This window comes from Phacochoerus africanus, chromosome 5, assembly GCF_016906955.1.
Source record: "Phacochoerus africanus isolate WHEZ1 chromosome 5, ROS_Pafr_v1, whole genome shotgun sequence".
Classification (NCBI taxonomy): domain Eukaryota; kingdom Metazoa; phylum Chordata; class Mammalia; order Artiodactyla; family Suidae; genus Phacochoerus; species Phacochoerus africanus.
The window spans coordinates 14,261,045-15,414,477 of NC_062548.1; the positions used below are offsets into that span (position 1 = coordinate 14,261,045).

General features: G+C 42.1%; 1 protein-coding gene, 3 non-coding genes and 1 pseudogene across 4 annotated transcripts; 2 read left to right on the plus strand and 3 right to left on the minus strand.

Moving 5' to 3' along the window:
* Window positions 1-210,892: 210,892 nt before the first annotated feature.
* LOC125128579 (U6 spliceosomal RNA) lies at window positions 210,893-210,999 on the minus strand. The gene has a single exon (XR_007135278.1). It is a non-coding gene; the product is annotated as a U6 spliceosomal RNA (small nuclear RNA).
* A 29,017-nt stretch (window positions 211,000-240,016) lies between these two features.
* On the minus strand, window positions 240,017-240,123 carry LOC125128518 (U6 spliceosomal RNA). The gene has a single exon (XR_007135229.1). It is a non-coding gene; the product is annotated as a U6 spliceosomal RNA (small nuclear RNA).
* Window positions 240,124-241,916: 1,793 nt separating this feature from the next.
* Window positions 241,917-245,134, minus strand: LOC125126725 (40S ribosomal protein S16-like; annotated as a pseudogene).
* A 34,805-nt stretch (window positions 245,135-279,939) lies between these two features.
* Window positions 279,940-280,088, plus strand: LOC125128557 (small nucleolar RNA SNORA79). Its single transcript, XR_007135264.1, has one exon. It is a non-coding gene; the product is annotated as a small nucleolar RNA SNORA79 (small nucleolar RNA).
* A 110,782-nt stretch (window positions 280,089-390,870) lies between these two features.
* Window positions 390,871-932,413, plus strand: LOC125127215 (autism susceptibility gene 2 protein-like). The gene is made up of 4 exons (XM_047779918.1): window positions 390,871-392,369; window positions 683,503-683,715; window positions 912,285-912,386; window positions 931,475-932,413. The coding sequence occupies exons 1-4, from the start codon at window positions 392,061-392,063 to the stop codon at window positions 931,655-931,657; spliced, it is 807 nt and encodes a 268-aa protein (XP_047635874.1). The 5' UTR covers window positions 390,871-392,060; the 3' UTR covers window positions 931,658-932,413.
* The last annotated feature ends 221,020 nt before the right edge of the window (window positions 932,414-1,153,433 follow it).

Consider the following 1,153,433-nt stretch of genomic DNA (forward strand, 5'->3'; position numbering starts at 1 on the left):
CTACACCACAACCACAGCGATGCGGGATCCGAGCCGCATCTGCTACCTATACCACAGCTCACGGCAACGCTAGATCCTTAACCCACAGAGCGAGGCCAGGGATCAAACCTGCAACCTCACGATTCCTAGTTGGATTGGTTTCCGCTGCGCCACAACAGAAACTCTTCATTGTTGCCAGTTTCTTAACAAGGAGACAAAAAGGGCGTCTCACAGCAAGCCTTGTCTTCAGCCTCTGCTCAGACACGTGTGAAGGTGTCAACCTGGCATCAGGTCAACGGATGGTGTCTGAGATACAGGCAGATCCCCTTGCTGTCCCGTCAGGGTTAATTACCACTTCACACTCCAAGCTCTTTTCTAAACTAGAGAGACTCTTCATTTCAGTTCCTTTTAACTTCGCTGCTCCCATTCTCTCTTTTCACCAAAGTAAGAGATTAAGTCCCAACAACATTTTAGTGCCTCGAAGAATGAGAAAAATTGTTTGATTAATTTTATCTAAAAATAAGAATGCAACATTCTTCTCAAATAAGGGAACAGAAATGCTGTCCAGAGGGAACAGCTGGAAAGGTGATAACTCAAGGAGAAAAGAGTGTCACAACAGGACCGGCCCTTCAGCCTGCAACTTCCTGCCAGGGGCCCTCTGAAGCAGACTCTCCTGAAAGCATTTGTTTCTTTACAAGAACAGAATGTTTGAAAAACAAAATGAAACAAGGCTTTGGACCGTATGGTTAAACAAAGTTTGTGATGATGGAGTACAGAGCTGGGTTCAAAATAAAGGAGAGAGGGGAGTTCCCGTCATGGCGCAGTGGAAACAAATCCAACTAGGAACCGTGAGGTTGGGGGTTTGATCCCCGGCCTCCATCAGTGGGTTAAGGATCCGGCGTTGCCGTGAGCTGTGGTGTAGGTCGCAGGCGCGGCTCGATCTGGCGCTGCTGTGGCTCTGGTGTAGGCTGGGCAGCTACAGCTCCTATTAGACCCCTAGCCTTAGACTCTTCATATGCCTCAGGTGCGGCCCTAAAAAAAAGAGAGAGAGGACAAAAGAAATAAGTAAATAAAGGAGAGAGGAGTGTGGCTGGGGAACTAGAAATGGCTGTTTACGGAACAGCTTTGGTTTGCAAGTATGGACATGTGCAAAAAGCATTGATGATCAATGTTCGAATAATTTGCCCCTTTTAAAAATGCCCTTATCATGCAAACCCTACTTCGCCCCCTTCCATCATGTGTTGGTGTCTCAAAAGGCACTTCAGAATCTAGTGAGCTCAAGGTTTGAGTTAGATGCAAATTCCACCACAGACTCAGCCTCTGCCTCTGGCCTTACCTTCCTGGAGTCTTGCTTCAAAGCCAGGGTGAGGCTTTTAAAATGCAACAGCTCAGGTCTTAAAATCTTCCAAGACTTAAGCTCTGGACTTTAAATCTTCCAACGAGATCCCTTTACCAAATCAAAATCCAGGGAGTCCCCATTGTGGCTCAGCCGTAACCAACCCACCTGTCTAGTATTCTTGAGGATGTGGGTTTGATCCCTGGCCTCACTCAGTGGGTTAAGGATCCTGCATTGCCCTGAGCTGTGGCATAGGTCAGCAAATGCAGCTCTGATTAGGCCCCTAGCTCTGGAACTTCTAGAGTTTTATGGTCACAAAAAGAAAAAGAAAGAAAAGAAAAGAAAAAAAAAAAAGCAAAATCCGAAGTCCGAAGACACCTAAAGCCACTGGTCTTAACCTGACTTCCTCTTCTTCTCTCTCCCTCCTTCCCTCCTTTTCTCTCTCTCTCTCCCCCACTCTCTCCTCCCCCTCCCCACTCTCTCCCTTTCCCCCGTGATTCCTACAAGGACCTCGCAGCCCACTCCGTTGACCCTCTGCAGGGAATGTTTGGCCCCAGGTTTCCACTTGATTTATTCTTTCACCTCTTTTAAGTCTGCACCCAAATCCCCTTAGTCCTGAGGCCTTTTCTATCTTCTCTGACCACCCAACTTAAAAAAGCACCCGCCTCCCAGCAATACACACTCCTTCTTTCCTTTATCCTGCCTTTCTTCCTAACATCGCATTTTTCTATTTCTTATTCATTCCCTGAGTCCTTACCCTCCACCTCGAGAGGGCAGGGCTTTGTTGTTGTTTTTTTTTGTTTGGTTTTTTGTTCATTGATGAATCCCCAGCATTTGGGACAGTGTCTGGAACATGGTTGGTGCTGCTGAGTATTTGTTGAATCATTTATGCATCTGCCTGGCACATAAAAGTTGTTGGAAAAATTCAAGTTCTGGCTTACTTGTCCAAACTGATTGATCCAAGGGCTGGGAATTGTCTGCCTGGCTCAGGAGACAAAATAGAGAATTCTAGTTACCCATCAGCCACTAGCTAACTCCATAAACTTGCTCTGCTATAAGCACTGGCCACTTTCTATTTTAATTGTGTATTTACCCATCAACCCTCCTTAGACAGTGAGTTCCCTGGAGGCAGGAATTATATATATATATTTTTCATTTTCAATATATTTTGGGTAAATGGTTACCATATGTCAAGCACTGGCCAGACATTCAGGGTATAGAAATAAGATGTAGTGTTGATCTAAGACTCCTACATATCTTTGGGCAGGCTGGGCCACTGACATAAAGTTGTGCAGTGTGCAACCTGCACAGTGGTATATAACAGCCCTGAGATAATGATCAATCAACAACCAATTCCATTTGATCAGACCTTCCAATGTCTCTCATAGCCTTTTGCTCCACTGCTGGTAACCCAGTTTATGCCTAATTAGTCTAATTAAATAGCCTTCCTGGATTATTGTCCTTCTGTAACAGCCATGAGAATGTGCTGTGCAGAGACTATAACTGACCCAGGGCCTCCACTGCTTGAATGCTCTGACATCCACTGCCTGAGCTGGGATCTGGGGCTCCTGGCCAAGGACTGAGCATGACAATCCCAGCAGGAAGCTCATAGTCTGGGGAGGGGTGACGGGTAAATACCCAGGCCTGTTCCTGGGAGACACATACTCCTCTGATGGTAGACTGTGGCTCAGGGACTCTCCCACGGCAATTCCAAACCTTCCTAAGACCCTGCAGTCACCTAGGATGCTGTCACCCCACCTACCTTTCCTCTCACCTTTGCTCCTGGCCGGGCTTGCCTCCCAGTCTGATGGCTCTCCCAGCCTCCCTCAGCTCCCTCTGCAGAAATTCACAGGTGTTTTCCCAAATAAAATTGTTGTACATTTAATCCTGACTCTGCTTTGGCTTCTCGGGGGGACCTGGACCAACATCCCTTCTTGCTCAGCTCCCCAACACTGCTTTCAATTCCTAACAAAACACCCCCACACACACACAAAAGAGTGAGTGCCCCAGCAAGAAAACGAGACCATGTTTCTCCCCGACTGAATTCTTCGCTGGCTCTCCACCATTCACAGGATACCATCCAACTGGCTGCATAAGACACAGGAAGATATGAGGCTCTTCATACACGAGGCTTCCCCGACGTCTCCAGCCCCTCCCAGCCCTTGCTGTCTCATATTTTATGCTGCCGCAGCTCCAAAATGCTGTGGTTCTCCAAAGGGCCATGCATCCCTAGGCTGCTTTATTTTATATACAAGTTTTCCCTTCTGCCTGGAAAACCAGCCAATCCCAGTCTTCCACAGCCCCTACACACACACACACACACACACACACACACACACACACACACACACACACCCCTCTTTTTGTGTTCAAAATTCAGTTGTTTCAGTTGTGTGTGCTCCATGGAGCCCTTTGCACTCTGGTCAAACTGACTCGGATCTGGAGCTCTAAAATCTAGAAAAGCCTCCTTTCCAGAGCTCTTCCAGCTCGACATTTAGAGAGGCTTCCTCCTCCTTTTCTCTACTTTTAGATAAGCTCTTCAAAGGCAGAAACTATGAAAGGGACCCCAATGGGCCATCTGCTCAGCCTCCCCTCCCACAGGCTGCTCCATCATCTCGGGGTCCCGGACAGCCACTCTATTCAGTAGCACCAGAGAAACCAGATGCGGGTATGGAGCCCTTGAGCCGGTTAGCTTCCTCCTCTCCCGGAATTTGGATTTTGAACCAAGAGCAAGCCAGGCTACATTTGGGCACCTGGATTTGCAAAAGCATCTCCCACTGTTTTGTGAGTAGGAGGAGAACAAAGCCAGTGCACAGGAAGGAGCAGAGATGAGAGGTGGTACTAAGGCCGGCTGCTCCCATTGCTGGCTGGCTAGGCTATGCTAAGACGCCCCAATTTCCTTATAAGAAACTTCTCTTTTCTGTTATGTTTATTCGAAAAAGGCCATCTTTTCATCTCTGCATCTCAAGTGCCTGGCATGTAGTAGATACTCAATATATGTTTGGAACAGAAGAAACAAATGAATGCGGAGGCGAGGGAGGGAGGGAGTAGAAAGTTCATGGTGGACGGCAATGATGCCAGTCACTGATAAGCTAGGACACTTTGAGAGACACTGGAAGTCAGCTCTTTGTGACAAGGCAGTGACACTGGTCTTGAGAGACTCGCAGTGAATGTCATAATGAGGGTATTCCATGCACGTGAAGAAGGACCTGATTAGGAAGCAACTTCCAAGCCCGCCTGGATTTCTTGAAGTCAGTCATGCTGCTGCCTGGTAGTGCTCCCACTGCTGCCCTAAGTCAGCAAACTGGGCTGGCCGACAGCCCTACAAAGAAGTCTGTCTTGCGTTTCTTTTTAAGTGATGTGTCAATGCCTTCCAATTCAGGGACATGGTTTTTTGGTGACAGGTGTCTTAGGTAGCAGAGAGTGGACTCTGCCTAAAGTTGGAGGTCTCCTTCCAGCCCCTGGGGGTGCCTGGTGTGGGAGCATCCTTCCCAGGGTGTGTGGTACCCAGTACACAGATACTCCCTGCAAAGCGCTTTGCAGAGCCCGGCTCCTAGTAAGTGCTCGATAAAGATGGCTTACTCTATCTCAGCCTTGGCTTCCTGTCAGTTAGATAGAATTAAATTGGACCAGATGCTTTCCAAGGTGTTTCCAATTCTAAATGTCTGTGACTTTTATCATGTGGAGCACAGTTTGGGGGCATAGCTTTGGGGCATTCTCAGTGTCACCCAATCAAGCCTCTGCCCAAATCAAAACCTACCAAGGCAACAAGCCTCCCCTGAGGACTAAAGGAGCAACATCGGGGATGGTGACAGTGACGACAACGTTCTTTTACCGAGTTAATGGTCGTCAGCTGATCTCCGAGGGTCCCCCGAGGACCTCTGCTGCTAATTAGGAAAGATGCAGCAAGAGGCGTCCTGGTCCCCAGGGTCCCCTTCCATAATTTCTCATGACTCCTACTTCTTTGTGGTTGATGCTCCAGCCCATTAGTGCAGGCTGCTCTCCTTACCTCTGATTGATAGAATAAAGTAGGACAAAGGCAGCGAGAGGAGCCAGCAAGCCTGGGTCCCCAGGCAATGCCTCAAGAACCATCCCCCAAATGGGAGCCCTGATCACTGGAAATCTCCCAGCAGAACCTAGATGCTCACTGGGGGCCCTGAACTTGGCCTGTCTTCATTCCTTCAGTATTTGTTTAGGGCCCCTTTCTGTGCCTGGCACGTGTAACTAGGCACAAACTTATCAACAAGCAATTAGCACAGCATTACACGTGCTTTCATAAATATACCAAAGTGTGCTGAAAGCAGACTCAACACTGCTAGAGAAGGTCATGGAGGCGGAAATTTCTGATCAGGGGTGAAGAGGCCATCTGAGGACTTGATGAAAGCCAGCCTGTGTCTCACGCTGTTGCCTCAGCCCCCGTTCCAGCTTCGTCCTTTCTCCCTGCAGCCCTCGGCAACTGAGGACCTGAGCCCAAGCGGCTAGTGACAGTGCCCTGGTCATTCTCTACTCCTTACCTAAATCTCCTCTCCACCGTTCTCCCCACCCCCACCCCCATTCCCAGGAGACTGACTACTGTGGATGCCATCAATGTGGCTCTCTGGCTCCCTTGCTGGACCAATAGGAAACATCAGGAGATGGCAGGGCAGGAGACAGAAGGGTCGGAGTGTGTAACTCGCTCCCCAGCTCCCACCAGGCTGGGCGGTGGTTGGGGAGAGCTGGTTCCTCCAGCCAGGGCCAGACTCTGGAAGACTTCCAGGACCACTCCGGTCCCTGGAACCCCCTCCCCTCAGTCCCCTTTGCCCCGCCCACATCTGTGTCAATGGCCCTGTCACTCCGGTCTTCCCAGCCTCTCCTTTGGCGTGTGCCATCTGTTTCCTGCCGGGACCTTGCCTAAGACAGATGTTGACATAAATACTTTGAGACTAAAGGATTTAGATCAATCCCGGCGTTATTTCCCTGGTGGATGCAATATTTTATAGGGGGTCTCATTGGTAAACGTAAGAAAGCATTTTACAAATGAATATCTAAGAAACCTTCTTTTCAGATCGTTTTTCCCCTAGAAGGCTTTCAGAAAGCTTAAAATCCCCTGGAATTTGATCCTTCTGGATTTCTGCTATGGAATCATGGCTCAAAATTATTAAGTAAGTGTAAAAACCATCTCCCTGCCCCTCGACACCCCCCAGAGTGCTAGGTAGGAATGTCTCACTCAGATAGAACCCACTATAATGAGGCACTAACTGACCTGCTTCATTGGCTTAATTCTCTCCCGTCCTCTACAATCACAGCCCTCGACGCCTCGCCCCTTGGTTCATTCTGGTTCCTTTGACTGGCATATTCTGATGGCTCCAAACACCACTGACCTTCCATTTTTTCAGGGATTGCAGTCTTAACCATTCTTAAAAAACCCAGTTCAAACCCTTCTTCGTCTTGCCTGATAGTCTATTCTTTCTGGCCTACTATGGGTTCATTCCCAGAGCATATGTTATTATTATTGTTGTTATTGTCTTACAGCTGCTACACCTGCGGCACATGGAAGTTCCCAGGTCAGGGGTCAATTAGGAGTTGCAGCTGCTAGCCATAGGCCGTGGCAACCCTGGAACCAAGCCACATCTGCAAACTATGCTGCAGCTTGCAGAAATGCTGGGTCTTTAACCTACTGAGCAAGGCTAGGGATTGAACCCGCATCCTCAGAGACAATGTCAGGTCCTTAACCCACTAAGCTACCATGGGAACTCCAGCAGCATCTTTATTTTTTAAAGTAACATCCAATAAAACTGGCTTCCTGGGGGGCACACAGTTCTCTGAATTTTAACCACCAGATGCATGTGACCACTACCAAAAACAGCATACAGACAGTTCCATTACCCATAAAACCCCTCACGCTATTCCTTGGAGCCACGTCGACATGTGTACGTGTTTGTATATATATTTAGGTATGTATGTAGAAAAAGAGGGTTATTATAAGGAACTGGCTCGTGTGATGATGAAGGCCAGCAAGTCCCCAGATCTAGAGGGAGTGTCAGCCAGCCAGAGTCTGAGGAGAGCTGGTGGTGTCAATCCCTCCCATAAACCAGCGAGCTTGAGACTCAGTAAGAGCTGATATTCCGCTCAAGTTGAAAAGCAAGAAAGGCCTAGCTCCAAGTGTGAAAGCAGTCAGACAGGAGGACTCCTTCACTGCCCAGAGGAGGATCAGCCCTTTTTTTTCTATTCAAGCCTTTAACTGATTGGACGAGGCCCACCCTCAATAGGGAGCACAATCTGCTTTACTCAGTCTACAAACTTAAATGTTAATCTGATTCAAAAATTCCGTCACAGAAACACCCAGAATAATGTTGGACCAAGTATCTGGATACCTGGTAACCCAGTCAAGTTGACCCAAAAAATTAACCCTCATGATCTCACAAAGTATGTAAACTTTTGAGACTGACTTCTTTCACTCAGCGTAATGCACTTGCGATTCATTCAAGCTGCCGTATCAATAGTTCATTTCTTTTCACTGCATAATGGTGTTTATTGTATAGACATACCAGTTTGTCTATTCATCTATTCATGGAAGAATATTTGTTTTTTTTCCAGTTTGAAACAATGATGAATAGAGCTGCTTTAAACATGCATGTTACATAGGTTTTTGTAGGAATGTAAGTTTTAATTTCTCTAGGATAAACCTGGGGGGGGATTGTTGAGTCACAGAATGAGTATATGTAACTTTATAAAAACTGCCAAAATGTTTTCCAGAATGCCTGTGCCATTTTTGCATTCCTATCAGCAATACAATGAGTTCCAATTATTTCCCATCTAAGACACAGGTATTATCAATAATTTCCTGCTTTTTTTTCTTAGCCATTCTAATACATATATAGTAATATCTCCTCTTGGTTTTAAGTTGCATCTCCTTAATGGCTAATCATCTTGGACATCTTTTCCTATGCTTATTTGACTTCCATGTATCTTCTTTAGTAAAGTTATCTGTTGAAGTCTCTTATCCATTTTGTAACTGGGTCTTTTTTTTTAACCCTTGTGTTTTGAGCGTTCTTTATATATCCTAGATACAAACCATTTGTCAGATATGTGATTTGCAGTATCTTTTGCCAGTCTGTATCTTGTCTTTTCCCATTGTATTTTTCACGGAGTAAAAGTTTTCACTTAAATGAAACCACATTTGCCATTTTTTTCTCTTAGGAATCATGTTTTGGTTTCAGGACTAAGACCTCTTGTGCAACCCGCATAACGAAGATATTGTCCTATGTTTTCCTCTAAATGTTTTAGAGTTTTAATTTTAAATTGATGATCTCTCCTCTCTAAGTTAACTTCTGTGTAAGGTGTAACACAAATTTAGGCCAAGGTTCATTTATTTGCAGAGAGATGTCCATTTGTGCCAAATTCATTTACTGAGAAAACTATCTTTACTCACTGAATTCCTTTGAACAGTTATCACCAATTAATTGGCCAAATTTCTGTAGGTTTGTTTCTGGACTATATACTCTTCCATTGATGTATATATCTAGCCCTTCCCCAATACCACAGTTTTGATTCCTGCATCTTCATGGCAAGTCTTTAATTGGGTAATGTGATTCCACTTTTTTCTTCTTTTTCAAAATTTCCTGTTATTCTGAATCCTTTGCCTTTTTGTATAGTTAAAAACAAGACTCATTTATATTGACATGTAGATATTTCTTGAATTTTTGTTGGAAACATTAAACTGATAGATCAGACTGCGCATCCTATGACTGTGGTAAATTCATTTATTCATTCCAGGAGGTTTTCATAGGTGCTTTGGGCTTTCCTGTGTAGAAAATCATGCCATTCGTGAATGGAGACAGTTTTATTCATGTATTTCTAATCCGCATGCCTTTAATTTCTTTTCCTTGCCCACTGTACTGGCTGGAAGTTTCAGGGTGATGATGACAAGATTGATGAACGTGGACATAATTGCCTTGTTCTCAGTCTTGCGTGGAAAGCATTTAGTCTTTCACCATTAAGTATGATGCCAGCTATAGTTTTTTATAGATGTCCTTTATCAGACTGAAGATATTCTCTTCTATTATTAGTTGGCTGAGAATTTTTATTATGAAGTGATGTTTTATTTTGTCAAGTGCTTTTTATGCATTAATTGATATGATCATAAGATTTTTCTTCTCTAGACTATTAACATGGTAGATTACATTGATGGATTTGAATATTGAACCAGCTTTGCATTCCTAAGGGAAACCCCACTTAGTTATGGCATTCTTTTCTTCTTACATATTGCTGAAATTGATTTCCTGATATTTTAAGAGAATTTTTACATCTAGATTCATGAAGGATATCAGTTTGCAGATTTTTTTTTTTTTTTTGTACCTACTTGGTCTGGTTTTGTATCCAGGTAATCCTGGCCTCATAAAATGAGTTGGCAACTGTTTTTTTTTTTTTTTTTTTTGTACCTACTTGGTCTGGTTTTGTATCCAGGTAATCCTGGCCTCATAAAATGAGTTGGCAACTGTTGCTTCCTCTTTATTTTCTAGAAGATGTTGTATAGAACAAATTCTATTTCCTTACATTTTTGGTAGTATTATCCAATGAAACCATCTGGCCCTAGGGATTGCTTTTACAGGATATTTTTAACTGTGAATTTAATTTCTTGAACTCACCTTGGGTGAGTTTTGGTAGTTTTTGAGGAACTGGTCTGTTTCATCTAAGTTATAGTATTTAAGATGTAGAGTTGGTCATAGTATGACTTCACCATCCTTTTCACCGTGATGCCCCCTCTTTCATTCCTGATTTTGGTCATTTGTGTCTTCTCTATTTTCTTATTTGTCAGTCTTGCTAGGCCCATAGTGTTTGATATTTCCTTTCACTTTTTGCTTTTTCTTTCTCACTTTTTTGCACTACAGCAGTGATGTCCCCAAGCATATTTTATGCACTTCCCGTGTCCCAAGATTCTTCCCGGGGTCTAGAATAGAGCCCCACACATTTGTGAATGAATGATAACGTCTGCTTTTGAATATGAGAAACACTCCCAGGTCTGGGGATAGGTCCTTTGAGAATGCAGTTCTGACTCCCTGAGCCAGATTTGATTGGCACCTTTTTCTGATGCTGCCACATGTAGCTCGTTAGGAGCAGCAGTGCCTGCTCTGGCTCCTGTGGTTGCAGGGGCTCGGGGGGGGGGGGGGGTCATCATTTCTCTCTCTTCTAAGCACCAGAAGTTCAGTGCACTGGTCAAGTAGAGGCATAGTCACTGGCTGATCAGGCTAAGGGTAGAGATTTTCCTTCTCTTTTCCTCCTGGTTCATTTTTTTCTCCCTTACTTCTGTAAGTCTGCAGAGGAAATAGTAGGGGGTGATAGTCTGCTAGATCTTTAGGAATCACCCAATGCGGAGAAGATTCCTGGGTTTCTAGGTCTTCTGAGCTTATGATGAGGGGTTGAACATAGCAGAAGAGGAGGGAGATGAGGAGGAGTCAGAGAAGAAGAAGAAGAATCCAAGGTGTTTCACTCCAGGAAGGATAAGTGGTCTTCTCTGCTTTCAGCATGAGGACAAACACTTCATTCTTTATTCCAATGGTTTTCTAGTATTTCCTTCAACTGGCCTATCTTCAACTATTAGAGAGATAGAATACAGAGGGCCAAATATGAGCGGTATGGGCTTAGAAGAAAAGAAATGGGAGAGTCTGTCCAGCTCACCTTTGCTCTATGTCTGGAGTCTGCCCCTAGGTCAGAAAGAAAGGCTCTGTGAAACCAGCACAGTTCACCAGGAGAATTTACCGTGGAATAGAGCAAAAGCTTGTTGGTATCAAAGAGTGTGTTTTGCCTGGCCCTGCACTCTAGATATATAGCATTCAGGCATCTCAGAGAGTGGGGTTGGGAGAGGCTACGGCAGGAAAAAGTTTTGAGGATTCAGCCGTCATTCTAGACTTACATGGGGCTGTGATGCAGCTGATGATCAAGAGGTCCTCACGGAGATACCATGCCTCCCAAGAGGTGCCATCTGGGTCACTCTGCACATCAAAGCATCCAGGTAACAGGCAACTTGGCTTAATTGGAAACCAAGCCTGCGCAGCTAGAGAACAATTCGGCTGAAAACGTTTTAGGAGCTCCTAGCAGTTCACTCCATCCATGAAGCAGGCTTTCTGGTCACTGAGCCTATAGCTATTGATTTCAATGACAACACCAGTCTTCTAAAAGCACTAGCACAGCCTGGATCAAGGCCCTGGGTCTCTGCTCTGCCTCTGTCCTCCTCCTCCTCACCAGCTTGGGCCAAACCCTCAAATGAACCATACAAGCAACCACAAATAGCTCCATGAACCCCAAATCATTTTTACCTTGAGAGCTGCCATAAAATTATCAACAAAATTCTAAAGCATAATTTTAAATGAATGACCTTAAATTCCATTCAGCTTTTCTGAAGTACAGGAAGAAATTAAGTTAAAAAGCGAAGAAGCACTCTTAGAAAGCATCCCTACAGTGTCCTTTTCAGAGACTTGATCAAGATTTATTAAGTTATAATTACATGTGAAGCACATAACTGGTTACACTGATGAATACAAAACAAGCAGCAAGCATGGTCAACCTCGAGAGACTCACTCTGGTTTGAAGACAATTAGATTTGGGACCAGCACATAAAATCTAGATCTTCTGCTTGCGTGCCATGTGTTCAAGCTCTAGATTTGTCGACACATTATTAATAAATCTAAAGCTCAAAGGAAAATCTGTTAAGACTGGGGCAAAAACACTCCCTCAGGGTGTCTTTGTGAAGAACGCAATAACCTGTGTGAATGCGGTTGAGCACGGTGTTGGCACATAGAGTGTCCTTTGTCATATCAGCTGGTCAGATGGATACAGGGATGAAGGCTTGCATCCATCAGCTTACTTATCCAGTTGGAAAACCAAGAAAAACATACATTAAACAATGAGGAAATAACCTTAAATTATGCACTGGCTGTGAGATTAACTTCATCCTTACGTTATGAATGGGATAAAGTAAAAAAAAGCAGCGCTTGTGGAGCAACTCTGACTGAGAAACACCGGGAAGGGAGGACGACATCAGTTGGGTCTAAAAAATGGGCACAGTTTGGATCTGCGGAGATAGAGCAGCCAGTGGTGGAACAACCAAGAATAAAGACAGAGACAAAACAAGAAGGGGACATGCAGCAGCCCACATCCATATGCAAGCCCTCAGATGCCGCACGTGGAACCAAACGAAACTAAAACAGTGTGTGAAACTCAAGTACAACTTGGCCTCTGGCTATCCCCTCAACTAAGCTCCCTGCCTCATCACACCAGTAACGACACATCCTCATGACTCCCGGCTTCAGCCTCTCTGCCAGAACCTCTCCAGGATTTCTGGCAGAAGAATGAGCCTCAAGACGCAGTCAGCAGGCATCATCCAGAGGCAAAGCATCTTCCTTGACTGGGAGCCCTCTCCCACTGGAATCTCTTGTATTCTCCAAAGGAAAGATTGTTTTCTCCTCCTTGAAGGGGGTAAGATCAATACAGACCACTCCCCCCAGTAGGCACTGGGGGTGTGCAGGAAACCCCTCCATTAGCACATTGAGTGTAATCGTTTGTTTACTCCCCCAAGCACCCCAGCAAGCTCCTTGCAGTGGGGCAGGGGGAGGCATCAACCAAATTCATGATAACTTCTAGTCATTAAGCTAGAGCATCTATTTCCTGTGGAAGAGAAAAATGACCTGTGTTAGAAAATGAAGAGGCGGAAAAGATTTCGCATTTTTATAAACAGAGCCTCGGCTTTCTGTTCCAGACAGCATGCAGGTGCTCTGTGCATGTTACCTCCCTTGGTTATTACAACGGCTTTAGGAGGTTGGTAAATGTTTCCATAATTTACAGGTAGTGAAACAGATGCCGCTTGGAGAGATGACATCACAAAGCTGGAAAAACAGGAAAATTGGAATGTGAGTGGGCTTGTCTGACTTAAAAGTCTGTTCTGGGATTTCCCTGGTGGTGCAGTGAGTCAAGCATCCAGCACTGCCACTGCAGTGGCTCAGGTCACTGCTTTGACCTGGTTCGATCCCTGGCCCAGGAACTTCCATATGCTACAGGCACAGCAGAAACAACAACAACAAAAGCCTGCTCTGAAGATACTAAAGGCTGAGGCAGATTATAAGACCTGAGAAGGAGTAAGTTACATTGTAGAGTCCCTCATTCATCCGCATCCATGCAACTCGGGGCAGTGATCTGTGAGATAGGAAGGGCAGATCAATAAATGAAAATGATGTGCAAATGTAAGCACAGAGAGGTGTGGAAGACGAGTATTTGATACACACAAGAGGTTTGGGGACCGGGTTGTGAGATAACATTCCTTAACATCATTACACTTCATTACGGATGCTTCACACTCCTAAATTTTGTATTTATTTGTGGCTTTTTTTAAACACAGTCCCGTTTTGATATGAAAGTCATGCTGACAAAACAAGATTGATTAAAGTTTCTAATTATCTGTCATCACAGCATGACCAGTGGCAAATGGAATGCATTTTCTCATTTCTTCCAGAAAAAAAAAAAAAAAAAAAAGGAGAGAGAGAGAGCTCCCTAATGCAAGACACAAAGCTCTTCTGGTTCACTCAAGTGCGCAGTAAAAACTTGCACGGTAGGACAATAAAATGGGTAGGTGACACCCCACAGCCTCCCAGCAAAGCTAAAAGCAATCAGCCGGAGCCAAAAGTAAGGACTCCATAATGCCTGTTCAAGGCAGACACCTTAAAGAATACTTATTCTCTTCCTGTCTTTAATTTTGGTACCAGATATAACTGGATTATATCTGTCCTTCCTATGATAGCCATGAAATTACCCTATTGAAATTCTATGTAAGTGTCCTACTTACAGCAACACTAGGGGCTACAACAAATAACTCTTAAATTATCAGTGGCTTAACACAGAAGAAATGTATTATTATCTAGGCAACAGCCCAATGCAGATGTTCCTGGCTCATCGGCAGCCTTCCAGAAGGTGATTCAGGGATCCAGGCTTCTAGTACCTGTGGCTGTCCCAACCTCTCCAGCCTCCCTCAGAGTCCTCTGAATCCAACCAGTGGATGGGGGAAAGGCCTAACCACTTTTTAACCTCTTTAGCCTGGAAATGGTACCTTTGACACAGTTTATGGCAAGAACCAGTCACAATGCCTCGGGAGGCTGGGCAGACACTTCCCAGGAAAACTCTCCTCCCTGGAACAGCAGACTTTGGTGGGCAGTAAGTCATCTTCCCACTGCCATTTCTTTTGCCCATCAGTATTCATGGCCCCCTTTTTCTCTAGACATGCATAAACTTAAGCCCTCTTTGGGACTCATACAGTATTACATCCAGTGCAAAGCACAGGAACTCTGGAATGAAAAACAGTCATTTCCATCCAGTTTTTACAAAGTTTCTGAGGGTATAGTAAATCATGCCCCCCAACCAAAAAAAAAAAAAAAAAGTTGTCTACCCTCCATATGCTCAACATACACAGTGGTAATAAAGCAGGGACCAGAGAACCAATGCAAAGGGGAGAACCTCCCACCCAGGCTCTACTGAGGGGAAATCCAGCACTGGCCAGGACCAGTCTGTTTTCTAGCTTTTGTTCACCAAAGTTGTAGCCTTGGAGGCACTCAGTTTGCCTTCTGAGTTGTTACAGACAACTCTTTAGTTTGTCCGTTGCCCAATGTACATCTGTACTTGTTCAGCCTCTGATATCAGGGTCCTCACCTCCCCACCCCCACACCAAGCCCAAGTATGTATTTTAGACTTTTTCTAATATCAGGATCCCTCATCAGGGAGAGCCTGAAAGTGGGGACACATCCTTTTACTCTCAGCAGAATTCTGAAAATGGTCCGAGTTGGTTTTAGTAGGAAGTCATTCTAGAAATGTTATGTGTATTTGGCAGACTGAATTTAGAGTTTTATAGAGTGGTTTTTATTAACTTCTTAGAGGAATTCCCGCCGTGGCTCAGTGGTTAGCCAATCCGACGAGGAACCATGAGGTTGTGGGTTCGATGCCAGGGTTTGCTCAGTGGGTTAAAGATCCGGCATTGCCACGAGCTTTGGTGTAGGTTGCAGACGCGGCTCGGATCCTGCGTTGCTGTGGCTCTGGCATAGCCCGGCAGCTACAGCTCCAATTAGACCCCTAGCCTGGGAACCTCCATATGTCGCAGGAGTGGCCCTAGAAATGGCAAAAAGCCAGAAAAAAAAACCCAACAAACAAACAAACAAAAGTCTTAGAAACAAAGAAGCTATGAAATTGCATTCTTTCTTTCAATCTATGGTTTGACCATTTCACATGCATTCAAGGACTGATTAAAATCAAATGCAATGAGTTTGGTAAAGCCTATATTGCCCCTTTAGAGTGGTCTTATTAAGAGTCAGTGTTTGCGTCTCAACTTTCTTCCTCTTTATAGACTATGGCACCATCTTTTGACTTTCTTCATTGTGTCAAGCTTTGGTTTTAGGCCATTTCCAAAAATCAAATCTACTTTCAAATGTATCCAGTCCCAAGTCTGTTGAGTCAAGTGGATGATCAGAGTGCTACTGCATTGGGTCAAAATGGCGGGTGTACTTCAGGAGAGGCACGCAAATAACCTGTGTGTGAAGATCACGGGTGGAGCTTTGTAAAAATAAGCACCCCAGGTGGGAATGTGGGTATATGTACACTTAGCATCTTTCATGTGGTGCAACAGGTTTGAAGAATGCTGTCACCTATACCTGCAAACGCACCACTCAGTTTAAGAAACAAAGCCACACACGCATACTGGAAGCCCCCCAGAACCGCTCCACAGTGGCAGGGTCACCCTACCCTTCTCCCCTTGCCCAGAGTCACCCAGGGTCATCACCTGGGGTCTGTATCTTTAGATGTCTTTGTACATCTTTATACTTTTACTAGACCTGTATTAAAATGACACATAGTGTTGTTTTCATGAGCCTTAAACAAACAAATATACTATGCTCATCCCTGGGCAACTTCCTGTTTTCCTCTAATCTTATATTTGCAACATGTATCTTTGTTTATAGATACAATGCCAATTCATTCATTTTTCACTTTTCTTTGGTGATCTGCTATATGAATATAACACATTTTATTTCATCTCTTCTCCTGCTGTTGGACATCTAGTTTGTTTCTAATGGGTCACAATTACACAGATATCTGCTATGACATATTTTTGTATGTGTTTCCTTGTCCCATCTATATGTTTGAAGAGTTTTGCAGGTATTCTGCTTGTCCACCCAGATCAAGAACAGATTCTGCAGGTCTTGGAATTCTCAAGATGTGGTTCCTGGACTATCAGCATTCACATATCCTGGGAACTTGTCAGAAATGCAGATTACCAGGTCTTAGCCCAGACTTACCGAATCAGGAAAAGGAGGGGCAGAGGGCGGTGAGCTTTGTATTTTAACAAACTTTCCAATTTGTCACAAGATTCTGATGCTTGCTAACATATAAGCACTACTGTTCTAAGCTGGTGTAATGATGCTCCCGGTTTGCATGTCTTAGAACCCAAATTAAAATTTCCAAAATGTTTGTGCAATAGCTGAACACTGAAAGAAATTCGGAAACTCCCACTGACAGCTTCAAAGCACTAGAGTCATTTTAATGCAGCGTGCTAAGGTCTAAGGAAAAGCTTTGAAAATCATAAAGCATAATACAAATTAGTAATAGACAATGTGGGAAATTTGTTTTAAGACACTGTTGTGTTACTTTATAAGTCATGACTCATGTATCTATAGATAACAGCCAGAGAACACAGAAATACAAGGGCATAAAGTCATTTCAGTCAAGTATAAGTGTTTAAAAAACACTCAAGAGTATCTGAGGCATTAAATATATTTCTGAATGAGTTTCAGCATCATCATCCATATGGCATAGAATTGTTTTCCTCTGTATTTTAATGTGTGCTCTTGCTCATGTTTGGGCTGTCTGGTTAAAATTCTATGCTCTTGAAACAAACAAACAAACAAAAAGCCCTATCTCTGGATTTGTTGGTAAAGCATGGCAGCTTTCTAGAATAAGATGGAGCAGTAAGGAGGATGGGGTGGGAATTATCTCTCCACCGGGCATGGGTGGGGGGTATTATTCAGGTCCATAGTGAAAGGTTAGTAAGCCAGGCACGGCCCAACGCCCAAAGGGCTTGGCATTTTCTCATCACATGGGTCTTTGGTGTAATAGAGGTCACTGCTAGATGAATAAATATGGCTTTGGGCCATAAAAAAGAACATGAATACAGAAATTCAAGACTCCATCAGCAGTTTTCATCTAGGGTAGGGTCTGGTCCAGAGTAAGACATGTCCCCTTTCTTTCTAAGAGGCTGCGGTGACTTAAAGGATTTAGGATGAGGAGCCAGTGGAAGGTCAAGTTATAAATGACTTAAAGGACTTAGGATGAGAAGCCAGCAGAAGGTCAAGTTCTAGAAAAGGGCGTACAGGAAATGAAGCACAGGGACAATGGGGGCAAATGGGAAATGGTGTGGCTCTGGGTTCAGGTGGGAACTGGAGGAGGTTGGAGTCCCAGCACATCTGTCTAAGGATCAGAGCTGCCCAAAGAATAAGTCAAAGGATTTATCTTGGATAGAGAGATGGAGCATCGAGGTGGATCTGGTCTCAATTAGGTTAAGCTCAAGAATACAGATTGGTAAAGGGTGGGCTAGGTCTGTGTGGGAGCATTATTGGGCCCAGACATGAGCAGCTGGGGAAGGCAGATCATGGGGAAATGAGGAGGGGGTCAACAGAAAGGAGAAGGAAAAATAAGTCAATGTTTAATCTACTGGTCTATGCCTCTCTTTCCCCAAGGGACTTCTGAAATGGGCATCTAACCCCCTCCCTTGAGGGAACAAGGTGAGCAGAAGGGAAACCTCCTAAACTCAGGTGAGCACTATGGGGAACTGACCAGAGACAGAGAACAGGAGCGACAAATCCCGCCTTGCTAGAGATGTCAAGATCAGAGCCAGGAGCATATCTTACTCCATACTGAACCATCAGAGAAGGCAGCTTGCGGTGGGGTGGGGTGGGGGGGGGGAGGTGGAACCAAAATAAGAAGGGAGAAGGAGTAAGGTTAAGAATCCAGGAGAGCCAAGAATGGGGAAAAGTCAAAAAGATAAACTGGAGATATTCTGGATAAACTCTGGCAACCAAAGCCAGAGTCTACAATGCCACTTAATGGAGCCAGACAGGATGGATGGTATTCTGAGTCACACTGGGAAGAAAGGGGCTTGGCGACAAAAATCCTGGGCTCAGAGAAATGAAGAGAATAGGTCTTTATAAAAAGCATTCTGCCCTCCACCTCCCACAGCTCCCTGTCTCTAGACTGGCTTCAGCTCTCAGGTAATCCAGACAGATACTGGACCCTGAAAATCAGATGCTGCTGAGAAGTTTGGCAAGACTGGAAAGTCCAGGGTTTCTTTTACAGAGTCCTAAATAAACAGTGATCTAACACACAAAGCCGACTCTCGCTCATTTGCAAATCTAATTGATGCAAAACCACCAGTGAACAAGGTAGACTGGATCACTCACCCCTAAACCACTTTCTACTATGACGACACCAGAACCACTGGTCTGCTCTGTGTTTATGGAACTGAAATGAACCCACATTTGGAGCCAAGTGTTTGTCAAGAACTTTCTGAGTGCCAGGCCACGTGCCCCCCAAAAAAGAAACGGTGAAATAGACTCAGCTTCCTGGTCTAGACAAGGCAAGCATTGAATCGGAGAGACAACATGTCAGCACATCATTCCAAACTCATGGGATTAACTGGGGCAACGTTTATGTCAAGTTTGAGGTCTTCTTCCTGCCCTAAAAGGAGTTTCTGACTCTGTAGTGATTTCACCAAAGTGTAAGAGAGACATTTAAAAAACAAGGCCATCGCAAAAGGAATATTTATTACTACATCGGAGCCTTAATATAACACTTTGCTTAGGAACAAAACTGATGGTTAAGTTGGGGACAGTGTGGACCGGATTTAGTTAATGCACTACCAAGTGGATGCTTCCAACTGCATTTTAGCCCGAGGCCTGAGCTAAGTACTTTGCATTATTTTTCTCTAATCTCTCCTATCTCTCACACACAAGGATTTTCAGCATATACCCCCAAATGGGAACACTTTCTTCCTTAGTTTAAAAAAAAAAAAAAAAAAAGATTGAGTTCTGTTGATTCACAACATTCTCTCCAGTGTAATTCTCTAAAAGCTCACTTGAACAACAGCTTTGCTTTTTCTTAAGCCTAATGGATGTCCACTAGCTGGCATCATGTATTCCCCACTCATACTGCCTGACTCGCCTCTCAATAAGACATGACATTGTATCAAGAACCAGACCCACTATGGGCCTCAGGACATTGGATGGGAAGTAATCTCATAACTTCTGCTATCATTTTACTTGTTAGTAAATAAGCACATTTACAACCAGAAAGAAGTTTCTGCAGAAAGGACACACACCCTCAGATCACGCTTCCAATTTGGCTTCTTCTCTGCCTCAGAAGAGTAATGGGTCAGATACACACAGCCCCTGCCTCAGGCAAAGGAATCAGAACCAAGGACAAATACTGGGTCCACTTTCTAAGGCTGCCTTACAAATGATCACAAACAAACTGGGGGACTCAAAATAACAGAAATTGATTCTCTCAGTTCTGGAGGCTGGAAGTCTAGAATCCGTACCACTGAGTCAAAATCAAGGTGACCGGCTGCCTATGGATGCTCTAGAGGAGAATCTGTTCTCTGCCTCTTCCCGCTTCCCGTGGCTGCCAGCTTTCCGTGGCTTGTAGTCCCATCACTCCAACCTCTGCCCCCATCTTTTCCTCTATGTTTGCTGAATCTCCCTCTGCCTCTCCCTTAAGGACAACTGTGATGGCATTTAGGATCCACCCAAATAATCTCAGACCCCCTTCATTTAATCACAGCTGCAAAGACCCTTTTACCAAATAAGGTGACATTTTTCAGGCTCCAAGGATACCTGATACTTATGGGAGCCACTATTCTGCCTCACTAGGCTCCCCTTGAGGGGTTAGGCTGATGTTGGATATGAATGTCATGCTTGGCTTCTTCCTCACCAGAAATTAACCCATGCTTGGCTTCTTCCCCACCCCTACCTGCTTCTACAGCTCCCTGCTCCCTTTCCCCTGAGAGAACAGCCTCCATCAATCACTTGCGTGTCTCTGAGTCTCTTCTCAGGCACCCTGACATGAGTTAGTAACATAGCAGAGGGAGAGGAGGATAATATATTAAGTTGTATTGTTTGAAGCCACCAAATTCATGGGCATTCATTACAGCAGCCAGAGGGAACTAAGACACCCGGAGTATAATTTACTCCACAGAGATTGTTCCTGCTGGAGGCCCTGACGAGGGACAGACACTTTCTGGTCTGGTCCACCTGGGGAAAGCTCCAGCAGCCCGAAAATAATCAGCTAACAAAGGTTGCAGGTGTGAACAATCAGAAGGAAAGCATACAAAACCTAGACAAAGCCACTCAGAGCAAGAAAGGGGAACCCGGGCAGAGCACCGACCCCGCTCCCCTAGAATCAGCATGCATGTTCCTTAGCATCAGAACCATCATCTCCGAGTCTGGGTTCCTTGGGGCACAGTACTCATCTTTCTGGAGCCAACCTCTTACCATCTCTCCAAACTGCCCTGCTTCAGGGGCAGAAACTGGTGGGGCCGGTGTGTGTATTGGTTCACTAGTGTTACCATAACAAAGTCCCATAAACTCAGTGACTGGAACAACAGAAATGTATTGACTCACAGTTCTGGAGACCAGAAGTCCCATGATAAAGGTGTCAGCAGGGTCGGTTCCTTCCAAGGTCTCTGAGAAAGAATCTGCTCCACGTGTCCACCTGAGCTTCTGAGGGTTTGCTGGCAATCTCTGGGCATCCCTCGTCAGGGCGATCGCTGCCTTCATCTTCACATGGTGTGGTCCCTGTGCGTGGCCAAAATTTCCCTTTGTTGTAAGGACACCAGTTATACTGGATTGGGGGCTCACCCTACTGTAGTATGACCTTGCCTTAACCGTATCTGCAACAAACCTGTTCCTAAAGAAGTACTGAGGTGCCGGGGTTCAGGACTTCAACATACGAATTTGAGGGGGACACAAAGGACGGTCACCTTACCCTTACCTTGGTTCTGCCTGTTGACCTGGAATTCTTCCCAGATCTTGAAGCTACCACGCTGGTACAGTGTAGGCATTCGATCACCATTGGATTAGTTAATTGATGGGTTCCCATCCAACAGCTGATGATGTACCTCCAGATTCTGACCTTCCCAGGCTGCTACATGTATTCGGCAAGCCCCCCTCAGCCATGTCTTAACCAGCAGTGAGAAATTGGAGAAATGACTGGGAATCCATAATTCCATAACTCCTGCATGGCAAGCCCAGGTTACGCATGTCAGCGAAGGAAGAGAAGCACACAGCTTTCCTGATAAGTCAATAAAGGAGATAAGATCCCTTGCAGTCCTGGACTGCCATCCAAAACTCCTGTTAAGAAAACAGACCCTGTCTCTTTGTGGCTTCAAAGTCTTAGAAAGTCAACGCGATAGAACGTGAGCCAGGAAGGCTAACAAGTGATCATGTTAGATAGTTTCCTAAGGCATTCGGGTCAAGGTCAGCTCCATAACTGCTTCCGGATACCTGTCCATCTGCGTCCCTCCCCACTCTATCCTTGCCTCCTTTCTCCTTAGGTGTCCGTTTTCCTCACCTGCCTTCTCCATCTTTATCTCAACACCATCACAAGTATTCCAGAAATCCTGACCTCAATACAGATAAATGCTGGGGTGAAGACACAAGATCATCATCCATTTTGGAGGTGTCAATACACAAAAAGCCAGAAGCCAAAGATAAGACAGTGGGAAGCCATATAATTTCCTGCTCCTCTCAAAGATCATCAATTTTTTTTACCCTGTTTTTATTAAATATTGAGTACCTAGATAAGAATGTTTCTAATTTGTGTCAAGTTTATAAAGAAAGTCTCTAACAAATGAGAATCCCCAAATGCCAGATCAAAACAATCTTAGTGAGTTAAAACTAGTATTGCATTCAATTCCAGGAATGGTTTGTTGTTGTTTTGTTTGTTTTTTGGGGTTTTTTTTTTTTTTTGGTCTTTTTTGGGCCACACCCATGACACATGGAACTTCCCAGTCCAGAGGTCAAATCGCTGCAGCTGCCACGTACACCACCACTCAGGGCAACACCAGATTCTCAACCCCACTGAGCGAGGCCAGGGATCAAACCTGCATTTTCATGGATACTAGTCATGTTCTTAACCTCCTGAGCCATGACGGGAACGCCCCTGAATGACTTTTTTTCCCCCATGAATCACTTAACTCAGGAGGGACTAAAAGAGAAAAATATCCCACACTGCACATTGATCTGGTAGCATTACGTCAGCCCAAGTGTATAGTCCATGAGTTATGGCACGATAAACTCTTTGTTCCCACCATCTTGTTTTGTTTGTGTTTTATACCCATTTCTTTCTTTTTTTTTTTGGTCTTTTTGTTGTTGTTGTTGTTGTTGTTGTTGCTATTTCTTGGGCCGCTCCCGCAGCATATGGAGGTTCCCAGGCTAGGGGTCGAATCGGACCTGTAGCCACCGGCCTACGCCAGAGCCACAGCAACGCGGGATCCGAGCCGTGTCTGCAACCTACACCACAGCTCACGGCAACGCCGGATCGTTAACCCACTGAGCAAGGGCAGGGACCGAACCCTCAACCTCATGGTTCCTAGTCGGATTCGTTAACCACTGCGCCACGACGGGAACTCCTATACCCATTTCTACTCAGGCCCTACCTCTTAAATCCTATATGCTCTATTCAGCTTCAGGTCCATCCTTTATGTGTACTGACAGTTCACGAGAGTTTTAAGCACAGCAAGATTTTGACTTGAACCCACTTATCTAGAATTTTCCTGAAATTCTATCTTTTTTTTTTTTTATATTATTAGTTTCAAATATCTGAAGCCTTTGCAGTTTCAAATTGTGTCTGTAGAATCTGAGCCTCCAGCCTGGCTGGCTTAGCTCACAGAACAACCAAGCCCAGGCTCACCGGAGGGGAGGATTTAGGAAATTCCCACTATTTTCTAAAGTTGCCCTATTCGGTTCACCCATGATTGGTTATTTCTAAAAATGGTTAAATAGCAAAACCCATTTGAGGGACAGTTTAACTTCATCAGCCACAGGACTGGGGCAGTGGGGAAAAGGGCTTAACACAAGTAAGAGGAAATATTGTATATGTCCTTTCTGAGTGCTGAGGAAGGATTATATGCTCAACATGGAACCAGTTCTTTTTCTTCAGAACTCTTAAGAAACCTGCATGCTTAGTAGGGGGCTAGATACACAAATGGGATACAGACATGTCTTTCTAGAGGAAGTGACATCAAATCAGAGTCATAATGTTTTCACCCAATATAGCCCTTCCCTTTCATCCAGTTAATTTTATGTGTCAGATTGGTTAGGCTTCTGGTGACCAATTGCTTGGTCAAACAACAGTCTAGATGTTGCTCTGGAGGCATTTTTAGATGTTATTAACATTTAAGTTAGTAGAGTAAGTTATAAATAGATGATAGGTAGGTAGATAATCCTCTTGGTTCTGGTTTTCTGAAGAACCCTAATATACCTTCTAAATCACAGAGCTAATGCAAGACCAGCAGCAAACACATGCTGTGAAGCAGGGTCGGGGGCAGGTGAAGAACCCACAACGTCAGGCTTTCTGTAGGGTGCTGTGCAACCACCAATGGAGTTACTTCTGGGGCAACTTGAATAGGCCTCCCCTGGAAGGGCAAGAAACCCCCCGAGGCAGGTCTCTAGGGGACCAAGGGATGGGTTGCTAAGCGCCATCATCCCTGGGAAGGTAGTGAGAAGCAGATCCCCAGAGATCTTCCCTTGTTCAAAGGACTGGCTGAGCCCTAGAGACTTGGAACTCCACTGAGAGATGCACTCAGGAGCCAGAGAAAGGGAGGCAGGGAGAGGAAGGAGGACCCCAGAGTCTGCACACAGAGCAAGAACAAATGCCACTGTGGGGAGGTAGTGTCTCTGACGTTTCATGCATCACCTCTGCTACCCTCCACCCCAAGATGGAATCTGAAACACATAGTTCTGCAAGCCTCTGGGTCGGGCCCCCAGGATCCTTTTGCCACACCCTCATCGTCCCCCCACCCCAAACTGGATGCTCCTTTGATTAGGGCCTGCCTGTGCCCTTGGATGGTCCTGATTTCAGGAACTTAATCCTCAAAAAGAGGCTCAAGTAGTTCCCAAACCTCGAAAGGGTCTTCTAAGACACTTGGGAGTTGATTCAACGTCTAAGAAATGCTGTATGAAATCAAGAGCTATTCATGAGAAGAAATCACAAGACAGGCAAATGGGAGTCCGCGGAGAGGTAAATAGTCTTCCTAAGTCACACTTTGAAGAAAGGCTTCAATTCGAGTTTCAAGTTAAAGAAGGGGATCAAGGATGCATCTTAAGGAAACTAACGGCAACATGTGGAGAAAGACAAGGCAGCGAGGAAACGCACCTGCTTGATGACAGACTACAAGTCAGGAAGTTGTCAGAAAAAATAAGGAAGCAAAAAAAGTCCCGGAGTTCCCATTGTGGCTCAGTGGAAACGAATCTGATTAGTATCCATGACAGCGCAGGTTCAATCCCTGGCCTTGCTCAGTGGCTTAAGGATCCAGCGTTGCCCTGAGCTGTGGTGTAGGTTGCAGACATGGCTCAGATTCTGCATTGCTATGGATGTGGCGTAGGCCAGTGGCTACAGCTCCCACTAGACCCCTAGCGTGGGAACCTCCATATGCCACAGGTGCAGCCCTAAAAACAAAACAAAACAAAAGTCCCCTAGCTCTGCTTTTTACTTACTCAAGAGCCCCACCTTCATTCTGAACCTCGATTCCTGACCGTCGTTTATACCTAATTCTGGTCACTCTCAAAGTGACCTTGCTGACCGTGCAGAGGCTGCAGCCATCCTTGTGATGCTCGGTAATGTTGGCCCTGTGCCACCCTCGGCTACTCTTCATAAAAATCCTGGTTCTTAATACTGATAGTTGGCCCCAATCTGCCTTCAAAATGCCCCTCCAGGTTTGACTTGACCCTCTGACCAGAACCCCTCAGTCCACTCCCGATGGAGGAGCAGACCTCCTAGACATGTTTCCAGACCTCTCCACTGATGGTTTTACCCTGAGCCTCCACCATCAGCAGTGGATTATTTGCAGTGTTAATAGAGATGCAAATCCAGATTATAAAAAGCACTTTTAAAAATAGAATGTCTTTGCCCATAGAATAAAGCAACACACACACTCGCACACAGAGTTTCTTAAATGCCTGTTGGTAAAAAAAAAAAAAAAAAAAAAAAAAGAAGAAGAAGAAGAAGCAGCAGCAGCCTCATCCTCTAAACTGCGAATCACGCTGTCCCCAGAAAGCGGTGCCACTTTTCTGTGATGGCGTGACAGGGTCATTGAATCAGGCTGCTACGAGCCTGTTGAGAGAGTGCAGCCTTGCGGGATGAATTAAATGGTCATTTCCACCTGTCACTAATTTCCCTTGCTGGGTGAGCAACAGCTCTATTAATCGGGAGAGACCTTGATTGGTGCACCTTCTTCAGATTCAGGTGTGGCTGTGGGGCTTGTGGAGTGAGACGGGGGCTCTGAGCTGGTCAGCCTGCAGGTGGCTACCGGAGTAGGTCAGTGACTCTGATTACACTGTAGCTTGGTCCAGAGTGTCTAGCTCTATTTTTTTTTCCCTCTCCCTAAAGAGTGGTGTGATTACTTTATGCCAAACCACTCAAGGATAATTCATACTGTCAGGCAACCCTTGTGTTTGCCCATTATCCGACAGTTTGGGGCTCACTTCATATTCCAGAGTGGCGTGATATAATGTAACGCGATTTGAAGTACTGTAAAGCAATAACCAGAGTAACACAGTTTGACATCTTGCATCTCAGAGGAGGCAGGCACACACTGGCTACGCTGTATTTCTACTGCTCTGCTACCTGCTACTTGATATTACTTGACTTTTTAAAAAGCATTATCTGTTTTTAAATGCAATTAGAAGGTTGAGGTATTGGCGAAGGAAATTTCTCAGGCTTGAAAAGAACAGTCGGTGACGTGTCAGTCCTAGACAGAGTCTCTCCTTGGGGACCCCAGGCACCCGTAAGTATGACGTGAGGGGTTAGTGCACACCCCGTATCACGTGATGAGACCGTGCTTGCTCCTTGATGGGCACCGCAAAGTTCTTTGTACATCATACCTCTCCAACCAAACTACAACTATTTATCATGTACCCACTGTGCGTAAGGCTGTAAGATGAAAGGAGCTGGCATGAGAACTGGAAATCAGATGGGGCATGGTGGAAACTACCAGCCAGCTTAGAGCAAATGTGGTTTAAAGCTTGGAGAATATACTGGGTCAACGCTCCAGGCTGGCGTGCCCAGTTGATTTGTTTGTTCTTCGTGTGAGCCAAAAGCACGCGTTTGCGGCCAGATGGGGAGTGGCCGCCTCAGCCTCAGCAGCCTGAAGTTCTGAAAAGTCAAGAAAACTTGCTGCCTCAGCAATGGACGCCCAGCTTTGGCCCTGAACCCATCCTAAGGAAAGAAACAGAACCTTTAAGCAAAGAAACTCTTCCTACTCCTTTCTTCTTCTCAAACAATTCCCCAGGCCGCCTTTTCTTTCTCTGTGGACATTTTAAAACAAGTCCCTGCCTGCAGAATCCATCTCTTTACCTCCTGTGCATATGACAGCCCCCTGCGATCTCACTTTCGTCAAGACACTCCAGCATGATTCTGACTATTGCTTCATCTGCCTTGTTCCCTCCCACTTGACCTCTGAGCTGCTCCTGAGATAGGGACCACCCTGTCCTTCATAAATGGTCCCTTCCTACAACCTGCCCCGCTTCCTCCTTCTCACCTCTCAGGCTGTTTATTCCAGGTCCCCTTGGGGGCTTGTTCATCCTCTCCCAAAGTTCTGTGCTTGGTTCTCTTCTCTTCTGCTCCATGCTCTCTACCAGCACCACATTTGCATTTATAACTCCCAAATCCTTACCTCTGGCACAAACCTGAATCCTGGATTCCAGGCTTGGACTTCCAGATGCCTGCTGGGCATCAGCTAGCTATCTGGGCAACCTCTCCTTCTAACTGGCATAAATAACAGAGGCAGCCAGTGTTCACCTTGGGGCTGTTCACTCTCTTTCACCTCTCCCGATCCAGCAGCAAGGACCTCCTGGGGTTCCTTGAGCATGCCAAGCCCTTCCTTAGCTCCAGGCTTTGCAACTTTGAGTTCCCTCCTCCTGAAATTCTGTCCTCAAAAATCACCTCCCAGGAAAGGCTTTCCTTGCATAAAGGGGCTACACAGCTTCCCATGTTTATTCTCTTTCATCACGTACCAAATTCAGCAATTAGTTTATGTATATACATATTTGTTTGTCTCTCTCCCTTGCTCCATCGCGAGAATGTAAGCTACATGAGGATTTGCTGCCTTATGTCCTATAATCTGATTCATTCCCAGCACATATTAGAGGATCGTAAGTGCTCCATAAATATTGTTAAAGGAGTGATTGCCGATGACTCCAAAAAGTTTACATTCAGCACAGACCTCTTCTCTGAGCTCCAAATGATAGGCCCAATGGCCTCCTTGGCATCTCCTCTTGATGTCTCATAGATCATGTCCAAACCTATATTCTTGATCTTCTCCCGTTCCTTCTCTGCCTTCAGCACAGTAAATGAATGGGCCCAGTTACAAGTTGTCCAGGCAGAAATCCCGGACCTCCCTCTTCCTCATTCCCACCCACGTGCACTTCACAATGAGGTTCTGAAAGTACTACCTCCAAAACAGACCTCAACCCTCCTCTAGAGTTCCACTCTATGCCATCTCCCTCACTAGCCACGGTTCTCTCTAGAAAGGAACAGCCTTCTAGCCAGTATCCCTGATTGCACATTTCCTCTACATAGCACACGAAATTTCTGTTGGAATTTAAATCAGGTAACGTCATATCCACTTAAAGGCGTCTCTTTGCATCCCACTCCCATGCCATCCTACAAATTCTGTCCCTAGTCTTCTTTCCGAGCCCCACCCCAAACTATTCGCCTGCCACACTGGTCTCCTTTCCATCCTCACTGCTCAGAGCCTTTGCATGTGCTAGTCCCTCTACCAGGAAGGCTCTGCTTCCTCCTCTCCAAGAGGTGGCTTAAAGACCACCTTCTCATTCACTAAGTCGGTTCTTCCCCCACCACCATTCTGTTATCCTGTGCCCTGTGTCTTCATGGTACCACAAAGCTTTCTCCTCCACTAAATAATAACCTCCTCAGAGTTCCCATAGTGGCTCAGTGGCTAACAAACCTGACTAGTATCCATGAGGACATGAGTTTGTCCTCGCTCAATGGGTTAAGGATCGGTGTTGCCATGAGCTGTGGTGTAGGTTGAAGATGCAGCTCAGATCCTGCATGGCTATGGCTATGGCATAGGCTGGAAGCTACCATTCTGATTTGACCCCTGGCCTGGAAACTTCCATATGCCATGGGTGCAGCCCTAAAAAAGACAAAAGACAAAATAATAATAATAATAATAATAATAATAATAATAATAATAAACTCCTCAACCACAAGTTTTATTCTACTATGTGTACCAAACTCCTGGCATCACTTATAGGATGTGTAAAGATGATTTTTGAACTACATGAAAGAAGAAAGAAAGTCTGGCAGGAAGCATGGAAGAAAGGGAGTGAATGAGTTTCACAAGTGCTTTTAGATCAAGTTAAAAAAAGTCTCTCCTCATCATAGTAGAACCCACCAGAGACCCCAAATTCTCAATTGATACCATCGCCAATCACCATGCTGCTCAGGTCAAACATCTCTGAATCCCTTCACTTATTCTTTCATCTCCTCCATCTAATAGACCACCCAAAGTCACCATCTCTACCTCTAAAACATATCTCAAATCCTCCCCCATCATTCTCCAACCCTACTTATTAGCAGCCCGGTTACAACTTTCATGATGTCTCATCTGTAATGACAACAGGAGCTTCCTGGCTGGTCCCTGCTTCAGACTAGCTCTCCTACCAACCTCTAAACTCCAAAACAGACGTGTGGTGTCATTTCTCTTAAAAACCTTCAATGGCTCCCCTGCTGACTGAAAAATTCTTTGCCATGGCATTCAGAGCTCTGGAGATTCTGGCTATATCCTATATTTCCTGCCCTATCTTCAAGGGTTTCTAGAGATTCTCTCCCTGCATTCTCATAGGCATTTCATTGTCCCCCAATCTTACACATGCTGCCGACCTTTATCTTACCATGTCGTCAGTCTAGAACCCAACTTCAACCCCTTTCCTCTCTACAGGACCCCAACTCATATCCAAGCCTGGTCATCTTCCCATAAATCAAGTAAATGCCATCTTCCCATAAATTAAGTAAAAACTAAGCATTTTTTCTATAAACTTTAAATCAGTGATTGGACTGCTTATGTGTATTCTATCACATGAGCGACTAAACTCCCTCCACTTTGAGCATCTACTGTGTATCAGCCTTTATACATTAAGTTTTTACACGCATCCTCTAAAACAGATGCTACTGCCTTCCCTACTTTTACAGAGTAAGAAAGCCAGCTTAAATAAATACTTTACCCAGGCCACCCAGTTAGCAAATAGGAGAGGCAGGAGTCTAACCCGGGTAAGTCTGTTTTATTTAAAGCACTATTTGGTACACCCTCAAAAGATGGAGGCCCCATTTGATTAATCTCTAGTGCTCAAAATCTAGGCTACAGTAGACAATCAATAAACATTTGTTGATTGAAGGAGAGAGAGTGGAAAATCATCAGACTTCCCGGGGTTCACAAGGGAAACCAGGAGACTCCTTTGTAATTTGGCTGAAGTAACTATTCAGTCAACATTGAATCAAATGCGAATTGAATTGAGTTACCCCAAGTAATAGAGCTAGATATGTCTCCCGACTTGAAGACAGAAAACTCCCTTCGATATGACTTTGCAACTTATCACTGTCAGAAAGGCTGAGCAGGAGAGCTGAGGTTGAGCCAGCATACACCAACGAGTCTGGAAAATAATCAATTGAATTCAAACCACCATACATCATGGATGTTTAAAGCCAGAAAGGACCTGAGAGATCATCGGCTTCTCTTCCTTCATTTTACAAAAGAAGAAAATAAAGCCTAGCAGGGGACAAAGCATCCCCTAAGCCACCCAGGCTAGGGGAGCATCAGGGAACTAGTCTCTCTCTCTTCCACAGACTAGCCCTCTGCTTGCCAGGAGGAAGCCCTCTGTTGACAAAATGCCTGGGTACCTTATTCTCTCTCTCTTTCTAAATAATTTTTAGATAAATATCCAAACTTTTCTATTGCTCTACTTGCTGATTCAGACCTTTTACGTATTCCTTAATTAATGGTCATAGTGTTTTCCTCTAAAGGATCATGTGCTTACATGTTTTGCTTTGCTAAATTTGGGATTGGGTGAGGAGGAGGGAATAAGGTAATTTATAGCATTAGCCAGCAAACAAAAGCCATATGTTTAGACAACTTCCACTTTCACAAACAGAATGTGACCTTTCCAGCCATCAGCCCAGCAGACTATAATGACCCTGTAATAACCCTAGACCTGGGGCAGCCCTCCCTGTGGGGATTTTCCCCATCCATTCATGCCCATCTCTGACACCGGCTTGGTGTCTTATGGTTTAACTCAATTCAACACTATCTACAGAGAGAGATCAGATTCCAAAGGTTAAAGGCTCAGTCCCATAAGGCTGTTCCCCAACCCCTCACACTTCAGATGACAGTCGAAAGATCAGTGCATCATCTGTGCTTCTGATCAGCCAGCTATAGATGGAAGGTCCCGCAACCTCCTCCTTAAAGTTTGATTAATTTGCTAGAGCAGCTCATGGAACTCAGAGAAACATTTTATTTAGTAGATTATCTCTTTGTTATGAGAGGATATAATTTAGGAAGAGCCAGATGGAAGAGATGCCCAGGGCAAAGTTTGTGGGAAGGGAGGCAGGGTTTCCATGCTCTTTGAGTGCAACACTCTCCTTGAAACTCCACATGCTCACCAACCAGAAAGCTCTCTGAATCCCAACTTTTTGGGCTTTATAGAGGCTTCATTACATAGGCACCATGGATTAAATCATTGGCCATTGGTGATCAGTTCAGCCTCCAGCCCTTCCCTTCTTCCCAGAGGTCAGAGGGGTGGGACTGAAAGTTCCAACCTTCCAAACACCTGGTTGGTTTCCCTAGCAACCAGCTCCCATCCTTAGATGTGGTCCAAAGCTCACCTCTTTAAACTCAATGGAAGATACCTTTATCTCTCTCATCACAGGAAGTTCGAAGAATTTTAGGAATTCTTTGCCAGAAACTATGGATGATGACCAAGTATGTATTTCTTAGTATAAATCACGATATCACAGAGAGACACCAAGGAGAAAAGGGCCCCCATTTAAGGGTTTAAAACAAGTGTAGACTGGGCATTTTCAGAATGTAGGACCTGAGAGTGAAGGGGGTCACACAGATAGTTTACAGAATGAGAAAAGACGGGAGTTCCCGTCGTGGCGCAGTGGTTAAAGAATCCGACTAGGAACCATGAGGTTGCGGGTTCGGTCCTTGGCCTTGCTCAGTGGGTTAAAGGATCTGGCGTTGCCATGAGCTGTAGTGTAGGTTGCAGACGCGGCTCGGATCCCGCGTTGCTGTGGCTCTGGTGTAGGCCGGTGGCTACAGCTCCGATTCGACCCCTAGCCTGGGAACCTCCATATGCCGAGGGAGCGGCCCTAGAAATGGCAAAAAGACAAAAAAAAAAGAATGAGAAAATATGGAAATGGTCTGATCCCTAAAAAAAAAGTCACAAGAGTGTAGGTTTCTGGGTCCAGCATTAGGTGGAAAGAACTCCATCGACACATTCATCAACATCGTCTTCATTCTCTGTTTAAAAGAGGACATAGGATTCCCCGGTAGCTCAGTGAGTTAAGGATCTGGCATGGTTCCTGCTGAGGCTCTGGATTCTGGATACTGCTGTGAAACGGATTTGATCACTGGCCCAGGAACTTCTTCATGCCATAGCCATGGCCAAAAAAAAAAAAAAAAGAGAGAGAGAGAAAGAGAGGGGACCACGGAGCAATCTTTCCACAAATTAGCTTTTTTCCTTTGCCCCCCCCCAAATCTCTTGCTATGTAAAAGCACACCTGAGAAGGCTTTTTGCAATTCCCTGACATGCCCTCTTCTCTTATACCAAAGAAACATGTTACAGAAGGACAAAGATACAGCATTGTGTGGTGACCATGAGAAAGGCATGTTTTCTTTGTCTTTATGGTATGTGGACATAATGTCAGTCTACATTGACAAATCCAAGATTTCTCTCTCTCTTTTTCTTTTTCTTTTTTTTTTTTTTCTTTTTCTTTTTTGTCTTCTCAGGGCCACACCCGCTAAGGACCAAACACAAAGTCAGGCTAGGGGTCAAACGGGAGCTGTAGCTGCCACCTACACCAGAGCCACAGCAACTCAGGATGCAAGCTATGTCTGCGACCTCCACCACAGTTCACAGCAATGTCAGATCCTTCACCCGTTGAGTGAGGCCAGGGATTGAACTTGTATCTGCATGGGTACTAGTCGGGTTCGTTACTGCTGAGCCACAATAGGAACTGCCAAGATTTTTCTTCTTGATACCTCAAAATAAAGCATTTGGCAGACACCAAATGTGGTACCATGTTCGTATTGCTACAAAAACACTGCATAACAAGCCACCCCCAAAGTCGGTACCTTAACAACAATAAGCATTTATTCTCACACTGAGGGTTCTGTGGGTTGACTATGAATTTGCTGACTTAAGTTGGGCTAAACCATATGACTCTGACCCAAGCTACAGATTGGGCTGACATCTACTCAATGCGTGCTCTTTCTGGGCTCCAAGCTGAAGGAGCAACAGCTACCTATGGAAAACGCTTCTGCTGCATGTCACCAGAGCACAGGGAATGAATAGAAACTTACAAGGCTCTTAAGGCCTGGAACTGGTCCAAGTGTCCATTCTATTAGCCAAGGCAAGTCACATGGCCAAACTCAACATGAATAGCTCTGGGAAAGACAGTCTACCCTCTTTCCAGTAGAGCTGCTGCAAAGGCAAATGGCAAAGATCATGAATACATAATTTTAATACAAGGAGAGGTGAATAATTATAAACAATGATTCACCCTATAGGGCAAACCAGGATTGGGGAGGAAAGAATAGTCAGGATCACGTGCATATGAAACATTACCTTTTTGCTTTTTTTACATTCAGCATGCAGTGAACTCCACCACCATGACTGCACAGTCATAGATGTACACACAGACACACAGACACACACACACAGCCTGTCCACCATCCTACTTCCTGGAATGAATGTGTCATCCTGGAAGCATCTTTCTGAGAGGTGGTATGGTATAGTGGAAAGAACCCTGCATGGAAATCACAACAGCTGGGTTCTAGCCCTGGTTCTGCCACCAACTGATGTACCTGGGCTTAAAATAGAAAAGCTTTAATGAGCCAAGAGACTGAGCTTGCCACGGCCAGGTCGAAGATGGATGGAATAAGAAACACTTCCCCGCAGCAGTTAGACTGACAGTCAAGAGTCTATCATACCAAGCACTTGAGGATTCCATACCTTGGGTTTAATAACATGCCGACCCCCTCAAAGAGTAGGGGAAACACTTGGATCTATGTCAATGCCCCTGATGCATGTGTGCAGAGAAATTAATGGCTGTGGATTTTGCACCCAGGGCCACGCTCTCTGGGGAAAGCAGCACTAATCCTGTGAGGCTCCAAGGAGCAGACATGTCTTCTAACCCATCCTATTGGATGGAGCAGAACCTGGCCTAAGGAGACGATATTCACCTGGGTCTTTGAGGGACATTTTAACTACAAGTAGGAGCACATCACAGCACCCCAAAGCAGAGCCCTTGTAAAGAGATTGCTGCATATCCACGGCTCGAGGGAAACATTCCTGACCATTCCATCCGTATTTTCCAGGAAAATCTAGACTTTCTCCCTTGCTGGGTGCTGCACCCACTTTCAGCCTAGAACAGAGCTTCCTAGCCTATATGCTTGAGCACCTGGCATCCTGCAGAAGGGCTGTGGATGCACCAAGATACTGATCCCTTACATCCCCTGGGCTGCCAGGCACAGCCTGGGGTTCATATTGCTCATCGACCCACAGCCTCTGGCCACAGGCAAAGTACTGTTTCCCACAGTGTGTCATGCAAAATCATCCTTTTCTATGTGTGCCCCAACTATATATTTAAAAAAAAGTCAAGAAGCCCTGGTCTATACTGGTCTATACACTCAAAAAAAGGTTAGAAACTTCAAAAGTGTATTCTAACATTTGCTCAAGAACTAGTAGAATTCTCACCTGGTGCTCCCAGAGAAAAGTAATTCCTAAATACCCTAAACCATCTGCTGCATGCAACAAATTAAACACTCTCTGGTCATCTAGAAATACTGTGCTCTTGGAAAAATTTCAGTCTAAGGGTTCTGTGGTTCCAGTGAGGAGCCCAGTTGAAATAACTACCTGACTGCCTGCTGTTTACTTCAGAGGATCCTAACATTTTTTTGGCAGGGGGGAACCCAGCTCTTTGTCACCTAGGTACCACTTAGTTCAAATACCTAATTGAAGAAGATAAACATTGCCCTGATACAGATGTATGGTGGACCACATGAATGCTGTCACTCTCCTCCACGGTTTGACGTTTCTTGCAGATGTTTTCCTTTATCTGAAATAGGCAAATGGGACGCTTTCATTTCTACAGAAAAAAAAAAAAAGAAATGGGGAGGGAGAGAGTTCCAGAAGGGACAGTGGTTCTCACCCCATCATACTGGTTACTCGCTGAGTTGGGACGAGAACCATGGTCTCTCGACCCCTTCCTTTCTTCTCTCCTTTCCTTGGCTCTTTTTCTGCTTAAAGCACGTTTTCTGATTATTTTCCACTAAATGCATCATTCACATTCACTCTTCGGAGAGCACTTTTGAAGCATCCTTATTCTTTTACCCAATCACTTAGCATGGTTGCTCTGTGAAATCTGTGGTTTGGAAACCTTCTTGTTGCTCCTAATTATTCCACTTCTTGGATTCCTAGGATGTGTGCACCTGATAATCAAGAGTTATTCACTGGAAGTCTTCATTACATTTGATAAGGATAATACAAATTTTCCTCGTGAAATGCTACTCAGGGTCTCATTTTTGAATGAAGACATTGATTTACTTACATTTTCAGAACACACACAATAGGCGGAGAATTAAAATAATGGACAACAACTAATAGAAAACAGGTGTGACTCTGAAACTTAAATGGTGCATTCTCCAGGCTTGGAGCAAGGGCTGGGAGAAGAATGTTTACCATACAATAATGGAGACAGCCAAAAAAATAAAATGAAATAAACAATAAATTCTCATTGAATGAGTGCGGCTTCCCAGCTGGAGCCCATTTCAGCATCGAGCAGTGCAACCAAAAATGAACACACAAAGACTGCTAAACTAGGTTGGTTTTATTTCCCCTAGAGACTGGGAGGAAGACGGCAAGAGTGTAATTTAATTTCTGTAAAATGTTTTCTAAACAAGTTCAGGGGCTCTATCATTTGGGTTGACAAATTGAATACCAGGTCTGCAGTCCTTGTAATAAGGTATATGCCCTGACTTCATAAGAGAAACTCATCAGTCAAATCCACAGCTGAGAAGGTAACAAAATTTAAGGGAGAGCCACAAAGCCGCTAAAGGCCAAGCCTGCAGCTGCAGGCAACTGCTGATGCCTGACAGGCGAAGGGCAAAGAATTCAATCTGCTGACCCTCAGCATCCAGGAGAAGCTGGAAGCGGTCAGAACTAACAGAAGTGGTTGCTTTTGTCGTCCTGTGCCCATGCTGTAACACAGCATTAATTCCACCAGCCAGTTTGGGTGGAGTGGCCCTCGTGTTTGAAGAACCTCTTTTCCTCCTACTCTGAGCTCTGAATCACACTCTGCCAAGTGAGACTAATTCCATTCTTGGTTGCATTACTGTAGAGCTCATTGCACAGATGGACTGAAAGAGTGTAGGGGAACTGAGATGAGACCAAAAAATCAGTCTTTTTATTTATTTTTCTTTTCTCTCTCTCTCTCTCTCTTTTTTTTTAAGGGCCAAACCTGAGACATATGGAAGTTCCCAGGCTTATGGTCGAATCAGAGCTGCAGCTACCAGGCTCTGCCACGGCCACAGCCACACCAGATCCGAGCTGCGTCTGCAACCTATAGCACAGCTCACGGCAATGCCGGATCCTTAACCCACTGAACGACACCAGGGATGGAACCAGTATCCTCATGGATAATAGTCCAGCTCCTTACCTCTGAGCCACAATGGGAACTCCCTTTTTTTTTTTTTTTCTCTTTTTAAAGATCGGCCACCTAGATAATGCAGGCCTGATTAAGGAGGTGCTGTAGACTGAATGTTTGTGCACCCCCTCCCATCCACATGCTGAAATTGAATCCTAAATGGTGTGACGGTATTGAGATGTGATGAGACCATGAGGGCAACGCCTTGGTAACTGGGATTAGCACCCTTATAAAAGAGGCTCCCTTGCTCTTCCCACCATGGGAGGGTGAAGCGAAAACGACAGCTGTCCATGAACCTGGGTGTGGTTCATAGACCAGGTGTCCTCACCAGACGCCAAATCCCTCACTTGACCCCGCTGGAACCCTGAACTCAGACCTCTCAGCCTCCAGAACGGTGAGACATTTATTTCTGTCATTTAGAAGCCACCCGGTCCAGGGCATGCTGTTACGGCAGCCCAAATGGACAAAGGCAGGGAAAGAAAGAGTGAACACCTTGTGCTGAGGGAGAGGGAGCTGAGGAACAGATGCGATTAAGAAGGGCGGCCGCAGACCCACCCGCGTCTCCTCTTCATTCTGGCTTTCTCCTTCCTCGAGGGCATCCAGCAACAGCTACTCCACTACTCCGAAGTCCGAAGTTCGGGAGGAATCTTCCAACTCATCTAGTCCCCCTCTCTATTCGAAGTGGTACTTACTACAGCTGTGGTTGGCAAAAGCCAGGAGGGACTTGTTTAAAAGGTGGGTCCCTGAGCCTTGTCCTCCGATATTCAGATATTCAGATTCAAGAGGTCTAAGGATGGTCCCAAGAATCTTTCTTTCTTTCTTTTTTTTTTTTTTGTTGTTGTTGTTGCTTTTTAGGGCCGCACTTGTGGCATATGGGAATTCTCAGTCTAGGGGTCGAATCAGAGCTGCAGCTGCTGGCCTACACCACAGCCACAGCCACACGGGATCCGAGCCACATCTGTAACCTACAATGAAGCTCACAGCAACGCTAGATCCTTAACCCACTGAGCAAGGCCAGGGATCGAACCTACACCCTCACAGACACTAGAACAGGTTCTTAACTTGCTGAGCCACAATGGAAACTTCTGAATCTTTCTTATTAACAAGGGTCCCAATGCTGGTGATCTGCTGAATGCACTTAGGGAAATGCTAACCAGAGCTTCCATGCCACGCCAGTGCTTCAGGCAGCCAGCCAAACCTCAGACAGCTCTGATCCTTAAAAGGGCCCTGCTTGCTCTGCAGCCTGTTGGTGCCAGCTCTGCCCTCTGGGACCAGATGCAGCCATGCCCCTCCTGTGATGATCCTCCAGAGATTAGAAGACAGTTCTCTGGTCCATCAACCTGAGACTTTCCTCTTCCCTTCAGTCTTTTCCAATGACTCCCTCAACCAGACTAAAGCTCCCCCATGACCAGGCTGCCAACCCGCCTCTCAGCCCCATCTCTCTTCAGTCCTTGCTGCACAGGCTACTTTTCTACAAAACCCAGAGCAGTTGCTCACAGCCACTATTATTCGTGTTTCCACGTCTCTCTTCATGGTTCTCCCTCATGTGTGACGTGTGGCTCTGCCCTTCTCCTTCCTTCCCTACCTTCTGCTTAACGTGGGAGGACTTCTAGACCCATTCAGGCCTTGTGGCTGCTAAGAATCCTTCATCAATATCTCAGACTGGGTGGGGTTCTTTTGCAGTGCAGCAGGTTAAGGATCTGGCGTTGTCACTGCAATGGCTTGGGTCACTGCTGTGGGACAGGTTCAATCCCTGGCCCAGGAACTTCCACTTGCCACAATAAAATAAAAATAAAAAATTAGAGAACATGTTAAGTGTGCCTTTTATGCGATTCGTACCTTCCCAACCAACCTCAAGGATTATCCATTTTCTCTGTTTCTTTTGGTCCACTCAAGGCCAGAAATTTTGTCCTAATCGTTTTCATATCTCTGGCCAGCCTCTGAGCCACAGCATTTGCTCAGGGGATGTTTGTCCAGTTGAATCGTATTCTCCAGGACATGAACAGAAGAGACAGACCTTTAGCCAAGCATCCTCCAACTTGAGCACATCTTTTTCAACAGATCAGTTATGTCTGGCCCCTCCCCTGGGTGCCAGCCACTGTGCGATGCTGGAGGACATGAATGGGACCAATATCCACCCTGCCGTTAAGGAGAGGCACACAGCTCCTAACAGGAACACACGTCTGTATGATTCGATTGATCTGATGGAAAAATACACACGTTCGACTAGATGGTCTAGAAACACTGAGGAGGGGGAAATACCCCTGCCTCGGAGGGTCTGGAAGGAGGGAAGAGAGTAACATTTTTCATTTGCTCAAATATGTGTTGAAACTGACTACGGGCCAGTGAAAATTCTAGGTATTGGGTAATAGAGCCATAAACAAAGCAGATAAAAATTTCTTCCTCCGTGGAGTTTACAGCCTAATGGGCGACAGATGCAATGAGATAAGGAAGCAAAACAGATAATAGTTTACATAGTGATGGAGCCGTCAGGGAAAAAAAAAAAAATTAGGGACAAGAAAGGCTAGAAAGTAGGGGACATAATTTTAATGGGGTGGGCAGAGAACACCTCACTGGAAAAGTAACATTGGAGGTAAGGCGTGAAGAGGGCACAGGACCAAGCTCTGCAGACGCAGGAAAAAGCCTTTCAGACTGGTGGGCTCGATGCAAGAGCCCCTTGGCGGAGGCACTCGGGGTGTGGTCCAGGGAGAGCAAGACATTCGTTCCAATTATGAGCCTCTGGTATTTCGGACCAGTTTGCTTAAACATCTGTGGTTCCCATGAGCCCTTTCTCTGGTCCAATAATTTGCTTCAGTGGTTCACAGAACTCAGGGAAACCCAATTACTGCTTTTTTATAGGAGGATACGAATGAAGAGCCAGATGAAGAGGTACATAGCGTGGTGTCTGGAAGGGTCCCAGGCACAGGAGCTCTGTCTCCATGGATTTTGGGATGCAGCACTTTCCCAGCACGGGGAGCGTTCTTGTTCACCAACCCAGAAGCTCTCTGGAACCCCATGATTTAGGGATTTTTATGGAGGTTCCATCATAGAGGCAGGATTGATTAAATCAATGGCCATCAGTGATTAATTCAGGTACAGTTGAAAGGGGCTTTTTAATGACTAACAAAAGACACTCTTCTCACATCCACCACTCAGGAAATTCCAAGGGTTTTAGGAGCTCGGTGCCAGGAAGGGGGGGGGGGTGAAAATCAAATATTATAACAAAATATTAGGTTATATGTCCCTATCACCTTTATGATCTGGAAAGTCTGATGGTTCATTTTATATGCGAACTCCACGGGGCTAAGGAATGCCCAGACAGAGAGCCAATAAAACATTATTTCTGGGTGTGTCTGTGAAAGTATTTCTGGAAGAGATTAACACATGAGTCTGTGAACTGAGAAAAGCAGGTGGCCCTCTACAACACGGGCAGGTGGGCATCAGTCAACCCATAAGGCTGGCATAGAACAAAAAGGTGGAGAAAGGGCATATTCTCTCCCTTCTCCCTGTGTGTGTGTGTGTGTGTGTGTGTGTGTGTGTGTGTGTGTGTGCGTGTGTGCGCACGCGTACACCTGAGCAGACATGTCCATCTCCTCCTGACCTCCAGATATCAACACGCCTGGATCTCAGGCTTTCAGACAGAGATGCGGATTTATACTATCACCCCACCAATTCTAAGGCCTTCAAGCTTGGACTAATTATACCACTGGCTTTTCTGAGTCTCCATCTTCTAGATGGCAGATCATGGGACTTCTCAGCCTCCATAACCACGTGAGCCAATTCCTAAATTAATCTCCATCTATTTCTCTCTATATGTATATGCATACACACACACACACACGCACACACATCTCCTATTGGTTTTTTTTCTCTAGAGAACCCTGACTGATATAGGAAGTTATAAGAGTTTCCGAATGAGGACAGAGATCAAAAGATCAAATATACATTTCTTACACAGACATCCTCCAGCCCAATTCCATTCTTTGAAAGAAAAAGCAAAGTGAGACCCTAACCGCTATCTCGCTCATGTTCATATAGTAGCTGGTCCAAAAATCATAGCATCTGAACCCCTGTACTGGACACTGATGTGTCCTGCCTGCATCAGCGCCAGCTGAGAATGGTCAGCACCCACGGCCAGTGCTTCAGGTCAGCTACAGACAGCCCTCGGCTCCTGGTCCCACCACAGAACTAGCCTGTCTCCCGATCCTGAATGCAGTGAGCGTAGACAGGTTTGAACCTTTCCATCTCACGTGGGATGCTGGCAGGTAGCGGATTCCAGAGCTGCTGCCTCGGTGGCCAAAGATTGGTGGGGGCTGCTCCACAGTTCCATTTCCTCCCCACCCCCTTCCTTCAGGAGATCTATGAGGGATCTCTAATAAGTGTCTTACACCCCAAACTCTGTCCCAGCATCTCCACCTAGAGCACTCAACCTAGGACACCCAACTCTCTTGACTACAAATCCGCTATTTACTTCCCTAAGAATCACAGATATGCTTCTTTAAAGCCTGAAGAACAGCGCCTCAGCACATCAATGCCTGAGGCAAACAGGGCAGCAGATCACAAGGTTTCTGTTAAGCCAAAATCTCTCCAAGGTGAGCTCTGCGTGCAGACATCTAAGCCCCTGGAGTTCCTGCGATTTATATTTAATGTGCAAATGCTTCAAGGAGGGCAGCGCTTGGAAGTAGATCAAAACACTTATCCTCCCTGTGTCTTAGAAAAACGTATAAGCTGGCTGCACACCATAGTCAGGAGGAGCAGAAAAAAAGGCGGGAAAGACAAAGAACAAAAAAAATCTATAGCTACCAGATAAATGGAGAGAGCGCCTCGGAGCGCGGGGCAGCAGTGGCGATGGGAATATATTGTTATGCGTGGCCACCCGAGCGCTTGCAGAGCAGCCACAGACCATGTCCGACACCGCCGCCGCTGACCTTTTCAATATCGCCCAAGCGCTGCGGAGCCCATGTTTCTAGAGGAATTCAAATCGAATGTACTCAGGCAGAAAGGATTTGGCTGTGGGCAAACCCTATCAGTCTCTTCACGTTTCGCCTTGTCATTCTCATGTAAATTGTAATTCTTTATTAGCATGGCCCGCCTTCCGCCCAGGTGCAGGAGGCACAGGCTAAAAGGCAGTGAGGCCACCTCTGTCTTCACAGAGAGCCACCCCACGAGCCAGGACACCAGCGCGGACCACTCCCCAGGACGGGGCAAGGAGCCGAGCCCACTGGGGCCCCTGAGAAAGCACAAAAGGGAGACTGTGAAATTCAAAGAGAAAAAAGCATCTACCCTCTTCAATTGTTAAGGGTACAATATGGTAGGGTTGGCATATTGTTACCAGGGACAGGAGGTCTCTAGAACACACGCATCTCACACAACTAAAACTCGAGACCCATCAAACAGCAACTCCCCATCACCGCCACTCCTGGTCCGTTTTCTGTACGTTTAACTTTGTGTTCTTACAACACACACAAACACACACACACAGACACACACACAGGCACGAGGAAGTTCTTGGAGGAGCTGGGTGAGGGATTTGTTTCTTACCTTGATTGTGGTGAAGGTTTCATGATTGTATGTATGTGTCCTAACTTAGCAAACTGCATACAGCTTTTTAGACGTCAATTATGTCTCCACAATGCCGTTAAGAAAAACAGACACATGCATAACAGATAATTCTATACAAGGGAATAAGAACGATGTTGTTTAAGTGAAAGAAGGGGCTCATCGCACTGGAGTCAACAGAATACACTGTACATTTGGGTGAAAAATACAACAAACTAGAATGCTACTAAAAAGAAGGGAAGGAAGGAGGGAGGAAAGAAGGAAGGAAGGAGGGAAGGAACTCAACCTTATCATTAGGTCAGCTCTTGTTTTTCTCTTTATAAATCCCCCCCGGGTGGACCATCACCCCGACCTCTCGGCTCTGTGCATTCCCCGGCTGCCTTAGGAGGCAGGGGAGCCCCAGAGAAGGACAAAGGATGGGAGGGATACTGGAGGGAGGAGAGAGCCCCACTGTGGGCTACTTAACCTTTCTCTGCCTTCACTTCAGTGAAGAGGAAGGTCTGGGGGAGGGCGAGGGAAGCTGGCTTGATAGGCTCCTTTGAGGTGCTTTAGCTGCCCACGGAAGTGCTCCAGGCACCCCTAAGTGCAGCCTCGGCAGTCATGGCCTCAGTCCTTCCAAAGCCTCTCCCTTACTCCTGCTCACCACTTACCTTCTTAAATATATACAGTGGTTTGCGAAGTGCAGTCCCCAAGCCAGAAGCATCAGCATCACCCAGGAACTTGCTAGAAATACGAATTCCCAGGCCTCATCCCAGACCTGCTAAATCAGATGCTCTGGGATGGGACCCAGCAATGTGAGTTTTGACAGGTTTTCCAGAGGATTCTGGTACAAAGTGTGAGGACCGTTTCTCTAGTAGAAGCTTTGCCTCTCTCTCTAGCCTTGTCTTCATCCACCCCAGAAACATTTAACCAGTGTAGGGAAGGAGAAGAGTCATCTCACCACTGACACCCCCTGAGGGGCACATCTAGTGGGAGGAGCTTGGGGGGGGCGGGGAGTCAACAATTGAATGTTCCAGAAATGTGGAACAGAAGAATCAGAAGAGAAAGATTTAATGGACCAACTCCTTACCAGCGTAAGAGCTTCCAAAAGAATTATAGCTGGACGTCACGATACGGAGGAAACTAGAATTGCTGCTTATCCCTGGACACAGGTGAGCCTCCTAGGGACGCAGCCATGACAGGGAAGCTAAGAACCACGCAGCTGAGAGCCCAGGCCTGATTCTGCATGGAATATTCTTAGCCAGGCCATCAGGAACCTGGCTATCCACTGGAGACGCTTACAGGAGATCGGGCAGCACGCCTGCCAGGTGGCAGGGGCAGGACTCCAAGCGTCAGAAATGCCAGGCAGGGTAACAGAGGCAGCATCCAAGCCCCAGGACAGGACATGGAGGAAGATGAAACTTGCCTACCCAGATCGTAGCTCTGCGGCAGCTTGGCTGGTGCACTTCGCCCTCCCTTTGATAGAAAAAGCAACAGATGCTCCTGTGAGGAAACACTAGGAAGATGAGAGCTGATGGATCCAATCCAACTTGCAGGTTTGGGTGTTTAAATGTATGCAAGGACCTTTTCCCCAGTGCGAGATCTCAGGAGTTCACCGGGGCAAATAAAACTGTGTGCTGAGAAAGAAAGAGCTTACGAGGAAGGCAGAAGAGTTGATAAGATGTCAGAAAGCTCTGAGAAAAACAATATTTTGTCAAGTTAAGGGCAAATTAATCACAGACACATGGACTGCATTTCTCTAAAACTATACACAGCTCTGACAATCAAGGCAGGGAAGGAAGCTGGTAAAATCTGTTTGGGGTTCGTCAGAACAGATTCCAGCATATTTGGGAGTGAGATGCAGAGGGCAGAATGGGGCTTTATGCCCCGCTACTGCAGCAAGACCTTCCTGCGTATTCCACCCTACGTCCTGTGAATCAGAACATGTTCCAGTCCGGCTGGTGGAAACAGGAATTATTTCCGACCTCGGGTGAGCTCTGGGCGCTGTTTTCTAATCCTCTCCATATTCTCTCACCCATAGGTTCATCAGCATTCTGCTAACACATGAGGGGGATCCCTGCAAATCTCCAAGTTTCTCTCTTCCTGCAGCTCTCTTTCTTTTGTTACTCTGCCCTGTGAACTCTAGTCACCTAGACTGCCTGGACTCCCAGCCCCATCTTCGCAACTCAGGGGGCTGGCTGGGCTCTTCTTGGGGGTCTCACTCCCAGTATCACAGCCTGGAAACTCAGCAAAGTGAAGCGGTAGTTGGGCTAACCTCAATTGTTTCTTGTCTCTCAGGAATCACTATTGTTTCTTTGGCGGGGGGGGGGGGGGGGGGGGGCGCATTCCCGAGTCATACATAAGTTCCCAGACTAGGGGGTGAATCAGAGCTGTAGCTGCCAGCCTACCCACAGCCACAGCAACGTGGAATCTGAGCCACATCTGCGATCTACACCACGGCCCACCGGATATCTAACTCATTGAGGGAGGCCAGGGATCGAACCCGAGTCCTCATGGATACTAGTCGGGTTCATCACTGCTCAGCCATGACAGGAACTCCGAGAATCACTATTCTTAAAAAACAAAAACAAAAACAAAACAAAACAAGCAAAACACCATTGTTTTATAAGTTTTGCCTGCTTTTTTGTTGTTTGTTCCAGCAGGATGGTAAATTCCATGCCTGTCCCTCCACCTTGGGAGAAAGCAAAAGTCCTACAGGAGTTTAATCTGGGCCTGAGCCCAGCCACGGGGATCTTGGCAAAGAGGCCAGAGCTGAGAATCTACCACACAGCATCCAGCAGGAATGTTGTCTCTGGAAGGCTCTCTGGGAACCCATGGTCAGCAATCTTATCAGTTATTTTTAACCCCAGCAGTAGTATGAAAATCATCTCAATATCTTCTCTTTGTGCTCATAATGGCTAACTAAAATAGAAGAGTTCAAAGTCAGTTTTACTGAATATAGAGTTTGTTCATTTTCAAAAAATTGAAGACAGCTCGTTGACTCAACTTTTCAATTATAAACCCAATTTATTATAACCATCATGTAATAGAATGATAATATTAAAGCTTTCAAAATAACTTTTAAATAATGGTATTAAAAATAACTGAGATTATATAGCCCCTATAATTTCATATGCACTCTCTTTTTTAAGCTTTTCTAATTTCTTTAACACAGATATATACCTTTAATGGTTATTTGACCTCACATTTGATCAGCTAAAGCTAGGACTCTAATTTAGGTAATTATTTAACTGTAATTTACAATATATAAATAATTGTAGACTCTAACTTTTGGCAAAAAAATGATGGTCACGGGGGTAGAAGTTAGGGGTCTGTTTAAATTTGGAGACCAAAGAGACAAAATAGCAAAATGCAAATCATAATTCTTGATGGAACTCAGTTCAAAAAACAAACAACTGTAAAATATACGTGGGGGGGGAAGTGGGGAAATTTGAATGTGGATTGACTATTAGATCATAAGAGAGAAATATTATAAAACTCACAGATTGGCTCATGATATTATCATTTGTAGGGGAATATTCTTATTCCTAAAACATGAAATGACGAAATAATTTGGGATAAGACATCATTATCTCTACAACTTAGAAATGATTCAGGAAGAATTACATGTATAGGAGTTCCCGTTGTAGCTCAGTGGTTAACGAATCCGACTAGGAATCATGAGGTTGTGGGTTCGGTCCCTGCCCTTGCTCAGTGGGTCAAGGATCTGGCACTGCCATGAGCTGTGGTGTAGGTCACAGATGTGGCTCAGATCCCATGTTGCTGTGGCTCTGGCGTGGGCTGGCAGCTACAGCTCCGATTCGACCCCTAGCCTGGGAACCTCCATATGGCACGGGAGCGGCTCAAGAAAAGGCAGAAAGACAAAAAAAAAAAAAAGAATTACATGTATATATTCACACATACATAAATAAGCAAATATGACAAAATGCTAACAATCATTGAATCTAAGTGGTGGGTGTACAGGTATTCATCATATGATTCATTCAATGTTTCCATGTGTTTGAAAGTTTTAAAGAAGATGGGAAGTGGAGTTCCAGTTGTGGCTCAGGGGAGACAAATCTGACTAGGATCCATGAGGATGCAGGTTCGATCCCTGGCCTCGCTCAGTGGGTTAAGGATCTGGCTTTGCCATGAACAGTGGTATAGGTCACAGATGCCGCTCGGATCCTGTGGCTGTGGCTCAGGCCAGCAGCTGTAGCTCCAATTCAACCCCTAGCCTGAGAATTTCCATATGCCGAGGGTGCAGCCCTTAAAAAAAAAATGAATTTCCTTCCTTATAACAACCATGCATACAATTTTAGATTTGTGTAAATGAAATCTGAAATGTATTTAAACTAGAAATCTATTTAAATATTATTAAAGTGAGTAAACTAGTATTTATGCAAATATATTTGAATGTTTTAAGCCTTCCTTTTTATAATAATAGAAATTCAGATACTTTTTATTGTAGGAACCCATTTCCCAATCGCCTGACAAAAGCAGAGTGAGAAAAAGCCTGCAAAGTTAATGACAATCTTAACATGCAATTTACATGTTAAGATGTACAGTCAGTTCTCATTTTTCCTGGTAGGAATATTCTATAACGTTGCCAAGAACATTAAATTGGCAAGTGCTGAATCATTCCTCTTAGACAAAATATGTACATATATAGATAGATATCTCGCATGGATTGTATTCTTAAACCCTCTCAACAACACATTATGGTAGATTCTACTGTCCAATTTCCCTGATGAGAAAATGAGGTTCAGAATATTAAAGGATTTATGAGTCCACTCCACATACAGGTGCCAGAGTTGGTATTCAAACCTCCATCCAACTGGCCCCAGAGCTGGAGCTTCTTACAACACCCTGTTCTGCCCCTACTGTCTCCATCCTCTGCTCCTCTCGCTATGAAGCTGAAGCAAGATGGCACAGCGCGGACTTGTTTGACTTCAGCTGGGGAGGTGCCCATTGGGCGATATGAATTTCTCGCTGTTCTATGCATGTCTGCAAAGGACCAGAAAGTACAGCAAGTATCGATTTGGGAGTTACAAATAAATCTTAGCAAATTGGTGAATTCACGAATGTAGCCTCTGCAAGCAATGCAGATCGATGACAACTTACAATTGTGAAACTCTCTACCAAATTGTAATGGGCAGTACCCATGTTAAATTCGTCTGTGTGTGTTCAATAGTGCTTTCCCCAGAGAAGGTGCCTGATATATCTTTTATAAACAACTGAATGAATGAATGTAAAGCTAATATCCTAAACCCAATTGGTGGTGCTTTATAGATAAGATAATTCAAGACAAAGACAAACAAGACCAGACAAAGGTTACTTCTAATTCTTTCTAGCCTTCAAAGAAATCAAAAATGAGTAAGCACTTTGGGGAAAAAAAAAAATTAAAGCTCAGGGCATGGCCTCCAGACCATTGGGGGAGGATGGGCAAGAATGCACACTGAGCAGTTGCCAGGCAGTTCCTAACTACAAAATAGGTTGTATGCCTACTGAAATAGGGACTTGCTCTTTCAAAATCAGTACAGATTCTCTCCAGTTCTGAACGGTGCTTAGTTCCCAATCAAAAAAAAAAAAAAAAGCAAATATTATAGAGAATGTGGGTCATTACTGCATGTTACTTACATTAATTGTGAATAAATGCATAAAGTACAAACTTTAGTGCTGGCTCTTTACTCCCCAAAACTTATGATCAGTGCACAATCCACCCCTTCTTTCAAAGCCTGTTGGGTATGGATCACAATACAATCTGAGTAAGACTGGATGACAAGGGAGTTACTCAGGGGTCTAGTGGATAGGATTCAGCACTTTCACTCCTGTGGCCCTGGGTTCAATCTGTGGTCTGGAATCTGAGATCCCACATCAAGCAGCTGAACACTGAGGCCAAAAATAAATAGATAGATAGATAGACAGACAGACAGTCAGTCAGTCAGACAGTCATAGACAGACAGATAGACAGATACTGGATAGGCATTTAACAATAGATAGATAGATAGATAGACAGACAGACAGACAGTCAGTCAGACAGACAGACAGATACTGGATAGGCATTTAACAACCACAACAAAACCATTGGATAACAATCTGTTATTCAGTTCACACACAGACAGCAAAGTGTGTAGCTGTGTTGCTTCTGAATCTCCCAGTGATAAACCTGTGTGGCATATAAAGATGGAGAAGTGGAAGAGGGAACGAAGACCAGAGGGCAGCAAAGAAACAAGAAGAGAGAGTGCTAGAGTTGAAATTTGGTTCTAGTGTCAGTGGGGTTATAGAAGACCCTGAGAATGTCGACACTGCCACAGACACCCTGGATCTGCAGCCAGAAAAAGGTAGTGAAGGCAAATGCACCAACATAAATGAAATTGGGTTTTCTCAAAGGAGATCATGCCCCAGACGAAGTGATGCTGGCAAGAGACTTCACATGAAAGGAACGCTCGGAGATGTTCGATGACTTTGAAAGCACATAGACTGAAATGTTGAAAAGCTGGTTCAAACCTGGAAAGGAGTACGGGCAGTTCACAGAAATGCTCACTCAGTGTCATAAATTAAACAAGGAGAAGCCAAGCACAAAGAAATAAGATGTCATTCTCAATGTTTCAAATGTCTTCAATTATTTTACTAAAGAAATATAGTTTTTTCCTATACATGTGTAACTGACAGCAAGTTTTCATTTTGGTTTTTGTTTTTGCTTTTGAGGGCTGCACCCCCGTGGCATATGGAAGTTCCCAGATTAGTTATCAAATCAGAGCTACAGCTGCTGGCCTACACCACAGAAACTGGGGAATCCAAGCCACATCTGCAACTTAGACCATGGCTCACAGCAACCCTGGATCCCTGACACACTGAGCAAGGCCAGGGATCGAACCTGCATCCTCATGGTTACTAGTCGGATTTGTTTCTGCTGTGCCCCAATGGGAACTCCAGCAAGAACTCCAATACGTTCTGACAAAAAAAAAAAATGTAGGAGTTCCTGTCATGGCTCAGTGGTTAACAAATCTGAGTAGGAATCATGAGGTTGCAGGTTCGATCCCTGGCCTTGCTCAGTGAGTTAAGGATCCGGCGTTGCCCTGAGCTGTGGTGTAGGTCGCAGATGCAGTTCAGATCCTGCATTGCTATGGCTGTGGCATAGGCTGGTGGCTACAGATCTGATTAGACCCCTAGCATGGGAACCTCCATATGCCTCAGGAGCGGCCCTAGAAAAGGCAAAAAGACAAAAAAAAAAAAAGTAAAGGCCATCGAACAATTGTAATTTTCCCTTGAATATTAAGGATGACTGTGTAGGGTTTAAGCTTGTAGGATTATTTAATATTTCCTACCATCATGTGAAGTGGCTAGGATTGACTGTATTGGCAATGATAAAACAATATGCTATTTATCATTAAACAAGGCTAGTAATTAAATACAACAAAATAAAATGGTAATGAAGTTAAAAAATTCCATCTATTGTATTTTTCCATGAAAAAAAAAATCTGTGCATTCCTATAAAACAAGGAACATACTGATAAAGTTCCAGAATTAAACTTTGTGTGAGAGTTGGACGTTTCTTAAACAAAAATTTATAGCTCTGACATTTTCGGTAAGAAAAAAAAAAAAAAACTTTTAAATGTTTACATTTAGAAAAGAGAAACTCCTGCAAAATCTGTCAGGGCTGTGAACAGAAACAGGGAGGGGCTCAGCACGGCCTCTACTGGTTAAAGCCCTTGACTTTCCTTATGACTCCCTAGGGTGTCCCCATACCTAAGATGTCAAGGCCTCGGCCTCCCAGCCAGGCCATCCCCCTTGGAGGCCAGACTACATTTCTTTTTTTCTTTCTTTCTTCCTATTTTTTTTTTAGGGCCATACATGTAGCATACGGAGGTTCCCAGGCTAGGGGTCAAATTAGAGCTGCAGCTGCCGGCCTACACCACAGCCACAGCAACACAGGATCCAAGCTATGTCTGCGACCTACACCACAGCTCATGGCAATGCCAGATCCCCGACCCACTGAGCGAGGCCAGGGATCAAACCCGAAACCTCATGGATACTAGTCAGGTTCACTACCACGGAGCCACAATGGGAACTCTGAGACTACATTTCAATAGCCTTTTTGTGGAACCTACATGGCACTTAGCCATCCTAGACAAGAAATAATTCAATCAATACTTGTGGATTTATTACGATTTTCTAAAATATACACACAATTACTTGAGATAAAGCTACCACCATATCCAGGCCCAACCTCCTCACTGCCACTAAGTTGCAGATCAGATCAAGATGCTCACTTTAAAATTCCTGATACCCCATATTTTACAGGGGACAGAGCAATAAATAAGACCAGCTTTTGGCAGAGGGCCAGATAGAGTCTATCTCACTTGACAACACAAAGACCGAGCATTAAAAGCCCAGTTTGGTTCCCAATTGTTTGTGGAGCACCCACTGTGCCAGGTATAATGCGACGAGCAGGCACCACAGAGATGCAAGAAGCTCTACCTGCCAGGGAGCTCACCACGGCCAGATGGACATGTGTGCGAATGACAGTCTACACGGCTTTGCAAAAGCATGATGGGGAAGTGGTCCTTCTTCCAAGGGATGTTAGGGAAAGTTACAGGGAAGGGGAGGGGACTCCAGGCCAACTACAGGGACAGAGGTGTCCATCAGCCAGAGCGGCAGAAGCGAGGCAGAGAGAGTATGGGAAAATGAGGGCCGTTCCGGGCAGCCTGCTCCGTGTACAGGTGGGAGTGCAGGTGGCCTGGTGGGAATGGCTGGAAATGGTCACTCCAAGGCCGGGAGCCACCGTGATGCCAAAAACTCTACTTTCTTCTCAGTCAGGGGAGACGTGTTCACTCCTTCAAGCAGAGGCAAATGTCGGCCTTGGCTAGTATCACCTCGCCCATCAGTAAGCTCTCAGCCCCACCTAAAGCCCTGCCTGTGCTCACAGCGAGAAAACGACAGGAGGGAGAAGAGGCTTAGAAGGCATGAGCCTACGGAGAATAAGGACCGTGAGTGTTTTTCCACAGCTGTGCCCCCAGCAGGCAACACAGTGCCTAATAGATGGTTGGCAGCCCATCAAGGAGCCCATCTTTAAAGGAGACTTGGGTTGTGCAAAGGAAAATATAAATGGAAGGGGCAGAAACACGAGTTGAAACCTCTCTTCCTAAGCGAGGGGCGTCCTCTTTGACGAAGGCATTTTGGCATAAGATTTTTTAAATTATGTATTTTTACTGTTGAGAGCCTTGACGTTTTCACTTGGCAGGCGCCAAGGGTTTTATTGGGCGCTGAAGCAGCTGCAAAAAGTATTACTGGGCCTTTGCTCTAAGGAGGATCTGGGCCTCCACAAAATAATATTCAGCTGAAACCAAGGGAAAATATAGCTTTTAAGGGACTTCCTGTGGCGAGGGCTGGCCAATAAATTTTAGGAACAGCAATATCTGATACCCATGTTTAAGTTGTTTCCTGCCCCAGGCTGTCGTTTTCTGCCATTTCCCAGCCCCAGTTCTCTAGGGAAGTCCGTGTGGGTGGGTGGACAGGTGAAGGCTGGGCGCCTTTATTCACACTGGGTGTTAAACAGTGGAGAAGGCACAGAGTTACAGACTAGCAGCAACTGGGAGGAGCTGTGGCTGTCAGAAGAACCCCACTCTAGAAGAGGGTGGGGGAAACGCCAAACTTAGCTTAATGAAGCAGAAGAGAGGCTCCAGTTAAATCATTGTGTTAATAAAGAAAGGCTGGTGAAACTGGACACAGGTTATCAACCTGCTGTGCTCCCGCCATAAGGCTTCCTAGCTTTTAGATGGTAGCTGGTGGCCGCAGCCACTTTTCCAGTATTGGAGCCTCTGTGCACATGCTGTGAATTGATGTGCAGGTGGTACCAGAGGCACACCAGCTTTGCTGCTTAAATATGCCACCTGCCACCTGCTAAAACCACCTCCCTCTTTCCCGCCTACTCAGCACACTCAGGCCGTTCCCTGCTGCCGGCACCAAAGGGGATGATAGCTCCCAGTTCTTGGTTCAGGCAAGAACTCACTAAGTGGTCTCTCCGCCAAAATCCATGTCATCATTATGGAGTCAAATCCACCCCACCCACCCCATATGTCCTAGTAAAAAGGCACCATCTCTGAAAACCCTACCGGGTTGCTCTCTTTTCTCATCCCCCTACAAAACTCTTGAGCCTCTGTGTTCAACCAATTGTCTTCTTCATCAGAAAATTTGTTCCCAATAGGCTAAGTAAACGATCTTGAAAGAGAAGCTTCCAAAACAGAGCACGGCAGCCCAAAAGGTTCATTCACTCATTTAACAAGGATTTCTGAGTTACGTGCTATGTGGAAAGAACACAATACGGGTTTTTTGAAGACATACACATTATGGTCACTGTTCTCTTGAGCTCAGTCTTACGGGGGAGACATCCATTCAGCAGGGTAGCCGATGTGAGTCCAAACCGCAGGTGGTGCAGTGAAAGGAAGGAACTCACCTCTCTGAGAGTTTTTAGGAGAAGAGTTGGCTGAGCATGGGCAGCCAAGAACTGCTTCCCTGAAGAAGTGGTGTGTGTGTGTAAGAGGTGGGAATAAGCGACAGTTAACTGGGCCAAGGGGCAGGGATGGGTGAGCCATGTGGCTAGGGGAGGCAGGCAGGTGCCTGTGGATCAAGGGACGGTGCAAATGGGAGGTGCTGAAAGGACTCTAGAGTGGGGAAGGCATAGAGCATGTGAGGCTAGATGGTGCACAGCCTCCACAGCGGCAGAGCACCTGGGGAAAGGCCCGTCCTAGCCGGGCTCCAACGAGGGCTCCAAAAGGACACAAACCTCCCTGAACTGGCCACCTTATGGAATCCCAGCCCCTTGCATCTCAGTGGACACTGCAACTTAACTTGGACCAACAGAAGGTGGTAAAAGTGACTTTGTATGACTTCTGAGGCAGAGACATCGGAGTCTTCCATCTGGAGATGTTGGAAAACTTGCACTACCTTAAAACAGCCATGCCATGAGGAAGCTCAAGCTAACCACACAGAGAGGCCATGTGAAGAGAGATGCCCAGCCAGCACTTTGCCCTTTTAACCCAATGGAGGCGCCAAACACACAAGTGAAGAAATCATCTCAGACACCATCCCAGCTGAAACTTCAGAAGAGTCCAGCCCCGTCCAATACCTAACTTGAGAGACCCCAAGTGGGAAACACGCAGCTACCCCAGGCCACCTACAGAACCGTAAGAGTGAAATAATTTGTGGTTTTAGGCCACTAGGTTTGGGGCTGGTTTGTTCTGCAGAAATAGTAGAAAACAGAAAGTGATGCCTGGAAGTTAGGTGCACACACACACACACACACACACACACACACACTCCTAAAATATGGCACAAGACATTGATGCCTGGAAATCAGGTGCGCGCACACACACACACACACACACACAATCCTAAAATAAGGCACAAGACATGAAAATGTTCCAGTGATTCCATAGAACTGTCCATGTCATGTCCTGAAGAGCAAATGCTGCCCAGACAGGCTTAAGGGCACAGTGCCTGATGGACAGAAGTCAGCTGCTGTCTATCTGCTGAATTTCTAGTCTTTAATTTGAGTCTGAGCTAGCCTGATGGACACTGATAGTTCTGTGCATCCTTCTGGGCATATGGTGCTCTAAAATTGTAACAGAGTTGATTAATAAGGTGTCTCTATTTCCCCTCTTCCGTTCATTGCCACTTTCAAGAAAACAGCAAAAGTGGGTGGCAAAATATAGCCCTGTCAGGATCCTGCCTTAACAGAAATAAAGAAAAATGTGAAACTGTCAAATCTCAAGTGTTCTATATCCAGAGGTACATTATCACGTCCTCTCTGACATCCCTCAACATCCCATAATGTTCCCATCAGTGAAAAAAACAACGGCGATGTGCAGATGCTTCTTCTGGGTTTATTTCGTCTGATGTGGTGATGACCAGGGTGATTTTTGAATCCCAACAAGACAGGCACATGCAACATCCTGCCCTCCCAGTTGGACAGAAATATACTGTATTTATTAGATTGGCCAGGTTAAAATGCCCAGTAAGATTCACCTTGGTCTGGGGACGAATTCTAGTTTTATTGGTAGAGACTGTGGGTGTCACTTAATGTAGCTAACAATGGCATTTGTTTATTTCTTCATTCAAAAATATCTCCTTCAATGCCTCCTATGAGCCAGGTACTGTGCTTTCCTAATCCACCACTGTCAGCGATTGCGGTCTCAACTTGCGGAGCTGCATTTATTTAGGACCTCTGGTAGAGCGGCCTCTGAGTCCAGGTTTGCCGTGATGGTCTGTGTTTTTCTATCACTCAGATTTCCAGAGTGGCACTGGCATCATTTCCTTCAGGATGCCTGGTTATCCCATTCTGTCCTCAATTCCAAGAACCATTGCCCGTCCTCCTTTTGCTTTGTTTACGTTAGCTGCGGTCCATTTTTATTGCTGACAACTTAGGAACGCCAGCTGATACATTCCTACACAGAGATCAGCGGGCAAGGAGTTATATTTGCTTCAGAACTTCTCTCCAGCTTCAAATAAAACAGAGAGCCCTGCTTTGTGTCAGTCTTAAACCTTTCCAGCTTCAGTGTCACTTATATGCAATGGAAGCAGTCACTTTGGGTCATATTACCTTGTGTGCCAGACCTAGTGGGGGAATCCAAACTGAAAAGGCACAGCTCTAGAAGCTGAGAGTACACATCTCATCCACCTTACTAGGTCATAAGCTCTTGGCTATGAGGGACTTGGACGTGTTCATTTTGTATCCTAAAATATTCTTAGGCATATGTGCCTCAAGGGCTAGAGAGATTTTTGTTTACTTGTTTTGGGTCTTTTTAGGATTGCACCCACGGCATATGGAAGTTCCTGGACAAGGGGTAAAATCAGAGCTGGAGCTGCCAGCCTACACCACAGCCACAGCCACACCAGATCCGAACCACATCTGCAACCTACACCATAGTTCATGGCAATGTCGGGTTGGATCCTTGATCTTTAACCCACTGAGCGAGGCCAGGGATCAAACCCGAGTCCTCATGGATACGTGTCGGGTTCATTACTGCTGAGCCACCACGGGAATTCCAAGAGATGGTTTCTGAGACTCATTAGAATGTAGACTCATTGGAAGGATGGGAGTCTTGGAAATAGATGAGTGTCTCTGGAGACTGGAGAGGATCAACCATCGACATGTAAGAAAAGAGAGGTGGAAAGAAAAGCCAGTAACAGAGGCAGAGGAAGCAGAAATGTAAGAACCAAGCCTGTTAACACAGAAGGTGGAGGAGACCCACGTTTCAAAAACTGGATAACTGTCAACAGTACCAAAAGCTACAGAGAGTTTAGGTAAAGTGAATGCTAAGAGGAGTTCAAAAAATTTGGCAATGACAACAAAAAGATCACTGTTGGGAGTTTTCTTGTGGTGCAGCAGGTTAAGGATCCAGTGTTGTCACTGCAGTGGCTTGGGTCACTGCTGTGGCACGGGTTCAATCCTGGGCCTGGGAACTTTCACATGCCGCAGGCACAATCAAAAAAAAAAAATCATTGATGACTGAAAAGCTTATTCCCAGCAGAACGATGGCAACCAAACCCAGGTTGTACTGGCTGGGGAACCAAATCCAGGCATGACTCTTTACTGTGGTGATAAAAGAGAAGAAGAAAGAAAGGGCCATGCTCTATGGCTAAAATAAGATGGAGAGGAGCTGTGGCTGTTCTTTGTAAAGCAAGAAATTATTAAATGAATAATTATTTTTAAAATGAAATGTCCTGGTTAGTGCTTCATTCTCTGACTCCTGCTAAATGGCAAATTCAAAAAATATACCCCAAATTCAAATACAAAAGTAACTGGTATTTGTGAGGAACTTCGTGGTCTTCAAGGCATGGGTTCATGCCCTCTTTCTCCGGTATTTAAGGAAAACTGATTTACTCAAAAGCCCAAAGGAACAATGGTCTTGTATTGAATCTAAGACAAACTAAGACTCTAAAACCCTCCCTTTGATCAGGGACTGAGAGCTCTTGATAAGAATACTGTAGTAATCCTCCCACTCTCCACCCCCTAAAAAAAAAAAAAAAAAATGTAGCAAACGCTGATGCAAATAGCAAGTGCTTCTTTGTGCTTTGAACTAAAAATCATCCAATGCCAGCAGAGCAAGAAAAATGTCCCCATGAAGATTTTTCTCTCATAAACACAAAGACAAAAACCCACTTCCTTAACATGGTCCATGGGGCTTAGAAAGAAAAGCCAAGGTCACTTTCATGCTATCTGGATGCCAAAACTTGTATCCCTGTAAGAATGCATTTTTCTCATTTTAGGAATGTCCTCTTCAGGTTGGATTTTTGTTTGTTTGTTTGTTTTTGGGGTTTTGGTGTTTTTTTTTTTTTCTTGTCTTTTTGCCATTTCTTGAGCCGCTCCCGTGGCATATGGAGGTTCCCAGGCTAGGGGTTGAATCGGAGCTGTAGCCGCTGGTCTACACCAGAGCCACAGCAACACGGGATCCGAGCCGCGTCTGCAACCTACACCACAGCTCGTGGCAACGCCAGATCCTTAACCCACTGGGCAAGGCCAGGGATCGAACCCGCAACCTCATGGTTCCTAGTCGGATTCATTAACCACTGCGCCACGACGGGAACTCCCCAGGTTGGATGTTTTATAGCCACATAGCCACAGGTAAATATGATAAAACAGCTCAGCGGAGCCTTTCTACCCTGCATCCTCCCCGCCCACTCACCAGCCAACTTCGTGAGGGAAGGGGCCTTGTCCATCCAGGTCATGGTATATTCTCAGGACAGAGCCCAGTGGCTGGCATGTCGTAATTTTCTATTGAATTAACTAGTGCTTTGGCTAAGGCCTTTATCATCTCCAGCCTGAAAAATGATGTTCGCTAACAGTTGCCTTTGCCTTTATTCTCTTTTCCTTGTATCAGTTATCTCTTGCCATGTAGCAAACCATCACAAAATGCAGTGTCTTAAGTGTCTTAAAACAATGGCAACCAATTATTTTGCCCTTGAATGTGAAATTTTGTCAAGGCTCAGCAGGGTCAGCCCAGCTCTGTAGCACGGGGCATTCGATGGGATGGCTCTGCTTGGGGCTGAAGTCTACCTCTCAGGTAATGCACTCCATGGCAGGCAAACTGGTGCAGATTGTCAGCTGGGAGCTCAGCTGTGTCCGCGGGGGTCTTGAATTCCTCTCTCTGTGGACTTCTCTGTAAATGCTCAGGCATCCTCTTGGCATGGTGGCTGAGTTCCCAGGCAAGCATACCAAGAGAGCTGAGCGGAAGCTCTATTTCCTCTTTGGATCTGGTTTGGAAGTCAGGTAGCACTGTAAGTCAGCCTGGGGAGTTCCCACTGTGGCTCAGTGGGTTAGGAGCCGGACTAGTATCCTTGAGGATGTGAGTTTGATCCCCGGCCTCACTCAGTGGGTTAAGGATCTGGTGCAGCTGTGCGTTCTGATGTAGTTCACAGATGTGGCTCACATTCCACCTTGCTGTGGCTGTGGCTATGGTGTAGGCCAGCAGCTGCAGCTCTGATTTGGCCCCTGGCCCAGGAACCTCCATATGCCACAGGTACAGTCCTAAATTTAAAAAAGAAAAGTCAGCCCAGATACTCCTCCACCATGAAAGTATCACCCTCATGCTGCACGAAGAGCATGTGGCATGTCTGATACTGTTGCTGCCGCTTATACAATTGGCTACATCCTCTCTAACCATCTTTCTCAAGGCTTCTGTTTTTCTGAAACATGAATCTGACTGAGGTAACTCCCAGCTTAAAATGTTCCCTTTTACTAAAAGGATAAATCCCATACGCCTAGTGGAGGCCCAGAGAGCCTGGAGGGCATAAAAGCCTCCCATGGCCTGGTGCCGAATCCTTCCGAGGTTCACGGTCCACCTGGCCCCCAAGTTCATGCCAGGAATACCTTTGTGCTTCCTGCTATCTCCAGCAGGTCAGTTCACGTCTCTGATCAGGTGCACCCTCACCTGGAAAGGATGAATGATGCTCCTCACCACTGATCCTCTCCCACCAGGAGGATGAGGATCCTCTCCGTGCATCATCCAGAGCAGACGTCCATTGGACTTTGCACCCTCTATTTTAAGGGACCATTCACTTTTCAGTTTGTCCTTGAAAATGACCTCCTGGAGAGTATAAAGGTTATTTTATTCATATATATACACATATATCCATAGATATAGTATATATCCCAGAACCTCACAACAAGAAAAGTTATCACTAGATCAAAGGACAAAACTGTGACACACCCACCGAGAATAAGTAATTGAATATCACCATAAATGGCATGGCTAGAATTTTAATCTGCATCTTCCTGGTTCTAAAGTCCTCACTCCCCATCGAAAGTGATCTACATGGTGCTTGAATGTACCACTAGCACAAGTAAATATGAAGAGAGAGATAAATAGTTTCTCCAGCTCTCAAGAAGAACAAAATAAATTTAACAGATAAATTTAAAGACAGCATAAAAACAGACAATAATCATAAAACAAAGGGCCATAAGCTTAGGGCATCATCCTTTTGAAAGTCTAGGAAAAAAGAACTAAGACTTAGTGCTTCTTATACCCATGCCCTGCCAAAAAGCAGAAAAGAATAAAGACGGTCAATGGCCACAATCCTAAAATAACTCATAAATACCTCGTAATGTCTAGAGAAGCAGCCAAGGGAAAAGATGAAGGAACACTTCAAAAACTAAAACCCTCCCCCACAATCTCAGTGTCTCACCTTTGCTTTTCCCTGACTGGGAGGAAAGCTAGAGAGGGAATAGAGAATGATTATAATTGCTCAAAGCTAATTACCTCCAGCAATAACAGGGATTTAGCAACACAGTAAAGAAAATAAATAAGACAAGATATCCTGCGGGAGGGAGGGACTTGCAAGGAAAGGAAACACAAAAGAGCTGGTTTTGCCTCCCTCTTCCCACAGAGCAAAACATGGGGACCAAAATCCCTGGGTTTCACTTTGTGTATCTTCTGTGGGCTGGGAGCAGAGTAAGCAGAGCAACTGGGGGGGGGGGGGGGGAGGTGAAATCAGGGAAGAGAAACACTGGGACTAAAAGTCTGTTTGAAGTTAAATTTTAGGACTCTGCCTGGAATTAGAAAAATGACCCGAAGCCCAAGAGTAACCTTAGTGATAACCCTAGGATGACTTTTTTTTTTTTTTTAACTTATTTGCAGAAGGAAAAGCAGAAATTGGTCCACTAACCATAATGGCTACATTCTAGCTTGTTCCCTCCTCGCTCTCTTTCACACACACACACACACACACACACACACACACACACACATTCTTCTCCCAAACTAACACTCTGCAAGAAGAAGATTAAAGAAATACCAGAGTCAAGGAAACTTGACTCCAACTCTATTGGAACAAATAGCACTGACTATGCTAAATAGGAATAAACAGGCAGAGGGAGGGAATAAGTCTTAGCACTCATGTTACATAACTCATGCAAAATATAGAAAAGGAATCACACCACCATAAATCAACTATACTTCAATAGAACTTTAAAAATGCAAATAAATAAATAAAATGAAAGAGTATTGTGCAAAACACAGTTATTGGATACATATTACAAAAAACTGCATTTAAGATATTTAAAGAAATAAAAGGTGTAACTTTTTTTTTTTTTTGCATTTTAGGCCCGCACCTGCGGCACATGGAAGTTCCCAGGCTAGGGGTCGAATTGGAACTACAGTTGCTGGCCGAAGCCACAGCCATAGCAACACCAGATCCAAGCTGCGTCTGCAACCTACATCACAGCTCATGGCAACACCAGATCCTTAACCCACTGAGAGAGCCCAGGGATGGAACCTGAGTCCTCATGGCTATTAGTCAGGTTCATTACCACTGAGCCACAACAGGAACTCCCAGGTATAACTTTTAAATGATCAAAAATTAAGAAACTTCCAAAACAACCACACAGATCTGAAAAAGAACTATGTAGAACCTCTAAATATAAGGGAACATTTGATTATTAAAATTTAGAACTCAGCATGGTTGAAAGAGCTGAGAAACTCAACTAAAAAGAGAATTAATGAGCTGGAAGTAGACAGGAAAAGCTGATCTAGAATGGAGCACAAAGAGACAAGGAGGTGGAAAATTTGAAACAGTAGGAAGGGAAAAATGATACAGTCTTAACACCCACTCAAACCAAAATTCCAAATGAAGAAAAATGTACAGAATAGAGAATAGGAAATGATAAAAGAGCTAAAGGCTAAGAGGTTTCCAAAAATATTAAAAGACATGCACCTCTACATTTAGGAAACAACAAATCTAAAACAGGATACTTAAAGAGGATAGCAGGTGTATCCACTGTACATCATAGTAGAACCACAGAATACCAAAGGCAAAGAAAAAGAAAGAAAATCTTAACAGTAGCCAGGGAGAGGAGTTTCCCTTGTGGCTCAGCAGGTTAGGGACCCAACATTGTCTCTGTGAGGATGCAGGTTTGATCCCTGGCCTTGCTCAGTGGGTTAAGGAACGAGCAGTGCCACAAGCTACAGCTTCCATTCGACCCCTGGGCCCAGGAATTCCATATGTCTCAAGTGCGGCCATAAAAATAAAAAAATAAAAAAGAGTAGCCAGGGAGAGATATTGGATCACCCACCAAACGATGCCAATTATACTGCCTCCAGATTTTTTTTAACAGAAACTACTAAATCCAGAAAAGCATAGAATAATAACCTGAACTGTCTGAGAGGCTGTCATTTTTATTAATGCTTCACCGTTAAGTGAATCTAAGAACTCACAGAGAGGGAAAAATGGCCCAACAGTAATAACTATGTTGGAAATTTTTACTAAGATAGAGACTTAGATTAGAAAAGAAATACTAAAATAACAGGATATGCTATTTCATACACACACAAAAAAAAAGGTGTTGAAAATACATCCAGATACTCCATGGTCCCATCCAAGAAAGAGTAATAAACCCAGTAGAAAGTCACAGAACCACTGAGTCTATGACCCAAAGACCTCGCTAAAGGAACATCCAAAGGACACACGTCGGGGAAAAGGAGATGTTCTACAGGGGACCGTCTCCGAGTCAAGAAATAATGTTCACGAAATAAAGCAAGAGTCATTGCAGAAGATCTAAAGCAGATGTTGGCAAACTTAGGAAACATGGGTCAAATTCAGCCCACCACCTATTTTTGAAAATAAAACTTTATTGAAACACAGCTTTTTCATACTGTCTATAGCAGTTTCTACAGCACAGAAGCAGAACCGACTGACTGTAACAAAGACCCTACAGGTGGCAAATCTGGCCCTGTACAGAAAATGGTTGCCAAGCCCTGATGTAAAGCATTTGCAAAATAAAACAACAAAAATAATAGTTTATGGGTTAAAAAAATCAGCCAAAAATAGTGATCTACAATAATACGTAAAATAGGATAGGTGAATTTACACTGTTTTTTGTTTTGTTTTGTTTTGTTTTTTGTCTTTTTTGGGGCCGCACCCAGGGCATATGGAGGTTCCCAGGCTAGGAGTCTAATCAGAGTTGCAGCTGCCGGCCTGCGCCACAGCCACCGCAACGCCAGCTTCGAGCTGCGTCTGCGACCTACACCACAGCTCATGGCAATGCCAGATCCTTAACCCACTGAGCAAGGCCAGGGATCAAACCCGCAACCTCATGGTTCCTAGTTGGATTCGTTTCCACTGCGCCATGACAGGAACTCCAAGATAAGTGAATTTAAAGTGTTCTAAGGTCAGGAGTTCCCACGCAGCTCAGAGAGTTAAGGATCCAGCATTGTCACTGCAGTGGCTCGGTGGTTGCTGCACACGGGTTCAATCTCTAGCCTGGGAACTTCTGCATGTCACAGGGGCAGCCATAAAAATAAATAAATAAAATGTTCTAAGGTCTATTATTACTTGGAGAGAAAAGATATTGGTTAACTTTGCATTTTAAGCTCTTTACGTATATTAAAATTTTAACAATGGTGACTAAAAAAAATATATATATATATAGTGAAAACTTTCAAAACAGTAGAGGGGAAACATGAAATTTAAAAATACCATAAATCCAGGGAGTTGTCAATGAGGCTCAGTGGTTAAGGAACCCAACTAGTATCCATGAGGACTCGGGTTTGATCCCTGGCCTCACTCGGGGGTTAAGGATGCGGTGTTGCCCTAGACTGAGCTGTGGTGTGGGTTGCAGATGCGGCTCGGATCCCATATTGCTATGGCTGTGGTGTAGGCCAGCAGCTACAGCTCCAATTCACCCCCTGGCCCGGGAAACTCTCTATGCCTCAGGTGCAGCCCTAAAAACACAATAAATAAATAAATAAATAAAAAAGAAAGAAATAAAACCATCAATTCAAAACAAGACAGAAGAAGAAAATGACCAAGCAGAAAAAAGACAAATTGAATAAAAAGAATTATAATGCTAGAAAGAAGTTTAATGTCTCTACAGTCATAAATGTAGAGCCTGACTAATATTCACCACTAAATAGAGAATTGGTGATGCTTACTGATTCTATATATAATAGACTTAAATGCAAAAAAAAACCCACCTTTATCAATAAAGAAGGTTATATCATGATCAAAGATTTGCTTTACCAGGAATATTAGCAATTCTATATTTGTCCATGATTAATAGCAGTCTCATTTATAAGATAAAATTACAAAACTATAAGAGACATTGTCTAATCCATCAACAGAATGAGAGAGTAAAATGCCTATTTCCTAGGAATATATAAAGCAGACAATCAGCAAGCTATCAAAGGTTTGAACTACACAATTAACAAGCTTGACCTAATGAATGTGTGTGTGTGTGTTCATGCATCAAACAATTACAGGAATCATATTCTTACCAACCACTCAGAGCATTTATAAAAATTGACATCACTGCAGCTCAGAGAGGTCTTAAAGATTTTGTAGAACCAACACCTAGTAGACCACCTTGAACCACATTGTTAACTTAGAAATCAGCAATAACGTTAAATCCAATGCATTCGGGCATTTCAGAAGAACGCTTTAAAAACAAATCTTTTTATTGTGGATATTTCCAAGCATATATATAATCAATCTTATGTTTTCATCAACATTCAAACACACACAAAAACACACATTTAAAATAACTCTTGGGGGCAAACTATTGCATTTGGAGTGAATAAGCAATGAGATCCTGCTGTACAGCACAGGGAACTATATCTAGTCACTTGTGATGGAACATGATGGAGGATAATGTGAGAAAAAGAATATATATATATATATATATATATGACTGGGTCACTTTGCTGTACAGTAGAAAATTGACAGAACGCTGTAAACCAACTATAATGGAGAAAATAAAAAGCATTATTAAAAAATAAAAAATAACTCACGGGTCAAAGAATAAATCATCATGGGAATATTTAAATACTTGAGACTGAACCATAATAAAATCTTCTACATTAAAACTGTTGGCATCTACTAAAGCAACACTCAACTGCTTACATTAGAAAAGATAAAGACTAAACATTAATGATCAAAGCATCTAATTTAAGAAGTTAGTAACAAAATGCAGAATAAACACAAAGAAAGTAGGAAGAAAATAATAAAGCTAAAATTAATAAAGCCTAAAATAATACTAAGGACCATCAAAGATGAAAGTGCGTTCTGTGAAAAGATTTAAAAAGTAAACAGTCTTTTACTGAAGGTACTTAAAGAGAAAGAAGGTACAATATTGTGACTGAAAAGGCATAACTCAGAACAGATTAAAATAAAGACAGTGGAGTTCCCGTCGTGGCGCAGTGGTTAACGAATCCGACTAGGAACCATGAGGTTGCGGGTTCGGTCCCTGCCCTTGCTCAGGGGGTTAACGATCCGGTGTTGCCGTGAGCTGTGGTGTAGGTTGCACACGCGGCTCGGATCCCGCGTTGCTGTGGCTCTGGCGTAGGCCGGAGGCTACAGCTCCGATTGGACCCCTAGCCTGGGAACCTCCATATGCCGAGGGAGCGGCCCAAGAAATAGCAAAAAGACTAAATAAATAAATAAATAAATAAATAAATAAAGACAGTAAGAGACATGATATACACAATAAGAGAATATTATTAACACCCTAATACTGAAAAATTTGAAAACTGATAATAAATGGACATTGTCATGAGGGGAAAAGTATATCAAAGTTACTCAAGAAGAAACAGAAAATCTGAGGCTCCTAAAACAACTAAATAGATTAAATCAGTATCTTACCCAATAGTAAAGAACAGATTCATAGAATGCCCCCGTAATAAGCAGGCTTTCTGTTTTAGGGGATTGTTTTCTTCTTTTGTGTTACTCACACAAAATAAGGTTATTTACATCATAGTAAGCCACGGTCTTCAGCTACCAAATATACTGTTTGGACACTTAGGGAAAACTATACAAATACCAAATACTTCAAGCGCCCAGAAAATAGGTCACAGAACTAAACTTAACGGGTAAGTTCTCCAAAACCAAAGAGCAAGGCATTGATATTTAAGGCGCTTCAAATAAAGTCTTTACGAAAGTTGAGTTTCACAATAAAGAATGTGAAGGGGATTAAAAGGGACAAACGTTCAGCTATAAAATAAATAAGTCACAGGGATGCAATGTACCTACAGGGAATATAGTCAATAATATTGCAACAACTTCGTATAGTGATAGATGGTAACTGGTCATTTCATAACGTATAAAAAGAGAGCATCACTGTTGTACACCTGAAACTAATATAATACTGTATGTTAATGATAACTCATATTTTAACGGTATCCAGAGGGAAAGGAGATGATTTGTCAAGTCACCCAGATGGGGAAGGAAGACATTCCACCCCCTGAATTTTCCCTTGAAATCCTGAAGCGGATCAAAAAAAGTGCCTCGGAAAGTTTTCCTGAGCAGATGTGCAACAATATGTCCCAGGCTGCTGTGTTTATAGTTCTCTGAGCTGTAGGTTTCCACCTTCCCTGGGTTAAATTTCCACTCGACGGTTTCCCAGGGCTCTCATGGCGAACGGCAATTCCTGCCTCGCTGTCCCTCCCCTCAGCTGTTCGCTTTTTGTTTAGGAAACCTGGACGCATCAAGAACAGGTGGCTTTAGATTGTCAGAACGGAAACTCACTTGTGGCCTTGCAGTGGAGAGGGAGAGGGGAGCACACACGTTCTCCTGCTATACAGAGCAGGAAAGAACACTCCCCCAGTTATCCAAAGGCACTTCTGGAAACTGCTTCATCCTGTTACATCCGACAGTCAAGGCGGGTGGACATGGAACGAAAGAAGGGAAGCAATACAGCCATGGACTTTTCCTTCCTGCCTCTGCCCCGTCCACATTTAGCATGAGCTCATGACCATGCATCCAGTGGATGCGATTAAAGGCACCTTCATGCCCAGTCCACTGGGAACCGGAAATGTTGCTTACAATTACCTGCCACCCTCAGCCATTTCCATGCCTGTTTAAGCCAGCATTGCACTAACAACCAGAGGGGAACTGCGGAAAAAGCATGGTTTGGAAGGGAGATGAACCTGAGTTTATATCCTGCGTCGTGGTGGTCTCACGCCTCACAGTTTGGGATGTGCTTCAGCAACACTTAATTTTAACATACCGTTACCAAAGCTTTAATTAAAAACCCCCAATCCCCCTGGACTTGCTATTTGTACTGGATTCGGTTACGCCCTGTCCCAGACCCACATAATTGCCCTGCTTTCTGGCTGACACAGCCCCAGAGCAAGATCTCTGCTGCCGATGTCACTGCCGTTACAGACCGAGTGCCCGCAGCAACAGCTCCTACTGGTCCCTGATGTCACCTCACACCTGTGCCATGCACCTCTGCATCACAGCCACCACTTGGGGGCTTTCATAGCTCCTAAGGTGCAGAGTGCCCCAGGACCCACCAAGCATCCACACTTCACCTGGAAATGCAGGGCCAACCTTGGACAATGGGAGATGGATTGTCCCTCCCCAGGCAATAGGGCCTCTCTGAAGGCTCCTTGGGTGATGGAGATGTTGCCTTCCAGAGAACCCATCATCAGCTGGAAACACACACCCTATATTTGCTCCCCTGCTTTCAGCCTCACTCCTGCCACTCTGGGATTGCCGCCCCCACCCCCCCCAATAAAGTGGTAAGTCTTATGCTCTTAAGCCTTAGGCTTTATTTTTCAGGGAAACTGGAACGAGATACCCTTCTTTTAAAAATGGGTTTCATCCTTTCTCTCTGTGCTGCCACTTTCAGGAACTTGATTCCTATGTATAAGCCAGGGGCTCAAGCCAAAACTGACCACTCACACACACTCACCAGCCTGCCCCTTGCCTGATTCCCACCCTCACACTAAATCCATCACAGAACTAGCACTAGATCAGGTATAAAGCAAAGGCTCAGCTTCACTTTCTAAAAGAAACTTTCTGCTTAAGCATTTCACAGCTACATTTTTTTAAGTAGCCAGAAAGTGAACCCTGAAGAATCCTTTTCTCAAGCAACTGTTAGCAGTAAAATACAAGACAAAAAAAAAAAAAAAAAAAAGAAGAAGAGCATCATTCTTCAAGGCTGATTGTCATCACAAATTAAAGCGTTTTAACATTCAAGTGTGATAGCTTATTTTTAGGCAGTTGGATGGCTTCTTTAAATTTTACTGACAAGAAAAAAATAATTTTAAAAATAAGAATGTTTAAAAGGAATTACTCTAATCACGCTGAGTGATGTAGAAAGGAGACATAAAAGAAAATTTTCATTTTGCTTGTCTATTAGGTATTATGTTGCGTTTCATGTTTCTGAATCACTAGATTTAAAAAAAAAAAAGCAAATGACTTCACTGTTATGATTTGTTTTTGCACAATGAGGTCCTACTGCAGAGCACAGGAAACTATATCCTATACCTGGTCTCTTGGGATAGACCATATGATGGAAGACAATATAAGAAAGGCAGTGTGTGTGTATATACATGTATTTAAAAAACTGGGTCATTTTGCTGTACGGCAGAAATTGTCACAATATTGTAAATCAACTATAATAAAAAATTAATTAAAAAAGAATAATAGTGATTTATTTCTCCTATTGTTATGGCAAAATAAAATATTTTACATGAAATATTCATTTCTGTTTTTTAAATGCTTAGGATTTTAATTAGTGGAGGGAATGACAGGAGGATCCCATGTTGCCCAGTGGCTACACTCTGTTTTATCAAATTTTACCCCTTCATGATTAGGACCCAGAAAATCTTGAACTGCCTGGTGGTTCTTTGATAAACCACACATCTTGAGATATGAGTTTTTCTATCAGAGCACTCCAGCCTTTTTATAAACCCCTATCTTCTTTCAGTGATGCTACATATACAGCACAAATATCGATACTAAAGTGAAATCTGAAAAGAACCACATGCTTTATGTAAGCAAATCTATTCACTCATTGGCTCTTTACCCCACAAAAGCAGCTGTCTCAGCCACAATTCAAGACTTCAGACAGATCTCATTCGGCCTATCGGGACTCACACACACACAGATAACCTGAAAGACTGCAACTCAACGAATGTGCTGCCTCCTATTCGATTCTGAATAACCAGGTAGATAGAGATCGTTCGTTCAAACAGACAAACTAAAACGTGTACTGAGCCCTGCCATCAGGCACTGGGCTCACCATTTTGCAGATGTTATCTCCTTTGATAATGTGTTAGTTAGGGTAACATTAGCTGCTGTAACAAGTGAGACCCCCAATCTCAGTGGATCATCACACTCTCTGGAATGTCATCCAACTGGCAGACAGGGATAGAAGAGGTGAGAAAAGTACACCCTTTTCCTAATCACTTCTGGCCACACCCAGCAGAAAGCAGCTGGGGGCGGGGGGCAGGGGGGCAGTCAGCAAACATAGTCACTGGCTAGACAGTCCATTCTCAGAGACTGTCTACACTCCCCACGTTCTCAGAGACAGTCTATCCTCCACAAAAGGGAGCAAGCTTTTAGGGGCTAACTAACCATCTCGCTTGCTCCCTCTCTCTCTCCCTCCTCACCTCCCTCTTTCTCTCCTCCTTCTCCCCACCATACACACACACACACACACACACACACATACACACCCTATGAAGTAAGCATAATTTTCCCATATTACTAATAATGAAGTGGGCTAAGAGAGGTTTTGAAAATTTTCTAAGGTTTAATAACTCCAAGTCTATAAGATTCCAAAACTCTGGATCTTTCCCATACATCGTTTAACATGTAACCAGCATTCGTTGGTACAGCTCTGTCAATAGACAGAGCACTTGGGGCTTATTGGGAACTGATGTGTGAACCAGCATGGCCCTCCCCTGTCCATATCAATAATGTATGTCTCATAATTTTATTCAATCCATTTTAAATAAAGTAGGGTGTACCCCAGAGGACTTTAAACGATATATTTATTTATTTACGAAGGATTTTCTTCTTCCAGATTCCTTTTAGAGACTAGCATAACGTTTTCACAGAATAATAATTTTTAACATGGCAAGAATTGTTTTATAAAATATATAGGTTTGGTTGCAATGTGAATGGAAAGCTTATGTTCATAACTTTTTAAAACAGCTTCGAGTTGGTTTGTGGTTCACTAAAAATAAAAGTGATGCCTGGAACTAGTTCTTCCTGGGTTCAGTAAACTAATGTGATTAAGTTCTGGTTTAGAGTTAAGTCAAAGTCGGCTTCCTTGTAAAACAAGGGTCTTATTTCAAACAAGATAGCTTGCGTGTATGTGTGTGTGTGGGGGGGTGTTTAAGGCTTTCTGTATACAGTTGTTTAATCCTTCTTTGAAGCAATAAATCTTGGATATGATGAATAGCCCTTCTACTTTCCTGTCATGTGCTCCCCTCTAACTCTGTCCCCACCAATTCATTTCATTTCTATTTCTATTTTGCTTTCTATGGTTTATTCTATTGGCTGTCGAGGTAATTAATGTCATGTTTCTGAGTTCAAGTTTCCAGGGACCCTCAACTGGAAAATAAGCATGACGGGTGTCCCAGTGATCTATCTCTGTATAACAAACCAATCTAAAATGTAGTGACCCAAAACAGCTACCTTGTTAGGCTCATGGCTTCTGTAATCCTGAAATTTGAGAAGGACACTGCAGGGGAGGGACTTGAGAGCTCCTGGAACCACCTAAAGGGTACCTTCCACTCACATGTCTGGTGGCTGATGCTGACCAGGACCTCAGATGGATCTGTTGGCTGAGACATCTATAGCTACATCTACCTGTGGCCTCCCCATGGGGCCCTGGCTTCCTCAATGATGGTGGCTGGGTTGCAACAGCAAGCATCCCAAGAGAGCAAGACAGAAGCACATAACATTGTCACGACCTACCTGACAAATCACATGGTAGCATTTCTACTATGCTCCATCATTGAGGCAATCATCAAGGTCTGGCCAAGTTCAAGGGCTAGGGGACATGGAGCCCGTCACTCCACAAGAGGGTTGTTAAAGTCACATGGCAAGAAGATGTGGGATGAAAGATATTACTTTGACCATATTTGGAAAATAGCGTCAGCCACAGGGGGTTCGGGAGGCATACCCAATAAGGAGGGAGATACCTGTCTAGTCTTTCTCTCAGGCTGCTGCTCATGGCATCACTGTACTTGTGGCCAGAGAAAACTAGTGGAGGCCAGACCAGACCATAATGCTTACTGGACTTTCTGAAAGGCTTGGAATTAACCAAGGAGAATGACAATAGACATAACTTAATTCTCTAGACTAGAGGTAGCAGTTATCCTCAGACAACAGACCTGGCCCCTACAGAGCAGACCCACTGGCCCAAGCTCCTGAAATGCTGCCAGGTTATAAGAGTCAGCTTCCCTCCCTATAGCACCAATTCCCAGGCTTGCAACTCCTCCAGCCAAGGTCCAGAACACAGTTCTCCAAAACTCAGATAGAGTCTCTGTCATCCCCTAACCACCCCCCCCCAATACTGATTGACAATGGAAACATACATCCCTTCAAATATATCACCTTGCCCTTTGGTTCAATATTAGTTCATTCCCCAGAGCCCTGTGCAGTTAACACTGAATTCACTGGGTATGTAGCCTCCAGTGACGAGCCCAGGCTGGGTTCCAGCCATTCTATTCAGGCCCCTGTGTGTTATCCTCCAGCAGAAACGGTGCGATTATGCCTTCCTGTGACTCCCGGACTTAGTTCTCAATCTGTGAGAAAATGCATGAAAATACATGCGCACACAGCTTCCAAATACATCATCACATCTGATAACCAAAATTACCTATTGGAGTAGATATGAATGTCCCCATTTTGCATTTAAGGAAACTAAGGCAGACGTTCAAGGGCATGCTCAAGTGCCTGAAAGGAGGATTAATAAGTCAGCCTCTAACTCCCAGTTGTCCTTTAGACCACACTGGTTGTACAGATTCAGAAACTTGAGTTTTGAGTCTCGTGCACATGAGTCAGTATTTCCCACCTGATATTAACTCATTCATCATTTCCCTTACAGAAGCCTTTGCCACAGGTGGCAGGTAGCTCCCCATCGCTGTTCTCCTTCCTCCTTCCCCACCTCTCCCTTAGAGGCTGTCCATTTATTTTCCATCATTACCGTTTTGGCTTGGATCTGGACCAGTTTTCTCAAAGTGATAGAACACCTGTATCCCAAAGAGAAATGCCACTGCTCTGCAAAGCAAGCCTTTGAGTCTCTTTTTAAAGAGAGTTCCTACCGTGTGGCAGATTTTAATGACCTCCATCTCTCATGCCTGCATTGGGTCACCTGAGCCGCACTGCTCAAAACGATCTAACCACCTCATAATGCCGGCCGAGGCCGACTCAGTCTCACCACAGGGCGCCCGGCCTAATTCATTACACCACTCAAAGCCATAAATCACAGGATTCTCCTCCTTTCCTCCCTTCCCTCCCACCAAAAGGAGAGCGCTCACATGAAATCTATTTACATGGGATGATTATTCAATTAATTTTTTCATTACACTTGCCAGAAAGCATTGCCAGCATTTCTAAAACTGCCCTGTGTGTTTGCATTAATGATGATGGTGGTTTGTGCTACTTAATTTAGCAATCATGGCCCATTTGGAGGTCATGACCAGCCATATGCAGACTGGAGACGGTGGAGGGGCTGCCTGGTCAGGAACACGTGAGTGCCTGACACGTGTTCAGGATAAGCACAGAGATATGAAATGCTCTATGTGCTGTCTCCACAGCCATCCCCACTGTGGTGGCCTTAGCACAGGCTTGGGGCCCTCACCCTCAACAGCCCAGGTGAACCAAGGCCCCTCGGTTGTTCTCCCTGTCTCTCCGAGCCCCTCCAAACCACCCCCATGTAGGCTGCCAGAGTGATCTTCTTACAGTGTAAATCTGAGCCTGTCGCCCCTGCACATCAGTTGTGCCTGATGGCTGGTGGGAGAAGCTACAGGCTCTCATCTTGCTTTGCAGGCAACATCCTTTGTGACCTGGCCTGTCCCACCTGGCTGGCCTCAGTGCTTGCTACTTACTCCCCACCCCCCGCAAGAGGAGACCCATGCTCCAGCCATATAAATATCCCCAAACTACTCACAGTTCCTCAGCCAAACAAGCTCTCCCTGGCACCCAGGATATTTCTTCTGCCTAAAGTGTTTTTTACTCCCCCATCCACCTGGCAAACTTGCACCCACTGTTCAATACCCAGCTCAAATGTCCCCTCTCTTGGGAACTTTTTTACAGCTCTCACACGGCACTAGAGATCTTTTTCTGGGGTCTCCATTGCACAGTGTACATGCTTTAATCACAGCCATTGCCTTGTACCTTAATTCTCTGCTTTCCTATGCATTAGGTCAGTGTCCTGGTCATCCTTTCTTGTATCCCTAATACAAAGATACTTTAGTGAGAACTTTTTAAAAATACAGACCACTTAGAATTTACCTGGACCTAATGAGAAGCCCTAGAACTGACACTGTTAACAGTTTCCAAAGTTTGGTGGTGTTTTTTTTTTTTTTTTTTTTCTGTCAACTGACCAAATCCATAGACCTTGAGTTAGGGACCTACCACCCAGCACAAAACCTGCCTCAGCAGGAAATTAATGATTATATTGTAACAAGTGGAGGAATGTGTGCCTACTGAGTCGACAGAATCACAGAGTACGGTAGTGTTGATAAAGGCAATGAGGCAGCAGCTGCTCTTTCCTGCCCATTTTAGGCCCACACTCATCTAAAAGGGATCCTGCCCTGCAAGCCTGTTAGAAAAGAAATGGATGGGGAAGTTCCAGTCGTGGCTCAGCGGAAACGAATCTGACTAGCATTCATGAGGACACAGGTTCCATCCCTGGCTTCACTCAGTGGGTTAAGGACCTGGCATTGCCATGAGCTGTGGTGTAGGTCACAGACACAGCTCGGATTTGGAGTTGCTGTGGCTGTGGTGCAGGCCAGCAGCTACAGCTCTGATTCAACCCCTAGCCTGGGAAATTTCATTTGCCATGGGTGTGGCCCTAAAAAAAAAAAGAAAGAAAAGAAATGGATGAAACATCAATTTGGGTCTCACATAAGTGCACCAACTTCTAGGCTCCAATAATGATGTACATGGACTGCCTGACATCTGCCCTTTCTGGTTCACTCTGGGTGCAGAAGGGAAGAAAGCTGGGCAGCTCATGCCTGTGCAGACCTGGTCCTCAGCTGACACTGTGGTTGGAGTTGCTACAGTTCATCCAAGGAAGCCTCTGGAAATTCAGCTCTCTCCTCCTTTGACCCTTCAGCACCCACTGGCCCCCAGACTATGAACCAGAGTGGTAAATGTCCCCTACTGTCCTACTGTTGCTGAAGTCAAGCCCCATGTATTGCTTCAGCCTCCTTTTCAGAGGGCCAGCATCTCAGGGGGGATTGTCTGTGGCTCCCAAATTGATATCTCCTCTTGGTGTTACTTAGAGAACACAGGCTCATTCTCAAGAATTGGCATACAATATAGATCATATTGGGAATGATCAGGCCTTCATCATCAGTCCATCGAAATCCTCCCTGGCTGGAATTCCCATCATGGCTCAGCGGTAATAAACCTGACTAGCATCCATGAGGACGTGGGTTTGATCCCTGGCCTCGCTCAGTGGGTTAAGGATCCAGTGTTGCCATGAGCTGTGGTGGAGGTCACAGATGCTGTGGCTCTGTGTAAGTCACACAGCTGGCGTAGGCCAGCAGCTATAGCTCCAATTCGACCCCTAGTCTGGGAACCTTCACATGCCGAGGCAGCGACCCTGAAAAACAAAAGGAAAGGTGGGAGAAAGGGTGGAAGGGCAGAAGGGCCAGCATTTGGGGAAAACATTAGCAATGCTTGGGCAGCATGAGACACCCCCCCCCCCCGCCAGGGTTTCTAGAAAAGTGGGCAACAGAGGGGGCCCAAGAGCCAACGACCCCTACTGAGCTACTGAGCCCACCCTCCCCGGCCCTCTATGGTGTAGGGAGGCAATCAGCCAACCCATATTACGCTGGTTGAGAGCATGAGGTGAAAAAAGCCAGCTATGAAAATTCAAAATCAGACCCACACATTTATTAAGAAGACAGGAGCAGGGGAAAGAGAGAGAAAACGCTAAAGAATAGTAACACACTTTGTCCTCAAGGAAACAGGGAGAGTACACCGTCACAAACATGCCATTACAGTAAGCCTGAGTCTTGCTGTATTCTCCTAACTAGAAATGTGCTTAAACTCTGGGGTGGGTTCATAAGGGGCAATTAGCTCTAGTAGACAAAAGAGGTGCCAGGGAAGCTGATGTCCGAAGGGTGAGGACAGCATGCCATCCCTGTGGCCTCAGCCTGTGTGAGAGCACATGGGCCCCCAGAGCCCGAAATTCCCTCCCGACCATATAAAGGTGGCAAGTGATTATTTTGTGTCCCCAGGCAGGAAATTTATTTAACCTCCTTCTGGTGGAGACCCATAAATGCTATCATCATCACTGCTGTCAAGTTTTGCTGTCCCTTTAAAAAACAGCTCTTAATTCACGCCTGGCCTACCAGGAAGCAGGGAAGTTCTCCAGGGGCCGTGCAGGATGAGGAAGGAGGCGGCACTTTCAGCCACGTTTACCAAGGGGCTTCCTTCCTGGCTCCCTTCCCTCTCTTCCCCTCTCCCCTCACGGTGAAGCCTGCTGTAGAAGACACAGGAGACCTTAGAATTGCCCAGGAAGGTTCAGTGGAAGGCTTCTGATTTGCGCCCGATGGACTCGCCAGTGACTGTATCACCAGCCTCCCCTCAACCCCCCTGGAAACACTGCCACTGTCAGCTGCCGTCTTAGCACCTCTCTTGAGACTGGCAGTAAATCCTATCATTGGACCTTTTGACCAGACTTTTCATGGCCTTTGGGTCTTTTTATTGGACACTGAGTCAAGAATTTAAAGGCTCACAAGTTCCCACCATGGCTCAGTGGTAGTGTATCTGACAATTAACCACGAGGACACGGGCTTGATCCCTGGCCTCAGTCAGTGGGTTAAGGACCCCGGGTTGCTGTGATCAGTGGTGCAGGTCGCAGGTGTGGCTCAGATCCCAACTACTGTGGCTGTGGTGTAGGCCGGCAGCTACAGCTCCGATTCGACCCCCTAGCCTGGGAATTTCCATATGCCGCGGGTGCAGCCCTAAAACAACAACAACAAAAATATATATATATATTTTTAATACTTTCTGGGATATTTCAAGTTTTCCAAAAAAATTCACATATTAATTTTAATAATAATGCAAAGGAAACAAAACCCTCTAGGCTTTTCTTCTTCTTCAGTAGCACAGGCAGAAGGCCATATGGCCTTTCTCACATCAACAAATGTTCCACACAGACTCCCTTGACACCATTTCAGATTAAAACCAGTAAGATCAAGCAGCAGGTTAACTTTGTGTTTAGTTAGAGAACTGGAAAGAAACTATAGTAATTGAGCAGCTTAAAGATGAGCATTTAAATTCTCTCTTTTTTTTTCCATCTTTTTAGGGCCACACCTGTGGCATAACCTACTAAGTGCGAGGCAAAGGATCAAACCCATGTCCTCATGGATACTGGTCAGGTTTGTTACCATTGAGCCATTTTGGAAATTATGAAAATAAAATTTTATTTTATTTTTATTTTTTGTATATTCTAGGGCTGCACCCGCGGCATATGGAGGTTCCCAGGCTAGGGGTCTAATCAGAGCTGTAGCTGCCGGCCTTCACCAGAGCCACAGCAACTCGGGATCCGAGCCGCGTCTGTGACCTATACCACAGCTCACGGCAACGCCAGATCCTTAACCCACTGAGTGAGGCCAGGGATCGAACCCGAAACCTCATGGTTCCTAGTTGGATTTGTTAACCACTGAGCCACAACGGAACTCCTGAAAATAAAATTTTAAAAAGAAACATCCTTATGATGCCACAATTCAGAGATATTCATGGTTGACCCGAAGTAATTAGTAGTCTTTTGGTTGTGACAGAAAATATAACCTAAATTATCTGAAGCAGAAAAGGGGATGTGGGGGCTCATATAGACGACAGTTCAGGGACAAGCACCTATCAGACATGGTAGAACGTGGAATTTCAAGCCCTGTCCCTAAGGCCAACCTCTGGCTACCTCTGCTCTGCTGGGTTTCCTCCTCATGCTGGCAAAACGGCAGCTCTCAGTGCTGACATTCTCCTCTCAGCTTCCTAGCACATTCTAGGACTAGTTCGGATTTGGTCACCTGCTCATCTCTGAACCAATCCCTGTATCCAGGATGATACTGCTCTCTGATTGGTCAGGACTGTGTCCCAAGCCCCCTCTTGGAGCCAATAAGAAGAGTCTCTGCCTCCCGACTTAATGGGCTGAGAAGGCAGAGATGGTTTCCTGCAAGGAATCTGGGCATTATCCCAATGTTACAATGTTTTGATGGAATCAGTGTCAATGACACTGTCCAGGGCTGTTGTTGCTGCCACTGTGTATTTTAAGGATTCTGGCCCCTCCATTGGTACCTACGCTGAGTCAGAGAAAAGAAACACATCATGTGAAGTTCCATCTTTAGGTAAACCTGATGTTTTATTTTTTCATAGCTTCACTGGTTATTTGAAGACTCAGAGTGGTAACTGACCGTCCTACTCCTAGCCCCAAATTTCAAAAGACAAGCTAAATATTCTGCCTCATTCAACCTGCTTTGTGATAATGTATGAGGTCCACCCCCCACCCACCCCTCACTCCCATTCCTACCTTCTGACACAGCTGCAGGCTCCTAGAAGGAGGGAGTCTTGGTCCAGGATAGTACCCAGTTTCTCATTGTGTAATTCTTTTCTTTTTTTTTTTAATGGCCACACCTAAGGCATATGGAAGCTCCCAGGCTAGGGGTCAAATCGGAGCTGCAGCTTCCAGCCTACACCACAGCCACAGAAACATCAGATCTGAGCCATATCTGCGACCTACACCAGTGCTCACAGCAACGACAGATCCTTAACCCACGGAGCGAGGCCAGGGATTGAACACACATCCTCATGGATATTAGTCGGGTTCATAACCCCTGAGCCACAATGGGAACTCCCTGTGTAATTCTATCTTTATTGTTTTCCTTCATGTATCCTTGTAGTGGGAGCATGGAGAATGAGGTAGAGTAAGATGCTTGGTCTTCAGGGTTTGGGAGACTGAAAACATTAGATTTTCAAATTTATAGGTTCTAGGTATGTGAGTGCTAGTGCCATAGAGAACTTGAGATGGATCCTATCATAACAATCAGAGGAAGAGGAAATGATTTTAAGGAATGAAAATAAACATGCACAGCAAGCACCTTCCCATGTCCATAAACATCCTTGGCAAACAGGATTCGGATGTACTCTAGTAACTAACCCATGTTGGATGTTTCCTAGATTTGTGTCTGTTTCGCCCTGTTCTAATATAATGCTATAAGGAATATTCCTGCATATAAATCTTTAACTGCTTCTTAATTATTTCTGCAGGATAAATTTCTAGAAGTGGAATTATTGGATCACAGGCTCTTTTTTTACACTGGATTTCCAGAAAAGCATTCAGTTATAGGACCACCTGCTGGGTGTGATCTGGGTCTCTCCTGACCCTGATCATGCTGTTAACGTGAGAAAAAGAACATTGGGATTGAGGACAAATCGTAAAGCAGATGGCAGACTGAAAGTGATTTCTTAGGAGAGCCTTAGGAGAGGTAAAGTTGAATCAAAATTGAAAAGTGGAGCAAAAAGTTATCTTCTATGGAGTACATATGTGGAACAGAGCCATGCAAATGACCCTCAGGACTCCATTCTGACATGAAGTCACCCTGAACAGTACAACATTGATAAGACTCCTGGGTCTTGGGAGGTAGGCTAGAAAAACTAATTTTTTTTGGGGGGGGGGAACATTTCATTTTTGGTAAAGTCAATGAAATATATTAAATAAAATCTACTTGTCTTATTTAACCATTCAAGCTACATACAGACAAGAGTGAATCTAGTCACTCATTCAGTCATTCAGCAAACAGATGTTTACTTGCAAAACATTATTCTAGGAATTTGAGGCTACAGAATTTGAAATGAAGAAAAATCTAATAGCTAAGCCAAACCTGCCACACATAAAGAAATAAATCCAAAATATGTGCATGACACTTACTGAGAGAGAATGGTTCCTAGGTGAGAAGAAGACCTGGTGGTGAGTTAAATGATTTTATTAACTTATCAAGAGAAAGAATATATCAGACAGAAAAGAGATGTGATCACAGAACATACAAGAGGGAAAATGAGAGAGATTTATTTTGGCAGAGCTCATCAAAACTCTTTTGGTATCCTAGGAAGTCCATAGGAATATATAACTTGTTTGATTTCTCTGTGGACATAGATGCATCAGACCATCAGAGCCTGATGATATTAAACATTCAAATCCGCCACCAAGGCCCCATGCTCTGATCTCTTATAATCCATGCAACCTTCTGACAATCTGACTTTATCTGTAGTTTTCCTAGATGGAGAAAATGTGCAAATCTGGCTAATGTGAATGTCTCTTCCTCCTGTAAGTTGCATTTCCCATTGTAAATTGCAGAATTGACGTTTTGATTTATATACATGAGCTGGATTAATTTGCACCCTGAGAAACTGGCACACTTAATATGCTGAGAAAAATCAACCTTCTAAGCCCTCAAGGCTTGGGGTTAGATTCACCAAAGTAATACTACCATCCTGTACAGCCGCCCGATGACCAACCAGCCTGCCCATAGCACAGCGTGTGGTGTACAGAAGGTGTCCACAAATACTTCTTGACTTAAATGGATTTGAATGGAATGGGTTTGATTTAATTGAGGCTGGAAGACAGAGAGATAAGAACAGGCTCACAGACTTGGGAAGTTACCAATAGAGTCAGCTGAAGCTTTGAGAATGAATGAGGTCACCCAGGAACAATGCAACTTATAGAGAGAGACAGGGGAGCTGATGGCGGTAACTGAGAAAATTCCCAAAAGAAGGAGCTAAAAGAGGGAGACCGTTACTGGGGTATCTAAAGGTCAGTCAGAGAGGAAGGCCGAGTGGGGTGGAGGAAGTTCTAGTTTATCCTTCTTTATCTCTTTCTCCATAAATTACCTAATTTATACATATTTGCAAGTAATCTTTAATAATAATTCAACTTCCTACATCCAAGTAACAGTGAGCCATCTGTAATGAGATGTCTATTGGGTCCCCTAATACAACCTATGAAACAGAACTCTTGATGTGTCCCCTCAAAACCTCTTCCTCCATCTCCCCAGCTCAGTAAATAGTTCTCCAGTTGTTCAAGCCAAAAACTAAGGCATCACCCTGAATTTTTTCACTTTCTTCACTCACCTCTCCTCTCACCCCCACATCAAATCCATCACTGCTTTGTGGCTCCATCTCAAAAACATGTCTCAAATTCATAAACTTCCTTCATCTTCACTGCTTTTCATCAAGCCACCAATACTTCTTGCATTCTGATTTTGTCATTGGCACACCTAGTCTCTTAAAACTACCCAGGGGTTCATGCCGCTCTTCTGCCTAGAAACATTTCATGATTTTCCACTGCAGCTAGGATAAAACACGAAATCGTCACCATGTGGTCTAAAAGTCCTGAATGATCCTCCAATTCCATCTCCTACCACCAACTCACTGTTGACCACAGCCCAGCCACACGGCTTTCCTTTCTCTCCACGAATGTACCAAGCTCATTCCTTCCTCTGGGACTTGATCCTTCCTGCTTCATCTGCTCCTAGGCTCTATCGCAATCTTTGGAGGGCTACCAGGTATTATTCAAATTTCTCCTCCTAACCATCTCTAAGAACCCTATCAAATTACACAGCCCCGGAGTTCCCACCGTGGCTCAGCAGGTTACAAACCCGACTAGTATTCATGAGGACTCAGGTTCAATTCCTGGCCTTGCTCAGTGGCTTAAGGATCCAGTGTTGCCATGTGCTGTAGTGTAGGCTGGCAGCTGCAGCTGCAATTAGACCCCAAGCTTGGGAACTTCCATGTGCTGTAGTTATGGCCCTAAAAAGCAAAAAACAAAAACAAAAAATAAATTATCCAGTCCCAAATGTAGCCACACTGAAACACATTACCTGCTTCTGTTTTTTCCATGGCACTTCCTTATTTGCTAACCTGTTAATTTTCCTCTTGATTTCACCCCTCTACCACACGCATTCCATGAAAGCAGGGACATTTTTTCCCCACCACTGTGTTCTCCAGAATCTAAAAGACTGCCTGGCACATATTAGGTGCTCAGTAAATAGTCATTCAATAAAATATGAATCGACAGAATGTAAGAAGCTAAAGGAAACTCTATGTGAGAAGGACTCCATAAGCCTGCTCACTCTTTACTAGAATATATTTTTCTAGCCACATCAAGAATCCCCATTAGGAGTTCCTGCTGTGGCACAGTGGATTAAGAATCTGACTACAGGGGCTCGGGTCACCGCTGAGGCATGCATTCAATCCCTAGCCCTAGGCAGTGGGTTAAGGATCCGGCATTGCTGCAGGTTCCTGTGGCCCAGGAACTTTCATATGCCACAGGCGCAGCCAAAAATAAAAAAAATTTAAAAAATTTTTTTAAAAAAGGAATCCCCATTAAAAAATCTGGTTCCATTTGTAATATTTTATTTTTGCTTTCAAAGACCCAAATACTTGATCTTTGGCTCCTCTTAATGGCCCCAGGAGGCATGCCAAAATGAAAGAAAAAAAATAAATCCACCCATGCTATTGAAATACCAGAAAGATGATTTTCATGTATTCGAACCTAATATTTATACTGGAACACAGAAACATGACTCTAAGGGGGAAAAAAGTCACAAGAAAACACAATTTATTGCAGTCTAGTGCTACTTCCATTTTTTCACCTTGAACAAAGGACTTAAACTCTCCAAGCCTTAATATCCCCAGGTTCACCAGTAGGTTCACCAGTCCCTGCCTCTTTTTTTCTAACTCTCGGGTCTATTTTAACTCATAAAATGTGAAAAATACCTAACAATGGCTTAAGGTTAGAGATTTTATAGGTTATAGAGCTTGTGAATTTTTGATAGCTTTAGAAAAAAGAGTGAATTATTATTTTTATGGTCATAATTCAGAGACAGTTTATCACATTATATAACCTTGAAAAGAATTGTTTTTTAACCAAAGCGACAATATGTTTACATCATGGACTGTTACAGTAGTAATAGGAGACACTACTGCATTAGTGAAAAGGAAGATGCTAGAATGAGAGGAATGGAAAATCAATTTATCCACTTTTCCAACCTAACATTTATATGCTGACACCAAGTGCTGATAGTTATTGAGTAAAATATCAGATGTTTATCTAACGTTTCAAACACTACAGGCTGCCAAAATTTCCTTCTGCAAATTCCAACTGCCCGACTTAAGTTCCAAGCAGGATTTCTTTCTTCTGCGGCACAACTGTGGTACATGACATTGAATACTTTCCACCTGTGATTGGTAGAGTGCGATAAACTATTTAATAGTTATAGAAGTTAAAAAAAAATTACTGCAAATACCAAAAAACTTGACTAATTTTGCCTTAAAAACATTGAGGTTTTGGAGTTCCTCTTGCAGCTCAGCAGGTTAAAGACCCAATGTTGTCTCTACAAGGATGCAAGTTCAAAACCTAACCTCGCTCCATGGGTGAAGGACCCAGCACTGCTGCAACCTGCAGTGTAGGTCACAGATGCAGGTCCAATTCAACCCCTAGCCTGGGAACTTCCATATGCCACAGGGGTAGACATTAAAAAAAATGAGGTTCCTTTATCTCATCCAGAAAGAATTCTAGGAGACAAGTCTAAAACTGACAGGATAACTCAATGATGCCATCAGAGACCCAGCAAGGATGCGCTGGGAAGTGTTTAACAATCATCCTGAAGGGGAAAGTCCTGATTTGTCATATTAGCCAATTTCCATGGTGTACAGACTTCCACCATGGTTTTATTTTAAGCTACCAACATGCTATAACTGAATTCGGAGTTGGAAAGAAATATTCAGCAGCACACCATTACAGAAGATTTCTACCACATATATAATAGATGTAACTACTCTCAAGAGCATTAGATAGTAGTAAAATGTAATAGAAGAGTGAGGAAAGCATGAGCTTAGGGCATTATCTTTGTTTTAATAGAATTTATTTAATTGTAAGTTTCTATAAGGTAATTTTTAATCATGGTGGTGCTGAACAACATGCTTGCAAAATTCCTAAAAATTTAACAGTCAGATCTCACAAGCTGGTACAGCCATGTCCAACACACCACTGAATGCAGGTTCTTTTTATCATTTTGCTCTACCGTCTTCAAAGTGTATACTTTCACCTGCATGCTTACTGCCTCATGGTCACAAGATGGCTGCTGCCCTTCCAACCCTCACAACATGCATACTCAGGCAAGGAGAAGAAAAAGGCGTACAACAGCTAAATGCCAATTTTTAAAAGATACTTGCCCGAAGCACCACTCAGAGCCTTCTGTTTACAACTTGCTGACTGGAATTGGGCCACGTGTGCCTAGACCAAAGATGGTCAGGCAGGAAGGAATGACAGCGGATGACTGGGCTGGACAACCCAATGGGCCTGCCATAACCATACAAATATACCTATGGAACTCCAACATTTAAGACACCATACCATACGCAGCACAATGACACAAAGATGAAAAGTTCAAGATTCAGTACTTGCCCCCTCAAAGATTCTTAGAAGATAAGACATGCACATGTGGAGATACAGCCAACAATTCTCCTTTCACTGCACACTGAGAGCCAAGTATTGGTTCAGAAGCTAAGTACCTATGGATCTGGCGGAGGCAGGCAGCACTCTGGACTAGGTGGTCCATTTCAACAGAAGGGCTCATCATCACGGAAAGAGAAGTCAGGCCAAACAAGCAATTGCCAACAGATTTATAAATTCTGCTTAATTTGAATCATTAATTAGTGTACATGGGCATGGCCTTTAGTACACTCCCAATTTCAGTTATTTCAGCTAATTGCATGGGAGGCTTAAATTTGTGTGGAAATATGTGGACTAAAATTAAATTGCTCTCTCTGAAATGACCTACCTGCTTTTTCTAGGTAACAGATAATTATCATTTTTCTAAGCTTAGTCCAATACTCTTCAAAGCCCTCTGGAATCACACTACTGATATCAAGCGGCTTTTCAAGTGTTCCATTTTTTAAAAAGTCTATCTTTCTGTCCAAGAAAGAATACCACAACAGTGGCTTAAAGCATCATGAGAATATTTCCAAATGATGATCGTAATTCTGATTTGAGTATTCTTGCCATTCTGCCAGAAACTTCTATCTTCATCAAGGTTGAATTATATTACTCCTGTATTTCTTTCTATGTTCACAGCTCTCTCCTGCTCCTGTGCAGAGGACAGGACCCTCGCTCTTAGCACAAACAGACATCACCTAAATGAACACGAGTGAAGGTTGCTCCAAGTTGCTGAACTATAGAAGCCTTCGGGGCTGTGGGATCAGGCCATCAATTCTGCCTGATGTAAAAGGTTATTCTCTTACTGCCTTTCAGTTTTGCCCTTTTAGCTCCGTATGGGTCACCACTGAATTCCTGCCTTAAAAAAAAATTTAGCATAATGGCCTGTCTGGCACAATGATAGGTCTGGAAAGTTCAGAGAAATTCTTGCTACAAGGTCCTTCAGGGCCTGTGATAGACAAATAATAGCATCTTCCCTTCCCTAGGTGGCCTAGAAACTTTTCCTCCACCACCCTGCCTCTCTCCCCATATAACTCGCTATACCCGGTGTAAAAAAAAAATAATATATTAACCAGCTATTGTTGCAATAATGTTGTACACATGACTTTCCAAAAACACACTGCCTTACAGCAGCAAGCATGTCTTTTCCTGGCTCCTAAGTGTGCAGGTTTCTAGGACAGCCCAGGATGTGGGTCAGCCTAGCCTGGCTGCAGACTTCCGGTGGGGCTCAAGTCCACTCCATATGTCCCTACCTCTCTTTGGACTAGCAGCTACCTGGGGCACAGTCTTTGTCCATAAGTAGACACTGAATGCCAGTGAATATCGCCTGAGTCACCTAGGAGCTAAAATAAGGGTACAGCTCTAGAGAAAAATTTAGTAATGGAATCAGTTTTTACAAACATACTCACTATAGCTGGGTTGATAATGCAAAGCAACATATGATTAAAAGCAAGACTGGGAACGGGTAGGTAGGAAATTTTGATAGATCTAAGCAAGGGCATTTTCAAAAGAAGAAACATGTCTGAGGGAGGCAAAGTTTCTATATGGGGATGAGCATCATATCAAACATATACCATCCTAACTTTTATAAGGTTATAACTTTTATAAGGTGATCATGTTTAACCAGTCAGTAGGTGGGTTATATGCCAGCCCTGTTTCTCTATCCCTAATTTTTAACTATCTTTCCAGTACTTGATTTGTTAATAATAATAATTGTAGGCACAAAAGGAGAAATTCTTCAGAGTGCTTTCATAATGCAAATATTTGCAGTATCTAAACAAGTGATTTGTTTTAGAGATTCAGGTTTCTTGAAAACCAGGACTACTTCCTACAGAGACTTTTATTCACATGCAAAGAAATCACAGCCAAGGAAAAAAGGTGACTGAAAGATTTCACTGCAGGTGGCAGGAGACCTCAGTCACTCAGTGAGACTGTGGACTCCCAGCAGTGGTGATGCAAGAAAAGATTACTTGCCTGTCTTTTATTCATTTCAATGGGAAGTCCGGAAGAACAGACATTGAACTTGGCACTGGTTTGAATCCAGTTCCTCAGTTTTGTCTCCAGGTTTCAGCACTCTGGCCACTGGGCTGAATTGGATTCTGAGAGCTGGAAGGTCACTGAACCTTCCTTCATGTCATAGAGGCTGAAAAAGAAGCCCAGAGTTTATTCAAATAAATGTAAAGACGATTGGGACTAAAATCCACGTCTCCTGATTTCCCACCTTCTGGGTCCCTCTTGTGCTCCCAGAGCATCTCCCATAAGCCATCTCCTCCCACCAGCTTCTGCAAAATCACCTCTTCAAAACAAGTGTGGAGCCTTGCCTGCAAAGACTTCAAAACAAGTGTGGAGTCATCCCCCCGCCCCTCCTCATTTGCTGAATGTCCTCAGCTAAATGGCGTGATAGCTCTCTGCTTCCACGTCCTCCTCTGGAAAATGGGACTAATGATATATAACAGGGTTACTGGAGGAGCTTGTAGGCTAGCACAGTGCACAGGGCCTGACGTAGAAGCAGAGCCACAAGTAGCGGTTACAATGGTGACAATTAAGTGATACAGAGGCCCATCCGGGGAGGATACAGGCACAGAGCACTTGGTGGGGGCTTTTGGCATGATCTGGCCTGCGACCCGGGTGAATTTCTGTCGTGTTTCTGCTACGGGATAGCAGAATTCAGTCTTCTGAGAGACAGAGAAGATACAGAGGTCTCCCAGCTCTGCCAAGCACCTGTTTAGGGATTTGGGAAAAGCGATCATTTCCCTACTGCGCACACTCACCCGCCCCGCTCCGCCCGCCTGGGGTGTCACCTTTCATTTAATGACTCCAACCCGGATAAATGTACTGGGGGAGTGAGATGGGGAGAGCAGCAGTGGTCCTCGGGATTCAGAGATGTGGCTCATGACAGGGAGCTAGGTTTCCCGGCAGGTAAATGGAGATGTGCCCCATGGAGATGGGAGGAAGGAGAGGCTTGATAAAAGAGGGGCCCAAAGGTGGGGGCCGGCAAGGAGGAAGGACCCCAGGAGAGAGTCTGCTGGGATAGAAGGAAATTATACTGGACAGTTTTAAGTTTCCTCCCCCCTGTGTTATAAATCCCCTGACTTACCCCCGCATGCATGAGGACCATTTAATTCAAGCTTGAGAGAGAATACAATGGGGAATAAAGTATCAGGAGAATCATGAAAGGAGGGGCCTGCCTGAAGCTGTCCTGGAGGTAAACGCTGCCCTCCACAGGTGCGCATCCCTCCCAAGGTGGACATGAATGGTCAGAGCTAGCACTGCTGAAATCCTGAAGGAAAACAAATATATTCTCCCATCTCATCCCGTCTCGTAATTTGAGAGGTTCTGTTCCACGGTGGAGACCATCTTCTATGTTACTGTTCAGAAACCTATTAGTTCCCATCCTTTGCCCCCTCTTTTTAAATGGGACAGTGTGGGGAAGATGACAAAAAGAAGCAGACTCACAGATGTGGAGCACAAACGAGAGGTCACCAGTGGGGAGAGGGAAGGGGGAGGGGCAAGCCAGGGGCAGAGGATTCAAACATACAAACTACTAGGTATAAAATAAGCCACAAGGATGGAGCTCCCTTGCGGTGCAAAGGGTTAAGGATCAGGCATTGTCACTGCAACAGCCCAGGTTGTCACTGTGGTGGTATATAACTTGTAGGGTTATCGGAGGAACAAGTAGAATCGTACAATGCACAGGGCCTGCTGTGGGAGCAGAGCCACAAACAGTGGTTACAATGGGGACAATTAAGTGACGCAGGAGCCCATCCAGGGAGGATACAGGCACAGAGCACTTGGTGGGGGCTTTTGGCATGACCTGGCCCACGCCCTGGGTGAATTTCTGTCGTTTTTCTGCTCTGCAACAGCATCAATCAGTCTTCTGAGAGACAGAGAAGATAGGGAGGTCTCCCAGCCCTGTGGTGTGGGTTTGATCCCTGGCCTGGAAACTTCCACATGTCACCAAAATAAAAGCTACAAGGATATATGTAGAACATGAGGAATACAGCCAACACTTTATAATAACTATAAATGGAGCATAACCTTTAAAACTTGTGAATCACAATATCATACAGCTGTAACATATAATATTGTACATCGACTCTACTCCAATTTTTAAAAACGGCATCCATGGCCATTGGAAAAAAGAAAGTGCCCCTTGCCCAGCCATATCATTCTTAATGACCACACGAAAGCCAGAGGGAAGCTGGGAATCACCACCTGTCAGGATACCACAACCCCCTCTTAACGGCAAAATTCTACAACATTGTTAAGCCTGAATTTTTCCATCTGTAAAATGGAAATAAAATCTCCCACCTCATATGGGTAGCACAGGGCTTAAATAAGCAGCCCCAGTTTTATGAAGGCACTTGTGCAGCACCTGGCATGTGGCAGGGTTCATGTCAGTTTCCTTCCTCCATAGCTTCGTAACTCACCAAGGTCAACCTTCAAGTTCATGTGTGAAAACAAAAATGAGTGCTTCCAACAGCACTGTGACAGAATCCTAAAGTTGGGACCCTCAGGGGAAGCTTTCTTAAAAAGCACCTAATGCAGCCTCTTCCAAAAGAACACTCTGCCAGGAAATTACTTCTAGGAATAGGGAATAGTGTTATTCCCAGGCAGAAAAACCACTAGTTCGAAAACCAAGGCAACTGGACATTGTTCAAAGGTCCCCCAAACTGCCCATCAAGGTGTGGGCGCCTAGGCAAATATCAGTTGTGATAATTGGGTTAAAATAGACAAAAAGAGACTTTAAGGGAAAAGAAGCCCCAAAGTGGCAGTCTGAGGGGTGTCAGCAGACAGAGAAAATACAGTGTACCATGGGGACTTGGTGACGAGGAGGCGGGGGAGGACCTGGGGTCAGGGGCTCATGAGAGGTCTGGTCATGGAGTGCCTTGACCACTGGAGCTCTTAAGAAAAAGTTGGCAGAATGACCTTGGTCTCTTCCACGTTAATGGGCCCTGACCAGATCCCAGCAGGGTAGGAACCCGGGACTATGACCACACTCCAGGCCAGCCCGTGTTGCCAAAGTAGGCAGGAGGCACCAAACGCTAGGGATTCAGCCTCTAGGGATCTCCTTTCTGGAATCACTGCTGATGGGTTCTGCTGTGGATCTCGGCATGCTGTCCTCTCCCTGTCTCCCTGTGGGACTCTGGAGATTATCAAAATGCAAGCTGGGCCCCCCAGCCACTGAGTCTAGGAGAGGAAAAAGCCCAGGAGTTATGGACATGGCTCTGAGGGTTTTTTCATCATCTGAGGGCTCAATATTTAGAGCAATATTGATTCGATTTATCTAGTGTTGTAATGTTCCATTGGTTGCTAGGCAACAGAGTTCTTGCTTCCCTGTTTTCTGGGTGGCTCATGGGAGTTTGACTACCAAAGAGATTACTTTGTGTATATGAAACTAAATGGACCATAGGTGCCCTACCTAAGTGGAGGAAGACTGTTTCACTGGGCAGCATTAAGACCACGTTTCCCATCACAGCGCGGTAATTGCAACTCAACCTCCAGGACAACAGGGCCATTCATATTCACATTCCCCTACAAGATACCCACCGAGAACAATTTAATAACAGAAAGTTGTGCTGATGCAGAACACCCTAGGTTGTGTGCTTTACTGTTCCATCCTCATCAAGCTCACACTGGCACGGGGGCAAGAAGAGGTTCAGTCCTCCCCATTCTGGTCCCCTCCAAACCCCACATTCATAACCCCAAGCAGCAACCTGGCTGGGTTAGAAAGGGCAAATTCTGGTTTGCACTTCAATCCTGGGATGGCAAGGTCTTTCCTCCTTTCTCGTATCCCCTCTTCTCCCAAACTGCCCCCCAACCTGCCTTCCCGTTTTTGGAGGCTCTCTCCCAAGTCCTTCACACTGACGACGATGTTCGCTGTTTCTTTAAACTCCCAAGTCGGAAGCAGCAGGCAAACCAGGCACTGGCAGCTTGGGCTGCATGGTTCAGTGACTTGGCGTTAATGACGTTTATTTGGGAACCTGCGGGACAGCCTGACCTATTTTAGGCTCTCTGCTTTAACCGTATTTCCCTCCCCCATTTGTCCAGTTAGAAATGAAGGCAAATGGGATGGTGGGGAGGTTGGGGGATGGGGGAGGGAAAAACTTGGAGCTCAGGGCTCTAAGAGTTACATCGGAAGCTGCCCGAGTTGACCATAACACTACCCACTGTCACAGAGGCCATGTGAAGCCCTTCTGGAGAGGCTGGGATTCAGGGCTGTGTCCCCAAAGTGGCCACAGCTTCCCGAGGCCCTCCTCTGCTCAGTTTCCCAGGTGGGGGGAGCCATAGGAAACACACACCGCAAAGGCCACATTTTGTCTTGGTTCTGTGTTTTCCTCCACGGAAAGACCTATTCTGTTCCGGAGAGAAATGATCTCTTTCTTCCAAAGAGCAAAGCTCTCTGGAGGAGGGGAGGAAGGGGGGGAGGAGGCGGGGAGAGAAGCAAGTGCAGGCAAATAGCCAACGACACACATTTAGGGAGACTAGGAATGTAAAGCAGATGTTGTGCAGGAAAATAAACCACTGCCCTGGGAGCTTCATCGCCAGCCCCTGGAGAATAGGGTTTCTCAGATCCAGGCAAATAACACAGTAAGTCACTGAAAGCTGCATACACATCATAACTCGCTCTAAGGAATGGCCCTTCTGGGTTGCTCGGTCCCCGGGCTCCGCATCTTTCTCGTGGCTGAGTGGCAGCGGCATTCCTCTGAATCGATGTTACTCTGGCTCTTTAACCAGGAATCAGGTGCCATCACTCACACCAGAGCTTCTTCCCCACAATGGCGAGCAGGAGCGGCAAGCCCTGGAGCTCCAGAGGGGCAGGCGATGGCCCTATAAGCCTGCGTTATGGCACAGTGGAATTTATTCCATGAGGGTAGAGGCTCTAAGGCAACAAGAGGACCCAGACCACCACGTGAAGACCCTAACAGAACGGTCGCAGCCCTTGTGGAGCAAATGGTGATACTGAGGTGGAATTGCCGCAGCTGCTGCTGCAGGCAACTCAGGAAATGTTAACGGCTATCAAGAAGATGCTGTGCTTTGCGAGTTCCCTTGTGGCACACTGGGTTAAGGATCTGGCATTGTCACTGCAGCGGCTCAGATTGCGACTGTGGCATGGGTTGAATCCCTGCCCCTGGAAATTCCACATGCTGCAGGCATGTCCAAAAAAAAAAGAGAGAAGATGCTATGTTTGAACCACCTGGAAGGTGCCAAGGGGCAAAAAGGAATATAGAAGGTGAGGGGGGTCCCAGCACTGGGTGACACAGGGGTCAGAGGTGTGATGTCTCTTCCCACAGGGTTGCAGTCTAGGAAGCAAGTCCAAAGGAGTTAACACGGCTCAATTCAATCCAAAGGCCTCAAGGACATAAAGCACCAGGTGAGTCTTAAGAGAAATAAAATCAAGGAGCAAGTATCCCCTGTGGTACGTCACTAAAGTTAAAAACGGTGACATGTCTGGCCAGCAAATTGCTCCCTGAGAACTGAGTCCACAGAGCAAGTCTTATCACAGATTCTTTAAATTGACAACTTCTACAACCTCTAAAGTGCGTTGACAAAGTCAGAAAGAGTCCTTTTCCTAAGCACGCCTCTTTGCTTTTTTGGATTTCCTTGTAGAATTTCACACGTCAGGTAGGCACTGCAATATTTTGAGTCCCAAAATATTTTTCAGGAATGCCATCTGGAAATATCAACCTGTCAGACATTGTGTTAAATTATGAGCCTGTCTGGTGGATGTCTTTGGAGGCTGCCTGGACATTTGGCCAGGCATTTTTTCCCTCCTTCCCTCTCATATTTCTTTTCTTTCCTCAGTGTGTTTTCCTAGGACTGTGATTCACATATTTATAATTAGAGCAGAAAAAGGGGGAAGAATGTTCTCATCCCATTCCAGGCAAGGCTTTCACCTCTGGAATCTAGATTAACAGTGTGACATCTTGAAGGCCAGAGGGAACAGGAGGGAGGAAGGAGGAGGAGGAGAAGAGAAGGAAGAAGAGGGAGAGAAGGAATTCACTGCAAAGGATCTTTCCAGACCCGGAAGGTCACTGAAACTGGAATCACTTGCACCTCGATGATACTACCATACTGAAAGAACATATCTTTTTCTAAGTGGAATCTGGTTTAACAGAGGGCTATCAGGCCTTAAAATTAATTAGAGGAGTTCCTGCTGTGGCACAGTGGGTTAAGAATCCAACTGCAGTGGCTCGAGTCTCTATGGAGTTTGAGCCCCAGCCTGGGGCAGTGGGTTAAAGGATCCATGGATTCCATCCCTTGCCCTACAACTTCCATATGCCGTAGGTGTGGCCATAAAAAAAAGTGAATTAGAAAAATTAATTCCTTAAGGAAACATAACATCGAAAAATAAGAAACCTAGGTGGACCCACTATTGCTGTGCTGATTAAGGGGCGTGATCACAGGGATGTCAGCTGATAAAAGCTCCTGCTGTGTCTACACACCCAGATGGCTGTGAAAGACACCAACCTGCTGAGGGCTGGATCACAACCCATCGGTTAGGAACTGCCTGGCTGCTTGACTGAATTCAGCTGGTCTGTTTTGAAAATAACCCACACTTCACCTAACAGCATTACTTTTTCTGAAATCTTTTTTTTTTTTTTCGTCTTTTTGCCATTTCTAGGGCCACTCCCGCGGCATATGAAGGTTCCCAGGCTAGGGGTTGAATCGGAGCTGTAGCCACCAGCCTACACCAGAGCCACAGCAACACGGGATCCGAGCCATGTCTGCAACCTACACCACAGCTCACAGCAACGCCGGATCCTTAACCCACTGAGCAAGGCCAGGGATCGAACCCGCAACTTCATGGTTCCTAGTCGGATTCGTTAAATAATAATATTTTAAATAATTATTTTAAAATTTTTATAATAATTATTTTATAATAATTATTTTTTATAATAATTATTTTAAAATTTACAATATTCTTTAAAATTGGGGTGTAGTTGATTTACAATGCTGTATTATTAGCTTTAGATTTACAGCAAAGTGAATTATATATATATATATATACCCATTCTTTTTTCTCATACCAATTATTACAAAACATTGAACAGTCCTCCCTGCGTATACAGCAGGTCCCTGTTAGATAGTAGTGTGCATGTGCCAACCCCATCCCCCCAGTGTATCCCCCGCCCCTCCCCTGCTCAATTAACATCATTACATTTGAACCAGTTTGCTGGGTGCTATGTTCACTTCTCTGGCCAAACTCAAATGGTGGCGTGGCTGACAACTCCATGTTTAAACTGAGCTAAAGAAAAAGTCTGAAGAAGAGAGTTAACAGAACATCCATCAATGAGGAGGGGCTCAACCTAGGGCCACTGGTCCACAGCTAACTCCACTTTAAGAGAGAGAGTAAACTGAGACAGTGGAACTGCCAGAGAGAAAACCAGGTGATTCTAGAAAATTCCCTCCTAACACATCACAGGCGCATTGCTTTTCCCCAGCACCAAACCTCAGGAAGCAAGCCTAGAAATCGCGAATCAGCGAGGCGGTCGGAGGGCTCCGCGTGGGGATCTGGCGAGGTGGGGCTGTCGCTCAGGGACGTGCCTGTCACGACTCTCCTCCACACCGAGCGTCTTTTCTAGTTTCCTCATCCAGAAGTTTTCAGATAGCGCGCGCCTGCTGTACTGCCCGACTGACCTTTTGTTCCTTCCGGGACAAGGGCGGAGGGGTCTGCCCAGAGCTGGCTGCTTATTCTGAACAGCTGCGCGGGAACTGGAGCGACCCACATAAAGGGAGACATCCGCTTCTAGCGCCTCGCGAGAGGAACGCAGCTCCCGGGAAAGGCAGAGGACTGACTCCTTTCTAATTAGTCCGAGAAGCTTTTGATAAGAACCCCAGGAGGTCCTTATCCCCAAATACCACCTGTCACCTGAGCACAGGGGATCTCAAATGCACCCTGGATGAGATGGATGAGTGGTGCCAAGTTCTAAATCTCCTCTGGGGGTTCCCTTTGACAGGCTGCCCTTATGATTTAGGGCCCTATCAGTGGCCCCGATTTGATTCATCACTTGGTGATTCATCTTCCCCAACAAGCTATGGTTGCTGTTTTATAACGCCCTTTCCATTTCTCCCCGTTGAAGAGAGAGAGAACTAAGTGATGAAAGCCAGGGTTTGGAACAGAATTCTGGCTTTTTCCTGCCAGAATTAGCCGTCAGTAAGAAGGAGAAGCAAGCGGATGATCAGATCAGTTTCAGGGAAGACTGCAAACAATGCCCATTCACATCAAATACAATTTTATGATTTCACATATTAGTCTAATAAGTACTATGAATAGCCATAGCAACTTATGAACAAAGGAGTGGAAGTTGCTACCTGAATATTATGATTATTTAAAAATAAACACATAGGGTACCTAAAAGGGATTTCTTGAGATTAAACTGTAACGATATCTGTAGTTTTGCAGGAGAAACGTACCCAGCTAGGTTAAAAAAAAAAATCAAGTTCATTACTTTCTTTTTCAATTGCTGTACTTGCATGAATATTTTAATACATCTTTTTCAATTAAAAAAAATAAGCACATTCAATTTTTAAAGGAAAATTATACTTTTGACCTTTAAGTATTGTACAGACTTATTACTGTATTGAAACTTACATTTCTGTCCTAAAGTTTATTATCACCATTTTGAATTTTGTCACATACTGTCTGTTTTGGCTATGATAAGTCCCTGCTCTTTTCACCTTTACAATATTTTTAAGCAACAGTTATTGTGTTTTTATGACAAAAGCAATACATGAGCATTATAGTGAGTTTGGAAAAAATAAATTTTCAGGCTAATATAAGGGGAAAAAACTAGCTATTAGACTCCTACTCGGAAATAATCATGGTTCACAACTTGTTGAACTCTATATATTTACACATGATATACATATAATACAAAATATATAAATTTGGATCATCTGATATGAAGGTAACTTGATAACATGCTGCCTTTTTCTGTGAATTGCCTTCAACCTAGTCAGTCCTAATCAGCCTCTAATGCCCCATCTCTCTGGAGGGGTTTATTAGAGAAAGAAAGCATAGAAGGAAACCAAAGTCAAATTCAGCCTCTAGAATTCAAAACTAGGATTCCGCTGCAGATGACACCTTGAAATCCCAAGCATGATCTAAAGAAAGCTTGGTCTACCTTTCTTAATCCCCCTCATACACCAACACATCCTGAACCAACTGTTTTTATGATCTAGATTAAAGATATGTATTTAAAGAGGTCCAGCTAGAGAGAGGAAAGGGGAAACTCTACCCGCCCAGTAGGTGGCCCATTTCCCCCTCTTCCGCCTGGGAGGGGCAGGTATTTAGCTGAATGAAGGTACCAGGGAGACTGTCTTAGTCCATTCAGGCTGCTGTAACAAAAATTCCATAGACTGGGTGGCTTAGAAAAACCAGACAGGTATTTCTCGCAGTTCTGAAGGGCTGAGATATCCAAGATCAAGGCTCTGTCAGTTTTGGTGTCTGGGGAGAACCTGCCTCCTGGTTCACAAATGGTCACCTCCTCCCTGGTTCCTCACATGGTGGAAGGGATGAGGCAGAGAGAGAGAGAGAGAGAGAGAGAGAGAGAGAGAGAGAGAGAGTGTGTGTGTGTGTGTGTGTGTGTGTTGCCTGTAATGTAGAAAGCCATTTCAATCTTGAAATTCAGATGCCTTTTGCAAATTCACACAGATTCCTTCAACATACTTCCAGTTTTTACATTTTGTTCCATTCATTTTTCCTCAGTAATCGCCATAGCTCTTAAATTTTATCTGGGTTTCCTGTCCTCCAAATCTCTCCAATTCTTCCTGCTTTTATCTATTAGTTCTTTCCCCCTGAGCTCTGAAAGAGCTTTTCAAGTTCGCCTTGGGATTTTCATGTTGGCACTGAATATCAGTTCTTTTGATTTCTTCCTTTAATTCTTCTTTCCCCTTTTTCACCTCAGTTTGTTGAATCTGAATCTCATCCCATTAGATCCTTTACCTCTTCCATTTCCTTAGGATTGTGCTCCTTCTTTAGTCAAGGCCAGGCCTTCTTGCAACTATCAAATCATTTCTGAAAAGCTCTTATTCTCGCAGTAACCACTACCAGAACTGTTTTTCTCCACCAAGTACCCTGAGAAGTGCTCCCCTTTCCTTATTCTGTGGCATATTTTCCAATTAAGCATATGTCAGTTTTTCTAATATGCTCATCTTGAAAATAGAAGAGTATAATTAGGATTTCTGAATAGATTTAGTGTAAACTTCTTTGGATTCTACTCACAAGCCCCCTAAGTGCCAGGAGATCCCTTTCTTTGGTCCAGTTCTAAAGGGAACATTCATTAGTATACTGTTAAGCTCATATTTAGGGCCTGATATGTATTTATCTGGTCCTAACTTTTGTTTTCTCTCATCCCCACAGTTTCGTCCTCTAATATTGAGAAATAATGGAATATATGTTTATTGCTTAGGATGTGGATGAAGTAAAAATTAAACCCAAATGTTTATAATGGCTCAAATACAGCAGATATGATTTTTAACTCATTAAGAATTCAAGAGTTCCTGAACATCAGGTAGCTCTCCTCCATGTGGTGACTCAAGGATCCAGTCTCCTTGAATTTCCATCCAGAAGATGGAGGAAGAAAAAGAGAACAAGAAGGAGGCGTAGTCTCTTCTAAAAAGCTCCAGAGTACTTTCTGGAGTTAGAACAAATCACAACTGCTCACATTTCATTGAACATAGCTAACCCATGACCATATCTAGCTACCAAGAAAGAGAGAAAGGCAGTCTAGCTACATGTCTAAGAAAAAGAGGAGGACACTCATTTCAGTGAAGAAATTTGCCATATTGTTCAAAACAGAATCAGTAGTACATACCATTACACAGATTTTCCCTACTTGTCAGCATTGCTTTTCTTGGTTTTAGAAGATACACGTCTCGATTATTCAACAACTGTGACTTCTCTGTCTCCTTACTTCCTGGCTATTTTGAGTAAGAGAGTACTCTCATCCCAGTCTCAGCCTCCACAATGCACACTCTATACCCAGGCCAGGCAGACTTAGATCACGCTAGAAATTAATCAGAGACTATGAAAAGGAGAAGAGGAAGCATTCAACACAAACTAATCCCTTTTCTTTAAATACTTGAGAACACTCTGAGCTTTTCTCCAACAACAGAGGCAAAACAAAGCAGTCTCACTGAGGTAACATCCCTCTAGCTCAGCAGTTTCCAAAGTGTGGTCCTTGGGCCAGCAGCATCAGCTAAGAGTGACAACCATTGCTCTGACTTAACCTTGGCTATGACCTGGGCCCTAGAAAACATCCAATGTCAACCAGTAGCACTACATTTTTGTTGTACACAAAAATCTGAGAGGAATATTTGGAATTCTAATCTTGAAAAGCTAAACATATAAAGCAATGATAATAAAAACTTTGACACTATTCTCTAATTCTCTGTGCTAGATCAAAAAGGCCATCAGTGACAGACACAGAGTCACAGAATATCTGATAGAGAAGAGATCTCAGAGACCATCGAGTCCACTCACCCATTTCTTAAACTGGAAAACTGAGGTCCAAGAAGAGTAAATGTGTCTCCCAAGTTGCCAGCTCTGGCTGGAGGGAGAGCCAGAACCAGAACCCAAGACTCCTGATTCCAAGTCCAGCTGTCTTTCTCATGAGACCGTGTTTATGAAGCCCTCTGAAAAATACAAAGTATAAAGTGGTTGCATATGAATATTGAATTGAGTTCAGATCATTTGAATTCCAAATCTTAAAGAGCCAAAGTTAAATGCATGTGTAAATTTGTTCTCTAAGCCCTGTCCAAATGCAAATAAAAAATGAATGAACAGCATTGCCTTAGAATTACAGAACACTGATATTAAGTAACGTAATGAAAGAGCATCAGGCAGCAGCCTCTGATATCTCCTTTTCATGTTTTCTTCCAAAATGCATGTGATGTCAAAAAATATGAGAGAAATTTCCACTAACTGTAAAACCAACACACCTACAAAGAGAAGAGTAATCTGTGGGTTCCATATACCCTATTTCACAAAGAGAGAAACTCAAGCATCATTACCGAAGGCAGGAAGCCAATATATCTTTCCGTCACTGTCTGTCCCAAGGAACTGTCACAGAAGCAACAGTGAGAAAAGGAGACAGCACAAGTACTATTGGAGATGACAGTAGATGGGACACTGCCTTCCACTTGTCCCAGCCTCAGACCCACCCCCAACCCAATATTCAACATCCTTTTAGAGACTGCAGCTCCCAGGAATGCATAAAGTTGACTGAGTCTGAGAATTTCAGTTTCTGACTACAATAAGAGCCATGCACTATCAGACCTGGAACACCTATGCCAGACCTAGAACATTCCAAAGATGGAAAGCAAGTGAGAAAGCAATGGGACTGTGTCCCAGGTCACTGATAAATGGACTTAGGTGTCCGTGGCTTGGTTGTATTGGTGGTCAGCTGCCTAGTGTCCAGCTGGTTGAGAACCCCAAACACCATGGGGGTCGCCTCTTTCCAGGAGGAGTTTTCCTTCCAGTTTATTTTTTAGGCTGTGAGCTGAAATAGACTTCTCTCTACCTTAACTTTATAACTGGTATGGCTGCATCTTTGAATTAAGCATCTTTTTTGACAACTTTTTACCTATGTTTCATTCATATACCACACAGTCCACCCAGGTAAAGCATACACGTCAGTGGTTTTTAGCGTGCTCCTGGATAGGTACAACCATCGCCACCTAGAACATTCCACCAGCTTGAAAAGAAACCCTGTGCCTTTTAGCTCCCACACCCTAAGCAACCACTAAACTACTTTCTGTCTCTACAGGTTTCCCTGTTCTGGACATTTCATCGGAATGGAATCATGTAGCTTAGGATCTTTTCTGATTGAACTCTTTCACTTAGCACAAGGTTTTTCAGGGTCTTCATGGTGTAGCGTGGTCACTGGTGAGGTCGCTCATTCCTCTGAGCACTTGACTAGTGCTAGTACATGCAAGACGGTCTATTCCCATGTTTGGGGCCTTAGTCCTGTTAGCTGGAGCATCTTGATTCTCTTCCATGCAGCCTCTTTCTCTCTCTCTCTAGCCTCTCATCATTCATTAGTCTACTCCCAAGTTTCTTGATTGAAACTTCCAAGAGAGAGAGCAAAAGCAGAACTACCAAACCTCTTAAGATCAAGGCCAAGAACCTACACAGCATCATTTCCATTGCCTTCTTTTGATCAGAGCAATTTACAAGCCAATCAAGATGAAAGGAGAGAAGGTTCTGGGTTAGAAGGAGCAACATGGAGGTACAGAGAGGGCGGAACCTGTTGGTGGCTGTCTTGGGAGGCTATCCACCACATAAAGCATACAGTAAATATTTGCTGACAGAGAGCTTACAAAGGCATACATGCAGAAAGAAAAAGGAGTGAGTAACAGGTAAGATGTTGAAGGCTACGTCTTTGGTTATCTATATGAGGAGACAAGGTCTTCACAAGCTGCAAGGACTAGGAGAGGGCCAATGGAGCTGAAGAAAGGTTCCAGGTGAGTACAGAAAGAAAGGGAGAATAACCAGGAACATAGTCAATGAAGCCATTTGGAGATGGGAGGCTGCAGGGGCGGGATTAGATACCGGGTCTACAGAGCAAGAAACATCAGTCTTCCCAAAGAAAATCCAAGAGCCAGACTTTATCAGTCAATGTTAGACAAGAAATAACAGTGACTGATGAGGAGGCAAAGCAATGAACTTTTGTGAGTATCTGCAACATCTGGATAATGTATTTGGCCTCCTTCTTTTGTTCTGGTTATGGCTGATCTCAGTGAATATGACTCCTCAGGCTCAGTGGATGTGTCATGACAGGATTGGACAAAACAGTGATCTAAACTACTTAGTCAATAGCCTTGTAAGAACTTGCTACAGCCCAAGAAAGGAACATGGCAGCTTCAACAACAAATAAAGCATCACCTAATCAAGGAAATTAAAGAGGATCCAAAGAAACGGAAAGATATTCCATGCTCCTGGGTTGGAAAAATTATTATTGTAAAAATGGCCACACTACCCAAAGTAACCTACAGATTCAATGCAATCCCTATCAAATTACCCATGACATTTTTCACAGAACTAGAACAAACCATCCAAAAATTTATATGGAACCACAAAAGACCCAGAATTGCCAAAACAATCCTGAGGAACAAAAACCAAGCAGGAGGCATAACTCCCAGACTTCAGGCAATATTACAAAGCCACAGTAATCAGGACTGTGTGACACTGATACCAAAACAGACACACAGACAGGTGGAAAATAACAGAGAACACAGAAATAAACCCAGACACCTAATTAATTAATCTTTGACAAAGGAGACAAGAGTATAAAATGGGAAAAAAGACAGTCTTTTCAGCAAGTGGTGCTGGGAAAACTGGACTGCCTCATGTAAATCAATGAAACTAGAACACACCCTCACACCATGCACAAAAATAAACTCAAAATGGCTTAAAGACTTAAACGTAAGACAAGACACCATCGAACTCCTAGAAGAGAACATAGGCAAAACATTCTCTGACATCGGCCTTGCAAATGTTTTCTCAGGTCAGTCTCCCAAGGCAACAGAAATAAAAGCAAAAATAAACCAATGGGACCTAATGAAACTGACAAGCTTCTGCACAGCAAAGGAAACCATAAAAAAAAAAAAGACAACTTACAGAATGGGAGAAAATAGTTTCAAACGATGCAACGGACAAGGGCTTAATCTCTAAAATATGCAAACAACTTATACAACTCAACACCAAAAAAGCCACCAGCTCAATTGAAAAATGGGCAAAAGGCCTGAATAGACATTTCTCCAAGAAGATATACAGGTGGCCAACAAGCACATGAAAAAATGCTTAACATCCCTGATTATTAGAGAAATGCAAATCAAAACTACGATGAGGTACCACCTCACACCACTCAGAATGGCCATCATTAAAAAGTCCACAAATAACAAATGCTAGAAAGGGTGTGGAGAAAAGGGAACCCTCCTGTACTGTTGGTGGGAATGTAAATTGGTACAACTACTTCAGAGAACAGTATGGAGGTACCTTAGAAAACTATACATAGAACTACCATATGACCCAGCAATCCCACTCTTGGGCATATATCCGGACAAAATTTCCTTGAAAAAGACACACGCACCATATATTCATCGCAGCACTATTCGCAATAGCCAAGACATGGAAACAACCCAAATGTCCATCGACAGGAAGATGTGGTATATATACACAATGGAATGCTACTCGGCCATAAAAAAGAATGAAATAATGCCATTTTCAGCAACATGATGGAACTAGAGACTTTCATACTGAGTGAGGTAAGTCAGAAAGAGAAAGACAAATACCATATGTTATCACTTATATCTGGAATCTAATATACAACACAAATGAGCCTTTCCACAGAAAAAAAAAATCATGGACTTGGAGAAGAGACTTGTGGTTGCCAAGGGGGAGGGAGAGAGAGCGGGAGAGACTGGGAATTTGGGATTAAGAGATGCAAACTATTGCCTTTGAAATGGATTAGCAATGAGATCCTGCTGTATAGCACTGGGAACTATATCTAATCACTTATGATGGAGCATGATAATGTGAGCAAAAGGAATGTATATGTATGTATGACTAGGTCACTTTGCTGTACAGGAGAAAATTGACAGAACACTGTAAACCAGCTATAATGGAAAAAAATAAAAATCATTTTAAGAAAAAAAGCATTATCTTCCAATAGTATATACATATATATACACATATACATACATACATATAAACATACATATATATATATATATATATATAGGTTGCAACTAGCAGAGCCAGCAACTCAGCAGGTAAAATGACTGAAAGAAGATGAACTGTGTTCATTATTTCACTCAGTCCCATGAAGATGTTAAAATTTCCCCCATTCCGTAAGAGAGGACACTGAAGCCTGAAGAAATTAAAGAACTCCCCCACAGTCACATGGTTAACATGTAGAAGAGGCAGGATTTGGATGCAATTCTGCCTGAATCTAAAAGAGTCATTTTGCTTCTCTGTAGAATACAGACATTGCTATAGATGGGAAAAGTAAAAAAATATGAAGCTTCATCTGCCTAGAAAAGTGGGTCTCAAAATATGTCCCAGGTGATACTAGCATCTTGAAATGGGCCTCCAAAAAATGATCCCAAAGGAAGTCAGCATGTGAGCCTGGGCATGATAGAGACCCCGGTGGAAGTCACATGAGCATTTGTATATTTAAATAGAAAATTTATCTGAAATCCACATCCTTCTTTTCATGTATTGTCCACCAATATCCTGAAGAACTAGTGTTCTAAGGACCATATTTTGGGAACAATCTATGTAGAAAGATGAAGCAGTGAGAAAACACTATTTTAAGAAACTCATTAAATATGTGACTACTGTGGACACATTTTTGGCAACAACTAGAATTTGGAGTACCCAAGGAAGGTTGAAGCAGGTTTCACACACACAAAAAGAGGTCTTGGAGTTCCCTTCGTGGCTCAGCAATTAATGGACCTGACTAGGATCCATGAGAATGCAGGTTCCATCCCTGGCCTCTCTCAGTGGGTTAAGGATCTGGCATTGCTGTGAGCTGTGGTGTAGGTCGCAGATGTGGCTCAGATCCTGTGTTGCTGTGGCTGTGGTGTAGGCCAACAGCTGTAGCTCCAATCCGACCCCGAGCTGGGAAGCTTCCTTATGCTGCAGGTATGGCCCCAAAAAGCAAAAAAAAAAAAGAGAGAGAGAGAGAGAGAGGTTTTCTCTTCACTGTCTAAAGTAAGCTTCAAAACCTTGCTGCCATGCTAAATTAAAATATTAGAAAACCGTAATCATGTTATTAAAGAACAGACCCCTTGGGTCTCCCCAAAGTGGCTGCGGGTGTCAGAACTAGAGGCATAATATTGTGTTGGATGTGCCATGGCTCCAGCATTTTGTAAAGACTCAGAGCAAATTTGACCCAGCTGACCTGGCTGTCACAGCTGGCACCAGGTTCATTTCTCCTGTCTTTAATTTGCCAAGGGTACCTTGAAAAGTTAGCATCCTTCTATCCTGCCGTGTTTACATAACCCCAGTAGCTCAGCCTTGAGGTGGCAGTTAATTTTGCATTGCTGGTGGAAATGTAGAATGGTGCAGCTGCCATGGAAAACAGTACATGAGTTCATCCAAATGTAAAAACAGCACTACCGTGTGATCCAGCAATTCCACTGCTGGGTATACACTCAAGAGGATTAGAAGACTCAGAGCAGGAGTTCCCGTCCTGGCGCAGTGGTTAACGAATCCAACTAGGAACCATGAGGTTGTGGGTTCGATCCCTGGCCTTGCTCAGTGGGTTAAGGATCCGGCGTTGCTGTGAGCTGTGGTGTAGTTTGCAGACATGGCTCGGATCCGGCATTGCTGTGGCTCTGGCGTAGGTGGTGGCTACAGTTCCAATTAGACCCCTAGCCTGGGAACCTCCGTATGCTGCAGGAGCGGCACTAGAAAAGACAAAAAGACAAAATAATAATAATAAATAAAAGACTCAAAGTAATATTTGTACATCCATTTTGCACAGTAGTGTTAATAGCCAAAAATGTAGAAGTCTCTTGTGTGTCCTTTGGCAGCTGAATGGATGAAAAGAATGTGATATGTACATATAATGGAATATTATTCAGCCTTAAAAAGGAAGGAAATTCTGACACATGCAACATGGATGAACCCTAAAGATATGCTCAGTGAAATAAGCCAGTAACAAAAAGACAACTACTGTATGATTCCTTTTGTAACACATTCTGAGAGCAGTCAAATTCATGGAGACAGAAGAGAGTGGTGATTGCTAGGGGCTGAAGGAAGAGGGGGGAAGGAGTTATTGTTTAATGCCAGCTGAGTTTTGGTTTGGGAAAATGACAAGAGTTCTGGAGATGGCTGGTGGTGACAGTTACACAGCAATGTGAATGTACTTAATACTATGGAAGCATTTTCACAAGGTTAAGATGAGGTGTGGCTCCAGCGTGGAAATGAGTTAAGACATGATACTTCTAAAAATGGTTAAGGCGGTAAATTTTGTTCTGTACATTTCACAAAGGAAGGAAGGGAGGAAAGAAGGAAGGGGGGGAGGAGGGAGGAAAGAAGGAAGGACCAAGGTGGTGGTTAGATGTCTTATTTTTGCATCTAACAGGAGCGAGGGAATCTTCCCAACAGCAGGACTGAGCTTAGAGCTCTGTGCCCACCTGCCCCCTCCCCTGCACCCTCCTGGGTAGATCCTCAGGGGCAGAGCACGGCCCTCCCCAGGCCTCCCAGGGGGAGGAAGCCCAGGCATCCTTGGGCAATGGCAGCTGCAGCTGGTTAATCACCTGTCATCCAATCCTCCAGTCACACCAGCCCCAGAGCAAGGATCCCACACGTCTAACTTACTTCCAGCCATGTGACCCCTCTCATCCTGCACAGTGGTGAACAAGGCAGGTTTCAGACTGAACAAAAGAACCAGTTTAAACTACAACAAAGAATTGCTTCAGACCTAATGAAGATCCGGTATGGAAAGAAAGAAGCAGCCCTGTCTCTTCTTTCTATTTCCATTGCTTGCAGGGAGGGTGAGGAGTGGCTCAGGAGACCTGGCTCTGGAAGGGAATCCAGGATTGGTCAGCATCCAACAGGGGTCCCTACTCGCTAGTTTCTGGGATGATAACTGGTCCTCAAAGCCTCTGGGGCCCCAGGAAGTTTGTATTAACTCTGCTAATCTTTCCAACTGCCTTATTTGTTATTTTCTGATAATTTCCCTCTCTTCAGGCTAGACTGAAAGTCAAGAACATGGTGAGATATGGGACATGGTCATCAAAGCACCAATGAAGCATTGTTTTACCCCTACGGAGTTGGAAGGAAGGAAGGGAGTTGGGGTGGGGCTGGAGGAGAGGAAAGAAGAAAATTGGGAAAGGAAGGAAGACAGGAAGGGAGGGAGGGAGGAAGGAAGGGGGGGACAAAGGTACGAAGGTAGGAAGGAGGAGCTGATGGAATTTTGCATTGACAATTACTCTGGAAAACATTTTGAGCATAATACAAATAAATATACCTTTTAACCCAGTAATTCCCCTCAAAGGATTTGTTATAATAAATAATTTAAGAGAAACAAAAGGCTACCTGTATTAGAATAAAGAGCTCAGAATTATGTCCAATCCTGGGAAATTGCAAATCATCTAAATATACAGTAATACAGGAGAGCTGCATAAGGTAGGAGAAATTAGCTTGATGCTATATCATTGTGAAATAAAAGTCATACTTTACGGCAAGACAAGAAAACACTTACACATGAAAATTTGTCTTCATTGCTATGGCTGTGGTGTAGGCTGGTAGCTGCAGCTCCAACTGACCCCTAGCCTGGGAACTTCCATATGTCACAGACACAGCCCTAAGAAAAAAATTCTCTGCCCTTTGGCCTCCCCCCTCCCCTCTGCTTCCACTGTGTGTCTCATTATGCATCAAGCAAACCTCCCCATCAGCAGAAACACCTGCTCGGCCGTAAAGAGCAGCATCCTCTCAGCATCAACAAGACAACTCCTTAAACATTCCTCTTGCTCCTGTAAGGGGTCATGATGGTCTACCCACTTTGTACGTCATTTAATGCACAGCCTCTGTTTCAAAAAACTTATATATAACTGTGTTTTGACTTCTAATAGGCAGAATTGTTCATGGAGCTGACTGAGACGCTGTTCCCAGGTTATGACACTCAATTTACCTCAAATAAAATTTTCCATTTCTTTCTTGGATCAACTGAATACTTTTTCATTGACATGGCATAGCCACGACGATAATTATAAAGAACGTGTCACATTATAGAAAATTTCTAGGAAACCATTAATCAAGAAGTGCAAGATTTGCATTTATGTATATAATCCAATTGGAAGTATATAAACTCTATGTATTAAGAGTAACTGGAACAGAAATTAAAACTAAAAATTATTGCTATAGAAAGGGTGGTGGAATTGTCAGTGACTTTTTTTTTCCTTTTTAAGGTATTTTTGTTTAGACTGGCCAAGATGGAAGAGTAGAATGATCCTGAGCTCACCTTCTCTCCCAAGCGCACCAAAATCACAACCATCTGCAGAACGACCATTGATGACAAAGAGCAAAAGTTGCCACAAAAGATATTCTGCAACTAAAGACATAAGGAAGAATCCACAATGAGATGGGAGGAGGCATAGATTTGCGATATAATCAAGTTCCATACCTCCTGGTGGGTGAACCACAAGCAAGAGAAAACTTACATTCCAGAGGTTCTTCCACAGCAGCCCCAGTTCTTCCAATGCGGGGCTCATAACCAAGCAACCAATAGGGCAAGAACACAGTCCCACCCATCAGCAGGCTGGCTGCCTAAAAACTTTCCTGAGCCCGCAGCTGCCTCTAGACACACGCTTTGACGCAGCCCTGCCCACTAGAGGGTCAAGAACCAGCTCAACCCACCAGTGGGCAGGTACCAGCCCCTCCCATCAGGAAGCGTGCGCACACCTCTGGACCAGCCTCACCCACCATGGGGCAGAAGCCAGAAGCAAGAAAACTACAGTCCCACAACCTGCATAAATGAGTCCACAAACATAGGGTAGACACTACCCTGGGACCAGCTGGTCCCTGGCCCTTGGGTTACAAGAGGAGTGTGTGGTGCTGGGACACTGAAGTGGCCCTTTGTAGGGGATGTCCTATATGTTGACAAAGGTTGAGAAACATAAATAACCTTCCACATATATAAAAAATACCAATAGAAATTTAGACAAAATGAGACAGCAGAGGAACATATTTCAGACAATGGAACAAGATAAAACCCCAGAAGAACAGCTAAATAAAGTGGAGATAGGCAAACTATTCAAGAAAGAGTTCTGGATAACAAAGATGCAAATATGATCAAAGAACTCAGGAGAAGAATGGATGCACAGAATAAAAGGTCAGAAGTTATTTACAAAGAGTTAGAAAATACAAAGAATAACCAATCAAAGGTGAAGAATGCAATAACTGAAATGAAAAATACACGAGAAGGAATCAAAAGTAGACTAAACAGTACAGAAAGTAGCTCACTGAGCTAGAAAGACAAAGTAGAGGAAATCACTGCCTCGGAACAGAATAAGGAAAAAAGAATGAAAAGAAACAAGGACAGTTTAAGAGACCTCTGGGACAAGATTACATGCACTAATATTCACATTATAGGAGATTCAGAAAGAGAAGAGAGAAAGGGGCTGAGAACATATTTGAAGACATAATAACTGAAAACTTCTTTAACCTGGGAAAGGAAATAGTCACTCATGTCCACAAAGCCCAAAGAGTCCTATACAGGATTAACCCAAAGAGGAACACACCAAGACATAATGTAAGTAAAATGACAACATTTAAAGATAAAATTAGAAGCAGCAAGAGAAAGGCAACAAACAAAACACACAAGGGAACTTTGTCTGCATTATTGACTTCCATATCCCCAATACCTAGGACTATACCTGACATAGACTAAATATAACAGTTATCTATTGCTGTGTAACAAACTACCCCAAGGCTAAGTGGCATAAAGTGATAACATGAGTCATCTCACACAGTTTCTTCTGTGCAGCAAGAATTTGGCAGCAGCTCAGCTGGGTGGTTCTGGTTTATGGTCCCTTCATGAGATTGCAGTCAAGATGTGAGCCTACAATTATCTGAAGGTTGGACTGCAGGCTTCCAAAGTGGCTCATTTTCATGGCTGATACAAGAGAGAGTAAGGCAGAAGCCACAATGTGTTTTATGATGGAGATTTGGAAGTCACACATGTTACTTCTACAATATCCTCTTGATTACACAGGCCCATCATATTCACTGTGGGGAAAGACCACCTGCTGGTGAATACTAGGAGGCAGGAGTCACCAGGGGACTGACTGTCTTAGAAACTGGCTACCACACAAAGTGTGCAATTAATATACATTTATGAATAAATTCATGATTAAATAGTAAAAAGAAGTCTGAATACCTGGATTTACATTCTGGCTCTGCTGCTTGCTAACTATGTGTTTTTGGCAAGTTATTTAACTTCTCTAAGCCTCAGTTTCCACATCTATAAAATAGAATTACTCTAAGTATTCAATTACATAGTCAGTGTAAAGGTACCTGATAGGATGTGGTGGATATATGTGCTCAAAAAATGTCTATTTTTTATTGCAGTTACTATTAACTCTTGGTCATAGTTTCCTCATTAATACTCCTTGTAAGGCTCATTCTTCAAGAAGAAAGAAACTCACCTGTCTAGAAAAAATGTTCAAATCATTTTCCTTGTGCAAAAAAACCATCCAAAGCATTCTCAAGTTTGCCTGGGAAGCAAGATAATTGACAATAGACTATTTTAAGATTTATTGAAAGAAGAATATCAAGGCCACTAGAAAAAACTGGTATTTGAGAAAATTGGATCAAGATGGCAGCTGAGCACATGCTTTGGTCACTCCTACCCAAGAAGCAACAGAAAATCAATACTATCCCCGGAATATAAAAAAGAGTATGCCATCAGCAGGCCAGAAACTTTTAGGAATTCATACAAGAGAGAAAGCAGATGGGCACTGGGAGATAACAGAAAATATAGACAGTGGTCTCTGCCCTCAGTTCCTGGCACAGACCCCTAAAACCCTCATAAATTCCTAAGAAGAGTACCAGGAGCATATTTTGTTCTTATGAGGTGATTCAGGGTGGGCTCCTGGATGGCTCCCACCCTGGAGGGGGGCTGGTCATCAGAAAGACCTAGCCATGATTAGAAGCTGGGAATTTTCAGTAGCAACCCCCACTCTGCAGGGGAGAAGGGCTAGAATGGAGTTAATAATTCATCATGTCCATATGATGAAGCCTCCATAAAACCCCAATAGCAAGGGGTTCAGAGACCCCCAAGGTCGGCAAGCATCCACGTGGAGAAGGTGACATACCCCAAGTTCACAGAACAGAAGCTCCTGTGCTCAGGACCCTCCTAGACTTCACCCTATGTATCTCTTCATCTGGCTGTTCATCTGTTCCTTTATCACATCCTTTAATAAAATGATAAATGTGTTTTCCTGAGTTCTGTGAGCTGCTCTAGCAAATTAATTGAGCCCAAGGAGGGAGTTGTTGGCACCTCTAATCTATAGCAGTTCTGCCCAAAGTTTAGGGGATAATCTGGTCTTGCAGCTGGTGTCTGGAGGAGCAGGGGGCAGTTCTTATGGAACTGAGCCCTTAACCACTGAGGTCTGATGCTGTCTCCAAGTAGGCAGTGTCAGAATTGAATTAAACTGTAGGACACCCAGCTGGTGTCACACAGAACTGTTTGGTGTGGGGGGAAACTTCCACACATTTGATGACCAGAACTGTCAGGAGTGAAGTATTTTGTGTGAGTCATAAAAGAAACACACAGGAGCAGTTCCCGTCATGGCTCAGTGGTAATGAAGGATAACTAGTGTCCATGAGGATGTGGGTTTCATCCCTGGCCTCGCTCAGTGGGGTAAGGATCCGGCATTGCCGCAAGCTGTGGTGGAGGTCACAGACACCGCTCAGGTCCTGCATTGCTGTGGCCGTGGCATAGGGCAGCAGCTGCAGCTCCGATTGCCCCTAGCCTGGGAACCTTCATATGCCACAGGGGTGATCCTAAAAAATCAAAAAAATTTTAAAATTAAAGAAACAAACCAGGAGACAGACTGAAAGAGGGTTCTTCCCGACAGCATAGGGAAAGACTGGGTTTTTCCTTTTAGACACAATCACCTATTGCTGGCGGTAATACCAGATGATAAAGTTTATTTTGAGGGCACCGGATGCATGTATCTAGAAAAAAAAAGTTAGTGGGAATGTTATTTAAACTATTCAATACTAGGAATCTGTCTTAAAGATCTATACTAAAACGTGCACCTCAAGAATTGCCTGTGTGCGAAAAAAAAAAGAATTGCCTTGTGTGTGTATGTATATTCACAAAAATTTCTCTATAATTGCAAAAAAATTAGAAACAACCAAAAGTTCTATGAATGGTCATCATCGAATAGATTATGAAACACTGTGGAGACCAGAAAAATTATAAAGAAACCTCATACGTACTGACATGGAAAGTTCCTCAGAATATATTTTTTATTTCTTATTTCATCATGTTTAAAATTAACTGGAACGTGCAGGGTGCCAAAGAGTAGGCAAAGAATATAATGGCATTTTTATAAAAATAAAGTCATGTACTTATGATTAAACATAATACATGTGTGCATGCACATGTGTGCATAAACTCATAGAACAAGGAGTTCCTGCTATGGCACAATGGGAGGAATGGTGTCTCTGCAGCATCAGGGTTTGAATTCCATCCCCAGCCCAGAGCAGTGGGTTAAAGATCCAGCGTTGTCGCAGCTGTGGCCCAGGTCACAACCCTGACTCGGATTCTCTCCGTGGCCTGCGAACTCCATATGCCACAGGGCAGCCGAAAAAGAAAATCATAAAATAATTAATTCATGGAAAAAAATCAGAAACTTAAAAATTAATCCGCTAATAGTGGTGTTATCCATCAGAGTCCAGACAGGTATCAGAAATCACGAAAGTTGTTTCAACACAGAGACTTTCATAACAGGAAATTGTCAACGAGGTATATAGAGTTGTTAACTAGGAAACTGGGAGGTATCACAGAGGTAGCACCTATAGGAAGCAGCTACCACCTCTAGAACAGAAGGAACAAGAGGAAAAGGCTGGGATTATTTATTTATTTATTTATTTATTTATTTTTTGTCTTTTGTCTTTGTTGTTGTTGTTGTTGCTATTTCTTGGGCCGCTCCCACGGCATATGGAGGTTCCCAGGAGAGGGGTCGAATCGGACCTGTAGCCACCGGCCTACGCCAGAGCCACAGCAACTCGGGATCTGAGCCGCGTCTGCAACCTATACCACAGCTCACGGCAACGCCGGATCGTTAACCCACTGAGCAAGGGCAGGGACCGAACCCGCAACCTCATGGTTCCTAGTCGGATTCGTTAACCACTGCGCCACGACGGGAACTCCAGGCTGGGATTATTTAAATGTAGAAAACTAAGAGGAGAGGCTATGGGGACCGGAACCTCTGAGGAGGGGAGAATAGCCTTCGGATGCTGATGGCTCTGAGGGGACGTGATGAAGCTTTTCTGAGAGAGCTGGAGAAACTGCAGTGTGGACTCAGCTACTCAGAAAGAAACCACCACTGCTGGGGTGGTGCTACCAAGAACAGGAAACCCATTAGAAACAGACAGGACGTCCACAGGCAGAGGACAAGAAATTCACAGGCAGCAGATAGCAGGGAGCGATTCCGGACTTCCTCCGCCCTTTTGCAGCTTCCCTCTAGCCCCCCTTTGGCAGAGCCTAACGAAGCCAAATGTGATTTTCCCAGCTGCTGCTCTAGGATCACAATGAGGTGCTGAAGCCAATGCCGCCAGGCAAAGAGTCAGGATTCCAGGGGTGAAGGGTCTTCCTGAAGTCATGTTGACAAGGCTTCGAGACTCCAGGCAGAAAGTTTTGCAAACTCTCTCTGCGATGTAATGAGCAATGACTTTCAATGATGAGCAAGTGCCTCTCAATCCATGGACCATTACTCAGAAGCAAGGTGGGGCTGGGAGCTAGTGATTCATGTACGAGAGGCAGCACGTCTCATCACAAAGCAGCCTATATTTCCATTGTGGAGCAGGAAGAGACTTTTATGTTTAATTTTTATCAAGGTGTGAAATGAGGTTTCAGCTGTGGGTATCTCACTGATACCAGCCCAGCCATGCTCAGGAGGCTCTCCTGCTCCAGTGTCTAAGACCCTTGCCCTGCAGAGTCCCCGCCCCGGGCAGGAGTGCACAGCCCAAATATGATGGCAGCTTTCTCCTTAAAAGTTTCCTGAGAAGTTTTTCTTCCCTCACAGTTTTTTTTCAATTTTATCCATTCTATTATCTCAGGAAGCCCCATTCAGTATCAGTATCAGTCACTTACCAAAGGCATCTCTTAATCAAAAAAAGCTTCAAGGCAGCCACTCTGTCTTGTTGATACTAAGGGCTGATGGGTGGGTGGTATGTGTGTGAGAGAGAGAGAAAGAGATGGAGAGAGAGAGAGAGAGAAAATAAAGACAAGATTTATAGTTTTACTTTTCCAAGACACCAAAAAAGCTACCTGGGACTTAAATAAAACAGCTCTTACAGATTTCCTTTGCAGCAACGAAGTTGGTGTACATCAAAATAATATCATTCTCTGAATCGGCAGCTTGCGTTTCAGTCCACTTATTTCCATTTGCCTTTTTGGAAAGCAGGATGATAGAAAATCCAGTATCATCCACACCACCAATCATAGCATCAGTGAAGAATTAGAATGGTAGGAATGGAAACAGGTCTGTTGTTTCTTCTAGAGACACCCTCTTGGTCTAAGTTTTGTAAACCAACATTCAGAGAAGTGAAATAATCTACCCAGGATCATACAGCTGCTAGGAGGCTAAGCTAGGGCTAAAACTCAGCTCTCCTCATTCCCTGGTCAGTGCTGTGCCCATCACCCCACAGTGCATATATAAAACACGGAGAACATAAAATGTCCATCAGGAATCCCCTTGGGATCAGCAGACCACGTGTTAGGAAGAAATCGTTGATGACCCAGTTTAAAACCCAAAAGACAAGTTCAAGGACTTAGAGTTTCTCAACTATCTTTGCGGAATGGGTCCTGTTAAATGGAGATTTTCCGACTTCCGTCTTGAGGATGGGAATGCAGTTCAGGGTCAGGAACTGTGATAGAATAGCTTTGCTTAGAAGAGTGATTGGAAAACTACAATGCAGATTAGAATGTCATAATCCTGAGCAAAGGGGGAGAAACTAGTAAAACTATGCATTATTTGGAAAAGAATGGAGGTAGGAGAAATTAGCCGTTTTCCCAGAGATGGGCTGTGGGGAAGAAAAATACCTAAGACAAATTCTTTTTTTTTTTTTTTTTTCTTTTTAGGGCCACACCTGTGGCATAGGGAAGTTCCTAAGCTAGAAGGGGAATCAGAGCTTCATCTGACAGCCTCCACCACAGCCACAGCGACATCAGTTCTGAGTCACATCTGCAACCTACCCCACAGCTTGCAGCAATGCCAGATCCTTAACCCACTGAGCAAGGCCCGGGATTCAACCCACATTCTCACAGAGACTATGTGAGGTTTCATAACACACTGAGCCACAATGGGAACTCCAGAAGAGGAATTTTTAGATTATTGGCTGAGTTGCATGTGATATAAACTCCTCTTAATTTGGGCAATGTTAGCTGGTCAAACAAATAAGTCTCTTGGATGGTTGCTTTTCCTGTTTCTTGACCCCCAAGCGTGTGGTTTTCTTTCCATTCTCCTAGGCACAGGGGACCCTGTCACTGTTTTTCCGCTGTTGCAGAGTTGTGGCTGTGGTCGTATGTGAAGATGAGAGAATGGTCATTCGTCTTCTCGGTGTTATACTCGTTCTCCTTCTGTGAAAACAGCCTACTTTTATCCTACAGTCTCACAAGGACTTTTGCATCAGTCAGGTTAGGTTAGTTTATGCTGCAATAACAAACCACCCCCAAATCCCAGAGGCCCACACCACAAAGCTTATTTGCTCCCTCACTACGCATCCATTGCAGATCAGTAGCGATGCTCTGTTCATTACAATCAGGTAAGAGTTCAGACAGATGGACGATCCGCTGTCTGTATGCACAGGTTACTATGGCAGAAGGAAAGAGGGCCTGGGTGAGACATCACCAGGCCTGAAGTGCTCAGCCTGAAATTGTCACACATCACTTCTACTGCTAGTTCATTGGCCAAAACTCATCATGTGGCTCCACTCGAATAACTCACATTCAGGAAGTGCAGTCCTATCACATATTTGTGAAACGCAACTTTTATGGGAACCACGTCTTCAACGTCTAGTCCCATGTTCTCTCTTTCTAAGGGTTACAAACTTGTCCATATAGCCTGGTAGGGCCAGCTCCCATATTATCTTCATTATTCGTCTCTTTGCACCTGTTTCTCCACAGGAGAAATGTACTGTCTCCCTCCTTCTTTTATCAAAATTGGAACCCAAATGATCTCCACAACCACACAGCAACTCACATATATGGAAACCTGGAGGAGTGATCCAGTGAACCACTTTCAGAGATCGCCAGACTCTCAGGTCCAGTTTGGGCTCATTTGGGAAGAGCTGCTGTAAAGACATACACGAAAATGTGCCTAAGGGGTGTGCTCTGCACATACGCGTTAAGCCGGATGTCAGCTATCACCTTGTTCTTTGGCCTGTTGGAGAGTCTGGTTTTCCCGCCCCACTCTGGTCACAGAATTTCAAGTTCTCTCCAAAGAATCCAAACCTCTCAGAAGTTCAAGAAGCAGTATAGACTTCAATGAAGGTGTGTTCAGGAGGAATAGAGGAGCAGATGTTATAGAGATATCTAGCTATCCACCAAAATTTGGTCTCTTTTTCATAGCCGGCAGGTCCTACATCAGGATCCGATCTTTACAAACTCTCTTGCATGCAGGGTAGCCCGTGTGGCTTATTTTTGGCCAATGAAGTGTGCATGGAAGTGATGTGTATCATTTCTGAGCATGAGTTTTTGAGAAGCGGGTGTGTCAACTAGCTGACCTGAGTTGGTGTCTGGCTTGGTCACTTTGCGGCCATGCGGCTTACTCATTTCACCATGGCAACCCGGCCAGCTTACTCCATCTCATTATTTACTTCATCTATGACATAAGGTAGTTATATCTGCTTCCTTCACTCGTTATGGGGGTTGAGTGAGATAACCTATACTGATAGTTTTTAAACATGTTCAGGGGCTGCCATAAGGAGCTCAGAGAGAGAGGTTTCCCGTGCCCCAGCTCTCACACCCTTCCATTCAATCAAGTCACTCCAATTACATCAGTTTTTCTTTTAATCTTCTCTGCAAGACTTTGTTTGTGGAGAATATTCTATAGCAGAAAAACCGTTTGAAGTTACTAACCAGAGCAACGATAGTTGATGAAAGGGAAGATGCAAACCTAATGAATTAGGATCCATCCTTTTACACATTTATCAAACCTAGATTGAACCTGGATCTGTTCTAAGCACTAAAGCTAAAGCAGTGAACAAAATAATGGGGAGGACAGAGAGTCAACACAGAAACTAATACACACAAAATGCATCAAGGGCTCCAAAGAAACACCAAGTAAGGTCAAAGGATTGGGTGAGTGAGGGTGTTACTTTAACAGGGCGGCTAGGAAAGATTTTGCTGATGGTGATGTGTGAACAGAACATCACTAAAAAAGGAGGGACTACACCATGCAGGTGTCTGGTGGCAGAACCTTAAGAGATACGAGAGATAAAGAGGTGGAGCCATGGTCAAGTTCACACAGAGCCCTGCCCTCCAAGAAGAGCCCTGTGCATGCCATTCTGAGTGAGCTGGGAAGCTATTAGGGGAGTCAGAGCAGAGGAGGGATATGATCTGATTTGCATTTAGATGGATCATTTGGGCTGTTCAGAGGGGAACAGGCTGCCAGGAGTCAGAGCAGAAATAAGAAAACCGGTTAGGAAGAGATGGTAGAGACAGAAGTAGAGGTGAGCCGTGTTCAGATGAAAGATAGATTTTTACATGAGAGCTGGCAAGATTTGTTGATGGGCTGACTCCGATGTGAGAAAGAAAAGTCTAGGGTGGCTCTAAAGATTTTAGCCAGATGACGGGTAGAAGGGTGTTGCTGAGATGACAACAGGGGAGAGGTAACACGGGGGTGGGGAAGGAGAAGAAGCAAGAGTTCCACTTGCTGCATTGGCCGTGAGATGTGCCTTTGCCTCAGAAGAGGTGTCAGCCAGGCAACTAGACATGCAAGCCTGGGAGAGGCTGGGTTACAGCTCACCATGCATGGGTGCTACTGAATACCAGAAACTGGAGAAATCTCTAGGGATGAAGGACAAATGGAGCAGAGGGCCAGGGCCAGTTAACGTCACTGACCAAAGACTATTTTATGTATTTATTTATTTTTGTCTTTTTGCCTTTTCTAGGGCTACTCCCGAGGCCTATGGAGATTCCCAGGCTAGGGGTCTAATCAGAGCTGTAGCCGCCGGCCTACACCACAGCCACAGCAATGCAGGATCCAAGCCGCATCTGTGACCTACACCACAGCTCACGGCAACGCCAGATCCTTAACCCACTGAGCAAGGTCAGGGGTCGAACCTGCAACCTCATGGTTCCTAGTCAAATTCATTAACCACTGAGCCACGACAGAACTCCAACTAAAGACTATTTTAGAAGTAAAACCTTTAACTTACCATTCCCGATCACACACTGAAAGAATGAAAGTCACTAAAATACATAATTTAAATATTGTACTGTCGTTTTACCATGAGACCTGAAGAGGTAAGAAGGATGAAGAAAAGAAAATTAAGAGGCAGTCTCCAAAACAAAAATATAACAAAATATAGGGATTAAGAAGATAGGATTGACTCCAGGGGTATATTGCTCATCTACTCTAAAACCACAGTTCAAAACAGAGTTGTAGGTTCTAATATATCAAGAATAGAAAGAAAAAAAAACCACACAATTTGATTTAGCTAAATAGGTATAATAGGGAAACAAGATTAGGCCGGTAGAAAAAGTTTCCTTCTGATTATATTTAAATGGAAATAGAAAAGCTCCGCGTATTTAACAGAAATAATATTTGTGATGAGCGGAAACAAAGAACTTCATTAAGTAGAAAAGATGACAGGTTGAGGGAGAAAAGGATAAATGTGATTATGACATTAGGCAGCAGTTGGTTGTATTCAGCTTCCAGTTTTAAATATCATCTACCCAGCAGCCCTGAAACAGCCTTTCCCAACTTTATTTTTTTTAAGCTTTTTATTAATTTATTTTTTTTCCCACTGTGCAGCAAGGGGATCAAGTTATCCTTACATGTATACATTTTGTCCCCACCCTTTGTTCTGTTGCAATATGAGTATCTAGACATAGTTCTCAATGCTACTCAGTAGGATCTCCTTGTAAATCTATTCTAAGTTGTGTCTGATAAGCCCAAGCTCCCGATCCCTCCCACTCCCTCCCTCTCCCATCGGGCAGCCACAAGTCTATTTTCCAAGTGCATGATTTTCTTTTCTGTGGAGATGTTCATTTGTGCTGGATATTAGATTCCAGTTATAAGTGATATCACATGGTATTTGTCTTTGTCTTTCTGACTCATTTCACTCAGTATGAGATTCTATGGTTCCATCCATGCTGCTGCAAATGGCATTATGTCATTTTTTTATGGCTGAGTAGTATTCCATTGTGTATATACACCACATCTTCCGAATCCAATCCTCTGTCGATGGACATTTGGGTTGTTTCCATGTCTTGGCTATTGTGAATAGAGCTGCAATGAACATGCGGGTGCATGTGTCTCTTTTAAGTAGAGTTTTGTCCGGATAGATGCCCAAGAGTGGGATTGCGGGGTCAAATGGAAGTTCTATGTATAGATTTCTAAGGTATCTCCAAACTGTTCTCCATAGTGGCTGTACCAGTTTCCATTCCCACCAACAGTGCAGGAGGGTTCCCTTTTCTCCACACCCCCTCCAGCACTTGTTATTTGTGGACTTATTAATGATGGCCATTCTGACTGGTGTGAGGTGGTATCTCAAGGTAGTTTTGATTTGCATTTCTCTTATAATCAGCGATGTTTAAATTAAAACGCTTTTAAAAACACAGGGGACTTCCCGTCGTGGCACAGCGGTTAATGAATCCAACTAGGAACCATGAGGTTGCGGGTTCAGTCCCTGCCCTTGCTCAGTGGGTTCAGGATCCCACATTGCTGTGGCTGTGGTGTAGGCTGGTGGCTACAGTTCCAATTAGACTCCTAGCCTGGGAACCTCCATATGCCGCGAGAGCTGCCCAAGAAATGGCAAAAAGACAAAAAAGAAATAAATAAAAACTCAGGGGAAAAAAAAACCAGGACCATAGTCAACCTACTTCTGGAGGGAATTGGAGAGATTTTTCTTTATGAAGCAATGGAACGGGAAGGAAAAATGCCATTGATGGCCCACTGGGGCTGAAAGCAGACATACGGCAGGCATTCCTCTCTTCTGCTTCCGCTGCAAGGAGTGTATCATCAGAAACCTGACCAGTATCCCCTCTCCTCGTTTTTGAAACCATGTGCATTTAATTCTTCTTCCTCTGAGCTCTACCTCTCCTCGCCCAAATCAGGGGCTCTTTACCACATTCAGTCTGAACCTGTTACTCCCAGAAAACAACTGGTCCCAGGAGATGGGCTGGGCTGGTGGGAGAACAGGTGCCTGATGCTCTCAGGAAGGGAAATTCCCGGGGGGCGGGACACAGGAAGCAGGGTAAACTGGGAGCTGTAGGTAGGCTTCCGCTCCCCACATAGAACCTTAGGCTGTGGGAGTGAGAAGTCCCCACATGACTAGCCGAACTTCCTTAGAGTAAGCATGCTCCACACTGAGGATGGGTCTTTGGGGCTTCGTTCCCTGAATCCCTGAGAAGCGTGTCTGGCCCAGGGCACAGCGGACCCTAGTCAGCAACGAACATCCCCAGCCCTTCGTGGGAACCGTGACTCATCTTATCTTCCTCTGTCAAGATTAAGTAAAGAGACATTACCACCTCCGTCACTAACACACTCTAAATACATACATTGCAAATAAAATACGCTCAGAAGACCTGAGGAAACAAAAACACAAAGCAGGTAGGAAAGACTTCCACTACCTAGTCTAAAAGGGGAAGCAAATCAAGGAGGAAATTTTGGGAGTTCCCGAGGTGGCGCAGCGGAAACGAATCCGACTAGGAACCATGAGGTTGTGGGTTCGATCCCTGGCCTCGTTCAGAGGGTGAAAGATCCGGTGTTGCCATGAGCTGTGGCGTAGGTCGAAGACATGGCTAGGATCTAGTGTTGCTGTGGCCGTGGCACAGGCCAGCGGCTGTAGCTCCGATTAGACCCCTAGCCTGGGAACCTCCATATGCTGCTAGTGCAGCCCTAAAAAGACAAAAAAAAAAAAAAAAAGAAGGAAATTTTGGAAAACTTATTTCAGGTAGACCACTTCTGACCTCTGTGAGCCAGGAATGGAAATCAGGAGAACAAACTGAAAGGAAAACACAATAAAAAAAAAAAGAAGAAGAATGGAACTAAGTGAGATAAGAAAAGAGAAAGTTGAAATGTCACTGGGCAAAGAACATCACTGCTTTGTTCATCATTTCATCACCAAGGGCTAACACAGTGCCTATATGCTTCCTATCTTCCTTCTAAAAATCACCAGAAGCCTAACCAAAGCACCAGAGGGCCATTATTTCACACTGTAGATATTAGAATAGGCTGTACTTTCATGCTACAGCTTCGATTGGACCCCTGGCCGGGGAACCTCCATATGCTGCAGGAACGGCCCAAGAAATGGCAAAAAGACCAAAAAAAAAAAAAATAGTCATTAGTAAATCAATGGTTCACATTTCTGATAAACTGAATGAATGCAGTTGGGGAAATAGGATCATATACGCAATAGACTAAAGTCAATTCAATCAAGACAGGATTTTTTTAGAATAACAAAAATAAGGTCAATTAGGAGATCCCAGTTGTGGCTCAGCAGGACCCGACATTTTCTCTGTGAGGATGCCGGTTCAGGGGGGTTAAGGATCCAGTGTTACCATAAGTCGGGGCAAAGATCACAGATGGGGCTTGGATCCGGTGTTGCTGTGGCTGTGGCATCGGCTTCAGCCGCAGCTCCGACTGGACTCCAAAAAAATGTCAATTAGATCATGTGGTGTTATAGACTATGTCCCCCCAAATTCATGCTAAAACCTAGTCCCTAATGTGATGGTACTTGGAGGTGAGGCCTTGGGGCGGGGGTGGGGGGGGGGGCGGGTATGATTAGATCATGAGGGCACAGCCACTGTGACTGAGATTAATGCCTTTATGAAAGAGACCCCAGAGAGACTGTTGGAAGAAGACGACCAAGAACCAGGATGCAGGCTTTCATCAGACACAAAATCTGCCAGTGCCTTGATCTTGGCCTTCCCAGTCTGTGGAACTACAGGAAATAAATACCTGCTGTTTATAAGCCACCAAGCTTATGGTCATTTTTGTTACAGCAGCCAGAACGTTCTAAGTCATGGAGGTTACCACATGCTTCTGTCCTTACTGGGGTTATGTCCTACGGAGTTAAGTTAATGGCACTTCTCCAAATTCAGGGAAATATTTGGGGCCATTTAAAACCACTAGAACCAGTACCTTCTTTTGCTGTTGTTCAGATACATGTGCCCTCGTCTTCCTCTCGTTCACAATAATTCCCTCCGCTATGAGTGTCTCTCCATCACATTGGTTAAGGGATGCAGTGACTGTACAGTACTCTGGCTCGCTCAACGTGTTTTCATATCCATTAGGTCGTTAGAGCTCCGCAGCAGCCCAGAGGAAGTAGAGCAGGCATTCTGCCTGTGTCTACACCGGCGAAGAGGTAAGTAGCAGGAGAGAGAACACTGCAGCTGCCCTGGACATGGAGGGGAAAGGATGGTTGCTTTGTGTCTCCCATCACAACCCTTTGCTCCCCTACCAGCCTCCACATCTGCTCTCCTACCAGCCATGCACATCTAGCACCTGCTTCATCAAAACCTTAGTCAACAAGCATAGCAAGGACTTCCTCCAAAGAGCCTGGCTAAGGAAATGCTAGAACGACAGGGACCAAGATCCTTAAACACAAAGACAAATATAAGAGATATTGGTTCCTCTGGGGGAGGAAGGCGTGCCAAGGCTGTGGGCGTGGGATTTGGGGTTGCTGCATGTTCTCGTTCTTGGCCTGGATTTGTTCCAATTGTGATCGTTCATTGCACTGTATGTACCCTTATGATGTGCGCGCTTTTCTATTTCAAGGTTCAATGAAAGTGGGAATTTTTTAAAAGCACAGATACCTTTCTAATTCCATGCTTGCTTTTTCCTCCCTTTTGTCTCAGTGTTTTATATTCTTTTGCTCTCCTCTCCCAGGGTGAATCACCCTACTTGTTAAAACTGTACTACAGCAAATGTCGGTAAATGATGTGCCTTGTGGTGGTGATTAAGTCAAATCAAACACATTTGTCACCGAAGAGATGGCCTCCAGCTGTTTATCTGGGAAATATAATTGAATACTAATGGGATAAACACTATAAGTTGCCAGTTTTCTTTTCACTAAGGTGTGGGCTAACATAATGAAAGGGTGAATTTTGCTAAGTTTAAAACACACACAGAATTTTTTAAATACAACCTATGTTTTCCAAAGAATTTCATCCAAATTTCACCTCACTCCCCCCAAAGAGGAGCAAACACAGATATTCTTATTTACATGATACAATTGGTACTTTATTTTAACTTCAAACTTACTATGCCTGCTCTAGCTCGAGAACTTATCAGGGCATTTCACAATGAATTTGGCTCAATTTTCACTTCCCAGGAACACTTGTCTTTTCCCTGCCCTCCAGCCACACTCACTAGCAAACAGCAGTTATCAAGATTTGGGCAGAAGTGATAAGGGGCTCTGAAAATTTTGTTAAATGACTCAGTATTTTTTAATGTACGTACATCAAAAAAAGTATTTACTTTTATGATGTAAAAGACTGTGATATTACAAATGAAAGTGAAGAGTTTGAATAAAATTGTTTCAGTAGAAAAAAAAAATGCTTGATGACTTTCTATCATACTTCTGAAACCTTCTAAGCGCTCTCTGAACGGAACCACAAACTCCAGCCCTATGTGCATACTCAGATGCACATCTCAGAGAGATGAAATAAACTCTGAAAAAAACATCAAACACAGACCCAATAAAGACACCAGGGAGTTCCTACTCTGGCCAATGGGATCAGCAATGTCCCTGCAGCACTGGGAGGCAGGTTCAATCCCCAGCCCGTGCTGTGAGTTAAGGATCTGGTGTGGCCACAGCTGTGGCGTGGGTTGCAACTGTGGCTCAGACCTGATCCCTGCCCTGGGAACTCCATATGCTGCAGGTCGGCCAAAAAGAAAAAAGAAAAAAAGAAAAGACACCAGGGTATCAGTGCAGCTCATTCTTGTTTTTACCAAGCACCTTTTGACCATGCGGTCTACCAAGGTGCAAAGGTTTAAGGTTCTGCTTCCGCCATCCCTTTCGGGGGGAAGAAATCACATGCAGAGAGAGCAGTTAAGCAATATACTCAAGGTTCCAAAACTGGAACCCAGGTTCCCAGGACTGTTGTGTGACTGTCCATGAAGACAGCTAGAAATGATAGAGGTCAAGCCTTAATAAATTACACAGAAGGTGTGACAGCAAATAAAAGAAGTTTGCGCTTGGGATGATGACATAGCCTTGGACGGTCTGTTGGGAATGGACCTGACCAAGACTCGGGGCCAAAGAGACCAACAAAGGCAGGGTAGTTGGGAAGGACGGCAATGGGCAGCCCATGCAGGTGGCAACCAGTCTTGGGTGTCTGACAATGACTCTTGTGGGAGGTCTTGTGGAAAGGCAGAGCCCAGGATGAGGGAAGTCCATCAGGCAATGGGGACCAACTTCCAGAAGGGCACAAAAGACCTTGCAGTATCCCATGGTTAGAGATCAGATAAATTCTATTACACAGATGCCTTTAGATGCTCACCCTTCTGCTCTTTCCCATATGTCTTTGCCTGTACCCCATTGCCTCCCTCTGTTGAGAAAAGTTCCCCCAAAATACCAGGAAGGAAGAGAGAGAAGACAATGGATCACTGAGTTCCTTTCCCGATCACCACTCCTGAATAAGGCCCACTGTTATCTCTCTGGTCAACATGATTCTATTCGCTGATCAATAATTTTCAGAAAATCTCCTTGACTTAGAATCAGGGAAAGCCACCATTAACAGATGCTGTTCAGTCCGTCACATCACTTCTCCACTGTCCCCTTAACTATCTTTCCACTTGAAGTTCTTTAGAAATGTACACAAAGGGAAAAAAAAGGAGGTCGGCATGCATGCAGATGCCACCGTGTTTGTTTTTCCTCGAGCACAGCGTGCCAGCACAGAACCGTGTCGCACTTTTGTCTCACTCTCCGTCCTGTGCTGTAGCACACAGCTGTTACACTCTCGCTTGGCAGGTACAGCAGAACCAAAGGGATTATACACTTAGCATCTGGAAATACTCCACTATCATCATAGACCATAATCTGTGCCCTGCCTCTTCCCTCCCGTGCCAAGTAGGTAAAATGAGAAAAAGAGAAGGCTAGGTTTGCACACTCAGAGCAGCCCTGTTAGAGGAAGCCAGCAGGATGCTGCAAATCCCATGTTCCAAGAGCCAGTGACTTGTTCTGGAAGTGAAACCCACGTTGGGCTTGTAAGCAAGGAGAGGACTCAGAAGGAGTTCAACGATAGGCTTTGATCATTGCCACGGATGACATCTGAAGGTTCAAATTCATGAGCAGTATGCTCTCATATAGTTTCTCCAGAAAATGAAGCCTAACTCAAGACTTTCCATAAAGGAGGTGCACGGAGACTAACGGAGCAGCTTTCAGACTCTGGGAAGTTGTGTAGACTCACTCACACATCTGCTCCCACTGTAGGTCTACGCTGCCGATTCTCGGACAGATCTGGGGGGCCAGGGAACATGGGAACACTTGAGGATAATCAAAACCCCCAAAGTGAAATTGTCATAGGCAAGACATAACTTCCACGGTTCTCCATCTTTGATAGGCATCAGAACCACTGTGGACACCTGGACTCCACTGCTAACACAACCCAATTAAAACCTTCGAGGATGGGACCCAGGCCTGCCTAATTGTTCACAGTACAGCATTGTCAATAGCACATACATGTGTGGGCTCTGTCCCATTCCCCTTCCCCACCTACCCCAGTTCAGAGCGAGAGCTCCTCAGCAAATACTGTTTTGCAGATTCATTTGTTTTTGCATCTCATTCTGCCATCTGTCATAATGAGTGTTTTCGTCTTTGGAGGGGTTTTCCTCACAGAACTAGTCCACGGGAGGGCAGCTAATTGTAAAGTAAAAGGGAGAGAAAATACAAAGGTCCCGTCTCCACACAGAACCCATTAGCTCTCTTTTTGGTCCCTTCTCACCTCCTCCCCCACGCCAATTGACTCATCACCTCCACGGAAAAGGCAGTAACTTTACCAAACCTTGCGCCCAAGCCTTAGGTATTCATGTAAATAAAAATTTCCCTACCAAAGGGGAGCCGGGATTGAAGGATCCTTGTAAAATATGCACATGTGGGTCCAGACCAAACGCAAATCAGGCCCAGGCTCCGTGTGGAGAGACAACTGTGCAGGGCAAAGAACCCAACACAATCGTGACTGAGGTCACACACGGATGCATTCCTAAATAGAGTCTCCAGCCCAGTCCTGCCTCCTGAGGTTCAGACCTGTACACCCAGCTGTCAGACTCTGATGCCCTGCCTGCATACATGGCAAGACCGGTATTCCCAACAAGCAGGGGACCCCAGAACAAAGTCAAGAAGTAGGTGGCTGTATTGTCCTCTTTGGTGCAATGATTGAAGGGACAAGCTTATTCTTACAGAAGAAATAAACATGGGCAAGCAGAAGAACACATACACCTTCAAATTATTCCTCTTTCTTTCTTTCTTTCTTTTTTTTTTCCTGCTTTTTAGGGCTGCACCTGCGGTACATGGAAGTTCCCAGGCTAGGGATCGAATTGGAGCTACAGCTGCCAGCCTACATACACCACAGCCACAGCAATGCGGGACCCAAGCTGCATCTGCAATCTACACCACACCTCACAGAAAAGCTGGATCTTTAACCCACTGAGTGAGGCCAGGGATCAATCCCGCATCCTCATGGATACCAGTCGGGCTGGGCTCATTTACGCTGAGTCCCAACAGGAATTCCCTTCGTCTTAACTTTCTTAATGTGTAAAAAATCCCACTGTCCCCATCTTGCATTCCTAGAAACTCGTAACGTAAAAAAATAAAAATAATACGGGGATGAAAGTTACACATGGTAACAATGTAAATGACTCATTTATTGAGAACTTATCAATAATTGTATTAAGCACAGTACATGAAATATTTCCTCTCCTTTAATCCCCACAACAAGCCACTGAGGAATTTTCAACATCAAATGAAGAACGTGTGTCTTGGGAGGTTAAGTAATTCGCCAAGTCCACAGTCAACAGACACAGACCTTGGACGTGAACCAAGGTGTACCTGCCACCGGTGTCCAGGCTATCAACACTTGGTGTTGACGTAAGAAAGAGGGCAGATGCCCTCGACCATGGGATAAAAAGAGCACATGAAAGCCAAGAGGAACTGGCTCCTCTTCCACGGTAGGTCATACCCGTACATTCCAGCGATTCTTCCTCCCATGGTCACTCCAGAATTCTGCAGGCCTGGAGGGCCAATGTCCGTCTTTCTGCTAACCAGCACACATGCTACCATTTCCCAGGCTCTGGGGTCAGATTATCCAGCCCTACCCACCCAACCAAGAGGGCTGAAGTAACAAATGTGCATTAGGGACACATGGCCTGGGAACTGCCTGCCCCATCACCACAGGCCCCCTTCACACCTGAGTATAATTTACACGAATCAGAGGAAACCACCGCTGGCTACCGATTCTGAGAAAGCCAAGGCAATGGGAACAAATACAGCCCAGGAAGAATGCAGTGAGGAGGGGGAGCCGAGAGTAGAGACTGCGGGTTCACCTAGCTCCTCGGGGGTCAATAGGCTATTTGTTGAGGCCCATTCCTCTTCTGGTCCTGGATCCCAAGAGCCTGAGCATCACCTGGGAGCCCATGGCTCTCCAAGCCCCACCCCCCACCATGACGGCACGTATCCTAATGGATACAGACTGAGTTTCGAAGCGCAGTGGGTCATGGAGCCCCGAAAAGCACAGTGAAATGAAGTGGTTCTGTCCTGTGATCCTCCCACGGGAGCAGATGTGTGCTTGCGAACCTCCTTTCCTAGCCAACTCCCTCCTCCTCCTCTCCACACCCCCTTTCCTGTTTATGACTTTCTTTGCACAAGTGTTAAGTTAAATGATTCATTCTGCCACAAAAATGTTGAGAATGATAGAGACAGACATTGAGAGGGAGGAAAAGAGGAAGAGAGGAAGGAAGGGAGGAGAAGGGAGGAGAAGAGAAAGAATGTCCCTTTTCTCCTGTGTGGGATACCATTTATTATCCCATCACCGACAGAGGTCTCTGAGTACCTTGTTACTTGCAATGGATAACCAGAAGGAAGGACAAGAAATAGAAAACTGCAGAAATCGAAGCTATGTCTGCCACTCGTGGAGAAGTGCTGGTTGCAAAGAAAATGAAGATTAAGGTACGAGTGTCGTTGTGAACTCAAGAAGTGCTTCTGTCTGAAAAAGAAAACTGTGGAGATGAAGAGGGTCAGTGGGTATCAACAAGAAGAGGCTCAGACAGGCCAATGGTCAGCTGCCAAAGTGCCATGCAAATTTGACTTCATCCTTTGTAAGCGTTGAATAAACGAGTGGTTACCATTGGGACGAGGGAAGGGAGGAGCGGCAAGATAAGAGTATGGGATTCAAAGACTAAAACTCCTCTGTGTAAAATAAACGCGCAAAACCCATGTACTGTGTAGCACAGAGAAATACAGCCATGATCTTGTAATAACTTTAAACGGAGTACCATCTATAAAAACACTGAACCACCATGTGGTACACCCGAAACTAACCATAACATCGTAAATCAACCACAATTCAACCACTTAAAAAAGAAAGAAAAAAGAAGTTGGGAACTTTTGCAGCTGGGTGATGAGTACCTGGGAGGACATCCTACTATTCTCTGTGTTTTTGGGGTGCATCTGAAAATTTTCTGTCCTCTAAAAGAGTTGGTCTTGCTGACGATGAAGGAAACGCGTGTGGCCCCTTTAGGGAATGCCCCTTAAACTGCTTAGCACTTCTGAAACCAATGTGGTCACAATCAACCCTCATAGGAGTGATGTCAGGAGAAGCAACAACTCCCCCCGTAACGAAGGAGGAAAAGACTGGACTCATAGAAGCTCAGAGATGGAAGAGACCCAGGAATTCGATTCGCCATCCTAAGGTTTGTCATGACCTCTATGACCCATCCACCCCAACACATTAAGACAGATTGGAACCCAATACGAACAAGAACTTCAAAAATTTTAACGTGGTATAGGCATCCTTGCAAAGTAGTGCATCTCTGGCCCTGGAAATATCAAGCGGAAGGTGGAAGCTTCTTTCACTAGACATGTCTTGGAGAGATTTCTGCTATATGTGGGATCATGGATTGAACAGCCTCAAGGGACTCCTCCAACTATGATTTTGCCACTGTGCTGAGGATTTCAGAAGGCTTCTTTGTATATCCTTGCTGGTTCCATCCTGGGAAAAGAGGGGAGGACAGTCGTGCAGCTAGGACTTTGGTTCCCACGTGTACACAGGGAGGAAGGAACACAAAAATAAAAAAAACTCCAATTTAATGCACAGGAACACTTCACCACACACTTGCTAGGTTTCCATGCATGCCATCACCTACATGCATTATTTCACCTAAACGCCACAGAAACCCAGGGGGCAAATACAGTAATTCTACAAAAACAGAGACATAGAGAATTAAAGTAACATCCAGCTGACCAAAGATTCTTGGTAACAATCTCATTACTAAGCTTCAGCTGATGGAGAGAGACCGTACCACTCCTGGCACAGTTTTGTGCTTCTTTCTTTCCTGGTTTAGAACTCTCCAGCACTTGGACTTCTCCCATCATGGCACAGTGGAAACCAAGCCAACTAGCATCCATGAGGATGCAGGTTTGATCCCTGGCCTCGCTCAGCGGGTTAAGGATCCAGTGTTACCACATGGTTCAGATCTGGTGTGGCTGTGGCATAGGCCGTCAGCTGTAGCTCTGATGTGACCCCTAGCCTGGGAACTTCCATATGCCTCGGGTGCGGCCCTAAAAAGCACCCCCCCCCAAAAAAAAAAAATAGAATTCTCCAGCATCCAGGGAGTCCAAGGCAGACCCTGGCACTCAGGGAGTGGAAAGGAAAAATAATGGCACCTGCAGAGCCAATTAGTGAGTTGAAATCCAACTCCAAAACCCAACTGTGGGTTCCCTGAGCTCAAGTCGTGAGCTTTGATCCCAGTTACAACTCCGGAGCCAGCGCTGACGGGCCTCAGTTCCCCGCAGAGAAAGGTAAACAAACATTCTTGTGGAAATGCAAACATATCACTTAGGATCTAAAATGGCCTGTGATGGAAGCATAATTTCTTTTGGAAACAAGCCTCCTCTCAAGGTAAAGGTTGTTGTTTTTACCGCCTGAAAGAGTGATCTTTCCAACTGCAGCCAGAACACTTCCCCCTGGTACTGACAGCACCCGCAGGGCAGAGGAAGAATGAAAAGCCGAGTTTGCCTCCCAAGCTCCTGCAGGTTGCGCTTAAGGAGCCAGCCCCTCGCCGGCTGGGGAGGTGCGTGTCACCCACTACAGTTTTCCTCTGAAAGGGAGGTGGCTCGGTGAGGTTGAGAAGGTATAATTACAGGTGGAGCCTGGAACGCCTTGGATTGTGATAGCAGGCACCTCCGAGACAACCTTCCCGCCACCTTTATAGCACGGCTGTCAGGGGAGCGCCCCTGTTATTAAATACCGCTTGGCACGTCTGCCTCCGAGGCATAATCACAGGTGGTGGACTAGGAGGGGAAGCTGTTCAGGGGAGAACAGAGAGAAAACAAAAGGAGGGCTGACTAAAAACATACAAATGAGGTGTGAAAATCCGATTAGAGACCTAGAAAGGGGAGAGGAAATGAAACTGAAGGGGCTTGGGGGCGGGCACGGAGACGGGACTCTGATCCTCTCTTTAGGTCTTGTGACGCTGGGTCAGGGTCCTTTTGTGTTTCAATCCTTGGTGGGGCAGGATAGAAGATAACATAAGAAAGACTATGTACGGAGTTCCTGTCCAGGCTAAGCAGTAACAAACCCGACTAGTATCCATGAGGATATGAGTTCGAACCCTGGCCTCGCTCAGTCGTTTAAGGCTCCAGCATTGCCATGAGCTATGATGTAGGCGGGAGATGCCGCTGGGATCCCTCATTGCTGTGGCTGTGGTGTAGGCCAGCAGCCACAGCTCCGATGAGTCGACCCCTAGCCTGGGAACTTCCATGTGCTGTGGGTGCGGCCCTAAAAAGACAAAAATGAAAAAAGAGAGGGAGAGTGAATGTATGTGTATGTATGTATATATATATACATACATACACATATATGACTGGGTAACTGTGCTGTCCAGCAGAGATTAGCACAACTTTGTAAATCAACTATACTTTAACAATAATGATAATAAATCCTTGGTGGGGGAGAGCAGAAGATTCTAGAAAGGTAAGAAACATGGCAGCATGTATAGTCCTGGCATGACCACATTGCCCTCACCCACCTACTACCATGTCTGTGAAGTCATGTATTGAAAGGAAAAAAAAAAAAAAACTAGTTTCTAGTTAAAACTAGAAAGCTATTGGCAACATACCTGACCTGGCCTTCAGCAGGTGCATCAAAAACACAAATGACCTGAAAAGATCCAGGCACCTGGACATTAAGTAGGGTTTGCAACCCCAGAGTCATCCTCTTGATGAACCAGGGAACTAAAGGCATTTCTCAGCCACCAAATAATAAGATTATCTTAGAGTGATGGCTGGCAAAGCCTACTTCCCATCAGAATCACCTGCAGGGCTTTAAATATAATTCAACTCCCAGGCCTCACTCCAGGCCAATTAAAACAGAACTTCTGGGGATGTGACTCAGGCATCCCCATTTCTTTTTTTCCTTTTTTTTTTTGCCCATGCCCACGGCATGTGGAAGTTCCTGGGCCAGGGATCCAACCTGTGTCTCAGCAGTGACCTGAACTACTGCAGTGACAATGCCAGATCCTTAACCCGCTGAGCCACAGAGGAACTACCCCCACTTCTTTTAAAGGCTTCCCCAAATGATTCTAACGTCTAGCCTGGGAGGAGCCACTGCCTTCGAGGAAACAGGGCTCCCGCTCTCTGCCAAGGGACTGTCCATCCGCACCTGATGTGCATCCTCCCCAACCTTCAAGGCACATCTCAAATGTCACTCCAGGAAAACAGCCATTCCCGAGCCTTCATTGAGGGCAAGGTCATGAGGTGAGCGCTGAAGGCCACACAAATCAGAAGAAGATGGCCTTTGCCCAGGTTAAACATGCACTGAGGGGGAAAGCAGGGGAGTGGCACAGAGGGGGGAGCTCAGTAAATATTTATACAATAAACGAATGAATGAATAAATAAAGTGAACGGTTTAACATGAGTAAGACAGCGCGTGGTAAACAGGAAAAACAGACGTATGCACGGGGTGAGGCCTGATCAGTGGGGTGGGGTGGGGGAGGCTTTATAAAGGTGGCATTTGAATATAAAGGTAGAATTTGAATTGGGCTTTGAAGGATGGGGAGTAATCACCTTTAACAAGGACTCGGCTTTGAAGTTGATCCATGTTTTACATACATTATCTCCTTTAGCGACTTTCAATAGCCCTTGCCGCAAGCATTTTTACCCCTGCTGGAGAGGTGAGGAAAGGTTAAACGAGCTAACCAAGGTCAGGTAGCTGGCGGGGGAGGGAGCCCAGGACACCCGCCTGCAAGTCACTGATCCTTTATGACACTGCTGACGACTCAGTGGAGAAGTCACTTAGGGGGAAGACAACAGTATAAGAGAGACCCAGATGCTCCAGTTCTGAGTATGTGGCTTGTGTTGGGAAGGTTGGGTTTTTGTTTTTTGGTTTTTTTTAAATAAAAGGAATCTTCCTTTTAGGACGAGAAAGGTGGATGCAAGGAGAAGGGCAGAGGGAGCTGAGAGGTTGCGGAAGGTTCCCCAGAGACCCAGAACTCTCAAAGCAATAGGTGAACATTTCTCTTAAGGCCCCCGTCATGTTCCCTGGGGCATTGTTCTCAGATGCCCTTGACCTGGCTCCCCGCCTATAGGACAAGCTCTTTGGCCAGACACTGGCCCCATTAATGTTTGAATTTTTCTGAAATTCAGTCAGGATGGGTGTAGGTTTTCTGAATCCTACAGTTCATACAATTCAGGGGGACTTCTTGAAAAATAATAACGTTATAAACACCAGATTAGGTAGAAAGTGAGTATTTAGAATGAAGAAACTCACAGCAAAATCAAAATTTTAAAAACTAACAAATATCTACATTTTAAAAACTGACAAATAAAATAAAACCCCCCAAAGAGCATATACTTTTATTCCTCAACTGCCTGATGCCCCTTGATAATGTGTTTTTAATCTCCAACCTTTTAACTGCATAATCTTTGATTGCCTTGTCATAGGATAAAAATTTTGCAATACCTTTTTCGGCAGCAAGCCTAGGTGACCAAAACTTGTTTTGTATTATTAAGAGTTTTGAGGGGTGAGACAGACGGGGCGTTTGGGGTTAAGAGAGGGAGAAGATGACATTTGGAATGGACAAGCAATGAGGTCCTACTGCGCAGCACAGGGAACTATATTCAGTCTCCTGGGATAGACCGCGATGGAAGATAATAGAAGAAAGGGAATGTGCGTGTATTTGTCGCTGGCTCACCGTGCTGTACAGCAGAAATGGGCACAACACTGTGAATCAACTGTAATTCTAAAAAAGCATCTTGGTTTTTTTTGTCTTTTCTAGGGCTGCAGCCACGGCATGTGGAGGTTCCCAGGCTAAGGGTCGAATTGGAGCTGTAGCCACTGGCCTATACCACAGCCACAGCAACGCCAGGATCCGAGCCTACACCATAGCTCACACCACAGCTCACGGCAACGCCAGATCCCCAAGCCGCTGGGCGAGGCCAAGGATCAAACCCTCAACCTCGTGGTTCCTAGTCGGATTCGTTAACCACTGAGCCACGAAGGGAGCTCCCTAAAAAAAGCCTCTTTAAAACAGAGTTGTGAAATGATGGTGTGAGCCTCACAACTTGTCAGTGGTAATGTTATGTTTATCAAGTGATTTCCCATAATAGTTGTAAGATTTGGGGACATTACGGGTGTTCTCATTCAGAGTCGAACCTTAAATACCCTTGATTAGATGATCCTCATTTACCAATATGTCATCAACGTCCTCCCTGGAGGGCTTCTGCTAAGTTTTATGTCATCTTACAGGAAGGAAACTCCATTTTTCTACGCACAGATAGAACTCAATCTGTACTAACAATTGTACTTGTCTGGTACTTGGGAGAATTTTCCTCAGACAGGGTTAGGACTCTGTACAGTTCTGATCTTCGTTCTCCTCCATTTCTTTTCTTTCTTTTTTTTTTTTTTTTTTTTTTGTTGTTGTTGTTGTTATTTCTTGGGCCGCTCCCGCGGCATATGGAGGTTCCCAGGCTAGGGGTCCCATCGGAGCTGTAGCCACCGGCCTACACCAGAGCCACAGCAACGCGGGATCCGAGCCGCGTCTGCAACCTACACTACAGCTCACGGCAACGCCGGATCGTTAACCCACTGAGCAAGGGCAGGGACCGAACCCGCAACCTCATGGTTCCTAGTCGGATTCGTTAACCACTGTGCCACGACGGGAACTCGTCCTCCATTTCTTATTGTGTCTGGGTCTGGGTTCTGTAGGGTCCCGTTATAGTATTACATGACATCTAGCTTTGCACTGCTGTGTCGGGATACAAAGTTAAGTCAGTATCATGGAGGTTAGGAATAGTCTTGGAAGCCATCCCTAAACCAGGAAGGCTGGGAGGAACCCGACTGCCCTTGAAAATGAGCAAAGGACATCCAGCCACGCCTCTGAACCCACGGCATGCCGCCTCAACTTTCCCTTTCTGAAGGTGGAAAAATAAAAAAAAATAACCACCCTCCAGCAACAACTAACACAAAAGGAAGGAAGTGTAAGGTCAAGAAAGGGAGGGTTTTTGATGCACAAAAATGACAGTCTCGTATGATCAAGCATATACGTGCTTTAGGAAGAAAAGAAGTGAAGCCATGATGAGCAGCTATTATTCATAAATCTAAATAAAGGTTGACTAATAAATAAGAATATTATTATAAGAATAATAAAATTGCTAGTGGAATCTGGGATGGGAGAAGGCTAATATGTACTGAGGGTGTGGGCATAGAGCTGCTAATTAATATTAAATTCTATCAAGTCATTTGTTGATGTTAAAGTTTTTAAGACTGGCTATTAAAAATCCAGAAATAAAATAGTTAAAAAAAAAAAGAAAGAGAGGTTAGAGCAAAACAAGATAGCATGCTTCATCAATTACAGTTATGACAGCTTAGGTTTATAAATTTAGCGAAAACATACAACCATGGGGAGGTATGGCCAGGGCTCATCAAAGCCTTAGAAGGGACCCAGGCAAGAGAAGAGCCTGAAGCTTTGGCTTCATCCGCTTCCAAGTAGATCGACCTCTGGACCCATTTCCTGTGCTTTGCAGAGAGTAAGTGCTGAAATGAGTGAATGAATGATCTTTTTCTCTCAACGTGGAAGCCTAGGCTGGGAGCTGGGATTACAGAAAGCTCCAAGCCAGTGGGGGGGACCTGTGGGGGCCCCCTCCTGCATCCATGCCCCAGAGGGGCAGGGCTGGCTCAGAGCCAAGCCCAGAACTGAGTGCAGTGTTTTAGGAGTGATCTGATTGGTGCAGGGCAAGCAGAGGAGACCCCTCACCTTGCTCAGTCCAGCCAGTTTCTCTCTATTAATCCTAACTAAAGTTGCTTTAGTGCATTTTTTTTTCCTTCCCTTCTCTTTTTGGCAACCTTCTCACGACCCTGATGCACACTGACCTTGTTGTCAGCTAACACCTTTCAATGTTTCCCACTTGCTAAACCAGTTCTCCTCCAGGCTGTACCTGAGCCGTCTAGGGTTCCTGTGATGGTTTAATTTTACGTGTCAACTGGACTGAGCTAAGGGATGCTCAGAGAACTAGTAAACCATTATTTCTGGGAGTGTCGGTGGGGATGTTTCTGGAAGAGGTTGGCCTTTGAGCCGGCTGACTGAGAAAAGGAGATCACCCTTCCAGTGCAGGTCAGCATTGTCCAAAAGTGTTGAGGGACTGAAGAGAACGAAAGGCCAAGAAAGGATGGATCTGCTCTCTTTGCTTGTACAAGGACATCCGTCTTCCCCTGCCCTTGGGTCTCAGTGCTTCTGGTTCTCGGGCCTTTGGACTTGGAATGAATCATACCACTGAGTAATCCAGTTGGTAGACAGTAGGCTGCAGGACTTTTAAGCCTCCAGAATTGCATGAGCCAATTTCTACAATCAATCCATCCATCCGTTCGACTGATTCTGTTCCTCGAGAGAGCCCTAGTGCAGACCAAATGCACAATTCCACGATGATTCCAATTAAATTCCATTCTCCTATGTTCATCCCACATTCTGGCCTCATGAGATGGCTCTGACTCTCCTGTGGGTCATCGAGCACAGTGGCTATTGCTCCCCTTCCTATAATGTCCAAGGCACTGATTCAAAAACACAGCCTGGGATGTGACCCTGAGGGGAGCTCTGCAGCATATCCTCTTGAACCCCCTCTCTGTCCTGACATTAACTTATTAATCAACATCTTTGGGGTCCAGATGTTCAACCTATGTCGAATCCATCTGACGGTAATGACACACAACCCAAATTTCAAGCTCATCAAATGATTTCAAGGTCATCAAATGCCTTGGCTGAATCCATGTATCTTCTGTATTTCCAAATCCCTGGTCCAGGGACCTCATCAAAATAATTAAATAAAGTCGAGGACTTCCCATCGTGGCTCAGTGGAAACAAATCTGACTAGCATCCATGAGGAGGACGCAGGTTCAATCTCTGGCCTTGCTCAGTGCGTTAAGGATCCAGCATTGCCATGAGCTGTGGTGCAGGTCGCAGACATGGCTCAGATCCCTTGTTGCTGTGCCTGTGGCGTAGGCCAGCAGCTACAGCTCCGATTTGACCCCTAGCCCAGGAACCTCCGTATGCCATGGGTGTGGCCCGAAAAAAAGATGAAAAAAAAAATATATATATATATAATTAAATGAAGTCTGTATATGAAGTCTTTTTTCTTAGTGCATCTCTCTTTTTTTTTTTCCCTATGGACCATCACTTCTTTTTCTACACGCTCAAGGCCCTGGCTTACGATCATGTGCTGACACAGCCCTTGCTAGCTCATCCAACCAACAGCTCTCTCCTGAGAGCAGGACTCTCTGCAGTAGGTAAGAATACAGCTTTCAGTGTATCAGGGATTCCAGAATGTGTTTGAATGCGATGTGGTATAGGGCTGTGCAGTTTATAGGGCTCTTTCCTGTGCCATCCTACTTAACTAAAACTATCTAGGAGCAAGGCAAGAATTCTGCTTTATGAAAAAGAATAATGAACCCTAATCATCCAGGCCCCACCCAGCCCTAGGACATGACGCTGAAAAGCCAATGAAATTGTTCTTTTCAGGTGAGCATTATGAAACCCAGGTAACATTACACTAGAATGCCAAATGCTGATGTTTCCACGTTACAATAATCATTAGAACAAGGAGAGACTTCTACAAGGTACTAAGGCCTAACAGCTTGGGAAGCTTCTGTGATGACTTAGCATGTGTCTAAAGAGTCCCTTCCCAGTGCTCTACATTTTGGCTGCTTCCAAACAACCATAATAAACTGGAGGAGCTCCCATTGTGGTGCAGGGTGTTAAGAACCCAACTAGTATCCTTGAAGATGTGGGTTCCATCCCTGGCCCCACTCAGTGGGCTAAGGATCTGGCATTGCCACAGCTGCAGTGTAGGTCACAGATATGGCTCAGATCCAGTGTTGCTGTGGCTGTGGTGTAGGCTGGCAGCTGCAGCTCTGATGCAACCCCTAGCCTGGGAACGTCCATATGTCGCAGGTGCGGCCGTAAAGTAAAAAGAAAAGAAAAAAAAGAGCACTCTGGGGCACTCACATTTTTGAGTTCATCAGCCATCCTACATTTCTAAGCATCCTCAACCTATAAAGAGACTTTCACAGACATTTTTCCCAGTAGGAGCTCAGAATGACTCTGAAACAAACTCTATGAGAAAGAAAGATGCCACTGTCATTTTTCTGGCGGACCAGCTGAAGCACAGAACCAACAAGAGACTTATTCCCCCGACACCTAAAGACAACCATGTACGTTGCCCACAACTTTGTGGGTCAGGACATCTTGGCTGAATAGAATGCCTCTGCTCTCTGTGACACGGAGGAGGCAGGGGCTGGAACCTTCCTTCTAAGATGGGTCATTCACACGGGTGCTTCTTGGCCTCTCACTCCATGAGATGTCACATCCGCCAGGGCTTCACCACGTGGCTTGGATGGTTCCCAGCCTGCTGGCCTCCTGCAAGACGCACTTCTGTGGCAGCTGGCTCCCAAGGGGAGAAAGGGGAAGCTGATAGCCCAGCCAAGAGCTCTGCCTAGCATGGGCATGGTGTCACTCCCGCTGCATTCCACTGGTCACCGCTGTCACAGAGCCTACTCCAAATCAAAGGGGTGGATGCTCTCCATTTCTTGATGGAGAGAACAGTCATACTGCCGAAGAGGATGTGGATGAGAGATTATTCTAGCTACCTTTGCCTTCCCGAAACCCTACTGTGTTTCCCAGCAGACAACACTTCTTGATATGTACCATATAGGAATAATGCCATAACTACACCATGAGAGCTTTATGCACAGCTACATGCATCCCCTGCATAATCGTCTCCCCCAAGAAAACAAGGAAAATTGAGGGTCATTTTTAGCAATTATAAATTCACAAGTTGGTAGTAATTAAAAAAAAAAAAAAGAACCAGTAAAACCTACATTCAGAATCAGCTCCTTTGGGATGTGCACTGACTTTAGAAATATGTTTGCAAATCAACTTACCCATTCTAACAAAATGGAAGGGGGATGTTTAATCTACTTAAGAAAATTAACTCTGGATATTTGACAATCACTTTATCAGCATCGTTTTCCTGTAAACATTGTGCTTATCAATGATTCTTATCTAGTCATTAAAGCAGGCCTTGTATTTGGCTAAGCTCTTGTCATAATTTCACAATTTTCACTCACTAGGGCTGGCCACCCTCCAAGATATTCCAATTAAGAGTTTATTACTCTGTCACACTTTCAGGGGCCTGTGTCGACATATAGTTAAATTCTATCTAGAGGACATATCCCAGGCTACAGCTGTTCTGCTTCTGTGGGATTTTTTTTTTTTTTTGGTCTTGTTTTTCTAATGAAAATAATCTATTGATCCTGCTCATAAGAAGAGCACATAGCTCCAAATCATTACCTCCTGGCAGTAACTAATTTTTGAGTCCTCTCTGCTTCACCACACTCCTTAATGGCAGTTGAATAAATATCTAAGCTGTAGACTTCTCGGTCCTTTCTGAAGGAGGGTATCTTCCAACAAGGGGGGTGAGGAGAATATTTACAGAGCATCAAACTATGTGTTGAACGCCTAGCCCCCTGCCCTCAGGTCTCTCCCCTTAACAAGCCCACAGCACAGCAGCAGAGACAGTATGAAGCCCCACAAGGTGTACTTCTGCACAGCCTGGAAAGGAAGAGCCAGGCCTCCCACCCTTCCAAGCAACAGCTTACAGGACCAGGGATAAACAGGGGACCCAGACAGAACTGTGCGACCTACAGCTGTGCTCAGGCAGGTAAAAGAGCTCCAACATAATGCTCACCAGAATTTTCAATCAAAAGCATAGAAGCTTTTACAAATAGGGGTGGTAAGTACTGGATATGATGGTTCACGTAGATGCTGGGGCTGGGGCAGCCTTTCCCCGCAACCCGACCCTCCAGAAAAAGCCATTCTGCAGAAGGAGTAGGAGTGGGCAAACCAGCAACACATGGCCCCAGAAAGAAACAAAGATCAAAAGGAAACAGGAGTTCCCGTCATGGCTCAGTGATTAACCATCCCGACTAGTATCCATGAGGACAAAGGTTCCATCCCTGGCCTTGCTCAGTGGGTTAAGGATCTGGCGTTGCCGTGAGCTGTCAGGTAGACTCGGCTCAGATCTGGTGTTGCTGTGCCTGTGGTGTAGGCTGGCAGCTACAGCTCCAATTGGACCCCTAGCCTGGGAACCTCCATATGTGGCCCTAAAAAAAAAGAAAAAGAAAACAAAACCTCTGTTATCATTCTGGTTCCCAGGCAGAGCTACTAAGAGGCTGGTTCTAGTTGGATTTTTTTTTCTTGGACTCTGTGCACTCTCTTTACTCTAATCACCATTTGCCTTTGAGCTGGTTTGACAAGGTTCTGTACCTTGACACTCAAAGGCCCCCAAAAATCTCATGGTTTTGTTTTGTTTTGTTTTTAGATCCCACATATAAGTGAGAACCTATGGTATTTCTCTCTCTCTGTCTGATGTATTTCCCCTAGCATAATGCTCTCAAGATCCATCCATGTTGTCACAAATGGAAAGATTCAATTCTTTTTTATGGCTAACTAATAAATTAGAATTAAATAATAAATAATATTCATATATACATATGTTTCTATACCTGCTTCTTCATGTAACTTTATTTTCAAAATAATAATAGTAGTGTTTCACAGATATATCCTTATAATAAATCAATGCCGGGGTCAAGAAATTAAAAAAAATAAGCTAAAAAACCCCAAATCAAACACAAAAGCAAAAAAAAAAAGTAGTCTCCCACCCCTCCCTCTGCCCCTGTGCCAAGGTGATGCCTTGCTGTTCTACCTGCCTCTTCACGCCCCCTTCCCACCCGTTCCCTCCCCACCCCCTGCACTGCCCACCTGCTCTTCAGTCCCAGAGCAAGTGTCTGCACGCTCTCCAAAGCTCTCCAAGGTTAATCCAGCCCGCCTTCCCCACCGCAGCTGCAGTACGTCCAGACCATTTGTCAGGTTTGCCCCAGCCCCAGCCCGACCCAGGGAAGCCCCAGCCTGTAGCACCTCTTCCTCCCTGTGCTGTGTGAGCTCAGGATGCCTCTGACCCGAGCCTTCCCATCTACCGTGGCAATGAAGTGAAGCTAAAAAGCAGTAGCACAGCTGTGAAAGCACCTCGTGCTCAAAAAGTGTGGATGGAATCTGAAGATTCACAGACAACAAATAAGACAGCTGGGGTACAAGTGAAAAGGTACCGACACTGAATCCTGGTTCCACTGACTGAGGGATCATGGCCAAGTCACTTAAGCTCCTGAGTCTCCGTATCTGCATCGACGCCATAGAGGTACTAGCCCCTATCACACAAGGCTGGTGAGAAGAGTAAAGGAGGCAACGTCCATGAAAGAATCAGGCACTGTGTGATCTGTCCGCCTGAAATCAACAGCAATTCATTCTTGGCTTCAACCATTGCATTGAGTGGCCACTGACTGGCTCATTGTAATGCTGTGTAATGTTCATGGGTGGATCCTGTTTCCGGAGGTCAGAGACCATGACCTGCTTCTTCAAATTCCTAAACTTAACGTTGTTACGTCGAAGGACCTGCAAATATGAACTGACCCATTGAAAGCTATATACGGAAGACTTTTGTTAGCACACACATACCAGAAGACCCACGATCCTCTTCTTCCAGCTGCATAAATCATTCACTGTGTTTCTGTAATCTTTTCAAAGGGCTGGTATAGTCAATTTCCAATTATCTATGTCAGTGGGGAACAGGAATACTCTGAATAATGAAACCCACAAATAATCCATATATTTAATTTTAGGAGCTGCTTCCAGCCAGTATGAAAATTTCCCACTGTGAATGTCACTGTTCCTCCTGCCCCTCCTTTCTCTCTGGTGGGGGCAGATATTGCCAAAAGGCATCCTCGGCGCAGGGAGAAGGGAAACCCAGAGTCTAGCCAAGCTGAGGGCTGGCTCATCAGCCTTCGAATAATGAAGCTTGGCTCTGCTTCTTAGGAGGCATAGCCTGGTGTGGTGGCAGTGGACAAAGAGGAATTACAGGCATAGACACTAAATTCCAATCCTGACAACACCCTGACCCCCTGTGGTCACCAGCCATGCATGTCCCTTGGCTAAATCAGCCAACATGGGGCTGACTCCTCATTCTGAGACCCTGGAACAGAGACTCCCAGGACAAACGAGAGATGGCTCACACCACATAGGGCATCTACTTTATGCAGTTAACAAATATTATTGAAAACCTACAATCACGTGTGCCAATTACACGTGTGTGTGTGTGTGTGAGATGCACATATACAAAACAATCTCTGTGCCTTCAGAATACTTGGCAGACTCAAGATACAAGCCACGGGAGTTCCCGTCGTGGCGCAGTGGTTAACGAATCCGACTAGGAACCATGAGGTTGCGGGTTCGGTCCCTGGCCTTGCTCAGTGGGTTGACGATCCGGCGTTGCCGTGAGCTGTGGTGTAGGTTGCAGACGCGGCTCGGATCCCGCGTTGCTGTGGCTCTGGCGTAGGCCGGTGGCTACAGCTCCGATTGGACCCCTAGCCTGGGAACCTCCATATGCCGCAGGAGCGGCCCAAGAAATAGCAACAACAACAACAAAAAAGATACAAGCCTGATTTCAGATCCATTTCATAGGGCCCCTGCTTACCAGAATCTTGAATGCAAAATCACTTGGGTCTTCTAATTTCAGGTGATTCTAATGATATCCAAAAGGAGGTTTGCTATTTTTGTAACCAAGGCTTAAAAGTTAATATGCTTAATAAAAATAATTTATTTCACCTAGTCTCTCCCAAGTTGGAAACTGTTGGACCTACGTTTGCCAATAAGGGGCCTGAGGGCCAATCTTGCCTCCAGATTGTGTGTGCACCCATTGTGGGTGCTCTCCAGGGCCCCCATCCCTGTTTTTCCCTGATACAGAGGGCATGTGATCATTGTTCTTGTCACCCGACACCTACAACTTACATCATCCACCTGGCTTCTCTGGGCATTTGCATCTATAGTCTGGTCTTTTGTACTTTTAAAATTGGAACAAAAATAATCCCATCTCATAAGCTCTTCTTACAATGTGACTTCAGCATCCTTCCCGTGAAGAGATGGGGTCTAAGTTCCTTCCTCTTGAATGTGGGCCTGTCTGTGGACTCCTGCAGAAGTGACCCTAAGTGACCTTCAAGGCCAAGTTCATTTCTACCTGTGGGTGCCAGAGCTGGCTCAGGCTAACTGTGCACCCCTCTTCCAAACTTTGTGTTTACTGGCTTGAAATGGGCCACAATGGAAGTATTTACATGACAGAAATCAGAAAAAAAAAAAAAAAAAAAGGTAAATCCAGGTTTCCCACACAGGAAGCCAGGTGCGAAACATCTCCCAGCACACTGCTTCCCCTGGTTCTCTTGTGATGCTCCCTCCTGGAATCCAGCCGCCATGCAACGCCCGATCCTTAACCCACCAAGCGAGTCAGGATCAAATCCACCTCTTCATGGATACTAGTTGGGTTCGTTACCACTGAGCCATGATGGGAACTCCCAAAGTAGGATCATATTATAGTGAATCCAAGCCTCCCAAGTTGCTCAAGAAGAAAACTAGCCCTTGTCAAAGTGTCCTCCTGTTATTTCTGGCAGCCCCCCACGCAGGGTACCTCGTGATGCTGTTCAGGGACTGTAATGCCAACAGTCCCTGTGTAGCAAACTAGATGCAAGTCCCAAAGGATGTCCCCGAAGCTGCCATTCCTCAGCCTGGCCAGGAGTGTCCGGTGCCGGGCAGAATCCACCCCCCGTTACTCACGGCCCCCACCTGTCTCAGAGCCCAGTGCCATCTCTCGAATCTCACTACTGAAGGTGTGGCTCATGGAGCTGGAGCATCGGCATTAGCTGGGAACTTGTGAAAAACGCCCGAGTCCCCCTCAGAGGGTTTCTTATCTAATGAGCGTGGGGTGCATCTAGCCTGCTTCTCAAACGTCAATGGCTGAGGATTCACATGAGGACCCAGTTAACATACAGATTTTGATTCTCTGGGGCTATGGTGGGGCCTGAGAGTCTGCATTTCTACAAGTTCCGGGGCAGCACTGATGCGCCTGGTCCCTAGACTGTGCTTAATGTGGTAAGAATGTGAAGACTGTCAGCCTCCAGTTTGAGCCCCTCCACCTCGTTCCTGGTTTTGAAAGCTCCTCACCCCCACCCCTAGAACTGAGAATGTGTCTTGCTTCTGCCAATTTTCTGAGATGGGATAAAAGATTGGAATCCTGCCTCTAACCTCAAGCGGAATCCAAGCAAATGTGTTTTATGTTGGTCCAGGATTCTAGACGGCTTCTGAGCACCTGAGAGAGGAAGGAGGAAGGATCGTTCAAGAGCTCGCCAGGCCAGGGTAGACGCGCAGGTGGTTTCCCCATTGGGTACCAGACTCCTTGATGGCACACCCACGTGGTCTTTGACGCTGCAGCCGTCCTCCCCCACATATTTGAGTCCCCCCGACCCCTGCCGCCACCATCCACCCACACCCAGGGCCAATGCTGCCCAGCCTCACCTCCTGGGGCTCAGCACTGGGACACTGTTACTAATCTTCTGTCCCCGACCTCATGTCCAGGTTGAGCTGGTTGTCCTCACTACCTGTATGGCAGGTCAGGGAGAGGAGCCTCAGTCCTTGATCTGAAGCGCTCTTCTGGCAAGCTGCCTGGTACCGTGGCTCCCTTTGCCTCAGGTCTTGCTTTGTGTTGACCACACTCTTCCCTAAAGGGAGAAGCCCTGACTGTCAACCCTAAATCAACGACTGTCTTCATCGTTTCCTATGGTTTTGCTTCTCAGGAGTACCCCCACCACCTGCCAAACTCTGCTGAGGAAAGAAACACACGCTTGCAGGACCCACCACCCCTTGTAAGAGTCCTTCTCTCTTACACTACAGACCCTTCCTGCGCTCCCTACCTGCCACCTTCCCCTTTCCTTTTAAGAGAGGGCACTGCTTCCTAGTCCTGGGGAAAAAGAGAATCCGGCAGGTGAAACTGATCCACATCTTTACCTACCCTTTGCCCTCCTCTGCCTCTCAGAGGATGAGCTCCCCCTCCCTCATATGAGGCTAATCCTACCATGTATACCTGAACCTCCTTTTCTCCCGCCTCCCCAGAGTCTTCACTTCCTCAATTATCTTCTCAATCTCCCCACATTCGTGGTCCTCCCTCCCCACTCTCCATTGCACTGCCCTTAAATAAGTTCAAGTCTCTCCCATCTTTAAAAAAAAATAATGAGTATTTTTGGCCACACCCATGGCATATAGATATAAGTTCCTGGACCAGAAATGGAACCTGAGCCACAGCCGTGACAATGCCCCATCCTTAAGCACTAGGCCACCAGGGAACGCCAAAAAAATATCAGCGTTATTTTTAAAGCTCTCTCTCTCACACTGTTGCTACTAGCCCATCTCTGTGGTTCTTTTAGAGTAAACGTTATGGAAAAACACGTGCTGGCGTTCCCTTGGTGGCTCAGTGGTTAATGAACCTGACTATGATCCATGAGGACACAGCTTCGATCCCTGGCCTCGCTCGTGGGTTAAGGATCCGGCGTTGCTGTGAGCTGTGGTGTAGGCCGGCAGCTGTAGCTCCCATTCGACTCCTGGCCTGGGAACCTCTATATGCCATGCGTATGGCCCTAAAAAGCAAAAAAAAAAAAGAAAAAATTTTTAAAGAAAAATATGTGCAGTAACTTCTCCATATCCTTACTGCTCACTCACTCTTCAACTCACAATTGCTCTGAAATGTTCTGGCAAACATCACCACTGTCCTGCCTTTTGCTAAAGACAATGAATGTTCTGCAGTCCTTGTTTCAACGGACCTCTCTTCTTAGAACCTCACTCCCCTTCCGGGCTTCCTGAGGGAACTCTTCTCCTGCTGGTCCCCGTCTCCTCTCACACTCTGCATGTGTGCATCCACGCCCACAGCTTTGAATTCTGCCTAGGTGTGATCACCACATTTAAATTTGTCTCTGCCGCCCAACCTTTCCCTCAGCTCCAGATTCCTGTCTCCAATGGCCTGCCCAGCATCTCCATTAGAATGACAGAGAGAAAGCTCAAACCTTGCCTGGCAGAAAGCAAACCATTTACTCCCACCTCCCACAAAAAGAAAACACTGTGCCATCCTCAAGCAGTGCCTACCTGAGCAAACAGCATCACCAGCATCCAAAAGTGCAGGCACAGAACCTAGACGTACCCTTGATTACTGCAGGGTCTCTCAGCTAAAGCCCCAAAATTCCTATCAGATGTGACCCTTTGTTGCACCTCCCCTGCTAGTTCCATAGCCAAACTACTGTTACCTCTTGCCTGGACCACAAAGTGCTCTCATTTGTCTCCTGCCTTCCCTTTGCCTGCCTAGAATACAGTCTCCACATGGCAGCAATGATGATCTTTCCAAATCGTAAATCAGTTCATATTATATCACCAAGGAAAATTCCCCCCAAATCCTCCCATCACAGCCAGAATGAAGTCGGAACTGTTTCACAAGGTCTGAAAGAGCCTCCATGACCCACAGCATCCCTCCCCACCTTCCTGCTTCCTGTTCAGGGCACTCCAGCTGTTCTAGCCTCTCTGGCTCACAGAGGTCAAGCAAATCCTCTCTGGAGCTTTATACCCAAAGCTGTTCCTTAGTCGTTTTGTGATCTTCCTCCAGACTGTCACATGGCCGCTTCCTTCTCATTCAGGTCTCAACCAAAATGCCCCTCCTCTTTCCCTTAGCGTCCTAGCTAAAGCAGCCTCACCCGATCATTTTCTCTTCCACATTACCCTGTTTCATCTTCTTTGTGCCATCTGTCGATGACCATTTTGGTATCTCATTTTCTTACTTGTAGCATGTGTATTATCTCTCCCCATCACCACCAGGACATAAGGTCCTTGAGGACACCTTACTGTCCTTGGCCCATCAGAGGTACTCAGTTTGCTGGACGGGTGGATGAATGGACGGCGGATGGGTGAATAGATGGATGGATGCTAACTTCATAAGGCTCCATCTCCCCCTCTCTTTATTCCACACACTCTACCTTAACATTTTCATCTACTCCATCTTCAACTATCATCCTCTGGGCGGGGGATCCCCAAATCTGTATCTCCAGCCCAGCTCTCTCCATGTCACATGGATGGACTATTCAGCTACCTTTGGGACATCTCTAACCAGACATCTCACAGAGTCAACCTCAAAGGCCCACAAGGAAACCTATTCCTCTTCTGAATTTCTTATCCAGATGAAGACTGCCATTATGCACCCAGGTGCCAAGGCTGGGATTCTGGGCTTCAACCTTCACTCCCTTCTTCCAAATGTTACCAAGACCTGCTGGTCCAATTCCAGATCGATGTACTTTTCTCATATCACCCCTATCAGCCCTCATCAGGAGCACTCCCCACCTTTAGATGTGCCCAATCCCCTCCCCTCAACGCCTAAGTGGTGTTTCATCAACTCAAATCTTCTGTTCCCCGTTGCCATGAGAATGAAGTCCAAAGCCCTCCATCTCTCATGACCTGGGCTCACTCTTCCACACCATGCATTATTTTCCTGCTATTGGAAAGGCTTGCACATTCCTCAATATACCATGCCTGCTTTCTCTTGCCTCTGAGCCTGTGCCTCCTGCTTGAAATATCATGTATCCTACATATTCTGATCTCCTACTTTTTAGGCAGGATTTATTGAGGGTACCACCCCTGCAAGGGAGCCTTTCCTTATGCTGCAGGCCATCATCTGGGTCTAGACTAGGGACTACTTCTGCCTGTTGTCATAAACCCCAGGGCCTCTTTTATTACGTGCAATGCACTGCACTGTATTTGCCTTTTTACATATCGATGAGTTCTCTGAAGGCAGTGACAGAGCCTTAAACACCTCTAAATCCTCAATACCAAGAACAGAGCTGACACAGAAAAGGCATTCAAATATGTGTAGATTGATGGGTGGAAACTTGTGGGAGTAGAGCATATATTTTGGAAAACCTAATAAGGGCTCCAGGCATTTTTGACAGGATAGAGTGATGAACTGGGTTTAACAAGATAAAATTTAATTGGAACAAATGTAAGGTTCTGCCCTTGGGTCCAAAAGGCACATGTGCGGGAAGAGGGAACGGTGTGCAGCTGCAGTTTATATGAAAAGCCTGGGGAGTTAGAGTTGTGAGGAAGCTCAGCGCGGGTCAATAGTGTGATCTGACTGCCAAAAAAATTAACACAACCTTAGCTTGCACTAAAAGGGTAGCCTCTAGATGAGAGAGGAGACAGGCACACACCAGCCCGACTGTCCTGTGGTTCTGGGCTCGTTCTGAGCATCACACTTCAGGCGCCAGACTCTATCAGGCTCCAAGGAAAAGGACCAGGAGGGTGAGGGGACTCCAGGTAAAGTCAGATGAGAAACAGATGGAGGATCAGTGTCTTCACCTTCAGGGAGTTCCTGCCGTGGCGCAGCAGAAACGAAACAAAACGAATCCGACCAGGAACCATGAGGTTGCAAGTTCGATCCCTGGCATTGCTCAGTGGGTTTAGGACCCAGTGTTGCCGTGAGCTGTGGTGTCGGTTGCAGACATGGCTCGGATCTGGTGTTGTTGTGGCTGTGGTGTGGGCCAGCAGCAGCAGCTCCAATTCGACCCCTAGCCTGGGAACCTCCATGTGCCACAGGTGCAGCCCTAAAAAGACCAAAAAAAAAAAAAAAAGAAAGAAAAGAAAAAGAAAAAAGTGTCTTCACCTTCAGAATGTGTGTTGGTACCTGCTCATTATCTTCAAACATCCAAAGATGTGTGACCTATTATAAAGCCCTCCTTTTGTAATAATCGGGCTGCCCACAAATGGACAGGTAAGGGGTCTCCTGTCAATGGATGCATTTCAAAATGCAAAGAAACACCTTTTCAAAACACAGATCTGATTCTCTCTCTCTCTCTCTCTCTCTCTCTCTCTCTCTCTCTCTCTCTCTCTCTCACACACACACCACACACCACACACACACACACACACACACTCCCTGCATCCCACACACATCTCCTGTGCTGTTTTACCCCTACCCAAACGTCTGCTGGAAACCCTTCTAAGACATCCCAGCGCTCTTAGGATTCAAAAGCACGGCTCTGTATGCAGCCTGTACGGCTGTGCTCTTAGCAGCCTTGCCCTCTTTTCTCTCCTCCTCTCAGCCTCTGCAGTTAGGAACCTCTCACCAGAATCTCCTGCCTCCTTCTCCTCAGGCAGCTCCATTTGCCTGGAAAGCTCTTCTCTCCCTTCTCATACCGGTTCAGGCTTCACACCCCTAGATCTTGACAGGCTCCGGTTCCCCGCCCACAGCCTTCAGAAAGTAGATCCCTGCGCTGTTCCAGACTCTCCGAGCCCCAGGTGACTCCTTGGTTCATTGTGTGCTCTCCCCCGTACTAGACCTGAAGCACCAGGTGGGCAGGGACTAAACCTGGGATTTGCCCCCTATCTCAAAGCCTCATCAACACACACGTGAGCTTCATCAGATATGCACTGAACAAGCCACGAATTTGAGTAGATGAGATGCTTAGAGACAAGGGAGCTCTGGACATGCCCTGGGAGGGAATTACAAAGCCTAGGGTGAGGCCGTGGTCAGACTAAAACGTGCCTTCCGATCTCTTTTTCACGTCAAAAGGTCTGCCCTTCACAATCAAAAACCCCACTCATAATTCAAGGGAACCTCAAGCATTAGCCTTTCTAATTGACCAAGAGGCCTCTCCTGAGTCCCCCATCCCTTTTTAAATAACTTTTAGTGCACTCGCCATAGCCCACCTAATCCTAAAGACATTTGTAACTTGTCTTAATCCCTCCACTCCAGGAACTTAGCACCCATTTGGGGAGATGTCACATTCACCTGCGTACCCCTCCCAGCACCTCCCAACCTACGACAGGTGCTTGGCACATACCTATGTTGTACGGGAAAAGGGGTAACATTTACTTGACATTTCATTATGCTGTGTTTCACTCAGTCTTGTTTTTCAATTATGCAAGTGTGTTTGCACACATTAAGTAGCCTAGAATATAGGTCAAATCCCACCGTAAGAAGATGCACAAACACTTTTGACTACACCAGCCTCCTGTTGTAGCAAATAGTTTGAAAGAGGGAGACAGGGAGGCATGAGGTGTTGAGATTCTAGTGATGAAGGGATGCTTTTGCAACCCTTTTCTTGAATGTGACCTATGTGGGCTTTAATGAATTTTTAAACTATCTTCCTTCAGGCTGCCAATTACAGTCAATTTTCACTCATCTAAAAATCATAAACAGTAAATTAAATTGAACATTACTCATTTAAGAGTTCCCTGTGGGCTTTCTATTTTTCCCTCCCCAAATTTAAGGAGACCCAATTATTAAAGACGTAAGTATGAATTCACAAGCCCTTTACTCAGAAGAGGGCAAGAAAATGGAACTTTGTTTTTCTGAATGGAATTTCTATCCCACACCTCCAGCTGAGAACTTAGTGTTGCTGATGATACACGGTGAATGCAGTTAAATTCGGGGGTTTTCTTCTTTTCTGCCTTTTCAGCCTGGTTCCTGGTCCTGGCGTGTAAGTTCTGGTCCTGAACGCGGTCCCCTTCCGGGAGGCTGCATTCTGTCAAGTTCTCAGGGGTTGTCACCCCTTTGTGCTGACATCTGTCGAGGTGACCCTGTTGTTGCTGGTCTCAGACACGGGCTGCTACTGTTAGGACCGTGGTCCGTGCAAATACGGGTTGTCAATCCCTGTTACAGTGAATTAAGTCAGCGCTACTCAAAGTCTGGCCCCCAGTCTGTCCCCATCGGCCTCACCTGGATCCTTGTTAGAACCACACATTGTCAAGCCCCACTCCAGGCTACCGCATCAGAACCAGAACCCGCGCTCTAAGAGGCTTTCCAGGTGATTCCAAATGCATGCTGAAGCTTGTGAACCAAGTGTTTGTTTTCTTCGCCAAACAAGAAGTCTGGAAGTTGGTGGCTGTCACTTGGTGACCCTAAGGCCACTCGCAGCTGCAGTGAAATCTGAGGAAACACCATGAACCCTTTGGGCACCTTTAGAGGAAGGCTGCAGGGGAAATGGAGACGGAAACTGCTGCTGAGTCAGCCGACCATCAGTTTCCGCCCCAGTGCTGTTATCCGCTGCTTGGCAGTGCCCCCTTTGTGTAATGATGAGCCTTCAGGTGTCCCTTGGTTACCTACCACCCTGCCATCGGGGCCCTCAAGTTTCTTCTGCCCTCACCTTGCTGGTTCAGGGCCATCAGAATCTTGCTCATCCCCCAGCCCAGAAATCTTCCAGCAGTGACTCCCAGACCACGCCGTGCCCAGCTCCTGCAAAGCAGCCACGCCCCCTAGGGCAGGTGCCCACACTCGCCAGCAAGTTCTGTCACCCACTGCCGTAGGCCATGAGGCATGAGGGCTGTGATGGAGAGGCAGGGTACAGCACTAGCAAGTCCTGTGCCACCTTACAAACCATCCCAACCCCACCTCAGTGAGAGTCCCCTCTCTCCAAATCTCATCTTACACAGAAAAAAAAAAAAAAAAAATCCTGATACAGTGTGTATGCTCCACAATCTCTCTGACTGACTCATACCAGCATCACATCTCAAACGCCACACACGTGAAGCCTTCGTTCTCTGACTTCGTTCTTGAGGGAAAGGAAATCTCAAATACGGTGGTCCCTTGGAGGTAAGGACAGAGAAGAGAGAATGAAGGTGGGAGGCACTGAATACTCGATGGCATCCTGTCAAATCCAGAGTGACTGCACAAACACTGGCTGCTCTTTACAAAAAAAAAAAAAAAATCTTTGGAAGAGTATATGGTACAGAGGTTGGAGTGTGTTGGTGGGGGGCATCTCCCCTAAGGCTGTCTACAAAGTATACAGCATACAACAAAATCTCTCTCAAGCCCAGTTATCTTCAGAGGAAACCTAGTGGGGTGAAAGGAAAAGTGGGGTAAGAATGGAAAGAACCAGGTTTTCTGCCCAGATCTGTCACTTCCTAGCTGGGTGATCACCACCACGTGACCTCACCTCTTTGAATCTGGGTTCGATAATCTCTGAAATGGAAGTGAAAACAACTTCCCAGTGCATATTTTCACACCCATTTTACAGATTTGGGTTGTGAAAGTCAAATGAACCCAGGCACATAAAAGTACTTTTTTACTGACATATAATCAACATATCACGAGGACTTCCCATCATGGTGCAGCAGAAATGAATGCGACTGGTATCCATGAGGACGCAGGTTCGATCCCTGGCCTCACTCAGTAGGTTAAAGATCTGGTGTTGCCATGAGCTGTGGTGCAGGTCCAGACGCGGCTCAGATTTGGTGTTGCTGTGGCTGTGGTGAAGGCTGGTGGCTACAGCTCTGATTGGACCCCTGGCCTGGAAACTTCCATATGCCGCGGATGCAGCCCTAAAAAGACAAAATGGTGTATTAGTTTCAGGTATACAACATAACAATTCAATATTTGTATATATTGTGACAAGATCACTGCAAGTCAACATCCATCACCACACATAATTTCAAAAAAATATTTTTCTTGTGATTTCTTTTCCCCCTGTATTTTAAGATCTACTCTCTTGGAAACTTTCAAATGTGCCATACAATATTTTTAACTGTAGTTGCCATGCTGTACATTAAATCCCCGTGACTTACATATTTTAGCACTGGAAGTTTGTACCTTTTGATTCCCTCACTCATTTCACCCTTCCCTCATCTCCAACATAAAAGTACGCTGAAATAAAGCCGGGATTATGGATATAAAAGGTCATTTAAGTACCACTAATTTCTGCCTTTATGAACAAAAGTAGGAGGATAATTATTTGCTTTCATAGCACCAGAGGGTTTTTTAGCCAAATTAAATTCCAATAGTGTTTCTAGGTATACCCCAAAACCCTCTATATACTCTCTTCAGACCTTTCGAAGAGGTTAGGGAAAGAAAGACAACAAAAAAGTATGTTTCTCCTGTAACACAGCAGGTTGTTTTAGGCCATGTATAACTTCGCTGACTTTCCTGCCTGATCAACCAATGACTATTCAAGCATCCAGCTGAAGTAGCAGATTTTCCTTGTGGTTCTCCTTGTTTCCCCCTCTCATGTCTTAACAGTTTATCAGCTACACACGCATTTAGGAATACTATATCTTCTTGGAGAATCAACCTCTTTAACACTATAATTGTATCCCTTCATTATCCCTGATAATTCTCCTTGTTCAGAAGTCCACTTCTGTCTGAAATTAAGTTTTTTTCTTTTCTTTTTTTCTTTCTTCCTTTTTTTTTTTTTTTTTAAGGCCACACCTACGGCATATGGAAGTTCCCAGGCTAGGGGTTGAATCAGAGCTATAGCTGCCAGCCTGCACCACAGCCACAGTCACCCTGGATCCTTAACCCACTGAGTGAGACCAGGGATCGAACCGGAATCCCCAGGGACACTATGTCGGGGTCTTAACATGCTAAGCCACAACAAGAGCTCCTTATTTGAAATTAACATAGCTACTTTAGCTTTCTTCCAACTATTGTTAATTAGCAAGGTCTATCTTTCTCCGTGCTCTTCCTTTTCATCTGAGTATTTATATTTCAAGTGGGTTTCTTGTAAACAAGTTATCACTGGGTCTCATTTTATATTTCAATATGTTCTGACAAACCATCTTGTAATTGGTGTACTTAGACCATTCACATTTTTTTTCCAGCCAACAGACACTTTGACTTTCTAAGTTCTTGGAATATGTCACTACTTTTTCCCCTAAAGAGTTTTGACAATTAACACATCCACCAGCAATTCAGTACAGTAAGTGCCTCCTGTGAGCCAGTCTCTGGGAATAAATAGTTGGCTCCACGTGTAAGCCTCAGCTTCATCCCATCCTTGCCAGCCCTGGGTTTTAGTCTCAGTGCGCATTTCTCTCACATTAGGAAAGCAGAACTCCCATGCATGTCTGCTTACTTCCTGGAGCAACCTCCTATTTTATATAAGGATTGTCCATTTACTTCTTGGGGTATTGATGTTTTTCTTACCTACTTGGACTCACTCCTTATACAGTACAGAGAGTTGCTCTTTGACATTTTTGTGTCAGAGATTTTAAGAGCTAAGTGGAGTTTATTTGACCTAAATCCCTTGTGGTGGGTTGAATGGTGACCCACCCACCCCACAAAAAAAAGATATGTCCATAACCTAACCCCTAACCCCAGAACGTGTGAATGAGATTTTATTTGGAAAAAGAGTCTTGTAGATACAATTAAGTTAGAGCAGATCATTCACTTTTTTTTTTTTTTTTTTGCTTTTTAGGGCCACGCCCGCATATAGAAATTCCCAGGCTCAGGGTCTAATCCGAGCTGTAGCCACCTGCCACAGCCACAGCCACAGCCACATCAGATCCAAGCTGCATCTGCAACCTATGCCACAGCTCACAGTAACGCCAGATCCTTAATCCACTAAGCAAAGCCAGGTGTCAAACCCACAACCTCGTGATTCCTAGTCGGATTCATTTCCACTGTGCCACAACGGGAACTCCTGCCTAGTGTTACTTGAACAAGGCAAGAACAGTTACATTCCTGTCATGTGCTACCTTACAACCTTATAGACACTGTTGTAATTGTTCTAGGATGTGACAGCTGTTTTTTCAGTTTAGAAACCTCAACTTCAAGAACTGGACCAGGAGTTCCCATCATGGCTCTGTGGTTAATGAACCCAACTAGTATCCATGAGGATGTGGGTTTGATCCCTGCCTTGCTCAGTGGGTTAAGGATCTGGTGTTGCCAGGAGCTGTGACGTAGATCACAGATATGGCTCAGATCCTGCATTGTCGTGCCTGTGGTGTAGGCCAGCAGCGACATCTCTGATTCCACACCTAGCCTGGGAACCTCCATATGCCATGGGTACAGCCTTAAAAAGCGCCCCCCCCACACACAAAAAGGACCGTATTGAGCTCATCTCCCAGATAATTGCTATTAATTATACTCATCTACCCAACAGCTCCTCAGAATTAACCTGCTCTGTCCAAAAAAAAAAAAAAAGTTTCTTTAAAATCAAGGATTTAATTATAATATGTACTTTTAAAACACTTAAGCAAATTGTTGGTTTTAAAAAAGAAGAATTATTATTTCTCCAGAACTCTATCAATCTGAACTCCCTGACTGGCAGCACCGCACAATGAGATCGGATGCTTGCACTGATGATTCTGCAGCACTACAAGATTCTGGAAAGCTTTTGAATCATCCAAGAAAGATTCAATTATGTTCAGTAGCACTTCGTGTTAAGTGCACTTTATACTGTATTCCACCTCTATGGAATCTGATCATTCATATAAGGCACAAGGTGACTCTCGTCTTGCCCAGAAGCCAATTCGTTTTAGTTCGATTTGAATTACAAAGGCTTGATAAACACCTACACACTTGGAAGACATATTCCATTTATTTGTGGGGCTCGCAATTCCATGGTTAAGGAAAATTATAAACAAGCAAGCAAACAAACAAATAGGCAAACCAGAAAATACACAGCTTATAACCCCAGCGCCCAACACATGCATAAGTTAATTGAATGAGTGTTTGCTCAATGACCTGTAGACAAAGCACCACACAGACGGAGAGATGCAGGCAATCAGAGGATGTAATGCAGAGAGAGGTATCTGAGCTCAGCCTTGAAGGATGCACAGGCCTCTGGCCGTCTATAATAGAGGGAGGGATGCTAGCCAAAGGGAAAGTGATGAGGGCTTGCAGGGAATGGGGAAAAGTCTGATATTTCTAGAGTCTGTGGGTAGAAAACGCCAGGAAATGAGGCTGGCAAATCAAGGGAAGCACATAAACCAGCTATAAGGGCAAAAATAAAAATCATTAAGAAAAAGGAAATCAGAGAAGGCCTTGAATATCATGCTGAGAAATCTGAATGTTTTCCTGCAATCGGGAGGACACTGTCAAGTGTTCTGACAATACTTGTACATGTGTTCTAGTCAGATGTACTTTTTTAGCAAGAGCACTTCAGAAGCACCCAGAAAGGTGGACTAGGGTGAGAGGGGAAGATGGGAGACACAGAGGCCAGTTGGAAAGCTGCCGCCTAAGTTGTAGCAAGAGATAAGGGATTGCAGTCCTGGAAAATGGAAATAGGTACGTGGCTTAAGAGCTACTGCAGAGGTAGATTCAAGAGCACTGGGCAACCAATCAGATGTGAGAGGAAGGAGTTGAAGATAGTTCCAGAGTCATCTGCAGAAAGAGCTGCATTCTCCACCCCACAGAGGCACACCCCTTTGCAATGTAACAGCTCCTACCATCATCAAAAGGTGGAATCTATTTCTTTACCCCTTGGGTCCTGTGCCAGCATTGATGAGTGAGGCTGACGTAGAGAGAGGGATGCTACTGTAATAGAATAACATGGACCAGGTGGCTTCGACAACAGATAGATATTTCTCACAGTTCTGGAGGCTGGAAAGTCTAGGAAGAAGGTGCCAGTAGATCCAATGTCTGGTGAAGGCACTCTATTATTTGCAAACGGCTCTTTCCTTGTATACTCACATGGCACAGAACCAGATCTTTTGTCTCTTTCTGTTCTTAAAAGGCATTATTCCCACCCTGGGGACCCAGCCCTCATGACCTCATCTAATCCAAATCTCACCTCCCAAAGGTCTCACCACCAAATGCCATCACACTGGGGAAGAGGGTTTCAGCGTATGAACTGGGGGAGAACACACAGATTCAGTCCATAATGAGACGTCTCCTTGAACGCCGACCACCGGGGCTAGGGTCTGCCCTCCTTGCCTGACCCTTGTCAGAGACACATTTCTGAGGTCAGGACCCTGCCCGCAAAGCCCTGCTGCCTCAACTCCTGCAGGGTGGGATAAGTCATCTATAACCCAAGCCCTGCCCCTCACCCGACATTAAGAAATGTCACTCTCCCAAGATGCCTCCTGCAGCCCCACAGCCCCTCCACTGGGGGATTTTTTTGGAAACAAAAGGCAGCCTGCTGGAGCCAGAGTTCACCCCCATCCCTTGGGCTCTGTCGTTTGAACAGCAGGCTCCCTTTCCCCCGTGTCCCCATCCCCTTACAGGGCCAGTCCTCCAGCTGGATGCACACATTCCGCTTCCTGCCCTCCCGTGGTCTCCACCACTTCCCTCTTCGGTTAGGTCTATTTTGCAGGGGAGCCAGACTTTATCTGCTCCATGTATCCACTTAGCCAACGGTCATACGCACCTATCATGTGCCAGGCATGGCTTGGGATTCAGGAGTGAGTAAGAGAGCACACTTTGTAGGTGCCCCCAACTCAGACACCCCTGTTGTGCCTGAAAAAGGCAGGAGAATGCACACACAACAGAGCTTTCTTAACGGGAGAGCACTTGCCTGCTGGCTCCACCGCTGACTATTTAGCTGGCGCCGGGCAACTGAGCCAGTATCCTTATCCAGCATAAAAATAAAAAGTAAAAGCCTTTCTACAGCCAGGATTGCATGAGATGAAATGAGGGAAAAGATCAGACCTTAATAATGTTTCCCAGCTTAATGGTTCCAGATCCAGGGGGGCAGCTTCCCAGCGCCGGGATCTGAGGAGAGTTACACCCTCAGGAGACAGCTTCCCCATGGGAAGCCTTGTTTGCAGCATCAGAAAGCTCCATTTGAGGTGCTGCCAGGTCTTATCTAAAGAGCCATCTGCTGGGCACTAGGTCTGGTGGGGCCCGATTCAGAAGGAACCCCTGAGAGCCATGGACAAGGGCACTTATAGATCTAGAAAACCATACATGCTCTTTTCATTTTTTTCCTTCTCCCCTGAGAAAAGTAGGAGTTAAGAGATGTATGGGGGCCTCAGCCAGGCCTCCTCCCACAGGGCCACTTCCCAGGCATTCCCACTGCTTCTGATGCAGCCCTGATGCCCGGCCAGAGCCAAGCAGCGCAAGCACAAGGCTCACAAGGGAGAAGCCAGCCGGGTACCAGGCTCCCTTGCCTAGAGAGAGAGCGGGCATTTCCCCTGAACACAGGGGCAGGCATTGGCCAAAAAACATACAGCAGTTTCTAAAGCCACAAGCAATAACTATAGTGCCACGCATGCCTCAGATAAGCACTCCGACACGATTCTGTTCCCATGAAACCAGCATAGCCCAGCCCCTGGCTCTGGGGCTTAGGTGGGTTTAGCATGTTCCTGAAGCTACTAGATTTCCCTCCTTCCCACCCCAGTAAAGAACAGTATCATGCTGCTTTTGCTTACTCCCAAGAAAAAACCCAATAGCCAAAGCAATATTGGTCTGCAAGTCCTACCTCGCCTTAAAGATGCTTCCTGCGGCCCAATCAAGGATGCAGAGAAGGCCCTTCTGCCACAAAACCAAATGGCCCTTCCCTAACTGTGACAACAAGTGGGCTTATGATGTCCAGGGCTGTTCCAAGCACTTGAATATTGTAACTCGCTTAATCCTTGCAATCACCCTGCAAGGGATGTATAATTACTCTGCTCCTTTTCCTGTCAAAGGAAATTGTTACACAGAGTGGTTCTGGTCTTGCCCCATGTCGCGGCAATGGGAAAGGTTGAGGCTGGATTCAAACCCCAACCCACATCCCAGGAGGCACCCCTCTGCTCCTCCTCCATTCCCAGCACAGCTCTTTGTGTCCTGAGCAAGGGGGGGCAGTTCCCAGGGCCCTCACCTTGGATCCCAGCTGGTATGGGTTGCAGGTCTTCGGAGGGCTTTACCAGGTCCCCTCACTGAGGCCTCAGGGGCCCCGGGATGAAAGGAATTAGGCTGAGCACGAACATTTTTTCCTTGTTAGATTGTCCATTTTTTCCTTTCAGCACGTTCCTCATTTCAGTCATTCCTTTTTCCTTTCCAGACCCCAGGAGCCAGAAATAAACACACACAGTCTTTGCATTGATGTAAATAACCATTGGCTTTATTGAACCCATCTGCTTGGGCGATTGGTTGAAATCACAGCTCTGGAGTATTTTCCAAGCACCCCCTAAGGCATCAGGAAGTTAGGCTGCTGCCTGGCGCCAAGGCAGGTTTGTTCTCCTCCCTTCAAGAAGGACGCTCACTGTGGAAGCCGTGTGTTCATTTTCTCTGTACCCTTAGAGTTCGAAGTCTAGCCGTTTCTCGCTCTCTCTTCCTCTCCCTCCCAGCACCCCATGAAGCTGCCTCCTGCCTCCCAGCCCCACAGACAGACTGGCTCCATCATCAAGCCCCATTTATCTGGAAACTCTGGGAATCAGAGCCCAGGTCTTCTGCCGTGCATGACTGATTGTTTTGTTTGGGCTACATTCTCGTCGTGTGGAAGTTCCCAGGCCAGGTATCCAACATGAGCCACAGCAGGGACATGAGCCACTGCAACGCTGACACTGGATCCTTAACTCACAGCACAACAGAACTTCGGTGCGTGGTTGATTTGGGGTCTTCTGGTTGAGTCGCTCTTTCTCTTCTGATTTTTGGGTATGTTGTGTTGTGTTTGCTTTCCCTTGTTTCCTGTTTCCCCTGTTTCCTGTTTCCCCTGAGTACCCCTCCTGACTTGAGCCTTTATTGTACTCAGTGGGCTCATCCTTCTCTCTTCTCTCTCTCTTGCTACCCACACTCAAGCAGTAGCCAAGTCCTCTGGATCCTTTCATTTCAGAAGGCTTTATTGAGCACCTCCTACATGCCAAGCATACAGTAGGTGACAAGATGGGTGGAGTCCCTGTGCACGCGGCATTCTCAGTCTATTTCATCTGCCTCTCATCTCTCAAACCTCCCCTCCCCTGCCCTGGTCCCACCCAGTTCAGGCCCATTCTCACATGCACCTGTTCAATTGTGCACCCTCCCCACTGGGCATCTGCCTCACTCTCCACGTGGCTGATGAATAAATCTGACATAAACCCGCCTCAGCTCAGGCCTTTGCTGGAGGCCTTGGCATGGAGCTCAGACTTGGAGCTCCAAGCCATCCACCAGTCCCTACGAGATAACATGCCGGATCCTCGGTCTGGAACTCTAGACTCACTTACGCTGTTAGTTCCTACTTGACCAAATATGCTTCCCACTGCATTGCCTTGTTTAGCCCAAGACAGCTTTTCTCGGAGGCCAACTCCACACCTGCCTCGGAATCACTCATGTGCCCATTAAAATGCACCCTCCCCCCAACCTTCCAAATCAGAATCTCCAAAGGGGGGATCCAGGAATCTGCCTTTGAACAGCTCCTTGGTGACTGGCATGCACTCCACAGGCTGATACCCATCTGCCTAAGCGATAGCCTCTGAATTACTGGATTCACTCTGTGCCACACAACAGGACCCATGCTGCCACCCCACCACCAGATCTCCAGGTTCAGTCCTACCCATTCTTTCTGGCCATCTCAGTAGGCCTACCTCTGTAATACCCACTAAGCGTCCACCTCCTGTTACCCCAGCTGACACCAATCTCTCTTTCGGTATTAGAGCCCTCATAGGATCTGAGTGTCTTTCATTGCATTTACTATTTTTTAGCTTGTTATGTATGTGTCAGTCTTATCACCATTATTAGGCTGTAACCATTTCAGAAACAAGAGCTATCTCTTAATTAAGTGACCAGGATGTTGTGAGTATAACAGACAAAGCAATCCTTTAAAAAGTCTCAGCATGTCGCTCTTCTACCTAAAACCCTCCAGTGGCTCCTTGTGGCACTGAAAGAAAAAAGCCAACATTCTTGTGATGCCCAACAAGGGCCCCTGTGGTTTGGACCCCTTTACCTTCATATAGTACTAGGTACTGGTTTAATGTGGCCGCATCGGCTGCATGTGGAAGTTCCTGGGCCAGAGATGACACCCACACACTGCAGTGACAACACCGTGTCCTTAACCTGCTGAGCCACCAGGGAACTCCTTTATTTACATCAGTTTAATTCTCAAAAGTTTGCACGAGCAAATACTATTATCCCCATTTAATAGCTGAGGAAACTGAGGCACAGAAAGCTTAAGTAACTTGCTAAGCCCACATAGCCAGCAGGTGGTAGAAGCCAGAATTCAAACCTAGGTAATCTGGTTCCTCAGTCCATGTTTTTTGTTTTGTATTTTTGTCTTTTGTCTTTTGAGGGCCGCACCTGCGGCATATGGAGGTTCCCAGGTTAGGGGTCAAATTGGAGCTGTAGCCGCCGGCCTACACCAGAGCCACAGCAACGTGGGATCCGAGCCGCGTCTGCGACCTACACCACAGCTCACAGCAACACCAGATCCTTAACCCACCGAGCAAGGCCAGGGATCGAACCCACAACCTCATGGTCCCTAGTTGGATTCGTTTCAGCTGCGCCACCACAGGAACTCCCTCGGTCCATGTTTTAAGCACAGAGCTGTGCTGCCTTTCCTGCTGAGGACTTTGCATGAGAAGATCATTTTGTGGTAGGAAGGGACGGGGATGAAAAAGACAACAGAGGATTTTTAGAGCCGTGAAAATACTCTGCAGATACTGTACGATGGATACGTGTCATTATACAGCTGACCCTTGAACAACAGGCAGGTTAACTGGTATATAAAGTACAAATGGCCCTCCCTGTCTGCTGTTTCTCTGCATCCATGGATTCGCCAACCATGGACTGGGGAGCACTGCAGCATTTCTACTGAAAAAGATTCATGTCTAAGTGGACCCACGCAGCTCAAGCCTGTGCTGTACAGGGTCAAGGGCACATTTGTCCAAACCCATAAAATGTGCCACACCAAGAGGGACCCCATGGGCGATAATTACGTGTCAACACAGGTTCATCAACAGTAACAAACGCACCCCCCTGGTGGAAGATGTTGATAATAGGAGAGGCTGTGCATGTGTGAGGGCAGGGGGTATAATGGAAACATGTGTACCTTCCTCTTAATTGTGCTATGAACTTAAAATTGCCTTGACACAATTGTCTTTTTTTTTTTTTTTGTCTTTTGTCTTTTTGTTGTTGTTGTTGTTGCTATTTCTTGGGCCGCTCTGGCTGCATATGGAGGTTCCCAGGCTAGGGGTTGAATCGGAGCTGTAGCCACCGGCCTACGCCAGAGCCACAGCAAGGCGGGATCCGAGCCGCGTCTGCAACCTACACCACAGCTCACGGCAACGCCGGATCGTTAACCCAATGAGCAAGGGCAGGGACCGAACCCTCAACCTCATGGTTCCTAGTCGGATTTGTTAACCACTGCGCACGACGGGAACTCCACAATTGTCTTTTAAAAGTTAGGTATACACAGATCAAGTGATAGAGCCCTTTGACTCTGAGGTATTTACTCTAAAGAAATTCGGAGTTCCCGTTGTCGCACAGGGGTAACCTGACGAGTATCCGTGAGGATGTGCGTTCGACCCCTGGCCTAGCTCAGTGGATTAAGGATCCGATATTGCCATGAGCTGTGATGCAGGTCACAGACATGGCTCGGATCCTACATTGCTGTGGCTGTGACGTAGGCCCGCAGCTCCGATTCGACCCCAGCCTGGGAACGTCCATATGTCACACAATGCAGCCCTAAAAAAAAAAATAGTAATAAATTAATATACAAGTCTACAGAAATACTTGCACATGAATGTTCTTAGCAACTTGTTCATGAATGTCCTTATTTATTCGCAGTAAGCAAAAACTGGGAACATTCCAAACGTTCATCTTGTGGCAAAAGATCAACAAATTGTGGTATATTCATACACTAGAATAACAGTGAATAATAAAAAGAAATGAATGGATGACATAGCAAAAAAAAATGTATGAACAATCTCAAAAAAAATTATTCTGACTTTAGCAGGAGAGTGGATTGTAGAGGATGATCTGGGGAACTGACAGACTCATTAAGAAGGTCTTGTAGCATCTAGGTCAGAGATGTTGGTGGCAGGCCTGGGGGTGGAAACAGTGAAAATAGAGAAAAATAAATAAACTTAAGAGAGAGTTGAGATCTGGGAGGAATCAAGGCTGATTCCTAGGTTTTCATCTTGCACAACTGAGTAGAAACCTTTCCTGAGAGAGGAAGAGGCTTGACGGGAAGGGTCCCCAAGCCCAGAATCCTCGCCCTTGGGTAACCTCTGAGCCCTCGTCAACTCTCAGCCCCATTCTAGAGAAAGCTCAGCACACAGATGCCAAGGTTAGCCTGCACTGGTGGGTTCATGCCAAGAACCACAAAAGCCTCCTTTTATTTAAAGCACAGGGCTTGGCAGAATTCCCTACCTAGACAGAGACAAGCCCATTACTTCATCTTGTGAGCTGCATTACAGCCTCTGTTTTCGTGTATCTATTAGCAAGGCCTCTCAGCCGAAAATCTGGCCAGCCCATCCATCATTCCTCCTGGCGGCCCACAGACCAGGCAGCAGAGGCTGGGAGCCCAGCAGACATCCATAGACGTTTGCACAGGGGACTAAGCCCCGAAGACTTTCCTGTTTGTGTAGAGGGGGCCTCATCGCTTTATATTTTTAATTAAAAGCAGATTTTTATCAATCCCCCCAAAAAATCTATTGGGGGAACTGTAACTTTGCTTTCAGTCTATTTAATACTCCCCTAATGCCCATAAAAAGCTTTGGCGTTTGAGTTCATGATTTGAATCTTTACAGATAATTAGCTGGTAGTACGACCTAAAGAGAGAAGCAGGCACCTATTTTCACGGCTGGGTCGGGAAGGGTGGGTGAGCTGTGGGAGAAGCCTCCCCAGGCAGTCCTGGCAAGTCTCCATTCCAGAAACGTAAACACACAATTCATTGAAAGGCACATTCATTTAGGGTCTTTAATAGCGGCCATAAAAACTGCTTTTCCCTCTTACTTCTGAGGCGCCCTATTTTAATGCCACTTGGCTCTCCCACCTTTAACCTCTCTCCTCTGGATCCTGAGTTCCTCCATCATTGCACTTAACCTGCTCCCTGCCACCTCAGCCCCACTCTCCACCCCTTATTCCAAGGCAGTCCCCTTAGAGAGGCCTTTCTTTGTGTGTGTGTGACTGTAAGATAGAATGCTTATTTAGACCTATTAATCACCACAAGTTACACATTTTTCTTTCTTTTATTTTATTTTTTTCCTTTTTTTTAGGGCCACACCCGAAGCATGTGGAAGTTCCCAGGCTAGGGGTCCAATCAGAGCTACAGCTGCCGGCCTACACCACAGCCACAGCCACAGCAACGTGGGATCCAAGCCATGTGTGCAAACTATCCCACAGCTCACACAACCCCGGATCCTTAATCCACTGAGCAAGGCCAGGGATTGAACGTGCATCCTTATGGATACTAATCAGATTCATTGCTGATGAGAACTCCCCCAAGTTACACATTTTAAAGGGCTAAAAAATACCACAAAAATTAAAAATACAGGAAAAAAAATCTCAGTAATAACTCACCAACGTACCCTAAAATCCTTTTTTTCTTGCATACTCTTTGATTACCTCTTGATATGACAAAGATTTTATAATAATTTTTTTGCTTTTAGGGCCACACCCATGGCATATGGAGGGTTCCCACGCTCGGGGTCAAATCGGAGCTACAGCTGCCAGCCTTCACCACAGCCACAGCAATGCCGGATCCAAGCCGCATCTGCAACCTACACCACAGCTCACAGCAACACTGGATCCTTAACCCACTGAGAGAGGCCAGGGATCAAACCCACATCCTCATAGATCCTAGTCAGATTCGTTAACCGCTAAGCCACAAAGGGAACTCCCTAATTTTTTTTTAATTATAGTTGATTTATAATGTTCTGTCAATTTCTGGCATACAGCAAAGTGACCTTGTCATACATATGTACACATTCTTTTTCTCACATTATCTTCCACCATGTTCCATCACAAGTAATTGGATATAGTTCCCTGTGCTATACAGCAGGCTGTACCTACAGCGTGTGGAAGCTCCCCAGCCAGGGATTGAACCTGCACCACAGCAGCCACCAATGCTGGATCCTTAACGTATTGCACCACAAAGGAACTCCTGGACAGGGGTTTCTTGCCATCTCTCCTCCCTCCAGCTCAGCCCATTCCTCACACATCCTTCCTCCCCTCCTTTCCATCTCGTCTTTCAGACGCAGCTTCTATGGCCATCAACTGATCACCTTCTGCACGAGTCTGAGAGTATTTAGACAGTAGGAGAAAGGCAGGTTGGTGGGTAGCCAGACACATAAACAGACAGATAGATACGGAGATGATAGATAGATGGCAGAGGAGGGGGGCTGCAGCAGCTGGTCCAAATCAATCAAATACCTCATTCCACCTGTCTGCCCCTTTTCTCAAGAAGCGCTCCCAGTTCTTCTGCTGCGCGGCATCCTAACTCAATGAAAACTCCATGAGGTAGATTTCAAAGGCTGGGAGTAAGGAGGTAATGAAGCAGTGGTGTGGCTCCCCAGGGGTGAGCCAGGACACACGACATGGTGGGTGTGAAGGCTCTTTCTTGGTCAATGGTAACATTCCCAAAGGTGAGAGGGTATCGGAATCATCCCTAAGTGAGGAGGGTTCGAGGTCCAAGGGGAGGTGGCCTAGGACGCCGGTTCTCCACCTCACAAGACGTTTCAATCACCCAGGGGGCTTCTTCAAAACACAGAGTTTCTGATTCACTAAGACGGGGTGAGGCCTAAGAATCTACATTCCCAACAAGTTGCCAGGAGATGCTGGCGTGCTGGTCCAGAGATCTCACTTGGAGGACCACTGCTAGAAAGTCGTGTTCAGAGCTTACTTTGGCTATTAAGATGGCATGTCTCTTTTAATCAAATCCTCTTATCTAGCCTATGTGGAAATGAAAGAAACCACAGTGGTTTGATCATGTTCAAGGTCAAGTCAAGACTTCAGAGGATGACTGAGCACTGATCCACTCAACACCTGGCCCCATGTTTCCTGACATTATCTGGAACTTGCACCTTTGCCGACCGTATTCCAACCCATCTGCCTCCTCGTCCTGCATGATGACAACAAGGGATCATGTCTGTCCTGTTTGTCATTAGGACTCCAAAGCCTAAAACTATATCTGGGAGTTCACACTGTAGCACAACAGGATCAGGGGCATCTCTGCAGCAGCAGGAACAGAGGCTTGATCCCCAGCCTGGCATAGGGGGTTAAAGGATGCAGTGTTGCCACAGCCACGGCATAGGTCCCAACTGTGGCTAGAACCTGATCCCTTGCCTGGGAACTCCATATGCCACAGGGTGACCAAAAAACAAACAAACAAAAAAACCCACAAACCTATATCTGGAATTGTGGATGCGTGTGTGTGTGTTTGTGTACCTGTATGTGTGTCTACACCTGTGTACACATACACACATATGCCTGTGCGTGTTTGTGTCTGGTGAATGAGCCAGTGAATGGATTGGTTGCCTATATAAACAGGACTCCCTAAAATGGGCAGGAGAGTGGGCTCAGTGCAGGCCCACCTGCGTTTAAGACCCAGCTCCATTGTGTAACCCAGGGCTCAGAGCCCAGAGCAGAAAATCTCTCAAATATCGGCTCCTTCCCTAACAAGTCCCCTCCCCCAGGAAGTCCTGGGTGGCTGGCTCAGCTTCTCTAAGTATACTTATCTCCTGAACTGAAGATATCTGATCTCCCCAGCCCTGTTCTCGTTACTGACATCAGCTCAAAAGAGACCCAGTGGAGGGGAAAAGTCCTTCCACCTGTACTAAAAATACTCATATTGATCTCTCGCTCACTGTGGCATCCTTCTCTCTCCCTTTCTGATTTTTCTTGCTATTTTCGTTTTACACAGCCTCCAAATCAGGCACAAGACCATTTGGGCTTGGATCAAGAAATGGTTTGATCCCCTTCTCATCATGTCACATTCCAAACGCACTCCTCTCAACCACCAACCAGTGCGTCATTTGCAGGTTCCAGTGCAAAATGAAAACAAGGAACCTCTGATTCAAAAATTATTAAGAATTTCAAAGACAGGGACAGAGAGCATTAAACCACGAGTGGACAGACTGCACAGGGTGGACTCAACCCATGCTTCTAGACCCAGAGGGTAGACTCAATATTCCCCCTACTCTCAGGGGAAGTTCTGTCCTCATCTGACACTTTGTGGGATTAAGCAGTGGTCTTTGAGTTCACACTCCTGCTGGAAGTTCATCAGCTCCAGTGCAAGGTGTCTTTGTCCTCCAGCCCCATGGGGTCCTTTGAAGTAGCATCCCAAATGCCACCCCCCCCCATGCCCTGACAGTATTTAAACACATGGGAAGAAGCCCCTTTAGGGACCTGCTCACACCCTCCTCCTCTTCCCGGTTGATCACTAACTCCTTGCAGAGACAGAGCATTATCCCAAGCACTTCAAAACCGACATGAACTGAGTTGCACCTGACGCCCACGAAGACAGGCATTTCCTCTTGCAGCAAAGGAGACACTGATGTCTTAGGAACCACACCCTGTTTCTAAAAATGGGTCAGCTCATTATTGGCAGGCATTCTCAGAGGCCTCAAGGGCAAAATAAGTCAAATACAAAATGCCTATTAACTTCCTGAAGTTCCAAACCAGCTGGGGAAATTAGAAAAACTAATAGAAAAACAGATCTTACCACCCCGCAATTGAGGTAGCTGGAAAAGAAACGATGCAAAGATGAGGTCAGTCACTTGGGGAAGGGGGTGTTTCCTGGGTACAGCATCTTTCTGGGGGGGGTGAATTCCAAACTCTGCTGGGGAGAGGTTAAGAAAATTAAAGGAGGTTCTGGAATTTGGGCTGCACATTACAATTGGGTAGGGAGCTTTCAAACAGAAACAAAAGCAAAACTGAACTCAGGCACTACCGCAGGCAATTCAATAAGAATCCTTTCTCTATAAATCGTGTAACTTGTTATATAGACAGTTTTACGAATAAGCAATATAAATGGACATTATGCTGACCTCCCATGTACCCCCTCCAGTTTCAGTAATTAACAGTTCACGATCCATCTTGTTTATTAGCCTCTGCCCCAAGCCACTTCCCACACCCCAAAATACAATTATTTTGAAGCAAACCCCAGATGTCAAACTTCAGAATGAATCTCTGAGAGATAAGGGTTTTTTTGTTTTGTTTTGTTTTGTTTTTGTCTTTTTGCCTTTTTCTAGGGCCGCTCCCGCGGCAGCATATGGAGGTTCCCAGGCTAGGGGTCTAATCGGAGCTGTAGCCCCAGCCTACGCCAGAGCCACAGCAACGCGGGATCCGAGCCGCGTCTGCAACCTACACCACAGCTCACGGCAACGCCGGATCCTTAACCCACTGAGCAAGGGCAGGGACCGAACCCGCAACCTCATGGTTCCTAGTCAGATTCACTACCACTGAGCCACGACAGGAACTCCAAGGACTTTTTTTTTTTTTTTATAAAAAATAACAATACTATACCACAGCAAATAATAATAAGGTTTCTTATATAATAATTCCTCAAATCTATCAAAATCTAATGTCTTCTGTTGTTTGATATGTTTTTAGGTATTTGTTTCTGGTGGAATGCAGATAAAGTCTGGGTGTTATAATTTGTTGATAAAGCTCCTAAAATTCTTTTAATCTATAGATTCTTGCTCGATCTCGTTCTTTTCTGTTATGAAATTTCTTTTTAATGAAGAAATGAGGACAATTGTCCCGAATAGTTTATCACTGTCTGGATTTGGCTATTGAACCATGGGATGGCTTCACATACATGCTCCTCTGTCCTTGTGTTTCCTATAAATTAGTCATTAGATATGGAGGCCGAATAAAATTCAGATTTTAATTACTTGATAGACTACTTCATAGGTGGTATTGCATCTTCCAAAGGTATTTCCTGTCTAGTTGCCTCTTTTTTGTGATGTTAGTCATTAATAATCACTGCCTAAATTCATTAAATTATTGGGGTTTTCTTTTTTTTTAATGGCTGCACCTGGGGCATATGGAAGTTCTTGGGCTAGGGGTCAAATCGAAGCTTCAGCTGCAGGCCTATGACACATCCACGGCAACACCGGTTTCTTAACCCACTGAGTAAGGCCTAGGATTGAATCCGCATCCTCATGGACACTATGTTGGGTTCTTAACCCACTGAGCCACAATGGTAACTCCAATTTATTAGAGTTTTCAAAACCTAGGGTTTCCAACTCTATGATTCCTTCTTTTGGTAGCTAGAATGTTTCTATAAAGAGAAATGTCGTTTTATCAACTATGTTACCTGAAATACAGTTCCAAAGGGAAAGGCAGGAGAAATACTTGATAATTTCTCTTCATTTACCAGTTTTTAAAATAAGGAACTGGGAGTTCCCATCATAGCTCAGTAGTTAAAGAATCTGACTAGGAACCATGAGGTTGCAGGTTCGATCCCTGGTCTTGTTCAGTGGGTTAAGGATCCAGCATTTCCGTGAGCTGTGGTGTAGGTCGCAGACGCGGCTCAGATCTGGAATTGCTGTGGGTGTGGCATAGGCTGGTGGCTACAGCTCCAATTAGACCCCTAGCCTGGGAACTTCCATATACCACAGGTGCAGCCCTAGAAAAGGCAAAAAGACAAAATAATAATAATAATAATAATAATAAGTAAAAATAAAATAAGGAACTGGATCCTTCACATCCTCCAAATGTGGCCAAAGGTTTATAGTTGTTAGTTTTAGGGTATCATTGGGAAATTATTAATACAGACATATTCAATGTGTTTTAATTTGTTATTCTAATTCTGTTTAAATTATACTACCTTTGGTTAGTGGAAGTCTAATTTCTCTCCTGAGTCTTCCTGAGATGATCCTAGTCATCAACAGCCTCCTTGCACACCTGTGACAAGATGCTTCTGGCTTATATGTGCATTCTTGTCCCCAGCTAGAATCATCCGTTTTTCTAAGAGGCTCTGGTTTGGTTTTATGCAAAATAGTATTTAGAGGCCATAATCCAGGTGTTAAGGGTGCTTATTGCTGCTGAATTGGCGATCATTTCTGGGCCTCTGCAGTGGAAAAAGCTGGAAAATATTTTATGTTTTAAGGGGGAAAATGAGATTATATCACGCTTTAAGGAGGAGGAGATATTGAATAACATCTTCCAAACTGAGAAAGACTTTGAGACCAAAAAAGGAAGACCGTAAAGTGCCATTATAAAGTTCATTGTGAGTAACTTACGTACAGGCACGATTGGGCAAAGCAGAGGCATTCTCACATACTCCATGCCAGTGAAAGGGGTACAGGGGAGCTTAAAGGGGCCAAAACTAAAAACAGGTATGACTACAAAGTGAGAAGCATATATGTACCAATGGGAACCAGAGGACCCCTACTCCACCCCCTGAGGTGGTGGTGGGAGGGGAATCACGTCTATTAACCCCCAGCATTAGCAAAGTCATTTTTCCAGTTTTCTTACCAGAGGGAGGCAAGGGTAAAAATTGATGGGGCCCTCACCTGGCTTGGTTGCATTCCTTGTAAGTAAGCTAAATCTCAGTCATGCAGAAAGGGGAAGGGGGAGGACTGGGGGCCTAAGACATAGCTGCCAAAAAGGAGTTGTGTAGCTCAGCCACACATATTCCAACTCAAATTCTGCATTACAGGGTTGTAATGGACTTCAGTGATTTTACATCTGTAATCTCTTCCACCCACCAAAAAAAAAAAAAAAAAAAAATCCCAGGAGTTCTCATCGTGGTGCAGTGGTTAATGAATCTGACTAGGAACCATGAGGTTGCGGGTTCGATCCCTGGCCTTGCTCAGTGGGTTAAGGATCCAGGGTTGCCGTGAGCTGTGGTGTAGGTTGCAGACACGGATTGGATCCCGTGTTGCTGTGGCTCTGGCGTAAGCCGGTGGCTACACTCCAATTAGACCCCTAGTCTGGGAATCTCCATATGCCGCTCAAGAGCAGCCCTAGAAAAGGCAAAAAGCCAAAAAAAAAAAAAAAATCCCAGTATCCCAGCTCATAATTATTAGTTTTAGCCCTTACCTTACAAAAGTCTCCAAATGACAGTATCAATTACTATCAACAATACGATTGCTTAAAGCTTAAATTTTTCCCAGTCTTTGCTCTGTTACAAGTCCTTTCTAAACTCCTAAACTTCTTTTAATCTATCTCTGTGTCACTGTGGGAAAAAAAATTATTAATCAAGAAATGAGGACAAGTGTCCTGCAGTGTTTCGCACCAGAAAACACACAGCCCCTTCTTTTCTTCAATGCATGTAGCATACCACACACTTAGCTTTCTCCACTCCTGGACTCCTGGACTCCTGGACTCCTGGACTCCTGGAGGCTGCTCGCTGGTGCTTTGCAGAGATCTTCCTCACCCCTTTTCAGAGACAGAGCACTCTAGCATCCATGTGACCTAGCCCTTTCTAGATCACTCTCAGGTTTTTTGCTATTACAAAGAGAGCTGCAGTATGGAACCCTGTGTGTATGACTTCTCATATTTCTGGCTCTCTTGTGAGTTTAATGTATATCCAAGGTGAAGCAGGTTTTTAAAAGACTTAAGTTCAAATCCCAGCTCTTTCACTTACTCTTTATAAAATCTGGATAATAATACCTGGTTAATATTAAGAGACTCAAGTTCAAATCCCAGCTCTTTCACTTACGCTTTATAAAACCTGGATAATAATACCTGGTTAATAATCTACCTCATAGGATTACATAATATATGGAAGGTGCTTAAATCAGTTCTCAGCATTTTTTTTTCTTTTCTTTTTTGGCCACCCCGCAGCATATGGAGTTCCTGGACCAGGGATCAGATGCACAATCTATGCTGCAGCTGTAGCAACACAGGATCCTCTAACCCACTGTGCTGGATCAGGGATTGAACCTGCGTCCTAGTGCTATAGAGATACCGCTGAACCTGTTGCACCATAGCAGGAACTCCTCTGTGTTAGAGGTTATTTTAAGAGTTATAGGTTGTTACTGTTATTTTGCTGTGAGTCCTTACATTTCTTAATTGAAGTATAGTTGATTTTCAATATCGTGTTTGTTTTAGATGTAGAACCAAGTGATGCAGTTACACATTTGTTTCCAGATTCCTCTCCACTGTAAGTTATTACACAACATTGAATACACTTGTAGGACCTTGTTGTTTCACTATTTTATATACAGTAGTGTGTATCTGTTAATCCCATACTCCTAATTTATTCTTCCTCCCCTCTTTCGAAACCCTTTGGCAACCGTTCATTTTCTATGTCTATGAGTCTGCTTTCGTTTTGTAAAATAAACTCATTTGCATTTTTTTTAGATTCCACCTATAAGTGATATCACTTAATATCTGTCTTTTTCTTTAAGTTTCTTATTTAGCCTTCCTGCCTAAGTTTCCTCAGCCATCCTGATGATCTCAGGATGTTGGCGCAACAAAATTAGATCACCACCGTGAGCTTTCTCGAAATAGCTATCATCTCTGAAAATGTGGAGAAAGGGTATTATTTTCATCACCATAATTACAGAACGTCCCGTTAGGAGAATTAGCAGTATGCGTCCGGTGGGACTCTCCTCTCTGGAGCTGTCTATACAGGGTTTCCTGACTCCACTGAGTCAATGAGACAACCTGTCAATTCACTCAAACCACTAATTTAATTGATTTTTTATTTCCTACTAAATTGACAGACTGAGTAAATTGACTAAATTGACTGGCTGTTTTGATATCATTTAGACTCAGCTTGAGTGGAGCTAATCACGAAGGGGGAAATAATTGTTATTGACATTGCCGTGGTGATCAAAGACACCCCTGGCAAGGCTGACAGAGGAGCACGAGACCCTTACCAGGGCCTCTGGCCTCACGCTCCACCCATCTGAGGCTCCGAGAACAAACCCCACCCACTGCACGGCTTTAGAGGGGAGGCCAACATAGAAGGCAGATGGGGAAGCTCTGAGAAGGATCATCAGTACATAGGTGAACATTACTGGAGTGATTCCATGTGCCCAATTCTGTGTGAATGGAGACCTTACAGAGTGGAGGAGACTTAGATCACCCCTGGGGCAGAGTGACACAGTCCCCCAAAGAGATCCCAATCTTTTCTTTTTTCCTTTTAGGGCTGTACCTGCAGCATATGGACGTTCCCGGGCCCGAATGGGAGCTGCAGCTGCAGGCCTGGGAATGTCCATATGCTGCAGGTGCAGCAGCATCATATCTGAGCTGCATCTGTGACCTACACCACAACTTGCAGCAATGCCAGTTTCTTAATCCACTGAGCAAGACCAGGGATTGAACCCGCATCCTTACAGACACTATGTCGGGTCTGTAACCTGTGAGCTATAATGGGAACTCCTTTTAAAAAAAAAAAAATCCCCATCCCTGGAACCTGTGAACGTTACTTTACAAGGCACAATGGACTTTGGAGATATGATTAAATAAATGAAGAATCCTACAGTAGGGAGATGATACTGGTTTTTGCACGTGGGTCTGATGTGGTCGCCATTCCTCTCATGAGGCAGAGACCAGAAGATACTGGATGAGAGAAGAGGGATGAGGCATGTGAGGATGCAGTGGTGTGAGGAAGGGCCACGAGCCAAGCAATGCAGGCAGACTCGAGAAGCTAGAAAAGTCAAAGAAATGGATTCTCCCCTAGAGCCTCTGGAAGGAACCTGTCCTGCCAACACCTCACTTTAGCCAAAGGAAATGGACTGGACGTTTGGACTCCAGATGGCAAGAGCATAAATGTTGTTTCAAGCCACCACTTTTTTTTTTTTTTTTGTCTTTTGTCTTTATTGGGCCACACCCACGGCATATGGAGGTTCCCAGGCTAGGGGTCGAATCAGAGCTGTAGCTGCCAGCCTACGCCAGAACCGCTGCAATGGGGAATCCGAGCCACATCTGTGACCTACACCACAGCTCACGGCAATGCCGGATCCTTAACCCACTGAGCGAGGCCAGGGATCGAACCCGCAACCTCCTGGTTCCTAGTCGGATTTGTTTCCACTGTGCCAGGATGGGAACTTCAAGCCACCACTTTTTGACAGCAGCCACAGGAAGCTAACACATACCCACCAGCCATCTTTTAGCCATCATCTCGAGTAGAGACACTTCTGAGCAGGAGGGGACATTAAATCACTCTAAAGAGTGGATGTCCTGTCCCGTATCTGCTTCAAACAACGCCATTCCTTTTTAAATGTGGGTTCCACATATGATTTCATGGGGGAAAGAAAAGATTCTTCCGAAAGCGGGGGAGGGAGGAGACTGAAATAGAGGTGGTTGGTATTTGTGGCTCATACGCGGAGAACAGTTGGATCTGTGCCTGGTACATAGTGAACATAATAAAATGCAGTCAGGGCGGTGGTGGTGGTAGTTATTATCTGCTCTGATTCCTTCCTTTTACCAATGGCAAACTGCAGCTCAGTGCCATGCAGAGGCTTGGCCCATGGCATCCAGCTCTTAGTAGCAGAACAAATATTAGAACCCAGGTCTTTATAATCCTAGTGTTGACAGCAACCTGGATTGTCCCCAAATAGGAAATGCCACCAGCTGACCATGCCTTGAAATGAAACTTGCTGCATAAGGGCTGTTTTGATTTTCTGTATTGTGTCTGCAGTGCCAAGGAGAACTGACCACTCTAGGCGCTCCCTGTGCTGCCCATTACTTTGACGGACCTCAGTGCCAGCAGGTGATCTGCTGTCAGAAGGGGACAGCTGCTTTTGCTTCTCCCCCGAAAGCCACCCAACAGCTGGAGAGAAGAACATTGCTCTGCCTGCAGAACAGATTGTTGTGGAGACAGCGGGGCGGGCCAGAGCGATGGGGCAGGGACAGTGAGGCGGTGGCAGAAGCAGCTGCCTCCTTAAGGGCACTCGGGTGAAATCTGGGCCACACCAGGCCCAGCCCTATGCTCGAATGCAAACCACAGCTGCCTGCTGGTGAATCTCTCCTCTAAATGGCAGCAGCAGAGGCAATATGTTCTCCCAGCTCGGGGGCAACTTCTCTTGCTGCACCACCTCTTGCTTTGATGTCACACCGAGGAGGGGTCCTGATGGCCAAGCATCAAGTAAAAAGGGTAGCAAGATTAGGTTAGCCAGTGCTTTCTTCTAATTGCCCTGTAGGAAAATGGGGATGGGGGAAGAAATAGCAGAGGAGCCGGGAACAGAGAGCCCTTTGTCCTATCAGAACTCTCCTTGTCTTTACCTGAGTAGCAGCATTGCCTGCTATCTGAATAAAGTTCCTCACCTGGGCTCGCAAGGTTCTCACTGATCTTAGTGCCTCCTCACCACCCCCGGGCCTCTTTCTATTCCTTTCGCTCACACCAAAGTGACTACCCAGCGTGTCATTCCACTAGAACACAAGCTTCGTGAGGGAAGCAGCTTTGACTATGATTTCAATGCTGTGTCTCCAGTATGTCCATATGCTTGGCACACAGTGGGCTGCAGAAATATCTGTGAAGGAATGAATACCACCATTCACTCCCTGCTAGATACTAAATACAGTATGAGGCACTTAGTGGCGTGAGCTCTCGGCTGAGTTTCTAAGCCTCATTTATAGGATGTCCGTACCTATGGAAACCAAGACCAATATACAAAATGTCATCGAGGACACACTCGACCTGTGGAAAGAGAAATATTATCAATATTTCCAGACTGGATGACCTCCCCCCCCATATAAAATCAGGTAAATAATGTATTTGTAGAGTTGGCATGAGAATCAAAGGAGATAATACATAGGAAGGGCACTCCACCCCTGACACAGAGTAGAGCTCAATAGATGCCAGCTAGGATGACCATGCCACTATCACAAAGATTAGTAGCATAGCTGGAGTTCCCGTTGTGGCGCAGTGGTTAACGAATCTGACTAGGAACCATGAGGTTGCGGGTTCGGTCCCTGCCCTTGCTCAGTGGGTTAAGGATCTGGCGTTGCCGTGAGCTGTGGTGTAGGTTGCAGATGCGGCTCGGATCCCGAGTTGCTGTGGCTCTGGCGTAGGCCGGTGGCTACAGCTCCGATTCGACCCCTAGCCTGGGAACCTCCATATGCCGCGGGTGCGGCCCAAGAAATAACAACAATAAAAAAAGACAAAAAAAAAAACAAAGATTAGTAGCATAGCAATCCACACAGGAGACAAATAAGTAAAAAATTATAGTCAGAAATGAGAGGTGCTGCTGCCACAAGAAGATAAAGTCCTGTGTGTCCCCAGAAGCTCTTTTTTTAAAAAGTATCTGGAAACAGAACATTTTCACACCATTTCCACCAATACCACTGTAGTCTAAGCACCCTCATTTCTCGACTAGACTATTTCAGTGGCCTCCTAACGCCTCTGTCTGTGCTCGCTTTGGTCCTCCCCCTCTCCCTCCCCCAGCCTATTCTCAACACAGCAGCCAGGGATTCCCGTGAGAACTTAGTTCATGTCACTCCCCTGCTCAAAACTCTCCAATGGTTTCCCCATCCCTCTCAAGCAAAAGTCAGAACTTTTCTTTTTTCTTTTTTTTTTTTTTTGCTTTTGTTTTAGGGTTGCACTGTGGCATATGGAAGTTCCCAGACTAGGGGGCCAAATTGGAGCTACAGCTGCCAGCCTACACCACAGCCATAGCAACGCAGGATCCAAGCTGCATCTGCGACCTACACCACAGCTCATGGCAACGCTGGATCCCCAACCCACTGAGCAAGGACAGGAATCGAACCCTCATCCTCATGGATACTAGTCAGATTCGTTTCCACTGTGCCACAATAGGAACCCCCAAAAGTCAGAATTATTGTTACCTACCATGACAGTCAACTTAACTGGCCCACAGGGTACCCAGACATTTGGTCCAACATTATTCTGGATGTGTCTGTGATGTGTCAGATTAACCCTGAAATCTGTAGTTTGAGTAAAGCAGATTGCCCTCCTTAATGGGGGTGGGCCCCTCGTCCAATCTAGTCGAAGACCTGAATAGAATTACAAGGCTGAGTAAGAGGGAACTCCTCCTGTTGGACTGCTGTCAAGCGGGCCATTGCTCTTCTTTAAGACTCAAACGGAAACATCAGCCCTTCCTGGGTCTCAAGGCTACCGGCTTCCAGATTAGAACTGCACCACAGGCTTTCATGGGTCTCCCGCTTGCAGAGGGCAGACTGTGGGACTGCCCAGCCTAAGCCGATTCCTCAAAATTATCTTATTTACATATTTTAAATAGTTTTACTTGTTTAGACACATATAGATGTGTGTGTATGTGTGTGTGTGTATACACACACAAATATATATAATCAGAGAGAGAGAGAGATCTTTTCCTAGAGAATCCTGCCTAATCCATCTATAGGCCGTGGGTGATCTGCTACATGCCCAACCTCTGGCACCCTCCCCTGCAGCACCATAATTTCTTGGATATCAACTCTTTCCACTTTCCCCTTCTCTCTTTTTTTTCCAGCCATGTTGGTGTCCATGTTGTTCCCCAAACATGAAAAACCCAGTGAAGCTTAAAGACTTCAGTGCCCCCCACGCCCTCCGCCTAGAATGCTCTTCCCTCCAGGATCTAAGAGCCTCACACCTTCACTTCTTCCAGGTCTGTATCCAAATGGTATAGGACTCTGAAGCTTTCCCAAACCTACTTATATGAAACTATGTATACATACACACACACATACACACACACGCACACACACACACCTTTTCACTTTATTCCTTTTAAATTGCTTTTTCTCTATAGTACTTATCATTATCTGATATACCATATCTTTATTTGTTCCAGGTCCAACTCTCTCTTCATATAGAAGATAAATCCCTTGAGCGTAGGAGCTTTGTCTTGTTCACTGCTCTATCCCAAGCCCTGGACTGGTGGTACCTAGGACTAGCACCTGGTAGGGCTCTATGTCTGTAATTGAGTTAATGAATCTATTAAAATTTTGAGTTTGATTTTAGAAGGAGAGAAAGGTATTATAGAAAGGTGACAATAAAAGATATGCAGGTAATTGGCATGGAAGACTAGGGTTTTGCTGAGTGTTGCTTAAGCATTAGGTAGCAAAGAATTCAGGGTTTTGCCCTCCAACAAGGACCTGGAGGACAGACACCCCAAACTGCTGATTAAGGGCTGATCTTTATGCTCCAACAGCCAGCAGAGCAAAAAGCATGCTTGACATCCTTGCCTATAAATTAAGGAGCCCAACCAGGATATAAGCTTGAGGTGAGTTGAGCCAATAGCCCCATGCAGAGCCAAGATTCCCAGAAAACAGCTCTGGGTGTGCTCCAACACTGAGATAAATTGGAGACAGAGACCCTAAAGTTCAATGCCAGTGAGAATAGCTGCAATATTTTTAGTTGGAAATAGCCCACCAGAGCCATAAAACCTCAATGAAGAAATCAAACATAGAAGGTCTAGTTTTAAGCAATGTGACATCCTGGTAAAAATCTCCAAGGGAAGCAGGTGGTGAACTATTGCCCCTGGGAAGTGAGTGAGTTGTCTTACACTCAATGGTTGTTGGAAGAAAGAAGCTGAGAAGGCTAAGGTTATAATGTACATCATGGTCAGGAAGAAGAGACCAGGGGCTGGAACTAGACGAGAGAGCTGGCTCTGGTCTACACCAGAGTAGCAACCAAACGGGGAGGGGGCGGGCAGTGCTTGCCCGAACACACAAGACGGGGTATCAACTGCTATACCCTACCCCATAGGGTCACCACTAGAGTAAAAAGAGGTAAAGTTTGCGGGGGTGACTTAAAAGAGTGATAAGCCTTGGATTCTCCTGTGGGTCAGTGAGTTAAGGATCCAGGTCACTGCGGCTCAGGTCACTGCTATGGCACAGGTTTGATCTCTGACCCAAGAACAGCCACATGCCACGGGTGTCGCCAAAAGAGAAGGAAAAAAAAAAACGAATTGTAAGCCTCATATAAGTGTGAGATAAGAGGAGTTCCCATCGTGACTCAGTGGAAACAAATCCAACTAGGAACCATGAGGTTGTGGGTTCGATCCCTGACCTCGCTCAGTGGGTTGAGGATCCAGCATTGCTGTGGCTGTGGCGTGGGCCAGCAGTTGTAGCTCCGATTAGACCCCTAGCCTGGGAAGCTCCATGTGCCATGGGTTTATCCCTAAAAAGCAAAAAAAAAAAAAAAAAAAGTGTGAGATAATAACAGTAACTCCTCTGAACAAGGAGTTTTAAATGAAATGTTTCATAGGTGTAAGTTAGGGGGTCCAAGGTTTCTTTAATGGATTAACTGCTACGTGGGAAAGAGGCCTAACGATGCTAAACCCAAGACGCAGCTTGCACCCCACAGCCATGAATGAGCTCCCTTCCTTTCTGTCTCTTATGCCCATCTCAGTCTTGTTCCAATCAACATGGACAAGAACTTGTCTCTCTGACAAGCCACCTCTTAGAGCCATATTGTGGACAGTTGTAATCAGCTGATTACACAGTAACTGTCAATGATTATAAAAGTCATATACATTTGAAATGACACCTTCCAAGATTCTTCATAACAGTATTGTTTACTGGATTGATAACAGTTTGTGTTGATTTTTTCTTTTTCTTTTTGTCTTTTTGCCACTTCTTGGGCCGCTCCTGCGGCATATGGAGGTTCCCAGGCTAGGGGTCTAATCGGAGCTGTAGCTGCCGACCTACACTACAGCCACAGCAATGCCAGATCCAAGCCACATCTGCAACCTACACCACAGCTCATGGCAACCCTGGATCCTTAACCCACTGAGCAAGGCCAGGGATTGAACCCACAGCCTCATGATTCCTAGTCAGATTCGTTAACCACTGCACCATGACGGGAACTCCTGTGTTGATTTTTTTTAAATAACTGAGATATAGTGGGAGTTCCTGCTGTGACACAGTGGATTAAGATCCTGACTGCAGCAGCTCAAGTCGCTGTAGAGATGCTGGTTCGATCCTAGGCCCATCATAGTGGGTTAAAGATCTGCCATTGCTGGAGTTCCCGTCGTGACACAGTGGTTAACGAATCCGACTAGGAACCATGAGGTTGCGGGTTCGGTCCCTGCCCTTGCTCAGTGGGTTAACGATCCGGTGTTGCCGTGAGCTGTGGAGTAGGTTGCAGACGCGGCTTGGACCCCGAGTTGCTGTGGCTCTGGTGTAGGCCGGTGGCTACAGCTCCGTTTTGACCCCTAGCCTGGGAACCTCCATATGCCGCGGGAGCGGCCCAAGAAATGGCAAAAAGACAAAAAAAAAAAAAGATCTGGCATTGCTCCAGCTGTGGCATTGGTCACAACTCTGGCTCAGATTCAACCCCTGGCCTGGGAATTTCCATAGGCCATAGAGGATGGATCCCAAGTCCTCATGGATACTAGTCGGGTTTGTTACCACTGAGCCACAACAGGAACTCCAGATATGTGAAACTTGAATAAAAGGATGCAAAATGAAACGAGGAGCTACAGAACACGAAAGATAAAATCACAGATGTGAAAGACAGGCACATTTTTTAAAATGTTTAGCAAATGTTTACCAATCCCATTCCACAAGCCTGAAATGCAAGGCTTGATTCTATGGATTGAAAAGGCCCACCGTGGTCAGGAAAACATGACCCAGAAAAGTCAACACTGAGTCATCTGCTGGCAAAGTTGCTAGACTTTAAAGATCACGACTCTTTTGATCCGGCATTTGTAAGTTCAATCACAAGAGAGAAAGATCAAGCTGTCTTTAGACTTTTCCACATTCAACACTTCAAGACACTGGAGAGATGCCTGAAAATCTCCAAGGATGCAACATGTGAGCCAAGAATTTTATATTTATCCAAATTATCCTCCAAGAATAAGGACTGTGAACTAACAGATCTGATCCTGCAAAAATTCAAGGAACGCTGTCCTGCACCCCTTCCTGAGGAAACCTCCAGAGGATAAACTACACCCATGTGGGAGGTACCTGGGGTTCTAGAGCAAAGGAACTGGCCGTGAGTCTTAAACACAGGTACCTTCGAGCAAAAAGGGAAACAAATTCTTTTGTTGGATGATTCAACAAAAGAATTTGAGCATTACATACCCTGACAATCTAGAAATGAACTTCTCCAAAAAGGAACCAGAGAATGGACAAGGGAAGACAAAGAGGGGAGGAGAAGAGTAATTCTGCTCTTTATCGCATCTCTAACAGTGAAGAGTCAGAGCATTTTGTTGTTGTTGTTGTCTTGTCCTTTTAGGGCCACGGCCGTGGCATATGGAGGTTCCAGGCTAGGGGTCCAATCAGAGCTGCAGCTGCAGCTGCTGGCCTACTCCACAGCCACAGCAACACCAGATCCAAGCCGAGTCTGTGACCCATAGTACAGCTCACGGCAACACCAGATCCTTAACCCACCAAGCAAGGTCAGGGATCGAACCCAAAACCTCATGGTTCCTAGTCAGATTCGTTTTCACTGAGCCACGACAGGAACTTCAAGAGTCAGAGAGTATTATTTAAAGCTGACAAATCAAATAATAAAAGCCCACTGACAGTTCAAATGTAAATTCAGGCAAGATAATGTTATTGCCTAAATATGGGAAACTAATGAGAAAGAAGGACAAAAGAACAGGAAACACATTAAATTTATAATGGTTCATATTAAGAAACCATTAGATTCTGCATAAAGAAATTGGGACTATGAGAATTACATAAAGCTATAATTAATTTTATGAAGGTGACAACTAGAACAAAAATTCCAGCTTCCTAAATATCAGAAGAAATACACAGGCACAGACACATGCACACACACACAGCAAAGATCACAGAGTAAATGTACAGGAGCAATTATAAAAAGCGTACAAATAAAATAACATGAAAACCTATACTCAAGCATACATATCAGTATGTAAATGAACCTCAATCATTATTAAAGGAAGAAATTTTTCAGATCATGGCACAAAGAAAATCCAAACTCTATGTCGTAAAGAGACAGAGTAAAACAAAGCAATTAAAAAAAAAAATGGAAGTTCCCACTGTGGCTCAGCAGAAACGAACCAGACTAGTATCCATGAGGATGTAGTTTCAATCCCCGGACTCACTCAGTGTGGTTAAGGATCCAGCATTGCTGCAAGCTGCAGTGTAGATTGTAGATGCTGCTCAGATCTGGTGTTGCTGTGGCTGTGGTGCAGGCTGGCAGCTACTGCTCTGATTCAACCCCTAGCCTGAGAACTTCCATATGCAACCCTCTGTGGCCCTAAAAAAAACAAAAATAAAAGACTAGATGAAAGCATACCAAGGAAAAACAAACAAAAGTAGACTTTATGATATTAATACTAGACAAAATGGAATTGAGGACAAAAAAGCATTAAATGATACAAAGGACACTTTATAATGTTAAAGGGTATAATTCATAACTAAGATATAACAGTTATGAATATTTATATACACAATCACCTAGCAGCAATATTCTTAAAGCAGACATTACCTAAACATGTAGCAAAATAAACAAAAACAGGCCAGCTGAGAAAGACTTAAATTTCCGCAGTCCATGACAGAGCAAGTTGACAAACCATAATATAAATCTTTGGTTCTTCACGCCCAGCAATGCCGCATGCAAAATGATATGGGCATAGGTTATTTATTTCAGCATTGTCTAAAAAAGCGTGACTTTCCTGTTCATCAATAGAGGACTGGTTAAATAAATTATGTAAGAACAATTCAAGGAGTTGTGTCATAATGAGAGGGAAAAAAAGGATGAGTGTCTCTATGTACTCATGAAAATACTTCCAAGTATTCCTCATGAAATGGTACCATATCCCCTTCCTCCCCTGGCTCTTGTAGTAGACAGCTACATGTTTACACTTACATACTAGCCCCTTCCTAGAAAGGAAGCTGTGCATTCAAGTCCAGGGCCATGTGACTTGTCCAGGCTTGACCATGTCACATCCCAACAGAAGGTTTCAGTGTAATTGCAGAGCTCTGCTCAGACTACTTGATATTTCCTTCTGCCAAAAGTCTGGGCACATTCCACATCAGAACCACCCTTCCAGCCTGGGCCCCAGAGAGGTGAAATGCATGGAGAAGAGACCCACAGACCCACAACAGTCCACCTAAAACGTGAGCAAGAAATTACCATTTGTCTTCGTAAGCCACTGAGGTGAGAGGTTGTTTGGTGCATGGGCAAAAGCTGGTCAATAGAGAAAACATCCAAAACTGGCAATTTTCGGAAAGGTTGGATTTTGCTGTTTGCTCAGGAGATTTTTCTCTGTATGATAACTTGCAGTACAATTCCTAAGTTCATGTACTTCTCACAAACACTTAGATAGCAGTTACCACACAACAAGAACTACTCAAAGCGCTTTACAAAAATTAGTTTATTCAACGGTCATAAAATCCCAGAGGGTGGGTTCTCTGATTGTCTCCATCTCACAGATGAGGAAACTGAGAAAGAGAGGTCAGGATGTAAGTAGCATGTAAGTAGCAGAGTCAGAGTTCAAACCCAGGCAGTCTGGCCCCAGAGTCCCTGTCCTAAACCACTGTGTTATGCAATTATCCTTACCATTGACATTTATTGAGTTAATTTATACCAAGCACATTCGATCTTATTTGATCCTTATGATAATCCTAGGAAGTGGGGGGGGGGACTGAGACTTTCAAGATGCAAAGTTACTGACCCTAGGTTACACACTGGCCTTGATGCCCTATAAAGAAAAAACCTCTAGGCCATCATTAATAAGTCCACAAATAACAAATGCTGGAGGGGTTGTGGAGAAAAGGGAACCCTCCTACACTGTTGGTAAATTGGTACAACCACTATGGAAAACAGTATGGAGCTACTTCAGAAAACTAAATATAGAAGTATCATATGACCCAGCAATCGCACTCCTGGGCATATATCCAGACAAAACTTTCCTTGAAAAAACACATGCACCTGTATGTTCACAGCAGCACTATTCACAATAGCCAAGACATGGAAACAACCTAAATCTCCATCGACAGAGAATGGATTAAGAAGATGTGGTATATATACGCAATGGAATACTACTCAGCCATGAAAAAGAACAAAATAATGCCATTTTCGGCAACATGATGGAACTAGAGATTCTCATACTGAGTGAAGTAAGTCAGAAAGAGAAAGACAAATACCATATGATATCACTTACACCTGGAATCTAATATACAACACAAATGAACCTTTCCATAGAAAAGAAACTCATGGACTTGGAGAAGAGACTTGTGGTTGCCAAAGAGGAGGGGGAGGGAGTGGGATGGACTGGGAATCTGGGGTTAATGGATGCAAACTATTGCCTTTGGAATGGATAAGCCTTGAGATCCCACTGTATAGTACAGGGAACTATATCTAGTCACTTATGATGGAACATGATGGAGGATAGTGTGAGAAAAAAAATGTGCATATGTATGTGTGACTGGGTCACCTTGCTGTGCAGTAGAAAACTGACAAAACACTGTAAACCACCTATAATGGAAAAAGTAAAAATCGTTTACAAGAAAAAAAAAAAAAAACCTCCAAATACTAATAAAACTAACTGTTCTTGTTCAAATCTGGCTGGGAAGGGGAGATACCACCACATCTTACCACCACTATATTTCCAGTTCTCTTTATGCTTATCAACATCACGATCGCTCATAAATGTTTGCTGGATGTTTTCCTCACCAAAGGCATTGTGCGAGGCTCCCTGGCCCCAATTAAGACTAGAGACAGAAGCTTACTCTTAATTAGGGCCTGATATGGTGAAAGATGAAATAAACAAACACCCCTGCGGACCAGAAAGCATCCAGCACCCTGGTCAGATGGCTCTCACTTGGTGACTACAGTTTTCATAAAATTGCATAGCAGCCAGCTGCCCCAGAACGTAGCAGGAACAGAAAACACAATATTCCTGTCCTCCTCCTGTTTCATTATCACCAGGGCAGGCGTCGGCATTACAGGAGCAGTGTGAAATGGACAATTCACACATCTGAATTTCTCAACGATGTCAGTCCCTGCTGTTGCCACAGCCTCTGTGGCTGCTGCTGCCTCAAAGTCTTCTCACAACAAGAAGAGTATTAGATGGACCAGCAGGGAAGTATGTGCAAACAGGTGCATGCAAGTAAGCACACACACACATATGCACGCACGCGCGCGCACACACACACACACACACACACACACACACTCCCTACACCCTATTCTCCACTCCAAGAAATGGCAGGGAATATGGAAAAAAGAAAACAAGGCAGCAAGCATTCAAGAAAGGGCCCCTCTTTCATTGGCGGAAGCCTCAGAAGAGCAGTGGAGGCTTCCTGCAGTTCAAGATAACAGCCCAACAGCCCCAGTGGAATCTCTACTTTCAGTGCCAGGCAGACCACCTCTGGAAAGGGGTGGTACGGGGGCTTTTGAAGTCCTGTCTGGTACACCTACCACTTGCAAACAAGTGCAGCCAAGGAGAGTAAGGGTCTACCTTGATCCCTGCCCAACTAGCCCTCCTGCAGCCTCCTGGACCCAGGTGAAGGCTCAGCCCCTCCCAAATCTTGCTTTTAATTACGGAGAATAGGGAGCTTGGTTTTCATTCACTGAGCATTCAGACTTTAAGCAGCGCAGCTCTGATTAGGTAGCCTGATTCTTAACACTGAGCTTCTTTTCTATTGGCACCTGTATTAGGATTCTCCAGAGAGTCAGAACCAATAGGAGATATTTATGGAAAGGGATTTATTATAAGGAACCAGCTCCCGTGACTATGGTGGTGAAGTCCCATGACCTGTCATCTACGAGCTGTAGAACCAGGAAAGCCAGTGGTGTGGCTCTAGTCTGAGTCCAAAGGCCTGAGAACCAGGAACACTGACAGTTGTAAGTCCCAGTCCAAGGGCAGAAGACCAAGATCTCAGCTTGGCAGGCAGGCAGTTAAGAAGTAAAAGGGGCAAACTCTTCCTCCTTCCTCCACCTTTTTCTTCTATTCAGGCCCTCACAGCATCAGAGGATGCTCACCTACATTAGGGAGGGCAGTTTATTTTACTGTTCCGCCAATTCAAATCCTAATCTCATCCAGAAACACCTTCACAGACACACCCATCTGGGCTTGGCCCCATCCAGCTGACATGGAAAATTAACCAGGACAGCACCTGTACCCTGGCCTCTGGCCACCAGTCCCTATTCTGATAAACTGCCTACAACAATGGTTCCTCCGGGACAGAGACCTGCCAGGCTTTTGCTTGTCTCTCCTTTCAAAGCCAAGTTCCCATCATAACTTCTTGATTGAATCACTGGCTCCTTCCCTGTCATTTCTCATCTGATTTGGTCCTGTTATAACACATGCCATAGCGCAAAAGGATTTTGAAATTAAACATGCCCCCACTAGATCCTACAATCATTTGGAGCAAAAGTCATGTAGGTTCTGTGTCTTACTGGTCTGTGTGTCCCTAACAACCTGCCCCCTGAAGGGGCTGTCAGCCAGTAGTTGCAAAATGAACCCCCCTCACCAGCCAGAGTGGCCTGTCATTCCACACCCCTATGCCTTGAGTGGCTGACATGCAAAGGGCTAGAAGGCTCAGGTCAACCCAGGAGAGTTACTGACAAGAAGCCAAGACACACACTTGCCTCACAAAGCCCAGTAGAAAGAGACTAAGTTTTGCCTGTTTCTGTCACTGTTGCTATGGGAATAAAATGCTTCCTGTGTGGCAGGTTCATATAAGCGGAGTGTTTCGTCCCAGTAGCATCTCTGAGTGGAGTTCCCACTGAAAGCGTCAGGCCTTCCTCTCCTGGGCAGCATTAGATACCATCATAGGGGCCCAAGAGTCTACAAAAAGGGGGAAGACCACCTCCCTCCCCACTCACTCCTCAGGCCTTCTCTTTGCCTCTCTCCATCCCTTCCTCTCCAGCCCAAACGCTCAGAGAGCATGCTGGCCTCTCTTGGTCTTTTCATAAAGATGGGCCTCTGATATGTGTGAGGAGGAGATAAACAAAATCACCTCCAAGTCAAGTGGACAGTTCAGTCAATTCTATCTGCTCAATAACAATAACGGACTAAATCTTAGCACAGCTACTCTTGCATGAAGAAAAAAAGCCGGTCTGGATGATGGTGGGAAAGAAAGGAAGCCAGCATTTACTGAGCAACTATTTTGTGCCTTTTCTCACTTAATTTGCGGAGCAGTTTCAGACAAGGAGTGTCACCACCTCCATTTTATAGAAGAAGCAGTTGAGGCTTGTTCTCAAGGAACAGTTAGGTTACATCAAGACCCGACCTTCACTAAGATTTTCTGAATCCCACCTCTGTGCTCTTTCCACTGTGCCCACGTATCTCCCACAGACGAGGAGAAAATATCGTCCTAACCAATAGCTTTTCCTCCCATTCCATCTTCAGGGCTTCAAATAGGTTACCTTTTGTCTGACGTTTGGCCCCGCTCCTTCCTTCCTTCTGAATTGCCAAAATAGCCAAAGGGTTAGGAAGGTAACAGGTGAGGCAGAAATTTGCCACCCACACTGTCGCACCCTTGGTCCCTTGGTCCACCAGTATTGGCTGGTTTGGGGTCATACTTCTGACCTACCTGCCATATCTGAAAGTGTGGGGGTTTTTTCCTTTTCTTTTTAAGGCCACACCTACAGTATATGGAAGTTCCCAGGCTAGAGGTTGAATCAGAGTGCAGATGCCAGCCTAAGCCACAGCCACAGGAATGCAGGATCCAAGCCACATCTGAAACCTGCACCACAACTTGCAACAACCCGGATCCTTAACCCACTGAGTGAGGCCAGGGATAAAACCCTTATTCTCATCAGGTCCTTAACCGGCTAAGCCACAATGTGAACTCCCATATCTGGCTTTCTATCCTGTTGGAGGTCAATGTCCCCCCAGCACCATTCTCTTGTTTCATAGTACATATTTCCAGCTTGCTCTGGCTGAAGGCTATATTGCTTTTGAAGCAGTGATTCGCAAAGTGTGGTCCAGAGCCAGCAATATCAGCATCACCAAAGAATCTGTTAAAATTACAAACACTCGGGCCCCACCTCAGACCTGCTGAATCAGAAACTCTAGGAGTTGTACCCACTAGTCATACGTATTTCACAAGCCTTCCAGGTGACTCCGAGCTCCTTGAATCTGAGAACCCCCTGTTTTAAAGGCTAGTTCTCTTGCCCTCTGAAGACAGCACCCCTTTCCATCTCTGTACTTCCCAGGACCCAGTTTTTTAAAAGTCGACATTTCAGTGGCAGGTGAGATTTAAACACTGCTACAGCTGGTATTCTTTCCTCATTTCCAGGTCTGTCAGCTACCTGATTGCAATAATACTCCAGAGGCCCCACCCTCAGAAAAATACCAATTCAAAATCAGAACAGATTATTTTAAAATGCTTGTTGGCACACTGATGCCACTGACTGGTTCCTCCTGACTAATTAATCCTTATTTGACCTGAATTAATGCCTACTCTGTGTAAAATGATGGAGGTTTGCTGGAATGCAGCAAATTTGAGACTCTAAAAACCAAAGGCCTGTGGGAGCAGATTCAGCATCGGGTTGATTGATATGAGGATTAAAGGACGTCTTTGGTTGGTACATTATGTGAAGTTCGATTTCTCTTCCTTTCTCCTCTTCACCCCTACCTCCTTCCAGGGGGGAAAAAAAAAAAAAAAACCAGAAGACACGAGCATATTGTCTCCCCTTCTCCCCAGTAAAGGTAAACTGACAGCGCTTTCAATGAAAGACTCTGCATGATTGGAATTAAATGTCAAATACGATTTTCTGTTGGCAATTCAAAGCGCTGGTGTCAAAACCATAACTGACAGTACGGCTGGAGATTAGTATCTGTCTGGATCTCAGCGTCACACTGTGGGGAAGGTTTATGATTTCGTAGAGCTCTCTTCAGGCCACCACTTAAGAGATCATTTGTTGAAGCAGCAGCCGATTAGACTGTGGCTGTCCGTGAGCAGGCGGCCCCCACCCCTCACGTCTGTCAGGCGTTGGATGGCCCAGCCCGCCCCCCGTGGGGGTTGGCCGGCACGACCGGGATGGGCAGGCGAGGTGAGCGGCCGCCGCTGCAGGCAAGGCCGGCTGTCCGTCGCCACCAGTCATGTTTGCTGGCAAGGTCTCAGGGAAAATGGAGTTCCTGTGGATCCAACCCATATGCGGGGCCTTGCAGGCTGGAGACTTGATGTATGCAGTTTCTGCGTCTCACATGGGGAGGAAGCGGGCAAGGACTTCCGGGCAAGTCACTGACTCATGCACTCTCCCACTCGATGGCTTCTCACTCTGGGAACACAGATGACCCTCAGGGCTCAGAGAGGTGAGGGGACTGGCCAAGATCACAGAGCTTGGGAGGAAGGGGGACGTGGGGGCTGGGGAGACTCACAACGGGATAGACATGGACTCTGGCACTTTGATCTCCAACATCTCGGGCTAAGATGCACCAAGTCTTTGATGTTGTTCTGGGGGCAGAGGAGGTGAAGGGGGACAGTAACCTGCCCGGGCCATGGCAAGCCCACTGCAGAGAGGGGGTGCCTCTAGGTCTCCTCCTTCTCAACTCAGCGTTCTCTGCAACATCTTGCGGAGGGTAACCCTGGAAGAAACATTCCAACCCGGGAAGGGGAGAAAAGGGCTTTGAAAACTGTGCTTCTATCTTACGCACCTGACATTTCTGCCAAGTGACAGCCCATAGAACCCAGATAATAAAATAAATAAAGTGGATGTTCTGTGTCTTGACAAGCCATAAATTGCCATTGGTCCTCAGCAAGCCTGATTTAAGAGTTTCATCTTGCAGAGAATACGTTTGTTCTTTCTGTTTGGTTTTGGTTTGGGTTTTTGTTTTTTTTTTTTTCCCCCTTTCTTGTCCCCACTTCTGGGGAAGAAGGTGAAATAGTGAAAGCAGTCAGTTCCATGCAGCATTTCTATTATCCAGCAATGCCAGGAATGTGACAGCGTAGGAGACGCGCGAGATACTGTTCAGGCTCTGGTTTTAGAATGTTTACTCTCTTCTGGTGAACTCTGACATCCAAATGCATTAATGCAGTGCCATTTTCAACCCTCATGCCAATCTCCATCCTTGTACGTATCAGAATTTTAATGCCTGCGTCCCTGTTTGAGTTATGGTAATTTATTGTAATAGTGCATTTTGACCTTTTCAGTATTTTGTATTTTTATTGGATAGCTGTTTCACCTCCTCCCTGGAGGGTTAGCCAGGCTGAACATGAGAGAGTATGGTAAGACCAACCAATCAAAATACAGAATATTAAAAAGGTCAACACACAAGAGCAAACTACTAATTTGGAAAACACACAAACGCAAGAAGAATGAAAGCTCCAAACAGCATGGTGGCCAGAGCAAGAATAAGTGGACAGGAGAAGGCCAAGGGCTTCCTCTGAACCCACAGCCCAGCGGTTAGCACAGCCACTGCAGGGAAACTAGCCCATGATCAGAAACCAAAGGAAAGGAGAATCTACGCAAACTCCAAAGGGCGTAAACAGTAAGTACCACTTCTGTTTCTACCTGGCTAGTGCAAACGGCAAAGAGAGATAGTGGGTTGAAGAGCCCCAGCCCGGAGGTGCTAGGGCACCTTTGAATATGCAAGAACCAGAGGATGCATCAAAGAGGTCATGTTCAACCTTCCATCTACAAGGAGGTGAAAGTCTCAGGAATCTAGAATTGATGCCCATCTACTTCTTTGTCAAAGTTCTCCAGGAAGGGACATCCCCAAACCTCCCCCACTGACCCTTCCTAGTTGAACAATATGAATTAAACTATAATAATAAGCATAGCTGGACAATCAAGATGAACAGAATCATAAAAGTTCAACGTATATTAATTCAAGTGGACATTCATGTCTAGTCTACTGAAGGTTCTGGTCACCAAGTCACTAGGAAACATAGCGAACACGTTACCTGGGTGTAGCCCCCTCACGCACTGAAACTATGTTGCACTGGTTGTCAGCAATGCAGAAAAATGCACACAGAAGGTTCTGGACTGGCCCCAGAAAACAGAAAAGAGCTACTTTAAAAGAATCCGTGCAAGACAAGGACCAAAATCCCAGTGCAAAGAGTGAAAAGGTATTGACTGCATCTTCATCTTAAAAAATAAAATGGGAGTTCCCATTGCGGCCCAGTGGTTTAGGAACGTGACCTAGTGTCTACAAGGATGTGGGTTTGATCCCTGGCCTCACTCAGTGGTTTAAGAATTGCAGATGCAGCTCAGATCCGATGTTGCTGTGGCATATGCCGACAACTGCAGCTCCCCCAGCCCAGGAACTTTTATATGCCAAAGGCGCAGCCCTAAAAAGCAAAAAAAAAGGAAGGAAGGAAGGAAAAGAAAATATATGAAGAGATGATTTTGTTTTCTATTTAATGAAATGTAGGTTAAAATTCTAATCACATTCTCAAAAGCAAAAAGGAATTCAGCGTGGACGGACAGTGGGAGATTTGGGCACAATTTCCCCAACAATGTTTGATGTGGATATAGACGCATCACCCTTCACGACACCTTTGACACAATCACAAAAAGCATAACTTACCAGATAACCAGAGCATCCAAGACAGATGCCCTCTAAGTCCTCTGATATTCCATTTTTTTCCCATTTCATATCTTGATCTTCATTTTCTATTATTTGGTTAGTTGGTTTCCTTTTATTCACTTGCCTGTGAGATCCTTATTTGCCAACAGACTTGAGAAAAATATGAGCCATCCTACTCCAGCACGTTCATCCTCTCCATGAGATCCTGTGTTGTTTACAAACTGTGCAATTTCAACTTGTTTTTTATTTAGCACTGCCAAGACATCTGAAAATCGTCTACAAACTGACCAAATACTGATGCCATACAGGTTTGTGTTAAACAGAGCCATGATTGGGTTAGGTCTAATTTTTAAAGTCTGCTAGTAAGTATTTGGTAAATCTTAATTCCCTGTATAAACTTTAATTCCCTGTATAAACTTTAGTTACAGGTACTCTGATAATAAAAACTCAAGCCAGACTTATCTAAGTGCAAAGCAGAATATCTTCAGGATAAAACATACCATAATAGACATGTAAGTGATTGCTGAAATATAATCTGACTATTAACACTTTTTCATCTGGCTCTGAATAGCAGTCCAAGCAAATTGCATCATAGGATAAGAATTTAGGGTTAAGAAGTTCCCCTTCAGGCTCAGCAGTTAATGAACCCGACTAGGATCCATGAGGATGCAGGTTCGATCCTTGGTCTTGCTCAGTGGGTTAAAGATCCGGGGTTGCCATGAGCTGTGGTGGAGGTCACAGATCCAGTGTGGCTGTGGCTGTGGTGTAGGCTGCCAGCTGCAGCTCCAATTTGACCCCTAGCCTGGGAACTTCCATATGCCGCAATTGCGGCCCTAAAAAGCAAAAAAAAAAAAAAAAAAGAAGAAGAATTTAGGGTTAGAAACACTATGCAGATTGGTAATGACTATTCTTGAAGAATATTTCAGGTGTCATATACTCAGATTACTTTGTTAAAATAAAAAATATTTTTTAAAAAACCATGCGGCATGTGATCCCTGTTCCTAAAAACCCATTCTTTATTAAAGATTTACTGTGTACTGTGAACTGTAGTTTGCCCTTTGCATGCGCTATTTCATTTAATTCTTATGACAGAGCAAGAGAAGGGCATCAATCGCTACAAGTTATAGGCAACAAAATGAGACAGAGAATTGAAGTCATGAAGCATCTAATTAGTGGCAGAGACAGGGCTCAAATCCAGATCTTTCTGACCCCAGGTCCATTTTCTAACCACTCCATTAAAATATATAGAAAAGGCACCTGGAAGAATTAAGATACTGCAGTAAGAGTGAGAATGTTTTCATTCACTTCTTTGCATTTTTCTACATTTTCCACATTTTCTAAATCAAAGATGATGGTTTTTCTAACCAGAGAAAAGAGAGCTCATTTTTGTAGGAAGTGAAGGTTAGAGATGGGAGATCACCGTGTTGCTTGGGGCGAATGGAAAGCTTGGTGGAGAAGAGGGAGGAGAGACTGGCTGAGTGACAGTGTGAGCGATGGCTCCCAGCTGGCAGGGAGCCTCCAGATGGAAGGTCTGGCATATCCGGTAGGTGCTGCTGACATGGACACTGCCCGCTTGACCTACCGAGGAGCTGAAAAAAAATCACTGCGTGTGTTGAAGGAAACAACACCCACCAGAGTCAGAGGCAAGGATACCCGCCGCGTCCTACGAAGTGGTCTGACGGCCCGTTCCACGGGCCCCGCCTGCAGCTCAGTCCTCCCCCAGTTGAAGGCCGACCCTACTCCAAGTCAGGGCACTGAGCACCTCAGAACTGCTAACATCGCCAAGACCTCAAGTCCCCAAGCAAGGGGCCGGACCTTCCCGCGGGCCTTCTCCAGGCTGTCCTACCTGTGCTCAGGCCTGGCCCAGCTCTGCTCTGGCTGCCTGTGCCTTCCTGGGCCTCCCTGGCTCTGACATCCTGAATGACAGAGCCTTCCTTGTCACCAGTCGCCACAGCCTTTCAGCCCAACTTTCCGTTCATTGTCTATAAAGGTCTCAACTTTGTTCCCAAAAGCTCATCCTGGGCTTTGCAGAGGGTGGGGGTTAGGGTTAGGGAACTGAGTGCTGATCGCCCAGCTGCCAGAGTAGCCGCTGGGCCCTGGACACATCCTCTCTGGCCCCAAGCAAGCCAAGTATGCCCAGTAGGTGTTACTGTTCTGTGAAAGCTGGGGCCTGTAAAACTTTGGGAGCACTGACTTTGAACCACCCCGTTGGGTTTTGTTTCTTTGTTTTTTTTTTTGGACCCCATATACCATCCCCTTATAACCTGGTCCATCTTATTTAGACTGACTGAGCTCCTGCTTTGTTACTTGGTAGTAACAATAACAATAGATAATTGTGTCACTGGTTTTGTGTGTCAGGTCCTCCTCAAATTGCTTGACTTTAATGTGGCTAGGACATGATGCGCAGGTTCCCTGGGCCTCTTTTGCATCACTTGTCAATGGGGACCTTGACTCTATCTGAGATCCCTTCCAGACATCCTTGAGACCTCCAGAAATGAGCACCAGCATTCACATAGCCTCCTCTCAGTACATGGCTTAAGGACGTGGCACTTTGCAAGAAAAGGAGAGATCAATTTAGACACAGAAAGGAACACTTCTCTGAGATGATGTTTTCAAACCCTTAACCTAAAAAAAGGAAAAAAAAAAAGAAGAGGTTGGAATGTCCAATAGAAAGGGAATAATAGGAGAAAAATTGGCGTTTGGCTGGAGGAAGCAGCTTTGCGGTGAAACGGAACCCGAGAGTGATGGGTGGAATTGAAGGAGACGCGCCAGTTAGAAAATGAAGCCCGACAGTAAGAAATCAGCTTCCAGAGAATTGCAGTCTCAGGCTCTGGCCCAGAAACATGACTGGGCCTTTCCACAGGGCTCTAACCAAAAGCTAATATATAGTATTTACTCAAGGAAGATGGTTCCAGAGTGAGGAATGAGATTTAGTTAGTTACTGTAACAACCATTATTTCTTGGAGCTCCCAGTTGCCCTATGAGAAAAGCTATTCTTCATTTTCAATATATGCCTGATTTTTGCAATCTCTCAGGCTATCATCAAATGGTTTCCATTTATTTCAAAAGACATTTTCTCTGCCTTGAGGTTTTACCTACTGGAACTTGGTGTTAGTATCCAGCTCTACAGTATCACAGTACTCACCCAATTATGCACAGGGATGACAGGCACAGCCTGTTATCCTCACAAAAAAAGTGTCTTAAAATGCCATATTCCCCTTTGCAGATATTGCTAAAGCTATCACCAAAAATTAGATGAAAATCAAGAGTCTGCTGTGGCTCAGCAGTAACAAATCTAACTAGTATCCGTGAGGATGCAGGTTTGATCCCTGGTCTCGCCCAGTGGGTTAAGGATCTGGCATTGCCATGAGCTGTCATGTAGGTTTCAGAGGTGGCTCAGATCCTGTGTTGCTGTGGCTGTGGCAGAGGCCGGCAGCTGTAGCCCTAATTTGACCCCTAGCCTGGGAATTTCCATGTGCCACAGGTGTAGCCCTTAAAATAAAAAAATAAAAAAAATAAAAAAATAAAAACTTTAAATAAATCAAGAGTCCTGTCTCTAGTGGTTCATGGAGGCTTCCCTTTTTTCTAGGCTCAATCATTTGTGATTATTGTTTCCTGGCCCCAACTCCCCTGCATAACAGATCATCAAATCCACTTTTGTTCTAGGAATTTTTTTTCAGCTAATTGATACTTCCAGGCTCCAGAGTACTGAGGCTGACACCAAAGGGCCTTTTTCTTTATATTAACGCTGCACCTTTCTCAAGAGAGTAAAAGCATTTGCAAATACCAACTAATTGTTTGTTATAGGCATTTCAATTAATTAGAAAGTTCTAAATTAGATAAAAATTAAAATCAACAAATGTTTCTGGTATAACTACTGTCCATGCCAAGCTTATGCTGTCCATGCATTAGTCATACCACAGTTATGGTTGGAAGTAACTCCTGACCAACCAAGAACTAGGAGAATAATTATAGGGGATTTTCATCACAGTATGTAGAGGAAGACTAATAGACCCAAGTGTCCAAAGACCCCTGAATCTGTTTCCTCACTTGTAAATAGAAAGTTGTTCATTCCAGCCTAAGTCAGCAACATTAGGATTCTATACCAAGTCATGGTGAGAGCCTGCCCCAAAGCAGGCAACCTTCCCCACATCAGAGTGGGGAAGAGAGACAGACATGTCCTCTATGTAGAGAATTGGTCCCTCTCTCTCTCGCCCCTCAAAAACAGAATACATCCTTCAAGGTCAATTCTTCTCTTTCTTTCTCTAAAGACTCATTTGACCCCCTTGGTCTGCAGTGAACGTGCCTAAAATGACCCCAGATATCACTTTAATATTCTACCTTGGCAGGGATCATACACTGCCATGTAGTGTTCCTACGGCTGTTTATACCTTGTGCAACAAACTAAATGGTAAACACTTAATGGAAGGGATGTTTCTTACGGTTTTAAACCCTGATCCCCCAAATCATAGCATAAACACAGCAGGAAAGCAATCTTTTGTGACTTTCATCAGTTTATGTAACTAGTATTAAATTACAGAAAGGACCCTTTCCGAAAATCTAGGAGCCCAGAACATTTATCTATGCCAAAAGCATACACCATGCACCTTACATCTAAACCAAGACCTGTTTTGTAACTCGTTTTTCCCATTCCTGTTGTCTCCTTCCTGCTCTCTCTTCTGCTTCACTCTAAGTCTACTTCATTAATACCATGATATTCTACTTGTCTTTGGAATTCCTCTTAAAACATATCTACGTAGGAGTTCCCGTCGTGGTGCAGTGGTTAACGAATCCGACCAGGAACCATGAGGTTTCGGGTTAGGTCCCTGCCCTTGCTCAGTGGGTTAAGGATCCGGCGTTGCCGTGAGCTGTGGTGTAGGTTGCAGATTCGGCTCGGATCCCGCGTTGTTGTGGCTCTGGCGTAGGCCAGTGGCTACAGCTCCGATTAGACCCCTAGCCTGGGAACCTCCATATGCCGCGGGAGCGGCCCAAGAAATAGCAAAAAGACAAAAAAGAAAAAAAGAAAACAGAAAGCGACTCAGAGACTTAGAAAACAAACTTATGGTTACCAAAAGGGAAAGGTGGGGTGGGGGATGAACTAGGAGTTTGGGACGAAGATATATACACTGCTATACATAAGATAAATAATCACCAAGGACCTATTGTATAGCACGAGGAACTCTACTCCGTATTCTGTAATCAACTGCCTGGGAAAAGAATCTGTAAAAGAATGGATATATGTACATGTATAACTGAATCACTTTGCTGAACATCTGAAACTAATATCATAAATCAAATACGTTCCAATATAAAATAAAATAAAGTAAAAAATAAGGATTAGAGAGAAAAAAAAATGGTTTTGAAATTGCTTCTCTTCTAGGAGAAATCTGTCTCCTCGCTCTATCTCCTTCTCCCCAAGAAGATGACCGATTACTGAGCATTCCTCAGAACTATGTGTTACTCCAGACCTCTTCAAAAGGTGAGAAGGGAACATAGGGGATGAGTTCAACCTGCTATTTACTCAGGCAAGAATATCTAGAGAATTCTGCCTCTGCCAATACAACGCTTAGATATTTTGGAACAGATGATGGCAGAATTATAATAAATGCAAGTGCATTGCTGAACTCACAAGAAAATAAAGAAAATCCCCAAAGACAAAAAAAAAAAGTTTTATAACATTAGACTTGTAAGTAAACACCAAAGTTGGGTTGCCTTGGGAAATAAGCTGATCCTAAGACTCTGGAATTTTGGAGATTAATGGCCACACCTAAGGGGACTAGGAGACCAGGCCCAGTGTTCATGAAAAGCAGGGGAGAGGAACCTAAAAACCCTGCATTAAACCATATCCTAAGGACCACACTCTAAGTGAAAGGGAGGGCCAAGAAGTAAAGAAAGATATGGAGATGTCAACCATACATTTCTTTTCTCTCTCTCTCTCTCTCTTTTTTTTTTTTTTTTTGTCTTTTGCCATGTCTTGGGCAGCTCCCGCAGCCTATGGAGGTTCCCAGGCTAGGCATATAATAGGAGCTGTAGCTGCCAGCCTATGCCAGAGCCACAGCAACGCGGGATCCGAGCCGAATCTGCAACCTACACCACAGCTCACGGCAACGCCGGATCCTTAACCCAATGAGCAAGGGCAGGGACCAAACCCGCAACCTCATGGTTCCTACTGCGCCACGACAGGAACTCCAACCATACATTTCTTAAGTTAGGTTTAATGTATAAAACTGTCCTCTAGAACACATGGAATATTTACAAAAAAATAAGTATGTAGTATTCCACAAACAATTCCCTAAATATTTCCAAGAATTTGGTATCATGAACATCATGCACTCTTACCACAGTGTAACTGAGACAGAAATCAATTTTAAAATTAACTTTTAAAAAATCAATCCCTTCGGCAATTTAAAAACATACTTCTCTATAATTCATGAAGCAGCATAGAAATAACAGAAATACACATTTAAACAATGTTTATAATTAAATATAATGAAAATACTATATATCAAAACTTGTGGCAAACAGATAGAGAATGGGTAAAAAGAAATTTATACTCCCAAATTCTGACATTAAAAAGGAAAAGCAAAAATTTAATGAGTTGAATATCCAACTTAAGAATTTGGGTAGAATGGGGGATAAGCATATGAGAATAATCTCACAAAATCTAAACAGAGTAGAATAAAGGAGATGATAAAGGTAGGAACAGAAATCAGTGCAATAGAAAACAAAGATACAGTGGAAGGATGAAACAAATCCAAGAGTCATTTTTTTTAAATATAAATAAAATATACAAACTTCTAATAATATTTGATGAATCAGAAAAAGAGAAATCACAAATAAATAGAACATTTTAAATGAAACATAACTAAAGATAGAAGAGAAGTTAAAAAGATATAAAATAATATTATGGAACAGTATATGTTAATAAATTAAAAAACTTAAGTGAAATGAAAAAAATCTAGAATAATATAAATTATCAAAATTGACTCAAGAAGAAATAGAAATTCTGAATGGTCTTATAATCATTAAAGAAATTGACTCTGTAATTAAAATTATTTTCCACAAAGGTTAACGCCAGGGCCAGATGGATTTGCAATAGAGTTCACTAAATTATTCAAGGAAAATACAATTCCAATCTTATCTAAACTCTTTCAGAGAATAAGCAATTTATTAGCCTACTGTAACTTGACACCAATACCAGTTAGATGATATGGAAAATTAAAATTACAGGTCAATTTCTCTCATGAATGTAGGTGCAAAAATTTTATACAACATATTAGTAAAACGCATCTGGCAGTGTCAGCAAATAATAAGTTATAAGACTAGATTGGAGATATGCCAGAAAGGCAAAACTGATTCAACATTTAAAATTCCATGGAGTTCCCTGGTGGTTCAGTAGGTTAAGGACCCTGTGTTGTCACTGCTGTGCCTCTGATTACAGCTGTGACCCAGGTTCAACCCCTGGCAAGGGACCATTCACATGCTTCTGGGCTCAGCCAAAAAAAAAAAAAAAAACTGTGCGTGTTCCTCTTCTATCCTCATTCATTCCAATTAATTCAGAGCAATTAAAGTCTCGATATCACGTCACAGAGTTGCCTCACTTCTCTCCTTTCTTCTGGTTCCACTCAATCCTGGCCAAAGGCAGTGCATTTGGGGCCTGGGTTTCTTTTTCAGCATTCTTACAGACTGGGGTATTTCCCACAGGAACCTTAACACCTTCCAAATGTGATTATCCTAATCTCTTACATGTCTGATCTTTGTGGGATTTCAGGGAATTATAAGGAAACACGATACAATAGCAGGAGGCCTGTTTCCACAATACTGAGAAAAAGCACTTAACCCCCAACCAAATATGACCATTAGAGAAGTTTACCATCTTACCATCAATTCCCAAGTGGATATAATGTTTCTTAAATCCAACATCTCATGTAATCTAGATCCATGTTGTTATCACCAATCACTGATAAGGAGTTCATATTAGTGTAGTGGAGGGATTAGCAAAAACAAAACAAAACAAAAAAAAAAACTAAAGTTGGAACCAAAAGGTCCATGTGACTTCAGCTTTTCCAGCATGTCAGCCAGCCCTGCTGGGTGTCCAAAGTCCACTACCTATAAAGTTAATAGTTAGTTGATGGAAGAATCTTATTTGCTGAATCCTAAGAAAACATCTCTTGGAAAGGGCATAAAGGACCAGCCACCCCATCCTTCCTCATGACCTTTCTTTTAAGGTCCAGCCAGTAAAGCTGTATTTCCCTCAATAGTATATGCATGATTCCTTTCCCTCTCCAACCCTGGCAATCTAAATATCCTTGAATAGAGTTCTGCCCAGTAACACAGCAGCTAATCTCCACCAGAAATTTACAGCCTGGTACCCTCCCCTAACCCTAAGACCATACCCTTGCCTGTATTTCTCCAAAGTGGAAGGTTCTCAAGGCTTACTTCTCTCTGCAACATTTCTGTTTCTGTAGCTACATCTTCCTTCCATTCAGAAGTGCCTTCACTCTGTCCTATAAGGTCCATCTTCAAGGAGAGCATCGCCTTCAGTTTGCATATTTCCCTAGCTGAAGAAACCCACTTGAAAGATGTCAGAATTGTAGCTGCCTCTAGGGAATTACCCAAACCTGCTCTCAGTGATAGCGTAAGGTCCCAAATCCCCTCACTCTTGTCTTCTTTCACCATTTGAATTCCCCAAGCCTTGACAGCTCCAAAACTGCTTTCCCAGAGCACAGGTTCAGATGCATTTTTAAACCTTCAAGCTCCCCTTACATGAGGGAACCTGTTCCTCCTGCCTCCCTCTGAGCAAAGATATTTTTGACCCCTCAACATCTTTCTCACTACCTGGTCCTCTTCTGAAAAATCTCTCCAAGCCTAAAATGTGAAGAACTATTTTTAAGCTGAATTCATTTCTCCCTGAGTTACCTCCTAAAACCGGAGCATTTTCAGCTCACAGATCAATTCCTAAATAATCTCACTTAGTATACAGTTACCCCTCCGTGTCTACAGAGGATCACTTCCAGGACGCCACATGCACATCCCTGCAGATACCAAAATCCACAGATGCTCAAGCCCTTACAGTAGGTCTTCCTTACCCTCGGATGCAGAAGTATTTTTCCACCTCTCATGGAGCAACTTCATTCCTTGCAACAGGAAATGGTTTTGTTGTCGCCGTTTGCTTCCTTCTTAACAACTCACTTTTGGAGAATTCCATGAAGTTGTTCCCTTGACTCAACCTAACATCACATACCACCTGATAGAGAGAGCCCTCGTTCCCATTCTGCTTAATCTGTTCTGAGATAAACACGACCAATGATTGAAGCCAACATCTATGTATTTCTAAAGAACATCCCTTCTGAATGGGAGGAAAACAAAGCTGTATTAAACAAAAACAAGCGAACACAATGGAGTTTGAGTCCATCAGTACTAAGTCACTCCAACCGTCCAGAGACTGAAGACATTCTGCACCAGAAGTCTACTTATTTCAAAGTAAGCTTTTTCAAGAACTTAGAAGTTCGTGCCCCAGCCAAAGCCCAGATTCCTGCTAATCAGAATCGAGGCACAAACTCTCTCTGAGTTTTGCTAATGAAAACCAGAGCGTCTCTTAACAATGAAAGTTTCTTCAGGAGGCTGAATCAAAATCTCCAACTTATGTGCATAACCCCCGCTCCCAGTCTGCTGGAGGACAACTGGTGTTCATTATTATAAAGGGTAAATGGACCAGACCCCAAATGCTTGGCTAGCATCGGCCATGGCTGCCATCATTCCATCCCTGCTCCATTCTTAAGGGAGTCCAGGGCTTCAAATCCCTCTCGAATCAAAAGCCTGGCCATCTAGGCTGAGCCCCACTTGGGATCCAAATGTCCTCCCATCCCTTTACCTTAAGATCTTCTTTAAACCCCTGAGCAGCCTGTTCCATGTCCTCTTCCCAGGATCCCCTCCCTGGACCCTCTTGGCATTTTTAAGGGCAGAGCTGCTCCCCAGCCTGACACTCCCAGGGCCTGTAATCACCTCCACTTGGCAGCGAAGGGAGATATACCAAGATAAACCCCAGGAGAAGGAGGACTTGAATGTTTCTCCCTTTTCCCCAGTGTCCTTGACCTCCCACTGTGCCTTGGACCCACAGTAGACCGTCTCCTCCCTGAAGTCCCAAATCAACACCGAAATGAGACTACGCAGCCAATTTAATGCAGTTCTCGCTTTAAGCATCAGACAACAAAAAATAATGGAATAAAATCTCTGACAGTCTTCTCCCCTCTCAGGACTTCAGAGGAAATAAGAGATGAGATTACAGCCACTAGAATCTGTCTAACTGATTATTGGTGCTGGTGGTGACATGCTGCTGTTTACTGATTCATGGAGTGATAAGTAGCAAAGGCAGAGAGTCTGAGGATAAAGCACTATATATATATTCCTGGAGCTGTGTTCTCTCTACATAGCCACTTGAATCAAGCCATATGCACTGTGGGCTGACTTTGATTCTCAGTAACAACTGTTTAAAAAAGGACAGAGGCAAGGATTCCAGATTTGTTGACTTGTGTTGTTCTTGGGGAAGCAAGGGGAGTGAGGATTCTGTTTCCAGCACTTCCCATGGGAAACTGTTTCCAAAGGAACACAAATCATTTGCTGGAGGCAGGATATGTTAGTAGTAGTTTGGGGCTAGCGGCAACATATGCCAAGCCCTTCAAAGAGGTGTGGGCTTAAACAGAAGGAATTTCTTTTTTCTTTTACTCTTATTTGCCAAAAACAAATTCCTTCTCCTGGCTTATTATGAGAACTAACAGGAGTTCTTGCTGTGGCACCATGAGTTAAGAATCTGACTGCAGCAGCTCAGGTGGCTGCAGAGCCACAGGTTCAATCCCTGGCCCAGCACAGTGGGTTAAGGATGCTGCTTTGCCCCAACAGCAGCATAAGTCTCAGCTGCCACTCGGACTCAATCCCTGGCCCAGGAACATCCATAGGCCACAGGTGCAGCCATTAAAAGAAAAAAAAAAAGAACTAGCAGTACTCAGATGTGATTATAACATAGTCTGAAAGATATATGAGAGGTCCCGTGAGCACAAGGAGAATTTTCAGCCAAGAAATTTCAGACTAGAATCCTGAGGTTGACCAGGTAAGCAACGCTAGAAGGTTAGGTTCTGATGATGGTTTTTTACTTCACTGAATCATACAGTCAAACATTGATTCAATAGGTTTCACATGCCAGGGCTGAACTAGGTTCTAAGGATGGGATGAGAGTAATCGGCTGTGGCAAGGTCCTTCTTCAAAGCACAGGGGTGCCTCTGCTGATACGACTGTCTGTCTGAAGTCTCCAGGGGTGTGCACCCTCCCTGTAACTGCCACTCAAAGGAAGTCCATTCTTGCTTTGGCCCAGAGACCATCAAGAAAGTTCTTTTAGAGGGCACAAGAGTTGATTCACTCCTATTCTAGAACCCCAGCCAAAGTCACAGGTCCAGCACATTGCAAAGTTAGAGGACCTCTGGTTCCACTATCCACCTGATGCTTGAGGTCCCTCTGTAGCATTCCCAGCAAGGCAGCAGCAACCCGTGCTTAAGTGCCTCCCATGCCAGGAAACTTCCTACCTTCTCAGAAGTGCCTCTCAAGTTACCTGGGACTCAGGACTCGGATTGAGCTGACTTCTGCCTCCGTGAAGCTTTCATCCATTGGGTTCTACCACTTAGAGCCAGGCAGACCAAACCCAACCCTTCTTCCCCAAGATGCTAAACACATGCCCTGAGTCCTCCCTCCTCCAAGCTGAGAACTTGTAGTCCTTTGATCCCTTCATCACTGAACGAGCACCAGCTACTGAGGTTACCACTGCACCATCGCAGTTGCTAGAAGCACTACCTCCATCATTTCATGTTATTCTCAGAGCCACTATGAGGATTTTATGCCCATGTTACAGATGGGAAAACTGAGACTCAGAGCTGTAAACTGCTCGAAATGTGCTTGCAATAAGGCCAGCCAAGGTCACATTTACTTTTTTTCCAGCCATATTGCATAGTTTACACTCAACTAGCATGCCTCTTCACACGTGGTGCTCTGAAGCCATATTTTTCCAGTGGGAGCTGTTGGACCTGTATGTGGGAACTGACATTTTTCCCCATGCATTGATCTGGTTAAATCTGGCTCCCTCATCCCCTAGTTTACACCCTTTGGGATAACGATTTTTTTTGTTTGTTTTGCTTTTTCGGGCCACACCTGTGGCATATGGAGGTTCCCAGGCTGGGGATCGAATTGGAGTTACAGCTGCCAGACCAAGCCACAGCCACAGCCACAGCAAGGCAGGATCCGAGCCGTGTCTGCGACCTACAGCACAGCTCACGGCAACGCCACTTCCCTAACCCACTGAGCGAGGCCAGAGATTGAACCCTCATGGTTCCTAGTCGGATTCGTTTCTGCTGCGCCACGATGGGAATTCCGGAATATTGTTTTTTATCTCCAACATGCTTACTGGGTTTCCAGCTTCGTGCTGTACATTAATTTAATAAACCTCTCTCTAAATATTCATGCAACTCACAGGTTAAAAGGGAAAAAAAATCGGAATGCAAGAGCAAAACTCCAAAGTATGTCACCAGACACTTCCCACTGGATTAACATTTACTTTTAAATCAGCCCCTTTAAAAATAGAACTCTTTCATCAGTAACTATTCCACTCACTCATCCTTTCTCCTGCCAAATACCATGCTGACTTTCAGCATTCTGGATGAACTTAATCACACAAAGTTTGCTCATGGTGAGCCCGCACTGGGCACAAGCATCTATGGCTTCCTCTTCTAGGTGCTCATGTGCCAGCCCTTTAACCTTCTATTAGGCATTCTTGAAATCTATTTAGTTGCAGATTCCATCTTCTTCCTTGGTTGGAAATCCAAAATCCTTGTGGTTGCCTCCAATTTTCCAAACCACTTACATTCCCCGTGTTCACAAAGACCACCCAGAGCGGTTTGGGTGATCGAGTTTGACAGATTTCTTCCAATAACATGGGGTATACTTTTCCAGCCTAGAAGACCACAATGTCTGTTTCAGCATCTATGAAACAGAGGCTATACTGCCAGTAACCCCACAGGGTGGTTTGATAATCAAATGGCATAATGTACCCAGAGCACCAGTAACACGTAGAAAAAATCCCCCCCCAAGAATGGAGATAACAAGTCACAACACTTCACGTCTTCTTGAATGTCATGTCAGCACCTCCATCTCAACTGGCCTTAAACCCCAACTTTTCTAAAAGCTGCATTGTTGCCTAAGTTTCTTGATTCTATACATGATGCTACTTTCTGGCAGTCACTGGGGCTTGACACGCAAAGACATCTGTGATGCCTCACGTGTCTTTACCTCCACATCAATCCGTGTTAAGTCGGACAGACTCCAGCCCTGCAGTTCCTCAGACACCATCGCTTTATTCCATCCTGTGGTCAACGTGATGGACTGGATGTTCATGTCCCCACAAAGCACAGATGTTGAAACCCTCACCCTCAAACGTGATTGTGTTTGTTGACAGGGCCTGTGAGAAGATGACAAAGGAGGGATGAGGTCCTACGGGTGGTGGGACCCTAGTGCAATAGGGCTGCTGCCCTTAAAAGAGGGGCAAGAAACCTAACTTTCTCTCTCCACTGTGAGGACACAGAAGACAGCTATCTACAAGCCAGGAGGAGAGCGTCCCCCAGGAACAAACTGGCGAGCACCTTGATCCTGGACTTCCCAGCCTCCTGAACTGTGAGAAACACATTTCTAGTGTTTAAACTGTCCTGGTGAGGGTATTTTGCTGTAGCAGCCCGAGTAGACTACGAAAGCCACCACCTTACTCGGGGCTGTGGCACCTGGTTTGCAGCCAGAGTCTCTTGACCCACCCCATCTCCCGCCCCTCTCCCCTCCAATCCACCTCTCTCACTACTGCCTACGTCAGCTTCCTAAACTCTGCCCCCAAAGCATCAGTCGCTTCCTACTGTTTACCAAATTGAGCATAAACATACCTACTTCAAAGATATTCCAGAGAAGCTTCACAAAAAAACCCTCTTTATGATCTCAATCTATCCCTGAAAACTCATACCCCCAATTCCCTTTACTTTTTTTTAATTTTTTTTTTTTTGGCCTCACCCACATCATGTGGAAGTTCCCGGGCCAAAGACTGAACCAGCACTACTGGCAGCACCCTGAGCCACTGCAGTGACAATGCCAGATCCTTAACCGGCTGCACCACCAGGTAACTACCCACCTCATTCTTTTTTTTTTTTTTTTTGTCCTTTATCTTTTTAGGGCCGCACCCACGGCATATGGAGGTTCCCAGGCTAGGGGCTGAATCGGAGCTGTTGCTGCCAGCCTACGCCAGAGCCACAGCAACACCAGATCGGAGCTGTGGCTATGACCTACACTACAGTCCATGGCAACGCCAGATCCTTAAGCTGCGCCATGACGGGAACTCCCCACCTCATTCTTGATATACCCTCCACTCCAGTCAAATGAAACTTTGCCCACTTCCTACAAAACACCATTGATCATTTGCATTTTTAATTGATCTCTCTTTTTCAGGAACGTATTCAGCTACAAGAAAGAGTAACTGACAAATAATGATGGAAACAGTTGGGAGTTTATTATTGTCCTACAACAAGTTCAGAGGTGAGAAGTTGCTGCATTAGTTTAGTTGCTCAATAATGCCACCAGAGATCAGGAATTCTTTTTCTTTTCCCTACTTCAAGATTAAAATATAGGAATTCGAGTTCTCGTCGTGGCGCAGTGGTTAACGAATCCGACTAGGAACCATGAGGTTGCGAGTTCCATCAGTGGGTTAAGAATCTGGCGTTGCTGTAAGCTGTGGTGTAGGTCACAGATGTGGCTATAGCTGTGGTATAGGCTTCAGCTCCGATTCGACCCCTAGCCTGGGAACCTCCATATGCCATGTGCGCAGCCCTAAAAAAGACAAAAACCAAACCAACAAAAAGATTAAAATGTGGCTGCCACACCTCCAGACACCAAATCTATGTTCAATGCATGAAAAATAGAAGAGAAGAGAAGGAGCATGGCAGCCAAGTCAGCCTCTCTTGCTAGAAAAAGTCAAAACATTCCCAGAGCCCCCATCCCCTTGCCTCCTGCCCTACCGCTAACTCTCACGTAGGACTCTTTGGCCAGGATTCTATCACGTGGCCACCCTTACCTGCAAGGCAGGCAGGAAAAGTGAATGTTGCATCTGCAGGAGGCACACGCCAACAGTGCCCACCACAAAATTGGGACAGTTAGCAAAAAATAAGAAGGTTGTGGATATTGAGTAGGCAGCGAGCACAGTCACAATTTCACTACTCATTTCTGGTGGGAGGATTTTATATTCTCTTCAATATCCACCAAAATTTCTTGCACATACTTTATGTTCCATATCATATACATATAGACTGGTGGTAGCACCAGTTTATGATTGCCTCTGAAGAGTTCCACACTCTATAAGTCTTGGCTGGCCTCCGTCAAGTTTATTGTAAGAAAACAAAGAGTAAAGGAAATTATCTTTGTCCTCAAGTCAGGGAGGCGAAGTGACTGTTGCTAAATTACTTCTCCCAAAACACGATTGTTTTTGGATCGGTTTCACATCCCTGGCACCAACGCTCAACGTTTGCTCAGCAAAAGCTTTCTTCACGGGATAGTAAACATAATAACCCTGGCCTTGGTCAAATTACTCTGACATCTATATTTCTCTGGCTTGATTGGACAAGGTTTTACTATACTGCTGATGGGTTAGAAGCAATATAATTAAACACCATTGCATGAAGAACTGTGAAAAGGCAGGAGGTAGCCATTGGAAATGATGCTACAGAATAGCTACTGCATGTAAGGAAATATTTAAGTAAATCCAGACTATAAAGCAGAGTGCAGAGTGTACCAATCCATAATCACAGGCAGGGGTGTTTCTATGTAGATGGGGCCGGGATTTAAGTCAGTATACAAATAAAAACAGAGAGGTTTAAAAAAATATTTACTAAAATGTTGACAGTGGTCATCACGGGGCCCTGCATTAGAGGTGGCTTTTATTCATTGTTTTGGCTTGTCGGTATTCTCCAGATTTTCCAAAATGAATCTGCGTCGTTTTTATAATGAAAAGCAAAAGGGGATGTTTTTCTTTTTCCTAACTTTCAGGATTTTTAGGAGAAAAGCCAGGCTTCTGATGCTTTAAGTGACGATCCAAATTAGATTAGATGAGACAAGGGCTGATGAACTTAAGTGGCCACAAATTTAAAAGCGCCTCTATTTATGACACCGAAACCACTCGAAGAGCAAGCATGAGTCACCGACTCTTATTTGCAGTTTTAGAAGTACAAGAAGTGAAATACAAAGACAGCTTGAACCTGAATGTAGGAGGGCACAACGGAAAATCACTTTCTGTGGAGGTTTACTTACGTGTCTCATATCTTCAGAGGTTCCCATTCACTGTGAAGTGTGACCCCAAAACAATGGAATCATTCTGGCAGATAGGAAGGATCTTCAGTGCCATGAATGCTGCCACCTGTACTTCAAGCCTCCTTGAATAAACAAATGCTGGCAAGCTCCCTGCTCTTCTTCTTTTGTTTTAGTAATGGAAAGGCTTTACACAGGATGGACTCACATCGATTTGACGACAGTGACCATGACATTCAAGTGATTCCTATTTTACATGCAGTGCTGAGCTGAGTGTCTGCTTTATCTTCCTATTCACATGACAAAGCAGCTGCTTATCAGTTACAACTGGAGCAGAAAAGGCTGGAAAGGCCTAGAGAGCCTGGGATAATGGCTGTGGATTGCTCTTGGATCTGGTGTTCTGAAATTAACCCCTGGAAATCTCAGCAAAATCATGATCTGCCTTCTAGAAGACTCAGGTTTCAACAAGTTATTCTTTCCACTATGAGGTGCTGTGATTAAGACTTACATGATATTTTGCTATAAAATAATGACTTGAGTTTAAAGGTATACTGTTGTTTTTTATATTAAGAAAAGAAATGAACGAGGGTTAGAAATGATATTGGGTCTAAGAAAATACACTGATAAAACCCAAGTGGTAAGAAAAAGACCTTGAAGATATAAAATACAAGTGACAGCCATCATTGAGATTTGATCCCAGTTTCTGACTGGCATTAAGACTTGTTCTAAGCTCAAGGCGGGGAAGAACACAGGTGTCTTTGGATTTTCTTCCGGGTCGTCCTGCCCGGATCCCAAGACAGAGAAAGAGGCAGGAATTCCAGATAGATGCTCAGTCCAGAAATAAATTCAGTGCACCAGGCTGTGCCTCTGAAATTTCCAGGAGGACAATGGTCTAATCCCATAGAAAAGTTAACTTTCTACAAAACGGTCAAAGATGAAAGGACTGTTGTCAATTCAGCACTACTCGTCCCTTTGAAGGGCTCCTCATTTAAGCATCACGTTAAAAAAGATGCAAACTATGGTGTTGGGAGTGGGTAAGCAATGAGATCCTGCTGAACAGCATAAGGAGTGATGTCTGATCACTGGCGATGGAACGTGATGGAGGATAATGCGAGAAGCGCAATGTGTATATGCGCGTGACTGGGTCACTTTGCGCTGTAGCAGACACTGACGGAACACTGTACATCAACTATAATTTAAAAAAAAAAATTTTCTTAAGCCAAGAACCGCATTTCCCAGGATCCCCTTCCCCATCTGTGCTGCGTTAGTTTCCCAATGAGAGGCAACCACTGGAGATCTGCAGGAAGGACAAAAAGCACCTCATTCTCTGAAGGCAGATGAAACAAGACACAGGGTCGGGTAAGAGACTTATTACGGCTTCCCAGTGAACTCCTTTGAAGCCTCATTTTGGTGGATCCGGCTCAAGCCAATGACGGGGGATTGTCACGCTCTTCACTCCAATTCCCCGCGTCTTCCAATGGCTGGATAAACCACTCCATCCAACATGAAAACCCTTCGCACCCCGGGCACAGAGGATTTTTAGGGCAGCGGAACTCTTCCGCATGATACTAGAATGGTAGATACACGCCATCGTACATTCGTCAAAACCTACAGGCTGTGCAACACCAAGAGTGAACCCTAATGTGAACTGTGGACTTTGGGAGATGAGGTGTCCATGTGGGCTCTTCGACTGTAACAAAGGTTCCACTCTGGGGTGGGATATGGATAGTGGGGATGAGGCAGGCGATAGATGCGCTCCGGGACAGACAACTACAACTAGCCTTGTCTTTACATTTCCTGAGGCAGGAGAGAGGTGGACTTTTGGGTAACCTTTACAACCAGCCACCTAGCTATACTACAAGATAGAAATAACAACAGGCACAAGGCAAATAACTGGTACTTGTCCTCTGTGAACTTGTTAAACAACAGTGATGATAGGATCACAAGAGGGGCTGAACCCTGCTTGGGTAGAACAAGAAGTGACGTACCCCCCATCCTCAGGATCAGGGAGACCCCAACTATACATGCACAGAGAGACCCCTCTGGGTCAAAAAGGAAGGGGGTGCCAGACCATAGTAAGTCCGGATAACTTTCCCGCCATGCTCTGCTTGGGAATCCATCTTGGCCAAAAGATGCACACACAGATCAGGGGAGGGCCCTAGATCGGGTCAGGTGTGAAAGATAAAGCAAGTTAACTGGCCAAAGGAACAACGACCATGAAGAACGGCCCTACGTAAGCAATTTAAATCACCTCTCTGGTGCCTCCTCATTCCAAGGGACCCCCGCACCCCCTCTTCTTCTTTGGGTGTGTATTACTGCTTTACTTCTGCAGTAAGTAAACTTCAGTTTAGTCTAACAGTCTAGTCTATTAGATAAATAGACTAATACTCTGTATTCCTGTGCTCGCCCACATGTTGTACTGTGTTTCTAACAATAAACTGTTTTTACAGTCTTTGCCTCCTTGAAATATTCTTGCTTTCAACGGGCAAGAATCAAGGCAATTCTGCTTTCAGCCTCTAGCTGGTCGAGAGGCTAGGATGCCTGGTTTTCATCCAGGCTGCCCAGGTTCAATTCCTGAGCAGAGAATTAGGATCTCACTTGAAGCCATCACCCACTGCTGCCTCTCTGAAATCAGGAACATGTGGAGATGGGGGACTCAGGTGTATGGAAATTCACTGTGCTTTCCGCTCAGTTTTGCTATGAACTTAAAACTACTCTTTAAAAAAAAGTTTTTTTAGTTGGTTTTTTTTTTTTTTTTTTTTTTTTTTTTTGTCTTTTGAGGGCCGCACCTGCGGCATATGGAGGTTCCCAGGCTAGGGGCTGAATCGGAGCTGTAGCCACCAGCCTACACCAGAGCCACAGCAACGCGGGATCCGAGCCGCGTCTGCAACCTACACCACAGCTCACGGCAACACCGGATCCCCAACCCACTGAGCAAGGCCATGGATCGAACCTGCAACCCCATGGTTCCCAGTCAGATTCATTAACCACTGCGCCACGAAGGGAACTCCAAAAAAAAGGTATTTTTAAAAAGACTTCTTTGTACCTGGAATATAGAGAATAGCTTCTGGTTTTCTCATTAAACCTGAGGAACCCATGGCCTTGCTAATAGAATTGTACTGGAAACCTAAGAAAGAGCCATATGAATACCACGGTAAAGGTGAAAACTTTGGGAATATAAGTATTCAGACTGTTGTGAGTGCAAATACAAAGCTTCAATCTCTTGTAAAGAGGATTTCGTTCGAATTATTACTATTCTCTCCAAATTTATAAAACGACATTTTTACTGTTTTGCAGTTTTGATATTTTTCCTTAACTACGTTATATTATGAGGTTATGCTATGTTTTATGTCATTTTTGGAATTCAGATAAATCTCCATCTCCATTTGCAAATCTTGCCAAAAGTATATGAAGGCTCCAAGCACAGGTCCTGGGTTACGGTAGGAGCTCAATCCATTTTCATGTCAATTCTCATTTTGTCCTGTTTTATTAAGCACCTTTCTTGTATGTAAGCTAAGGGATAATCCCTGCCTTCAAGGAGTTTGTAATCTTTTTAAGAAGACAATGTACAGATAACAAATGAATAATAGAAACTGTGAAAATTTCACAGAGCAATTCAAGAAAACATCCTAAGGTCATGTTAACTGCCATAGAGAGGATGCCGGCAGAAAAATAAACAGTTAAGAGGTGGTACCAACACTCCTTGAATATTCATCATCTTGGAAAACCGCAGGCACTTTTGGAAAACCAGACAGTAAGCATGAGCCAAGGCAATGGAAAAATCCTTTTCCTCCTCAACATTCTCCTCCATAATCTTTTATATCCAGTATGATTCTTCAGGTTGAATGGAGCCAGATATTTAAGTGGATTAATTGTTATTTATAACAACATTCTGAACCATGAAGCACGGGTGACTTCCCATCGCCGCTCTCCACTAAATTGTGCAACTGTAATAAACAAATAAATGGAATTTGCCTCCCTGCCAAGGATGCGCTGCTGTCATCTTTCCACGACGGTCATCAATTAAAGGATTAAATAATGAATGAACTGGCAGAGTTCAACTATCATCTTCAGACTCAAACTCCAAAGACGCTCCATGAACAGCAGTGTTCAGGGATTTATGGGTTTCATCTTCCTTCACCTCACTCCATAAGGTGCACAAGGCCGTGAACACACTCAGGCACAGGCACACATGTATTTGCACACGACTCTCTCCCATGGCATCTTTTGCCATTTGCATGGTTTTTTTAACTAGGTAATGAACTTAGTAAAATCATGGAGGGAAACATATTCACGTTGGAGGAAAGTTGCTTTGATCCTTTCACTTAGAACAGAGCTCTGGTAACTTGGCTGGCAGTCTCTACACCTGGAGGGAGGCCAAGAGAAGACACGCACTCAAAATGCCTAACCAGCAGACGCTCAACTTGACACGAGGGACACGGACTTGGAAGAGGGCTGTTTCTCACAGGGGCTTCCAGCTGCCCAGAAACACCCACCTGGAGTGCATTTTCTCCAGAGTCTAGTGAAGCTACAAGAATGCATGAGATCAGCAAAGATTTAGATAAAGACAGGATGCCCATCCATAATGCAACACTGAGAGGTTGTTAGAGATATTGATTAATCATAGCGGTAACTTACATTTACAAATCCTTTACAATGGGACAGGCACAATGCCAAATACTTTCCATGGATTATCTCATTTAAGCCTCCCAATAATCCTATAATGTAAATACAGTGATTAACCTGGTCTTTGAAATGAGAAACCTGGTGCTCAAGGAAGTTAAATAACAACAACAACAAAAAATCACACAGCTGGTATGTGGAGCAGAATTGAGACTGAAACCAGTCAGATGGATTCCAGAGCCTCCTCAAATCACAGCCACATGTCTAACTTCTTTTACATTTTCAAGCTCTCCTGAACTTTTGAGATTCCTTGTAGAGAAGGAAAATACCCATCATATTCTCCACAGACTCTCCCTTAATACCATAATGAGACACAGACTAATCGATAGAGGCACAAATACACATCCACACCTGTGAGTGTGTGCACATGCACGTCTACAAACACACACACACGTGCACCAAGCAGGATGACTGAGGGCCATAGGGAGAACACCCTTCATTCTCTCTGACAGCCAGGCAGGATATGCAGATTGAATCCAGCTCTCAGGTACTAGCAACCCTGCTATCCCTCGAACCATCAGAGGAGTATCACAGGCTGGCTACTGCCCCAACACTAGACAGGTAACATCCCCTGGGAGTCCTCAGTACCTTAGGAACCTGCAAGTCCATAGCACAACATGGGGAGACCACACAGAGCCCGAATGCGGGCCGAGTCCACAGGGAGGTAGCAATCAGCAGCAGCCTCTCCCAGAGCTAGCCCAAGGGAATGATGATCAGGTCTGGTGCTATGCAAACACACAGGTTGAAGGTGACCCACTCAGCCCCCAGCCTCGTGCCCTTCCACCCTGACACCAGGACAAGGGGGATCATTGGTCTGATCTACTTCTGACACCAAGCAGGGCCCTGGGCGGTTCTTAGGAACAAAAGCCTTTGTGTCCCCCAATTCTTGTTTTGGGGGAATAAGCTTCAGCCTCCATGATCTTCCCTAGTTCCAAAGGGCCGGTTCAAAGAGTTGCTAATCAGGGAAGGGAGGGAATGCAGAGACGAGGGTGGGGGGGGTGGTCAAGAAACAATAGTGCAGCCTTGGCGCAGGGTCCTGGTTCTCCCTCAAGGGATACACACAATAACATCTTTGAGTGCTTCCGCAGAACTAAAACCCCCAGCAAATGAAAGATGTTAACTATTTGATGAAGCTTTCTTCATTCCAAAAAGGAGGACCACCAGAACCAGCCCCCGGTCCACGCAACACCAGCTTTGAAGAATGCAAGCTTGCACCTACCCCGATCCTAATCTGTGGTCCTATTTTTCACCCCCAAACTATAAAACCATCACTTATTCTCTCCCAAGGGAGGGTACAGTCTTGAGGACATTAGCCTGCAGTGGCCTCCTTTGCCTGGCAAAGCAATAAAGCTATTTTTTTCCTCCTTCACCCAAAACTCTATCTGGCACCGGTGGACAGAGGCCGAGCTTCACCAACACCTCCTTCCCTATCCTCCCTGCCAGCTGTCCTCCTGAGACATCATTCCTGCCTGATTTGCTCATATTGGCAGTGTTGGCTGAGGGTGGTCCTGGGCAGGGGGCACGGAGGGGAACTTTATGACTTCCTAGGAATGATCATGGCTCCCAAGGTCCAGGGGCAACTGTGTTCCCTTCAGAACTTGGCCTTTGCCTTCCAAAGGCACATGTGGTGTCTGGAAACATTCCTGTGTCTTGAAAGCCCCATCTGCTCCCTGATGGAAGCTGCCCACGCGAAAGCTAAACTTCCCTCTGTTGTTTTATAAAGAGCAGAGCCTCTTTCTCAAGGCTCCAAATAAAGTCCTTCCTTCCCAAACATAAACACTGACACCCAAATGTCTGGTTCTATCGGCTCTCTTCTCAGTTCACTTGCTAGGGGAGCTGCATCCAGCAAAGTGTTTTACCAAAGTCCTTCCTACCTCCCAGAGGCATGGCTGAAAAGGAGCACAGCCGCAGCCCCCTCACCCTCTGCGGCCTGGCCTAGGTCAAGAGAACCAAGGAGAACAGAAACCCCTGGCAGAAGTCACACAGCCTGAAGGGGAGGGCATCACAGAACAACTTGGCATTCATGCAGATGCTAATGCATTCATGCAACTGGGCTACTGGGCAGTGAGGAGCCTGGCCTTGAGGTCATAAAGGCAGGAATAAATCTTCTTTCCAATGTTGTTGTGATTTCCACCTCAACATTGAAAACAACACTGTGTATTTTTTTTTAGGGCCACACCCATGCACGTGTAAGTTCCCAGCTATGGTCAAATCAGAGCTGCAGCTGTCAGCCTACACCACAGCCACAGCAATGCTGGATCCTTAACCCACTGAGAGAGGCGGGGAATTGAACCTGCATCCTCAAGGATACTAGTCGGAGTCATTACAAATGAGCCATGATGGGAACTCCATCATTGCATTTTTCTGAATCATAGGTCTCTGATGAAGTTTGGGCACCTTAGATAAGAGAGGATGGGACACTCTACCTGGAAAATGCAGAAGGCTGACTAGGAGCAGACTCGACTGGAGAGAGGGGGGCGAAGTCCTTGGCAGGTCAGACTGGGCTCCTCTGCCAGGGAAGCTGTGTGCCAGCACCAGCTCTGGCTAGAGGTTATTACCTGGGCAAGAGGAGTCACAGGGACAGTTCTACCCTGTGCTCAGACCCCTCCTCCATCGCTGGCTTACTAAAAATGCCCAGTGTTTCCTCTACACACCTGGAGGAACATCCCTCAGCCCTGCTCCAACCCAGAGCTTATGAGAGTTTTATATATCACAACGCCAGCTGGATGTCTGACTCCAAACCACGTTCTGGGCCAGGGCTAGTGAAATTCTCCTCTTCTAGAGTACTTGTCTTAAAGATCCAGGTCTGTGGATAGGTACCTGATACAGGCACGAAGACGGCAGACATAGATTCGAGTTCCAATTTGGCTACACATCACTTTAAACACTCAATGCTTCAGTTTCCTCACCTATGACGTGAAGACCTTGAGAGAAACTGCCTCTTAGGGTTCTTGTGAGAATTACTTCAGGGCAAGCGCGTGGAAGAGGACTGGGCAGTGGCAAGTTCTCTATGATGTTAGCCGTTACTCTCGTTTCTACTCCCATGGGGACATCAAGCCACAGGCCACCAGAAGTCACACCAGAGTGAAAATTAAGACCCTGAAGATGAAATTGGTCTGCCAAGAGAAGCCAAGAAACCAGGTGGCCCCAGAAGAAGGGAGGCAAGAAGAGAGGTAGAAAGAATATCACTCTGCTGCCTTTTCAGTACCTCGATTCCCAGGCTGAATCCATAATTAGATACCTTGAGATTTCCCCCATATTATGAATATAAAGATGATCTTTTGTTCATTTTTTTATTTTTTTATTTTTTTTTAAATATGGAACACTTCACGAATTTGCGTGTCATCCTTGCGCAGGGGCCATGCTAATCTTCTCTGTATCATTCCAATTTTGGTATGTGTGCTGCCGAAGCGAGCACCATTTTTTTATTTTTTAATTGAAGTACAATTAATTTATAGTATTATGTTAGTCTCTGGTGTGCAACAGTGATTCAGTTATGTGTACATATACTTTTTCATATTCTTTTCCATTATAACTACAAGACATTGAATATCATTCTCTTGCTACCCATTAGGACATTGTTGTTTCCCTTGTTTATATATAGTAGTTTGTATCTGCTAATCCCAAACTCCCAATGCATCCCTCCCTACCCACTTTCCCTTCAGTTTCCCTTGGGTAACCCTTCAGTAAGTTTGTTTTCTATGTCTGTGAGTCTGTTTCTGTTTTATAAATATGTTCTTTTGTATCACATTTTAGATTCCACATATAAATGATATCATATTTGTCTTTCTCTGACTTACTTTACTCAGTTCGCTAATGTCTAGGTCCATCCATGTTGCTGCAAATGGCATTATTCATTATTTTTTATGGCTGAGTAGTATTCCACTGTGTATATGTATCACACCTTCTTTATCCGTTCATCTGTTGATGGACATTGAGGTTGTTTCCATGTCTTGACTATTGTAAATAATGCTACTGTGAATACTGGGGTGCATGTATCTTTTCGAATTAGAGTTTTCTCCCAATGTATGCCCAGGAGTGAGAATGCTAGATCATTCAGTAACTCAATTTTCAGTTTTTTAAGGAACCGCCATCCTGTTTTCCACAGTGGCTGCACCAATATACATTCTCACCAACAGTATAGAAAGGTTTCCCTTTCTCCACAACCTCTCCAGCATTTATTATTTGTAGACTTTCAATAATGGCCACTGTGGCCAGTATGAGGTGATACCTCATAGCTTTGATTTGTATTTCTCTCATAATCAGCAATGTTGAGCATCTTTTCATGGGCCCTTGGCCATCTGCATAAGACCCTCTTTCTTAAATTGGCATGTGTGAGGGTTTCTGTTCCTGGCAAGTAAATGATCCCCAGCTAAGTCGCAGAACCTCCTCTACCATCCTTGCCAGACAGAATTAGCTCTATCACAGACTCCTTCTGTTAACTAGGGCAAAACCCACCTCTGGCTCCAGGGTACATGTAGCACTGGCTGCCCAGAAAGACTGAGGTCCTCTGACTTCTTTCCGAAGCACCTGCCCTCACTACTCCACCCACAGCTCTATCCCCTCTATCAGTACTTCCGTTTCCCTGTCTCCCTGGCAGATCAGGGCAATGTGAACACAGTAAGGGAAGAGAAAAAGAAAAGCAGTCAGCTAGAAGTCAGCAGGTGATCTGAATCATTTCTGTGGGAATTTCCCACAGCGAGGGCAATAAGAAAAGCCCCTTGAGGAGTTCCCATTGTGGTGCAGCGGAAACGACTCCAGCTAGTATCCACGAGGATGCTGGTTCGATCTCTGGCCTCACTCAGTGGGTCAGAGATTCGAGCATGGCCAGGAGCTGTGGTATAAGTCACAGGGATGACTTAGAGCCCTCACTGCTGTGGCGATGAGCTCTAAGAGCAGCAGTAAGTTTTCAATGACAGAATCCATCTTTCTAGGTGTTACCCCAGTTTGCAAGACTACCTATCTGAACTCCATTGTACACAAGTGGTCCCAAGGCCATGACTTGGGCTCAAGACACACAACCACAAGAGATGGTGTCACTCAGGAGATGACCTCATTTTATGCTTTCAGTCTCTTTTAAAAACAAAAAACAAAAAACAAAAAAACCCCACATTATCCGGGACACTAGATCATCCTGGGGATTGAAGACAACCCTAGATGGGAAGAGGACCGGTGTGGAAGAAATAGCTGTTCATTAGTTATTAAGCACGAAGGATTTTCAGATATTTTCTCTCATTCAGTCCTTGCAGTAACCCTTCAATATTGGTATGTGCTCAGGTTAATGATGCTGTATGACAAATCACCCAAAACCTTGGTGGTGTAAAACAATTTGATTTTGCTCATGCTTTTGTGAATCAGGAATCTGCAGAGGGTCTGGCTGGGTAACTCTCAATTGAGGCTTTTCACACAGTTGTGGTCAGATATTAGCTGTGCTGAGGTCATCCAGATGGACATCCTAGCTGGCTCCCACAGATGGCTGCCCCTTGATGCTACTGTCAGTTCATTGCTCAACAGGATCTATAGACGTGGCCCTTCCAGGGTAGCTGGACCTTTTAGAGTTGTCTCCCTGCCAGAATAAGTATCCCAAGACACCAGGCAGAGACTGGGTGGGAAGAGCCTCAGAAGCCCACTCGGCATCACTTCTGTCATATTCTATTGACTGGAACTGGCACAAGATCCACCCAGATGCGAAGAAAGGAGATACAGACAACCACCTTTCAGTGGGAGGAGTATTGAAGAATTGGGGGTCAATTCTTATTTATTTGCTTTTTTTTTTTTAGGGCCACACCTGTAGCACATGGAAGTTCCCAGGCTAGCGTTTGAATCAGAGCTACAGCTGCTGGCCTGCGCCACTGCCACAGCCACACCAGATCCAAGCCGCATCTGCAACCTGTGCCACAGCTTACAGCAAGGCCAGATCCTCAACTCACTGAGTGGGGCCAGGAATCGAACCTGCATCCTCAAGGAACCACTGAGCCACAACAGGAACTTCTAGTGGGGGAGCAGTTTTTAATTTCCACTATGTCATTTTCCCGAACCAATAACTCAAAGAGTTGGGGGAACACAAAGAGGATCACTAAATTGTCAAAAATCACAATAGTGTGAAAAAAAAGAATGTATATAAATGTATAACTGGGTAACTTTGCTGTAGAGTAGATATTGACAGAACATTGTAAGTCAATTACATTTTTTTTTAATTTTTTAAAGAAAAAAGAAAGCTCTCTCAATGTGGAGCTGAGAACCTAGGGACAAGGGTTGTACCCTTATCTTTTCTGAATTAAATGGGTGACACTGGGCAAATTTTTTTTTTTTCTCTTTCCCAGCTTTGGTTTGTTCACTTGTGAGATAAAGAAAAGATTATTACCATTGGGGGAAAAAAAAGATCACATCTGTAAAAATTAACAGAATGGAAATTCAAAACTAGCCTTGTCTGATTCCAAATGAAGCACCTCTTTGGCTAGGTCACAACTGCTCAGTAAAATGGAACAGTCCTGCTTTCTTTGCCATGGTAATCAAAATGGGAGAGGGAACTATCCATGCTCTCTATCCGTAGAAACTTTAGAAAATACAGAAACTGCTTTCTTTCTTTCTTCTTTTAAGCATCTACTGATCACTTGGCTGTCTTGCCTTCCTATTTCTAAACTAGCAGTCAAAATCCACCACCCCCACTTCCTTATTGCACCCCTTCTCCCAGGAGTATGAGGAGGTGATGTCACCATGCTGAGGGCCAGACTGGGAGTGCTCCAACATATCACCACTCTGCCAGTCAATAGCATCTTCCCAAAGGCTGAAGCCATATTGCTCCCTTGCCCAGAAGGAGAAGAGAGGCAGCTCTACTGAATTAAGAGCTCCAGTGTGTGCCAGAATCACAGTATGAGAGGCTGAATGGTCATCACTCAGACTCCTCCAATTGTTCACTCGGAAGGCACTCAAATATGTCCTGCTTGTCCATCTGGAATGACAAGCACAGACATGAATGGGTATCAAACAGGGACACCTACATCATCTGAACTGCTCACTGGGAAGCGTTCTCATTTCCAAATGATTCTTTAGGTGATCATCACAGACTATGGGCTTAATTGCAACCTGTTCATAGCCACGGAATGTTTCAGCTGAGGGACTTCTGTTGTCAGTCTTTTCCCCTGGAAGATGAAGAGTTCACACCCTCTAGTTCTGTACCAACTGTACCCGGCAAGCCCAGTGGCCAGGTGGTACTAAAAAAAAAAAAAAGCTCTTCAGCACAGCAGCTTAGGGCTGGTTTTGAAGTCTCACAGTCCTGGATTCAAATCCTAGTTCTGCCATTTATTCAGCCCATCTCTCAACCTCCTCAAGCCTCAGGTATCTGACTATCAAAGGTAGGTAATAGAAGTTCCTTCTTCATCTGGGTTGTTCTGAGATTATATTACGTGAGACTAAGTGACATCATGCACTTAGCTCAATGCCTCACACCTGGTAAGCACCAATCATTAGCTGTTATTATGATGCCAGAAATAATGAAGAGTTTGGGGATAATACTGAAATTCAGGCTGGAAGGGAAGAAGACTAGTCAGGCTTCAGAGAGGGCCTATAGGTTTTAAGACAGGCAAGGAGACATATCCCAGGAGATCAACTCAGGAAGAGAAAATGCAGAAAATCATGCAGGATCTGATATTTGGAAGATTAAAGAGTTCACATGTCATAAGCATAAGCCCTCTTATGCCAGAGGCCCTTGCCTCTCTTTAAACAATGCTCTCAAACACTGGTCAGCCCAACATCCATACACAGAAAGGAAGATGTGTAAGGTCAAACAATGTCTCATGTGTTTAATAAAGGCAGATACAGAAATTAAGGAAAAGTAACTTTTTCTTTTTTTTTTGTCTTTTGTCTTTTTTGTTGTTGTTGTTGTTGCTATTTCTTGGGCCGCTCCCGCGGCATATGGAGGTTCCCAGGCTAGGGGTCGAATCGGAGCTGTAGCCGCCAGCCTATGCCAGAGCCACAGCAACGCGGGATCCAAGCCGCGTCTGCAACCTACACCACAGCTCACGGCAACGCCAGATCCTTAACCCACTGAGCAAGGGCAGGGACCGAACCCGCAACCTCATGGTTCCTAGTCGGATTCGTTAACCACTGTGCCACGACGGGAACTCCAAAAGTAACATTTTAAAAAAATTTTTATAGTTGATTTATAATGTTCTGCCAATTTCTGCAGTACAGCAAAGTGACACAGCTATATATACATACACACACGCACACACACACACACACATTCTTCCTCTCATATCATCTTCTATCATGTTCTATCAATCACAAGTAATTGGACAGAGTTCCCTGGGCTATACACCAGGAACAGAGACGTAACCTTTACTGAGCATCTACTATGTGTCGAGTATAGCACAGTCACTTCCACATACATCAAAGCATTAATTCCTCACATTATGCTGAATTGGAATCCTTGCCCCTATATTTTGAAAGGTATAGCAACCGAGGCTCAAAGAGAAGAACATACTCGAGGTCCTAGAGTTAGGACGTGGATGAGCTAGAAGTCGAAGCCCACCTGACTCTGAAAGTTGCCTTCTTTCCATTCTATCTTCTGAAGGAGTTTCAGAGAAGACCACAGTATTGAAGGGCTCTGAGAAACGGCGGACACCTCTCCAGCAAGCAAGCAGAAGAGAGCTGTCCTCAGGTCTTCTGCCACCACTGAAATATCATCTTATGCTTATTTGTTCCTTAAAAATTCCATTGTCGAATACTACTCAGCCATAAAAAATAACAAAATAATGCTATCTGCAGCAACATGGATAGAATTAGAGACTCTCATATTAAGCGAAGTAAGTCAGAAAGAGAAAGACAAATACCATATGATATCACTTATATCTGGAATCTAATATATGGCACAAGTGAACCTTTCCATGGAAAAGAAATGCATAGACTTGGAGAACAGACTCGTGGTTGCCAAGTGGGAGGAAGAGGAATGGATTGGGAGTCTGGGATTAATAGACGCAAACTATTGCATTTGGAGTGGATAAGCAATGAGATCCTGTTGTATAGCACAGGGAACTCTATCTAGTCACTTGTGATGGAACATGATGGAGGATAATGTGAGAAAAAGAATGTGTGTGTGCGTGTGTGTGTGTGTGTATGTGTGAGACTGGGTCAGTTTGCTGTAGAAAATTGACAGAACACTGTAAGCCCACTATAATGGAAAAAATAAAAATCATTAAAAAAAAAAATTCCATTGTCTGATTCCAAGTGTCATTTCTCACCAGAAAAGCAGAAACACTAGGACTTGACTTTGAATCTGTACTCTCCTGACCTTCAGCATTTACTCCCCCTGTAAACCTAATGTTCAACTTCCATCCAAGCGCATTAAGGAACTGACCTTAGTTTAAGCAGTTTGTTCTCATAGCAATGCTTTGTATTGGCAGCACCCAAAACTGAGGCCCTGTTCAATTAAGAAAGAAGGTTGACAACTGTGGAAGAGATTTTGACAAATGGAAACACAACCACAAATTGCTCTTCCAGATCTTAACTTGCACACAATAAAATATACGCTAATGTAACCACTGAATAATGAAAACTAGGTCAGAGGAATGACGTAAAGTGACCTAAAAACACGATGCCTTTACCTCTACGCTGAGAAGCCAGCGGCGATTTTCTGTTTCAAGAAAGAGGCATTGGGAGTTCATGCTGTGGAGCAGTGGGTTAAGGATCTGACTGCAGTGGCTCAGGTCGATGAGGAAGTGCAGGTTTGATATGCGGCCGAGAGCAGTGGGTGAAGGATCCAGCATTGCCCCAGCTGGGCACAGGTTGCAGTTGCAGCATGGGTTCTATCCCTGGCCCAGGAACTTCCATATGCCACACAGGGGAAGCCAAAAAAAAAAAAAAAGAAAAAAGAAAGAAGGTGGCACATTGTTCTGTATTATGCTCAGAACTGTGGTCTGCCTGATGGAATACAGCTGAACATCTTGTCTGTCCCTTGTACCTAAGACACGTGATGAAAATGTTTATGCGCACTCCTCATCCGGCCCCGTATGTGGAATCAATCTGGAATTACTCTTTAAGGAGGATTTGAGTTCAGCAATGCACGGGAAATGCCTGTGTCAAGAATCCGATAACATGTTCGTACACTATGTCAAAACAGCCGTGCCAATAAGACATTTCACATGGATAGCCCTGCCAGAGAACAAAGTATGGTACGAGTATCAGCAGTGGCACCTGATAAAGTTTTCAGAAAATGTTGTGATTAGTTTACCTGTAGTCATTGTTTTTCTGCTCCTAGGTGAAAGACTGGAGTCACAAGTATGCTGGATTAGCTGCTAAAACTTTTTATGTCTTCAAGTATTTTTCCCAAAGAAACTGAATAAAACACCTGCTTCAAGTATGATCATCTAAGGAGAAAGAGACTTGCCTGTCTAACCCAAGTCTGTAGTCCTTGGATGATGACATGGATCCCAGGGATGGTAAACCATGTGTACAAATCCACCTCGATAGGGAGGCGGGGAGCCAAGTTGAGAACCGGCTGACTTATTACAGATACTGTTTTCGTGACCCAAGTACTTAGATAAGGAAAGGAGTAATTCCAAAAGGAAAAAGTGGAAGCTACGATTTCCTCTGGTTTACATCTGGTTTAACTTGGGTGGGGGGGAAAAGGGTTTCCCTTCTTTAAAAATAAACTCTTTGAAGTAGAAAAGAAAAGAAGTATGCTCTTGGGGATAGCAGAGGAATCCCTGATTTTATGCCAGCTCAACCTACAAAATTTCAGCTTGAAATATTATGAAGCAATATCTAGTGGTACATAATTACCTCAATAGTCACATTTGTAAGATTATGAGTGTCTAAATAACAAATTACAAAGAGTATTAATATGGTAAGATCTTGAGCATCTTATGTATTTTCCAAGGACAAATGATAATCTGACACTTGCTGTAATGGAAAAGGCTGTGCAAAAGAAGTCAACAGACTTTAGTTTGAGTTCTAGATTAGCCACCAAACACCTTGGGGACCAGAGGAGAGTTACTTCATAATTCTGGGCCCCAGTTTCTTCAACTGTTAAGTGAAAATGTTCGATTATATGATCGCCATGGTCCTTTGGGGTTTTTTTATTTGTTTATTTAAATTATAGTTGATTTACAATGTTGTGCCAATTTCTGCTGTACAGCAAAGTGACCCAGTCTCTCTCTCTCTCACTCACACACACACACACACTCCCTTTCTTATATTATCTTCCATCATGGTCCATGCCAAGAGACTGGATATTGTTCCTGTGCTATACAGTAGGACCTCACTGCTTATCCATTCTAAAGGAAATCGTTTGCATCTACTAACCCCAAACTCCCAGTACCATGGCCCTTTGTTGATCCAAGGTACAAGATTTTGATTTTTTTTTTCCTTGGAAGACTGAGAACAGAGACAATGATGAATAAGTCCATAGCCCTAAGGCTCCCAGAAGCCTTTGCTCACAGGCAGAAGCCAACAACAAAGAGTCACAGTGAGAAGAAAAACATCCTAGGGGTTAGTTTCTTTGTCATGCTCATCTTTCCCAACATCTCCAACCCTTTGGAGAACTTCATGCACTGTGGAAGTTCAAAGACAGTGCCTGATTGGACACCTAAGGTTCTCTTTTAAAAGTGTGCTCTTTCCCAAGACTTTTTATTTTCCCTCTAGTATCACAGGGTATCTCTACTTTCACTAGTTGTAATTTCTGGAACATCTCAGCACAAAACACCATTTAGTAAAAATACACAAGCTATGACGAAGAAGGAAGAAAACAGGAGTTCCCGTCGTGGCACAGAGGAAACGAATTCCAACTAGGAACCATGAGGTTTGCAAGTTCGATCTCTGGCCTCTCTCAGTAGGTTAAGGATCCAGTGTTGCCCTGAGCTGTGGTTCAGATCTGGCATTGCTGTGACTGTGGTGTAGGCTGGCAGCTGTAGCTCCAATTTGACCCCTAGCCTGGGAACCTCCACATGCCGAGAGTACGGCCCTAAAAAAAAAAGAAAGAAAGAAAGAAAGAAAACAGAAAATCAGATTCCAAAATCAAAACTTTACCTTATGAAAATGTTATAAAATTTAATGGGAAAAACTGAAAATTCAGCTGAAAGTTGCCACAGGTGTATGGAAACAAGATGTGATAACCACAGCCCTGCTTGGGTGTGGAGAGGGGCGGAAAGGATTCTGCTCTTCTTTTGTAGGGGGTTCTAGCTCTTCACACCAGCACTGGACTTCCATCCAATCTCTAGGTTAGGAATTTAGATGACTATAAAAACAGAGTTTTTGCATCTTAAACTGGTGTGTGTTTGGGGTGAGTTGGCTCTAATTTGCTTTCCCTATTTCTTAAGTAGATGGTCCCTATTCCTCCCTTAACATATTCTTTCTCCCACCCCTTCAACTCTCCCAACCACTACTCAGTGCTTTGACATTTATTGCTAATAAAAATATTAAGACTTATCATCTGAAAGTTAGTAGTATCATTTGAAAGTTTTATGTACATTTATTTTTCTTTGGATTTATGTCACTCTCTCCTCCAAGCAAAGAATAAATAAATAAAAGCACTTTGTCAAATTTATAACCTACTCAAATTCAGAGATTTCTGAATAGGAAACAGACCAGGGACACTTTGCCAAGATTAACTTGACTAGAAAACCAAAACCTCGCATACGGTGCTTTGAAGAAAGTTGTCAGTCTTTAAAGATTGCGTCCACACACGAAATGTGAAGTGGATAACTAGGGCAATTACCCCCACAGCAGAGGCCTTCTAGCTTTACCTTTTCCCAGAAATGTTCAGGTAACAAAGGCAAAAGGGGGTTTTCTGGTCTCAATTATATCCTAATAATTGTTTCAATTCTCTGCTTCCTCTTGAGTGTGAAGATCCAGGCTAAAAGGCTTTAGAAAACAGGCTGAAAAGGTTTCCCAGACGTGAAATAGATTTTACAAAAGAAACTTCTGGCAAGTTTAATGTAAGTAAATCAGAAGCATATGGACTATGTTTCCCTCAAAATACCCATGGGCTTGAAAGCCCAGAAAACACATAAAAAGTAAAGAGAAACTGTTTTCCAACGCTGAGCTTATTTGAGAAAATGCATGCTGCAACAGAAAGCCTGGCTCAGCTCCCCCAAAGCAGGGGATGGAGCCAGTGGTCAGGCAGCCCACCAGCTCCTCCCCTCGTGCTTATGTGGACAATCCTCGTTTCTGAGGATGATGTGATCGGTGCCTTGACCTGGGTCGATGGGTGTGACTGAGAAAACCATTGCTCAGTGCTTCCCATACTGAAGCCATGACTTCATTGCTCCTTTGCAACCATCTGTACTGAATGTTTACACAGCCTGTTTCTGTTCGTAGAGCCTCTCATGCTAAACATCAGGCTGGTGGTAAGCATACATGGACCGAACACTTAGCATGTGCCCCGTGGGGATGGATAGTAAAGAAATAGACAATCATATGCAAGCCTAGCATAGGAATTATAGACTCAGACTGGAAAGGCCTTGAAAAGTCCTAAATTCCTCCTTTCACTCTTTGTGGAAATACTGGCTATGGCTTGCAGTCCAGATAAAGGAAGGAAAACTCAAAAAAAAAAAAAAAATTGCTCGAAGGGAAAGAGAATTGTTTGGAGAGACAGTGGACCTGAGACCAGGTCCCCACAACGCCATAACTGTAAACCTGTCCTTTGTACTCCTCAGCGTCTCAGTTTCCTCATCAATTCAATGGGAATAAGTCAAATCATTTAGTGGGGTTTCCAAGGGCACTTCAACAAATATATGTCTCTTTGCCACACAAGCCCTAAATAAATGGGAAAAAAAAGACAAAAAAGAAGACAGATGGTTGCCAAGGGGGAGCCGGGGGGTAGTGGGATGGACTGGGAGTTTGGGGTTAGTTGATGCAAACTATTATATTTAAAATGGATAGGCTATGAGGCCCTACTGTGCAGCACAGGGAACTATGTCCAGTCTCTTGGGATAGACCATGATGGAATATAAGAAAGGGAGTGTGTGTGTGTGTGTGTATTACTGGGTCACTTTGCTGTATAGCAAAAATTGGCACATTGTAAATCAACTATACTTTAATAAAAAAAATTTGTAAGACAGAGGCTAGAATTTTTCCCTTTATTCCTGAGAGAAGGAAAGTTAGAAGACACAGTAAAAGGAGAAATAAATGGTCCTGCCACCTGAACCTCATCCAGTCCCAAACCATGCTGGGTCGAGACAGGCTGCCAAGCACCAGGGGGTGATGCCAATAGAAACCTTAGGGCTTGAGGCGTTCAGGAGACCTCAGACTCTGGATAGATCATCCACTCCCAAAAGGAAAAAGGGGGCTACGTTGGGCTAAGCATGTCCAAATTATTCTTCTCATGGTTCCTAGTCAGATTTGTTAACCACCGAGCCATGACGGGAACGTCCCAAATTATTCTTCTCAAACTACCAACCCTGCTCCCATGAGCAGGAGTGATGAAAAGGAAAAGAACAGCCAAAAGTGGCTCATAAGATGGGCTCTTTCCACCTAAAAGGAAATGCCAAGAGACTCCAGCTGAGCAAGAGAAAGCGTATGAAAGCCCTCAAGTACACTGTGAAGCACTGTGTGCATTTAATGCTTTAGCTCCATTCATCTACATTTGTTGAACATCTAGTGTTTGCTGAGTGCTGTCACTCGCTTCCAGGGAATTCAAGTTGAATAAGACATTATTCTCTTGCTTAAGATTACAGTCGAGAAGGAGAAACCGACAAGGAAACCAAAAATTATAGATACTGAGTCTGCACAAGGTGTGACAAAAATGCAAAGAAGGGACACCTAATTGAATGGATGTCTATGCAGGTCTTCCTTTTGGAAATAACATTTGAGAGCTGAAGTATGAAGAGCACAAAAGAACTAAGCGGTATGAAAAAAATCAGGGTTTGGGGTGAAGCTCAAGGCAGAGAGAAGTCCAGAATAAGGCACAAAGGAAAAGGAGGGGACATTTCAGAAAACTGAAAGTCATTCTGCATGACTGTAGAAGAAATCATCTTAGTGTTATAGAGAATAATCAGAAAAGAGCATTACAGTCTAAAACAATATGGTAGAGTGTAAGAATAAGACCCAGAGTGTGGAAATAACCCAGATAAAGTGAATGATAAATCACTGTTTACATGTGGCAAAGGACAAAGGTAGAAATAAGACCAAATGAGGACAGAAATTGTTTAACTGACATGAATAATTCTTTTTTTTTTTGTCTTTTTTGTTGTTGTTGTTGTTGTTGTTGTTGTTGCTATTTCTTGGGCTGCTCCCGCAGCATATGGAGGTTCCCAGGCTAGGGGTCCAATTGGAGCTGCAGTCACGGGCCTACGCCAGAGCCACAGCAACGCGGGATCCGAGCCACGTCTGCAACCTACACCACAGCTCACGGCAACGCCGGATCGTTAACCCACTGAGCAAGGCCAGGGACCGAACCCGCAACCTCATGGTTCCTAGTCGGATTCGTTAACCACTGCGCCACGACGGGAACTCCTAATTCTTAATGTCTATTTTATGGAAAACACAAAGGGGATTATTTTTAAAAGGAATGGGTGGGTGGGTGGGTGTGTGTGGGGGTGTGTGTCTGTGTGTGTAAGACTGGAAGGATATATCCCCAAATGTTGACCAAGGCTATTTCTGGCTAGTGGGATTACTAATTATTATTGTTTGCATATTTTTATTTTCTATCTTAAGCATAAATTTTTTTATCCTATGTAAATTCCCCTTTCAAGTGGTGCCAAGAATTAGGTTCTCTTGTATAACACTGCTGGCTTTTTCCAACAATCAATAATCAGGTCACATGGCCCCAGGTTATATGAGCCCTAGTTCTGCTTCTCCTCCACTGGTAACTGTGATCTTCTACAATATTGGCAGTGAACATTACGTGAGTCCAGTGATACAGTAACTCCTTGGTTCCCACTGGCAGGATTCATTCAGTGGCAAGCTCGGGAGAAAGGCCAACTTTCCTCATTCATTCATTCCTTCATTTATTCATTCAACAGCATTTCCTAGGACAGGCCCTGTCCTAGGTGCTGAGAGTGGAAGAGCACAGCAGACTCAATTTGACCTACTATAACTTACTGGAGAAGAGAGCTATGGAAGGCCCACGTTTCATACCTACGTGAAGACCACACAGTATTACACATTCCTGCCAACACTCTGGTCGCATGTTGCTCCCCGCCTTTTTTTGGTCTTTTTAGGACTGCACCTGCAGCATACAGATGGTAGGGGTCCAATGAGAGCCGTATCCGCCAGCCTACGCCCCAGCCACAGCAACACAGGATCCGAGCCATGTCTGCAACCTACACCACAGGTCACGGCAACACCAGATCCTTAACCCACTGAGCGAGGCCAGGGACTGAACCTGCATTCTCATGGATGCTAGTTGGGTTTGTTAACTGCTGAGCCACAACGGCAACTCCTGTCCCCTTTCTGATTCCAAAGTTAAATATGCCTGGGTCAGCCCAAAATATTCTTTTTTAGATATGTGAATGAATGTTTCCTTTTTATTTAACATAACTACTATATATAATGTAAACTACATATATTCCTCTCCACTTGTACCTCTCACTTAAACATATATCTTGAATCTAATCTCTTGGGAACATGAGGGAAGAGAACATGAGAAAAAAGAATGTATGTATATATATATGTGTATGCATATATATATATACATATATATATATATATGACTGGGTCACGTTGCTGTACAGCAGAAATTGGCACAACATTCTAAACCAACTATACTTTAAAAAATTGAAAAATATCTTGAAATTGACATTATATCAGCAAATACTTTATTTTGCATATGAACAAGCATAAATACATTTCTAAAAGTAAAATATGCATTTGGGATTTTGACAGACATTACAAATTTACTCTCCATAAACACTTCCAATTTATTCTCCCACCACCACTTCCAGTGCCTGTCCAGTATCCTCCTGAACCCACCATGGTATCAAACTCTTGATCTTTGTCCAACCAGTAGGTAAAAAGTCATATCTCACTTTAGTTCTCATCTACCTTTCTAGTGTGAGTACAGAATATGCTTGAACAGGATTAAAGAGCCATTTTGCTAAAAGCCTGTTTATTGCTACCAAATACAATCTAAGAGACAAGGACTACAAACTCTCCAGGAAAAAAAAAAAAAACATGTAATAGCAGGCAGTATAAATCTGTTCTCAACCACTACTGTGAAGCAATTGACTGTGCTTTCCACCTATAACCCGAGCATTCAAAAGCTGCTTTCTCGACCACAGCAGAGAAATCACAGAGGAGACAGAAACCAACATGAGTGCTTGCTCTATGCCAGGTACCGAGCTCCAGATACACTCTCATTTAATCCTCCTAGCATTTTTAATCCACGAGGCTCTGAGAGGTTAAGTACCTGCTCAAATTCACCTAGATTATAAATAGCAGAGGAGAAACCGAACCCAGGTCTAAACTCCAACATTCATAATTTATACACTACACCACACAGCCTCATGCTTTGTTGAGGTACCTGAAGCCCACTGGCCAGCATGCTGAGATTCATATGTTCACAGGCTGCCTTCTGATTTTAATCGTGACCCTGTAAGCAGACATATACTACAGTATTGCCTATCTATGGAGCCCAAATATAGGCCTTGATAAGATTTCTCCTAATCTCAGCTTCCATTAAGCTTACCTGCCACTTAGGACTTAACAACGAATTAACTTTGAAGATATTGAAGCCATCCAACCATCAGGAACTGTGCAGAGATTTAAATATTACCAACGAGATTTTTAAAAGCAGTCTGGAGACTGGTAGAGATAATACAGAGTTGCACCATTTAGCTCAGCAAGGGGGCCCAGAAGATTTTTTTTAGGTAGCATGTTGATGGCCCATCTTGGGAATGGATATAACAAAACCCCACAACAGTATATTGAGAGAACCCGCTTTCTCAACTGCAAAGCTCCAAATGAGGGTTCTAGCCCATGAGATTTCATTACATCCCATCAGAGGTCTTCACGCAAATATGATGCGGAACAATAGGAAGAGGTCCTCTTCCCCAAAAGCTGGGTAACAGAAGGAGATTAGTTCAGGCAATCCCATCTCACCGCCTACCTCTGCTCTGCCACAGTATGAGGAGTCAGGAGTCACCAAGAAGAAAAGTTTTCTTGAGAGAATCTAGTAAAGTGTGTTTCCAAGCAATCTGACCCACATCCACGTGTGATGCTTTCTACGGGGTGCTGCTTGGGGTGTGGTTTGTGGACCATGTACTCCTGGACCACAACAAGATAACTACAGAAATTGGGAATAAGCATTTAGCAACTTTTGGTGGCAGTTTGGCAGAGTAATTTTATGTCTGTTGAATCTAATAATTTAAAAATGGGGGCTTGTGAATCTGGGGTTAACAGATGCAAACGATTGCCTTTGGAATGCATAAGCAATGAGATCCTGCTGTAGAGCACAGGGAACTATATCTAGTTGCTTGTGATGGAGCATGATGGAGGATAATGTGAGAAAAAGAATGTGTGTGTGTGTGTGTGTGTGTGTGTGTGTGAGACTGGGTCACTTTGCTGTATAGTCGAATTTGACAGAACACTGTAAACCAGCTATAATAGAAAAAATAAAAATTATTTTAAAATAATTTTTAAAAATAAATAAAAATTAAAATTGGGGCTTGTTAAAAAATGATTAAAGCCATTATAGTGAAGAAGTGTTTTGACATGTGACAAGTGCTCAAAGAACAGGATTACAAGTCACTCAGGATAAGGAAGCCCAGGTGTTCTAGCACGTCATGAAGGATTTCCAGGGGCCCCTACGTGGCCAGGAGTGCATGATCCAGGGTGCCTTCGTGGTGGCTCAGTCCCACCATGTACCACAGTTCAAAAGTTAAAACCACCACCAGGATTATCATCACAAAACTGTTGCAGTTGGAAGTTGTATTAAAAATGTGCAAAGGGGCTTCTCTGGAGAGAAACTTCTACTCACCATTTTAAGAGGGGGCAGAGCAAAAGCCTCTGAGAAAATACTTGAAGAGTTATGTCCCATCCTGCAGAAATCTGTAGCCAAGACCTGGGGATAGCCAAATTCCAGTGAGCTGTCAAGAATCTTCAAGGACATACTAATTAAAACAAACCAGACACAAAAGGATAAATACGTAGGATTCCACTTCTAGAAGGTACCCAAACTAGGTAAAATTCACAGAGACAGAAAGTCGAATGGTGGCTGCCAGGGCCTATAAAGGAAGTTAATGTTTAATGGGTACAAAGTGTCTGTTTGGGAAGATGAAAGAGTTCTGGAAATGGATAGCGGTGATAACGGCACAACATTACGAATATACTTAATACCACTGGACTGTCTGCTTTAAAATGGTTAAAATTATGATACATTTCTATATATTTTACCAGTATAAATAAATATGAAGTCCTGACGTACTGAGTACTAATTGCATATTTTTTAAAAACAACAGAATAGCTGCCAATAAAGCATCCTCTTTCTGAGGCTGGATGAACACCAAAAATAAATTAGTTAATTAAAGCATAAGGGTTGTCCCACCTGGATCCAGTTATTTCTTAAAGACCAGAAACATACCTTTGGCTCAGAGGGAGAAAGTAGGGAGTAAAAAAAAAATGCTATTTTTAAACAGCACTCAGGAATTCTACTGGAATTAAATCCTGAGTGGATTCTTGGTGTCCTTTCACATTCCTGATCAACCTACCTTATTGAAATTTCCCCCAGACCCATGTAAACTCTATCTGCTTGCCTAGTGTCCAAATCTGACTCAGCTGACCAGGTTGTCTGGATGAAACCACTAGCCTTCAAACACAAACCTGCAAACACCCTGCACATAATTGATGAGGGTATCATTACAGAAAGGTGAATTCTGTTTTTCATTTAGGATATACATGTAAGAGTTCCCTTTAAGAGTCTCCAAACAGTCTCTCAACAAACCCTTCTCCATAAATTTCAGTGGTTTTGTATTCTTCTGGGGCCCTGACATCTTTCTCCATCTCTCTGGCCCATTGTTAGAATGGATGTTCTTCAAGTATCCATTCGCCAGCCTCTCCTTGTCTCCACATATCCTCTCTTGGCATCTTCCCGCTCAACTTTAGCAAGCCGAGTCTTTCTCACTGTGATTCTGAAATCTCCCCAACCTCAAGTCTTCATTTTGACCACCTACTGAACAATGCCACAGTGACGTCCCACCAACTACTCAAGCTCAGCATGATCAAACATGTGCCATCTTATCTCCTAAACCCGATCCTCTTCCCATCTTAGACATGTCTACAAACACACTGCCACATCCTCCCAGTAACCCAAGCACAGAATCTCTCTTGACTTCAGTGATTCCCTCTGGGTTTCCCCAGTGCCTTCTGGTTTTCCTTCCCTCAATCCATCTGGCACATTCCCTGACCAGATTATTCCTGGATCCACCTGAAGACTCAGAAGCCAGAGCAAGAGTTGATTATTCTTTGTCACCAGTGGAGAGTTTCAAACACCCCGGATCTCCACAAACCAGAGGTTACTAAAAGCACAGATAGAGGAAGCTGGAAATTGCCTAGAAGTCAATAATGGGTACCCAGAAGCTGAAGACACCCCCACTTTTCTGTCAAACCTAAAAGCATTACCCCTATTACTGGGGGAGGGGGGGCAATTACGACACACCCTCCCAGCATTATGAGATGGAAGTCCACACTAGCATCAGAAAAAGCTGGAGGATTTGTGAGCTTCTCAGGATAGGATGGAGGCAGCTATTCAACTTCTCATCACATATGGCATCATCTATGTGCCATTTATGTGCCAAGCACAGTACTGCGGAGCTAGAGACACAGAGGCTCTAAAAAGTCAAGAAATTAAAAAATTTAAAAAAATTAAAAGAATGAAAGAGTGCCCTAAAGAAGGGACCTTCCAGGAAGAGGAACCACATGGACAGAGTTGGGAGGGCAGGAGGGAATAGGAGTTTTTAGGAATATAGCTAATGTTACAGCATGGCCATGAAGAGCAGTGGCAGGAAATGATGCTAGAGAGGCACCTGGGTCCAAGATCATGCTGAACTCTGTCCAGGAAGCTAATCTATGCTCTTAACCTTCTCTGGTGACAAGAGCAGCAAGGACCGCAAATCACAAACAATTAGCTATTAGAGTGGGTGTGAACTTATACACCATCTAGTCCGGTCCTCTCATTGCATAAGCCAGGAAGCAAGTTATAGAGAGAGGATGCAACTTGCCCAGGGCCTTCGGACTTCTTGCAAATTACAGTTTCTCATGCAGTAACACACACACCCCCGCCCCCGCCACACACACACACAGTCTCTGCTAAGAACTAACCAGGTAAAATAGACTCAGTAACATGGGAGGAAGAGTAAGCATGCAGCAAGGCACCTGCTCCAGGACACTCCTCTTGAAAGCAAACCTGCAGGAAGAAATCATCATGTGCAGAAAGAAGAGACTGCACACAGGCTTAATGAGGAAAAATAAACACCTTTGAAAACCAGGCTGAATATTCCCCATGAGTCATCCCAAGCCAGATGTGCCAAACCCCAGAAATGTGCTAGCAGCACTTAAGGTCCTAATAGCCTTAACCAGCCATAAGATAAACAATTAGCCTTAGTCATGATCAAGAACAAATGGTCAAGTACAAGCACATAACCTCTAATCTCAAAAGTCGAAAGGGTCACTGTTTGTTTGTTGCAGCAGCAGCAAAAGGGCTTCTCAGCGCTTTGTGAAGGTCTGTGGATGCAAGGAACTTACACTAATTAGATAGAGACAGTGTGGATACAGTCAAGCACAAACTTTGGACCTACATAGAGCAAGATGTGAAGGACAGCTCATTTACTTTTTTCTCTTTCTTTTCTTTTTAGGGCCACACCTGCAGCATATGCAAGTTCCCAGACTAGGGGTCAAATCAGAGCTGCAGGGGCCAGCCTACACTGCAGCCGCAGCAACTCAGGATCTGAGCACGTCTGCGACCTACACCACAGCTCATGGCAATGCCAGAGCGTGGCCAGGGATCAAATCCACGTCCTCATGGATACCAGTTGGGTTCATTACTGCTGAGCCACAATGGGAACTCCAGCTCATTCACTTCTGAGTATGACTTGGAGCTGATTTCTTACCTCTCGAAGTCTCTCTAAATTGCCTGGCACACTGTCAGGCACAAAGTAAGTACATGCTCAGATATTCATGGGCTCCCTTTCTCCCTGTCACGCCCCTGTAGGAGAATGTTTACAAAAATAGCCATAGTAATTCCCCTTTCTGTATCTGTGTCCCTACCCACGTGGATTCAGGGCTTGCCAGGTGACCTGCCTTGACAAATGACACATAGCAAACGTGACACAAGCAGAATCCTGAAAAGACTTTGCACACTGGAGTTTCCCCCCCTCCCTTTTTTTTTGGTCATTCATAGGCTCTTTTAAACACCACATGAACAAGCCTGGGCTGGCCTCCTGGAGGAGGAGAGAGACATGCGGCCAAATCATCTTCTTATCCCAGCTGACAACAAGCCAATCACCAGGCATGTGAGAAAGGCCATCACAGACCATCGGGCCTCAGCCAGGCCAGCCCACTATAGAGGACCCACCCAGCCAAGCGACAAATCACAAGAAATAATACATTGTTTGTGGGTTTAAGTCTCTACATTTGGAGTGATCTGTTACACAACAAAAGTTGACAAACACACTCCTTAAATGTTAGGAGCTCCTGGTTTATGGCTACAGGTGTCTCCTTACTCAACACGGATGATGGATATATTAACATCGAACCGATGAATCTCAAAGCTATAGGCCCAGAAATATCTCTCTTGCCTATGCCAATTTCATCATCTATCTTTTGGGTACTTCAAGTCAAAGATCAACCCTAGATTCATTACATTCCCCACAAAACAAAATAAAAATTAAAAAGTTCCTCTTCTGGAATTCCCATTGCGGCTCAGCAGGTTAAGAACTCGACTAATATCCTTGAGGATGTGAGTTCGATCCCTGGCCTCAGTCAGTGGGTTAAAGATCCATCATTGCGGCAAGCTGCAGCGGAGGTTGCAGACGCGGCTCAGATCTGGTGCTGCTGTTGGCTATGGCGCAGGCCGCCAGCCGCATCTCCTATTTGACCGCTAGCCTGGGAACTTGCATATGCTGTAGGTGCAGCCCTAAAAAGAAAAAAGTGTCCTTCTTCTTGCTCTGTTCCTAATACATGAAATATGAAGACTGTTCTCAACTCCTTCCTGTTCCTCATCTTCTATATCTAATCAGCCACCAAGACCAGTCACTCCAACACTTAAACCCCTATTGGGTCCTTCTCCTCCCCTTTACCCCCATTATCTCCACCCCCTATACATTTCTTACCTTGTTTTGCCAAACTATTGCAATATTCCCCACCCCCCAAATTTCCTGCCTTCAGAATATTCCCTTTCCAGTGCAGCCTCCACCTGAGCCTGAGCCAGCTACTCCCCTGCAGAAAGTTCTTCAGCCTGTGACTGTTGTTTAAGAGACAATGCCTTAACCTGGCGCAAAAGTCCTTTCCCAAATTGGCCTCTCCCATTGCCATTTCCATCTTCTCTCAGTTCCCCCAGCCAACCAAGCTGCTTCACTCCCTCGGGGCCTTTGCACATGGATGGTCTGTGCTCTTTGGTCTCTTTTCAAATTTCTAGTCACCATAAGATTCAACTCAGAAGTCACATCTCACATATAAAGCACCCTCCCAGCCCCTGCCCCGGAAGAAGTTCATGTCTCCCCCCATGTCATCACTGCGCTCTGTACGCTCCTTGCATGCTGCAGTTATCACACTCTGTATATATATGATAGTGGTCTGTGGATAGTTCTCTCCCCCACCATCCCAAACCCTTTCTACAACCTTCCTACTGCAGCATCTGCAACAGTACTGAGTCTGTAATAAGCATTCCCAAAAAGTCTGTCTAATGAATGAAACCTTAGCACCTCCCCTTTTCCCTTGAGAAGCTAGCTTCCTGGGTCTGTCCTTAATAACATCCTAATGCAAATGTGCTCATATTACAGACTCTGCGAAAAAATTCTGACACAGAAAAGTGACATAACATCTTCAGATTAAAGATGTCTGTTTGAGGTGTATCCTGATGAATTATAATTATGCAATCTGGTTCTGTAAAGCAATGAACCTCCTTTGGCCCAAATGAAAATGTTCTAAGAATAAGGAGTTTGATGACTTCTACAGAAAATCTTACATTCTGAGGAAAGTTCTGATCAAAAGGAGGAGCAAGGGATGTGACGGTAAGCAGTGGATTCCTGCTTAAAGAAAAGCAGAATCAAATTCTGGAAGGCCTCTCATGTCTATGGAAATTTCATCATATATTGAACATCCTAAATTTCTTCCCCAATAGGGTGATGTCCTGGCAAGGGCATGAGCATTAAAGTCAAGAGGTTTGAATTCAGGTCCCTGAGGCTCTAGATCTCTAAGTCCACTAGCACAGCTCATAACTTCTCTTTCTTCATCTGTAAAAGGAGGGGGTGGGACCAAATTATTCCAAAATCCTATTCAGTTCCATAACTCCATGTCTATGTTATATGATTCCTACACCTGCCTGTATATCAACATCACTTGGGAAACTTTATAAATCCACAGCTCTGCAGGCCTCTTTCCTTTGATTTGAAGAGAAGTCTGGGAAGTTCATAGTTTTAGAAAACCCCAATGGGTGATTCTAATGCAAAGCCCCATTTGGGAGCTGAGCCACCATATGGAAACATTATTTTCTATCTAGCTACATCTATTGCCTACAGAGTAATATTTTCCAGTGGGAATATATCTCCCATTTCACAATCACAGTTAAAGGGAACTTAGGATTTATTTTAAATAAAGCCACCTTAGGGGCACTTTGCTGGTACACATCTATTGCTCGAATATGGAAATCACCTATAGAGTTTTATATCTGAATATCTATTATCACCATGTTGAACATGTGATTTGGTATAATCTTGGGCAAAATACTTTCCATATAAATTTATTTTTTTCTAATGACAATCAGTGAAAAATAATTGTTGCATATATAAATATCTACACCCACTACCTAGGGACACACCTATACGGCAGAGTGAGATATACATTTGTGGCACAAAATAATAGCAGGATTAAAATGTACCATCTACACATAGATAAACACTGTACTGCCTACCAACCCTCAATGCTTTTTTCACTGGCAGGACCTATCCATTTCCAGGCAATGAATCATGATGCATCTAAGTTAACTGTGGATAATCCTATCTGCCTTGGCAAGATACTGATTTTCAGTCCCTCTTGCAGCTAGGGAGCCCCATGTGATCTAGCACTGGACAATGAGATTTGAGAGCCAGTGATTTGGTGGACTTTATGGAAATATTTTTCCCTCCTTGATAAAGGGAGGATCATTTTTGTCACTCAGATCTCTGCTTCCTTCCTTGAAGGGCCACAGCAGCCATATGGTGACCATGAAGCATTAAGCGTGAGGCCCACCCACACCCAGAGATGACAGAGTGGAAAATGTGAAAGAGCTTTGATGGCTTTTGGGAGTCACTGCTCCAACCAGAGAACTCCCAACAGCACAATTCTTGTCAGGTAAGACAATCATCTTTGTGGCTCAAGCCTCTGTGAGCCTTGTTTTTGATTACTTGCAGCCAAAAATGCATCCTAACTCAACTTCCAGGCAGGGTTAAGTATAATCTACAGGAAACAACTAGGCAAATTTGGGGTTGGAATTCCACACCATTACAGGGCAGGGAAATAGCTGTCACCAAGGAAGAGGCATTTTAATAACTGCCTGAAGGTTGGGCAAAAGATAAGAAGGAGAGATAAAGGCAATAATAGCTTTTGTGGAGAAAGCTTGAAAATGAGAGAAAAGAATAAGAAGGCTTCGTGTCTGTCATCTGACACTCTAGTAGGGGAGTCTTTACCATGAAAATGTATGAGGATTTTTTTTTTTTTTCCAAAAAACTCTAAGTCAAAAAATTGCAGGAGTCCCCAAAAGCTGCTTCACACATTTGACTTTCATTGTCCCTACTCACTCTTCACCCTGAAGGCTCTGTCTGTGGTCCTGTGTCCTGTGCAATGACTTCACCCCCAAAAGATGCTTCATCTCAGGTCGTATGAACTCATTCTGGCACCAGGGTTGGCTGTTGGTCCCTGGAGCCTGGGTCTATTTGACTGCACTGGTGCTCACTACAAGTCAGCCTATCCAGTCCCCTGGAATTCTGAAAGCTGCATTAGCGTAAGATTCTTACATCTGGAACTGGTTTCTGGGAAACATCAAGAAATGTAACAGACATTCCATGTCCTCTATTTTTCTGTCTCTCGCTCTCATTCTCTCTCTGACACTTGAGGAACTTAAAAAAAGAACCTATTGGTGTAGAGCACATTGGCACATCAAAGTCCCCAAAGGAAAATATTTGAATTTCTTCCATCTATTTTCCTCTCCTGTTCTTTATGCTTCTCAATGAGAAGAAAGGTAGAGCTTACATTTTATGTCAACACAAAAGGCCTCCGTTTGTGTGCATTACTTATTAAAGTATTCAGCGATTCAATGTCAAGGTATGTATTATACATACTTTTTTTTTTCCTAGGCCATTATCAGCTTTCTTACAACACTATTATTCTTCAGACCAGCTAATGCTTCTGTCAAAGATTTAGCAACAAGCATGGAAAATGTCAAACAGTGGGGAAGAAACCTAGCTGTTTCCACAACTGCACAAAAAGCACGAGTTGTCTTTTATGGAAAAGCAGCCTAATTCTGCTACAAACGCCAACGGATGTTTTATCAGAGGACAGAGTGGGGGGATGCTTTATTTGTTTTTCTCTGCACACCTGAGTCCATCTCCTCTGAATAGGTTTCCTTTCTTCTTCTGCCAATGTTCTTAATAAAATAGGGCCTGCGTTGTTATCATTGCACCCTCTCCCCAGGTGGTATCTGGCTTGGAACATGACAAAAATCAGCCGAGCCTCTGTCCTGTTCTGTCTGCAGAGCAGTGTGTTAAGATTTAAGGAGCACTAAAAGGCTCCTCTGGAGAAAAATATTTTCCCAACCTGCTTACCAGGGTGCCTGAAATTACAACCCTTCTGCTTTAAGGCACTGAGAGCCTCCATTAAAATGCAAATATGTTAGGTGAGTTATTTTATCAAACTATCACATCGTAGCTGGAATTAGTTTATGGCTTCATTCAAAATCCTGAAGTGATGGGACATAGTTTGGATGAGAGCAAAGATGATATGGAGGTTTAGGGTTTGAAATGTGTTGCCTAGGCAGCAGGCCCAGGTAGCAGGACAAAGTAGGGAGGCAGAATATAGTCGAAGGGCATCAAAAATGAGGCCCAGAGTGAACGCATGCGGGCTGATGCTCACCACAATCCTAGATGAGCAATAGGCTGGCCCATGGGATCAGGAAGTTGCCACCCTCACATTTTAAACTCAAGAAAGCTTCAGGGTGCACATGGCTCTCCTCCTCCCCACTTGGATTGGCATCCGCCATTGGAATTACTTAGCACTTCTTCCCTGTGGGAGTGTACTCAGGGCTCTGGCCCACTGCCTCCCCAGCCGTCTCGGAGGCTGCCTAGAGCCTATGGCAGACACGCTCCGTCCTCTCCGATGTTTTCATTTCCCCTCCCCTCCTGCCCCCTTGAAGGTCATCATGGCCACGTGACCAACTCTGGTCAGGAAATGTAAGCAAAAATGGTAGGTGTCACTTCCAGGCAGAAGCACTTCAGAACCGGATCATGGTTCTTCTCCATGCTCCCTTCTTCCGCCAGGATGAACTCGGAAGCATGGTCAAGTTGAGAAAAGATGCTACAAGGTCAAAGCAACCAAGAATGGTGGACACAGAGAACAACTACCTGGAAACCTGCTGAGACCTGCAGATGACCATAATTGAGTAGGCATAAATTTCCATTATGTTAAACCACTGATATTTTGGTGTTATTACTTAACCATAACCTAGCTCTATCCTGGCTGATCCATACCCTACATGTAGCACCTCAGGAAATCTCATCTGGCCCTCTCCATTACCATATATCCATCATTCAATAACTATTTATTGAGCATCTACTAAGTACAGATAATATTATGAGTACCAGGGATTTAGTAGTAGTAACAGTAAGGTTACCAACAGGAAAGGATCAAGTAATGTCTTTGGACTCATGAAGATTATATTCTAGTCAAGGAAGGCAGGCCGTGGGTTCAAATCCAAGCTTCTCCACCATCCAGCCGAGTCTCTGTAAACTATTACTCAATTTTTTGTGCCTTAACTTCCTCTGTAAAATGAGGCTGGTGACCTCAGGAGGCTATTGTGAAAAATCAAGTGAATTAATGAACAACACTGAGATGAGTACCCAGCACACCTTACATCTCCCACTGACGTGTTAGTATTGGTCATCGTCCTGCATTACTCAGATCGAGTCTCACTCCCCTACCCGCCCCCGCCTTCATTTCTCTGCTTTTTCTAACTCATTTTATACCCACTATTCATTACATATGGTCTGCATCCTAGAACCTGCCATTCCGTTTTCTTACTGTGGATATCACTGTTTGGCACTTGAATCCACACTAATTACTGTATGCTAATATATGAAATCACGCCTTGTCCTAATTCTTCATGCATGTGCCCTAGCACTTCTCTCCAACTACATATATATATGTATATGAGACCCCAAAAGACAATCGTATACTTCTCTCCCACCTTCACGGTAGAGAGCACAGGGCTAGAGGTGCAATACGGGTGCCCTAAGTACTAGGCTCCTTTCATCCACAGAAATCCAGAAATCCTGTGCCTTAGGGACTCAAAAAGAAGAAGGAACATGCTTCAGCATTTGAACTTACTTATATAACTCTCTAGTTAAGCCAACTGTTCTCTGGGCAGGGCCTATGCTATCCTGGGAAGAAGAGCGTCATACATTATCTTCTAAAAGGTCTCCAAAAGACTTGAGGAAACATTCTGACTTATTCAAGATTTAAAAACTACAACTGTAGCCTGATCCTCAGGCCTTCTGGGCCAAGAGGGGTAGATGGCGCTTAAAACAAATAAGCTTTGCCAGGCCATTAGCCCAGGGACTCTCCAGCTAGAAAGAAAAACTCCAAGCAGAACTGTGAGCATATTGAGAAGCTCCCCTGCCCTGGAGCCACTCTCTGCGGCTTTGGGGAGCTGCCTAAGGTAAAGAAATAGCCACATGCAGCACACTATGTGAGAACTTGTGCAAGGCAGAGCAGACTGATTTGCCCATCACACAGCCTCTTGGCACATCCTATCATCAGCAACATGGCTAATACTGCTGAGGAACAGTGGGGCCAGGAATAAGGAGCCAGAATCTGCAGGCAGACCACCAGAATTCACACCACAGCTCTGCCACTCACTGGCGACATGGTTTTGAGGCACTTTAACCAATCTTGCCTTGATTTCTTCATCTGGGAAGTGGTAGCCAGAACAGCCCCTGATGTTTCCAACTGTTATGAGGATTAAAAGGTTTTAAACTGTTATAGTTCTCAGGACCATACCGGGTCATAAGTATTGTGCAAGTCTTTGTTAAATAATTTTTAATCATATTTATTTGTGTGTGTGTGTGCGCACGCGCATGTGTGTTGAGCACTTCTAGGAAATTTCTAGGAACTGGGGAGATAAAGATGAACAGAATTCAGTCCTGCCTTTTGAGAAACTCACGGTTTAACAGATAGGCTGGATTAACTGCTCTAGCAGAGATATGGGCAAAAGTGCTTGGGGTAGAGGAGTGATTATTTCTGCTCGGGAGTAACAGGAAAGGCTGCCCAAAGCTGGCATCTGTAACGGAGTAGGATTCAAGGTGCAAGGGGTGGTCCTTTACCATAGAGGTTCTTAACTTGCCTTGCATTGAAATCACCTGGAACGTTAAAAACCCAGACTCCCAGGCCTCACCTCTAGATTTTTCTGATTCCATAGGTCTAGGTAGGATCTCTGAGCATCAGCATTTCCAGTTAAGTTCCCAGGTGATGCTGAGGCTGGTCTAGAAACCCACTTTGGGAACCACTGCCTTGCAGAATCAGAGAGAAGCAGGTGCAGAGATGCAGGAATATGAAATAACCTGGGGAGAAAATTACCTGACGCAATTGGATCAGAGAACAGTGATGGAAAATGACAAAAAGTGGGGCAGGACAAGGATGCAGGAGCTGACCCCAGAGCCAAGACACTTGGGGCAAATCCTATACATTGGAGGTCCTTTGGAGTTTCGAGCTTGAATGATGTGACCAATTTGTATTTCCAAAACCATCACTATGGCATCAATGTGGAGAATGGACGGGGAACAGAGGGAGACTAGAGAAATAAAGAACAATTAGAAGAAACCAGAGGAGAAATAATGAGGCCAGAGCTGGTTCCAGTGCCTTGAGATAAGAAGAAAGAAACAGAAAGCTTAGGGCCCAGAATTGAGCGGATGTTGCGGAGGCCCGTATGGGATGGGATAAGAGGGAAAAGGAAGAGTTGGGGGTTACTCCAAGCTCTGATGCCAGGATAGGGGAGATTCCTTCAACTGAGAAAAAAAATGCAGGGGGGAGAAAATATTATAAATCCAATTTACGAGGATTCTGAGACATCCATGGTGCCTATTAGGCAGTTAGGAAATTCAGGTCTGAAGTTGAGCAAAGAAACCACAAGCAGAGAGGAAGTGCTGGATACACCTGTATGCAGATCCAGATTAGAATCGAGGCTGTGGGTAAGATGGCCAAAGGAGAGGACTGACGGGGGAAAGAGCCAGGACAGAAACCTGACACACATTTTTCAAGTGGGGTCAGCAATCAAAAGCAAGCAAAGAGACAGGGAGAAAGAGAAAGGGGTCTAGAAGCTGAGACTCACAGGACCTAGCAAAGATTTTCGAACATCTTGGTGCTGGCGCTGTCATCTTTGGAGCTTCACAAACCCTTCTGACCTCACCTGCACAGAAGGGAAAGTGTCTGTGCTGGTCATAGTCTGTTTTCAGGCCATCGGCTGCCCTTCCCTGTTCAGTGAGACTTCTGCAAAGTACATTTCTCAGGCTCCTTTGCCAAAGGGCTTCTGGTTAGTTTCTGCCAAACAGAGGCATGGGGAGACGAGGGGGGAGAAAAGGGTAGTAAAATCCAGGGTAACCCTCTCCCCTGTATTTCTTTGGCCCCAGCCCCAGTTCTGCCTTCTATGGCTTCTCAGCAGACCTGTGGTTCTCGTTCCCTGGGGTCTGGAAATCTTTCCTCCCAGTTCTTCAGCCCCCTCAGCTTGTGTGGGTGGGAAGGAGCCACGTGCTGCTGCTGCTCCTCTCTACGTCAACTGACCAGCCCGCTTGGCTTTTCAGCGCTTCCAGCACCTCCCAACTAGGTCCCCTGTGAATTGCTTCTATTGAAATGGCTGGTGCAGGCTCTCTGATCCTTGCTAGTGCCTGACTGAGAAACACATAATGATAATACATCAATTTCTCTCCCCACAACTTCTTTCAGCCTTCGGAATCCTATTCAGGCTGGGATTATCCACACCGATATTAACAAAGCCTTCTATTTAAAAATTATGGGGAGAAGTAATTTTAAAAGAGGCAGTACATGAAGATAAGAGCTGAAATAAATACATTATAAAACACAAAGTTGTAGAATGATAAATTGCTTCGAATGTTGAATTTTTGATAAGACTACTAAAATAAACAAACCTCTGACAAATATAATTAAGGTGATATTTTTAATTAGAAATGAGAAAGGAGATAGGACAAAATAGAGAAAGCAGATTTTTTTTCCTCCAAATCCAAAGAGAATGTTATGCACACTTGTAGGCTAATAAACTGAAATCTTCAATAAAATGAATAATTTCTAGAAAGATGTAGATTACTAAAAATGACTCAAGAAATATAAATCTAAGCATAATAATAACCAAGGAGGAAAGTGAAGAAATTATTTGATAACAACCAAAAAATGCAGCTCGTCCCAGTGTTTCCACCAGAACAATTTTCATCCTTTTAAGAAACAGATGATTTCGATGTTGCATAAAACATCGAGTGCAAAAAGAGATAAGAGTACATTTATGTCCATTAGGCAAGCATGATCTTCTTCCTAAAATCTGATAATAATAAAACATACAAAAAGAAAATTATAGGCACATATCACAAGTGAAGATAGGAAAAGCTTAAATAAAATCCTCATTCTAAAAAGAAACTTGTTTTACTGTAATGCTTTAGAGGGAAGATAAGTTGGGTTGGTTGTTTTGGGGTTTGTTTTTTTGTTTGTTTTGGTAACACCCTCACTGAGTTTTCTGGGGTTTTTTTTTTTTTTTTTTGTCTTTTTTGCCATTTCTTGGGCCGATCCTGTGGCACATGGAGGTTCCCAGGCTAGGGGTCGAATCGGAGCTGTAGCCACCGGCCTACACCAGAGCCATGGCAACGTGGGATCTGAGCCGTGTCTGCAACCTACACCAAAGCTCACGGCAACGCCGGATCGTTAACCCACTGAGCAAGGCCAGGGATCGAACCTGCAACCTCATGGTTCCTAGTCGGATTCGTTAACCACTGAGCCACAACAGGAACTCCCTGAGATATAATTCTTATGCCATAAAAAATATTAAACATTTTACAAATGTGTGCATTATCTTCGCACAGGGGCCAGACTAATCTTCTCTATATTGTTCCAGTTTTAGAACATGTGCTGCCAAAGAGAGCACAAGGAGTGATAACTTTATAAGTTGAAAGAAATTACAAATGATGGTCAGTTTGCGCATTATAAAAAGAAATAACCATTGGACAAAACTAGTGTAACTAAAATCAAAGGGAAAATAGCACCTGGAGAAAACATTCGCAGCAAATATAAGAAAGGGTTCATTTCTATGTTACGTCAAGAGCTTATGCATGTTGATACCAAAACATTAAGTCCCCAATATATAAACTAGCAAAAAACTGGAAAGACAATTCGTAAAAACAGAGATGCTACCAGTCAACAAGCATCTGGGAAAACAAACAACTTCGCTTGTAACCAAAGAAATGCCCCCCTCAAATAATGTGGTGCTGTCTATACTCACTACACTAGAGAAAAGGTAAAACTATCGAGTATTACAACACGGCACTAAAACCAGTCCCTACACAGGCTGTAGGTAGCCCTACTGCCACATCACCTCTTGGCTATACCTGTCAGGAACTGTCCTAAAAGTCCAAAATGTCCCTTTATCCTAAGGATCTTTTAAAGAATAAAAATTCGAGCTACATGAGACTTTCATTACAATGTCACTCTAACAACCTAAACACACACACCCACACATACATGCATAAAAGGCTCCCTAAACCCAACAACAGGAGGATTATTAATGAAGGGTTATAAGTCACTGTTAGAACAATAATAAAAACTGCAGTGTATCAAGTACCCTCCAATACATAACTTCCTTCAGTCCCCAACAGCCCCAGGAGTTGGAAAGGAGTAACTAACCGAGACTCAGAGAAATTGTGACGTGCACAAAATCACACAAGTGGCCCTCAAACACCTGCTACCAAATTCCAGCCTCTCTCAATAGAAAAGTGGGTCATCGAACATCGGTTCTGAGCTTCAGCTTCCTCATCCAGCAAACGGGGCCAATAAGAATACCCAAAGAGTGGTTAAGAGAATCAAAGGAAGCCCTGCAATGGCTGTGAACACCTAGCCTGGGGTGTGGGGCACAGCAGCACTCAGTAAATTTTAAGAATCGTGATAATACAAAGTGGTATTAACGCAAGACAACTACAGCAATGTCCACAGGTCTGCAAGCGAGGAGAATCCCCAAAGAGTGAGGAGTAAGGCTAATGGCTGCCACGCATAGCAAGGCGAAAGCAAAAACATCGCTTTTCTTTTTGGAATGATTTTGTTTTTAGTATAATAAGTAGAAATTTGGAGGGAAACAAATGTAGAATATACAAAAATGTCCTAAAAGGAACTGGCATCTTTGGGGGAGCCTCAAACTAAATCTGGGATCACTGCCTCTAGGATGCCGGAAATAATAAGCTCAGGACCGGTGCCCCCTGGAGACAATATGTGCTGTGAGGAACTTGCCAGAGGATGGCGCTGTTTCCCTTGTCTGAGGGACCAAGGAGGCATTTATTGGCCTCAATAATATATTAGTGTTAGTCTTTCTTTCAGTCTTCCTTATCCTTTTTTTTCCCCCTTAAAAGAGACTCAGAAGCATCTCAAGCAAATCTCCAGGTAGTTGGGAAATAGATTCAAATCCACTCTCGATGAACAGCAACATTCCAGAGGAGGGATGCTTTGCAATAAGGAAGTTCATTGGAAAGACCAAGGAGAATGTGGTTACCTCCCCCTTTGGTCATGTGACTTAATCTACCATTAATCTACCATTAAGTGTGCTTGGAAAGATCTGGCCACTGTTAGACCCCGGGATTTTTGGTGTCGTTGTTTTGTTTTGTTCTGTTTTTGAAACCTTAAATCCCACAAACATTTTTATTATAAAGATGAACCCTGATAGTTGTGGTGGGCTTATCGGCAAGATTTCTGGTAGCAAGCATGGGCACCAAGACCTCCAAACTATCTGGATTCGCAGCAACGAGGATCAGCTACCAGGAGTCATACAGGATGGGGATGTCTTTGATCTCCTCCTTGGAAGCCTCGTCCATGTTATTTCCGGTAATAGGCCACCAAGGCTTCAGAGATGGACTGGTGGGTTGCGTAAATCTGGGCCACGTGACCGCCACCCTTCACTCAGTCGAGGATATGCACACCAGCAAACCACTCCTTGCCCAGAAGCAGAACAGGTTCCAGAAGCTTGTACTGCAGCCTGTGTGGTTTGATCATCTCCGGGGGCCACCCTTTCACTTTGATGAGGCCATTACCTCGTGTGCAGTGCCCCACGGCTGTGGATGTCTTTTTGCGTCCGAAGACCTGCACCAACGGTGGAGGGCCCTTGGACAGCATGGCTGCAGGCTAGACAGTAGTTCCAGCTCATCTATAAACTGGAAACAATTCAAACCACCTTAGAGACAGGCTTCAGAGTAATGATGGGAAAAGCTAGAGGGCTACCTCAGCTTTTCCTCCCAAGAGTCAGTGAGGCCTGAAAATCTCCACCCACTTCTAAGGCCCAGGTAGAAAGTCACTCCACTCTCAGTGCCTGCTTCCTGACAGGCCTGTGAAAGACAAGGAGGAATCGGTGTGGCTGAGGCATAGAAATGAGGTCGATCCAGGCTGTGGTCTTGCGCTTGAATCGTGAGCAATTGCCTACATGAGTCAGAACTTACGCAGTTGGTATATGAGCTCCAATGAAGGAAGTGACATGTGCAGCAAAGGATATAAATTCAGAAGAGAAATGTCAGGAGATGACACAGAACCCAGCACGACCAGAGGCTGAATCACACTGAGCTCAGACTCAGGTCCAAATAGGCCCTCAAACTGAAAATGTCAAACACCCAGCTCCAAACCTCTGTCCTCACCTGCTCCACACACAGCCTTCCCGTCTCAGCTAACAGCAACGCCATCCTTCCAAGCCCTCAGCCGGAGCCTGCTTAACTGCTCCCTCTCTCTCATATCTCATATCTCACATCCAATCCCATGGGCTCTGTCTTCAAGATAAACCCCCAAACCTCCTTCTCACCACCTCCGCTACACCCCCGGCCCCAGTTCAAACCATAGTCATCTTTTGCTAGTCTTCTTGTGAGAGCCTCTTAACTGGTCTCTCCACTTCCACCTTTGCCCACCATTCACCTTCTTCTCAAGAAAGCAGCCAGAGGGATCCTCTTAAAATCAAAGTAGGATGACACCTTAAAAGAACAACCCATAAAAGAACTGATAAACTGGTTTGCATCAAAATTAAAACTTCTGTTCAGAGGACATTTTTAAAGACTAATAATAATGGGGAGGGAACAGGAGGGGGAGTGGGAGGAGAAGCAGCAGCAAGCCACACAACAGGAGAAAATATTTGCGAAGCATATATCTGACAAAGGACTTGTACCCAGAACATATAAAGAACTCTCAAAATTCAAAAAGAGGAAAATAATCCAATTTTAAAAGCTGGGCAAACAATCTGAACAGACACTTCACCAAAAATAAGGTATGTGGATGGCAAATAAGCACATGAATAGATGCTCAACATGAATAGTCATTAGGAAAATGCAAATTAAAACCACGGTGAGCTACCACGACCCAGGAGTTTCCATCGTGGAGTAGCAGAAATGAGTCCAACTAGGAACCATGGGGTTGCAGATTCGATCCCTGGCCTTGATCAGTGGGTTAAGGATCCACCGTTGCCGTGAGCTGTGGTGTAGGTCACAGACACAGCTCGGATCTGATGTTGCTATGGCTGTGGCATAGGCCAGCAGCTGTAGCTCCAATTCAACCCCTAGCCTGGGAACTTCCATATGCTGCACGTGCAGCCCTAAAAAGCAAAAAAAAAAAAAAAAAAATCCACCCACCCTATGATCCAGCCATCCCACTTGTATGTATTTACCCCAGAGAATAGGAAGCATATGCCCATATAAAGACTTAAATAGGAATGTCCACAGCAGCTTCATTTTTAATAGCCAAAAGCTAGAAACAACCCGAACATCCAGAGTACTGGAAAACAAATTATGGTAAAACCATACAAAAGAATACTACTCAGGAATGAAAAGATATGTGCTACTGATACAACACTGATGAATCTCAAAACAATTACACTGTGGGAAAGAGACCAGACAAAATAAGCATACATACTGCATGATTCCATTTATATAAAATTCTAGGGGAAAAAAGCTATTCTATAATGACAGAAAGCAGAATGGTGACTACCTGGGGATAAGTGACACAGAAAGGGGAGGATAAGAGCAAAAGAGAAAGATCAGAAAGAAGTACGAGGAAATTTGGAGGCGTGCTGGATGTGACTACTCTCTTGTGATGATGGCTTCACAGATATAAATTTAACAAATTTCCACAGCCATCAAAACTAAAAATAGGAAACTGGCCTACATCAAAAATTTAAAACATCTGTGCATCAAAGAACCCTGTCAGGAGTTCCTGCTATGGGGCAGAGGGTTAAAGATCCAGTGTTGTTTCTGCAGCAGCAAGGGTTCAATCTCTGGCCCAGTGCAGTAGGTCAAGGATTCGGCATTGCTGCAGTGTGGTATAGGTCGCAGCTCTGGCTCAGATTCAGTCCCTGGCCCAGAAACTTCCGTATGTCACAAGTGTGGCCAGGAAAAACAAACAAACAAACAAACAACAGAACCCTGTCAACTGAGTGAAAATGCACCCTAGAGATGAGAAAATGTATTTGCTAATCACACATTAAAGGGGTTACTACTTAGGATCTATAGAGAATTCTCACAATCCGATTATAAAAATAAATAACCTGATTTTAAAATGGGCAAAGGACTTGAATAGACATTTCTTCAAGAATATATACCAGTGGCCAACACACATGTGAAATAATGCTCAAAATCACTAATCACTAGCGAAATGAAAATCAAAACTACAATGAGGTACTACCTCATACCCACTGGACAGAAGAGCTGCTATCAAAACAACAACAACAACAAAACCAGGAAATAACAAGTGTCAGAAAGGATGTGAAGAAATTGGAAGCCATGTGCTTGGTTGATAGGAACGTCAGGTGGTACAGCTGCGATGGAAAACAATATGGCAGTTACTCAAAAAATTAAAAACAGAATTCCCATATGATTCAGCAATTCCAGTTCAACGTTTCTACCCAGAAGAATGGAAAGCAGGAGTTTCCCTTGTGGCTCAGTGGAAGCCAATCTCACTAGCATCCATGAGGACAGAGTTTGATCCCTGGCCTCACTCAGTGGGTTAAGGATCTGGCATTGCCATGAGCTGTGGTGTAGGTCGCAGATGTGGCTCAGATCCTGTGTTGATATGGCTGTGGTATAGGCCTGCAGCTGCAGCTCCGATTGAACTCCTGGCCTGGGAACCTCCACGTGATATGGGTACAGCCTTAAAAAGACCAAGAAATAAATAAATAAAATTTAAAAAGAATGGAAAGCAGGGTCTCCAAGAGCTGTCTGTACACCCATATTCATGGTAGCATTCTTCACAGTGGCCAAATGGTGAAGCAACCCAACTGTCCACTGACAGATGAAGAGACTTAAAAATGTAGTGAACAAGAGTTTCTGTCATGGCTCAGTGGTTAACGAATCCACCTAGGAACCAGGAGGTTGCGGGTTCCATCCCTGGCCTCGCTCAGTGGGTCAAGGATGTGGCATCGTGGTGAGCTGTGGTGTAGGCCGGCGGCCACAGCTCCGATTGGACCCCTAGCCTGGGAACCTCTATATGCCGCGAGTGCATCCCTAGAAGACAAAAAAAAAAAACGTAGTAAATAAAAAGAATGGACCATCAGTCTTAAAAAGGAAGGCAATTCTGACACATACCATAACATGAATGAACCTTGAGGACATTATGCTAAAATTAGCTATTCCCAAAAACACAAAGTACACATTATCCACCAACAGGAGACACCTAGAGTGGGCAAATACAGAAAGTCAAATACGCAAGTCGAATGGTGGTTGCCAGGGGCTGGGGAGAGAGGAAAATGGGGAGTTTTTGTTTCATGGGTATAAAGTTTTCATTTGGCAAGGTAATGTTTGTCACAGGACAATGTGAATGATCTATTATTTTTTGGCCATACCCACAGCAAGCAGAAGTTCCTGGGCCAGGGATCAAAGCTGTGCCACACGGGTGACAATGCCAGATCCTTAACCCACCAAGCCACCAGAGAACCCCTGAATGGTCTTAATAGTAATAAATCATATGATTAAAAATGGTAAAGATGGTAAATTTTGTGTTATGTGTATTTCGCCATAATGTAAAAAAAAAGTTTAATCATTAACTTGCACACTTAAAATGTGTAGTTTACTGTTTGTTATTTTCACCTCCATAAAGCTTTTTAAATGTTTTTAATTATTATTTTTTTTTAACCATGTAGGATCCTATCCCTACTCTGCTCCAAGCCTTCCAGGGGCTTCCCATCTCATTCGGAGAAAAAGCCAAGTTCTGAGAATGACCTAAAAGGCCCTACATGATCCGGCCCTGAACTCTGGGTGCCCTCATTCCCACTTCTCTCCCACTCAGCCCACGCCAGCTACACCAGCTTCCTTGCTGTTTCTCAAATACACCAGGTTCCCTCAGGGGGCGTTTGCACGTCCCGTCTGCTTTGCCTGGAAAGCTTTTCCCCCAGGTAACTTCAGATCTCACTTCCTCACCTCTTTCAAGGATTTACACAAATGTCACTATCTCAGATGGGCCTTTCCTGACATGTATTTAAAACTGAAATGCATCCCCACTTCAAATGCCCCCAACCCCCTGCCCTGCTTTCTTTTTCTGCATAGCACTTATCACAGTCTAGTATACCACATTTTACTTATTTTGTTTGTGTTTCTAACCACTAGAATTAAGCCCAGAAATACAGGAATCTTGTTTTGCTCATTAGTTATATCCCCAGCCACTGGTAGAGTGCCTAGCCCATAGCAGGTGCTTCATATTTGTTGAATAAACAAATGAGTAAAGGAATAAATGAAGGAATGAAGAGACATAATCTGACTTTGACAACTAAGCATCAGGATCCTTTATGAAGACACCCCCACCCAGTCTATGTAGTTAGACATCTATAAATCTTTAGGGTTTAAAAATCTCTTTACACAGACTCAGTCTTTTCCAGCCCTCACAAAAGTGCTCTGCTATGACACCAATTAGCATTCCCTTTCTACATTATCAAAAATGTTAACTTGCTCAAGATCACATGGGCCACAAATGGCAAACCCAGCGTTTAATCCAAGAATTTGTCATCAGCTACCAAGTCCCACCACACCACACTGAGTGCCTAAATTTGTTCCAACTCTCATATCCTTTCATTTCATTCACAGCGGCATTGCTGACAGATCTTAACAGTTCAGCAGGTAACCCTTGTGCCATAAATTTCTATTTGTCACACCCCAAACTCAGTATTTTAGAAGGCTACCCTTCTGGTTTTTAAATGGAAATTGATGACATCGTATGCAGGAGCACAGGAGCTGCAAACTCTCTCCCGAATCTCTCCATCTACCTGGAGGCAGAAGTAGAAAAGTCAGAAGCACTCAGAGCTGCAGGCCCCCACCCCCAGCGGGGATGTTATCCCGTCATTACCAGGCCCAAGCACCCCCAACACTTAGGAGGTTCAGGGCGTGGTTTAGCAGCCAGGGCAAACAAAGAAGGAGGTGCAGCTGGAGCCACCCATGCGTGGACAGCACTCTCCCCTCACCGCTCGAGGCGGCCCGACATCTCTGAGCATCTAGAAGAGAACACAAACAGGTTTTTATGAGAGCTGTAACCCAATTGACAAAGGCGCGCTCTCTCAGCCTGGAAATGTCCCTGCTCTGAACCAGTTGCCTTGCCAACAAGCCACATGCTTCCACTCTGCAGAATCCAATTTCTGAGCAAAGTGACAGTGACAGGTCCAGAGACATGATACACAATTCCAAGGTGACTTTGAACACCTGCTGAATAGCTAAGAACAATGTGGATCCCTGGACGTACTTAGCAACATGGGAGGCATGCTGGGCAAAGGCAGGTTGTGCCTGGTTTATGCCACAGCCCCTGCCTCCCCCACCCCATCTCAGCATCCTGCCAACTACAGATAACATGTAGCCATGTCCTTTCTCAACATCATCACTATAATCTTATAAATACTTGCATGGGACTCGCTCTCTAAATGTATTAAGTTATTTAGTGCTCAAGACAACCCTATGAGGTAGGAACCATTAGAATCCCATCTCAGATGAGGACACAGAGACATAGAAAAGGTGTTAAGTGATTTACCCTAATTCACAGAGCTAGAGAAAGGTAGAGTCAGGATTTGAACCTAGACAGTCTGTCTCCAGACTCCAGCCCCGAAACACTCTACTATACTGACAATCTCTTTAATATGCCCTAAATGGTAAGGCTGAGACAGTTCTAGTTATCATCACTGTGTAACAAAGCACCCCAAACTTTGTAAAATAAAACACCCATTTTTATTATGCTCATGGACACTGTGGGACAGGAATTTGGACAGAACACAATGGGGCAGCTCGTCTCTGTCCACAAAGTCTTTCTGGGGCATCAACTAAAAAGATTCAAAGTTGAGAGTGACCCAGCCATTGGGAATCAACACCATCGATACCATCTGAAGACATCTGCGCATCTGGCGATCCACGCTCGAGATTTACTGGGACCTCAGATGGGTCTGTCGGCACCTCACGTGGCCTCTCCATGTGGCCTGGGCTTCCTGTCGGCATGATGGCTGGGTTCCAAAAGCAAGTGTCCCAAGAGGCAGAAAAGAGAACTGTCAGCTTCTTAAGACCAAGACCCCCAATTGGCACAGCGTCAATTCCAGCATATTCTATTGGTCAAGAAGTCACAAAGTCCATATTCAAGGAGAAGGAACACAGATCCCAGCAATCGAAGAATCTTGGAGTCAATTTTTTTTTTTTCAGCCACATCTGCGGCATAGGGAAGTTCCCAAGCTAGGGGTCGAATCAGAGCTACAGCTGCCGGCCTACACCACAGCCACAGCCACGCCAAATCCAAGCCACGTCTGCAACCTACACCTCAGCTTTTGGCAATGCCACATCCTTAACCCACCAAGCGAGGCCAGGGATCAAACTCACATCCTCATGGACATTAAGTCAGGTTCTTGACCCTCTGAGCCACAACAGGAACTCCAGAATCACTTTTTTAATACCACCAATGAAATCGTTTAGTCCGACCCCTTCAGTTCTAGCTGAACAGCTGAAGCTCAGAGAAGTTAAGTGATTTGTTTAAGGTCGCTTAAGGTGTGCTACTGGCAGACAGAACCCAAGTGCCTTTGTTGTGCCCTATGTCATACTCTTTGCCACTGCTTCTCACCTGGCTATACCCTGGAGTCACTTGGGGAACTTTTTTAAATGCCGATGCCCGGGTCCTAGGTGTTTGGATTTGGAGTTCTACCAAGACACAGAAATTTGTAAAAACCCCTCAGGGTCTCTAACTTATAGCTGCGTGAGAGCCACGCTTCGTGCAATTCCCGAAGATGGTTCACGCAGGTCACACCGGCCACAGTCTCACTGTGGCTCAGCCTTCGCATAGATCCTAGCCTGCCATGGGGACGGCCCCACTGAGAACAGATTTCTGACACTACCTGGATCACAGACTCCCTCCTGAACAATTCTCCTTTTTGAGATCCCCCTCCTTGGCTCCCGCCCCTTCCCACCTTCCACGTGCCCCTCAGAAGCGAGACATCTCTCTTCACACTCCAATCCTCAGCGAGGAGGCCAGTCCACCTCTTGGCCACCATCTGCCAAGTCCAAGAATTGGGTTCTACCTTTGGGATTCCTCACGAGTGGAGACCCAAAAGCCAGATTTTCCTGCTCAATCCACCTCACCCCCATGCCCTGACCTGACATGTCCCTCCAGCTCCAAATACGCCTTCCTCCTCCTACTGGGCCGTACAGCACTGGGGTGGAAGTGCTGCCTAAATCATGCAAGAGTTGATTCCGTGGAACCAAGGGTCAATTTTCTGAGAAACAAAAATGATCCTAACAGCTTGGCTGTTTCACTGAAATAATTGGTCAGTTGCGTCACATGTCACACATCAAAAGAAACTGGCTAAAAGCATTGGACTAAATAAAAAAAAAAAATTTTTGTCTTTTTTGGGGCCACACCCATGACATATGGAGGTTTCAAGGCTAGGGGTCAAACTGGAGCCGTAGCCACTGGCCCTACACCACAGCCACAGCAACGCCAGATCCAAGCCACATCTGTGGCCTACACCACAGCTCTTGGCAATGCCAGATCCTTAACCCACTGAGCGAGGCCAGGGATCAAACCTGTGTCCTCATGGATACTAGTCAGATTTGTTTCTGCTGAGCCATGATGGGAACTCCCTCAAATATTTTTAATGTATCTCCTCAGATTCAGAGTCTCATGAGGCTGGATTTTTTTTTTTTTTTTTTTATGGCTACACCCAGGGCACATGGAAGTTCCTGGATCAGGGACTGAGTCTGAACCACAGCTGCAACCTATGCTGCAGCTGAAGCAACAGCAGACCCCTTTAACCCACTGCACTGGGTTGGGGTTGGAACTCACAGCTCCACAGCAACCTGAGCCGCTGCAGTCAGATTCTTAACCTGCTGTGCCACAGCAGGAGCTCCTCATGAGGCTGGATTTTAAAAGAAAGTATCAGTGAAGAAGAAGTCTTTCTGACACTGCTATTCTACTGGAGTTACTGATTTATATTAGGTCAAGAGAAGATCTCTACAGTTTTTGTCATGTGTACATTATCTCCTGAGAATAATTTTATAAAATATATTTACTCTTCACTTTACATGAAGATGAACTTTTCTAAACTTCCCAGGTGTGGAGTTCCCGCTGTGACTCAGCAGGTCATGAACCCGACCAGTATCATGAGGATGTAGGTTCAATTCCTGGCTTCGCTCAGTGGGTTAAGGAGCCGGCGTTGCCATGAGCTGTGGTGTAGGCCACAGACGCGGCTCGGACCTGGCATTGCTGTGGCTGTGGCCTAAGATGGCAGCTGTTGCTCTGATTCAACCCCTAGCCTGGGAATTTCCATATGCCACAGGTCCAGCCACCCCCCCAAAAAAAAGTAAACTTCCCAGGCTTTTTTTTTTTTGGTAAACTGAACCCTAAGGTAAATGTTTCAAAGAGAAGGTATTTAAAGGAATTCCTTTTTTTCTTTTTGCCATACCCACAGCATGCCAAAATTGCTAGACCAGGCATCTAACCCAAGCCATAGCAGTGATCCGATCCACAGTAGTGACAACGCCAGATCCTTAACCCACTGAGCCACCAGGGAACTCCTAAAGGAACTCTTTATCAAGGTTCATTATACTATTCTAATTTTTGCATTTGCTTGAAAATTTCCATAATAAGATTAAAAAGGAAGGAAAGGAAAGTGAGAAGGAGACAGGGAGAAAAGGAGGGAGGAGAGCTGATCAGCCCACAGGGGATTCTATGGTAAATTAACAAATCTCAATATAAGCTAAAACCAGTAATACCCTCCCTCCCATAAAAACAAACAACAAGAACAAAAAACTTAAACCAATAGTTATTATATCTCTGTGTCTAGGTATACGTGTCTGTTTTTAACTTGTATATATGTCTATGTCAATATATATGGCATAAATGTGATTTATATCATATGTCTTATAAATTCTAATTTCTCTAGTCTAAAAATGTAAAATAATTATTCTTATCAGCATTCATCTCCATCAGTCTTCGTTTCTTCTTTCTCCCCCTCCATTTAGGTCTCACTCCTGGGCAAGCGAGAGAGTCACATCCATTTTCGCTTACGAAAGTCCCATCTGCTATATATATGCTCTAAGACATCTTTGGGTCACTCTTTGGGTGGACAGAGTGACATTCCATGCAGCCTGCAATCACTTCCTCTACCTGCCACTTCACCTGCCTCGGTTTTCCTCAGGAAATTCCTAGTCCCACCCCAGTCCGTGATACACAGTTCCTCAGTGCCCCATGCACTGACATAAACTCTGAAGGGCATTGCTTTGCAGGTCAAAGTGTTTAGGAGACACTCGCCCACGTGGATTCCCAGGGCTGTGAGAGACAAGAAGGGGAAGCCAATCAGAGCTGGAAGAAGAGCCTCTGGGTTGGCACAGCCCCAGAAGAAAGAGCATGTGCAATGTCAGAAACTAGGGCAAGGTGGCACCTTGGCAGGTCACTGAGATCATCCTGAAGAGGCAACATGGCATCTGGCTCCTGCAGTGATATGTTTATTTCCTTCTATCTCTCTGCACATAGCCTGGCAGGCACTTAAAAGCCCAGTCATCACTGGATAGATCATGACTGGTATTACCACATCCCTACTCCCATTCTTAAGTATGAAGATAAGGAAATTAAAAAATAAATAAGTCAACAAATGTCCATAAAATAATTTCCAGCAAAATCTTTGGGCAGAAAAAGACATAACTGTAAATGCTGAAGTTGTAAGCTATGGGATGGTCATTTTCGTATATAAATACATGACGACATATTCCATGAAGGGTAGATACCGGCCGTTCGTTTGTCTAAAAGCCAATGTTTAAGTGGATAAAAATTATACAAGAGGTTGAGCAATATCTAAGTTAACAAAAATTATAGCAAATATCAATGAGCATGATATTCTTGAAATGGAAAAAACGTGGAAATTCTCAGCCCTTTCTTTCTCAACCCTTTATTTACTCCTCTCCCCAAAGGATGCCTTCGAATTGATGCTTCCTATCAGTTTGTGGGAAACTGTATTTTCTAACCACTGCCTCAATAATACCCCTACCTCACCTGCATTTCTTACAATGTGATTTCAGTATTCCTCTTATTGAGAAGCAGGGGTGTGTGGTTTCTGCTCTTGAACCTGGGAGGGCTTGTGACTATGGAGAAAGTGATGTATTGCAATGTCCAAGGCTAGGTCAAGAGACACATGGCTCTCTTGATATGCTTACTCTTGAAACTGAGTCCCCATGCTACACAGGGAAGCCCAGGCCACATGCAGAAGCCACATGTGGGTGTTCCAGTCAACAGCGATAACCACCACACAGAGCTGTCATCAGGGAGCCTTTGAGACGACTCCGGCCCAACTGTCACTGAAACCACATGGGAGACTCTGAGCAAGAACCACCTAGCTGAGCTTAGCCAGCCTCCAGAACCATGAGAGACAATAATAATAATAAAATAGTTACTGTCTTTTAAGTCACTAGCTTTTCAAGTAGTATCATGTACCAGAAGATAACTGGAACACATCATTATAAAGCAATTGCCATAACACTATTGAATAGTATGCATACTGTGATAGTATAAGAAGAAAACTTAATTTCATCAAGACCAGTTGTCCATCCAATGATGAGCCTCTTCCAATAAAACCTTGGTCCTCTGCAATATTCAGAGCAACCACATGTGAATCTTTTGTTTTGATCATGAAGAGTTACAACAAGCTTAATAATTAAGAGTTTAGACTCCAGAGCCAGACAGATCTGGACTGGTCACACCTTCTAGCTGCACCTTGTGCACGTCAGTCCAGTTCTGTTTTCTCAATGGGGATAATAATAGCACATACATGGTTATTATAAGTGTCAAATGAGATATGGTGTACAAAGCATGGTGCCTAGCACAGAATAAGTGTCCAATAAATCTGACGTCCTATTATTTTGAGAATGAATGGTGATGTTATTATCAATATTTTTCAAATTCAGTCTATAAATATATTTCACATCCTGTATCTGTCATAATCCTGAGATGTAGGACTTAGTATTATTCACAATTAAAGAAACCAGTTCGGGAGTTCCCCTGTAGGGCAGTGGGTTAAGGATCCGTTACTCTCACTGCAGCAACTCAGGTTGTTGCTGTAGCACAAGTTGAAACCCTAGCCTGGGAACTTCCACATGCCATGGGTGGACCAAAGGAAAAATAAAAAAGAAACCAGTTCAGAAAGGTCATCTGTCTTGCCTAAGAGCACACAGCCTGAGGACTGTGTCCTAGCTCATGTCCCCCTCTCACCACAGCACCCTCTCTACCATGTGGCTTTCCAGCCCATGATTAAGCACTTTCAATGATGGGGAACTCACGACCCACGGAGGCAGCCTTATAATCCATCCTCTAATAGCTCCATGTGGAGCATGTTTATCCTATCTATCTGCATGGAACATCCATCCACTGGTCTAACTCTGCCCTGCAGGGCCTCCAGGATCAAATCTGCTCTCTCATTCACATAACAGCCCTTGAATTTCTAAAGGCTCAATAGCATAACCCCCACCACGTCCTCTTTCCTCCAGCTCAACATCCCCAGGTTCTTTAGCCACTCCTCCTCCAGCACAAAACTATGAATCCCCTTCCCACGAAGGCTTCCTTCTCTGCCTCAGGCTTGACAAGAGGCACATACTACTGATGACCGAAGAAGCTTTTATCCTGCCCCTGGAGGCTTGTAATACATTTATGCTTTCTCAGAATGACACATACTCCAAGAGTACTAAGAATTCCTGTCAATCTCTCTGGCATCATGAAGGACTCTGGCATTTCACCATATAATCTTTTCTTTCCTCCCAAGGGGTTGCCTCTTAGAGAAAACTGTCATATTCTTCAGCCAAGAGGAGCCAAAGTGTTCTGAGGCAGAGAGGCTTAACCTCTGCCATGTGGTTCCTTCCACACATTGTCCTGATGCATCAGCTTGTGGTAAAGGAGCTAAAAGAACCTGCAGACATGAATACTGGCTTCATCCCAGCTCCCCCAGGCCTCAACAGCCTCAGAGAGAAGGAAAATGTCTTCGTCAGGATAGGCTACATTATGCTGGGGTAACAGAGAGTGCTAAAAATCTCCATGGCTTAGCAATTAAAATCTAATCTTTATTCAGGCAAAGTTCACCATGGATCTGGCAAAAACCCTAAGGCAGTTTTCTTTCAAGCGGTGACTCATGGATCCAAAAGGTTTGCATTTTATAGCCTCACATCTAGAAAAACATAGCTTCCAGGGCACTGTGGCAAGGGAAGAGCCAGCTCTTAACTGCTTCAACCTAGAACCAAGACCACTTCTGCCTAGAGCCCATGGACCAGAACTAGTCATATGGCTCAACCTAGCTACAAGGGGACTGGTAAATGTATGTGAGCACATAAATAGCCAAGGAGCAGTAAGTATTCCGCCATACAATCTTACTGGCCCTTTGACCCTGAAACATCTCCCACGGATCTAGGGGAATCACTGTGATACCAAGCTCCCCTGCGTCCCCTTCTGATGACTCATAGTCTCCTCAGCAGCCATGGTGTCTGATGGCTGCTGTCACCAGTATCACTCTCTGAGCCCATGCATAGTGATTTTTGTTGGCAGTTATAGGAAATTCCCTTCTCTCTACCTCTCCGCCTCCCACCTCCCTCTCTCTCTCTCTCCCTCTCCTGCCATTGACCTCCATGGGGCTTTTCTCATTTCTTCTCTGAATCAATCTTAACTGGTTCTTAACTGGTTTCCATTCCTCTCTCTGCTACACCATCCTCCATTACCTTTTTAAAATTCCAACCTGAGTATTCACTTCTTCTGCTTCACATCTTATCATTGCCACTGTACCCACAGGATAGATCCAATTTCCTTAGAACTGAGTGGAAAAAAAAAAAAAAAACAACTTTTAATAGTCTGGTCCCAAAGACCCTTCCAGCCTCAGGAACCAGTGCCCCATTCCTGTGTTGCCCATGCTCAAGCCCCCTAAACTCATGCCAACTTCTCTAGATGCAACAGCACTAGAGTGTTCCTTCCAATCTACAGCTGCTGTAGAAACTCTACTGACCCTGCAATACCCAGCTCAAGTATCCCATCCTCTATGACAACTTCTCCAATTCTCTCCAGCAGAGCTAGAGGACCCCCACTCTGGGTTCCGAATACCTCAATTGTACTTCTCTGTTGGCACGTACATCTCTTCCACTTGATGAGTTTCTCATCAGCAATGGCTGTGCTTTATTCATCCCTGTAACCCAGTGTATAGAAAAAATCCTGGCCCAGGGTACCTATCAATAAATGTTGAATAAGCCCATGCTACAAATTGCCCCATTCTATCTAATACGGCTGAGAAAGAAGCCATTCCCTCATACACTGCTTTGCTTTTATTCCAAAATAGGAAACGGATAAAACGACCATTTTTTATCTCATAGCCTGGGCTAGAGGCTTGAAAGGGGAGCAATAAACCCCCAAGAATTTTCCCAGCATCTTAAAGACCAAAAGCTCCAAGGGTACCACTTTGACTATCTGGATTGTTCTAAAGTGAACTTTCTACCTCATTTGGGAAATCCTGTGAGAATGGGCTGAAAATAAATAGCTGTTTGATTAGCCCCATATTGGGCTATTTTGATGCATTTCCCCATGCCCTGAAATGAACGGAAAGCATATATGAAAGCCCTGGTTATTCCAAGGAGGGGTAGGGGAGACTCAAAAACTCTCCAGAAAGCCTTCAGCACTGTAACTAAATGTTAATGTTTAAAGATACACCAATATTTCAGGAAGCCATTGGTAGTGCCACACTAAAGCTCATTCTAGCTTTAAAGAGAAATATTTGACTTGGAGGGACAGACCCCATGCTGGCTCCAAGATAAACTTTCCTGGCTCTCTCAGGCCAATTTTAATGCTAAGAGCAGCTCCATTGGAGTAAAAGTTCATTTTTTGAGAGACAAGCTGTGAATTATGCTACAGGCTGAGCTGAGCAGTTGGTCTTTTGCTGATGAAGGCAGAAGCCTGAATATGATACAGAAGCAGAGGGGGGAGCCAGGGACATCTGAGGGGGATTATCACAGAAGGTCAGACTAATTAAATCGAGAGAAGTCACCAGAGAGCGGGAGCTCCCACACACACCGTCTTCAAATGCTCTGACACATGCAGGGTTTGATAAGAAAAAGAGGGTTGAATTGCCACTTTCATCTGCCTGGAAGGACAACAGTCAACCAAATAAAACTTTTTAGTATTGGTTTAAGCCCAGGCAGGGAGGGGGAAAGAACTGAAGGCACTGCCAATTCGTAACGATGCAGCTGAATCACAGACAGGGAGAGTGGGAGAGGTGACGTGCAATTGTCTCTCTGGTTAGTCACTTAACGCATGATTGTCACACACCTTCCATGTGCTGCACACAGTGCTGGGTGCAAGGGATAAAAACAAGTCGGAAATAGTCCCTGCCCTCAAGGAGCTCACAACAATTCATGTACATGTAACAGTATTATACAGCGTTGTCGATGCTCTAACAGAGTTATCAAATAAAGAATGTTAGGAGCACTCTTGGGAGAATCTAACTAGCCAAGAGGTGCCAGGGCTGGTAACTTAAAGGAGCTGACACATGAGCCAGCCCTTAAGACTAAGAATTCTCTACAACTTTAACAGCCAAAACCAAACAACCCAATTGAAAAATGGGCAGAAGACCTAAATAGACATTTCTCCAAAGAAGACTTGAAACAGACATGGCCAACAGACACATGAAAAAATGCTCAACATCACTAGTGGAGAAATGCAAATCAAAACTAAAATGAGGTACTACTACTTCCCACCAGTCAGAATGGCTATCATTAATAAGACTACAAATAACAAATGCTAGAGAGGGTGTGGGGCAAAGGGACCCCTCCTGCAATGTTGGTGGGAATGTAAATTGGTAAAAGCACTATGGAAAACAGTATGGAGGTACCTCAGAAAACTAAATATAGAACTCCTGGGCATACATCCAGATAAAACTATAATTTAAAAAGATGCATGCACCCGCATGTTCATAGCAGCACTATTCACAATAGCCAAGACATGGAAACAACCTCAATGTCCATCAACAGATGAATGGATTAAGAAGATGTGGTACACAGGGAAGTCCCATCATGGCTCAGCAGTAATGAACCCGACTAGTATCCATGAGGATGCATATTAGATCCCTGGCCTCACTCAACAGGTTAGGGACCCAGCATTGCTGTGAGCTGTGGTGTAGGTCACAGAGGCGGCTTGGATCCCATGTTGCTGTGGTGTAGGCCAGCAACTACAGCTCCAATTTGACCCCTAACCTGGGAACTACCATTTTCTGTGGGGTTCAGCCCTAAAAAGCAAAAAAAAAAAAAAAAAAAGAAGAAGAAGTGGTACATGTATATGCAATAGAAAGCTACTCAGCCATAAAAAAGAATAATGCCATTTGCAACAACATGGATGGAAACAGAGATTCTAATACTAACTGAAGTAAGTCAAAAAGAGAAAGACATCGATGCCGTATGATATCACTTACATAAAGAATCTGAAATATGGCAGAGGAGTTCTTGTGGAGCAGTGGTTAACAAATCCGACTAGGAACCATGAGGTTGCAGGTTCAATCCCTGGCCTTACTCAGTGGGTTAAGGATCCGGTGTTGCCGTGAGCTGTGGTGTAGGTCGCAGATGTGGCTCGGATCCCACGTTGCTGTGGCTCTGGCGTAGGCCGGTGGCTACAGCTCCGGTTAGATCCCTACCTTGGAAAATCCATATACAGCGGGAGCAGCCCTAGAAAAGGCAAAAAGACAAAATAAATAAATAAATAAATAAATAAATAAAACAAAATATGGCAGAGATGAACCTACCTACAGAACAGAAGCAGACTCACAGGCATGGACAGCAGAGTTGTGGTTGCCAAGGGGGAAGGGGAGGGTGTGGGATGGACTGGGAGCTTGGGGTTAACAGATGCAAACTGTTACATTAAGAATGGATAGGGAGTTCCCATTGTGGCTCAGCAGGTTACAAAACCAACTAGTAGCCATGAGGTGGCAGGTTTAATCTCTGGCCTCATTCAGAGGGTTAAGGATCCAGCAATGCGTGAGCTATGGTACAGGTCACAGATTCAGCTCAGATCTGGCATTGCTGTGGCTGTGGCTGTAGCCAGCAGCTGTAGCTCTGATTTAACCCCTAGCCTAGGAATTTCCATATGATGCAGGTATACCTATAAAAAAACAAACCAACAAACAAACAAAATCCAACTGTATGATATCACTTATATGTGAAATCAAAATAAATGAATAAGTAAACCCATAGAAACAGGAGTAGAAGGATGGTTTCCAGGGGCCAAGGGGTGGGTAAAACAGGGAAATGTTGCCACAGGGTACAAACTTTCTAAGTTCTGGGGACCTGATGTACAGCGTGGGTGACTATAATTACCAAACTGTATTACATACTTGAAAGTGTCTAAGAAAATGAATCTTAAATATTCTCAAAACAAACAAAAAAAAAGAAATGATAATTATAGGAGATGACAAAGATAACTAACCCTACTATAGCAATCATTTTGTAGTATATAAATGTATCAAGTCATCACATTGTACCTTAAACCCACAAAATGTTAAATGTCAACTATATCTCCATCAATCTGGGAGAAAAAAAGTGTTAGATATTCCATAAATAGAAAGACATTCATTGGCTCTCTGTGTGCAGGTGGATTACTAAACTCATAAAACATGACCTCAAATATCCAAAGGTTCCTAAAGCTCTGGGTCTGTGCTGGGCTGGCCCCTGAGTTTAAAATTCAGATGGAGGAATTCTCTTGTAGTGCAGTGGGTTAAGGATCCGGCATTGTCACTGCAATGGCTTGGACTGCTGCTGTGGTGCAGGTTCAATCCCTGGCCCTGGGAACTCCCGCATGCTGCAGGTGCGGCCAAAAAAACCAAAAAAAAATGAGATGAATATTTCACATTTCCCCAACTACAAAGAGAAGGGGGAAAAAATGGCATCCCAGAGCATGGAAAGAGCTCTTTTAGATTACGTAGCCCAGGGCTCAAAGATGGGCTTCACCGCACAGATATACATCATCTGACGAGGAGTGGCTGCCCTCGGTGATGGGAAGAAATGAGGCTGCATCTCAGCCCAAAGGGGGAGAAAAAGTGTGATGGAATTTTTTACATCTGCCATGACTCTGGGAGAAGAAAGACAGTATTACTGGAGCCCCAGGCACATGCCTTTGTGAACGGTTAGGGAAACTAAGGCAACAAAGCGATGTATCCAGTAGACCCAGCTCGCCAGGGTCCAACCTGTCTCCTACCCTTTGGTCATGTACATTCTCCTTCCCAGCATGTTCGATGGACCAACCTCATTCTCTCTTCTTAGTTCTTGTTTTCTCATCAATTCACACACCTAAACACTGTGCAACACCAGCCAGAAGCTCCTCCTTCCTGAGCCTCTGATTCCAGGCCTTTCTTTCTCCTATAACAGGTCGGAAATTCAGACAGTCTGCAGCTCTTCAGCTGCTCCATGGGGCTCCACAGCGAGGTCAGTTTCCTGACCCTTCAAAAATGGCCCTACTTAAGCCATTCTTGGGTTGGCAGTTTTTTGATATGACACATCTCATCTCCTGCCCCTGGGCCTTTACCTAGATTGACACTTAGCAAACTCGACTTAACTAGTGTTTGAGTTGTAGCTGGTCCTGTATTTCTAAGCCACCAGATCCTTCAGAGAAGGGGCTGGGGCTATGTATTCTACACAGCACATGACATAGGGCACACAGTAAATATATGTGAAATGAGAAAATGAGAGGTCATAACCAAGTCTCGTGTTACTCTTTTACACGTCAGAGCTTCGTTTTTAAATCTGATAGAAAAATGCCTTTCTCCCCCTTTTTGCTGGACAACACACTTGAATCCCACCACTGAAGCTTCTGTACCATTTTTCTAGGTAGTCGCCTTGTCTGTCTCACAGCCCTTCACTCTTTTATGGTTTAGGACAGTGGTTTTCCAATTTTATTTTAGCAGCAGAACTCTTAGGTCAAATGAAATACTGCACCAAGCCCCAAAGATAGAAGGGCAAAATGGTGCCCTGCTCACATCCTGCTGACTCCTTGCAGCAGCCCCTGACCCAGCCCCTCCCCGCCCCCAGTGCCCCCAGATCTCTGGCACTCAGAGGGTCTCTCACCAGCCTCCCGCTTATACCCTTCTCTCCAGTATCCTTCCTCTAGCCCAATCTCTACTCAGCAGCCAGCCTAATTTTAGCACTGGTCCAATCTGAATATCCCTTTCAACCTGTCACTCCTTGGTGCCATCAAGCTCCAACCCTCCCTGCTGGCTCCATAACAAGAACTTAATTTTAATCATACATCCGAACCTCCACTTCTTTCCTCTCCTTATGTCATTCCAGCGTCCACCGAATCTCCTCTACACACGGTGCTCCGGAGACTTCCTTCCACAGCCCCCTCCTTACTGAGTCTCCCCTGTCCTCAGTTAGCCCAGGGTCTGCCCTAACCCCAAGCTCAGCCCCACCCCCAAGCTCAGCCCCTTTTGGATCCCATGCTTGGCACTACTCTTCACTCACGCCAATATCCAGGGAGTCTCCCTAAACCCTCCACATCCAGTGCTGGGATTTGGCCTCATGAATTCATCTTAAATCCATGCCACTCCCCCCTCCTCACTGCCATGGCCTTATTTGGGACTCTCACCTCTCTTAAAGATTTCTGGAAATGCATCCTGATGGGTCTCTCTGCCTCGCCAATTCACCTTGTCCTGAGCTGCAAGGTCATCCACCCCAATTACAGTCCCTTTCCACTGCCCCCTCCCTCGGCTTAAAACCTTTCAACAGCTCCCACCGGCTTCTGCATCAAGGTCCAGGTCCTCAGCTGAGTTTAAAAGGCTATATTCATCCTCTGGCTCCCACCCTCTTTTCATCTCCTTCCACACCCCCAGGCTGAGCCAGCTGTTCAGCCACCCCGAACCATCACCATTTTTCCACAGGCCCATTTCTCTCTCACCTCGAGAAAGCTGAAGTTCCACCCATGCACACCAGGATAGAATCCATTGTTAAAAACAGAAAGACTTCTGAACGGGTTGGGAAATGGCCACTGCCCCCAGCGCCGCCTGCTATCCCAGCCATTCCACCCCTACCTCCAGCAACCGCAGTGTGAACATCTGGCCCAACAAGGAGGAAAGTTGTTAAACACCTTGGCTCTCACACCACCTGGGAGCCTCTGCATGTACCCGCTGCCTGGACTGGCCTTTTCTGAGGCCCTGGTGTCCCGTACTGCTCCCCTATGACATGCCTGTCCCCAACCCCTGGGGCAAGGGCAGGAGGCTCCTTCAGTCTCATTGCGTCACTGCCTCCTCTCCCTTCCTGTGGAAGCTTCTTTGTGCTTTGATCATACAATTTGCTGGTTTTATTGTGATTTCTGACTCATCTCTCCCTCTCCCACTCAACCAAGAGCTCCCTGGGAGCAACAGCCACATTTTATCCACATCATGGATGCTCAGTATGTGTTTGGTGGACCAGGGCTTCTAGCAATTTAGAAAAGCCTCACCTCCTTATAGCTCTCCACCTCTTCTCCTACATGTAATTCCAGACTCACACATCTCAGGCCTCCCCAGGGCTTACTTTGTTAGAGTTGAGCACATAGTAGGTGCTCAATAAACACTATTTCTAAGGCTGATGTGTATGTACCTACTCCCCCCAAAATGAGGACATAACAGCCCTTCTTAGCTGAAATCAAGAGATCCAGCTGGGGCCAAGAAAACCGGGAACTAGCTGCCAAAAACAGCTAAGCACACTCGTCCACGCAGCTGGTGAGCCAAGAACCACTCACTCCAGCTCTGCCTTGTAAAGAAGGAGCACTCTGCCAGCACCCCCTCCCCCACCCGGGAGAAGCTTTTCCTCCTGCCCTCCGCTGAGATCCCAAATAAGGCAGCCCAAAGCCAGGCTAGAGAAAGATAAAGGAGGGGCTCAAACAAGGCTCTCCGTGAGGCAGAGACCCATCAGGATGCATTTCCAGAAATCCTTAAGAGAGGTGCTGTGTGTTTTTAAAGGAGAGAGCAAACAGAATCAAAAGAATGTCTTTTCTCTTTCAGAAACAGCCACAAGCAAACTCACCCAGGCTTTCCCACCTTCAGCAGATTTTTCCTAACAGGCCTTAGAACACGGGTAGAGGGTGGGTGTTGTCTCATGGGCTTGGAGCAGCTAAATCTCTTCTGTCATCGGTGCTTTCTGGGCAGGCTGGGGAAGGAGGGAGGGAGAGATGGAGGCAGGGAAGGAGGCAGAGATGGAAGGAAGGGAGGACACGTGTAATCAGCAGCTACCACAGGCCAGGCACTGGGCCAAGTGCTTTGCACATGTCCTCTCCCTGAACCATGAAAACGGTCCTCTGAGCTTGGTATATTCCTATTTTAAAGCAGAGGGAACTGGGGCTTGGGGAAGTCCTTTCATTCTCCCAAGGGTAGAGGGCAGCAGGGCTGACATTGTAAGGTCACATGTCTGCCTGTGATTCTACCACGCTCTCGGCAGCTCTGGCCCCTCTCTCCCTTCCTTGGGGTTTTCCCAAATCTCCACCAGGATCAAGCTTTGCTTGACATCCAGTGACTCTCCCCGCTTTCTGCTTGGCGAAGCAGGTCCGCACCCGCTGTGGCTTCTCATCATCAGGGGAATTTACTCAACACCGCGTGCACGCACGTGCTTTTCACAAGGTCAAAGCTAAAGATGAACAGTGGATGGGGGACTGAGGCTAGCACTGTCTCCACATGCCCAAGGCAAGTGGAGCGCTAGAATCACCCCTGACTTGAGCAAATACTCAGTGTCACCTATGCTGGCCAGGGCTTCCTTGGCTCCCCATCTAGAGAGGCCCTCCCCCCCGCATCCCCCCCAGCACAGCACACTTACAGTTTCTCCTCTCCCCTTCCCACCGTCTGGAATTACTCTCGCCCACATGTTTCCTTGTCTAGCATCTATCTGCCCATGAGAATGTGAAGTCCAAAGGCAGAGCAGGCTGTCCAGGAGCTCTGAGTCAGACCAGAACCCCATGTTAGTTTAGTCCACAGGCCAAGGGGTTTTTCCCCCAACCCCTCTATACGTGGTGTGTCTGTCTCCCCACCCTTCAATTCATTCAATCTACCAGGCTGAAAAGAGAGGCATATAATGTGTTACCTAACACGAAACTAGTCTCCAGCTGGATGTAGTCTCAACTCTGCTGGCTTCCACCTCTGAGAGATTCCTCCCGAAGCCAGAAGCATCAGCCTAGATCTCTTCTAGATCCTAGAAGAGCCACTGCAGAATGAGACAAGAGGTCCTCACCAAGGATACCTGGGCTTGGGCTGCCCGCACCTTCCGTAAGACGGATGGAGGCAGCACCTCATTTTCCCATGAACTGGTTGTTTGCAGTCATGGGTATTTGGCTATAAGTTTTGAGCAAGCAGTTCCTGGAACACCTGTCAAATGAGATTCCAGGGCTCTGAATGCCTGATGCTGGTATGTTGTGACCTTCAAATATTTCCTTCTTACTGGACTCCTGGAGAGAGAGTGATCCTTCCCTGCGCTTATTACTTGTGGACAAGCCATCAGCCGGGGTAACTCAGAGTTGTTCATGCAAGTAATGGCTGGTCCAACATTACTTTAAAACTCTTGCACTGGCGAGTTTTCACCAGCTGACAGTTCACTTACTCAGCTCCACCAAAGGGTCACTGTCACACAGCAGTAGGCTGCCACGCATCCACAGTTCCCCAGGCAGCTTGCTGTTTCCAAGCATGGTCTAGATTTCCTTTGGGGTGGAGGCGGGTGGATTGGGGGTTTAGGATTGGCATGGGCACACTCGTATACAGAATGACTGGCCATCGGGGACATGCTGTAGAGCACAGGGAACTCCACCCGATATTCTGTGATCATCTATGTAGGAAAAGAAACTGAAAGAGAATGGATGTGTATACCTGCACAACTGAATCACTGTTCCACAGCAGAAATTATCACAACATTGTTAATCAACTCTACTTCAGTAAAACTTTTAAAAATGAAAAAAATAAAAGATGCCCTTCTCAACTTGGAGCTCCAAAATCTGTGTGTGGATGGAGTCAAACCGTAATATCCAGAGAAGAAATCAGATCAGGCTAATCACTACTGCCCCTGTCACTTATCTCCAAGACCCTCTCTAGGATGAATGGCCTTTTGCAAGGAGCAAAAACTCTGATCTGGGGAGAAAGCATCCCCACACGTAATCATATGCCTGCCTTCTGCTGCTCCATTTCTCTCCAAGTGGGGAAGCTGGATGGTAAAACTTCAGCACAAAAACATCCTCAGCACAAAATCATCCCCAGCACCATCGCATTTGAGAGAGAAGGTCAGAAACCATCAGGCCACAATCACCTATACCAAAACCCCAAATCTAAGAGAAGCCAAAGACTAAACGCTTGAGACATCACGAAATTGATCAATGGTGGTGAAATTCCATAACTCATGCAGGGTCCCATTGATAAGCACTGATAAGCACTAGCATGGATTCTGAGCAATCATGTTCAGAAGACACCCCAGGCTCAAGGCCTCCTCTTCCCAAATGTCTCCCATGACTCTACCCCATTCGCAAACCAGAGCCTGAGCTTATAAAGAAGCCCACACACAGAGCTGAGAATTCCTCCAGAGACTATGACGCCTGCCTGTCCCCCACCCTTCCTGCACTACCCCCGCAATCTAATTGATCAAGTCTAGTTATTGCTTTCAAGTCTGCTTTTATGTTAATTTTGGATAGACTGCTTCCCACTGCAAAGGAGAAAAGAACGGAAGTACTAGCTAGTTAGAGGAAACAATACAGAAATACTTGTTAATCAAAGGTACCCTTGTCCCCCATATAAATAAGCAAAATTAAATTAATTATACCAAGATAGCTCTTTATTCTTTTCATTCCCTCACGTTTGCGGTGTCATCAGAATGGCACTGTATTTCTAAATGGCATTTCTCCCCAGCCACAGCAATGTCATACACCTGGCATTTCCCCTCCTCTGTGTTTTCACCTTTCCCGCCAAGCACTCTGGCCTTCTGTACCTGCGCCCACTAAAGAACACATTCTTGAATGTAACTTGACAACCCAATTCAATTCAATCCACAAGCATTACATTTCCATTCAGTAAATCTGTACCTCTCAGTCTGCAATTAAGAAGAAAATATGGTCCATGTACCCCTACATGTTACAGCAGGAAGAAAAATGCATGTAGCTGGCTTAAATGAAAATGCCCAGAAAGCTAAGGTTTAAAATTCAGATGACGCGTAAAGAGTTTGCCCTTCTCTGAGTGGTTTCTTTCCCAGCTTAGGGTTCCTTCTCCCTGCCCCTCACAATGGGGACCTTCCCAGCCATCATAAGCTATCTCTTATGACGGGAAAAATTCAAGGGCCAGAAGTAAGCAGTTGGTATGATTCAGTTCCAGTTCTGGGCCCTAACTGCAAGACACTACCTGTCCAAATATGTCACTGCCATCCGTGCATTCACCCAGAGGCTCATCTGCATCGAGAGTTCTTTTGTTTGGAGTTTTGCAAACTCTACCGTCAAAGGCAGTTACTGTTGGCAAATGTGAACAAGAGCAGTGTTGGTTAGTGTCTCTGTGACCTAACCAATCTGCCAATCCCTCTTGTTTATGAGATGTGCCTGAATGACACCTCTGCTGGCCAGCAATCATCTGGGCCTCTTCTTCCAATTCTCTCCTTCCCCCACCCCCCCCCATCCCCGGTCTGGTCGAGTTTCAAGTGTTTTTGGTTACCGTGGCCTGTTGCCTGCGAATGTTAAATATTCAGCAATCTTTGGGCTCCTTAGTGCTTTTGTGCAAATAGGTTGGCTTTGAAAAAAGAACAAGCTGATCTAAGAAAGAGAGCAACACAGCAAGCCAGCAGAGTCAACAGTTCAAATGAAGTTACAAAGGAAGAAGGCTGCTCTGTTCAACAAGACGCACACACCACAACACAGCACAGAAGAGGGGGCAACTAGGGTGCATCTTAATGGAACGCAGGATGCCTCCCATAAAGGGAGGTTATGACTGCCTGCCAAGAAATGAATCCTGCAGGGTCTTGGGCAAATATGAACCTCCCTGGGCCTTAGTGTCCTCAAAAATGGAGAGATTTGTACCAACCTGATAGGGTTGTTAGTGAAGATTTAATGAGAGGAGGTATGTGCTTGGCCTAGTAAATATGAGCTCAGATTAGCAACCAAAACACATTGCTGAGGAGACCTGAAAATTAGCCAAAGTGATTTCCATCTGCATATATTTCAAATCTGGATGGTCAGAAGGGATGCATATGTTTTCTATACATACACACACACGCACAGTTAGCCTGTGTTTCTATACTGAAATAAACAATGATTTGCATAAAAAATGGTAATATACCCCTAATTGAGTACTTACTACATGCCAGGCACTGTTCTAAGCACTTTACCTACACTCCTTTCATCTTCGAAACAGTCTCTAGTTCAGACCTGAGACCCAGAGAGAAGTAACCGGCCCTGAGTTACCCAGTAGTTAGTGGCCACTCTCAGAGTTCACCTTCTGGGCTGTGTCACACCCACAAAGAGGTTCTTATCACTGCACAACCTCCCTTCACTGGGAAAAGAAGCTGCTAAGCCTAAGTAGGAAATGTCCATCAAGCAGGGCCTCCTGTTTCCCAGATGCTGGCATGATGGGAAAGCTGCTAAAGCAAGCTTCAGTTCAGAGGAAGGTGGATTTCTCCTTGTTCAAGCGGCCAGTCTGGGCTAACAACCAACATGTTCCAACAGAACGACCCAAATCCTTGTCCTGCCCAGTGAATTCCTCTCACCCCCCTGTGACAGCCCCAACAAACAGCCCAGGGCTCCCTCGTCCAGGGGCGTGACCTCTCTCCAGTTTGCAGAGACAGCAAACGTACCCAGGGAGCACGGGACACTCTCAAAGCACAGCCACACGCCAGGCCTAATTAGCTTATTTTTACCTACGCTGCTCCTCCCAGCAGGGTCCCATCCCTGCAGCCAAAAGGCTAGGAACCCGGCTGCCAGCATCTCTGCAGCGGCTTCTCAGAGCCTGTTCATAATTAATTTTATAAAGGGCCTTGGCTCCCCATCCCCACTCCATGTGCCTGATTCAGGTGAGATCATGACAGTATTCACTGCCAAAGCTCCGTCCAGTGGAGTAAGAGCCCACTGGTGGGTGGGTGGGTGGGTGCTTCTGAGAGACACAGAGAGATTCCTCAGTGCACCAAGAAGCTAATGACGCTCTCATGCTTTTCAGATCCTGGACTGGCCTACAATTCAGGAACTTATCCAACTAACTGACACTTGAGTGCGTGTCAGGTGCTGCTCTGGGCACTGGGGAATGACTCAGACAGATGATCTCTGTCCTCAAGGAACTTACCATCAAATGGAGAATCCACACATCTTAATGACAAGACAGGTAGTCAATGCTACGAGAGGCATGAGAACAAGCTGCTACTGAGAGGAAACATCTCAGTCTTAGGAGGTCCAGAAAGACTTCCTGAGAGGCATCAAAAACCTGCACAAGAGAGGCGCTTGACCAATATTCTTGGACCAAATAAAGTATCTCCTACACTGACTGAAACGGTCTCTATATTGATTATCTGAAAACCAAATGAGAATGAGCTAGGCATAGCTATATCAGCTAAGAATGCTTTCACCTACATTGAGTACCTTAAGCAACTAGGGTTTTCCTTTTTTCATATAATAAGAAATCCAGAAATAGGTGGCAGTTGGGGTTGGTCCAGCACCTCAGTGATGTCAGAAATGACTTCTCAGTGATTCTCTTAATCTTTCCCACATGGTTGCAAGATGGTTTCCACAGCTCCAGACATCACATCTACCACCAAAGCATAAAAAGAGGGTGAAGCATGGCATCGATTTGGCTTCTTTTTTTAAAGAAAATCTTTCTCCTAAACACCCCCCCAGTAGGTTTCTTCTCCCTCCTTGGCCAGACCTTGCTACATGGCTACCCCTAGCTTCAAAGAACCCAAGAAAGTTACAATTTTTAGGCTCCAAATTGAAGATAAGCAGTGTCTTTTTGTGTCTGACTTTATTTAACTTAGCATACTGTCCATGTTGTAGCATGTGTCACATGGTTTAAGGCTGGTTTAAGGCTGTTTTAAGGCTGAATGATATTCTGCTGTATGTATGTACCCTATTTTATTAATCCATTCCTCCATCAGTGGATACCAAATCCTACCTTCTTTTTAATGGCCCTCCCCCAAAAAATGCTTTCTCCCATAACCAGAACATTCTAGTCCTCAGTAACCTTTTTCAGCATACTGATTGTCTCTGTGAGAAATAGGCATTTATTTTGTTTAAGCTACAGACATTCTGCATATTCTACTAAAGTCAAACCTAATCTTTACTAATATACCTTTTTTGTCAGGTGAGTACATTCATGGCACCCACTTCTGAGGGCTGATAATCAGATGGTATGTAACTGTGTGATCATGTCATTTGTTAAAATACTTCCTTAATAATCAATCAGTAGAAGCCACTTCAACACCCTGAGTGGCCCTGCCTACCCCCTAAGCCCCCAAAACTCATCGCTTTGTAATCAAAAAGTTAATGCTGGGAGTTCCCGCTGTGGTGCAGCAGGTTAAGGATCTGGTATTGTCTCTGTAGTGGTTCCGGTCACTGCTGAGGCGAGGGCTCAGTCCCAGGCTTGGCACAGTGGGTTAAGGACCCAACATTGCCACGGTTGTGCTGCAGCTCAGATTCAACCCCTGGCCCAGGAATTTCCATATACCATGGGAACAGCCAAGGAAAAAACAAAACAAAACAAAAAGAAAGGTTAATGCTGGACTGGTTATTAAATATTTTTAACATCTACCCTACTTCTATCTCAAAACAACTGTGATAATTAATTGAGATAGTATAAAGTACTTAACATTGTGCCTGGAACCTGGTAAACAGTCCATTTTCACTCATAATAAATTATAATTATTACAGGACACTGAGAGATCATGCACTATGATATAAATCACTTTTAGAACTTGAGAGACGTTTTGGAAAAACATGCTCTCCAAACACTGCTTAAATGAGCTCAATTTCAGGGAAGTTGCTCCTAGTCTGGAACACCAGCCTCCTCTGCACTGAGAGGAAGGATTTTTTGGAAAAAGCTCAAAGAGACCGCCAGCCAGTGGGGATTCTGCCAGGAAGTAGGGAGGTCCCGGGTGGGTGGGCACAGCCAGCTTGGGATCCTGACTCAGGGGCTGTGCTCCCCTGGGAATCTAACTTACTTGTCCAAAGCTCTCTGTCCTGGCTTGGTGGTTGTCCATATCCAGGGGGAAAATATGAAAACAAGGAAGGACTTAGGACTCACTGAATTTGCTTCAGCTTTATAAATAGTTACAGTTGGGGGTTTGGTTTGGGTTTGTATTGCTGTTGTTTTTTTTTCAGTGAGAAATTCTTCTCACCTCACCCAGGCCATCCATACACCTGTGCACACTTTGTAGCACAGTGTTTAATTTCATTCATCAGCAACACTAATCCTGCCCACTTGTTTGCCTAAGTAATACCAAAACCATCGACTTGGCTCAGGGTTCCCCTCTCAGCCAGGCCTCTTGGTATTTTTTCCCACCCCTGCCTCTGAGAACAAGGACTCAGCCTTGTCCCCCCAAAAAAGACCTTGAATTCAAACTTGAATCTGCCCAAATTCATCTTTGCTGAAAAGATGGATTCCACACTTTTCTCTTTCCCCCTGTGCTCCTGATTAAAATCTTAAAATCCTCTCCAAGAGGTTAAGTTAAATCAGTCGGAGGAGACATGTTACAGAAATGATTCAAGGTGGACGGCTTATCAGATCTGACCAACCCAAAAGGCCACTTGCCAGTGAATGCCTGAGGGTGGCCTCGGTGCAGTAAAAACAGAGAACCAGAGTTCCCACTGTGGCTCAGCAGTAACGAACTAGGATCCATGACGATGCAGGTTTTGATCCCTGGCCTCGCTCTGTGGGTTAAGGATCCAGTGTTGCTGTGAGCTGTGGTATAGAGCACAGATACATCTTGGATCCCGCGTTGTGGTTTGGGCCAGCAGCTGCAGCTGCAATTCGAACCCTAGCCTTGGAATTTTCATATGCCGTAGGTATGGCCCTAAAAACCTAGAAAAAAAATGAAAAATAAAAAATAACAGAGAACCTTGGGCCTGAGGGTGCTGGTTCTGCCCCCCACAGCAGTAGGACATAAGGATGGTGGCTGATAAAGGAACAGGGAACCTGAAATGATCTGATAAACAGCTGGCCCCACTGCAGAATCTTAAGTAGAGTGGGGGCAAAGCAGAATGGTGATGGGGACTCTACTGCATAGGCTGGTGGACTGGAGAAGGAGAGAAGCAGAGGGAAGGACATGCAGGGCAGACACTGCTGTAACTGGCTAAGAAGGAGACAGGTCGGACCTATGCAGGGTGACAGGAAGAAGAAGGGCAGCTGGGAGTCTGCAGAGGAGAAATTGCGGGGGAGAACAAGGACATGACGGCTGTCTGAATCCGGGGCATGGCACTCACAGGAATCAGAGTTAGAAGAGCCAGATGTGTCCCCTGAGAAACAAAGAGATGATGGGGTACAAAACCAGCCTCTCAGAAAACAACTGAACAGAAAGGACTCAAGCCTGACATTCGAGGAAAGCACTAAAGAAGCTCTCTGAACTGGGGTTAATGGGGAAATGATCTGCTGTTTAAATCTGGAGCAGGAAATCTAGCCCAACCCCCAGATGTAATAACAGCCCACAAGGTGATGCAACAAAAATGGATAAAATGTAGCCAAGACTTGCCCGAAATTTAGTGGGGTCCTGCAGCCAGCTCTTACCAGGAATGTTGCATAGCCTTTATTAAAAAAGAAATTATATAAATGGACAATTAAATAGACTATATTAAAAACAAAGGTGATGAATATTTAAAACTCATCACTTCCTAATTATTTCACTACATTTTACTGTTACGACAGTCTGTGCCCTCGAAGTCATTTACATGTATCAGTTTTGTGGAAATAACTAGAGAATGGTGAGTTACTCCCAGCTCTGGGTTTGGTGCTGACCCATGAGGAGTCTGCAATCAGACACAGTGGTATAATTTACACTAGGGAAATCGGCAAGTGCTATGCATCAGCAATTCCAGGTCAGGGCTGTGGGAAGCAGCCCCCCCCCGCCCCCGCCCGCTACGGCGAAAGCCCGTGTGCAGTGTGCTTTATTCAGGTTGGGCCCCCAGCCTTTGCAGTGCCTTCCTTCCCTCACTAAGGCCATACTCAGGCCTTGGAATCTTCTTCCATCTCTCTGCCTTACAACCTCTGTCTATCGGGATGCCAGGCTGGGGGCGGCCCCTGGACTTTACATGACCTGCATTGAAGCTTTTGGTGTCTTCAGGATCTCCGAGCTCTATCCAAGCCTCTCATCTGTTGCTTAAAGAGCCTTCTGTAGACAGCAGTCCATTTTTTGCTATTACCCAGGCACCTACAAAGATGGAAGCCTCTGGGTCAAATTAGGTTCCCAGCGGTACGTGGTCAAGGCTGCCAATCTCTTGCAGGACACAACCCCACCCCTTGCCTTGCTGCTTTACCCAAATGGCTTTCTGCCAAGAAACCCAGTTACCTGTAATAGAAGGACAAAGGACATCACCAAAAGGCACACTTTTTAAAAGCTAAGAGGAGCCGTTTCAGCCACGCAAGGGGGTTCTGGAAGCCAAGTGCCTCCCTCCAGCCCCCGCCATCATTCCCACCATCTTTATCTTCCCTGCTGCCCCGTTTCTATAATAAATGGCAACCTCATCTCCCTGCTTCTGTTTAATGCCACTCTGCCCAATTCGTCTTTTCTCCACACAGCAGACACCAACCCTTCCTAGAGGTGAATATCATAGGAGGCCACTGCCATCAGCTCACATTCCACAGCCAGAGCACCGGGCCTTCCAGATCTGGTCTTCAAACCCTCTCTAGCCTCCCCTGCTCCCCTTCACTCTTTCCTAGAGCACCATCCCCTGGCTCCCCAGGCCCTTCCACCAGGGGACTGCTCTCTCCCACCCCATACGTGGCCTCTACCCACTCCATACGTGTTCCTGGACCTTGGCCCGTCTTCAGGACTCAGTCTGGGAGTCACCCTCTTCCCAAGATGGGGTTGGAGGCCTCTCTTCTGGGTCCCCAGCCTTCGAGGCTCCCTGCCGTCATGGTACTGATGACGCAGTATTTCCACAAGACCCTCTCTTGCTATAGTCATCAAACCCCATACTGCACGCTCCAGGGCATTTAGCTTGGCCTGGCACACAGTAAGCACTGGGTAAATGCTTGAATAAATAATATGGATATCAGAGCCTTGGTGTGTTGGTACTTAAGAGTGTGTAGTCTCAAGGGCAAAAAGGTCAGTGGTTTGTCTAAGCACACACACTCTGAAGGGACGTGGATACACGTTCCAGTCATGCCTCCCACTCACTGTGCAACCTTGGGATGATCCCGATGTGAAATGAATGCTTACAAGAATTCTCTGTGTATTGGAGTTCCCGTCGTGGCACAGTGGTTAACGAATCCGACTGAGAACCATGAGGTTACGGGTTCGGTCCCTGCCCTTGCTCTGTGGGTTCAGGGTCCAGCGTTGCCATGAGCTGTGGTGGAGGTTGCAGATGTGGCTCGGATCCCGCGTTGCTGTGGCTGTGGTATAGGCCAGTGGCTACAGCTCCGATTAGACCCCTAGCCTGGGAACCTCCATATGCCGCGGGAGTGGCCCAAGAAATGGCAAAAAGACCAAAAAAAAAAAAAAAAAGAATTCTCTGTGTATTAACTCATTTCACCTTCGCAGTCACTCTAAGAGGAACATACCACTGTTCATTACTATTATTATTAATTTAAAAAAAAAAAAAAACAGAAGAGAAAGCCGAGGCACCGAGAACTTGGTGAGTGGGCAAAACAGGATTTGAAACCTCACACTTAACCACTAGACTTTACTGCACATCAGTAGCTTAGCATAAAGCCAGATGTGCTCTAAGGGCTCCAGAAAGATGAGCCTCCCCCCCAGACCACAGCTTTGGGGAGACCCAAAGCTCAAGTCAATTTCCCACATCTCAGAGCGTACCCTCCCTGCCTGATCAATCGGTTGGATCACCCAAAACCAAATCCTGTTAACACTTGTGCCCTCTGGTTCCCCAGCACCAACATCACTGGGGAGGTTCTTTCTATCCCACAAGGGGAAGCAGTGTGGGTTATCATAAAAATGACCCTGAACAAAGACAGGGCACGGCAAACTTCACGTTTCTAGCTCGTTAATTTCCTCACGTGTCAAATGGAGGGGAAATAAAGGCGTTTTGACAACTTCGTAGGGTTGTCCTTACATTTGAACGAGGTATGAGATGTTAAAGCATTTTATACATTATGGAAACTATCAAAGATAGTAGTGATCAGTCACAGGAAAGGCCAAGAGGGTAGAGTGATGGTTCCGGTGTGGACGGGAGTGATCGTGGGGTTGTTCAGAAAAGAGGACTCTTCCTCATCCCCCCCCCCCCACTTTCTTCTTCTAGGAGTCTGGGTCTGGGCAGAGAGCAGCCTGCAGGCATCGATAAAACATGAATTTCTGTGTTGAGAGTTGCTGCAGACTGAATACCCATGTCCATCCTGAAATTCGTATGCAACATTCTAGTCTCCAGTATAATTGTGTTAAGAGATGGCTACTTGGATTAGGTCATGAGGGCTGAGCCCTCAGGAATGGGATTCATGCACTTATAAAGGGGCCCCAGAGAGCTCCTTTACATTTTTCACCCTGAAGGTTATCAGGAGAGGACAGTCATCTAGGAGCCAGGAAGTGGGCTTGCACCAGACACTGAACCTATCAGGGTCTCCGTCTTGGACTTCCCAGCCTCCAGAGTTCTGAGAACAAGCCGCCCAGTCTATGGATTGCTACAGCAGCCCAATTAGACTAAGAGATGGGATTTGTTATAAAGTATTTTAAATTGACGTGATTTCCAAAAGCAGATCTGCCACGTAACTATTTCAGCTTTGACACCACGAAAAAAGCTCCAAAACAACACCCATCACTCTCTCTCTCTCTCTCACTCACTCACACACACACACACACACTCATGCACACCTCAAGCCATTATTTATAGCTGGAAACATTTTTCTTTTATTTATTTATTTTTTTTTTTGTCTTTTTGCTATTTCTTGGGCCACTCCCGCGGCATATGGAGGTTCCCAGGCTAGGGGTCGAATCGGAGCTGTAGCCACCGGCCTACGCCAGAGCCACAACAACCCGGGATCCGAGCCGCGTCTGCAACCTACACCACAGCTCACGGCAACACCGGATCGTTAACCCACTGAGCAAGGGCAGGGACCGAACCCGCAACCTCATGGTTCCTAGTCGGATTCGTTAACCACTGCACCATGATGGGAACTCCATAGCTGGAAAAATTTCTTGATGAAGACCCATTCATACTTATTCCATAAAGGGTTTTGTTTGTTTGTTGTAATGCAAACCATTAGTTGCTTGCTTGATAGGGTTTGGATTACTAGAAAAGCCATTACCAGCAGATAGGGATGGGGTTGACTTCACCAGTTAGACCCCAACGTTTGTATTTTCCGGCTTTTGTATGTTTAAGTTCACAAACTAAAGTCCCCATCAAGAAGCTTTTTACATTTGAATAGATTACAAAGTGTTTATAGGTCTGAGCCCTTCCAAGACAGTAGTTAATTGGCCTCACAAACAACAGCAGGAGAGTCTCATTATCCTGATTTAACAAAGGAAGACACTTCATCCGGAGAAGTTAAGGGACTGGATCCAGGCCCGGGCGCTGAGTCTAATCATCATTGTCATCAGCATCGTTATCATCGTCACTAATTTTTAACATGCGAGGAGGACACTCCAACAATCTGTCCTTGTCCTGCAGGAGCTCATAGATTAATAGACCTTTGATGGAGCCATTTCTCAAAGAGCTAAGTAGGTAATAAAACATAAATATTTATGGGAAGTCATACTCTGATGCCTCAGACCTCCATTCTTCATTGGAAGAAGTCAAAGGAACCAAATCCAAAATCACTGGGGAGGTTAGCCCTCAGCGGGGTCTCGGTTTCCCCATTGGCAGCAAAGAATTATGAGTATTCCCCGATCACATCTTCCTCCCTAAGGATCAGATGGCACACTTGTTCAATATGCAGATCCCCAGGGCCCTACATCATAGCTCTGGAATTGGTCCAGGATCAGAGTCTAGGGAAAACACTGTCCTAAGTGAGGGCACAACAGAGGACGAGAGGAAAGCTTTGGGGCTAAATGTATCTAAGGCACTGTCATTGTTCAGTGTTGCCCTCACAGCTGCTGACCCAGAAATACGGTTTATTTTTAGAAGATTGGACAAACCCAGAGCCTGACAGATCCCTTATCTCCATAGCACACAGAACTGAAATCAACGAAGACCCTTGAACAGATAACAATGATCACCCAAGGAGGACCATGCTACGTTTTTCTCCAGGGCACAGCCTACCCAAGGCAGTCAGAAGGGCATGAAGTGAGGAATGGCCCAAGCCAAAGAGCTTGGGCTCCACGTGACCTTGGAAAAGCTGTTTTCCTCCCTTGAGCCTCAGTTGCCTGGTGGGTAGAATGCAATTAATATACAACCTAGGTAAACCTTGAAAACATCATGCTAAGTGAAAGCCGCCATTCACAAAAGACCACGTATTGTGTGATTTTATTTATATGACATGTGCATAGTAGGCAAATCCATAGAAGTAGAAGGTGGCACCTGGGGCTGGGGGGAGTGGGGAGAGACTGATTAATGGGTACGGGGTTTCCTTTGGGGGTATCAAACATGTTCTACAACGAGACAGTGGTAACTGGTTGCACAACATTGTAAATGTACTAAATTCCAGTGAACTGTACGCTTTAAAATGAATTTTATATTATTTATGTTACTTTACCACAATTTTTTTTTAAATGCAATTACCAACAGCTTGCCTCCACCCTCTCCCCGAATCTAGTGATGAGGAAGTCAGTGGCACCAGGAGGGACATCCAGCCAGGAAGACTGGAACTACTGTGTCCCCCACATCATAAGCATCTCAGAACCAGACTGACTGACTGCCTATATGCCCGTGAGGCTACCTCCTTCTATAATACAATTCGCCACATGCCTCACCTCACTCATTCTTTTATGTTATTTTGACTGCACCCATGGCATGCTGAAGTTTCTAGGCCAGGGATCAAACTCGTGTCACAGCAACAACCCAAGCCACAGCAGTGACAACACTGGATTATTAACTCACTGAGCCACCAGGGAACTCCTTGTTCATCCTTTAAATCTTCTAACCTGCCAGGCTGGAAACTGAGGATCTCAGAGCTTATGGTTGGATGGCATAGCCAGACTTGAATGCAGTTCAGTCTGAGCTTTCTATTAGAATACACTGCCTCCCAAGAGTGATTATATTAATTTTTTATAAATATATATATTCTTTGTATACTTTTAAGAGTTTACTAAAGACTTTCAAACTCTTTACCTTTATTGACATCATAACTCTGTGGAGTAGGGGTTATCTCCATTTTACAGGTGAGGCAAAGTAATGTGTTTTGCCCAAAATTACTGGCCAGATCCCAGGAGTCTGCTCCTTTTCTTTCCCTGAAAGCAGTTCCAATGCAGAGTAATTAGATTACAGGGAGAAATAGGGTAGGTCCTGTGAGAACTTTTCTAGATCAAGGATATGGAGGGGAAAAAAAGAAAGTTTTTTGTTTGGGGGTTGCTTTGTTTTTGTATATCCTGAATTGCTAGTCAAGTACTTTCCCATCAGATATGGAAATGCTGGTCCCTCCTGAGTCCCCAGTTGAACTAATGCACATTAGCTCAGTTAAATGTATACGTCTTCCCTAAGAAAAACCTCAGGGGAGGAAGTATGTTTAATCTGATGCTTCTAGCACCTGAAAAAGAGCAGAAGAAAACACAGCAATAGACAGGAAACTCATGGGATTATGATATATTAAGACTCCTTTCATTAAACTAAAATTTATTGAGTATCTACTATAGCTACCCCAAGCATGGTTCTAGGCAGATTTAAGACACAGTGGTAGACAAGGTGAATACCTGACTTCTGACCATTGCAGAATTTGCAATCCAACATGCTATTACCTAAACCAAATGAATCACCTAGAGAGCTTTTCGAAAAACAGATTCCAGGGCCCTGTCCCCAGAGATCTTAAGCCTAGGAATCTAGATTTTGAAAAGTTTTGCAGTGATTAGAAAGAAGAGCCAAAGCTGAGAACCCAGCCTAGTCCTTCCCTAACTTGCTCAGTCATAAAGGGGTACCTGCAGTACTTGGTGAACATACAGATTCCCAGGCTCACCCCTGGGATGGGCCCTAGAATCTCTGTGTTTGACAAGCACATTAGGTAATTCATGGGATCCAGCAAGTTTGTAAAACGATGCCCTGGCAAGCTTAGAAATACCACACAACCCAAATCTCAACCCTCAGACATGCATCACTTTACCCAGGAACAATAACTATCCCACAAGGTATTATGGATCCCCCATTGTAAAATGAAACCAGTTGTCTATATGATCAAAAGTCACCCTTCGAGAAGCACTCCTTTCTCATAGGATTCTTACCCCCCCTTTTTTTGTCTTTTTAGGGCCTCACCAGCAGCATGTGGAGGTTCCCAGGCTAGGGGTCCCATAGGAGCTGTAGCTGCTGGCCTATGCAACAGCCACAGCAACGTGGGATCCCAGCCATGTCTGTGACCTACACCACAGCTCACAGCAACACCGTATCCTTAACCCACTGAGGCCAGGGATCGAACCTGCATCCACATGGATGCTAGTCGGGTTCGTTAACCGCTGGGCCAAGATGGGAACTCCCTGATTCTGCCCTTTTCAACAAAAACTGAAAAAGAAAGAAGACACACCCCTCTGTGTGTTTGTGCTATAAACCATTTCCATCAAGTCAACTTGAAGTCTGATTTCAAAGAAAAGTGTGCCTCTGTGCTAAGACCTGCAATGCCAAGTTAACCAGCAAGCATTTCTCTCGTAAGCCCATGAACCTGGGTGTACCTCTAATGCCTTATAAATAAATAACAGATACAAAAATAGCAATAATGAACTTGGAAAAATACTAGCTAATTTACACCATAATAGAAATACCCAGGGATCTTTAACAATTGAAGGATGCATGCCAGCCTCCCTAATAAGTATACCAAACCATATTATTCTACATGTGAATGTAATTTCTAAATTGCAGTGTATAATTCAGAAGGGTGTATGCTCCCTGAAAGGCAAAAAGTATTTCTATGAATGCCATTATTCAGCTGCATCATCCCCTGATGAGGAAATCAAAGAAACTATTGGAACAAAGTATTCCTTGAGACCCAGGAGCAAAATGTTTCAGAAGAAAGGCTATCATTTATCTTGACACAATTGTAGAAATAAACCACTGCCCCATCCCACACGAAGCACAGGGAGGTGTGAGCCCTTGTGTGAGTGGCTTCCCTCTTTACACCCCAGGGGACTAAGAGAGCTGCCACTGCTCTGTATCTGTGCCCCCCAAAAAGCCCTGCACCAAGGCCAGCTACTGGTTGACATCAAGAATGATAGTCAGCTGATGGGATCACCACACATCAGAGTCAATTTCTCAAAGCCCAAATCTGATGTCCTTCGGTAAAATCTAAATTCCTAATTTTGACACATGCAATCCCCCCAAAATCAGCCCCTACCTCCCTGTGCAGCTACATCTTTAGCCATGTTCACTCCTCTTCCTCCCCCTTTCTACTTCCTAACTTTACATCTTACACTCCGACAATTTTAGAGTATTTTGAGTTTTCTACACATACATTGGTACAGTGGTTCTCCATTTTGCCACACACACACTCACCAGTACATTGGTCAAGTTTGAAGACATTTACGGTTGTCTCAAGGAGAGCTGTTCCAAGCATTTCTGGAGAGAGGTTGGGATGCTGCTAAACATCCTACAAGTGCACAGGACAGTCTCCCACAGAAAAGAATAACCCAGTCCAAAACGTCAATAGCGTCACTCCTGAGAAACCCTTCCGGGGTGAGTTGCATAAATGGCCCCAAATCTTCACCTGTCCCTGCATCCTTACCCTAAACCCTTTAAGTCAGCGGTGTTCACCCATCATGAGAGGGTTACATCCCCACCCAGCTCAGCCATATGACTGAGCATATGGACTCAGCCATGTGGCTTGCGCTGACCAACTGAATATAGCAGAATTGACAGAGTATGTGTTTCTACTTGTTCTCTTGCACCTTTGCTGGTGTCATAACAAAAAACCTGCTAGTGGTCTGGTACCAGGAAGAGAATGAGAGATACATGGAGTGGAGCCAGTTCCCAAATAAGCCCAGGCTAAATCCATCAGTGTACAGGCAAAACCCATGAGAAATAATGATTACTTTGATGGCGGTTCCTCTCACTGCTTGGAGCCTTAGGTAGTGGGATTTCAGTCCATCATATATCTAAGCTGACTTGTCTTCACTCAGGACAGCAAGGGGATGGGTTGGCTGTCCCACTTAGCGCCTCTGATTTTTGTGGAGTCAAACAATTGCAAAGTAGGTGGTGATTCTAGATTAAAAAAATATACCTGTGACTTGGAAAAAAACCCACAAACTTTAAAACATGAGTGTATATAAATATATATATATATACACACGCACATATATACGCATATATATACACACACACACACATATAAAATGTATAGGGAACACTTTAATTGCAATAGTATTTGAATAGCACTGATCTAGAGCTATAAAAGAGCTCTAGTAAGTTGATTCTGGGAGTTATTGAAACATTATACTCTGAAGTCATTCATGTTTAAATTTTAAATAGTTTACTCAGGTTTCTACTGAGTATTCACACATTTCAGTGTGGTATTAAAATGATCTTTTTCTTTGCAGAATGAAGGTAGGTGATTCTTCAAATTAAAGATGGATACTGATTTTCTCACCAGGAATGGTTTATAGAATCAACTTGCAAAACCGTAAAGAGGCAGCAAAAGAAAGAGTAAAATACTTTCTTACACCACGAAAGCAGGATAACTTACTTATCCCTAGTGCCTGGCCCAGAATAAATACTCAAAAAATAAAAAATTGAAGTTGATTGAAATCTCAAAAAAAAAAAAAAAAAGAATGATTATTACTTGAAGCTGTGTAGTTTGGGGATGATTTGTTACACAGTGATAGCTAACTATTACACACATATGCTGTTTCATGCCTTTGTATGCACTGTTCCTTCTGCTTAGGAAGCCCCTACCCACACTCCTATCTTACTTGGAAAACGGTTACTAACCTCTCAAAAACCAACCTAGAGATCTCCTTTCCTAGAGAGCTTTCTTGGATTCCCTGCAGAAAAGTAATGTGTCCCTCTTCTTGAACACACTTTTGCTGTTGTTCCATATTATGTATCAATTTGTCTTTCTCTCTTGCTAGATAGTGAACTCCTTCAAGGTAGAGAATTTATCTCAGCTCTCTGGCCCAAGGGCAGCACAGCAATTAGAGTGGACACCCAGGAAATATTTATGAAATGCAAAGGGATGGACTGGAAGTTTGGGGGAAGGTGATTATCAAGGGCATTTACCAGCTTTGGCTCTCACACTGGAATGGTGCCTGGAACATAGCCCAATCCCTGTGACAAAAGAAGAGACTGCTGGCTCCAGCCGGCAGTCTGGATTTCCCTGCCAATCAAAGTTGTCATGGAGAGGAACAGCCTCTGCCATTATGGTTTAGCACAATGCAACTGTTTAGAGGAGAGCCTTACCTTCAGGAAATTCCAATGAGCCTGTTTTATTGTTACCCTCCAACAGTAATGACTCCTATGGGATTAAACAGAGTGTAAAGTAATTGCTAAAACATCCCCTGCTGTGGACAGAGAAGGCTGAACAAGACATAATGCTCCCACTTCACTTGGGAGGGAGGGCACTAGCTCACAGAAACTAAGAGTGTTACTGGAGCCTTAGAGAGTAGGAAGAGGGAACCGAGAGGGGGAAAGATGCAGGGTGATAAAATGGAAGAGTCAAGACTTTGCAAAGAGACCAACACAGGTTGAAATACCAACCACACCTCCAGTCACTTCATGCCTCTGAATCTTGTTCTGTTCAACTGTAAAACAAGGACATAAAACACTTCTCCTCTAAAGGGTGTGATGATTTAAAAAAAAAAAAGAAAAGAAAAGAAAAAAGAAAGAAAAGATAACACACGACACATGAAAATGCCTGGTGCGAAGGGGCTCAAAAAGTTTAGTTCCCTTTCCTCCTGTGGAAATTTGGAGTAGAAACATAGCAGAACAAATAGGCCAAAATTAAGACACTGAGGCCAAGAAAACATAAGCTCCAAAGAAGTAGTCTTATCAGAAAACCCAGTAGGAAACGACTCAGCAGGAACTGGAGAACACTAGAAATTTCTTTCCCTGACCCCCCCACTCCCACCCCACCCTCTCACCGCCCCCCCACCTCCCCCTCCCCCTCCACCCTCTCCCGGACAGAGAGACCTGTGGCTGGAATCTGACTGGGAGGCAGCAACCCTCCACCTTACCTTACAAGGATGGCTTCATGAACAAGTGACCTAACAGTTCTACAGGGTCCCACGCTCAGAGGGGCCTCACACTTGTTTTAAGGCTCTACTGTCACTGTCTTGAGCATCTTTATAATTTTTGAGCAAGGGGTGCCAGATTTTTATTTTACACTGAGCCTTGCAATTAAGAAGGCTGCCCTGCTCTCTTGTTCTTTAGTCTCAACAGATAAGGGGCAAGAATGATTTTCTCCAGGAACAACCTTTCTTTCTTTTTTAATTTATTTTTTATTGTTATTTCCCCCAACACACTTTTTTTCCCCCACTGCACAGCATGGGGACCCAGTTACACATACATGTATACATAATATTTTCTCCCATTGTCGTGCTGCATTGTATCTAGACATAGTTCTCAGTGCTACACAGCAGGATCTCATTGTAAATCCATTCCATGAGCAATAGTTTGCATCTGTTGACCCCAAGCTCCCAATCCCTCCCACTCCCTCCCCGGGCAACCACAAGTCTATTCTCCAAGTCCCTGATTTTCTTTTCATCTGCTAAAAGAGGTGTGTATGTCACAAGGCCCAGCCCATTGGGAAATTCTAGCCTGAAAATTCTTAGAACTATCACAATCCTACAAAAATTCCTAGGAGGACTTCCCTGATGGCCTAGCAGGTTAAGGACCTAGGATTGTCAGTGCTGTGGCTCAGGTCACTGCCATGGCGCAGATACAATCCCTGGCCTGGAAACTTCCATATGCCCCAGGCACAGCCAAAAAAAAAACCCTAGGAAAGGATGCTCAGGGACAGAAAGTGGAAAGGATGCAGATTCCTGAGACCAGGACTGTCAGGTACCTTCAGCTGCAAGTACCAGAGCACGGGACCAAGAGTGACTTAGACGATAGAGACATCATTAACTCATCTCACTAGAAACCTGGAAAAAAGCTCTATGGGGATGTTTCTGCATCTCTGCGACCCTTCTTGCATTGACTCCATGGTCACAATACAACTGTAGCCATCCTAAAGGCAGGTCTTCCCACAACACCACGGAGAGAAGGACAGCAAGAAAAGATGACTCTTCTCATACCTATTTTTATTAGAGTAGATTATCTTTTCCAGAGGTCCCTCAGCAGACTGTCCTGCCTGTGGGTCCTAGCGTCCAGAACCGGGACAGATGGTCACAGCTAGTTGTGATGAGAGCCGCTGGGCAAGTATAAATCTACCACAGGGAAATGGAATGACCACAGCTGCCTTGACGATCTAAAAAAAGGTAGGTCCTATTATCAAGGAGAAAGGAGGAACGGTGAGTGGACAAATGACCTTAGATTAGGTGCCATCCCATTCTCATACCTGTTCCTCCTCTGAAGAGCGCACGGGAGCCTGCCTGGCCCTCACTGGCCGGAACTCATTGTTCATTGCTGCCCAAAGCCCCCTTGGGAAGCATGCGGTGTGGGGAGTAAAGGCAGTTCATCATCCCAAGTGGACACATCAAAGTGAAGGTCTTAGGCCACCAGTTTCAGAAACATTCAGAAGCTCTCTCATATACCACCAGAACCATGTTAAAAACTGACCTACGACTACAAAGCCAGAGGGCAGTAAAACTGAAATTTGAACCCAGGCTTAGCAGATGCTGGCCCAGGGCCCCTTCTCTGCTCCTGGGGCATATTTCCACCCAGCACATTCCAACACTTGCCTTGATGTCTTTTAGGTGTTCAAGGGTTTCTTGCTAAAATGCAGGTGCCCTTGGGAAAGGTACCACAGTTCTGAGCTATTTCCTGCCGGAAGACGGCTGTTCTCCTGACAAAGGAAGGTCTTGAGGGAACTAAAGGCCAGGTAGGAAACAGAATAAGAAACAGGCTGAGAGGCCCCACAGGTGTATTTTCCTACTTTGCAACTTTGTCTCCAAAATTCACACCCAAAGGAGTCAGGCCTGTGTAACCCCCAGGTGTCATCACCTCCAACACAGCTGTATTTTCTCTGAGCTGACAGAACAAGGGTAGAAATGTAATAGAGAATTGTGTTAAGTCATATTAAATTAGGGCAGTGTTCAGACTCTGGCATGGAACTTTAGATAATAACAGTTTATTGATTTGTAAATTACGTTCAGTCAGAATTAGGTCTGTCAGCATAAAGCTGGATTTTGGCGATGCAATTATTTTCAGCAACACAGCATTTAGATATCAATATCAGTAACATTTACCTTTAGAGAAGAAAAAATAAACACCTACTACCATGACCATTAGGAATTAGGAACCTCCCTATATGAGGCATTTAGTGGGAGGGTCCCACAGGCTGTGATCCTCAAAGCCTGAAGCGGCCATCCACAGGGGAAATGCAGACTCAAAGATTTAGTGTCTGGTGAGAGCCCACCTCTTTGTTCATAGACGGCTGTCTACTCACTGAGTCCTCACATGGCGGAAGGGGCAAGAGAGCTCTCCGGAGTCTCTTTTAAAAGGACATTAAATCCCATTCGTGAGGGCTCTGGGAGTTCCCACTGTGGCTCAGCAGGTTAAGAACCCAACTAGCCTCCATAAGGATGCAGGTTCGATCCTTGGCATCCACTAAGGATCTGGTGTTGCCTCAAGGTATGGCCTAGGTTGCCATTTGCACCTTGGATCCTGAGTTGCTGTGGCTGTGGTGTAGGCCAGCAGCTGCAGCTCCAATTCAACCTCTAGCCTGGGAACCTCCATATGCGGCCATTAAAAAAAAAAAAGGCATGAGGGCTTCACCTTCATGACCTGATCACCTTCTAAAATCCACTCCTACCAGCTATAACGGAAAAAAATAAAAAATCATTATTAAAAATAAAAATAAAAAAATAAAGTCCACACCTCCTAATATCAGCACACTGGTAATATAGAATGTAGCATATGAATTTGGGGGTAGATGCAAACATTTAGTCTATAGCACCCATCCTTCTGCCTTCACCATGATATGAAAAGAAGCAAGAAACACACAAGCTGTGATTTGAAACTTAAAGAGACCAGTCCCTCAAACATCACTCTTCCCTGACGCCAAGCCTGGAATTCTGTTCTCGTTGCTATATTCACTCAGTAATAGTGCACATATTCTGTTTCACACCTAACTGGTTACTGCAATTTGATTCTGGCACTAACCACCTGCAGTTAATATAGACCCCACAAGTTAATGGCTCAGCCTCTGTAAGACTTTCTCAAAGCAGAAGCCAAATTTACTTCAGGGCTCCCTGAGCCACCTGTGTGCTTTTTTTCTTTCTTGCTTGCTTGCTTGCTTTTTTTTTTTTTTGCCAAGCCCAGGGTATAGAGAAGTTCCCAGGTCAGAGATCGAACCTGAGCCACAGCAGTGACAACACCAAATCCTTAACTTCCTGCCCAACAGGGAACTCTCCACCTGTGCTTTTTGAATGACCAACTACAAATGTGAGGATTCCCATGACAGGTTTGATAATTTGTTAGAATGACTCACAGAACTCAGGAAAGCATTATTCTTATGATGAAAGTTTTATTACAAAGGATACAGCCAAATGAAGAGACACAGGGTGGGGTCTGGGAGGGTCCCAAATGCAAGGCTTCCATACCATCTCCAGGAGGAATCGGGGATCATGGCACTTCACCTCCGGCACATCCACGTGTTCGCCAGCCAGGAAACTCCACTAAGCTCTGGTGCCCAGAGTTTTTATTGGTGTTTCGTTGTGTAAACATGATTGATTAAATCACTGAGTTACAGGTGATTAAACCCAATCTCCAATCCCTCTGCTGCCTAAAGGTCAGGCTGGCTCCCAGTTGAACCCTCTAATCACTTGGTCGGCCTTTCTGGGGACCAGCCCCATCCGGAAGCTATCTAGGGGCTCACCAGGAAGTCATCTCATTAGCAAAAGCTCAAGTGTGATGTAGGAATTCATGTATAAAAGAGACATTCTCATCACTTGAGAAAGTCCAATTTTAGAAGCTCTATGCGTGGAACCCAGGACAAAGACCAGACAAATTTGTTATCATACAGCACACATGAGCCGCCTTTGCCAGCATAAATATAGCAGGGCAGGTAATGGAACCATGGAGCCCCAAAGTCTGTCCTTTTTCCTTTTAAGAGGAGGTTGGAGAAGTTCCTTTATGGTGCAACAGGCTAAGGATCCAGCATTGTCACTGTACTGGCTCGGGTCACTACTGTGGCACAGGTTCTGTGCTTGGCCTGGGCATTTCCACATGCCTTGGGCATAACCACCTCCCCCTCTCAAAAAAAGAGGAAACATGGAAAGAGCCTAGTTGCCTTGGTTCTTCTGTTTTATTTCTTTTTCTTCTTCTGAGTCAGTATTTCTTTTTCTGATACTCTAATCCAAATTCTGGATCCCTGAAATTTTGCCTACCCAGGATAACAAATTAGACCCCCTCCTCAGCCCAGCCCCAACCTCCTGCCACAAATACATCAGTGTTAACCACCAACTATTGTTTCAGTGACATTATAAACCCACAGAAATTTTTAAATAGGATGCTCATTTTGTATTCCTCACAGCCAGCACCTATTAAACTGCCAGGAACTTATCTGGTGCTCAATAAATACTTGTTCAGTTTAATTAGCTGGTTAATCTGAATATTAGCTATAACATACCCAATTCAGAAAACCACAAACATTTAATGAACACAACTGTAAGCCAAGCTCTTGAGAAATAACAATGAATAAAGCATAGTCCCCAGTCCCAAGGAGCTGACTAAGGCATGGAGGAAAAAAAAAAAAAAACAACGACAATACTAATTTAATTATAAAATTTAAATTCTGTAATTGAATAAAAGCAAAGTACTATGGGAACTTTTAATAATGATTGTATGTGAATAGCAGTGTGTGTGTGTGTGTGTGTGTGTGTGTGTCGTAAGACTGGAAGGTAAGAATGCAAAGGAGGGAATTTGGAGACAAGGAAGCCTCTGAGCTATCCTTCACTGAAGGAGTAAGAAACCGCAGAGGGTCGTAAAGCAAGTTTTAGGCAAAATAAAACTGGGGAAGCGGGGTTAGAAGGGAGCTCCAAGGAGAAGCACAGAATAATATTCGGGTGAAAGGATTATTCTGTATAGAACGGGGTTAGTAGGATACATTTTTTCTCTGTGTTTGTTAAAATCCATAGAGTTTTATTTGTATTTATTTATTTATTTTGGTCTTTTGTCATTTCTAGGGCCATACCTGCAGCATATAGAGGTTCCCAGGCTAGGGGTCCAATCGGAGCTGCAGCCCCCGGTCTACGCCAGAGCCACAGCAATGCGAGATCCAAGCCTCATCTGTGACCTACACCACAGCTCACAGCAACGCCAGATCCTTAACCCACTGAGCAAGAACAAGGATCGAACCCTCAACCTCACGGTTCCTAGTCGGATTCGTTACCCACTGAGCCATGACGGCAACTCCAAAATCCATAGAGTTTTAGACACAAAGAGTGAACTTCAATATGCAGATTAAAAAAAAAAATCAACCAGAAGATGGGGGATCCCAGGATGAAATACAGAATGTGACAAGGTAATCAAGGTGTTTTACAACTGTATGAAGGGAACTGGAGAAAAGAATCACTGATCTAAGGAACTTTGTAAAATGTAAAGTGAAAGATAACTGGAAGTCTAAATAAATGTCAAGTTGTTTCTCCACGGGTTACAGGTTAAAAATTCTGAAACCATTTCACACGTATTTTGGGACTGAACTGATGCTGGACGGGAGGGGCCGGGTTTATCACTATTGCTGAAGGAAATCCCAGATAAGCAGGAGGGAAAGGCTAGAAATAAACCACCGGGTCTAAGTTCTGAGACATGAGCATGAACTCCTTTTTAGCTTAAGATAGCTGCAGGAGGACAGGAATCATTATAGATATGTGAGTAGTCATGAGTTGGTATACCACATGTATTTCCTGGCTCAGTCAGCTGGAAGGGTCTAGAAGCAATGAGCCACCAGGTAGCAATGAGCCACCAGGTAGCCATACCTTGGTTTCTAACATCATTTTCCTGTAAAAGGAACCAGGGCTTGGAGTTGTCGTATGGCCCAGCAGGTTAAAGTTAAGGAACCAGGGCTCCTTGAAATATGAGTGAGTCTGAAGTTAAGGCAGAGAAAATGCAAGCCCATTTTATAGTGCTCAAAAAAAAAAAAAAAAAAAAAAGATAAGGGTATTTAATAAATAAATAAAAGAACACAGGATCCAATTTGAAAGATCCTCAGTGGTCAACACCGTACTAATTTGAGCAAGATAACAGTACTGGATGCTAACCCAATAAACATGAATGAGATGATACTGACATAAATAAATGACCTACTAAATAAATAATTGTGGGCTTAAACGCAATTTTTTTTTTTTTTAAAAGGGCCATAGGTGTGGCACATGGACGTTCCTAAGCTAGGAATGGAATCAGAGCTGCAGCTGCCGGTCTACACCACCGGATCCTTAATCCACTGAGCGAGGCCAGGGATTGAACCCAAGTCCACATGGATACTAGTTGGGTTCATTACCACTGAGCCACGACAGGAACTCCAAGACTTTCTTACAGAAGAATTCTAAGTAATTTATATGTACTCCTTCTTCTAGGAAATGGAGGTTAATTTCCTACACACACACACACACACCTCGAGTGTGACTTTGTGACTTGCAACCAAAGAAAAGAGTATACAAAGGGGGGATAAAAATAACTTTACAATGAAGAAATCTGGGAGTTCCCACTGTGGCACAACAGGATTGGCAGTGTCTCAGCAGTGCCAGGATGCAGGCACAATCCCTGGCCCTGCACAGTGGGTCTGACTTGGCCTCAGCTGCAGCGTAGATCGCAAATCTGGCTCAGATCTGATCCCTGGCCCAGAAATTCCTTATACTGTAGGGTGGCGAAGAAAGAGAGAGAAAGAAGAGCAAAGAAAAGAAAAAAGAAATCTGGCAAACACTTCCAAAAAGATGATCAAGATTAACATAAGTAAAACCATGTAAACAGTTGAGACCTTTGATGTGACATGATGAGAATGATTATTTCACCTCTGTAGTCTCCCTCCCCAAATCCCATATCACCAGCCTAACCATGAGAAACACATCCAACAAACCCAAATTGAGAGACATCTACAGAATACTCAGCAGCATTCCTCAATACGGCCAAAGTTATCCAAAACAAGGCTTGGAAAAAACCATGAGAGACCAGAGGACACGAAGAAGAGATGGCATCTACTATAGTGTGGTATCCTGCAGAAGGGAAAAGGACATTTGGGAAAATTTTTAAAACTACTGACATCCAGTAAAGTCTGGAGTTTGGTTAATAATCACAGGCCAGCACTGGTTTCTTAGCTGCGACAAGGGAGCAAATTAGGCAAGTAGTCCTAGATGGGGGTCAGTGGATTAGGGAGAATCAGAGCTGGAAACAATAGTATTTGGCATGTAATCAGATAGGCTAATTAGATTGGTTAGGGAGAATTTGGAAAGTCAAAGATTACTGAGTATTTTTATCTTAAATAACTGAAGGAATGGTTATGCTAGGAACCCAGCAGGGCCCTTGGGGGAAGTTTAAGTGGACAAATCATAACTGTGGTTTGAGTTTGCTGCATTCAGTGTGTCTGTAGGAGATCCAGGTGTAAACACACAGCAAGCAAAGTGAGCTCCAGACATGACCTCAGGAGGGAGGCCGGGCTGTGCAGGAACAATGCCCACCAACTCAGGAGGGTCCTCCAAGGCAGTCACATTCACAACACCCTGGAATGGCAGTATCCCTGTTTCTACATTCCATCTGAAACCACTAGAAACATGACGACAGATGTCTCTTAACACAAAGCTCTTTTAAAAAATGATTACATGTGCCTGTCGTGGCACAGTGGTTAACGAATCCAACTAGGAACCATGAGGTTGTGGGTTTGAGCCCTGGCCTTGCTCAGTGGGTTAAGGATCCAGCATTGCCGTGAGCTGTGGTGTAGGCTGCAGATGCAGCTTGGATCCCTCATGGCTGTGGCTGTGGCGTGGGCCAGTGGCTACAGCTCCAATTCAACCCCTAGCCTGGGAACCTCCATATGCCGCGGGAGTGGCCCTAGAAAAGACAAAAATAAATAAATAAGAAATGATTACGTGACATTCAAGAAATGGGTTTCAGAGTTCCTGCTGTGGCTCAGCAGTTTAAGAACCCAACATACTGTCTGTGAGGATGCAGGTCGGGTCCCTGGCCTCACTCCGTGGGGTTAAGAATCCAGAGTTGCCATAAGTTGTGGCATAGGTCACAGAGGCGGCTCTGGTTTTGTGTTGCTGTGGGCGGCAGCTCAGCTCTGATTTGACCCCTACCCCAGGAACTTCCATTTGCCACAGGTGCTGCTGTAAAAAGGGGGGGGGGGGGAATTTCCATCCACCTCTCATTTCAGCCTTGAAAACCAAATGTTCTCTCTTCTAAATGTTACATATCCAAGGTCAAATAGACACCCTGCGTGTTGCAAGTGTTACAATCATATAATTACTCTTAAATGACGGCTGAACAAAGCTATGTGGTAAAAGCCAGTGCAAACATGAAAAATAATTAGAAATCATTTGAAGAGGCAATAGAATATGGTGATTAAGAAGATAGAAAGGCATTGACAGATGATAGAACTAGGTACGTATCTGGTTTTCAACCCTGACTAACAGTGTAATCTTGGGCAATTTACCAAACCATTCACAGCCTCCATTTCCTCATCTATAAAATGAGATTTTAAAAAAAAATAGTCTCTAGATACAGTACCCACAAGAGGATAATTCTGAGAAATGGATGACATACCTGGGCATATACTAAGTTGTTGTTTTGGGGGGTTTATTTATTTATTTATTTGGTCTTTTTAGGATCGAACCCATGGCATGTGTAAGTTCCCAGGTTAGGAGTCCCATCGGAGCTGTAGCCACCAGCCTACACTACAGCCACAGCAACTTGGGATCTGAGCTGAGTCTGCAACCTACACCACCACTCGCGGCAATGCCAGATCTTCAACCCACTGAGCAAGACCAGGGATTGAACCCACGTCCTCATGGATACTAGTTGGGTTCATTAACTGCTGAGCCATCATGGGAACTCCCTAAATTTTTGAATAAACGTTAACTCATGGTAGTTACAGTATAGTAGTAGCAGTAATGTTTGCCTACTTAGTTTCACATGTATCACGTAATTCTCCATCAAACTCAGTTTCTTGAATTACTGTAGAAATGTTTTTTGTTATATAGTCCCTCATCAACTTGCCAAGATTGTGTAATATTTTACAGTAAATGAGTAATAAAACACTAGATCAATTCATTTTGTCACCGGTTTACAATGTTACGAAAAAGGAGTCTGGTTTAAAAGGGGAAAAAAAAAAGTGAGTCAGTTCTATCTATTTATTTATAGTTTTTTCAGATGGCTGACATTTTTAATCCTCACTTTGAGAGGAAAAGTCAGCCTCACAGTTGTGATTTTTCCCATCTTTTTAGAAAAACATATCTCTGCTAACACCTGGAAGGATTCCAGAAGGGAGCTCAGGTGATACCCGTTGTGATGTCACAGACGTTCTGCAAAAATTTGATGAACGTGCCAGGCCAAACAGAAAGGAACGTTGTGGGCAAGATTACGAGGTTTGTACAACATCAGCAAAACAAATCCCACCTATTTAAAGGATGACATTTGATGGAAGCACAATGGAATTAGTTCTCTTTCTAACAAAAATTTAAGGACAGTTACCTTGCAAGAAAAGAAAGAAAATGTAATTAATTAATGCCAGAGATGGTTGACCATAATGGAGGAGATGAAATGTGCCTTGATCCAGCTCATTTGCATTCATTTCAGAAGACACTTCTCATGCAAATACACCCATTTTTATTTTAAGTGATTAGTCAGGTGATGGATTGAAACCAAGAACCTTGAATATAGCAAAGAACATTTTCCTCTAGTCCATTTTACACATGCCCAGCATGGTGTCCTGCACCTTGTGGGCAGCTAAGAATTGTTGATTATTTTGACCTTGCGATAATTAATTAGAAGAGAAATTAATCCTAAATCTTGAGTGTCAACAAATACTTTCAAATACTGTAATTGACTTCAGAGACCGACGACAAAACAGAGCAGGGATTAAAAGCCACTAAATAGCAGTGAAGTTGTGGGCGCCTGAGTCTCAAGTTCATTATCCACAAAGTGGGAATATAAGAGCAGAGCCCGAACCCTAAACTAGTTCTAAGGACCAGGTGAGAGGACTGCTCTCACGCGCAGCACAGGGCTGCAAAGATGTCAGATGCCAGTAATCTTAGTCCTCTTGGGAAATTAACTGGCAAATACCTCCCAGGGGCTGCACTAGGGGAGGTATAATTTCTTTCCTCCCTTGCAGGGTCTCTGGCTGGACCTAAGAATTACGCTGACATAAACCAAAGCAATAGGAGAAAAACACACAAATTTTATTTAGTTATTTTTACATATATATAAGAGACTTCAGGACCAAAAAACAAACAAACAAAAAAAACAAACGAAAAAAAAACAAAACAAAACCAAAGAAGTGGTGAGGGCCCAAAACCTATATTCTAGGCTGGAAAAGAGTAGTAAATGGTGAAAACGTGACAGGTCAAGCATAGTTAATTGTGGACAAGAAACTAGGAACACGGAGGCTAGTTTAACAGAGTCTGCACAGATTTCTCTCCGCCTTGACGCCCTATCTCTGGTGATAAGAATACTTCTTTGCTCCCAGTATAGGGGGGTTTTATCTCCTGCTTTCAAGAAGAGAAAGGAAAGTCACAGTGCCCATCTTGAATCTGCTGTTCTTCAAAGTGTCTTTAACGTAATCAATGCGCCCAAATGGCATATTCTAGGGTAACCTATTCTGACATCCTCTAATGCTTTCACGCACTTGGAGCACAACCCACATCACAGGCAAGAAAATGAGAAGTACTGCCTTGTGAGGGAGAAACTCTAATTCTATCTATTTCAATGATGAGGAAACTGAGGTGCAGAGACGCTAACTTGCCCAAGGGCACACCGAGCCAAAATTTGAACCCAAGTTCCTTTGACTTTAGAGCAATGGATACTATTCATGCCCCTTTGAGAGACTGCCTCTCTCAAAGGGACATGAAGGTCATTAAAAGAGAGGCTCCCCACCACCCACGAAACTTCCAGGGCAACAAAGAGGAGGCGAATTTGGGAAAGGAATAAGAGTATCAGAAGACATTTCAGAAACCTCTCCATGAACCCCCTCTCCACGAAGGCAGTTGATAGGATCCCCATGGGATCAGAGACACACACCCCCCAAATCCCAAAGATCAAATGACCCTCTGCCCCAGAGATCTACACATAGCAGTTGTCCTGAAGCTGCTGAGGCCAGGCCGCAGAAGGGAGGCCCTGCAGTAAAGGGCAGGAGTTGTGAGGACTTAGCCTTCTCTGAGCCTAAAGATGGAAAGAGGGATGATATTTCACATGGGAATAATCATTGTAGTACATGAATTTCATTATGGATTTTTCCCAAACCATATTTTTATCTGGCTACAAATGTAATACATATTCATTACAACAGACTTGGAAAACATACAAGGGAAAAAAAAAAAACAAGTCATTTACAATACTACTACCAGGTAGAACCACACTTAACAATCCAATGCCTTAATTTGTTTTATGTAAATACGCATATTTGAATAGTAAAAAAGGACATCATCCTGTTCTTGCTATTTCGTAAGCTGCTTTCCAGGTAATATTTCACCCACCTCTTCCCAAAGCCTGAGTGTTCCGCTCCGAGTCCCCTGATAGCTCATTTAACAGCTGCAGGCAGGATGCTCTCCTTTGTGCATCTATTAGAACTTATTCAAACATTCTCCAACTCTGAGATGTCAAGGTGGTTTCTGGCTGGTTGCTACTATAAACCATGTTCTTTGTACAAAATTTTAGCCCAGTCATGATCATCTCCCTAGTATAAACTCCTAGATGTAACTATCAGGCCAAATTACATGCTTATTTTTAAGGCTTTTAATGAATGTTTGACAAAGTGACCTCCGCAAAGGATGCACTGATTTATACTCCCACTAGCAATGTATGATTATGCTCTCTTCAAAAACAAAGAATGGAAAGCCACTCAATTATTGGATGAAAGCAATCATGTTAATAACATTTTAACAGTCAAAATATAACTAAGCGCAAAAATAAGTGTATTCTGTCCGGTCTACAAGGCTTGCTTCCCTTCCAGGAACCCCCCCCCCCATCCTTCCTCTGTCTCCAGCACTTCAAGAGAACAGCCCTAACTTTATCTCTGGTTTATCCAGGCAACAATGGTGCCCACTCCCTGTATATCCCAGGATACTGCTGAGGTAATCCATCGGCCAGATTTTATCTAACTTTGTCAACTCTTATCCATTTAAAGACACAATTTCTTTCTGGGTTGCTAACTCAAGGGAACATTTCTTTGAAGGTAAAGGATCTATTAACATATAAGAGAACATTACACCTGGGCAAATCACCCATCAGCTCAGATAATCTGTCTTCCTAGAAAACTACTTAACACTATATAAAAGTACACTTGTAAAACCCCAATGGGTTTGACCTATTTGGGTTCCTTTAGTCATGAGAAAAGCTCACCGATCCTGAAAAATCTAAAAAGCCTGGGATCATAGTAAGGACAGATTGGAAGCTACTGATAAAATAAGTAGTTATTGGAGTTCAGGATCAATTCAGTTCCAGTCTGTTGGAGAAAAGCTAATTTATGGCAGAAAACCATGATTAATCTTAGAATAAACAATATTATGACTCAAATGAATTATGAGTTACTGGAGATAGGAAACACATTTAGTAGGGACATGACTTATTCAGACATGCAATTCTTTCCTTAGCTCAGTAAAGTTAAGTGTGGCAAAAATGCCAGAAACAGCTTTGCAATTGGAATATGCAATTTAAAATAAGTAAAGATTACTCCCAGGTAGTTTATTGCTTTAACTACATCGAGGCATGTCCCTGTAGCAGACAGCATAATGACTCTCATTTCATTTTTGGTTTGTGCCAAATATCTTCAGTTAGTTTTGCTTTATTGGCTTCATGCAATTTATTGCAGCACTAGAATGCGATTGTAATGCAACTAGTATTTTAGTTTTATCTTCCACTGGTAATTTTTCTTCTTTATGGTGACTATACTGTCTGCATTAATACAAGCCATAGAAATTATACAGTGTGGAACCTTGTTTTCAGCAGCTCCTTTTCTCATGAAGAGTAGAACCTGAAGAGCCAACTCCAATAACATGATGATAGCCAAGAATGTGCCAGGGGAGAAGCAACAACATAAATAACAGTATTCACAACGCAATAAAGTTATTGATTTAACTAAGAACTACTAGAAAGCCTAATTTTCTCATTGATTCAAAAAGAGGTGAAATATTCTTTAAGATCTTCTGTTTATATGCATTCTTCAAATAAATCCCTGGAATGCAGCCCCAGTGTCCAAGGTGGTAGCTTTGGGAGAAGACTAGAACCCTTCAGATACGCTTAAAAAATATATTGGGTTAACTTGGTTTCCATTCATTGATGTGACCAACTTCACAACACCACTATAATCTGCTAAGGAATTATTTAACTATTTCCAATTTCTTGAATGTTGCCTAAGTAATATGCGAAATATGATTTTACTTACAGTTAGACCACATCAATAATAAACAGCATTACCTTAGCGAGGATTTAGTAGAACAGGAAGAAAGAGGACTGGATCTTCTGGTGCCAAGAACTCCTAATTCTAGGCACATTTACAGAGCTATACAAGAAAGGAAATAAATTAGGTCAGATTAAGTTCAGCTGAAAACATTTTTCCCAACTATTTCCTGGCATCCCGCCTAATTTTTTTTTTTTTTTTCTTTTTAGGGCCACACCTGAGGCATATGGAACGTCCCAGACAGGGATCAAATCAGAGCTACAGCTTCCAGCCTACACCACAGCCACAGCAACGCCAGATCCAAGCCATGTCTGTTACCTACACCACAGCTTGCAACAACCCTAGATCCTTAACCCATTGAGCAACGCCAGGGATCAAACCCATATCCTCATCAATACTAGTAAGGTTCTTTACCTGCTTAGTCACAATGGGAACTCCAGCACCCTGCCTAAACTTTGCTGTGAATAATTCATGCCATAGATTAAGGTATCCCGTAGACTCTTTAAGAGTCACCTGTTAAAATCCAGAATTCCAAGAAGAGATAGCATAGCCAACTATTATTAGTCATTACTTCTTAATGCGTTTATTAAATTGATATATAAACACAACAGAGCCATAATGGAAAAGCATATTAGATGGCTATATTTTGATGGAGAAGGGGAAATGTTAAAATATGAGTTCTGCACACAGTAATCCCAGCTAGCACACTGCAGTGGGAGTCCAGAAGCAACCAGGAAGCAGCCAAACATAGTGGGCAGCAGTGGACAGGCGTGTCAGAAAATCACAGGAGGGCACAGAAAGTGAAAATAAAAAGGCTTCATAAAAAACTAAGAGTAATTAAAAATAATAACAAGGGTTGGCAATGTGAAGAAACGGAAATCTTCACATATTCCTAGTAGAAATGTGAAGTGGTACAGCCACTATGAAAAACAGTCTGGCAGTTTCTCAAAAGACCCAACTCCATTCCTACATATATAACCAAGAGAATTACAAACATATGTCCACACCAAAGCTTCTTCCTGAGTGTTCATAGCAGTATTATTCATAATAGCTAAAAAGTGTAAACAACTTAAACATTCATCAACTGGTGAATGGATAAGCAAAATGGTATATCCATACAACAGAATATTATACAGCAACAAAAAAGAAATGAAGTACTGATATCTGCTACAACATGGATGAACCTTGAAAACATTATGCTAAGTAAAAGAAGCCAGTCACAAAAGACCATATATTAAAAGATTTCATTTATATGAAATGTCCAGAATAGGCAAGCCTATACATACATAAAGTAAATTACTAGTTCCCTAGGGCGGGGGTTTAGCAGATGGGGAGTATCTGCTAATGGGCTTGGAGTTTCTTGGGGGAGAGGGGGAGTGAAAACGTTCTAAAATTAGATTATGGTGATGATAGCACAAGTCTGTGAATATACCAGAGAACACTGAACTGTATATTTTAAGTGAATAAAGTAAATGCTCTGTATATTTCATCTCAATAAAGCTGTTTAAAAAAATAATTATACCTAGAGTTGACCTAAGTTCCTCATTCAGTCCTATTACCTATATTTCTTTTTTTTTTTTTTTTTTTTGTCTTTTTGCCTTTTCTAGGGCTGCTCCTGCGGCATATGGAGGTTCCCAGGCTAGGGGTCTAATCGGAGCTATAGCTGCCAAGCCTACGCCAGAGCCATAGCAACGCGGGATTCCGAGCTGCATCTACGACCTACACCACAGCTCACGGCAACGCTGTCCTCCTTAACCCACTGAGCAAGGCCAGGGATCGAACCCACATCCTCATGGGATCCTGGTTGGATTTGTTACCGATGAGTCACAATGGGAGCTCCTGCCGTGCCAACTTGCTGTGAGTAAACAACCGTATCTTCAGAATAAATTGCAGATGTTAAGTTTTTATAGATAAGAGTTTGGGAGCCAAAGGATTAAAAATAATAATAAAACCCAATTTTTCATAGAGGCAGTTGAAACGTATTGATTGCCATCCAATACATCTCAGCCACCAGGACAATGATGACCTAGCCTCTTAATCTGAATGCCAGGGAAGAAAAAATAAAACCTTCACCAAATGAGGCAACTGACACCACAGCTGGAACACACAGGAAGCTACATAGAAATTCTTCAAATTCAAAGCCTCTTCTAAACAATTTCATTTGCCAACATTTTACTTTTAATGAAATTGGATTTAGCCTTAATAGATTTGATGGCACGGCTTTCCCACAATATGACTTTTGTAAGGACCTGTAGAAAAAAACAAGTAAGGACAACTGCAAGGGTTAAAGTTTTTTGGAGCTTACAGGCTGAAGATGAACTCTCCACTTTTCATAGACTTCAGAATTCTCTATATCTGGGTACAAGAAACTCCTCCACAACCACAAAACTCATTATCTTTATGACAAAATGTAAATGTTTGCCCCAATCCTTACTGAAAATTCTGGATGAAGTAACTCTTCAGATTACACATCCCTTGGATGGAACACAGCATTTACTCCAGCTTCAAAAACAAAAAAAAAAAAAAAAAAAAGCTTTCTGTCATCAATGAAATGTTATAGACTCCTTAAATTGCTGAATTTATTTTCAGAATTCCATATGGTTTTTCTTCCCAGCAAGGCTCTGAATCAAGCATATTACGAGAAGACCAAAAAAAGGTTTGGGGTACGACTTGTCCACAGGTCTACATTCCTCTTCTTACTGTGATAAATCATCTCGAGGAGTTAGTTATGAACAATGAAGACTTCATAAGACATTTATTAGTCTATCATCAGCCTTCGATTCTGTGGACAAGGACTGTCTTTGCACTAAACTTGATGATCTTGGCAAAACTCCCAAATGATTAACACTGCCTAAAACCTATGTCCTAAGACTATTGCCAGAATCAGAATGGCTAGGAATGATCTTAGGCCAGATAAAATTCCAATTCTGAACAGGAAAAAAACCAGGACTTTCCAAGTCCTACTTCATTTCAGCTTGTACATAGGAGGAGACTTGATTCTTATTTCAGATGCATGGGTTGCCTGTCCCCCACAGAAAATAGGAAGAAGGCTGAGCACACTGGGGTGAAGCTTCTCAACAGGAAGAACCTTAAGACCCAGCTCAGTCGGCTCATCACCATCAAAAAGAGCAGCTCAAATTCAGCGTTGCCAAAGAGAAATGATTGATTTGGGCAGGAATTTGTCAGTGTTCAAATAGGCTGTACTACAGAGTTCCAACCATCAAGTTACCACATGCCATAATTTAAGGATGTGATTTTTTTCTTTTCTTTTCTTTTTTGGCATATGGAGTTCACAGGCCAGTGATCAGATCTGGGTGCAGTTGCAACCTAAGCTGCAGCTTCAGTAACGCCGGGTCCTTAACTCACTGTTCCGGGCGGGGGATTGAACCTGCGTCCCAGCACTCCCAAAATGCCACCAATCCCGTTGCACCCCAGTGGGAACTCTCAAGGGTATGATTTCTAATTCATCCTAGTGGGTTATCAGAGGACAGTGCGTGTCCAAAGAGGCTTCAGTAGAGAATCCCCACAGGTCATTTCCTGTCCAGGAAGCCAACTAGAACCATCACCTTATAATTTTCCTTGCCAAAATAAATGTTCCTTTCCTGGCTCTATAATATAGAATCACAGGGCCTCAAATAAGAACCTCTCTAGGCATTCAAAATATATTCCTAGCTTCATTTTGAGGGAAATATTTTCCTGTCCAAAGGGTCCCCTGTAGCTTACCACCATGCAAACTTGAGATAACCCTTGCTCGAGGGCAAAAACACAGGCTTTTACAACTTCTCCCCTGAAGAGAAAGGCATCTTTGTGCACAGGGACCTATTGCTTCCCTGGATAACAATACAATAGACCATCTTTGAAAGCTCAGACACTGGAGTTGACTGCAAGATCAATTGGAAAAGGAGGGGCTTTCTGTTTTGTTTGTTTGAGGGGTTGTCGGTTTGGTTTGTTATTTTAAGGGTATTCGACAGCACGTACACTCACCGGGGCACAGAGAACCAGGTTTGAGGTTCAGCTTCCAGGAGCAATGTCCAAAATCACAACACAGAACTACATTAATGAGGATGCCACTGATGCTGGCCCTGAGCTCCAGACACTTTGACTGGCCCCCTCTGCCTCTTTAACACCAGAAACACCACTTTGCTACCACTACTGCTGCCTCCTGCACTGAGAAAGCACAACAGCCCCGCCTTCTTGTAACTTTGGGGCTAAGAGTTAATGACCGTCTTGAGTCGGGCCTCAGTGAGACCCAGCTTCCCTTCAGAAGCAAAGAAAAACTTTAGTCTTTGATCAAGGACAGAGAGGAGGGAACTCACGCCCTAAAGCACACGCTCTCCGGGACAGAACTTTGGCCGGGTGGGGTTAGAGGGTTCCGGTCTGCAGAGGGCGGGGCAAAGTTCTCCAGGGCCCAGCACAGGTGTTGCTCATGGCCCCCGAGGCGGCAGTGCCGAGTGCAGCATCTCTGCACATGGCACGCTGCCGCAATGGCGATCTTGCGGCTTTTCTCCACCCTGCGGACTAAGCTGAAGAGTCAGGCAAATGCTGGGAACGCTAATCCTAAATGTTAGGTGCGAGGCCTCTGCACACAGCCCTTGCAGGAAGTGGACCTAGGCTAAGCACAAAAGGAGTTGGACCTTATCTTACGGGTACTGACCTTTTTGTATCTGGCCCCAGGAAATCTCCTCCCTGGGGTCACTGGCGCCAAGAGAAGGAAAACGAGTTCGGTTCAGAAGCAAAGGAAGTTTTATCCCTCCATCCAAGAACAGAGAAGTGCAGGTACACTCTAGAACACACACACCTCCCGAGAGAGGCTGTGGGCAGAGCTGCTTTATAGGGATCTCACCATCAGGGAGGGGGGGGGGGGTTAACAAGCGCAGTTCTCGCGGGAGGAGTTCTCGCAAGCAGAGTTCTCGCGCAGCTGTGCTGTCGGTGCTGTGCCTCGCGCAATGTCTCTGCACACGGCCCACCAACGCAGTCTTGCGCTGAGGCATCCTCGAAGATTTTTTTTTTTTTTAGGATCTGCAGTCTGAAGGGCCGGGTGCCAGGCCTCTGCCCAATGCACCCTATGAGCAAGTGAAACTAGACTAAGCACGAAAGAAACAAAGGTTAGATTTTATTTTGTTACCCAGGTTCCTACTGTTATTTCCTGGGAGTTGTTAATGGGCTTTGCTGGTGACAACCCCCTCCTCTGCCTTTCGTCCTGCTCGTCACTCATTAGAGGCACTGCTGGCTCAGGTCTGTCACCTGTAACTCTTTCCTGCTGGGTGCAGGCGTCGTCATCACCCTGGGCAGAGGAGAACTACCCCTTGGCCACCTTAAGTGTGTTTGGTTTCTCACCTGGCCCCGGCCCTAACTGTTCCCATCCCCGAGCGAGCGCTCTAACCTTTTGGACACCAGACAGTTTAAGATACTTGGCCCAAATATTAACAGGGAAATAATGGTCACATGTCAGATTTTTCCTAAAAATGAAAGTATCTAGGTCTTCTGCCTATAGGCAAAAATGTGCCCTGCTGCTGTGGCCTGATTATCCCTGGCCACGCTTTTTGTTGTTGTTTTGGAAGAGAAGTTCAGGGCAGAGAGAGGTCCAGGTAGTCCAGGGGTCTGTTGCCTCAGGTTGTCTCTCCAGAGTTTGAGGCTCAGGGGCCTCTTCCCTTGAGGAGGATGCACCCGCAGAATGATCCCCTGTAACTTCAGGGCAAAGTCAGTAAGTGGGATCCGTTAGCGTTGAGCTGCTCTTGCAGGCTGCTGGTTTTCCAGGGTTTTGGATGCACCTAGACTCCGGGCCAGAAAGGCTTAGGTAGAGCCAACACCTGGTCACCATATTCAGTGCTGGTTTGCATGGTTTCTCCTACCTGGAGGGCACATTTGAGTTGTTCCATCTTGAGAGGGTTAACGTGTACCCTTCTCTCGGACTTGGGGAATGGGTCTATTGCACATAAGTTCAAATGCACTAAACTTTAATTTATCCTCATGTGGAGCAGGGCGATCAGAAGCAAATTAATTTTCTTGAGTTTCCTGACAGCTTAGTTAAGGCCATTTTCAAGGTCTGATTGGATCGCTCTATTTTCCCTGGCAATTGAGCTCTCTAGGCTGCGTGCAAGGTCCATTTTATGCCCAGGGCACTGGTTAATCCCCTCATCATTGAGACACAAAGGCTGGACCATTGTCATTTTGTAGGGATCCTGGGCACCCAAACCTGGGGATTGTTTCTTTTAGGAATGCCTTAGCCTCTTTAGCTGCGGTTTCAGTTCTAGCAGGGAATGTTTCCATCCACCCAGAAAATGTGTCTACTTGCACCAAGAGAGACCTAAAATTGACTCTCAGCGAGACAGTGAAAGCAGGCTGCCAGTCTTCCAGGACATCTCCCTCTGGTCTGAGTGGGCCTTATGTGGGGGTCTCTGCAGGGTCTGGTGTTGGGGGTGTTCATTGTGCAGATGGGGCCCCTTCTCAACCATTCAACGGATGTTATCAGGAGTTACCATGACCTCAACCAACCTATGATACTGGGCTTCCCACCTGTAGTGAGTTCCTTGATGAGCCCCCCTGATGTCCTGATAAACTGCAGTTTGGGGAAAGAAGTATTGACCATTACGGAGTTCCCATTGTGGCGCAGCGGAAAAGAATCCAACTAGGAACCATGAGGTTGTGAGTTCGATCCCTGGCCTTGCTCAGTGCGTTAAGGATCTGGCATGGCTGTGGCTGTGGCCAGCAGCTGTAGGGAATGGAGCCCTAGCCTAGGAACCTCCATATGCTGCGGGTGTGGCCCTAAAAAGCAAAAAAAAAAAGTACTACCCATTTCATTAAACAGCCACCACCGGCTCCATTTTCAGGCCTTGTCTAATTCTTCCTTTGGTGAATAATTGGATGGTTCTGGCCTTCAAGGTGTCAGGAGCATGTGCCAATTACGGGTTCCAAGACTGCGTTTTTGGCAGTTGTGTCCGCCTTGTTTCCCTCTATTACCTCTGCATCCCCTTTTTTGGTAACCCCAACACTGCCACCTATTTCAGTTGGTTGGTTGGTTGGTTGGTTTTGAAGGGGTGGTTTTGGCCACACCTGTGGCATGCAGAAATTGCTGGGGGAGTGCCCGTCGTGGCGCAGTGGTTACAGCGGTTAACGAATCTGACTAGGAACCATGAGGTTGCGGGTTCAGTCCCTGCCCTTGCTCAGTGGGATAACGATCCGGCATTGCCGTGAGCTGTGGTGTCGGTTGCAGATGTGGCTCGGATCCCGCGTTGCTGTGGCTCTGGTGTAGGCTGGTGGCTACAGTTCCGATTCAACCCCTAGCCTGGGAACCTCCATATGCTGAGGGAGCAGCCCAAGAAATAGCAAAAAAGACAAAAGACAAAAGAAAAAAGAAATTGCTGGGCCAGGGTTCAAACCTGTACCACTGCAGTGACCACTCCAGATCTTTAACCCACTGCACCACCAAGGGAACACCCACTGCCACCTATTTTGGAAGCTGTACTGCTTCTAAGCATGTACTGTACAGACTTAAGCATGTTTCACCTGTTTTTTCTCTGCAGTAAGCCTACCTCTTTCCCCCCCAAATAGCCCTGTGTGCAGGTAGGACAGCAGACGTGCACCAGAACCCTGTGTAAACATTTCAGACCATCCCTGTGAGGGCTATCTACTCCACTTTGGGGCAGAAGTCCTTGGGGGTAGGCTTCTTGCTTCTATGACTTGAGTCTGGGAGCTTACTGTGTTTCCTGCCTTTTCCCCTCTCATAAACCTTCTCCCATCTGTGAACCATTCCTCTTCTGTGTTTGGGAGGGACTCACTTTCTAGGTGGGGGCAACTGGAATAGGTCATGTCTGTGGTTTCTATACAGTCATGCTCCAGGGGCTCTGTTTCTGTGGGCATTACGGTGGCAGGATTTAACGTGTGACAGGTTTTATGGTAGCTGCTGGGTTGTCTAAAGCATAGCCTGAACTTGAATTGACCTGGGGGAGAGCTATTCTGTTCCTTTAGAATTTACTAAAGCCTGAATCTGGTGTAGGGGTCCATAGGGTGATTGGCTGATGAAATATTAACTTTTTTAGCCTCCTTTAGAAGAGCTGTAGTATCTGCTACTGCCTTTAGGCAAGGAGACGATCCCTTAATGGTTTCATCTAATGTTCAGAGAAATAAGCAACCACATGAGTAGGGGGTCCCAGTTTTTGAGCTGACACCCCAACGGCTATTCCCCTGCTGTCATGAATGTAAAAGGTCAAAAGGTTTAGCGAAATCTGGGAGGGCTGGGACAGGGGCCTGAAGTAGTTCCTTTTTCAATGTTTGCAGGGCCCCTTAATATTCTGTATTCCTCTGAAAAGAATCATTATCCTTTCCTTTCAACCTTTCATAGAACGACCTCGCTATTAGACAAGAGAGTTAGGGATCCAGATGCAGCAAAACCCAGCCATCCGCAGGAAATCCCTTAGCTACCTTCTAATTTTAGGACAAGCGGAGCTGCAAATGGACAAACTAGGTAGGTCACCCTAGTTTGTGACATTTGAGCTTTTTTCTTGGACATCTTAAATCCTTTATTAGCTAGATGGTTCAGAGTGGTTACAGTATTTTTATCAGAGGCCTCCTTCAGAGGGCTGGTGATCAGAATGTTGTCTACATACCAGAGAAGACATTGCCCCCTTAGCACAGTAGGCAGTGCATCTGTCTCATCCATGGCAGAGGAGGGTTCCTTCCTCCAGAGGTAGATCTTTTCAGTCTTTAGCTAAAGTTTCCCCAAAGATGATGGGGGAATTTTTGAACATTTAGAGCAGGACTTTCCAGTAGTTTTGTTTTTTTTTTTGGGGGGGGTTGTCTTTTTTAGGGCCGCACTGGCAGCACATGAAGGTTCCCAGGCTAAGGGTCAAATTGGAGCTAGAGCCGCCAGCCACAGACACAGCAGTACAGATCCAAGCCACATCTGTGACCTACACCACAGCTCATGGCAACACCAGAGCCCCAACCCACTGAGCAAGGCCAGGGGTTGAACCCTCATCCTCATGGATACTAGTCAGGCTCATTAAGCACCATGATGGAAACTCCTAGTATTGTTGCTGTTACTGATTGTTTGGGTCTGACACTCGACAGCAAACATTTCTTGTGACACTGGGGCTGATGGAATACAGAAGAAGGCATCTTTTAAATCCAATACAAAGTATCAGGTCCTTGTGGATAGCAGGGTATCAGCAGGGTGAGGGATTAGGGACACGGGGGGTATATCTTCAGTGGCTTCACTGACTGCCCTGATATTTTGTATTGGAATACAGTATGGTACCTTCACGGGGAGAATGTGGATATTACAGGCTGATCAGCATGGTTGAATGAGGCCCTGGTCAATTAGGTCCTGTAAAAACAGGAGCAGGGCCCAAGACAGCCTCCCGACAGAGAGGGTACTGTTTTCTATTGGGCCATGTAAATCTGGGATTGGAATGGACTATCTTGGAGCTGGCTCCTTCAGCTCACCCCATCCACCTCTGCTCCCAGACTTACGCCTGGGAGGTCACATTGCCATGTCCCATGAGATCTGTTCTCTGCCATTAACAAAATCATCTTGTGCTTTTTGTCTAAAGGGACACCACTTATTTACAACGCTTGTGACAGAGTTTGCATGATCTGGTGTGCAGAACTGAATAAGTGGTACACACATCTACTAAGAGTTCAACAGGCTTTCCCCCATGTCCAATGTCACCTGGGGCCCTTGCGGGTCTATTGGAGTGTCAACTTAGGAGCCCTCTGGCCCCATCATTCTTCATCTGTTTGGACCATCTGCTATCAAGGGTAGGGGCCAGAGTTTGTCATTCTCTCTTGCAGTGTCACTCTTGTTTTACATATGGCTCACTGATTGGGTCCTAGTTTCCTTGGCTTGCTGTCCATCAGTGGGAGTTGAGTGCAGCTCCCACAGAGTCCAGAGTCTCTGTGGGCAGTTAGTCCAGATTACCCATGCCAACCAGTGAACATTGGAGGGCAACAGCCAAGGGGCGTGTCTCTGGACCTTTTTATCCTCTGACTTTTCCTCCTCTACATCTCTCTTATTAAACACCCAGTAGGGAACCTCAACCAGACGAGAGGTAAGGGTATCTGGGTCTATTTCCAGTCCCTGAAGTCTATGCCTCATGTCCATGGCACTTTGGGAAACAAAACAGGAGCTCAGGACTGCATTCCCTTCCAATGACTCAGGATCAGTGGCAGTACAGATTCTGAGGCATCCCCTGAGGCACTGCAGGAATGCAGAATGGTTTTCCTTTGGCTCCCGATTGATTTCCTTTATCTTATTCCAATTGACAGGTTTCTTTCCTGCTGCCTGAATTCCCTTTAGGGTCATATTTTTATAATGGGTCAGCCTCTGTCTTCTTCCCGCTTCTCCACTGTCTCAGTGGTGGTGGTCCCAGTTGGGTTCATTATCTGCAACTGCTTGAGTCTCCCTTCTGAAAATAGCATGACCTGCATTCTTTCTGCTCTTTGTCTGCTGCCTTTCTAGCTTTGGAAGAGAATGTGGCCTTTTCTGGTTGAGGAGGCTCTGGATGTCAGCCCAGGTGGGGTTGTGGCTATGAAAGATTTCCCCAATCAGATTCAGGAGTCCCTCTGGATCGGCCCTCAACCCCTCACTACAACTTTCCCAGTTACACAGATCAGAAGTGGTCAATGGGAGGTGTGTCTGGAGGAGCCCTCCTTCTCCATCAGGGACCTGCCTCAAAGGGGGTACTTTTCATGATGGGTTCTTGGACCCTGGCTGGAAATTAGTCCTGCTTCATAAACTCGCTGGCCTGGGTTCTGGGGGTTGATGGGGGGGGGGGGGGATCACATGCCTGTGGCCCAAATGGGGACATACAAAGAAAAAAGGTAGGGAGGCAGGAGGAGGAAGGTTGGGGAGGAGATCAAGAAGGTCCTCAGAGGAAGGGTCAAAAAAACGAGGTGTTTCCTAAGCACAGAAAGGGATTCACTTGCAACCCAGCCCCAGTGAGTGACATATATCTACTACAACTAGCATGCAGCACCATACTTCCAAAAGTATCATTATAATAACTGGTATTTAAGAGTAAGTATTTATGCAAAGAGTAAGATAGCTATTCTCTTAGGTAAACAATGCCAGTGGTTCCAAAACCTAATTATTCATCAGAATGCTTAGAACTTTGTGCAGGTCCCACAGGTGGAGATTCTGATTCAGTAGATTGGAGTCAAGGCCTTGGAATCTGTATTTCTCACAAATTCCCAGGTAATTAAAATACAGTCTTAAATCATTTGGAAACTATTGTTAAAACCCTGTCCATATACTTCTAGTCTACAGAATGCAAACACTGGCCTACATCAGTTTTACTCCTAAGGTCCAGGAAGTGGCCACATAAAGAATCCATCCTCATATTTTATAAATTGACTAAGAAAGACACTAAACTCAAGGAAAATTAATAGGTAATCACTAAATATGGTTTATCTATACAATGAACTGTTATGCAGCCATTTTTAATGTTCATGATAAAGAGGTTTTAATGGCATGGGAAAATACCTATTATATAATATCAAGGGAAAAAAGCATAATGCTTAATATTATGTTGTGTGTGTGTGTGTGTGTGTATAACGTGCTCTCAACCATGTAAAATAACTGCACACATAAGTGACAAAAGTAAGATTTAATGTGTGTGTTCCACACCTCCCCTTCTCCACCCACTCATGGAAGAGAAGCTGGGAAAAGGAGGAGGAAGATTTAAGCAAAGAAACCAAATCTGTCAACATAATAAAGAGCTGGGGGAGAGAAAGAGAAGTCAAGAGAAAAGACTTCAGTTATGAAAGAAAGTATCTTTTGAGAAGGGCGGCTGTCATTTATCATGATGGTCCCGTCAGGACCTCTTCGGGGAATTCTGGAATGTCAGTGATTCTCTTTTCCTTACTAGATACAAGAGAGAAACCATATGGACTAGGGCCAAGGTTTCTCAACCTCTGCACTAAGGACATTTTAGGCTGAATAATTGTTGGGGACTGTCCTGTATATTCCTGGCCTCTGCCTACTACACACCTGTAACATCCTGCCCCTTCTCCGCAGTCGTATCAACCAAAACTGTCTCCTGGCTTTGCCACACTTACCCCCTGTTGAGAACCACTATCCTGGAAGTATCTGAGTTCCAACCTGGGCAGCATAGGTAGCACACCCTTCTGAGAACAGAGACAACACTGGGCAAGCAGAACTGAGAAATGGAGGCAGGAATAATAATAGGTCACATTGTTTCTGCCCAGAAAAATCCTCCCCTGAGACTAGACTTAATCCCAGCCTCTATAGGAGCTTATAAATCCTCCTCATTTGTTTTTGGTCAAGATAATGTAGGTTGAATTTTTCATGGTTTGTATCAGAAATCACCCACTCGGATGCCCTTAAAGTTTTTCAAGAGCGTCAAGGTTAATGGAGAAATAGGATAAAAGAATTGAAATCCCTAAAAACATCTTTAGCTGATTGGAAGGATGAATCATCCATCCAGAGTTCCAGATATTAAAATGGTCACCTGCTAGAAATTGAAATCCCAAGCTGGCACCATTTACAGGAGTGGGGTCCAAGTTCACAACCTCCTACAGGAGGCATAAAGCATACACTGAGAATCCAATCTATACACTAGCCTAGAACACATGAAATTTGAAGGGCAAGCATGGGACCATTTGCTTGGGAAACTTCTGAAACCCAAGGTCATAGGTCACACCAAGAAAATCCATTTCCAGGAGTTCCCGTTGTGGCTCAGTGGTTAACGAATCTGACTAGGAACCATGAGGTTGCGGGTCCAATCCCTGGCCTCGCTCAGTGGGTTAAGGATCCGGTGTTGCTGTGAGCTGTGGTGTAGGTTGCAGACACAGCTCAGATCTGGCATTGCTGTGGCTGTGGCATAGGCTGGTGGCTATAGCTCCAATTGGACCCCCAGCCTGGGAGCCTTCATAAGCCACAAATGAGGCCCTAGAAAATACAAAACAAAAAAAAGAAAGTCTGTTTCCATTTAAGATGTGCACTCAGGAAAAAAAATTATTCCACATATTCTATGTCGATAGATATAGGGATCCTAAGTAAGTTGTGAGTCAGGCTTCCAAGGAGAATTTTTCAAAGGAAGTCGTCAAGAACTAGTTAGAGGACTCTTAAACCCCTCACTCAAATCAAGAAGGGTGCTTGGATATTAGGGAACAATTTTTTTGGAAAGAATTGACCCATGTCACACAACAGAAAGTGAGAGATAGAGGAAGGTAAGGGCAGACAGCATGGACTAGTGTCTGACTCCCACCTGAGAAATCTAATGTGCAAAAAGCAGTCTGATAGATGCTCTGTGGACAGACGCTCTGGGATCACCCTGCCCTCCAGAATGTGATGGGGCAGGAGATGCATGTGTGTTTCCCATGTCCTGGATGTAGGCCACATGGAAGAGAGAGTTGACATAAGGTTCATCGACAGGTAGAACCAGACATACATATTTGAGATTATGCCTTCAATGTAAAATAAAGGCACATATAAAACCTTTTATTTTCTAAAAGAGAAAGATCGGCATGGGGCCTGTATAAGTTTATACCCAAAGGTAGTGGAAAGACTAGTCCAAATGAGGAATTTTAAAGGGTGGTAGAAATAAAAGTAAAATTGCTTTTTGATTACATACTGTCCAAAGTAGCAGGTATCTTTACAAATCATGTAAGGAAACTAATCCCCACAAGTGAGAGAGATAGCAAAGGCAACAAATCACAGAATGTACACCCTTAAGAAATTTAGATAGTGGATCAATCTTTTTTTAAAAAATTCTTAAAATAACAAGGTTTTAATTTTTGGAGTTCCCATTGTGGCACAGCAGAAACAAATCCGACTAGGAACCATGAGGTTGCAGGTTCAATCCCTGGCCTCATTCAGTGGGTTAAGGATCTGGTATTGCCACGAGTTGTGGTGTAGGTCGAAGCAGCTGTTCAGATCCTGCATTGCTGTGGCTGTGGAATAGGCCGGCATCTGTAGCTACAATTGGACCCCTAGCCTGGAACCTCCAAATACCTTGGGTGCGGCCCTAAAAAGCAAAATAAATAAATACATAAATAAATAACAAGGTTTCAATCTTTCAATATAAAGGAATAAAATTCATTAGATAAAACTGGACATTATTTTAAAAGAACAGGGACATTTGAAAAAAACTAACCAAAAAGAAGTTTGAAAATAAAAAATAGCCCATGAAATAAAAATAATCAGAGAATAGGTTAGACAGACTAGACACTGGGAAAAAGAAATTTAGTGAACTAGAAGATAAATCTTAGGAAATTATCCAGAGCCTCTTTGCACTTATCAAAGATGCTGGCATCCCATCAACAGAGGGTTTTCTCAAGATCTACTCTGCCGCTTGTTTCCCCTCAGACCCACCAGTTCATATCAACCAGGTCCCGTAACTGGAGCAGGGGGCTGTTTCCTCCCTTGGGCTGCTCTCTGATCTGATTGTAATTCTTGGTTAGAAGGAATGAGTGGTAAGACCTTAAGGAAAACAAGCCTCATCTTGTGAGGCTTTGCAGACTGGTAAGTACGAGAAGGCTCCATTTCCTTAGCAAAGAAGAAATTCTGCTTCTGCCAGCCTAGAGTTACAGCAGAATCTGGGGGCGCAAGATTCTGAGGCCTGTCTATCCAAATGCCCTAATGCCAGAACTCAGTCTTCTCTCAGGGCGCTGCCGTTGGCATAGGGGACTTGGTGAGATTGTGCTTTCAGTCTCTTTTGTAACATTTCTATCCTTACAATTGCTTCCTGAGCCTGGGTTTCAGCACTGTCTGCCCTGCAGCTGCAGGAGAGGAATCTCTTTAAAAACTGCCTTGGGGATTTTCTGATATTCACAGTGTGCCAGAGCTGACAGCTGAATTGAGCCTGCATTTTCTATTTTCAGGCCTCCTGTATCAGTCAGGGTTTGATCAGAAAAACAGAACCACTGGAAATGATCTCTAGATGATGGGATTTATTACAGGGGTTCAACCGTGTGCAATTGTGGGAGCTGGTTATACAGACTACATACAGCTGTTGCCTCTGCATCCAGTGCTAAAGCTAAAGTAGGCCAGGCAGGCAGTCTGACCCAGGAGTCAGAGAAGCTGGAGGAGGTCTGGTGGGAGCTGGAAGAGCTGGGGGCTGGCAGCTGCTTCACACCCACAAAGTGAGCCAGCAGATCAGCAGCAACATCCGTGAGCTGCAGTAGCACCTGGCACCCTGCTCACCTTCTGCCCTGGTCTGAATGTTCATGACCCCCGTCCCCCAACTGCATATACTGAAACTCCTAATCATCAGTTGATGGCATTGGAAGGTGCTTAGGTCTGGAGGGTGCAGCCCTCATAAGCAGGATTAGATCTCTTACAAAGGAATGAATGAATCTCTAGTAAAAGGCCGTACAGAGCTCCCTAGCCCTTTCCACCATGTGCAGAGACAGTGGCCTGAAAGAGGGCCCTCACCAGACCATGCTGGCACCCTCTTCTTGGACTTCTGGCCTTTAACTGAGAAAAAGAAATCTCTATTTTCAAACTACCCAGCCTGTGATATTTTGTCATAGCAGCCTGACCAGACTAAGACACTTTCTTATCGTAAAATAAACAAGGTTACCTTCCAAAGTTCACATGAGGTCACATGGCCCAAGCAGAACCAGATTATGGAGGAAAGGGAATTCTGGGAGTTGTAGTTCCAGCTTAGCTTAGGTGACACCTAATATACCCACCACAGTTCCTAAAGTAGTTAACAGAAGTCAGCTACAGGAGTTCCTGCTGTGGCTCAGTGGGTTAAGAATCCAACTGCTGGGAGTTTCCGTTGCAGCGCAGCAAAAGTGAATCCAACTAGGAGCCATGAGGTTGTGGGTGCTATTCCTGGCCTTGCCCAGTGGGTTGGAGATCTGGCGTTGCCATGAGCTATAGTGTAGGTCACAGATGCATTGCTGTGGCTGTGGCCGAGCCCAGCAGCTATAGCTCCAATTCAACCCCTAGCCTGGGAACACCCATATGCTGCAGGTGCAGCCCTAAAAAGGAAAACAAAAAGAGAAAGAAGAATCCAACTGCAACAGCTTGGGTCACTGCAGAGGTATGGGTTCAATCCCCAGCCTGGCACAGTAGGTTAAAGGATCTGGCATTGCTGCAGCTGCAACCTATGCTCAGATACAATCCCTGGCCCAGGAACTTTCAGATGCACATGTGGCCATTAAAAAAAAGAGAGAGAGAGAAATGTCAGCTATGATATTCATCATTACCATTGTTCCCATATTGTTCAAGTGCTATAGCTACAGCATAAACAATGCTTTACACTCCATCTGCCCCTCAGGCCACTGAGAGTCTAGTTAATGGTGCTACTGGAAGTCAGGAGTCAGCATATCACTGACCCCCAGCAGTGGGGTCCCTATGGTCTGCTGACCAGAGAGTGATTCCAGTTGTAGCATCCACCCTGAAACTGCTTTCTAGACCATTTTGGCTTGAATTTCCCCTGGAAGACAGAACCGGGGACGGGGGCTTGTGTTCAGACAGCTAATTTGAGAGGAGATCCCAGGGATAGGAGTCGGGGGGTGCATTCAGGGGAGAAGGAAACCAGAATGAGGGTGAATTGTTGAGTTCCTCACCACTGAGGGAAAGCGGGGCTTGACCTGCCGGGATGTGGGAGAAGCCATGTAAAGTGCACCTCAGGGAGTTCCTTGTGGCACAGCAGGTTAAGGATCTGGCATTGTCACTGCAGTGGCTTGGGCTGCTGCTGTGGCGCCAGTTTGATCCCTGGCCTGGGGAATTTCCACATGGTGCAGGCATAGCCAAAAAAAATTTTTTTAATGTAAATAAAATGCACCTCATGGTTGTCCACAGGACATCCAAGGAGAGATGGATGAAGGGATTATTTACAGATAAAGGGAGTATGTATCTACCATCTCCCAACCAACGCTGTGCAGAGTTTGTGCCCTACTTTTCAAGAGGAGCGTACATGAGGGGGGACTGTGGGCATCCCAATATCTGGAGCCCATAAAAACCCAGGACTGAAAGTGAAAGCTAGGCAGGACCACCGAGCCAGGAGCATCAGGTTCACCTGCACAGAGCTGGGGGCTGCAGCAGTGGCCAAAGTGAATGGTGAGGAACAAGGAGATGAAATGGGGCACCGTTGCTGCCCAAAACAAAGAAGAAGAGGAGAAGGAAAAAATAAGGGTCCACAGGGAAGACAGAAATACTGGAAGTCTTAGTCCCTTGATTAATGTCTGACCAGGTAGAAATCAGAGATGCCACAGGCAGAGGATCAGTTTAACAAGCATGATCATGGACCCTCAGGCCAGTCCAGCTGCAGGCTGAAGACACATAGGAGATCAGGACTTGCCTCTACATACTCCTCCAAGAGTCTCCCCATTGCTCTCCTAAATTATGCTAAACTCCTCTGAAGCCAAACTCCAAATGAAAGTGACCCATGTAAATGAAGGGTCATAAGGATAAGGGCAACTACCAGATGTCTAAAGGACCCAGTTATATACATTTTGTACACTAAGAGCTAAGAGAGAAATAAAGAGAGAAAGAGACTAGTCCTGCTATGAAGCAAGGACCAGGGAGCTTATAGAATGGGGGGGAATCTAAATGCCCTCTCCAGTGACTCATGCAAGAGCACTCCATCACAGCTTGGACCCTTCCCTGACATGTTCCCATTTTCAATTTGGCCTCTAAAAAACAGCTTGGATGGAAAGGAAGGGACACTGAGAATGGGTTTGTTTGAGAATACTGACCTATCACATAGTACAGCCCACTTGTGGAAAGAGATTCCTTTTTCTCCTGCAGCCACTTTAGAAATGTTTCCAGAGGGGACAACAGCTCCCACAAGAAGTGTAAGCCTTATCATTGCAGCAAAGGGCTATCAAAGTAGCAAAGATCACATGGCTGTTAAGATAAAGATTTAGTAGTTCCTGGGTGGGCTTATCAAGGTTTAGCAGTAAGGGAGTTTTGTTGCTTCGACTGCTTTTAAAAAGTTCATTGATTTGTAGCTAATACCGAGTTGTCATAGTTTCATGAGTAACAGCTTGTGGTTTGCAGAATCAAAGCCTTTTCCTGAATCAATAATAGCAGATACACTGAGGTGGCCTGAGCATCTGCAGAGGGGAGAGGAGCCAAGAAAGATGCCCTGGTAGAGAGAAGGAGTATATCTGGTCAGACCATAAGTGGTCTATAAAAGAAAAAAAAATGACAGTCTCCTTCCCAAAGCAGCAGAAATTGAGACTTTTAAAAATTCAAAATGATGTGTAAAAAGACTATAGTTATGAAAACATTTATAAACTAAACACGCACATACATACGTCATAAATTGACTCGAAGGGGAGAAAGGTCCAAATTGAAGAGTTTTTTAAAAGTTCATCAAATGGTTTAATTTTCATCAAGACAGCTTTCTCCACATCCTGAGCTTGGCACAACTGAGTGTTTTTCTAGACCCAGCTTCTTGGAAAACATTGACCTGTACTTCTCCTTATTCCCTGGGGGAAAATAGGCACATGAAGGCAGGCACACATGCAGAGGTGCACACACAAACCCGTTATACTGTCCCTGACCATACTAAGATATATTTCCAAGAATATTTTGGTGTTGTGTTAGACTTTCATAGCATTTTCTCAGCCTGCTCCATTTAAGCTTCATAGTATCCATGTTGGGCTGAGAAATTTGTTACTTACTTTTATTATCCACTCCCCCCCACCCCCCGTAGTTTTTTGTTTGTTTGTTTTTTGGTTTTGGGGGGTTTTTTTTGGCTACACCCATGGCATGCAGAAGTTCCTGGGCCAGGGATCAAACCCAAGCCAGAGCAGTGACAATGCTGAATCCATAACCCCTAGGCAACCAGGGAACTCCTTTATCGCCTTTGAATGAGAAAAAAAGTTCATCTTAGAGGGAATTAGAACATTCAGCCCAATTTTCCTAAAGGTTCCCAGGGCAGACATCACTAATTGATCAAGGCATTGTTTCCCAAGAAGCTCAGACAGAGCCTCAAAATCCTTGCCTCAGCTGACCTCCAGGCAGCCACTCTCAATTGATAGATGAAGACATGAAAAGTAAAACCTATTTGACATCCTAGACCCAAGTAATTTGCCCAAGGTCTTAGAATTGCTTCATGGGAAAGCCAGGTCACATCTCCTCTTTCAGTTCTTTCTTTGTGGGGTAGAAAGCTTTTATCCCTGTGAGATGAGATTACCTTTGCCACAACCAAAAGCTATTGCCAATTGGGGATTTTTACATCCTTGCACACAATTGCAAACCACATTCATGGCTACAATTTTATTTTTTTTTTATTTTTATGGCTGCACCTGTGGCATATGGAAGTTCCCCAGACTAAGGGTCAAATCGGCACTGCAGCTTCAGGCCTATACCACAGCCATGGCAATACCAGATCCAAGCCACATCTGTAACCTACATCAAAGCTTGCAGCAACCCTGGATCCTTAACCCACTGAGCAAAGCCAAGGATCAACCCCCTGCTGATCCACAGTAGGAACTCCCATGCTCGCTATTTTAGGAAGCTTAGACATAACAGAAAACTCCTAGAAACTTTGAAATTATATATATGGTTCACATCATGTTTCTATCAGACTGTGTTTCTCTAGATAATATGTAGCTGTCAGAACCTTTAAAGACTAGTATTCCATAATTTAAATATGTATTGATCCCAAATAATTTCTGTGAGTGATAAAAGCCAAGAAAAAGGTGAAGCAGAGTAAGGGGATAAAGAATGACAGTGGATGGGAATAAGGTGAACAATTATAGATAAGGTGATAGGATAAAGTCTCTCTGAGGAGGTGACATTGGAGCAGAAACTTGAATGAAGTGAAGGGTATGTCTTATGAAGAGCTGGAAATAACCAAAGGAAAGGGTTTCAAGAGGGAATAGATTGTGCATGATTGAGAACAGCCTGCAGAAGGAAGGTGCTAGGAGATGTCACAGAGGCCCTGGTGAGGAGTTTCTGTTGTATTATGGTCGTGTCAGGAAGCCACTGTAGACTTTAAAGTTGGTAGGTAATAAAGCTGATTCAGTTTTAAGACACTGCATGCAAATGTTTGTTTTATTTTATTTTATTTTATTGCCTTTTTGCCTTGGCCGCACCCATGGCATATGGAGGTTCCCAGGCTCCGGGTCTAATCAGAGCTATAGCCACCAGCCTATGCCAGAGCCACAGCAACGCCAGATCCAAGCTGTGTCTGTGACCTACACCACAGCTCATGGCAACGCCGGATCCTTAACCCACTGAGCGAGGCCAGGGATCGAACCCGCAACCTCATGGTTCCCAGTCAGATTTGTTAACCACTGAGCCAGGACAGGAACTCCGCAAACGTTTATTTTTAAAGCTCGCTCTGAGAGTAGTATGAACAGTGTACTCAGCAGAAGGAGGAAAGTCTAATGACAAGGCAACAAAGTGGGGCCACTCATTGCAATATTCCCGTTGAAGTTAGAAAGACAAGTCTGATGGTCAGAGGGAGTAATCCATAGACAGAGACTGACTTGGGGGTCATTTGCTGTGTAGCCTTTAGTCCTTCTAAAAGCAGACCTGTAGACATGATTATACGTGCAAGAGATTTATTAGGGGAAATGCCTGAGAAGGATGAGAAGGAGGAGACAGAGAAGGCAGAGAGAGCCTTCAGACTATAAAGCAGGTTTGGCACTTGCAAAGGAAGATTGGATTGGAGAAGACTCAGATTTCAGCACAGCTCCAAGAAAGTTTTGGCAGGGGGAATCCTCATGCCAAAATTACTGCAGGAATGGCCCTGCCATGCTTAGTCATTTACCAGGAAACAGCCATGGGGAAGCATGGCCTCAGCAGGGATGTGGGGGTGGATGCAGAAGGGCAGCAGCTGAGGCCGTCCATCAATTATGCTTCCCACAGCAGGAGATTGGAGCAGCTAATTTTCACGGCTGCCCTAGCAGCCAAGAATGTGCATTCTTGCCTGCCTTCTCAGGGACTTAGCTCCTACAGCTTCAACCTATCCATTTCTACTCAAACAAGCATTCGGAAGTTGCATCTTTAGAAAGCCTCTCTTGATCTCAAATCCTCCTCCAAATAATGCTTTCTCCTGTCCCCATTACACACTCAAGTTTCTACAAGAGTTGTCCATCAATGTTGCATTCACTTTCTCATCTCCATTTACTCTTCAGTCCTCCCCTCTCTCTCTCTCCTGTTCTTCCCATGGCACTGAGGCTTCTGTTAAGACCAGCAGCAACTCCCACCCTGCTAAATCCCATACAGACTGAAATTTTCTTCTTACCTGATCTTGGCAGCATTTGATGAGGTTGGCTGTTCACTCACTTACTCTTTGCTGGTATCTGTGATGTCACATTCACAATATTTTCTTTCCACCCCTCTTATTAATCCCCTGCTGGGTCCACACTCTTTATAATCCTCACTGTGCTTTCTTTCCTTCAGTCTGGGAGAGCCTATTGCCTTCCTGTGTGGTGGGAAGCTGCTGCTACATCATGACTTTCATCCTCTCTTCTCTGGAGCTTAAAGTTAAAAAAAAAAACCTCTGTCCTCAGCCCTCCAAGTTTCATTTCCTTGGAAATCACAAATCCTTTCTTCTGCTCCACAAAAATCTGTCCCTTACAAATGAAAAAAGTTTGTTTGTTTTTTCTATGCTTTAAGCAGTCTCTTTCAAAAGCAAATCTAATCCTTAACACCTTTGTTTCAAGCTACATCTGCCCTTCCCTGAAGCAATGAGGTCCTTCATCTTCAATGATGGAGTGTCCTGGGACAAATCTAATTGTTGAGAATTAAATACCTCAACATCAAACTGTCCACGAAGCATATCCACCTTATAGCTCAGAGGCATAGCAAAATGTTACATGCTTAAACCTTGTGACGTCCCCCCACCCCTCCAATATCCAAATCTGCACTGTCTCTCATCTCCCTCTATGGAGAGAATGGCTTCTCTGTTCATTCAGGTGCTCAAGTCATGAATCTGGGAAACAGATTCATGTTTCCAACTCCTGCCTCTCATCCCTCACCTCTGGTGGAGAACCAGATCTTGCCCATTCTTCTGCCCCACCCCCCAATTTTCTCTCACCTGTGTTCACTTCTCTCCACCTCCACTCTACTGCCCAAATCTTAGCCATCATGGTATCTTCTCTGGATGACTGAAGTGGCCTTCCAACTGGTCTCCCTGCTTTCCTTCTTGCTTCTTTCTAACCCCATGCCTACACAGTAGTTGAATGATCTGGCAAGGCCCCTCAGGTCATGTGAACACCCTACCCTATGTTCTTTCAATGTTTTTCCATTGCACTTGTAATAAAATACAAAATGCTTAATGTGACCTACAAAGCTTCACACGTTCTGTCTACTGCCTCCGTCTCTAGACTTAGAGCAAGCTACTTGGTTCCCCAGGGTCCAACACAGGCCTGCCACAATCTCTGAATGTTCCCAGTACTTTCCTCCCTTTGAGACTTCACACACGCTGATCCTTCATCTCCCCAACACCCATCCGTTTGCTTTCTACTCAACTTCTTACCTCACAGTCCTCAAAGGGGATTCTTCTGAACTTTCCCTTCCAAATGAAATCCCTAAGTTATGCTCATGGCATTCATTTCTTTCCCTTCATGGCAATGATTGTTATGTGTGGTTATAAAATCGTTTATGAGATTTGCCAATTACATACTTGCATCCCCAGTAGACATAAGGACAAGGGGCCATGTCTGTTTTACTCATCGGTTAGCACAACCCCTAGCTAATAGTAGGGACTCACTGTTGGCTGAATGAATAAACAAATGACCTAGTATAGGTAGAATAATAAAGGAAGATTGAACTTTGGCGAAAAGATAACATGTAAAGAGGAGGCCAAGGAAGAGGAGCCAGAAAAAGAAACAGAAAGATCAGGAAAGAAATAGAATCAGAAAGAAAAAAAAAAAAAAAGGCACTTGTGGTTTTGAAGGAATTACATGTTGGCAAACTGGGCATAGAATTTTTACTATATGCCCCAGACAGAAACTGCCAAGTGTTGGTGAGGAGCAACAGGACTTATCACACATTACTGATAGAAGTGTTAAATGGTACATGCACTCTTGGCAGTATCAAAGCTGAGCATATGCATACTTATTGCACCAGCAATTCTACTCCCAGGTGTTTGCCCAAAAGAAGTATGTGCATATGTGCGCCCATTAAAAACATGCACAGGAATATTTATTGCAGCACTGTTTATTATCACTAAACATTAGAACGACCCAAATGCCCATCAACAGTAAAATGAACAAATAGCATTCATACAATGAAATACAATGAAAAATGAATGAATTGCATCACACACGGTGACTTGCATGCATCTCACAAACTTGTGCAAAATAGTCAGACTAAAAGAATACATAGTATAGATTCTATTGATTTAAAAGGCAAAACCAGGCAAAACGAATCTACAGTGTTAGAACTCGGAAGAGTAGTTGCCTTTGGGGAGAGTACGTAGTGATGGAGCTGGGGGGGCACAAGTGGGGTTTAGGGGAGCCAGTCTGTTCTGTTCTTGATCCAGGATTAGTTTGTGAATATTCATTAAGCTTTATACTCATGATTTGTGCATCCTATGTTTGTTAAATTAAAGTTTACTTTAAAAGACCACTTGGTAGTCTTCTATTTAAATTGCTTAGCAGCTTAGCAGTGCCTAAAATAGATTATCACTGAATCTTTTCAGGAAATGGAAGTGTTGGTGTGTATGCCTCTGAGTGTGTATGTATGTGTGGGTGTTGAACATTGAATATTCTTCAGAAATTCAGTCAGGTGAAAGGAAACATCAAATTTATTATGCTCTCTTAAATAACTTGGCTTATGTGCCATAGTGTTTCCATAAAAGATTTTCTCTTCAATGAGAGCCAATCTACTTGTATTGTTAGAGGATCTTAGGTAACCCCAACCCTATACCACATCTATCAAATTTCGTTTTACCCTATCCTTTTATTCAGTAAACCATTCAATCACTGAGCATTTTTTCTGCACCAATACCTGTGAGAGGTGGTGGGGATTCAGAGAAAACTTTATATATCTCCCTTCTTATCTCAATTCTTAGGACGTGAGAAATTCAGCAGGGATGCTTGCCAAGAGCATCTGAGCCATAGGACAAGATCTGGGGCAAGACTGTGTGAGGTTTTCACCTAAAATACCTGGAAATTTTATAATCAAAGGGGGAAGGGAAACCAGAGGCCAGTGGGAGAGAGATTTGGTACAAGGAATTGGGGGTGGTAGGCATGCTGACCTCAGGAAACAGATGCTAAAGAGATGAGGCACAGGTCAGGAGATAGATGTAAAAATGGCCCACGATAACCACAGAGAATTAGGAGTGGTGGTAGGTGGGATCCATCCTGGATGCATCAATAAGGGTGCATGGTCTCTACCAATTTTTATATATTTATTTATTTATTTTGTCTTTTTGCCTTTTCTAGGGCTGCTCCTGCGGCATACGGAGGTTCCCAGGCTACCGGTCTAATCGGAGCTGTAGCCACTGGCCTATGCCAGAGCCACAGCAATGTGGGATCCAAGCCACGTCTGCGACCCACACCACAGCTCATGGCAACACTGGATCCTTAACCCACTGAGCAAGGCCAGGGATCGAACCCACAACCTCATGGTTCCCAGTCGGATTTGTTAACCACTATGCCACGGCGGGAACTCCTCTACCAATTTTTAAATGATATGAAATTGACTAAAAGTCTGTCTACTTTTTATGCACCAGCAATCCAGAAAAATGTCTGTAAAATACTTCTGCCTCTAAATGCTCCCTACTGTAGTATTTGTAACCATGAAGAATTGTAGGTGGCCTAAATATCTCTCAGCTGAAGAATGGATGCGTGGGTCATGGCATATTTATACAGGGCAGTGGAAGCAGTTGACCCAGGACTCCATCTATCAACATGGGCAACTCTCAAGCATAGTGTTCCTGCTTGCAGAAGTCTACATAGTCTCTTGCCATTTACACAGAGTTTTAAGTCTCATAAAATAAGGGTTGCATGTGGACCCAGGTTGCAAAAGTACAGAAAGTGCATGGGCATGATCAACACTGGGGAGGGTAGTGACCCCTGGAAGCAGGGATGAAGGAAAACAACCAGACATATCTTTGTAATTGTTTTTTTTTAAGCTCAGAAGTGGAAACTACAAGTTCATTATTTTTTACTATTCTTTCGCTAAATGTCAAAACTATTTCATAACACAAAATCTTGAACCACACACACACACACACACACACAAAGGGTCCTGCCTGCCAAGGAGGACTGTACCAGTCTAACGCTTAATACATAAGTGCAGGTAAATAAGTCACAAAAAAGCTGACATAGGTGAAGGTATCTAGGTCCCATTGTTATTGGTGGCAAGAAGTGGGCACAGACCCAGGTGTTTTTTTTTTTTTTTTTTTTAAATCTAGTTTTCTAGGAAAGAGGTTTTGGTGATGTGTTATCTGAAAAAATGACATGTCCTTTTTAAAAATGTTTTATTATAGTTGATTTACAATGTTCTTTCAATTTCTGCTATACAGCAAAGCAACCCAGTTATGCATCAATATACATTCTTTTTCTCATATTGTCTTCTATCATGTTCTATCACAAGTGATTGGATATAGTTCCCTGGGCTATACAGCAGGACCTCATTGCTTTTCCATTCTAGATGTCATAGTTTGCATCTACTAATCCCAAATTCCCAGTCGATCCCACTCCCTCCCCCTCGCCCTTGGCAACCGCAAGTCTGCTCTCCATGAAGATGACATGTTCTTAACACTGATGTAGGCTAAAAAGGTTAAAATCCATGTGAAAACCTGCCCAGAACCACTGTGTCACGTAGGCAGGCAGGCAGGCGAGGATGACTCAACTCTCAACAGCTCTAAGTCTGAGAAGCAGCATCCCGTTTAGAACCAGGCACCGTGACATTTTGGAATATGTGTTGGTAAGGTTCTCCATGTTAAGTAGCTGTACAAGTTGTTATTAGAATCACGTTAGCGCAGCGCTACAGCAAACGTCCCACATCCACAGATGATTCTTTCCAAGAAACCTATTGGTTGGCTTTTCTTCTCCCTTCCTTCTGAATAGCAGCTGACAGACAAAGGGGAGTTGGCCCAGGGCCTTTGATGCCAATGCCATTTGAACAATAGCCCTGCTGGTGGCGATCACCGTCTTTGTTCAGCCAGGAGAATGCTGAAGCTGTTGCTCATGGGATCCTGTGTATGTGGGTGGCCAGAGCAAGGTGCATTTGGCAGCCAGATGTAGATTCTGGGTGGTATGAGCTAACTGTCCACAGAGCTGAAGCTTGGGACTTGGCTGGAACTCCCCTGACCAGTGCAATCAGAGAGACCAGATGGACTCGCCTCCTGGTCCTTTGAAGATGGTGTCCTTTATTAAGCTAAAGGGAAGAGGCAGCCAACCATCTGACCTGGAAAGCATTCTCGGGCAGCCTGACTCTTTTCGTGCGCATCTCAAAGAAGGGAAAGTGCACTGTTGAAAGGAAATTTAGGGAAAGCTTTGCAAGCCATGGAGGAGTTTGTAAAATCACACTTACGAATGGGCACCAGAGGTTCTATTAACCAGTGGGCATTTCCCATTTATTTTTCTGGGGCAACTCCACTTAGAAGGCAGATGACACTACAGGGAATTTGTCACCATTCTAGGGGTTTCCTTGTTATTGCTGCTATGGCTGCTAATGCTTCTAGAGGCATTTCTAGCCACCAGAGCGACTCCCCTCTCTTTAGGGTACACATGATCAGTAGGCTGCGGTGCGGGGGTTTCGCTTCCCATGCCCTTGTTTGTACTGCTCTCAGGTGGAGGTACTGGGGGATTATCACAGTCCTGTGAGCATCCAGTTTTGATCAAGGTGGGCTGCAGCATAGAGCACTTTCCTTCCTCACAGCAGGTCCTGGGATTTCTGTAAAATGCAGCGAGGGCTAGGCCCTCTACTTGACAAATCCATTTGAAATCAACCAACAACGTTGTGTTTTGAGCTCTGGTCCCTCTACTCTAGTTTCCGCCCTGTAGCTTCGTATTTTCTCTGGCTAACCCCTTCATATAGTCTGCCTAGTTGGATGATATTCCCAGTTTGGATGGGTGTTTCATCCCAAAACACAAACTTTTTGCTCAGAGAGCCTGCTTTGGTATCCTGCTCATATGACACTTGTTAGGGTTGAGGTGGGGGCTTGGGAGCAAAGGGCCACTAAGCACAGTTGTATAAGTTGTTCACTGCACAATGTCTTCCAGCCAAGATGATGAATGGGGGCTGATATACCATTAATGGGTCCTATGGACTTATACTATCTCCATTTCATCAGAAGCTAACGAGGTTAAGTGTGAGTGTGTTTGACCCTTTTTTTCCCACCCGCTTCAATAAACACACCGCTGTTTTTGAAGATCTATTACCCCCTCAACTCCAATCTCATAGTACTAATGGGAGCTGGCGATCTATTACCCTAGTTCCCAACCACCTGGCCTCAGGAGTGGATGTGTGTACAAGCTGGGAAAATCAGAGCCTTTCCCAAAGTTTTTTAGCCAAGGGAAAACAGTCTTTTCTTAGTGAAGGCCAAGAATATGAATCCAGAAGGACCAGAGGCTGTGTTTCCCACCATGTGGAAGAAGCTGCAGTCCAATAAAGAATAATGAATCCAAGATGTAAGGAGACAGAGAGGCAAGAAATGGGCAGAATCCTTTGGAGGCCCTGGAGTCCTGACAGGGCATCCCTGAGGCCATTCACACAATGCTGCACACCATCCCTGCCTCCCTTTTTCCCAGCTGTCTTTCATGAGGCTCCCCCCCCAAAAAAAATCCTCTCTTGACCTCAACTGGTTTATACTGTTTCTATTGCTTGAAACCAAGAAAGCTTTGCTAAACACACTACCCAATAAAGATCTCTAATGTAACTCTATATAACCCTGCTGGGAAGAAGAACTAACTTTTTTTTTTTCTTTTCAGGGCCACAGCCACAGCATATGGAAGCTCCCAAGCTAGGGGTCTAATTGGAACTGCAGCTGCCAGCCTATACCATAGCCCCAGCAACACAGCTCATAGCAATACCAGACCCTTAACCCACTGAGCAAGGCCAGGCATGGAGCCTGCATCTTCATGGATACTAGCCAGGTTCCTTAACCACTGAGCCACAATGGGAACTCCACTAGCATTTATTGAGGGCCTATTATGTACCCACCATAAGCTTGGTGATTTTTACATATTATATCATTTTAATTCTCTTACAACTCAGAAGTTGGTAGTATTACTCTCCTTGCTTTTCAGAAGAAGAAACTGAGGCACACAAAGGTTGAGGAACTTTCTAAAATGCACATAACTTCTTATAAATCTTCTAGAAAGTTCCTTATTTTCTGTAAAATGGGAAACAAAAAGTTTTGAAATATTCACTACCATCTTATGGGAGTCATGCTACAAATTCCAGACGTACCATGTTTTATTTATCTATTCATCAGTTGATGAACATTCGAGTTGTTCCCACATTTGGCTATTATGAATAATACGGCTATGCACATTCATAGGCAAGTTTTTGTGTGGACACAAACTTTTAATTTTCTACAATGTAAACCTATGAGTAGAGCATCTGGGTTTTATGGCAACTCTATGTTTAACTTTTCAAGGACCTGTCAGACAGTTGTCAAAGTGTCTGCACTATTTTATAGGGCTGCTAGCAATGTATGAGGTTTCCAATTTCTCCCCATCTTTGCCAAAAGGTGATTATCTGTCCTGTTGTACTATAACCATCCTAGTGAATATGAAGTAGTCTTTCAGTATGTAGTTTTTGCTTTACATTTCCCTGGTGGCTAATGATGTTGGTCATCTTTTTATGTGCTTGTTGGTCACTTGGATACCTGCTTTGCAGAAATATCTTTTCAAGTCCTTGGGTTATTTGTTATTGTATTATTGTATGAGGTCTGTATGTTCTAGATACAAAACCCTTATAAGGAGCTCTGTTTGCAAATATTTTCTCCCATATGCGTGTTTTTACTTTTTTGATAGTGTTCTTTGAAGCACAAAGTTTTAAATTTTGAAGTCCCATTTATCTATATTTTTCTTTCATTGCTTCTGCTTTTGGTGTCATATTTAGAAACTTTGTCTAACCCAAGGTCACAAAGATTTACTCCTTTCCTCTTCTAAGAGTTTCGTGGTTCTTCCTTTTACATTTAGGTCTCTGATCCTTTGTGAGGTAATTTTGGCGTATGCGAAGAGAATGGGTCTAATTTCATTCTTTTACATGTAGATATCCAGTTGCCCCCTCACCATTGTTAAAAAGATTATGTCTATTAAATCATCTTGGCACCTTGTTAAAAATCAATTGACTGTAGGAGTTCCCATTATGTCTCAGTGGGTTAAGAACCTGACATTGTCTCTGTGAGGATATGGGTTTGATCCGTTGTCTCAGTCATTGGGTTAAGGATCTGGCATTGCCATGACCTGTGTAGTTCGCAGATGAGGCTCAGATCCCGCTTTTCTGTGGCTGTGGTGTAGGCTGGCGTCTGTAGCTCTGATTCATTTCCTGGCCTTAGAACTTCCATATGCCATAGGTGTGGCTGGTGCAACCATAGAAAGAAAAAAAAAAAGAAAAAAAAATTGAGTGTAAATGTAAGGATGTATTTGTAGATTCAGTTTTATTCCATTGATCTAAAGGTTTATTTTTATGTCAGTATCACACTATCTTGATTATAGTAGTTATTTGGTTAAGTTTTGAAATGGGGAACTGTGAGTCCTACAAATGTATTCTTTTTCAAGACTGTTTTGGCCATTGTGGCTTGCATTTCCATATTAACTTTGGAATCAGTTTGTTAATATCTGAAAGAAAGAAATCTAGAATTTGTGTGTGTGTGTGTGTGTGTGTGTGGTGTTTTTTGGTTTTTGTTTTTTGTTTTTTGTTTTTTTTTTGGCCTTTCAGGGTCCCGCCTGTGGGATATGGAAGTTCCCAGGCAGGAGTTGAATCAGAGCTGCAGCTTCCAGCCTACACCACAGGCACAGCAATGCCAGATCCTTAACTGACTGAGCAAGGCCAGGAATCGAATCTGCCTCCTTATGGATACTAGTCAGGTTGGTAACCCACTGAGCCACAATGGGAACTCCAGAGTCTAGGATTTTGATAGTTGTATTGAATCTGTTGATCAATTTGGGGAGTGTTGTCTTTCAATCTATGAACATGGATGTCTTTTGATTTATTTAGGTCTTAATTTTTCAGTGGTGTTTTACAGTTTTCAACATACGTCTTGCATTTCTTTCCCAAATATTTTATGCTTTTTGATGCTTATGTAAATGAAATTATTTTCTTAATTTCCTTTTTTTGTTTTTTTGTTTTTCTTTTTAGAACCGAATTTGCTGCACATGGAAGTTCCCAGGCTAGGGGTCAAAGCAGAGCTGCAGCTGCCAGCCTATACCCCAGCCACAGCCACTAGGAATCTGAGCCATGTCTGTGGTCTACACCACAGCTCACCTCAATGACAGATCCTTAATGCACAGAGCAAGGCCAGGGATCCAACCTGCATCTTCATGGATACTAGTTGGGTTCGTTACTGCTGAGCCACAATAGGAACTCCCTTAATTTCCTTTTTAATTGTCTTATTGCTATTTTTTTTATTTTTTCATTACTCAATGAATTTATTACATTCGTAGTTGTACAATGATCATCACAATCCAATTTTATAGGATTTCCATCCCACAACCCCAGCACATCCCCCACCCCCCAAACTGTCTCCTTTGGAGACCATAAGTTTTTCAAAGTCTGTAAGTCAGTATCTATTCTGCAAAGAAGTTCATTCTGTCCTTTTTTCAGATTCCACATATCAGTGAAAGCATTTGATGTTGGTGTCTCATTGTATGGCTGACTTCACTTAGCATGATAATTTCTAGGTCCATCCATATTGCTAAAAATGCCAGTATTTTGTTCCTTTTAATGGCTGAGTCATATTCCATTGTGTAGATATACCCCATCTTCTTGATCCACTCCTCTGTCAATGGACATTTAGGTTGTTTCCATGTCTTAGCTGTTGTAAATGGTGCTGCAATGAACATTGGAGTCCATGTGTCTTTGCGAGTCATGGTTTTCTCTGGATAGATGCCCAGGAGTGGGATTGTTGGATCAAATGGTAGTTCTGTTCTTAGTTTTCTGAGGCATCTCCATACCGTTTTCCCCAGTGGTTGCACCAATTTACAATCCCACCCACAGTGTACTAGGGTTCCTTTTTCTCCACACCCTCTCCAGCACTTTTGTTTGTGGACTTTTTGATGATGGCCATTTTCACTGGTGTAGAGTGGTACCTCATCGTGGTTTTGATTTGCATTTCTCTAATAATGAGTGATGTTGAATATTGCTATTCTGTAGAATACAATTTATCTTTATTGTACTGATCTTATACCATGTAACCTTGCTGAATTCCTTTATTAGTTTCAATAATTTGTGCGTATGTGGATTTCCTAGGATTTTCTATATACATAATCATATCATGTGCAAAGAGAAATAGATTTACTTCTTTCCAACCTGAATGGGTTTATTTATTTATTTTTTGCTTAATTGGCCTGGCTAGAATCTCCAGTACAATGTTGAATACGACATTGTTGCAAAAGCAAACATCCTTGTCTTGTTCTTGATCTTAAGGTGAAAACTTCATACTTTCACCATTAAGTATGATGTTAATTGTGAGTTTTTGTACTTTACGCACTTCATCAGGTTGAGGAAGTTCCCTTTTATTCCTAGTGTAAGTGTTCTTATCATGAAGAAGTGTTGGATTGTTTTTTTAAAAGTTTATTCTGTGTCTACTGAGATGATTGTATAGTTTTTGTCTTTTAGTCTGTAAAATGATATATTATGATGATTGATTTTTGAATATTAAACCAATCATTCATTCCTGGGATAAATCCTACTTGGTCATGATGCCTGGTAAATTTTACATGTTGCTAGATTTGGTTTTCTCATATCTTATTAAGGATTTCTCATTTATACTCATGAGAGCTAGAGGCCTGTAGTTTTTTTTTTTTTCCTTTAACTAGTGTACTCTGTACTTATGTGGGTTTTTTTTTGTTTGTTTGTTTGTTTGTTTGTTTGTATTAAAGTTAGTTGATTTTTTTAATTAAAGTATAGTTGATTTAGCTTGTAGTTTTCTTTACTTGTAGTGTCTTTGCATGGATTGGAGTAACATTAACACTGACTTCATAGAATGAGTTGGGAAGCGTTCCCCCCTCCTATGTTTTGGAAAAGTTTGTAAAGAATTGGCATTAATTTGGAGTTCCTGTCGTGGCACAGTGGTTAATGAATCCGACTAGGAACCATGAGATTATGAGTTCGATCCCTGGCCTTGCTCAGTGGGTTACAGATCCAGCATTGCCGTGAGCTGTGGTGCAGGTTGCAGATGCGGCTCGGATCCCGCGTTGCTGTGGCTCTGGCATAGACCGGTGGCTACAGCTCCAATTAGACCCGTAGTCTGGGAACTTCCACATGCCGCTGGAGTGGCCCAAGAAAAGGCAAAAAGATAAAAAAAAAAAAGAATTGGCATTAATTATTCTTTAAATGTTTGATAGAATTCAGCTGTGAAACCATCTGAGCTTGGGATTCTTCTTTGTGGAAAGTTTTTCGATTACTAATTTAACTTCTTTATTTGTGATAATTCTATTCAGATTTTCCAATTCCTGAGTCAGTTTGGGTAGTTTGTGTTTTTCTAGAAACTTGTCTATTTCCTCTAAGTTATCTACTTTGTTGGTACACAGTTGCCCTGGGTGATCCCCTGTAATCCTTTTTATTTCTCCAAAGTGTGTAGTTCTCTTACCCCTTTCATTCCCGATTTTACTAAATTGAGTCTGACTTTTTTGTTTTTGATAGTGTTGTTGAAGTTCTTTGTTTCCTTATGAGCTTCTGTCTAGTTGTCGTATCCATTATTGAAAGTAGGGCATTGAAGTCTCCAACTGCAGTTACTGAATTTTTCTATTTCTCTCTCCAGTTCTGTCAGTTATTTTCTTCATGTATCTGGGAGCTCTGTTTTTAGATGCAGATATGTTTTAAATTGTTAAATCTTCCCAATGGATTGACTGTTTTATCATAACATTTTCCTCCTTATCTCTAGCAGCATTTTTTTCTTTTTAAGTCTATGTTGTGTGATATTAGTATAGCCACCCCAGCTTTTTTCTAGTTGCTATTTGCATGATCTTTTTCCATTCTTTTACTTTCAATCTATTTATTATCTTTGAATCTAAAGCTTGGGTCCTATTGGAGTTCCTTGGTGGCCTAGTGGTTAAGAATTATGTGTTGTCACTGCTGTGGCATGGATTTGATCCCTGGTCTGGGAACATATGCATTGCTGTAGGCATCACCAAAAAAAACCATGTGTGTCCTATAGACAGAATGTAGTTGGATCTGTTTTTTATCCATATGTCAATCTCTGCTCATAATAGAATTAATCAATTCACAGTTAATGTTATTATTGATACCATTGGATTTACATCTGCCATTTTACTTTTTGTTTTCTGTATGTCTCATGTAATTTTTGTTCTTCTGTCCTCCTTTTCTCCTTTCTTGTGCATTAATTTAATATTTTCTAAATATTAAAAGCATATAAACTCCTTTCAATGATTCTGTCACTATATATACTTTTAATATTTCTTAATGGTATCTCGATGGCTTACTATATACATCTTATCAGAATCTACTTCAGATTAATCTCAATGAGATATGATAACATTATGTGTATATATTCTCTTCCCTCCTCTACCTTTTTTTTTTTTGCTATGGTTGATATATATCTTATATCTATATATGTTATAAACCCAATAATACATTTCTATAATTATTGTTATATACTTTTTTCCATGTTAGAGAAGATGAGAGAAGACATGAGAATGAGTATTTAAAGAGTTTGTTATATTAACTTTATTTGCCTTTTCTGATTTTTTGATTTGTTCCTTGTGCATTTGAGAAACCATCTGGTATTGTTTCTTAGTACATACAGCTTTTGCTCCCACTTGTCTCCTTTGTACTGTTATTGTCAAATATATTACATGTCATGGTATCAGCCCAAGAATATTACTAACATATTGTTTTACACAATTGCTTTTTAAAGCAATTAAAACAAGAAAGGAGAAAAGTATGCATTTATATTGTATTTTATAATTACATAATTACCTTTATTGGTGTTCCTTTTGTGTGTGTGTGTGGATTTGAACTACTGCCTGGGGTCACTTGCTTTTAGCTTTTGACTTTCAGAAATTTCTTTAGTATCTCTTATAAGAAAAACCTGATAACAATAAATTCTGTCTTTTATTTATTTATACAAATATTTTTATTACATGTTCATTCTTGAAAGATAGTTTTACTGGATGTCAGATTCTTGGTTGACTCTTTTTTTTTCCTTCGAATTTTTGAATCGTGTCATCCCACTATCTTCTGGACCCCATGGTTTCTGATGAGGAATCAACAATTACTATTGGGTTTTCCTTGAAATGAGTCATTTTTCTCTTGCTTATTTCAATATTTTCTCTTTGTCTTTGTCTTTACCTATGCCTGGGGTAGAGCTTCCACCCTAGAAGTGGAGGTTGGCTGAAGGAAGACCAGGTTGCTCTTTCCTGGATGAGCTTCTATGACAAAAAGCTGGGGGGATATGTGATGTGCTAGTGGCTGCCAGTCCTGGGGAGATGAAGTAGTCCTCAGCTGGAAAAATGCTCTTGGCTGCACCCATCCAGAGTAGAGCTGCTGTCACACTGAGTGGGGTAAGAAGTAAGGGGCAGGGAGAGGAAGCAGGTAGTGACTCATATCCCACAGACTCTCACTGTTCTTATTGTGATTTTGCAGATTTTCTTGAATAATTGTTTCTTAATTTGCTGTGTGACTTTGGACCAATTTCAAGATAATTCAAGTTGTTGTTTTTTAAATAATTTTCACTGGGGAAAGGATCAGCAGAGCTATTCACACTGCCATTCTGGAAGTTAAGTCCAGCATACACTGTTTAGAAAAGCTGCATAGCTTTAAATCCTTCTTTTTTCACTTGGCTTAGTAATTTCCTAAATTACTACAAACTTTTCATAAATATCATTTCTAATTATTGCACACAAGAATCCATCAAGTTGAATATACAATACTTCAATAAACTTTTTATTTTAGAAGTCTTCAATTTACAGAAAAAATGGGAAGATAGCACAGATATTTGATATACGCTATGGCCCCTTTGCCTATATTGTCTACAATTTACTTTCTGTTTGCTTCTAATTTTTTTCACCATTCTAAGTAATGTCATAGTGAACAGCTTGTGCAAAAGTATTTTTGTATTGTACTATTGGTTATTTACATGGGTAGATTTTTACAGAGGTATAATTTACCTGGTCAAAGTATTTTAGAACATATTTGACTCTGTAATAGTGAAGTCCCAAGCTTGGGTTTTTTATCACAATTCTGCTTGACATCAGAGTAGTAATTACATTATGATTTCTAATTTCATTCAAGGAAAATGTATAGTTCTTAAGTATAGCTGCTAGCAAGAGATGCAACTAGTTTGTAAGAACTGATTGAGGTCCTAGGTATGAGATGATCTGAACACTCCAGGCCATCTTGTTCAAGCCTAACAATGCCAGTCACGCTTACTGATCAACCTTGTCATGATTAAATATATAAAAGGGCAGTTAGCCTTTTCAATTTGACAACAAGATAGATAATCTAACAGAAATTACTTACAGTTGGTCCTGTGCAGTAAAAAAAAACACAAAAAAACCATTGGTTTAGACCAGTCATTGTCAACATGTTGTCCCCAGACCAGCAGAATCACTGGCCTAGAGAGGTCAAATAGTGAAGACTGATGCTAACGTCCAGGCATAGAAGTCAAAACCCTCAAACCTTAAAATCTGAGATGCTCAGCTTCACATTCAGCCCCAAGCACTCCTGTGTATCTGCTACAGACATTTTAACCTTTCCCCAGTTGATAAGATAAAGGACAAAGGAAGGATATAAGATAAACGCCAAGATAACCATTTGGGAGTGATCTGATATAGGAAAAGGAGGTAATAAATTACTAATGTTATGAGAACTTTTTGGTATTCAGGCCATGCTGACTATGGCTGGAGGGTGGTTCCTTGGCCTCTGAACACATAACAGGCAAGCTCAATATTCTCTCTGAACCCGAGTTTGAGAGCAAGATCTTGGTGCAGCCTGTCCCTCAACTGCCATGAATAACCCTCATGATGTAGAGGAAGGACAAGTCAGAAGGCTCCTGACACTCATGCTCTTGAGGCTACAGAGGCTATCATACTAGCCGTTGACCAGTGGCCCATGGTGCGTGGCACTGTGGCAGCAGGGAGTGGTGGTCACACAGCCGGGAGAGTTATCCTCACAGAGAGCATAAATGTTTCTGAGGCTCCGCAGAACGGCTGCACTAGTTCACTTTCCTTTACCCACCCCAGAGGTGATGAGAGCATGAGTGTTGTGGTAACAACAACAGGACTTTTTTTTTTTTTTTTTTGGCTTTTTGCCTTTTCTTGAGCCGCTCCTGCGGCATATGGAGGTTCCCAGGCTAGGGATCGAATCGGAGCTGTAGCCACCAGCCTACGCCAGAGCCACAGCAAGGCGGGATCCGAGCCGCGTCTGCAACGTACATCACAGCTCACAGCAATGCCGGATCCTTAACCCACTGAGCAAGGCCAGGGATCGAACTCGAAACCTCATGGTTCCTAGTCGGATTCGTTAACCACTGCGCTATGACGGGAACTCCATTTTTTTTTTTCCCCTTAGGGCTTTTAAGTACATATGGAAATTCTCTGGGATGGACTATATACTGGGCCACAAAACTAGCCTCAACAAATTTAAGAGTATAGAAATTATTTTAAGCATCTCTTCTGACCACAATGGTGTGAAACTAATCAACCACAGGAAAAGAAATGAGAGAAAACTGACTGCATGGCGACTTAAACCACAATGAGTCAATGAGGAAGGTCAAAAACAGGGCTTAGGAGTGTCTGCTGTGGCGCAACAGGCTCAATGGTGTGTCTGGAGCACTGGGATGAAGGTTCAATCTCTGGCCCAACATAGTGGGTTAAGGATCCAACATTGCTGCAACTGCGGCTTGGATCCTACTGGCCCGGGAACTCCATATGCCGCAGGGCATGCCAAAAAAACGAAAACAAAAAACACAACAAAACAAAAAGCAGGGCTTAGTTTGCATGGCTTGTGTTCATTTGAAATACCTTCTAAAGTCTGGGGAATTTTAAATGCTTCAGAGCGTAAGAGACAAGCCAAATCCTAGCAAGCTGAAGGGTTCTCCTAGAGTTCATGAGCTCTTACTTCTTCCTCACCCCAGTGCTTCGCTTCGGAGTGGGTGATTGGCTGTGGGGTCAGCAGAATATAGATGAGGGTGAAGCCAAGCCACCATGGAATAGCCCCAGTTCCTCCTCCCAGTCCCAGTGCTGGAGGTTGGGGCAGAGAATGGGGAAAGGAAGGGTAATGGGACGAGCCACACTCAGGTATAAAGGAAACTGGAGGTAAAAAGAGACCTGGGCTCCTGAAGGAAGACAAGGTTGGTCAGAGCCAGCGGGAGGTTTCGTCCCCCTCTCTCATTAAAGGAGTGCTGATCGTTTGGTCGATGACTGAGGGGCAAGGAGGGAAGACCTCAATCCCATTCCTTGGTGGGCCAAGTGGAAATATTAGGTCTAAAAGGTACAGTTCCCACTTCTACTCCAGACCTTAATAATTGTTGGGAACTAGCACCCCCAAAGAGGAAAAGACCCACGGTTCTTATCGTAATCCCAAATGCGTCCCAGGTTTTACCAATGCGAGGTGCAAAGAATGTTACTTTAGCGGATAATCCCAAATGTATCTAGTGCTAAATTCCACCTGCATAATTGTCAGCCCTCTGACCCTGTTGACGGTCCCCTCCCCGTGAGGGCTCAGAAGGTCTTCCAGGTGCTCCTGTGGGAGGCTTGCCCACCGCCTGAGCCCTGCCCTCAACCGTGACCAACTCCTTCCCCTTTGGCCGAGAGCTCTGGCAGCCGGATCATCGCCGCCCACAAGGAAAATTGTTCTGGGACATCCTGTTACTCTACCAAGAAAGCAAATAGCTCTTTGTCACTGTCTTGCTTGGTCTGGGGACTGGGAGAAATTAAGAGAGCTGGGCAAAAGAGCAATCTGGAGTTCAGAGGAGACCATACGGGTCAGTTTGTACTGCATTTTTATGGGCACAAATATGTACTATGGAAACTGGCATTTCTAATAATCGCCTCTGAAAAATAGCAGTAGGCTACCGTGCTCGGTGGTTTCATCATGGCTTTAAATTAAGACACACAATATAACTTGCACATGCAATTTTTGGATTTTTTTTCCCTTAATCTTTGCAGATTGTCAGAGATAATAATGATAACGGTTCACCCAGCTAGCTCTAGCCTGGCAGAAGACTGCAGAAGGAAACAGCCTAATGGCAGCATTAGCCCTTTACACTGGGCTTAGCAAGCACTGTCTATGGCTGGAGCCAGGGTTTGGGGGGGTGGTGATCAACGTAGAGGGGCTGCTTTTAGGAAACTTGTCCACTTTCTAGGAGGAGAAAATTTCGTCTAGTAGATTGATTGACTCCCATGATGGCATTGGTTAAAAAAAGAATTTTTCTTTTAGCTATACCCTGGGCATATGAAAGTTTCCAGGCCAGGTATCGAACCTGTGCCACAGCAGTGACCCAAGCTGCTGCAGTGACAATGCCAGATACTTAACACACCGCGCTACATTTTCTTTTATGTTACAATTGTTTTGCTTTTTAAAACCCTACTGAATTTTTTTTGCTCAGAAAGTAATGCATAATTGTTTAAGCAAATCAAATAATTTAGAGGCATTGAATAGTCTCTCCCTTTTTCCCTCCAATGCCATCATTTTGACTTTTCCATTTTCCTCACATTTATTTAAAGATAACTTGGGAATTCCCATCATGGTGCAGCAGAGTCGAATGGGACTAGTATCCATGAGGATGCAAGGTCAATCTCTGGCCTCGCTCAGTGGTTAAGGATCCGGCGTTGCCATGAGCTGTGGTGTAGGTCACAGACACAGCTTGGATCTGGTATTGCTGTGGCTGTGGCGTAACCTGGCAGCTAGAGCTCCAATTCGACCCCTAGCCTAGAAACCTCGGTATGCCGTGGGTGCAGCCCTAAATAAATAAATAAATCAGTTCTAGTTTAGTTAGATACTTGAACATGCCTCTCTAGTGCCAGGAAAACAAGTTCACACCTGTGTTCAGAGCTCTATGAAATAACCAAAGCTATCATGCCAGACTGTAATAGCTACTGTGTGACAGGGACTGTTCTCAGCTCCTTAGCTGTCATCCTATTTATCTCTTTACAGCAAACCTATGAGCCAGTATTATTATCATTCCCCATTTTACAAATGAGAAAACCGAGGCTCAAAGCTCAGTGTTCAGTATGTCTGTAAAGGTAGACAAACAGCAAAGCTTTCTGGAGACTGGCCAAGGGTCAATGCTTCTGCTTTGCTGATTGAGGAGAAACAAATGAAAAATGAATGGATATGAGGATGCAGGTTTGATCCCTGGCCTTGTTCAGTGGGTTAAGGATCCAGCGTTGCTGCAAGCTACAGCGTAGGTTGCAGATATGTCTTGGATCAGGCATTGCTGTGGCTGTGGTGTAGGCTGGCAGCTGCAACTCCAATTTCACCCCTAGCCCAGGAACTTCCATATGCCTTGGATGCGGCAATGAAAAGAAAAAAAAATGAATGGGTGAATATGCTCTGGACACTCACATACCAGGCATGTTCACTAGCAGTATCTTGATTTACTCTTGGACTAGTTGCTGGTTTTGTGGCTGAAGAAACTGAAGCTCAGAAAGTGGCAATGATGGCCTGCAGCTCTAAAGGGCCAAGCCCACTTCGTCTGACTGCCAGTCCAGGGCTTCTCCTACAGTCAGCATCTGTGAAGTGCTTTCATGTTTTGCTTAAGAGCTGAAGGGTATACAGGTCGTGAGCTCACAGGTATCTGGGGTCCACCAGCTCTGCCATTAACTCCAGCCACTGTCTCTATAGATCTCAACATCCAGAAGCTAAGACAGCATGAGAAGAAATCAAAGATACATACATGAGTCTTTTCCCACTATGATATCGCCCAAAAAAGCCCCTCTTTGTTAGGATTTTGGGGGAGTTTTTTGCTCTTTGATTTTTGTTTTGTTTTGTTTTGTTTTTGGTAGCAAAAGCTTTGTGGAAAAAAACATAAGATTGAAATCACAGTGACCAACTGAAATCCAGGGAGAAGGAAGGGGCTGATGAATAGAAGTGGAACAGGGGAGGAGGGTAGAGAGGACGAGCTCTGTAATTTATGAAAGGAGGAGGGAACTAAACTCACATCCTGGCTGGACAGGATGCAAAGGAAAGAGACAAAAGCAACATCCAAACAGCCCCAGGTTGCATGGAACCAGGGACCCACTTACAGGTGAAATCACAGCCAAGGCAACGCTTTTACTACTGTCATGTCACCCTTGTCCCAGCTTAATAGCTGTAGGCTGAGAAGGCTGGTGGAGAGCAGAAGGACTACTACTTATTGTGTGTGTGTGTGTGTGTGAGTGTGTGTGTATTCTTTTTGGCTGCACCTGTGGCATGTGAAAGTTCCCAGGCCAGGGACTGAATACATGCCGCAGCAGTGACAATGCCAGTTCCTTAGCCCACTGAGCCATAGAGGAGCTCCTTATTCTAAATATGTATATTTATATTTATATTTATATATAGACAATTGCATACACTGCCTTAAACTCTATGATTAAAAAAGACCAAAATTTTAAAGGCTGGATTTGAATTCAAGGTATTTGTTTCTGAGCTGAGTAATCTTTGAGGTTTGCTGATACATTTCTGGAGTCAACCACCTCACAGCCTTCTGTCCTGTCCTCCCCCCACCTCTGCCCACCCCTCCACAACGCACACACATGCGCAGCCCCACACCTGGCACCCCTATCCCTCGAGCTGCGTTTTCTCATCTCCATTCTATCAGCCTTGTCAGAATTAAGTGAAACCAACCAGTCCTAAGGATGTTCCTGGGAGGTTCCTCCTCTTGAAGGCTTGTTAATTCCAAAGGGAACGATTGCATTTGAAAGTATTTGGAGTGGCTAAGCAGTGAGATCCTGCTGTGTAGCAGAGGGGACCATATCTAATCACTTGTGATGGAACATGATGGAGGATAATGTGAAAAGAAGAATATATATAAATGTATATCTGGGTCACTTTGCTGTACAGCAGAAATTGACAGAACATTGTAAATTAACCAGAATAAAAAAAATTTTTTTAAAGAAAGTATTGCCTTTATCTTCTTGTGATGCTGTGTGCTGATATCCCTGCCACTGCTTTGAATAGTCAGTATTTGAAAAAAGAAAAAAGAAGTGGTTAACCTGGTTGTTGGCCTTTAGCGTGGTGGCTCCAACGAGCTGTCAGGAATGGCTTTCCGTAACAAATGAGATTATGTTCCTCTTCATCAGCTACCCTTTGCACCTCGGTAGAGTAGCAGTGCCAAGACCATCAACCGAAATTCCAAATTAGAGATGTTGAAATTCAAAAATCCACACTCAGTTGCACCTGTTCTTTCCTGACTACCATGGTAAATGTGAGCTTAGCATCAAACTCCTTGGAAATGCATCTCCAAGTAGGTGGAGGCTTGTTCCGAGATTGAAAAGTTATTTCAGCGTGCATCCCAGACAGCATGGCCGCAAATGGAGTATAAAATGCATCTGGATCCCCACTTGAGATTTTCGTTTTAGCCGAGTGCATTCAAAGCAATAATCTACATTGTGCCAAGCCAAGTAGTGAGTGACTGTGCTAGGAGGATTAAAGGATTATTTTTTTTTTTAAATCCACTGGAACTCAAGCCATGGTCCTTCTATCAGTAACATTAATAACTATAATGGTCTAAATTCACATACCTCTTTTCTTAAAGATTCCCAAAATGTTTTTGTCAAATGTAACTTCTCAAATCACAGATTAATTTTTCGAGTTGGGAAAAGCCTCAGAGATCAACCAGACAAACTCCACATTTAAAGATGAAGTTTGAGGCCCAGAGAAGTTAGATGGCTTGGTCCAGCTCTCTCATATCCACTTACTGACAAAGAAGAACTCGAAGGAGACCATCAGATTTTTAGCCTGGAGTTCTTCCCTCCTGACCTTTGGTATTCAAAGCATGGTCTGTGGACTTAGTACAGGACATCACCAAGGAGTTTGTCAGAAAAGCAGAATCTCTCTAGCGCTGCAACATTTTACCTAACTTTTTGAATGTTTCATCACTGTGCAATGTTGTCCAAAGCTGTTCCTGCCTCACCATGAGGCTTTATGGATTATGTATTGTAAATGTTCTTTATGGGATAGACTAGTGTAATTCTTCTCATTTTTTTAAAAGTAGAAAAAGAATTGTAATATCTACTCCCCAAAAGTCCCCACCCTGCAACCTGCTGACCAGAATCTGAATTTTAACAAGAATCCTTCTGGAGTTCCTGCTGTGGCTCCATGGGTTAAGAACCCAACAGGTATCCATGAGGATATGGTCTGATCCATGACCTTGCTCAGCAGATTAAGGATCTGGCATTGCTGTCAGCTGCAGTATAGGTCACAGATGTGGCTTGGATCTGGTGTTGCTGTGACTGTGACTGCAGCTCCAATTCAACTCCAGCTTGGGAATTTCCATATGTCACAGGTGTGGCCCTGAAAAGAAGAACAAAACAAAACAAAACAAGAGCCTTCCATGTTAAATGTGGGCTGTGTGCACATTAAGGACAGAGAAGCCTTGCTTACGTCTCACTGCTGCTGCCCACAGCTCTGTGACCTTTGCATTTGACACTGGACCATTTTCTGGACGTGCCCAAGAAAGTGCAATAAAATAAGTACAATAATCCAACAGAAAGAACGTTCTTTACGAAAAGTGTTATATTGACATCTGACCATGGCAATGAAAGGAAAAGATGGGAAGAGGATCCCTCTGGCGTTTTTTGTGGAGAACTTAATCCATGCACTTGGCAAAACAGGGTCCCTGCTCTGAACAAGCTTATAAGTGGTAAGAGGGAGAAATCTAGGACCCAGGGAACAAAAGTAGCATTGAGCTCTAAATTAGGTTGCAATGAGTTAAGGGAAAACTTTCAGTGGCACACCCCTAATTCATCTCCTCCGTGTTGCCAGAGAAATTTCTAAACTGCAATTTTGACCAAATCTCATTCTTCAGTGATAAGTTCAAGGTCTGCAGTGTAAGTCCACGGTCCCCTGCATTGTTCCTGGGGTTACTTTTCAGCCTCTGCACCCTCTTTCCACATCATTTGTGCCCAAGGGACACTGGGCTGCTTGCAGTTCCCTAGCCTGCAAGACCTTCATTCATCCTGGGGACTTTGCAAGAGTCTTCTGCATAAATGCATCTGCCCTCCCCATCCCTTCATCTGGCCACTTGTTTCTCATCCTTCTGGTCTCTGACAACATGCTACCAAGAAACCTCCTCCAAAATGTGGTTAGGTGCCCCTCCCCCTCCTCTGTATTCCCATTATGCCCTGAGTTATGGACTCAATGCTCGTGTCCTCCCAAAATTGATGTGTTGGAGCTCTAACCGCCACCACTACCACCTCACCCCCTGGAATGTAATGGTATTTGGAGGTGAGTCCTTTGGGAGGTGATTAGGTCTAAATGAGGTCAAGAGGGTAGCATTCCTATGATGGGATTAGTGCCTATATAAGAAAAGGAAAAGACGCCAAAGCTCTCTCTCTGCCATGCCATGTGAGGACACAGCAAGAAGGCAGCTGCTGTCTACAAGCCAGGAAGCAGGCGCTCACCAGGAACCAAAAATGCCAGTACCTTGATCTTGGATTTCCCAGCCTCCAGAGCTGTGAGAAATAAATGTCTGTTTAAGCCACATTGTTTCTGGTATTTTGTTATAGCAACCTAAGCTGACTACGATCCCCCATGTTCCCTTCTGTTGTGCTGCCTGGTTATTCTTCATTTGTCTCTCCAGCCAACGGCAGTTTCCTTGAGGGCCAAGAGCATGTCGCTCACTGTCCGTCCCAAGAACCTTGGGCTCGGCACATGAAACATATTCCATACGTGCTTGCTGAATTAAAAAAAAAAAAGTATACAAATACATTTATGCTTATTCCTGTTGTGGCCCAGCAGAAACAAATCTGACTAGCATCTGTGAAAATGCAGTTTTGATCCCTGGTCTTGCTCAATTGGTTAAGGATCCAGCATTGCCATGAGCTATGGCGTAGGTCGTAGATGCAGCTCGGATCCCGAGTTACTGTGTCTGTGGCGTAGGCTTCCCTAATAAAGGGAAGACCATGTGGAGTTCCTGCTGTAGTGCAACAGAATTGGCGGCATCTCTGTAGGGCCAGGATACAGGTTCTAGCCCCAGCCTGCACAGTGGGCTAAAGGATCTGGCATTGCTGCATTTGGGGGCTCAAATCTGATCCCTGGCCTGGGAACTCCATACGTTGTGGGGTGGACAAAAAAGAAAAAAGGGGGGGAATGTATATATATGTATGACTGGGTCCCTTTGCTATACAGCAGAAATTGACAGAACATTGTAAATCAACTATACCTAAATAAAAAAAAATTCTTTTTAAAGGGAAGACTAGAGTTCCCCTTGTGGATCAGCGGAACTGAACCCAACTAGTATCCATGAGGACAAATATTCAGTCCCAAACATTGCCATGAACTGGTGTAGGTTGCAGATGTGGCTTGGATCCCGAGTTGCTGTGTCTGTGGCATAGGCTAACAGCGGCAGCTCTGATTCGACTCCTAGCTCAGGAACTTCCATGTGCCACGGGTGCGGCCATAAAAAGCAATAAAAAAAAAAAAAGAGAGAGAGAGAGAGAGAAGACCATGTGAGTACCCAGAGAAAAGGTAGTCATCTATAATCCAAGGAGAGAGGCCTCCAAAGGAATGCACCCTGCAGGTACTTTGATCTTAGACTTCTAGCCCTGGACTGTGAGAATATAAGTTTCTGTCCTTTAAGCACCCCAGTCTGTGATATTTGTTACAGCAGCCCTAGCAGACTAATACATACAATGTGAATGCACTGCCCAGAGTCAGATATGAAACATTCCAGTGTCCCAGGGAAAAAAAAAAAAAAGTTTGAATTTGACTGCAGTGACAGAAGTCAGTGTTTGTTCCTAAGCAGGTTCACTAAGGCAAAGTGGAATTTTAGAAAGATTGGCCAAGTGATTGGATTGTGTAGCCTAGGATACACAGGCAGTGGGGGTGGTGGGGGACGGGTAGAGGCGAAAAGAGGAGAAAGGGCATCGTTCATACTCTCTTGCGAAAGTCAAGGGACCAGGACCGGTGAGAGGGCAGCAGTAAAGGAAACAAAAGGGCATTTTTAAAGGAATGGGAAAGTAGCAGTGATGAACAAGAGAGAGGAAGCAAAGAAGACCCTAAAGTGTTTGCCTAGATTAAAGTTGAGGGCGTACCCATGACAGATATTGGATATTTGGGGCAAGAGTCAGTTAAAGTGGGAAATGTCACACTGGTTTGGGCCACATGGTGTTCGAGGGGATGGCAGCATATGCAAGTAAGTATAACCTATCCAGAGGTGGAAACATAAGACAGCTGCCCAAAGTATGTGAGGAGAAGAGTGACTGGGGCCGGAGAGAGGTAGACGGTATATGGAGAGGAGGGAAGGAAGGCAAGGAGGAAAACTAACATAATAATGAGAATAATAATAGCTAACAGGTATGATGTGCTTTCTTCCCAGACGGTGTTACAAGTGACATATTTAATTACATATTTAATCCTCACAACAATCCTGGAGGGAACATTCTGTCATTATCATGCCTGTTTGACCAAGATGGAAACTAGGGCACAGAGAGATTAAGTCACATGTCTAAGGTCACACAGTTCATCAGTGGTAGATCTGGTTTCAAACCCAGGTCCCCAGACACAAATTCACCCAAGCTGGTGTGTTTAGAAGAGAGAGGAAACAATCTGGGCTCCTTTTTATCCCCCAGTCTCGAAATAAACTGGCCTAGTGCTATTCTATTCCATAGTTGAAAATTTCCTCAAGCTGCTGTGCTGCTGTCTTCAGAACTGAACAAAACTTTGCCAAAAGTCAGTTCCTCCTGATGCCTCACCTGCAACACCCTGATCGTGTTTTAATAAAGGACACTGCCTTCCCCCTTTGTTCTGCTGCCCCAGGGAGTTTGGATCAGCTGCTTGTCTTTATTATTATCTCACATCCTTGAAAACAGTATATTTCTTGGCAGTTGTTCCATTTACTTAAAAATGTGGCGTCGAACTTTGCCTGCACTCTTGCCCTTGAGTCCAAGCTTCTCCTCCATGGTCTCTTTTCTCTCGGAGAGCTCAGGTTTCTTCAACTCTCTGACATATGGAGCCCCAGTATGGCTCATAGTCCCCACAGGTCTGGGAGGGAGACAAGATTACATTTCCATGAATGTGCTTCCATGCATATTTTGCAATTTTAGAGCTGTCCGTAAGCCTGAAGAAATATTTTATACTGAAGCAAATAAAAGACATTGACAGGTGCAAAACTCTGAACCACCAGAATTTAGCCCAAAGGGTTTCTAGGCCTCTCGCTTCAAACAATTTTGTTTCCTCTCCTATTGTACTCCAGATTCATCTCTCATGTTTTTTTTTTAATTTCTTTCTTGATAATTGTGCATTTATAAAATAGCACCTCGTGTACACCCAGCAAATGTGCAAACTCTTTCGTAATTAAAGACATTCCTATTCCCCAAACCTGGCATGTGTGGTTAAAACGTGTGATTTGTTCAGCGTTTTAATGGAATGTGTGGCTAAAGGGCCAGGGTGTCACTCGGGATCACCAGTTGAAATGATGCTGGGAGCATTCAACCATTCTGTTTGAAGTCTTACATTGGCTTTATCAAGTTATTGTATTTGTTTTTGACCAAGAAAAATCCATTCCTCTTAGCAGTACAGCAGAATTCTTCAGAAAGACAGAAAAGAGCCATTTGGGGAAAACAAAATGCTAAATCTAGAAGCATTCTGGGTTCCTAATTATTGTTCTTTTCCCCCCAAGTCATCTGAAAGATGTTTCTTGTTCCATAGCAGGTATCTGCCCAGGAACATCATGACTTAATTAATCATCGTGGCTATTTGTGAGTATGATTTGCATGTCGAATGTTAATAATAATTGTGCCAACAATTACTGTTAACAAGAATGAATTGCACATATGCTAAGCTTTATGATTTACAAAGTAGTTTCTCTTGTTTATTTTAGATTTTCCCAATACCCTGAGATAGGTAAGGTAGGTTTTAGTATTCCCTTTTTTTTTTGTCTTTTTTTTTGCTATTTCTTGGGCCGCTCCCGTGGCATATGGAGGTTCCTAGGCTAGGGGTCGAATCGGAACTGTAGCCACCAACCTACGCCCAGAACCACAGCAACTCGGGATCCAAGCCGACACCACAGCTCACAGCAACACCAGATCCTCAACCCACTGAGCAAGGCCAGGGATCGAACCTGCAACCTCATGGTTCCTCGTCGGATTCGTTAACCACTGAGCCACGACGGGAACTCATAGTATTACCATTTTATAGGTAAGAATGTGGAAGCACACAGAGAGATGGAGTGAGTTTTCAAATGATATATAGCTGGAGGGATAAAGCCTTGCAGGTCACATTTGCTTACAGATTGACAGGAGAATGAATATAATCTCAAGTTTTCATTTATCTACAGAGTTTAAGTGATTAAACTCTCTATACCCAGTGAGTATCTATGTAACCAAGAGAACAATCTCAAGACCCAGGTAGCTGTTACCTATCTTGTAGATGATATCAGCTGAGACACTGTCCATCACATCTGCTATCTGAAGAGTCCAAATTTGAGTCATGGAATAGTCTGGTAAGTTTCAGTTTTGAGGCTGAAAGTCCTCAAACTTTCAGAACATGATAGTGGACCGTTTTTGCCTCATTTAGGTGATGGAGTAAAATGGTTTTAATGTATTCCTTTCATGATCAGTGTGGGTGACCCATTTCCTTCGTTAATGTCAATAATTCACACTAACATTTGGACAGCACCCCTAGTTTGCTAAAGCATGTTCACTTACAGTATTCGATTCTGTCTTAAACCCCAAACCCGTATTGGGTTCGTGGTAACATTCACATTTTCCAGACAAGAAAACCAAGGTACAGTTAATAAGGTATTCAGGTATTTACAGCATGCTTCTCCTGTGGCAGGACCTACCGTTGAGTAGGAGGGGTAGGACTGATAAAGATGATAAGAAAAAGCACATGCAATCTAGCCTCTTAATGATTACAGACTAGTGAGACAAAGAGACAATCAAATAATCATACCAACAAATGTAAAACGTGAACTGAGTGGGACAGTGCTTTTAACCACATCTTCCATCAAAACATTGTATAAGCCATGTGCTTTAAGATCATGTGAAGTTTTCTTTAAAAACATGCCACGTTTTCATGAAAAGAAGAATATATTACTCTGGGATCCTAGAATATGGGGATTTAGACTGTCCAAGGAGACCAGCAGAGCTTTCCTGGGGACGTAAAATGACTTGAGGAGACAGGAGGTGAGTGAATGGAAAGGGAAGGGATTGGTGTTCCGGGCAGAGAGAGGATAATGCAAAGAAGCCCTGGGAAGCGGAGGTGCTCTGCGTGCCAGCCGGAAGGCAATGGGATGGGCTGGTGGAGCATGGAAGAAGAATGCAACTCAGTGCAAATCTAGAAGGTTTGCTTCTGCATGAAAGGTTTTAAACTATTATTCGAACGACAATGAGAAGGCCTAAAACATTTTTTTTTTTTTTTGGTCTTTTGTTGGTCTGCACTCACAGCATATGGAGGTTCCCAGGCTAGGGGCCTAATCGGAGCTGTAGCCACCAGCCTACACCACAGCCACAGCAATGCGGGATCCGAGATGTGTCTGTGACCTACACCACAGCTCACAGCTAAAGCATATCCTTAAGGATCACGCTGGATCCTTAACCCACTGAGTGAGGCCAGGGATCGAACCCGCAACCTCATGGTTCCTAGTTGGATTCGTTAACCACTGAGCCACGACAGGAACTCTGTAAAACATCTTTAAGCATGAGGAGAGGGGAAACAATTTGGTCTGTGGTTCAGACAGCTCATTCCAGACAAGATGTAGAGAACACATTGACGGAGGCCAAGGTGAATGGGGGTTGAATAGTCAGATGACGACTGCAGAAGTTCAAGTGAAGGAGAGTGGACTGTGGATGCAAAGTTGGAGAGGTCTGAGATTTGAGACGTTTTTAGCAGGTAAACTTTATGGGACTGGATGATGGGTTGAATATGGGGTGAGTATGAAGAAAGCTGACCCAAATGTTCCAGGCTTGTACAAATGGGGCCATGGTTGAACCATGGAGAATACTCTAAGAAGTCCAGATTTGTGGGGTGGAGATGATGAGTTTGATTTGGGATGTGCTGAGCTGGTGATCCTAAGGCATCCAAGGAGAAGGCCAAGTAGAGGTGATTTGTGGAGGTGGAACAGGGATGTCTGGGCTAGGAATACAGATTTGTGAGTCATTCTCATGTAGGCGATAATTCGAGCCGTAGATGTGGATTAGAAGAGATTACCCAGAGAGAGATTATAAAGTGAGAAGGATTTCCCTTGTGTCTCAGCATGCTAAGGATTCAGCATTGTCATTGTAGTGGCTTGGGTTCCATCCCTGGGGGAACTTTCCAGGAAGAGGGTCCTGGAGAGGGCTGTGGGAAATTCCAATATTTAATGGCCAGAGCGGAGAAGGTGAGTCTCCAAAGGAGAGAAGGAGTGGCCTAAAAGCCAGGAGGAACACAGGAGGACCTGGTTTCATGGTTTAAAATAAACAGAGATTTTCAAGAATGAGGGGATTGTTGAGAAGTTAATATAAGAACTGAAAAATAGGAGCTCACATCGTGGCGCAGTGGTTAACCAATCCTACTGGGAACCATGAGGTTGCGGGTTCGGTCCCTGCTGTTGCTCAGTGGGTTAACGATCTGGCGTTGCCGTGAGCTGTGGTGTAGGCTGTAGACCCAGCTCGGATCCCGCATTGCTGTGGCTCTGGCGTAGGCCAGTGGCTACAGCTCCGATTCGACCCCTAGCCTAGGAACCTCCATATGCCACGGGAGCGGCCCAAAGAAATAGCGAAAAGACAAAAAAAAAAAAAAAAGAACTGAAAAATACATCCATTGAGGAGTTCCCCTGTGGCTCAGCTGAAATGAATCTGACTAGTATCCATGAGGATGCGGGTTCAATCCCTGGCTTCATTCAGTGGGTTAATGATCAAGCATTGCTGTGAGCTGTGGTGTAGGTCACAGATGTGGCTGGGATCTGGTGTTGCTGTGGCTGTGGTGTGGGCTGGCAGCTGTCGCTCCGACTCGACCCTTAGCCTGGGAAATTCCATGTGCCCTAAAAAGGAAGGTATGGCCCTAAAAAGGAAGGAAGGAAGGGGAGGGGGAGAGAGGGAAGGGGAGGTGAGGTGAAAGAAAAGAAAAGAGAAGAGAAAAGAAAAGAAAAATATATCTGGAGTTCCCGTCGTGGCTCAGTGGTTAATGAATCCGACGAGGAACCATGAGGTTGCAGGTTCGATCCCCGGTCTCGCTCAGTGGGTTAAGGATCTGGTGTTGCCATGAGCTGTGGTGTAGGTTGCAGACACAGCTTGGATCCTGCGTTGCTGTGGCTCTGGCGTAGGCCGGCAGCTACAGCTCCAATTAGACCCCTAGCATGGGAACCTCCATATGCCGTGGGTGTGGCCCTAGAAAAGGCATAAAGACAACAACAACAACAAATATATATATATATATCTCCATTGAATTTGGGAATAGAGGTCATTGGTGACTTTAGGAGTGGGAGTCAGAGGCCAGACCGCTGTGAATTGAAGAGTAGGAGATGAGGATATGGAGAACTAGACAGCAATTTCAGAGTTGGTTTTGAAGCACACTCCCAAGGCATTTGTAAGCAAAAACTGCAGTGTAACAAATAATGAATAATGAAGGCCGTGTTGAGTTTGAATTTGAAAATATGTGATAAGCAAAGTAAACTTTGTGTTGCAGTTTATCTCAGCTTCCTCTTCGGCTACCCCCTCCTCTAAGCATTCAAACTGTTCTCAGGCTTCCCACTCCATCTTGACTTTCTAGGCTGACCCCATGTCCTCTGCTCTATTGGCTTCCTGCCTCCACTACTTAGCACCCCCAAAATGCTTATAGAGAGTTACACTGAGAAAGGACCTGGTCAACCACTTCTCGCTAGGTGGAAAATGAATGATAGCTGTTGTGTATTAACCCTCTGGGCTAGGCGTTTGCTTTTTTGCTGGGCACAATTCCTTAACAAGTCTGAGGGATTAGGGAGACAGTTTAGACTGCATGGGTGTAAAGTAAGGGACTCCGGTAAGGAGATCACCTTGTGGAGTGAAGTAGCGCTAACTTGCTAGGTAATCACAAACCAGTCATTTCATCGCTTCGGGCCCTGCATTTTCCATTTGTCAAATCTGGTATTGGATTATATCTCCCAGCCCTTCCCATCCTGGCATTGCAGGTCTCTGCAGAAAATTCAGAAAACTCAGTCTTCAGTTGATGACATGGCTCTGTGGGAAGGGAAATAAGGGAGAGAAGGGATGCAGAGAGAGAGAGGGAAACAGGAATTTCTTCCGCCTCTAGGAAGAAGGTTTAAAGTTTGAGCTAGAATAGAACCAAGCGAGGTGTGTAAATCCGATCGAATTTTAAGTGCTCAGAGATGCTATTTTTTAAAAAGAAGAAATCCTGAAGGCAATCTTCAGTAAAGCGAGGAGTGCTTTCTTTGAAGGCATAAATGCCGCTGGCTTTATTCCTTTTTAATCACCTAAATGTGCGTCTATCAGTTTTCCATAAGCCACTAGGTACATAGGCGCTTAATAACAACGTGTAGTAAAGAAATGGTTGAGATGCCCCCGATAAAGATTAATGCTTGACTTCCTCTTTCAATTCTTTCTTATACTGCATTTCACTTTGAAAACCACTTTTGCCTTTGCACTCCAGCTTTTGAAATATTCCTTATGAAGTCACTTTATGCAGTAGGTCGTGGCGAAGCTGTGCTGTTACCAGACATGGGACGTGATATGCATCCAAAATATCTCCTCTAATTAAGAACCATAGTCTGGAAGCGGATAGTGTGTAACAGGTGAACAGCTCTGTGTCTGAGCTTTAGTTTGGGGAACGCCGCATGAGTGAGGCCTCTGTGTTTCTGTCCTTGTTGGCTTCGCTTCCCAAAGCCGGCTGACACTCTGGCCTCCGCTTACAGTCACCACTTCATTCACCTGGAGAAGACAAGCTGTCCAAGTTAATCCATTAGTTAGCTTTCTGCATTAACACAAAACACATGGTGCTCCATGCTTCATTAGTACAGACAAGGTGTCCCAGTCGCTCTGTCCCTGCAAAGAGCAAACTGCGGGGGCTGCCCCCAGACGAATGCCTTCACGCTCTGCACCCTCCCTAACATACCGCCTCAGTCCACGGTCGCGCTCCTCACTCAACGAACCTGGACAAAGCCTTCTGATCTCCTGCCAGCAGCCACTTCTGTGTTGATTAATACTTCCCGTCTCACTCTGTGCCAGGCCAAACCGAGCTGGGTTGCCTCCTCTAGAGTTTGCTGCCCATCCTGAAGAGCAAGAGCCGTGCAGCTGGACAGATCTGTCGGCCCAGGGCCGGCCCGAGAGACGAGATGATTAGGGGAGATAATGATGAATGAAGGACTCACAGGTGAAAAATGACTTCACTGGAATCCTTATTGATCTGCCAGCTGAGGTCTTTTTCATGTGGAACCTAAATTTGACACATCAAATTGAACCTGACTCATGAAGAGCTCATGTAATTTTAGACCTAGCGGTGATTTTAGATGGAATCTGGGGCATTGCCTAGCTGGGGAAACTGAGGCTCAGAACAGGGATGTGACTTAGCTAAAGTAACACAGAGAGTCAATGGCAAAATCAGGGCTGGGACTTCTGATGCTCAGGTCACTACCACTGGCCATAGGACCGTTTTCTTAAGCAGGACCCAGGTTCTGTCAATAAGCGAATGTATCCTTGTTGGTGTAAAAGACAAGGTGAGGCCAGGTCTAATCTGGACCTTGGCTCCCCAAGGGTTAGTAAAAAGATGGGCAGAAGGGGGCATGGTGCTTGGGAAGGGAGGATGCCACCTGATAGGGAGTAAACAAGAAAACTGCTGCTTTTACCCTCATACATGTGGTGCTAGATATTGCCTAATATGCATAGTCTTCTTTCGGAGAGAGCTCTCTCTCTTAAGAAGCATTTCACTTTGGGATTTATTTTCTCCATAAAGTGAAGAATCTGGGGATGGGATGAAGAAGTCCTACCAAGTGGAGGTCAGAGGCAATGGAGTGGGAGTTGGAGGTGGTACCCTGTTTTAATGGGCAATCCAGGAATAGGACTTGGATTAGGGAGAAATGCAATTACCTGGAAGCATAGCAGGGCATGCCCCTCCCATGGAGTTGAAGACCTCCAGATTTCCCAGTTCAAATGAAAAACACACTGGGAGCCCCTACTGCCCCCATCTCAGTGATCAACTAACACTTCAGCATGCATCATCACCACAGGGTTTATAGCCTGCAAGTAAATGGATGGTCATGGTCAAGGCTAGGAAAAGACCCACTCTGCCTGCTTTACCTAGCAGAGCTGTGCATATGCTCACATGGCACATATGCTTCCCACAGCTGTGCATAGCTCTACAGTCTGTGGTCCATGGAAGACAAAGCATCACCTTGTCTTCCCATTCTCAGCAAAGGCTCTTGGATCCCCGTGTTAATGAGAAGAATCATTATAGCCGAGCTATACAATGAAAATTATTCATACATATATACCTTCCAAACAGTGCAGGCAATGTGCCAAGTACTATATGCTAAACACTAGGCTACATGAGAGACGGAGGCATACCCCTGCCTGATGCCCACGCAGTTAACTCTAATGAAATAGGGGTAAGGGCTATACAGAAAGAAGGGAAATGAACTAAATTTTGCTATTAAGCTACTACCACGCAGTAACTTTAATCCATTCCTTCATTAGCTCACTCAACAGACATTTATTAAATGTCTGTAGGAGCTGTGCTAAGAATACAAAGATGAATAGAAAAGATCTTTGCCCTTGAAGGAATCACAGAGTACAAGGGAAAGATAAATGGATAAACAATAAGTTAAAAAAAAGTTACAGTTGCTATTTCAAAAGTCTGTACATGTACAAAAGATATTCAAAGGAGCTGATTTTTAAACATCTCAAAGTGTCTTGAGCTTTACATAAAAGAATACATACTGTTTTGGGACCATTTATGTGAAGTTCTAGAACAAGCAAAACTAATCTGCTGTGGAAAAAATCAGAACAGTGGTTGCCTTTGAGTGGGGTGGGTGGGGCTTCCCTTGGCTAGGAAGGGATGTGAGAGCACTTTCTGGGTTGATGGTAATATTGCATATCTTGATAGGGGGTTGGTTATACAGGTATGTGCGTTTGTCAAAATTCATTGAATGGTATGCTTAAGATTTGTGTGTTTTCATTGCATGTAGGTTTTACCTAAAAAAGAACTCTAAGCCAATAGTGAATTCCAGATAATGATGTACGTAACAAAGTATTGCAGGGGTGGTGGTGTACTGATATCAGCAACTTACTTTGAATCACATTAAAAAATAAGACAGATGGAAGGATAGGGGAATGCATAGATGAACAGAGATGTGCTAAAGCAAATATAGTAAAATGTCAGTTGTGGATTTTAGGCAGAAAGAATGTGTGTGTACACCGTACATTTCTTTCAGTTTTCCTGAAAGTTTGCAAAATTTTAAAATAAAATATTAGTGGGGGAAAAACAAGTCTTGAAAGTTAAATAGGTATCCCTCAGGCAAACAGGATGAGAAAGGGCTAACCTAAACCCATTTCCAATTTTCCAGCGCTCATCTGCCTTTCCGCCTCCTCCATAGAGCTTGGAATAGCTAAATATTTACTTACCGCTTTGCTGCTACTTGTAGCCTTGTGGCACAGTTCTGGCCAATGAAGCATTAAGGGAATTCTGCTGGTTCTTCTGGGAAAGCTTTTCTTTAGTTGGTGTTACTCCTTCCAGACTGGAATACAAACATGATACCTGGAGCTGCAGCAGCCCCTTGAAACCCTGAAGGAAAGTCCAAAAGAGTCAGACTTTACTGAGCTATGGAACCAGAATCAGCAGCAGCCCATCTCCAGACTTTCTGTTGTTTCAAAAAAGAAAAAAAAAAAAATCCTTGTTTGTTTTAGTCACTGCTGGTCACGTTTTCTGTTACTTGCAGCTGACACATTAGGAGCACCAGGCAGAAGTGAAAAACAGCCTGGTTTTCAGGTAATTGCAAGCAATCTGATGGCTGGATCCAGAGTCTGGGGAAGAAATGTGGGGTGGAAGATGTTGCTGTAGAGGCTGAAATAGGCCAGACCCTGGAGGACTCTCATGCCCTACTGAGGACTCTGGATTTTCTGAAGGTAGTTGAACATGGGGTGACCTGATCCACCTGCCTCTTAGAGCAGCGGTTCTCAAATTTTTATGAATAGCAGAATCATTTGGGGTTAAAAATGAAGATTCCCAAGCCCCATGTCCAGAGATTCTGATTGTAGGATGTGGTGCCCTGACTACACCTTCTTCTTTATCCACAGCTTCTGTGACTCTTTCCTTGCACACAGACAGCGTCCTGCCTCCATACCTCTGTGGTTCTCTGCCTGCTGGCTTTCTCTGGTCACAGAATCATGCTGTGTGTACCCATGAGGCAGGCCAGAAGTGTCAGGGAATTAATGTTCCCAAGGGCAAACTCTTGACTAACAAGGAACAGGCATTGGTAGATAAATTCTCCAGCTTCCTCGCTAACAGATGGGAGAATTCTGAGGTGAGTCCCACTTGCCTACAGTGATAATTCTCTCATTTAATTAATATACCTTTTCTTTCCTTCCCTGTCTCCCTTCCTCAGACCGCCAAATAAATGCCTGGCACCGAGTTCCTTGTCTAAGGTTCTGCCAAACTAGGATGCTCATTCAGAAACCTGAATGGGGGCCTGAGAATGTGCATTTTAACCATCACCCCCTCTCTAAGGATTCAGATATGTGGACTGAATCTCAGTCCCTCTACTGCAAGTAACTCTCCCTGTTAACACCATCCATAAATTCGTAGAGAGTGAAAATCTTCAGTGGCAAGCAGATTTTTCAGTTGAATTGAAACCAAGAGATTTAGCAAATTCTCTAGCTAATTCAGTTAATCTGTGAAAAGTTTCCAAACATAAGCATTTTCAAAGATAAGACCGAACTGCAAGGGCCCCAGATCAGCTTATGACATTGAAAGAAGTAATCGGGAGATTGTCAAAACCCCACCACATAAATAAAAAAGAATACATAAAGAATCCTGATTGTTCTTTTCCTCAGAATACCCAGAATAATCTTTCATCTAAATTTATTAATAGGTAGTATCTATTTATTTAGCTTGTTTCGACTGAGGAATTTATCTTTTACTTAAAAAAAAAAAAGACAGGAAAACTAGATTTTAACAGCTGAAGCAATCATTTTAATTGCGTTTAGGGGGCAGGTGAAAGCTGTCCCCTGCTGTGTTAACATTCCCTTCATAGGAGAAGAGATTGGTCAAATGTTTTGACACCATCGTTTGCCTTCAAATTAGGATCCTGGGAGGAGGAGCTCATGGAGAAGAAATAGGCACAAGAGAGACCAGATCGGGTCGGTCGGCTCCTCGGATGAGGCCATATCAGGAGCCACAAGCATCAGCATCCTTTTTAAAAGACCAGGTAAGGTGACCAAAACAGGAAAGATGATGTCCCCTTATTGTAAGCAGTGGCTCATGAATTTTTAAAAAGCATAATTCAAAGATGTTTCCAGGAGTTTCTGGTGGCTCAGCAGGTTAATGATCCAGTGTTGTCACTGCTATGGCTCGGGTCACTGCTGTGGCTTGGGTTTGATCCCTGGCCCCAGGAAATTCCACATGCCAAAGGCGCTGCCAAAAAAAAAAAAAAAAAGAAAAAAAAAGAAGGGGGCGGGGTTCCAAGTACAGTTGCAGGAGGTCAATTATTCCCAACAAAGGAAACTTAACACTTGACTGAAATATTTGTACTTCGCTGGTGATTACTGGCAGCCACGCCATTCCCCTAACTCCAGGCTGCCCCAGCCTGGCTTTTGGCAGGGTGGCCCAGTCTGTGTGCCTTTGTCTGAAGGAATCATGGCACCATTACCCTGCTATTGTTATCAAAGATTATGCCTAATGCCATTGAGGACAAACAGCTTGTTAGAGAGCCCTCCCATCAAAACCTACAAGAGTTAGATGGCTCTCTTCAACCCTACCTGCTCATAGCATTTCACTGGCTGTTCAGGGGGAAATGAAGATGCGAGCTGTCAGGAAACTAAATGTGGGCAAAGCAGACTATTGATAGCAGATAAAAGAGGACACAAACATACCACCAGATCAGCTTTTCTTTAATCCTAACAGAAGGAAGGGATGAAGCAAAGGTCTGCATTTCTATGCCTTGGATTAGTGTTCACTTGGTGTATTCTTGCATAGTTAAAAAGTGACTTTTCACTCCAAGGAAGCATGCAATGCCACCTAAAAGTCTCAGGAAAAGCTTAGGAAGAGGGTATTTTGGCCTAGTAGGAAAATAGGGACAATTTAACCCATACCTTGAGTTACAAGGGAAAAGGTTACTTTATTTGCTAAATCGCTTTTATTGCTCACCAATCTCAAACATCTCTTTGAGAGCCTACCACGCTGTGCACATGCTTTTCCGAGAGGTAGAAGGCACAGTCTCAGCCCTAGAGGAATGCAGTGTCCTCAAAGGGAAATGACAAGAATCTGAAAGATAAATAACAATTTGAGCATGCTTATGTTATATGATAATACGGCAACAGTGTGGGTCAATATTATCATTACGAGGTCATATAGATATCTCTTAATAATAGGACACACATCCCCCTTCTTTAGGATATGTTATGAGTGGTAGAGTACAGGGAAGGTATGAACTTAATTACTTAGAGTAATTTTGATGTTTGCACATAAGTGCATAATGATATTATTGATCCTGGATACAAACTATCAGCAGAAGCAGTGGTGAAACCTGATGGGAATTCACACCTGGCAACTTTGTTTCCCTACTCATCAAAAAGCCAAGAAAAGAACCCCAAGGTACCTTTGGCTCCCAGGATGTGGCAGTGACCTGGGGTGCTTACCAAATGGAATTAGTACTAAATGATCAAGAAGGTTTGAGTGACAGTATACAGCATCAGATAGGAAGGAGATTGCTGTCTTTATCCCCAGCCATCACAGTGCTTCACAAATCAATATTAGAAGCTGCATTTTATAAATTACAAAATTATACCATCATGGGAGATTGTGAATCGGCACGAAGAAAAAAAAGAGAGAGAAAAGTGTATCCTTTTTTTTTTGAGAAATCTATTCATTGTGAAATTCACAAGCTATGATTTGGTCCCCAAATAATTGTCCACATTACAGCGATGAATACTCTATTTATTTACTACCATTATAAGAACAATGTCAGATTTCTTAAAAGTTTTGATTAAAGTGTTTTTTTTTTAAGTTTTGATTAAAGTGTTTTTAAAACACTGAAAATAACAACAACATCTCCCAGAAAATAATGAGTGTCTTCCTGTTAGCTGTTGAATCATTTACTCCCATAACTGAATAATAACAGCACATCAAAGCCAGCAGTGGTAATTAAATGATTTGTAAACATAGGTTAACAAATTAGTGCATCATGATGTGTCATTGTCTAATTAGGGTAAAAATGCTAGTCTTACCTAAAAGACTGACAAAATAGTAAACCAAGAAGAAACAGGTAAAAGCATCATGCAAAAGCTAAGAACATATGCAGTGTCATTTTTCTGCTTACTACATGAGCGGGACGATGACTATCTTCCAGATCTTACATGTCCAAGCTAAACACACTGGTTCAACTAAAGTCATTCAAGAGCACAAATAACCTTGGGCAGTTCCCGTTGTGGCTCAGCAGTGGTAAACTCGACTAGTATCTATGAGGATGCGGGTTCGATCCCTGACTTCACTCAGTGAAATAAGGATCTGGCATGACTGTGGCTGTGATGTAGGTCAGAAGCTGCAGCTCTGATTCAACCCCTAGCCTGGAAACTTCCATGTGCCGCGGGTGCAGCCTTAAAAAGACAATAAAGGAAGGAAAAGAAAACAGCCTTGGGTTAGTTATGTTTTTAGGGTGAATGGGAAACTGTCTACATGACCTCAAATAACTGAGTTGCTTGTAGTTTTCATATGACAACACCAGCATCCCTGGCCTATGAAACACTTACAGGAAAGTTCCTTTGAATTCCCCTTTATGTATCAACAAGACTAAAAAGATAAACAAACTCTTCCCATGGTGGCTTAGCGGTTAACAAACCCGCCTAGTATCCATGAGGATGTGAATTCCATCCTTGGCCTCGCTCAGTGGGCTAAGGATCTGGTGTTGCCATGAGCTGTGGTGTAGTTCGTAGATGCAGCTTGGATCCCGCATTGCTGTGGCTGTGGCGTAGGCCGGCGCCTACAGCTCTAATTGGACCCCAAGCCTGGGAACCTCCATATGCCTGGGTGCAGCCCTAAAAAGACAAAAAAAAAAAAAGAACTCAGAGGAAATAAGAAATATTCATCTCACTTATTATTAGACATCTTTTTTTGGCCATGGTACAAAATCTCCCTGGCCTGGCCACGGAGTTCCCATTGTGGCTCAGCGGAAACAAACCTGACTAGTAACCATGAGGATGTGGGTTTGATCCCTGGCCTCGTTCAGTGGGTTAGGGATCTGGCATTGTCAAGATCTGTGGTGTAGGTCAGAGACATGGCTTGGATCCAGCATTGCTGTGGCTGTGGTGTAGGCTGGCAGCTGTAGCTCTGATTTGACCCCTAGCCTGGGAACTTCCATATGCCACAGGTGGAGCCCTAAAAAGAAAAAGAGTCCTGGGCCAGGGGTACAACCTGTGCCACAGCTGTCACCACAGCCACACCAGTGACAATGCCAGATCCTTGATATGCTGAGCCTCAAGGGAACTCCTAAACATTTTCAATTTATTAACTGTTTATTCAATACATATTTACTAGGCACCTACTACATGCCAAGCAAAGCATTAGATTTTTTGAGGGGCATGAAAATGCATAAGACAAATCTTCTCTCAATGAGGCATATGGATTATAAGGTCATAAACGTTAGGTAGAGACAAAGTGCTGTAGGATTTCAAGAGAGGGAGTGATAATTTCCACCTGAGGAAATCAAGATTCAGTGTCAAGAGCTTGGTCTTAGCCAATGGGAAGTGATGGGGGTGAAAGACTCTGCAGGCAGAGGAAATGGCCAGCACAAAGACACTTGTAATTTTTTATTTATTCTGCCTCCAGTTGGGAAGTTTAATCCTAATTACAGCCCAGAAAAGAAGACAATTCTGTGCTTACTCCCTTTGGCAGTGGAAGTGTTGGGCAGCTGAAAAAATTTGCTCTCACAACAGTAGTGACCTATCAGGGGTTTAGATGCTCCAGAATTCTTTTAATCCTCAGTGATCGTTTAAACAACTGAGCCCCCTCAATATAACAAATCTTGTATTTGACTGAATTTGGAGAAATAAAAAGGCCTGCAAAACACACGCATACCACACTTTCCTTTCCAACCTCTAAGCAATGCCTGAGATATCATAGCACAGTTTGGGTTCCAGTGGTAGCTTCTGGGAACAGGGAAGCTCCTCCATCCCTCCTTTGTGGGTGTCCACTCCACCAATACATCCTTGCTGCAGCCATGGGAAACAGACTCAGATGGCTGGCTAAACACACAGTAAGGACGTGTTGAAGGAAATTTCCTGCTTTTCCTGTTAGTGGCAAGACATGTGTGTATATGTGTAAATGTTATAGCAAAGATCAAACTAGTTATTAATCCAAGTCAGGGCAAAGAGGAAGAAACTATCAGCAAGAAGTGATTTTTTTTTTTTTAGGCTTATGCTCGGAAGGCTAAGATTTGTTTAATTAAGTGAGACCTTCTGCCCTATTACTGACATAAGGAGTTTTCACTTCACACCAGGGACCCCCACCGCAATTGAGCCATTAACACTCTGCCTCAAAGCCTAACCCTGCCATCATTTCTGTTAGCTTTGTGCATTCGCACCTCGCCTTCTGGCCATTGTTGTTCATCTCTTCAGCCTAAAATCATCAGCCAGCTTTCTTTTTTCACTTCTACATTAGCAAATATTTAGGCACACCCTTAGAAGAGTTATTTTCTGACATGCATTACCTGAGTCAAAGGAGATGTGAAGCTCTTAGAGGTGGTTCACATGGGAGCCACTGTGGCTAAAAGTTTGTAAAATAAAAGTGTCTTTCGTGTGGAAGAAATTGGCCTGGGAAGACTGGCGGGGGGGGGGGGGGAAACAAGCATGGTCTGAAACTGCTGTTCAGGCGGAAGGCGGATCTAGAGCTGGGACTGGGACGTGGCTGTCAGTGCTCATCACTGTAATCTGGTATAAACTCGCTGCTGTAATCTGGCTTGGAGGGCCTCACGAGATGTCCCCCAGAAATCAAACAATCATTTGGGAAGGGAGGAACCTGCTTAGGTCAAAGAACTAGTGTCACTGCTGTAGGCAGGAGTGGCGGACTCTGGGTCCTGCCTACTCAGTTACCAACCTGCTCTGGGAGATCTTGGGAAGGCCCTTTCATCTCCCCAGTCTTCAATTCTTGCCTTTCTAGGATGAGACTATTGGACTAAATGTGCTTTAAGGGGGAGACCATATAATTTATTGTAAAACCAGGACATGTTTGCTAGGACCAATGTCAAACTGGACAGGATGTCTGCAGAGCAAGCCAGCATGAACTCCCGGCAATAAAATTTTAAATGTAATTTCACTGTTGTTATAGAAGTGAAAGGCAGAAGCAAAGGCATGCCAGAAATTATAATCTCTCAACATAGTTTGTTTAGGAAGGAGTATTGAATTCTTTCCTAAAATCTTTTGAGATTAAAACAAAATAAGAAGATAAAGATATATCCTATCCTCTGTCAATCTAATTTGTATATAAATTTGTCTGAAGTCAAAGTAAAATTTCCATAATAAGCGAAAATAAACCAAAATATTGTCAAAGAACAAAGCCAGGTTCATCAGCCAAAATTACAGTGAATTAGGCATTTTAACTCTATTTTAATGTTTTCTATTAAATTTCTAATCTATAGCATAAATTCTGTTACTGGTAATTACGACATAACTTTGTAAAACTTTAGTCTAAGACCTTGCCTAGACTAAGAACCTAGAACACACACTTTCTGTAACACAAGTGCTCAGGATTCATGCTTTCAGCATCTTTAAATTCCAGAGATTGAATGTGATGGAGTGATTGGTTTATGGTTGGCTTGGGAGTTAGCTTTTGGGATTTTGCCATTTCACCACCCATTGAACATTTTAAAGTGAGAAGTTTAATGATTTATCTTCTGTACCAATTGCTTTTCTGACAATATTATTGTTGGAATAAAAGACCTCCTTTGAAAAGAAACATCTGGGAATATTCTGAAAATCTCAGGATAAGGAAGAACATTCGAAGGACCAGAAGTTTCCAGCAAACAGTGAAATAGAACCACCTGTATGTAAGAAAGGAAGTCCCCATCAACTGAAGTATTTCAGGGAGCACTAGATGGCCATTCCTTAGGGTCATAACTGAGACAACTTTCCATTGGATGAGAGGCTAGATGAGATGGCCTCCGAAGTACTAGCCAGTTCTAAGACTGGCCAGTTTTGTGATCCTAGAGCTCACAGGATTCTGACTGAATCAGTAGCTAAAATATCATCATCTAACACCATCCCCTGGAGCAGTGCACTTAACACACTAGTATCTTCCCACAGGAAACTACCATCCTCTGTGTCCTATGCATGCTGATGTTAAATCGCTTTCCTGATGCTTGGCCTATAATGAAACTGAGTTTTATTTTGATTAAAGCAATTTTAATATATCCAGGAGAAACACAAAGCTCTAATAATACACCTTGGGTCTTTGAAAAGAGCCCATTGCTACACAGCCAGTCCATAGTAAGAGGAGCACCTTGGTACACATCATAAAAAGTTTACTGTAGTCCTTTAATATTGCCTTTTTTTTTTTTAAGGCCACACTCACAGCATATGGAAGTTCCCAGGCTGGGGGTCCAATCAGGAGCTGCAGCTGCTGGCCTGTGCCACAGCCCCAGCAATGCCAAATCCAAGCACTGTCTGCGACCTACACCACAGCTCATGGCAATGCCAGATCCTTAACCCACTGAGCAGGGCCCCGGATCAAACCCACATCCTCATGGATACTATTTGGATTCCTTTCCCCTGAGCCATAAGGGGAACTCCCCTGTCCTTTAATGTTTAGTGAAAGGCCAGAGGAGGTAAAATCGGACCTGGATTAGGTTTAGCACCTGAGTCAGTGGTGCAATGTACGCAAATGACGAGAGTTTCCGTTCGTTTACATTGGCAGATTTCCAGGGCTGCTCATCTGTATAGTTCAGCCCCTGTGGGCAGGCAGCAGGGCAGAAAACATGGAACGTTGTCGTGCCACTTCTGGGGCAACAAACCCAGCCTGGCTGCTGCTGATTGAACTTAGCACTGCTTGCAGCAAACTCTGTAACTCAGGGAAAAACCACCACCCTTCTAGAACTTCAGTAGGAAGAGGAAGTAACACACAGGAGGGTGAAGGGGTGAGCCAGAAATGATTCATCAATGTTTGGGGGCATTAGATGGGGTTTGCCAAAGAAATTACCTGTACGAAGATAATTCAAACTTTTGTTTGTTTGTTTTGCTTTTTAGGGCCAAACATGAGGCATATGGAAGTTCCCAGGCTAGGCAATGAATCAGAGGACCAGATCCGAGCTGAGTCTGCTACCTATGCTGCAGCTTGCGGCAGCACACCAGATCGTTAACTCACTGATCAAGGCCAGGGATTGAACCCTTATCTTCATGGATACTAGTCAGTTCCGCTGAGCCATAGCAGGAACTCTGATAACTCAGTTTTTTTTTTTTTTTTTTTAGGGCCACACCCATGGGATATGGAAGTTCCCAGGCTAGGGATCCAATTGGAACTGAAGCTGCCAGCCTACGCCACAGCCACAGCAATGCAGAATCTGAGCTACATCTGCAGTCTACACCACAGCTCATGGTAACAATGGATCCTTAACCCACTGAGCAAGGCCAGGGATTGAACCCCTGTCCTCATGGATACTAGTTGGGTTCATTAACTGCTGAGCCATGACAGGAACTCCTGATAACTCAGTCTTGAAAGAGTATTCTTTTCCTTTATAGGGCTAGGCACTAGAAATTCATAATGTATACTGTTTTTAAAGTAAAGACTGTTATGAATGCCAGTAACGTTACTCTTTCGTCAGAAAATAAATATATACTTTCTAAGTGACCTTTGACAGTGCTAAGAAGGGTCTTCCTCTAAATGCTGAAAGTAAAAGAAAATGGGACTCAACTGATCTCTTTGCGTCTTATCTCTGAAACCAACTAAATAATTCAGTTTGTAATCACTTAAAATGTGCCTTGAAAAACTAACCAAAAAAAAGACGGCTAACAAATTAACTCAAGAATGAAATGTACTAAACAGATTAATTCAAGGCCAAGTACAAGTATTCTGATTTTCAGCCTTTTATGGGAGTTGGGGGGAAGATATAAAGTAGCTATTATCAGTGGCACTTACTCACAGTGACTGTGTTCTTTGCAGATAAATGGTAAGAGCATCACCCAAAGTGTTTTGGCCCCAGTAATAGCAAGGCTGAATCCAAAGGCCTGAATAACTGACCTTCAATGTGGCCTTGTGTAAATCATTTCACCTTCTAATCCTTGTCTTCAAAATTGAGATAATAAAATCTATTTAACTTGGTTTCAGTGGTAATTAAATTTTATAATTAATCTAATTATTTGAGAAATCCAATGAGTGTTTAAAATGTGCCAGGCACAAAGGATCTAAGTAGACATTTCTCCAAAGATATACAAATGTCCGATAAGCAATTGAAAAGATATTCAGTATCATTAGCCATCAGAGAAATGCAAATCAAAACCATGATCAGATACCACTACATGTCTGCTGGACTGGCTATAATTAAAAAGAAAGAAAATAAAAAGTATTGGTGAAGATGTGGAGAAAGGGAAAACTTCATACCCTTCTGGTGGGAATATAAAATGATGCAGCCACTTTGGAAAACAGTCTGGTAGTTCCTCAAAAGGTTAAGCATAGAGTTATCATATGAATCAGCAGTTCTACTCCTAAGTATATATGCAAGAGAAATTAAACATATGACTGTATAAAAACATGCATGATGTTCATAGCAACATTATTTATAAGAGCCAAAAGTGGAAGCAATTGTAAGTGTAATGAATGGATTAAAAGATGTGGTACATCCCTGCACTGGAATATTACCTGGCCATGAAAAAGACCACACTATTGATACATGCTACAATGTGGATGAACCTTAAAAACATTATACTAAATGAAAGAAGCCAGTTGCAAAAAACCATTTATTATATGATTCCATTCATATGAAATGTGCAAAATAGGCAAGTCAATAGAGATGGAAACTAGATTAGTGGTTGGCTAAAACTGTAAGGGAGTCGGGGAAGGAGTCTGGGAGGTGACAACTAAGGGGTGTGGGGTTTCTTTATGGGGTGATAGAATTCTAAAATCGATTGTGGTGATGGTTGTACAGCACTAAATATATGAAAAAAACATTGAATCATATACTTTAAATGGGAGAACTGTATGGTATGTGAATTAAATCTCAACAAAGCTATTTTTTTCCAAAAGGGATTGCCAGGCAGTTTGCTAGGCACTCAATACATAATGAATGTGAAATGCACATGGTGTGTGCCTAATAGATACAATGCAGGGAGTTTCCTTTGTGCTCAGCAGGTTACAAACCTAACTAATATCCGTGAGGATTCGGGCTCGATCCCTGGCCTCGCTCAGTGTGTTAAGGATCTGGCATTGCTGCGAGCTGTGGTGTAGGCTGGCAGTGGCAGGTTCGATTCGACACGTAGCCTGGGAATTTCTACATGCTGCAAGTAAGGCCCTAAAAAAAAAAAAAAGAAAGAAAGAAAGGAAAATAAATAAACAAATACCTAAAATGGAAAACAATGCCTCATTTATTTTGAATAAAAGGGAAAAAAAGACTTTTAAATGGAATACGTGTGTGTATAATATAAAAACCTAAATTAATGTGCTAATTAGGAATAAAATAACCATAACTAAGGCCTATCAGCACGTAGTATCGTACTGGGATATCATTAAACAGTACTTGAGTGTACATTAAGGTAAAGACTTTAGCGGCAATCAACTTTGGTAATACACTGTTGAGTCATAGTGTTATTTAAACAGAAAGTGAAGGCCATTATAAACTACACTTGAGAATCAAAGACAAAGAGATAAAAAGACAGTTTATTGCTAGAGAAGAGATCTGAAAAGGGAATTCTGCCTCTATCTCTTTACCATTTTGTCTCCTGTATTCTGAATGCCTATGATCCTCCTACTTCCCATCTCCAGCAGTACATGGTCACCCTTAATACGGAAAGCAAGTCTTGCCTTTCCCCATCTTGGCATTTAAGCAAACAAAACATTCCATACTTCCCTAGTCTTTGACCTTTTCCATTCTCTGTTGGCCCCAGGAGGCTATCATTTTACAGCTTAAAAGCTCATGCAACCCTCAACATTATTGATGGGCACAGGTTCCAGGGAAGAAATCACTATTCCACTTCCTACTGAAGCAAGGTGAGAACAGCTGGGGAAAGACACTAACACCTTTCTGAGCTTTCGGTGGCCCAAGATCTTAGTGCTCCTGTCCAGGCTTGACATTATTGATGGAGTCAGACATGCCGGGCTAGCACATTAACACAAGCGACGGAGGTTTTGCAGAACGTTTCAAGTGACTGTCATAGGTCTTGGTATGTATCGTTCTGGAGGAAAGAGCTGGTGCTGTCCTGACACTAATAAGGACCAAAACTCTGGTGGAAAACGTGTGTGGGGGCGTGAAAAGTTTTCTTCAAAAGGAAAGGGCCAAGAAAGAGAGACCACTGTGTGGAAGGGAGTGATAAGAAGGGATGGAAGGAAACGGGTGGAGGATGAGTACAGTGGAGTCTGTTGGTTCAGTTAAAGATCACCAGAGAGAGAAATGTCCACTTAAACCAACAAAGAGAAAAAGAACTTCTTTCAGGTACACCGCTTTCATCAAATGAAATGATGTCAAGAGGAAGTGAAATGTCTTAAAAATTAATACATGTTAAAAAAAAAAATAAGGTGGTCAGCAGCAGATAGAGATGGTACTTCAAAGTGCTAAAAAGATAATGAGTGGACATAAAATTATTCATATTGATATGACAAGGGGATTGGACTTGTGTGCCCAGAAGAAGGCCATGACAAGGATTGATGTGCTGCAGTGGGAACAGAAGGACAAAAGTGACCCCTGCAATAAAAGCTGAGGCCAAAATTGACGGCACAATGAATCTGGCTAAAGGAGAACAGTCCAGAAGATGGAGTAAAATCAGATTCCATGATGAGTAAGAGAGAGGAGAGTAACAACGGTGCACCCCACATAGAAGCAGATTTGAGTGCAATTCCAAAACATTTACTGAAAGGCTTGCCTGGTTTTGAAGAAATGTAAAGCATAAATATTTGGTTGCAGAGAGTAAGGACTTGAAAAGAGAATGTAGGGTCCAAGCCTGAAAAACAACAACAAAAAGTCAGTTTCCCATTTCCAAGTAAGTTTGTGTTCCTTCTTTTCCCTGATTGTTTTCTTTGTTTGCCTTCGTAGCTGGGAAATACTTTCCCACAGCAGCAATGTGATAACTGGTGGCTAAGCTCCAAAGGTGGCCCATAAAAGTCTGTTTAACTATTAAAAGTTTACCTTCACAACAATTCTGCTAGAATCAGCCCTATTTCTGAGTCCTGGGAGAAAGAAGTGATAAGGTACAAGAGAGAAGAAGCGAAACAGGGAAGGGAAGGAGTGAGGAGGAGAAAAAGAAAGAAGAGGAACAAGAAGGGAAAGAAAAATGATGGGCAGTCTCCTTTTTTTCTGAGACACAGCATGTCAAGTCCTAACTTTAGTCCTGATATCTCTGCTAGGTATTAGGAAGCTGTCAAACTCATGCTCAAACCTAAGGCACCTAAGATTAACACCCCTTAATTTTCCTAGGGAGATATTATTGGTGTTTTTAAAAATGTGGAAGATTTTGGTAGTCCGTGGGACAATTAGTTCTAACCATTCCTATTTCTTTGTCTTGTTTTCATTTATAATGATTTTTATTTTTTCCATTATAGCTGGTTTACAGTGTTCTGTCAATTTTCTACTGTACAGCAAGGAGACCCAGTTACACATACATGTAATACATATTCTTTTCTCACTCATAGCTTCAATTTTCTTTTGTTTTCTGAAGGAGCCAGCATTTTGACCTGGGGCTTCTGAGGAGTTCTGGTGTATAGAGGTAAGGTAGTTTTTTGTAAATTTCAAGTAGATGAGATGGAAGTTATCCACATAGAAAAAAAAAAAAAACAAAACCTGGTTTCTTCAATTGTATATAGAGAATTGATATTATAAAGTATAAATAGAGACTCTTTAAATCTTTTAACATGGGAAAGTACTAAAAATGCAACACATTTCAGAGCACTTTATCAATGGGTGAAAGATTTGTGTGATTACTCAGATCTATCTATAAGGGATATAATAATTTAAGGATATAGATAAAAGACAGATATTTAAAAGAAAACAGGGAGAATCATTTTGGAAATTAAGGTAAGGAAAGAGTCAGACAATAGAAAAGATGTAGAAAAACAAAAATGGTCAGAATTAAATGTGTCATTTGCATTAGCAAGTAAACAAGATCAGTCAGGCTATGAAGAATTACTCTTGGAAAGAACAGAGAAAGAAAAGGTAAAGAGTGTACAAAACTTCCACTGGTTAGGGAATTCCTGTTGTGGCGCAGCGGAGACGGATCCTACTGGGAGCCATGAGGTTGGGGGTTTGATCCCTGGCCTCGCTCAGTGGGTTCGGGATTCGGCGTTGCGGTGAGCGGTGGTGTAGGTCCCAGACACGGCTTGGATCTGGCATTGCTGTGGCTGTGGCGTAGGCTGGCGGCTACAGCTCCGATTCGACCCCTAGCCTGGGAACCTCCATGTGTTGCTGGTGTGGCCCTGAAAAGACCAAAGACAAAAACAAACAAACAAATAAAAAAACTTCCCACTGGTTAGATAATTTGAAAGGCAATTCTTAAAATCTAAAGTGAAAACAACAAAAGAGGACTGAGACTGGAGAAAGCCTTCAGAAGGACACAAAAAAGTATTTAGGTTGTAAATGTATGTGTAAATGTATGTGCCAGGCAGGTAAGTAAATCTGTGTGAGGATTAGAAAAGATTTTTTTTAATGTAATTTGTCAATAAAAGGCCTTATTGGTGACAAATCAGGGGGAGTGAATCTCCAAAAGCATCACAGGGTGTGTTTTAGTTGAACTTTTTTCAAAAATGCACTGCCTCCACTAGTCTAAAGTGAAAAAAATTTGCTTAGTAATGTTGCTTATTTTTCGCTGTCCAGAAGTTGTTTTTATTCACCTTATTTCCTAAGAAGCTCAGCAATTTTCTGATTTATCATCAACAACATTTAATTGATTACTTTATTACATGCAATTGCCTGGGAGATGCCTGCTCCCAGAAAACTGAACTGAAGAATGTAGTCAACAAAACCGGTTCAAGCCCCAGCTCTGTCATTTACCAATAATGTTAAATATAGGTCTTGAACTAGAAGAAATTTTATAAACTCTTAATCCCTTCTGGGTATGTTTATTATCTTTTAAAAGATAAATTAATGTTTAGCCTAATCTTTATGTTGTAAGTTATTGCAATCTTGTCTTCAGGGTAGTTTTATAATGTGTAATTTTTTTTTGTCTTTTTGTCTTTTTAGGGCCATACCCACGGCATATAGAGGTTCCCAGGCTAGGGGTCCAATCGGAGCTACAGCTGCCGGCCTACACCACAGCCATGGCAATGCCAGATCTGAGCAGAGTCTGCAACCTATACCACAGCTCATGGCAACGCCGGATCCTCAACCTTCTGAGCCAGGCCAGGAATGGAACCGGAAGCCTCATCGTTCCTAGTCGGATTCGTTAACCATTGAGCCACGATGGGAACTCCCATATAATATGTAATTTTTTTTTTTTACTAAAACTTATCGAGGAGTTCCTGTCGTGGCTCAGTGGTTAACAAATCTGACTAGCAACCATGAGGTTGCGGTTTCCATCCCTGGCCTTGCTCAGTGGGTTAAGGATCCGGCGTTGCCATGAGCTGTGGTGTAGATTGCAGACTTGGCTCGGATCCCACGTTGCTGTGGCTCTGGCGTAGGCCGGTGGCTACAGCTCCGATTCGACCCTTAGCCTGGGAACCTCCATGTGCCATGCAAGAGCAGCCCAAGAAATGGCAAAAAGACAAAAATAAATAAATAAATAAATTTTAAAAAAAAGATCTTCTTTAAAAAAAACAAAACAAAACAAAACAAAAACTTATCGACCGGCTGAAATAATCCAAAATTTATAGATATGGTAGGTGAGAAGAAAGAGAATAAATGGATTAGGCCTTCACAGGCACTATTTCTGCCATTATAGGGAGAACATATTTAAATATCATTTAAAAAATTTAAGCATGGAGGGAGTTCTCTTGTGGCGCAGCTGGTTAATGATCTGATAGTTGTCACTGCAGCGGCTTGGGTCGCTGCTGTGGCATGGGTTCAGTCCCAGGAACTTCCACATGATGCAGCCTTGGCCAAAAAAAAAAAAAAAAAGGTTGAACATGGAAATTACATAAATAACATGCAATTATTGTGTTAATGATTAATCATTAAGATGTAAATACAGGAGTTCCCACTGTGGTGCAACAAGATCAATGGTGTCTCTGGAGTGTTGGAACTCCGGTTCGGTCCCCAGCCAGGCACAGTGGGTTCAGGATCCTGCACTGTTAGGAACTCCAGATTTAAGTACAGATCGTCCCTGAATCACAACAGTTCAACTTAACCATTTGTCACCTTTACGGCGGTGCAAAGGTGATGTGCATTTAGTAAAAACCCTATTTCAGATTCTGATCTTCTCCTGGGTTGGTGACATGCAGTCTTACACCACTTGTGATGCAGGGCAGTGGTGGCAAGCCACGCGATCTTGAGGGTGAACAACTGACTTTACAACCATTCTGTACCCACATAGCCATTCTGTTTTTCACTTTCAGTGCAGTATTCAATAAACTACATGAAATATTCAACACTTTATTATAAAACAGACTTTGTGTTAGATGATTTTTTCCCAACTGCAGGCTGATGTAAGTGTTCTGAGAACATTTCTTTTTGTGCAGCTGTGCCTGAGGCAGGCAGAAGTTCCCAGGCCAAGGATCAAACCCAAGCCACAGCAGTGGCAATGCAGGATCCTGAACCCACTGGCCACCAGGGAAGTCTTCTGGGCACGTTTTAAGATAGGCTAGGCTGAGCCAGCATGTTTGGTAGGTTAGGTATATTAAGTGCATTTTTTTACTTACAGTATTTTCAACTTACAGTGGGTTTACTGGGTCACAATCCCATTGTAAGTCGAGGAAAATCTGTATATGTTAGTATGTTAATATACTAATAATATAGAATTCATACTAATAAATTGGCGTTAATCATAGCTAACAAAATGACTAAATGTGTCAGATGTGATGTAATCTTCATAATGACACTCTGATTTTTGCTATCATGGTCTTTACCTATAAATGTAAAATAATTTACTCTGAGGCTTGGAGATATTTAGTAACTAATCTAAGATCTCACAGACTGAGTGGTAGAGCCCAGAGCCTTTTACTGACAAAAATGGGATATTACTGTATACACTCTTTGTGATTTGCTTTTCACATTTAACATGTCCTGACCGAGGTTCTCTGTTTATAAATTTACTTAAAGAGCTTCATTCCTAAGAACTGCATGGTATTCCACTTATGAACCTACTATGATTTATTTAAACATTCTCCCAAATGAGGGCATTTAGTTCATTTCCAATTTCTCACTCCCTGTAGGTGAATCTTTGCACACATCTTTAAATATTCTTCAGAATACATTTGTAGATATAGAATAGCTGGGCCAAAAGCCGTGAGTATTTTTAAGACTTTATATTACCAACTATGTATTCCATGTTATTTCTTAAAAACATAGTCTGCACTCCTTTGAAGTCCTCTAAGAGGTTGTTAATTAAGCCCTTTGTTGTGTGGTGTGATTCTTATTCTGCCCCTTAAAAGAGAAATTAAAGCAGGTGAAGAGATCTATCAGTTGTTCCCAACAGATAAAAGGACAGGAGGAGAAATTTTTGTTTTCCTCATCCTTTGCGGAAAATTACAGAAACTGACAGAGAAAGTGCCAGGAAAGAAATTGATTCCCACCATGGGTGTAGTACTGGGACTGAACAATACAGAAGAAAAATGAAACATTAAGCCCCAGTATTTTGGTACCAAGCTTTCTTATAACTGGAGAAATCTAGCTGTCCAGCCAATGTTTTTTTAAAACACACTGGATAGTCAGAATTGAGCTTCCCTGGGGCAGGACTTGGAATGGGATTTGATTGAGGAGATCCATGGCAGGAGGAATTCTCCTTGGATGCTAGAAATATTGTACATCAGATTAGATGGTGATTATGCGCATATATATCCATGCATAAAAGTTCATCTAGCTGTACATTTAAGATCTGTGTACTTTCCAGTATGTATGTTATATGCTTTCTATGACAATACAATATATATTGTCCAACAATCTCAGATTGTTGGCATCATGTAAACCAGACAACCAAGGTCAACTGGATTTTCACTTTACTCTCAGACATTTTTATGTGCTTTTATACTGTCATTTAAACTTATTACATATAGGCAGTAAACATATAAACACAATAAGTCAAACTCTAGCAAGCTGACAGGCTATGTTTTTTTCTTTTTCTAAGTGAAGTAGAACCCCCAGTTCCAGTCCCTAACAGTTGGATATTTAGGTAGCCTCTGTTTTTTTTTTGCTATTATCATTCCTTGTGCATAAATGTTTGTGTGTGTCTTTAATTATTAACTGAAGATAAATTTCCAGCAAACTGTCTTTCAGTGATCTGAAGAGAAGATGGCATGCAAATCCTGTGCCAACAGTTTTTTGGAAGTTAAATGGGCCATGTGTCTCAAAAGAATACGACTGTGATTAAACACTGTTTAAACCACCTGGACCACCTTAGAATAAAAGGCTCAGATTGGAGCATTTTTCTTATCTTTAAAAAATGCTGGAGTTGGAGTTTCTGCTGTAGTGCAGCAGGTTAAGGATCTGACATTGTCTCTGACATGGCTAGGGTTGCTGCTGAGGCACAGGTTTGATCACCACCCAGCACAGTGGGTTAAGGGTCTGGTATTGCCACACCTGTGGTGTAGGTCATAGCTGCAGCTTGTATTCGATCCCTGGCTCAGGAACTTCCATTTGCCACAAGTATAATATGTATATAAAGTATATTTTATACATATAATATATATAATTATATTTACATTTATATAGGAGTTTGGAGTAACCCAAAAGAGAATAGTGAGCATCTAAATATTCTACTTTTCCTAAGCATACCCGGGTCAAATTTCCCTCTCTAGAAAGTCAGTCTTTAAAATTTAAAGGACAAAAGATAAGATTTGAGGAATTTTCCAAAATCTTAAATACTTAAAAAATGTTGCTCTAACTTCTGATAAAAAAAATTGTATCTCTCATTATCAGTTGTATTATGATACATAAATCAAGATCCAAGTTCTTTTTGATTTGGACTATACTGTATAGGCAATATTTTCCCATTGCTGAGTAATTACTTGGTTGCAGGTGTGTTTAGATAGCTCTGATTTCTTGCTGCCCTTCCAACAACCATTCCTTTTGTTTTCTGGAACATATATTGTGGTTGGCAGTAGCAAGTGTAACCTCAGCCGCCATCTGCATTTCTCTAACCTCTCAGAACAATAGGGTAGACATTTGTTTGTGAACACAATATTGTCGAGATATCTGTATTTTTGGTTGGAATCCAGTTCATCTGTTACAATTTAGTGTTGTTCAAAGCTTTTCCTTCCATCTTATAGACCCTAAAATGACTTCATGTCTTGGCTGAGCTTCAGAGTTTCAACATGCACAGACAGATGCAGGCTTTCTTATTCCCCCTACCATGCTGGGCTGTTACCAGCAGTTTCTGGGGCATGAAAACTGGCAAACTTTTAGGAATATTTTGCTTCATTGTGACAAAAGGCCAACCTGTTCCCCTGTTTTAAAAATATTTTAGCTTCTGAAATTTTCCATGCTGAGTAAGAATATATATTGAGAAAAAGATCAAAAAAAAAAAAAAAAAAGAGTCCTATCAACTCTTACTAAGCTTAGTAATTGTGTGGCGCTCTGAAACCACCAGTAGATCTGGATCCTTGCAACCTTCACCTAGATAAGTGTTTAGGAGCTACTAGTCAAACTTACACCTCTCTTCTCCCCACAGTCACCCTAGGGAAGGGATTCTTCTCTGCAGAAGTTAAACAGCCCCAGAAGAAAAGATCTACAGGCACCAGCATTTATAGGTGCTGGTGACAAAGCCAGTTGAAGACTCATCACCTTGTGATGAAGCTCTCCAGGCACCAATCTCCTCTGGAGCCTGGAAATTCCAACGAGATCATTACTGCCCTATTCTTTAATATGAACAGACAGTCAAAGAACCACATAGGAGGAAAACCTCCAATATGAAAAACAGAGACCAAACAATGCAGGTTGGGGTATAGGGAAGGGGATAAAGAAAGGGAAATAAAAAGATTCCAAGAGCATAGAAAGAAAACAACGACTAAGGAAAGTGTTGGAGAGAGGAACCAATACAACACATGCACAAAATAAGGAGATGCCATAAGAATGGGACAGAGAACAATAGTTCTTGGAAATTGAAAGTTGGGAAGCAAGTTCAGTGGAAGAGTTTGAAGACAGAGTTGAAAAAATCTCCCAGGAAGTTAAGACAAAGAGAAGATATGAGAGAAAAGATAGACCGTAAGAGGAGCAATTCAGGAGGTTTCATTTGTAAAATCACTGGTTGCCAGGGTTGGAGGAGAGAGGGAAGGGAAAACAAACAGCAGAGCAGAGAGGAATTTCAGGGTAGCGAAAATACTCCACATGATACCATAATGGTGGATACATGTCGCTATACATTTGAATGTACAACCCGAAAAGTGAATCCTAATGGACCTTGGCTGATTATGATGTGCCAATGTAGTTTCATCAGTTGTAACAAATATACCACTCTGGTGGGGATGTTGATAATAGGGGAATGCTTATGTAAAGAGATACACAAGAAATTACTGTACCTTCTCCTTAATTTTGCTATTAACCTGAAACAGCTTTTTTTTTTTTTTCTAAGTAGTTTTTAAAAAGTCTAAAGGAGTTCCTGTTGTGGCTTGGTGGGTTAAGAACCTGATTAGTATCCATGAGGATGTGGTTCAATCCCTGGCTTCACTCAGTGCATTAAGGATTTGGGCATTGCCCCAAGCTGTGGCGTAGGTTGCAAATGAGGCTTGGATTGGTGTTGCTGTGGCTGTGGCCTAGGCTGGCAACTGTAGCTCTGATTTGACCCTTAACCTGGGAACTTCCATATGCCATGGGTGCAGCCCTCAAAGAAAAAAAAAAGTCTGAAAAAAAAAACAAAAACCAACTTTACAGGGGAGAAAAACCAGATCCTATATAATGGATTGGAAATCCCAACAGTGTTAGGCTTCTCTATAACGAAACTGGAAGCTGAGAGCAAATCAAGCAATGCCTCAATATCCTGAAGGGAAATGTTTTCAACCCAGTATTTTGTTCCCAGGTAAATACCAATCAAATGTGAGGATAATATAAAGAGGTTTTTAACCATTCAAAAATTTAAAATATTTCCACCCATCTTCCCTACTGGAAGACAAAGAATTACCAGACGATTCAGCAACTCCATTTCCACGTGTAAACCAAAAGAATTGAAAGCAGAAGCTTGGATACTGGTACACCAATGTTCATAGCAGCATTATTCAGAGTAGCCAAAAGGTGGAAACAACCTAAGTATCCATCAACAGATGAATGGAGAGACCAAATGTACTGCAAGCATCCAATAGGATATTTTTCAGTCTTAAAAAGAAATGAAATTCTGATAGAGGCTACATCGTGGATAGACCTTAAAAACATTGTTCTAGGTCAGAGAAGCTAGACACAAAAGGGTAAACATGTTTGATGTCATCTATATGAAGTACCTATAATAGGCAAATAAATAGAGACAGAAAGTGGAATAGAGGTTACCAAGGGCTGTGGGGAGGAGAGGGAATGAGGAGGTAATGTTTAATGGGTACAGACTTTCTGTCTGGGCTGACGCACGAGTTTTGGAACTGGATAATGATGAAAGGTACACAACATTGTGGATGTCATGAATTGTACAGCTAAAAATGGTTAAAATGGTCATTTTTGGGCTATGTATACTTTAGCACAATGTAAAAGGAAGACCATGTGGTCACAGGAGTCTCCTCGGCATTCCCAGATTTCTGGTTGTTTTTTTTAGGCTGCTTCAAACCCACATCACAGCAGCGACCTGAGCCACTGCAGTGACAATGTCAGATCCTTAACCCACCGCATCACCAGGGAAATCCTGGTGTTTGTAAAAGTAGTTAGAAATTCATCTCAGCATAGGATATCTCTTGAGTTTTAATTTGCCAAATTCAATAACATTGTATGAATCAGACAAAATAACTCCACAGTCACTGAGGCTCAGTCAAGACTTCTAGGGAAATAGACTAGCAGGTTATTATGATATAGTGGGAAATACTGGGATTGAAGAATTCCAGATTCTACTCACTGCTTTAGATTACTTTATCGCCCATTGCTTGTGCTTTCCTTACATGTAAAATGGGATAAGTAATAGCTTCCAGCTCATTAAAAAGTGTTAGGGCAAACACAACACTGTCACATAGTACAGTTAACTTTTTGAAAGTTTTTTTTTTTTTTTTTGGTCTTTTTAGGGCTGCACTTGCAGTATAATGAAGTTCCCAGCTAGGGGTGGAATCAGTTGCAGCTGCCAGCCTATGTGTCACAACCACAGCCACACGGGATCTGAGCCTCATCTGCAACCTACACCACAGCTCAAGGCAACACCAGAGCCTTAACCCACCGATTGAGGCCGGGGATCGAACCCGCATCCTCATGGGTTGGGTTCTTAGCCCACTGAGCCACAGCAGAATTCCCTGAAAGATGTTTTACATGATCCTCACATCTGATGTCATTGTGTTGAGTGAAATATAAAGAAAATGTCTTGAGTCTTTTGCTTTAAAATAGAAAGCTATTCTCTCACCCCATACAGAGAAAAAATAGAGGGTTGTGTTTGGGGCTGGGGCGAGGGTGGGCAGCTTACTGAACAAGAGTCAGGATGTTGAATTTCATGGGCTTGTCCTAGTGTTTAAAATGTTTTTTGTTAGTAGGAATCCTGCTTGACTCTTGTGATTTGGTAAGATGCTTAGCTATCTAGGAAACATTTCTTCAAAGTTCTAATGAAATGACAATCTTTTCCCACTCATTGAGCCCCAGTTTCTGCATCTGTAAAATGAGGATATGCGATACCTTGACTACCTGACGGGGTTGTTTTAAGAATTCCACGAAGTTCTTTCATTCATCCCTTCGTTTGATAAACATTCACTCTGAGCTTATGAGCTAGGCTGGATGCTAGGAATGTAATGCTCAGCAACAGAGACATGGTCCATACCCCCCCGAAACTTCTAGTTATGTGGGATTGATAATTATGTTACGGCACATTGAACAGTGCCTGGCACTGTCAATATATATTAGTTTCCTAGCTGGGATGGTTAATTTTATGTGTTAATTTGACTGGGACATGGGGTGCTCAATATTTGGTAAAGATTATTTCTGGGTATTCTGTGAGGGTGTTTCCAAATGAGGTTAGCATTGGAATCCAGAGGCTGAGCATAGCAGATGGCCCTTCCCGGTGCAGATGGGCACCGTTCAGTCTACTGAGGGCTTGACTGCTGAGCTGGGACATTAGTCGTCTCCTGCGCTTGGACCAGGACTTACATCATTGGCGCTCTTGGTGCTCAGGCCTTCAGACTTGGAATGGAACTCACTGCATTAATCCTCTGGTTCTTAGGCCTTCAGACTCAGACTGCAGCTATGCCACTGGCTTTCCTAGGTCTCAGGCTTCTAAATGGGGGATTGTGGGATTTCTCAGCCTCCATAATTGCATGAGCCAATTCCTTATACTACATCTCTTTACCCATATGCATATGAATTTGAGTGCCTAGTGGGCCACTTTGGGTACGCAGAAGTGGATGTACATATGCAGTGGTTCTCCTATTGGTTCTGTTTCTCTGGAGAACCCTGATTAATATACTACCCTTGACGTCAGGACCCTTCAACATATCCATGCATATTCAAGTCAGTGGCCTGGAATCAAGAAGCTGGACCTCAGCTGCAACCTAATTCCTTACTTCATAAGGTCATATTGCCCATATTGATGGTAATCTGAGACCATTGTAGGCTACTCATTCTGTAAGTACAGGAGTCCTTCTTTTGCACTATGATATAAAACTCCAGTGAGAGAGCAAGTCATCCAAATTATCTTCCCCAGAGAACAGGGAAATGAAATTTTACGTCCAGAGCAGGGAGGATTCAAAAGTTTACCAAAGTCCTGGGAACTTAAATTGTAGGCAGGGATAATATTGCTGTTCATCACTGTCTCCTTATTTCTATTTAAAGAGTTTTGTCTTCCTAGTAGAGGGGGTTGGTTTAATAGAGTGTCAGGGGAAATGTCTAGTGAGTGTATTGATTGAAAGTATGATGATAAATGTGGGCAACTTATCTCTTAATCTTCCTCTAGGTTTGCCTAGCTGAGGGTGAATAAAATTATTTTTAATATAGCCAAAAAAGTCCTTTTCATTGCCTTGGGATTCTGGTGCCATACATATGCCTAAATGACTAATTTTTCCCAGGAAGAGTAAGAATTTGTAGATTGGCACCAGGTAGAAGGTATTTCCATCCATGGTACTTTATGCCTAAAGGTTAAGTTTCATCCTTTCAGCTAGGAACAATTAAGCTATGCTAGGATACTACTTAAGGAAGGAAATACATACACTGTTCACGTATCATATATGTTCATGTTTTGCAGAGAAGGTGATCACGATACCTCAAGAGGGAAAAGCCAGGACCTTCATTCCCAAGGGCAAGAAAGTGTTTGTAAGGCACTTCACACAAAATAGAAGCAGCCTGGTGCTCCCGCTGTGGCTCAGTGGGATCAGAGGCATCTTAGGAGCTCTGGGACCCGGGTTCAATCTCCTGCCCGGCACAGTGGGTTAAGGATCTGGCATTGCTGGAGCTTTGGCTTAGTTAGTGGCTGTGCCTTGGATCTGATCCCTGGCCCGGGAGCTCCACGTGCCTTAGGACAGCCAAAAAAACAAAAAAAAAAGAAAGAAAAAAAGAAAAAAGAAGCAACCTGAAGGGACTGGAGGAATGAGACTGTGTAATGAAGCAAATTAATGTATGTCAGATTCCATTTTCTAATATGAAATAGTTTTGAAAGAAAAGTTGCACGAAGACAGCATTCTTATTGTACATCACTTACCTTTTATTTGCTGCAGACAAATGCAATGCGGTAAAGGTTTTTACTCTGATGCTATAACAGGAAGTGTACTTCTGTCATATCCAGGCTTATAATGCTCAAACCTATCCATTACTCCATTCAAATAATAGGGTTTACTTGCTTTTAAGGTCACCTGGGCTATAATGTTGTTACTGCCCTTTCTTCTGCTCTGCAGTCTCATTTTCACAGAGGATTGAAAGATAGAGGGGATATTGGGTACCACTCTTCATAGGCATAATGTCACTGTCACTGTTTCCCTGCAGTCCTGAATCTTCTTACTAATGACAGACGTGCATTCAACAAGGGTTTTAAAGAGGTGCAATGCTTGAGTTTCAGTGCAGATTCAACAGCAAAAACAACAACAACTACAGAAATCAACTCCTGGGTATTTCTTATTTCAAGTTAGAAACCGGAGTAGAAATGCTTAAGGAATATTTGTAACTCAAAAAAGCTTATGGGGCTTGAAATAAAAACATCATGATGTATATTAAGCAGAGTGGTAGGAAAAGGTTTTTGGCCAGAATTTAACTAAATTTATCCAGAATTTAACTAAAAATTCCATTAGACAGTAAACCGCATCTCAAAGGCTGTAATTAAAAAATTTATTCAAATATTTTGAAAACAAAGAATCATTTCTTTCCAGTTGATGTAGGTCAATCATTCTGTTACTTCTGTCCTGCCACTTTTACATAAAGAAACACTTGGCCACAAACTTTGCTTTCTGGCTATAATAATTTCCTATTATAGGTTTGTCTTTAGTTAGTTTCCAAAAAAATATTACATGCTTAGGGTTTTGGAGCTATGAACATTTCTACCCTGTAGTCTCATTTTTACAGAGGGTTGGTAGAAAAAGAGATAGATTGGGCAGTTCTTAGCCACAAAACAAAAATATTTTGTTGAACTGAAATGATTTATTAAATTATTTATTATTTTTTTTTTATGGCCGCACTTGCAGCAAATGGAAGTTCCTTGGCGAGGGGTCGAATTGGAGCTGGAGCTGCAGGCCTCCACCACAGCCACAGCAACACTGTATCCTAGCCACACCTGTAACCTGCGCCACAGCTTGTGGCAATGCCAAATCCTTAACGTAGTGAGGCCAGGGATTGAACCTGCATCCTCACAGACACAGCATCAGGTCTATAACATGCTGAGCTGCAGTGGGACTCCCAGTTAAGAAAATTCTTTTCTTTTCTTTTCTTTTTTTTTTTTTTATCTTTTTAGGGCCTCACCCACAGCTTATAGAGGTTCCCAGTCTAGGGGCCGAATCAGAGCTGCAGCTGCTGGAATACTCCACAACAACAGCAACGTCTGTGATCTACACCACAGCTTATGGCAACACAGGATCCTTAACCCACTGAGTGAGGCCAGGGATCGAACCCACATCATCATGGATACTAGTCAGGTTCATTACTGCCAAGCCACAACGGGACCTCCTTTTTAAAATTTTTATTTTATGTGTTTTTTTTTAACAAATTCTAAATTTGTCTATTGTAGTTGCTATTGTTTTATGGAAATAACTAAACGAGGAAGCCTATGATAGTTAATAAGAAGCAGAACTCCTGGATTCTACATCCAACTCCGTTACTAGTTTGCTGTGTGACACTGGGCAAGGTACATATCATTCCTCTCTGGGCCTCTGTTTACTTATTTATAAATTGGATATACTTGACTATAGCATCTCTAATGATATAGAAAATATATAACATAGAGAATTATGAATAAAACTGAAGATGATAGGTCTGTATATACCTAAGTTTCCTGAAATAAGTGGACAAAGCAATGTAGACTATAGAGCAAGTTCTTGCCGGTCTGCTACGCTGATCCTGCCTAAATTTGCAGTCAGACATGGGCCCACATATATAGAGTCCCTTGCATTTTCTTGTAGGCCTGAAGACGGTATTTTAGTATAATGTTTTAACTTCTGAATGTCTTTTCCTGAAAATGCAAGATTTTGACGTAATATGTTTTCCTCATCTTTTTTATTTTATAACATTTCAAACCTTCAGAAAAGGTGCAGGAATATTCAATGAAGAGCCATATACCCTTCACTTAGATTTACCAATTGTTAACATTTTTGCCACATTTGCTTCCTTTTTATCTCTCTTTCTCTACTACCTGCCTGGATATATAGGCATTGCTGAACCATTTGAGAATTTACTGCAGACATCATGACACTTCATCCTTAAACACGGTAGCATATATCTCCTAAGAAAAAGGACATTCTCCAACCTAACCACACATTGATTCAATACTATTATCTAAGATGGTCTCTGTTTTTATATTTCCCCAGTCATCCCAGTGGTGTCCTATGTAGTTGATTTATTTATTTTTGTATTTCTAGGAGCGAATCAAGGGTCATCTGTTGCATTCGATCTCTTTTTTTGGGTGAGTTTAGGGCCCCACCCTCTGATTTATCAGAGTTAATTTTCAATAAAAGCAGAATTCTATACTAATTGTGGGACTAGGAGTTCCCATCGTGGCGCAGTGGTTGGCAAATCCGACTAGGAACCATGAGGTTGCGGGTTCGATCTCTGCCTCTGCTCAGTGGGTTGACGATCCGGCGTTGCCCTGAGCTGTGGTGTAGGTTGCAGACGCGGCTCAGATCCCGCGTTGCTGTGGCTCTGGCGTAGGCTGGTAGCTACAGCTCTGATTGGACCCCTAGCCTGGGAACTTCCATATGCCGCAGGAGCGGCCCAAGAAATAGCAAAAAAAAAAAAAAAAGGCTAATTGTGGGACTAGTTACTAATGATAGGGAAAGCAAACCAAATTTTGAAATAAAGAAAAAAACATTCTGTATAGCACAGCTAAAAACAATAACAATAACCATGATCAAGTATGTTAATGAGCTTTGATAAAAGATCCTGGAAAGTTGGAGTTCCCTTTGTGGTGTGGTGGCTTAAAAATCTGATTTGTCTCTGTGGAGGAGCTGGTTAGATCCCTGACCTAGCATAATGGGTTAAGGATCCAGCTTGCTGCAGCTGTAGTGTAGGTCGTAGCTCCAGCTCAGATTCTATCCATGGCCTGGGACCGTCCCTATGTTGCAAATATGGCCAAAAAAGGGAAAAAAAAAAGATCCTGGAAAGTAAAAGTATTCTAATAATAGTACATTATCTGGAACACAGAGCATGGAAGGTGAATTGTGCCAGAAATTACATTTCAAGTATCAAGAATAGTCTGGTATAAGACAAGAGAAAGTAAGACCCTGAAATGATAGATTCTATCTATTTAAGCAAGAGAAATAAAGAAGTCGGAGCAAAGACTTTTTTTGTGTGCTGCAAACTTAAACTAACATGCTTGCTTTCATTATCTTCATGTTTCTCTAATTTATCAGAGGATTTGAACCCAAAGCAGGGGGAACAATGTTTTACTATGATGTCAGTGTTTTAGGAAAAAAAAAAGAGGCAGGAGTTTGAAAAGTAAGCATTTTGCAAGTACAAAGATGTCATTGTTGCTGCTGTTGGGCTTGTAGAATAACTGGGTGATTGTTAATTATGAAAATAGATAGTAGTAGTGGATACAATTTGTCTTCCAACAGGAGTGCATTGCCACTAAAGCACGCACAATGGAGAATACAAGAACAATTAGCAAAGCACAAGATATTAGGACAACTTACTTTTAAGCAACAGCATAGCTAAAATATACTGTTAAGAACGCATAACCATCTCATGAGTGAATATAAGATAGTCGTATTTTATTAGCTTTATTTAAGAATATTCTCTTAGCAAAAGACTAATTAATTAATTAATTACTAATAGTAAAAGAAGGAGTTCCTGTCATGGCGCAGCAGAAACTAATCTGACTAGGAACCAAGAGGTTGCGGATTCTATCCCTGGCCTCGCTCAGTGGATTAAGGATCCGGTGTTGCCATGAGCTGTGGTGTAGGTCGCGGATGCGGCTCGGATCTGGCGTTACTGTGGCTCTGGCATAGGCCGGCAGCTACAACTCCAATTAGACCCCTAGCCTGGGAACCTCCATGTGCCGCAGGTGCGGCCCTAAAAAGACAAAAGACAAAAAAAAAGTAATAAATATTAAAAAAAATAAAATAAAAATTGTTCTCTTAGGTTAGTCTCCCAAGGCAATAGAAATAAAAACAGGAGTTCCCGTCGTGGCGCAGTGGTTAACGAATCCGACTAGGAACCATGAGGTTGCGGGTTCGATCCCTGCCCTTGCTCAGTGGGTTAACGATCCGGCGTTGCCGTGACCTGTGGTGTAGGTTGCAGATGCGGCTCAGATCCCCCGTTGCTGTGGCTCTGGCGTAGGCCGGTGGCTACAGCTCCGATTCAACCCCTGGCCTGGGAACCTCCATATGCCGAGGGAGCGGCCCAAGAAATAGCAACAACAACAACAGCAACAAAAAAGACAAAAGACAAAAAAAAAGAAATAAAAACAAAAATAAACCAATGGGACCTAGTCAAACTTACAAGCTTTTGCACAGCAAAGGAAACCATAAAAAAACAAAAAGTCTATGGAATGGGAGAAAATAGTTTCAAATAATGCAACCGAAAAGGGCTTAATTTCAAAATATGCAAACAACTTACACAACTCAACTGCAAAAATAAATAAATAAATACATAAACCCAATTGGAAAAATGGGCAGAAAATCTAAACAGATATTTTTCCAAAGAAGATATACATATGGCCAACAGACACATGAAGAAATGCTCAACATCACTAATTATTAGATAAATGTAAATCAAAACTACCATGAGGTACCACCTGACACTAGTCAGAATCGCTGTCATTAACAAGTCAGCAAATAACAAGTGCCAGAAAGGGTGTGGAGAAAAAGGTACCCTTCTACACTGTTGGTAGGAATGTAAATTGGTACAACCACTATGGAAAACAGTATGGAGCTACTTCAGAAAACTAAATATAGAACTACAATATGACCCAGCAATCCCAGTCCTGGGCGTATATCCTGACAAAACTTTCCTTGAAAAAGATACATGCACCCCTATGTTCACTGCAATCCTATTCACAATAGCCAAAACATGGAAACAACCTAAATATCCATCAACAGATGAATGGATTGAGAAGATTTGGTATATATACAGAATGGAATACTACTCAGCCATAAAAAAGAACAAAATAATGCCATTTACAGCAACACGGATGGAACTAGAGACTCTCATACTAAGTAAGAAAGAGAAAGACAAACACCATATGATAACACATATCTGGAATCTAATATATGGCACAAACAAACCTTTTCACAGAAAAGGAATGCATGGACTTGGAGAACAGACTTGTGATTGCCAAGAGGGAGGGGGAGGAAGTGGGATGGACTCGGAGTTTGGTGTTAGTAGATGCAAACTATTGCAATTGGAATATATAAGCAATGAGATCTGCTGTAAAACACTGGGACCTATATCTAGTCACTTGTGATGGAACGTGATGGAGGATAGTGTGAAAAAAAGTGTGTGTGTGTGTGTGTGTGTGTGTGTGTGTGTGAGAGAGAGAGAGACTGGGTCACTTTGCTGTACAGCAGAAATTGACAGAACATTGTAAATCAAATATACTAGAAAATTGAGAACTATGTCTAGATACTTATATCACAACACGACAATGGGAGGAAAAAGTATGTATACATGTATGTGTAACTTGGTCCCCATGCTGTACAGTGGAAAAAATAAATTAAAAATATATATAATAGAAAAAATAAAAGTCTTACCAAAGAAAAAACATGTGCACAAGATGAACAACCTTTTCAAGCATTTTTTAAAAAACCCTTTTGCAATTTGCTGGAGCCATGATTTCTTTTTTCTTTGAGCCATAGTGGTTAATCTGATTTTGGTGTTTAAGTAATTATGTCAATTAATGTATGCTGAGAGTAATTTTATTTGTTGAAATGGATACCAGGTGAATATGTAATTAGTGGACGGTTGTCTCTTTAAGATTTTGTGTGCAATTTTCCAAGATTAGCTGCAATATGGAAGTGTAGCATTTTAAATATTAATAATTTCTGGTTATTGACCAAGCTAGTATCTAGTTTATTTCCTGATAATTGAAGAAAAATGACAATTTCTTTCCACCTTCCCCTATCAATCAATCAACCACCGAAGTTTGCCCAGGATGGTCCTAGTTTTGAATGTCCTTTATCTAGAGAAACCCTTTGCTTCCAAGCAAACCAGGGCAGTCAATCACCCTAATACAAATATCTCACTTGAAAAGAAATAGTTGGAGTTCTAGTCGTGACTCAATGGTTAACAAACCTGACTAGTATCCATGAGGATGTAGGTTTGATCCCTGGCCTAGCTCAGTGGATTAAGGATCTGGCGTTGCCGTGAGCTGTGGTGTAGGTCAAAGATGCAGACATGGCTCGGATCTGGCATAGGTCAGCAGCTACAGCTCCAGTTCATCCCCTAGCCTGGGAACCTCCATAGGCTGTGAGTGCAGCCCAAATAAACAAAAGACAAAAAAAAAAAGAGAGATATTATACGTAAACAGTTTTATTTATTAAGAAATTTAACATATAGAAAAGCAATTTAAAAATAAATTTCCATACATATTGCCACTAAAATAAAGCAACTATATATGTAGTTTTGTTACTTCTAAGTTTCATATAGACAATATATAATTTATCAAAAAGTTAAAAAAGCAATTGTAGTCACAAGGTATATTCAGTTCTGTCATTAATAACAAGTACATAGCTTCACAAAACCATATGTATAATTTTAACAAATCCATAAAATTCTAACATATTTCCATGTTATGTTATTTAATTACCTTTCAATGTCGGACATTTATGTTGTTTTTCCATTTTTTCCCTATTACAAATGATAATGCTATAAATATCTTTATTTATTTATTTATTTTCATTTTAAATGCTATTGTTTTATTAAATTTTTTTTTTCCCACTGTACAGCAAGGGGGTCAGGTTATCCTTACATGTATACATTACAATTACATTTTTCCCCCTGCCTTTCTTCTGTTGCAACATGAGTATCTAGACAAAGTTCTCAATGCTATTCAGCAGGATTTCCTTGTAAATCTATTCTAAGTTGTGTCTGATAAGCCCAAGCTCCTGATCCCTCCCGCTCCCTCCCCCTCCCATCAGGCAGCCACAAGTCTCTTCTCCAAGTCCATGATTTTCTTTTCTAAGGAGATGTTCATTTGTGCTGGATATTAGATTCCAGTTATAAGTGATATCATATGGTATTTGTCTTTGTCTTTCTGGCTCATTTCAGTCAGGATGAGATTCTCTAGCTCCATCCATGTTGCTGCAAATGGCATTATGTCATTCTTTTTTATGGCTGAGTAGTATTCCATTGTGTATATATACCACATCTTCCGAATCCAATCCTCTGTCGATGGACATTTGGGTTGTTTCCATGTCTTGGCTATTGTGAATAGTGCTACAATGAACATGCGGGTGCACGTGTCTCTTTTAAGTAGAGTTTTGTCCGGATAGATGCCCAAGAGTGGGATTGCGGGGTCATATGGAAGTTCTATGTATAGATTTCTAAGGTATCTCCATACTGTTCTCCATAGTGGCTGTACCAGTTTACATTCCCACCAACAGTGTAGGAGGGTTCCCTTTTCTCCACAGCCCCTCCAGCACTTGTTATTTGCGGATTTATTAATGATGGCCATTCTGACTGGTGTGAGGTGATATCTCATGGTAGTTTTGATTTGCATTTCTCTTATAACCAGCGATGTTGAGCATTTTTTCATGTGTTTGTTGGCCATCTGTAAAATATCTTTATATAATAGTCCTCTTTTAAATTGAAGAAATAAAGCTTTGGAGGAAAACAAACATATGGTAGAATTGTATTGAAAACATATAAACAATTTAAATTATAAATATTTTCTTCAGCTAGCTGGTTTCTTATCAATTACCCTGCTATTTAAATAACAATTTTATGAAAAAATTCCTGATAATATGAGCCCATTCTAAAAACTGGTCAATATTCTTTATTTGGATAGTTGAAACAATGTGTTTGTTCCGAACATCAATAAATTTTCATCACAAATGAAGATGTTGTTTCCTCTTTTTAGGATCTTTCAAAAGAATAATTGCAGTTGAAGAAAAATGAGATCATTGGGTAATCATAACTTCATAGAGAAACATCTGCTGTGTTCCAAAACTGACAGAGGTGCTGAAGAACTCAGAAGTACTTCCAACACATTTTTAAGGACAAATGTTTGGTAGGAGCCCATTTTGATATTGTGTCTGATAAGTCACCTGTCCCTTGATGCTTCCTTTTAGGATTTCTGAAGTAGAAGTATGAAAATCTAAAAATTAAAATCCCCTTCTATACTGTAATTAAAAGACAACAGCCTGAGCCTCCACAATCTAAACTCAGATACAGAAAGGGCAAGTCATCAAATCAGTTAACATTCATTGGGCACCTGCCATTGCCTGCCCAATCCTTATTCTCCATAGTTTATCAATTTATAGGAAAAAGTCACAAGATGTGGGAGTTTCCATCGTGGCTCAGTGGTTAACGAACCTGACTAGCATCCATGAGGATGCAGGTTCGATCCCGGGCCTCGCTCAGTGGGTTAGAGATCAGGCATTGCCCTAAGTGTGGTGTAGGTTGCAGAGGTGGCTTGAATCCCACGTTGCTGTGGCTGCGGCGTAGGTGTAGATTTGATCTGAACCCTAGCCTGGGAACCTCCATGTGCAGCAAACTGCCACCCTAAAAAGCAAAAAAAAAAAAGTTATGCGATGTGTATACAATTACAAAATAATAGAAGAGTGGGATAAGTTTTGTAACAGTAGTGTGGAAAAAGGGGGTCATGTCTCCTTGTGCATCTGTGCATTTAGGATGACAAAAACTGTAAGAAACCTACATGTCTGTCGAGAAGATATAAAGGATTATGTTAAGGAATAGTCATATACTGGAATCCGAGGCAACAGTGAAAATGAATACATAGGAACTATATGTATCAACATCAATAACTCTCACAAATAAATCGCTGAATATAAAAAACAAGTTTTAGAAGAGTATATTTGGATTAATATCATTTATGCAAATTTTCAAACATGCACAAGAAGACGCTATGTCGTTTAGGGATACTTCCAATGAAATGAAATTGTAGAGAAATGCATGCAATGGTAAACATGGAATTTAGGATAATGATCCTCTGTGAGAAGGGTGGGGAAGTGGAAGGAAGGCTTAGGAGTGAAGACGGAAGATGACACAGTACCAAGGAAGTACATGAGAGGGTTCAAGTGTTTTGGAAAAGTTTTATTTTTTAAGCTTCTGGGAGAGTACATGATTATTTAGAAATAAATAATAATACATTCAAACATACATAAATTAAAGTGCCGCATAAGCAGAGAAGAGGCTGTTAATTCTGAATGGAAGTAGCAATCTGCATAAGCTAAAAAGCTTATGAGTTGGCATTGATGAATAAATTGGTCTTGATGGATGAGTAGATATTTAGTAAGTCCAGATGGCAGGAAAGGAGATTCTGAGGTGATGGACTAGCATGGGTAAAGGCATGGAAGTGTTCTGGACAAGAGCTAGCTTAGGATGCAGAGAAATATATATGCTGGAAAAAGAGGTTAATAATGTAATTGAGACCAAATCGTGAAAGGCCTTGAACACAGATGTGATGTTAAATAATTTCCTAGGCTTTGTAAACAGGAGTTTGGGCTATCATTTATTATATTCTTCATGTAATTTCAAAGGATTGATATTTCTTCAACTAGGATAATACCTTGTCTGAATCTGATCCTTTTAGATCCCTTTTTTTTTTTTTTTTTTCTTTTTAGGACCGCACCCACGGCATATGGAAGTCACCAGGCTAGGGGTCTAAATCGGAGCTGTAGCCGCCGGCCTATGCCACAGCCACAGCCACGCCAGATTTGAGCCGCGTCCGTGACCTACACCACAGCTCATGGCAACGCTGGACCTTTAACCTGCTGAGCAAGGCCAGGGATCGAACCCGAAACCTCATGGTTCCTAGTCGGATTCGTTTCCCCTGCACCACGATGGGAACTCCTGATCCTTTTAGATCTGTACTGCTCTTCAAATAAAAATGAAGATAAAATCATGAACCATCACAAGCCATCTACCAAATCCAATATAGAAATTGATCCTCAAGGTTATAATCAGTGATAAATATGGAGATCTCCCATTAGTAGTATTAGAGAGTCATTTAAAGTTTTTTCTTATGATCATCCGTTAATTTCCTAACCTGACCATGTCAATGATTCTTCAAGTAGAAAGGACTGCCCTGAGAAGGAATTGGAAGACTCGTTGGTTTTGTCACAATCTAAAGCTTGTTAAATTTGCCAGAACTACTTTTCACATGAAGATCATTTGGCCACAAGCAGGTATCTTTCATTGGCCTTCATGTGGCAGAGTCTGAAGACAGTGGGTTGATTGATATGATTCATCAGGGCACAGGCAGAGGTGATGAAAAGTTTATCACACAATATGAAAGTGGCACAACATATAGCGCATTGAACCACGTTTCCTCTCTCCCTCTCTCTCTCTTTTTTTTTTTTTTATGGGCCCACTATAGACATATGGAAGTTTCTGGGGCCAGGGATGGAATCCGAGCTGTGGCTGCAATCTACACCAAAGCTGTGGCAATGCTGGATCCTTTAACCCACAGCACTGGGCCAAGGATTGAACCCATGCCTCAGCAGTGACCCCAGTCTCTGCAACTGGATTCTTAGCCCACTGTACCACAGTGGGAGTTCCTCCCTTTTTTTGAACATTAAAACTACAGTTTGAAAACAACTTCTAGTGCCAAATAAAATAAAATAAAATAAAACAGCAGGTGATAATTAGGGCAAAGTTACAACAATGCTATTACCGATGGGCTACCTGTCAGTTTATGCAAGCTATCACTTCTCCCCAGGAATAGTTATTATTAAAAACGACTTATGAGTGTTAAAGAAGGGACATTTGCTCATTTGAAAATGGCATAAAAACGGGCCCATTAACCAGCTCAGTTCTACCTTGGTCTCAGGGCAGACACACACACAAAGTATGTAACTGAAAGCTATAAATGGCCAAAACATAAACCTTAGTGCCTTGAGTTAAAAATCAATTTTCCTAATAAATTAAGTTCAAATATTTTATACCAGTATGTAATATCAAGAAGGATGTATTAATAATTGTCGTGTTGGCAGAGTGCAAAGTGTAAGACTTAGAGGGATGTAAAAATTTAGTAATTTAGAAAATCTAATACCAAGAATAGCTATCTGATGGGTAGAAGGCTCATAGTTTAATTCAGCTGTTGAGCTATAATAGTATTCTCTGACTAGTCAAGGTTGAATGTTCAAGATGTAGTTTGAATTAATCATTGATTTGAATAAAAGGTGCACAACTGGAGAGGCTCTCTTGGGTTAAGTAGTTTATTCCTGAACACAGATGTAAGTTTTTTCCTTTTTGTATTCCAGAAGCTCTTGAGTGTCTTCCCTACTAAACAAGCAAGCTCTTTTGGAATTATTATTATTATTATTATTTTAGCTTTACTCTCTATCAGCTACAATCTTTGAGCTAAGAATTCACCTAAGCTTTTGCTGATTTGAATTATAAGCTCATTCAAACTGCCCATTTCAAGTTTAAGCTTTCTCTTTTGTGCTGCCCAGTAAGAAAACTGATGATATGCTATGCTTTATTTTGGTTTACTTACAGTGTGCCATTGTACAGTCATACTAGATGGTATTGTGTGAATAAACCATAGCTTGTTGGTCCATCTGACTGTTGATGAGCATTTGGGTAGTGACATCAGTACATGAACAAAATGAAGTTTTATATAGGTACTCATATGTACACAAACAATACCCCCCATAGCAATAATTTTTTTTGTTGAAGAGAAAGAGAAGTGTAGCTCGATGAAGTTTTATGCGAGCACACGTGTACAACCAGTACCAAGCCCAAGAAACAGAACATAACCAACTTCCCAGAAGCCCTATTTATGGCTCCTCTCAGTCATTAGCTCCTTTCAAGTGTAACTACTATTCTAACTTCTGATAGCCTAAATTTTTGCCTGTTTTTGTACAGCACATACTCTTGTGTATCTCAGTTCTTTTACATAGCATCATATTTATGAGATTTCATACATGTTACTGCATTTAGAAGCAGACTGTTCATTCTTAGTGCTCTATACTGTTTCATTATATGAATATATCACCAATTATTTACTTCACTGTCAATGAATGTCCTGGTTGTTTCCAGTTGAGGGTTATTTATAAATAGTGTTGCTCCGAGATACTTAACGGGTATCTTTTGGTATATATTTGACATTGGTATATTCCTAGGAAAGAAATTTCTGGGCCAGAGCATTCTCATATATTTAACTTTAGTAGATATTTCGATTTTCCAAAGTGGTTGTACGATATACATAGCATTTGATCTCTTGAGGAATTCTTTTGAGGAAGGCATTTCAGCATAACCATTATGAGAATAAGTTTTGGAGCTACTAAGACCAAATTCAGCTCACCATGGAACAGCTATGCCAACTATGCTTGAACTTCTTAACCCTCAGTTTATATACCTGTAAAATAGGTATAATAAAACCTTTCTCAAAATTTATGAGCATTAAATGAGATATTTATTTTAATGCAATTTAGAACAATGCTAGTTGACAGTAAGTGCTTAGCTTATTATATGGTGGTTATTATATGGTGGTTTTTAATCACCAGTTCTTACCATATAGACAATGTGGAGAATTAGAAACAAATATGGGCAATATAATCCACAATTTTTTTTTCTTGTCTTTTAGGGCTGCACCCGCAGCATATGGAGGTTCCAAGGTAGAGGTCAAATTGGAGATGCACCTGCTGGCCTATACCACAGCCACAGCAACACAGGATCCAAGCCAAGTCTGCAACCTACACCACAGCTCATGGCAGCGCTGGATCCTTAAACCTCTGAGTGAGGCCAGGGATTGAACCTGAGTCCTCATGGATACTAGTTGGGTTTGTTAACTCCTGAGCCACAATGTGAACTCCCACAAACAATTTTAATTCTCCGATGGAAGAAAACAGACTATGACCCAAAAGGCATTACCAATTCCAGTGAGCACTACACTTGGACCCTGAAAAAAAATCATTTAAACATTATCCCAAAATGCATTTGCAAATTACTCTTGCCAGAGGCAAGGTTCTTGGATGCAGTGCATTACCATCCATTTTTTTCCCTACCAGACATTACTCTTTAAAGACAGGACTGCCAAGGGCTACTCTGGAACGTCACTAATGTTATACTTTTTATTATATTTGCCAATTTCACACCTTTCCTCAACCCATCCCCAAAGTTGTTGAAAAGTGACCATAATTATACATTAGTTCCTAGTTTCCTTGAAATTGATCAGTATTTATGTTCTACATTCTTAAAAATCCTAAAAATGAGTCCAGAAACTTGCTTTAAATTACAAAGACCTTGCATTTCTTCTCTTTTTTTTTCTTTTTTTGGAGGCATGAGCTTGATAACCTCAGGGTGGATTTCAGCAGCTGCTGGGACAATTCCTCAAAGTTATCACAGAAGTTACATTCTGTACAAAAGTACTGTTTTAGTTAATGGCTCCAGGGGCAGCAGGCTTAGTTAATCTTGGACAGGTTAATTTTGGAAGGTGGCACGGTGTTCCTAATAAATTGTATCAGATCCCATCTACCAGTTACTAGTTTCAAGAAATGAAGCCCACAATCTACTTGAAAATATGTCATCTTTTGAGAAGGCCAGTGGTAGACCTGAAAGGGGACTTTCTGAACATTTAATTGAACTTCTTTGAATTACAGATGAGAAAACTAGTCATTTAACAGTCTTACCTGAGGTGAAATGCTTTGTTCTCTGAACTTACAAAAAGTTCAAGTCTCATTCATGGTTTAGTGGCTGCTCCTCTTTGCTCTTGCTTTTTGGTGCCCCTCATCCTCCTATCCCATCCCCAACCTCAGTTTAGATCCAGCCCTGGGATCTGGAAATGGGGACACTGAACACGTGTGACTTAAGGGAATGACCAATCATTAAATTGTTCTAAATGCAAGATGTGCGAGGCTTGCCTACTAGAACATTAAGATCCAAGATTCTGTTTGGTGGACCACTGTATTTCTAGTACCTAGAACCGTGCCTGGTACATAGCAGGTCCTAATAAGTGTTAAATGAAGACATGAATGGGAGTTCCCATTGTGGCTCAGCGGTAACAAACCTGACTAGTATCCATGGGGATGCAGGTTTAATCCCTGACCCTGCTCAGTGGGTTTAGATCTGTGTTGGGGTGAGCAGTGGTATAGGTCTCAGACACACCTCTGATCTGGGGATCTGGCACTGCTGTGGCTGTGGTGTAGGCCTGGTTTGACCCCTAGCCTGGGAACTTCCATATGCCTCGGGTGTGGCCCTAAAAAAAAGAGAGAAATGAGTGAAAGAATTTTGGCTAGGTCAGATTTTTACATATTTACTTTTTCTTTTCCGCCTCCTTACAGCTGTACTAATAGAAGTGCAAATTTAGATTTTAAAAAAGAGAAATTATGTACAAAGCGTCTAGAAGGGTGACTGATTTATTGTGGGCAATTAAAAAATGTCAGTTCATTACCCCTTTCCTTCCCAAGTGGAGGGTACTGGGGGTTAGGCGTGATATGCAGCAGTTTTTACCTACCTGGACATAAACTGAAGCGGGTAGCTAACAGGTTGCTGGTGAGAAAGGGCTGTTGGCATCTTTCTGATCCATATCAGAAATTCCAGTGCCCTAAAAAACATACAGCTATTTTACCCGGAGAGGCTGGTCGCATTTGTTGATCGATTTTGGGCTGCAATCAACTCTTAACTTTTTATAAGCACTAGCTACACTGCGGCGGGAGGAGGAGCAGGGATAGGAAAAGCAGGGAAACCCTCTCTCCCCTCAAATAAAAGAAGCCTTCGGTGGCAGAGTCTGCGTTTTGCGGGTCTACTGTGTCCCTGGTCTAGGGCAGTCCCGGCCCCTTCAGTTCCGCCTCCTTGCTCCTGGCGGCTGCCGCCTAAGTTCAAGTTCGGCCTTGGACGCGCGCGCTCCCCGTTTCCAAGCCTCTTGCGCGTTTCAAGGGCCCCTGCTTGGAGGCTCGGAGGTCATCCTAGTGCGGGGTCACTCGGCCACGCGTTGTGCTACCACGTGGAAGAAAAGTTTCCAACTCTGCCTTGGGGCCTCCCGGTGCCCTCCAGGGGCTGAGGCCAGCGCTTTGGCACCGCTGCCTTTTCTTTCGCCTGCTGTCGCGCCCCCCCCCAAATCTACCGGGGAAGTGCCCCCGCTCTTGTATCCCTTCCCTGAAATCCCTCCTTCTCTCCTTGCACAGGTCGCCCAAGGAAAATACCCTGGGGAACCTCCCGAGAAGGCGGCCGGGTTGCCTCCAGCTGTCCCAGGGTAGGGGGTCCAAGGATAAGTGTCCCGAGAAGGGTGCGGGGGGCGCGGAGCTAGGTGCGTGGAGCAGAAAGGGGACAGTGGCCCACAAGCCTCTTTTCTGCGACTAGTGGGATCGTGCCGAGGTTTCCACACCCTCACGCGCCAACTCTGGCGGGCCCCAGCAGACCCCACGCGGGCGGCCCCCTCCACGCCCCCACCTGCCCCCCCTTTCTCCCACTCCCCGCTCCCCTCCGCCCCCAGTGCGCAGGCCCGGCCGCCCCAGCGCGCATGCCCTGGGCTCGCGAGCGCGGCCGGCCCCCAGCCTTTTGCTTTCTACACATTCTACAACTGGGGAGGGGGCGGGGGAGGAGGGAGCCCGGCCGGCCACGTGATCCAGCGGGCCGGGGCCGCGGGGGCGGGAGCGCGCGCAGGGAGAGGCGCGGGGAGGGCGGTGCGCGTGCTCGCGGCGCGCGCGGGCGGGCGCGGGGCTGGGCTGAGGCGGGCGGCGGCGGCGGTGGGCTGGCCGCGGAGGGGGAGGAGCGGGAGCTGAGCGAGGCAGGCGGGCGGAGGATGGGGCCGTGCCCGGGCTCCCGCTGTAGCCGCCCGGGGACACGCCGTGCACCCTCCGGCTCGGGGCTCTAGCGGTGGCGGCAGCGTTAGCGGCGGCGGCGAGAGCGGCGTTCCCGGCGCTTCTTGGCCGCGTTTCTCGGCTGGGCGAAGAGAAGAGGCAGCGGCGGCGGCACACCGGTGTCTCTCCCGCAGATTTCTTTCTGCTTTCCTCGTCGACTGACTCGCCCCCTCCCTTTTTTGAGGAAGGGTGACCTCTTCTCTGGGACTGGAAAAGATATTTTTTGAGGAGGGGGGGCGGGTGGCAGCGTCAGGGGCTGCTGCCTCTCTTCTTTCATCTCCCTCTCCTCCCCCCTCCAAGCCCTAAAAGCAAACCCCACAACTGCTCCAGCATCCTCCTTCCCTTCCTCCACCTCCCTTCTCCTCCACCTCTTCCAGTTTCGCCCTCTTCCCCTCCTAATTATTTCATTATTATGCTTCTCTCTCTGGGGGGTCTCGTCCCTCTCAGGTCGCTCGGAAGCCTTGGCCTCCCCTGGCTGCATTTCTTAAAAATTTTGGAGCCTGGGAGTGAGTTTTCTCTGAGGCGTGTGTGAGAGGCGGCGGGGGTGTTTTCCTGCGCGAGGGGCGGGTGAAGTTCATTGCCCCCACTTTCCCGCGACCTTTTCGGACCCGATTTGGAATCCGGGGGGGCCCAGGCGTTTTCGGGGGGCGGGGGGCGCGGCGGAGAATGGCCGCGGGGAGGGCTCCCCGGAGCCTCCCAGTCTCTTGATCAAAGCATTCCGCTATTCTGATTTATTGCCTGCTTGGTGAGTTATTTTTTTTTCCCCTCTAAAGGAGACCTGTGTGTTCAGCCATTACTTTGCTCGGCGCTGCTCACAGGAATCTCCGACCCTCGGTGCTGTGGGCAGCCCCGCACTTGGGCTTCTCGCCTCTCGCCCTCGCTCGCGTCCCTCCTCCCTCTCTCCGCCCCTTCCCCCTTTTCTTTCTCCTCTCTTTCTTCCCCTCTCTCCCTTCTTTCGGCCGCCGTCTCCCCCGCGCCCTCCTCGGGGCGGAGGGAAGCCGAGAAGGGGGAGGGAGGGGTTGGTGTCAATTTTTTTGTGCGGCCGCGGCCGGAGCCTGTGGCGGGCAGGCGGCGAGCGGGGAGACCCCGGCGCGGCAGAGCCATGGATGGCCCGACGCGGGGCCATGGACTCCGCAAAAAGCGGCGGTCGCGGTCGCAGCGAGACCGGGAGAGGCGCTCCCGGGGCGGGCTGGGGGCCGGCGCGGCCGGCGGCGGCGGGGCCGGCCGGACCCGGGCGCCCTCGCTCGCCTCGTCGTCGGGCTCCGACAAGGAAGACAATGGGAAGCCCCCGTCCTCCGCCCCGTCCCGGCCCAGACCCCCGCGGAGGAAGCGGAGAGAGTCCACCTCGGCCGAAGAGGACATCATTGATGGATTTGCCATGACCAGCTTTGTCACTTTTGAAGCGCTGGAGGTAAGGGGGACCCCCCTCGCCCCGGTTTCCCTTTATAGGCACGACCCCCACCCCCCACCGCCCGGCTGTGCCCGGCCGTGCCCGGCCTGCTGCCTCCCCCGTCGCGCTCCCGTCGGTCTGGCTGGCTGTCTGTCTGGGCTGAGGTCTTATTGTTGGGGGGGGGGGGAGCTGGGGGCGCGGGCAGACAGGCAGCAGGAGGGAATCGCCAAGCCGTCTCCTGGTTTCCTCGTTCTCGCTCGCCTTCCCCCTGCGCCCCCTCCCTGCACCCCCTCCACAGCAGATGGGCAGAAAGAAAGGGGTTCAGGCATCACAACAATGCGCCCCCCTTCACGGAGAGCTCTGCCCCTACTCCTTCCTCCTCTCCCTCCCCAATCATGGCTTCTTGGCTGGTGGAAGTCTCTTTGCTGGGTTTGGGGCGCCTGTGGACGGTTCTCTGTGTGCTTTCTACAGAGCCATATGTCCCTATGTGTGTGTCTGTGTAGTATAGACCTTTCCTGGGTGTCCTCGGGACCGGAGACTGATGGGGTTTTGTGGTTCTTTGCCCCCATCTCCTGCCTTTCCCCCCCCCTTTTTTCTTCTCTTCTTTCTTTTCTTTTCTTTCCTTCCTCATTTCTTATTTCTTTTTTTTTTTCTTTTTTCTTTTTGGGGAAGGCTGGGGAAGGGGGCGTTTTCTCCTGGTTGGGAGAAAGGAGGGAGGAGGGGAGGGAGGAGAGGAAAGGATGGAATATCTTTCTGTATTCCGAACGGGGCTCTATTACAGAAAGGGTTAATTGTACTATTATCTATACACATACATATGCACATGTGTGTGTACAAGAGTAATTCCGTTAAAGGACAGAAAAAGGTACACCAGGGAGGGCTAGTGGGAGGAAAGAATAAAATCCTAGCTGGTATTTGAAGGGCTTGTCACCCAATTGTCCCTCTCCTTTTCCTTTTCCTTTTTTTTGTTTGCGTGTTTTCATTTTTTTTTTCTGATTGGCTTTGTGTGTGTATATCTATGTATGTCTTTCTTTATTCCTTGGGCACCTGCAGCGTTGATTTCCAAATGCACATTTTCCTGCTAGCTAACCTGTTCTTTGGGGTGGGGGGGGGCACAGATAGAGGGAGATTGTCCAGGGGTCAGAGGGAAACTCTGTTTACCTGGACGGGTCTGTTTTGGTGCTGGCATCAGTTACTGGTATCCATAAATGTCACCCCCTTTTTCTTTCCCCCACCTTCCTTTCCCCACCCCCAACACTCCATACACACAGAGCGCTTTGAGATTCTGCAGAGTTGGTCCGGCTTTCTTAAGCACAAAACCAAGATAGGAGTTGGTTTCTAGCCTTTCCTGCACCTGATGTGATGGTTTGAGGTTCCTGAAAGAAACTTTTCCCTTTCTTTTGGTTTTTGCTGTTATTATAGTACAGTTTGCAATGCTCAAATGCAAGCTTTGTTAATGACAGCTTAAATATCACATGGCAGTAACTGTACAGGTTTAGGTTGCTGTGTGTGTGTGTGTGTATGTGTGTGTTTGGGTGTCAGGTTTAAATATTTTTAAAAAGGAAGCCTTCTTGTCAGGTTGTTCTTTTCTGTTTGAACTGCTTTTTTGGTTGGGCTGCTGGTGGTGATGGTGCCACGGATGGTGGCCAGTGGTTGGGGAGGAAGGGAAGGTGGTGGTATTAGTGGCCATAGATTTTGATGTTGGTGATTGAATCAGTTATCCTTTGGTTCTAGAACTGGTGCTTTATTGGCTAAAATGGATCTTACACAATTCTTTTGAGTGTTGAGGCTCACCACTTATTAGGATAATTCTAACTGTGGCTTCAACTTTGCCAAGGTGGGAGTGTACTGTAGAGTGTGACCTCTTTCTCTCTGCCTCTCTCTTGTTTTAAAATAAGACTTGAAATGGCAGTGTGTGTCCTAGTACATAAATTAGAAAATGCTGCCTAGAATTTGGTTTACCATTGCTCTCTGTGGTTGGTTTAGGACAGTATTTGTAAGAGTTGCTTACAAGTGGTTTTGCTTCCTGCATGGTTATCCTGGGCTGCTATGTGGCCCCTGTCAGTAAGTAAGCAAGAGGGGCCTGCAGGTTCCCATGAACATTTTTGAAGGCCAGGCAGAGTTGGATAGAACTTATGCAGTTGTTTTTGATTGTTTTACTTTTAATAAGTATTTGACTGGGCTTGTATGTGTATATCTATCCATTTGGCTTTTGAGTGAAAACATGCCCATTTTAGTTTCTTTTGAGTGTAAAAACCTTTACATTTTTAAAAGAACAAGGTCAAAGTGTACCATTAATACCATTTCTTTCCTTGCTGTGATTATTTTTCTTTTCCTTTTCTGGATTCAGAACCCAGGTTACTTTGGTGAGCTGAAATCACCCTGCCTTCATACCTGAATATCATTCCCATATCTTTGCATGGGTATAAAGTTTCTTTAAAACTTCATAGAAAATTTACGGAAGTACAGAGAACAGAATAACAAGTCCCAATGTACCGATCACCAAGGTTCAACGATTGTCAACCCATTGTCAACTCATTGATATCCCATCTACTCATCCCCTCCTCCCTGATGTGATATGAGAAATTATGTATTTTTAAGTGATAATGGCTCAGAAAACAAACAAACAAGAAACTTGGTAAATTAGCAACATTTCCCGAATATCATCCAGTATCCTGTCAGTGTTCACATTTAGGAGTCCCAGTTTTTGTAGAGCTTTCCCATAAATAAGCTTTTCAGATTAAAAACATACAGTGAGAAATAAAAACTGTCATGTATGTCTGGTTTTGTGGGACAAGGTGGATCTGTTTGCTGTGTATCACATTTGGGTCTGTGCTGGATGGCCAGAAACATGTGTGTGGTGATCATTGAGGTAAAGCCTCTGGTGCCCCACTGTACTCACTTTGGAAGATTTCCTGAACGATCACCAAGAAATATGAGGGCTTATTAGGAAACAGGCAACTAAACTATGAACTTGGGACAGAAATGTATGTTACAGGAGTGCTTGTAAATGTTAACTCTTAGCATCTATAATAATTCTTATCTTAAAAATCTATGTTTTTGTGTCTAGAAAGGAAATTACTTGTCACCATGTATCATCGAATTTGCTGCTTAGTATGTTGTGATGAGAAACTAGAAATACTGGCTTGCAGGGCTAGGCTCTTAAGCTTATGTGGGTTCAGAGCAGTAGCAAACTGTGAAGTGTAGACTTTGGGTGTTAATGGACACATCATTTGACTCCATGCTTTTGTCCCGAGTAATTGATTCTGACTTCCCTTTTAAAAAAGAGGCTCTAACTCATAATGAAATGTGCTGGTATAAATTCTTCCCCGCTAACTATGGTTTAACTCATAGTACTGGAAGAAAAGTAAGAAACCTGCCTAATGAAAAATCTGTGTTTTTATGTTGATTATCTTTTCCCTCTTGTTGGATTTTTATTTAAAGTGATGAAAGCGCTGGACATAGTTTGAGACGTCCCACACTTTCTAGGCAGTGGAACTGGCTGAGGTAGTTTCATATTCTGCAGGGACACTTATCTTGAGTAATTGTGCCCTGAAGTTCAAGTATGTGATTGTGAAGAGCCTCATGATAGAAGATGAGAGGGTAAGTGAGGAGGCTAAAGTTGAACATGGTGTTCTTTTCATTATGCATTTGAGAAGCAGAATTACCATTTGGATTTGGTATTGTTTATTGGGATAGTCGGATAGTCTTTGAGTGAGAGTGAATATCCCCTGATAACAAGCCTCCTTAAAAACTAGTTTCCAGCAAACGAACTATAAATGGGTATGCTGGGGTTCTACTACTGTCAGTATACCCTGATGTGCCTTTCTGTTGTTATTTGCATTTCTTTCTATGTAGTCTTGACTAGGAAGCCATGTGAGCACTATGGCTGAAAATTTGACTATTATTTCCCCCCTCGCTCTGCTGCTGTGCACTGGGTTCTTAGGGCAGCCTCCTTTTGTACAACTGACCGGGGGAAACAAAGATGAAATTGTGGGATTAGCAGATAGGAGGCCAGTTGGAGCTTTTCAGGCTTGTGAAAATGAAGGCAGACTCATTTCTGGTGGATAGAGGATCAAACCAAGACTTTCATGTGGGCTTCATTTCCTGGCTGTTTCAGGGCTTGCCCACACATTGGTGGCATAAGTAGGCTGGCTGCATAGCATTTGATGTACTTATAACATGACAGGTCAGTAGGCTCTAATAATTTACTGTGGTCAAATCTCACTTTTTTTTCTCCTCAGTTGTTTAAAAAACAGCATTAATCATGTTCCTTGTATCAGTCAGCAAATATTTATAGTGTTTGGTATGTGCACAGCATTAGAAAGTGTATAGAGGAACCTAAAATATATATACTGTCTTGAGGGAGTGTGCCGTTTAGTTGATAAACTTGTCTAGCAGCTATAAAATAATTTTGAAACAGACACTCGAATGCCTAATATTAAGTGTAATAGGCTTTCAGAGAATGAATAGTGGGATAGGCTGAAGTGTTTTGAGAAGGCTTCCTGGAGCCTATGGGACCTAGAAGGTTGTAGTGATGTGGATAGGTAGGGAGGGAGTAGGGGTGGGGGCGTTTTCTGAGAGGAGGGAATGGCAAAGAAGGCACAGAAATCAGATGAGTGATTAGAATTGTGGGCAAGGAAGGGCTGGTGGAAATGAGAACAGAATTGTGTAAGTAAAGATGGGGAGTCAGGAGACCAGGGAGGACCCGCATTCCAGGCTTGGCTGTCCTAAGTTGTTGAGTGACCTGGAAGGCACCCTCTAAAAGCAATGTGTTCTTTTTCCACTGGTTGAGAGGGTTAGAGTAGTTCTAGAGCAAAGCTGTAAGGGAGCATAGTTCTCTGGACATTCCTAGGTTGTGTTCTAGACCCAAATAATGTGATCTACTCTCAGAGAGTTTTGGAACTTGATGGACCACACAAAATTAAATGGATGATGTGTTCTGCCAGAATTAGAAGTCTTCTATTAATGTGTATGTGAGTTTTGAATATTGGATAAGGAGATGTGATGTGCCTTATTTCCTAATTTATTTGACCACAAGGCACCTTCCTTCTTGGCATTGTAATTCATAATCCATAACCTAGTATGGGAGATACTGGAAAAGATCTTAAATGTCCCTTCCAAATTTGGGACTTGGTAAACTCAGCATGTAGGGTACATGAGCTGATGGTAGACAACTTGGAAAAAAAGACAAAACCAAGCAGGAACAGAGGTTTCAAGTGGGAATGGAGGCTGCTGCTTAAGTGGGAGCGGCAAGGGGAGTGTAAGATGAAAATAACCATGATTAGTCCACTTCTCCTCCTACTCCCTTTCCCTGCCTGGTGTCAGCCCTTTCATTGATTGTTAGCAACCCCACCATGAGGTGAGTATTGGTGAGTGATTCTCATTAAGTTCTTTTCAGTGTGATAGCACCCCAGGTCTGATACCACCAAGCTCCTTTCTAGCCAGGGAGTTTTATCTTCTCTTGTTTTCTTCTGGTTTCCTGTATTGCTGCCTTTTAGCAAGCCAGGAAAGAAAGAAAGAAAGAAAGGCTGGATGAGAAAGGAGGTTGACACTGATGTTAAAATAAAGGTCTCAAATTATCTGCCTTTTGCTCGCTTATGTATGAATGCTTCTTCAAGAAAGGTCAGAACCCTTCTCCTGTTCAGCAGTCAGGGAAGGCTGTAGGGCTTTGTTTCTGTTATATTTTTCCTTTTCTATCTTGGGAGGTTTGAGATGGGACTTCTGAGTAAATGGGTCAGTTCAAGCATTTCATGTTTGACAACCTGTGTAGCTTTAGGATCTAAGGAGTTCCTAAGTGGTGAGAAAGTTTGCAGAAAAAGAGGACTGTGAATTATGTGCCTGGTGGTGAATTCAGATATTTTACTGTACTTACTGAATTTCAGTATGTCACTGTTCAAGGCTGAGCGTCACTTCAGAAGTATTTATGTGAGATGAGGTCGAAGATTTCGATATGGTGATTCCATGTGCTTTGTATTAGCTGTTGAAATGAACTGCTTTAGATCTTTTTAGGAAAGAAATAGGGTATAAATGAATCAGTAAATTTAAAAAAGAATCACAAAGTTAGTGATTAGCTTTTGAGCCTTTCTGACAGTGTTTTCCTCTAGCCTTCACCATGGAAAAAGGGTTAAAAAAGACAGCATTTACAAAATCGAGGAGATTTGAGGAGCAAGGAGGGTGATAAAGAGATTTTCAGACTCTTCTATACAACAGTTTTATATGCTGTCAAAAATAAATGATTATTTAGTTTGAGAGTGTTAGGATTAGAAATAAGGTTCTCAAACTGAGAAAATAATAGTTGTTAAAGAATAATTTATGTTTCACTTGCCAAGTTTGGAAGCCTTTGGGCAGAAGGTCTGTAGTGCTTCTTGATGGAAGAAGGGGGTGTATGTACATAGGGTGAATGGTGGGTTAGTGTTTTTACATTTTATTTTATTTTACCCCTATGCTCTAATACACTAATATACTAAATGTAGTTTAACTATTTAAAAAGGTTGCCTCATGCTATTTTTTTTTTCCCCTCAAGAAACAACACTTTTTTTCAGGATTAAATACAGTGTTTTGTTGACTTAGGAAAAAGAACTTGGTAATGGGATAGCAGCTCTTTATTTGAGGAAGTTCTGAAAAAAATCAGATTTAAAAGCTCTAAATAATTGAAGTTTGGAAGAGCTGGGTGGAAATTAATTTGGGAAACCTGAGGCAGGAGCGGATCAAAACCTAGTTAGGGACACTTAGTTGGGTCAGAAGAGTTTACATAATCTGTACCTGTTCCATGAATAGATGAATGCAATTTTTTTTTTCTCCTAGAAGTGGGGCATAGAATTTAAAGCTGGTGAGACCCTACGTTTGTGTTCCTTCTTCCAGATCTGAACTGTGTTCTTCCTTCATTTCTTCTAATAAGCCTGGCAGGTAGCGGGGTATGCAGTCAGTGCTTGTCTTTGTAAGATCACAAAGAATATGTCCTCTTTATGCTGTTAGTAACTGAGGTGGGGACACTTAGACTGGCTTCCTTTGCTTGCTTAGGAAGGGACTAAGCAAGTACAGTCTTCTGTGTGTCTGTCCTTTCCAGTCTCTGATTCTGTCCTTTGCAGGGGAGACTTGTAGTCTGAAATCATGGGTATTGCTGCTGTCTTTATAGGTGTTTATTTCACCTTCTAGTGCATATGTCAGTCTCATCTTAAGATCCAGCAGATTCCCCACCACCCGCTGCTTCTCTCCCTTCTGCCCTCCCAACTTCCCTCCCTTCTTTCTCCTCTCTTTATTAGTAGAGCTGTCAAAATTATGAATGCAGTTAGTAAAAGGTGATGGATTTAGGAAATTCCGAATGACATGTAGAAACTTGCAGTTCTCAACTGCATTATTTGAACATTGAGAGTCTGTTTGCGGGACTCTGAAATTAGCCCAGTGAAGGTAAATTGCTTGCCTCAGTCTTCTGGGCTATTATCAGCACATCCTTCTGAGTTCTCATTCATAGCTGAGCTCTGGTTAGAGTTTGCCTGGACAAATACTGCAAATGACCAAGTACATACAAACGTTTTTTACATTTTGTCGTTTTGGCTAGCTCCGATACCTCGTGGTGCCATCCCTCTGGGCCCTGGAAAACCCAGGTGCAGTAAAACGGTGTCACAAGAGGAGAAGGGAAAAGCCCAGAGTGTGTCAGTAAGTGTGTGGCTAAGATAGGTTGGGATTCATTTTTGGCAGAAAGCCTTCAAATTGCAGGTACTCTGTGTGATGGCTAATAACCGAAACATTTTGAAATGACCTGGGCTGGATAACCAAGCACAGTCTGTGCAGGCAGATTGCAACTCTTGGTCATATGGGTGAAATCTGATACTTTTAGACTGAACTGGGATAGGGTTTAAGTCAAAGCCATGGTCAAGTTGTGATGATTCCTGAGGGACATGGGGATGTGGTTTTCCTTGTCTCCACACCTACCTGACCGTGTGGCAGAGCACCACCAACCTCACTTTAGGTTTCTGCAGAGTTTCTGACGGCAGTGATGTCTGAGAACTTTGAAAAGAGGAATTAAGAGTCCAGTATTCCATTGATTTCTCTATAGTTGCACTGAAGTAGACTTTTTTTTTGGTGGGGGGGTTGTTTGCTAGGGTCTCTGTTCAGTTCTGCCTACTGGCTAAAGGTGGTTTAGTGAATAGTGTTTCAAAGTTAAAAACTAAGCAAGGGGGAAAAAAAAACAAAACCCTAAGGGAATGAAAATGTAGATGGAACAATAGTTGAACATTAGATTATCACTTGTTTTCTGGCCACATTCTAGAAATTCCAATGCTCCACCCATTCATTCTCTCTCTACATGTTCAGTTGGCAGAAGTAATGAAGGTCTTGGATTGTGCTGTTCTAAGAAATGATTTTATATAGTTCAAGGGAAATTATAGTTTCACTGGGACAAGAGGGGAAACAAGAATTTGGTATGGTGCATGGCTGCGTATTGCCAAGTTTGCTCCTTCCTCATTTGTTAGGCTGATCAGTTTGATTATTTGTATAAAATTACAGTTTTGAGGTTAATGAGCAGAGCTTCATCTTTAGGAGGTGTTACTCCAAAGTTAGGGCCTGAACTTTTTCAGAGCAATCTTTTGATCCATTTCACCCGCGCTATTGTTGGCTGCTGTGCTTTCTAAGCCAAGAGTGGCATTAGAGGCACAGCTGTTGTCTTTAGAAATGCTGTAGTTCTACCTCTCATTTTGCAAATGAAAACACAGCCCAGAGGGGTTAATTGTCCTGCTTAAGATTACCCTGGGGGTTAGAGGCTCTCACTGTTAGCCAGTGAAACTAGGAGACTGTGTGCTTCTCCTTAGCATTTGGATTCCCAAGGATTGAGAACCTTGGAAGGGTTTTGTGTGTGTGTGTGTGTGTTTAAGCAGAGATAATACTACAAATGAGAATGATCACCCATGATTAGAAAGCTTCCTGTTTTTTCTTATAAGTCTTCTGATTATTACTCAGTATCAAGAACCTTTTAAAAGCATTCTGCTTTTTCCTTTCATCATTGCCCTTTCTCTGCAGATCTATTAGTCTTTTTTAACACCCCTCTTCCCCACCCTCTTAATGAGGATGTGAAAGAAAAAATAAATATTAGGGTAATGATAAGAGGCTTTCTTATCCTTGACTGTCCAATGGAAAGATAAAATAACTGTTTGGATATGAGATGATCTTAATGTGGCCCACTTAAAATTTTAGTAATGGGGTGGGGGGTAGAATATTTTCTTCAGCCTGGCAATTCAGAGAGACTCAGAGCAACTTACCAACATTGGTAGCAGAGCATTTGAAACAAGTAAACCTTGGAGTATGGATGAGTTGAAGACTCAACCAAACTTTTCTTTTGAAGAAGAAAGACTCAAAATATTAAATCCACATGATGTGTTGGCTAAGGCATCTTGCCTGTTGACTGCTGAACCAGAAAATTTATAACAACTGTTTGTCATGTGTATATATTTATAGCCATTCATATAATGAAAAGAAGTTTTCATAAGATTGTAATAACATATCAAGATGGATGTAATTAAAACAGAAGCAGATTGACACCCTGAATTAAATACAAACCGTAAAACAGGAGACCTGAGCATTGTGCCTTACATATTTGCTGCAGGGGGCAGTCAGCCAAATATGCAAATAAAAAGACATTGATGAATTTCTCTGGGTGTGTATGTGGTTGCAGAGAACCCAACTATTTTATTAATCTTTTATCAAGCATTGTTTAGATTTGCAGCAGCAATGGAATGTATTAATTTGGCAGACCAAATAGCTTAGACCCAGAAAGTAGGAAATAATAACGGGAAGACATGATTGATATACTGTCCTATAAATAACACATGCGACTGACCAAGGGGCTGAGTAATCTTTAGATCTGTGCTTCATGTCATTAATGGAGTTGTTAAACCAGGATATTTGAGTTGAACTTCAATCAGAGAGGCTGCCTTTTACTTAAAATGCAGGTCTGTCTCTAGTTACACCCCGGACTGATATGTTGACAGAATTGGTGTAAATCGAATTTTTGTAAATTGGACGAAGGCCCCAGGGGAATCTTAGTGTGAAAAATATGCTTTAAAAGAAAAATCAAGTATGGTGCTCTTCTCTCTTTAGAGAACCTTGGATTTTGGTAAAGTGAGTCTCTTTAGATGGGCATTGCTTTTCCTGAGACATTTTTCTGCATGTGCTGCTGGAAGAAAGTGACTGTGAGATTTGCATTTTCTGTACAGGTTTCATACTTTACTTGGTCGGTGCTTCCAGGAATAATTGGTGGTGATTTGAATAAGCCCGCGTCATTCAGATTTCAGAGGTTGGTTTTCCAGTGTGTGCTGAGGAGGGCTTTCGGCTATGAATATGGAGTATGATTTCCATATCTGTTCCATTGGGGAGTCCAGGCATGTCATAACCACTTCAGAGTCATGATTGTACAGAGACACCCTAGCTATAATTTTTCTATATGACAGTTTAGTTTTAAAATTGTAAAGATGCCAACTACAAGGCATTGTTATTAGGGAAGTCGGTGACATCTGTTATATCTTGTTAACCAGGGGAGGAAAATGCTTTAATCAAAACATCTAATTACGCCCTCTCAACTGATGAAAGATCTTTTGCTAAATTTTGGGACTTGGCCTTAATGGAAGAAGCTGGCCTCTATAGGAACTGTGAAGTAAATTTCTCCTTTTTATTTGAAAAATACTTACCGTTAACCGTGGTGATGTAAGAGTATTTTAATTTCATCAAATTGCCCATGTGCTGTGTGTTGAAAATAGAAGTGTTTAGTAGATGTTGTCTAAGCCAGCATAAAGTTTGTTTTTGTCCTCCTTCCTACCTTCATAGCATATGAGGCCCCAGAGGGAGTTTGTACTTACAGATGTGAGCCTAGGAAGATACCAAGAGCCACCTGGGGAGGGAGCAAGTGATAATTACAGGTGAGAGGCTGGGGGATAATTCAGCCTGTGTGCTGGAGGTGCGATTTCACACCTGAGTGTTAAAACCTGCTGCATTAGACAGTTGGGTTGTTTTAAAATCAGTTTTATTAGTCTAATAAATATAGAAATGGCCCAGATTGTTCCAGGTCACCTTCAGTTGAAGGAATTAACTGTTTTTAAATATTGAATATATAATGTGATTCCAGAAATATTTCCTGTGTTTAGAGGTAGTCTCGTGTAATATCTGAAAGTATCAAAACTGTTTTTTATCTAAGCGTATCTACACTTCTAGCTCCTTGATCACTTTAGAAAAATGGTTAAATGTTTTGGCGATGTGTTTTGGATCATTCAGACTTCAAACCTTTATAGTAAAGCCATCCTTTATCTGTATTTCAATCCAAAGTTAATTCTGTCTGCAGTAATTCTGCTTCCAGAATCACAGATAATAAGAACAGTAATAATAATCATAAACTTATTGATAATCTCAATGCTGGGATACAGATTAGGTCAGTGATGCTTTATTTCTTAGCTTTCAGAGTAGTTCCTCTTTTTGAAATGATTTTCCCATGGGTTGAGATCTTGGGGCCAGCCTAAGTGAGTTTTTGAAGTGTTAACCATAACACAGCGTCACTCTGGGTTTGTTTGGGATCTGGTGGGAAGTTAAGGTGTGATTAAATTTTTTGTGGTCTAGTATATTCTCTGTCATGGCTTATTGTGTTTCATTTGAGCATATAACTGGAAACTTGGAAAAAGAGAGCCAGAGTTACCTTCCTATATTTCTAATGTGTTGTTTTATTTCACTCTATTCTTTTAGCCTCTGTACTCTCCCTTTCTATATCCTTCTTGGGGTATTTGAGGCTCTCAGAATCCATGCATAGTAAGTACTCCGTCAGTGCTTATTTAGAGGTGACCTGTTTCTACAAAAATCCCATGAAGAGAGATTTTAGAAAAGGGGGCTACTATTCGCTCAGTACTTACAGTGTGCCAGCCATTGTGCTTAGAATCTTGCTTTCATTGTCTCATTAGAGTTATGCTGTGGAAAAATGAACGATATTCCTATTTCACAGTTAAAGACACTGGAGCTCAGAGAGGTTAAGTCAACTTGCCCAAGGTTGTCCAGTACAAGAGAGGCACAAAATGCTGTGGTTTCTCCCTGACCTCAAAGCTTGTGCTCCTCACCCCTTTCCACTTTTCTTTTAATACAGATTCATTTTTGTGAGTGCCCCAAATGGGTCTCTGGTAGACCACATTTATTTGTTCTTTGTTGCTGCGGAAAACTGTCTTGATTACAAAGGATTTTCTAGGTACAATCATAGGATTTAGGAAAGGGAGAGTACTTGACTGTCTTTTGGGATGTTCTTTATTTTCTTTGTAAGATCAGGAGCTTACCATAGGTGGCTGCCACTCATACATCTGTAGCATATTTGTTGGTTTAACTTTTTTTCCCCTCTTTTTCTCTCTTTTACTGTTTTTGCTTGTTTGTTTGTTTGTTTCCACCTCCCCCCCACGTCCCCCCCACCCCACCCCCATATTAAAATCTGACTTTTCCCAGGTCACATTACTCAGGTAGATTTTCAGTCTTTGTCAAAGGCAAGGGCTCAGTCTCATAATACTCAGGGTAACCGTGCCAGCTGCTGTACTAATCCTTTCACATGCTTATCTCACTGATTTCTTTCAGTAGCCCCCTGGAACAGAAGTGTAAATTGGAAAAGGGACTGGCACTCTTTCAACAGGTCACTGTGGGTGTAGGCTTATTTTCTATTACAGATTGCTAGGATTTTGTCTGGTTTTAAACTATTCTAGGAAGTGGCACTTCTCTTGGCAGTCCGTTCCATACTAAAACAGACCTTATTTGCTAGGGTGTTTTTTTTTTTTTTCTTTTTTAACTTAATAAGTTCCCCATTCTTTCCAATGAAAGAATGCTGGTACTAAATAGTTGCTTGCTTTTCTTGATGTCTTTATCTCGAAGGTACCTGTGACAAATAGTGCATTATTTCCTCTCATTGTTTCCTTTGATTATTCTAAGCACATTTGCAAATTCTTCTCCCCCTACTCCCCACTCCACCCTGTCGAGTTTTGTTTATGCTACAAAGAGTATGCTAATGAAGGCGACGGTTAGATTTGCTTCTTATGAAGTCCCAGCTGTGATTAGGGTACTGTACCTTCTTGAGAAGCCCCCTCCTCATCTCCTCTGGGTCACATTGTGCCTCCGCACAGTTCATCTTCTAGGACTTTGGGATTTAGACCTGGCTGATGACCATCTATTAGGAAATAGTATAACACGCCTATACACCCATGCACACGAAATACCCTCACTGGGCCTGAAGTTTCAAAAGATTTCTGGGTAAATATGAAGATCAATCAGGGTAAACACTTCTGTCAAGAGCCCCTTTCTTTTTGAAGGGAGGAGGCAGTTTCTTCTGAGAACCATCATGCTTTGACACCTGCAGTCTTGCCTTTTTTCCCAGTTGGAGAGAGCACACTGAGCACATCCCAAATCCATTTTTAACAGGAGTTTGTTTGTTTGCGTCTTAGGGCTGCATCCACAGCACATTGAAGTTCCCAGGCTAGGGGTCAAATCGAAGCTACAGCTGTCAGCCTCCGTCACAGCCATGCCAGATCTGAGCCGCGTCTGCCACCTACCCCACAGTTCAGGGCAACCCCAGATCCTTAACCCACTGAGCGAGGCCAGGGATTGAACCTGCATCCTCATGCATACTATTGGGTTTGTTTCCGCGGAGCCACAATGGGAGCTTCCAACAAGAATTTATGATTGTAGTGGAGACCCAAGTCAAAGCACGTCCTTTGCCCTTTAACTATAAAAATCTAGTGTAATAGGCACTATACCTTTAAGTCCAGAGTTTTAAAAGTGATCTCTTATACTTGAATTTTATATATTTGTACAATACGAGTTCTACATTACTCTCTATTACTCCAAGGCTTGTCCCAGATTGTACACTGTGCATGTTAAGCTTTTCCTTGTGTTGTGCCTTGCCTCTCTGGGGGTTTGTCGTAGCCCTCTTGTGTGTGATGTTTTATATTAGGACTGGTAGAGATGGGTGTCGGTTTCCCTTAGGGCAGTGGGTCTCCTTTGTTTACTAGTCACCTAAACATAGGTGAACATTACCTTATCATTCGTGTTGTAGATATTTACATCAGCTGCCCATATTTCATCTGTACTCTTATTTCATTTCGTATGTGGGATTAAGGACAGAGACATATATGTACTCAGGATGATTGGGAAATTACATTGTTGAAATACAGCCCATATGGCCATTGTAAAATGGTTAGGACTGCGTATAATTGCCTTCCCAATGATGTGCTTTGTCATTACTTCCATCTTCTAAGAAGCCCTCTTGTAACATGCTGACAGCAGTGGCATCATTAGAAAACATATGGACATGCAAAGGCATTAAATTGTCTTTAGTTTAAGGATGAGATCACAGTGTTAGAGGTGGGTCACCAGGCTTTCAGTCGATAACTTGCTTAATTCAACACTGCGAGGCTTGGATGATAGAGATTTGCAAAGGTCTTCTTTAGTTGTTTGCAGAGTACGTTTCATATCTTTCCTGCAGTTTTGAGGCGGTCCTTTCGCTGTGTGTAACATCTCATCACGATATTGTAGTCAGCTGGCTTTTCTGGCGTTTTTCTCCCACTCGTTCATGCCTTGTGCACAGGTCTTCTCTAGGACATGATACTCTCTGAACCTGTGTTTTCCTGAATTTAAGTCCAAAGCAGGCTGAGGCAGGAGGTCATTTAGGTGTAAAAAGAGACTAAGAAGTAGTTAGGAAGTCACCAGGTGGCTACCATGTTGCCCAGATTTATATCCACCATGGTATAACATCTGTCTCCATGTGGATCTGCCTTTTTCCTTAACTGCTTAGAAGGAGTGAAATTTTTGCAGCCTAGAGGCTCAGTGGTAGGTCCCAGACGCCCAGAGAGCTCGTAACAGGGTGTGGAAAGAGACCTCTGCCTCCCCTCTACCCCACCCTGTGCGGGTGTTTTGTGTTGTGTTGTTTTTGTTTGGGGCCATCCGGACATGCCTACTGTTTGGTTGTAGATATTTTAGGGATGTAACAGTTCAGGGACATGATACACTTTGAATTTTCAGGGTAATTTATGCAGATGCCAGTGAATAATAAGTGAAATCACGGAATGGAAAGTTTATTAAATTTAATGTTTATCTTTGGCGTCTAGCAGAAATAGCATGGACTTGGAGACTTTCTGAGCAGTAAGTGACTTCAGAGATCATTTGGACAGTGGTTTGGGGGCACTTCAGAGGACACTGAGTCAGCTGAGGGGAGGCCCTGACCTCTTTCAACCAGAGCTCCACCTTATTAAGGGTAAGATTCTCTTTGCCTCTTTGGGAAGAAATAGATATCTGACTTCTATGCTTTCATTCAGTAAATATTTATCAGTCACTTCTGTGAGCCAGGGAGGCACTGTTCTAGGCACAGAGGATGCTGCAATGAGTAAAAGAAATAGATTTCTGCTCTCACAGGGTGTGTATTCTAGCAGGAATGAGGACGTGCTGTAAGTTATAAACAGATGCATAGTGTGTTGAGGAGTAGCAAGATTTTTAAAAGCAGAATAGGGATGTGATAGAATCTGATACGTGGGTGCAGATGTGCACTTTTATAGAGGTGGTTTAGGTGAGGCCTCTTTGAGGTGGAGGTATTTGAGCAGAAGCCTGGAGGAAATGAGGGAGCAAGCAGTGCGAATAGTCAGGAACTGAGCCCTCAAGGGGAGGGAAGAGTAAGGGTGAACGGTTTGAGGAAGGAGTGGCTTGGTTTGTAAGTAACTTCAGGTGGCAGAATGGAGTGGGTGAGGAGGAGAGAGGCAGCTCTGGGGGGGCGGGGGCACCTGTAGGAACTTAGACTTTTAAACCCACGTGATTTTTTTGAAAACAGTTGAGAACTGGGAGTTCCCTTGTGGTGCAGTGGGCGAAGGATCCAGTGTTGTCACTGCAGTGGCTCAGGTCACTGCTGTGGCCTGGGTTTGATCCCTGGCTTCGAAACTTCCGTATGTGCAGGGTGTGGCCCACAAACACATAAAAACAGCTGAGAACTGTCCAAAGCCCTCATTTCCCAGCTGATAAAAATCTTTGAACGTCTCCAAGATCACCCAGCTGATGTTAAAACAAGACTGGATTTAAAACTCACATGTTGGCGTTCCCTTAAGGTGCAGCGGGTTAAGGATTTGGCATTGTCACTGCTGGTGCTTGGGTTGCTGCTGTGGTGTGGGTTCAATCCCTGGGAACTTCCCCATGCCATGGGTGCAGCCCCAAACAAACCAAAAAACACTCACTTGTAAATTCCCTCACGGGAGCCTCCCATTGTACCTCGCTGCCACTACTCTCCACCTTAGGAGCTATTGGACGTCTTTTGGAGACCAGAAGATTTGTGCCTCCTCTCCTGTTCTTATGGATGTGGTTCTCCCAAAAGACAGCTTTCAGGAATATACAGAATTCCAGGGCTCAGTCACCACAAATTGGAAACTAGCCCTATTTTTCAGGGCAGAATTCATCACCATTTGGGTAATAATTTTAATGACAACAGCAACAACAGTGGGAATGTGGGCTGGCATTACCGAGCGCTCAGTACGTGTGATGGCTGTGGGACCCGGACCTTATCACAGTTCCACGTCACCACATCCCAGTGAAGCAGGGAGCATCATTAGCCTCATTTTAGAGATGCTGAAACTGAGGTTCAGAGACGTTAAAGAACTTCCCAGCGGTCGTGTAGAGCCAGAATCTGAGTCCAGAATGTCTGATTTCAGGGCCTACACTGCCTCCCTGATGAAGAGGAGGCAGGTGGACTTGTTTTTGGGTCAGCTTTCTTTGGAATAAGCTCTCCCTACCCCCATTTTAATAGGATGGCTCTAGAGCTGAGCCCCGGGAGTAACACTTGTCTTGTCACAACTCACTTCAGTGTTTGATTATATAAAGGATTTCACTGCTGTTCTGGCTTTGTCCTGGCAACTCTGCTGAATCTAGGTGGCTTGTTGGTTAAACAGATACCTTTTGGTCTTTCTACACTGAATTTGACTGGGGCATTTTTATACTGTGAAGTCTGCTACAGAATTCAGGCCCGTGTTTTCAAGTCAGCAGACCCAGTTGAATTAGTATTGATTATTTTTTTCTCCCCAGTGGAGTAAAAGCCATCCCCCCACCTCAGTGCCCCAGATATCACCAGTACCACCAATACCACCACCACCAATACTCCTTAGTGTATAAAATCAGGTTTTTAGTACCTGTGCTTTTTGAGGACCAATATGTGGTGAGCTTGCTTTAAAATATATTTTTAGTACCTGTGCTTTTTGAGGACCAATATATGGTGAGCTTGCGTTAAAATATATTTGTGTAAAAAATGTGTGTATGTAGGTATATAGGACTATGAAATATTTTATAAATATGGAATAATATAAAGTATAACGTAACCAGTACCCTTGGACCCACCACCAGCTTTAACAAACCTTAGCACTTTACCACACCTTTGAAAAATTGGGCTATTTTTAGTGTGTATTGTCTGAGGAGGAAGCTAGTCAGCTGTAAGCCTTCGCTGCACATCAGAATCCCCTGGGGAACTTCAAAAAAGTCCCCGCACCCAAGGGAGGGTGGAGGGAGCCCCCACTCTATCATCAGAACTTTTAAAAGCTCCCAGGGGGTTGTGTTGTGCAGTCTGGGTAGAGACCCTCAGTCTGAAGGAGGGCGTGTCAGTTCTCCTTCACTGTGTTTTCTCAGGTGCCCGGGACCAAGCCACGTGTTCAGGGAACTGCACGCCTTGCCTTTATTTTTCATTTTCTCTATAGAAGCTATTCATGTGGTCTGCTCCCCAAGATTGTAAAGGGTAATAATCCAGGGGCACTCCTAATGCTGTCTTCCTTCCCCTATAACTGAAAAAAGCTGGGGATACATTTCCATGTTGGTTACAGAGCTTTTGAGAGAGCAGGAAGGAGACATTAGGGAGGGGACTGAGATATTCTAAGGTGTTGGGAGCTTCTGTTGGAAGTGTTTGGGAGGAGCTGAAAGTTGATACACAGTTACCTTAAAGGTCAGTGGAGACACAGGGTTTCAATCCCAAACCTGGAATTGCATGTTGTTGGGGGGCAGTTGTGGGCTTTCTTGGCCTGAATCACAGTTTTATCAGTAAGATGTGCGGTAAAATATGTGTGACCACCAGAGGGGCCAGTTCTCTGTGGATACGTCTGGGAGTGTGATACCTTTTGGAAGTACTGTCAAGTCTTGATGAGGTAGGTCCTGATTATGACCCATGGGCCTTAGTTCCCTTGGCACCCACACCTCTTCTGCCTACTCCTCCAGTTCAGTAAATGGTTACTGAGGTTCTTCTCTGTGCAGACTCTGTTCTAGGCATTGTGGCTAACAGAGCCCCTGGCTAACAGAGAAAAAGATATGTTGGGGCTGTAATCTTCTCCTAGAAAACAAGAGGAACTGTTCGGCAAAGTGGTTTTGCCTCATTTTGCTTAAATTAAGATTTTTGGTTCTGAAGATTTTGATTCCAAAGGCTTTCGTGAATGTCTTTCTCTAGGAGAGGTTAAGCATTGGGGCATTAACGTTTGCAGGGACTTTGGGAATGAGTTGAATTGTATTTTATTAGTTATCAGCTTCACACGATGAGAATGAAAGAGATGTACAGCTGAAGGTTCAAGCTTAGAGAAGATGCTGGAGAAATAATGATACTTGATTTTCTTTCTGCCGCAAGTAGAGTCCCCTAATCCACCTGCATGCTCATAAATTTGAGGGAAAGGAAAACAGAAAAGGAAAGTTTATTTCCAGGGCTCTCTCTTGGGCCAGGCTATCAGGTGACTTTTGCTGGGAAGACTTAATCAGAAGTGAAGCTTCAATCTGTCACAGTCTTCCCAGCAGCCAGGGAATCGGGCCCCGACGAATACTCCTGGATCCCTGAAAAGAGAGAATGCACTAGAGATGATGTTTGGAGTCCGTTAAAATAGATCGTGAGAAGAAAGTGTCACGTTTGAGGGAAAAAGTACTGAAAAACAAAATCGTACAGCTTTTGGGTTCCATAGAAGGAGAAAACAACATTGTCTTGTGGCTCGTCATTATCATCATCACCAGACAGGGTTGCTGATGAAAGAGGGCAGAGTAAATTCCATCCTGTCAGGACCTCTTTATACCTGGGAGCTCTTTAAAAGATTAATCTAAAAGAGTAAGAAAGCCAGTATGTGTTGTTTTCATCAGCTTTTGGGTTGCTCAGACTTTGACTAGAGCATGTGAGGGGAAGGGGTGGCTGTGGGAATGAGATTTTGTTGTTGCTGTTTGAAGGATGAAACGATTTCTCTTTGCTTTCTCGCTTCGGCTTTCCTGGTGGGTTTAGACATCTGTGGGTCCTTGGGGAATGTGTGTGCAGGTGGATAGAGATTCCAGTACTTGTGTACCTGCCCAAACCTGACAGGTTTGGGAATAAGCGCAGGGGCTGCTCAGGGTTCATGGACGTGAACTGGTGTTATGCACCAAAACTCATGTAGAGATACATGATGTTTTTGTTTCTCCTTTGATTAGAAAGGACATGAAGGTACTTAATTCTTTGTCAACTTTATCTCCACCATTAGCTCGGTATTGATGTATTCCATAATTATAATGAGAACTAGCATTTACTGAGTGCTTGCCATGTGCCCAGTATTGCTCTAATTGCTGAAATCAATTCATGTATTCCTCACCAGAGGTCCTGTGAGGTAGGTGCTGCTGTGATCCCTACTGTGTAGGAGCAGAAACAGCCACCGAGGAGTTTACACCCAAGGTCACCTAAGTGGCAAATCCCATACATTCTGGCCTCAAGGTCTGACTTGAGCCTCTGCACCATAGAAATAAATCAGTGCTAAGGAGTTTTATTCTGATATTTTAAGAGGGCTTTTGACCCTTTTCTTCCTTCCTTTCCCTTCCTTCCTTCCTCTCTCTTTCTTTCTTCCTCTCTTTCTTTCTCGTTCTTTCTTTCCTTGGTTCGTTCTTTCTTTCTTTCGTTCGTTCGTTCGTTCTCTCTCTCTCTCTCTCTCTCTCTGTAGTTCGACCCTTTCTTGATCTGTCCCCACTTTTCTGTGTGTTTTCAGAGGCGATGACACACTCCTTAGGCTGTCACCTTATTACTGATGAGAAAACAAGAGACCTAGAAAATTATGTAACTGTTCTTTATGACCTAGTGAGATAGTAATAGGACAGCCATGTGGAACCCAGGTTTCCTGATATATATAGGTCACTGTACCTTATTGCTTCCATTAACATTTTTTAATGGAACTAAAAATTTATAAATTTAATGTGTCACTCTTATGGAGGAACTAAATTAAAATAGCTCAGGACTGTGTGATTTTTGCCTTAGGGAGGAGGGTGGTGGGTATTTTAGAAACTAAATTTGCCTGTGGGGTTAGCTGACTTACTCTTGAGGACATCTTTCTCATCTTCAGTAGGTTTACTTAAAAGTGGAAAAGTATTTAGAGGAAATACAAGAGCCATCCTCAAACTTGGGTTTTGCATGATTTGAACATTCCTGGAAGGGCAAATGGTATTTTTTTTTTTTTTTAGATTTAAATTGGTTTTGTGTTCCATTGGAGGTTAACGTTAAAAAGACCAGAAAAGGGGGGGGGGGGAAGGGCCTAAATGCAAGTCTTCTTTAGCTACATTTCCTGGTCTGGCAAATAAGACTTTAAAAGAGGGTGGAAAAAACTACCTTGATACTTGGTGTTTGGCTTTTTGTTTTTGTTTGTTTTTTCTTTTGGTCTTGTGATTCCTTTTGTTGTAACCTCTTTCCTTGGCTAATGCTTTGTTTAAAAACAAGTGCTCTGGTATTCTAAAACAAATTATCCAGCAGGCTCCCTGATTGTGCTCTCAGATAAAAGACCCCAGGGTAGTGCTCTTTCCATCTTTGAATTGCAGTTGCCTATGCATGCCCAAAAGCAAAATTGTTGATGGCAGAGCTTCCAACCCAGATTAATGTGGTTATCTAAAAGTACAAAATATAAATTTGAAAAGGGAAATGTGGATTGGGTTTAACCCTTCAAAGACCCCTAGTGGGAATTTGCTCTAATGGATAGTAGAGTTTTGTCTGAGCTGAAGAACTGTGGGCTCCAATTTGTCTTTGAGTTTTTTTTACTAATGGATTTTGGTTGTGTCACTAAAATCTAAACTCTCAACGACACAATAATGATAATGAGAATAGGGGCAGATTCCCAGACTGAGCTGTGGAAAAAACACATGTTCAGATTTTGCCAGTGACCCTGAATTCTATGTGGCCACACACTAGTAATTTGATTTCACAGTTTCTATTCTTAAATTTGCAGGATGAGGTTCCCAGTCGGAGTCACTTACTGATTATAACATATCAGCTTCCTTTTTGGGGAAATATTGTAATTGTGAGAAAAAATATTTATGAAAGCTTTAGCCAAGTGTTTTTTTTTTTTTTTGTATTTGGTAAGAGCAAGCACCCTTTCAGTTATCAAAGCTTCTGCAAAACTTCTCCAAATAATTGCACTTTGTCACCCACGTTGGTTCAGAAAATCTGGATTGGATGGTTTCCGATGGTTGCAATTTACAAGTTATTCTTGCCTTGTATCATGATGGTTTCCAAATCCATTTGCACATCTGTACCCCCAGGGTAGCTTGTTAAACTTACAGATTCTTGGGCCTTCTCCCTGAGCTCCTAAAAGTTAATCCCTGCTGTGTGGCTCTGGTACATTTGTATTTTTGCAGGCTTCCTAGGAATTCGTTTATACCAAGCCCCCTGGTACATAACTTTCGGAATCACTATTTTAGCAAATATTCTTCGGAGTTTCCGTGGGGGGCGCAGTGGTAATGAACCCGCATAGTATCCATCAGGACTTGGGTTTGATCCCTGACCTTGCTCAGTGGGTTAAGGATCCCACGTTGCCATTAGCTGTGGTGTAGGTGGGTCGCAGATATGGCTGTGGCTGTGGTAGAGACCAGTAGCTACAGCTCCGATTTGATCCCTGGCCTGTGAACTTCCATATGCCAAGGGTGTGGCCATAAAATAAAATAAAATATTCTTGAGTCATTTCTTGGGGTGGCAGGTAATGGTGGTGGCTTAAAATAATTTTTATGTTACCAAACCCTTTCTGAAAATACATTCATGTGTGCTTGGTTTTAAAACTGTACATTTTATGAAACGGAATATATATCCTGTAGTGAGTGTAGTGTACAGTTCAGTGAATTCTCACAGAGTGAGCACCCAAGTAGCCAGGACCCAGGTGAGGAAATACAACATGGCACAGAATGTCTGATTTGTATTCCATTCCTCAGTTTTCCTCTTCTACCCCTTCCCCTCAGATCCTAAGAAATTCAGAGTGTAAGTAAAGGTGGCTAAGGCAGTACAATGAGATCGAAGTGTAAAAAGCATTCTGCCTTCCTGTACTGGGGACAGCTTAATCATTCTCTTTTCTGTGAGGTTTGGGGGCATGTTGAGTTGGTATTGTTCATCTGTGTTTTTGATTTAGCCTTAAATCAGTTCCTGACAGGGACTGTGTATGGATGTTCACAACATACATCAAGTTTAAGCTCAAAGATCTATCTTTTCTGAAATGGAATTCACTGAAAATATTCTCACGATAGTTTTGAAACATGTGTAAGGACAGATTATCAGCCCTGGCATTTATGACTTTGGTAAACAAATGAGTCTTGTCATTACTGCCAGGGTAGCCTAGTAAACATGTCTGCCGATGTCTTTATCTCAGTACATGAGAAAAGGTAGCTTCTTGCTTAAGGAAAATAAACCAAGTTCTGCCCTCTCTCTCCTCTGATCCATTCCATCAGGAGCATTTAAAGCCACAAGGGGGGAGTTCCCGTCGTGGCACAGTGGTTAACGAATCCGACTAGGAACCATGAGGTTGCGGGTTTGGTCCCTGCCCTTGCTCAGTGGGTTGATGATCCGGCGTTGCCGTGAGCTGTGGTGTAGGTTGCAGACTCGGCTTGGATCCCGAGTTGCTGTGGCTCTGGCGTAGGCCGGTGGCTACAGCTCCAATTCAACCCCTGGCCTGGGAACCTCCATATGCCGCGGGAGCGGCCCAAGAAATGGCAAAAAGACCAAAAAAGACAAAAAAAAAAAAAGCCACAAGGTAATGAGGTTTCCCTGAGCTTTTCTCCCCTATTTGTTTCCTTTTTCTTTGGACACTGAAGAATCATTAGAGTCTTAGTGGGAGAAGCCCTAGCTGTATTAAACAGCAGGCTTGTTTGTTTTCTTTGGAAAGAGATGCTTCTGGTAAAGGGACCTGGAGCAACTGTGCTCTGGTGAAGGAAGAGAACGTTGGCGGCTGCATATCTGTATTTCCTGGCAGGCATGTGGGCTCTGGACAGACAACTGCCCGCTTCCCTGCCCCGCCTCACGCTCCTCATCTCCGTTATCTCCAGTCTCAATCAAGCAGGTGACAACACTCCAGCCATCCTGTTCTGAATGGCTTTCCATCTTTCCAAAAGTGCACCAGAGGCTTGTTTTGCTGTTACAGCACACGGATAAAATAAATACTCCTGTGTGCACAGAGAAACTGAAATCTGTTAGGGCACTCTGCAGTTATCTGTCCATTAGTAGGAAAGAAACTATTACCCGTTCCACTCCTTCTCCCCTCCTTTTAATTCTCTCCACCACCAACATTCTTAGAGGTGCAGGTAACAGATAAATTATCTGATCTCTGCTTTCAGGCACCTGTGAGGCAGGAGGGGTGGTGTCATGCTGTTTTTGGTGAGGCATGAGGTTGGGGCAGTGCCCAGGGTGTATGGGTAATAGAAGAACTTAAGTGGTTTAGAAGACTCTTTCTTCCTTTGGAGTTGACCCCTTTGACTCTTAGCAGACATGGATTCAGGAAGGTCAAATTAGCTTGTCTCTCTTTGAGAGGAAATGGCGTTGAAGTAGTTCTGTGTGTCTGGTGTCAGATGTGGAAGCCACAGAGCCTCTGTGAGACGTGGTCCTATTGTGTTTATTTACAAGTTTCCTTTTTTAAGGCGGTGGCCTGAGGGACCCTCATCAGTAGGGCAAGTAGCCATGGTAGACAGTGGAATGACAGGAATTCTAGCCATGGTGGTGCTGGTGGGTTTCCTTTCTTTTTGGGGGTGGGGGTGTGGCTGGTTAGGATGAATGAATGTAAAGAAAAAAACCTGACAGACTTAAAAAGTGTTATTTGTAATCCTTTTCCTGCAAGCTCCCATGCGCCTCTGTAGTAAGAGTGATTTGTGTAGTAAGTGTCAAATGATGAATACTGTCCTTTTCAAACAGGACCTTCAAAGAAGGGTCCCAGACAGGGAGGAAGGGGGACCGAGGAGAAAGACTGAGAATGGGACATAGGAAATTAGGCTTGTGGAGGAAACACTGTGAACATTACTTTGGTGTGAAGGAAGTGTCGTGCAGAGAGAGTGTGACCAAAGGGAGGTGTTGAAATGTTAGCAGCTCCTACGGTCTACCGCCAAGAGGGGCACCCCTTTGACAGAACCGAGATAGGTGTCTTTGTGTAGCTGTGACTTCAAAAAAAAAAAAAAATGTGAGGAGTCTTGTATCTGTGTCGATGGCAGAGACACCTAAGTAGGGAAAACTGTTGGAGTGGGTAAAGTGAAATCTCTTAGTATGTCTTCCAACTGACTGTGGGTAATTAGTTGGAAATGACATTAACCTGAGCTTAATTGTAATTTTGCGCAGTAACAACATACCAGCTGTTCACTGTATTCTTTCCTGGTGGTGCGATTTAATTATTTTTTGCTGTCTTTTAAGCTCTAATTTTTTGGTTGTGTTTTCCTTTAACCCCTCCTTGCTGCCATGTCCACAAACCCCATGGCTTGGTAGTAGTGTCATTTCTGCTGCTTTGGCACCCACGCTGTGCCGAGGGCTTGGGATGCTCTTGGTTTTGCGACTCGTGTTGGCTTTTTAAAATTAGGCCACATTGTAAAGTTACCAAGGTGAATATGGGTGATTGCAAACCTTGTGTTTTGGGCTCCTCCAAAAGGTTTTAGTTTATGATATAAATAATATGGATAATTCCAGGCCCATGAAGGGTGCTCAAAATATCAAGTGAACAAGCCGAAAGAGAAGTTAATTACTGAACAGCGATTGCTCTGATATAACCAATTATTGGATCATTAAATGTTTATTACCTTTTATATGCTCTTTTCCCCCCATAAGGGCAGTTTCTTTTTTTAAGTCATTAAAACAGAAATGGGATTTAAAAAAAATTCTGCTTAAAAAATTTCCACAAGACTGAAGTATTAAAAAGGTCTTGTGTGATCTGACAGCTGAATAGCCTGTTTTTCTTTGGTCTGTTGAATTAGTAATTAATGAAATGTATTGCCTGAGCAGAGAAAATAAGATTAGTTTTGCTTAGAAAGAAAACAAAAGCAAAACATTAACCCCTAAATGCAGGTTCATATTAAAATGCAATATAAGAAGTATAAAAAGAGTGGAACTCCTTGAATGATAAGATCCTCAATGGTTTAACACTCCTTTAATTAATTCATTCATCACTTTCTTGAGCGCCAGTGTTAGGTTTAGAAGGACTGGGGTTATGTAAATACAGAGGGCACAAGGGGCCCCGTCCTCATGGAGACTCTGGGTTAGCAGAGCAGTTAAACCACATGCTTTAGTAACCATTATTGAAATGTCAAAGCGCTGGTGTTAATAGGCACAGGTACCTTGCCGTGGGGCAGGGGTGGTGGTTTTGAAGAGAGAATTGACATTTGGAGGCTGTGGTAGCCTGTGGATTAAGAGCAGGGGGAGGGTGGTTGTGAGCAGAAATCTCACTCTGGGAGGCGATGGTGTCCCGTGAATTAGCCACAGGTTCTCTGGAGCTCCATTACTTGAGTTCACATCCCTGCTTTGCCACTTACCAGCCTCATCTCCTTTGACCTCAGTTTCCTCATCTGCAAAATGGAAAAATAGTACCGCAGGGTTGTTGTGAGGCTTACATGAGTTATGAAGTGCTTACGACAGGGTCTAGCACATATTGAACGTCTTAGGTGGTGATGTCATTTTTGTGGGGGAACAAAACAGAATTCTTAGGGGAAATGGTAATTTAACTGGATGCTGAGGAAAGGGGAAGATGTTTGAGGCATTTCTTGTATTGTCATGCGTAACCACATACTTAATTTATAAAGCCTAGAGTAATGTGTGCTTATATAGCAGCATTGTCAAAAGATTACAAAGGGCATTTACAACCATTTATTCTCAGAACAGCCCTCTGAAGCAAAAAGACTGTTTATGCACATTCTGCTGAGGTGTGAAAGGCTGCAGAGAGCAGACACTGCCTTTGACTGTTCTTTAATTGAGGTGTGCGTGGAGTCTGGGTTTATGTGGGTACATTAGGCCAGTTGAGAAAGGGAACTTTTTAATTATTGTTTGTTTAAAAAAATTGTTTTTTGAGGAACAACTGTGTTGTAAATACATGATAAAGATGTTTTCTGTAGTCTATAGCAATAGCGAAACTTGTTTATTCCTCTAAGTACCAGACAGTTGAATTTAGAGGGAGGTTATAATAGTGACGATTGTAATGAATATTTGCTGAGCACTTAATGTGTTCCAGGCACTGTTACTTGTCACAACTCTGAGCTGGTTATTCTTTTTATTCCCATTTTACGGATGAGGAAGCTGAGACACTGAGCTGTTCAGTCGTCTCCCTGAAGTCCTGTAGCAGTGTAGATCTAGGGCCCAAGCTCTTACATTTGCTTTAAGTTGTGTAAACCATTTCATTTTGTTTTGTGTGTTTTACAATGGCTCATTTGAGAAAAGTCTGTTTAACTCCATTTATAAGGAGAGGCGGACCGTTTTGAGAAGCTAATGGGGCATCATGGTGAGCTTCGTTTGGACTGAAAATTTGGAGGTGGTTATTCAATGCTTTTGCACTGTTCCAAGCAAGGCACTTTAGTTTTGGGCCTTGGGATCTATAAAATGAGAAGATGACATTCTCTCTCATGGTGTTAGAGTGTTAAACAGTGTTAGAGTTTGGAGGAAAATTTGAGTGTGTACCACTCTTTGAGTCGTCCCAATTCTTGTGTCGTTTGAACCCAGACTTAGGTGTGACTCTTGTGCCCTCTACTTAGATGTGTCAGTTTATCTCACTTGTCTGAACATATCTTATTATTTTGTAAGACGGCACTCTAGTTCTCTTCTGCTCAGTAATGTAATAACGTTGTCAGGTAATAATATACCTAGCTCTCAATCTCCAGTATGACGGTGGGATTCTTATTAGTTGGTATAAAATCAGGGGTCACATAGGAAACTGGGTCTGGGCTGTTACTCCAGCCTTTTGACTCCCCTGGGTCTCGTTCTCTCCTGCATACATGCCATGTTGCTGGGGGTGAGGAAAATATTATCATACTGAGATGTGCCCTAACTTAATAGAAACTACAGTCTTGGTTCTTTCTTGAGACTCATCAGGTTGTTATCTTTGAGGAATGTCGTGACTCCAGTAAGGAATTTCTTGTTTTCGTGACCTCTGGCCATGGATAGCAGACTGAGCAACACGAGGGCAGGGGGCTAGGATACCTGGCACACAGGCCGGGGTCCAGCACCATTTTTTATATGGAGGAAGGAAGGAAATGAACAGTCTCATTGATCTGTAGAAAATAGGAATGAGAAGGTGACCAGGATTTTTAAAATTTTACTTCTGTAGGAAAGAGGAAATTGAGGCACCTGATTGCTCGGGCAGGTTAAGCCTAGTCTCCTAATCATCCAGTGAACAATAATAAGTCATACCCTTGAAGGTGTTGCATGGCAGTGCCCTTCTGTTAAAAGCTATTTTTATTGTGGAAAAAAAAAATTACCCAGGTCAAGAAGTTCTTCTAAACTAAAGCATATCCATTCCTATTTTGCGGTTTTTCTGTGGCATCAAAACTTGTCAGGAAGGTTTAGCAAAGCTGTGCTTCTAATGATGTGGAGATCTCACCGGCAGCTGTGCTAAACCTCTTGATGTAAACTAGCCACGAGTAAACGTCTGGTTGTGAATCATAGCATGACCTTTCAGGGAAAACCAAACAAACAAACCACCAAACACACTAATCAGATTTTTTTTTAGTATCAGGATTGTAAACTCTGACACTCAGCGGTTGGCCAGGCCCACTTGGAGCAGTTGAGACAACTTCCTTTCTCTGTTTCTGTTTGTGCAACACATGGTTGTATATTACCTTCAAATGCATATTAGGTTAAAAAAAATTAAAGCATTCTTCCACTGAGTTAAGGCATATCCTTGATTTCCTAATCATCATGGAACTTTATATAAATACAGATTACTAGGTGTCACTCAAAGACCTGCTGAATCTGCATCTCTCAGAGGGTGGGCCCCAGGAGGCTCTTCTGAAGAATACCCAGTGATTGTATGATAACCAGATTTGGAAACCACTAAAAAAACTCTGATATTGTATTTTTCATCCATCCATCTATTCTTAGCTATTTATCCATGTCTTGAGTAGATGAGAATTAGTTACTCATGGGGCAATGGTTATCTTAAGAATTGAGCGTAAAAACCAGAATGAGAACATAATCCCTGCCCCATGGGGTTCACAGTCTGGCTTACAAGTTTTTAACTTTCTGCTGAGCTTTTAAAGGGTTCAAAAATGTCCCAGAAGTCTTGGGCAGAAGATTTTGTGTACACACGTTTTTCTTGCTTTCATCAGATTCTCTAAGGGGTCAGTGACCCATAAAAGGTTAAGAACCAAGGTCTAGCACTTGTACAGCTGTTCTGAAAACAGTGGCAGAGGGCAGCATTTCTGTTGCCACCTACAATGTTGTTGACCTTTTGAGAGGCAATAGCAGTTTGAGAATTGCACCTGTTTTCTGCCCCATTTAAAATATTTAAAAAGAAGAGAAAATAGTGTAACACTTAGGTCATGGTCAGAACAAGATGAAGGGATATAGAAAGGAGCTATTTGGTGAACTGCCTCACGTTTAATGCCAAGGAGCCACTGACTGTAAAATAGCCAGTGATCAGTCTGATGGGAGAACCTTTTTAACCAGGATGGCAGAGCCAAGGTTCACTCCAATGTTCTTACAGTATGTAATTAGCTGAATTATATATAACAGTTTTCACCCCATGGATGTACATAAAGACTAGCTGTCTTATTTTTGTGGCTTTCAATCCCCAGCATGTCCATTGAATTCCTTAATTCCAAAATAGCTTGACCAGCTGTACTGCTGGCTCATCCTTCCTTAGCTCCTAAAATCCCCAAGTAACACCGTTCATTACAGAACAGAATTAGATATTAGGTCCTTCTTGAACTGCTGTATAAGTTTTACTTAGCATAACACTAAAACCCCTTATGGTGGAATATTCTTATCCCTAAGGATGACTTTGTAATTCGCTTTTAATTAAGGTTCTTCTCTTCTCTTTTTTGTGACTTCATATGTTTCGTTGGGGAACAAAAGTTCTTCAAATAGTGTAGCTCTGGTGATGCTACGTTTGAGGGTTGGATAGATTTGGAAGAAGAGGACAGTCAATGGAATTAAATGTTATTAATGGGTAAAATTCCTTGTCCATTTATTTGGGTGTTATTCTTTTGGGGCTCGGAGGGAGCTAGAGCCTACGTCACTGTCACTGACATCTTAAGTCTTTTGTGGCTGTTCACATGTCGATGTCAGATGTATCACTTATTTTGAGCTTGTGTATGTGCTGTTTTGCATTATTCATTATTCTTTTAAAAATGGTGACTATTTTATCTGAGTAGATTTTAACTTACTGGGTGGTGATTTGGTGCTCTGGGTCTTTATAGTCTTGCCATGATTTAGCATCCTGGGTACATAATAGACCCTCAGTAAATATTTGATAATTGGGTGTGTTGATTACCTTCGGGTCTTGGATCCCCAAGAGACCAAAAGATGGGCTAAATCTGAAATTCGAACTTGACGTATGCTTTGAAAGGTGGGAATATAGAAATGGATTGTCAGGTCTGTCCCCGTAGGCTTAGGGCTTATGTCATATTCTTTTATTATTACTTTTTATGTTCGTATAGAGCTGAATCAGTTCATATTCTGTAGTTCTTTAAAACTTTGATTCCACAAAGAGAATTTTGTGGTAGACCCACAGCACTTTTCATTTAAATAGTAAATGAGGTGAAACTTGAGAGTTTTTTTTTTCTTTTTTTTTGTCTTTTTACTATTTCTTGGGCTGCTCCCGCGGCATATGGAGGTTCCCAGGCTAGGGGTCGAATCGGAGCTGTAGCCACCGGCCTACGCCAGAGCCACAGCAACGCGGGATCCGAGCCGCGTCTGCAACCTACACCACAGCTCACGGCAACGCCGGATCGTTAACCCACTGAGCAAGGGCAGGGACCGAACCCGCAACCTCATGGTTCCTAGTTGGATTCGTTAACCACTGCGCCACGACGGGAACTCCGAGAGTTTTTTTTTTTAAATGAGTTGTTTTTAAAAAGAAAGATTGCACCACAGACTTGATCACTAAAGGATATATGTTAATCAAATAGATATCACCCTTAATCTGTCCTAATCAAGTGCAGTTTTATCAACCGTATTGGGTAGATGGAATATTGAAGGCTTTGAATGAACAGGTGACTGTCATCAGTCATCTCAAAACTCAAGATTTGTAGGCTTGAGGGAGAGGGGTGAGGACTGGGAAGGGGTTTGTCTCAGACCATACTATGTGAGAAGAGAATCTGGGAATGTTCCTTCTGTAGAAGAGGTGGTTCCGGGTGATACACGGTGGCCACCTTAAAGTACTTCTAGGGATGATTTCAGGAAGAGGGATTTGGATCCACGTGGTCGTTGCCACTCCCTTTGGAGCTACAATTTGGCATTCTGTATGAAAAGAATAGTTTTCTTTTTCTTTTCTTTTTGTCTTTTTAGGGATGTACCTGCGGTATAAGGAGGTTCCCAGGCTAGGGGTAGAATTGGAGCTGTAGCTGCTGGCCTATGTCACAGCCACAGCCATGCCTGCGACCTACACCACAGCTCATGGCAACGCCGGATTCTTGACTCACTGAGCGAGGCCAGGGATCAAACCTGCAACCTCACAGTTATTAGTCGGGCTCGTTAACCGCTGAGCCATGATGGGAACTCCAAGAATAGATTTCTAATAGTGAAGGTCTTGAATTTAGTTGTTGAAGGTGTACACAGAGGATCACTTCTCACTCACCTGGATTATTGTAGTGGAGGGTTAGCGCCAGGAATTCGTGACCTTTGAGGTCTCCCCATCCAGAGGGACTATGATTATATGATTTTCTAGCCAAAGTGTTCTGAGTAGATCTAGTACTGGTTTGAAGTCCAGGTCTGTTCCTTGTAAATTCTTTTCCTCCCTCCTTGCCTTCCTTATCCCCAGAGTTCAAAGTATAGTGATGAATGGGTACTTTTTATTTTATTTTATTTTGGCCACAAGGTGCAGCAGCTTGATGTGGGATCTCAGTTCCCAGACCGGGGATAGAACCGGAGCTGCATCGGTGAAAGTGCTGAGCCCTAACCACTAGACCACTAGGGAACTCCTAAGTTCTTTTCCTTTTTATTTTTTTTTGTCTTTTTTTGTCTTTTTTGTTGTTGTTGTTGTTATTTCTTGGGCCGCTCCTGCGGCATATGGAGGTTCCCAGGCTAGGGGTTGAATCGGAGCTGTAGCCACCAGCCTATGCCAGAGCCACAGCAACGCAGGATCCGAGCCGCGTCTGCAACCTACACCACAGCTCATGGCAACGCCAGATCGTTAACCCACTGAGCAAGGGCAGGGATCGAACCCGCAACCTCATGGTTCCTAGTCGGATTCGTTAACCACTGGGCCACGACGGGAACTCCTTCTTTCCCTTTTTAAAGAACTTGGTCTTGGATGATGTTTACTTAGTATTTAATCTCATGGCCATCATGTTTATTGAATTGGAACAAAGCCAAGTTTATCAAGTCCTCCTGCTATCTAGGTTTCTTCCTCATATTCTGGGCTCTTAAAGTCATTTAAAAGTATCGTCTTGGCCTTTTCCTTATTGCCTGTGTGTTTACAGATCAAAAATGTGAATTAAGCTTGGTCATTTAGAATATACAAGTTTTCATTTCAAGTCACTGAAGTGACATCTTTAGGGAAGATGATCATACTTTACTTACCATAGAGCTCCCCCACCTCTTTCCCTAAAAAAAAAAAAAAAAAAAGCTACCCATTTTGAGTCTGAAAAGCTATTTTGTGATATCTGAACATGTGCCCGAGAGTAATAATATAGTCTCTAGTTAAACACAGACCAGTACTTGGTGTGAAGCATCATTATAGTAAATGGCTACTTTATAAAAATTGGTTTTGGGGGACAAAAAGCAGGGGGTGGAGGTGTGCAGGTGGGGTCCGTCTTGCCAGGAAAGCTGAAATGAATTCTTCAGCCCTGAAGTACCAGAGGGCACTGAGGATTAATGTTCTGGCCCTAATTCAGCAGCCCGTCTCTTTAGACACTTGGCTCTGATTCTTTCGTCTCAGAACTGAAGTCTTAAGGATTAAGAGGAGAGAGAATGGAAATGCATCATTTTCTCTGCCAAAGGAGGTACTTAAACTGGGAAAGGAGGAGGGGACGTTAACAAATCAAGCCTTGGCAAGGAAATCTGTCATGAATCAGCAATGACTTGGAAAGGCTCTGTCGCTGTATTTTACAAAACTAAACATTTTGCCACTACCAACATTTGCCTCTTGCTTACCTTTAAGATCAGCTTCAGGTTGCTCTGTGGAGGAAATGAATTCCTTTTTTTGCCCATTTTGACAACATTAGGTAATTAATTTACAACTAGCTCAATTAGACTCCGGCCCATACAGTGTGTGAGTGGCCTTTTAAAGAGCCTTTGTTTTGACGCTAATTGAACTGGTTGTAGCAGAGACAGCCAAACAATTTACATTTATCTTTGGCAGGATGCAGGGGCTCTCCCTTGGTATGGACAGCTGCATATTCTTTCCTTCTACCTAGTGTGATACTAAAATGCTGTGTGCTTATTTTAATTTTCTAATTTAGAAAACTTTGAACGTGACGAAAGCCACACATATTATTGTGGACCATTTTTAGATTTAGATACATGAACAAGAAAGAAGATAAAGATCACGCAGTCTTACTGCCTGCCACCGAGAACCATTCGTAACCTGGTATTTGTCTTTCTAAACTTTTACCCTTTATAAGGGAATGCATGCGTCTGTATGTATAAATTCTTATATGGTGTAAATATGAGACCATAGAAACTGACTTATCATCCTTGTTTTTCCTACCTAATAAGTTGGTTTTTCATAAAATGTTGTTGTAGAGCATTGTAGATGGTTGCATGGTATTCTGTGGTGTGGAGGAACCAAAAAAATATCCAAGCAATATGTTGTTACTGGATGCTTATGCTCATTTCAGGTTTTGGATGTTATAACCAGCATATATATTCTTGTTACTAAATCCTTGTGAAGTTCTTTATTTATTTGCAGCAGATAAATTCCAGGGTACCGAGTACTTGGACAAGGGCATACATATTTAAAAATTTTTTAATGCATCGTGCCCAGTTGTACTTCTCAAATTTTGCACCATTTGCTTGCAGTATATGAGAGCTTTATTATGCTTATTTTTGGTATTCAAGAGAACAGTATAAAAAGTATTGACTTGGAGGTGGGTTAAATCCTGGTCAGTGATTTTGCTCGTTTCTAAAATTTATGTCAACTTTATAAATCTTCTGTTCCCAGTATCAGGTGAAAGAAGGCAGCTTACCTCGTATGGTACTATGGAATTTGGGGTATTTTAATCATGGTATAGTACTTTCTTTTGAAAATGTGTGGAATAAAGACACCAGTAAGTGCTTCATTAAGACAGAAGTGGTTTGTTTTTCCTCAGGGAATATTTTTAAACAGTATTTTTCATGTGAATAAGGACCAACCTAAGAAGTGGATAGCTTTGCTTAGTATATGAGAAAATATTTATATCTTGATGTGGCAATGCCCATGGATGTGTTGCCTGTCTAATCTATGATTAGAGAAGCAGGATAAACTCTGGCATCTCCATCAAGGGTAGCCTTGGAGAAGCCATTGCAACTCTTTGTCTAAATTTCTGTTATAGTAGTAACTACTACTTTGTTCTGCAGTCTCCTTGCTTGTCTAAACAGCTAGGCTTGAATTTATAACAGCTGATGTCAAGTCTTATTTTCTGTATTTGCCGTGCCTGAATGTTGGCTATGCTTTCAGACAAATAGCAGGTACTCACTGTTGATTGAATGAATAAATGAATAGACAAGATACTCAGGAGGGGTGAAATTAAAGATCTTCCAGGTAATCTGAGGAATCCCACCCCCCCTGGTAATTTTATGGCCAAGAAAACCGAGGCTTGGAAAAATTAAGTGACATCTTGCTTAGGAGCAAGTTAATGATCCAAGTGGAAGTGTGAATTCTCTTATCAGTGTATTTCCCAAATTCTGATGGCACTAGGATTATGTGTTTTTCCCAAGGTGGTGCTTGGTATGATTATATTTAAGATTGATAGTAAAATAGTAAAATTCTCATTTCATATATTACACAGCTTCCCTAACTCTTCTTTTTCTTCACCAGTAAGATCAGAGATCAGCCTCGGTCTTTTAAAAAATTCAACACACTCTTAACAGGACTTAATTTCTTTTTTCCTTTCTTTCTTTAATATTCTCACTTCTCCAGTTTCATTCTCAGTAGACGTTTTAATTTACTCCCAGCAGTATTGCCATCTGGATGTCAAAATGCATTGAATTGACTGCTTATCTGGAGATCCAGTGAAGATTTCACCTGCCCTGGGGGGATTTAGCCAGGAATTGAGGCTGGTAAAGGCCTCCCCCAAGGCCCAGGTGCTGCTGGTCTGCCAGCCTGTACCTTGATTCTTGGATAGGGTGCAGATGTGCCTTGTTTTCCTGTTAGAAAGCAGCTTCTGAATACAGTTTCTGTTTGAAACTTTACGGTTTGCCAGTGCAAAATAATGTCTGCATTAAAAAGTTGATTTTTAGGGTAAACCAGGAGAAAAGGGGAATTAAAGACAATGTTTTTTGCTTCTTTTAAAACAGTTTTTTAAATAATGATTTTTATTTTTTTCCATTATAGTTGCTTTACAGTGTTTTGTCAGTTTTTTACTGTACAGCAAAGTGACCCAGTCACACATACATATATATATATTCTTTTTCTCACTTTATCCTCCATCATGCTCCATCACAAGAGACTAGATATAATTCCTAGTGCGATACAGCAGGATCTCTTTGCTTATCCGTTCCAAAAGTAATAGTTTACATCTATTAACCCTAGATTCCCAGTCCTTCCTACTCTCTCCCCCTTCCCCTTGGAAACCACATCTGTTCTCCAAGAAAGACAGTCTTTCTTTCTTTCTTTTTTTTTTTTTTTTAAAACCTTTCTGTGTTTTAATTTTTTTCCTGTGACTTTAGCCTTTCCCCTTCCTGGTGAATTATTAGAGAGATTTATTAAAATTATCAGCCCTGGAAATTAGACACCATGGTAGTTAGACCAGCATGGGATACTATACTCTTAGGTTCCATAATATTTCATAGTATATCTCCTTATTGTATGTTAAATGAAAGGGAAGTATGATAAAATGTACCTTGAGAGTACTTATCTATTTTATGTCCTGTAACACTCAGTGCTTGATGCAAATGTAGCAGATCTAGACTCAAAAAGGAACAAAGCTGGTTATAGCCCCAGAAGAGGATGGTAAGTTCCTTGTTGATGTCGTAAATTTAGCCAGGTCATGGAATTTGAGACCTATGGGGCCTTTATAATATCTAGTCTAACCCTTTATTTTACATATGGGGAAAGAATTAGCCACTGGTCCAGGGTCATTCAGCAGGTTTGAGAGAGCTGTGATCTGAATCTAGGACTGAGTTGCCCACTCTGCTGTGGTTTTCATTTTCTGATCAGAGTTGAAGTGTTTAGTTGAATCTCTCTTTAAAAGAGCATACTATTTTGTTGTCTTGAAACCTGTTGTGGTACCTTTTGGCACCAAAGGCTACCCTGTTGTTCATTTTTCCTGTTTGCCCAGATCATCCCATGCTTCTCTGAGGGTGGGCTTGGGATATGACTGGAATGAAAGGTGTGTTGTGACAGTGCTTAGAGAATTGTCTCTGATGAAAGGACTCTGCCTTTCTAAGAGAGCAGGGGACAGTTATTTTCATAAAACCATAGACTCTGCTTGAAGAGGAGCCCCACGTGGCTCATGGTCACAGCCCTTGGCAGCTGCCTTTCTGTATTTGCTCTCTCTTGCAGCCTTAGCTATCTGGGAGCTTTTGGTTCCTAATCCTAATTTGTATTCCTAGATTCACTGCATGATCTTGGTCAAACACCTCATCTCTTCAGCCTTGCTTTCCTTTTGGGAGATTAAAGGTGGCTAAAGTGGATGATTGCTAAGGCACCTTCCGAGTCTTGAATAATTATTCTGAAAATGAGTACCTTTTTTTTTTTTGGTCTTTTTGCCATTTCTTGGGCCGGTCCCGCAGCATATGGAGGTTCCCAGGCTCGGGGTCGAATCGGAGCTGTAGCCACCGGCCTACACCACAGCCATAGCAATGTGGGATCCGAGCCGCGTCTGCAACCTACACCACAGCTCATGGCAACGCCCGATCCTTAACCCACTGAGCAAGGTTCCTAGTCGGATTCACTAACCACTGCGCCACGATGGGAACTCCTGAAAATGAGTATCTTTATAGAAGTTTGTCCACATGATCAAATAACTGAATATGTATTTCTAACAGTCCATTTTATTACTGCTTTGATTTGTTTTCTTGGGAATTTGGAAAATCTCTACAGACTTTACTGTGATCAAGCTACTAGCAGTTATTTACAGAACACCCACGAGGTGCTCAGGGGCTATAAAAGAAATCGGGTCCAGCCTCAAGGAGATCAGAAAGACTTCTTTATCTCCCAAGTTAGGGATGGAGGGCATTCTTCTCTTCCAGTGGATTTAAGTGGATGAGTGCAGGGCCTTTGTCCCTCTTTTATAGTCCAGGGCTCAATAAATATTGGTTGTATGAATGAAACAATGAATCCACTTGTCAGCCTTGCTTATATTTACTGAAGATGTCCCACTGAGATTTATTGTTTTCCTCAACCTGTAAATGCTGTTAAACTTGAATAAATTTCCCTGAGAGGATTCCTCACCTTCCAGGAGAAGAAAGAGACCAAGATGTTCTGAGGCTAAATGAAAAAAAAAACAAAACAAAAACCAAACCCATAAATGCTGCATTCCTTTCTTGGAAATTCACTTCAGTGTCAGCATATTGAAAGCATTGAGATGTCTGCCTTAAAATAACTTTGTTTAACCCAGTGTTTCCCAAACTGATTTCAACTCAGAATCTAGACATTCCACTCCTTCAAGGAACAGTTGTTAGTATCCTGCAGAATTCTGACCTGTTAAAGAGAAAGGTTGGTATAGAGAGTTGTAAAATGAAATAAATAGAAGCAGCAACATTAGCTAAGAAAAATGAATTCAACACGGACAGCATGTATGTTAAGTGCTGCTGCTGGCAGCTCGGTGTGAAATCCTAGTAAACCTGTAGGGTGATTTAAAAAAAATTTTTTTTTCCTTTTAAAAATGATTGTCCTTCATTGGAGAATTACAGTGAGGTGATAGATTAAAGGAAGTTGCAAGTGATCTAATAGCTATTTCACAGTTATGGAAGTTAAATCGTGGAGTTTTAACTTGTGTCAAGGGCTGCCCTGCCAGGTACTGCAGGAAAATAATGATGAAAGGAGTCTGTGTCTGCTCCTTCAGGAGCTGGCTGTCCGGTGGAGGAGACAGACATGTAAACAGATTATAGCAATAACGTGCTCAGATGTGTAACGAACAGAAATAGGACAGAGGAAGGAATGGTTTTTTTTTCTCCAGTTTAGAACAGGGTTGCTGTTCATACAATAAGCCAAAACCAAACTACCTGGAGCCCCCCCTGGATTGCTCAGACAAAATTCTTATACATCAGAATTTAAATGACTAGGCTTCTCTATGCTTTCCATGATCCAGCTTAATTGCATCATCTGTAGTCCCCTCCTAGCCTGGTTTATACTTCTGTCATTGGCCTACAATTGTATGTGAATGACTTCAGGGCACAGCAGGGTTGTCTTTGCCCTGTATCTCCAGGGCCCTCGGGTATGGCGTCTGCAGATACCCACAGTGCATACTGGCTGTTTTGTTTAGACTTGGGGCAAGGCATTGGGACTATGGAATTTATATACTTTAAGTACATTCAGTCAATAAAAATGTTTTATGCAAAACATAGACTGGGAAGGTAGTAGTAGTATTGAGAGTATGGCTCCTTCCGATAGCATTTTCCCCCAGAATGCCTAGATGAGACTTAAGTTTAAAAACCAATTTTTGTAGGATCTCAGCAGTTTTGGAGGACCTTTCTCCTACATCCCGTACTTCATCTGGAATATCCTAGAATAAGATCAGTTTGACATTCAATTCCCCATCAATGGTTGTGTTTGAAGCCCAAGGTCAAGGTGTTGATTGATGACATTTCCCTTTAAAGTATCTGTCCATCTGCAGTTTGGGGGCAGAGTGATTCCTAGTATGGTGCAATGGGAATGCCTAAATGAAGTCAGCCTGACTTGCTTTTGAAGTTCATTTTCTTTGTGACCTTGGGCAAGTTACTTAACCTTCTAATAACTGAGGAAGTTCGACCAGAATTAGCACAGATGCTTCTAATGCTGACATTCTGTGATTCTCTGGGGAGGATTCACTTTCATGAAAGGTTTAAAAGTGGATGAATTTTTAGGTTAAATGGCTTTGTTCATTTACTTTTTCCCCCCACTTAACCCATATAGGCTCAAGACTGTCATGCAATACCATATTACCTGGAACTCTCAAAGGCTGTGATTTTGATCCTATTTTTTATCCTAAGGGGAAGGAAGAAAAATGACAGTAGAGCAAACTTGTCTAAATCCATGAATCAGGAAAAAGTCATCCCATTTTTCTACATATACAGTATATTCAGTGGGTGCTGCAAAGTCTTAACTGAAAAGGAAGTTGGTTGCATTTGCTATCCTAAATCTAGGAAGAATTATAGTTGATGGATAGGTCTTAAGTATTTTCATCTAGAGTTAAGAAGTTGCCTTGGGTGGAAAGGCCTTATGTAGAGGCAGTTGGCTTCCAGCTTTATGATGAAGGTGCTGGGTGTACTTGGATTTGTCACTGAACCTTTCTGAATTTCAGTGTCCACAATGGTTTAGATTTGATATCATTCTAAGTAATTAACAGCTCTGTGATTAGAAAATTCTAGGCATTTATTTCAGACTCTTTCCTGCTCATTTCCTTGAAAGTAACACTATCTCCATCTCCTCCTTGACATAATCCTGGTCAGTTGTTGATTTGTGAGGGAGAGGAGTATTTTAAAACACTTTAAACGGTACATTCAAAATTATATTAGTGACTTTGCTATATAGTAGAAAATTGACAGAACGCTGTAAACCAGGTATAATGGAAAAAAATAGAAGCTGTTTAAAAAATAACAAAATAAAATAAATTAAAAAATTATATTAGTTACCTATTGCTATGTAACAGTATTATCACAAATACTTTTTTTTGTGGCTTAAAGTAACATATATTTATTATTAACCTCACAGTTTCTGTGGGTCAGGAGTCTGGGCACAGCTTAAGCTGAGTCCTTTGTAAGGCTGCAGTCAAGGTGTTACCCAGGGCTGGAGTCTCATCTGGATGTTTGCTGGGGAAGGATCTACTACCAAGCTTGCTTGGGTTGTTGGTGGAATTCATTTCCTTACAGCTGTAGGACTGCAGGTCTTATTTTCCTGTTGGCTTAGGGCCCCCTCTGCTTCTAGAGGCTACCCAGAGTTCTTGTTGTGTGAGATTCCCCCCCACATGGCTGCTTGCTTCCTCATAGCCAACAGGAGAGAGAACGAGGTAGATGCTACCATTTTTGTAATGTGATCACATGATCATGTACACATATCTGTGTACCTCTGTCACCTTTGCTGCATCTTATAGGTTAGAAGCAAGTCATAGGTCCCTCTCACACTCAAGGAGAGAGGCTTGTCCTAGTGGGCATGTTCACCAGGAGGTGAGCCACACAGATAAGAGACAGAAACTATATTTAAACATTCGTGCTTGTATTTTCTTACAGATCTGTATTTAAATGTCTTCATAGTCGAGTCTCAGTACACATTCATTGAGTAAGAATCTTGTTTAGTTAAAGCTGAGCCCCACCATGTTATAGGACTATGCCCGAGTCCACAGATATTGGTAAAGGCAGAGTTTGAGGCCTTTTAATTCTTCCGCCTCCCGGCACAACACAACATCTGGAGCGGCTAGGTGCTGAGTGTCTATTGAAAGATTATACAGCATTGAATTAATTTGAAAAAGATCTCTGTCATAGCCTGAATTATGTCTCCCTCCCCCAGATTTGTATGTTGAAGCCCTAACCCCTAATGGGATGATATCTGGAGATGAGGCCTTTGAGAGGCCCTAGGTGAGATTATGTGGATGGGGCCCTCATGCTGGGGTTAGTGCCCTGATAAGAAGAGGCACCAGAGAGTTTGCTGCTCTCTCTCTTTTCACTTTATAAGAACATGAGGAGAAAGTGGCTATGTGTAAGCCAGGAAGAGAGCTCTCAGCAGAAACTGACTGTGCTGGCATCGTGATCTTAAGACTTCCAGCCTCCAAAACAGTGGGAAAATAGTGTCTGTTGTTTAAGCTACCCTGCCTACGTAGTCTCCTTATGGCAGCACAAACTGACCTATACCACCACCCTCTGTTCTCAGTATAATAAGAGATAGACGTTCTAATATGAAGATTACAGGATGGCAGTGATCCCCAGAAAGCCAGTGAGCCGGGGAGAGTGGTATTTCCTTGCAGCCATTGCCATGCTTTACTGAGTTTTAGTCACAATTAATGGTAGAGGGCCCCTCGAGGTTTTTTTTCCCCTGGCAAGATGATGATCTAAAACATACTGCCTTTGGTTTTTCAGTGTTGGACTGCCAAACAGGGACACTTAATGAAAACAAAATATTGCACTCAAAAAGCTCTGATGGGTACTTACATAGTGAGTTTTTAATTTCTTCTTTTGGAGCCTTAATTTTTTTTTAACTTTTAAAATTCATTTGTTCATTCATTCATTTCTTCATTTATTGGTTCTTCCATAGGTTGAGATGAAGAGGGCGCAGTACCCTTCCCTCAGTTTTCTGCCTTTCTGACTTTGGTAAACTGACTTTATCTCTCTAGGTTTCCCCTTGGTAAAATTGGGATATTTGTATCTATCGAAAAAGAATGAAATAATTATGTAAAGCTCTAAGCATGCAGTAGGCACTCACTGCATGACAATTTGACTCCTGTGAAAGAATGATTAACATGTGACATTCATTTATTCAGTTTTATTTATCATACCAGCAATGGCATGGTGTAATACATTATCATTCTCAGTGAGTAAAAGGATTGGGATGGGAGAGGAATCAAGAAAATCTCACAGTCTTCCTCTGCTTGAATACAGATATTGAGTTCTTTTTTCCCCCCTTTTCCTGGTCTTTTTAGGGTTGTACTTGGGGCATATGGAAGTTCCCGGGCTAGGGGTCAAATCAGAGCTGCTGTTGTCAGCCTACACCACAGCCACAGCAACGTGGGATCCGAGCCATGTCTGTGATCTACAGGTGCTCATGGCAACATCAGATCCCTAACCCACTGAGCAAGGCCAGGGATTGAACCACATCCTCATTGAGTTCCATGAACAGCTGAGCCACAAACTGGAACTCGTTGGGTTCTTGAACAGAGTTTTTTCTTTTTTGCAGGGGCGGGGGTATTCTTAATCCACATAATAACACTTACTTGTCTTTAATAATTGTGGGAAAAATTATCAAGCAGTAAGAGTCATTTTTTGACATACTTGAAAGGGGAGAACTCACAAGTGCTTTAGAGGGAAGATCTCAGAATTTGAGAAATCCACCCCTTTCATTTTAGAGATTAGGAGGCTGTGTGCATCATACATTGACACACAGTTCTGTGGAAGAGAAGAAACAGGAGTCATACATCTTATCTTTTATACAAACTCAACATTTTCAGTAATTCCACTGAAGCAAACATTAAATGAATGTAGACCTGTGAAACCCACTGAGGTCAGCCTGATCCCCCAAGGCATACTGCATCTCTCTGCATTGAAGAGACCAAATATAGTTGCATTAGAGTCAGGTGTCAGACCCCCTCCATGTTCAAAATTGAGCTCCTGAGTTAAAGGTGGATTGTATGGGGTTTGGGGGGGATGGGAGAAGGGAGGAGTGGAATAGAGACATCCAGCCTGGGGATCTTGCTGTTCCTTTATGGGATTTAGGGACTGTAAAAGCACTTTAGGTTTCTGAATGGTAACGCATAAATAGCAGTGACCCTTAATTGAAAGGGAGGAGACCTATGGACCGGAGGTCAGGACTTTACAGTGATGACTAATGGCCTGGGGGTGTCAGCTGAAATGATCTGGGTTTTTTTTTTTTTTTTCTTTTCCTCCTGACAACTCTTGCCCTTCCCCTTCCTGGGCTTGGAAATCCAGGAAGGAAAGGGGAGGGATGGTCCCTGGGTGGGCTGGAATTTCAGAGGAGGGGAAGGCCCCCAGGCCTATTTTAAACTAGTATATTGCAACCTGACTGCTACCTGCAGTTTGCCAATTACCCAATTATGACACAAATTTGCACATTAAAAAAAAAAAAAAGTAGGCTGCTGCTATTCTTCCTTATACAAGGATTTTAGTCACTGTACATCTTGTGTCTTTAAATAATGTATTAGGAACATTTTCAAGTCTGTAAGTGCTTTTTTAATGAGAGTGTGAAGATTTTAATGGGACTAGATTGCTTTTCATGACATTTCAGAGTGACTTAATTGTAACAATGTTGAGAGGCTGTATTTTAAAGTTTGCTAAGTATGTCTGCTGTGGATTATAGTCAGACACTTAAAAGGACAGATGGATGGATAGTAGAACCAGATAGCTTTTTCCTCACTTACTTTCCTCCAAATATTAGCTCTTTGCAAATATGGTTCCAGCAAACCAGGTACAGATCAGGGCTCTCTTGAACCTTTTAATTTTAAAATAGGAACAGAGGCTAATAAGCAAGACTTTCGGGAATAGTTTCAAATTCTTTAAAACTTACTTGGGCAACAGTATTTGTTTAATGGCATTTCCTATCTCATTTTACAGAGCCAAGAGGCCAGGCTGTCTTTGTCCGTACTCCCTGTTAGTCCCTGAACTCTCTTCTCTGCTTAAAAAAGTACTTGGGTCTCATTTTTTCCAGATATTTTAGGAGGCGTTCCTAAAATATTGTCCCTACCAAATGACAGTTTATGATAAGAATTTTAGACTCTTTATGAAACTTTTTTTTTTTTTTTTAACACGGCTGCCCCTGTGGCTAGGAGTCAAATCAGAGCTGCAGCTGGGACCACAGCCATAGCAGGTTCTGAGCCGCATCTGTGACCTATACCGCAGCTTGCACCACTGTCAGATCCTTAACCCACTGAGGAAGGCCAGGGATCAAACCCATATCCTCATAGACACTATGTTGGGTTCTTAACCTGTTGAGCCACAAGGAGAACTCTCCAGTTTTTTTTTTCTTTTTTCTTTTTTTTTTCTTATCTTCACAACAATGGAATTATTTAGAGGTCTTTTCTTGAACATATGTTCTTGGGATTCTAGAACCTGTGGCAGACTTCTCAAAATTAGGTCAGATACTGTCAACACGACTCATAGGAGGGGTTTGTATTAGTTTTCTAGGACTGGGATTGCCTAACAAAGTACCATTTTAAACACTGGGTGTTTAAAGCAATAGAAATATATTGCCTTACTGTACTGGAGTCTAAGATCAGGTGTCGGCAGGTTCATGCTCCTTCTGAAACCTGTAGGGGAGTCCTTCTTGCCCCCTTCCTAGCTTCTAGTGGTTTGTTAGCAGTCTTTGGAATTTTGGCTTTCAGCTGCTTAACCCTGATCTCTGCCTTTGTCATCACATGGGGTTCTCCGTGTGTGTCTTCCTTTAAGGACACCAGGCATATTGGAGTAGGGGCTCGTCCTACTCCATTATGGCCCAATTTTAATGAATTAAGCCTGCAATGAACCTATTTCCAAATAGGTCACATTCTGAGGTGCCAAGAGTTAGAATTTCACTGTATCTTTTTTCAAGGGACACAGTTCAATCCATAATAAGATTCTATTTTAAAAGCACCCAGGAGGTTCTGATGCAGCCTGCACAGGTTCCCAAAGCATGGTTCCCATCCTGCCTGCACAGAGTTCATCAGGAGCTCTAGAGCAAGTATGTGTGTGTGGGTATAAACATATAAATAAATATATAAAATACATATTTTTCTTCTTTAAACCGTATATATGTATTTTTTCTTAAAGAAGAAAAATAAGCCCCCAAATCATACTCATTACCTAACTTAGGAAATAAATCTTTACCATATACCTTTGAAGGCCCTGGAAATCCTGAGATGTTTTGTTTACAATGCAGATTCTCCTCTGAGGGGTTAGCTCAGAGATTGTGGGAGCAACATGAGTATTAGAATTCAGTAACTTCTCTTTTTCTTCTTAGGGCTGCACCTGCAGCATATGGAAGTTCCTGGGCCAGGGGGTGAATCAGAGCTGCAGATGAGGCATATACCACAGCCATGGCAACACTGGATCCGAGCCGCATCTGCGACCTGTGCTGTAGCTTGCAGCGTGCTGGATACATAACCCACTGAGCAAGGCCAGGGGTCTAACCTTCATCCTCACAGAGACAACATCATGTCCTTAACCCACTGAGCCACAGTGGGAACTCCCGCAGTAACTTTTTTTAAAGCACAAATTGCGTTTTAAGTTGGTCTAGAAAATTTAACTTTGGAGTGGGATAGGATTTTTTTTTTTTTTTCCTATTGCAGACTAGAAGAAATTTACTGACCTTTTTCACAATGTGGTAGAAAAGTCATTAGCTCTTCTTCTGTTTGGGATGGCTTCCTAAAAAAAAAAATCTTATAATTTTCTGAATTAGTTTAGAGGCTCAGAGAGACAGGGTGCACACTTGGATTTGTGGAAGGAAGGTGTATGTGTGTGGAGGTAAAGGATCTATTATTGATTGTGTTCCTTACATTCTTGTCTTTCTCCTGGGAATTTTGTGAAGATTAATATCTGTTAGATAATTTTAAGTTTGCCAAATGCCTTGAGTTCCTTGGGGGAAGAGTTGCATAAAGGTAAATAAATTATGCAGCACCTGAATTTGGTTGTTCATCATTTTTTAAAGTGTATTTTAATTAAGATTTTAGCACTATTTAAGTTGGATGGGTGGGGAAAGGCCTTAATCATGCAAACATGGTTAAGTAAGTAGGTAGGAGCAGCATGTAGGCTGGAACCCATGAAGGGATAAATGAAAGGACCTCTTCTGGACGTCAGTCATTTCCCAGGGCACTTGCTAAGCTGAGGTGTCAGTTAATATCTCCTCCCATGCTTATTACCTGATGCTGTTAAAGAATCAGCACACGCTCTGCCCCCTTTAAATCTTCTTACAGACTTTTGGATTCCTGGAACCTTTCTAGTTTTCCAGAGTTAGCTGGAAACAGTTTTTTAAAAAAATGAGTTTGGAGTTCTTGTGGCTCAGCAGGTTAAGGATCTGACATTGTCTCTATGAGGTTGCTGGTTTGATCCATGCCTTGCTCAGTGGGTTAAGGATCTGGTGTTGCCACAAGCTCTGGTGTAGGTCGCAGATGCAGCTTGGATCTGGTGTTGCTCTGGCTGTGGCGTAGGCCTCACCTGCAGCCCTGCTTTGACCCCTGGCCTGGGAACTTCCATATCCTGCAACTGTGGCTGTTTGAGCGGGGGAAAAAAAAAAAAAAAAAAAAAGAGTGTCTCACTCTCTAGGGACTCAGGGAATAAAACTTCTGCTGACAAACTATGCTGACTTTTGGTGTGCTGTGCTTGTACAGCCCAAGCAGCCGGCTTCTAGACTGCCTCCTTCTGCCTGTTGCACAGAGCTTTGTGTTCCATGGGTGACACCGTCCCAAAACCACTAAAGAGTGGAGATAGGAAACAGTTGCCAACACCCCAAGGTCCAGTCCTTCCTCCTTTGGTTTGCTGTGTTGTCAGAGTTCACCTGTAATTTTGTTTTTGGCTTTGTTGCTCTGTGAGCCAAGAATCACTTGATCCTCATTCCCATGGCTGACCCCAAACTTGTAACCTTTTTCAGTTCATTCACCCTATCTATTAAGTACCTAATAGCTGCTAAGTCTTAGGCACTTGAGAATTACACAGAGTTCTTGATGCCGTGTAGCTGTCTAGTGGAGGACGAAAACATTAAAAAAAAGTCAAGATCAATAGCCAAGTAGCTATAATTAGATGGGGTAAAAAGAAAGATCGCAGGTTCTTAGAGAATATGTAACTAGGGAACCTATCTCTCTAGGTTTCTTAAAGAGTGACACTACAGGATTTCCTGTCATGGCTCAGCAGTTAACAAACCCAACTAGCATCCATGAGGACATGGGATTGATCCCGGGCCTCACTCAGTTGGTTAAGGATCTGGCGTTGCTGTGAGCTGTGGTGCAGGTCGCAGATGTGGCTTGGATCTCGAGTTTCTGTAGCTGTGGTTAGGCCGGCAGCTACAGCTCTGATTCAACCCCTAGCCTGGGAACCTGGGAACCTCCATATGCCCAGGCATGGCCCTAAAAAGACAAAAAGACCAAAAAAAAAAAAAAAAAGAGTGACCCTACAGAGTTTACTGATAGCTCAGCGGGTTAAGGATCTAGCATTGTCACGGCTGTGGCACAGATTTGATCTCTGATCCAGAAACTTCCACATGCCATGGCCATGGCCAAAAAAAAAAAAGTGACACCAGCAAAATCTGGAAGGCTCATTGGAAATTAGCAAGAAAGGTGGAAGAATGGGGACTACTATCTTCTAAGAAGTATACCTTGAAATTATTTTTTTCTCTTCTTTCTCTCTGTCCTTTTCCTTCCCCGCCATAGTCTTTTGTCCTCGCGTGATTTCGCTCATCCAAAGTGGGCCAGTTGCCTTGCTACCCTGGGATGGTTGGAGGTTGGGGGCTATGGTAAGGGGGTTATAGTTAAAGCTGAATATAAATTGGAGAGCAAGAGATGGTAAAGTAGTTTTGATTTATTGGGCTCATTGAATTGGGCTCTTGGCCAACTGTTTATCTAAATTGTGCTCTGGTGTCTTTTTTGGGAAGCCTTTTGTTATTCCGCAAACCCTTTTTTTAATGTCCGGGGTGGGTTAAGGGCTTGGGAAACATACACTTCCCGAAGGAGGTCCTTTTCTGTACTCTATCTTTAAGAGGTAACAAAGCTTTACTATATTTTACTTCCTATATGTAATTTCTCAAACCTCTGACATCAAAATCACCAGGAGGCTGTTACAATATGTAATTTTCATAGCCTTTTTATCCCAGACCTGCTGACTTGGAAGCTTAGCAGTAGGATTCCTGGCTCTTGTCAAGCACTCTATGAGAGCCACAGCCATGACGGCATGAATCGCCAGTAGGTCATTCAGAGCTTAAAGATGAGGACTTTTATCACGTTAGCCCCCTAGGATCCTGCTTGATGACTCACCATTTCTCACCAGTATTACCAGCTACGTAATTTGCAGGACCCCGCACAAAGGAAATATGCAGAATTCACTATTAAAAAATTATTAACAACTTAAAAGAGCATTAAACCAAGTATGGGACCCTTTTTGAGCACAGGGCCTTGGAAGACTGCACAGGCTGCAAGCCTGTGAGGCTGGCCCTTCGCACTGCTTCTGTTTGCCTTTTTAAAGCGAACTGCTTATTGCTCCCTGTGTACCACACTGTTCTTTGTCTTTGTCTCTTGGGTCTCCCTGTATGAAATACTGTTTTTCATCTCTTCCCTCTTACCCCGGCTCATCCCAGTTTTTGTATGTAACGTATTAGAACCCCACACAAGTCACCACTGCAAGATCATGTCCTTTGAGGGTACGCTATTCCCGATTCTTGAATCTCCTGCCATTAGCTGAGGCTCTGCCACTGCTTCCTCATAAGTTTGCTGAATAAAATGCTTTAACCTGAATACTTTTATTAAAACTTAATTTGGTTAGGGGCCACTGGGAATACAGATCTGGTTCAGAGTGGGGTGCTGGAGGCAGTGTTCGCGAGGGACTGGGGCTGCCTGAGCCTGACTCGTGTGAGACATTGTGGGGAACAGGGCAGAAAACAAAGTTACAACATCTCAGGCAAGTTGTGCATCCTCTGTGGTCTACACCTTTGGGAGCTGCAACCCTCCCTCTGACAATCAGGGCCTCCTGTCTGGATCTGTCGTTGACCTCTGTGTTCCTGGACACCACAGCTTTTCCTAAGCTACTTAAGAAGTTAACACTTCTTCTGTTAGCAGAACCTATGGAAATGTGTCTTGTGATAGGAAGGTGACCATTTTGGTCAGTGGTTACTATTTGAAACCAGACATGCCAGGATTTTTTGAGGTAGTATGTCCTGGAGAATTCCCTAAAGCTGGATGCACTTGGTAAGTGAAGCTGTGGCTCTGTCAAGGCTGAGTATCAGGCTCCGCCTATTACACTTAAGAGGACTGACTGTTCCTGCCTTGAGGTAACCAGAGGTCGCCATGAATTTGGGCCGAAGGTCTGTGAAACCTCTTCAGCTCACAGGTAGATGAGCAGCTGGATGTTTGGAGAAGTTAAGCATGTTCAAAGTTGCTTCAGATATTTGGTGCCTGAGTTGGCACTGAAATCCGTGATTTTTTCTCCTTCTGAAGCCTCAATAAATATTTGTTCAAAGATTATTCTAGTCTTTCTTTGAAGATTATCTTCAGGCCTTGACCGATGGAGTTAATGGAATGAAATATGTATTTCCCCTTTGAAATTGTTTTGAGGAGTTAAAGTGAACAGATTTTCTAAAACAGTGCTGTCCAATTGCAATATGTGAGTCACACATGCACTTTAAAAGTCTTTAGTGGCCACATTAAAAAGTAAAAAAAGGGAGTTCCCTGGTGCTGCAGTGGGTTAGGGGCCTGGTGTTGTCATTACTGTGGCTCTGCTTACTGCTGTGGCATGGGTTCAGTCCCTGGCCCTTGAACTTCTGTATGCTGTGCATGTGAAACAAGTGAAATTAATTGAAATAACCCAGTATATAAAAATTTTAATCATTTTAATACATATGCATTTATGCATATATTGATATATTCCCATGTGTTGGTATAGAAACATTGAGATAATTATTTTTTTTCCCAGTGTAGCTGCTGTATTGGACAGTGTGGGTCTAAAATATATTAGCTTATACATTTAATTTTAATTTTCTCTTCTTTTTTAGGCTGCTTCTTAACCTGTACTAGTTAGCATGTGAGCTTGTTACTGGCATGATGATACAGCTCAGAAGACAAGGATTCGGGATGTAACCTGACTTAATTTTAGAGTGCCAGTTGGAGAGCTCAGGTGAACTCAGAATGCTCCAATGTGGATTTGGTGTAGATCTCTGACTTTGTGCTGGGCATCTGGAGGTTGCTCTCGCTCTCAGCCTCCTAGGGGGCAGAAACTACCTCGTATGAAAACATGTGCTGCTGTGTAAATTTAAGGTGTACAGCATAGTGATATGACTTATACACATCACGAAATGATTAACCATGCTGAGTTTAGTGAGCATCCATCATCTCACACAGATACAAAATTAAAGAAATAGAAAATAAAAAAAAATAAATAAAAAAAAGAAGTGCTGTCAGTCAAGGAGACTCTCTTTGCTGTTGAGTCAGCCTTGGCTTTGGCCTCCTGTCTGTACAGAGAGCTTGCAGCTGAATTAGGTCCTTGCTTCTCTTGGAATTGAGAAGGAAGGTGTGGGTTTTTTTAGTAAGATTACTGATTAAGGTGTGAAATCTTCCTCGGGCCATTTACTTAAAATCTGAACATCAAGTAGATCATATAATCATTTCTTAGCTTAGATGGATTACAGAAACTAGCAAATTAAGGTGGTGAAAGACCCACACTGAATTTATCATCAGGTCTGCCCTGATTTCTAGGTAAAGGCTAGTGTACATATAAGGTCTACAGGGTGTGTGATTTGAATGGAACTTTTTCCTTCATTTTTTAGATCACTACTCAAAGTCCACTGACAGAATACAGGGAGACAGACTTGATTAGATTAGACCAGATTGGATTAAATCGAATGGTTAAAGCCTTTGGAGCCTCTAGCTTGTAGGAGACGCCATAATGGGCTTCATAGTCCCTAAATCCTATTAGGTAGGTTAATCTTATTGAAGAATTTAGGTCTGCATAAAGCAGCATTGCCCTTATACTCTCTCTGGTGGTCTCTGGCCCTTAAGGTGAGCTGACAGTAACTTTCTTGGAATAGACTGATAATGTTGGTTTGGGGCAAGTTTCTAAACAACTTCAAAGTGGCTACCTGCAGTTGGTCGAGGGAACATTCCTCATAGAAAAATAGTCTGTTTCCTGGCTGGTCTTTGGCGTGGTGGCTGTTAGTGTCTGTGCCAGGGATGATTTTAGCCCTGGTTTTGGGGAAAGAGAGTCAGGAGAGATGTGTGTAAATAGCAAAAATCGGCTGCTGTCTCCTTGTAGCAGGTGTTGGGGTGGATTGAGGGGTGGGAGCTTTATTTTTAAGCTTTGTGACGTCATCCCTTATAGCCTGCACCCATTTTAGAGGTTGTCATTAAGAATCACGTGCTGAGTCTATAGCATGGTTGACACACTGTACTAAATGTTGTGAAGAAAATAAAGAATCTTGGAACTTGGGAGCTGGAAGCATCTTTGTGATTTTTCTGGGTATGCTTGTAGGTTTATTCTAAGTTTGAGTTGGCTCTTGCCTGTTTCTACAGATGCAGTGACCATGTTTTTCTGAAGCCAAACATCCTTTTTGTCACAGAATTTTCCCCCCAGTTTGTGAATATAAGGATAGGCAAAGTTTTACAAAGGCCTATAAATTGCGTCAAATTTTATTATAGATTTACTCTCTTTTGGAAGAAGAAAAAAGTGCAAGAAATTGGGACTGTCTACCTCTGGATGTATGCTTACTGCAATCACCGTGAGGACTGGTAGAAAGAACTGTGAAAAAAAAAATAATTAGACTTTCATCTTTGTTAAAGATAGTTTGGTTAGACGTGAAAAACTTGACTCACAAGTGATTATTATCTACAGATTGATCTCCAGAGATGCAGGAACATTTTTTTCCAGGCATCTTTAAAAATAAGTTGCAAAGTGCCTCAGCTAGGAACTGATTCCATCTTTGAGATCCTCTGAATCCAATTATGGTTCACAAGCAGAAAGTGAGGCATCATCCAGTTGAGACATTCCTATATCCAAGGGGCTGAGCCATTCTGACCTGGGAACTTCCTTCTTCATAGAGCTTAGGGGGCTTGTTAGCTTTTCATTTATTCCCCTATCTGGGCTATGCCTGCTGTTAGCTAAGGAGTGAGCTAAGCTTAATTTTTTTATTTAACTTTTCTGGTGGGGCAGCCCTGTGCATCTGTGTCTTCTCCTCAAAGAATAAAGAAAATTTCAGGTGTGGGCCAGACATGCAGTCTGAAGAACAGTTATGATAGATGAATGGTTTTGATTTGCTTTTAGGAAGCAAAGTGCAGCTAGCCCTTTGGATGAAGATAATATCTCTCTCCAGCCCTCCTCTTTATCGAGTGTACGGTGTTCTCTTTCTGTATGGCACTTGTATTTTCAAGAGCTGGGGTCATTGACAGAATACTTCTCACTCTTGAGTTTCAGAGCACAGCAGAGTATACATGTCTGAAGCCAGGAATGTAATTTTCTCTAAGTGTACCAAGCATGGCTTTAATTCTTCTTATGTGCATGCACATGTTCTCACATTTGTGGGTTTTTTTTTTTTTTTTTTTTGCTTCTTGAGGAATAACTACCCACCACCACCTCTTCCTTTTATTGATTCTTGATTACACACGTCTCAGGATTACCTTTGTTAGGAAGCAGCTGCTGGAAGAATGTGTGCTCAGTTTGTCTCTGTGATCTTTACTCCTGTGCTCCTGTGACCCTAGGGTCACCCTGCCTACCCTCTCCTGTGCATCAGCCCAGCCTTGTTCTTCAGGGCGTCTTCTTACTCTATGAAGGAGACATCCTTGACTCTCTCTGTCTCAACCTGGTATCCATGTCTGTTGAGGAAGTTCCAGAGGGGAAGAGGTCGCGGAGGGAATTTGAACAAGGAGAAACAATGGATCTGGTTAGGAGAAATATATAAAACCTCAGTATTCTTTGCTAAGTGTTCTTGGAATCACAGTGTTCTTTGGAATCACAATATGCTTTGGTCTGGGGACCTTTGAGAGTGCTCTTACCAGCCATCAGACAGCCCTGTGTAATTTTTCTGCATAAGCTCACTCACTCTCCTCTTTTAAAGATTTCTTGATTTGCATCCCACAGCAGTTGCTCCCAATCTTGCTGGGGCAAGCTCCCAATTTTGCTGAGTCCCTTTGGGAAGGAGGAGAAGTTGTCCTTTCTCGTAGTTTACAGACCCTTGCATGTTCTGCTCCAGAGCGTTACAGAAAACAGTAATAATGCCTAAAGCTTATTTGTGCACTGAAAGCATGCCTTGCACTGTGACAGGTGCATCACATGAATTATTGCTTATAATATTCAAGCCAGCCTGGTAAAGTATGTGTGTTGTCACTGTCTTCAGTTTATATATGGGAAATTGAGGAGTTCCCCGTGGTGGCTCATTGGTAACGAAAGTATCCATGAGGATGAGGGTTCAATCCCTGGCCTCGCTCAGTGGGTTAAGGATCTGGGGTTGACGTGAGCTATGGTGTAAGTTGCCGATGAGGCTCTGATCTGGCATTGCTGTGACTGTGGCTTAGGCCGGTGACTACAGCTCCGATTTGACCCCTAGCCTGGGAACCTCCATATGCCGTGGGTGTGGCCCTAAAAAGAAAAAAAAAAACAACAAAACAAAAACAAAAAACCACACCAAAAAAATACATGTGGGAAATCGATGCTCAGAGTTCAGTAATTTGCCACTATGTTCACAGCTGGCATCCCATTGATGGAACCAAGCTTTAAACCTGGCAGAATTCAAACCGGTTCTAGGGCGAATGTCCAGCTCCTCAGGAAAAGGATGGGAGGTCATAGCCAGAAGAGTGGTGCTCATAGCAGCTTTGAAAATCTGAGATATCTTCCCTACTATACCGACCTAAACCTGATTATGGTCTTTATATTTTTAATACACTCACTTTAGTCTTGGATGGTGGCAACTGTGTTTTTTTAAATTATTATTTTTTCATTTTTATTTATTTTTTATTAAAGTATAGTTGATTTACAGTGCTGTGCCAAACTGTGTGTTTTAAAGAACCAGAAAGAAGAATGAGGGGTAGGCTTTTTCAGCTGTAACCCCCTCTTGACTGTGCACATAACAAGACTCCTGACAAGGAAATAAGGCCCTAAGTGCTCTTGGCTTTGGAAAGGTTAGTTAATTGGTGGAGGTTGTGTTTCTGTGGTTAATTTGTGTTCCTGTCTTAGTCACACATGAGAATCCACAGGCACTGGGTGTGCGTCCAGCAGTCCTATAAAACAAGGCGCTCCTCAGCCGGCACCCTTGGTGCACCTGAATAACAATAGGGAAGCTTGTTGACGGTTTGGCACTTCACAGCCCAGTAATTAGAAACTGTAAAACAATAATACAGACATGAAGCAAGTCCTCCAGTTAATGGAAAAAAAACTGCAAGCCTGTTTTGTGGCTGAGTGCAGAATCACAACTGGTTGCTTTTACAACAAAGCAAACACTTCAGGATTTTGGCAGCTGTGTTATACATGTGAAAAGCTCTAGGCTCTATATTAATATGGGGGCTGTTATATTTAAAAAAAAAACCCTGAAAATAATGATTGCCTGGCTGTCTTGTTGTTTATAAATTCATTGCAGTAATTCTTAGATCATGGTCCCTAAACAAGAAGCACGGGCCTTGTCTAACAACTTGTTAAAAATGCAGATTTGGGGAGTTCCTGTCGTGGCGCAGTGGTTAACAAATCTGACTAGGAACCATGAGGTTTTGGGTTTGGTCCCTGCCCTGCGTTGCCGTGAGCTGTGGTGTAGGTTGCAGACGCGGCTCGGATCCCTCGTTGCTGTGGCTCTGGCGTAGGCTGGTGGCTACAGCTCCGATTGGACCCCTAGCCTGGGAACCTCCATATGCCACAAGAGCAGCCCAAGAAATGGCAAAAAGACAAAAAAAAAAAAAAATTTTGACCAAAAAAAAATGCAGATTTGGCGTGTGTGTGTGTGTCCGTCCATCCGTCCCACCCCAGGCCTGTTGAATCAGAAACTGGGGGTGGAGCTCAGCAATTTATGCTTCACCAAGTCCTCTAACAAGGTGATTCTCCTGTATCCATAGTTTGAGAAACACTGGGTCGTAAGTAGAAGATTTGAGGGATGGTGAGTGAAGTCCCCTTTTGGGCCATACAGAAGTGAGCACTAGGCTTTTGACCAGAGGAGGGCTGGTTAGCCTGAGAATATGCAAAAGCCCCCTGCTCTTGGAAGCTGGGGGGAGATGTCTCAGGGAAGGACTGTGCCTTTTTGGGGGACCTGGTTGGGAGAGAGAGCTTGGACTGTGGCTTATTACCAGCTTGAAAGGAGCCGTTTGCAGTCAGTTCTGACAGACCCAGATGATACTGGACGGAGGAGGAGAGATATGAGGCCAGAAACGGAGGCCATCGTCTTTCTCAGGCCGAGCCTTCGAAGTGCTGCTGATGCCATGTCCTCATCATGGTCAAGAACTGTCATTTGAGACAGAAAGTTCAGTTGGGAGTAGGTTGGTGGCAGGACAGATATCTCCTTTGCTCTGTATGTCCCCTCTCCCTTCCCTGTTTCATGGCTCTGCCTCCCTCTATCTTGGTGGATGGGATGTGTTGAATAACGTTCTTAGGGCTTAACACACGGCCCTTCTGCCCCTTCCCGACTGTGTGGTGACCGCAGCAGGGACACAGGTTCATTTCACAGCCATTAGAGGTCCTTTCACAGCTGACCACTAGATCTCTTGGAAAGGCCTCTTGGGAAATAAGAGCTTGCCACCAGCCTGAAATGAGTTCTTGACCGGTATTACCCCAAAAGGCTCGGGTTCCCAATATTCTTTGAATAGTTTGGTTGACCTGATACAAACAGAAACACCCAACTTGCAGTTTCTTGGATGTCAATCCACATTTCTTAATTTTGCTCACATTTTAATTAAGATTTGTTTTGCTCATGTCTTTTTTCTGCCTTTGAGATCATTGAGTTTTCTTACCCCTTTAAAAAAACAGGGGCCAGGGGGCATAGGACTTGTTGGTTAATGAGTTATCCTGTTCTTTGACTTAATCACCTATCAGCGCAGGGAAGCGGGGTGAATGCGATACAGCCTCTGTCCTTCCTGACTTCCACACCGATTTCTGGGGGAGGAAACTGACTGACTGAGAAAAGAACCACCTAGATCTGGATTCATTTTACTCTGTGTTCTCAATTGGGAGAATTTGTTTGAACACCTGAATTTGTGGGCAGATGGCAAGCCCAGTATTAGGCTCCCTCCCTCCCCCACCTCCCCCCGGGGGTGGGGAGAGAAAAATCGTATTACCAAAGATACTTTGACTAAAGTAACCTTCAAAGCCTGATGCAGTCTGATGTTAAGATACTAGAACACAGAAGCCCACTGTCACATTAAAGCAAGGTCTTGGTTATTCTGTGAAATCTTGGGCCTCTAAGACATCCACAGAAGGTAGCTAGTTGCCAGCACATCTGGAATTCTAGTGGAAACTGTGAATGTTTGGACCATTCATCATTGTGAAGGCTTGTTTTGTATTTTATTCTAAAGGTCTATTGGTTCTTAGGAAGTGGTAGTTGCTGCTTTTCCTTTATGTGACATTCAGGGCTTACAGGGAAGTCAGAGGCTCACACTGGAGTGTCTCCCCTCCTGGAGGTCAGAAAAGATGGTTTTTCTGCCAGATGAGTGGGTGGGGTGGGGTAGGGTGGGATGGGATGGGAGCCTTTAAACCCCTTGGATTTTCATGAGTGTTGTAGCCTTATTGTATCAGGACAGAATGGCTGACCCACGTTCCCCCCCAGCCTGCCTGCCCTTCATCTCGCTTTAATTAAATACACAGCTGATGACGTCAGCCTGCCTCCTGGCTCCCTCAGCTTCCCCCTTGGAACAAAACATCCGGGTAGACAGTTGTGACAATTAAAGTCTTGAGTCCCAAACTTTGTTTGTTCTGAGGTAATTAATATAAATCTGCCTAAATATCTCCAAATGCAGATAAAAATAGTGCTAATAATTAGAGGTGACCCTCTAATAAACCTGATTTGATTAGGCAGAACCAGTGGGGTACAGGCATATATTTGAGACTATGGCCAAGCTAATTATTCCATTGACCTTTCACTTGGGGGAAAAAACCTGTTTGATTCTTTCTATCCCAGAATACTTGAAAACTATTACCTGTGACAACTAAAGGACTTTGGTGAAATAAACAGGCAAGACCTATGGACTCGACCCTAAGATTCTCAGTCAGCTACCACCTGGGACAAGCTTGCATCATGGCAGATCAATAGGGAATGGATTTTGCCGGAGGTTCTGGCCTGGAACAGTAATTAAAAAGGACGATCTAAAATGCACCCAGGCATATTCTGATAAAGTCTTAGCAGATGTGGGTGACTTTTTTTTTAAAGTCACATTTTCTTTGTTTATTAAGGTAACTTTTAGCAATTTGTTATGTATTAAAAAAAACCAAAGTAGGAGTTCCCGTCGTGGCGCAGTGGTTAACGAATCCGACTAGGAACCATGAGGTTGCGGGTTCGGTCCCTGCCCTTGCTCAGTGGGTTAACGATCCGGCGTTGCCGTGAGCTGTGGTGTAGGTTGCAGACGCGGCTCGGATCCCTCGTTGCTGTGGCTCTGGCGTAGGCTGGTGGCTACAGCTCCGATTCGACCCCTAGCCTGGGAACCTCCATATGCCGCGGGAGTCGGCCCAAGAAATAGCAAAAAGACAAAAAAAAAAAAACAAAAACAAAAAACACCAAAGTAGAACTGCTTTAAGTTTATATCAAGACCTCATTGCCAATTTAGGAGAAATTTCTTTAATTGCTTCATCTGGTGGCTCCTGTAATACTGGGCATACCTCTCTCAGTGTTTATCACATTGTGTTTTAATTGTTGGTTTACTTCTCTTGTTCTGTCTTAGAAAGCAGGGAAAATTGTCTTATCCTGCTTGCTGTCTGCCCAAATGCCCACCTCGCTGGGCCAGGTATGGGGTTGGCAAACTATGGCTGGTAGGCCAAACCAGACCCCTACCTCATGACCATGAAGTAAGAATGATTTTTATTTTCAGTGGTTGAAAAGAAATCAAAGGAAGAATATTTCATGACACATGAAAATTATGTGAAATTCACCTTTCAGTGTTCATTAATAACGTTTTATTGGAATACTGCCACATCCATTCATTTACATTATTATTTTTGGCTACTTTTGTGCTACAGCGGCAGAATTGAACAGTTGCAACAGAGACCCTATGGGCTGAAAAGCCTGAAATATTTACTGCCTGGTATTTTGTAGAAGAAGTTTACTGACTCCTTTCTTACGATATAGTGGGCATGTCGTAAATTCTTACTGTTTGAATTATTTCACATATAAATCTTGAGGTTCCAGATAGGATTATCGTGATCCTAAAAGTGTTCAGTGACTATTAAGTGAATGACTGACTGACTGACTTATTTCTCTTATTATCCTTTTGTAACCTTAGGTTTAGATGTTAGCAGTGCTGGTTCATTTCTGAGAACTAGACAATTACATAGTTTCTTTTCTGAGGAACTAAAAGATTTCTGTTAATTCTTGTTAACTTTCCAAGTTTGGAGTTCTCATCATGGCACATCGGAAATGAATCCAACTAGGAACTGGGAGGTTGTAGGTTTGATCCCTGGCTTTGCTCAGTGGGTTAAGGATCTGGTGTTGCCATGAGCTGTGGTGTAGATCGTAGACGCGGCTTGGATCCTGTGTTGCTGTGGCTGTGGTTAGGCCGGCAGCTGTAGCTCTGATTGGACCCCTAGCCTGGGAAGTTCCATATGCCGTGGGTGCAGCTCTAAAAATCAAAAAGACAAAAAAACCCAAAAAGCAAAAAACACTGTCCAGGTTCAGAACCATTGTATGGCATGCAAAGACAACAAGAGGCACACGGAAGTTAAACTGACCAAGTCACATAGTAAAGAAATGGCAAGGCTCTTCATGTATTTTTCTTTTTCTCTTTGCTGAGGCCATTCTTTGTGATGAGAGAGGATTCATCTAAGCCTGGGGATATTCACGAGCAAATTACTGCCCCGTAACTATATAATGCATTAAGTCTTATAGATATCACTATCTTTGTAGGCTCTTCAGTTCATTACCAGGGCAATTCATTAAAAAAAAAATAAATCTATGGTTTAAAAAGTAAACACTGCTGAGAATGATAGCAATTACCAAATGTAAACATGGTGGCCTTTGAGATCCACTGTGAAATTGTTTAGTGAATTAAATTATTATGCTTTTGATATTCATATATCTACTTCCATTGACTGTTAAGGAATATGCTTCAATAGGTAAGGTGTATTTTTAAGACACTAACGTTCTTAGGTAAAACACAACAAAACAAGGCAGCAGTTCGCAATATAAAATGACCTTGAAATCTGCCTTTTTAAAAGAAAGTATCTTTAAAATGACCAGTGCCACAAATACAAGTCCATTCATATGCAGTGGAGTTGGAGGGCATGGGAGTATTCAGGCATAAAGTGGGAAATCCTAACTTGGAGAAGATTCCTAAATTGATACACATAGTGTGTTGGAGTCTGAGAGAGTTGAGGAATTTGGCAGGAAGGAGAAGGAAGGAAGGAAGGTCAGGTGATACACTGAGTAAAGAAATAGGCATCAAAACTTCCCTTGGAATCTGAGGAAACAGTGTTTTTCTTAAAACACCACTTCTGTCCTTACTTATTGGGCATCCACCATGTGACAGGTTTCTTTTTATACATTTTTTTTTTGTCTTTTGTTGTTGTTACTGTTGTTGTTGCTATTTCTTGGGCCGCTCCCGTGGCATATTGGAGGTTCCCAGGCCAGGGGTTGAATCGGAGCTGTAGCCACTGGCCTACGCCAGAGCCACAGCAACGCGGGATCCAAGCCGCGTCTGCAACCTACACCACACAGCTCACGGCAACGCCGGATCGTTAACCCACTGAGCAAGGGCAGGGACCGAACCCGCAACCTCATGGTTCCTAGTTGGATTCGTTAACCATGGCGCCACGACGGGAACTCCTTCTTTTTATACATTTTTGCCAGCTTTACAACATCCCTGAATAGTAGGGGTAATACTTTTAGCTTATGGATGGGAACGATGAAATTTAGGGTAATTGGCTTGCCTGAGGTTTTACAGTTAGTAGCCCACAGAGTCCAGTTTCAAACCCAAATTTGTCTGACTCCAGACCTTGTGTTGTTTCTATTGTCCCACTTCTCCAGTGCCTGTTTCTCAGATTTCTTCCTTGAAAAGATGCATGTATCCAGCCTGAAGCCATCCTTCACCGTTTTGTGCAAATGAAGCTCTTTTCCATTTCCCCCATTCTCTTTCTTTTCCTTTGCTTTGTAGTACATTGTTGATTTGATCACTATCCAGTTGATCTTGCTACCTGAGGTAGAGGGACTGTAGGTAGGGAATCAGAGACTGTAACAAAACTCTCATAAAACCAATAACCTTTTCCCCATTGAAAACCTCTTTGGTTTGTCTTTGGTGACATGTGCCCCATCCTTGGTCCTGGGACTGCAGGGGATTCTTAGAGGCAAGGCTGAGAGACAACATTCCAGGCGTAGAGTCCACATTCCTTGGTTCTGTTGGAGGACTTCTTGGCAGCATTTAAAGAAGCCTGTGTTTTCCTACCAATTGTCTCTCCTGGGTCACCTGCTTTCCCCTTTCTGAATCTTTGTACCTCACCCACCCATCAATCCTTCCAAACTTGTAGACTTCTCTTTAGTCTCCTCAGTTTTTCTTTTTTGTAAGTATGTGGTTGGTGCTCCTAGGTCTTTTTAACAGAGGCTTTTATCATTTACACCCATTGAGTATTTACCAGAGCTTTTCATTTCAAATTTTGATGTTTTACACAGTTATGTACGTGTAGTATGTTCACTACTGAACATTTTTGGATTTTATGGTGGCAGCCTCCAGGAGAGAAAAAAAAATATCTAGGTATATTCTATGTAGAGTCAGGAGGCAAAGGGCAGAGGGCATATGGTTGGTGGAAACCTGTTTATTGATGATTTCTTAGGATATAGATCCTAACTGTTGGTAACTTTAGAATTTACTTATTTGGGGGTATAGTCTTGTCATGTCAGTGAGAAGTTGATTTGGAAAAGATGCTGACTTGGATGTGGCTGATAAACCAATATAAAGGAAATAGTGCATTTTCACTTTTCAACCTACATTGTACAGAGAATGTAGAAAGCTCCATAGCATTAAGAAGTGGGAAGACTGCAAATCAAAGCAGTTGAACAAGGAACAACCCCGGAGTGCCCTGTATCTTACATGGATGAGATTGGTAGAAACCTTTGTCCTGTGCCTGTAATTAATGCTAGTCTGTCTGCAGAGAATTCTGTGCATGTAGGCAGAGTTTTGGATCTCCAGAAAAACTGAGGAGACTGAAGAGAAGTCTACAGATTTGGAAGGATTGATGGGTGGGTGAGGTACAAAGATTCAGAAAAGACTGTTTCTTGAAGGTGAGGTTTTTGTTCTGTTTTGTTTTGTTTTTGCCTTTTAGCCCTGTACTTGCAGCATATGGAAGTTCTCAAGTTCCCAGGCTAAGGGTTAAATTGGAGCTGCAGCTGCCAGCCTATGCCACAGCCACACAGCCACAGCTAGGCGGGATCTGAGCCATGTCTGTGATCTACACCACAGCTCATGGCAACGCTGGATCCTTAACCCACTAAGCAGGGCCAGGAACCAAACCCGAGTCCTCATGGATACTACGGTCCTAGTTGGGTTTGTTGCCGTTAAGCCATAGTGGGAACTCTGTAGGTGAGGTGGTTTTATCATAATAGCTTGAACATTCTATCAAGAAAAGGAAGTTGAGTCAAATTAGTAAGAAATTTAAAAGGGAAGAATCTGAAAGGGTTTAATTTGAAAACTGAAAGGGTTGTCCTTTCCACAGTGTTTCCTACTCAATAAATTAGGATGGTTGGGAGGTGGAGCAGAATGTCTGACACCTTTCCTACTAGCGCAGCTTCTGGCGGTCAGTTCCTTCTCTTATTCCTGTAAACAAAGGTACTGTTTCCACCTCAGCCATCTGGTACTGATAGTTGAAAAAAAATTTTTTTTAAATATCATATGACCTGCTTCTACAAATAAATTGTAAATAAACTTAATGAGGATAGCAACTGGAGTGATACTTTAAAAAAATATCTAGGGCCTAAAGTCCCTGACCAAGGGAAAGAGAAACTACGTTCTGTAAAAACCCCGAAGCTCCCATTGTGTTTTCGCGCTAAGGAAGTGTTCAAGATAGAAGATCCATTAGGATTGTATGCTCTAGAATCACAGACAGGGCTGTCCTTACAAATGATAAAAAGAGGCTGCAGGGAGTTCCCTTCGTGGCTCAGTGGTAAATGAACCCGACTAGGAACCATGAGGGCACGGGTTCTATCCCTGGACTCACTCAGTGGGTTAAGGATCCACAGATGAGCTGTGGTGGAGGTTGCAGATCCAGTGTGGCTGTGGCTGTGGCTGTGGCTGTGGCTGTGGTGTAAGCCGGCGGCTACACCTCTGATTCCACCCCTAGTCTGGGAACTTCCATAGGCTGCAGGTGCGGCCCTAAAAAAAAAAAAAAAAAGGCAAAACAGGCTGCAGTGCTAGATGTGTGTTTCTGTGTTCCAGGTGCATGTTCTGGGCCACCTCTATCTTTGCCATTTACTTATTACCTTTAATGGTGCTGCCTAGCCACTCTGTGACAGTGTTATTTTAACTTGAAATAGCAGGAGGGTTAGGAGAAAGTACCTTGTGAATGTGAAGGGGGAATTCTCCTGGGCACCCGTAATTGCAGTGATTTGAAATGCTTTCACAGATTTGTAGGAGAGGGTAATTTTTCTTCTTTATTTGCTCCTTTTATCTTGTTCTAAAGCCAGTATTAGCCTCCCCTCCCACATAGACTTCTTATTCCCTCCTTCCTTTTGCTGTCTTTTTTCTCCTTTAAAGAAAGCCCTTCCTATTAAGAATCAAAGGCATTTAAATTTTTTTTAAAAATTTTTATAATGATGTGTATTTTTTCCAATATAGCTGGTTTACAGTGTTCAGGGAGCTTCTTGTTTTTTACTAAGAGTTGATTTGACTTTTTAGTACTGTGGAGGGGAAAAGTCAGGGCTATGTTGTAATTGCTTCCTGGAAGGGCCACCCATCGTATTACAAGGGGGAAAGATCTTCTTGGGTATTATTTTCCTGTTCTAGGTGTGTTCTGAGTGCTGTTGTTGGTGGCAGTGACCTCGTCTTGAAGCAAGGTCCTCAGCAGTATTGATATTTTGAATAATTCTTTATTGTGTGTGGAGGGGAGTGTCTTGTGCATTGTTGGATGTTTAGTGGCATCGTTAGCCTCTGTATCAGGAGTGTCCCCAAAGGATGACAGCCAGAAATGTCTCCAGCCATGGCCAAATGTGTCTGGGGGTTGCAGGGTCACCCTGCTCCAGAGTCTCTGTCTTAGAAGAAAAGGAATGCTCTGAAAGGAAGCAGAGGGTAGCCACAAACTTCTTAGGGCTGGAGCATCATTTCAGTGCTTTGATGTATTAAAAGCACCTCTTAGATATGAGTGATAGGGGCATATTTATTATTTTATTTGTCTTTTGTCTTTACAGGGCCGCACCTGCGGCATATGGAGGCTCCCAGGCTAGGGGTCAAATCGGAGCTGTAGCCACTGGCCTACGCCAGAGCCACAGCAACGCGGGATCCGAGCCGCGTCTGCAACCTACACCACAGATAACGGCAGCGCCAGATCCTTAACCCACTGAGCAAGGCCCGGGATTGAACCTCCAACCTCATGGTTCCTAGTTGGATTCGTTTCTGCTGCGCCACAATGGGAACTCACGATAACGGCATATTTAGATAGTTAAAATTCCCTTGTAATCCATAAATATCATTTTAGCTTTTGGCTTTGACTTCCTAGCACTAGTAAGAGTTGATACATTATTTTTCCTTTTTTCCAAAATTAGGGGATTTATAGTAAAAAGTGGTAATCTCGGAGGTCTCTCCCAATCCTCACATTTTATACTTTTAGTTACAAAACAATTATTATGCAATTATAGAACTTCAGAGCTGAAACTTGTTTTTTTAAGGGCCACACGTGCGGCATATGGAAATTCCCAGGCTAGGGGTTGAATCAGAGCTGCAGCTGCTGGCCTAGGCCACAGCCAAGGCAACATGGGCTGCCAGCTGCATCTGCGACCTGTGCCGCAGCTTGTGGCAATGCCAGATCCTTAACCTACTGAGCAAGGCCAGGGATTAAACCCAGGTCCTCATGGATACTAGTCAGATTCTTAACCTGCTGAGCCACAATGGGAACTCCTGAAAATTTATTTGTGGTCATTTAGTCCATGCTTATTAGTTCTTTCCAATGTGATTTCCACAAATCAGGCCAGAAAAAATAGTTGCTTTTTATAAATGGACATTATTAAATGCTCTCATATCTAGAGAATTTATCAGAACAGACTTTTATAAAAGTGATTACTTTTTTACTGACTGATTGGAATTCAGGTGATTGACTGTCTAAACTTTCAAATATGTCTGCCGTTTGGAATTAGACTTTTAAACGGTGTTTATTTTAATGGTCTCTTGCCCAGGTTGGTGTTTGTGTTGCCAAACAGCTTTATACGCCACCTTGATGAGCGAAACTGACTTCTCAGAGTGCCTTAGCTGATGTATTGGGATTAAATTGGTAGGTCTTCTTTTCCAACTGCTTTTTAAGTGTAATGAGAGGAGAGAATTTTTCTTTTGGCCCAAATGCAAGGTGGTTCAGAGGGAAATCTTATACCTTTTATGGATTTATGTGCTTCACATGTGATGTGCCCAACCAGAAATAACAAGATACACACCAGATGTGAAGGTACTAGCTAATGTAATTATGCTGGGGATCATTTTCACCATTTGAGAGCTGAAGTGCATTGAACTCATTTCTTCATCTCTAACAGGATTTAGTATAGTTGCTTAAATTTACGTTGAGAGCTGAGGTTAAATACCTGTGCGTGTGCTTTTACCAGAAGGGTTGGGTAGTTGTATACCTTTTGTATTTCTGGAGCTTGATAAATTATAAAGCCTAGATGGAATATTCAGACTCATGGCAAGGCTGAGATGGATGGGGAGGTGTATTCTAGGGGAATCTATCAGCACAGTATGTATTTTTTGGGCTTTTCCCTGGAAAACCAGACTGAAGGTGTCATGGTCAGACACAATGCTGTTCTCAAGCCTTACTGGAAATAACAGGTCTCAACCTGTGCGAAAAAGGTAACTTTGCATGCATTAAGTATTCAGCAGAGAGCTCGAAATGTGCTTCCTTTGGCAAACAAGTAGATCCCCAAATGAATCAAACAAATTGTAATGCAGAACAAAATGAAATAAATACTTGAGGATTTATCTTAGATACTCATATTTTATCCTCCATGTCTTCATAATGCCCTCAGGGGGGAAAAAAAAAAAGAATCTTTTAGAAATCGCAGTGAAAGGGCAGTATTTTCTCAAGCTGCACTTGCAGTTCTGGACCTGGTCTATGGGCCTGTCTTTCATTTTACTCCATGTACTAGCAAAAAGAGAGTACTTAAGGTGTTTATTTCACTCTGGAAGGTTTTTACAAAGAGCAGTTTTTAATGAAGCACGGCACATGGCATCATTATCATTTCTAACACAGAGAATTCATTTTCAATTTTGCTATCAAAGAAAAATGACAAATAGAGAATGCAAGAAAAACCAGATGGACTAACTGTATTAGGAGCTTAGTATGCATATTTTGTGTCACATATTAGCATTCATTAAGTCAAAATGGAAAAAAATGAGTTTTGCCTACATGCATTAAACCAATAAGGCTGGCAAAGTTCCAAGCTAGCTCTTGTGGATTAATTGTTTTATAACTGTTGTAATTAAAATTGTTCAGTATATGATTAACCTAAAAGTTTTAATTTCCACAAAACTGTTGAACAAATGAGACATTAATATTTTACATTAACCATGGTGATATTGCTGTGGTTTTTCCAAGCGACTGCTTGTTTGAGTAAACCATGGAAAGTGGCAGGTGGAAAGTACCTTGTCTCGTGCAGTGCCCAAGAAAACTTGCAAGTTGAGAATCACTTAGTGAAAGGACCAGTGTGACAGGGTCGTGCGTTACACTGAAAATTCCTTTGATGAGGATTCATGGAATCAGCCTCCCCACTTTCTTTCAGTTTAAAGCTGAGCCTCTTATAAATTGTCATGTTGAGGAGGTTAACAGTATAACATGGCAAAAATGAGTTATTGTGTCTTTTCTTTCTATTTGGCTTCCTAATGGTGTTGGGGTACCACATGAAATCGTTGGATTTGAAGGAGTTGGCCAGTAGGGCCTGTGAAATTATTTGACGTTGCAAAGCTCTGTGGTTTTAGTTTAGTAGACAGGTACAAATGTTGATTTTGGAATCAAAAGGAAGGTAGGAAAGGTTTGGATCACCTTTATTTACTCGCTGTTCTGAAGGTTGGCACCAGGCTGGCTTTAGAAAAACACATACCATTTGGTAAAACTGAGGCCCAGTAAAATTTCGCTCTGTGGAGCTGTAGCTCAATCAATATGTAGATGTGCCTTTCTGTCACTCATTCATCTCCCCACTTATGCTCCCATCTTAATTTATTTCAGTTTATTAAGAGATCGGGATGGAAGTTTCTTGGAAGCTTAGCAGGTTGAGCATCCAGAGTTGTCACTGCTGTGGTGTGAATTTGATTCCTGGCCCTGGAACCTCTGCATGCCGTGGGTGCAGCCAAAACAAAACAGAAAGATGAGGATGTCTTTCTTCTCACCTCCTCTAAGCTTTTTACTCTGACTTCATTCTGGGTTCAGGTCATGGTACTATGTAAATTTCAAAGTGCTGGTGTTATTTGAATCCCATAGGATATTTTAAAAGATAGGTTTCATACTGCTTAGTGGAAATCATGATGACAAAATTTATGCTGGTCCTAACTGTCCATGTATTAATAAATTCTTTAATGTCCTACGCTGAGTTTACCTTTTGGGGTTTATGACACTTGGTACCAGATCTTCTTTGCGGTCTTAGATCTGCAGAGTCTGGGATGCAACATTTGAATGGTAGAAGTAATATCTCCCTTGCATGTACTTTGTCAGGATCATATGGCATTTTAATCTATCCAGAGTTCAGCTGCAGCCCTGATTTGATCTCTTCCTTACTTTGTCCCATGGTTTTTTCCTTAGTACCATAAACTTTCCTGTGCTACCCTTCCCCTCTGTTCTGTATAATCATTCTCCTTCCTAAAGTTCCCCTGTTTAGCTTTTTAAGCACTGTCTTTTGAATAAATTATTCATATATTCAGTATATTTGAAGGATTTAATAATCAGAGTATAATCATACATTTTATGGTTGTATAATTGTCTGTACAAGTTGCCATATTTGCCAGAAACCAGCTTTACACAAGTGATTTTCAAGATAAGTGGTTTATCAGGCGTGTTGCTATCTGTTCATTTCTTTAGGCTCTCCTGAGTTCTCTCACTACATGAAGTTAGATCATTAGAAATGCGCATACCTGGACTGTATTATTTTGGTGCTTCAGAGAATTGCCGTCTTGGAGTTACAGTGCTATGTCCTTGGTAAATGGAGAGTAAGGGCACTCAATTTAAGAATTCTGTATCCTGTATTCCCAAGAATATCTCTGTCTTTTGAAAAACCTTAAAAAGAATCTGCTATCTTAATGTTATAAACGCACACACACAGACAATCGATCTTTCTTTGAGAATTCAATGCAGGAAAAATTTTCTCCTGACCAACGTATGCATTCTTTTAACTCTCAAATGTTTACTGAATGAATGAATATTATGTGGTTAGGTAAGAGTCCTTTTGCGCTTTCTAGGACATTCCGAACTTCATTCAGTAACCAACTTTAAGAACCCTAAATCCATGGTGGTCAAGTACTATTACTCTTTTGCTTGGTGAGTACTGTTCTCCATCTACCACCCCCCCTTTTTTGGTCTTTTTAGTCCCACACCCACAGCATATATGGAGGTTCCCAGGCCAGGGGTTGAATCCAAATTGCAGCTGTCGGCCTATACCACAGCCATAGCAACGCAAGATCCTTAACCCACTGAGCGAGGCCAGGGATCAAACCTGCATCCTCGTGGATACTAGTCAGGTTCCTTACTGCTGAGCCATGACAGGAACTTCTCCATCTACTTTTAATAGGTTTTTCTCTGGTTAAAATGGTCTTGTTGATCACGGTACGTCTGTGCAGAAAGACGTGCATAGCCACTTCACCATGTTCCCCATGAAAAGAGAACTCCTCTTATTGTTCAGTAAGAGGAGTCAAAGCTTATGGTTCTCTGGACCTGTGAGATCAGAGATTCTTGCTGTTAAGATAGCACAACAAATGCCAAAAGCAGGATTTTTCATGAGTGCCAAATATAGGAATAAGAAGATAGTTGGGGTCTTACTACCTTCATTTGATCTCTCTTTTCCATTTCATTGTTTATAATGTGTCCTCTGCTCCCCTGGATCCTGTTTCCAGTCCAGTAGCAGTGATTACTGTTGATGCAAACCTCCCAGCTCTGAGGCCAGGTATTTTCTTGCCCACCTCTGCAGCCTGCCTTCCACCTCTACCCCTCCATAAAAATTATGCTTGTATTGCTCTTCATCAGCTACAGGGCTGCACTTTTCTCATTTGTTTTTCTGATACAGCAACAGCCCTTCCAAAAATACCATCAAGGCTAATAATAATCCTTTTGCTGCTCAATACATCTTTTGTCTGAGGCTTAGTTACTGTCGCAGTTGATGGCATGCCAGCTGATGGTGAGCAACAAATGAATGTTTAAATAGTGTCTAATTCAACAGATGTGCCAGTCCAGGTAATTCTCCCAATAGTGGCCACACAGTGAGTGGAAGGAGAGCAGTCATTGAGTGTATAGTGGGTTGTCAGCTCATTCTTGGTAATTATAGTTTGACTTATCTTGCCTCAATTCAGTTTTTATGACTCTGTTTGGCTACTTTATTTTGATAGATGTAGCAGTGTGGCTTCCACTTGGGGAGGTTTACATTTTCAAATCACAAGGAAAATTATGATGATAGCGCAGCTTTAGTAATTTCCAGTGATCATCACCAAATAATATTTTCTGGGAGTCCTAGGTGTATAAAACTCATCTTTGTAAGTGCACATATAGTATTCTTTACCCTCTTATCAAAGCACAGTGCTTGCGGCTGGCCCACTTTTAACATTACTCAAGGAAGGAAGGAGGAAACTGCCCATCCACTGTTACTACACAGTACTTAAAATATACAGACCGATATATCTTAGCACATAGCAGTCTTTTGTGAAGATACCTTGTCAATCAAGATAAGTAAATCTCTTCTCTCTTTTCCATGAACCCAGCAGCCAAATTGCTTCTATTATAGTTCCTTGTAAAACTGTTGTTAAATTACTTTGTGGCTGGTTATGTTACTTGGCTAGAAAAATGGTACTGGAATTTTCAGCTTTAGTCCTATGCTGCCCATCTTTCCTAACTTATGGTCAGCCATATGTTTACACCAGATGAGGTAGGATGAATCATTGGATACAAGTGCATTCTTGGAAAAGATAGCAAAAATTGTATTCTACTGAAAGCATGAATTAGTTTTTCTCCTCATATATGGGCTGTACGTTCATACCTATAGCAGGAACCTATCATTTCCCCCCTGGTATTAATAATAATAGTTTCTTGGTGATAAGGATTAAAGTAGACATCAGGAGAGTGGGGGGAGGGGCAAAGGGGGTTTGATCATTGAGGGGCAGTTAAAGGGCTTTTTAGGGACCGTAATATATTACTTCTTAACCGTGACTGTGGTTACAGGTAGTGCTCAGGTTATTCTTTTGGGAAACATACCTGTTTTATGTAGTTTTTTGTATATGTGTATGTAATATGTTTCACTGTATTTATATGTTTACTGGATAAAAATGTGGAAACTACCCAAAAAAGCTCAAGGCAAAAATGTTTTCTTTAATCCTTCCACCAAGAGATAATCCCTTTTCTTTTTGGACATGTATCTTCTCAGTATTTTGGGGACAAAAGTATGTACCCGTATGTATGTATATATCTAAACCTGACTTTTTGATTCATTGTATTGTAATATTTTTGTATGAGGTTTCAAGATTCTGTACAATTAATTTTAATAGCTATATAAAGTACCAGTGTTTGGATACATCATAGTTTATTTACCCAATCCTCTGTTATTTAACATTTAGGTTCTTTTTCTTTTCCTTCCTTCCTTCCCTCTCTTTCTTTCTTTTCTTTTCGTTCGTTCGTTCTTTCTTTCTTTCTTTCTTCTTTCTCCTTCCTTCCTTCCTTCCTTCCTTCCTTCCTTCCTTCCTTCTTTTTCTTTCTCTCTCTGCACCTGTGGCATATGGAAGTTCCCAGGCTAGGGATTGAATCGGAGCTTCAGCTGCTGGCCTGCATCACAGCCACCACAATTCAGGATCCAAGCCACATCTATGACCTATAACACAGCTCACAGCAACGCCATATCCTTAAACCACTAGATAAGGCCAGGGATTGAACCTTTATCCTCATAGATACTAGTTGGGTTTGTTACTGCTGAGCCACGATGGGAACTCCTAGGTTATTTCTAATATTTAAATATTATAAATGACATGTTTATCTTGTAGGTATTTGAAACTAAATAGCCTATTTGGACTCTTTATTTAGTATATAGACATTTCATAAAAGGTAAATTTTGTTAGATAACTCTGGCTTCAAAAACTACTTGAAAGCTGCTTTTTTTTCTCCCTTAAAGAAAATTGAAAACACATTCAAATTTTTCCTTTTATGAAGTAGGTATATGTGGTGTGGTGGGTGTAAGTTGAAATGACGGCAACATCTTTATACTCTTTTGTGGACTGGGAAGATGTTTTATGCATTCACTTATTGCGTGTTTATTGGACACTATTGGTATGCCAGGTGCTTTATTCCAGATCTGAAGATACAGAGATGGAGACCTGGTTTCTCCTTTCACAGTCAGGCGACATAAAGAACATCAGCTCTTGGGTTTTGCCAGCCCATGGAGTCTTGGGTTTATGGATCTAAACATTTCTACTTTGGGTGACCTGTTATTAAACAGGTGATTTAGGAGCTTATATTCTAGCACTGCTGCTACTTTATCCTCCTTCCTTAAACCCCTCATCCCTAAACCCTATGTCCTTCTTTTAGGTTGACTCCTGGAACTCAGAGCTTGGTGGGCAAGACCTGAATAGGGCCGAGATGGAAATTATCTTTTCATTCACAGCATGAGCTTGACTGAGGATGGGCTGTGCCTTAACTCCTCTCTGGCATTAGTAAGGCTTGTCTACCTCTAAAATTCTGTGATTTCTGGAGCTTGATGAAGGAGAATGTGAGAAAAAGAATGTATATTTGTATGTGTGACTGGGTCACTTTGCTGCACAGTAGAAAATGAACAGAACACTATAATATAATGGAACTAGAGTGGAAAAAATAAAAATCATTAAAAAAATAAAAAATAAAGTTCTGTGATTTCTGGCATTTGGCGCACTGGAGGTCCTGATACTGAATCTTTTCTCAAACATACTAAAATGGTAGTAAAAGGAAAAAAAATAGATATCTCCTTTTTGAGATATCAGTTGAATTTTGGAGTATAAATCCAGACTCTAGAGTAAAAGGAGAAAGGTGTATTTGCTCACCTCTGGAAATCAGACAGGAATGGAGAGTGTGCCTCTGTTCATCTTCTGTAAATAAAACCAGTAGTGGAATGATACTTTTTTCCCCCTTCCTTCCTCATCCTTGAAAAACAAAACAAAACACCACAGTTGTAGGGATTCTATTTGGAGAGACATAGCTGTGGCTTGAGGCTGCAAGTTCGGAATGTGATGGCATAGAAAAACCAGTGGGGCCCCAGAAACATCTGGCATCGTTCATGGTCAGACCAAAATAAAATTTATTTTTTAGGTAGTATATTGGGTCCTGGAAGTACGGTGGCTCTAAACTCTTTAGCTAGGAAAAATAAAAGGAGAAGTTTGTGGATAGGTGTATTCTCCCTCTGGTAAACTCTGGAGTATAATTAATTAAGCCCTGTAACTGTCCATTGTGTTGCTTGTACCATTTGCTTCATGGGTCCCAGCACTCATCAGCCTTGGACGAATGGATCGGTCAGGAAATCGCTTTTCTTCACCTATAGATTGGGGTACTGACGCTTGCCCCACCCATTTCACAACATTGTTAAGATAATCAACATTTAACATATGTGAGAAAGCACTTAGGTATCAAAAAAAGGAATGAATAGGGAGTAGCACTTTTTTTAATGCTTAGCTCTTTGCTGCTTTGTGTTGATCTCTGCTGCTTTAGACTTGGCAGCCTGCTATCCAGTTGTGTACATTGGAGATGGATCTTAGGGTTTTGAGTGATGATGATGATGAGATGATGACAAATGATAGGGCCATGAAGGTACCCATTGGCATAACTAGATTTACCTCTCTCCATTAAGACTGCTGGTCATTTGGGGGAAGTGGCTGTTTGTGTAGGGAATCCTCGTTGTTAAGCTATTTTGTTCTATTTTATTTTACTTTTGGTGTCATTCAGAAAAAGCTTTGAGCTGGCTTACCAAAACACGTACAACACAACAGAATTAAAATAAGATAAGGAAATTGGGGCAGAGTGAACCCGTGCAGAGAAAAGGTGATGAAACCACGTTAAGGCTGATGGGCAGATGCACACAGGACAGGGTAGGATCTTATGCCATAGGTAGAGGTCGCCTTCCCAGGGAGCAGAACAAAGCGGGACACATTTGCAACTTTTCTGAGAAATTTCCTCCATGGAGAGATGAGGGTATGAACTCTCCTCTTCAAAATGCACAGTAGTGATTTGTGAAACAGTTGTTTTTATACTGGCGCTCAGTGCATATTAATAACATGGTGACAAAGCATAATTCAGGGGAAGAGTAACCATAGGGGTCAAGATCATGTATTTCACGTAGGCAGCTCTGAAGGGCTGACTTGAGCCAAGGACAATATTCAGAACATTTCAAGGGGTGGATAAGCTGCCTGGATAGTCTTTATCCCAGCTGGGAAGTGGCCTCCCTCCCTGAATGGTTTCCAGTGACGTCGTGGCACATTTCATTGTCCAGGATCCTGGAGACCCAGCCATGGAGTTACCTGTCTTGTCTTGAGAGTTAAGTGTCTTCATAAGCTGTTGGCATTCCCTTCTTTTCTTGTTTCTGGCATGTCTGTTGCAAGGATCAGACACTGAATTGAAAGCTTCTTTTCTGAGAAGGCAGCTAAATGCCAGTTAGGATTTGGGGGCTCTGGCTACACTGGGAACCACTGGGAATTTGTGGACAATAACAAATACCTCATTTTATATTAGCCGTTGGGTGACCATTCAGTAGCCGTTAATTCAAATTGTAGCTCATAGTGATGGAATTCAAACCCATCGTGTTTCTAGAGTTTGTTCCTCGAATCAAACTGTTGGTAAATGCTTTCATGAGAGACTTCAGCTTAAGCCCTTTGCCTACTTTTCTGTTCCCTGTTGTCACTAGCTCTAGATACTCCAAAAGAAAAAGAAAGAAAAGTCCTCAGAAGGACTGTGTGTTTTTAGAAACAAGGACTGTATTCTGTGCTTTAGTGGGACACAGAAGGAGACTGTCTGGTTAAGACGAGAGATTGTAGCACTAAAAAAGGAAATGGGCAGGCCTGTCCCTGGCACTTTTAGTAAGAAAAGACAGGGAACGACAGGCTGGCTGGGGAATATATTAAAGGGAGCCCTGCTGCGCACCTGACCTTAGTATTTCCTGAACCCAGAATGGTGGCGTGCTTGTGTAGCAGTCCTTTTGGGGAGCTTAAGACTGATTTGGTCTGCTTCCTGCCATGTATATTTAGGGTCCTAATGGAGAGATGGAAACCTGTTAAGGCACATTCATGGCTCTTCTGGCATATTGCTTTCTTCACTTTGCCAGAGCCAGCCCCGTCAATGTCCATGGCTAAGTTTGTGTCCATATAAGTTGCTTCTGACAAGAGGAAAGAGTCTTCTTAAGAATTTGGCCCTAGAATTGGTCAGAATAAGGCTGTGTTTGTATTTCTGTCCATACCCTACATTCCTTATAAGTAGAAAGGCCTTTTTTAATTATAGGGCAACTGCACCAGCTTATATGTCAACTTTTTTTTTTTTTCCATGCCTGTGGCATGTGAAAGTTCTCGGGCCAGAGATGGAACCAGGGCCACAGGAGCAACCTGGGTCATCGCAGTGACAATACCAGATCCTTAACATGTTGTGTCACAAGAGGACTCCTAAACTGTGGTTTGATGTGGGTTGGTTACTCCAGAAATCACATCAACTTTTTTTTTTTTTTTCCTTTTTAGGGCTGCTCTTGTGGCATATGGAAGTTCCCAGTCTAGGGGTCCAATTGGAACTGTAGCCACTGGCCCACGCCACAGCCACAGCAAACCGGGATCTGAGCCGCATCTGCAACCTACACCACAGCTCATGGCAATGCTGGATCCCCAACCTGCTGAGCAAGGACAGGGATCCACCCGAATCCTCATGGATACTAGTCAGATTAGTTCCTGCTGTGCCACAGTGGGAACTCCATCACATCAACTTTTGACATCAGTTTATATTCCAGAATGTGCTCCTTAGGAAAAAAGGGGATTGATAATGAACTTTTATGCTGAAAATGAAAATCTGATGTTGAAAACCCAGAAGCCTGTAATAAGGGTTTAGTGTTTTGGTTTTGTTTAGAGCATACTTTTCTTCATAAATGCTTCAAGTACCCAAGTAAGTTTATATTTTTCCTAAATATGAAAAGTTTTCAACATATTGCAAATAGGTAATTTATACATTCACCATCCAAGCAAAGTGGGGCCAGGAAGTTGTACTCCTGTTTTGTAAACAGAGAATTAAAGGTATGCCTTGAGAGTGGCAGAGGTCACCCATTTGTGTGTCAGGCATGGCTGAGACGAGTACCATTTTAATCAGTTCATTTTTATTTATTGAGTAAAAAGGAACCAAGTAACAGGGGAAGGCATAATGGAATCAGGTATTCAGCTGGGTGGTGAGGGTGAGAGCTGTTTTGTCTGAGTCCCCCTGGAATAGCTACTGTGCTTTGATCACAGGTCATGTGGCTGGAGAAAGCGTAGCTGAGCTGCATGTGACTACTCTGTTGAGAGGGACAAAAATGGGCGTCAGGACAGACTCTGGTGATTGTGTATTACATCCTGTATATTTGGGCTCCCACATATTTAGTTGGTTGCATTTTATTGTGTTAGTCTTGGTGTCTTTATTGTGTGACTCTGGGAGCGACAGCTGACAATGGTATAAAGACTTCAATATAGGAGGAACTGGTCAGACCCACAGTTTGCTCTTGATAAATGCTTTCACATTTGCAACGAGATGGAAGAAGAGAGTCCTTAACTTCTCTGTCATTAGAACTTAGCAAATCTAATAAGGAGTCTCTGATAGCAATAACCCCTTTTAAGTAGCCCAGGTGTGAGACTTTGACCTCTTTTTGTACAAGGCCTACCTAGTTCCTGGATGAGAAGACTTTTTAGAATTGCATAAATCTTAAGTTTTGATATTTGCTTTTAGTGCTGTGTTTTAAAAAACCTAAGGAGTTTCCTTGTGGTGCAGTGGCATTGTCACTGAAACGGATCGGGCTGTTGCTGTGGTACAGACTTGATCCCTGTCCCAGAAACTTCAATATGCTGCGAGCATGGCCAAAAAAAAAAAAAAAAAATTAAACGTGAGAGAAAACCTTCTAACCATGGATTAGACTCTGCCTATAGGACCAATGACTCTTGCTGAGACTTTTAAGAGGTTTGTGTAGACACTTAAATCTCTCTAGGACTCTGTCTTTCAGACAAAATCCTGAGCTTTGATCATTTCCCAGGGTGGTTTTTTTGGTTGCGGTTTTGACACTTGTACCCACAGCCACATGTTATGTTTATTTGTATGTGTCTGTATTCACTTCTCAGAGGACTGGTATCATCTTGGCAGATCTTTAAGAAGTGTGAGGAGTAAATTTTTATAGTTTTTATTTTATACTTGTGCGAGCCATTCCTTTGCCTGGGGGAGGGTAGGTTGGTGAGGGGGAGGGGCATAGGAAGACGGAAAGGGGGGCTGAAACCTGCCTGCCTGAGAGGTTGAGTCCTCAACTCCTGAACCCTGGGTTGCAGTCCTCAGAAATACCTCCTGCTATTTTGACAGATGCCATAACATTTTAAAAATAAGAAATTGTTTTCAGCCACATCAGTGCTAGAGCATTTTAGAAGAGAAGTGAGGTACAGAGAAATCAAAGAAGCCTGTCGTACACCCTCAAGTATAGCCCTGGGATTATCCAGCATGGCTTTCATGGAAATCGAAGCCCACATCCTGGGATGTCAGCAATTCTGAACAAACTCTTTCCCTTCTCTTCCTTGGGATTACTTTCCTCCAATTCTTTATGCATTTAGAGACTTGCTAAAGAAAGGTCATGTTCTCCTTCCTTTTTGAAAATGCAGATGTTTCTAGGCACTTCCACACTCCAAAACTGAATTCTGAACCTCCTCTTATAATTTTTCAGGCTGTAGAATGAAGATAGAAAAATGGAGGTCTCATACTTCAAAATTTAGTTGAAGTCAGCTATGTCAAGGTATCTTAAGTAAGTCTTACAGTTCAAGTATTAGATTGGTAAACCCCTTTTGTGTCTCTTTAGCCATCATCCCATCTTGGGGGGAAAACCTAAACCTGAAGAAGTATTTGTTTCAGTATTTTGTAAGAATCTCATTTCTCTTTTTCATTAAATTTATTTACCAGACCTTTTTTTTTTTTAAATCTAATTCTTACTCACTCTTGAAACACCCTTTTCCTGCTGTGCTTTGTGTATAGCCATTTCCCCTTAAATATGGAAAGTAAGTCAACTGCTTATCATGTATAGATGCTTTTCAAGTACACACAACTTCTCACCATCCTTTTTAATAATAAAAAATCACAGTGGACAATTTTGGTGCCTGTTTATGGACATTCCTTAAGAACTATCAGTTGATAGAAAATAGCCTTAGGGAGGGAATTCCCATTGTGGCACAGCAGAAATGAATCCAACTAGGAACCATGAGGTTGTGGGTTCCATCCCTGGCCTTGATCAGTGGGTTAAGGATCTGGCATTGCCATGAGCTATGGTGTAGGTTGCAGATGTGGCTCTGATCCCATGTTGCTGTGGCTGTGGTGTAGGCTGGCAGCTGTAGCTCCTATTTGACCCCTAGGCTGGGAACCTCCATATGCTGTGAGTGTGGCCCTAAAAAGCAAAAAAAAAAAAAAAGAAGAAGAAAATACCCTTAGGGAGATAGAGAATCTGTTCTGCCTGGGCATTTATTAAGTAAAGAGTTGTTTTTTTTGTTTTTTTTTTTTGTTTTTTTAACATATAAGGACTTCTGAAGATGTATAGGCTATGAGAGCTGGAAGGATTTAGAGGGGCCAGAAAACCACTCTTGCCTTATAAATAAAGAGAGACCAAAGCCCAGAGAAGTGAGTTGTCTGAGGTCTAGAGTTGGCTAGTGTCTGGCCCCCACTGGTCTCAGAGCTGCTCATCACACTATCTTGAGTAACAGGGATAACCAATATTTCCAACAATGACTATAAGGCCCAGGTTTTTCCAGACTTCTGAATCTTCAAAGGAAAGCTAAATTGTGTTATAAAATTCATGTTGAGTGTCTTTCATTACATTGTGATTGTTTGGAAATTGTGTACTGTTGTAAAACCAAACTGTGTAACTGAAAAACCCTGCATTAACACAGCCTTTGCCAAGGAGTAGTGAATATATTGCTTTATATAGAGAGGTAGGAAGAGAAAGTTGTCCATTTGAAGGGGCGAGAGAAAAGATGGTATCTTGTGCTCAGCAGGAGGCCCCCCACGAGAATGAAAGGAGAAACTGAGACTTACTGTGGTTAGGGAAATAGTAATGCTCAGATGCTGGATCTAATCTAGTGGTTTTATTTATTTATTTACTTTTTGGGCTGTGCTTGCAGTATGTAGAGGTTCTCAGGCCAGGGACCCAAGCTGCTGCAGTAACAGTGCCAGATCCTTAACCCACTGCACCGCAAGGGAACTCCTCATTTAATCTTGTTTTGAGTTTTCTTTTCAAAACTGTCAATTTTTATCTTGGCGCTTTACAGATATTCTTATAGCCTTCCTTGGGAGATTTATTTTTTGGAGTCACTGCTCACATTGTTTACTCCTCTAAGTTAAGTGTACTAGGCCATCTGTTGTTAATTTTGTAGTTGTATTAAATTCCATTCTTCGCCTGGGTTGTAAGCACCCAAAGCAAAGTTAGACAGAAGCAGAATCATTTGCAAGTCATATAGCTCTGAAGTGAATGGTGGTTTTTATAAGTGCAGTTTTCAAATGGGCTAAGAGTCTATGCTGAGTTTGGGGATCAGTAATTTAAACCTGGGGATCTTTGCCAATTCTTGGGAGAGCTCTCTCTGAGACCCTGGGCAGTTGTTATTCTAAAGCAAGCTCTTGGGGTGAAGCCGGCGGCTATATTGATAAATTACTTTTAAGATGCTTGGAGCTGAAGGACAGTAATTTTGTAATACTCTTTCACGTTCTCAGGCTGAAATCTGGAAGAGCTAATCTAAAACGGCCAATATTCCTTAGGGCAAGGACAGGAAAAGCTTGTCCTCTCCTTGATCCTTGAATGAGTGTTTGCTGGAGAAGCCAGGCCGAGACTCTGAGAGCAGTACTGCTGGCATTTTCAGTCTCCCCTGAGGCTTGACAGGACATTTCAAGGAGAACTGAGAGTTACCCTCAGCTGTCCATAGCCTTTAGGAATTGGCTTCTGGGTGTTGTGGATAGGATCACTGTGTGTAAAAGCACAATTTATATTTTATTTGGATCTCAGCATCAAGTTGCCCTTTCTCCAATAATTTTATGGTACTTGGTGGTTTCTCTGATAGGATTTCCATTGCGAGTTGAACAAAAAAGATGACAAAATGGGGTTATTACCTAACCAAATTGCCTCGTGTAGAGACAAGCTGAACTGGTGCTTTGCCTAGAGTTGGCCTGGAGTTTTCAGAAACTCAATTGCTGCCTTTCTAAGGCTGTGCCTGGGGTTGTATTTCCAATCTCTCTCAACTTTTGTTCCCCGTGGAAAGGAGGAAGTGGAGCTGTGACAGATATATTGCCAGATAGCACACAATAGCACACAAAACGAGAAAGACATGGCGTGAGCCATTCACGGAGACAGATTTACACTCTGTACTGCCCTCAAACCATAGATCCATCTATTTCAAAGAAACAGCCTGCCCACTGTATTATATTTCAGACAGGGACACAACTTAGAAGAGAGAGGCTGACTCCTTCTGTGTAGCTTTTGCCAATAATGCTGCACATTTTGCTGTAGTCAATCACTTTCGTGGGAACGGGAAAGTTTATTTGGCAAGAGAAAGCTCGTCTCTAGATGAGAAGTTGCAGAAGGGAGATATTGGGGAGAGGGGTTGGCCATGCTATTGCCTCAGTGGGAGTGTATGTGTGTAGTCTTGCTGTTTTTTGTCACTGTCTAGCCCACTCTATCAGGCATTGGAGGTATTATGCCAATTTCACAACTAGAAGAACAAAGCTAGGGAGATTGTGATTGACCCAAAGCCAGAGTGTTTGACATTCATGGTTTCTTTCTGGTTCTTTCCATAGGCCTGTTTCCTGGAGATATGGCAGAATTAACACATATGTGTGTCAATTTGTTTCATTGATGTTACATGGGTGATAGGTTGCATTGGGGTAAATAGCCTGAATTCTGAAACCTGTCTTCTAGGGCTCACTTTTAGGCTCAACCAGGCCCTACCTGCATGACCCCTGTACCTCAGTTTCCTGACCCGTAAAATAGGCATTTCAGATTTTACCTTGTGAGGTTACTCTGAGAATTAAATTGAGTCAATACTTGTAAGGCATTTATAACTAAATGTTTTGTAATCTTAGCTATTACATTTTAGAAATATGTGTTGATTTCATGGAAATTGTCTGTGCCACCTGGTAGATTGTTCTTTAAATATTTCAATATATGTATTAAAAAAAAAAACCCACAAACTCTACTTGCATCAGAATTTACTTTCCAGATTGACAGTTTTAAAGTATGAAAAAGATATTTTAGTAATGGCCAAAACTTGGAAGAAATCAGGAAAAGAGAGGACAGTGTGTGTGTGTAGTTTTACAGTTTTACACGGTGGGCTTGTTAAATATGCATAGTTGACCCTTGAACAACCCAAGTTTGAACTACGCAAGTCCACTTTGATGTGGATTTTTTTCAATAGTAAATACTTCAGTGCCACATGAAGTTTGTTAGTTCTGCAGATGTGGAACTTTGGATATGGAGGAACCAAGGATACAGAGGGACTGTGGATTTAGAGGGCCGACTATATGTTATACTTGGATTTTTGACGGCATGGGGTTGAGCACCCCTAACCCTGCTTTGTTTAAGGGTCATCTGTAAATGTATACCTTCTATTGGTAACAATTTATTCTGAGGAGGAGGAGCAAATGTTGATTATATACATCCTCTCCTGTGAGGTTGTTCTTTATTTTATTTTATTTGTTTTGACTGGACGAGGCAGTTCAGTGTTGCCTCAGTTGGGTGAATTTAGAATGTGAGAAAATGTTTTTGTTTTTGTGACGTACAAGGAATTTTGAATGAAGTCGGTCACCTTTTCTTGAATAAACAAACCATTTTCTTTTTTTAAACCTTTTTTTTTACATAGATACTACATTTTAAAGTCAGATATGTTTTTTTTTTAAGATATTATTGATCGTTTTATATTGGAAAAATACAATTGCATGAGTGTGTTATTCTCAGAACAAGGTGGGTTCAGGTATGTTGCTCTCCAGTAGTTGAAATCTTTTCGTAGTTTATCTTCAGCAGATGTTCCTTGGTTCAAGTCATCCGTTGATTCATATGTGAATGCCTAAGTGAAGTCGTGTAGTAAGGGATTTACAGAGTTGTCTTTTGAGCATTAATAGCATCTTGTCCACATGGCAAATATACTGTGTAAGTAGTAAGATCATGTAAAGTCTGGTATGAATTTATTTATTTATGTATGTATTTAAAAATTTTTTTAATGTTTTAATTTTTTCCATTATAGTTAGTTTACAGTGTTCTGTCGGTTTTTTACTGTACAGCAAAGTGACCTAGACACACACACACGCATATATATACATTCTTTTTTTCACATTATCCTTCACATGCTCCATAACAAGTGACTGGATATAGTTCCTGGTGCTAAACAGCAGGATCTCATTGCTTATCCACTCCAAATGCAATAGTTTGCGTCTTTTAACTCCAGATTCCCAGTCCATCCCACTCCCCCCCCCCACCTTGCCAACCACAAGTCTGTTCTCTAAGTCCATGAATTTCTTTTCTGTGGAAAGGTTTGTTTGTGCTGTATATTAGATTCCAGATGTAAGTGATATCTTATGGTATTTGTCTTTCTCTTTCTTTTTTTTTTTTTTTTGCTATTTCTTGGGCCGCTCCCGCGGCATATGGAGGTTCCAAGGCTAGGGGTCGAATCGGAGCTGTAGCCACCGGCCTACGCCAGAGCTACAGCAACTTGGGATCTGAGCCGCGTCTGCAACCTACACCACAGCTCACGGCAACGCCGGATCATTAACCCACTGAGCAAGGGCAGGGACTGAACCCGCAACCTCATAGTTCCTAGTCGGATTCGTTAACCACTGCGCCACCACGGGAACTCCTGTCTTTCTCTTTCTGACTTACTTCACTTAGTATGAGAGTCTCTAGTTCCATCCATGTTGCTGCAAATGACATTATTTTGTTCTTTTTTATGGCTGGGTAGTATTCCATTCTGTATATTTACCACATCTTCTTAATCTATTCATCTGTTGATGGAAATTTAAGTTGTTTCCATGTCTTGGCTATTGCGAATAGTGCTGCAGTGAACGTACGGATACATGTGTATTTTTCAAGGAAAGTTTTGTCTGAATGTATGCCCAGGAATGGGATTGCTGGGTCATGGTATGAATCTGAATAAATGCACAAGGTGACCAGTCCCAGGCCTATGGTTTTTTTTTTTAATCGTACTTTTTTATTATTAAGGTTTTTTTTTTTTAATACTACGGTAAAAAGAACACATTGCATTTACATTCTGTGTTTCTAAGTGTACGTTTCAGTAGTCGTGTGAAGTATAGTCGTATTGTTGTGAAACAGAACTTTTTCATCTTGCTAGTCTGAAACCGTATGCCATTAAACAATAATTCCTTCTTTCTCCCTCCCTGGGGTCCCCAGTAACCCCTATTCTACTTTTTGTTTTTATGATTTGACTGCTTTAAATATCTCGTCTAAGTGGAATCATAGAGTATTTGTCTTTTTGTGACTGGCTTATTTCATTTAGTACAGTGTCATCTAGGTTCATCCATGTTGTACCATGTGACAGACTTTCCATCCTTTTTAAGGGTAAATAATCTTCCATTGTGTTTATCTACCACATTTTGTTTATCCATTCATCCTTCCATGAATATTTGGATTGCTTCCACTGGGTGTTGTGAATAGTGTGTTGCTATGAATAGTGTGCAGATACCTGGAGTCCATGTTTTCATTTCTTTTGGATGTACACCCAGAAGTAGGATTGCTGGATCATATGGCATATCTATTTTCAATTTTTTGAGGAATCTTCATGCCTCTTTTCAATAGAGGTCACACCATTTTATGATCTTACAAATATTGCACAATATCTGTCTGTCTTTTAAATAGCACTATCCAGACTGACAGAGTGGTTCATAGAGAACAGGACAGCTGTGAAAGTTAGGATATCCAGATGTTCTCATTATGGCTCTCTGGGTTAAGAACCTGACTAGTGTCCCTGAGGATGTGGGTTTGATCCATAGCTTCGCTCATTGGGTTAAGGATCTGGCATTGATTCACACCCTGAGCTGTGGTGTAGGTCACAGATGCGGCTCAGATCCAGCATTGCTGTGGCTGTGGCACAGGCCGGCTGCAGCTCTGATTTAGTCTCTAGCTTGGGAACTTCCATATGCCATGGGTGTGGCCCTAAAAAGAAAAAAGCTTAGGATAGCCAGTTTCAAGCTTGATAATGGTGTTGAAATCATTCTCCTAAATACTGTGTAATCATCCTTATTGTGGTCCTATTGCTGGACCAAGGCCTATAAATTGACAATTGTGTGAAGAATTGACCTGGGTTTTGGGAAACAGGCTGAAGTTTCTGTGAGTGATCTTAGGCAAATTACCTCAATATTCTTCTCTCCATCTTTGCGATCTATAAGACAAAGGGGTTGTGTTTCTTCCTTAATTGTACTTGTTCCAGAATTCTATTGGCCTAGAACCCAACATCTAGCAAAGATAGCATATATAGCTTGCTGTCATTATTTGATAGATCAGATTTCTCTTAGCACCGGTTTGAGTTTTTTCTTTGTTAAACATGTATCTTCTTTGAGTTTTTTATTGCCCCAGATACGAAGTGATATGGAGGGAGATTAAGAGTGATTAAGGGTGCTGGCAGAGAGTCAGAAAGTCTGGGTGAAAATCCTTGCCCTTCCATTTACTAGGTACATGCCTTTGGACAATGTAATGAACCGGCGCCTCAATTTCTCCATGTGACATGGAGATAACAGTACCTGTGTCCAGTTCTCGTGAGGTTTGTGTGAGTTAATGCATGTAAGGTGCTTTCCATGGTGCCTTGCACATAGTAAGCACTCGGTAGTGTGAAGTCTAATTCTCATCTGATGCTCTAGTTGCAGTGGTAGAATACTCTTCCTGAGGATATTGTTTCCTTTAGAGTGTTCTCTCTGTAGCTGGAGAAACTGAACAGCAGCACTTATGCTTTATTCGACTGGGTTTAAAACTTCAGTTTCATGATTGCAGGTCTTCCTTGCCTGACATACTGTCCCAGTTTTACTGACTGTATGGCCTCATGAGAGTGGGTTTTCATGTTAGGATCTGGTAAGAGCAGTTTTGGTCCTCTTCACCTTTTTATGAGCAGTCAGGCTTCCAGGTTGACCTGAGGTAGGATCTTTTTGGTTTCTTTACAGACGAAGGTCTACCTCCTTGATCCCTGGCAGTTAGGAAAATATTGGATGTCTAAATCCTTTTAGAAATAGAATTTAGTGCTAATACTAGCTTCCTTCATACTGATTTCATACAGCCCCTTCAGAAATCTGATGTACATACTGAAAACGTTGCCAGTTTTTTCAAAGGTGGATAGATCTTGGATATGTTTTCCTTCTTGCAGGTAGTAGCAGTGCTGCAGGTACTCAGCTGTTCGGGTTCTGTTAAGACAGAGACAGAGAGGGGAAGACTTATCTGAGCAAAGCAGAGTCCCCAGCTCTGTTCAAGAGATGATGAGGGACATGCTAGAACTCTTTAGGTCTGTTTCCTCGATCATAAAATAAAGGGCCTGAACCAGGGGTATGGAAAGGCCTTTCAAGTTGTGAGAGTCAGACATCCTGAGATTGGAAAAAGCCCTGTGGGTTCTCATGGCATGATTGATACTGACTTGGGTCCGTGCACCCGTTAATCATTAAAAATTGATAAGAGACCAGGTGAGAATTCAGGCAAGACTTTATTAGGACTTGTGCTATGTAGCATGAGGGAGTGAAAACAAGTAGCAGGTGCCTTTGCTTGCTCCTCCAGGTGGCGTGAGCTGATTTCCTAAACAGGGTAAGGGTAGGGGTGGATCCGTGGATTGGGCAGGAGGTATAGCTTCGGTGGTCTGCCCACCCACTTTGTGGTGCTGTGTGCAGCGATCTTTCCTAGTACCTTGCTTTTTTGCTTTTGTTTCCCAAACCTAAGAAGTGGCAGTTGGCTTGTGGTCTTTTTTGTATTTTATAGTTCCTAATTTCCCCCACTGCACATGGCATGATGTTATTGTTAGTCCTTTATAGTTTCTTTGTATTCTGTTGCTCAGGGAGACCTTTGTCCAGATGCAGGCACTCTGGTAAAGGGTCCCAGGTCCCAGCCTTATCCCGTTATGGAGAAGTATTGTAATTGCATGTCTTGGGGAGTATTTCCTTGAGGAGAAGTATTTTAATTGCGTGTCTTGGGGAGAAGGCAGTGGAGGTCAATGGGTGGGCATTGGAGGAGCAACTGAGAAAAGAAGAGACCAAGCAGGCTGTTCTGATGATTTGCATATGAAATGAGTTCCCCCTCTGGAGTGCTTGAGGGGCAGTTGTACCCTGGGACAGGCTCAAGCCCTTCTCTGAAATGGCAGCCCCATCAGATGAAGGGAGCTTTTCCTGATGGCTCTGCTGTGACCCTCAGTAGGGCCAAGGCTTGCTGCCCTGCTTCATAGCTGAGATGTAGGGATTGATGGGTCGGTGCCCTCTTCTGGTTTTTTTTTTTTTTTTTTGCTAGCGCTGTCTTCACACCCTGTTGCCATTTATGTTTTCTTGATGAATGATTAATTAGAAAAACAATCATTTGTAAATTGTGAGTGAACTAGACATTTGGCCCTGCCTGTAGGGAAATGGTGCCTCTGAGCTGGGTGTAGCTTGCAGCCAGTACATCAGAGGAGCAGTATTCCCAGACCAGTGATGAATTTACATGAAGTTCCTCTGCAGCATGTTAATGAATGTTACAGCCAAGTAACTGGTGAAAAATAATAGCAAATGGGAAGAGTAAATATTTAATGCCTCTATATCATTTTTAGCTTACTGTAAAATAGGCATTTTGATTCAGGAGGGAAATGAGGGAATCTTGGACATTAAAAGTCTATTAGCTTGCCTGAGTTTCATTCTGTTTCCTTTTCCTTCTTTGCCGTTAATTAAATTAAAAAGATAAAGTGAGTTGTGGCTGAGGTGGATTTCACTAGGGAAGTGGTTTTTCTGTAAGTTTTAGGTCACAAGATGCTGCTTTCCTGGCAGCTTGAATCTATATGTCCGGTCAACATCATTGATTAAATGCCTGGTGTGTACAGAGGCCCATACTATCTCTAAAATATGGCTTACATCTTGTTACTTTCCTGCTTTAAAACTTCAGTGACTCCCCCCTGCTTCTAGGATAAAAGCTGGACTCTGTAGCCTTGCTTTTAGTCCCTCTATCCTGCGACCCCAGCCTGCTTTTCTGCCTTACACCCTGACAGTGCTCCAAGTGGACCCTTTGCCTAAGCCAAAGTGCTTGACTCCTTATCCTTGTAACATGCCAGAGGCTTCCTCACCTTTGCCCCTCTGTTCAGATCATTCGGGGGCAGAAGTGACCTTGTATTTTTCTCTGCCTATCTAAAGCCCACGCTTCCTCGAAGGCCCAGCTCTAAAAGTTTCTCTGACTTCCCTGACTAGATAGAGAAAAATAGAGAAATAGAAAAATGAGAGTGGGTTACACTTCCCTGTCCCCTCCAGTTTCCCACCTCTGTACCTTAGGGGATTCAGAATGAGTCTTATATCCCCTTATTTCCTGCTTGGCCATCTTCTAATTCTAGACAAACCAGGCTGTTTGTCCAGGTGGGCAGCTTGTTAACAAGAGAAGTTTCTGAGGATTAGAAGTGAATTTAGTAGGGAAACTGGACTCAGGGATAGTGCCGTGTTTTCTGAGATCAGAGCTTTTTGACACAGAAGTTTTTAGCAAGAGGTTGGATTTGCAGATGGATAACATTTATAAAAAGTGCCACTTTAGTCTGAAGCCACACTGGGAGAAGTAAAAAATATTTAGAGAAAGGGTCCAGGTTTTTTTACTGCATTGTTAAAATTGTCTTGAAGTGTTGAGTTCAGAGCCAGATAAAATGATAATATTCAGAGAAACTGATCAGGATGGTAAGGCAGAGGCCTGAAAACATGAAGGCTGGGTGGGCAGAAGAGAACAAGAGAGGCTCTGTCCTCTCTTTTCAGATATTCAGAGGCTGTCTTCAGGAAGAAAGGTAATTAGACTTCATGTGTGGACCTATGAGGTGAGAACAAAGACTGCTGGTTGGTTATAGGAAGACAGATTTCAGATCAGTATAAGAAATAATACTTTCCTCATACTGTTGTGAAAGAATGAAGTGGAAACAGTAAGATTCCCAAGTGCAAAGGAATGTGAATATAGGAGGTTTTTTTTATTTTTTATTTATTATTATTATTATTTTTGGTTGCACCCACGGCATATGGGAGTTTCCAGGCCAGGGATTGAATCTGAGCTGCAGCTGCAACCTGCATCACAGCTGTGGCAAAACAAGATCCCTAACCCACTGCGCTGGGCCAAGGATCAAACCTGCATCTCACCAGAGACCTAAGCTGCTGCAGAGACAATGCTGAATCCTTAACCTGTGTCACAGTGGGACCTCCTCTCCTAGGAGAGGATATTCTAATCTTAAAGATATGTGGCCTTATAATGAACAGACCTCAGGTACTAGAATGAAAGACCTTTAGAATAGCTCATTTTCTTCTCTGCAGTAAAACCTTTATTAAAGGGTTTTGGAGAACAGTTTAGTAGTGTAAAGTAACAATCCCCACTGTGTCCAAAAATAGGAGAAAGTCCTGACATGGATCAAGAAACAACTAGGTACAGTTTTGATATTGATATTGAAATTATGATGAAAACAGTATGAAATCTAGGATTTGGGGTCCTTCATACTGGATCCAAGGACCTTGAGGATAGTGTTTAAGAATGATGAGATACTTGGAAATTTTTCAGGGATTCACAAGCAATTTCATATTAACCTTTGTATTTTTGGGAAAATTTAAAAGATCTATTGTTTTAAAAATGTTAATCATAGAAAAGTAAGACCACGGAATTGTCTTGGTACAAGTAATCTGGATTTATAAAGGCTTTAAGAATTAAGAAACATAACCCAGGATGCAAATTTTAGTGTGTGTATCTTTCTATATAGACTATCATAAATTCTGTCAGATTCTCAGAAGCGGCTTTGACTCAGAAAAGGTTAGGAATTACTTATATTGGAGTTTCCATCGTGGCTCAGTGGAAATAAATCTGACTAATATCTATAAGGATGCAGGTTTGATCCCTGGCCTCACTAGGTGGGTTAAGGATCCAGCATTGCAATCTGTAGGTTGCAGAAATCGCTTGGATCTGGCGTTGCTGTGGCTGTGGTGTAGGCTGGCAGCTGCAACTCTGATTAGGCCTCCAGCCTGGGAACCTCCATGTGCCTCTTTTTAAAAAGCCCCCCCCAAAAAAAAAATTTACTGATACGGAGTTGTAGTTCTCAAGTTTTTGGACTTAACCCACTTAGGGGGCATAGGAGCTCCTTATCTCACCTTTACCATCCAGCATCAAGATAAGCAAATATGTGAGCCATATATATGATTTTATGAGTCGTATATATGTGCTTTCATTTTTTTTTTGTCTTTTTTGTTGTTGTTGTTATTGTTGTTGTTGTTGCTATTTCTTGGGCCGCTCCCGCGGCATATGGAGGTTCCCAGGCTAGGGGTTGAATCGGAGCTGTAGCCACCGGCCTACACCAGAGCCACAGCAACTCGGGATCCGAGCCGCGTCTGCAACCTACACGGCAGCTCACGGCAACGCCGGATCGTTAACCCACTGAGCAAGGGCAGGGACCGAACCCGCAACCTCATGGTTCCTAGTTGGATTCGTTAACCACTGCGCCACGACGGGAACTCCCTGCTTTCATTTTATAAAGCAGTCTCCCATAAGCTTAAAGAATATAATTTTGTTGTACTTTCCCTGGTGGTCGATATCAAGTTATTTAAAGAATGTAAAAATCACAGATGAAGATTTATTATACTAGCAGTTTTTTGAGAAGCGGGCTTGTATATGTATCTGCTTTAGTTTCAGGGGTTCAGATTATTCTTATTTTAACCACACCACATACCTGTCTTAAGGTCTCATTGTTGAAAAGGAGGGAAATATACATACAGGAGAAGAACGTAAATATGTCCCACTGAACATTGCAAGACTAACTAGCAAATCTTTAACAAGTCAAATTTTCTTTTTTACTTTTTCTTTCTTATTTTTTATTTTATTTTTTTGTCTTTTTAGGGCCCCACTCATGGTATGTGAATTACCAGGCTAGGGGTCAAATCAGAGCTAAAGCTACCAGCCTACACCACAGCCACAGCAATTCAGGATCCAGTCATGTCTGCGACCTATACAGTTCATGGCAACTCCTGATCCTTAACCAACTGAGTGAGGCCGGGGATTGAACTCTCATCCTCATAGATCCTAGTGAGGTTTGTTTCCTCTGAGCCATAGTGGGAACTCTTTAATTTCTAATGATAAAAATAGAAGGAGTCACACATATAAAAAGTAATATAAAAGTCAAGAATGGGAGAATTGCAAGCTATGACTAACTTAAGACAGCACTGATGCTACAGTGATAATAAATTAGCCTTCCTGAGCACTTGAGAATTCTGAGTCCCTTTGTTGGTGTGAGGGCCCAGTAGATTTTAGGACCCCTTGCTCCAGTCACTTATTAGGCAATGCAGTTATTAGGCAACTGACAACTCGTGGTCATATTAAGGATGAGTTTCTGTGGAGTTGCACATTTACCTCTGAGAACTGAAGAAAGATGTCTTAAGTCAATTACAGATCTCCTGTGGTTACTAGTAGTTTTGGAATCCTACTTTAAGTTCCCGTACCCTAGTAGTCTACCACATCAGTTTATGGTTATAGATGAATGACACTGGACATTTTGAGGGAGGATTAATCTCTAGGAGACTATCCAAATAATGACCTTTTCTTTTCTCATTTTGTTTAAATTAAAAAAAAAAAAAATCAGCCTAAGTATTTCTGATAGTCAGATACCCTTTCTTTTTAAATACCCCTTTATTTACCAACCGCCTTACGCCTGGCCCTGAAGTAGGATCAGCAGCTGTGTGTTAGCATCCCGCCTCCCCCCTTGCTGTGCTCCTCCTATCGAATTGAAATACCCTGGCACTTTCTTCCCTTTCTGAAAACACAAAAGAGGATTAGGCCATATAATGGACTATTTATGTGTCAAATTAAACGTTTTACTCTGAGGCTGTTTTTTGAGTTATGCGAGCAGTAAAAATATGTATTAAGCTGCCAAGCCTTTTAAAAAATGCGTATTATTTAGCTGATAGCCTGTAACAGTCTGATGGACCCATAATGGTGTTTCGAGTAAATACGCATTTGAACAATTTATGAAACTTATGTTTACATGTGTGTAAAACAGTCCTGGTAGGGAGTGACCCAGAGTTATTACTAGTTGACAGCTGCTGTCTGGTGACCAATTCGAAATGATTTGGTGGATTCCTTTCAGTGTGGGGTAAACAGGTTTCCGTGGCAGCGGAGCAGGCAGGAGGCCTGCATGTTGGTCAAATGTGGCACTGGCATAAAACATCTCAATTCCATAGGGAGCTGCACCATATTAGATGAACACGTATGGTCTGTTTTATTTCATTGTATATTTTAAAATTTATAAATACATTCACAGAATGCAGGCCGTGCGTGATAAAATATTCTCTTATTGAGAAGGTGGACCAGGTTTGTTTCTTTAGCATCTACCCTCTAGGACAATGATCTTGAAATTTTCAAGATCAAGTTACCCTGTCAGTAATGCATATTTTTTTCTATTTGTTTATGTCTAAATTGTATAGAGTCATAAAGCTTACACACAAAATAGAGGAGTTGAAAGGGTTGAGATTTAAAAAAACGTATAAGTAGCTGCACTGATTTTCTTTTTGTTACCTGAGTGAACTCCATTGTGCACACCTGGAATGAAGCATACGTTGCGTTGGAGACCTTGGCATAGTGGACTGGGCACAGTGCATCCCAGAGCTGTGACTTGGGCATGGCCTTCATAAGTTTGGGCATGTCTTTTAATTATAGTTTCTTCATTTGTAAAATATAGATAACTGCCTATGGGGCTGTCATCAAGTTTAACATCGTGTCCACGTCAGCGTGTAGTGTCCTCATCAGAGAGGCTGTCCCTGACCCTGTCAGTCTTTCTCCCTCTCCAGTCGCTCTCTTAGGCCTACTCTGCGTTACTTCCATTAAAACAACGTTTCACCATAGGAGATAATACTGTTTAAGTCTTCTCCCCCCTGTTCACTGCTGTATCTAGCTCCTAGCACAGTTCATGCCACACATTAGGTCCTCAGTAATTTTTTTTTTTTTGGGTCTTTTTTTTTTTTAGGGCCGCACTCCCAGCCTATGGAGGTCCCCAGGGTAGGGGTCAAATTGGAACTGGAGCCGCTGGCCTATGCCACAGTCACAGCAATGCCAGATCTGAGCCAAGTCTGTGATCTACACCACAGTTCATGGCAACGCCGGATCCTTAACCCACTGAGAGAGGCCAGGGATTGAACCTCTGTCCTCATGGATACTTAGTCAGATTCGTTTCCACTGAGCCATGATAGGAACTCCAATCCTCAGTAAATCTTAGTTGAAAATGGAATGTTGGTCACTTAGTTCGCTGATTAACAGAGGCCATTATTGCTTTCGTTGTTTGCCCTGCACATGGTTGGTGCTCTAGGATAGGAGGAGTAGTGATTCCCTGTGTGTGGTTTGCTCTTCGTGGGATCCAAGGCAGGAGGTATCTTTGCTGCAGGAGAATGGACTTGTTTGTCCATTACAGGCTGCTGTTTACAAAGGTGAGGTTAGACGTGAAGCCTGTAGCCCTGGATCTGAGCCAAGTGAACTGACCCGCGTGTGGTTCTCATGCCTCACCTTGGCCTCATTAGCAACCTGCTGTGGCTTACTGTGCCGTCCAGTTGAGAACTTCGCAGGGCCAGGGGTGATGGGCCATGTGGATGTCCCTCAACGGGGGCAGTGGCATTGCCATGTCAGGTCTGTACAGAGAACAAACATAATTTCTTACATGGTTGACAGAAGAGTGATGGAGGGGAAAGAACCACACCTTTGGAAGACACTTTTCTTGGCTGCTCTTTGAAATAAGTTGTTATAGAAGCACCTATTACTTTGAAGGCCTGTCATTTTTAAGGTCACACTTCTGAAAGGGCTGTGAAATAAAGGCATATAAAGCATTTCCAGTGTTGCTCTGGGAACATATTTGTGTGGTTATTTAATTGGAGAAATGAATGAATCTAAGGTTGGGGAGTCTTCACATGTGTGAACAGTTACATAGGCAGTTCAGTAAAACCTATAAGCGTTCAAAAATAGCGTTTATTAATTCCTTGTATTTTCAACTTCTGTCTGTTATCTCTTCAGTCGATGTGGATTTGTGCTCAACTTTTCTTAAAAGGGGCAGTGAGGAAATATTTTCTGGGATCCGCTGAAACTGCTCTGAATTGGACCATGTTAGAGGGTTTTGGTGGGTATCAATCTGGGTTGTGTTGTAGATGAAGGATGGGGTGTTTTCTTTGTCCTCTTCTGCCCCACATCCTCAAACAGCCCACTTAATAAGGGCATTCTGTGCTATGCAGAGTGAGCTAAGAATGTGATCAAGTTCATCACATGAGCCCCATATTCCAGGCTGTAAAAATGTAAAAATTTAAATGCAGTTGTCTTATAAAAATCCCCGGAGGTTCTGCCATTCAAGAGCTTAGTGGGAATGCCCTGCCTGAAAGACCTCTTTTTTGAAGATTATCTCCCTCAATTCATTTAAAAACATTGAAACCCTCCGTATTTTAAGAAAAGGATCCCTCTTTCTTATGGTATTTTATTTATTTTTAAATAAGCTTCATTGGAGTATAGTTGAATCACAAAGTTGTGATTAGTTTCAGGTGTACAACAAAGCAAATCTGTTGTACATATACATATATCCATTCTTTTTCAGATTCTTTTCCCATATTGGTTTTACACAGTATTGAGTAGTTTATGCTGTGCTATATGTAGTAGGTCCTTGTTACCTATCTGTTTTATATAAAGTAGTGTGTATACTTTAATCCTAACCCAAATTTATCCCTCCTACTGTGTTTCCTGTTTCATAATCACAAATTTAGTTTCAAAATCTTTTTTTTTTTTTTTTAAATGACTGCACCTGAGGCATGTGGAAGTCCCTGGGCCAGAGGTAGAACCTGAGCTGCAGCAGTGCTAGATCCTTTAACTCACTGTGTTGGGCCAGGATTGAACCCACCACTGAGCTACTGCAGTCAGATTCTTAACCCATTGTGCCATGGCCAGAACTCCTTAGTTTCAAAATCTTTGAGTCTGTTTTGTTAGTTCTTTTGTATCTTTTTTATCAGAGTCCACATTTTAGTGATCTCATGCGTTTTTCTGTCTTAAGGTATATTAAAGAATTATGGTAGGTAGGAAAAATGATGGGGAAGTCATTGTACCGGGAAAAGAGGTTTGGAGTTGTTCAGACCTTAGCACAAATCCTGATTTAGCTGCTAATAAACTGTACTGTCTTGAGAAGCTAGACAACACGTGAGCCTCAGTTTCTTCATCAGAGAAATGAGGATGTTTATTTCATACAACTGTGAAGACTTAACGAGCAATAGGATGTGAAAGCATCTGTCACCAGTATATTTTTGATATTCAATAAATCTGAGCAGCCCAATTCCCCCTTTTGGGGGTAGAACCACAGGGGGGGGGGTTGGTAAATAATTGAAGTACTTGGTGCTAAAGGGAAATTTACTTCATGCCATGATTTTTTTTTTTTTTTAAGGTGCAAGCATAGGGTTCTAGGAATAAAAAGATGGTAAATTTTTTTCCCTCTGGCCATATGGGTTAGTAATGCTTTTTCTTGGCTTTTGACAACAATGAAAGACTAATTTGTTGCCTCTGTGTGTGTGTTGTTCTTGACTTTAAATGTAATTAATTGCTTGTCTCAGGGACTAGAACCTTTCTTTTCACCCTCAAGATTCCTACAATTTCTTGTGCTAATTCAGCTGAAATTTGTATTGCACAGAACCAGGGAGTTGTTGGAGTTAGGAGAAGTTTCTCTGGTTGTAATTTATCAGAAGAACAAAAAGGGCAAAACTTAGAGAATTTGGGACTTGCTCAAAGTTGTGCAGCTATTTAGTGACAAAGCTACAATTGCAGCAGATTTTTACAACACTGCTCTAGCCTTGCGGTTCTCAAAACATTTAGCAGACCAGCAGCATAACCTGGCAACTTGTTGGAAATGCAAATTCTTGCGCAGACCCACTGAATCGGAAACTTCAAAAAGCCTCCAGGGTGATTCTGATGCTACTAGAATTTGGGAACCACAACTGCTTTTTACACTGTTTGGCTGAGTTTCATGGGCAACGTGAGGTCTTCATTTTACCTTTCAGTTATCTCCTTGTGCCAGTTGATGTCTCTTCTAAAAACAGTTCCAACTTTGTTATTGGTTTTGCTAGAATTGTTATGTTACTGTTGCTGGGGCACTTGGGTGAAACTGATACTCATTGTTCTTTTATTCCCCATTACCAACTAGTGGTTCTGTAGTTTGACCATTAAAAAACAAGTAGAGGAGTGCCTGTGGTGGCTCAATGGTAACAAACCCGACTTGTATCCATGAGGGTGTGGGTTCGAGCCCTGGCCTCACTCAGTGGGTTAAGGATCCGGTGTTGCAGTGAGCTGTGGCATAGGCTGGCAGCTGCAGCTCCGATGTGACCCCTAGCCTGGAAATTTCCATATGCCACAGATGCAGCCCTAAAAAGCAAAAACAAAAAACAACAAAAAAACCCAACCTCCCCCCTCAAAAAACAACCAAACAAAACAGAAAAACCAAGTAGAGATTTCTGAGTCTCATGCCTAGATATTCTGATTAAATGGGGTGAGGATAGGGAATCTTTAATTTTTGAAAGCTCTCCAAGGTGATTTAATGCTCAGCCATGTGCAGGGACAACTGTGTTAAAAGAATGAAGAATAGAATCCTATTCAAACTCCTAGGTTTTCCTAAATGGTGCACTTGACATTTGTTCTGTGTATGGGCACTCAGTGGACAGGAGTTATCTAAACTAATTACTTAGAGTTGCAGTGCCGATCCTTCAAAGTTGCAAGTAGATTGAAATTTGTTATTTAATAAGATGTTCCTAACTACTTATAAGAACATGTAGTTTCTGTATAAGTATGGCAGTGAGAGAATTATTTTTTCTTGCTTTGTGAAAGGACATATGTCTTTGAAAATGAGAATAAATGGGGTTTAAACTTTTTTTTTTCCTGGTAAAGCAGGAAAATCCTCCTGGTACATTTTGTGTGCTTCCAGAAGTGAGTGTTCTGTGGGAGAGAAAGTGGTAGCCTGTATTTTGTCATGTGCATATTATCATTTGTTTAGTCATTGAAAATATGTCAACAAAGGAACAAAAATACAGTATTTGTGGGTTGACCATACAGATGAAATACTATATTATGTTGTTTTCAGCTTACTAAGGTATAAAACAAAATAAACTATAGCTTGAAAAATCCTAAATTGACCTGTTCAGGGTTAGGTCTTAATTTGGATGAATTCCGTGACACCTGAGTCAGATCCAATGAAACATGTTTAACTGGGCAAATATTAACATAAAATTTTTTTTTAAAAAAATCTGTTCTTGTAAAACTAGATTGACAGTACAGATAAATAGACATATTATTTTTATATCATCTTATCATACCTTAAGGACCTTTTTGAAATGTTTCATCTTAAACATTTTAAAAATTACTTTCCCACTGCTGGTATAAACCTAACGCATTTTGACAAAAATTACTCTAATTTTGACTATTTTGGAATTGTGTATGGAAATAGTGCACAGACATTTTTTCAAAACTTTAATTTTTAAGTGTGGCTTCCCTGCCGGCTTCCGCATTGTGAGAGGGTTCACAAAGAAGCGGCCTTCTTTTTTTTTTTGGTCTTTTTGCCTTTTCAAGGGCCGCTCCTACAGCATATGGAGGTTCCCAGGCTAGGAGTCGAATTGGAGCTGTAGACGCTGGCCTACGCCAGAGCCACAGCAACGCGGGATCCAAGCCAAGTCTGGGACCTACACCACAGGTCACAGCAACGCCAGATCCTTAACCCGCTGAGCAAGGCCAGGGATCAAACCTGCAACCTCATGGTTCCTAGTTGGATTCGTTAACCACTGCGCCACGACAGCAACTCCAGAAGCGGCCTTCTTGACTACATCTGGGAAGAGACCCTTTCTGGCCTTTGACCTTGTGGGCCCTAGATGAAAATGTCTTCCTCCCCAACAACACTTAAAAAAAAAAAATGCCGCTTATATATATATCTAAACAGAGCTCTCCTGGTGAAACACATGCTCTATCAGACCAAGGGTGAGAGATGGAATTTCCATGTGTACTTTCTCCAATCCCAAGAGCAAGTTTAGTTTTGCTTTTACGACCCAGACTTGAGGCCTCTAGAAACCTGAGCTGGGCTGTGTGCACCTCTGGCACCTGCTGGAGCTCTGGAGGACCTCTTGTCTCCCCTTTGTGGTGGAGTCACTATTCCATAGGGAAAGGCCAGGGAACTGAGAGCCCCCTCCCCAGGTCGGTTTCCTTAGTTATGCCATCCTTTCTTAAGGTCTGCCCTGGGTGTCTGAGCTGGGCTGCCCTCTCTCCAACACAGACCCAAGTTAGGGTATGGAATTTTTTCAGACACAGGGTATAGAATTGTTTTCAGATCATCCGTAGGATAGTTCGGCTCATTGTTAACATGTCATGGGTGTCTCTTCTTTAAACTCTCTGAATGTCCTTACCCACATATCTAGATGTGCTTTTTAGGAACACGAGCAGATGACCTAGAATTCTCAAGAATTGCCACCATAACCGTGTAGAGAGGTCATGAAGCCTTGTCTGAATGTCTGGTTGTTGCTTGAAGAGGCGATAAGTGTGGAGTTGACTTTCATTCTGCCCAAGGAACCTGTCTTTCCTGTCACTTTGTGTAACATTAATTTTCTAATGTGTTTCAGTCTGTTTGTAAAAAGGATTTTTTTTCCCCTTGTATCTTAGCTGTTGGCCTGACTTTTGTATTTTCATTGGTAAAATATGTGTGTCTGTTCTGGGTGGAAAAGGATAGATTAATAAGAACCACTGAACTAATGTGGCATATGCAGTTAATTAAGACTACCAGAAAAGCTGGCTCGTGATTATGTGTAAACTTTGATTTCCAAACATCTAAAAACTGTTCAGTTACTGTATTCACATATTCCGAGGGGTAGGTTAGGAGGCTGTATGAAGCTGTATGGGCATAAACTGTTCGGTATCGGTTTTCAGACTTTACTTTGGGTTAGAGTCTCCTGGGGGGCTTATTAAAATACAGATTGTTAGACCTCTTCTGCAGTTTATGATCCAGCAGGTCATGGGTGGGGTCTGAGAATTTGCATTTCTGACATGTTCTTAGGTGGTGCTGATCCTTCTGGTCCAGGGACCTCACTCAGAGAATCCCTGTTTTAGGATGTAGATCTCAAGCCCTGCTTTGACAAAGGAAAGGGAACTGAATTGCTGAGGCTCTTTTCTTTCCGTAGAAGCATTGCCCCTTCTAAGCAGACACTAAAACAGGACTTATCCATGGTGTCATGCACTGAGCCAGGTGCACTGAAAGTAAATAAAATGGTCTCTGCCCTCTGGAAACTCACTGTTTAGAGGGGGGATTAGCCTGAGAAAGCAGTGGTCATGATCTAATATGACAGGTGCTGTGGTGGCGATGTCAGGGGCAGGTTCTCTAGATGTGCTGTAAGGACTGGCCGGAGCTTTTCCCAGACTGTCTCAGCATTATGTCTGCGGGTGTAAGTGAAATAAAGCATTTTGTTCACTCTCATATCCGTTTTCTCTCTTTTTTGACTTCACTGGGCATCCCAAACTGTGTGTTCAGAACCTTCAAAATTGGCATCGTCAGCTCCTCACCCCAGCTTTTGTGGAAGGCTTTCCCTTTGTCTCCTTTTTTTGGTTTACATTTTAAAATTACAATTTCAGACACTGTCCGCTGTGGCAGGAGGGTTTGTAACAAGACCACGTTAAGTGATCTTGGTTGAAGTAATTTATGAGACAGCTTCAAAACTTCATGAGGTACCAGGGGAACTTTCTGTAACTGGATCCGGAGGCAGTGTTTTCCTTCACCTCTTTATGCAGATCGGGCATTTTGTGACAGCATAGCAATTTAAGGTGGAGCCTTCTAGATCGGGCCCTGCTCATGAAGTGACTGAGACAGACCTGAGGAGAAGGGGGAAGGGGAGTGGGATGTCCCCTGGCAGCTGCTTTTGTTTCCCTAACTTTGAGCAGTGACTTTGGGTGATTTGGTAAAAACTGGTAACTCCAGTTATGCATGGAATTCCTGTCTAGGGCAAGTTTCCTCCTCTGGTGATGTGCTGTAGTGCTATAAATAATAGTCCCATAATTTTAAGCACAGCGAAACGACGTGTGTGTGTGTGTGTGTGTGTGTGTGTAAGTAGGAAATGAAGCACCGTAGTTATTAGTCTTTTTTTTTTTTTTTGCTATTTCTTTGGGCCGCTCCCGCAGCATATGGAGATTCCCAGGCTAGGGGTCGAATCGGAGCTGTAGCTGCCGGCCTACGCCAGAGCCACAGCAACGCGGGGTCTGAGCTGCGTCTGCAACCTGCACCACAGCTCACGGCAACACCGGATCGTCAACCCACTGAGCAAGGGCAGGGACCGAACCTGCAACCTCATGGTTCCTAGTCGGATTCGTAAACCACTGCGCCACGACGGGAACTCTGCCGTAGTTATTAGTATGTTCCCTCCCATCTCTCGGTGAAAAGCTTCTTTAGATAGGAACAAAGGATGTGGCTAATACTAGTGACAGGTTACAGTGCTTTTCCCCATTTTATTGATTGTTCATTTCTAGTCTCTGACCTTATTTGCTACTTATTGATCTAGTAGAAAAGCAAGTAAATTTCCCTAGATAGCACTTAGGTGAGCTTAGGTCTTTGATGGCTTGTCTCCCAAAGGGTTTTTTAAAAAGTACTTACCTACTTGAGTGGCAGCCTCTAAACCATCTCATGTACATATACATCTAATCTGTGAGCTCAAGGGTCCTTTCTTGTTAGGGTCATTGATGACTCAGCTGGCCTTATGATTTTGGCTGATCTGTAAGAGCCCACACATGCCCCATGAACTGCTGCAATAGCCTCACAGTGCACACACACAGCCTTGGAATATATGCTAGATCCCATCAGAGATGATGTGTTGCTGAGTCAGTTCAGGTCAGCATCTGCCAGCATGTTAAATTTTCACACTAAAGAAAGCCAGAATCTTTTTTTTTTTTTTTGTCTTTTTGCTGTTTCTAGGGCCGCTTCTGCGGCATATGGAGGTTCCCAGACCAGGGTTCTAATCGGAACTGTAGCCACTGGCCTACGCCAGAGCCACAGCAATGTGGAATCTGAGCCACATCTGCAGCCTACACCACAGCTCACGGCAATGCCGGATCTTTAACCCACTGAGCAAGGCCAGGATTGAACCCGCAACCTCATGGTTCCTAGTCGGGTTTGTTAACCACTGAGCCATGGCGGGAACTCCCAGAATCATTTTTTTTTTAATTTAGTTTGCTTTTTAGGGCCGCACCCGAGGGCTGTGGAGGTTCCCAAGCTAGAGGTCAAATTAGAGCTACAGCTGCCAGCCTGCGCCACAGCCACAGCAACGCAGGATCCAAGCCGCATCTGTGACTTAGACCACAGCTCAGGGCAGTGTCAGATCCTTAACCCACTGAGTGAGGCCAGGGATCAGACCTGCAACCTCATGGTTCTTAGTCAGATTCGTCTCTGATGCGTCATGATGGGAACTCCCAGACCCACTTTATTGTTACAGATTTTACTTTGAGATCTCAGTTCATACTTCTGACCTCCAGTTTGCTTCTAAGTAAGTTCTGAGTTTTTAATTGCTAAAGATGCTTAATTCTCTCCCATTTGTGCTTAGGGAGGGAGAGGTTAGGTTTGGGTTAGGTATATATACGTGGTAAGGAAACAATGTTATGGATAATCTAACCCAGGAGGTAAGATAGATTCCCCAACATCATATGCGACTTTAACTATATCAGATTCTTTTTATGTTTACATTTTCACATTTATACCTTTCTTCTTTTAATTATATTCTTTTGGTTAATATTAAATTGTGTAACATCTAAGATCCTATAAGGTGATGAGGTATGTTGTAGGAAGCAATGGAAATAGATCTTGGAGAATGGCCACTGATAATCTGTGACTAATAACAACTCACATAGAGATAAAAACCAGAGTGACCCTGTCAGTTGTGGGGTTGATGGGTAATTTTACTGGTTTCTTTTTCTTATCATTATTTATTTCTGAGTAGGTAATATATTCATATGATTAAACAAATCAAATCATGTAAAAGAGTATATAGAGAAATATCTCACTCTCATCCCTGGACCCATATGTCCTATTCCCTAGCCTCCTGTAAACACTGCTTAACTAGTTTCTTATGTTTCTGCCATAATTTCTCAAAGCAAAGAGAAATACATTTGAATGTCCGTCATATAATAAACACAGTTCTGCGTTTTGCTCTTTTGTAGTAGTCAGTGTATCTTGGAGATCATTCCATCTCAGTACAGAGAGAGCTTTCCAATGCCTTTTTATGGCTGTATGATATTCCATTGTATGGTTATACCATAGTTTATTTATCCGGTTTTGACAGGTTGTTTCTAGTTTTTTGTTTGTTTGTTTGTTTTGTTTTGTTTTTTGCAATTACAAGTAATGCTGCAGTAAAGAATTTTGATCTTATGGCATTTCATCCCTGAGTCTATATATATTTGAAGAATAGATTCCCAGAAATGGCACTGAAGTATGTGTGCATTTATGATTTTGATAGTTATCACCAAATCTCTCCCTAGAAGCTCTAGCAATTTGTATTCCCACCTGTTTAAGTGTAGGGATTTCTCCATGTTCTTGTCAACTGGGTGAGTTGTTAAACTTTGAATTTTTGTCAATCTGATAGGAGAAAATTGGTATCTCAAAATGGTTTCAATTTACATCTCTTATTATGAGTAACAGTGAGCATCTTTTTACTATATCCAAGATCTAATAATATTTCATCTTCTTTGAATAATCTTGTCCATATTCCTTGCTTGTTTTTTGGTTGGTTTTTTTTTTTCTTTTTTCTCTAGGTTATAAAATAAACTGTATTTTGGAAAAGGTGCAGAGATTACCTTTCTTTCCTTATGCCACTGTTAGCTCTGTTAGTTATAGTTAGATGGTTTAAAGACATACAGTTCTCCTGGAATTCTGGGAATTGTTACAGGTATGTCAGCCCAAAGGAGGTCGCAAATCCAATTCATGACTCTTAGCTGCCTCTGGGGATTTTCCATCTGGTGTGACAGATTTGGGAAATTCTACTGAGCCTCTGACTAGCCTCCATTGTGGGACATAGAATTCAGAGCCTAGCTTCCATTCTTCTTCTTTTACTGCTATCAATTATTAACTAGAAAGGTTATTGAAGGGAAAACCTTGACTGGAGTTTGTGTTTCTCGAGATTTACTTCCAATTATAAATGTGGTTTTCAAGCAGCTGAATCTTTCACAGACCGGGTTTCAAGCACATTAAATACTTGGTTTTCTCCCCCCCACCCCCCCAGCATATCACATGCTAATTGAGAGAATGACTAGCTGTAATGTTTCTAGAACACAGTGCTGTCATTTTGCCCTGTTAATTGGTTCTCAGAGTAAGGAGCTGAAACGTGGAGGCAGAGGTGATGGAGACATGCCTGGAGTCTTCACGTCCCGGAAGGGTCTGCCTTGCCTGGACATTAAAAAAGCATTAGCTCCAAAATAAGACGTCCTGGATTCCAACTCCTGGTTTGCCAGTGCTAGCTGTATTTCCTCAAACACAGTTTTTCCTTTACTCTCTCCATTTATAAAACGGGGATAATGATATTACCTGCCTCATGGAGTGGTTGGTTGTAAGGATTCAAGTTCATAATATGTGCGAAGTGTTTATTAGTGCCGGCCTGGGACATTTTAAATTGCCAATAAAGAGTGGCTTAAAAGAGACAGTGATTTCAGAGCCTGTGGCATAAAGTAGCAGTTGTGTTGTATTTGATTTTTGTGGATCAGCCTTTCTTCTCGCGTGGTCCTTCTCCTGGGGAGGAATTTAACCTACTCGCTGAAATGTCATTTACTCAGTATTTGAGTATTTAGTGAGTCCCAGACTGTAAACAAGATGGTATGTGAGAAGCTCACAGAGTCCTCAGGAAGCTTGCAATCTGGCAGGAACCTGAGCACAGAAGACACCTCTAAATGCAAAGCTGACCGTTACCACCGTGGGGATACAAATAACTCCTTTGACCTGGGTGACTAGGACATGGGTCTTCAAGGAGGGAACCATGTGAGCTGGGAACTGTCAGAGGGATATAGGGACATTCTAGGCATTGATGACAGTTGACCTTTCTGTAGCGTTTTTACAGTTTGGGAACCTTTTTGTTTTGTTTTGTCTTTTTGTCTTTTCTATATCCGCACCTTCGGCATATGGAGATTCCCAGGCTAGGGGTCGAATTGGGGCTGTAACCACCAGCCTACGCCAGAGCCACAGCAACGTGGGATCTGAGCCATGTCTGCGACTCACACCACAGCTCATGGCAACGCCAGATCCTTAACCCACTGAGCAAGGCCAGGGATCGAACCCACAACCTCATGATTCCTAGTTGGATCCGTTAACCACTGAGCCATGACGGGAACTCCTGGGAAACATTTTATATATTTCATCTTACCTCCATTAAATCTCATTAAGTAGCTGAGTTTACTACTGAGGAAATTGAGGGTCAAATAGGTTATGCGATTTGTCCAAGGTCAGACAGCACCTTGGTGGTGTTGGGGTTTGCCTCCGGGTCTCCTGACTCTGAATCTCCAGATGTTTTCCCCTGGTCTCTTGAGTGAAAGGACTGACACCAGCATGGGGACGCTAAGAGGAGAGTGTCAGCAAAGAAGGGCACTTACTTGGAACAGTTCTTAAATGTCTGTGGGTTTAGTCAGACTCTTCTATGGCATCAGAGCTAGAAGGAAGCCTGAGAGCAGCCAGCCTCTTCATGGGACTGATGAAGAGAGCAGTGTGCCTGTGAGGGACCTGCAGGGGCCCAGGTGGTTCTGGCAGGCGGCCGTAGGGAGAGGATAGAGAGTTCCCCGTGGCTGTTCCCGGGTGGTCTTCAGAGGTTGATTAATTGCTGACTAGGAGAGAGTTCATTATGGGAAAAATAGGTAAATTTAGAGAGGGGAGGACCTGTAACTTGAGAGGCCGGCTGTTTTCCCGGGATATTTTCCTGAGCACAACACTAAAAAAGTCCCCTAGTTTAGTATTCAGATGTGGTTCCAGTTGTGCAAGGACAAGGAGAAAGAGGCAAAGGCTGAGAGAAAAGGAAGGAAAATGCGTGGATGATTTGAAAAAAGGTCTGGGAGAGATCATTGTGAAAAGCACATCCTCAGTGTCTGTGGGGCAGGCATTTGAAACCCTTGGGACTTGGTACATGCCTTTAGCAGTTCTCTGACCTGAAGTGGTCTGGGCTGCCTTGGGTGTGTGTAAAACTTTTGTTGTGGTGTGGGGAGGCACAATGGCCACTATGTGCTATTTCTTAGGATTGCATTTGGGTTGATTTCCCCTTTGGATAGGAGGTTATTCTAGGCAGAGCTAGTGTGGACCAGCAACGTCAACATCCCCTGAGATCTTGGTAGAAAGGAAGATTTGGGGGTTACCGTTGTGGCTCAGTAGAAACGAATCTGACTGGTATCCATGAGGGACGCAGGTTCGATTCCTGGCCTTGCTCAGTGGATTAAGGATCTGGCATTGCCATGAGCTATGGTGTAGGTCACAGATGTGGCTTGGATCTGGTATTGCTGTAGGCATGCCCCTAAAAAAAAAAGAAGATTTGGGGACTCCTACCCCAGACCTATAAAATCAGAATATTTTATTTTATTTTATTTTATTTTATTTTTATTTTTAGGGCCGCACCTGCAGCATATGGAGGTTCCCAGGCTAGGGGTCTCATCGGAGCTACAGCCACTGACCTACACCACAGCCATAGCAACACCATATCCGAGCCACATCTGCGACCTACACCACAGGTCATGGCAACACCAGATCCTTAACCCACTGAGCAAGGTCAGGGATTGAGCCCATGTCCTCATGGTTGCTAGTTGGGTTCATTAACCACTGCGCCATGACGGGAACTCCAGGAATGTATATTTTAATAAGATCCCCGGGTCATTTGCATGTTACATTTTTGGAAGCATTGCTGTTGTCCAGAGGCCTTCCAAGGTCCTCCTTAGGTTCTTCTGCTGATGTGAGTAACATGTCATTCACTAAACAGAGATTGAATTTCTGTTATGTAGGCACAACACAGGATGAACTCCAGTGTGGATCCAGCCTCTCCAGGAGCATTTAGTCTAGGTGAAGAGATAGGACTGTTTACAGATAACCGGTATAAAGATAGAAAGTGTTAAAGGCCTCCAAGGGAGCTACAAAGAACACCTGTGCTGTGTGGAGAGTGGACGTGTTTCTGTGGCTGTGCACAGGATGGGTGATGTGCAAAAGGAGGGAGGGATCACCTTGGAGCAGGACTCCTGGGGAATTCTGACCTGTGGTCTGCGCCTTTTTTGCAAGCCGAATGTGTGGCCTGACGTTGGCCAGTGTATGGCCAGAGGCCTGTCTGAAAAGCTGTTCAGCCTGCCCCATCACTTGACTGGGTCTGCGTTATCGACCTGATAAATGCTTTGAAAATTGCTAGGGTTACGCAGATGACTCACCGAAGGACATCCCCAGCATCTGCCTTTGGATCTCCTCTCACCTGCACTGCCTCTTCTTAAAAGCCTGCACATTTACCACTCTGTAAAAGAAAAAATTGATTTGTCACTGAATTGCCATGCCTCAGCCTGGGAGAAATGTAAATGTTGTACTGGCCTCTAGTACTCTGCCTTCAAGCCTAGATTTAGAGCTGATCATTATACTTTTAGAGTAGGTTAGGTATGAAAATAGCAGCAGGTTGAAGAGTCAGAGGAAGCTGTTTGCTCTCATCTGCTGGTTTGGTCAGAGTAGAAGTACGAATATTAATACAGTCCACTTAAACAATAAAATAACTCCCAGGGAAGAGGAGCTATAAACTTTAGTAAATATCAGAGATGTTAAATGCTAAAGAGGAAAGCTCTCTGCAGCTGTTTGGCTCTTTAAAGAGAGTGTTTATTGGTCAGCAGTGCTGGTCTGCTTGGTCATGTTTTGCTACCTCTTTTTTTTTTTTTTTCCATTCTCATGTATATAAATTCATTAGAATATAAATTAGTTAATCAAATAGGACTATGTTTCTAGAGTGTGAAAGAGTAACCTGGCTAGCTAACTTTGTCATTTCTTTTTGAAACAAGTTTCACCTTGGGAGGTCACTGTGTCATGGCTCTCTTACTTCTAAAATGTACCTTGCCTCTGTCCTCTCCTTTCTGTCTCCCTTTTCTCTGGCCCAGCAACTTACTCTGGCTCATTGCTCTGACCTCTTTCATTCTTCCTCAGTTGTTTCACCATGCTTCTCACCACTGGAGATTTCTTTCAGAAATCCCAAACTCTGCACATTGCAACTAGAGTCTCCAAAACTTTCAGAGCCTTCCTGTTGTCCATAGGACATACTATTTTCCAAACTCCTTAGTATTCCATGTAAGACTTGTTATGGTCGGGCTCCAAAATACTAGTCTAGCTTCGTTTCTAAAGACTTATTCTTCCCTGCAGCCCAGCCCTCAGAACTAGATACCATTTCTAGTACAAATAAAATATAACCACTAGCAGCCCTACATTGGTAGGGACGACTCTAGGTGTTTGATGAGCATTATCTGATTACATGATTAAATTCAGTATCAAAGAAGTTTGGCATGTATCAAGGTCATGCAGCTTGTGAAGTGTTAGAGTTGGGGCTCACATTCATTTATTTTGTTTTTTAAAAATTTTTTAGGAGTTCCCATTGTGGCATAGTGGTTAACAAATCCGACTAGGAACCATGAGGTTGTGGGTTCGATCCCTGGCCCTTCTCAGTGGGTTAAGGATCCAGCGTTGCCGTGAGCTGTGGTATAGCTTGCAGACGTGGCTCATATCCCGAGTTGTTGTGGCTCTGGTGTAGGCTGGCATCTACAGCTCCGTTTTAGACCCCTAGCCTGGGAACCTCCATATGCCGTGGGAGCGTCCGTAGAAAAGGCAAAAAAAAAAAGACCAAGAAAAAAGTTATTTTTTATTTTTTGCCTTTTTAGGGCCGCACCTGCAGCATATGGAGGTTCCCAGGCTAGGGGTTGAATCAGAACTGTGACCGATGGCCTACATCACAGCCACACAACATCAGATCTGAGCCGCATCTCTGACCTCCACCACAGCTCACAGCAACACCGGATCCTTAACCCTGAGGCCAGGGATTGAAGCTGCAGCTTCATGGATGCTGGTCAGATTTACTTCCGCTGAGCCACAATGGGAACTCCTCATTTATTTTGATGTTCTAACTTGTAGTTCCTGCTTTTATGTTTCTTTGCCTTTGGTTACATGTTTTCTATGGCTAAATTGTTCTCTTGTATTTTTTCCTCTAAGACTTGGAAACCCGTGTGGCTTTCCTAGTAAGATGCTTCCATGGGTCTTTTGCCTATTTCAATTAAGCTGCATAATATACCCAGTACTAGTAATAATGGTACCCACTACTAGGAGCTGGTCCTGAGTCATAATTTTTCTTCATTTCCCCTATGAATAGTAGCTGCCTAATAGGTATTGTAGAATGAATGCATGGATGATGGATGAAAGGATGACTGGATAGATGGATGGTCTAGAGTCTGGGTCCTGTGATTTGAGTGAAGTGTCCCTGGATCAAGTTCAAGGCTTCAGAATTGCTATGTGGAGAGAATGCATATCATTTCAGCTATATCGGATTCTAGCCAGGGATGGCCCAAGGACCAATAAGCAAGGACCAAAATACCAGTGAGTTGTGGATCTTTTATTTGGATCCAGGTAGAAATTAAGCTGAAGAATTTGGAATGGGTCTAATCATGGAAATGATTTTTTTTTTTTTTGAGTTGATTTTCTGATTTGTGGCTATAGTAGTTACCTAGGGCTGCCATCACAGAAATACTAGAGACTGGGTGGCTTAAACAACAGAAATTTATTTTCTCAAGTTTTGGAGGTTAGAAGTCCCAGATCTAGGTATCGGCAGGGTTGGTTTCTCCTGAGGCCTTTCTTAGGCTGCAGATGGCTTCCTTCTAAATTGTGCCCTCATGTGTTCTTTTCTCTGTGTGTGTCTTTTGACCAAATTTCTTCCTATGAGGACATCAGTTATATTGTATTAAGGTCCATCCTAAAGAAATAATTTTAATAATAAATAATTTTACCTCTTTAAAGAACTTATCACCAGAGCTGGTCAAGTGAAGCACTAAGAGTTAGGAGTAATTCTTCCCCTCTCAGAGTGTTTTCCTTTTGTTTTCTTCCTTCTGGCAATTTTGTTTCATCAGAGGGCCTTCAGGAGAAGTCAAGATAGAGAAAAAAGAATTTATCTGGGGTGAATTTCAGCAAATCGCTCGTGGTGGGAGTGGCTGAAGCTGTTGGTTAAAATGAGATTTGGACATTGCCTATATACTTTTGTATGGTCGGGGCACATTCTGTTCTGTTTTTTTTTTTTTTTTTTTTTACCCAGGTAGATGAAAGCTGGCTGTGTACTGGAACGCTGGGAAAGTATCCGTTCTTTACTAAATGAAAAGGGAAATTGATAATCATGAAGTTTTGTTTTGTTCTGTTTTTCCCGCCTGGCAAAGTGAGACCTCTATCCTTACCTTTCACCCCTCCCTCCTGATGAGGACAGGCCCAGGACAGCTTAGCCTCGTACCCTCTGTCATGGCTTACACCCTGCCTTGAACTAGCAGATGTTTACAAAATATCTGTCAAATTGAATTACTGCGTTTACTTGACTCCAGTACTTTGTTTTCCCCCAGACCTTTGGTGAGGGTTTTTTTCTCCATCCTTGTTTGTTAATTCCTACTCTTGTCTCCAGTTCTCAATTGTGGCTTATGTCTTTTATTCCCATTCTCTTTGTAATTATCAAGTAATTTATTAAATGGAGACAGGCTTAACTAGACAGTAAATAATTGCAGGTGTGCAGCTGAATCGAGCTGCTGTCCTTTAACTAGGAACCCACAGCTGTTTGTGTTGTGTGATGAGATATCACTTCACCTTATTTGGTTACGTGATATCTTGCATATTGTAGCATAAAAGAATGTTGAAGCTTTGCTCTAAGTAGTATTCAAAGGCTGGTATGTTCCCAGGGACCAATATAAAGATCCTAGGGAGGCCAGGTCTGGAGCCTTTGCAATGTCTAATAGTTCTTCCCTGAAATTTTTTCATTTTTGTTGTTTTTTCTTAATAGGTAACACCTGAATTACTCCTGGGTCTCAAAAGCACCAGTTATCACATTTTTAAAAATTGTTTCTTTTGCTCCTTAAAATGAACTATTAAAGCAAGATTATTATTTGTTGGTTTGTTTCTTTCTGAGATCAGCAGTATGTCCAACAGGTTGGCTCTGTTTGTGTTTTAATTATCAGACCTTATCTGCATGCTTTTTACCCCTGTTTGCCCCATCAGAAAGGGTTGTAGCTTTTATAAATGTGAATTGTAGTATCAGGTTATTTTGTAGTGCCACCCGTTTGGTTTCTTGGGCTGGTTTCATGTAACGATTGCCAGAAACAGACACTTTTATATAGTACTGAGCTCAGTGCAGAATTTAGAGTAAGCTATTAGTAAAGGGTTGTTTGAGAAATTCCCGTTGTGGCTCAGGAGAAACGAATCTAACATCCATGAGGATGAAGGTTTGATCCCTGGCCTTGCTCAGTGGGGCAGGGATCTGGCATTGCTCAGAGCTGTGGTGTAGGTCACAGATGCAGCTTGGATCTGGCGTTGCTGTAGCTGTGGCGTAGGCCAGTGGCTACAGCTCTCATTCAACCCCTAGCCTGGGAACCTCCATATGCTGCAGGTGCAACCCTAAAAAGACAAAAATAAATAAATAAAGGATTGTTTGATTACACTATACAGTAAGCCTAATGGTTTCAATAACCAATACACATAGATCTACTCTAAGGACATAAGAAACATTATGTTGCCACTTACCAACTGTTTGACCTTGGGCATTAAGAAAAAAATTTTTTGGGGGTCTTTTTTAGGGCCGTACCCACAGCATAGGGGAGTTCCCAGGCTAGAGGTTCAGTTGTAGCTGAAGCTGCTGGCCTACACCACAGCCACAGCAACGCAGGATCTGAGCCGTGTCTGTGACCTATACCATGGCTCATGGCAACGCCAGATCCTTAACCCACTGAGTGAGGTCAGGGGTTGAACACGAGTCCTCATGGATATTAGTTGGGTTCGTTAAGCACTGAGTCACGATGAGAACTCCTAGGCATTCAATATCTTAATCTTTAGTTTCTTCATCTACGTGGTCATGAGGATTTAAAGAAATTTGTAGTTGTTGTTTTCGTATGCACACAGTGTGCTGTACACTATTTTGCATGTTGGGTAAATTTTGAAAAAAGCAGAACAAATTCTTACCCTGATGGAGTTAACATCTGACGCTATCAACCAGGCAGAATGTATGTGGTGGGAGAACATGATAGCTAACATTTATGAAAAGAAAAAGTTGAAATATGTACCTAATAACACTGACTTTATTTGATACACTTAATCCCTATTTCTCGGATAGTTTAGTATGTCTGCCTTGTAGAGTAGGTCTTAGCCCTCCCCCATGCTTGTTCTTACCATCTTCTGTAGCTGTGCATATTTATGGTCCTGGCTGTTAAAAAAAAAAAAAAAATTGGCTAGAATCTCTGCATCTAGGTTTTTGGGATTGTTGGTCTTGGGATGGCGACACTAGAGCTGCCTTCTCTAGGTCTTTGCTTGTTAGGTTGTTTCTAAGGTTCCTGAAGGAGACTCAGAGAATGAGCTCTGAGTGACACGTTTGATCCTTTGAATCTCTTTGTGAAAGCCCAGTTTGTTCAAATCAAGTCTGAAAGGCTCAGCGAGGACGCTGTGATGTTTAGCTTACCTGGTCCCGTCTTATGTCACTGGTTTGTTCATATCTGTAGAAACACACATGGAAAAAATATCCCAGGGCATCACATTGATCTGTTCTTCTGTATTCTTTTTCATAGGGACTGAAAGAAAAAAGCTTTTTGAGAAAGTTTCTCTTCTATTTGTGGTTGACTGATGGGAACAGAAAGGCAGCATTGTGATGGCTTTCTAACTGGGATTCTTGAGTTCACACATAGGAGAGTGTTAGTGACCAGAGATCACTTCCTTGGGGATGGGGTGGTGGTGGTCAGTATCTCTGGAAAGGAATGGGCAGTGGCTCCTGCAGGGACACAGAGGTGTCAGGTGCCCACCTCACACTGCTGAATGCTGGGTTCATAGTAGTGGAGGAGTTAAACTAGGGTTAACATATAGTCTGTGTTACTGTGAGAGATATATGAGGTCAGCGTGAGGATTTAGCACTTTTTTTTTTCCCCCGCTGTGAGTGTTTTCTGAAGGACAGGACATTTGGTTGCTTATTTAGAACCTTGTGAGAAAATTGGATCGCTGACACACAAGCAGTCCCACATTGAATTTTCTTTCTTTTTTTTTTTCTGCAAATATATAAATATCTTTGTCCAAGCCACGGGAGGGGTGTTAACATGCTTGTTTCTCAGAGCCCCCCAGAGTAGCTCAGGCATCCCTGATGACTCAGCTGATGCCCTTGGTACCTGGCTGGGTGTTGATGAACTAAAGACTCTCTTCCTTGCTGAGGGTGAGAGGCATGCCACAGAGCGTGATTGCTGTGGGGATTGTTGCTGTGAGCAAACTTTGTGAGACTGCACAAGGCTGGCTAGGGCCCAGGTTTGGACTACCTTGGAAGAATTGGCTTGAGGGCAGAGAAGTTTGGAACTTTCTTCCTTTTTGGTGGCATTAACCCATGTGAAACCAGACTGAGGCTCTTTTGTTCATTTTCCAGAAGTAGGGTAATATATCTCGTCTGGCTTTAAACTAGTTGGAGTTAATCACAGGGAGAGGCTTTGTGTGGGTGCCACATGTAAATCATTGAGCTGTCCAGGTGGAGTTCAGTTTGATACCAGAGGAATGAGCCTTAGCAGGAGGTAACAGTGGTTGAGTTCTGCAGTGCAACCAGAAATGTTCACGTCATGAAGTTTTTACTGTAACTTCTTGCTCTCAGTGTTGTGTCATATGCCCATCTGGCCATTGAGATCGTTGGGGGAGGTTTTCATCCATGAGAGTGCTCTCCTAACTTAAAGATGGTGAAGCAGACATTCACGGCGTCTTAAAAATAACCACATTTCTGAAACCATCCATCCTAGTCTTCAGCAGGGCAGATAATGAGGTACTTTTGTTCTGGCTTTGTTGCAGTGACTCAGGGTAGAAAGGGCAAACCCAGAGATCTTTCCTCCTATTGAATCTTTTCACCATGAGGATTTTGTCTTTTAAATAAAATAAACCAGAACTCTAAGTTTTATTAAGTAAGGACCGTGTGGGAGTTACAAATGAGGCAAAAACGCCACCTCTGTCTCTTAGAAAACTCTCCTGATACCTTTTGAGCTGTGTCCATTGATCACATTTAACTCATTGCTTCAATAACATGACGTGAAACATCTTCCTCCTTTTTTAAAAGGTATTTTTCTCTTTGAAATTTTCTAAAAAAGATGCGAGAACCTTCCCAAGGCAGCTAAATAAACCAACTCAAGTATGAAGGGATCTGAAATTACTTAGATAAAGCAAATGATTCTGACTTTCCTACCTGGGGGACGTTTTCTTCTTGAAGGCCAGCTCTCTAAATGGTGGGAAGATTCACAGTAAAATCGAATTAAACAAGTCCCCTAATTCCCGTAAGTAATTTCTAAATTATCCCTTTATATACCTTACTCGTATGCAGCTTGCAAGTGAATATCACTATGAGAGATACAGTTTGTCAGGGGTCAGATCTTAATTAGCTCATGAGATTGCATCCTTTTGAAGCTCTATACCACAGGTTGTTGGCTAGTTTTCTAAAAGCAATTAAAATGCCCACTGTTATAATTAAGCTTGTTACTGGTTATATGTTCTAGTTATAAAATGTATTTGGCAATTAAAGAAACTGTGATTGAGGCTTTTGGCTGGACTCTTTGGGATGCATTAGACTGGCTTCCACCTGAGTATTTTATTAGGAGAATCACTGGTATGGGTATGCAGATGATAGGTCATATTTTAGGTCCTTGAGTATTTATTGTTACTCCATAAGTAAGAGAAACCATAGATTTTTTTTTTTTTCTTGTGAAAAGCTAACCTTGGAGAATGTGAATTCCTGATTATGTCCTACTGTATATACAGGAGACAGAAATCTAAAATTCTAAATTATAGTCATTTAGCAGAGAGTTCCTTTTAAAAGAAGCATTGTCTAATGTTTAACAAGATAGCTTGACTCTGACAATGAACATTTAATCTGTTAAACTAATATCTCCATTGCTCTGGTCAAATTTCTTGTCTGTTTGTTGAGAAGGGAGTTTGGGAGACATGTTCCAGGTACCAGATGTGGTTCATGTCCATTTGTGAACCACATAGCGTACAGAAGTTGGTAAGCAGCATTTCTGCCATTTCTTAGTGAAAGCTGTTTGAGCTGGCTTATGGGAGAGGCTGTTGACTATCATGGTTGACCTTGATGGCAGATACACTCCTTAGAGGTTTTTTTTGCATGATCCTTGCCTTTTATTCTTTCTTTTCATCTGTTGACTGTTTTGGATCGTTTCTTTGTTCCCTAACACCAGAATGGCATGGTGGTTGAGACCATGGGACAGATGAGTCACTTGGGGTACAAGTAGAAATCAGTATTTTTAAAACGAGGTTGAGATTTTCATGGATGTTTTTATTTTGAAATCCGTTTGGCACACATGGAGGGAAGTAGACCTCTTAGTTTGTGTGGTTCCTTCTCTCTGCCGTGTCTATTTGTGCGCCTCACCTGTCCCCCCATGCAATTAACATAAAAACGATAGTTTAAGAATGAGTTTAACATTTAGAGCTGGGCAGGAGGATGCTTCACAGGATGTTAAAATCAGAGGAAATGAGAAAAGGGCAAGTGTATTATAATTACTGTTTGGTTTTGAAGAATTGTGGAAGGATTGAGTCCTATTTTAAAATGTACTTCTTTCCGCAGTCCCTTTAAGGTCGTGATGAATGATATAAATTATTTTCTTTATTGTGCAGAGAGATTAGAATTATTAGAGGTACATTTTTCTTGGGAAGAACACTGTGGTTCTGAGCATGTTAAGTCTGTAATATATTAGTACAGAATAAACTTAAAGTCTTGTGGGTCTAAGGACATTTGCTTTAATCCCATTTATACAAGTGCTTCCTGTGCTTCCTTTGTAAGCAAGTTTACCATCACTTATTTTCTAGCCTTGTAAAAATAGAGGGGAAAAACCCCAAATTATTAGTTTGGTTTCCTCCTTTGAGTTCTACAATTTTTTCCCATGTACAGAGCAAAATAAAACCAGTGTTTGCTGTCATCCTCCAGCAGATGATTACTGGTTCTGAGGAAATGACTATCTTCAAAGCATACATTTGTATGTAATATGTGGTAGGTGTTATATCTGGTATTTTATAGGTATAATATAGCATAATCATCACAAAGCGACACACATGCAGTGAGACATGATAATGAGATGAGATTGATTTACAAATGAACAATACCTTAGAGAACTGGTCAGTCAGTCTTGTAGTTCATTTTCCTGCGTAAAAGCCATATTTATCCTGCCAGTTCAGGATAATGGCCCTCCTTTGTGTGTCCATAGCACTCCACTCCTCCCGTGTTGTCCTTCCCATGTCTTATTGTCTTTTTGTCTGATTGCATTGTTTGGGACATTAGCATATAGTATGCTTTTGTATTTTTCATTTTATTTTACTTTTCCCCCTCTGAACTCCTTAAAATAAATTGAAATGTTATTGATAGACCACAAATTTTACCTATTAGCATGATAAGTTTTGATGTAGCATATACCCACGAGACCATTCCATGGTTAGGATAATATATTTACCACCTCCAAATGTTTCTGCATGCAGTAAGAAACACTGCAGCTATGGTAACGCTGGATCCTTAACCCACTGTGCTGGGCTGGGGATCAAACCTGTGTCCCAGCCCTCCAGAGACAGTGCTGATCCCTTTGCACCACAGTTGGAACTCCTGATCACTTTTTGTGTTGGGTAGATAGCCGCTCAGAGGACATCGGTGGCTCTTGAAGCGCTGTCAAGGTTTCTTACCTGGAAAGCAATTAAGGGCATATTTTAGGTTGGGAACAGACCATGCATAGGCCAGTGGAGTATAGAACTCCAGTGGAAGGGTTCCTCAGAGATCATCAGTTCACAGAAAAGGGAAGTGAAACCTGAGACTTGGTTTCCATGGAGGATGGTACTATACTCTCAGTGAAGTCTTCTTGAAAGCCAGTCTGTTTCCAACAGAACCTATAGAGACATATAGCCTTCTCATTCAGCAAATGATGTCTGGTCAGGTTAGGCAGTCTAAACGGAGAGAGAAGGAATTGGTGTTAGATTATTAGAGCCAGGGTGGTCATTGATCAGAGATGATGATGTGACTGCTAGGCTCGTTGTGAGAACTTCTCTGAGGGACGAATGTGGATGAAGACCACTTATATCAACTCGTGGAGCTAACTTTGGCCAGACACTATTCTAAGTAATTTATGTACATGAGCTCATTTAATCTTAACAGCCTTGTGAGGTATAGGTACTGTAGTTATTCCATTTTGTGAGTGAACAGAATGAGGCACAGAGGGATCTGGAATTTTTCTAGCAAGTGATAGAAGTGGGATAGGAATCCAGGCAGTCAGCTGTAGCATATGCACTCTTAAGCATTGTGTTATCTGACAAACCGTCCAAGAATGTGTCTATTACGAGAGCTCATAGGGAAATGACCCCCAAATCCCTCTCTGCCTGTCCTGGGGACCTTGAGTTTCAGATGTCTTTAGTTTTAAAACAAAAGAGACTTCTGTCAGTGGCAAACTTGAGACTTGGTTCCTGAACTTCTAAATTTTAAAAGTTCTTTGGAATGTGTGGGTTTTCAAATGTTAAGTATTTGTGTGTATGTAAAAGTTTCACTCGTTTAGAACACTCTTCCACAGCTGCATATTACCTGTTGTAAATGTTGGTTTCCCAAGGTTTCTCCTCTCCAAGGAGGACAGGCTCTGGCTTATATCCAAAGGCAGTTGAATGTGCCTTGACTTGGAATGTGGCAACAAGAGGCTCTCCAGCTTTGTATACACGTTGACGCTTGAACAGTGTCGGGGTTAGGGGCACTGACCTTCCCTGTGGTTGAAAATCCACATGTAATTTATAGCCGAATCTCTGTGTCTGAGATTCCAGCATATCTGCAGCTCTATGGATACAGCCACCTGGGGATTATGCAAAAATGTAGTAATTACTGTAGAAAAAAAAAAAAAATCCATGTGTAAGTGGACCAGCCCAGTTCAAAGGCATGTTGTTCAAGGGTCAGCTGTACTTACTTGGGAACAGGCGAAAGCACCTTTAAAGAATCCCAGCCAGTAAAAGAATGAAGTACGGTATTGGACAGAAGAGGTCATGGAACAGCTTGTCTCCTGCTGACCAGGCTCTCCTGGGTGGCGCTTGCCACCCGTGCCTTGGGTGTGGGCCTCAGTAGGAAAAGCTGGTCTGCAGGCACAGAAGCATGCTTGACCATAACTCTGAGAGGAAACAGGGACAGAAAATTGGTTAGTGTTCTCAGTTAGGTGGAGGAGGGAGACCAGAAGGAAGGGATGGAAGGGAGCAGAATGAAAGGAGAAAGTGATGGTTTTGGATGTTACTTGAGTGAGGTTTATTGTTGTTGTTGTTGAGGGAACTGTCTCTACAGTAGTAGCATTTGTACGTTGGGGAGGGAGTGGAAGCAGATCTTCTGGAATGTAGTCTGGAGTGATTCCTTCTTAAAGAGAGGAACATAGACGGTTGGTTAGAAAGGTTCCCTCTCTGTCTCTCAAATGTATCCATGTTTGCACACTGTCCTTGTTTTTGCTAATGACAGAAGCTAAACAGAGGGCTGTCGGAAAGAGTTCAACTCCTGTTTTTAATCCTTGAGTGAGATTAAGTGTTAGCCTTAGCCGTGTCCTGGTTAGCATGAGAGTCTTTCTGTCCCTGCCAGCAAAAGAGGCCGAAGATGATATTTGAACTTTGACTCTTCAATTTAAATCACTAAAAATTTATTGAGGGCCTATTGTGTGCCGATATGTGACATGAACATGAGATATGATATTGGAAGGCTAGTTGTTAAGGCAGTTTATATAGGTATGGATAAACTTCCCCTTCTCATATAGACAAAGAATATCACTGATGAAATTTATATTAGAGATTATCATTTAAAAATATTCAGCAAATATTACCCATTGTTTCTGAGAATGTTTGCACATATCAAGATTTTCGGTAGGTATATTTGTTTCCTGTTTGCTGCTATAACAAATTTTCACAAAATTGGTGGCTTAAAACCATGAAAATTTATTATCTTAAGTTTTGTAGGTTAGAGGTCCAGCCTGAGTCTCACTGGGCTAAAATCAAGGTGTCAGCAGGATTGCATTTCTTCTGGAGGCTCTAGTGGAGATCCTTTTTTTTTTCCTTTGCTTTTTAGGGCGCATCTACGGCATAAGGAGGTTCCTAGGCTAGGGGTTGAATCAGAGCTGTAGCCTCTGGCCTATACCACAGCCACAGTAATGCCAGATCCGAGCTGTGTCTGCGACCTATACCACAGCTCATGGCAATGCCAGAACCCTAACCCACTGAGCAAGGCCAGGGATTGAACCCTCAACCTCATGGTTCCTAGGTGGATTCGTTTCCGCTGTGCCACGATGGAAACTCCCTGGGGGAGATTCTCTTACCTTATCCTTTCCAGCTCCTAGTGCTTTCTTGCATTCCTTGGCTTGCTGTCCTTCCATCTTCAAAGCCAGCAATAGCAGGTTGAGTCCTTCTCATACAGCTCTTTCCTGTTCCCATAGTCACATCTTCCTCTTCCACATAAAGACCTTTGTGATTATATTAGCTCTGATTTGATCCCTCGCCCAGGAACCTCCATATGTCCAGGGTGCAGCCTTAAAAAAGACCAAAAAAAAAAAAAAACTGCTGGTCAGCATCCTTAATTCTACCTACTACCTTCGTTCTCCATAATATTTTCAGGGGTTCCAGGGCTTAGGACATCAACATCTTTGGGGACACATTATTCTACCTTCCATAGTAGGGGAGACTTTTTTGAAATTATGCTCATTTCCCCACTCAAATGAAGTTCGATAATGCTCTCCCACTGCCCTTTGCATAGTGAAACAACCTGTGAATATGTGCTGTGGGAAGCTTGTCACTCTGTCACTCATTCCCTTAAAGCCTCACTCCTTTTCATTGTGATAAAACCCCCCGACATCAGAACCTTTGATGATTAGTTTGGTGTAGAATATTAGTGTTGAAAAGAAGCTAGAGATTGCCGAGGCCAGCCTGCCCTGCAGGTGCTTGCAGACACATTATTACATCTCTTCCGAGTGGCTGTCCCATCTTTTCTGACATGGCATGACTTGCCTTGAGAGATCATGTCTTTGAACAGCTCCTTTTTTTGGAGGGGGGGGGTCCCCACCTCAGCATATGGAAGTTCCCAGGCTAGGGGTTGAATCGGAGCGCAGCTGCCGGCCATAGCTACAGCAATGCCAGATCCGAGCTGCGTCTGTGACTTACACCACAGGTCACAGCAATGCCAGGTCCTTAACCCACTGAGCTAGGCGAGGGAATGAACCCTCATCCTCATGAATACTAGCCAGATTCGTTCCCCCTGTGCCACGACAGGAACTCCCGAACAGCTCCGTATTTTTTTTTTTCTGTTAGAAAGTTTCAGCTTTGTGTTGAAGGGAAGTCTTTCTTTTTGCAGGTTTTTATTGTTCTTTCTTGTTTTACTCTCCTGGGACATAATGAATAAATCTAATTTCCTCTTTTACACTTGAAGCCCTTGAGATTTTTGTTAAAGACAGCTCTCACATCCCCCAAGTATTCAAACTGAAAAGAAAAACTCAATTTCTTCAATTGGGTCTCACACGAAACTGTTTTGAGACTTCTTTCCATCCTAGTCCCTCTTCTGAGTATGATAACAACACGAAGAGAGGGAGACCGAAGGATGATTTAATAGGAGTCCTTAAATGTGGGGGGGGGGGAATTGCTATACAGAGGAAGCTGGTGAGATCTCTGCCATCACCACAGAAACAAGAAATCACAGGCTTATATTGTGGCTAAAGAGATTTAGGTATCAGGAAATCTGACTTAACCCTGTGGATTGAGATAGTGCAATGGACTGCCATGGGGCGTTGAGAGATCTTTTGCTCTAGAAACGTATAAGACAAGCCTTTAACCTCAGAATTCATTTATTTTGTGTAAGAGACTTTGCTTTTACTTCAGTGTTCTGCTTAAAGAACGTTCTTGTCATTGCTTGTCATCCATGCCTGATGCCTGGATTTCCCTCTTGTGTTGGCTCATTGGATATAAGGCATCATCATGACTGCTGTTAATCACAGGGGGAAGGAGTATGGTTCAGGGCTTCACGAAGGAAGGGAAACAGTGGAGTAGCTCAGGATAATTAATAGCAAGTGGAGTGACAGTTTGATTCCCTGCTAGGGACCCTGGCATTGTTGAAGGAAAAAATCACTTTATTCTTTCATAGAGAGAGGCAGCTGTAATTCTGGTTGGATGGAATCCAATTAAAAGGAACTGACATGCAAATTGATGATCAGACAGTGTGAGCATAGAAAAAGTCCAAGAAGAGTTCTGTAAGAAGTGGCAGAGAACAGTGTTTAAGTAATTTGGCATGGTAATGTGGGTAAGAAAAATGGAAACATATGGCTTGGCTACCTGAACAATTATAAGTCTGGAATCCCAGCCAGGAGAGAGCGGGAGACTACTTAGATTGATGGGTTTATAGTACTCAACTTTTAGACGTTTTGGTGTTGAAACATACATTTAAGGAATTACAGCCTTTCACAATAGAATGATTATAAATCAGCCCAAATTGGTAGTGGTTAAATATAATATTCCCAAGAATATACGGGGGTCCAGGCCTGGCTCTTGGAAGGAAGATCTCATTGTACAGATATACTTCACCTGACTTAATGATGTGTCCTCAAAGATTTGTGTGAAAATTGATGCCTAAATTTAGGATGAAATAGAAGAGCTTGCCATTTATAGTAGTACTATTATGAATCATTTTCTAAAGTGAAAAATCCATGTATAACCAAAGTCATGCCCAATTTATCCTTTGAGTAAATTTGTAAGTCCATATATTAGCTATGCTTAAAGATACTTTTCTTTGAAATGAAATAATTGTGGAGGCACATAGCAGTTGAACTTTAGAGTAACAGAGGGAAAAATGGACAGAATTTTGTAAGGTGTCGGTATATTGTTTTTTTTAGGGAGGAAAATCCTGGTTAAGAAGTCAGATAGCCTTTGCTGTTATTACTCAAGGAGAAGGCTGCCCGATGTATTGCAAGGAGATTTATTAGGATCTTTTGGGAACTGCAGCAGAAAAGGCTATGAAATGTTTTCAAAAATGAGGAAGTAGGACCACAGCATTTTCTAGGCTTTATTCAGAAGAAAAGCTGAAGACGGTGAAATGGAGTTCACCTTGAGAAAGCCGTGGAAGATGAAGGCGCCAAGGAAAGACTTAGAGCAGCGCAGCAACAAGAGAAGACCAAGGTGTTGTGAGCAGGGTTTCCAGTCTACAGGAGAGCCTCTAGTTGTCAGTCTGGTCAACAGAGAGGAACATTAACAGAGGAGATTCAGAAGGACCAGGGTCTGTTTTGTTGGTCTGGGTATGAGGAGTGTGCTGCATAAGGTGTAAACTCCCGGTGATGTTGCCCCGTGCAGTCACTCTGCCCAGAGCTGTCACATTTCCCTTTCTCTCTAAGATACTCTTACCCTCAAGGGTCCTTCCCTCATTTGATTCAATTTTCCGATAGATGCTCCCTTATCAGGGAGACCTTTCCTGATAATCTGAAGCAAACACTCTTCCCTTACTCCACCTTACTTTTCTTCACAGCACACATGGCCACCTCAAGCATATGTTGATTTGTTGAATATTTTCCCCTTTTCTCTGTAGTAGGAATAAGTTCCATGAGAGTTGAGACCCGGTATGTTTTGCTCACCCAGCTCCTAATGCATATACATTTGTGAAGTGGATTTTTAGGGAGTCTCTGTGATACAAGCCTGGAATGAGAAGGAGACTCTGTTGCTCTCCTATATCATGTAATATGCTGTATAATTAGAATAATTATAATGGCCTCAGCACAGAGTGCATGAGCTTGGAGAAATAAGCTGTGACATGATAGTCATCACACAACTGGAGACTGGAGCTGGCGTGGTTACAAGGAGTTCTTTTTGGTAGTCGAGACAAGGAAGGGTATTGTAGGCTGACAGAAGGGGTTGAATATAGTTGCAGAGATTTAGAAATGAGTTTTGTGTTGGGAAGTTCTTCAGTGCGTTGGATGTGGCTGCTAGAGCACAGGTGCGTGGTGAGGCTTGACCCGGGAGTGGCGAGTGTGGTTGGGAAGGATATTTGATATGTATGTTGAGATCCAATTGGGGAAGTTCTTGCAGTTGTACTTTACCTTTTGAAAAGTGCTGAGCCTGAAACTCTTTAATCATGGAAGCACCAGTATCCAAAAGGTAGCCTGAAGGAGGCAATGGAAGAGTAATTGAAGGAGGGGTGGGTGTAGTGAGAGGTTGGATGTAGAGAATGGGTGGATGTGATTTTCCCCACCTTGAGAGGCATGAGAAAGTTTGGGGTCCCCACATGGAAGGACAGGGGTATGGAAAGCAATTTTCTTTGCTAATGGATCCAAGATGATATATTCTATATAGCTGGTGGCTAAAGGCCAAAGACTGTTTCAGTAGCTCTTGTAGCCGTTCATTTTTTTTTTTTTTTTTTCCGTAGAGGTGAAGCTGTACCACTGGGACACAAGGAGAGGAGAAGGCAGTTTTGGTTCATAGAATAGAAAACTTTAATTGGAAAATACCTCATGAAATGGATAGGGATTCTTAATCTGCTTGTATATTTTAGCAGCTGTGTAGGCTTGGACAATTCGTTTACCTGTTCTTCTGTTTCCCTTTCATGGATGGGCTTTGTTAATATGCCTCCATTGTTGATGGGACTACATCAGATACACTGTTTGGGAAATTTTATGAAAATTCCTTTTATAAATATTGGGTAATATTAGGAGTCCTTTCCTTTTATAAAAAAAGGTATCAATCCAGTAGAACTTAACTATTCTCATCACCTCCCTTCAACCCCCAACACACATGGAGAGATAGATCTATAATTGCTTTTTTCCCTGGAATATGGCATCACCAAATTGTCAGAGCCACTCACACCCCAGAAAACATGACCATTTCTAAGAGGTGGCTGCACAGTTTTGAAAGCAGACAGGAGAGGAGTGACTTTCCACTGCCTATATACTCCGTGTCACAACATGTTCTGTGTCAGCAGTTGGTGAGAGCTGCTTCAGAGCATTGCAGAAGCAAAAGGGAGAATTTGATCATGTTGGATATGCTCCTGCAGGTCACAGCAGTTCTTGTTCCAAAGAGCTGTGTACCAGGCGGGTGGACACTTTATCCTGGTTTTTACTGCCTTCATCATTCACAGCAGCTCCTGTAGAGACACCTACCCCCGCACCAGCCCCACTTCAGCCTTGGTCATTTGGAGTCACTGAATTGTGGTCTGCTGTGGATGTGGACTGTTATATAGGCTGTATCGTTCTCTGAGATCTTTTAGGAAAGTTGGGAAACCTTACCTTTTAGAATGCTTTCCTCACGTGGAGAAGGGGAAAGGAAAGAAGTGTTTCATAAAAATTGATTTGAAAAGGCATTTGGTAGAGTTTTAACGTGGGCAAAGGACAGAATAGCTTAGGTGTCTAATTTAAGTGCAGTTCCTGAGCCTGAATACCTAGGTCCTAATTCCAGCTTTGCTACTTATTTGTTATGTGACCATGGGGAAGATACTTATTTCCCTGTAAAATGGGAAATAGTATCTACTCAAAGGGTAGTTGTGAGAAACGCGTGAGTAAATACGTGTAAATCACTTAGATCAAGGACCAGCGCACAGTACATGCTCTTTAAATGTTAGTTGATGTTATTCCTGGCTTCCTCATAAGTCATTGGCATTTTTAAGGCCTTGCAAGAAAGCTTGCCAAAGCCAAGCCTTTTCTGCTTGCTGTGTCAGAAAGTGACTGGGTGCAGAGTGCTAGAAATGATTTAGGGGGTCAGGGATGGGCTGTAGAGCTTCCCTCCCCAGTCCCCTGGCCTTGTATACGAAACAGCTCATTACACCCTAATGGTATTTTAGTGAGGTGGCTGAGTAGCTGCAGTCTTCCTCCACAGTCAGCTACAGTAGACATCAAGCCAAGCATTCTGCAGTATCTGGGGATCCTGCGGAAGGAGGATTGACGTCAGCAGCACAGTGGTAGGGGGTGAACAGGGTGGTGGGGTGTGGGGGGGGAGGCTCAGGAGTAAACGACAGAAGCAGCGTGGCTGGTGTGGAGCCTAGCAGCCAAAGGAGGTCTCCAGGGAATGCTTGAGGGTCAACGAGGGGTCTTGGTAAGGAGGAGAAAAGAATCACTCGACCAGGAGGCAGACCACCTTGGATGTCACCCCTGACCTGCCACCGATGTTAGATGTCACATCCCCATGGGCGAGTCATGTTTCCTTTCTGACCATTGGTTTCTTTGTAAAAGGATGAGATGATGTCTTGACTCCATTTCTACCCTGGACTCCGTGATTTCACCATTTCACTGGCTTTCAAGAACTCCGAGAGGCGGATGTGTCATAGAGTTAACTTGCCATAGACCTTGGCCTGTACGAATCTTTAGTTTCGATTTTTGGTTATTTCAAAGATGTTCCTGTTCAAAAGACCATGTGTTTCATCATTGGACTTTGAGGGAGTTGTCTCTTTAATCTCTCAAGTTTCCTTTTTTTCCCCTGCAAACGATATCCACAGGAGTGCTGTTGTCTTATGCTCTCCGGATCAGCACTTTTGCAGAGAAATGAAAACATTGCACTTTTAAAGGCACAGAAAGCAAAAACTGTAGCATCAGGATTCAAGGTTACAGAATTGGTTAACTTTCTGGTTTGTTTTGCTGAGCTGAATGAAAAAGACTTGACTGAACATTACTGCTTAGGGATAAATATTAACAACCACGAAAATCCCCCAGTGGTATTTTTTTCTCCCTCTCTGTAAAGAATTTCAAATTATGAACGACAACTGGGATTATTACTGTCGACTGGCTATGAATGTGAGACGTGTGGAGTAACAACTGGATGAAGGACGTGATTGAAGAGGAGCCACTCTAAGGGGTGCAGTCCAGAGAGGACATCTGTTGTACATTCCTGATGTGTAGTATTATTTTCATTAATTATTTGTTGTAGTTAATGGAGTTCCCACTGTGGCACTTCTGGACACAGGTTCAGTCCCTGGTCTGACTCGGTGCGTTAAGCATCCTGCGTTGCTGCAGCTGCAGTGTAGGTCACAACTGCAGCTTGGATCTGATCCCTGGCGTGGGAACTCCATATGCCTTGGGATGGCTGAAAAGGAAAAAAACAGTTGTTACAGTTCAGATATCTAAGTATCAAGCAACTGCCCTAGACCTTTATAACATCAGCAAATAGAAATAGCATTAGAAAAAATGTCATCAGAAGTAGAATTTTTTTTTTTTTTTTTAAGATTTAAGAACTGAAGTGTTGGTATTAATCTTTGATATTCTGAAAAGAATTTGTTAGGTTAGGTCTGAAGAGTTCCCATAATACCCAAGTAGATCTTCACCACAACTTAAAAGATACTCCTTTGTAGTCACTTTTTGGGTTTGTTTCTGTTTTGTCCTTTGTCCCAGCTGACTTTACTGTTGAGGAAAGGTGGTATGGTATTGGTATTAATTCATTTGTAAAATTAATGGAAATGTATCAAACACTTGCACTTGCTGAATACCAGAATTTACCACCATTAAATAAGAGGTGGTCCCTGCAGCTCTCACAGGGTCCACCTGAGTGAGGTACAAAAGTTCGAAAAGTAAACATAGTTATCTTGCAAATAGATGACTGTAAGAATGTGACAGGCATGCTGTTATTTCCAGAACATTGCCTACCACATGTGCTAGAGATACTCAGTAAGTACTCTGAGAAGACGGAAGCGGGGACATTTGCAGCTTGGGCACAGATCGGAGAAACCTTCATGAAGGAGGCAACATGATAATGATGTTTCAAAGCCCAGAAGAGAGTATGCCGTGTAGATGGGCAGGGCCTGACATTCCAGGGAGAGAGACTAGCAAGAGGAAGTCCCTGCCTCCTTTTGGGTCCCGAAAGGAGCAAGTACAGTGTTCCTGGAAGCCTGGGTTTGTCTTAGGGGCAGTTGGCAAACGAGAGGTAGAGTGCAGGCTCTTTGAAGGCTGTCTGCTCAAACTCCAGGGGAGGATGTGCCTGGGGAGTTATATGCTGGGAATAGTTGCTGCTCTGCCAGATTTCAGTATTTCTTGGAGCTAATGTGCGCGGTGATGTGGAAGTACCAGGATCAGGTCAGTTAATCAGTATCCCGTGTGACATATGTGTACCTGCAGAATTTGGGCAGCAAGATGCAGTATGTAGAGTGTTACATGAAAAGGCTGGATACGAACAATTACAGTATTGGTTTGCACAAGAAATCATTGTGATGCTGGTTGACAGAGAGCCGGAAGGAGGAGGAGGCTTCAGGAGAGATGTTAGATTTGCTCCCTGCACCTCCCCCCGCAGTGGCTATCAACTTCACCGCAAATTAAGATCACCTGGGGTTCTTTTTAGGTACATGTCGTAAAATGTACACATCCTAAGTGTATGCAGAAATCAGTGAATTTTGGCAAATACACTCACGTAACCTACATACCCATCAAGTTTGAGAACATGACCATCACCTGAAAAAGTTATTTAGTCTTTTTTTGTTGTTGTTATTGTTGCTATTTCTTGGGCCGCTCCCGCGGCATATGGAGGTTCCCAGGCTAGGGGTTGAATCGGAGCTGTAGCCACCGGCCTACGCCAGAGCCACAGCAACGAGGGATCCGAGCCGTGTCTGCAACCTACACCACAGCTCACAGCAACGCCGGATCGTTAACCCACTGAGCAAGGGCAGGGACCAAACCCGCAACCTCATGGTTCCTAGTCGGATTCGTTAACCACTGCGCCACGACGGGAACTCCCTGAAAAAGTTATTTAGTCCTCACTTCTATTCAGGGTCTTTCCACCCCCTCCCAGAGGCAACCACTGTTCCGATTCCTATCCTCATAGCTTAGTTTTCCCTGCTCTTGAACTTAATAAAAGTGGAATCACAAAATACGTCCTTTTTTGTGTATGGCTTCTTTTGTTAAACGTGATATTTTTGAGATTGTTCTGTGTTGTTGTTTTATTGCAGATATACCACCATTTGTTTAACCGTTTCCCTCTTGAGGGACATTTGAGTTGTTTCAGATTTTGGAGTGTTACAAATAAAGCTCTATTGTACAAGATGTTTTTATTTTTGTGGACACAGGTTTTGCCTTACAAAATCCTGTTATATTCATTTCTTTGGTTTAGATGCCTAGAAGAAATTGTTGGGTACATAAAGTATATAGTTTAACTCTATAAGGAACTGCTAACCCCTTTTCCTAAGTGGTTGTACCAGTTTATACTCTTCACCAGCATTGCATGAGAGTTCTTGTTGCTCTGTATCCTCAAATATATTTAGTGTGGTTCATCTTTTTAATTCGAGCCATTCTAGTGGCTATAAAATGATAATCTCATTGTGGTTTGAATTTGCATTTTCTTGATGACTAATGGTGTTGAACACTGTCTTCTTTTGTGAGGTGTTCAAGTCTTTTGACCATTTTTAAATTGGATTGTCCTTTTTGTTACTGATTTATGAGTTCTTTGTATATTCTGGTACAAGGCCCTTATCAGATACATGTAATATGAATACTTCTCCCAGTTAGTGTCTTCTCTTTTCAATTTCTTAAGGATGTCTTTTGTTGAGCAGAACTTGTAGATTGTTTTAGTCTATCTTATTTTCCCCTTGTATGTTTTGTGCCCTAAGAGATCTTTACTTAGCTAGCTTACAGAAATATTCTCCTTTGCTTTCTTCTTTACACTTATATACATTGACATTTTGGTTTATGTTGCATCTCATATTTTTTGTGTGTGGTGTGGGATAAGAGTAAAGGTTCATTTTTTCCCTTATGTTTATCTAGTTCTTCTAGCATTAGTCATTGGAAACACTTCCCTTTCACTATTGAATATCCTTAGTGCCTTTGTTGAAAATCAATTGCCCTTTTAAGTCTATTTCTGCTTATATGTCTATTTCTAGGCTCGTTCTGCTCCATTGACACATTTGTCTGTCCTTCTCCTGATACCACAGTCTTGATTACTCTAGCTTTATAGTATTTGAAATGCAATAGTGTGAATTCTCCTACTTTGTTCTTTTTCAGAATTGTTTTGACTACGCAAAGTTCTTTGCTTTTCACATAAAATTTTAGAATCAAAATGTTACATTCTAAAAAAAAAAAAAAAAAAACCCGCATGGGGTGCCTTACAAATTCCTGTTATATCCAAGCCATCCTCCATGCCAGTTAAATCAGAATCTTTTGGAGGTTGAACCCACGTATTTGTAGCTTATTCCAAGTGCAGCAGAGGTTGAGTACTGATCTTGATCTCTTTTAGTGTGGTACCCTAAGAAAGAAATTCAGTTATAGATTACTGGGATGGAATGTGTATGTAGGAGTTGAAGTAGGATCCCCAAATGGAAGAGATTGTCAGTGTTTATGGAAGGAGGGGAAGTTGAAGGGGAGTGAGAAGCTAAAGTAGTCTAGGAAAGTTCTCTCTCCTGCGGCACCTGCAGTCCTCTTGCTGAAGCAGCTACCATTACTGATTACTCAGGATAATCCTCACCCTTAGCCAGTCACAAATAGAGCCCCACTCCAGAGGCTTGAAAGCTCAGGGACACTCTTGGTTGGTAAAGCAGGTAAACACAGGCTTTTACAGAATAGCTTTCCCTTGGATTAGGGAAATGTTTGTGAAATCTGCATAATAATGAACTGCATAGGCACCTAAAATGATTGTGCGGAGATTTTTTTTTTTTTTTTGCTTTTTGATGGTTTTCTTTCCTTTTTAAAAATTTTAATGTCTTTATGCAAACATTGATTCATCCGTTCTTCCCATGGGCAGGTAGTTCTGTCAGAAGTGCCGCCTCCCTCCCTAAAAGGCTTTAAAGGGACAAAAAGAAAACTGTTCTTTGGGAATATACAGGCTAGGTGGGCTGGTAGGTGTTTGCTTGTGGCTTTTTTTTTTTTTCTTTTTTCTTTTTTTTTTTTCTTTTTATGGCTGCACCCGAGGCATATGGAGTTTGCCAGGCTAGGGGTCCAATTGGAGCTACACCATAGCCATAGCAACCCAGGATCCGAGCCACATCTGTGACCTACACCACAGCTCACGGCAACATTGGATCCTTAACCCACTGGGCAAGGCCAGGGATTGAACCTGTGTCCTCTGGATCCTTAACCCACTGGGCAAGGCCAAACAAGGATTGAACTGTGTCCTCATGAAAGGAACTCCTTTTTTTTTTTTAAAGACACATTTTCCTTTTTGGAGGGAGAGGTTGGAACTAGTCAGCTGAGTCCTTCTTTCTGAGAGACAAGTTCTCTAAACAGCTGTAGAGAATTAATTTCAGTCAGAGCTGACAGAGCTTTAATCTCAACTTTCTGCTCAGTGTTATGGAAAATCTTCTCTAGAAAATAGCCAGTATCTACCTGCTATGGGGTGTTAAAAAATTCAGATGAACATTAGATTTTTGAGTGTTTTCCTAGTAGAAACAGCATGGAAAATCCTTTAGTGAGCTAGATTTTACAGTGCACACAGAAAGCAAGTATTGATGATATATTTTTATCTTTGTGTGTGTGGCATGTGTTATTTTCTTGTTTCTAGTAAAATTCATATATGCCATGTCCATCTCCAAACCTCATTTCTCTGAGGGGTGAGACATCTTAGGCAAGCTAGAGCTTCGATATTAGTATATGTTAACTCCTTTATAAATATATATATATATGAGTTCCCATTGCAGATCAGTGGAAACAAATCCGGCTAGGATCCATGAGGATGCAGGTTCGATCCCTGGCCTCACTCAGTGGGTTAAGGATCAGGCATTGCCATCGTGAGCTGTGGTGTAGGTCACAGACGTGGCGTGGATCTGGCGTTGCTGTGGCTGTATATATATTCTCTTCAAGGCAGGGAAACAGATGGGCAGAGGGTGGGAGGAGAGCCACTTTCCTTTCTCGAATTACCATTATATTTAACAGCACACATATATAGTATTTCTTTTATTAATGTTTTTGTAAAGAGGAAAAAAATTCAGAGACTCCTTTGAAAGAAATCTTCCCCTGACCTGTCCCCCCCCCCCCGCCCCGCCCCCCGCTAATATCTTGATTTCTAGGCTTTGTCTCTAAGGCCTAGAGACGAAGGAGGTATAATCCTATCAAATAATTTTCTACTTGTTTAATATTAAAAAAGCCATTTCCTGTGTTGCTATATTATCTTAATAATTTAATGGCCACACAGTAGTACACCAAATTGTGCCATAATTTATGTCTTCTAATGGTGGGTATTTTAAATTTTGTGCTGTTATACCACAAAAACTTACTTGTACTATGTAAAATCCTCCCTCCTTAATTTCTTTGATTGATTCTCTGTTGTAGAATAATAACCGAGGGCCTTTTTGCTTCAAGAGTTTTTCAGTGCATACTGTCTTTACAGCTTGTATATTACTTTTACACTGTGTATTGTCATTAGCAATATAAAGTGTACTTGCCTTAAAAATACCATTATTTACATTTTTGGAGATAAAAAGGTATTGGATTTCTTTCATAACTCTATCCCTGAAAAGTTGTACCTTCCCTTTATTTTTGTGTGCTAGTTTGAGCCCCATTTACATTCTTTCTTAACTGATGTGAACTTTTTATGTTTACACACACACACACACACACACACACACACACTAACTCTTTGCAGTGTTTTCCATGAATACTTTTTATGGTTTGTTCCTTATTTATTATAGTTTTTAATTTTAAAGGAATTTATGTTGTTGAAATTTTTTTTTTTTTACTTTTGTTACCTTAAGATGGACGAATGTGTCATCTTTTCAAAGGTCTAACACCAATTTTTTTACGCCCTAGTATTTCTTATGGTTTAATTAAAAGGAGTTTCATGGATCCATCTGACTTCCTGTAGATTCATTTACCTTCTTACCTGCAGTGCAGTGAGGAACGTTGGGCTAAATCAGGAGCTTGTGGGTTAAGGATCCAGTGTTGTCTCTGTGATGGCATGGGTTTAATCCCCAGTCCAGTGCAATGGGTTAAAGATCTGGAGTTGCTGTAGCTGTGGCGTAGGTTGCAGCTTCGGCTTGGATTTGATCCCTGGCCTAGGAACTTCCATGTGCTGTTGAGTACAGCTGAAAAATAAAAGAAGGAAAAAAAAAAGGGGGGTGGGGTGGGGGGTACACACCAAAGTGTAAGTTAAAAAAGTTAAAGAAAAAATCAGGAGCTTGTGTTATTCACAGGTTTTGGGAGAGGAAGAGAAACAGAGTTCCTATCTTACATTCTGGTAGTGTCTACAAGTCTGTGTTTACTCATCTACAAAGCCGGGATGAGAATAACAAATGTACAGAGATTTTTTTTTAATGCATTTAAGTCTTCTCTTAAGCACTGTTAAGAATCTCAGTAGTGTTTAAAGTACCAAGTAGTTGTAGCCTTTGTTTAATATGTGTATACCATCATTTCTTGAATTTCTTCCCCCCCCCCCCCAGTAGTTAGAGACCACATGGGATCTTTGGTGGCTTTATTTTTGGAAATTAACCACGGCCTTGTTAACTGTGGACATTAGGGATCTGGGTTTAGAAAAATGTACAAATTGAGGATGCCCATCAGAAATACACAGTATGTGCACCAGATCTGAGTGCTTAGGACTTCGGAGACTGTATAACAAAAATGACTTCAGGATATAGAGACACTGGAGACAGTGGTTGAAAAACACGGGCTTTGACAGAAGTGACTTGTTTAATCCAGCTGTCCCACTTACTTATGTGACTCTGGGGTAATTTAACTTCTCTATCCCCAGTTTCCTGTTATAAAATGGGGATAACATTGATGGGTCATTTAATTAAATAAGAAAATGTGGAGTCCCGTCTATGGCGCAACAGGATTGGCAGAATCTCTGCAGCATCAGGAAGCAGGTTTGGTCCCCAGCCAGGCACAGTGGGTTAAAGGATCTGGCATTGCCACAACGGTGGTATAAGTCGCACCTCTGGCTCAGATCTGATCCCTGGCCCATGAACTCCACATTCTGTGGGTCAGCCAAAAAAGAGAAAGAAAAAAATAGAGAAAATGTATGCGAAACTCTCAGCGTGGCGCTTGAGCCATAGCAAGTGCCAAGTAAGTTTTATAACTGGTATAACTACCTTTATTAACAGCTAACATTTATGTGATACTGATGACCTATAGAGCTCTTTAACCTGTTCTTTCTCATTTGTGAATCTCGGTACTTTGTACCGAATGGATTTTGAAATGTTCCTTGGACTTTTTATTCATTTTCATAAGAGAGTTCCTTTTATCTGTGTAGCTGTGTACACTCAGTTGGCATTTGTCATATGCCTTCATGCCAGTTGTCTCCTTATCTAAATTAACCTCTAAAACCCTTTGAGTACAAAGGTTGTGTCTTATTCAGCTGGGTTGTCTCTCTACACAGCACTGGGACACAGGGTCTGGACCAATCAGGAGTAGAGCTATAGCGCTACAATTTATTATTTAAGTGACCTTAGTCATTCTCTGCCTTCCCAGGATCCATTATTTACGCATCCTCATCTGTAAGACAGGTAGCAAATTTCTAGTGAGGATTTAGTGATGTGTTAAGAAGCACTTCACATAGCAAATTACAAATGTTTTTTCCCCCATACCTCACTGTGCTTAGCTCAGTAGTTGGTGCTTAGAAAGTATATGTTCACTGGGGGTTGGAGGCTGATGGGAAGACTGTGGACCCAATTCCTAACTTTAGTATCAAGATGTGTTCATTTCAAGACTGAAAACTGTGGCATTCCCTGATGTTTCAGCAGGTTAAAGATACGGTGCGGTCACTGCGAGTTTGATCCCTGACATACCTTGGGTGCAGCCAAGGAACTTCTGCAAACCTTGGGTACAGCCCAAAAAAAGTCGGGGGAAGGCTTTTCTTTGGGGTCTGGTCACCATGAAGGATGTTATGGTAGCTCATTTAATATCCTGGTAGTTTGCCTTTGAAGTGTTTGCTTTTTGCTATTGTAAAGGTGGGGCATAGGTATACATAGGTGCTCAGAGCAGGTTCAGTTCTGTATCTACGTTGAGAGTAAACTTAATCTATAATGAGCAAATGCTGATTTTGGAGTATGAGGGCTCTGTGGTCAGTCCAGAGGGAGGTATATGAGGAGACTCAACATTCAGCAAGTGCTGGAATGCTGGCTCTGTGAAAACTCTTGCCTGAATCAGCCTTGTTTCCCACGGAATTTCTTTTCCTGGTTGACCACAGAGTATTTCTATGTGTCCCGTGTATTTTTTTTTTTTCCAATTTGATATTCAGAAACAATGATGCTGAAATGTTGGCTATGGTCAGTTTCACTAGATAAGGCCCAAACACTAGGTATTCATTTCCGTATTGAATAAAAAATAAAGTCGTGTTATAGAGAAAAAAAGCAAAAGTATTTAATTACAAAATCCCTTTGTTCATTTTGGGAAATGGTACCTTTGTTAATCTCCTAAGAGACACATTATTGTATTCCGTTAGTATCGTTAAATAGTTCAAGAAAGCATGACGCGTCAATTTTAAATGTATTTTTGTATTTTTCCTGGCACAGTTTTTATTAAGCTTTGTGTAAGGAAGAGGATGTTGTTTCTTATGTAGAGGGGAAGTGCCTAGTAGACAGAGAAAGGTGAAGAGTGCTATTTCCTTGAATATAGATTGGGGTTTAGTTTCCACTTAAGGATGTCTCTGAGAAGAACAGAGCCAGTTCTGCTTAGCAGCTTGGTTTCTGCTATTTATGGAGTGGCGGATGTGTTTTCACCTAGGCTGTTCCATCAGGTACTTTTTGTACTCTTGGGATGTGGGGAGTTGGCTTTGGCTCAGGTGAGGTGCACAGGTTCTGTGTCCCTTCTCTCCTACGATGGTAGAGATGACGGGCTGCTTTTAAGGTAATCACTGCTGGGGGCTAGAGCACAGGAACCTTAGTCAGCGGGGTGGCAAATTTGCTGAAAGAGAAGACAGGAAGCTTTTTATTAAGCTGTAGTGTAGTCCCTATATGATTCCCTCTTTGGTGGCCTTTTAAGTACAGGAGAAATTTGCATGAGGAACTTAATATCCAAGAGCCTTTGATTTTATGAAGTCTGAAAAAGTAATGACCAGTTTTAATACGGTGGTAATATTCCATGCATGTCCCCTCAATCCACTTGGTAGCGAGAGGTTTGAATGTGGTGACTCTAGTGAAACCTTCCCTGAGAAGGGAGAAGTCAATGCTACATGTAGCCTGGTACCATTTAAAAAAAAAAAATGTAAGTAGCAGAAGAGAAAACTTCATTGGGGTATTTTTAAAAAATGAGATGTTAACTTTTTAAAAGTTAATTTAAAAAAACAAACAAACAGTATTCAGGACTTAGCTACATTGGGTGAACAGCAGTGTTAGGGAGGAGCCTCACAGATAACAGGACCTCAGCATCCCCAATGGGGGTGTATTGTCTCCCCCTGGCACTCCCCATCAGCAAAGTTTTCCTAGACTTTGGCACCAGGGAGTCTCTCAACATTTAGCATTGTTAAAACATACTTCCTGTGGTTTGTTTATCTTCTTTGGGGTTCCTTAGTAGCAAATCCCAAACCACTCACTTTTTTCTTCCCCCAATAGTATTAATGTTCTGAGAAGGGCTGCACATTATATTTAAGTCAGGGTAGTTCTCCACAGGAAGGCTGGTTTTTAAATGAGACTTATTCAGCCTCTTTTTAGCTGGTGTTTCATTACTACCAAGGATTTATAATGCAATAGCTCTGAGGCGAAGCGGGTAAGAATGCCAGCTTTGCTAATATTTAGAGTCATAAAATTCTGGATATTGGACAAGCTCTTAATTACTCTGAATCCGTCTTTGTCTTAATAAAAGTTGGATTGTACCCACTAAAACAAGATGGCTGTGTTTGCATTAATCTCCAAATGTAGGTTAATACCTTTTTAAAAGCTGTCTCTTAGACAAGAGACTTGAAAATTAATTTCCCATTTTCAGCTTAAAATGAAGAGCTCTTCCACGTGTGAAGTTTGAAGGGCTGCCATTTTTCTGATGTTGTAGATTCAAGTGCCAATAATAATTCTCTATTCCTCTTTAGTTTTTTTTTTTTTTTAGTGTCTTAAATAAGGGGGAAAAGTCTGTTCTGGTGCTTGGGGACTTTTAAAAATATCTGCTTCAAGGTAAATAAGAGTTCTTTTTTCTCTGTGGAATTTGAATTGTTTGGGATGAGGGGTATGATGAAGGGTTAGGTAGTAGGGATACTATTACAGATCATGGCTGGAGAAATCTGGGTTTTATATATATCATTATGACCAAGCTAGATATTTTGATTTAAAACATTTTTTAATTTATTTATTTGGCCCTCTAATATCTAAGTACTTACATATTGGGGCAGGGGGGAGTGTTCCCTGTAATGGTAGGTTCTTAACTGACTTCTTCAAGTAGAGATAGAAAATTCTTTTTAAGTCTCCAGAGTATCTACTGCCGTGTAACCACTTAGTACCTCTAATTCCAGGATTCATTTCTGTGCTACAGATGGTCAGTGAGATTATAAGGGCTCTGAAAAGATTTTGTATAAATTGAGGTCTTCTTAGTTGAGAGTCTGTCTGACACAGCGATGCTTCTTCCCCACTTCCTATGGAGGAGTCTTCAGTGTGCTGTGTTAACCAGATTCTACCTTGATTATCAGTGGGGCTTGGAGCAGAGGGAACTGGTGACAGGTTTACGAACAAGAAGCGGAAACCCATATGTTGTCATCATATGAGAGGGAGCAAGTCATAAAAATCTTCCTTTTATTTTATTAAAGCTGCAGGTGTTAAGAGTGTTGTTTTTCTGTATTTCAAACTCTTGATTTTGTAGACATTTTTATAATAAAATATTTATGTAATAAATAGGAGCCACACACTGCATATATTAACAATACAGACTTCCAGGCATTTCCCTAGGGAATTAAATTTCAATTAATTTTCAAGTCTCTTCAACAGGTCTGGGATAGGAGGACCTAGAAATCTGATTCTTAGGATCAGGCACATTTGATATTCAGGCAACTACATTTTGTCCTCTCAAATCTCCAAGTCTCCATGGACAATTTGTAGGATACACTTTTTCCTGTTCTTTGTCAAGTCTGTGATTTTGTGAGGGGATGTCTTAAAATGTTTTGCAAAAACTTTATTTTTGCAGCTGCCCCTGTGGCATATCGAAGTTTCCAGGACAGGGATTGAATCTGCACCATAGCAGTGACCTGGACTGCTGCAATGACAGTGCTGGATACTTAACCTCCTGTGCCACAAGGAAACTCCTACAAAACCTTTCTTTTTTTTTTTTTTTGTAGGACAGTATCACTGTCAAAACAGACACTTCTGTACGTAGTTTTTTGTATCAGTAACAAGGGCAAAAAATAAAGAGGCATCCAAATGGATAGGAACCCCAAATCTGTCATTGCAAATGATGGAATAGGGTGTAAAGGGAGGTAACCCAGGTGCTCTCTTCAGACACTTGCAGAGGTATCTTAAAGAGAAGGGATCACACTTTCCGTGGTTGTCCCCCCCGCCCCCTTGGCCCCCAGCAGACTTGGGACTAATAGGCGGATGCCGAACACAAAAGATGTGTATCATGGGGGAGACCAGTAGACCTGCACCCTTCATGAGATATTGCTTTACCTTCTACTTATTTATAGTTTGGGGGAGCTATTATTTTTCCCCAAAGAAATCTGCCTTAGACTACCAGTTAGTAAGAGAGGAAGAACAGGGGTGCTCAAGTGAAAGCCAGCTGAGGGCCAGGAGAAAGTTGAGCCTCTCTTCTTCCCAGAGCTAGTAGGACTCTTCAGTAGAAGCTTGGGGCTCCCTCCCTGCAGTGGGGGGAGTTCCCTTCAGTGGAGGTGGCTGCGCAGTTTACACCCACCGTTACCCTGCCCCACCGCTGGCATTTGGGAGCTTCATAAGGCTCACTGCTGTAGACAGATTGTATAGGAGTGCAGCTCAGAGGGCAGGGCTAGTGAAATGTGGGTTGAATGAAAGCTCTGGAGGAAATTTGTATCTCACATTCAGTGCTGCATGAGAAGATTTCTAAGATCCTTTCTGACCAGGAAGTCTATGATAGCTGCTTCAAAGATGAAGTCTCGGATCTTAGCATGAATCACCCGAGGATGGAAGCCATGTGAGTGCAGAGACTTTGTTTTTTCTCTGGTGCCACATTTCCAGCATGTAGAACAGCACCTGACATTGGCAAATGCTCAGTGAATATTCATTGAATACATGAGTTTGTTCAAGAAGGTGAAGGTTACCTAAGTGCTACATTGCGAACCCCTCACCCCCACCCCCTGTTGTCCTAGAGAATTCTCATTTAACCACCCATTTGTCTAGGGATCCACGCCTTTTCTTACCAATGGCCATCCTTCCTCAATTCCATGGCTCTCATCTTCTTCCCAGTCTGTGTTTGGCAAAGGGGAATTAGGAGACCAAGGATATTGTGGTAAACTGAAGTTGTGTCAGAAAGAGTGAAATTCCCTGGGCGCACGAATTGGGAAATCTCTTGGCTGATGATTTGACTCAGATATTTCCTGTGATTTTCAGTTGCTGTGGTACGTTCCTGTTTGCAGAGAGAACTGAGGATTTGTTGTAGGTTTATGGCTTAGATTAATCAGGATATTTTGTGAGGCCTCTGAAGTGTTATCACTTCATCTTTATCCTTGCCCGCTATTATGCATGAAAAGCAGTTGAATTATTTTAGAGAAGATGTAAATTTGCTTGTGTTACCCAGTGTCAGCTAAGAACTGATTAGCATTTTGCATCACCTTTGCAGCTCATAAATCATCCACTTCCCTTCTCAGTGAGCAGACCGTACGTCTGCAAGGAAGCACCTGCCGAAGGCCTAGCCACCTCTTGTCCTGTGATTTAGAGAACATGCCAGACTTTGTGTGGGTCTCTCTGTGGCTTGGTCTCTGGTAAGGGTTTCTTTGTAATGGAAATGAGTAAAAACTTTGGATGGATTTTCCCCAGGAAGGGTCTATGGAGAGATCCACACTGTTATAGTCCATAAGCCTGTTCCCACCACGGGCATGGTTCCTTTGGCCTATCTGGTGTTTAAAAGATTTTGGTGGCAGTTGCCACCACTTAAAAGATGACAAAATATAATATTAAAACCCAGATTTGGGGTTGTTCTTGGAAAACCTCAGGTTCTGGCAGCGCCAGGCAGCATCCATGCTGAGCTCTCATGGGTCCTGAGAGCAGGTGTGCACAAGAAAGGGGCTGTTCTTCCTATTGTGCTGTAGATGCCACCCCTCCTCAGTTTTTCTGTGGCTGAGCCAGCTTTCCTCAAGGTCACATAAATTTGTGACACCCTGCTATAATGTGTGAGGTTTTTTTTTTTTTAATAAAAGCTCTTTAGCTTGGTTGAATAACAATAAGAGGCCAACATTTATTGAGCTGTTACCATGTTACCAGGCGCTGTGCTAAGTACTTCTATATTATGTTTGTTTATGGAGTCCTCCCAATCGTCGTACTTTGATAGATGCCGAAATTAGAGCAGACCTTGTTCAAGGTCTCCTGTGTCCTAACACAGGCCTGCTCCTCATACCCATGTCCCTTTAGGAACAGTTGGCTCCAGTTGAGCAGGTGGTGACAGTGACACATTCCCTGACTTCCCAGCCTGCTCCTGGAAGGAGCCAGCCCTGCTCCAGGCACATCCACATCACAGGGGCGGGGCAGATTTGAAAGGCAAGAAATCTTACACTGCACCTATTGATTTCCTTCACCCTCGTTTTCATCATCCATCCTGTTGTTCTAGGATGCGTGTTTGTCAAGTATCAAAGCCCTGTTAGAGTGAACCCAAACAAGTCATTGACATTTAAAATTAAATTGCAACAGGTATTGTCAATAGCTAAACTGCTCATTGACAGTGCATTGCTAATTACATTGAGAAAACATCCTAACTAGGTATATTCTGCCAACTCAAATTGGAAACATTGGCTCTCTACCAGCAAATTCATTCTGACTTGCAGAAAGTTTGGGAATCTGCAGATCTCTCATCAGTCTCAAAATACTGTGTTTATGGAAACTCTTTAATGATTTTTTTTTAAAATTTGCTAAGATTCTTTGCCGCAAAGGAGAATTCTGGCCTCTCTGTTGCTAAGCCAGGAGGGGAAAGCTGTGCTTTTGAAAGGGAGAGACTTAGAGATTTGGGATTGGGGGGGGGGTACATTTCAGTGCGGAGGGGCGGGTGAGGGATTAGCTTTTGGGTCCCTTATCTGGATATTTAAGCCACCATACTTAGATCCAGTATTTTTTTTTCCTCCTGTCAAATTTTCTTCACTTCTCCTTTTTTGTTCCTTTCTCCTTCCTTCCCCTACCCTCTCCTCTATTATGGAAAGAGGGAGAAAGGAAGAAGAGGGAGAGAGTGTATGTGCAGGCATGCATATACACAAAAACACTTGAGGTGCTATTCCCAGTGCTTGTGGTGATTTAATTCCTTTAAGTCCCACAATAGCCCCAGGGGATAGGTATGCTACAGATGCATAAACTGAGGCACAGAGAGAGTAAAACATTTGTTCAAAGTCACATGGTTAGCCTACTCTTCTGAGAGTGCAGAAGTAGACTGCCCCGAAGCCAGCGGTTCCATCTCCTGGCTGATGTTGCTTGTGCTCTGAGGGTAAATGTTCAAGCCTCATGTGTCTTTGGACCTAGGAGTTCCTCTGGGTGCTGTGCAAGTAGCAGTTTGGTTAGCAGGGCAATTAAGTATGCTGGGTACACTGTGCTGAACCCACGGAGGGAGGGGAGGAATCTAGTCTTTGCTTGTGTTATACATGCTTGTTGGTTTGTGGAAAGCATGATTGACGCTAGAATCAAAATGACTTAAAGCAGCTTCCCTTGAGAAGCACTACTCTAACGGTTTTTTCCCCTTTGTTGCCCCAGGTCCCTTGTGAATAGGATTTAGCTGTGATTCAGCTGCTGCTGTTCTTTTGGTAATCAGTGTGGAGGAGGGAGATGAGGGCTGCTATTAATGGCTTCTTATTTCGCATTCTCCTAATCAGATATCCTGCAGTTATTAATGTGCATGCAGGATGCTCTCTGGTATCCCTGGGTGGTTTTGTTAGGTGTACTGGACTGTTAAGCTTTCTAAGATGGAATGTTTTATTAGGTTCTGGCCTGAGGGGTGGATGGGTGGAGGTTGTTAAAAAGCACTAAGTGAAAGGAAAATGGTTTAAAACCAAGCTTATGATCTTGACTGGGGGTTCAAGGGGAGGTGCAGTATGGTGCAAGGTATGTGGGTGGGTGGACAGCAATCTACCAACTTCATCTCCCTCTCCTCCTGCCCTGAAAATCTTATCTTGCTAATACCCTTCAGATATTAAAAGTGAGTAACAGAGAGCTATTTACTCGGCAGCTAAATGCAAATTCTCTCCCCCATTAGTTTTAATTAGGATGAAATCATACATTTAAATAACCACTTCTTTTACTAATAACTGAACTTCTGATTCACTCTGAACCCAGGCAATTGCCTCTTCCTGTATGAACAGCCCACCTCTGAGTCATTCTACACCTGCATGTTGACACAGTCAGGCTCCTGACGTGGGTGCCCACATCTGGGACTTCAGAGCATGACTGGCGTGGAGAAGCTGGGCTGTGTGGCTTTCTGTACTCTACCTTGGGGACAGACAGCATAGTCCAACCAGAGGATAGTTTGCAAGTTCAAAACAAAACAACTCCCCAAATCAGTTTCTACTCAGTTTCTGTCTCACTGTTTCTTGAAGTGTTTAAAGGGGTGCATTAAAAAAAAAATCCTCCACCTGTTTCTTCCATTTAAACAACTGTTATTAACAATGGTAATAAGCACTTGAATTGAAAGAATTAGATCTTTGAAGCTTTTACTGTCAGATTTCTGTTTTTTTAGTATATCCTTGATGGTGTATTTGACGTGTTATGAGAGAGTGCACAGATATGGTGATGTGTGAAGTGTCTGTTGTATGTGTGTTTGGGGGCGGGAGGTGATTAGGGGAGGGTTGAACCTGCTCTTTGGAGGATCAGAAATAAATAGGCAGCTTTACTTCAGTCCCTCAGTGGCATAAGCAGCTAAGGAACGAGAGGACTGCTGCACTCCCAGTTGTCTCTGTGTCTAGGAAGACTTCAAATGTGAGACCACCTTTACTGAGACAGTGAGATGGGGGCAAAATCAGCAGAAGACATGCAGTTTACAACAACCTGCAGTGTAGCAGAGACATGACTAGCTGTCTTTTTGGCCCTGGGGAGGTGTGGCTGGGTCTTGCATGTGTCCTCCAGGAGTGGGAATTGTGCCAGACACCAGCTAGACACGACCAGCTGCTTCTTCATGTTTTGTGGACATGATTGGTTGTAGCTTTTGATCAGGACATTGTTCCTAATGAAGTCTGACCAGCATCATTTAGACAGGAATGAATGACAGCTGATGTGCAAGATTTTCCTTGAGTGGCAGCATTTAGAACTAGTAACCAGAGGAGGTTGGGGGAGAGAAGCCAGCTCTGATTGACAAGAGCTTATCTTTATTTAATTTACTTCTGAAGCCCTGCAGTTGAAATTATGGGCAATTGAAAGAAAAGACACAATTGTGAAACATAATTAAAGATTCTTGACAATGGCATACTTAAAAGTGCGTTCATTGGGAGAGTGATGCAGAGTCCAGGTGGAAGGTTAGTGCTGCTCCTTTGATGGGAAAAAATGAGGGGTTTTATACGGATCTTAAATTTTTAGCCAGAATTAAAAATAGTGATGGGGTTTGGATAGTTCTAGCTATAAGAAGTTCTTTTTTTTTCTTTTTTTTTGTTTTTAGGGCTGCACCTGTGGCATATGGACGTTCCCAGGCTAGGGGCTAGATTGGAGCTGCAGCTGCCCACCTACACCACAGCCACAGAAGTGGAGGATCTGAGCTGTGTCTGTGATCTATACCACAGCTCATGGCAGCGCTGGATCCTTAACCCACTGAGCAAGGCCATGGGTCGAACCTGCAACCTCATGGTTCCTAGTCAGATTCATTTCTGCTGTGCCACAATAGGAACTCCAGAAATTCTTATTCTAGTTACCATTTCTTTGACTTTCCAACCTGTTTAGAAAAGTTTCCTGTGCAAAGGTCAGAAAAGGGTACAGTATGGCTTGTGGTGGTCATTTCTCATCAAGTTGTTCCATTGAGGACTTGAATCTTTAATCTTCATGTGTTTTGAGAAAAGATGACAAGCAGTAATCTTAGGCTTGTTTCCTAAGGACTTGTGCGTGATTCCCTGAGAGCTAATTGCGTGTAGTGTGCTGGTTGTTTTACAAATGGTCTGGGAGCTTGGCATCCTAGATTCACATCCTGACACCCCCATTTCCCCCCTTATTTGTGTTATTTCCTTTCACCCCCCCATCCTCAAATATGAAGATATACATTATATTCTTCTTCTTGTTCCCCTTGAAATAAAACCACATACACTCTAGATTAATTCATAATCTTATCCCCTTGGACAATGTAGGTGAACACCCTTTAAGACTAAGCACCTCCCTCCGTGTAACTAAGTCCAGTATTTTAGTTTTGCCTTTTTAAAAACACACAAATTAGATGTTACTATCCTTTTTATAGATGGCATTTAGATTTACCTATATGTTTACCAATTTCTTTATTCACAATATCTTTCATTTCCTTTTGCTGGTGTCTGTTGGTGGTAAATGCCCTTTTTTTAGTTGTCTCAGATATCTTTATTTTGCCCTAAATTTTGAAAGGGACTTTGGCTGGGTACATGATTCTAGGTAAGAAGTCGTTTTTTTCTTTCTACCTTGTACGACTGTTGTGACGATTACCCGAATTCATACCTAAAGCTCCTGGCACTAGGCCTGGCATGTTTGCTTGTTATAGAATAGTGGCTCTTACATTCTCAGAAAAATACTGGAACAAATTTGAGACAATTTAAGTTTAGTTGGAACGGTCATACTTTCATGCCTTTTTTTTTTCTCGTTATTTCCTTAAAATTTTTGGATGGAAGTAGGTTTTAATATGCAACATTACTAGCTTTAAAGATAGAGTTTGACTCAGCCAGGGGTTCTGTCATTTGCTAGTTGTAAATACCCTTTGCACATTATCTTACCTGTCTGAGGTGTTTTTTTTTTTTTTTTTTGCATATAAAATGGTTATCATATAACTGTTTCTTAGGGAAATACTGTTTGCTTTGAAAATTATGTGAGAATACATTTAAAACTCTTAGCAAAGCCTCACATAGTAGGTGGCTAATTATGTTAATTATTTGTTGCCTGATTATGATTTTTACATAGATGTTATCAACTTTTCTTTTTCTGCTCTGTTTTTATTTCCTACTCCCCAAATCCATGAAAAGGAGGAGTGTCTTTTGCATGATGTTTACTCTGCTGGCTGGGAAGGCCTTCTGTGCTTGGAGGCAGCATTTTTATACTTGTCTTTAGGTAGGAAAGTAGCTTTTTAGGCTTAGTATTTGACTACCTGTAAGACTCTCACTTAGCCAAAAACTGTATGCTCTAGTTTTACTTGTGGCTTTGAAAAATTACTTAACCACTCAGTACCTTAGTTTCCTCAGCTGTAATATAGAAATAATAATAATTCCTTCTTCATAGGATTGTTGTGAGGACTAGATGACTTGATACATGTAAAGAGCTTACATGCCTGGCACAACGAAGTGCCGGTATTTTTAGCTCTTGTCATTGTCATCATTAATGGCCAGGTCTGCCTTCATCGCCATACTATTGGCTTTTGGATTCAAAAATTCATGTCTGCTATAGCTTTGTTCTTTACCTATTTAATTCCCAATGCACATGTATTAAGCTTCCATGTAGCACTTATCCCATTTGTTCCTTACTAAAATTGTCATGGGTTAAGTAGGACATATGTTTTTTCAACTTTATTTTCACATACAATAAAAGGTTCTCGAGTTTTTTTCTATCAATGGAATTATGTATTATATATCCATTTTTTTGGTCATGCCCATGGCATTTAGAAGTTCCCAGCCTAAGGACTGAACCAGAGCTGCAGCAGTGACCCCGGCTGTTGCAATGACAATGCCAGATCCTGCCACACCACACGAGAACTCCAAAAGGTATCCATTTTAAGTATACAGTTCTATGAGTTTAAAATTGAATCACCACCATAATCAAGATGTAAAACATTCCTGTTGCACCCCTAATTGCCCTCTTCCCCTTTAAATCTCCCATTCTTACACCTGGGTCCAGGCAACTACTGATCTGCTTCCTGTCACCATAGATTAAGGTTCTCTTGAGTTTTTCTATCAATGGAATTATATATTATGTACTTTTGTATGTCTGGCTTCTTTCACTCAGGGTAGTTATTTTGAGGTTGATACACATTGTTGGTGTGGTCTTGTCATTTTTATCGCTGTGTGCCATCCCATGGATGGTTGTACTAAAATGTATTTAGCCCCTCTCCTGTGGATGGACTTTTGGGTTGTTTCCAGTTTGAGGCTATTAGGGATAAAGCTGCTGTGAGCATTTATGTACACTAATTTGTATAGATATATTTTCATCTCTGTCGAGTAAATTTGTAGGAATAGAGCTTACTGATGATGAAGGGCTTAGAGGTCACACAGCCAGAAAGGCGCCATGCCTGGATTGGCATTGGATTATTCTCTACTGATTTCTCTTCAGGATCCGTTCCATTGGACCAGTGATCATCACACTTTTAAAGCACCAGGACTCTTTCAGATGAAATACTCCTTAAAATACCCATTAAAAAAACAGACTAGGGAGTTCCTGTCGTGGTTCAGTGTTTAATGAACCCAACTAGCATCCATGAGGATGCAGGTTCGATTACTGGTTTCGCTCCGTGGGTTAAGGATCTGGCATTGCTATGAGCTGTAGTGTAGGTCACAGACGTGGCTTGGATCCCGCGTTGCTGTGGCTCCGGTATAGGCTGGCAACTATGACTAGGAAGTTCCGCGTGGCATATGGGTTAACGATCCAGCATTGCCACAGCTGTGGTGCAGGTGGTAACTGTGGCATGGCTTCCATTTCTGGCCTGGGAACTTCCGCATTCTGTGAGTATGTCCAAAAAAAAAAGTAGACTGGCTCCTTGGAAAGTTCAGATAGTCCTTTTCTGGCTGGAAACGTTAACCTGCCAAGCACCCATGCTCTTCTTGTGCAAACCCTTTGCAAAGTGCTGCACTACTTTTGGTATTTCTTGAGATCAGAGTCTGAGCTCTCTGAGGTCCAGTCTTTAAGCATCTCTTCTTCTCTTTTTAGTGTCATCACTTCTGTTGTTTCAGAACAGGTCTTTGAGGAAGTTACTTTTGCATTTTGGTGTTCTAGAAGTGAGAAACTCTTACACTTTCACAAATAAAAAGCAACCCCCCCCCCCACACACATGCGCACATGTATAGTACTTAAGTTGGGCTGCACAACCGATGAGAGTAGTAATACTCCCACATTGCTGTTGCTGTCAGTCAGTGTTTGTGATGTATCTCCTTGATCCAAAGGGCTCTCCAGGGAATGTAGGGTCAGATAGATCCATTCAAACTCTTAGGCTATTTACCTTTGTCACTTGGTACTATTTACAGATGGAGAGGATGACAGTATATTCCGCTGCCCTCTTCTGAAGCAGTGAGTCTCATCTTGTGTTATCAGAACCCAGGTTATGAAATCTGAAATGCACTTTGCCTCCCTGCACTCTTACAACTGCATCAGAGCATTTTAATCAACTGACTTTCATTGAAGTGTACAATTTTTCTTCTCATTACATCTGCAAGCTCTCAAGTTTACAGACATGATTTCCTTGGCTAGACTAATATTACTTGGTCATCCTTGCATGCAAATTTAAAATTTAATATCATGCTGCAGGTCTGTTGAGTTTTATGCAAATTCCAATATAGATTATATTTTGGAGCTGTAAATTAGAAATTACATTTGGTGGGGAGTAATATTTGTGTAGGCTTAGAAAAAGTAATCTTGCACTTTGCATGGTATAGGACATTTTTTTCTGAAGAAGTGGGATTTTGAGTATTGTGTGTGGGTTTGGAAGTTGTGTTGTCCAATTGTGTCACTTACTGGTAATAAAAAGACAAAAACAATGCTTGTTCTTGAATCATCGTTTTTTGTGTTTGTGTGTGTCTTTTTAGGGCCCTACCCATGGCATATGGAGGTTCCTGGGCTAGAATCAGAGCTACAGCTCCCAGCCTGTGCCACAGCCACAGCAGTGCCAGATCTGAGTGGCATCTGTGACCTACACCACGGCTCACGGCAACGCCGGATCCTTAACCCACTGAGCGAGGCCAGGGATAGAACCTGCAACCTCATAGATGCTAGTCGTATTTGTTTCCACTGAGCCACAACAGGAGCTCCACATCATCTTTTTTTTTTTTTTTAAAAAAAGGCATTTGGCTATTTGGGATAGCCATTTGGGATTAACTGGGTTCTCCCATTTATTTTTTCATTTGAACATATTGTTATGGAAGCTTAACAGGTACCTGGCTTTCCTCTTGGCTTTGATGATACATCAAGAAACAAAACAGTGTCTGTGCTCATGAACATTACCTTCTACATGGGAGAAACAAGTCACAAACAGATAAACAAGTAAATATTTGTTACATATGATGGCGATACACTCCATGGAAAGAAATGATTTGTACTGTTTGGGAATAAGTGTGTGGTAGGAGGGAGGTGTGGAGTCAGAGAAGGCCTCTCTAAAATGAACTTTATGTGTAGACTTGACAAGGAAAAGAGGTAAGTTGTGCAGTTTTTCTTAGAAGAATGACAGTCCAGGAAGAGACTACTAAGTGTCCCAAGTGGGTATCTCCTGCTGTGTTCGAGGAGCAGCAAGGATGCCAATTGTGGTTGGAGCAGAGTGGGAGGTAGAAGGGGAGCAGAGAGAGAGAGAGGGAGAACCAGGAGAAGAATCCGGGAGAGGTTGGTAGCTGAGTCGGGGAAGGGTGTCATGAATCACATAGGGCCTTGTAGGTACCGTGAGGACTTCCGCTTTTGCGGAGGGAGATGGGGAGCCTATGGATCAAACACAGATCTTCAGGTGGTAGAGCTGGGACAGAGACTTCAGCCATCGCAAGTCTGTACCTTAGGAGCTGACTGCAGAGGGGCTGGTGGCCAAAAATAAGCTCGAGTTGGATGGAAGAGCCTGGCGTTGTTGGCATTTTTGTGTTTGAGCATCCTCAAAATTCTTTGCCTGTGGCAGAAGCCTAGGCTTATGTATTGCTGGTGTCAAGCAATCTGTATTTTAACGAGTCTTTCAGGTGATTGTGACGCACTTGTTAAAACACAGAATGCTGGGCCCCACTGCCAGAGTTTCTGATTTAGGAGGTTAGGAGTGGGGCCCAAGACTTTGCATTCCTTATACCTTCTTGTTCGTAGATGATGCCAGTGCTGCTAGATCAAGGACCATTGCTCTGGTCCTTGAGATACTGTTATTTGCCAAGTTATCTTTCTGCACTGCTGCCTTGCAAAATGATAGCTAGAAGCCTTGGTTCTGAGCCATACTGCTTGAGTTTGAACCCAAGCTTGCCACTGTGTTGTGACCTTGAACAAGGTATTTAGGATGGGGCCTTGCACATAGTAAGTTCTCAATCAAGGCTGCCTATTATAATGTGGTATATAAGTATAAAATCATGTGTTGGAACAAAGCATGAATAATTTGCTGCATATATGCTCTGTCCTGGGCATTATAAACAGGACCTTGTTGTATTTTCAGGATGACCTGAAACATACCATCAGCCCTTGATATCCATGGGGAGTTGTTTCCAGGCCCCTCCTTATGTAAAATGACATAGTACAGTTGACGAGTTGTTATCTGTGGATTTTGCATTCATGGGTACCGAGGGCCAACTATATTAATCTCTTTTATACACAGGGATGCATGACTTACTCATAATCTTACACTACAAAGTAGAAAAGATGGATTTCAAATTCAGGTCTCTTTGACTTAATAGCGTGAGAGTTACCACTGTCTGTACTGCCTTAGAGCACAGGGTTGACTCTCACACACACTCAGGCTCAGATCTGCCATTTAATTTGTGTGTGGGAGAGAGAGAGGACAGACAGATATAGGCAAATAGAGATAAAGTGAAAGATGGTACTTGTTTTTTGCTAGATCTCCTTAGCCCACATTTTCTATCTGTAGAATGGGGATAAAGCACTATAGACTTAGCAGGGTTCCTGCATTGAGTATAGATGGTTTATCGTCGTTAGTTCTTTCTTAATTAAAAAGACTTCAGCGCCAAATCCAATCTAAAAAGAATGTGTTTATGGGGTTTTTCTTTATAATTCTTTATGAGTTTTTCCTAATATGAACTTTGAGTTTTTAAATTTTGTGGACAGGATTCTTATCATCAAGATCTCAGCTTGGGAGGAAGAGATGATGTTTAAAACAGCCTTCTCTGCTTGGGGTTTTAGAGTTCTTATCTCAGGAAGTCCACATGCTGTTAGGAATAAAGCTTTCCTAGTAAGGCATCCATGCAGAAAAATGAAGTAGGTGGGGAAGTAGGTGTGTGGGGAGACCACATGTCTGATTTTTAAAAGAGCTAGTGTCTCATGGTGGTTTGCAAAAAATAAAAGTATTGCATAAAAGTCACATATAATAGTGATCATTGTTATTGTCATAAAATCCCAGTTGTCCATGGATCAGTGTGGCAACCTGCTCTTTTGAAAACCAGGTTATAAAATTGAAAAAGCCGTAGATTGATGCCTGGCTGTCATAAAGCTCTTGAATTTTACTTCTGTTTTAACAGTAACTGGTGAAGCCTTAGATCCCTCAAGATGGAAAGGGAAAATCTACGTACAGAAGCTATGTAGACAATTACAAGGAATTCTTTATTTATTGCAATGGAAAGAGGCACATGTGCTGTTAAAATGAAAGTATGGCACTTGGGCCAAACAGGCAGCCCCACCTGTCCTGGGAGTCCCTGAGGCTAGCACTGTATGTAGAGTGAGTGAAGTTCTTAGAATTGTTTCATCAAAAAGAATAAGCTTTAGCTGTCTTTTCTAGAATAGAGGGAAATATGACTATATCAGAAGGCTCTTGTGACAAGTTTGGTTTCAATAAAATAATTTGCCTACGGGTAAGTACATTTTGGACAAAAATCACTGCTGCAGAGTTCTGCTGTGGCAGAATGGGTTAAGATCCCCAGTTGTCTCTGTGGAGGTGTGGGTTCGATCCCTGGCCAGGTGCACTATGCATTACAGATCTGGCTTTGTCGCAGTTATGCCATAGGTCATAGCTTTGGCTTGCATTCAGTCCCTGGCCTGGGGACTTCCCTATGTTGTGGGTGCAGCCAAAAAAAAAAAAAAATCACTGATACGGCATAAATACCTTGTTCCTCAATGGTTATGTGACCATGGAGGTATGGGGTGAGGTGGAAAGAGCATGGGCCTCAGTGACAGATACCTGACTAGAAGCAGTCTCACCTTAGATGTCTCTGAGCCCCAGATTCCCACCTGTAAGTTTGGGATACCATCTGAAGAATTGGTTGTTAGGATTAAATGAGATGGTATCTGCAGTTATACTTGGTCCAGTGCTTATTAATGAGGTTGGTAGCTCTTAGGCATCTGAGGATCAGTGAGGGCGATTCAGGATGTGTCTCCTATTTACTGACTCAAATTCCTGTGGAGATGCCCCCTCCCCCCCCCCCAATTTTGTGTGATCTAATTCACATACAATGCGATCCATCTATTTAAAGTATAGAGTCCACTGGCTTTTAGCACATTTATATATATGTGCAGCCTTCACTACTACAACTTGAGAACATTTTCATCACCTCAAAAGAAATCTGTACCCTGGAGTTGCCAGTGCTCTCCTGTGCATCTTTCTCCCTAGTTGTAGGCTCCATCTTCCTTCTCTTTTTTCAGTTGTGAACTATGCCCATTTGCCTGCTGCTGGATCATGTGATTGAAATTCTCTGAATTTCTCTGCAAATAACCAGCTTAGCTCTCCCCCCCTAAAGTATTTGTTTCTTTGCGGGTTGAAGCAGCTGCTACAGCCAACGCAAGGGCTCACCATTTTGCACTTTGTGGCCATTCATATGGCAGCTTTATTCACAACCACTCCTGTACTGCTTAAGTTATTTGTTTTATACAAAAACAGTTCTCCCTGGCTTGCGGCTTCTCTGCTGCCATGTTGACAAATGTTGCTTCTAGTGAAATACACAAAAATAAATAACAGCAAGGGAGAAGGGAGCACAGAGCTAAGTGAATTCATTTTGCTTCTTGAGTGCCATTCTCATTTGTTTTAAAAACCACCCTGGCATTGTAGGCAGGAAAGGAGGAGGCAGGGGAACCACAGGAAAAGAATGGGCCCCATTGGATTATTTGAAGGGGCTGGTTGAACAGGGAAGGTGAGGGGTACCTGAGTGTAGGGCCTGGGGATGAGGGTGCTTTTACGAGGAGTGGGAATATCTTGCAGGTATTCAGATCGTGACATTTGGGTAGCCTGTAGCGTGCATTTGCTCCATTCACTTGTTTCCTCATTCTGTTTATGATGAGGCTCACACATAAGGCTTGCTGACTCAGTAGTGAATGATTGCAGTTAGTCTGTGTGTGACAGTGTGGTAGGGTGTGTGGGCAGCTGGGAAGAGTGAAGTGTGAGGCTGTTGCGTTCTCAGTGTTCACACTGAAGGTCTGACCTAAGTGAGGAGGCAGAGGCGATGCTAACATGTATTGATCGACTGTTATGAGCCAGGTGTTTCCACAAGCATCCTCTCACTGAATAATCCACAAAGTTTGGTGGTCTTATCTCTTTTTTACAGATTAGGGAGAACAGAGTTTTGAGGAAGTCCTCATTTGTCAGAGGACACCCAGAATCTAGGGAGTGGAATAAAATGGAAACCGAGTGCTTAATGTCTTGAGAACCTGTTCCTATTCCCTTGTAGTAATAGTAAGAAGTAAAAGGGATGGAAGGAGGAAAATGGGAAGGAGCAGTGGAAAATAAGCAGGGACTAAACAGTTCCAGCCAAAATATTGTTTAGAAGAATAAATCGTGCATCTTTTTTGAGGGTTTTTGTTAAATAAAAATCACGAAAAAGCCAAAGTAGCTTTTAAGTACACATGAAGCTTTTCTCTCTCGCTCTCTCTCGCTTCCTTTCTTCCTTTCTGAGGTGGGTGAGTTAAAAATGATCGCTTGATCAATTATTATTGATTAGAAAAATAATTTCCATGAACGTTCATAAATTGTCTTAATAAGCATATTAGGGAGGCAGTGGCTGATAAATAATAGCCGAATTGGCCACCTAAGGTATGGGAGGTTTGCTCAGCCAAAACTCAGCTTTCACTCTGGATCTTGCAGATCTATTCCTGCCCATCTGTTGATTGATTTTTCACTGTCATTTGTCTCCTAAATATTCTATTAATTTTTTTTTTTTTAAGAACATTGCTAGAAAGGGCTGCCTCTGGGGAGGAGAAGTGAGAAATAAGAGGGATGTGAAAGGGATTTACTTTTCCTTATCTACTCCATACCTTTTGAATTTTTTCCCACGTGTTATTCCCCGTGATGGAAGGGTGGGGAAAGGTGTAGGCAGGCAGAAGGAAAGAAGGTGGGTGAAAGAAACAGCGTATTAGTCTCAACTTCAGGTCTTCACTCGTTAGTGGTTGAACCTGAAGTTTTTTTTTCCCCCTCAACATATAAACTTCAGATACATAGAAGCAGACATAAAATAGGTGCTAGTGTATTGCCAGGTACCATCAGAGGGAAGTACAGCATAGTGTTGAGGGCTACAAGAGTCTGAAACCCAGACTTTGTAGGTTTGAACCCAGTCTCTACCCCCAAGTGGCTGGCTGTGACCTTGGGTCTTACTTAGAGCCTTTCTGTGTCTCAGATACCTAGTTTTTTTAAAATGGTGATTAAAATAATGCTTCTTTTACGGAGTTGCAAAGATTCCATGCGTTACTTAACCCACATAAAGTTTTTGTAACAGTGCTCAGCACTCCCTGGAAGTTAAGTGTTAAGACTGTGATCATCACAGGTGCTGATTTACCTCATTACCTCTCTGCCCCTTTCCTCTTTGTATGCCCATATTCCTCTACTCAGATGTTCAGACAGTGCCTCTCTCCTGGCTAAGGAGCCCTCTCTCTGAGTGTAGCTGGTCTGGCACCGGCTCTTTGGAGTGCCAGATCTGGGGGAGTGAGCAGACCTGGGCTTTGGTCCTCATTTACTGCAGAGGTGTTCAGTCTCCTGGTGGGAGGAAACGCCACTTGTCAGAACACAGCTTTGGATTGCCCAGGTTTCCTATTGTACAGCTGGGGTCTGGTGTCTCTCTGGGCCCTTTGTCATGGATCCAAGCCAAGGCTGTTGCTTGCTGAGCCAGGAATAATACAGGAATTAGTCTTTTTCTTCTTCATACTAAGTACGAATCAATCTCCAGCAAACTCTGTATCTAATTTCTGAACCAGATGCCATGAATAACTGCCCTTGAATGTGTTTGCCAATAAAAGGATAAGTTTAAGGCTTTTAATCAATGCTGCTTACACTCGGTATTTAAGGTCAGAGTCTTGTGTGAGACTTATTTTGATCAGGATAATTGTTGGGTTAAAAAAATGAATGGTTTTTTGAAATAATGACACTTGTGGGTGACTGTGGTGAATTAATCTTCGAGAGGATGGAAAATTGTCAATTTCATAAGCGTTCTCTTGCTCCCTAGTCCTTCAGGGCATTTATGGAAAAATATGACTTTAGGAGGAAAGCATTCTTTATTGATGGGATAAAAGATAATAGACTAATATAAATTTCTAAGGAGTCACTGATGGAGGAATGGGGTGGATTGGAAATGAAGCTGAGTATTTTGGATCTGCAGTGAGCTGTAGGGCTGGTTTTTTTTGTCTTTTGTCTTTTTAGGGCCGCACTCTCGGCATGTGGAGGTTTCCAGGCTAGGGGTCTAATTGGAGCTGTTGCTGCTGGCGTACACCAGAGCCACAGCAATGAGGAATCCGAGCCGAGTCTGCAACCTAAACCACAGCTCACGGCAATGCCGGATCCTTAACCCACTGAGCGAGGCCAGGGATCGAACCTGCAACTTCATGGTTCCTAGTCAGATTCGTTTCCACTGCGCCAAGATGGGAACTCCTGCTTTTTGTATATTAGGTTATATGAATTTGTGTGTCTCCAGTATATCTTTCTCAAACGAAGCGATGCTTCTTGACCAAAGATTGTGTGTTGCCTAGAGTTCAGAACTATCTGAGGTTTAGATATTGGCTCCATTGAATGGTCTGGGGCAATTTAGTTCACCTCTTGGACCCTCAAACTTTATAATTATAATAAGAGTTGCATCATGATTGGAAAAATTCAGTGCAATCGCATAATGTCAGAGTGGGAAAAGCAATGCCTGGTACATAAGAAGTGCTGAATTGGGGGGTTCCTTCCATTTTTGTGTAGGGATTGCCTGGCTTGCTCTCACACACTTTGTCTGGGGTGCATCTGGATACATGTAACATGGAAATTTCCTTACCTTGTACCAGTGAGTTGAAATTTGTTACTGTTGACCTGTTTTTGTTCTCAGTGAAAGGGTTGAGAGGAGTGATTTGGGAAGCTGCCAAGTTCTGGAGAGGCTCCGTGGTGCTAATTCTCTTCGCGGTTCTCTGACTGGACAGTGCTGAGTGTCAAGGGTGGGTGGATCTGGAGAGCTAGGCGCTGCTTCTTTGGCTATGGGGAAGTCACTTTGTTTTTTGTTTTTTGATTGCACCCACCACATGTGGGAAGTCCTGGGCCAGGGATCAAACCCACTCCACAGCAGTGACCTGAGCCACAGCCTTGACAATGCTGGATCCTTAACCTACTGAGCCACCGGGAAACTCTCACTTTGTCCTTCTAAAGTTGTTTCCTCTTCTGTAAAGTGAGGATGCCAATAACTTGGAATGCTGTGAGGGTTCAATATGGGTGATGTTTGCAAAAGATCTTTGTAAGTGGCAGGGAATTCCAGAACTGCGTGGTGGTGATGTTTTTCATCATTGCGAGTTGGAAACAGTGATTTTCCAAATGTCAATTCTGGTGCTTTGCCAAATGTTAAAGGCTCAGGAAATACTCTCTAATTCAAGGAAGATCTGTTGCCACTCCACAGCTGGAGGAGCTTGTATCCAGAGGGCAAGGCAGCTGGGCTTCCAGGATTTCTAGGAGAGCTCGCAGTCCTTCCTGAGCTCAGGCTCTCAGAGCTGCAGGCCAGTCGGGAGAGAGGGGGGCGCAGTGGTTGTAGTGAAGCTGGTGATGAACAGTGGTGCAATATAGGCCTTTGCCTGTCAGAGGTTGATTTCTGCCGTTCACCTGCAGTCTATCAGTGGCCTGTTCTTTGCCTCAGCTGTGACATCCTTTATCAGTGACCTTTAGGAAGACAGAGCTGGTCTGTCTTGCTTCTTGCTGTCTGCTGTGCTGTTGTGTGCAAAAGGCCCTTGCTGTCCTTCTCCTCTTCTGGCGACTTTATAGGTGATTAAACCAGATGAGGAGGCTTCAGAAAGTCAGATTGCCAAACATCTCCCTCCATGCTTGTCCCAAACCCCAGTACTGTGTGAGAAGAGGTACTCCTCTGGTAGAAGGGTGGGGACCACCTCCAGTACCTGCAGAGGCCCCAGTGGATCATGATGAACATTGAGCCAGGTAGGGAGGAGCAGCAGTAGACACTTTGGACATGGGGGTTAAAGTCAGCTAGTGCTAGTTAGTGGAAGGTCTTTTCTCTCTCTGTGAGGCTTTTGATTTCAACCCTGCAGGCCGTAAAGCTTTGTTGGAGGATTTAAGCACAGGGGATAGTATGAGGTCTCACTTACTCATGACAAGATGGATGAGGAAGGATGAGTGGTGATGGGCCTGGAAATAGGGACACAGAAGACCGCTGCAGCTTTTCAGGTGGCAGATCATGTGGGGCTTGTTTGTTTAGGGCATCGCCAGTATGGGCGTCAAGAAGCAGCTGTGCTTGCTTTGAGCCAGGAACTTTCAGTGCTTTACAAATATTAGCTCATCTGATTCTCACAGTAGCAATGAGAGAAAGGTGGTTTTGCCATTTTGCAAATAAAGAAACTGAGGTTTATAGACTCTGTGGCTTGTCTGAGGTCTCTGGCAGCTGGTAATTGGTAGAGTAGGGATTTTAACCTGAATCCATCAACCTCAAAAGTCCTTTCTCTTCCCACCACACCACCCTGTGGCCCTCAGGACACAGCTCTCTAGTAGTGGTTTTGCACTAGCAAATAACTTTGCAAGGACTGGTCTATCAAAAGTGATCTTGTTCAACATTCCCCTGAGATGAGGGTGCACAGGTGATTGTTCAGTTAGGGATTAGAGACATAGGGAGGTTCAGTGACTTGACAGGGTCATCTATCAAGTGGTTTTGGAGAGGGCAGGCAGAATCGAGGTTTGGTGTAGACCATTTTGAACCTGTAATCTTACAGAAAATAAGAATTTGTCAGCTCTGTTTTATAAATCCAATCTTTCCTTCTTTTTTTTCTTTTTCTTTTTTTTTTTTTTTTGTCTTTTTGACTTTTTAGGGCCATACCCATGGCACATGGAGGCTCCCAGGCTAGGGGTCAAATCAGAGCCGCAGCTGCTGGCCCACGCCAGAGCCACAGCAACGCCAGATCTGAGCCAAGTCTGCGACCTACACCACAGCTCACGGCAACATCCGGATTCTTAACCCACTGAGCGAGGCCAGGGATCAAACCCGCAACCTCTTGATTCCTAGTCGGATTCGTTTCCATTGAGCCAAGGTGGGAACTCCCCAATCTTTCTTTTAGTTTGTAGATTAGGGAAAGGAATAGTGGAGATGGTATGCAACGCAAGTGCCTGGGGCCAAGATGGCACAAAGCATGGTGATGTCTTGGGGTTACTTTATAATCAAGCTCTCCTGTTGCATAGTCTTTAATTAAAACAACAGGCACCCCCACCAAAACTAATTATCTTTATTAAGCATGGAAATTGGAGTCAGGGTGAAGAAACTTGTCTCTTAAAAAGATCTCAATAATAAAGTGTTTGCTTTACTCTAAGAAATGTTTTGCTGAGCTTAGTAATTAGAAGAATTCTCACTTTTACTGAGCTTCTCTTTTTCTATTTGATTTCAAGAGTTTGACATTGCTCCTGGTTGTCATGGGGATATTTGGGGTAATACAAAGTGCAACACTGTGATGACTGCCATGGGAAGCCCTTGTTAATTACAGTGGGCCCCCATTCCTTGTCTATCAGTTTCTCTTTACTACTACTACTACTAATTTATTTTTTATTTTTGAGAAATGAATGCATTGGATGCAGTGGGGCCTGAGAACGAGTTTTATTTGGCTATGTACTTTTGACATGTGGGATCAAGAAATAAGGTATCTTGTGATGGGAGTTGGAGAAACAACTTTGGAGGAGAGCCAGTCAAGGCCAGAGGTGGAAAAGATGCTGAACCACAAACCTGAATGATTTCCCATTTTGTTAATGGTTGTCCCCAGATGTCTTGTGCCTTCATGATTTAACCCTGCCTTGCAGACTACGTACGCTTTGGCCAACCCTCAGCTTTCTATTGCTTTCTCTCCGGAAATAACAGAGTAAGGATATAACATGGGCTTGCGCGTGTGTGGCTGGTAGCTGTAGGTAGTGAGATGGCCACCTGCCCCATTGAAATCTTGTCTGTGTAAGATGCTGGTGAAGTGTAGTCTGGGTTTCTGTAGTCTGGGTACCGAGTATAGGGGAGAAGGAAGTGACAGCCCTTTAGAGTGTCATGTTTAGTCTTTTGCAGATGTGCTTACAGTTTTAACAAAGGCGGAGAAGAAATTATAGGGTGGGGAAGAAATGCCTACAGACAGCCTGCTAAAAGCCTAGGAAGGAGGAAACTAGTATTTGTGTTTTAGGAATGCTAAGCCCCTGCTTACATATCAGCAAGCAAAATATTGGCATTCACTTCTGACTTGAGGAGGGCATCTCTGAAGTCAATAGAAGGAAATGCCTAAACACAGGCCTTACTCAGAAAGAAAGGAGAGCTGTGGAAATGCTCAGGATTATCTCATAAAAGCCCTTTGTGTATTTGAAGCCTCTCATGAAATCAGCCTTGTTCTCTAGGCCAGACAACTCCAGTTGTTTTTCTTACCTTTCTTCATTGTATCTTTTCTTGTCTCTTTTGTGCTACTGTAACTTTTCCCTGTTTGTTCATCTTGAATGATACCAATCAAAGTAGAACTCTGTGCCCTGATACAGGACTGACTTGCTAGTGACTGCTAGTTTGGATCAGAAGACAGAGTAGCTGCCCAGTCATGCTGACGGTGAGGATGATGAAGTCTTGTTTATGCCTGGTCTCATTTTCTGCTCCTTCACCTGTGCGCGGTGTTGGTGCCTGGAATGTGGTGTGGCGTCTAAAGTGAACGTCCGCTGAATGATGAAAGGAAATATATCCAATGCTTTGCTCTAAAAATCAATATTTGCCCTGGGGCAATTTAAAAAACAAACCAACCTTGTTTTGTTCTTCATCATAAACACCAAACTCGTTGGCTTCAACTGCCACAGGAGAGAAGTGCAGCTTGTATAAAGACGTATAAGATTTTTCCCAAAGAAGAAAACTTCTGTCTTCTTCTCAGTTAGTTAGTCCCTCAATCCCTCTCCTGCTTCTTCTCTCCCTCCTTCTCTGCTTCCCTTCTTCCCTCTCACTCATTCCTTTATGCATTCCACTTCTGCTGTGAGCTAAGCATTATTTTATTTTATTTCATTTTATTTTATTTATTTATTTATTTATTTTTTGTCTTTTTGCTATTTCTTGGGCCGCTCCTGCAGCATATGGAGGTTCCCAGGCTAGGGGGCCAATCGGAGCTGCAGCCACCAGCCTTCACCAGAGCCACAGCAATGCGGGATCCGAGCCGCGTCTGCAACCTATACCACAGCTCACGGCAAGGCCAGATCCTTGACCCACTGAGCAAGGGTAGGGACCGATCCCGCAGCCTCATGGTTCCCAGTCAGATTTGTTAACCACCGTGCCACAACGGGAACTCCCCAAGCATTATTTTAAATGCTGGGACTATTATTACACACAAAATAAAATGCTTGGTCTCTTGAAGCTTATATTTCAGTGGATTAAGGAACATGATTGACCAGAGCTAATCGCTGTTGGTGACAAGGCTTTCAGAGAAATGTGGTTGGTGGTTGCCTGGGTGATAGAATTAATGATTGCTCTTTTGTCAGAGACTTGCTGGCAAGATAGGCTCTGATTTCGTTCTTCTTTCTATATACGTAACCATCTAAATCCCTAGATAGCATTTTACCTGACAACTTAAGATTCCTTTTGGGTAGGGTTTTTGTCAGTTTTCATTTGTATATCCTTTCTTGAAATTGAATTACAGCCCTTGGATTTATTTGGAGAGAGAAGTGAGTAATACACAGTATGTTTCTGCTAAATATCTATTGTACTATGATTTTTTTTTTCGTCTTTTTGCTTTTTCTAGGGCCGCTCCCGTGGCATATGGAGGCTCCCAGGCTAGGGGTCGAATCGGAGCTGTAGCCACCAGCCTACACCAGGGCCACAGCAACGCAGGATCCGAGCCATGTCTGCAACCTACACCACAGCTCACGGCAATGCCAGATCCTTAACCCACTGAGCGAGGCCAGGGACTGAACCTGCAATCTCATGGTTCCTAGTTGGATTCGTTAACCGCTGCACCACGATGGGAACTCCTATTTTACTATGATGTTGATGCAGTAGTGTATACCTTATTTTTATTCCAGTGTGTTTAACATTGTATTATTCAGAGATTGCTTTTTTTCTTCTTACCTTTCCTTTTATATGATTTGCTTCCAGTTTATTAAAAAACTATCTAGTTAATATTCTTAACACCCCCATATAGGTGTCAATGATTTGAACATGAAGTACACAGATCGCCCCTATGAACTGACTAAAAACCAAGCCTGTGACATTCATTCGTTTATTCATTAAGCACATGTACAAAGCCAAAGAAGAAATGCTTCCTTTCTACAAATTTCACAATCCAACAGGGAAGTGAAATACAGAATAAGTTAAAATTCTCTTGGGTAAATATGCCAACAGAATTCTGAATAAATAACAGCGTTTAAGACACAAGTAACTGAGTCAGCCTGTCTTGTCAGAGAGGGCTTCACAGAGGAGGTTATCTTAGATCTGGTTCTTTTTTTTTTTCTTGTCTTTTTAGGGCTACACGCAGAGCATATGGAGGTTCCCAGGCTAAGGGTCCAATCGGAGCCACAGCTGCCGGCCTTTGCCACAGCCACAGCAATGTCAGGTCTGAGCCGGGTCTGGGACCTACACCACAGCTCATAGCAACGCCGGATCCTTAACCCACTGAGTGAGGCCAGGGATCAAACCTGAGTACTTATGTGCTAGACAGATTGTTTCCGCTGCACTATGACGGCAACTCCTGATCTGGTTCTTAAAGAGTGAGGAAATGTTTGCCTTTCAGAGCCAGCTGAGACAGGGCTAGAATTCATTGGTGTTGCTGTAGTCACTGAGGCATTGATCCTTAGGGTGGCTTTCTCTCCAAGTACTGGACTTGGAGATGGTGATCTCTTTGCAAATACAACCTGGATTTTGTTTGTTTATCCCTAAAGCATGTAAACAGTGTTGGTACCAGGATGACTTCCTTTTTATTTTCTTGGTCTTTTTTTCTAGGGCCGCACCCTCGGCATATGGAGGTTCCCAGCCTAGGGGTCCAATCGGAGCTGTAGTAGCTGGCCTACGCCACAGTCATAGCAACGCTAGATCCCAGCCATGTCTATGACCGACACCACAGCTCACAGCAATGCTGGATCCTTAACCCACCGAGTGAGGCCAGGGATGGAACTTGCAGCCTCATGGTTCCTAGTCGAATTTGTTAACCACTGAGCCATGATGGGAACTCCTAGGATTACTTCTTTACTTTGTTCCTGCTGTTGTTTATTCATAGGTTCAGATGGACAGGCCTTCAGTTTTCACAGTGCTGCTTTCCATCATTTTGTGTAGCTTACTTTATTGCATTGTTGACTTTCTGACTTGGCCATCATTTTTAAGTGATTCAGGAACTACCTGTAGGCCCCTTTTCTGCCCTTCTTCTGTTCAGATAATCTGGAGTAAATGTAAGAAGCAAATCTGTCGTCACCATGTTTGGTTCCCAACTCAGAACCTGTGGAATCACCGGTGAAAATGTGTCAGGGCAGCCAGAGAACAAAGGGTTTCTTCTAAGAGTTTAGAAAAGCTCATTGACATCTTTATTACTTGCTGAAAAGCCCAGTGAGTTTTCCCATCTTCTTCTTGTCCTTAAAAATAGCCTTCCATTCTTCAAGTTGCGGAGTTTTTCCTTTTGTTTTTTGCTTTTAACCTCAGTCTAAGCTCCCTCAGGGGAATCACAACTGGTGAGCTAGCGGGCCTTTCTGCTTTTTGTGTCCTTGGGTAAGAGATGATCAGCAGAAACATCATATCCTGTGTAGGTAGTGGGCTTGCTACATCATTTCTGCCCAGCAACTCACTCTCATCATTACTAATGCCTGGAGTTAGGGTCTGGTTTCTCTTTGTGTTAGCACAAAAATGGGAAAGTATAGGTGTGAGTGAGGATGATAATTATGGTGGTGGTAACACACTGAATATGTAGTAAGCAGCTTGTGTTTGCTTATTTAATTTGCATAACAAGTCTATGAGGTAGGTCTGTTCTCTTGGTAGGCAAACTGAGTCATAGAGAAGTTGGATAATTTGCCTAAAGTCATGCAGCTGTCTGCCTTGAGAGCCCCTACTCTCTCTTTTTTTTTGGCAAGAAGTAGATTTTTCGATAGGACGCTTATGAGAGGTGCAAGTGGGCAGGCACGGAAGCTTGGCTGGGAGCCCCCACTCTTGATTGCTGTTGCTGTGCTCTTCTCCTTACTGAGATGACTGAGCCAAATGCTCTTATTATGGATGACTAGGCTTCAAATATCTGATGGTACCCCTGTGTGTATTGGGAAGTCAGATCTCATTGGTGTCTGTCCGTAGGTATTCTTTTGACTGAGACCCTTCTTTTTGTGACTCTGTTATTTATTGTTACTTTTAAAGACCCCATCTGTAATGTCGCTTCCCCCTCCACCGCCCCGAATATGAAGGATCCATTTCAAAGGTTGGGAACCTTTTGGAAACTGAACCTGATTCCTAGGTCTACATTTTCAGTCCTTATGGTACCTGAAGAGTTCCTTTTGCCTTTCCATCGTAGAGGGAATCACATACAAATAGAGGCTCTAATTTTTGCCTCTAATTTTTGCCTCTAATTTTTGTATTTTGATTTCTGGCCTATTAAATGAAAGAAAAATATTTAATGCTACATTGAAAATGAAAACCACTTCTTGAACTTGCTAATAAGTGTTTCATCATGTGAGGTAAACTCAACCCAAAATAAAAGTGTCATGTCCTATAAAAAATAGATTAATATCAAAACTTACCAAAATGGTTTCATTGGGAATACTTTTTTTGTTTTTTTTTTTGCTATGTCTACAGCATACAGAAGTTCACCAGCCAGGGATCTAACTTGAGCCACAGCATTAATCTGAACCACAGCATTAATCGGAACACAGAGAACTTAACTTCTAGGCCACCAGCGAACTCCAGGATGAATTTTTTTTAAAATAAAGACTTGTTTTATAGTGAAATCAGGGGAACAACTATTCCAGATGATAGAGAGAGGCTCCTTCAGTATATTTACATTGGTTACTTATAAATCACTGCTTTTTACAGAGGCTGAATGGAAGGCAGAGTACTCCAACTCCTTTATGCAAAGAACTGCTGCCCATTTAAAATTATGACAGTAAAGTACCTCCAACATAATCTTATATACAAATAGGAAAGTAGGTTTTGAGATTCAGAAAACTCAATTTATAGGTTTCTGGTTATAGTTATTTGGCTTAGTATGTAAGGCATTTATTGGATAAGATGGTTGGAAATAGACTTGAAGGCAGGTAAATTTTCCCAGTGGTCTGCTAACTTCTTACTCACTCTTGCCCAACCACTAATACAGTTCTGATAAATACTTACTTCTGCTGCCTAGAAATGGCCTGGACCATTTGTTTGTTGTCCTGCCCTAAGAGGAAACGGGTTCCAGATCTGATCTCTAGGCTGGATTCATTGGGATCCTCTGTGTGGTCCCCCCGTGGTTTGTTGCTAGATAAATGTTACACCCACCAACTTTGTAAGATAATGTGTCTGGCTTAGCTGCTGTGCCTTTGATTGGAATCGAAACATAGGGCTTGTTATTAGGACAGTGACTGGCTGTGGGGGACATTGATGTCTGCTGTTTTTCATTGCTTATTGATTTAGTGAGCTAGTTAGAATGCCTTTCCTTTGGCGCTGGCATTAACTAGTTTGGTCGTGATAGCCAGTTTGTAATTTTGTCTTCATGTGTGGTTTGTGTGTATTTCCTTGATCTAGCGGCGTACAGGATCAGAGACTGAGGGGGAGGGATAATCATTTACAGGAAAAGTGGAAGGGCATGGATTTGAGATCAGATAGGAGGTTGGGGAATATAGGCTTCCTCTGAATATTGAGGAAATTCTTTAAACTCCAGATTAACTTCAGAAAGTCCTTTCTTTATTATTATTATTACTATTTTTTAGGGCCACACCAGAGGCATATGGAAGTTCCCAGACTAGGGAACAGGAGCTGTAGCTACGCCACAGCCACAGCAACATTGGATCCGAGATTCGTCTTTGACCTACACCACAGCTCACAGCAATGCTGCATCCCCAAATCACTGGGCAAGGCCAGGGATCGAACCTGCATCCTCATGGATGTTAGGTTCATTAACCCCTGAGCTCAGAAAGTCCAGTCTTTGCTTTCACAATTGGGAATTTGATTGGGTGAATTAATAACTGGAATTGGAACCAGGAGTTGTAGGTTAAATTTTGCCCTGGCAAAGATTAATATTTGGGGCCTACCTCTCTTTGTCTCCTGCTGTCTCTCATTGGATCTTTACAAACTATACAGTAAATATTGATAAATATTTTGACTGTGTTTGGGGTCTTTATTAAATGATGAATGAAGATTTTTTTCTTCTTTCGGCACATTTATTGAGTACTATGTGCCAGACCCTGTTCTTGGTCCTGGGGTACAAGAGAAAATGTACAGAATCTTCGGTCTTACAGAGTTTATTATATTCTAGTGCACTGTTATATTACTGTATTCATTGTTTGAGAGGAATAAGATTTTAGCTCTTGCAGCTGTGGCTTATTGGCACAGGTTGAGAGAGGAGACTGAAATTCATGTGCTACTAACTGTCTGATTTAACTGGATTTCTCTGAGCCTCAGTTTTCCCACCTGTAAAATAAGGAAATTGAATATTCTTTTTTACTATTAATAAACCATATTGAATGATTTATAGGGTCTTTTTCCACTTGTGCTATTTATGATCCTGGTTTTTCCGAACATTTTTGGCTTTAATCTGAACTAGGCTTGTAGCTGGTTCAGTAATAGTGACCAGTATTCCTATGCTCATTTAGAAAAGAGTTGTTAGACTAAGAAAGAAGATAATTGTTTCCGGAGAGTTGATATTTCTACATATGGCCATGCAATTAAAAAATATAGTGAATTCATAGATTTTCCAGAGCATTACCCTAGGACATGATCATTCTCATCACAGCAAACATCCAAGGCGACATTTATTTTTCCAAGTGTGCTGACACATAGGCTCTTGGCAGTAAACTTGCTGCTGAAGCTGCAGTGATGGGGGCCTGGCTTTTGAAATAATGTTAAAAGAATGCCAGGGGACAGAATTTCTAACAAAATCACAGGAAAACTGAGTTGCTTCCCAAATTTTAAGAAGAAAAGGAAAAAACAGTAAGAAAATCTTAGTTTATTCTAGAAGCACTTATGTACTTATATAAAGTCCGAGTTTTCCTTGTATCTTAGGAACGTTGGTTGCAGGTGAGACGAGTTGCCTGTTCTTACACATCATTGATCACTGTAGAGGAAGTACTCTCTCTCTTTTTTTTAATGGCCTCACTTGGGGCATCTGAAAGTTCCTAAGCCAGGGATGGAATCTGAACTGCAACCTATGCCACATGTGCATCAATGCTGGATGCTTTAACCCACTGTGCTGGGCCAGAGATCAAAGCTACACCGCTGCAGCCACTTGAGTCACTGCAGTTGTGTTCTTAACCCACTGTGCCACAGTGGGAACGCCAAAAGATCCTTTTTTTTTTTTTTAGGGCCGCACTTGCGGCATATGGAGGTTCCCAGACTAGGGGTCGAATCGGAGCTGTAGCTGCCAGCCTACACCAAAGCCACAGCAACACAGGATCTGAGCTGAGCCTGCGACCTACACCACAGCTCACAACAACGCCAGATCCTTAACCCACTGAGAAAGGCCAGGGATCGAACCTGTATCTCCGTGGATGCTAGTCAGATTTGTTAACTGCTGAGCCATGACGGGAGCTCCAAGAAATACTTTTTTATTTGTGTGCAGTCATAATATAGAGCCCATTCCACCGTGCACCTCCAGTGTAAAGCTCAGGGATACAGATCTGTTAATCAAGTGGAAATAGGGGAAGTGAGAAATAAAACACAAATTTTACTTTCACACCTCTAAATGAGTGACTGCAAAGGGTGAACCTAAAAATAATGATGCAACCTTATTCTTGCACCGCAGCTTTTAATAAGGTGGTTTAAAAATATTTAGGGTGAACCGTCATCAGGATGTTTTAATTGCCTCAGCACAATTGAGTAGTACTTGAGGTGATGCCTTTACTGTGCCAAAGAGCCTGGAGGAAGATGCCTGAAGGGCTGAGAGGCACTGTCACTCAGTGATACCTTGAGGATGATTTGGTAGAACCCCTTCAGGTTTGGGGATCTCATTTTCCTCTCAAATGCATGCCATAGGGTGGAAGCCCTGGCAGCAATGGCTAGTACGTGTATGATTTACATCTGTTTATGTTACCAATCTTGTCAGATCAGGTACATAAGGCATCCTTGGTTACATCTACCTTTGTAACAACATCTACTAATCCTTCTAGGTCCATTTCAAATGCCTTCATCTCTGTTATGTCTTTCACAACTGGCTGTCTTCTCTCTTCATTATATTTCAGACAGATTAGACCAAGACACTTAGTTTTTATCCCAGATTGATCACTTAGAGGCTTTTCGGTCTTGGCCAGGTTACTATGCCCTTCTGTATCTTCATTTCTTCATCTAAAAGTAGAAATTTTAAAAAGCACCTACCTCTTAGTTTGACGGTGATTCTTAAATGAATTAGTGTAGGTGATATACTTAGAGTAGTGTCTGGCATAATGTTGATACTATTTTATCAACGTTATTGCTCAACTTCCCTCTTGGTACATAGCTCATGTTCTTTTCTACGCTGATTCAAATTGTGCTGAATTCCTTCCAGTCTGAGACTCCATATAACACCTAGCATGGTACTTTGGACATGGTAGGTACCCAGCGAGCTCTCTGGATGGGTTCATACAGTATTTTGTTAAGAATTCAAAGCAAGGTGCATTCTCATTCTAACTTTTAAAGCCTTTGAAGTGGATGGGGGCTGATCTTGTTTGTTTCTTAACTATTGAAACTGCAGCACCAAGGACAGACGCTCATGGTCACCCACTGGGTGGCCTGATAAGAAGGCTGGTCACTCAAGGCCATGGATCTTATTCTCTGGCTGATATCATTAGCATAAATGAGATGGCTTTTGATAATTCTCTGAGCTATTTAGGCCAGGTTAATACTGGCCAGTAATTTCCTGAAGTGCCATGAAAATGGCAGGAACATGATTTATGTAACATGGGCTGCTGCTAGCTAGGATGAGCACTGCAAGCCCAGCTGTGCTTTAGGAATTACAAATGCCTATCAGAGGAGGAGCTTCTTTTATTCCAGAGAGCCTTGTTCCCCCCACCCCCAACCATAAAGGGAGTCCCTATGCTGATGAATGGAGAGGCGCCAGACTGAACCTGCTGGTTGTGGATCTTTCCTCAGCAGTTTTTTTGTTTTGTTTTGTTTCTTTTTGGCCATGCCTGCAGCATGCAGAAGTTCCTAGGCTAGGAATGGAACCCTCACCCCTACTGCAGTGACAATGCTGGGTCCTTAGCCCTGTGTACCACAAGGGAACTCCCCTCAATGGTTTTTAGAGACAACGGTGATTGGGGACATTTTGTCTGGCTGACACCTGGGTTGAAAGTACTGAATTAAAATATAGAAATGATGAGTGTGTGGGGAAGACCTTGTAAAGAGAAGTGGTACTTAGCATTCCAGCCAGGTTGGAACTCCTTTTCCAAGATAGACACTTTGACACTTGCAAAACTTGTATGACTTCAGCACGAAGAAGATGGCACTTCACTTTTCAGCCAAACCCTGTTCACATCAGGAGAGTGTTGCTCGCATGCTAAGTGTGTGGTTATAGGAAGCCAGTGTTCGGAAGCTGATGAGTTTGGGCTCTGGAAGAAGGACAAACACCTCCTTGAATTTAAGCTTGCCAAGTAAAGAAGCAGCTTTGGTCCTAAGGCTGTGGCTTTAAGGGGCACTTAGTTACCTTTGGGCCTGCGGAGCCAGGCCCAGGATGGATGATGGATTCATTGTTCTCCACAGTCTCAACCAGGTCTCCCTTCCCCTCTCTCCAAGCTGCCTATGTAATGCCTCTGAGAGATTTAAGGATTCCTCAGAGGGATCTGGAGAGGATAGAAGGACTTCCTTGATAACTTAGGAATGTTGATCTTATCTCTTGACTGGTTTCATATTATTTGGGTTTCTGCTTGTGCCAGAATCTTGTGGGTGGTTATGTTGTCTTTTCACCACACTTTCTCCCCACCCTCTTGCCCACATCCTTCCCCCATAGTCTGTATGTGGGAAGTACTTTAATTGGGTTTCAAAAAGTTTTGAGTTGTGTTGCAATCTACCCAGCTAGGTTTTTTTTTTTTTTTTTTTTAGTTTAAATTTTTTTTTAAACTTTTGCTTTTCAGGGCCGCACCCGAGGGCTATGGAGGTTCCCAGGCTAGGGGTCAAATTGGAGCTACAGCTGCTGGCTTATGCCACAGCTACAGCAACATCAGATCTGAGCTGCCTCTTCGACCTACACCATAGGTCACAGCAACACCGGATCCTTAACCCACTGAGCGAGGCCAGGGATCGAACCCGCAACCTCAAGGTTCCTAATCGGATTCGTTTCCACTGCGCCACAGTGGCAACTCATTTTTTTTTTTAATTGTGGTAAAATATATATAAGATAAAATTTATCATCTTGTCTTTTTTTTCTTTTTTTATTTACATAACAAGTTTATTCTTATTTTTATTTGTTAAAATTTTCCCAATACATTATTTTTTTTCTACTGTACAATGTGGTGACCCAGTTGCACATACATGTATACAGTCTTTTTTCTCACATTATCATGCTCCATCATAAGTGACTAGACATAGTTCCCAGTGCTACACAGAAGGATCTCATTGCTAATCCATTCCAAAGGCAATATTCTGCATCTTGTCTGTTTTTAAATGCACAGTTCAGCAGTACATTCCTGGTGTTAAGCACAGTTAAATACATTTACATTGTTGTAAACCAATCTTTTTTTTTTGGTCTTTTTAGGTCCACACTCACAGCATATGGAGGTTCTTAGGCTAGGTGTTAAATCAGAGCTATAGCTGCCAGCCTACACCACAGCCACAGCAATGCAGGGTCCAGGCTGCGGCTTCAACCTACACCACAGCTCATGGCAACACCAGATCCTTATCCCACTGAGCAAGGCCAGGGATCGAACCTACATCCTCATGGATGCTAGTCAGGTTCGTTAACCACTGAACCACAATGGGAACCCCGAAACCAATCTTTAGAACTCCTTTTGTCTTGTAGACCTAAAATTTTATGCACATTGAGCAATAATTTCCCAACCTCCCTACCCCTAGTTCCTAGCAACCACCATTCTACTTTATGTCTTCATGAATATCACTACTCTAGGCACCTCATTTAAGTGGAGTCAAAGTATTTTTCTAAATTTTGAGACTGGCTTATTTCTCTTAGCATCATGTCCCCAAGTTTCATCCAAGTTTTAGTGTGTGTCATGATTTCCTTCCTTTTTAGGGCTGAATAATATTCCATTATATGTATATACCATGTTGTGCCTATTCACTCATATATCTATGGACATTTGTGTTGCTTCTGCCTCTCAGCTGTTGTAAATACTGCTGATGTGAACATGGACGTACAAAGTGTCTCTTCAAGATTCCTCTTTAATCATGGACTTGGAAAACAAACTTGTGGCTGCCTGATGGGAGAGGGAGGGAGTGGGAGGGATCAGGAGCTTGGGATTATCAGACACAATTTAGAATAGATTTACAAGGAGAGCCTGCTGAGTAGCATTGAGAACTATGTCTAGATACTCATGTTGCAACAGAACAAAGTGTGGGGGAAAAATGTAAATGTAATGTATTGTAAGGATAACTTGATCCCCTTGCTGTACAGTGGGAAAATAAAATAAAAAATTAAAAAAAAAGATTCCTCTTTAACATTTTTGGAATTTATTCCCAGAAGTAGAATTGCTGGATCATATATTTCTAACTTTGGGGGGAACAACCATACTGTTTTCCATAAACAGCTGGATTTTAAGAAATGCATTTAAATTAATTTTCTAAGACTTTGGTCTCCAAAATACCTTTAGTTGTCACTGAGCAGGTGAGTTTCTTAGGCTCCTGCATTAGTATACCTGAACGTTGATACCCTCTTCACAGCCCACTTTGGTCCTTGCAGGTGCTTCTCATTCGATTAGATCCAGAGGACAGTCAACTCAGGATCTAGGGCTAAATAGTGGAGGATGTGGCTGAATCTTAGAAAGCCCAAGCTCAAATGCTTGCCTATTGCCATGCTTCTTACACTTGTGCTCAGATAAGAGTTGGGCAAGGTCTGATGGTGTGGCTCCAGATGTGTTCTTCTAAACCCCTCCTCTATCTTTGGGGTTGCATCATTGGAAAAGTGTGTGAAGCAGTGATCCAACACCCTACTGCTTTAGGGGGAGCTGAAGGCTAGACCAGGGAATGAGTTGCCTGGGGGGTCATAGTGGTAAACAGTTGTATGTGTGCGTGGGGGGGGTTGGGGGCAGTAGGGAAAGAGGAATGAAGTGGGAGACAGAGGCCATAGATCCTTCTACAGATACTTCTACATACTTCTACACAGGGTGGTTCAGAGTCATCCCCTCTGTACACGGGCCCTTCTGTGCTGAGGCTCCTCAGGCATGCAACACTATTAAGGACCAAAAAGGAGGTTACTTGTCATTTCTTTTCTGTCAGCACAACATCTGCACGGTCTTTCTGGTGACTTAGAGGCGTGATCATTAGCTGACTCTAGTAGATGCAGTTCTTCAAAGACCTTAGCTAGTAAGCTGTCTAGTAATTTCTACATTTCAGATCGTTGTGGGTTCTACCCACTTAGGCACGTATTGTGCCTGTTACCTAATATTCCTTTTCTGTCCATATCTTCCCGGACTAGTAATTTATTGCTTTGTTTGTGAAACTTTCTCAGACCCTCCCCCAGGACAAGTTAGTCACTGCCTTTTTCTCTGCTCCACTTTGAGGTTTTTGCCATCGTAGTGTCTGACCAATTGTATTGGTAATTCCCATGAGAGTCTCTCTCACCAGACTTTATCCTCCTCTGGGCAAATGCCACATTTTAGTCCTTTCTGGCTCTCTCAGAACTGTATGCCGTATTTGGCATATTGCTGTGTCTGTGGCAGCTGTCTGGCAAATGTATTGATTTGTCCACAAGTGACTGATACACTGGGATTGAGTACATTAGTAAATTTGATCATGGCCCCATGTAGTTATTTGGCTACATCCAAATTGCTCACCCTCTCATGCCAGACTGTAGAAACTGAAAGAAAATAGTGATTCCAGATTAAAAATTTTTAGCACTTGCCATGTGCTAGGTATTTTGCTAACTAAACACTTTACTCCTATTACGTCATTTAATGTTTCAGTAACTCAGTGGGGTCCATTTCCATTTTATAGCCCATGAAACAGGCTATAAACACCGAGAAAGGTGGTTATCTGCTAAATTCAAATCCAGGTAGTCCAGCCCTTGAGTATACATTTCCCTCTGCGTGACATTCGTGAACGAACGGTCTGCTTCAGACCCAGGACTCACTCAGCACCATGAGTTCTGGACCTGTGAGCCGTGAGGTGTAGAATGAGCGGGAAGACCTCAGGGGACATTGAGTCTGTTCATGAAGGAGCCAGGGTTCTGTTAGCAATAGAAATGGGGAGGAGGGATCAGTGTGGAAGTTGGGCTGTGGAGAAGGTTGCGCACCGTTGGATGAGGACTCGAGACACAGCTGCCTTGATTAGGAAGGAGGCAGAATGGCCCCAGAGGAGGAAAAATGAAGATGAGGTGAGTGAGGTGGCTGCAGGAGACAGATTCCTGCAAAAGAGGGACCTTCCAGGAGGATAGGAAGGTATGGCCTGATAGGCTTGGCTAGTCTTAAGTTCCCTAGATGGAGTAGGGGGCATCCGTGTGGACTGGGCTCTGGGTGTCCAAACCATGAAACAGGAGGAAGAATCTGAGCACGGGTGTTCGTTTATGCTCCTTCCCCCATCCTGTGCAGTGAAGCAGAACACAGGAAAAATTAACAAACATCCCAAGTCTCTTGACACATAGATCAAAACATATTGATGGTGTCTTGCAACTCTGATAATTTCATTGAACTGTATGAAGCTTAAAATTGATACGTAGGCATCCCCCTGATTAACATTAAGTGCTGCTGTCAGTCTGACATAGCTGGATAAACCAATATTGAATAATCTATTAAGTATGTCACACTTGAACAAGGAGCATAAATCATATTATATTATTTCAGCTGTAATTAGGTGGGAGATAAAATCACAAATAGACGAGTTTAGTGAACATTTCTCAGTGTGTACACAGCATCCCTGGAATTTCTTTCCTTGCTCCGTGGGGAGAGAGAAGTTGACTGCTTTCCAAGTATTGAGTGCTGTCCAGGAAGTGGGAGGTTGAGGGGTGACTTATGTAATGTTCACAGAGTGGGTTTCATTTATAAATTCAATGAGATTAGCTGCAATCTTCCTGAAGTTAATGGCGATGGAAATGCACCATTCTGCATTTAGCTGGAAATAGCTGGCTCTCCAACTTGGAGACCTAATTGTTCCTCAGGTTATGATGCATTGATGCCTCTATATCTGCTTCCCCTCTGTTCCTGGGAGCTGCCTATTGCCTTTATTGTCTGGGAATTAATGATGCAAACCAGAGCTCGTGGGTGAACAGGGTGGTGTACTGCCCAGTCCTTGGTCACTCCTCTTTCCCAACCCACAGAATAAACTTGATTATTGCGAATAAATGAGGGACATAAACCAAGGTGAAAACAATGAGATGGTGTTAGATGGGCTGACATGAACAGAGCTGTTTATTGCTGAGGAATGGAGACACTTCTTGTTGTTCTTTCACTGGGTGGTTGTGAAGAATAAAACACATGTTAAACCTTCAGAACAGAGCTGTCACATAGCAAAGGCTTCAGTGCTATCAGTTGCTTTGATAATTTTAAGAAAAAAAGTTGGCTTTTCTGGTGGATGGCCAGGGTGGTATGAATGTGGAATTCAAGAGCATAAACAGGTATCTGACCAGAAATCGGGTCTCCTTCCAAATGGTTGGTGTTAGTGAAACAGAATAGGAAGTGTTCGTTCTCATCTGAGGCTGTTAACACGTCAGAGCATTAAAGCAATGTGTACGGGTTATCTCTTAGTGAGAAGCTATGGTTTACACTTTCATACCTTGAGGACTGTAGAACTTTGTGCAGATGTTATAATCGTTTAACAGTTTTAACAAAGTCCTTTAATATACTAGGTATATATGTCTGTGTGAATATTTGTGTATGAAGTATTTGCTTAAAGTTTGCTGCATCCGTGTTGCTATCCTTAGCCCTTAGTTCACAGGGACTTCTATAAAGGCAAGCAGAGGAGCTGCATTGGGCTCTTTTGTGGCTTCCTGAGACAAGTTTTAAGGTGCTAACCTCTTGATTCCAACATCATTGGAGCCAGTGGTTCTGGCTTGAGCCAGCCGGACTTTGAGGCCTGAGCTGCATGGCGTGTGGAGTTTAGGCTGAGCTACATAGAGTTAGAGGCAGTTGCCTGGCTTCCCTTAAGTCAAGCTCTGTGGAGTGCTGCAAAAACTTTTGTGAGTTTCAGAGAGAGAGAGAGAGAGAGAGAGAGGGAGAGAGAGCTTTATAAAGCAAGGATTCCCAGAGACCTACAAGAGATCAACAGAAGGCTGACATTTTCCCCTCCAGGCCAGTTGCTTGACTCTGATTTTTCTGATTTTTCTCATTGCTTTGCATTAGTAACTTTCTTCTGTTTTTCTCCTTTCCCCCTCCCTGTCTCCCTCCTACCTTCTCTCTCAGCTGCACTTAGAGTCTTAATGGCACCATTTAAAGTCAGAGGATAAATGAAAAACCGACCTGTTCATCAACACCAATTAGTTTTACTTTAAAAAAAAGTAATTTGACATAAGGCAAGCACAGGTTGCTACTTGAAGGAGGTAATGGCCACTTGGTTTTAGCGTAGATCACGGAAGGAAATGTGGCTTCACCGCCCATCTCTCTTAGGCCAAGGAGATGAGTCTTCCCTGTTGGAGAGCTGTGGGAACAGTCTCAGAACCATCCCATTGAGGCACGAGGACCAAGGATGGCTAGTTCTGTAGTCACCCTGGCTACAGTGTGTTCATGGCTTATAAACATTAATGTGGAATTCCACCCTCTCCACCTAAAATCTACAAAGGATCAGAGATCTTTGTACATGTACCCATAGGTTTTTGTTGTTGTTGTTGTTGATAATTTACCTTTCTGTTCTGTGACGTTTTTTCAAGATTAATTTTTCCTATAGGATTTGCAGGTACCTACAAAGTGGAGTGATGAGAATATGGATTTGAGTCTTGCTTGGCTTTCAGATACTTGGTCAAAAATATGCATTGAATGCTGTTGCGTCCGAGGCATCGTGTTGCCTGCTGGGTGTGTAGAAATGACGGAACACTTTCTGTCACAGTCTGGTGTGGATGATTGTCGGTGAGTAGATGGTCTTAGGTGCAGTAGCAGGAGGGTGCAGCCTTAATTCTATGGAAGGGGGTGGTGAGGGTATCTAGGACCACTCCTTAGGGTGGATTTGGAGGACGATGGGGAGTTGGCCAAACAGACAATAAAATGCATCACTAGGGCAGAAGGACAGTGGTGTCTTGGAAGGAGTTGGAGCTGGGAATCCAATCCAGAGGTTGGGATTTTTTTGTTTCAGTTTCACCTCATTCCTGTTTACTTTGTGACCTGAGTTTTTAGTGAGAAGGGAAAGAAATGGTGACCCGCCTGTCTCCCTCCCTTTTGTTTGGCGTAGGAAGCCGGACTGCATCCAAAACTGTGATCTTGCCCACCCTCCGTATAACGGAGGCTTACAGAGCCCGAGGTGTTCACAAATTATTTGTCAGATTGAGGTTCAACTCAAACATTCATCTTGGTCCAGTTCCATTTCCGTTGCCCTGCATCCAAGTTGTTACTCTGCGGTTTCTCTGTTGTTGAATTTATTCCTTTTCTCATTCGTTCAATAAATGTTTCCTGAGTTGGTTATAAACTACTATACAGTCTGACAGAGGTGTAAGGGTCTTCCTGTCAGAGAACTCTCAGACTTCAAGTGGGAATTAACTTTGAAAATACAGGCTGATTCTGATTATGAAAAGCCACTCTAGAGTTAAGACTCAATGATTTATCCCTCTCAGCTGAAAGAGGATGCCAGTGAGTTTCTGTATTTGTAGCCCAAGGCAAATCCTTTTCGATTCCTCTGTTCCTTGACTTTATTTACTACTGTAGGATAATGTTTTAGTGAGTTTGAATAAATTTAAAAAGTACATGCATAAAAGTAGGCCTTGCATTGTGTGAGAGAGCAGAGGATGAAAGAGTGTGGTCTCTGAGAGCCGAACAGCCTGGTTTTGAACCCTGACCCCACTGTACGAGCTGTGTAGCTTTGGGCAGTTTGCTTGAACTCAAGAGTATCTCATTCCTTATGTGGAAAATGATGATCAAAATAATGTATGCATAAAATTATTAGGATTAAATAAGCTAATATAAATAAAGTGGTTCGTAAGTTGCCTAACAAGCACTCTGTAGGTATGAGCTTTTAATTGGGGAGTTGCCTGATTACCTCTCACTTGGTTTGATTTTTCTGTGATGCCCTAGAACATTGTGACAGTTCCTAAACATGTTGATGCATCGAAATCATCCAGAGAGCATTTTAGAACACACAGCCCAAAGATTTCCAGTTCCACCAAGATAGAGTAGCCCCATTCCTCTTAATCCTCCCCCTTCATCTAAAAACATCGGCCATAACCCAACAAAGAAGCAGTGCCGTCTCTGAAAGATAGAAAGAAGAGAGCAGCCTGCTTACAACTTGGGAACTTGAGGAATGACAGGATGCTGAGTCCCTTGGGTGTGCTTTTTGACTCCCATGCATCGTGGACAGGGTATTGCAAAAACTTCCAACCCAGAATTACCTGGAAGCGCAGACCAAAAAAGCTCTATAGAAAAGCCTGTTTCCCCTAGCCAAAGGACTGGGGGGAAAGGTGGGTTAATAACAGGAAGTCTTTTTGGCAAAGCCCTCCCTACTACAGCCAGACCCCAAGGGAAAATGCACACTCTACACCCCCACACCCCACCAGTCCCTGTTTTGGTCCATCTTCCACCCTGCGTTGGAAGCACGCGGTGGTGTCAGCTGGACTAGCAGGGTGCTCATCTTCCGCTGCCCTCTGGGGAAGCTGGGCAGTGCTCTGAGGCAATGCCAGGGAAGTAGGAGCGGGGTTCAGCCTTAAGCTGAGCTTCCACTCCCACCCTTTGGCAACAGGCTTCTCCTTGCCTCGTGGCAATGGGGCTTGACAGGAACTGATCTCACATCCTTGCTTGAGGTGTAATGGGGCAGCGTTCCATTTTCACCTGAAAGATGTCAGCAAGGCCAAGTGAGGAGCCGAATTTCCATCCTACCACCTGCAACAGGCAGGGTGACTCCGTGACCTACTTTTGCCAGTGCGTAGTAGTGTTGCTGGGTCCAGAAGGAGGCAGCATCGACATACCCACCTCACCCTCATGCTGCATTTCAGCAGGAAACTGTCTGTTAAAGAAAGGTGTCCAGGATACAATAAAGAATCACAAGAACCAGGAAAATCCCAACATGAATAAGAACAGCCAGTAACAGATCCCAACACTGAGATGAAGCTGATGTTGGAATTCTGAAAGAATTTCAAAGCCGCCGTCATAAAAATGTTGTAACAAGCAATTATTATTGTTTTTGAAACAAATGAAAAAATAGGAAATCTCAGCAAAAACCCACAGGCCCAACACGAGGGAGCTTTTGGGGATGATGGAGATATTATTATATAACTTGATTGTCAAGTACACTTTTGTTAGACCCATCAAACTATGTATTTAAAGTCCCTGCATTTTATTCTCAGTAAATCGCATTTCAGTAAATCATGGGGGCTAGATTTCATCCCTAGAGATTGGTTCTATAGATCTAAGATGAAGCCCAACAATTTTTTTTTTTTTTTAATTAATGCCCCAGGTAATTCTGATGCTGCTGGTGGTGGCTCTTGGGAACTCCTGCTCTCTCCAGAGTCATCTAGACTAGTTGTGAATTCTTCAGAATATCAATCTGTTAGCAATCTGTGCAGATAGAAACTTGTTCTGGTAAATTATGAATTACCAGATAAGTCCTTGCAGAATAAACGGAATGCATAATTAGAAACCATGAAGCATATTATCCCCACATGGAAATAATTTTTTGTATTTTCGTTGTTGTCGTTGGATAATGTTGTAAAGAACGTTACATGGCATCTTTAGAAACTATACCTTGCGATCCTGGGTCGTAAAGAAACTGCATGCACTGTGGTGTTTGCTTTTTCTCCCATGTTACCACCCCTTTCTCTCCATTCCTTTTCAGGTCCTTGCCTCCTTGTTGGCTAATGACAGGATGGGTTCCACATCTGCTTGTGTGAGCTCCTGCCGCCTTGACAGTTGTGGTTTTCATCAGTACCTCCCTGGGGGTGGTGCCTTCTGTCAACATCCTGCTCTTGGCAGAGGCTGGCAAATGATTCCTAATCTAGTCATTACCGCTTTTAGGCCTCTCCCGTTGGCCTCACTTTAACCTAGTGGCTCTCATATTGCCTTCTAGGCTGGGGTTTCTAATCCTGCCCAGGAAACCTGTGGATTTACCCCTGTTAATGGCACTTCCAACCCATACCTTTCCCCCTTTCACCTAGGCTCTTCTGCCTGGTACATCTCGAAGTGTGCAGAGTGGCTTAAGGCTGGGTATGAAGGGGTGGGGGAGTTGTACTTGGGGATGCTTTCCTCCCAGGGCATGGGTTTCAAAGCAACTGGGTCATTTGTCTGGAGCAGAACTAGTCAAAGCTGCATCGGGAGGTTGGCCGCCTATGTCTCCCGCCTGGGCCAGGTGAGCTTCCAGCATTCCTCTCTGGGTGCTAGAAGGAAAGTCACTTTTTGGAATCTGTTGCCAGATTTAAAGCAAGTTGTGTCTGGGTGTGTCTGTACGTTATTCCGGAGAGCTTTTCTGTTTTGGCACTGTGCCTTTGGAAGTGCCCTGGGTCGAGTTTCTCTGCTTTAAATAATATATGCCGGAGATTGGCCATGGGTAGGACACTTTCTCTCTGAGTTCACTGTGGGATTCTTCTGTTCTAGCCAGAGCTGGATCTGGTCCACGGGTCACTCTTTGGTCTCTCGTCTTCCTACATACTGATTGCTTATTTAGCTGATCTTCATTTCTCTTGCGTGTTTTTGTACGTGTCATGGTTACAGTCATCAGATGGCTAACGTCGGAGGAGGTCAGACACAGTTATGGCTCCTAATCATGTTGACCTTTTGGTAAGGGAATTATTTGTAGGGAAAAAAAATACACGTTAAGAATCTTCAGTCTGCATTAGAAAGGATAACACTTGAAAAATGTGCACGTGATAGTTGTCTCTAAATAAGCATGTGAATTGTGGTTTCTAAAAGGGATTAGTCAGTTTTTTTTTTTTTTTTTTTCCTAGTGCAGAACCAGGACCAGTAATAGGAAGGAGTGGAGAAATATATCTTGGCTCTGCTTCTGACAAGGCTTTTCAGAATATAAATAGTGTCATGTCACTGAACGTATTCAAGGAAGGTCTGGGTATAGTAGAGAAGATGTGTGCATTGGGAAACTTGCGAGAGTATTTTCAGATGTCATCCTCTGTGGTCCTTTAAAAAATGTAAGCCAGGAATGCCACTGTGGACCCATTCTCAGCCAAAGGTCTCGCCTGCTTGTTCAGTAAACCTGGGCGTTCGTAGCAAGGAGTCTCACTGTTTCCTCAGGCAGCCCTGGAGACTGTGCTGTGACAAGACTTGTATGTGTCTTTTCCTGCCTTTCCTTGGAGGTGCCTACCCTGGTTGTACCCTTCCCCACTGCCCTCTGTTTCTATCATGCCTCGTGTGCATGGCCTTTTCCAGTGTCTCTGCTGTTTGACCTGTAGAAGACAGCAGCCAGGTAACCCTTCCTGGGATTGAGGCAGGCAGCTTCCACAGGAGTGGGCCCCATTCCTGTTCCAGACGAGGCCTCTTTCATGGAAGCCAAAAATAAACTGGGCAAGTGGTGGTTCGGGTAAGAATCATAACTTCTCCCTTCACCCCTTGCCGTCACTTGCCCTTCTGTGGTTAAAACAACGCAGAGTGTTTGGAGAAATAATAAAGGCGCAGTCTCTAAAGGGAACTCCAGAGGTGTGTTCTCACTCGAGTTGATGGGCATGACCCCGGCAGTGTGGCCATTAGCGGAGCAGGGGAGGCTGTTAGTGTGTGGACATTGCAAAACGGGGGATTTTCCTGCCTGCCCCATGCCGCTGTCTAATTGGTCACTCAGGGGTTTCTAGTCCCAAGTACTTTTGTGATTGTATTTTGGTAAGTGTGTGTGTAGTGTTAATAGTCACTTACTGAAATAGTTGTGTTTGTTTCGAATCGTATTATGTAAGTGTCTTTCTGAAAGATAGATGTTAGTCGATAGTTTGGTGAAAATACCTTGGTTTGAGGGAAAAAGTTGCTTTTAGGTCATGGTAGAAGCAGCTAACATTTCTTGAGCAATTCCTATGAATATTCTCTTTTATGTAGACCATAACCCACCATTTCCTGGGTTTTAGACCAAAGCCCTATAGGGACTATAACAAGGCCTTCGAGGTTTGATCCCTAAGACGTGTTTTTATCTTTAATGATTCCCACTACAGGGCTTGGTGTTCAGTAAGTGATCAGTAATTTTTGAATTTTGTTGAATGTAAAATTGCTTTCAAATGATTGTGGTTTCTTTCTCTTAAAAAGAATACTTTGGAGAAAACTTTTCCACTTCAGGTTAATTTCTTCTAACCCCTTCTGGTAGTACTCCGTAAAGAAAGAGGATTTTTGGATGGTTTGGGGAGAGCTGACCCCCGTGGGGTGGACAGGCACTTGCCTTTCATCAGGTTTCTAGGAACAGATCATTCATGCTAGTTCATGTTGGTCCAGGCACTCTCCTTTCTCCATAGAGGCCAAAGGTTGTGTTCCGTATGGAGGCTCAGTGGATGATTAGCACATATGAAAATAAATATTATTGAATATAGTTGATTTACAAATTCTGTTTTTAACCAATAAATATTAATGAAGCACATCTGTGTAAGGTACGGTACTGGCGACAGAGATGCCTTGAAATAGATAGAAAATACAATTTTTGCCATTGATGGTCTTATCATCTAGTTGGACATGTAACCTCTAAGTACATTAATAGTTAATTAACATAAAATAATTCTTTAGGCTCCTTAGATTGTGTAATGTAGTGGCTCTCAAATGTTAGTGTACCTCAGAATTGCCTGGAAAGCTTAAAATACAGACTGCTGGGTCCCACTCCTAGATTTTCTGACTCATTTCACCTGGGTCCTGAGAATTTGCATTTCTGTTAAGTTCCCGGATGATGCTGGTGCTGCTGGTCCGGAGACCACACTTGGAGAAGTACTGGTCTGATGCAGTGGTTCTCAACCTTGGCTTTATAGTAGAATCACCTGGGAGTTGACAACATCCATGCCACTCTAGACCAATTAAATCAGAATCTCTGTGGGGTTGGACCCATGTTTTTTTTTTTTTTTTTCCTTCCCCCTGAATTCCCCAGATGATTGTATCATGCAGTCAGGTTTGGGACTCACTGGTCTAACTCATATTGAGAACATAGAACATTAGGATTCAGAGACAGACCATGTAGGTGTGTGGACAGATCATTGGAATTATTTAGCCTAGTCTTAAAGAAGGATCACTGGAGAGGAATGCTTTCTCTTCTTACAAAGGTAATGCTGTGAACAAGTCCAGCCTGTTTCCCAGCAATTTCTTGAGACAAGCTGATGAGCTTGTGAGTTCTTAGGAGTAGCTTGGATTCCATTCAGAAATGGGTCAGTGAGTGGGACGGAGGGGCTTGTCACCACCATCAATAACCGGCCTTCACTGACCACCCTCTCCTCCCTGATTTAGACAGAAATCTTTATTTATCCAAACACGCTTGTATATCTGTGTATTTGGAGTGAGGTGTGGACAGAGGCTCTGGAAGAGTGACAGGTAAAACTTTGAAAAATGACTCTGCCTTTTTTTACATTTCATCTGCATAAGCCTTTGTCTGTTCATGTATGAAATAAAGTACTGCATGCATATGTCAGCATTCAGTGTGTGTGAATACTAGTACAGTTTTAGAAACACTGTTCTGTTCAGCATGAGACCCCCAGAATGTAGCCATGGGCGTGGCACTCTGCTCATTAAATCTTTGTTTTTAAAAACATTTTTAATTCTATTTTCACTTTTTAAAATTATTAGGGTTGCACCTGTGGCATATGGAAGTTCCCAGGCTAGGGGTTGAATTGAAGTGGTAGCTGCCAGCCTACAGCACAGCCATAGCAATGCCAGATCTGAGTCACGTCTTCACCCTACACCACAGTTCAGGGCAACGCTGAATCCTTAACCTACTGAGCGAGGCCAGGGATCAAACCTGCATCCTCATGGATACTAGTTGGATTCCTTATTGCTGAACCACAATGGGAACTCCACACCCATGTTTATTGAATGAATCTTGAAGGTGGCCTTTCATGTCAAGTACCCATGCATTAGCAAGGACAAGGAGAGCTTGTTCCTAAGGAACTTTACAAAAAATGCTGCCACCTTGCATTTCCTAGCTTGAGCAAGAGATCTGTTAAGATTAAGGAATGCAGATACAACAAATAAATTTGGAAATATATTGTCTTAATGAGTCGGAGTCATAGCTACCTATGATCTAAAGAAATCTTTCCTTTTCAGGTTCCAATTGATATTTAGCCACATCAAATTTTAGATGTTATTGTTAAATTTTATTTTTAACTTTCTTCAGTTTAATTGATTATAAAATAACTGTCACTGTAAGAATAAGCCTGTGTTTAATTTCTTGGAACTACTAGAGCCTTTGTTGTAATAAATTTTATAGGGCTCAGAAGTTATAAAATTAATACTGGAGACTTGGTGCGTGTTAAAATCTTGACCTCTTCTATTAAAGCCCATTGGAGTGATGTACAGTGAAACGGCTGTCCTGTGCTGGTGATTGGGCTCTGCTCCATCCACAGGTCCTACAAACATGATGCCACTAACTAACGCATCGTCTGGGTATTTGGCCCAGGGCAAAGAGGAGGAGGGTGGGTAAAGAAACCTGATCAGACCATTTGATGCTAATTTCACAGGTGGCTGGTCACTGTGTGCCTGACTGTTGTTATTTATAGATCTCTAAGTGGATATAGCTACACACGGGGACCTGAAAGGAAGGTTTGCATCAGGGTGTAGGAGTAAAATCACAAAAGTGGAATCTGGGGACAAGTGGTCATTGGTGAGTGTCATTGCTGGAGTTAAATGGGATCATTAGTAGCTGTCATGATTTCCACTAGCACCTCATTGCCTTTCCTGAATGCTTTTGGGGGAAAAAAAAAAAAGGCAATAAAGCAGACCAAAACAACCAGTCTCTCCCTTATTTTAATTGGCATTGATAGGATTTTAATCAGGTTGCCTCATACTGATTTCAGCTATGATTTAAAGAGTTGTACACGAAGCAATAAATTAAAGAGTTAGAACTATACTGCTAGAGCCAAAAGGGCTTGATTGTTTCTGCCTACTCCCTCTTATTCCCCATCATGCCAGTGGAGAAACTGAGATCTAGCTGGGATATTTTAACCAGCTGATTTTCACGGTGGTGATCCTGGGACTGGAATCTGGATCTTGAATCTCCTCAGTATAGCTCTTTCTTCTTCCATCATATTAGTCCTATAATTAAAGTACAGTTCTCTTTTTTTTTTTTTATTTTATTTTCCCACTGTACAGCAAGGGGGTCAGGTTATCCTTACATGTATACATTACAATTATATTTTTCCCTCACCCTTTCTTCTGCAGTTCTCTTTCTTTAAATTCAACACCTTGTCTTCACAGCCCAGATGAAGGTTATCCTTTGTTATGGTATTTCCTCAGAAGTACTTTGAGCCTTACTGTTATTTTCATTTCTTTAAATGAAAACTAGTATTAAAAAAAAAAAAATCCCTTCTTTTGATACTCCATCGGCCTACTGCCACCAGCTTTTAGGAATGATAATGCCTCCTTGGAGAGAGAGGGGCCCCGCGTGGGTGCTGGGGCTAGCCAGAAGCATGATGCAGCTTCAACAGTGGCCTTGGTTATCAGCTGCTGCCGGTGGGCTGGAGGTAGCAGCACCGAACACCTGGAGGTAGTGGGCGCTCTGAATCGCAGCTTGGCCTCGACATCAGCCCTGGAGACCAGCCTCCTAAGGAGACCTCTTTTCTGCCCCACCTTCAGTGGCCTGTTGGCAGAGACCTGGAATAATTGCTTGTTTAAAGTTTTACTGGCTAATTATTCTGCACAGAACTGACAGGCATCTCTATTAGAGTATTTCCAGTCTCTTGGAGGCATTTCACGGCATGACTTGTAATCGAACCTCAGTGTTGACTGCAGTGATGGGTTTTGTTTGTTTGTTTTTCTCTCCTTCCCTTCCCACTGGTTTCAAAGGCCACACAACAAGCTCTGGAGAGGGAGCTGCCTGTGGGCTGAGACTTGGCTGCTTCACTCAGGCCAGCCATGTGTGGCTGCTGGAACACATGCCTTGGGGTCAGTCATTCTCAGGTTACCCTACACTGGCGTGAAGGCCGTGCTGTGTTGGACACTGAACATGGGATTTCTAGCACTTGTCTGTAAGTGGAGGCAGGAAAATGAGCTCTGTGTTTCTAAACCTTCAGAATAGATGCTGTCTCTGTGGCTCAGGGTAACATATCTGCGATGGGGGCTAGGTTTTAGAACCTTGCATTGCATTAAATGACCTGTAGGGTCTCTCCCAGTGCTGGTGGTTAGTCACGGTTCCTCCAGAAGAAGATGAATTTCAGGCTACAGGGAGTTTATTGGTAGCACAGTCAGCTCTCAGTTACTTGTCGTGTAAATGTTTTATATTCCAGAGACCTTTCCCCAGCGGGTTCCCAGGTTATATTCCCAGGCTTCCTATTTGGTATGCACCCAGGGACTGAAAGATAATTTTCTTTTTGATTTTAGGAAAAGCTCACTGGGAGGGAAATTTGCCATTAAGAAAAAAGAAAAGAAATCACACCTTATGTTACAGCCAAGTCTAAGCAGCTTTTAGAGAGAATCCTATATTGGGAAGGAACCGTGTGTTATGTTGCCTTCACATTGGGAAGTTGATTAGGGTCAGCTATGTTATTGCTCTCAGTGTTGCGCCTTGCAAGAGTAATTCCCTTTTCTTTTCTTTTTTTTTTTTTTTTTTTTTTTAGTACCGCACCCACAGCACATGGAGGTTCCCAGGCTAGGGGTAGAATTGGAGCTGTAGCTGCCAGCCTACACCACAACCTCAGCAACGCCAGATCCAAGCCACGTCTGCAACCAGCACCACAGCTCATGGCAACACCGGATCGCTCACCCATTGAGCAAGGCCAGGGATCGAACCCACATCCTCATGGATGCTAGGTGGATTCATTTCCGCTGTGCCACAATGGGAACTCCAGTAATTCCCTTTTTTAAAGGCTTTGTTGAGTCACCAAGAATTATTTAAATGGACTCTATTTAGCTTAGTAATAAGATTCCAGTTGTGTGGGTTTGTTGTGTATTAACATTGGCCTAAAGTTATCTCCTTTGCCCTGGGTCATGCCTCTCAGGCATATCCAAGTCCGTCATCCACATGCTGTGGTCCCCTTGGTGTGCCCAGCCCTGCCATGTGTGCGGAGGAATCCCCTGGGCCCTCTCAAGGATGTGCTGCTTATATATTTTTTTTGCTTCAGTTATCCCAGTTGACATCTCCGCACCTGCTGTGACTTGAAGTACTGCTGCTCTGGTGGCTCACTCCTTTGCCTCATTGAGGATCTGTGTGAGATACATGCCATTCTTTGGAGTTTAGAACATTCGCTTTCGAGGGAGGAAGGATTTTAAACTGGGACTGGTAGAAGTCAGTTCAGGAGGGATCAGACACATGATTTTAGGAGGGGTTTCCACTCTGGTCCTTGTAACTACAGGCTTTGTACTGAGCTGGACACTGGCCATTTAAGTAGATGCTTCCTCTCCAATTACAGAGTGGCTCCCAGCTGGCAGATTTCTCATTGGGATTCAGTTTTCTTGGCTGCTGCTGTTTGTTGTGCTCACACTGATTTTTGCGGCATCCTTCCAGGCTCTTGAGTCTTTTCCAAGCAGGGGAGATAGCAGAATACTTTGCCCTCCCCTTCTTTTCTCCTTTTGGATTTTCCATGGCTATTAGGGAAGGGCTTCCTGTGAAATAAAATGAGGGCAAAGGAAAGTAGCATGCCTGTGGCATAAAAATGCTGTTAGCATGCTTGAGGCATATCAGAGAGATTGGTCCTGAGAGTAACATTGACTGACTTTCTGCTTTTGAAATTTTTTTTTTCCCTTTGCCTCTTTCTGAGGTCTGGGATTTATCCTGAATTTAAAAACGGACTGTTTTTGATCGTTTGAATAGGTATCACCATTCAGCAGGGAATACATGTGCAGACTGAGGTGTCTCTTAAAGCCAATTTGTAGTATAAGTCATTTGAAATGATTTCTTTAGTTGGTAATGCATTTCTACTTCAGATTCTCTGCCTGGATTTATGCATTCATCTCCTGTTTTATCAAATGGCTTGCTTTCATTATGCTGCTATGACAGCCCCCTCCTACCTTTAGCTACCACCCCCATACATTTGAGCATGTTTTCCAGTGTGAGTAGGCATTGAGCTCCCCAAAATGACATCAAGTGCCAGCCACTCGAGATTAGAAACAAGGAGAGCCTGGATTCCAGCAAAATTTCTGTGTCACCTTGATCAAGAGACTACAGAAAAGATTATGTGTCCTTTAAACATTGGTTTTGGAGAGACTCTGTTAGATGAAGTCCCAGTGGGAAATCAATACTCAGCTGCCAGCTGGGAAAGTCTAAAATCCTGGCATGATGTCCAGAGGAGAGCCCAGCCCCTCTTTCGCAAGGTCCAGCCCTCTCTTTGAAGAGGAGAAAAGGGGATAGATGAAGCTGTCTTCAGCTATGCTGGAGCACATCAGTTCAGAGGCTTTGGGTTTGCTTTGCCCCTTTGCCTTTTGCCTTTTTCCGCTTGGGTTTACTGTTGTTTTTCCTTTAGGATATGAGGGGCTTCTGACCTTGACTGGAGGGCTTCCAACCCTGGACGGGCTCGAAGGAAGTAACATCAGGGAGAGGGTGTGTGTGTGTGTGTAGGCATCAGGGAGAGGGGTGTGTGTGTGTGTGTGTGTGTAGGCATCAGGGAGAGGGGTGTGTGGGTGTGTGTGTGTATGTTTAGGCTGCACCTATGGCATATGGAAGTTCCCAGGCTAGGGGTCTAATTGGAGTTGCAGCTGCCAGCTACACCACAGCCACAGCAATACCAGATCCGAGCTGTGTCTGCAACCTACACCGCAGCTCATGGCAGCCCCAGATCCTTAACCCACTGAGCGAGGCCAGGGATTGAACCTGCATCCTCAAGGATACTAGTCAGGTTCATTACCACTGAGCCACAAGGGGAACTTCCAGGGAAATGTGTTTTGATTTCACATAATCTCCTTTTGTTAAGAGGAAATGAGCAGCTGGTTGACCCAAAACAATGCCAAGGGGAGCTGGGGAATTGTTACTTGTAGAAGAAGAAAGGAATAGATACTGGGAGGCAGGGCATGATGTACAGCTGATGCCTTCAGAGAATAGGGACTTGCCTTTCTGAGACTCTCTCATAACCTGGGACATGGTAGAAGGAGGAGGCATGTGGCTTGTGGGGTTGAACTCCAGTTCAAAAGTCCACATTCTGCTCATTTAATTCACTAATTTTTTGATTTTACAAATATCTCTTGGGTTCCTACTGTGTGCTAGGTACTAGAGATACAGACAAACATAAAAGGTCTTTGTCCTCATAATACTTAAATTCTAGTAAGGGTGGCAGTAAAGACATTTATAATGACAATGGTATAAGAACTAGTATGGGGAGTTCCTGTCGTGGTGCAGTGGAAATGAATCCAACTAGGAACCATAAGGTTGCAGGTTCAATCCCTGGTCTTGCTTAGTGGGTTAAGGATCCGGCGTTGCCATGAGCTATGGTGTACGTCACAGACACAGCTTGGATTTGACATTGCTGTGACCGCGGCATAGGTCGGCAGCTGTAGCTCCGATTGGTCCCCTGGCCTGGGAACCTCCATATGCCGTGGGAGTGGCCCTAGAAAAGGCAAAAAGACAAAGGAGAAAAAAAAAAAAGAACTAGTGTGAAAGAAAAAAATGAACAAAATGGGATGGGATAGGGAGCTATTTTAGTCAGTCTGGTCATCGGAGGCCTCCTTAAAATGATAAGGTAAATAGATAAATGATCATCAGAAAAAATCATTTTTATTACCTTAACTATTTTAAACACTTCAATTTTATTTTATTTTTATCTTTTATTTATATATATATGTATTTTTCTACTGTACAGCATGGTGACCCAGTTACACTTACATATATACATTCTTATTTCTTGCATTACATGTTCCATCATAAGTGACTAGACAGAGTTCCCAGTGCTACACAGCTGGATCCCATTGCTATTTTTACATGCTTTTCTTTCCTTGAAAGATTCGAGGGTTTTCCAAAGACATACCTTCCGTTTTTCTCTCTCTGAATATTCAGCCTTTGTAGGTTGGATTAGAGTTCATCATCGCAGTAGCTTTTAGCCTTAGATTTTAAGGGTGTACTTTATGTAACATTGTTTGGGGTGATTGAGGGGCTCCTTCTCCAAATGGAGGCTCAGCAGGGTTTGCTGTTGTTGCTTTGTTTTAAATGGTAATAAGCAACTTTTGAGAATCTGGAATATTGAAGTTCGCTCCACAAAACTGAAGTGAATGATAAACAGTACATAAACAAAGAATCCCTTCTGTAGAGCCTCGGGCCAACAGCCATAGATGTAACTCACTGGCTGGCTCACAGCATAACCCAGGGCAGCGGCTTTTCCCTGTCACGAGGATGGAATGGTGTGTTGTGTGCTCTGGACTGCCCTGAATGAATAACAGGAGTTATATTTTCTGCCAGTTTCTCTGAAAGGACTCTATTGTGTGAAAAGAGGACTCTGATTTGTCATAGCCCTACTGTGTGCTGGGTCCTGTGTGCTGATATATCACAACTGATTACATATATTCCACAAGACTTTTTTTTTTTTTGCATTATTTTAAGAGTGTCATTGGTTTGCCAACACAAGACATCTTATCACAGTGTTTTTATATTTCAATTTAATTTTAATTTTAATTTTAATTTTTGTCTTTTTGCCACTTCTAGGGCTGCTCCCTCAGCATATAGAGGTTCCCAGGCTAGGGGTCGAATCGGAGCTGTAGCCACTGGTCTACACCAGAGCCACAGAAACACGGGATCTGAGCCACGTCTGGAACCTACACCGCAGCTCACAGCAGTGCCGGATCCTTAACCCACTAAGTGAGGTCAGGGATCGAACCCGCAACCTCATGGTTCCTAGTCAGATTTGTTAACCACTGAGCCACGGCGGGAACTCCATATCACGGTGTTTTTTAAAAAAGCCTTTCTTAACCCATTAGTGGGTGACAACCAGCATTTTTTAAAAAAGGAGAATCAAGTAGATGTCAGAGTGTATCTCAGTAAGAACGTGTATTATCTCAGAACTTTATTTCAGATAGATGTGTAAGAGATGGGTGTTTGCGAGTGTATCCATGTGTGCACACACGTGCTTACTTGTGCACCACATCCGAAAATAAAGTATTTTTATTATTATTATGCTTTAAAAAGTTTGAAAAACATAAGCGTATCACGTGAGGTTTGGTGTCATTTACGGATCAAGAAGCCGAGACTCTGAAGTTAAGGAATATGCCCATAATCTTGGTAAAATTTGAACTTGGCTTTTTCTAGCTCTTCCCCTGTTTGGTCCAGGACATAACAATTAAGTTTTTCACAGGCCTTTTCATCTCTGAAGATTTTCCAAGATTGTGGAGTTCAAGGAGGTGCCGACTTGCTCCTGAACATTGCTTTAAAATCAGATTATGAGGCCCAAGTTTGACTGGTTTCTCAGAACATCTCTGCATGGTCAATTTCTGGAGAAGGAAAAGAAAGATGCGTCTAGTTATTTCTCTTTATTAACAAACAGGGAAGATCTAGAAGCCCTTTTCCTCTTACAGAAAGACAGCTTCGTTTTATCCAAGAGGGGAAATTAGCAGGAAGCAGCAGCAAGCTCTCTGTCCAGCATTCAAGAACATTGGTGGTGGGAGTTCCATGGCTTAGCGGTAATGAACCTGACTAGTATCCACAAGGACTTGGGTTCGATCCCTGGCCTCGCTCAGTGGGTTGAAGGATCCGGCATTGCCGTGAGCTGGGGTGTAGGTCACAGATGTGGCTTGGATCTGGCGTTGCTATGGCTGTGGTGTAGGCCAGCAGCTGTAGCTCCGATTTGACCCCTAGCCAGGGAACTTCCATATGCCATGGTGCGGCCCTAAAAAAAAATAAAGAAAATTTGTGTTGGTGAGGCCAGTGTCATTGTGGTGAGGGGTTAGGCATAGCAGTAGGAATCTGCCACCTTGTGTAAAATGTTTTGTTTTTCACTAATCAGGCATATTTTTAAATAGACTTCGCGATCATTTGTTCTAGTAACTACTGTTAAAATATTTGACACCAGTCTTTACCCACTTTCCCAGCCTCACGGGAAAGAAGGGGAACTTTCACCATGTTTAGGCAGCTATTTTGGCCTTAAAGGACAGACTTCTTTCTCTTGCCCATAGTCACTTTTGATGGAATTCTTGACTGGTTCAGCTAGACTTTTTGCACAGAAGAAACTGACCTTGTAGAATATGCCAGAAAAATATACTGAAAACCTTCTACCTGCTCCTTTATTTTCCTCTCTGTACCACTTTGTTCCCCCACCCCAGCCCCCAATAAAAAGTGACCTTTTGGCCCAGGGCCCTCTCTGAGTGTTTTGTGTGGCAGAGCTGTCTCTGGCTGACTCCCAGGATTGTTAATGACTTCCTTCTCTGTCTCTAAATAATTGCTTGAAAAGACAGCTGTGGAGAGACATTGCCCCCAGCTTGTAGGCTCATTAATTCCAGCCATATGGAAGGGGGTGCAAAGGAAGAAGGTGGAAGTTACTTTGCCAAGAGTAGCAAGTTGGGGGAAACAAAAATAGAGGCTCTGGGGGAAGAGCAGCACCACCACGTTGGAGACTAGACTTGGAGTTTCTGAGGTCTGAGTAGACTTCAATCTAAAGAAATACCAAATAGAGGAAAACAAACCGAGAAGCAGTTATTCTGTTTCCGAATCTCTGACAGTAGGGTTTTTTCCGGTATTGCGGGAATATAATGTAGCCCACAGGGTACTTGGTTTTGTGTACTTCTTCAAGAACAGAGGCATCCCGAATAATGAGTCAAGTCTGAGGAGCAAAGAGGGAAGATACCCAGGAGAGTCCCTAAAAGTCAGCCGCCATGAACATGACCATTATTTATATCTTCTGCTTTTGTCTGTTCCCACAGAGGCCTTTGAAGCAAGTTTCAAAAAAGATACTCTATACTTTGCTCCTTAAAAGAAAAGAAAAAGAAAAATAGAGGAATAGTTAATCAAAACTTGCATAGACAGAAGGAGAATCAAATATATAGCTAGGGAATATGTATTCCCGTTAGTGGCTCAGTTCAGCTCGAATACTTCTAGCACTCAGGGTTATAAATGAAGCAGGACAGGGCACTTGATTTTTAGTTTCCAAAAACAGGAAACATACTAGGTTTATAAGGAGATACAAATTCTTTCCTACAACCAACTTAGAGGACAAGTATATATGCAAGTCTTTAGATAAAGGGCATTAAACAAATGAATGTATGATACAGCAACAGAAGTTTCCAAGAAGATGCAGGACTCTTTTTGTGGGTGACTTTTTGTTGTCTACAGACATCAAGGATGTGGCATCAAGGCCACTTTCATAAAGTGCATCTCAGCATTTTAAGTTAGCTGTGATGTACCTTTTTGCCGGAAAAATAAGACTAGGTGGGTAATTTCCATTAAAGCAGTGGTTTTCAAACTTTGATGCATGTTAGAATTACCTGATAAAAAATACCTGTGCCCAGGCTTCGTCCCAGACCAATCAAATCAGAACTTCTGATGGTGGGCCCCAGACATAAATATTTTGTAAAACTGATTCCAAAGGTTAGTTTGAGAACCAGTGCCTTAGATGCTCTTTACTTAATGTTAATTCTCTAGATGAATTTCTCAAATAGTTAAGTTCCGAATGCTATTATTCCATGCTTTTGATTTGAGGAAGATCCATGTAGTTCCTATTACCATTCTCTTAGGAACATTGAAAATTGTATTTTATGCTGGGACTAAGGGTCACTACGCCTTTCTTCTCTGTAACCAGAACCAGAATATTCATCAAGAAGTGATGCAGGGTCAGCCTTACCTTACCTCATTGTGGCTGTTGGAAAATGTAGTACCTTTGATGAAGTAGGGACTAAACTTGTACACGGCGGTAGGTCCTTGTGTAAAGGTGTATTAAGATTACTCTTGGAGCTCACAGTTGTTTTTGGATAGGCTCTTCTCTTGGGAGAATGCAAGCATCTCTCCAGTGAGATGAGGAGAGTCATGCATTCCCTAGTTCCTTTTGGAAGTTAAAAACACCTGTCACTGTTATATTGCATACAGCGGGTCAGTAACTCTCTGACCCTTACAAAGGTGATATAATAGAGAGTGGGCGAGTATTCGTTTAAAGGAATCAGTTCTTATTTTATTTTTGAACTTGGAGGAACTGAATATATCTCCCAGGGGGTGAAACATCAGAGAATCATTCTATTTATGTAATCTGGATTTTATCACAGTCCAAAATTATACCTCTTTGAATACACATTATGTGGGATAATGGAAAATGTATGTGTGTGTGTGTATGAGAGAGAGAGAGAGGAATAGAGAGAGAGGGACAATAAGAATAAGTATGAATGAGAATTATCTTGAAGTGAATCATAGTGGAGCATGTAGTAAGAATCCTACAGTAAAAGTATTCAGGTTAAGATCCACTGTTTTTTTTTTTTTTGGCCTTGGGCAAGCCATAAACTCTGCTCCTCAGTTTTATCACCTGAAAAATTACAATGCCTGTTTCTTACGATTACTTTCGTTAAATGAAATTGTTCATAAAACACTGAGGGTGGTGCCTGGCACGTTGCTGGTACTACTTAGGTGTTTATTAGAGCAAAGTATCACCTTCTCCCACTAAGGATATTCTAGAACTGTGAGAGTCCGATGTTGTTTTATTCTACAAAGGCCATTAGTGGAGATGCTGTGCTATCCCTAAATAAGCTTACCTTTGCTTGCTCAGGAAGTCCTTTCTAGCCTGAATTCTTTATGCTATGCCACTGAGTCTCATGTGGGATTGCTTGTCCCCTGAGGCCCCAGTGAGTTTCTGTCCTCATATAACTGAAATGCATTTATCCCCTCTCCAGCCTTAATTCCTGTGTTCTAACTCCACGGTTGACTTCTTGGCTCCACTAATCTGAACCCACCCCAGTTTTTCCACACTGTTGAACAGGGATGTGCTTGAGGCTGATTATGATGGGAGGATGACCTCCTAGTTTCTGATGCCATCTTCCAATTTATATAACTCAGCCCTAAGCATGCTTTTTAAAAATAATGGCCCTGAATTGCTGACATCTTGTCATCTGTTCAGACTCCTAAATCTTTCTGTGGTCCCTGGACTGAATGGGATCAGCTGGAGCAAGATGCCTTTGTGCAGTCCTGCATTTTACTGTGCTTGGTGAGTGACCTCCAGTAGAGCTGTGTGCTCCCTCTGAGTTACACGGGTAATGATTATGGCGACAATGCTACTATTGTGTCCAGAGGTTTGGGGCTGTAATTTCATAATGAAATTGAAAAACATGAGATTAAAAACCCGAACCTAGCACAGTAATTATATTTAAGTATCACACATCATCTCCCTGTATTTAGTTAGGTGTTTGAGATTTGGCCTCTCTTTGTGGAGTACGGTCACGTCGTGTCCTACGTCTGCAGAATGGAAGGCTTCTAATTTATGGCTAAAATGTGGGAATTGCTTTCTCTTAATGGGAAGGTGACGAGAATGGTATTGAATTTGAAGGAGCTGGTTTGCTTCATTGACGAGAGTCAAGGAGGGAGGTTGTAGAATAGCTGCCAAAGTAAAGATGTGTTTGGGTCTTTTCATGGTTTAATTCCCAGGTACTTAGATGTGACTCCAGGCTTTTCTCTTTAGAAATGAACTGACCTAGGCTGGCCTGGGAACTTCTCCAGGCCTTCAAGAAGCAGTGCAGTTGCAGAGTTCTAACTACCTTACCTGAGGCTGAGTTTCCGGTGTCCAGGAAAGACTTACCTCAGGTTCGTTTCCCACAGGTAGGTTAGAGCGCGGGGTTTGCGAGCAAGCTTGCGTGTACCTGCAGGCACTTTGGTTTGGCTGAGCCCTGGTTGGGTGAGAGGGTGGGGAAGGCGTAGGTGGTGGCAGCTAGCATGCATTCCTGGGTGGTAAAGAACCAGGCAGTTATGCTCAGGGCCATTCTTCACGGAAGATGATTTAAGAATAAAGATATCTCCATCTGCTTGATTTCTAGGAAACATCAGGTATACAATAATCCTAGTAGGGAGTTTTAAGAGGGGTAATTATATTGTCAGCCATTTACTGATTATCTGCAATAATAATTTTTTTATTACCATCTTTAAACTTTACAGTAGACACTACTGTAAAGGTATCCTGCCCCTATAATACCTCCCACCCCCAAATAATTTCTGTTGCTGCGGGCACTGCAGATTATACCTGCTAACCCAAACCTTTCCTCCCAGATTGTCTGTGCATTTACAAGGCCAAGTACCTGGAGGATCTGAACTGCTGTGGGCCATTGTTGATAAAAGTGTAGTCTACCAGTCCCTAGCACTGGACTCATCTGGGGAGCTTGTTGAACCTCTGCCCTCCCAGGCTTCATCAGAACACCCTACCCAGAGATACTCCATTTCAGTAGGTTAGAGGTAGGAGAGTTTGAGGTCTAGGAATCTGGATTCTGAGCAACCACTTCAGATTCTTATTTACAGTTAATTCTGAGAATCACTGCCTTAGGGCTCTCTCTCCAGGAGCAGGGCTGTTCCATCGAATGTGTTCTGTTGAAATTTGCTCTGTGGGACGTGGACCTATTGTTCGGTCCTCTGCTTAAGTCCCTTGGTACCATGTCTTGGGTGAAAATGCCTGCTTTGATAGATTCCATTTCCTCTGGATGTAAGGAGGTCTGGGCTTCTTTGCAACTTTACCTACCCTCAGGGGTCGCTGATAAGAAAGGAGAGAGCTTGCTAGGGAAGAGGTGGCCTATTGCCAGCAGTAAACTTGTCACTTTCTAGGACCTATGGTAGTTTCTGTTTCCACTGGAAACTCATTGAAAATTCTAGCACTATTCATGTTTTTGGCAAAGTATATAAAAACAGCAGTTCAATTAAATTCAGCAGACATTTATTGAGTAGCTGCTGAGGCTGAAGTGTTTTGCCAAGGGGGAATGGCATATATAAGTAAAACAGTTCCTAGCCTTCATTTCATCCAAGGGGCTGTGTTCTAATGCTGACACAGAACTATAGCAGACTTAGCTGTCACGTCACATCATAGGGTCTTCTAAAGAGAGAAGTCAAAACAAAGCACCCTAGGAATGTCAGGACGGAAACAGTTCATTCCAGTTAGGCAAAAGGTTTCTTTGGGAAACTGGTCCAGGGTAGTGGCTCTCAAGTGTTTTGGAATCACCTGGGGGCATTTTAAAAAATCCTGATATCCAGGCCATACCCCACAGCAATCAGATCAGAATTTCTGGAGTTTGATCCCAGGCATCAGAATTTTTTAAGGCTCCCTACATGATTTTCCTCTGCAGCCAAAGCTAAAAACCACTGATATAGAAGGATAGATAAATAGGCTGTCATTGGGATGAGGAATAGGCAGAGACAATGGAAAGGTGTTCCAAGCATGAACAAAGGCCTGGAGGCAGCAAAGTGAAAGCTCTAATTGGAGAAGGCTGCTCAGTGGAGTGTGATTGGAGCATGGGACTCCTGGAGTGAGTGGGGAGGGGAAATTATGCTAATTAGGTAGGATTGGATTAAAATGTTGTGCCAAGGAATTGGGAGACAGTATGTTTTTGCACGGTGCTCAGCACCCTCTCTCACCTCCTAGTAACATGGGCAATGGAGCCTAAGAACTTGTTGCTGCCCAAGGTACCAGTAGGTCGGGCAGGTAATACAAGGCATGCTCAGCACTCTCAGCAAAGCTCTTTGCTTTACACCATCCAGTCAAGCTTGGGCCACCCTTAACACTTGTTCTCTTGGCCTTTTTTTCTGTGCCCCTTTCCTTTTATAAAAGCAAATCGAAGGTGATGGGGTCAGTCTGGTAGGAAGGTATCGATGTTAGGCAAGAATATGGCAATATTTTTCCTCTTTTTCCTGGGCTTCTGTGTGGATGATGTAGGAGAATTGCTGGGCGTACTGGGGGCAGATGTTTGCAAGTAAAAAGTGTGTATGTTTCTGTGTTCTTGCAGCTGCATCCATTTTGTGCTTGATTCCACTGAGGCTTGGTACTTTATCTGCTTATTGCTGTTTCTGGGAAGTTAATTTGCAGGTGCTATAAATATGCACGGTTCATATACTTCATTTATTCTTTCTCCCTCGAAGCCTCTCCTCTTTATTAGGCACTTTGCATTTGTCTGTTTGGAGCTTGTATTTTTTATGTCGCTATTTTGATAGTAACATTACAGATAAAGCCACTCAATTATGTAAGACCTTTTCTGTGCTTTGGGCAGGTGCATCTGTGCAGCCCAGGGGGAGGTCCATGTATCAAGGTTTTATTTCTTGCTACAGGTAGAAAAACTAGGAGAGTTGAGGAGAGAGCTCATTTTTTTCCCCTCATTGGCGTGGAGACTATGCATTCACAAGCACAGACCTTAATATAGTTCATAAAATAGTGCCATCCATGTACCTACCCATCCATTCATCTATTGACCTACCTGTTCATCTACCCAGCTATCCCTTTAGAGAAGGTAATACAGTATAGTACTTGAGAATACAGACTTTGGAGCCCATCTGTATGAGTTGAAATGGTGGCTCCTTCACTTGTTTTTTTTTTTTTTTGTTGTTGTTGTTATTTCTTGGGCCGCTCCCGCAGCATATGGAGGTTCCCAGGCTAGGGGTCCAATCGGAGCTGTAGCCACCGGCCTACGCCAGAGCCACAGCAACGCGGGATCCGAGCCGCGTCTGCAACATACACCACAGCTCACGGCAGCGCCGGATCGTTAACCCACTGAGCAAGGGCAGGGACCGAACCCGCAACCTCATGGTTCCTAGTTGGATTCGTTAACCACTGCGCCACGAAGGGAACTCCTCCTTCACTTGTTTAATCTCATTTCTTTCCTCTTTAAAATGGACATAGTAAGAGTGACAGCCTCACAGAATTGCAATGATTAAGGGATTACTGGATGTGAAGTGCTTAGAAAGTGCCTGGACATGGGAAGTTCTAAATGTGATGCTGCTGTTATTATGGTTGCTATTTTTAGTCATCGTAAATAAAACATATTGGCAGACGAATTTGGTCCACTGGCTCCCAGTTTTTTGATCATACAGAGGAAAATTCATACAGAGGAAAAAAGCTTGAAAAGGGCGATTGGGCTGGATCATGGAGGGCCTTGATTCCAGATTTTAGGAGCTATGGGCTGAAAACCTTCCAGTTTTGGTCTTGGTGAGAGATGTCCATCAGAGTGTTATTCTTGCACCTTTGCACAAAATAAATCATTTGCAGAATTAGAATAGTTAGGGGGCTATTTTAATGGTCCAAGGTACAATAAAAAAGAAGTGAATGAAAGTCGTGACAACAAAAATTGAGACTAGCAGTTGGACACAAAGATTTCTGAGTTTAAATTTCAGTTGTCTTGAGAAGCGGAGATGGGAGATTAGTTTTGAACTGAAAGTATTGCTGAATTAGTGCTCTCCATCTCCATCCTTGATGAGATTGGAGATGTTATATATGTATACATTACTTGTTATTGGAGGCAGAAGGACTAGTACCAGAACACAGGGCCTCATTTTTCTGTTCTGTGCTTTTACATGGCTCGTTATCAACAGGACCCAGTTAGCTCTTGGAGCAGGCCTGCCTGTTCTCCTCTCCACATAATTACTGCATGGAGCTTGGGTTCATGCACAGTTACCTTGATTAAACAATAAGTTTATGAAGCTGTAAATGTCCATCCACTACTTTGAGAGGGCCCTTCAGGCATTAACATTCAGAGCTGCTGTGGGTGGGCTGAGAAGAGCTGCTGTGGATGTTTTCCACATTCCAGGGTCTGGAACCCTAAGGTTTCCATTCCCGTTCCACGTCTTCTCTTCCTCCACAGTCAGTAGACAATGCAGGGAAAAGATATAACCCAATGGGAGATAGATGGAGTGGACCAGAAATTGAAAATAGAGAAGAAACTGCAGTCCTGCAGTCTTTTCCAGAATCAGGCATTTTTGTGGTGTGATCTGGAAGAAGAAAAACATTTATGGCCAAACCTCACTAAATTGAACAATTGTGGGGATGGTGCAGACAGATTTATAGGGTAGTTGGAAAGAAATGCAGTTCTATTATTTTTAGCTATAGATTGGTAACTTGAGCAAGGGCAATGAAGTAGTGCCTAGCAGAACTTTTTTTGGGGGGATGGGGGATTGGCCTTCATGTATAATTAGGAATATCATTCACTAATAAGAGTATATTAAGTGTATTTGATTATTTTCCTGTCCTTGATGGTGTGATTCTGTCTGTATGATCTCATTTGTCCTGATAACACTCTTTATGTTTGCAAAAATACTTCTTCAGCCACACTTGAGTCCAGATCGCCCTAGAAGTTTTGAACGAACTAGGGTCCATCTGAATGTGGAGGGTTTTACTGAGAGGATGCAGTGGAAATCATGTGTGGGAAGTGCTTAGTGCAACGGATGTAAGTTCATTTATTCTTTTCACTTTGAATGAACGAGTGGCTAAGTCTCAAGTTTTGGGATACTGCTCTCTCCACCTCCGCCCCTATAAAAGTAACCTCTTTGGGGGAAACATTATGGGACCTAGGGATGGTTGTAGGTGGGGAGGAAAGAGTATTACCCAGAGGCCAGGTGTCCCTGCCGTCTTTTCTAGAAATCAGTGGTTCACAAACTGCCATGTGCCTGAGAATCAGCCTCAGACTCCCTAGATCTAGAGGAACTGTTCTCGGGGCAGAGATCAGGTGTACATGTCCTGAGTCCAAACCTGTGCTGCTGGGATCCCCCAATGCCCACTCAGCATTCCCAGGCTGGTAGGAAGGCGGAGGTGTTCTTAGCACAGATGATGAAGCTCTTGCCTTCTTGTTGTTTTAAATTCACACTAGACAGAGTTTTAGATGTGCAGCAGCAAAGCAGGAAGAAGACTGACCCTGCCTGTCTCCAAGGGAGTTCAAGGAAGTGCCCGCTCTTAGAGGCAGCTGGGGATTTGTGGTGTTCCAGAAGACCTCAGCTCTCAAATGGTCTCTCGGCAGCCTCCAGATAATCACAGTGTGATCACTCCTGGGCTTCCTTATTTAAGAAGCTCTTAAATTATCTTTTGTAACAGTGTAAGTTTATGCCTTCACCAGCTCCCCAAAATTTAAAAAAAGAAACAGAGGGAGGCAAAACAGATCCCAGAACATTCTCCCCCCCCCCCCCCCCGCGCCTTTCTAAAGGTTACAAACATAAATCATATTTGAGAACAATGAATGGAACTTATTTTTTATCTTCAGAAAGCTGGGCCTCTGGCATCTTAAAACGTCTCTTTATTTTAGAAAGGAAGGAGACTGGTGAAGCGGAAGGGCTATGCTCCCAAAGTCAGGAGACTCGGCTTTGCCACCAGCTGCCTGGGGCTCCTTGGTTGGAACCCATCTCCACTTTGAGCCATTTCCCCTTTCTATAAAATGTGGGGGCCCTGAAGCTATTGCAGCTCTAATGTTTTAAGATTCTAGTGATGGGCTCAATGCCTACATTGTAGACATTTTCTAGATTTTGTCACTCTGCTTAGAATTTGTGAGGTATAACAGGTACCATCTATCTTTACCATACTTAGGGTGTCTCTTCACAAAGGCTTCATAAACCTATGGTGTGTTAGTGCTGGGGACCCTTAAGAGAAAAGGCAGTTCACTCTGTTCATTTTACACATGAGACAGATGGGCGTCCCAATTGTCTTTCCCTCAGGTTGGGAAATAATTTGGGGGTCTTTTCACCTTATGACTTGCTGGTCTCTGTAGTGTGTTTTAGAACGTTGTGTTGCCCCCCGACCAAGGTGTTATCCTTTAGATTCTATATTCCTTCCATTTCCCCTGAGACACTGGAGTATTATTCATTTACAATTCTGGGCAAAAGTGCTCCATGGCCTCTGGTGTTTTAAGAATTATAACCTCCTCATAAGAGGGTTGTGATCCTATAATGCAGTCTGTTTACACACTGTACAAATACACTGTTATAAAATGTACGTTAGAAATTGTATAAGGTTCGCATGAGAAATAATTATAAATAGAAGCTCTAATTTTTTTTCCTGGTGCTCCAGTGTATTAATTTATACCTTCTCTGGATTGTGAACTGGTTTTAAGGACTACTGATTCCAGGTCATGGTGAGTTTAGAGGTTAGATTGCCAGCTCCAGCATTTCCTGTGGCACTTGTAAAAATGCTAATATTAGAATGTCACCCTAGGCCCACGGAATGAGAACATCTCCTGGTAAGACCTGAGAATCTTCATTTTCAGCTAGTTCTCCTGGTTGCCCCTGAACCCTAGCAAGTTTGGGAACCACTGTTTTATCTTTTTTTTTTTTTTGGTCTTTTTGCCATTTCTTGGGCCGCTCCTGCGGCATATGGAGGTTCCTAGGCTAGGGGTCGAATCGGAGCTGTAGCTGCGGGTCTACTCCACAGCCACAGCAATGCAGGATCCGAGCCGCGTCTGCAACCTACACCACAGCTCACGGCAACGCCGGATCATTAACCCACTGAGCAAGGGCAGGGACCGAACCCGCAACCGCATGGTTCTTAGTTGGATTCGTTAACCACTGCACCACAACAGGAACTCTTGTTTTATCTTTTTTAATGATTTTTATTTTTTTCCATTGTAGTTGGTTTACAGTGTTCTGCCAGTTTCTACTGTACAGCAAAGTGACCCAGTCATAGACATATATACATTCCTTTTCTCACATTATCCTCCATCATGCTCCATGGGAACCACTGCTTTAGACAAGCAGAAGGTATTATTTATAGGTACCTATAAGCCACATTGTCATACATGGAATTTCTCAAAACTCCTTTGAGAGTCTCTAGATGCTTTTTTGATTTGTAACTGCATATATTTGCTATTGTACCTCAGCCTTTTTTTTTTCCTCATTGGAATTGTAAATATTATTGAAAATCTAAAGATAACAAAAAATTAATTTTTACCAAAATAGACTTAAGGGTTACTGCCTTTAATAACTTATGTTTCTGTAACCTTATGTTTGAAAGGACATTTCAGTATCTAGTTATTGAGTGTGTACTTTGAAATATTCAAATAAAATCAGTATAAGTCAGATAAACATGTAACAGGAAATTTGTTTCTAACTGTTCACTCCAGGAAAGGGTGCTTCCAGCCGCATTGAGGGTGTTAGGGTTATCTATTCCTGTATCAGCTTTGAGAAGGCTCCTATACTAAGTTCCTCTGTATCAGGAGTGCAGGCCTTTTGAGAAAATGTAGTAATTAAGATTCAGCAACTAGACTGAGGCTGAATGCATAGAAGTCAGGGCAGCAGTATGCCCTGGTGGGAGCTGGTGCGAGTGGGTAAGCCATAATTACATCAGGATATATCCCTGATGGAGAATTTCAAAGCAGCCCTTCCTTCTCGTGTCATCTCTTACCCTAAAGTTTGGCCCTGTCTCCCTAATGTCAGGCACACCCCTGGGTGAGATTGTGAAGCTATGTTGGCCCACATATTCTAATTCTGTATTTTAAAAAACACTTACTTCCCCACCAGCCTCAGTTCAGTCTTTCAGTCTCCCTGGCAGAAAGTGTGCCAAAGGTTGGGAATTCTGGCAGTTTGATTCAGCTCTGCTCCCCTGATAACAGCCAGCCTAGGCCTTGGAGCATAGAGCCTCCAGGCATGAACTGACTCAAGTATTAGTGATTCAGAAGGCCCCTTGTGGTGGGGTCTCTGCCCTCTTCTCCAGCCACTACCAGATCTGGTAGCTGTCCCCAGCACCTCCGTGCACTGTTCCTGGAAAGGCTCTGATTCTCTTTCTGAGTCTTCCAGCTCATTTTTATTCCCTCTTTTGCAGTATTTCCTACTCCCTCATCTTTTTACTTGTTTAATTCCTACTTATCTTTTAGATAAATATGTATGATTGATGCTTCTCTTGGCCTTCCTTTCTAAACTAGAGTAGGTATCTCTGCTGTGTGCGTACTGTCCCCTCACTTACCCTAGAGGAACTTATCATAGTTTTTGGTTCTTACTTAATTGTTATCCTGCCTGAACTGGTGTCTGCTCTACCAGGATAAGGATTCTTGTCTTCTTTCTCACCATTGTTTCCTCATTGCAAAGCATGAAGTGTAGGCCAGCAAACATTTCTGGACTGAGTGAAGTAAGAACGTAATGAAACAATATATATCGCTTAATGGGTGATTGGTAAGGGTATAGGTGCTGAAGTCAGCGGTGGTAACTATCACTTCTACATTGAACTGCTAGGTTCTGTGGGAAAGAATGGTTAAAAGCAAATAGAGGGGAAATGGAACTTTTGTTCAAAAGCTTGTATGTGTCTGTTGATGCCTAGTGCTGGGCAAAACTTTCTGCAGATAAAGCAAAATACCTTGATGGACTTAATTTACATACTATAAAATATAAAAAACTGAAAGGCATTTGTATACAATGAGGTGTTTACTGTGTACGGTCTGAAAAAACAAAACAAAACAAAACAAACCCCAGGTATTAATACAACATGCATTCATTCATATATTCATTCAGTCACCAGGTTTATACTTGGTATGATTTGTGCCAGTCGCTGTTCTAGAGGCTTAGGATCCAACAGTAAGGAAAACATACAATAGCTGACCCAAAGGAACATTCTAGTGGCAGAGGCCATCAATAAAGAAGATAAATAGGTAAAATATCTAGAATGTTGTAAGCTGGTCAGTGCCATGGGAGAAAGGGACACAGGGAGTAGTAGCTGCAGTGTTTGTTGGTGGTGGGCAGTGCAGTTTTAGATTCTCTGGCCAAGGAAAGAGTCACTGAGATGGCTCTGGAGTAATGATCTGAAATGGGGTGAGGAGGTGAGCCAGGTATCTTGAGAGAGAAGAGAGGCGTGGAGGCCACAGAGTAAGATGATGGGCTTGGCTCTTTGGAATGTGCTCACCATCCGTCATGTTTGTTACATGAACCAGACCAGCCTGTTGGGATCAAAGTGGACTGTTTATCAGAATCTGTAACTGTTGCCTCTCTTGGAACAGTTTCCCTAGCTAAACCCTCAGCCTGAATATCTATGTTAAGAATAGTGCATTTATTTCTTCTTGAACAGTGAGTTTGATAGAGAAGGCCCTACGGAAGCCTTTCTTTTCTGTTTTGTGGCTCAGAATTCCTGCTTTGTTATTGTGCTTACCCTCTAAGCTCTGGTCTGTGCTGAACCACCTCTCTCAGAGCTTGTATTCCTTGAGGGCAGGGTACATTTCTTGTTTAACTAGTTTACACAAGTCTTATCACACTGTCTCCTGCATGGGGACCAGATAACTTATTTTGGCTGATAATGGAAGGGCTTTTCTGTCTACTTCTGTCCCCCTTGATGGCTTCCTTATCTGTTCTCCTGTAGCACTGACTGTGAACTCATTTCATTACTTAATGAAATTTTATCTTATGTTATTGCTTATTTTGTGCAGCTGTCTTATCTGTCCAACTAGAGAGGGAACTTGCATTTTTCTTCTGAACCTTGGCGTTCTGGCTCATTGTGGATATGCGATGCGTGTATCACTGATTGCTGTTGGTCAGAGTGCTTGTCCCTTTTGGGCAAGCAAACCAACATCTTCCTTTTCCAGTGTTACGTTTTTCTGGTTTACATTCTATCTCTTGAGTTCAGCTCTGCTTGCGGCTTGGCCTGGGTACACTGCTGGAGAGCCCGGAGGAACAGTAGCGTTGTTAATGGAGAAAATCCTTGTGAATTCTTCTTAAGTCTTCCATTGCAAGGATTTTTATACATAATAATGGTTTTCTGCAGATTGACAGTACTTCAGAGAATCATCTGTTGACTCTTGATGACACACACATTGTAAATTAATCGCCCTTTTAAATTTCATTGACATTTTCTTTCTCACTCGGTGGTCATTTCCTCAAAAACGGTTGCTCACTCTGAGACAGTTATTCTAATGCCTAATGAAAGAGAACGACAAAGCCATGTTCAGCTGTGGGTGCTGGTGTGGGCAGTTTCTAGCTCCTCCCACAGTGGGCAATAATCAGATCTGTGTCTCAGCAGAATTATAAATGGCTGCATTTCATGGCTCTCCTTAGGAATTGCTTTGCTTGGAATACTGTAGTCGAAACTGCTGATGTACTGTGCACTGTTTTCTATTGGCAATTGACTCTGAATGGCACCAACTGGAGATAACTCTTGAATAGACACTGCTAATTGTTATATGTGATCCCCCTCTGCAAACTGCATATGACTTTGAGGGGCTCATCCAGGAGCCCCTGATAGCCACCAGTATATCACGACTCACTGGATTGGCTTCCTTGTAATGACTGATGGCTTTTCTGGAAACTTTGAGTGTTCTGGTATCTCTCTGTTTCCTCTGTTCATAAAGAAAAGCCCCTTTAGTTGTTGATAGTTATAACAACCTGAAAACTTGCAGTCAAAAAAATCAATCCCTGTCTGCCCAGGCATGGCCAGTACCAGCGGTAAGCTAATTAAACTCAGTATCTCACAGTCCTAGGGAGGACTCAACACAGTGGCACTCACTCTGCTTTTTGAGGCTGTTAACATTTTTCAGAACTCTTTAAATTTTGTTTTCCAGTGATACCATATTAAATAGGGAACTAGGAGGGAAGGAGATGGGAGTTTGGATGATGCATGGAGGTGGAAACCACAACACACACCCAACACCCAACACTCAACCCCGTAATTTACCCTAGATGGATTTTCACAAACCACAGCCATGTTGCAAGTGTCCTCCGTGGGGAGTCAGAGCTTTCAGTCTTCATCGTATCAAACCTCCCATACCTTTGCTGTTGAATTAGAGCTCATTTTTGACTTCTGCAGCATGTCAGAGAATTACCTGACTTGGCTCCCGGTGTGGCTCTGAAATTCTGAGTTGAGGGTGGATTTGAAGTGTCATTTTGGTTCCTACTTTCCAAAAGTAAGTAAAGAGTTGCCATGATAATCCGGTAATACCTTTAATGATGATTTCAATCACATTCCTGATCTATCCCTTTTATTCCTTGTTGGATCATGGGCTCCCAGTTACATGGAAGGTGACAGACCTGGGTTGTTGTCAAGAACAGTGCAGATTCCGTCATCACATTTCTCGTGTCTTGAATTGTAGCATCTCTGGGTTCCATCCCTTTACACGGGGTAGTGGTTCTCAAAGTGTGGTCCTTAGACTAACAATATCAGCCTCACCTGGGATCTTGTTTGAAATGCCAGATTTCAAGGCCTGATCTTGATTTCTTGGGAGTAGAAGGAAGCCAGCAATCTGTGTCTTAATAGTCCCTCCCAAGATTCTGATGTACATTCAAGTTTAAGAATCACTGCACGGGGAAGAGTTGCTTACCTTTGAGTTTCTCGAGTTTGCAGCAGTTGGTATTTTAATTTTTATACTAGGGAGGAGGACAGTTATGTCTCCCTGTAAACTCTTCCTTGGTGCAGTTGATTGTCAGATGAAGAATGCTGATGATGAGGTTGGAGTGAAAATGACCCACTGTGACATTGTGTATGGCTTCAGCCCAGTCTCTTACGGACTTAAGTGGCAGCCTTGGTAACAAGTAAATAAATCTACAACGATGTTGTGAGGCTACATGTCAAGTCTTTCAAAACACACCACCTTGATGTTTACGATGAGGGCTTTGCACAGACATTGTAAAATGTTTGTGGCATTTTAAAAATCACCCTTTATCTCTGCCCCCTGCCCAGAAATGTCCTTATGAGAACTATATTTACTTTAGATAGACTGCCATGGTGGGAAAAAGAACGAGGGGACAAATAATATGAATGAAGCAGACTTTCTTTGTCTGAGAAGAAAAAAATTCCATTGAGGGGTTCAAGAGGCTTTGTATCTTGAATGAGGCAAAAAAATCACAGTAGGATGGTACAGGGGTAGAGTGCAGCTGTGAGAGAATAATCAACAACATGTGGACAAGAGAATTTGTGGGGTGAAAAGGATATGAAAAAGCAGCAAAATGCATATTCCTCTGGGCGATTTTTGCAAATCTGTGCAAAGACAGAACCAAGCAGCCTAGATCCTTTCACCTCAAGTAGGGCATCATCCTAAGAATTGCCGCAGTGATGGACTCTTTCCTTCTGAGACAGGTGAAGGAAGCAGAACCAGCTTTGATTTCCCTTAGGAAAAGTGGATGTGATGCCTCCAGTGAGCAGAGCACTAAGTTAATATTGGATGACAGTATTCCAGAAGTTGGGACAGAGATAGTTTTCTTTCTCCTGACTGAGTCCCGCCAGAGTCTTCTTTCACTAGTTTCAAAACCATGGAAGAAAGATAAGAATATGAGGGTAAAATTTAAAATCTTGCTTTTTCTTAGGATATCCATCTGCAGGTTTTGCAGAAGACGATGTTGAAATAGAATATTTCGTGTGCGAGGTATTGTTCTATGGGTTTTACAGGTATTGGACCATTCCTCTTTCCACAGTGTTATGAGCTGGATTCTATTATCTTCATTTTATAGTTGAGGAAACTGAGGTACAGAAATAGAGGTTAAACAGTCCGCCAGAGGTCATACAGCTGGTAAATGGGATTTAAGCCCAAGCAAATTCATTCCAGAGTCTTTGCCTTTTCCAGCATCATACTCTGCTGGGCTCATCTTCGGGCTCCTTCCTTAGGATTCCAGGTAGAGAATCGCCACAGATTAGCTTTTTACCACAGTGAAAGTGCTTATTTGTTAGACCCATCATCATATTTGGTCCCAGGAAAAGAGGTATTTGCCTTTCCTTAGGGAGTTTGTTTGTTTCGCATTAACTTCTGATCAGGAAATATTTGTTGTGGAGTGCTGTGGTACCACTGAGTAAAGATATTAGGTGGAAACTTAACATATTTTTAGCAAGTGGTGTCCAGCTTGCTTTTATAATGTTCAGTTTCCTGGACCTCATGTTTCTTCCTTAAAGCTTAAATAGGATGGTGGGTACCCAAGGGTATCATGGAAACGAGATGTTCTGAGTGTAATGAGTTCAAATAAGATGAGCACAGTCTAATTTTTTTAAAGTTGTTTTTCTCCTTTTAACAAAGAACGTCATCCCAAGTTGGAAACATCTGAATCATGTCATTTTGGGTATTTAATTATTTTTATTACAAATCACCAAGATCAAGATTTAAAGTGCTGGAGACTTAAAGTGCTGGAGTTCCCATTGTGGCTCAGTTATTAACGAACCTGACTAGTGTCCATGAGGATATGGATTCAATCCCTGGCCTTGCTCAGCGGGTTAAGGATCCAGCGTTGCTGTGAGCTATGATGTAGGTCACAGACGAGGCTTGGATCCCACGTTGTTGTGGCTGTGGTATAAGCCGTGGCTGCAGGTTGGACCCCTAGCTTGGGAACCTCCATATGCCGCGGGTGCAGCCCTAAAAAGACCAAAAAAAAAAAAAAAGATTTAAAGTGCTGATTTCTAAGCATATTTATATATGTTTATGTATAAAATTACCCCAAAACTTATCTGCTTAAAACAGCAAGCATTTACTTTCTTACCGTGTCTGTGGGTCAGGAGTTGCTGAGTGGTTCTTACTCAGGTCCTTTCATGAGATTGCAGTTAGATGTTGGCTGGAACTGCTGTCACCTACAGGAGGACCCACTGTGAAGATGGTGCACTCATATGGCTTTTGGCAGGAGGCCTCAGTTTCTCACCCCATGGGGTTCTCCAAAGTGACCTCTTGACATGACAGCTGGTTTCCCCAGAGTGAATGATTCAAAAGAGAGACAAATGACCTCATCATGCAAGTCAAAACTGTCACTTCTGCCACATTCTATTAGTCAGAAGGGAGCCACGAAGTGCAGCCTGCACCCAAGGGGAAGAGAATTAGGCTCGGCCTTTTGAAGGGAGGAGTATTAAAAAAATCTGTGGACGTATTTTAACCATCACCCTAGGCATGACTCCATGTGTACTAAATCAGACTCTGGGTATGGTAATTTGCATTTTTAACAGACTCCCCCAAATGATTTCTGTGCGTGCTTAAATAACCAGTAGGTAGATGTTCTCAGGTGTTCTCAGGTGTTCTCAGGTGCTCCCATCTGGAAGTAAATGAATATTATCATGTCACTATTCTGGTTTATGTAAGAAGCCAGAAATGGTTTTCATCTATCTAGTGTTCTAAATAAGGTGTATGTGAGTTCCCATCGTGCCTCAGTGGTTAATGAACCCGGCTAGTAACCATAAGGTTGTGGGTTCAGTTCCTGGCCTCGCTCAGTGGGTTAAGGATTTGATGTTGCCATGAGCTGTGTGTGGTGTGGGTCGCAGACAAGGCTTGGATCCCACGTTGCTGTGGCTGTGGCGTAGGCTGGCGGCTACAGCTCTGATTGGACCCCTAGCCTGGGAACGTCTATATGCCTCGGGTGTGGCCCTAAAAAGACAAAAGACACATAAATAAAATAAGTATTTCATGTGTATGTTTAGGCACTAAGTCTGATACTTAACTACATAATATAATGAACTATGTATTTCCTTAAATTTTACTTTTCTGGATAGGCCTTTAGCTTTCTTTTTGTCACTCGGCCAGCCGGATGAGCCCTCCTCTAATTTAGCCAGTGGTTGTCTGAGGAGCTACCTTCAGTGTATAAAAAGAGCCAGAGTAGGAACTTCAGCTCACAGTTGTAAAGAGATTAAGTATATGGCTGGGCAGGGCAGGGCAAATGGGTATACTGGGGATTTGTGTTTCAGGATCCAGGGAGCTGGGCAGAATGTCTGGTTCATTGGCTTCTGCAACTGCATGCTTTCCGTCTGAGAGAGGGATATCAAAGCAGAAGTTTGCAAAGAACAGTCGAATGGCTCTGGAGCCCATCTAACCTGGACTTTACTTCTGAGTTGTTAAAGAATTCCTTTGAGCAGTCTGGCTCTCTTCTCCATGGTAGCCGTCATTGTCTTACCTTCCCATCAGCATTACCTCTTAGTCCTATGAATCCTTGCCTATAGGGAATGTAGTTGGTTATTTCAGAATGGAAGATGTCCTTCATGGAAGTAGATGACCCCTCTTCAAATCTATGCACCAACCACCCATCCACTTCGTCCCTCTCCCCAGTGGAAGAAGGCAGAAATAGACAGATGCTCAGAACCTGAATCTTGCATTTCTTCCGAACTCCCTCTATTGGTAGGAGCGCACAATAAGGGGATAAAAACCCCAGAGAGGAACTTAACACAGTCCTGCCTTTTCAGCATAAGAGAGCCTTGCACCCAGAGTCTGTGGTCATACACCAGAATGGCCATATGATAGAGCTGACATGCCCCACTAGATACAACAGATTGTTCTGCTTGTAAGCAATCAATACTGCAATTGACAAATATTTATTGAGCACCTAGGAAGCACCCTGGTTCACACTGCCCTCATCAACTATTTGTTAGAGTAATGCAAAACCTCCTAACCCCTCTGCCTTCAGGCTCACCCCTGCCCCAGTTAAATCAATTCTGTACATTGAAATTAGAGTGGATTTTCCTAAAATATACACATTTGGCCAGGTTAGTGACCTATACTTAAAATGCTTTGGCTGATGATCAGCATTTAGTTAAAGCCCATACTCCCTAGCACAGCTTAAGAGATGAGTTATAATCTGGCCCCTGCCTGACTCTGCTTCCCCGCTGCTGCTTCTCCATACACATTCCAGCCTCCAGACAGTCCCTGCTCCACGTGCCCCCAATATGCCCACCTTTCTGGTGTCGTATAAGAGTGGATAAGGGCAGTGACCTTAGAGCTCAGCTCAGTAGGCTTTGATTCAAGCCACAGCCCAGTGACTTTCTAATTGTGACTTTCTGATTGTCATTTTGGACACATTGTATTAGATGTTTCTGAACCTCAGATTTGTTCCTCATCTAAAGAAATAAACGAATAGCCTCACAAAATTTTTGTGAAGCTTAACTGTGATATTTAAAATGCGTAGTGCAGTGCCTGGCCCGTAATTAAGACTGAATATCCATTGCAGTTGCTTTTACTGATGATGTACAGAGGGCCCCTGACACCTAATAGCTGTTGAGTAAAGGAGAGGCTTCTTCCTCCCTGAGCCTTAGCCCCAGCAGACTGATCATGAGAAGCCCTAATGCTGACATTCAGAATATGATTTGGGGTGGATATGGCATTGGTGAAGGTAGAGATAAAGAGTTTTAAGCGACAGGAGGATGATAGAGGATTAGAGTTGCACAGATTCTAAAAGGATAGTGGGTTTCCATGTGATTTTTCCTCCATTAGAATATGACTAATCACTCCTTGTGGGGCAGGGAAAAGATGCTGATGGGCTGGGATTCCTCAGAAACTGTCAAGCCATTACTTTCTGGCCTTTGTTAGCTCATTTGTAAAATGGGTTTGCCACCAGAATTAACTCCAATACTGTGTTTAAAAGCTTTTTGAGGAATAGAAGGCATACTATTAAATAAGGTGACAATATTATACTGCCAATCCTACCATTCACAGCATATTTAAAAACAATTTTGAGAAGTTCCCATTGTGGCTCAGTGGGTTAAGAACCTGACATAGTGTCCCTGAGGATGTGGTTCGATCTCTAGCCCCACTCAGTGGGTTAAGGATAAGTGTTGCTGCAGGCTGTGACATAGGTTGCAGATGTGGCTTGGATCTGGCGTAGCTGTGGCTGTGGCATAGGCCAGCAGCTGCAGCTTCAATTTAAGCCCTAGCCTGGGAGCTTCCATGTGCCACAGGTATGCCCTTAAAAAGAAAAAGGGAAAAAAAAAGATTTTGAAAGCAACATTGTAATATTTATATACAGCCGATGCTAAGCATATATCCCCTAGAGATGGAAGTTACTGGGGTTAGAGAGAGTCACCCATCCCGGAGGTGTCTCAAGCATTCCTTCATGCCTTCTGTATCTCTCCTTTGAGAAGAGCTCAGTTTTTGCAGTGGTTTTCTGGCCACAGTGCTTTAACTCTACACAACTCTCCATCCCACTGGCTGTAACATCATAAAAGAGAAATCTGAAGGGCCTCATGGGAAGAATACTTGCCATGGACTCATGGAATTGGGAAGAACTGGTTGAAACCTAGAACAGATAAAACTTGACCGAACACTCAGTTTTCCCATGTGTGACTTGAGGCTTATAATGGCCACACTAGCCCATCACTGTGAAGTTTAAGAGGCACGCGTGGCTACCTAGCATGTGTCTTGCATGTAACTGAGACATGACAGTTTTCTTATTGGATGCCCACAGTGGTTCCCCAGTGTTCCCTGAATATCTGACTCCAAAGTCTTAAGCCGAGGAGGGGCCTCTAAAGAAGGGCTCCAAGTTCTCCTTTCTGATCTAATTTGTACCTGTTTATCCCTAAGTCACCCCTGCCCTCCATCCCCAGTAATAATTATCTTCCAAACTGAAAGCCTTTCAGGTGATTTTCAGTTACATCCTTTTCTCTCTCCTGTGCCTTTGGCCTTGTTTGCTGATATTGATGATACCTTTCCCAGGCCTGTGGGACTCAAAGGTCCTGTTCACACCATAACTTTTCACAGAACCCCCCCCTCCTCCCCAAGTGGCATCATCAGTCCTTCTTCCCTGATCTCCCAATGCATGTTGTTGTACTTCTATTATAGCTCTTATCACACTCTGCCTTGTAGCATAGTCATTTCTGTGTGTTTTCCCCTTTGGACTCAGAACTCCTAGAGGGCAAACACTGTTGTTTTATTTTGTGCTATATTTTCCCACCCCCACAGTGCCTGATGCAGTAGGAGTTTGATAAGTACTGCTTGAATCAGTGCGTGAATGAAATTGTCTCTTCTTGTGCTGTTTGCAATGCTGTAATGCAGACCAGGTGAATGTAGAATTTTGGCTTAGTGGATTTAGTTTAGCATAGGAAGTGAGTTTTCCAAGAAGCAGTGCTAGCTTTGAAAAAAGAAATTGCCTTTAATCTTGTGGAAAACACATGCCAGCCCTCTCCATAGTAGTCTCAATTACAGGAGAGCATCGTGTTACTGTAAAAACACAAATAAATAAACCCATGACAATACTGTGTTTGGGAGATAAAACCACATAAAAGCCATCTTTCCCCAGCTCTTCAGCATGATAATTAGGGTATTTCTGGGAGGAAAAATAAAAAGACACCAGCAAAGAACAAGTGGTATTATGTTTAAAAACACTTCTTGAATTGGCAGGGTGGAAGGAAGGGGTTACATTTTCAGTTCAGCACAAATATTTGGGTTCCTCCCAGCTTCTGCCAGACTTAATGCCTTAATGATTGCACTGCATGATAAATGTGGGTATGGGGGTTGCCAAAGATGCCAGGCAGTACCTGGAGGGCAGAAAGTGTCACCCAGAAAGTAGTGCTATGAAATTTATCTGTCTGTCATATTTCACTTAAACATGGCATTCTCTTCTAAGTTCTGGGCACCACTGGCTCAAGCATGCTCTTTGTGACTCCTTTGCTGTGGGCTACAATTTTTTTTTGTCTTTTTGCTATTTCTTGGGCCGCTCCTGCGGCATATGGAGGTTCCCAGGCTAGGGGTCTAATCGGAGCTATAGCCACTGGCCTACGCCAGGGCCACAGCAACGCGGGATCCGAGCCGCGTCTGCAACCTACACCACAGCTCACGGCAACGCCGGATCGTCAACCCACTGAGCAAGGGCAGGAACCGAACCCGCAACCTCATGGTTCCTAGTCGGATTCGTTAACCACTGCGCCACGACGGGAACTCCTGTGGGCTACAATTTAACCCTGGATTTTGTTTACTGATGACCATTTGACTGTCTTCCTGGCTCTTTTTCACCTCAGGGTTCTGGATCCAGGTTCTTTTGAAAATAAAGTAGCAGTGATTTTTATCAGCCACTGAGGGCTAAAGCCAGACTGAACAGAACCCAGCCACTTCTCATCACGTCCATTGCCAGCACCCCCCAGGCTGAACTGCCATCATCTTGCACCTGGATTGCGATAGCCTCCCAACTCCTACCAGTGCCTCCCTCAGAATGTTCCTCGCTCAGCTGCCAGAATGCCTTTTTATTTATCTATTTATTTATTGCTTTTTAGGTCTACACTTGCAGTATATGGAGGTTCCCAGACTAGGGGTTGAATCGGAGCTGCAGCTGCCGGCCTATACCACAGCCATGGCAGAACGTCACTTCGGAGCTGCATCTGCAATGTACGCCACAGCTCACAGCAATGCCGGATCCTTAACCCGCTGAGGGAGGCCAGTGATCAAACCCACATCCTCATGGATCCTAGTCGGGTTCGTTACCACCTAGCCACAATGGGAACTCCCAGAATGCCTCTTTTAAAATGTACCTTAGATCATATCATTCCTCAGTCAGAATCCTCCAACTAGTCTTCCGTGTCACTGAAAATGCTGTTCAAAGATTGTACTTACTGTGGCCTCTAAGATACGGCATGGTCTAGAGCCTGCAGTTGCCCACTTCATCTCCTGCCGTCTGCTTCATTAATCCTCTCTGACCCTTGAGCTTTCTTGTTGTTCATAAACCAAGTCAAGCTTTCCCAACCTCAGAGTCTTTGTACTATTGTTCTCTTAGCCTGGAACATTCTATGCTCACATGTACATTTGTCTCATACCCATACTTCATTCATCTCTGCTTATGTGCCACCTTGTTGGGGGGTGTCCTGGACACCCGTGTCCCCAGTAGCTAGAACAATGGCTGGCATATGGCAAACATAGGGAGTCTTTGAAGTGTCAGTAAGTATTGGCCAGATATTCCAGCCAACTTGGAGAGAGTGTGGTCTAGAGGGACTGGGGCTCTGGAGTCACATGATAGATCCACGCTGCTGCATTTGTCATCCTCCCCCATTTGATCGCTGTTCCACCTTGGAAAAATTCTTCAACTTTTCTGAGCCTCGGTTTCTCTACTAGATAAAGGAGGTTATGCCTGCTGCATGGGGTCATTATGGAGAGTAAGTCATATAATGTCTGTGAAGTGCCTGGCCTTGTGTCTGGTGCACGCATTGGAGGCTTCCTAATTATTAATTCTCAGACATCCTGTTTCTTAGTTGAGGAACCATGTTATATTGGATAAGGGGAATGTCTAAACATAGTTTGAATGTGGTATGTAATTTTCAAGTGACTGTAAGTAGTTGTGAATATATTTAAAGCACCTAGCCCTGTTCTTGCTCTATGGTCAGCCTTAATGAGGGTGGAGGCCTTTCTTGACACTTCTCAGATTATGACTGTCTGCCAGGGCAGCTCTGTGGGCATGTAGGGGGATTTTGGTAGATGAAAAAAGGGAGAAGTCAGCCCCTGAGCTAGGGGCAGTTCACAGTCCTGTTGGTGGTTCAACAGGGACTGCATTTATGAAAATACCATTTGAGTCCAGGGCAATTGAGGCTTTGGGCTGTGCCAGCAAGTGTGGTATTTCCATTTACATCCTCAAGAGTCAGTACAATTTCACCATTATTCCATTGAAGCCCTCCTTGCCAAGAAAAACCCATTGTAAATTTCTGGTTTAAAGATTCTGCAGTTTTGAGGAGTCGTACTTTTTGTTGCTTTAACATTTTCTTGGCACCATAAATTTTAAGCCCCACTGGTCTACCTTGTAAATACCATGCAAATGTTGTGAAAAGCTGAACCATGTCATTTGTTTCCCTGTGTTTCTTATAGGAAATAGTGATGCTTCTGCCTCCACTGGCTGTTTCCCTGGGGTTTGGAGTGAGAAAGTGAGAGTGAGAAAGAAGATAAATTGTCAGCAAAGGATGGGAGCTTTGCTTTGTAGACAGAGTTGAGGCAGGCAGGAGAGAAAAGTGTGTGGCTGGCAGGATGTCTGTGTGGTGTGGATCCATTGTGTGGCTCCCTCCTGCTGCCCCAGTGGCCAGCTCCCAGCCAGGCCACCCGGGTGAGGACCTCTGAAGGAGAGCCCTGCACAGCCTGCAGCCTCTCTAGCCCAGTGTACTGAATAGGACTCCAAAGAATAGGAGCTGTGTTCCCTTTGTCACCTACAGCCCTGCTTTCAGCCTGCACAGTGAATGTGCACTTGGGGGCTCAATTGGCACTTGGAAAAATCTGCAGGGACTTTGTGTGTGCGCAGTGTGTGCCCAGTGGCGTGGGGGGAAGTGGAGCATGCACTCTGGAGAGGTCTGGGGGCTGGTGGTTGCAGAGGAGGGGCTGCCCTCTTTTTGTTGCAGGGTTTGCCAAGAATGTGCCGCCCTTGACAGTGTTGTGGCCAACAGGAAAAGCATTCATGGCATCTTAATGAAAGGCAGCAGTTCCTTTCTTCAAGAATAATAGGCATTCTTTTATGGAGCTAGGCCCTCTTCTAGAGATGGAGAGAGAAGCCAATTATTTTTAAGTTAAAATTTATTTATTTTTTTTAAGAAGAGTGATACCTCAGTTACAAATTACCCTGGCTTTGCCGTAAAGACAACTAGACGACTAGTCTTCTGACATGGTTTTAAGCTGCTCTCTTGTAGACCATCAAATATTATGCCAATATATGATAAGGCATCAAAGACTTCTGTATCCCAGTTTGTGGCTGATTGCCTTCCTCTGTAGCTAGAAAACAAATAAGTTTTCTGAAAAAGAATGTGTCTATTTCCCTTCCATGCATCTTCCACGCAGTCCAACATACCTCTTTTTATTGAAATTGGGGAATTTTTTTCCTTGTGGACCTGATAATACATCCTTAAGAGGGAGTTTGATAAGCGAGAAGGTTGTCAAGTTGAAAGGATCAGGGTATTTGAATCACCAATCTTCAAGTCATCTTTGGTTTGATAGGTCTTTTTATCATAAAGAAATAAGATCAGGACAAGCAGTTTAGTACGTTGGTGGAAATGCTATGCTCTGTTTTGCTTTTTTTCTAAACTGCTTTCTGATCTTTTTTCTTTTTTAATGCTTAAATGAGACTTGGGATAATGAGCTACACATTTCAGCTATGCATATGTTCTGCATATAGATGGTGAGAGACAACAGAGCCATCCCTGATTATTTTTCATACTATTTACTCTAAGAGGCCCCTGTCATTAAATGACTTCCTGTTGGAGGCAGTAATTGGTGTTTAGACTTGGGTGACTGTCAATATGAATCCAGCCAAGAGAGGTCTTGCTATCTACTGCACAGTTTTGTAGTGGGAAGACAGGCCAAACCGCATCCCTCTGAAATTCTTAAGTACCACAGGGCGTTCCCATTTTGGCTTAGTGGGTTAAGAACCCGACATAGTGTCTGTGAGTATGTAGGTTCGATCTCCGGCCTCGCTCGGTGGGTTAGGGATTTGGCGTTTGCACAAGCTGTGGTGTAGGTCAAAGATGCAGCTTGGATCCGGTGTGCTGTGGCTGTGGCCAGCAGCTGCAGCTCTGATTCCACCCTAGCCCAGGAACTTCCAAATGCCGAAGGTGTGGCCCTAAACAACAACAATAACGATAAGAACAAAACACCCGAACCCTGAAATCTGAGTATGACAGAGGCTAGAAATGGCACCTAGGTTTGGGCATCAGTTTCTGTGTAAAGCTGTTAACAGTGGGCACAAGGCTTTCTCTTTGGGACACAGGTAATATAGAACCAAAGATTTCTGACCTCAGAAAGCTTCATTTCCTGATAATGTGTAAAAGGGAGGAAGGAAACATTTTTTTGGTCATCCATGTGTTAGGCCTGGTGCTGAGTACTTTACCATACATGAGTTTATTTCATTTCCATTCATTCCAGTGGAATTCAGGCCATTCCACTAGCCTCTGGAAATGAACATATCCACTCATATTCTGCCTTTCCCAGATGTATTAGAAGAATATTAGCAGACTAAGTCAGTTTGGGGTTAGTACTTTCATTTATTACACTCATTTATTCTGGTTAAAATCAGGGTTTGGGGTAGGATGGAACTGAAACACGTGGAGTGGTATAGGTTGAACGCTAGAAACGAAGGCTAGCTCTACTACGCAAGTGTCCTTTCCATGCCGTTGGTGTGCTCTTACCTTCTATGTATGGCATTCCCAGCTGCTCTCAGCTGCGCCTTCTTGCTCCAGCCTGTCTGGTGTCAGAAGTCCATGGCACTAATCCAGGACCTTTATAAAGGTCTTACCTTTGACTGAGTTGACTGATAACTGTAGAGTGCTTTACAGTTTACCAAGAGCTTTCATTAGTATTTGCTCTTCACATAAGAATTACAAGATAGGTTTTATTATCCGCATCATTTTTTGTAGATAAAGAAAACGAGGTGCAGAAAGATTATGAATCAGCTCTGGTCTCCTATCCAGTAAGTGATAGACCCAAGGTTCTAGGCTGGGGCATCTGATTCCACATGTACTGCTGCTTTATATTGCAGTTACCTTCCTGCTCCAAGTATGTCATTCGCTCATTCATTCAGGGGATATCTGGTTGGCATGGACTTTGAAGCCAGATAGCTTTGTGACCTCATGTGACTTCCCTGGTCCGTCAGTTCCTTCATCTGGAAAATGATGACTAATAGTAACAGAACTTATCTAAGAAGGCTTTTGTGAAGTACTTAAAACAGGTTGTTGTGAAGTGTTTCATGCACAGTAAATAATAAATGCTTGCCATTCCTCATCTTTTTTTTCATCATCATTTTCAGAGGCTCACTCTAATCAGTCACTAGGGAGACAAACGAGGATGTACCTATGCCACTGAGAGTCACGAGTTCTGATGTGAGAAGCAAATATAAAAATACAAAACCAATCAAGTTGCTAACTAAAGTATGAGCAGGTGCTGGGGAAGCTTAGAGGAAGGAACATTGATGTTTTTAATTGCCAAGAACCTATCTCTCTGAGCAGCTCATACTTATAGCTTCCACTTGCGTTCCCCCTCCCCCACCATTGGCAATATCCTTATCTTAACCCATTTCTTCCTGAAGGCAGCATTTAGTGTATTAGGTCTTATGGGTACTTTGTGTACACCCGGTGTGAGGGAGGAGGGAGAAATAGAATATGTCTGGCTAAGCCATCATTTGAAGAAATAAGACCTGTGCTTAACATTTGGAGGACTGTTGAGAACAAAGTAGATTCCAGAATTCTGGTGTGCGGTGCTTTGTGTAAGTGCCACAGGAAATCAGATGTGAGTGGGTTCTCGTGGGTTGGTGAGTGATGTGGACTTTGTGGGGAAAGTAGGCCTTTAGATGGAGCTGAAAGTACTTAGAATTTGGATTAAGAGTCATGAAAGGGCAGAAAGCCTGATTAGAGGTGGAATTATGAGACTAAAACTGCAGCCTGGCTTGGCTCATGGGACAGTCCTGCCTGGGAATGTGGGTGGTCCTGGAGGCAGTGCCACTCCGTTGCTGCAGGAGAACGCACCTCGGGATCCCGACAGGGTGTACACAGCCTATCTCTACTCTCATCGAAGCCCCATGATAAAAATCTTTGTGTTCATGCTTATGTTTCTGGTCATTTGGTAGAAGATAAAACCCAGAGAGACTCACACCATGGATACTAGGTCTGAGTGGGTCTCTGAGCACCAACCTAGCTGCAGTTTCTTTGTTTGTGAGCTGTTTGCCTGCATTTAAATGCCATTTACATAAGGAGCTGTCAGAGTTGAGTTGGCCCATGATTATTCCTTGATGTATGTTAAAAAAAAAAAGAAAGAAAGAAAGAAAAGAAAACCCTGGCTAATGAGGAGCTGGGTTCCTTTTCTCCATTGATGACAGCTTCCTTTCTGATCTGATGGTCCGTCAGAAATGAAGGTGGTGTGTGACTGGGGTTATGTCCCCGCTGAAGGCGTCTTTCCCTCAGAGTTGTAATTGATGGGGAGACCTGTCACTTGTTATGCTGATGCTGTGCAGATTTTTGTGCAGCTGCCAGCCAAGAGAGTTTTAGGACAGCATCTGATTGGGTGCAGGTTGTGGCAAAAGCGATAATAAATAGAGAGCTGGTGAGGGTAGATTTTGATTGACCCGAGATTGTATATTATTAAACTGAGTCTGCATGTACATGTCAGTTTATGAAGAACCAGACCCATAATCCAACTTAGGGCTGTGGCAGTTTGGGTTTATTAAATGTGCTTTATATCACTATTAATATTGAGGAGCAGAGAGGAGTCTCTGTAATCTTTTAATCTATGCAATAATGGTTTGGAGGGAGATTACCAGACACATTGGACTATTGTTTGCCTATAATTGTATTCAGAACTCTTTGGAGCATTGATTTGTTTCTGGCATACTGATGTGGCTCAACAGTCTCATAAAGCTCTTTTATAGTCCTCTTTGCTTTGGATTTTCTAAAAATAATTGGAGAAAAATAATAATGTAGCTGGCCATAAAGAAGAGAGTAAGGTTGAAAACAGATTTCTAGCCAAGTGGATAGCCATAAACATCTTCTGTGCTCATAAACACCTGGGTCTGTGACCTTTGTGTTTATAAGATATTTATCGCCTCATGGGCTTTCTGCTTGGGGGTTATCACTTCAGTGCCTTGTAAAATTTGATTGTGTTTCGTAAGTAGATTCTAAATTTTTGCTGAGTAGGGGAAAAGTATCCCTCTCCTTAGTTTTCCTTGGGAACAGCCGATCTGTTAGCAGGGACAGATCTTCCCAAGGACGGAAGCAGAGAGCTTGGTTCTAAGGAAACCGTACAGTGGGACCCAGCAAGGGCACCTTTTGTACTTAATTAAGGGGCTTTTAATGGAAATGACTTTCCAAAGGAAGGGAACAGGGCACCACATCAAATACACTATAGAGCAGCGAGGATGGGTTTCCCTTTTTAAGTAGCAATGAAACTTTTGATCCAAATCAAGGAAACTGTCTTGGCCTTGTTGCCACCTCCTCACCTCTTCTTCCCGTTTCCAAAACAGGCCTGAGGAAATGAGCCAGAGAAGTGCTTTCCAAGTTCAGTTTCACGGATGTTAATAGGAAGGTATGATTAAGTGTTGCAGTGAGCTGCCTTTATCGTCAGCGGTTCTTTAAACGTTTCTTCAGGAAATGCTAGGCACTCTTGTATCTGCCCCTGGTGCTGTTGCTTAATTGTTCCTAAAGGGAACAGTTGCATCCCTGTAAACTGACAGGTAGGCTGGGTTGCCTTCATAAGCTATGAGTTGCCCGGTTCACCGTCACGCAGTGGGTAGCAGGCATATGGAGGAAGTTTCCAAGAAACAGCATCTTCAGAGAGTTTTATAATAACCGAACCAGCTTTATTGTAACTAAAGTATGAGCCAGTCTTGAGGTGTATAGGATCTGTATTTTTCAAAGGAGACTCTTCTACCTAAGACGTAGTTTCTTGTCCCATGAGGCTAATTGCCGCCACATTTCATGGAGTTTATGAGGTGTGCTTTCCTCTGCCCTGCTCCAATCGGATGGTACTGCTTGGAAGTAACATAAGCACGGGATTGATACAGAGCTGCTTCTACTGTGGCATTCTGCAGTGGCCTGTGCTGCAGGCAGGAGGAGAAACCTTAACCACACATCAGGAGATAACTGAGCTACAAAGGCAATCAGTCAGTCAATACAGATATTTATCCATCACCTACTCTGTGCCCAGCTTGAAAAGAAGTCTTGAGTTCCAGGCTCCAAAGGTGCAATCAATCCAGTTGGGGAAAGAGAAGTTTAGGTCAGTGTTTCTTCAAGAGTGCTCCCCAGACCAACTGCAGGGAATGCGTTAGAAATTGCAGGTTCACGGTTCTCATCCTGTGATCACCAAAAGAACTAGAAACCCCAGAGGGTGGAGCCAGCAGTCTTTGTCACGGACCTTTGCAGGTGAATCAGATTTATGCTAAAGTTCAAGAACGTCTGCATTACATTGAGTGCTTCCAGGGGAATAAATTGGTGAATAAGGCACATGGAATTAAAGGTCGCTTGCTTAGAAAAGAGAGAGAATAAGGTACTCGACAGCAGAATGCTCACCCGAACTGTCCATTGGGTGTGAAAGGGGTCAGAGGAGGAGGTGGGCAGTGTATTATCAAGGCAGTGTTTCCTCCGCTGAGAGACAGCTGCGCCAGGTCTTGAGGAGTGAATGGAAGAGGAGCATAAATAGGTGTGCGTGTGATGGTGAGGGTTCTGGTCCTGCAAAAAGCTCAGTTCAGTGTAGGGAGAACACGACTCACAAACAGCAGCCAAGAAAAATAAATGTAAAATCAAGAACAGCACTTTGTGAAGAAGAAAAAAATATTTCTCTCACAAGTTGAAGTCTGGTGTGAGTTCATCTCTTTTATCACCTCTGGCAGGGGTGCACTAAATTGGGGCCAGGGATCTTGCACCTGGAGAGGCTTAATAAAGTGAGGATCTCAGGAGGAGGTTTATTATTTACCTAAGGCAGCTGCTTTAAAAGTGGAAGGCCTGTGGCACTTGTGAAAAATAGGAGTAACTGTGTATAAAAGGGATGCACTGCCTGTAGAGGTAAAGTGCCCAGTGTTTTTAAATCGCTTTGTGTGTGCTGAAGAGAGGGATCTGGGATCTAACATTGGGGTGGGGTTGGATCCAGAGGGGTAGGGGTGTGAGGAAATACAGAGTTAGGTTGCCTAAGTTTTTGCTTTCTTTTAAAGGCGGAAAGGAGCCACTGAATGCTTTGGCACAGGGAAATAACAAGATGAGTATTATATTTCATGAATCTAATTAGAAGGGGAATCAATGACTGGAGGGAAGGAGATGGGTTAGGAAGCTATTCTAATCATAAAAGTAAGAGATGACAGGTTTGAACTAGTGCAGCTCTAAAAAAAAAAAAAGCCACAAACGGTGATGTGAGCAGCAGTAGGGGGTCATGGTAGTTGAAAATGAAAGAGAAAGAAATAAAAGACCAGCCGCCAGTGTCTTCCCTAGGTGGTTTAATAAACTCCTTACACCTGTCACTGGTGGATCTTAACCATCACCCTTCTAATGATACGGAAATCAATTTTAGCAGGCGGCCCAAAATCTATGTAGCTAGGATGTGGCAAATCCAAGGCTTGACTCAAATCTGTTTGCCTGAGAACCTGTACCCTTTTTGCTCTAGATGCTAAACTTTGGCAAACAGAATGGTTCATTTTGTTTAGAATTGGGCAAGTGTTGGTCTTGACTGCTGCGAGGAGGTGTTAAGAGAGAGGGGAACAGTAGCTTAGGGCATTAAAGTTACTTTGGTGAAATTGTATCTGAATGTTTCAGCACAGGACAGATAGCATCTTGCCACACCCAAAGGTAGACACAAGAGCTGTGCAGATTTCTTTGTTGATCAGTGACCCAGAAATCACAATCGAGAATGGGTTCTTTGATCCAGCGTCCAGGCGATTCTTTGAATCCTGGTCCCATCAGAACATACATGTGGCTCCTACTCTCATTGTGCTTTGCTGTGAAGATTGTAATTTTAGAACGTGGAGCTTTTCAAGGTTCTGCTTATCACTTCAGCCCACTTACTGTGAAGGTCTCCACATTCTGCAAAGGACAAAAATAAGTCCAAAATGGAATACTAGGGAGAAGGGGAGAGGAAAGATTATAGGTAAATCAGGGGCCTTGAGTTGTTTAAGCTATTTTTTTTTTAATTAATCTCCACTTCCTAGCATGCATGGTGGTACTGAGAATGTTAAGACAGCATTTTATCTCCACACCTGAATCTCCTGTTCAGGTACTTACTCTCCTCCTACTCCTTTGCCTTTTATCACACCTTCTTAGGTGTGATGTGCTGCTACATCTGCCTGGTTCCCCCCTCCTGAGTAAAAGCTGCAAGGGTACACTGTTGGGTTGCACCTGGAAATCAGATCCTGCAGGACAGTAGTTGGCTTAGCAGTGGGATAAGACTGCATGCCTCATTAAGTCTGGACTCCACTCTGTAGATTCTTGCAGAGGCATGGGGGATTTGTTTAGATAAGGAGCCTGCTTGTTGAAGTGTATGTCAGCAGCCGCGATGAAAAGATGCCTAAACATATGTCCCACAGCAGCTAAAGTCCATCAGCGTAGTCTATCAGCAGATTAGTAGATTGCCCCTGCTGTTAATACAAGTCTTCTCGGTTTACTGGTTTGTGTACTTAACTGTTGACTGCTGTTTTTAGTAAGGAAAACTAACACATCAAACTAATACTGCAGCACCAGGCCAAGTGATCAACGCGTTTCGCTTATGTTGGGGGTCACTGGAGCTCATGCTTATCTCATGCCATACCAGGTCAGAGCATTGACTTTGGTCCACATAAAGGGGAGTACCTGTTAAAGAGTGGAGACGTTTACGATTGCTAGATGGGAAAAAAAGGCAAGACATTGTTAGTTACCCCGGGAAAAGTTGTGTTTTGTGTGAACAGTGACAAAGGAATGGGTGTGATGGATATTGAGGTGATTTTGTTAGGTACTTTGAGAGGAATTGAGAAGGCTTCAGTGACTTCAGATCCTGGCTGTATGATTTTAGACCCAGACCTTCGTTCTCCTTGCCATGGTCTTTTCATCTGTAAAATGGGGATAATACAACCCACCTCAGGAGAGATACTCTGAGGAGTTAGCGCTTAACTGAGTCACTAAAAGTAAACACTCAATACATCAGTCACTAATAATTATGACAGTTATATCACGAATCATCATTGTTATCATCTGTGGGAATTGGTACCTTTTGTACCAATTGTACCAGTTGTAGTGAAAGAAGTCTAATTTCTGTAGGACCAGAAACTAGCACTAGCTTATTTTCTCCTTATCTTGGCTGGGCGGCATCATCTGCTCTTTGCATTCGCTTGGCAGTTCCTCAGTTCTGAGAACCCTCCTTGCTGGACCAGTCGCTTGTGTGCCTCTTTCTTTTCTGTGAACATCTTCACCTCTTCCTTCATCTTGCTGAGGCTGTGGGAGCGGAGCAGTCAGATAAGGATGTGAATGTTGGGCCCATCTAGGGGCTGTAATTCTTGGTCTGGCTCGAGTCTCTAAGTTTGGGGTAGTTACTGGTGAAATTGAGCTTTGCAACTGCCTGTGTATCTGTGTATTTTTGACCTGCTTTGGAGGGCAGTCTCTTTTGGAGATTGTGAAATAAGACTGAATGGCTAATTTTAAAAAAAGGTTGGCAACGTTGAGCCTTAAGCAGAAAATACTTTTCCTGCATTCTGGGTGCTTTCTTTTCACCCATGATTTTGGGTAGATCATAACAAATTCAGGAAATATGTTTACTTATGTGTAATGTACTGGGCTCTTCTGTGGAGAAATTTTCTCTCTTGAGCCAGTAAGTAGAGCTTTCTTTAGGCTTTAGGCAGTTATCTTTTTTATGTTAATTTTTGTGATCCATATGAACGAGGCCACATGTCCTTTAACAGGTTTAGGCCTCTTCTATTAAATGAATTACTGCCGTCTGTCAATATCAGGGAAACCTTGAGACAAAAAGGACATAAAACAGTAGTTTTATGTCCTTTTCTAGGATCACATAAGAATCTCAGGAGGAGGAACTTTGAAAAAATTCTAGTGCCTGGGCCACAGTTCCAGGTAGATAGTTGCTCAACACCTATACAGCAGTGCTGTAAAATTTTCCTTAGGAAATTCTAGTGTAGAACCAGATTGAGAACTGCTAACCTGAAAGGAGTTCCTTTTGTTGGGAGAACCAGTGGAATGAGGGTGATTCTAGTGATTCTCAGCAGGAGTTCTGTTTTCTTCTGCCGAGGTGCCCGTTTTGACAGTGGAGTCTTGCACTTGTGTTCAGATTGCCGTTCAGAAGGTAGCAGTTGTGTCTTCAGCATCTGCGTCCTCTGTAGCCAACATAGCGCCAGGCATATACTAGATGCTCAGTACCATCTCTTCTCCCCCCTTGTTGTGATGACCGAAATGATGGAATTAAGCCCAGATTTACCAGCTGGTCGTTTTTACTTAATCTCTGAGCCTTTTCCCTCCTGGGGTCCACGAGGGAGCAGCTCCATAAGCATATACTTTTCTTGTTTTGGGAGGGGAAAGACTCTCAGCTTTGAAATGCTTGAGGCATACGACTAATCTTTAAGACCAACAAAGGCTTGCTGTGTACAACGTAAATTATTAGGTAACAGGGGAGGGTAGTACACGCAGTGCCATTTGTCATATCTTTAAGCACCTGGTCCTTACTGGTGTGGGTTCTGCACACCAAATGGAAAGGAGTTCCCTGTTGGTCTGTTTTGCTTTTAAACACGAAATTTTGTTTAGGAGAATCAGGATCTTCTTTTTATTCTTTTTTTTTTTTGGTCCTTTTTAGATGGCCCACATTGCATCAGTGCCTGCACCTATAGTTATTCATAGAGGGAGAATTCTGTGAACATGGGGGTGCATGGCCTGATAGTTTGATAAACTTACTTCTTTTCGTTTGTAGCTTGAGCAGTACCAAGCATATAGCCCCTTGTATGGTAGTCAGATAGTGCTCTTTTAGTGTTAATTTCCTGTCTGAAAGGTTGTTTTAATCTCCCTCAAGTCTGTGGATTAGCAGGGCAAGTAATTACTGTCTCCAGTTTATGAGTAAAAAAATGTTTTAAGACACAGTGAGTTTAAGTGACCTGCTTTAAGTGATGGAGCTGGACCTTGAATCCATGGCTTTTGACCATAAATCCCTTGGGTACATGGGCTTTGAGTAGTGATTTTGCTGGGAGTAGAATACCCTATATAAATATGATTTATGGAACCTCAAGGTTCTGTTTGTCCTAGCAGTCATGGTTTGAATCCTTTGTTTGCATTTGTGTGTACCTGCTTGCTTTCTGTGTGTGGGTGTGTGGTGTGTGTATGTCCATTAATATTAAGCATCTTGCCATTTACCTCTGCAGAATGCAGTTGATAACTAGCAATGCACACTTGACGTAATCAAGAGAGTGTCATCTTTTATTAACAATTATGATTTCCCCCCTCACTTTCACTTTTAATCTACTATGAGTGTGAATATTCATGTGTACTGTTTTATTTCTAGGTAAAGTAATTTGACCCACCCTATGTTGTTTGCTTAGAGTGATAATGCTGAAAATTTAATACATTCGGTTTTAGAAGACAATATTTTCTGGGATATTATGTGGCTGGTTTTCACTCATCAGGTGAATTATTGAGTGCCCACCCTGTGCCAGGTGCCAGCGACCTTTACTTCCACCTTAGGTCTAGGATAAAAGTAAAATTGTGCATATATTAAGGGAAAAAGAATCAACACCCATTGCGCATTTCAGTTTTGTCTACATCAGGCCAGCTGGCTCCTGAGCTTTATTGATTTCATGACTTTTAGGAGAGAGAGTTCCCCGCAGTTACCTGATAGGTCCAGGGTAGGAAGTGTTCTTGGTCCCCAGCAGTATCTCACTGAGAGATGGTTGTGGCCGCTGGGAATCTTGGAAGGAGCCACACCTGGTACTGCCTTGATTGTGTACTCTGTCATTCCGTCTCGCTGGTTGCTGTCCTCCTTTTTCCACCCTCTGACAGGCAAAGTTTCTTTTTGCCTCCTGGTTCCTACATCCCAGAGAGATGGTTAATTATGCTTGAGTATAAGGAAAGCAATCAGGGTTGAAAATCTCAAATGCAGAAAAGTGGTTTCATACTCAAGAGCTACCTCCCTTTTGTGTTAGTACAGCACATGTATCTCCATCTAAGACTTATTCTACAGAGATGGATTGTAAGCATTAAAAAGGAACCAAAAAGAAGGAAAAAAACCCCTCTAGGTTCTGAAGATGGCTGCAGTGGATGCTTTAGTACAAATTTGAAGCACAAAGGGGATGTGAGGACATCACATGAAACTCTTCTTACTTAGAACATGAGGATGTAAAAAGGGCGGGGAGGAAGCACCCATTCCATTTTAAGAGAAGTGAGCATTTGACCTGTCACCTTGGTGAAGCTAAACAAAGCTTATCTTTTTGGTTGACAGCAGAGGGGAGGTTTAAAGTCTCATGGGAGGAAAGAAGGGCTGTTCAGTCATTTATTGAACATCCTTGAGTTGAGCCACTGAAATCCTTGGTGGCATGTCTCAGGTTGCTCAGTCTGTATATCTGTAGCATGCCCTTGCATATGCTCATTCCCACTGAGGAAGCCTGTGGCGTGGTTTCTTTCCTCTTATGTTTTCCTCTTTGTCTTGGTGCTTTTGTAGACAAAGACATGCTGTAGTAGTTCTTTTGTAGAAACTTCCATGTCTGAAATCTTGTCACACAGCATAGGTTGTAAATAAGCATACCAGGACTTGCTTAGTGGGCTGGGAATCAAGGTAGATATCTGTCCTTAGGGGATCGTGACCCAAACCTGTCAGCTCACCTCTCATCCTTGCTGGCAGAACCTAGATTCCACATAGCTGTTCGCTGTCCAGGTAGACTTGAGTTCAGGGGACACATCTTGACTAGTCTGAGCCAATAATTGTACTCCTCACGGCAGTTAGAGGTCCAGGTCTGGCGAATTTGACAATACAGGAAATCTTATGTGGGTACTTTTGGAAAGTTTCCTTTTGTTTGAGGGAGGAGAGATGTAGAGTTTCTATTTCTTGTTGTGGTCTGTGTGGCTCCTGGACTGTGGCACAAGCCATCTTTGATCCTTGAACTGGCCTTGGAGGACAAACCAACAACAGAGCTGAAAGCAGAATGGAGAGAAGGCATGTTTGATGATTTGGTTGAGCTGCTGAATTTAACCACCATGGACTCATTCCACCTCAAGACTTCTTGTTATGTGTGAGTAAAAAATTCTTAAGCTGTTTTGGATGAGTTTTCTGTGTCCTACAGTCCAGTGTCTTCTAATTGATAAAAACTCTGTTACCTATCCATGTAGGACAGTTATAGATAAAGTGAGAAAATGGTGAAAATGCGTTTTTCATGTGTAGTATACACGATTAACACAAACATTGTCAATATTACAACATTCTGTAGACTCCCGTGTTCTCACACTTTGCAACTGCATCATTTTTGCCGGCAATTTTTTCCATGGCAAGGGAGCAGACCATCAGGATGAAAATCAGCCATTTAAAGGCTGTTGGGTGGGGGAGTTTCCAGTATTTTCCAGTATCTTTTTTTTTTTTTAAATAACAATTGACTTGGTAAATCTTATAACTTAATATGAGGCATTTCTGATAAATTTATTTCTTGTTGGAATCGACAAATAAAATAACTCGGTATATTTTCCCTTTGTCTTATTTTCCTAAGATGCTCCAATCTAACTTTAGTGCTTAGTGAGTCTTCATCTCAAATTCCAAGTAGCTCTATGATCTAGTTTTTGCCAGTTGGTTTTCTTCATTTGGGTTATTTTAACAAGTTGGGAATCGCTATCACATCCTCATTGGAAGTACCTAATCACCTTTGATTTCATTATAACTTAGGAAACATTTTTGATTTGTTTAAACAAGTATCCCAAATATCTTGTAATAGAGCCTATTTATTTGAGTGGATTCATCCATTCACCACACATTTATTGAGCTGTACTAAAAGCCAGCCAGGCAATTAAATATTTTTCTCTGGTTTGGGTATAAGGCACAAATAAAGCGCCAGGAACTCAGAATTGTGGGTAACAGAGCATTAAGTTAAGGGGAAGTCATTTTTCATTGCTGTTCCAGGGGAGAGTTTTCAAGCTGACTTAGAAGTATTGATTTGAGGGACGCCGATGATTTTCATCTCCTTTTTCCATCTCTGAACTGAATGTAATCCCTTCAGAGGTTGAAAGTTAGAAAAACTTTATAATCATGAAAGGACAGGAAAGGAAGACTTTCCTAGGCAGCACAGTACTGAAATCATTATTCAAGAGCGAAATTCTAGGGCCAAGAAATAGTTTATTTATGTGTTATGATTCTTATCTCACTTTTTCCAACCCTAAAAAGAAGGTTGAAATCCATCTTTTTCCTCCTTTTGCCATTCGCTACTTTGAAAGGGTTTTTTTTTTTTTCTTTTCTTTTTTTTTCCTTCTCAAGAAGGAATAAAAACAATTTCCTTGGATAATGCAGTTACAGTTAGGGGACAGTGTTTTTCCTGTGAGTTTTCTGCCCTGATAGAGGCTTGGGACATCATTGCTAGAAATGAGATGCTGAACTCAGATAGGATTTCTCTATTGTGAGGACTCTAGGATCTAAACAACAACCAACCAGTTTGAACAGCTTCTTGATTGGCTTATTATTGCTGCTGTTACTGAGTCCACACTCATACTGCTCGAGGCATGACAGGCCAGTAAATCAAGAAACAAGTTGTTGGTGCAAGCAACAGTGATGTGACTTTATTCAGACAAAAAGATTTTGGACTAGTGTCCCAAAGAACCATTTTACCTGAGTTAGGATTCAGGCTTCTTTGGTGCAAAAGGAGAGGGGGTGTGGTTGGTTGTTGTGCCCAAATCCTTATGCTTCTATCTGTTTGGGTAGGTCTGATCACAATGTTGCTACAAACTTCCAAGAAGACAAATGTTTTTCTGTGTTCTGCAAATTTTTATCTCTATATGAGTGGAAAAGTGTTAACCTTTAAAGGTCAGAGCCTCGAGAATGGGCTATCCTGTATATTTCAGGTTATAAGGCAACATTCTTCACGTGTAGCAAAGAGAATAAAAAGGTCAAAGTAAAAGAATCAGATCCATTGTGGAGCCAGATTTATTCTTCCCTGTTCCACCGCTATTCCTGGTTGGGAAGCACATACTCTTTCTGGATTGGACAATTTGATCCTCCCAGAGGGCCAGAGAATCTGAAAAGACCAAGTTAGTTTTGTCTTTTGTGTGTCACTGTAAGCCTTGTTAAGAAGCCATGGCTTATCTTCCCTAAACCAGACTCAGCTGACCTCTTAGGATTGGTTGTTTCTGTTTTGTTTTTGTTTTGTTTTGTTGAGTTATTTGACAGTGTAGTGCCTTTGTCTTGAGCATCCGATGAATCCCAGGTGGCTTAGCTTTAAAGAGAACTTGCACTAAGTAGCAGGGAGAAAATACAATCATCCATATTAATGATGAAAAACAAATCTCAGGAGGCTTTCAGTTGTAGTCTAAATCTTTCCCCTTCAGGTGTTGAGTGAGGTGTAGAATTTGAAGGTAAAAATCCTATATCACTTATCTCCATAACTGGAAAGTACTTGGCTTTGGCCCTGGGCATGATTTAAATATACATTTAAGTGATACTTTGTAAGTGACTTAATTTTCAGAGTTTGAACTCACTTGCTAGGTTGGCTTAGCAGCCCTAAGCAGCATTAGTGTTACTGTATGACATTTAGAAAAGATTGAGCCAGTGGTAAGCCATGGTGCTAAAATTCTGAGAAGGACCTTTCAGGTACCTGAAATACATGTGTACATGTGTACATGCCTCCCCACCCCCACCAGAGAAGTCCTGTGTTGAGGTTGTAAGATCTGGATCTGGATTTAATTTTTGCAGTGTTTCAAACCTTTCTTTCATCTTTTTTTTGTCTTTTTTTTGGTCATTTTAGGGCCGTACTCTCGGCATATAGAGGTTCTCAGGCTAGAGGTCGAATCGGAGCTGTAGCTGGTGGCCTATTCCACAGCCACAGCAACGTGGGATCCAAAACTCGTCTGCAACCAACACCACAGCTCATGGCAATGCCAGATCCTTAACCCACTGAGCGAGGCCAGGGATTGAACCCGCGTCCTCATGGATACTAGTCAGGTTCGTTAACCACAGAACCACGACAGGAACTCCTTTTTCTTCCATACAATAAAAACAGGGTTTTCTTTCTCTGTTCATCTATTTAGAAGTAAGTGTCAGTTTAATTGTGGTTTTGAATATGGAAATGCGTTCCTCTGGAGCCACGTGTGGACCTGTGGGTAGTTCCAGAATGGAGTTGCAGTCGTTACTGTATATGACCCATCACACGGAGGATCCTGACCCCAGCATCATGTCCTGAACATCCAGTAGCCTCAGAAAACACCGCTGACCCACCAGCCAAAGGCTACTTCCCTGCCCTTCTCTCAGCTTGGTCACCAGGTGGGCAGCAGGGAGACTTTAATGCAAAGGACCTTTTCACCTACTCAGGTCACCTCTCGTGTTGCTCCTGCAGAAGGTTAATACATTTTCGGTGGTGTTACTCAATGAATCAGTGATGAACTAAGATAATCGGAGAGCTCCTTATGAAATCTGTCCCTTGGTTGTACTCAGAGATCCCTGCAGAATTTTGCTGTGTACCAGAGGAAAAACAAGTACCTGCTCCTCCCAACCAAGATGCCCCATAACTATAACACCGCCCTCAGTTGCTGAGGGTAAAGCAGTAGAGATCAAAAGGCAGTTTTGAGGAGACTGTCCTATGACAGTAAATACTCATTAGTTGGCTGTGTTGTGAGGCATTGCCTGGGAGTGTCTAAGATTCAGAGAATATATAATTTCCCTCCTGGATGTCCACACGGAGCTCCTAGGATGCCTTATTGAAAAGTTAGTAAGCGGTTATTGCAGTGCTTCAGTACTTTTTAGCTTGCAGCAGAGTTACCTGGAGGGCCTGTTGCAACACAGATGGCTGGATTCCACCCCAAACACTTGGGTAGGTCTGGAATAGGGCCTGAGAATTTTAATTACTAACAAGTTCTCAGATGATGCCCAGGCTGCCAGTCTGGGAACCATATATTGAGAACCATTGTTCTTTCTGATCCTCCCTTTCTGCTCAGTCTGATTTTGATGCAGCAGATATAAAATTGGGCCTCTTGAAAACAGTCACCCTCACTGTTAACCTGATTGTTACATAATTATATTTGGATTTTGACCTTATAACAAGTTGGTCATATTTGAACTTCACCTTAATTGTAAATCTATATTATTTGAATTTCTGGTCCTGAAAAAACCTTGCTTGAACTTGAAATTTATGCTAGAATGTCTTAGGAAGAAAAAAAAAAATCTAGATTTCTGGTAAGTGTACTCCACTCTAGTGTAATTACATTAAACAATTACTCCACCAAAAATTGCATCTACACTCAAGATTATCTGGAAGCTAGGGAAAAAAAAAAAGGAGTCATGCTTGGGCCCCATCCCAAACTGGTTGAATCTCTGGGAGTGAGCACCAAAAAAAGTTTTAAAAGTTTCTCGAGGAAATTTTTTTTTTCTTTTGGTCTTTTAGGGCTGCACCCATGGCATATGGAGGTTCCAGGCCAGGGGGTCAAATTGGAGCTACAGCTGCCAGTCTGTGCCACAGCCTGCACCACAGCCACAGCAAAGTGGGAGCCGAGCAGCATCTGCAACCTACACCACAGCTCATGGCAACGCTGGATCCTTAACCCACAGAGCAAGGCCCGGGGTCGAACCCTAGTCCTCATGGATGCTGGTTGGGTTTGTTGACCACTGAGCCACAATGGCAACTCCCTCTGAAGGGATTCTAATGGGCAGCTAGCTTGAGAAGCCTAGTTCTAGGCCTCTGGGGAGAAAAGGGAGCAATAGAGTGTGTCCTTTACACTTGCTTTTACCTGCTGTTCTGTCTTCTTTTCACTGTTAAGCAAATTCTCCTGTCATTATGCTATGTCACACCCCTGCTTCACCCTTTATTTCAGGCTGGCTAGCCTCATCACATTGTGTATCATTTTCTCTGCACTTAGGAAAGCAGTCTGATCGACTGTTCACCCAAGTGTATGCAATGAAAGGCCTTTATTCTTAGGGTTCAAATTATTTTACAATGAGATTGTTTCATTTGGGGTCTAGCCAATCACCCCCTCTGCACTCCAGCATGAGCATCGGTTTTAGGCAGAATTCTCTAGTCTCCCTTCCTCACCTGAATAAAGGAACAGTCAGGCTATGTTTCCAAAGCTTTCTGAGCCAACCCTTAATGCTGGAGGGAGGTTTAGGAAAGAGCCAGGCTCCCTCCCTCATTGTCAACAGAATGAATGTTGTCGAATCACTTGATCCCAGCTCTGTGAAATAATACACAGGAGGAATTTCTGCTTTATAACTTTAATCTGATAAACTCTACTTGCTCCAGCGTGTTGGATTCTCTGTGTGTTCCTCTGCTACCGCCAGCATAATCCTAGCCTTATGTGTAGCAGCTAGCATGCAAAGCTGAAAACTCCAACCCAGCCTTGATGCAGACTTCAAACAAGAGCTACTTTGGAAAGCTCTGTGATAATGCTAGGCACTTAACATTACTGCTGCTGGGCTCCTAAGAGGAGCCAGGAAGTGGCAGATCCAGAAAATCCCATAAAATTTCCTATTGAGCTTGGGCCTGAAGCAAGTGACTGCTGCAACCAAATAAAGCAGAAACGAGTTTAACTCTTGCTTTTCTTGTATCTCCTTTTCCCTGTTCTCAGACATTATATCACTCCTTTCCTTTTCGCACTCTTATTTTTTCCATTCATATCTTTTCTGTGTTTTTCTCTCTGCTCCATCCATCTATCTCTTACCTCTTTGTTTTCACTTTTCCTATGTGTTCTCCCGGTTTTCACTTTTGAAGAGCCAAGAATCTTGTGTAATTTGAGAATTATCCAAACACTGGGATATTTATCCAAAGCGAACATTGCAACCTGAAATGCTGCTCATTTTCAGTCTTAGCAATTTCTAGGACCCAGATGGCTGGAGAACAAGCTACCAAGAGCACCTGTGCCTTAGAACTCATCGAAAGAGGAGAATTGAAATAATACCCTTAACCCATTGGGAGCCCTGGACAGAGGAGATGCTGATACAGTCATGGAATGACTGTGACAGTTTTCCTCTTTCATGCTTATGGCAAATATCATAAAAAGATCTCAGAATTCTGATCTTCTGTTTTTTCTTAACTCAGTACTCTATGGTATATTTTGGTCACTAGACAAGATGAATCCTCATCTTTGTTAGTGAAAGTTTAGAGGGAATTTTTGGTGAGGGAAAAATGTTATAGAACCAAATCTCATATTTTCAGAGCCCTTTTGATTCACCGTTGAAGATTTGTGCCGAGAGACTCCCCCCCACACCATCATAGAGATTGCAGCCCTTTCCTTTACTGACTATTAACCCATACATGTGATAAGAACAAAATTTCTAGAGATTGTAATAGAGAAAGAGTAATTTCAGTGAGTTTAAGAAAAGCCGAAGACCAATTTGGGGTGGATAGTGTGTCATTCCAGAGGTTCAGTGCAGGTTGCTGGTTTTATTGGGAGGTCAGTGGTTGGACAAACGCATTTCCTAGAATCACAAAGGGCACTTAAAGTGTGGAACGCTCTATGTAACACCCCAGAGGTGAAGACGTTTATCAATTCAGATACACAGGGTGGCAGTCTGATTATTGTGAAGACGGCGAAGAGATTTGACAATATCAGAGTTTGGGCACATTTGAGCAGTAGCGGCTCATTGTTCTAGAACAAATTGCCTCCTGGCCACAATTTATTGATATGCCTGATGACTCAACACAAGGCACCATTTATCTGTTTTTCTTCAGTTGACCATTGGAAGGCCTCAAATATTTGTGTGCATTAGAAAGTTTAAAGCGACAGACTTAGGTACAAAGTACGGTGCATTTTTACACATCCACCTCTTGTCCTTCTTTAACATGAATGTTTTGCTCAAAACTAATATTTTCTTGTGTGTAATATAAGCAGACTCATATGCAAACTGGCCGAGAAGGTGTGTACTATGTTATCGTGTCATGAATGGTGGCAAGTGTGACATCTCTGTCATTGCCCTCTGCCTTGTGTGTCTGGGGAGATGGCTGACCACATCTCTGAAACAATAAGCTGTGGCTAAATTAACAGACAATAGATACCTGGACATGGAACAAAATATAAAATTAATATACAGCATTCCAAAAAAGTATGTAGATTCAATTATTGAAACTAGATTTAGGGCTAGTCATTGTAAAGATAATCTGTAGTTAAGTCCTTTTGTGGTGATTTCTGCCCCCCCTTTTATATTGGCCCTTAATTTATTTTATTTTATTTTTACATTTTTTCATTACTCAAATTTATCACATCTGTAGTTGTATAATGATCATAAGAATCCAATTTCGGAGTTCCTTTCGTGGCGCAGTGGTTAACGAATCCGACTAGGAACCATGAGGTTGCGGGTTTGGTCCCTGCCCTTGCTCAGTGGGTTAACGATCCGGCGTTGCCCTGAGCTGTGGTGTAGGTTGCAGACGCGGGTTGGATCCCGCGTTGCTGTGGCTCTGGTGTAGGCTGGTTGCTGTGGCTTTGATTAGACCCCTAGCCTGGGAACCTCCATATGCCGCGGAAGCGGCCCAAGAAATAGCAGGGAAAAAAAAAAAAAAAAGAATCCAATTTCACAGGATTTCCATCCCACAACCCAAGCACATGCCCCCACCCCCCAAACTGTCTCCTCTAGAGACCATAAGTTTTTCAATGTCTGTGAGTCAGCATCTGTTCTGCAAAGAAGTTCAGTCTGTGCTTTTTTTCAGATTCCACATGTCAGTGAAAGCATTTGATGTTGATGTCTCATTATATGGCTGACTTCACTTAGCATGATAATTTCTAGGTCCATCCATGCTGCTAAAAATGCCATTATTTCATTCCTTTTAATGGCTGAGTAATATTCCATTGTGTAGATGTACTCCATCTTCTTGATCCACTTCTCTGTCTATGGATATTTAGGTTGTTTCCATGTCTTGGCTGTTGTAAATAGTGCTGCAGTGAACATCGGAGTCCATGTGTTTTTTGCGAGTCGTGGTTTTCTCTGGATAGATGCCCAGGAGTGGGACTGCTGGATCAAATGGTAGTTCTATTTTTAGTTTTCTAAGCCATCTCCACACTGTTTTCCCCAGTGGTTGCACCAATTTACAATCCCACTAACAGTGTAATAGGGTTCCCTTTTTTCCACACCCTCTCCAGCACTTACTGTTTGTAGACTTTTTGATGATGGCCATTCTGGATGGTGTAAGGTGGTAGCTCATCGTGGTTTTGATTTGCATTTCTCTAATAATGAGTGATGTTGAACATCTTTTCATGTGTTTTTTGGCCATCCGTATGTCTTCTTTGGAGAACTGTCTAGTTAGATCTTCTGTATAGGCCCTTAATTTAATCTGCAGATGAGGTATATTCTTGTGAGGTTAAATCACTCCAGTTTATCCTACTGAGGGCAAATTACCAGGCTAAGTACCTTAGGGACAGTGACAAGGAGCTTTGTCTTAGGTGCTCAGGAAATCTGTGTTCACTTTTTATACACATTAGCTCTGTTTTAGTTGGTCTGAATACTTGAAATTTTGGAAAAAAACTTTTTTTTTAATTTAACAATGATTACATTAGTATTCACTCCTTGATTAAAAGAAGTATTGAGTGCTATAATGTAGTGAAGGAGGATAGCAGTATTAAGGATACCTATAGTTTCTTTCAGGCATATAATGGGGGCAACAGACCAGAAAACCAGTGAGCAGTAGTGAACGCTAGGTGTCATTGCTCTTGTGAGTGGGATGGCTGCTTTAATTGGACCCTGTGAGGTGTGCATGCTTGTTAAGGAAGCTATCGTGAAATAGAAATAGTGCCGCCGCGTCAGCACCTGGCCTGGAATGATGGCTAATAGGACTAACAGGGGCTCAGTTTTTTCATCTGAAAAAGGGGATCATAATAATCCCAGTCCATTGAGGTTTTTTTTTTTTTTTTGGTCTTTCTTTTGCTTTTTAGGGCTGCACCTGCGGCATATGGAGATTTCCAGGCTAGGGGTCTAATCAGAGCTGTAGCTGCCGGCCTACACCAGAGCCATAGCAATGCCAGATCCAAGCCACATCTGCAACCTACACCAAAGCTCATGGCAACGCTGGATCCTTAACCTACTGAGCAAGGCCAGGGATTGAACCCACAGTCTCATGGTTCCTAGGCAGATTTGTTAACCACTGAGCCACGATGGGAACTCCCATTGAGTTTTTATGAGGACTCACGAGACTAACGCACCACTTCTGTGCGGCAGTCTTGGTAGCTGAGAAGCCATCAGTGATGAGAGCTGTCCCTATCTATGACTTGTCCTTTGTTCTGTACAACAACCCTTTGAAGGGAAACGTGCTTTTCTTTATTTTGCAGATGTTCAGGCAGGTTAATCTGTCCAAGGTTATCCCGCTAGAACTTGGTAGGGCCAGGCTTTGAATCTAGAGGTCTGTCTCCTGGTTACCTTTTGTTCTCTTTATGCTACTCTGGAGACCCAAGATGATTCCAGCTGCTTCCTGCTTCATTATCCCCCTAAATACTCCACTGAGAGGAGCCTGCAGTTGCCTGCCCCTCCTCTCCCTGCCTCCTGGTCCTGCCATGAGTCACTGCCAAGCCATTTGTGTCAGAGAGGGAAATGGGGGCTTGCTTATCGCATGTAGTAATTTGCTGTGTGTTCTTGCTTATTTGCCAGGGACACCAGCAGAGAAGTGTTCATCAAGAGGCATCGTGTTTGTTAAGGGACCGCATGGTGTATTTTAAAAGCTCTTAGCTCTCTCTGGCATCATTGATTGTGCGTTAGCATAAGAAATAAAGCGACACTGAGCCTTTTATTAATACTACACATGTTTTCCATTTAACTTTGACTGGTTAAATCTGCCATAAAATGGAGACTTGAAAACCAGCCTCCCTGGGATGTGTGGCTACTTTTACGCTAGTTATGCTGAGGGTGTTTATTGAACTAGGGTCTTAGATCCTCTCTGCTTGCAGCTAAGATCCTCTACCAGATTTTCTCTTTTGCTTTTCTCTCTTGATGGCATAGATTGTCTTGTTTCATGATGCATGTTGATACAGATAAATCTTGAAATGGGAGCTGGTATTTGACAACTGGAGAACATATACACGTCCTCCTATATTCTGATTTAAGCTTGCGTATGTTGTATGTTTGACAAAACTGAGTGGCCAGTGCTTGACGTTGACATGAAATTTGAGGAGTTTGTGGCTTGTCATTTGGGATGATTCTTAGAGATTATGTATTATTTTATAGATGAAGAAACAGGTCTGAAGGGGATGATGGTGGTCGTGATGACAATGATAATAGCAGGGAAGCACTAACGCTTTTTAAGATGGACACTCTGCAAGATGCTTTATGTATTTCCTTATTTGGTCCTTTCAGTGACTTCATGAGGCAGGCATTTGTATTACCGCAGTTTTACAGGTGAGGTGCGGAGAGAGTCCATCATTTGCCTAAGACACACAGCTGGCAAGTGGTAGAGCTGGAATTTGTACCGGGCTGTCAAGCTCTGTCCGAACTTTGGCCTCAAGTCTTCTTGCTGTAGCTTGTATGTGATTTGGCCCAAGTCATGAAGCTGTGCAGTAATAATCTCAGTCCAGAATCCTACTCTTCTGAACTGAACTACATCCTTAATTTATAAGATTCTTGCAGCTGAGGAACCTTGGAAATATTGCCAGATAATGTAACCAAATAAAAAAGCAGAAACCCAGCTGTTATGGGTAAAGTGGGGTGTGTGTGGGGGGGATTAACCATTTGTTCCATTTATTTAGCCTTTTCTATGGCTTCTTAGAAACCCACATGGGGCATACTTTTAAAAACATAGCTTTAGGAGTTCCCGTCATGGCTTAGTGGTTAACGAACCCAGCTAGCATCCGTGAGGACGTGGGTTCGATCTCTGGCCTTGTGGTTAAGGGTCCTGCATTGCTCTGAGCTGTGGCATAGGTTGCAGATGTGGCTTGGATCCTGCGTTGCTATGGCTCTGGCGTGGGCTGGTGGCTACAGCTCCCATCAGACCCCTAGCCTGGGAACCTCTGTGTGCCACGGTGCGGCCCTAACAAAAAACCGTATGGCTTTAGTTAGGGACATGAGCTTCAGGTTGATGTTCTTTTGGGTGCAAGTAAAATTATAATAGGGATAATTTGTTATCCTGGTAAGATCTGTCCCATTATTCCTATTTATGTCTCTACTGAAGCAATCTCGGAAGCTTCTGTAGTTGCATTATTCTAGCTTTGCAGGGTCTCTGGGCAGAGTCAGAATCAGGTATGTGTTGGAAAAACGCCTTCCTGAGATTCAATCCAGGGCATCAACCCCCTCACCTGCTGAAAATCTCTGGGCTGGAGTTAGCTTTCTGATCTGCGTTATCTAGTGGGAAGTGAATTGCTGACCTTTACTGCCCATTTTTTTGGTTGGTTATTGTATGGTACCCCAGGACCATCACTCTGAACATAACTTGTATTGTAATTATCTGATTTGACTCTTTCACCTTCACTGGACTGTGACCTAGTCTTCTCTCTGTCTGCAGTGCTGAGGACTATTTAGCAGTAGTTTAATAAATGTGGGTTGAATTTTTTAAATCACTTTTTAGGGTTCTAGACTGTAATCACAGATAAAACATCAAACAGGTGACTATGACTTGACCCCAGAATGTCTCTATAACACGACCTTATTTTTTGTCTGTTTCCAGGTAATGGAATAAAAAGACAAAAGCTAATTTAGTTGGGATTCTAGTTTGGCCAAAAAAAAAAAAAAAAAAAGGAAAAGAAAAAGAAAAAAAGGCATCAGTCTGAGGCTCATATCCATTTTAAAAGTTACAGAAAAGCCAACAATTTTGTTTTTAGACTTTTTTTTTTTTTCTCCCAGATTAAACAGTTTCTTCCTCTGTAAAGATCGTTGGGAGAAAAAGTACCATGAGAGAGTGTTGAGTGTTAGGAAAAGTAGGCTCAAGCTAGGAGAATCACTTCAAGGTCTCACCTCTATCCTTTAGTGGCTTACTAGGGGTGTGGTAGTTACCTGCTTCCTTCCTTTTCTTTTCTATTCTATTCTTTTGGCAGGTGAAGGAAGTGTAGCAGGAGAGTGAAGTATATAGGGCCCAGGAGTTTGATGAGGGTGGAGGGAGGACTGGGAGACGTAAAGAAGGCATATGAAATAGGAATCAGTCTTCACTATTGGTTCTGAGCGTGATCCCCACACTGACAGCTTTAGCATCCCCTAGGAACTTCTCAGAAATGCAAATTTCCCGTTCCCACCCGCAGCCTACAGAGTCCAAAACTGTGGGCCGGCCCCATATTATGTATTTTTGAAAAGTGCTACTCTACTAACTCTTCCCCTTGCCCAATTTAAGCATTCCCAATTGATGCTAGGTTTTTTTTTTTTTTTTTTGGTCTTTTTGCCATTTCTTGGGCCGCTCCCTCGGCATATGGAGGTTCCCAGGCTAGGGGTCGAATCGGAGCTGTAGCCACCGGCCTACGCCAGAGCCACAGCAACTCGGGATCCGAGCCGTGTCTGCGACCTACACCACAGCTCACGGCAACGCCGGATCCTTAGCCCACTGAGCAAGGGCAGGGACCGAACCCGCCAACCTCATGGTTCCTAGTCGGATTCGTTAACCACTGCGCCACGACGGGAACTCCCTGATGCTAGTTTTTAATTGATCCTTGTAATATTCTTTGAGTAGGTTTCAGTGAGTTGGTGGTATTAAAGGAGGACTGGTGGGGAGAAGTAAAGAAATCTCCTTGTATCCAAAGGCATTTCCCAGAGTTGAATGTACATGTGTTAGTGTCTCTTGCTTTTGTTCAGATTAAGCTCTGAAACAAAATTAAGATTCTCGTCAAGCCTTGAGTTTATTAATAGCTGTTTCACTTGTTTAGTGCTCATATAAAATGTCTGATATCTGTAGAGGAAGTGCTTCATAAAAATGCACACTTCTTAAGTGCTCTACTAGGAGAAGAATTGTAAAGCTCACAGGATGTTAAGATGATGCAAATAAATGTAGTTTTGTTGAGCTCCTTTCAGTGTAATAAGTGTGGTGTTTAAGCACACTGGACTCCACAGCTTGAAGGGGCTTCCCATTGGTTAGATTTCAGACGATTTGGACATTAAAAAGAATTATTGCAGTTGAATGTAGAACACTGAACGAATAAAAATCCATGAATCCATTGTGACAAGCGACAGAGAGAATAGAGAGAGAGAGACTCAGCACCACTGGAAATGACTGTTCTGCCAACTCTTACTCGAAAACTTGCAAATTAAAGGAAAAGAATTAAGCATTTTCCTTCTCATGAGACAGTAGAGTTCGTCTATGGTGAGGGAAAGCTGTACTTTGCAAAAGGATATCAGCAAAAAAAAAAATATGGAGGAAAACAGAATTAGAATATAAGCATCTGCAACTTGCAGTGCAATATTTGACTCAGGCAAGGGTAATCAGTGGAAGGCAGAACCATTAGCGGAAAGGATGTCGGGGAACAGAATAATCTTGTGGCATCAAGGAACACTTCACAGATCATTTGCAGAGCGTGAAGTGTGTCTTTATAGTGGTGGTCACCTCCTTGACTAAGTGGTAGGATAGCCTCTTGGTGTCAGGTAACATGAAGTACTTGTTAGAGAGTCACATTATTGACACTATGGTAAAGCAATCAGGCACCTTTAAAATGTGGGAAGTTCTCAAGATAACTGGTCTGACTTCTTAAAAAAAAAAACTCATGAAAAATTAATTGCTAGTGGGTATTATTCTATATTACAAGAGACTGAGGAAACACTAACCAAATGCCGTTCATAAATATTGACATTGATTGGATCTGACTTGAAAATAATAATTGCTGTAAAAGATATCTTGGGACAGTTGTGGAAATTTGAATATGAACTGGAAATCAGATCATATTAGGAGCTTACTGTTAATGTCTTAGGTGTGATAATGATATTTTGGTTGTGTTAGAAGAATATTTTTATTCTTGACCAATGCCTACATTTTCAGCGTGAAATTGTTATAATATCTGCCAGTTGCTTTCACATGGTTCTGTGAGTATGTAGGTTAAGCAAATTTGGCAAAATGTTAGCAATTTTGAATTGAAATAGTAGGCATATGAGCGTTCGTTTTGTATTTTTAGTACATTCGAAAATTTTCTCAAAGTACAAAAAAGGGCTGACCGTATTCAGATATTCACTATGTCACTTGCAAATGATATAGCCTTGGTTAAATTTGTTATTTAATGTTTCTCAGGGTCCACATCTGTAAATTGAGTGTAATAATAGCATTATCATTACACATTCTTATAACCCCCACGTTGTTGTTGGGGGTATTGAATGATATATTTAGCATATAAAGCACATTACTGTAGTGTGTAGTTTGCAAATGCCTTATACAAACTAAATGTTCAATAAATATTAATTTTTGTGATAATGGTGGGGACTATAAGAGTTAATACCTTAGTTTAATATTACTGACACAGCGTAGAGAACGGTGGGGCATGTTCTTAAACTTTTGGATGATAACTGGACTCATGAAAGCTATGGATTCCCAGAAAATTTTATGTCATTTCCCATATTTATAGTTCATCCATGCATTCCTGTTTCAGAATGCCTTATCTAGAAATGTAGGTTATATTTAAGACTACTGCGGAGTTCTTCCTGTGGCTCAGCGGTAATGAACCTGACTAGCACTCCTGAGGGTGCAGGTTCGATCCATGGCCTCACTCAGTGGGTTAAGTATCTGGTGTTGCCATGAGCTGTAGTTGTACAGCTGCAGTAGGTTGCACATGCAGCTCGGATCCTGCATTGCTGTGTCTGTGGTGTAGGCTGGCAGCTGCAGCTCTGATTCAACCCTAGTCTGGGAACTTCCATATGCCACAGGTGCAGCCCTAAAAAACAAATAAAAGAAATACCTTACTTAAAAATCTGTTTTTGTCTCAACAGGATGCTTCAATTTGGAGAAAAGTTCAATGGAGTTAAAAACAGGCTTGCCAAGAAGTGAATGAAATTCTAGTATGAGAGAGTTTGGTTTTTTAACAAACTTGTAATCAGATAATCATGTCCCAATTAGTTCGGTTGTCTTCAGAGATATCTTAGAGCACTGGGTAAATATTGAGCTTATTATTTTGTTGATAGCATCCTTTGTAAGAATTTCATTCAGAACCTCAATGTGAGTTAGTTTTTAGAAACTGTAGCTTATTCTGATGATATGAAGTGAGTTATTAAAATTAGTTCATTTTTGATCACAGAATTTTGTGACAAGGAAGTGGTGGGAATTTTTGCCCCTATGTGAGGCTTTATGCTGCAGTTGGAAATTTTGAAAGAAGATTTTCAAAAGTAGTTTGCTTAAACTGTCCAACCTTCAGCCATTGGTAATGCCAACGTGTATCCCTTATTTTACCTATTTTTGGATGTGTTGGATGTATTTTCACTAGGATCGTACCTTCAGTCAGTGATTCTAAAAGTTAAGTGTTTGAGCTTTTTGTCTCATGGATATGATTCTGGTCTTTTGCTTCAAAAGTGCATCACCAAAAATAGACAAATGCAGAAAATCTTAGTGTAATGGCTGGCCCTCTGCTGGCTGAACATCCTAGCTCAGAACTTCAGAAGTATAAAACATTACTATACATAATGGTGAGGGTTTACTCAGAGCTGGTCTCCAAGGTTAGGTGGAGTCTTGCTTGTAGTTATAGGCTGATTAAGAAGGGTGTGGGATGGTGTCCAGGCAGAGTATGAGTAAAGGGCTTTTTTTGATACCCATGTCACACTCACAGGTGATTCTGGGCTCTTTCTGGGGTAAGATGTGGTTGTAATTCAGTAGTTAGGTTGCAGGCCTGGAAGAGAGGGAGAGGCATTTTGAATTTGAATACTGTTGGACTTCAGATTTTCCAATGGAACTGCAGGAGATGGTCAGTAAATATCTTGTAGGTCAATGAAAGGAAGGATATTAGGTGAGTGTCTTTAGGGGTCAACTGAAAGAAATGGATCCCTCCAATTTCAGTAGAGGGTCATTTATATTGGAATGGAGAATAGTGAGAATTTGGGGGAGAGACTGCTTGGGGACTTGTTCCTAGGGCAGAGTCTTAACAACAGGTGTGTACAAGAGATCAAAACTGAGGAAGTCTGTTGGAGAGGATCATAAATTCCACGAGGGCAGGAAACGTGTGTGTTGTTCAATGCTAAATATTTGATGTGATGCCTAGTAGGTGTGTATTAAATATTTGTTGAGTGAATGAGTGTGTTGAGTAGATTAATAAAAGAATGAATGTTTCTAGAGGAAATACATTGGGAGAATTACTGCGAATAGGCCCACAACCAAGATTTAAGATCCCTACCTAGGGTTTTCAACCCTTGAATACAATCTTCCTTTTAACTTACATCGGTCAGTGCTAAAGAGAGTGGAAGTGGCTTATTAAATACTTTGCTTTGGAAGTGGTTTATTAAATACTGCCTTTGTATCATATTAGAGTGATTAGTTATTAAGCATGAAGAAATAAATAGGGAAAAGCTTACATATTGGCCAATTCCTGTTATTCTTCCTGTTCTGCTCGTCATCATTTGGCTGACTGAATAATGATGATGATAAAGCTGAATGAGTAGAATGCTTGTGATTTTTAATAAACCCACCATTCTACTTAATGGGCTGAAGTTATTAGAAAGAATAGAAACCCCAGTTAATCATAATATAGGCTACCTATTTAGGAAGGGAGATATTTCAAATTAAATTAGCTCTTCCTTTGCATTTGTACTGCTTGAGACAGTTTTCATTTTGCCCACCCAGCCCTTAAATTACTATTGTTAGAAAGAAACCAATCTTACTGATAACTGAATGAACGAAATTAAACACACATACACACAGAGTAACCCAAAATGCATCTGAGAAGGTTATGGTCTTCTGGCTTTTGGTCATTCACTGAGACATTTGTTAATGATGGGTTCTCCGGATAAAACTGTCATGGTTTTCAGAAGTCATCCCAAGACAGCTGAGAGGAAACATGACAGACACTGGGAAGAGACCCTCTCTCAGATGATGAGTAATATATATTTTATACTCATATTAATATTTCATTGGTGAGAAGGTCAAAATCTACATTTAAATGGAAATATTTAAAAAGCAGAAGCACAATATTTGACTAAGTGAAGCACACAGGGTTTTCAAGAACACAAGCTGTACCCCTGGGACCTCAGATCTCCGGATATGATGTTTGTCAGAGCATGCTGGAATGTTTGAATTACTTTAGTCTTGTGGGCAGATCTTAGCCTCAACATTTGGGAATCTTAGTTCCCCCTCTCCTCTCCAATTTGACCCTGAATTGTGTCACATACTCCCTAACATCATGTCTTGTGCATATGGCCTCATTCAATCCTGTAAAATCATTTAAATCTCTAGAAACTCATTTTACTCATCCAATGAGATGAATATATTGGGATTGTGAGAGTAGGCAAACAACAGAAGCTTTCATTGTAAGTAATGGAAATGCCCACCTAACCAAGTGTCTTGACAAAGAGTTGAGAGTACGACTCCCCAGGATTGATTCAGAGACTCAAAAATCCAAGCTCTGATTAGCCTTCATTTCTCTTTGCCTTTCCGTGTGTTTGATTTCACTTTAGGCTTGTGACCTCATGGTTGTAAGATGGCTGCCATGGTTCCAAGTGTAATGTCTTCACAGCATTCAAAAAAAGGGAGCATGCAAGAAAGAGCAAAAGAATCTTCCTGGTTCATATTCCTTTCTTAACAGGGGGGAAGATTTTCCTCCAAAGCCTGTGCAAAGACTTGCCTTTACATCTCATTGACCAGACTGGGTTACATTATCAACCTCCCACTCTCATCCCCAAATAGTTGCAAGGAGAATATCAAGATAGCCGTGACTGGCTTAGAGTACTCATGCTTGATTCCCTGAGGCTGAGCACATTGCCTCCCTTGTAAACTTAAGGCTCTGTTTATCAGCAAAGAAGAAAGGGGCATGGGTGTTGTCTGCCACCCTGATACTCTTATGTGAGCTTCTAAGTGTGAAGTGCTGGTGCACACCAGCCTGTTTTCTCTAAATGTTCAGTGCTTCCTTGGTTTGTAAATAGCCACAGTGCCATGGACCATAAACAGTCTGGAAAAGGAAAGTTAATAATTTTCGAGAAATCACAACAGGGAGGAGTGTTTGCAAATGAAGAGGAGTGTCCAGTTCTGTAGCTGTGTTGGTGAACTAGCACCACATAGGATGGGCCAAGGCTGAGCCTGGACAGTGAGTCACGTTCATCCAGAGCTCCACCTTTATTCTTCTGTGTGTCACCACCTTTTCCATTTTCTACCAAGACACATGAAGACAGCTGCTGATGTAGATGACACAACTGCTAGGATTCAGGAGGCTGGGTAGTGGTTCTAGTTTGACCCTTTACTATGGACAGTTTGGTTCTGGGTGGGCACTTGAGATCAAAATAAATTCCTGTTTTTAAGAGGCTCACAGTGAGAAGCTTCACTCTTCTGGGTCTCTGATGTCTCATGACAGCAGAGTAAGGGCTTAAACCCAATGACCACTTTCCTCCCTTCTCACGGCTAAGTTTTATGATCTTTTTTTTCAAGTTTGTTTGGGGTTAATTTTTTTTTTTTTTGGTCATTGACTTTTGTTAATATGTATCTGCATATGTTTTGCTTCCAGGCATTCTGTCACAGATCTGGCCACTGTCAGTTGTGGTCTGAGAGTGCAGACGAAAAACATAGCTGACCTCTCCATGATTATTCTGGATCATGCAACTCTCTTAATGGAAGCCAAGATCACATTAGCCTTTTTGGCAGTCTCATTACTCTGTGGCTTTTATTGGGTCTGCAGTCAGCTGCAGTTTCTAAGAACAGAATTTGGAAGGGGACTTTGCAGAGACTCAGGGCACTGTATTTTTCTTGTCTTCTTCCTTTTGTCAGTTCCTTTTCCCTTAATTGTGTACCTGGCAGTGGGCCCAGAATCTGTGACATTGATAATACATATTAACAAGTTTTGAGTTCTCACTATGTGCCAGGTACTGTACTAAATGCTTTACAGGTATTATTTCATTTAACCTCCATAGCAACTTTTTTTTTTTAAATTATTATTTTTTTTGTCTTTTGTTGTTGTTGTTATTGTTGTTGTTGCTATTTCTTGGGCTGCTCCCGAGGCATATGGAGGTTCCCAGGCTAGGGGTCGAATCGGAGCTGTAGCCACCGGCCTACGCCAGAGCCACAGCAACGTGGAATCTGAGCCGCGTCTGCAACCTACACCACAGCTCACGGCAACACCGGATCGTTAGCCCACTGAGCAAGGGCAGGGACCAAACCCGCAACCTCATGGTTCCTAGTCGGATTCGTTAACCACTGCGCCACGACGGGAACTCCCATAGCAACTTTCTGAGGTAGACTTTATTAATTCCCATTTTACAGATGAGGGAACAGTATGGAGTGAAGCTGTGAGTAATTTGAACAACATCATATAGTTTGCCAGTAATCAAGGCAGGACTAGAATCCAGGCAATTGGGTGGCGAGCTCAGGTTCTTAACATTACACTGAAAGTTAGGGTGTTTTTGTTTTTTGCTTATCCTCCTCATTTTCCCTGCCCCCTTCCATCTTGTATAGTCACTTTATTACCTTTCTTTATTAGTAGTAAATAATAAGAAATCGTATTACTTTTCTTATCATTCATATTGGCTTATTAGAAGGTCCTGTGTAGAGGTGAAAAAGTTGTAACATCCTAGACCCATAGATCAAGGGTTTATTTGTTCATTTGTTTGTGTGTTCATTCACTGCTCCTTTAATTCATGATTGAGTCCCTGAGGTATCAGACTGTGTTGGGGGTCTGGAAAGGGTCTAGCGTCCTTGCTGTCTCTGAGGAGTTTACAAAGCCATATGGTAAAGCTGGGCTCCCACAGGTTCCGTCATTGCTTGTAGGTCATGGTGAAGACTATTTTATTTTAAATGTGATGAATTAGAGAGTAGCATGTACTGTACAGGGCTTATCTTTGGGCCTCAGCACCAGTACATCTTGGGGAGGGGGTCCACTTGGCCTTCCTTATTCTGCCAAGCTTCAGTGCCCCGCTTTTTCCCCTCCGTCGGATTGGTTTGTTGTTCAAGAGCTTGGTGCCCCTGGGAATGGGGACCTGTGAACTTACATTGATCCAAGAGAGTCAAAGACTAGAATCAAGCCCTCACTCAGATCCAGCTTTGCCTGAAGGGGCAAGCGTAGAAAGCTGAGCGAAAGACATTTGGGTATAAGAGAAAGGAGTGAGCCCCAGGCGAAGGATGAGGACAGAGAAAGGGGGGCTGGAGGGCTCTGAACCTGCAAAGGCCTGACCCAGGATTTCATCTCCAGGATCTGAAAATAGCTCTGTTCCTTCTTTCTTCCCACCCAGTACTATGTGATTCTCTACCCAGTATTTTCTCTCAGTTTTTCTTCAAGAACTTGCCTCCTCCTCCCAGATTTATTTTTGGAGAATTGAAGTGGGGAGGGAGTTTGGGGGAAGTTTTCGATACTACAGAGAGAGAAACTGAGGCCCTGGATAGAGAGAGCAGCCGTCTGTACCTTGTCCTGTTATAGGACTTTAGGGACTGTCAGCCTTGTCAGAGTTTTCCTGGTTTGCTCTAAGCCATTGCCTCCCTCTCAGGCGAGGGCTCCTGCCATCTCTTACCATACCTGCTTGGATCTTTTTACCTGAGTATGGCAGCTCCCATCTGAGGTAAGCTGTTCTTTCTAACAGAAGGGAAACCGGCTGCAGTCTGTACTGCATTGCCCCTACCCGTAACCCCATTAAGGGGTTGTAAATAGTACTATAATGATGTCTCAGTCATTTGTTTTGATGTATCCGAGCTTTTAATAAATCAGCCACAGCTTGCTTAATAGGAATATGAGAGCAGAGCGTGTTGCTGCCAGCAGCTGCTAGTAAATTATAAAGCATTCATCTGTTTTACAAGGGAATTAAATGTTTGTTCTCTTTTAAGGGCTTGTAACTAAACAAGGAGGGGGGACGGGGGATGCTATGGCCTGCCTGATGCCCACGCCCTCCCAAGTGCAGTAGCAGCCCCAGGTACCTGGGGAAAACACCTGTAACCAGAGCCGTATGAATTAGAGTGCCCCCACTTAAACCCTGTCATTATCGGTTGCTACTCCATGTGTATCTCCAAAGCAATATTTATTGGATTACATTTTTCTTCCACTTCAAAGGATTCTGTGAAATACAAGTCCCATTCCCTCCTCCCTTCTTTTTTTCTTAAGACTCTCTAGGGAAGGCGCATTAGACAAACCATATATTCTGTGTGACTGACGTTAAATTGTCTGCAAAATTGAGTTAGCCTATTTTATTTGACTTTTATGTTTACGTTTAAAGTGGATCTCCCCCCCGCTCTTGTTGTCAACAGCATTGGCTTCATTTAGTAAGAAATTTTGAGAGGGGAGGCATCAGAGTCAGTGTTTTTGGTAGAGATAAAAATATGGAAGCCAGGTAACCAGGCTTCAGGAGCTGTTGGCTACATATTTTGTGACCTTTGAGAAGTTGTGTAGGCTGTTTGAATCTGTTTCCTTACTTTTGGTTATTTTTAATTCTATAATAATTATTGATCCACAGGGAGTTACAGAGATAGCATAGAGAGATCCAGGGTAACCTTTGCTTGGTGCAATGTGTGTTTAGTTCTATGTCCTTTTATGCCTGTGTAGATCCGTGTAACCACTACTGCAGTCAAGGCGGATACAGAACTATGAACTGTCCATCATCTCCCTAGTGGAACCTCTTCATGGTAGAACCCCCCCCCCCCAATCCCCTGGCAACTATAAATCTGTTTTCCATCTCCATACTTTTGTTATTTCAAAAATGTTATCTGAAGGAACTCATATCGTGTATGACCTTTTGAGTTGGTTCTTTTCGTTCACCATAATGCCCTTGAGATTCATCCCCAGTAGCTCACTCCTTTTTGTTGCAAAGTAGTATTTCATGGCAGGGATGTACCACAGTTTGTTTAATCATTCACTTACGAGAGGGACATTGTAGTTATTTTCATTTTCATCGCAGGCTATTACAAATAATACTGCTATAGTTATTTACAGATTTCCATATGGACATAGGTCTTTGTTTCTCTGTGATAAATGCCCAGAATTTCAATGACTGGGTCATATGGTAAATATATGTTCTGTTTTTAAGAAGTGCTCAACTTTTCCAGAGTGACTGTACCATCTTACCTTCCCACCAGCAGTGTACTATCATCCTCTTCAAAATTTGATGTTTCCGTTATTTTTTATTTAGTTCTTCTTATGGGTGTGTAATGATATTTCATCATGATTAATCTGTATTTCCCTAATGCCTAGTGATCTTGAACACCTTTTTTATGTGCTTATTTGACATTTATATATCCTCTTTGGTGAAATGTCTGTTCATGTCTTTTGCCTTTGTCGTATGGTTTTTTTTTATTTTTAAGGTTTTGAGTGCCTTTTGTATTTTCTGGATATGAGTATTTTGTCAGATTTATAGTTCAGAAATATTTTCTCCTAGACTGGCACTTGTGTTTTCATTCTCTTAACAGGATCCTTTGCAGACCAAAGCCTTTTTTTTTTTTTTTTTTTGTCCTTTTGTCCTTTTAGGGCAGCACCTGTGGCATGTGGAGGTTCCCAGGCTAGGGGTCTAATTGGAGCTGTAGCCATTGGCATATACCACAGCCACAGCAGCACCAGATCCGAGCCATGTCTGCAACCTATACCACAGCTCACAGCAGCGCCAGATCCTTAACCCACTGCACAAGGCCAGGGATCGAACCCACAACCTCATGGTTCCTAGTTGGATTTGTTTCCACTGCGCCAAAATGGGAACTCCTAGAGGTTTTTTAATTTTGATGACATCAAATTTATCGAGCTTTTTCTTTTATGAATTTTGCTTTTGCTGTCATGTCTAAGAACCTTCCCCCAAATCCCAAGACCTGAAGATTTTCTTCTGTGTTCTTCTTGAATTTTTATAGTTTTACATTTTCTGTTTAAATCTAGAATTCATTTGAGGTTTTTTTTTTGTCTTTTTGCTATTTCTTTGGGCCGCTCTCGCGGCATATGGAGGTTCCCAGGCTAGGGGTCGAATCGGAGCTGTAGCCACTGGCCTACGCCAGAGCCACAGCAACGCAGGATCCGAGCCGCGTCTGCAACCTACACCACAGCTCACAGCAACGCCGGATCATCAACCCACTGAGCAAGGGCAGGGACCGAACCTGCAACCTCATGGTTCCTAGTCGGATTCGTCAACCACTTTGCCATGACGGGAACTCCTGAGTTTATTTTTATATAAGGTATGAAATATAGGTCAAGGTTTGTTCGTTTCTGCCTTTGAGTATTCAGTGGGAGTTTCTGTTGTAACTCAGCGGTAATGTATCCATGAGGATTCAGTTCCTGGTCTCGCTCAGTGGGTTAAGGATCCAGCATTGCTATGAGCTCTGGTGTAGGTCGCAGATGTGGCTTGGATCCCATGTTGGTGTAGGCTGTCAGCTACAGCTCTGATTTGACCCCTAGCCTGGGAACTTCCATATGGCATGGGTGTGGCCCTAAAAAAAGGACAAAAAAAAATTAGTATCCATGAGTATTCAGTTCCCCCAGTGTTATTTTTTAAAAATACATTTCCTTTCTTCATTGAATTACTTTTGCAACTTTGTCAAAAATTAGTTGGCCACTCTTGTGTTGGGTAATTTCCTGGTTCTCTATTTTGTTCCATTAATATGTGTGTCTAACCCCTTGCCAAAAACCTCACAGTATTGACTACTATAGCTTATGTAATGAGAGCGATTCCTCCCACATTATCCTTTTTAAAAATAGTTTTAGCTATTCTAGTTCCTTTCTTTCCGTATAAATTTTAGAATAATTCTGTCTTTAGCTACAAAAATCTTGCTAGGATTTTGATAGGAAATATCTTAAACCTGTTTACAAATTTTGGGAGAATTGGCATCTTTGCTTTATTGAGCCTCCTTCTCCATGAACACCATGTGCCTCTCCATTTATTTAGATCATCTTGGTATCTTTCAGCATGTTCTAGTTTTCAGCATATAGGTTCTAATGTGTTTGTACATTTACAACTAAACTAAATATTTCATTTTTTCTGAGAGATTATAAATGATATTGTGATTTCAGTTTTGGTCTTCATGTGTTTGTTGTTAGTATATAGAAATACAGTTTCTGTGGAAGAGTTCCTTTGTGCTGTATATTAGATTCCAGATATAAGTGATATCATATAGTATTTGTATTTCTCTTCCTGACTTACTTCACTCAGGATGAGAGTCTCTGGTTCCATCCATATTGCTGCAAATGGCATTATTTTATCCTTTCTTATGGCCGAGTGGTATTCCATTGTCTATATATCCCACATCTTCCTAATCTAATCATCTAACAGTGGACATTTGGGTCGATTCCATGTCTTGGCTATTGTGAATAGTGCTTCAGTGAACATGTGGGTGCATGTGTCTTTTTTAAGTTGTTTTGTCCGGATATATGCCCAAGAGTGGGATTGCTGGGTCATGTGGTAGTTTTATGTATAGTTTTCTAAGATACCTCCATACTGTTGTCCGTAGTGGTTGTATCAGCTTACATTCCCACCAGCAGTGCAGGAAAGTTCCCTTTTCTACACACCTCCTTCAGCATTTATTTGTGGACTTAGTAATGATGGCCATTCTGACTGGTGTGAGGTGGTATCTCATGGTAGTTTTGATTTGCATTTCTCTGATAATGACTGATGTTGACCATTGTTTACATGTAGGTATAACTTGGTCACCATGCTGTACAGTAGAAGAAAATATATAAATAAATGATAAAAGGAATAAAAAAATAAAATGCTCATATCAGAAAAAAAAATACAATTTATTTTTGTCTTCCTGAGCTCACTTCTTAGATCTAGAATTTTTTTTTGGTAGATTGCTTGGGATTTCATATGAAAATGATCATATTATCTACAAATAGGGTTTTTTTTAAATTCCTTTCTGATCTAGATGCCATTAATTTCTTCGTGCTTAATTGCACTGGCTAAAATGTCTAGTATTGTGTTGAAAAGCAATAGTGGGAATAGACAACTTTGCTTGCTCCCAATTTAGTGATGTAATCATTCAGTCCTTCCCCACTAAGTATGATGGTAGCTGTTGTTTTTCATAGATTTCTCTGTCAAGTTGAAATTTTGTTCCATTCTTCATTTTTGTAAATGCGAACTGAATTTTGTCAGATTATTTTTGTATCAGTTGATATGATAATTTGATTCTTTTCCTTTATTATTATTATTTTTTTGTCTTTTTATGGCTGCTCCTGCGGCGTATGGAAGTTCTTAGGCTAGGGGTCAAACTGGAGCTGTAGCCACTGGCTCACACCACAGCTCACAGCAGCACCGGGTCCTTAACCCATTGAGCAAGGCCAGGGATCAAACCTGTGTCCTCATGGATGCTAGTCAAATTCATTTCTGCTGAGGCACGACAGGAACTCTGATTCTTTTTCTTTAGTCCATTTCAGTAGGATGGTTTACATTGATTGATTTTCTGATATTGGACCAGCCTTACAAATAAACTCTGCATGCTCATGATGTTTAATTCTTTTTACATATTGGTAAGTTTTATTTGCTAATATTTTGGGCTTTTGTGTCTATATTTATGAATGGTATGGTCAGTGAATTTCCTTTTTTGTACTGTCTTTGTGTGGACTTGGTGTCAGGGTGACACTTGCTTCATAAAATAAAATGGAAAGAATTCACTTTCTGTCTTTTCTAATGTAAGCATTTATTATTATAAATTTTCCCTTAGCACTGCTTTAGCTCCCACAGGCTTGATATGTTGTAATTTCATTTTCATTCAGTTAAGGTCATTTGAAAATTTTTTTTGAGGGTTCCTCTTTAACCTGTGGATTATTTACAGATATGTTTTTTAGCTTCCAAGTTATTTAGGATTTTTCCTATCTTTGTGTTATTTATTTATACTTTGCTTCCATTGTGGTCAGAGAATACATGCTGTACAATTTCGGTTCTTTTAAACTTAACTTTTGCATTATGGCCCAGGATATGGTCTGTCTTGATATTTTTTATGTAGTCACTTGGAAAACAAAAAAACAATTATTCTTCCTTGTTAAGTGAGGTGTTCTATCCATGCCAGTGAGATCCTTATGATTGGTAGTAGCATTAAATTCTTTTACTTCCCCGTGGATTTTCTGTCTAGTTGATTTATCAATTCTTGAGAAAGAATTGTTTTAGTCTCCAATTATACTTGTGTATTTGTCTGTTTCTCTTTTCATTTCTATCATTTTTGCTTCACATTTTGCAACTCTGGTATTTGGCACATACATGTTTAATATTGTTATATTTTCTTGGATTGAATTGTATGTCATGTAATGTCCCTCTCTGTTCCTTTTAATTTCTCTGTTCTGATTTTACTTTATCAGATTTTAATGTAGACCTTCTTGCTTTCTTCTTTATTTTTTATTATTTTTTTGTCTTTTTACCATTACTTGGGCCACTCCCACGGAATGTGGAGGTTCCCAGGCTAGAGATTGAATCGGAGCTGTAGCTGCTGTCCTACGCCAGAGCCACAGCAACGTGGGATCCTAGCCACGTCTGCAACCTACACCACAGCTCACGGCAATGCCAGATGCTTATCCCACTGAGCAAGGCCAGGGATCGAACCCAAAACCTCATAGTTCCTAGTAGGATTCGTTAACCACTGAGCCATGATGGGAACTCCCCCCTCTTGCTTTCTTTTGATTACTGTTTTTCATGGTATATCTTTTTCTGTGTTTTCATATCTGTATCATTCCATTTGAACTGAGTTTTTTGGGATAGCACATAATTGGGTTATGTTTTTTTATCCAACCTATCTATTTTGCTTTTTGTTTTTTTGGTCATGGTTCCTGGACAAGAAATCAAACCTGCACCACAGGAGTGACCTGAGCCACAGCAGTGACAATGCTAGATCCTTAGTCTGCTGCACTACAAGGGAACTCTTGCCAATCTGTCTTTTAATTGATGTACTTAGACAGTTTGCTGTGTGTGTGTGTGTGTGTGTCTTTTTAGGACCGCACCCATGGCTAGGGGTTGAATCAGAGCTGTATCTGCTGGCCTGCACCACAGCCACAGCAGCATCAGACCTGAGACACATCTGCGACCTGCAATACAGCTCATGGCAACACAGGATCCTTAACCCACTGAGTGAGGCCAGGGATTGAATGAGCATTCTCATGAATACTATTTGGGGTTCATTACTGCTGAGCCATGACAGGAACTCCCACAGACAATTTGCTTGTGATATAATTGTTGATAAGTGAAGCCTTAAGTCTGCCTGTGTGAGTTTTTTGTTTTTGTTTTTAATATTCTGTTTTGTTGCTTCTTTTTTTTGTTCTTGTGTCTTTCCCCCCCAACATCCTGAAGGCTACTTGAACATTTTTGTAGGGTTCTAGGTTGTCTTTTATTTGTTTGTTTTCAGTTTTTTGTTTGTTTTTGTTTTTTGTAGTTGCACTGGGTATAATATTACACACATATAACTTACCACAATTTATTAGCATTTACACTTTACCATCATGCAACTGTGTAAAGCTTTCTGTTCTATAGATGAAGGCCTAGTCAGAATTCTTAAACATCTTATTATTTTTGTTAGTTTCAGCAAATGGTAAAAGGTATTACCTAGATTTTATCCAGTGTTACTTTCTCATAATGCCATTGTAGTTCTGTCTGCAAGTGTGTTCATGTGTTTCTTAATGTTTCTGGAAAAATTTAAGATGTAATAAAGCATATTCTCCCAATTGATTCATCTTTAGTGTCACTTTAATTTTATTTCTGAAAGATTAAGTAGTTATTTTTCTTACTCCTCTGTTGGAAAGTGATTGAGTGATTCACTCAGCAATTATTTATTGAGCGACTACTGTGTGATAATCACTGTGCTAGGTGCTAAGGGTATTCAATAATGATGTGTTTCTTTGTTCTTGAGATTGCTTGTGAATTTAATTATATAGTTCCTAGGAATCTTTCAATTCACGAGCCATCAGTTACCATTTTTTTAATTTTTAGAAGATAGTCCTACAGAAAGCATATGTGCTTGAGAGCAAGAGTTTGGCTTAATTTTTAGGAAGATAATGATTCTCCTAAAATTAGGTATTCCAATGTCTACAGTTTATTTTTCAATACAATAGAAGACTTTATAGAGGAATGCTTTGCTGGTCAAGTCCATGATTATTTTGAGAATGTAAAAGGTCTGTAGGAACAAATCACTTTATCTGTCTATCGTCTGTCTGTCTGTCTGTCTGTCTGTCTATCTATCTATCTATCTATCTATCTATCTATTTTTGTCTCTTTAGGGCCATACCCATGGCACATGAAAGTTCACAGGCTAGGAGTCAAATTGGAGCTGTAGACCACAGCCAAGGCAAAGTGGGGTCCAACCATGTCTTTGACCTACATACACCACAGCTCACAGCAACGCCAAATCTTTAACCCACTGAGCAAGGCCAGGGATCGAGCCTGTGTTCTCATGGATTCTAGTCAGATTTGTTACCGCTGAGCCACAATAGGGACTCCCAAATCACTTTGTCCCTAAAATCAAATGCTGAGAAAAGGAAAGTTTTGTCAGGAACATTACCTATAGTCCTTAAGACTGATGTACCTCATCTATGTAAAAGAAAGATTTTAAAGAATAGAAGAAAATGGCTTCCAACACACATCAACGCTGCTTAAAGTACAAATACTAAACTCACCTTGCTGCTTTGAAAGTAACATTTTCTATTTCATTGCAATGGAATTGTATAATTCTATTACAGGCCCTCATGCGTTTGCCTAGCCCACTCACTTTAGACATGAAAGTAGAAACTGTCGTGACGTAACTCCTACTGCTTTTTTTTTTGTGGAGGAGGCAGGACTAGAATCCAACCTTCTTACTTGAAGTTCTAAGCCTTTCAAAAAAAAAAAAGGAGTTCCTGTCATAGCCTAGTGGTTAACGAATCCGACTAGGAACCATGAGGTTGCGGGTTCGATCCCTGGCCTCCCTCAGTGGGTTTAGGATCTGGCATTGCCGTGACCTGTGGTGTAGGTCGCGGACGCGGCTCGGATCCCGTGTTGCTGTGGCTGTGGTGTAGGCCAGCAGCTGTAGCTCCAATTAGATCCCTAGCCTAGGAACCGCCATATGCCACGGGAGCGGCCCTAGAAAAGGCAAAAAGACAAAAAAAAAAAAGTTCTAAGCCTTTTTTATTGTCTCACCTGGAAAACATATTTTATGTTTTGTATTTTATGTTGAGGTCTGAATGGTGGTATGAATAATATCAATATTTACCAAATTTTGTCATTTCATTTGCATCCCTCATATACCCACTGTTCTTCCTGTGCAGGATTTCAGTTTTCTCAACTCGAGATCATAGGCAAGGCATTCGCCATGGTCCAGCCTTTGGTGAACTCTGTAAAGGTCTGTAAAGGTGGACAAATTGCTTCATGAATCTGCATTGCCTTGTTTCTTAGCTTTCTAGATGTCACGTGGTGGTCGTCGTCTCTCTGACTGTCGTACTTAAAATAAATGTCTTCAGGGAGGTAGGTAATTTTTGGGTTTGTTTTTCATTAAAAGGAAACTGAAGGGCTGGGGATTATAGACCCTTGGCCATAAGGGCCCTCCTCCAGGCATTCACCTGCTGCTTCCCTCTCAGGAACTTTGTTACCCAGCTTCTGCTTCAGGTCTTCTGGGATGTTGAGTCCTGGAGCCTCTCCTTTGGCTCATTTCATTGTGGATGGCTTTCATTTAGAAAAGAAAATCATTTCCTTGGATTGAGACACAGTTAGCTTGCATGTAGCTTTCCCACAGTGATTCTTCCGGCTAGATGGAATAAATCAGATTTCTCTGTTTCCTGCCTAAATGTTCCCAGTTTTTTTGAGCCATTCTTTGCTTTGTGGATTTCAGATCTTGCACAGTCTTCTAGGTTTCATTTTCTGGGTGTCCCCCCTAAAGTGAGCCTCAGCTTAAATGGGTGCTTCAGAAGCAGCCACATCCCAAGGGGGCAAGCTGGACTCTTGTCCAGGGCTAACTCCAGGGACTTATTCCCTCAGCCTGGACCCCACTGGTGGGACAGTCATCTGTGAAGCCTGGGGGACAGAAGCTAGGCTTTTAGAAGCAGGCTTTAATGATACATTGCCTGTGTCCTCTCCTCAGTCTTCAGCTGATCTCTTGAATTTCTCTCTCGTTTTTCTTTTTCTTTTTATAGCCACATCTGTGGCATATGTAAGTTCCCAGGCTAGGGGTAGAATTGGAGCTGCTGGCCTACCCCACAGCTTGCAGCAATGCCAGTTCCTTAACCTGCTCGTGAGATCAGAGATTGAACCCGCATCCTTGCAGAAGCCATGTCGGTTCCTTAACCCACTGAGCCATAAAGGGAACTCCCTTTCATCTTTATTAGTAATTATTAATGCCTCAGTGAGGCATCTTAACTTCTGCAGTCCCCCTTCCTGTATTTCATCTCTGCATTTGGTCACTCCTTCTTTCTACTATGTAGGAGATCCTCCAGTTCCATTGGGCTTCATCGTTAGCTCCCTCATCTCATTAGACTTGAGGTAGATGCACTAATTAGTTGCATGGCCTTGCACAAGTCATTTAAGAGCTGTCAACCTCAGTTTCCTCCATTGAATAAAGAGTCATACCACAGCTCCTCATGTAAGAAATCAGTGAAATAATGTGTGTGAAAATGCTTTGTGAACAGTGAAGTGACCTCTAAATATCATCTCTTGTTGTTGTAGTAATGCTTGTTTCCACAGAACATACAACTGGATCACCTGCCTAAGTGCTAGCCCTGGAATCTTCCTCAGGTTCCCTTGGCAGTGGTTGCTTTTGCCGGGTGGTATATTGAGACATTTGTAACAGTGGACATGGGCTAACAAGCATTTGCATACTCATATTTTTTGTTCTTCAGGGAACTACTCTTTTTGCCCTTAAAAAGCTGGGACTTTGACAGCTTTGGAGGACAGGATGCATGAGCAATTTTTTTCCTGTTGAATCAGTTCAATGCGACCCAATGTGCCTTGTATTCCTACGTTCTTTGCCTAGATCCTTTGGCCCTAGGCACTTGGAGCAATGGATTTATCCAGAGTCAGACATGTGCAGTCTATTCAGACATAAGCTGACAAGGCTTCTCTCCTCCCCCAAGCTGAGCAGCCCCCTTGGAATGTCTAATGAAATCCATGCTCTTGCATGTTGCATTAAAACAAAGCAGGCAGCCTTGGAATGAGCCCTAAGAGGTACTGTTACTATAAGTTTGGTTTTATTTGCCTGTTTTGACAATGCTGTGCAAATGAGGGCTCTGCTGAGGCAGCCAGCTCCCAGTGAGCTGCCTTTACCGTCTAACTTCTTTCTCATGGGTCTGGCCCTAGACCTGCCTGCCAAACTGTCTTTGAGACAGCAGAATGATAGAGCATTGTCTTCTTGCTGATAATAGGGCAGGTTGTAATTGGTTTATTTAGTACTTTGAAGGATGGAAAGTAGGGTCTTAAGGAGTGCTTGAAATTTTGTTTATGTATTGTCCTGGAGATACAGATCATTAGTTTATTAAACGAAAGTTCACCTCGCAGACTCTGAGATGAAAGATGTAGTCGTTGAAGTTGATCTGATTTTTAAGGTAGCCATAGAAGTGGTCTCTATAGTACACTAATAATATAAGTGGATGTTTCTCAATAGCTGGAATGATACTTGTAGTTTTGGATTACCGTTTGATGAGACATTTCTCCCGGGTCATGAATAGCATCAGTGTGCTGAGGGGTTTTTCCTCTTTGTCTCTGATTAAGAGGAGATCAATCTGCCAACTGCAACAAGCTCAGGAGTGAATTCTTGGCCAGACCCAGGCCTTCATATTACCTATGCACAGTCTGATGGCACCTTGGACATTTTCTTGGTGCTCTTTTTAGCACAGGGCTTAGAGATGTCGGGTCTATTCAGCCGTGCCCGGTGCTCCATCCCCAGTGTCCTCCCCAGATCCCTGGCCAACCTTCTCGCAGAGGAGACCAAAACAGCGATGTCGTGGGTGGCTAGAACAGTGAAAATGTATTACCGTTTCTGGGGGGAAAAGCACGGAATGCATGTTTTGCATGTGGTTGGTCATAAATATCATCTCCGTCCATCAAGGTAGCAGAACCTTTGGTTGTTGCCACTGCTGTCAGGACAGTCACCTCGGTAACAATTTGTTAGGGGTATAGATATCAGTAATGGTAAAAGAAAAAAATGAGGTTGGAGTTTGAAAGTTCTCAGACTTGGTTGCTCATGCACTGCTTTTCAAGTTAAGTCAGAGCTGAAACTCCCTTATCACGGCTACTGAGATGGTCACTTCCTCTGGGTTTTCCTTGACGGTCAAAAGAGGTTGACTGGGTGACCTTCCAGGTCTTTTCTCTCTGACTTTCTCTTTCACTCCAAGGAAAGTCCTAGCTCTTGTTTTAGTCATTAGTTTCAAATGTGTCCTCTACTGAGCTTCTTTATGCCGAGAATAGAATGGATGTAGTTGTACTTTCTCTCCCCTCCCTTCCCTTGTGGTGCTCTGATTACGTGCCAACAGAAGGATGGTGGCCAGAAGGCCGTGCAGCTGGGAAGGACGAGAAGTGAAGGTGCTAAATTAAAGCGAATGAACCCCAGGCATAGGGCCCTCGAATGAAAAAGACGTCATGAAGTAGTTACTAGGCCTGCCTTACTCTTTCAGATCAAGAGAGATTGGTCTTCATACCTATTATAAACCCTGTTTGGCTAGAGACAGATTCTTAGATCAATTGTGTTTGCCCTGACAGAGCCATATATAGAAGTGGACATCAAGTAGGTACTAATTATTTCTGCTTTGCTTAATTTCTGGAAATCATTGCAATTGTCAAGTGAACAGGACTATTAAATATTATGAAGGAAGGGTCCATGCTTATAGCATCTTCATCATTCCAAATATTATGTTCACTGAAGCAGAGAACCTTGTCAAGACAGCCATTACCAACATGTACAAAATGAAAGCAAGCGCTATTAACTCCTGGGTAAAAATTGAGGATATTGTGCTTTCAAAAGAAACAAAGGACGTTTTACAATATTTCAGTGGGAAATCTCTTAAGATGTACTTAAATATTTTAAAAATAGAAGTAGAAATAAAGTAGTTAGTAGAGCTGAAAAGACAGTGATCTAAGAGCTTTATGTTGTGGTCACATTAAGGTTCATTGTTACGTTAAAACAAAAAGTCATTAGCGGCTGCGTATCTTGTTGTGCAGGATAATTTTCTTTGAAAAGCATCCCGAAAACTGGCCTGAGAATTTGTTGAAATGTCAGACAAGCTCTCTGAATACCTGGTCCTTGTCCTTAGTTCCACATTCCTCAATGTGTGACTGTTGGTTCTCGTCGCCTCCATCCTCATCTTCATCCACACGGAGGCACTAAAACTTAAATCTCGTGTGGATGCCTGCCTTGTAGATTTAGGAGAACAAGAACGTGTAAACATGCCCGGTTAACCAGCTAAAGAATTTGTCACCAGCTAGTTGCGTTCAAAAGCCAGCCAGCCCTTGCAGGATACTTACTTGTTCCTGGATGATTCCATATCAAGTACATGTTCTCATGTTACTCTGTTACATTCCTCTATTCATTTAAGCTCTGTCAGGGCCAGAGTGAGAAAAAAAATCCTCATGGAGTCTCTAAACTTGAAATCATAGAGTTTTAGGGCTGGAAATGACTGGGGGTCTAAGATAAGGGTTCTCAAACTCACATGTTTCCTGAGGTTAGACAGGTAACATAAGCAACTGAATTGGGCAGGTAGGAGCAGCAGGGAACAGTGGGACTCTGAGAAGCCACAGAGGTGTTCAAATTCAGCAATTTTGTAGGATGTTTTTCCTGCCTAACCAGTTCTGAGGGCTGATGCTGCTTCCATCTGGGGGACCCTGGAACCTACATTTTAGGTTACCTTCTTTTTCAGTACAATGATTTCAGTATAGATAAGAAAGGGAGCTTACCCAAGGTCAGCTGGCTAGTGAGGGCCAGAGCCTGACCCTCTGAGTCTCAATCTGATGGTCTTTCCACTGCAACATAGTGATATCTCAGTGGTAAGGTGGGAGCACCCTGATTTAAATTCAGATTTAAGTTTTTGGGAGTTCCCTTTGTGGCTCATTGGTTAACGATCTCAACTAGGATCCATGAGAATGCAGGGTTTGATCCCTGGCTTCCCTCAGTGGGTTAAGGGATCTGGCGTTACCCTGAGGTGTGGTGTAGGTCATGGACGCAGCTCTGATCCCGAGGCTGCTGTGGCTGTGGTGCTGGCAGCTATAGTTCCGATTCGACCTCTGGCCTGGAAACTCCTTAAAAAAAAAAAGGTTTTAAGTTTTTTTCTAAATCATTAATTATTTTAGAGAGGTGTAAGTATCATATAATAAAATGCATTGATCTTAAAGCATAGCTTGATAGATTTTTATGTATGGATACCTTCGTGCCATTCACACTCCCCCCGCCCCCCATCACCCCAGGAGTTCCTCATGGCCTTTTCTACTCCTTACCCCACCCCCACCCCCGCTCCATGCATCACTATCAGATTTACTTTGGAACCGAGGCACTTGTCCTTGCAGAGCTGTCACTGTGTCACTGGCTCTGTTCCTCCCCACTACTCCCTCCTCACTAGTTCCTGCTGTAGAGTCAGTTGTAAAGAGTTATAGCAAATACAAGGGTGTCTTATTGCTTACATTTCCCCCCACCCCCTAAACCCAGCAGGATGTCTCCCTTTAGAGGATTCTGGGGATGCTGCTTCTTGCAATCCCAGCTGCTTTATATACCAGCATATTTAGGTCCTAAGATGTTTGCCATGATATTAATTATTTGGAGGGCACTTTTTCTCTGAAGAAACTTTAGAAGTTTTTTATTTCATGATTTTGCTAAACCAGAGACCCATATTTCATTGCAAAGGGCCTAGAACTCAAAACCCTGGTAATTAAGTGACTGAAAATGTAGCTAAAGCAACACCCAAAACAAAACCCACCTCACAGGCAATGCAGCTTCATTGAAAAAGAAAAAAAAGCAAAGCTGGTTCCCAGGCTAAAGCTGCTAAGCAGATTTTTATGCAGGGCTTCAAGTTACTAAAAAAGCAGGGTTCAGTATGTCCTTCCTTTGATTTGTAGGAGAGGGTGAGAAGTAATGCTGCTGCCTTCCCCCCGCCCCACCCCCGCCCCTTCAGGGTTTTACCATATTCTGAAAGCAGTGCTTGAAGGACCTATAAATGGATTTTGACTGTCTCCTAGTGCAGGGATTAACATAGAATTATAGGAATGCTCTGCTTGGTGGTTGGGAAAATAGGGAAGATGTTGTTCTCTGCTTTGGACGGACATGGTGCTCCTTTCTCTTGTCTGCTGATGTTCCCCATAAAGCAGCCTGTCACTTTGAAAAATGCACACACTGTACCGTCTTGCAGTTATAAAGGTTAAGTAAGCATCTTGAGCAGTGCCCCACTGCTTTTGTACTTTCCTTAATGTCAGCCGATAAAGGATTATTGAAAAAAGCTTGCAAGGAGATAAAAGGCTTGCAGGTTGAGGTTGAACAATTGAAATTTTCTGTTCCCAGTGTAGTAAATTACCAATGGCAGATTTAACGTTTGTTAATTATCAGAGCAAAGTACTAAGGATTGTTTTCTTTTGCCTAATTAATTACCTCATCTGGAGTGGAATGTTAATTCAGATAAATGATTATTTCTTAATACCGCTGAAGCTTTCCTAGGAGTCTCTGAGAATTGCCAGTCCTGAAGTATGGCTTCTTCACTTGATGAGGAAAAGATGTGGGATAAGCTACCAGTATGGCTGCTCTTCTGGTTTTTTCCCGTCTCTGAAGATGACTGGTTAACGTGTTTACTTACTTTACCTCTGGGGACAGAGCTGTGTGCTGTTTTAGTGGAATATGACTTTGCTTCCTTGAATCATGTGCCTTACAACCAAGTTTCTTAATTGGTTTTTCCATGTAGTTATGAACATAACACCAGACCTCTTAAAACAAGAAAAGAAAATTCTTTGGGAAAACTTATTTGTGTCTCTTCTGTGAACATTAAAGATGATGTCCTTTGGAAAGGACACTCCAGTTTTCTTCAGTTTCATCTTCCAGTCATGTTACTTCCTTATGTTTATTGTTGGAGGAAAAACAAAAACAAAACAAAACGAGAGATGCTCCTTTACAATTCAGAATCTTAGAAGAGTTCCTGTTGTGGCTCAGTGGTAGTGAACCCACCTGGTATCCATGAGGATGTGGGTTTGATCCCTGGCCTTGCTCAGTGGGTTAAGGATCTGGGGTTGCCGTGAGCTGCCAGTGTAGGTTGCAGACACAGCTCGGATCTGGTGTGGCTGTGGCTGTGGTGTAGGATTACCGTCTTTTTCAGTACAATGATTTCAGTATAGATAAGAAAGGAGCTTACCCAAGGGCAGCTAGCTAGCTGGCTCTAGTTCCCATTAGACCCCTAGCCTGGGATCTTCCATATGCCACGAATGCGGCCCTAAAAAGGAAAAAAGAAAGAAGAAATCAAAGAATCACAAATTTACATGGCCTAAAGGAATGTTGCAAAGAATGTCAAATGAACACAAAACTGACTTTTTCAGGGGGAGGGGAAGGCTTTCTAGAGGATAGATGTTATTTGCATCCCTTTCAACAGTTTATGGAGTTATAAAATAAACTAGTCGAGGACAGAGGTAGTTTCTCTATAGACTGAGACTTCACCATGGCTCCAGCTTTCCCTCAGAGTAGGTCTGGTGATCTCTTTAGTCTATTTCAGGGCCAGACATTTCCCTTGACAGTTTTGCGTGAGATTTTGGTCCACTTCTGTAGAATGATATAGTTTCTTCAAAGTAGATTAAGATAAAAATACGTGATTTATTTTTCTTTCTAGATGAGAGCTTAAATCACTAGGGAGAAGGACTGGCTGCCCTGGTGAGCCCCAGCCGCATGGGAGTCGTCACCCTGTACCATCTCCCCCTGATAGATATTCATGAGCACACTTTTCATACAGATGTGCAAAAGCAGCAGGATTCTGCCTCGAATTGTCTGGATGGCAAAATCTGGGGTCTGGTATTAAATGGAGAGCCCTACTTTCTTCTGGTGTTGTGAAGCTGAGCTGTTTAAAAGGATGCTTAGAAAAATGCCTCTTGAGCCAGAAAAGTGTCTGACTAGGGAAGGGACTTCTGAGACACTCTGCTCAGATGGTACTTGGTTCTAGCAGACTATAATCACCCAACTCTTCCAAGAATATTAGAGCTCTGGAGGCACAGTGCTGGAGGCATCTGCAGATACGTGTGTATGAATGTATGCATGCATGTATATTAGCATACACACACATAGTATTCATACAACTATATAAACCAGAGGTTGGCTTTAGGGGCTCTGCAAAGTTCAGTAACTATGCTTTTTCCTAAGGCTCTGTTGTGCCTTTCAGATTCTCATATTCTCAAAGAATTTTATGATTCCCCAAAAGTTTTTTTTCTTTCCTTTTCTTTTTCTTTTTTTTTTTGCCACCCTGCAGCATATGGAGTTCTTAGGCCAGGGACAGCCTCAGATGTGACCTACACTGCAGCTGTGGCAACACTAGATTGTTAACCTACTGTGCTGGGTTGGGGATCAAATCTGTGTCCCGGTGCTGCAGAGTCGACACTCATCCCATTGTACCACAGTGGAAACCTCTCATTCCCCAAAAGTTTTAAGAGCTGCTGACAGAACCTGTGTACTCTGAATCTATATGCATGACTTCAAAAAGAAGAAGTCTAGATTAAGATTCTTTCTAGTAACAGATACTACTGCAGTAACCACAGCTGGATTGAGTGATGTGGCAGCCTTGCCCCAGAACTGGGAGGCTGCATGCATGCCCCTTCACACCATGAAGCCTGAGGTATGGAGGGTGCCTCTAAGAGGAAACCAGAGACATGAAAAGCACCCTCCACCAACACCGTAATACCATTCAGTCCAGCAGCCTCTTGGGGAGAGGCTGACTGAACAGCCTTCTGGCCTCTTCATTGTGTTTGATGCTCTGAGGATCCCAGGCATGCAATCTGCTGCCTCGTATCTCTGACTGACCATGGCCTTGGACTGTGCTTATGATACCAGGAAGTAATGTGGGGGTAGAAGTCTTAGTCTCCAGCAAAATAAATTACTGCCCTCACTGGACATGACAGTTTTTAAGCCCAACTACATCTTACTGCCTTCAAAACCAGGATTTAGAGCATGTCACGTGGGTGCCACGTCTCCAGGAACGTTCCAACATTGGGTAGATGACCATGAGATTTTAAATTCAAATTCTCCCACATTCACTTTGTTTAGAAAATAACTGTAATAAAGGAAATTGTTTCCTCTTCTTTATTTTTCCTCTTCCACAGTGCAGCCAAGTGAGAGCAAATCAATTCACAATCAGATTTTTTTGTTGCTGTTTTCCTCCCTGCTGGAGAAGGGCTGCTGCTGCACTCCCTTGTTCAGCCCTGTGCTGGGGTGTGGCTCCCTCTCCTTAATTCGTCATCTGAAAGCAATTTTGTTCAATTAAAGATCAGAATTAAATTTCAGTTGTAGGGCTTCTGTGCAGAGGAAATGATGCATTAATGAACATACAGATGTCATCTTGCAGCAATGCTGTTTGCAGAAGAGTTTCTTCAGGATTCAAATAATACAAGGGGCCACAGCAGCAGGAGCATTGTTTATTCGTTGGCGTACTAAGTGGAGACTCTCACACTTATTTGCAAACCATTTATCATTCTGTATACTGAGAGGGAAAACATACTTTATCTAAAATATTTGAAATAATGACTTCTAAAATCAGATAACAGGAGCCTTAATGCCAGGTGCCATGCAGGAAATTGCATAATGCTGTTGGTTTGGCACTGAAGCCATGATTTGTGATGATGCTAATGATCCACCCAAATTGATGGGAGTTGAGTATAAAAAGAGTATATTCCTAGACAGAGACAAGGCAACTAGTGAATTAAAAGGATAGTGGGAGAAGGAAAAATGTGTAAGATCGCATTTCATTTATTGGAAGACCCATCTGCTCTTCTGTACACACATTATGTAAGTTTCACTCTCTGTATTACAAATATCCTGCAGGGTGGATGGGAAGTTCATATATCTTGCCTTCAACGATTTTTTTTCACTCACAGACATGAATGAACAGAAAGATTTATGTCTCATGTGTGGAATATTACAGGATGATAGGCTTCTTTTATAAAAGGGAACTGTAGGAGTTCCCACTGTGGCACAACGGGATTGGCAGCATCTTGGGGACCCTGGGACATGTGTTCACTTCCTGGCCCAGCACAGTGGGTTAAGTAAGGATCAGGCATTGCTGCAGTTGTGGCTTAGGTTGCGACTGCAACTCAGATCTGATCCCTGGTCTGGGAACTCCACATGCCTCGGGGCAGCCAAAAATGGGAAGGAACAACAACAAAAAAGGATATATATTTAAGGGAATTGACTATTGTGATACTCTCTGCACAGCTTTGTTTGAAGCCTATGACTTCTAGGGAGGAGAAGGCAGCAAGTGGAGAGTGAGGGTTTGGGGAGGCGAAGAGGCTTCTGTGCGGCAGCATTGGTGTGTATGGAGTACAGGCCTGGGCCAGGCCTGTGCTCTTTGGCACTCACGGTTACCGTGCGTATTTCTGGATGGTGCCCAGACCTGTCCACTGTGTCCTGAGTCACTGTTAGGCTTGTGATATAATCTCTGTGCTGCCAGAATTTCTTAAATTTCTTCATTTCTTTCTTTACATGCACAGGGCTGTCCGTATCCGGTGGCATCCACCCATGTCATTGATGTCAACGTGAATGAAATCTCATTTGCGTGTTTCTGATCTCCTAGTTCAAGGCCCTTTCTCATTTCTCTTCTGTTACAAAAAGTCTCTGTAATGTTTGGCAGGGGTTAATGGTTCTTTTTTTGAAGTGTTTTCTTTTCTGTGCCTTCTATGACATCACGTTTTTCTTTATCTATGTCTGGTGCCAAAGCCATTTCTCTTAGGGACTCATTTCCTTTTCTAAACCCCTAACTGTGCACGCGGCCCTGAGTTCTATTTTGCTGACTCGTCTCATTTGCAGATCCCATCAATGCATGTCGTCCAGTATAAAAGTGCCATTAATGTCCCAATTTTTATTTCCAGTCAGAGTTTTCCTTCCCAACTTCTTATCTGTATGTCTCTATCTGGAAATTTCATTGGAACCTCAGACTGTCTCTGATAAAATGCACACTTTCTCTCTTCAGCTCTTTTTTATCCTTACGTTTCCATAATGCCCTGTACATTTTCTGTGTCTTTCTGGCTAAAATTTTATCAGTACTTGTGTAGTTTTCTCCCTTTCTCTGCCTCTCTTGAGTACTTCGTGTTCCTTGTCATTTCTGTGTCCTTTTTGCTTTTCACTTTTTTTGCTACCTGCTTTGTTGAGGCCCTCCTTAGACATCTGCACAGTTTCAGTAGCTTCTGAATTGGTCTTTTTTTTTTTTTTGTCTTTTTGCCATTTCTTGGGCCGCTCCCTCGGCATATGGAGGTTCCCAGGCTAGGGGTCGAATCGGAGCTGCAGCCACCGGCCTACACCAGAGTCACAGCAATGCGGGATCCAAGCTGCGTCTGCAGCCTACACCACAGCTCGCGGCAACGCCGGATCCTTAACCCATTAAGCAAGGCCAGGGATCGAACCTGCAACCTCATGGTTCCTAGTCGGATTCGTTAACCACTGCGCCATGACGGGAACTCCTGAATTGGTCTTATGGTTGGGATATCTCTTTCTCCTAAACCTTCCTGTAGTTCTCTGTTCATCTCCTTATTTCATCATACTGTTCACAAGCTTTCCATGGCTTCCTGTCACTTGAGAGATGAAGTCCACATTTCCTAGGCCTGGCGATGAAGCAGCCCTTTCCCTCCCTTAAGGACCCTGACTTTTTTTTTTTTTTTTTTAAGCTAACTTTCCCTCACAGGTGTTCATTTTGTTCTCCTTATTCTCCCATATCTGCCTTTCAAAATCCTGCCCTTGCTAAAACCCCGCTCAGATGCCTCTTCCAGGAAACCCTCCAGGATTACCCATTGGAATGTACTCTCCTGTACCAGGAACCGATGGACATGACAGTTCTTTTAGGCCACCTCCCACATATTGCAAGTATTTAGTTAAAGGATCTTATCACCCTATTGAATTATAATGTCTACGATAGCAGGGATCTTCTTATTCCTTTTGTGCTTTCAATAGAACTTGGTCTCTTAACTTTGAATTCAGTACATTGTGAAAGACTTGTCAGAAAACTAATGTGTGGAACAAGCCCTTTCACATCACAAGTGCTAGAGCATCTTTAGTTTGAGACACCTTGGTGAGATGAGGTTATAGTATATATCTTGAAGGCCTTTTTCAGTCCTCCTGTCATAATATGTCATACACTTACGGTAAGACAAGGCTGGTTTGAAAGGTTAAAAGCATAGATAGGATCTGGCCTCAACTGTGACTGAGAACTGAGACAGGAAGATTTGTCTCCATCCTCCCAGCAGTTTCCTAATGTAGCCTGGGATTGTGATTTGCTCAGCAGTGCCTTAATCTGGTCACACGTATTTAATGTGTGTTTAGATCCTGGGTTGGCAGGCTGGATTCAGGACTGTTGGCCTTTCTTTCAAGTGCTTGATGCTTCACATGGCAGGGTTACTGTCAGACTGGAAAAGGGACCCATGGGTCACTCTGGTTTTTTTTTTTTTTCAGCCGACTTGAGCAAGGTAAAGGAGGCCTGGGGACAGGGATCATCTGCCAAGTCCAGCTTTCAGCATGTTCTGCCTTTTAAAAGAGGATGAAAGAGCAGTGGGAGCTGTGTTGACTGGCAGTATCCTTTCATCTGCTTTGTTTTGGGCCATTTTGGTTTTCAGAAGGTCAAGTGACATTTCTCTGCTATTAAAGGAGAATCCTGACTCCTTGAGCTGATTGTTGAGCTAGAGTCCAAGAGGCAGACAGACCATAAGGACTTGGAGGGAGATTGCAGTCTGAGAACATTTTTCCTAGGTCGCCTGGCTGATTTAATCTTTCACACTTAAGAAAATTTTATAAAGAAGTAAATCCAAGTTTCTTTCTTGTATTTTAAACACCCTTAAAGTTTCCCTTGCTGTGGAAAGATTTGAAAACAGTTTATGTGTAAATAAGTCAGGTGAATACTATACACCACTTAGCTATAAGCTTCTGCTGCCTATTGGAACCATTCATTTATGCTAGGATTCAGTCATTTTTAAGAGGAGGCTCTTTAGCTCAAGTAGTAGATACATCAGATGTATCTACTTGTTGCTCATGATACATCTGGAACATGTATATCAAAGGTGAATGTTCAAGTTCTTGAGGAGAATTTTTCTTCATTTAAATAGAGACCAGTTCTCATATTTAGCACAGTATCTTCCTGCAAGAAGATCCCTATAACACCAGCATTTGGATGTTGAAAACAGTTCTTGATTGACTGCAGTTTTTATCTGAGGCTGGGTTCCCACTGCCAATCAGCTTATGTGCAGGGATATAAACTAATTATGAAGCTAAATCTTCCTCAGAGCACATAAGACTACTCCATAGCTTAATAATGACTCTACAGCATTTGTTCCATGCTTTGCTTTTTACCATGCTGTGCACACATTCTGATTGGAATCTCACAACAACCTGCCAGAGAGCCGTGGTGGTTTGCCTCCCTATTTTATAAATGAGAAATATGAATTTCTGGTAGATGAAATGGCTTGTAGAAGATCAAGCAGGACTTAAAATTTGATCCTAGGCCTCTGGACCATTGCTCTTTCCACTACCCATATTGACTTTTGAATGTAAGTGATATGGGGATTAGGCAGTTTAGGGGTAATTGCACCAGTGTTCCCCTCTACTAGCTTGGAAAATGAAGAGCTGTCCTCATACTTGTGCATTGTGCTGGAAGAGTATTTGCCTTTGGTTCAGTGAATGCCTGTAATACACCTCAGTTCTTCTTGTGAGTAACAGTCACTGCCCCTGCACAAACCACTCCTTCTGAATGAAACCCATCAGCCGCTACCAACATGACTTGAGGGCAATGTGCTGTTAATGCTTGGGCAGGAGTTGTTGGAATATACAGTCTTACCTGTGAATTATGCAAGCACAGGACTCTGGGAAATGACATTCTGCACAACTGTGGGGCAAATTAGGGCAAGAGAGACAGTTCCACCAGCTTTTGTTAAACATCTGTCACATGTTCTTGTGTGTACTCTCTGGTGTGGATGGGAAACGGTCTGTTGAGTCCTATTCAAGAACCCTTTCCTCCTTGATTTCTTTGCTAGTTGTCCTTCCACCTTTAAGCACTTGTATTGCGGTCTCATTTTTTGGATGTATTTTACTTCTGACTTGAGTGAATTATCACTTCCTTTATTTTGTCTTTTTTTTTTTTTGCTGTTTCTTGGGCCGCTTCCGCGGCATATGGAGATTCCCAGGCTAGGGTTCCAGTCGGAGCTGTAGCTGCCAGTCTACGCCAGAGCCACAGCAACGCGGGATCTGAGCCGCGTCTGCAACCTACACCACAGCTCACGGCAACGCCGGATCGTTAACCCACTGAGCAAGGGCAGGGACCGAACCCACAACCTCTTGGTTCCTAGTCGGATTTGTTAACCACTGCGCCACGACGGGAACTCCCGCTTCCTTTATTTTGTAAAACTTCTCATTCGTGTATATTTTTCTCCCAAAAGAGTATGAACTCTTGAGGTCAAGGTTGTTCTCACACTTTTACCCCTTTTCTTTGCTCCCAGCCAAATTCTAGTTTGAAGGTAAAATATGACCTCTGAGGCTGTTAGGGTCCCTTCTTACTCCATGATAGGTGTAACACGCTTACCTTGTGCTCTGAGTCTTACTGAACTCTCATGTTCCCTGGACTCTGTGTTCCTGAGGCATTGTGAATGCTGTGTGCAAATAGAGCAGCAAAGAGTGCCAGGCATGCCTATTATATAAATTTCCTTTCCTTGTGCATGTGTTGCACTGTCTCATCAAACTTCACTTACCAAACACAAGCTCCAAAGTAAAATTACAGAGCATTAAATGAAGTGCTGAGCCCTTCTGAGTTCAGGGCCCTGTGATTGCACAGGTTGCACACCCAGGAAACTAGCCCTGAGCTTAATAGAAAGGAAAGTATGGCAGAGACGTTTATCCCGGTCCTGATGTTCTCTTTTTGCTTTCACATTGAGGAAAACATGGATACTCTTTCTTTCTTTGTGTGAAGCTCAGGCTTCAGAAGTAGGAAAGGTTAGAAGATCAACCCATTGTGCTATTCGCCCCTTTATCTATAACTTGATTAAATGTTTTCTTCCCTCTACTTCCTTTGTCATGTTGGGTATGTCCTTAATATATCAGTGTCAGGTACTGTATCTGAATGTGAACTTTTTTTCCTAAGTATTAAATGAAAACAAAATGCTTCTATGTTTGGTTTCCAACACATTTGAGATTTTACGGTTATCTCCAACATTGTTTTTAAGAGAGTCTTTAAAAATTTTAGCCTCTTACACCTCAATTAGGTAATTTGCTTGTCTTTTTTTGATCTGTCATCTCTGATGAAAATTCTGGGCTTCTCATGCCTCCGGAGAAAAAGAGTTTCTTTTTTTTTTTCTTATTAAATTGTGGTAGATTAACCTCCTGTGGTCCATTGCAGCCCCCACAGTGGTTGGTGGGAAGCAGAGCTTGTAGAAGATACCTTTAGGGGAATTGCCATTCAATTAGCAAAGAGCCCTCTTTGCTGTCTCAGATGAGAACCATGAAGTTGACTTACACATTCAAGGTGGCACTTGATATAATCTATATTCTAAAGAGACTCTCCTTTTACTAATCAAGAGGCTATCGCTTGCTCATGCTTTGAAGAGAAAAGATAAATGTTCTAGGACTTATAAGTTCAGAGAAGTGGCTTAACAGAGTGTGGTGCTTGAACAGATCTGTCTGATTCTGAAGTCAGTATTCAGGTTTATGCAAAATAGCAAGTGGAGAATTTTAGGCACATTTGAGGAGCTTAACAACAACAACAACAAAATATTGGATTTCCTGCTGTATTGCAGTGGGATTGATGGCATCTTGGGAGCGTTAGGACGCAGGTTCCATCCCTGGCCCAGCACAGTGGGTTACGGATCTGGTGTTGCTGCAGCTGTAGCTTATGTTACAGCTGCAGCTCAGAACTGATCCCTGGCCCAGGAACGCCATGTGCTGCGGGGCAGCCAAAAAAGAAAAAAGAAAAGTACTCCCAGGGAGTTCTTTTGTGACGCAGTGGGTTAAGGATCTGGTGTTGTCACTGCAGTGGCACTGCTGTGGTGTGGTGTGGGTTTGATCCCTGCCCAGGAACTTTCATATGCTGTGGGCATAGCCAAAAAACAAAACAAAACAAAACAAACAAAAACCCAAGCAACAAACAAAACTCCCAGAAATTAGGATTTAGTTGGTTTGGGGGTTTAGGCTTTATTTATTTATTTATTTATTTATTTAAAAGCTTCCTAGAAGATTCAGTAAACACATAGAGTTGAGGGTCACTTGTTTCAACTTTTCTCTTTAAAAAAATATTTTTATTTTTTCTATTGTGGTTGGTTTACAGTGTTCTGTCAGTTTTCTACTGTACAGCAAAGTGACCCAGTCACACATACACATATACATTCTTTTTCTCACATTATCATGCTCCATCATAAATGACTAGATATAGTTCCCAGTGCCATACAGCTGGATCTCATTGCGTATCCACTCCAAATGCAATAGTTGGCATCTATTAACCCCAGACTCCCAGTCCATCCCACTCCTTTCCCTCCCCCTTGGCAACCACAAGTCTCTTCTCCAAGTCCATGTGTTTCTTTTCTGTGGAAAGGTTCATTTGTGCCGTGTATTAGATTCCAGATATAAGTGATATCATACGGTATTTATTTTTCTCTTTTTGACTTACTTCACTTAGTATGAGAGTCTCTGCCTTAACTTTTGTAAACCTCAATTTCCTCATCTATTTGGAGGAAGAAGCAGAGTTCCTGATCTGTAGGGTTGTAGTGAGCACACCATCTGGCCCATGGTAAGTATGTAGTAAATATTATTACCACCTTTCCTGAGTCTGTTGAGATTGGAAGCTAAATTGGCATATATGTCTTAAGCTTGAAATGTGCTGATGTGTTAGAAATGCTGCAGGGTATAAAAATGGTACCTGCCCTAAGAGACTGACTTGAGTGGGATTCGAATATCATGCATAGCTGTTTGCCTCCTTTCCTCCCAGGGATAGTGTGTCAGAGAGTGGCTGGAACCACCTACCTGATGTACAGAGTCATCCGTGGTGTGAATATCCCTTTTAAGAAAAAGTTCATTTCTTAAATGCTGGGCCCCTGCCTCTCAGGGGTCCATAGACTGGTAAAGGGATGGAAAAATAAATGGAAATTAGGAGCTCCTGTCACGGCTCAGCAGAAATAATCTGACTAGCATCCATGAGGATGCAGGTTTGATCCCTGGCCTTGTTCACTGGGTTCAGGATCTGGCATTGCTGTGTGCTATGGTGTAGCCAGCAGCTGTAGCTCCTATTCGACTTCTAGCCTGGGAACCTCCATGTGCCATGGGTGAAGCCCTAAAAAGACAAAAAAAGAAGAGGAATGTATAAGAAGAACAAGTGTTTTGTTAAGGATAATGGAAACGTTAAATTTAAGTAGGAAATAGCCAAGCCGAGCAGGGGTGTTTACTGGGCTAGGAGGGAGTAATATTACTGGTAGAGGAAATTATATAAATTGAGAGACTTGAGTTAAGAGACGCTTGGCACAACCTGGGAAGGTACAGTAGATTTGTAATTTTGTGTGTCTGGGCTATAAGTGTGCCCTGGGCAGTGGGGCCCAAGAGATGGTGACAGGAAATGAGATTAGAGATATAAGCACAGGCCTAGATCATTGAAGGCCTTGTGGACTCAGGCGAAGGAGATAAAAACTGATCCTGAACAACCACAGAAGGTTTCAAGCAAGGAGTGACATGCTTAGACTTGCACTTTAGAGAAGTCACCAGTCCTGCAGCAGGTGAAAGACTGTAGACCTGGGCATCAGTTAGGGTGTTGATAACAGCAGTCCCAATGAGGAGGTCTGAACTGTAGCAGAGTTTCACAGAAGGGTGGGAAATGGTAGAGAGATTAAGAGGTGAAATTGATAGGAGCCAGCCCAGGCTTTGTGTCTTTTTGATGGTGGGTATCTGAGGAGGACGTTCCAGACCCATGAAGCCTCCCCTTGAAAACCCTCAGCGGCTCTCTGTTGACTATAATGCACCCTAAACCATTTTTCCCCATATTTATCTTTTACTCGAGTCCTCTAAGAACCCATCATGATCTTGATTTGCATATTTATTCCTCTTTCTCTCTCCCCCCTCACCCCCCAATCCTTCTTGGATGAGCTTTTTGTTTTACCTATTCTAAAATACTACACTGAATGTCTAGGCATTTGGCAGTGTATCAGGTAATTAGGTGCATTTGAAAGTCTAGGTCAGCCTTTCTCAAACTCTGGAGAGAGTCTTGATGCCCAGTCGAAGATGTCGATGTGTATAAGGAATTAACTACTCTCCTGTGCATCTAAATGGTACCAGTTTGGTACTTTACTGAGGAGAATAGCCCCTTCAGTCATCTTTTGTTCTGTGGGTCGGAATAGAAATCGTTTCTTTCTCCTGTCCCCTTAGATTGTAAAAGTAGTGCTGAGGACATTAACATTATTACTATTTTTTTTTGTATTGCAAAATTGACTATGATTGCCCTCATCAGATTATTAACGCAAGATCCAGGGGGCCGAAAAGATTGATTGTGTTTGGGTTCGGTTTTTGTGTAGAGCTTGTCGGGTAAAAATGGCTTTCGGGTTGCTGTGTGACACGGCTTGATAAATGCCCTATAGCTTATGTGTAGAAAATACTGGGCACTTTAGAATTATTTTGGCTTCATCTTAGGAAGCACCAAACAGGTTGCCCAGTTGATCCTTATAGAGAAAACATCATTATTTTCCTTCAGAGTTATAGACTTTAGGGCCCCAGGACCCTGGAATAGGGCCTCTTTGCAGCAATTTTAGCCTTCGTGCATCCTCTAAACCAACCGTACAGGAAGGGAAGAACATTGTGAGCATATCGAATGTTCTAGTAATGTCTAAGGGCACAGGAATAGCCATTCAAAACCAGCCGTGCATGGACTTCCCGTTGTGGCTGTGCAGAAACGAATCCGACTGGTATCCATGAGGATGAGGGTTCAATCCCTGGCCGTGAACTGTGGTGTAGGTTGCATATGCGGCTCGGATCCCACCTTACTGTGGCTGTGGTGTAGGCTGCATGCTGTGGCTGTGGTATAGGCTACCGCTCTGATTCAGCCCCTAGCCTGGGAACCTCCATATGCCACGGGAGCAGCCCTAAAAAGCAAAAAAAAAAAACCCAAAAAACAAAAACAAAACCAGCTATTCACAACTATCATATTGACAGATAACTTTCCATTTTGAATTGTTTTTCAGATATATGTATAGGTGGATTGTCTACCTTTCGATACAGTCCAAAAAGTAGATGACGACTTGATCAGTGCCACATTCACAGAAGAAGTTGTGATCCAAAATAGTGAATTATAAATTTTAAAACTACTTTTTCAGTGTTTCTACAACAAATTTCTCTTGAGCAGCTCCCAGGGACCAGACAGGGTATGGAGAGAGATTTGCTGTGATGTAAGAGTCTTCTCTCTCAAGAGATTAATAGTGTAGGACCAGCAATTGTGGTAACGGTATATACAAGTCACTTGATTTATCTGGCATTGCATAAAACTTTTACTGTGAGCATTGAAATCAGGATTTATCCTCTTGTCAGTAAGCATCTACCTAGTATTCACGAGGCTGTTATAGCTTTGAGCTGCCCTAGTGACATGGTAGGTCACACAGACCTGTTTGACTGTTGAGTGTTGCCATGACTGGATGAAGCTGGATTTATTTCTTGAGGAAAACATGTGTTGGTGAGCACGTATGATCGCATCTTCCCTTGCTTTTCTGTTTTAATACACTGTCCTATTCAGAGGCAAATCCCTGATCTTTGGTCAAAAGAAGTCTGTGGGCCAGATCACATCATATTTGGTGTGTGTGATGGCTACTGGCTAATTACCTTGGGTTTTGTTACCTCGAGGTCTGGTACCTCTACAAAGTCTTCATTGCATTGTTAATACCAAAAGATGATCCCCTGATACTTGTCTTAGATATGATTATTTATTTTTCTTTTTTTCAACTGTCTCAGTTGGCACATAACATTGTATAAGTTTTAGGTGTACAACGAAATAATTTGGTTATTGGTATACATGACAGAATGATCACCACAATAAGTCTAGTTAATACCCATCATCATTCATGGCCACAAATTTTGTTATTGTTGTTGTGATGAGAACTTTTAAGTTCTGTTTTCTTAGCAGCTTTCAAATATGTAATATACAGTTGACCCTTGAATAGCCTGAGTTTAGGGGCATTGACCCTCCATGCCATTGAAAATCCACCTCTGATGCTGCAGTCGGCCCTCCACATCTGCAGACTCAACCAGCTGTGGATTGTGTGGTACTGTAGTGTGTATTTAGTGAGCCAAATCTGCGTATGAGTGGACTTGCACAGATCAAACACATGTTGTTCAAGGGTTAATTATAGTCACTAAGTGTGGCTATTTCTTACAGCTTAATGGTGTATTTATTTGCCAAATGCTGGGGTTTAGTTTCTCAGAGCACCCTGTTCTACACAGGTTTATAAGCTGTAATTTGTAATGTCTATCTACCCTATCAGTAAGCCACTTAGTGATATCTTTGAGTGTTCAAAGAAGTACAGGATAAGGCTCTTACCGGAGGTCCTGCACTAGAAGTGGACTTGCCAAAGCTGAGTGGACGGGATAGAGTATGGGGTGTGTTTGTGTGGGGAGAATGTCGGGAGGCAGGCTAGGATCCCATTCCCATGGAGAAAACCTGAGGTGAGAAAGGCAAAAGGAAAGATGGTGGCAGGTAGGGTAACTATTTGGCAACTGCTGTGTGTCCAGCAGCTTTCTTCTAATGATCAGGACTGCTGAGGAGGCAGTGTGTCTCGGAAGCTGCAGGGGCAACTCAAGGTCTTGGAAGCATATGGGGAGAACTGATCACACCTCAGAGCCTTAGTATACTAAGCCTGGTTGTACTTCAACATTTTTAGGACTACAGCAGTGTTTTTAGGAAGTGGTTTATTTGTTCCTACCCTGTCTTCTTTCAGATTAAATAACAGGAATCAGTTCTCAAATCTAGGGTCAAAGCTAGGAGGTAGGAAATACTTTCTCAGTTGTCTTTACTTTCATACTCCGCTTTGGCACTCCTCTGTTGGAGACAGTAGATGTGTAGCTTCTGCTTATGAAGTCCCTGTGAAAGTGGTGGATCTGAGTCTTCTAGAGATCAACCTGGCTCAAGAAGTAAAGAAGCAGCTGTGTGGCTCTCTCTTAGAGGCGGAGTTTTCTTCCCTTGGACAGGATGGAGCTTTAATTGAATCCAAATCACATCTCATCCCATGAATGCTGGAGAGTAGTACATTTTTAACTAGGAAGAGCATCAATTATTTATTAGCCATGATACTAATTTACCCTGAGTGTGTGTCTTAGAGCTGGCTGTTCATCCCTACGTGGCCCCTGATGTAATGCCATTGTGCTCCCATACTCACCCACAAGCTCTGAAGATTTCCTAGCCTCGTGTTTTCCTAAAGTTACAATTTTTTTCATGTGTACTAAAATACTGACTCACTGATACCATAGTGTACCGCTACTGAAAAGAGGAGAATGTGGGGGTTCCTGTTGCTGTAGCTCATTTTTGTGTTTACTCCTGAGGGCTCCTTAGAAGATCCTTTCTGGGGGGAGCCTTTACTCAACACTGTGCTTTGGGAAGTGGAGGGGGGCTTGTCCAGTTGTACTTTGCTGCTGCTGCTTTGGTACATTGGATTCCATTATAAATCTCTAGATCTCACAGTTAGAGGTGTTTGAGACTTTGAAAGTTTGCCTCTAGGAAATGCACGCAGGTTTTGTGTCCATTGCAGCATCCCCCTGACCCCAAACCTCCTTGCTGGGACAGTTGCTCCTTGAACAACAGGGATTTGAACTTTGCTGGTCCACTTACACATGAATACAGTAAATATCGTAGTGCTCCATAATCTACAGGGGGATAAGGGGGAGGCGAGAAGAGCACAGGAAACAAATGTGAATTTTGAATCTACAGATGTGGAGCCATGGATGTGGAGGGCTATGTATAAACTATAAGGGAATTTTTAAAAATTTCAAGTAGAGGACGCCCCTAACTCCAGCATTTTTCAAGGATTAACTGTATATTCTTATTGCACCTGTTCCTGGAGTTAATTGTGATGACGACCAGTGTGCACCAAGCATCACTTAGGTCCAGATGTTGTGCTAAGTACTTCTTATCTGTTTACTTAACTCCCACAACAACCCTTTGAGGTAGATACTATTGTTATCTCTATGTTACAGATGAGGAAACCATTAAGTAAGCTGTAAGTCTTAGGCAACTTTTCTGATGAGCCTGTTATAGGCTGTGGAGTGAAAAGCTGAACTGAAACACCTGCCTTGCCAGTCACAGCCCTTAGGGGCTTCTGAAAATGGGTAATCCATGGTACCTGCTCATAGGATAGTGGAAGGAATGCAGTTCTGGCACATAGTAAACATTTAAAAAGCATCACGCCACCTCCGTGACCACCCGCCAGCACCCCACCCTGATCGTTATCATCATAATCACCCATCCAGTCACATGAGACACTTCAGACCCCTGAGTAAAGTACGTGGGTCTCAAAGGACAGTTTCTTTTGGATGTTGTGTACACTCCCCATTCCTTGAAAATATGATGGCAGGAAAAGAGCGAAATTGGAAATGGCAAGTAAGCCTTTTTCCAAGCCGGAAGTCGGGTAGGATATTTCCAGGTGTAAAGGTAATTAATTTTTTTTCCTGTGCTCGTCTCTCCTCCCCCCTTATCCCCCTGCTCACTTCTCGGGGACAGGGATGAGCGTAGATGAACTGGATGAGAGGTAACCACCAAACATGTGTGCAGAACCACTCCAGCATTTAATTACGGCCTGCAGCCCTTTGTCAGCCAGAAACTCTTCTCATGGTGAGAGAGGCAGAGAGCCTTGTCACTGTCTCTAGAATTATTTGTATAATTCAGCAGCTGTTTCCCTCAGATGCTTACCACACGGGGTTGGGTTATAAAGACATACGAGGAGAATTGCTGAGGTTCAGACACTTGTGTTCACTGTTCAGCTGAGAGCCACTTAGGCTGTTCTTGTACAAATGCATTAGATTATGGTTAAGCAGCTTATGGACATAAAAACACATTAGAACTTTACAGCACTCTATAAATTATAGTTTTTGCAGCATTCACAGCCACAATGCTAGGTAATTACATTCATTAATCTACTACTAAGAGCACATAAAGTTGCCTCCCAAACGGTACTGTATGTGTCAGTGCTCAGCTGGGAAGGAGAGCTTTCCCCCCTCCTTCTTTGTTCTATCTCCCCCTGTTCCGTTAAGCCTTCTGCAGGAAGGTTTTGGATGGTACGTGGAGGGATTCCCTCATAAAGTCCAGGAAACCCATTCCTTTCAAGGTTAGCCTCCAGCAGGAAGCCTTGCAGGTAATCTTTTTTATGTTGAACTGCATCTAGTAACTATTCTCTATGCATTTATTTTCTGTTTGAAAATGGACAGATGTCTCATGTGGAAAACCAGCAGGGGTGAAGCAGTTGGAAAGAGATTTATGATGGAGTCAATAGTAAATGCTTTTTCATGCCCTCTTTTTGCCTATCTCTAGGAATGGTTTACATGGTGGTCTTTTTAATTTTGGATGTACAAAGGACTCCTCTTTTCCTGTGCCAAACTTTCCTGACGTTTCCATCTTTTCATTCCATGTGGTGATGGGAAATACATTTCTTTTCTTTTTCCAGGAACTTTTGCACTTCTCATAAATTGCACGAGATTTAGGGAAAAAAAGATAAAAATTTATGTGGTGTTATTATTCCAAAGAGCAAATTGTACTTTCTTTGCATTATTTTTCAGGTTAAATACACCAAGTAATGTGCCTTTTTTTTTTTTTTAAAGGGAATAGAGAGATACAGAAATGTCCAGTCCCGAATGATAGTGTAAATGCCTGGGCAGTGCATTTGGTCCCATGCGTGTGTTATGATGGTGTGAGCTCTAGAGCCACACACAGCTCTGCATTGAATCCTGGCACTGTCTTCAAGCTGTATGACCTTGGTCAAGTTAATTCATGGTAATAGAATAACTAATGTGTATATTCCAGAAACTTTATTAGTTTATTTAATTATAATAGCTGCTTTGTAAGTTAGGTGTCATAATTAGCCCTCATTTTATAGAAATGAGAAAAACTGAAGCTTCACAGAGTCTGGTAATTAAAAGAGGTATTATAAATATAATATACAGTACATTGCTCTGTACGCTGAAAGACACTCAGTGCACACAGCCTTGAGGATACATGGAGAACAGGTCTCACCATCAGTCCTCCATTGCCAAATATAACCTTTTATAGTGACAAACAGTGTCCCTTTGTAATGACTAAGAGCATGATTGTATTAGCCAGGAAGAGGAATTCCTCACTTAGCATTTATTTATTATCTATTGTATGCTAGGAAATATCCCAGGCTCTTTCCACAGATGTCATTAAACCTCATAATTCTATTCCTCTATTTGAGGAGTAGAAATGGAGGCCTAAAGAGACTGGATATTTGCTCAAGGTCACAAAGTGACAAAGTGGCAACAACCAGTGCTCAAGGCCGGATCTGACTGCCACCAGAGTAGGCACCTGTGTCAGTCCTACATTCAGCAAAGACACAAAGAAAGAAATGGGAGATGAATAAAGAATACAGACAGCAGTAAAGTGCAGTATTTTTCTTAGAGTGATGTTTCTATTGTGGGGAAAAAAAAATCTAAGAAACTGGTGTGATAGGATCTCTGTCGGTGAAAGAGTCTGTTGTAAGAAGCTTTGGTTTCATGTCTTTCAGTGCAGCCCCAGTTTTTAGGGTGGGGTGCAGAGTCCCTTTCTTCAGCAGGCAGGATGGCATTTTTGTTCCCTGAGAAACTCAGAAATATTTGGGACTGCCCACGGCACTAAATGGTGTTATAAGGTTGGATAACTGCTAAGAAGAAAAATGGTTGTTCCGGTGTAAATCAGTGTGCCGACGAGGGGATGATAGAATTGCAGGGTGATATCAGCCTCAGCATCGTGTTTCCAACTGAGCTCTTCCCCCGCTTACAAAACAGCTGCCATATTGGGTTACTGCTGAAATCACCGGAGCCTGCTGCTCATCAGGGCAGGGTTGTTGCCATTTGTAGGATAAACCGTACTGGCAATATACTAACACCTGGACGGGGAAAAAAGAAAGTCTCTCTCAGATATGCTCCTATCCATATAGTTTAAATCACAGGCTCAGGAGTTCCCACCGTGGCTCATTGGTAACGAACCTGACTAGTATCCCTGAGAACACAGGTTCGATCCCTGGCCTTGCTTGGTGGGTTAAGGATCTGGTGTTGCTGTGAGCTGTGGTGTAGATTGCAGACGCAGCTCAGATCCCATGTTGCTGTGGCTGTGGTGTAGGCCAGCAGCTCCGATGGGACCCCTAGCCTAGTAACTTACATATGCCACAGGTGCAGCCCTAAAAGAAAAACAAAACCCAAAAAATCCCACAGGCTCAATTTTTGCCCATAACCGATTTCCCTACCAATGCCTCTGCTCATACACACACTCTCCCAACCTCACACAGCAGGCCTGGCCTTTATCATTTCAGGTCCTGCAGAGCTGTTCTCTCTCAGCGCGGTATTGATGTCAGTTTTAACAGCCATCATGTATATCGACTCCTCCACAGATTACGAGTGTATATGCTGTTGCCACTTTGTTTCGCCAGTGGTTACCTTTCATAGGCTGCGATGGGGATTTCACCTTTATGAATGTAATTTGTTGAGCTTGTGGTGGCATCAATAAATCCTCCCAGGATGAGGAAGGGTTGATTTTCCTACAGCTCGATGACATTTTCCAGCCCCCTTTCCTCGTGGGACCAAGGGTCAATGTCACACCACATGCTTCTGTCTGAGAGAAGAGAAAGAAATTGTTTAAAGAGAAGGAACTTGTTTAAAGTATGTAACTTGCAGACACAGTTTCTGAGATATATCCCTGTGAGGAGGTACAGGCTTCCCGTGCTATTTGAAAGTGGGTATTCTTATGAAGCCTTTCATAAGCCAGAATGGCATAAAGCCAAGAAGCAATTACCTTAGGACACATCTTACTAAAGGATGCACAGAATAAGTCAAGATAAAGCACAGAGGCTCACAGACACAGTTCAAAGCTATGGCGGCTTAATGTTGAGATGCTGAGATCCTTCCCCAAGCTCCAGGGAAGGAGCTTGGTGGTGCCACTCTTTCTGCTTGGGGTGCAAGCTGCCTCTATATCAGCTCTTTGCAAAACAGACACTGAATGCCATTTTTGCTTTTTGCCTCCTTCCTGAAAAGTGAGAGTCCTTTTTAGATTTCTCTTGGCTAGGGGAAACAGGTATTGATGTAGGTCCTTTGTAAAAGTGAAGTAGCATATGGTGAACTTTGGGAAGGTGGGGGATGCCGGTACGGGTGTCCTTACCAGTGGACAGAATGGGGTTGTATTTTGTCACTCAAAACTCCACTGAGTTAACTGTGGACAGCTCTTTTAGGTTTTCAGAAGGGACTCTGAATGTGTTCAGCACATCTCTGGCTTATGTTTTTGTTTAGCAGTCATTTTCTCAAATCAGACATCCCTATTGCCTATTAGGTAAACACAGAAAGCATAGATTATGAGTTAAAAGTATCGACAGCATTTCAAGTGCTATCAGAGAACATTTAATTCAGTTTAATTTTGTGATAAATCTCATGTTTAATCCTCTGGTTACTCTGTAATCATGTCTCTATTGATCTTTTCTGAATGACTGCCTGCAGTTTAATAAACTTTGCCATTAACTCAGAGCTTCTAAAGGGAGAGATTGATTCTGTTATCAAATCTGATAGACCCAATAAGTACCTAAACATCACTAAATCTATCTATAGGAAGCTTTGGTACAGATACAAGCCTGTGGTTTGTTCAGCAAACTGAGTAAAAATTTGGACATCTTTGCATGACATAATTGCCTCAGAATTAGCATCCAAGTCTCTTAAGCAAACTGATACTGCTTTTCAATTCTCCAAACAGTGTAGAAACCAATGGAAAGGGTTGCCTCCTTTCCTCAACTACAGTTGTAGTGTCTAATTTATTCCCTATTGCTGAAATAGTTTGAGAAGTTTATTTGGCCTGTGTCTCAGGTCAGTGAGTACATCTTAAGTACTTTTCTATGTTCTCTGAAAGCCTGCAGGATAGTTCACTTTATTTTTCCCCATTTGATGCTATAGGAAAGAAAATGCTTCTGACTGAAACCTGAAATAGAAGACAGGGGTTGGAGGGTGATAGGAAAGAGAGTGGAGAAGTGTGCACTCACAGGCTGGAACTGCGTGAACAAGCTCTAAGACTGGAAAACATTCCCTGAAACCTGGTTATATGTCTCCTGCAGTGATAGAACATTTGCAGTATGCTCCAAACAAGAATTTCTCTTTTCAGTCCTGTGGGTATTTATCGCTGCCATCATTATCCATTAATATTTATTGAGCCACAGAGGCAGAGCATGTGGAATGCAGGGTCTGGAGCATTTGTTCAGCTTCTTAATTTTTTAAGGTCAGAAAGGGATCATTCTCTGCCACTTTTCACCCCTGAAATGTTGAAAATGGGCCAGTTTTAGAGAAAAGCCAAAGCTTTTATTTGTCTGAATTTTTATTGCCGATTTGAATCTTTCAGAAAGAGTTCAAACATTTGACTTATGTCTAGTCTTTCCCTAATTGTGCTTTGAGGGGAAATGGAGGTGAGTTAGAAGGGTTTTGTAATGAGACAGTACTAAACTATAATTTAAAATTTTCTTCAAACAAAAGGTCGTAGTCCTGACACTTACAAATAAGACTGTAACGATGACCTGGTGTTAGGGAATGAGAAAGTGGAATTGGAGCCAAGAGACTCCAGGTTTGTCGACAGTTGCTGATGGTGAATTGGGGGATGCCATTTGTTTACCAAGCCTCAGTGTCCTCATTGAGAAAATGAAAACGATGGTACCTTGCTGTATAAGGTTATTAGGAAATCAAATGAGATGATGATTTTAAAAGGCGGACATGTAAACTCTCAACTCTCATTGCCATACAAGTCTTAGTGGTTATGACAAATCGCAAATTGGTTCTTGCTTTATTAAATTCGGAAATGGTCTGACCTTTTATTAAGTCATGTCTAGTTCTCACATCAAAATCAAGTTGGGATGAAAGAACTTGAAGGGTGCTTTTATATAAGAGGAACTTCCCAGAGATATTTAAAGATCTGGAAAATATGATCTGGGGGAAATACTTCTGTGTAATCAGTGAACACTAAGCTACCTTGATGGAGCATCGTATATGTGCAAAATAGCCTCCCAGGGTAGTATCATTAGAGAAGTTAGAGGAACGGAGGAGGTCATCCCACGGAGCATCCTAAATTTATAGATATTGAAGTAGATTGGTCCCTGCCCTTGCTAAGCCGCTTAAAAGTAGATTCAGAAAGGATGTTAACAGTTGTTTGGATTGTCCGCACACGTGGAGGTGGTAGTTCTCTGCACCACTGCTCTTGAATGAAGGAATGCCGCTCATTCCCAGTGGGAAGTTGACTACGGTTTCTGGGAAGTTGTGAGAAAGTTAGAACTATTTATTACTCAAGCAACAGTTATTTCATAGTTCTCTAAAAACCTCTCTGAAGCACTTGAAAAACTTGAGCTGAGAAAGGTTTGTCTCTCCTATGTATGCCCTTCCCAATATGCTGTATGAAATTATCTGGGGGAGTTCCTGTTGTGGCGCAGCAGAAACAAATCTGACTACCATCTATGACGATGCAGGCTCCATCCCTGGCCTTGCTCAGTGGGTCTGGATCTGGCATTTCTGTGAGCTGTGGTGTAGGTTGCAGATGTGGCTCGGATCTGCTGTGGCTGTGCCTGTGGTGTAGGCCAGCTGCTACAGCTCCAATTGGACCCCTAGCCTGGGAACCTCCATATGCCTCCTGTGTGGCCCTAAAAAGATTAAAAAAAAAAAGTGGTTTTTGTTCAGGGCCACCTGATGTGAATTTTGCCCAAAGTTGCTTTTCCTGTCACTGAATAATCTTCAGCATTCTATTACCTTTCATAAAATCGTTTCCTGTCTGCTGAGTGGACAGAATGTGCCTTTTGTGTGCGTGTGTGTGCACGTGAGATTTTGTTCTCTTAAATGAACCTCTCCTAGAGAAAGTGGTTACTCGTGCCCAGCCAGCACCTCTCTGCGTCTGTGAAAGCCCAGCCAGCCCTAATTGAAGTCAAATACCAAGGTGTTCTCCACTGCCTATTAATGTAGAATAGCCGGAGCTGGAAGGACGTGTTAGTGGGCTTTTGTCCCACTTTGTAAGATTCTGAAATCACATCAGGAATTCCCCCCCCCCTCTCTTTTCTGGAGAAGATTAAGGCAACGAACGAGTGAGGATCGGAGCTGGTAATGGTGCAGCAGGGGGAAAGGGAGGCCTCTTCCAGGGCTCGGACTCCCAGCCCTTATTTCACTTTCTGTTTCTCCTGTGATTCGTTTCATTTCACTCTGTTAGATAAGTGACATGAATGGATGCACTGCAGCCTTCCTTAAGTAAATTAAAGGCTCAGTTAGGGTCAGACATTGGTCATTTAAAATGAAGATGTGGTTGTAGGTGGATACCTAGGGAAGAGAAGAAACCGGGAGCATTTTAAGGGAAGAAAGTCAGAGTCTGTACCTTATTACTAATCTGGATCAAATAATTCAGATGTGAAAAGGTTCTCAAAGAGGCCAGTCAGGGTCCTCATCTCGACTTTTTTTTTTTTTTTTGGTCTTTTTGCCACTTCTTGGGCCGCTCCCAAGGCATATGGAGGTTCCCAGGCTAGGGGTCCAATCGGAGCTGTAGCTGCCAGCCTACGCCAGGGCCACAGCAACGCAGGATCTGAGCCGCGTCTGCAACCTACACCACAGCTCACATCAACGCCAGATCCTTAACCCACTGAGCAAGGCCAGGGACCGAACCCGCAACCTCATGGTTCCTAGTCAGATTCGTTAACCACTGAGCCACGACAGGAACTCCTCAAATCTCCTGATGGTAGTATCAACCAGACTTGATTTTTTTTTTTAAATACAGAGGTAATTTGGCCTTGAAATCAAGCCACAAAGATGGCAAGATCTGACATTTTCCCAGTCTCCTTTATTGTTTTGTTTTCTCTTGGATTTAATAAGGTGACCTGTGTCCTCTCTTGAGGATCTGTTCACACCCTCTAGTAATGACTTTCCCGAGGATGGGGTGGGGGATAGTAAGTTTGAAAGTTCTTGGGTGGACATGTGAGAAAGGAGGAGGGCTGGGCAGTGCTAGTCCCAGGAGCAGCCCCTAGAGCAAGAGGAGCATTCATGATGGCCTCCTTTCTTTAATTCATGCGTTCAAAGATCGCTCACTGTACCTGTGTACCTTGATCTGTTTTCTTTGCTAGGAATTCAGGGATGTTGAAGAAGTTATAGCCACTCTCCCTGTGGAGCTAAACCTGAGTATTACAGGGAAGACCCAGCTACTGACTGTTTTGCTGCAGTGTCATAAATACATTCATTAACCCTTTCCCCATCTTTTGCATACAAATGCCTAGTCAGAAGTGAGTATTGGCTCATTAATAGGGGTAGCATTAGCATTGCACATCCTGTCAAGTAAGTGTGTGTGTGTGTGTGTGAGTGAGTGAGAGACCTCAGTGGATTAGATCTGAGCGGATGAGAAAGCAGCATTTTTCGTGTTCTCCCTGCCTCTTTTTGAGGCAGCAAACCAAACTCCTGCCCTTGGAAAGGCCTGAGAATTGTGTGGTGCTCACTTTCTCTTCTGGCTTCCATTATGCTCGCCTCTGTTGTGTGGGTTCCCATCCCCCTTTTGGGCTCACCCTTTGTGAATGTTACTGCCCTTAAGCCCTTGCTGATGAGATTTTCTGCCTCAGTCATGCTGTGCTCAGCTTTCAGAAATGCTGCTGTTACGGAGGAGTTAATTTTTTTTTTTTTAAGGTTTCCTTTTCGTCATGCTGTATTTCTCAGATTATCTGGAGGGACTGTAATCCAATTTGAGGAATCCTTCAGGGCTAAGAGCCTAAACTGTTTTAAGCAATAGCATCTGGTTGCCAGGGACTCAACCACTTTGAGCGTGTTAAGGTCTAACAGCAGCCAACTCTCAATTATCTATGGGAATGGGAGACTGCTGGGACGTTTTCAATTCACAACAGAGTGTGCAAAAATCTCACTTAAGCTGATAGTTGTGATCTCATCCCATAACTGAATTTAGGAAAGCTTCTCAGCCGCTGGTTTTGAGTCCCCCCCCATTTTTTTTTTCCTTTTGCACCTAACCTCTGACAGTGGCACGAAACCTTTGACAGGTGTTTTTATATACAGAATTTGTCTGTGCTTGCTCTCTCTCTTTTTTAAACCATTTTCCTCTCTCCATTTGGATTCCCTTAATGTCATATGCATCGTTATGTATTTTTAAAATAGTGTTTTAATAAGCCGTCTCTTTTTTAACACTTAGAAGCAGTTAAAATTTATGTTTTCTTTCTTTGGTCTTTGATCAGTGTGTTCGTGAGAGAGGATGCGGCCAAACAGTAACCAAGGTACTTAAAGATAAGAGAAAACTCCACTTTAAAGGTTAGCCTCTGAATAGCTAAGACTTGACTGTTAAGAGGTGAAGAGAAAAAGGCCCAATGTGACCTCCACCTTGTCAGTGACAGTGAAGTGAAGCCCGGGCACTGCTCTGTGGTCCTCAGTGAGACATTCATGTCCACAGCTGAGCTGTCTCCAGTGGAACCTTCATGGCTACATTGTGGACGAAAGCCAGTCCTCTGGAGTGTGGCTGTCCCTTTGCTTCGGAATCTGAAAGATGAGTTCCTTTTGATGGACACCCAAAGTAATCTAATATTTGGTGATAACGATATGCTAGTTGTGCATGATGGCAAGAGTTGTCATTTTAAAAAAGGCTCTAGAGAGGTGTATGTGACCTACCAGTGAATTGCATGAAATAAATGTTAAAACTTGAAAAGCTTTTTTAAAAAATTAAAAAAAAAATTTTTTTTTTGGGGGGGGTCTTTTTCTAGGGCTGCACCCACAGCATATGGAAGTTCCCAGGCTAGGGGTCCAATCAGAGCTGTAGCCACCAGCCCACATCAGAGCCACAGCAACATGGGATCCCAGCCATGTCTGCGACCTACACCACAGCTCACGGCAACGCTGGATCCCTAACCTACCGAGTAAGGCCAGGGATCGAACCCACAACCTCATGGTTCCTAGTTAGATTCGTTAACCACTGAGCCACGACAGGAACTCCAAAACTTGAAAAGCTTTGACATGTGTATACACCCATGAAACCATCGCCACTATCAAGACAATGAAAATGCTCATCACCCCAGAAATTTCTTAATGTCCCTACATAATCTCTTCCTGTATTTCCAAGGGAACCACTCATCTGTTTTCTGTCACTGTTGATTTTACACTTCTTAGAATTTTATGTAAGTAGAATCATACAGAATGTTTTTTTTGGTTTGATTTCTTTTACTCAGCATAATTATTTTGAGATTTGTGTTGCTGCATGTATAAATAGGTTATTCCTTTTAATTGCTGAGTAATATTCCATCGAATGGTTATATTACAGTTTATTCATTGATGTACATATAAGTTGTTTCCAGCTTTAGTCTGTAGCAAAGCTGATATGAACATTCATGTGCAAATCTTTATGTGGGCATACATTTTTATTTCCTTGGGGAAATAAATAACTAGGAGTAGATTGGTTAGAGCATATTGTAGGTGGGTGTACTTTGAACTTTTGAAGAAATAGCCAACCTTTTTTTTTTTTTTGGCTTTTCTAGGGCCGCACCTGCAGCATATGGAGGTTCCCAGGTTAGGGGTCGAATCGGAGCTGTAGCCACCAGCCTACGCCAGAGCCACAGCAACACGGGATCCGAGCCGCATCTGCGACCTACGCCACAGCTCAGGGCAATGCCGGATCCTTAACCCACTAAAGCAAGGCCAGGGATTGAACCCGCAACCTCATGGTTCTTAGTTGGATTCATTAACCACTGAGCCACAATGGAACGCCTCCAACCTATTATTTATTTATTTTATTGAATTAATTTATTTTTTTTGTCTTTTTGCTATTTCTTGAGCCACTCCCGTGGCATATGGAGGTACCCAGGCTGGGGGTCTAATTGGAGCTATAGCTGCCAGCCTACGCCAGAGCCACAGCAACGCAGGATCCAAGCCATGTCTGCCACCTATACCACAGCTCACGGCAATGCTGGATCCCCAACCCACTGAGCAAGGCCAGGGATTGAACCCGCAACCTCATGGTTCCTAGTCGGATTCGCTAACCACTGAGCCACGACGGGAACTCCCTAACCTATTTTTTAAAGTGGCTATACAACCACTATGGAGGACAGTCTGGAGGTTCATTAAAAAACTAAATATAGAACTATCATATATGATCCATCAGTCCTGATCCTGTGCATATCTTAGGAGAAAACCATAATTCAAAAAGCTGTGCATCCCAGTGTTCATTGCAGCACTATTCACAATAGCCAAGTCATGGAACAACCCAGATATTGATCAACAGAGGAATGGATAAAGAAGATGTGGTACATATACACAATGGAATATTACTCAGCTATAAAAAATGCCATTTGCAGCAATTTGGATGGACCTAGAGATTATCATATGAAGTGAAATAAGCCAGAGAAACACAAATATCATGTTATCACTTATATGTGGAATCTAATAAAAATGACACAAAGGAATTTATTTACAAAACAAAAACAGACCCACAGATTTTGAAATCAAACTTTTGGTTATCAAAGAGGAAATGTGGGGGGGATAAATTGGCATTTGGGGTTAACATATACACACGACGATATATAAATTAGATGGATAATAAGAACCTACCTGTATAGCACAGGGAAGTCTACTCAATATTCTGTAATGACCTATTTGGGAAAAGAACCTAAATAAGAATGGATATATGTGTAACTGATTCTATTTGCTGTTAATACAATGCTGTAAGTTAACTCTACTCCAATAAAATTTTTTTTTAAAAAAGGAGTTCTGGGTGTGGTGCAGTGGGTTAAGAATCCAACTGCAGCAGCACAGGTTGCTGTGGAGTTGGCAGATTTGATCCCTGGTCTGGCTGTGGCATAGGTTTTAAATGTGACCATTACACACATTAGGGGGGATTTTTTTTTTTTTTTTGAACGGTGTACTGATTTTTTTTGTTGTTGTTAAGTTCCTATAGAGTCTTTTGTACTTACTAAGAAGTTTAGGTCCTGAAAATCTGTTCATAAGTCCATTTATTCAAAAGTTTGACGTGGGAGAAGCACTGTAAACATATCCATGTAGAGTTAAGTTTTAAAAGAGCTGCATGTTTTGTTTATTTAATTTTCACTATCACTGTAACTCCTTTTGCTTTTTTTTTTGCGCTTGAGAGAAGTGATGGTATCAGTGTTTGCAAAACCATTCAAAAACAAGTACAAATGCAATGTAGTAATCCAGCAAAGGACCTGACAGACCAAAATGACAGCACACAGCCATAAATGTCTTTTGATGGTGAAAGCAGTTTTTCTTTTTCTTCTGGCTTCTTTATTATTTTCTTTGCAAGTCCCTAAGATCGGATAACTAATAGAAGAGGTTCTGCTTAAATTGCACCCCTCTTTCACACATATGGGCACACCTGAGCATAAGTAGACACATACCACATATGCTTTAGAAGTGATGGGCTGCTCTCAGATTAGTTTGGTTGGAAAAATCAGATGGAGGCGTTCTTTCTACAACCTGTTTCATGCAAGGCAGGCAAATTGTGCCCTCATTTTCTATTGTCTGTGGCTTCATCTGTAATCAGCAAATGGAGCCCTGCAGCCTACAGAGTGTTTCACCTGCAATTTGTTGCTCTCTCTTAGTTTGTGCAACACCGAACCATCTCATTTTGAAATTCAGAAGTGGCAGAGGAAGGCTTTGGTGGAAGATTATAATTTGGGAGAAGGGAAAGTCAAGAGCAATATCACCTATTTTGAAGAAAGGCTGAGTGTTGAAGGAAATTGCCTTGGTTACTGGGTCTCTGAGCCTCAGGCTCTCAGCATGTGTACTGCTGTGACCCTGCCCTCCATCACCAGTGACCTAAAAATCACATAATTTCAACTATTCATGAAACCTGTCCCCATCTGTTGTGCATAGCTTGTGCACTTACCCCCTCTATTGCCAGCAAATATGTCTAAATCTTTTACCTCACAGCTAGCCTTCTGTTGGCTGGCTGTCTTGCTTTCTTGCTTGCTTCTTCTGTGATTGTCAAATGAATGAATGCCTCAAAGCATTTTTTCCAGATCTCTCCCTAATCCTCTGTCCTCCTCCCTTGCTTATTTGCTAATATGCTTTCCTTACCGAGTGATCATCTTATTTTCAAAAACCAGTGCAGATAGTTCTGATAGACTTCAGTTTTCTTTGGGAACCACTAGCCCACACCATGGTAGACTAATGACTCAAGAGGCCTTTGAAAATCACCATTCATTGATCCTAAAAATGTATAAACCAGACAGTTTTTCTTCCTATATTGTAGCAGTGCTTTACAGGCTGTCTGTGTTTCGTTAAGGAAATTCTAAAATTTGTTGCTAATATAGTTTGCCCATGCTGACTTGATAGATGGATATATGCACACATAAACATGCATGTGATCATGTGTGCAACTCTTTAGAAAGTTACAATGTGAGTAGTTTATAACCAGTCTATTTGTCTTTGAGTCTCATTGCTTAAAGAGTGGACAGATTTTGTCATTTCATTCCCAAGACAGTCATTGCTAAGTGATCATTTTACATTATACATAGTAAGCAGTGGGTACAGGTTTATAGAGGGAATAGACAAATAGCAGCCTGGTATTTTCAGGAACTGTTCCAAAGAGTCTATATAGTATTTATAAATAAAACTATGTCTTTGAAAGGATAAAGATACTCTGTCCTTTCGAAGATACTCTTTATCCTTTCAAAGATCTTTGAAATCATCTCAACGTAATAAAAACTTGCAAAAGGCTTCATGTCTTCTTTCCTCTTAAGCTACCACCTCTGTACACATTTTGATCCTCTCTCTTTCCCGCTTCTACCCCCGCCCATACCCTCCAGAGTTGAAAATCTCAATATTAATTGGAGCTAAGATGATTGTACTGCTGCTGCTAAGACTTCAGCAGGTCTCTTACAAGCTAATGTCACGGCATGGGGTCCATTTGCTCTGTGTAGCTGTTCTGTGGTGCAGTGAGAATGCCTTGATTAATATGCTACATGAAAATAAAATGGATTTGGAAAAAATTATACCATATTCTCATAAATATTAATTCACATTTGTATGGAATTGCACATAATTTTCAATATACTTTGGAGCACCTTCAGTATGAAAAAAGATACGGTCTCTGAAGAGAATGGTGTAATTTTTTTTAGAAAAGCACAGCTGATACATTATTAAATATCATTTGTTTATTAATCCGATACTCTACATGCATATGATGTAGGGCAGTAGGTGGATTGTGTGACAAAGAAAGGCATTTCTTTCAGCCTGTGGGGAGTTTATGTATTACCCTTAGAAGTGGTGCAGTTTAATCATATTCTATGGAATCAGTCTGTGATAGGACTCACCTGGCTGTTTCAACCAGTGTTGCCATTATACCTGAGTGTTTTTTCTTGATAGCTACAAAATTGGTTACATGCAAGACCAAATTCTGAGCGCCTGACATAGCTGACTGTGGTAGTCGACACTGGACAAAGGAATAAACATAGCAGACATTTATCGAACATTTAAGGGAACTTAAATGTCCGGGAACTGTGGAATCAATGGCCAGTGTACTTGCTTCAGCCTCAGCTTGTCCCCCTCAACCGTTCCTCTCCACACCCTCATTGCCTTGGGAGAGCTGCCTCTCCGAGGGAAAATGGCAAGTCATCTCCAGTGGTTGCAGCTAGAAGTTAGCCCAGAATCCACTTATTTACTTTATAAGGGTGTTCTCTTTGATGTTGCAAAAATAAGGCCTTTCCCCTTTTCTGGGGCTTGCTGTTTGCTTCTTGTATGCCAGCAGTGCCTATTTATTTAGGCTCCTTGGCTTCCTGCTTCTAACAGCTTTACTAGCCTGCCTCATTCACTCTGTGTTAGAGGCAGCTTGGGATATCATTAAATCACTATTATGATTTATAGATTTGAATTCTTTACCTAGTTGTTAGACACATTTTGACCATCTACTATTTGCATGACTCTGTAAGTCAGACCCAGGGGTTACTGCTATTTAGTACTTGACCTCATTCGTTCAAAGTATTATGCTACCAACAGCCTCAGGGCCTTTGCACCAGCTGTTCTCTTTGCCCAGAATTTCAGATCTAGGTCAAATGGCAGCTCTCTCCTCAGCCACAACCTCTTCCTTTGGACTAGACCATTTCCCTCAGTTTTAGCAGCCTTTATCATTCCTTCTGAACGGTTCATTTCATAATTATATATTTGTGTGATTGGATTCGTATTTGTCTTCTGAATTCTAAGTTCCATGAGGTGGGGATTTTTTTCCCACGTGATTGTTTTCTGACCATCTACAGGATGTGCTGGGTTTGGACTTGGCATATAATGAGTAGATAGAAAATACATGTTAAATGAGTGGACCCCTAAGTACAGTGTTTTGTGTAACAGAACAGTCTCTCTGAAGTGGCAGCACTGGGTAGAGTCCTTGAACTAGAAAAAGGGAAGGGTGTGGGAGGGTGGGCTTTTGAGGCCAAGGCAAAGCAGATGCAAAGGTCCAAGGTCCCCAACTAATGACTGTGGCTGATTTGGGGAAAGACATCAAGGAGCATGTATGTTGGAGTTCTCGTCGTGGCGCAGTGGTTAACGAATCTGACTAGGAACCATGAGGTTTTGGGTTCGATCCCTGGCCTTGCTCAGTGGGTTAACGATCTGGCGTTGCCGTGAGCTGTGGTACAGGTTGCAGATGCGGCTTGGATCCCGCGTTGCTGTGGCTCTGGCGTAGGCCGGTGGCTGTAGCCCCGATTCAACCTCTAGCCTGGGAACCTCCATATGCTGCAGGAGCGGCTCAAGAAATAGCAAAAAGAGACAAAAAAAAAAAAAAAGCATGTATGTGTGTCAAGAGGGGAATGCTGAGATACTGGAAAGAGGTAGAGTAGATACCCTCAAGAGTACTGGTCGGGAGTTCCCGTCGAGGCTCAGTGGTTAATGAATCTACAAACCATGAGGTTGTGGGTTTGATCCCTGGCCTTGCTCAGTGGGTTAAGGATCCGGCGTTGCCGTGAGCTGTGGTGTAGGCTGCAGACGTGGCTCGGATCTTGCGTTACTCTGGCTCTGGCGTAGGCCGGTGGCTATAGCTCCGACTGGACCTCTAGCCTGGGAACCTCCATATGCCACAGGAGCGGCCCTAGAAAGACCCCCCCCAAAAAAAAAAAAGAGTACTGGCTGGGAAGGAGAATGAGGTGAAAGTGACATTTTAAGATTGAGAAATGGGAGTTCCCGTGGTGGTGCCGTGGTTAACGAATCCGACTAGGAACCATGAGGTTGCGGGTTCGATCCCTGGCCTTGCTCAGTGGGTTAACGATCCGGCGTTGCCGTGAGCTGTGGTACAGGTTGCAGATGCGGCTTGGATCCTGAGTTGCTGTGGCTCTGGCGTAGGTCGGCGGCTACAGCTCCGATTGGACCCCTAGCCTGGGAACCTCCATAAGCCGTGGGAGTGACCCGAGAAATGGCAAAAAAAAAAAAGACAAAAAAAAAGATTGAGAAATGGATGAGGGACATTTTTGTTTTGGTATTTATTTTTAATTTTTTGCTTTTTAGGGTCACACTCATACAGCATATGGAGGTTCCCAGGCTAGGGGTGGAATCTGAGCTGCAGGTGCCGGCCTAAGCCACAGCAACATGGGATCTGAACTGTGTCTGTGACCTACACCACAGCTGAGGCAATGCCAGATCCCTGACCCACTGGGGAAGGCCAGGGATTGAACCCACATCCTCATAGATACTAGTCAGATTTATTTCCTCTGCACCACAACTTGAACTCCTTGGTATTTATTTTTAAATATGTGCTTAGGACCAAAGATACTGAGAAATTGTGTGCAGCTGAGGCTCCAGGAACGAGCATTTTCCTTGTAAAGAGAAATATATCTACTGATTAACAAATGAGTGAGTGCCAAGTCACTTTCATTTTAGTATCTAATGTGTACATTTCTCAGGGTTCAAAGGACATTGGCACATGTCTTATCAAATCTGGAGCCCATTTTGCATATGAGCTCAGAGTTACGGTGACTTACCCTCAAATTTCATAGTGAACAATGTCAATGTTAGGACTCAAACCCAGGTCTTTTGGTATCTCAGTACATCCTGACCTGCCTGCAGACATAGATCACACCTATATCATGTGGCCTGAAGTACCTGCCTGTAGTTCCTACAGGTGCTGCTCCCTCTTCCAGAGCATGCATTATCCTTCTTTGACCCCCCCTCCCCCAGCCACACTACAGGAATAAATGAAAAGTTGCTGTTGATCTTGGTGATAACATGGCTGTTACATTTTGCAAAGAAGATGGGAATTAAGGATGCTCAGAGGAACTTGCGGTAAAAATATAATGCATTAAGGAAACGTTTTAATCATACGAATTGACAGTTTCTTTCTTGCTGGCTTACATCCACCTGGCCCTGGTATGTTCCGTCTTGTGCTGCTTTTTTTGAATCATGCATGCACTTAGTACTCCTTTTCTGAAACCTAATTGATGTACCATCTTGAGAAGTGAGTGTATTAAGCCTCCTTGGGGAATAGTGTGTGCTGGACCCAGCACAGAATGGAAAGCTACTATCCCAGGCAGCAGTGACGTCACTTCTGATAGGCAGATATTTTCTGCTTTATTGAGTTTTCTTCCCAGTAAAAACAAAAAGGATGTATTTGTGCCACTAGGAATTCAGAAAAACTGTAGCCTCATACCCCAATTTCCTGCCTTCACCCCCTTCCTTCTAGTAACCCCATTTGACCTGTATTTTGGAGGTGATGCTAGATACCTATGTAACCACCACTTTCCTTTCCTTCTCTGCTTTTCTGCAGAAAGATGTAGCACTTAAGCCTCAGGAACGGGTGGAGAAACGCCAGACCCCTCTGACCAAGAAGAAACGCGAAGCACTTACCAACGGCTTGTCCTTTCACTCCAAGAAGAGCAGACTCAGCCACCCCCACCACTACAGCTCAGACCGAGAAAATGACCGCAATCTCTGCCAGCACCTCGGGAAGAGAAAGAAAATGCCGAAGGGACTCAGACAGGTGAGGATGCTTAGGGTTCGTCCCTGCCTGTGGCTGCTTTACCTCAGGTGTCTGCTCCTCTGAGGGTCTTCCTAACAGGTAGAGAAGGTGGTCTCGCTGGTTGCGGGGGGGGGGGCTGTCCTGCCGAGCTGTGTGATTGCTTCTAAAAGACTAGATCATCCATGCTTGTTGTTTTTATTATGGCCTGAGACTTTAGCATGGTACCCTTTCAGTCATGTGCTCTCTGTGTGGCCAAGCCTGATGCTGGTGCCCTTGACATTGAGGGCAGAAATCTTGGTGATGGTAAAGGCAGACTGGCTTGCAGAGAGAGGTCCTCTGAGGTAGAACAAAGGGAACGGCAGATTTGACCACATACACTGTGTATTTCAAGGTTCTGTGGTGCTAAAAATGGTTGTCTGCATGCAAGCAGTACCCTGAGTAAGATTTATAGTTTCCAGGGAAGCTCAAATACTGTGGCGTGTGGGAGAGCAGTGGTGAAGAAATGAGTTTGCCTTTCGGTTCTTCCGTTCTCCTCCGTAGCCCATAATTCAGGACTGTCTTTGTGATCTGCTGATTGCATGAAAGTCTGGTAGCAAGGCTTACTGGGCTGCTCAATAATTGGGTTTCAATGATCCACAAGGAAATACAGCTCTTGGCATTTGGAAGGGCTGCCTGTGGAAATCCCCACATGAGATAGATTAATATGAGAAACGAGGCTGTTGATAGCAGTTTTTCTGCACAAATCCGGAGGCTTCAGTGCCTGCTGAGTTACCTGTGTCCTGGGTGCGTTTTGTTTGTTTTTGGTGGGACCTCTGGGTGGGATTGACTCTCACTTAAGGAAGCTGAGGGAGGGAGTGTAGTTCACAGAGCAGGTGCTGCTCATTAGAAGCTGAACAGGTAATTTCCAGTCTGCAGATGTTCCTCTGCAGAGGGAGACGGTCTGGGATCACCCAAGACGGTGGTGCCAAAACCTCCCACATTGTCAGAATTGTATCAGGAGCCTTATTCAACACGTTCCGGGCTCCTCCCTAGAACCTGATGAGTCAGAATTTCTAAGGGGGGGAGGCACAGAAATCTGTAGTCGTAGAAACTTCCTATTTGTTAAATGGTCAAGCCAGTTTGGAATCATTCTTAGGAAGAAGCAAGAGTGTATTTTCGGTGATAATTTTTAGTTATTGAAAGAACCAAGAACCTCAATAAGATTTCGTGGTCAGTTTGGTGTCAGAGTCGAACCCGGTGGATTGACTCCTGAAAAAATACCTGGAATGATGGATTTCAGTCTGGACTCAGGGAGCTCTCAGGGACGTGTTCCCAAACCTGATACATGGCATTTTTTCTGTGTCCTAAATTGAAATGCCAGTTTGGCGTTGTAATAGTTGTTATTAACATTTATCTAATGCATCGTACGTTATAGTCATTCAGTGAGGGAGTTGGTATGGTATAATCCACAATTTTCACAACAACCCTGGGCAGTGGATGATATTAATGATTACTATACAGGTGGAAAAACTGGGGCTTAAAAAATAAAGTGGCTTGTCTGAGGCCACTTCGCAGTGAGGGACAGAGCCAGCGTTTAGACCCAGATTTCTCTGCCTTGCTTCTCTTTCTCTGTATATTCTGCTTTCCTGGTTTGAGATAAGGACTCCAGGTCATGGGATGCAGGGAGTCTACAAGTATTTTTAGAAACTCCAGGAGTTGGTTTTCTCGGGGAAGTGATTGTGGTCATAGAAATGGCATAGGAAACCCTAAGGAGAAACAGGATAAGCTACAAAGAATGGAGAGCAGAGAAGGAGCGTGGGAAGTTGAAGGCAGCCACACTTAGATGAAGATTTAAAAAAATTTTTTTTTGGTGGGGGCACAGAGAGTGAGGTGGGGGAGGAGGGGATAGGCTTTGTACAAGATAATATTCTGGGGGCATCTGTGACTTCTAACTCAGGTCCCTCTGTGCCAGTTATGTGGGAAAAGTGATTATTCCCAGTGGAGAGAGGTTGCAGTGTGACCACCACCTTTCCTCAAGGTCCTCCGTCCCAACAGGGTGGGAGGAAGCATTCTTACTCTTTCAGGCAAGAAATTAATTTAATTCTGAGCCTACACAAAGCTGTGGTTCCTCATCCTTGACTCTCTTACTCCCAGCCCTGGTCTGACTTTTCTGTTCTTCTTCCTCAAATTTCTTCTCTCTGCTTTGTCCTCTGGTGAAAGAGTTTATGATCATAAAAGAAGGCTAGGACTTTTATGTCTCTAATTCGAGTAGCTTTTTGGTCTTAATGACCAACCTTCTGGTACTAATGGGTATTTGAAATCAAAGCTTTCCTTGTTTTAGGGGACATATTTGAAAAGCAATTAGTATGACTCACTTTTTACAAATCACGGAGAAGGAAAGAATGAATTGGATCTTTGGCCTGTGTAAAAGTTTTAAAAACAAATGGTGTTTTCTTATCTTCAGTGTTAATGCCAGAATACACTATCTAATTCAAGTGTTATTTTTTCCAATAGGAAGAGAGACAGACGTTGATAATTGAGGATAGAGCTTTTCATTTATAATTTTACTCGCATCCCATGTGCTGTTGAAACCGTGTTGCTACACATCTGGAAAATGAGAGGTTTGGACTAGAAGGTTTCTCAGTTCTGTCATTCTTAAGGTTTTTGAATAACACACGGATGCATTGTGTTGCCGAAAAGGAACCGTGTTTCTGTAAAGGGAGTCTGCAGGTCATTTAGTTTTGGAGTCTGTAACTAGTTGGCTCTGTGAAGACGTTGAAGGAGAGGAGTGAGACGCCTTCCTGGGATGTCAGCCCATACAAGTGCCATCTGTTGTGTGATGCTTGGTTTTAAAAGGTGACACACAGGGTGTGTTTAATGGTTACAGGAGCTGTTCTACCACTTGAGCTAAGCATATCTGAAATTGCTTTCCTATCATTCCAGATGCCTGTACACATTAAAATAACTCCCCGCCCCCGGCCCCGCCGTCTTTGCCTCTTACTAGATAAAGCAAACGGAATCTTAACCGTCTTAGCTGGAAGGGAACCTCAAGATGAGAATGGGCCTTGAGAAGAATTTCTAAACAAATGGATTGTTGTAGTGCCTCTCATTGAGGGAGTTATAATTGGAAAAACTACAGATGAAAGAGGGCAGTAGGAGGTGGGAATTTAGTCTTTATTTTTGACTCGGTGAGAGTGGATTAGGTTTGTATCTTATTAGGAATTGTTACTCCTTAAGCAGGCAACTTAATGCATAGCTTTTCTGTAACTATGGGAGGATGTTACTCCTTCATGGAGAGAAAATAATAGGTTTTTTTTTTTTTTTCCCTGAAACTTCATTGAAGGCAACTAATCCTTTTATTGCGAGAGTGCAATTACATACTTTTATAAGAGAGACGTGTAATTCTAAGACCAGACTGCTTTCTCCTTCTCTTGCTGATTATAAAACTTCAGTTCTCATAATGTTTTTTCATACTGTTAAAAAAAAAACCTTTTTAATGAGCACTTAACTACCCCACATGGAACTTACTTGTTGGATTATGTTTTGAAGCATAAATACACATGGATTTAGAAGATACTGAGCTGGCGTCTGCCTTGTAAAATGGTTCCTTTTTTATGTGGAAGATTGGAACTCTCTTAATTTCCAAAGGGGTTTTAAAAAGTGAGGAAAGGAACCAGTTAACTGTTATACAAAATTGTACATGTCTTTCTGACTCCCCTATGCTTGCGGTTTCCTACACAGACCTCTTTGCCCATGATGTAAGTACTCAGGCATCATATAAAGAAGGTTTGGCCCTTATTAATAGGGATATAGTAGGTTTTTTTTTCCTTCTTTGACTTGGGAGTGGGAAAATCAAAATACAGAGCAGTAGGTCCTCTGAATAAGGATCTTTACTCTCTAATTGGGAAACTACTGAAGAACACAATGAAATCACCTGCTGCCAAATCTTTTAGCCAAGTCTTAACTCCCTCAGATGCATTTTGGGAAAACTTAACTCCTCTGAGGGCTGTGAGTTTAATCTTCTTTCAGTATGTCTAACTTCTAGACCACAGGGGATGCTTTAAAATTTTAGTACTTTGTCGTTGAAAACTGAGAGCAGAGGGTTTTAAAAATAGAGAAATGATGAGGAAAAGTTGATGAGAGTTCAGAGAACTCTCAGATTTGGCTCTGAGTGGCTATTTTTAAATCTCCATTCAGTCCATTAGTCTGTCCTTTCTCTCTCTAGTATAAACCGAACCAGAGGAAAAAGGCTTAAGTGAACGAGGAGGAATTTTTAGGTTATATGAACTCTTCTAAACAACAGCAGGACAGATCATCAAAATAAATCTCAGAATCTCCCTCCTAACTGAATTTTAGGTGCCAAAAGCCCTTCATCCAAGGGCAGAATTTCCCAGAGAGAGCCATCCTGTTGAGATTGCCATTTGAGAGGCAAATAAAGGAACTTGGGAATATTTCAGGAGCCCAGCAGCTGACGAGAATGGCTTATGTGGTTTAAAAATCTTCATACAAGTTGATCTGGGTAGCTATTGCTTGTAAAGAATGGAAATTTGCTCCTCTCTCTGAAAATCTAGTATGAGTCAAATGTGGTGGAAGATCTGTAGCTGACCTTGTAGATTCCATCGGTGTGTACTGATCTGTAGGAAGAGGAAGGATTGATCTCAGTGCCAAGTCTTCAGACGTAGAGCTGTTATTTAAAGCTTTGTATGGTGGCTGAGTCCGGGTTTTGGGTATGGGCATTGCATGTTTGCCTTACTTGAGTAAGTGGTTGTGTTGGTAAAGGGCCCAGGTGGTTGAGCCACTAGCTGACCTTGCATCCATCCTGATGAAGCAGCATGTCTTGTACATGCTCTTGTCCTTAGCGGTTACTACCACAGGGGACACTTTATTTCAGTGGGACTCACTCAGATCGTCAGAGGACTCTTTGGTAACATTTGTTATGGGTAGAAATTGACTTGCAAAGGAGGATTTATAATGGAAAACTTTGATTAAACAGATCCAGTTCAAGTCACATTGCCGAAGACCTGCTAATTAGTTTTGGGTGGAAATCCAGGCTGAAATCACACAGGTATTTATCCACTTTGTCTCTAGAGCCTACAGGTTTCTGGAAATCAAGAGCATTTGAAGCACTAATGTAATTAGGCATTATAGTAATTTAAAGACATGAACTTGGCTAGGTGCTCTTTCATAAATATATTTGTTATAATGGCTAAATGCCTGAAGGTGTATTGAGCTTGTATCAAGAAATGTGAGCTGAGTTAAATCATTTTTACTTCGTACTTCAGAGTTTCAAGTTTAATATGTTAACTGAGATTTCATTTGCTTTTCAGAAATTAGGTAGTCATGTGAATGTTACAAACCGAGATAGTAAATAAAATTATTTTTCCACCTGATGCATTTAAGTTGCACACTACTTTTTCCCTTTGCCCAAACTACAGAAATAAGAATAAAAGCATGTAAGAAAAAACTGGGAATGGGGGTGGGGTGAAATTGGCTCTTGGAATCTTGATTGACTTGAAATAAGAACAAGAAGACAGCTATAAACATCTGGTTATTGAGGAACCTCCAACCTAGGCTTGTCTCTTTTCAGAATTAATTGTGTGTTGTACTAGTGGTATTTGTTTGGTATTGGGAAACCTGGTATTAATATAATAACAACTTGTATAAAGTTTTTTTTTTTTTGACTTCAGCATTTAGAAGCCATGATATTTTGAGTTCTGGAGTTCTTATTTTGTGTCTTTTGACTCCTTACATTGTTGTCTGGCATAAATTCCATCAGCCCTGAATGTTGGTAAGAGTGAGCATAAGCATCACGTGACTTCAGTGAGCGAGATGTTGGGAGTGAAGTGGCCAGTAATAAATTTTATCCCAAGTGATATAGGTAACTTTTAATTAAAATTTAGTAAAAATTGACTTAAAAAGGACATGGCACATTGACTACCACTTCATAAAATAAAACCCACAGAGAGAACATAGGCTGAATTGGAAAAGGATCTGCAATTAAAAGAATGGGTAGTAGGGAGTTCCCATCGTGGCTCAGTGGTTAACGAATCCGACTAGGAACTATAAGGTTGCAGGTTCGATCCCTGGCCTCCCTCAGTGGGTTAAGGATCCAGCGTTGCTGTGACCTGTGGTGTAGGTTGCAGACAAGGCTTGGATCCCACGTTGCTGTGGCTCTGGTGTAGGCTGGTGGCTACAGCTCCGATTCGACCTCTAGCCTGGGAACCTCCATATGCCGTGGGATCGGCCCAAAAAAATGGCAAAAAGACAAAAAAAAAAAGAATGGGGAGTAACTCAGCTTGATCGAGGCTGAGACCTCTTAAACTCGTGTCATAAAATAGTGACATTCACTGATCCCAAAGTAAGAATGTGTTCTATGTATGTCTCGTGGAACTTTATGTAAGGCCATTTAAATATCCTGTATATTGTTAGAAGAGTAAGATGCGTGGTGACAGAAAGGATTCTTAACCCCGTGTACTGTAAATTCCTACAGTACTGGTGACTGAAGGGTGAGGGGGAGAGTGTTTGTTTCATTACAAGATGTAGCCATTACACTTTTGATAGTTGATGAGACTAGATAAAACTCCCTCTCTTTCTATATATTAAAACTGCATTTCTGTGTTAATGTAATGGTACATTTTCCCTTTTCTAATGATACAGTGTTATCTGGGTGTGGCCAGATCTTAGCTACAGAGCTGAAACAAGCCTCCATGTATTCTGCATTCTAATCTCCGGCTCCAGCAGCCGCATCTCCACACAAGTCTATACATGACAGGTAATGAGTGGGAGGTGGGAGTGGGTGGGTGGCTGCGTGATTTGCAGTGGTGTTGGTGAACAGATGGTTTTGATAGCCACGTGTTGCGAGATTCCCGTGGGAGTCGATGGTGGTGACAGGCGAGTCACAATGTGCTATTTACAGTTTGGGTTTGCAGTCTTTCAGTGACATCTGAATGCTCTTTAGCAACTGCTTTCATTACTGCCTTTCGAGGAGCTGCTAATTGAAAATGAAATTGTGGGTGGGCTTTAAGGCATGCCCAGGCAACGCTGTGTGGTAAATGTTACTTGAGAATGGTTGGGTATCTTAATGCCCAATTTGTAATTCTTTTTTCTAAGGAGGAAAAGCTAACAGTGCGTTGGAAGATTCAGGCTGTGCACAGAGGCAGAGCCGAATGTCTCATCCTGCCCAGAGAGCCAAGTGTGTACTCACTGAGCTGGAAACCATGCCATCTGCCCAGGACTCACCTTTGTATGGTTCTCTTTAAATGTGTATAACCATGTAAGGTTCTTATTTTAAATCCACTAACATCTTGTAGTCATTGCCATTAGTTTTTTGTAGGACATCATTCTTCTTTCTTCCTCTGCTGTATAGATACTGTGCAGGTGAAAATGATATCTGATCTTCTGAACTTTGAGATGTTATATTCAACATCTTGCATACAGCTTTCGTTCCTGATAAACCTTTTCCTGTGGTACAATTCTGTTGAAGGCAGTTGGGGCCTCCAGGCGCAATGAGGGGAGAGGGAGATGGAGGGTTTGATTGGACTTGGACAGTGGATAATGTTCCTGATCTCTTCTGGTTGCCTCCAGCTGCGGGATTGTCATTTGGAGCTCATCTTCAGAGTTGTTAGCGGAAGCATCAGTAGCATTTCTGAAATGGTAGCTTTTGTAAGTGTTTATATGTCGAACTGTTTTATTGCCCATTCTCAAAATAGCTTTGCACGGAGAAATCTTGTGCTGAACAAGGAATGACCTCCCTCTTGGAAGTGCTGTTAGCTCTCTTTTTAATTAAATATGAAGATAGATACAACATTACTGCATCCTTTTTAGCTTTCCCTTGAACATTTCAGTGAATACTGCGGGACAAAACCATCTTGAATTATATGCCTTGTTTGACTAGGACTGCTATGTGCTTGTAGAGGGTCCCTGGGGGTTGAGGGGACCTGACGACACACCCCTTGCTGTGCTTAACCCTCAGTTCCATGCTTTGCCACAGGAACCCGACTGTTTTAATGCACCTGAGTCACTGCTGGGTCCCAGTGATGTTTAAAAGAACCTATTCGGGTATTCTAAATGAATTCCGGAGCATTTGTTTCTTCATGTAAGCAGTGATGATTTTATACTAAGCAGGTAGAACAAAGTTCTTAGAGGAGCTCAGGGGTGTAATGTGTCCTCATACTAGTGTTCACACACACACACACACACACAGGAGTAGAAACCAAAATGGCTCACAAACTCAGGCAAGTCCTGTATAGGCCTGCTTGGTGTCATTCAGGAGGGCTGATGCAGTCTGCCGTCGGGGTGGCGGAAACACTTGACCTGCATTCATTGATCACGGCCCTACAGAAGCTGCCACTTCTCCTGTGCGTCTGCCTGTAGTGACACTGTTGTAGCAGGTCATTCTGTGACCACTGTACATCTGCGATTGCTCAGAAAACGCTGGTGTTATACAGTTTGAAATCACGTGGTACAAAGCTAGATGGTCCTAACTCCCAGTGATGGTTCTGAGTGGCAGAGATTGGATATAATTAGATTGAGAAGCATTTAGCTGCATTTCATGGATGGGAACATCCAGAATAATGTTTCTCAAGGGGTGGTCTTTGAACCACCTATGTCAGAACAACTCTGGGGCTTTTGTTAACATGCAGATTTCTAGGCATCACCTCCATCTGGTGGGACCACAGTCCCCGGGGGTGGGGAATCAGAGGGTGACACCAAGTTCCTTAAGCAGCTCCGATGCAGGCGTTTCAAGAGTCATACTTTCAGTAAAATGAATCACGTCCTTCTTCTTCTTCTCCTTATTATTATTGTTATTATTTTTTGTCTTTTGTCTTTTTAGGGCCGCACCCGCAGCATATGGAGGTTCCCAGGTTAGGGATCTAATCGGAGCTGTTGCTGCTGGCCTACACCACAGCCACAGCAACACCAGATCCGAGCCGTGTCTGCGACCTACACCACAGCTCACAGCAACGTCGGATCCTTAACCCACTGAGCAAGGCCAGGGATCGAACCCTCAACCTCGTGGTTCCTAGTCGGATTTGTTTCTGCTGCACTAAGATGGGAACTCAATTATTGTTGTTATTATTATAAGAAAAGAGAAAGGGAATATTACTGTGCAATTTGAAAAACTTGTAACAAGTTTTAATGTGTTTGAACTATATCCTGTTTGAAATAATTTTATCAATACTAGGACCATATTCTCCTTCTGTATATTTACCAATTGAGTTATTTTTCAAAATGTTATTGGGAAAAAAGAGAAATGTTTCTTCCAAATGCCACAGACATTACAAAAAGTAATGTTTTCAAAGTGGCAGCTTTTTGATAGTTTGCTAGAATGTAGGCTCAGTTGATTAATTCTGTTATATTTGTCTCTCCTTTAACCTCCCAGCTCCCTCAAATAATATGGCTTTTTATACACCTGCTAACTGACGTTCGTTCATTTACTGTTTCTTTTATTTCCCTCTTATTACTTTCTTCTTTTAGCAACACAGTGATATTATGCTCTTCGGGTTTATAAGTTTTATGAATCCTCTATATTATAAAAATTGGTGGTATTCAGTGGCAGTATGGGGGGGCAGGTGCAAATGAAATCTGAAAATACTGCCTATGTATTAGGTGAGCCTGAAGAACATTAACTGTTTTCTTCATTAGTAAGAAAGCTCCAACATAATAAAATGTTATACTTGAATTTATGGTTTAGGGTCCACAAATTAAAAAGGAAATATTTTCCTTTTAAAACCAAACAGAACAAAAGCCCTCAGAAGATGTTTTGTTTAAGTAGCAAAACCTATACTTTACGATTTAACAGTTGCCTGAGGTGTGTCAACAGTGGGTAGCATTTGTTTTTAATGCATTGCTATGAGACCAGAAATGCTATTCCCCTGGAGATTACCGCAAAATGATCCCCTGAACAGTTGCTAATGAAATCATCACACTGTATGAATAAGACTATTAATAACAAGTTTTGATGGAAAAAATACTATCATCACATCTCCCTAAGAAATAATCAGAATGATGGAAAAGCCCTTGCGTTTCCGATGAAATATAAAACTGGGTAGTGGGTCCAGCTCCCATGGCTAGAAGGCTGAATGGTACTTTCTGGAAGTTAAGCAGCCCATTTGCATAATTTATCTTCACCTGCCTCCTTCCTTCTCCTATTAAAACTCTGCATCTTTATTTCTCAAATGAGTATGAGGAGGATTAGGGCAGGTTATCGAGGGGGCTCTGATGGTGTCGCTGCATGCGAAGGAGGGTGTATTAGAATCACTTAGGGAATGAGTCGAGGCCTGCTGCCTCCTTGGTTCTCCAGGTCGAGCGAGGAGGCCAGTTGACATAACCAGAGTATTGAAAGAGAAGGCTATGGAGTTTAAAAAACCTTTCTCTGGTGATTGTGACCCAGCTCTTTGCTTCCTCTTAGACCTGGCAGCCCATCTTTCTCCTTCCTTTTCTGTCTTGGAGCTTGCCTTCAGGCTAGACGTTCAGTTTTTTGGCTTTCATCTCACGCTCTCCTTCTCTCCACAGTCTCTTGCTTGCTTCTTGACCCCGTCAGGATTGCATGGGAAACCACTAAATGTATTTGCTCTCAATGCTACAAAATGCTTTTGCCACCAGGTTCCTTGCTTCCTTGGCCATGCTGGTCCTTGTCCCTCACCATTTATACCGATCATCTCACCTGGGTTCTTAGCATAGCTCAGCATTGTTTTGCTCGTTGCTGTTGTACTCTTGTTAAAAAAATGTCAGTGATCTTCGTAGCCACTGCAAATAAAATCAAAGCCCCCTTGGTGTAGGACCTTTTACGATGTCCCAAGGTTGCTCCCGCATACCTTTCCAGCTGTGTGTCACACTCCCTGCCCACCATAAACACCAAGCTGTGGCTACAGTTGCTGTATTTGCACAGAGCCTGTGCTTTCTCCACATGACTTTGCTTGGGCTTATGCTGTTCCCTTCCTTTGGAACGACCTTCTTCAGTAGTTGTGTTTGTCTTGCAATGACTACTTCAATTCTACTTCTTTATGGATGCTTTTATGATCTTTTCCCTCAGAATGAATTGTTATTTTCTTCAGAACTCCCATGATCCTTTGTTTATAACTAGGATGACCCCCAAATTTATCACCTAATGTAGGACATTTCTGAGAGTGAAAGGGGGCACTATTAATAATTACCTTGGAACAATTAGCATAAATTTGGACTTCCTGGAAAACTAGGATATATGGTCCCCCTATTTGTAATTCACTCTTGAGCCTTTTCATTTTGTACCCTGTTTTGTTTTTATTTTTATTTGATTGGCTGCACCTGTGGCATGCAGAAGTTCCCAGACCAGGAATCGAACCCACGCCATAGCAGTGATGATGCTGGACCCCTCAACCCCCTGAGCCACCAGGGAATACCTGTGCCCTGTTTCATGGTTGGCTGTATACATGCTCTTCTCCCCACCTAAAGTCAAGCTATCTGAGGACATTACTCTGTCACACAAAAGGGACCTAGGCTTGTGTTGCATGTGGAGGAGTAAAACCCTTGAAACCTGTGTCAAGGCTATCGATGCCTTGAAAAACTGAGATACCTTCCACGTTTCCCACTTCCATTTTTAAGCCTTTGCAATCCATTCTCTATACTGCAACTAGGTGGAGGCTTTTTAAAAAACATACATTTGATCATATTACTCCCAGTTATGAATCCACTTGGCTTCTCAGTGTCTTCTAATTAAAAGTCAGACTCCTACGAGCTCTAGCGCTCGGCTCTCCAGCTCTCTGTTTCTTCAGCTTCACCTCAGGTTTCCCTCTCTTACTCCCTGATTCCTGCCCCTCTGTCTCAGGGTCTGTCTTCAGTCCTTTTTCCTTTGCACCCACCTTTTTAGTTTCCTAATGCTTCACACAATTTATAATTACGGACGTTTCTTCTCTGTATCCTTTCTGTCCCTTCTGCTAGGCTCCAGTCTCTCCTGAAGCAAAGTATCCATAGCCATTATCTCACAGTGTTTGTAGCACACTGCCTGGCACAGAGAAGAAGGTGCTTCCTAAGTTAAAAGTCGAGTGATTGGAGGTTGCAATGATAATTATTCTTTTAATTGATGACACTGCTAATTGCACGCTCTTGTTGCATTCCAAATTTAATTGCCTACAGGAGGGGGAAAAAAAAAACAATATAATATGACTTTTGTTTCCCCTCTCTGGGGAAATGAATGTAAAATGAGATACTGATGATCAGCACATTCATATCAGGCAAAAATTTAATCCAAGAAATCACTGCCCTTCTGGTGGATGGAGTCTACTGTTCTCCCATAGAATGTATCAGCAGTCTGTTGACCCAGTGTCCTGGCCATCAGTCCAGTAAAACTGCTAGTGCAGCCAGGAAAAGCTGGCTCAGGGAAACTTCAGCCTTCCATTTTTCAGAGATAATCCAAAAGAGATTAAACAAGCAGCAGAGACAGAGGGGATGGTGTGTGGGATGGAGGTGGAATTTACTGAGTACTCTTTTACATGCAAATATTTTGTGTGGGGTTCTCCTTTTTTTTTTACCATAAAAATAGAAACTGTTTTTAATATCAAAGCATGAGTAGTAGGTCTTTGCTCTGTGAGATCACATCCCACATACCCTCTGTCTAAAATATTTTGACTTCAGAAGATACCTTAGGGTCTGATGTTATTTCCTTTTTAAGTGGCCTAAGTAATTCATTCTGCCCATAGTTGCTCTTTCAGCAAACCTTGAGCATTCTTTGTGTGCAAATGTTACATAAGAGACTCTGACCTAACAGAAAGGATGTATAACCACGGTTAACTCTGCCCTTGACGTGTTCACAGCTCGGTAGAGCCGTCCTGACCTCGTGGAGAACTCTCAACCTTCTCCACCTTAAGCGAGGCTGAGACTGGTGCATTGAGTGCAGTCAAAGGGAGATGCAATTGAGCATCTCTTGGAGACTGAAAACCTTCGGGCATATATACTGAAGTTCTTTAAAATTGTTTCTTTCCCACCGTGCCATTCCCCTCTGCCTTATAAAGAAACGCTTGAGAATAATGCTCTGTCTCACTGAAGTCATCAGTAAGTGTTGGAAACGGTGCTGTTTATCAAGTCTCTTGGGTTCTTGGTTTTACAAATAAAGGCTTTGGCATGCTCACATTTTCACTTCAGATGCAATTTACTAGGCATTACCTGGCTTAGTAATTTTATTAAAATCTTAATGGCTGGGCAGTGTTTTCAGAAATGGCCATGTTTCTAACACGGACCACAAAAATAGATATATTTTCTAGGAATAGTTTTGCTGTGGATATAAACCATCTCTTGCTTTTGGAACTGTTGGTATGGGGAAGTCATATTTCTGTCCAGAGATGAAGCTTTTAATGCTAATTTTCACAAAACAAAACAAAAATATCTCTCACTTTATGTCTGTCTGTCTTTCTTCTTTCTTTCTTTCTTTTTTTTTTTTTTTGTCTTCTTAGGGCTATACCCACGGCATATGGAAGTTTCTAGGCTGGGGGTTGAATTGGAACTGTAGCTGCAGGCCTAGTCACAGCCATAGCAATGCCAGATCTGAGCCTCTTCTGCAACCTACTCTGCAGCTCCCAGCAGTGCCAGATCCTTAATCCACTGAGCAAGGCCAGGGATCAAACTCGCATCTTCATGGATACTAGTTGGGTTTGTTACTGCTGAGCCACAACAGGAACTCCTGTCATTTCTTTTTACTGGAGGTAGACAATTTTTAAATGCAAATAGAACTTCAGGTATTCTTAAATATATGAAAGGAATATTTGTATAGATATATAGGCCTCAAATTTATAGCGAAAATACCCCTGGGAGATTGTACAATTAATGATTCCGGGAGTAGATTATGGAGCAGTTCGAAATGTACTAAGTAGCAGTTATTTTTTTCTTCTAGAAGATACTTTGTAAGTTGCTTTTTTTGTTTTTGAAAGTACTTTCTTTTTGTGTGTGTGTGTGTTTATAGGGCCATACCCACAGCATATGAGGTTCCTAAGCTAGGGGTTAAGTTGGAGCTACACCTGCCAGCCTACACCACAGCCACAGCGAGGCAGGATCCAAGCCGCATTTGTGACCTACACCACAGCTCATGGCAACACCGGATCCTTAACCCACTGAGCAAGGCCAGGGATCAAACCTGTGTCCTCATGGATACTAGTCACATTCATTTCCGCTGAGCCACAATGGGATCTCCCTGGAAATACTTTCTTAGAAAGTTTTAGAAATAGTGGTTTCCTAGTGAATTTCTCAAAAAAAATATAAAGTGTACTTCCCCTCTCACACTGCTCACTTTGCCTTGGTGTCCATTCATTAAATAGTTATTGACTATGGGCAGACATAATTTTAGTTGCATATAGCAAACAAAATGACAAATGTCTCTGTCTTGGAGGAAGTTACATTCTGGTGGATTCAATATTTTTAGCTGCAAATTCCATTTAAATGTCTAACCCAGACCTTTCTTCTAAGCTTCCAGGTTCATAAACTCAGGTGCGTTATCACTTTTTTTTCCACCTGGATCATTCTTAAGCATTTCAAATTCAACATGTTTTGCATTGAACTCTACAATAATTGTCCTAAATTTGCTCTTCCTCTTCCATTTCCTCCCTTAGTTAATGCGCATACCATCTGCTAAACTCCAACCCATAAATCTGCTTGTGCTAGAAACCTGGAAATCAGGCTCTCCTTCCATTCACTCCTCATATCCGCATGTCTTCTAGATTTATGTCCTGTGTGTTTCTCATCTGCCCCTCTGCATTTCCCACTTTCCACCTTGCCTGCCAGTGCATTGGTTCAGGTCCTCCTTTTCGTGGCTCTATCAGTAGTTTCTTTTCTGGCTTCTCAGCCTCTCGCCTCACCATTCTTCAGTCCATCCTCCAAATTCCTTCTTTTGTAATCTTGACAACATACACATTGAATCGTGTACTTGCTCAAAGAGTTTCCATTGGTGTGACTTTATTTACAGACCAAACCAAAACTTCTTTGTATGGTGTAGAATGGCACACATTTTTATGCCTTTAAGAACTTTCTCTTGGTGTGCTCTGACCCCAGTAGGCATTCCTATGGGGTCATCAGCCTTATCTGTTTCCTGAAATGTCTTCTGCCATGTACCCCCACAGATCTGAGTTCGCATTGCCTTAATGAGTCTGAGTTACATGTGAGAGACACAGTCCTGCGAAGTCAGTTAGAACAGTGTATATTTTGAAAGGATGCATTTTTAATTGAGATTTTTTTCAATTAGGTAGAATTTAATGTGGTATTGGAAAAGTAAAATGAAAAATTTTAGGGGACTATGGAACATATTTTAGGGAAAATAGTCCAAAGGCATTAAAAAGAGGAATCTTTTTTCATGGTGGTCACTGCCGGATGCTTATATCGGGGTGAGTTGGGGATGACAGAAGCCTTTGGTTAATGGACGTGTTTTTCAGGCTTAGGAGAGGTATGTGTAGGATCACCTGTACTGAGAACTCTTTGGAAGGTTTTCATCTCTAGAAGAGGCAGCTGTGCTTCTGTATGAGTGAGTTCTTTAGGGGCTCAAACCAAGGAACATTAGACATGATTTGTGCCTTTTTATTTTTCTAAATTAATACTGAAATGAAAGCTTTTATAGATACAAGGGCATTTCTGTTGCCAATCAGTTGTATAAACTTGGCGAGAATTTAAAATATGTGATTTATGTTGGCTTATTTTAAGATAATGAACAAGTGACTACAAATGTGCTAAAAGGTTTATTTGAAGTAAACACAGTATTGTAGCTCCCCTGGTGTAATTATTCCTTTTTTTTTTTTTTCTTGGTGAGTCAAAGGCACAATGTGAGGGATAAGTTTGTAGGAAACAGCACTTTGAGCTGGGATCCTAGGATTTTAATTTTGGGCTCATTTACTTGCTCCAGCTTCCTTGTTCTGTTTTGTAAAGCTTTGGCAGAAACGCATTTCTTTTTTTATCTCCCCAATACACTATTTTTTTTTCTACTGTACAGCATGGTGACCCAGTTACACATACATGTACATATTCTTTTTTCTCACATTATCATGCTTCATTATAAGGGACTAGACATAGTTCCCAGTGCTACACAGCAGGATCTCATTGCTCATCCATTCCAAAGGCAATTGTCTGCATCTATGAACCCCAAGATGCATTTCTTAAGCAACCTCTTGTCTTTATTATTTCTTACCAAAGTTGTGATATTCCAGATCAACACAGTTTTTAAGATTTTTTTTTTTAATGTAACAGATGAATTGTTTTACCAGAATGAAGCAGTCATTTCAAAAAAAGGTCTACTCTCCTACCCCTTTCAACATTTCTTCTAAAAGGCTGCTCTTGGAGGTAGAAATACAACTGTTGAGAAGTCTGTGATAAGGCGTACATCCCTCTTTCAATCCTAAGGTTGGGTGCTTCACTGTTCTTGTACGTGTCAGTCTAGCTCATCTTCTTTCCTCCACAAGCAGGTAAGAGGAAAGATGTAAAATTGATTGGGCTGTGATTTGGAGAATGGGAAACAAACAACCAGAAAGTCTATTTGAACACTTTTCCAGTAGACAGACCCCCTTCTACCCTTTTTCTTTATTGGTTCAGACAATACGAAATACTGTGTTGATAGGTAGGTAATTGAGGACACATGGTGGCTATTGAGATGAGAAATGCTTTTTAGGCTCTTCTCTCAACAATTACGGGAATCTTCATTCAGGGCAGTAAAATTGTTCCTCCTGCCTGTTACATGTAGGCAGCTGGAAGAAGAGGAAGCTGTCTTCACATTGTCAGTGGCCATGACTTTCAACCCACTCAACAGAGGTATTTTAAGAACCACAACTAATTAGAAGGAAAGAGGGCAGTTTTGTTGTGAATATATTCAGTAAAGAATAGGCTGTCAGTGTTTGCTGTTGTGTTGTTCAGACTATATGAATACGTTATTGGAGAAAATACCTGCGAATCAGGAGTCTCCAGTTAGAGATTCTGTCTTGCTATTGAAACATTGTTCACTGAGTTATTGACCGTCTTTGACTCTCAGTTTTTTTTTTTTGTCTTTTGTCTTTTTTGTTGTTGTTGCTGTTGCTATTTCTTGGGCCGCTCCCGCGGCATATGGAGGTTCCCAGGCTAGGGGTTGAATCGGAGCTGTAGCCACCGGCCTACACCAGAGCCACAGCAACGCAGGATCGGAGCCGCGTCTGCAACCTACACCACAGCTCACGGCAACGCCGGATCGTTAACCCACTGAGCAAGGGCAGGGACCGAACCCGCAACCTCATGGTTCCTAGTCGGATTCGTTAACCACTGCGCCACGACGGGAACTCCTCACTCTCAGTTTTTATGGTTGAATAGTAATGCAAATAATGTCTACCCCTAACACTGGGAAGCTGTGATATGTGTGAAGTTATATGTGTGGGAACACTTAAAATTTCCTTTTTTTAAAAAAAGTGTTATGACGTAGATTTCAAAAATCACAATTTACCTGGACCTTGATAGAAATAATATAGTTTAGATGAATCTGCACTTAAATATGTAACGTAAAAAGAACAGCACCTCACAATTTCTGCTTTGCAATAATGCCTCACTTTGGTAAAAATCATGATGTGCATATGGTTATTAGACTACTCTAGATCCCAATGGATATGTTAGATTGAAAACCCTTAAATGGAGGGGACTCAAGAATACTGTTTTTAGCAAATGATAAAAGCCTTTTGCTGAGAAGAGATTAACATGAAATGAGAAGACATCTTTGTTTAGGGGCCATACCTGTTGGCAGCTTTCTGAGAATTATAATTTTAGATCTTTCCAGTTGAAATCATGGAAATCTGCTTCTTTTGAATAATTCATGGTGAAGGAATGCAATGAACTTCTTTCTTTTTTTTTTAAATTTTTTTATTGTTATTTCCCCAATACAGTTGTTTTTTTCTGCTGTACAGCATGGTGACCCAGCTACACATACATGTATACATTGCTTTTTCTCCCATTATCATGCTCCATCATAAGTGACCAGACATAGTTCTCAGTGCTACACAGCAGGAGCGCATTGCTAAACTGGTCCAAAAGCAATAGTTTGCATCTGTTAACCCCAAGCTCCCAATCCCTCCCCCTCCCCTTTCCCAACCCTTCCCCCACCCTGGCACCATGCATGAAAATAAACTCAAAATGGCTTAAAGACTTAAAGATAAGACAAGACACCATCAAACTCCTGGAAGAGACCATAGGCAAAACATTCTCTGACATCAACCTTACACATGTTTTCTCAGGTCAGTCTCCCAAAGCAACAGAAATAAAAGCAAAAATAAACCATTGGGACCTAATCAAACTGACAAGCTTTTGCATAGCAAAGGAAACCAAAAAGAAACCAAAAAGACAACTTACAGAGTGGGAGAAAATAGTTTCAAATGATGCAGCTGACAAGGGCTTAATCTCTAAAATATACAAGCAACTTACACAACTCAACAGCAAAAAACGCCAACAACTCGATTGAAAAATGGGCAAAAGACCTGAATAAACATTTCTCCAAGGAAGATATACAGATGGCCAATACGCACATGAAAAAATGCTCAACATCCCTGATTATTGGAGAAATGAACTTATTTCTTAATTTTACTTTTTTAACCACAAACGCATGTTCTTGGGCATGTCAGGTTTTAGTTTAGGTTTTTGATTTCACAGAAAGCAAATTTCGGGGCAGGTGTCTTAATTCTTCTGGCTTTGGTAAAATTTCCCCTGTACCTCCTCTCGACAGAGTGAATTGAAATTTGTAGGAAACAATGTCATCTCACTGGGACTGCTCAATAGTCCTTTGGCTGAAGTGGTCATTGTATTGGGTTTCCTTTCCTGCCCTTTTCCAAATGAGCTCCCTTCCTTCAGGAAATAGTGTGTGTGTGTTCCACAGGTCCTAAGCCCTGTCGTTATTACAGAGACCAAAGAGGAGGATAAGAGGTGGGTCTCTTTCCCAGGGCTTCAACCACCAGTTACCTAATTACTTTGAAACAGTGTTAAAGTAAATAAACTGTGAAAAATACTCTTCGAAAAGTTGTTGAATGATAGATGTGCTCTTAATTTCTCACTCATCTCCCTTGTGGTTTTTCTAATGCCATATATTTTTCTTGGGAGAGTTTTCTTACAGCTGTGTTTGCAATCTTGGGGTAGGATTTATGACCTGCCACCATTAGGGTCTCCCTCTGGCTTTGTCATCAGAGACAGAGGGTTGTGTGTGGTTTGTTTCTTTCCCTGCTAATAGGTGAGAATTTTTCCTAATAAAAATAAATGTGTACATGTTTTTCTTGACATTGTGTTTTTGGGATTGACTTATCAAAATAAATGTGTCAATTTGAAAATTTCTGCTTGAGATGAAAGACAAAATTTCCAAAACAGTATGCGTTGTCTGAAGAGATGTATGTCTTCTGAGTTTAGCATTAGTCTTGGGATATTTTCTTATATTTAAAGATTGGAACTAGGGCAAGTAGAAAAGTTAAATGAAACAAAAAACATGATTGTGGGAATTGTGGGAATTAGGAGGAGGAAGCTCAGGACATGTAAGTAAATCACTCTGGATCTTCCCGAAGATGTTTAGATTAGTAAATACTGATGACCTCAAGGATGTTTGAATGGCACTCTGCAGGCGACCCTGCATTTGTAGAATTCATGCCCATCAAACTGCATCATCTTTGGCTTTTTGGCCATATGCATTTATTCTGTGAAAAGCTTGGAACTCTGGCTAAGCCAGTCTTGTGGTTAAATATAAACGATTACCAAGTAGTTCTCGCCTCTTTATACCCCTAGAGAGACTCAGTGGGGCAGTTGAAATCTGCTTGCATTATTATTCAGCTAGCATAAGCAAACCTTTTATTTCACTGTTCTTAAGAAAGACCTCTTTTCTTTTTTCTTTTTCTTTTCTGTTTTTTTAAAATTCTGGTCACATGAGTAGCTGAGATTGACTTAACTATTAACTCATCCTCCTCTAAGACATTCGAGATAACTTATTTAAGCTTTCCTTCTTTCTTAGCCCTTTTCCTATATAAGCCCTGGTATGCAATATTGACACGGTACAATGAGCATTAATGTGGGAAGAAAACTGCGTTTGAAGCTCTTGCATGACCCTGAGTGATTTTTTTTGGTTGTGGCCAGCTCAGAAACTCCCCATTTAATTCCCTTTTTAAGTGGAGTGAAATTTACCTACAGAGCGAATACAGTATATTAGAATAACACCGGGGTAACCCAGGGCTTATAGAACGGAGTATTGACACCATGAGTGGCAGTATTATCTCTCCTTTGATTTTGTACCATGTTTTAATATTTTCTTTACATTCCATTCCCTCAGGTGTTGGTTTCTTACTCTTCTTTTTTTTTTTGTCTTTTTAGAGCTGCACCCACGGCACATGGAGGTTCCCAGGCTATGTATGGATCAACTAGCAGCCGTAGCAGCCAGCTGGCCTATGCCACCAACCATAGCAATGCAGGATCTGAGCTGCATCTGCGACCTACACAACAGCTCATGGCAATGCCAGATCCTTAACCCACTGAGCAAGGCCAGGGATTGAATCTACATCCTCATAGCTGCTAGTCAGTTTGGTTACCCCTGAGCCATGACGGGAACTCCAGTTTCTTATTCTTAGAGTAAAGGAAAAACCAGCATTGGTATTGTTTCCCCGAGGGTTTATATAACAAGCAAAAAAGAAATGAGAAAAGTGAATTTTTATTTTCTTAATGAATAATTTCATCAACATGTTTGAAAGCACTTAACCAGTTGTTAGACTCTGAATTATCATAGGCTGGTAGACACTGGGCCTGTACTGAGTGTTTGCCTGAATCAAGCTTATGAATAGGTGGCCAAGCTCCCTCCTCTTCCTGCCTTTCCTGTCTTTTTTAAAGAGGTGTAATTGACATAAACTAGGTGGTAAATGTTCCATTTTGAGTTAATTTATGAATTGGCAGGAGATACAGATTAAAATTAATTTCATTTGTATATGGATATCCAGTTTTTTCAAAGTCGGTTTTTTTGTTTTTTCCTCTTTTGGCAGCACCTGTGGCATGTGGAAGTTCCTGGGTCAGGGATCAAAACGGTGCCATAGCAGTGACCTGAGCTGCTGCATTGACAATGCCAGGTCCTTAGCCTGTTGATCCACAGAGGAGCTGCTCAGTCATTTTTGAAAAAGCTGTTCATTCTCTAATGCATTGCTTTTTTATCCTTTTCTTTAAAAAAAAAAAAAAACAACAAAAACAAAAAACAAAAAACCACAGCACTTCAGAGTTCCCTAGTAGCCTAGTGGTTAAGGATCTGGTGGTGTAGTTGTCACTGCTGTAGTGTAGGTTGGATCCCTGGCCTGGGAACTTCTGCATACTGCAGGCACAGCCAAAAAACAAACAAACAAACAAAACTTTTATCCCTACTGTGTACATTTATTTCTGTACTGTGTTCTGTGTTCCATTTATGTGTTTGTCTATCTTTTTGCCAATACTGTAGTTCTGAAATCAAGTTGTACTAGTCCTTCAACTTTGTTCTTCTTTTTCAGAATTTTTGTGGCTTTTCTAAGTCATTAGCATTTGTATATGAATTGTAGAGTCACCTTGTTGGTTTTTTCAAAGCATCCTGCTTGGATGTCTGTTGTGATTATGTGGAGGCTATAGAATAATTTGGGGGAGAATTAGCAATTTAAAAATAGTGAGCTCCTGATTCTTGAATCATGTATATTATCTGTTTATTTAAGACTAATTTAATTTCCCTTAGTAATATTTTACTGTTTTCAGTATAGAAGTCTTTCACATCTTTTCTCAGTTTTATTTCTAAGTATTTCATGTTTTTGGTATAATTGTATTGTTTTAAAATTTCAATTTCCATTGGTTTATTGTTAGAATCGTATAGAAATACACTGATTTTTCTTTATTCATCTTGTATCCTGCAAACTTGCTTTGTCATTATTCTAGTAGTTTTGGTAGATTCTGATTTTCTATACAGATGGGTCATATTTTTAGTGAATAGGTAGTTTTATTTTTTTCTTTCTAAACTAGATTTTTTTTTCTTTTTCTTTGCTAAGTTCACTGGCTAGAACCTCCATCATTATGTTTAATAGAAGTGCTAAGAGCAGACATCCCTGCCTTGTTCCTGATCTTAGGAAGGGAAAGTATTTATTTGTTCACTATTAAATTTGATATTAGCTTTAGGTTTTTCATAGATGTTCATTTTTAGGTTGAAAGTATTCTGTTATATTCTCAGTTTATTGGTGGTAGATCCTAGATTTCTGTCACATGCCTTTTCTGTATCTATTAAGATGATCCTGTGAATTTTTTGGTTTTAGTTTGTGAATGTGATCACTCACAATATTTATTTTTGAATGTTAAACCTTGTGTTCCTGAGTAAATCCCATTTGGTCATGATCTAGTAACTTTTAAGTATATTAGTTGATTTGATTTGCTAAATAACATTTTAAAAAAGAATCTTTGTGTCTGTGTTTGAAAAAAATTGACCCGTAGTTTTCTTTTTGTCATGTCTTTGTCTGGTTTTGGTATCAGGGTGATGCTGGCCTCATGATAGATAGGGAAATATTCCCCGTTTTTCAGTTTCTTGCAAGAGTGTATATAGAATATGTTATTCTTTAAATGTTAGATAGAATTTATTATTAAAGCCATCTGGATAGACCATGATGGAAAGTAATATAAAAAGAATGTATATATGTGTGTGTGTGTGTGTGTGTATGTATGAATGAGTCACTTTGCTATACAGCAGAAATTGTCACAACATTGTAAATCACTGTAGTTTAATAATTTAAAAAAAGCCATCTGACCCTGGAGTTTTCTTTTTGTGGGAAGACTTTTAATTAAATATTTCTTTATCAGAAATTAGGCTATTTCTTCTTGAGTCACTTTTGATAGTTTATGTCTCTTCAAGGGATTTTTCCATTTCATCTTAATTGTTGAATTAAAAATAAATAAAACAAAATAAAAACAAAAAAGGAGTTACCATTGTTGCACAGCGGAAAGGAATCCAACTAGGAACCATGAGGTTGCGGGTTTGATCCCTGGCCTTGCTCAGTGAGTTAGGGATCTGGCATTGCTGTGAGCTGTGGTGTAGGTCACAGACACGGCTCAGATCCTGCATTGCTGTGGCTGTGGCATAGACCAGCAGCTGTAGCTCCGATTCAACCCCTAACATGGGAACCTCCACATGCCATGGTGCAGCCCTAAAAATCAAATAAATAAATAATAAACTGTTGAGCTTATTGGCATAAAATTGTTTATGTAATATTCCCTTATTATCCTAGTATCTGTAGACTCCATAGTGATTCTGTATCCATTACTGGTGCACACACACTCTTTTTATCTCTTATTTACATCAGTTTGGGGATTTATCAGCTTATTGACCTTCTTAAAGAACTGGCTTTGGTTACATTGATGTCCTTTTTTCTTTGTTTCTGTATTTCACTAATTTCCTCCTTTCTGCATACTTTGCATGTTTTTCTAGTTTTGTAAGATTGAAGCTGAGGTCCATTGGCTTAAGATCTCCCTTCTTTTCTAATATAGGCATTCAGTGCTATAAATTTCCCTGTAAATATGACTTAGCAGTACCCCATTGATTCTGATATGTTGTGTTTTCATTTTCATTTAGTTCAAAATACTTTCTAATTCACTTTGTGGTTTCTTCTTTGATTCGTGATTTATTTAGATGTACGTTATTTACTTTCAAAATATTTAGGGATTTTCAAGATCTCTTTCTGGTGTTGATTGCTAATTTAAATCCACTGTGATTAAGAAAAAACTTTTTATGACTTAAATACTGAAAAAAATCTTTTGGCATTTTTTTTTTATGGCCAAGAATATGGTCTATCTTTGTAGATGTTCCCTGTGTACTTGTGAAGGATATAATTTTCTTCTGTAGTTGGGTGGAGTGTTCTATAAATGTTAATCAGGTCATGTTGGTCTGTAGTGTTTTTCACTTCTGTTAAACCCTTGATGGTTCTTTGCCTACTTGTTCTATCTGGAGAGATGGGTTGAAATTTCTTACTACAGTTGTGGTTTGGTCTCTTTGCCCTTATCCTATTTAAAGATTCATTGTTAGATGCATACTTATTTAGGAATGTTGTTTTTTCACGATTAGTCACTTTATTATTGTGAAATGGCCATTTCTATCTGATTACACGTAGTTTTTCCTTTGAATCCTTCTTTGTCTGGTATTAATATATATACTCCGGTTTGTTTTTGAGTAGTATTAGGAAGCTTTATTTTAGAATTTGCTTACATTTAACCTATTTGTATCTTTATATTTAAACTGCATTTCTTACCACATGTCAAAGTGTCTTGCCTTTTAAATCATATCTGATCATTTCTGCCTTTTCATTGAGATGTTTACTATTTACATTTAATATGGTTATTTATATGGTCAGATTTGAGTATATTGTGTTACTATACCATTTGTTTTCCATTTGTCATATCTTATTTTCTTTTTTCCTCTTTTCCTTCCTTCTCTTGGATTGATAAGGCATTTTTCTCCCTACCCCTCATAAGGCCTTTTTAAGATTATATTTTATTTTCTTTGTTGGCTTTTTAGCTATAATTCTTCAGTCTATTTTGTTAGCCATTGTTTTAAATACTGCATCTCTTCAGTTTTTCATAGTCTCAGCTGTTTTAGTTTCATTTCTAGATGTGTTAATATTTCCATATCTCTATTTAGTTATTTGCACATACAGAATACAGGTATAATAATTACGTTAATGTACATGTTTGCAGTTAACCTCTCTGTCATTTCTGGGTTGATTTTAATTTATTGACTCTTCTTATTTTTCATGGTTTCTGTCTTTTTTTGTGCCTGGTCATTTTTCACTGGATGCCAGACATTGGGAACTTTACCGTATTGAGTGTTAGATATTTTTGTATTTCTGTAAATATTCCTCAGAGTTCCCATCGTGGCTCAGTGGTTAACGAATCCAACTAGGAACTGTGAGGTTGTGGGTTCTGTCCCTGGCCTTGCTCAGTGGCTTAAGGATCCAGCATTGCCGTGAGCTGCTGTGTAGGTTGCAGAGGCGGCTTGGATCCCACGTTGCTGTGGCTCTGGCGTAGGCTGGTGACTACAGCTCCGATTCGACCCCTAGCCTGGGAACCTCCATATGCCGTAGGAGCGGCCCTAGAAAAAAGGCAAAAAAAAAATCTTCCTGAGCTTTATTCTGGGGTGCAGTAAAATTACTTAGAGTTTCATCCTTTTGAGTTTTTCTTTTTTTTTTTCTTTCTTTTTCTTTTTTCTTTTTTTTCTATTTCTTGGGCTGCTCCCACGGCATATGGAGGTTCCCAGGCTAGGGGTCGAATCGGAGCTGTAGCCACCGGCCTACGCCAGAGCCACAGCAACGTGGGATCCGAGCCGCGTCTGCAGCCTACACCGCAGCTCACGGCAACACCAGATCCTTAACCCACTGAGCAAGGCCAGGGACAGAACCCACAACCTCATGGTTCCTAGTCGGATTTGCTAACCACTGTGTCACGAGAAGAACTCCTTTTTGAGTTTTTCTGATGTGATTTGTTAAAGGAGATCAGCCTAGTGTTGATAACTCCCGTCATTCTGGCAAGACCTTCCAGAACATTCTATCCAATACCTGAAATATGCATCTTCCAATCTTGCCAGTAGGAGCAGACACTGGTCATAGTCTATGTGAATGCCAGGAATGTTCCTTCTAATCCTTTTGTGTGTATGTTTCCCCCAGCATTGGCCAAATTTTCTTCTACTTAAGCATTGCTCTCCAATCTGCAGCCTACTCAGAGGAACTCTGTAGATCTCTGGACTTCTCTCTTTGCGTAGTCCTTTCTCTTGTGAACTGTGGTTGCCTCACTCTGCTCACACTCTCAACTCTGTCTCCCTAACTCCTGGAGTCAGCTTGGTTCTGCCTCACTTTCTCCTCCTTGCAGGAATCTCCAGGCAGTAAGGTGACCCATCCATAGGGCTTTTCTCATTTGTTTCCTGTGTCTCAGGGATCATTGTTCTTAGTTGCCTCATGGCCCGTGTCATGAAGATCATTGTTTCGTGTATTTTGATGAGTGTTTTTGGTTGTGTCAGGCAAGAGGGTAGATCTGATCTCTGTTATAACATCTTGATCTATAATGGCCAGTCCTCTACTTCTTTTAATGATGTCAACATCCCCGTTTTTCTTTCCAGCCTAGCTCTCGACCTCAACCGTAACTCATTCTCCTCTGCCTTCTCTTTTGGTCCACTGACTCTTTCTAGAAAGAAATCAGTCCTTTCTTGCTGCCTAATGTATTTGACATTTCTTTTGTTCTTAATCCTAACAATATTCAGAGAAGTATCATCATGAACTTACAGCTCAAAAATAAGAAACATCATTGGAGTGGAAGTGACATTGTCAGAATAATCCAAAGTTCTGGTATCCTAGTACTGTGCCGTCTCTAAAGTCGGTCCTGAGGGACCTTTCTTTCTTTCTTTCTTTTTTCTTTTTTTTGCTTTTTACTACTGCACCTATTGCATGTGGAAGTTCCAAGCTAAGGGTCAAATTGGAGCTGCAGTTGCAGCCAAAGCAATGCAGGATCTGAGCTGCGCCTGCGACCTACACCATAGCTCATGGCAACGCTAGATCATTAACCCACTGAGCAAGGCATGGGATCTAACCTGCATCCTCATGGAAACTAGTCGAGATTGTAACCTGCTCTCAGCTGAGACACAGTGGGAACTTTCAGGGACCATTTCTTAATACATTTTGTTGGGGGGGTGCTGCACCCATGGCAAATGTATGTTCCTGGGCCAGGGATCAAATCCAAGCCACAGTCTCAACATATGCCACAGCTGTGGCAATGCCAGATCCTTAAACCATTGTGCTGGGCCAGGGTTTGAATCTGCATTGCTGTAGAGACAATGCCAGATCCTCAACCTGTTGTGCCACAGTGGGAACTCCTTAGTATATTTTAATTAAGTGTAAAATTTGCATGTCTTCTATGTTGGTAGAGCCGAATTATTTCACGATAAGTATATTTGCTTAAATATTTTAAAGAAATAATATCTTTTGTAGGGTTTATAGTCTTTTAGACTCAGCCTCAATGCCCTGCTATATATTGGATTATGGTTCTAACTCTATCCTACCACCTTCCTGACATTTTATTTATTTGTGTATTTTGCTTTCCTGCTTTCTCACCCACCAACTGATATGCAGCTTTAATCCAGACTTGCCCTGGCATAAAGTGTTCAATTAATATTTGATTATTTGGATTGAGTAGGCTAGAGTTATAGGCATTTAGTGCATTGTTAAGGCTTTACCTAGAATTTTTATATTACACAGATTCTTAACTGTCTTTGTATTATAGTAGAAATCACATCTACATCATTGTAGCTTATTATATGTCTCTGGTATGTTGTGAAAGCGCTGTCAGAGAATGAGGTCTTTATTACTTGGAATTACTAGTTAACTGTTGTTTTACCATTGATCAGAATGTCTTTTTTGTTCTGCTGTATTCATTGTGGCATTTTACTATAATCAGAAGTAGTTTCGAGGTGCAAGCCTTGCAGGATCACCATCTGTGACCTTATGGTAGCATCACCTACTTGGTGCAGATCAATCAGGATTTTCTTCCTTCTATTTTTGTCTTGCTAGTCTTTTTATAAATATTTGCCATCTTCTTTGTCCCACCCCCTTTCCTCCTCGTATACACCCTGATCCAATACTGTGTTTTAGAGGGAAAAAGAACATAGAGGCCAGCTTTTATTAAACCATGTTGCAGAAAAATTTCCTAAAGAGCTCTTGAAGATAAAAAGCTATACCCTCTTTGTCAGACAGCCTGCCAGTTTGAGTGTTGACTCCTTATCCTGGCTGGGGAATCTTGGAATCAATGACTCCCTTTAAAATTCATACTCATTTCACATGATAGAACGAAATAGCTTTATTTTCCTTTTATTGCTCATCTTCTCCTCAGAAAATAAATGATAGTGTTTCCTCTCTGTATACACAGAGCATTCTTTCACAATCTCCCCAGGCTTAAAGTCTGGATGGGTGTGTGTGTGTGTATGTGTGTGTGTGTGGGGGGGTATCTCTGACGTGTGTGTGTGTGTGTGTGTGTGTATGTTTATATTTTTCAGTATCACTGGATTCATCCAGTTCTAGAAAGACTTAGAATTTGCTCACATTGCATGGTTCTGGCTCCCTCTGCAGCCCCAAAAGGAAAAGTGCTTTGTTATCTTTTGTTGCTGAAAAATTCAGCTCTCAGCCTTCTTTCTTTGAATAACAGCATCCTAGCCAGTATGCAGGTACAGATTGAGATTTTAAACTAAGGGGTGCATTTTTTTTGGGGGGGGGGGCGGCGCAAAGCTTGTTGAGGATTGAGGTCACATTCCAAGAGAGCTTCAAGGGGTGAGAAAGTGGTGAGGAGGGTGAGGAGAGAAGGGAGAAAAGACAGAAGAGGCAAACACAATAGCAAAATTAATTTGGTATGTAGAAGGTTAATTTACTTACTGCTATTCAATGTAAACCTTTATTAAGGAATCTTAGTGTTGCAAAGTAGAAGCCTAGAGCTATTGTAGTAGAATTCCCAGGCCTGTTTTATTGGATCACACACTTTGACCCTTAATGCGCATCTCACGTTGATGAGTGGTGTGATTTGGCTTGGTTGTTGAACATTCAGGATGAGTGACTAGGGCTTTATGTCTTAGCTTTAAATTATTGACTTTTAAAATACCCTTGAAAATTTGGTTCTCCTTAAAAATACAGAGCTGCTGTTATTCCATGCAGCAAAATGATCCTTGGGTTCCGGAATAGAAGTTTTGGGAGTTGCTGCCATAGTGCAGTGGGTTAAGAATTAGATTGCAGCGGCTTGGTTGCTGCAGAGGTGTGCCCCTGCCTAGCACAGTGGGTTACAGGATCCGGCATTGCCACAGCTGTGGCGTAGGTCACTATTATGTCTCAGATTCAACCCCTGGTCTGGGAATTTCTATATGCTGCTTGTACGGCCATAAAATTAAAAATAAAAACAAACAATACCCCCCAAAACAGTGTAGAAGTTTTGTAAGAGCAGTCAACCAGATTGACCTGTACTCATTCCATGATAATTAAGGACAGATTTCTAGGCACATTTTTGCCCCGGTGAAGTGACACTGTGTATATTCGAGAGTGGCTTTGGGGATGCTGGTATGTTTTGTTTGTTGACCTGCGTGCTTCTTACACAAATGTGTTCACTGTGTAAACATTATACTTCCATTGCTTTTGTTTGTTTGTAGGTCAGTAAAATGTTTGTTTAAAATATCTCATTTAACTACTTTTTAAGGACATTCATCAAAGTATTATTTGTGTAACTAATGGCATGTGAGAGTACACAGATGTCTGTTCTCTGAAATAGTCTCTTTTAAAACCATACCACATTATATCCTGTCTCCTTTAAAGAAGTCAGTGCAGATATATACATACCTCGATATGTAAGGTGACTTTTATTTAATAGTTAATTATTAGAATGATTGTATGTTGAAATTCTTGTTTTTAGAGTTCTTTCATATGTACAAAGTAAACTTTGACCCTTTGAAACACGCCCTTTGAAACATACCATTTGTGTGTATATATGTTTTTCTTACTTTCTTCATTGTGTAATTCTTTCCAAGACTTAGGGTCCCTATGAATGGTTAGCCTATATTCTTTATCAAACGAGACAACATTTGTCAGTTTTCCTGGGAGGTCACAGTGATGGTGGTTCTGTTTGAAATTAATTATGAACTTGTAGAATCCAAGAGGGAGGGAAATATTATGGGTGGTTTTATTATTGACGCCTCACTTTCTCTTCCCATCTTCTATACTTGTTAAATATCATCTTTCTTTTCTTAAAACCTTTGTACCATCCCCCTGAGTTGTAACTAAACCTCTTCTACACTTAGAAGCATGAAGCCAGACATTCTTACCTTTACATGTAATGAAAAATCGTTAAAATGAAGCATTGGTTCATACTGTCTGTAATTTGAGTGTAGAGGTCTAGTTTAGAGATTTATTACTTTTGCTGTTTAGACTTACAAACAAAAACAAGTAGCTGTATAGCCTAGTTTTTATCCTTGAGTGAAATTCATGTAGCCTTGTTGATTTTGATGGGAATCAAAAAGCAAGCTCAGACTTTTCTCTAGAGGTCTCCCCAAACTGTCCACCTGGCTTTATGTTGAAAGAACTATAATTTACAGAAGTAGACACGACAGTGAGAAGGGTGGCATGCTCTCAGAGGAGTGGCTGACGTGGAGCTCTGTAGAGAGTGTGGGATTTCATGGTGGCATGTTCCTGCCCTCACTCTTGTATAGCAGTCACAGACCCGAACCCAGGGACTGTATTTCTGTTTGGAACAGACATTGACCTCTCTTTTTCTGGGTTGAAAACAGTGAAGTGTATCAATTTTGGTAGCTTGGGTTGTAAGAAACTTAAATTAGTTTGAAGTGGAATTATCCTGATGAAAGGGCAGTTGAAAGCCCTTGACACTGGACAGAGGATTGTCTAGTGTCTAATCTTGGCTCAAAATGCTCCAGACATAATGAGAGTCATTATGAACTGCTGATCTCTTACCCCTCCCCTCAGCAGACCCTATTAGACTTGCAAAAATAGCAAACACTGTGTGTTTGGCGTGGTGCCCTCTGTGTACTAGAGGAAGAAAGCGTACCTTGTTTGCACTCCAACCAGATACTGGTGCATCATGTTACAGCTCTGCTTGGTTCTGAGCTCCTCTGTTCAATCTCGTCCTGACAGATGCTGTTGTTGCCACCCCTTAGCAAGACAAATGCAGCCACTCTGCGGGAGTTGGCTTTTGCCCAGCTGTGCTTGCCAGTGCCCTAAACTGATGCGCTTGTGTACCTGTGGAAAGGTAACAGCCGGTGGGCCTGTTATATGCTGCCAAGAGAGCATTGCCTTTTGAGTTTTTGCCATTTCTGAAGGAGAAGTTTCAGTTCTCTTTGATCAGATACATGTTTGAGCAGTGAACGCCCCTTCTTGCTTTTTAAAAAAAACAGACGTTTTTTAAGCACCCAGTAAAGATGCCCAAGACAGGTCTCTGCCCTCTAGGAGTCTACTCTCTCCGTAAGTAGGAATACGTGCAGTAATATGTATGCATATTAATAATATAATGTATTCAGGACTAATGATGTAATCAGAACTAAAGTCAGAGCCATATACCTAAAAGACTCTAGGAACAAAGAGGAAAAAGGGATCTCTGGGGATATGTGTCAGGTACAGAGCCCTCAAATGGGCTATGAGAATAAGTAGAGCTTAGAGCTTGTGACATCCTTGTCGCTGGGGGCCAAGGTCAAAGAGAAGTGGCTTGAATCGAGTTTGATGAACTGTGGCTGAAGCTCAGTTTTGGAGGGCTGCAGGCAATGAGTAATCATCATAGAATTTTAAAACAGATGAGTAGCCTCTTCAGATTGTTATTTTTAAGAAGTATTACTCTGGCAGCGGTCCCAAGACTGGGATTATACCAGAAGTGGTGGGAGTTGGGCAAATGCAAGGTTATTAAGTTGGGAGATTTGTAGCATGGAGGGTTTTGGACTTAAAAAAAGATGAGATCCTGAGTTCAGCTAGAGAGAGTAGTGAAGGGTAGGGAGAGGCTTAGAGATACTTAGGGACCTTAAAGATAGGACTTGGCCAACAACTATATATATAAAGACAGTGAGAGAGAAGAGAGTAGGGCAGGAGGGTCTGAGGTCTTCACTTAAGACTCCTGAAGGACTTTATAACTCCTTTTACACAGGAAATAGGGAGGGCAGAGCAAGTTTGAAGGATGCATGATGCTGCAGTTTGGAGAAGCTGGGTTTAAAATACCTGTGAAAATGTAGGTGCCAGTAAGTAAATTTCAATGTAAAATTTGGACCTAAAGTCCAGAAGAGAACAGGGCTGAACATACAGCTGTTCTAGATAATTTAGTCTGGCTTAGCTATTACAGCCGCAAGACCCTTTAATCCAAGTCTAAGTCTGTGTCCCATGGTAGTCTTAATACAGGATGGGACCAGCAGGATGGGACCAGTTGATATTTGCTAAGAGTGGCTATTATATTTGCTTAGTATTTAGCTCTTGTGTCTAGAAAACCAGTTACCAAAAGCTCATCTCAATTTGTGCTGCCCAGTATAACATAAGCGTTTGGTGTATTCCTATTTAGGAACTGATTCCACAGGACCATAGGGTAGAGAGTCTCGTCCTTTACTGAGACTGGGCCTTTCTGGAAGGAACTTCACCTGAATTTTCTTCATCTTAGTAGAGGAAATAGTTTGTATTTCTCCTGTACATTTAGCCGAGAGCGTGACTTTTGTAGAAAGCAGCAAAGCTTTCTCCTCCCAAGCTCCTGGTCTCTTCTCTTTCATTTCCTCCTTGTAGGCCTCTGGCTTATCTTGGTCAGTCTCCCTACTTTTTCCTCTAGATTTGCACTGTCTGTGACATTTGTCTTTTGGAACACCCAGTGTGTGTGTGTGTATTTGTTTGTTTGTTTGTTTTACTACTTGTAGTTTTTGTTTTCTTAGGGGATGTCTGGTTCAATTAAATACGATTATTTCCAACAACTGACAGTGTTTAGATTGGGCATCAGTGCTAAAGACACCTACGTGAGAATCTCATAGGTAAACCAGTGTTCCGCTTAAAAGAGAGAAATGCAGATCAGGCTGGTAAACTGGAGAAGTCTAGTCCTCTTGCTTCCTTTCCTTCGGAGCTGCATGTATGAACGTAGAGTAACCACATGACTTTTTGTGGGAAGACATGAGGGAGTGTCTGGAGACTCTCAAAAGCCAATCTCCTTCTAGGTTGGCTCTGACTCTGGAGAGGCTTTTTCCCATCTTAGACTGCCACAAAATTGGGGAAAAGTCAGGAGGCTGGAAATAGAAGGCAGGAGCTCCTGCTGTGGCACAGTGGGTTAACAATGAGACTGCAATGGCTTGGGTCGCTGCTGAGGTATGGGCTTGATCCCCTGCAGGGCACAGTGGCTTAAAGATTCTTGCATTGCTGCAGCTCTGGGTAGGTCACAGCTGCAGCTATGGATTCAATCCCTGGCCTGGGAATTTCCATAAACCTTGGGTGTGGCCAAAACAAAAGAAAAAAAAGAAGAAGACAGCTTATTCAAGTAGTCTGCCTACATATAGATAGAGATTAAAAAGTAGATATATCTGGGGGACAGTTTGGTCTGGAGCTCAGTGCCCTGTGTGCCCAGGCTGTTTCATGCTGCTGAGAGGTCAGGCTCTTTCATGCTGCTGAAACAAGGATGTCCTTGTTTCCATTGTGCTGACCCCTGAACCAGTGTGGCTTAGCTACTGTCTAGATCTGTGTGGGACAGGATGTTTACAAGGAGACATGACAGGGTCTCTCTGAAGAGAAAGGAAAGTAAATCTTTAAAGAATAAAGATTTAGATTTTAGTTGATAAAAATATGAGAACTTGAGGAAAATCTCAGACCTTGTGGAAATTCTTGAGGCTACTTGGATGGGAGAATTCTGGAAGCTCTTTCTCTGGGGAACCCAGGAGTATGGGCTCTTCCACACCGAGAAGAGAGAAGGGCTCAGTGATCACTTTTCGCGTCCTTGCATGCAATTTCAGGCTTCTTTTTACTCTCATCATTTCATCTGGTAACAGGGTTTCTGCCAGGTTTCTGCTTTACCTCTCTAAAGAGAGCACTGTGATGCCATCTGCCAGTTTGCAGAATACTTCAGGGTACTGTCCTACTTGCTACTTCTGTGCCCTTTCCATGTGTCAGGGTCAAGTCCCCTCCTACCCAGCCATGGGTCCTTGTTCTTCACATGTGTACCTATCTTCAGAACCTGAGGTGGGGATGTGGCAAGGAGAGGCAGAACACACTGGAGAACTCCTTTTACCATAATGTGCTGGGAAAAGGGGCACGATAAAGAGATCTTTTGGGATCAGAAGTCTTTGCTGCACATCCCAAATAGTCCAAACATTTCTCTGAAGAGGCCTCTGCATTTCAGGATTCTCCTGCTTAATGAATGTATTTTTAACTGCTTTAGGAGTAATTTTCCTAAAGCCTTTCCTTGAACTCTTGAACCTATAATTACTACCCCTTTCTTCTAGGTTTCATTCTGGAATAAAAATCCTGATTAGTCTAATCCTGAAAGATTTTTCAGTCTCATCAAATAAGACTTATTTTTTCCAACATTCTTCTTCCTGGGTGCTATCGCCTTCTTCATCTTTCCACATGCTTCTTTCCACCCTCTTTCTGTTCTTGTGTGAAGCTCTAGGCTCAGTGTTTATACTTTACCATGCTCCAGGAAGCTTCCTTGCCTCTTGTGGGCCATATAGGTCTCTTCTTATTTCTGTTTATCCTGTTGTATGATGAAAATACCTTTTTTTTTTTTGTCTTTTTAGGGCTGCACCCGCAGCACATGCAGGTTCCCAGGCTAGGGGTCCAATCGGAACTGCCTCCAATGGCCTACACCACAGTCACAGCAATGCCAGATCCGAGCCATGTCTGCGACCTACACTACATCTCATGGCAACGCTGGATCCTCAACCCACTGAGTGAGGTCAGGGACTGAACCTACAACCCTGTGGTTCCTAGTTGGATTCATCTCTATTGCGCCACGACGGGAACGCCAAATACCATTTTTTAAAGGCCATTGATGGCCCTTTGTACTTTGACAGAAGAATTTGGGTTAGTGAGTCATAATTTGATTCATGATTGTACTTAGCATTTTGGGAATATAAGTAAATCTCAAGATATGAACTTGTCCTGAAAGAGTCTGTAAGCACAGTGATGAACCCCAAACCAAACATGATGCAAACTGGGAATAAATGAATAACCTTTGTGACAGGTAGGAGGTAGTATTAGGAGAGAGACACAGTATAAGCTAACCCAGGGAAATGCAGTGAGCAGGGAGCACGGAGTGGGGGGTGGGGGGTGAAGGGGGTGTGGTGTGGGAAATAGAACGGCCCACCAGGCTGGAGGAGTATGTAGATGGAGTCCTGTCTTAGATAGATGGGGTGGAAGCAAATTGTGTAGGGAATGCAGACCAGGAAAAGGAGTTCAGGCCAAAACATAGGGATCCATTACAGGTAGTTGAGGAAGTCAGACATATATGCGATGGTTAGAAGGGAGAGTTGCAAAGCCTAGCCAAAAGAGACTGCAGAGAGAAGCCTGCCGTGCTCCCAGTGGGACAGATGGGGAATGGTGACTTGGGAAGGTGTATCAGAGAAAGACTGAAAAGGCTTGCTGACTGATCAGTGCAAGACTTGTGGGAACTGAAGGTCATAGAGGTAAGTGTGATGTACGTAAATCTAATTTATAAAGCTTTAGGTTTCCTAGTGATACCTTAAACTGTATTTGCACACCCAAAGGAACTTTAAAGCACAGTTGAATATCTTCCATCTCATTCTACCTTTGACATCTGTATCAGCTTTCTTACCTATAAAAGCAGGTGACATCTACCAACCCTCTAGGCCTAATTTGTTAATGGCTCATCCTATGAAGAATGAATCTGATAGAAAATACAAGGACTAAGTTTAATTGTTTTTCTCATTTATTTGGAAAGTCAAGGATCTTGCCTTTTTTGGGGGGTGGGGGGATGCTTTATAGGGCCACACCCACAGCATATGGAGGTCCCAGGCTAGGTGTCAAATTGGAGCTGTAGCTGCCGATCTACACCACAGCCACAGCAAGACCAGATCAGAACCGTGTCTGCAACCTACACTGCAGTTCACGGCAACGCCGAATTCTTAACCCGCTGAGCAAGGCCAGGAATCGAACCTACATCCTCATGGATGCTAGTCAGATTATTTTCCCCTGAGCCACGACGGGAACTCTGGAATTTTTGCTTTCTAGAAATATTTTAAAAGAAGCTCACTTAAATAGGCTCTCTTTTGGCTTAAACCATTCTAGTTTCCAGAAATACCAATGTAAGAATACACTTCATCAAGTTTTCCTACCTGGTTAGGTCCCCTAGCTGAACACACAGCTTCCGTCTTTGCCTGAGGCTCCCTAGTCTTGCTACAGCTGCTGGGCAGGTTTAGCTCACATACCTCCTGGCAGGGGATAAACCTGATACCCTTTCCTTTCATGAAACACTATCTGTGTGAAGTGAGCTCTTTGGTCCATAGTCTTTCCTACCAAAGCAAAGGGAAGATGAAGGAACACCTCTGAGTAGATGAATATTGGATGAGGTTTATATAATTTAAACTCACACTCTCGTTAACCCTTTTACTCAGTGGAGAGAGAAGAAACTCGTACAGTTATGGCTCCCAGTCAGACATCAAGTGTTAAATCTCCTCTGGGTGCATTTTTCTCATTTACATGGGGAGAGCTTGGGAATTGAGAAAATGTTCATTGATGGTTGTTATTTTAGCGTCAAGAAGAAATCTCTATACTCTTTTGTAACCGCATGGAGTAAAAACACTGACATGGAATTGGGATCCGTTAGTATCTGTGTATTTGGCATCGGGGTTTTGGTGGTGAACAAGGCTATTATTGTCACAAACAATAACAAATAACAAATAAAAATGATATCTCCAGTGGACACTTGAGCCAGAATTCAAACGTGAGCAGGCAGACCTCAGGTTTCGGACGTCTTTAAAAAAAAATGTATTGGGGTGTAGCTGACTTACAGTGTTGTGTTAGTTTTAGGTATACAGCAGAGTAAATCAGTTATCCATATATCCATTTCTTTTCAGATTCTTTTCCCACATAAGTTATTATACAGTATTGAGTAGTTTTCCTTGTACTATACGGTAGATCCTTATTACTTATCTACCTTATATGTAACGGTGTATATATGTTAACTCCAACCTCCTAATTTATTCCTCCCCTCATTCCCCTTTGGTAACCATAAAGTTGGGTTCAAAATCATGAGTCTGTTTCTGTTTTGTGAATAAATTCTTTTGTATCATTTAAAAAATTAGATTCTATGTATTAGTGATCTCATATGATATTTCTCTCTTTTTTTTTTTTTTTGTCTGACTTACTTCACTTAGTGTGATAATTTCCGGGTCCACCCTTGTTGCTACACGTGCAGTTTGTTCATTCTTTTTTATGGCTGAGTAGCATTCCATTGTACCACATCTTCCTTATACGTTCTTCTGTTGATGAACATTTAGGTTGCCTCCTTATATTGACTGTTGTAAATAGTGCTGCATTGAACATTGAAGTACACGTATCTTTTTGAATTATGGTCTCTTTGGATATATGCCCAGGAGTGGGATTGTTGGGTCATATGGTAGGTTTCTAACTTCTGTGCTGTGCCCCTCTTGGTGAGAAAGGCAGATAGTTGATAAATCCTTTCAAGTGGGATGATGTCTATGGAAGTCTGTAATGGGGTCAGTGAACCCCAAGAAGGGGAAGGCTGGGAAGGCTTCACTGAAGAAACGTCCTTTAGAATGAAACATAAAGAATGCATAGCGACTTTCTCAGTGGGGTACAGTGGATAGGAATATTCCAGCCTGCACAGTGGCCACTAGGCTGGAGAGAATGTGGCACTTCTGAGGAACAACTGTTAGAGGGATGGAAAGAATGAGAGAGAGTGTGTCATAGAGTGAGGCTGGAAGAGGCCAGGTCAAGGAGGGTTCTGCAGGTCCTCCTTCAAAGATGTGGGGCCTAGAAATGTAAAGGATTAAGGATCATTGTGATTTGTAAGTGTTATATATTTGGTCTGTGTCTTGTTCCTGCTGTGGAGTTCCTAAAACCCTTGGAATGTTCTAAGTGCTGAGAATGATAGAGGTATCTTTTTTTATGGCTAATCTAAGGATGAGGGCCCCTTGCCAGGGGAATTAGCCATATGATTGGAAGGTTGGAACTTTCACTCTTGCTCCTCGTTCTCAGGAGGGGAGAGTGGCTTGAGTTCATTCACCAAGGCCGATGATGTATTTACTCAATTGTGCCTATGTAATGAAGCTGCCATAAAACCCCAAATGGATATTGTTTGAAAGAGGCTCTGGTGAGGGGAACACATGGAGATGTGGAGAGAGTGGTGTGCCCAGAGAGAACTCGGAAGCTCTGAGCCCCTTCCCTCATGCCCCACCCTGTGTGTCTATTCATCTCTATTATTACAATAATATCCTTTAAAATAAACAGATACATGTAAGTAAATGGTTCTGTGAGTTCTATGAGTCACTCCAGCCAGTTATTTGAACCTGAGGAGGAGTCATAAGAACCCCCAGTTTACAGCCAGATGGTCAGAGGCGTAGATGACAACCTGCCCTTATGATTGGCATCTAGTGTAGAAGCAGTTTTGTGGGATTGAGCCCTTAATCTGTGGGATGTGACCCTGTCTCCAGGTAGGTAGTATCAAAATTCAGTTCATTGCTTTACAGAACTGAAAAAAGAACATATTAGAAGGAGCATCAAATGTTAAGATTAAAGGCAAACTTTAAAGGGATAGAGCCATGAGAGTGATGTGATAAGATGCACATTTTGGAAAGGTATGTCTGACCGCTGGGGTGTCTGATGCATCACAGAGGGTGAGAGTGGACATGGAGTGTGCAGTCAGGAGGCGGTTGCTGTGGTCCAGGTGAGAGGTGGTGGTAGCCCAGACCAGGATAGGAGCAGTGAGGCTGCAAAGAAGCTCAGGAGCTTCTCTTAGAAAGCTGAGCATAGGTGGCTTCGCTGTGGAAGGTGAAGCTAAGGCAAGAACTGATAACAAAGCCACAGTTGAGAGTGAGAAGAAACTTGCAAACTAGACAGACTGGACCTTGAGGAAACTATCTACAGCTGACCTTATTAAGTCAAGAGAAGACTGTGCGAGAAAAGATGGATGTCTTATGTCATGGCCCCATGAGGGAGTGACTCCTGCAAAGGGCATGAATATATGCACACATACATAAACTTATATGTTTATGTGTATGCATATACTTATACACATGTACCTGGATTTGTTGTTCTGGAGGTTAGGCCTCCCAAGTTAAGGTAATTTCAGAACTGAGGTTGCCCCTTTGGTGGCTACAGCCCTCTGGGTGTGGTATTGGTGTTACTGGCACATGCAAGTACCACAGGTCCACCACCATCACTGAGTGTCCCCTCTGAGTCAGAGCATAGTGTGATCTAAAAGTATCTGGCAGTGTGGCACTTGACTGAGAAAGACACATGAATACCATGTCTATACAAAACTCCTGGCTGGATTCAAGGGGGAAAGTAGTTATTATCCACCCGGGTGTCACTTGCAGTTTTCGCTCTCCCTTGAGCGAACCCTGTTTGCCTGAAAACGTCTTCCTGTCTTCGCCTGGAGAATCTCTCAGCGCTTCATTCTGCTTGTCACCATTTCTGATGAGATGTTTTCTGCTGAACATTTGGAACTGGGTAGGGTGAGATAAGTGCCAAACAGATGGGAAGTTTTTGTATTGCAATCTATATGATAGCAGCAACTCCAGTCTGCCATGGGTGTAGACCTTCCAGGAAATTTCTGTGGCACAGGGCAGATGCCTGAGGGATTTATGTTTTGATGTTTTATCAAACTTTTTGAACCTTGGTTTGTAGCAGCCATTTGACTGGTCGTGAGCAGAGTGTGTACTTGCCAGTGGTCTGAGGTTAACCCCAGTTAATAGGAGGGATTATTTGGGGAGGAGTTAAGTATGGTATTTAAAAAGTTGAGAAACGAAACTCTTCCACCACATGAGAGTTTCTGAAGGAAAACCAGTTGGTCCAGACTGGATGAACTGGTTGAATTAAATGCTAGGTCTTACTCCTGACTCAGGGTTGTCATTTGTGGTTGCTTACTTTATTTTTATTGTTAAAGTATCCTGTTTAATATGCCAGACTTTGCTCGGGACAGGATTAGGCATTTAGAGAAAGGCAAACAGGCAGTGTGGAATAACTTTCATTAGGGACTTGAAAAACTCATGTTGATAAGAACACATAGAACATTTGTACCTTATAATCATTTTGTGCTTCATACTTTTCAGAACGCATCTCTAATTCTGATCCTTTTTTCTAGTTTCCTCAAATCAGTGTCTTCAGATGTTTTCTGTGTCTGCTTATGGTCTGCCGCTCACACTGGAACACTGGGTGTGAGAACAGATCTTAGTTCTCTGCTGTCTCTCCAGCACCTAAAGCAACACTCGGTGCAGCTGACACAGAGCAGGCATTCAAAAAAATTGTATTTGGGTAAATGAATGAAAATTTTATCTTATAAACATCAGCAATAGCTATATAAAACAGGCTTGTCATGCTACCATTTATGCACATTTGATTTTGCTTTGTGCCAGGTTTTCACCCAGGTTTTATAGTAGTTGGTTGTCCTGTGAGAAATTTATGGGCTGTTTTTCTTTTTAAAGAGCGTTGCTATCATCATAATTAAGTTGAAATTATAGGGACACGAAATATACTTGTCTCGCATCAATGGTAAGATTTTTTTATTATAAAGAAAGTCCACTAGTAAATTATTATTTCCATGTTTGAGGAAGACTCTCTGGCACCTGCAAGGGCTCGGCTGGGATGCTGAACCCCTGCCAGCAGAAAGGGCTTTGTCACGCCACCCACTGCAACCCCCTGGGCTGCGACTCCAGCAGTAAGTAAGCTGAATTGTGGTAGCAAGTCATTTCGGCAGTGGCAAGTATAACATATTTCGACCAGTGATTTCTGCGTGATTTGTATGAATTTCTGTATGACAGGAGTCACAACAAAATCATTACGTGACTTGTGTCTAAAGTTGTCAGTCAGTTGGAGCTGTGAAAATCAGTTTGCATATGTCAACAATTTAATCTTCTAATGTACTTGCCAGTGGAAAGCCAACACTAGAATTATTTTTCTGTATTTACTGACTAGAAGGATGTGGTTATCAAGTGCACTGATTGAAAAATCTTTAAAATCACAACTTTTAAATGGGGACTGTGTGTGTATATATGTACCCACACATGTGTGTACATATATACACACACAGTGTACAGTCACATTGATGTGTTTTGTGTTTCATATGTGTGTCTTCACACAGAGCACACATGTACTGCATGAACACATGCATGAACTTTTGATGTGCTTACAGGTGGAAAGGTAAGAATGTCTGGGAAGTTACCTTATCTGTTAACTGAGAATAATACACTCCAGGCTCCTAGTAAAGATGAACTTGGCTCTTATGTGTGTTGTCCTTAGAACAGTGCCTAACGCATCATAGGTCTTCTGTAGAAACCAGCTTTCATTATTTTCAAGTGTATCTTCATCTGTCAGCCTGAATGAAGGACTCTTGGTCTCTCTCTCACATCTTCTTATAACAGTTTATTTTCAAAGGCAGGGTTGTGTAGCCTCAAAATCATTATGTGGTTGGGAGGTACATTGGTGAATTTACTATTATTCTAAAATGCCTACAACCAGTTTTTATGCCATGTAGGAAATATTAGTATGTGTATTTTTCTGTCATAGCCATTTATTAAATACCTTAGTAATACTGATTCCTGTTACAGTAAAACATTTCTCTTTAAGTTGTCATCTTTCCTTAGGGATCAGGATTTTCAATTCATGTGTCATTTTTATTGTCTTAACACCAACTGCATGGGAGGATTTTAATTATGGGTTTGAAAGAGAACAAACTGTCCATTTATCAAGAAAAAATAGGTAAGCTCTTTTCAGAATTCATATGATGAAATCCTAACCCCAAAGATGTAGGGTTAGTAGGTGGCAGACTTTGAGAGGTGCTTAAGTCATGAATGGAACCCTCGTGTGTAAGATACATGCCTTATGAAAGAAGCTCTGAAGAGATCCCTTGGCCCCTTCTGGCATGTGGGAATGCTGCAAGAAGCCTGCGGCCTAGAAGAAGGCCCTCCCCAAAATGCAATCTTGCTGGCACCTTGATCTTGAACTTCCCAGCCTTCAGAACTGTGAGAAATCATCATCAGTGCTTGTTGGTATTCTGTTATAGCAGCATGAATGGACGAAACAGCATGTAAGAGACCAAGAGGAGAGACAACAATCAAAAGAGCCCCGAAGAGTGAGGAAGTATGTAGGTAGATTAACCTATAGGTACACACACTCAGAGAGAAAATGGCAGGGCACATATTATTTTGCGGAAGGTTTCAGTAAGTAAAGTAATGGGTGGTACTCCCTGAGGGAGAAAAGTATGACTCCTTTGTCAGAATGAGTGACCTGGTGATGTGAAGGTGCTGAGTGACAGCTGTTTTGCATACTTGGGTTTTTTTGGAATGGGTAAGCATCTCATCCTGGACAAAGGAGTGAGGGGTTCTCCAGCTCATGTAGTTTTATAGATTAAAAATGAAGGCTCAGATAACTCAAGTGAAGAGAACACTGGAGTAGGTTGGTGGAAGTGTGAGTATCAAAACCAGACTCTGATGTCTGGGGAAGAGAATGCCCCCTGTAACAGTTCTTCCACAGAGATGGCATGGAATTGAAATTGACTTGAAATGTTGACCTCAACTCTCTAAGAATAATTCCTTCATTGAGCTGTAATTCCTAGAAAGTCTATAGACTAGTCTTTTAAAACATGCTTTTTGTTGTTGTTGTTGTTGTTCTGAGTGACAAAACTCAACTTTACGTATCTGCTTGGGGTCAGGTTCAGGCATATTGAAAAAGGTGGCATGGGCATTCCCATTGTGGCTTAGCGGGTTAAGAACCCGACCTAGTGTCCCTGAGGATGCCGGTTCCATCCCTGGCCTCGCTCAGTGGGTTATGGATCTGGCTTTGCTGCCAGCTGTTGTGTAGGTCACAGATGCAGCTCAGATGGATCTGGTGTGGCTGCAGTTGTGGCATAGGCTGGCAGCCGCAGCTTTGGTTTGACCCGTAGACTTTGATATGCTACCGGTGTGGCCATAAAGAGAAAAGAAAGAAAAAGAAAGGTGGTGTGTTCTTAGATCCCGACCACTGGAGTATATTCAGGACTTCTTTCAGGTGGGCTGTTTCTGTGATTGGACTCATGTGCATTATTTAAAAAAAAATTTTTTTTTCTATGTCAAAGACTATAGAAGGGGTTTGTGTTTAGGCTATAGTATTTTAAAAATCACGTGGGCGGGGTACATTGTCTTTGAGTTTTGGGTAAGTACCTGAGTTACAGAAAGAGGGAACTTGGGGGCTGCTGGATCTGACCTGAACGAGATGCTCACCCACTTTGTTCATGTTGCTCCCCCACCTTTTAATCACTTGGGAAAAACTCTTTTGGTAGCTTTTTAGATTTTCTGAGTTGAGTATTTAGAAAGGCACTGTTTTGTTTGGTGAAACTTTTTGTACGGAGGCATTTCTTTTGTTAAAGTCTGTGACCATGCTCTGTTCTCATTCTTACAGATGAGATTTCATGATATCCAAGTGGAAGTAGATACTGAAGAGAATAGACATGGTGGTCATGGGGAAGTTTGATGACTGCAAAGCCATCTACTTTGATGAAAGGGTCCCATGGATTTTAGGCCTGTACCCTTTTTTCAGCATCCTGAGTATTCTGAAAAGCAATAGAGTATAGTTCAAAAACTTGGTATTTGAGGTCAGCTTACCTGGTTTTCTAAGTCTCTGCTCTCCTGTTTCTGAAACTTGTTTCCCTTGTCTAAAAATAACATTAATGATGCCTGTTTCACAGTTTTTAGAGATATCTTTATGATATATATTTCATATACCATAAAATTCAGCAACTTAATGTGTAGAGTGGCTTTAGTATATTCACGGTTAGGCAGCTGGCACGACAATCAGGTTTAGAACATCTTGTCACCCCACGAAGAAACCGATAGGAGTCACTTCCCATTCCCTCCCCTAATTTGCTCAGCTCTAGGCAACTACTAATCTACCTTCTGTCTCTGTGGATTTGCCTGTCCTCCGCAGGATGTGTAAATGGAATCTTACAATATATCCCGCTTAGTGTCTCCCTTCACGTATTAGCATAATATCTTCAAGGTTTCATCCATGTTATGACATGTATTAGTAGATTGTGTGTTTTTATTGCCAGATTATACTCTCTTGTGTGGATATACCACGTTGTTTAGCCATTCTTCAGTCGACGGATGCAGTGATGTTTTTGTACAAAGTAAGGGAGGAAGTAAATAGTCAATGATGTCTTGCACATAGAAGCAGTATGTTGACTTTTGAACAACATGGGGGTTGGAGCACCATCCTGCACAGTTGATTATCCCTGTGTAATTTTATAGTCGGCATTTCCGTATCTGCTGTTGCACATCTCTCGATTCCGCCGTGTCCTGTAGTACTGTCGTATATATTTAGTGAACAAAATTCGCCTATCAGTGGATCCTGGCAGTTCATGTGGGTTGGTCAAGGGTCCACTGTATATTTTTATTGCTTCTCTTCATCTCGTTTGAACAGGCTTCGTGTGTGAATTGTCAGCAATTCCTCTTGTTTTATGAGACAAGAAAAGCGGTCTTTAGTGAGTAGAGCCTCTGTCTCCCAATTCTCTTATGTCGGTTCTTGCTTCATTGAGGACCCTGGTTGGAAACTCATTTGATAGTCAAATTCATACTGCTTCTCTCAGCAGCCAGAGGTGTTCAAGTGTTACCAGCAGTACTTGTCATTACAGATGCTCTGTACAAAACTAGAGATGCTGCGTTTGAAGAGATTGAAAGAAGGAGCTGTTGTTGCTTCCACAGATGTCAGCTAATCTAGTGCTGACCTTCCTTCTAAACCTGAGCATTGACACCAATGTCTGGCTGTGGGGTGGTTACATTGTTTCGTTGGAGGGAAATAGGGTTTTGGCAGTTCCATACTTGCTGACTTCACAGAACACACATAACTGCCAAGGGCTTATGTGACATTAGACTGGAAGTTCATGTTACATATGTAGGCATCTTGCCAAGAAAAGCCACTGATTACTTCAGTTCGAGGATTTAGGATTGTAAAACAGTAATTGACTAAATGACATATAAAATTCTAGTTGAAGGAGATCGTTGCTTAAACCCAAAGAGAAATCTAAAAGCATTGATTTCTGCTTTATCGGTTGTGGAAATGCCGTGATACTCAGTTATTAGAAGTAGTTTCCCTTAATTTCTATGTAAGATTCTATAATATAAAAATAAAATTCTAAACAAGGCCCAATTGTTGTTTATCAGGCAAATATTATTTTTGTATCCACTGTTGGCCCACCACTGTTAGCCATATGGAAAACCGGAATAAATATTCTCTGACTAATAAGTACTCTTCTGCCTAAGTTTCCACTGAGACCATGAAACAAGTTGTTAAAATTGAAATCCCTGGTGCTTGCCATTTTAAAGGTAAATTTGTTGTGCAGGCTTTCTAAGCATGTTTGCCTTTCTCTGCAAAGATAAAACAATAATATCTTGTCTATTTCGAGCCATTAATTTGTATTGGGCTCTGGGCTAGCCTCTTTATTTGGATTATCTCATTGATTAAAGTTAAGTACAGTTATTATTCCTTTTTTATAGATGAGGAAACTGAGGCACAGAGATTAAGTAACTGATCCAAGGATACACAGCTTGTAAGTGGTGCTTCTCTTCATAGCTTCCCATTGTGTAAAGTGTCATGTTACTAAAAGTGCTTTAGAATTGCAAGTTTTACTCTAATATTCCTTCTCCAAATCCCATACAAGTCAGGGCAAGCCTGTAGTTAGTTTCTTGGGAAATTATATATAAATAAAATAGTTGTGTACTCTAATGATATTATGAATGGCATCTTTTACTAAATAGCAGTAGCTCAGCTGCTAATCTTTATCCCTTGAGTAGTCAAGGAGATGAGAAGTAGATAAGAAAGTGGAGTGGCTGCCACTCAAGCAAGCCTCTAGCAGAAGAGTTCCAAATAACTTTCCGGAGTGAATTGAAACTCACTCCATCCCACTTCACCAGAGAGCTTGTTTAAAAGATACTCTTTTTCTGTTTTAGTTAGCCTGCTGGCAAACATTCCCAAGAGAGCTTATGCCTGTGGCCTATGGAGCAAAGATAGTTTTTCAAATAGTGGAAACTTTGCTGTCAGTTGGAATTAAGTAAATAGAAAATAGAGTTCCAGCATGTAAGCAAACTAGTTTGAAACAGCCTAGCTATAGTATTATTTGTGCTTTTAAAAGATTTCCTAAGAAACCCAATTAATCATACATTTGACAAACAGGAAAGGATCAGAATTATTATTTTCCATCTCTTATGAAGGGCTAGGCCTTTTCACCTATGCTCTCTCTTAGCCTAACATCTCTTCTGTATCTCTGTGCTATTATATCCATTTAAAAACAAGGAAATTGAGACTCAGCGAGATGAACTATCTTCCATTACCACATTAGGTTGTGATGACATCATTTGAAAAGGAAAAGTCAAAAACTTCTATTGCTTGTTGATACTATCTCTTTATTGGGCCAGCTTTATTATCATTTGGACTTATCTACCATTAGAAAATCACAAACCTAGGGGCGTTCCCGTCGTGGCTCAGTGGTTAATGAATCCGACTAGGAACCATGAGGTTGCGGGTTCCGTCCCTGGCCTTGCTCAGTGGGTTAAGGATCCGGCGTTGCCGTGAGCTGTGGTGTAGGTCGCAGACTCGACTCGGATCCTGCGTTGCTGTGGCTCTGGCGTAGGCTGGCAGCTACAGCTCTGATTCGACCCCTAGCCTGGGAACCTCCATATGCCGTGGGAGCGGCCCTAGAAAAGACAAAAAGAAAAAAGAAAAAAGAAAAGAAAATCACAAACCCAGTGGAGAAAAAGAGTGGCTATTATCCAGTGTATGTGTGGAATGTATGTAACAGTCTACGTGAGGATGGATGAAAAATGCTTGAAAGGTTGTTTCCCTGTTGTCTCATGCCTTATTAGTGATAAAATAGATTGAATCCAGTTGCTGTGTCAGAAGATTTTCACTTTTCATCTTATCTAATTCTCACAACCATGCTGTCAGGTAGGTGCTATTTTTAACCACATTTTTATAGTTAAGGCAGCTGAGACAGGAAAGTTAAAACCACGTGCCTGTGGTCATGAAGCTAGCCATTAGCAAAACCATTGCTTTAAGCCCCTGTGCAATTTGGTTTGTCCACTGAATGACCTAAAAAGGTTTACTTCGTTTGTCTACCTCTCGGTTACCGCCAGATAGACATTCTACATCCAGATTCGATTCTGTTTAAAAATATTTAAAATGGCTCCTGATATCATCAGGAAAGTTGCTGTTCATTTTTCAAGAACTGAGTTAAACGACCTTTGTTGGAGGTCATGTTCTCTGTGAACTCCCCGGATGCTGATCTTCTGTGTGTCCCCGTAGCACCTTGTAGCCCAGCCCTTAGGATTTCTCCTGCCTGTGCTCTGGACTTCTTGAGAAGCGTGTCATCTGGTTCAGTTATTAGCCTTTATTTGTATTGCTGGCACCTCGTTGGTGCTTTATGCATAGTAGATGATTAATAAATGTTTGTGGAATTGAATTGGATGTTTGATAAATGTTTGAATTTAATTATGATATTTACTTTCTGTTGTGCACTTCAGATACTTCAGGAAGGTCATAGCAGCATCAGGTGTCTATGGAGACCCTTGATTTTTCAGGCTGGGAATTGATGACTTCCTACAAGAGGTCAATTAATTGCATGATTGGGACTGATTTTTTCCCAAATATTGCTCACAATACGTGGTATTATTTTTCTCTCTAGAAGAGTGTCAGTGATACTGCCATACTTCACAAAATAAAACCTTTTTATTTTAGTGAAACAAAAGCTTCTTTTTCATGTGTCACAGGTTTCTGTAGCATACTCTGTGAGCAGCTATGTGCATCCCTGTGTTCAGAAAGTGAGAGTTTTTTCAGAGCTACACTTTACAGTCTGTTGAAAGTAGCTTGAGCAAATGGAAAGAACATGGATGTTGAAGTTAGCTACTGAGACAAATTCCAGTTCAGCTGCTGACTTTGGGCAAAATACTTAACTTTACTCAACATAGTTTCCTTATTTTTAAAACAGGAAAGGTACACAGTGGCAGCTTTCGCAGATGAAATTGTGTTGGGAGGAAACGTGTTGTTACTTTTTAGAAAGAGATCTGTGAGTTGTGTGATATTTTGGTACATTTTCACTTTAGCTGAATACACCTTTCATTTCATTCTTTTAAATGGTGTGAGCACATTGCGAATCAGCTCTCTGATCACCTTGTAGTCAGGCACTGCTTCATGACTTCTGGTCCAGTGTTCCAGGTGAAGACCAAATGATGTCAAGATATGCTCGCTCTGTATAGATTTTGTAGGAGTTTAAATAAAGAAGAGGGATAGAGTTATCCATAGATGGCAAGGTTATGCCTTGGCAGTAGGTACTGTATTGGCATGTTTGGCACAAACCCAAGTTTAGAAAGAACAGATTTGGAGATTATAGTAGTAAGTATGGAAGTAAATTTACAAGGAAAAATTTTTCTCAGTTCCAACAGTCATTGCTTTAGATACCTGTTTAAGTGCAGATTTCAATATTGTTGCAATTTTACTTACCAAAACAGTTTGCAAGATTGCCAAGGGACTCTCCTTAAAATGACCACATTTATGTAGTTAAGGCAGCCGAGACAGGAAAGTTAAAACCACGTGCCTGTGGTCATGAAGCTAGCCATTAGCAAAACCATTGCTTTAAGCCCCTGCGCTGTTCCCCAGCAGTTGTAGCAAATTATAAGATCCGATTATTTTGACCTCCTTCATCCACTGGTCCGTTCTTTTGAACTATGTAGAATCAGAGTTTTAGGTTTACTCTTGGATTCTTTAAGCTGCTATCATGGAGCCAGACTTGGAAGAGCTTTTTCGTATCTGATAAGAATTGGGGCTCATCCTTGAATATCTTGATTTTGAGGGCCTTGATAATATTAACTTAAAGTGTTTCTGGATTGGGCTAATAAGCTATTAGCCAGTGAGAATATGCCATGATTGCTTTTCTTGGGTCTTTTTGTTTGTAGAGTAACATTGTGAGTTTTGAGTGTTTAAAAACTAGGAAGGTTGTCATTTCTGAGTTCATCGCCTTCTGATCGGGATTGCATTTTCATGTAATCACTTTGTGGGCTGACATTGTAGAGCCAGTGAGGGTTGGTGCTACCCGATGGAATATTTAGAACCACTGAGGTCTGAGCATGGGTGCAGTGTAAGTCTCTCTGATGATGTGGAGTGTTGGACAGGAGCATCCACTTTGTGCTCGGTTCCTCTGGGGACTCAGTAAATCCACACAGTGAATTAAGTAAGGCTGTTTGAGAAACAGCTAGTGTGATATTAACATTTGTATGCTTTTTAAAAATTTTGTTCAATTTAATTTTATTTATTTATTTTTTGCCTTTTTTTTTTTTTTTTAGGGCCGTACCCGAGGCACATGGAGGTTCCCAGGCTAGGGGTCCAGTCGGAACTACAGCTGCAGGCCTATACCACAGCCACAGCAACCCAGGATCCAAGCTGTGTTTGCAACCTATACCACAGCGTACATCAATGCCAGATCCTTAACTCACTGAGCGAGGCCTGGGATTGAACCCACAACCTCATGGTTTCCAGTTGGATTAGTTTCCGCTGCGCCATAAGGGGAACTCCCAACACTTCTGTGCTTTTTAAAATGACTATGGGGAGGTCTGATCTTGACTATTCCAAAATGGCAGCTGGGTTTTCATTGCTCCTCTGGGACTTGCATTGAGACGTATGGTTTTAACTGGTATTCCCCTTTCACAGGAATTCATTAGAGGTACTATTAGCCAATGAATTTGAGAAAAGGGGACAGTGTGGTTATTTTAGAGAGGAAAATGCTATTGGCTATTTATATACTGGGTGAATTTGAAGAATTCACCCCCCTCCAACCTGGGAAATTGATTTTAAAGACCTTGTATTTTATTTTGAAGGAAGGAAAATCAGATTATTTTAGTAACTTCAAGGTTTGTGTCTCTACTATATTTATCCAAAGAGAAAGTGCTCAGATTTTAATTTCTAGGCACCTTATTTGCAAATTGGTTTTTCTTGCACATTTATGGCAGTTTCTTATTTCTAACAATTGAAGCTTTTTTAAAGTAATTTTTTCCTCAAGGGATAACGTTTATGTACTTCCTCTTCCAAAAACTGTTAAGGAAAGTGTAAAAATGTGAATTTATACTTATGGTGTTTATCTTTTAAATATTTTTGTGCTACCCAGACTTTTTGGTATAAAGATGGAAAAATGATGCTAAGTTAACCAAATGAATGGGATACATGCTGAACACTCACTAAACTATTACGTCGTTAATGCGACTTCAAATGGAGATAGTTGATGGCAGCAACAGGTGTCCTGGGTCTCCCAGCTTGAATGTCTGTGAGGTTTGGACAGTTTAGTGGGAGAGGATTAATTCTTGAGTAGTCAGTGTTGTTGTTTTTTCATTCACCTCTCTTATCTAAATGTAAGTACAGAGAAGCCCTGTAAATTAGCAAAAAGTGCCCTGCGTTTAACGTGGTGTCATATTGCCGGCTAACTTGTGGGACCTTGGGCACGAGTTTTTGCCTCTCTGTGTCGGTTTCTCAGTCATTAACATTGTAATTTTGGACTAGATGGTGGTCCCCTGCTGTGTGTTTTCTTGGGAAATGTAGTGTGTGAGGAACCTTATAAGGTCACAGTATAAACACAGCAGGTGTGTATCGTACTACCTGCCTTCCAGACCTGTTTTGCCTAAGGGTTTTGGCAAAACATTAATTTTATACTTAAACATATATTGAGGACTAAAAGAAATGTGAATATATTCATATGGTAGCTGTAACAGCAAAACTGAAAGAAGTATTACGCTAACAGCAGGCCGCAAAAGAGTCCTCTTGGTATATCCACTCTTTCCTATCGGTAAGGGTGCTTTGGAAGACAAATTTGAGGATCCCCATGTTAGATGGCAGCTAAAGTCTTTATATTCTCATGTTATGAAACCAAGAAAAGGTTAGCATTTTGAATTCCCTTCCTCCCCCCGACTCATTGGCGTTTCCTAAAGCAGAGTTTGTGTATTGTGTTTACGTGAAGCTTCTCAACGATGTTTGATAAGACCTCTGCTTAGGGGTCTTGTCCTGGAAGGAAGGTGCTAGTGTTGGAACTGGGTGCTGGCAGGGTGAGGAGTTAAGAGCCGTGCCATCAACACACTGGATAACGTCTGTTGCCGCTTTCAAGCTCCTCTGCTTCTAAAAGGTGATTCTTTATTTCTAATGCCCATTATAGATGTGCTGCTTTTTTTCCCCTCCCATTTTTCTCTTGATTCTGACAGAATAAGAGTCCATGCTTCTGAATTTAGTATGTTTTTTTTTTTCTTCCCCCCCCCTTCCTTCTATCGTCAGCAACAATATAAGTACTCTTGATGGCAGCTGCTGTATTAAGCCTGAGAGCTTAAAAGATTAAAGAAACCACTAACAGCAATCAGGAGGAAGTTGAAGGGCCTGCTTTTTTGAAGGTTTGTGTTTTCATTCTGGTGGCTGAGTAGAAAATTGCAAACAGGTTGTGTTCAGCAGCTGGAATGCTCTTCTGCATCTGGGGAGACCCAGCCTTCTGTTCATTTTCCATTCATCCGAAGAGTAGCCTGCCCGAGGTGAAAACTGCAGACAGATATTAGAACTCTTTGTGTGGATAGTCATTAGAATTTTTTTTTTTTTTTTTTTGGTGGAAATGTTTCTTCATGGAAAGACCAACTTGTCCTTCATTCTCCCACTAGCTTTTCTGAGCACTTAACTTTAGGTCAGTAAGAGGCCTGGGTAAGTACCTGCTGAAGACTTGCTCCCTGAAACAGGGTTTGGACTCAGTAAATTCCAATTTTGGAGGCAAGAGCTGACCTGTCCCTAGATTTCCATCTACATGTGGCTCACAGGCTTTGATCCCAGGGGAGTTAGGCTGCTAGAACCCAAGAGGCTGTGTCTCAAAAATGCATGATTGTTTCAGCCTCTGTTGTATATTTATTTCTTCTTCCTTCTCTTGGCTATTTCAGTGTGTCTGAGGAAATCCAGAGCATCTCCTGATTTGTTGGTGGATTCTTAAGCACCATTTGACAGTGTTAATAAAAATCAAATTTTATTTTTTTATTTTGTTTATTTTTTGCCTTTTTGTCTTTTTAGGGCTGCACTTGCAGCATATGGAGTTTCCCAGGCTAGGGGTCAAATCAGAGCTGTAGCAACGTGGGATCTGAGTTGCGTCTGTGACCTACACCACATCTCCCGGCAATGCTGAATCTTTAACCCACTGAGCGAGGTCAGGGATCGAACCCACATCCTCATGGATGTTAGTCGGGTTCGTTAACCGCTGAGCCACGATGGGAACTCCAGTAAAATCAAAGGTTTAAAAGTTAGACCTGTTCTATTACACCCTTCCTCTTTCTTTCACCTTCACATTTCCCACTGCAATTAGAATTTTAGAGCTAGATCAGCAGCCCCTGCAGTGGCCTGAGGACACTAAGCAGATAGCATAATTATGTGGCTTCTTCCTCATGATGTAATGGAGAGAGGTGGAGCCTGTGGCAGACTGCAGAATGCTTGTTCTTTCCTGAGGCACTTGGTTATTAAAAAAAAAAAAACTCTTTTGCCCATTTTTCAATTGGGTTGTTGGCTTTTTTGCTCTTGAGTTGTATAAATTGTTTGTATATTTTAGAGATTAAGCTCTTGTCAGTTGCATCATTTGAAACTATTTTCTCCCACTCTGTAAGTTGTCTTTTTGGTTTCTTTTTGGTTTCCTTTGCTGTGCAAAAGCTGTGTAGCCCTGGGAACTATGTCTAGTCACTTACGATGGAGCATGATAATGTGAGAAAAAAGAATGTATACATGTATGTGTAACTGGGTCACCATGCTGTACAGTAGAGAAAAAGAAATGTATTGGGGGGAAAAAGTAATAAAAAATAAAATAAAAGAGGACTGTCAGTTTTAACTGCTATTTTTGGACAACTTCACTATGTTATAGATGAGGAAGTAGAAGCCAAGAGGAGTTTTGTTTTATTCAAGGTCACAAAACTGGCCCGTGGCCCAACCAGGTCTGGAACCTGTTCTCTGGCTACTTGAGAAAAGCAAGGGCTCCACGTTCAATCCTTAGTGACTCTTGTGTTCCGAAGTTTGCACCAACCAAAGGTTTCATGTTTGGACTTCAGTATTTTAGGATTATTAAAGCTAATCTAGCTTTTAGATAAACCAAATGGATTTTTGGAGGTTGTCTTTAAGAACCCATTGTGATGACTGCAACAGCTTTTTAAGTCAAGCACCCAGACAGATCAATTTGCAATTGATTTGTAACATCATGTGGATATTCCTGGATTTCCAAGTAAATACATTGTGCATATTGCTTATAAATTGCTTAAGCTCCCTTCACAAGTAATGCAAATGATGCTGTAGGTAGCTAGAGATTATGAGGGGTTGTTTTTTTTTTGTTTTTGCTTGTTTGTTTTGTTTTTTAAACTGTGTACATGCCTTTGTTTCTTTTGCCTTTATTTTCTGTAGCCTCAAGGGTATGTGTTGGAGGGTGACTGGAAGGAAGGTGCTATTGTAGATTTCTCAACATCTGTGTTCCTTCACAGAAAATGTCTTCTCCTACCAAAGAGAGCTTGCTAGGTAGAACTATAGTGTACTTGGAACAGTGCTTTCTCCTGTGCTGATCTTTGCTAAACTTTACCTTACTATAGTATGTATGTAGTATTATTTGGAGGCATGATTAATATACACCTTTATATTAGTTTCAATATACACTTTTATATTAGTCCATTGCGACATCACATACATGTATTTATGTATATTATGAAATGATCACTACAAATAAGTATAGTTAACATTTGTTACCCTACATACCCAGAATTTTTTTTCTTGTGATTTTTTTTTTTTTTTTTGCTTTTTGGGGCCACACCCACGGCCTATGAAAGTTCCCAGGCTAGGGGTCAAATCCAAGCTGCAGCCACCACAGCCACAGCAACATGGGATCTGAGCTGCCTGTGCGACCTACACCACCGCTCATGGCAACACCGGATCCTTAACCCAGTGAGCGAGGCCAGGGATTGAACCTGCATCCTCATGGATATTAGTCTGATTCGTTTCCACTGTGCCACAACGGGAACTCCATGAAATTTTAAGATTTACTCTGTTGGCAACTTTCAAATATGCAACATAGTATTATTAACTAGCGTCCCCATGTTGCACACCACATCCCCACAATCTACCTATTTTACAGGTGGATGTTTGTACTCTTTGACTCTTTTCACCCAGCCCATCTGTCTCTCCCTGCCTCCATCTATGCCCTTGGTTTCTTTGTTAATGATTTGTCATTATTGTTTTTGTTATGTGTCTTGTTTCACGTTAAAGCTTCCTTGACAAGATTCTATGCTTCTCTAATATAAGGGAAATCACTCTCTGCCATTAATTATACCATGTGCCAGCCACTCTCTAGTTGTCTCTGTGGTTTTCAGTAGCTCTCCCAGTAGCCTCATAGCGTAGGTGTTATCTCAGCTTTTTAGATGAAGGAAGCAGAGGCCTGAAATTGTGTCTCACTGCTAATTATACACCTAGAAGATCTAGAACTGGCACTCAGATGCAAATCTAATTTAAGCTTAGTGTTGTTTCCAAAAGGCTGTAGCTTCTTCTTTGCCTTTTTCCCCTTGCTTCCCCTTGCATTTTGAACACGCAGATTGTGCTGGCATCTTATCCCAAGGAGTTTCCAAATTCTTTTGTCTAGAGCATGGCTTTCAAAACTTTTTTTGCCCTTCCTTACACAGGAAGAAATACTGTTTATATCATGAGCAAGTGTACTTACTCACATATGCACACAGGCACATGCACACTCAAGCTTATATAACACATATGAAACTGGAACAGAGTTTCATTAAATGGTGGCTTCCTCCTTGAAGTTTACGAGGATATTTCCTTTCCTATTCTCTCGTGTTAACACAGACACGTGCACACATACATACATGGTTGTGATTAACCACTAAATTGATCTTATGACCAAGGACACCTGTAGTTGAGAGATGCTGACCCAGAGTTAGCTCTGCCCCACAGAATTTTTAGAACAATCCTTTGGAGCACAGGACACAATGGTAGAAATTATGTTTAGATTTACTGTTGTCTTTAAGAAGGGTGTAGTGAACACTGTTGATGTTACAGCTTAGTAGTCAGTGGGATGGTCCCACACCCTGTAGAGTGAGGCAGGTGCTGTCCTGGAGGGACAGTGGAAAAAGTGGCAGCTCTTTCAGCCTCTTGGTCACCGTGTTATAGTGTGTGTTCCAGTGTGTGGTTCATAAGGTGTGTCACCGGGTCATTATTTACTTTTAACTAAACTAATACAAAAAGGACAAGCGATTTTTAAAAAAAATTCCTTCAGGAGTTCCCATTGTGGCTTAGTGGAAAAGAATCTGACTAGTATCCATGAGGATGAGGGTTTGATCCCTGGCCTTGCTCTGTGGGTTAAGGATCCGGCGTTGCTGTGAGCTGTGGTGTAGGTCATAGACATGGTTCAGATCCCGCATTGCTGTGGCTGTGGTGTAGGCTGGCAGCTGATTCGGCCCCTCGCCTGGGAACCTCCATATGCTGCGGGTGCGGCCCTAAAAAGACAGGAAAAATAAATCCTCCAAAGAAATTATGGAGTGAACAAACATAAGCACAGGAGAACAGCAGGAAAATGTCAAGAGCTCATACTTGTGTTCCTTTTATGAGCTCTTTATCACCATGTTGCTCAGTACAAACAGCAGTTGTATAATCATATCTGATAAGAAGTTGGGGGAAAAAATTGAAATTATTTTTTAAAAAAATTCGAAACGTAGGTTTTTGTTCGTGATTATTAATGATTGACCTTGCTCTCAGTGGAAAATGTACCTTGAGACCATAGCTATTGCCGTTATGTTGGTTAAAACATTGAAATGTGTGTTCATCTTTTATTTCGCTACTTATATTTACTGGTATATTTTGTAATATATCCAATCCATCAGTGCCATATAAAGAGCTATATACACTTGGGGAATATGCTCAAAATTTTTTTTGGATACTTATAAGGGTTTATAATCAAAATCATGTGGAGACTTGTATTTACACAACACCGTTTCTGTGCCAGTCATCTTCTACAATAGGAGTCAGCAAGCTGGAATGGCAGCCAAACTCGACCTGGGTCTGTTTTTGTAAATATGTGTTTTTTTAATATAGCTACACCTTTTGTCTATGTACTTTATGAGATATATTGGCAGAGCTAAATAGTTGCAACAGAGAGTATGGTCTTCAAAGCCTGAGTGTTGACTCCCTGGCTCTTTGCTGCAAACGTTATGCTCGTTTGCTCTAGAAGATAAATCAGTACTTGCTTCTGGCCACCCTGTGGTAACTTACCCACTGGCTGTTTGTCTTCTCTGTTGTGTACCCAGCTCTCTGGGAAAAACACCTCCATCAGAGCCAAGTTAAGGCACAGGAGGGCAAAAGGGCAGAGATAAAAGCATACAGCCAGAGCACATCCATGGCCCAGTGTCTACACAGGCAGCGTAGCATCAGAGAAGAGAACAAAGGGTAGGGAGCCTGGAGATTTGGGCTCTGAAATAAAGTCACCATGTGACTTCCTCTCTAGACCTCAGGTTCCTTCATTCCATAACTAGGAGATCACACTAGATCAGTGATTTTTCAGAGTTTAATCTCCATCGGGATCACCTAGGAGGCTCACTGAACATATTGCCGAGATCCATGCTGCCCATCCGGGGTTTCTGTAGCTCTGGGGAGGGCCTGAGAATTTACAGTTTTTGCAAATTCCTAGGTGAGACCGATGCTGCTGGTCTGAGGGCTAGTACTTTGAAAACCACTGGATTAGATCTTCTCTAAGGAGTAGACACAGGAATAAGAGTAACTGGCTGGGCAGTATGCCTATCGACTGGATATATTTTTGGTAACCTGCTTCTCTTTGGCACTGGCTGGAGTGTCCACTGTGAGAAATGACATTTGGAGAGGACCTGTATCCTGGATACCTCTGTGATAAGTAAACCAGAGTTATCCTGGACAAAATTGATTGTAAATCCTCATCTTCCACCTATGCAGAGGCCTCCTTTTAATAATCAGTCATCTCAAATTTTGCTCATTGCCTCTGAAATTCTGTCTAGACCCTCAAGGGGGTAAGTCTTTTACGGCCGTGTGGGAAGAAAATAATCTAAGATAGTAGACTATTTTCCAAGGTCTCTTCCCGATCCCTCCTACCAGTGACTGCTATTCTTTATCTTTTTTTTTTTAAACTCCTGCATGGTTTCTTTTACCTTTTTTTCTAAATAATCATTTTTCTGGTTATCGTAAAGTAGTAATGTATCCAGAGATATTGGGAGCCTATTGCTGTTAGAAACTATGCAAGCTGCTTTCAGAGTAACCTTAACCAGTCCCGTCAAAAATTCTTGAGGTGTTTTATTTTCCTCGGCTTCCAGTCAGTAGTTACAAATTATGAGTCAAAGAAGCTAAGTAATGTGTGACAATTTCAATATCCATGCAGATGACCATAAAAAAACAAAAACCAAAAACACACAAGTTCCCCAGGTCTTTGGTCTCTTCCTCCCTGGCCCTCAGCCCTACATCCTCCTAGCTCTTGATTGTTATTTCAGATCTTGATCCTTGTTGTCACCTGGATAACTCTTCCTTCGAAACCATTAACACCTGTGTTATCCCGTCACCACAGCGCCGCAGGGTACATCTTGCTTGATAAAGCTCTTACTTCCTTTCTCTGCCAGCAGAAATAATTCTATTCTCTGAGTGTTGATGTATCTTTGAAAGCTTTTTTTTTTTTTTGTCTTTTTTTCAGGGCTGCACTGTGGCATCTGGAGGTTCCCAGGCTAGGAGTCAAATCAGAGCTGTTGCCACTGGCCTACACAACAGCCACAGCAACGCCAGATCCGAGCAGAGTTTGCAACCTACACCACAGCTCACGGCAACGCTGGATCCTTAAGGCACTGAGCGAGGCCAGGGATCGAACCTGCGTCCTCATGGATGCTAGTCAAGTTCGTTTTTGCTGAGGCACGACAGGAACTCCTAAAAACTTTTTTTTTCATCTGAAGACTTTATATTAAATTGGGCCGATTTATGTTTCTCATTCCCTCATTACAAGATAAACTTCTTGAGAAATTTTTTTGTGTGTGGTGTTTATTTAGATTTCCCATCTTGGTGGGAGTTCCCATCGTGGTGACTCGGCTTGGATCTGGCGTGGCTGTGGCTGTGGCGTAGCCTGGCAGCTGTAGCTCCGATTTGACCTCCATATGCCAAGGGTCGTCCCCCCCAAAAAAAAAAAAGATTTCTACAGATCTACGTACTCTATAGTGGGCACTCTGTAAATTAGACTGTTTAACTGAGCTGGAGAATGGTAAGAAGACAGTTCTGAATTCAGGCCTCCTCCGGCCCATGGCCTAATTTATTTCTAGGCTGCTCTGAGTGAAGAAGGTGGCTCAGTAAGTGATGTCATTTGAGGGATGTTCTGCCTGTTTTTCTGTATCTAGGATGCTATTAGCGATGACTTTTTATTTTGTCAAAGTGAATTTTCTCTTCTTCAGCTAGAGTTCAAACATAATAATTTTAGACAACATCCTAAGAACATTTGGAAACATGACATTTCAGGTCTATTTTCCCCCTTTGCTTTAAAAAAGCATATACAGCTATAATTACTAATTGCTGCACTCTAAGTAGAGACAGATGATACATATGTTTGTGACAGTTTTCCAGAGGGAGAGCTAAGTAACCAGGCTCATTTTTCCATAATGTGAATGTTATTCACAAACTATTACCATAATTGATGCACCAAGCCGCTGTAGGGTAAATAATGTGTTGTGTGTGGGAAGCAAGCTAGTAGTCAGTGAATATTAAAGAACAAAACCTCATTTTAACAGAGGAACTGTAATTATAATCATTCTGAATTCATATTGCAAAGCCAGTTAGAATAACTTGGCTGCCATTTATCTGTAATTCTGTGTGTAAAGGAAGGAGGTATCTGAGTAAAGTTGCACGGAAATGGGTATGTCCACACACACACATTTGTATGAAAAGACCCCGTGCCAAACTCCAGCTAGTCCTTTTGCAAAGGCATTTGGTGCAGAAATGAGGGGAACACGCGCAGACTTCATTGGTGATGATGATATCTGTGGGAAAGAGCATAATTTTCATTTTCTTTTGCTTTTGAATGCGCGTCGTGTCTACCTGGAACATCTTGTGTTTTTCTTTGACCAAATCAGGTTCTGTGTTTTCTTCAACGTGCCCTTTGTCCATAGCAAATCTTTCTCATTCCCCTCTCATCGCTCTCTTACTGCCTTCTAGGTGCTCATCCACTTCTGTGTGTGGCGTATTGGTGTGCACTTTGGGGATTTGTTGTTTCGTAATAGGTCGTAAGTCATTTCTGCTGTGTTGTCATCAGTCTCCCCAAACAGACGGCCACATCATTTCAGGAGGGGCTTATCTATTTTTTGTCTATGTGTGTGGTTCCTTCTTATATCCCTCATGGACATGGTTAATGCTGCTCATGCATATGCTAATTCCTCAGTAGGTACTATTGGTTATCTTTGTTGTACGTTGGGTGCTACCTGATTTTTGTAAAATTTTTGTTTTGTGCTTGCTTACCAGTGTCTCTAAAAAGTACTGCAGTGTAAGTGGCAAGAATCAGATCTTGTTGGGTGTCCACTTTTTGATGGAACCCTTAATTAGGAATCTGGAGAATTGCTTATGTGAAATATACAAACCTCTCTATCTCTGTCAGTTTCTGAAATCAAAGGAAAAGATGATGCTTTTATCTCTTGATATTGGATGTTTTTTTTCTTTCTTTTTATTTATTGTTTTGGTCTTTTTGTATTTTTGCCTTTTCTAGGGCTGCTTCCCACAGCATATGGAGGTTCCCAGGCTAGGGGTCGAATCCGAGGTGTAGCCACTGGCCTATGCCAGAGCCACAGCAACTCTGGATCCTTAACCCACTGAGCAAGGCCAGGGATCGAACCCGAAACCTCATGGTTCCTAGTCAGATTCGTTAACCACTGCGCCATGACGGGAACTCCTGGATGTTTTTTGATACATAGAATTTAGATACAGACAAGGTTATTGGTCCAGAACTTATATTTATAAAAAGATCACTGTGTATCTATTCTTGTCAACCTTTTAGAAAAATCTCAGTGCCGATCCTGTTTTTAGTTGTAATCTCAGCATATTTCGATGATTTTCTTGAGGTGTGTATACCTGTTTCTTCTACTGTATGGGCATCTGTCACTATTCCTTTTATAGTGGTGGAAACATGGACAGATTCTGATATGCTTTCTTAGCTAAAATTTCCCTGGCCCTTAATATTAGAGTTAATTTATCCAGCTAGCTTATCAAACTGGACACATTTTTTAATGCTAGAAAAATGAGTAGATAGAATTGTCCTTAACATATTGCTTATATAGAAGGAGTCCATGTTGTGACTCTGTATAGCTCTTCCTCTCAGGAGAGGATTATTGATTTCCTGCTTTTAACACATTCTTGAAAATCTTGGACCCTGACCTCTGTGAGGGCTTTTTTGGTGTGTGTGTGGCTGTGCCCACAGTGTATGCCCTGATCGAACCCATGCCACAGCAGGACCCTGAGCCACTGCAGTGACAGCCCTGGATGATTAACCCGATGTACCAAGGGCTTTTTGAAAGACTCTGAGGGAAACAAAACAAAACAATACACTCCCACCCGCAACAAACAACCCATAGAATGTCAAGGAATTCTAAGTATCAAAGATGACCTCTATGAAGATAATTGCTTCAAAACTTGAGCATACCACATTCAGTTCAGTGCATGATGGGGCATTGTTCATGCATCTCACTGTAATAGCCGGAGTGTGCTTGCCCAGGTGAGAGTTTCGTCAAGAAGGGGAACGTTACCCAGGGGGGACTCTCTAGAGGGACCAGGAGCCCTGGAGCCCACCCTCCTGGAGGCGGGTCTGCCAGTCTCCCTACAAGACGGCTTGGTGTCCATTGAGACCTTTTTCCTACCTTGAGAATCCTAGATGGGCCTTTGGCCTGGTTCCCTCGAGGACTCTGGAAACTACTTAGCTTGGAGTGGTGCTGCTGGACGGAGTCTGCTCTTGGCAGTGGGCCCTGGCTTTCTTCCTGCTGGGCTCTGTGCCTCTTAGGAGCAGAGTGGAGGTCAGATGCAGATAACACAGGCATGATTTCTGCCTCCTGAAAGGCTCAACTGATGTGCTCTTCTCCTTCTCCCAAGGGTTTGAGGAAGAACACATATATCGTGGAGGGTAATGAGTAGAAAAGAACAAGTGGCTTTCTTTTTTGCTGAAAAGCACAATGTAGGGTAAAAATCTTTCTGTTTACAATTCGGTTGTTATCTCTTTGTAGTTTGTATTTGCGTCATTTTAAGCTTTACTTTAAGCAAAACTTCTGAGCAGTTTCATTTTCAGACTCCTCCTTGGAGGATCAAGGGATGCTTTTGTAAAGAATTGAAGCCTAAGGTGAGAATTATCAGTTAAGCGGGGGTGTGTGTGTGTGTGTGTGTGTGTGTGTGGGTGTGTGTGCAAAGCATACGCATGGATGCAGTTGCTGGGTTAGGCAGGGACTAGTAGGGCTGAAGAAGAAGAGGAAATTTCATTCCCAGCAGAGGAAGCGCCACGTACAAAAGCTGGAAGACTCTTGTGGTTTTTGACAGATAAGTGAATCCTTGTGAGGATTTTGTGAGAGCTGTGACCAGCCCTGTTCCCTGAGAAAAGGGAAAGTCCTCGAGCCTCCCTCCGTCATACCTCTTCAGCCCCTCTTAACAGGCGTTCAGATGCTCTGCCAGAGGAAATGGTGTGTTCCAAGTGCAGCTGTAGTGGAAATAGGGTGCTTTCAGTGCAGCTGAAGCAATTCCTCCACAAAGATCATTCCATTTTAACAGTAAACTGCCTGTTTAAAACAAAACAAAAAAGGCGGGTGGGAGTTGGAAGGAGAAGGAGTTTATGCCAGGAAATGAAAATGAGTTGGCGCAGAAGCCTTGTCTTAGTTGTGCTTTCAGAGTTAAAAGGGCTCAATTGCTAGTTTCTTATATTGCTGTGTATGTTTTGTGAACTTTTAATTCTCCAGAAAACATTAAGGATAAAATAGCCATCATATTTTATTAGAGAATGCACTCTTATTGTCAGCAAGGACTGCCTCGAAGCTCCCAAGCTGTGGCATCTCTCACTACTTAAATTCACCAAGGAGCTGGGTGGAGTTAGTGTAACAGTAAAGCTTAAAATGACATGAACACAAGCCTCTGGTCTTCCTTTCTTCCTGGGTCACATGTCAGCTTTGAATGTAATCAGGGGATAATTGAGGCTGTGTCACAGCAGGTGGACTTTCTGACTTGAAGTCTAAGAAGTGGTATTTCTGTTGTGTTTCCAGCTGATTGTAGCTCCTAAACAAAGGTTAGAAGGTTGTCATATAATTCAAGGGGAGACTGCCTTTACTTTGATCAAAATCACTTATAAACCTGGAGCTATATTAAGTGCTTTACAAAACTATGAGCCCATTTAATTTTCACAGGAATCCTCACTTTAAGATAAATTTGGTTACCCTCAGTTTACAGATGAGGAACCTGAGGTTGGGAGAGATATGTGACTAGTTTGCAGTTATAGCCAGGATTTGGCATGTTCGCAATTGAAACTGAGGTCCTTCTAGCTCTAAAGGTCCTGCATATAACCACGTGCCTGTTGCTTTGTACTTTCCCCCATAAGTAGCTTTTCCTTTCTGACTCTACCAGTTTTTGGCCTTTCCCCTCTTCTAGGATACTTCAAAACAAAACACAACCAAAAACCTACCCCTGGAATTAAGCTTCATCTCCTTCCTTTCCTTCCATTAAGCAGTGTCCCATATTCATACAAATGGTAGATGTTTGGGCAGAGGGGGTAGAATAAGTAGCGATTTATTTTCTTTTCCCTTGATTCTAAGATAATTTATAATCTGTCATTCATTCTGACTGTTGCATGATCGCATTGTGTTACCTGAAATGTATAATTATAATGTTACTGATATTCTCAGGAACACTGCTTTATTCAGTAGCATGATGCTGGGCAAAGGAGCTGGGCATCTCCTAGATGCAGCTTAGCTGCAGACCAGGTGTAAGACCTTGGCAAAGTCCCTTCACCTCTCTTGGTTTCCCTTCTTTTGTCACTGTGGTGTTTGCTTCAGATCAGTTCCCGACTCTAGGGGTGCAACCTTTATAAGGACACAGATGCTGTACTTGTGTGTGCATATGATTTTGAAGTGTTTCTAGGGTGGTTAATAAAATAGAAATGCAGTCTTACATTTTGTGTTTCTTCAATCAAGGAGTGCCTGCTAACAATCGAAATATGATCAGTGGGAAATTTATTGTTTTTTACTTAAAAGAGAGCCCCATGCTCAAAGTTAGATGCAATTTGTTTTCATTAGCTTTTAAATGCCTTTCTCTTTTCCCAAGTAGAATGAATATTCACTAAGCCTATGGGTCTAATTACGTGATGACACAAGCTCTTTTTGGAATCCTTCATTATCTTATTTTACCGAACCCTTCTCCAAGAGTGTTTGAATTTGCAGTGAAGGGGGGAATTCACAGGAAGTAAATTAACCTTCACTCCCCCTCCCCAATCTTCCATAGTCTGTCCTGAAGACAGAAGGTTTTGCCAGGATGTCTGTGAGTAAAGTTGGTCAGGGGGTCACTCTGCCATCTTTCCTCTCCCCATTCCATCTGTCCTGTGATACCCTTCACTCTTAGACCACAAGCCCCTCTGGCCTCACCTTCCCCAGCCTGCATTCCATAAGTAATCCCCTCTCCACCCCTCTCACCAGCACCCTCAGTTCTTTGAAGGTCTTGTCCTTCTGCCCGTTTCCTCTCAGGAGCGTGCCATTCCCTTTCCATGTCTGTCCTCTCTGTGTTCCACTTGAGAGAAAACTCTGCCTACATGTAGTTATGGATCAGTGGGCCTCAGCATCTGCTGCTTCTTCAGTGTTGCATTTACTGAGTTGCTTTCTGTGTCCCCTTGGTGGAAGTTCCAAACTCCATTCAAAGCTAAATGATTTATTTATCAAGCAAACGTTTATCAAGAACTTAAAATTTTAGAGACGTTGGGCTAAGGACTTCACATGAATGGTCTCATCCCCATTCTTGCTATAATCACTTAATTTTTCCTTCCTCCTTCCTATCCAGCAAATACTAACTGAATGTCAACTGCGCCCAGGCCCTGTGCCAAGCAGTGTGCTGTGACTGTGCTTGAGGCAGACTGGGGACTTGCTCTCAAGAGACCTCCAATTCAGAAGGAGATGCAGAGAAGTAAGAAGAACATTGCAGGAGAAGTGCTAAGAAGGGTCTAAGTTCAGGACACTGTAGGTGGACCCAGTCCACATTCGCGGATGAGGATGAGGGTAGCTTCTTGGAGGAGGTGAGAGCTTACGTGCCGGGCTGAAGGATGAGAGAATATGAGTTAGGTGATGTGGTAGAAAAATCTAAGAGTCTTCTAGAAAGAAGAGCTACTAGATGCTGGAGGGAGCCAGGGAATTGAGAGAGGCCAGCAAGAATAGAGCCGTTATTCTCAGAGAAATTAGGGGCTGTCAAGTATGAACTCCCTTTTCTCTGTTTCCTATCTCCTAAGTGATTTATATTCTCACTTAATAATTCAAATTAGGATCTACTGAGATCTTTTATCTTAGGGCATGAGTTTTGACATACTTGTTGTCAGTCTCAACCTGAAGTTTTTTGTTTTTTGGGTTTTGTTTTTGTTTTTTTGCTTTTTAGGGCCTCACCCGAGGCATATGGAGGTTCCCAGGCTAGGGGTCAAATTGGAGGTATATCTGCTGGCTGACGCCACAGCCTTAGCAATGTGGGATCCGAGCCATGTCTGTGACCTTCACCACAGCTCATGGCAACGCCCGATCCTTAACCCACCGAGCAAGGCCAGGAATTGAACCTGCGTCCTCATGGATACTAATCGGATTTGTTTGCACTGCACCACAAGGGGAACTCCCTCAACCTGGTTTTACTATGCACTTGTGTAGCTGCTCTGATGAAGCAGTATTAGAATGTTAGGGTGAGTATAGTCAAAAATACTTCTTCAAACGTGGGAAGATTCACAATTATTGTGATGTAGGTATAGAGTTTTTCAGGAGGGCTTTTTAGTGGTAATCACTTCTAAGGTTTTTGAATGCTAAAATGAAGCTCCTGCCTCACCTGATGGTATGTAATAGCAGCTTTAAAAATGGAAGTCTCAGAGTTCCCATTGTGGCTCAGTGGTTAACGAATCCGACTAGGAACCATGAGGTTTCAGGTTCGATCCCTGGCCTTGCTCAGTGGGTTAAGGATCCAGCATTACCATGAGCTGTGGTGTAGGTCGCAGACGCGGCTCGGATCCCGCGTTGCTGTGGCTCTGGCGTAGGCTGGCGGCCACAGCTCCAATTGGACCCCTAGCCTGGGACCCTCCATATGCCGTAGGAGCGGCCCAAGAAATGGCAAAAAGACAAAAAAAAAAAAAAAAAAGGAAGTCTCTCTCCTTTCCATAAAGACATTTAATAAGTGATGTTTAGGCCTTAGTCAATGTGATGCCCTTAAACACCTTGACTGTGGAAAATCATGACCTACTTCATTTTGAAGGGTCTGTTGGGATGAAAGGTAGGTGTTTTTATGACACAAAGGTAGAGAAACGAAACAGTGGTCCACAAGTGCTTCTGGTCGTGTGCAGATGTGAAAGGGAGGTGAGCCCTGATGACCCTTCTGATGGGCAGGAACGGTTGCCACTAGAGCAGCAAGCACATTGGCTCCATCATGCCATTCAGCCTTGGGACTCCGAGTGGCATCAAACGGCCGGTGGTAGAGTATTTCACACTCGTTCTTCAAGCCATTTGGAAAACTAGAGGCTGATAATGTCGAACATTTGAACTCACCTGTGTCTCTCTCTCTCTTTGCAGGTGGGGGTTGTTTAGCGCATCCTGTAGAACTTTTTTTTTTTTTTTTGTCTTTTTGCTATTTCTTGGGCCGCTCCCTCGGCATATGGAGGTTCCCAGGCTAGGGGTTGAATCGGAGCTGTAGCCACCAGCCTACGCCAGAGCCACAGCAACGCGGGATCCGAGCCACGTCTGTGACCTACACCACAGCTCACGGCAACGCCAGATCATCAACCCACTGAGCAAGGGCAGGGACCGAACCCGCAACCTCATGGTTCCTAGTCGGATTCGTTAACCACTGCGCCACGACGGGAACTCCCAGAACTTCTTTTTAAATCCAGATGAATCTTAATTATTTTGTAGATGCTAAACATATTTATTACTTGGGTATTAGGGGTGTGAGGAGTAGGAATGAGAGCTGTGCCATCATATGACTCAATGTTTTGAGAATCACTGTTTTCTTTTTTTAAAAAAGTAATGATGTTTACTTTTTCCATTATACCTGGTTTACAGTGTTCAGTCAGTTCTCCACTGCACAGCAAGGTGACCCAGTCACACATACATGTATACTTTCTGAGAATCACTGTTTGCCACGTGCCTGGCCGCCTTGCTAAGGCAGCACACAGACGTCTTAGGTTCACATACGCTAAGCTGGGTGCCAACCCGTGACCCCTGTTTCTTCATTCCATTTCTGGCATCTTGTAAAGTGTTTTTTCTTGAAATCTTGAAAAGTTTAGTTTATCATAGTGAAACAAAAATAAAAAACACAGTCTTTACATTTCTTTAAAAAAAAAAGTATGTGTAAAGTGTCAATCATTTTACCAAGCTGTCAGTTCCTGAGGCTGAATACTGGGAGCTATTTTGGCAGCTAGTAGCCGTAAAAGGGAATCACAGGAGAAAGCTGTCCCAGTTTCTCTTTCTCTAGCTACACAGGCTTGAAAGATATTGTTTCAGCTGGAGATTTTCAAATGGATTCTTATTCACTTTTTGCTAAAGAGAGCCAACTCTTTTTAGTGTTGTAATCTTTTGTAGGGTTGGAGAAAGGTCACCTCCTGATCTTGTTTAGGGGATCATGGGGTTAAAGCTGTGGAAGAGGCGTTTCTCTAGACACAGGGTCTTGTCAGAATAATGTTTGGCCAGGTGTTAATCTGTGTCCTGAGGGAAAGTTCTGGAATTTGTTATTCATCCCTGGGGGTTGGGGTAGGAGGAGGGATTGTCCTTCTGGGAGGGGACTAGGGCCAGGGCCTGCCTCCTGCCTTTACTGACATGTGCCATTTGTGATGAAAGCAGCTGAAGTCCATTTGCGGAATTCTCTTGTCAGCCAGCCAAGAGAGCAACACAGAGGGAGAGAGAGGACGGAGAGGCAGGCAGCTCTGCAAAGCAGGCCTGGAGCGCAGTTTTCAAAGCAAGATCACACACAGCGCTTTAGGCCCTGAGGGAAGGAAGGTGTGCAGGCACAGAAAGGGAAATAGTGCATTTTCCTGTTTCTTCTCCTTTGGCCCCTCCCTTCATTACATGCCATCCTTTTGAAAGCTCAGCATCTGAAAGAAGCCTTTGCTGAAACACTGCTTTTTCTTCAGCACCAGACTGTTTTTTTTCTTTTCTTCTTTTTTTTTTTTTTCCGTCTTCTTTTCCTCTGAGAGCAGGAGGTGAGACAATGATCAAGTCAAGCTGGTTCTATGTGAAGTTCAAGTATGCAGAGAAGGTAAGTCAATATGTTTTCTTTTCCCAAGGGAAGCCTGCCACCTCCCTCTAGGCTTCTCATGTTGACAGGCTCCTCTGGCTACTCAGGGACGCCAATGAACCCAGAAGTTTTATTTGTAAATGTGTTTCCTCTGGTTTAATGATTCTCAGATGAAATGCAGACCCAATGCTTGCTGTCTGACATTCCTGCTGACCAAGAGGAAGGAATCTTCAAACTCTGTTCCAGAGGCGTTATTTAGAATTTAAAGAAGAGAAGTAATGAAAACTCAGTCACAGCAGACAGGCGATACTTCTTTCGATTCAATAGGGAATTTTCGAGAGGAATATTTGTTAAGAAATTTGACGCATTTTTGGTTCTGAAACAAATTGACAGTCACTTCCCATTACCTGCAGTGTGCTTAGTCAGGAGTTTTGGGGTTTTTTTTTTCCTTGCAGTTAGCTGACTTTGCTCATTCATGTGTAGAGAGCTTTGCTGTGTTATTTGGATACAGAGAGAACCCCCATCATTTTGGCTGATCACATATGAGACTGTCTCTTTACTCTCCGTTGGGGGTTGTAATTTAGGGAAGTGATGAATTTAGTTGTATCTGAAATTTTGATGGTTTAATATACCATTACTAGGCTCAAGGGAAGGATGTATGTACTTGCTAACATATCCTCACCAACCTGGGGCTGTTGGCCGTCTTTTTGGTTCTGGATCCGTATATGTTATTTTTTCTGTTGGGAATTTATTGGGTACGTAATGAGGTTTCCAGGAGGGTCCTAAAATGCTTCTCTTTTTGAAATCCTTCCTTCCTTGTTCTGCTTGTTGAAAACGTTAGCATTTTGACTATAGAATTAAGCAGAGGCAGTAGAGAATGGAATCATGATATGGCAAGATAGAAAATTGTAATGATTGTCTTCATAATTCTCATGATTATGTACATAAACATATTTAAAATTTCTTCCATTTTTCTAGTTTAAAAAGAAGTTAGTACACTTTGGGCTGATTTTTCTTGCTTTGCTGTTTCTCTGTGGATTTGTTTCTGCTGTGTTTTTATGACAGCAAAATTACTTGTTCTTACCCGTAATCAAAGTATCGGGCTTTTACTTAAGAAAGTCACCCCCTATTTTAAACACATTTGTGTTGTTAAGTATTGAAGCTGCTATAACTAAAATGTTATCTTTGTGTATAGGTCGGGAAATGTTATTGTGGTTTGGGGTTGACATTTTTCCTCAGTGGATTACTTATTTTTTGAGCCACTGTTGGCTGTTAGGAATTTCAATGTAATTAAAACTGTATTCTACCTCTTTCACCTTTTCCTTTCACCTCATTTGTCCTCCCATAGAAACCTGAAACTCAGAGTTTAGGAATGAGAGTCAGCTAATGTTAAAAGGGGGAAAACATTTCAAGAAATGATCTTCATAAAAAGGGAAAGGTGGGCATTAAATTAACTGCTTCACTGACTGGTCCTTTAGCAACAAAAGGGAGAATGCATTCATATAATAGAACGGGATACCAAGGCATACATATAATATAAAGCTAAATAATATAAGACTCCATGGTTAATTGAAGAATATCTGGTTTATATTAAAATCAGGGGAAGAAAAGCAGAAAGTTATTAGTCTTGTTTCTGGCATGCTCTTTGATGCTCTAGGTCTCTGTCATTTTCAGCAGAACTTGTGTTCTCTTGTTTCTTCACAATGATTTGTTTTTTAAATGTAAATTTGAGATTTTTTTAAGAAATCATCAAAATGAGTTTAGGTTTTTCTTTTAAATGAGCTTAGTTTCATCTGGAGAATTAAAAAACAAACTAACAAAAAAACCAGCCTAGTGTATGGAGTTCTTTTGGGGCACAGTAGGTTACAGATCTGGCATTGTTACCTCAGTGTCTCAGATTGCTGCTGTGGCGTGGGTTCAGTCCCTGACTAGGGCTTCTTTCCACATGCTGCAGGTATGGCCAAAAAAAACCCCACCCCAAACAAACAAAAAAACCCCAAAACCTTAGTGTAGACCCAGACATAGAGATGCTTAAGAACAATTTTAAACCATTCTTTTTTGTGTTCTTCCAAAAAGCTATTCTTTTTAAGAGTTATTAATTTTGAATTTCCTCCAGTATCTTTAAAAGGTCAAAAAAGAAACCTGCTCTCTGCATTTTCGAATGAGTTGATATAAACTTGTAATTATTGGAAAGATATTTCTCCTGTGAAGTTTATCCACAGCTGTAAGACATACATTATGGGATATCTTCAATGGCCAGCCATTTCCTAGCCTAGTTTCATGCCTCGGAAAATGATTTAATCAATCTTAAATAGTGAGGAAAAAAAGGAAGAAAGTCAAGTAATACACTACCAAAAACACTGGTACAGGAAAACATTTCCTTGTGATGATTAGGATTCTGATCCCTTTCCAAAATTAAAAAAAAAAAGCACATGTATGGTAAAACAGACTTTTTTTTCTACTGTCACTACACACATATGTATACTTCTCTGTATTTCCATGTAAATTATTTATGAGTTATCTCTTTCTTGAATTAGGTTGATACCCAGCTATCATTCCTTCTAAAATATTGCTTACTCGAATCAAGTTCATCATACTTCTTACCCCTTCTCACTTTCCAGATTCTCCTTGAGCTGTTTCCTGTTTTCATGTGTTTAGCTATATTCAATAAGTGATTATTCCAGAATCTCCTTTTTTTTTTTTTTTTTGACTTTTTAAGGCCGCATGCATAGCATACGTAAGTTCCCAGGCTAGAGGTCAGATCAGAGCTGTAGCTGACAGCCAATACTACTGCAAGGCAGGATCTATCCAAGCTGCATCTTTGACGACCTGCACCACAGCTCATGGCAGTGTCAGATCCTTAACCCACTGAGTGAGGCCAGGCTGCATCCTCATGGATACTAGTCAGGTTCGTAGATGCTGAGCCACAGCAGGAACTCCCCAGAATCTCTTTCACTAGTCTAATATCTTTCTAAAATTGCAGAAGCATATGTTTTATTGATTAGTTAGCTACTAGTTACCATTGAGCTCCTACAGGAACTCCTGTATTACAGTTATCTTAAATAATTCCTTTGCATGCATTTAAAAACTTCTCAAGACAGTTAAAATTTTTGCTTCAGCTGTCAGTCATAATTTGGAGAGGAGAAAATGTACTGTATTTATTTTGCTCTTTCTACTGTTCTTTTTTTCCTGTCTGGTGGTTTAACGTCTTTATTTTGGAGTTCCCATTGTGGCTCAGTGGTTAAGAGCCCAACTAGTATCCATGAGGATAGCAGTTCAATCCCTGGCCTTGCTCAGTGGGTTAAAGATCCAGTGTTGCCGTGAGCTGTGATGGAGCTCGGATTCCACGTTTCTGCAGCTGTGGTGTAGGCTGACAGCATAGCTCTGATTTGCTCCCTGGCCTGGGAACTTGCATATACCACAAGTGCTGCCCTAAAATACCAAAAAAAAAAAAAAAAAAAAGAAGGAAAGAAAAAGAAAAGTGTTTTATCATTTCTTTTCTTTTTAAAAAATAAAAATTCCTTTAGATACTGTGTAAGATCGGTCTGGCACCAGATTTTCTTTGTTTTCATTAATATGTAGATACCTTGTTTACCTCTTTTTTCCTGAGCAATATTTTTCCTTGCTATAGAATTCTGGGTTGTAAATTCTTTTTAGCCATTCAAAAGTATCTTGGAATCTTTTTTTCCAGCCTCCATGTTTCTTATGAGAAATTAACTGTCATTTTTTTCCCCTCGAGGTCATGTATTGTTTCTCTGTGGATGCTTCCAGAATTTTTCTGTCTCTTTAGTTTTTACAGCTTTTACTGTGATGTGTTTTGATGTGGATATCTTTGGACTTACTCTGCTTGGGGTTCTCACAGCTTCTTGAATCTGTAGGTTTGTGTCTTTTGCCAAATTGGGGAACTTTTACCATGTACATTTTAGCCTCTGTTTTCTTTCACTCCTGTAGTGCTGGAGACACAATTGTTAGATCTTTTGTTACAGTCCCACAAGTTTCTCACTGTTTCTTTTTATCCTTCTTAACTCAGACGTTTCTCTTTTGTTTAGACAGAGTAATTTCTATTGTTTTATCTTGACTTTCACTGTTTTTTTCCTATCTTCCTTCTACCTGATGTCGAGTTCATCCATCCAGGTTTTGTTTTGTTTTAATGAAAACATGTTTTATGGCAGTAAAAAGTACATTATGTAAAATATACCATCAACCATTTTGTTAGTGTAACATTAAGTATATGCACACTGCTGTGAAACATGAACTTTCTCGTCTTGCAAACCTAAAACTCTATACTAGTTAAATAGCAGCTTCCCTTTCCCCTCTCCTCTCAGCTCCTGGGAGTTGCCATTCTACTTTCTTTTTCTATGAATTTGACCACTGTAGATTGCTCATATAAGTAGAATCATGGATTATTTGTCTTTTTGTGACTAATTTATTTCACTTAGCCTGCTGTTTTCCAAGTTCATCTGTATTGTAGCATGTGACAGAATGTCATTCCTCTTGAAGACTGAATAATCTTCCCTTGTTTGTAGAGACCACATTTGTTTATCCATTCATCCATTGGTGGATATCGTTTCTACCTCTTGAGTATTATGAATAGTGCTGCTGTGCACCTGGGTGATAGGAAAACTTGCCTTTGGTCCTTTTGGGTGTATTGCTGTATCATATGGTGGTTCCATTTTTCATTTTTTGAGGAACCTCTGTACTGTTTTCATTCTCTCTTTTTTTTAATGATTTTTATTTTTTCCACTATAACTGGTTTACAGTTTTCTGTCAATTTTCTACTGTATAGCAAAGTGACCCAGTCACACATACATATATACATTCTTTTTCTCACATTATCTTCCGTCATGCTCCATAAGTGACTAGTTATAGTTCCCAGTGCTATTCAGGAGGATCTCTTTGCTTCTCCATTCCAAAGGCAATCGTTTGCATCTATTAACCCCAAATTCCCAGTCCATTCCACTCCCTCCCCCTCCCCCTTGGCAACCACAAGTCTGTTCTCCAAGTCCATGAGTTTCTTTTCTGTGGAAAGGTTCATTTGTGCTGTATGTTAGATTTCAGATATAAGAGGTATCATATGGTATTTGTCTTTCTCTTTCTGACTTAATTTCACTTTGTATGAGAATTTCTAGTTCCATCCATGTTGCTGCGAATGGCATTATTTTGTTCTTTTTTATGGCTGAGTAGTATTTCATTGTGTATATACACCACATCTTCTTAATCCATTCATCTGTCAATTGACATTTGTTGTTTCCATGTCTTGGCTATTGTGAATAGTGCTGCAGTGAACATACAGGTACATGTGATAGCAGTGGCACAATTTTATAGTCTTACCAGCAACTCATATATTCCAATTTCTCCACATTCTTTTTTTATTTTTTAATGATTTTAATTTTTTCCATTATAGCTGGTTTACAGTGTTCTGTCAATTTTCTACTTTATAGTAAGGTGACCCAGTCACGCATACATGTATACATTCTTTTTTTCTCACATTATCATGCTTTATCAGTTTCTCCACATTCTTGACAGCATTTGTTATTTTCTGGTCTTTTGATAGTAGCCATCCTGATGGGTGTGAGGTAAAATCATTACATTATAGTTTTGATTTGCATTTTTCTGATGATTACTGATATTGAGATTCTTTTCATGTGCTTTTTGGCTATTTATCATATTTGGAGAAATGTCTATTCAAGTCCTTTGCTCATTTTTTAATCATGTTATTTTTTTTGTCAAGTTGTAGGAGTTCTTGATATATTCTTGGTAGCCAGAAATGCTTTGTAAATATTCTCCCCCATTTCACAGGTTGCCTTTTCACTTTGTTGATTGTGTTCTTTGGTATAGCCCTGTTTGTCTATTTTTGCTTCTGTCCCATGTGCTTTTGGTGTCATATACAGTAAATCACTGACAAATTCAGTGTTATGAAACTCTAACCTTATATTTTGCTCTGGTTTCATAGCTTTAGGTCTCATGTTTTGAGTTAATTTTTATATGTGATATAAGATAAGGGTCCAACTTTATTCTTTTGCCTGTGTATGTCACTTGTCTCAGCACCATTTGAATAGACTGTCATTTTCCCATTTAGTGGTCATGGAACAGTGTGTGAAAGATTATTTGACAATATAAACAAGTGTTTGTTTCTGGGCTTTATATTCTATTCCACTGGTCTGTTTTGTCTGTTTTTATGCCAGTACCACACTATTTTGTTTGTTGTAGCTTTGGAACATGTTTTGAGAAATCAGATTTCAGTCCTCCAACTTGTTCTACTTTTTCAAAATTGTTTGGGCTATTGGAGACCCTTGAGATTTCATATAAATTTTAGGATGAATTTTTCTGTTTCTGTAAAAAATGATGTTGGGCTTCTGATAGGGATTGTGTTGAATCTGTAGATCCCTTCAGCTACTCTGGAAATCTTAATGGTATTAAGTCTTTCATTTTATGAACATGGGATGTCTTTTCATGTATATTAACATCTTCATAATTTCTTTCAGCAATTTTTTGTTTTTTTGGAGTTTGTAAATTTTTTCGTATTTGAGTTTTGAATTCTAAAATTGCCTCTTGGTTCTTCTTTATATCTTATTTTCCTTTTCTGACACTTTTTTGCTGTGGGTTTCTATATTTTCCTTGATTTTAAGCATGCCTATATTTGCTTGGTAAAACTTTTTTTGGTGAGTACTTTAAAATCTTGGTCAGGTAATTTTCTTATTTCTGTAAATCAGTGTTGGTGTCTGTTGATTGTTCTTTTTCATTTAGGTTGAGAGTTGTCTGGTTCTTGGTATGAGGAGTGATACTTGATTAAAGTCTGCATATTTAGGGCATTATGTTTTTCGATTGCATCTTAGAAAACCTTCTGATTTTAGTTGCAGTCTTCTGGCAGCTAAAAGAGGACTGCAGTAAAAGAGGACTGCAACATGGGAGGTAGAGGATCTGGTTTCCAGCTCCATCCCAATTGTCACCTGAAGAGGAGAGGGTTAGTACTGAGTACTGAATAGTTTTGACTCCTTCCAGGCTTCAGCTGGTACCACACTGGTTGGGGAGGAATAAGAGTATCTCATTACTGCTTCCCTCATGTCTCTCCACTGACACCATGGGTAGGTGCAGTGATCTTGTTAGCACCAGGCAGTGCCTCTCCACAGTGGGGAGAGAAAGGAGGTGCCTATTACTGCCCACTGAGGGTCCAGGCTCCTCACAGTGTCTCTGCTGACACAGCTGAGGGGAGGACTGTGGGGGTTATTTTCTGCCCAGTGGAGTTGAAGGTCCAGAATCTTTGCTCAGCCTCCTCTGGTGCCAACTCTGTGTGGAGGTGGCATACCTCTTTAAAGCCTGGCGAGGGTGGAAATCTAGGCTCCCCACTCATCTTTGCTGATCTAGAAATGGGTGTGTCCCAGTTTTTTCTTTAGTGTTTGTCTAAAAGTTGTCTTGCTTGTTTCATTCTTCCTTGGCCCTTTGTCTAAAGGGAGCTGCCTGTTCTTGGTACTTTTTGGGTATCTGCTATTGGTATTTCTGGATTTCTGTCTTCTTCAGCTCATGGTCTTGGGTACAGAGTATGAGGTAGAAAACAAAAACATTAAAAAAAAATTTTGGAAACTCACCACAGTCTCATACTTTTGATTTGGGTCCTCAGGTTTTTTTTTTTTTTTTTTTTGCAAGTCTGCTTTCTTTTCTTCACCATTCAGAGTTAGCTTGTTTTTTTCATCCATAATGTCTGGAATTTTTAGTTGTACTTTGTTTGAGCAGTAGGTAAAAGTATGTCCAATTTATCTTCCTGGAAGTGGAAGTTCCCTAAGATGCTTTTTTAGAAGGCAATTCAATGACATAATGTGTTTAAGTATTTGCATTGCATGGGGCCTGTTAAGTGCTCCATGGAGGGTGATAATTGGTTTTTTATTTATTTTTCTCCATTTTTTTTCTTGAAATGTCATCATATTTTGCTCTTCTTTGCTAAAAGCAGCTCTTATGTAGGTTTATCTTGCTTTATATACATTGTATTATCATTAACACATACATTTGCATCTCCATTCCCCCCTCATTGCTATTCTATCAAGATGTAGATCCATAGACAACATTGTCTTGAAGTTCCCTTATGACACACTAGGTTAAGTATCCAGCACTGTCACTGCAGCGGCTCAGGTCACTGCTGTGTCAAGGGTTCAGTCCCTGGCCCAGGAACTTCCACATGCTGTGGGCAAGGCCACAACGCAACGAAACAAAAACAGAACTGTTGTCTTTGTAATAGTTTTATTTTTCCAGGAAGTTTTTAGCATAAACTTTTGTAATAAGATTAGAATGATTATTTTTGGCTGTGAGAAATTTTAGCTATTTTAGCCAGAGAGAGCATAATTCAGAAAATAGTAGATTTTTCTTCTTGAAATACTCATTTTACTTGAGGTGTTGAATTAGGTAGGGGAGAATGAGTACATTTTTTTTCCTGTAGTAAGAGGTATTCCTCTGAACAACTGCTCTCAGCTTATTATAACTATTATTTGACCACATTGCCAGCCTTATTTGAAACCTTATGCCTTAACTGTCTAATAAGTGTAAAGTATGTACTCTCACTCAGTCTTTAACTTCAGCGTTAATTTGAAATTCATTTACATAGTATGTTTGGAAGTTTGTGTAATCATGATGACTGTACCTTATTAACATTTTATAGAATTTTAATGGGTTCTTTTGTGAGAATGAAGCCATAAATTTGTGTCAGAAAACCAGTTGGGAAATTCAGAAGAAACTTAATGTATGGAACATAAGCTGTGGAGCATGGCTCCATGAATCTTTTTAGTCTCACTTTATAGGCAGTAGAATTTGGACAGGGTTGAACCTTGTTTTCTCTGCCCTTAATTGTTGTTTGGTAGCGGAAAACTTGTATGAGACAAGAAAGACTCAAATGTTTTTTGTTTTTTGGTTTTTGGGTTTTTTTTAGGGCTGCACCTGCAACATTTGGAAGTTCCCAGGCCAGGGGTTGAGTTGAAACTGCAACTTCTGGCCTACACCACAGCCACAACAACATGAGATCTGAGCCGTGTCTGTGACCTGCATCATAGCTCAAGGCAATGCCAGGTCCTTAATTCACTGAGTGAGGCCAGAGATTGAACCCGCATCCTCACAGATACTAGTTGGGTTCTTAACCCACTGAGTCACAAAGGGAACTCCAAGAATTACTCAATTTTTTTTTTTTTTTTGGTCTTTTTAGGGTCATACCCCTGGCATAGGGAGGTTCTCAGACGAGGGGTCAAATCAGAGCTACAGCTGCCAGCCTACACCACAGCCATAGCAACGCTCTATCCAAGCCTATACCACAGCTCACAGCAATGTTCGATCCTTAACGCACTGAGCAAGGCCAGGGATTGAACCTTTGTCCTCATGGATACTAGTCAGATTTGTTTCCACTGAGCCATGACAGAAACTCCAGAAGGACTCAATCTTTACACCAGGCTACACTGTAAATTTTTCTCCATCCTTAGAGTGGCCTCAGTTCAATGGGAAGAAAGATCATTCCCAGTTTTTGACAGCTCAAATAAAAACCCTTAAGGATGCAAAACTGCTCAGAAGTTCCAAGGGTTTCATTTCAGTGGAAGGATTTCAATTACAGTCATTTTCTTTGAGCAAGTACAAGAAGTTAAATGGAACCCCTGTTTCAAATGTTAAATTTGAAGTCTATGTTATTACTGGTATACTTTGGAAATAAAAGATGCAGCTGATCTAAATCAGAAGCCTCATTCTGTATTACTTTATATGAGTATGAGGAAGACTACAGCCAGCAATTGAACCAATTGGTATTGAAGAGTAGACAGTACATCAGATGTGACTTTCACTCTGCAGTGTCGATCTTGTATGGCAGCAAGTGCAGTGAGCATCCTTTTCGGCAGGCTATTATAGCTCCTTGTTGAAAGGCTTTGTGCGATACAGTTGCAACAGGAGAGGAATTAAAGTGGGATATGGAGTCATATTGGCTTTATTTTTCAGATGGTATTTTTTCCATTTTTGCATTGTTTTAGGGTTTGTGGAGTAGTTGTAAGCATAGAGTAATTATTTTATGTTTTTTTGCATGAATGAATGAGAGTAAGCTAGTGAAATTGACTTCCTAAAATTGGAGGATTTTGCTACGCACACATTGAAATTAAGTTTCTATCCTTTTCCTTCTCTCCCGAGATACCCCTAGCCCCCAGTTTTTAAAAACTTACTGTCCCCTCTGCATTCCTAGAATTTAGAGTAATTGGAAGATCTCATAATATTGTAGAAAGAGCAGGACAGATGAGTTTTACATGGGGAGGACAGAACTTACTTGAAATTATAGAAGTGGTGTTTCAACCTCACTTTAACTTATGATCTCATCTGTGGATCTTGGTGCAAAGAAAAGCATTCAAATCCCATTCATTTTATTTGTTAGGACAAAGTAGATTTGGTTACACATTATGTTGCTGTTGTTTGATAGAACAAACAACCTGGCCTCATCAATTGGATAGTGTAGTTACAAAGTAGAAACAGCTGGCCTCATCAATCTGATAGTGTAGCTACAAAGTAGAAATCATTAACAGAAAAAAAACATATATGTCCTTGCATTATTTTATAATAAGACAGTACATCCTCTCACCAGTCTTTTGATGTAGATCAGTAATTTGCATTGGCTGCACATTGGAACCACTTGGGGAGCTTTAAATAAAATGGTTATGGAGTTCCCGTCATGGCTCGGTGGTTAACAAATCCGACTAGGAACTATGAGGTTGCGGGTTTGATCCCTGGCCTTGCTCAGTGGGTTAAGGATCCGGCATTGCGGTGAGTTGTAGTGTAGGTCACAGACATGGCTCGGATCCCACGTTGCTGTCGCTGTTATGTAGGCTAGTAGCTGTAGCTCTGATTAGACCCCTAGCCTGGGAACCTCCATATGCCATGGGAGTCGCCCCAGAAAAGGCAAAAAGATCAAAAAAAAAAAAAAAAGAAGTTATATCCAGGTACCAATCCTAAAGATTCCGATTAAATTGGTCTGAAGTACAGTCTTGGCATTGAGTTTTTTAAAAAGATCCCTAAGAGTTTAAAATGTGCATGAGGGTTGTTTGAGAATGGTTCCACTGCTTTGTGCTCCAGTTATTCTTTTTGGAATAAACCACATCCATAATATATTGACCACAGGTGTCTATGAGAGTTTCCTAACACTGTTGAAATAACTTAGACATATGAGAGTAATCTTAGTGCAGAATCCTTTTAGCTTCCTCCTCCCAGGCTTTCATAGTTGTCTCATATTTAATTCAATAGGAGTTTTTTTTAAGGAGCCCTCTTAACAATATTCAGCTTAATTTTTATGGAAGCAATATCTTACTTTCATTTTGTACTCATTACTGTTTAATATCAACTAAAACGAGCATAAGCAGGTTTGGGGACAAGCAGTTTACTCTTCTGGAGTGTATCGTGCACTTGTGTCTTATAGAGGAACATGCATTAGCTATGAATCATTCAGTGTGGTTTGAAGGGAAATGAGTGCCATCAGTTGATTTGGCTGGTCAGTTGAGTGGAAGTCAGTTAAAAGTGCATTTATTATAAAAGATAGATGGTTGGCCTGATTTTAGGTGAATTAATATTCATCTACAAGAAGGTTGGATATATTTCATTTTTATTCCCTAAGTGTGGATTTTCTTCCTTCTTTCATGTTTAATTTTTATTCAGGACTTTGTGTTAATCAATATCTGATGTTAGTACTTAATACGCGTAGATATAATCAACATAATCGCTTCTATCTCACGAACAAGTACTGTTTCTTGTCTGCGGTTTTATATTCCATTAGAACCATCTAAATGATGCTTGTTATGGGCCTTCATTACCTGCTGTCAGTGCTTCATTCATGAATTCTGTGTGGTCTTAGAGTATCACTTGTCTTGAAATACACTTCTTATTAGATTTGTGAATAAATTGTTGAAGAACTTACGAGTGAAAATCCAGGTATTAATAAAAGGTATTTTCTCATTTTAAGACATACTAGATGTTAGAACATTAGCAGGCCTTTAATAGACTGTGTGAGATCAGTCAGACCCATCACAATCTGTGTAGTCCTGTTCTTACTATGTGATATGTGTACATCTCAAGTTAGTTTATCTCCATTAGTTCATGGTAGTTGCATTTGCACATACCATCTTTTTTTATTTTATTTTTTATTTTTTAAAGTTTTATTGAAGTATGGTTAATTAAGAAGGTTGTTTTCTTTTTTTCTTTTTTTTCTTTTTTGTCTTTTTGCCATTTCTTGAGCCGTTCCCGTGGCATATGGAGGTTCCCAGGCTAGGGGTTGAATCGGAGCTGTAGCTGCCAGCCTACTCCAGAGCCACAGCAACGCAGGATCTGAGCCGCGACCTACACCACAGCTCACGGCAACGCTGGATCATTAACCCACTGAGCGAGGGCAGGGACTGAACCCGAAACCTCATGGTTCCTAGTCGGATTCATTAACCACTGTGCCAAGACGGGAGCTCCCACATACCACCTTTTACTTTCGTTGAGGTAGCTCATCTTGAGATTTTCTCTATTTTTGCATGACTACCTGCTCTCATTAATCTGGTTTATATCTGATGTTTCGTCTACGTTTCAGGTTGTATATTCCTTCCTTGAGGACAAGGATTCTAGTCTTCCTTTGGGGTAGGGTCTAGGACTTAGAACAAAGTTTAGGAACATGCTGTCTGAATTAAATGTACTGAATTAGCTAATGGATTTTAGGCCTATACTCTGTGTAGGATAGAATACCGGATCTTAGGAGAACTGGTCCCAAGGACTTTTTTTTTTTTTTTTTGCTTTCTTTCCTGGGAAAAAAAGAAACGGGTGTTCCAGCAGCTAAGTGCAAGTACTTTGGTCTGTGCTTTTTCTTTCTGACTGCTCTGTTAGATTATCTTTCAGGAAAGCTGAGTAGCTTAGCACAGTGAATACTAAAGGGAATGCGGCCTCCCCTCTCATGGGACTTAAGTAGTGTTTAACACCACCGTGAAATCTTCAGCTGTGGCTTTCTCTAGTGTAGAATTTGTCTACGAAAGATTACAAGAACAGGGAACGCTTTGTGTGCTGTGTGGGTTTTTTTTTTTCTTTCTTTCTTTTTCTTTTCCTTTCTTCTCTCCCTCCTGCTCCAGGCTATCCATAAAAAACGTGGAGTATTTTCTTTGGGCCTCTGGAGTGTACATGTTATATGTGAGCCTGAGAGAAAAATAAAAGGCAAAAAAAGCAAGGTATTGCTTGCCAGTGGGAGTCATCACCCACAGGTAAAATGAAGAAAAATTACATAAATGAGTTTGCTTCTCTCCAGCCACTTTTACCACTTGGAGAACCAAACAAGTTGTCAGAAACAAAACATGGGTCTTGGCATGTGTGATAACTCAGTGGCCTGGCCATTTACTTAACCAGTGGAGGACTCAGTTTTGCCATGTTCTTGATGGAGATGAAAGCCTTCTAGGAGAATTAGAAGAAGTATAATTTGGGGATTATACTCAGATTCTTTCTTGGTATAATGTTTGAGGGCATCACTGTAGTGACTGTCATTCAGCAAGAAACAAAGGGAGACGACTATTTAGTGGCAAGGAAAGACTCTTGGAAGTTTTGGAGCTGAAAAGCAATGTAGCCCAACCTCTTCAGGCTGCAGCTAAGGCCAGTAAGCGTGGAATCACACTTGGTGTGACTGTCGGGAAGTGTAGACTGTGGCTTGCATGTACGTTTCCTGGGAACCAAGTGTGTAACAAGACTTGAACCTTTTCTTTTTTTCAATACTAGTTTTTCTTTCCTTTTGTTAAGAAAAAGCAATCATAATCCTAAAATCCTAAAAAATCATATCATAATCCTAAAAAAATTTGGCACAATTTTTTTTTTTTTTTTTTGGCTTTTAAGGACCGCACCCATGGCATATGGAAATTCCCAGGCTAGGGGTTGAATCTGAGTCGTAGCTGCTGGCCAACACCACAGCCACAACAATGCAGGATCTGGGCCACATCTGTGACCCACAGCACAGCTTACGGCAACACCAGATCCTTAACCCACTGAGCAAGGCCAGAGATCAAACCTGCGTCCTCATGGATTCTAGTTGGGTTCGTTACTGCTGAGCCATGATGGGAACTCCCAAGTAGATAACAAGTTTTGATTTTTGCATGTTCCTTTCTACTGTTTGCCCTTATTTACATTTTGTAAGTGTTGCTGCATACTTTCTTTTTTGCACTTGCCCATACCTCATGCTTTCTGATGTTTCCATGAATATTTGTCACAGTTCCTTTGGGTTTTCATTATAATTTGCTAATTTATTCTCTTGTTGTTGAGTACTTACATAGAGTCAGATTTCGTGCCATGAAAGAAAACCATAGCAAACAATGGGGTAGATGTAGCTCTGTATTCTCTTGATTTATTTTTTCTCCTCCTTTAAGTTCATGGGAATGACTTCATTGTCGCAGTGGGAAGCATACTGTAGCCTTCCAGAATTTGAAGGAGTATGCCCTCCACAGTATGTATACAAAGATTTTGTGGATGTGAATATGTATGGCATTAAAAAAATCTGGTTCACTTTATAGGTATAACAACTGATGAGTCTTGATGTAGAATTTTGTGTATCGTGTCAAATTGCCACTTCTCTTGGGGCAGATAAAAGCATTTATGTCAGTAGAGCTGATTAGCTTTATTGATGTTGGCCAGTCAATATGTTATGAAAATAAATCTATGGTTTTGGGGGAAATTATAAAACTAAACATATAGGTGACCTATTTATATGCTTTTATAAAGGAATTATTGAAGAACTATATCAAGAAATAAATGCACCAAAGGTTATTGTCTATATGAAATATATATTCAAATAATCTTTCTTCCTACTGGATTCTAAGACTATAACAAAGAACAGACATATTTAACTACAAAATACTGTGATGCATCAAACAGTGCAATTTAAAAAAATTACTGAAATATAGTTTTTTTTTTTGGTGGGGGGGCTTTTTAGTGTCTCACCTGCAGCATATGGAAGTTCCCAGGCTAGGGGTCAAATCAGAGCTATAGCTGCCGGTCTGCACCATAGCCACAGCAGTACAGGATCTGAGCTGCGTCTTCGAGCTCACGACAGTGCTGGATCCTTAACCCACTGAGCGTGGCCAGGCCACATCCTTATGGATACTAGTCGGATTCGTTACCGCTGAGCCACAGTGCGAACTCCTTATTGGAATATAGTTGATTTATAATGTCGTGTTAGTTTCTGCTGTATAGCAGAGTGATTCGGTAATACATATGTAAACATTCTTTTCATATTCTTTTCCATATGGTTTATCACAGAATATTGAATATAGTTCCCCGTGGGAACACAGTAGGACCTTGTTGTTTATCTATTCTAGATATGTTTGCATCTGCTAGCCCCAAATTCCCAATCCATCCCTTTCCCATCTTCACTCCCACTTGGAAACCACAAGTCAAACAGTGCAGTTTTTATTTTATGCGGTTTATGTGTTGACTCTGATTTAAACTATCACTCTTTTTATCATATAGAAACTTTTGGAAGCAGTTAATAGAGTGAAAAACGTAAAATTTTTGACCAAGTGTTGATTGAAGTTATATTATTTTACTGTATTTTCTTCTCCAAGACTTATGCATTGAAAAGGGAAGCTCTGTGTGTGCCAATTTGAGGTCAAATGTGTTTATGGAAATTTTGATAGTTTCTTTAATAAGTGTTTCTTTCTAGCAAAAAATTGTGGAGTTATTAGTATCAAGGAACACGCATTTTTTTTTTTTTGTCTTTTATAGTGTCTTCAAGAAAAGTTTAATCTTTTTACACAGATGCAGGTGGACATTCCCCTGTGCTATACTGTGTGGTGCCTGGTAGGTGGATGGTCTGTAGAAATCTTTTCCCCTTCCTGTGGGAGTTTTGCTGAAACTGCCCTAAGTGGTAGCATACTCTATTCTGTCCTTCTTCATACCAAACAACACTTTCTTGAAATCCAGCTGTCTCACCACTGTAATACTCTCAATTGTCCGTAGTTGAGTAATCTGGGAGCTGTAGTTGGGAGGGGCTGGGCAACCTCTGTCACACATCATTGTGGTGAGATCATTACAACACCCAAATCTGGAGGTGATCACGCATAATGGCTAGTCAGTAACGTAAGGTTTTGGAAAAGATTTTGCTGGCGTTTTTCTGAAAAGGGAAAAATGATGACATCCTAAAAATAAAGCAATTTCTTTCTCAGCCAGGTGTCTGAAACCCTGGATAAGGTCCCCAAGGACATTTTTTCAGCTTTATTGAGGGATAATTGACAAATAAAACTGTATGTACTTAAAGTGTACAATGCGATGATTTGATATATGTTTGCATTGTGAAATGGCTACCATAGTCAACAGTTAACCGTTGTCTCTGTGTGATGAGAAAGCTCAGTATCTACTCTTCGCAAATTTCACCAATATGATACAGTGCTAAGAACTAGAGTTAACCATGCTGTGCATGAGATCATCAAAATTTATTCATCTGATAACTGAAAGTTTGTACCCTTTGACCAACATTTCCTCATTCTCCCTACCACTCTGCTCTTGGCAGCCACCATTCTACTTCCGGTTTCTGCAAGTTCGACTTCTTAAAAATTTCACACCTGTCGTGGCTCAGTGGTTAACGAATCCGACTAGGAACTATAAGGTTGCGGGTTCGATCCCTGGCCTTGCTCAGTGGGTTGGGGATCCGGCGTTGCCTTGAGCTGTGGTGTAGGTTGCAGATGCGGCTCAGATCCTGCATTGCTGTGGCTCTGGTATAGGCCGGTGGCTACAGCTCCGATTCCACCCCTAGCCTGGGAACCTCCCAATGCCGCGGGAGCGGCCCAAGAAATGGCAAAAGGAAAAGGGGAAAAAAAAAATTCACACATAAGTGATAACCTGCAGGATTTGCCTTTCTTTCTCTGGCTAATTTCACATAGCATAGTGCCCTCCCTGTTCATCCATGTTGTTGCAGCTGATAGGACTGCTTCCATCTTTTAAGACTGAATAAAATCAATCTCTCTCTCTTTTTCTGTGTATTTCTAAATAATATCTTCTTTATCTCTTCATCCATAGACAGACACTTAGGTTGTTTCCGTGTCTAGGCTATTGTAAATAATGCTGCCGTGAACATGGAAGTGCGGATATCTTTGTCATACAGTTCAAGATAGTTCAAAACAATTTTGTTTCCTTCAGATGTTTGCCCAGACACATCTTTGAAGGCTCCTGTCTGTGGTATTTGTAGTTTTCATTTATTGAAGACCCTCTATCCTGTTTTCCATAACATCTTGACTAATTTATATTCCCGGCAATGGTATGCAGTGGTGTCTTTATCTCATCATCCTTAAAAAACATTTGTTATTTGTTTAAACTTCATTTTATTAATAGGGTGGATCACATTTATTGATTTGCATATGGTGAAGTATCCATACATCCCTGGAATAAATGCCACAGGATCGTGGCATGAGACCATTTTAATGTGCTATTGAATTGGGTTTGCTGGTATCATGTGGGTGATTTTTCTATGTTCTTCAGGGATATTGGCCTGTAATTTTTTTTTTTTTTCTTATGGAGTCCTTTGCTGGCTTTGGTATCAGGTTATATGGACCATAGAAAATGATTTTGGAAGTGTTTCTTCCTCTCCTTTGTTTGAAGGACTTTGAGGAGGATTGGCATTGATTCTTTTTTACATGTTTTGGAAGAATTCTCAGTAGAGGTATTTTTTCCTAGACTTTTCTTTATTTTAGACATCTTCTACTGCTAATTCTACCTGCTTGCTAGTGATAAAAGTTTATTGAGATTTGTTTCTTCATGGTTCCGTTTTTGATAGGTAATATCTTAATAGCAATTTATCCATTTCTCCAAGGTTTTCACATTTCTTGGCATATTATTATTTATAGTAGTGTTTTACGATCCTGTGTATTTTGGTGGTATGAGTTGTCCCCTCTTCCATTTCTTATTTTATTTATTTGAGTCTTCTCCCTTGCTCAGTTATTCTAGCTAAAACTTTGTCAATTTTGTTTATTTTTTTAAACCCAACTCTTGTTGTCATTGATCTTTTCTAGTGTTTTCATAGTTTCTATTTCATTTATTTTGGCTCTGATATTCGTATTTTCCTTTCTTCAGCTAACTTCGGGTTTAGTTTCTTTTTTTTCAAGTTCCTTGAGGTATAATATTAGGTTGTTTATTTGAGATATTTCTTTGTTTCTAATATAGGCATTTATAACTCTAAACTTCTCTCTTAAAAACTGCTCTTTCTGGAGTTCCCGTCATGGCGCAGCAGAAACGAATCCTACTAGGAACCATGAAGTGGCAGGGTCGATCTCTGGCCTTGCTCAGTGGGTTAAGGATCTGGTATTGCCGTGTGCTATGGTGTAAATTGCAGGCATGGCTCCCATCCCATGTTGCTGTGGCTGTGGTGTAGGCCAGCGGCTACAGCTCTGATTGGACCCCTAGCCTGGAAACCTCCATATGCCGTGGGTGTGGCCCTGAAAAGACCAAAAAAAGAAAAAAAAAAAACAAAACCAAAAACAAATCCTGCTCTTTCTGCATTCCTTAAGTTATGTTGTGTTGTGTTTTCATTTTCATTTGTCTCAAGATATTTTTAAAGTTTCTTTGATCCCTTGATTATTTCTGGAGAAATTACTGCTTAATTTCCATGTTTGTGAATTTTCCAGATTTCTTGTATTAACGCTTTCTATTTTCATACCCTTGTGGTCAGAAAAGACACTCGATATGTTTTTTTGTAGTCTCTTTATTAAAATATAATTGATTTATAATGTTGTGCCAATTTCTGCTGTACACTTGATATGATTTTAATCTTCATAAGTTTGTTAAGTCTGGTTTGTTTCTATCATAAAATCTATTCTGATGAAACTTCTGTGTGTGCATGAGAAGAATGTGTATTCTGTTCTGGTGGACAGAATGTTTTTATAAATTTGGTTGACTCATTTGGTCTAAAGTCCATATTTCCTTACTCATTGTATGTCAGGATGATGTTCCTATTATTAAAAGTAGGGTATTTAGGTCTCCTACTATTATTATGCTGCTATGTATTACTGCTTTCATATCTCTAATATGTCTTTAATATATTTAGTTACTCTCATGTTGGGTGTTCCTGATGGATTGAAAGTCCTTATAGAAGGACTTTCTTATATCTTGTTACAGTTTTTTACTTAAAGTCTATTTTGTTTGATACAAGTTTTACTTTGCTTGATGTCTTTTCCATTTGCATGGAGTATCTTTTTCCATACCTTCATTTTCAGCCTATGTTTATCCTTAAGGCTGAAGTGAGTTTCTTAATTGCAATATACAGGTATAATTTGTTTTTTATTTGTTCATTTATATTGTTTGTTTCTCTTTTCTTTTCTTTTTGCTTTTTAGGTCTGTGCCTGCGGCATATGGAAATTCCCAAGCTAGTGGTTGAATTGGAGCTGCAGCTGCCGGCCTACGCCAGAGCCACAGCAGTGCCACATCTGAGCCACATCGCCACATCTGAGCCACATCTGCAACCTACCCACGGCTCATGGCAACACCGGATCCTTAACCCACTGAGCAGAGCCAGGGAGTAAACCTGCATTTTCGTGGATACTAGTTGGTTTCATTACTGCTTAGCCATGACAGGAACTCCCAACCTATATATTTTTGGATTGAGGAATTTAATCAGTTTACAGTTAGAGTAATTGTAAGGTAAAGAATTTCTGTTGCTGTCTTGCTTGTTGTTTTTTGACAATTTTATGGTTCCTTTTTTTTCTTTTCTCTTCTCTTGCTGTTTTCCTTTGTGATTTCATGATTTTCTATAGCACTGTGCTTTTTTAAAATAAAAGTATAGTTGATTTGCAATGTTTCTTCAATTTCTGTTTTACAGCAAAGTGACCCAATCACATGCAGTTCCCTGTGCTGTACAGTAGGGCCCCATTGCCCATCCATCCCAAATACAACAGTTTGCATCCAAAAACCCCAAACTGCCCCTCCATCCTCTCTCTCCCCGTCTCCCCCATGGGAATCACATGTCTGCTCTCCTTTGCCATGATCTGTTTCTGTTGTGTAGATGGGATCATTTATGCCATATTTTAGATTCCATAAATAAGTGATATCCTATGGTATTTGCCTTTTTCTTTCTGGCTTACTTCACTTAGTATGAGAATCTCTAATTCCATCCATGTTGTGCTGCAATTGGCATTAGTTTGTCTGTCTTTATGCCTGAGCAGTATTCCATTGTATACGTGTACCACATCTTCTTAATCCATTCATCTGTCCATGGACATTTAGGTTGTTTCCATGTCCTGGCTGTTGTGACTAGCTCTGTGTTGAACATACAGGTGCATGTATCTTTTTGCATGAATGTTTTGTCTAGATACAGGCCCAGGAGTGGGATTGCTGTTTCATAAGGGTAGTTCTGTATTTAGTTTTCTGAGGTACCTCCATACTCTTTTCCATAGCGGTTGTACCAATTTACATTCCCACCAACAGTGAAGGAGGGTACCCTTTTCTCTACTCCCTCCTCATTATTTGTTATTTGTTGACTTGTAGTGGTATGCTTTAATTTCTTTCTCTTTTGGTTATCTATATACATTTTTGCTTTGTGGTCATAACAAGGCTTACACAAAGCATCAAAACAGTCTGTTTAAAGCTGATGACACCTGAACTTGATTGCATGCAAAATTTCCACCACGTATTCTTTCCCCTCCAACACTATGTATTTTTTATGTCACATTTTTACATCTTTTTATATATTATACCTAATACAAAATTATTATAGCTATAGCCATTTTAATACTATTAATATAGTATACTAAAATTTTATACTATACTAAAGTGATTTATACAGTACCATTAATGTATTAAAGTATTCTGAATTTGTCCTTACACTTAGATGTTCTCATGTTACTAAGTAGCATCCTTTCATTTCGTCTTTTAGCATTTCTTGTAAGGCAGCCTAATGTTGATGAATTCTCTCAGCTCTTATTTTTCAGGGAATTTCTTTTTCTCTTATTATTATTATTATTTTTTTTCCAAATTTGCTTGTTAGGGCTGCACCCATGGCATATGGAAGTTCCCAGGCTAGGGGTCGAATTGGAACTGTAACTGCTGGCTTATGCCACAGCCACAGCACCTTGGGATTTGAGCCACGTCTGAAACATACACCACAGCTTATGGCAATGTTGGATCCTTAACCTTCTGAGCAGGGCCAGGAATCAAACCTGCATCCTCATGGATACCAGTTGGGTTCATTACTGCTGAGCCACGACAGGCTCTCCCTTTCTCTTAATTTTTGAATTATGTATTTGTCAGGTAAATTATTCTTGGTTGGCAGTTTTTCTTTTAGCACTTTGAATATATCATCCAGCTTACTTCCCAGCTTGCATGGTTTCTGCTGAGAAATCTGCTACTAGCCTTATGGGAGAGGGGAGGGTCTTTTGAATTTGATGTGTTTCTTTTGTATTGCTGCTTTCAAAATTTCTTTTTGTCTTTAATTTTTGAAAATTGTGTTATGATAATGGTGGAGAGATCTTCCTTTTGTTGAGACTCTTTGGGTTCCTCTCAGCCTTGTGTACCTGCATGCCCATGTGTCTCAAAAGATTTGGGAGGTTTTTAGCCATATTTTCTTTAGATAAGCTCTCTGCCCCTTCTCTTGACTGCTGCCTTCTTCTGGGACTCCTGTAGTGAGAATATTGTTTCATTTTGTGGTATCTCATGATTCACGTAGGTTTTCTTCCCTCTTTTTCACTCTTTTTTTTTTTCTCCTCTGGGCATTTGAAATGACTGTCTTTTAGTTCACATGTTCTTCTGTTGATCAGGTCTGCTGTTGATGCTCTCTATTGGTTTTTTTTTATGCTTATTTCTATTGAACTTCTCATTTTGTTTCTGTATTTTTTTCTAATTTTATTGAGTCATCTATGTATGTTCTCTTCTAAGTCATTGAGCTTCCTTTCAGTAAATGTTTTTAATTCTCTGCAATTTGTAGATCATCATTTTGAGGGTGTCAGTTATTGGGATCTTATTGTGTGCCTTTGATGGTTATGTTTCCTTGATTTTTGTGTGAGTGTGTATATTTTGTGTTTTTTGTCATAAGCAGAAATAGGTTACTTTTTGTATATTTGATGGAACAGTCACCTTTTCTATCCTTACGGATTGGTTTTAATAGGGAAGTATTTTGGCCTGTGGGAAGGTACAAGGGCAGCTTTCTGGGTAGGGATGTGGTAGTTCTGGCTCTGGGGAAAGCCCAGTGGTATAATTTCTTTGAGGCTTTATCAGCTGAGGCAAGCATTGGGGGAGAGAACAATAGTCCTCATTGGCCAAGCTTGGGAGTGTCCCAGCGGCAGTGAGGTCTTTTGGGGTCTTCAGTGGTGAAGACTTCTGAGGATCTCCTTATCTCTTTTTTCTTCTTGGGGTTGTTGTGGCTGAGTGGACCCTCTTTGTGCCGGGTTCAGCTTGCAGGTGAGTTTTTGGCAGCCATGCTACTAGTGTCTGATGTGCAGATTTCCATGGAACAGCCATGGATGCAGATTCTGGAGTGCAGACGCTTTTTGAGCCACTGCACCTCCAGGGTCTGGGGTGCTGGCTGTCACAGGGCAGTGGCAGCTCTGGTGCCTTAGATGCAGATTCACACGGACTGCCTGTGGAGCTTGGGTTTGAAGTGTGGGTCCATATGGAACTTTGCAGAGTTTGAGGCATGTGTGGTGGTGTGATGGAAGGCAGTTTCACCTGTTTCTGGGAAAATACAGCAGCAGCTCCTTCTGGAAGGTGAATATCAGGGCCTCTCTCTGGGGATCTGCTGCTATTCTGGAGGCTGTTGAAGTCTTTATCATTAAAGGCTGCCAGTATCTTTTGCAGAACATGCCACTGGGGACCATGATGGCACCAGTTTTCTGTTTGATGCTGAAAGCTCCCACTATTTTCTTTTTTGTTCCTAGCCATCTCTTGATGTCTCAGCCAAGGCCATTTCCCCAGTGATCTTGTCTGTGCAGTTACTCTCTTTCTTTCTTCCTTCCTTCTTTTCTTTTTTTTCTTGCTTCACTCTTTTCTTAATTGGATTCTTGGGCCCTCTAAGGACTACTTCTGTTCATGAGTAGCTACATAATTTTAGGGGGTGAGTGAGGGGACAGAGATTGGTATCTCTTATTCTGGTAGCTTGCTGATGTGACTCCCTCACATACATTTGGAGCATGTGCAAAGTGTGCTGTGTTTCCTTATAGATCAGCCTTGTCTCTGTCCTTGAACAGAGGTAGGGACCCAAATCCAGTAGCTATTTGGCTTCATTGATTTACTGACACTGCCTTCACAGTGCTTTCATTATGTGCTTTTGCCTCTTTTAATAGTCCTAGAAATGTAATTGATGATGTAAACAATGAGGTGGGGACACAGGATTCACTAGTTTTCATTGTGGGGATAGTTTTGTCATTCTGCATATGTCAGGCAATATGACGAACCTTTCATTTTATTATTATTATTATTTTAATAGTTATTTCCCCACAATTTTTTCTACTGTACAGCATGGTGACCCAGTTACACATACATGTACACATTCTATTTTTGCACATTATCATGTTTCATCATAAGTGACCAGACATAGTTCTCAGTGCTTCACAGCAGGTTCTCATTGCTTATACATTCCAAAGGCAATAGTTTGTAATTATTAACCCCAAGCTCCCCAACCACCCACTCCCTCCCCCTTCCTCTTGGCAACCACAAGTCTATTATGAAAGTCCATGATTTTCTTTTCTGTGGAAAGGTTCATTTGTGCCTTACCTTAGATTCCAGATATAAGTGATATCATATGGTATGTGTCCTTCTCTTTCTGACTTACTTCACTCAGGACGAGAGTCTCTAGTTCCATCCATGTTGCTGCAAATGGCATTATTTCCTTCTTTTTTATGGCTGAGTAGTATTCCATTATGTATGTATACCACATCTTCCTAATCCAGTCATCTGTCGATGGACATTTGGGTTGTTTTCATATCTTGGCGATTGTGAATAGGGCTGCAGTGAACATGTAGGTGCGTGTGTCTTTTTTAAGGAAAGAAACCTTTTATTTTTTTGTCTTTTTAGGGCCACACTCATGGCACATGGAGGTTCCCAGGCTAGGGGTCGAATCAGGAGCTGTAGCTGCTGGCCTACACCATAGCCACAGCAATGCCAGATCCAAGCCACATATGTGACCTACATCCCAGCTAATGGCAACACTAGATCATTTAGCCCACTGAGCGAGGCCAGGGGTTGAACCTGCGTCCTCATGGAAGCTAGTCAGATTCATTCCTGCTGAGCCATGATGGGAGCTCTTGATGAATCTTTTAGAAACATAGGTTACTGTTTAGCATTCTGCTGTTCAAAATCCTCCAGCTTCTCATGTCACTCAGAATAAAACCTCAACACTTGGTCATGGCCTCTGAGGTCCTAGGTGACCCTTACTCACTTTTATCCCTCTGTCCCTCTAGACTTTCAGGAATCCCTCATCAGCCTTACCTTTCTCTATCATGTATTCTCCTGTGGTGGGTTTTATCTTGGCCCTTAGATCTCAGTTCAAACATTGCTTCTTCAGTGTCAGTCTTCTCTGATCATCCATCCATGTCTGCCCCTTTTACTTATTTCTTCTTGTATCATTTTTCTTTTTAATTCCTTTATATCACTTACAGCCATCTGAAATGATCTTCTTTGAAATTACCCTGTGTATATATAAATATATTCATAAGAAATTTGTCTTATAAATATATTTATCTTATTTAGAGTTTTTTTTGTTTGTTTGTCATTTCTTATTGAAAGTAAGTTCAGTGATAGCAGGACCTTTAGGATATTATTCACTGTTATATCCTCAGTAGCTGGTTCATTGCCTGACATGCAGTGAGTGCACTAGATTGATATTTGATGGATAAATGTATAAATGGGCCAAACAAGCCCCTGTTGCATGGCAGGTGCTATAATAACAATTTAAACAAATAAATTAGATTCACTTCCTGCACACAGTGTTTCCTACAATTTGAAATTGTTTTTTTGTTTGTTTGTTTGTTTGTTTTTTTGTCTTTTTGCCTTTTCTAGGGCTGCTTCCCATAGCATATGGAAGTTCCCAGGCTAGGGGTCGAATCAGAGCTTTAGCCACCAGCCTACACCAGAGCCACAGCAACGTGGGATCCGAGCCATGTCTGCGACCTACACCACAGCTCATGGCAACGCCGGATCCTTAACCCACTGAGCAAGGCCAGGGATCAAACCCGCAACCTCTTGGTTCCTAGTCAGATTCGTTAACCACTGAGCCACAGACAGGAACTCCCACAGCTTGCAATTGTTAATTGGAATTCTTCTCTGGAATCTGGAGTCAGGCTTGCTTGAAAAATAATCTTTCTGGTCATAACGTCTTCTTCCTTCCTACCACTATGGCTGTTCTTGGCAGCAAAGGCAGTTTCCAGGTCAGAACTTTATTTATTTTGGCCAAAGACCAATGCAAACTTTTCAGTATTTTTAAGAGTTGCCTGGCCTTCTTCCTTGACTAGGACAATGCTTCTTTCTTGAAGAACTAAATTTTCTGAAAATTGAAGGGCACAATAGAAATCTTACATATGTTAACATTATTATTTTTTATTTGTGCTGAAAAGTTAACCACATTTGATGTTGGGACTTAGTTATTACTAGATTAAATTATATTCCTTTAAAGTTTTAATCTGATTTTTGGGGGGCACTACCATGTCTGAGATTCTGATTTAACAGTTGGAAACAAATTAATAGTAATTATTTGGTTAATTTGGTGGTTATCTCTGACTCACATACTGGTAGCCCTTGCCAGTCTTTAAAGAAAATTCTTTTACATCTCATGGCTTATGTCTTGGAGTTGCAAAAGCAGCAGGTTTGACATCCAGGACATGGTCCATCATGTCAAGTGATTAGTTTTGCACAACCTGCATGTGTATGTGTACTTGGGCAAAAAGACAATATTAAGATGAAAACATTGAAAATTTTGGGAGTTCCCATCGTGGTTCAGTGGTTAGTGAACGTGACTAGCATCCATGAGGACGCAGGTTCGATCCCTGGCCTCGCACAGTGGGTTAAGGATCCGGCATTGCTATAAGCCGTGGTGTAGGTCGCAGACACAGCTTGGATCTGGCGGTGCTGTGGCTGTGGCTGTGGCTGTGGCCGGCGGCTACAGCTCCCATTAGACCCCTAGCTTGGGAACCTCCATGTGCCGTGGGTGGGGCCCTAAAAAGACGGAAGAAAAAAAAGAAGAAAGAAAAGATTGAAAATTTTAAGTCTATAATATTTAAAAGCTGTTCCTCATCCCACCAGTCTTTCTCTCAGATGGATTAAAACTTTTTTTAGTTACTTATAAGAGTATTTTGACACTGGAATTCACTTCACATGGAACATTATGATTGTTCTAGATGATCATAGAACATTGGATCCCTAACTGTGTTACACTAGATTAAATGAATAGGTGTTAGATTTACGGGGGCTAAAAAGATACGACAGTCAAGGAAGCAGAGTATTACAAACTTAGATCAGATCTTTGGTCGAGGGAAATGTTATAAAAATCCTTCAGGGACAACTAGGGGAATTTGAAAATTGGACTTTATTATATGATTGTTATTAAATGAATATGTAACTCTTGAGTATGTTAATGCTGATTCAGTTATGAAGAGGAATCTCCTTTTGCTTAGATTCATGCTGATGTAAGGGTTTGCAACTGTCTTCAAGTGGTTCTGCAAAGTGTAGAAAGTGGTTCTACACAGTGTGTGTGTGCATGTGTGTGTGTAAATGCATTGAGTGTGGAAAGTTGTGAAACGATGGAGGGGGGTAGAGGGTGGGCACATCTGACAAAATGTTAATTTGTGAAATTTGTGGCAAAATATTACAATAGTGAATAAAGAGTACATGAACATTCATTATACTCATTTCAACTTCTCTGTAGGTTTAAATATTTTCACAATTAAGATTGGGGGAAATACAGTAAAGAGAAATTAAGTGTGGAAAAGCAGTGATTACTTTAAAGTGATTTTTCATCACTTCCAAACCCTGTGAAGGGCTACCTGCTATTTAGGTTCCATCTTTTTTTTTGGTCTTTTGTCTTTTTAGGGCCATACGCTCGGCATATGGAGGTTCCTGGGTTTAGGTGTCTAATCACAGCTGTTGCTGCCAGCCTGTGCCAGAGCCGAGCCACAGCAATGCCAGATCCAAGCCGTGTCTGCGACCTACACCACAGCTTCACAGCAATGCCGGATCCTTAACCCACTGAATGAGGCCAGGGATCAAGCCGCAACCTCGTGGTTCCTAGTCAGATTCATTGCCACAGTGCCAAGACGGGAACTCCCTAGGTTCCATCTTTATTGGATGAGATAAAGTGATGAAATGGTTTTTCAGTTATTATATTTAGATACTTTTAATGGAATCTACTCATCAAGTGGTCCTCTGTGGACAAACAATATTCTTTAGTATATCAGAAATCAAGATTAGGAAGGTACTATAGAAGGAAGCAGCCTATAATCCCGAGCGTCTACTGGGTTGCCTCCTAGTGGAAGCATTTTGGTTTAAATTCATGGTGTGTGTGTCTAGGGAGGGGAAAATGTGTTTACCAGTTTTAATCATTCGTTATCCTTAGTGTGGAATTTTGAACATTTGATTGGTTTTAAAATTGATAGTCCATTTTCATATCATGCCAGGTGATACATTATTTCAAACTTGAAAGATAAAAATAGTCATTGTTGGAGTTCCTGTTGTAGTTCAGTGGGTTAAGAGCCTGACTGATATCCATGAGGATGCTGGTTCGATCCCTGGCCTCAGTGGATTAAAGATCCAGCACTACTGTGAGCTGTGGTGTAGGTTGCAGACGCAGCTTGGATCTGGTGTTGCTGTGGCTGTGGTATAGGCTGGCAGCTACAGTTCTGATATGACCCCTAGCCAAGAACTTCCATGTGTCACAGGTGCAACCTTAAAAAGAAGGAAAAAAAGGAGTTATTGTTCTTCAAAACAAAAAGACTTCTGGGGGGTTGGGACAAGGAGGAAGGCAAGAGGAAATGTGAATATGAATGCTTGTCTGAGCAGAACCTTGATAATGCGTCTACCAGCTGTACTCAAACTGCCTTTCCATTGTTGTTGGCTGCAGGAATGTGGTAAGTGCCTCTTGAAAGGTTGATGACTCTAGTGACAAAGAATATTTGCTTTTTAGTAAGAGTTTTCCTGCAGAGGAATAACAGTATGACTTGTCTAACAGTCTTCTCTTTGTGGCTTATATTCATCCATGATCCAATTAGAAAATCTAAAAAGATGAGTTTAGAAATCTTCCAGCCCAGACTTTTCTCCATTAGGGAGAGACTGTTTTTCAGAGGAATGTGCAACTTGGCCAAGATGGCAGAACTTGACTGGCGCTAGCACTGGAATTCAATGCTAGGTTTTCTGGCTTTTGTTGGGCATTGAGTCGTCATTTAAACAAGACAATGAGCCTCTCATATCTTTTGTATGTAGATTTGCAAAAATGGATCACATTTACTGCCAACCGTCATCATTATACATCATATGTTGAATTGTTTATTGGACATGACCCCCTCCTATATACTGTGAACTCCTCCAGGGCAGAGTTTTTGTCTGTTTTGTGCACTGCTGTTTTTCTGGTACCCAGAACACTGGCTAGAAGGTGATGGGCACCCAGTAAATATTTACTGAGTGTGTGAGTGAACCAGAACCAAATGACTAAAAGTAGATTCATGGCTGCCTACATAGCAAGATATCAGGAAAATAGTGGATTGGCTAGAGTACCGTACCCCCTGGAACTAGCTCATGGTCTGAGGTGAACATTTAGACACTGATTTCCTGATTAATTTCCAGTAGTCCTGGGAGTAGTAATCCATTAAGCTCACTCATCATAGTGATTTGCTAACTTAACTGTGAATGATTTTTAACACCCTCTTCCCTAGGAGCACTTTTTAATAAAAGAAGTGGTAGAGCATACATAAGTAGGAGAAAGTAAAGGTTGAAGAAGTGCTGGAAAAAAAGGAAGAGGACACTTAGAGGCAGGTTTTGAGTATATCATGGTTTTGTACAGGATAGCTTTGCTGGAATGTGGGTTGAGAACTGCTTTGGAGTAAATTGCATGGTAATATGTCTGTCAAACTCATTCATGGTTCTGTGACCCCAGGAATTTGTAACATATAATCATCTGCAACTCAAGATGGTCCAGGCTTGAATTTGGTGAATCTGCTAATGCTCAGCACTGTGTGTGGGCACTTGTGGAATGTTTTAGTGGAGTGAGCTCTTGATCTCTGGCTAGTATGTTGACCTCATGGTTCAAAGTGCTCTCAATTTTTGTGCAATGCATTTTATGTCAGTTATTGTGCACCATTTTTGCCTCAGTAAACTTGTTTGAAAAAAATGCTCACACTGTAAGCATTTTTAAGGAAATATTTAAGCATGTTTTAAGGAAATGTTGAGGATAAGATTCATTTATTATGTATAGCATTCTAGATTAGGTAGAAAGTTGTTGAAATCATGAATCCGAAATGATTAGTTGAGCTCCTCAGAGCCACTATTGGAGAACAGACAGCCTCTCGCCCAGTATCTAACACTTAATAGTTATTTAATAAATGTTTGAGGTGTAGGATGAGTGGGAAGAAGACAGAGAAAAGGACTGGCTGTTCATTTAGTTGTGAATGCACACAAGCTCATGGTTCCATGAATTGTTTCTCTCAATTTTGAGGCTTGAGATGGTATGTTGATAGTTGTCGCTGCCTTTTAAATGTGTGAAATTGGACATTAGTACACATAGGACATAAGAATAAATCTGTCCTTAAAAACTAAAAAGAGAGTTATTGTGGGATCCTGCAACCCCACTCCTGGACATATATTCAGAGAAAGTTCTAATTTGAAAAGATACCTGCACCCCTATGTTTATAGTAGCCCTATTTGCAATAGCCAAGACATGGAAACACTTAAATGTCCATCAACAGAGGAATGGATAAAGAATGTGGGGTGTGCGTGCGTGCGCGTGCATGTATGTATGTGTGTATCTACACATACACATATATGTAAACATACACGCATATAAACACACGCAGTTGAATATGACTTAGTCGTAAAAAATAATAAAATAATACCATTTGTAGCAACATGGATGGACCTAGAGATTATCATGCTAAGTGAAGTAAGCCAGACAAAGACAAGTATCATATGATATTGCTTATGTGGGAATCTAAAAAAAAAGATAACAACTGAACTTATTTAGAAAATAGAAATAGACCCACAGATATAAAAAAAACACACATGGTTACCAAAGGGGGAAGAGGTGGAGGCTGGGACTCACATATACACACTATCATATGTAAAATAAATATCAAGGATCTCCTGTATGGCATGGAGAGCTACACTCAATATTTCATAGTAACCTGTAAGGGGGAAAACATCTGAAAAAGACTGTGTGTAACACATATAAAAATACATATGTTTTATATATTTTTTATATATTTATAATAAATTGAATCACTGTGATTGTACACATGAAACTAACACAACATTGTAAATCAAGTATAGCTCAATAAAAAAAATCAAGAGTAGGTCTGTTTTCCATACAGAAGAAGGTAATTAAAAAACAAATACAGAAATACAAAGCTTGGAGTTCCCATTGTGACTCAGTGGGTTAAGAACCTAACTAGTATCCATGAGGATATGGGTTCAATCCCTGGCCTTGCTCAGTGGGTTAAAGACCTAGCGTTGCTGCGAGCTGTGGTGTAAGTTGCAGATGTAGCTCAGATCCCAAGTTGCCGTGGCTGTGGTTGTGGCCCGCAACTGCAGCTCCAGTTCATCCCCTGGCCCACAAACTTCCATGTGCCACAGGTGTGAGCCTAAAAAGAAACAGAGAGAGAGAGAGAAAAGAAAAAAGAAAAGAAACACAAAGCTGCAGTCTGAATTTCTGCATGCTACCTCACCTTCCTGTGTCTCAATTTCCTCATCAGTAAAATAGGGCTTAATAATATATACTTGATAGAGTTGGTTCTGGAAAACTAAGAGATAATCTCTGAAAGGCATTTGGATAAGGTGGTCCCTGGCACATTGTCAGTGTTCCCTGAAGTGGTAGCTCTTCATGCTGGTGGCTGTATTTATATAGACTTAAGGCTGAGAGAGCAGAGCTAATCTGCAGTCCCTGGTGGAAATACTGGACAGTTGGAAGAAGAGATATGGGATCTTGTGAGGAAAGGAGAAATCTTGTGTTTAATTCATGTGAAAGTCATCAGTGATGATGAAGCGGGCCGAGGACATGGAGCAGAGAGCCACTAATGCAGTGTCTCGTGAGCACAGGTCCATCTTGACATTCCAGGAGAGATCAGTACAGGGACCTCTTCATGCCTTCCTTTTTCTTCACTGAAGAGTAGAGTTGAATTTTATGTGTGCTTTTAGTAAAACGATTTGAGGTCCAGGGAGACCTGCTGAGGTGATAGGGTAGGAAAACATTTCAGAAAGGTAAGATGGAAGACAGATCTGGGCCACAGCAGTGTGAATTAAACATTTTGTTTTTCCTGTGGGCCTTTCTAGAATGATCTGTGATTCTCCAGGATTGCCCCATCCATCCAGATGTCCTGTCAGAATCATGACAGGAGCAGCTCACTAACAGAAAACCAAGCTGATGAAAACAGATGAGGTAGCTGGTTGTCACTGCATCCCAGGTGGTCTCCCCCGTAGGTAGTCCTTGGATGGAAATTTCCTTAAAACATTCAAGGAATGAGACCATTGTTAATACATTTGGAGAACAAGGATGAGTTGTTCACTGCATGACACTAGAAGAATGGAAACTTTAGACTTATTTCTGCATGTTTACAGATCAATTGAAATATAAGGAAATTAACTAGTATGTGATATGGTAATCTAAGTCGTTAGGAAGTTGAAAGTTATCATAGAACTTTGCGTGACTATGATCTGTCAGTGTAGGCGCATCCCTAGTATCACAAAAGAAAAATAAGGGAGTTGCTGTTGTGGCTCAGCAGAACCGAATCTGACTAGTATCCATTAGGATGCAGGTTCGATCCCTGGCATCGCTCAGTGGGTTAAGGATCCGGCATTGCCGTGAGCTGTGGTGTAGTTTGAAGACTTGGCTTGGATACAGCATAGGCTGGTGGCTGTAGCTCTGATTCAACCCCTAGCCTGGGAACCTCCATGTGCCGCAAGTGCAGCCCTAAAAGGAAAGAGAGAGAGAGAGAGAGAGAGAGAGCCATGTGCCACAAGTGCAGCCCTAGAAAGAAAGAAAGAGGAAAAGAAAGAAAGAAGGAAGGAAGGAAAGAAAAGAAAAGAAAAGTCCCATTCTGGTGAGTGATGTTGCCCTACCAGAATGCGTGGGGGTGGCCATGCATGTGTCAGGGCAGGAAGTATATGGAAACTCTCTGTACCTTCCTCTCAATTTTATTGTAAACCTAAATATGCTATTAAAACGTTCTTTTACAGAAGATTATCATAGAGCTGAGAAAGACCTTGGAACTCAAACAATCTCTACCCTTTACTTTAAAAACTTGGAAACTGAGGCTGAAATACAGGCGGTTATTTTCCCAAACTTACCTTGTAAAATACAGAGTTTGTCTTGATATCTGAGTGCTTTCTACCCTAAGACATCTTTCGTCTTTATTTTAAAGTAACTTGGTGGGTAACTGAGGGTAGAACATACCTTCTCTATGATATACCTATAACTTTTTTATTTTTATATCTTATATTTACATGTATCTGCAAGGTCTCCTCTCAATATGGGAAAGACACAATTAGACAAAGATATCGGTGTTAAAATCCTTTTATCCCAGAGCCCTGAAATCTCATATTGGTCCACTGGTCAGATCCTCTGCATGGCATTTTTGCTGATGCTCCTGTCCATTGCATTACTTAGTGGTTGTGTTTCTGTGGGATAGGAGAGGAGCATAGGAACTTAAGGAGCAGGTTCCCTTTCCCACTATGCTTATTCACAGATCTGCTGAGGGACATATAGGAGACATCATTGTCATCATTTACTTAGTGCTTTAAAGTTTTCGACTTATGTTCACAAGGTACATACCTTTGTTATCACAATTATGATTTACAGCCGACGTTATTATAATCACTTTGCAATGTACAAGTGTATCAACTCAACATTTATATACCTGTTGCTTATAAAACACCGTATGTCAATTATATCTTAAGAAAGCTGGAAAAAGTAAAGCAGGTATTATTATTTTTTTTTGTCTTTTTTTTTTTTTTTTTTTTTTTTGCTATTTCTTTGGGCCGCTCCCACGGCATATGGAGGTTCCCACGCTAGGGGGTCGAATTGGAGCTGTAGCCACCAGCCTACGCCAGAGCCACAGCAATGCAGGATCCGAGCCGCGTCTGCAACCTACACCACAGCTCACGGCAACGCCGGATCCTTAACCCACTGAGCAAGGGCAGGGACCGAACTGGCAACCTCATGGTTCCTAGTCGGATTTGTTAACCACTGCGCCACGGCGAGAACTCCAAGGCAGGTATTATTAGCTTAGCATTAAAATTGTGAGAAGCAGAGGTCAGAGAAATCTAAAGCAGTAGAGCCAGGGAAAGGGTGAGAGTAAACTCAGCTCTTCTGGGGTAGTAGTATATCCTTGTTGTGGAAGCTTCACAGCCTGACACGAGTATACAAGAATAACAAGAGCAGGTGATATATAATGATTGATTAGATCACATGTGGTAGTACCTGATCCGTTGCATAGCAATGGTTGAGCTAGAGTAGAGGGGTAAGCCGCTTGTCTGCCTCTGAGTGTACTTGGAGCAGTCATCTGGGAAGACTTTTTGAGGTATTGCTTAGAGGATGTTTAGGATGGTTGAAAAGAAGTGTGGTTACACGAGAGCTACAGAATCAGATAAAAAGGTAGTACTACTTTTAACATAAATTGGTAGCACATTGCTGCATCTTAGCCTCAACTCAAACTTTTATTAAATAATCACAGAGTTAAGGGGTAAACCGAGCTAATAGATCTGAATTTCAGGAGCTCATTGTTTTCAGAAATCTGTCTCCATCCCTCTGTTTTGGCATCTCTGGTGTAGAGGCAGAGACGACTAATGTTCTGCCAGCTCAGTAGTCCTGGGAGAGTAAACTTCCTTCTTGTCCTTTCCAGCGAGAATCTTGCTGCCACCCCTGTGTGGTCTGACACTGGTCATGCGGCCATTCTTAAATTGGTCACTTCTGCCTGGACCTATGTCACATCCACACCCTAATTCTCAGGACCCTCTGAGCTGTTCCCCAATTGCTGGGACCCTGTGGTAGGTGGGGTGAATTCATCAAAGGGGACTTGAGATTGCAGTTCACTGACAAATGAAGAAAAGGTGCCAAGGCAGCACAAACAATAATAAGGTTTAAAAATACATTTAAAAAAATTTCTGATTATCTTTCTTTCCTTTTCTAAAGGTGGGGGAAGGAAGGTCATTTCTTTTAAGGCCCAGCTCAAATTAAAGTAACAGGAGACACTCCCTAGTGGAGTAAAAGGTAAAATTTGGGACAGTGACTTGAGAAAAGTCAGAGATTTAAAGGAAACGAGAACAGGGCTTAGACAGTGTGCAGGCAGAAATAATAATGCTTCCTGCTTCAGGCCCCAGGAAAACCTAGCTTGTGGTGATGACGGCTATGATCCTCTATTGAGCTTTAGGGATATGTTGACGGAAAAATTAAGACAGATTTATTAATTGGGCTTCCACCCATACTTCTTTGCTTAACATGTTCACAGTTTGAAATGGGAAAGTCAGGAGTTCCCGTTGTGGCACAGTTGAAATGAATCTGATTAGGAATCATGAGGTTGAGGGTTCCATCCCAGCCCTTGCTCAGTGGGTTAAGGATCCGGCATTGCTGTGAGCTGTGGTGAAGGTTGCAGACATGGCTCAGATCCTGTATTGCTGTGGCTGTGGTGTAGGCTGGCAGCTGTAGCTCTGATTAGACCCCCTAGCCTGGGAACCTCTGTGTGCCATGATTGCAGCCCTAAAAAGCAGAAAATAAAAATAAAAATAAAAAAATAAAATTGGAAAGTCAGGAATTGAGGAAATCTGGTGCTAGACCAGAAGATTGACTGGATACCAAGCTGCTGATTTAATTTGGACTCTTAGTCAAGTATTAATACATGTAACTGTTGCATTGATTTGTCGAAATAATGTGACTACATTTCTCAGTAATTGTTACAATAATAAAGCATAAGTAATTTTGTCTTCAGACTCATAACTTCTTTATGCAGATGGTTCTTAAGCTAGTTCCATTATCCTCAAATAGATCCTTGCCCCTGGACATCGAAACATTGGAACTGACCCAAGCAGAAAGTTTTACGTCCAGTTTAGATATTTAGTCTCAGGGAATATTGAAGGTTTACAAAACTTGTTTTTTTCATCAGCTCAGTTTACTCATTGGTCTAAATATACAGGAAAACCTTCAACCTTAGCAATCCCAGCTTCATTATTATTGCCTCTGAGAGTTGCGCTTGGCCCTTAAATCTCTCTAAATTGTTCAACAGTAATTTCTTGTCCACAACTTGTGTGGCCTCAGGTTTTAAAACACGCTGAGCTTGTTACTGCCAATTCTTAACTGTTGTCGTATTTGTAGTAATTAAATGCTAGTTGTTGGAGGTTTAGGGAAGATTTAAGAAAAACTGGTTCCAAAAATATCTCTCAGTGTTTGTGTGTGTGTGTTCTCATGTGTTTGTGTGAATATCTTGAAGCTGGAAGATGATATGTTGTGATTAGGCATTTGACTTTGTTCACAGTGTTCTTTGGAAAACCTAGAGCATTTCAGTGGGATTATGGAAGGCACTAACTATATTCTGATAAAATCACGGAGGTTTAGCAACTCAGGGAGCAGATTATCTCCCATTCAATGGCACGCTGATCTGTGGACAGATACTTCTCCCTATTTTGAAATAGCTCCCCAGCACCCTCTCTTGCAGTCTCTTCCACCAGGCAGACAGATGAGAATTAAACATAAATACCACATGAAATTTGTTTTTGGGGTATGTATGTATTCATGTTTCTTTTCTGCTTGTGGGAGATGTTCATTCTGTGGAAATTCATTAGAAAAAAACGCATTGTCCAATAGTTCTGATAGCAGCACCCGGCCCTTTTTCTCTCCTGGAGGAGGGGGCTATCCATTAGTTTGTCAGGCCTGACTGCTAGAATTGTTCCCAGAGTTCAGGACTTCTGAAACAATGGGCTCTCCTAGCCTTTGTGGCCTTAATAAGGCCTCTCTTAGTGGCATTTCAAATATTGGTGTACCTATCGCATCCGACCAAGTGCCAGGAGAGAGGAGGCTTTCTTTAGAACCACCACTGATGGATCACATGCTTTTTCTCAAGAGAGCAAACAAGCACTTTTTGTTTGGGCCCAGTAATACTTGGCAAAGAAATACAGCTGTAATTATATATCCTAGTTCTTGTTCTTCTCTCTCCATCTAAGTTTTACTTCCCCCACCCTCAACTTTATATAAAAGCAGCTAGCATTGGATCTGAAATAAATGTCATGAATGAATAATAATTTCTTTCATTTACACAGTAATTAAACCTGTTGAATGCTGACTTAATGCTTTACTGCACCCTAATTTGACTGGAAGATTTGGCCTTGTGAATTCAAAGAAGAGGGAAAAAATAGAAATTAAATACCTACTGAGACTATTAAGGAGGACATTTTTCAAAAGGGTTCTTCCTCCTCCTATTTCTCATCTTCTCGTGTTTGCCCTCTGCTTCCTGGGCTACTCAATACTTCAGAGTTACTGTACAGATCATTCTTCAGTTTTTCTGCCAGTCTGTGCCCCAACAGCGAAGCACTCCAGGGTCAAGGCCATTGGCTGCCACTGCAGATAGAAGGCCAAAAGCATGGTCTGCTGCCGTCATCAGAGTTGTTGCTGCTGCTCTTCTGCAGCATTAGAGTTCTTTCTGGTTGTTTTCCACATTTCTTTCGCCTTGACCCATAAAATTCCAGTTGGTGAGTCTGTCTCTCAGTCTCTGTGATCATGCTTGATGTCTGAAATATACTTAAAAGCTGACGAATGCCTTCAAACCAGGAGCGTTTTTGGAATGTGTACTGCTCTACTGAAAATCTCTGCCTGTGTGCAGTCTGGGTCACTCAACCTTTCCTTCCCAGAGTTTCTCTAAGGTGGGTCCAGTAATGGAAGTTAGCAGCTCACTTTGCTGTTCTTGGAGGTAAGTATTTTCTAATAGCATTCCGTCTTTATATTCTTTCACCATGAGGCCTGACTGGCCATTTTAATAAATAAGTCATTCTTAGAACTCCCTCCACAGGAGTTCCCTCAGTGATAATCACTGACCCTGCGAGGATACTGCTATGTGTCTGCTGAATAGAGATTATTGGAGGTGCTGTGTCACAAAAAGCAGTGCAGATAGGAGCTCTGGAATCACTTTCACAAATCTTGTAGCAAACACGATGCATGAGGACCCCTGCACAGTGAGGTTTGCTCCAGGGAGTCCGGGCTCTCTGCTCCCTCACTCCAGCAGAGGAGCTGGTGGTCAGGGCCAAGTGGCTGGGTCTCTCTGAGTCTGAGAGTAAAGCCCAGGTGTGTTTCAGGCAGATTGTGTCCTGTGTAGATTACAGATAGCATTGGCTCCCTTGCAGAGCTGTCAGGACTATTGACCAAGATTGTGGGTGTAGAGGACCTGCTACATACTCAGAATCGATAAATGCTAGTTCCTTAACCTCATCTGGACACAAAGGGAACAGATGTGTTTAAGGTTTTTGTTTGTTTGTTTGTTTGTTTTTTCATCAAGGAATTTCCCCTCCCCACAGCCCAGTGACAATGTTTACATGAATTTCCTTTTCCTTCCCTGCTCCATCCTGCCCATTTATCTCTCTTTCCTTCCTCTTTAAAGTTACATAAGATGTGTCCAGGATAGATTTTCTCCTTATAGAAAGTTATAAAAAATTTAAAACTTGTATTTTTTTATGCATATATTTTTTTTGTTTTTCAAAAGTCTTATTGAATTATAGTTATTTACAATGTTTTGATAATTAGGACTGTACAACAAAATGACTCTGTGCATATATTCACATCCATTCTTCTTTTTTTTTAATGGCTGCGATATGACATACGGAAGTTCCCCAGGCTAGGATTGAATCCACGCTGCAGCTGCAGGCCTAAGCTACAGTCATGGCAACGCCAGATCTGAGCCACATCTGTGACCTACGCCTCAGCTCGTGGCAATGCTGGGTCCTTAACCCAATGAGCAAGGCCAGGGATCAAATCTACATCTTCATGGAGACAATGTCAGGTCCTTCTCCTGCTGAGCCACAGCAGAAACACCCACATCCATACTTTTTCGGATTCTTTTCCCATTTATGCTATCAAAGAATGTTGGGTAGAATTCTCTGTGCCATACAGCAGGTCCTGGTTGGCCAGTCATTTCATACGCCTCCGTGTGGTTTGCCAATCCCAAACCCCCAGTCCATCCCTCTCCCCACCTGTCCCTTTTGGTCACCATAAGTTTGTTTTAAAAGTCTGTGAGTCTGTTTCTATTCTGCAAATAAGTTCATTTGTGTCCATGTCCTTTTAAAATTTTTTGGTTACCTCAAGGTATATGGGGTTCCCAGGCCAAGGATCATATCTGAGCTGCAGTTGCAACTTACACAGTAGCTGCAACAACCCCCTCTATCCTTTTTTTTTTTTTTAAATAATTCAGCAAGTAAGTGATAGCGTATGATGCTTGTCTTTCGTGGTCTGAGTAACTTAGAATGATAATCTCTAGATCCATCCATGTTGCTGCAAATGGCATTATTTCATTGTTCTTTTTTTTTTTTTTTTTTTTTTTTTTAAGGGCAGTAGCTGTGGCATATGGAAATTCCCAGGCTAGGGGTCAAATCAGAGCTACAACTTCCAACCTATATCACAGCCACTGCAACACAGGATCCAAGCAGTGTCTTCAACCTACACCACAGCTCATGACAATGCCGGATCCTTAATCCACTGAGTGAGGCCAGAGATTGAACCCACATCCTCATGGATACTAATAGGGCTAATTACCACTGAACTGCCATGGGAGCTTCCTATTTCTTTTCTTTTTTTCTTTTTTTTGCTCAGTAGTATTCCATTGAATATATGTGCTACATGTTCTTTATCCACTCGTCTATAGGTGGACGTCTAGGTTATTTATTTATTTATTTATTTGGTCTTTTTCAGGGCCACACCTGCAGCATATGGAGGTTCCCAGGCTAGGGGTCTAATTGGAGCTGTAGTCGCCGGCCTACTCCAGAGCCACAGCAATGCCAGATCCAAGCTGTGTCTTCGATCTACACCACAGCTCATGGCAATGCCAGATCCTCAACCCACTGAGCAAGGCCAGGAATCGAACCCACAACCTCATGGTTCCTAGTTGGATTCCGTTTCCACTGCACCACGATGGGAGCTCCTCAGCTGTGCATTCTTTATAAATGCTCCCAATTTTATCTCCTTCTCACTTCTTGTTTTTAAGTGCCTTTGTTGCATGTGCTATGAATGCAGAGGAGTGATTTGGTTATTCTTTCTCTGTAGAAAGGATGCCACTGTGGAGCACATATGCCTCAGACTGTAAATATGAACCATACTCACATTTTAAAAAATACTTCCTGTAATTCTCAAAGCTCCCTGGGTGAGGACCTGTATATCGCCTTCCAAATGGACCGTGTGCATGGGAGTGTTGCCCTTTAGTTTGAGCCCAGAAGTTTTCCTTGGTTTTTGTGTATTTGAGCAAGTTCCTTAAAGGTGCCTGGCTCTATGCGTTTGAGATTATTAATTTTATTAATATTATTATTAAAATGGCTTAGAGAACCCTGCTTGTTCATCCTTGTTTGTATTCATTTGAACAGCAAATATTTATTGAAGTCTCACCATGTATCAGGTACTGTTCTAAATATTGGAATGACAGTACTCAAACCACGGAGACAAAAATCTCTGCTCTCTTGGAGCTTACATTCCAATGAATAATATAGGAAGGAAATGCAGTACATAAACCTTTTAAGTATTTTGGAAGTTGAAAATCAGAGGTAGAAAGCATGTAAGGAGGAAAAACCTTTCTACCGTAGTTGGGGAATAGTGAGGGTTTTAATAGGGCAGTCAGGGTGGACCTCACTGAGGGGACTTTTAAGGAGATATTGGCTGGAGGTAAGGGAGCAAGCCATGCCATTACCTGAGGGAAGGGAGATCCTCAGACAGAAAGTGGCACATCTCTGGAGTGTATGAGACTTAGCACAGAGGCCTGAACTCTATATAGGGCATGTGTACTGCCTCCCCATCGGAAGTTTCTCCATAACACGGATCCACAGCCCCCAACATTAGGATAATGGTTGTACCAAATTCTGATCTTTCATGCATTTCATCATTAGCACTTGAAGGAATGTGAAGGGGGGTGTGAAACTTCCTTAAAAATAACCAATTCGTGAACTCTAAACCTAGAAAATTGCAGTGTCCCATGATTTTTCCATCCTTGTGTTTTCCACCTTGATAGGTAGGTTTGCAGAAATGGATGGTGTCTGAATCAGAAGACATGGATTAGGTCCAATTCTATCACAATTACTCATCAGATGAAAAGGGTATGTTTGTGTGTGTGTGTGTGTGTGTGTGTGTGTGTAATACATTAAATTCTGAAGGACTGTGTGCAAAATGACTCACTTTTCCCAAAATTTACCTCAAAAAAGGACAGAATGTTGACTGGAACAGTGTTTCCAGAGTTCCCATCATAGTGCAAAGGAAACGAATGCTACTAGGAACCATGAGGTTTCAGGATCAATCCCTGGCCTTGCTCAATGGGTTAAGGATCTGGCATTGCCATGAGCTGTGGTGTAGGTCGCAGATGCAGCTGGGATCTGATGTTGCTGTGGCTGTGGCTGGCAGCTGTAGCTCCAATTCGAGCCCTAGCCTAGGAACCTCCATATGCCGCGGGTGCTGCCCTAAAAAGCAAAAGCAAACAAACAAACAAAAAATAATCTTTCCCTCTCCTTCCCAGGTTTTTATTGATAGCCTACCATGTGCAAGTCAATGGTGGCCACTTCAATTCCTTTCAGAGGAATTCCATGTTTTCTCGTAGGTCTGATTTGTACAGTGTCATTCAAAATGTTCATCAGCGGAAAAAGAAAAGGACCGTAATAAAAAAAGTAATGTAGGTTTTCACATTTAATGTAGGTTTTTAAATGATTACCTTAAAGAATAACAACAACCCTGCATTAAATATGGTGCTGTGTATTGGAAGAGACTAGAGGTTTGCTTATATAAATGGGCAATGGGAAGGTTGCAGCTTATAAATTGTTGTGAAGTGGTGGAAGAAAGGTTATCTGAAACAGGTGGAAATTTGTGACGCCAGATGTGGACAGAAATGGCCCATGATATACAAGGTGCTTGTGGTGTGTGTAAGTGTGTGTGTTTTGTGCATTTCTACATAGCTCAGTTCAGCTGGGCTGATTTACCTAGTAAGTCTTTTTCTTTATTGAAATATAGTTGATGGTACAGTATAAGTTATAGGTATATCGCATAGTTATTCATAATTTTTAAAGGTTATACTCCATTTATAGTTTTTATAAAATACTGGCTACATTTCCCTGTGATGTTCAGTATATCCTTGTAGCTTATTTTATACATTATCATTTGTACCTCTTAATCCCCTACTCTTATATCTCTTATATTGCCCTGCCTTCCTTCCAGGTCTCCATTGGTAACCCCTAATTTGTTCTCTCTATCTGTACGTCGGCTTCTTTTTCGTGATTTCTCAGAAGGCTAAAAATGGAACTACCATATGATCCAGCAATTCCACTTCTGGGTAGACATCTAAAAAAAACAAAAACCCTAATTTGAAAAGATACCTGCACCTCAGTATTCATAGCACAATTATTTATAATTGCCTAGATATGGAAGTAACCTAAGTGTCCATCAAGTTTATCCAGATGACTGGATAAAGAAGATGTGTGATGTGTGTGACATATAAATGTGAAACACACACACATGCACATACACACACGCACACAATGGAATACAACTCAGCCATCAAAAGAATGAAATTTTACCATTTGCAGCAACATGGATAGACTTGGAGCATGTTATGGTGAGTGAAATAAGTCAGAGAAGGAAAAGTACTGCATTTCTTATGCAGGAAGTTGTACACAAGCAAATGCAAAATTCATGTTATGCTTAAATTGTTCCTACTATATCGGTTGTATTGGAACAAATTTACTTTTTCAAAATCAGCTTTATATCAAAACTATCTATATATAGCAACATGATCAGTCTCATATAACCGTGGACCTACAGACAGAATAGAATGACTGGAGTATAATTTGCAAAGAATGGAATGGCAAGAGTTAGAAGAGGTAGACAACAGTGGGATCAAAAAGAGTGTCTTATCCCACGTCACTCACTAGGCCCTCAGATTGTGCTGCAATCATAGTGTCCTCTATTCGGATTTTTAAATACTTTTATAAAGAACTAAGTCAAGTCATTACAGATAAAATGTCAGTTGTACATTTGTGCAAATTAAATTTATTCACAAAACATAGAATAGCAGTGGGACCTCTCATCCTCGTGAATGTTAGAAAATATCTTTGTGGGCTCTTATCTCAGAGATGCAATGTTTGCCTTCTCCAGCCAGAAGGATAGTATGGGAATTGATTGGAATGAAGGGGCAGGAGAGAGAATAATTCAACACTGTGTTCTCCCTTCATCTTTTTATTCTAACAGAGAGCCATGTCTTTCTATCTTTTGCTCAAATTATCAAACACAAACAGGAGCACGATAATAAAAGCCAATGACCGGGAGAGTCCCATCTGCCCCATCTCCAGCCCTTCTCTTCTCAACCTCATTTCTACCCAGATTAGCAGATGGCACCAGTTCTTGGCCAGTATCTCTAGTTATCCGATTACAGGGGGTTGTTCTTTTGCCCGCCTCCTTTAAAACAACGGCAAAAAAATTGGTCGCAACTGACTATATGCCCATTGGCCAGGGCACCAATTCCTGAGGACTAGACAGAAACTTGGCATTCCACCCAGCCTTCTGTATTGCATTAGGATGGTCTGCCTGACAGCAGAAAGCTGGGTTGATTGGAGCTTGAGCTTTTAAATGCTGGAAGGCTTATTTAGTGCTGGCTGGAAAAAAGCTAGTACTAAGAAATCTCAAAAACCTTTAAAAGAAAAAGTCAGAGGTTCTTTTAAGTTGTATTCTGGGAATAGTGATTACTTCCAGTGGTGGGTGGTATAGTGCTGGCTGATACAGAATGCATGATTCATTAGTTCTAATTTTGCACTCGACCTCTCTGTTAAGGAAAATGAGCTTGTAACTAAACAGGGGAAAAATGAGATTTGATAGAGAAGATAGAAGTTCAAGGTGGAAGACTAGGTTGTAAGGAAGTACCTGTTTACCTGAAGAGAAGGCACTCGGGCCTCCAGATACCAATGGATCATAGACTCATCATCGTTGAGGCAATGTGTTTTGACTTTAATAAAAAAAAACAGTATAGGTAAATTCTGTTACCTTTAGTTTGGGTCCTGGGCAGTATTTCAGAACATGTGATAGGATAACTAAGTACTGAGAAAAGAGTTGCAGTGTTTACAGAGAGCCAGCATATATCCCCTAATTCCTTCTTTAGCAAGATGTGGAAAAGTAACTCAGTGCCATGTTGTAGACAAAATTCATTTGGCAAGCAAGATTTTTGGTCTTGTTTTCCATGATGCTTTTGTGAACAAGTAGAAAAATACAGGTTTGGTAGCATTATGATTGTCAGGTTTCATCATTAATTTTACATTTATTTCACTGGTTAAGAATATTTATTTCACTCTGAATAGAACTGTCTAGGATCATTCCATAGAAGTCTATCCTTGGCTCAGTCTCATCTAAATTTTGTCTTTGACTGAAGATTTAGTTACAGATGTTTTAAGAATAGGAGATGGGTGAGAAAAGCAGAACATACCTGGATTTTGATTATCTGGGTAGTGGCCAAAATAAAGATTAAAGTTAAGGGTTAGGTACACTTACATTTGAAAACCCAACTGTGAAAAAAGAAAATTGAGAAAGAAGAGTTGTGATTTTCAGCTGACACATTCAGTGAGTCAGCAGTGTGTCTTTGGCTGGCAATAAAGCTCTTGGTATTTTGAGTAGTTTAATAGAAATCTAGAATGAGATAGTTGGTCTATGACTCCTTTGTATATGTTAGGAGAGGAGGGAATGGAAAAATTTCAGTTAAGCTTTGCCTAGAGTCACAGGTATTATTAATGTTTCACATACTGTACTTTTTTGGATTATTAGTAAATTATCCTTTTTTGGGGAGGGGGTCTTTTTTTTAGGGCTGGGCTTGGGGCATATGGAAGTTCCCTGGCTAGGGGTTGAATTGGAGCTGCAGCTACAGGCCTACGCTGCAGCCTCAGCAACGTGGGATCTGAGCCACATCTGCGACCTACACCACAGCTCACAGCAGCACCAGATCCTTAACCCACTGAGGGAGGCCAGGGATCGAACCTGAGTCCTCATGGGTACTAGTCGGGTTTGTTACTGCTGAACCATGGTGGGAACTCCTGTAAATGATTCTTAATCTTTAAATTTGGAAGATCCAAATAGCCATGGAAACTCGATGGATTTAAAAGCTACTTTGGGAAAGAGAAAGTAAAACTGTACTCAAAGAGGGATTTTCAGATAGTGGTTTAAAGGCATTTAACTTGTCTAAAAAACATCAGCAGTCATAAGAAAAAGTCATTACAGGATGTGTATAAAACTTGGTAGTTACATGAAGGTTTGTGGAGACTGATGGAACAACTTTAAGGAGTAAGGTATGAACTTTCCATAATCTATTAGTTTAAAAATTCTGCCCCACTTGTATTTTTTGCTCCCTATGTGCGATATACCATAAGCCATCAGAGATTTGGAACTTGTAGATGGCATGCTTTCTGTTCAGTAAAAGATAATAAACTAATTGAGGAATAACTAACTATAAAAACTTCTAGGTTGGAGTTTCTATTGTGGTTCAGTGTTAAACGAACCCGACTAGTATCCTTGAAGACATGTCAATTCCTGATACCATGCACTGGGTTACGGATCTGGCGTTGCCATGAGCCATAGTGTACGCAGCTTGGATATGGTGTAACTATGGCTGCGGCTGTGGCTGTGGCTGTTGCATAGGCCAGCAGTTGCAGCTCCAAGTCAACCCCTAGCCTGGGAACATCCATATTCTGTGGATGCAGCCCTAAAAAGACACCCCCCCCCAAAGAAAAAGCTTCTAGGTTAAGGGGATATAAAATTGATCAGCAAATCAGATCAGGAAGGGCTTCTGACTACCTCATGCTTCACTGGTGTAAGCAGTGAGGATGAGAATCATAAGTCAGGTTTTGGCAGACTTAGAAGCACAGTCTTTTAAAATTGACTTTTGGAAACTGCTCTTCATTACCCACTTGCAACGTCTTATTCAGATTTGTGGCATAGGTTCCTTCTAGTTGTAAAATTCAGCTGATATTTAGAGATCATCATTCTAATTTATCACTTTCATACTAGAAAACTGGGGCCTGACGCTTAGATACCTTATAAATTATCTGGATTTAATTTATTTCACTAAGATTTTTATACTCATAACAGCCCTCCCTTGGGTCTGTAATTCCTTGGAGGTAAGGGGATCATATTTGAGCTCATCATTTCTTCAGGGCCTCGCACACTGCCTGGCGCATAGTAGGCACCTAATAAGTACTTATAAATGGGTATCGAGATAAATACTCTAGGTATTAAAAGTGAAAGCCTCATTGTACACAGTAGAAAATTGAGTCTTTGATTGTTTATGTGGCCTAGCCTTTCAGAGCAGAAAGGAACCTTAGAAAGGAACAAGCACAGCTCTTTTGTTTCATAAATAGGAAGTTGAGGATTCCTGGAATTTAATTTGGGGAGGTGATGTCTGCGCCTGGATTTGGCACATTTTCTCTCACTTAGGATTTTTTGCTTATTGTCTTGGACTCAGGATAGTTTGGAGAATGTAGTGTAGAAGGAAGAGTTGAATTGGTATCTTCAGAGTCTGTCCATGTTTTTTTTTTCTTTCTTTCCCTAGGATGCCCTCAGGACCTGGAGTATATCTTTGTTTCATAATTTCTTCTCTTATTCACAGGAGACAAGTCCACATCTTTGCGTTTATCATTAGGTGAAATGTAGGCATTGTTTTAAGTGTAGACACTGCACTGTCCAGTGCAGACACCACTTAAAGGAACAATTGTTTAGCCAGTTGGTTTGCCATATATACTTTGGTGATGACCCATTAATGTGACCCCTGCACAGCTTCTTGTTATCTTATTGCATCTTTTCATTGAGTTACTTCATGTGATGCTATTTCACATTAATATTTAGTGTCTTGCTTTGTTCACCCAACGCTTCTAGAATGGCTGCTTTTCTTTCATGTTCTGGAGTGAGTACAATATTTTGACAATAATACAACGTGATTTATAATAAAAAAAAATCACTTCAATTGAAAAAAATTCATCAAAGTTCTGAGCTAGCCAAGATCCGGCCCAAATCCCTGAAGGAACTTTGGGGATTTGAGAAAAGGAGGGCCAGGCATGGGAGGTAGGAGGGGGGAGTGGAGGCGGAGAGAGAGAAATTTGTGTGTGTGTGTGTGTGTGTGTGTGTGTGTGTAAAAGAGTGCTAGATGCCAAGAAAGATGTGGTTGGCTCTAATTCAAGGGAAGATGATGTAAAAATCTAGAGGGACAAATCTGGGTTGGATGAATGACTAAAGTTATCAGGAAGCAGGTGAATACATCGTCACGAAGGGCAAAAATAGAATTTCAGCAGGGCAACATGAGGCTGGTTCCAAAAGTGAAACAATAGTTTGGGTTAAGACCTTAGAGTTGTAAAATACAAAGTGTGAACATGCAGCAGTGGTTTGGCAGATGGACAGGACAGGAAGGACCCAGGTGTGTTCGTTGGGGTCACAGCATGCCAAGCCCAGGATACAATTTGTACCCATTTTGGTAAGCAGTAGAGAGCCATTTTTTAAAAAAAGGAATTTGGGACTTTTCTAAACAGTCCATCAAAAGAACAGGCTCCGTTTATTTTACTTTATTTCTTGAAAACTGGACAGTGAGTAGACTTTGTTCATTTATTTATAAGGCGTGTATCCTAGTAGAATGCCTCAGAATTCAGATATCAGTTTCACAATTGATGTACTTTGGTAGCTGTTGTATTTGAAGAAGGTGCTGTTTAAAAGCAAAAAAATAGTGTTAAGAATATAAAAAAGTAACAGAATGTAGATCTACAGTCCCCACTTCTTGTTCTTCTGTGCCCATAGGTATCGTTATTAGATTTAACTCCTTATATTTTAAGTGGGAGGAAATGGCCACCATCTTTCATGAAATTATTTATTAAGGTTAATTATTTCATGGTCTTTATATGTGTAAGAGACAAGATCTTGTCGGATGCTGAAAGATTCAGTGGACCTGGCCCTGTCTTCAAATCATTTTTTCTTTCCTAGATAGGTTGACCACACAAACCATTTATTTATCTCATCCTCAGTTTTTTTTTCTTTATAAAACATGATCATTCTTTCCTTGCCCATAACTTTTAAGAGGCTCAAATAAAGGAGCATGTGTGGTAGCAATGTGTAAATTATAAAGGATGGTAAGTAATTGTGTACATATTGTTAAAAATAATGGAAAATAATTCTCTTGTACCTCCATTTTCATTTGTCATTTCAGATTGCCATTCATTCATTCATTTATTCCTTTTCAGTAATCAGAAAGTTATTGAGTACCTGTTATGACCCAAACTTCATTCCAGATGTGAGGGGTATAGTAGTGCATAGATCAGCCTAAGACCTTTGCCCTCATAGGATTTAGATGCTTGGAGGGAAAGAGAGGTAATGAAGAACTAAGATGTAAAATACAAATCATGTCAGGTGCAGTCATGCGCAATGGAGAAAAATTAAGCAGGTAAGTGGGAATAGTGAGTGCTGAGGAGGGGGGTGTGTTGGTGTCAGGGGCAGGGGTGATACTGCTGTTTCAAGTAAGTTCATTCAAGGCTTCACGGATCAGGTGACGCCTGAACATGGTGTTAGCATTTGTGACCTGAAAGGATAAAAGGAATGATCCACGAGCATATGAAGGAGCAGGATGTCATAGTAGAAGCAGCAGTAAGTGCAGAAGCTCTGAGTCAGAAGAAGGTTCCAAAGAAGAGATAAGCATGGGTGGACGTCAGTGCAGGGGCGGGAAGTAGTAGATGTCGGAAAGGAAGGAAATACAGGGCCAGACCCTGGAACTCGGGCTAGGCCACCGCAACGACGCTGGCTGGGAAGTGCTGGGAGGGTTCGGGGAAGGACGTCATCTGCTTTATTTACATTTTAAAATGATCACTGTGTATAGATTTCTAAGGTATCTCCAAACTGTTCTCCACAGTGGCTGTACCAGTTTACATTCCCACCAACAGTGCAGGAGGGTTCCCTTTTCTCCACAGCCCCTCCAGCACTTGTTATTTGTGGATTTATTAATGATGGCCATTCTGACTGGTGTGAGGTGGTATCTCATGGTAGTTTTGATTTGCATTTCTCTTAAAATCAGCAGTGTTGAGCATTTTTTCATGTGTTTGCTGGCCATCTGTATATCTTCCTTGGAGAAATGTCTATTCAGGTCTTTTGCTCATTTTTCCATTGATTGATTGGCTTTTTTGCTGTTGGGTTGTATAAGTTGTTTATATATTCTAGAGATTAATCCCTTGTCGGTTGCATCATTTGAAACTATTTTCTCCCATTCTGTAAGTTGTCTTTTTGTTTTCTTTTTGGTTTCCTTTGCTGTGCAAAAGCTTTTCAGTTTGATTAGGTCCCATGGGTTTATTTTTGCTCTTATTTCTATTGCTTTGGGAGACTGACCTGAGAAAATATTCATGATGTTGATGTCAGAGAGTGTTTTGCCTATGTTTTCTCCTAGGAGTTTGATGGTGTCCTGTCGTATATTTAAGTCTTTCAGCCATTTTGAGTTTATTTTTGTGCTTGGTGTGAGGGTGTGTTCTAGTTTCATTGCTTTGCGTGCAGCTGTCCAGGTTTCCCAGCAATGCTTGCTGAATAGAAATCTATACATAGAACTTCCAAATGACCCCTCAATCCCACTCTTGGGCATATATCTGGACAAAACTCTACTTAAAAGAGACACATGCACCCGCATGTTCATTGCAGCACTATTCATGATAGCCAGGACATGGAAACAACCCAAATGTCCATCAATAGAGGATTGGATTCGGAAGATGTGGTATATATACACAATGGAATACTAGTCAGCCATAAAAAATAATGACATAATGCCATTTACAGCAACATGGATGGAGCTAGAGAATCTCATACTGAGTGAAATGAGCCAGAAAGACAAAGACAAATACCATATGATGTCACTTATAACTGGAATCTGATATCCAGCACAAATGAACATCTCCTCAGAAAAGAAAATCATGGACTTGGAGAAGAGACTTGTGGCTGCCTGATGGGAGGGGGAGGGAGTGGGAGGGATCGGGAGCTTGGGCTTATCAGACACAATTTAGAATAGATTTACAAGGAGATCCTGCTGAGTAGCATTGAGAGCTTCGTCTAGATACTCATGTTGCAGCAGAATAAAGGGTGGGGAAAAAAATGTAATTGTAACATATACATGTAAGGATAACTTGATCTCCTTGCTGTCCAGTGGGAAAATAAAATAAAAATAAAAATAAAAAGATATACTTTTCTACCTCATGCTAAAAAAATAAAAAATAAAAAAATAAAATAATCACTGTGGCTACCGTGTGAAGCCAGGGACCAAAGTGGCAGCAGGGAGACTGGTCAGGCAGCAGACACAGTGAACATCCAGGGGTGAAGGGGTAGGACCTTAGGCCAGAGGGTCAGTCGTAGTGGAGGTGGTGGCAAGCGAGGGGGTTCTGGCAGGTGGTGTTGACAGGTTAGATGCGGGATGTGAGAGAAATAGACTCCCTATTCACTAGGATAGGATATCACACTATCCTTCAATTAATTGGATTAATAAAGTAATTAATACAGCACTTACTGTCACAGTAGACACTGAAAGAGCTGTTAACAAATATTATTTAACTTTCATTGAGTATGTATCACATGCTAGATATTGTTCTCAATGCTTAAAATATCATTTCAATCAATTCTCATATAATCTTTATGATGTTACTCCATTTCGTAGACGAGGAAAGTGAGGCACAAAGAAATGAAGTGCCTTTCCCAAAATTACACAGTGAAATAGAGTTCTCTAGTAAACCCATTCAACTGCTTAACCTGTTGTAAAGATCTTTTAATTTATGAAACATTCATTAGCTTCTTCCATGGGTGGCCTGGTCTGTATTTCCAGAGTGCTTTTTTGGTAACACTGAACACACACTATCATCATTAACTACTTTTATATCCAGGTTCACACGGTGCTCTTAGTCCCTAGGGGAGAGGAACTGTGTTCCATTCAAAATTTGAATCTCTGCTCTCTGACACCTAGTTGTGATTAATAGTTTTCTTTAAAAAAAAAAAGATTGTCAAGTATTGTGTTAGTGGTATGCGAAGATCAAGACGACATGACCTCTCCCCTGGTGGAGCTCACTGTGAGTTGTGATAGACTTGCCTCTCAACAGAGAAATTACCCTCTCGAAGGCTATAGAATGCACGCATCCTGTTTGAGTTCCTGGGAAAGAGTCACTCTCTCAAAGAGGAACCTTTAGGAGAGGGAGCCCAGCCTGGGTCCTAAAAGCTGAGCAGACCTGATGAAGGAGAAGAGAAGGGAGCTTGGGCTGTGTAGCAGCTGTGTGAGGCCACGTAGGAAGGCTGAAACAGCGCAGCGCCCACATAGGATCTGCGTTCAAATGAAGTTTTAAACTTTACTCAGTGTAATTTTAGTATATTTCATGTGCATATGCCAGGATTCTAAGAAAATTGGTTTTACATGTTTAGCATCTGGGACAACTCTAAATGAGAATATTTGACTAACATCGTAGGCCAGTCCTTTGCAGTTCTGACCTGGACTACATGTATATTGTTTAGAATATTACTTCCTCTCTGACTTCATAAACCCAGAGTTTAAAGTGGAGACAAAGGCATGCACGTGGTAGTGCTTAGTGCAGCGGGTCAGGAAGCACTGTTTCCAAGTAGTCTGTTAATGCCTGGGTTTCCCCTTCCCCTGAATTCTGCTCGTTGTCGGGTTTTTGTTCCTCAGCTCCTTAGAAGTTCTACTCCAAATCTAATGTTGGTTTAACTACCAAATGATGGAAACCAGAGCACATGGTAAATATTTCTTGAAAATGACAACTGGAAAAAGTTTCACAGAGGCTCACATGATGCTGTTTGTACAATTTTTTCTTCTGTGGCGACACTTAAAATTCATTCCACATTGCCTTCAGGAGAAAGGAGCAGGGGAGAAGCTTGCATTTGATAGCTTTGTATGTTCCTCCAAAGAAAGAGTACTTGAAAAAAGAAAGGCAGGCTTTCAGATGTTGTCTGAACAAAGATATGGAAATGTGAGACGAGGGCAGCATCTGGAGTTTTTCAAACACTGGAACACAGGCTGCACGCTTCTTTTGCTGTTGGAGGAGTGAAAAGCTGTTTCCTGTCATTTCCCATCTTGTCACTTCCAGGACCAACATCTTGCTACTTCTTGCACCAGCTGTTGTTGTTGTGTTTTTTTTTTTAATCCCTCCACAGACAGATGGCACAAGAGCTTTGATAATTTCCTCCCCAGTTCTAAAGAAGTTTGCTTTTGTGGTACCTTTATAAAATGATCATATGCCCCTGTCACTCACTTTATCCTGTTAGCAGAGCCGAAAGGGAGCAGAGGGGATCCAGTGGAGACTTTTAATAGCTTGCTCTGTCGTGTCCTGTGGATATGCCTTTTAGGAACCTCACCTCTGCTCTGCAGCCCTTTTGTTTCTGAGGTTTTACTCCAGGAAGGGGAAGAGAGAGAGAGTAAACTTTGGTACCTTTGCCTCCATAAGAATAAAGGATTTCTGATCATGCTTTGTCCCTACTCTGGACCCAGGATAGGAGTTCTCATATCCTTGTGTCCCTCTCTGGGTGTTTTCTAAGTAGAATTGGGATGAGGTGATGTCCAGTTGACTCTTGAACAACATAGTTTTGAACTGTTCGGATATATGCAGATTTTTTCCAATAAATGGGTACTACAGTACTGCATGATCCATACTTGCTGAAATCCATGGATGCAGAACCGCTGATAAGGAGAGCAGACTGCAAAGTTATACCCAGATTTTTAAAAAATGATTTTTATTTTTTCCATTATAGTTGATTTACAGTGTTCTGTCAATTTTCTTCTGTATAGCAAAGAGACCCAGTCACACACACATATATATATATATATATATATACACATTCTTTTTCTCACATTACCCCCCATCATGCTCCATCATAAGTGACTAGATATAGTTCCCAGTGCTATCTATATACAGCAGGATCTCATTGCTTCTCCATTCTAAAGACAATAGTTTGCATCTGTTAACCCCGGATTCCCAGTGCATCCCACTCCCTCCCTCTCCCCCATGGCAACCACAAGTCTCTTCTCCAAGTCCATGCATTTCTTTTCTGTGGAAAGGTGCATTTGTGCTGGAAGCTATACCCAGATTTTTGACTTCGTGCTCAGAGTTGGTATATGTCAGTGCCCCTAGTCCCTGTGTTGTTCAAGGGCTTCCTCTACTGCCTTTTCATGGAGCTAGATATGCACCTTTAATTGACGTTTTAATACCTATGCCTTCAAATAGTTTTCTTAGATTCTTCCGTGAGGCTAGGAACTTAGAAATAAATGCAGAATGCATAAATAAATGCCCTATACATAGTTGATGATGGAAACAGCTTTGGTTTTGTTGCCGTTTTATTATATTTATCATCACAAAATAGAAATAATAATCTCAAGCTGAGAGCTTCTCCTTTTCTTTCCCTCAAAGTAATAGTCATTTTTCTGAGAATGAACATATTCTTTATAGAAAACTTAGAAAGAAAATCTGTTACAGAGGAAGTCAAATTGTCCGTAATTCTATAGTAACCACTCTCCAGTTTGGTATGTTTCCTTGTAGATTTTTCTTCAAAGTTATGAATGCATATATTTTTCTTGTATCCTTATAAAAACTTACGTTACTACTTTGGTCCTTTTCCAGAATGGATTTGGTGGTAGTGGTAGTGGTGATGTAATGATAATAGCTAGGTTTAATCAAACATTTATTATGGGATAGTCACTGTAGTACATGCTTTGCATGGAGTGCACATTTCAATTCCCGTATCAATCCTATAAAGTAAGAGTTAATTTATTTTTATTTTAGACGTGAGGCAAGTGGAGGCTGAGACACATTGTGTAGCTTGCCCAAGGTCACAAAGGGCACGTATGGTGAAGGTGGGACTTGAATCTACAGATTGCCGTTAGCAATTTTTCTGTCTTTCTTTAAAAGGTCTGTGTATATTTGACACTTGTTACATATTGCCTAAGATTTTTAATCCATTCATATTTTCCGTATTCATAAGACTATTATTTCACATTTGCCATCTTCAGATATCATCAGATGTATTTTATCTTTACAGGTATTTGGAGTGAATGATGTTTTTCTTTTTACCTTAGCCCTTCTGTTCTTGGTAGAGAGATTAGACGTTTTTCATGTGTTACTGATGATGTGTATTCTGTAAATTGTTTTGGGCTGCTGCTTTTATTGACTAGTTAATTTTTTGGTACAAACTGATAACACATTAAATATATTAACTCTTTGTCATGTTTGTTTAAAAATGTTTCCTTCTGTGGCTTGCTTTCTTATTTCTGAACAAATTACTCTTATATTATGTGCATATTTAAGGTATGTATATACCATATATTTTTCTCTATATAAATTCTCCCACGAATCAGTGATTTTAGCATGTGTTTTCCTTTATTTTATGGTTTTATTACCTATAGCCAACTCTTTAATTCATATCTGGAATTTATTTTAATATCTGACATGAGGTGAGATCCTAAAATTTTGTTATTTTATTAATAGTTAATCCTTATTTTTCTTTTTTTGTTTCTGTTTTTCTAATCCATTTGGAAATTACTACACATTATATATTCCTCTCTTCCATGATGTGCTTTATTATATATTTATTTATTTTAGCTATTACCATGTGTTTAAGCCTTTTTTCTTACTATTACTAGTTTATTATAAAGGATGCATCTCAGTGTCATATGATCCAGAAATCCCACTTCTGGGCATATATCCAGACATAACTATGATTGAAAAAGATACATGCACCCTTATGTTCATAGCACCACTGCTCTCAATAGCCAACACATGGAAACAGCCTAAATGTCCATCGACAGATGCACTGATAAAGATGTGGTACGTATACACAGTGGAATACTGCTCACCCATAAGAAAGAATGAAATAATGCCATTTGTAGCAACATGGGTGGACCTAGAGATGATCATACTAAGTGAAGTAAATCAGAAAGAGAAAGACAAAATTACCATATGCTATCACTTGTGTGTGGAATCTAAAACATGACAGAAATCACCATGTCAGTGAGACAAAAACTGACTCAATGTCATAGAGAACAGATTTGTGGCTGCTCGGGGCGGGGCAGGGGGGAGGCAGAATTGGAGATCGGGATTAGCAGGTACAAAGTAGTATATATAGGAATGGATAAACAATAAGGTCCTACTATATAGCAAAGTGAATTATATTCAATAATAAACTAATGGAAAAGAATATGAAAAAGCAGATTAAAAAAAACCCATAAAGGATACACCTCAGGAGCAGCCAAATGGAAAACATGGAAAAGGATGCATGGGGAAGGTGTGGAGGGGAGGGAGCAGAACTCCCAGACCCTCTCTAGGCCCCCCATTCTCCCAGCACCTCAGTGTATTCACCAGCCCCAAAGTTTCCTGGATCCCTGTGAACCCCTATTCTTTAGGGGTTTTTATGGAAGTTTTATTGCATGAGCATGATTGGTTAAATTCCCTGGCAATCAGTGATTGAAAATCTCCAGCCTTTCTCCGTCCGCCTACATTGGAGGTGGGGAAGAGGATGACTGAAAGTTCCAACCCTGTAATAATGCCTAGGTCTTTCTGTCAGCCACCTCCCATCCTGCAGCTATTTGAGAGATGTGCAAAAGTCATCTCAGAGCCAAATCTGAGTGACACTTGTCAGTCAGGAAATTCCAAGGGATTTAGGACCTCTATGCCAGGAGCCTGGGACAAAAACCAAATACATGTTTATTACAATATTATAGAAAGCTCCCAATTTGTGGCAAATGCATAATTTTCTTGCAGGCGCTGAGAAGATTGGAAATAACTTGGTTAAAACACAAGTGGGCTGTTTTCTTCTTTCTGAATTGCAGCAAACCTTAATAGTAACCTTGGTGATCTCCAAATGTTGTTTTGATTTTATTTAAGGGGAGAACTGCCTTTACCTCTATGATTTTTATGTACCTATTAAGTGCAGCTAATAACAAGGATCTTCTGTAATAAAATTGATGACCTCCCCCCTCTTTTTGAGTCCTCTTTTACAGCCTTAAAAGTGTTTTGAGACACATTTCTTTATTTGATCCTCATAATAACCATATGAAGTAGCTTGGCCCAAGATGTTATCTCTACTTTATATAGGAAGAAAATGAGACTTGTACTAAAGTACTTACCCAAGGCTGCATGATTTGTAAGTGGTGGGCCTGGCCTCTAGCCTATTAGCTCTTATGAGACTTAAAGTTGGCATTCTTTTGAATAGGTTATCTTCAAGCCCTTCTTCTTCTTCTTTTAAAACAGATATGCATATCTAACTTGCCCATTTTAAAAATAGTTTAAAAATGTCTTTTAGGTGCCTCCCCAGAATTAACATATGTCAAAATATTTTTTTCAACTCTAAAGTACTATTCAAATGTAAGGATTTATCTTTGTTATTCCCTGGGGACTAACAGATACCTGTCTTTCCTGTTCACTGTTATATGGTGACAGTTAACAAAGTCGTATTATATATGAGCTTTATTCTTTTTAAAGTGTACTTCAGCTTTCATGAAGGATATTTTTAACTAAATATTTTAACATTTGTCCTATTCCAGTTGAAAGTTGGTGATACTTGGAGTTTCCATTGTGGCTCAGCAGGTTAAAGACCCCACATCGTCTCTATGAAGATGTGGGTTCTATCCCTGGCCTCCCTCAGTGGGTTAAGGATCTGGCATTGCCACAAGCTATGGTGTAGGAGACAGATGTGGTTTGGATCCAATGTTGCCATGGCTGTGGCATGGGCCTCAGCTTCAGCTCCAATTCAACCTCTGGCCCAGGAATTTCCACATGCTGCAGGTATGGCTGTTTAAAAACAACAAAAAAAGAAAGTGCAGAGTTGTCAGATTTGTCTTTTTCCATCAGCCTGCCATCATGATTTTTTTCTCATTATCTTAATGACTGGGTAAAAAGATTGCATCTCAATTTATAGTTATTGTTTTGGAACGTTCATACTTAGCTGTATTTAAGATAGTACCACATATTTTGGTAGTCATTAAGGCTGTCTGCAGATATCAGTTCTTTCACCACTGGTACATGGCCTCTTCCAATCACTTCATCTTTGGGAAGCCACATGACTTGCGTTGCCAAAGAAATGTGAGCGTGACTGCTGGGCGTCTACTTTACCGTATTCTCTCTTCCTCTGCATGAGGGTTAGTGATAGTCACCCTGCACCCTCAGTCTGGGTTCCTGAATGACTGTGATGACGAGAACCACTCCTGACTCTTGGTAGATATAATACGAATGAGAAATAAACCTTTGTTATTTTGTAGCCACCGAGACTTTGCATCACCTAACCTGGCCTGAGGCAGGATCAAAAGAATGTGTTTCTTATGCAGTATTGAAATCTTTTTGTTGATTCAGTTTAAGAATCTTAAAGTATACCTAAACTGGATAGTCTCCAACATCTCCAAACAGGATTTATCCACTCAGCAGTGCTAACGAAACAGGATTTGGAAATTGGGAGGAAAAGCTGATAAAGGAGAGCCCAGTGCCTGGGATCAAAGCCATTGTTGGACAGTGATGGGAGAGGTTTGCTTCAGTTACTTGAGTAATTTTTGACACATACTTGATTTGGTTTTGAGTCATCAAGGTCTGCCAGGTTACTAAGTAACTTTTGTTGGAGGTATGCCTAAAGGGGAGCAAAGGCTACTTAGGTGTGGATTAGAAATTGGAAAAAGGCAAGATGTTTGACAAGGGCCCTGTTTTCAACTGTGACTAAATAAACCATGGAGGGAGGCACTGAGGATGGAAAAGGTCACTCCGTCACTTTGGCTGATGAAAGATTCAAATCAGAATTGCATGGTATTGAGTGGCTTGGTTCCGGAGGGGACATACAGCTCTGATGTGGTTGTCAAACTGAATCTTAACCCAAGGCTGGCATCCGCCATGTCTCATCTCTTCTCCTTCTTGTACTTTCCCCCTTTCCTATTTTTCTGCCTCATTTCAACCCTCATTTCCTTGTTCACCCTCTCTCCTTGAAGATAGCACACCAGGGTCTTGGTTCCCAAAATAATGGTTTGTAAGTTTGGAACTTGTAAACCATTTTGCCCATGAGATAAATGACAGAAATATTATGTGCCAAATGAATAAACTTGACTTAACCAATGATATTGTGAAGATACATTAAAAATTAGACTCCTAGAGTTCCTGTTTGGCTCAGTGGTAATGAACCTGACTAGTAACCATGAGGGTGCGGGTTCGATTCCTGACCTCACTCAGTGGTTAAGGATATGGTGTTGCTGTGAGTGGTGGTGTAGGTTGCAGATGGGGCTCAGATCCTGTGTCGCTGTGGCTGTGGCCTGTGGCATATGTCAGCACCTACAGCTCTGATTTGACCCCCAGCCTGGGAACTTCCATAAGCTGCAGGTGCAACCCTAAAAAGCAAAAAAAGAAAAGAAAGAAAGAAAAGAAAATCGAATCCAGAGCCCCATGGAAACTCTACATGCCTTGAGGTAGTGTAGATGGGAGGGGGGTAGCATGGGTCTTTGGTACTGGTGGCCTGAAAAAGCAGTACTTAACTTCTCTACCATCTTTTCATACTTCAGAGCAGTTCTTTGCATATTCCAGATGGCTTCTGTCATCCTTTACTTGGCCATCTATGGATTTTGAGCTCCAAGGGGGCCTTGCAGCCTCTCAGCCCTTGCTGGAAGATGGAGCCTTTTCTGTGCCTGTGATGAGGCTACAGTAGAAAGTCCCCCTCTTGCTTCCTCAGTCTTTGCACTGTCATCATATGTCTCATGAGCCTCTTCCACTGTGGGGAGGGACTGTGAGGCTGCGGATTCGCTGAGACTTCCCTGGGAGGGGAAGGGGCCCAGGCTTGCTTTCTTGGGGCTGCCATTCAGGGAGAGGAGACCCTCACAAGCTACCATCTCCGTCTTCATCTTCACCACCCCTTGCTCTTTGCAAAGTCCTGATGGTGCTGGGTTGTGACACCAGTTGAGGTGCCAGTTGAGGTCTCATGTGAGGGAAGAGGGGAGAGAGAATTAATGAGTGGGTGCAAAGTAATAACCTCCCCGAATGCTTCAGGCAGGGGGGGAGGGCACGTTTGAAGGGCAGAACAGCAGGACTGTCTGGAGGGAGCCTGGTCTCCACGCCGCTCCTTCTCGCCCCTGGGCCCTGGCATCTAGGGCAATTCTCTTCTGCCTGCGTGGTTCACAGTTTTAGTTCTCTGAAAAGAGACCTTTTTTTTTTTTTTTTTTTTTTTTGCTATTTCTTTGGGCCGCTCCCAGGCTAGGGGTTCCCAGGCTAGGGGTTGAATCGGAGCTGTAGCCACCGGCCTACACCAGAGCCACAGCAACGCGGGATCCGAGCCACGTCTGCAACCTACACCACAGCTCACGGCAACACCGGATCGTTAACCCACTGAGCAAGGGCAGGGACCGAACCCGCAACCTCATGGTTCCTAGTCGGATTCGTTAACCACTGTGCCACGACGGGGACTCCCCGAAAAGAGACCTTCTTTATATAAACATGTCAGTTTATTGTTTAATTCGAAGATGATCTTAACATCCATTTTATGGGCCATGTCCTGTAAAAATACGCAATTGTGTGGTATTGAGTGTTCTAAAATTAGGAGTTTTCCAACTTTGTTTTATTTCCCGTCATTGTCTCACTTGTTTTAGTCCCCCCCGCCCCAGCTTTTTCCTCTTCTCTCTTGATCCTTCCCTCAGCTTATTACCCACACTCCTTTCCTTCTCTGCCTAGAAGGAATATATATCTCCGTATAACATATATCCATGTATTCGAGAGAGGGACAGTGTCCCAAGGACCCCGTGCATGTAGTAATGTCATTATCCTTTATAGGTGATTGTTCATTGAATGGTGTTAGAAGACCCTGTCTTCATCCTTGCAATCAGGAAGATCAGATTAAGCTTCATATTTGAAAGCACACCCCACTGACACTGAGGAAACATCTTTTGCCCGTGTACTTCAGGTGAAAGAAAAGCTGTGATAGGATCAGTATGTGGCGATGGCTTTTCAGATCAGATTGATGAGTTGTGTTTATAGTTTAAGGTGTCTCTGCTATGAATATAAAAGATAAAACAAGAGATCGTTTAACCAGAGGATTTTCTGGAGTTTGGTCCTAGAGAAATAAGTGCTGATGAATAGGACACTGTGCATATATATGTGTGTGTGTGGCAGGCATGGAGAAATTGGGAGAAGGAAGAGAAAGGATATTTTATACAGATAATTGCTTTCTCTAGAAACCAGAACATTTTAGGGAAAATATACTTTACTGGAAGATTTCAGTTCTCTTTAAAGTTTGGTGCACCAAGGGGTAACAATGTGGAGATGCAGCTGGAAACTAAAAGATTATTTGTGTGGCAAGCTTGCAGCTGTTCCTACCTGTGATGCAGTGAACACGATGTGATTCTTAATCTTTCTGTGCCTGAAGATTTGCTTCCTTTCCTCAAGGTGGTGTTAACAATTTACTGACTGTCTAAACCTTGAGGACTAACATGGGTTGGAAAGATAAATCCTGTCTTCTCAATTTCATGTCTTGTTAAATTCAGAGCAACCGGCAGAGATGAGAAGGATCTCCAGCCTAGAAGCTGGGAGCTGGGAATTCTGCTTAAGCCAGTATTACTTTCTGCTCTCTCAAATGCCCCCATACAGAGGAAGAACTGTTGGATTGCATGATGGCAGAACAACTGGCCTAATTTTATTTAATCACCTGCACTTCATGTTCTTCTTGTCCCCATTTGACCATCTGTGAATGAGACCCAGGCTTGACCCAAGGAAGGCAGACTAGGAGGTGGATGTGACTGACAGGATGAACTGTGGGGAGACTTTACAGTTTCTCAGTTTGCTGATCCTAGCTTCACGAGGGCTCTGTTAGCCACAGGTCACCTGAGGTTCTCTTCGCCACTTGCCATTTCCAAGTCCAATCTCCACAGTTACTTATTCAGCAGATTATTATTATTATTTTTTTTTTTCTGCAGAATGTGGAAGTTCCCCAGCCAGGGCTCGAAGCTGAGCCCCAGCAGTGACAAAGTGGAATCCTTAACTGCTAGGCCACCAGGGAATTCCTTCAGCAGATTTCTTATTTTACTTTGCTTTTTAGGGTCACACCCGCAGCATATGGAGATTCCCAGGCTAGAAGTCAAATCAGAACTGTAGCTGCTGGCCTACACCACAGCCACAGGAAGGCAGGATCCGAGCCGCATCTGCGACCCACATCACAGCTCACAGCAATGTCAGATCCTTAACCCACTGAGCAAGGCCAGGGATCAAACCTGCGTCCTCATGGATGCTAGTGAGATTCGTTAACCACTGAGCCACAGTTGGAACGCCAGCAGATGATTTTTAAAATCGACTAGTTTTGGTTCCTTAAAAAAAAAAAACAATCGCCAAATTTATTTAAAAAGAAATACTATATCACAATAACAAACGGAAGGCAAGTGTCACACGCCATAAGAAACTAACTGTAAAAGTGAATATAATACAGTCAAAATATTACGAGATTCTAGTTAGATATTGTTGCCCATGGAAGGCTCTGAACCTAAACTGAAGCCCACTTTCTTGGGTTAAAAGACAGCTTAGAGAGACAAGTACTTTAAGTCCAGTAAAGCTCCACGTGAGACATTGCTCTTAACTTGTTGGGAGGCTTAGAAAGGAAAGGCCCATCTCTAACCAAAACCATTCCTCTTACCTCTTGTTTTCCTGGGATGGTTTTGATGGTGAAAAAAGAGAACACTTAAAAATAAAACCTGCCTCCTCAGGAATAAATGAGGTCTTCTCATGCATTGTTGTTGTCCCTGGTTCTTATTGCTGTCTTTTGTCTAGTCCTCAAAGGGTATTTGTTCAGTGAAGCAAGGTTTCAATATTGATGCTCAGTTTCACTTCTTCTTCTTAGTCCTGTGTTATTTTTCCCTCTTGCTCTCTGATTTTTCAGGAGTTCTCTTACTCTCTTGCTTACACACAAGCCTCTGCTTCTTTTGTGTGCATGCCTCTTCAGAGGACACATGACTGTAGTCAAGGTAATAGGTTGAGCTTGTCTTGTTGGTATCCTTTTCCTAGTGTTGGCACAGAATGTTTGAGAGTACTTTGTCCAGCACCTCTACCTGGTAAGGTGGAACGGCCACTGATCGCTTCCCAGGGCTTGTTCCTGCAAGCGGCTCCAAAGAGCATTTTTTCTTTTTCTTTTTCTTTTCTTTTCCTTTTATTCCTTCTTTCTCTCTTCTTTCTTCCTTCCTTCCCTCCTTCCTTCCTTTCTTTCTTTTTCTTTCTCTCATCTTTTTAGGGCGGCACAAGCTGCATATGGAGGTTCCCAGGCTGGGGGTCCAATTGGAGCTGTATCTGACGGCCTGCACCACAGCCACAGCCACAGCAAGGCCAGATCCGAGCCGCATCTTCGACCTCCACCACAGCTCACGGCAACGCCAGATCCTTAACCCACTGAGTGAAGACAGGGGTCAAACCCATGTCCTCATGGATGCTAGCTGGGTTCGCTAACCGCTGAGCCACAACGGTAACTCCCCAAAGAGCGTTTTCAACCAAGGTGCTTGTTAAGTTCTGTGCTGTCTTTTTGGGCAACCACAATGTGTGTGGTACTAAACTGTTGCCATTTTCTTGGAAATAGAAATTATGCACACAGTGTTTATTTTACATCTCTGAGAAGTCCTAGCTGCTGTGGTAGTGGCAGTTGTCGTTTGCTTTATTCAACCAAGCACTTTTTCAAGTGCAAAGAGATGAGCTTTGGTAACTCCTTTCCCTTGTCCACTCCTCCCAGAGTCCTGTTACATTCTCTTTTTTCTTTTCCTTGACCAACCAAGAGCTAATCTGGCCATCTCAGCTGAGAAGGCCAAGTCTTACTTGTCCTCTCTCCCCTGTGCCGGTGACAGTGCCTGATCCATGTCAACAATAAGAAGCAAAAATTTTGTTTAGTGCTCACCATGAGCTGGATACTATGACTTAAAGGCATGTTCTTGCTTAGTCCTCCCTAAAGCTTAGTGAATATACTATCTATCATTATCCCCATTTTTAAAGATGTAGATACAAAAAAAGTTGAGGTTAAATAATTGCACAACATCTCACAGCTATTAAGTGGCTGGCCTGGAACTTCAGGGCGGGTGTGTCTGAGTTCTGAGTTCACATTTGTGGGTACTAGATAACATAGTGTAATACCCTCCTCGATAAATGAGACAGTTCTTTACTCAGAAGCTTTATAAGGACAATAAAAAAAAGAATTAGTTGAGGTAACACAGTCCATATTGTGAGAGGATTGTCTTCTCGATTCATAGTTCATGAAAAGAAATAATATGCAGCAGACTGTGAATAATACACCAAACAAAATGAAATTTCATTCTTGAATGAATTATCCATACCTCCTTTTGAGAAAAAATGGTAAAGCACTTATGTGTTCAAGGCTCAAGCAAATGTCTCTATTATGTCTCTGCCTGAGTTTTATTGATGTTTTTCAGCATCTCCTGGTCATCTTTTTTTGCCTTGTGCTTAGACGTGTAAGCTGTACTTCGGCTTTCAGAGAATTCTCACTCTCCCTAACTGAAGTTGTTCAAACCTCAAATTTTAAATGCAGACTAATGTCCATATTTGTAGCAGTCACAGCTGGGGAACTAAAAGAAGACAACTTTGGTTTCAGAGTGAAGCTATTGCCTCCTGTTGGGAGAAAAATTTCCTAAGCATGGAAGGCAGATCTCAATATGTTAAGAAAACTATACACAGACTATGAGGGAAAACAGAGCTCACTATAAAAGCAGTTATTAAATAAAAGAAAGGAGAAAGAGTAGACAGCAGTTCCATTGACCAAGCAAATGTTTTCTTAATTTTTTTTTTTTTTGTCTTTTTAGGGCTGCACCCTCGGCATATGGAGGTTCCCAGGCTAGGAGGCCAGGCGGAGCTGTAGCTGCCAGCCTCCACCATAGTCACAGCAACACAGGATCCAAGCTGCATCTGTGAGCCACACCACAGCTCACGGCAACACCAGATCCTTAACCCACTGAGCGAGGCCAAGGATCGAACCTTCACCTTCATGGATGCTAGTCAGATTTGTTAACTGCTGAGCCACGACAGGAACTCCAGTTGAATGTTTTCTAGGTGATTGAGGTGGGTTAAGTTGGACTAAGAACAGAAGGAAGTGTGGTCATTTTATGAGGGTCACTTTCACAATTCCTGAGTACTCTGTTAATTTATGACATGTAAGTGACATTGTTATTGATAACTAATGGGTGTATTTTCCTTCCTGAGCCCCCTTTTAAGTAATATGTTTTTTCTTATTTAACCACTGGGATTGTATGGTAGTTCAGGAAGAGATGTGGGAGATGGAGAGGTGATTATAAAGATGAACTACTCCGGGGGCGTCTGTGGGGTAAAGTTGGTCTGTAGACGGCACCATAGAAAGAAGGAATTCCTCATGATTGGTCAGGGAGGGGCGGTTATGAACAGGGTGCCTTGTTTCATTTGCTTTTGTCCCATGGTTCATTCCTTTCTCTTCACACACTGTGCAGCCCACCGTGGAGACAATGGAAAAGAAAGTGTTCATTTCCTTGACAAACTTTTTAGTACTGTAGGAATGGTTATGGTACACAAGTAAACATAACATACTCTGATGCGGTATTGTTATTGTTATTGTTATTGTTATTGTTTCGCTTTTTAGGGTCGCACCCGTGCCATATGGAGGTTCCAGGCTAGGGGTCCAATTGGATCTACAACTGCCGGCCTACGCCACAGCCACAGCAACATCAAATCCAAGCTGCGTCTTCGACCCACACCACAGCTCACAACTACACCAGATCCTTAACCCACTGAGCAAGGCCTGGGATCGAACCCACAATCTCATGGTTCCTAGTTGGATGTGTTTCCGTTGCACCACAACGGGAACTCTTCTGATGTCATTTTGAACTGGTGTATGTGATAAAGACTGACCAGGCAATGCCGTAAAGCCTCAGATCCCAGGAGGTTTCTGTATTTCTTGCCTTAGGCAACAGTCTAGGTTCAAGTTCACTACTTTTCATCAAAACCTCTGATGTGGTTTTGAACTGGAGTATATGATAAAACTGACCAGGCAATGCCATAAAGCCTCAGATTCCAGGAGGATTCTGTATCTCTTGCTTTAGGCAACAGTCTAGGTTCAAGTTCAGTACTTTGCATCACTTAATTTGGCCAAACTAGGAAAATAAAATACTACTTAGCCTAATAAAAAATTACATTAACTTTGCCCCAAATGAGTGTGATTTCCCCATAATATACCTTTCTTCCTAGGAAAGAGGGCAAGGTTAGGAAAGGGAGGATGGGAGATAATCATACGTTTCAGATTATATTGATCAGAACCAAGTTTCGCTTGTTCTGGTATGTAAATTAGAGATTTGTGGTTGAGTGGAATTGATTTTGCTGAGACTAAATTAATCACAGTGCTTAATCACTGTAACCTTTAAACATTGCGTTCTTGGCCACAGCTGCAGGGCAGAGTGGTGTTCCTCTGAGCTTTATGCTGTCATTTCATGAAAGGCCGATTGCCCATGACTTGAGCAAACAAGAATTCCCACGTATTGGCCTCAGAGCTCGTTCCATGCCCTGCAGAGGGTGAGCAGGACCATCTCCCACAGGGCTGCCATGGCCTCTTCAACCCGCACAAGGCTTTCTGCTCATAGGCATGTATTTTCAGATTTTTTTTTTTTTCTCCAGATGAAGTCAAATTGGCCATTGCAGCTGAAATGCCCACAGAAAGGCAGTCTTTAGAATGAGAATTGGAAAACACTCAATTATATTGTGATGAATTTTTTAAGTATTTTAAAGAATGGATCCCATTTGTAACTATTTGGAAGAGTAAAGTGGACAATTTGGAAAGAAATGCAGGCATGAGAAGGTTAATTGACTCTTTAGAACTCATCTTGAGAACCTGTAAAGAGGGTTGAGAATGTAATCTAGGTTTTGTTTGGTTTTTTGTTTTTCATGTTCATTTCAGCTCCTTGGTTTCTGTCTCCTGCAGCCTTCTCAAATCACATCATCATCAAGCCTCCCATAGAAATGCAAATGACTTTCCCTGTTTAGTTGGCATATCTGGAAATAGTTTTGTATGTATGTATGTTTTTTCAACCCTTCTGAGGCACTATCCATGAGGTTTTTCAGTATAGTGTTCTTTTAAAAAAAACATATTTAACTGCATCCTGTATGTTTTCATTTTTGTTCTTCTTCATGTGCAGAATTGTACATTCACAGTTGAAGAAATTAAAGCATATTCGTTGTAATAAAGTACAGTTGGACTCGTCATCCTTAAAATCAAGGAACATCTGAATTTCACAAACCCCACACCTTGTGAAGACTAAAAAGCATACCTGCTTCAACCCCTTGATTTCATAAGTCAGGAAACTAAGAGCCATAAAAGAGAAATGACTGTCCAAGATAACTTATTATAGCCACGCTGAGCCTGAAACTTCATGATTTGATTTCTGTTCAAGACTCTTCTCTATGTCATTGACTCTTAACTTTGCACAAGATACTACCGTGAGTTTCCAAGTTTGCAGGAGTCAGATTCCTTATAAATAGCAACTGACGCTCAGTAAATCTGACTTAACTTGTGGTATACTCTAATGTGAAATGAGATTTATTTGCAGTTTGCTTTGATGAGTTGCTTATAGTAGGGAGAGAGGTTATCTTAAATCTTACCTTTAAAATGGTTTTTGTGGGTGCCTTCCCCTTTTCTGTTATACACTTGTTTGCCTAAGTCCGTTTGCACTTGTGTTCATTGATGAGTCAATACCATCTTAGTAGGACTACAATCAGCAGTGTAAAGTAGTAGTTTGAATACAGACTCTGAAGCTGGAGTTTCTGGGTTGATTCAGCCTTGGCTCTGTCATGTACTGTCTCTGTAACCTTTACTGCCTACCTCATAGGGTTGTTTGGGACAATTGAATGAGTTTATAAAAATCAAGCTTTTAGAATAGTGCTGGGCATATATGAGTGTTCACTGGGTGTCAGTTAATATTGTTGTGGTTGTTATCAGATGATTTGTTGATATGAAATTTTCATATGTGGTTTCACGAGGTTTGTAGGGAATGCAACAACATAATTTAGATCTCTTATTCCATTGGTTCTGTGACAGCTCCTCCCCTAATGAAGCTCCTCTGTTTACCAGAATATCCCATTGCTTAGTGATAATACTGGGTTTTCCTCTACTTTGTGGTCACGTCTGGACCAGAGTACACAGATCCGGGCATGTCCAAGATGGATGGGGGGAAGGTAAAGGGGGAATATTGGTGCAACTTGATTGTGGAGCAGTTCTCAGAAATATTTGTTGAATGGTGACTCTGCCAAACACAGAAACACATTGATGTATGTAGGACATGATGTCTAGTTGAGATTCCACTCCTCTATGCAGGACTTTTGCCAGGTTCCTGCACCAGTTTGCACCTCTTCCCAAACCAACACTGAACAGCATTTTAGAAAGGCTTTTATTTTTTTTATTTTTTATTTATTTATTTATTTATTTATTTTGTTGTTGTTGCTATTTCTTGGGCCGCTCCCGCGGCATATGGAGGTTCCCAGGCTAGGGGTTGAATCGGAGCTGTAGCCACCGACCTACGCCAGAGCCACAGCAACGCGGGATCCGAGCCGCGTCTGCAACCTCCACCACAGCTCACGGCCACGCCGGATCGTTAACCCACTGAGCAAGGGCAGGGACCGAACCCACAACCTCATGGTTCCTAGTCGGATTCGTTAACCACTGCGCCACGACGGGAACTCCATAGAAAGGCTTTTAATGGAATGCAATATCAACAAATCAAAGTTGTGGAGCCACCTTTTGAAGAAACCTTACTTCTACCCTTGCCTGCCTTCCCGCATGGGTCAAGGGCATCTCTTCAGACCTCCTGCCTTGAATTCCCTCAAAGCTGGCAGTTGAAACATTCTATAGGAATTACCTGTTTCTTTCAGACTCCTCAGGAGAGAGTCTCTCAGTTCATAAGGGGAGTGACTGTGTTGGGTTCATTATTATATTCACAGTATGTTGCACAAAGGAATAGATTTTGTTGTTGTTGAATGAATGAATCTTGAATGCTCCAAAGCACAGAATCCAAAGCCTTTTTATCTTAGAATTGGCATAGGTGGTTCCCACCTCCCTTTCTTCTTTCCTGTCCCTGTAGCCTCCACCCCCACAAATTTCTTCTCAGTAGAAAATGTGTAAGAATCTTCCCTCTCTAAGGGAAGCTTGTCCATTGGAACTTTCTTTTAATTATTATTATTATTATTTTTTTTAATGGCCGCACTTGTGGCATGCAGAAGTTCCTGGACCAGGGATTGAGCCTACTCCACAGCAGTGACAATGTTGGATCCCCAACTGCCAGGCCACCAGGGAACTCCCCCTTATCTGCATTTTACCTCTATCAGAATTAATCTGCTTTTAAAATACTTGCTCTTGACTAGAAGGTTGTATTCTGAGCATTGTGAGACTGACTGAGAGGGAAAGGGGAGCAGAAGGGAAGAGGTTATTTGTCCTTGGAATTAAGGACGTCTCATCCACTACTCCAGACTGGGCATCCTGAATTCATCAGTCTTGGAACTTTATGCCAGTTAGAACAAATGCTTTATATATTGACTCTAATAAAGTAATGTGGAAAGGGTCAAGTTATCAGGTAGGTTAGGGCAAGAGTAAATAAGGAAAGTGATTCCATAAAGCTGTGATGCCCAGAACTTAAGGACTTAATGGCATCTCCTTCTTTCTGCTCCTCAGTCTGCCTTCTTGGGTCACTACCCCCCTGCTAGTATATAATTCTGTTGAATATTTCCAAATTGATTGGTTTATTTAAGATTATGCAAATTTGCCTACTGCCTTCAGCCTTGCTTTGAATCCTAAAGGAAGGGGAATGTAGATTCAAACACACAGGTTTATCTCTGACCTTTAGCTAATTATTAGATTGAGGTAAATGTGTGTAGGTGACAAATTGCCTTTAATGACATTTAATCTGTATGCTGGCATTCATGTCTGGTTTAGTGTCCCAGCTTCACACAGGCAAAGAGCATGGACTTTTATCTTAATTCGACCTGTTTAAAAGGTGTTTGTGGTGAGAGTCAATTTCTGATTAACTTAATAGCGTGTTTTACATGGAAAGCAGTCAAATATTGATGTAAGAAGAGGCCACTAGATGACATATTTCCCAGGCTGCCATAATTGGCCAAACTAGTGGAGGAAAGGGAGAGTTGTTTAGTACCTGAACTGAATGAAGGCCTCCCAGCTGTCCAAAGTCCAGCACGGAGAAGTTGACCTAGATGGATTATTCGGGAGAAGCCTCTGCTCCTTACTGTTCATTGCCACAGAGCCTGTTCCCTGAACTTGTGTGAGTGTTAGGCTAATAGATTTTAACACGTTTTGGATTCAATAAATCACTTCAAAGGGGACAGTTAAGTAAGCCAGCCACTCAATTAAGCAAGTGAAAGGCCTGGGAAGTAGCATTCCTGTGGATGTAGTGCTGGATGGTTCTAGTGCCTCTTATCATTTGTTTAACCTCCTAACTGCTTAGCATTTGTACAGGCAGCCCTCTAACCAGTGATTTCTCAATACACTTTGACTTAATTGTGTGCTTTTTATAAGATCATTATCACTGATGATAAATGGACCTTAATTTCTAATCAATTGGAGAAACAGGGAAACTTGAGTTAAGTGAGATCATTAACAACTTTTCTTGTCACTTTAAGTTAAAGCTAAATGATAGCTTTGCCAGTTCCTCCCCTCATTCCTGGTGAATGTCCTTTTCTTAAGTTCCTTTCTCAAGATCAGAGTTGGATCTGTGCCACTCTGATTTTTTTTTTAATTACTCAATGAATTTTATTACATTTGTAGTTTTACTATCTATACATGTCTATCTGTGTGTCTATATCATCACAACCCAATTTTATAGCATTTCTATCCCAAACCCCCACTGTATCCCCCCACCTCCCAACCTGTCCTCCTTTGGAAACCATAAGTTTTTCAAAGTCTGTGAGTCAGTATCTGTAAAGAAGTTCGTTGTGTCCTTTTTTTAGATTCCACATGTAAGTGATAGCGTATGATGTTGATGTCTCACTGTCTGACTAACTTCACTTAGCATGACAATTTTTATGTCCATCCATGTTGCTGCAAATGCCGTTATTTCTTTCCTTTTAATGGCTGAGTAATATTCCATTGTGTATATATGTACCACATCTTCTTTATCCACTTCTCTGTCGATGGACATTTAGGTTGTTCCCATGTCTTGGATATTGTGTAGTGCTGTGATCAACATTGGAGCACATGTATCTTTTAGAATCATGGTTTTCTCTGGATAGATCCCCAGGAGTTGGATTGCTGGATCAAATGGTAATTCTATTTTTAGTTTTTTGAGGAATCTCCATACTGTTTTCCAAGGTGGTTGCACCAGTGTATATTCCCACCAACAGTGTAATAGGGTTCCCTTTTCCCCACACGCTCTCCAGCATTTACTGTTTGTAGACTCTGATTTTTGTGTGCAGAGATGGTATATTGGTGGTGTAGTGATGGAAGACAAGAGGAGGGTCCGGCTTTGGAGTCTGCCTCTCTGTCAACCGTGGGCATCTTTCTCAACTTCACTGGCCTTTGTCACCTTATCTGGAAAGTGAGGATGATGGGTTAGTAAATGCAAAGCACTGAGAAGACTTCCGGGTCCATAGTAAGGACTTCTGGTGTTTTACTTACTTTTTTTCTGGAGTTTGGTTTGAGGATTGGAAGGACCATTCGCTAAACTAAATTAAACTAAACACTTTTTAAATTCCTTGAAATGGTTTCCAAGGGAAATAATAAACATCCCAAAGTGAGATGTCTGAGTTGAATCTGTGTGTACATTCTGCCGCAAAACCGGGCCAAACAAGTGTAGTTTCTATACAATTAAAAGGGTGTTGACTCTAAAGAAAAAAGTTTGTCAGAGATCCTTAGAACTTTTCCCTCTACCTCCTTTATCTGTGATGTCTTTGTATAATACCAAAGAGCAACTTTAGGGACTAGACTTGCAGAGAAGCTTAAACTGTGTTTGGATAAGAAAGTGCATGCAGATCATGCAAAAACTCATTTAATGAGCAGAGAGGTCTCATTCAAGCAGATGACAATAATTTTAGCAATGCTTTTGTACTTTGCACTACTGCCAGCCCCCCCCCCTTCCTTTTTTCCTTACAATTCTGGATGCTTAAACGTTTTGTTTTAATGACTCACATTTTTGCCTGTCTTTAAGTAAAAGACCAGGGGCTGGGTTGAAAAGGCAGTTCTGGCCTTATTAGAAAACTTTAAGTTACCTAAGATGTACTCCTTCCTAATTATGTCTTAATACAATTTTGATGCAGCAACATGCCTTGAAACAAGCAGGCATTAAGTGTCAAAGTGAAGTGAGTGGGCAGTGAATCCAGATCAATGCATATTACCTTTCAGTCAAACTGCAAACAATGTTGCTTTTAAAGTCCTGTGCCTGTTGTTTGACTTGGTGGGGGGGCGCTGTGAGCCTTTCTATTAATCAGGGACTAATTGTATAAGGAACCCCTAGATCGTTACATAGTTCCACCTAATTTATGGTTTTCCCTCCTCTCTCCTTTTCTTTATTTCCCTTTGTCTTTATTTCTGTTAGTCTGTTTATCTGTTTCTCCATATCACTATATCAGTTGCGGTTCCTGAGAGAAACTGAACCAATGGGGGGGGGGGGGGGGGAGAGACTGTGTGTGTGTGTGTGTGTGTGTGTGTGACTGAGAGAGAGGAAGAGAAGAGGTTTATTTTCAGGAATTGGGTCACTTGATTGTGGGGGCTGGCAAGTTCACAATCTGTAGGGCAGGCTGCAGGCCGGGAACTTGGCAGGAGTCAGTGCTGTAATCTTGAGACTGAATTTTTTTCTTTTCTGGGAAACCTTAGTTTTTGTTCTTAAGCCCTTCAGCTGAGTGGATGAGCCCCAACCCCATTATTGAGGGCAACATCCTTTATTTAAAGTCAACTACTTGTCGACCTTAACAACATCTATGACACACGTCCACAGCAACACCTAAATTCGTGTTTGATGAACCATCTACAACATCCTTGCCAAGTTGACACATGAAATTAACTATTTCAGTCTCTCATTCGCATTTCCTCACTGTGTTTCTCTCTCGCACACACACAAATGAGTTTATGAAGCATCATTAATATTAATGAACTTAAGGTAACGGAGTAATAATCACAATAAAAGCTAGCAGTGATTGAGTACCTATTATGTGTTGGGTGTTCTATTGGATACTTTATATTTATGATGTCATAGCATACTCTTGACAGTTCCAGAGATTACACAGAGTTTATTTTATTGTATGTGTAAAGAAACGGAGGCTCAAAGAGCTGCTAGCTATTCAGGAATTGAGCTCAAGATTCGAACTCTGATCAAGACTCCCTGTTCATGTCCCTTCCTCTGTGTCTTCTTGTCGCTCTAATATTTCCTCCCTTATTGTATCATTGCTTATTTTGCAGTGTTTTACTTGGCTGAAGAATTTGCTATCTCCATTTTTTTTCACCAAGACATGTTATCAGTGCAGGTAGTTTAGGATGCTCACTGAGCAACCTGGGTTTTCACATTAGATGACTAAAAGTAGGATAGGATAGCCATCACTCTGCCAAGCAGACAAGATAGTTTCTGAACTAGGCATGAAAAGTTGTATGGAGGGTCATCTCCCGGTGTCTTCTGGCTTGTTTTTCTCACTGATGGATTGTTTCCTTGTCTTTTGCCAAACCCCTAATGTGCTGGCTCAGCCCACAGATGGATCAGTCACAGTGGATGGGCAGTGCAGCTACAATTCTGGCGCATGAGGCTTCAGGTAGTGCCTACTACTGAATCTGCTGCCAGATTTTCACTAGAAGGAAGGCAAGGCAGCTGTCCTTGGTCTCCCTGGAGGAGCTGGCTTCATCTATAGAAACTTGTCCTAATAATATTCTTCCCCTTCATGGTGGCTCCAAGCCATTGTCTTCCATCTTCCCGTGCCTGGTTTCAGTCACTGCCAGCAGCCTCTGCTAGGCTGCTGGCACGTTGAAGTGGGGTTCGACAGACAGAGGTGAGAGCAGCCTGTGAGTTCCCTCTGTGGAGGCTGGCTCCTTCCAGCACAGATTGGAAGCAGTGCCGATGGGTGTTTAAAAATGCACACAGTGGAAGGGCTTGCTTGTTGTTCCAAGGCCTAATTGGAGATGTAGGTTGGCACTTTCCTACAGCTTGGCAAGAAACAGTTTGAATGTTTGTAGATGGTGCTTGCCTCACACCATGTGCCAACTTGAGTTCTGGCAAGTTAGCTTCAGTGGGTTTTGTCTTGACAAGTTGGAAAAGTTTCCCAACTTCAGATGACTGTGCGGATCTTTGAGGAGCTTTATGGCTTGCAGGCAAGAGCTGCCCTTTTAAAGGACGTAGACGTTAATGTGTTCCTCTTTAATATATTTGGTGAGTATACTTCTGTGCTCCATTTTCTTTTGTAAATGGGCTCCATGGAAGGAAGGAGGGAGGGACAAGAGACAGGTGGATTTGGCCGGGAGATGAAGCCCCTGCTAATGTTGAGGTGCTGACTTATTGAGGCCATTAACTGGTTGATTCTACTGGAATATAACTTGCTGATCTTTGAGTTATTTGAGGATTCTTGCGATGACTTCTTTCTTGACACTCTTTGCTCTTGGTTTTTCATGACATCAGCCCCGTCTGGTTTTCCTCAACTTACAGGAAATAGTTTGCTTTGATTGGCCTCTCTTCCTTGGATATGCCTTAGATGTTGCTATTTTTAATGTTTCTCCTTTAACGCTCTCATCTTCATGTTTCCTGGGTCGCTTTTCACTGATCACTATTCATGTAGCTTCTGTGTTAATAATCCTTATATTACGGTCCTTGGACCAGCAGCATCAGCATGACCTGAGATATTTCCCAAAATGCTTCAACTAAGCCCAAGACATCATGTAGAAAGGAGTGTGCATTTTAGATTTTGATACATATTGTCAGAGAGATTGTGTCCATGTGATGGTGTTGAGAGTGCCGTAAGGCATAAAGTAGGTAAAACCCATGTTCCCAATGGATACATTTCTCTTGCCTTTAGGAAATGAAGTATCATATAATAAATTTGGGTTATTACTAGTTAAATGAATGAGAAAGACCCCTCATGTTTGTTCTTTATTTGTCCTAAAAACCTAGGTAGACTTTGGGGAATATGGGAAATTGTATTCTTCCTCTTCCAGCTAGTTTAGATGCAAGGAACCAAGACCCACTCTAATTGCCTTAAGATTTTTTTTTCTTGTTGTTTTTAATAGTAAGGAAACATTTAAGAAATAGTAAAAAAAAAAAAAATCTTATTTTAGCAGGGCTCATATGAAGTGGAACCAAGATGGTCATATAATCATTCTCTTGTGAGTTGGTCTTGATCAGTTGTTAGGTTTCTGTCCACATTCATTCTTATTCTCTCCTTCTCTTCCCTCCCCCTCACCCCCTTCTCTCTTTCTGTGTCTGCCTCTCTCCCTCTCCCCCTCTTTCATACACATAGGCACGCCACATGTGTATACACACACACACACACTCACACAGCTGTATTCTTTTCATCTTCATCTCTTTTCACCTAGCTGCTTCTTTGTCTCTCTCTCTGAGTCTTTGGCTCTCTATCCACTTTAGTTTGTGCGTTAGTCTTAAGCCTTATGGATTTGCCTATCATTTATCCCTTTTGCTCACTGTATCACCCTAGCAGTTTCATAATTCACATTTCCAGGCTACGGGGGTCCTGATGGACCAGTACCTGACCACTATATGGCAGGTTTGGTGATCAGCAGATTCCCTTAGAAAGTGCAATGCATGGAACAGGCCATAGCAGCTGTCTCTGAAGCAAAGGTCCCCTATCCTTCTTAAATCACCCCATATTTTGGTATTAAATGAAACTTCAGCTCCAGCATAGCATTTCCTACAGGCTAGCTCACCTCATGGTAAATCGTTATATCCAAGTCCTGTATGTATTTATTTCCTACAAAACAGCTCTTCTTCAGTTATCATTTCTGTGAAAGCTCCCTGTCCTCCACACCAGCTCTGTGCTTGTTTGTTCCTTCTCCTTCCTCAGCCCCCATCTCTTTTGTATGTTTCCCTTTCTTTTCCATTATTTAATGTGATACTGCCACATTACTTCTTGCCTAGATTTTTTTAAAAAATATAGTTTATATTCATCTCTTCATCTGAGTCAGAATAAAATACTTTTACTTTCTTCAATGTATGTACTCACGCTGAGGGAAATTCCTCAAGGGCCCCCATGGCCCATGGATTGAGTACTGACTCCTCTGCTTGACTCGTAACATCTTCAGTAATGTGGCCATGACTCCCTTTTTCATTTCTGTTGCTCCCAGTTATTTCCCTGTCCTCTCGCTAAATAGGACTGAGTGTTCTTTTCTCAAGCTTCTTGTTTTCTTAGCCCCTGGCCTCTGTTGTTTATTTTTAGAATGTATTTAACTATAACAGTAGAGGATGATGATAGAGATGTAAACACTGGGGCTAGACTAACTGGGTTGAGAACTTGGACAAGTATTCTTTTTGTCTCATTTTCCACATCTGTGCAATGGATGTAGCAATAGTATCTACCTTATGATTGTTGTATTAAAACTTAACTCACTGACGGATGAGTGGATAAAGAGGATGTGTATATATGTGTATATATACAGTGGAGTATTACTTAGCCATAAAAAAGAATGAAATCTTGCCATTTGTGACAACATGGATGGACCTACTGGTTATTATGCTGAGGTGAAATAAGTCAGAGGCAAATATCTTACGATTTCACTTAAGTAAATATGTGGAATCTAAAAAGGAAAACAAATGAATAAACATTATAAAACAAACAGAGTCATAGATATAGAACATAAGTACAGAGATACCAAAGACTACCACTGTATAATATGAAATAGCTTCACTGCCTACCCCCTTTTCATATTATTTATGAATTTGAGCATCCTGCCTGTTGTTCTTTGAGCTCCTTATGTAGGAAGATTGTATTTTATCCAAACTTGTGTTGTGGTACATGGTAGGTGCTTAATAAGCATTTGTTGGATTGGATTATATCTAGAATACGCTTCAGCTGAAATACTGTAGTAATTTCCATCTGTCCTTATAACTGTAAATATTCTAAGAAAGTGGTATAATTCTTTTTCCCTTTTTATTTGTTTGTTTGTTTGTTTTTGGCTATACTCACAGTATGTGGAAATTCCAGGGCCAGGTCTCCAATTTGCACCACAGCAGTGACAAATGCCAGATAATTAACCAGCTAGCTAGGCCACCAGAAAACTCCAGTAATATGATTCTTAAAACTAGGTTTTAAACTGAAAATAATGGTCATTGTCATACCAGTGTACTTGCACTTAAGTATAGTGTATTGGTTAACTAATCAGAATAAAAAATAACTAGACATGAATCTGAATCAGAACTTGGTATACTTTTCCTGGGCAGGACCAAATAGTAAATATATTTGACTTTCCAGGTCATATTATCTTTGTCAAAACTATTTACCTTGGATGTTGTAGTCACATGTACAATGAGGCCATTTGTATCACGGTCATGTAAATGAGTGGATATGGCTGTGTACCAGTAAAACCTAATTTTTGCCCCCCCCCAAAAAAAAGTGGACTGTAATTTGCCAACACAGACCTATATCACTACTATGTAAACCACTCACTGTTTTGCAGTGCTTTTGGCTGCACAAGTTCCACGCGCTGAATCCAAAGGAAGAAGAGCCTGTCTTCATGTGTTCGTTTTGTCCTTAGGTGTAAGGATGCCTTTCCCGGAAGACCTCAGCAGATCCCTGACATGTTTAACAGCCCCGAGGTGTATCACACTCTCACACTTACATTGGTCACTGACAGTGAAATGGGACCACCGTGATCGGCCCAGACACATAGGGACTCGTGTGATTGGGGATGGGGCCTGCCTGACCGCATCAAGTGGGCACGTTGATGTGGCCTTTTGAAATGAAAACCATTGAATTGTACATCCAACGTTATGTCTTAGTATATTGTCATGGTAAGTCTCCACGGGTGTGAGGTTTCTTTGGTGTCCATCTTCAGACTTGACTTAAATTATTCTTGTAACGTAAATAGACCTTTTATATTAATGAATACGATGACGCCGCATGACCAGACCTGATTTGCATTGTGAAGCTTTAGGTTTTCCATATGCCTTTTTGCTCATTTTGGTACCCACAGGTAGGCAACACAGAGAAAACGACTGTCTTCTCATTAAAGGAAATGGTTCACCGTATACCTTTCTTCTGCTGCTTGAGAAGGGGAGACCAATCAGAAATAAAAAGGGACTAGGTCCCTCTCATACTTGGTAAGGGCAAGGGAGGGACCTTCTAGTATTTATCGACAACTGTTGATGAAACAGTTTGCTGACCATCTTACTATAAAGAGAATTCTCTAGTGCATAGTGTTGAGATGTTTTAGTTTCTAAATTTGACTTAGAGCCATTTGGTCTAACTTGAGAATGTTTTGACGGCCCTTTGGTTATTATAGCAGGACTTGGTCTCTCAGGGGTCTGGGATGGAGCTAATTATCCCAGTCATTTCTGGTAGAAAGGGAGCCGCTACGCTTTGTCTGAGACTGCATTGTCATCCTCGTCCTGGGTTGTGTGGGACCGTGATACAAATGGCCTCACTGTTTTTCTGCCTGGCTTTTCTGCAGTGTAAAACTATCCTCTAGCAACTACAAAATGCCTTTCTTTTACTCGTTGAAAGACTTCAGGGAAGAAAGAAGTGGAGAGAGGGCTGTGAGGGAAAAGAAACCATTAACAGGACATGTTTCCTGTCCCTCTTCAGCCAGTCTAATCTTGGATGATGGTATTCTCCTGCGTTTATTGTGAGGGCATTTGAGAAGGCCTTCCCCTCAGTCCTATCTCAGTTTACACTCTATAAAATTGGATTAGACAATGTTAATTCAATTAATGACTGTACTGAAGGTTTGTCTCCGTGTGCAGTGAAAACACTAGGACAGCCTCTAATAATCTATGGATTTAATGACTGCAACTTTGAAGAGTGTTAAGCTAAAGTGAAGTTCAGAATGGCTTGTTAACTGGGTTTATTAGCTGTTGACCTTCCCTTTCAGCATAATAGTGGCAGTCAGACCGAAGAGAGCTCTAACGTCCTGATTAGCATTTATCTAAAGATAGGCTGCTGCCTGTTCCACAGTAAATTAGTTCAATCAGCCGTAAAGAGCTTGAGAAACATTTTCAGCTTTATAAAAAGAATTAGATGTTAGAACAGTTCATCTGCCATAGTGCAGTGAAGATGGATTGAGCCCCCGAACATGCTCATTTGAAGAAGGCGCTTTGAGGATATTGAGTAATTGAACAGATTTCCCCGCAAGATTGATCAGGGGCTCTGGTTTCCCTGTACAAGAGTGATGCCCTAATTTTTGCCTTCTCCTAAGAACTCCACATCTGCTCCTGTTTCCGTGTGTTCGTTCAGTGAAGCTGAAAACCTGTTTCTTTAGCACCAGCTATACCCTGTGTATCACTTAGAAAATAAAAGAAACAATCTGGTGCTCACAAAGAGTCTCTGATTTGATTGAGAAGAAGAAAACCAAAGTAAAACTTGAAAAACATCACTCCCACTAACACCAGCATAAGGTAACTGAAGAGAAGAAACTGTATAATGACAGCTGGCACTCTTTAAAATACAGATCATCTTAAAAAGTGAAGCATATTTGTCCAAAGAAACAAGATAGTAGTCAGGTAATATTTCTGATCCAAGTCTTGGCATCAACTAAGTTCATCTCATAGCGAGTCATAAAAGTAAAGAAGCAAAAATTATAAACCTTTCTAATCACTTAAAATCTTAAATTATGACCCGGGTCTTTTTTTTTTAAGGCATAAATGTACTGTACAATTGATTTTTATGAGGTGCCCCAATGTACTATAAAGTATACACAGAGCACATAAAATTCTAACTCTGCTGTATCATAAATTTGACCTCACTGAAATGAATAGGCTTACTCTATGGCAAACACTAATGAAATATTTAATTAACAGTCTCTCCACTCATCTTTTTAGGATTTAGAAGGGCTTCCTGGGGACTGTTTTTGTGGCCAAGGTTTTCACAAAACAAAAGAATAAAACCTTTCCATGAAAACAAATATCTTTTTTCTCTTGGTAAATATTTCAATAGAGACAGCTAGTTTATAATTAGACTGATGAACTTGAATCTGGATTTTGTCCCCAGACCTGTGATCATCCTTTTAAAAAAAGCTATTCATATAGTTAAGTAAGTATGCGATGACCTCATTCAGACTTTCTCTTGACCCCACTGGCCTCTGGGTACACACAGAATATGAGTGTCCTGGCAGCTCCCTCAAACCAAAGCTTTGGTGTACTTTGTGAGGGAAGAGTTGCAATGTTGCTGAGGACAAGCTGTAGGGCTGCAGGCTTCGTAGACTCTAAAGGACCATCTAAGGGAGTCTCCTCTCAAGCCATACTTACAATTCCTGTATTGGTTTACTTTTATTCCAAGAAAAGTTGTCAGGAAGCCATGACTAAGTGAATAGATCAAGGCAACTTAAAAAAAAAAAAAAGAAAATATATGCTAAGTGAAAGAAGCCAGTCATCAAAGACCACATATTATGTGATTCCCTTTATATTGAAATGTCTAGAAAAGGCAAAATTGAAAGAGGTTCATGGCTGTCTAGGGCTGAGGAAGATGAATAGTGACTACTAAGGGGTGTAGGTTTCCCTTTGGGGAATAATGAAAATATTCTAAAATTAGTTTATGGTGATGGTTGCACATCTATCTGAATGTACTAAGACCCACTGAATTGTATACTTTAAAACCCACTGAACTGTATACTTTAAATGGTTGACTCATATCTTCTGCAAATCATGTCTCAGTACAGCTGTTATTTAAAAATATCATTTCATTGAGTTAAAGAGTATGACCAAAAGGTAAATGATTTTAAGCATTGAACATCTCTTGTCATGTGAGGATATGTATGTTTGTACAACTGTAGTATGTGTTATCCAAGGGTGAGCCATGTTGTGCTAGCTGTGATGTGTACATGAATTGTAGAGAAAAAGGAAGGACCTTTTAAATGACAGGGTATCATACCTTGGGAAGCCGTGTGGTTGGAGCAGGGTCTCTGTGGCTCCAGGGTGGCAAGTTTGGTTGGAGCTTGTGAATTCCAGAGAGATTGGTACTTCTTGGTAGAGAAAGAAGTATAGCCCCATGGCAAGAGGGTTTAAGGAGAAAGACTATTACAGGGGGTGATATGAATTATTTTAATTGTCGGTGGAAGCCTAGATGTGTGCGAAATGGAGAAACTAAAACAAAACAAAAAGAGTCCTTTAGATTGTATGTGGAGGAGGTTATTGGTATCTTAGGGCCGTTATGGTGGAGAACACAGAACTGAAGAAGATGCGTGTAGGTTTTCCTTCAGCTGTTTGGTGTTTACCTAGTGCCTTCTGAAAAAGCATCGCTCTGCGACGTGTAACATTCCCAGAGAGCACTAGATAAGGAATTAGGAAATCTGGCTTCTAATCCAACTCTGGCTCTTCCTGTATTACACTTAATGGGTAACTTTTTTTCCTCCGTCTTACGGAAAGGGTTGCACAAGGATCAAATGAGATAGCGTTTACCCATTGCATTGTACTTAATAGGAATGTAACACATATTTATGGAAAAGAGGAAGGGAGGAAGGGAAAAAAGTGCTTAGGAAACCATAGAACAGTATATAATTTAAGAGATTGGCCTTACTGCCTTATTTTTCTGGCCAAGTTTGCAAAGATTGTAAGAGCAAGTAAGAATTACAGCACTAGTACTCTAGATGCCAATGGACATCATTGCTGTATTTGGTCATTCTGTGGTGAATTTGAAGTTGCTTTTAGTTTTACTTACAGTCCCATACCCAGTGACAGTTTTGACAATTTTCTTTCTTTTTTTTTCTTTCTTTTTTTTTTTTTTTTGTCTTTTTTGGTCAGTAAACAAAGTTTGCATTATTTATTTATTTATTTATTTATTTATTGTCTTTTGTCTTTTTAGGGCCGCATCTGCAGCTTATGGAGGTTCCCAGGCTAGGGGTCAAATCGGAGCTCTAGCCACCAGCCTACGACGCCATAGCCACAGCAACTCGGGATCCAAACCATGACTGTGACCTACACCACAGCTCATGGCAACATCGGATCCTTAACCCACTGAGCAAAGCCAATGATCGAACCTGCATCCTCATAGATGCTGGTCAGATTGATTTCCACTGAGCCCTGTTGGGACCTCCAACAATTATTGATGACTGACAGGATTGGGGAATGAAATTAAGCTCGTGGTTGGATGGATTGGTCTCCTTGTTGTGACTAAACTCCGCTGTGTGTTAAGTCAGAACAAACGTTGGTAGTTACATATGTGTCTTGATGATGAGTGTTGGAACAATCCTGCCTTTGATGACACACTGGCCTTTAGCTTTGAGAGTATCGTTCCAGTGAAACAAATCACTGCTGTCTGTGGCACCTAACAGTTCTCTCCCCAGTGGAAAATATGAAAACAGACTGTTAGTATTCTTGATTCCTGTTTTATGCCACCCACTAAAAAAATTTCAAACTCATGTGGAATGCTTTTGATGCTGTGAATTAGAGGCCTTCTGTGAGGACTTCTGCTGCCTGTGAAGTTCTTGTGGTTTTCCTTGTAAATCCCTTTCGCCAAATAGAAAAAGTGTGCAAGTGACTTTACCCTCTCTAAGCTTCTGCTTCCTCCTCTGTACGTGGGGGAAATGATGGTGTTGGCCCCACGGAGGTCGGAGATTATGGAAGGTGTAATACATGCCACACAGAATACGATCATTTCTGGGGGGGCTACTGGGTCAGTGGTACCTGAAAAAGAGATAGGGTGGGTCTGAGGTATTGATGTTTTTGTCTGTTTGAGTTTGTTGTGCCTTATTTTTGTCCAGACTTGCCATATTACAACTTCAAGATTTTAAAGACCTTTGTGAACCCTATTCTCGAAAGTTATGTGTATGTTTGTAATTTAGTATAAACGGCGCTTATTAAGAAATCTGAACTTGAGTGTCAGCTGTGAGATCTTAAGCTGCTACAATGTCCTTCCCTCGTGAAATGAGGACATGGGACCAGCTGGTCCCAGTTCTGAGATTATATAATCACATGTCTTCATTGTACAGTTTCTTATTCTTCCTTATTTCCTCTCACCACATGCTTTGTCTTTCATCTTTCAGCCTCTTTCTACCCATCTCCTGCAGTCCTTCTTCTATCCATCCTTTTATACATCCTAAAAATTGTCTCAGTAGACCTGAAGGAGGCAAGCAGTGTTTTAGGAGCTGGATATATAATGTTGAAAAACACAGGGTTCCAGTACTAATGAAACAAAATATGGTGGTAGAAGCACCAATAAAACCAGTAATAATTACAAAATATGGTAAGTCCTCTCACAGAACAGGAGAGGATACTGTGAGTGGAAAAGCAGGCATACCTGACCCAGTTTCAATGTCTTTTCTCAAAGTCAATTTCCAAGGGCTAGAGGCCTGGCCAGGGGCTGTGTGAGAGGAAGAGCAGAGCAGCCAACAAGGGCCCAAGGCGAGATGAGATGAGCCACTTGCAGCAACTAGAGGCCAGTGTGGCTGGGAGGGTGGTGAGTTAGGGAGAGTTTAATAAGAGTGAGTGTGGAAAGGCATGCCCTATTCAAACCAAGGTAAAGATTTTCATTTTAAGTTCAGTAGAAGGCTGTGATCAATTTTCAGTGGTGACAAAATGGGACTCCTATGTAATCTCAGAACAATTCAAAGCTCCTTTAAAAATACAGTTAAATTTTGCATGAATACATAATTCCATATAGAATAGTGTACTGTGCCTAAAGAGAATACAATTTTATGCTGGGCAGAGGCTGTCCTGTGACCCAAGTTTGCACATCACTGTTGTACTTCCAACAGAGGAGAGCCCCTGGTTTCCTAGAATTTCCTGCCTTGTTTTTCTTCTGTCTGCCCCACTCTGATTCCGCCCATCTCTTTTCTCTGCATTTGATCACCTCTTCTCATCAGCCCTTGATCCTTGAAATGCTGTGAGAACAACGGTAATAGTCATCAGTAGAGCTTCAGATGGCAGATGTGCCTTTGGCCTATGGTTCAGTGACTCTAGAGGGCTGGAAATTGCAGATGAGTTAGAACAGAGAGGCTGTCGCAGTATTCAAGAGGAATGCCTCTTCTAGGAGAAATTCCAAAGCCAGTCAGCAAAACCGATGTCCCTGCCACAGCAGGTGCAGGCACTGAGGCCTTGACGGAGCTGACACAAATCAGAATGTTCCTGTTCATCCCTATGCAGATGAGTTAAATATACTTTGCAAGTGGGTTCATTCTAGGCACCACTTATGTTGACATTTGATGGGGATGCAGAGAGGCAAAAGGTATAAAAGACAAATGGATTCTTTCCCTGTAAAACCTTAATCTAATTGGGTAAACAAGCCATGCACCTTTGAAAAGTCATTTTGGATGTAGTCCAGGTAAATATTTTACCGGTTATTTTTAAAATCCAAAGTATTTTAAATGAGGACAATTGAAGAGATCATATCTAGAATAAAATGCTGTAGAATGTCATTTCTCGGAGTGTGGTCCATGAATTTTTATTCCCGGTCCCCGACTGTCTTTCTATTTATTTGGTGAGATCATTTTGATTATAGAGGCATTGTACTGATTTAGGGATTGGGGATCAGGGAAGGAAGACTGTATCCAGGCTCTTTGACTTTGACCAGAGGTAATGAAAGGAAAGTGAACCAAAAACCTCCGTCATCCCCTCGCGCAGGGGCCTGGTATTGCTGTGCAGAGTGAGAGCTGGCATAATCACAGGGCAGTCTGTCGGAGCAGATTCTGAGGTCTACTCCATAGCATTCCCTGCCACAATCCTTGCCCCTAGTGAGCCCTCAGATACACTAGGCTTGGAGCATTCTGTAGGTAGTGGACAGAAAGGGCTCATGGATGCCCCTTCACCTCTCCTATCCAGATTGGTGGGCAGACCGAGGAATATAAAAGAAAGTGACTGTTGGAGATAGATTTAGGATGACCTAAAGGTAGTGTGAAGCCTGTATTTTATGCCATGATCTCAAATACACCTGCAGACTCACATCAGTGGTTTTTCCCTCTCAGGTGCTCCCTGGTCCCATCCCTTGAGCTGCTTGTATGCTACCATTGACATCTTCCTTCTCTGGCAACTGTTCCTTTACAAATTGTCAACTGGAAACTTACTACTCTTCTTTTAGCCCAAACTGGAAATACCTGGAGACAGAGATATTTTGATGTAATGGGTAAAAGCATTGGCACTGAATTAGAGAGTTCTGGGTCTGAACCCTGGTTCACTACTTCCTGGCCATGTCTCAGTGTTCTCATCTGTGAAATGAAGCTAATAATGTTTCCTCCTTGGTGTTATTATAGGAATTAATAGTATATTGCCTGTAAAATCTTGAGTACAAAGCCTGGCAGATATTAAGCACCTAATAAGTATTAGTTTTCAAAAATAGAATGAGACTTGCTTTCAAGAACTTACTCTGTAAATATTCTTTAGCATTTGTCCCACTTTTCCACCTCAGTTTTATTTGAACTAAAGCCAGCCTGAAGAGTAATAAGAGAGGAAACCAAGAAAGCAGGGCTGAGGTAGTTGGTAGAGAGCCTTCTTTAGATTGGATGTCCTGAGCAATGCTGTAGACAGAAATAGTCCTGACAGGTGGGTCTGGAGTGCCTTGTGGTGCAGAAAGAGTAAAGACAGCGTTCATAAACCAGGAGGCTCTTGGAGTAATTCAGGGAGTTGCCTGTGGCCTCGCCTCCCTTCAACCTGGAAACCACGTGTTACTGACCATCTGCTGGTCTCTGGAGCCCAACCCACCCAAACATTAACGTGCTGCAGCATTTTCTTCTAGATGTGATCTCCTCAGTTGTCCTCATTACTGTGCAAAAATGATGGATTGACTAGAATATATTTTCTTTTCTGATAACTTTTTGGTTTTCAAAGAAAGAACTGTAAAACGTTGATAAACACATCCACAAAGATCGCTGCCTGCACAGTTCTGAAAATGGATACTCTCCAGTCAGGTATAACCGGTCAGATGCAGAGAAAATGTGACCCATGACTTATGCTGTAAGCCCTCTCTTACCAGATCATCTTTCCTAATTGTGCAAATTATTCAGGCTTTTGTTTGTTTGTTTTCATTGATTAAATGTGATGAATATAACATTTCAGTTCCGTGGGAAAGTTAAAGGGGTGAATATTTATAATAATGGTTCTGGCACCACTGCCTATAAATGACTTTGGTTTAGCAGTCTGCATGGTTCAGAGCTAAAACCATAGGTTTTGCTGTCAGGCAGACCCAACTCAAGCTCCATGTCTTAATAGCTCTGTGACCTTGGGAAGGTTCCATCACTTCTGAGCCCCAGGTCCCTTATTTCTAACATGGAGTTATGATATGCTTATAAGATTATTATTAAAATTGGTAACAGTATAAGAAAAGTCCCCTAGTGCAGTGCCAGGCACTGCTATGTGCTACACCAGTCTTACCCATTGTCATTATTTCAGTCGCCTTTATTTGACTCAGGTGTAACGGGGCTTAGTGACTAAGGGAATTCATACTCCAGCAGTAAATTCATCCTGGAATGAATTTTGAATTTCCTACAATGATAAAATTTCAGATTAAGAGCTTCTTATCATGGCTCAGTTCTAATTTATTTTTATTTTTTTTAGTTTTTTTTTAATTCTGAAATTTTATTTTTACTTTTTACAGACTAATGGTTTATTTTTAATAGTGAAATTATTTCAGGAGATTTTCCCATCCCTGCATATTTCTTATAGTTCAGGAAAAAAACTTCAGGTTAATTTATTGTGCACTGAACATGCGCATGATGTGAGAGAGTTGATTATTTGAGATATTGCCTTGACTGATCCAATATAATAATTGACGAATTTTTACTCGGTGCATGCTGAGTGCTAAATCCAGTCTTGTTGGACACCGAGAAATATCCAAACATCGTTCTTCCTCTCAAGGGACTCAGAGCAGAACATATGTGAATTTTTCAGAGGATGGGTGGTATAGCAGTATGCAGAGAAACAAACATCTAAACAGTATCTCTCCTCTCACACTTAGAACTTAGTTGATTTTTTGAAGCAGGGGGCGCTGGTAGAGGGTAGCTGACATTGTGTTTTCCCTTTTTTTTTTCTTTTCTCATTACTACTTTTCTGAATGCCTTTAAAAATCTTAATTTACTTTTAAAAATATAATGCAGGGAAAAATATATTTAAAGCAAGAGTTGGGGAGCGATTTTCTTTCTAAGTTTTTGGCACTTCAGGTTTCTCATACATGTTAATATTAGTACTCTAAGCAAGACCTTTTAAGAAATCTATCATTGAGACAAGAGACTTGAGCAGGAAATAATGTATGGTCAAAGCAGCTTTGAATGTTGTGTCTTTCAGAGCAGCTGGGAACTTTCTGTTTTAAAAGTGGTCTGTCTTTACCCAAATGACTTAAAAACTTAGGTCCACACAAAAACCCCACACAGAGTATTTATAGCATCTTTTTTAAAAATTTTTTTTATTTTTTATTTTTTTGTCTTTTTGCCATTTCTTGGGCCGCTCCCACGGCATATGGAGGTTCCCAGGCTAGGGGTCGAATCGGAGCTGTAGCCACCGGCCTAAGCCAGAGCCACAGCAACATGGGATCCGAGCCGCGTCTGCAACCTACATCATAGCTCACGGCAATGCCGGATCCTTAACCCACTGAGCAAGGGCAGGGACCAAACTCGAAACCTCGTGGTTCCTAGTGGGATTTGTTAACCACTGCGCCACGACGGGAACTCCTATAGCATCTTTATTTTTAATTGCCAAAACTTGGATGCCCTTCATTCAGTAGGTGAATGGCTAAATAAACTGTGGCAGTCCAGCCAATGGAATATTATTTGGTGCTAAAAAGAAATGAACTGAAAAACCAGGCATTCCTATCGTGGGCTCAGTGGAAACGAATCTGACTAATGTCCATGAAGATGCAGGTTCGATCCCTGGCCTCGCTCGGTGGGTTAAGGATCTGGCACTGGCATGAGCTGTGGTGTAGGTCACAGACTCAGCTCGGATCCTGTATTGCTGTGGCTGTGGCATAGGCCAGCAGCTACAGCTCCAATTTGACTCCTAGCCTGGCAACCTCCATATACTGCAGATGCAGCCCTAATAAGACAAAGAGAAAAAGAAAAAAAGAAAAGCCATGAAGACACACAGAGAAACTTTAGGTGCATTTTACTAAATGAAAGAAGCCACTCTGAAAGAAGTCATATGTACTGTATGATTCTAACTATCTGACGTTTTGGAAAAGGGTAACTATGGAGACAGTATAAAAGCTAGTGGCTGCCAGGGGTTGGAGGGAAAGAGGGATAAATTGGCAGAGCACAGAGGATTTTTAGGGCCATTAAACTGCTCTGTACAATATCACAACGGTGTATCCATGGTTATATATTTGTGAAGACTCAAAGATACACAGCACCAAGAGTGAACTTTCACATAAATGATGGACTTTGGGTGATAGTGGTGCATCAGTATCCATTCATCTGTTGGAACAGACATAACCGCTGTGGTGCAGGATGTTGGTAGTGGGGGAGATTGTGGAGTGGGGAGCGGTGGGCGAGGGTATATAGGAACTCTCTGTACTCTTAGCTCAATTTTGCTGTAAAGTTAAAAGTACTTTGAAAAAAGTAAAGGTTATTCATTTTTTAAAAATTGTCTGATTGCTTTGGAGGTCAAGCAAACCCTGTAAAGAAGGTGGTTGGTTTATCACATGCTTTCCCTATAGATGCAGTTGACTGAAGTGTAACATATGATAAGGTTCAAAACATGTGCTTAAATAACAGCCGTGTTACAAAGGAAGCGCACATTTTACAGATGTCGCTGGACTCTCAAGGCGCACTGGCTTGGCTTTCGAGCTGGGTTCTAATTTCTTCTGCCACCAAGGAGCTTTGTGAGCTTGGGACCATCCTAGAACCTCCCTGGCTAAAATCATAAGAGAAGAGGAAAGGCTACCAATGGTACTTTTACATAATTTTCTTTGTAGGGGTGGCTGGACTTGGTGAGATGGGTGTCCCCCTGGGGCACAGTTCTCATGCTTCAGGCCAGTTGCTTTCATAGCTGTTACGTGTGTGTGTGTGTGTGTGTGTGTGTGTGTGTGTGTGTGTGGAAGTAGAAGTGCACAGGACAAGGTGATCTCTACAGCTTTTTCCACCTCTCCAATCATTTATTTATGAGGTGTCAGTAATAATCTGTGACCTCTATTAGCATTTCTGATTTGTAAAGAAAGCAAGCCATATGTAAGTGTAGAGTGATCACTGGAAAGGTAGAATAATTTCTCATGTTCCCCCCTCCCCTCAAGCTTTACAAGGAATGAAAGAATATGAATTAGCTTCCTCTAGTGATAAAACTGCAGCAATTTTCAGGCAAGAGAAAAACAGGTTCGTAGCACCATCTACAGGCTACTCAAGAGGAAAACTGTATGGCTCTTAAATGCGAAGGATTTGTGGAAAAGGGAATAAAAAGACTCATACTTTCTCTTTTGAATGTGTTGTCTGTAAAACTTATTTAAATATTTTTATTCTTCCTCATACTAAGAAATGAGTGTCTCCAAGGTAGCCTGAACCAGGAGAATATTGATGTGCTTATTAGCTTTGTGTTTTGAATTCAGATCCCCATTTCATTCCCTTGCTTCTGAAAAAAATCCCTCCCTTCCTCTCTCTTGCTCTTTCTCTTCTCCCTCCAGCTCCAGTAATGATAAAGGGTGGTGCTATGACTATGAAATTCATATGGATTACAGCAGGTTGATTCACAATAGTTCACATTATAAGACCTGAGGCATAAAGCCTGCCAGCCAGGGACATTTTATTTTAGCTCTTCTGTATACTCAAAGGGTTCATTGCATCATTTACTTTCATTCATAGAGGAAAAGTAAATGTAGGCATTTTTACATTGTTCATATGTACATTTTTTTTTTTGTTTGTCTTTTTAGAATTTTAGATGAAGTTGATATACTGCCTCTTTGGTTCGAGATGGTTTCTGAATCTTTTCTGTCCCCAAGACTCTGGGATTCGATATTCAGAAATAGTTTGGGACATGGATTATTATAATGGGATCTGCAAAACTTATAATTATGGTATCATAGAGGTAGTATTTTCTTCCCCAGGCCCTCCAGTTTCTTTATCTTAGTTTTATTTTGTTTTCCCATTGGCAAACTGGTATCGTCATTTTTGGCGACCTAGGAGATTTGATTGGATTGTGACTGTGTTATAAAGTATTCACGGTATTAGCAGAATCACAATTTTCTGTTAGAAATAGTCTATTAAAATTAACTTAATAATGGCCTCCTTGTAAATTGTTGGTGGAATTGCCGTTTCATTATACTGTGTTTGTTACTGGCAAGTGGTTAAGAGTTTCTGGAATGCCCAGACATAAAGCATTAAAAACTGCAAGAAGGAGTTCCTGTCGTGGCTCCGCAGTTAACCATCCTAGCGTCCATGAGGTTGCGGGTTCAATCTCTGGCCTCGCTCAGTGGGTTAAGGATCCAGCATTGCCGTGAGCTGTGGTGTAGGTTGCAGACAGGCTGGGATCCCGCGTTGCTGTGGCTCTGGCGTAGGCCGGCAGCTACAGCTCCGATTTGACCCCTAGCCTGGGAACCTCCATATGCCACAATGCAGCCCTGAAGAGACAAAAAGACCAAAAAAAGGGTGCAAGAAGCTACCCTCTACAAAAAACCCCCAACTCCCAAAAAAGCACTAAGTGAACATTAAGGTACAAAGATTAGAAGAATATTACTTGAACAATATTATTTGTTATCGAAAAGAGGAATAGAGGAGATGTATTAAATAGAGATCATGCTAAAACTGAAGTGAAATTCAAAGGGTAAGAAAAATTGATGATAAAAATTTTAAGGTAGCTATTGAAACAGATGAGGCAGATACTATCCAAACTGGCATCAGGAGTGATAATGGTTTTTGAGTTTATGTAACTCGATTGCTAATGGTTTAGGTTGTTGGAAAACTTAGTAATGTTTCCATTTTTTAAAAACCTCATTATTTTCAATATGTGAAAAAAATTATTATGTGTGAAACACTAGGGCCTTTTTCTGAAGAAAAGTAAAGCGCTAGTTCTAATACAAGTAGGGATTTAGACTGAGATGGTGCCTTATATTTCTAGCTAATATTTTTCCCTGTTTTTCTCGCACCAGATGGCACTGTTTAGTTCTATTTCACAGTCATCTTCTGGAAGTTTCTTTGGGAGAATCTGTTTTAGCCCAGGCTCACCAGTGACACTTCTGTATTATGCATGAAGGCTTTATGAATACTTGTAAAAGGCCATTGACTCAGAAATGAAGCTGTTTATTTTAGGTCTTGTGGTTCTTTCTAGTTGCATGTTTGCTGTGAGATAAGCCTAAAAAACTAGCTGTTAGAAACCTAGGTGCTGCTCATGGAATGTGTTTTGCTTGGAGATACACTGCAGCAGTGTGACTTTCAGCATTCTCACAGGCCAGTACAATTATTGACACATTTTGGAATTATTTTATATGTGAGAGTGGACGTACAATCACATGGACACACTTGTTCTCAAAGAATCTCGCAGAGCTTGAAATGGTTCCTGATAGTCTACTGAATTTTAGATTCATCAAATTAAATTAAGAAAATGAAGTTTAAGGAGTTCCCGTTGTGGCATAGCAGGAACGAATCCGACTAGGAACCACGAGGTTTCGGGTTCGATCCCTGGCCTCGCTCAGGGGGTTAAGGATCCAGCGTTGCCGGGAGCTGTGGTATAGGTTGCAGATGCAACTCAGATCTGGTGTTGCCATGGCTGTGCTGTAGGCCGGCCACTGTAGCTCCGATTCAACCCCTAGTCTGGGAACCTCCATATGCTGCGGGTATGGCCCTAAAAAGGCAAAAAAAGACCAAAAAAAAAAAAGAAAGAAAATGAAGTTTAATACAATTTTTCTGACTTGTCTTTTTATTCTCAAGTCCAATTTAGGAAGAAATGATCATACCTCTGGTGACAGACAGGTCTGAGGCAGGTTCATAGCCAGGCCCCCTTCTTGGCTTCTGATAAAAGCAAAACATGTTTCCTGAAAGGTAGAATTAGCTTTGTCTCCTAAAAGTACCAGGATCATGTATGGCAGGCCAATCTCTTGCGATGCTTGCTTTTGTCTGTTAACTTTCTTCTCCCCTTGCCCTTCCTTCAGACACAGTGAACATAACTATGGTACCTTTTTCAGCAAGGCTGCTCCTCCATTTGCCATTGTCTTGTATGAGGAGCGATGTGTAGGAAACTGGTGATAAACGAGTGCTGACGAGGCACCTCAACAAAGCGGCTCTCAGCAAAGGCGGAGCAATACCTGCCTTAAGAAGGGACTGCTACTCCCTAGACAGAGGCAAGGGCTTTTGTGGGGGTGGTTGTGGGGAAGTGGAAGCGGGTTTGCAAAAAGAATGGCCTAAATGTTCCTGAACTCCTTGAATTAACCTGTTCAAGCCAGTTTGACAAACAGAGCTGTGCCTGATTATCACTGGGGTCTCCATACACGTCAGCCTGCACATATCCAGCTGATCTCATTGTAATAGTTCTTTCTCTGTGTCTGACGGTGGATGAGAGGTACTTGGTTTATTTTCAATCAGCTCATTGTTCTAGAATTTAGATTAGTTCCATCTCACTGTTTTACTTGCAAATTTTGAAGCACATTTAAACCATGCCATTTTCTGAACACCTGTGCCTTGGTCCTAACTGCTCTCCCCTTGCATTTTATTCTCATGGTGGTGATGGGAATTGGTAGGAGATATTACCTCCTGTCATTAAAAAGAGAAGGATTAATCTGTGGTCCCCCCTCACACACATGCACAAAATACACACACACACACACACACACACACACACACACACTGACAGGAAAGCATAGCAGCTCTTATCAAACCCTTTCTTCCTGCTATTGGAGAGGTGGTGAGCTGCTCTGCTGTTTTCCAGGCCTGGGTCCTCTGTGGAATCAAGCACGAGACAGGCTGCTTCTATAAATCAAGCCCTGGATTTTATTAGAGTGTTTATGTAACCTCAGTTTACGTGCTATAATTCTTTTGCTACGTAGCCTAGAGTAATTCCCAAAGAGGATGTTTGTTCTTTATCCTTGTAAATTTTCTAGCACAGGCTTTTGTTTTGACATTCTCCCTCCCTCCACCCTCTGCCTTTTTTTTTGGGGGGGGGGGTGGGTTGTTGGGCTGGTGCACAGGTTGCAGGGAGAGTACAATTCTGTTTTTACTAGATGTTATCCCTACCCTTAGATAGGATAGGGAGGAACCTTTGGCTCAAGTTCATTTTTCACATTTTCAAGATTATAGGGTGGTAGCATTAACATGTGCTTAATTGTTGAATAAATGAAGCATAAATGGTAAAAAAAAAAAAAAAAGAGCATTGCTATCCATAAGACACCGTGCTCCCTGCTCCCAGCCTCTCCACACCCTGCTCTCTCCTGCAGATCTAATGTTGACAGAGTCAGATTGACTGCTGAGAGAGAAAATCCAGACTGGGAATTTAGGGTGAAATCAACTTTGAACTGAAGAAAATGTCAGATTGAAATGACAAGATTCAACCACATTCCGTGTAGGTGACTGCACAGAGACAAGTGTTATGCTTTGGAAATGAAAAGACTTACCTACAGCACGTTTTTCGAAAAGTAACTACGTATCTTTACTTCTCAGTTCTTTATTCAGGCCTCCTATTTTTTGGCCCCACAGAACAGTTAGAAGGCGGTAGTGAGGCTGGAGCTGAACCCACATTAGAACTACGGACTGTCTGTAGTACATTTCAGTTTGTAGCTCATGTTTGATCATCATAGAACCTGGAAAGTATTACATAGGTGTGTTCTTTTTCTTTTTAGTTTAAAGAAGATAATCGATCATGGGAAATCGTTTATGAAGGAAGTATGTGGAAAGAGGCGTCTTTATTTACTTTAACTACAAAATTGGATATATGCTCTAGAACTGTGCTGTTCTCTTCCGTAGCCACTGGCTCCATGCGGCTGTTGAACATAGGAGCAAGGACTAGCCTTCACTGAGATGTGCTGTGGATATAAAATACACGCTGCCCTTTGGAGTTGGAGTGTGGAAACAAGAACTTAAAGTATCACTCTAATAAGTTATAGAGTACAATTTGAAATAATACTTTTGATACATAAGTAAATGATATTAAAATGAATCTTATCTATTTTCTTTTTATAATTTTAAGAATGTCTACTAAAAAAACTTAGGAGTTCTCATTGTGGCTCAGTGGGTTAAGAATCCTATTAGTGTCCATGAGGCTGCAGGTTCGATCCCCAGCCTCCATCAGTGGGTTGAAGGATTCAGCGTTGTCATGAGCTGCAGTGTAGGTCACAAATGCAGCTCAGATCTGGCATTATTGTGGCTGTGGCCTAGGCTGGTGGTTGCAGCTCAGATTTGACCCTTAGCCTGGGAACTTCCATATGCCATGGGGGCAGCCCTTAAAAGGACTCCCCCCCCCCCAAAAAAAAAATACCTTAAAATTATAGATATGGAGTTCCCGTCCTGGCGCAGTGGTTAACGAATCCGACTAGGAACCATGTGGTTGCGGGTTCGGTCCCTGCCCTTGCTCAGTGGGTTAAGGATCTGGCGTTGCCAGTGAGCTGTGGTGTTAGGTTGCAGACGCGGCTCCGATCCTGCGTTGCTGTGGCTCTGGCGTAGGCCGGTGGCTACAGCTCCGATTAGACCCCTAGCCTGGGAACCTCCATATGCCGCGGGAGCGGCCAAAGAAATAGCAAAAAAGACCAAAAAAAATTATAGATATGACATGCATTTATGACACATTATTATTGGTTATTACTGTTTCCAAGTTATGTTGTCCAGTGGGTGTGTGTGTATGGGGGGTGGTTTACAGACCCAATATATTCACTAAAGCTTTCAATATGGTACATTTAGTAGAAAATGCTATGCATTTTGATTATACATTAATACTCAAAATTGAGTGACAAAATATGAATGAAATTGGACAGATTATTTATCCGTAATGTAACCTGAATATTTATAAGGACATGCTGGCTAGAATGCCCTAGGCTGAAATATTCCTTTTTATCTGTCAGCATCTCCCTCCCCACCCCCCCACCCCCTTTCAGTATGTTAACAGAAAAGCTCTCATCTAGTAGGATGTAGATGCTGAGAGAGTGGACTCTAGGTTGGAATCCCTGCTTGGCCGCTTGTAGTCTGTGTGATCTGAAGCAAGTTATGTAGCCTCTCAGTGCCTAGAGTGTCCCATTTGTAAAATGGAAATACTATAGGATCTACGTAAAGGGTTCTGTATATTAAGACAAAATAGAAAACTTACCTTGGAACTTACACATATTACATGGGCACCGTATAAGTGTTAACTATTATAGTGATGATATCTTATTGTCAAAAAATGTACAGCTTTGGTAGATTGTTTAAGCTTAAGCTCTATTCTCAAGCAAATGGAAGATACTGGCTTTCAGTATTCAGTCTGATATATTTTTTAAAACCCAGAAGCAGCAATACTTGAAAATACAGAAGTAAATGAACAAAAGGGGGAGCTCGTTTATTGGGACATATAATTAGAACATCCTAAAAAAGAAACTTGGGGTAATGACAGATTAAATGACTTCCCTTCCTGATAAAAATTCAGTACTACAGTAACTTTTTAGCGTATTTCCCTGTCATAAAGTATATTGGTCAGCAGTTTTGAGGTTTTCGATGCTATCTTTATTGTCTTCTGATAAAGAGTTGAGAACCTCATAAACCTGTACTAGCCAGTAACTGTTCCATATTGTCCTAGAATTGTTTGAATTTTAGGGCACTGCCTATGCACACTTATCAAGTTTAATGTGTCATTTCAATGTATTCTTTAATGGGGCTAAACAGCCTGAGTCAGAGGGTTTTTATTTTTGCTATTTAAAACTTGTGGTCTGGTTAAGACTCTAGACAGCACTGAAGAACAAGTGTCTTATGTTAATAGACAGTTTATGGGTGATCTGGGTGCCAGGAAATTGTCATGGTGGAGTTAATGTTTGTGATGGAATGTACAGATGAGATTTACCTCTGGAAAAGTCTTTTTAGGGTGGAGGATGGTCTGTAAGAGGAAACTTGTCAAAAGTCTTATACCAGCCAGTATTGCTACTATATTGTGTGTGTGTGTGTGTGTGTGTGTGTGTGTGTGTGTGGTGTGTGTATGTTGTGTCCATCACAGAGTTCATAGGGGACATGTACTAAAGGATACACCTTTTAGTATAGTTGGTGCTGTTGCAGAGAAGCTTGCTTGTGTTATTGTCACATATTTGTATCCTGCTGCTTTGACCTTAGGAGGTGGCTTTCACGTAGATCTGAACCAAGTGTTAACATATTAAGAAACCCTCTTCTATAAACTGTTAGTAAATTAAGAAAGCTGAAGAAAGCCTCCCAAGGAGGCAGAGTTTGCCTTTACATCTTAAGTGATAGGCACTTGGGAGCCCTCAGAGGTTTTTGAAACCAGGGAGTGGAGTATCGTTTTTGTTATTTGGTGCGATCACTCGTAGCAACAGCATTGTGGTGTTGATGGTCGAGTGGCACGGGGATCACGTAAGAGACGGTCTGAAATATCTAACTGGGATACAGCGAGATGCTTGAACTAAAGATTAGGTGCTCAATTGAGGAGTGAGAGATTTGAAAGATTTTAAGGCACATTCTTTCACTTTTTAAGTGTGGAGACATGAAGGCAAAGAAGGAAGAATGACGATGGTTCTGGCTTGATAAAATGTTTGAAGTGGGATGTCGAGTTTGAGGGAGATACGGGACTTCATGGAGCATATGGCAGATAAACCATTAGATGCACAGTTGGGAATATGGATCGAGTGGCAGGGCTGCAGGAGAGAGTATCTGGGCTAGAGGCATGTAACTTAGGGAGTCATGGTCTAGATACAATGATTCTTATCTTATTGGTGATATAAAATTATCTGCTTCTCCTCTGTGCTTCCAGAACGTTTCCGGACATCTAAGTATACCTTACAAGGCTTTTTATAGTTTCTCTTTATTTTTTTTTTAGCCTCCTCTATGAGTGTTCCACTCTCCTCTCCCAAGCAAGGAGCATCTCCGTATCTGTAGCAGTTTACTGGCCTCATCACTTCTCATGTTCTCTATCTTCACTATATCATACATAGTGTTTCCTGTGTCTGTGAGGTTTTACCTCTCTTTGTCCTCCTAACAAGCTCTGTATCTTTGGTTAATACCTGCCCCCTGAACCTCTTCTCTTCCTCAGAGTCCAGATAGTATCTCCATCCTTGAGCCCATGAAATTTTGTACATATTCTTTTCATTAGCACTTATCTCTCAGTGTACAGTAATTATTGTTTGCCTTTCTCTCATTCTTTATATAGACTGTGAACTCCTAAAATATAGAGAAATACCTTTACATCCCCAGATGGAAGAACACTTAGCAACTGGGTGCTCAGGGAATTTTTTATTGAATTAGTTCATTTGTTTGTGAGCCATAGGTGTTACTTTAGTGATTTTAGATGTGTTTAGAAGTATATTATATCTTAAACGTGCAATGATCTTACAAAATTCAAGTGTGATCAGGAATAAGATGAATCTAAATTATTTATCAAAACCATTTTTCTTATTGAAAAATCAATGTATATTCCTTTATTGTAAAGAAAAGTAATAGTAACCACCCCCCTAAGCATAATAAACCATGAGAAAAGATGAAAAGGAGAAAACCTAAAATATCCTAAATCCTACCCCCCCAGTGATATCTTGGTTTAAATCTTTCAAGTCATTTCAAGAGTGTGACAAAAATAAGTTAAAAAGGATCAATCTGTGCATATTGTTCTTGATGGTTTTTGTAACTTACTATCTTGTGTGTCTTTAAATATCAATAAGTAGTCATTTGTTAAATGACAAGATAATAATAGACTAATACTTCCTCACATAGTTTATTTAACCAGTTCCTAGCTATTGGATTGCTAGATTGTTCCAGTTTTTTCACTGAAATAATCACACTTTGATGAACAATCTAATAGTCTTGTCTTTTTAGAAATCTTCTTGGGGGATTTTTTTTTTTTTGTCTTTTGTTGTTGTTATTGTTGTTGTTGTTGTTGTTGTTGTTGTTGCTATTTCTTGGGCCGCTCCTGCGGCATATGGAGGTTCCCAGGCTAGGGGTTGAATCGGAGCTGTAGCCACCGGCCTACGCCAGAGCCACAGCAACGCGGGATCCGAGTGGCGTCTGCAACCCACACCACAGCTCACGGCAACGCCGGATCGTTAACCCACTGAGCAAGGGCAGGGACCGAACCCGCAACCTCATGGTTCTTAGTCGGATTCGTTAACCACTGCGCCACGACGGGAACTCCTTGGGGGATATCTTTGATGAAAAATAATATTTATCTTTAAAAAAAAAAACTCTGTATTATCAAATTACCTCTTGGAAAAGTCACGTTAATATAAACTACCACTTGCTCAGTTCTTTTCATTGTATTTTTACATTTCAAATTGCCTGAAACTTTAAAAGTACATGAAGATAATTTTAGTTTACTATCTTACTGAAATGAGAAACTTAGGGCTAGAGGAATTACCAAATTAAAGATTTTTTATAGATGGAACTATTTTTATAGAATTTTAAAGTAGGCTTGGATGAATAATCATCAGGGTTTTTAAGTGTAAGAGATGAATTTTCATAGTCCCAAGCTAGGGGTCACATCGGAGCTGCAGCTGCCAGCCTGTGCCACAGCCTCAGCCACAAGGAATCTGAGCTGCATCTATGACCTACACCATATATCAAGGCATCACCAGATCCTTAACCCACTGAGCAGAGTCAAGGATCAAACCTGCATCCTCATGGATACTAGCCAGGTTCGTTAATGCCAAGCCACAACGGGAACTCCTTCTCTGTGCTGCTTTAGATCCTTTTTAGCTGCATTACCTACTTTGAATAACTAATGTAAGTGGCTATTCATAAAATGGAAACAAGCTCCTTCCCCAACCCCCGGTGGGTTCTTTAGGTGAGCAAATATATACCAGGACTCATTTTGAAAAGCTGGCCAGGCCTTAGAGTAAAATACCTGCCCCAAATCTTTAACTCTTGCTAGGCAATTTGCTCATTTTTCAGACTGATTTTCACAGCCTTAATCAGCCAGTAAGGAAATGAGAGAGGCAAAGGTGCCACCATTGGATATTATTGTCCTAAGGCCAAAACTGACCTCACAGTGGTGAAATAGTGATCTTCGGTGGTGCTCTTGTCTCTTAAATAAATTTATTACACGTTTCTGGACAGACCCCCGCCTCCACCAAGTATTAGAAAGAAAAATAAGGGAACATCAAGCCATAGAAAGCAAATCATAGAATAAAATATTCTGTTTTGTTGGCAAACTTAAAAATTCGCTCATGGAATCTAATAGCTGTAGGCAGGAGATATTTATTGCAACCAAGACTTAAGTGTGGTTTATTATGTTTATAGAGTAGTTTAATACTACTTTTCTTTAAATGAGTTTTTAATTTAGGAAAAAAGAATTCAGATTTGTTCCCAGAGTAAAAATGACTGAACATCATGGGAGTGGTTAAGTTTGGGGTTTATGTGGGTAAGATTTCTATTTATCCACTACAGTCATTGGGTAGATTTAAAAGCTTTCCCAGATGGAATTTATAAAGTGAAATTTAAAACTAGTATCCTACACTTCTGTAGTATACTATAATATTTGGTTACAACAATCAATCAATTTAGAAAGAAGTGGAATGAGAAGATAGAGGTTAAATGATTAGTACTGTCCAATGCAGTGGGTCATACAGAGAGTGAGCTTTAATACTCAAGTGCTGGGTAAACATCTAGCTTCTGTTAAGAGCTCCTAGGCAGTGCCTAATCCTGGAACACATTAGCTACTTTTAATGGCAGGGTCTAATCCATTCTTAAAAGGAAGTACCAGGGATATTGACCATAGAGATGACTGGCCAGAGGAAGCAGGGCACTGACAATTCATGTTTCCTAGGTTGTTGGTCCTCATTCTCCAGGCTCCATGCTGGGTGCTTTATCTCCTTTTCCCGTTTAATCCTCCCTCCAGACCAATGAGGTGCATATGGTGTTGGATTCATTTCTAGATGAGGTGACCGAAGCTTAGAAACGTTTTTCCAAAGTCACATATATACAGGGTTACCCCATACAGTTGTACAAATTGTTCCCTTTGTGAGGGCATGAAGCTGGGGGAGCACCGTACGGGGTATGACTGCCCAGAGGAGACGCTTTTTTCTAATTTGTACGAAGTCTCCGTCTAGGCCAGTTCTAGCCATAGTCATAAAGCTGGTTAATGGCAGAGTTGGGATTTGAACTGAATCTTGTGTATCTCCAAAAGTCATGTTGTTTTTATTGTATGATACTGCCTATTGTCAGATACAATATTGTATAATACATTGTTTTTCTTTTATTCCCTTTATATTCCCCTTTCATAAAAACTGAATTTATTTTATAAAATGTGGTAGTGACATTAAACAATCTAAATGTTGAGGTTATTTCCTTGGAAAAAAGAATAATTCCTTAAATTGGAGGAGGGAGAAGGCATACTAAGTAACTTAGGCTATTTGATAAACTTTCTTATTTTTCTTTTTCTGACATACATGGATAAATGTGGGTATTATGTTCTATAAAAAGATCCTATAGAGATTCATTTTGATATAGAAATGGAACGAAGAATTATCTGTAGAGTAGGTAGGAAATGCTCTTTTAAATTGAAACAGGATGTATAATAGCATCAGATTAGGAGAAAACATACATTTAGGACTTCACATTTTGACCCAATCTCATGACCATTACCTGACTAAACATGAGTTAACTTATTTGAAGTAACCCAAATAAAATAATTACCAATTCTTAAAGCAGAAGATTGGAGTTCCCATTGTGGCTCACCGGAAACGAATCTGACTAGCATCCATGAGGACACAGGTTTGATCCCTGGCCTCGCTCAGTGGGTTGGGGATGTGGCCTTGACGTGAGCTGTTCTAGGTCACAGATGTAGCTCAGATCCCATGTTGCCGTTGCTGTGTTGTAGGCCGGCAGCTACAGCTCCCATTTGACCCCTAGCCTGGGAACATCCATGTGCCAAGGGTGTGGCCCTAAAGGACAAAAAAAAAAAAAAAAAAAAAAAAGAGGATTTAAAAGAAAAAGGTGGGGGGTGGGGAAACCTGGTTTTTCTCCTTCCAGTGATTTCTTCATGCTTCTTAGTTCCCAGGGTCTGAGCCTCAACATGTGGTCTCAAACAGGAGTGGAGGTGAAAGCCTTGAGTTCAGGACTCGAGAAGTACAGGAGTATGTGGATAGATTCTGAGAGACTTGGACTGCAGCCCTCATCTAAAGGCTTTCTGCAAACTGGTTTCTTTTAGCACAGTTCTGTCCAAACCGCTTCCTCAGAGATCCCCCAGTGGCTTCCGTACTGTGAATCCAAAGGTCTTAGGCAGACGTATGAATGATGAGAGTCACAGCCAGATTTAGAGTCTACAATGTCTGTTCCAAGTCCTGCATGCTTTTTGTATGAGCCGATACTCAAAAAGATAGTCAAGACAAATGAATTTGAGATAAGTAAATAGCCTAGAATACCGAGACCGAGAGTTTTCTAGCACGCCTATATCAATGGCTCACTTGCTCTGTGCTCAGCAATATGCCGCTATTTGCTTGAAGGGATATAGGAATCTCTGCCTTCTAGAAGATTATAGTTCAATTAGGGACACAAATCAATAAATATTTCATAATATAAAATCAGAAAAACTACAGATGACAGTAAATTACACCAAGATACCTTTTTTAAAACTAGGCATGTCCACATTTCTTTACCTTGTTTCAATGCTATTCGAGGTCATATTCCAGCCCCCTGGGTTGAGGTAGGAGAGCCAGTCCTTTCTCTGAAAGGACCCTCTTTTCCAAAGGCTCTACCTCCTGGCCTGAAGCTCATACCAGACCCTTCTGTTAGCTGTAATTAAAAGAATTTTCTAGCTAAATTAAAAGCTTTTCCCTATAACCATCCTCCCCCACCCCCAGGCAGTAAAGTGAATCATAATGAGCTGTAAAATCTAAATGCACAGAGGGCATCTTCTTTGGCGTTCGTGACTTCAGTATGTTCTTTGTGTAGCCACAACTGACCTCCACTTTGGCAGCCACCATTTGGGGTGCTTTTGAATAATCAAAAGGGCACCAAATTAGCAAAATAGAAATCGTGTATGTTTTTGTGATGTGACTGTATTTGTGTTCCCAGCTTCCAGTGAAAGACAGTGGGAATAAGCTTTCATGGTGCATAAGAAGCTATGGCACTCATGGAATCCAGAAGAAAACTCTTCTTTATCCCCTTTGCTCTGTCCAGTAGAAGTTTCTGTAATGATATTAGTGTCCTGTATCTGTGATAATCAGTTCAGTAGCCATCAGCCACATACACACTGGATATGTGGCCCATGTGACGAAGTAACTGAATTTTGAATTACATTTTCTTTTCATGAATTTAAATTCATATAGTCACACGTGGCTCGTTTTCTTCGTTTTCTTCCGTTTGGATAACACAGACACTTCACATGTTGTTCCACTCCCCCCTCCCCCTTTTTAAGTTGGCATTTCAATTTTTTGTTCAAAAATTCTCATCTCTTTACTTGGCACCTTCCACATTTTCTTTCCCACGCTGTCCTCCTCCTTTCCCTGTGGTTTTCCTTCCCCATCTCTTCTCTTCTTCCAGGTTCTCGCCTACCTGTCTGTGCTGCTGTTAGGCTGACAGTAACCCCATTAATCTGCATAATTGATTTTGATCTTTCACCCAGTTAGACTTGCCGACCATGTTCTCCTTCCTTCTGCATGGATGTGGTCCAGATGGGACATTGCCAGATATGCAGTGTTCACCACAAGATGCTGATACACTGCTTACTTTTTAAAAACAAACAAGATTTTTCTGACAAGATATATTTGGTGAACTCACACTGAGTCCTGAGATCACGGCTTCTTTTTCACAATACACAAAAAATTTCCTTTGGTAATTCATTCCAAAATCTTGCACAGAGGGTATCAAAATCAGTCATGTTAAAACAATTATAAGCTAAGGCTGGGCTAATTGTAATCAAATCCCTGGAAGACTGCAAGTTTCTCTGTCCTTACCTCTAAGCAGGGGAGTAAATAGCCTCTCCACATTTTCCTCCGGCTTGAACCTTCTTGAGTTCTAATCTCACTAATTTGATCCTCCTCTCCTCCCTCCCCCCCTTCCTCTCCTCCCCCTCACCTCTCTCCCTCTTCCTCCTCCCCTGCTTCCACCTCCCTTTCCTCCTGCCCTGCCCTTCTTCCTCTCGCTCTCCCCTGCTCCTCTTCCTTCGCTAATACAGTTTATTCCCTTTCTTTTAAATGGCAATGCCACTTGTTTCTTTCTAGCTTTAGGCACTTTCCTCTGCCCCTTTCCTTCCTCTTAATTCTCATAAAAGTACCACCAAGGAGTTCTCACTGTGGTGCAGTAGGTGACGACTCTGTAGCAGCTAGTCACGGAGGAGGCGAGGATTGGATCCCCAGCCTGATGAAGTTGACTTAAGATGCAGCTTTGCTTCAGGTCGCCGCTTCTGGTCCGATTAAATCCCTGGTGGCCTGGGAACTTCCATTTGTAGCAGGTGTGGCCATTAAAAAAAAAAGTGCTGGAGTTCCCATCATGGCGCAGTGATTAACAAATCCGACTAGGAGTCATGAGGTTGTGGGTTCGATCCCTGGCCTTGCTCAGTGGGTTAAGGATCCAGCATTGCCGAGAGCTGTGGTGTGGGTCACAGACTTGGCTCGGATGCCACGTTGCTGTGGGTGTGGCGTAGGCTGGTGGCTACAGCTCTGATTAGACCCCTAGCCTGGGAACCTCCATATGCTGCGGGATCGGCCCCAGAAAAGGCAAAAAGACCAATAAATAAATAAATAAAAATTTAAAAAAAATTTTAAAAAGTGCCACCAAGGTTATGTAGACACACCCACTTTTAAGTTAAATATTTTGCCCATTCAGAATCATGACTTTATTTATTTTTTATTCTGTATTTTAGGTCTCAGATAACTTCAGTGGTAATGACTATCCATTTGTAAGAGTCCTGTTTTGCTATCTCATTATACACTGTTATCCTGAGAATGCTGGACATCATAGGTTACCATGTGCCGGAGACCTTTCGCTTTTCCAGTTCCCAGATAGAAGCTATGGTCAGTCATCTAACTGCACTAGACAGAAAAGCAGTTTTTTGTCTCCAAGAGCTTAAATGGGTTTTCACACCACGGGTCACGAAAGTTTTTAAGGTGGGTATTGACAGAATCTGTTACTCAGAAGTGCCAAGCCTGTTCCCATCTTATGAGTCTTTGCAATTGTTATTCTTCTAGCCTGAGACGGTTCTTTGCACAACTTGATATATTTCAGCCCTCAAATATCATTCTGAGGGTGTGTCCCAGTGTTTCTCCTTCATCACCTTCACCCTGTTTACTGCCTTTATAGCAGCTGCACTTCTGCCCTTGTTTATATATTTCCCAGTGTCTCTCCTCTATTGGAAAGTAAAGATTTTCTCTCCCTTCTTGTATGCTGTAACCTCAGTGCCCAGGACACAGCTGGGAGGTACTAGGTGCTCAATGAATAATGTTTTGCATGTGAATATTTGGGAAAATATTGATGTGAGGTAGAAATTTGGCAGGCAGGGGACTAGGTTCGTTAGCTATTACTAGAGCTAGGCAGAGCATTCCTGCATTCTGCATTAAGGCCCTGAGCATGTAGAGGAGGGGGTAAAGGAAGCTTTTTAAAAGCAGGATTGGGGACTCTTGTAAGGTCTCTAGAAGTTTTAGATTCTGTCCTTAAGTGTCTTAAAAATACCAGAGGACCAGTCCACTGGGGGATGGTTATAATTTCAGGTACTCTACCCATATTATCTCATATATTTTCTCAAAAAATAGCTCATGAGGAGTTCCCGTCATGGCGCAGTGGTTAACGAATCCGACTAGGAACCATGAGGTTGCGGGTTCGATCCCTGGCCTCGGTCAGTGGGTTAAGGATCCGGCGTTGCCGTGAGCTATGGTGTAGGTTGCAGACGCGGCTTGGATTCCACATTGCTGTGGCTCTGGTGCAGGCCGGCGGCCACAGCTCCGATTCGACCCCTAGCCTGGGAACCTCTATATGCCGCAGGAGCGGCTCTCAAAAAAAGGCAAAAAGACAAAAAAAAAGCTCATGAGGGATAAGTATTTTCATTCCCATTGTAAAGATAAGAAGCTGGGTCACCATGCTGTACAGTAGAAAAAAAATTGTATTGGGAAAATAACAATTTAAAAAAATGATAGGAGGCTGAAACACAAAATCCACCCTCCAAATGGTAGGCTCTGTTTTCTGCTTCTCTTTTAAAAGCTCTCCAGGGTCCCCAAGCCCTTTGTTCTCCTGTGCCATATAATGAAATGCATCTGCTAGCATAAGATGGAAAGTGTCCTTAGGAGAAAATGTATGTAAGGAGCTTATACAGTGCTTGGTATATGCTAAGTGCTCAAAGTATTACCACCGTCTTATTGTTGTTGGTAGCCTTTCGCCTCTAAGTTTCTCTACCATCCAAAGAGTTAACACAACTTCAGGGGTTCTGTTGTCGAAGGAGTGATATGGCTGTGTCTATCAAAATAAATAAGAGGACATTGAAAAGACCTTTAGTCATGGGAATAAATCTAAGGAAACACATGTTCCATTGGAATGGCTTCCATTAGTGGCAGAACCGCCTATATTTTGGAATAATTCCCAGATGAAAGATTTTGCTGAAATTCAGACATTAATGAAACTAATGTAAGCCATTCAGTACAGTATGATTTTTTTTTTAACCCCGTGATTTGAGAGATATATTCAAAAAACCCAGTAATGAAGCCAAGCTGGATGCTTACTTAAATGTCTGATGGAACCAGCTGTGCTCAGGGGCCATTCTGGCTTTGTCCCCTACACGCTACCATGTCTGGAGTCTCACAAAACCATCCGTGACCTCCTTCTATCACTAGAGTAGCATTGAGGTCTCATTAAACAAAATAGTAACTTGATTCTGAGGTAAATTTTCCTGGAAAGTATTAAAACAAAATAGATTTCCATGCCTCTCCATCCCCGTCCCCCAAATAGCATTATTCAAACTCCAGGAGGCATTTGCAGTCAATTTCTACGATGACTGGAAAGAAGCTTTAAAAATTCTTATAATCCTATAAAGACATTCGAAACAAGAGAAAGAAATATTTGTAATTTTTCCTTTAGGAAGAAACATACTTCATGCTGGTTTTCTCTTTTCGAATCCATTGGAATCCAGTGTTTTACTTCTTACTGATCTTTGTGTCTTCCCTTAATAAGTGAATCCTCTGTAAACTGGTTTTCCCTGTGATGGTGGTAGTATTAGAGACTGGTCTGGATGAAATCAGAAAAACAACTCAGAGATAGATGCAAAGATAGATAGCACTTGTATGTAAAAGATTGTGTTATATACATTATTTTTGGCAGACTTTAATTTTTAGAGCAGTTTTAGCTTCACAGCAAAATTGAGCAGAGAGCGCAGAAAGTTTCGACTTACCCCTCTCCTCCACACATGCGCAGCTTACAGGACTAAATATCCCCCACTAGGCTGTCCATTTATTACAATCATCATAGCGGCATTGACACTTTGTTGTCACTCAAAGGCCATAGTTTACATTAGGGCCCACTCTTGGTATTATACATTCTGTGGCTTTTGAAAAATATTGGATGACATGAGTCTGTCATTGTTGTATCATACCGAGTAGTTCCCCTGCCCCCAAAGTCCTCTGTACTCTGCCTGTTCACACCCCCATCCTCTTCCCAATCCCTGTCAGCTCCTGATCTATTTACTGTGTCCGCAGTTTAGCCTTTTCCAGAAGGTCACATAGTTGGCATTATATGGTATGTACCATTTTCAGTTTGACTTCTTTCACCTAATAATGATGCATTCTAGTTTCATCCATGTATTTTTATGGTCTGATAGCACATTCTTTTTGGCGATGAATGATTTCCTTGTCTGGATGTACCTCAATTTTATTTATCCATTCACCTGGACATACGGATTTCTTCCAATTTGGGGCAGTTATGAATAGAGCTGCTGTGAATATCCATGTCCAGGTTTCTGTGTGGAGATCTTCACTCTTCTTAATTTCAGATTTACCAATGTAAGAGTTATTGCAGGAGTAATTTGGGAACTGGGAGTGTGGAAATGCTGTTTGAAAGAGACAGCATCTGAGTAGAACCATGTGGGGTGCACTGGTTTAGACACATAGATTGGAGCAGGTACATTCTGCTGTGAAGTTTCCCTTTCTGCCTGAGTACACAGTTAAGTGTTAGGGACGTTGTGGATGATATGCTTTTAATTCCTTGAATGATGGGCTACAGAAGATGGATTTCCTTAGTGAGGCCATGAGAGCCATGGCAGATTTTTGAGGTGGTAAGTGATGAGTAGTATTACTTATTTAAGCAGCTAGTTAAGCCTTCACTTGATGTTGCTTAGGTCAAGATGATTGACTTAAAAGTTATCAAATGACATTTATTAATCAGTACTTTATCATCATAATAGTTCACCAGTTTAGGCTAACCTTTCCTATCATTTGTCCAAGTTAATGAGATCTTACTAAAATGGGAAAGAGAAACCTTTCAGTGCAATGTCTTTAGTTCTGATAGTCAAGATTGTTTTTCACATAAAACTCCACAGGACATACAACCATATGTTTTGACATTTAGGGTCCACAGGTTGAATTGTATTGAACTAGGGGCTCTATACCACAAAAATGTTTTTGTGCAAGTTCCTTTTGCTGTGCTTCCTTTCTTCCATTTGAGCAAACAGTCTGAAATTTTACTTAGGCAGAGAATTGCTAGATGGAAAGAAGAACGTTATATAAGGGAAATTAAGTGGGCAGGAAACTGTGCTTCCCAAAGAGGAGAGACTTTGAACATAGAGGAGAAAACTATCAAAGCAAAAGGATGGCAGCATCAGCTTCACTTGGGGACTTGTTAGAATGCACTTTCTCAGACTCCACCCTAAGCAAGTCTGTGAGTGGGACCCAGCAATCAGTTTTAAGTGAGAACTGCTGCTGTAAAGGCACTGGGGATTAAGGGGGTGGGAAGTGGTGGCTTTCGTTGCAAAAGAGAGGGGACAGATTGTCCTACTAGTTACTGTTTATTGACCACTTACTTTGTAATGTGTATTCTACAAAAATAGCACATATAATCTCAGCCCTAGGAAGTGTGATATTATTTTATAGATGTGAAAAAAGAGGAGTTCAAGAAGCAGCACAGGAAAGCTTTGCTGAAACCTCTCTGACTATAAACTCTGATCTTTGTGGACTTTGCCAGGCCATCAGGACATATAGATTCTGTAATCTCCCAGAAGGTATCGGGGGGCTCAAGCCATACCACACCCCAAGCCTTACCTTCCTCCCTCTTCTTTGCTCACTCTGCTGCATTCCCCAGTCTCCCTAAGGCAGGTGTTCCCTCCTCCCTGCATCCAGGGGGCCCTCTGATCTAGTGAAGAGAGCAGAGCTTGAGCGATAGGAACCTGGAATTTCCATCTCTCTAACTTCTGTGAACAAATCTTGGGACTCTATACCTGCCCTTTGGCATCTCGATACCTCACTTTTATCATCTGTAAAATGAGTTAGATGGATCTTTAGGTTCTCTTAAAAATTTTTATCTGGATCTAACACTTGACTACAGGCAGAGGGTCAATCTAGGTGACCTCTCGAGAGTTCATTCTGGCTCAGTACTGAGAGGAGTTTGATATTGGAAATAATAGAATCGTGCTTATGTGTAGGATGAAGATGTTGATTTGGGGTACTGCTGTGGTGTTCAAATGAAATCTTAGCTGTTAAGAACCTTGCAGAGTGCTTGACATATATGGAAGGTGCATACTTCATAAAAGATAGTTCTCCAACCCCAAAGCAAAACAACCTCATTCCTAATTCTGGCATTTTCTCTCTCTGATTTTAAACAGGTTAGTATTTTAATTTTCTTGAGAAGGGAGTAACATATGTAAGATGTATTAAAATATTAAGTTAATCAAAGCTTCCTATTAAAGATGGAGATCAAGAATGGGGTATTATATGACCCAATAAGTAAAGCAAATAGGTCATTATATTTGCAAAAAAAAAAATGTGTTATCCCTGGACTATGGGTAGTATTTTGTAATAATAGCAGTTTGAAAAGATATTACTGTAACATAAATAAAACATACTTAAGGTAATATTCTGCTAAGTACTATATGGACATAGAATACTTAATGCTTTAATATCATGGTTTGGCAAAAGAAACTTCCTAATGGATTAGCCATTTATTTTGTGTATTTTGTGTATTTGGCAAAAGAAACTTCCTAATGGATTAGCCATTTATTTTGTGTATTTGGGACCTGCCTGTGGGTAGAATTCAAGAGTTATTTATTTCCTCATTTCTCTCACTATATTTCCTTTTATAGAGAGAAAATGTTTTTACTTTTCATTTGAAATATTTTTTTTCTGAAAACTTTCTGTAAATTCAGTTACTTTATGTACTTTCTATAGCAATAAGACATATTTATCCCAATACACAATACACATTGGTTTTTGTTTGTTTGTTTTTTTTAACAAGTTCCAGTTTTTTTTCCTAAGGTGGTTTGATCATTCGACAGTGATATTTATGCCATTTTGACAGGTCTAAATTGGGGCCCATCTCTCATTTTAAACAAGTTCCTAAGCTCTTGGAATCTGTGAAATAGCTGGTCATTGTCATATTTAATACAGTTTGGACTTGCCCATCAGTGTTATTGTAAGTGATAAGTTGCTCTGCTGTTTTAGGATACAAGGCCAGGTGTTAAAGTCCCCGCAGGTAGAGTTTGAAGAGGAACTGGCTTGTGTACTGGGAGGTGGAAGACTCAGGCCTAAACCCTTCCTGCCAATATTACTTTCCAGGACAGCCTTTTCAGTCTTTCTTATTAGGTCGTCTGTGGGGATCATACCTTCTTTTTCTGAGGGTAGGAGACTCTTGGTTTCCCTCTGATAAGGAGATCTGTGATTCCTTGCTTCTCATGTGAAGCCAAGAATCCTTTGTGTGAGTTGTAAGCTACAAAGTGAGCACTTTGCATCTTGTTTCTTTGTGAGCGTCTGCACAGGTAAAGGCTTCTCCCCCTTCCCCCATCACCCCTGCAGCTTGATGGACACTGGCAGGCACACCACATTTGGCATTTGCAGATCCGCCTCGTTTTCAGCAGATGCCGTCACCCACCATTTGGATTTACAAGGTAAACAAACCAAGGGATGGATGTTTTTCCTGGCTGCAGAATTTTTTTTTTCCCCTTCAAAATGGTTCACCCTAGGTGTCTTTAAAATAGCAAGTTATTCTGCTGGATTTAGATGGGATTTTATATATATAAATTCCATTTACACACTTAACAGGAGGTTGTGTTTGTAGAGCAGAGTGATTAATAGCCAGGTTCTGGAGTCTTAACCCTGAGCCAGGTTAGGATCTCAGCTTTCCTACTTTCTTGCTGTGTGAATCCTGGGCATGTCCGTTAGGGCCTCTTAGCCTCAGTCTCCTCATGGGTAAACCAGGGATCCTCGCATCTCATGGAGAACACTCTTAGATAACACTCTGTAGAGTATGAGGACAATACAAACAAAAAGTGCTCTGAGATTAGGAAAGTCTCAGCTATCGAACAGCACCCCTTTGGCAGTGTTCCTTTGAGGATCGTTTTGTCAGAGTTGTTGTGTGCCTGCCCTCCCTTCCCTTCTTTGGATGTGTTTGTAAACTTGAAGAGAACAGTTCAGAAAAGAGCTCACGTTCCTGCTTGGTCACATTTCTTCTGTTCTGTGGCTTGACATGATGGATGGTCAGGAGGGCCTGCAGAAAATCAAACCATGAATTACCCTGCCTGGGGTAACGACAATGGTTTGGGTGGCAGCCGCCTAATTTTTCTTTGACTTTTCTCTTCTCCAGGCAACAGCAAATAGAGGGGGAGGCAAGAATATGCCTTTTAATTACTGCGTTCTAAATTCTTGGAATGGGCATCGTCTGTTTTCTCAGGATCAGACTAGAAGGCGTCATTTTACTACAGAAGAGCCAAGAGCCAAGACTTGTCCTGAATGGATGTGGCTTCGGCAAAGCATTTTTAGCTTAAGAAATGAAAGCTTTGGATCGTATTCAGCGTCTGTGCTTCACCAGGCCGCTCTTTATCCTTTTAGTGAGTCCCATTTGTCTGTCCTCTGTCAAGGGCTCGTGTACACCATGCTGATTTAGTACTAACTGGGGAGATTAGAAATGCCTTCCCTGGCGCTGTCAGCTAAACCTGAATCAGTGTCTGTGTACTCTGACCCATCCACTCAGAGAGGTTTACCCTTTGCTCTACTGCTCACTCTAATAGGCAGAAAAGCTCAGCTCACCCCAGCTTTTATACAGAGGTCAGCTCCAGAAATAGCTCCTTTAACACAGCAATGGAAGCAACACAAATCCAGCCAGCAGATAGTATACAATGGCTGCTTTTAGGCCTTGGAACAAAAGAAAGTAGTTTATCTTGTCTGCACACCGCTACCGATACTATTTTCTCTTTGCTGGAGAGTTTATCATTGCCGGGAGCCAAGGCCTAGATTTCCTTCATTCAGATGCCTTCCAAGGGGGAACTGTTTGGTGCACAGGTCATTGTGTTTACTCAGGATTGTAGTTTAGGGGTAATTTGGTCATATAGACCTAAGGGTAAATGTGATATTTGATTGATCCGGATAGAAGTCACACCTCCAAAATGCATGGTGAAACTCTTTCAAGAGTCCTAACCTGGGGGATGTATGTCCCCTCTTGAAATTTTGCCTTAGAGCTAACAATTCTAACCTTACAGCTCCATATGACTTCCAAAACCATGTGAACTTGAGCCGGTAATATCGTGAGTTGCTTCATCCTCTGTTCCTGTCTCCTCAGGTAGAAAATATTACTTTATCAGTGGGTTACATTTCTTTCTCCTCAAAGATTTAACTTAGGGTCTGTTCTATTCATACTTAAAGCCCAGAGCAATGGTAGCTACTTATTAATTATTGAATAAGTGAGTGAATGAATGAATAGACAAATGATTGAAAATGAATGAATGGCAAAGTGAACAAAGATTTGAAGTATATGCCTGGGCATCTCTTTATGTTTGTGTGTGAACAGCGCCCTTATATAGCACCTGAGCAAATAACTTTGAGGAACTTATACTGTCTCATCACCTTCATCAGACTTTCCTATCAACACCAACCAGACACATTTTGGTGATGTATTATTACATTTCACTTTTTATTTCTTTGCCTCCCCCATGATAAAAAGAAAATTAAACAGCCAAACCAGTACATTAAATGAACTGAAAGCAAGGTCTCATCTATCTTTTGTCTACCAAAACTCAAGGCAAAAAATGTTGTCTTGGCTAAAAACTTTGTTGGCCAGATCCTTTTCTGAATTATATTTTGACTAAAAAAGAATTAAGTCTTATAAGCTCAGTTGATTGCTTCAGTGATGTTGCTGACAGATCTTTGCATTCTGCAGGAATAGTTGGTGCCATAATAATAAAAAATAAATGTAGATAATTTTTCCGTAATTTTAAAGTGTTTTTGTAAAATCATGGTTCAGAATCACTTGTAGGATGTGTTGCAATTTTTACTTCAGAAGCACATACTTATAAGGCAGTTGAAGTTACTTTTGACTAGTTTCTCAAGTGATTGATCATAAATTATGAAATTTTAACTTATTAAGTTATTTTAAAAAGAGATAATTTTAAAGCATATGCTGTTTTATTTTGGAGATAAAAAGTCCTTTCTCTCTACCCAGTAAAAAGAGTTTTGATTTTCATTTCTCTCAAGGGAAGACAAATATTTGAGGTTATCTTTGATGGAGGAAATAAAAACTGGATGTCTTTTGTCTGTGTATAATAATCACCCTTACCAACTATTTCTCAAGTTTCATTTAAAAACCTTGCTTTCCAGATCTTAACCCAGGGGATAATTTTAAGAATCTCAAAGTCTCTTTTATTTTTTCTTAAACTTTTTGAAACTCACTTTCTTATTTCCCTGAGAGTCTGCTTTGGAATGAAGATAATAATAATAATAATAGTAATATGTTTATAATAATATGTAATAATAATTATTATTATTATCAATTGTTTTTTAGGGCCATACTCGCAGCATATGGAAGTTCCCAGGCTAGGGGTCAAATCAGAGGTGCTGCCTACACCACAACCACAGGAATGCAGGAGTTGAGCCACACCTGCAACCTATACCACAGCTCATGGCAATGCAGGATCCCCAACGCACTGAGCAAGACCGGGAATCAAACCCGCATTTTCCTGGATACTAGTTGGATTCGTTTCCACTGCACCATAACAGGAACTCCAAAGACGGGAATTAAGTATCTAAGAGTGTAGTATATGTAATATGTAAAGAAATGCAATTAAAAGTAACAAAGAGATGCCATTTTTTAGCTTATTAAATTGACAATATTTGTAGAAATGATACTAGTCACTGCTGGAAAAAGTACAGTGAAACTGTCGCTTTTACACAAGCCTTTTTATGTTTTAAGAGTCTACAAAATGTTAACATCTTTTGATCTGTTAATTCTTTGTCTAGGACAGTTTCCTGAGATAGCAAATTGGATGTGAAGAAAAATGTCATGCAATCTCAGTAGCCTATATCATGCCAATCAATACACAGGTTATGTTATTTTTATATTTTGGAATATTTTTTTCAGAGGTTAAATGATATTTTCCAAGAGTACAGAGAAAAATATTTACAATATGTTAATTTATTAAAATTTTATTTAAAATACATGCACACAAAGAATTATTTGAATTTTATACAGAAAAAGAGAAAGAACAAGAATAAATCAAAAACTAGAAGAAAATGCACCCTGTTCCTTATAGTGGTGATCTTTAGATTGACAGAACATAAGTAAGTTTATTTTCTACAAAACGTATGTGTTATTTTTATAATCATGCATAATTTTGCAAGGATGTTGCATAAATTCCTCTCTGTTCCTTCTAACATGTTACAGCCATAGTGTCGTCGACTTCTCTGGACGTCGTTCTGTATCTTCAGAGTGAAGGGACAGTATATTTTAATGATGAATGTGGCCTAACCAAAGAAAGGCAATGACGAATGTGGCTTAACAAAAGAAAGGCAATCACATCAACCTGGTGCTTTATATAATTACATCAGCTTCCTGTCAGTTCTTTGGTTGACATGCTCTTTACCAAAGCGAAAGTTCTTAACGAACCACAGAGAAATGCTCGAACATGTCAGAATGAAATCCAAGTGATTGCTGGTTTTGCCTTGGGCATCTGCGCTTTTTGTAGAAGGATGCTTTCTCAGTCTGAGACCTTTCGATAAGTACTGGTAATCCGGAAGCATTGATGTAGTCATCCTGGACTAGCAATTTCTCTTTCCCACTAAGACATTGCACTGTCAACTTGCATCTTAATGCTTCTACTTATTTTTCTAAAGCATTAGGGAACAGGTAAAGTCACTTTGCCCTTTTGAGTGTGTGGCCAGCTGATCCCAAGGACTAACAAGGCCCCTAAGTGATTAAGGAGCAATTGGCAAGAATCCTGACCTCTGCGGAGGTTGAGGAGGCAGAAGTCAGCCTCATAAAGGGGTTTAGGGAGTCATACGCAGAGCAGAACTCTCTGACTCTGCTTGGAAAGAACGGGGCCTCTGCCCTTTATGTTACATGGTGAGAACCCCCTCCTTGGGAATTACTGTCTGTGAGAGTTATTGAGTCCCAGGGTGTTCCAAGCAAAGTTCAAGACTCTCTCACAGATGCAGTCATACATTCGTGTATTGATCACTTGGTCTTTTAGGACTGCAGTCCTACCGTGAACATGTAGCCGTGCAGTGGATCAATTAGGTCAGATTCTTTCTTTGTTATTTATCTTTATTTTCCAGACTTAAATTGTTACCAGTGAATGTCTATCCCAGTAATCCTGTCCAACATTAGGCTTCTTCATTCTAGCCTTTTTTTTTTTTTGAGATCTATCAAGTGATACTGCTTATTATGGATTAGTTTCTTCCTATGTACTAAAGTCCTTACCTCTGTCAGCGGGGTACAATAATCTTAAATCAAAGTCACAGCTGTTTTTTTCCCTTTGAGAGTCTTCTGTCAACTTCTTTTGAGCGCCATCATTTTGTTTTGTCTTGTTTGTTTTGAGCTTAGAAGCGTTGTTTTGTCTTTTTTTTCTTTTTTTCAAATTATGAGTGTCAAGGAATAAAATATTGAATATGCTGGTTCAGTACCAGTTTTCAGGCATCACTGAGGACCATCCTGTTACAACAGGAAAACATTTGGCATGGCATTTGGAATGTAGATCATTTTTGTAATTATTATAGGGAGAAAAAAATAAAGACTAATTTAAATACAGTTGGAAGTTAAATGAGAGCAGGTCACTATGACCAAGAATATAAATTACAAACCTCTCCATTTTCTTATTGTATTACTCCATGCAGGGTAAATACCTGACCTGTTATTTCTAAAGGGGCACCTGATCCTGGAAACTTTGGTTTGGGGCAGCAATTTGAGTATGATTTTGTTCTTCTGATGTTCTGATACTCCCTGTAGCCATGTTTGCGTACAGGTAGTAGGATGAGTGTGGGGACGTGGGAGGTACCTGTGCAGTCAGTCTGGTAACACTCCTGGGATACTGAATAAGTGCCAGTGCTATATGTATTTATTTACGTTTGAACAGGAAGTATTTAAATGGGACAGGAGTTCACCAGGTACCTTAAAAATGCCTTAACACTTGAGAATGTGAGGTTAAAAGAAATAATTTTTAAATAGTATGGATTGCTGAGGTTTAGTAGTCCTCTGAGGCAGATAGAGAGAACTCTGAAGACCTTTCCTTGCCTTTTCCGTACATAATAGTCAATGATGAATTCACCGTTCTGGTTAAATTGTCAATTGACTTGAGCTTTCTGTCATCTGCTCTGAAACCACTGCCTAAGGAATCTAATTCCATTTGGGAATCCTAACTAGAAGTGCTCCTGGGGTCTCCACGCAGATGAGGACCTCACTTCCTGCCCCTCCTGCTTGTCTGTGATTGCTTCTCTGTAGGGCTGGAGGGAGGGAGCCTGCTGTACAGTTGTGCCAATGAGGAGGAAGGAGATGCTGGGGCCTGATCTGTGGTCCCTGAAGACAGCATGTCCTCATATCTTTCCCCAAACCCACCCTTGTGGGCTCTTTCTCATTTCTAGGGAACAATGATAGTTATTGATTGCATATAACGCAGAGTGTTTCCTACAATATGAGGAACCCCCTGCCTCTTTCCTCTGCCCCCTCTCACCACCGGAGACGTTACAGAGAAAGTGCCTGTCATCAACACAGTAGTGGGGAAAAAATGGGTTCTCATTTCAGCAGGTGACTTGGTGGTGGTTGGCTGTCAGCATGCTTTTTTTCATATTGGCTTGTTGCTACAGGGTCTGATGCTGGCAGATTACAACTCTGTAGCTAGTCATTTTCGATTTATTTGAACCTATTTCTCCAGTCTACTGAGCTTTCACTGGCTAGCATCAATTCAGACACATTGCAATTCCTCAGAATCTCTATCCCCATCAGATGGTTCGATCTACAAGAAATTTAGCTAGAGGCATTTAGACAAAAAAGAAATATTGTGGCTGGGGAAGCATTTAAGTTAGAGGAGGCAGCCAGGGCTGTTTTATTACTTAGGCCTGTGTCACCTGTGATGACCCATGAGAGTGGAGAATATTGATCGCTTGTCACTCAAGGCATTCAGCAGATTGCATTGACAAAGCTTGGCAGGTCTCTAATAGCAGGGTTACTGGCCTTGGCTGAGACCCAAGGGAAAACTCTGCAGGCCCTATTACTTGGCGGCCTTTAACTCTTACAGAATTGGGAGAGAGCACTGACAAAAGCGAGGACATGATTTCACGGTTACAAATGGGTTTTGTTGCTTGCTTTCTTCTCCCCCTTTTTAATTTCACGTCTCTTCTCTTCTGTTCTCTCATACTTTCCCTCCCTGGTTCCTGCCATCCACCTGTTTCTTGTTATAGATGATCATTGGTAGTATTGTTTTTCTAGAATCAAAATCAGTGTGGGCTAGAGAAGGCTGAGCCGGCCTAGAATGAGGCTTGGGCCTCACCACGTTGTTGCAGGTGCTAGAATGTGCCTGTGTATATATGTGCACCTGATGTTTAGCCATGCACAGCTGTTGTCTTAAGCTCTGCCACTTTCTGGCAGAGATGATTTTCCCCTTCTCTGTTCCCTGGTTGCCAGGCTTGGTTTAAGCCTTCATAGCCCAGCAGGCCAGCCTTCTTCCTCTGGTAATTTCATGTGTAATCTTTGATGGCAAAGAACATTCTGCTCTTTGCTGACGTTGTTCTCCTGTAAATATCTGCACAGTCTGATGTCTACAATTGACTACTTGGCTCTTGATTTTTAGGTTTCAAGAAGGACAGGCAAGCACTGAATAATATTGAAGATTTCACTGACTTTGCATTTATATTCCAGCCATGGAGAAATGATGTATGGTGGAGGGGGTGACTTAATCTTTGAGCCTCAGTTTCTTCATCTGTCAGTGGAGGATAATATTACTTATCAAAAAGAAATGAGGTGTTATAATATGTGAATTATAGCTCAAAAAATAAATTAACTTGTAAAATGTTTCTAGCCTATGGCCTTTCTTCTTTTTTTTTCCTTGAACAACTATAGGCCCAAGAAGGTGGAATAAGAACCAACATGTAGGCAATATTTGGGGAATAGGTGGTATTATTGGAAACAGGAATGTCAAAATACTGCAAGAGGCTGTGGGCCTGTTAATATTCTGTAGCACTTTGAGCCACTTTGAATTAAAATACTTATCTGTGAAAGGTTTTATAATTCATATGACCTGAAATAATTTACACCTAATTAGATTTTGTCAACTGAATAATTCTGTCTCATGTTGCTTCCACAGAATAATTTAAGCAACTGCATTTTATTCTCAAAATAGCTGTAAATGTCAAATTAATTTTGTTGACATGATCAACATGTAGAAGAGCTACTTGGCAGAATTGTTTGTCAACTGAATGTATTACGTCCCTACAAAATTTGTGGAATGATTATGGTTTAGCTGACTTTTGCAGTTTCTTGGTTTCCTGGAAAAAAGTCACTGGTATTGGTTACAAAAACTATTAATGGCATTTTTGCCCATCTGGTTAGAAAGTCTTTGATATCTGGAAGATTTATTTTCTCTTTTCACTTGTATATACAGTGTCTTTCCCTTTTGGAGTTACCTTTTTATCTGGATGAGACTGGATCCCATGTAACTGCTTTAGTGTTTGTTATATTCCTCACTAATGTCCTGGGACCCTCAGTTGGCATTGACTCTATCTATTTATCTATTATTGTTTAGTCTTAGCCCACCTCTTTTTTTCCTTCATCATTTCTTTCTCTTGAAGACTCTTCTGTACTCCTCTTTGATAACCCTGGTCAAGATTTATATCCTTTCTCTATTTCTCCCTGACTGTAGTTATCTCATTTACTCCAAAATTCCTTCTCCACTCCATCATCCCCACCTGGTATCCTTCAGCTAATACCAGAATCCTGTCGTCTACTAGTTTAACTTAATCTAGTGCTTCCCAACTCTCATCTCACCATGGTACGTGTAGAAAAATGTATATAGCACATTGAGGTCAGTAGACAAAACTTGCTGCTGGAGGCAGCTGGCCCAGAGGCCATACCAGCCGTTAATTGGAGGGGATAAATATCTCAGCATATACACTGCCCTCAAAATTCTAGCTTAACCAATCCCCAGATTAGAACTAATCCTGGCTATTAGTAATTCACTCTGTTGATAATATCTGGAATTAATTTGTGTTGAGCTCAGCATCCCATGTACTGTAAAATACATCTCTGAAGGTCCCTCCAGGTCATTCCTATTTGTATCTGGTCATCAAGAGGTTTAGATTTCTTCTTTGAATGCCTTCAGACGTTGACACCTTAACTTTGCCAGCCTCTTTCCCAAAGGAAATAGACCTGTATTTTACTGTCAGCTTCTCCTTAGGAACTGGCTTTATCCGGAATAATTCTCTTCCTGTCCATCAAAAGATTGCTTTCCCACTGGTGATGAACACAGCTCAGAAACAACTGTTGCCTAGACTTACATCCCCCATAATAACATTGGGTCCTTAAAAGAATGAATCGGTGTCCTTTTGAGTTCAGATCATTAAAGATTTAGACCGTGCCTCTTAGTCTCCTTGGGAGGGATAGCCCAATGCAGCAGTAGCCTTTCTAGTCCCGATATGTTTTCTTTAAAATTTTTCTGCTTTCTGCTGACCTGCTGTTGATGCCCTAGCATGCCTTATATCTAGAGGCTCTCAGGATTGATTACACTGTATGAATATGTAAACTATGCATATTATATGAAAATAAAACCCTGCAGGTTTAAGTATACCAATATTTGTCGTAGAATTCATTGCCAAAAGACAGTATCCATTTAGTCTCCTTAATACACAAATAAAGATCTGAATATTTCTGATTTTTATAAGGGAGAAGAAAGTGAATTTTAGAAACCACCAATTGATATAAGCTTAAAATAGACCCATAAAAAGACACTAGAAGGTATTACTAATGAATGCTTTCTGAGGACTTAGTAAAATAAGTAGTCATCATGGGGAACCACTGTGGGTTCACTTTACATGTTAGGAGAGCCTATATTGTTTCCTTCAGACCAGAGATTGGCAAACTTTTTTCTATAAAGAGCCAGAAAGTAATTATTTTCGGGCTTCTAGGCTACACACTCTCTGTTAGAACTACTCAGCTCTGCCACTGTAGCAAAAAAAACAGCCACAGAAAATATGTAAATGGATGGACATGGCTGTATTCCGATAAAACAAAAATAGGCAGTGAGCTGATGTGGCTCATGGGCCATAGTTTGCTGACCCCTACTTTAGAAAAATGTCTTAGATGATGTATACTTGAAGGTCTGCAAGTAATTTCACAGAGTCCTTCACAAAGTCTTTATAAGAGGGTATGGAGAAGTCTGAAGTTAATAATAGTATACTTGGCAAAATTATAATATGTTGACTATATATGCGAATGTGAGGGTTGTCTCTGTTTGCCTTCCACAAGGCTGTGCATTTGATTCAGTTTTGTCAACATTTGTGTGTGTGTGTGTGTGTGTTTTTTTTTTTTTTTTTGTGATTCGACTGAGGTCAGGGTTGGCATGTGGATTGCATATGTGGATAACCTGATACAGAGAGAGATCAGTTGTAGTGGCTGACAGGAGCAAGATCCCAAAAGGCCTTAGGCTGAAAAAATACTTCAAATGTAGCAGAAGAGATAGATGTGAAACCCCATATCTAGAGCAAAAAATGCATCTCGACCATACAAATATAGATCGTGAAAGCATAGTTTAAAGGTGGCTTGTTTGCGCAAAGCTAGGAGAATATTCAACTTGGAGTACATGCAGAGAGGGTTAACCAGGTGGTTGAAGGGACTCCGCATCATGTCCTGATAGAAACGGTTGTACGAACTGTAGATGTTTAGCCTGAAGGGATATATAATAACTGTTCTCAATTATTTAACAGGCTGTCGTGTAGAAGAGGGATTGTACTTATTCTAGAGGTTCCCAGTGGACACAAGTACGAGCAGTGGGTAGAAAATACAGGCAGATACAATATAGAAAGAAGAACTTTCTAACAATTTGAACCGTCCAAAAGAGGGATAGGCTTTATTTGGAGGGCTTAGGTCATTGGGAATGATACAGACACCTCTTGCTGATCTTGTAGGGAAGTTGTGAGGGAATGTTAACTTTGACTTATAATTGGGTGAGGTGTTTTCATGAGCACTGCCAGTTCTGAGAGTTTATGAGGCAAACGCAGGGAGAATGTGCTCTTTCCGATGACCCAGCAGTTGGCAGAGTCCAGACCCAGGTGTTTTGAGCCCCCTGCCGAGTTTATGGGCTTCAAATGCTGAATGTCTATATTCCACCTGTATATCTCTGCCTGTCATCTTCATGTGCTTGGTCAGAGTCCCCCTCACATCTGCTTTTGTCATCTCTAAGTATAACAAGTGTTCTGTACCTGGTAGGAACAAAATATGTGTTTGTTGAGCTAAAGTGAGTAACAGCTGAGACATAGCCACATGTCTTTCTTTTACTGGAAGGCCCCTGGAAGATGATCAGAAATCATACCTGTGGATTGGTAATAGATGCCAGCATTTTACATGGGATGGAAGTGATCAGGTTGCACTGTCTGACCGGAATTGTTCGGCCTCTTATGGACGGCTTTGTTTTTCCCCCCTTTCTGTGAAGGCCTCCGTGCTACATTATACTCTGTACCCTTGGATGTCCAGAGTTGCTTTTCCATTCTTCTGAATACTCTGTTCCTAAGGTAGTCATCTGCTATTATCATAATTCTGAAAGATTTATTACTGAGATGAACAGCGAATCTTCCAAGGTCTCACTCTTTGATGTTTTATACTTGGGCAAGTGGTCAGGGATGATGGCCCATTTATCACTGCATTTCCCATGCCTGTTCTCAGGATCAGGCATACAGTGGGTAATCAGTAAATGTTCAGCTATTTGCTTTGGTAGAACTCCGGGCAGTCTTTACTCCTGTTTCAGCTTAATGAAGGTTTGTCTTCCAAGGCAATTTTTATTCCTCTTCTGTGCCTACCATGCTCTACCTACCATATATTTTTATTTTCAGTGCTTTTCGGACTGTGTGGACACTAACTTTTAAAAGGATGTAAGGAGGTAAAAATGCAGTGATTGAATCTCTCTCACTAATCACCTTACCCCAGCTCCTCCAGGAAGGAAAGGGGGGGAGGAAGAGAGGAGGAACGGGAAGAAAAAAGGAAGTGAGCAAGAGGAGTAAAGAAAGAGAAGCATCCTGTATCATCCTGAGGAGGCTTTGGTATTGCTCTACAACTTAGGTTGGTGTAAAAACTCTGGTCTTTCCCCATGTTTTCATTGCATTTTGGGAGTAGATGCTAAGAGAGCCTTGGGATATCATCTATATTATAAATTAAAATAAGTGTTAACATCAGGACTGTCTCTTTTCTTTTTCTTTTCCCTCAACTGGTTGACTCCTTTTGTGGAAAACACAGAACAGTTGTGCCAGGGTTAACTTTGCTTTGAGAAACATTCTTTTTGCCTGTGTTTTTACAGATTCATAACCATCAGGGAGGGCAGCCTGGTTTTAACTTTGTGGAGTTCATAGCCGTATGCACGCTTACCAAGCAATGAGAAGAACCAAAATATCATTTACCCAAGGAAAGGAAGGCAGGAGGCTTGCTTTTGCAACAAAAGGCTCATAATTTGGTGTACTCCAAGGGTACGGAGTATAATTCAAATAATTATATGGAGTATAATTCAAATAATTCAAAACATATCACTTCGTAATTATGTTGCTACATTTTACTGCTGTCTATGTCCTTGAGGTTACTGGGTGGTAGAAATACTACATAATAATGTGCTGCCGAACATTTCTTCCTAACCCTTGGTGCCATCGCTTCTGTAGATTGAAATCAGCCATGATTAGAGTATTTATACCACAAAATTGGTGAACAATACAAATCCAGACTTGATCTCTTGTTCTGTTGTTTATCTAGACTTGTAAAAAATGAAGGAGAAAATCTTATTAACGCAGGCTAAATCTTACCATGTGTTATATCTGCATTCATTTCATTGCGGGTAGCACAAAAATTGAGCAAATGTCCTGCCTATATTTTAAAACTATTATCCAGTTCAACTAAGACATTATTTATCTACTTGACAAATGGAGTCCTGACATATGTCTTAGTTTTTCTACTTTTGCTTTCCTGTTTTGAAAATAACCATCAGGAGTTCCCGTCGTGGCGTAGTGATTAACAAATCCGACTAGGAACCATGAGGTTGCGGGTTCGGTCCCTGCCCTTGCTCAGTGGGTTAACGATCCGGTGTTGCCGTGAGCTGTGGTGTAGGTCACAGACGCAGATCGGATCCCGTGTTGCTGTGGCTCTGGCGTAGGCCGGTGGCTACAGCTCCAATTGGACCCCTAGCCTGGGAATCTCCGTATGCTGTGGGAGCGGCCCAAGAAATGGCAAAAAGACAAAAAAAAAAGGAAATATCCATCAAGTTTCACATCAAAATTATACTCATTCTTCAAGTGTGGTTATGATTGGCTATAGATATAAGAGCTCCTCGTGTAACAACAGAAGCATTCTGTGAAAATCAACTGGCTGGTTGGAATTTACAAAGAGTAGTATGCACTTTGTTATTATATATAAAGTGTTTGGTGCACATCCTTTATATCAGTAAAATTTATAATAAATACATGTAAATGTTTGATACATATACCTTTTCCCAGGTTGCTGGTTGTTCGACATTTACCAACACACCCCTGTTTAAAACCCACATTGAGAGTTCCTGGCTGGCTCAGTTGGTGGAGCATGAGACTCTTAAAATCCAAATGGAAATCAGGGACAGTGATGATCCTTTTGTAAGCAGTGAGATTTTTGCTTTCAATATGGAAAGAGGATCAAATGCAGTAGAGGAGATCTTCCTGATTACAGGATGTAAAGATGAGATTTTGAATGCTAGCTGCTGTAGAACACTTGAAGGACAAAGTGTTTGCTGGGTGTTGAAGCATGTGTACCATATTCAGAAAGACATTAGAGGGTGTAGAAGAGAGGTGTTAAATATCATTAGAACCTCAGCAAGGCTTTGGAATCCAACGAATTGAAAGATAATTGAGTGAGGAGGAGCCTTGGACACAAAGCAGGCAGTTTAGTTATCCGAAGCATTTATGTCAAGTAGCAAATGCTTGAGGATTTATCTATTTGTGGTTTTCTCTCAGAGCCTAATCCATGAGGAATAGGGAATGGGGGTAGGCCTTTATTTTGCATTGCTCTGAGGAGTAGTGCAATAGTAGAAGAAATTTAATGTTCTGGAAACATTATAAATGAAAAAAATCTTCAAATATGAAAAAAGTTTTTTTTTTTTAAAAAATGTGGGATTAGAAATTCAAAGCAAAATGATCTTTTGTCTCTTTTTACTTAACCAGCTAAGACAGCTCAAGTAAAAATATATTTTTGTGAGAGATTTTTGCTAAAAGAGAAGAGTTATTTCCATTCATCTGTGAAGACTCAGTGTTCAGGAATGTTTTGTTTAATCTGCTTTAACTAGAAACAAAATGTGCTTGCTAAAGTTTGTTAAGTAGAATTGCCAGGTGATCTAACAATTTTCAAGTCACTTTTAATGGAATGGCGAATATGAAGAAATGAAATCCCAGTTGGTGCCAGTTAATGTTAACTGAGGAAAGAAAAAGAAATTTGGCGAGTTTTTCTTTTGTGTGTTTTAAAATACCGATTTGTTTGTGGTGTGCGGTTGCTTTGTGTCTGTGTGTGAAAGAGGGAGGTATTTTATTAACATCATGGTTCTCTACCTCCAAGATCCATTCCAAAACTAATTTTATTAATCCTGAGAATGTAACTGTGGAAATAAAACGGCTTTTCATTCCTGTGTTGACTACGTGCCTACAATGTTGATTTGCTAATACCTGGAACTTCCAAATTAAATTTTATGGTATATGGATGATTTATTGTAATCTCTCCTACAAGGAAATTCATCTTTAAAACTTTAAAAAAAATCATCCTAAGTTGGGGAGTGAGGAGCATTTCTAATTCAAAGCAGGAGTCCGGCTAGGATCACATGTCTCTGTAGAGGAAAGAGAGGACGTTTTACTTGTTGCATATGTTTTAAAAATATTTATAGTTACAGCTGGACTTTTAGTACTTTACTTCTGGTTTTAATGATGGCCTTCCCAGAGGACTAAAATTGTTCCAAACAGTCTGAACCGTGTCTGAAGTTCAAGAGCAGTATATAGTGGATCTACTTTAATCCTTCTTGGAATCTTTGAATGGGAAAGCTGGACTTTTAGTCCTGTGTTTCTTGAATTTCCTGTTAACAGAATACCTCTTTGCCTCCTATTCAGTCCTTAACCACCTGCAGACTGACTTTGGTCTTCTCTCCTAAAATATTATTAATAGAAGATCGTCAATAAAATTCCCAAGTCATAAAATCTAGTGATTTTCCTTATTTCCCATCCATCCCGTCACCAGTCATTTTAATCCGTGCCTATTATGTAACTTGATGCTAGGAATACATTAGTTAATGAGGCAGACATATTCCTTCCCATTGTGGAGTTTTCCATCTTCCAGCCTCATTGACCTTCTTCCCTGAAACCTCATAAAATCACTAACCTTTGGTTTGTGAAATTATTCATTAATGGTTCTTTTTTTAAGGCTGATTTCTGCCCCCCCCCTTCTGCCCCCATGATTCTGCTCAGGCTCCCTCTTTACTTGAAGATTTATTTTCTTGATACTTTCTAGGTGATTTCATATGGCTAAGGCATTCAGGTTATCTGACTATATATATTTTATATATATATATGCTCAAATTAGCTTCATATACAGTGATATATATATATATAATTATAGACTGTTGTATTTTCTTTAGTTTTTAATAGCTTTGTTGAGATGTGATTCACATAAAATGAACTGCCCGTATTTAACCTATACACGTTGATACGGTTTGACATATGCATACCCCATGATACCATTACTGCAATCAAGATAACAAACGTATTCATCACCACTAGAAATTTCTTCCTATCCCTTTGTAATTCCTACCTCTGTCACCTTCTCTCCCACCCCCAGACTCTCCTCTGTCCCCAGGCAATTACTGACTTGATGTATGTCACTGGAGAATAGTATACATTTTTTAAAATTTTATGTATATGAAGTCATACAGTCTATTCTCTCTCTTTTTTTTTTTCTTCTCCATATGGCTACTTTCACTTAGCATAATTACTCTGGGATTTAACCATATCATTGTGTATATTAATAGTTCCTTTTTAATGTTCATATTCATTCTATACCACAGTTTGTTTGTACATTCACTTTGGGTAGCCATTTGGATTGTTTCTAATTTTTCATTATTATTGTGTACATTTTGAGCATGCGTTCTTTCCTCTTGGGAGTAGAGTGATGGGATAATGTGGTAGGTGTAGGTTAAATGTTTTCAGAAAGTGCTGAACATTAATCAAAAATATTGTATCGTTATACATTCCCACCAGCATCGTGTGAGAGTTTTTCTTGCTGCTGTATCCTCTCCAGTCCTTGAGACGGTCAGTCTTTTTCCTTTTGCCCTTCTAGTAATTGTGTAGTAGTATCTCACTGTGGTTTTGATTTATATTTCCCCAATGAGTAATATTAAAGATCTTTTCATGTATTTATTTGTCATCTGTTAATCTCCTTTGGTTTAAATCCCTTCCCTATTTTTTTAAAAAATTGAGCTTTTTTTGTATCATTGAATTTTCAGAATTCTTTATTCTGAATATAAGTCCTTTATCAGATACATGATTCGTGAATATTTTTTCCCAGTTTGTGGCTTGTCTTTTTTTCTCTTAACAGTATCTTGTAAGATTAGAATTTTAAATGTTCAGGAATTCTAATTTAACAGGGTTTTTTTTTTTTTTTTGCTTTTTCTAGGACCGCACCCATGGCACATGGAGGTTCCCAGGCTAGGGGTCTAATTGGAGCTGTAGCTGCCAAGCCTATGCCAGAGCCACAGCAACATGGGGTCTGAGCCGCATCTGCAACCTACACCATAGCTCACAGCAATGCCGGATCCTTAACCCACTGAGCAAGGCCAGGAATCGAACCCGCAACCTCATGGTTCTTAGTCGGATTCATTAACCACTGCGCCACAATGGGAACTCCTAATTTAACAGGTTTTTAATGGATTATTCTTTTCATGTCATATCTAAGAAATCATTTGTAATCCAAGGCTGCGAGATTTTTTTCTATTTTTTCTTCTGGAGAAGTTAGTCTTAGGTTTGTGTGTGTGTGTGTGTGTGTGTGTTTGTCTTTTTGTCTTTTTAGGGCCGCACCCACAGCATGTGGAGGTTCCCAGGCTAGGGGTCAAATTGGAGGTATAGCTGCTGGCCTACACCACAGCCACAGCAACACCAGATCCGAGCTGCATCTGCGACCTACACCACAGCTCATGGCAATGCCAGATCCTTAACCCATCAAGCAAGGCCAGGGATCGAACCTGCAACCTCATGGTTCCCAGTCAGATTCATTTCTACTGCGCCACAATGGGAAATACAGTTTTAGGTTTTATATTTAGGTCTCTTATCTAGTTTAAATTAATTTTTGTATATGATATAAGGTATATATTGGATCATTTGCTTTTTTATATCTAATTTTTCCAGCACCATTTCGTGAAAAGAAATGTCCTTTCTCCACTAAATTGCCTTTGCATCTTTGTCCAAAATCAGTTGTCTATATATGTGTAGGTCCAATATTGGAATTTTAATTATGTTCCATTGATTAATTTTATCTATCTTTGGGTTGCCAAACTAAGTACCAGGGGACAAGTACAACTCACAGTCTGATTTTGTACAGAGTTAAGCAAATTAAGAGAAGAAGAAAAGAAGAAATGTGACAGAGACCATACATGGTGTGCAAAGCCTAATAGTATTTACTATGTGGCCGGTCTCAGAAAACCATTTTCTAAGCCTGGTTTATCTTGATGTCAACACCACATGTCTAGATAAAAGTATCTTGAAATCAGGTAAAGCTAATCTTCTAACTTTATATTTCTTAAAAATTGTTTTGGATATTCTTGGTTCTTTACATTTCCATATGAATTTATAATCACTTTGTCAATTTCTTCAAAAAAGCACATGGAGATTTTGATTTAGTTTGTATCGAATGTGTAGATCAATTTGGGAAAAGTTGACCGCAGTATTGAATCTTTTAACTCATGAATATAGTATATTTATTTCTAAAGGTTTGCTTTAATTTCTCTTAAAAATGTTTTATAGGAGTTCCCATTGTGGCTGTACATGTTAAGAACCCAGCACAGTGTCTGTGAGGATGCAAGTTCAATCCCTGGCCTCTCTCAGGGGGTTAAGGCTTTGGCATTGCCACAAGCTACAGCTTAGGTCACAAATCCAGCTGGGATCCAGCATTGCTCTGGCTGTGGTGTAGGCTGGCAGCTGCAGCTCCCGTTCGACCCCTAGCCCAGGAACTTCCATATGCCACAGGAGTGGATGTAAAAAGGAAAAAAAAAAAAGGGAGAAGTTGGAGTTCCCATCGTGGCTCAGTGGTTAAATCCGACTAGGAACCGTGAGGTTGCGGGTTCAATTCCTGGCTTTGCTCAGTGGGTTAAGGATCCAACATTGCTGTGAGCTGTGGTGTAGGCTGCAAACGCAGCTCAGATCCTGTGTTGCTAAGGCTGTGGTGTAGGCCAGTGGCTAAAGCTCCGATTTGACCCCTAGCCTGGGAACCTCCATATGCCGCAGGAGCGGCCCAAGAAATGGCCAAAAAAAAAAAAGAGAGAAGTTTTATAGTTTTCAGTATACATATCTTTCATGTTTTGCCATATTTATCCCTATGTATATTCGTTCTGTAGTAAAAATGGTATTGTTTTATTAATTTTGATTTCCAATGCCACATACCTATGTAACTGATTTTTATATATTTATCATGTATCCTGTAACTCACTTATTAGTGCTAGTAGCTGTTTTGTGCATTCATTTGTATAGAGGACAATGTCATCTGTGAATGAAGACAGTTGTACTTCCTTTTCAATCGGGATGACTGTCATTTTTTTCTTAGTGCATTATCTACAATTTTCAGTCTAGCAATGAATAAAAGTGGTGATTGTGAACATCCTTATTTTACTGATCTTAGGTGAAAAAAATTATTTTTCACAATTTATTATAATAGTTGTATGTTCCCTGTAGATGCCTTTTTTCAAGTTGAGGCAGCTTGATAAACTTTAATAAAGAGGTTTTATTGAAAATAGATACTAGATTTTTGTCAGCTGCCATTTATGAGGCTATTAAAATAATCAAATGTTTTCTTTTTTAGTTTGTTAATATGATAAATTTCATTGGTTTATTTTCGAATATTAAATATCCTTTTATTCCTGGGATAAATAATACTCCATTATAGGTTGTATATTGTTGAATATGATTATTATTCTATAGTTTTCCTCCAGTTACTTTGGCTTTGATAACAGGATAATTCTTGCATTATAGGCTGCCCTTTTTTGGGGGAAAGTGTTTTGTAGTATTATTATTAGTTTTTTCTTAAATATTGGTAGCATCTATCACTGAAGCCTTCTGGACCTATAATTTTCTTTGCAGAAATTTTTAACTGCAAATTCAGTTTCTTAAGTAAAGGACTATTCAAGTTGCGTGTTTCTTGAGGGAGCGTTTGTGGTTTGTATGTTTCAATAGGTTTATGTATTTAAAATTTCAAATTTATTGGGGTATAATTGTTCATAATATTTCTTTTATATATTATATGTTTGCTTGATATTTTTAGACCAGCTCTGATGTGACATTTCTAATTTTTGGTATTGATAATTCATGTCCCCTTTTCTGATTAATCTGGCTGGAGTTATCAATTTTATAGATCTTGTCAAAGAGCCAGCTTTTGGTTTTATTGCTATTCTTTGTGGTCTTTCACTTTTCTCTTTCATTGTTTTCTGCCCTTACTTCCTTTATTTTGCTTTTGTTTTTATTTGCTCTTCTTTTTCTAGTTCCTTATGGTAGAAGCTGAAGCCATTAACCTGAGACTTTTCTTCTTTTTAAATATAGATAGTTAATGCTATATATTTCTACCTTAAGTACTATTTTAGGTTTATCTCAAAAATGTTGATAAGTTATGTTTTCATGTCACTCAAATCAAAACTTCTTGATTTCCTCTTTAATACCATTGTGGTCAGAGGATGTTCTTTCTATCACTTGAATACTTTTATATTTATCAAGACTTGTTTATAGACTAGAATGTGATCTATCTTGGTAAACATTCCATGTGAACTTGGAAAGAATATGTATTTGGCTGTTGAATTGGGGTGTTCTATAAATATCAATTATTGTTGATAGTGTTTTTTTAGATCTTCTCTAACCTTTTTTTCTTAATTTTTTTTTTTTTGGTCTTCTTGCCTTTTCTAGGGCCACTCCTGCAGCATATGGAGGTTCCCAGGCTAGGGGTCGAATTGGAGCTGTAGCTGCCAAGCCTGTGCCAGAGCCACAGCAACATGGGATCCGAGCCGTGTCTGCAACCTACGCCATAGCTCATGGCAACGCCAGATCCCCAACCCACTGAGCAAGGCCAGGGATTGAACCTGCAACCTCATGGTTCCTAGTCGGATTCATTACCCACTGAGCCAGGATGGGAACTCCTCTAACCTTGTTGATTATCTGTTTTCTTGTTATATCAGTTATTGAAAAGGAATATTGAAATTTCTAACTATTTTCATATTTGTCTATTTCTCCTTTTAGCTCTATCAGTTTTTGCTTCATTTATTTTCAGCCCTTGTTATTAGATGCATAAACACAAGATTGTTATGTCCTCTCGATGAGTTGAGTATTATTATGAAATATTTTTTCTGTGAAACATACTTTATCTTATATTGATATAGCTCCTTTATTTTTCTTTTGATTTGTATTAGCTTGTGTCTTTTCCATTCTTTTAACCTGTTTGTGTCTTTACATTTAGAGTATGTTTCTCATAGAGTGAATGTGTTTAGGTCTTTTTTGTTTTTCTTGTCTGACAGTCTTTGCCTTTTGAGCTGTAGATATTTAGATCATTTGCATGCTGTGTGATTGTTGATATGGTTAGTTTTAAATATTTTCTTCTCTATGTTTTTCTGTCTTCCTCTTTCCCCCATTTTTTCTGCCTTTTAAAAAATCAGTTGAGGAGTTCCCTTCGTGGTACAGTGGTTAACGAATCCAACTAGGAACCATGAGGTTGTGGGTTCAATCCCTGCCCTTGCTCAGTGGGTTAACGATCCGGCATTGCCGTGAGCTGTGGTGTAGGTCGCACATGCGGCTTGGATCTTGCGTTGCTGTGGCTCTGGCGTAGGCTGGCAGCTACAGCTCCAATTCAACCCCTAGCCTGGGAACCTCCATGTGCCATGGGAGCGGCCCAAGAAATGGCAAAAAAGACCAAAAAAAAAAATCAGTTGAATATTTTTTATGATTCCACTTTATCTCCTTTCTTGTCTTAATTGCTCTCTTTGTTATTTTAGTTATTACTATGGTTATTATAGTATGTCTTATCATAGTCTATCTTCAATTAATATTACATAATTCATATGTAGCATAAGAACCTTGAAAATATATATTTACACTCCCTTCTCTTCATGCTCTTGTTGTCATATATTTTTTGCTTCTATGTGTACTAGAAACTCAATACTATGTGTTATGATTTTTAATTAATTATCTTTTGGAAGTTACTTAAATAATAAAGATATTTATACTACCTGTATTGTTATAATAACACCTCATTTTTAGGAACAGATATATATTTTCAGCTGTTATCATATACTTTCTGCCTGAAGGACATCTTTTAACATTTCTTTTTTTTTGCCCCGACGTGTAGAAGTTCCCAGGCCCGGGAGTGAACCTGCACCACAGCAGCAACACAAGCCACTGCAGTGATAATGCTGTATCCTTAGCCCACTGCGCCACAAGGGAACTCCCTTTAACATTTCTCATAGTGCAAGTCTGCCAGTGGCACTAGTTCTTTCAGCTTACTATTCTTTCAGCTTTTGTGGTTCCAAAAAAAGTCTTCATTTTACTTTTGTTTTTGAGAGCTATTTTAATTATGTATAAAATTCCAAGTGGTTTTTTCCTATCAGTACTTAAAAAATCTCCCACTGTTGTCTCAATTACATCATATTCTATGGCAAAATCAGCTATCATCCTTATCTTTTTCTTCCATATTAATATCTTTTTCTCTGTATGCTTTAAGAATTTCTCTATTATTGGTTGTGAACAGTTTGATTATAATCTACACTGGTGTTGTTTTCTATGTTTCTTGTGCTTAGGGTTGTTTAAGTCTCTTAGATTTGTGGGTTTATAGTTTTTGTCAAATTTAGAAATTATTCAGACTATTTTAATTCTCTTCAGCTATCTTTACCTAATGAGCCAATTTAAAAATATACTAATAAAGAAGAAATTGTCAAATAGTTCCTCTAGATGTTACTACCAAGCATTTGATGTTTAGAGTCATAGAATCATGCCTTAACACTTGGTAAAAAACAACAACAACAACAAACAAAACCCAACACTGTTTCCAATTTTAAACCCTGAGACTGCAGACATTTTAAAGGAAGATCAGGTACCAGAGCCTCTGCCTTTATAATCGCATATTTTCCTTTTTGGCCTGCTCTTCTCCTGATGCTCTTGGAAGTTAAACGAGGAATAAATCATCCTCAGACCCGAGATTGTGGCTGGCCTCTCTGGGTATGTGGTGGTTGTCTGAGCACCTTCTTTTCAGTTCTGAGTCAGACCAGCGCTGCGTTTCCTAAAGTGCTCTCGACTTCTTCCCAATGTTGTGTTTGTGTGAAGTCTGCCCTCTTCTTAGACTATAAAGTTTAGTACAAAGATCTATAGGTATATACTCTACCCAGTCCTCTGATTTTCTCTGGTGATGTACAAGGGGAAGAAAAGAGCCTTAAATATTGTCTGCTAGTTATCAAGTAGTGGGTATTATTCTCTTCATCTCATTTACATTTTGCTATAGCTATACAGAGAAAAGTTCCACTGGCAGCAGTCAAATCCACCAAATTCTATGAGTGTGCTACTTACAGGTCGATGACTAAAGAGATGGCTGTGTCAAAAGCAGACTTTCAGCAGTACATTTTTATTCTCTTCCTTTTCAATAAAACAGCTCTGACAGATGAAAAGAAATCTCTGCTCTATAGCTCAGATTTCCTGTGTTAGGTATATTTCAGCCATAAACTTAATTATCATAAGAATTTTCAAATGACTCCAACTTTTTTCTGCACTTGGTACCAGAGAATACCAGGTTCTATTTTTGAGCTGATAAAATCCTCCTTCTGAAAGCATTTGTTTATTATATTACAGCTTCACATGAGCTGAGCTCCATCCTGACCCCGTGTTAAGTGTCTGTGGTAGATTTCATTACATCCATATACTGGAAGTCCTGCCAATATACTGGCAGCAAAATCCTAGTGGAAAATAAATGGCAATAAAAAAGAGAAATGATAGCCTCTGTGAGTGGTGAGGAGCACAGCTTTATTGAGACTGGACAACCCCAGAGTAGTGACTTGGCATGCAGACATGAGCTTAAGAGAGTGTGAGTGAAAGCTGATATTGGAATAACGACTCTGTGGCACAGACATGGGAATAATTTAATTAATTGCACTGAAATTTCTTTGATGAATAGTTATGTGGTGATAAGCATGAGGTCGAACAGCAGAATGAGTTTCAGCTTTTTAATGGGCCAGAACAGCTGCAGTTTTGGATGCCTTCCCACTTTATTTTTCCCTGCAGCTCTCCACCGCTTTACTCATCCACTTCTCTCCAGCTAAGCCTCCCACTAGCGGGGCTCCCTCTCCATGCCTGCTGAGCTAAGGGGCAAGTATATTTGGCCATGGGAAGCAGGTTGGTGACTAGTTTGAAGTAAAAACAAGATCAAACGAAAATTGTGAGATGATTTCCTTATGAGGGCTGCACCTCCCCTCCTCCCCAAATCTCTAGCATGCTTTGCTGCTAAGTTGTATAAAGATTTTAATAAAAATTTTTTTGTCCCTGGAGAAAGAGGCATGTCTTTGTTGTCAGAGAGCTAGAGGGAAATGAGCAATGCATCCCAGCTGGAGCACTAGCATTAATCCCATGATTCGTAGCCCGTATTTTCAGACAGATCAATTACTTATGGCTGTAACCAATCTCTCACCATTTTCTTGCTGTGCAGGGCTCCATTTCCAGACTTGGCAGCTGACATAACCTTCCAACTTGATAGAACTTCGGCTGCAAATCTCTTCAGGTCTGCTGCCTCCATTCATCGCGGTTATACAAATGAGTTGTTAAATAAAAATCAAAAGTCAAAAATTGTGGGAGGTAAACTCTGCTTGGCTCAGTAACACCCGTGGATCTAGGCAACATTCTCAGTTCAGGTTTTTTTCTTTTTTTAACAAGATGAATGATTCACTTGTCTTCCTTCCTTTACTTTTATGGACAGGCTTTGCATGAGAGAACAACCTTCTCTAGAGAGAAGAAATTATCCACAGTGAATGCATTTCTTATCAATTTATAAGTCGAAAGATTAACTCAGAATAGAGAGAAAGGAGATTATGCGGAGACACGAAGGGCATGTACAGGTGAGCTGTGTCTAATGCATTTCACACGGAGTGAGTCACCTCTTTACAGCTGCTAGGCTGCCTAGGCTTAAGGCCAGGAGATTCTGTATCAAAAATAAGTGACCTTGCTAACACTCAGGTGGCAGAGAACATGTAAGCTGTTTATAGAGTATGTCATTGTGTGAATATAGAACTTCTGTTAAGGATCTAAACTCAATAGCCTTTGAGGACTTTACCCAGAATTTATGTAGTGTCTTTAAGACATAACTGCTCCATGTGTTGAAGCCTTCACAGTAATGTCAAGCCTTCCTGGAAGAGGTGATTAGGGGCCAGATGTAGGAAATTATAGAATTTTGTGATTTGACTCACTTAGGACATGCAGATGTGTGGCTGTTGGTAAAGCATGCATTGTTCTCTTCTGTGCTCTCCTTTCTCATTGTCTTCCCATCATTTCCATTCGCTGACATGCAGCCCTTTGAGAACATGTTCATTTTCCCCATGGTAACCAACTGTGAAAAACTTCCAGGAAGGAAAAAAGGAAAACGTGTTCCTCTAGGGAAGATAAATGGTTTAATGTTCAACCTGGGAGATTTGTGCGTATTTATATACATATTTGTGTGTGTGCCATGAGTGCTTGTTTCGTACATTACTGCATGCTTTGGAAGCCTTGTCCTACTTGGGACCCATTAGTGATGTCCTTTTGGAACAGATATTCATGAACTGTGTTAACAATTAAGGAGGTGAATCCCTGCTGGTACAGGCTGACAGCCACAGATTCCCCTTAGGCTTGTATTACTTTGGATTGATTCTAAAGAAGCGTAGGAAACATGCAGAACATATTTGTTTGATTTGAAAGTTAAAAAACCTGTCTATGCCTGTTTTCCTCCCCATTTTTACTCCAGCCTTTCTTAGGCATCCCACGGTGAATAGTAAAACATAAGTCATACAGTACCATAAGGCACTGCCACAACTCTGGCCCTGCTTTGGACTTTGTTTTTTGGTGGATCTGCATTTTATTATGATTCATTTAGCAGAATGGAAAAGACCCACTGGTAGCCATGCATGACAGCACCCCATCCTCAGAGCCTGCCAACAATGGAAAGTTAGAGAGAGAGAGAGTTAGAAATAAAACAGGGGTGAGATTTATAGTTAGTGAGTTCAAGTCGCTTTTTCCCTAGGTGTTCTTTAGTGAAACAAAATGCAGTGGTAGCTTGGAGAAATTATGGATGCTTTCCAGCAACCCCCTCCCCCACCAAAAAAAAAGCAGCTTAGGAGTCTGTAAGCCTTCTCCCTTGGTTGCAGTTAGGAAGCCAGTTGACAGTATAATAGGCTTTTGGAAGTGGGTGCAGTGGTTTGTGTGTTCTGTTTGATGTTGCAAATACCAAGCCCTCAGGGAGATCTGCAAAGAGGATGTTCTGTTCTTAAAGAAAGGAAAAGATTAACCTGAAACGTGAACTGAAAAACTCCTGAATTCTAAAGGACTTAGGTGCAACCAAGGAATGATCTCATTTACTTCTATGGAAACAACATTTGGCAAGCTGCCTGCCCCTGCTACAGACAAGCAGAGGGCTGGGCAAATATTTTTTAATGATTTTCATAAATAAAAGGCATCAACAGTAAACTTGAGAGGATTAGATCACAGATTAAGGGGGGGCTGTTTATGTGGTTAAGGCTTTGTAGAGGTGTGTACTATATAAGTCTTATAAACGTTATGTACTTGGTGGAGCCTACCTAATAATGTTTTTCTTCACATTCAGAGACAATGTTCCATAATGCTCATTATGAAAGAATTTATAACACTTCTTATTTTGGAGATATTTTTAGGAGTGGCAATGAATGGGCATTGGGCTGGTTCATATGCATTCATTTAACTAACATTTACTGAGTACCTACTATACACCAGATACTATGGCAGGCACTGGAGATACAATGGTGAGAAAAAAGGCACACAGCCTCTCCTCTACTGTTGTTTTATTAACTGGTAACAAGACAAACTAAAATAAATAATCATGTAAATCTATGCCCACAAATTTTATTTTTTATATTTTATTTTATTTTATTTTGTTTTATTTTGTTTTGCTTTCTAGGGCCCCACCTGTGGCATATGGAGGTGCCCAGGCTAGGGGTCCAATCGGAGCTATAGCTGCCAGCCTGCACCAGAGCCACAGCAATGCCAGATCTGAGCAGCATCTGCGACCTACACTACAGCTTACAGCAACGCGGGATCCTTAACCCACTGAGCAAGGCCAGGTATTGAACCCACAGTATCATGTTTCCTAGTCGGATTCGTTTCCACTATGCCACAACGGGAACTCCATATGCCCACAAATTTTATATTGGCTTGGTATTCAATAAAAATGTACCAAGCATCTCCATATGCTGGAAACTCTATAAGTGCTTTTTAAAAAATTACTCAATGAACTTATTACATTTATAGTTGTACAGTGATCATCACAATCCAATTTTATAAGATTTCCATCCCACAACCCCAGCGCATCCCCCACCCCCCAGACTGACTCCTTTGGAAACCTGTTTTTCAAAGTCTGTGAGTCAGTATCTGTTCTGCAAAGAAGTTCATTCTGGCCTTTTTTCAGGTTCCACATGTGAGTGAAAGCATTTGATGTCAGTGTCTGATTGTCTGTCTTCACTTAGCGTGATAATTTCTAGGTTCATCCATGTTGCTAAAAATGCCTGTATTTCATTCCTTTTAATGGCTGAGTAATATTCCATTGTGTATATGTACCACATCTCCTTGATGCACTCCTCTGTCAATGGACATTTAGGTTGTTTCCATGTCTTGGCTATTGTATATAGTGCTGCAATGAACATTGGAGTATATGCGTCTTTGCGAGTCCTGGTTTTTTCCGAATAGATACCCAGGAGTGGGATTGCTGGATCAAATGGTAGTTCTATTTTTAGTTTTCTGACGTGTCTCCACACTGTTTTCCACAGTGGTTGCACCAATTTACCATCCCACCAACAGTGTCATAGAGTTCCTTTTTCTTCACACCCTCTCCAGCACTTATTGTTTGTAGACTTGATGATGCCATTCTGGCTGGTGTAAGGTGGTATCTCATAGTGGTTTTGATTTGCATTTCTCTAATAATGAGTGTTGTTGAACATCTTTTCATGTGTTTTTTGGCCATCTGTATGTCTTCTTTGGAGAACTGTCTGTTGAGATCTTCTGCCCATTTTCTGATGGGGTTGTTTGTTTTTTTGGTATGGAGCTGCAGAAGGTGTTTATATATTTTGGAGATGAATCCCTTGTCAGTCAATTCATTTGCAAAGATTTTCTCCCATTCTGTGGGTTGTCTTTTCGTTTTGTTTAGGGTTTCCTTTGCTGTGCAGAAACTTATAAGTTTAATTAGGTCCCATTTGTTTTTTTGTTTGTTTGTTTGTTTTTACTGTCTTTATTCTAAGAGGTGGATCTGAGATGTTGCTGTTGTTTATGTTGGAGAGTGTTTGGACTATGTTTTCTTCTAAGAGTTTTATAGTTTCTGGTCTTATATGTAGGCCTTTAATCCATTTTGAGTTTATTTTTGTGTATGGTGTTAGAGAGTGTTCTAATTTCATTCTTTTCCATGTGGCTGTCCAGTTTTCCCAGCACCACTTATTGAACAGGCTGTCTTTTCTCTATTGTGTATTCTTGCCTCCTTTGTCATAGATTAGTTGGCTGTAGGTGCTTAGGTTTAATTCTGAGCTATCTATCCTGTTCCACTGAGCTATATTTCTGTCTTTGTGCCCATACCATACCGTTTTGATGACTGTTGCTTTGTAGTACAGTCTGAAGTCCAGGAGCCTGATTCCTCCAGCTCTGTTTTTCTTTTTCAGGATGTCTTTGGCTATTCTGGGTCTTTTGTGCTTCCAAACAGACTTTAAAATATTTTTGTTCGAGTTCTGTGAAAAATGTCCTCAGTAATTTGATAGGGATTGCATTGAATCTGTAGATTGCCTTGGGTAGTATAGTCATTTTGATAATATTGACTCTTCCAATCCAAGAGCATGGTATGTCTTTCCATCTATTTGTGTCATCTTTGATTTCTTTCATCAGTGCCTTATAGTTTTCAGAGTGCAGGTCTTTTGTCTCTGTGATAAGCTCTCAAAAGGAAAAGTACCTTGCCTAATTCCTGTTGACTTCAATGATTTGCAGTCTACCAGGAGTACACTGGCTATGTTTGGTTGTGGAATTGAGCAGAGCCCCATGGCCCACAATTGTTCTAAATATTAATTTAGCATGCAGGTCTCAGAGCAGCAAGAGAGCATTCATTACAGAATGTGTACTTATACATACATATAAACCTGATTTATTTACTGAAGGTATTCTTATATTGCCCCCTTCACTAGTATCTCCACAAGTTTGAGTTTAAGACTTGGTCTTCTTTTCCCTAGCTGTGTGAACTGGGACAGCTAGTCAACCTCTCCGAATAGCTTCACATCTGCAAACTGGAAACAGTTGTACTGGTCCATAGGATTATGAAGTTTGAATGAAATCATGTATGTGGAAATACTTTGTATAGGATTAGTCTTATCTGAATTTTGTATTATTTTTACTGTTTCTCAGATTTTCTAGAGGGAATAACATTTATTGAGACCTGCCATTATCCCTCCTCTTAGATCCAAAGAAAAGCAGAAGATAGTTCTGAGTTCATGTAAAAACTGGAAATCATTGTATCCATATACCAGCAGAGTCTTCTAGAAGAATTAGGATGTGACATTGAAATTAGGGTCGAAATGAAGTTTTTTTAAAGGCAGAATAACCAACGTCACCATGTGTGCACCCTCCTTGGAATGTGAACTTGTGGCAGCATTGACACTAAACTTTGCTCTCTTGAATTTATTCCCCCTAGGAAAGGATGCAATTGGAAGAAATCGTTATGAATCATTAGTGACTGGGTTCTGGCACCTTGGCCAAGAGGTTCATACCCTGCAGCATTGAATAAAGTAGTGTAATTAAAATAAAAATCAGAAATATGAAGCCACGCAGGAATAGTCGTTATTTAAGCAACAGACCTTCCTGTGAGATTATACTGGGTAATACTAATCTGCGAAGTTGTATTTTCTGGGGGGAAAATCAATATGAATGTAACAAGAACTTGGTGTGCTTCCTGCAGTGTATGTTGTGTCCGTATGAACTGTGATATGATCTCTTGGCCTTTTGAATCATTTTGTTTAAAGGCCTCGCGTAGATCATTCTGTCCTTGCCAGCGGGTGACTTTTTTCCTAAGATTCTCTGCCTGGGTAGACTAAATGGAAAGGGCACGCGTCTTTTGATTTTTACTTTACATGTTTGTATGTGTATGCATACACATGTGTAAGATACACAGGTCATCACAAAGCAGACAGGGCTACCTAGCACATTCACTAACTGCACATTGTCAGAGATTGAATCTCAGTGCATATTTAATTCTCCTTCCTTTGTTATTGATTTCTAACACTGAGTATATCTGTGATATTAATAAGTGGCATGTCTTATCAATTTAAGTATTTCCTCCATATTCTGCACCTTGCAGCCCCATTTCTGGCTGATAACAGGCACTCCATAATGAGTGACTGAGATTTACCTTTGCGCCTTTTCCTACCTGCCACCCTGTCTTCAAGTTAGTTCAGGTCTGAAAGGCTTGTTGGTAACTGGGAGCTAAATTTAATGTTAATCCAGGGTCAAACTCTGAGCCACACATTTGAGATTTAGCTTTTCTCACTATGTGTGTACACATAGTCATCAGGCTTCTTCCAGGAGAAAATGCAGCAGTCTAGAAATTGCCACAGTCCAATGAGTGAAACTGTTGTTGAGTCTGTACAGAACAGATCAGGTTACATTACTTTAAAGTATTTGCTAATAGAAACTCTGACTGAGGCAGCATCTTAAATAATATGTACAATCAGCATGCTGTCTCTAAAACATGTTGCAGCATTTATTATTAGCAGGGCATAAGCTAAGGTAAGCTCCCATTAAAAAAAAAAAATCTTTGTAATGATTAACAAGGGCCCAGTATAATTTAAGGTATTCTTTGGAGTTTATAAATATGGCCTCATAAAAGCCTGAATATAAGGGAACTGTGACTTTAAGTCATTAGAAGCCCAGTGGTTTGATAAAATAACAGGAAACAGACAATTTATTATGAGCAGTCTCAGTAGCTCTGGATTATCTATAAAACTTTTACGGCCTTCCCCAAGTGGCAAGAAGCCATAAAACTTGCCTGAATGAGGGACTTGTTAATTTACTTGTTAAAGCAAATTAAAAATTTATAAGTGCTTTTAGGTAAATGAGATCTTCTCTCATTGCTGCCCTTGCGGGGCCCTGGAGTCCTAGGAGGAGAGAGTGGCGATGCTCAGACACCACTGCAGAACAATAAAACCTATTAAATTGTTCCAGTTTATTGCAACAGAGCCGTGCAGCTGTTGCCATGGCTAGCTGTGGGGTACCAGTGGTTGACAGCCTGGAGTTTCACTAGAGTTTCTGTCTTACTCAAGAAAGAAAAAAAATGAAAGGGGTGATTTTTTACTTTTGCAGTTTTTTAGTAGTTGGTATTATAGACCATATCTTTTATTTTTCCTTGGTCTCATGAACCCAGAGGTTTTAAATTATTTTTTCCTATCCCCAGAAGTGTTTCTTTTATTTCCATAAGGTTGTTGGTACTTATAAATTCCTACCCCTCATCATACCTTTGAGCCATTTAGTCCATGGACAAAGGCGCAGGCCTCAGAATGTTTCTGTAACTTCATCAGCATTTTATTACAAAAAAAATCTCTCTCTCTTTCCTTTCCCTTATCTAGCCTGGAAATTAGGAGAGAAGGAGGTAAGAAAGGGAATCGAGTACGTGTTTTTGTGTATTCATTCAAAAGCTGTGTAGAATCAATAATTTTTATGGAGTCCAAAGTTTAAAGGTAGATTTTCCTTCTCTCCTTTGGTTGAAAAAATCAACTCGGGTTGAAATTCTTGGATCTAAACATCGTTCTTTCCTTTTTTTTTTTTTTTTTTTTTCCTGTTTCCCACTCGTCGAATTTCTTCCAGAGGTAACTGGAATAACAGGTTTCTGAGTATTGACTTTGGCTGGTGGGGGTCCTTTTTCAGCTTCAGGTCCTGTAGCTCAGGGCTTTTTGTTCTTCCCTCCTTGGGCTCACTTCACCACAAGCAGTCTTCTCCCTGCCCTGGTGATAGCAAGACTTGAGGAAATAGAAAATTGCTTATTCTTCCACCCAGGTCAGAAGGTTGATTTAGGAAGACCTTTTGCATTTGTATGGCAGAAAAATATGTTGTATCTCAATTACAGACCCAATTTGCTATTAAATAGAAAGGGAGTTCCCTTTGTGGCTCAGCGATTAACAAACCTGACTAGGATCCATGGGGATGCAGGTTTGATCCTGGCCTCACTCAGTGGATTAAGGATCCAGCATTGCCGTGAGCTGTGGTACAGGTCACAAACGTGGCTCAGATCCTGAGTTGCTGTGGTTGTGGTGTAGGTTGGCAGCTGTAGCTCTGATTTCGACCCCTAGCCTAGGAACTTCCATTTGCCGCAGGTGCAGCCCTAAAAAGCAATCAATCAGGAGTTCCCGTCGTGGCGCAGTGGTTAACGAATCCGACTAGGAACCATGAGGTTGCGGGTTCGGTCCCTGCCCTTGCTCAGTGGGTTAAGGATCCGGCGTTGCCGTGAGCTGTGGTGTAGGTTGCAGACGCGGCTCGGATCCCGCGTTGCTGTGGCTCTGGCGTAGACCGGTGGCTACAGCTCCGATTCGACCCCTAGCCAGGGAACCTCCATATGCCGCGGGAGCGGCCCAAAGAAATAGCAAAAAGACAAAAAAATTAAAAAAAAGCAATCAATCAATCAATAAAATATTAAATAGAAAGGATGAATATTTCACAGATATACTAAAATTTCAAAAAATCTCTTTATAGGAGTTCCCGTTGTGGCGCAGTGGTTAATGAATCCGACTAGGAACCATGAGGTTGCGGGTTCGATCCCTGGCCTCGCTCAGTGGGCTAAGAACCCACCGTTGCCGTGAGCTGTGGTGTAGGTCGAAGACGCAGCTCAGATCTTGCATTGCTGTGGCTGTGGTGTAGGTGGGTGGCTACAGCTCTGATTAGACCCTAGCCTGGGAACCTCCATGTGCCATGGAAAGCGGCCCTAGAAAAGGCAGAAAAAAGAAAAGAAAAAAAAAAACTCTTTAGAAAAGTCAGGTTCTGCAGACATTTTCTTCTGTAATATTTCTAGTCGCTGCAGTGGAAAGGTACATTTTATTAGCTTTGAGAATTGAAATGATAAAAGGCATAATTGGTACCAGCGTCTGTTCTACAGTATCCACCCTTCAGTTGCTTCCATATATTTTCATATCTCTGATTGGGATTCCATCTGAAACTATCTTTGAAAAGCATATCGAAAGTAAAGTGTCACTGAAAATTGGGGGTTAGAGGAAAAGCAATAAAAAATGACCAATATTGAGGAGTTCTCGTCGTGGCGCAGTGGTTAACGAATCCGACTAGGAACCATGAGGTTGCGGGTTCGGTCCCTGCCCTTGCTCAGTGGGTTAACGATCCGGCGTTGCCGTGAGATGTGGTGTAGGTTGCAGACGTGGCTTGGATCCCTCGTTGCTGTAGCTCTGGCGTAGGCCGGTGGCTACAGCTCTGATTCAACCCCTGGCCTGGGAACCTCCATATGCCGCAGGAGCGGCCCAAGAAATAGCAACAACAACAACAACAAAAAAGACAAAAGACAAAAAAAAATGACCAATATATATATATTTTAAAAAGGATTCCAGGGTTTTAGAAAGCAGAAGTTTTCAAACAAGAAGGTTCCTTAAGGCTAAAATGTGTTTCAGTAGTGACTCTTCTCCTTGTCACTGTCTTCATCATTTTCAGAATACTGTTGTGTGCTTATCCTGCCTTTCATTGAACTTCATGGGCCTCTTACTGTTTTGAGTCTTAATGTCTTTTGCATTTGGAATCTCTCGTTTTCATTCAGAGTCTCAATAAAAAATGCTTGGTTATACTCATCTTTGCACAAATTGTCTTTGTGCTTTAGGGTGTTTTCTGGGTTTGGTCTGACATCTTTAAGGATGGAACCTCAAGAATCGAGCTTACACTTCTCACTGTATTACCCAATAGACTTGACCACAGAATCTGTAAAAATACAGAACTTTAATGACTGTACCATTCTTTTGTTCAAAAGGAGCAAACTGAATTGCAGGTATAGAAAAAGTTGATACATTTTTTAAAACTTTGAGTAAGAAAAACAAATGACTTTGGGCCAATTGTGAGTTGCTGAGGAACCACTGTAGTTTATGAGATCCAGAAAGGACTTTATTGCACTAAGGCAGGAATGTGGTAGGTACCCAAGGAGAGCTTCAATGATGTACTAATGCACTTTTCACAGTAAAATTAGCAGTGCTTCAAAAATAGTTGTTTCTAACAGAGTTCACATTAGAAATTTAGTATATAGGCTCACTCGTTAGTAATATTGATATATGTTTCCTAGTGATTTGCTTAATTGCTAATTTTCCTATGCTAATTGATGTTTTTCTATAAAACTAAATTCTTTAGCTCTTTACATTTATTGAATGCCATCTGGCTTATGAATTTTCATAAGAACAGCCAAAAAAAAAAAAAAGTACAGACCCCTCCTCCCATCTTTCTCCTAAAAAAAAAGGTAGTAAATATGTATCCATAATTTCTTTTTCATGTCTTCAGAGATTTTTTTTTCTGTAGGAATAAAACATCATTTCACTAAAAATATTTCCTCTCTCTCCCAGCTTGAATTTCCTCCCCAAGTCCTCTAGTCATTGCAATGGCAGTGAACCCTCTTACTCTCTCACTCTTTTGAAAAATATTCCCTTTATTATTGCTCTGGCTAAATATTGGTCATAGAGTACATTTAAAATATGTTTATCTTGATTGCTAGACAAAACCCCACATTTATTTTATATTTTAAAAAATAACTTTATGTATTTATTTACCCATAACTTTTTGATTTAAAATTGTCATTAAGCTTTTTTTGGTACAGGGGCAAAGAAATATGAAATAGGTGTCACGGACAATCTTTTCACTTTGCAATATTTATCGTTTTGGTGATTTCCTTTTGCAACTAGCTATGACCTCTCTGGCATCTCTATGTAGATAGTATTACAATTTCTTTGTAATCTTCGGTAAAGTATGTATACATGTATATAATGTATATTGTCTTAGTCTCCCCACCCCCCCTTTTTTTTCTTTTATTTTTCTTTTTGCTTTTTTAGGGCCACACTTGTGGCATATGGAGGTTCCCAGGCTAGGGGTTGAATCCGAGCTGCAGCTGCAGGCCTACACCACAGCCACAGCAATGCCAGATCCCAGCCACATCTGTGACCTACACCACAGCTCAAGGCAAAACCAGATCCTTAACCCATTGAGCGAGAGTAGGGATTGAGCTCAGATCCTCATGGATCCTAGTCGGCCATAACCTGCTGAGCCACAGTGGGAACTCCCTGTCTTAGTCCTTCTTGGGTGTTTTAATAAAATGTCATAGACTTGAGTGGATGATGAATACCATAAATTTATTTCTCACAGTCCTGGAGGCTGCAAAGTCCAAGATCAAGGTGAGAGCAGATTTCTGTGCTTGCGAAGTGCCTGCTTCCTGGTTCATGGATGGCCTTCTTTTCTTGTTTCTCACCTGGTGGGAGGAGTGAAGGGGCTTTCTGGGCTCTCTTTCACAAGAGCATTAAGCCACTCATAAGAGCACCTCATAGCCTGATCACCTCCCAAAGGCCCCACCTTCTAATCCTATCACATCGGGGATTAGGTTTCAACATACACATTCAGTCTAAAGTGTACATGTGCATATGTTATAGGTATAGTCAGGAACCCTAGAATTTAGCAGAGCTTTTGGACAAGTCGTCTGTCTTCATGCTTTTCTACTTTTACCCCCTCTAGTGTTCTTATACTAAATATTCGAAGCTAAGAGTAACACTTAAACTGTAAGCCCGATAAGAATTGCTTAGCACCTGCAGATTTTGAATAAGAAGTATATAGTAACTTGATGAGAGCTTATTTTTTTAATCTTATCATTAATTCCTCTAAATATCTTACTTCACATGGCTAAAGTAAATGAGATTGGATTCTGCATTGCTTGTCTGGGTCTAATGAGACCAAAACAACTCCACTATTAAAGAGTATTTCAGTTGTTTGTCATTCTGTGAGGAAGTGTGAAATAATTTGGTAGAATTCAGTTCCGAGGCTAATATAGTTAATGTATTTAAGATTCAGCTACATTAGATTATGTATTAGTCATCCAGAATTGAGAGGCATGGTAATAAAAATAACCAAGATATGTGATGGTATTTACTTAATTTTTTCCATTATGAAGATAGCAGAATAATTATTTACAGTTGTTTGCTAATAGCCCCACCCGAAAATATTCGGTCACTAAATCACAAAATGTTATGGTTGTTATTTGTCTAGAAAAACAGTCACATTGCAGCTGGTTTTGACATGTCTGCATTGTCCATGAATGATGATACCTCTACGGGATGGCACAATAGGGTGGAATCACACAGACCCCAGGATAAAAGGCTTGGCTATGAACCTGAGGTCTCCTTCTTCCTATCTGTTAAACCGTGGGTTGTCACAGGCCTCCACTTATTTAGCCTTAAAATGGTAATAATTATGTCTCCCTCACAGTTATGAGAAAAACCTATAGCTTTGTGCAGCAAATTGAAGGCACTGCCCCAAGGGCAGTAAATACAGTATTCAGCCAAGGGCCGGGGATCCTGTCATAGCCCTGCTCACTACCACCTCTCGAAGGGTCTTTGGTTGGGCCCATTCATTTCTGGACTTTAGCTTCTTTGTCTGTAATAATGGGGGCGCATTAGAATTTGCTTTGCTTATTACCACAGAAGATTTATGTGAGAATTAAATTAGATAAACTGTGTACAATTTTTGAAAAATTATATAACAGCAAACAAATGCGTACAGTATTATCATCATCATAAAAATGAAAGCAGCTTAATGGTAACTGGTCATCCTGTCTTAACCTGCCAGATCTGAGAATGTGGTATATCTAGTTGTGTCTCAGTGTTCTTGTGATTGTTGCCCTTTACATGTTGCTATAGTGGTAGAAGCTGCAGTCTGGGATGTGTTTGGCAATTTGAGCCAAAAGTCAGCTGCATTGTTCTACAAATACGCCTTTTTTAGTAACTGCTCAATGAGAGTTTCTGTTGTATATTAAGGGGCTAATGTGTCATGGGTTTTTGAAGGGAAAACACCTAATTAGAAAACTAGATCTATTCTTAAATTGCAAATGTGTGTACATCAAAGCCATCATAAGAATAAATTTAAGTCTGATAGTGTACGTGGTTTCAGTACACATTGGCGAAATATCCTGCTGATTGCTGATTGAAAACAGTTGTTAATTCTCTACTTCACTAAATTCAGAGTGGAAAAACTTTCCTTAATAAAGAACAGATTGAGGAGATCCAAGACCTTACTGTGTGGGAATTAATGGCAGATGCATATACTGGTAGTTAAAATGTTTCATTAGATGTTAATGTCTTGCTGTGTTTTTAATTGTTCAGGAATTAGCCTCCAGAATATTAAAACCATCTGTTTGTTATCATGATGAAACAGAATGCTTAAATAGTTATTAATTTGTGTTTCTTGTCTTTTTTTTTCTTTTTTTCTTTTTGGAAGGATAATCTGTAAAACTTTGATCTGTTCAGAGTTTAGGGAATTTGGAATGTGGACGTGAAAAATAATTTTAAAACACATCGCTATCCCAAATAGCTGTAGTTTAATTTTTTTCCTACCTGCTGTGCATATTTTATCTGTATCCTTTTTCACATTCTTTTTTTTTTTTTTAAGTAGGATGAGTTGTTTTTCATGATGTGATGAGAATGATCACAGAGCTGGTTTAATAGTTGATTTAAATTGAAAGACCACCCTTAGAATGTGCTGATTAGTTTATATTCAATATCAAGCAAGAATTTAGATGTTTGGAGGGTTGAAGGGAAGCTGAATTTTTAATTCTAAGGACACATTGTTCTTACTATGCTCCACTAGCTCTGCATAACAACTGAGGGTTATAGTCCTTATAGAGTCAGGCTGGCACTGGTTCTAGTCCTGCCTCTGCTGCTGTTTTCTGTCTTTTGTGACTTTACTAGGTCTTTTTCTGGTTTGGTTTTTCCATCTATGTATTGGGAAATAATATGTAATTTACAAAGTTTTTGTAATTTTTAGAAATAATAGGAAGATTGCATGTTTGTTATAGCAGGAGTGTTAATTTGCTTCATTTCTTAGTTGCATACAGTCAGTGAGATATTCTAGGTACCAGTGAGAATATAGTTTAGCACTGTAGCTACAAGATCCAAGAGCAGACCCTTCATTTACTAGCCGTTGCCGCTGCGTTGATAGCCAGATATTGGTGTATTTAAGTTCTTACCCTCAAAATGACCCAGTGCCATCTCTGGTTGTCTGCCAGATGGATGGACCTCCAATGGAGAGGATGAACCTGCCTTTGCATGGAATTCTAATTCATGTTTCCATGGGTCCAGATATTTGTCTTCTCACGTCTGACTTTGACTAGGGAAAATGGTCAAGTTCTTTCTTCATTAATTTATGCAAATCAGCTAAAATCATGCCAAGAATTGGAAACTATATATTTGAAGATTTCTGCATCTTGGAGAAATGCCGTGTGTTTAGACCAAGAATTTCTGATAGTTGGAAAATTTATGTTTCTCTGTGTAAGCTTTTTTTACCCCACCTGCCTCTCATTCACAATTAGGCTATCCCAAGCCCTGTGTCTCTTTCATCCAGGATAAAAATGCGAGAGGCTTCCTAACTTGAAATCCTCTGGAGCCAAGTGAAAATCACTATATAGTGGTGAAGTTTGTTGTAAACCTTGAGCCTCTAATTTAGGTTCCTCAAAGGCCAGGCAGATATGCTGGTAAGTGATGCAGGACAGGGTAGGGTGTGGGGACTCTGTTGGCACCGTGCTAAAATCACCCAGTATAACCTCAGAGTTAGTTCAGCTGGTGCCCCCATGTCCAGTGGCGTGAGTGTTACTTTTCATCATGACAAATGCACTATTTTTAGGTGCCTGGAAATTACCTCCTCATTTGAAATTTTACTCAGGAAGATATATTTACTACTATAACCAATTGTTTTTTTAAATGTTGTTGTTATTATTAAATCAGTGAATGGTAGTCCACTGGTTTAAACATCTCTGCCTTTGGAGATTCCCAGGCTAGGGGTCGAATCAGAGCTGTAGTGCCGGCCTATACCAGAACCACAGCAATGCGGGATCCGAGCTGCATCTGCAACCTACACCACAGCTCACGGCAACGCTGGATCCTTAACCCACTGAGCAAGGGCAGGGATCGAACCCTCAACCTCATGGTTCTTAGTCAAATTTGTTAACCACTGCGCCACAACAGGAACTCCTCCTGGAATGATTTTAAAAGAATAAGAGAAGGATTTTTAAATTTTTAAAAACACTTGTTAGAAGGTAAAATAAAGATTTTTAAATGCTTCATATTATCCAAATTATTTAAAAGTGGCAGTCTCATCAATAAGCGTATATAATACTAAGAGAGCTCTTAACTTCCCTTGGTAGTGGTTTTTGACCTTTTGCTGAATAAGTACTTTTAAAATTTTCAAATGCCATGGTGAAGATTTATTAAACTAACTGCAATTATATGCTACTTTTCATTCATAATCCTATACCTGACTATCTGAAATATCTTAAATTACACATGATCACTGTTTCAAGAACAAAATCATCAGTAGCACCTTTTAAAGAATAAGAAATCTAAAGGCTTATATGATTATAGAGGCCATAAGTTAACTAGTGTACATGCCACTTTTCATGTTACCACTCAGCTTTCAAAGCTCTGCTTAGTGGCAAATCCTACACTAGCTTTTTATGACCGAGTCACGCTCTTTGTTAATAGCTCCAAAGGCCATTTTATGAGAGATATTAAAGACTGACTTACATGTTGCAGACCTAAAGAGAATATGCATATTGACTGATTAAACAAATATTTATTGAACAGCTAATAAATTCTAGGCACTGTTTTAGATTCTGCAGATATAACAGTGAACAAAACAGATAAAACCCCCTGGTTCTCATGTTGCTTATGACCTAGTTGCATTGTGGTTGGAGTCGGGGGATACGTTTGGAGGAGACAGAGGACAAATAGGTAAGCATTAACAGTGCTAGGTAGAGGCATGTTTACAATTATAAGAGGATGATCTGCAAAGGCCTCACTGAGGGCTAAAGATCTGAGAAGAGGCACTAGTAAGCCTTCTGGGAGCTGAACATTTCAAACATAAGGTATAGCAAGTGCAAAGGCCCTGAGGCAGTGATGAGGCCAGTGAAACTGTTACAGAGTGAGCAAGGCTGAGAGCAGTAGAAAATGAGGTCGAGAAATAATAGGGGAACCAGACAGAGTGGGGGCCACCTTATAGGCCATTTTAACGACCTTTATCATTCTCTTACTCGCTTTTTTGTAGAATCACTCTGGCTCCTGGGAGAGATGCATGGAGATAGGGGGCAAAGGTACAAGCAGGAGACCAGATAGGAAGGTATTGTCATGGTCCAGGTAAGAGCAGATGTTAGTTGTGAGCAATGCAGTAACCGTAGAGGGAAGATTTTAGCCTAGGCAATTGGAAAGGTGAAGATGCTGTTAATGACAGTTGGAAATGTCAAGGATATTACGTTTGGCATTTTAAGTTGGAGACACCTGTTACACATCTAAGCGAAATTGGAAGATGCTGCTGGATTGAGAATAGAATTTGTGGAAGAAATTGAGGCAAATTAGGCAGCATCAGCACATAGGTGGTATTTAAAAACGTGTCACTGGCTGAGATCATCAGGGGTAGTGAGTATAGACAGGAAAGAGGCCCAAAGACTGAGCTCTGGGGAACGGAAGGTTAGGAAGTATAAGGAGTGGCTAGAGAGGTAGGAGGAAAAGCAGGAGTGGAGCAAAGTGCTTCAGGGATGATCAATTGTGTGGATGCTACTCTTAGACCAGTAAGACAGGGACTGACAGTGACCACTGGGTTTATTAGCATCTGTAGGTCCTTAATGACTGGTAGTCTGTAAGTGCAGGCATCAGGGGAACTTTTGCCCTGGGCCCTGCTCTGTGCCTCCTTAAGCCATGCGCCTTCCCAGAGTGGAAGCATTCAATGGGCCAAGTCCATCTGGAGCCCACCCCTCCCCTTCTCCACCATGCTTACTGGTTATCCGGGACTTCAGAACTCCTAGCCCATATACCTTGAATCTGGCTTTCACAGTCTGTTTCCTAGGTCCATTTGCCTGAGAGTGGACTATACCATAGCCATGCAAATGCCCAGACATGAGTTGGGGGCACTACTAGTAGGAGTTGGGTAAAGTGGGAATGTTTGGAGCCTGGAGGTTGGGCTAGGATGTTTTGTGTGCAGGTGGGGTTTCTTATATGTGGGACAGAGCTGGAGAGGAGAAAGGGTATCAGCTTGATTTATGACTTTTAACTATTTAGACATACAGTGTTTGGTTTCCTGCTCCAAGATCTACACATGCCTTTGTTGAACTGCACAGGAGCAATTCCTGGGCATGTAGCGACAAATGCCTAATTGGAATGGATTAAACAGAGAATTAAAGGAGAAGAATTAGAGCTACGAATAAAATATTTTCAAGAATTTTTGAGGAATTTCTCCTGTGGTGCAGCGGGTTAAGGATCTGGCATTGCTACAGCTGTGGCACAGGCTGCAACCACAGTGCAGATTAGATCCCTGGCCTGGAAACATCCACAAGCTTCAGGTGTAGCCAAAAAAAAAAAAAAAAAAAAAAAAAAAACAACTTATTTTTGAATGGGAATGGAAGAAATGAAAAGGTAGATAGGTTTCTTTGTTTTGTCTTGATTCATTGTCTTTTCTTATAAGGTGGGAATTAATAATACCCAGGATATTTGTGCTCTAAAGAAAAGAATTATATTAGTTTGCTGGGACGCTGTAACAAAATGCCACAGAGTGGGTGGCTTAAACAACAGAAACTTATTTTCTCATAGTCTGGAGACTAAAAGTCCAAGATAAAGGTGTAGGCGGGTGTTCTGTCTTCTAGGGCCTCTCTCCGTGTCTTGTAGGTGGCTGTCTTCTCACTGTGTCCTCACACGGCTGTTTCTCTGTGCATGTGTATCTCTGATGTCTTTCCCTGTGTTTCCTCGCCTCTTATAAGGGACGTCAGTCAGATTGGATTGGAGCCCACACTTAATGGTCTCCTTTCAACTTAATTGCATTTTAAATCTTTATCTCCAAATGCAGTCGCATTGTAAAGTAATGGAAGTTAGGGTTTCAACATATGAATTTTGGATGGACGCTATTTAGTCTGTAATAGGGATCTCAGATATTCTACAACATGCATGTGGGGGACCCATCCCACCTGTGAAAAAATGTGGCTTCCCAAAAAGTTGACCGTGGTGCTTGTTAAACCAGTTCATTTCCGTCCTCCTTGAAGTAATGTAGCCTAGTATGGAATGGTCAGTACTTAGTGATGTTTAATGATACGCAGGTTGCTAAGTGGCAGGGACTGAATTGTGGCGCCCCCCCCCCCATTCACATTCATACATTCAAGCCCTAATCCCAATGTATTTGGAGTAAGGAAGTAATTAAGGTTAAATGAGATCCTAAAGAGTAGGGTTCTGACAGGATTAATGTCCTTTATAAGAGTCATTAGAGAGATAGCTCTCTTTCTGCCCTCTCTAAGAGGGCACGGAGAGATGAGATGGTGGCTGTCCACAAGCCAGGAAGAGTGCTCTCATCAGGAACGGACCATGATGAAACCTTATGTTTCTAGCCTCCAGAACTGTGAGAAAACTTCTGTTGTTTAAGCCACCAATCTATGGTATTTTGTTATGGCAGCCTGAGTCAACAAGACATTGATTTACTGGACATTGATGTCAAAAAAAAGTTAAAAAAAAGATGAGCAGAAGACGTCAATAGTCATTTCTCCAAAGGAGATATACAGATGGCCAAGAAGCAGATGAAAAGATACTCAACCCTTGCTAACTATTAGAGAAATGCAAATCAGAACTACAATGGAGTATTACCTCACACCAGTCTGAGTAATGGCCATCATCAAAAAGTCTACAAATAGGAAATGCTGGAGAGGTTGTAAAGAAAAGAGAACCCTCCTGCACAGTTGGTGGAAATGGAAGTTGGTATAGCCACTGGAGGACAGTATGGAGGTTCCTTAAAAAACTAAAGTTATCCTGTGATCCAGGAATCCCACTCCTTGGCCTATATCCAGAAAAGACCAAAAAAAAAACACAAACAAACAAACAAACAAACAAAAAAACAAAAGAAAAACAACCCAAAAAAACAACAACAAAAAAACCTCTCAAATTCAAAAATATACATCCCAATGTTCAGAGCATCATTATTTACAGTAGTCGAGACATGGAAGCCACCTTAGTGTCAAACAAAAGATGAACGAATGAAAGTGTGTATCTATGTACACATACTAAGTATACTGAATATACTAAGTGATGTAAGTCAGAAAGACAAATATCATTTTGTATCACTTATATGTGGAATCTAAAAAAAATGATATGGGTGAACCTAGGAACAGTATCACAGGCATGGGGTAAATTAGGAGTTTGAGAGTAACAGAAAAAATTTTTTTAAAGTTCTATACTGATCATATCTTAGATTCATAATTTTAAATAGTGTGATTAAATAAAGCACATATATCTTTAAAAAAAGATGCACATGGAAAGAGGAGGGCCTTTAGCATTGATGAGAATTTAATTTTTGATTAGATTTGAAATGAACTGGTGTCAAGACAGAGAAGTTGGAAAGCAGTTTGCTGGCAAAAAAATCATATCTTAAAATTTTTGATAGCTCATAAGCAAAGTATTTTATATCATAACTAGTGCTTTTGATGTTCATAATATTGCTATTAAAATGAATAGCCACTAGTTGTATGGGTTAGAGGAAAACAATGCCTTTTCTGGAAATAAAGTGTTAAAAACTTATGATTATGGCACTTTAAAAATGTATATTGGGAGTTCCCTGGTGGCGCAGTTGGTTAAGGATCTGGCATTGTCATTGCTGTGGCTGGATTCACTGCTATAGCACGGGTTCTGTCTCTTACCCAGGAACTTTCACATGCTGTGTGCATGGCCAAAAAAATGAAAATAAATTAAAGCACTTTGAAAAATAAAATGCATATGAAAATAGAGATAATGTGGGTAATATACCCACATTTACTCATCATCTAGTTTCAGCAATTAAGACAGGGCTAGTCTTATTTCATGTCTACCCCTATCCTATCTCCCCACCCCCTACACATATGCTGCTCCCCCATAACCTGGATTATTTAGAAAAAATAACCCCAGATACTAATTATTTCAGCCATAAATGATTTCAGTACATACTGAAAAAAAGAGTTCTGTTTTTTACATTATATATATACCAAAATATAAATAATATCATTAATACCTAGTCAGTTTATGTATTTCTGGATTTGTCTCAATTCTTATATTCTTTGGTCAAGTAGGGTTAAAATGAGAGCTGTACCTGGCATTTGGTTGATATGTCTTGCATGTCTTGTTATTGAATTCCTACTTTTCTTCTCTATTTGCCTTGCAATTTATGCATTGAGGAAAGTGAGTGATTTCTGGATTTTGCTGACTGCATCCCTTGTTGTGTGGTTTAGCAAGTGCCCTTATCTCTTATATTTCTGTAAGCTGGTAGTATGATCTGTGATGAATCAGATTCACGTTATATATTTTTGGATGGTGGTGATGTTCTTATAGTAGGATCGTATGTTGTTTTCTCCCTTTTTATGATGTTAGCAGCCATTGATGCTTAATTCTTTAACTTTTTCCTTTTCAGAAGTTCCTCCAAAGATAATCAATAAGGTATTTATTTGTTGGTTGGATTTCTCTTAAAAGAATCATATATGCATGTATTTAAACATGTTGATGTGCCTCAATTCATTGTGTTATTATGCTTTTACTACTCAAATTGCCCCATCTTTGGTTACTGGGAGCATTTTGAATTTGGCCCTCAAGTCTCGTTGACATAGTCTTTCTAGGATGACAAGATATGAAAGACTCATCTTACCCAGACTTCAGTTAGCTATGTTTTCATAGTAAAATGGGAAAAGCAAAAGTCATAAAACATTTTATGTTTGAAAGGTAATGGTTATTTTAAAGAATGCCAGGCCATTTTAAAGAATGCCAGACCATTTAAAAAGTTGTTTGTGGAGTTCCCGTTGTGGCTCAGCAGCAACAAAACCCAACTAGTAACCAAGAGGATGCGGGTTCGATCCCTGGTCTCACTCATTGGGTTAAGGATCCGAGTTGCTGTGAGCTGTGGTGTAGGTTGCAGATGTGGCCTAGATTCCAAATTGCTGTCCCTGTGGCACAGCTTGGCAGCTGTAGTTTCAATTTGATCCCTGGCCTGGGATCTTCCATATGCCATGGGTGTGGCCCTTAAAAAAAAAAAAAAGTTGTTTGGAAGCATCTTTTCTTACATAAAAATATAAAAAGTAAGCTTTGCATATTTGTTATTTTTGTATATTATTCCTCAGTAACCAAATGATATTGTCTCAAAATTTCTTTTTAAGAATCAGTAGCCCACTATCAGTACCAAAGCAGGGAAACATCCCTTCTTCGTTAAATTATTTTTGCATTGAATACGTTAATTGTGTGTGGATTTCTGAACCTTTATGGGGACAGACTTATCTTTCAGTCCACAGTCATACTCAAGGAATGGCAACCAAAGAAACTTTTCTCTTAAATCCCACTTGTACACATTCTTTTTCTTCCTATAGTTGAGGCTTCTTTTTTGTAGGAAATGAAAAGTCAGGTGTGTTATCATGCCTTTTGTCAACATTATTTCAACCTGGAAATAGTACCCAAGTTGCAGATAGAGATTGCTTTTTATACTTACTTTCCCTTCCCTTCACATTATTAAGTTAGGGAGAGATAGTATCTTAATAGCCTGTTGGCCAAATCATAGCTTAGAGTTATGATTCTCTACATAAGCTGTAGAACATTATTAAGTTCTGCTGTCTGGGTTGAGTTTATCTATTGGAAGGATATCAAAGTTGGCCAGATTGCTCTTGATTGTCTGATTTGCTTTCTGTTTATGTTTGGGACTATGTAGTTAGATTGATCTTGGCTTACTTTCTGTTCTTTATTTGATTAACTTTGCAGTTTTTTTTTTCTTTTCTACTGCTGTGAACTCCTTTAAATGTTAAATAATATATGTGATTGGTGACTGGAAGTGCTTCAGTAGTTTTTATTTTTCAAGCTAATAGCACAATCTTCAAGTTATTATCTATGGAACACCTTAAATATTTATTTGGGAACATCAGTGACACAGACAAATGACACTCCAAAATCCAAGCATATCCAAGAACCCTATCTCATTTTGCATTAATACACCTTTCCTAATTCCCTTGGAGTGATTTTATGATACATGGATTAAGAAGCAGTTTCTTGTTTTTGTAAACCCACTGTGTAGGCAGGATTCCAAGACGGCCCTCAAGATACTTGCCCCCTGTTTACTTCCATAATTAGATTTTATGTGGACAGTTGAGTTTTAGAAAGGGAGTTGTGTTTCATTGCTTCATTGCCTGATCTAATCAGGTGAGTCTTCAACTAGAAACCTGTTTCTGGAGTAAACAATTAAACTGAGGGAAACTCTTATTTACTCTTACATAAACTGCTTTATGAAAATATTAATTACATATTATAAAAACTTATCAGTATACCATTTAATGTTTTAAATACATACATATATATATATAGAGAGAGAGAGTTGTACAACTATCACCATACTCCAATTTTATAAACTTCACTATCACCTCTAAAATTTCCTTTGCCTGCTTGCAAATTGGTAGACTCATATTCTTGTGCAAAATTTTGTTACAACTTAATGGACCCAGAGTTTTTAGCTCTTTTAAAATCATTAGATAGTTTCCTTTTGTTTAGCTGTTATCATATTTGAACACAGATTAGATTTACATATTACATTCATGCTCTGAATCAAATTTTAAATTTTTCTTAAAAATTTGGAGTTCCCGTCGTGGCGCAGTGGTTGACGAATCCGACTAGGAACCATGAGGTTGCGGATTTGATCCCTGGCCTTGCTCAGTGGGTTGAGGATCCAGCATTGCTGTGAGCTGTGGTGTATGTTGCAGACACGGCTCGGATCCCGCGTTGCTGTGGCTCTGGTGTAGGCCGGCAGGTACAGCTCCAATTCGACCCCTAGCCTGGGAACCTCCATATGCTGCGGGAGCGGCCCTAGAAAAGGCAAAAAGACAAAAAGAATAAATAAAAAATAAATCTTTCTTAAAAGTTAAAATTATTTTAATATTTTTTTCAGTACCATCACAGAATAATGTTTACTACTATAATTTAAAAATATGTTTAATTATCACACTTGGTAATGATAATCATATTATCACATTATTATGTAATTATATAACATTATTTCTATTATTGGGTTTCGGTTTTTTAATCTCTTTGTATTCTTATATATGTACGAAGTATGTCTCTTTTATCTTTGTGGGTTTTGCTCCCAACTATATTCTGCTTATTTATTTATTTAGTCTTTTTAGGGCTGCACCCATGGCATATGGAAGTTCCCCAGGCTAGGGGTCGAATTCGAGCTGTAGCTGCTGGCCTACACCAGAGCCACAGCAACTCGGGATCCAAGCTGCCTTTGTGACATACACCACAGCTCAGGGCAACACTAGATCCTTAACCCACTGAGCGAGGTCAGGGAATTGATCCTGCATCCTCATGGATACTAGTTGGTTCGTTACCACTGAGCCATGATGGGAACTCATACTCTGCTTTTTAAATTGTACTGTATTTTAATTTCCAATTTATTATATAGGTTTTGTTTGTTTGTTTGTTGGTTTTTGTTTTGCTTTTTTTGTCTTTTTTCCATTTCTTGGGCCGCTTCCACGGCATATGGAAGTTCCCAGGCTGGGAGTCCAGTTGGAGCTGTAGCAGCCGGCCTATGCCAGAGCCACAGCAACGTGGGATCCGAGCCGTGTCTGCAACCTATGCCACAGCTCATGGCAACGCCAGATCCTCAGCCCACTGAGCAAGGCCAGGGATCGAACCTGCAACCTCATGGTTCCTAGTCGGATTCGTTAACCACTGAGCTACGACAGGAACTCCTATGGCTTTTGTTTTTGAATCTCCTCCTCATCTCCCCTATAGCTGCTTTTTTGTCATATTTCTTTTTGTTCTCTATAATTGGGCTTTTTAATTTTTGTTATTTCCAATTGAATAGAAAATACATGAGTTAAACCCTAGCATAGATTTTATAGATCTTATAAATTATTTTACTTTCATATTTATAATTTTCATGTTCTTAATTTTAAAAGTGTGTTTGCGATTTTCTAATTTTTTTAAATATCTTTAAAATTTTTCTTAGAACTCTTCTAGATATGGATATTCCGTTGTAAATGTCATTAATTTTTATCATCAAGAAAGTTGTTCACGTAGTATTCTGATATCCTTTGTAGCCTAGTGCATCTTCAGTTTGTGGTAATGTGCCATGGATGTTCTAGAAGATGTGGTCTCTATAATTTAGCAGATTGATTGTGGATTACCTAAGTCACAGTCTTTTAACCTCTTATGTCCTTCTCTATTGTTTTGTCTTTTTCCTTTCTGATTAGCAGCATGCTAAAGTTCCCCAACTCCTGTTGATTTTGTTTATTTCTTAAAATATTTTTTATTTTATGTATTGAGATATCAAAGTTTATATCCTAACACTTTAGTCTAAAGAACAGAAGTGAAAGAGGTAAAGATTATACCTTGTATCACCTTAACATGACTATCTTTGGCATATAACTTAAGGCATTTATTTACAATGTTGCCTTTTTTCTGTTAAAATTTAAGAGTGCTTGGTAACTAACAAATAATTGCTTGGTTTTTTACGTTTTGTCTTTTTAGGGGCACACCCACAGCTATGGAAGTTCCCAGGATAGGGATGGAATCTGAACCGGAACTGCTGGCCTACACCACAGCCACAGCAATGCCAAATCTGGGCCATATCTGTAACCTACGCCACAGCTCACAGCCTGATTCTCAACCCACTGAGTGAGGCCAGGAAAAGAGCCACAGCTCTTTCTCCTGAGCCACAGCGGAAACCCCTTGTTTATTTTATCCAATACACACTAGATGTCCTTGCCTTTTTTAAAAAAATGGGAGTATAATCCATGTATAATATTATTATAACCAATATACTTAGTCGTATGCTTACTTTCTTGCTTTTCCCCTTGTTTTCTCTTCATTTCTCTATTGATTATGATTTTAATTTTTTTTTACATTTGATAGTGACTTGGAAAACAAGTATTTTTAGTATCTAAATTTTTCTAGTGGTTAACTTTAAGATTACTAGATCCTTAAAATTCTTTTTGTAACTACTGAAGACCATAACAAGATAACTTCTAATTTGATGATCCCAGGGAAATTTTACACAAATTGTTTGCATTACCCTTGTTTCCAGAATTTAATTTTTTTCTTTCTGGCATAATTTGTTATTGTACCTTAAGTATATTATTTATTTCTTAAGAAAATGTTTTTTTCCACTTAACTTTGTATTTTTTTGTAGTAATTATTTTGTTAGCGCATTTGGATGTGCCAGCCTTTTCATTATTTACTTTGATTCTGTGCCTCTCTTCTGAAATACCTTTTAAAATCTAAGAAATAACAGTGCAAATGCCACTCAATCTATGAAACTTCTCCAATTGGGGATAGTTTTATATGGAAAAAATAAAACAACATTTTTATGAGGTTAAATACTTGCTGCTTTGATGCTCATGAAGCTATATTATAAAATTTCATTGAATAAAACAAGATTCTGTGCTCATTGGCGCCTTTTTAAAACGTTGTGTAGGGTTCATTTAGATCCTTACACAAAGGCTCAGTCATCTGAAGTAAGATTCATGCTACTTTGAGGAACCAAAACTTTGATGGATTAATTTTGGATCTTCTTCTGCATTGCACTTTATAATTCACCTTATTCCTCCAGAGTTCTAGGCAGAGGTATCTTCTCCACATACTTTATCCTTTTGTGAATTCTGTTTGAAGGGCCGATGCCACCTTCTGAACATCTGGCATCTTGTTGAACTCTCCATACCCAGTCTGAAAAGAATGACATAGCCTGGTTCACAAATCTTGCAGATTTACACAGAATTGCTCCACCTTGCCTCAGTCCAGGGTGATGGGATTATTATACGTTCATTAGTCATGATAAAACCAAGGATCGTTATTTTCCTAATTAGCCATTAGTGGCAGTTAACTCTGAGACGGTAACACAGCTTCAGAGTTTGGAAAATGCATTGTTGACAATGAAATCTAATGAAAACAAACTGGCTTCTTACATTTCATCAAATGTTAATCTTACTGATAGAATTACTGCCACGCATGCCTGAGGCTAGCTTCCTATCATTTAGTTTGTTTTGTTTTAGTTCTGATTCCTAAATTATGTAATATCCTAATGGGAAGAAACTTCTGGGACTAAAGAGTTAATTACAGTAATTTTTACTTAAATGAGGTCCTGTGGTATCTTAAAGGCTGATAGTAAGAAAATTTCATTGTATCATTTATAGCAAAAACTTACAGAGCTGCCATGGATGCTAGGATAAATCAATGCAGGCAGATTGATTTTTCTCAGGTCTTTAAATGTTTAAGCCAGCACCTGGCCTTTGTAATGTCTCTTGGTTGTAGGTAATAGCTGGGAATTTCAGGTGTGGGATTACAACTTCTGAGTTAGTTATGCTACCCCAAATGATCCATTGGATGTGATTGAAAATGCCAGTTTTAAACGTATTCATGGGATTAGGAAGGAACACTTCTTTGCCTGAAATCTTGTGGTTTAGCTTTAGTACTTACTATAGTCAGTCTGTTTCTTTGAAATATTGAGCTGTCTGACAGCTTAAAATCCTAAGTTTCCTTTAAACTTGAGCCTGGCTTTGGCAGAGAAAGGGGTAGTGTGGGGGTGGATTTCATATAAGACTCTCTGAAGAGAATTCAGTGAAGTGCTTTTGCTGGCAGGACACAGGAGAAGCTAGTAAGCCGCTTCCTCTCTGTGGTTCTCGGGTTTTGCCCTTAGCCCAGTTCAACCTTGAGTCAGGTGATTTACATCAGGGCCAGTGGAGTCTCTTGTTGGACCTTGTTGGATTCATCATCTTCCTTCATGGAAGAAACACAGAAAAGCCCCAAAAGCAAAGTCTAGACTTTGTTAAGTCAGTTGGACATTAGGAAAAGTCATGACGTTCTGATGCCCTTAATTCCTACCTGGATGTTTATTTCTCATCTAAGTAGTTTTTATAAACATCTCTTGATCAGATATTGCCTAGTAAGATTTCTTTCTTTGTGATGGCTGTTAGGCTCCACAGATGTAAATGCTAGTCTGCCACTGAGTCTTCATTTCCAAGTTAAATGTAAATGTCTAAACTGGCACTAGGAATGAAAATGAAGAGAGCAGTAGGCAGTGGAAGCAGGGGGTAAGCCCACGATCTCTTGCCTAATTCTGAGCACATTTCTTCTATGTGTTTCTTCATCCATTCTTTGGAGGTAGCTTGACCTGCCTCTGTTTAATTTAGAGATCCAGTGAGATGAGTTCTGACATTGCTTTTGAATTGGAGGGCCTACTCCACATACAGGTTTTATTTTCAGTATGAATATATTTAATGAATGCCTTTTAAAACTTGAAAATGTATCAATTAGTAGAAGCATTAAATAGTGAGATGCTAGCTAGACTTCGAGGGCATATGTCAAAAAATAAATATACAAAGAAAGGCTTCTTCAAAGACCATAGTGGAAAAGTTAATATCCGAGCTTTAAAAAAAATCTTGACCTGAAAAGCACAGAGAAAGTGACAGTGAGCGTTCCAGATTGAGGAAATCTCGTGTAAAAAAGTACAGGGCAGGAGTGGACAGGGTATGTTCAGGAAATTGAGAGGAAGTGATGTTCATTTTAGATTAAACTCCCCTTTATTACAAGTATAAAAATGAAAACTTGAGGACGATGACAATATTCTGAACTTTTATTCCATAGTAATAAGAAAAGGCTCATGTAGCTCTCATCTGAATTAATTTAGAATTAGCAGGTTTAGCAGTAACTTAGGAGGAAAATAAGTACTTAAGGGCTCAGGAGGATACGAAGTAAAATTAGCATCATTTTTCTTGGTTCCATTAGAAAAGACTTCCTGGAGAAAGGGATTTTAGAAGAAAATGATAAAAGCGGATTTGTAGAAAGGTTGAAATAAAAAAAAAAAAAAGGAGTACCTCTATATAGTGGGGATTTGGGGATAGTTGACTAGATGGTATGGTCAAAAGTCAGGTCTGAACTACAGGCTTTAAAGAGGCAGATGAAGGTACCAGGAAAGCTGATTCGGATTCATTCTCCATTCATCTTGGTTCCTCTTCCCCTTTGGCCTCAGAGCCACAGGAAAACCTGCAGGCAAAAGTATTGCTGCTGCCTGTTTCCAGTTGTGCTGTCTGAAGTTCCCTCCTACCCAGAAATATGGTGCTTGGGTTTGTTTAAGGCTTTCCATGCTCTGATCCATGTACCCCTTTCTACATTTCTCCCCATTTCTTCCCCCAGGGACTGTCTCGTTCAGATAAGACTCCTTCAGATCATTTCGTAGCATGTTGCTTTCCCTGCCTTTTCTTTCTGCCTTTCTCCTTTCAAGAGTATCTATGCCTCTCTTTTCAGCCAGGTGAGCTCAATCTGCTTTTAAAATCCAAGGCTTCCGAAATCATCTTTCCTTCTAACATCGCTGGCTCTCTTGGTTTTCATTTAGCACGTGTGTATTTCCTTGTGTTGTGATATATATTCTTTGTCTTCCACTGTCTTTTTCTTGTTAGATTGAGAACGTTGTAAAGGGCCTTGGTCTTGTAACCTGCACCAAATTGCTTGGGTTCTCAGCAGATGTCGCTGGGGATAACATCATACAATAATAGTCCGTAAGCATTTGACTCATGGTCTTATATAGATCAGTGGTTTGCAGTTCTGTGTGTTTGTTCATTTTGAATGGAAAAATCCAATCTGGGTAATGTGTAAGAATATCCTGAACATGAAAATCGGAGCTGGGAAAATGTGTAGAAACAGCTAAAATGTAAGGTTTGAAGATCAGAGGCGTTTTAATTTAGTTAAGCACCGTATCTCCAGCTATTACTATCAGGCTCAAATGTGGCACCTGGTACCTATTTGTTGAAGGGATGCAGGCCTAATTTACTTAAGCTGTAGGTCTTAATTTGGTGTTTTAAAATATCTGACAGGAGACTTGCAGAATATTATCTCAAAGAACAGAATCATTGTCTCCCCAGTGGTATAAGGATAATGTACAGAATCTCATGGTTTTCTCCTAGAAAAAGAAAATTTTCTTCTGTTTTTTTTTTTTTTTTCCCAGAAGAAGACAAAAGAAGACGAGAAATCATAGTTGGTGTAACCTGGCTTTAGCTCATTCAGTGTTTTTGGTCTTTCTGTTATGGATGAGAAATTCACAATGGAATAGAGGAAAAATCTGAGGGAAGAGGATCTTCCAGGATTCATGAATGTTTGCTAGATGTTTCCTGTGTTGATTTAGGGCTCGCTTGGGCCTTTTATCTACATTGACGTTTTGCAGTAAATGTTTTGCTTATTCTACTTGCCATGTTTCTTTCTGTGGCATCTTGCCTGGCACTGTTCAGGAGCTGAGGAAAATGCTCAAGATCAGGACCTTAAATTGTTCACTTTTTAAAATTTTTGGTCTTTTTAGGGCTGCACCCACAGTATATGGAAATTCCCAGGGTAGAATTAAATTGAAGCTGTAGCTGCCAGCCTTCTCCACAGCCACAGCCACTCGGGATCCAAGCCATGTCTGTGATTTACACTGTAGCCCATGGCAACACTAGATCCTTAACCAACTGAGCAAAGCCAGGGATCGAACCTGTGTCCTTATGGATACTAGTCGGGTTTGTTAGCATTGTGCCACCACAGGAACTCCAAATTGTTCGCTGTTGACAGGGCTTAAAGCCTGGGAGTGAATGAGCAGTTGTATGAAAAGACCACTAACAACTTTTTTTTTCTCTTCTTCCTTCAGCTCAAGCCAGGGCAGAACAGCTGCAGGGACAGCGACAGTGAAAGTGCCAGCGGAGAATCCAAGGGCTTCCACAGGAGCAGCTCTCGGGAAAGACTCAGCGATGTAAGTAAAAAAAAAAAAAAAAAAAAAAAAAAATAAACGAAACCACTAGACCACACATCCTTGGGTCCAATTTCAGTTTCCCAGTGATCTCATCCCTTCACCTCTCTTTGTAAATATCCAAACATTACACTTCACCCTTTATTGGCAGATGCATGGTTGAGCCTTGCTTTATAGTGTCATTCTATTGTCTAGTTTGGCCAAAAATGTGTTTTAATAAAATGAGAGATTGGTGGGAGTATTTGTCATCTTAGAAACAACAGACTACTAAGGGAAGCGAAAATCTTCTATTATCAGTGTTTCAAATGAAAGCAACCTGGCAGTGCTACTGCATGTGACATTTAACTGCAGCTTTTTTGTAATTTCTTCACCTGTGAGATTGGTAACAACCCCTTTTTGTAATTTCATTCTTTTTGGAAGGGATGAATAACCAGCCACTTACTTGGCAAGGGAAGGAATTAAATGTCCTGACTGATTTCTGGAGGAAAAGCCCTCCTAAGAACACCCCATACCTCTTGAGGTGTCAGCCCTGTAGACCCGACTGTAATGACTCACCAGCCTCCTATGCACCAGCAGGGCAGAGAACCACTTCTGAGAACCACCTTGGCCCTCTTTGGGCCCTCTTTCCTCTTCCCTAATGAGCCATATAACAGGATTCTTGACACATCTTTGCACCTGAAAGCAACATTTTAAAACTTTCCTTTAAAGTAGGTCAAGTAGGGGGAAATTTTTAGTAGTGATACCATGAAAGGAATATTAACAGATTGAGAAAGTACTCTTTTTTTCCCTCTAAATTTATGTGGTTTATTTGCAAAAGAATGTACTAAGGGAAGAAAATAATTCCACTGTTGCTAAAAACAGTAATTTGGATAACCATTGTAGAGCGTTCCCAGAAAGACTCTTTTCCCTGTTGTGGTTGGCATATGCAATTTAGGGGTTCTTCTTCTTCTCTCTTTTCACAAGTTCCCCTCTCCTCTCCTCTTCATCCCTCCTTCCTCCTTTCCTTCTTATTACCGTGCAGTCACCACAGACGGTGACTTCAAGATTCTAAGCATGTTTCTTTTTTCTTTTTAAATTGAATTATAATTAATATACAGTATTACATTAGTTTCAGGTGTATAATACAGTGACTTGCTATTTTTATACATCATGACATGATCACAGTAATCCAGTTTTCAGCCATCACTATACAGATTTGTTACTTTATTCGTGACTGTATTCCCTATGTGCACAGCACATCCCTGTGACATGTTTATTTTATAGCTAGAAGTTTGTACTTCCTCATTCTCTTTACTGATTATTGTCTGGCCCCAACCACCTCCCTTCTCTTTGGCAGCTAGTGGTTTCTTCTCTATATCCATGAGTCTGTTTCTGTCTTGTTTTCCTTATTCATTTGTTTTGTAGATTTCACATATACGTGAAATCAAATGGTGCCCATTTTCCTATGTTTGACTTATTTCACTTAGTATAAGACTCTCCAGTCCATCCATGTTGCTGCAGATGACAAGATTTCATTCTTTTTTATGGCTGAGTCATCTTCCGTGTGTGGGGGGGTATGTGTGTGTCTGGTGTTGTGTGTCTCTGTATCACACCTTTATTTATCTATTGATGGACATTTAGGTTACTTCATTAGCTTGGCTATTTAAATAGTGCTGCAATGAATATAGGGGTATGTGTCTCTTTTTTGGCCGTGCCCACAGCATGTCAAAATTCCCAGGCCAGGGATCAAACCTGCCCATGACATAGCAGTGACTTGAGCTACTGCAGTGATGACACTGAATCCTTAACCTGCTGAGCCACCAGGGAACTCCTACCTGTAACTTTTTGAATTAATGGTTTTGTTTTCTTTGAATAAATACCCAGAAGTGAAATTGCTGGATCGTATGGTAGTTATGTTTTTAGTTTTTTGAGAAATCTCCACACCATTTTCCAGAGTGGCTGCACCAATTTACATTCCTTCCAACAGTGCACAGGCATTCTCTTTTCTCCACATTCTCACCGATACTTGTTACTTTTGTCTGTTTCATAACAGCCATTCTGGCAGGTTTGAGGTGGTATCTTATTTTAGTTTTGATTTGCGTTTCCTTAGTGATTAATGATGCTGAGCACTCTTCATGTGCCTGTTGGCCATCTGTATGTCTTCTTTGAAAAGTGTCTATTTTGGTCCTCTATCCATTTTTTAATCAGGTTATTTAATTTTTTGATACTGATTTATATAAGTTCTTTATACATATTAGATATTATTAAGCTCTTATCAGATATATCCTTTGCAAATATCTTCTCCCATTAAATAGATGACTTTTTTTAAAATCAAGTAGAGCTTTTTTAAATTTAAAAAAAAATTTTTTTTTTTTTAGGGCTGCACCCGCAGCATATGAAAATCCCAAGGCTAGGGGTCCAATTGGAGCTGTAGCTGCAGGCCTTATACCACAGCCACAGCAACAGCAGATCTGAGCCTATCTGTGACCTACAGGGCAGATTGCAGCAACTCCAGATCCTTAACCCACTGAGCAAGGCCAGGGATTGAACTCACATCTTAACAGATACTATGTCAGGTTCTTAACCCTCTGAGCCACAATGGGAACTTCTACCTTTTTGTTTTATTGGTAGTCTCCTTTCCCATGAGAAAAGCTTGTTTGTTTGATATAGTCTCATTTGTTTATTTTTGCTTTTGTTTCCCTTGCCTGAGGAGGTATATCCAAAAATAAATTGCCAAAACTAATGTCAAAGGGATTAATGCCTGTTTTTGCCTAGTAGTAGTATTGTTTCAGCTTTTATATTAAAATTTTAATACATTTAATATATGCACCATATAGTGTGGAAAAGTAGTGTAGTTTCATTCTTTTGCATTTAGCTGTCCAGTTTTTCTAAAACCAATCATATATTCTTGCCTCCTTTGTCATAGATTAATTGAGCATGTGAGTGTGGGTTGATTTCTGAGATCTCTGTTCCATTGATCTATTTGTCTTTCTTTCTGCCAGTACCATGCTGTTTTGTTTATAGTAGCTCTGTAGTATAATTTCCAAACTGTGAACTTGCTATCTCCAGCTTTGTCTTACTCAAGATTGCTTTGGCTTAAGAATGAGACGTGATTTGGAGTCTCTGAATTTCAAGAAGCAGCAGAGTTAGAATGTCGTATCTTTAGGAGCAAAAAACTTCACTTTTTGGCTTTCTCTCTTTTTTTTCCTCAAAGTAGTTTTCTTTATTATGGTGTACAAGATGATCCAATGTGTTATATAAAAAAAATTACTAATTATTTTTTATCTAAAAAATAGAAATTAAACTTTACTTATATTCAATTGAATAAGTAGAGAGTAGAGATTAAATAAGTTCACATACACTTTCGGAACACAGATATCTTAGGGTACGCCAAAAATTTTTTATGGAGAAGTGCCCGTAACCATAAAAGGTTGGAGACCAATGTAATAGTACATTGAATCATTTTCTGTAATAACCCCCTGTCCATTTCTCCATCAGCCAAGCTGGATAACCACCAAATGCAGCCATCTTCCTGTACCACTCAGGAAAGTTTATTACATTTAGGTGATTTGATGTATGGACCAGTAAATTCTTACAAGAATTAAGTGGAATGAACAAAAGTATAATATTTCTGTAATACTCTTAATATCTTATTTATAATCACCTCTTCTTTTAATATACTATAGTTTCAATTATGTAAATAAAGCACACTGGAGTTCCCGTCGTGGCACAGTGGTTAACGAATCCAACTAGGAACCATGAGGTTGTGGGTTTGATCCCTGGCCTTGCTCATTGGGTTAAGGATCGGGCGTTGCCGTGAGCTATGGTGTAGGTCACAGACACAGCTCAGATCTGGTGTTGCTGTGGCTGTGGCTTAGACCACTAGCCTGGGAACCTCCATATGCCACAGGAGCAGCCCTAGAAAAGGCAAAAAAGACAAAAACAAAAACAAAAAACACTGTCTTTACTTATGAGTATAAGTGTATGTATAACAATATTTGTGTGATTATATGTTTCATTAACTTTGTGATGAAACTATATAATAATAAAACTATTATTACATAGTTATATACATACACAGAATGTTACAATATTTCTTATCTAAATTGTTAATAATACTTAATACTTCAGTAGTTGTTCTGAAATTTTGTTTTGCTTTTTTTAACAGTTCAGTAAATTTTTGTTGAACGAATGTATATATACCTTGAATAACAACCATCGTCACAACCTAATTTTTAGAACATTTCTACCCCAAAATCCCAATAAATCTCTCCCCCCACTCCCACCCCCCACAGCCTGTCTCTTTTGGTAACCATAAATTTGTCAAATTGTGTGAATCCATTTATATTCTGCAAATAAGTTCATTGTATCCTTTTTTTTTATTCTACATATAAATAATGGCATATGATGTTTGTGTCTTATTGTCTAACTTCACTTAGCATGATAATTTCTAGGTCTATCCATGTTGCTACAAGGGCTACTATTTCATTCTTTCTTATGTGTGAGTAATATTCCACTGTATACATGTACCGTATCTTCTTTATCCATTCCTCTGTTGATGGACCGTGAAGTTACTTTCATGTCTTAGCTATTGTATATAGTGCTGCACTGAGCATTGGAGTACATGTAGTTTTCCAAGTCATGGTTTTCGTCAGGTAGGTGTCTAGGAGTGGGATTGTTGGATCATATGGTAATTCTATTTTTAATTTTTTGAGGAATCTCCATACTGTTTTCCATAATGGCTGCACTAATTTACATTGCCACCAACAGTGTAGGAGGGTTCCCTTTTCTCCATCCCCTCTCCAGCGTTTATTGTTTATAGTCTTTTTGATGATGGCCATTCTGGCTGGTATAACGTGGTACTCAGAGTAGTTTTAATTTGCATTTCACTAATAATTAGCGATGTTGAACATCTTCTCATGTGTTTTTTGGCTATCTGTGTGTCTTTGGAGAATTCTCTAGGTAGGTCTTCTACGCATTTTTTTTGGTGGGTTTGTTTGTTTTTTTGTTTTGTTTTGTTTTGTTTTTTTGGTGTTGAGCTGCAGGAGGTGTTAATATATTTTGGAGATTGATCCCTTGTCATTCTGTTCATTTGCAAGTATTTTCTCCCATTCTGTGGGTTGTCTTTTCATTTTGTTGAGGCGTTTGTTTGGTATGGGAAAATTTTTAAGTTTAACTACATCCCATTTGTTTATTTTTGTTTTTATTGTCATTACTCTAGGAGGTAGATTTGAGAAGATATTGCTGTGGTTTATGTTGGAGAGTGTTTTGCCTATGTTTTCCTCTAAGAGTTTTATAGTATCCAGGCTTCTATTTAAGTCTGTAATCCATTTTGAGTTTATTTTTGTGTATGGTGTTAGAGAGTGTTAAAAAAAAAAAGAAGAAAGATGGAAAGAACTTAGCACCTTGGTGATACAATTTTTTTTTTAAAGAGAGAAATTATGCAAACAATCTCATTTATCATCACATCAAAAAGAATAAAACACCTAGGAATAAAACTACCTAAAGAGACAAAAGACTTGTACTATGAAAACTGTAAGATACTGATGAAGAAATCAAAGATGACAAACAGATGGGAAGGTATACCATGTTCTTGGACTGAAAGAATCAGTATTTTCAAAATGACTATACTATCCAAGGCAATCTACAAATTCAATGCAATCCCTATCAAATGACCAATGAAAGTTTTCACAGAACTAGATAAAAATATTTTAAAGTTTATTTGGAAACACAAAACACCCAGAATAGGCAAAATAATCCTAAGAAAGAAAAACAGAGTTGGAAGATTTAGGCTCCCAGATTTGGGACTATACTTCAAAGCTACCGTCATCAAAAAAGTATGGTACTAGCACAAGAACAGAAACATGGATCACTGGAGCAGGATAGAAAGCCCAGAATTAAACCCATGCATATATGCCCAAGTAATTTATGACAAAGGAAGCAAGAATATACAATGAGGAAAGGATAGTCCCTTTAATAAGTGGTGGTAGGAAAACTGGACAGCTACATGTAAAAGAACAAAATTAGAACACTCTCTAACACCATACACACAAAAAAATAAACTTGTTTTGCTTTTAATCCAAGATAATAATCACCCTGGAAATTATTCCAGGATTAGTTAATCATAATTTCATCACAGAGTGGAGAAATGATAGCCTTATTAGGTCAGGTCACCAGAGCACTGTAGTCCTCGACATCTTTTTACTTATTTCCCTGAACTCACTTTCTATTAGATCAAAAGAAATTGGCAAAAAATACTCTGTCTATGTTCATGGATAAGAACACTGAATGTTGTTAAAATATTAATACCACCCAAAGCAATCTACAGATTCAGTGCAATTCTCATGAAAATTCCAATATCCTTTTTTGGAAAAGTGGAAAACTTCAGGTTCATCTGGAATGGTACAAGGCATTTCAAAGGCGACACAGTTGAAAAAGAAGAACAAAGTTGGGTGACTCACACTTCCCAATTTCAAAACTTACTACTTGGAGTTCCCGACGTGGCGCAGTGGTTAACGAATCCGACTAGGAACCATGAGGTTGCGGGTTCGGTCCCTGCCCTTGCTCAGTGGGTTAACGATCCTGCATTGCCATGAGCTGTGGTTTAGGTTGCAGACGCAGCTCGGATCCCGCATTGCTGTGGCTCTGGTGTAGGCCGGTGGCTACAGCTCCAATTCGACCCCTAGCCTGGGAACCTCCATATGCCGCGGGAGCGGCCCAAGAAATAGCAAAAAGACAAAAAAAAAAAAAGAAAAAAAAGAAAAATGGGCAAAGACCTTGACTAGACATTTATGCAAAGAAGATGATATGCAAATGTCCGGTAAACACATGAAAGATATTTATCACTATAGTTATTAGGAAAATGCAGATCAAAACCATAAGATAGCACTTTACAGCTACTAGGATGGTTATAATTTTTTTTTTTTAAAAAAGGAAAATAACAAGCCTTGGCAAAGATAGAAAGAAATTGAAATTCTTGTACATGCTAATGGGAATATAAAATGGTGTAGCCACTGTGGAAAACAGCATGGCAGTTCCTCAAGACAATAAACATCTTAAAAAAATGATACAGATGAACTTATGCAAAACAGAAATAGATGCACAGACAGAAAACGAATTTACGGTTACCAAAGGTGATACTGTGAGGGGAGCAGGGAGAGATAAATTAGAATTTTGGGATTAACATAGACACACTATTATGTATAAAATAGATGAACAACAAGGATCTACTTTATAACACAAATACTCATACCTTGTAATCACCTATAATGGAAAATAAACTGAAAGAGAATATATAGATATAAATGTATAACTGAAGCATTTTGCTATATACCTGAAACTAACACAGCATTGTAAATTAACTATAATTTACTTTAAAAAGAGGATGACAAGAAAAAATAAAATAAAAATCTTCTGTGTTGAAAGCCTTTGACAAATCAAGCTCTTTTTGATATCAAGGCAACATCTACCCGCATGGTATTTTAAGAAATAAAGAGCCTCCTATTTTTTCTTTAAGGAGAATTAGTAATTATTTTAGTGACTATCAGAGAATGAGGAGATCGATCTCAAGATCATTACTGGTTTGGGTTGTTATTCTTTTTTTTTTTTTTTTATGTATATATGTCTTACTGCCTTTTCTTGAGCCATTCCTGCGGCATATGGAGGTTCCCAGGCTAGGGGTCTAATAGGAGCTGTAGCCACCGGCCTGCGCCAGAGCCACAGCCACAGCAACGCGGGATCCAAGCCACATCTGTGACCTACATACACCACAGCTCATGGCAACGCCGGATCCTTAACCCATTGAGCAAGGGCATGGACTGAACCCGCAACCTCACGGTTCCTAGTCGGATACGTTAACCACTTCGCCACGATGGGAACTCCTGGTTTGGGTTGTTAAAATAATATTTCCATTTCTCTCCTCACCGTTCTTGTGCTTTTATTACTTTTTTGACCATATGGAAAAAAATAGTTATTAGCCGTTTTAATGTCCTTAATCTACTAATTGTGTCATTTGTGTCATTTCTGTATCTCTTTGTATTGACTGATTTTTCTTATTACAGGTCGTATTTTTCTGGCTTTTTTTCATGCCTGACACTTTTTTGTTGATGCCAAACATTGTGAAATTTTGTTGTTGTTGTTGAGTGCTGGATATTTTTGGTTTCCCCAAGTACGTTTGAGCTTTATTGTAGATGGAACTATGCCACTTGGAAATAGTATTTTAAATTTTTCTGATGTTTGCTTTTATGCTTTTCTAGGTGGAGCATCCAGAACAGCCTTTAGGCTAAAGCTCATTTTTCCCTAATACTCAGTACTCTGCCACATTCCTGATGTGTGTCACAAGGTTTTTCCGCTGTGACTGTGGGGATGCCAATTACTCCATGGCTTCCGTTAGCTCTGGGAACCATTCTACTTTCTCCTATCCAGTGGTCCTTTCTCTTGCCTTTGGTACTTTTATCCCACGCATATGATGATAGGGACTCGGATTCTATAGGTTTCCTGATTCTCTCACTTGAACTTCTCTTTCATTCCCTCCTCTGCTTTGCAAATTCCAGGCTTTCTTTGATTGTCAACTCTCTGTCTTCTCAACACATGGGTTCTTCTGGGCCCCACCTGAGTCACTTCCACCCATCCTCCTAAGGCATGAATACTTTCTCCAGGCAGTAACCTGGGACAATTAGAACAGTTATCTCATTTGCTTTCTGTCTCTTTGTGATCCCTGTCCTGACTGCCTATTGCCTAATTTTTAACCCCCCCCCCATTTTTTTTCACACATTGTGTCTAGTTTTTCAGGTCCTTAAGGTGGGGAGAGTGAATTTGGTCCCTATCAGTCCATAATGCTCACTCTGGATTTTCAGCTGAGATAAAATTCCCTCTAAGCCTCATGTCTTCCACTCACTTTAGTGATATTTTTAGAAGCTTTGGCAGTTGAAACTTATAAGGATATTATTCCATCTTTTTTTTTTTTAATTGGACAGACAAAAAGAGTTAGAATAAAGAATTCCAGTAGGGCTGGAGAATTTGACTTATGGGTAAAGCTTAAATACCAAATGTGCTTGGCTTTTCTAAATGACGTTTCCCCAAACTATATTGCTACAAGGGAATAATAGTCTACAAGGACTCTCAGATTGTCCACATTAAGGAGACATGGTAACTTGTTTAGATTAGTCACTAAGGAAAACGTTAACGGGAATAATTGAATATATAAATATTCATGATGGGTTATTCAAGGGGAAAAATACTGCTTTTGATTTATACAGAATTTTGTAGACAAGGAAGTTGGCGAAACTCAGAGGCTCAACTTACTTAAAAACTTAGTAAATAAAACAAAGCCTAACATTTTGAAATGATCATGGGCACTTGTTACAAAGAGACAATAGCCAGTTGTTGTTTTGCTATTTATAGTCCATGTGACCCTGAGCAAAAAAACTTGATTTTTCCAGGCGGTGGTTTCCTTATCTGTGAAATGGGGATCCTTGCATCTACCTTGTTAGGTTTCTTTTAAGGATTACCTGGCACGATGTGTTTGAATCCTGTAACAGGTCTTGGCACATCCACTGTGCTGAAAATTATTCATTCCCTTTGTTTTTGCATCCGATTTACAGCTCACCTTAGGAGCCTTCTCTATTCTTTCTAATCTGAATTCCATTGTAATGGTCAGTTCTGCTTATCTCAAAACCGTTCTTCCTCCCAAGTAAAATCCTCATTATTCTATGTCTCTTTACCTTTTTTTTTCTCAAATTTGAACTTTCTCTTTTTTATTTCCCTGTCTCAATACTGGGTCACAGAGCAAGCATCTTCAAAATCAAGCTCTGTTCCTTCCTCTGTCTTACGTAGCCTCTTTACTTAGTCTCCTTCATTTAATTTTATTTCTGAAGAGGTATTTGGCTATGCTTATCCTCTTCTTGACACAACTGATGCTTCAAATGCCCTCATCATTTATTACGTAGATGATTCAGAAAGATACATGCACCCCAGTGTTCATAGTGGAACTATGCACGATAGCCAAGACATGGAAACAACCTAAATGTCCATCAACACATGAATGAAGAAAGATGTGATACACATGCACAATGGAATACTCAGTCATAAAAAAAGAATGAATTAATGTCATTTGTAGGAAGAGGTGGACCTAGAGATTATGAAAGAGAAAGACAAATACCATGTAATATCACTTACATCTAGAATCTAAAATATGACACAAATGAACTCACAGACCTAGAGAACAGACTTGCCAGAGCAGGGTGGTGGGGAAGAGATGAACTGGGAGTTTGGGGTTAGCAGATACAAACTATTACATATAGAATGGATAGACAACAGGGTCCTACTGTGTAGCACAGGGGACTATATTCAATGTCATGTGATAAACCAAAGTGGAGAAGAATGTATAAAAAAGAATGTATATACATATTAACCACAAAACTGTAAACCAACTATATTTAAATTTAAAAAAATCCTTTGGGAATTCCCACCCTGGCTCAGTGAGTTAAGGATCTGCAGCAGCTTGGGTTGCTGTAGAGGTGCAAGTTTGATCCCCAGCCTGGCATAGTGGGTTAAAGGATCCAGTGTTGCTGCAGCTCAGATTCAGTCCCTGGCCCCAGAAACTTCCATATGCCATGGATACATCCATTAAAAAAAAAATCCTTTGGACAAAGTCTGTACTCTTCAAGGTTGTAAGCAGAGCCCACCTCTAGCAAGTATGAAGCTACCTCTTCATCCCCCTCTCTCCCTTTATGACCCTATGTTTGTACCTTATCCTTGTTCCTTCTGGACCACTCCTCTCTTTTTCTCTTAAATACTAGAAATTTTCAAATCTTCCTATTTTTTGTTTCTTTTGTTTTCTTGTCTCTCCCCCCCACCCCACCCCATTTCTTTCTACCAGCCCCAGCATCCACTTCCTCTTAGCAAACTCTTCCTATTACCCTGTGGGAGTAAACTTCCTTAATGCTTTATTCAGTTGGGTACGTGGCTATGCCTCCTCTCTGTGAAAGAATTTGGGGTCCGGATTTTAATTAGGAAAAGGCAGAAAGATATTTATGATGTTTAATGTTCAAGATGTTGAAGGAATTGAAACGTTTTGGAAATTAGATGGAAAGCGATGGAATTCTAGTAAGTCTTGTGCTATGCACTTCTCCATCTCATCGTACTGTTGATATGTAATCCATTTAATGTGATCACACTGGAGGGATTTCTTCCACTGCTTCTTGAGAGGCCCTTTCTTCTATCCTGAATCTCCCAGGTTTTAAGGTTTTCTTGCCTTACCTGTCCCACCTTGCTGTCATCCATCCATCCTTGCCAACATCTATCCTCGCCTCCTTTCTTCCCACCCTGCCCCCAAAGCTTTACTGAGATTTTACTGCAGGCCAGGGTTTACTAGTTACTATGAAGCAAACAGGCCACACCGTCAGTGAAGGCCCCTGTATTTAAGAAGAAAATCTAATCCAGATCTGTGCCATCCCATTAACATTCTTTTCTCCTTTCTCTTCTTTTTCTCTTTTTGCCAGATTTCCCCTTTCCCTACCAGTTCCTTTTTCCTTTCTTGTATCCTATTTCTCTGTGTTTTCTTGGACATGTCAGTGTTGTGATTGTCCAGAAATATTTACGAAATACCTTTTAAATGTCAGGTGTCGTTCTGGGCCCTTGAGGTTGAGCGGTGAACAAGGTGAAGCCTCTGCCCCCTTGAAACCTCTTCTCCACCAGGGGAGGCAAACAGCAAACCTGTGAGCAAATGATAATGTTAGTTTTGATGTAATACATTTTATGAAGTAAGCAAAACAGAAGTGAGGGCTGGCAGAGTGTGTGTGTTGCCACTCTCACTGAGGTGATTGGATTAGACCTCTTTGTGTAGATGGTGTTTGAACGGAAGCCTGAGTAACGAAAAGGAAGAAAGAGACTGTGGCAACAGGCTCTGAGTCACAGGAACAGTCTTGACGTTTTTGAGGGGAAGAAAAAAGGCCAGTGTGGCTAGAGGGAGTGCGTGTGAGGGCTGGTCACGTCATGTCTAATGGTCCCTGGAAAGGAGGCTGGGTCCTGTATTTGTTTCCTGGGTTGTTGTAATGAATGGCCGAAAACTGGATGGCTTGAAACAACAGAAATGTATTGTCTCATAGTTTTTAAGGCTAGAAGTCCAACCTTGAGGTGTCAGCAGGGCCATGATTTCTCTGAAGTCTCCAGAGAAGAGTCCTTCTTTTCCACCCTTGGCTTCTCAGAATCCTTGATGTTCCTTGGCTTATAAAGACAGCGCTTTGTTGTGTGCCTCTGTCTTCACATGGGCATCTCCTGTATAGCTCTGTTTGTCTTCTCCTCTTCTTCCCAGGAGAGCAGTCATTGGATTTAGGGCCCATCTTAACCTGGGATGACTGCAACTTAAATTATCTCTGCAAAGTCGCTGTTTCCCAGCAAGGTCACTCTGCAGTCAGGGTTCTCTAGAAAAGCAAAACCAATAGGATGTATAGATCATTATGGAGGCTGTCAAGTCCCAAAATGTGCCCTCAGCAAGATGGTACCAGGAGAGCTGATGGTTAGTTCCACTGAGTCAAGAAGCATGAAATCCAGAAAGATTGGAAAAGTCTGTGTTTTAGAGTATGGACGCAGGGAAAAACTCTAGGTGCAGCTGGCAGGCTGGCAGACAGAGGAATTCCCTCTCATTCTGCACATGATCAACCTTTTGTTTCATTAAACTGATTGGATCAGGCCCACCCACATTAGGGAGAGTGGTATGCTTTACTCAGCCTGTTGATTTAAATGTTAAACTCATCCCAAAACAGAGTAATACCCAGAATAGGCTTTGACCAAATATCTGGGTACTTCGTGGCCTAGTCAAATTGATGCATAAAGTTAACCCTCACAGTCACATTCTGAGGTTCTAAGCAGGCATGAATTTTAGGTGGGAGAGGGGCAGTATTCAAACCACTGTATAGGTTATTTATTTATTTATTGCCTTTTAGGGCTGCACCTACAGCATATGGAAGTTCCCATGCTAGGGGTTGAATTGGAGCTGCACTTGCCCGCCTACACCACTGCACAGTAAAGCAGGATCTGAGCCACGTCTGTGACCTGCACCATAGCTCACAGCAAAGCCAGATCCCTAACCCACTGAGCAAGGCCAGAGGTCAAACCCACATCCTCATGGATATTAGTAGGGTTCATTTCTGCTGAGCCACAACAGGAACTCCTGTATAGATTGTTATTTTAAAAGCTTCTGGAAGATGTTAAAGGAATGTTGTCATAATTTATACTTTAAAAATTTTATTTGCTTTTTATATGAAGAACTACAGATAAAAATGAGAACAAGAATGAAATATGGGAAAGAAGCCAGAAGGCTTTTGAGTAGAGATGAGAGCTGGTAACAATTTGAAGCAGTTTATAACAGAGAGTGAAAAATTGAAGTTGGAATTGACCGTTTCCATACCTGATACTTTTTTCAAGTTGTCCCCTCATTTTTACTTGAATTCCACTAGTACCTCATTACCCCTATTTAAATGTATTTTGGACCTTTGTAAGTTATTAGTGATCTTATCTCCAAGGCACATGTCTTAGGATTAAGATTTTGGGTTCTGGAGTTCCCATTGTGGCTCAGCATAATGAACCCAACTAGTTTCCGTGAGGACACCGGTTTGATTCCTGGCCTTGCTCAGTAGGTTAAAGGATCTGGCGTTGCCATGAGCTGTGAGGACACCGGTTTGATTCCTGGCCTTGCTTAGTGGGTTAAAGGATTTGGCGTTGCCATGAGCTGTGAGAACACCAGTTTGATTCCTGGCCTTGCTCAGTGGGTTAAAGGATCTGGCATTGCCATGAGCTGCGTTGCCAGGTTGCAGATCCAGCTTGGATTTGGCATTGCTGTCACTGTGGCATAGGCCAGCAGCTACAGCTCTGATTCAGTCCCTAGCCTGAGAACTTCCATATGCTGCAGGTGCAGCCCTAAAAAAGACCAAAAAAAAAAAAAAAAAAGATTTTACACTCTTTTCATTGTCACTGTTTTCTAAAACCCTGCAGAAAACCCATAAATAAGCTTGTCTTATGACCTCTGTCAGGAACACACTTGACCAAGTGATTCCTTGCCTGATCCTTCTGCTTTTTACTCCCAAGAGAGAAAAGAAGCATAACATGGAGGTGGGCGGCCAAGGATGTCAGAGACAGTTGATGATTTGGAAGAATTTTAAAATGTTCTATTTAGGGAGCTCAGTGGTTAATGAATCCAACTAGGAACCATGAGGTTTCGGGTTTGATCCCTGCCCTTGCTCAGTGGGTTAAGGATCCGGCGTTGCTGTGATCTGTGGTGTAGGTTGCAGACGCGGCTCGGATCCCGAGTTGCTGTGGCTCTGGCTATAGGCCAGGGGCTACAGCTCCGATTTGACCCCTAGCCTGGGAACCCCCATATGCCACGGGTGCGGCCCTAGAAAAGGCAAAAAGACAAAAAAAAAAACCAAAATGTTCTATTTAAAAAAGTCCTAGGGTCAGAGCATACATCTTCCTCCAGGGGTGGTGCACACATCCATCCCATACTTAGGGAGCCATGATAGTAGCCATGGCCTCTCGGTCCATCTCGAATGAATGGAGCACATCCATTTTAGAGGGATAATCAGTTTTGAAACCGTTTGTTGTAAGTATGCAGTTAAAACAGAAATGTTAACTTCATGAGTTTAATGAGTAGCTTCAGTGATAACTTAGTGACAAAGATGGAAAGAAAGTCAGGTGGGGGGCAGTGGGAACGAGTAGAATGAGCATTTAATGAATATCCACTTGTAGGCTTGAATGTCAGCAGGAACAGTCTCCTTCCTGGAAAATGTCTTTCAACTGCGCATCCCATTACTATTCCTGCAGCCCATGTAGCTTGGAGATTGAGGCAGAGTGTGTTTGTGAGAAAGCTCTCCTTTGCAATATAATGAGATCGAGGTGGGTAATTTGCAGAGATTGCTGGAGCAGTGGTCAAATCTGCAAAAAAAAAAAAACAACAAAAAAAAACAACTCCAGCAGAATGAAAAGACCATGTTAAACAGGAGATAGCTTATAATGAGCCTGGAAATCACGTATCAGATAGCCAGCTGGCTAGAATTTCCTCATATTCTCATGCAAACTGCTAAATGCTTTATCTTACGCTATTTACTCAGTCTCTCTATTCCTCTCATTTCTACCTACTGCATGGAAAAAAATAAGAATGAATTGACAACTCTACCACTTGAAGATACAAGAATGAAGCCTATTTCATTATTCAACAGATATATGTGCCTAAACAAGGGCATATGGTATTATTTTATACCTTTTGAATCCAGGATGCTCTAATTTGTTACATTTTTTTAAAACATCTTTTTTGTTTTCAAACCTCATTTTGACTCATAGTCTTTTCTAGATTTTATGGCCACTCTTGCTGTATAGTTGGGACAAGTATGCTTTCTCTCCCCAAGCATGAAAAGCAGAAGACCCTTCCTCATTATAAATTGGGGGAACAGGAGTTCCCATGCGGCTCAGCCCCACTAGGATCCATGAGGACAAGGGTTTGATCCCTGGCCTCGCTCCGTGAGTTCAGGATTTGGTGTTTCTGTGAGCTGTGGTATAGGTCGCAGACATGGCTCAGATCCTGTGTTGCTATGGCTCTGGAGTAGGCTGGCGGCTTCAGCTCTAGCCTAGGAAACTCTGTGCCGCAGGTGCGGCCCCGAAAGACAAAAAGACAAAAAAATAAATACATAAATAAATAAGTAGGGGAAACATAAAAAGTTAAAATCAGCTTGATTCTATCTTGTGGTTCAGTGGTCAGGGCAGCATCACCTCTCTGCTTTCCTAAGCACCACCTTTCTGCTTTACCTCTTGGCGTCTGTCTCTTGGCCTATAACATGAGAAAGCGAAAACAATCCCTAAATGCTCCTCTGTAAACAAATCACCAACATAATACATTTCTAACAACAGAAAAGCTGCTTTTAAACATTTATTCCATTTTTGTGTATATAATCGGTTGTGGCGCATGGTTTCAGGTGTTTGTGGAATTTCTGAGTTGGAAAAATGTTAAGGCTGTTAAGCATTTGCAGCTATATTTAGATACAGACTTAGGTTGGGAATGAATGACCAAGACTTTTCTGGGCTTTTTTGGAGAGCAAGACCTCAGGGATGTGGTACGTGTCCCGAGGCATCAGTGAAACCCTGACGCCTGCCCTTTTGCTGGTCTTGGAACTTGTATTCCCCCTCCGTCTGATGGTGCAGGTCCTGTTGGTGACCAGGAATGGTGTTCTCCTGAATACAGGGCCATACCTAGATTCTTGGGCTGATAGAACTGGCAAAGGAGAAAGCTCTTTGCAGCAGAGATGTTTCTGTTCAAATTCTCCAGTGACGGTTGAAGGGAACTGGCAACTAGCCAAGAAAAATATAGTGGAGAAGGGAGTTAGAACGGAGGAAATATCAATGCCATGGACATTTGGCGAAAGTAGATTAGAACTTTTCTGCCAGGTCCAGGAATTATAACTTAATGCCACAAATAATTTTCTGCTCTGAAAAAAACAAAAAAGGTGAATACAGTGCATTGGCAAATGTGGGTAGTCTCTGACTCTCAGGTTCTATATGCTTTCTAGCAAATGCTGAAACTCCAGCAGACCTTTAGAGTACATGAGGATCTAGTGTCTGTGTTTCTTCATGTGTCTGTCTGTTTGTGCATGCTTGTGTGTGTGTGTTGGGGGGGTGTTATAAGGCATGGTGCTTAAATGCTTTGTTGCATTATGTTAATTCCTCGGCAGTGCAATCAAATTCATGTCGTAATTAAAGCTGTCAGTTGGAAGGCAAGCCAATCGCCACGAAAACACAGCATAACAAATGAAGTGAAATGATTCTGCGTGTAGCTATACAATGCTTCGCCAGGCATGAAATTAAATAAGTAATTTGATGTTGACATCAGAAATTGAAATGATACCCACTGTTCCCTCATTCAGTCAGACCTGCATAAACAATAGCCAGAACAAATATGCACAACAAAGCTCTCTTCTCCACCCAGCTCCCTGAGTAATGTACAATATATATGCAAAATGAGTATAACAGAGCTTCCCTAGACCTGAAGGATGTAATTTTCTTTGGTATACAATAAGATGATATGTCTGTGGGGATGGTGAGGTGGGTTGGAAGGGGTCCTTCTGCTCCTGGGATAAAATACATTTGCAGAAAGGGGAGAGATACTGAAATAAACAAACCCCATGCTTTCCCTGAGTAATTCATCCTAAAATGAGTTTACCTCCCAGGGGCATGACACCAGGCTGGTGGAGTCCTAACTTGGCTTTTGCCTTCCTCTGCTCCACAGACGGGTGTGGGTGCCGAAAATGGATGGTGCCGTTACATGGCTAATCACTGCTCTGAGGCGCTGTCTCCATGACTACTGTGGCTCTTCCTACGCACTGTTTATGGGATCAAGAACGTAGCAGGATTTTTAAAAATCAAGTCCAGCGTGCAGGATCACACATCTAGTGTTCTTTATCCCCCCAAGGTTGTCTGGAACACTAAGGGAAAGAAAGTTTTGCTTTGGGGACTGCATTTAAGAATGCCCTGGGAGTTCCCCTCATGGCTCAGCAGTTAACGAGCCTGACTAGCATCCATGAGGGCATGGGTTCGATCCCTGGCCTCGCTCAGTGGGTGAAGGATCCGGAGTTGCTGTGAGCTATGGTGTAGGTCACAGATGCAGCTCGGATCATGCTTTGCTATGGCTGTGGTGCAGGCTGGCAGCTTCTGCTCTGTTTTAACCCCTAAGCTGGGAACCTCCATATGCTGCAGGTGCCACCCTAAAAAGACAAAAAAAAAAGAATGCCCTGGAACATACTGTCCTTGTTTGATGCAGATGCTGTTTGTACTTACAGAACGGCATTTTTTTTTCTCCTTAAAACCAGTGTGAAATCAAGAATCACATCTACTGTATTTTTGGAGCTATTAAATTCACCTGACCCCTCCCTCTCTAGCATACAGTCCATTCATTCATTCATTTATACATTAACTCAACAAACACTACATGCATCTGTGTACAAGACATTGAGCTAAGCTCTGAGAAAGTAACGATGAGTTGACCTGTGGTTTACAGAGCAGGGACAGGACTTTAGGTGGAAGAGTTAGAGGTCACGTGAGTAACTGTTGCATGGCCACAGAAGTTGGGGTCCCTCCAAGAAAGGTGTAACAGCCAACCCAAGTTAGGCTGGGAGAGGCCTTGCTGCTGCGAAGATGCTTAGCTGAGACCTGAAGACTGCCTCAGCATTAGCATTCATTTGGTTTCAAGCTTATTTGGGACCTCCCTTGTTCATAGAGAACACTAAAAATTAAATAATCTATAATGAGAGGTTTTAGGGGAAAAAGAAATAAACATACACAGACAAGTTTAAAGCACAAACCAAGTTATTTGCGGGGGGGGGGGGGGGGGTCTCTTTCCCCAAATAAGTGATGCCTTGCATACCTTTTAGCAGTACTGTTTTATAGTGCTCTGTGCGTATGAAAACTATGGAAGCCTAAAATGATCATTTTTGTGACTAAAACCTTTAGAAAAATGGTGCCTTTCACTGCTTCCCTTTACCCACACATTCTTTGCATTTTAGTCTACTAATTATGTTTACAAAATGTCTCATTTTTGAAACGCGCTCTGTGTGTACTAACTGGGGCCTTTAGGGAATAAACTGGCAAGTGGGTCATACACTGGAAAAGTCATCCAAACCCACTGGGCTTTTTATTTTCCAGTCAGTCTGGGCTTTTTCCTTTTGCCTGCCTCTTTGCGGCCACAAAACTGAGTAGCTTGTGACCAGGGCATTGAATGTCAGCAAGTCAGGGAGGCAGGCTGATGCGTGTCTGTTTAGTCTCAGTGCAGGGCGAAATGCCATCATTAATTCATTACCCAGCTGCCTGTCAAATAAATTGGCAATTACGTCCACCGCAGAAGCTTGGAATTCAGTAAATAGCACGTTAGCATCTCTGAGTTGTTGAGAGATGTAAAGGGGAAAATTAAGCAACACGGTGTTTGTATCAGTAGCAGATGACAAGGGGCCGAGTACACTGGCGATGTGGTGTAGTGATGAAAAGCCTGCGAAGGGCTGGTAATGAGCTGTGTGGATTGGAACGTGTTAAAAACCGTTGCTGATTTTCCACTTTGTCTCTATGCTTTCTTGCAGAGTTCAGCTCCTTCCAGCTTGGGAACAGGCTACTTCGTAAGTTTATCTCAACTTTCACATGTGTGCCTCGCTTTGGCATTGATTTACTTGTGTAATGTATGCTCATTAGGATGTGAAAAAAAAAAAAAAAATCCGAAAAATCCCCACTCGGTCCTAAAGAGCAGACTGATGTCCATCCTTTGACTAACAGTTGTTTTATTTTAAAAATGCACAACCTGCCTGGCTCTAGGGATCCCAGGTCCATCTGAGATGTGTGTCTGGTTCTCAGCACCCAGCACTGTTGCGCCTTACCTGGCAGTGTGAGGGGGTACAGGGAAACCTGACTGGCTCGTACCTCCTTCCTACAAAATTGTTTTGTTAGTGAGGAGTATCCCACGTGGGGATGGAACTCAGTTATGCAGTGAGGCCTATTTATTCACTTGAAGACCTTCCCCACATGCCCGATGAATTGCCTTTTTAATTTTGACGAGGGGTGGTGTTTTAATGGATGTTTTCCTTCACAGTCTGAGTAGGTGGCCTTTTGATTTCTTTCAGCAAATCATTAAAACTCCTCTTTTTAGGAAATAGAAATGTTTATTTCAAGACCATATTCTCTGTCATTTGGGAAGAGTGTGGATGGTGACATATCTCAGGGCTTATGACAATACTTCTCATTTACAAAGGAGTTATCACTGCCTTTCTTTTGTTTATAGCTAAATTCCCCTTGTTGGGCTCAATAATTCTTTTCAGGGTATAAATAAAAAAGAATCACACCTAGCCATTATTTACACAACAGGATGATATGCCAGGGTAGACGTTTGTTGTGGTATTTAAAGGCATGTCAGGAATTTAAAAGAATCTGATTTGTTCTGAATGTTGAACACTGATAACTCTAATGTCTACTCCTCATTTTCTGAGAAAATAATGAAATCATGAAAATAAAGCAGAAAGTATTACTGATTCGGTTTTATTGCATTTAAATTTCTTCCCTCCAAAATGCTCATTACCCTGGCTTTCTTCTGCTCACACATTTCTCTCCATACATTTAGGATAAATATATGAGCATGAGCACCATTTCATTGAGTAAATGTTTTCCAGACTTGGAAGAAGTGGCGTTTTCTAAATGCTGATTTTTTTTTTGTCTTAATCTATGATATGAGGACAAAACAGATAAAAAAATTTTTTTGGTACCTGCCTCATACAGTCAGCACTTATCCTTGGTCCTTATTGTGGTTGAATATTCATGCTTACAGAAACAAGCAGGATGCTGAAACAGGATCCTGCTTCAGCAGTCGAAATAACAGAAGTAGTCCCATCTGCCATCTCTTCACACCAGGCTGGATGTGGGTTGAGATGCTGGAAGTAAAATCTGGAGACTGCCAATGTTTATTCTCTATCCAAAAATGAAATCCTCCCTTTTTGCTTCTTCAGTAGAAGAAGGCCAGTGCTACTGACGTAGCCTTTCATCATTTCTAGATGGAACGTTCTAATTATTTATTGTCAGTATGAGCACTCTGAAAGAAGAAAGTCACCCAAAAAAGCATCAAGACTTTTATTATGCTTTCAGTCACTTATTTTTCTCTCCAACTCCAGGAATGTTTATTTTGATTCTCTAATGATGGAGTCTTATGAATAAAGAGTCTTTGCAATTATGGATCTCAAATAATGTTTACTCTTACACAGTGTTGGATGGGTATAAAAGTTTTCTTATTTTGGAAAAATTATTCTTAATATTTCTTTCCTTATATATTAAAAAAAATCTATAGTATTATAGCTTACATGGAGAAGATATGCACCAGATGTATGTTCTGCTCTGAACTATGACAAAAATGTTCTACTTAGAATGTGTTTTCAATAACAGAGATTATTATGTTATCAGAGTGCACAATCCATTGATATTATTGCCAAGTCCTCATCAAAAAGTGTCTTCTGTTTCAGTTTTCATCTCACCGGTATCACATATAATGCTTAATTTCAGGTACTAACTTCAGCATTGGTGAGTTTCACACTTCTAAGTAGAAATAGTAGGTTCACAACTTTTAGTCGTTTTATACTGACATGTTCTCTGCACTGGGGTCTCTGATCTGTGATGTCATAATAACCTTTCCTTGAGTCTGTAATGAAGGCTTAGCATCAGGTAAGTGGTGGTGATATTTTGACTTTATCCTTAATTCTCTTCAGCATCTCTTTGAAGTATGGACGGAGGCAAATCACCTGCAGAGTCAATGAGCTACCAGTGCAATGGAACCGTAATGTGAATTCTGGTGTAAGGAAACAGAAGGCACTCACTCGCCTTTCTTTTGAGTTTAACAACCCGGAACTGTTTTCCTAAATACTCTCCCGTACCGCAACATTACTATACCTTTGAAGTTTTCTTTCCTTTAGACCATATGCTCCTTTAGAGCTTTTAGTGAACCAAGGTAAAATGCTGATCATCGTGAGCTAATAAAATAGATGCCCAGCTATATTCACAAGCACGTGTACGTGCACACTCATACGTAGACGTGTGTGTACCTTAGCCACAGCCAGTATATTTTACTTTCTTGCATTTCTTTTCATTGATCAGTAGTGGTAAGTTAAAGGGTTTGAAGAAGAAGTCTTTGTTTTTGATTTAGTTGTATTTGTTTATATCTCCTTGGTTTTGTGTTCCAAAGATGTCTGCTTAGGTCTGTCACTTTTCCAATCCATTTATAAGCTGAAGATTTGAGAAATGAGAACAGCAGCTAAAATCAGTATTTACATAAGCATATTGCAAAGCATTCTTAAAGTAGACAAAATAGAGAAGGATTGGAACAAACTTTTCACATTTTTGTGAGCTCATGAATAATGTGGGTGTTATACACACAGAGAGACACATATATATTCATTACATTCTCATGCCCAGCTCATATTCTAAATATAAATGAAAGTATAGACTGGTTGGAATCTATTTGCTTTTTAATTTTTTTGGCAAGCATGCCAGAACTTGTTGGAGTGTGTAGGATTTTCTTTTTTTTTTTTAAGCATTAATGCAGTGAGCACGTTTTCTTTTCATTTTAAATGTTTTGGGCTAGATTATCTTCTTTTACATGCATTTGAAGTTTTTCTTATGCATAGTATATAATTTCAAGCTTGGAATCATCTGAAAACTACTTGTGTGACCTTGGGTCGTGTCTTCGAGATCTCTGAGTCGGTTTCCTCATCTCTCCCTACCTAATAGATGTGTGAATTTTCAGTGAGATATTTAGTGCACACAGAACATCTCTCAATAATAACAAATAATGTTTTCTTCTGTTATTCCTGCTGTAGTATGTGATGGCATAAAATTGCCCTCATTACGTGGTTATGTGATGTTTTGGTGATAGAAGATTACCACTAGAAACTCATGATATAAAGTAAATTTTGTAATTTGTACCTATAGGTTAGAAATATTTTCTTCTCATTGCAGTCTTCTCATCGCCAACTCAGGAGCCTAGGATTTTGTGTCTGTTCAGCTGTATACCAGTTTGCTCCATATATGAACGTAAAACAAAGATGGAATTCTTTCTCTGTGGTCCTTTTTGATCATGATGCGGTTGGAATGAACTACCCTAGAAGCTGTCCACATATTATGGTGTTTCATTTGTCTCTTAAAGTTATTTGTTAATTTTCTACCTTAGACTGAGGCATTTAAATAAAGCCTGCCGATAGCTCTGGGCTTTGGTCTGAGAAGTTAAGAAAGACTTGTTCCACATATTCAGGTTTATGAAATTATGTCCCATGTTTGCTGATCTCTGTCACCACAAAGAAAAGTGGCTGCACCAGCATACCTGAATGTGAAGTAACTGAAAGCAGTGGTGTGAAAAGACCAGTGAAAACATTTCAGGGTTGCCAGTGGGCTAGTGTGTCATCACAGGAAAGATCTGGACTCTTTCTTTCTAAGCACTTGATTCCTTATGCCGGTAGTTGGGAGCTGTTATTGGTATAGCAGGAAGTTACTTGTCAGACTGAACCCGATCCTCTCTATTCCTTTATTTAGTGACATGTCCTGCCTGCTTCACGATAATTTTCAGCCTTCTTCCCATTTTGAATTTAAGTGTTTCAGGCACATTACCTCAAACAGCTTGGATATACTTTTGTAAACTCCAGTGATCCAGAGTTTTTTCTTGATGGTTCTCAACTAATATTTTTCATTCTCCTTCGTTAGACCCTATCTGGCAACATACAGTCTTTGATTATCAAGGAAACCAACCCACTTCTACCTAACAATTTAAAAAAACTACCACGTTTTATAATAAAGGAGCATTTTGTAGCGGTGCACATGTTAAACGGGATTTGTGTTATCGTTGTCCTGTGCAGTTGAACTACTTGAGAAATTGGGTTGGTAATGCTAGTCACAGGCAAGAGGTACAAAATATTGACCTGTGGTTTTCCATCCAAAGTTATAAGGTCATATAGGGAATAAATTCTTTGCCGTAATTTTTTTTTTTTTTTTACCATAAACCCTGTTAAGTTGTGTAACTCTCAAAACTTACTGTGGTATTTTATGACCATAGTTTCTTCTTTTTAAAATCTCAGAGTGAATTTTACTGTTAGGTAAGAGTGGACTGAGTTTCTTTGAAAAGATCAGACTTTTAAAAAAATTGTTTACTTGACATTCCCGTCTTGGCTGAGTGGTTAATGAGCCCAGCTAGCATCCATAAGGATGCGGGTTCGATCCTTGGCCTTGCTCAGTAGGTTAATGATCCGGCGTTGCCGTGAGATGTGGTGTAGGTTGCAGACGCGGCTCAGATCCTGCATTGAGTGGCTCTGGCGTGGGCTACAGCTCTGATTAGACCCCTAGCCTGGGAACCTCCATATGCCTCGGGTACGGCCCTAAAAGACAAAAAGACAATACCAACAAAAAAATTGTTTACTTAATAGACTGGGCTTTTCTTTAAACAGGCAGGTTGTTTTGTTTTGTTTTGTTTTGTTTTTGGTCTTTCAGTAAATATTTTAAGCACCGTCTCTGTCAGGCACTATTCTGGGTGATGGGTTATGGAAGTAAATAGCGGTGGCTCCTCTCCGAAGGAATTTAGTTTTCCCTAAACCCAGATCCTTTCCTTTGTGATACTTTTCCATACTTTCCCTTTGTGTTTAAATGAGAGGTTTGGGGCTGTAGATTCCCAGTGTTACCTTGGAACCTGACATTCTTAGACTTTATAATGTTTCTATGGGTTTGAACTTTTAAAAGTGCCAATATGGCAACCTGGCCTTGGCTGCAGCCCCACCCGAAGTCGTCTTACTCCTCACCTGCCTGTACTTGCGAAGGATGATGGGGGGGCATTTTGTCACTCAGGTATTTTATTCCTAACTTTTGAGTGTTCATACTTAAAATAAATAGCCCTGGGTATTTTTCACATGTCCCTCAAATAAGACTCCAACATTTATATTAGTAATTAACTCTGAGTAAGGGAGTTATTGGCCCTTATTTAATTACTGACAAGCTCCTATTTTAATGGACATTTTTAAAAGCTGAATTTCATTAGTCATCTCCAGTCATAATTGGGGCTTTTGGACCCACTGGTAAAGATTAAGTTAGAAAAGAGCTCACCAGATGGGATATTCAATTCACTTTAATTGTCAAGTGTGTGTTAAAGATCTATTCTTAGTTCTTAAGATAAACAAGATGTAAGCTTGGCCCTCAAATCCTGGATATGTAGTTGAATTTGATACAAAGGAAACTGATCAGGTCAAGAGAAATGTGAGTACCTGGCACTATGTATTAGGGTCAGTTCATTGTAGGAGGCTTAAATTGTGCAGAACTTGATGGATGTTTAGATTTGCAACAGATAAAGAAAAGGTGGAACAAACTTTGAGGCAGAGGGAGCAACAGAGACAAAAGCACAGAGAAACAGCATCATCATGTGGAATTGGTTTGACTGTATCATGTTTTTTGGAAAAAAGCCAGACTTAGGTAGGTTATTTACTGGGAATGTGGAAAAAAGCCAGGGAAGGAGTTGAGTGAGTGGGAAGGAGATGGTTTATAGAGAGACCTGAACTTGATTTAGTGAACTATTAAAAATCATAAAGGTGTCAAACCACGTACTGATGGCTGTGCTGCTCCTCTTTACTTGGAATAGGAATGCCGGGAAGAAGAGATTCTATTTTAGGAAGATACGGAGTTTGGAAGTTAGCGTAGGTAGTTAGAAATTTCATCTCTCATCAGTGATAATTTCAAGAGGTGGTCAAAATAACAGCAGGAACAAAACATTGCCAACCAAATTTAGATTTACATAAAAACATATAAAAAAGTTCACTTGCAAGAACTTTTAATATGTCCTGAAAATTCAGCTGTGTGCTTGTCACAAGATGTCTTTGTGATGTGGTTGTACATGTAATTTCCCTAAGCAACCCCTAGCAGTGACCTAGTGAATCACCTAAGCAGATTTAAAGCAGCCTCAGAAGTACCCTGTGCCCAAAGTTAGCACATTACTAAAATGGTTTATTATATAGTATTTAATATAAAAATTTTAAGAACTGTGTTGTTTTCATCATCATAATAAAACAAAAACCTCGGAACCCATCACTGAACTTAAAATCTAGGATGTTGCTGGAGTTCCAGTTGTGGCTTAGTAGGTTAAGAACCTGACTAATATCCATGAGGATGTGGGTTCAATCCCTGGCCTCACGCAGTGAGTTAAGGATCTGGCTTTGCTGTGAGCTGTGGCGTAGGTTGCAGTTGTGGCTTGGATCCCTTTTTGCCATGGCTGTGGCATGGACTTGCAGCTGCAACTTACATTTGATCCCTAGCCCGGGAACTTTCACATGCTGAATGTGCAGCCCTAAAAGGAATTAAAAAAAAAAAAGTCTGGGACATTACTAATGATTTTGAAGCTCTCTGTGTACTGTGCAGAAACATTTGGGCAAATGAAGTCAGTTGATCTTCCTAATGATAAAGCTGCCACAGTTTTAGACTGTAACCTTTGAAATACTATCATGAGCTGTATTCATCTCCTGTAAAGTAGCAAAACTAGAATCTATACTTATGTAGGTGTTTTGTTAAGATTAGAAATTAATCTTATTTATACTGGAGGGTTGACTTAGGTCTGGACTAATTATCTACATTCTGACTGACTCTTCCATGTAGTCACCAGGAGACTAATATCAAGGGCCTTCGACTAAAAATATAATTTTCCATTTCTGTTTCTTGTCATTTAAAAAAAATGTCTTTGGTTGTTAACACTCTAATTTTGGCAGTAGGATCTGTGAGCCATGAGCAGTGTACTCTGATGAAGTGAACATTACAAGTTAAATTTGGGGGAGCAAACCTGTAATCACTGGTAGACTCCATACAATGGGGTGACCCTTCCAGCTCACCCTGTGGAAATGGTCTCCTGTCTCCACACCATTTCTAGTTTCTTCATGAGGTATGGGGGGATTGAGAAATTTGGCGAATGAAATAAACAGATGAGAAAGGATCGATTGATGTCTTCATTTGCTACCAATCCCTTAACACTCTCATTTTTCCAGCATTTTTGTGAGGGAATAGGCTAAGTATTTTTACATACTTGCTTTGTACAGGAATCCTTGCTGTTAGCTGTTGCAAACTCTAATTGAGGTGGGTAAGAAGAAAACCCAGGTGCTCCTCATGGATGTGGGAACCAGCCCTCTGCCCGGTCTCCCTGTCTTCTAGCCCTTCTGATTTGGAGAAGGCAAATCATTTTTTTGGAGAAAAAAAAAAAGTTTTTCTAGCCAGTGGACTTCATAATTGCTAAAGGGCCTTTTGTTCTCGTATTCCAAGATGTGTGATTCTAGCAAGCCTCACACCTAAATGTCTGTCCCATGGGACCAGCCCTTTTAATTGGCTTTGCTGCCTTTCTCCACTGTCCTCTGACCCACAGGAGTGCAAGGCCATAGTCCCCTTACTGCTTACTTCAGCACTGGAAGGATTCCAGATTTTGATCGCTGACCACGTCTGCTTCTCTTTTAAATTAATTAATAATGAACAATGTTTTATATTTGCATGGTTCACTTTACATTAGCACATAGAAATAGGCTATAAGCTTATTCTGTCCTATAGCTAGTATATCCCTGTTGGTCATAGAGATGATGCAGTAAAGCCTTTAGCAGAAAGTGCCTTGACAGTCCCAGAGAGAGTGTACAGGTCACTGTCATGGACTTCAGAAAGTAATGTAATTTGTTTCGTGGCATTGGCTTTAAGGGAAGTTGTCTTATCCTTGTTGGAGATTTCCAAATTACAGAAATGTTGGATTAGTTGTTCTGAGCTGTAAAACGAGCCACGGGCAGTGTCAAACCCTGAGGTTTACTCTGAATACCCACACAACCTTTATTTTGATAGATTTAACTAGCCTGGAGTTTTATGGACGATCAATCAGAGTATTTCAGATCAAAGGACTCATTCCTTTGCGTAACTGCTTTAAAAACCATTTTTTCCTGAAATTGTAAATTAGATGCCTCCCAATCCAATGCATAAGAAACTTCGAGCTTGGTGAAATACCAAGAGTATCATTTGAAAAGAGGTTAAAAAACACAACTGGGGCTTGTTAAAAAGGAAAAGTGCTATTTTAACTCCAAGTGTCACATTTTCCTATAGTCAGCTGTAGCAGTAAACAAGAGTTATTGGAGGCTTAGATAGTTTGAGACACTTCACTTATCTCCCAGTACTTGACTTCAGGAGCCAAAAATTTAAAATGCATTTTGCTAGTGTAAAAATGTTGATCCATTTAAAACACAATGTCGTTTTAACAAAAGCACCCTGGTGACAAGCTGTTTAGATATAGCACAGTTAATAAACTGTCAGGTCCTGTAAACATATACTTGGAAAGACCAACACAGTTGCCCAAGGATTGGCATTATAAATCACTGTTAACAAACCTAATTTGCTTAGTAGACTAATGAATGATCTCCAATTTTCTTGTAGTAATTAGCTTTGCTAACAGTCATGAACTTATACTGCACTTAATTTCTTCTCTGAAATTTTAGGTATCTTGATTTCAGGATACAACCAAAAGAAAACAAATGAAAAAGATTATCAGTCTCTATTGACCCCTCCCTGGTAATAAATCCAGATTGTGGCTTGTCTGGAATGGAAGCATTGCCAAAGGTGATGACTGCGTATTAGAGCTTACAAACTAATGTACTAGCAGATTTGCAATGGGGTGAGTGGTGAAACCGGATAATTGCAGCGTTTCCTGTCGAAATGTGTTGCTGTGTGTTGTGGCCTCTGATTTGAAGGCGCCATTAAAAATGCAGCAAAGCATAGCAGCTGTGGTTCCTAGTGTACTCCTAATATTTCATATATCACATCTCATAAAATCTAGCCCAGACCAACAGATGACTCTATGTATAGCTGGAGTGCTCCTGAAGGAAATTGGGGAGAATCTGAATGATGTAGGTAACATTACAGAGACCCAGACGGAGCTCCCTCAAGCCTACAAGGTCCCACGTTTCTCCAGCTCCCCAAAGTCCTCCATTTCCATTTTAGTCTCTAAAGAAAATATCCACATTTTCTCTTTTGCAAGAGGATCCTGTCAGTAACGTACCTTTCTGGGAAATAGGCCTACCTTTACTAAGGGAAGGTAGGGCTGTATCCTGTGCAAAATCATGGTCTCTCAGCCTCTCAATCCTAAACCCAAAGGAGGCAAGAAATTTGGTTCTTTTAGAATTTGTTCAACAGTGATTTAAAGAATAACTTTGCAACAGAACTGTGTGCTATGAAAAGGCAACTTCTTTGAACAAAAGGAGAATTAATACTAAAACAGTGAGAAGCAAAGAAAACCAGAGATTTCAGTGTGTTCTTTTTAATGAACCCTTAAACAGCTAAGCATCATGACCAAATGGAAGCTTTAAGCTGCATTTGTACATAGAGGCCTCATATTAGTTGCAATATTTTCATTTATTTGTTGCTAAATTGATAGCTTTCAATTTGTTAGTTAAAATAGACTTATTATTTTGACTTTACTTTGGTTTAGTGTTGCAGAACCTTTGGGTAAAAAGGGACTTCAAAAATTACCTTGTGGGTATCATACAGTATTTGACTTTCTTGTCTGACTTACCTTACTTAGCTTAATACCTTCAAGGTATCTCCAGGTTATCACAAATGGCAGGATTTCCTTCTTTTTCATGATTGAATAATATTCGTGTATATACGAATATATACACACAAACTCCATATATATGTAATACACACACACACACACACACACACATATTACATATTTATCCATTTATCCATCAGCATTCACTTAGGTTGTTTCCACATCTTAGTGATTGTGAATAATGCAGTGAATGTGGGTGTGTGGTTATCCTTTTAAAATACCGATTTAATTTTCTTTGGATACAAACCCAGGAGTAGGATCGCTAGAGCAAATGATAGCTCAAATTTTCATTTTTGGAGGCACCGCCATGGTCTTTTTCATAGTCACCACTCCAGTTTACATTTCTGCTAACAGAGTATAAGGCTTCCCTTTTCTCCACATCCTCGCCAATATTTGTTATCTCGTCTTTTTGACAAAAGCCATCCAAGCAGTTGTGAAGTGATGTCTGGTTGTTTTGATTTGCATTTCTCTGATGGCATCTTTTCACATACCTGTTGACCATTCTTTTGAAAAAATCTCTTCAGGTCCTTTGTCTGTTTTTAACTGGATTATAAGGTGTCACTTACATGTTGAGTCTTAAAAAAGTAAACTCCCGAAGACAGAATAGAATGGTGATTACCAGGGGCCATGGGTGGGAAAATTGGGAAGATGTTGGTTAAGGGTATAACCTTAGAATTAGTAGATAAATAAGTTCTGGAGATCTAGTGTACAACGTAGTGATTGGTCAATAATACTGTGTTACAAACTTCATAATTGCTAAGAGACTACATCTTAACTGTTCTAACACAAAAAGGAAATAATAAATATGTCACTTGATAAAGATGTTAGCTAACACTGCGGTAGTAATCGTGTCATCATATATAAATGCGTCAAACCAAGATGTTATACACCTTAGGCTTATACTTTGTAATATATGTCAATTATATCCCAATGTAAAAATTACTGAAGTTTTAGAAAATCACCTTATCTTAACTGCCTATCTGAAACATAGCTCAGAAAGCTAAGTGTTATGTTAGACTGATAAGTAGGACTATGCCTGCTCTTATTCTAGATACTGTCAGGTAGCTGGCATAATTGAAGAGCACATCAACATTCCTGCCAGCCATGCCTATTTTCTTCTCTTGATGACAGTGACAGTTAACCAATTCTAAAGTCTTGTTTGGATGTGGTAGTTTTAAATCATATGTATGTGCAGCCTCCGTTGAAGTTCATCTTGGCATGCTTAGTACACTTGGCCCATTATTCTAACCTTTTGAGATTCTGTCATCTAATTCATCATTGTTTCTCTTAGTTTCACTCTGGTGAAAATCATCTGGTGCTATAAGCATGAATTATCCAAGTCATTGACAACAAACTATCACTGCCACCAGGTTTTCTTCATTGCTATCTCTGTAGAACCTCTTTTTCATGAGATTTGGTACATGCTGGCTGTCTGTTACAGGCTCTGGGTATATATTATCATTGGTGGTTTTTATCTGCAGCCTCAAAAGAAGTAAGATGTTTTCTCTTTTTTTGTTCATACATACATTTGAAAGGGGCTTTGAGGTAATGTGTGGACATATTTAGTATTCTGTAATTTTTTTGTAGTCATCGTATCCAATTTTTTTTATTAAGTAGACATCCTCATGTGGGCACCTTTGTTCTTCGCAGAATGACAAAGTAATTGACCATTAAAATGTATTTATTACAGTAAACCAGCTATAATTAAAACAAATAATCATTATATAAAAAAACAAAAAAGTATGTTATAGATTTAGTTATATGGATTTAGTCATAGCTAAGCTTCTTTAAATTATTCTAATATATGTGAACAAGTAGTATAATCTAAGATAGATAAATGGACACACTGTGAAGGAGGCACAGACTGATACAATATTCCTTTTGTAACATACACGAGTAATAATTAGAGAAAGGAGATAAGTGAAAAACTTGCTATTATGTATAAAGGTCTGAGTTATATACAGTAGCATCCAAAATATTAAATTCATGAATTGTGACACATTTAAAATCTGAATATAGGAGTTCCCGTCATGGCTCAGTGGTTAGCAAACATGACTAGCAACCATGAGGATGCGGGTTCAATCCCTGGCCTCGCTCAGTGGGTTAAGGATCCAGCATTGCTGTGTGGGTCACAAACACGGCTTGGATCCCTCGTTGCTGTGGCTCTGGCCTAGGCTGGTGGCTACAGCTCTGATTGGACCCCTAGCCTGGGAACCTCCATGTGCCATGGGTGTGGCCCTAAAAAAAAAAAAAAGACAGACAAAAAAAATAAAAAATAAATAAAATTTGAATACGGAAAATGTAATAGGCTCATTTTTAAACCTATTACAAATTCTAAATTGATGTGGTCATGAAATTAATGAAGTTTTTGTTGTATTCATCTCTGTGCAGTGACCACCATCACATTGTATTTTCTTCGTCTTTCAATGAAGGGTTGGATCCAGATGCTATTTAAGGTTTATTCTCCCCCCCCCCCGCCCCCCGCTGTACAGCATGGGGTCCAAGTTACACATACATGTATACATACTTTTTCCTCCCATTGTTGTGTTGCGATGTAAGTATCTAGACATAGTACCAATGCTACACAGCAGGATCCTGCTTAAATGGTCCCTTTCTGGAGGTTCTTTTGTGGCTCAGTGGTAACAAACCTGACTAGTATCCATGAGGATGCAGGTTTGATTCCTGGCCCCGCTCAGTGGATTAAAGGATCTGGTGTTGCCATGAGCTGTGGTGCAGGCGCAGATGCGGCTTGGATATGGCGTTGCTGTGACTGTGGTGTAGGCCAGCAGCTGTAGCTCTGATTCGACCCCTAGCCTGGGAACTTCCATATGCCGTGGGTGCAGCCCTAAACATCATAAACAAATAAGTAATTAATAAATAAATAAAGGGGCCTTTCAGTGTAAGCACATCTATCGATGGGATGGTAGCATTGTTGTACAGCCAGTGAGTTACTGCACATGTTCAGAAACCAAGGTGCCTATTACTCCCTTCCTGAGCATTGTTTTAGTACACTGGATTCAGTCTACAGTCACTTAAGTTCTTTAACTCAGAATGTTAGAAATGAGTGCAATGTTAGCTATTTTGTAAATCTTATAAAAAATTTGGTCTTTGGTCTTTTAAAAAGGATTCCTCAATCCTCCTTAGCTGGGGGAGCGGTTAGAGTTGGATTTTCACATTTTTGGATTTTCCTGATTCTCAACGTGTTGTGGCCTAAAACTTGGCCTTAATGGTTTGAGAGCTCCTTTCCACATTTACAGTATTAGAGTTTCATTTTCTTACAGCAGAAAAAAACAGAAGTCTGCCTCCTTTTGCTGATGTGAGGTGTACATTGATTTATATTCTACTGATCGTAATTTTTTTTCTCCCATGTTACCCATTTGTGCTTCATTGGTCATAATTTCACTGATTTTAATTATCATGAGTTTTTACTTCTTTATATTTGTGCTTATGACATATTATTCATGAGGTACATGCATCAAGTTTGAGATTGGATTAGAAATACATGTTTATGTATTAATTATGTGCTAGACACTGCTCTAAGTGCTTTACATGTATTATTGAATTCACAAAGTAACATTTTAAGGTCTGAACTATTGTTGTTTTCAATTTATGGATGATAAAAATGAGAATCAGAGAGAGTAAGTAACTTCTCCAAAGTTTCCCAGACTTTCCCTTCCTAGTTATTTCCATATAGCTAGGAGGGATTCAAGTTGATAAGTGAAATTGATAATATAAAAGTATCCTGCCAAGGAGTTCCCATTGTGGCACAGTGGTTAATGAATCTGACTAGGAACCATGAGGTTGTGGATTCGATCCCTGCCCTTGCTCCATGGGTTAACGATCCGGCGTTGCCGTGACCTGTGGTGTAAGTTGCAGACGCGGCTTGGATCCTGCGTTGCTGTGGCTCTGGCATAGGCCGGCAGCTACAGCTCCAATTCGACCCCTAGCCTGGGAACCTCCATATGCCTCGGGAGTGGCCCTAGAAATGGCAAAAAGACAAAAAAAGAAAAAAAACAGTATCCTGCCAAGAGACTGCATATTTATTTCACATTGAGCTGTAGGAAAATAGGATCTGCTCTTTTAAAAAAAAAACAAAAAACCTTTTTCAGGAACATATTCAAATACTGAAACTTAACCTGTATTTGTTTCACCTCACTAACTGGGTGATGGAGCAAGTAGATCCTTCTCTTCTGTTTATTACCCTTTCAGCTAATCCCTTTCCCCTAAAAAAAGATTTCCTAAGTGTATTTTTTAAAAAAGTTCATGTCTCATAATTATATAGGCCAATTCATTCCTTCATTCACTTATTTTTATGTATGCACCAGCAGAATATGGAAGTTTCCCAGGCCAGGGGTGAATCTGAGCTGCAGCTGTGACCTATGCCACAAAAATCCTGGCATCTGGAAATGTCTTGGAAAGCTCTTTTTTTTTTTTTTTTTTTAATTAATAAACTTTATTATTTTTTTTGGTCTTTTTTTTTGTCTTTTGTTGTTGTAGTTGTTGTTGTTGTTGCTGTTGCTATTTCTTGGGCCGCTCCCGCGGCATATGGAGGTTCCCAGGCTAGGGGTCTAATCGGAGCTGTAGCCGCCAGCCTACTCCAGAGCCACAGCAACTCGGGATCCGAGCCGCGTCTGCAACCTACACCACAGCTCACGGCAACGCCGGATCGTTAACCCACTGAGCAAGGGCAGGGACCAAACCCGCAACCTCATGGTTCCTAGTCGGATTCGTTAACCACTGCGCCACGACGGGAACTCCAATAAACTTTATTTTTTAAGCATAGTTTTAGGTTCTCAGACATATTGAACTGAGGGGACAGAGAGTCCCCAAATAGCTTTTATCCCCATATGTGTACACCCCCCGCCCCCGATCCACACCACAGTGATGTATTTTTTGCAATTAATGAACCTACATTAACGTGTCATTAGTACCCAAAGTCCATAGTTTAATTCTCACTCTTGGTGTTGCACATTCTTCAGGTTTTGACAAGTACATAGTGGCATGTACCTACCAGTATGGTATCGTAAAGAACAGTTTCACTGCCCAAGAAATTCTCTTTGTTCCATCTATTCATCCCCCTTTCTCCTTTAACCCCTGGCAACCACTCATGTTTTTACCACAGTCAATAGTTTTGCCTTTTCCAGAATGTCATATAGTTGGAATTATAGGGTATGTAGCCTTTTCAAATTGATGTCTTTCACTCAGGGACATGCATTTAAGATTCCTCAATGTGGAGTTCCCATCATGGCTCAGTGGTTAACAAATCCAACTAGGAACAATGCGGTTGCGGGTTTGATCCCTGGTCTTGCTCAGTGGGTTAAGGATCCTGCGTTGCCATGAGCTGTGGTGTAGGTCGAAGACACTGCAAGGATCTTGTGTTGCTATGCCTGTGATGTAGACCTGTGGCTACAGCTCCAACTGAACCCCTAGCCTGGGAACCTCCATATGTTGTGGGTGCAGCCCTAGGAAAAAAAAAAAAGATTCCTCAATGTCTTTTTATCACATGGTGTCGGCATTTCCTTTTAGTGCTGAATAGTTTTCCACTGTTTAGATCTATCACAGCTGATTTATCCATTCACCTTAGTGATATCTTAATTGCTTCCAAATTTTGTGTGCAGGTTTCTGTATGAACATATGTTTTCAACTCATTTGTGTAAATACCATGGAGCACAATTGCTGTATGTTAATGGTAAGAATATGTTTTGTAAGAAACTGCCAAAATATCTTACAAAATGGCTGTACCCTTTTGCATTCTGATCAGCAATAAATGAAATTTCCTGTTGCTGCTCATCCCCCCAGCATTTGTTTTGGATTTTTGCAATGTAATAGCTACTTCATTGTTTCATTCAGTATGTCATTGTTTTCATTTACAATTCTCTAATGACATGTGAGGTTGAACATTTTTTGATATACTTTCTTTCTGTATCTCTTGTGAGGTGTCTGTTCATGCCTTTTGCCCATTTTGTAATCAGATGTTTCAATTTCTTTCTTTCTTTTTTTTTTTTGCTTTTTAGGGCCATACTCGTGGCATATGGAAGTTACCAGGCTAGGGGTTGAATCGGAGCTACAGCTGCCTGCCAGCCTATGCCACAGCCATAGCAACGCAGGAACCAAACCATGTCTGTGACCTACACCATGGCTCACGGCAACACCAGATCCTTAACCCACTGAGCAAGGCCAGGGATCGAACCTGCAACCTCATGGAAGCTAGTCAGATTCATTTCCACTGCACCATGACGGGAACTCCCAGATGTTTCAATTTCTAATTGTTAAGTTTTAAAAGTTCTTTTTATATTTTGGGGAGTATAGTCCTTTATAGGATGTGTCTTTTGCAAATATTTTCTCCCAGTCTGTGGCTCTTCTTCTTATTCTCTTAACGTTATCTTTCACAGAACAGAAGTTTTTCATTTTAATGAAGTTCAGTTTATCATTTATTTCTTTCATGTATTATGTCTTTGGTGTCGTATCTAAAACGTCATTGCTGTAGCCAGGCTCACCCAGATTTTCTCTTGTGTTACCTTCTAGGAGTTTTATAGTTTTGAATTTTGGTCTTTGACTCACTGCAAGTTAATTTTTATGAAGGGTATAAGGTTTGTGTCTCCATTGCTTTTACTCCATTTTTGGTATGTGAACGTCCATTTGTTCCACCACCATTGTCAAAAACACTATCTTTGCTTCATTTTATTGCCTTTGATCCTTTGTCAAAAATTAGTTGTCTCTATATATGTGTGTCTATTTGTGGACCCGATTCTGTTGCATTGATCTATTTCTCTTTTTTTTTTTTTGCCAATATCACAATATTTTGATTACTGTAAATAACTAATAAGTATATTACTCAACACTTATTATAAGTCTTGAAGTTAGGTTTTGTCAGTCCTTAAATTTATTCTTCTCTTTCAACATTGAATTAGCTATTCTGGGTCTTTTGCCTCTCCATATAAACTTTAGAATCATTTTGTCAGTATCCAGAAAATGTCATACTGGGAGTTTTTGATTGGAATGGCATTGAATCTATAGATCAAGTTGGGAAGAAATGACATCTTAACAGTATTGAGTTTTCCTGTTCATCTCTCTGCATTTATTTAGTTCTTTTCTGATAATCTTTCATCAGAGTTTCATAGTTTTCCTGATATAAATCTTATGCATATTTTGTTAGATTCATAACTAAATATTTCACCTTGGGGAGGTGCTTATGTAAATGATAATGTGTTTATAATTTCAAATTCCACTTGTTAACTGCTGGTATATAGGAATGTAATTTACTTTTGTCTTCTTAAACCTTGTATCCTGCAATCTTATTCCTTTTGCTTATTAGTTCAAGGAGTGTTGTTTTTATTTTTATTTCTTTTAGATTTTCTACGAGGTGATTATTTTCTTTATGAACAAAGGCAGTTTTATTTCTTCCTTGCCAGTCCCCCCGTGTACCTTTTATTTCCTTTTGTTGTCTTAATTTAATTAGCTAGGACTTCCAGTATGATGTTGAAAAGGGGTGTTTAGAGGGAACATCCTTGCCTTGTTTCTGACCTTACAGCAAAACTTTGTGTTTCTTACCATTATGTATGACGTTAGCGATAGGTTTTTGTTTGTTTGTTTGTTTAGGGCTGCACCCGCAGCTTGTAGAGGTATGGCGTTTCCCAGGCTATGGGTTGAATCGGAGCTACAGCTGCTGGCCTACAGCACAGCCACAGCAATGCCAGATCCAAGCTGTGTCTGCAACCTACATCGCACCTCACAGCAATGCCAGGTCCTTTACCCACCGAGTGAGGCCATGGATCGAACCTGCCTCCCCATGGATACTAGTCAGATTCATTTCCACTGAGCCAGGACAGAAACTCCTGTAGGTGTTTGTTTGTTTGTTTGTTTGTTTTGGTCTTTTTGCCATTTCTTGGGCCACTCCCGCGGCATATGGAGGTTCCCAGGCTAGGGGTTGAATCAGAGCTGTAGCCGCTGGCCTATACCAGAGCCACAGCAACACGAGATCGGAGCCACATCTGCGACCTACACCACAGCTCATGGCAACACCGGATCCTTAACCCACTGAGCAAGGCCAGGGATCGAACCCACAACCTCATGGTTCCTAGTCGGATTCGTTAACCACTGAGCCACGACGGGGACTCTTCCTGTAGGTGTTTTTTATCAAAGGAAGGAAATTCTCTTTTATTCTCAGGGTGCTGAGAGCTTTTTATCATCAGTGGGTATTGGATTTCATCAAATGTTCTTTATTAATATGGTCACATGATTTTCTTTTTATAATAGATTACATTAATTGGTTTTCAAATGTTGAACCATTCTTGCTTTTCTCGCATAAATCCTAATTGTTTATGGTATGTAATTCTTTTTATACTCTTGGGTTTGATTCAATGATGTTTTATTGAGGATTTTTGCATCTGTGTTCATGAGAAATATTGGTATGTACTTTTCTTCTATTATCTTTGTCCAGTTTTGATATTAAAGTAATACTGGCCTCATAGAATGAGTTATGAAGTAGCCTTTCTTCTACCTTCTGGAAGAGATTGTAAAGAATTGGTATAATTTCATCCCTAAATATTTGATAGAATTCACCAGTGAACCCCTTTGGGTCTGGTGTTTCTGTTTGGAAGATAAGTAGTTACCGATTCAATTTCTTTAATCAAGCCTATTCGGATTATATATTTCTTCTTGAGTTTTGACAGAAGCTTCTTTCAAGCAATTGGTCCATTTCATTTAGGTCATCATTTGTGGCATAGAGTTATTCATCACATTAATTTAGCATTTTAAAAAACGTCCATGGGATGGGATCTGTAGTGATGTTGCTACTTTATTCTGTTATTAATAAATTGTATTTATTACTTCTCTTTTTTTCTTAGTTATCCTGAGTAGAGGATTATTGGTTTTTATTGACCTTTTCAGAGAACCAAATTTTGGTTTTATTGGTTTTTCTCTGTTGAGTTTCTGTTTTTAACCTTGTTGATTTCTACTCTAATTTTAATTTTTTTTTCCTTTTGCTTACTTAGGATTTAATTTTTTCTTCTTCATCCAAATTCCTTATGTAGAAGCAGAGATTATTGATTTTAGAGTGATCTTTTTTCCTAATATATGCATTCAGTGGCATAAATTTCCTTTAAGGACTACTTTCACTTATATTCCACAAATTTAGATTTCATATTTTCACTCATTTAAAAATGTTTAATTTCCCTTGAGGTTTTTCTTTTTCATTTATATATATATTTTTTATTCTATTGTACAGCATGGTGACCCAGTTATACATACATGTGTACATTCTTTTTTCTCACATTGCGTGTTCTATCGTGACTAGACAGAGTTCCCAGTGCTACACAGCAGGATCCCATTGCTAATCCATCCCAAAGGCAACAGTCTGCATCTATTTACCCCACGCTCCCAGTCCCTCCTCCTCCCTCCCCTTCCATCTTGGCAACCACAAGTCTATTCTCCAAGTCCATAATTTTCTTTTCTGTGGGAAGGTTCCTTTGTGCTGTATACTAGACTCCAGATATAAGTGATATCATATGGTATTTGTCTTCCTCATCCTGACTTATTTCACTTAGGATGAGAATCTCTAGTTCCTTCTGTGTTGCTGCAGATGGCATTATTTCATTATTTTTTATGGCTGAGTAGTATTCCATTGTGTATATATACCACATCGTCCTGATCCAATCATCTATCAATGGACATTTGGGTTGATTCCAAGTTTTGGCTGTTGTAAATAGTGCTGCAATGAACATGTGGGTGCATGTGTCTTTTTTAAGGAGAGTTTTATCCAAATATATGCCCAAGAGTGGGATTGCTGGGTCATATGGTAGTTCTCTGTATAGTTTTCTAAGGTACCTCATAGTGTTCTCCATAGTGGTTGTACAAGCTTACATTCCCACCAGCAGTGCAAGAAGGTTCCCTTTTCTCCACACTCCCTCCAGCATTTGTCATTTGCAGACTTATTAATGATGGCCATTCCAACTGGTGTGAGGTGGTACCTCATGGTAGTTTTGGTTTGCATTTCTCTAATAATCAGTGATGTTGAGCATTGTTTCAAGTGCTTGTTGGCCATCTGTATATCTTCCTTGGAGAAAGGTCTGTTCAGGTCTTTTGCCCATCTTTCTATTGGGTTGTTGGCTTTTTTGCTGTTGTATAAGTTGTTTGTATATTTTAGAGATTAGGCCCTTGTCAGCTGCATCATTTGAAACAATTTTTTCCCATTCTGTAAGTTGTCTTTTTGTTTTCTTTTTGGTTTCCTTTGCCATGCAAAAGCTTGTCAGTTTGATTAGGTCCCATTGGTTTATTTTTGCTTTTATTTCTGCTGCCTTGCGAGACTGAACTGAGAAAACATTTGTAAGGTTGATATCAGAGAATGTTTTGCCTGTGTTCTCTTCTAGGAATTTGATGGTGTCTTGTCTTACATTTAAGTCTTTAAGCCATTTTGAGTTTATTTTGGTGCATGGTGTGAGGAGGATGTGTTCTCATTTCATTGATTTGCATGCAGCTGTCCAGGTTTCCCAGCAATACTTGCTGAAAAGACTTGTCTATTTCCCATTTTATATTCTTGCCTCCTTTGTCAACGATTAATTGACCAAAGGTGTCTGGGCGTATTTCTGGGTTCTCTATTCTGTTCCATTTATCTGCCTGTCTGTTTTGGTACCAGTACCACACTGTCTTGATGACTGTGTCTTTGTAATATTGCCTGAAGTCTGGGAGAGAGATGACTCCTGTTTGTTTTTGTTTTTGTTTTTGTTTTGTCTTTTTGCTATTTCCTTGGGCCACTCCCGCAGCATATGGAGGTTCCCAGGCTAGGGGTCGCATCGGAGCTGTAGCCACCGGCCTACACCAGAGCCACAGCAACGCGGGATCCGAGCCACATCTGCAACCTACACCACAGCTCACGGCAACGCCAGATCGTTAACCCACTAAGCAAGGCCAGGGATCAAACTCGCAACCTCATGGTTCCTAGTCGGATTTGTTAACCACTGCGCCACGACGGGAACTCCTCCTGTTTGGTTTTTGTTCTTCAGAATTGCTTTGGCAATTCTGGGTCTTTTGTGGTTCCATATAAATTTTTGAAGGGTTGTTTTTTTTTACTTGATCCATATGTTATTTATAAGTATGGTATTTCCTGGGAAGGTTTTACTTTTTAAAAGTATCACTTTCAGCACCCTCACCCCTGGCCAACCTAGAAGCATTTGATTTGTAACAAGCCCCTCAAGAAACTCTTGAGGAATCCCAACACATGTTCATAGACTTCAATTGTACATATGCATAATGTAACATGAGAGACCTCAGCAGTTGTAATTACCACTTGATTTAATTATAAGCACATTTGTTTTAGCAAATTTTAATCTGTGTCTTTTTCTTCTATGGTGTATAACTTGTTCAAGGTTCATTTAGATACTTGCCTAAATCTGACCTTTTATTTTACTTGATCGTTTTTCTGTCACATAATGACTTTGTCATACTTATGGGAAGACTCTCATTAATTTCTGTGTAGGTTGATTCCATTTTGGGTTTAGAGCTAGAAGAAGACTGAATTACTTTTATGGGAGAGCCAGTTAATCCTGTTGGAAAATTACCCAATGAGTTTTGTTTATATTAAGTTACGTTTTTGTGAATCGAATCTGTTTTTCTAAACCTATCAATTTCCATGTCCTTACTATTTCTTTAAGCAAGAGATTGTTTGTTTAATGCTTTTACTTTTGATTCCATTTATCAAGCTAATTTTATTACATTTTAACTCCTCTTATTATTTCCCATCATTCAGAAGTAGCTCATTCTTGATTCATTTACTCTTTTGAAGCAGTGCCATTATGTGTGTATTTTTCCTTTTCTCCTATTTTCTGCTTTCCAACCCCCACCCCCATTTGGTCCTATACCATGATAAAATTGCAAAATATGAACCTAAATAATAAAGGATGGCCTCACTGATTGCTAAACATTGATCATAGTGCTTCTATACTCACTCCAGGTCATTGTGCTGCAGTTAGTTTAATTATAAGCATTTAATCTGTCACATATAAAGCCTTTGGCTTCTTAGGGCTTCAGTTTCAAATCAGGAAAATTGAGTGCTCTGTCCTTCTCTATGGACACAGTTCACTTTTAATGTTTTTAAGAAACTTATGCCTCTTATAAAGATCATTCACAGTTTGAGAGCCTGTAATAAGCTGATTTTGGACCAGTTATTCCATTTTATGTAAAAATTTAAGAGTGTGTTTGTGTACCTATGTGTAAGTAGGTGACTATCAGAACCACCTCTTTATTTTCATTTTTGGATATAGTCTACATTTGCAAATAATTAAAACTTTGGAATCTAAACATCATTGGGTGACGGATATTGTCTCTGAGAGAGTGGAAAAATTTCAGAGAATTAAAACAAACAAAAGGTTCTAATTCAGCATTCTCAACAGAAGGAAATAGTTGAAGAGTGTTTGTAGATAGCAAGCAGAGTCTGAGAGCATTAAAGTTTTGTGGAGATGATTAAAAGACAGGTTTCATAGCCAAGGTAAAATCATGACTTTCATACATTATAAAATGTACATCCTTCAAAACTTTTAATTAATTTATTTATTCATTTAATTGCTGCTCCTACAGCTTATGGACCTTCCCAGACCAGGGGTTGAATCAGAGCTGTAGTTTCTGGCCTGGGCCCACAGCCATGGCAGGTTGATCCTAAACCTACTAAGCGAGGCCAGGGATCAAACCTGCATCCTCATGGATACTAGTTGGGTTTGTTATGGCTGAGCCACAACATGAACTCCCTCAGAGCCTTCATTTAGCTAATAATGATGAAATTGGATATAATAACCAATTCAAACGGGAATCCAAAGATCAGATGCATTATAGATGAAGAATATTGAAATTCGTGTGAAAATAGAAACAGAACTGTCTTTGAAGGAGGTCAGTTGCACCTCAACATGATAAGACAGAATTTGCCTGATTATAGATAATAATTGTTTTGCATTGCCGTCACATATCTACGGTTTATACAGTTGTAAATTAGCTCTCATGGAATGGGAAAAACAAAATGCTGGAGAGTTCACTATAGACAATGCGTAATGTTCCCTTGAAGTACAGATCTTCCTGTTTGATAAAAAATAGTCTCAAAGGAAGAGTGGTTTCATTAGATTTGGTGTGGTTATTTACATAGGTACAGCAAGAATGTCAATTTATATATAAGAATTTTAAAATTTGTTTTTGTTGAAAGGTTTTATGTGAATCTCATACTGCACTATTAGAAGTCTCTAGTATTTGCTGTCTTGAGACTAGAAAGGCAAACCCCAGAAACTCTCGCCACCACCTGCAATACTTGTACATATGGGTGAATTTCTTTCTTCTCAGAGTTCCCTAAGTATCCCAAGGTGGCTTGTCAGAAAGTCACTTTCCTTTGTACCTGTAAATCTGGAACCTGCAAACCATATACCAGGCTAGTTTTTCTGGGAGGATTTTGTAATGGATCTGTAAGATCAACCTTAATTCTTTAAAATGTCTAATTACATCTGATTAAATAAGCATTCCTCTCAAATATGGCATTCCAGACAAGACCTTGGCATTTTTCCATGCATTTCTTGGTAAATAAAAATACTGATTCTTACTTTTTAATATTATTTTTATTTTATATTGGAATATAGTTTATTTACAATATTATGTTGGTTTCAGGTATACAGCAAGGCGATTCTGTTATATATATTTCATATATCATTCATTTTCAGGTTCCTGGAAGTCCAATTCTTAATGAATTTTTGCAAATGACTTAATGAATTTTTGCATGAAAAATAAGAAGACAGAGTTTCTGAATTCTGAGAGATCATTGAGAATAGGATATTATTTAAAGGGAGTTCCCGTCATGGCTCAGTGGTTAACGAATCTGACTAGGAACCATGAGGTTGTGGGTTTGAACCCTGGCCTTGCTCAGTGGGTTAAGGATCCCGAGTTGCTGTGGCTGTGGTGTAGGCCGGCAGCTACAGCTCTGATTAGACCCCTAGCCTGGGGACTTCCATATGCTGTGGGAGTGGCCCTAGAAAAGGCAAAAAGAGAAAAAAAAATAAATTAATTTTAAAAAATAATAAATTAAAAAAAGATATTATTTAAAAATATATTAGGTTATGGAGTTCCAGACGTGGCGAAGTCGTTAACGAATCCGACTAGGAACCATGAGGTTGCGGGTTCAATCCCTGGCCCCGCTCACTGGGTTAAGGATCCGGCATTGCTGTGAGCTGTGGTGTAGGTCACAGACGTGGCTTGGATCCCGAGTTGCTGTGGCTCTGGTGTAGGCCGGCGGCTACAGCTCCGATTTGACCCCTAGCCTGGGAACCTCCATATGCTGCAGGAGCGGCCCTAGAAAAGACCAAAAAAAAAAAAAATTAGATTATGAAACAGAATCTACTAAATTATTAAAGATTTTGACAGCTTAAGAAGAAAAGGAAGAGCTTCCTTATATATACAGAAAATAGGACATTAAAACAGTATCAGTATTTCACACAAACCAAAAAACCCCTGATGAGCCCTGTATCATTCATTCTTGTTCAGCTGAATCTTGGGTTATTATCTTATGAATTTGTCTGCCTCTCACCTGAAAAGAATTCTGGAAGTCTCAACTTAGCCCACCGATCTGGTCTTAAAGTTGTTGAATTAGTGTCATGGGAAGCCTCTCCTTTGAAATCAGTTATTTGAAATACCTTTAATGTCCTTTTACATGGCTTGTGAGACCGTCTGTCTTTGCTGAGGTCCAGAACCTCTGGCCTAGCCTATTGCTGGATGCAGAGCCTACCAGGAAACCTAGCCAAGTAAAACAAAAAACTATGTGTCAATGACAAGACTTTTAAATAGCTGTGGCTAGTTAATCACTTATAATTTCCAAAAGTGAAAAATGTGGTGAGAGTTCATAACTAAAATAATGTTACAGAGAAGGAAACTTTATTGTTTCTGTGGCATGCAAAACAAAGCAAAAAAAAAAAAGATTTTAGACAAAATGTTAAGAAATCAATCTGACAAAACCAAGAAAAGTTTGATATGATTTTAACATATTTCATTGCTTTTCAGGTTCAGATATTCCAAACCAATACAAATAAAATTTCACTTTTCAAGTTTTATCCTCGTTATGCTTTTTCATATTTTGAAGGAAGCCGACACTTCTCTTGAGTATTAATCTTAGAGGTTCCATAAAGTCAGAGTTAATTTCATAATATCACTAATATGTTAATTTCATAATATCACCAATAGTGTGTTCATTGTTGTTGGTTAGAAATGAATGAGTAAATAAGATTTAATTTTTTTCAGTTTTCAATACATGCACACACATGAAAAGCTGATTGAGGTCCTCAGTAAGTTGTAAGAGTATTATAAAGATGTCTGGAAACCACAAATCTTCGGAAAAACTGCTTTAGGGCAAAGATACACTTTTCCTTGAAAAATAGAAGTACATAGCATTTTAACTTTATATATGTATAAGAAATTATTGTTCTTAAATATAGTGTCAACTTTTTATATTATAACTTTTAACTAAAGTAGCATTTTTTTCACAGAAAAAAGAAACAATTATGGGGTGGATTATTGTGAATTGCCTGTCACATACCAGCATTTTAGCAGCGATCATGCATAAACATAACTAATTTTCTACAGCCACACACATCGCTTGTACAATCACATAAAGTAGCAAAAATGAACATATTAATTAACTTGACTGAAACATAGAGCCTCTCTGTAGCTTGTAAAAATAAAAATCCAAACCGTATACATTTAAAATTCAGATTAATATTCAATATTTCAGTGTCCATTCTTAGATGTGGCCTGGGTAAGCAATGATTATCCATTAAATAACTCAGTTAAATGTTAGCTTCAGATTTTAAGTGACTTAAAGATCTTGGGTATTAATATTTAAGCTGACATACTACAAAACATAATTATTGTTGAATAAAGTTTGTTAGTTTTTGAGACTATAATATTAATGTCATCAAGAAGTAGCATTATACACTCATACATTTTAAGGTAAAGGTCTTTCTGGATTATGGACTCTTAGATGTGTAGATCAAGAGCTTGTTATTCCACTTCTAAAATTTTAGCGATATATAAAAAGTAAACATGGAAACACCCGAAAATCTCACTGGTGGAAGATGCAAATAGCTGTTCTTTCTCCCAGTGGGCACAAAACTTTTAGTTATTTGAGGTCAAAACAGATAAATAGACCCCCCCCCCAAAAAAAGCCTAACAAATCAGAATTCCTGTTGTTTCTCAAGTATTTTAAGTGATAAAAATCCACTCTTAGGAGTTCCCATCATGCCTCAGTAGAAACAAATCTGACTAGCATCCATGAGGACACAGGTTTGATCCCTGACCTTGTTCAGTGGGTTAAGGAAACAACATTGCCCTAAGCTGTGTTGTAGGTTGCAGCTGTACCTCTAATTTGACTCCTAGTCTAGGAACCTCCATATGCCACGTGTGCGGCCCTAAGAAGCAAAAAGGAAAAAATCCACACAAAATGTTTGACACATTTCTATATAATATTTTCTGTGGTACACTGTACATTGGTAGGTAGCACTGATAATCTAACAGATGTGCCTACCTCTGTGTTAGTTTCTATGGGTATAGCAGCAGTAAGGAAAATAAAGTCTCTGTCTTCATGACACTTGTAATCAATCAGATTCATTCATAATATGGCAGGGGATAGTAAGATATCTAAAAACTATAAGGATATTTGGGCTTTTAACTAATAGAGAGTAACAAGGACAGAATTTACTACCCCATCAGAAACCAACCACCCAGCAATAAAAGATAGTATACATAAGGAGTTCCCATCGTGGCACAGTGGTTAATGAATCCGACCAGGAACTACGAGGTTGCAGGTTCGATCCCTGGCCTTGCTCAGTGGGTTAAGGATCTGGCATTGCTGTGAGCTGTAGTGTAGGTTGCAGACGCGGTTCAGATCCCACGTTGCTGTGGCTCTGGCAGAGGCCAGTGGCTACAGCTCTGATTAGACCCCTAGCCTGGGAACCTCCATATGCCACGGGAGCAGCCCTAGAAAAGGCAAAAAGACAAAAAAAAAAGAAAAATAATATACATAAAACAAAAGTTTATAGGACATTGGACATAATAAGATGAAGACCAGTGGTGCCTAAGAGACAGGACATGGACATAGTGATTCCTATGATCACACCAGCTTACCGTCTTTGAGAAAGTTTCAGGCCTCTGCAGGGTTGGGAGGTAGCTGAAGGGGACCAGCTGGATCCAAGCAGACTCTGCATTAGGAGAAAACACTGGGCATCTGGGAGGAACAAGGTAGCTAGAGTTCATAGGATGCAGGACTAGAGAGGAAGGACCTGCACAGAAAAAGCATTCCAGAAATCTTCAGAGGATTACTTTAAATTATTTACCGCAATGCTAGTCAGCTCTTGCATGTGAGGAAATTGCCTGAGGCCTAGGAATGAACCATCCAAAAGGATTAGTGAGAACTGTGTTTGGCACTTGCCCATAGCCAAAAACAGTGTCTAGTCCCACCAATAAAATGGCAAAACCTCAAAATTCATGGGGCATTTTGTCATGTACATAGAGTCATTCCTCAGGACTGAGGAATAAATAGCCCTAGACTGAGCACTGCTGCAGTCTCTCCTGGTACATTTTAAATGAGTGACTTGAAAGGATGAACCCTTTCCCAAGGAACTTAACTGACTTCTATGTTAATTATGTAGCATCCAATTAAGAATATAATGGAATCCTAGAACATATATGTAGCGTTTAATTCAGAATAATCAGATTTGCAAGGAAACAAGAGATTATGATTCATAATGAAAAAATAAATCAATCAAGAGTGACCTATATCTGATACAGATGTTAGAAGTAAAAGCCACAGACATTCAAAAAAGTTGTTATAATTGTGTTCTATAAATTCAAAAATTTAGAACAAAAATGAACTTCTAGAAATAACTACAAGGTGTGAGGTGAAAAATATGATTACTATCAGATCAGATACTGCAGGAGAAAAAATTAGTGAACTTGAAATCATAGGAATAGAAACTATCCAAAATAAAACAAGAAGAGAATAGAGAATTTAAAAAAGGAACAGAACACCAATGGACTGTGTGTCAACTTCGTATAGCCTGGTATACATATTCTTGGAATTCCTAAGGAGAAAAGAGGAGATATAAAAGAAACAGTATCTGAAAGTTTTCAGTGTTTTTATTTATTTTTTTATTGAAGTGTAGTTGACTTAGTGTGTTCATTTCTGCTATATATTTTGGTTATACACACATATATAGTCATTTTTTCATATTTTTTCCATTATGGTGTATCACAGGGTATTGAATACAGTTACCTGTGCTGGGCAGGAGGACCTTGTTTACCATCCTCTACATAATAGTTTGTATCTGTTAATCTCAACCCAATCCTTCCTTCCCCAGCTGTCCTCCCTCTTGGCAACCACAAGTCTGCTCTCCGTATCTATGAGCCTATTTGGAAGTTTTCAGTATTTGAAGAAAACTATAAACATACAGATCAAAACACAAGAAATATGAAGAAAACATTATGCAAAAAACCAAGACACATTACAGACAGATAAGGAAAATGAGACATCTTATAATCAGATTTCTCAAAAGCAGTGCGAAAGAGAAAAATCTTGTAAGTAATTAGAAACACACACATACACAAATCTAAGTGGAGGGGAGCACAGATAAGTATGACAGTAAATTTCTTTTCAGAAAATATATTGTGAGGAGATGATGGACCAACATCTTTAAAGTACTGATAGAAGACCCAAAGTACTGATGCCAACCTAAAATTTTATACCCAGTGAACATATCTTTCAAAGGACACTAAGAGAATGAAAATATAAATGACAGGCTATGAGAAAATTTTTACAAAATATGCATTTGATAAAAGACTTTTTTAAGAGTCAGAATATTCTTTAAAAACCTTCAATACAAAGTAATTTTTTAAAAACCCAGGAGTTCCCACCGTGACACAGTGGAAACAAATCTGACTGGGATCCATGAGGATGTAGTTTCCATCTCTGTCCTTGCTCAGTGGGTAAGGATCTGGCATTGCCGTGAGCTGTGGTGTAGGTCGCAGATGTGGCTTGGGTCCTGTGTTGCTGTGGCTGTGGTGAAGGTCAGCAGCTGCAGCTCCGATTTGACCCCTAGCCTCGGAACCTCCATATGCCATGGGTGAGGCCCTAAAAAAGCAAAACAAAACGTAACGGCAAAAAACCCAGCAACCTAGTCCAAAAGTGGGTAAAAGATTTGAATAGACACTTCACTAAAAAAATATAGAGATGGCACATAAGCACATGAAAAGGTGCTCTGTATCTTCAGTCATTACAGAAATCAGTTATCCCTGTGCATCTAATAAAATGGCTAAAATTTAAATGAACATAACAAGTTGGTGAAGATATGAAAGAATTGGAATTCTTCACTTCTGGTGGGAATGATCAATTTGGAGTACAATTTGGAAGTTTTTTAAAAAGTAAAATACATATCTGTACTATGATCTATCCATTTCACTCCTGTGTGCTTATCCAAAGAACATACATGTCCATACAAAGACTTTATATGAGTATCTATAGCACCTTCATTTATAATTGTCAGAAATTGGTAATAGTCCAGGTGTTGATTGAAAACTGAATGAATAAACAATTGTGGTACAAACACACACAAGAATCCTCCTCAGCAGTAAAGGGGAACAAAGCATTGGTGCATACAACAGTGTGCGTAAATCCCAAAATAATTATGCTTCCTGAAAAAAGCTACACAAAACTGTATGTGTTAAATGTTTTCATTTACATAAAATACTAGAAAATGCCAGTGAAACTCTAGTAACAGAAAGCAGATCTGTGGTTGCCTGGAGAGGCAGGTGCAGAAAGGGAGGGTTAGACTGGAGGGATTACAAAGAGGTGTGAGTGAAATTTTGCAAGGATATATTTTTTATCATGATCATGATGACGATTTCACAGATATATCTGTATGTTGACATTTATCAAATAGTACATTTTAAATATGTGAAATTTATTATGTTTAAATTATTCTTCAATAAAGCTATTTAGGAGTTCCCATTGTGATCAGTGGTAACAAACCCAGCTAGTATCCATGAGGATGTGGGTTTAATCAGGCCTCACCCAGCAGGTTAATGATCTAGCGTTGCTGTGAGCCGTGGTGTAGGTTGCAGATGTGGCTCGGATCCTGCGTTGTGTCTGTGGCATAGGTGGGCACCTACACTCCAGTTCAACCCCTACCCTGGGAATTACCATATGCTGTGGGTGCACCCCTAAAAAGACCAAAACAAAATTTTTTCAGCTGTTTTTAAAAGACTAAGACTATTTTCCTGCAGTCTGTAATACTTTGGGATCCATCTCCATCTTTTTCCATCTCCCCATATTTTAAATACACCAGCCTATTGCATGCAACTTAATACCTCTCTCTGTTTCTGACAACTAAATACAAAAATTCTCTCTGAACCATGTCACGATGCCTAGTTCCATCAGAGAAACATCTCACGGTCCTTTGTTAAATGTTCAGAGATACAGGATGGGGCCTTACGAAGCAAATACATCCTGTTTTTATAGAATTAGGGAAGAGAAAACGCATACAAAAAGAACCCAATCCTTTTCTGGTAGCCTTTTATGTCAGAGCACAAAATTGCTGTCTGATAAAATGTAGGCCACCAGATTGAATTACTTCATTGAACTACTGCTGTCCTCTGTTAATGGTAATTGCGCAGATATAGCAGTCTTTCTCGGCAGCATCTCAGATATTTACCTCCCACTGTTTTTCAATTCAAACCTTTGATGAAAATATTCCCAGTACTTCTTTAAAGCAGATATCCAACTGTCTTTCTTGACAAAAGCAAGGTCTCTAAATCAGATCCTGACAATTTGTGACACAGCAGTCTATCCAAATCACCTTTTACCTATGTCACTATGTCATTTCCTGGAGAAAAAAGTGTCCATCAACCCAGTATTTCTGCAGGTTTGGGGGCCTTGAAGTTTGGTGTGCCAGCGAAAATGGGAGAGGGAAAAGGGAAAAACAATTTCTTCCTTTCGCTTGGAAGGAATTGACCTGATCTCAAGCAAATAAAGGATTTATATATTTGAAAGACGTTTTATGAAGAGGAAAATCAGATATCTGTTGTTCATATGATAATAATGAATAAAACGATTTCTGAAATTTACTCCTTAAATTATTGGTGTTCTTGTTGTTAGTTTTGTTCTTGTTGTTCTCAACTTTATCTGTTAGGTTACAATAATATTTAGCATTTATTTCCTTCTCAGGGACTCAGCTGTTTTCTGTTGTACCTCCAAAGTGAGGAGACTACATCAAGTAAAGGTTGTGTAATCAGTGCCGTTGCACCATGATCCATTCTGTCTGATGTATGATAGCCTGCTGGCTTGAGTGCAGACTGTGATAACCAGGAAGATAGACTGGATTGGCCTCAGAGTGAAACTCAACTGCTTATGTCTCTGACTGTGCTTTCTATATGGGCACCTTTTTTTTCCCCCCTCTCTTTTTTGTATCATCAGGGTATTTTGATAATTGCTTTTTTGGATCCAGTTGTAACATCTTGTGTTTGCCAGATGGGTTAGCTTTAGGAGCTTTGGGAGACCCTCTGGGGTCTGCTTTTCAATTTAGGGGTGTAAGGAGCAACAGCACACCAAGCACACTCCCCGCTGCTGGCCTGGTTTTGTGCTTCTTACATGGATGTCTCTGTAGAGAAATGTGCCAGGAATCGTGTTTGCTCCGGATTGGTCTTACTCCGTGGCGCAGGTGTGATGGGCTGTCTCTCATTGGAAGTGGTCTCACCCTAGACCTGTTCAGCTTTTGGAAGAAAAGTGAGCAAAACCATGGACTGAACACCATGGAGACATTAACTTGGGAAGCATGTCTTAGAATCTCAGATTTGGGATCATACTTCTCAGAAACAGTGAAAGGCTTCTGGGAGGGTGGGGCAAGGAGATAATAAGAAAAGAGATGTGAATAGAATGTCTTTATCTGCCTGAGGTCTTGACTCCATCTAGTCCCTATTCTTTCCATGACCTCAAAAGACATTTAGCAGCAGGTAGTCTGGAAGAATTCTTGGTTTGTTGTGTTTTTAAAGATCAGATTTTTTGTTCTTCAGAAGGAGAAAGCCAGCACTCTGTAATGAAATGATGAGTCCATTGATGCCTTCCTGCCTGAAGTTCCTAATCCTGTGAATTGTTATCTTTCCCTGGCTGTCCTCATCTCCATTAGGACCTGCCAATAGGGAGGAGTCACCAGGAAAATAAGTAATAAATTGATAGCTTTTCAAAGCATGGGTCCCTACATACCCAACTCCTGTCCTTTCCTTCAGCCTTGAATTCTCTGTACTGAAGCCTGGGGTTTCACTTTATTTGGGTGACCTGGTATTCAGGAACTAAGGAGGAAAGGGACTAGGGACCAGACCTATTTGGAGACAAGTGGAAGCCAGTGTGGGTTCATTTGTAAGAAGAGTCTTTTGCACCTGGAAGAGAACCCCAACCCAGAATATCACCATCTGCCAGGGCAGGGAGTTCCATCCGTTTCTGGCTGGGTAGGGACAGCTGAAGTACCCTGCTGGTTTTGTCTTCTGACTGGTGGATAGTGCTGACCTTTTGTCTGACCTGATCCCCCTCTATCCACAATTTCATCTCAACCCTTCTTGCAGAAGGAATACAAGTGACAACCTCAATTAACCTGTTCCTTGAGAATATCATTCCCTTTCTGCCACATCACCTTTGACTCTCTCATACTGTCTTCTCTTCTTGGCTCCTGTTCCCTCTGTTGACACAGAGTATACAAAGTCCAAGAGACATGGCAATGCCAGTAAGAGCTAAATTACTTGCAGCTGGCGGTGCCACCTGTGCCTATCAGACTTCAGCCAAATCAGTTGCTTTCCCAAAATGCCCCAAAATGGGGATTGGAAAGTGACTCACAGCAGTGGGCTGGAGGGAAGAGAGGGCTTTTCTCTGGGCTGTCATGTGAGGACAGAATTGTGAAGTAGGATTCAGATGGTGTCAAACCCCCTCTTTCTGTCTCTCATGGAATCACTGGCCCAAGAGATTTCTGAGTTAAACCTTCAGCCTTTTGGTGGGCTAAGAGAGAACAGTCCTTTAGCAAGCTGATTTCTTGTGGACCTCCAGGACTGACAGCTTCATACCCTGCTCTGGCTGTTTAGATGAAGATTCTTACAATTTCTTATATCTGCGCAAGATCCTTCTCCTTCCTTTTATCTCTGATTTAAGTTTTGTGGTCCTTTGGGTATTTGGGAAAAAATGTCTTAGCTTGGAACCATTATCTCATAAAAGGTCCTTCATATAATTTTGAAAAAAAGGAAAAGAAAAAGATTATCAAGTTACTGCTGTGTCACAATGGGTTAAGAATCCAACTGCAGTAGCTGGGGTCACAGTGGGGGCACAGGTTTGATCCCCAGCTGCATGCAATGAGTTAAAGGATCTGGCATTGCTGCAGCTGTGGCATAGGTTATGGCTACAGCTCAGATTCATTCCTGGCCGGGGAATTTTCTATATGCTGCAGGTGTGGCCATCAAAAAATAAATAAATTAGGAGTTCCCGTTGTGGCTCAGTGATTAACGAACCCAACTGGTATCCATGAGGACAAGGGCTCAATCTCTGGCCTTGCTCAGTGGGTTAAGGATCTGGGTTGGGTCGCAGATGCAGCTTGGATGCCACCTTCCTGTGGCTGTGGCATAGGCTGGTGGCTACAGCTCCAATTAGACCCCTAGCCTGGGAACCTCCATATGCTGTGACTACAGCCCTAAAAAGAGGGAAAAAATTAAGAATTGTAAAAAATTAGCATAAATAAAACTAACATTTTCATTTACTCTGAATGCATTATTCTACAATTTTCTAAGCATTTGCCATTACCTAGTATTCTCTATTCTCTGTTAAGTCATTTCTTATTTTCAGTCAGTGTTCAGAGTTCATCACTTGTTTCTTGCTCATCCTCTGGTACTTTTCTTTGTATGTATTCATTTTACCTTCCTCTAGAGCCTGTAATGATCTAAGCACTCTGAAAAGTCTCAGCAAAGATATAGTTTCTGCTCTTAAGGGGTAGATTCTTAGACTTAGAATGCCCATGGGGACATTGAAAATTACTTCTGGTAGGACCCACTTCTTGAGAACAACTACCTCAATCAGTCCATGGCTCTGTGATGGGAGAGAATGTTGAAGCAAACAATTATGTGTTTGATGCCCCTCTCAGGAACACAACAGCAAAGCTAGGAAGTTGTCTGGGGTGATGCCTGAACTGGTTCTTGGAGTAGAAGTGGAAATTAGCCAGATAAAGAGTGAGTGGGTTGCATTCCACGGAGTGCCATGTGGAAAAGCCCAGAGGTTCAAAGTCTGATGCTTTCAGGGACCTGCAAGTATTTGAAATGCTTGAAAATGAACAAGAATAAGGCTAGGAAGGGTCCAGGTCATAAAGAGCCTTGATGAGGCTTGTTAAAGAGATTGCATTTTTATAATGAAGGTGATGGAGAGCCACTGAAAGATGCCATGTAGCAGGGTATAATTAGAAGTGTCTGTGTGGACCAGGTCACCTAAGCAGTATGGTGGAAGATGGCCGTTATAAGGTAAGTTTGGAGGCAGAAAATTCCAGGGAAGATGACTGTGATGATAATGGGATTAGGAGAGAAGGGGGACAGTTCCAGGGATATTTTGAATGTAGAACGGATAGGACTAAGTCAAGGAGTCAGCATGGTTTCGAGCTAGAGAGAAGCCTCCGGGGATGACTGTTGAGTATCTGAATTCTTCAGCTGAGTGAATGCTCGTATCATTCACCAAGAAAGGCAGTATAGGATAATACTAAGACCATGTACTTAAGTCCAGTTGCTTACTGAGTACATTTTAGATGTGTTGATTTTTAAAAGACTTGTGGGGTGTCCACAGAAAGATATCCTGTGAGAGTGGGAGTCTGGAATGCAGAGGAGCAGTGTGCTCTGTAGATATGGTTTGATGTTGCATAGAGCCCATGAATGGAATTTTCATTGCAGAAAAAAGAAAATGTGATAATTTATGCTTTGAGCCTGTGAAACTCTTGCTTCTGTGTGATTTAGTGAGAGGACTACAGAGCTGACTGGATCAAAGGCAATAAATATCCAAATAATGATCTGTCCGTGGTACATTCTCCTCGTTATTATTAGTGGGGGTGTATTACATTTTTCTTTGGACCAAAGCACCATTTTAGAAAACTCTAGATAAACAGCTTTATTTTTTTTATTTATTGCTCTGCTTTTCTTTGATTGCTTTTGCTGTAGTATCCACCTGCATCTTATTTTAATATCCCCTCTCAGAACACTGGTGATTCTGCATTCCGGTTAGAATACATTTTGGGAGGTTCCATGTCTTTAAAGGCTGTTTCAAGGACATATGGCCTCGGATGATGATGATGTGGCATCTTTGGAGGATGTTGTGGTTTTTATCCTGCTGAATCTCCCACACGCATTTAAAGCAATTATCATCCTCTCTGCCAGCTCACGTGACTTGTTAGATCACTGTTTATGGGTGTCACAAGATGTTGGCAGGACCTCAGTGTGAAACACAGTGTGAAATACATGTGGTTAAACTTCTCTGAATTTGTGTGTCAATCAAAACAAAACGGCTAAAAGAGTGAATGAATTTCAAAAGAAATTTGAGGATTCTAGAGCAGAAATGGAACATGGAACTTTTTAGGTCAGTTTTTATATGTATATATCACACGTAGAAGGAAGTGTGTAGTATAGTAGAATTCTGATTAGTTAGGGTTTTAGTGGATAACATTACAAACAGAGAACATAATAAACAATGTTTATTACAACATGTATATGGTTCCCAAACACAGTGCCGTGGAATGCTGGGGATGTTTGGATACTGAATTTGTGCAATTTTTAAGGGAGGAATAAGATAACTTAAAAAGTCTACACACTATGTGACTTGTTTATCAGAAAGAATAGTTTATGAATTGTCACGTGGTGAAAAATGTAAATCTTGTATTCTGATATATATTGCTGTTTTTATTTGACTATACTAATACTTAACGTGAGTGTTTATCCAGGGAAGGTAATAGAATTTTGGTATAGTTCAGACATCACAAGTCTTTCTTTGTTCTCTTCATCAGGGTGAGGGATATATAATAATGTCAGCATGGTTTCTTTCGTTTTACCTCCTCGACTGTTTTGCAATCTTGAATAAGTTGTCTCTAAGATATTACTTGTGGCTTACCCATACCCTTTGCTTCCATCTCATCAGAGGATCGTTAGATGGTCGTTTCTATATGTATCAACCAAAAAATATTCTTCTTACTTGTGACTTTTTAGCAACACCCATAATTGAAGTGATATTTGCCCTCATATTATCTTTACTCTCACTTTCTATACAAGAGGATTTATTACTTTAATAGGGTATGTTATGTTAAGGAAACGTGTAATGGCCAGATATTTTTAGACTTGTGGAAAGACCGTCATGTTGCTGCTGAAATACAGAGAAAGGTACCCCATCATGGACAGAAAGCTGGCCTGGATTCGGATGACCCTTCTGCTTTAACCAGTGATGCCAGATCTTCCTCCTACAGAAAGCTCCCTGCTTGAGAATTGAAATTCTAAGTGAACTCTTGACTTGAGGACTTTCTCAGAATTTACCTTCTTCAGGGCTCTCTCAAAGAATAACTCCTAACTCATTAAACAGTTCCTGAATTACCCAAAAGTATCCTCATAGATTAGGTCTTTGATGGCTTCTTAGTTGATGTAGGTGACTAATTTGGACACTCAAAAAAGATGGCCTTACAGTTTTGGTTTTTTTTTTCCCTTTTCGTACGATTGTAAGCTAATTTTTATCCCTCCTTACATCATGGTATAGTTGACTTTTCTGCTCTGGCTGTCAGTGTCAGGAACTCTGCTTCTGTACACTAACATGCAGACATTTGTGGAAGGTCTTCCTCGATGTCTGAATCTGGTGCCTTGAAGAAAAATGTACTGGCTACATCAAACTCTTTATTCCTCCTAAGCCAGTTGTTAGCTTTTGCAGTATTTCTAATGAAATAGTGATTTTTTTTTTTTAAGCAGATTCTTTTTTGGTGGAGCTGTGATTTGCAATAATCTTGTCATGCCAAGCTCGAAATCCTACTAAATGAAGACATTTGTTGAAGGGAATGATTGTAAATTGCATGCAAATTTCAGCTCGGCTGGAATTAATCAATATGGAAACAGAATCTGTGCGTTTCTGATATAATGATGCTGAAACTAATCCCATGGAGTTTTATTTCCATGGGAATTAGGTATTTATTTTGATTTAAATCTCTCTTTTTTTTTCTTCTTGAAGACAAAGGTCCAGTTTTTGAGTCTTTTAATAACTTTTTAGGGGATAGAGAAATGTTCCAAAGGAAACAGGGGTAAAACCAAGCATCTGATTTATCCTATGGGGACATCTGGCATTTCCTATTTGATTTGCTGTGCCTTTTTAATCAATATTTTCCCCGGTTCTTCTTGCTCATTTTTTTTTCCACTGAAAATTCTAAGGCTTATTATGTCACACAGTCTTTAGTATATGTTAAGTATGCAACACTGGTCTAACTGTTCTAAATGGCATGTTCTATCATTTATATTAATTTCCGGGGACGGGGGAGCTGTCTCATCTTTGATGTGTGTGTGTGTGTGTGTGTGTGTGTATTTTCTGTTCAGTTTTCACTTGTCATAAAATCTCACTTTCTGGGGAACAGGTCAGTCTTAGAATTTTTCATGCCGCCTTACAGTCACAGTGTTTCTCATTTTCTTGGATTGTCAGGATTAGGCTTATTGCCTTTTATCCTTGTATTTGACCCCTAGATCTGTAAGCCTTGGAATATCTGATCCTCACCTTTTCTTTGAGCTTTTAGGTCAAGAATTTGCAGATAGAAGGTCTTATCATTGGTTTATTGCATATCACCAATGCATTAGTATTATCCCCATAAATCCACAGAGCCTGACAACTTACTGCCTAACCCCTTTAGAGTACTTTAAGAGTTTCTTTATTTATAGCCCAGTTTAAACCCCAGTGGGTAACACTCCATAAACCTGCAGTGACATCCAGTGGCCTTATGCTGTAATTTTTGACCAAGTTTTCCAAAAGAAATAGGGGCAGTAATTCTCATCAAGAAAAAAATTCTGGAGTTATTGAAGGGGGTTCCTTACATATATTATTTTCCAAGTAGTTAGTTAACTGACATATCCCATCACAGGATTAGCAGGAGAATGATCATCCCTTTTTTGGTTTTTAAATGTAAGAATGAAACGTGTGGCAAGATCAGCTTCAGTATATTCCAGCCAAGATTAGAGGAAAATATAAAACTAAGGATAGTTTTTTTTTTTTTTAAAAAGGCAATTTTTAGCAGAAACTTGCAATGTCAAATTTCATAATCTGGATCTTTTTTATAAGACTTTATAAATTGAAGGAGAACATTTAGTTTGTGCTCTTGATTATGAAATTAAAAGTTCTGTGTTTTTCCTACTTGGTTCTTGTGCTGTCAGTTTCTTTGAGAGTCTTTTACTGTGTTACTTCTTGGATTTTCTCAGACTTTCTAAAATTGATACTATAAATCATGGGCAAGTGATTCCCAATCTGATTACTGTCCTTGAATTATGTTATTAAAGGAGAGCATGTGGTTTTTACAAAAATGACACACCATTAACCATAACACCATTAATATCATAAATAATTTACATAATAGAAAAAGGTATAAAAAAAAACCCCAGCACAACAAACCTACCTTTCCACAAAAATAGCATGTATTAACATGTGGTGAGCATCTTTCAAGTAACTCTCTGTGCATTTATATTAATAGAAAGATTAATAGATGGGAAGTTAGGAAATAATTTCATAATATTGAACTAAACAACATATATTATTGCTGTGTTGACTTGGTTTCTAAATTCCACAATGGTAGGATAGGTGGGGAGGGCCAGGGTAGAGGGCTTGCTTTTTTTTTTTTTTAATTGCACTTTTTTCTTTAGTGGGGCTCTTCCTTTGGTGTGATAGGGCTGACTAGTGAAGATCAGGCTAGACAGAGGATCTATACAGAGGAGTGGTGGGCAGAACCTCATGGCCTGGTCTGTTGATAATCTAAAGGAAGGTGGAATGATCAGCATAGTTTATATGTTTAAAAACACAGTGTGAGATGTTCTAGAGCCCAGAGAGTTAATAGAAGTAAATCTAGCATGTAGGAACTAAGCATAGGAACTAAGCATGGAGTATATTCCAAACTGCTACTAGGCACATTTATACCAAAGATGAATGCTAGATTCAGAAAGAGAGGGAGATTGTTAAATCTTTCTCACAGTCAATACTGAAGCAGAAATTTAACATTTAAATTTTACTGTCTTGGATGAATAGATTGAGAAGATGTGGTAGGTATACACAAAGGAATACTACTCAGCCATAAAAAAAGAACAAAATAATGCCATTTGCAGCAACCTGGATGGAACTAGAGACTCTTATACTAAGTGAAGTAAGTCAGAAAGAGAAAGACAAATACCATATGATATCATTTATATCTGGAATCTAATATATGGCACAAATGAACCTTTCCACAGAAAAAAAAAAAATCATGGACTTGGATAACAGACTTGTGGTTGCCAAGGCAGAGGGGTAGGGAGTGGGATGGACTGGGAATTTGGGGTTAATAGATGCAAACTATTGCCTTTGGAATGGATAAACAATGAGATCCTGTTTATATTTTGTCACTTATGATGGAGCATGATAATGTGAGAAAAAGAATGTAAATGTGTATGTGTGACTGGGTCACCTTGCTGAGCAGTAGAAAATTGTCAGACCACTGTAAACCAGCTATGATGGAAAAAGTGAAAATCATTTAAAAAATAAATAAATTTTACTGTCTTGTACCACTTCCACCCCTACCCTTCTAGGTAAAAGGCAAAAGTCCTGTGCCACTAGGGGAAGGGTAAGAAACCTATCTTCCCTTCTTCCCTTATGCTGTGGACAGATAAACTGCTATAAGGAGGATGGCTTTGTACTGCCTCACCTGCTCCACTTGAATGACACTGTGAAAAAGCCATCAGCTGCTGGGAGAGATCATGGTCCAGGATTTTGCACTGATACAAAGCAGAGGTTCTCTACCTATGGCAGAGGAGTAGGAAACTTCCCCATGCCTGAGATAATTCCACCAATACAAGAACTCAGTTTCCCCATGGGAGGTGTGTAAGGAAGAGCAGAAATCCTGATTACCCTCCTTTACCTTAACTGAGTAAGAAGCAGTGGTTGCCTGCTATTAAGGAAGAGGCAGAAATGCTGAGAAAGTCTCACTCCTGAGATTCAATTATACAGGTCAGGCTAAGGCAGAGGTTGGAGCAGGTGGTCTGAGAAACTCTTTCCCTGCACCACAAGGCTTGAGCCAAGAAATGAACAATTGTAGTCTACTGCAGGAGCATGGAGAGACAGTCCTTTACTCACCCACACATGTATCCTGTAATGCTTACATGCAGGACCTATTGCATTTTTAGCATGGATCACAGATACAGGAAAATTCTAATATTTAAAAAAATAAACTTAAAAATAGTTTCAGATTTGCAAAAATTAGAATGATTAGTACAGAGAATTACCATATACATGCAATGTAGTTTTCCCTATTGTGAACATCATGCATACATGTGATACATCTTTACAATTAATGTGCCAATATTACTACGTTATTACTAATTAAAGTTCATGCTTTATTTAGAGTTCCTTAGTGTCCTGTCCAGAACACCACATTATATGTTTGTCATTATTGCTCTTTAGAATTCTCTCAACTGAGACCGTTTCTTGGATTTTTTTGTTTTTTTGGGAGTGCTGCTCAGGTATTTTGTAGAATATTTCTTGATTGTTGCCTTTTTGAAAATGTTTTCCTGATTTTTTTCTCATGACTAGACTCTCAGTTGGCCTCTGTTTAGGAACTTTTGGACTTGCACAAAGAACTAGATCACAGGGGTCTATTAAAGGAGGAATTTGCATCCTGTAGTACACTGAAACTAATTATATCAGCAACACAATCCAAACCCAATTCAACTACTTACTAAATTTACTCAGTTAACCTAATGCTAATAGCCTGAAAGAAGTCACTCATTTCCAGGCATAGTATTATTTTCTTTAGTTTCTTTCACACACAAAGTGTAGAATTCAATTTGAAAATTTATGAAGCATAGGCAGAAGCAAGGGAAAAAAAATACACCCAAAGCCTGTATCAAGAGGTTTAATAGTCAACAGAAGCAAATGAAGAGGTGAATTAGATATGCAAACTTCAGACAGACATTGAAATTACTATGATCACTTCATTAAAAGGTCTAGTGGATAGAAAGACAATATACATAGATCAGTGGGCAGTTTCACTATTGATATGGAATATACAAATAAATGTCAAATGGAAATGATAGAAATGTAGAACAGAATACCATATATTAAAATTTGTGTGTGTGTTTATTAACAGACTGGATGCAGTAAAGACAGAATCCGTGATCTTGTAGATACAGGAGGAGAACTCTTCAAAAGTGAAACAGAGCAAAAAGAGTGGAAATAAAAACACAGGATATCTGAAAACAGTATATTACTGGGAAACATATCAAATAATCTAACATAAATGAAGAGAGAGAAAATAAGGCAGGAGAAATGTTTGAAGCCATAATAGCTGAGTTTTTTTTCAGAATGGGATGTAACAAACTACAAATCCAGTCAGCATAAACATGAAGAAAAGCATACCTGTATATATAGTACTGGCACTACTGAAAACCAAAAATAAGAGGAAATTCTGAAGACAAAAAATATTACTTAATGAGGTACATAGATAACAGTTTGGCAGACATGTAGTTAGAAACTATGAAAGCCAGAAGACAATGGAGTGACGTATTTTAAGAACTGACATCCAGAATTCCATCTCCAGGAAGATATCTTTCGAAAAGAAAGGCAAAATTCAGAATTTGTAAAATGAAAAAACCCCAAGAGAATTTCTTGCTAACATAATAGCACTATAAGAAATGTTAAAGAAAGGTCTCGGGTGAGAGTATACTGCTGGATAGAAAATTTGGTGTTACGTATATTTACTGTGGAATAGAGCACCAGAAGTGTAAAACTGTGGGTGAATATAAAAGACATTTTTCTTCTGACTTTCAATTATTTTTTTCTTTTTCTTTTTCTTTTTTTTTTTTTGCCACATCCATAGCATATGAAGTTCTCAGGCCAGGGATCAAACCTGCACCACAGTTGTACCACAGGAAACTTCCAACTTTAAGTCTTTTGAAGAAAGGTTAGAGTAAGTGTTGGCCAAAGAAACCTGTGACCTAAATACTACATGTGGCTTTTTTTTTTTTTTGGGGGTGCAGCCTAAGAGCTAAGAATGTTTTTATAATTTTAAAGGGTTGTAAATAAATTAGGGAAAAATGAAATAATCAAAGAATATGCAACAGAGACTCTATATGGCTTGCCAAGTCTGAATTATTTACTTTCTGATCCTTTCTAAAGCAAAAATAATAACTGCATCATGGGGTTTGTAACATATGTCATTGTAAAATTTGGCAACAAAAGCACAAAGGAGAGCAGGAGGGAAATGGAAATATACTGTTAAAAGAGTCCTACATTAACAAAGGGGTCTACAGAAAAAAAGTGTCCTACATTATTCGTGAAATAATATAATAAAATTATAATAGACTATGATAAGTTAAAGATGTATATTGAACTCTAGAACAACCAATGAGGAAGAAGATAAAACAAAGATGTATAATCAACAAGCTGATAAAGAGAGGAAATGGAATCCTAAAACATGCTCAAGTAAAACAAAACAAGTCCAGAAAACCAAGACAAAAACAAAAAACAAATTAAATAGTATAATGATAGGTATAATAGCAATAATTACATTAACTATATATGGTCCATTAAAAAACCAGAGTTTAAAAATGGCATAAAACCCAATTGCTTATGTGTTGTCTACAAGAAACCCATTTTATATATGAAAACATAGCTGTGTTAAAACTAAAAAGATGAAAAATAACAGATCTTTCAGAGACCAAACAAAAGAAAGCTGAAGTGGTTATATTAATGTCACCCAAAATAGACTTTAGAAAAAGCAGTGTTACCAGGAATAAAACATGATATTGCACACTACGTAATGATAAAGAGGTCAGGTCATCAAGAAAGCTAAACATATATGTACCTAATAAGAGCATCAGAATATATAAGTAAAAAAGTAACAGAGGAGTTCCTGTTGTGGCTCAGCAGGTTAAGAATTGGGCTAGTATCCATGAGGATGGTGGTTTGATCTCTGGTCTTGCTTAGCACGTTAAGGATCTGGCATTGCCTCCAGCTGTGGTATATGTTGTGTATGCAGCTCAGATCTGGCACTGCTATGGTAGCTACAGCTCTGATTTGACCCTAGCCCAGGAACTCCCATATACTTCCATATACCACAGGTGTGGCCCTAAAGAAAGAGAGGGAAAAAAAGGTAATACAACTGCAAGGAGAATTAGACGAATCCAACAGTTTAGTTGGAAATTCAACACTTCTTCCTCAGCAATTGGTAGAACAAGTAAACATAATTTAGGAAACCTATGAAATACCTGAGCAATACTAGCAATCATCTTGACTCATTTGACATTTATAAACTATTCGCTTCATCAGTATAATATAGGTTTTTTCAACTGCACTTGGAATATTTATAAATACAGACCATATTTTGACGTATAAAGTAAATCTCAATAAATGTGAAAGCATTTAAATTATGCAGATTTTGTTTACTGACCAATCAGACATAGTCACATGCCTTCTTTGGAGAATGTAATTTCTTTGGATAAAATTAAATATCTAAAACATGATAAGTCATCATGCTTAAAAGATAGGCTTGAAGCCTTCAGAAATATTAGTAAGAATGTCACAGAATTGCCATGAGTGTACTTTTAGCTTTACGCTGCAATGATAGCTATTGGGTATTTTGTGGTTGAACTTGTTGATTTTGAAGTGTGAATTGGTGCTTAAGATGTATGACCCATCAGTCTGTGAACAGCATTTCTTGCATACTCTCTGAGCAACGGGCCCTTTCTCATGGTATTTTTCAACACTCCCGGTAGTTTGAACTCCCTGAATAGGAAGTATTTAGGCATACCTGATATCATCTGCAAAGACACCCTTAATATTAACCAGTGAAAACAAAAGATGGAAAGTTTTGCTGTGCTTTTAAAGTAGCAGAATGTGGTTGTATGTTTTGGAAGAATGGTATGAAATGGAATAGCCATATTGAGAATAGATAATGAATTTCCAGTATGTGTCTAAATCAGAGTCTGGGAAAGTCATAGGAGTATTTAGAAATGTATATTAGTTTAATGTGACAGATACGACTCTTTAATAATGAAGACCAAAAAGACCTTTGTAGGCTGGTGACTGAATGGACTTTTAAATTTTACTCCTGAAAATACATATTTTGTACCAGCTACTGTTGACATCATACTGTTTTCCTAAATATTAGACCATCGTTGCTTTATTAATTTGAGAATCACAAACAACCTTATCATAGATACCCTCCTCAGGAGGAGCAGGAACAACTCTTTAAATTAAAGGGTAAGTAAGAATAATTGAATTTATGATTTACGGTCCCACTGAGCTGATGCAGTCTTCAATAGAATGGTATGTTCCTAATGCCAAGTAAACAGTTCCCATTTTGCAGATGTGTTTAGATGTCCTTGGTGCATTTAGTTTAGTAATGTGAAGTGGAAATAGTAAAACTGGGGTTCAGGGCTTGACATTTATTTTGATGGTTTATTGCACGCAGCAAACATGGTCAGCCTATTATGTAAATTTTCTTCAAATAGAAGTTGTTTTATTTAAGGAAAAAATTATTTCTGGATCGAGTACTTCTAATGAATAATTTTTGGAGAACTGTTACAAAACCTATAACAAGTAATTGTTCATCCTTTTTGAAAACCATTATACTACTCTTATACTGCCACTCAAAGTCCTGTTTCTTCCCTCAGCCTTGGGAAGACCTCACAGTCAATGAATTTAGTGCTTTAATTTTAATTGTTTAAAATTATGAATGCCATATAGCCGTAGGATACAGAAGTTTGCATGAAATAAAAATTAGAAGTGATTTGCCATGCCTAGGATTCATTTAAATATCTGTGGTTTCAGTGTATAAAATTATCATCACAATAAATGTTAAGGGATGTGATTTTGATTAGCTTGTAATACCTGCTGTTATTTTTTTTTCTTACTGTTATTAGTTAAATGAGAGTTAGTAAGTCATAGGTAGTAATGGCACATTTATGGGGGTTACTTACAAGACTGAATTTACTCTTGATTTTCTAGCATTGCAGCATTCCGTAAATAGCCTCGAGGTCCAAATACAATTACAGGAACATTTGCTAAAAATTAGAAACTATAAAACCCTTTATTTTTGCTAGGAATCAGAATAAGAGGGAGAATTTCAAATAATAAAGCCTTCTATTTATAAACAAATACGCTTTTATCCACCATCTCTCAAAAGGCAGTTTGGTGACATAGTGGTGGTTTTGATCTTTTAGAATATTTCCATGTTTTTAAGGTAGTAATCGAGGGTACACAGGCATCACAGCTCACAGACATTTATGTTAAAAGGTCTTTTTATTTGAGATCAGATTTACTAGGGGCAAGTTATCTTCACAACTCTTCCTTCTTTCTTTAGCAGCCTTACTGCACCTTGAATAGATTGAAAAGGTTAGAGAAAAAAATTAAAGTTCCTTAATCTTGTTTGGTTGTGTTAAATTCTCCAAGGATGGATGGAACTTTCAGCCTTATAGGGTCCACCACAATGTGTGATAGTTATCTGCCCTTGTAGAGAGTTATTCTTTAATTAGACTGTACAGCTAAACCCATTTGAAACAAATCACTGATCCTGTCTCAAAATTGAGGTTTCTTTTAAAGCGGAAAGTCAGTACCCCATTGTTTCCAAATGGTCAGATTGCATGCTACTGGCTCAAGCACACAGGAGTTGATAAGTCAGAGGTTTCAGGCGTGTAGGCATAAGGGGAGGATGGAAATGCAGTAAATCCTTTCCCCTTTTTCCTGACGGTGTTTTGACTACCTGTCTTTTACCCTTTGCAGTTCTATTCTGAGAGGAATATGAGGAACAGCCCTGAAGATCGGGGCCACTGCTGCTAGATTGTTGCCATTAACCAGCTTTCATGGCTTTTGTGGGAGCCTCCTTTTCATTAGTATTTGCAACATGTTCACCAGCAAAATGATTATGTTAGGCAGAGACATCACATCACTTACATTTCATAGCTCAGTGCAATTTTCATAAACTGCGAGGCAACATCCAAAAAAACATGACTCAGAATTAGAGTTTCAGAAGATTATTATATAGACATTATTTCCCTCAGGTCACGGGCTTTAGTCAAATTTGGAGGAGAATGAAATTGCCAACAGTGAAAAGCAGACAGAAAGGTATGAGTTCATGAGCAGAGAAATAACATTTTCATTTGTTCCTTCCCCATGGGAAAGATTCAGCATTCCGGTAAATGGAGACGGTTATAAGAAATGAATTTTTGTCAGCAGGGATGTGATTTTAAGGCTCACTTATCCATTGGCAATCTAGATTTCTAACCCCAGGAATCTAGGAAATTGCTACAGAATGTAGTCTTTATTATAAACAAGTTTTTTTTTTTTTTGGTAGTTTTTTCCCCCTTCCTTTTCTTGCTCAGAGATTTTAAGAAGGACTACATTTCTTTCTGCCTTTCAGAGGTCAGATGACTGCAGAATATCTGCATCCGCCTTGAGTTTCTCCTCATTGCCATTGCTTTGTGATGGAAACCTTTCCTGCCCACCAAGCTTCCTCACTCCCCCTTGCCTTCCCTCACCCCCTTTCTTCAGCATGCACAACGCTGACAGTGTTGGAAGCCATGGTGCTTACGGATGCTGAATTCTCCGTCTCTGCCTCTGTTCCCAGCATTTGGGGGACGTCTTATGCTTCTCTATTCTCAGTCCTTTTGTGTCTATGGACCTGACAGAGAAAGGCAGGAAGAAAGGCTTTCCAGGTAGCTCTCATTTTACCAAGTATAAAGTGCCAGGATTTGCAGGGTTTCTGTAGGGTAATCCCAGACAACGTTCTTCATAATTAAAGAATGTTCTTTCATGGGAAATTTTATTTTCCTTCTTCAATTTCATCTGATGCTTCTCAGCCCATCACTCATTCAAATTCTGTTCAGAGGTTCTCCTGCTAGCTATTGTACATCTGTGAGAGCAGAAGATATTTCATATAACCTAAACCCTTCATTTCTGGAGATGCACATAGGTTCTGTAACATTAATCTCACCTTTATATTTTTTCAATTTTTAATAACTTGAGAAAATATATATCTAATACCTTACTCCCCTGTGCACTTTTGCCCATTTTAATATCTCTCTCCACACCATAAACTATTTTCCTGACTGTATTATTAGTATTAGAAAACGTTATTGCCTGCTCAAGTTTATTATTATTATTATCAAATCTCCGCTATAATGATTATATAACATGGTGAATTGCATTTGATTAATAAATGAGAATTGATTACTTAACCTGTTTATTAACTCATTGGATTTGGCCCATGAAATTAATCAAGATCCATAAACTTTCCTTCCAAAACTCCCAAGCTTCTTGAAGGAAGGGAGAAGTGATATTAGGGGTAGAAGGAACATCGAGTTTGCCGCAAGTACATCCAGACATGCACTTGGATTCCTTGCATGTGGTATGGTAAAGAATTCATCGAACTAGCCATAGTATTCGTATATTCTGATATTCTGTATAGTTTGCATTTCTTCTGATGAGTTTTTTTCTTAAAATATATAGTCTTTTTATCTTTGAGAGTTAGAGGACCTCTGTTTGAGAAAGTCAGGAAAGTGTTATATTCTATATTCCATTCTTCGTAATGGGCAATTCTTGGTATTTGTGGAATTCCTCTTGTGATTACTGGCCGGGGGGTGGGGGGGCAGAAACAGATACTAGAATGTTTGTGACAAAACATGTACTTGTCCCTTATATGACATTCTTACTTCCAATGACTTCTACTATTTTACATTGTTCAGAGGTTGTATGACTGTCTCATACAGGAGCTAATAACCTGGAAGACACTCAGATTTGAATATAGTTTGGAACCCTTTTTGATTTCATATACCATTTTAGTAGGAGTAAAGACTCCCATGGAATGATGGGTTTTTGCAGATGTTCTCATCACCATTACAGGGTTTCATTAGAGTTACTGGCTAGAATAGGACTTTTTATTGAAGTATGGTAGGTTTACAATGTTGTTAGTTTCTGGTGAACAGCAAAGGGATAGAGTCTTTTATACATGTGTGTATCTGTACATGGTTTTTCAGATCCTTTTCCATGATCAGTTATTACAAGATATTTAAGCCAGTTTGCTGTGCTGTACAGTAGGACCTTATTATTAATCTGTTTTATATATTGTGGTGTGTATCTCTGAATCCCAAACTCCGAATTTATCCCTCTCCTCTTTTCCCTTCGGTAACCATAAATTTGTTTTCTGAGTCTGTTTCTATTTTGTAAATAATTTAATTTGTACCATTTCTTAGACTCCATATATATATATGATATCATATTGTATTTGTCTTTGTCTGACTTACTTCACTTAGTATGATAACCTCTAGGTCCATCCATGTTGCTGCACGTGGCATTATTTCATTCTTTTTATGGCTGAGCTTCTTAACCATTCATCTTAACCATGGACACTCAGGTTGCTTTAGAATAGGATTTTTTTATTAGTTTCCAAAGAAGGGTGGAATACTGTAAATGTAATAATTCATAGAACAAATAGAAAAGCTCTAGACATGGTTAATATAATAACCATAGGATAAAAAAACATTCAAATGGTCACCTGAAAATTACTCATTGGCTATAGCCTTAGAGTCTCACTGTCACCACCTGGAGGCAGGGACAGGCTGTCTCACATCTGCATTCTTGATATTTGCTCAAGAGCAACTAACTCTAGAGAAGTCGTATAACTTTCTGGTGTTTGGTTTCCTCTTCTTTTGTGAAATGGCAATAATTTTGCCTGTTCAAACCACTATTATAGTTTTTTTTTTTTTTTTCTCAGCAGAGCTTGCATGAATGCAGTATTATTACAGGATTTAAACTCCCAGAAATAGTTAACCTCCCTTGCTTTTCACACACCATTTCATAATACTTTGTACCCTTGATTAAGAAGATAATACAGTAAAATTTCTGTTAACTAGAGTGAAGTGTTGTTAATTTAATTTTGGATCATTCATAAAAACATATTTATTTCAATATACCTGTTCTTGAAAACCTTTCTATAATGTATTCAGTGTGTTTTTTTGCCTTAGAGAGCATGGCCTAGCAAATATAATTGAATCTCTCCGATGATGGATTTTCTCTTCACAGTCTTGGGGCCATGATAGTGGAGTCAGTTCTTTAGGCACCAAGAAATGGATATAAAGTAAGACTCTTCTGGGAAGTTAGACTCAATTTGCTCTGATCTTGACCATACCTTGGAATTGATTTTTTTTTTTTTGGTCTTTTTAGGGCCACACCCACGGCATATGGAGGTTCCCAGGCTAGGGGTCGAATTGGAGCTGTAGCTGCTGGCCTACGCCACAGCCAAGCCAGATCCAAGCTGCATCTGTGACCTACACCACAGCTTAACGGCAATGCGGGATCCTTTAACCCACGGAGCAAGGCCAGGGATGAACCCACGTCCTCATGGATACTAGTCAGGTTAATTAACTGCTGAGCCACAGCAGGAACTCCGGAAGTTGATTTTTATTTATTTATTTATTTATTTATTTTTTGCCTTTTTTTCGCCTTTTCAAGGGCTGCTCCAGAGGCATATGGAGGTTCCCAGACTAGGGGTCCAATCGGAGCTATAGCCGCCGGCCTACACCAGAGCCACAGCAACGTGGGATCCGAGCCGCGTCTACAACCTACACCACTGCTCATGGCAACGCCAGATCCTTAACCCACTGAGCAAGGCCAGGGATCGAACCCGCAACCTCATGGTTCCTAATCGGATTCGTTAACCCCTGCGCCACGCCGGGAACTCCCGGAAGTTGATTTTTAATAAGTAAATTGCGTATATGAATTGTCTTCTCAATGTTTTACCTTTTTTTTCCTTAGTGAAATAAAAAGTGCATGAGCTACATTTGTAAAAATGAAAAATACCTTACCAATCAAAATATCATCATGATATCAACATCTTCATAGGAGGCATAGACACCATATTGGAAGGTCTAACTTGATTAAATGCTTTTGCCTCGAGATTTTCAAATTTTCAAAGGAGGTATGCCCTTTGTCAGTAAGTTTTCAGATTTTATATGTGATAATAAGTATGATCCTAACTAGCAGTGCTTGAGCTTTGACTGTTTGCCAGGGACTGTTCTGAATTTTTCAAGTCATAACATAGTTATTCCTCACAACCACTCCATCAAGAGGCACTGCACTTATCTCCATTTTTCCAATAATGAATCTGAGGCTTATGAAGATTAAGAAATCTGCCCCAAGTCCTATAGCTAGTAGCTAGCTGAGCAGGATTTGAACAGCCTGAGGCACGAACCTCTGCTCATTAATACCAGGCCATCACTCCTCAAAGGCGCATGGGTGTGGTGGTTGTGGAAGAGGTGACTTAAGACTTAGTGACTTTTGCTGTGGGCCTTGCGTGGTGTATGATTTTAGTACTCTTGTTTATATTATCTTATTTAGTTTCAAAACAATTCTACCAGGTCAATTTATTATTCATATTTTACAAATGAAGAAATCTAGGCTCAGAATAGGTAAACCCTTTATCTGATATTCCTGGGCTTCTGATAATTGAGGGAAGCAGAAATTTGAACCTGATAACCCCAATTCAGGTTCTAGTCAATAGTATTATGAAGGAAAGAAACGTTTGTTCCAAGAAAAGTCATTTTTATAACGTTTAAGAGATTTAAGTTTCCTGTATACCACCCTAACCCTAGCAAAGATGTGCGTTTCCTTTTTAAGTTAAATCTATTTGTTCTGCATTGGAATTGTCCCATTTCTGTCTGTGGAGTTTCTTTAAGTCATTGCTGATACCCACTGGTTCTTCTTCCTGTGAGTGGTTTGTGATGGAGTGATTTGTGGTTGGTTGGTTGGCTGATCTTCTACAATTAACAACATTCTTGTCATTTCTTGTTCTTGAGGAAGTAATTTTCCTTGAAGTTTTAGACTCCTAATGTCTAAGGGAGAGTGTCCCTGTGGTGCCGCTAGCCACTTACTTGTACAAGGTCTTGAGAACATTTTTAGAGAAAGATAAATGGCAGCACCACTTGGAAACTAATTAAAAATAAATTTCTATTTGAGTGAACGCTGGCTTTGAGCCTACCAAGACACAGAAGGTTGTCTCAGTTTCCTTTGCCGTTTCTGACATCATTTAGAACTTCCTGGTGTAATAAAAAGGGGTTTTAATGGGAAGTTTTTTTATGTTTATTTTTTTCCTGATGCAGTGGGAGGAATAGCCAGTTTTATTAAATGTATACAGAATGGACTTCTAGCAGGTCCTACAGAGTCCTGGTGAATCTCCATTGTTGTATGGCCAAGTCCTTTGGATGTCTTTTGGGTTGCTTTGGCAGTAAGCGGGCGTCTTCTAACCAGCCCACTGTGACTCATGGGGAAGTCTGTATCTCGATGTTTTTTAATGACTGTTTGAATGGATTAGGCCTCCCCGCCACCTCATTTTCCTGGCTTGTCTTCTCTTCTGTTTACCTTGGCTCCACCTTTGGTTCAGCTGGACACCACAGGCTTCACCAGAGTCATCTGGAATGCAAGCGCATCACAGAAGTCTCCCACCTTCCCAAGGCTCAGAGAGAATTGGAATCATCTCTGGGTGGCTGGTGGTTGGTCATCCCCAGTCAAATCTGCACAAGTGGAGAAACTGCTTGGGCTTGTGAGTCTGTATATATTTTACATTCTCACAGTCACATCTTTGAGTCCAAGAAATATATTTCTCTTCCTCCTTGATTTTAGTGGTTAATTATGCAGGCCCTGAAAAATGAGTTTTAGTTACCCACAGGCCAACAAAGTGAGGTCTTCAGGAACAGCTATGATTACCCAGAGATGTTACATTGTATCTTTCTGTCCGTGCAGTTTTTTTTTTTTAATTTTTTGTATTTCCCCCATACATTTTTTTTCTACTGTATAGAATGGTGACCCAGTTACACATACATGTATACATTCTTTTTTCTCATATTGTCATGCTCCATCATAAGTGACTAGACATAGTTCCCAGTGCTACACAACATGGATGGAACCTAGAGACTCTGATACTGAGTGAAGTAAGTCAGAAAGAGAAAGACAAATACCGTATGATACCACTTATATTTGGAATCTAACATACGGCACAAATGAACCTTTCCACAGAAAAGAAAATCCATGCAGTTTTAACATCATAGCTTTCCTGGGCACCTGCTTGCTTGGCGGACTAGAGACTCAGACTCATTTCTCACTTCCTATGTCCATATGGATTATTTTTTACCATGTGATGATTTGGCAGACATTTTCTAAAAATCTCTAGCCTGCCTTTTCACAGCTCTGGTAAAGCATCGTCAGCTGAACCCACATACCTGACTTGTGAAGTGGCATTTCCCCAGAAACAGGAATGGGAGGAAGAAACGTGGCTGCACGGGGGCTCTTTCTTGTGAAAGTTCCCCTCTAATCTTAGTATGATTTTTCTGATCCAGAGGGAACTATGGGACCCTGACACCAGCCCTTCCCAGCTTGCCACCAGCCTTGTTTTAACCTTCATTGCAAATGCCGGGATCAATGCCTTAGCCGTGCAACAAAGAGGTCATTTCAGGGTGGCATTTTATCTCCTACTCAGATTCTTTCAGATCTGGCTGGATGCTCAACATAATCCTTTTGTGTAACTCCCACAGGCTGCAATTCTGTAGCTTGGGTAGTGGTCAGAGGAGCTCTAATGCCAGAACAAATGATGCTGCTAAAAGAAAAGAGTCTCTCCTCAAAATGCCTCACAAAGGAGACTTTCTTTGCTCCTCCTGGTACATGTGGTAAGCATAGAAATAGTTTATTATGAAAGTCTTTCAGCCACAGGTCTTTCTAAGGCGTAATTGTACCCTCCAGGGAAACCAAAATAAATACCAGCCTAATAAACTTCAGATTTTGAAAAATAAGTTATCCTATTACATTTCTGCAAGAAGAAAAATATGAGAGGTTGACGTGTGTTCTTATTCTGCTTTGATTTACTTCCCATGATGTCCCGTCCCAACCCAACCCAGACTTAAAACAGAAGAAAGTACTTCATCATTTGAAGCCTTATGATGGTACAAAATCCAGCCTTTTAGACGCGAAAGTGGAAAAGTTCATTTTGATGCCAACTTTGGAATTTCTTTTTGTTGTTGTTGTTGTTGTTGCTATTTCTTGGGCCGCTCCCGCGGCATATGGAGATTTCCAGGCTAGGGGTTGAATCGGAGCTGTAGCCACCAGCCTACACCAGAGCCACAGCAACGCGGGATCCGAGCCGCGTCTGCAACCTACACCACAGCTCACGGCCACGCCAGATCGTTAACCCACTGAGCAAGGGCAGGGACCGAACCCGCAACCTCATGGTTCCTAGTCGGATTCGTTAACCACTGCGCCACGACGGGAACTCCATGGAATTTCTTAAAACAAAACACATACATGCCTCCTTTTTTTTTTTTCTTGGTGTTTAATATTCCTTGCAAAGGATGTCTTCCTTCCAGGTTTCCATTCACTTGTTTCTCATATAGCCATGGTCCACCTGATCTCCTTGCTGGCTCTCTCTGCCCTCTCTTTGTCCCATCCCTTGGTCTCTCCTGATGTCCAGTTCTCTCACTAAGCCCTTGGCCTTCTCCTGTCTCCCTACTCAGTCTGGACCAAATGTATGAACTGCAGCCTGCATTCTGCCAGCTCTTCAGCTGCACATGCCTGTCCCATTCCAGCTCTAAAGTATGTCCGTTGTTTCACTTCTCCCCTTTCTCAGTCTATAAGACTGATAATTACCTTGTCATCCCCATCCTTAAATGTGGCTACTACCCCCAACCAAGATTCCTCTGGCTATTCATTATTGCTTTTGCTTTATCATTGTTTTGTTAAATAAAGGTATGAAAAAGAATGTAATGTATATCCAGGTATCCATCTCCCAGCTTGAAAAGTAAAATATTTCCAGGATAGTTGATGCCCCCCGTTGGAATTCTGATCATTTCCTCTCAGAGCCCAGGGGTAATAACCACAGTTCTGAATTTTGTGTGTATGTTATGAATTTCCTCGTACACATTCCACATGTATAAATCTGCATATATTAGATAGTAGGTTTAATTTTGAAAAATTGCATCTTGCTATTATGTACTTTTAAACTTTTAAAAAAACTGGACATTATGTTTATGAGATTAATTCGGTTGCTCTCCTTTGCTCTTCCACTACTATATAATATTCTGGTTTGACTGTGCTATCATTTATTCTATTTCAAGAACCACCATAAGTCTAACCTTTTCTGGTCTTTGTACTATTTACACCTCCCATCCCAGTGACATGTCCCTTTTATGCTTCTCAGTGATGGGTCTTTACCCTTAGTTGTCTTTCCTTTTTCGAACTTTATCCAGGATGTTGAAATTCTCCTCATTTTTTAAGATATTAATGAAATACTTTTTTATCCATGTACATCTTATACTCCTTATCTTATTCTAATTTTGTATTACAGTTATTTGGGTGTATATTTGCTTAGCCAACTGTGAGCAGGAACCACGTGGTAATTGCCTCAAACATAGTAGGACCTCATTAATTAAAATCATCATCATCATCATTAAATTGAATTGAGTGGATCATTTGCTTCCCAGCCCTGCTGTTAAAACGCTTTAATGCTGCTAATGAAGGAGAGACTAGAAAAAGAGCACATATTTTAATTCTTTATTGCAGTTTTCTAACATTTCTGGTTTCTGATAAGTGCTTGTAGCATGCTAACCACCCTTAGCAGTCATCCTTAGCATGTCAAAGTGGGGGCAAGGTAGAGGAGAAAAGTGACTTTAGAAAGAGAGATGGACTCTTCATAAACGACCACATTCTCCCCTCAGTGGCATCTAACTAAAGCATGCTTGAACCTGCTCCATCCCTGTCTCTGGGCCAGATCCTTCCAGCCGTTCAGGTGGTAGTTTGGGTTGATGACCTGTCATGAATTATGTGCTCCAACTTGTGCTCTGCTCCCAGAGTAGAAAGCAGATTGCAGCTGCTGGTGAATGAGAGAAGCCTGAGTCCACTGTGTCCGCATTTCCATCTTGAAGGAAGTGGGAGAAATGAGGCCAGTGGTTTGATAAATTATATCAAAAATAGTCCCTTCATGCTAATGGAGTGTGAAGAAGCTGATGTACTGGAGATGATCTATAATATTTCATATTTCTCTGAGGAGAAAAATGATAAACTTGATGATGTGTGATTTATTCATGTTTCTCCAGATGAAGGAAAAAATCCTTAAGTCAACTGCCTATTTCTCACTCCCAGAAGCTGGTTTGTGGATTTTACGCTGGGCTTGGAGGCTGGGCTTGTTTAGAGAAAATGCCTAGAGAGACTTTGATTAATCACCAGACCTTTGGCAGTTGGTTGGGAGAGGGTAATTATGCCAGCATTGCTGCTATTTTATCATCACTGTTTTATGGCTCTACACCGCCAGGTGACAAATGTGTTAATTATTACATTTCTTATCCAGGACTTCTCTTGGCTGCCCCTCCCCTCGTGGTTTTAGCCCCGAGTCCTTCCCTGCAGCTCAGCCCTGGACAGCAGTAACTTCTGCAATCAAAGAGCCGTTCTTTGGAAGTCATGCTGAGAGGGATGTGGTTGTCAGCCCTGCTGTGTGCAGACTCTAACCACAGGGGATCTGGTTAATTCCCTTTCCTTTTCCTTCTGCCCATCACCCTTTGGGTCAAGTGCTGCTCAGAGCCAGAAGCTCTACTTGCTTCTTTAATAACTGAAAATGGCACCCCTGGCCTGGGCCATTTCACTCTAAATAGCCCCCTGGAGGAGTTTGGAAACAGAGGTTGTCATAGGCAAAGCGATTTAGCAGGTAAAATTGTTTCTCTCTCTCTCTCTCCCTTTTTTTTTTTTTTGGCTTTTTGCTACCCCTTCCTTTATTGGCCACTACCCATAATAGAAGATTTCTCTTTATCCACCTCCCACCCCTCTTATCCATTTACTCCCTGGGCTCTAACTTGTCCCCTCATAGGTCACCTGCCCTAATTTCCCAAGAATGTAGTCTATGCATTTGCTAGTTTTATTCTTGTGATTATGTTTAGGCTTAAGACTGACCTTTATAAGATAAGTGATTTGCATTTTAATAAGACTGTTGGAGACTCTTTCTAGAAGGTTACCATTCATGGAAGTGGTAGAGATTTGGGGAGAAAAGGAGGCCTTCCAGAGAGTCAGGAGATGTTTTGTAAAGTGGCCATTTTCTCCATGTTTGTAGGATCAGCCAAATGGATGGATCTCTGAGGTCATGGCTGCCCCTCTGCTCAGATCATTTTTCTAGTCTCAAACTATACATTCCATTCTTTCAAATCTGCTATAATTCCATTTACAAGTATACCTCATTTTATTGCACTTTGCAGATAATGTGTTTTTTTACAAATTGGAGGTTTGTGGCAACCCTGCATCGAGCAAGTCTATCCGGTGCCATTTTCCCAACAGTATTCACTCCCTTCGTGTCTCTGTGTCACATTTTGTTAGTTCTCACAGTATTTCAAACTTCTCATTATTATTATATTTGTTGTGGTGAACTGTGATCTTTGATGTTACTATTGCAAAAAAATTATGACTCACTGAAGGCATAGATGATGGTTAGCATTTTTTAGGAATAGTTTTTGGTATGAATACTTTTAAAAAAACGTAATGCTATTGTCCATTTAACAGACTACAGTATACGTGTAAACATAACTTCTGTATGCATTGGGAAACCCAAATCACGTGAGTCACTTTATTGTGGGATTTGCTTTATTGTGGTACACTTGAACCAAAACTGCAGTATTTCCAAGGTCTGCCTTTGCAGATACCATGCTGGTGATTTTAGGAAAACAGATTTCATTGTATAAATAGGTTGCAGGTTCTAGCGATTTAGAAATTTTCAAGACTTTCTTGGAATGTGATTTCTAGATAATAACGGGGTCAGGACCTACTGCTTTAAAATATGGCTTCTTGGCATATTGACTATTTCAAGCTAAAGGAATTTGAGAATGGCAGGTGCAGGAAGGACTTTCGACCTTCCTCTGAAGCAGATCCTAAGATCCTTATGTGAGAGGTGCCCTTCCTATTCCTGGAGGAGAGGAGCATCCTTATCTCTAAAGTTGGGGGGACTCTGAAAGGAATCTGAATGAAGAGATTAGTACATTTAGCTCATTCCCTTTGTTTCATCACATTTTTCCATGACTTCCTACTCTTAGTCAAACCTAGCATAAAAATGCCCACGCTTGGAATTCCCGTTGTGGCTCAGCCGTAAGGAACCTGATTAGTACACATGAGGATGCGGATTCCATTCTCAGCCTCACAGTGGGTTAAGGATCTGGTGTTGCCGTGAGCTGTAGTGTAGGTCATAGACACGGTTTGGATCTGGCTTTGCTGTGGCTGTGGCACAGGCCGGCAACTGCAACTCCTATTTAGCTCTTAGCCTGGGAACTTCCATGTGCCATGGGTGTGGCCCTAAGAAAAAGAAAAAAAAAAATGCCCAAGCTTAACCACTCTGTCAAGTCTTCATTTCCTTGTGAAGGCTCCTGTGTCATGAAATTTATATTAAATAGATTTGTATGCTTTTCTCTGTTTAAGGCATTTTTTGATTACAGGGTCCAACTGAGAACTTAGAAGGGTAAAAAGATAATTTTCCTCCCTTACAATGTCTGACAATTACAGGGCCAGGGCACTTCCCACTCGACTATTCCAGAGATTTGTAGCTGAGGTCAGGGACAGGACAGAAAGCGGCAAGAAGGTAAGAATTCTTACCTGTCAGCTTCCTGGATCTCTGCCTGTAGTTCCTGCTGGAAGGTAAACATTTCTCCCTATCCCTTCCTTTTTAAATTCAGATTAGCAGGAGGAAAACATTTATAATAAAGAGGTGTACTTTCCTCTTATTAATCGTGTCTTTTGTTACAGGCAAGAACTTAGAAGGGTAAAAGGAAAAGATATTTTTTCTCCTCTACTGCAGTCTGATTCCTTTTCCTTGGGACTCTAAAGAGAGTTTGTCTTCCTCTTGTGTATTTCCTGTCTCCCTCAAGTGAAAATTAGTGTCTTGTGGTGACCTCATCACTTGATAATTCCCGTGGAGTAGAATCAGGGCATAGGGCTAAAGAGTGTAATCAGATGAGGTAATGCTAGAGGTTTAGGATGAATGCTATGTGTGTTTGTGTACTTATATATATATATATATGATTATGAAGGCAATATATATGATATATAATATGAATATGAATATAATATATAATATGAATATAATATATATAATATGAATGTAATATATGGATGTAATATGAACATATTATATATAATATGGACATAAATGAATATATAATATGAATATAATATATTATATATGAATATAAGATGTAATAGGAATATAATATATATATGATTATGCAAATAGGGAAGGTCCAAAATTTTCTATTTTATAAACTTCCTTTTTTTTTTTTTTGGCTTTTTGCCTTTCCTAGGGCCACTCCCTTGGCATATGGATGGTCCCAGGCTAGGGGTCCAGTCGGAGCTGTAGATGCCAGCCTACACCAGAGCCATAGCAACACCAGATCCAAGCTGTGTCTGCAACCTACACTACAGCTCACCACAACGCCAGATTCTTAACCCACTTAGCGAGGCCAGGGATCGAACCCACAACCTCATGGTTCCTAGTTGGATTTGTTAACCACTGAGCCACGACGGGAACTCCCTGAGTTCCTTTTTTAAAAAAGGGTGCATACACACATAAGCCAGTTTTGTTTGTTTCAGCAAAAGATTCACTCTCTGGGCATCTGGATACCTAGTTTCAGGTACTAGTTTTTATTGAGATTATTTATTGCTCTGAACCTTCATTTCCTCTTCAGGAAAAAGTGGTGGCACCAATGGAAATAATGAAAGTATAAATACTGTTTTGCATTGAGTGCCATTTAACTTAGATTGTATTTAACTTACTATTGTAGGAGTAATTTTGTGCAAGTCTTTAAGGTGGTAAATCATTTTCTCTGTTGCTTTCTTGGTGGGAGCTTTCTTCTGTGTTTATTTGTAGTCAAGCCATTCTTAGGACTTTACATGGCAGGAAAAACCCTACAGAACAATATTATAGAGCCATTCTCTTCTGCTACCACACCTTGCTGATTTAGACAGCCTGCGAGCCCATCTCTGGTATGAAGATGTTGGCCTGAAGTACTCCCCCTAATTAACCCTGGAGTCTATGGGGAGTTTTCCTCTGTTCCCCAGCTAAAATAGCTTGAGGTGAAAGAAATCTTCACATCAACACCTCCTATAATGTAGTTATACCACTTTGTAACAGCTAAATGAACTCAAGTTTAAAGAAAGAAGTTCATTAGAACATAGAAGTCAGTAGATATATTTGGTGGAGACGTCTCTATTCCAGTTTGGCCAGTGAGGATGGGTTGTAGGGGGAAATTCAGAAGAGTCAGATTCCTTTTAAGAAAACTAATTAGAATACCACTTTTTGCTTACTTCGGCATACTTGTTATTTGTCAGTTCTTCAGTCGGCATCTCTTTGACTGTTACTTGTTCTTTTGATGGACAGCATATTCAAATACATGTAATTACCATGCCTGACCTCAAGAAGAAGACCAGCTGATTTTATACCTAGAAAAAGATGAATAGCCACAATCTGTAAGGAGTAATGCCCAAACTAGCAACAGAGTAAGCAGCAGCCAGAGCTGGAAGTAATAGCCCAGGTTGAAGTTAGGGAAGGCTTCCTACGAGTTACACCTCCCAGGAAAGAGAATTTGTTGTCTGACTCTCCATTTCCTCTGCGTCCGAGGTGCCACACCTTATTAGCTCTGGCTCAGCCTTTGTTGATTGTGTTTCTCCCACTAAAATGTAATCTGGTTGTTCCATTCTTGTTTGTATTCCCAAATTTTAGGACAAGACCTGATACCTTGCTTATGGTCAATAAGTATTTTTTGAATGAATGAATGAATGGGTAAATGAAACAAAGGCTGTTACATATAAGTCTCCTCTTCTTGACTAGCTGTGACTTTGACTGTATTTCAAAGTCTGAGGCTTCTTCAGCCCTCTATGTTTTGGACCAAAGGCTCTCTGAAACCAAAGAAGAAAAATGCCCTGGTCTGGTGGCTACAAACAAGAAGCAGCCTGGCTTCTTTGTCTTCCAGCAGTTAGGGATGTTTTTGCCTCTGGAAAAACTGAACCCTAGTTATGGTCCTTTTCTTATAATAATAATTATTTTGTTGTTGCGACTGAGCTGGATGCTTATACAGATTTCTTTGTGTGTTGCCTTTCTTTTAAGCCTAATCTATATCTTTTCCAGAAGTGTTCATCCTAATTATAATTCTTACATGAAAAGGCAACAAATGTGTCTGCCACCAAATGTGACTAGTAGATGCTTTTGAAATACTTACTTACACCCTGCCCTATAGCTATGCACATCTCTCTCCTCCATGAGATTTTAAACTTCTTGTAATGTTTTATTTACTTTTGTATCCTCATTGCTTAGCAAAGGGTGGCATAGGCAGACCCTTCATGAATGGATCCTCACTAAGTGTTCAGTGGGAATTCATTTCAATACTCTTGGCATCTTTCTTATCCATCAGGGAGAGCCTATAATTTGAACTATTAAAAACCAAAGGTTTTGGTTTGGGCCCAGATGACCTTAAACTGCTTTTTCTGAGTCATTAACAATAAACTCAGTGCCTCTTTGAGGCTTTTTCTGTTGTGTGAGGCCACTTGTCTTCTCTGAGATGCATCACTTTCATCTAAAGATTGAAGAGATTATTTAATTGTAGTTTGCAAAGAAGGAACAGGTAGACTGTCGGCCATATTTTGTGCTATTTAGGATGGAAAATAAGTTAGGAAGCTCTTTTCACTCTGCTTTTGGTGATGCTATTTGGACAAGCTTTTCAGGAGCATTAATCACCTAGACTCAAGCCTTATGCAGTTTTGGACCTTCACGTCCTTCTGTATGTGGAATCAATAAGATTGATATATATGATATGAGAAGTTTTACGTTGTTCTTGGAATATGTCATCACTAGTGCTGTAGTGATGCTTAACTCCTGCTGGCCAATGGGAATGCTAGAAGAGTGAAGGATCTAGACTGAGAGTTTATTAAGGACAAAATATTGTATTGAATGTTAAAATTTTATATAAAAACAAATATATTATTTTGAAAAATGAGCATGTCTAAAAGAATTATGACCCGCTTTGAAGGAGGTAATTACAGGAAATAATTGAGTATGGATTGGGACCGACCTATCAGAATGAATGTAAGCATCATGGTGGCCAAAGGTAACTTCTCAATGATTAGGCCTTATCAGAGTTGTAGTGTATTATCATTATAGCTCTACGTAATGGGATTGTATATGATGACTGAAAAACTTGAATAAGTTGTGTTTGGGTTTGAAAGACAAGAAAAGCTTTCTATCAGTGGGTTTATGGGGATCTATTTTCTATGTTTCCCTTAGACACCAAGAGGTATTCCTTTGTGGCTGTTGACTCAAGAGGAATTCCTTTGTGGCTGTTGGGTGAACCTGAAGGTCAAATGGTGTTTCCTTGTTGTTTGTTTATTGGTTTATTTATTTATTAATCTATTGCCTTCCCACTGCACATGGAGTTCCCAGACTAGGGATCAGATCTAAGCCATAGCCACAAACTATGCCACAGCTGTGGCAACACCAGATCCGTAAACCACTTCCGGGGCTGAGGATGAACCCACGTCTCAGCGCTCCCAAGACACTGCTGATCCCATTGCACCACAGCAGAGCTCCCATTTATTGGTTTAAATAAGAAACTTAAGGAGGGTTGGATAATGTGTCTTTGTGGAAGATAAGGTCTTTTGACTCTTGTCCGATTGTTTTTCTTGCTTGTGAATATGGTGTTAGATGTTGTTATATTTTAGCTTTTAGTTTATATTTTCTGTTTATTGCCATTCCTGAACCAAGACTTGAGTTGAGCAGATAGTTATTGCAAAGACAGATGAGGTAACGCTAATACTTTCTAACACTGAAGCTGCACTTAAAATATGTAATTTTAAGTGTATTTAACCCTTAGAGCAATTCAGTGAGGTAGGTACATTTATTATCACTTTTTCGGATAAGGAAACTGATACAGCAGAGATTAAATAACTTGCTGTTATTTAATCTCTTGTAATCTATGCTCCTAACTGCTCTTATGTGTACTACCTTTTCAGATCTTATTTTGGCTTTACAATGACTTAAATAGATTAGTAGAAGGCTAGTAGCGAAGCCATTCCAAAGAGCTTAATTGTATGGACTTGAGAATATAACCAATGATGATGAAGAGGTTCCACTCCATTCCATCTGTAATGTTTTATTATTCACATGATAGTCACATATGCAAAAGTGGTCTTTATGTGGTATTTAGGATAAGTTTATGGTTTAAGAACAGTTATACAGAAAGAGACTCACAACATGGAGAACAAACTTATAATTACCAAAAGGGAAAAGGGCAGGAGGAAAGATAAATTAGGAGGTTGGGATTAACCTGTACACACTGCTATGTATAAAACAGATAACCAACAAGGACCTACTGTACAGCACAGGGAACAATACTCAATACTTTGTAATAAACTGAATCACTGTGCTATATACCTGAAACTAACACGATACTATAGATCAAGTATACTTCAGTTAAAAAAAATATTTTTAAAGAGTAGTTATAGTTTCAAGTTTAAGAATAGTGTTTTATGGTGGTGTTTAGGATAAGTTTGAGGAAGTGTTGATTATGTTATACTGATTTATGGTATATATCTAGGGTCATATGGGCATATGGAAATAAAAGAAATAGCTATTAAATAATTTGTGGTGGCTTCTGATCGAGATGTTTACATAAATCCTTAAGACTTGGCTTTCTGGTGCATGTAGATGAGAGTATACTTAAATATTCATTTGGTCAAGTTATTCCTCTTTGATTAAGAGGTCATCTTGGAAAAAATTAGACTACACTAAAGCCTTTATTCCATGAGGGAAGCTTTGTCATAGCCACTATTGATTCTCCCATAAAAATCATCTGAACTTATTATTCAGGTTAATGCATAAATTTCAAAGGATTTATCACAGCTAAGAATCAGTGTAAGAATTTTCCATAAGAGGAAGAGGAAAATGGATTGTCAGGCATACTCAACTGGTATCAGACAGCTAAGAATCAGTGTAAGAATTTTCCATAGGAGGAAGAGGAAAATGGATTGTCAGGCATACTCAACTGGTCTTGTTTTAGAATCACACCAAAAAAACGACGTTGTTAGGGCTTGTGCCAGGTAGCTAGGAGACATCTTTGTGATATGAATGGAGATCAGCATTGTTTGGGGCCATAACTTCTGCTAGAACGACTTTCCTACTTATCCATTAACAGGAAGCTTCTAAAGTCTTCAGCATGTAATAATTCACTTGATAAAATCCAAGTTTTTGATAAACAAATCATATTGAAACCCTCAAAGTTAGTTAACAGCTGATAAATCTTGCTTTTACTTCCTTCTCCCATCACATTCATCAGTAGTGGTGATACACTGACAGTTACGAGTGCTGTTACGTGCCGGGCACCTGCTAAGTGCTGCTGTGTGGAGAGGTGTGAAACATGGACTCTTTTGTTTTATAGAAGGTTTTTTGATTCTACAACTGCTTCTTGAGTAAGAGTGAAGCTTGGAAAGCGAAGGTTTTTAGAGTAGGGAGGATGGTGAGGAAGGCGTCTGTTCTGGAGGAGCCACAAGGCCACTGAGGTTGATGGTGCTCTGAGCCTGGGGAGAGTAGATGAGATTCTCCTTAGTGTGAGAATAATCATAGAAAGAGATTTAGAAAGATAGATGCTAATGACTAAGGGAGGGATAGTCTTCATCCACAGAAGTGGGTGGTCTGTGAGTCTGTCTGTCATCAGCAGCCCATCAGGTGGGAGCTTGAAAAACAGAACTGTAGTATTTGGTGACTGTACCATGAGTTTGGAGAGTGGTGAGGACTGAGCCCTGTATCTTCTTTAGAACTTTCTGAAGAGTTTTGTATGATGCTAACTCTCAGCATCATGTAATACAAGCTATGGGCTCTGTTGTCAAGGGATTCCACATTTCCTAGCCAGTGGACATCAATAGGTGTTCTGTCTACTTTATTAACTAGCTGTATGGCTAATAGTATAGATACATCTTTCTGTTTGTCTGAAGGAAAGAAAAGGTACATATAAGAAATTTCAAATAGGAGTTCTCATTGTGGCTCAGCAGGTTAAGAAGCCAACATAGTGTCTGTGAGGATGCTGGTTTGATCCCTGGCCTCAATCAGTGAGTTGAAGATCTGGCATTGCCACAAGCTGCAGCCTAGGTCGCAGATGCAGCTTGGATCTGGTGTTGCTGTGACTGTGGTGAGGGACTGCAGCTGCAGCTCTGATTTGACCCCTGGCCCCTCTGGAACTTCCATATGTCATTGTTGTGGCCCTAAAAAGAAAAAAAAGAAAAGAAAAGAAATTTCGAGTAAGAGTTATAAAAAATGTAAGAATTTAACGCAGGCACTGCCAGGACTGCTCAGCACTAGTGACTATCTGGAGTAACCGGATGAAGAAGGCGCATAACTAATATGTTTCAGAGATGCTGTCAGCACTGCAAGGGGGAGCCGACCAAGCAGGCCCATCCTCATTTCTCAGGAGAATGTGTTTCTAAATGACCCTATCAATTCTAATTAGGTGATAATGAGGCAAAATGATGTAAATCAAAACCCAAAGAGGGACATCCTATGGCCAGCTTGATAAATATGGAATTCTAGAAAGAGGACAGGCACTCCAGAGGCAGGGAGCTGCGACTGTAGTTTTTGGCTGAATAGAAGCCAGATTCCCTACTCTGGCACTGGTAATATTTGATGCTTTCCTCAAAAAGGAGAGATTCCTGTCTCTAAAATGTGGAGCCAGATTGATGCCTAGGATACCATTCAGACAATCGGTATAGTTATGTGAAAGGTTTCTTTGCCAGCTTGAGTCTCCATTTCTTTATCTGTGCAATGAATATAAACATAGCTGTGAGATGATCTATGAGATAATACAAGCAAGGTTCCTGGCACTTGACAGTTGCACAGCTTCTCTCTTGAGCATCCTCAGAGCTCCTTTATGTCTTTGGTATTGAGGGAGGGAGAAGGAATTCTGACATGGAGCTCACCTGAGCTGGCAGCTTTATATTTTGGAGGTGCTGATTCCAGAGCCACGTTGAGTATGCTGTTAGCCACTTGTCATCCACCTAGTGAAGCCACCTTTTGTGGAGCCCTGTGTATTCACATGGAAAGGTATTTGGCCTTGCTCTGGTGCTGATCGTGGTTTGAAGAGGAGTGTGTTCGGGGGGAACAATAGCTGAATGGCTCACAAAGTGTGCTTGATATCCTTCAGAATGTTTATATAGTGATATCTGGATGGCTTCTGAGCACAAGAGGCGTCAGAGCCAAATATTTGTTGTGTTCTTAATAAAAACCACAGTGAGAAGGATGATTGCTCTTCTAGCTTGGCACTCTTTTTCTGCTATCACTTCCCTTTGCACTTTCTCTATACCTGAGGCTTTAATCCAAAGATATGATAATAACTGTTGATTGGTACTTAATCAAATTAAAATCTTTGCTAGATAACACATAGTAGATTTTGTTTTGCCAAAGTGGATGTTTGAATGGAATGAGAAATGCTCTACATTAAAGAATAAGGGGGTATTCTTGTTTTCTTTTAAATATGATAAGTAGTATTAAAACTGTCTTTTTCCTGCCAGTTGGCTCATCTCATCTCCTAGCAGCTGTTTTAAATTCCTTAATTGTCTATTGCTTACTCAGCTATCATTTCACAAATGTCTTTAATGCTGGTTTTTTTGTTTGTTTGTTTTTTGCTGAACCAAATTCTAAAATTGAGGGTGTTCCTCTCACAGGCTGGGCAAAGTTGAATTCTAGTTACCTCTTTCAGTAAAAAGATCAACTTTCATTAGAGTATTGTTGTGAGGTGTGATTTTTCCCTAAATCTCATTATAGTTGATTACTGTAGAAATGGACATCTGGTGGGCCTTGGTTACTCTTCTTTTTACTGATATTGTTTGAATTATGTGTAATCCAATATAGCCTTTTAAAATTTTATTTAAGTAATTTTTTTTTTTTTTTTGCTTTTTAGGGCCACACCCATGGCATATGGAAGTTCCCAGGCTAGGGGTTAAGTTGGAGCTGCAGCCGCCAGCCACACAGCCACAGCCACAGCAATGCAGGATCCAAGCGGTGTCTGTGACTTACACCACAGGTCGTGGCAGTGCTAAATCAACACACTGAGCGAGGCGAGGGATCAAACACACATCCTCATGGTTACCGGTCGGGTTTGTTACTGCTGAACAGTGACAGGAACTCTCCCAATATAGCCTTTTTTTAATGCTTATAAAGGAATAAGAATTTTCTATGGAATTTACAGTGTGCACACGCCTGTAATTATCTATAGAATTTACAGTGTGTAAGTATCATTGCTAACAGTTTTGTTCAGGATGAAGCTGTGGGCATGTCAGCCATAGCGTTTTCATCCTGTGTGGTTAACCATTTCATACTTCTTTCAGTGTATCATAATTTCTGTTGAAATACTGTGAAATTTCTCTGTAGATGAATATACGTCCTTGAGATTAGATGGTCTGTTCTTTTCAGAAACATCAACATAGCATCTTCCTCAAGCATTAGGTTCAAGTACAATATACTATATTGAAGCCTTATTGAATCGAAATTCAAATACTGTGTTCTCCAGTAGTACAACAATATGTCACATTATATATTACTCTTCTATAATGTGATCCACTGCTTTCCTAATGATGGGAAAGCTGGTAATACAAGCCCAAGTTTCTGTTTATACAACAAATTAACTCCCTTCATATCTTATTTCATAGTCATGCATTGCAGAAATATGTACTCTGAAATTTATAATGACTTTTTGTCATTAAAGAAAATTCTTAATACAATCATAAGACATATTTATTTAGATTTTTATGTTGTGATATGTTCCTATCTCACATGTGAATAAATGCAACAGATAATTTATAACCTTTCAGGAGTTGTGGCTCAACTGCTTATGAACTCAACTAATATCCATGAGGAAGCGAGTTTGATCCCAGGCCATATCTTGGATCCCACATTGCTATAGCTGTTGTGTAGGCTGGCAGCTACAGCTCCGATTTGACCCCTAGCCCAGGAACTTCCATTTGCTCCAGGTGCAGCCCTAAAAAACAAAACAAAACAAAATTGTAGCCATTTCAATTGTCCTAATTTAATTTTTTTTTTTTTTTTGGTCTTTTTAAGGCCGCACTTGCGGCATATGGAAAGTTCTCGGGCTAGGAGTTGAATCAGAGCTGTAGATGCCAGCTTACGCCATAGCCATAGCAGTGTGGGATCCAAACCAGTTTTTCGACCTACCGCAGCTCACAGCAACACTGGATCCTTAACCTACTGAGCAAGGCCAGGGATTGAACCCACATCCTTGTGGATACCAGTCGGGTTCATTACCGCTGAGCCACGACAGGAATTCCCTAACCTAATTTAATTTTATATTGGCATTTTTTTTTTTGTATATATACAAGACAGAGTTTGTAGGAGTCACTCAGTTCAGACACCCAGAGTTTGAAACACTTACTTTAACTAACTGTGTGGTTTTAGGCAAAATATTTGACTTTATATAGTCTGTTACTGTCACTATAAAAACGAGAGCAGTAATACCTCCTTCAAAGTGATCTTAAGAAGATTAAACCACGTCATGTTGACAGGCCCCTACCACAGAGTTTATAATAAATGCTTTAAAATGTTATGTTCCTTCCAGAGTTCCCGTCGTGGCTCAGTGGTTATCGAACCTGACTAGCATCCATGAGGACACGGGTTTGATCCCCAGCCTTGCTCAGTGGGTTACAGATTTGGTATTCCCTTGAGCTGTGGTGTAGGTTACAGACACGGCTTGGATCCTGCGTTGGTTGCTGTTGCTCTGGCGTAGGCCAGGGGCTACAGCTCCGATTAGACCCCTAGCCTGGGACCCTCCATATGCCGCAAGTGCAGCACTAAATAAATAAATAAATAAATATGTAATGTTCCTTCTTTTCTTTCTGTTAAGAAAAGTGTCTCTTTTATTGAGTATATACTTTTGTCATTAAAGAGGGAAAATATCCTATCTCTTAATAGACTTTTTTTAGGAAACGCATAAATTTAGTGTGAGCCTTCTAACTCTGACAAAGAACATTGATTTTTAGTTTGTTGCCATAAATTTGCGAAATGAAATGCAAGTTTTATGCGATTCCTTTTCAAGTCACTTCTAATATATCTTGAGCAAACAAAGTCTGTATTTAATAGTCGTTTGCTAATTGGAAAACTCTACTAACTCAACACAGATGTAGAAAGTGAGACGCTGAGATGAGACCATGGCACTAAATAAGAGAGCACGGTAAAAGCTACTACCTCATCATGCTCACTAAGATGAACTTGAGACAGTGCGAGGTCTTAGTGCTAATTACCTTTAGCATGTTTAAACTCTCACTTCTCACTTGTCTGTGTAGATTTGGGAAAATGTGTGTCAGTCTGGACGTGTCAAACTTCAAGCAACTAAAAGCTGAAGGCTGAAAGGCGCGCTGAAGGCAGTACCTCCACTGAGACTGCTGATGTTCCAGATAGAATGTGGGCAGATGGAATTCTCATTTAGGGAGCAAAATGCCATGGAGGGGGAACTGGGGTGTTAAAGGAAGGCTCCTTGCACTTGTTATTATCTTCCTTCTTCTGTGGAAGTGTGAGCAATTGGGCCCACAGGCAAAAAGCAAGCAAGACTTGGACCCTAGATAAACCTCCCTTGGGTGGACCTTAGCAGCAATCCATGAAAGCCGAGATGTTCAGAGGGGAGAGGAAGCATTCTGTCACCCTTGAGGGATTTTTTTTTAGTCTACCTTTCTAATTGTAGATGCCATCTCACTACCTTTGTCTTCCATCTGGGCCAAGCCTGACTGCGTCTACCCTTGCCAATGTTATGCCACATCTGGGGTCCCTCAACCCCAATGGCAGCCTGCCTTGGCAGAGTCACAGACCTACAGAAGCCTGAGCCCTTTTTGGTTGCTTAACTTGGTCTAAAAATAAGTGTTCACACTTTCTCAGATACAATGAGGGGAAAGAACTGCTTTTGAAGAGAATGAGATACGGTGATGAGTCAGTGATGTACAAAAGCAGACAGATGTGTGTCTTGAACACAGACACAGAAACGCATAGGGAGCCCTCCTTCTGTGTCGGGCACTCTGCTAGGATCTTACGTGCGAGTCTCCTGTTTATACCACATCACTGCCTTCTAACTGGTATTCTCATTTTACAGGTATAAATTTTGAGGTGTAGAGAGGTAAAGTAACTTGCTCAAGATCACACAGTCCATAAGCAACAGAACTGAGACTGAAGGGCAGACCATCTGGTTTCAGAACCTAAATGAAGAGCCTTTTAGGAGGATCATCGATTTTTACAAGGCACAAATGCCGAGGACTAGGAAGAAGACTCCAAACAGTGTTAAGCCCTACAGAGGACACTGTTTAGGTGGAACTCACCCAACATAGTATTCTAACGTGATGGTGAAGCGGGCCTGTGCCAGCCGATGACTGTTTGGGATAGGTTGGCCTCTGGGGAAGAAAGTGCAGTGATGAATATAACCGCCCTCTCAGGGTATTTAAATCATAGATCCAACCTAGAAGTTACTGTAATAATGTTTTTTATTAGTTTCCTGTGTATTCTTATGCTTTCTCCCTTCTCTGTGAAGAGTATTATTGTTCAGCATAATGGATTTAGCTGGTTCTGGGTGTCGTCATTTCTACATTTACTATTCAAAGCATTTTCTTCTCTTTGGTCCCTGACTTAGCAAAATGGGTCATTGCGCTACAAAAAAAAAAAAAAAAAAAAAGAGACCAATTGTGGAACCTGGGAGGTGTCAGTTGAAGTTTGTAACTTGGTGAGTATAAGCATAATGGCTTGACCAGAAGGCATCTTCCTCGGTCTTTTCTACAATCCACTTTAGATACGTTTTGGACTAACAGCGACCCATATGCTCATCCAGGGATTACTGACTACACTTAGGGTAGTCTCATACCTTTAGGGCAAGGGCCACAATGAAGGAGGGGGCTTTGTTTTCTTGAGGACCCCTGATGGTGCTTTTCAGAATTTATTACTACATGTTTGCTCTCAGAATTTATTAGTACAGGAGTTCCTGTCGCGGTGCAGTGGGAACGAATCCAATGAGGTTCAGGTTTGATCCCTGGCCTCGCTCAGCGGGTTAAGGATCTGGCATTGCCTTGAGCTGGTGTAGTTCGGAGACGTAACTTGGATCGTACGTGGCTGTGGCTGTGGCCTCGGCTGGCAGCTGCAGCTCCGATTGGACCCCTAGCCTGGGAACTTCCATATGCCACAAGCGTGGCCCTAAAAAGCAAAAAAAGGAGAAGAATTTATTAGTACATGTTTGCTCTTTTCCATTCTATGCCAGTCAGTGGTTTTGACCTTGAAAATAACAGTAACTGTCTTCAGTGGGAAATTCCAGGGCTATTTTGACCCCCCAGAATAATTTAGGATGACTGAGGGAACCCAAAGTAAGTGTCAAATGTAATTCAAGGTTGCCTTAAGAAGTCATCCGCTGAGTTCTAGCAGAGTGTAAGAGCTATTTGGATTAACTATTTTGACTCTTTCCCACATTCTCTAAGAGGCATGATCTCAGGCAGCAACAGAAATTGTCTGTAGGGGACAGGGAGGTGTCACACTTGAGAAATAACTGTAGTATTTCTTCAGCCTGGCTTTGGACCTGCATTTCTCAACACATTTTCCTGAAACCTTCACCTGGGTGTGACCCTGGAAGATGACAGGAAGGCCATCTTAAAGTATGTGTAACCTTTTTTAAGAAATTAGTTTTGAAAAAAGTAGACTCTTTTTCTTGAAGCCCTTGCCAAAAATGTATAAATTATTGAACGGGAAAATTTCAGTAAGACACAATTATTACCATGGCTGCTGAGGATTAAGAAGGACGTAAATTACATCTCTCTGTGCAGAGATATAGTGAGGCCTCTGGTAAAGTGACACCTACCTCTGGAAATCAGACTCATTTTCAAGACATAAAAACCTAGGTCATAATAGGAGTGACCCTGTTCATATGAATCCTAAATCTTCTGAATGGGGGGAGAATTTTGAAATCCTTGTCTTTGACCTCTAGCAACATATCCCAAAGACCTTATGAGTTTCAGGAAAGCTTTATTTTCTTCTTCCTTCTTAATTTTCTCTCCCAATTCTAAGATACTCTCTGGACAGTCTATTTTAGAGGTCTTTCAAGGAAAGCAAAACTTGGTTTGTCTGCCTGTTAACTGCTGCAAAGTGTGTCGATTCCTGCTGTTCAGTGTTACGACTCAAAAGTCCTAAGGAAACACCTAGTATTGTCATTATCTGGAAAAAAGAAGCCCCTAGATTGGATTAAGTGAGGTTACTGTGCCCTTAAGAAATGCCGGTATTAGGCAGTAATGAAGGAATGGCAGCAGGCATGAATACTCTCTTTCATCAGACCAGCTTCCCCCCCCGCTTTTTTTTTCTGTAGGAGGAAGATAGGGAGTGAGCGAAGAGCTCTGATCTGTTTGGGGAAAAAGTATCACAGCCTATTAGTTAGAAGCGATGAAATTGAGACCGCTTCAGGGACTCCATTACGCGGGTGGTGTTTAGGCAGACCGTGTCCCTGGGTGCAGGGCGCTGTTGCGGAGGAGAGGGTGCAATGAAATAATTGGACTTGGGAAATCAGCTGGGCTTCAGCGGCCTCGTATCTCCTGGTGGGGAGTGGAGGAGGGAGATACATTTTCTTCCTCCCCCTCCCTAATGCCTCCTTTCTTTTAGCATAAAAGCTCTACCGAATAAAATAGCAGGGCATTTCTTGCTGAGTACGTAGACTGCCAATATATTTTGAATAATAAAAGCAATGGATATAATTAAATTTCATCTGACACGGGAAGAATTCAGAGCATGTCACCTCGGAACTGCCTCATGCTATGTTATTCTCTAGGCATCCAGATATTTGGTTGTGGCAGCCGAATGAAAATAATTCAGATTCGATCAGTAATGGCAGCATCTAGAGGGACATGGATTAATGCACTGATGTATCTGGAATTAGGTTCTTAAATAAAACATCATCGCTGGGTATTTATTTTCATTTTAAAGGAATATATTGAAATCGGAAAACAGAACTAGACTGACTTTTCCCGTCAAGACATACTGATTGGCAAACTTTTATGGACATCAGTTGAGGGCAGGCTCCGAAGTTCAGGTACAGAGAGTCACCTGCTGTTATAGCTTGGGAGATCAGAAAAGGTACAGTGATAGCACGTCCAAGGCTCAGATAATCGTTATTGTACTCTTAAAAAAAAGATGAAGAAGTTACTGTTTTTTATAATCAGCATATATGGTAATAATTACAGCTAATATAAAAAATAAATAGAAATGTGTAACATTATTACTGCTAATTAAATACTAATCAGATACTTTCTATGTATACATACACTCTCTCATAAACATTTGTTATATATGCAAAAAGCCCTTCTCTTAGAGCCACAAATGGTTCCTGTTTCTACCTCTGGTATTTATTATCACTTTGCTTTTGAGCAACAAATAACTTAACATCAGTCTTCTCAGAAAAATGAGGAAACTAGGCGAAGTAATGGCTGAAATTCTACTTCAGACCCATGTACACACACACACACACACACACACACACGCATTCTTTCTACTTCTGAAATAACTGTATAATGCCAGTTTTTTAAGTATTTGTATATGTGTATTCATACCTGTCCACACACATATACACAACATTTTATTTTTATTGTGGTGGAGGCCGCAGCTGCACCTCCAATTTGACCCCTAGCCTAGGAACATCCATATGCCACAGGTGCAGCCAAAAAAATAAAAATAAAAATTAATAAACAATTAATTAACAATTTAAAAAATAATTTTTTTTTTTTTTTGGCTGCACCTATGGCATATGGATATTCCTAGGCTAGGGGTCAAATTGGAGGTGCAGCTGCGGCCTCCACCACAGCCACAGCAACACCAAATCTGAGCTGCGTTTGAAGCCTGTGTTGCAGCTTGTGGCAATGCCAGATCCTTAACCCATCGAGCCAGGCCAGGGATTGAACACGTATCTTCACAGAGACAGCGTCAGGTCCTTTAACCCGCTGAGCCCCACAGCAGGAACTCCCTACACAACATTTTAAAATAATACTGATTATTTTCCCTCCTTTAAGATTTTGGTTTTTTTAACCATGTACTATACACTAATTGAGCAAGGTGATAGCACCCAGACCCTCAAGGAAGGATATTTTGCAATTTGAGTAAAAATGCTTTTTCTTCGTTCACACTTTCAGAATTATAAATGCGTATTCTTGGATATCTTTAGGGGGAAAAAATCTTTGTTCAGTATTTTCAGCCGGAGTTTTCACTGGTGTATGTCCACTTAGTTAACATCAGGTTGGTCGTCCATGGGTTCATGGTGGAAGTACAGGTACAGAGACATGATCTGGTCCCTCCAGGAGTGCATTTTCTTTAAAAATGTCATGAAAAAAAGGGAGTAATAGAGGCAGCCTTTACCAGACTTATCATCCATTTTTGCATTATTCAACTTTAGCTGAAAGAAAGAGAAGGAGAAAGAGAAGATTCCTCAGAGTTACTTTGTGGTACTTTATGTCTCGCTAAGAGGCCCTGTATAACAGGATAGGTTTGTCGTTAGTGGAGAAAAGCTGAGTTTAAAGGTTTTAGCTCCCTTAGGATTCCCGTTGGTTACTTGCCTTCCCCCGACTATGATACATACTCTTAAAAGAGGGGACTTTCTATTTATTATTGTTTCCCCAGGGCTGATCATAAGCACGTGGTAACCAATAAATGCTGAGCCGATACATGAGATATTCTTGATTGTAAGAGATTAAATACCATCCTCCTGGTCTAGGGAATGAAACATCCATATATATAGCATAATAATTGTGTTTCCATATTCTGTCACCTCGGGTTTAGTAATTATTTTAGATACTTTATTTATTTATGTATGTATTTATTTTTGTCTTTTTTTAGGGCTGCACCCATGGCATACGGGGGTTCCCAGGCTAGGCGTCTAACTGGAGCTGTTGCCACCGGCCTACGTCACAGCCACAGCCACACGGGATCTGAGCCGCGTCTGAGACCTACACCACAGCTCATGGCAACACCAGATCCCCAATCCACTGAGCAAGGCCAGGGATCGAACCTGCAGCCTCATGGTTCCTAGTTGGATTCGTTTCCACTGCACCACGAGGGGAACTCCTATTTTAGATACTTTAAACTTATAGAGATCAAGACTAATACTTTAAAATTTAGTGTATAGCAAATAAAGCAGATTATTTGTATTTGCCCATCACCTTTGTTTCACCACTGAATTCACAGTAGATAACCACAAATATGTATATACACATACACATATATATTATGTGTATATATGCACATGTATATGTGTGTGTGTGTATGAATATATATAATACACACATTATTGTATATGTGTGTGTTTATTATATCAGCCTCCAGATTTTCCTTGTGATGCTAGTCACGGCTGTGATTATCTTCGTAATGACACAGCATCTCTTGTAACTGCTATTCCTTAAGCTCCATGGGGTCCAGTATGCATGGTGCCCATGTTGTGTGCCCTAGAAATCCCTGCTCTAGCACAGGCTTGACACGTAGTAGAGACACAACAAATATTTGTTGGACCTCAGAGGAATGAATCTGAATGGTTATATAAGTAGTCAAACCCAGCTTCCCAGTGTTTAGACTAAACATCCTCATGTAGGATGTAGTGGTAGAGCCAGAGTATTAGTGTTCGGTAAATTTGTTGAGCATTTTATGGAGAAAGGAAAATGGGTAAGTGAATGAATGGGTTCATTCCTGTCAGGGGCTTATAACTTGGTGAGTGAGGCAGGCATATACAAAAATGAGTATACCCTTGAACCAGGATCACCTTGGTTCATGTTTCCCAAGGTCATGAGATTGTTTAGTTGGTAGGTTGTAGACGCAGCTATCTTTAAAGCTTTGAAAACCGCAGAAGAGGGGTAATACAGTAACATTTGGCAGGACAGCAGCATATCTGAAACTGAGGAAACTCAGCTGCAAATAGTAACTATAACCACTACTGCTAACGTCCATTCATCACTTATGTGATAAGCACTGGTCTTATCACTCTGCATACATAATCTCATTTAATCTTCTTAATAATCTCATGAAGTAGATACTATTATTATCTCCATTTGACAGTTTAGGAGATTGGTAGTCAGATAGGTTAGGTCACCTGAGGTCACACAGCTAATAAAGCGATTGAAATTTGAACTCAGGCCTTTGGCCAGTGCTCTTGACCACTACAGAGCAGTAGAGACATAACAGAATAAGCTTCAAAAGGAGGGAACTATTACTTTCTGCCCACGCTATCAGGGAGGACTTCTTGGAAGAAGAGGGCCTCAAAGAGTCATATCTGAACTGTATGCATGCTAGACTCATAGAATTTTAAAATAGTAGATTCTGAGCAATAAATTTTAAAGGCCATCTATTCTCCCCTATATTTGCGGGGAGAAAACAGATTTCTAGGGTTAAGTGACTTGATAGGGCATATGGCTAATTAATTGGCTTTAGTGTTGTTCTCCTGTCTCCTCTATCTGTGCTATTTTCCCTCCACTCTGCACACTAGCTCATGTTCAGTCTGATTTTTCATGACCACATTCCAATATGATTTCCTAAAATATTTTGCATCTCAGAAATGGAGACTTTCTAGTGTATCCATGTATTCTAAGTTAGGCCCCAAAAGGATCAGGGCATTATAGAAAAAAGAGAGATTAGAGATATGTGATGAGATGGAGATACAGATATGTATTTTCTAGTTTTGTGGTTTGTTGTTTTGTTTTTGTTTTTTTGGTCTTTTTAGGGCCGCACCCACGTCATATAGAGGTTCCCAGGCTAGGGATGGAATCAGGAGCTGTAGCTGCTGGCCCATGCCACAGCCACAGCAATGCAGGATCCGAGCTCCATCTGTGACCTATACCACAGCTCACCACAGTGCCGGATCCTTAACCCACTGAGCGAGGCCAGGGATCAAACTTGCGTTCTCATGATGCCAGTCAGATTTGTTTTTGCTGAGCCACTACAGGAACTCCATATTTTCTAGTATTTTTTTTTAATTGTTGCCTTTGTTTCCTTCCATAAGTATAGACACTTTGAAGTTGAGAGAAAGGATACAAATGAAATTCCAATAAGAAAAAACTGGCTTGGAGTTCTCCTCGTGGCTCAGTGGTTAATGAATCTGACTAGGAACCATGAGGTTGTGGGTTCGATCCCTGGCCTTACTCAATGGGGCGTGGCCGTGAGCTGTGGTGTAGGTCGCAGACGCAGCTCGGATCTGGCGTTGCTGTGACTGTGGCATAGTCTGGCAGCTACAGTGCTAATGAGACCCCTAGCCTGGGAACCTCCATGTGCTGCGGGTGCAGCTCCAGAAAAGACAAAAAGAAAAAAAAAAGAAACAAAAAACTGGCTTAAGATTCCATATGATCTATGGCAGCTTCCCACGATGATTTCTCAGCTTCCTAAGTCAATAACCAGGGATATTTCTAGCTTCCACCAGTGCTTATGAGCCAGTGTCCTACGTGTCACCCACCCACAACTTAAATGAAAAGAGATGAATGCATGTATGTGATAGCAGTTCAAGACACTGCCAGGCTTGTCTCTTCCCCAGGCCTAAACTGTTCCTTACCTCAAAATGGAGTGTTGATGTTGCTTAGTCTGTTTCACTAGCCAAGGGTTGTGTCAGATTTACGTCCTGCTAAACAGTCATTTGGGGACTTGGGTAAATACTCATTGAAAAAACATTTATCTTGCTCTGAGGGCTCCCTGTTAATCCTCTTCTTAGATGGGGTGCTCCGTGACTAAGGATTGAGGTTTTTTTCCCCCTATTTCTTTCTTTGTTTCCTTCAGTGATTTAAAATATAAAATGAAAACTTTCCAGTATGGTCTGAATCAGCAGATATTTACATCACTTGGGTGTAGGCTTTTTATAGACCAGCTAGAAGATTACAGTAATTAGCCTATGCATTTCCTCATTAAAATGTCATTAGTGGAAGGCTTTGTTCTTTTAAGATCTTCCAAGGAAGGTTTATTGCCTTGCCTTCTATCATTAATAGTTTACTAGGAGCCAGATGTCTTATATAGGTGTGTGTGGAAGCAAAGATTGCTTTGGACTGTCTAAGGGTGATGGCCAAAGAGCAGGTGAATGTCTGCGTTCCGATTGGGTGGGGTCCCACTTTGCGTGCTCCCAGCCTAACTGCGAGTCACTTCCCATGCTGCCTGCTGGCAGTGCCGAACTCCTTTAGGTGTTTGGACACCTATCAAACCTAGACTTTTTTGAGAGAGTATGGTTGTGCTCATCTGCACTGGTTTCCCTCAATATCTTGGTATGTCTGTGGATGATTCAAAACCTTAATAAAGAATAAGAAGGAATGAAATTTATTTTCTATTACAGTCATGTGAGTAGTATATAGGGATAAGAATACAGGCTTTAGAATCAGACCATTGTGGGTTCAGATCCTAGCTTCCCTATTTGCTGCTTGTTGTGTTACACCTATATGTCATCTTTATAAACCACAGTTGTCTTAAGTATATATGGAAGTAACAATATCTTATAGGAATGTTGGAAAATTCACTTAGATTATGCCTGTAAAGTATTTTAGCTTTACTGTCTGGAATATATGATTTATTAATATATAATTTTATAATAAAAATAAATTATGTGTGTATTTGTGTTCCTCCTATTTTCTTGTTATGCATCTTTCATCTGATTTAGGAAATTCTAGCCAATGAAATTCCAAAATAAATAAGTAAATATTTAAGGAGTAGTCATTCGTATCATGGAATGGACTAAGGCAAATATCTTTAAAAAGTCACTTATGGGAGTTCTCTTGTGATGCATCAGGTTAAGGATCTAGCATTGTCTCTGCAGCAGCTTGGGTCACTGCTGTGGTGCAGGTTCGATTCCTGGCTCAGGAACTTCCACGTGGCTGTGGATGAGGCCAGAAAAAAAAAAAAAAAAAGGCACTTATATGGTGCATTGAAAGTAAATTACTTCACTTACCATTTAAATGAAACATTTCTACAATGCACAGTAATGGGCATCTTGAAGTACCAAGTCAGGAAATCCACTTTGATTGCCCTGTTAAATTATTAGATAATTAATTAAATAACTAAATAAACGGTGGCATTTCTGTATTCCAAGGGTAGGCGGGCTTATTTTTGTTTCTTTTTAGCATTGTGATATTCCAAGGAGTTTTTTAGAGATGCTTTAAAGTTATTGTGTGCCGTCCTGTTGTTATGACCAAATTCAGATTGATTCAGTCACTGTTAAAAAGTATTTCTGTTATCTCCTCTGAGCCATTGTTCTTTGCGGTGGGATGTAGTACTAGACAACAAGAAAGCCCTGTTCTCAAGGAGCTTACGTTCCAGGGTAAAGATAGGTAGACGACGCATAGAGGAGCTCCTGATTCATTCAGATACTTGAGGTTGCGGAGAAGACAGCCCAGGACAATGGGATCCAGAGTGTGGCTGCTGAGGGTCTGGGTACAGGGGCCGCATGAGGAGGAGACCTTTTGAAGAAGAGTGGGAGGGGGAGAGTGCACGTGTTCCAAGGAGAAGAATGAACAAGTGCAAAGCCTGGAGTTACTGCAAACTTGCTGTGTTTGAGGGACAGAGTGTGGCTGGAATTTAGTGTTCAAGGGGAAGGAAAGAGAAAAGAGGATGTCTCTTGCAGAGCCTTTGAAGGGCGGACACCTGGCTTTCATCCTGCTTGCTTTCATTCTTGCTTGGCCTGTTTTTACCTGCGGAGTGATGCCGATTCTTACTCTAGAGAAACACTCTGCCGTGGAGGAATACGCTCTGCGCTCACAAGTGTGGAAGCTGAGAGATTCCTCCACAAGGGCCAGGGGACTAGTAAGTGATGGCACAATTATAGCAGTGAAATATTAAGTGGTTGCATTTAGGCTTTATTTTGGATAGAGATTTGGCGATGTTAGGTGGATTAGATATGAGATGCAAAGAAAAAAGAGAAATTAAGAATAACTTCCAGGACTTCAGGAGTTCCCATCATGGCTCAGTGGTTAACGAACCCGACTAGTATCCATAAGGATGAAAGTTCAATCCCTGGCCTTTACTCAGTGGGTTAAGGATCTGGTGTTGCTGTGAGCTGTGGTGTAGGTCACAGATGCGGCTCAGATCTTATGTTGCTGTGGCTGTGGTGTAGGCCCGCTGCTACAGCTCCAGTTTGACCCCTCGCCTGGGAACCTCCATGTGCCGCGGGTGTGGCCCTAAAGACAAAATAATAATAATAATAATAACTTCCAGGTCTTTAGCCTGAGCAACTGGACAGTCTGATGTCATGTATAGATGTAGAGAAAGGTTGTACAAGGATGATTTTGTAGGGTGAGAAGCAGGAGATCAATAACTTTGTTTGACCTGTTATAAAAGACATTCCAGCTGACAGACAAGGGAAGATGTTGAAGAGTCTAGGCGATGGAAAGATATCCAGAGTCGAAATGCATATTTGGGATCATCAGGATATAGAACAGATTTAAAGCCTTGGGACTTTCTGGGTCCCTTTAGGAAGAGAATATAAAATAAAAAGAGGGATTAGAGCATAATTCCATATGCAGAAGCCTGGGAAGGAGGCAGACCCAGTGACGGAGCTAGAGAAGACGCCTGTGATGTAAGGTAAGTATTCGGTCCCTGGAACAGAGTAGACAGTGTTTCATAAAAAAAGGGAGCATGAAGTGATCAGCCATAGCTGTGCTGTGGCACGTGTGATCAGGACAAAGAATTGTTCATTCGTTAGAAAGTGTGCCTTGATACTTCTCTCATACAACCCATTAGGAACATAACAAATAAATAACATTTTCATTAGTCCCCCAAACTAAATATTAACTCCTTCTTCAAAATGGGTTTTTTTTTTCTTTCTAGTATTGTTTATTGGAAACCCCTTACCCCAATTATAAAAGTAAATGGGTTTTTTGTAGGAAAACAGAAAATACAAGAGAGAAAGGGACAGGAGTCTTTTTAAAGTAGTTCTGGGAACAAAGAGGTAGATTGGGGTATAGGAATTATGTGCGTTTCGTCTCTCACCTCCATTCTAGGGTCGTTTTCTGGGGGCCTTTACCCCAGTGATACTCACGCCCACTTCTATCAAGAATAAAGTACAGGAGTTCCCGTCGTGGCGCAGTAGTTAACGAATCCGACTAGGAACCATGAAGTTGCCGGTTCGATCCCTGCCCTTGCTCAGTGGGTTAACGAACCGGCGTTGCCGTGAGCTGTGGTGTAGGTTGCAGACGCGGCTCAGACCCTGCGTTGCTGTGGCTCTGGCGTAGGCCGGTGGCTATAGCTCCGATTCAACCCCTAGACTGGGAACCTCCATATGCCGAGGGAGTGGCCCAAGAAATAGCAAAAAGACAAAAAAAAAAGGATAAAGTACAATGCGCCATCCCCTCACCCTTCTCACTCCCCACCCCCCTTCTTGCACATGCAGATGCAGCGCTTTTCTGAGTTAAGTTGTAGCAATACCTTCTTTCAAAAATGAAGGCATTTTCCCTTCACGATTAGCATCTGTTTATAGAATATTCCTATTTTCGTAATTAGATCCTGCATAGAAATGCAAAGGCTGCTATGTAAAAGGATAATGAATCTTTATTGCACAGTTGAAATCAGATTTGCGCAAAAGGCACTTTGAAAACAGTAATAAGCAGAGACATGTATTAAATCACTCAGATAAGGCACCCTCTTTATATTTTCTATTTATAAATGGAAATCATGACTACCCAGTGGATTCCATATGACATTTCCTATTATGAGCAAAGGTTTTTAGTGTTGACCATAAAAGTTATCTAAATTCAAAAGCGCGTCTGTGGATTCATAGCTCTAAAGAATACTTCTGGAAGGGGCCAGGACAGGGTGGAGAGAGTCCTTTGTCTTTTTCCTTTGTCTGTGCACCCTGGCAGAAGCAAAGGGTAGCAAGGAGTAGAAGAAAGAAGCCACTTGAAATAGCCATGATAAGATCTAATCAGGAAACCCAGTGTCCGTTGAACACATACTGTAACATTTTAAGAATCTTCTGGTTGGGCTCCTTGAGAACCAAGTTCATGTCCTTATAAGCTCATCCTTATATTTCCGTCTTATACACCTCGTTTCCTGGCAAACAGGGGATTTATTCCCAAGCTAAATCCTTCTTGAGAGGTTTGTTATCTCTTTCTCACCTCCTTGACAAAAAGCATCTCAGAAAGCTGGAGCATTGCTGTATGGAGAGTGTGGGGAGGAGACCTGGAGAGGAGGAGGGGTAAGAAAGAAAAAACGATCTGGAAGCAGGGAAAGTCAATGTCAAATGAACTGCCAAGGATGGATATTATGGCTGCTGGGGACCTCAGAGAGTATCATGTGTCTTTTGTGTCTATTTTACAGTCGGTGCTTCGTGTAAGATGGCAGTCTCGCCTGGGCTGTGCTTAGTATCGATTTACTCTCAGGCATGCCAGCGCATTTTAGCATTACTAAAGGGAGAAAATCCTATGTGTTTCCCCTCTTAAACAGATGTATAAAATGTGTATCTTTTTAACCCCTCATGTTCCTTCCTTCCTTTTCTCTTACTATGCTTTTTTCCCTTCTTGCAACCTTTCCTTACCCTCCATCCCCTTTATTTTTAGAAAAATGAATAGCATATTGAGAGCATTATAAAGAGAACAAATCGAATAGACTTTTTCAGAGAACAATAGAGGGTCAGTAACAACTCAGACCTATGAGATAAAGGCTTCAAACGTTGCACCTTCCTGGCCTTTCAATCAAAGTAGAAAGGCCTTCTTTCCCAAAACTAGCTTTGTGGTGGCAGGACCTTGCACCGTTGAGTGTTGACAAAAGGGAATGAACGGATGCTAAATTTGGAGACCAAAACCATCACTGTTCACCTGCTTGAACTCTTCTGCTGTTTTCCTTAGTTGCTGTGTTGTGCTTTTCCCTGAGTAGGGGGAAAGAAAGCGGTTGTCTGGCTGTCTGAACTCTGGCATCTGCTTAGCAGTTTCAGCAGTTCATAGTTGGGACTCATCCCTCTGTCAGAATTTTTTTCCTTTTCCCTCTGCTCAGTTGGTTGGGAGGCTGGGACCCAGCTTCTGAATTGATTTGCATACTTCCGTAATACCTAGCTCAGACAACATATGGCAATGTGGTACACTTGGATTTATTTCTCCTCACTCAAATTAAATTCCAAAAAAAATTGGAAAACTCCAGGGTATGTTTTGTGTTACAAAAATTCTTAGTTTCTTTTTTTGGTAGGCAAAAACAACATGATTTGGCGTAAAAATCTCTGAATTGGTTATATACTTCACAGAGAATATTGATTTGCTCACCCTCTTTTCCTCTCTCAGGAAAAAAAAAAAAGTATGTTGGGTCTGGCAACACTGCAACCTACAGAAAGTCCAGTTAGGCTAAGACCACCCTCACTGAATAGAAAAGTGTCTTTAAGACATTTCGGTTCTTTGTAACTCTGATTTTATATATTTCCTTCCCTTTTTTTCCCTCTTTCTTAATTTGTCATGTCACTAAATGTCTCAGACGTGGACCTTTTCATAGGATCATCCATTGTAGAAGTAAGCAGATAGAACCATACAAAGAATAACTGAATTAATGAGAAATTGGCGCAAAAGTTGACTTTTAAATGCACAATACTGGTGTATGAAAATCTTTTTTTTTTTTTCCTAATCACCCCTGTGGCATGCCGAAGTTCCCAGGCTAGGGATTAAACTTTCACCACAGCTGTGACCATGCTGGATCCTTAACCCACTCTGCCACCAGGGAAATTCCTTATCTTCATTTAAGGATCAGTATCTTCCACTGGAGTAAATGAGTCAGTAGATGCCCCTTAAACTGGGAGAGTTTTCTTTGGGGACCCATGGCTTTTGTTCTCAAGGCGCCTTGGAAGAGGCAACGTGATAGAAGGAGACAGCATGGGCGTTAGAGTCAACAGGTCAGAGTTTGAATTCTGGCTCTGAGATTCGTCCTGTTAGGGTGGTCTTAGCAAATGCAGTGACCTTCTCAAGGTGAGGGAGTTTTACCCCTTTGATAGTGTTACCGTTACTGCCGTAAGGGTAATACATACTTGCGGTGTCACAGAAAGAGAAAACGGAGGTGGAGGTGGCAGGGTACCTGGTGCAGTGTTTGACTCTTGGTGGCGACTAAATGGATCATTTCATTCCAGAGAGGTAACTGTTGTACTTCTGGTTAGGTTTGTGGGGTGCCCACCCAGGAGGATCAGACCTAGCTATATTCCTGAGGTCTTTCAAATAGTGAGGTAGATTGCTTAGGTAGTGGACTGTATTTTGTTGTTTCTTCTCTTACTTTAAAACGGAAGGCAATCTGTTTTGAACTCTGTGCTCCAAATTAGTGACTTAATTAAGCAAGTTTATTGACTGTCTCAGAGGCTGTGGTTAAAAACTGGCAAACATCATGTGCCTGGATTACTATCTCTGAGGAAATAAAAGGCAAAGACAGGTTTCCACCCTTCCACATTTTTTTTTCCTTTTCTTTTCTCCCAAGCTCATTCTTGCACTGCAGCATTTCACTTAAAATCTGTTAATTAAATCATTTCACTCCATTTTATATAATTTTTAATTTAGCATTCATTTTCAACTTAGCTTTTGGCTTCATTTACTGATAATAAACAGTGTTGCATACAACACATGTTCCATAAAACACTCAGTCATACATATACAGATGCCAATAATTTTTTCCAGTATGTCAGGCACATTAAAATTAAAGGCAGCGTCTCCCCTCACCCTTTCCATTACTGAATGTGCACCCGGTTTGAATAATACATACTCCCCGACAGCCAGCGGTAGGCTAATGTGTAAAAATTATGTGTAGCATGTGACTGGTACCTTTTTGAAAATTCATGGTTTTCCTAGACATGGTTCTATAGAAGATTTCTGGAATGGCCACTCTGATCCCTTGGATCTGTACCTTTGGCTTCATGTTTACAAGCAGTAATGGTTTTCTAGAATGACTGCTTCATGGGTTTACAGCAATGTGCTGGTTTTTGAGGAAGTAAGCTCGAATGTGGTATTCAAATGACTTCCATTTAGATTATCATTGGAATCATAATCTGAACTCTAAAGGCACAAATTTCTTTAGCTCTGTTGGTGATATCCAAAAGTTTGCAAGGCTATAAACTCCAAAGTGTGCCTATCACCTCTGAATGACACATCATCTCTATTACTGGTAGAGCTGTCCAAATCCTTAGAAGCCATTTATTTTCCGTTTGCTCCCGCTTGTCATTTGAACGCTTTTAGTTACAAGTTTCTCCTCTTACCTTTAACATAAAGTTCTCATGTTGTAGCTTCAATCCTTTGCCATCATCTGTCATGAGCTAAAGGCGGTACACTTGGTCACATTCCTTTCGATATCGGTCAGGGAGTCAACAAAGTTTATTGGACACGTGGTATGTATTAGGTACAGTAGGATGAACTGGGCATCTGATGACAGCCAAAACCAATATGATCCCTTCTGGAGATGACATTCTAGAATGAGAAGGCAGTTATTTTACAAATATTAGTTACACAAAGGCAGAGTTTGTGGGAGATTCAGCAAGGTCTGAAAGGGCATAACCGTGAGATCCCACCTTGTCGGGGTGTTTGGAAAGTTCCTTCCCAAGGCAGTATTAAGTTGAGATGTACCGTGGCTGGGATTTAGCTAGATAAAGACAAGGGCGTGTGGGGGGGGGCATCATGTACAGATCTCTGTCGCTTCGGAGAAGGTGACTAGGTTGGGTCCTAAAGAAGGAAAGGAGCAGACTACCTTGAGGTTAGCAGGGCTATGAGACACCGAAAGTGAAGGACAGATTTCATTCCAAGGGCAGTGAGACGTAAAGAATTTTAGGCAGGGACTGACTCAAACACATCTGTTTGTATTTGGAAAACATCTCTTGGTGTGATTTGAAAAATGTTTGGCAGAACGGCCGGAATGATAAGTTAGGCTTTGCAGTACAGGTGGGAGATGGTGATAACCTAGTGGACAGGGGTGGTGGTCGTGGAGTTAGTGGGAAGTGGATTAATTTCAGAGTTCTTTGTCGGTGACCTGGACAGGACTTGTGATCAGTCGAACTTTAGAAAAAGGGGAGCATCAAGGATTGACACCTGGTTTCTGGCTTGAGAAGTTGTATAGATGGTAGTAGTTTTTCATGTCGAAGGTGATAAAAGGCTTTTTGTACCTATCTCACTATTGTTACCTGAGCATCAAGGTCAGAGGTCAGAAGCTCCCCAAATGTGGTGGTGGCATTAGAATCTTTTTGTACAGAATATCTTCTGTTGCAGTTGAACAATAGAACTTGGTTTAAGTCACAGACTTTCTTTTTCTCTCTTTGGGTTGTATCTGCCGAGAACTAAATATAACAACTCACAAGGTGACCCGTCGAGAATTTGACAGATTAAAAAAAAAATAAAGAATTTCAGAATCCCTGTATCCTAACCCAGCTCCTTATTAGCACTTCTATCCTGGAGTGTTAGAGAGATGTTTTAGCTTCATGGATTTTTCTTCTCTGTAGCATTTTAATGGTTCCATTCCTATGTTATTGCCTCCAACTGGATATTCGCCATCTAGTCCCAAATTTCTAGTATACCCAGATTTCGTCTTACATTTAAGCTGGATAGAGTGTTGGAAGAAACATGGGTCCTGAAGGGTGTAAAACTGGCTCGAAGGCTCAGCCCTACTACTTGGTTTATGTCTGCCTCGTTTAATTTTAAATAACTGAACCCAAGCTAATGCTTCTGGTGCCCCACCCACATCCCTCTTACCCTTTCCCTTTAGTGCTAGTGCCCCATTTCCACCTGCCAGCCCCGTATTTACTCATCTGTGGGGTTTTCTAAGGTCACTGAAATATGCTTTGCCCGTGGGGCACACAGGTGAATAGCCTTCTCTCAGATACTAATTAGAGTTGCCTTCTAAATGCCCCAGCTCCCTTGCCCTGCATGTGGGATCGCTCTGAGGCGTGCATTCTGCACTGGCTTCTAAAGTGTCCCCAGGAAACATTTAACTTCTAGTTGCCCGGAGTGGTAGTTGGCTTCATGATACCACCTGTGCTCCACTAACCACTGTCCTTGTCTCACTTTCCCACTCCCCTGCTGCAGTTCGTGTTCCCTCCCAAATAAACATACACGGACGCTTGTCTCAGAGGCTGTTTGGGGGATCGGGGGGAACCCACACTAAGACAACCACAGCAAGCTTTAGACGGCTTGCGCTTGACCAGCTGGTCACTTCCCACTTGGTATCACCTCTGTTACTGTCTTGGTTGTGTATCACTTGCTGCTTGCATCTGTTGGGAGGACATGAATTCTTACTATTTTGTCCGGGTTAGTCTGTTGCTCTGAGACTCTGAACTGTGTTAGAGCCCCAGGTGGTAGGGAAAAGCTCTCAAGTGCAGAGACAACTGTGTGGGTTGGATTCATTTAGGACCTGTGCTTCACACACAAGCTTGTGGGAAAAGGTGTGGATCTGAAGAAGGGAGCCTAGCCTTGATTTTTAAGGAAATACTTAAAAATTTCCTTTGTATTCTTTTCTGGCCCAGTCCACCGTGTCCTGGGTTGGTCTTGATTACCCCCCTCAGTTCTGTTCTCATCCTGCTCTCTCTTTCAGATGTAGTTCACATTATTTAAAAAAAAAAAAATGTTTTGCCTGGTGTTGATACTCCTTTTTAGCCCCGTGTCTTCAATTACATATCCTTGAGCATCTTTTACATTGATAGGCTTTCTTGTGGGGGACTGTTTCTTTTTCTGGCTACTGCCCCACTATTTGGAATGATTATTCCAAAGTTTTATGGTCATACTTCAACATTTATTAACAAGGAAAAATGTTATCTCCACGTTCTAGAATGAAACCACAGAGAAAAGAGGTCAGTCTGCAATATGGGTTTACTATCTTCTATCTTTGGTTCCACCTGGCCGGCATTCACACATGTTCCCATCATTCCTGTCATCAGTGCTCACATAACATAGGACCTTCCATGAAAATGCAGTTTCTCTCAGATTGGGTGTTTGAAGGTAAAGAATGTGGCTCAGACCAGCTGGTTGGGAGAAATTAGAGATATACATGTAGAGCCCAGTTAGTTGGAAGCAGCCAAAAAGAGGAAATCTTAACTGAGAAGTTTTTATTCTTATTGTATTTCTTTATTTATTTAGCCACATCTGTGGCATGTGCAAGTTCCCAGCCAGGAGTCGAACCCACGCCACAGTTGCAACCTGCACCGCAGCTGCTGCACAGCCAGATTTTTTCCCCTGCTGCTCCACAAGGGAACTTCCCTGAGAAGTCTGACAGGCAGTTAACGTGGGGTAGGCTGAGTGTTACGTCATAGTGACTCATTCCTGCCCATTCTATTTGTCCTTCCTTAGCTACAGAGACTAGAAAACTACAAACTTGATTTCCTAGATTCCCTTGCAGCTAGGATTCTCAGTGTGAATGAGGCGTACTCGCTCAAGATTTGGAAGGTAGAAAGGAAGTAGAGGCCACTCCTCTTTGGTGTTAGCTTTTTTTCCTGACAGGGTAGATTATAGAGAAGTATAATTTTTCTGCAGTAGTGTTTCACTACTCAATTACCAGCTTCCTAAATATTAAAGACAAGCGTCCTGTGACTTCTGGAGCCTGAATTGCAGCTTTGCTAGTATATTCCTAAACTTAGCTATTCTGATGTACCTTCCTGTGTGTGGTAGAGAAAAGACCATCCTTCAACCGTATCCAGTGATTTTTGTAAGTAACTGATTCTTTATATTAAACCCTTTCCTGCCTAAAATTTCTCAGATGGTCTGTGTTTTCTTACCTGAACCCTAACACATATAGATGGGTTGAAGCAACCTTTGTGCTTTGAAGGTTTCTACCCAGAGAAAAATGAAAGACTAGAAAGAAACAGTAAGATGGTTTGCAGGCCTGCATCTGCGTACACTACTCCATGATCGAGTGTCTAGGAGAAAACAAGGCAGCTGCTAGTTAAGTTCCAGGGCAGCTAACGCGTGGGCTCTTGTGACCCCGGCTCATAGACCTTCTCCTATCTCCTCTGTATATCCATCCAGCAAGCATGGCCATGAGTCAGTTCTCTGACTCATTGAATGTTTTGAAGCAGGTGGCATTTTATTTTTTCCACCTTAAAAATAAGATGAACTGTGGAAAAGTAAAACAGTTTGCCCAACCTTTGGTTAAAGGGGAAAGGAGAGATTTAGAGCTCAGTGCTCCTTACTTCCCTGGAATACAAGAAAAAGAAAAAAGAAAAAAAAAAAAAAAGAAGGCCTAGTTTGCTGGAGCCACAGTGAGACAGCTGGGATGGCACCCTTGACTAAACCATCCATGGTCCCTGCCCTCGAGGTCTGCGATTGGCCACTGAGGCGCATATTTCCACTTCCTGTGTTCCATTCGTTATGTTAATTTTCCACCAAGCTCAAGCCCCACCTCTGTCAATTATTTTTGTTTCAACCTTCTAATTACAACATTATATGACCATTCAGACTGGTACTAATTAAATCATTACCTAATTCACAAAGTGTGCGATAATGCTAATGTTTCTTGTCAGCTGAAATTGCAACATGGCACATACTTTCTTCATTCTCCATAGATGGGCGAGGGGATGGGGGCGGGGTGCTCTTCCTCCACCAAACAGTTTTTGCTTACCCTCTGATAGCTAGCTGACGTCATCTAGACCCTACTCTTTTCCAAAAATGGGAAACCAGTGGGTACCTGCAATTCATCACTGTCATGTAAAATCATGATTTTGACTTTTTGTGGGAAAATGTCTTGCTAGTCAAGGAAAAAAAAATAGTGCTAAGATTTAGGGTACTATTTGCTGCCATATTTTCTTGTCATTTTATTCTTCATATTATTTTTAACAGAGTAAAACAGTAGCTTGAATCTTTTTCTCATATTTAAAACAGATTTATTTTCCGCTCAATTAGACTTGTGATCACAAGAACACAAAGTAGTGTTTTTCCCCTTCTGGATGAAAATTTGATGGGCAAATTGTCAGGAATAATTACACCAAATGATGGAATAAAATCCAATGGAAAACGTCTCTCTCCTTGCTAGTGATACATTTTTATTTAAGACACAATGAGCATCAGGCACATTTGTGACAAGGTGAATTTGACAAGTGGCCCTCTGCCATGATTTTATTTTTAATTGCTGGTAAACTAATTAGCCAGAACAACATGTTGTATAATCCACAAAACTGTCTCTCAACACATCCTCCAATAAAAGTGAGATATGTGATGTGGAAAAGTTACCCTTTAAGAGATAGCCACGAAGTTCCTGTCGTGGCTCAGTGGTGAATGAATCCGACTAGGAACCGTGAGGTTGCGGGTTCGATCCCTGGCCTTGCTCAGTGAGTTAAGGATCCGGCGTTGCTGTGAGCTGTGGTGTAGGTTGCAGACGAGGCTCAGATCCTGCGTTGCTGTAGTTCTGGTGTAGGCCGGAGGCTACAACTCCGATTAGACCCCTGGCCTGGGAACCTCCATATGCTGCGGGTATGGCCCTAGAAAAGGCAAAGAGACAGAAAAAAAAAAAAAAAGCCACAAAAAAACACTTTTTTTATAAATTTGATTGTGTGGACATCACAGAGTAAAAGCCCTCGTCCTACCATTTATATGTAACATTGGGGGGGGGGGGATTTGAATAGGAATTTAGACAAACTGGGTAATTTTTTTTTCTTTTATTTTTTTCTTTTTCCAAGACCAATTGTGCATCAAAATAGCAACTACTTCGTTAAGTATATTTCTGAGGCAATCAGTCCATAATTTCTGTACTGCAAGTGTTGGCAAACTTCTTCTGTAAAGACACCAGTGCTGAATATTCCTGGCTTTGTGAGCCATAGAGTGTTTGTCACAACTACTCTGCTCTGATGTTGCAGTACAACATCGTTACAGACAATAGATGAGTAAGAATGATGGCATTCCAGTAAAACTTTATTATATGGACACAAAAATTTGAATTTGCTGTAATTTTCATTTGGCACAAAATATCACTCTCTGGGAGGTTTTTTAAACTGTTTTGTTCATGGGCTCCACAGAGACCGGCAATGGGTTGGATGTGGCCTATAGGCTGCAGTTTCCAGCCCTTGGTCTTGTGCCTGCTGCACGCCAGGCACACTCATTAGTTATTTCTTCCGTGTCTGCTTTGTGCCTGGCAGCGATGCGCAGAAGTAAACGGAGCAAAGTCTCTGCCCTGAAGAAGCTTACAGTTGAGCTGAGAAGGTCATGTTGACAGGACTGAGAGACACAGTATTAAATGGTACATGGTAAATAGCACTCTGTGACAAAAGCCACCGTTGCTTTACAAATTCAGAAGGTGATTGCTAGAGCTGAGATACTCTGCCAGGACTGACCCAGTTAGGTAAGGATGCAGTGAAATGGTAGGATTTCGACCAGACCGTAAGAAGGGTATCAGGACCATGATGGCTCCTTTTGGATGATGGCAGCTGGAGATGATGAAAACATCGACCATGAGTCCGTTATTCCTTTCATTTCCCTTCTCATTCACTCTTTCATTTTATCTCATTATGCAAATTTTAAACATGTATCAAAGTTTTAAAGAACTTTATCCTGGAGTTCCCGTCGTGGTACAGTGGTTAACGAATCTGACTAGGAACCGTGAGGTTGCGGGTTCGGTCCCTGGCCTTGCTCAGTGGGTTAAGGATCCGGCGTTGCCGTGAGCTGCCGTGTAGGTTGCAGACGTGGCTCGGATCCCGTGTTGCTGTGGCTCTGGCGTAGGCCGGTGGCTACAGTTCTGATTCGACCCCTAGCCTGGGAACCTTCATATGCCATGGGAGTGGCCCAAGAAATGACAAAATGAATAAATAAATAAATAAATAAATAAAATAAAGAACTTTATCCCTAATACCAAATACTCACCACCCGGATTTTACCATTAACATTTTGCTGCACGTTGCTACACATTTTTTATCACCTTTTTGTTGTGACATAGAAGTTCCCAAGCCAGGGATTGAACCCTCACCACAGCAGTGACCTTTCACCACAGCAGTGACAGCTTTTGATCCTTAACCTGCTGAGCTACAGGGGAACTCTTACATGGCTGTGTGTTTTATTTTTGGTTTGTTCCAAACTAATTTTCAGATATCAGGATATTCTCCCATAAATACTTAAGCACACGTATCATTAATAAGAATTTATATTGGTTGATAGTTTTTTCTTTTGGTGTAAAACTTACATACACCAAAGCATACCAGCATTAAACGTACATCCTCTGAGATTCTGCAAGGTTTACCACTGTGTAGTCCAAATCCCTGCCAAGATATATGTTTCCATTACCTGAGAAAGTTCCCTTCCAGTCAGTCCTTGCCCCTGCCCACCCCAAAGGAACAGATGTCCTGATTTTTTTCCAGTGTGGATTCTCTTCTTTTCAAGAATTTCATTTAAATGGAATCAGATAGAACCTATTATTTAGTTTGGGTCTTTTGTTACCACATAGTTTGTCTTTATCTGCTTGGTTGTGGTATCCTTGGAAGCCGAAGAACCTAAATGCAGTCGGTTCCCCAAGAGGAACTATACTCTGAGTGGAGGATGTCTAATGTTCCGTTAACAAAAAAACAGGTTCATTCAATTTCATATACATTATCTTTAATTATTATAAAATTAAATGACCCATAGGTTAAACTTTTCACACGAACATTTCTTAAATGTCTGTTGTGACCAGCATTTTATTCATGTCATGTTATTTTATGAGTCTTTGGGATAGCGATGATCTGATTTTGCAGAAGAGGAAAAGCGAGGCAGGGGTTAAGGTAGCTGAATCATGTTATTTCCAACCTCTTTCTGTTGCCACTTCAGACATAAGTTTGCCAGTGAGGATGGCAAAGGTAAGAATGTGTGTTTGAGAAGTGAAGTCATCGTGGAGCTGCTTTCTTATATATTTTTTTAAATTATTGTCAAGAAATAGGTAGAATGTATTAGTGGAGATATTCCTAGGTACGTGCAAAATTGTTTTTTCTATTGTGAAAGTGGGAGAGCATGTAAGATTTGTGATTAGAGTGTAATTTTTCCTGTGCAATAGCATAGCCTAAAGCATGACCCTATCTTCTTTAGTAGAAGGTGATCACTGGTACAGTTACATTTATTTAAAGATCTCAAGAAACTTCATGAGTTTCAAATCATTAAGCCACTTCATTCCACTATAGTGTTGGGAAATTAGTCCATGAATTTTGCAGTTCAAAATTCTGCTTTTAGGGAGTACCCGTTGCAGCTCAGCAGTAAAGAACCTGACTAGTATCCATGAGGACATGGGTTCAATCCCTAGCCTTGCTCATTGGGTTAAGGATCTGGTGTTGCCGTGGGCTGTGGTGTAGGTTGCAGACCCCGCTTGGATCCGGCATTGCTGTGGATGTGGTGTCGGCCGGCAGCTACAGCTCAGATTCAACCCCTAGCTTGGGAACTTCCATATGCTGCAGGTGCAATCCTAAAAAAAAAAAAAAAATTCTGCTTTTAAAAGCCCCCAGACGTTTAGAGAAAACCAAGTACAGTATACATGGAGAGGAAAACTAGCTTTTATTTCTGAGAGTACTGAGTATTCTCATTTACCTATCTTCAGACCAGTTTATAAAGTATTTGAATGTTCTTTGCTGTGCTTTATGATAATGTTTCTTTTTTTGGAAATTTGCATTATGATTGTTTTTCATAGTTAATATGTCATCCTTATTTAACATTGAACTCCATTTGCATTTGTGACAAGGAAAAAAGCTGTGCAACATTTAATGTCATTTGAGAAGCTGTTTACAGTCCTTATATTTAGTCTTTTACAAAGGCTTGGTCTTCATTGTTAATCAGAAGTCTGCATTTCTTCTCATTAGTTTTTTTTTTTTTTAATTTTGGTTATAGTCGATTTACAATATTCTGTCAATTTCTGCTACTTTAGTTTTAAAACTTAAGAACTTAAAAGCCTCCCCTTTTAAACCCCTTCTGTATTAAGTCGCGAACTTGAGAGAATTTCTCCTCCTTTTAAAATGAATTCTACCTAGCAGTTAATAAAATACCAGACTAGCACTATATCAAATGATTGTTTCCTTTTGGCTTTAATGTGTTTAGATTCAAATAAAAGAAATAAAATCGCTAGGTTGTTTTTTGTTTTTTGGGTTTTTTTTTGTTTTTTGTTTTTTTGTTTTTTTAGTATCTTAGTCTCTCTTCCTTATTTTCCTCAAAATAGTTTTTAAAAATCAATTTAGGAACTCTCCTCCAAAACACTAAACTAACATGATTTCAGAACTGCAGGTTTCCTGAACATTTATCTAGAAATACGCAGCGCTCAAGTCTCTTCTATAGCATTCTACCTGGAGAACTGCATCTAATCATGTCCCTGGAGTTTTCTCGGGTGAAAGCTCATAATCCATTCTGGTACTTCAGGTCTTGAAGACCCTATGAAATTCTACAGAGCAGCTAGTGGTTGAGCTGAGAGTGCTTGCGAGTGCTTGCCAGGGCTTGGAAAAATATTCTTCATTCTTTAATGTTTATACAATGGTTTAGGTGGAATTCTTAGTTTATTAATTAGCAGTTTTTTTGTGGCAAAACAAACAAAAATCTTAAATGTAGGACACCGATTTAAGATGACTGTGCTTGAAAAATTCTTTGACAGAGAAAGATAATTGTATTATGAACTTTTTCTGCTCCTTTTCCTCAAGTTAATGCCAACATAAAATGGCTGTGTTCATGTAATTTCTTTTCTCAATTTGGTTCAAGACTTGTAAAGCTCCCAGTGGTGGATTTTGTAGTTGTATTATATGATTAAAGTGTCCATCAAAACCTTACAGTTGGTAAACAGTATTAAAAATCCATCTCCAGCTTCTGTAAACTGTACAGAGAGCTATGACTACTGGAAGAAATGGAAATATTTTAATTAACTCAAGTAGGACTAATCAAAGCAGTGCAACCAGTTTATTCAATTGAACATGTTAATGTCTATTCTTCTGTGACATGGCTGAACATTTATGTCATCTATTAAAAGCCTTTCTGTTGCTTGTACGAGTATAAGCTATTGTTCTCCGTGGAACTGAATCCCGTAGAGGCTTCCTTACCCCTTAACAATGACATGTCATAGATGGTTTCTTTAACACTCTTCGTTCTGCATCCAGTTCACTTCAAATAACCAAACTTCTTTCAGGAGAGCATGCAGACTTAGATAACTTGCTTTAGTCACCCTGCCATCACCTCATTTCTTCAAAGGAATTTTACCATCTTCATTTCTTCCTCATAAGGCTTAGTAAACTCTTAACTATGCACTGGGTACTATTCTAAGCATGTTTTATGTATTATATCATTTAGTTCTTGCAACAGTATCATCACCCCCGCTCCTTGAACAGATGAAGAGATGGAGCCAAAATGTTGCACTGTACTCTAAGTGGTCTAACTAGGATGTAAATACAACTCTCAGAATATCTGTTGGGTTGAAATGAATTTAAATTGTGCCACATATGATTGACACTAAACACCAGGAAGACATTTCTAAAAAGAATCGATGCTTGGAGTTCCCTTGTGGTGCAGTGAGTTAAGAATTTGATGTTGTCACTGCAAGTAGCTTGGGTCACTCCTGTGGTGTAGGTTCAATCCCTGACTCATGAACATGTTGGTGGGTGCAGCCAAGAAAACAAATGCTAAAATGAATATGTATTTAAAGGTGCCTCTTGAGTGAGTAAAGCTAAAAGGAGTTGGAGGTACAGGTTATTACCCCATTAGGACGTTTTAAAAACAGTCTGTATGAAAATCTTATTTTTTGTGTATTTGTTTTATTCTTATCTTCAGGCAGGAAGTTAAACTAGATAGCTGTCTAAAGACCCCTTTAAATACATTTCAGTACAGTCTGCAGTGTATTTAAAATGTGGAAACTTAATGGTTCTTTTTAATTTGAATGATTGTAATGATTTTTTATTACAAAAATAAGTAGAAAGTAGGAAAAAATTCTTATCCTCCTGCCATTTTAACATAATGACACTTTTGGGCCTGTTTCTTCCTGGTCATTTTTTACATGTACTTTTTTTTTAAACCATCCTATTGAAGTATAATATATAATATCTACTAAGTTTAGAGTGTAAGCATCACTACAATCCAATATTAGAATATTTGCATAACTCCACTTTCCATCCTTATTCTCTAGTTTTTTTGAGGTAGAAGCTTTTGTTATTGGTTTGATCTTTTTTCCTTTCTAGCATAGGTATTTGTAGTACTACTTTAGCTGAAGCCCATAAATTTTGATAGATTGTGTTTTAATTTTCATTCAGTTAAAAATATTTTTAAACTTTTGTGTGACTCCTGCTCTAAGAAAATATTTGGATGTATATTGATTTGTTTCAAAATATCTGTGGATTTCCCAGATTTCCTTTTGTATTGATTCCTGACAATTAGAAATACAGAAAATACACTTTGGTGATTTCAATTTTTAAAAATTTATTGATACTTATTTTATGATACTTATTTTATTTATTGATACTTATTTTCATCTGCTACCTATAGCAGATGATCTGTCCTGGTTAAATATATATGTGCTTGAAAAGAATGTATACTCTACTTTTTTGGGTGGAATGTTCTATATATGTCAGTCAGGTCATTTTGGTTAATGTGCTGTTTAAAACAACTATATTCGTATTGATTTTTCTGTCTGCTGTTCTCTCCGTATTTAGAGTAGGATATTGAAATCATCAGCTATTATTGCTGAGTTGTCTGTTTCTCCCTCCAGATTCTGTCAGTTTTTGCTTTGTGTATTTTGGGGCTCTGTTATTGCATGTATATACATATATAAATGTTATATCTTCTTGATGAATTGAGTCATCATTGTGAAATGACCTCCTTTGTCTGTATTAAAATTTTTAGTTTCAACTCTATTTTATCTGATGTATACGCTCTCCAGCTCTTTTATGTTTATTGCTTGCTTCGTATTTCTTTTTTAATCATTTTTCTTTCATTTTATATTTGGATCTAAAGTGTACCTCTCACAGGCACCATGTGCTTGCATTGCTTTTAATCCAGTATAATAGTGTCTTCCTTTTAGTTGAGTTTTTAGTCAATTTATATTTAATGTTATTACAAATATGGTTGGATTTATGTATCCATTTTGATTTTTGTGGGTGTTCCATTGTTCCTTCTTTACTATCTACTTTGTAGTAAATAGATTTTTTTTACTGTATCATTTTAATTTCTTTGTTTTCACTATATATTGAGTTACTTTCTGAGTTGTTGCTCTGGGATTTAAAATATATATCATACCTTATCATAATCTATTTTAGTGTAACATTAATTGCAGTAATATGTACAAACTTTGCTTCAACATGGCTCCATGTCACCTTGCTTTTGTCCTATATGTATTATTTCTATCGTGTGTGCTATTATTATCATATATATTATATCTGTATGTCTTCTAGACCCAGCAATACAGTTTTAATTATTACTTTATATAATTCGTATTCTTTAAAGAAATTAAGAGTGATGAAAGGAGAAAAAACACATAAATTTAAAAAATATGTAAATCTATATGCTTACTGTTTCCATTACTCTTCATTTTTTCCTGTGTGTTTGAGTTATTGCTGCTGCCATTTCTTTGGTCCACTCCAGCTCCATAACCGCTGTCATTCTTCTGTGCTGGTTTATTTATTTATGCATATGTATATACACACATACATACATACACACACATATATATGTTATTATATGTATCACATGTTTATATGTTATATTACCTACAATATTTTTCATTACTTTTTACACAATTACCTTTAAAATTAGTTAAGGAAAGACAAAAATTGTACTTACATAATCTCTTAGAATTGTTTATGCAGTTATTTCCAATGCTCTTTATTTCTTCATGTGAATTTGAGTTTACTGTCTGTTGACTTTTCCTTTCCTTTTAATGAACTTTCTTTTTTTTGTAATTTCTATCTCTTTATTGATACTCTCTGTTTGATGAATCATAACATCATATCTTAATTATTCCAGTACCTTTTTTTCTTTGTCTTTGAACATATTTATAACAGCTGCTCTGAAGACTTTATCTGCTAAGTCCAGCATCTGGGGCCCCCTTAGAGATAATTTCTTTTAACTGCTTTTTACTTCCGTATAGGTTAACTGTAATTTTTTTTCATTTTTTATAATCTTTTGCTAAAACTTTGACATTGTAGGTAATATAGCAATTGTGTATTCAGGTTCCCCTCCCCTTCACACACATCTAAGGTGGTGGTTGTTCAGTTTTTTTATTTGTATTTTTATTTCTTGCCTGGATTTATTTTGTGGAGCATGTTTTCTCTATAATACGTGGCTTTGATGTCTCAGCTTTGTTGTCCTCCTGTGCCCCTTCCCACTTATATACTTAAGTCTAGCTTCCAAGAAATCACCCCTGGGTCACAATAGCTTAGTGTTTAGCCAAACATTAGTCTGAGGTTATTTGAGCATTGAGCTTAATGTTTTGAGCCACTAAATCATGAAGGCCTCCACTGTTTTCTGAAGGTTCCATATATGACTTGGAGAATGAATTACAAGTCTGTCTTAAATCTTTCTGTCTGTCTGTCTGTCTGTCTGTCTTTTTAGGGCAGCACCCACGGCATATAGAGGTTCTCAGGCTAGGGGTCAAATCAGAGCTGTAGCTGCCAGCCTACACCAGAGCCACGGCAATGCAGGATCCCAGCCGCATTTGCGACTTACACCACAGCTCATAGCAATGCCAGATCCTTAACCCACTGAGCAAGGCCAGGGATCCTAGTCAGGTTCCTTAACCACTGAGCCATGACAGGAACTCCTTAAATTTTACTTTCTATGTTTGTAAGGTCCCACGCTTAATAGGTCTGAGTTTCTTGCTAGTGCTTTCTCCATTCTCTAGTGAGTGTATGCATAGCCTCAATCTTCACAGCCTTCCATACCATCAGGGATGCGTAGGATCTTACCAAGGCCCACTTTTGCACCCTGGATCTCCCTATGAATTTTTTGGCTGGCCTCCTGGTTTGCTGCTTGCTTTAAATGAGTGGTGGGATTTCAGGCTAGCTGCAATGTTGTTTTTCCCTGATTTTTTGCCGTCATTGTCACTATTGTTTTTAGCACCCTTGAACATAGAATTTTCCATGTTCTGCTACAAATAAAATTGGTCCTGAATGAGCATAGCCTTGATCCTCACAGTTTGCCCACCTTGACAATACTTCTGCCCCATGGAGCTGGGGGAGAGGATGGCCATGGGAGTAGCACTAAGCTAAAGTCTGGGGGGACTCCCACGGTTCTTATAAAGGTTCAGTAACTTCCCTTGACTATAACTTCCCAAGCTGTTACATGCCTTGGGTCAATTTTCAGTGTCCTCAAAGGCTGTTTTTCACAATTTTGTTTTATTGTTTCTTTTTATGATAAAGGTTTGATAAACTCTTCATCCAGCCATTCTAGAAGTTCTGCTCTCTTGGGTTTTTGTTGTTGTTCTTGTACACTCGCTGTGGCGTGAATGTTTGTATCCCCTGGAAATTAATATGTTGGAACATTAGAATTAATTTATTCCCAATGTGATGGTTTTAGGAGATGAGGCCTTTTAGGGGTGAGTAAATCGTGAAGATGGAACTCGAATGAATGCTCTTATAAAAGAGGCCCCCACAGCACCCTAGCCCCTTCCCCTGAATGAAAAGATAATGAGAAGCCAGTAGTCTGCAACTCCAAAGAGGGCCCTCACTACAGGGAGCTGGGTTGGCTCCCTGACCTTGGGCTTGCATCCTCTGATGTTTAAAAGCAACTCAGCCTATGATACTTTGGGATATAGCCCAAATGAACTAAGACAATTTGGCAGTTTCTCACAAAATTAAACATAGAATGACTCAACAATTCTACTTCCAGGTATATATCCAAGAGAATCCAAAAACTGATGTTCAAACAAACACTTGTATACCGGTGTTCATAGCACCATTATTTTGATAACTAAAAAGTGGGCACAACCACAGTGTCTATCCAACTGATCAATAGCTAAACAATATGTGAAACATCTATACAGTGAAATATTTTACAGCCATAAAAAGGAGTAATGACACATGTTACAACACAGTTGAACCTTGAAGACATGATGGGAAGTGAAAGAGGTTAGACATAAAAAACTACATATTGTATGATTCCATTTATATATAATGTCCATAGTAGGCAAACACATAGAAAGCAAATCAGTGGTTGCTAGGGATAGGAAGTAGGGAGCATAGGGAGTGAGCACTTAATGGGTGTAGTGGTTTATTTTGGGAGGATGATGAAATATTCTTTAATTAGAGGGGATATTTGTAGAACTTTGTAAATGTATAAAAGTCACTGAATTGTACACTTTAAACTGGTGATTTTGTTATGTGAATTTAACTTCAATTAAATTTAAAAAGAATTTCTTTCGTAATCCAGCACAATAAAAACTTTGTTCTCGATGAACCTATAAAAAAATAATAATCTTGGAGTTCCCATCGTGGCGCAGTGGTTAACGAATCCGACTAGGAACCATGAGGTTGCGGGTTCGATCCCTGGCCTTGCTCAGTGGGTTAAGGATCCGGCGTTGCCGTGAGCTGTGGTGTAAGTTGCAGACGCGGCTCGGATCCCGCGTTGCTGTGGCTCTGGTGTAGGCCGGTGGCTACGGCTCCGATTAGACCCCTAGCCTGGGAATCTCCACATGCCCGCAGGAGCGGCCCTAGAAAAGGCAAAAAATAAAATAAATAAATAAATAAAAATAAAATAATAAAAATCTTTAGGTATATAGCTCAATAGCTTGTTAATAACCATCACCACAGAGATTATGATATAGAACATGTCCAGTATCCTCAGGATTCCCTCCGTGACCTTTAAGCCCGTCCCAGAGGCAACCATTTCTATCATGTCAGGTTAATGTTTTCTCTATGAGTGAGATTTTACAATATGTGCTTTTCTCTTTCTGGCTTTGATTCAGTGTAATATCTTCTGAGATTCATACATGTTTTTAGGTATAGCAGGTATTTGTGGGTTTTTTTAATTGCTGGATAATATTTTACTTATATATATGCTTAGTTTTCTTATTGGTAGACAGTTTGGGTTATTTCCAATGTTGGGTTATTATTAATAAAGCTGCTAGGAACATCCTTCTATATGTGTTTTTGTGACATGTATGTGTTCAGTTTTAACGTGCTGAAGTAACACAAAGAATATTTAATTTTGGCTCTTGCTTTTTGTTCTCTTCATCAAAGATTATCATTATAGCAAGTATTTTTTTCTTGTTTCTGTCATTGTCATCACAAGTATCATTAATTTTTAAATTTTTTTTCAGGTGGGCGTACCTTAAACTTACTTGCATTTCTTTTATTAAAAATGTTAGTCAAAAATCGTATATTTCATAATTGCTTTTTCTGCCCCTCGTGCGAATATCAGTCTCTTAACATGTATCTGAAATTTTTTTGACGTATTTCCTATTGGTTAGAGAAAATTCTTTAGGTTTGGATTGTGAAGGAAGCCATGTGACCTTCCACATTGAGCTTAAAGACTTGGACCCCCTTTGATAAGACTGTTGATCATATAAAAAGCCCCCCTCACTGCTTTTCCACCTCTTCCGTGTGCTCCCCGCCGCATCAGCAAACACGCACGCACTTGAGCTCGTACAGTTCAACTCCACAGTCTCTCTGTGTCCTGGGCACATACTTTGCATGAGCCTTGGAAATATTTCTGCCTGAGGAAATGAGTATTACAGTGGTGCAAGTATGGGAATTGCATGCTTTTATCTTAACTGGATGGTGGTTTTGCTTCTCAAAAACAGTTGAGACTCGTGATGGGTCATATGAGCTGTGAAGGACATGAGGAGAACAAGAGGGGAAAGCAGTTGCTTAATGGACCTCGCGTGATTGTGGCTGTGGCTCCAGCTCTGCTGAGTTGGAATTGTAGAGGGAATTGCAGGCGGATGCATTTGTTGAGTTTGACTTAATCCCTTGGCTTTTATGTGATGTATATTTTTTTCATTAACAACAGAGTATCTTTCATCTCTGCTTTCACGCAAACAAGGGTCTAATTTTTGGTAGGCTTTCTTTTCTGTTCATTTTGATGCTAAAACAGTTCCCCTAGGGTCCTAATCAGGAGTTAGGCGAGGAAGAGACCAGAGCAGTCACCAAGTCTGATTTTCCCATTGCCAGTAAAGGGACTTCATATGCAGCAGGCTTCAACTAACAAGTCAGGCATGAAATAAATGGCCTGATAGCCCTGTGCCAGGTTCACTATAGAGGGAAATTTGTTTATCTTGTTTGATTGTCAGAATGGGGCCATTATTTAAAAGGTTGATCACAAGAAGGGTAGGCAACACTTGAAATTTTGTAGTGTCCACACAAAAAAGAGAAAACCTAGCTCATGGTCTGCTTTCCATCACGTAATGCCATAGTTTTATTGGTAGAAATTCTAGACAGGCATTTAGTTCACATTTGTGGATCAGAAACCATAGATACTTGTGCTTTTATTTTATTTTTATTTTTTATTTTGTCTTTTTGTCTTTTTAGAGCCACACTGGTGGCATATGGAGGTTCCCAGACTAGGGGTCTAATCGGATCTACAGCTGCTGGCCTACACCACAGCCACAGCAACGCCAGATCCGAGCCGCGTCTGTGGGCTACACCACAGCTCATGGCAACACCGGATCCTTAACCCACTGAGCAGGGCCAGGGATCAAACCCACAAACTCATGGTTACTAGTTGGGATTGGTTTCCACTGTGCCACAACAGGAACCCCTGATATTTGTGCTTTTAGTAGGTTGTGTTTTTTTTGACACTTGGGTCATTATCATAGGATAAGTAAGACATAAAATATTAATTTTTGTATTATATATTATATTTATTTTGATCCCACAGTGGATACTAGATGGGTAGAGCACATGTCAAGGATTTTCAGATTTGGGTATTATTTATTTTTTTTTAGAACTGGTATTTCTTTTCTTTTCTTTTTTTTTTTTTTTTTTGGTCTTTTCGTCTTTTTAGGGCCACACCTGCGGCATATGGAGGTTCCCAGTCTAGGGGTGGAATCAGAGCTGTAGCTGCCGGCCTACACCACAGCTAACGGTAATGCCGAATCCTTAACCCACTGAGTGAGGCCAGGGATTGAACCTGCAACCTCATGGTTCCTAGTCGGATTTGATTCCACTGCGCCATGATGGGAACTCCATGGTTTTTCTTGAATGTTGTTCACCTTTCCATTTATATCCTATGAAATCTTTTTCATTGCCCATAATGTTTTCTTCTTTCCTATAAGATGTCTGGTTTATCTTTTGTACTCTTTCACTCCTCTACCTGAAAATAATGATAATAAAATTATTATCATTATTACACACCATGGTGCCCAACATAGTGAATACTCGATTCATATTCTGCTCTCCACTCCGAGGGTGGCTGGCTGTCTACCTCAACCCTTAATTCTTAGGAGTTTCCTAATTGGAAACAGGTAGCTGAGCACATTGGGTTTTTTGCTGATTAGAGATGCTTACTGCTAAGAGTAAATGACAAACTTCTTTGCCGTTTTAACAGAACTTAATGGGAGTGCTATTATGGTAGTAATCTTCCCTGACTGAGAACAAGTTGAGGTAAGAGGGAAGGGGGCTGAGCTGACACGGGTGCTAGAAAGGGAATAGCTAGGACCCCGGAAGCAAGTGAGCCATAAGTGCATGAAATAAGACAAGGGCCAGATTAAGGGAAGGAAAGGAAAATAAAAACCAATGCACATAATGACCACGAGAAGAGGAATTGTCCAGATTAGTAATGTTCCCTAAATTAATGTGTGTTTTGTTTTTAATTCAAGCAACAGAGGAAAGAGATCTATAATTCTTTTCAGACCTGCTTAGGAATTTCAGTTATTTTTCGTAGTGTTTCAGGGAACTTCTGTGAGTTTTCTTCCATGGTGTCTTTACCTTTATCATCACTAAGGCCGTGTGTTCATTTTCTGTCTGTATTTCTTTTCAAGGGGCTGGCAAGGCTCACCTGCTCTTATTTATTTATGTCTTATATTGGACCGTCTGGTAAGCTTTCACTGGAGAAAAGGTTTCATAAGGAAAAATAAAAACTTGGAAAATACTAGTGTAATAAAAAGAGCTCTTGGTTGAAATTTGCTCTGGGTGGATGGCGAGTCATGAGGCTTTTTTTGCTTCATCTCTGAGGCCCTTTATTTTTCCATTGGTCAATCGAAGCTGCCATAGTACATAATTTCCAAGAATCCTTCTTGCTCTCATATCATATTTTAAATCAAGAATTATCTATAAGAACAACAAAAAAGGGAGAAGCAGATAATTCTGCTTCACTCCCTGTTCTTGGCATCCTATTTTATCTTTTTTTTTTTCCTCCTAACAGCCCACTTCTTAGGTGGGGAAACTGTGGCTCAGAGAGATCATTACTTTGCTCTGATAACAGATCAGTTGGTGTTTGTGTTCCTTCCATCATAACATGGTCTTTCCCAGTGAGCCAAGCCAGAATACAGTAAAGAAAACAAAGCTATAAAGTGGAAAAATAGGAGTTCCTGTTGTGGCTTAGCGGAAATGAATCCGAGTAGTAACCATGAGGTTGCGGGTTCGATCCCTGGCCTCGCTCAGTGGGTTAAGGATCTGGCGTTGCCGTGAGCTGTGGTGTAGGTTGCAGACGAGGCTTGGATCTGTCATTGCTCTGTGGCTGTGGCGTAGGCCGGCGGCTACAGCTCTGATGCAGCGCCTAGCCTGGGAACTTCCATATGCCACAGGTGCAGCCCTAAAAAAAAAATAATAATAGTAAAATAAAGTGGAAATTCATAATGAGAATCCGATGACTAATATTTCATGGAGACTTCGATGACGCAGCTGTCATCCCTTTAAGGAGACCCTCTGTGACCACCTTCCAGTAAACTGTCGTCTCTGCAGTTATTGTCTGTTCCCTGAAACTTGCTCTCTTTTTTCATAGCACTTACCCCTGTTTGGCATTGCGTTTTATATTCTTTGCCAGCAAGCCAGACGCGAAAGTAAGGCCCGCGGAGGCAAGGTCTGGGCCACACTCGCTGCTTTATCCCTCGTGTTGAGAGACGTGAGGGGGGCAGAGTGATGCTCAGTAAATAATTGCTGAATGGATGAACATCGGTGGGTGTTAAAATTCCTAGGAAGTTTGTAAAGATGGGCTTTTTGAACCCGAATTCATACTTTCACTGTTACATCTTCTTGGTTTTCAAACATGCGACACCATTTGTTCACATCTCTGCGTTTGTTATGGTTGCAACAAGCCAGCTGTACAGTTTCCTGGGGAGAGGATGTGGCTTTCTTTGCCTTGTGGAAATGGAGGGCGTGAACATTTTGTCTGGAACTAAAAAGCCGTGTTCTCCCTCTTTAGAAAGCTAGGTTAGCCCTGTCTTCCCGATAGACGGTCTCATCAATGCTTTTTCTTTCCGTCTTGTCTGTCTTTCTCATGGATGCTTATTTTAAGGCTCATGATCCAGATCTGTGTGTGGATGTTACCGTTTTAGGAGCTAGAGCAAAAATGCATCTCAGATCAACTTCCTTCAGAGTAGTAGCTGCATCATGTGCTTGAGCAAGTATTTTCTCTCCTCAAGGAAAACTGTCTTCCTTTCCCCCCACTATCGGCTTCTGTTTGGTTTTACACATACAAGCAAACTTTGGCACACCTCGGGGCCCCACCTGAGGTTTCACAGTGCACTTTTTAATGAATTCACTGGTGGTAACTCCACTTCCTGTACTCTGCTGTTTTCTTTGTCCGTTGTGAATGGTGCTTCTTTCCCCGTATTGATTCTGCATTGGTAGAGAGCATTATGGGTAGCTGTGCATACAGACCCATCACCCAGACCAGCCTATGTGGAAAAGGGAGCTGACGGAGCAATGATTTTTTTACCTCATGTTCTCTGCACTGCTCTGTTTAATCCTCAGAACATGAGTCCTTCCTTCATGACATAAGCTCAGTACAGTTAATTCTAGTTCCTATGGCAGGACCTCAGAAAGTTCAGTAGGTCCCACCCATTCGCTATTGAAATGAAGAGAGTGAGACCCAGAGAGGGCCTTGCACTAGGCTCCAGACCTCCTCAGAGAGGGACTGTCTTGTTCACCATTGTTCTCCAGATCTAATACAGTGTCTGCACATAATAGGTGTTCAATAAAAGTGTTTGTATTTCTTTCAAGGTCCCAAAACTAGTAATTGCAGAGCTAGAACCTGAATTTGTATCACCTAGTTATTTGTTCATTGTCACTTCCACAATTATCTCATTGTAGTTCAGATTAGAGAGTCAGCTTCCAGTCTTTTAAAACACAATTACCTTTCAATTCATCGCTGGTAAACAAACAGCAGCTGTCCCTCATTGGCATGGCTGCAGTTCCACCCCTGAGCCTTTCTAGAAACTGACACTATTAACCGTTCTGCTAAAAGGAGGGCTCTTCTACTCACATGATATCCTGGCTGTGTCCAAAGTGTAATATTTAATTGCATTTTCTTAATCTTTACCACTGTATTGCTAAGCTTTCTAATACCTTCAAAATACCAAATCTCAGGCTTATCCTAATTAAAGAATCTCAATTTAATCCATATTGCATGACAATTCAATTTGTTGATTGCTTTTTCTCCCCCTCTTTGTGAAATTCCCGTCAAATGTATTAATTCAACATGATGAATCCTGTATTCAACCCACTGGAGTGAATAATTAAAATTAGCTGATAAAACTTTCAGCAGAATTACTTTGTGAAATTGCTGAACAGATGTGTCATTTTAATGAAAATCCACAGACAAGCTCCTTCTCCCCCTCGGCAGGATAAAAATATTATCCCCTCGGCACATACTTAATTTGGTGGTAAATACACTCGGAGCGATTGCTGGAAGGGAAGAAAAAGCAACTTGTCACACTTAGTAACTTGATTTTTCCCCAGCATGCAGTAACAGCTATCTACAGTAATTCATAGTGCTCTATTGTTGCTGCAAGTCCCAAAGAGAACTTATTAAAATGCAATAATCTCCTATTTAAACAGAAACAATAACCATTAAATTTCCTGTGGATCCAAAATTGAGCACAAGCCCCATCTGGTAAGAGTGATTAGAGGCCTGATGAGGGAATTTAATTTGCAACATTCAAAGACTAAATCTGAGCAGATCTTGTCACCTGGGACTCGAGTGCTGCTTGCTGTCTTCTTAAAAATCTCGACCTAAACTGAAAATGGAATGTAGAAGTGAAAATGTTACCCAGGGGCCACCCCCGACAGGGTTGTGTTTCATTAGCTGTCTCCAGCAGGCCCAGTGGGCAGAGGGGAATTTGCTGCTGCCCACCTTGGCAAGGCCTTTGGAAAGGGCTGCCACCAGCTCTGCCATTTCCTGCGGTGCCAGGTACTTCTTCAACAGGGCCACGCCCGTGGGCCTTGGCCCGCCCGCTCCTCCCACCTTATTTCCTTTTCCCTCAGCCTGTCAGGTCCTCTGCTAACTTTAGGCTGTTTTCACCCACCTCTCTTTCCAGGCTCCTTTCATCGTGTCGCACATTGACGTCTACTCCTTGTCAGGAGGCAGACCCTCCCTCTTTGGATTTTGTTTGGTTTTAACAGTGACAGGGGTAAGGTTTGTGAGAGTCACTAGGAAACACAAACTGTCATCTTGCGCCTCTTCCCAGCTCTCCTTGTACACCCCTCCTTCCTCACATTGCTTCCTAAGCTGCCGATGGCATCCAAGAAATACAGGTTTCTGTGTGTGTGTATGTGTGTGCGCACACGCGTGCACACGTGCAGGAGCGCACACACGGTGTGTATGTTCGTGTGGCTCTAGGCCTGATCAGACAGTAACAGGCCACAGCTGTCAGTAGATCAATTAGTAAAACCCCTAATTAAGTATCAGCTCCTGTTGGCAGAGAAGTAGCTTGGCAGGAAGGAGGCAGTTAGCCATATGATAGAGATTCCTGATGTTTCCTTGTCCAGAAACTATTTGGTGACCATTATCTGAACTTCTAGAATCTCCTTTATCAGGAGTCTCCCCTCAGTTTCCCCCAAACCTTCAGCCTCCCTCCATCTCCAGCATCTCCTCTAGCCCCCCCCCCCCATGTCTGGGCCGCCCACATCCAGGTGAACTGATCCACCTGGTCTCCCTAACCACCCTCGTTGCCAGCCTCTCGTACCTACCCTGGTTCATCATTTGTCTTTTGAAAAGATGATTCCTCAGTTTTCTTTAGTAGTTTAGGTAACTTACGATGAATAATTTGAAGAACTCGTCTACCTCTCCCTCCTTCCCCATGTGCAAAGTTCACAGAGAACAAGCCTTGGAACGTAACACGTGGAGGCAGAGGGAAGGGTTTATTCCGTGAACCGTACCACTCTGGGATTCTGGAAACATTGATTATATTTATCGAGGACCTACTGTCTGTAAGGCAATGCATCTAAGGATGGAGGAGATACTGCAAAATTTGGGACCATGCCCCTGCTGTCTGTGTGTACATATAGTTAGGAATAAACACGTGAGTATTAAGGGGTGCTATGGTGGAAATGGTGAGAAAGGAATCATGGGGCTGGATGGGATTAAACCAGCCCCATGATCAGGGCTGTGAGTGTGGAGTAAGAGATGAGAGAGGACTGGTAGGCTGCCTGAGCTGGCTGGAATGACTTTGCTATTCGTAGCAGCCAGAATCTCCTAACCGCGGTAGCCAAGGGGGACAGGTGCTCGGTCAGAGAAAGAGATTTAATGCAACACAGCTGGGTTCACTAGGGTGCATCTTCCAGAGCCCTGGGTACAATTGATGCAACCTGGTAACTAGTAGCATGGACTTCGATGTCAGACACAGCTGGTTGTGAATATTCCCTAAAGTATGCTTCAGCTCTTTGGGAAAGTTTCTTAACTCTTCAAGTCTGAGTTTCCTTGACTATAAAATAGTGTCTAATAATAATTTTTGCCCTGTGGTCCTCATGGGATATTGTGCCATACTGGCATTGGGAAGGTGCTATATACATGATGGCAGTGCCCGTATAATCTTGGGGGTAAAAGGAGTAAATTAAATACAGAGCAAGGCCCAGGAACTCTCACTGTGCTCCCTCCTCCATCCAGTATTACTTACATCATTCTGGGAAAGATTCTTTTCGATGTTAGTTTCCGCCCTTTGTCTCTCCGTCTCTGGCCCCTACTTGGTTTATTTGCTCAGGACTTAACTTTCATTTTTGGTATCAAACATATGACCCACTGGTATAGCATATGCACAACATAGTAGCTTAGTTTGAAAAAAAAAAAAAAAAAAAAAACAGTGATCGGTCTGCATAGAGAACACTTCAAAACGTACATTGGCCACCTGGAATTCATGGGATTACAAATGTTTTCTTCTCTCTGCTTAAGGCTATGTTCTGTTTATAACCAAAAAAGCAAATGTTTCAGCGACATGGTTTCCGATTTAAATTATCTCTTCACTCAGGACTGTGAGAGTTGAGAAGTCAAAGCTTATGCTTAGGAGAAACTTGAGGACTGTATCCACTTTGAGTTGTCGAAGCAGAGTAGGAAGGTGGTCTGAATCCAAGGTTATGTCCTTGCCATCTGGAAATGTCTGCTGATGACCTCCCACGCCGTGGCACTGGAGAGAGTTTATAACGTCGGTTATGTTATATACCTTGGATGGCTGGATAATTAGGGGAAGCTTTTCCAGCCAGGCGTTTTGGCTGCCTTTAGATTTTGACTGCCATGCAAATTTATGGTCCCAAATTCTGAATTGAGACATAGATTCCTCTGTCCCAAGTGATACCTTCATCAGCGTTGGTCCCGTCTGGTACCCATTTGCCCTATCCATTTTGATTTGTTCGTGCGATTCTAGACCACAGTTATAGAATAAGGGTGTATGATGGGAAAAATAACATGTATCATTTTGATTTTTAGGACATTCGGTGCTTTTACATACTTGCCTTTGTTTTTAAGCTAATTCTGTGCCCTAAGAGGTTCAGTATAAAAGATCTTATTTTTAGCCATACACTGTAGCTATATATACATGTTCGGTAAAATATATCCCCCAGATAAAAGTGCTTATTACTTTTTTGAAGTTTTTTTCAAGCCTTTCTTTTGGTAAATAAAAGTCTTTCAGGCTTTGATGTGACTATTACACCCTTGGTTTGGGTTCTTTCTCCATTCCTTCAGCCCAAGCCCCTGTGGGACCTCTGTAGGAAAAATGGGAGGGGGGAGAAGCATGGATTCCTTAATAAGTCCCAAAGGTAATCAAAAGAAAGAAATGCAATATGAACAAACTCACAAAATATTCTTGTGCTTCTTTGGGGAATACTTAATGCACATAAGGTCAGGCCTTTGTAATGTTAATTTCAGAGTTACAGGAAAAAAAGCCATCATTTTCAAGACTAATGTTGCTCTCTCTGAAAAAAAGCTTTGATTTGCAGAGAAGGGCTATTCTAACACATCTGCATTACACCAATGCCCAGCGGCCTTGAGGGGGCAGAGCTTCTCAGTTGGAAGAAATGCTCCTTCTGGTGCTTTCTACATTTAGCTGGAGCTGAAGGACCCTGCTTCAGGTATCCTGTTCCCCTGTGGCCCAGATGACTTGTTCAGCTTCGGTGTGGTCCAGGCCTTTTCCTTTAGTTGTGTTGGTCCAGAGTGGCAGCATAGCTCAGCAAGCGCAGGAGCCCTCCTGCTCTTCCCAGGATGGCATTAAGAAGGGGAGTCACAGCAGACACAGTGTACATGTAGGGACTAGAGGTGGCTTTGGGTCCCCACAACCTGACACAGCCCCCTGATTTCCCCCCATGGGTGGTGCCAGTGCCTTCTCACCAACCTGTAAACCTCCAGACTTTGTAGAGCAGATTATGTGGTTGGAAAGAATGTGAGGCTTCCAACCCATTCTCCCAAACAGGGTCCAAAACACAGGGCCACCCAGTCAATATTAGATCATTGCAAGGGTGTCAGCCTCTGGTCTTCAGAGGTCACTCAGTGCATCCGTGATTCCTACTCTGTTCCACTCAGTTCCTCTGTTCTTCCATCCATACTTCCTCTTCTGCCTCCTTCTGTTTTTCTCTTGGCCCTTATTCTACTTTGGGGGGTTATAAAAAATCAGGCAACATTTTCACATTAAATAGAATGAAGTCATTAAAAAAGCTAAATATGACTACCCTTTACAGGATCTCTGACATACTCGTACTGGCTCGGTTAGTGACCTTCTCCATTCCTTCCTTCTATGTGATGACTCTTCCAGTATTTGAGACAGTGATCATGTCCTTTCTGAGTTAACCTCATTCATCCTAGTTTATCATCCCCTCATCTTCTTAGTCTCTTTCTCCCCAAACTGTATCCCACTGTGTGTGTGTGTGTGTGTGTGTGTGTGTGTGTGTGTAAGCATGTGAAAGCGTGACTCTCAAAACTGGTTATAGTTTCCTTTGTAAAGTCTGTTTTGCCAACCTCTTATTATTAAGGAATGAGAAAAAAAGAAAGAGCAAGAGGAGAGGCAAGCCACGCTTTTTCTAGAGGAGCCAATATATGGAAATTACCCTTGATTCTTCTCTAAAGTAGTAAAGGTCACAGCAGTAGTTGCAAAACCCGTAGGCTGCCTACCGCCCTCCACACATTCAGCATTACTATTCTTGCCTATTTTACCCTTAGGCATCCTTTATTTCTTGCACAGATGGTCTCACTCAGGCCTAACAAAATGTTTTAAGCTTTGCATAAATTAAAACAAGAGGTCTCTGAGTACAAAAGTGCAACTTTTTTTTTTTTTAACTTGAAAACAACTATGCTGGCATCTTCTACAAAATCACAGCCACAAGCCAGACTTCCATAATTAGTTTTCCTTAAGCAAAGGAAAGGGGCGAGAATGTGTTAGGGTCTATACATATATGTACCAAACTCACAATTGGCTCTAATCAACAGTTAGGCTTTTAGGCTGTGCTGTATTTCTCGGAAGGCTGATCAGGCACTAGTTATGATTCAGCTTGAAAACCAAAACAGATTTGGAAATATTATTTTGAGGCCTTTTGAACTTCATTATTTCAGTGATAACTATCTAGACATCTAAGCTTGCAGAAACACCCCCCTTGGACTTCACATCATATCACTGCATCTTATCCAGGCTAAACAGGACTGTGGTTGAAAGAAAGTGGTGAGTCAGCTCTGAAAGAGAAATACAGTTCCTCCCAATTCTGTTATAGCCTGACCCACAGCAGTGACACACTGCACATTCCATTCTTAAGATCACTGGGAAACAATTAGTGTAAGCTTCTAGAGACATTGTCTCCCTTTGATTCATATGTCATCAACAAAAGAGTGATGGTAAAAATCTTTTCCAGTCCACTCATGTACTCTTAACAGGGTTGGCTCATTTAATAGACTGTGGCTTTCAATGAAGCTTATGGTAAAATTGACGAGCTCTGGTTGACTTTTGAGTCATTAGACCGGAGCTACCCTTACATTTTACCTGGGTAATCATAGGAAGAATACCCACCATGTACTGAGCTCCTGTGATGTATCAGGTACTTGGTGAGTTATTTCATATAAATTGTTTATCATTATCCTGTGGGCCCATTATAGACAAATTATAAAATACTGAAGAGTAGAGAGAAGAAGAAGTTACCTAGCAGTCCAGTTAATGTTTCCAATTAATGTTTCCCATTTGTGCTCATACTATAGGTGTAGTGCACATATAGATGGATTATACTGTAAATATTACGCTACATTTTATAGCCACCTTTTTTCACTTAACCTAATAACTTAAGCCTGCTTTCATATTATTAAGATGTCTTTGATAAGATCAAAGTGTTTTAAAAGTTAAGTTACCGAAGTCCTAATAGAGTTGAGTCATGCCGTCCAGGACTTATAAACTACTTTTAAAAATGAATACAATCCTTAAATAAAATCCAGCAGCTACTCCATGTTCATGATGTAACAAAGAGAATGTTTTTCTCTGTTATGGGATCTCATAGGTATCTACTCCTAAAGGATTTAGTGGTCAAAATACTCAGTCCTTTCGATGAGTAGAAATTCTTAATTTTAGATTAGTTGAATTTAGCACTTTTTCTATATCGTTTGTATTTTCTGTATCTTGTTTAAGGAATTCTTTTCTGCCCTAAGGTCCTAAAAATATTTTATATTATTGTCTAAAAGTGTTCTAGTTTTATCTTTTGCAATTAATTAATCCATGCAGAATTAATTTTTGTGCATAGTGTGAGATAAGTGTTCAATTTTATTTCTCTCCATACAGTGAAATATATACACTACCACAATGCATTAAATAATCCATTCAAAAAGTTTGCAGACTAGGAGTTCCTATCATGGTGCGGTGAAAACGAATCCGACTAGGAACCATGAGGTTGCAGGTTTGATCCCTGGCCTCACTCAATGGGTTAAGGATCCAGCGTTTCCGTGAGCTGTGATGTAGGTTGCAGATGTGGCTCAGATCTGGCATGGCTGTGGCTCTGGCGTAGGCCAGTGGCTACAGCTCCAATTAGACCTCTAGCCTGGGAACCTCCATATGGCGTGGGTATGGCCCTAAAAGGACAAAAGACCAAAAAAAAAAAAAAAATTTGCAGCCTAGAGTACTCTATCCAGCAAGAATATCATTTAAAATAGAAGAGGAAATGAAGACTTTCTTCAACAGACAAAAGCTAAAAGAGTACAGCAATATTAAACCCATTCTAAAAGAAGTACTGAAAGGGCTTCTCTAAATATAAAAAGAAGTAAGAAGAAATAGGATGGAAGAAACCACAATTGGAAAGTAATCACTTAAAGAAGCCAGCATACAGATCTAAGAATAGGAGGAAAAAAAACAAAACAAAACAAAACAAAAAACAGCAAAAAAAACCCTGCTGTAATAGCAATAACAAACACAAGGAACAGCAAAAGGACAAATATGAAGATGTTAAAAAAGGACTTCAAAATCAAGGAATGTTGGGAAAGAAAATAAGAAAATACAGATTCTTTTTTTTTTTTTTTAATAGTTTGAGCCTATATATCTGTCAGGCTAAAGCAAGATATAGAAGGGGTTAACATACTCAAAAAACAGGGCAACCACAAATCAAAACCAAACATTACATTGACAAAAACTAAAAAGTACACAAGCATAAAATAAATAGAAATCATCCAACCAAAAAAAAGGAAGAAAGAAGAAACAGAGAATCAACTGGAAAACAAGGTGTAAAATGGCAATAAAAACATATTTATCAATAATTACCTTAAATGACAATGGACTGAATGCTCCAAATCAAAAGACACAGAATGGCAGATTGGATAAAAGAGCAAAACCCTACAATCTGCTGTCTACAAGAGACCCACCTTAGGTCAAAGGACACATAAAGATTGAAAGTGAAAGAATGGGAAAAGATATTTCATGCCAGTGGACAGGACAGGAAAGCAGGAGTTGCAATACTCATATCAGACAAAATACACTTTAAAACGAAGACCATAAAGAAAGACAAAGAAGGACACTATTGAACGGTTAAAGGATCCTTTCAAGAAGAGGATATTACAATTGTCAATATATATGCCCCTGATATAGGAGCACCCAGATACCTACGACAAATACTAACAGACATAAAAGGAGAAACTGATGGAAATACAATCATTGCAGGAGACTTTAACACCCTACTCACATCAATGGACAGATCCTCTAGACAGAAAATCCATAAGGCAACAGAGATCCTAAATGACACAATAGAAAAGTTAGACTTAATTGACATTATCAGGACATTACACCCAAAAAAATCGGAAGATACATTCTTCTCAAGTGCACATGAAACATTCTCAAGGATCAGTCACATACTGAGACACAAAGCTAACCTCAGCCAATTTAGGAATATAAAAATTATTTCAAGTATCTTCTCTGACCACAGTGGCAAGAAACTAGAAATCAATCACAGAAAAAGAAAGGAGAGAAAACTAACTACATGGAGACTAAACAACATGCTGCTAAAAAACCAATGGATCAATGAGGAAATCAGGGAAATTGAAAAATACCTCAAGACAAATGATAATGAAGACACAACCACTCCAAATCTATGGGATGCCGCAAAAGTAGTGCTCAGAGGGAAATCCACAGCAATACAGGCCTTCCTCAAAAAAGAAGAAAAATCTCAAATTGACAATGACAACTTAACCCACCACCTAAATGAATTAGAAAAAGAAGAACAAACAAAACCTTAAGTCAGCAGAAAGAAGGAAATCATAAAGATCAGAGAGGAAATCAATAAAATAGAGATTCAAAAAACAATAGAAAAAAATCAATAAAACCAAGAGCTGGTTCTTTGAAAAGGTAAACAAAATTGACAAACGTCTGGCCAGACTCACCAAGAAGAGGAGAGAAAAAAACCCAAATATGAAATGAAAAAGGAGAAATCACAACACATAATGCAGAAATACAAAAAACCATAAGAGAATACTATGAAATTGTATGCCCACAAATTTGACAATCTAGAAGAAATGGACAACTTTCTAGAAATTTATACCCTGCCAAAACTGAATCAAGAAGAAATAGATCAACTGGAACAGACAGATCACTAGAAATGAAATTGAATATGTCATAAAAACACTCCTTACAAATGAAGGGCCAGGGCCAGATGGCTTCACAGGTGAATTCTACCAAACATACAAAGAGGAACTTACACCCATCCTCCTTAAACTTTTTCAAAAGGTTGAAGAAAAAGGAACACTCCCAAAGACATTCTATGATGCCATCATCACCCTAATACCAAAACCAGGCAAATATATTACGAAAAAAGAAAACTACAGGCCAATGTCTTTATGGATATCAATGCAAAAATTCTGAGCAAAATTTTAGCCAACTGAATCCAACAACATATAAAAAAGATCATACACCACAACCAAGTGGGATTCATCCCAGGTTCACAAAGATGGTTCAACATACACAAATCAATCCATATCATACACCACATTAAAAGAAACGTCAATGGAGTTTCCATCATGGTGCAGTGGTTAACAAACCCAACTAGGAACCATGAGGTTTCGGGTTTGGTCCCTGCCCTTGCTCATTGGGTTAACGTCCGGCGTGGCCGTGAGCTGTGGTGTAGGTTGCAGACGCGGCTCAGATCCCGAGTTGCTGTGGCTCTGGCGTAGGCTGGCAGCTACAGCTCCGATTCAACCCCTAGCCTGGGAACCTCCATATGCTGCGGGAGCAGCCCAAAGAAATGGCAAAAAGACAAAAAATAAATAAACAAATAAATAAATAAAAGTAAAGTCAAAAACCACATGATCATCTCAATAGATGCAGAAAAAGCATTTGACAAAGTCCAACATCCAATCATGATAAAAACTCTTACCAGAGTGGGTATAGAGGGAACATACCTTAACATAATAAAAGCCATTTACGACAAACCCACAGCAAATATAACTCTCAATGGAGAAAAACTGAAAGCCTTCCCACTAAAATCTGGAACAAGTCAAGGATGCTCATTCTCACCACTGCTATTCAATATAGTATTGGAAGTCCTAGCCACAGCAATCAGACAAACAGAAGAAATGAAAGGTATCCAAATTGGAAGTGAAGAAGTAAAATTTTAACTGTATGCAAATGATATTGTACTATATATATAAAACCCCAAGGATTCAACCCAAAAACTACTCGAACTGATCAACAAATTCAGCAAAGTAGGAGTTCCCATCATGGCTCAGTGGTTGACAAATCTGACTAGGAACCACGAAGTTGCAGGTTTGATCCCTGGCCTCACTCAGTGGGTCGAGGATCTGGCATTGGTGCAGCCCTAAAAAGACAAAAAGACAAAAAAAAAGTTTTATCCAGTGCAATAAGACAAGAAAAGGAAATAAACAGATCAGAAAGAAAGAAACAAAACTTCCCTTAAGTGCAAATGACATGATTGCCAACATGGAAAAACCCCAAAGTATCTGAAAAAAACAAACAAACAAAGAAATTCAGCAAAGTAGCAGGATATAATACTTACATTCAGAAATCAGTCTCATTTCTGTATACTAACAATGAAATATTAGAAAAAGAGTACAAAAATACAATACCTTTTAAAATTGCACCCCAAAAAATCAAATACCTGGAAATAAACCTGACCAAGGACGTCAAAGACTTATATGCTGAGAACTATAAAACATTAATCAAGGAAATTAGGATTCAAAGAAATGGAAAGATATTCCATGCTCCTGAGTTGGAAAAATTAATATTGTAAACATAGCCATACTACCCAAAGCAATCTGCAGACTCAGTGCAATCTCTATCAAATTACCCCTGACATTTTTCACAGAACTAGAACAAACAATACAAAAATTTATATGGAACCACAAAAGACCCAGAATTGCCAAAGCAATCCTGAGGAACAAAAACCAAGCAGGAGGCATAACTCTCCCAGACTTCAGGCAATATTACAAATCTCCAGTAATCAAGACAGTGGGTACTGGTACCAAAACAGACAGACAGACCAATGGAACAGAATAGAGAACCCAGAAATAAACCCAGTCACCTACAGTCAATTAGTCTTCGACAAGGGAGGCAAGAATATAAAATGGGAAAAAGAAAGTCTTTTCAGCAAGTGGTGTTGGGAAGACTGGACAGTGGCATGTAAATCAGTGAAACTGGATCACATCCTCAGACCATGCACAAAAATAAACTCAAAATGGCCTAAAAACTTAAATGTAAAACAAAACACCATCAACCTCCTGGAAGAGAACATAGGCAAAACATTCTCTGACATCAACCTTACAAATGTTTTCTCAGTTCAGTCTCGCAAGGCAACAGAAATAAAAGCAAAAATAAACCAGTGGGACCTAATGAAACCGAGAAGCTTTTTCACAGCAAAGGAAACCATAAAAAAAAAAAAAGACAACTTACAGAATGGGAAAAAATTGTTTCAAACAATGCAGCTGACAAGGGCTTAATTTCTAAAATATACAAACAACTTACACAACTCAACAGCAAAAAAGCCAACAACCCAGTTGAAAAATGGGCAAAAGACCTGAATAGACATTTCTCCAAGGAAGATATACACATGGCCAACAAGCACATGAAAAATGCTCAACATCACTAATTATTAGAGAAATGCAAATCAAAACTACTATGCAGTACCCTCTCACACCACTCAGAATGGCCATCATTAATAAGTCCACAAATAACAAGTGCTGGAAATGGTGTAGAGAAAAGGGACCCCTCCTGCACTGTTGGTGGGAATGTAAATTGCTACAACCACTATGGAAAACAGTATGGAGGTACCTTAGAAAACTATATGTAGAACTACCATATGACCCAGCATTGCCACTCTAGGGCATTTATCTGGACAAAACTTCCCTTGAAAAAGACACATGCACCCATATATTCATTGTAGCACTATTCACAATAGCCAAGACATGGAAACAACCTAAATGTCCATCGACAGATACATGGATTAGGAAGATGTGGTGTATATATACACAGTGGAATACTACTCCGCCATAAAAGAACAAAATAATGCCATTTGCAGCAACATAGATGGAACTAGAGATTCTCATAGTAAGTGAAGTCAGTCAGAAAGAGAAAGACATACCGTATGATATCACTTACATCTGGAATCTAATACATGGCACAGAGGAACCTTTCCATAGAAAAGAAAATTATGGACATGGAGAATAGACCTGTGGTTGCCAAGGGGGAGGGGGAGGGAGTGTGATGGCCTGGGAATTTGGGGTTAATAGATGCAAACTATTGCCTTTGGAATGGATAAGCAATGAGATCCTGTTGTATAGCACTTGAAACTGTATCTAGGCACTTATGATGGAGCTTGATAATATGTGTATGTGTGACTGGGTCACTTTGATGAACAGTAGAAAATTGACAGAACACTGTAAACCAACTATAATGGAAAAAATAAAAAAAGTAAATAAATAAATAATCCATTCATTTCTCAGTGATCTATGGGACCAACTCTATTGTAAATTGTCTCCAAATTCACATAGGTTTGTCTAAGCTTTCTTTTTCAGTAATCACTTTATGTATTAACACTATAATGTTTTAATTATTATAACAGTGTTTATTTTGTCAAGCTTCCTCCCACCCCCACACCCCATGCATATACTGTTTTTTAGGATGCCTTAGTGATTCTTGGCTCATTGATGATCTTCCATATAAGTTTTAGAATCAATTTATCAAAATTCCAAATCCTGAAAAAAATAAGTATTTTCATTAGAATTGCATTTCCTATTGAAAAATTTAGAAAGAATTGACATCTTCATGATATTGCTTCTTCGAACCCTTGAATATGACACTTTGGTGCATTTATTTAAAACTTTTTTTGGCCTTCCATGAAATTTTATGATCTTTATATGTTTCTTCATAGTATTTTTGCACATTTCTATTAGATATATTCATAGGTACTTGATATTTTTATACTATTGCAAATGATATTTTAAAATGTTACACTTATAACAATTCCTTTTCTAGATATATGTAAACTATACTTTCAACAGAATTGAAGGTAGAGACTTGAATAGATATTTGTGTGCCAGTGTTCATAGCAGCACTATTTCCAATACCGAAAAGGTAGAAATAATCCAAATGTACCTTGACTAATGAATGGATAAAATATGGCATATCTGTACAATGGAGCATTATTCAGCTTTTAAAAAAGGAAATTTTGACATATACTACAACATAGATGAGTCTTGAGGAAGTTATGCTAAGCGAAACAAGCCAGTCGCTAAAGGACAAATACTGTATGATTTCACATGTATGAGGTGGCTAGAGTAGTTAAATTCATGGAGACAGAAGAATGTTGGTTATTAGAGCCTGGGGGCGGAGGGAATGGGGAGTTATTGTTTAATAGATGTGGTGTATCAGTTTGGGGAGATGGAAGAAGTTCTGGAGAGGGATGGTTATGATGACCCCACAATGTTATCAGCATACTTAAAACCATTGGACTATGTATATATATTGTCTTTTTAAGGCCACACCCACAACATGTGGAGGTTCCCAGGCTAGGGGTCTAATCGGAGCTGTAGCTGCCTCCCTACACCACAGCCACAGTAACATGGGATCGAGGTCATGTCTGCAACTTACACCACATCTCACAGCAATGCCAGATCCCTAACCCACTGAGCATGGCCAGGGACCGAACCCACGTCCTCAATGGATACTACCTAGGTTCGTTACTGCTAAGCTATGACAGGAACTCCTATGTATTTGATGGTTAAAATGAGAAATTTCATGTTGTATATGTTTTACCACACAAAAAATCACATTGTAAAGTTTTTTGCTGGTATATAAAAATGCATTTGATATTGTGTGTTAATTTTGATTCTAGTAGCCTTGCCAAACTCTTACTAATTCTGAGTTTTTTTGCGGCTTCATCTTGATGTCCTTTGTGCATGGTCAAGTCATATATATGTATATAATGAAAGTTTTCTTTTTTTAATATTTTATTTTTTTCTGGGTTTATCCATTTGCCTAGAGCATTAAGTAAATGGTGATAGCAGGATTCCCTTTCTTAATCTTAAAGAAAAGCACTTTGGACTTTTTCCGTTAAATGGGATGTACATTTTTTGTTTTGTTTTGTTTTTTATTTAGCCTTTATTGGATTTAAGGAAATCTCTTTCTGGTTTGTTAAGATTTAATTTTTGTCATGAGTGCTATTGCATTTTATTATATACTTTCTGCATCTATTGAAATGAGATGGTTTTCTCCTAATCTGTTAGTGTGATAAAATACAATAATTGATTTTCTAATGTTAAATCAATCTGTAATTCCTCAGTTAAACCTAAATTGATAATAATGTATTATATTTTTCATGCAGTGGTAGATTAAGTTTTCTGACATTTCATTTAGGACATTTTCATATATGTTCCTGAGTCAAATTGTTTTGTTATTTTTTTCCTCAAATTATCTTTGTGAGGGTTGCATTGACCTAATACAATGAGTTGCAGAGAGGAATTATTTCTACTTTAGGTGGTCAGTAGAATTTGCTGTTTAAACAAAGATTGTCAGACTTTTTCTTTATAGTGCTAGGTAATAAATATTCTAGACTCTGTGAACCACATGGTCTCTGTTGCAGGCCCTCAGTTCTCCCATTCGTATTGTGACAACAGCCGTAGGGAATACATAATAAATCAGTGTGGCTGTGTTCTGATAAAACTTTATTTACAAAACTAAGAGCAGGCCTAATTTGCCAATGGGAAACTCCTGGTTTAAACTGAGTCTGAAATTTCTTTTTAAAGGTATTTTTAAAAATTTATCTATTTCTTGGAGTTCCCATCATGGCTCAGTGGTTAATGAATCCGACTAGGAACCATGAGGTTGCAGGTTCGATCCCTGGCCTTACTCAGTGGATTAAGGATCCGGCATTGCCCTGAGCTGTGGTGTGGGTCGCAGACGCAGCTCGGATCCCACATTGCTGTGGCTCTGGCGGAGGCCGGTGGCTACAGCTCTGATTGGACCCCTATGCTGAGAACCTCCATATGCCCAGGGAAGCAGTCCTAGAAAAGGCAAAAAGCCAAAAAAAAAAAATTTTTCTCTATTTCTTTATTAGAGTTTCATTCACAATTTTATTTCTTCTTGCATCAGTTTTATGGCTTTGTATTTCTAGTAATGTTTCCATTTCATTGAGGCTTTCAAATTTATTAAATAATTTGAATATCCTGTGTTACTATTTTAAACATCTGCTTCTTTGTAAATAATTCTCCTCCTCTATTTCCTGGTATTTGTGCTGTTTACATTTTTTGTTATTTGTTCAGGATTTTTTCTTGATTTTTCTTGCTAAGAATTTCGCAAAAGCTTTTTTAGCCTATTCAGAGAGCCAACTTTTAGCCTTGTTTATTTTTTTCTTTGTGTATATATGCTATAGTATGTTCTATTATTTTAGTTTTTGCTCATGACCTGATTTTTTTTCCCCAAACTCTTTAGGTTTAATTTGTTTTTGGCTTTTTGAGATGGGTGCATAGTTCATTAATTTTTTAGTCTTTTAAACCTTTTATATATATATATGTATATGTGTATGTATGTATGTATATATATATGTATATATGTAAAATTTAAAGCTATAATTTTTTTCTCTAAAGTACCACTTTAGCTTCAATGCATATTTCATAAATGTCATTTTTTTTATTTCATTAAAATATCTTTTATTTTTCTCTATGATTTCTTCTTTGACTTACAATTAAAGTGTATTTCTTGATTTCAGATATAAGGTTGTTTTCTAGGTTTTTTAAAACTTCTGTTACTAGATACATGGTCAATATGATGCTAATGCATTGTAATTTATTGAGACTTACTTTTTGGTGCCGTAAGTTGGTAGTTTTCCTAAGTGATCTATGAGAATTTAAATATGTATATATACACACACACATATATATATATAATTACATCCTGTAGTTATTGAATTTAGTGTTATTTGTACAGTAAATCAAGCATGTTAATTTTGTTGTTATATTTATATGTGTGCATACTTCTTATTCTGATAGATGTAAAAAGTGCTGAGAGAAGTATGTTAAAATCTCTCAGTATGGCTGTTGATTGTAGTTCTCTCAAATTTTGCCATATATGTATTCTCTTTTTGCAGTTATGTACTATTGCATATATTTTTAGAATTGTTAGTTCCTTCCGAGGAATTGAATAATTTATTATTCTAGTGACTTTCTTAACCTATAGGTTTTTTTGCTTTAAATTCTTTTTAGCCTGATTTTATTTTAACTGCAGCAGCATACTTTTAGTTGCTATTACCTTGGTTTTTAAAAATATCTTTTTACTCGTGACTCTTTTGACACCTTAAGTTTTAGGAGCATCCTTTTAAAGCACTGCATAGATTAATTCCTTTAAGCCAATCTAATCTGATAATCTTTATCATTTATCTGCAGGTTTTAGTCCATTTACATTCATTGTAATTACTGATAAATTTGATCTTATAGTTTGAATTTTGCCTTTTCCATATTTCTTTTCCCTCTCATTTCTTGATTTGCTATGAATTTTTTCCTCACTTAATTTTCTCCTCAATTATTTTAGTAATTATGTATTATTATTGAACTAGTAACTATTTCAATTCATAATAGTAATTATGAATTGCTATTAATATGTAATAGTAATTATGTGTTATTAATTATATACATTACATATATTATTATAATTATATTTATTGTATCAATTGTATATATTGTATATAATTATAATTGTATTAATTATATAGTAATTATGTATTATTAATACATAATAGTAATTATGTATTATTATTGAATTAATAACTATTTCAATTCTTTTGATGGTTACTCTAGAAATTTTATAGAAACTTAGCAAAATCACAAGAAAAAAAAGATACTGATTAATTATAGGAAACTTTGAACACTTAATCCCATCATCGTCATTCCTATTTTTCATGCTATATGTTAGTTCTGTTTAGCCCCAGCAGATATTATCATCATCATTTTCATTATGATTTATTATTATTTTAATTATGATATAGCTATTGTCTATTTAGATTTGACTCTACATTTATTTCCCCATCTTATCCTCTTCATTTTTTCTTGCATCTCATATTCTCTGTCTTGGATTATTTTTATTCTATATAATCCTATGTATTCTTTAGATTTTTTTATCTGAAAAGATATTTTACTAGGTTAAATTTTAGATTGCCAGTTTTCTTTTAGCACATTGAGAACATTATTATTATTCTAGTGTGTTCATGATTCTATTCTGTCTTAGTTGAACTGTCAGCTGTTGTTTAATTATTATTCAATTGAATGTAATTTGTTCTTTTCTCTGCCTGCTTTTAAGTCTTCATTTTCTATTTAATATTCTGAAGCTTAACTTTGATGATTTAGGTTTAAATTTCCTTTGGCATGTCTTACTCAGATTTACTGGTTGCTATTTTATCCCATTTACATTACTGTTTGCTTTTTTTCTCTCACATATACTTTATTCCTGAACTATTGGTAAAGTGCACAAATTATAACATTTTGCCTTAAATAGTTCAGTTTATATTTCTTAAGAATAGGAATGTTCCCTTACATGATCTCAGGATAATTATCAATTTCGGTAAATGAAACAGTGGTACAGTCCTTTTTTTTTCTAATTACTATCTATAAGCCAGTTTTGCCAGGTGACCTGATATTATTATGCTAGCATTTTCCCCCTCAGTATAAGATACAGTCTGGGGTCAGGCATTACATTTCCCTGTCTCTTGTTAGTGTTCTTTAATCTGTAACATTTCCATGGGCTTGTCCTGACTTTTAAAATTGGCATTTTTCGAGAACACAGTCATCTTCTTTTCCACACTGTTTTTTCTGAAATAGAATGTTTCTCCTTTGGGGCTTGTCTGATGTTCATAGTTACATTGAGGTTATATGTTGTTGGCTAGAATGCTATGTAAGTGATGCTTCTTTCTCAGAGTATCACATCCAGAGACCTAAAATATCCATCTGGCCCTCACTGGTGATATTAATTTTGATTATCCAGTCAAGGTGTTGCCCAGTTTTTTCTGCTGTATAATTACTGTTTTTTCACCCCTGCAACTAGTAAGCAGTCTCTGAGAGATCCTCTCAGATCATGCAGGTAAGAGTTCCAATAGTGATTCAGTGGGTTAAGAACCCGATGCTGGAGTTCCCATCGTGGCTCAGTGGTTAATGAATCCAACTAAGAACCATGAGGTTGTGAGTTCAACCCCTGGCCTTACTCAGTGGGTTAAGGATCCGGTGTTGCCGTGAGCTGTGGTGTAGGTTGAAGACACGGCTCGGGTCCCGAATTGCTGTGGCTGTGGCGTAGGCCAGCGGCTACAACTCCAATTTGACCCCTAGCCTGGGAACCTCCATAAGCTGAGGGAGTGGCCCTAGAAAAGGTAAAAAGACAAAAAACAAAAAAAAAACAAAAAAAACAAAAGACAAACCCGAAGCTGTCTCTGTGAGGATGTGGGTTTGATCCCTGGCCTCACTCAGTGGGTTATGGATCCAGCATTGCCTCAAGCTGCAGCATACATTGCCAATGCAGTTTGGATCGGGTGTTGCTGTGGCTGTGGCATAGGTCTGAAGTTGTAGCTCCAATTCCACCCCAAGCCTGGGAACTTCCATATGCCAAAAGTATGGCCATAAAAAGGAAGAAAAAGAAAAAAAGATCATGTAAGTAGCCTGTTCATCATCAAAATTTCTCCCAGTGTTTAACATTTGTTAATGATTCTTGCCTGATCCATTCTTTTTTTTCACTTTTTAAAGTCTTCTTGAAATGTTGTTGATTTACAATGTCGTGATGATTTCAACTGTACAACAAAGTGATTCAGTTATACATATACACACACTCATTCTTTTTTAGATTCTTTTCCCATACAAATTGTCATAGATTATTGGGTGGAGAGTTCCCTGTGCTATAAAGGACCCCATTGGCCAGTCATTCCATACACCAGTGTGCACATGGCCATCCCAAACGTCCAGTCCATCCTCCATTCCCCACCCCCGGCCCCGTCCCAAACCTGTCCCCTTTTGGTAACCATAAGTTTGTTTTCAAAGTCTGTGAGTCTGACCCATTCTTTACCAGGATGGTTATAAAATGATGATGTCCTCTTTAATTCCACCATGCTCTCCAAACCTTCCAGTCCTTATTATTCTAATGTCAACAAAAGCTGTTTTTCCCTCCTTTTAAATTTAGTCAATATAAATTTATGAATACCTATTTTTTCCAGCAGTCTTGATTTATTACTGTATTTAATTATTTTAGTAGATTTGTCCTAGATTTGGCCAGTTTTAGATGCATCTAAACTGACTCCTATGTCCTTGTGATATGTTCAAATGATTGTTTTGAGCATTTTCTTTCTGGCATCATAATATGTCATTTTATATCTATACTGCCTTTACTCTGGGATCTGTAAAAGAAATTGTTTTCTTCTCTTTTCAAAACTGTTAATGCTTTTTTAATTAATAGTTTTTGAAACTTTAAATATATACAATACATTACATTCTGTGTCTGAAATTCCAATATCTGAAGCATTAGCATTGATTCATACATCTGTTCATTATATCTGCTAGCTTTCACTCATGGTATTTTGTTTCTTTACTCGTTTGGTGATTTTTGATTGTGAGTTGCATATTTTTCCTGGAACTTATTTGTAAGAATTCTTTAACACTGGGATAAAGGTGGCTTTAACAGGCATTTGATTTTTTTCTTTTTCTCTATTGGAACTACCAATATGAGACCCTTTTGTAATCTTGCATTGAGGTTTTTTCAAACAACTACATGTAAAGAAAGACTTTAAATCTTTATGAGGGTTAGCTTGTCATTAAGAGTTATCAAAAGAGTGGGAGTTCCCATCAAGGCGCAGTGGTTAACGAATCCGACTAGGAACCATGAGGTTGTGGGTTTGATCCCTGGCCTTGCTCAGTGGGTTAAGGATCCAGCATTGCTCTGAGCTGGGGTGCAGGTTGCAGACGTGGCTCGGATACCCCATTGCTGTGGCTCTGGCGTAGGTTGCCAGCTGCAGCTCCAATTAGACCCCTAGCCTGGACACAACACACAAAAAAGAGTTATCAAAAGAGTGTTTTTGCCCCACAGTAATGTTTGAGATGGCAGATATTCATTGAGTTTACTTGAAGGGGAGGATAGCTTTTTTCCAGCTTACCTGGCACTGAATGTGTGCATCTTTCGTGTCCAGCTCTGCTGGGGAGTTTCCTATTATATTTCTTGTTGGAGGGCCCTATGCTTTGCTCTTCATTCCCAGATTTGTGAGGACCTGAAACTCAGTTTACCAAATACTCTGAAGGCAAAAAGTAGAAATTTTTGTTTTCCTCTTTTGGCTTTATTTTTGGCCTGAATATTTGCTTATTATCTGGCCATGGATATAACTTAGACGGGTATTTTAAAATTCATTTTCTTTAGTTTTGTCATTGTGTTCAGTGGAAGATTAAGTTTGGTACCTAATCTCTCCTGCCATGAGGCTGGAAATAGCTAGGCTCCTGCTAAGCATTGGTGTTCTATAACCAGAACCAACATATTTCTCCATAAAAGCCAAATAATTGTATTCTTTTTCCAATAAAGTAGAAAATGTAAACATTAATGTAATTTAAATTATTTCTTCCATTCTAGTCTTTGCTCGTATGCTCTTAAACATAGATTATTCTTCCTTCTTTAGAGGGATTAATATTTCATTATTCTATAAAGCTCTACAAATAGCTTTTTATTTTGCAGAGAACATCATGAAGTCCAGGTGCTTTGTAACCTGATCAAGTTTGAGAACTGCCGATACATCCAATTTCAGTCATTTTCTGTTCTTCCTCAGCACTGGCTGCTTTCCTGCTTCTGTGACTTGCTCTCACTGCTCCCTGTGTGTCAAATTCCTAACATTTTTCCATGCTTTACTGTCACCATTCCTTTTTTAGCAAATGCCTCAAATGCTACTGCCTCTATCAAACTTTCCTTTATTCTTCTCTTTTGACTTTGTGAGCTACTTAAGCTTCTCAAGAACAAGTTCCACAAACATGTTGTCTTTGTTATATCTTCCGCACAGATAAATAAGAGTCGATGGTTCTTCTCTGTCTGTTGAATGAAATGGGCAGATAGCAACATAGTGGGATAATTGTACTTTTGCCTCCTGGACTCTCCCAGCCTATATATGCTCAAACTCCTAAAACTGGTTTGCGGTGTGTCAGTTGAAAGGGTCTTCCCCTGTCCCTCTTAGCGTGGCGTAACAACCCTCCTTAGAACTCAGAAGGAAGAGTGGCTGAGCCAGGCTCAGTGGGACCTGATGTCTCCGCTCGCCTTCAGGAATCCAGCCATTGAATACAGTGGGTGTTTTGAAGGAGAAACCACCCTGCTGGTTTTTAAAAAGAAGTGGTTAGAGACTAACCATAAAAAAGAATGTCAATGACAAAACAACTTGTCTTTCCCTTTTCTACTTCTTCTCTTCCCACTGTGTCCCTTTTGACATTCACATTCCAGACCCAAGGCCCACTAATAAATGAGATAAATGCCTGCCCTCCTTTGGCAGGCATGCCTTTCCTTCAGACGTATTTTATAACTTTGGCTGATGTGGGAAGAACTTTTATTTCCAGAGGTGGTTTCATGGTAATATACCTCAAAAGCTCACGTTGTACACTTTAACTTCCTCGTTACTATTTTATTAGCTTTGCTTTTGGGGAGGTTTTAGTCTTCATTTCAACTGGCTTATGGCAAGAGACAGAACTTTTCTATAGCTGATTTGATTATTGGTTTCTTAATCATGCTTAATCATGCTTATCAAAAGCACCAGGTATCTTGTGTGGTTAAAACTAGAAAGGTGAACATAAACCATTTCTAAGAGTTTTTTTTTAAAGACTCTTACTTGTATATACCAACAAAGAGTAATGCTTCAGGTTTTTTATTATTATTATTATTATTATTATTATTATTATTATTATTATTACGTATTAGGCTATAGTTCTATGTGAAAAGAACCAGGCTGCAACTCTCCCCCAGGTTTAACAGCATTTTTGCTGAAAACTTGAATAGACTTAAGTGTACTGGATCTAGGGACTGACATCTTATCGTTCCCTGAATGCCAGGGTTGCTTTGTTATGGTGTTTCCATTTGTGGCATAATGAATGTGTAGGACGCTAATGATGTGGTCTCTAGGTGTTCTCCTGCTACACAGAGCACTGATAATGAGCTGCGAGTAATTGGTACGAGTCCCTGAAGATGAATTCTGATTACCTTCGTGGGGCCATTCCGCTCTGCTCCCTTCCTCCTTGATGTTTCTGTAAAGAACATTTGGATTTTGAAGAGAGTATTGTGTATTTGACTTTTAATTAGATTTGCAATAGGTTGGGTTAATAAACTAGGGCTCTCTCTCCTTCAGCTTCTCTGAAGGGGTGTGTATGGACGTGGCAAGGCGGGCTGAGGGGCGAGGCGAGGATCGTCCAAGCAGCAGTGCTGGTGTCCTCCATCCATGCCTCAGAGGCAAAGGGCGGGTTTCTGGTGGTTGAGGGCTGACTTCATGCCGGGGTCCATCATCCGCAAATGGCGCCCAGCCATCCAAGGACCTGCCAGACTCGTGTCTGCTCTGTGCAAGAAGAAGGCAGCCTCAGAGCGAAATACAAGAGATGTCCATCTTCGTGTCTGTTGGCACTCAGAAAACAAATTTCCTTGTTTCACACCTTTTTACCGGGATTTACTGGGATTTTTCCGTGGTTTTTCCTTGCTGCCTTTCTACCTCCTGCTGTTTTCCGCCCCCTCGGGTCTGTTTATCGCCTTTTCTGTGTGTTGAGCCATTACCTTCTCTATCACAGCTTTTGGATTCTTGAGGCACAAAGAAAAGAAGGACTTGAGTACCTTTAATCTACCTTGGCTTTTACTCTGAGGGAGAGTCAAGGATGGAGAATCACTCTTGCAGTCAACCCTCACCCCCAACATGGTCTCTGGGCTTTTATTTTGTTTAGTGCATCACAGCACATCTCATGTCGTCTACTTACTGTGGCAGGTAGACCTGGCCCCTCCTGGTAAGAAAAGTGGATATCTGGCCTCTGCTTTGGTCTCCATTGTTTTCCACTGACCTTTGCACCTCAGTCCCCCCTGCCCTTTTCTTAACTCCTGGCCCTGCTAGCCCTGAGCCCTGTAGTTTGGGCCCTGCTCTTTTGAGCGCAGGTCTTCCAGAGGAGATCTCTGCTGCATTTCTCAGGAATCCTATTGCTCTGTGTCCCCTGTTGTAGTTTCCACCTTCTTTGAGACTCACTCTTCTCTCCCTCTTATTTCCGACTCACTGTAGACATTATTCCTTTAAAAAAGAATCATTGGCCTTCCACACTCGGGCCTGCTCTAACAGCGTGGCTGGACCATCCTTCTGCCCACCTATCCTCCTGTATTGTGAGAGCACCACTACCCCTCCTCTGTGAATCCACAGATCTGACACCATTTTTCCCGCATCCTCATCAGAGCGCAAACCCAGGAATTGAGGTAGGCAGAAAACATGAACGGGGGCAGAGGCTTCCCACTCGTCCCCCATAGGGATGCTTTCTAGGCAGAGGTAGGCTCTGGTTCAACTCCTGGCCAGCGTGAGCTTGGACAGTGGGCCACAGTGGTTGCTCTGCACCTCGGGTGTGATGGCTGCCCCGTTTTGTTTAGCAAGCTGCTCTGCCGATTTACTATGCATGTTGTTCCATATTCTGCTCTAATTTGACTGCCATTTTGCTTCCGTGAGACGCTGATTGTTTATGGCAGGGCTGTAATGTGTTGTCAGCACAGGTTACTCGCTGCTTATTGGCAAAGGCCTAACATTGCCTGAGACGTAGTGTCACTGTGAAATGGTTTGACAATGTTGAGACTGTAGTTATGTTGAGCAGTAACAACTGTAGAGGTCGAGAAAGGGCATCTAAGAGGAACTGTGTTCGTAAAGGAAAGATGGAGAAGGAATACTAAATAGGACTGCAGCAAATGTCGTCAAAGAGCTTCTTTTTCACACAATTTTCGTAATTCGATTTGTTTTCCATGAGCAGTGTTGATTCAGCTGCTGCCGGGGGTGGCGGGGGTGTTGAAACACAGTTCGGAGTTAGACATGAATTTTCTTGAGCCTGATCCTGACTCTCATTTTCTTCTTGGAACACCTCGAGGATGTTCCCAAGCCTGCTAGGGAATACTCTACCTCCCTGTGCGAGCGTGAGGCAAGGAATTCATTGGTACAGCTTCCCAAGGTTTCATTTCGGGGACATTCATCTGATGACTGTCTTACTACCCTGACGGACCAGGCTGTGGCCCGCCTTATGTTGTGTGAGAATGCAGGGAAAAAAAATGACATTTGTGTTCTTGGCTGTAAGACATTTTCAGGAGCTGCCAAGCATGATAGCCCAAACATGTGATTACAATAAACTTTAAAAGTGACTAGAAACCCTTGCAGAGTCTAGGACAGAGTGACCCAAACAAGCTTGATGATCCTTTTAGGACTTTTGAGTACATTGTTAGGGGTTGCTGGTTCTTTTCCCGGGTTCTGTGAAGCTGGCTGTCTGGGCTGGGAAGGCATACCCATGGGGAGACCTCACCTCATGTCTTCTGGAGGGGCCATTCACCCAGGGTCCTCTGCAGTTCGGGAGGGCTCCCCTGTCTTATCTCCTGCCTGTTGCCCTGCAGGAACTCATGGTGCCCTGATTCCTTTCCTCTGTAATCTTACAGGCAGTGTGGAAGATATTACACCTCTTAGTAGTGACACTGTCCATGTGTGGACTTCTCAGAATGGACAGAAATGGCAAAATGGACTTCTAGTCATGATGGAAGAAACCAGAACAGTTTTGATAGTTTTGATCTTAATATGCATCTTCCAGTTGCCAAAAAGACTTTCTTCTGGTACTAAGTTCCTTTCTTCCTGAAAGGTCTGACCTCAAAGGCCTCCCTAACCACTTCCTTAAGTTTCATGCAGAAGTCCCAAGTCTGGACCACAGTAGGATTTTTACCCCCTGTCTTTTGGTTGAGGTATATAATTGACATACAGCACTCTCTTACTTTCAGGTACACAACGTAATTGTGAAATGATCATCACAATAAGACTAGTTAACATCTGTCACCGTACAGAGTCACAGAATTTTTTTTCTTGGTTTTTTTTTTTTTTTTTTCCTTCCTAAGAGTTTTTAAATTTGATCACTGGGAGTTCCTGTCGTGGCTCAGTGGTTAACAAATCTGACTAGGAACCATGAGGTTGCGGGTTCGATCCCAGGCCTTGCTCAGTGGGTTAAGGATCCGGCGTTGCCGTGAGCTGTGGTGTAGGTCTCAGACGTAGCTCGGATCCTGCGTTGCTGTGGCTGTGGTGTAGGCCAGTGACTACAGCTCTGATTAGACCCCTAGCCTGGGAACCTCCACATGCCGTGGGAAGCAGCCCTAGAAAAGGCAAAAAGACAAAAAAAAAAAAAAAAAAACTTGATCACTGATGTGCCCTCAGAAAACAGGATGATCAGTGACTGGCATCGGGCATAGCACATGATTGTGTCAAGGACCTGGCGTCCCCATGAACGAGGGACTGTGCATTTTGCCAAATTATTTGCTTATTGATGCTCATGCCAGGTCCAGGGTGCATATGCCAGGGACTTTGACATAATAACACATCAAATCTGATGCCAGTGAGCCTAGCAGATGCCTTCTTGTCGTTGACCACTTTCCACCAGGATGCACTAAGAATAGTGTCTGTTAAATGCTTTTAGAGGACTTTTCTGCAAGTGCTAAGTGTTGACATTACTTCACTTTGAATCAGATCTTTTGGAGCTCTTCTTCCGCCTAGATCTCACAAAGCTCTTGACTGATTTGTATCTTGGCCTCATGATACTAGGCAAGAGAGGTGCCAGCTAATTCAAATGAAGTCCAAATAAATATTTTTGAAGTGTGGCTATATGGAGAAGGAAGGGGTTCTAGGATCATAATTAAAACTCTGGTTTAAACTGTGAATCAAGAGATTTGTTCTCATTTGGCAGTTTCTTATAAAGTTAAAAAAATTTTTTTGTTGTGTTTTTTTATTTTGTCTTTTCCAAGGCTGCACCCGTGGCATATGGAGGTTCCCAGGCTAAGGATCTAATCGGAGCTGTAGCCGTTGACCTATGCCAGGGCCACAGCAACGGGGTATCCAAGCCACGTCTGCAACCTACACCACAGCTCATGGCAGTGCAAGATCCTTAACCCACTGAGCAAGGCCAGGGATCAAACCTGCAACCTCATGGTTCCTAGTTGGATTCGTTAACCACTGAGCCACGACAGGAACTCCCTAAAATTTATTTTCTAGTGATATTACGTATATATTTCCTCCACAACCCAGCAATTCTACTCTTAGATATTTACCCAAGAGAAGTGAAAATGTACACCCACACAAAAATGTGTAAGCTCATGTTCATACTAGCCAACAACTGGAAGTAATAAGCAAATCCCCTAATTAGATGAAAGTCATGGCATGTACAGATAATGGTTACTCCTAAGCACTGAAAGGAAACAAACCACTGATGTGCCCAACAACACAGATGAAGTTCAGAAACAGAGTGTACAGAAGGAAAGAAGTCAGACGCAAAAATTATGTTCTCTCTGATTCCACTTATGTGAAATTCTGGAACAAACAAGACTAATCTATGATAACAGAAAGTAAACCATTGTTTACTTGGTACCCTGGGTGGGGACGTTGGCTGCAAAGCATCATGAGGGGACATGGAGTAATGGCAGTATTCTGACTTTTTTTTTTTCTTTGACTTTTTGCCTTTTCTAGGGCCGCTCCCACGGCATGTGGAGGTTCCCAGGCTAGGGGTCTAATCAGAGCTGTAGTCACCGGCCTACACCACAGCCACAGCAATGCCAGATCCGAACCGTGTCTGCGAGCTACACCACAGCTCACATCAACACCGGATCCTTAATCCACTGAGCAAGGCCAGGGATCAAACCCGCAACCTCATGGTTCCTAGTCGGATTCGTTAACCACTGTGCCACGATGGGAACTCCAGTATTCTGACTCTTGATTGTTGTGATGGTTACCTGTGTGTGTATGTGTGTCTCACATCTCAAGTATAATAAAGTGGATTTTAAAAATAAATTCGTTCTGGGAATTCCTGTCATGGCTCAGTGGTTAAGGAATCCGACAAGAAACCATGAGGTTGCGGTTTCGATCTCCGGCCCTGCTCAGTGCGTTGAGGATCCGGCATTGCCATGAGCTGTGGTGTAGATCGCAGATGCTGCTCGGATCCCACGTTGCTGTGGCTCTGGCGTAGGCTGGTGGCTACAGCTCCGATTGGACCCCTAGCCTGCGAACCTACATATGCCACAGGAGCGGCTCTAGAAAAGGCAAAAAGACAAACAAACAAACAAACAAAATAAAAATAAATAAAATAAATTCGTTCTAATCTCTCTCTTGCTATATAAATAGGGACCAGAGAAAATACTAAATATTCTTTCTCTGTACTCCTATATATAAATTCTTATAAAAGCATTTCTGTCACCATATTGGAACCATTGATTTAAATATCATCAGTTCCTGAATCCAAATTAATGGACCTGTTAAAATTTTGGATCCAACTTATTCCTTACTCTTGTTATCCTTACTGTTATTTGAAGTGCTTTAATAGGTGAATTTTTGATTCAAAGACTAAATTGTGAATAGTCTAGTAGGAAATCAGAATCCTGACCTCAGGAGCAACCCTTTGTTCATGAGTGATGAGCAGTGATTGATAGGATTCATTTCTTTATATCATCTGCCTGGCTGATAGTTTTTTTCTTTTAACATTTTGGGTTTTCAAGTCTTTCTAGTAAAAGACACAGTTTGATTTCCATACTTTTAATTCTATACTAGTTAGACTAGGGAAGGCATAGTTAAAGCATAAACAATGTAGTATATTTAATTAAAAATATTACATTAATATATTCTGAAAAATTGTTTTAGTTAATAATCCACACTCTTTGAAAAGCAAGTGTTAGAATTTTATGATTAGTATCTTTAATAATAAGTTTCTTACTTTTTTCCTTTTTTTTTTTTGTTTTTGTCTTATTTTAGGGCCATAACTGCAACATATGGAGATTCCCAGACTAAAGGTGGAATCAGAGCTATAGCTGCAGGTTTACGCCACAGCCACAGTAACTCCAGATCCAAGCCACATCTTCGACCTATACCACAGCTCATGGCAATGCCAGATCCTTAACTCACTGAATGAAGCCAGGGATCAAACCGAGTCCTCGTGGATACTAGTTGAGTTTGTTACCCTTGAGCCACAATGGGAACTCCAGTAGTAAGTTTCTTACTTGTTCAGATTTTCTTTATGTGTTTCATTTAAAGATCTGAAGTCTTGGAGTTCCCGTCGTGGCTCAGTGGTTAACGAATCCGACTAGTATCCATGAGGGTGCGGGTTTGATCCCTGACCTCGCTCAGTGGGTTAAGGATCTGGTGTTGCTATGTGCTGTGGTGCAGGTCGAACAAGAGGCTTGGATCTGGCGTTGCTGTGGCTGTGGCGCAGGCCGGCAGCTACAGCTCTGATTCGGCCCCTAGCATGGGACCCTCCATATGCTGTGGGTGCTGCCCCCCAAAAAAGACCAAAAAAAAAAAAATCTGAAGACTTAGTTGATATTGTGAACTCGAATTTCTTGTTTTTTCCCTCATATCAGCTTTGTTTTTGTATGTCAAAGAAAAGGAAAGGTTTAAAACTCGTTTGAAGTATGGCTATATCTTCAAAAAAGTATGCTGTATAAAAACTAATTTTATGGTGTATATGTTGTGTGAATGAAACAATAAAATTTATAATTATCTTACCTGAAATCTCTTGGTAAGATATAAGTTGCAAAAACGTTTTTTCTTTCTACAGCCACTCCTGTGGCATATGAAAGTTCCTAGGCTAGGGGGTCGAGTCAGAGCTGCAGCTCTAGGTCTACACCACAGCCACAGCCACACAGGATCTGAGCCGCACCTGCAACCTACACAGCAGCTTGCAGCAATGGCAGATCCTTAACCTACTGAGCGAGGCCAGGGATTGAACCTATATCCTCACGAAGACTCCGTCTTAATCTGCTGAGCCATGATGGGAGCTCCCGCAGAAGCATTTTTGGACAAGTGATCTATTGAAACAAATATTTTTAAAACTTTACGTGCTACAGTGCTGCATGTCAAGATGATTCAAAACAGGTCCCTTCTTTGTACCTGGCCACAGTAGAGTTACCGTGTTAGCCCCTGCATTTATCATGAGGACAATTCTGAGTCATGGAAGGTCAGATATGGGGTCCCTGTGTCCTATGATATTTGTATCTGTAGACGTGGGATGTAATGATAGATCCTTTATTAAATTTATCAAATTTGGAATCTTCCATAGAAATTAACTTGACAAATATATATAAATTTCCTTAAATGCCACTAGTTCACTTTTAGCCCTGTGTATTTACATAAATGTTATCTCTTAGAAATATGTTTAACGAAAATACATTTTAATGATTTTTTTCATGACACACACAAGCATATACTCTTTAGAAGTGGCAACCACCTAAAATGGTTAGAGGTTAACAGCTAGTATTTTGGACCAGATAGCAAACTAGAGTTCTCATTTAATCTCTGTCTTATATTGGTCTATCCATTATAACATCCTTGGGTCAGTGAAGTGCATCTTAAGTTTTTTCTGTAATGAATATTTATATTACATAAATGGGAAAATTGGTGGGTTCCCTTGGTAGAAATATGATATTGGTATGTTTAGAGTAAACTTAAATAAGGTCAGAATTTTTATCCTCTAGAGAAAATTTCACGTCTGATTAAATAGTTTACATAAACTTAATCTTTTTCTGCTAGATGCATTATAATCTCAGATATTATTCATGTAGCTATTCCTCTGTGAACCATAAAATGTTCATTTCTTCAAAATGAATATGAAGCTCAAAGCATTAGTAGTCTTAAGAGCATAAAAACTTTATTGCTTTGTGCTTAACATTTTTCAAGTAACTTTGGAAAGCTGAAACAAATTTTGCATTTAGATTAATGGAAGATGTTTTCCATTTGAAGGAACTGGCAAGGGAGCAACAATAACAAAAATCCCCCAAGGTTAAAAATGTAGTGCTTTTGATTCTTAGCAGAACTGTGTTAGCAGAACAATCATTTCTCAGCATGGAAAGGTATCATAATTGGTCTGTACAGTGGCAGTACTGAAAACGAGTATGCTTCAGAGAAAGCTAATATGATTCTACTTAATAATTTCCTTCAAGAGCCTGAATTTGAATGTATATTCCACCCAGCTTGAGGCAAACAATTTGTTCCTATAAGTTCTAGTGGAAGTTACCAGGGGGTCACGCAATTTATTTTTGTCTGGAAGTTTTCAAAAACGGTGTAGAACTGAAGACACCCTTGCTTGCCTTGTTCCACTGGTAACTTGATACAATTGGCAATGCTGCTTTCTCTTCTCCTCAGTTCTATTATGTTGGAAGAGGAGAAGCATTCATAAAATATTGTGACAAAGAAATTCTTCCTGTAGATGTTTCCTCGTTGTGTTTCAACCTCTGTCCGGTTCACTTGTGAATGTTTGCATTCTTGAGCAAGCAGCTGGCCAAATGGGACTTGTTTTTGGTTGGTGGTGTTGTTCTTGTGGGTCTTTTCTTAAATGCAGTGCTATTTGTCCTTTCTACTAGGATTATCTAGTTTTCCAAAATATTTCTTCGTGCTAAAGTTTTTGGCTGTGGGACCAATTGCAGAGCCCCACGGCAGAAGAGAAGGGTCTCTACATGGGTATGTGAGCAGTGTGAGAGAACCTTTCCTTTGCCTTGAATTTCTTCAGGCAGTTTCAGGAGGAATGTGTCTTCTGTGTGAGAGGATGAGGATGCAGAGATGGAGCACGTGTCAGAGGAAGGAACAGGGATAAGGAAAAGCCAGAACGTATTTCTTGAGAGGGGAAGGGATGGTTGGATACTTCAGTTTCTGTGGTTGGATCCCATATATTTTATTAATATGACATTTTATTGTGCATTGATCTTATGAAGAAAGCTGCTAAAAGTAAGTACGCAGTGAACTTTGTTAGTCCTCTGCATCATTGGATCCCATGTTTTGAAGACGTGTCAATAAGTTGAAGGTCAAGTTGTCTTAGCGCTCAAACAGGATTTGACATTCCCCTTCAGTTTACTCCACATTCCCCAAATATACCTGTTCCTTAGGATTAATGGTTTGGTCTTTTTAAAATAGTAAGTATTGCCTTAACCCGAGAGCAGTTATGGCTTCTGGCCCTTATATCTGAAAATTCGAGGGTGAAAAATAATGTTTATAATCAGCTTTACTGCTAGTTAATATAGCTGAAACAATTAATGAGAAGAATGGGGAAGTAACAGTACATGGCAGGTTTACAGACACATTGGCAAAACCTGGTTGTGAGGGATTTCATACTGTAATTCCAGTACCTGCTTGAGAACAATTAGGTCTGGCTAGTTTCTTGTGAATTAAGTACACGCTTTGTCTGTTTTTAATGGAATAAACTAGTGTGTTTTCTTAAGTGCCTATTTGCTTAAGAAAGTGTGAGTAGGATAGTAAAGAATTTAGGACTAGGATAGAGAAATAATTACTAAAGAGAGTAAAAATGTGATGTCTTTTCTTCCATTCCTGCTTCTCTTAAACTTCTTAGATCACTCCTCCTAATGAAAAGCCAAATGCCATGTCCTTCTTCTTTTGTTGATTTTGCTCATTAGTTCTCCGCTATCTATAGTAGAACTACTTATGAGGAAAAAGTGTAGGATACAGGTATCAGGAGGGGAAGGGAAGGGAAGGGAATGGAGGATCGTGGTCTGGAAGCAGAAATACTAACCCCTGAGTGATAGTGATATTGACTGTTGACTGTGACTGAAAGTATTACAGAGGCCTTATTTAAGCCTGACAGCTGGCACCCACTTGAGAACTATAGTTTTCTCTTAACTTAAATGTGGTTTATTTAAGTTAAGAAGCCTTTCAAATCTATTATGACAACTCTAACTTACCTTTTGTTTTTGTTTTTGTTTTTTTTAGGGCCACACCTGCAGCATATGGAAGTTCCCAGGCTAGGTGTTGAATCAGAGCTACAGCTGCCAGCCTACACCACAGCCCCAGCAATGCAGGATCCTAGCTGCGTCTGCAACCCACATCACAGCTCACTGCAGCGCTGGATCCCCAACCCACTGAGCGAGGCCAAGGATCAAACCCATGTCCTCATGGATACCAGCTGGGTTCGTTACCACTGAGCCACGACAGAAATTCCTTTTTTTCCCCTTAATTTCTTAAGTAAGCAGAATAAATTGGTTTCTTTCTTAGGGCCACATCAAATAAGGCTGCTTTTGTAAGTTATGCAGTTTGCCCCTACAGTGTCAGTGGTGTCCTCTGGGTTATGCAATAGACAACCTGGAAAATTGTATGAGGCAACCCAGCATTTCCATTTTTAGGTCTTTACCCAAGAGAATTGAATACATATTTCTATAAAAACTTGTGTGGAATGTGCATGCCCAATTATTCATAATAACCAAAAAGTAGAAACAACCCAAATGTCCATCAACTGATGATAAATGGATAAAGTGGTATTTCCACATAATGGAGTATTATTCAGCCATAAAAAGGGAAACACTGAGCCTTGAAAACATTATGCTGAGGAATAGAAGAAGGCACACAGAAAGGCTCATATTATATGATTCCATTTACATAAACTGTTCTGAATGGAGAAATCCATAAAGTCTGAAAGTAGATTCATGGTTGCCAGTGGCTGGGAGAGAAGGGGATGGAGAGTGACTGTTTAATGAGTGTGAGCTTCCTTTTGTGGGTGAAAATGTTCTGAAATTAGATAGTGGTGATAGTGGCATGACCTTAAAATATTCTAAAACCCGGTGAGGTGTACAGCTTAAAATGGTTAAGATTATGAATTTTATGTTACATGAATTTTACCTCAATTAAAAACGAATACTAGAAGAAATAAAGTAAATGTAGCCCTTGAGGACTGACCATAAATGAGTATGTGGGACCCTCTGTGGGTGATGGAAATGGTATAAAACTAGATTGTGGTGATCATTATACATCTGAATAAACTTGTTAAAACTCATCCAACTGGGGTTCCCTGGTGGCCTAGCAGTAAAGGGTTTGGCATTGTCACAGCTGTGGTGCAGTTTCAGTCCCTGGCTCGGGAACTTTCATATGATGCAAGTGCAGCAAAACAAGCAAACAATAAAACCTCATCAAACTGTACATTTTAAATGTGGGTACATTTTATGGAATGCATAATACCTTAATAAAGCTGATTTTAAAAGAACAAAAACAAAAATGGAGGCAGTTGTGAAATCAGAGCCATTGTCTGAATTTCAGAAGTCTCAAAGAAGAGTTCTCCAAATGTGAATTTATCTTTCGGTGGTGGTGTGTTTCCCTTGGTTTTCCAGGATCCTGAGACGCAAAAACGCATCAGCACTTCCATGCTGAGTTACTTGGTTTGGGACATAGCCACTTGCAGATGGCCTGCTTGTTTGAAATTGGCCCTGTTCTGTCATCCCGACTCTGATTTCTGTCATTGGTGACACGTTAATAACTGAACTGCTTTCTTCTATGCAGATAAGCTGCTTCAGTGATAATATTTGAAATCAAATTGTATCTTCTTTTCGTGCTAGGTTGTCCTCAAAATCTTCTGATTGGTTTGTTACAGATATCCCCATCTCAGCTTCTCTGCCCCCTTTTAGTTTAAACGTCTGTATGCTGTAGCAGATTGCATTATGAAATCCTCTTGCCCTTATTGCTGTTTAGTACATGGAAATGGCATCTCCTCATTACCAGTCAAAGATAAACTCTAAATGTTGTGATTTTTCCCTCCCTGAATTATGCAATAATGTATTCAAAACGCTTTTCTCCGCAGCCTCATTTCTCTGAGCTGTTTTTTTCCTGAGCGCTGACACCAGACACAGTCTGCATGGACGTTAGTCCCAGAGACCTCTTGTCTTCTGCCTCAGACAGGGAGATTACAGGAAGCAATGCTGCCTCTTGTTGTAGAGTCACAATGTGCCGACATGATAATAGGACATGAATGGGCTTTGCAATGCTCTTTTCCTTCAGCTGGGTCGAGAGAAGAACAGAGGCAGACAACTCCATGGCCTGAATTTCGTCAGCTATGTGGCAATGAGAGAGATAAGTAGATGTGACAGTTATGAATGATCCTCTGTCATGCACTTACGCGTTCAGACTCAGATAAACTGACACTGCTGTCAAACACCAGCTATGGAGAGCTGAGACCTCTGATGAACCTTCTAATATGGTAAATGGGAGTCTTAATTCTTCATTAACTGGAAAAAGGAGATTTGGCCATGTAATTTTCTCCTTGCTGCCTGTTTTAAAGATTCCAATAACCCGGCATTTACAGTTGACTAGGCAGGGATTGCTTTTTCCCCCCCTACACTTGCAACATGCAGACTGTGAAATCTGAGGAAACGCCGCTTAAACCCAGACTTATTGCCTTGGTTATCTTTAATGACTTTGAAATGTATTGGCCTCATTATAGAACAGTGCAGTTATCAATTCCTCTAATTAGGTGATGTGCTCCCATAAGAAATTTAACATTAAAGCACAAAACTTGAACTCGTTAGAGGCATCCAGTGCAGGCAACCTCAGTATTGCTGGCAAATTTAAGGTACTGTGTGTTTCTTTATCAGTTCTTTTACACCCTAGCTCTGACTTCTCCATGAGGACCAGAGCATGGGGCATGTGCTCTTTTTCCCTAAGGGTTACATCTTTATATCACACCTTCAGTACCTTTTATGACATTTGAGTGCTTCTTGTTTATAAACTGTGATCTTCGCTTGCCCAGGGGCCTAGGGAAAGGAGGAGGTGAATAGCTTATTTTTAAATGCTCTAAGGGTCAGCACATCTCCATTCCTCAGAATTTATCTCATGGCTTGTTACTCTTTCTCGTAGAGTTAAAATAGCCTGTTATTCTTTCTTGTGTAATTCCCAAAACCTTCCTTTCTATAAGTAGCTTCACATAGACTTTAAAAAGGAGTTCCCGTCGTGGCGCGGTGGTTAACGAATCCGACTAGGAACCATGAGGTTGCGGGTTCAGTCCCTGGCCTTGCTCAGTGGGTTAAGGATCTGGCGTTGCCATGGGCTGTGGTGTAGGTTGCAGACGCAGCTTGGATCCCCAGTTGCTGCGGCTGTGGTGTAGGCCAGCAGCTGTAGCTCCAATTGGACCCCTAGCCTGGGAACCTCCATATGCCGTGGGAGCAGCCCAAAGAAATGGCAAAAAGACAAAAAAAAAAACATACTTTAAAAAAAAAAAAAAAAAGATCGGTATCATTACTTCTATGTCCAATAATGATGCTGTTTCAATCAGACTTCTTTCCATTGCATCTCTAGAAAAGGGAAATGAGATTTCTGAGTTTTGCCTGCTGTGAAGGATGTTAGGTATCTTAACTCATTTTTTCCTCAATCATCCATCTGAACAATAACAAAAATAACTGTAGCCTCCCCTTTGGGAAACCTATATATTTTAATTAGTGTTTTCTAATAACTTGCAAATCCTTAGAGAAAAGGTAACAATATAAGCATAAGAAATTACCTTTGGGGTTTGTTTATTATTATTGCTATTATTATTGTCATCATGATTACTACATGGGACTAGTTATTCTTTTAAGTTGGCTACTTGAAGATGGGTTTTAATCTCATGTAGTGAAATTGACCTTTAATGTAACAAAGCTCAAATAAGAGAGGTGTACTAAATATAAAAATATGAAACAGTAATTTCTTTAAAATACCTGGCGCTGTTGATGGTAAGAGTGTAAACTTTGTCCCCTGCAAGATTTCTTCCCAGTTAGGAAATGTCAGAATGCAAACGTTAATCCTCTCCTCTTCGTTGGTCGCTGGGAAAACCTTCCTGCTCTTGCTCCTGTATGAGCATATGCCTTATGCAGCTGGTCAATAATAATATTACATCTTTCTGAACCAGTTTTTATCTTTAACCTAGATTTGCTTTGAACCTCTGTAGTATCTTGACTGCTGCCTGTAACAGCAGTGATAGCCAGGCCCTTGCTGATGTGCGGGTTTTTAGAAGTCCTCTTCTCACAGCAGGTAGGGCCTTGTTGGGACTCCACTCCTCACCCACACTCAGACCCCAGAAACAGCCCTGCACCTGCCATGGCACCTTCCTACAGGTCTGGCCCCTCCCTGGTGCTCTCGTTCTCTTCATCATGCGGGTTTCCCAGTATCTTACTCTCTGCCTTGATCAGTGCCCGTTATCTTGTTCAGGGCCTCCTTTCCAGGAAGTTTGGCCCCAGTCTTGCCACAAGATGAGGTGTGGCAGGCGACCCACTGGCTCCTAATAGCATCTTTGAGAGCCTGAACATTAACTGCCTAGACTGACATTCTCGTTCTGTCGCCTGCTGCCTGGATGACCTGAAGCAAGTTGCTTAACTTCTGTGTCTCAGTTTCCCATCTATAAATGTAGGTGATAATAGTGTCTGTCTCAACAAGGTTCTTAGAGAAGATTCAGTGAGTTAATACACGTTAAACACTTGGTCCGGGAGTTCCCGTCGTGGCGCAGCAGAAACAATCCAACTAGGAACCATGAGGTTTCGGGTTCGATCCCTGGCCTTGCTCAGTGGGTTAAGGATCCAGAGTTGCTGTGACTGTGGTGTAGGCCGGCGGCTACAGCTCTGATTCGACCCCCTAGCCTGGGAACCTCCATATGCCGAGGGTGCAGCCCTAAAGAGACAAGACAAAAAACAAAACAAAACAAAGAACACTTAGTCCAGTGTGAATCACATAAGTAAGCATTAATAAATATCAGTTGTTACTGCTTTTGCTTCTGCTACTATCATTTTACTGTCTCTCCCTCTAATAACCCATAACAATAAACCAAGCTCTTTGGCTCCTTTCCTTCCTTCCTTCCTTTCTCTCTTTCTCTCTCTCTTTCTCTCTTTCTTTCTTTTAGGGCTGCACCTGAGGCACATGGAAGTTCCGAGGCTAGGGGTTGAGTGGGAGCTACAGCTGCAGCCCTACACCACAGCCACAGCAACGCAGGATCAGAGCCTCTTCTGCAACCTAACACCACAGCTCACAGCAATGCTGGATCCTTAACCTAGTGAGTAGAGCCAGGGATCGAACACACATCCTCATGGATACTAGTCAGGTTCATTACCACAGAGCCACAGGAAGAACTTCTCTTTTGCTCTTGATGAAGCTATTTTTCTTGGCATTTGAGCCCTGGTACTTGCTATTTCCTCTTTTCAACCCCTATACTCATATGACTGTGTGAAATTGTAAATCAAAATAGAATTGATCACATGATAGAAAAGAGCCCAGCATATCCTTTCTCTCCTTCTCCCCTCTCTCCTAACTATCCTGTCTAGTCTTGAGAGAGATCTTTTATAAGATAAGCCATTCATTTTGAATTTAATAAATATATTATAATGGCTTGAATATAACAAGTTATATTCATTGGGATAGAAGGATGAATAGGGCAGGTCCCTGCTCAGAAGTAGTAACAATAACAACAACAGCAATAATAATGTGACGACGTCACAGAGGGTGTGGTTTTGCAGTTGGGTTTTGAAAGACAAGTAGAAGTTCACCAGATGAGAAGAATTAAGAGCATTCAGGGCAGAAGAGCAGCATGTGGAAAGGGTGGTGTGGCAGTGAAGCCGATCCTGACGCGGACAAGCTGGGCATTTCGGAGGGTGAGGTTTGGGTGGCAGGAGGAGCGAATGAGAACCGAGAGGGGCCCGGTGGCCTGGCCTGAGGACCGTTGGATGCCATGCTGAGGAGCTGAGACTTAATCCTGTGGGCAGTTGGGAGTCTTTGAGAGGTTTGCGCCAGGCAAGGGATTTGATCTGCTTTGCCAGCTCGTTCTGATGGCTCCGTGGAAGGGCGTCTTGGAGAGGCGTTCAAGACTGGAGCCGCGGGACGTGTCAAGCAGTGTTTCAAGTGCTCACTCTCCCCTCCCGCTTCTCATGTTACTAAATAGAGGAGCAGAATGATGTGCGCCTCCGAGAGACCGGTGTCTGAGCCGACTTCCCAGCCGCCTCTTGAGTACGTTGAGAAGGTGCGTGGAGGGAAGACTCATGATCCTCATCCCATCTTGATGTTTTAAAAGAGACCGGAGCAAAGCTCCTATCACATTGGCCTTGACTGAAGGCAGGAGTCCTTGAGCACCCTTCCCCTAAGTGCTGGCAGAGCTGGTGCTCGCATCAGAGAGGAGATTAGAATAACACCCTCACTGCTCTGCGAGAGGGCAGCCAGACCCTCGCCCTGGATGGTTCCATTCCCGAGCCGAGCCTTGCCTGACAAGTGCCGCGAGCATCCCATGTCCTTGGCCTCTCTTCTGTGTTGCGTACCCTGTAGCACTTAAGCATTCAGAGCATTCTGTGTCTTTTCCCCTCCGTTGCTTCAAGAAGGTGAGAATTTGCTTTTAAAAAAAAAGTGTTAGTAAAGCTCTATAAAGTGACATTAACAAAAGAAAATCCCATACTTCCTCCATCCGAATGCGTCCCTCCAGTTGCCTTTGTCGCTGTTTGCCCCTCCTAAAGCCTTGCAAATTATTATTTATGTATATGATTGTAATTATTTGTAGAAAATCAATACAATCGTGTGTCCTTATTGGCAATGATACCTCTCTGCCTCTCCCTTTTCATCCTCTCTTCATCCCGAGCAAATTGTTATTTCTGAGGGTATTATTATTGTAATTACTTTAAGGAAATTGACAAGAAGACCAGGACAATTTCATGCCTCAGAATTATCACACAGGTTCAGGGGGAAAAAAGATTTCTCCACGTCAGTGCGGTATCTGTGATTTCTAAATGATTATTCCAGGAATACTAATCAAAAAACGTCTCCTCCGGAACAGCACTGTGGCTTTAATATCAGCTGCTGTTTCTTTGAATGGGGTTGCCCCATCTTTCATCAAAGAAACACATCACCCATATCCCTGTCTTTAAAAACAGCAATTATGTGTAAATGCCTCCTGATTTATTTGAGCCAGGGCCACTGGCCAGTATGAGTCACCACAATTTATTGCTAACCGTCACTTTTACATGATAGGTCTGTAACAAATATCTACCGCATATTGTTAAATTAATCTTCCATTTAAAATTAATGGAGTTAGACTCCCCAGGTTCAATGTAATTTCGTGTTCACGGGCAGGGAGGGATGTGTGCTGCATACAAAATGAGACAAGGCCCAACGCCCTAATCTTTCATCACCTTGAACCTGGAGACTAGGACACGTCTCAGCACTAGCTAATGAGATTGAGCCCGCGTCTCTCCTGAGGATGCCGGCTCAAAGAGGCTTTTCTGCTCAGAAATAGCAGGCTCCGTCTTATTTTAATAATTCCTCAGATATGACAAGTCTGATGTTATGTATGAAAGAGCCAGGCTTGAAAAAAGAGATAAAATGAATTTTATATCATTACTTCAAACCCGAAGCCAAGGGAAGTGTGTTGCAGTTAAATTAAAAAAAAGGGTGGGGGGGGGCAGGAAGCAAGCATTTTAGCCGTGAAATATATGTGACTGTAAACCAGGAGTCATCCTTTCATTTATTTTAATGCACAATCACCTTAGATTTCTGTAATTCTTGAACCTTTTCATGCATTAATCAAAATAATGTAGATGAAAGCAGGAGCTTGTTCAATAAACATTTAGATGAAAATATCAGTTGGGAGCGTGTAATTCCTGACGGGATACGGCATAGGCAGCCTCTGAAGTCCCATCACTTCCTTTGGCACATCTTTGAAAATGCCTTTTTCTCCTATGTACCTGCTGCTCACCTACTAGTCTTTTAAGTTTGAAAGTGATTAAGCCAAATTACATAATGGTATTGCATTTTCTGATTTTCTGGGTTTTTTTCTAAAAGCTCTTTTTTAATTGCACCTTTTAAGCAAAAGCAATGCATTTTATTGCAGAAAAATATGTATAGAAGCAAACAGAAACAACAAAAGCAAACAACAGCCTAATCTCATTAACATAAAAAATGGTTGCTAAAATTTGGGTTTTGTTTGTTTATATTACTCAATGAATTTATTACACATATAGGTGTGCAACGATCATCACAACCCAGTGTTATAGCATTTCCATCCCAAACCCCCAGCGCATCCCCCCACCCCGCACCCTGTCTCATTTGGAAACCGTAAGTTTTTCAAAGTCTCTGAGTCCGACATCAGATGCTATCACTTCCATGTGGAATCTGAAAAAAGGACACAATGAACTTCTTTGCAGAACAGATAACTGGTTTTCATTTCTTAATCCTTTTTATAAACTTGGTGACTTCGTGTATCTATGGAGAGGAAGGCCTGGCAGAACAGTTTTCAGCTTTCAGTCAGGGACCGTAGTACTCCTGGCAAGTGGTTGCTTTGTTTGTTCTTTGATTCTTAGAGAAGATTAAGCTCCAGGAACAATGGGACCCTTTTCCTAGGTAAAGATAATGTGTCTGAAAAGACAGTGTGTTGGAAAGGGCAGAAAAGGCACAGACGAGGTAAATGTCCCGTTTTGTTGGCATTGTATGAATTGAACTTTAATTTCAGTTAGTTATGATTATCTCAGAAAGGGATTCCAAGTATTTACATTTTGTTTCTGATTTATAATGCAGTATGTAAGTCTAGAACTCTTTCTGATTTTATTTATTTATTTATTTATTTATTTATTTATTTATTTATTTTGGCTTTTTAGGGCCACACCTGTAGCATATGGAAGTTCCCAGGCTAGGGGTCGAATCAGAGCTACAGCTGCCAGGCTACACCACAGCCACAGCAACACCAGATCTGAGGCACGTCTGTGACCTACAGCACAAACACAGCTCAGCTCGTGGCAATGCCAGATCCTTATCACCTTGAGCGAGGGCAGGGATCGAATCTGCATCCTCATGGATAGTAGTCAGGTTCGTTGCCACTGAGCCACAACAGGAACTCCCTGATTTGTTTTAATCTGGGCCCAAAGTAAAATCTCTGAAGAGGTAAGGTTAGTATTTTTCTAACTGTAGACGATGATGATACTATTATTACTATAAGGTTACATTCTATAGCTGAGAATTTTATTACTTCATAAACTCTATATAGTTCAGTGAACATAGGGTTAAAGAAAAAAATGAAAACTCAACCGTAAGAATATAGCATATTCACTAGTGATTTAGTGACACATGGCAGTTTTTAAAATTATCCTGGTAGGCTATTTGTAAGGGAAGATTTTTGAAAGGTTACTCCATGTCTCCATTTGAATAAGATTTAGAAAATCTTAGGGGGATTTTACAACCAGGTAAATGGGTAAAAATGATGAAATTACTTTATAAATTGGAAAATAAAGAAATGAATAATAATAGGGGCCTGTGTCTCTGTGGAACTGAATTGCTTTGCTTAATAACCTCGCTTTCGACGTCTTTATTTGTTGCCTTTTCTGCAGCAGGTGCTTGGTGAGGCCCACCTAAGAGATCCCTTTGTCACCCTTCCACTCAAGACCTCCCTGCCTTACATTCTATATTTTATTTTTCTTCTACCCTCTTTTTTTATATCCTCACCTTCTTTCTACTTTCTTTTTCTCCTTCCTTCCCTCCCTTAAAAAGGCTTCTTATTCTGCGCCTTTCTGAGTTGACCCCTTTTGTTGTGGGCACAAAGAGTAGGTGGATACGTTCAAGCTCTAGGTCAAAGATGGGTTTATAGCTTTAAGCTTTGTAATCAGAATGGTGGAGATGCGAGGGAAGTCTGATCTAATCCATCTCCCATTTCGTAGGTTTGCCATGGAGGCCTGAAGAGGTCGCATCTCCCAAAGATTGAAAAATACCTCCTTTTGGAAAACAGTGTGATGCTTCCTCAATATAGGGTTACCATATGACCCAGCAATGTTTGCCTCTGGGTGTACACAAAGACCTGAAAGCAAGGATTCAGAGGCTCGTACACAGTGTTCACCTCAGCCTGTGCACAGTAGTCAACAGGTGGAAGCAGCTCGTCTGTCCATCATCAGATGAGTAGATAAACAAAATGTGGTACATCCATATAACAAAGTGTTATTTAACCTTAAAAAGGAAGAGAATTCTGACCCCTGCTACCACATGGCTAACCCTTGAAGACAGTATGCTAAATGAAATAAGTCAGACATTGAAGGACAAACGTGTGATTCTAATGATATGAAGTACCAAGCATAGTCAAAACCATGGAGATAAAATTTCCAGGGGCTGGGGATAGGGGAAGAGGGTGAGTTATTGTTTCATGGGTTTAGCTTCCTTTGGGGATGATGAAAAAGTTCTTCAGGTGGGTGTGTAGTGGTGTTGGTTGCACAGTAATGTGAATGGACTCAGTGCCACTGACTGTACACTTAAAAGCAGTTAAAATGGTAAATTTTATTTTGTATGTTTTACTACAATAAAAAATACATACATACACCCCTCTCCCACATATCCTTTTTATTATGGGAGAAAATTTAGAGCGATTAGTCTGTCTGTCCTCTACCTCCATTTCTGTAGCTAATAACATTTAGACCTTAGCTCGGGTGAACTTCAGAGTCACTCCCCTGATGTTCTGAAATGTTACCTCTTTCCTTTTCTCATTTATACTTTTCAGGTTTTTGTTTTTGTTTTTTTGTTTTTTTTAACTTTGGAGTACCTGTTCTGTGATAGTCACTGGAGCTATAAATAGCTCAGAACCTAAGAGGGATTTTGCCGGAAATATTTTAAAGATTATGCATATTGACTGCTCAAAAAAGTTCCCAGAAAATATTAATTATAAGGGAAACAAAATAAGAGCATTTCATATTTGCAAAATGAATTTTGTGTCCATGTCTTCCAATTTCATAAATATTTCCTACCTAAAGTAACTTGGAGAATGTAAGTTTCTCAGTGTCAGGCACTCCTGGCTCTGTAGGTTGACTAAGAAAATGCCACAAGTGATTATGATAAAAGATAGAATAATGTAAGTGTCATAAGAGAAGGTTAATAATAGGCTTGGGTTGCAGAGAAAAGAGAGTTTATCAGACCCAGTGAGTGACTTTTGGCAGTTGGCCTTTAAAAGACAGATAAGATTGCATCAGGCAAAGATATGGGGGGGAGGGACATGAAATGGAGAGAAAGGCAGGAGGGCAGTAGAATATTCTTGGAGTAGTCAGTTATTCCTTGGCAGTGTGAAATACGCTTGGGTTTGTAAGTGGGGTTAAGAGGTATGTTGGGGCCAGTGGTTTAGAGATTTGAAGGCTGTACTGAGTTTGTGTACATTTTATACTGAGTTGAAGGGGCTCCCGGGATAGATCTGTCCTGTAGACAGCTGGATACTAGACTTAGGAGAGCAAAGCTAGAGTTATAACCTTACCGATTCCCTCCATGGAGGTAGAATTGGAGCTTTTGTGAGAATTAGGTGGTAATGGCCGGGTCGAATAGGACCCCTTGAGTGTTTCTTCTTTAGTGAGAGGAAGGTGACAGTGCTAAGTTTTCAGAGAGGGGAGAGAAGAAGAGAAGGTCACAATAAGAGGTAGAGGAGGACTTTCCCAAAGAAACCTGATGGGAGAGGGTCAGAGGGGTAAAAGAGGGTTTAAGGGGGAAAGAAAGGAGGGGAAGCCCTTGGATTCGATCTTGACTCTTAATAACCAGTATAACTGCAATCAGAGATGTGGCAGTTGTAAGGGTCCCTTGCGAGTTTCCTGTTCAGTGGTCTTTGTGATACTATGGTCACCTAATTGATTGAGACATTGAAGGTATTATTATAGGGTAAGCTTTTATTTTGAAAGAGGAAATAGATAGATTCGTCTGTGCTTTTATTTTTTATAATTTGTGTGTGGGTCTTTTTGCCTTTTCTAGGGCCGCTCCCGCAGCACATGGAGGTTCCCAGGCTAGGGGTCCAATCGGAGCCGTATCCGCCAGCCCACGCCAGAGCCACAGCACCGCGGGATCCGAGCCACATCTGCAACCTACCCCACAGCTCACGGCAACACTGGATCCCTAACCCACTGAGCAAGGCCAGGAACCGAACCCGCAACCTCATGGTTCCTAGTCGGATTCATTAACCACTGCGCCACAACGGGAACTCCTGTTTTTATTGATGTATAGTTGATTTACAAGGTTGTGTTAATTTCTGATGTACAACCAAGTGATTCAGACATATATGAATACAGTTCCCTGTGCTATATGGTAGGACCTTGTTGTTTAGCCATCCTACATATCATAGCTTGCATCTGCTAATCCCAAACTTCCAATCCTCCCCTCCCCCATCTCCCTCCTTTTTTGGCAACCACAAATCTGTTCTCTATGTTGGTCAATCTGTTTCTGTTTCATAGATGTGTTCATTTGTGTACTATTTGAGATTCCACATAAAAGCTATATCATATGGTATTTGTCTTTTTCTTTCTGACCTTCTTCACTTAGTATGATAATCTCCATCCATGTTGCTGCAAATGGCATTATTTCATTCCTTTTCTGTGGCTGAGTAATACTCCATTGTGTGTGTCAGTGTGTGTGTACTGTAATTCTTTAACCATTCATGTGTCAATGTCCATTGAGGTTGTTTCCATGTCTTGACTGTTGTGAATAGTGCTGCTGTGAACATAGGGGTGCATGTATCTTTTCTAATTATAGTCTTATCTAGATAGATCCTCAAGAGTGGGATTGCTGGATCATATGGCAACTCTATTTTTAGTTTTTTGAGGAACCTCCATGCTCTTTCCCTTAGTAGTTGCACCAATTTATGTAATATTTTCTCTTAAAAGAGGCAGTCATGGGAGAAAAAATGGTCTTTGCAAAAAAGGTAACGCACAGGACAGGTTATCTTTTTTTTGTTTGTTTTAGATCAGAGCCCGGACAGTGTCCATGATGGAGTGAAATATAAACAGCAATGTAAAGAGTCTCAGGAGAAACTTTCTAAATACCTATTAAAGAGAGCAAGGACTGGAGTTTCCTGGTGGCTTAGTGGTTAAGGATCCAGTGTTGTCACAGCTGTGGTGCAGGTTTGATCCCTAGCCCAGGAACTTCCACATGCTGCAGGCACAGCCTATACACACACACACACACACAGATATATGAAATAGTCAGTGGGAATGTGATTGTTGTCATGAAACATCCTTGTCATGTGAACTCACTCTTGGGCAGGAGTTAGAGCTGTGCACAGTGCAAACATTTGTGGGCATTTTTTTTTTTTCTGTTATGTCCAAGCAAGAATCTAAGATTGTTATATTCCCTATTAAACCAATTGAATCCTACCAAGCACAGCACTATATAACCTTTTAGCCACAATGTTTGTCATCATAGTAATATCATATATATCTTGTGACAAATATTTTTGAATGAGGACTCATTTTAAAAAGCATTAACATTCTTATACCCACTTATACCTATTCATATTCATAATTTAATTCGAAGGTAAGATTCTCATTAAAGGAAACCTCAAGAATTCCCTAGGAAGTACTACAAGTCATCCCAGAGGTGTTTTTGTTGTTATTGTTATTGCCTTAGGAGTTTATGGGCTACTCTGATTACTTATCAGTTAGACAAAAGAGGAATGTGACTTGTCAACAAAGTCACCTTTTCTCCTTTCCTACCTCATACTGATAAGTAATCAGGTTCATCTTTGGAAGGAAGAATTCTGGCCTCCAGCAGTTGAGGTGAAATTTGGTGAAACTTAGATTCATGTCATTGGAATTTGCTTTATTTCTATCTCCTTGAATTATATTTGCAATAAAGCCTTTTATTTTAGATCTTTGGATTTTGCACACCTTTGAGGAGGCCCTTCCTCCTGTCGCCCTGCCTCTCTAATAAGCCCCGAAGATCAAATCGAGACCATGAGATTCTGAAATCGGAAAGTTTCTGCCTTCTGCAGCTTTTTTGATAGGAATAAAAATGACTGATGGCTCTCTCTCCTGGACCCTTTTGTTCGATTCAACTATGATTATGGAGCCTATTAGCTGGAGTTACAACCTCTTTAAGAGCAGTGCTTACCCGTAATGGGGGCCAAATGATTTTGGAAAGTTCAGATGTACTGGACTCCCTGCAGAAATGAATTCAGCCCTGAACATATTGATGCAGAACCTGAATGGGGCTGCTCCGGTGGGACTAAGAGAATTGTGAGCTTTGCAAGAAATGAGTGGGTAGTAGAATTAAAGATCAGATAGATGTTCGGCTCAAGGGCAGTCTCAACTCTGAAGTTCATCACAGCAATTTAATCAGGCTCAAACGAGTGTTGCCCAGAAAAGAATCAGCCTTGGGTGTGACAGAAAATAGAGTGTATTTAAAAGAGTCTTTTGTTTCTGGTAATTGTGTGCGCTGAGGCTTCCCAGGTAGACACAAAGATGAGTGAGCTGCTACGTTTGCTAGGGGACGGCCTGCAGGTTTTACCTTGGTTCCGAAAATGAAATCTGGCGAAGATGTGTACAAGGTCATGATCTTATCCAGAAGGAGCATGCCACCTCTCAAGTTCCAGCTTTGAAAATTTTCACAGATGAAGGAGGCCAGGGACCGCCTTTGGCTGGAGCCATCTGCTGCCCCCCTCTACTGTGAAATTGTCTTGATGTCAGATGTTTGTGTGTCTTCAGGGAGAGCTGTAGAGCACAGCGGTAAAGAACTTGAGCTTTGGAGGGAGTCGCACCTGGGTTTGACTCCTAGCGCTTCACTTGCCAGCTGTGTGACCTTGAGCAAGTGGCATCAACTGTCAGACCCAGAGTTTCTTACCTATGAAGTGAGAATGATAATTCCCACTTCACAGGATTATGGTGAGAAGTAAATTAAATGAAGCAATATAGGGAGTTCCTGAGGTCATGGCCCAGCAGTAAACTGACTAGTATCCATGAGGATGTGGGTTCGATCCCTGACCTCGCTCAGTGGGTTAAGGATCCGGCGTTGAAGTGAGCTGTGGGGTTGGTCGCAGACGTGGCTCGGATCCTGTGTTGCTGTGGCTGTCGTGTAGGCTGGCAGGTACAGTTCCCATTCAACCCCTAGCCTGGGAACTTCCATCTACTGTGGATGTGGTCCTAAAAAGAGAAGCAGTATATATCAGTTGTTTATCACAGTGTCTGCACATAATATGTGCTCGGTAAATGGTACATACTTGAAGCTTTAGGACTCTCATCATCTTGTTCCTCCCTCACTTCCCTCTTATGTACACCCTTCGTAAGCCAGAGAGTTCACTGCTTAGGAGTCAAGGTAGACCTTTGAGAGCATCTGTACATTGAGAAGTGGAAACAGCAGACTACAAACTTCTGGAGGCTTGGGCAGCTGATTGATTAACAAGAGACCAAACAAAATCACACCCTCCCCACCCCACACACCAGCACAGTCAGGGTCTGTTAGATTGCCACATCATTAGCCAATGTTTCAGTTTTACGCATATGACAAGAATCAGTTTTTCTTCTCTGTTCCTCTCCAGCTCTTAAGTTTGTTTACTCAGTAAAGTATAAGGTATTTTTGTCTAACTGATACAGTTTCAAAAGAATATAGTAACTATATTAGGTGTTTTCCTTTCCACTTCAGGGATCTCTGTGTGTCTGTAGTCTTGATTGTATCCTTACAGTTGTGTCTTTGTGTGTGTGTGTGTGTGTGTGTGTGTGTGTGTGTGTGTAGGGGAGGGAGGGAGAAAGAGAGAATGAATGAGTAAGAATGAGAACTGAGAGCCAAATTATCAGCTTTATTGATTTCTGGGTAAACACCCAGTAATTCCTAAAATGCAGGGCACTCAGGCAAAAGCCAGATTGGAAGGGCTGCCAAGATCCTTTTAAAGTGGAGCCTCCTAATGGTCTGCCCATAATTTATACCCTGGGCCCCACAGAGCACTTGCGAGCCAGCTCCATGGATCAGGAACGCAGACCCCCCCTAATCTGTGTGGTACCTGCAGTCCGGAGATACACATGTCTAGAGAAGGGACCGCTTACCGTAAAGAAATCACACCTACTCTTCAGGTGGCCCAGTGACGGCTGCCTCTGACATCCATGGGGAAGTGCAAAAGAGAGTGAGAGCTGAAGAAAGTTTCTTCTTCTCCCTAGTTAAGGTGAGAAGGTGAAAAGAAGTCCATAGAAAAGACATTCCATACAACAGATCATGGCCCACAGTTTGAAAACCTGAAAGATACAAGTAACAGGACACTTGTGGATTCCTGGCTTCATACGAAGAAGAAAAACATCATGGTCTATATTAGTATTAAAATCTACTGTGCAGTTTCTATCACAGTTACCTAATGTGGTTATTTTGCTTAAATTACTATTTGTTCAGTGCTTTGAAGAGTCACAGTAACGTCTCAGAACATGTGTATATCATGTTAACAAACAAACCGTGTCAGTTAAGTATTTAAAGGCTGTTCTATTCTGCCACTGGTACAGAGGAACTATTCAAGGGTAGACTGTTACCTAAAGCTTGGGTTTCATTGAGGAAGCTCGTGCGGCTGTCTGTTTTATTTACTGCTCTTTCACCCCACCCCCAAAACCACCACCAACAAACAGAACAAACACCATAGGAGAGAAATTGATTGATTAATTGATTTAGGTTGCCCATGACCCTTGGGGCTTGTGTTGTTTCAGAAAGTGCACTTCAGCACCAAAAGAGGATTGCAAGATCATAGGATTTTAGATGTGAGAGTGATTTTAGAAATCACCCCATTTCACAAAAAGCGTTTGATTTTTCTCATGGACTTTGGACTGTGACTTTGAAGAGGGAACCTCAGTAAATATTATCCTCAGGGTATAGGATCAAGACCGCGACACTTACCGTGTTTAGCTGGTAGAAGTAATGAACCTTTATGAGGAGGGCTTTTGTGGAGGAGAAGGAAAGGCATACAGAAAAGAATAAAATATAGAGAATTACTTCTTCTGCACCAAACGACTCTATTCTGACATATATCAGCTTTCAGTATTCCCATAGATATTTTGCTGGAATTGCTACCTCTTTAAACATTTATGCTATTAAAAAATCAGACCAATTGTTGACATAAACCTAACATAGCAGCTGCTATATAGATAGAATATGAATTTTTTATGCTATTGAGAAGTTTATGTCATTTATGTTCTGTAGTAAGGGTAGAAGATGGATTTTGAATCCTGAAAAAGCTACTGTTGGTACCATTCAGAATATTAGCTGTGCTTTGAAACAAAATATTAAGATGGCTGTATTGTCAGTGTGTATGTGTGTTTGTGCAAAATGGTGTATCTAAGTGTGGAATGGGAGAAATTGCTCTACCTAGAGAAAGTAGTGATAGTTTTCTTTTGTTTCTCTGTGTGTGTGTGTGTGTGTAAAAGGAAGAATTGATAACATTTAATATTTGATTTATCTGCCCTTTCCTTCACCATCAAAGGTAATTAACGGTTGCAGTGATGAAACCATACTTCATCTAATTGAAGGTGCCATCAGTGGCAAGATACAACATTATTTTATGTACCGCTAAGAATATGTACTGACAATTAAACTGACATGCCATCGATTTGAAGATGGATTTCAGTTTCAGAGATGTTGAAATGTGTAAATAAGGTATCTTAGAGTTGATGAAATGGCATATGCAATTCTCTTGTGATATATTTGTCTGCATAGACAAAGTGTGCTTGCATTTGGTTATATTCTGTAGCATTTTGAATCATTTCTACTTAGATTTTATTTATCTTTTAAATTTGCAATTAATATTTGTTTGACACAATTATTTTAATATGGCCTGAATTTGGAATCTTTGCTCAAAAGAATCATTTGGACAGCTCCTTCCTCAAGATTTCAAAAGAGAAGGAGGAGTTCCTGTCATGGCTCAGTAGTAACGAACCTGACTAATAACCATGAGGACATGGGTTCAATCCCTGTCCTCATTCAGTGGGTTAAGGATCCAGCGTTGCCGCGAGCTCTGGTGTAGGTCGCAGACGCAGCTCAGATCTCACGTTGCTGTGGCTGTGGTGTAGGCTGGCAGCTGTAAATCCAATTTGACCCCCCAGCCTGGGAACTTCCATATGCCGCAGGTGCAGCCCTAAAAGAAAGTAAGAACATTTATTTTCAGGAAGAAAAGAAAAAACTACAAAATAAAAAAACAAAGGGAGAGCTGAGTGATCTTAATTAGGAGCTGGCCGACTGCTGTCTTTAATTCTGTAAGAGCCTCTGCTTGTTTATCAAAATCCATTAGTTTATCTGATTGCATAGTTAAGAGTTCTAGCATGGTGTCTCTCAAAAGTGAATACTCTGAAAACCAGACGACTAGAGTGGCTAATAATGTATTGTATCCGGAAGTTCACTAAGAAAATAAATTGCAGGTGTGCTCACCACACACAGATACAAACGCATATAATGGTAACTGTGGGAGAAGAGGATTATGTCAACGAGCTTGACTGTAGTGGGAATGATTTCACTATGTATATGTATATTAAAGCATGTGTATACCTGAAATATGTAGTTTTATTAAAAGATAAAATCAATAAAATATACTCATTATAAGACAAAACCAAAACAACTAACAATGCATATAACAATAATGCATGTTGGAGTTCCCATCGTGGCTCAGTGGTTTACGAGTCTGACGGAACCATGAGGTTGCGGGTTCAATCCCTGTCCTCACTCAGTGGGTTAAGGATCGGGCATTGCCACGAGCTGTGGTGTAGGTCACAGACGCAGTGGCTGGGATCCCACATTGCTGTGGCTCTGGCTATAGCTCCGATTGGACCCCTAGCCTGGGAACCTCCATATGCCACAGCAGCGGCTCTAGAAAAGGCAAGACAAAAAAAAAAAAAAAAAAACCCCACAAAAAAACAATAATGCATGTCATCTATTAAGTGCTCAATAAATTATGGACATTTTTCCATGTTAGTACATTTCTCCATAGTAATTTTTGGATACTGCCTAGGATACCATTGTATGATAAAACATAATTTTTAATCATTTCCTTCTTTATGAACATTGAGGTTATTTGTAGTTTTTCATTTTAGTAACACGTTGCCATGAATATCCTTGTCCTTTCTGTCACCGTTTATCCTGTCATCATTTTAGGATCAATTCCCAGGCTCTTACTTGCTCGAGCAGAGGCTATGAGTATTCGACTAGCATTATGTACGTTGGGAAGGGACCATTCCCTCATACAGTCGCCAATACAGGGTGTCAGCAGTCCTCCCCTCCCCCATCTCTGCCCACTTGATTGATTGGGGGGAATCCCTTTTTCCTTTTATTAGCATTTAAAAAATTATAGTTAAGGTTGACGAACATGTTTTTTTGCCTTTTCAGAGTAGTTCTTGGTAAGGAAAAGCATGGAGGGCCCGGAAGAGAGCGAAAGGTCTTGAAGGACTTGACACTGTTTCACAGAATCCTCCTGGTCTTTGAGGAAATGTTGCCAAGTTCCTTAAAGTAGATAAAACTGATCAAAACAGTGTTGCTGTGGAGATTAGATAAGGCGCCCTCACGCTTAGTCTACTACCCAGGGCTGAAACCGAAGACTCATTGCATCTGAAAGCCCCCTGAGATTCAACAGGCTCAGGCTTGTTTGGGACAAACACAAAGAAAAACTATAGACTGCTGACTGCTTTCTGTGATGCAGGGAGAAGGAGAGGGCAAACGAGGCTCTTTTCCGGATGGAGTTCCCGTCGTGGCTCAGTGGTTAGTGAATCCAACTGGGAACCATAAGGTTGTGGGTTCGATCCCTGGCTCCACTCAGTGGGTTAAGGATCCGGCGTTGCCGTGAGCTGTGGTGTAAGTTGCAGACACGGCTGAGATCCCACATTGCTGTGGCTGTGCCATAGCTACAGCTCCGATTCTACCCCTACTTAGCCATGTGCTGTGGGAGAGGCCCAAGAAACGGCAAAAAAAAAAAAAAAAAGGCTCTTTTCCTCTTAGTGTGTTACATTTGTTTCATATTGTTTCCTTTTGGTTGAATTGAAGCCATGTCTTCATTGCTTGCCTTTATGGGTACAAATAACCAGATACTGTGATTTTGTGGGACTTAACAATAAAATTGCAGAGTTGGAGCCATGCTGATTTTTTTTTCTTTAAGTGGCCAAGTAGGGTGATTTCTCTATGAACCTCTCTGCTGTCAGAAGCTCTTACATTTCAGTCAACATGAGAATTATATTTGGAATAAATTAGTAAATTCCCATCCAGATCGCCTATACCATGTAATCTCCAGGAACCGTAATGACTATATAGTATTTCTCCTGCTTAGCAATTATAAAACATGTTGGCTCTGAGAACCCCTTCGTATCTGTCCTTCCACACCCAGCCCGCACACCTCTTCCTCTGTTGGTCAGTGTGTATTTTATTGTCCAGTGGAAACCCCTTTGTTTTTGGAGTCAGACCAGACATGAAGTCGACTCTTTAGTCAGTAATTTACCACAATATTCTCATCTTTAGAAACCAGGAGCTACATAATTGTTGAGAAGGTTTATTTAATGAGGTACCCCATGCAAAAACAGGTAAGCAGTTGAGTATCGATCGTGGCACATATTTTGTGTTGCCTTCCTCATTTACCTTTGGAATCTTCACCCGCCTCCACGTAGTGCTGTCTTCTTGAGAATTCCTTAAGAGCCTTGATCTGCATCATGCCCTGCCATTTATTTGATATCTAATACTGATAGTTATCTCTTGACATTTGCGTACTTCTCTACATCCAAACTGTCTTCCATCAACATGTAGATTCATCCATCAAATATTTAATTAGCCCCTTTGTGTGTCAGATCCAGAATAAGATACTGGAGAATGTTGGTGAACAAGAGATGTGGTGACTGTCTTCACAGAGCTTACATCCCAGCAGGGGAGAGTGTGAAACCACCTTCCTTACGACATGAAAATTGTGGTGATTACTGTGAATGGTGCTATAAGGGATTATAAGTGTTGGACCAGCTCAGGGGTGACATTTGAGGTGGCATCTGTTGGATGAAAAGGAGTTAGGCAGGAAGAGGTGGGTACGGTGCGTCTTTGGGCAGAGGAAACAAGCTGTTCAAAGATGCTGCTACCGCAAAAGGACCTGTTTTAGTCATGCAGCTGATGAGCAAGAAGTCCCGGGAAAGTGGAATGTAGGAAGTCGGGCCCTCACAGAGGGCATTGCAGAGTGAAAGAGTTTAAAGCTGGAACCAGATGTAGGGTCGTGCTTTTTGGCCCAAGAGCAATAGGAAGATATTGGGGGGTTGAAGCCTTACCTGTGGAAGACTTATTAGTAAAACAGATAAATGGATAAATTTGAAGCAGTATAACTTAATGTTGAGTTTTGAATCTAGTGTTCTGACCTTTAGAGAAAAAAAAATAACACTGCCAACTATTTTCAAGTATTCCTCCGACTTAAATACTACGATGACGGGCATAGTATGAGGAATTTTATTTTCCAAACAACTTGAATTTAAAGATGTATTTCTGAAGAAAAATATTTTCAACCTAAGCTAAAAGGGGAAGTCTTAGTGAAGTTTTTGGGACTTTTAAAACACTAATACTGTGTTTAAAGAGAAAATGATACTTGTCTTTAAAATGCATTGAAGTGCTTAAACTCTGCTACTGAATATTGATGAGGAGTAGCAGGTCCAAAAGTAACATTTCTTAGGAAAGTAGAGAAGGTGATTTCCAGAATCTCTGTTCGTCCTATGATTCTGCAATCCTGAGGCCAAACTGGGTCATCTTCTGAGTGTTTAAATAAAGTCTAGAACCCTGGTCTCTTAACTCTTTATTTTTCCACAGGATACTACTTTATTAGTGCTTAGGCAGAGTCTAACTTTTCTCAGAGTTGTAGGTACTGTGGGTCCACGTCAGCATCTTACAAGAAGGTAGGAGCCAAAGTTGGACATAGGAGCTTCCTAATTACTGATTTCTCTGCACAGAATGTTGGTCCTGGGGACCTCTGTCTAAGGCAGTGTAGTAGAAACTCCAAGCACCACTTTATTCCCTGATGAGAATCAGGATCCCTTTTTTTTTTTTTTTTTTCTTTTTCGTTTTACAGCCACACTTGCAGCATAGGGGTCAAATCAAGCTGCATCTGCCAACCTATACCACAGCCAGAGCAACACCAGATCAGAGCTGCATCCGTGACCTACGCCACAGCTTGCAGTAACCCCAGATCCTTAACCCACTGAGCAAGGCCAGGGATTGAACCTGTGTCCTCAAGGACACTATGTCAGATTCTTAACCTGTTGAGCCACAACAGAAACTTCAGGATCTTTACATTAAACTTAAGAGTCAACATACAAGATAATTAAGTATTCCTTTTACCAGGTAGAAACTTAATTTATTAGTAATATTGTCTGCCTTGATTTTTTTTTTTTTTCCTGGCCCCAGCTGTGCATATTGTTGCCTTTTTGGTTTTGCTTCTTACAAGACTTGCTGGGTCCCTCTATGTCTTCAGCTGTGCTGGATTTCATAGCTGGGTTCAAAACATAGGGAGATGTTGGGCATAGGGCTAGCCCTGTGCTGGTTCATGCTGCCCTCCACCTCATTAGTCTGTGGCACCTCATTGGAGTTACAGAGAAGAGTGACCTGTGGCCCTGGGCCACAGAGGCTCATAACAGGATAAATTATTTATTTGCTGTGTACTCCCTTATCTTTACATGCTGTAGGAATGTTAGAAATTCAATGTTTCTTATTAAAATGCCAACTAGGAAATATCGAAGTAAGTCAAATCTTATCAAATTGATGACTAAATTATTGGGACAAATAAAATTAAATAAGAATGTAGTTTTTTTTTTTTTTCCATCAGTTTAGTGTTTTGGTAACATTTTTTTTTTTTTTCACCCAGCTATTAGATATTAAAACTCCTCGCGTTGCTGTGGCTCTGGCGTAGGCTGGCGGCTACAGCTCTGATTCGACCCCTAGCCTGGGAACCTCCATACGCCACAGGAGCGGCCCTAGAAAAGGCAAAAAGACAAAAAAAGAACAAAACAAATAAAACACTTTTTTTGGTCTGATCAAAAATCTTTATGTAATGAGGACTTTAAAATTATCCACAGAAATCATAGTGATAATGGCCATATTTCAGCTCATTATCAGCTCATAGATATTCCCACTGGTGTTTTGATCCGAGATATTCCTGGAGGTGTTGATTTGGTTCTGGGTTCAGCTGAAGGAGGAGAGTTCCTGCTTGTCAGCTGAAGAGTTAAAATACGCCTCTAAAGATGAGATAAAGGGGAAAAATTAAATTGAAAGCTTGTTCAGAGTGGCAGAAGGGCACAGCTTTTGCCATCTTTATTATAAGATCCTTAGCAAAAGTGTCGTCTTTGTTAACAATTTAATACTTGAAATCCTCCGATTAGAGTTCAGACTGCATTCATGCGGTCTGACCATTTTATTTTCTGCTTCCTGCCTTTTATCTAGTGCTTTGGGCTGCCTGTATCTCTTAGGCTTCAGACTTTTTTTTTTCTGGATTGCTCACCTCTAATTGGAGATTTATTAGGTGCTCTTGCGTAAGAGGGGAGGAAGGCCAAAGGAGAAGGAAAACGGAGAAGTGGGAAGAAACTGAGAGAAGGCAGCAGAGGGAGGAGTAGGGGAAGATGGCCATCAGAGGGATAAATGAAGACAAATGAGGAGCAATGAGATAGGGAGGCTGAAGGGTAGTCGCGCACTGAAACCAGGCTGGTGAGAATGCATGCAAAATAGGGCCTGGTGGAAGCTCTTTAGTGCAAGTGGCGTAAATCAATGACGAGTAAATTAATAGGGCAATTGTGCAAATGGGACTCACTCACTTAAACTAAGCGTAATACATCTTGGATGACTTAGAGATAACGCAACCTGCAGGCCGTACCTTTTAATCTGCCCCTGGCCCAGTAGAGAGTGTTGTCACTCTAAGGGTAAAAGTCAGAGGATCAGAATATTGGGTGTGTCTCTTCATTTTCTCAACATTGAAAGTGTTAATAAGACAGATTCAGAACAACATGAAAATTAACCAGACTCAGCGGCTTAGTTTGTGATGTATGGATTCCAGATAAGCCTCCTATATTCCAAACTTCCTTCCCCAAACCCAAGATATTTATTTGGGGAGTGTTTTTAAGTCCTTGTTTGAAGAGGTTAACATGTGCAGTGGCCTTCAGTTGAAGGGAACGTGAAATGAGTCACCACGCACGTGATCAAAGGAAGAGCGGGGTGTCGAGTGGATGTCATCATGGAAAAAGCCAGTGCTGTCGTGGAAAGTATTCTGAGACCAAAGGTGAACGTGCGGATCCGCACCATCCCTCTTCTTCCACTTATGTGAGCCTCCCATCCCTTACTCTATAGCTGTTTCATGCCATCCTACTTTATAGGAGGTGCTAAGGGGTGTTCGTTTGGGGGCTGCTGCTTCTGCCTGAATCAGAAACATTGGAATTTCACGCTTCATGCCCTCTTGCCAGTGTTCTTGGTGGAAGATATTGAGGAAGAGAATGGAGAGGGAGCACTGGGAATAGAGAGAGTCTTAGAGTTTCTGGGATTGTAGCAGTCTTAGAATTTCTGGGATTCTAAGACTACTGTTCCTTTTTTATTCAGAAAGTGGAAGCTCAGAAAGGTCAAGTGTCTTGGCCAAAGTCCCAGAGCTACTTAGAGTGTTGGTTATGTGACTGTGGACTTCTCTTCTAGGTTCCTATTAGAATTTCTTCCCAGTTTTTATCTTTATGAAGGGGATTGGAGATACAGTTTTTTTGTTTGTTTGTTTTGGTTTTTTTTGCTATTTCTTGGGTCGCTCCCGAGGCATATGGAGGTTCCCAGGCTAGGGGTCCAATCGGAGCTGTAGCCACAGGCCTACGCCAGAGCCACAGCAATGTGGGATCCGAGCCACGTCTGCAACCTACACCACAGCTCACAGCAATGCCGGATCCTTAACCCACTGAGCAAGGGCAGGGACCGAACCCACAACCTCATGGTTCCTCGTAGGATTTGTTAACCACTGCCCCACGACGGGAACTCCCGGAGATACAGTTTTTAACCAATAAGGGTTAGAGGTGAAACTAGTGACAAATAGATGGCAGTGAGTATGTAAACCCTTCTATTATTGTTGAGACAAATGAACAAAATACCTTCAATTTCCCAATAAATGCTGGCCCTGAAAGTAGGAAAACAGACTTAATTTGATAAAAGAGGATGCATTTGTTGCCTGTGTTATCACAATATGCTCATAAATTTCTGTCACTGAAAAGGAAAGTGACCTTATTCCAAGTCTCACACCGTGTAACAAAGGAGCTCAAGGAAGCCAGAATTCCAGGGGGTTGTGGAAACCATTGGTTTGTGAAAAAACCTTCCGTGTGAAGAGTTGTGATGTAGAACATCCAAACAAATTGATCACAAGAAGTTTCTCAGAAGATGTCTCACATGTGCGCAGGTGCCATTTTTAAAATTCTCTGTTATAAATGATCATGCGTTTTATGTTTTTCCGTGTGAAGGAGAAAAGAATTTCCCAAGTCCTCAAAACAAATTACCGATGATGTTAAACATTTCTGCACAGGTAGTGTTCTATCAGAGGGCACTCGGCATGGTTTGGAATCCACTTGGACTTCCACGTTTCCATTCCAGAAATCCAGGAAGACGTGCTTTTAAAGTGTGTCTTAAATCTGGATGTGCTCCATGAGGGATGTCAGCAAAATTTGCCTTGTGTCAGCAATGAGAATTTCTTTTCTGTTCTCAAGGTGCTGAGAAGATTCTAATTCTTCTCCTTGCTATGTTCAGTCTGGTTTGGCCACTTGCATGTGACTTCTGATACTGACCACTGTTAGTGTAACTCCAGTGAGAACTTAAATGCATCCATCCTCATTTATAGGATGATTTATTTTAACCTTCCTTTGTCCCTCTCTTCTCTGCTCCTCATGTCCCAATTCAGGTATCAGATCCTTTGACAATTGTTAACCTGCCCTTCAGGGATTGTTTGGCATTAAGCTATGACTGTAGCATTTCTTCTAACAAATTAGATTCCTGAAAGAATGCTGCCTGCCAAGAAGCAAAGTCATTACCTAGTGTGTATATTTTCAATGCATTGCTATAAAAATCTCCTTAACCAAACATAATAGGCAGTTAAAATAAATTTGAAATAACCGTGTCACCTCTAGGTTTAAAAATCATTAAGCTGAAGACAGGTGGTCTAATTTGCTCTAGTTCCATTTTCTTTATTCACATGCTATGACGCTTTCTCCATGCAATCATGTATATATCTTATGTCTGTAGCTCATATATTTATATGGTTAAATGTACATTTTTTCCAGCAAACTATTTTTCAGAATTGACTTTTTTTTGCAGTTGGAAATTAGTTTTTCAGCAGTTGAACATTCCATCATCTTTGTTGGTCAGCACTCTTGTCTGCCATAAAGACCAAAAAGACACTTGACCCTTTGAAATTCCTGTTTGGACTGAACAGTTATGGGAACAAACTGGGGAATTATATAAAGAAGTAAATATATTTTTATTGACTCTTATAATTACTTTACCTCATAGTTTTCAAAAAAGGCGTTTAAGGTGATTGGAAAGCTTAGTAACATAGAAAAAAAAAAAATAGCAGGAGTTCCCATCATGGCTCAGCAGAAACAAATCTGACTAGTATCTGTAAGGACGCAGGTTCAATCCCTGTCCTCACTCTGCTCCGTGGGTTAAGGATCCGGCTTTGCCGTGAGCTGTGGTGTAGGTCACATACACGGCTGGGATCCCATGTTGCTGTGACTGTGGTGTAGGCCGGTGGCTACAACTCCGATTCCACCCCTAGCTTGGAAACCTCCATATGCCCCAGGTGCGGCCCTAAAAAGACCAAAAACAAAATAAAACAAAAAAAAGTACCAGGTGGGAAGAGTGTGAAAACAACTCTGCAAATTATGGATGTCCTTGTAGTTGCTGAGATTGTTTATAAAATTGACTCTGAGGTTCCTGGATGCCAAGACAATGAGAGAATGTAATTCCTTTTTTCGGAAACAATAACTAGCCTCCCCATTTTGATGTCGGGAATTAGGTAAGAGGAAGCAGTATATTTTTGCCCAGTTCTAAACTCTTGGAGAAATATATCACATGGGTTTTAGGGGAGTCACCAGAGGATATAATTGACAATGTCCTCAATCGCAGATACTTGGAAAATTCAGATGTGGAATTTATTATCTTAGTTCTGAACTTTGATGAAAGTTCAAGGCATCGCGTTGAGGGTTACATAAGCAAAGGCATTTCTGAGTTGGTGTAGTTCATTCTAATCAGTCACTTTCTAAAGGTGTTCATATTCCATCCCAGTGATCAAGAATAGCTTCGTAAGCTTGAAAAATATGATGAACTTGTAAGAGAGATTTTTAAATAAATGTTAAGAAGCCTGGTGATCTTTCTGGTCTAGATGGAAAGAAACCACTCTGCTCTCCCAGGTCAAGTAGTACAAACAGAATCATCATTCACACTTTGAGGGTATTGCTTCAGGCTTTGCCATTATTTGTGGTGTCAGGTTTTTCAACCACATCAGGACTTAGCACTGCTTTTTTTTTTTTTTTTTTTTTGCATTCTAGGGCCACTCCTGTGGCATATGGAGGTTCCCAAGCTAGAGGTTGAATTGGAGCTGTAGCCATGCCACAGCAGTGTGGGATCCAAGCTGATCTACGACCTACATCACAGCCTACAGCAACGTGGGATCCTTAACCCATTGAGCCAAGGCCAGGGATTGAACCCACAACCTCACGGTGCCTAGTCGGATTTGTTTCTGCCGCACCATGACGGGACCTCCGACTTAGCATTGATTGATTGATTGATTTTTACTGATTTAAATTATCTGTATATTTGTTCATTTCTCCTGACCCATAGAGTTGATTTTGTGGACCTACAGGTCCTCTGTGGGTACCCCCAAGAGTTTTTGGTTTTGTTTTGTTTTCTACAGCCACATCCTCGGCATATGGAAGTTCCTAGGCTAGGGATCGAATCAGAGCTGCAGCTGCAGGCCTACACCACAGCCACAGTAATGCTGGATCTGAGCTGCATCTGTGACCTACACCGCAGCTTGCAGCAACACCGGATTCTTAACCCACTGAGCGAGGCCAGAGATCAAACCCTTATCTTCATGGATACTAGTTGGGTTCTTAATCCACTGAGTCACAATGGGAACCCCTGGGTACCACCAAAGTTAATCTCTACTACTCTAACAAATATTTATTGTCTGTTCCCCTCATGCCAGGCATTGTGCTGTATTTGGGGAATCAGATTGTCCTTGCCTTCATGGAGTTACTAAGTGCAAGTTTACTATCCAAAAGTAGAGCCTTCCTGTGAAAATTTTCCTAAGCCCAAATGGCACAAGGCTAAGAAATAATTACATTACACATCTTGGTAACATAAAGCCTGTAGAGATAGAGCTCAGATGCTCACAGACACAATTGGAGGCTGTGGAGGCTGGGTGCTGAGATGCTGAGGGTGGTTCCCAGGGAAGGAGCTCAGCAGGGCTGCTCTTGCTGCATGCAGCACGAGCTGCCTCTTTAGTGGGTGGCTGCAAAACAAACGCTGAAGACTCTTTTTGCTTTTTTACCTTTTCTCATAAGATGAAAAAAATCCTCTTCAGATTTTTTTCCATTAGCAAAAACAGGTTGAGATTGTAGGTTTTTTGGAAAAGTGAAGTGACCTGAAGTGAACTTTCAAAAGCCTTCCTATGGAAAGGTTCATTTGTGCTGTATATTCGATTCCAGATATATGTGATATCATATGGTATTTGTCTTTCTCTTTCTGACTTACTTCATTCGGTATGAGAGTAAGTCATACTACTCCATGTTTGCTGCAAATGGCATTATTTCGTTCTCTTATGGCTGAGTAGTATTCCATTGTGTATATATACCACATCTTCCTAATCCAGTCATCTGTTGATGGACATTTGGGTTGTTTCCATGTCTTGGATATTGTGGATAGACTTGTGGTTGCCAAGGGGGAGGGGGAGGGAGTGGGGTGGATTGGGAGCTTGGGGTTAATAGATGCAGACTATTATTGCCTTTGGAATGGATAAGCAATGAGATCCTGCTGTGTAGCACAGGGAACTGTGTCTAGTCACTTATGATGGAACATGATAATGTGAGAAAAAAGAATGTATACTTGTATATGTAAGTGGGTCACCATGCTGTCCAGTAGAAAATTGACAAAACACTATAAACCAGCCATAATTAAATAAAAATAAAAATCATTATATAAAAAGTTAAAAAAAAAGCCTTGCTGCATGCCTAATATTTGGCCTCTCTTTGGGATACTTTTTTTCCTTTTTTTTTTGGCCACCCATGTGACATATGGAAGTTTCCAGGCCAGGGATCAAATCCGAGCTGGAGCTGCAACCTGTGCCACAGCTGCAGCAATGCTGGCTCCCCAGCCCACAGCACCAGGCTGGGGATTGAACCAGTGTCTCCATGGAGATAAGCCGTATCATTAACCCACCGTGTCAGAGCCAGAACTCCCCTTTGGAGTATTTGAACTTGAGCGACCAGTGGATGGAAGCTCTGTGTAGTGGAGTGTGGGGTGGGGTGGGTGAAGACTGTAAAAGAAGATATCGGAGGGTGGTAAGGCATTGCTGGCACCCCTGGCACTACTCTGCTGGGGACCATTCCAGGCTGTGATTTCCAGACCTTAGTTATTTGCTAGGTAGTTTTCACTCACCATTGTAGGATATATAGATGAGGCACAATGCAGTGTTTATGTGAGAATAATGGAGAATATTTGAATCCAGGCTGCAGAACCTACCTGAAAATGGGCTTTATAGTTTTGTGTGATTGCCTTTTCTTTGTGTTTGCATAGAAGGCATTACGTGGCTGGAAGATGATGGCAATTATAATTTATTATGCTGTAATTGTTACCTAAATGTTTTTGAATAAGCAAAAATCACATCTGTTTAGGAATAAGTTGCACAGCAAGAGAATTCCCTTTGAAATGAATGCCGTGTTCTCATATTCTGTAACTGTACACATAAAACAACCTATTTATTTCCCCACTGAGTCCATTACATTCCCAAGTCAAACTGCATCCTCTCTTCCCTTCCCATATTAAACCCTTTGATTTAATGGAGGTTTTAACTACTGGTTCTTTAGGGAATTTTCAGTAGGCTTTGCACAGATTAGGTTATTGGAAAGTATAGTTATTTGCTTGTAAAGTGGCAGTTCTGTGTCAAAATTGATTTTCTCTGGAGCTGCAACAGTAAAAAAGATAAGCTTCTGCTTTGCATCCAAAATGCCCTGATGTTCCTACCCTGATAGTTTTCTCCTTGCTTCTTGCTCAGCACCATTTGCTTACAGGCTGGTTTGGACGGGCGATGTGAGCATATGTAGCCCAGAGGACTTTGCTTTCCAGTGGTGATAATAGATGAGGCCTCCCTTCTATGCCGGTTGCCACTGGTCTATGACAGCCAGTGTTCTGGGCATGGCAAACATAGTGTTTCTTCCCTTCGCCATTAACTAGGAATTGCGCAAGCCTGGAATGGTTTTGTTTGTTCCACAGAAATGTAGCAGTTGAAACAATTACCTTGCCATGCCCAGGCTAACAGGATTTATCTCCTATTATAGATCTTGAAGACGTATGCAAGAATAGTTTACTCCTCTAAATTTAATAGGCTACTCACTTAGAAATGTTTTCACTGTGTAAAAGAGAACAGTCATAGCTGGTGGCATAACCTAGAAGAGCTTTGATGGCTAGAAAGATGAAGGACAGAGTGTACTCTCAATTTTTCTGCTCCCTGCGCATAAAGTAGAATTGGAGTATAGGAGAGTAAGCAGGCAGGCTTAATTTATTTTTTGTGCCCTGGTTGCGAGCTAAGGGTCCTGTAAGATGGGACCCTTAATCACTGATCTTGTGTGCATTAGTATAGCATATATCCATCCATCTGGTGGCCCCTAAGCTGTTCTTATCTGGTCAGAGTATCTTATTCTGGTCAGAGTCAGCCTGGTGACTAAGGTGGGCTGTATCAGGTCACATCTTTGAGTATCACTTGGGGATGTTGTCCTCTGTGTCATTCTAGAATTATGACCCTACCCCTCACTGTCTTTTTAAATCTCAGCTCTATCTCAAGTCAGATGCCCTTGAGAAATTTTTGCCTTTTTGTTGTTGTGTTTGGCGTTTGGAGCTCCGATTTGCAACCTGAATGCCTCTGCAAGCTGCAAATTTCATGCAGTTAAATCTTGATCTTCTGGCTCTGATCATCAAAACGTTACTGATCGCTTTTGTCTCTAACTCAGCTGTTCCCACTTCAGGGTCTGGCTTTCACTACCTGCTCCTAAGCAGTGACCCTGGTTCATCTTCTTCATGAAATCAGAGTTTTCCTTAAGGTGCTGGTCTCAGATGTTGATGGTCTATGAAGATATAGGACTTTAGGCTTAGAAAGATCAAAAGGAAAACAAACCAGGCTTCCCTATTTATGTTCCAAGTTTCATTTGATGGCCTGATAGTTCATAATACAGGTTTGACGCATTGAATTAGGAAGTTTAGGTTATCTTTGTTCAGTCTTTCATTATAGTTCATTCACACCCGCCCTCTTCTCATGTTGATATCCATCAATCCACATGACAGTTCACATACACTCTTGATAACTTCTAGTGTTCTAAACACTGGGGCTAGAAAAGGAGAACAAGACAGGCATCTTTCCTTTGCAAATGACAAAACTAAAGCCCTAAGACTGGAAGTTGTTTGCTGAGGGAGCCATGCAACTAGTCTGTTGCAGAGAGGAGACTAGGACCCATGACTAGAGGAGTCTTCCTCATGCTGCTTAAGGTCAGCTGTCCTAGGCCTGCCTCCAGGAGCCTTGTCTTCAAACTTCTCATGGTAGACGATTTAGACTCACCAAACATTTGTGATGTGGGAGTATCATGTGGCTGAAGAATTGGAGAATGCTGATGGAAACAAAATACCAGATAACCTGTTGCTTTGCCAAATGTTCAGAATCAAAAGTGAAAAGTGTTAAATTTTGAAAGGGTTGCAATGTATAATGAAGAAAATTAATGTCACAATCATTCTATACTCTTTTAGTATTTCTTTTTGAGTAGGTATAATGAATCACAGCACCGTCAGCATATTTTATATATAGTTTTGTTTCCTACCTTCTTTGCTTAATGTTATGTAATCAGCCTTTTCCCATGAGATATCTTTCCAAAGCACAATAATTAATAACTATATGGTATTTCAAAAAAATTTTAACCATTTTTGTGCATGTATTTAATATTTTATTCTACACTTAGTTTTTTCACCCTAATTTTTCATCCTTAGCACCTTACAAATAATACTGGAATGAACTTCCTTGTAATAAATCTTTAGGATATGTTTCTGGGAGTGTTATTGCTACATCAAAGGAAATGAATTTCTTCAGGCTCTTGATATATATTGCCCCCCTTACATCAACCCTTTTTTATATCATTCAGAATCCAAAGTATGGGCTCCTTGTCCCAATCACCAGAGTATCTAGTATCTTAAGCTTAGGAAAGAGTACTCTTTGTCCAAAATAGCCACAGAACTTTCCAGCAGAGAAGTTCCCTGCACAGCTGCGCTTCCCGTTGAGGGAGGTTTCTGAGAAAAGACAACATTTGAGCTAAGTCTTGAAGGAGTTGAAGCTCAAAGAGTTGTAAAGAGGAAGTTGAATTTTCCTAGCTGAACAAACAGGGTATTCCGAAGGGAAGACTTTATTAAAACTCTACAGAATTTTAAAGATCATTTATTCCAGCACTTAGCAAATAATTTGAACCTAAGAAATATTTTTTTTCAACCCAAATCTTGTCTAGCGCATCAGTACCTCAAACTGATTGATATGCAGGGTCTCCAGTTAAATCCAAGGAGGATGAGGGTGCTCAGAATTGGGGGTGGGGTCTCCCCAGCTTCCCTTGAACTTCCTGTGAAGGTCCTGATACACCTCTGAAATCCAGGGCCTCTGTACAAAACAAACTTAAAACCAGTCATTCCAGCTTGAAGATGAGGACACTGAGAAACAGAGACAGAATGTGACTTCCAGAGAGTCAGAACTGGTTCTGGTTCCAAAATAGCCGTCCAGTGCTTTTGCCCCACCCCAAGGGAACTATTCCAGTGCTTTTACCAGTAGGTATTCCTGAGCTGGTTGAAAGAGATTACTTTTACTTTGTTAGGTCATATATTGTTACAAGGTCCCAAAAGAATTTTTTTTTTTTGCCTTTTTTAGGGCTGCACCCATGACATATGGAGGTTCCCAGGCTAGGGGTCTAATCAGAGCTACAGCTGCCGGCCACAGCCACAGCCACACCAGATCCAAGCTACATCTGTGACCTACACCACAGCTTATGGCAACGCCGGATTCTTAATCCACTGAGCAAGGCCAGGGATCAAACCTGAAACCTCATGGTTCCTAGTTGGATTCGTTTCCGCTTCGCCACAAAGTAAACTCTCCAAAAGATTAATGTATATATTAACTTCCAGAAAATGTTTCTTCATTCCATGTTAACCATGTCTGACTGAGACTCAGAGGATCTGTTAAATTCGATCCAGTTTCCCATTAAATCACAACACTGGCAGGACTACCTGGGCTCACCTTCTCCTTAACCCAAATTAACACCTGCTCTTAGTGGTCTCAACTCTAAGTCAGGTTCCTGAGATGAAAAAGTAACTGGGAGGACGAGAGAGAAGAAATTAAAATAAATGATAGAGTGACCTCCTCACACCACTCATAGTTTCTCAATTAACCAAAAGCCAGCCAGCTCCCCATTGCTGTTCTTTCAGTAATAGGTTTCACCCTCCCGTTTAATGCCAGCCCACACGGGTGCACACACAGACACACTCTTTGCTAATCAGATTGGCAGCAAATAGAATTAAACCATTAAGGCAATTAAGCAGTTCTTAGATAACGTTTGATCAGTTCAATGAAAATGCAAATTCATGCTTCTTTCAGAGAAATAAGTTGATGGAAAGTCATTTTGTGTTCCATAATCTTCATTAACTTTTTTTTCCAAATAAAGATTGCCATGTTTTAGGCTTAGAGCTGCACAGATGGGATAGATGTTTTCCCCTCTTTTGCTCCACTGCATTTATCCTTTGTAACACACCTTGTTTTTCAAGCTCCAGACTCTTTTGACCCATTTGGGTTTTCTTACCTCCAGCCTCTTCTCTGTGCTCAAGGCAAACTGTTCATTTTCTCTAACACGTGATGACTCATACCCTTGAATCCATACTGCGTCCTTAACGGCATCCTGGAATGGCAGTGGTTGGAGATGCATTTGCTGTAGATGCTCTCCTTGGGGCTTCTCCTTCCTCTCTGTTCCCCATGTTTAAGGCCCCTCCTCCCTTACAAGCTTGTGGGGAGGACAGTGCTGCTCCCCCAGATAGGTGCTCGAAGGTAAGTGTGCAGCCTTGGTCTTTTCCCTGCTGAGTTTGTGTGAGGCATCCCTGAGTGTACAGGCTGTTGCTGGCTCCCACACCCTCAGGGGGAAGACGATCCAGTCATAGCCTGTGGATCCCTCCCTGCACCCCAGCCCCATTTCAGCTTTAGCTCAGGGTTTCCAAACCTGGGGAGTGGTCATCAGCTAAGCAGTTTTAAAAATATTTATGTTTAAATCAGTATCTCCAAAGTCTGGCTTAAGGATTTTTGTTTTTTTGTTTGTTTTTCAATATTTCTGTTTGATTCTAATGATCAGCCAGTCCTTTTAAGACTCAAGTCCAGGTGCCCATGTTGGTTTTTTTCTTTTTTCCCCTAAAGTAGAGACTGTAACACAGAGTCTGACGTATAATCTGTCAGTGATACTAAAATCACTTGGGTCCCAAAGATGTTATGGTTTCCTTGCTTATAAAGAAAAATAAGCACCTCACATGGCAGGTTGTTTGATAGGCACACAAATGCACACAGGTGTTGGGTGCTGTGTCATGCAGATGTGTGTATGTCTATGTTTTTGTGTGTTTAAATGTTACTGGAATCAGGAGTTCCTGTCATAGCTCAGTGGTTCACAAACCCAACTAGAATCCATAAGGACTTGGGTTTGATCCCTGGCCTCGCTCAGTGGATTAAGGATCTGGCATTGCCATGAGCTGTGGTGTAGGTTGCAGACACAGCTCAGATCCTACATTGCTGTGGCTGTGGTGTAGGCCAGTGGCTACAGCTTCAATTGGACCCCTAGCCTGGGACCCTCCATATGCCATGGGTGCAACCTTAAAAGCCAAAAAAAAAAAAAAATGTTGCTGGAATCAGGTCAAACAAGAGAAGCAGACATCTGATAACATTGTGGTCTAGGATATGGTGCTTAGAGTATCTCCTCCTTTCCCACGTTAACAAAGTTTTACAGCAAACTCCCATCCAGCAGGACAGCTGCCCTCGGTGTGCCTGCCTGCAGACTCGTGTGAGTGTCAGTGGAAAAAATGTGAATGCTTCTCAGGAATGTCACCCTGGCTTTTTCAGCACAAAGCAGCCTTGAATTCTACTAATTCATTTGCAGCTAACTTCATGTGAGTAGGAGAACGCAACTTTTTGAGCATTTGGGGAGATACTGGTGAGCCATCAAGCCAGTGGTACCACCAGTGTCTTAAGGAGGAGTCGTGTTTGGGAAGCAGTTGAGCTCAGCATTCCAGGAAACACTTCTCACCTATTTGTTACTATACACATAGCATATGTGTTACCAATTTCAAAAGACTTCTAAAGGGCGGACTTTTGGAAAATAGACACAGTATCCTCAGCAATACTGTAAAACCTCATTAATTTGCTAAACAAACAAGTGAGATTGTAAAGGCTGTTTCAGGGATTGTAAGGGAGGATTCAATCATTTTATGTTTCACTGACTCTAGGAGCATTAATTTTAAAATTCTTAAGATTCTGATGGTTTGTCTTCTTTCATCAAATTTTTTCTCTAAGACTTTTTTAGCTGTTAGAAGCACATATTGGACTTTAGGATAATTCTGTATTCCTTTTTTTTTAGGGCCGCACCTGCAACATATAGAAGTTCCCAGGCTGGGGGTGAAATTGGAGCTACAGCTGCCAGCCACAGCAACGCAGGATCCAAGCCACGTCTGCAACCTACACCACAGCTCACGACAACGCTGGATCCTTAACTGACTGAGCAAGGCCAGCAATTGAATTTTAGTCCTCATGGATGCTAGTCAGATTTGTTAACTGCTGAGCCATGATGGGAACTCCTATATTCCTTTTTTTTAAAAAAAATATTTGTATCAGGAGTTCCCGTCATGGCGCAGTGGTTAACGAATCCGACTAGGAACCATGAGGTTGCGGGTTCGGTCCCTGCCCTTGCTCAGTGGGTTAACGATCCGGCGTTGCCGTGAGCTGTGGTGTAGGTTGCAGACTCGGCTCGGATCCTGCGTTGCTGTGGCTCTGGCGTAGGCCGGTGGCTACAGCTCCGATTCAACCCCTAGCCTGGGAACCTCCATATGCCGCGGGAGCGGCCCAAAGAAATAGCAAAAAGACAAAAAAAAAAAAAAATTTGTATCAGCATTTAGGCCCTAATTCAAACTGACATCTCCTGTAAGTTGGTCTAAATTAGATTTTATTTGAGTGCATAGCTGTATTTATACCATATAGATTGGAGTATAAAGAAGGGGGAGAGAGTCAGCCAATGTATTAAATTTCTGTTCACAATAATTTCCTGATGAATGTTTGCTTAAATGAAGGAATCATATATGTTAAAGGCTATTATTGGTCATGAATGCATTAAAAAGCATATTTTTCTTTATAAGTTGGTATAAAATTTCAGATTCAGTACCTCTTTCATTTAATTTTTACACTTCTTAGAGGCATGAAGTATTTCAGTATGTGTTGATCTTTCGTACTGAGTTTTCATGGCTCAGGAGTTTTTTGTTTTAAAATAAAATGGAAAAAGAATATCTTAAAATAGTTGTCTTTCTTGAACCCATCAAGTCGGGCCTTTGAGAACATGAGGCATTTGCGAGGCTGTAAAGAGAAGATGCATTTTCTCTTCCTCTGTCTCCATTCCATCTCCCTCACCACCAGGCTATAATCTTACAATTAATAACTTTAAAATCAGTCAAATAGGTAATATTAAGGCTTAAGTTATTAAAAACTTCATAATGGATAATGATATTTAGACACAAACATACATTTTTTAAAAACCTGCCATACCAATTCGCAGAAGGAGGGATTGACAGACACTTCTAATATTTGTTTATGGAGCTCCAGTGTTTGTACGATGCTCTGGAAATCAAAGACACTGGTTAAGTTTATAGAGCCCACAATAAGTCCCAGTTATCCTAAATTGGGTTGAATACTGTAACTTGTTTTGTCATTGAAACACACCATTGCCTTCAACTGTACGTAATTACCACTGCTTGCATTCTTGAGTTGACCTAGTGCCTCTTCCTGTCCTCTCAATCTTCTGAAACTACTTTTGATATCTTCCTCTCCCTGTCTTGACATCCTCCCTTCCATCCATCCACCGCTGTGGAGTGTGCTTTCAGTAATAAAACTGCCAGATTGTATCCGTGTGTTTGTTACTTTAAAGAAGGCTAAACTAGGGGTCGTGGTCAAGGAAGTCTTACCTGTTGGGTGGTATTGGTCACTCTGCCTTGGCTCATCCTTTTTCTGTCCACAGCTTGACTTTCACTCCCCAGGCGGCCCCAGGAGAGAGTGAGGGGTGCTTGAGTGAAGGAGTGAGTGTGGGTCTGCTCGCGTGTGCCTGGGGACGTTTGAGCCATCGTTTCCATCCTGTCCTGGTGCGTCCTTTCTCTTTACAAACCAGCAGTGAGCCCAGGCCTGGATGCACACTTTTCTTTGAGCTCCCTCATGGCTGTGAGTTATCCCTGAAGCTGCTCTCATCTGGGGATGGAGTCTTTGGAGGCAAAATGCTTCTTCCCAGAGTCTCACTCGAGGTAGAGGAAACCTACGCAACACTCCCTGTGGGAAAGGACCCTGCGACGCTTACACAGTCACACTGCCATGTACTTGGCCGTGTGGGGACAGGCAGGAGGAGCGTGTCCACAGGCCACCCCTCCTGCTGCAGTGGGAACTGGTAGCCAGTGACAAGGAGTGACTGCTTTACCCTCCCTCTGACCAGGCCTTTCCTGTCCTCATGAGGGTCCTGACCTTTCCATTGGTGCCTTTTGTAGCCTGTGCCCTCCTCACATTACCAGGGCCCCAGGGGTGTGTTGGAGGCTTGCATTAATTATCTGTTCAAGGACAGAAGCTGTTCCTGGAAGGCAGATTGGAAATCCCCAAGTGAGCACCACTGGCTGGAAGGGGACTGAGGTTCATGGAGCAACCGGGAGTTGGCCTGGCACACGACACACGCAGGCACCTGCAAACCTGCTCACGCCATCCCGCCACGTCTCCTAGAGCCTCACATGGTCACCGTCTGGCTTGAGTGGTTTTCCTTTGGCCACTCCCTGCTCTTGTTTGGTTTGCTAGCACAATAACTCAGAGGAAAGACGGACTCTTGGCCATTCTAATCCCCTTGTGGGTTACAGTAGATTTAGAGAGAAGACACTCCAGAGAAGGCTGTATAATTCAGAGATTTATAAAGGTCACCTTATGGCCCCCATTTCTTCTCTGAGAAAGAAGCCTTTCAGTCTGCAGGGCACATGTTTCCTTACTGCCTAAAGGGCTTTATTGGTACCTTGTTCACATCTCCTCTTTTCTTCGCCCCTCAAAGCAAGAGATTCACAACCATCCTTTCCCTCCTCGTCTCTTCCTGTAGACACACATGCTGCCACTTGTTTTTTCTCTGCAGACTGGGGTGTGGCACAGGAAGGGCTTCTTTCCCCCACAACCACCTTCTTTGAGTGTGCCGCCTTGCTCAAGAGGGGATGGCTCAGCCAGCAGGCTCTCCGGCTGGCGTGCCCGGCTCCTCAGATCTCAGGACATGGCATTTGGATCCATCCCACCACTGCAGACAGCTGCTGCCACTTTCCTGCCTAAGGCAAGGGAATCCCTGCGAGTCGTACTGTGAGCGGCAGTGGGGGGGGGTCCTCTTCTCACTCCACGTGATCCCAGTTTGTCTTTTCTTAGGCTATCACCGTAAAACCCTGGAACTTGATAGCAGGATAGAGATTTAAAATGCCTGTGGTCCCAAAATCCTAATTTACAAGTGAGGAAACTGAGGCTGGGGAGGCCGAGAAAAAGCATTTATTTGATTGCTGGTTCAGATTTAGCCAGTTTTGAACTATACCCCAGCATTTTACTCAATTGTTACAACTTTTAATGTGATTTAAGGTACCCCATTGCAGGCAGAGTTCCCCTAGATCAGAATTGCCAGTGTCTTCCTTGGAGGCCGGGGCGGTGTTGGTGACCTGTAGAAATCATGAACTTTTGATTTGGGGTGCGACGCTGTGTCTAAAGCTGGAAAAGCCAGAAAGTGATGCTAAGTTCTGGGTTGACGGTCTTGTGACACCCCCTCCACACTTCTTGCAGAGAAACACAGAAGAGGAAAGCTCCTGTTGTGTGAGCAAGGCTGGTTCCCTTTTAAAAAGGTAATACCCAAAGGCGCTCTTTTAATAGAATTTTTTTGTTTGCTGATTATAATAGCAGCAGAGTTGCATTCTAGAGATGTCAGAAAATGCAGAAAGTTTCAAAGATTAGAAGATTGTGCTTATAGGAGTTCCCGTCATGGCTCAGTGGTCAACAAACCCGACTATCATATGTGAGGACACGGGTTTGATCCCTGGCCTCGCTCAGTGGGTTGGGGATCTGGCATTGCCGTGAGCTGTGGTGTAGGTCACAGACATGGCTCAGATCCCTTGTTGCTGTGGCTATGGTGTAGGCCAACGGCTACAGCTCCTATTCGACTCTAAGCCTGGGAACCTCCATATGCCACCAGTGCAGCTCTAAAATACAAAAAGACCAAAAAAAAAAAAATTTGTGGTTATAATAAAATTGAGAGGTGATCTCTCAATGTTTTCGGGTATAACCACTTTAGTCTTCCTTTTCTCTGTATCTCAAGGTCATCAAACTTTCTTCAAGGTCATTAAATATTTTTCCATAGCCTGATCTTTTTTTTTGTTCTTTTCGTCTTTTTTAGGGCCGCACCTGAGGCATATAGAGGTTCCCAGGCTAGGGGTCCAATCTCAGCTGGCCCGTGCTACAGCCACAGATCGGAGCCAAGTCTGCAACCTACGTCACAGCTCATGGCAACGCTGGACCCTTAACCCACTGAGTGAGGCCAGGGATCCAACCCTCGTCCTCATGGATGCTAGTGGGATTCGCTAACCTCTGAACCATGACCAGAACTCCCATAGCCTGATTTTTAAAGACTCTGCAGTATCCTATTATATTGAGAATACCATTATTTTTCTAACCTGTTTCTAGATATTTGGGTTTTTTCTCAATTCAACATTACTATGAAAACTGTTGTATCTCAGTAATTATTTCTTGTAAAATAATATTACTAGGTAAAAGAAAATGAAGCTCTTTTCAGAATATGCTGCAAATCATCACATATCACTTCAGAAAGAGCATCTCGATTTATGTTGCTACCAGTGGCAAATGAAGGTGCCCACTGAAAAGTCACACCTCTGTGCCTTCCCTTTTTTAAAAAGATATTTCCCCATATAAAAATCAATCCTTACGTATGATTTGCAATAATGTAGATTCACATCTTTGAGTTCTTAAAAATGTTGATTGGATTCTTGACAAATTCCATTTTTAGTAGAAAGGCACAAGTTCAGTAAGAAATGCCACTTGGAATTGTACTGAATAGAGAAACATACTTTAATTTCTTAAGTTTGTCACGAGTAACACATACACATTAATTAAAATACTGGTTAAGGAGTTCCTGTCACAGTGCAGTGGTTAAGGAATCCGGCTAGGAACCATGAGGTTGCGGGTTCGGTCCCTGCCCTTGCTCAGTGGGTTAAGGATCCGGTGTTGCACTGAGCTGTGGTGTAGGTCACAGCTGCGGCTTGGATCTGGCGTTGCTGTGGCCCTGGTGTAGGCCGGCGGCTACAGCTCCGATTCAACCCCTAGCCTGGGCACCTCCATATGCCTCGGGAAGCGAGATTTAGTTAATAAGTGGAGTTTAAAAAGCAAACAAGCCGGATCTGTGCTGACCTCCTGGGAGATGATCATAAGTGGGAAGGATGGACTTCAGACAATATTGTGTTAACCTACAGCAAGTTTCTAATTTTCCACTTTTTCATGCTCCAGAAGCCTTAGAAAATATAGTCCATTAAGTATATATTGTCAGATTTGAGGGCATTTCTAAAAAAAGATGCACATAGTAAGTGTAAAACCCATAAGTGAAGAGCACTAACCAAGTAATGAAGGATCTAGGAGAGAAAAAATAATTGTCTCAGACCACTTAGGCCCTTTCCGTTGACACCTTGGATTGTATTATGTAATAAAAGGAAATAAGAGTTCCCGTCTTGGCGCAGTGGAAACGAATCCAACCAGCAACCATGGGGTTATGGGTTCAATCCCTGGCCGCGCTCAGTGGGTTAAGGACCCGGCATTGCCGTGAGCTGTGGTGTAGGCTGCCATTGAGGCTTGGATCCTGCCTGGCTGTGCGAGTGATGTGGGCCAACAACTATAGCTCCAATTGGACCCCTAGCCTGGGAACTTCCATATGCCACGGGAGCGGCCCTAAAAAAAAGAAGAAAAAGAAAAAAGGAAGGAAATCGTAACGTTTATCAGAACAAAGAAATGTTTCTTTGTCACTAAACCCTGAGATGAAATTGTAAAGGGACAACGGACAGTGGGGCACTGTGGTTCACAGGACCTGCAGTACAGCTTATGAGAGAGAGAAGAGGAGGGACGGGTGGTCTTTGGCAACTCTTTTGTTTGTCATTGTAAACTAAAGCCATAAAGTTAGGTTGTGGACCTTTGAAGGCATTTCTGAGAGTAGCTAGACACTGGGTCTGTAAGTCTTTCGAGCTTTGATTAGATAAGAGATAGAACTTGGGAAAATCTACTATATCTTCCTAAGACTGGTAGTGCTTAACTCCCATCAACATACATACAGCTCTCCTGTGAGCCTGGCCGAGCCATTTCACTGTTTATAATCAAATAATTGCTGCCATTTTTCCACTGAAAGATTCAGGGGAAAAACCCAAATTAATGTGGAGAATTATTTTGATCCATATTTTTCTAATCCATATTTGTGGTAAGCCTTCGCCTCTTGTTTAATCAAGTAACAAATACCAAAAGAAACAACTGTTAACTATGGATAATACTTATAACTCAACAGGTTGTTTTGAGGAGGACATGATCTTTCCTTTATTTTTAAATATGTCATGACGTATTTTATGGGTGAAATCGTTCCTACTTCACAGCACAGCCATTTCAGGATTTAGTGTCTTTCCCATAACCATTGGCACAGAGTAGCACATGCTGTCCAGGTTTTCTGCCACATGAGTCAGTTTGAAGGTTTTGCTGAGCGTCCCTGTTGAACACCAGAAATGTGTGTATCCCTGATGGTGGGTGGAAAGCTCTCCAGAGGCTCCAGACTGTACAAGAAGGGTTAGCAGTTCTGAAACTGTATTATAAAAAGAAAGATCTCAAATGCATCCTTGTCCTCTTGAAGGGCCTGCCTCAGTGCTCACAGGCAGTTGTTAGAACACATAGCTTGTGTGTCACTAGACTCTTTCTTATGTGGCAGACACAGACTCTGAGTCTTACATCTGATATTTGTAACCCTCACCACCACCTTGCAGGCTACAGGGCATCATCCTGCATGTTTCACGGGTGGGGAAACTGAGGCACAGAGAGGCTAAGTGACTTGGTCGAGACCAAGGGTGAAGAATGACCGCAGAACAGCTTAAGTCTCTTCACCTGCCCTCCTTCCCCTACAGGCATTGCCTTGCAGTCCTCAACATTGCCAAAAGCAATTTGGAGTCTGCACAAGTCCTTGAACAGTAACTTCATTGTGGTGCCATAAAATACAGGATATAACCTTGGCCTTGAAATATGTTCGGAGGAAAGAGTTAACAACTTTAAAAGAAAAAAAAAAGTGTTTACTTTTGAGCGTAACCACATCCCAAAGAGTCACTGAGCTACTCACAGAGTCTCCCGGAGGAATAAACCAAGAAACCTGGATAAGTCCTTTAGTCTTCTCTGTCTGCTTGCTGCTAAAATAATGTTTTGCTTTGACAGAGAATTTTTCAGAGCTTTAAATGAAATATTATATCTGATGCCTTTAGTTGAACAACATAAATGCTTCATGTTGTGGTGTCCATACCCGTGGGCTGAACGTCGTCTCTATCAAGGAGGGAGTGGTACTTGCCCTGGCAGATGGAGATGCATTGACTTTCGAAGTCTTCTGCTTTGAATCCTTGAGGAACTGTGTTCCCATATCTATGTTGATTTGTGTTCTTCGCATAGAGTAGGTATTTTTAAAATCATTTTTTAAACAGGACCCAAACTTTATTTATTTGTGGAAAACTCAATATGCATTCATTGAAAATGATAGAAACTGGAGTTCCCATCATGGCGCAGTGGTTAACGAATCCGACTAGGAACCATGAGGTTTTGGGTTCGATCCCTGGCCTTGCTCAGTGGGTTGAGGATCCGGCGTTGCCATGAGCTGTGGTGTAGGTTGTAGATGCGGCTCGGATCCCACGTTGCTGTGGCTCTGGCATGGGCCGGTGGCTGCAGCTCCAATTGGACCCCTAGCCTGGGAAGCTCCATGTGCCGCAGGAGCAGCCCAAGAAATGGCAAAAAGACAAAAAAAAAAAAAGAAACTTAGATCAGATTTCTGTCGTGCTGAAGCTGATTTTGCCGAGCTTTTGTTAATGTCTAGACCTTCATACAAGGGTTGTGTCAGACTGGACCCCTGGATAGGGAGCAGCACTCAGGCTTTCTCCATTCTGAAGGTAGAGGAAAGAGGCCAAGGAATTGTTATGTGAACCTCATGTGCTCCAAGAGTTTTTCAGAAGGCTTCCCAGAGCAGAACCCATTTTGTCCGTCTTAGTTCTCTGCCGTCAGCATTTCTGGGGATGTACTAGGAGTGGGAGAGAATGTTCTCAGCCCCAGGGGTATCAGAGCTAAAGTTTAGAATATTTTAAGAGCGAGAGTTCCTGTCGTGGCTCAGCGGTAATGAACCCAACTACTATCCATGAGGATGTGTGTTCGATCCCTGGCTTCGCTCAGTGGGTTAAGGATTCACTGTTGCCACTCGGATCTGGCGTTGCTGTGGCTGTGGCTGTAGCTTAGGCCAGCAGCTACAGCTCTAATTCGACCCTTAGCCTGCTATCTTCCGTATGCCATGGGTGCAGCCCTAAAAAAAAAAAAAAAATTTAAGAGCAAACTAGTCCCTTCTACAGCTGTGTTGTCCATTTCTCACATAAAGATTAGCTGGGAAAGGCTTATTCTTAAATCTAGTTGTTTAAACATCTGACTAAAATTCTCCTTAGAATTAACCCACAGATTGCCCTAAAGGACTGAGCTGTGATTGTAAATAAATTTTGCCAGGTACTGTCACTACAGCTCTTATATAGTGAAGAGAAGAATTTAGTCTTTATTTAGGTAAAATATGCAAGCCATTTAGAGCAGTGGTTAACATATGTTACATATTCCATAAATACTGTCTATTCTTTTAGAACAGTAGTTCTCACCATACCAAGGTACAAGTCTATCCTTCCTCTGACAGGCCCTGGATATCTGTCTTTATAGTTTAAAAAAAAAAAAAAAGGAGTTCCCATTGTGGCTCAGTGGTTAACAAATCCGACTAGGAACCATGAGGTTGTGGGTTCAGTCCCTGGCCCTGCTCAGTGGGTTAAGGATCCAGCGTTGCCGTGAGCTGTGGTGTAGGTTGCAGACGCAGCTTGGATCCTGCGTTGCTGTGGCTCTGGTGTAGGCCGGCAGCTGTAGCTCCAATTAGACCCCTAGCCTGCGAACCTCCATATGCCACGGGAGTGGCCCTAGGAAAGGGAAAAAGACAAAAAAAAAAAAAAAAATTGTATAGCCGAATATGTAGATGGAAGCACACCCTGAAGTTTCAGTTGACTGAAATAAGAGGTGAGAGACACAGTGTAATGTCAAGCCTTTACTCACCAATTGAGGACATTGCCTCTTGGGTCTATAGGAAGTGGGCCCTGGACACTTCTGTCCAGAAGGCTTGTGTTCAGAAAGACACACCAGGTGCAAAGTGTATTCACTACCATCGCTTCTTACAGACACTGTGAGGACACACAACTCTCTTACCGTAACTTCTTGAGACTTTTTGAAGCCCTGTGAGTACAAAGGGCTTCAGAACCATCAATGGGGAAGTAGTGGGGAACGTTCCTGTCTGAAGTTACTAAAGTCATTTATTTCAAGTCTTCTAACTTTATTGATACACATAGAGCTTCAGAAGAACCCTTCCTCCGGCTTTCAGAGCAGAGTCTAAATATGTTGGTGACATTTTCTAGAGCCAGGTTTTAATGGCATGGTAATCAGAGAGAGTTGAGGCATGCCAGGATTCTCTGAGACAGTTAGGGCGTGAAAGCAGAAGAAAATAAGAAGAGTAGGGCATTCAAGACGAGATTCTATACCTTACATTTTGGCCCAAACCCTATACAAGCTACTCCTCTCAACACCTGCCTTTTTACTTGTATTTGTGATGGCTTGGCTCTCTAAGGTCATCCTTTTTGAACCAGCACACACCACATATCTGATTAGTGTTCAGATATGCTCAGATCCCTTAAAGGGATGGCAGGTACTGTAACGAACACAGTAGGAAATCATGATCCCCTTGAAGAGTCATTTATTGGAACCCATGAATTACGTCTAAAATTTTACTGCTGTTTTTACATGGTCTTAAATATAAGGGCGTGTGAAGGTTTCTAATTAAAATAGGTGCATCAGTAGGAAAAGAAGTATACCCCTTCCACTCAGTCCTGTTGCATAAACAGCATATCAGCTCTTTAGTGATTAAGGATCATGGCTCATCTTTGCAGTCTATTGCCACTGTTCCTTTCTGCCCACACGTCTAAGAGGGAAGAGGTAAAATGACAGAGGAATTAGTGCTCTAAGGCAAATTAAGTTCACATATTTTTACTTACTGTTTCTAGGAACTCCAAGACTGAGTCGAAAATTATTACATAATTTTTAACCAGAATATTGGCTCTCTTTCTATTGTAAGTGAAAGGTTAATGTTATCTGCCCTTGGCAGTTTACTAACTAGTTAAAGAGCCAATTGAAATGTGGGGAAGAGAGATGAAACAAACTACATCCTTATTTATAGGGTCAGATCTTGCTTGACATTTGGAGGCTGTGGACCAAGAGACAAAGTGTTACAGAGGTTGGGAGCTGATTTCATGGGAATGCATAGAAAGAGATGGAGGAAAGAAGGTGTGAGTTCTACATACCCTCCTAAGTAGCCCCAGCCTAGGTGTGAGACTGCAGAGGGCCTAGGTGGACCCCGAGACCTTCGCTCCTCTCTGACTGCTCCTTTAGTCCTCAGTCTGTTCAGAAGACAAACTGCAGAAACATAAGAGAGAAATACGGTACCAAACACAGCTTCCTTTTGGTGGTTTGCCTCCTAGCATAACCTGCAAAAGATCATTCCTTTGGAATACTTGTCATGCCAAGATGATTTTTTGTTACGTGAGTTTTTAAATGGCTTATAAGTAAAATAAAAGGCATTTAAAAACAAAATGACAAGCTTTTCTTAGTTTCGCTCTTTTCCATTTTTATCCGCGCCCCCCCCCGGCTTTTTTTGCTTTTGGGGGCTGCACATGCGACATATGGAAGTTCCCAGGGTAGGGGTGGAATCGGAGCTGCAGCTGCTGGCCTATACTACAGCCACAGCAATGCCAGATCCAAGCTGCACCTGTGGCCTATACCACAGCTCATAGCAATGCCAGATCCTTAACCCACTGAGTGAGGCCAGGGATCAAGCCCACATCTTCATGGATAATAATCAGGTTCGTTACTGCTAAGACAATGGAAACTCCTTGATTTTTATTTAAAATTGAGGCTCCCTAAACCTAGGTTTTGCCTTACCAGTTTAAAAAAATTAAATTCAAAAAGCAGTTCCTGCAGCACTCCCTCTCCACACATATTACAAGCTACATAGTCTGCTTACATACCTTTTGCTTCAGCTCACCAAAACTTAGGTTGATGGTTCAGTGGGTGAGGATGGGACACAAGCCTGGTGGTCCCCTTGTTCTCCTCTTACACGTGGGAATAACAAAGGAACCTGTCCTAGGTGCGAGGATGCAGTGATAGGATGCAAGGTTCGGTCAGAGCTCAGCTGTCATCACAGACATAGCTTTGGCACCGTTATTAACTTAATTCTCAATTCTGTTTCTGCTTCTACATTTTCATTTTCAGCTATTTCCTACTCCTCATTGCCAAAGAATATTTTCGAAGCTTCCTCTTTCGGGTGCTTTTGTATAGCTGATGCCACTCTGGTACAAATGCTTTGAAAATGGATGCTGAATTCCATTCCTGGGGCCTTTAAGGAAACTCTTAAGAGAATCAGAATAAGAAAGTTACTGTATTTCATCCGATCTTACCCTTTGTCTGTGTGTAATTTATGGTCATCTTATCTGAGGGCACCCCTCACTGCTTTAAAAGTCCTCATTGCAGGAGGATTGGGTATCACCGAAGGCAGGCATGGTCGTAGAGGAGGATGGGGTACAAAGTGATGAAATGTTGCAAGTCAGGTGGATGCTTGGGTGGGCCAGGTCAGCTCCCCAGGGGAGGGGGACTCTGGACTGGGAACTGAAAGACCAGGTTCTAGACCTAAAGGACCTCGTCTGAGCCTCTCTTTACTTTTCACGTGGGGGTTTTGGAATTAGGTCATATCAAAGGTCCTTTTGTGGCCTTAGTATTTTGTAATTCTTGCAGCTGTCTCATCTATACTGGTGCCCACTTTATCAAGTTGTAGAAGTCGAAAAAGTAACCAGGTCAGATGCCAAAATAAATCTCGTCAGGGTCATTGAGACACTAAGAATCTCTACGTCTCAGTAAAAGACTGTTGTTTTTCCCTCCTTCTCTGTGACCATGCTCTCTAGAAGTGAAAAGTAAAGATAGGAAGTCCATCTTCTGTGCTTTGTTAAAGTAAAAAGAAGTTTTACTTCTATTTTAATAATAGAATTTTTGCGTCTTTAATAAAGGCAGTGATTTGGCCTCCAGCTGAGTTTAGATTTGAAAAGATGAGAATATTAAAGCTTGTCAACCAGCCCACAAACCAATTAAGTATTTCTAAGCTGACAGAATGTAGGGTAGAGTTCTTTTTCTTTTCTCCACCAGTACCCATCACAATTTTTAAAAATCATGTAAAATAGAAACTCTCTTTGAAAAGATGGTACTGGAAGTGGGTAACAAGAAAGATGGCTCTACAACGAGATAAGTAAGTAGGCTAGAAATTCAGACAAAAGCAGTTCAAAGGTCTTAGTGCTGGCCAGGACTTTCTGCCGTGATAGAAAGGTGCTGCCCTGAACACCCTTTGATGTAAATCACAGCAGTGTCTTTTTTGACCCCCCTGCTAGAGTTAAAGAAAATAAAAACAAAAACAAATAAATGAGACCTAATTAAGCTGAAAAGCTTTTGCACAGCAAAGGAAACTATGAGCAAAATGAAAGACAACCCACAGAATGGGAGAAAATCTTTGCAAATGAATCCGTCTGCAAGGACTTAATCTTCAGAACATACAAATATCTCATACAGCTTTATACCAAAAAAAAAAAATTATAAAATGGTCAGAAGATCTGAACAGACATTTCTCCAAAGATGACAGACAGTTGGCCAAAAACACATGGAAAGATGCTCAACATCCCTGATCATTAGAGAAATGCAAATCAGAACTACCATCAATGAGGTATCATCTCACACCAGTTGGAATGGCCATCAGCACAATGTCTACAAATAATAAATGCTGGAGAGGGTGTGGTGAAAAGGGAAGCCTTCCACACTGTTGGCAGAAGTGTATGCTTGGTGTAACCACTATGGAGAACAGGATGGAAGTTCCTCAAAAAAACTAAATATAGAGGTACCATATGATCCAGCAATCCTATGCCAGCATAGGAGGCATATATCAGGAGAAAACCATACTTCAAAAAGATACATACACCCCAGTGTTCATTGTAGCACTGTTTACAATAGCCAAGACATGGAAGCAACCCAAATGTCCATCAACAGAGAAATGGATAAAGAAGATGTAGTGCCTCGATGCAATGGAATATTTCGCAGCCATAAAAAAGAATGGAATAACGCCGTTTGCAGCAACATAGAAATTACCATATGAAGTAAGGCAGACAGAGAAAGACAAATATCATATGGCATCTAATAAAAATGATGCAAGAGAACTTAATGAAACAAACGTGCTCAAAGATTTTGAAACCAAATTTAAGATTACCAAAGGGGAAACATGGCGGGGGGAGGGATAAGTGAGGGGAGCTGGGATGCTCTCTATGAAATAGGTAACAAGGCCCTACTGTAGAGTACAGGGTAATCTCTTCAATACCGTCTGATAACCTATGTGGGAAAAGAACCCGAAAAGGAACCGAGATACGTATATGTACAATTGATTTACTTTGTTGTAATCTGAAACTAACACAACTTTCTAAGTCAACTCAACTTCAGTAAAATTTATTGAAAAAAAAGAAAGAAAGAAATATGCTGCCCTGTCCAGGATGGTAGCCACTGGTCACTTGCGGCTGGTGTGACTAGGATCTGAATTTTAAATTTTGTTTCATTTTAATTAATTTTTACTTTAATAATCGCCTGTGGTTAATGGCCTTGACAGTGAGGGATTAGAAAAAGATATATAAATTTTGACACATTTTCATGTATTCCCCACCCCCTACAAAACTGCTGAAGAGCACAGCATTGCTGGAGTTGTGGGGGCTGATTCAGGACTAAGAGTTGTGGAGAAGAAATAGATGCCTACTCTGTTGTCCCAAGGGGAAAAAGTAAGACCACTAAGGACTGATTGCAGGGAACACCTTTAGGCTCAGCATAAAATGTTTCCTTACAGTTAGTTAGTCATACGAAATGATGATCAGATGTCTTAAAATGTAAGGACATCCCCTAGCTTGGGGGGTATGGCAGGGGCCTACAGTTTCCTCATCAGTAAAATGAAAATGAGAGTCCTTGTCCCACCGTCCCCACACATGTCACCAGTGCACTAAGGATTAGATGAAATACTGTTTTTATAAGTGCTCTGAAACTACCAAGACATTTTATCAAGCGTGACTAATATTAGGTTAAAGGCCGTGATTAGACTTTCTGAGTCACCTTAAGGCAGTTCGTTCTAAAACAAGCAAAAAAGAGTCTCTCTAGGATCCTGAACTAAAACCCTGTCGTTTTGACAGTAAACATGCCCCCCCATGGATATAAGTGGCATTGGTCCTTCAGTCATTGATCTTAAAATTTTCAGTGATTATTTCACCTGGAGAAGATGCTGACATTGGTACTATTACCTTTCCAAACACCCAGAAATTTCCTGACAATAAGCAAATGGATGAACTCATAGTAATCCGCCCATGGTAGATGCCCTCGTTGCTGAGACACCCGGTTTGGGCTGGTAGCATCCATCAGCCTTGGGGCCTGCGGGTTCCTCCTGTTGGATATAATAGATTCATGGAAAAGGAGCCTTATAGGTAATGTCACAGCAGTGGCCTGAAATTGCAAAGAATTTCTGCCAGCCTCATGAGCCAGGGCATGGCATGGAATGCATCGGCCCTGCTTATCCTCCCGTGGAGACGTGGAAACAGCAGGACTGTGGATGAGGAGCTCAGCCCCCCAGCAGTGGGCTAAGGCTCCCGTAAAGAACTCCCACGGAATTCATTAGCCACATTTTAGCTGTGGAGCTGGAACCTCTTACGTGGTAGGAGTGATGGTTCAGAAAGATAACGATGGCCCTTAGGTTATTATTGATAGATCCCTGCTTTCTTTTTAAGCAGGAGGAGGTTTCCTTTTCCGGTCTCTCATTGAAATGCTAAGCACCCAGCACTCTCATTAGGAGGGAGCCCTCAGCTCGCAGGGACTTGAGGAGTTTTCCTTTCCTTCCTTTCCTGCTGTCTCTCCCTTTCCAGGCTGTCTCATTCCTACCTTTTGAGTAGACATGCATAGGTCTTCCTTTCAAAAGATAATCATGTAATAATAAAGCTACAAATAAGGAGCACTAGACTGGCATTTGGCCCTTTTCCAGAGCGTAACCGTATCCACCTGGACACAAAGCTGGTGGAATGACAGTTCAGCCCCGTTTGGCAGGCGGCGGCCCTCGTTCATGGTAAGTGTGCATACGGAGTCCTTCTTGCACTACTTTTCCATCGGCTGAGATCAGTGCGTACATAGGTTAAATTGCACGCGTAGGAGAAAATCAGCTGTCTTCACCAGTTGCATCTGATACAACTTTCTCGGTCTGGCTGTGTCCCGGTGCTGAGTTCACTCATCTTCACAGTCCTCTCAGTGGTTGCTGTAGATTTTTTCCTCTCATCTTAAACCCTCCAGTCCAGACTCCCCTATCACACCTTGTTATCTATAGCGAGCCCTTCCAAGAGTATCAAGGACGTCCAGTAAGATCATCCTTGATTTCCACCTCGTCCCTTTAACGTGTTTTGTCAGAATCGTTATTCATGTTTACATCACTCCCTCTGCTGTCAGAGCAAAACGCGTTCCTCTTCTTTCCCAAGGTCAAAACCGTGTTCTTCAGCCACCCTCACTGTCTCCTCCGTGGCTTTGTCACATCAATCATTTCTCTCCCTTTGTCTCGTACTCAGTGTCTCCTTCACCACTTTCTTCCCTCTCGGCGTACAGACTTGAGCAAGTCTTCTCCAGCTTAAAAAAAAAAAAAAAAAAAATCCCATTCCTTCAAAGTCAAGACACTTTATACGTGCTGTAATCCTTTCTTCTTAACCCTGAATGAGTAAATTACATCCTGTTGTGCTAATAATGTCATTTCTTTTGTTTTGGCCACCCCAGGGCGTATGACATTCCCAGGCCAGGGGTCCGATATCAGCCACCGTTGCGACCTACGCCCCTGCTGCAGCAGCACCGGACTCTTAACCCACCGCCGAGCCAGGGATTGAACCTGTGTCCCAGCACACTAGAGACACCGCCAATGCCATTGTGCCACAGAGGGAACGCCTCATAACATTCCTTAATACCCACCAGTGACTTTCTGATCACAAAGGCCAGTCGAGGGTGGCAGCATTCTGCCTGGCTGACGCCGCATTCCTGCCTGGAGCTCTCCTCCCATGACTTTCATAGTCCTGCCCAGTTCTCATGCTCCTCCTTTTCACTGTCTTTATCGGGTTCTCCCTCTTGCTCTCAACCCTCGAAGACTCAGCGGTGTTACTAGAGGGTTACTAAATAGCATGGCTGTGAAAGTTCTGTAGACCTGAATCACATCTTGGCTCCACCACCACTTCCTTAGCTGTGGAGAATTAGGTGACTTCATGTTTTTGAGTCCATGTCCTCATACTTTTTCAGAAGCCTGTGAGGATCAAAGTAGCCAACGCATGCCAAGGACTCCGCACAGCCCCTCGCTGACTGCTTCTCACTCCGCTTTGTTGTTCTCCCTCTGTCCATGCCCTCGCCCTCCGTCTTTATCGTTTCGTCCCCAGCCTCTCCCCTGGAGCCCCAGAGCCTCATCATCACCCACCTTCTGGATGCCTTCCTCAAATAGAAAGCATCAGTTCTCTCACCTGACGTTGAGTTTCTCGTTCCCCAGCTCAGCTTGGCCGTCTCTCAGGTTTGCAGCACCAATGGCCAATTCACTGCCCTTCTCTCCCCCTTGTCTCCTGCCAGGCAACAAGCCATGGCCACTTTAGCCCCCTGGACTCTTTGAGTCTGAACTTGCTTCTGATTCTTAAGGCCACAGTCATGGTTAAGGCTCCTTTGACCTTCAGCTTCGATGATTGTTCTGGCCCCCAGGCTCTTCCATTGTTAACATTCTTCCTAAAAGGCCCCACATCGTTGTCAGCTCAGATCACCCCCTGTTGGACTTCCTACTCCCGTTAACGTTGGACCGAAGGTTGCAGTGTGTTCAGGGGCAGAGCAGGAAAAGCGATTGATGCTCTGCACAGACTTAGAAGTCATTAAATGCTGGATACGTTTACCATAAAATAAAGAAAATCAGTAGTGTAATGAGATGTAATGCCATAAGAACAGCTTTGGTGATAAGTGGTTGATTAAATAAAACTTGGCTCTCACTGGATATATCCTACAGAATTAGTCGTGGTATAAAATAGATAACTTGATCATTCTTCACTTGAGGCCTATCACAGAAGGCGGTGGACTGGATGATTGAAGGGCTCTCAGCTGGCGTCAGTCACCAGGCTGCCTTCTGCCCCCACCCAGCTGGGGCACATCTCTCCTTCCACCCTGTGCTCTGTTGGGGGCGGGTCTCCAATCCTGATATGCTTGTTTTGTTTGTTTTTTTTAGGCCTGCACCCATGGCATATGGAAGTTCCCAGGCTAGGGGTCGAATTGGAGCTACAGCTGCCAGCCTACAGCAGGATCCTTAACCCACTGAGTGGGCCAGGGATTGAACCCATGTCCTCATGGATACTAGTCAGGTTCCTTACCACTGAGCCACAGTGGGAACTCCTGATACGGGTTTTTGGATCCTGAGACCACCATGGAACTCAAAAGGAGTTCCTCGCCAAACCTAGTGCAAGACTGAAATTGGGTTCCTGGAAAAATCATGTGATACCTTGTAATGCAGGTCTTTTGTGGACACTAGAAAACATACTTGCTGGTGTCCCCGGGCTCGTTCCCTCCCCTCTCTCCCACCCCTGACCCTCCACACTCCAGGCAAGAAAACAGTGATGTTTCTGCATCTGGCAGCATGTTCTGTGTGAGAAGAGGCCAGCAGAAGAGGTTTGATGTGTGAGTGACAGGTCCCCCAGGTAATGCCACTGGGGAGTGCTTGATCTGACTGGTTTGAAGCTGAGAACTCACCAGGTCACACTGGAAGTGGTTGCTGCTGGGCACGGCTTTCATCTTTGTTTATCTGCTTTTTTAAAAAAATCCCTCCTGAAGTTTTGTGGGGGTTGTTTTGTTGTTGGATTTTGTGTGTTGTGTGTGTGTGTGTGTATGTGTGTGGTACAAATGGATATTTTTTCCTGAGGGGGGTGGTGGAGGAGGGAGAAAGTGTGTGTGTGTGTGCATGTGTGTTTATCTGCAAGGGCATTTGTATATTCCTTTTGTTGTTTCTTGTCATTCGTAGGGCAAGGTTATAACCTTTTCATACAGACTGTGAAATCTTAATGAATTCCCCACTTGCCATGGGAAAGAGGTGCTTGTTCAAATAGTGGGGAAGCATTTTCTCTTTCTAACAATAGTAAGAGGAACATTCTGTAGAAAATAATAACTTGTATTTTGAGGACCCACTGCATGTTATCATGTTTTAAACACATCATGCATTAACTCATTTAATTCTCAGAAGAATTCTTTATTGCTGGTTTTCCCACTGATATTAGAGAAAACGAAAACAGAGAGAAGTTCAGTCCTTTGACTGAGGATGTACATTTAGTAAGTGAGGGACCCAGGACTCAGACTCCGCTGGGACTTCTAGTGCCAGCAGTGTTCATCCTACTGCCTTCCAGCCCTGAAAATGATTAGTGGACATGGGCTTGGAGCGCTGAGGGCTGGCTAAGTGTTCCCTGGCACCCAGGACATAGGCCCTGCCTTCAAGGTCATTGCTGTCTAGTGGTCAGAGGAGAGGGCTGAGTCTGTCTCGTTTATTGATGTATCTCCATGGCTGGGGGCAATGTCAGGCACGTGGGAGGTAGTCAATAAAATTTTGTTGAATTAAATCAATATAGGCTCCAAAAGGTTAATTTAGCTTGTGAATGATCAAGATTGAACCATCGTCAGTTAACAATAAAGGGGAATTTGAGACTTCTAAAATGCAGTGGTCATGCCTTTGCTGTCTTTAGAAACACCAGTGGGAAAAAAAGTTCGACGTTGGTTGGATCACTGTTCTTACCTGCTGTGGTGATTTTGAAGCTCTTTCCAGGCTTATGGGGGGCTCCCTAGCTCCTGTATGACTTGCAAATCTATTAGGCATGTCACGTAGAGGGTTTCCCGCTGGAGGACTGTTGGTTGCACTCCCTGACATAATGTAAGGTTGTGAGAGAAAGGTTGGCAGGGTGAAGGGGATGGAAAAAGAAAATGATGAATTTAGGGGTAAGACATAGAACAGAAGTGAGTGGGGCCTGGAGGACAGGATGATACCGGAAAGATGACTATGAGGTGCAAAAAGAGGAGCTAGGTAGAAGCATGAGAGGAGGAGGCAGCTGTGAGGAAGAGCACACAGCGTGTGAACAGGAACTCACTCGGGACCCCACTGGAGGGTTGAGGCAAAGGATGAAGCAGGCTCAGCGAAGCTTCAACATACAGGAGTCCACAGGTGACCTTAAACCGAAAGACTTATGAACTTTGAAACTACGGACCTGTGGCTTATAAGCTCTCATTTCAGGTTGAATGAATTCCGATTGGGAAAGGGTTTTCAGGCCACCCCACCCCCACCCTCATGTCATTAATTCTCAAAGCCTTGGGACTGGGAGTTCTGTATGGCGGGCGGGCAGGCAGAGACAGCACAAGTCAAGGGCTGGAGGGCTGCTTGCTGTAGGGGAGGGGAGGGAGGGCTCCTGAGTGTCAGCGGGTAGTGGAGCTTTGCCAGAAAGTGCTTGGAAAAGTGAGACACAGCCCCCACTTCTCATTAAAACACTTTGCTGCCATCATCCTCTCAGCAAAACATTAGGTACCTAGTGTTTGATTTGAACTTTGTTGTCTGTTCTGCATGAAAATGCACAGTGCCTGTGGATGCTACTTCAGGGCTGCTGGGTCAGAAAGTGGGTGTTTTATGTGCTCTCTCTTTGCAAGGAAGATGGAAAGGCCTTGTTCAAGTGGTTTCCAAGGAGTAACCTGGCATTTTATTTTATTTTATTTTATTTTTTTGTCTTCTTTTTTTTTTTAAGCTATTTCTTGGGCCACTCCCAAGGCATATGGAGGTTCCCAGGCTAGGGGTCTCATCGGAGCTGTAGCTGCCGGCCTACGCCAGAGCCACAGCAACGCAGGATCCGAGCCGCTTCTGCAACCTACACCACAGCTCACGGCAACGCCGGATCGTTAACCCACTGAGTAAGGGCAGGGACCGAACCTGCAACCTCATGGTTCCTAGTCGGATTCGTTAACCACTGCGCTACGACAGGAACTCCGTAACCTGGCATTTTAAAGAGGTATAGAACAGGTGTCCACTTACAGGTTCATTTAAGTTTTACAAAACATTTCTGCTTCCTCCTCGCCATGTCAGCAAAAAGAGTCTGGGATTTAAATAAATAAAACCTGGTGGGATATAATAAAGTACCCCCAAAAATATGGTGCATCAAGTTACTACTGAAAGGAATATTGAGGCCTAAGTGGTCTTCTCACTGATGCCTCCTGAACAGAGGACAGCTTTAATCTTGAGGCTCTGTTTAAATAAGCTGAGGGATTTGTGGGCTGAGGGATGCTGTGAGATGTATCCACCAATGATAATGATCCCGTTTCAGATCTGCACTTGTGTTTTAATGAAGGGAGATGGGTGAAGGTGCAGAGCAGAAATGTTAAAAGCACCTGACCCTCTCTCTTTCCTTAGGAGTTTCTCAACCCGGCTCACTTGGTGAGATTTTTAAAAAATAAATCCTTTGGAGTGCATCGTAAGATAGATGTGCTGTGGTGACACAGAGAAGAGGAATGGAAGTCAGAAAAATGTGTGGACGTTAAACAGTACACCCTAAAAGTGTGACCATGAAAAAGTGTTCACTGAGTCCCTTCTGTGTTTACTGTTGAGAGGGTTTTAGTAAAAACAAAGTAAGGTCTTTGCCTGGCTCAGAAGGTGTACTTTCTCTGTCTTCATTCATTCGTCTTGCTGTCCTCAGGGCCCAGAACACCTCCAACACTTTCAGAGCAGAAGCCCCGTGAACGAACGGCTTTGGAAAGAGGCTCTAGAAAACACTACACAAACACTCTAAATCAATTACAGCGTAATGTCTTCATCCCATCGTTCTGTCTAGCCCAAGTAAGGGATCCTTTGAAAACTGCCCTGAGGGAGCTTTTATTTTGCCGGAGAAGCTCTACAAAAGAATAAGTAAATGAATGAAGGAGTAAAAGAAAATTATCTCTCGTTCAATCCATAGACAAGATTATCCTAAACTTGCTCATTAAGACTTGTTTAGCCGTGCTTTTTATACCACTGTCCCTAAGTGCTTTAATCATTTATTAATTATTAAGCCTCCGTATTGCTTTAGGCCAAATGGAAACTTGACACTAGTTTGGAATGCAGTAAGTTTCTTTTTTATTTTCCTCAGCGTTTATATGCAATCAGTTAGACACTGCCCTGGTGGTACTTTTGTTTTACTGAGCCTCAGCCTAAATTATAAGTTAAGGGAGTTCCTGTTGTGGCTCAGTGGAAACGAATCTGACTAGTATCCATGAGGATGTGGGTTCAATCCCGGGCCCCCCCTCAGTGGGTTAAGGATCTGGCATTGCCATGAGCTGTGGAGTAGGTCACAGATGCCTCTTGGATCTGGCATTGCTGTGACTGTAGTGTGGATTGGCAGCCTGTGAACTTCCATATACTGCAAGTGTGGCCCTAACAATAAATAAATTAATGAATTAATTAAAGTTAAGCCACGGAGGTCATTACAGCATCATCTCCCATGGTGTCAGGAAAGGGGATTCTTCATTCAGCCCCAGTATCATCTCTGTGCCCTTACATTTGGGTAGAGAAGGGAAGGATGCCGTTTATAAAACCTGGTTGTAACTACACAAGCCGCCTTCACATTTATGATAGAAATATTCTGTGAGAGTAAAGTTCACTAGACTTCCCAATATGTATCACATTCGTCTTTATTTTGCATCATAGCATTTATGGAGACCACTGGGTGGGGAGAGCTCATTTGATCTGAGATCCAGAGATTTTATTCATTCGGCAAACATTTGCTGAACTCCTACTGTGTACTGTTCACCACTGGGGAATAAAACTAAGACAGTCCCTGTCCTCACAGAGTAAGTAATCGAGGCTGGAAGTCCAATATGAAACAGTGAACAGAATTGCCAGGTGACAGGCTGGGTGGAGGTAGTGGGCCTGTGGACCGAGGCTGGCAGCAGGGAGACTCCGAGTTCCCTAGTTCCCTGGGAATGCTAGTGGTGGAGCTGGAGGAACCACTTTGAGATCTCCTTTCAGCAGCTGAGCGTGGATGGTTCCAGTGGGATGCGTAGAGAGAGAGGCGTCAGAGAAGTTGGGCCAGGGGCTGGCCTCCTTCCAAGGATGGGACAGCCGGGGACCCCCCCCCACCCCAGGATCAACAGTGATACCAGCTGAATGAAGACAAATGGGACACAAGAGCTGCCTCCATGTGGCTCCTTGCCAGTGCATTTTGAGCACCTGACGGCACTTACCGTATAGATGACCAGTTACCACGCGCCAGTCTAAGGGCTTTACTGTATTACAGTGCTTAATCTTCACAACTTTGTGAGATAAGCAGTGTTGTTCCCACTTAATAGAAGGGAAAGCTAAGGAATAAAGAGGTTTCCCAGCTAGAAAAAGGCAGGGACGGTGTGGCCGTGATGCAAGTGCGGAATTGTTTAACTGCAACACCTTTGCTCTTAACCTTGAGACAGTGGTACCTCCTTTGATTTAAATACATACATACATACATACATACATACATACATTAAAAAGCCCTTCTAAACATCCCAACACCAAGATAAGATTCCACGTATTTTCCTATTAGAATAACTTTTTTCTCTTTTCCCCTCATTTTCCTTCTGTATATATTTGGCGGACTCTTTTTGGCTTCACTTAAGCATCGTTATAAATGATGGCAGTGTTAAATACTCGTGAAAACGAGAGGAAGCATATGAACTCTAATTTTTTCTTAGTCTAGTTTATTATTTTAAAAAAATTCTGGTTATAAGCCACCGATTGATTTAGTGGTTCGGCGCAGCTTTGGGTGTGCTCTCAGACACCAAGCAAACAATATTTCTAACCACACTGACAAAATTAGGCAATTTTGTGTTTGAAAAATGTATTGGGCAGAAAAAAAATGAATGTGGACAAATAAATATCCATGCAGTTGGGACACAAATACAGGGAAACGCTGGTTTCTTGAAACATATTGAGTAAATGAACAACCACGTCACAAAAAGCAATTATACTCAAGAGAATTTATTATGATGTGTTTGCTCCCCAAGAATACTGCCCTATAGTTTATGAAGCATCTCCGTAATGAAGTCATTTGTTTCAGACACTATGAAGATGAAAATTTCCATGAACCCTGGGAAACTTATCTGGTCAATTCAGTTAGGAAAAAAATGACTTTTTTATTTATCATTTTAACCCCCAAATTTGAAGGGACATTCAATAACTGTGTTAAAATCGAGTTACTTAGAAATTGAGTTAATTGTCTTGTTTTAACATTATGACTTTCACTTGTATAAACTCTGCCTGAATTGGGGCTTTTTTTTTTTTTTTAATGGCTGCACCCACAGCATATGGAAGTTTCCTGGCCAGGGATTGAATTCGAGCCACAACTGTGGCAACTCTGGATCCTTTAACCCACTGTGCCTGGGTGGGGACCAAACCTACACCTCCGCAGTGACCCTAGACGCTGCAGTCAGACTCTTAACCCACTGTACCACAGTGGGAACTCCAGGGGACTTTTTTAAGGGGAAAAAATTCTTTGTAAGGATAATTTTTATGTGTTTTATAGTGTATTCATGTAGGTGAGACTAACCAAATCTTGATAAAATGAACTGAAGGGAGTGTAATTTGAATTGGCCAATCCTGATATTTTTCGGTTGAGTATGTGAGGTGGAAGAACAAGGCTGATTTTTAAAGTGCGGAAGGGCCTTCATGACGTGGTGTAACATCTCTGCAAAGCTGTGGAGTTTGATCCTCTGCATCCTGTAGCTCCTGGATGCTCCCCGCTCAGCTTTCTTCATGTGGAGCCAAGATAAGGCAGCCACTTAAAAGTTAGCCTTATACCCTGGCAGAGGAGGTCACCGGAAGACGGCTTTGGCGAGCCTAATCAAATGCCTTCCAGAAGTTAGATGGCTTGTTGTTTGAATCTTGGGACTTTCTCTACTGGGGAGTATCTATTTAAAATAAGTGAGATTGGGAGTTCCTGTCATGGCTCAGTGGTTAACGAATCTGACTAAGAACCATGAGGTTGCGGGTTGGATCCCTGGCCTTGCTCAGTGGGTTAAGGATCCAGTGTTGCCATAAGCTGTGGTGTAGATTGCAGACGCGGCTCGGATCCCTAGTTGCTGTGACTCTGGTGTAGGTCGGTGGCTACAGCTCTGATTCGACGCCTAGACTGGGAACCTCCATATGCCTTGGGAGCGGCCCTAGAAATGGCAAAAAGACAAAAAAATAAAAATAAATAAATAAATAAAAATAAAATAAAATAGAATAAAAAGTGAGACGCAAGCCAGTGAAAGAGTGTCACACGTTTTCTTTGGCCAAACCAAAGAAATAGGTGATTTTATTGAGAGAGGTGGTCTGACCTAAGTGTTCAAGGGCATAGTTCCATGGTCCAGCTGGCTGGGTGTGAATCCCACCGCTGCTGCTTATTTGTTGGAAGACATTGTCTAAGTTGCTCACCCTCTCCGTGCCTCTGTTTCCTCTTCATCTCTGAAAAGGGTATATAATAGAATCTATAGGATCAGTAGAAGAACTCATGGGGGATATACATATATATTGCTTCGGACAATCCCTTCCTCCTGCTGAGTATAAAATAATACTACATCATTATTATTTCTAAAATTCAAAACTTGAAATTTGCAGACACCTCTGCAGTGGGCTCTAGGTTGTGATACAACCCGTGCCTCTGCAATGGCCCAGGTTGTATCCCAGTGCCATTGACTTCCCTGTAGATACAAGTTCTTAGGCAAGGGTGGGTGGTTATCAGTTGAGTCCATGCAGTCCTGTCCCCCAAACAAGACAGAGGCTGTGGACTTCAGCCTGACTCATGCATGCAGGGAGTCTGAGGCACTGTGCTCAGAGGAGAGGCTCAGGCAGACGTGGGTACTAGGAGTATCCTTCTAGCAGTCAGCATCATGGAAGATGGTACAAGGCCAGGTAATGCTGAATCCTTGGTCCACTTTTGTCCAGAGCTCAAAAGATAAGACATGATCCTAATTTTCTTCATCCTTTTGGTCCAAGGACTGAACATGTCTTGCCTTCCTTTGATGTGATTCCAAACTCTGGCTCAAACGGGAACCTCCCAGCAACATCAGCCTCTCCCCTTCCTAGCTTACACCAGTTAGAGCCCATTCTGGAACTGGAGTTGGAGTTAATGCCACAGACATTGAAAATGCAAACAGGGATATTTCCCAAAGGAGACTTAGAGTACTGTTTTACCAAAAGAATTGGAAGGGAGAGGTGAAAAAAACAGCAGATGTCATCTGTGCACATATGAGGGTGACGCTGAGATAGTCTTGTTCTCCAGTTAGCACTGGCTCAGAAACCAGGTCTGCGGAAGATTCAGGTCTGCAGGGAAGGCCGGTCCACGGTCCACCTCGGAGACCGAGACAGGCAGAGCCAGTGGAAAGGAAACAGACATTGGAAAGAGATAATATTCCCTGGGAGTCTGTTCTGTGCCAGGGTCCTCACTTTGTGGTCTCATTTAAGCCTCCTCACACCATGAAGTAGAACTGGGGGTTTCAAGTGGTTGGAGATGAGGATAAAGATAAATCTGGAGTCTCCCAGGGCAGACTGAGGAAGCAGGCCTCATAGAGGGAAACATGGGTGCTGCAGGGCCGGGGACATGCAGGCAGGTTAAAAAGGGGCTGCTCGGGGTTCCAGCAACACAGTTTTCTTTAGATGTGAAATGATGCATCACTTCGTTGTTTGAAAGCAGTACAGCCAGCCAGCCACGCCACGATCTGGATCTTGCAACCCACCTATCTTATTTTTCAACCGGGAAAATCCTTTTAAAGAGATAAATGTGAATTCCCGGTGCCGGTGCCGTGTATATATTTGTGCCACATTTAATTTCATTAGCTATAATATCACATAGCTGCGCTGATTTAACTGCTCAGACCAGATGGTAATGCCGTCTGAAGAAAAATGGTTCCACGATGTAATTGAACATGTCCTGTTGACAGAGTTACAATGACCCATTTTCCCAATTAAATATAGGTGATTCAGTAAAATCAACACCGGGTCTATTTCTCTGCCACCACGTCTAGCTCAGAACAGAAGGGAGGAATCGTGCTCCAGGGCAGACGCGCTGCACGGGTGACGGGAGTATAGCCTGGGGGCAGGAATAAAGGCAGGCCTCCCCTCCCACTCTGGGCAGAAGAGAAGTGGCTGTTGATACCTAGATTTGGCCAGTGACCAAGGGGAGAGGCTTGGCTTTCTTAGTTACGACCCTTCTGAAAGTGATGATGAAAGGGGACGTGAACATCATGACAAGTAGCCGGTACATTGTGAAACATGTTGGCCTCTGAGTGGAACCAAGTGTAGCAGAAACATGGGTGTTGACTCTGGGCAGATGAGGGTGGTGGTTTTATGACTGTTTTCAATCAATACAATTCATGTATCGGAACAAGCATCTGACGAATCTGTTACTGGAAATATTTTTGCAGGTACTGAAAAAAAAAAAATTAACTGTAGGCTCTTCCAGGCCTTCCTGATCCTGCTTATGTAACCACAAAATGTACAGGTTTAGGAGTTCCCGTCGAGGCTCAGCAGAAACGAATCTGACTAACATCCCAGCAGGTTGGATCCCTGACCTCGCTCAGTGGGTTAAGGATCCAGCGTTGCCATGAGCTGTGGTGTGGGTTGCAGACGTGGCTTGAATCTGGCGTGGTTGTGACTGTGCCGCAGGCCAGCAGCTGTAACTCCAGTTCAACCCCTAGCCTAGGAACCTCCATGTACTTTGAGTGCGGCCCTAAAAGGACCAAAAAAAAAAAAAAAAGAAAAGAAATGTACAGGTTCAGTAAAAGAAAGAAGAAAGTCATACTGTGGCGTTGGAACTTTGCAGCAGGCTCCCTGGAGATGCTGATTATCTCTAGAGATGATAGGAAGTGAGACGTTTTTACTGAGAAGGTGGAAAACGGCCCCTGGCCGTGTGGAGAAACTTAAAAGATGCAGTGGCTTTGCTTAGGCATCTTCCTGTCGTGTGGGTAAAAATCTGCAGTCCGTCTCTCCTCTCTCCTCGCCTGTGGACAAGGTGAGAATTTGAAAATCAAAAGGACCTTAAAATCCACGCAAAGTCAGCCTCTCATTTTACCCTTGAAGAAACTGAGGCCCGAAGAGGAGACCCACATAGCTCCAGAGATCTTAGGGTGGGCCCCCCAGTGTCTCTTCTCTCTTTACTGATTTTGTTTCTATTCCGGTGCTAAGGGGCTGCTGGGGAGAGGGGAGCAGATGGAGGGAAGGGTGGAGTATGAACCTATTCCCTGCCTTCACTGCTAGTCACCCCAAAACAGCTTCCTTTCTGTCTATTGTATACATTAAGGTCTCATACAAGAATTTATTTAGATATTTTTCTCATGTCGAAAAGTACAAAGTTTGGCGTTCCCTGGTGGTTCCGTAGGTTAACGACTCGGTATTGTCACTGCTGTGGGTCTGGTTACTGCTACGGTACGGGGTTCAGTCCCTAGCCTGGGAATTTTTGTATGCCGCGGGTGCAGCCAAAAAAAAAAAGGTATGAAGCTTGAAACCCACTATCCTCAACCACAGGAATTCTTTTTTTTTTTTAATTTATTTATTTATCTATTTTTAATTGTTACTTCCCCACAGGAATTCTTAAGAGAGTATATGATGCCCATGTGTCTTCACTCCTGCCCCATGGGTCTTAGATTTGGGCTTCATTATATCTCCTCGTTTCCTAATTCATAAGACAGAAAGTAAAGCAACATCAAATCTTCTCAGGGAGAGGATATTCAGCAAGTAGAAGGAAATATTTCAGGGTAGTTGAATGTTCAGGCAGTGTTTAACTTTGTCACCGTCCCCCGTTGCAGTTCGATTCGGGAAAATGAGACTTAGCAAGCAGAGTCCTGGACGTTAGTCCCTGCTCTGCAGGAAGGTGCCATTTGACCTGGCGCAGGCCCTGCAGACCAGTTCAGAGAACCATCATTTTCACCTGAGGGGGGACGTGGGCGAAGGTGGCAAGCTGGTCCAGCTGCTGCAGGCACGCATCCAGGCAGGAAGCTCCCTCCGAGCGCATCAGCACCAGCCTCCTGCCTGCGTGGACCTTCACCCCGGCCTCCTCTCTAAAGCTTCTCTGCTGGTAACTCAGAAACCTGACTGTTCATTTTACACATGTTTTGCCTTTGATTCATTTATAGTGGCCAAGTCTCGAGCCACTCTCTCTGCTTTTTGCCCTGTGGGTGGGGACCAGCCTCCGGTTCCGCCCAGCAGGCTGAGCTTGGAGAAGCAATCACAGCCCCCAAAGATGAACTCCTTTGTCCCTGAAAGGGGCCTTTCTAGGCGGCTCCCCAGGGGCTACTGCTCTGTTCTCCCAAGGCGTCGTGATTGCCTCTCCACCCATCCCCAGAGGAGTTTGATTGCAGCTCTGCTTTCCCCGGGCCTTGTCTGTCTGCTTTTTACCCACTTCCAGCCTGGCTCCTGAGGGCCTGATTGGCCTCTCCAGTTCTCCCGGAGCACCAGGGTAGCTCTGCAACTCGTCCTCAGCTCTCTCGGCCATCAACCCTCTGCCCCTTTGGTTTTGGGGTTTCCTTACTCTGAGGATTCCTCCTTTGCATACACATACAGCCCACCTTGAAAACTCCTCTGGGTCTTTCTCACAGCACTGCTTAATAGAATTCCCACCTTTTCCTAAACCTGACTCGCCAGGTACCTCTGACTCAGACCAGCCAAGCAGGGCCATGTCGGCCATGCCCTTTCATTTCCCTCGAGCTGGGGGAAGGGGCTGGAGGCATAAAGTCATGAGTGTGCTTGCTGGGGTGGCAGCAATGAAGAGACATGGTGTCCTCAGCCTGCTGGTGGAGGCCGATAGTCTCCTCAGCAGAGGGCTTGGAATAGCTATAAAAGCATAATCGCAGGAGGCAGTGGGCATGAAATGCATGGCTCCATGCTTAGTTCTTAGATAAAAGAAGCGTGGGTTTCCACACGGAGCCCTTTGTGATTTCCAGTCCTGTGTCTTCCCAGTTTCTTAAAGGACTCCTTTGCTCGGTTAGTCTAACGGTCATGGCCTTGCAGAATAACCTCAGGAGCTGTTCTATTCCTTGACCTTCTGCATGAGCCTTGGGGAGCTGGTTATGGTGGGTGGGGAAATGGAGAAGATTCTTCAGACATGGCATTATATAGATTTGTTCTTCCAAAGAAAATTGCCTTGGGGATAGCCCTGCTAACATGGTGGGCCGGGCTGTGTCTTTGAGGGGACAGTGGAAGGTAACTTGTGACATTTTCTCAGAATTTTTTGTAATCCGTGATTTTTCACTTGAGATTTTTCTTTCTGAAGAAGATGCATAGCTTGTTCATGTAATTCAGAATTTGGATGTTCTGGGCATCCTACTGTGTCCTTCAAAATTCAGTAAAGGTGTGCTTGTTAGTCTAAGCCATCTTTTGTAAGAATCTCATCTGTTCCCATCTGTGCTTAGACTCCCTGTTGTGTAGTATTTTATCAGCTGACCTGCATTTGTCATGTAAAATCTTATCGTTTAATTTTCATTTTATTCCTCCTCGCCTCTGCATAGCCATCAGCATGGGATGACTGTGGTGACACCTTTTCAGCCTAAAGCAGAGACACTGGTATTTAGTCGGCCTCTGTAGCCTTGGTGGAGGCATATGCAGTTCCTTTTAGACCTTTTTTCTCAACACCAGGAAGAGCTCCCTGATCCCCACAGTCAGCTCCGTGGACTCCTCTTCCAACCTCTAAATTCAGTGATGCTTCACGTTTATGTCTCAGTACTGTGATGCTGGAGAGAAGTTCCATTTAGGATTTTCATTTCACAGGTTAGGCAGCAGGACCTCCTACTATATTGGATTTTTAAGTAGGTTTATTAATGCTTTCTACTCCAGAGACTTGGAAGACCTGGATGCCTTTTAGATAAGAAAACTAAAATATGGCAGGCTGGCTTTCAAAATCACAGTGCAAGTTTATATCAGAATTACTTGAACAATATTTTTTGTGTATCTGTTGGGTATATAAGCCAATGCGGTAGATGCCCAGGGAATTACAGAAAGGGGTGAAAGTTGCAGACCCTGCCTTTAAGGGGTTTCTGTGTAAGAGAGCAAATAAAGTATAAATAAAATTAAACTCATTCAGCGGTGATGAATGAGTTTAAACCACTAATTTGTGATGTGAGATTTCAGAAAATGAGAGAGAAATTGATTTCTTTTTTCAAAAAGATAATTTATTGAGGTGAAGTTCACATAACAAAATTAACGATTTAAAACGAATAATTTAGTGGCACTTAGTACATACACAGTGGTGTACAACTACCACCTCTACCCTGTTCTCATCACTCCAAAGTAAAACCCCATATCTGCTGAACAGTCTACACTGATTCCTCTCACTCTCCAGCTCCTGGCAGCCTCTGATCTGGTTCTGTCTCTAAAAGTTTATCTGTTTTGGAGATTTCATATAAATGGAATCATACAATTTGTGACTCCTTTGTCTGGCTTTTTTTTTTTTTTTTTACAATATTTTGGAGGTTCATGCATATTCTATTATGTATCAGTACTTCCTTTCTTTGTCTAAATAATATTCCAGTGTGTGTATGTACCAGAATATGTGTATCTGTTGATGGATGTTTGGGCCGTTTCTACCTTTTGGCTGTTTTTAATATCATGCTATGAAAATGTGTGTATGTGCACTTATTTGAGTATCTGTTTTCAATTCTTTTGGTTATATACCTAGGAGTGGAATTGCAGGGTCATATGGTAGTCTGTGTTTAACTTTTTGAAGAATCACAAAATCAGTATGGAACCTCATTGTGGTTTTTCATTTGCATTTCTGTTTTGGTTAATGATATTAAGGATCTTTTTGTGTGCTTTCATGTGTCTACATATCTCCTTTGAAGAAATGTCTGTTCAAGTCCTTTGTCCATGCTTGAGTTGGATTGCCTGTCCTTTTGTTGTTGAATTTTAAGAATTCTTTATATAGTCTTGATACTAGAATCTTATCAGATATACGATTTGGCAATTTTTCTCATTCTATAGAAATTTTCACTTTCTTGCTAATGCTCTTTGTTGCACAGTTTAAAATTTTGATGAAATCCAATTTATCTGTTCTTTATTGCTAATTTTTTATATATCTAGGAATTTACTGCCAAATCCAGGGATATGAGGATTTATCTCTATGTTTTCTCCTAAGAGTTTTATGATTTTAGCTCATATGTTTAGGCTGTTGATCCATTTTGCGGTAATTTTGTATGTGGTGTGAGGTTGGGATTCAACTTTATTTTTTTCCATGTGGCCGTGCATTTGTCCCCACACTATTTGTTGAAGGGATCATTCTTCCCCATAGAATAATCTGGGCATCTTTGTCCAAATCAGATGGTCATAGATGTTTGTTTCTGGACTCTCAGTCCTATTCCGTTGGTCTGTACTGCTGTCCTTGTGCCAGTACCACACTGTTTTGATTGCTGTTGTTTTATAGTAATTTTTGAAATCAAGACATGTTTGTCCTGCTAACCTTATTCTTCTTTTTCAAGGTTGTTTTGGCTTTTTAGAACTCCTTACAATTCTATACAGATTTGATGATTGGCTTTTCCATTTCTGCCAAAGTCCATTGGAATTTTGATAGGAATTGCATTGAATCTGTAGGTCCCTTTGAGTAGTACTGACGTTTTAACCATATTAAACCTTCCAATCCATAAAGTGGTATGTCTTTCCATTTATTTAGGTCGTCAGTTGTGTAGTTTTTAGTATATAAGTCCTATACCTCTTTGGGTAAATTATTTCATAGGAATTTTATAATTTTGGATGCTAATTGTAAATGAATAATTTTCTTAATTTCCTTTTTGGATGGTACATTGTTGGTATATAGAAACACAACTAATTTTTATGCCTTTGGTCTCATGCCTTGCAACTTGGCCGAATTGGGATTTTCTACATGTGAACTCCTTTCATCTGTCTATAGATATGCAGTTGTATTTATTTCTCTTGCCTAATTGCTCAGGTTAGAACTTCCAGCACAGGGTTCAATAACAGCAGTGAATGTAGGCATCTTTGTTTTATTCATGGTCTTAGAGGGGAGATATTTCAGTATTTCGTCACTGAGTATGATGTTATCTGCGGGCATTAGGTAAGTGCTCTTATCATGTGAAGGAACTTCCCTTCTATTCCGTTTTCTGAATGTTTTTATCATGAGAGGATGTTGGATTTTGTCAAATGCTTTTCCTACACCATTTGAGATGCTCATGTGGCAGGTAGAATTTTACAGAAAGAGGAGGAGTGGATTGATAGAGAGGCAGAGAAGTGTGGAGTCTGGAGAAGTAAGTAGCTCAAGTACAGTGTTAGTAATGCAGTTGGTATCTGTGAGGATTACTACACAATCTGAAGTCATTGGAAGAGAATATAGCAGAGCAGAGGGTTAGCTAACAAGCCCAGAAAGGGCATATTTTGAGAACATTGGGAAGGACCTTGAGTGCCAGGATGCCTTGAGCTAGTAGAGCTTTTTAGGGTCTCTCTCAATTCGGTCAAACTAGGAATTTATGATAGCTCATTGTTCTCTACTTTTGTGTCTCCACTTCTGCTTTTCTGTGGACTTTTTCATTTGTCTAAAAATCCTTCCTTCTTCTTTCTTTTTCTTTTTTCTTTCTTTTTTTTTTGGGGGGGGGCGGAGCACACCTGTGGCGTGTGGGAGTTCCTGGGCCACACATTGAACCTGGGCCCCAGCAGTGACAATGCTGAGTCTTTTAACTGCTAGGCCACCAGGGAACTCCCACAATCCTTCCTTCTTAATTTTGGTAGTGAAGTGTTGTGTACATTTTATGAACAAAGGAAATACTGGATTTCTTCAATACCATGTGATGAATTCTGTGGTTTTTAAAATTTAGGATAAAAACAAAACTAAGAAGTGAGCCAACCCTTTTTGGTGGTTCATTTCAACCTTATGTACAGAGACGGACCTGGTAACAAGCCAACAGCTTTTGTCAGGGCTGTAAATTAGACTGGAGGGAAGAATGAACTGCACATTCCTCAATCCTGGGCCAAGGTTCCCGAGATTTCTGCCAGCCCTTTTCCAGACGACAGCATGGTTCCTCAGCTGTCCTTCTAGTAGGGAGACAGATGGAACCTTGGAGGCTTCCTGTTTAGGCGTCTCAGAATTCAGAGTTGTTATGATGTGTGGGCTTTGAAAATGCCACACTTTAGGGAAGCTGAGCTTTTGCATCTCAGGCTTTCTCATACTGAACATGTGTTCCTTTCCATCTTCATGGCATTAATTTTTGTTGTGCGCGTGCCTCCAGGCCTTTTCCTGAAATCTCAACAGAGGATGGGTCCTGGCTTTGCTGGAAGCCGGGCTCATTAAGTTGCTCAAGCGTTGCCTTGCTGCACACCCTCTCCAGCCTGTTCTCAGGCCAGCCCCATTCCCCTCCTTCCAATCTCGTTTCGTGAGTCACTCTCTTCGCCAACAGGCAACCATGTCATGGGCTTCTTCTCCCTCGAAGGAGTGGGCCCAGACCTGAGGACCAGCCCGTCTCTGTCAATGACCAGCACATATCAGAGATATGACTATTTAGCTCTCTAACCCCACGTGCCTCTGTCCTTTCTAGAAACCTTCCAACATACTGTTAACCCACGTGCAGGGGCGGAAGAGCCCAGGAGCACCTGGGACAAATGTTAATGGCTTGTTCATTAGGACACTTCATCAGAGGGTTCCAGCTGTTGGTGTCAGGAGGTGACAATGAGGCCTCTCTTGGATAAGAAGGATGTGGAGATCCGCAGAGATCAGAAATGGAAAGATGACTGTGACTCAGCCATCAGAAAACTACTTGACGTCTAAGTTTTAGCCAACAGCAGGGGTGGCTGCATGGAAAATGCACACATACATCCATTGTTGCAAGGCCATAATTCCCTTAGCACTGTCCTCAGGCTGTATTAATGAAGAAGCCAACTGTGCGTGTCACAGTGCTGGCCCTGTATGCAGCTATGCAAGGATGCTTCTCAGTTAAATGGAGTGTGGATATGTAAAGTGATTAACTAAGACTTGACAGTTAACACAATTCTTTAATTGCAGCAGGCATCTGAAGTAAATAAGTGAGTCTAATTGTTGAGAAAGCCTAGAACTAAAAAGCTTAAATTTTAGAAGCAAGTCTTGCTGTTTCACATTACAAGGAGAAATCTTTCTTAAAAGATTCACAGGCTTTTATGCTGGAGTATCTAATATAGATTTTATTTTTTCTTTTTAATAAAAAAATTGGTTTGCTAACCTTGAAGAAATCCATACTCGTTATTTAAAAAATTGAACAATATAAAAAAAGTATCCAAACCATAAGGCTAAACCCACTGACCCACCCCAACCCGTCAAACATGCTTCCATTCCCACAAGGTGACCACTCTTAGCTTTTCTCTATCACCTTCCTGTCCCTTTTTTTTTTTTTTTCCTTTTTGGTCTTTTTAGGGCAGTACCTGGGGCATATGGAAGTTCCCAGGCTAGGGGTCGAATCAGAGCTGTAGCCGGCAGCCTACACCACAGCCACAGCAACATGGGATCTGAGCTGCATCTGCGACCTACACCGCAGCTCAGGGCAATGCCAGATCACTGACCCACTGAGCGAGGCTGGGGATGGAACCCACATCCTCATGGATACTAGTGGGATTCGTTTCTGCCGAGCCACAACAGGAACCTCATCTTCCTGTCCTTTTTTAAAGCACAGGTGTGTGTGTTCAGTGATAGTGTCACATTCATGTTGATAAACACATGTTTTCCATGATTAGCTTTTCCTACAAGGAAGGTGATTATTAGGCCCTTAGCTTCTAGAAGACAAAAGCTGACAGCCTTGCCTCTTGATTCTGCCTACTGCAGCGGAAGTACGCTCGCTTACTGCTCACTGCTTTCAGCTTCACCTTTTAGACGGCTTATTTTTATTGGTTTTCATGCCACCACCAATTAGCCATTATATCTTCACGTTCAGAATTTATTTCTTTTGTTTTTGGGGGAAATTCTGTCTGCCACCGAGAGCCCATTTGAGTAAGAATGCCTTTAGCAGAGGGAGAGCACCAAGACGGCCTCCCTGGTTTTTACAGGGATATTTGCCTTGGAGCTGTAGCTCTTAATTAAATTAGCTTCGTGATAACTTCTTTCCATGGATAGTTGTATGTGTGAACATCAAAACGCTAGTAAAATAGAAACATATTCTGCAACACAACTTTTCCATTAGAGGCTTACCTCTCTGGCTCGGCGTCTTCTGTCTCAGTCTTGTTTTGTTTTGAAGTTTGGGGCTTGTTCTTGGATGGAGTAAACTCCATGCATTGACTGTGGTGTTGGCTACTGGTTCAGAAATCCAGTCCCTGAAGACTTAAAACTCAGCAGACATGCACAAGGTGGGCTCCTGCTTTTGCTCAAGTCTCTTCATCTCCAGGAACTGAATTTTTCATGCAGTAATTAAAATTTGTAGGTCAAGCCTCCCATGGCACCGTTTGCTGCTAATATGGGAAAGCAGTGATCAGATTCGCTTATGCTGCTCTTCAGTGAGCTGAGACTTAAAGGATGAAGGGTGACATTTTCCCCCATTTTGTAAATTAATGCCATTGATCTGCCTAACAAGAACAAAGTTAGGCTTCAAAATACCAAATGATAAAGAGATTAAGACTTTAAATGGCTTTCCAAAAGGCAACCTCTATTGTAAGGCTCCAAGCTGACTATTGAACTTTCAATTAGAATTTCTAATAGGCTATTGACTTAAATGGATAAAATGTTGCAAGTGATAGCTTTCAAGATGACAAAGATTGCTTCTTACATTCTGGAATATTACTTTACCTAGCGTTTACCGTTCTGGAAGGTGAATGAGAAGAATAATAAGCGGTTGGCCTCCCTCTGTGGGAGTGTCAGCTGCATCTCTGCTCCAGTTTTCTCAGAGATGAATAAATAAAAATAAATGCATTTTGGAAATACTTTCTCTTCTCATATTTTCGAAACGTGGGCTCCATGAACCCTTTCATGGCACGGATGTCCCTTAGTCTTTGACATCGCAGCAGTGTCTTCTCTTAGGAAAAGCAGTCCACGTGGCATGTGTTTTTTTCTGTGTGCACACGCAGGCGCTCATGCATCCTTGCATGTACGTCCGCAGTTGGGACTCCAGTAGATGTGTCGTCTGACACTGCTCTCTGCCTCAGTTTACTGTTCTTAGAAGCTACGGTTCTCCTCTCCAGTGGGCTCCCGGGGAAGTGTGACTCTGTCTGGGCCATGTTATGAAACACTAGCTCTAATCCATTTTTTAAATACTAATTTTTTCAAAGACCAGCTACCTCTTCTAGGATAAAGGGTTAATATTATGCTTATGTTACAGTGCATTAAAAACTCTAATTAAAACAGCATTACATTCCCATCTGCCAATCTCCAGTAATCTTCTTTAATTGCAGTAATTAAACTATATTTACATGTTCAGAATACTTGTAATTTAGCAAATTGCACTCTCTGCTCTACATTTAATCAAACAACCAGTTCCAGTATATTTAGTGTGGAAAGAAGTAATTTCAATGTTTTGATTACTATAGCAGATTTGACAGAGTAAGTGCCCCTCTAGTAGAGGGCTTGAAAGGGAAGGCAAACATGAAATATAGTCATGGTTTTGATTGTCATGTGAATGCCTAATTACATGTTGGAGGATTAACTATTAAAGGGGATCATGGTTGCACTTGATGTTTAGCTCCAGCCAGCATTAACAGATAGCAGAGACTGTCTTTTAGGGAAACTGGACAAAAGAAGCTGAGTTTTCCCTATAAAGGTTGGGAGATCATTGGAAAATTTAGTGAAAATGTTGCCCGAATGGTGTAATGGCCATGGTGTCTCCTGCTTGTGACCCTGAAGCCTGCCGTGCAGTCTCCCCAACTAGAATCCAGGAGAAATTCAGTGACTGGCAGCCCAGGGAGATGTACGTGCTGATGGCAGGTCAAGAGTAAGTCCGTCCACGGATCTGTCTTCTGTGTTGTGTCTGGGTGTGCTCTGGAGAAGACACGAGGTTTCCTGAAAAGACCTCAACAGGAGAAGTCAGGCTCCTCTCCTTCCTTTTATACTGACCATTCTGCCTAACCCATCTCCCCAGCCCTCCTCAGTTTCCTCACTTTAAAAATAGAAGTAATAATGTCCCGCATAGAAACAACCTCTTCGTCACCCTAAAAGTATTTTCTTGTAAATACTGTTCGCTATTGTTACTGTCTAGTTGCACCAGTGCAAGAGTATCTGTTTCTTTATCTGTGTAAATTTGACTGGGATATCGGGTATTTCTCCCACATCTCTGCTTTCTAAAACATGCTAGTTTATTCAACATAGGATTTGAAGTAATATTCTCTCCTCCAGTAGCTTCTTTCTTATGAGGTGAGGTTAACAGCTTTTCCTGGAATTTGTCTCTCTCTTCACTTCTAGGCCATCCATTGTAGTCATAAGGATTATACATTAATGAAAATGAAAAGACAGTCTAGCCCTCCTGTCGAATACCAATGATGAACCTTGCTTCTTGACCACGTGGAAAGAGCAAGGTCCTGAATTGTTAAAAATGGTATGTGGGAGTGAGAACCTGAGCTTTTCTTTATGGTTCTATTAGTAACCTGCTTTATCGTATTGAGTAAAATATGATACTTCTTTAGATCTTAGTTTGTCAGAGACCAGGTAGAGAATAGGGCTTGGATTTTGGGGTTTTTGTGGTTGTTGTTCATGAAGAAGTCAGATTTATATTAAAAAAAAAAAATCTTGACCGGAAAAAATATGAACTGTGGCCTATCAGAGAGGGGCCATTTGGTTCAAATCTAGACCCATTTCTGTGTTACGTTAGAGAGAATTTAACTGCTAATGACTTAACATCTTTCTTCTTCCTGCTGCTTATTTGGAAAGAGATTCTGATTAATTTATGATGGCTACCTTTAAAAGTGTATTGGATAAAATTAAGCCTTATGGTGAAATTCAAAGAAAAATACTGCTGTTAACTGCACAGAGGAGGTTTGAGGGAACTAGCAATACTTTGAAAGGAAAAGAAGTAATTTGAAGTTGGGGACAGGACCAGCCAGGATTGAATAATGTCCAGCTTTGCCAGTTAGCTATTTAATCCCAAGAAACCTACTTCTTCTTCCTGAGCCTCTGATGTCTCATCTGAAAAATGGGAATATATATACATGGGGACCTCACTCTTAGTTTGTCTCTCCCACTCCCAATAATGTGTGTTCACCTGTTGTTAGACACACACACACACACACACACTCACACACTCAGGCACCATGGTAACTTAAAAGCCTTTGGCATAATATATGAAGACAAATAACAGTGCACATTTTTCTTAGAAGAATGCAGCACAGCTGTCAGGAGAAATATGCATGAGGCATGATTCTTCCCAAACCTTATTATAACCATTTGTGGTAGTGCCTTGCCCTAACAAGTTCTAGTTTCTGAAATTGTTAACAAAAGCCACAACCAAAGGATCTAAATCTTGCTAGTTCTTTCACACTCTCTGCTTAGAGGTGCTAATGAGCAACAGAATAACCTCAAAAAGGCCCTCCTTCCAAACTTCCTCGAGTCATGTTATGGGTAATTAAGAGCAGGCTGTATGAAACACCTGCATGGCAGCCAGCATCTCTGCTTTCCGGGGGGCGGGGGGAAGGGGTGAGGACACAGCGTTCAGCTCCCATCCTTGATCCTCCCTGGAAGTTCCGGAGCTGAGGTCAGCATCACTGCACGTGTGCATCTTTGTCTCCCTGATGACCTTCTGCCCTGGGGAAGGGAATGGGCATCCTCCGTCCAGAGAGAACCTCTCGCATTTAATGCCCGAGACAGAAGTTCTGCCTTTTACGTTTCTCCTAATTTCACACGTCTTTGCCGCACGTAGGATCTGGGCTCCTGCCAAGGGGACTGAAAACTCCTTTTGAAAAAGTGCTTTTGGGGGGGTGTGTGAGAAGGGTGTGGAGCTACAGAGACTTCTCATTCATAGTGTTCTCTAACTGTCCAAGGGGACATAAGATAGAAATACATGAAACTCGAAACCCTCCTCTGAACTGCTCTTTTCTAAGAAAGCATCACGACAACCCTCCTCCTAATAATATGGCTGATTTCCTATTTTCCCATGTTTGCTTATACGGTATAGTGTTTACTGTGTAATGAGTTTATCGTATAATAAGGAACTCTGATTTATTAGCTCTTCATTATTCTCATTCCATCAGCTTCCTGATAAATGCTGCAACCCTGGGCAGGGACATGAGTCTCAATCAGGTGATATCATTGCTTTTTAATGAACTCTTCTCGGAGTAACAACATTACATGTGAAGTTCCTTATCCTGCATTATTAACGGGCCCCGGAATAAAAGGCACAAAGGCCCTGAGAAGGCTGCCCTGAGAAATGGGGCAGAATTCATTACCAGTTCAATACACTGCTAGTTAGCACTCTTTGATCTATCATACTTAGCCTTCCAAGACAGTCAGAAAGCATGGGCGGGGCAGAGTGAACTCCATCTAGCATGTGTAGGCGTTTGGTAAGGGCGGCTTCAGTGGCGTCATGCCTACCCTGACTGCTGGAATCCAACGTAGTGACAACTTGCTCAGAGGGGGCAGAAAAAAAGAAAAAATGTGATATTTCACAACCTGAGAAGCGAAGCGCTGAGATAGTTGGGGCCCAGCTCTCATTAGCCGAATGGTAGATTCTTCTAATTAGTTCTTTCTAGAACAATTAGCACGAAAGAGTCTAATCACCTCATGTGAAACCAGTCTAATGCTTGGGAAAGAATGCCCTTGGCTTCTCTTTCAGTTTGGATCTTAGGATTTTCGCTTCACCTCCTTACAGAATGCAGCCTGTTCGTGAGTGTTTGTTTCAGGCGTGAGCACAGATCTGCAGAAGGGGCTCGGCACCGACCGCTTGCTGACTCTCCGTGGTGGTACAGCCGGAGAAGGGGCCGAGAGAGGCTCATTAGTTGGCAGTTAGCAGGGTGTCCCTTTAACTAGAAAATCTGTTTTCCTTGATTTCTTTCATTCAGAAATTGGGGATGGGGGCCTGGAACAGCCGCCCCTCCCGAGGGCACGAAACCTACTGCATGTTAGACTCAGAACGCACTTGGAGGCCCAGGCTGGCGGCTGTGATTTCTCAGCCTCCGCGGCACAGATTCGCCATCACTTTGGGCTGCCCTGTGCCTTCGGAGCTCTGTCTCGCCTCCCTCTCTCTGCCTTGGAGTTGTCCCTGGGTGCCACGTTTGATTTCCAAGTGTTCTCACATATCTAGTGCCTGTCCATCACGTGACAGTTCTTTTTTATTATTTTTCTTTTCTTTTGTCTTTTTGCCTTTTCTAGGGCCACACCGAGGCATCTGGAGGTTCCCAGGCTATGGGTCCCATGGGAGCTGTAGCCGCCTGCCTATGCCACAGCCATAGCTACGCCAGATCAAAGCCACATCTGCAACCTACACCACAGCTCACGGCAACGCCAAATCCTTAACCCATGAGCGAGGCCAGGGATGGAACCCGCAACCTCATGGTTCCTAGTCAAATTTGTTAACCACTGAGCCACAACGGGAAGTCCCACTTCACAGTTCTTAAGTGAGCCAGCTCTGGGTGTCTCACTTGGTAATGTTCACATGTAACTGGAAAGGAAACTGGAATCCGGTCCCATACCATATGAACTGTTGTCCATTTGGGGGCAAGCCACTTGCTTGCCAGAAGATAAACGAGAAAATGCTTAGTGTGTGCCTGCTGCTGATGAGCTGGGGAGACGCCTGGGCATCCTGGCTCACCAGGCTGGAGAGGCTAAGCACATGCAGGCTTGCACGGTCTCTGCCGTCACTGCTCAGGAGAACTTCCCAGGATGATGAGTGTTCCGTGCCTGCACCATCCAGGGCAGTAGCCACTAGCACCTGCAGCTGTCAGACAATTAAAATGTGAGACTGAGGAACTGCATTTTTTGTTTTGTTTTGTTTGTTTGTTTGTTTTTTGCTTCTTAGGGCCGCACCTGGGGCATATGGAGGTTCCCAGGCTAGGGGTCTAATCGGAGCTACAGCTGCCAGCCTACACCACAGCCACAGCAACTGGGGATCCGAGCTGCATCGGCGACCTACACTACAGCTCACGGCAACGCCAGATCCTTAACCCACTGAGCGAGGCCAGGGATCGAACCCGCAACCTCGTGGTTCCTAGTTGGATTCGTTTCCACTGCGCCACAATGGGAACTTTCAGGAACTACATTTTTAATGTTGTTTAATTTTTATTCATTTCCATAGCCCATGGCTGCATAGTTGGAACCATGTCGGACCGGGCTGGTCTAGACCTCTTCTCCCTCCTGTGCGCCTCGGCCTGCACACGCACAGCTGCACTTGCTCAGACAGGAATCTTGCTGCCCTCCGCTCCCCCTCGTCCTCCTCTCTCCTCAGCCTGGCCTTCGTACCAAGCAGACTTTGCTTGGTGCTATTAGGTGTTCAGCACAAAGCATGCTTTGGGCTTGTGCTAACCTTAGCTCATCCTGTGTTCTCCCAAGCCAGTGTTTTGTCCTAACACTGGAAAGGACCCTGTAGTTTTTAAAGTAGCCAAAATACGGGTTGGTTTCTAAGGGGAGAGGCGGGAGGAATCGGTCCACTGAATCTCATTGATGGAAGCTTTCAGATCTCAAAGATAAGGTGATATTGAACGCCTCTCCCAAGAGCTAGATTAAGTAGATGCAAATGGCTTTTACAAACGCCCGGTGATGTTTTAATTATAGTTAATTAAAGTAAACAAAAATGGAATATTTAACCATCTTTATCAATGATGTTTAACAAATGTGTTAACTTTGCCGGCGGTAGCCAGCTACACGGTCGTGAAACTGACTCTTTGTTCACACGGGAGCCTGGGTAGATAGACCGGCCTGAGGTATGACCCGTCTGAGGGAAGTCCCATTTTGTTGCTTTGAACCCTGGAATTGAACCTGCTTAAAGGAGAAAAGAAAGAACACTAAGGTGGTATATTCAACAGAATACACGTTCATTTATTCTACGGAAAAAAAAAAAAAGTGTCGAAGGCCACCCCTGTGGTATGAATGGTGCTGGTCTCTGGGGATGAAGAGATGGAGAGACACTGGGTACCCCCAGCACCTGACACACAATCAGTTGAAGATCATACGGTCATAAGTCTCGTCATAGACGTGAAGACAGGCGGGTGGTGGCGTGTGGAGGAGGAGGAGCTAAGTGGCGGTCTGAGGGGAGGTTTCTAAGGTGGAAACATGTAAGGCAGATTTTATATTTGTATATATAAGCGTAAAGGAACAGAAGGGAGACTCTTAAGAGAATGCCAGGGTTTTCTAGGGATCAAGGGCAGGGGGAGCTTTTCTGAAGGGGAGAGTGGTACAGGACAGCCCAGATGTGTTCAGCAGCTGGGAGCAAAGGAATGCTGGCATTTGGTACAAGGTTTGTGGGTCTGAGAGATGGAATGAAAGGGTAGCCCTCCCTTGGATCCTGCAGGGGAGTATCTGCTGTGGGTGTGGGGGAGTGTTAGGGTTTGATGCCAGCATCTGGAAGCATAACAAGGCCAGGAGTAGGATGAGGTCGGAGAGGCGCCGCAGGTGCAAAGCCTAAGGAAGCGCTCACTCAGAGGGTCAGGCAGGTGCAAGGTCCTTGCACGACCCTGAGGTGGTGACCTCCTTAAATTGCATGCCATGGGGGCCTCGCTTGCCTTGCCCTGTTCCTGGCCCCGAAACGTGACTCTCATTTCTATGCAGAGAAGGGGGTTGAAAGGGAGGGGATTGGATGCTTGTGGTCAGCGTGTGGTCTGCAATATGATGGAGGAGGCAGAACAGAAATAAAGGAGACGGTTTTACAAAGGAAAAGCAGAAGGACCTGGTGGCAGAGAAAACATGAGGCCTGTGAAAGAGAGGAGCTGAATTATCCTGTCACTGAGTTTCAGGGATTGTTCTGATTTTTCAGTTCTTGCCCTGTTCTGTAGTCACACCCAGTTCAAGTCCAGCCTCTACCCATCTCCTGAGTCCGACGCCCTTGGCTGTGTTCTGGGAGAAGGCCATGAGAGCTGGAGTTCTGAAAAGTGTCTGCCTTTAGGCAGATCTGCTGTACTGGAGGGTGTTAACACATTCAGTCTTCTTGGCTCTCTAAATTCAGTGACCTTATTTTAAAAGATGATCAACATGGCTTAGAACCTTCTGAGGATTAGGAGACATTTTAGCAAGTTTATCAAGAATAAGCAAAGATGACATTTGGCTTAGCAGTATTTCCCCCCTCAAAAAAACCATTTGCTTTGGCACGGAGCTTTTCCATTTGACAAATTTAGAATTACCAATACTGCTTGAAACTCCCTCCTTCCTCCACACTCTGGGACGTTTTCAGGAGAGACTCTTTTTTTCTCAAAGGCAGCCAAGAATATAGTTAATTGGGAAAACATGCAAGAAAAGACATCCTGGCTCCTGGGCCGCCTGTTGCACTTCTAGCCCGTGCCATTGCTTGTCTCGGATGAGTGGAAGTGGGGGCAGGGGTGACTGTTTGCAAAGCAGGGTCTAAGGTGCCTTGGACTCGGAGAAGTTCAGGGGCAAAGCCCTCTGTACAGCAAGCCTCTCCCCGTCTTCTGGAGCCTTCAGTCTTGCCTGTTCCTCCTCCCTGCCGACCGAAGGAACTTGGGGAGAATGCTGGGTACTCTACAGAGGGTCGCTATGGTACAGCCTAATACTTGTCCAGCATTCACTGAGATTAGAATCACAGCATCTCAGAGCTCATGAGTATTTGAAGGTTGTTTAGTCCAGCTTCCATCTGGAAAATCTTCCTTCCAGCTTTTCCTGGAAACGGCTGAAAGGCCCCCGTAGCCACCTGTGACCAAGGGTTCATTGCCTCTTATCACGATACTCATGAGTTAACCTGTCTCCTCGTTGTTCTCTTTGGTGGTGATTTTCTTTGTAGTGTGTCATGCTTTGCAGCCCTTGCCTGTGTCCTTTTAAAGTCCCCTTATCCCAAGAACCTCCCTGTTTAGCTCCTGATTGATTCAGCCCCCCCAGGCCCCTCCTCCCTGTGCAGTGGCGCAGACTCAGAGCTCCTCCACCCCTGAACCAGCGTCCTTCCAAAACCTTTTACAAGGAAAAGGAGACCTTGGTTTTTCCTAAGAATCATGGTAGTAAGACTGTATTTTTCCTAAGAAAATGCTTCCTTTTATTTTTCCTAAGAGTTTCCTAAGACTTAGAAGCAACCTGAGCAGATAGGGGTCAGTGGCTTGCTGACTCTGTACAGGCAGGTGCCCCAAGATGCCACCCACCTTCCTCCTGCCCCGGTGAGCTCCGTAAACCCGTCGCCTTCTGCGTGGCCAAGAGTCCACACCGTCCCAGTGCCCTTTCCTTCCTGGGCTGTTGTCTGGCTCTGTGCACAACTCGTGTTTGGGGAGCCTCTCTTCCCTCCAGCCACATGCAGCGCTGGTGACTCCTCACACTGTTTTGCCCCAAGCCTTGGTTGGCATGGCTGCTCCTCCCTGTCCCCCCAACCCCTGCCCCGCAGTCACATCAAGCTCACTGAGGTGCTGCTGCCCAGCGACAGCCCTGGTCCCCTGATCCCTCCCCGCCTCCCCCGCTCAGTGCCAGCTTTGAGATGTGCTGTCACTAAGGCCTCCCATGACACCTGAGCGCGTCTCTGTCACAGGTCATACACTGTTTTAAAATTCCTCATGTGTGCGGCTGCCACTTCCATTAGGCTGTGGTGTCCTCGAGGACTGGCGCCGCACTCGTCTTTGGGACCGCAGTGCCAGGCCACGTCCCAGGTGCTGCTGAGCCAGCGGGGGCATGTGGGAGCGAGTATTCCACAGCGCCTCCCGCCTCTGTCCTCTCCTCAGTGTGGATGAGAATGGATGCGAAGCCAACCCCAGCCACCCAACAGCCCTCCCAGGCTGGGACACCCTACCATGTGGGGACCTGTCCCGGGACCCCTTCTCGGCCTCGCCAGCTGCATGCAGCTCGCGTACCCAGAGTGGGGACTGGCCCTGGGCAGAATGGTACCGGGGGATGTTTTCTGCGGGACTTTGCACAGCGCCCTGGGCTCCCAGACCCCCGTGCCAGGCTGGCTCCAGGCCACAGCTTCTTCCTCCTACCCTGGCAGCTCCTCCTATGTCTTCGGCTCCAGAAGGCCACACCCCCACCCCAGAGGTGTGTGCCATTCATGCCACTCTCTTCTCTGCTGGCTCCTGTGATCTTTTCCTGCTCCTCTGGGTGGGAGCCCTAGAGGCTTATCAACAGATTAGTTGTAAGTGTCTTAAGTAGTCCAGTTATAAACCAGCTCATCAAGGGGAAGGGAAATAGCAGCCCAAGGAGTAGTTTAGAGCTGGGCTTGGAGTCTGGGCTGCAGAGTCAGACTGAAGGTGCTTGTGCTCGTTCAGTCCCCACCGGGTATCAGCGGTATCATCCCTGTGTTTACTGGTAGGAAACTGAGGTCCCAGAAGTTAAAGGTAACTTTATAAGACCATTCATCGCTAGTCATTGGTCAGACAGGATCATACACTCAGATCTGTCCTGTCGCTTCCCTATTTAAATGAAGCCACTGAAAAGCTGATCTGATTGATACGTGGCTCCTTCCTACCTTTCAATCCCCTTGAGCTACGCTCTGTGTGATGTTGCTTCTGCCCACCCTCACCAGCATCTCTCCAATTCACTCTTCATCAGGCAGTTGCTCCCTAAGAACTCCAGCTAAGTGGCTGTGAATGCATGGGATTTCGGCCTGTGGCTTGGCACACCCTTTTCTAGAATCCAAGTGTGTGCCCTACACCCATCCTGGAGAGCCAAAGGAATAGGGAGGCATGTAAAAAACACGAGTGGCTTCTGATGAAAACAACTTTTTTATAGCAAAAATGGCTGAGTTACTCACTAAAAAATTGAAGTTGTTTTCTTTTCACGGCCGCACCTGGGGCATAGGGACATTCCCTAGGGATTGAATTGGTGCTGCCGCTGAGGCCTACACTGCAGCTTGTGGCAACGCCAGATCCTTAACCCGCTGAGCGAGGCCAGGGACCGAACCTGCATCCTCACGGACACGAGATCAGCTTCTTAAGCCCCTGAGCCACAATGGGAACACCTTTATTTTTTCTTTCTGAAGTGTTTTGTAGTCATTTAACTCCCTCACACCGCTCTGGGGGAGGTACTCCTGCAGTCTTCCTCCACTTTACAGATGAACAGACAGGCCTGAGGAGGATGAGTAACTCGGGGGAGCAGGTCCCAGACTTGACCCCAGGCATCGGACTCAGAGCCCTCTGCTCCAGGCCCTCTTCTGGCCGCAGTTCCAGGGTGGTGACGTGGGGCAGCCTGTGGGCTTAGTGAATGTGCCGCTTGGTGCACAACAGGACAGGCCATGATAAGCACTTGAATAAGAGAATTTCCGTGAGTGATTAAAGTCAAAGCCAGGATTTAGAGCTTGAGCATTGATTGTTAAAGGATAAATGATATTTGGAAGGTCTTACTGGATTTGATTAAAGTGAAACTCAAAAACCATCACAAAGATGATTATTTACCAGTGGTGCTTGAAGGACTTTTCTTTTTTTTTTTTTTTTTTGTGGCTTGAGTCATTGGCACTCCAGTGCTTAAAATCTCTGTTTTCAAAACCAGAATGTAATGGATCCTTAGAAAACCAGAGGTTAGTGCCTTCTTTGGCAAGCTGCTTCTGAGCTTTGTTACACTGAAACGTAATCACCCTTTGAAGACTGAGATCTTGTTTTATGGGTTTTTTTTTTCCTCCCATTGTGCCTAGTATCTTGCCTTATACATAATAGATGTTCGAGATGGATGGACAGTCAGAAATTACTTCATATTGCTTCAGAGACTCTGAATTTAAGGAAGAGTTGATTTCTGAGTGAAGTATGTTAGCAAAGATTGCTTAAGCACACACACAAAAAATCTTATTTCTCTTTTTAATCGCCTGGATGCCAACATCCAGGTCCCAATCCCAGTGTTATACTCTGTCAAGCTGATATTTTCTGGAAGAAACCAGATATGGAGGAATAGCAAGCCCTGGAACAGAGGCTAGATCTCTTCTCCTGGCTGCGACAAAAGGTTAGACGACAGCAGAGGGTGGATCAGGATTTGTGGTTGGAAGTAGGCATTTGAGGCAAACTTGTGATTTCAGCTCACAGCTGGGCTAGATGCTCTCCATGTGAGAGTAGGAGTGGGCCATGCCCAAATGCCAGCATTGATGGGCCAAGCAGAGGAGAGGTGGGTGGAGTTAACTAGCAAACAAGTTTCCCTGGGCATTAAGAGACCAATTCTTTTTTTTTTTTGTCTTTTTTGTTGTTGTTATTGTTGTTGTTGTTGTTGTTGTTGCTATTTCTTGGGCCGCTCCCTCGGCATATGGAGGTTCCCAGGCTAGGGGTCGAATCGGAGCTGTAGCCACCGGCCTACACCAGAGCCACAGCAACGCTGGATCTGAGCCGCGTCTGCGACCTACACCACAGCTCACGGCAACGCCGGATCGTTAACCCACTGAGCAAGGCCAGGGACCGAACCCGCAACCTCATGGTTCCTAGTCGGATTCGTTAACCACTGCGCCACGACGCGAACTCCCCCAATTGTTTTGATAGCTAACGTTTATTGAGTATTTACTACATGCGAAGTGTCATTCTAAGCACTTTGCCAATATTTCATCCTCATAATCATATGTGACGTAAATACAACTCTTATTCCCATCTTAGACATAAGAAAACTGAGGTGCAAAAGTTTAAGGAACTTACCCAAAATGTCACAATTTGTAAGTCCTGGAGCCAGACAGTCTGACTCTAGAGGTCATGCTCTTAGCGCTGCATAGAGGTGCCAGTTCTTCTGGGTGGTGTGTCTTGGTTGTCAGGTTCCTTTGGCAGCTCTGAGAAACCTCACTCTGACAAGGTCAGTCCACGACTTATAATGACCACATGCCTAACCAGCTTCCGTCAGTCCAGTGACTTTTCTGAATCTTTGGCTGCCTGCATATGATTTTCCTCTTTTCCTAGACTATAAACTCCCTGAGGGTAATGCATCTATCCCATTCATTTGTATTCACTCATTTTTAGTTCAAAGGAAAAGGTCGGGTTTTTACTCTAGATTCCTCTGAGAGCTAAGTTATTCCATTGGCCATTGAGATCTTCATTGGTGTTTCTTGGCCCAAGGATTGAGTCAGCGGCCACAGAGGAGGCAGCAGTTTTTAACGGTGTTCATCAAACAAATGTGAAGTGTCTGCAGTATCTTAGGCCTAAGCATACAGATTGAACAAGAGAGACATTATCTGTGCCTTCTCAGAGCTTACAGTTCAGCAAAGAAACAAAAGACATAAGCACTGTGTGATAGGTTCTGTTTAAAAGAAAGGGGAAAAAAAAAAGCTGAGATGGAGAATAATGGAGATAGAGACAGGGGTAGAACCTCCTTTAGAGAGGGTAGGCATGGGAGGTCATCCTTCGAAGTGTCATTCTCAACTGAGACTTAAAGAAGAGAAGGACACAGGTGAGAATGAGAAGACTGAAGGGAAAGCACCTTTGAGGCAAGAAAGCAGCATGTGCAAAGGCCCTGAGGTTGGAAAGGCTTTAATAGTGAAATTCAAAGGAAATCATTACACGTAGACTGTTACCTCCTCTACATTCTGACCAAACTTTGGTCTCGTCATTTGCAGCCTCTTCTCTTTTATTAGTGGTTCCAAAGCCATTTCTGAAAGCAACAACCACTATTCAGAGTTGTGTTTTTGTTTTTTTTTCCTTGACTGCTTGCTCCAGAAGCAGTAAATCAGAGGCAGAGGCAGTTCCACCTAGCTGACAGGGTGGGGAGCTGAAGTTATCTTAGTCCATTCTGTTTCCTCCTAAGTCATA

Excerpts from the sequence above, each read along its gene's own strand:
- LOC125127215 (XM_047779918.1), top strand. The coding sequence starts at position 392,061 with ATGGATGGCCCGACGCGGGGCCATGGACTCCGCAAAAAGCGGCGGTCG. Across the intron at positions 683,716-912,284 it reads TGCCGAAGGGACTCAGACAG|CTCAAGCCAGGGCAGAACAG; the intron begins GTGAGGATGCTT and ends TTCTTCCTTCAG. Across the intron at positions 912,387-931,474 it reads CTCGGGAAAGACTCAGCGAT|AGTTCAGCTCCTTCCAGCTT; the intron begins GTAAGTAAAAAA and ends GCTTTCTTGCAG.